Source organism: Cupressus sempervirens, chromosome 11 (assembly GCF_028749045.1).
Source record: "Cupressus sempervirens isolate cs-2001-9-10 chromosome 11, ASM2874904v1, whole genome shotgun sequence".
Lineage (NCBI taxonomy): Eukaryota > Viridiplantae > Streptophyta > Pinopsida > Cupressales > Cupressaceae > Cupressus > Cupressus sempervirens.
In genome coordinates, this window is record NC_143128.1 from 413296858 (window position 1) to 414450290 (window position 1153433).

At 34.1% G+C, this 1153433-nt stretch overlaps 1 long non-coding RNA gene across 1 annotated transcript; it reads left to right on the forward strand.

The window, feature by feature from the left end:
• Positions 1-1928: 1928 nt before the first annotated feature.
• LOC149530215 (uncharacterized) lies at positions 1929-2418 on the forward strand. The gene is made up of 2 exons (XR_016358442.1): positions 1929-2000; positions 2167-2418. It is a non-coding gene; the product is annotated as an uncharacterized LOC149530215 (long non-coding RNA).
• Positions 2419-1153433: the final 1151015 nt, after the last annotated feature.

The window sequence follows — 1153433 nt, forward strand, 5'->3', positions numbered from 1 at the left end:
TTTCTATCCCTATGTCCTAACTCTCATCTACACTCCCCATAATCATCAAAGCATTTACATCAAAATTTAGATTTTAGTCAAGAATTATATTTTTTTATTGCATGTATGTACATGTGTGCACTTAGTTATCATTTAATCAAGAAATTTTATTTTATTTTTATTGCATATACATGTACATGTACGAATATTTATTTTTCACATTTGCATGAGCACGTTACAATGTACATTAGATATGGTCTCTAAGATAATTTGTTTTAAAATACATATGTATGTTACATGATTGTTCATTTAGCACCATACATTTAATGTTGTGTATTTATATGTACATGTGTTTCAAATTAAATTTAACTTTTAATTATTTTAATTTAAATAGACTTGTATGTTTATATTTGTATATATATGCATGTGCAGATCTCTAGATATTTATCACTCAGATTGTAGCTTCACATTCATATTCTCATATTTATTTTCATATATACATTATGGCATTCGGTTCTAGGGATCGTACTCCTACATCCTCAGGGGATGCCAGTGTTCATGGTGGGGGTCAGTGCTGAGTCTGGTACAGCACGTAGAGCGACTTCCACCCATGATAGACAACAGTTATTTAGAGATAAAGTGGCGAGATTATCTCATGCTATGCAGGTTTTGGATAGCTCGCTTTCCTCTTCTACCACCCTCCCTAATAGAGAGAAGGTTATAGCGATGCGAGAGGAGTTATTTCATATGATTCAGACAGTTGAATCATACAACCCTTTTGATGATATGAGCATTGAGACATTTTATTCTTCTTTATCTCACAGTGTCATTGGCACTGTGAAGTACACACAGATTGATACTGAGGTTTCCACCGGCATGGTGAAAACCATGTTTCTATCTTATGTAGATCATCATAGAGTTAGAGGCTACTCTGCGATGAAGTGTACTGATCCACTCGTCGCACCATTGATGTATCCTCGTTGGTTGGCTACTCATCATAGATGGCCACAGAAGGATGAGTTCCCCCTATATTTATGCAAACAATTGTTTGCAAAATTTCATTTACACTATGATGTTGACTATACAGATTATCCAGGGCATGTTGGGCAGGGTCAGGGGAGACTTTCTGATAGATTTAGACCCGCGGACACTCCTGCGCCCGTTAACAAATGGGCAATGGTGGGTCCAAACCTTTTGGTTATGCCGAGAGGTCCACAGATGGCTACTGCAGGTGAGAGTGTTCCTGATGACACAATTAGGACACAAATTTTTTCGAGCATCGCCACCATCGCCACACAGTTACATGAGATTTCTTCTGATCGATGTAGTCGATATATGCTACGGTCTCGAGGTACCACTCCCATAGCTGCATCATCTAACACACCTGTTGATGATGATTATGGAGTTGCAGACATACCTTCTCCTATAGACATTTCTGCAATCTTAGAGGTGGATGCATTGCATCGTTTGGCATCATATTTAGCATCTGATCGATGCATATCGAGCATTATCTACACTCTCAGGGATTCCACTTCGTGACATGAGCTCTCAGATTAGACATATTTTGTCACGTACAATAGTCCTAGAAGATTCATAGAGGTAAGAGGACATTCCTGCACCTTCTACTACTCCTACTGCTACACAGGCCCAGGCTACAGCACCAGCCCCAACTACTCAGGACCCTACAGCACCCCCCCATACTCAGGATCTCAGTGGCACCATACAGCCTGGTCTATTTACTTCCATGCTTTCAGATTAGGGCCGCACTATTGACTTGGATGCTGATACTATTTTTTCATTACATGATTCAGATATCAGTCAGATCGGCAGAGCATTACATAATGCTACGGTAAATATCTCTATATGTTTAGATTTATTTTTATTATAGTAAATAATATGTCTATATATTTAAATTAATGTATATGTGTGTGTTTGTGTATGTGTTATAGGGTTTGAGTGATAGTATGTTACATTTTGCTGATCTGCAGACACCGACAAATCCTACACGTCGTGAGTCTCAGGTATGTTACAATATATATATATATATATATATATATATATATATATATATATATATATATATATATATATATATATATATATATATTTGATTTATATACATGTAGATCTTGATATAATTTGTCTGTACACATAATTAAATGGCTCACTTGTTATCATTTGACACAGGGTTCAGATGCAGCTGATAGACCCTTTTGGGGACAAGGCCCAGGATCAGGAGGGGGGATGTAGCTGATTAGATCATATGTGGCCTTTTATTTTATTACACACATGTTATGTCTAGATACATATTTATATGGACAGTTTGATGTTTTATATGTTATTTCCATATGCATACATTTTATATCCAAACACTTTGATGTCTTATATGTTATTTTCAGATACATGGTTTATATGGACACTTTGATGTTTTATATGTTATTTCTAGATACATGTTTATATCATGGACACTAAATGATGTTTTATATGTTATTTTGAGATACATGCTTATATGGAGATTTTGATGTTTTATATATGTTATTTCCAGACATTTGATCTACATGATCTATTTTTATACATTTAATATGGGTACATTATATTCTCCAGATATATGCACATGTATGTTATTGATCTTTTGATGTAGACGTCTATTTTATTGATCTTTTGATGTCTTCATCTTTTATGTAACTTATGTATGTGTTATGCACATGTTTCTATATGTTATTCATATTTTCAATTTTCAAGTTTACATGTATATGTATAGTTATTCATCTTAATGCTTTAATCTAAGTGTAATTAACTATATAATTTTAATGGTTGATGTACATAACAATATAACATATATTTAATGACATGTCTTAATTAACTGTATAATTAACTATATTTAGTCTAATTATATTTAATGTAGATCATGTATTAACTATATTTAATGACATGCCTTAATTAACTATAATTAACTATATTAAATCTAATTATATTTAATGTCTTAATAATTAACTCTATTTAATGACTTAATTAACTCTATTTAATGACATGCCTTAATTAACTATAATTAACTATATTTAACCTAATTAACTATATATAACTAACTATATTTAATCCTATTAACTATATTTAATCTAATTATATTTAATGTCTTACTAATTAACTCTATTTAATGACTTAATTAGTTACTTTATTTAATGACATGCCTTAATTAACTATAATTAACTATATTTAACCTAATTAACTATAACTAACTATATTTAATCTAATTATATTTAATGTCTTAATAATTAACTCTATTTAATGACTTAATTAACTCTATTTAATGACATGCCTTAATTAACTATATTTAACCTTTAAATTAACTATATTTAATCTAATTATATTTAATGTCTTAATAAATAACTCTATTTAATGACTTAATTAACTGTATTTAATGACATACATTCTTAATTAACTATAATTAACAACATTTAATTAATAAAATATAATGTAACATAGTTCATATAACATATACATGTAATCTTAACATAACGATTATATACAAACATAAAGAATGTATCATATAAGAACATATAAAGATTATATGTACATACAAATACATACAAATACTAAAAAGGTTGTCTTAAGGGGAGGTCCTAAGAGACTTGGTCTTAAATGAGATATCCATGTCAAATTTAAATAAAAATAACAATACATGTCTAATTTTGCATCTGCAAGATAAATGATCCAATGTACAAAAATTTATATAAAACAAATATCCTATCAATATTAAATATGAAAGTATAAGAGCTATACAGGCATAACTCAACTAGAGCTCCACAATAAGTACATAGGTAAACTAGAGCTCCACAAACAATGTATTGTTAGGATCCTCTCTACTTTTTATTATCTCTAGAAGTTTTTCATGTTCTTCAATAGGCAATTTCCACTTTTGATTTCCACGACGTCCTTTTCTTTGTACTGCTTCAAATTGTAATTTGGTTGCTATAACATGGTTACTATAGTGTAAAACCTTTTCTCCAGGCTTGTATTCAATAAATTCAATACCACTACCAATTACCCTTGTTTGTTGATAATATGTTCCTTCAATAACAACTGATCCAATTGGATATGACTGTTCATCAGCATCTATAGTTCCTTCTAGCAACTTGTGTTTTTCTTTTGTGCATCTTAAAAGATAATAGTCCACATTTTCTGCATTATCTGGTAAGGCTTGAACTGCAAAAATATCTCCTGCATGTATATAAAAAGAGAAATATAAATTAATTTTAAAACAAATATACATGTATATTAATTTATATATATGTATATATGCACACAAACCTGCCACAACTAAATCAGAAATGTGCTCATAATCAGCTGAATATATAGGATCATGAATGTCAATGTCAATGTCAACATCTTCAAAAGGAGTCTTTCTAACTATCTCCTTCAAATCCCAATGTGAAACATATCCATTCTCAATATTTTCACAAGCACTCACTACATTGTCCTTAATGCAGTCATCACAAAAACATGTTTTCTCTCTTACTTTAAGTACTGGAGGTTTATGGTTTCCTGTAGTCATCACTTGATGTAAACTTCTAATTCCAAGAATCGTTTGACAATTGTAAGGATTAGATTGATCTATATCTGTTACAAATACAAAAACTAATTGTCATATTTCAAAATAAATATTTAATTAAAAACTCAACTTGATTTGAAAAAGACATTAAAAATAAATATAACATAGTTCACCTTTCCCCTCCCAAAAGTAACGCTTATTGTATTCAGTATCTCGAGTAGCAAAATGAACTTTGCACCATTCAACAATTTGATTTGCGCTCTCTATCCTATTCCCTGTATGTACATAAAATATACATGTATATATAAAATTTAAAATATATGCTATTAGAGTATTAAACATGTACATTTAAAAAATGCATATATTTACCTACAAGTTCATGTTGTCGAAGCGCACGTTTTATACATGCTCCTGCTCCATCATGCTCCCCTTTTCTGTGTCCACTTTCAAAGAAATTCCATAAAAACTTAACATTGGTTCTAGCATGTTGCATTGCTAACCAATTAAATGCTTTTGTAGATTTGAATTGTCCTGTGAACGTGAAACATGATAAGTATCTACAATTATCCAAGTACATATATTAAATAGAAATAGACATGTCCAAATAAATACAAGTTAAAATAAAGTTAAATAAATGTGTAACTATTTCATGTATACTAACCTGCACATCCATTAGACCAAATCCAATGCTCTAAAACATTTATTCCACGATTTCTGAGATCTTCAGAGAACATTGCAAAACAATGAGCCACATAACTCCTGTCATGAACTTTATCATCACTAATATAGAAATGAACCTCTTTGATGATGATGCGCTCATTTTCATCCAATCTTTCTATCTTATCCACCTCAAATTGTGCATGTTTATAGGTCACTTGCACAAATATTGCAACTTGTTTAGAATGATAATATTGGCTTTGGAGCTCTGTATGAGGTGCAAATGTATAATTCTCAAAAAAATCTACAATTGAAAGTATACAACTAGGTGGAAAACAATTTTTGGAATCACGAAACTGTTTAGCTTGCCATTGTGCACCATGACAATGTTGGATATGTGGATATATCAATGGACGGAACTTGGCCATGAACTCATCATAATGCAATTCACTCTCCTTCAATACAATTTTTCTGGATTTATCCCCTCTATTATTTTGGTATGTCTCATATTCATATCTCATCCATGAAACTGGTGTGGATTCATTAATATTCTCAACTGGCATAATTTGAGAAAATTTGTGTAAATTTGCACAAACTTCACACTGATTTTTGATGCATTGCACTTTGAATTCATCTGAATCTTCTAATTTATCACATAATATGGACCTCACAAATTGTGTTGTACTACTAGGGATGACCAAATTAGGATCAAGTATTGCCATAACTTTTTAAAATGATTGCAAGTGTAGACCAAATTCAACATGATTTTTACAACAACAAGTTTCTCGCATCTTATTTATGCGTATAAAGGAAGGATGTAAACTCTCAAACATTCTTTGACATATTTTGACATTTGAAAATTCTTGTTTGAATGCTTCAAAAAGTTCACTTTGAGTTATATCTATGAAATGTTTTGGAAGTTCAATTTTGGCCCCTATTTCTTGATCTTTAATTTGTATAGTATCACGCCTGTTGGAAGAAACATGAGAATGTGTGGTCCAAAATTCAATAACTTGTCTTTTTACTTCTTCAGAAATCCTGTCTTTTCGAGGAACTCTACAAATATTCACCTAGTTATTCTCAATGTTATCATCTAGCATATTTCTCCTCTTGATGTATCTCTAGACAGTTCTTCTAGATATATGTAGTATATCAGAAATTGCACGTACCTGTTTTCTATGTGTCAATTTTCTACTAGATATAGTAGTCATCAATGCTCTACATGCATTACTCAAATTACCCCCTCGAGTTGTGTTGTCAATTTTGTTATAAGCATTTTGCAAATTTTCAACTATTGTTTTATTAATATTATGAGCATGGCTTTTCCCGTTATCAACACCCAACAACTCTAAGGCAGGTCTCATATCTCTTCTCCTAAATAACTTGACAAATAATTGTGTCTGTCCAAATATACTTTTATCCTTGAAATATTCATCCCACATGTTCTGACAATGCTTTTTGATAGTGTTATCATTTATCATATCTTTAGATGGAATTTGGTTAAAAAGTAGTTCTTCATCCAAATCCATCAAATTTTTTATGCTTTCTAATTTGTCTCTATCAATAGAACTGGCAATTTCTTCCTCTTCATTACTTTCATTTTCTTCATTAATCTCATCATGTTCAAGAATTTCAGTAGGTTGGTTTTGAGCATGTTTTGTATGGCCTTTCATTTTGTCATCTCTTTTTCTATCATATTTCCTTGATCTTTTCCTTTTACTACCCATTGAATAATTCAACCTATAGAAAAAAATTAAAAAAAAATAGATTTCACTAAATATCAGCTAATGGTTCAATATATAATACATAAAAATAAAAATAATTAGAAGACAAAAAAAACACCTTCAAATTATTCGATCCTTTGCAATATTGATTAAATCCGCAAAACAGTTGTTGAAAATTGCTTCAAAATTAATTGTTTTTTTCAAATCTTCTTCCAATTTTCGATGTCCCTGTATATTTAATTATTTAAAAAAGATAAAACAATATTTTTTTATATCAAAAAGTCACACTAACCGCTAGTCGTTTCTCAAGCCGACTGGGGGTTTTGGCCGAAACTATTTCGGCTGAAACAGTTATGGCCAAAACAGTTTTGGCCGTAACTGTCTATGTGGCAGCCAAACAAGCAAAAATTAGAACTTCTGTAAACATCTCACTTTGAAGGCCAATTTGACCTACTAAATTGAAGTATTTTTTAAAACTAAAAATATAGTTTTGTAGTTCTCGGAGTCACGATTATGATTGTATAATTTTTTTAAAGTTTTAATTATGAATAATATGTTATAATTTAAAAATATTACAAGTAGGTATCTTAAGATTCAGGAAGATGTCTATTCAAAAATAAGAAAAAAATAGTAAATTATGTTAAATTTTTTTTAATTTTTATGGTGCACTAGAGGAGAGAGTCTTCTTCAATAATATGTAATTTTTAAAAAAAAAATGTAGATTTGATGGAAAAAGTTTGACGGGAGAAAAAAACTATCTATTTCTGATAACTTTGACTTTGACCAGTTATAACTTCAAAAATATTAGCCGAATTTCAATTTTTCTTTTTCGGTGCACCAGGTATACATGTTAACTCTAACACATTCCAAAATTAAACCAAAATATGAACATTTGCATATATTTGTTTGACGGGAAAAAAACTCTATATTTTTAGTATTTTTAAAAAATTAAAAAATACACTTTAAAAATTCAAAAATAAATAAAATTTTCACTCAATTTTTTTAAAAAAAATTATAGACATAAACTTCATCCAATTTTACACATTTCATTAGTTTACATCATCTTCAAATTCTAAGCACAAATGCCACTTTTATTTCGTTAAAGTTGAAGACTTTAAATTCTGATATCACTTCTCCTTTATAAAAGGTGACATAGGTTTGTGTTTTTACCCGGATATTTGCATAGGGGTCTTGTTGAGCTATTCAACAAGGCTATAATCAGATGAAGTAGGAGCATTAGGTCTACTAGGGGGTGCAGGTCTAGATGGAGCTCCAGGTAGGGTGATCTTGGTATGACATGTAGTGACAATGCAACAAGGGTCTTCAGCATTTAAAGTGAATGCGGATATGCGAGAATTAGACTCATTGAAATAGTTGACAGTGTAGTCATATCCGGTGCATGTGTAATTCACATTAGCTTGTGAGTTTGAGTTTGAACTAGAGGCCTTCTCTTTGTCATGATTACCCAAAGGATCTTTAAAAATAGTGTGATCAGAGTTGGATGCTAGTAGTGATGGATCAACCGTGATCACACCATCATTAATAAGGTCTTGTATTACATGTTTTAACTAGAAACATGATGAGGTCTTATGTCCTTTGGTGCAGCGGTAATCACAAATTTTTTTGTCATCCCACCAAGAAGCTTTAGTTAGTGGCTCGTTTTTGGTCGAGCGTAACTGCAAGAAGTTATTACTAAATAATTGTTGAAGTGTAGTATTAAGAAGTATCCCCAAGGGTGTGAATTTTATATCTTTGATTCTTGGATGTCTTCAAGGTCCATCCCATAGGGAAGTCTCATTTTTCTATTGTTGAGGTGGTGTTTGATTAGGAGTTTGTGAATTCACAGGATTTGCACCTTTCAAAGTCAGTTGAGGTTGTGCTATGCTAATTTTTCATGTATCCACAATGCCATCATTGGTCACATTCTTATTTTTGGAGAATTTTTTTGCCTTGTCACTAGATGAGTTGGTGTTTGTGTTTTCCTTGTTCGTCTTGAGGATTCCCTTGTGGATAAGAGCATCTTCAATACTAGCCTATTTTTTCATCAGCTTGGAAATGGTGCTTGGACTTTTGATCTTAAGTTTATACATTAAGTCAGGGACTAGGTTCTCAATGCATAGGTTAACTTGTTGCTCTTTAGGAATTTTTAGTGAGCATTGACTAACTAAGCTTCTCCAGTGTAGTAAGAATGTGATAAATGTTTTTCCCATCTTTTCTTTAGTTGAACACAAATTAGAGAGTGTCACCTCATTCATAATGTTGAATGCAAAGTGGGAGATGAACTTGTCTATGGGTTTTGACCAAGATTTTATGGTATCAGGAAGTTTGGAGTACCATTCAAGTGCAGGCCCACCTAGAGAATGAGGGAACAATCTCATGAGGTAGGTGAACTCATCACTGAGTTCGGTAAAATAGGCATAGAATTCCCTGATGTGATCAATAGGGTTGCCTTTTCCTCAATATTTTTTAAATCTTGGAGCCTCAAAGTGTTTTGGGAACAGAGGCATATACAAACTTTTATCAAATAGATTAGGATGTAAGTCCCTTTTTGTATATAGGGTGTGTTTCTTCTGGACTCCTAATGCCTCAACTTGTTTGGAGAGTTGTTTGAATTGTTGTAATAACTCTTTAGTAAGGTTTTGCATGATAGTTTTCTCTTCAAGTCTTTTGTTTCTATGAGTAGATCATTTTCTATGGCAAAAAATTTGTCTACTTGATTCTAACATTTCTGTGTCTGAAGAGTCAAGTGATGTGTTGCTAAGTGGTGTAGGTATGTTAGTACCTCAAAGACAAAAGGGTCTTTTTTGTGTTACATGTTGGGGTACTTTTTGTGGTATTTATTGTGGTATCAATTGCGATTGTTGTGCCATGTGCTGTTGTTGCATCACTTTTTGTGGTAATTGTTGTGCCATTTGTTGCAGCTATTGTTGAGATAACTCTATTGGTTACATGTGAGACCATCTGTGTGACTGTTGTTCTAGAGGTATCTTTTGAGGTTGTTGTGGCACATGTTTTTTTTGCAACAAGTGTTGTTGATAGGAAATTTGTTGCTCAAGGCGTCTTTGGTATTCCAATTGTTGTTTGAGTTTCTCTTGTTGTTTAGCAAACATGGCTTGTTGTTGGATTTTTTTGGTACATTGCATGTAAATCAAATGGATTTACATTGGATTGCATATTAAGGATGTTTGATTCTTGCACCACTTGAGGTTTCTATTGTTGTGGTTGTTGTTGTTGTTGATATATTGAATAAATGTTGAGTGGATTTAAACTTGGTTGTGGATTGGAAGTGTGAAGTCCTTGTACCACTATAGATTGATGTTGTCGTGGGAGTTGATTATGTCCTTGAGAATTGAACATCATGTTTGGTTTGTTGTTTTGATACCTTTGTGTGTTAGATGTTTACCCCTAGGATAACATATTGATTTGATAATGAGATGTGTTCCTTTTGGGAATGGGTGAAATGTCAATAAGACTTTTCTTTTGTATGTCAATAGGGGTTGTTCCAATTAATGTTCCACATGGTGTACTCATGGGAGCCTCCATAACATTTTACACCATAACATTTGGTAAAGTTAGGAGCAAGGGTGTGCTTTGTTGATTTTCCTCCAAAGGAGGTATGTTTAGCATCCCTAGAGTACAAGTCCCTTTAGGCACATTTTGTTGTTGCATTATGTGATTGAGATAAAGCCTTAACGTCCTTTTGGGATATTTAGGAAGAGTCTTGTTTTTGTTGATAGATGGAGGTTTTTCAAACAAGGGATTGATGTTGATGTGTTCAAATGTACTTTGGAGGATTTTGATGGTTGATTCTTGATGGGATCTTGTTAGAGCTTGTAATCTTAGTTGTCACCTATCAAATTTTGGTCCCAAGTCATCCCTCTGAAGTTGAACTTGAAGTCGTAATTTACTTCAACTTCAGGTTCAAAGTCTTGTTGGTCTGCCATGTAATAAGCGCACTAGTTTTATTGAGTCAACCTTTGTGAGCTTGAAGTCCAAGTTGATGTTGAAGCCGATCACTCAAAACTTCAACTTCAATTTTAGTGTTGATTTTGTCTGCTAACGATTTTTGTATGCAGATTAAAGATTGCCGAGCCATTCCAAGGTGGATCCCAGCATAATATTTTCCCAAAGCACCTAAAGTCATATGCAAAGAAATTTAAAGCAGTACGTATTCAGTTTGAGCAATACTTAATGGAGTATTAATGGTGTCATTTCATGATTACTTGTTATGGGAAGATGCGTGCGGATTTGACAGGGTATTTAAAACAAGAACACCCGTGGCACCTTTTTCGATGAATGTCACACGAATGAGCAATCATGATTTTTACTTGCTAAATCTGTCATGCAATCCTCTGTCCATGTCATTCTTTAAATGCATGCAATTACCCTTTCCCACTCATCTCATTTTCTCCAAAAAAATCTCGGCACTTCTGGGTAAGAAAGGCGAATTTCGGGCTGTGTCATTGTCAAACTGTAAGTGCATCTCCATTTCCCCTTTGCATTTTGGTTTTACTTTGCTTCATTTTGAAAGTATTTTAAAATCTAGTTCTGTAGATTTTCTGTCATAATAATCATGATGCTTTTTCGGCCAAAAATGCCCAAATTGGAGAAGCCTCCATTACTCAGTTCCTTGCCTAAAATTCATGATACGTTTTTGGTTAATAGGAGTTTGTCTGAAGTCATTGAAAGAGCCAAAGCTTCTTTGTCAAATCCCATTTACCAGAGGCTAGTTGATAGTGGTTTATTAGAAGCTGTCGCTTTTCTCGCTGCTATCCAATACCCTAAATGTATCCTTGAGTGTGCAAATCATTTCGACCCTGTTTCTGGGTGTGTTAAGAAAGCCTTAGGGGAAGTAGTTGTCAAAATCAACATAACTAGTGTAAATTCTACCCTCAGGATCCCTCATAAAGAATCCTATGAGCCTTAGACATTAGAGGAGGCTGAGCGCTTGTATGCAACAAACAAAATCAACTATGACACCAAGATTGCTCAGTCCTGGCTCTTGAAGCCCACAAAGGGGGGTTCCTGACTATCGAACATTTCATCAAAGAGATTGTGAATATTGTCCTCCTGTTGAATAGAATTAAAGGGAATGAGCATGCTTTCCACTAGGAATCCTGGATGCATTTCTTTATATAGAAAATAGTTGAGGGAGTCAAGTTCATTGATTGGTCAAACCTCATAGCTGAGAACTTGTGCAAGGGCTTGATTAATGTGACCAACTATGGTACGTTCTTCTTGTCTTCTTACCTGATCTACATCCTAGCGGTGTCCAAAGATTGGGACTTTCTCCCACATTCACCTTGGGTAAATGACATGCCTATCTATCAGTATTACAGAGATCTCCAAGAAGACACAGTATGCAAAGAGTTTAAGAAAATCAATGATGTCTTTTTAGGGAAATTGGTTTTTGAACTGCAAGGTCAAGAGAATGATAGGATGTCAGAGGAAGCCAAGCAAGCTATTCAAATTTATGGTTGCTATTTTATTCAGTTTCCCAGATTTACCTATATCAGAGTAGGTGGTTTTCCTAGTGAGCCCTTGAAACTACCATGCTACTGTTCAAACTCTATGGTGTTATCAGAAATGTGTAGACATTTTGCCTCTCTTGTTGAGTCCTTTCAAATTTTAAAAAAATCCTCTTCAGTATTCTTCCCGATTGAAATTGGACATTATAGATGCCCTAGTGTGAAAGAAGCTCTATTGTCAGCCAAGTCATTGACTCGCTTGTGTCTTAAACCTTTCACCTCTCGGCTAGATTTTGATTACATCGGCTTTACCAGAAACAATGTCAAAAATGCATTTGCTCTATTTCACTCCCCACAGCTAGAGGATTTCTGGGCGAATTGCTACAATGAATTCAAGGTGAGGAAGAGGCTTTGGTCATGCTTAACCATTAAGCAGGTCATCATGTTCAACGTGGAGCTGGATACTTATGGGCTGAAGGATGATGATTCTGAGGAAATAGTTGATCAATTTTACATAGATCAAATTGAATGCATGCCTATTCCAGAAATCGACTAGGGGAAAAGAGAAGAGAATGATGTGTATGCCCGTACCAAGGATGTGATAGCCAGAACTGCCAAATGGATAAAATCAAGGTCGACAGTTACTCCAAGCTTTTCTAAGAAATCTTTAAGGAGTAGAGATAAAAGGGTTGCTCAGAAGCGAACTAATCAAAGTGTCCCTGAATTGGTTGCAGGTCCACTTGAAGTCAAACTTGAAGTAGTTTTGGAAACACTTCAACTTCAGGTTCAAGAGGAGACTTTGAAAAGTAAAAGGATAACTCACTCGAGTATGAAGAAGGCACTGATCGCTAAAAGCAAGAGCACCATAACTATGGACCTCGAGGCAGCGGAAGACCCACCCATCGCAGACAATTTACCAGAGCCTCAGAGCTTGTTAGCGACCACCGACAATCAATAGGGTAACCTCACTCTAGTCAATATTTCCTCCACTGCAAAAAAAGAACAAGCAACTCCCAAATGGCTGGAGACATCAATGGAAAAGAAGAGAAGCATTGTTCCCATATCTATGCCAATTGATGACCTAGTTAGCAAGTGCCTTGGTAAGATGCCTAAAGTGAAGAAAGTGAGAACAGAGTTGAGGATCAACTTTGACAAAACTTCAGGGCGGTGGGCGGCAGAGATAGCCACACCACCTGATGGAAGTGCTCACGACTCCGTAGCTCCTTAGGATTACCAGGTAACCAAGGTCGACCCTAGAAAGGCAAACTGCGAGACAGATATGAAATTCTTCGAGGTCTCCGACAATAAGATCGCAGAAAGGGTGTGGAAAGATGGGCAAGATAAGCAAGAGATGAAGGAAATGATTAAGAACATAGTGTAGTATATTAACGCTATCTTGCATCCTGAAGCCAAGCCGATCTGTGAGATGTCAGCCATTGTTGACATATCCTCTGCAACCAACCAGCAATCGTTGGAGAATTTACACAAGTGCAAAACAGTAGCCAAAGTGGCAGGTGAATGGGTACAAGATGTTCTACTTAATATAGTAAAACACATTGGACATTTAGATCATGCCTCAAAGGAGATATCAAATATTACTAAAAAGGTGGAGGCGAGTAATGATGGATATGAAAAAGAGAAGAATAACTGGGCAAAAGTGGTAATATTGCTAGAAGATGTGCAGGAATTTGGATTGCAAAAATTTCAAGCTGAATGTCCTGTAGCGGGTCTTGATGAAAAAACTCTATATGTCATAAAAGATTGCATCGAATGGTGAAATGAAGCACTAGCACAAGGGGTATCTGAAATCAAAGAAGAATTGCAAGAACTTAAGGTTATACATCAGATTATTTAGAATGACCTTAAGTGGTTTGTAAAATAGTTCATGGAAAGAGAAGATGACTCCATTGCCCAATCAGACGAGATAATCAAAGAAGTCTAAAAGAAATTTTAGGAATGGCAAGACAAGAGAACACCAGTCAAGTAGGATTTCTCCAACGTGGCTCACATTGAAGCTATGTTGATTATCAACTTGAAGCACTTGGAGATGCACGAGGAAAAGGTTGCTAAATTGAAGAAGATGAAGGAAATTTGGAAACAACGGCTTGCCTACATTGGTCTTCCACATCAATCCATTATTTCTACCTTTTCAGCTACCTACGAAATGTGGAAGTTGGCAAGAGGAGTGGTTGGTGGCGACGGTCCAAACTGATCAAGAACTGCTTAACTGTAGTTTCTTTACCATTTGGTTTTCTTGCAATTTCAGTTATTAGTTATTCCAAAAGACAATTAACTCTTGGTGGGGTAATTTTGGCTTAAGTCGAGCCCCATGCCTTTAAATGTAATAATTAGTATAGTTTGAGGGGGTTCCAATTTCTCTAGCAGACTGGTAGACAGAACTACTTTTGTTTACAATTTTATTTCCAGTTTAGAAGTAACATTTTAGAACTTCATCAGATACTTGAAACTCTATAGTTTGATTTTGGGTTGAAAGCTTTGTAAGTGGGTACTATTGTCTACTTATTTTTGGTATTTCTATAGATACTATTTAAGCTTTTAGCTGCACCTATTATCAATTTTGAAACTGTGAAATCTGAATTTGAAAATTCTATGGGAAATTAGTTCATGGAATTTGCCTACTCGATAATTTAATTATTCAACTATGTGGATCATTTTGATAATTAAAGTCGAGTGGTTCTTCTGCATTAAGGTTTGTTTCATATTGATGAGATAAAATAAGTTGTTTCAACATCTCTAGTAGATAAAATTCTTAGAGAGTTATTCTGTTGAGTTTATTTAGTTAAAACTTTCAATGCAATAAAGGTAGCTGCACCCGTTTCATTTGAAGAAATTTTAAGCAGAGAATTCCTAAGTTATTCAAGTAGGAATTCATTTGTTAGTTTACATTCTTTTCTCAGTTTTGATATATGAACATCCATGGGAAAAACTGTTCACTAACAGATCTTAAAGGTGTTATCATTGTATTTGAGAATTCCAAAGGTTGTTTATCCTTTTCTAAGTCTAAATTGATCATAGGTTGGATGTGTTCAAATGTGGGACATCTTGATGTTCAGACTTAGGTCCCTCCAAGTTTGGGTTGAATTGACAATTTCTTGGGCTACCAAAAGTTTGAAGTTTTTGCGACAAGTCTTGTCTTGTAAATCCCTAGCCATTTCTTCATTAGTGATGCCATAATTAGTCTTAGAGTCATCTCTTAGGTGTATAGTACCTTGTTGTGTGTTTGATGTGTTAGGGTTGAAGGTACTCATGTTGGGTTTTTTGAATTTGAAGGAGTGTGTTTGTCCATCCTCAGGTGTGGTTGGTACACTTCCATCTTTGAGTGGTATTGGTATGAATATAGGTTCAAAGTTAGGGCTCAATTAAACCATTCCATGTGTAGGAGAAATGTTTGACAGAAATCTCATGGTAGGTGTGTTTTTTAGGGTTTATTGTGACATCCCTTGATGGTTGTGACCTTGTAGATACATGCTTAAAGGGTCCACAAGTAAGGGTTGTGATGCTTCAATTTGGTCTTCGTTAAATTTTTATTGGGTTTTCTTGCTCTTCTTTGGTCTTGGACAACATTTTGGTTGCGTTTGTACCTCAAAAAACAAGGGTTGATAAAGTTCTTCTGGTCTCTAAGCTGACTGTGTCCTTGTAAGTGCTAGCATGGTACCTAAATATGTAGATGCAATGGAGGAAAACCTAAATGGACTCTCTGCCTCCCTATTGAACACCTAAAATACCAAGTACACTCATACAGTACCAAGTGTGCCCTTGGTACATTGGCCCTAAAGGTAAGCAATTGGTAACTATAAGGTATGGAGTTGGTAAATAAAGGTGTTAGGGTGACTAAAATGTAGAATGTGAATGATTTGAGTGTTTTTAGGTGTTTTCTAGGGTTTAGAGATGAAATGAAAGCTATGGAATTGTAGATTAGGTTTTGGAACCTAGAATGAAATCCCCAATTACCAAGTGTGCTCTAAAACTACCAACTATGCACCTGAAGTGTGTAGTTGGTAAAATAGGGTAATTAGGATGTAAGTATGCAAGATATGAGTGCTTTTTGGATTTTTAAGTGTTTAGGGATGTTATGAAATTTGAGGAAGTGCCAAATGAACTAGGGTTTTGATATGCAAGGTGCAAATTTCTTAGGGAAACTATGCAAATGAAAATGCAAATGCAAAGTGACATTTTGGAATTTGACTAAAGGAGATGAAAAATGAAGATTAGGGTATGCCAAATGAAGGTTAGGATAGGATCTTTGAATTGGTAATAATGTTAGAGGTTGATACATGCAAGGTGGACTATGAAAGGGATGGTGTGCTAAGATTGATAATGACATTTGGGATATGCAAAATGAGGATAAGTGATCAAGGAGACAAGTTGGTTGCTAGACAAGTTAATAGGGTTTGATAGTGGAAATGATGCTAGGATTTTGAACAATACATGATAAAGGGGATATACCACTAGGGAAAGTCAAAATGACATTTTGGGAGACTAGCTATGATAAGGATATATGCAAGGTTTTGAACTTAGGTGAAACCTTTGAAAGGCATTAACCTAAGAGTTTAACATTATGAAAATAAACTTTGGATCTTGACCAAAAAGAGATAAAAAGTGAAAAGATTAAAATGACAAGGTCAAACCCATCTTGACATAGATAGAGATTGACCAAAGAAAGTGATAAAAGAAAATGAAAAAATGACCATGGTCAAGATCCATTATCCATTGACATTATGAGATACTCTAGGGTTCATACTTTTGTTCAAATTTTTGACTAAACTCAAGGGTTTTGGGTTAAAAATGATGTTTAGGGGGATCAAAATGATGGTGATGCTGATCAGATATGCAATATGCAAAGGTCTTAAGATGTAAAATGAGGTTTTGGGTGGAAGATGCTATTTTGGGTCATATGCAAAATGAGGACGTACATAGGCTTCTAGATACAATTTTAGGATCCTAAAATGTAGTTTGGATGTCCAAAATGGTCATGTAGGTACCCAAGTGCACTCTGATAGTACCAAGTTTGCTCCAACAACACCAACTACACCTATGGTGTACTTGGGGCTAGTTTGAGTGCAGTTGGGAGACTGGGTTGAATGTTTGTTGATTTTGAGCTGGGTGATTGCCAAATTATTATACCAAAGAGCTAGGATGCTAGGGTTGATGTTATGATTAGATGGGAGATGTAGAATTAAGGTTATGACCTAAGGAATGAAGTCCTAAGTGAAGACAATAATGTTATGTAGATCAAGACATGCTAAGATAGGGAGGGCTATCTAGGTACCTAAGGACACTTCTAAAGTCTCAAAATGTTGTTTGGAAGTCCAAACTAGATTCTTAGACTACCAAGTGCACTCAAATAGTACCAACATGCCCATGGTGTAGAGAAAAATTGGTAGTTTTAGAGTGTAATTGGGAAGCTGGGCTAAAACTAAGGTGATTTTGGGTTCTATGGTTTCCCGACTGATGTTCCAGAGAGCCAAAGGGTAGAGGACAGTGATAAGACCAGAATGAAGGTTCAAAATGATGGTTAGGACACCTGAAATGAGGGTTAAAGTTTTCAAGATGAAGGTTGGACATGCAAAGGTGCAAGATGGAAGATGCAAGATGCATATTTTGGGGTTCAAATGCAAAGACTAAGGGATGCAAAGTGGAGCCTAAGGAATGAAATATGAATGACAAGGGATGCACAAAAAGGAATAAAAGGATGCAATATGAGACCTAAAGAATGCAAGTATGAAGCTCAAACTATGGTGAATGCAAGTGGATGCTATGCAAGAGTGGAATCTATTTATGCCAAGAACTTCTAAGGTTATAGTCTTCCATGTTTTTGAAGTCTTGAATGCTTTTGGAAAAAGTTTATAATGTTTTGACAAGAGTTGTGATGTTTTGACAAGGTTTGAATAGTATCCAAGATGTAAATTTACAAGTTGGTTTTTATCTTGATTAATGTTTTACACACACACAAGACATAATAAGACAAGAATAGTTGTTATTAAAGTGAAAAGACACACCACAACCTAGGCTTTAGGACTATATCCACTGAATTCCCACTTGAACCAAAGTTTATTCATGCTTATCTAGAGTGGAAAACTTAGAATCTTGGCACCATAGGATCCCCCTTACAGCGCACTCACTTCTTGGGGCTACCAAGATCTACTTCCCAAGGGGCATGCTTCCCAAGGGACTGTTGTCTCTACTAAGGACCACGAGAATGTGGGATGTCTTCACAGGCATGGGTAACCCCCTGAGCCAATGATAGAAAGGAATTTTGCTACTAAAAAAAGGTTTTTAGTAATGGCATTTTGTTCGACAAGTGAATAATAAGCTTCCTTAGAAGGTCTCCCTGCCCCGAGAACTAGGGTTTGATGCACCACAAGGGTAATTGAGGAGAGCTATCACACAAAAATACTACCAACACAACATTAACCGTATCAAGTTTTATATAGTAGCTAGAACATTGACCTGGCTTTGGCCCATTACTACTCTGAAGTCATCCCCTGGCATACCCAATATCGGGTATCTTCGTCCAAGGCAAGATTCTCTATACAAGTCACATGGATTTCTCTTACACCCAAGATCCACAAATGGCAAGGGGAGAGGATACACCCATGTACCTCCTAGGGTTTTAAACACTATAGATACACCAAAAAGAATAGAAAAATTTCATTTTAAAGCACCAAATAAAGTGTTATTTAATCTAGGAAATGCACACACATAGTTTAGACAAGCACATAGGGTCTTTGACAACATCTTGCAAACAAGCATTAGTAGTTTGTAATAATTATGTATTCATCCAATTATTTCCACATGCTATAGAAAAACCATTAGTAACACAAAAAATCTAATCTAGGTCCTCAAAATAAACAAAAACCCTAGATGTAGATTCTGAGTGAAATATGTGCTTTTTGTGAACCAACTATGCTCTGAAAGAGTAGACTGCACCCCAGAAGGCCAAAATAGCTCAGGATGCCCCCAAGTGTGCTTAGATAGTAGTAACTACACCCATGGTGTAGTTGGGTCCCAAAAGGGTACTGTTGGTAGTTTTTAGGCACAGTTGGGAGGCCAGTTGCAGATTGTAGGAAAATAGTGCCTAAATAAAACCCAAAAAACTAAAATTTTGAATTCTACCTTACCAAGTGTGACCACATAGTTTAGACTACACCCATGGTGTAGTTGGGGACCAGAAGGTCACATTTGGTTGTTTCTAAGTGATATCAGTGAATTGGGAACAACAAATGGGGGTTATGATTGCCCCTAGGCCCCTAAAACTACCTCCTAGGGGTCCCAAGTGTGCCCTAACAGAGCAGAGTGCACCCTAGGACAAGAAGCTAACAAAATGCATAAAATGAGAGCATATAACCATGTTACTAGACCCCCTAATTAATCTACCTGTGATAAGGAAGTGCAGATAGCCATTATACCCTTCTAAGTGAGCTACTTCCTCACACCTACAAGCATAAAAATAGGAAACCCAAGTTAGTTAAGCATGTTCACATTGGGTTCACCAATTGTTAGACAATAAAATAGACTAATATCCAACATACTATGAGTAAATTATAAACTCAATAAACATACATTGATACCCTCTAGTCTGCCATTAAAGCCAAATAAACAAAAGGAAGAACACAAAATTAAAATTCCCTCTTTCACTTGTAGCTCCCATGTCCTTCTTTCTTCTCCATGTGATGTAGATCCAATTGCCTATAGTGCACACAATTAGGAAGAAAAAGTTTATGATAATGATAATGCTATAAGAATACTAGAAGATGTGATTTAAGCTTGAGAGAGAAAAAAAAAAAGACTTAAAACCTAGGGACTGGAAATGAAAGGAAGAATGCTCAATTTATAATCATCACGCAAAATGAGAGCATTGGACTTGTCACCTTGGATATGAGACTTGGCAAGAGATTCCTTTGAGAATCCATGATGTATATGACACAAGATGCCAAATGTATAATTGTATGATTCTTAGAAGTAAAAAATGGCTAAAAATGGAAGAGGATCTATGAAGCATCATCTGACACCTCAAACCCACTTAAAGCCAAGAATCTATGACAATGGAAGCTAAATATAGATATGCATAAGGAATAAGAATATATGGATTATAAAAATTCTTAGCCATGTGTAGGTGGAGAATCCATGATGTGTCATGCCCATGTGTCATGATGATGTCAAAATTATGTGGAATATTTGAATTACAAATCCATTATTCCACACAAATAGGAATTAGTAAAAATGGAATTAATGGTGGAAAATATGACTTAGGAAATTAAGAATTTCCATGGTTTGTGAATGATGAATCAATCAATTAATTAATTAATTAATTGAGAAGGTTAGTTAGGAAGAATAGTTAGTGAAATGACATTGGATTAAATTATGGGTTATTCAATCCTATATAGAAAATTAGTAGATAATTGGCCAATTTGATTAAATAAGTGTGACAGTGCCTTTGATGAAATGCGATGATAATGGAGATTGACGAGGATGATGATAGACAGACCAAAGCCATGGTAAACTTGATTGATTGATTAAAATAGATAACATGCCAAGGGAACATGACATGAATTAAGGACATGTAACATTCAACTGACATTGTAAAATGCTACAAGTTTGAGATTGGTTGATAAGGTTGATCATAATAACATCGACAAACACTATCAATATTATTAAACAGTTGAAAATGCTATGATCCACCACTGAGAGACACAACAATGTCAAAGATCAAATGATGTGAATGCGACAAGATCGAGATTGGTTGATAAGGTTGATCATAATAACATTGACAAAATTTGTCAATATTATTAAATAGTTGAAAATGCTATGATCCAACACTGAGAGACTCAACAATGTTAAAGATTGAATGATGTGAATGATAGTTTGACCTAGCACTGAGAGCCATGACAATACTAAGGTTAGATTGATAAGATTTGATAGATTGATAGGTTTCCAAGACATTGAAAGCCACAAAAATGCCTAGGATTGGATAGATGATGGTTGATTTGGGATGTTTGACACATTCCAAGTTGATTAAGATTGATTTTGGGTAGATTTGGGGTGATTCCAGGTTGATTTGATATGATTTTGAGTTGATTTGATATGAATTTTGATGATGTTGAAATGGTTCCAAAATGATATATAGATGATGTGAAAGATGATATGAATGATAAAGAATATTGCCAAGATATAATCAAGTAGGCCAACAGATTAGAGTTAGTGGAATGAGAAAATGGGATGAATTAGTATGAAAATGTGATGAAACCATAGATGTGAACCATTTTTGAGCATCTACAACACCTCCACTTCTTTTGAAAATCATGCATCTCCTAAAAATTCAAAGATTTACATCATGCCTCCATCAAACAAAGAATCTAATGCTTTTCATATTAACTATGCTTACCCTCAAGGGCTACCTCTGAAAGAAACTCAAGCTAACCTTCACTTCACTACAAACCTTTTCAATTCTGCTAAGGGTAAAGATCCTAAAACTTCATGTACTACTATTTCTAATATGAGATATACTATATTCCCTCTTTATTATCCCTTGTCCTTAGAAGTGGCTCCCTATCAAGAGGTCTCTCAGAAAGAAAAAGCTATAAATGTCAAGAATGATCAAGATCATGCACCCTTTCATCTCCTTCATGAGGTTGCTCCTTCATATACTATGTCTTATCCACCTCCTCAGTATGATAAAGACACCACTTCCACTATTTCCCTTGAGCTTATTGAAATTTATAAGAAAACTTCTATGCTTATGCTATCTATAGAAACTTCTCAAGATCAATGTATCTCTTCTTGTTCTACTTCTCCACATCCACTTTAAAACTATGCTCAAGCTTTAAATTCTCCTATCAAAGGTGTTGCTCCTATTAAAGCTACTCATGAGTCTATTGATGGCCTTGGTCACATTTCTCACTCTAAATATGTTGACATCCCTACTCACTATCCATTTGCATCTCCAAAATCTATCCTTGGTCCTTATCCATCTAAGCTAGAACCTTCAAACCTTCCTTCCATATTGGGGCCATATGTTCCTTCATCTCCTACATTCCTAACTCTCCTATCATACCTCAAGATTAACAAATATGCTCATCCTTGACAAATTTTCATTCATCTATCCATCTAAACTAGTCATATCAGCCTTATTCATCTACAAGTCCCAAGTCTTTTGGAAGTAATTTGGATGATCAACATAAGAAATACAAGAATCCATTGAAAAATGAAGATCACTATGTCCCATCTAATCAACATGTAAATTGATAGAAAGAACAACTATTCAAGAGACCATGAATGTACACTATTCAAAAAGTGAAATCAAAGAAAATATGGGTTGCTAAACCCATTATTGAAGAAATGTGTTCTAAAGTATCCAAAGGAAAATCTAAAGCTATATGGATTCCCAAGGCTCTCTTGAATGCCTTTAATATTGAAAATAAATCAAAGTTGAAATTCGAGCTTCCAAAGGCTTCCACTCCATATTCTTCCAAACATCTTCATAAAAAGATTCTAGAGGCTTCCACTCCATCTTCTTATAAAATTCTCCTACCACCTTATACATCTAAATCTTAAGCTATTTCATGCACAATTCCTCCATCATTACATCACCCTTTAAGGTGTGTGTGAATGTTGATCTTGCCCAATATTTTAGCTACCCTCATTATATTCTCTAAAGCATATACTTACTTGGTATACATGAACTCTTATCCTCCATATACTCTTCCTACTATTATATCTCGTCCTTCACCCCATCACTATCTTTGAGCCTACTTATCTATGGTCTTGGCTTATCATGACTTATCTTTCCTATACGAGCACTATCTAACTTGAAAAATCTTAACCTATTTCTAAAAATAAAATAAAAGGACAAAAAAAATGAAAATGTGCCTTGGTGAAAACCACTTCTTGTGGTACCTTGGTAGCAAAAATAAAGAGAAATAAATTTTTCCTATGGTAAAAACCATTTATTTTGGCACATCGGATAAGCACCATGATGAAAACCTGGAAAACATGTGTCATGTGTAATTCTTCCATCATCCATATATTCCTCTTCTTTCTTTGATCTTGATCATGTTGAGCTATCCTTGCATAATTTCTATCCGATCCATCATATTCCCTATTGTGCTTGCTCATTCATTCATATCCTTGATATCCAAGCTTCATTCTTATTTCTATATCCTATCACTATCCTATCCAATTGACCTCTTGGCCTTGATCACACAAAGAAAAACATGGTTCTTAGGCCTCTTGACATGTTTGATCTCTTGGATTACTATCTCTCTTATTGGCTTCCACTTCTTATCCTATATGCTATCTCACTTATTGGCTTTAACTTCTTATCCTACATGATATCTCCTATCACGGGTTTCTTGGCTTATCCAAAACCTTCTTCATATGGCTATCTTTCCCTAGCTTGGGTACTCTTGAGGAGTGCATCCTTGAGGATCACTTTCACTTGCTTCATACTCCTTTCTTATCCATCTGTACTTATCCAAAAGCTTGGTGTTCCATCATGTCCTAAACCTTGCTAGACATTGGGACAATTTATGTGATCTTTCTTGAGAACTATTAATCTCTAAATCATTCTAAAAAATCACCATCTTAGTGAAAAAATGGCAATAGGCGCTTTGATGTATCAACCAAAAAATTGAAAATTAATTAATTAATTTTTTTTTTTGAAAAAAGCCCTGAAAAATATCTACCAAGTGGTAAAAACTTGGAAATGGGTGTAACTTGAGACCCTTGCACGTATGTCTATTAGTCTCAATCATTCACTCTATAATACATTTCCTAGCTTGGAATTGTCTCTTGTCCTCATCTAAGAGGCACGAATGCTTAGCTTATAGGTGTCTCCTTATGCATTAGGGTTTCTTTTAAAAATCATGCCAAATAGTGTTCCTCAACACTACCCACTTGACTCCAAGTGCTTCTCAACACCTTTTAGATAGTCTACCTATAGTCTAGGGTGCTATAATATTTCTCACTATCAAACTCAAATCTTGAAGAAATGACCATGTGACATTCACACACACACTTAAATAGTAAAACTTGTTCAGATATGTTGAACTTTATCTTCTTCATGTGCTGTATATGACTATTTTTTTGTTCAGTGTTCCCTCCTTAATAGTCTTTTGAGGATGTCATGAACTAGAAATCTGGGAGCATGGGGCATGTTTTACTTGTTTTCTACATGTGGGTATACTTTGTTAGTCTAAGGTGTTGAGAGCATTCATGCTTGTCCTATTTGACACTTTGAACCTACAATCTATCGTCCTTGTATATTTTCTCAAGATTACACTTGGGGGTTATCCTGATACTTATGCCTTGATACAGGGGTAATCTTTCTATATTAGCCCAGGGAATCCAATTGTGTAGCCATATTCACTTACATTTCTTCAATTCTTAGATTAGATTCCCACATTTGTATCTAATATTGAGCATATTCATATCCTCATAGTTATGCTAGTGATAATTGTATGATCTTTTGATGTCCCTAATAAGGCTCAATGATAAAAACTAGGACCTACTTATGTAACCCTTGCAATTATACCATGATCTTTCATTCTAGGGTTCATTTTAGCTTAGCTTTTCATTTTGCATGTTGAGAGAGCTGTCTTCTTTATCTTTCATGGACATGTTAGCTAATTGTGTGCATCCTTCTCTTGCCTCTTCTTGATCTTATCTTATATCTTCTTTCATATTTCTCTCTTATTTTCTATCTTACCATCTAATCTATGCTTTTGACCTATCTTTTCTAATCTCGACATCTTGGATCCATTTTTGGGATTGAAATCCAAATTTGAGTACATCTTGCTTGTCAAAATTTCTTCCTTCTTCTATGTAGTTGGTTGACCTATTGAGGCTTAATCTTTGAATCTTGTTGGGTCAATCAACATTTCTTCATCATTTCTATTTTCTTCCACTCTTCTCTTTCATTTCTATTTCATCTCATTTCACTTGTATTCTTTCTTTGACCTAATTCTCATGCTTTATCTTTCTTGGTCAAACTTAGTCAAACTGGGGCATATCTTCATTGCTTGGAGGTCACTCTTTGGTCTTAATCTCTTATCTATCATCATGAACTTTTTTTTTGTTATGATTTGATCAAATCTAGCTTATTTTTGCATCTCCTCTATCTCATTTTGATTTCAATCCTAAGGGGCAGGAATATTCCATCATTCTTGCAAATTTCTTTATGCTACAACTATCTATTTTCTCTTGATCTATCTTTTTTTTTTTCTTGACATGTTAGTGCTCATCTTGAGGACTAATATTGTCTCTTCTCTCTCCAAATGTTTAGTACCATTGCTATCAGGCTATACATTCAAGACTGACTATCTCTTTATACATTTTGTTCTTTGGAATCATATCTCTCTATCTATTGCTGCCTACTTGGCTTTTGTAATTCTTTAACATTATGTGTTCCGAAGTCAATCACACATTAATCAAAGAGGGGAAAATGTAATCACCCAAAAATTATCATCTAGACTATGAGCCCCCTTTCTACCATTTTTACATAATTTATCTAATGCTTATCCTTGATCAAATCTCCAAAAATTCATTTATTTGATTTTATCCTATAGTTTGACCACTTTATTTTAAGTTCATATTTAATTAAAAGAACATCTCTCCATTTTAGTTAAATAAAAATCCCCACTTCCCACTTATCCTAAGCGTGCACACATAAAGCATTATTCCTATTTTTGAAATAAAAGAGAAGGCATTTTTGTTTACACATGAATGCACAATTTTCTAGGTGGGAGGAATCTTCTATTTTAAAAATAACTTTAATTTTCCTCCACACATTTGAAACCTTCTCAAAGACCAACTCTTCATCATGATTGGTGGAGATGCTTGTGCAAATGGATCACTCAAGATGCATCCTCCTCCCTTGATTATGCCTTTTTTGCTTCGTAATCTCTACTATCCATTTTTCTTTAAAAGGAAGGACTCTCTCCTCATTCAAAAATCTTGGTCTCTCATGCTATTGTTATCCTCCTGGTTTTCTTAGTGATTTTGGATAGTTGGAGCATTCTTGCATTTTAGCTTATCTCTCATTCTACTTACATTATGGCATACTTTTTAGCTTAGTTTCCTTTATGTTTTAACTGTTATATCTTTTTAAGCTTGCATTTGCATTTCATTTTATTCTAGATTCTTTGATGCTAGCATTCTTTCTCCTATCTTTCAATCTCTCATTCTATGGTGCATCTTGCAAGGGTTGCATAGTTTGGTTCATTTGAGACCCACCATCTCATAGACTTTGAATATTATAGATAGAGAGCTATAAGCCAAATCTTGAGACTCCCTCTTCTATGGGTTCTCTCAAGAATAATGGTTTATAGAAGTGTGACACTTTTTGTACATACATTTTTGGTGCCCACCATGGGGCTAGAACCAAGTTTCTAGCTCCATTTTCCTACTTGCATTTTGGTTACATTATCATTTCTAGTTTTTTACAACAACTTCTTGGATCTAATCAAGTGGTTTTCCAAGTTTCTTATTTTAGTTTTAAGGCTAACCCTTGTGTAGATTTTTTTGAAGGCCAAAACCCTAGTTTTGAAAGATTTGAGCATATCTTCCAAACCTCTTTGAGTTCGGATCTCAAATTTTTTTTGCAAGTTGGGGATGCATCTGAAATGTCTCGATCCAATTTTAAGATTTGAGTTGATTTTCATTTGTTATGATTTTTTCTTCATTTTTCATAAAATATCATTTCGAGTCACAAATCAGTAAATTTTTCAGAAAATTTTATATTTTTGGAAATTTCTTTGAATTCTGCATGAGTTTAGTTCTTTGTCTTTTGAATTTTGAACTCATATTAGGGCTCAATAACTCGATTTGAAAAATCTGGTCTATTTTGACAAAATGGGTCCCTAGGGCACAAATGAAGAGATGTTGTTATTTTTCTTGCATTTTTGGAATGATCTCTAGTTTTTAGCAAGGGTCTCTTCTTTTCATTTATATTTTTGGATCCAAAATCATAGAAAATAAGCTCAATCTTGTTGACTAGGTCAAAAGAAAAGAGTAAAAATGAGAGCATTTGTGATTAGCTTGCACTTTCTTTGTATGCACTTGGTTGGAAGATAAATTGGATTTTTGAGGCAAATAATCACTTTATGTTGTAGGTCTTACATGGTTATTATGCCCTAACCTTGGTTGTTTTTTAGGGAGTTCTCATTTCATTGCTAAAAAGAATGCATATCAAAGCTTCAAGTGCACAAAGGCTACTAGCACTTTTTTGTAGGATTTACTAATGCATAAAAACCAAACACTTCTTGTATTTATTTCATTTTATATGTGACATCTTAATAGTTATTTAATTTTCTCGACACATAAAACTTTTAATTGGGATCCTTGGGTGATAGGAAAGTATGCTCTTTACCCTTGCAGTGAATCATAAATCTTGACTTACTTTTGGATTTTGAGAACATGAGTATTAGTTGAAGCTTTTTGGCATGTTTGAGGGAAACAACCAATATAGGAGATTATGCTCTTCACCCTCATGATAAATTAGAAATATTGACTCTTGAAAGTGGATCCAATTTGTTGTAGTTAGAATCCTTTAGAGGGCCTACTCCTAGGCAACCAAGAGGAATGACCCAAGTAGGGACAAGAAAACTTGACTATTCCAACCTACTATAAACTCAAGGCTATCAAGGATACAAAACCTTGGTATACATAGTGTTTTTCTTCACTTAGTGTGAGTACTTGTGGGATTGGGACCATAAGGAAAATGTTGAGCAAGAATGCTTAAGGTGCTCTTATGTTTGCAAGGTTTGTTACCCATCACAAGGTGGGGTATCCTATAATTGGGTGTAAGAGGAACATTACAAATGAAAGCCCTTTCTAAACACTCTAAGTTAGTAACTACCTTATTTCTTCACTCAACTTCTTGGTGCAAGGACCAATCCTAGTGGATTTCTTGGATCACCCCAAGATTTTACACTCACCATTTGTGTCCCCTTAGTTATGGAAATGACATCTCCATGAAAAAGTCAATATCTCTCATTGGTAACCACTTGTTGTGAGGTGTAGGGGCATCAAGTGTTGGCCAAGTTGTTGAGTAATGAACCATGTCCTTAGGTAGAATGTGCTTAATGTGTCTTTGAATATGATAGACCTATGGAAATCTTTTGAACATACACATGATTGTAGTTCTATGGATTTCCTTTTTAGACCTCACATATGCTTATATCATGCAAGTTTTCTTTTTACCTTGCTCCATGTGTCCTTATCTTTGCTTGGAAAAAGATTTCTTTTGAACATCAAACTTGGTATGCTATCAACTATTGTGAAACCTTGTCAACCAAGTCAAAACATCAAGTGCAAACATTAGCTTGTGTTGCTTTCTAAGGGGAATCTCATCATTTTACTTTTCTTTTCTATGTATTTAGTGCTTGAACATGCTTAAAGTGACTCTTTCCTTTTAGTTCTCTTGGTCTTTCTTTTCTATGTCTCAACTATGTGATAGAATAATGGGCCTTCACATTTTTTTCATAGGGTAATAAGGAAAAGTAACACTCCATATCTAGTAATCAGGTCTCGACCTTAAGCCCTATCCCTTGGCCATCAAATAGTGGTGGTTTAGACCTTTGAAGTTCCTACATCATCTCCACCTTGGTGTAGTCATCATCATACTGAGCACGACCCCTCCATTGGTGCCCTCTACCACTAGTTGGTGTATGAGAACAAAAATGCTCACAACCATGCTCCTCTTGTTCCCTTTGATTTGACCAATGGGAATCTCCATAGTAAGATCCCTCTTTGTGAAAATGTTCATGTTGATTTTCTTCAATATGAGGTCTCAACCAAGTATGATCTTGAAGATGGAACAAGAAACTAACCATCTAAAATATAACACTAAAGGAAACGTAATAGAAGTAACATCGCAATGAACAAAAACAAAAAAAACTCTTGTGTGGTTCCTCCCAAACATAATAACATCATGTGAGTTCAAAGGTCCTAGCCATCCCCCATGCATAATATCTCAAACTACCATCCAAATAGTCAGAGCTATGTTATGAGAGCATCACTACTAAAGCATGACAACATCATAACAACAAAGAAATTTAACATGCTAGTCTAGTAAAGAGATAGATACTCCAACTAAGTAAATCACATCATCTAATCATATGCTAAATATCATAATATAGGAATGCATCAAATAAACCAACATCATCTAAACATGATATCCAAGCATTCCAATGAAATCATAAATCACAAGGAAGCATACTCTGGAATCCTAAATATACCAAGTGAAACATCAAGCACTGGTCGCACTAGAATAATAGATTGTCTATGTACACTAATCCCTAGTAGTGGTATAGGTAGGTATGCCTCCCATCAATGTGGAACCCATTGGTCCACTCTAGTTGTGTTGATGGAGATAATGATCTAACAAAAAACACACATAAAACAAACATCCATGGCTAACATTCATGCTAGATAGTAAAGAGGACTACAACCAAGATCATGAGATAATGTAAGTGGCTTAGGTCCTAGTCAGACACTCAATGGATAACTATGTAGGGATTCTCTTGGAAGGGGAATCACTTGACATTAGGTAGCCCAAGCTAAATATCACGTGGTTCAACTTCCCAATAGAAGGCTCTAACACTGTGTCTTTTTATTATCTTAGATTTATTACCCAAATAATTTATTTAATTATCACTTGTTAGAACTTCTTCATGCCAACCCTCTTGACATAATAATCACCAGACTACAAGAGAGAAGCCCCCTCCATGCTACCCTACCCTACCCATATTCATCCAATGATGAGTGCTTTGAAGGCATGCATATTCTGAACCCAACCCTAATGAACATACTCACTAAATACAACTGGGAGTTTGGGCCTCGTAAGTTGCCTGACAAATGCATGCACATGTGCTCATGTGTGGTGCACTACCATCACAAAGTTAATAAAACAAGGGTAGATCAGAATACGAGCAAAATGAAACTCAACCAAAAAAGGGTCGAGAGGACAAATGTGAGACATCCCAATGCAACATAAAAGTGTAACAGTGGCATGACTGACATCCTATGGATAATCCAAGTCCATGACCAACATTGTGCCAAGAAAACTGGATAGCACACAAATCAAGGTAAAAAGCTCAAAACTCAAAAATATTGAAATAAAAATTATTTGGTGCTAGGGCACAAAAGCCTCAAAAATCCAAGAAAATTTAGGTTCGAACATCATATGCAAAAATGACTAGCATAAGAGTGTGGAACCCCAAACCCTCATCCCAAAAATTGGGAAAACATTCATACCCGACCAACTGGGAATAACCAACAATCAGAGATGAAGTGGAACACTAATTCTCAACCTCCTAAAATACAACTACCAAAAAAAAAGTAGAAACAGAGCTGAAACAGAAAAATGGGAGAGCCCTACTTGATAGCCAAAATGTCTAAAATAAGAATCAACCAAATAAAATAAATATCTCATGGAAGTTTCCAAAAGTCATGGAAAACCAAGGTCTCCTTGAGTTGGATCCAACGAGACTGATCTCGTGAATATCCCACACCCATAGCTCTCACAAAAAATAGAGACACAATCCTCTAGAAGAGAATTTTGGAAAAAAGCTCTCAAATTTCTAATTTCTGAAAGTGAGAAGTGAGGAATAAATTTCCTCTTTGGATACATAAAACTTTTTGAGGGAATAATCAATTAGGGTAAATAATCAGGTAACATAGTTAAACCTCAAATCAACCCAATTGAAAATAGGCTATTCCAAGTAAATAGAATTTATCTATGGAAAAGCTGCTAAAAATTAAAATTAATTAAAATAAAGCTTGAAAACCCTAAAACCAAAATCAAAGAAAACCTTACAACATTTTGTGACACAAGTGAACCTTTAAATGCATAGACACATTCACAGGTCTAGTCACATAATGCAAGTGATTCAGGATTTAATCAAATCACTAAATGGTTTAATTTAAACAATCAAATCAGATATATCGACCAAACAAAGACAACATTGGTAAAATATAAATAGTTGAATCACTAACTCCATGTGCCATTGCCAGGGATATAAATCCTACACACTAAAACACATGATCAAGTGCAATTACATATAATAACATAGCTAAAGAACTAAATGCATTAAATAACCTAATTTTAACCATTTATTTCATTATACTAAAAACAATTCATTTAGATCACTCACATTCAGATAAAGTACAACAAAGAAAGAATGAAGTAAATAACCATAGCTTTAAATACAACACATAACGAAATCAAAGATATGTCTAAATGTTGGATAACTAGTTATCATCATAAAACATACTGTCATCTCAAATGTATAAATAACATGAGTAACAAGTATCTCTCAAATCAAAATATAACAAGGTATAGACTACAAACACGAGAGGCAATATATGTGTCCTTAGGTGACACTGCTCAAATTAGAAGGCAAAACAACTAAAACAAAAATATCAATGTAGTATGTCACTATCTCAATGCGTTTCCAAGAATGCATACAAATGATGTTTAAATAGACTAGAAGAGACATAATACTAATACAATAGATAGTATAAGTCATGACGAATCATCTGAAGCAACCAAATCGATCCTCAAACCTGAAACAATGAAGATATCCACAAGAATGCAAAAATACAAAAGACTAAATAGAATGTGCCTGGAATAAAATATGGAAAAATAACTAGCATCATTGGAAAGATTCTAGAAAGACCTTTTGAATGATATAAAGAATTCCCAAATTAGAGATTAGATAATGAAGATATGTCTTTCAAAGTGCAAAATTGTAACCCTAACTTTGATAACTTAAAAAGCCATAAAAAAAATCAAAACTAAAAATCACCTACACCACTACGATGGGATTGGAACCATCTTTATGAAAATATCTTATTTTCAGAAAATAGAGTCTGTATGCTCGAGATATGAGTAAAAATGTAAAGGTAGGTCCACATAGAGCCTGAAGGGAAAACATGAATGTTGATGCAATGCTGACATGGTGCTGATGTTGGAAAGTGATGAGGCCAAGTTTGATGGTCACATGGCCGTTGAGGCAAAAAAATCCCTGAAAAATGACCCCCACCAGAAAAAATATCTAGTTACCAAAAAAAATTCAAAAAACCAAGGGCTGGTGTTGGATTAAAAAAATGGTGGCCAAGGAAGAAAGTCAAAAAGCATTTACTTGCCAAATAAGGCAAAAAGAAATAGCTAGACAATTAAATCCCCAAAGGTTGTAGTTCTAAAAAGTGAAATTGCCAATCAAAACATGAAACCACCGAAAATAAATTCGATGAAGCTTTTGGAAAACAACACAAAACCTTAAATGAAATGTAGGCGGGCCTTCGTCACAAGACAAGCAAATGACAAAACTAGAAAATTGATGGTCCACATGGCCTCCAGAACATTTTGATTTGGAAAAAATAAATTCCAAAAAGAAACTGGGTTGCTATGCTATGTCCAAGGGCCAAAAGGGCATGTAGGTTGATTATGTCTCCAAATAAAAGGAGTCAGGGTAAGTGGAGGAGTTTCCTAAGAGAAAAGCAATCCCATGTGCAATCCTATCTTGTTTAAACATGCATTTGCCAAAAATTAACACCAATGGTGGAGTACACGCCCATCAACAGAGGAAGATAGAGGGCCCATGGGGCTGCGTGTGTGGGAAGGTCACAAGTGAATGATTTTTCTTACACAAGAATGATCTCAAAAAACCTTGTGGAAATTGTCAACCAATGTCATAAACAATCACTAAAAGAATGCATAAATTTGCTAGAAATAGTAAGAACACTGATCCACAACTAACCAATCAAGCCATAGATCTCCAAAGAAGCTAGCATAGCCTATAAATTTGCATGGAATCCCTACTCTACAGTTAGGATGGACTAACATGGCTTAGGTGACTCTCTCCAGAAAAAAACTATCTCAACATGCCCTTCACATTACACAACTTATCCGTGAAAGATTGAGCCGATAAAAGAAAACTCAATTCCTCCAAAATAAACAGACATCAATGAAGGCTCAATCAACACAAAATTACATGCATGCACTGAGGTAGCTGACATACTAAATAGGGTGAGGAACCACCATAGAAAGCCAATTAATGCAAAGTTAGCACACATAATGCAGAGTGGAAAGGGGTCGAGAAAACACCATGCATGAACCAAGGATCTCGTTGAAACTGGTTTAAAGAAATCCCAAAACCACCAAAAAAGGAGCCAAACAAAGCTCATGGTGGGAAGTTTCTATCTTGAAGAATGACCCACTAAATGAGGCCATTCATCAAACAAAGTGCAAGAAAGCTAAAAAAGATGCTAGTCTCCAAGAAATTTGGTCCCATGACTGGGCAGAAAATGATGCACAATGGTGTGGGTACCATTGAATCGACTTTCAATAAACATTTTCATGTTTCCCTCTTTTCAAAAGCCAGAATAGATTGGAGTAGAAATATGGGTTATAGGCATGTATAGGGGGCTCGTGGGGTGATGGTTGATAGGGACATGTAGGGTATGATCCTATTTGAAAAAATAACCCTCTTTCACAAAAAGAAAACACTCCCTTCAAACCATAATCAAGCACAAAGAACAAAAAATAAATCCAATTTTTTTTTTTTTTTGATAAATAAAATCAAAAAATTTGTCACCTCATTTTGCATGCCTAGGTCAAAATGGCCTAGGTGCAAAAAAAATTGCCTCAGATTTCTACAACATCCAAACTAGATGTATTTTATATGGAAATGGGGATTTTTGAGTACTCTAAGCTCAATGGTGAAGTCTATTTTTGCTCAAAGTTCCTTAGAAAATAGTGGCCCCCCAGATCCAATAAAAAAATGTTAAAAGCTTAGATTTGAAAATCGATGCCAAATCTCTCAAGAACAAATTTGGGGCATGAAGATCTGGAGCTCTAGTACCATGTTTAAGTTTATGAAAGATCAACCCCACAGCTCCCAAGAATCACTTGCATGCAAACACTTGTCACTGAAGAGAGAAGAAAAAGCTATGGAGGCTAGAATTGCCAGATCCATAGATGAGACATTCTTGATAAAAAAAAAGATAAATTGTTATTATCAAAAGTAAATTGGTTAATAATTACAAAGAGAGATTGTCCTTATAAAGGAATTTGAAACCTTAAAAAGGTCTAACCCAAGTTGCATAATAATAATTTATAAAAGAATTAATTATTAGAAGCCAAAAGTTTAGCTTAATCAAAATAGAGTTAGTTAGGAAATATGTAATTACTCTAACAATCTATATCTTAAGGATTTGTTGAAAATATTTGGATTGAAAAGTTATAAATATGTTGGAACACCTATGGTGACTAGATGTAAATTATTAAGAAAAGATGAATCACATAGTGTTGAACAAAAAAGATACACATCTATGATTGGAGGATTGAAATATTTGAGACATACTAGACCCAATTTAGCTAACATAGTAAAAATAATTTTTAAACATTTGAAAGGAACTCCATATTATGGCCTGTGATATGACAAATCACATAATTTTACAATATGTGCATATACTGATGATGATTGGGCATGAAATGTAGATGACATAAAGAGCACCAGTGATCGAACATTATTCTTGGGAGGAAGATTGGTTTCTTGGCTAAATAAGAAACAAGATTACATTTCACAAAGTACACATGAGGCACAATATGTAGTAGTGGAAAAGATTTGCATTCAAACAATTTTAATGAAGAAAATATTTAAGGGTATTGGAATTGAGTTTATTGAGTCTATTATCATACATTGTGATAATAAAAGTAAAATTATCATGTTAAAGAATTTATTATTACATTCAAAGATAGAACATATTTCAATTAAGTAACACTTTTTGAGAGAAAAGGTAGTAGAGAAAGAAATTAGATTGGAGTATGTTAGTATAAAGGAGAAAATAGAAGACATATTTACTAAACCTTTGGCTAAGGACACCTTTAAGTACTTGAGAAATATGCTTGGGGTCATGCCCCAACCTTCTTTAGAGTGCATCAAGCTAGTATAAATCATAACAATATTCTCTTGTATGGACTGGATAGTGGATGATTTTCCCATGGGTGAGTAATCTATATTTGAGCTGAGTCATTGAGGACTCTTGGTAATGGTATTCAATATTTTCTTTAGACACTTGAGCTTTTGCAAATTGGATTAGAGATCATTGAATAGGCATAATTACACCTTTTTCATTGATGTCAATGGGGGCAAATAATGCACGAAAAACATCTAAAATCCTTGGGTTGGGGGGATATGAGCATTGAGGAGAGTTATACATTAAATCTTGATCAATGGGGGAAATTTATTTTATAGTTGTGACTTGAATATGAAAAACTATTTACAACCTACCTAAGAGAGAGATGTGTATTTACATTTATGAGCAACATGAATAAGGGAGTAAAGGTAGATGAGGCAGAAATGTATTTTGGTATTCATGGTAGTTTGATTTTTTTTATCATATGTTTCCAAAGGGGGATATTTTTAAGAATGAATGTTTGATGTTACTATATGGGGGGAGTTTTTCATTATGTTAGAGAGATTAGTGTACTTTTGTGTTTCATTCGTAAGAGTGTTTGTCATTGATGTCAACATATTAGTTGTGTCGATAGTTTAGCCAAAGTTGCAAAGCAAGATTCATTTAGTGAGGTTCATGGTTAGTGAGTTATGTTATGCACTTGGAGGAGTATTTAATAATATGTTTAGAGAGAGATGTGAAGTTTTGTAACTGTTACAAAAGATTTTGTGGAGACTACTCTTAGAGAAAGTTTTTGGTAAACAATTTCTAGTAATTATGTTGTATCTTTATAGTGAGACTGAGAATCTTTCAACATGCTTGGATTGTGGTAGAGGACATGTTTAGGATGCTTTAGTTAACATGGCATAATCATATATTAATTTTGTGAGGATTTGTGAAGAATATTCAACATATTATTCCTTGGAAGCCAACTTTTGTCAATAACTTTATGGGAAGTAGAATTTGTAATGAAATATCTTAATGTGGTCCTATAATATTCATTGTAAATTAGGAAAGCCTCAAGGTTGACTCAATACTATTTTTAGGACATGATATAAAGGAAAATTTGTTTCCTTGGTTATAAGTTTGACAGTGTGTCATATTATGTTATGCAAGATTTTGATGCAAATTATGTATGATTAGAGTAGAGACTGATGTTGTTAATGTATTGTGAGCTTCAAAGGAGCTATATTAGAAAATGAGTTTCTCTTTAGCTAGTTTGAGAACTTGGACATGTTATCCTAAATATTGTTTAGTGAAGATAGTATGAGGCTTGGTGGAACCCTCAATTTTATGGTGAAAATTGATACCAACGCTTTATTTTCACTATTTCAAAAGGCTATATGTATGGGGTTCACAAAATAGGAAAAAAATGGAAATTTGTAGGTATGATGGAAAGGTAGTGTGAAATGGTAATTTTTTGTCAAATCACAAAGTGTGAACAAGAAATAGTTTGAAAATGTGTTTTTTTGCTATTTCGGGAGGATTTTGCATGACTAGTGCAAAGTCACAATTTCTCGTAAGGAATGATGAAAAATGGAAAGTTTTCAGAACTTTGAAAAGGGTGTTGATAGGACCTTGTGAATTAGCAAATTTTGAAGTTTTGGGGAGCATGCAAAGGGTGTATCGCAAAATGGAAATTTTTTTCCAAATCATAGGTGATGTTTTTAATGTGCCTCAAAATAGAAAAAATGGGGTTTTTATTGCACTTATGACCATTGTAGTTTCAGAGGAGGTATCTAGATAATCATGTAAAAATGGTGAAATGACCATTGTGAGAATATCTTGAGAGTTACATATCAGATTTTAAAAATTCAAATTAGAAAAGATATAAATATTGTACATGCGCAAGACAAACATGTGTGTAATGTGGTTGACAAGATTTTTGAATTAATGGGTCATTTATTTCTACTATTTTATTAAGACCTCAACACAAGTTGATTTCACAAGAATTTTTTTGGTGCACATTCTTTGAGATAGTCTTCAAGGTTGTAGAATTTTGGATTGATATGATTAACAATATGTATGCAGTTGATCTCAAAAGAAATTATACCAGCTACATAAGTGACTACCATGAGATTTTTGGGAGAGGAGGACAAGGCCAAGATTGAACTGATACTAACAAAGTGAAGAGAGAAACTAGGAGACCATACCTACCTCAATGATATGTTGGATATGTTTCATAGCCTCCTTCTATGATATGATTATGAAAACATTCTTTTTGTTAATATGTGAATGTATTTGCTTGATAAAAATTAGTTAGGTTAAATAATTTTTGAAAGGGTTTGAAGCTTTTGTTACACCTCCTCACTTTCTATAAGAAGAGGTACTAGAACCCTAAAATAGATATCAGAATATCATCAAATTTTGCTTATAGAAGAATATAGCTAACTTATACAAATCAGGGCATAGCATGGAATTGAAGAATCTATGCATATTTTTAGTAGATACTACAACTAACCACTTCTCTATTGTAATCTATTTGAAGTTAATAAAAATACTCTATTTCTTTTCAAGAAATTATGTAGAATAATCTTTTATCTACATTTAATAGATTGTCCTCTGGGATCTACATTGTCATTGATAGATTGAAATCTAATACAATTATTTGCTAATTAAAATTCACAAGCATTGTATTTTTATTCAATTGGTCTTTCAAGATAAAAGTTAAGAAAATTTAATTAGGGTTCATACTAAAGTTCTCTTCTTGATGATTGATGGTTTGCGTGTGTTTTCTCTTAAGGGTTTGATGATCTTGAAGTTTTTATCAACTATATTTTCCCACTTGGAACAAGGAACTGGTCTAAGTTAAGTTCAAGAAAGCTTATAATTAATTTAAGTTGGTGGAATTATTTGTCATACTCAAGTGCTCTATAACTCCTAAATTTACACTCATTCAAAAAATTCAAAGACATTCTAAAGAAATAAATTCTCCTTGGGAATAACTTGTTATCTCAAGAGTATCAATCAATAAAATTCGCATAAGTTATACTAAATAATTTTGATAAGGGATACCACCTAGGTTAGTAGATTGTGAAGTGAAGATTGTAATCACCTAAAAATGGTCATCTTGACTATTAGCCCCCTTCTCAGCATTTTGGTTAAATTTATTAATCATTTGCCTAGGACAAATTGCTAAAAATCAATTAATTTGATTATGATCTATAATTTGACTATGCTATCCTAAGTTCATTATTTGATTATAAGAACATATCCACTTTTAATCAAATAAAATCCTCCTTTTCTTCTAACCCACTCAATGTGCACACATAAAGCATTATTTATATTTTGTAAATTAAAAGAAAAGACTCATTTTGTCTCATATCAAAGTCAACTCTTTGTTTATTGGTTGACTTGTGTGCACATCGATCAATCTCATTTTCAAAATCCACCCTTGATATTCCATCATCTTGATCTTGATCTCCACCATTTGTGTGACTTTAAAAGAAAGAGCTCTTCCCTTGTCAAAGGATCCACACTCTTGAGTAATATTACGCTGCAGGTTTACTATTTGAGTCCTTGAGAGCTTTTGTGGAGAACTTTCATTTTCTTGTCTATAGTCTCTCATCCATGAAATTTTAGTGTAGTTTCATGGAGCTTAGATTCTTTTCTTATAACTATCTAAGATCACATAACATAACTAGGCTGGTTTGTAATACTCTCATCTTGGTTACTATAGCTGCATTTTGCATTTCATATTAGCTTACTTCATCACATTCGCATTGCATATTTGAGGAACTCATTGTAGACACTTGCACTCTTGCATATTATCTCAAAGAACCTATCATTTCATGGTTTACTAGCAAGAAAAGTATTTGTAATGCCTAACTGAGAGCCTTCATATGTTTGAAACATACTTTCTTGCACTCCATGGATAGGGAGCTCTAAGCCATCATCCAAGTATTTTGAATCCATGGAATCACTTGGATAGAAGGGTTTAGAGTGTTACATCTTTTGAGTGTACATTTTTGGCACCCACCATGGTGAAAAAAAGTCTTAAAAAATTTGCCAAGTGGTAAAACTTGGAAACAAATGCTACTTAAGACCCTTTTCACCTATGTCTATCAGTCCCAATCACTCACTCTGCAACACATTTTACTATCTTGGAATTGTTCCTTGTCCTTATCTCGAGGGCACAACTACTTAGCTTATTGATGTCTCCTTGTACATTAGGGTTTCTTTGGAAACTCACAAAACAATGTTTCTCAACACTACCCCCCTTGACATCAAGTGTTTCTCAACACTTTTCAAATAGTTTACCTATAGTCTTAGATGCCATGATATTTCTCACTATTAGAATCAAGTCTGAAGAAATGGCCAAGTGACTTACACACACACACTTAAACATTTAACTAACTAAGCTATGATTAAATTTATCTACTTGTGTGTTGTCTATGAAAATTTCTTTGCTATGTGTTCTGTCCCTAATAGTCTTTTGAGGATGTTATGGACTAGAAGACTAGGGGCATGGGGCATGTTTTCTTTTTTTCTACTTGTGGGTATACTTTGTTCATCTATAGTGTTTAGAGCATTCATGCTTGTCCTACTTAAAAATTTGACTCACAAATGTATCATCCTTGACTATTTTCACAAGACCACACTTAGGGGTTATCTTGGCATTTATGCCTTGATACAGGTGTAATATTTCTATATTAAGATTAGGGAGTCTAACCATGTAGTCATCTTGACTTACATGTATTTGATGCTTAGATTGGATTTCCAAATGCCTATCTAATAACGATCATATTCATATCCTCAAAGTTATACTAGTGATCATTTTATGATCTCATGATGTCCTTAATAAATGCTCAATGATGAAATTAGAGTCTAAATGTTATGCATTTCTTGTCGGTAAACAACTTTACATATTAGTTTGCATTTTAAGTTCATTTTCTAGCTTACTCTTGCATTCTTGCATATAGGGAGAGCTTTCTCTTCATCTTTTTTAGACATGTCAACTAACTACTTTCATACCTTATTTACTTTCTTCTTAATCATTTATCTTCTTCATCTTGATATTTCACTTCACCTCTTTGCTATCTTATCATCACAATGGGTTAATCTAAAAATCATGTCTAATTTATCCAAGTGCTACATTTTTAAAAAACATAAGTTTTCATCATACACATGAGAGCTAAACATCATACATGAGAGATATCCATGAGCATATCATTATGAGTATAACAACAACACATACATGAGCAAGAAATTGAAACATCACATGGAAACTCAAAGTATTGAAACATCCATCAAAATAAGACAAGTGCACAAGGCTATCGATCAAATCAAGTATCTCATATATATATATATATATATATGTGTGTGTGTGTGTGTGTGTGTGTGTGTGACTATATATATACAATATGAGATCCAAAATCTAGATATCAATCTCAAAATAGATGGGGTACAATAAAAAAAAATGTCATGAAACATCAACCTAGACCTAAGACTCACTCCCCCCCTCATGAGTCAGCTATGTTGGGGGAGGAACCATTTTTCCCTCAATGGTGGTTGATCCGATCTACCAACCTTCTCTAAGTACATAGGTACTTGTCTATTTGTAGGAAGTGGAACAATGTATACCCCATGGTAGTAGGCTTCCCTAGCCATCTGTCACTAAGACCTCTCACTAGGCCTCTACTAAATCATCTCTCAAAGCTTTCTCTCACTTGTCTACCTCTACCTGTGCATCTACCAACTACTGGTCTCACAAAATGATAGTCACTCAAGCTGCCTGCAACTTTTCCTCCATGGCTTGCATCCTAGCATCTCACTCATCATCATCTCTAGTTGGCTACTCCACCTGCACCTCTACTCACTCCACTCTCTTTCATCTTAGTGGTTTCTCCTCCTCCTCCTCCCTTATGGCTTAGGTCCACATCCTCCTCCTCCTAGCTTAGGAACTACCCTTGGCCTCCATTTATTTACCTCTACCTCTATCGCTACCACCATCTCCCCCATCTCCTCCCTATCTTGCTGCTGTGAGTGGGGCATCTAGTTGAGTAAACTATGGGAATGGATGCCTCTGCCTCACATATAAAGATGTTAGATCTGTACCTGCATCTACTACCTTTGGTCTGTAATCCCAAGGCTCTCACATTAATGTTGTTTTCTCCTAGAGAGTTTTGTGATAGTTTAGCATAGGAAGCCAACCTTGTGCCTCCTCTCCATGGTATCATGCATAGGTGGTTGTCTCCACTAAAACCACCTATCACTCCAAAAACTATTGCCATACTCAATTGATCACAAATTGCTCAATAATATATACGTGTCTGCTGACTAGGGGTCAACCGTAAGGCATATACTCTAGCTCCCAAGATTTAGACCATCTATGGTACTATTGATATGGCCACCATACAAAGGATGTGAGCTCATATAAAACTTGTCAATGATATGTCAGATCTCTACTATATGTCTATGGTACAAAACCTCTATATTTGAATATGTAAGGCTGGCTGTGCTCTCGTGGTTGAACTCATGATCAAATGATGACAATGTGCTCCCACACTCATATTTGAGCCAGCACTGCCCTGCATGCCCAAGAATTTCTATCATGATATGCGACCATGTGCAACTCATGATACATATCTGCAAGGATTGTTAGTTCCCATGCTAACCTCTATGGCTACTCAATTAGGTCTGCCACTAACCTCCCCCATCTTAATAAGAATCCCTTCTAGGCCTTGTTGATAACTAGAGCCTAAGCGACTAAAGAACAAATCAAACACTACAGTGGGTACTCATCACCATACTCATTTATAAGCTACTCCCAACTCAAATGGTGGTCTAAAATGGTGACATCATGGAACATCTCTTATATCATTTCTCCCTCCTTATTGGGGTCTGATCATAATAAACTTGTGACATATAACAAACCTTGCATCAATATACCTCACATGAATATCAAAATCTAAAAATGAAAAAGATAAATTAAACATAGAACTCACTAGATCATTGTAATATGGTACTGAAAGGATGTGATATACATCCTCTAAAGTGGTCATCACATCTCTAGTAGGAAGGTGAAAGGTGTTGTGCTCACTATGCTACCACTCAACTAGTGCAGTCAACAACCCATGGTTTACCTATATGTGGGGCATTCGTGTAACCCACTTCAACCCCATCCTCGATATGGTGACCTTCTTATCATTAGTAAGATGATATAAGACACAAAAAAACACCACTTTGGGGGCCTTGATAAGTAATGTAGGGAACACCATCTATAGAACAATGACAAATAAACATCAGTAACATGGAAAAATAGTACTCAAAACCTTCAAAATTCAACTAAAAAACACAAAAATCAGGTCGTGTGATACTTTTTCCTATATACAAATGACACTATTTGTTGTCTAAGTATCATGTGATTCTTTTTATAACACTTAGGTGATACTTTTTGCCCAGGCAATATTTTGCATTGGTCTACATGACATTTGGGTATGGCTCATATGATAAACTATAAACAAGTGATGCGATAATATTTTGAATGTGAAATATTGCACGATATTTATTAAACTACCCATCTGATACTTTTTGAAATATCACATGATATTCCATATTTAACCCATAAAATGTGTGAAAAAATCTCATAAATGCAAAAAAAAGGAAAAAAAAAGTCGATGACTTACCAACACGTTGTAGACAAGAGGTCGATTGTGCAATTGGCTATTGTTGGTGGGTCAAAATGCCTAATAGCACCAATTTCTCTCTCAAACTAACTCTAAGATCTCCAAATTCACAATAGACAAAATGATTTGAAAATGACACTTGGACCCCTTATATAGCCTTCTGACCTATTTTTTAAACTCCTTGTAATTCTATGAAAATTGCACCCTTGGCTAATTTCAATGTCCTAGATCCATTTTGGCATCAAAATTGAAATTTGAGTTCATCTTGATAGTCAAAATTATATTTTAAAATTCTACCTTCTTCCATGCAGTTAGTTGACCTCTTGAGGTCTAATCTTCAAATCTTCACTGGGGCATCTTCATTTCTTGTTGTCTTCATCATTTCTATAATTCATATTTACTCCAATTCACATTTTCATGTCTAAATCATCTTTCTACTTGATTTGACCTCATTTTCATGCTTTATCCTTCATGGTCAACTTTGGTCAAAATGGGGAACTCTATCATTTCCTTATGGTCACACTTTGGTTCTAATCATCTATCTATCATCTTGGATATTGCTATATCTCAATTTTCTCATATCTAGCTCATTTTTGCATTCCCTTTACCTTATTTTGATTTCAATCTCGAGGAGGCATAAATATAATATCATTACTTTCTATAGCTATCTATTTCTTAGGAGCATATGTTTGATCTTTTTTATTTGCTCTTGATCTATCTACTTTACTTGGTGTTAGCTTTCTTCTTGAGTTCTGACATAATCTCTTTCCCAGTGTTCAATACTACCACTATCAAATTGTACATTCAGGATTTGCTATCTCTTTTTGCATCCCATTCTTCAGAATTGGATATCTCTAATGATTGTTGCCTACTTGGCTTTCATTTTCTTTGATGTAATATGTTCCCTAATTGATCACACATTAGTCAAAGAGGGGAAAATATAATCATCTAAAAATGGTCGTCTAGACTATTAGCCACCTTCTCAACATTTTGGTTAAATTAATTAATCATTTTCCTAGGCCAAATTGCTAAAAATCAATTAATTTGATTATAATCTATAGTTTGACTATGCTATCTTAAGTTCATTATTTGATTAAAAGAACATGTCCCATTTTAATTAAATAAAATCTCCCTTTTCTTCTAACCCACTCAATGTGCACACATAAATCATTATTTCTATTTGCAAATTAAAAGAAAAAGACTCCTTTTGTCTCATATGCAAAGTCAACTCTTTGTTTACTGGTTGACTTGTGTGTGCACATGGATCAATATCATTTTCAAACTCCATCCTTGATCTTCCATCATCTTGATCTTAATCTCCACTATCCATACAACTTTAAAAGAAAGAGCTCTCCCCTTGTCAAAAAATCCACACTCTTGAGTACCATTATGCTTCAGGTTTACTATTCGAATCCTTGAGAACTGTTGTGGAAAACTTCCATTTTGTTGTCTACATTCTCTCATCCATGCCATTTAAGTTTAGTTTCATGTATCTCAACTTCTCTTTTTGCAATAATCTAAGATCACATATCATAACTAGGCTGGTTTGTAATACTCTCATCTTGGTTACTATAGCTACATTTTTCATTTCATATTAGCTTACTTCACATTTGCATTGTATATTTGAGGAACTCATTTTAGACACTTGCACTCTTGTATCTTGTCTCAAAGAACCTCCCATTGCATGGTTTACTAGCAATAAAAGTATCTCTAAGGCTCAACTAAGAGCCTTCATATGTTTGAAACATACTTTCTTCTACTCCATGGATATTGAACTCTAAGCTGGCATCCAAGCATTCTGAACTCATGGAATCACTTGGATAGAAGGGTTTGGAGTGTGACACCTTTTGAGTGTACAAAGATGATTTGAGCATTAAACATCCTAGCTATTGGCCAAATTGTGTTGGATTGTCTAGAATTAAGAAAGTAAGGCTTATAGGTTTTCCAACCAACAATTTGAGGAACCAATAGACTGATAGCTCTACTAGGTAGAGTTGGTCATAATTTATATTATGAAGTTACCTAGATTTTTCAATTTTGTAGACTAGTAGAAGTTTAAAGTGCATTCTATTTGAAGAAAACTAGAATATATACTAAAATATCCTCAAAAAATATAGGCGGGGACTCTATGTAAAGTATTATGAATGATCAATTTTGTCATTTTAAAATGAAGAAAAGTTATAAACATTGGACTATAAAGTTTATGTAGGGTAGGAGATGTATCCATGAAGGAAAATAGTTTTTAGAGTAGACCTTGAAGAAAATAACTAGGAGTATGAAGAACTAATCACCTTGTTACTCCCATAACTATTATGTTGCCAATTAGTGTCAAAAATATTGTCAAGATGAAGTGAATATGTTAGTCAGTGAACAAAGTAACTTTTTCTCTATATTTCCCAAGCAATGAAGGAAGAAAATGATAAGTGTATAGTAATTATTGAGTGCAACACTCACCAAGCTATACTCTACTCACTGAGTAGAAGACCTCATTGATCCAAATAAAGATAACCAAACGGAGACACTATCGAGTGACAACATACAAGAATAGAGTATTTACTGAGTGAAATAGAGGTTGCGCATAAGTTTGATTTGGCACAAAATATGATGTGAAACAATCATACCGAGTGAGAAAATTTATTCACATAGTTCAAGGAATTTTTTTGAAAAAAATTCTTGAAGAATGTGATTTGATTTTTTTATGATTTCTAGGCAAGAAAGGCCAACGAAAATATAGTAAGGAAAAATTAAGGAACACAAATTATTCTAGATTATTGATTTTGATTAATGATACATTATAGAGAGTTCCTAAACCCTAATAAGATTAGAGATTGAAGGGGGGAAAGGTAACTATAAAAGGACCTAAATAGAACATATTTATGTTGTTATTGAGAGTGGTCTTGAAGCAAGTTCGAAGTGTTTATGATAGAGGAAAGTGTTGAGTATATTAGATGTCATAGATTCAACCGGTGTAAAGAGGAATGAAAGATCAGTCACATGAGGTGATAAAAAGTTTAGAAAGAAGAGAGATTTGATCAAGAAAATTTGTTATTATACAAATAATTTTATACTACTTTCTAATCACTATTGTAGTAAAAATCCTTTCACAAGGTAGACCTAGCAATCTTTATATAAATCTCTTAACCAAGTAGACACTTAGAATAGTGTTGTAAAATCCTTGAAGAAGGTAGATCTTAGTAGATTTGACTGTATACTCCTGTAGACTAATTCACTAGAAGTGACAAAAACATTGTAGCACTAAAAAGGCATCCTCTTATGTAGTAGTGATGGATTTGTGGGTACCATCCCCACCACATTTTCCCCTCAGGCCAAGGGTTTCTGCATGATAAATACTTGTGTTATGTCTTATGAGTTTATGGTTGATGTTTGTTTTATTAGTTAAGATTACTTTCATTTACAAAGTATTGTTGTTATTGTTATGAGCTTACCAAGTTTAGAAAAGGATAAGGGCATCACTGAATATATTTAAGGTTGAAATTTTTAGAGGATAATAATTCACCACCCCCCCACCCCTCAACATCCTAGCTTTCCTAATATAGAAGAAAGGATGTTGCTCAATAAATGAATGAAACAAATTATCAGGAAGAAGTGATTAAAAAACTATCCAATGGAAACATGTTTGATGAATTTTATGTTGTCATAGATAATCTATTGGAGAAAAATCAAAGCTTTACTGAGCAAATGAAATCACTAAAAAGGGAACAAGAATTGAATCTACCAAGATGTGTGGAGTAATAAAATAGAAGAGAAAAATTGAGGATGACAAGAAAATGATTGAGGAACATAAGGGGAAAATCATTGCAAGAATGGATGCTAAGGATGAAGAAATCACAAGGTTGACTCAGAATCACTATAATATGGTGAATCAACTACTCGATGAAAATCATGAGATTGGTAGGAAGATGGAAGAGATTGTGGAATTAAGAAAAGAGAATGAAAAGATGAAATGTGAACTGCCATTAGAGAAGCCAAAAAATGAAAGATTAAAGAGATAAGAAGAAACTGTAAGAATATTGGATAAATAACTTAGATGATAGAGGTGACCGAGAGATACATTTGCACTAGGCTATACCAAGCATTCTACTATTGAGTAAGGATAATCTTCCAAGCAAGCTAAAAAAAGGAATGTCTATAGAAATCCCAAGCCAAAGAAGTCTACATGCTGTCACTATAGAAGCCTAGACACACACAAAATGTTTGTAGGAAGAAAATTGGTAAGGCCAATGCTACTCCAAAGTTTGATAGTTATTGTTATCATTGCAATAAGTATGGTCATCAAGCATATGAATGTAGATCAAAGCTTAGTTAATCCCTAAGAAGTATGTATTTAATAGTTACTAGTACAAGTGCAACAAGTTTGGATACAAGTTACAAGAATATTGATCACAGATGAAGTCTAACTAGACACCAATAAAGAAAGGTAATACAATCAATTGGAATTAAAATACATGGTATTTTTTACTTCACATATAAATTTAAGTCATATTAATGCTAATTGCATGAGGTTACACCATGGAGGAAGATCTAGAAATTGAAGGAATCCTAGAATGTTATATTTTCATTATTAGAGAGTCGATCACTTAAGCAAGAATTACAAGTACTTAGTGTCAGAACCTAAGGAGGAAAACCCAAAAGGAAAAGGGAAAGTCAATGTGGATGAATTTTGTGATAAAATAAACAAGACGTGGATAAGGAAGAAAAAAGAGAATGATACATCAAATGCAACTGATGGTGGCACCTCATCCAATGGATTAGGTGAAACCTCTACTTCCAACAAAAAATTAGAAGAAGGTATGGAACTGCATTACTATTGATATTCTTACACTAGTTCCTAATATACAATGGAAGGAAGTCCATATCTACAAGATGAATGATGAACAAGGGCAACTTGTGGAGTTTGGGAGCTTAAAAAGTTAACAAGTTACATCAAGATGGTCGATAACATAAGACATAGTGTTGAGCAAGTAAGTGAAGTTGTTGGTAGAATTAGCATTTTAAATGAGTTCAAGGTTAATTGAGCAAGTGATGAAATTGAATCATAATTGAGTTATATGTAGTAACTAAGTAAGAGATATAAAGTATTTATTATTCCCTAATGTGCATTAAAAGAAACTTTTTTCATAAAAAGGGGAAAAACAATTCATTTGGTTACCCTACATTTTTGAGAGCGAAGAGCTAATTTGAGAAATTTGTGTAAACAATTAATTGTAGAAGATTGTGCATGTAAATTTGTAAAGAAACAAAGTATAAATCTAATTTGGTGTGAACCAAGTGAATTGCAAGAGTTTGATTACCAAAACATTAACCAACAATAAAGATGTCAAGTTTTGCATCTACAAAGATAAAGACCTAGGAAAATGCTGTGAAATTGATTAAAAATGAAGTATGCAAAAAGTGAAAGTACAAACTGCATACTTAAGTTGCAACATAAACTGACAAGGTGGGTGCATTATCATTGATACCACCTAGGGTTTTACTAGTTAATGATGTCCATTTGTTTTATCATTGCAAAATTGTGAAATTTGGAGATCACGAATTACATAATTTTTATGAAAATTGTGTATTGATGGGAAATTAAAAGAGGAACACAAACATTTGAATATGAAAGGTCTCATCTATCCCCTATATTTTGTGAAAGTATTTAAAATAAGTTGGACTTACATAGTGTTAAGCAAAGTCCATGACATACACATGTGGCTAGATGAACCAATTAAAATTATAAGGGATGTAATTCACATGGTCACAGATTATCCAATTACAAAATGTGTAAAATTCAGTTGTATCGCCTCAAAGAATGAAATTTATGGTAACATTAAAGTTTAGTGGGATGGACATGGTTTAAATATATCCATGATAGGAGATTCAGAAATAAATTTTGGAGTTTGTGTCATTGCATACAAAATCCAAAATCTTTTGGTCAAGCATAACCAATAGTGTGTCGTGTGTAGTAGTTGATTTGGAATACAAAATTGTGAAGAATGGTAATAAATATGACTTAGCTAAGGCACAACTAAGGCAACTTACCAAGAACATGAGAAAAATTAGGGTTGCAAGAACAAACACATGGAAATTTGATTCGTTACTAGTATGAATTTTATTTTACATGCAAAATTATTTCCCATCTATTGGTCAAGTGAAATGGAGGACATAGTCTCCTATTATTTACCAATTAATTAGTTTATTCAATAGTTAGGTAATCATTATGAAAGTGTTATGAATGAATATTTTGATAATTTCAAGGAGAGAATGAATCAAAGGTACAAAATACATCCAAAACTAGTTCATAAATATCATGTTGATGTTTTATTTTTTGTTGATACTTACAATATAGTTTTGAAAGAAGAGAATCTCAAGTTTTCATGGATTTAACCCATTGATTATGAAATAAACATAGATTAGACCACCAAGGCTATAGAATATTTTCTTAATGGGTTGGTTGATAAGAAAACTCAATCATTTGGTAAATATGAAAATGCTAAAGAGAGGAACAAAATGGACATTGGGATCCTAAGATTAAGAGGAAAGCCAAGAAAATGATTGACACTTTGGAAAGTGCACTCAATCCAAGTGAAGTTAATCAACCCTTGATAATTACAGAAGGTAGAGGAGAAGATATTGTTGGAGAAGAAGATAAATGGAATGTAATTGTTGTTGTAGAACCATTGACAAAGAAAGGTAAGAAAATACCTTTGGCTACCCCCATGAGTCCAAAGAATAAAAGATCAAGGACCCAAGTAACTCAAATAATTACACCACCATTAAAAAGGGGTATAGTTAGAATCACCAAGCCAACTCAGAAACAAGTGAAGACATATTAGAAGAGGAAAGATGAGCCTACATCATCAAGAAGGCTAGCTAATAAACCTATACAAATGAGAAGATGGTTAATTCTCAAAGATGATGAAGATATTAAGGACAATGAAAGACCTAAATCTGATAAAGGAAGTCATTTTAGAATTGTTGTACATAAAAGATTGAAGACTGCAGATGAAATTGGTGCATCTAATAGAGAAAGTAAAGGTATATCATCCTTCAATTATATCAAGTATGATAATATGAATGATGAGGAAAATAAGAAGATAGAAGATGTTATAACAGTCAAGATGACTAAAATCAAACATATGCCACTTGAGATTAGAGATGCAACTCTAGAAGAGTTGTATCAAAGAATCAAGGATAAATGGAAGTATGCATTACAAACACAAAAATAAATGAGAGGAAGCTCACTTGAAATATTAATACCCAACTTTGCAAAGGAATAAATTGATGAGGCATTGGAGAAGCATAAAACTAGATTTATTCAAAAGAGAAGAGATTTATATGTTTTGATAGGATACCTAGAACATGTAGATGAAGACTGTCAAATGATATAGAAACATATATTTAGCATTAAATATCTAGAAGAAATTATTCAAGTTGACAATATTGAGACCAAGAAAAAAATTGAACTTCATAAAAAAGAGGATGAGTATGTTAGTATTTCCCCACAAGAGATGTCAGATTTTTTGTATTTGAAATAGTTGAAGATATAATTGGGAGAAAGAAAAATATCAATATTGAAGATCTAATAGAAGAAGAACCAACCAAGGAATTAAAGAAGGATGAAGATGTTACATTAGGTACCAAGATGAATACTGAAGGTTCGACATTAACCGAGCCAACCCATGCACACATACCTAGCTTTGCACCTATGATTAAAAAAATCAAATAATTTTGTAAGCTAGAAGAACAAAATGGAAGTCATATACCCATTGGATCATTACATATTTTAGTAGACACTATTCTCATGGATGTCAAAGGACAATAAAAGGATGCTAATACCAAGCAAAAAACTCAAGAAACAAAAGAGGGAGAAACTACTAAAAATATAGATAATGAATAAAAGAATGTAAATGTTGATGATGGATATGCTCAAACTAGAGGAGACTCCATGGAACAAAAAGAAGAAGATTCTACTATAGGTGAGAAAGCACCATCCCACAAATCTCAAATTGAGGGGATTATTGTGCAAGGCCAACTAGTAATTGCAAAGGAGAAAAAGAAAGAGGATTTATCACTTTCTGTACATACACATAATTACATATACAAATCATATGTTTTTATATTCTACTACCCCAAGATGACTATAACTGAAGGAAGAGGAGAAATCAAGTGAAGAACCTAAGAAAGATGACGTTGTTAGTACTTTATCAAGCATGGATATAGTGCCATTTGTACAACCCATGATAGTTTCTATTTTTGTTCCATAGAAAAAATAAGATGAAACTAAGAAAGAAGCTAAACTTGAACATAAAAAATTGGAAATTTAGTTCTTGTGCTACAATAGTATCCTTGAGCCAATGTTGAAACAAAAGAAAAGAAGATGAAGAAAGAGAAGAAGGAAACATAGGCAATCAAGTATAATCATGTTACATTAGATGAAGTAATCATTATACCTTCATGAGACCCAAATAATTTTTAATTAAGACATAATGAATATATATACTGAGCTATGTGCAAGGAATGTCCAACAAGCAAGGTTAAGGAAGGAGCATAAGTAGAAGAAAGTATTACATAATGTAAAAGACATATTGATGGATGTTGTCAGATGTTGTATTCAATGAGAAGGCATCAATTTTAGATCAACTTGCACAAATTATTGATAAGCTCAATGATCCAAATATTGACACCGAATCAAAGTTGATGAAAAGAGTAGAGAGGAAATTTAAAAATAAGGTGTTTGAGAAAGTTTCAATTAAAATTCACATATAGAAAGTGACATTGTTCACTCACATTACTCATTTGGAGAACATTCTGAAGAATGTTTTAAAACTATTTTAGAAATTGTGTGATATTCTTTTTCTTACATGTTGTTACCCATGTTTGGTCCATGTCAATATCCATTTGTCACATATCAAAGTGAAACCTCCATTCTAGAATTGAGTCTTAAGCATGAACCAAAAGGTTTGGGAGTTCACTAGTTCAAAGCATTTGAGACCCATTCTTTTTAAGAATCACCTTTATTTCTTGAACTTAAGGTTGAAATTGAACTTTGAACATATGTGTTCAATGTTCAAGGTTCATAAGTTCACAAGTTCATAGCATCAGGTCAATTTAAGCTTAGAATGTGTGTCCACCTTTTAGACCTTGCTACTCATTAGTGAATTTGAACATTGAAAATTTATTTCAAAGTTAATCAGTTCAATCAATAGTTTTCAAATCTTCTCATCTTATGAGCATCAATTCCAATATATATAATGACCAAATAACTTGAACATTGAATTGTTATTAGTAGTTAAAAGGTTCATGGTTCATGGGCCTAAAGCTTGCCTCAACAAAGACATGTGTTAGAGTAAGTGGTAGTAGGAAAGATGATTTTCCTTTTCCAAAATCCATGGAAAAGACGCATATTAATTGGTAATTAATGGTAATGATGGCAAGACAAGCTTTAGTATGTAAAAAATTGAAGGAAACATTCAATGATGGAAAGTTCCCTATCATCTCAATTATACTCTCACCCATCTACAACTAATCTTCTCTAGGTCGCGTGCATTAAAAAGGTTATGTTGTTTAGGTAAGAATTTTTTTTTGACTAGAGATACAAGAAGATAGCATTAGGCCCCATTACCAACAAGTTTTCACACAACCAACATGGTGAGTCCTCCATTTCTTTTTTGTTGGTTGTTGTTTCTTTTCCTACAGATTAAATTACTGTCTTTGTATTTTCTTTTCATCTTTTCTCTTCTTGTGGCTAGTCAATACCAATTGTTCATGGCTACTTTCTACCCCAAATTGCTTGAAAAAGAGAGATAGTTAGCCATTAGTAGTTTCTTGCCTAAGATTGAGGATGCATTCCTCACTAATGAGGACATTGGAAAATTAGTATCCAAATTCTCCAATACAAAACTTGGGTCTATATCTGAAAAGGTCTCTAAAAGAGGGTTTTTACAAGCCTTTGGTTTTCGTTAAGCCATCCCTTGTCCATAACTTATCCTAACGTGCTGAGAAGGTATGATGCTATGGAGAAGTGTATTTGCACCTACAATGGAGAAGTCTTGGTATATGTAAACATAGTTTGTATGATGGGTATGATGAGAATTCCTTCATGTGAAGTTGATGAGGATTGGACTATCAGTTCATCGTATGCCTAATTCACCACTACTACTAATGAGTACAATAACACAATTGCTAAGGGATGGCTGCTCAAACTATAAAGAGGTGGTTTTCTTCTCCCATGCCCCATAACTAGAGAATATATGACTCCAAAGATTAAGGATATCAAAACCTTATTGAACTTAGTAAAAGGAAACCCACATGATTTTCATTGGGAGAATTGGATGTACTTTTTCATCCAAACCACTTTGGGGAAAGATAAATTCATTGATTGGGTTGATATTCTAGTAGTAAGATTACAAGAGGAGCTTTCCCAAGTGTTTAAAACCTCTGGCTTTTATATGTCATCATATATGTTTTATGTTATGGCTTGTGTTGGAGAATGGAAAGGCCTTCCTCATCAAGTGTGGAACCAGAACATGCCCATCTATGAGTACTACCCCCTTTTGTAGAAGGACAAAAATTCAAAAGGTTTCAAAAGGGTTCAAGATACTTTTCATGCACAACTAGTGTTTGAGCTATAGGGGCAAGAGAATATAAGATTTTTCGAGGAAACAACTTAGCTAGTAATAATCTTTGGTAGTTTCTTCACCCTATTTCCAAAATTCACATATCTAAAGATAGGGGGGTATGAAGGAAAACTTTTGAGGTTACCCTAGAATTGTTTAGATTGTTTTGTATTGATTGAAGTATGCAGATAATTTGTGGAAGTGAAGAAAGATTGTAAAGCCCATAAACTCTCTGGCTACACTTTTCTTATGGAGGTCAAACATTATAGGTACAAATCCCTCTAGGGTTCCCTAAGTTTGAAGGTTGAGATTAAGACTATGAACCTCTCATTCTACTCCCCATGTCAGTTTCAATAGCCAAAATTTTTCCTTGAATTATTTTGAGATGCATTTGTCTTTATATCACATCCTAATGCAAGAGCATCCTGGATTGACATGTTATCCTACTCTTTTTTTTTTCATTCTACCAATTGTTACCAAGTTGTAGTCATTGCTGAGTTGCAACAATTGTCGAGTACCAGTAATTTTGCGATATCAATTGAGTTGCAGTTATCCCAAGTCATGTTAACCTTCTAGTTAGTGTGTCATCCCATCTCCCTCTGCAGTATTGACCAAGTTCTACAGTGTGTGTTGAGCTATCTAGTATTGGCCGAGTGTTTCTTCATGTTTCAAGTGAGCATGTTATTTGCTAATGCTCGGTTCCTTTTTTAGCTAAGTTGTTTGTATTTTAGTTCTTGGGAGCCAACTTGCGTGTTTAATTATGATCATAAATTTAATGATAGGATATTGTCTTGGGACATGTGCAAACTATTTTTGAGGTTGGCCTTTTTGTTATGTAATATTCTAGAATCTTTTGTAAGTCATTTTGGCAAAAATAAATGGGGTGTTTAGGCTTAGAAGTTGGGTAGAACTTAGAGGACTGAGAAATTTTGATGCATAATTGTCTCAAAATGCAAATTTGAAGTTGGATCATGGATCTTAGATGTATTTTGTATCTTGTTGTAACCCAAAAGGCCTTACAATTGGGCATGTATGTTGATTACTTAAAAATTCAATAAAAGTGTTTTGTACTCTCTCTCTTTGGTGTTGTTCTCTTTTTGTGTTTTCTTCTATTGTGTTACCTCTGCAAGGTGATTTATATTGATGGCTATGCCTTTGGCCCTAGTTCTTCTTCCCTCCTTGACTCAGGTGGTATTAGAGCTTTAGGTTCATCCTTGTGGAGATTTCATCTAGATCTACGAATTTGACCTATAACTTGTAGAGGGCTATGATCTTACAAGAACTTGATTATAAAGATGGTTCAAGGTAGATAAAATGTTAATAATGCCATATTGGATACACTGAGACAAATTGTAGCAAGATTAGATGTTGTGGAGATAGCCTAGAAGAGAGGAGTACATCTTGATGATGTGAGTGATGATGAAGCAGTAGCACAAATCCCTAATCTAGAACTTGACAAAGATCAAGATGAGGAAAAATTGTTGAGAGTATTGTCTAGGGCATATTTAAAGCCTAGTCTATAAGTTATTTATTATGATGGAAGATTGGAAACCAATGTTGTGTTAGATTGGATCTCTGATATAGAGAAGTTCTTTGAGTACGAGAACACTCTTGATAATAGGAAGGTAAAACTTGTAGTTACTAGGTTGAAAGGACATGCTTCACTATGGTGGGAGCATTTGCAACTTGGTAGACAAAGGAGAGGAAAGGAGAAGATAAAGACTCGGATGAAGATGGTGAACAAGGTAAAGAAAAAATTCCTTCCTGTCAATTACCAAGTTAGCTTGTTGAGAAAAATGCAAAATTTGAGATAAAGAGACATGACTGTGAAGGCTTATACTAAGGAATTTTATAGATTGGACATTAGATCTAGATATGTGGATGATGATGTTGATAAAATTGCAAGGTACCTAAATGGATTAAGATCTAGAATTCAGGATGAAATAAATTTTGTGAAATTGGAAAGTGTAGAAGAAGCATACCAATATGCCTTGAAATCTGAGGAGATCATGACAAAGAAGCATGAACAAATACAAAGAGGTAGAGGTGTTAGATTCCAAAGAGGCAGAGGTAGATCTTATGGAGAAGGTGACAGATCTAAAAATTTTGTACAAGATAAGGACAAATCTGAATAGAAGAATGATGATGAAGACAAGACCGAGTGGAAAGGTGGTGATTCTTATTAAGCAGGTACAAGTTCTTACCGAAGAAGATGTAATTCTTATTCTAGAGGTGGTTTTTGTGGTAATTATTTCACATGTGGTGAAGAAGGGCATAGATCTTTTGAAAATGGGCAAGGTAATAGAAATGTTGTGGTTTAAGGAGACACTGAGGGTTCACCTAGTGGGCCCGAGGCTAGACAAAATCTAATGGTGAGAAGAACCTTATGTAATAAGAGAAGTGATGAGGAACCTATCCTAAGGAGAAGTCTTTTCAAGACCAGATGGAAGATGGCTAGAAAATCCTGTAAGGTGATCATTGGCAATGGAATTTCTACAAATTTGGCATTACAAGAGTTGGTTACAAAGTTGCAATTGTAGAGGCTAAAGCATCTTAAACCCTACCATGTTTCATGGATCAAAGATGAGCATATGATATTGGTGAGTGAGCAATGTATTGTGAAGTTCAAGAATGGCATTACTTTGATGAAGTTTTGTGTGATTTTATGCCTACGGATTTTTGTCATACTTTGTTAGGTAGACCTTGGTAATATGATAGATATTTTGTACATGATAGAAGATTGAGTCAATATACTCTTTGGGTGAATGGGAGAAAGAAAATATTATTAACTTTGATTAAAAGTACAAAAGAGGTTAAGTGTACTACTATAAGAGTTTGCATGGTTAATGGAAAGCAATTTAAAAAAGAAGTGAAGAAGAATCAAATCTATTTTGTCATAATTCCTAGAGGATCAAGTTTTGGAAGTACTAACCAAGTGACATCAAAAGCTCATAATGACTGAGTACTAGAAGAAATTGAAAGTTTGCTAAATGAGTTTAAAGAGATTGTTGTAGAGGATATTCTTGATGGTTTACCACCAGTAAGGAGTATAATTCACTGTATGGATCTAATTCCCGGAGCTAGTTTTCTGAACAAAGCACCATATAGATTGACACCTACATAGAATGAGGAACTTAATAGACAAGTGCATGAGTTGTTGTAGAAAGGTTTGATCAAAGAAAGATTGAGTCCATGTGTTGTACCTATTGTATTAGAACCTAAAAAGAATGGAGAATGGAGATTGTGTACTAATTTCAGAGCTATTAACAAGATCAAAGTGAAATATAGGTTTCCTATGCTGAGGATGAATGACATAATGGATTATTTGAGTGGAGAAAAGTATTTTACCAAGATTGATTTTAAGACTAGCTATCATCATATTATAATTAGAGAAGGGGATGAATGGAAGATTTCTTTTAAGAAAAAAGATAGTTTATTTGAATGGTTGGTTATGCCTTTTGGTTTGACTAATGAACCTAGTACTTTCTTGAGGCTGATGAATGAAGTTTTGAAAAGATTCTTGGGTACATTTGTGATTGTTTATTTGGATGATATTATGATATTTAGTAAGACTAAGGAATAACATCTTAAGCATGTTAGACAAGTATTGCAAAGATTGAAAGAGGAGAAGTTGATGATTAACCTAAAAAAGTGTTGTTTTATGTAAGAGGAGATTGTGTATTTGGGATTTGGAATTTCAGCTAATGGTTTAAGAATTTATCCTAAGAAGGTTAAAGCAATTTTGGAATGGCATACACATAAGAATGTGGGTGAGGTAAGATCATTCCATGGTTTGGCTAGTTTTTACATAAAGTTTATAAGGAATTCCAGCTATGTTTGTAATGGTATGATTGAGACAATGAGAGGAGATAAAAAGGAATTCAAGTAGACACATGGAGCTAATAAGAGTTTTGAGACTTTGAAACAAAAGGTTGTTTAGTTACCTATATTGGCTTTGCCTAATTTCAATAAGGTATTTCAAGTTGAATGTGATGCAAGTGGTAGTGCAATAGGAGTTGTATTGAGTCAAGAAGGTAAACATGTTGCTTTATTTAGTGAGAAGTTGAATGATGCTAAAAGTAAGTATTATGTATATGATCAAGAGTTTTACACTATTTTTCAAGCTTTGAAGAAGTGGATGTTGGCATTAAGTCATATTTTTTATTAGTGACAACACTTATTCAGATTCTATATGGTTACCAAGCTCTTTGATCAGTCTCTAGTGATAGCTGAGCAATTCAATGGTTACCAAGTTTCATAGTTCCTACCGAGCATTCCAGTAGTTACCAAGTGAATTGACGCAGTGTGAAGTCTAGTAGTTTAGTGGTTACCAACCTTTGTAGTGTCTATCGAGTCATTAGTTCTTGTGAAGTAAAGTTAGTGTTAACTGAGTGATGAGATGAGTAGTGTTTATCGAGTGCAGGCATGGTAAACATGGAATTTAGTTTCTACCGAGTGACACTATATCTACCAAGTCACCAATGTATACCAAGTTTGAAACTATGTTGAAGTGATTAGTATGAATTAAGCCTCTACTTCTACTGAGTGCATGATGATGCTAAGTAATGATAGTGGATGATACGTATCAGAAATTCACCAAGTCAGTTTTTAGAACTAGAGTTTTTACATTTGGGCCGACTCTGTAATATTGGTGTTGACTTGTGTATTGGTCGACCTTGTAATTATGTGAATTGGGTTGGTATATATGTAATGTATTGTATCATACCCAAGTGCAAGAGTTCTTGATGGAAGAGAATGTGAATGTGATGATAAGCATATGAATGTAAATCAGAAGTAGAGCAAAGTTTATTGCAAGGTCAAATCAGGAGTAGTCAAGTTACATCTATCACAAAGAGGTGATAAGTATTTCAAGGATCTCAATCAGCAAGTTAGTTGTAAGTAAAAGATCTATTGTTTCATCCTAACAAGTGAACCAACTTCAAATCCTCTAACAGGGTAGACTTAACAATATTTTCTGTAAATCTCTTTACCAAGTGTATACTTCATTGTATGTTTGTAAAACCTCTAACAAGGTGGATCTAGTAGTCCTAATTGCTCCTAATAGGATAGATCATCAGAAGTGATCATTGTAAGCCTTAATAGGCCAACTTTATACTATAGTATTGAAGTTTTGTGAATATCATCTCCACCCCAATTTTACTTTCTATTTGGAAGGTTTCTGGGTCACCAGATATTGTGTTTAGAGTGATATATGCTTTAAGTTTATCATGCATGTAGTAGATTAGATCTATGATAACTGGATTATGTTATTAAGTGCTAAATTTGTCAAAAGTTTTGAGGTTACTGATTCACCCCTCCCCTCTCAATAACCTAGCTAGTCTTGAATATTTCCAGTAGTGGAGACATTATTTGATTCCTAAGGAGTTTGTATTGTATAGTGGTCATAAAGCTTTACAGTACTTGGGAAGTCAACATAAATTGAACCAGAGACATATTAAGTGGGTTACATATTTGTAGAGTTTTACATTTGTAATTAAGCAAAAAAGTGAAGTTACTAATAGAGTTTTTGATGCATTGAGCAGAAGACATTCTTTATTAACTGAGATGAAGGTTGAGGTTCCTAGTTTTGATGAGATAAAAGAGGTGTATGATATTGACCCTAATTTTTCTAAGGTATGGAGAGAGTGCAAAGCACCAAATATAATAGATCACACAAGTAAGTATGATGAATATATTATTCAAGAAGGTATGTTGTCTAAAGGAATTCAATTATGTATACTAAGAAGTTCTATAAGAGTTAATTTGATTAAGGAAAAACATTATGGTGGATTGGCTGGACATTTTGGAATTGATAAGACATTGAGTTTGTTGAAGGACAAGTATTATTGTGTTGGAAATGATTGAAATGATCATAAGAAAAGTTTTTGGAATAATACATGGAACTGGTAAAGAATGTCCTCAATCATTGTTTTGTCATTGATGTCAAACTTGCTACTTGCAGGAATGGCAATTGCTTTAGTGATCCAAATACTATCAATTAGTTGATTGTCAAGGAGGAGGCAATCAATAAGATGTAACTAGAACACTTAGAGAAAGGTTGAAGTTATGATGTTGTAATGAAGTACAAGGATCAGCTAAGCCATTGATGAAAAAGTGTATTTGATGACATACTATAAGATACAAAGAATGGGCACATTGAAACATATAAGAGATTTAAGGTTTTAGCTAAGTCTTTTGTAGAGCTCAACTAAGTTCATTAGAGAGAAGGAGCTGAGCAAGCTAGTAAGAGCCGAGCAAATTCTTAGTTAATGCAGAGTAAACCTCAGATGCCGAGCAAGTTCAGATGCCGAGTAAACTTCAGATGCCAAGCAAGTTCAGATGCTGAGTAAACCTCAGATGCCAAGCAAGTTCATATGCTGAGTAAACTTCAGATGCCGAGCAAGTTCATATGCCGAGTAAACTTTAGATGCCAAGCAAGTTTAGATGCCGAGTGACACAAAGTTCATTAAGTGCCGAGCAGAACCAAGTGCCGAGTAGGTATAGGTGCCGAGTAACACAAAGGTGCCGAGCACCAGTAACTCAATAATGTTGAGTTGCTACATTATTTTGGAAATCAAAGATTCGTCAGATCTAAGCCGACAAGGTTGTTATCTAGAAATTTATAAATTAAAAGGAAGATAAGAATGATGAGCTGGTGGCACAGAACACCATGTAGAATGTTTTTAAGGATACAACTAGTGAAGTTTCTAGAAGAGAACAAGATATGGGGTAGATACATTGTATCCTACCTAATTCATTTTGAAACCCTAAAATTGGAGAGGGAGAATTGAGCGTCAAAGGCAAATCAGATTTCTATTTAAGAAGACACAAGTTAATAAAAAAAGAGGAGAGAGAGAGGTGGTCAAGCATAAAAGCATGAAGTATTAAAGAAGGTTCTAAGAAGAAGAAAGCACAAGAATTCTATTCGGATAGACGACCACAAGGATGATTGCATTGGTAGAATGAGTAAGAAGACTCAAGGAGATAAAGCTTGAGAGGAAGACAAGCGATCAGAGCTGGAGTGATTGAAGCCAAGCATAAGGATTGAATTGAAAGTGTGATCTAAAATCTGCAAAGTATGTTGTAAGTTATATCAGATCAAAGATCATTATCGTTACTTTCTAGCAATTGTAAAAATAAGTTTAAATCTTAAGGACTTAGTTTGGTTTAATAGCCATAAGATAAATCCTTTAACAGGGTGACATTCCAAGTGAATGTTCTAAAGACCTTTAACCAGGCCCATTCCTAACAGTTTGGTGAAATCCTCTAACAGGGTCACATTTAACAGTGTGTTGTAAGCCTTTAACAGGGCAGGCCTTAATAGGGCATCACTTCAGAAGAGTGAGAATCAAGTAGCATGTTGCTGGTGGTTTTTCCCAAATTGGGTTTCCACGTAAATCATTGTGTCATGTGTTGATCATGGATGTTTTATCTTTACATATTGATTTACTATAACTTGCTTATATGATTGATTTAAGTTTGGATGGATGAAAAGTATATGGATTCATTAAAAGTAGTAAAAAGGTATTAATAAAGCATTTGGACCTTGAATAACTGATTGACCCCCCCTATCAGTTATTCTAAAGAATTCTAACAATTGGTATCAGAGCCTGACTGCTGATTCAGTTTAAAAGGGACTACAAGCAGAAAAGATCAAAATGCCAAAGAGAGAAGTTCCCAAGCTCAACAAAGATAACTTTTTTGCATGGAAAAGTTTGATGAAGCTACATCTTGGATCCATAGGAGATTATGCCCAAAATTCAATTGTCGCTAAACATGTAGATCCAACAGGTGCTCCTACTATAGAAGACATGAAAAACAAACAAGAACACAATCAAACAATGCTGGAAATTGCCTCTGCACTTAGCTATGCTGAATTTGATGATATCAAAGGATGTGACACTACATTCAAAATGTGGAAAGCCCTATCAGACATCTATGGAGGAGATCAGAATGTACAAAGAGCAAAAAGAGAAAGTCTCAGAAGAAAATTCTGATGACAATGATGATGAAGTTGTTTATGTAGCCATGAAGGACCAATCTAATGAAGAAGATCCCACAACACTAGTAACTTGTATAAATAAGAGTGATAGATGGATCATAGATAGTGGATGCTCATATCACATGACATGAGACAAAAGTAAGTTTTTTAACTTTATTCAGTATGATGGAAATAGTGTTAGATTTGGTAATGATGCTCCATGTCAAATCAAAGGAAAAGGTTCCATTAAGCTCATAGAACAAATTTCATGTGACAATGCATACTATGTTGAAGGATTAAACTACAATTTACTGAGTGTCTCATAGCTAGGCAATATAGGTTGCAAAGTGGAATTTGAAAACAAAACTGCAAAAATCTATGATACTGATGGTAAACTGATAGGAAAAGGAGATCAAACAAAGAGTAATTTGTTTTACCTTGATATGGATGATGTTTCTTGTTTATTTGCAAAATTTGATGATGAATGGTTATGGCATAAAAGATTATGTCATGTCAACTTTGACAATCTAGTCAACATCAGTAAAATGAAGAAAGTCAGAGGTTTACCAAAATTGAAGAAGCCTGATAACATCATGTGCAAACAATGTCATCTAGGAAAGATGACAAAGTCAAGTTTCAAAAGCAAAAAAAATACATCTAAAGAGATACTTGAGTTAGTTCACACTGACTTATGTGGTCCAATGAAAATACAAAGCTATAAAGGACATAAATACATAATGCTATTTGTTGATGACTATTCGAGGATGATGACTGTTATGTTCTTAAAACAAAAATTTGAAGCTTTTCAAATGTTTAAGTGGTATGTGGCTAGAGTTGAAAAGGAAATTGAAAAAAGCTTGAAATGCCTAAGATTAGATAGAGGTGGTGAATTTACATCAAATGAATTCGAGATATTTTGTAATGATAAAGGAATCAAAAGACAAACGTCAGCTCCTAGAACTCCCCCATAGAATGGAATTGCTGAGAGAAGAAATAGATCTGTGATTGACTGTGCCAGAACATTAATGATGGAAAAGACTGTTGCTCTAAAATACTGGAGAGAAGTGGTAAGTGTAGCTATTCATACACTGAACCGAGAACAAGTCAAGAAAGGTACAAATACAACACCTTTTGAATTATGGTATGGTTACTCACCCAATGTAAAACATTTCAAAGTGTTTAGTTGTAAATGCTTTATCCTTAAAGATGCTAGAAATGAAAAATTTGATGCAAAAAGTGATGAAGGTATATTTCTTGGTTACTCCACTAGAAGTAAGGCATATAAGTGTTTGAATATTAACACTAACAAAATTGTGGAAAGTGCAAATGTAAATTTTGATGAGCACACAGAAGTCCAAGCTGAAGTACCAAAGAAAATGGAAGAGTACAGAACCTTTGTGTATTCTTATTAAGGAATGAGTGTATATGAGGATGATGTCAATCAAATTGAAACTCAACAACAAACTTCAGTCTTAGCCGAGTCTCAACCAGTGAATGTCAAGTTGCATTTAGAAGTCGAGTTGCAGAATGAAGAAAATGCACAATCTGATTCTGAAGACAATACACATGATGAAGAACAACCTAACAACAAAGTGCATAGTGATCCTGAATCTGAAAGATCAAACATGGAAATAAGGATAGAGCCAAGATTATCCAAATATGTAAAAAGACATCACCCTACTAAACAGATAATTGGTGACAAAGATGCAAGACCAATGACAAGGAATAGGCAAGAAACAAACATGTACATCCTAGTCCACTGTAGAGTCAGAATATGTGGCAGCTGCAGTCAATTGCACAAACATTGTATGGCTCACACATCTATTGAATGGAATGAAAGAAGAAGTAACAAAACCTGTGATGTTGTATTGTGATAATACAAGTGCTATAAACATATCCAAAAATCCAGTGATGCATGCAAAAATCAAGCATATTGCAATCAAGTATCATTATGTCAGAGAATTGGTAGAAGACAAACAAATAAAGTTGGAATACATTCCCACAAAAGAACAAACTGTAGATATCTTCACCAAACCATTGTCCAAGGATGCCTATGAATATCTTAGAGGCAAGTTGGGGGTAATACCCCTAACTCAAGTAGTTTAAGGCAACAAGGAAGCTACCCTACATCAACAAGAATAAATCATTGAAATATTAACAGGTTGATGCAAAGGATGACAGTAGGAGCAGAAACTCCAAATAAGTCACAAGCATGATGACAGAGGGAGAAAATCAACAAGAAGCCAAAGCTTATATTTTGCATGATGAAGATGCTACATCTTTGGCATTTATGTCAAAGAGGGAGAAATATGCAGAAATCTGATCAATACAAAGAAAGAGGGAGATATATATGAAAGTGGGAGATATATGAGATTAGTACAGCAAGAAAACGTTTACAATCTTGGTGGTAACTAAGTTGATTAATTGATCAGTTTGGTTTGCCATCAATGACAAAGAGGGAGATTGTTGGAAATGATTGAAATGATCATAAGAAAAGTTGTTGGAATAATACATGGAACTGGTAAAGAATGTCCTCAATCATTGTTTTGTCATTGATGTCAAACTTGCTACTTGCAGGAATGACAATTGCTTTAGTGATCCAAATACTATCAATTAGTTGATTGTCAAGGAGGAGGTAATCAATAAGATGTAATTAGAACACCTAGAGAAAAGTTGAAGTTAAGATGTTGTAATGAAGTACAAGGATCAGTTAAGCCATTGATAAAAAAGTGTATTTGATGACATACTATAAGATACAAAGAATGGGCACACTGAAACATATCAAAGATTTAAGGTTTTAGCTAAGTCTTTTGTAAAGCTCAACTAAGTTCATTAGAGAGAAGGAGCCAAGCAAGCTAGTAAGAGCAAAGCAAATTCCTAGTTAATGCCGAGTAAACTTCAGATGCCAAGCAAGTTCAGATGCCGAGTAAACTTCAAATGCCGAGCAAGTTCAGATGCCAAGTAAACCTCAGATGTTGAGCAAGTTCAGATGCTGAGTAAACTTTAGATGCCGAGCAATTTCAGATGCCGAGTAAAATTTAGATGTCGAGCAAGTTCAGATGCTGAGTGACATAGAGTTCATCAAGTGCTGAGCAGAACCAAGTGCCGAGCAGGTATAGGTGCCGAGTAACACAGAGGTGCTGAGCACCAGTAGCTCAATAATGCCAAGTTGCTGCATTATTTTGGAAATCAAAGATTTGCCAAATCTAAGCCGACAAGGTTGTTGTCTAGAAATTTGTAAATTAAAAGGAAGATAAGAATGATGAGCTGGTGGCATAGAACACCATGTAGAATGTTTTTAAAGATACAACTGGAAAAGTTTCTAGAAGAGAACAAGATATGGTGTAGATACATTGTATCCTACCTAATCCATTTTGAAACCCTAAAATTGGAGAGGGAGAATTGAGCGGCAAAGGAAAATCAGATTTCTACTTAAGAAGACACAAGTTAATGAAAAAAGAGGAGAGAGAGAGAGGTGGTTAAGCATAAAAGCATGAAGTACTGAAGAAGGTGCTAAGAAGAAGAAAGCACAAGAATTCTATTTGGATAGACGACCACAAGGATGATTGCATTGGTAGAATGAGTAAGAAGACTCAAGGAGATGAAGCTTGAGAGGAAGACAAGCAATGAAAGCTAGAATGATTAAAGCCAAGCATAAGGATTGAACTGAAAGTGTAATATGAAATTTGCAAAGTATGTTGTAAGTTATATCAGATCAAAAGATCATTATTGTTACTTTCTAGCAATTGTAACAGTAAGTTTAAATCCTATGGACTTAGGTTGGTTTAATAGCCATAAGATAAATCCTTTAACAGGGTGACATTCCAAGTGAATGTTCTAAAGACCTTTAACCAGGCCCATTCCTAACAGTTTGGTGAAATCCTCTAATAGGGTCACATTTAATAGTGTGTTGTAAGCCTTTAACAGGGTAGGCCTTTAACAAGGCATCACTTCAGAAGAGTGAGAATCAAGTAGCATGTTGCTGGTGGTTTTTCCCAAATTGGGTTTCCATGTAAATCATTGTGTCATGTGTTGATCATGGATGTTTTATCTTTACATATTGATTTACTGTAACTTGCTTATATGATTGATTTAAGTTTGGATGGATGAAAAGTATATGGATTCATTAAAAGTAGTAAAAAGGTATTAATAGGGCATTTGGACCTTGAATAACTAATTCACACACCCCCCCACCCCCCAAGTTATTCTAAAGAATTCTAACATATTGGCCATAGATGTATAAGGATGTTCAAAAGTTTTTGAATTGTTGTGGAGTTTGTTAAATTGCAAAGGGAGTAAGTCAGAATATTGGATTATATGCACCTGTTTTTGTTCCTGAGAAACCTTGGAGTGACATCTATATGGATTTTGTTCTTAGATTACCTAAAATAGAAAAGAGGTATGATTTTATATTTTTTGTTGTGGATCAATTTTCTAAAATGGATCATTTATACCATGTAAAAAGACATCAGATGCTAAGCATGTTGCTGAAATTTTCTTCAAAGAGATTGTTTGATTACATGGGTTACCAAGAAGTATTATTTTCTAACAAAGACAATAAGTTTTTTTGTTATTTTTGGAAAACTTTTTGAATGAAGATGGGCACTGAGTTGAAATTTAGTTCTATATTCCATCTACAAATAGATGGACATACATAGGTTATAAATAGAAGTTTGGGTAATTTGTTGAGATGCTTAGTTGGATATGAACCACATAATTGGAAGATGGTATTGGCACAAGCGCAGTTTGCATATAGTGATTCTATGAATAGGAGTACAGGGAAGACAACTTTTGAGATTGTTATTGGAATGCAGCCTAGAGGAGTATTAGATTTAAGGGTGTTGTCAATGAAGAGAAGAGAAATGCTACAGAAGAATTTGCTAATTTTATGGATTCTTTGCATAAGGAGGTTAAGCTAAAATTGGAACAAAGTAACCAGAAGTATAGGGAGAATGCTGATAAGTCTAGGAGACATCATGTTTTTGAAGTTGGTAATGATGTGATGGTTCATTTGAAGAAAGTCATATTTTCTGGTTGGAACATACAGTAAGCTGAAGATGAAGAAGTTTGGACCTTGTAAGATCTTGAGGAGGTTTGACAGTGGTAATGCTTATGAAGTTGAGTTACTTGATGACATGGATATATCTCCTATATTCAATATTGCTGATTTGTATAAGTATCATGAACTAGATGATGAAGTTGCTATATCAAATGATTATCTTAAGAAGTAAATTGAAGAGGTTGAACAAATATTGGATTAGAGAGTTGGGAAAAGCACAAGAGGAAAATACTACTATGAATATTTGGTAAGGTGGAAGAATAGGCTAGTTGAAGATGCTGCATGGATTTCTTAATCTAAGTTGGATTCAACTCAGGTTGTGACATCTCAATGATTTAGGGGAATCATATCTTCCTACTTTGGTTGTCTAATGCAGAAGTATCTTGGGTTGACGTGTTGTTATGCTCTTTTGTTTAAATTCTGCCAGTTGTTTTCGATTTGCAATAATTGTTGAGTTCCAACAATTGTCAAGTGCAAGTAATTCTACGATATCAACTCAGTTTTAAGTGGTTCACCCTGAGAAGATGAAGACTTAGCCACTCATACTACCACCTTGGGTCTAGTATCAGTATGATCTTGAGGAGTGGATCATGTTCTTAAGACCACTCTTGGTCATTCATTTTTAGCGTCATAATTGGCCAGTTGTCATTATTGGAGCTTGCCATACATATGTATTCAATGGGCTCAGGCATTCCTATAACATTATCAGTGTTAGCATAAGCATAACTGATTTTGGCATCATGATTCTTTTTGGTAGCTACCCTTGAGGTCTCACCCTTTTCATATTCAGGTAATGGTTTTTGGAAAGCCTTATGATCAGTATTCTTAACAAGGCCATCTGTAACAACTTTGCCACCTTAGATGAGGTCTTGAATTACATCTTTGAGTTTGAAGCAATTCTCTATGTTACATCCTTTACTTTGGTGATAGCTGCAAGTATGATATTCTCTCCACCATGGAGGTCTAACGGGTGGATTGTAAGGATGTGAGTTGTCTGGTAACGTAACCAATTTGTTTGCAATTAAGGTTTTTAAAACCACTTCATAAGGTTCAACCATAGGTGTGTAAACACGTCACTTCTTTGCAAATTTAGAGCCTTTGTCAAAGGGTTGTGGTTTTGAACCTTCTTGTTGCTTTGCTGCATAGATGGCATTCAAAAGGTTAAACACTCAAGATCTTACAGCATGGGTGACTCGAGCCGAGTGAATGAGTCAGAAGCTCAGTAGTGAATAGCTAGAATAAAAAAAAAGCTGAATTTTGACAAGTGATTCATCAAGATGTTTCAAGACTTACATTTGACTGACTAAACCCATATTTTCAACCTAGGATGAATTCTTCACACACTGATGCATAGCCAGGATCAAGGGTGACTAGCATGATGCTCCTTAGACCAAATAAATCCAACTACAAACTCTATTTTTGACCCAAAATGACTCTAGGTGATACTTTCTCAAAAGAAGGGTGACATAAGTTCAAAAATAGTGTCGCGCAATAGAATTTCAAGAATGGTGTGACACTTTTTGTTCAGGCAATAGATTATTGTACTAAATGCAACAAAATTTTATTGGCAGTACAACAATATTTAGAACTGACATGCGACAGAATTTCTGTAAAAATATGTCACGTGATATTTCTCATGAGGGCATGCGACAGAGTGTCAGTTTTGTGCAAAAAAAAGTCAATTTTTGGTTTGAAGTTTGTTTCAATTTGTCAATCAGACAGTTGTTTCAATTAGATAGTGTTTCGTTTCAGTTCGTATCAGTAAACAGCAAGGTTTGCAAACAGTAAGTGTTTTAACATGTCTCAAAACAATTGATCAAGGGTAAAAACAACCTTGTCAATACACATTTGGGATATCAAAATAGCCTTGCTAACAACTTTTTATTGGAACGTTTATGTTGCAAGAATGTTAACACTTGTCAAAACATCAAAAAAAATAGCCAAGCAATCTACCTTAGAGTCACGGTTCATTACTCAACAACTTGGCCCATGCTTGATGCTCCTTTGCCTCACACCAAGTGGTTTCCCATGAGAGATATTAGCTTTGTCATGGAAGTGCCATAAGCACAACCAAGGGAACACATATGGTGAGTGTAAATCTTGGGGTGATCCAGGTAGTCCACTAGGATCGATCCTTGCACCAAGAAGTTGAGCAGCTAAAAAGGGTAGTTACTAACTTAGGGTTTTTAGATCGGGCTTTAGTTCATAGTGTTCCTCTTGCTCCCAATTATGGGACACCTCACCTTGCGATGAGTAACCGATCTCACGATCACAAGAGTACTTTAAGCATTCTTGCCTAGTGATCTCCCTATGGTCAAAAACCCATAAGCGATCACACTAGGTGAAGACAAACACTACGTCTACCAAAGTTTTGTGTCCTTGGTAGCCTTGAGTTTATAGTGGGTTTGAAGAGTCAGGTAATTGTCTTATCCCCACTTGGGTCATTCCTCTTAGGTTGTCTGAGAGTAGGCCCTCTAAAGGATTCTAACTACACAAAGTGGATCAACTTTTAGAAGTCAAGATTTCTAGTTCACCACAAGGGTGAAGAGCATACTCTCCTATTCCAATCATTTTCTCCCAAACACACTAGGAAGATTCAGTTACCCATTGCTTTTGAAACTAAATGGGAAGTCAAGATTTTTGATTCACCACGAGGGTGAAGAGCATACTCTCCTATTATGAAAAGACTCTAATCAAAAGTTGTATGTGCCTATAAAAATGAACAATTATTCAATGCCGCACATGAAAACAAAAAAGCAAGAAAGTTTGAGTTTTTATGCTTTGGGAAGCCCTGCAAACAATGTTAGTAGCCCTTGCGCATTTGAAGCTTTGACATGCATTCTTTTGTATGCAAGGTTTCAATTTTTTCTTCACAAAGAGGGCAACCTGCAATCATAACTTGTTAGCCCACAAGTTAGCACAAAATAATCACAAAAATTGTGAATTAAACCTCTATAAAATAGCCTAAAAATTTGCTTAAAAACAACAGTCAGCCAGCTAAGAAGAAATTTGATCAAATCCCTCAAGGAATGAGCAAAAAAAATGCCAGGCAATATTTTTCTTGCTGAACAAATGTCGTGCGATACTTCAAAGTGTACAAGGGCGACAGTTTATGTCCAGGCAATACTTTTTCTTCAGTTGTGTGACATAGTTTTTCACAGAGGGTGACAATATGTAGGCTTCCAGTGTGACACTATATCCAAAAAAAGTGCCGCATGACAGTACTTTGAACTGTCGCGCGATACTGGAAAAATGTCGCACAACACTGCAACTGTAAAAAAAAAGAAAAATGTAGAGCAATAAGGGAAATGCAAGCAAAAATAAGAAAATAATTAAATGATTAAATTAATTTAGCCAAAATGCTAAAAAGGGGGCTAATAGTCTAGATGACCATTTTTAGGTGATTACAATGTGCACCCTCAAATGTAAAAAGTGAAAAAATGAAAAAGTCTAGAATAAGGTGTGCATCAACACATCCCAAGAGGTGCATTGGTGCACACTTCATATATAGGGAACTTGCTTTTACAAGGGCGCACAGAGCACCAATTTTTAAATTTTATGGGTAAAACATGAGTTTTTTAAATTTTCAAGCAATTTCACTTTGCAAATTTTGTTCGTATCAATGCTAAGGTTTGAATTTTTCATATTCTTTTGAATCCTATACTAATGGATGTCCTTTGTGTAGATATAATTACATCCTCTTTAGCATCCTTGGGTGAGAAAATGGTGCTTAAACCCATTGTCTTTAAGTTCTAGGGCATTTCAACTAAATCGAGGTTCTAGGATGACTACTCAGAGATTAAAGATATAGACATGGGGCATACAAATTTGAGGGAATTCTTAAAGATTTGTAACAAACCTACTGAGAGGACTGCTATGGTCTCTTTAATGATCTGATCAGGGTTGGTGAATGTATCTTTGCACCTAATGTCAATACAATCTTTAGAGCTTATAATAACACTTGCAGAACACTTTGTCCCTAAGGAGAGGGTTGTGAAGAGAATAACTGGGGAAATTGTCCTTGATCTTTGACCTTACAACATTGAGAAGGTATTCCATCTCCCACGTGTAGATCAATTTATCTTGCTTACCTATGAACAAGCATAAAGGTGGTATTGGGAGCATATTGAGGAAGCCTCTAAGATCATTCAATCATTCTACCTTATAGTGAAGACTCCTTTGGGAAAGAAGATTGGTAAAGTTGACATGACCAAAGAATATATGAAAGAAGACATTGCATACTCAATTAAACTTTTAAGTAGGCATATGGGTTTGTCAATAGCTGGACATTTGAACATCTTTATGGTGCATTTTATCAAGACCATCAAGTTGGGAAAGATGTCACTTGATTGGGCCTCTACTTTGAGTGAAAATTTATGTGAATAGTTGGGGGTGGTAAAGATAAAAAGGAAGTTCTATATGACATCATTTTTGGTGTACTTATTAGTCGTAAGGGCACCAGACTATCCAAGCTTTTACAAGAGGGGTAGCATACAAGATCCTAATGCATGGCCATATATCATCTACCCTCAATTGGCAAAAAAGAGACTCTTGAAGAAGAGCAAGGAGTATAGAATTATTAATGATGCCTTCATATTCACCATAATCAAATTCATAGAAAAAGACTATGCAAAGAGATTATCATATGATGTAGTGGCATAAATAATGGTACTTAGAGCATACTACATTCAATTCAAAACATTTACATATCTAAGGGTAGTTGGTACCATTTTCAACCCAAAGAAGCTTCTGAGGTACCCTTGTGATAGACTTGTCCTCTTGGAGATTTCTTGACAAATTGTGTTTGAATACGATAGAGTTAGAAAACAACATAAAGATTGTTGGGCGTGGCCTCTAACCATAGGACCTCTTCATGTGCTTTAAAAATAAGATATTTCATCTTTTGAATGTTAATGGTATCAATATCCCTTAGAAGAGTAAAATTCTACAAGGACATGGTTTTATAATATTAGGAGAGTACAATATCTAGTAGGCAAGACTCCCAGCATGAAGAAACCATCAAGGATCACTGGATGAATGCTACAAATGAATATGATATCTAAATAAGGGATTATTGTAGAATGACTTTATACATGGTGAAAAAGGAGACTCAAGGGAGCTACTTGATCCTTTGTTCAACATAGATAAAATTGGGGAATGACCCATAGTGAATGTTGAGGTTGACATAGAAGAGAATTGTAACATTAACCATAGGGTGGGGCACATCATTAAAATGATGTAGGATTGGATCAAGAAACCATTTAAACTTGATCCAATACCTGAAATAGTAGTCTTTCATGCACAAACCCGTCCGACCAAAGATAGAGGGAAGAAAGTCACCATCTCTACCTTTATAGCTTAGTCACCAATAAGACCTGAAATAGTGTACCAACTTGATAGACTGGTTTGATTCTACCACCCTGAAGAGAGAAGAGGAAAGGGCAAAAGAAAGAGGAATTCTCCCTAGAGAGTTGAGCCAAAAGAGGGTGAGATCCTGACACCTCCATAGCAAGGAGAAGCAAATGTACAAGGGCCAAAGGATACTAGGGTATCACAAGTTTAAGATGACCCACAATTGCCACTAGCTAACGGACCCAGTCAAATAGAGATAGAAGTTGAGATTCAAGAGGTTTTCCCTCCTCAACAAATAGAACAAGCATCCCCTTCCATACCTAAAAAGTGAAGAAAGATCAAGACTTCGGTCAAGAAAAGACAAATGGTGATCTGAAAAGTAGTCCCTGTCCATCAATCTAGGAACCTATTCCTAAGGAAGATGAAGAGGAGGAGATGAGGATGATGTACCTTTGAATAGAAGAACCTAGCTAGCAAGAGCCATGGAACAAGAAAGGAGAAGAAGTTCCACTGCTACATCACCACCAATCACAAAAGAGACTCTGCAAATGACCACATCAGAGGATGAAATGCAACAATGGATTGATGAGCAGGATATAAAGGGCACTAATATCTTTAAGATGTTAGATTTTGATTTCATGCTTGTGAGAACTGAATTAGTTGGGGACAAGATCTGGGATACACCCACTAATGAACCTCAATAGGAGGAGTGGGATCAAATGCCACCACAATCACAAGGGCCTAAGGTTACTCCTTCTTCCCCAGTATAGGTTATAGCTGTTGCAGATAAGGGCTCTACTACTCCTCTACCACCAGGTGCCAAAGAAAAACAAGTCCAAAAGGAATAGGAGAAGAGCCATACTAAGTATCAACCGATGAAGTGTCTAGAGAATGACAAATGGTTCAATATCCTCAGCAAGCTTTCCATGACATTGAGGAGAGAACTGCGGGTTCTACTAATACATAAGCCCCCAGTATAGATCCATCATAGAAGGAAAAGACTCTAGAGAGGAGTGATAATGGAAAAGGGATAGTAGAACAAAATCCTTCATCATTAAAGGGTAGGCCTTCAATGGAATGCATCCCAAGATGGTTGTGAAAAGAAATGATAAGGAGTAAAAAGAAACAATTCAATGTTGATGAAGAAGATATGATAGAATTGATTGAGGTTTTGAGGAAACCTGAGCCCCCATCAAAAGAAGCAAGAGCATTGATGTTTATTAACAATGATCAGAACTAGGATTTATTTTCACAAGTGGCTATCCCTCCTCCTGATTCAAAAATAGAGGATTTGGATCCACAAGATTATCAAATCAGAGAGCTTATGCTTGGAAAGCCTACATTGGATACAAACAAGTTGATGGTCACAATGGGGATGAAGGAGGTATTTAGGAGTTTAGAAAAAAAAGGGGTATAATTAATAGCACTTCAAAAGAAAAATGAAATCCTAAAAGGATATTTAGCCAAAGTTTTTGGTCCTTTAGATCCTAAATAGCTCGAGGAGACTCTAAATGCTGCTCTTGAAACAAGAAATGGGGAAGGAGTAGAATTAGATCCATTTTTGAATGCCTATCAGCAATGGTAGGAAATTTTTGAGGAAAAAGGCATTCTTATCATCTAACTACATGCTATGCAGGAAAATATGGATAAAATGGTAGCAATTTTGAAACATGATTTCAGTATTATGGATGAGGTACATGCATGGGGAAAAGATTTATAGGTGCCACAGGAAATAAAGGGCTGGAGATATAGAATGGTCATGGATTTAATTGATGATTGGATAGAAAAGTTAGTGGATAGCAATAAAGTAATGGATTCATTACATTCAGACATCCATCGATTCAAGGACCAAGCCCGAGAGAAAATTTTGGAAGCAGAGAAACATTATTGTGATGCATGTCTCGACATTTTTGAAGATGATGCATGGGAAAAATTGATACCAGTTGAGGTAGTAGTGTAGAAATCTAGAAATATTTTTGATAAGGTTTATAGTGATGAATATATCCAATAGGTGTTCAAGATAGAAGAAGCCTTGCTAGAGTTGAATACTAAACTCAAGGATTTTGCTGAGAACCGTATTGAGGTAGAAAACTACAAGCAGAAGGCCAAGGATAAGTATAATGCTTTAGATTTACTAGATGCAAAAAAAATCAGTAAGATTATTGAGCAATTCAAGGGCAAGCATCCAAGCATTGCTTTGGTATGAAGGGGGGTAAAACCCAAAAGCTAGAATTTCATTTTTGACACTCACTAAAATTTTGCAATTTTTGACCTTTGAGATGCGCTGGTGTGTTGGTGCACTTTTTGGTTGCAAATTGTCGAAAGTATTTTGAGAAATTTAGAGGTGTGCAGGTGTGTTGATGCACTTCTTTCGAGGTGCACTTTTCTTGAGGTGCACCAACAATTAACTGCTAGTTCCAAAATTAAAGCTTTTCATGCATCAGAAACACATTTTGACAATAGTTTAACTCTAATAGACACCTGGTGAAGGAATAGCTTCTATTTTTGACACTTCCACATGGACTGAAGGCTCTCTTCTTCTTATTTTTTCATTATTTCTTTCTTTTATGACATGTAAAGGCTCATGCATCCAATTAATGAAATAAAAATGGATGGAGTTCTTCTAAGCACTAGTTAAATAGTGAGTTTGTATATAATTTTTTTTTAATTAAATTAGAAGCATATGATTGCATGAAGATATACCTCACTCTAAATAGAAATTAAGGAGATGATTTCTTATAAATATGAGATTTTAATATGTAATCAAGGCCATCGTTATTTTGTAATAATTTATACTTTTGGTGCTCGCATTTGGAGTCTAGTGATTCTTGCCTAAGTGTGTCACATTTTTGTGAATGTATGTTCATGAAATTTTTATTGAGCCAAAATTTTATTGCATTGTTTTTTGTTGTGTGATCTTTTAATTCTAGTGTTTGCTACGGTTCTACAAATTCTGCTGACGTATCTAGTTCGAGAAGAGATCATCCATTTTGTTCCTGCATAACTTTTTGTCTCACATGAGCACACTTTCTATGGCCTTTCAATTTGATGAAAATTGAAACATCTTACAATTGCTAAATTCCCATTGACAATTGCATCAGTGAAATTAAGGAAGTGTTGCTTCTATTTTCATTGGTTACCCACCGATTTCTTCAAAGGCTTAACTCGCAGATGCATTTTTTTTCGTAGCTTATGTTCATTAGGATTTTATTTCCTTGTTATTTGTTTAATTTTATCATTACCTTGTTTTCATTATTTTCTTTACTAACCCCTTGTTAAATTAGGAATTCATATTAGTTGCATTGTTAGATTGCATTCATTGGAAAACATAAAAATACAAAAACATCATTCTTTTGTGTGTTTATTTTGAAGTAGTGAGTAGATTCTACATCTCATTCAAAGTCATCTGAACCAGCAAAGGCCTCCTCATTAACAAAAACATTTATCTTGAACTGAAAAAATTCTAGTAGGTTGCAAGATCACCAAGAACCTTGGAGTTGATTCACGAGATTGACTTTTCAAGAGAGGAGTTTGAGAGGGTTCCTACCGTTGAGCATCGTGCAAAGTGATAGCTCAATAGAAGTGGTGCTAGAAGGAGGGCTGCCATTTTGATTTTTAGAATAGAAGAAAAATCTACCAAAGTTTTGAAATTTTACACTTTATACAAGTTGAAAAAAAAATCTAAATTTTTTGAGAAATTTAGGTGCGTTGATGCACTAAATTATGGGTTGCGCCTTATTTGTGAGAAAGTGTGCTTCTATAGAGGTGCGCTTTTTCCAAAATTGATGCAAACTAGAGGATCTTGATCCAAAATCCCCATTTTAACAAGCTTTGACATCTTCCCCAAGTACACACAATTTTCTCAAGCTTAGCCAATTCCGCAAGCCTCACAGTGATAAAGGAATAACTCGAATTCAACCACTTTCATTCAACATTTCATCATCTTCTTTAGCTCCACCTTCACAAAAACTACCCTTAGGTCCACTAAATCCTCCAATGGCCTTTTTTGAAAATTTTGTAGACTCACCAAACAACTTGAGAGGTGCACTCCATGACCTTGCCAATAATCCTAATAAGTTTTTCCCAAGGTTCATTTATGGAGAAACACGAATTGCCAAAGATCACAACAAGGTATTTAAAGAAATTTACAACTAAAAAAAGATTGCAAAAAAGGATATGGTTCTCCATTTATTCCCTTACTCTTTGGGGGAAATTTCCTTTAATTGGTACGTTAATTTGCTAGCTGGATGTATTGGAGATTGAGATACCTTCAAAAAATTGTTCTTAGAACAATTCAAAACTTCTATCAATCCAACAGTGATACATCAACAATTCATATTAATCAAAATGGACCCAGCTAAGATGATTTTGCTCTTCAATCATCACTTTCACATGGTGTATCATAAACTAGAAACACCATATACTATACTAGTTAAAGAAGCTATTCAGATTTACCTTAATGCTATGGACCCTCTTACTGCTATCTTTTTGAGAAGACTTCCTGCAAAAAATATTGATACATTGGAAAAAGTCTTCGCAAAAGCAATAACTTTTACTAAGAAAGCCAATCCTAATGGAGGAGGATTGATGCTCCCAGCTCAACCTATCATAGCAATGCCAACATACCCTTTTGGAGTACCCATGATGCCTAGCCAATTCATGCCTATGAATCTAGTTCCATTACAACAAGCACCCGCTCTGTAAAACACCGCTCTAACATATCCAGGGTATGAACCTCTAAAAGATGCTTTCTTTGAACAAAAGGCAACAATTTCTTTACAAGAAAACAATAGCTTTATTTCTAAATTTCGTCAAATAAAAAAGACTATGTCACAAATGAAAAATGAGCTAACTCTTTTAAGGTTGTCACAAGGACAAAATAACAATTTTTAAAGGACCAATGTTGGCCCCTACAACAACAATTATGGCCAAAATTATAACAGGAACTTTAGTGGAAACAACAATACAGGAAATAATAATGGAGGGAACAACTTCAATCCTCTTGACTGTAATAATGGCTTCCAAGGATGAAACCGACAATGGAACACTTGTCCAAATAATAGAAGCATCCTTGCACACAATAAAAACAATAATATGAAGTATACATATATCAATCAATATGATGATGGTCAAAGTGCATCTAAAAATGAGGGTTTGTACAATGATGGAAATCAAGAAATGACTCAAAATTTGAAAGTAAACAACAATCATCCTCCTGTGCAATTTAATGCTATGCTATTAGAATCCTATGATTCTACACAGAATGCATGGGTAGAATAGTCGGTCAATGAAGAATTCTCATTCCTATTTATCTAAGAACCTAACCTTCAGAATGAAGAGATGTTTTCTTTTTGCAATGACAATTAGAATGTGTACAACTTGAGAAGTAGAAAAGAACCTCTGACAGATGGAATTCCCCTAGAACTGCAACCAACTCCTCTTGATCAAAGAGCAAGTAACAATCTAGTACTAGATAAACCACTATATGGAGGACAACAAAATTAGAACCAGGGAAATATACCAATGATATTGAAAAATCCTGCTTGGTCTACGAAGAAGTATAATACTGTAGAAGACCTAAAGTGAACAAAGGTCAACATGTCCATGTTTGACATGTTGCAAAATTGTCCACAACACTGAGAAGCACTCATGAAGACTCTAGATTATACAAAGACATCCCACAATATGAATACTACCCCTCAAAAGACAATATCCCATCAAGTTAATGTTGTGGAGGCATTGCCCACTATGTTTGAAGACAAGGTTGAGGTGCCCCCATTTTTGTTCAGCATTAGGATATATGGGAAGAATCTTCACAATTTCCTAATTGGTTCAAAAGCTTCATGTAATATCATGTTGTTGTCCATAGTGCAAAGCCTAGGAGTTAGCCCTTAACCTACCAACTGAATAGTGATACAATTGGATAAAATAGAAGTAAAAGTCATTAGCATATTAAAAGATGTTTGCATACAATTAACAGTTAACCCATGGATTGAAGATGTCAATTATATACATGTGGTTGATATCCCAGAAATATATGGATTACTCCTGAGTAGAGAATGGACAAAATGCCTAAGGGGATGGTTTTCTATGGATTTTACTCAGCTTTAGTTACCATAGAAAGGTTTGAACAATCAAATCAAAATAGATGCATAGCCAAAGTTAAAAAAGATGATCACAGAATACAATGCTCTTAATGAGGTAGCCTTCTTACAAACAGATCTGGACTCCTACAAAGTAATATTTTTTATACAATTGTGGTCAAAATATTGGATGATCAAGATATGGACTCCATGATTTCAACCTCAAAAGATGAGGTTGTAAATAAATTCATAGACCACATGATGGCTAATTTATAGTATCTAGGAGGAGAAGTTGACGCCAATATCCTCCTCCTTCCAAAGTTTTGTTGATTGCATAAAGTTAGCCATTTAGAGTTCAAATATTCATCATGTCAAGAAGCAGTTGCTAAGGTATTAACACAAATGATGGGAGTAGAGAAAGCTAATGGTCCACAAAATGAACCCATAGAAAACCAAAGTTCTACAAATATGTTTGATGTTGTTGAAGAGATTGAAGAGGAAACTGAAGATCTAAATGCATCATACAATGATACTTCTTCAGATGGTAGAGGCTTGTCTTCTCCTCAACCTAGAATGATCAAAGTACAAACAAGAAGATGGTACATAAAAGGCTAAGGATGGACTTCGATAGTCATCCATCCTAAACCTAAACTGGATGAAATCAAAGAATTGATAGGCAAAATCTAGGACAAAGAAGAAAAACATATGCTCCCAGTTTCAAGGAACAATAGTGGAAAAATAGTAAGCCCACCCTACAAAAGACTACAATGGGTACCCAAGAGACAATCCTTCCATGCTCAGGTAAGGGAAAAATTGAGAACAAATAAGCATAAAGTTAGAAAACCCAAGAAAAACCCAATTTGGACACTTCACTTTTATGGTTCCAAATACAAATCAAGAGCCAGTGCAGGTATTGAGTTGATTAGTCCAAAAGGTAAGTCTTTCTATGCAACATATCGATTGTAGTTTAGATGTACTAACAATGTTGTAGCATATGAAGCATGAATTTGAGGGCTTCTTTTTGCACTTGAGAAAGGAGTTATAACTCTTGTGGTCAAAGGAGATTCTCAATTGGTTATTCGACAAGTGAAATCAGTATATTCCTATAATGATAAGAGGTTGCTAGCTTATAGAAAAAGGGTATGGGATTTACTAGATGATTTTGAGGCTTTGAACATAAAGTATATTCCAAGATGGAAAAACATGGTAGAAGATGCCCTCACTATTTTAGCAAGTGCATTACAAACAGTCAAAAGAATAAAATTAAAATGTTTTTTAGTTGAGTTGGTTGTTGCTCCATCTATTCTTGATAATATCACAAACTTTCAACTTTTTCAGAATGATCAACATATACTTGAATTTATTATGTTCAGTGGCTTTTTTGAGGGACAAGAAATTGATGACATTCTAGATGACACACTTGAGGACAATGAGCTTCAAGATGAAGATGGAATCCTAAATTTGAAAAATAATACTATTCCTAAGGGGATGATCGAGTTGGAGTGCATTTTTAATCATAATGAATCAACATTTAATAAAAGGACTACTAAAGATAAAGTGTCGAGGAATGTGATTCATACAATTTAGGTACAGATGATCCCAAAATGGTAAGGATTGGGAAAGTGTGCAATCCACAAGAAAAAGAAGACATGATCAAATTTCTTATAAAGTATAAGGATGTCATTTCTTGGAGCTATGAAGAACTAAAGACATATGATCCTCAGATTATTACACATGATATCCCACTCAAACCCAATACCAAACCTTTTTGACAAAGGCAAAGACCTATCAATCCTATCCTTGAACCTCTAATAATGAAGTCAAGAAGTTACTAGATGCTAAGATTATTTTCCTTGTGTGTCACTCTACGTGGGTGGCTAAGTTCATTCTTGTATGAAAGAAGACTAAGAATATTTAACTTTGCATAGATTTTTGTAACTTGAACCTAGCATCTTAAAAGAAAAATTACTCGTTGCCCTTGTTGGATGAAGTCTTGCAAATTGTGAATGGTTTGAAGATGATATCTTTCTTGGATGGATATTTAGGATATAATTAGGTAATGGTAGAAAAAGAAGATAGGATAAAGATGACCATTATGACCAAATGGGGAACATTCACCTATAGGAGAATGCCATTTGGATTGATTAATGCAAGGGCTACATTTTAGTGAGCCATGGATGAAGCTTTTAAGGGATTGATTAATAAATGTATAGTTATTATCTACATGGATGACTTGATAGTCTTTTCCAAAGATCTAAGTACTCACATTGTTGATCTAAGACAAGTATTCAATAGATTTCATAAATACAACATATCCCTCAATCCCAAGAAATGTTCATTTGGGGTCACTAAGCGAAAGCTCCTAGGTCATGTCATTTCTGAGGCTGGCATCTCCATTGATCTTGATAGTGTTGAAGCCATTTTGAAGTTATAACCTCCCCAAAATCAATAGGAACTCAAGTCTTTCTTTGGAAAGATAAATTTTGTGTGAAAATTAATAAGTGGATTTGCAGAGATAGTGCGTCCCCTTAATGATTTACTCAAAAAGAGGGCTAAAATATAATGGGTTCCAGAGGTAAAGAAATCATTTGAGGATATCAAAGTAGCCATTTCCATGACTCCAGTTTTGGTAAGTCCTGATTACAAGCTTCCCTTTAAGATATATTCCTTTGCTTCAGAACATTTGTGCATTGGGATCCTAACACAAAAGAAAGAAAAGAAAGATGAAAGACCTATTGATTTTATGAGTTTCCTTTCTAAGAAATGCTGAATTGAATTATTCCAACCTCGATAAACAATCTCTTGCTTTGATTAAAGTAGTAAAGAAGTTCTACCATTACATACTAAGAAACAAGGTGTATGTTATTGCTCCTAATCTAGCAATAAAAACATTATTGATGCAAAATGAACTTGGTGAAAGAAAAGGTAAATGGATGGTGATATTGCAAGAATTTGATCTAGAGAACCAACCCATGAGGTTAGTTAGGCGTCAAGGATTATCAAGAATGATAGTTGATAACCAAATTGGAGAAGAAAATAAATTTAAGTTTGATAGCGAAACAAATGACAATGACTAGAAGAAAATGATAGTATCTCAAGTTGATATTGGTCAAGGTATAGTGATAAATGTTTTGTACCAGGATATCATTTACTATCTTATACAAAATTAGTGCCCCAATGCATGAATAGTTCACAATGTAGAGGACTTAAAATGACACACTTTCATTTTCACAACCACTAGTTATTGTACACGATGGGTAGAAGCTGAAACTTTTAGAAATTGCACTACTAAGGTGGTAATAGATTTCTTGGAGGAACACATCATTACTAGATTTGGGATGCCATTTGCCTTAGTATGCGATAACAAGTCAGCTTTTGCATTAGTTTTCTTGACTCAGTGGGCATTTGAAAATTAGGTTATTATCAAGTTCTCTTAAAATTATTACCCAGAAGGAAATGGGGTAGCTAAATCAACAAACAAGAACATGATCATAGTAATAAGACGGTTATTAAAGGAGAACCCTAAAGATTGGCATACACAACTCAAATATTCTCTATGCATAGATCGAGTGAGAGTCAAGAATGCTCTGGGGACATCTCCATATTTGCTTGTCTATGGACAAGAGCCAATATTCTCGCTTAACCTCAAGATTCCTATTTTGAAATTCATGTGCGGGTATGCTAAAGATGCTAACAGAGTGCAAATCAGATTGATGAATCTTTTGGAGATCGACGAGAAATGAACAGCTGCATTGGAGCACATGGCTAAACATCAAGCTATCATGAAGAGGTGGTTTGACAAGAGGGCCATGATAAAATCCTTCAGAATTTCTGACCTTGTACTACTTTAGGATAAGGCAAAAGAAAAGTCAGGCAGCCACACAAGTTTCAATTCTTGTGGATTGGTCCTTATTAGATTATAGAGATTGTTGGAGAAAACACATGTAGGCTCAGTGCCTTACAAAGGGAATTATTTCATTACCAGTCAATGGGAAATTTCTAAAACATTATTTTGAAGCCTAGAAAAAAAAAAAATTAAAGGAATTTTTTTAAAATAAAAAAATTAAAGGAATTTTTTTAAAATAAAAAAATTATTAGCTAGATTTCATTTCTGCAAGTGTGTTTATTTTCTGTAATAGATTTTTTAATTTTTTTATAGTTGTGTGTTTGCTTTCAGCCATGTGTTTGTTTTCAAAGTTGCATCAGTCTAGGGGGTGAGGTGAACCCAAGATTTAATCTTGATATATCTTAAGATTTAATCTTGACATATCTTACTAACTACTATTTTGGTTCCAATTTCAGGAAGAGGTATTTCTTTGTCAGAACATTTTGACGATCATGTGTCTCATACTAACTAAGGAATGAATGTTACTTGTAGTAATAGTGGGACTTTTAGTCTTGAATTTAGGATCCTAGACCAACAAGTTCTCAACATTTGTAAATTTAAAGATCGATTGTTCTAGGTGTTGTCAAATTAAGGTTGAAGATAGCAAGGGACAATCCAAACCCCAATTGGTTAAAATAGAAGGGTCTTCTTAAAGGGACTGCTAAGATCATTCTTTGGCATGAGAGTTTCCAATAGTTTTAAAAGAGGAATGCAAGGGATGTGCATAAAAGATCAAATCCAAGAAATGACACCAATGTCTTGGCTACATAGTCTAAGTGTAGTAAGGATATAGAAGAAAAAAAGAAAAAAAGAAAAAAAAGAAAACAAAAAGAGAGAGAATGGTGTTAAGACTAAAGGATTCTAAAAGATCTAAGAGGGTTAATCTAATAAATAAATAAATATGAGCTATCTAGTACCAAAACATTGCTTCTTCGAAAAAATAAAATGAAGACATTATGAGCTACATAGAGAAATTACTCAAAGGATTACCCAAAAATTTAAAATAAAAGTGACAACCTGCTAAGAGCCCTCGAACTGATTCTCTCATCTAGTTAGGCAAAGGATCGATAAACAACCTTTGTGGAGATTCCTGATGGATGAAACAAATGGGGGTGGAAGATTATTTCCATGCTATCAATTTTTTTTGATAAGACTACATCTTGAGATGTCGAAGGAAATGAATACATGGAGCACATATTGAGCTTGGAGGTTTTGGATCCTAAAGTTTTGACTATGGAGTTATTTGAAATACACTTGGAATGGTCGAGATTCAGTTGGTGTTTGACCCATGTTAAAAAAATGTTTCTTGATGAAGAAATGCTTTTTTCATTTCTTCCTTTTGTTAGTGCTATATTTTTATGGTTCCACAATGCATGTCCCATTTTCTTTCAAAAATGAGGGACCCCCTACTTTTTTTTTGGCTTTTAGGGCTTCTAGCCCAAGCTAGGAGTCATTTTTGATATCTTCCCTAACCCTAGTTTATGTCTATGTCCTATCAAAAAATCTTAGAGGTTGAAGAATCAAAATTCTAAAGGAACATAGTCATTAGTGCAATTTTGAGTGCACCAGGCACACCTCCCTAGCTACGTTGATGCGCCAAAAATGGTGAAGTTGATATTTGTGTTTTAAGCACAACTCCCTAGCTATATAGTTGTGCTAGAAGTCTTCGAGTCTATATAAAGGAGGGGGGTCCATTCCCTTCTTACCTTGTTCATTATTTCCACTAAAGACAAAGACCTCGCACCAAGTCTTCATCACTACACCCTCCTTTTTGCAGCTATGCTCCTAGTCTGTTGCTCTACCTTTGCCATCTCCACCTATAAAAACACAAACACTAAACACATTAGCATACTTCTAGTTTAAAGGTGCATAGTAGCACACCTCACTAGGTGCACTACTATGCACCTCCTTCACTGATGAGAACAAAAACAAAATTAAAAAATAAGTCCTAACCTAATAGCATGCACACTAGCGCACCTAATTTGGTGCATTGTTGCACACCCTCAAATGTAAAAAGGAAAAAAATGCCTATGTCTAGAATGAGGTTTACATCAGCACACCCCAAGAAGTGCATTGGTGCAAACTTCATATATAGGGAACTTGCTTTTACAAGGGTGCACTTGGCACACCTATCAAATGTGCCAGGTGCACCAATTTTTTCATTTTATGGGTAAAACACGAGTTTTTTTTGTTTTCGAGCAGTTTTGCTTTGCAAATTTTGTTCATATCAACTCTAGGGTTTGAATTTGCCATATTCTTTTCAATATTGGACTATTGGACATCCTTTGTGTAGATATAATGGCATCCTCTTTAGCTTCCTTGGGTAAGACAGTGGAACTTAAACTCATTGTCTTTAAGTTCCAGGGCGTTCCAACTAAATCAAGGTTCCAAGATGACTACTCAGAGATCAAAGATATAGACTTGGGGCATACTAATTTGGGGGAATTCTTGAAGATTTGTAACAAACCTACTGAGAGGTCTGCTATGATCTCTGCATTGATCTGATCAGGGCTGGTGAATGCAGCTTCACACCTGAGGTCAATACAATCTTCAAAGCTCATAATAACACTTGCAAAACACTTTGTCCCTAAGGAGAGTATTGTGAAGAGCCTAAATCTTTGACCTAACAACATTGAGAAGGTATTCCATCTCCCATGTGCAGATTAATTTATCTAGCTTACCTATGAACAAGTAGAAAGGTGGTACCAGGAGCATTTTGAGGAAACCTCTAAGATCATTCAATCATCCTACCTTATAGAGAAGACTCCTTTGGGAAAGAAGATTGGTAAAGTTGACATGACTAGAGGATATATGAAATAACACATTGGATACTCAATTATACTTTTAAGTAGGGTTATGGGTTTTCCAACAGCCAAACATTTGAACATCTTTATGGTGCATTATATTGAGACCATCAAGATGATAAAGATGCCAACTGATTGGGCCTCTACAAGAGGGGTAGTATGCAAAATCCTAGTGCATGGCCATATATTGCCTACCCTTAATTGGTAAAAAAGAGACTCTTAGAGTAGAGAAATGAGTATATAATTGTTAATGATGCCTTCCTATTTGCCTTAAAAGGAGATAATTTGAAGAGATTATCAGATGATGCAGTGACACAGATAATGGTACTTAAAGCATACTACATTTAATTCAAAAAATTTACATATCTAAGGGTAGCATGTACCACTATCAACCTAAAGAAGCTTTTGAGGTACCCTTGTGATAGACTTGTCCTCTTGGAGATTTCTCAACAAATTGTGTTTGCATATGATAGAGTGAGAAAACAACATAAATGTTGTTGGACATGGCCTCTGATCATAGGACCTTTTCAGGTGCTTTGGAAATAAGATATTTCATCTTTTAAATGTGAATCGGATCAATATCCCTTAGAAGAGTACAATTCTCAAAGTCCATGTTTTGATAATATCGAGAGAGTACAGTATCTAGTAGGCAAAAATTTCTAGCATGAAGAAGCCATTGAGGATCACTAGATGAATGCTACAAATGACTATATGATATATGAATAAGGGATTATTGTAGAATGACTTTGTACTTGGCAAAAAAGGCCTTAAAAACAAATATTCCATTGAAGATATTGCAAAAATACTTAAGGGAGTTGCTTGATCCTTTGTTCAACATAGATAAAACATAGTGAATGCTGAGGTTGATAGAGAAGAGAATTATAATATCAACCATAGGGCAAGGCACATCATTAAAATAATGTAGGATTGGATCAAGAAACCATTTTAACTTGATCGTATACCTAAAATAGTAATATTTCATGCACAAGTCCATCTGACCAAAGGTAGACGGAAGAAAGTCACCATCCCTACCTTTACAGCTTAGTCACCAATAAGACTCAAAATGGTGTCCCAACTTGATATATTGGTTAGATACTATCACCCTCAAGAGAGAAGAGGAAAGGGAAAAAGAAAGAGGAATTCTCCCTAGAGAGTGGAGCCAGAAGAGGGTGATACCGACACCTCCACAACAAGGAGAAGTAAATGTACAAGGGCTAGAGAATACTAGGGCATCACAAGTTCAAGATGACCCACAACTACCACCAGCTACTGCATGGAGTTAAACAGAGATAGAATTTGAGATTCAAGAGGTTTCCCCTCCTTGATAAAGAGAACAAGCATTCCCTTCTGCACCTAAAAAGGGAAGAAATATCAAGACTCCCATCAAGAAAAGACAAAGGGTGATCTAGAAAGTAGTCCCTATCCCATCAATCTCAAAACCTATTCTTGAGGAAGATGAAAATGAGGATGATGTACCTTTGAATAGAAGAACATGGCTAGCAACAGCCACATAATAGGAAAGGAGAAGAATTTCCACTACTACACCACCACCAATCCTAGAAGAACCATTATAAACAACCACAATAGAGGATGAAATTCAACAATGGATTGATGAGTAGGATGTAGAGGGCACTGATGTCTTTAAAATGTTATATTTAGATTTCATGCCCATGGGAATTGAATTAGTTGGTGACAAGATCCGGGATACAACATCTAATGAACCTCAATAGGAGGAGTGGGATTAGATGCCAACACAATCACAAGGTCTTGAGGTTACTCCTTCTTCCCCAGTATAAGTTACAACTATTGCAGATAAGGGCTCTGCTACTCCTCTGCCAACAGGTACAAAAGAAGAACAAGTTCAAAAGGAATAGGAGGAAGAGCCACAACAAGTATCAACTGATGAAGTATCTGGAGAAGGAAAAATGGTTCAATATCATCAGCAAGCTTCCCAGGGCACTGAGGTGAGAACTATGGGTTCTATTGATATAGAAGCTCCTAGTATAGATCCATCACAGAAGGAAAAGACTCTAGAGAGGAGTGATAAGGGAAAAGGGATAGCAAAACAAACTCCTTCATCATCAAAGGGTAGGCCTTTAGTGGAATGCATCACAAGATGGTTGCGAAAAGAAATGATAAGGAGAAAAAAGAAACAATTCAATGCTGATGAAGAAGATATGATAGAATTTATTGAGGTTCTGAGGAAACTTGAGTCCCCATCAAAAGAAGCAAGAACATTGACATTTATTAACAATTATCAAAACTAAGATTTATTTGCATAATTGGCTATCCCTCCTAATTCAGAATTAGAAGATCTAGATCCACAAGATTATCAAATCAGAGAGGTTATGCTTGGAAAGCCTATATTGGATACAACCAAGTTGATGGTCACAATGGGGATGGAGGTATTTAGGAGTTTAGAACAAGAATGGGCAGAAATAATAGCACTTAAAAGGAAAAATGAAATCCTAAAAGGATATTTAGCTGAAGTTGTTGGTCCTTTAGATCCTAAACACCTCAAGGATACTTTTAATGCTACTCTTGAAAGAAGAAATGGGGATGAGTACAATTAGATCCACTTTTTAATGCCTATCAGCAATGGCGGGAAAGTTTTGAGGAAAAAGGTGTTCTTATCATCCAAGAAAATCAAAAGCTGCTTCATGCTATGCAAGAAAATGTGGATTAAATCATAACAATTTTGAAACAAGATTTTAGTATTATGGATGAGGTACATGCATGGGGAAAAGATTTACAGGTTCTACAGGCAATAAAGGGCCAAAGATATAGAATGCTCATGGATGTATATACTATAGAAGAATTAGATTTAATTGATGATTGGATAGAAAAGTTAGCAGATAGCAATAAAGTAATGGATTCATTTACATGCAAAGATCCACCGGCTCAAGGACCAAGCCCGAGAGGAGATTTTGGAAGTAGAGAAAAATTATAGTGATGCATATCTTGACATTTTTGAAGATAATGCATACAAAAAATTGATATTTCTTGAGGTAGTAGTGCAAAAATTTAGAATTATTTTTTATGAGGTTTCTAGTGATGAAGACATCTAGCAAGCATTCAAGACAGAAGAAGCCTTGCTAGAGTTGGATACTAAACTCAGAGATTTTGTTGAGACCCATATTGAGGTAGACAACTATAGGTAGAAGGTCAAGGATAAGTATAATGCTTTAGATTTACCAAATGTGGCAAAAATCATTGAGATTATTAAGAAATTCAAGGGCAAGAATCTAGACATAGCTCTGGTATCAAGGGGGATAAAACCCAGAAGCCAGAATTTCATTTTTGACACTGTAAAATTTTGCAATTTTGGATCTTTTAGGTGCACTACTATGCTATTGTGCTGGTGTGCTAGTGCACTTTTTGGTTACAAAGTGTTGTAAGAACTTTGAAGAAGTTAGGGGTGCATAGGTGTATTGATGCACTTCTTTCGAGGTGCACTTTTCCATAGGTGCACTGACAGCTAACTACTAGTTCCAAAATTAGAGCTTTCCATGCATCAAAAACACATTCTGACAATAGTTTAACTCTGAAAAACACCTACTGAAGGACTAGCTTCTATTTTTTATACTTCCAAACACTTCTACATGGACTGAAGGCTCTCTTTTTCTTATTTTATTATTATTATTTTTTTTTTATGACATGTAAAGGCTCATGCATCCAATTAATGAAATAAAAATGGATAGAGTCCTACTAGGCACCAATTAGATAGTGAGTTTGTATATAATTAGTTTGTTTTATTAAATTAGAATCATATGATTGCATGAAGATATCTCTCACTCTCAACACAAATTGCGGAGATGATTTCTTATAAATATAGGATTGTAATATGTAATCAAGGCCATTGTTATTTTGCAATAATATATGCTTTTGGTGCTCGCATTTGGAGTGTAGTGATTCTTGCCTACGCATGTCATATTTTTGTGAATGTATGTTCATAGAATTTTGATTGAGCCAAAAGTTTATTGCATTATTTCTGGTTGTGCAATCTTTTAGTTATGGTGTTTGCTACAATTCTACAAATTTTACTGATGTATCTAGTTTGAGAAGAGATCATCCATTTTGTTTTTGCATAACTTTTTGTCTTGCATGAGCACACTTCCTATGGCCTTGCTATTTGATGAAAAGTGAAACATCTTACAGTTGCTAAATTCCCATTGACAATTGCATCAGTGGAATTAAGGAAGCGTTGCTCCTATTTTCATTGGTTACCCACCAATTTCTTCAAAGGTTTAACTCACAAATGCATTGTTTTCCATAGTTTATGTCAATTTGGATTTTATTTCCATGTTATTTTCTTAATTTTGTCATTACCTTATCTTCATTATTTTCTTTACTAACCCCTTGTTAAATTAGGAATTCATATTAGTTGCGTTGTTAGATTGCATTCATTGGAAAACAAAAAAATACAAAAACATAGTTCTTTTGTCTGTTTATTTTGAAGTAGTGAGTAGATTTTACATCTCATTCGAAGTCACCTGAACCAGAAAAGGACTCCTCATGAACAAAAATATTTATATTCAACTAAAAAAATTCTAGTAGGTCGCAAGATCGCTCAAAACCTTGGAGTTGATTCACAAGATTGACTTTTCAAGAAAGGAGTTCGAGAGGATTCCTGTTGTTAAGCATCGTACAAAATGATAGCTCAACACTACCTTCCTTTGTCTCTTTCCTATCAATCAAACTTTTGCTCCTTTTGATATTGTAACCAAACCACAAATTTCACATCCAATAATCCCTTAGATTTCTTACAAGCATTAATTTAACATTCTACTTCCTTTTGTAATTCACACTTTAGCAATGATCACAATTCTTAAACATACCTTTCAATCAAGGAAAATATCTTTCCTTTATACCATATCTTCATAATAATTATTGAGTCAGCCTTAAGGCTTTCCTTAATTAATTAAAATAAGATTTATAATTAATTACAATTACAATAGCACTATCAGCTCATAGTCTATACAAAACTTAACGTCTATGACTCTAGGAATTGCACACTACTGACATCATCATCAAACTATCCTCTTCCACTGGATGACTGTTCATCACCTCGTTATATCATGGCTAAAAGATATAATGAAAATATCAAAAACTACTAAACAAATGCTATGTTTCTACACTGCTCACAATAAATCAAACACAATTTTCATACATCTTCTAACTTTGTCCACTTAACCACATCATCAAGATACTGTTAGAAACATGTCCTTAATTGCATATCACTTAACCCTTAATCATTTACTACACAACATAGGATCTCTAATTGTTATTCTTCTAGTCTCTACAGAAATAATCTTATGTTGACATCAATGACAAAAAGAGTCATGAATGCAACATATCAATACTCTCCAATGCTTAGGATACTCCCCAAAGTAGTATCATCAGCACTCATGCTAACAATATTATTAAAGAAAATTGAAAGACTCATCTATGTTGAGTTAGTTTTTCCTATTCTCAAAGATACTAACTGACAAGGGGGGGAAATGGTTCGCTAACACATGTGAAGTTAATAACAAATAAAAATAGGTAAGTAATGATACAAAGGATGGTAAAGAGGAATTACAATAAGATCCAAGCACAACATTATTGCACTATTCTCAAGTATCATTTCTAACAAAATTTCAACATGAATTGTTACATGAAGAGAGCAACTTGAGAGCCAAGATCAATAAAATACAAGTGTTGCTATTACCTCATCTTAAGGTCTTGAAAAATAATATCAAGATTTCCAAGGATCTCATAGCAACCTTGAGCCTATTAATTGTTGATCACATGACATATCTCATGGCCAAATTGATGATAAATAAAAAAACTATTGAATTGATCAAGTCAAATTGGGACAATACAATGACAATTATGTTTAAGAATCATCAAGTATTTCTTGATCACTTTGGATTGCATCCAAAGTAAGTATTTTCATCTTCAAAGTTTTTTTTTACATCAATGTCAAAAAGGGGTGGAGTTATATGTGTTAGCATGAATTTTGATGATACTTCATTAGGAGAGTATCCTAAGCATTGAAGAGTATTAATATATTGCATTCATGGCTATATTTGTCACTAATGCCAACCCAATAGTAATTCTATTAAGACTGGAAGAATAGCAGTTAGTAATCTTAGTATGCATAGGAGTTGAGGAAGTTTTAGATGATGTGCAATGTAGGATATGTTCCTAAGGTTTTCTATGGCATGCTCTAAATGACTAAGTAAGATTCAATGTTGTACAAAAGTTACACATATTTTACTAGAAGCAGTGTAGAAATAGGGTATTGGAAAATAGAGTTTTGATGATCTGTCACTATCTTTCATCTAAGATGTAATAAAGGTGATGTGTAGTTAATAGTAATAGAGGAGGACTATATGGTGATGCCAAAATATGCACAAGACATGGTTTCACATGTGCAAAATTTTGTACAGACTGTAGGCTGGCAGTGTTGTTGTAATTATGAATTAATTAATTATCTTATTTTAATTAATTAAGAAACACTGAAGGATAAATCAAGGAATTATTATGAAGATATGGTATAAAGGAAAGTTTTTTTCCGTGTTTTCAAATAATATGAAGTTGAAAGATGACTTGGTAGAAGGAGGACCAAGTGGAATGCAAAGTATTAGTGTGCAAGTTGATAAGGAGCAGAATGCTTACTAAATGAGTGTAAGTGATCCAAAGGATCATTGGATGCATAGTATGAGATCTAACTATAACATCCGAAGGAGAAAAAATTTGGTGGACAAAACAAAGACAGAGGAAGAACTACATTTCAATTCTATTATTCTACAAGTAATAATACAAAGATCATTTGGACAATGGGTTCTTTGATCTTAACCTTGAAGTTATTTGGGTAGTGGGTCTAGCTATCTTACACAACTCCTAACAAAGTTGGCACAACTCCTAAAAAAGTTGGCACAACTCCTAAAAAAGTTTTCACAATTCCTAACATGGATTCAAATTCTCCTTATAGGGACTCATATGTACTGAATATTATAACAAACTCCTAATAGGATCTATCCTCTAATGATGAATGTTTATATTAGTACATCATCTTGTGGGTACCGTCCCCATTGAGGTTTTTCCTCTGATCAAGGGTTTCCCTAGTTAATATAGTTGGTGTTAATTATACATGAGTATCTTGTTGTGGTTTTATTTTATATTACTCACATGGTTAAGTTTGTTTGAGGTTAATGTTTGTAATAATAGTTGTATAATTCATTCACCCCCCCTAGTTATCAAAGTATTAGGTTCTTGAAGATAAGGCTTAACAACTTTGGAAGATTGATGGTGAATATATTCAAGAAAGGTACTATGATATTCAATGGGACCAACTATGATAGTTGGAAGGAAAATATGATGACTCATTTCTTGTGCATGGGTCCAAGATATTGGCTTTTGACAAAAGATAAGAAGGCAATTGTTGAAAAATCTAAGCTAGAGGAATGCAGTGAGGGAGATAGAGATATGTTCATGTGTAACATGAGAGCAAGAGAATCCCTATTGTTAGCTCTTCCAGAGAATGAATACAATCAAGTAAAGACATTTTAAACTTCTCATGAAATTTGGAAAGCATTAGAAGTTACTTTTGAAGGTGTGATTATGCAAAAAGAATAAAATTAAAAAGTTGGATTTGCACATTTCAAGATGCCAAGATGATGGAAGATGAGTCCATCAAAAATTATAGAGGAATACCATAAGAAATTTTTTTAGGTATTCAATCTCTTGGTGGAACTAAGCATTATGATGAGGTTATATGGAAGATCTTGAAAAGTCTATCACCACCATTCAAGAAAACAAATTAGTTTATTCAACTAGTAATTCCCTACATAATAGATTTCACAAAAGAAACTTTTCTTGGAAGATTAGAATCTGTAGAAGTGGAAATGAGATAGTCTAGGGAATTAGCAATGGTTGAGACAAATTTTAGTACTATGCACATTTGACCTAATCTTTCAAGAAGTACAAGCACAAAAGAAGACTTTGCCAACAGTAGCAGATCTAAAGAAGATAAGAAGATTGAAGAAGGAATAGCCCTTATGATAAGAAGAGAAAAAGATGGTAAGAAAATATTTAAGTGTTGGACTTGTGATGAATATGGTCATTTTGCATCTAAATGTCCTAAAAGAGAGAAAAAGTTCAGAGGAAAATTTAAGCCTAGAAGAGATAAGGATAGAAATTGCTTATATGGCAATGAGGACGAAGAATTTGATGAAAATGATTAGAGTGAAAGTGATGACGAATTAGGATTTGTGGCTATTAAGGAAGATAACATTGATAGAGAAATTAGAGAAGAAAGAGCTCTAGTTACTCAAATTGAGAAGAAGTCAGATTGGAAAATTGATAGTGGATGTTCATATCTTATGACTGGTGATATGAAAAAAAAAATTAAGTTCAAAAATCATGATGAAGGTATTGTTAGAGTTGGTAACAATGCAACCTATCATATTATAGGGATTGGATCTATTACTCTTGATGGTGAAAGTAACACTGACGATGTTTACTTTGTTCATGGTTTGAAAAAATATTTATTATCAAAGACAAAGATGGTAATCTGATTGGTACTAGAACCAGATCTAGAGGTAATGTATTTTAGTTGAATCCTATTGGAATAACATGCTTGGTTGCAAAGGTTGATAACAGTTGGTAATGGCATAGAAGGTTTTATCATATAAACTTTGATAATATTGTGAAAGTTAGTAGTAAATTTGTAGTGAGACATCTACCTAAGATTATTAAGCCTACCAATATTGTTTGCAAGGAATGTATTTTGGCTAAGCAAAGGAAAGTATCTTTTCCTAGAAAAAAGTTCTTTATGACAAAGAAATAAGAGATTGGTCACACAGATGAGTGTCTTCCAAGAACCAGAGTATTTTGTGGTGAAAGAAACTTTATAATTTTTGTTGATGATTTCACTAGGATGACATGGGTAGCATTTCTTAAAGAGAAGTTTGAAGCCTTTGAGAAATTTAAGATATTCAAGAATAGAGTTGAAAATGAATCTAGTATTAAAATTAAGTCTTTAAGATAAAATAGAGGTGCATAATTCACTTCTAGAGAGTTCAACATGTTTTGTGAAGAGAATGGAATCAAAAGACAATTATCTGCACCTAGAACAATTGAACACAACGAGATTGCTGAAAGAAGGAACAAGTTAGTAGCAAAAGTAGCAAGAGCAATGTTATTTGAGAATGATGTCTCAAAAAAATTTTGGAGAGAAGCAATTAACATTGCATTGTATAATCTAAAATGAGTACAAATTAGAAAAGGTATGAGAAAGACACCTTATGAGTTATGGTTTGGTCACTCAACATCAGTTAAGTATTTTAGAATTTTTGGAAGTAAGTGTTACATAAAGAGAGATGATGATATTTGTAAGTTCAATCCTAGAAGCAATGAAGGTATGTTTCTTGGTTACTCATTGAAAAGAAAAACATATAGATGTTTCAACTATAGAACTAAGACAATAGTTGAGTGTGCAAATGTAAGGATTGATGAAAAGTTTAGTACTAAAGAGAAAATGGTATATTACAATTTTGATGATGAAGGGGATAATTTTGGAATTGTTAGAAATTATGTTGAAGCTCTTTTTGAGACTAACAATAACTTGTAGAATGAAGTATTTATTGAGCACAGAGAAGATCAGAGATCTGAACATAGGGAAGAGATCAGAGTTGAGATGTCAACTCCTACTTCTAGCAGAAACATGACAAAGAAGCACCCTCAAGAGAAAAAAATTGGGAGCAAGAATAAAGGTGTGATGATAAGAAACAAAGTAAATGCGGAATTGTGTCTAATTTCTCAAGTAGAACCTAAGAACAAAGATAAACAATGTAAGGATGATCACTAGATGCAAGCTATGAAGAAGAACTAGATTAGATTGTGAATAATGAAGCATGGGAATTAGTTCATATACCTAAAGATGAGAATGTGATAGGAACCAAATGGGTATTCAAAAATAAGATGAATGAGCAAGGAGAAGTTGTGAGAAACAAGGCCAGACTTGTTTACAAAGGTTACTCACAACAAGAAGGCTTAGATTATGAAGAAACCTATACACCCACGACAAGAATGGAAGCAATAACGATGTTGTTGGCTTATGCATTAAGCAAGAATTTTGAGGTTTATTAGATGGATGTCAAGTCAACTTTTCTTAATGGAGAACTTGAAGAGGAAGTCCACATTGAGAAACCTAATGGATTCCCTCTAATAGAAGATAAAAAAAATTGTTGCAAACTAAAGAAAGCATTGTACTATCTGAAGAAAGTAGCTATAACCTGGTATGTAAGGTTGGATAGGTATTTATGAAAGCTTGGATTTATAAAAGGTACAACATATGGTAATTTTAATTTGAGGAAAATTGATAATCATCAATTTATCATTGTAATATTTATTGATGACATAATATTTAGAGGAAATGATGAAGAAAGCGATAAGTTTTCTAAATATATGAAAAATGAATTTGAAATGAGCATGATAGGATAAATGAAGTTTTTCCTCAGATTGCAGATTGCATAGAATAAAGATGGGTTATTTACTCTACTAACTAAGTATTTGAAAGATTTGTTGAAAAGATTTGGTTTGGAGAATTGAAAACTTGTTGGTACACCCATGATAAGTAGTCACAAGTTATATAGTAAGGATGAGACACCTACAGTTGAAAAAAAGAAGTATAGATCAATGATTGGAGGATTGTAATATTTGACTCACACCAGACTAGATATAGAAAATGAAATTGGAATTGTGACAAGATTCCAAGTTGATCCAAAAGAGTATCATTATGTAGTAGTAAAGAGGATATTTAGATATTTGCAAGCCACATCTGATTATGGAATATGGTATGATATATCAATTGATTTCACTTTGTGTGTATATATTGATGCAAATTGGGCAGACAATATAGATGATAGAAAGAGCACCAATGGTGGAGCATTCTTTCTTGAAGCAAGATTGGTTTCTTGGTTTAGCAAGAAACATGATTATATCTCTCAAAGTACAGCTGAGGCTAAGTATGTTGCAACAAAAAATAATTATAATCAAGTTATGTGGATGAAACAAATGTTGAAGGATATTGGAATTGAGTTTACAAAACCTATTATCATTTACTATGATAACAAAAGTACAGTAAGTATGTCTAAGAATCCAGTATTGCATTCTAAGACTAAGAACATATCCATAAAGTATCATGTTTTGAGAGAAAAGGCAACAGAGAAAGAAATAAGGTTGGAGTATGTATGCTCTAAAGATCAGATTGTAGATATATTTATGAAGCGGTTACCTAAAGATAGTTTTGAGTACATAAGAGGTATGCTAGGGGTTATGTCCCTACCTACTTCAGAGTAGTTGATACAAAGAGTGCATTAGTCAAGTGGTACAAAGCACTATGGTTGGACTAGACTAAATGTTGATGCTTCCTTTATGGGGGAGTATCTGATATGTACTAAGTAATGAAGGACTCTAGGTATTTGGTATTGCATAGTGTCTTTGGACACTCGAGGTGGTTGATGATTTGAGTAGTTGATTAGCAATTGATATGTAACAATTGGTAATTGTGATTAACACCTTTGCAATTGATGTCAATTGGGGCAAGAATGTAGATGAAAAACACATTAAGTGAATTTACACAAAAAGAGAAGCACCTGTTGAGATGGCAATGGGGGAGAGTTATCTCTTTAGGGTAATTTAGAAATATTCATGTTACTGCATAAAGGGATGTGCAAGTGTGTAGATGCAGCCAAAGAGTATTGAAAGTTGTTTACATGAACAACTATTGCCTATCCTAAATGAAGAATAAGAATAATACAATGTTCTAAAAAGATCTCAGTTTGATGAAGAGGATTTGAGAAGAAGACAGAAGCAGAGTACAGTTTGGAATTCTTAGAACTTAGATGTTTTTCATCTATGTTGCCATCAATTCCAAAGGGGGATATTGTTAGAATGAATGTTGACGATACTACATTGGGGGAGTATCCTAAGCATTGAAGAGTATTGATATGTTGCATTCATGATTGTATTTGTCATTGGTGTCAACATAGTAATAATTATGCTAAGATTAGAAGAATAGCAGTTAGTAATCTTAGTATGGGTAGGAGATGAGGAATTTTTAGATGATTCATAGTGGAGTATATATTCCTAAGGTTTTTCAAATGACATGGTTCAAAGGACTTAGTCTGATTCGGTGTTGTAGGAAAATTACACCTGCTTTGATAGAAGTAGTGCAGAAATAGAGCATTGGAAAACAAAGTTCTGATGATCTATCACTATCTTTCATCTAAAATGTAATGAAGGTGATGCATAGTTAACAATGATAGAGGATGATTGTATGGTGATGCTAGTGTGTGCACAAGATATGGTTTCGCATGTGTAAAGTTTTGTATAGATTGTAAACTGATAGTGTTGTTGTAATTATGAATTAATTAATTATCTTCTATTAATTAATTATGCAAGCCTCAAGGTCGACTCAAGGAATTATTATGAAGATATGGTATAAAGGAAAAATTTCTTCCTTTTTTGGAAATAAGATGAAGTGGAAATAATACTTGGTGGAAGAAGGACCAAGTGGAATACAAAGTATTAGTGCATAGCTTGAGAAGGAGCATAACACTTGCTAAATGTGTGTAAGTGATCCAAGGGATCATTGGATGCATAGTATGAGATTTAGTTATAAGATCTAAAGGTGAAGAAGTTTGGTTGACAAGATAGAGAGAGAGGAAGAAGTATATTTTAGCTCTATTATTCTATAAGGAATAATACCGAGATCATTTGGACAGTGGGTTCTTTGGAAAGTGCATCCTTCTACCTTGTACAACTCCTAATAGGGTTGGCACAACTCCTAACATGGTTTGAATCTCCTAACAAGGATTCAAACTCTCCAAATAGGGACTCATATGTACTAAATGTTGTAATAGACTCCTAATAGGGTCTATCCTCTAACAAGGAATATTTATATTAGTACATCATCTTGTGGGTACCATCCAACCAGGGTTTTCCCTTTGAGCAAGGGTTTCATATCTGGTGTTAATTGTACACAAGTATCTTGTTGTGGTTTTAGTTTATATTACTTTGTTTAAGGTTAATGTTTGTAATAATAGTTATATAACTAATTCACCCCCACCACTCCTCTCAGTTATATCAATGGAATATATATTCTAACACTATGTTTATGTGTATTATGTTTATTTATGGAGTTAAAAGAAGATGATATAATACTCCAAACAAAAGAATTTTGAAAAACTATTTCTACCAAGGAAGTATATGCATAGGCAGAGACGTATATTTTTTTTGCATGATGTTTTTATGGCTAATGTCAAAGGGGGAGAGTGTTACTCTCATAAATATTATGTTTCCAATTAGTGTCAAAAGGATAGTAAAGATGAAGTGAATATGTTAGTCAGTGAACATAGTAACTGAGTCACTATACTATTTGAGCAATGAAGGAAGCAAATCATAAGTGTATATTTATTATCGAGTCCAATACTCATCAAACTATTCTCTACTCACTGAGAAAAAGATGTTACTAAGACAAATAGAGATAACCAAGAAGAGACACAACCAAGTGACAACATACATGAAAAAAGTATTTACTGAGTCAAATAGAGGCTACATATAAGTTTGATTTGACACAAAATCTGATGTGAAATGATCATATTTGGAGTGGGAAAATTTATTCACATAGTTGAAGGAAAAGTTTTGAAAAGGTTTATTGAAGAATGTGGTTTAATTTTTTATGATTTCTAGGAAGAAAAGGCCAATGAAAATGTATTAAGAAAAAGTTTGGAACACAAATTATTCTAGATTGTTGATTTTGATCAATGATACATTCTAGAGAGTTCCTAAACCCTAATTATGTCAAAGATCTAAGAGACCAAAAGTAAATATAAATGGATCTAACTAGAACATATTGCTTGACATACACTAGAGTACTTGGTGACCATTGACTTTCTTCACTATCACATAAAAATCAATATGTACACATCTCTCTTTACAATGCTCAACCTGTATAGGATGACTCGATCACAGTGATGAATGACCAACCTTGCCTTGTAAATGTCTAAGTGTTTTGCACTAATAGACAACATAACTTGAGGATCAACAATCTCCCCCTTTGAAATTAGTGGAAAAACCACTTTTTTATGATCAAAACATTACATTCAAAAAAAAAATGGAAGTACCCCCCTTAGACTATGACTCAGACCTTATAAATACCTCAACATTTACAATGTGTTGAACATATATACATAATTTCTCACTTTTGATAGAATTACATTACATGATCAAATTATTCTTATTTCTAGTTTGCATATCTTTTGATCATACATACATATACAACTCTTTTCCCCCTTGTTTTTGATTCTTAAGGTTACTGGGGGGTTGTAGTAATACATTACTTGTCAAAAAATGGTTTGTGAATATATAAAATCATGTCCAATAAATTTTCCCAATTGGTTTGCATAGATTCTAAGACTTTGATCTTTATTTGTAGCAATTTTTCTAGATCAACTAAACTGTCAGTCGTATTGAGTGTTGGATTTGTATGTGTTAGGTCCTTACCTGATACTAACTCCCTTTGCATAACTTCCAAGTGTAGAGTCAACAATGTTTGAATTTCTATGAGCTTAAATTTTATTCTCCCATCTTCAAATATTAACTCGAGTAACCCACCATGTGAGAATGTCAACCTATCAAAATGAAATGAGCTAGAACTAGCTCTTGTACTCAATAAACTTCCACTATGATGCAAATTAACTTGTAATTTTTCAATTAAATCTTGAGTATGCCTAGTTAAAAGGTGACATCACACAATTTCTTATAAAAGGATTGTACATTATTCACCACTCTTAATGTATTTACCAAATTAGAAATTTCAAGTTGTCATACATCAATACTAGTTGAAACTTTTGCACAAATTTTCTGCTCAACTTCCTTTTTGACCATCTCATGAGCTTCTCATTTGTATCAAAGTTAGAATTGTTGAGTTTCTCAACTATTTTCACTAATTGTTCAATCATAGGGGCTTTCTCATTTAGGTTCTCCACATCTACTTGTACACTTAGAAAGGTGCACTTCTCTAAGTCCTTTTATTCAAGGGATCTCATGGATTGAGAGCCTCAAATGCCAACCTAAATCTCCCTAGTCATGCCATGCAAAGAGTGCAAGCATGAATAAAGTGGCTCTCAAATGAGCATAAGAATGTAGCCCCTTGAAAGTACACCATTAAATGGGAGATTCTAAGAAAAGAGCAAGAGTGATAGTGTCTAAGAATGGGTATGAGATGCTATACAAAATGCAACCAAGCTACATGAAACACAAGAAATGTAAACTAAGTAGCAAGAAAATGAGAGTGTTACAAGCCTTCTAATTAAAATAGATGTGTTATTCTAATGCATAAAAGGAAACTATGCTAATGCAACATTATATTAATGTTGACATTAAGATCAATTTCTCTATCAATGACTCAAAACTTAATCAAATGGTCACATTGTTACCAAGCTCTATAGTTGCTATCAAGCTAAATAGACAATTTGCATTTTATACTGAGCTACACAGTATCTACCGAGCATCAAATAGAATGCTACAATATAGTCTACTAAGTTATCTAGTGGAAGTGATGAAGACTCTAGTGTTAATCGAGCTCTATAATGTTAACCTAGTTCTCAAGTGTTAACTAAGCTCATAATGGTAACCTAGTGAATCTAGTGTTGACCAATTCATGCAGTGTCAACTAAGTGATTTAGCAATTACCAAGTTTCTCTATGTTCATCAAGTCACAGAGTGCTAATCAAGTTTGAGCTACTTGAAAGTGATCAGCATGGACCAAGCTTCAAATTCAACTGAGTGCCAAAATTTTTTGAGGATTGATAGTTTTTCCATGTATCAGAACATCACCGAGTTTGTCTTCAGAACCCGTGTTACAGTAGTTGGGCCAACTTCATGAATTATGATGAATTTGGTACTGTAGCCGACTCCATAAGGTAATGAATTGGATTGATATATATGTAATGCATTGTATCATATCCAAATAAGAATGTAAAGAAGCATATGATGTGCGTGAGTGAAAATTGAAGAAGGCTACAAGAAGTTTAAGGGACAACAGAGATTTATCTATCACAACCAGGTGATCATTGTAATACAAGAAATTTCATACAGCAAATTAGAGTTGTAGATCAAAAAGAAACCATTGATTCACCCTAATAGTTGCATCAGTCAAATCCTTTAACATGGTAGACTTAATAGTCTTTTGCTAAATCTCCTAACAGAGTGCATACTTCATTATATGTTTGTAAATCCTTTAACAAGGTGGACCTCACAGTGCTTATTTCTCCTAATAGGGAAGATCACCAGAAGTGGTCAATTGTAATCCTTAACAAGTTAACTTTATATTGTAGTACTAAAGCTTGTGGGTATCATCCCCACCATAGTTCTACTTTCTATTTGGAAGGTTTTTGGTCACCATATCTTGTGTCAAAGTGTTATGAATGTTTTATTGATTTCATTATTTCGTGCATGCATTAGATTAGAATAATAAATAAAGGATTAATTCACTAGTAAATTTAAACTCAATTTTCAACAAATTTAGGTCAAAATTTTGATGCAGGTTGGTCAAATATTTGACCAAGCAATTCGTGGTAATTTTTCTCATCAAAATTTTGAACAACCTACACATTGGTCAAATTTTCAACCAATACATTCGTCAAAAAAATTTAATTTTTTCTAGCTCTAATTTGTCATTTTTGGTCAAAATTTCCACCAATGTTTGCTTGAATTTTTTTTAGAATTGGTGAAAATTTCAACCAATTCTTGGTAGAAAACTATCAAGAATTGGTTGAATTTTTTTTGTATGATTGGTGGAAATTTTGACCAAGTCTTGGTAGAAAACTATCAAGAATTGGTCAAAATTTTCCCCAATGTTTGGTCAATTTTTTTTAATAATTGGTGGAAATTTTGACCAAGTCTTGGTAGAAAAATATCAAGAATTGGTCGAAATTTTCACCAATGTTTGGTCAAATTTTTTTTATAACTCGTGGAAATTTCAACCAATTCTTGGTAGAAAACTATCAAGAATTGGTCAAAATTTCCACCAATGTTTGGTCAAATATTTTTTATAATTGGTGAAAATTTCAACCAAGTGTTGGTAGAAAACTATCATGAATTGGTCAAAATTTCCACCAATGTTTGGTCAATTTTTTTTTATAACTAGTGGAAATTTCAACCAATTCTTGGTAGAAAACTATCAAGAATTGGTTGAAATTTCCACCAATGTTTGGTCAATTTTTTTTAATGTTGTATCAATCAATTGTTTCTTATCCAAGCCATTTAATTTACAACCTTTTAAATCTCTACAAAGATAAAGTTGGAGAGGAGAATTTTTCTTCTCAAAACTATCCTCTGATTGTAAAGCATCTACTTTACAATCAAAGGAAACCTTTGAGAAGAAAAATTCTCCTACTCCATTTAATTTGCAACCTTTTAAAACTCTACAAAGATAAAATTAGAGCAGGAGAATTTTCTTTACAATCAGAGGAAACCTTTGAGAAGAAAAATTCTCCTACTCCAACTTTATGTTTACAGAGATTCAAAAGGTTGCAAATTAAATGGCTTGGATAAGAAACAATTGCTTCATATAGCATGGAAAAAAGAAAAACATAAACATATAGCATGGACATGTATTCTTTGAAATGAAAGCATCCAAGAATGTAAGCAAAAGCAGAACTATTGAAGTGTCACATGCCTCATTATGCACTCTTGATATTGCCAAAGTTGACAGCAATTTTTTCAACTGTGAATAATGATATATTATATAATAAAAGTAACAAAGGAATTTCATATTCATGACAGTCAGTTTTCAAATTATAGTATAGTAGAGTACATATGTTGAAGAAGAAAAGTATCCTAAACTGAACACCGCTATATGAAAATTATGCATTTTATCCCATAAGAACTTCAGCACTAGAACAACTAATTTTGAAGTTTACTTGTCCAATCATTTTTCTCTTTTTTAGAATTTAATGACTGAAGAGTACTTTAGTTTCTTTAAATTGTTATGGAAATCATAGTTGCACTTGTCCAATGTATCCTTTATTTTCTCCTTCAAAAACACTCTCTATGAACTCCTTTACATCAAACACGGTAGTTGGATCCTTCTTTGTAATCATGCCCTATTTTACACAACACATTTTAAATATTATACGCCAAAATATATATCATGGTTGCACTTGTACAATGTATGAACTGAAAAAAACCAAGTTTGAGATCAAATTGTATCTTTTTTTGAAATGACAATTTATTCACAAAAGAATAGATATGACAATGCACCTTTTTAGTTATAATGGATGAGATAAGATTTGCAAGGGTAATATCAAAAGTAGGGTTCCAAACAAAAATCCCAAATGGAGCTACTTGTTGACCTTTGCCACCAAGAGCATGAGTTAGTTCCTTTGGTGACCTCTCTTCAATTATTATATACTCACCAGAAAAAATTGAGAGATCCACTGAGGTTAGAGGAGTAGCTACATAAAATGGGATATGATGGTGGAAAGTTGAGAGTGCCAAATTATATGTCCCTATTTTATTTTTTGTGTCTCCTATGAAAATATAATATCAACTTAGCAAGCCTTAACATACAAAAATAAATGTTGTTGGCATAATTCTATCGGCCAATCATCTAATGAGATTTAATTTGATGAACATCAATTTCAAATATCATAGCAAAGAAATTGCAAGATATTTATAGTAATTCTACATACCATTTGTTGCAATCCTATCTACTCCTACAACTATAGCATCTATATGACCTGAATTCCATATTGTTGCTACTCCAAAATCTACTATAAGGACTGCAAGTATGTGATCATGGACCAATTCATATGTGGTGAGACTTGATCCCTAAAAGAAATGTAACAAATCTTCAAGTCAATATAAATCTTGATATTGATATCATACATAATAAATTTGTTCAGAAATGAAATTTCAATAAAATGCAGAGTTGGATCAAAATTTTCAACACTTTTCATGTTTTGACAACTTTGAGGGATACAATAGGGAAGTTTCTTAGGAAAAATTCTAATCAAAAACTTGTGTTGCTTTTGAAAACCAAAAATAGTAGCACAAGCAGGACTAGCTGAAATAAAATATTGTGAAAATTTCCATCTAATCTCTTCAATAATCAGTAAGCCTATGAAATTGTCAACCATCAATACACTCTCTATGTTTAGATAGGACCCTTGATCAAATAATAACTAGAATTGTCTCTTGACATCAAATGAACAATCAGCTGGCAGGTGGAAATCACTACATATGCTAAAGTAGATGACTTTTTAAATTGAAATTTTCTATGATAACTTTTTGAGTTAAAATTGTTTATGATAATTTTTCAAGTTACATTAATTATTATAATCTAGATACAAACAACACTAAACAATTTTGTTGAAGATTTTTGACATGAAGTGAATTCTCATAGACTAAAATATAGAGTTCAATCACAGAAATTAACAAAGAACCATCCACAGTACCTGGTTGAAAGGTCTTGTCTCTGTGCAAAAAGCAGTCTCTAACAGTCACTCAGAATGAAGTGCACAAATCACACCAAGAGTAGTACCATATCCAGAACTTACATGATTGGCCAAACACATCACTAAGTTATGTTAGAATCATGCAGAGCTCACAAAAAAATGGATACATCAAACATATTATTGAAGTTTTGTCACACCTTCCAGTGTTACAATGAGTCAAAACATTAAGGTTCTGAGTTTTGTTGGTCTGGCATATAATAAATTTATCCCCATGTAAATCAATTTCTCTGTTATAATTGACATCATCTATCAGCATTCCTTCAGTAGCTTCAATATACGCCTATACTCAAGAAATGAGATCGGCATCCTTAGAAGCAAGCACCCTCAATGTAGTTGATTTTTTGAAGCAAGGACTGGTTAGAGTTCACCTCATCAACAATGATCTCTTGCATTATTAGAGTTAGATTAGATGTCTCAACCCTTTATCTATTTGTGATTTGTTTTATTAGAAGTAATTTAAGGGACACCATTTCCAAATCATTCGCATTTGCAAAGTTGATGTCCATTGAATGAATATAGTAAGTCCATTTTTTATGCTTTAACATATCACATTATAGAACTAAATAAAGTACACAATTAGAAGGAACCTTGGGGTTGTCTTAGTTTATTCACATTGTCCCATGTTTAGTATCTAAGCTTCCTTCTTCAAGAGAGGATTCAATATTGGGTGTTTAATCCTAGACTACTAAGAGATCAATCCTACATGTTGAAGTGGTCATAAAACTTATATCAACATGCCCCATTGAATAAGTGGTATTGGTTAGCTTACCACTTTATGCTTTCCTTTTTGCACTGCATTTCAATTAATGATATTCCAAAACACGACATGCTCTCACATTGCCCATTCTATGATATGGGTGATCAAAAAGTAGGAAGGATTCTACATTCCATCTTACTTTCCATTGGAAGTTATTTTCAAAAAGAAAAACAAAGGTGTCTGTTACAAAGCCAATAGTTGTAATCCACTAATGAATTTTCTAATTGGTTTACATATGTATTTCTTTGCAAACTAAAGCAATTCCTTAGTCATTTTTTTTTGTACAAGTTTGTTACAAGAAGATCCAAGGACTTAGTACTCATAAATCCTAATTCATGATCAATAAGTTGAATGTCAACTAGGTAAAATTGCTCATCAAAGTGATTACTAGATACAAAGCTATAGAAATTTAGTCCAAGTCTTAATTAGTTGAGTTTACCTTGGACTAAATTTCTATAGTATCCAAGTTACATGTTTTGGTCTGTCGTATGAAATGATGGCTTAGTATTTGAAATATTTATACAAAAGTTTGTATTCCATGATAGAATGAGTACACTAATTTCATGTCATCATTATTCAACCTGATAAGTAATGTCATAAATTTGTTGTGGCCTAGAGTTTGGCATCTATAGATAAAAAATCCTATGCCACTACACTATTCTTGGTAGGCCCACAGTGGCAACCTAGCACCAAAGGCTACACCATATCCAGGAGACCAATTTTAGTTTAACTCTACGTAACCAAAACTATTTCATATGTCAAGTCTTTTGTCCATTTTTCTACTTTAGCCATTAATTTTGTGCATATAAGGTTGTACATATGAACGATGATTGCATAGAAGAGTCATTTTCTAACACAAACAGATGATTCTCCTATACTGATCATTTTCTAACACACACTTGGATAATACTCATGCTCTTGGCTGCTCTTTCAACAATATAGTAGGTTCACTCTTTGTAATGAGAACCATGAAGTTGACTTGAAAAAAATAATCAATCGGGAAATGCTTCCAATTAGTAATATTTTGAAGCCACTTTTGGCAATTTTTTAAAGCTAATTCAATAGAGATTCTTGTCATAAAGCATTGGTGCTACCTTAAACTGGTCGTAATTATGAGATAGAAAGTTCAATTAACAAGTTGGACATAACTATACACTTTATGAATTTTTATAGACTTGCTTTTATATGTATGGAACAAATTTTCATAGTTACATTTAGTTCATTGTGAGTAGAATGTGATGATGGCCATGTTCATGATTTATCTACATTCCATCACCTAGAAATGTGCACCAAAATCCTTTTCAATTGACATGGCGATAGCCACAATCATGGTGATGATACATCTTCAAGCCCTGTAACAATATGTTTAAGGCCAACAACATACAAGAAATTGGTACATTAATCATTGGGTAAGACAACATGGACTAAAAAACCAAAAATTAATACATCTAAAACCTTAATATGATAATAATTCAATCATCAATGTATACCCATCTTTTAATCTTCATCCTTCAAACTATGGACTAGCAGTCAATCAACATGCTCATTTAGCCTTGCTATTATTTCCACATTATATTACATTCACTCTTTGCAATAAGAACCATGAAGCTGATTTAATAAAAAAATTCAATCAGGGTATGCTTTCGAATAGTAATATTTTCAAGTCACTTTCGGCAAATGGTAAAAGCTAATTTAATGAAGATTCTTGTAACAAATCTTTGGTGCTATCTAAGATTGCCCATAGTTGAGAGATCTAAAATCCAAAGAACTAACTAGACATAAATGTACACTATATGAAATCATTTAGATTTTCTTTTATATGTATGAATTAAATTTGCACAATTCCATGCAGATCATCTGTTAGTAACAGGTGATGATGAGGTGAACTCTAACTAGTCCTTGCTCTCCAAAATCAACTATGCTAAGGGTGCCTGCTTCTAAGGATGATGATCTCATTTCTCTTTGCTCAATCTCAATCATTGCCTTAAAGAAACTTTTGATGGCTAGTACCTAGCAACTCTAGAAAAAGTAGTGTTGAGAGTGTAGGGAGTGTAGGATATTTGGTGAAAGGAGTAAGCATACAACTAGAGAAAATTTCTTGGCTTAGTTGAGTTTCAAGATATCAAAAAAAGCCTTATAGAAAGTGGATTTATTGATGCCAAAAGACTTGTGTTGATGTCTCGTGTGGTCACCATAAATGTGGAGAACAAGGTTAGTATGCATAAAGCATGATTATATTGCTAGGAGGAAATGAAAGCAGTCCTAAAAAAGAACTATGTGCAACATAGCTTCTCTAAAAAAGAATCTTTTTAACCATTGACCAAAAAGTACGCATAAAAAATCCACAAAGAAATGCTAGAAATAATATTCCTAGACATAAGCCATTGCTTTCCTACAGACCTATTTCAATTGGTAGAATTTTGTTAAACCGATTGTAAGAAGTCACAATAAATTAAAAGAAAATCTAAAGAGATTGTCATTCAAAAAAAATTGTTTACTTACCAAATTTCCATCAACTATCTAAAAATTTTAACCTATTGACCTTTATTCTCCATGACTTCTCCATTAATCCAGGCCACTTCAAAATCTTGCACCCATACTTGAGAACATACAAGAATGTTTACAGGAGTAAGAACATTACTTAGTGGTTAACTAATGTAAGGACAAGAACTACTAATGGCAATAGATTTATATTACAAGATTGCCAATAAGATACTTTCATAACCTTAATATCAATATGATCCATCAAATATGACATTTTCAAAACTTTCTCTCTAAGGACAACTCACATGCTGGAGGAAAGAACTATAAAAAAATAAATATAGATCATCACATTTGATGACCATAAGTGTTCACTTACTGAGAGATAATAGTGGCAAGAGCAACTCTAGTAACACCTAACCTAAGAATGAGAATAAAAAGAGGAAACAACAGGGCATTCAATATGTTGTTGGCCCCTGCAAAAGTTTTAAAAACCACACCTCAGGAACAAGCTTATGTGCATGCACAATTCAGTAATTTCAAAATTTATAATATGTGGACATTATAACAAAGTTGAAATAGTAGTCTGATGAAAGCCAAGTGAATTAAAAACCAATGAGTGAGTTTGAAAGTGTAGGGAAATCAAGATACCATTGATTTATATTAGGATACAAGAATAAAATACAATTTTAAGTTTTAATGCAATTGCAAGGGGTACTAACAAGATCATTATATAGGGAAAAGATATAAATATAAATTAGATGGCATAAATACATAACAATAGTAAAAGGAATGAATGGACTTTCTAAATCATCATCCCATCTCTATAACCCATAGAAAATGTCAAATATACGTACCTCACTCTCAATGATATCAAATTGTTTTCCTATGTTATAGATGCCAGGCATATAAATGTGGAGGAAGCAAGAGATTGTATAATCCAAATTGAGCATGCATTCACAAGAGCGGGAGTGGGTTAAACAAAATGTATGAAGAAATGAGGAATAACCTGACAAGAGATCTCAATAGAAAACTACAAAAGGAGAATGTGGAGTCTAAATTTATGGTGTTGGTAGATAAAAATAGAAATGTGTTGCATGAGATTAGTATCCTAAACAAGCCTCTTAAAATGCTTCCTTGTTCTCTCAAGACTCTGATGCTATGTACCCCATCTGACCTATTACAAAAATCCAATTAAAAGTTAAAGAATTATCATAACACTGCTCGTTATTTTTATTTGATGTGTTAATGAAGTAAATATAATTCTTATATCACTAGTGCCTTAACATCAAGAATGGATGCTGTGAAAATCTTGACTCCTTGGATTTGGAAGGAATTGAAGAACAATGGTTTGACAAGGATTAGAGAATTCCATCACTCTGTAGATATCTAAGAACACACTGTAGATTGAAAAGCTCATGGTACAAGTACGAAAATTCATGTATATTCTAATCTAGCAAAGGCTTCCAAAGATGAAATTAATGAAAAAGAGGGTCCTGGAAAAGAGGCTCTATCACAAATCCAAAAAATGAGGATAGAATATACCTCCAACCAAAGACATATCTAAAGAGAAATTTTGATATAGGTAGGCTAGATAAAAGAAGTTGATAAAATGTGACATAAATTCCAATAAAAGTAATCAACATGAAATACTAAAGAGCCAAACTTTCCTTAAAAATAAGATGCGGAAAAGGTTGATACTGCTCACAGTCAGATATTATCAACGTAATAGTAAAATCATAATCATAGTTTTTCTCAATGGGCGAAGGCATTTTTAGTCAAACTGGAAGTGTGGCTCTATCATTTGTTATTTATTACAATGAAAACCAATTGGTTGAGGACTTGAATGTTAAGTATTTATTTTCAACCATCTGACTTGTAGAGAAGGATTAGAAGGGAAAATCCCAAGGAACCTTCTCTAGACCCGTCACTATTGACATGACTGTAATTAATGCAACAACGAATGAGGATGATACATATATCTAACAAAGTCATACAACTCAAGGGCCTAGTTGATATTCATGAGGCTATGTTGTTGTTATAGTGTAAGGGGGTAGCATAGGCATCCAAGCCATGCCTAGCAAACTAGTTGGGTGGCCATTGCCAAGATATGTCATCAAGGCAAAGGTAAATGTTCCCATACTCTTCTCCAATAGTGTCACTCCCAGAAGTTGTTAAGTGTTATCATTAATGTCAACATGTTGTGTGCATTAATGTAAACTTTTGTGTAGTAAAGCATTAGTAGTCCATAAATACTAATTGGTAAAGCATGAAAAGTGTGGAGGTATGAAGAGCTTGTGATATGGAGTGGAAAAGTATGATGATTTTAATATGTACAAAGGAGTATCTAAAGTTTGATATGTGCAATAGAGTATCTAAAATTTCAATATGCAGGAATTATATAAAGCATGAGAAGTACTAAGAGATGAATATGCAATAACCTTTGAACCTTGAAGTGAGAAAATGTATTTGAAGTGTTCTATTGTATATAGACCTAATTTTTCTGATGTATGATGGTAATATGTAGGAAATATGGTAGTTCATCCAAAATATGTAAGTATGAGAAGTTGAAATATGCAAGAAAGAGCTTTTGAAGTCCTAATGAGGGAATTAACCACAATCCTCTGCATAAAAAGAAACCAGTTGTAGAATTCTATATTTGCCATAAACAATGTTTTAATTTAAAAACCTAGAAATTAGTTGAGGTGATGGTAAAATTACTACACATCTAATTCCTAAAGTACCTTGTTGTTAACTAACATTTAGGATAATATACTATCTAATTAATGAAATCCTTTACCAAAAAGCAACTTTCAACTATGGTAGATAATACAAATAAGAAAACTATATCTTGCAATGAGAATTAGTGCAAAAGAAATTGCTTCACAAATAATAATGTAATACCTCCCAAAGAATATTTGTTCCAAATTTAACAAATGTTGCATAGTGATTTAAGCAAACAATATTCATGCAACTAATTTCATATATCACTAACACCAGACAACTATAACTTGCAACCAAAATTAGTATAAAAGAAATTGCTTCATAGATAATAATGTAATACCTCCCAAAGAATATTTGTTCCAAATTTAACAAATGTCGCACAATGATTTAAGTGAATAATATACATGCAACTAATTTCTTTTTATCCACTACATTATATTGAAAACCATATAATATCAGACTAAAATAGAGGCCTAAAATTAAATATGAAGGTTACCTTGGTTTGGATGCGGTAATGAAGGTTGCTCTAGTAGTCCTCATTGACTATGGTTTGCAGATTTCTTATGGAGTTGAGGTTGTCTAGAGCAACTATCAAATGACTACTGCAAACTAGAACACTAAGGAGGGCTATAGTTACCTAATTACAAAATAGCTAAGACAAAAAAAACATCTATTCAAAATAAGGATTGTTTGTATGATGGCTTGTGGACTACAACACCGTCTATTGTCATATGGGAGTTATGGTAGGAGAGAAATAGACACATTTTTAAAAAATAAAAGGATAGGATAGGAACAACTTACTAACAAGATGGAAGCTACCATTATCAAGATTTTGAATGATAGAATATTGAATATGCAAAAAGTGGCAGAAAATATAACTTATTGTGATGAGAAGATGAGAGGCAGATGGATTTGAGTTTTGCGATTCCATGATATGTTAGTTTGAGCTTCACTTGGTTTTGAGAATACTATAATATTCTCTACTTAACAAGGCCAACCACGTGAAGGTGGAAGCTCATTTGGCCTCACTCCCCTCCCCCTAACATCAATCTAAATTACCCATTATCATCTAATTACATACTTCATTCATTCATTTGTCCATTTATGAACTATAACATTCAATCAGTAAAATCACATAACATTCATTAATATGATATAAAATTCATTAATACACAATACTAATCAAGACATCATTAACACATAACAATATTCATTAACATAAAATAAAACTCAATATTAATAGGCAACATTGATAGATAATTACTTAAAACAAAGTTCTTTCATTATCCAACAAGGTTTATCAAAGACCATTTTGAAAACATCATTTCTTCTTCTTTTTTTTTTTAGCTTCGTTAAGAAAAACACTGATAGGAGCATCAATATCTTCCTCATTGTCCTCCTCTTGTGGCACATGTAATGTCAAATTACGATGGCTCCTCCTCTTTGGAGGAGCTGGAGGCTGCTGCACTAAAGGGGCCTCTATTGCAAGAACAAGTAAATGGGTTAATTTGGCATACTCTTTTCTTTTTTTGACTGTTACAAGTCTATAATTAAGTACTAGTACAACATAACATGCATTTTTCTTACCTAACAATGCCACATTATGTACATTAACATTTTGATCCACTGCGACATCAACATGTTGAACACTTGGAACATGCTCCACTCCTTCACAATGATGTTCAACATGCTCTAAAATATTCAAAAAAAGGATACACTTCAAATTGCAATTGAAGATATTAAATTTTATTCATAATTACATAATTAATTTCTAATATAAAATTAATACCTCCACCACTATAATGTACATCATGGCCTTCATTATGAGTAGTTTCTATGATAGGATGTGAAAGCTGTAGTAAAATGTTATGTGCATTGTTATGCAGTCAATTTATGTTCAAAACTAGCACCAAAAAAAAAATTCTCAACTATTTAATTTCATTTACTTTTCATTTGACCAATTTATCTGTGTCTCATTTGGTGCACCAGATTCTTGGGTAAGGCTTTCAGATTCTTGGCATAGGCGTGCAGCCATGACTTTATAGCCTTCCTTCAAAGCAATTTTTCTATATTTTTTGCATAATATTGTCAGTTTTATGTATGGTTTCATTAAAAAAAGTTGTTTGCAACATTATATTAAAGAAATATATGAAATTTCATTGTTTCTACTTACAAGTTGAGGCTGAAGATTCAAATAGCCACTAGAGCCAAGTTTGTGTTGGCAAACTTTTTCTAGTCTCACTTTTTTAGCCATGGATGTGTCATGTAGTCTATGAATAGTTTCAAACATGTTAGATTATGTATTTACAAAGATCACTAATTAGTGCATGATTACAATGTACTTAATACTATCATGACATACCTTCTTTTTCCCTGTGCTATTTTAGTTACTCTATTTTCACATAGCCTTTCCTCCTTTGCATCTTCTATTATTTCATTCCACTCTATCAATGGAATCATAGGAGGATGCTCATACTTTGGGTTCTCCATAAGACCCCTTCTATATTGATCCCTCATAGTCTTTATATGCCTTGATGCACTTTTCAAAAGTAGGGTAGTGTCAAAAATATTTTTTCCAAATAGGTCCTAAAAAGATGTAATTAGCTAATTTTTTACTTCAGAAGACTATAAATTTCACCTTTAAAAAAAAATTAAATTGTTAGATCAATAACTTTAATATAGTACTTTTTTTTTTAGTATTTTGAATTTTTTTCCCACCTAGCTTCAGCTTTGGCTTCGATTCCTGGCTTTGATCTGGCTTCTATGCCTGGCTTTGTCTTCGGCTTTGGCTTCTACACCTGGCTTCAACTTTAGCCCCTGCACATGGATTCGGCTTCTATGGTTGGCTTCAGGTTAAGCTCCTGAGTCTGGTTCTGTCTCCTACATCCGAATTCAACTTCTCGCCTAGCTTTGGCTTCGAATTTGGCTTCTATGCCTAGCTTTGGCTTTGGCTCCTGAGTCTAAATCTATCTCCTACATCTAGATTCAACTTTTTTTGTTCGTCTTTTGATGGTTGTTTCGGCTTCTACTCCTACATCTGGCTTTATGGCGACTAATTTGTCTTCTTCTTTTTAGGCTAGGGCTTCACTTGATCCTAGTGGGCGTGCTCATTCACCTGGTGCTATGGGCGGTTTAGTCATTTCCTATGCTGATGTGGTTACCTATGAGGTAGGGATTGGGGGTTAGTCTTTGTATCCTGGGCTTTGAGTGTGTTCGAGGCATCGAGAAATAGTGTCTTTTGCGGCATGTAACTCGGTAAGGTTTAATTTGAAATCTTCTTTAGTAGATAAAGTTTCCAGCCTTTATCTTTTGTTTGAAGGGTTTCTGGCCTTCTCTATCGGATCTGCATGCATGGATTTCTATTACTTGGGAGTTCATTTTGGGGACTGCCCAAATTTACCCTTTGGCTAGGGGTTTTTTCACAGTGAAATTCGAATTTGTTGAAGATCATAATTCCATTTTTGACTATGGTTACAATTGGGATGATAAGTATCCTTTGATGTTTAAACCTTGGCATAAGGATTTCAACCTGTTGACAAAAACTTTTAATTGTTTCCCTCTGTGGGTTAGGTTGTTGAATCTCCCCCTTCATCTTTGGGATTTTTTGGTCATGGAGGAGGTGGGGAAGGAACTTGGTGTGTTCATCATGACTGATACAACTTCTTTGAAATTGGTTCAAACAATGTATGCTCACATTTTGGTTGAGTTTGACATTACTAACGGACTCCCAGAAATGATTTCATTGGATTCTCCTCTTGGTTCTTGGAATATACTCCTTGACTATGAGGGTATCCCCTTCCACTATAGGAAATACCACTTAACGAGTCACCTAGCTGTAGCTACTCTTTTGGTAAAACTAGACAAAAATTTTCCCCTTCTTGGTGGAAGGGGGTCTCAAATGTCACTATTCGTACCAGCCTTCTATGGGGAGTGGTAACTCTTCGCATGATACTTTGGTGGTGGATTCTTATATAGTTTTTGATAGACTATCTTCTCCTAGAATCTTGAAGAAGGATCCTCCTTTGGCTCCTTCTGTGGTGTAGCTAGTCCATCTTTGGATTTTGTTGCCCTGGTTTCTAGTGTGGATTCTGTAGTTGTTGTTGTCAGTCAGTCCCCTCCTTTGGCTCCTTCTATGGTGAATGTTGGTTCATCTTTGGACTCTAATGTCCTAGTTCCTAGTGTGGATGTTGCAGCTATTGTTGTTAGCCTATCCCCTCCTTTGGCTCCCTTTGTAGTGGTAGCTAGTCTGTCTCTAGATTTTATTGTCCCAATTTTTGGTATGGACTTTGCTGCTGACTTTGTTTGTATGTCCTCTTCTAAATTCTTGAATGTGGATCCATTGTTGGCTCCATTTTTTGATGTGTTGGATCCATTGTTGGATCCATGGGCTTATTTGACCATAGTGTCATATCAAAAGAGGGAATGGATGGCTTTTACTTTTTTCCTTTTACTATAGTCCATCCATTCTCCACCAAACTAGCAGCCTTCTGCCATTGAAGATCATCACCATCACAACCAAAACCTGTAACCTCTAGAGCTAGGGAAAAGGTCGTAGAAGAGGAAGTGACAGTAGAAGCCTGTAACTAAAAATTGGCACCTAGAAAAGGAACCACATGAGGAATTATCTTGGAAACACTACAAGATGGAGTAAGGCTACTACTCCATCTTGTAGTGTTTCCAAGATAATTCCTCATGTGGTTCCTTTTCTAGGTGCCAATTTTTAGTTACAGGCTTCTACTGTCACTTCCTCTTCTACGACCTTTTCCCTAGCTCTAGAGGTTACAGGTTTTGGTTGTGATGGTGATGATCTTCAATGGCAGAAGGCTGCTAGTTTGGTGGAGAATGGATGGACTATAGTAAAAGGAAAAAAGTAAAAGCCATCCATTCCCTCTTTTGATATGACACTATGGTCAAATAAGAAGGGTTCAAATGGGAAAGTCTAATGTTGGCCTTTCTCCTAGCTTTTTGCCAGTTGTCCCCTGGCTCTTTTGGCCTATTTTTCTTTGTAGTGTGTTTCACCATGGGATTTCAAGAGCCTGGTAAAAACCTATTTTTGTGACTATAGTGTTTTATTATAAGTTGCTACTTTGTTTGCTTGGTGACATGTTTCACCTTGAGTTTCAGGTTATAGGTGCCCATTAAAAACTTGTTTGTGTGGCTGATGAGTACTATGTTATCTATGATGCCACTCTAGTCACTGTGTCTTGTTTGGTGACCTATTTCACCTTAGGTCTGATGTTATGTTTGGTTTGGGCTTCATTGAAAAATTTGAGATTTGTAAAGAGTTTCAGTGTCCCTTCAAAACCAGTTTTTCTTATCAAAACCTCTAATATAGTACAATAAATTGAAGAAAAGAAAAATTATGTAGCAATTATATGAAACTATGTACCTTTAACATATAGTGAGTCCAAATAGCCTCAATGTCATATAAAAAAGATGGTCAAAGAAAAAATTATTACCTACAAAAGCATAAAGGGATTATCAATCCAAAATGAGTTATGTATAAGTAAACTAAATTTACACTTTAAACAATAACAATTTTAAAGAACCTAGAAGCTTTTGTAATTTAAATGGAAACATAGTTTTTTTGTTCAGCAACAATGTCCCTTCAAATGAATGAGTACTAGTCACATGGATTGCTCCAAGAAATGGATTAGCTTTAGTAGTATTGCTCTCTGTTGCTTTATCAATTGAAGGTCTATCTATTAGTGCAAAAAATAGGTACATGAGTACAAAATCCACCCAACAAAAAAATAATGCATGATTAGCACATTACACAATATAGCAAAACAAGGTTTTACTAGTTAAACTAGTCATAGATGAGGATGTTTGCATGCTCCTTGTTATCGACAATGCATAAGGCAATATTGGAACATCGATCGAAGGAGGCATCCACATTTCATTCTGAGCTGAAGAATACAACATTGTTAGCAAAGACATTTGCAATGGATAAAGATAAAATGGGATACTAGCTAGAAGCATCCAAAAAAAAAAGTTAAGTGTTATAATGTTGATGAAAACAAAGAAAGAAAGTGTTACTTACACGAAGGTTGTGTGCTACAAACCTCACCATGTTCACTGTGGAATGTCACAACTATCACATATTTCTGTACAAGAACACATAATATTTTAGATCATGATCCATAAGATACTATAAAATATTAACATCTATTCAACTTCTCTTATTGCTTTAGATTAATTATTGCTTACCTTCAAGGATTGGACCCTATGGTCCAATTCTTTTTTTAGTGCCTCTTTCTTCTCACTTGTGTCATAGTCAATGATAATGTTAACAGTTTCATTAGTGTATATTTGTTTGAGTCATTGGGCCATGAACATAGGGTCAGCACTAAAGGTGATTTCATGTAGAAATGATGCCTGTATTTCAAATCATATTTGATCTACTGTCATTCTAGCTTTTTCCTATCATTTGTGACATCAATATCAGTAAAATTTCGTCAAAATAACTCCAAAGCCATAAAGAAAAGAAAATAATAATATGACATTTGTTTCTATATAACAATAAAAATTATAATAATTAATGTTTACCTCTGCTAAAGGTGTCTAAGTTGGTGTAACCCCACCTGTGCGTGGTGGTCTACCCATTGTTACCTTGTGAAAATGATGGGGACACAACCCAAGAATAGAATGGACACAAGAGGAAAGGAAAAATTGTATTAACTATGTAAATATGCTATTACTTTCAGTATAGAGAAAATAGACTTCAAACATGCCCTAAGAGCTTACAATAGCATAAATCTGGAGATAATTTCTCTTTTCTATACCTCCTCTCAAACTCCAATCCAAACTACCTTTTACAATGCCAGAAATGTTCTTAAATAGACCTCGGAGGGTTAAGGATTAGGAATACATTCTAGAAAGTGCTAGTAGGCATCCACTGACCAAATAGAAGGCTCTAGAAGTCACATTAGAAGTCGGTGCAAAATTAGAAGAATCCAAAAATGGTAACCGAACTTCTGGGAGGCATAACTTTTGAACTGTAGCTCTAATTGATGAACCGTTTACGTTTTTGAAAAGCTCTCAAAGCACTATATAGCCCTATGGACAGCTTTGCTCATCCCCCATTTTTTGGAACTTTTTGAGGTCATTTAATGCCCCTAACCTAACTTTGAAGCATTCTTAGGATGTCTCTAGAAACTAAAAAATTGCGATAACTTTCAAACCGTGGGGCCTTTTAACCTGATTCTTTTTCTAGAATGCTCTAAATTACAATTACAATCTTCTGACCAATTTACACCTTCTAGTTCACCAAAATGATGGCTTGATTACATACTCCTATTTTTTTTTACATTTACACATATCCCAAGGTAATTAAAAACTCTATCTTAGAACATTGATAGTGGAATTGTGAGAGTTGGAACCTTTATTTGACCCAAATGGGTATCCAGAAATGAAAACACATGAAACATAAACTAAGTCTAAGTACTTTTTTTGGGGTGACACAAGATTGCCCTTATACCTTTGGATGCTCCTGCATCAGACACCCAGGGTAGATTGAAAGGTGACCCTGTCACTTTATGAATGGTAGAGGAAATCCCAAATGGGAAACCTCAGCTGGTGAAATCCAAGTTGAGTCTTCTATCGGCCATCCTTTCCACTTGAACAAATACTCTTCATACTGCCTATTTCTGGTACTCCTACCCACACGACAATCTAGAATCTCCTCTATCTCCTCCTTCTTAGAAGTAGGAATTGGACATGGCTCTAACATTAGCTCCTCATCTGCACCATCATCATGATACTCTATTAAGTCTGCAATGTTGAAAATAGGAGAAATATGAATTCCATCTGGCAACTGCACCTCATATGCATTTTCTGAGTCATGTTTCTTCAAAATTTTGCAGGGACCCAATTTTTTCATTTTCAGCTTGTTGTAAGTATCAGATGGAAATCTTTCTTTCTGTAAGTGTACCATGACTAGATCCTCTAATTAGAATTCCTTATGTCTTCTCCTTTGATCAGCCCTAGCTTTATACTCTTGATTCATCTTGGTAATGTGTGCCTGAACCTCCCCATGTAGACGCTTGATATGTTCAACAAATTTTTCAACTTCAGCACTTGTCCTCTCCCCTTGCTCTATCTTCCTCAACTCTGGTGCAGTCCTTCGGCTACTTCCATATACAATTTGGAATGGTGATCTACCAATACTCCTATTTACAGAGTTATTGTAAGAAAACTCCGCTTGTGGTAGAATCAAATCCCATCCCTTGGGTTTATCCCCAACTAAACATCTCAACAAATTACCCAGACTTCTATTTACCACTTATGTTTGGCTGTCAATCTGCGGGTGATGTGTGGAATTGAATTTCAACTATGTTCTCAACTTTTTCCACAATATTCTCCAAAAATACCCCACAAATTTAGTATCTCTATTAGAAACTATACTCCTTGGAAGACCATGTAGTCTTACCACCTCTCTGAAAAACAAGTCTGCAATATGGACAACATCATGAGTTTTATGGCTTGGAATGAAATGTGCCATTTTGGAGAACCTATCAACCACCACAAATACTGAGTCATTACCCCTTAGTGTCCTCGGCAATCCAAGAACAAAATCCATACTTATGTCCTCCCATGGCTTTGATGGAACAGGCAATGGCTGATATAGTCCAGTATTATGACTAAATCCCTTGGCAACTTGACAAATCTGACAACTCTGTACAAACTTCTTCACATCCTGTGAAATATAAGGCCAAAAATAATATTCTCTAAGAATGAAAATGGTCTTATCTCAACCAAAATGTCCTGCCATCCTTCCACTATGTTTCTCCTTAATCATATTTTCCCTCATGGAACCCCTTGGAATGCATAATTGACTGCTCTTGCATAACATACCATCCTAAATCAGATAGTCTAACCACTTAGTTCTGTCTATAGCAACAGGCTCTTTACAAGCTTTCCATGCTTCAGCAAAATCAGGATCCTCAGGGTACAGATTCTTGAGTTCATCAAACCTAACTACTTCAACCTTCATTACTATAAGCAACAACTGTCTCCTACTTAGTGCATCTGCAACCTTGTTAGATTTTCCACTTCTATGCTTCAACACAAATGTATTGCTCTGCAAAAACTCTACCCACTTGATATGCATCTGATTCAATCTACCTTGGCTATTTAAGTACTGTAATGCCTGATGATCAGTATACAAAACAAATTCTTTTGGTAATAAATAATGCCTCCATTTCTTTAAGGCCTGAACTATTGCATAGAACTCTTGATCATAAACAGAATACTTCCTTTTTGCATCATTCAATTTTTAACTAAAATATGCAATAGGCTTACCTTCTTGGCTTAATACAGCCCCAATAGCACTGCCACTAGCATCACAATCCACCTGGAACACCTTTCTAAAATCTGGAAGTGCCAACACAGGTTTTTCTGTCACCTTCTTCTTTAGCAATTCAAAACTTCTCACAGTTGTTGCAGTCCATTTGAACTCTTTTCTGTCCCCTCTTATTGTGTCAGTCAGGGGTGCACATATGCCACTGAAATTCTTAATGAAATTCCTATAAAAACTAACCAAACCATGAAATGATCTTACCTTAGTAGTAGACCTTGGAGTAGGCCATTCCAAGATGGCTTTTACCTTCTCTGGATCCATTTTGAGACCTTCAGGTGATATAACAAACCCCAAGTAGACTAACTCCCTTTTTGCAAAGATACATTTCTTCAGATTAATTAATAGTTTCTCTTCCCTTAACCTTTCAAGGACATTATGAATATGCAATAAATGTTCTTCCAAAGTCTTGCTGAAAATTAAAATATCATCCAAATAGACAATAACAAATTTTCCCAAAAACTTCTTAAGTACCTCATTCATAAGCCGCATGAAGGTGCTTGGGGTGTTTTTCAATCCAAAGGGCATGATTAACCACTCATAAAGACCCTCCTTGGTCTTGAAAGATATTTTCCACTCATCTCCTTCTCGAATCTGTATCTAGTGATAACCACTCTTGAAATCTATCTTTGTGAAGTACTGAGCTCCACTCAAGTAGTCCATAAGATCATCCATTCTTGGAAAAGGAAATCGATACTTGATGGTTATCCTATTTATAGCTCGAGAATCTATACACATCCTCCACTCTCCATCCTTCTTTGGTGCTAGTACTGCAGGTACTGCACATGGACTCAGGCTCTCCCAAATCAAGCCCTTTCTCAATAGCTTCTGCACCTGTCTATTTAGCTCCTTAGTTTCAGTAGGAGTCATCTTGTGAGTAGTCTTGTTAGGTAAAGCAACTCCTGGGATTAAATCTATCTGATGACTGATTTGCCTTACTGGTGGCAATCCTTTTGGAACATTATTAGAGATAATAGCTCCAAACTCACCTAATAAATCTGAATCTTCAAGTGGTATTTCACTACTACCTTCTCTATCTTTCTTAGGAATCAAAGCATAGCACATACACTGATGTTTCATGCCATCTAAAAAGTTCCTTCCATCAACAAGACAAATCCTAGCACTTCTACATACCTTTTCGCCTTCCTTTTTAATGGGCTTCAATTTGTGGCAAACTCCATCCTTTGTTAGAGAGTATGTGTTTGCATGACCATCATGTACTGCATGCCTATCAAACTACCACAATCTTCCCAACAATAGATGGCAAACATCCATTGGACTAACATCACAGAGAACTTCATCATGGTAACTCCCAATTTTGAACTTCACTAAACATTGTTCACTTACCAGGACCTTATGATCATCTTTCACCCAAGCAATCTGATAGGGTTGAGGGTGTTTCTCCCTCTTGAGCTTCAGCTTAGAGACCATCTCCTCTGATACCAAGTTATTAGTGCTACCGCCATCAATGATCACATCACAACATTTATCCTCACACTTGCACCTAGTATGGAATAAACTCCTCCTTTTTCCTAGTTCAATCTCACCACTTAGTAGGACCCTTTCATTTACTAAAGTCTCTCCTCTTTTTGCATCCTCTGAATGTGATGATTGTGCATCCTCATCCACATGAGGAACCCTAGCTTGACCCTTAGCTCTCCTATTTTTCCTTCCTTGTTGTTGAGGGCATTCAAAGGCATGATGACCTTCTTCATTACAATGGAAATAGGTAGCACGGAAGCCTCCTTTTCCTCTCTAATTTCCAAAGTCTTGATCATGGGAGCGGTTGAAACCCTCATTCCTCTAGTTCCTGCTAGTACCCACATCTTCATTTTTTTTTCGGATTTCATTTTGACCTCCAGATGACCTACCACTACCCCTTCCTCCTTGACCATGCCCTCTTTTTCTCCCTTCAAACTTCTTATTTAGCTTCTCTTCAACTCGTAGGGCAAACTGGTATGCCTCTTCAACACTGGTCATTCTTACCAGACTTAATTCCTCCTGGATGCTAAGACGCAACCCACTAATATAAGGAGAAACCTTCTCCTTATTTTCTTCTGCATGCCCTGCTCTATTTAGAAGTCAGTAAAACTCCTCTGTATATTCTTGGACTGATTTTCCTACTTGCTTTAACCCATGCATCTTCTTAGACAAATCAAGATCATAATCAACAAGAATGAATTGCTTCTTCAATTTGTCCACCATACGATCCCATCTTGTGATATTCTCCTTTCCTCTTCTATTTCTTTCCAATTGAACCTCTTGCCACCAGATTTTGGCATGGTCTTTCAGTTTGGCCTTTGCAAACTTAATCCTATCTGGATCCCTGATATCCGCATACTCAAAGTACTCTTCCAATTCATTGATCCAATTGATCAACTCATCTGGTTTCAAATTTCCTAAAAATACACCCACATCAATTATAGGTCTTTTCCCAAACTTAGTGATGGCCCTAAAATCCCTTTCATCTGCCTGATTCAAAACTTCTCCATCAAATTCCCCTTCTAGCCCAATTTCTTCTTCTTCATTGTCATCCTCACTTTCATCACCTGCAGCAACATTTGTTCCTCTACGGAGCTCCTCCTGCAATGTTTGAACCTGCCTTTGGAGGGCTCTAACCTCCTCAAGATTAATAGCTCTAGCCCTTCCACCACACTCTCTTCATGGAGGCATCTTCTTAACTCAAACCCACAACCACACAGTCTTGGTGTAAACTGCCTCACAGTCAGTGCTCTATTTACACACTCAAAAATTTCAGCTTTGATACCACTTGATGGGGACATGACCCAAGCATAGAATGGACAGAAAAGGAAAGAGAAAATTGTATTAACTGTGTAAATATGTTATTACATTTAGTACAGAGAAAATAGACTTCAAACATGCCCTAAGGGCTTACAATAGCATAAATCTGGAGATAATTTCTCCTTTCTGTACCTCCTCTCAAACTCCAATCTGAACTACCTTTTACAATGCCAAAAATGTTCTTAAATAGACCCTGGAGGGTTAAGGATTAGGAATACATTCTAGAAAGTGCTAGGAGGCATCCACCAACCAAATAGAAGGCTCTAGAAGTCAACAAAAAATTAGAAGAATCCAAAAATGGTAACTAAACTTTCGAGAGGCATAACTTTTGAACCATACCTCCGATTGACGAACCATTTACATTTTTGGAAAGCTCTCAAAGTGCTCTATAGCCCTATGGACAAGATTTTCTCATCGCCCATTTTTTGGACCTTTTTGAAGTCATTTAATGCCCCTAACTTGACTTTGAAGCATTCTTAGGATGTCTCTAGAAACCAAAAAACTGTGATAACTTTCAAACTATGGGGCCTTTTGACCTGATTATTTTTCTGGAATGCTCTAAATTACAATTACAATATTTTGACCAATTTAAACCTTCTAGTTCACCAAAATGATGGCTCAATTACATACTCCTATTTTTTTGGCATTTATACATATCCCAAGGTCATTAAAAACTCTATCTTAGAACACTGATAGTGGAACTATGACAGTTGGAATCTTTATTTGACCCAAATGGGTATCAAAAAATGAAAACACATGAAACAGAAACTAAGTCTAAGTACATTTTTTTTGGGTGACATAGGATTGCCCTTATACCTTTGGATGCTCCTAAATCAAAAAAAGATTACTAATTCTTAGAAATCAACAATGAAATGAACTTATTTGACATGTTGTACTTGATGTTTGTATTTGCATATATGGTTTTGAAAGAAAAATTATCTACAAAGTTCAAAATCATTAAAATTTCATCAAAATAACTCCAATGCCATAACAAAAAGAGCATAATAATATGGTATTTTTTTGTATATAAAAATAAAAATAAAAATAATTAATGTTTACCTCCATTGAAGATGTGTGAAATGGTGCATCTCCACCTGTACGTGGTGGTCTACCCATGTTGCCCTATGAAAAAGATTAGTAATGCTTAGAAATCAGCAGCAAAATAAAAGTATTTGACATGTTGTAATATGTTTGTATCTACACATATGGTTTTGAAAGAACATAATAATATGACATTTGTTTCTATATAATTTGAACAATTACAATAATTAAGGTTTACCTCTATTGAAGAAGGTGTGTGAGATGGTGCATCCCCACCTATGAGACACGGTGGTCTATCCATGTCGCCCTGTGAAAAGAATTAGTAGCAAAATGAAAGTAATAGACTTACAAAAAGAATAATAATAATAATAAAGTAAATTTTATATGTAAATAATTTATCTTAAGTTAGCCAAAAATTTTGTATAACTAATGTGTATATGTAAACAAATATTTGACATGTTCTACTTAATGTTAATATCTGCACATATGGTTTTGAAAGAAAATTTTGGTCATACATGATCCCATCATAGTTGACATTGATCATACTTGGATAGATATTTCATTGATTGTCATCTTCATCCATGTCATCATAATCTTCAATATCATCATCGTACTTATCACTTTGATCATCGTCGTCACCACCACCATCTTCATCGCTATCATTATCATCTTCATCACCATCATCATCATGACTGTCATCGCCATGATCATCACCATCTTCATTAACATGATCATCATCATCATCATCATCGTCATCATCGTCACCATTACCATCATCATGACCAAAATCATCACCATCTTTTTCTTCATCATTGGGTAACAGTCCTTCATGATTATCATTTTTTTCATCTTCTGCTTCTCTAGTATCTTCTTCTTCCATCACATTATACTTTACTAACCTTTCTCCTTGATCATGTATAACAACAAATGACCAACCTAGTTTGTAGGGAACCAAAGTAAAACACTTGCTCTCATTGGCTTGGAAGAACATAGGGATCATCTTCGACTAGTTCAAATGACCTTGTATTAATCATTGTAAATCTACTATCATATTCAATAACAATCCTATTAGGATCATTTTGATTAAGTCATAGCCTATGCCATTTGATGACAAATAGAACTATTTTGAATAAATTCAAATTGCACTCAAGTATATCATCCAAAATTCCATAGTATCAATTTTCAAATTGTTGAGGATGTATGTCAGTTCTAGATGAAATATTGGTGACCACAAAGACTGTACTTATCCTAGAATCACAGGTTTTCTTCATTTCATTTGACTTTTTAATGCAAAATTTATGGCCATGGTAGTACATAGCTTTGTGATGTTTGGCCTACAATTTTTCAAACATGTCAAGATTATTTGCATCAATCTATGAGTTGATATTAAACTTATGGCTCATGATTAGTAATCTTTTGTGTACCTTTATATCTCTTAAGCCATATACTAGATCAAGTACCATTGGCATAACATTGGGATCTCTATTACAATGAGCTTCTTTAACCAATTATGCAACACTATCCCATGTTAATGAGCAACCATTTTGTTTAGACTGATCAATCCATACCATCATCCAATCAAGATTATTTGCAATATACAAATGTAGTGCATCCCACTCACAACCAACTATAAAGAAAATAATTAGACCAGGTGGAAACAACTTATATTGATGATGGATAAGAATTAATAAACTACCAAAAAATAAAACTTATCATTACCTGTAAATATCCTCAATCTACCTTTCCCTATTAGGTACTCTCCTTTGAATTTTTCATTAGAGTAGGGATCCCAAATGTGATCTACATGAATATTTGCTACAAACTTTGGAAGATATTCACTAATGTACACCATGGTATGGTAAACCATATATCCCTCTACTATAGAACCCTTAGGACGTGCTCTTTATTGAACCAAGCCTTTCATAAATTTCAAGTGCCTCTCAACCATCTACGTTGAGCTAGTTTGTATAGGTCCACACAATTCAATCTCTTCAACTTGATGTACGGGGTAGTGTTCTTGAGCATTGAAAAAGGTTGAAGGTAGACACTTTTGAATTTCATACATAAGCTATGGAATTTTTCTCTTCCAATATTTTATATCTTTTTTATCAATTTTTGTAGGTGACAACCAACTAAAATATATTTAACAGACAAGAACATATAAACGAGATTTCATATAAAATTATACAATAGATTTCAGATAAAATTATACAAATATAAGAAAAAAACTAATCTCATGTATTTTCCAAGGTAATATATAACTTGTTTAATATTGTTATCAAACTGGTGTGGGAGGGATTGCAGTAGGATGTACTGCAATCATTAAAAAATAATCATTTCAATATATTATTAAGTAATGCAATAGGTAGTACATTCAATTTTACAAATATATTATAAATAGAGAACATGACTTACCTTGATGAAGGTATGGCAATCATGTGTTTTCAACCTTGGCCCAAAGTCACCTTTCTTTGATAGGAGTGTCCTTATATTTGCAGCAAATTCTATTGGAAATTTTGGTTTTTTCTATGACTTCTTTTAATGCATCACTTTGTTGCCCCATTAATAACTAAGGAAGGGCACTTGTATTTATGTGGTCTCCATTGTTATTTGATTCAATGAAATCTTTTAGTGCATGATTGGATTCATGAATGTCAGTACAAATTTTGAAAAAAAAAATCTCTATCATGCCTTTCATCCTATATTTTTCATAATGTTTCTTTTACATTCTTTCCAATATGCATAGCATCAAACAAATGCACAATTGAAATATCCTTGTAGTATGGTAACCTACTAAATTGAGTAGGATAACTTTTCATTCCTCTAGGAAGTTGATCATTTATTCTTTGAAAACCTTCACGAGCATCAATTACATCATTAGTAAATATAAGACAATATCAAAATACAAATTTTAAACTTTAGACAACAAATTGGACATTACCTCAACAATTTGGTTAATCATATTTCAACTTCCATAAATGAGGTGTTCTTCATGGTCTTGATGATTTCTCTTATTTCCTTTTAAAAATATGTTTTTTAGTAATTTGATTCTTATGATTATTGTGGAGAAAGTGCCTAAACTCAGCGAACACCTACTTTCCTAAACTTCTTGAATGACAAGATTTCATCTTTGGACCACAAACTAGACATGTGAATTTTCCCTTTTTCTAAAGATCTAAAAGATCATGTACAATTATCATGCACATCTTAAGCATACAATAAGTAATGTGTAAAAACTATAACAAACCAAAAATATGTGATCTTAACAATATAACATACCAAAAAAATGAGTTAGCCTAGGGGCCTCATGTATTATCCATACAAGCATTGCATGGAATTGAAATTTTTGTTGTCTTGTTGGTCTGGAGATGTCATACTTAGTGATGTCATTCTATAACTTCAACAACTCATCAATTAGGGACTCAATATACAAGTTCATATCTTTAACTTGGTACTTACCTAATAATTGAATGAACATAAACATTACATAATTATTATGACTATTTTCATGCATTGTTTATAAATTAATTTAGAAAATTATTAAATGAAAAAATACTTGGCACAATCATGGACAACATTATGTGCTCCCTCTTTATGGACATTCAAAGAGGAATGTTATTGTTAATAATAAAAATAGGCCATACTAAGTAAACAGATCTCATATCTCTAAATGGATTGACACCATCCACTGCCAATGAAAGCTTTAGATTATGAGGTTCTTCTTTAAAGTGTGACCATGATTCTAATATCTCTTTAAATAACCATCTATAGGCATTTGCATAATGTCATCTTGACTTCTATTGCGTGCATGATAATCCATAAATTGTGCCAAGCTAGTGTAACTAAATAATCGTTGAAGATGTGGAATAATGGAAATGTACCAACAAACCTTGTGAGACACCTTTTTTGTTATTTGATCTGAGTAATATCTACTAATATGAAAATCAAGGCATTCTATTGCAAATTCATGTTGTTTATGATATATAATGTGATCATTGGAACATGTATGTATTGTTTGATAATTCATTCCAATCTGATTCATAATGGTAGATAATTCTCAATATGAACGAGGCAAAATGGTTGATGGTGGTAACAAAAACTCACCTATCAACCTACAACAACAAATATGCATTGTTAATATAATAAATAGTAATTGTATTATAATATTTAAGATGACAAAAATGGCATACCTTAGCATACGTGACATTGCTACATTGGATAAACCATTCATAACCTTTAAGTTCACCAACAACACTATAGCTGAGAGAAGAGTTGTTTGGGAGCCTTCGTACAGAGGCTTGTGTGCCTTATCAAGTAAAGGTATATCAAGACCATCTTCATCATCATTATCAGATGCACTAGTACCATCATCATGAGCCTCTTCATCACTTGCTCTAACACCATATTCTTTAATCATATCCTCTAGCACATTATCATCTTCTTCCATGGGAGTGTTATCCTCAGCTTGGATATTCACACCTCCATGTTCTTCCAGTGGAAAATCCACATTCAGCAATAGACAAAAATCATGGCCACCTTCAATGTGACCATGTTGCCTACAATGTCTCTACATTGTTGTGATTAGAATTCTTTATTTCTTTAAGCTCCTACACTTTTTGCAAGGACAATTATATTTATTAGCTTTTCTTTAGAACTGAGACCACAATGTAGCCATTGTCTCATTATTTTGTTCTAGGTTCATGTTGTTAGGCATGGTCTTTCTTCACAAGAAAATATATCTACAAATAAATTGGACATGTTGTACTTAATATTTATATCTACACATATGGTTTTGAAAGAAAAAAATTTGATCTAACTAATGTGTAAATTATTTGCAAAAAAATTGAACATGTTGTACTTAATGTTTATATCTGCACATATGTTTTTGAAAGAAAAATTTGGTGTAACTAATGTGTTCTCTAATTGTAAAAACACTTATGCATTATAATACAATGAACTTTTTGCAATTTTGAGTGAAATTTGTTGGGTCTCCAATGATCCAAAACATAAAAAGATAGTAAACATATGGATAGAAATGTTTTGAGCACAAACCAATGAGCTTTTTTACAAAGATTATGCAAAGAAGTGCTCAAAGGTTTTCAAAAGAGTGTTGCTACTTTGTAATGATAATTGTAGCATTTTGGTTAGCATTTAGTTGGAGTAAAAATCACCACACTGGCTATGCAAAGGGAAATATCTGTGAAGCTTCCTCCTTCTGAAGAGGGACCATAGCCTATTGGAGAATAAGGAAAGGCTGCTATATATTCAACGAATTCACTAACAAAAATGACTCACCACAAAGAATAGAATCAACATGTTTTGAATGTGAACAACCTTTTCATGTTACTACAAACCACTGCATGTTGTTAGTAGGATGGAATTCTTAATTAAACAAATGATCATGGGAATTAGATTGTTAAAAAAATAGATAAGAGAAAATTAGAGGAAATTTTCACCATAAATTAAGGTTGATATGGCTTTAAAAAGTTTATTGTTGATCATAGTCCCCAACGCTCAATTAGCTAGTCAAGATGAAAAGGTGGATTTATGGTGAAATACCCTTTTAATTCAATAGCTCTAATAATAGCATTAATTTTCCCACTAATAAGAAAAATATAAATAAACTATGAATGTTTTTACATGCATTTCATCAAGTGTTTAACTGCTTAATGCACTAAGACCCACTTTATAGGTACCAAAGAATAGTGCTTGGGTGAAATGTTATTTCACAAAGGCATATTTGGTGCAAATCTGGGAACCAAAATCTTGGAGTTTCTACTTTTTCATATTATCATTTTGAGGACTTAAATAAGAAATAAGATTTATCCATAATAATAGCAACAAACCTATTTTAGTAATTTCTAAAGTTTCCAATTACCTTGCTAGTGCAGAAGCACCACACACAACCAAGATGAAGGTTGAAGATTGTAGAGACCCCAAAGACCCTCAAAAAAAACTAGAAGGATGGATTGTATAAAGAAAATTTTGAAACCAATTGGAAGGATTTAGAACATATAATGATACTAAAAAGTGTAATTCTTCAATCATATTGTAATGTCCTCAAAGGACTACTTTTATTGTGTAATGTCCTCTTATGGACTAAAGACTTGATTGTAATGGACTAAAGTCTCTAAGCTTCAATAATGTTTCAAGAAGTATAGAAGGGGCATGGGATAGGTCTAGATGTTAGACAAAAGGTTAAGTATTAAAATAAAGCCATTTTTGTTATTTAAAATTTAAATATTTAAAAAAAGTAATGGCTAGTCTAGGGATTGAGAAGTTTCGGGTTGTATGCTTAGCATTCAACTCAACAAATGGAAGTTGGTTGAGTCAGTTTCTTAAGTAGGTATAGGGGGTCTTTTATATGAGAGAATAAGTCTCTATTATGATAGGGGGAAAAGAAGGATCGGGTTATGTATTGGTGAACAAGAAACAACAAATGCAAAATCTTTCTATTTTTTACAAATCAACTCCATTTTGAATCCCACTTTGATTGGATCTGCATATGTTTTGACCGAGTCACTTCATCATTTGTTGTGTTTTGTTGTTGAATTTCATATTATAGTAAGTTATTGTCACACCAGTTATAATTCAATCAGTCTCTCTTTATTTAAACTTGTTGGTGTTGTAATAACTTAGGGAGAATGAAGTTCATTCCATGAACATAGAGGCCTAACATTCATGGAATGATGTTACTTAACATGTATCATAAAACTCTAACTATGCATATGCAGATTCACATTTGATAGAAGTGATCACAATTAAGGAATAGTGTGAAAATATAATTGAATATCATGTGTGGAAGTGAATGAGCTGCCTAAGAAGGAGTGGATTTTATGCTTAGGAATGTTTCAATAGAGTAAAGTGAAGGTCAACCCATCACCAATTGGATGTAGGATCAAGTGGAGAGTGAACATTGAGGAAGCCCTAGCAAAATCAGGTTTGGAGTCAAGAATTGGGGATCGAGAGTTGCAGAACTGTTGGGACTAATTCCTTTTGGAATTGACCATTTGATGGTATAAGAAAATATTGTCCAATAGTAGGAAGTGCTAGGTGGATTTTTTCATGTAGTTCCTTTGATAATAGGTCAACCTTTATGCATAAAAACAAGGCACCAATCAAGGTTAATTGTGTTAGTCCAAAACAAACATAAGGAAGTCTATGACGTGTTGTAGTATACCAAAAAGGGCTTGAGTAAGCATCATTACATTGTCAATTGTCTTTAAAAGGTAGAATTATTTATATTCTAAGTATGCAGCAGGACTAATAGGTAGAGTATTGGGCTTTTAGGTTCAATTTGAGGAGATTTTGTGAAGTGGGGGTATGGAATTGTAATAGAGTCTTAGTTGTGAGTCTATGAAACCAAATCCACCATTATGTGATATTGTGAAAGCCTTGACAATTTAGCATTAGAGTTTGTTGATAAGCTAGAGTACCTAAACCTCTGAAATTACAAACTCTTATTGTGTTTTTGAATACACCACCCTATCTTATTAAATCACTTGCCATTTCAATATCTTTATGTGGTCATTTCCACATTCCCATACTTCTTAATAGTTCAGAGAGTCAAAAAGGAATTCTTGTGACCTCTGTGTTCTCTCAAGCCTTACCAAAGGCATGTTGCAGGTTTCTTCAAGGGAGTTTAACAAATGAAGAATTTAACCTTAGTGAGATAATAGACATAGTTAGGGTTTTCATTATCTGCTAAAGCTCTATGTCTGTAATATCATGGCAGCTGGTACTTGTGCATAGTTAATGGAAGACTATATTGGAAGGAAACTCAGACCCAAATAGGAAGATACATATAGGATAAGACTTTTTTTCCTTTTGTTTTAGGGATCTTTGAACATGGAAATGCATTTACTTTGGAATGGATGGAGTTGAAAATAATTTTATAGAGGTTATCATTCTCTAGCAATACAAGACCATGCAAATACAACTTCAACCTATATGAAGATTGTCAAAACTTATGCTATTTCATGGAGTTGTTAAACACCAGATAACATGCAGGGTATCAAGAAATCACATACTTATTATGTTTTCTATATCATTTCTATCCTCTGTAGGGACTACACAGTAAGTTTTCCTTATTTGTTTTCTTGAAGTCCATAGTAACATTTTTTTTTTTGGGTGAAACAAAGTTGTTCTTCATGGTATTGTGAGCCCTAGATGGATAACCTTCACTAGGTATCTTTGAACTATGTTTTATTCACACCCAATGATGGTGTTATTGACCCCAACTAGACTTTGTCTGCACTAATGTGTTTCATGTAGATGGATCCCTCTTTGTTTACAAATGTGGTAATGTTTAGGTGACAATGCTTCTTGGAAAGAAAATATGTCATTAGTGTATTGATGAAAAGTTTTGGATGGTTTCATTGTCAAGTATAATACTATAAAGTTAAGAAACAACATTCTTATCAAACTAAATGTGGTATAGGTTTTAAAGTCATAAATCATACTAAAAGACGTTAATGCACAGTGAGTAGAAATAGATCTCGAAGACCTTAGAAGTTAAAATACAAAACAATTAAAGGTTGCAAGACTGTCACAATGAGGATAGTAACATATTATTTTTTATTGTTGCCATCAAATGTAGTGGTTTGTTTGAAATTGCATTAGGGGGAACATGCCTACCTAAGGATGATGGTGTAAACAATGGAACCTTATTGTTATCTTGGAAGGTTATGTGTTATATCTACCAATCTACTCAATATGGAGATTTTTGCTATATTATAAATGGCCTTCCCACAAGAGATTACTTTTCGGACCTTATTTTGCAGAGATAGTATTTACCAATGGGCCTCCTAGAATAAGTGTTTTTATGTGTTCATATGAGATCATTAAATCTTGTCAAAATTAGATATATATGTATATATTGGTTCAAATAGTCCACTTGTTTTGACAAAAACAAAGGCAATGATTGCTAAAGATAGAATATTAGAAATAACGAGTATAGAAAATTGTATACGAATCCTTGTCTCAGCAATAGAAAATTGTTAAGAAGCTTGAGATAAAATAGGGAGCTAAAGGTGTTCATAATGTTCTTGGACTTGCTGGAGCACAAATGCACATAATAAGTAAAGTATGGAAAGTGTTGCAAACTCATTTTCAGCAAGTAAATATTATTTTTTCTAATAGAATGTAAATAATTGGTATACCAAGAATATTCAATGGGCAGAAGCAATATGTTTTGTTCATCAAATTCATGATAACAAGCTTAAAAAGTTTGTTATCAAATGTCTCTCCAAATTTTCTTCTACTTATATAACTTCTTAAAATATTGTTATATTATATGTTAACCAATAGAAATGTTCCCAACACCACAGGAGATTAGGCTACACTTATATGTACTTTTTTAAAATGTCTCAATATAAACAACAGTAAGACTATTTATTGTTAGTAGTTTTTTTGTAGTCCATTGATTATAATTCGAACTTGTAGAATTTAGTGTTTCCTTGAGTTCCATTTTTTTAAACGAGTTATTGTTATAGTACTTGAAGATAGGTTAGGGGTATACATGTAATTTTAATTCAATTAATGCATGGACTTGAAATTAATAGTTATTTATCAATTAAAGTATTCTTTCAAAGACTATGATGTAGTAGATTACTGGTCAGATAAACCTAACAACTATTTCTTATTTTATACATTGATTAGCTTCTTTTAATTAAATAAATATTTTGTTTATTTTTTAATAAAAATGAGTAAAATTCAAAGAGAAGCAGTTGAAGCATTAGTTAGGAGCTTCCAAAATTCTGCATGAAGGCAATGCCTACAGACTATAGCGAGTACCCCATCTACCTTGAGGAGTTCCATGTAGGAAATGAGATATGCAATTTAAGATTTTTATAAATAATTGTGTTACACTTTGTCAAGGGAAACTTGGTTCATATATTTAACACTTGGTTGTGTTTTAATGATAAGTAACCTCTCTAATTACAGGTCTGTGGGCTACCCTGTGCACATAACTTCCATGTTCGATGTATTCATTGATGGCTGCACCTTAGCATAAAATGTCCTCATTGTCGTCTCTTTATTTTTCCCAACCTGGACCTTAGTGCCTTGGCAAATGCCCAATGTTTTCAAACTAGAGACTCTAGTAGATCTTCTCAGGCATCTGCAAATGCCCAATCTTCTCAAACTAGAGACTCTCATAGATCCCCCTTTCTTTGAAAATGTGGTAATGTTTAGGTGACAATGGTTTTTGGAAAGAAAATATGTCATTATTATATTGATGAAAAGTTTTGGATGGTTTGATTGTCAAGTATAATACTATAAAGTTAAGAGACAACATTCTTATCAAACTAAATGTGGTATAGATTTTAAAGTCATAAGTCATGGAATGAGTGTCTTAAATATGTTAATGCATGGTGAGTAGAAATAGATCTTGAAGACCTTAAAAGGTAAAATACAAAACAATTAAAGGCTGCAAGACTATCACAATGAGGATAGTCACATATTATCTTTTATTGTTGCCATCAAATATAGTTCTTTAAAATGATGGAACATTAATCAGTAATCCTAAAAGAAAGACATTGCTATTGAAATTAAGAGCAATAGACTGGGATAATTCAAGACAAAGTAGAGGTATCCATTAGAGTAGTCATGGAGGACACCATTATGAGGACATGAAAAAATAGCGAGGTTTGTTATGTAATAGAAAAAGATGCACTAAGAAGATTGAGGTGTCAAATCTTTCCATGAGCTCAAAGGGAATTGTCATGATGTGATAGACCTATGAGGTCCTTTTAATAGTATTGAAGACTAGTATGGTGAGCATGCCAAGGTTGTAAAAGGGATGTATAAATAACAATGATGAGAAAATGATAACTACTCTATTGTGATAGTGTTGAAGATATGTTAATAGTATGAATTAACTTTAATCCAAATCAATGATGTAGTACTATGTAAAGGACAATGGTTAGTGAATAATGGTTTCTTGATATATATCTATATCAATTTGTTTTGCTATGTCAGTTATGTCTATTGTAGCAAATGCTCTGAGATGTCTAGACTTGAAAGCCTCTCTCATGAAGGCTAGCTGAAGATGATTTATGTAACATGTATTCCACTGGGATACAATAAGCAATAGTCATTAATCTTATGCTCTCAACAAGTTTTTAATTGCTACATCATATTTTTTTTTATGTTATAGATTTTTGTGGTTGTTGGTTACCTACAATCATTTTGTTTTTATTTATGTTCTTCTATGGCTTATTGTGCAGGACAAATCATGATTGCGGGACCATACTTTAAGAGTAATTATTAGGTAGTTTATGTCATAGAAATAAAATGGGACAATATTTTTGTTGTCTGTTATCTATTATACTTTTTAGAGTACTTATAAGTCCTATATTTAATGACACAAGACTTGAGAGAACATGTGTTATTGAATAAGATCACAATTTCAAATCTCATTAAGTGACTTTCCTAATATATTTTTTTCATACATGATTAAATAATTGAAGCAACTACATAATTTTTGTTCAATTATTTTTAGAAAGAGAGAATTTTGTTATTAAATGTGTGTAGAATCTTTGCTACCAAGGCATCACAAATAGGTTTGCATGAGATAATATTATTTGAAGGACAATGATGTATCTTGAAATAAAAAAGATATTGTGATGTAAAAGAGAATAATCAACTAAGATCCCTCAAAAAGAAGATTTGTGATAGTGGTAGATCATGTTTAGGGGATGTGGCAAACTTACAAGTAGTGGTGCCATTGAGAGTGCATAGTATATGATTAAATGCTAATATAAGCAAGAGTTGTTTTTTAGTACCTACAAGTTAGGTTTGTTATATAATAAAGTTGAGAAAAATCTTCCAAGGACAATTTTAGGGTGCAAATATCAAGACTCGGGAAAAAAGCATGTGATGAAAGTCCTAGTAATTGTAAAGATTGTAGAACCTGCAGATAATCACCATGAAGAACATATTACAAACCATAAAGAGTGACTTAGTTATAGGTCAAAGAATTATACAATAAAATGAAGATATTTGACATGCTTAGTTGAGATGTGATAGTTAAGAATATGATATATAAAGGTATCATGAGAAAAAACCTTGAAAGAAACACTGACCTAATAAGAGTGATAGTCATGGTCTTATATCTTTGTTTGGCCTTTTCCAAAGATTAATAATAGTACAAAGAATATACTAAACCCAATAAACAAAAAGGCTAGAGCTAATCACATAAATAGGATCTCCCTTGAAAATGAGATAGTTAATGCTTATATGACCATAAATTAAGTAGAAGATATGCTTATATAAAAGCCTCTGTCAAATAGCTACCAACATCTTGCAAATGAAAAAAATGATATCAAGTCTCAAAGAGGGTTTAATGGTTACGGTATGGAACTGTTATAGATATATATGTTTATTTTCCCTTTCCCAATCTAGGGTTACTATCCCACTGATTTCCAAATGTTTCTACCAAGGAAAAGATGTAGCTTCCTGCTAGTTAATTGTTAGTTTGAACATTTGGCTAACCTATAGTCTGTGGGTGTTGAGGGCCAAAGATGGGGAGCTTTGAGAGAATTAGGAGTAAGGAAGGCATGGAGTAAATCCACCCAATTAGTATTCTGCCCTCTAAAGCCCTCTCTTTTTCCCTCCTCTCGACCTCATTTCAACTTGTCTTCAATAGTAAGTTCAAAGAAATAATTGCTACTTCATTCTCCACCACATCTAGAGGAATACCTACATGATTCACGGCCACCTACAAGAAAACAATCACACATAATTCATGACCACCTACAAGAAAGCAATTACTCATGGCTTAAAACTTGTTCATGGACAAACCCTATCCCATGAAATGCTAATCTAGTATCACTCACCAAAGTTCAAAAAATGTCTGTGGAAATATTATGTGTTTCTACTCTTTTGCATCGACTTTATCACCTATCCTGTGAAATGCTAAAATGATATCACTCACCAAAGTTCAAAAAATTTGCACAAAAATATTCTACTCTTTTGCAGTGACTTTATCCAAGGTTAGTCAAAATTTTGTTATGACCCAAGTTGGTCAAAATTTTGACCAACCTAAGTTGGGCAAACTGATGTTGGTCAAAATTTCAACCAAAGAAGGAAAAAAAAAATTTGTGACCAACGTGGGAATGAAAACAAAAAATAAACAGGATTTATAGTTTTGGTCGAAAAAATTGGTTAAAAAATTTGGTAGAAATATGGGTGGAAATCTACTAGTGATTGGTGAAGTAAGATAAAGTTTTATTGGTTCCTGATTCACCTCTCCTCTCTCAGTAACATAGCCAACCTTATATTTCCAACAATTGGTATCAGAGCATCTGGTTCTCACATTAGAGTTTTGATAGCTTGAGATAAGATTAGAGGCAATGGAGGTATACAAACTAGATAATATTATTGAGAATGAAAAGTTGGATCTAGAATTAGCCATTGGACAACTCAAGAAAGCAAAGGGGAAACTCTCTTATTCATTGAGAAGAAGAAAAGATCTTGTAGTACAAATGGATGATAATCTCTACATTGAAAAAATTATTAAAGACTTATGTCTAGAAATAAATTCAAATGAAGTTGATGCATCAATAAAAGACCTATTAGAGAATAATTCCAATCTTCAAGAAGTCAAAAATCTGAAAAGAGAGAAAGAAATATAATCGATCAAACTATATGAATTCATGGAAGAAAAAGGCAAAGCCAAAGAAGTGATAGAAAATAAGGACAATGAAATTCTACAACTATCCCTTCAGCAAGTAGACTTTATTAATCACCTCAATGATGCAAATTAGGAGCTTATCAATCTAAGGACAGAGAATGAAGGACTTTAGAATGATCTTAGCATTGAAAAGAAAACCAATGAAAGAATGATAAAATATCAAAAAAGTATGAATCAATTGAATGAGAAAAATTAATAAAGACACAAAGGAAAAGATGAATTAGGATATGCAAAAGAAGGTGAATCATCTCAGTAAGGAGATCAAAATAACAAAAGGCCTACTTGCAATTGTGGTAAGATAGGTCATACATCAAACAAACATGCTGGAGCAATGGTAAAGAAAAAGTCAATGGAATGTGTTACAGTTGCAACAAGCATGGAGATAGAGTAAGTGAATGCATAGAGAAACCTAAGTTTGAAGGAAAGTGTCACAATTACAAGAAAAAAGGACACAAATCTTCAAAGTACAAAACCAAGAAGTGGAACCCAACAGAACAAATTGTGAAAGCAATATTTGGATGGGATTACAACACATGGTGTATATATCACCATTGTGGTGAGTTTGGCCACGTAGGAGAAAACTATGTGAAACATCACATGAGGAAAAGACATACTACAAAGAGAAGTTTTATTTGTATAGAACTTGGACATCTTACCAAGAACTCTATGAACATAGGAAGAATTGAAGATGAAAAGAAAGCCAAAGCTGACAACATAAGAAAACAAATGAGGTAGCAATGGGTACCAAAATCTCTAGAGAATGAAATCTAATGTCATAATATTGTTGACACCCAAGTCAATGAGTTGGATGGCCCAACCATTTCAACCTAGTTCCCAATGGAGATTACTAGAATTGTGATCTTGAAGAAGTCGTCTAACATCAGTTTTAGCTAGCAATTAGAAAGATCCATATTAGCATTCAATATGCATGAGGATCATTGGGTGATGATGAAAATTCAAGACCTTACCAAGCATGGTTAGGTTATATATCATTTCATTATGTAGATGTCAAGTTGGTGACTCTGTCGACTACTAAGGTCAAACCTAATGGTGGTAATATTGTTGAGTTTGAAGTTCTTTGAATTGGTATTTACTACTGAGTCAAGAGACCTTTTTGAGTTGAAGGTGTCTTTTGAGCATTAAAGACCAAACTAAGTAGAGGCTACCCTATTACCAAGAAATTATACCTATGAAGCATTAATGGTGATAGCAAAAAGGAAATTCATTAAAAGGGAAGAAATAAAATGCATTATTTCACTGCAAATTTTTAGAGAACAGAGTGAAGAGCAAATTAAAAGTTTTCAAGCAATTTGAGCAATTGTTATTGAATATTCTCCTATATTTCAAAACTCTACCAAGCAGTGGCATCTTTGAGCAAAAAAATTAAGAAAGGATCGAAAATGTTGGTTCATAAAGTAGATTGCAAGGCTCCCACATTCAAGTTGAGTCCAGCAATTGCAAAGACATTAGATCCCACTGGAGCACAATCGCAAATTCTGCCCAAGGTACTTCATGTCCATGATATTTGTCTATTCTATCATTGTTATATTCAAGAACTTAGAACCCTAGAAATGAATGAAGTGTTCAATGAGTTATGTGTGGATGTCATTCTCAAACCTGAGCATAATCATTTGGAAATAAAGGGCTCAACATGTACTCTACATATGCTGAGGGATTTTCAAGTAAAGTGGATCATATCTATTCTGATTCAAGTTCATAATGGATAGTTATGCTTAGATCACCATATCCTAATAATAAAGAAGATGACACACAAAATTACTGGATTTCCCATGTTGAATAAAGCAAAGACTACTAAAAGTCTAGATCATCAGAACTAACAAAGCGGACACTTGTCGAGTGGGATGGAAGATGCATGAAGCTTAGTGGCATGAAAAAAATGAAGTTTAAGTTTAGAATCTATGTGATGTCTCACAAGATATGTAACTCAAGTCAGTTAAATAATTTTTCATGTGAGGTATTGATTTGGCATACAAGTTGGTGAAGAATAACTTATCTTTCGACCTTGCTAAGTTGTTGCTGATACAATTTGAAAAGAATATAGAAAGCAACAGAGTGTCAAAGAAAATCTCATGTAAGTTTGGTTCTCTTTTGACTTGTCTATTTTTCTTTCTTCAAAATTGTTTCCCTCCCAAAGGATCAATAGTATGGAGAAAGATTATCCCAATATTGTACCAAATCAATAAATACATAGTACAAATGGGTGAAAATTTTAGCAGCATCATGGATAATTACTTTAAGTCATTCAAGAAAAAGATGTAAGTAGAATTAGGATACCTAGGAAACTTGTGGAAGACAATGAGCAAGATATTTGTTTCATGGTTGACTGTGACAAAGTTTACATTCAGGCAGTCCAACCTAGAGTGACATGGGTTAAGTCTCTAACATATGAGGTTAACATTGATGACACTAAAGATATCATTGAATCTCTATTGAATGAGCCTCTGGATTCTTAAGCCACCTATTCTAGAACTTATGATGAAACCAAGGCAATAATTCAACATGAGATAAAGCTACCTTAAGCAATAAGCAATGAAAGGAAGACGATAGAGAAAATCATCAAGTTCTCCTCTTATGATTACCGAGGGTAAACAAGATGATGTAGAAGGTGAAGATAAAGAGGATGAAGCTAAGGAAATTGAATCTAAGAAGGAAGAGCCTCCCAAGAAGAAGGGGAAGGTGTTAGAAGATTGGTTGCAAGCATGAACGATGATGATATTCCTATGGGGGAGTATTATAGATATGTTACTATGATGATATGTTACATTCATGACCAATTTTTTCATTTATGTCAACATAGCAGTTTTCTATGGTATCTGACAGAAGAACATCAAAAAGATCAAGTTGGTACAGATGACTAGTTGAGTATTCTAACTATCCAAGGTTATGGGAGATACTTCTAAGTATCTAGTATATGCAGTTAATGTCGAAAGAAGAAACAAAAAGTATGGAAGAAGTTATGTAAGTTTTGGTGATGTTTGTTCTAAGATAGAGTTTATAGAGGCATGTTCTAGTAAAGTTGTTATATCTTTGTTAGTGAAAAAATTGTCCTTCGAAGATATAAATACAAATTAACCCCAAAAGTCCAAATAGGAAGACTGAATATGCACTAATAGTTGGGTCACTTCACAATTGAAAAGCGTAAGTGCCCTCTAAATTTATTTGGGTACAGGTCCCTTTGTATGATTTACAATAAATTCATAGGAATACAAATATGGATGCTTTTTACTAGAAAGCACAAAAGGTTTTCATCTCAAATTGGTCTTGACAATTGAGTGTCAACACACTTAAGAAATCTACTAAGTTTATACTAAATATAATATGTATAGATGTGGAGTTGTAATAAGTGCAGAGTAAATAGTAAGTGTCAAGAAAATAGATAGAGTCAGGCAAGTTTTAGTCAAGTGAATAGTTAATTCCGAACAAGTTCTAGTGCCAGGCCAAATAGAATTATAGTATTTGTCAAGCACCTATATTAATATAGTGTCGAGTAACATAGAATTGGCCTAGTTATTTGTGATGGCACAAACAACTATGTAAACCATTTTTGAGCTAACATATCGATAGATATCGAAGCTTTGAAGAAAATATCAAATCTATTTGTATTCCCTATGTGATCAGCATGCAATAAATCAAAAAAATGGAAGGAATTGAGTGGGAAAGTTAGGTGAATCTCAATCATAGATTCATACCTAACCCTAAGCCACCAAATTCCTTTTAAAAGGGAGATAAAACCCCATAATTGAGTATGAGTAGAGAGAGAGCATTAAAGAATACATGCGAGAAGGTGATGATAGCAATGATAGGGGTGAATTGATTAGCATACATTCAAGGTAACTTAGAAGAAGGATAGAATTGCAGAATTAGTTAGCAGAACAAAGGATCAAGGTTACCACAATTTCATATTAGATCAAAGAGGATCAAGATGAACTGAATTGAGATATATTAAAATCAGCAATATTAGATTGTAAGTGTATCAGATCAAATATTCTATTGTACTTTCTAACAACTATATCAGTAGGATCAAATCCTTTGTATTAAGGTTTACTTAACAGTCATTGTGAAATCCTTTATCAGGGTGAAATTCCAAGTGAGTGTTCTAAAGTCCTTTAGCTAAGCACACTTTTAACAGGGTGTTAAAATCCTTTAACAGGGTAGGATCTAATAATCCTTTATAAGCCTTTAATAGGGTAGACCTTTCACAAGTTAGATCATGAGAATGGTCAAAATATGTAACCTTAATAAGTGAATTTTATTGCTACAGTAGTGAAGAATTGTGGGTGTCATCCCCACCCTAGTTTTACCTTCTCATTGGAGGGTTTCTGGGTAATCATATCTGGTGTCAAGTGTTTATGTGGATGCATTTACTTTACATGTTGTTTCAATATGTTTATGCATGTATTGTTTTAAAGTTGAAAGTTTTATTGGTTAGAGTTTAGTACTTTTGATTCACCCCCACACCCGCCCCCCTCTTAGAAGTATACATTTCCCATTTGTAATTCCAACAATTGATATCACAGCTAAGTTATCATCAGGGGAAGCCTTACAGCTTGGAGAAAAGATCTGGAGATGGAAGTCTACAAGTTGGGAAAGACCATTGAGAATTAGGAGATTGAGATACATCTCTTACTACAACAGCTAGCTGAAGCCATAAATGCTTTGAGAAGTTCACTAAAGAGAAGGAAACATATTGCCATAGTAGAAAATGACACTCAATACAAAGATATTGACACAATAAAGTTATTTGTAGATGCTAACTCTTATGAATTTGATCTAGCAATTGTAGATCTCATGGACAAGAACATAGAAAAAGCTGAGGAAATCAAAAATCTCAAGGTGGAGCAAGAATCACAACCTATACTAGTATGTGAGGTGACTGAACAAAAGAAGAAAGCTATAGAAGACAAGGTGATGATTGAAGAAGACAAGAGAATTTTGGCAAATAGATTGGAAGAAAAATCAGCAGAGTTGTCTAGGATCTCAAACATGCAATTGGACACCCTAAGCCAAATGATGAATGCCCATCATGAGTTAGATGTCAAGGACATTAAGATAAATACATTGAAGTTGCAAAATGAGCAACTATAGAATTACTTGAAAAGAGAGGAGTTTTCTGAAAGCTTCAACAAGCCAAATGAGGCCATCAAGTACTTTAAACAATCATTAAAATCCCCTAGATTCAGTAAAGACACATCAAGATTGGGCTACACAAGCACTAAAGAAGGAGAATCATCCAAAGTTGTTGAAGAAAGAAATAATAAAGGTAAGCACTCTAAACCTACTTGTCATCATTGTGGAAAGAAAGGACATATAGATAATGTTTGCAAGAGTAGGAATGTTAGTCAAAATGCCAAGCTAAAGAACATGACACATTGTTACAAGTGCAACAAACAAGGTCATCAAGCACTTGAATGTAGAACAAGAACCATGCATGCAACAAGATTTGAAGGACACCGCTAAAATTGCCATAAATTTGGACACAAAGCCTTTGAATGCAAATCCAAGTCCACGTGGTCATCAAATAAGGGAAGAAGCCATGAAAATTCCTATAATTGGGATTACAATACAAGACATAGTTTTCATTATTGTCAAGAGTATGGACACATTCCTGACAATTGCATAAGAACACATTTTAGAGGTAGCTACTATATATGAGCAATTTTAGTATGTTAATAGAAACCAAATTTAAATAAATCTTCTACAAACTAAACAAAATTCATAAACTTCAAGATAGACTAAGATGAGCTCTCAATTGAGAATATGAGCCATTAATGGGCTCTTTCAATGAGAAGCTCTCTTGTTGAGTAGCTTTGTCTAAATAGATAGGATGTATGCTCAAGCTTTATGCTTCAAAAAGGGCTTCAAATGGAGTTGGAATTTGGGTGTGAGTGTATGGTTTTGATGTAAAATGGCTTCTTAAAATGGCATTATGACTTTACTTCATGGATTGTGTTATTTTGCAAAGGGGAAGGATCCAATTTATAGGCAAGAGGCTTGAGGGATTGAGAGCTAAGATGCAAGGATGGGAAAAAGCTCATGGAGGGCTCAGATTGCATGAGAGGAGAGCACATGGATTGTGCTTCCTTATAGCCAATCAAGGAGTGACACATGTCACATGGTGAGAGGATGGAGGAAAGGGGAAGGATGAGTCAACAAAGGAGGCTTAAGGGATAAAATCTTCATAAAGACCCTCATAATGGCTTGTAAGAGCAATAAAAGGGCTTGGAAGAGTCATTTATGGCCTAGTGGGCTTCATAAAGTTTTATGGTTGAGATATTTTGAGGGAGATGAGAGCAATTTTGACTTGGGCTTGATTAGGAGGGTTTTAAGCTTGCTTAGGATTGTGCAAATGATTAGAGGATGGATTAGGATGGTTTAGGATTAGCTTAGGGATAGGCAAGTGGATGGCATTTAATGAGGGTGGGTGAAGGAGGAGATATTTGTTAACTTTGGCTTGGGTTAGTAAGTCTTAACCCATTTTTAAGGAATGTGACAAGGTTAGGATGGGATTAGGATTAGGTTTAAAGACATCTTCTAGAAGAGTCTAGACTTTGGATGAGGATAAAGACTTTCTAGAATAGTCTAGAATTTCCTAGGATGAGGATGAAGACTTTCTAGAAGACTCTAGAACTTCTTAGGATGAGGATAAATTAGATTTTTAGGAAATAAATAAAGTTTTATTTATTTCAAGGGTTTGGGTTGAGGAGATATTTATTAAAACTTTTTAAATAAACATGAGGATTAATATTTAATCTTAATTAAATATTTTGAGTTGGGATTAGGGGTAGGAAATGATGGCATTAGCCTTTAATCAAAATTAAAGGAGGATTAGAAGATTTTGGAAGAGGTTAGTGGTCTTAAGGAAATTGGCCAAGTTTTGGGCAAAAAATAAATTTTTTATTTATTTTGGGTTTTTTGGTCAATTTATTAATTAAATAATTAATAAATAAGGAAATAATGTTTAAATAAGATTTAAACATTTTTGGGAGGGATTCCTTAATTAAATATTTTTAATTAAGATAAAGGGATTTAATGGCATAAAAATAAATTAATTAATTAATTAATAAATGATGATGTCATCAGGGATTTTTCAAAAAATAAAAATACTTTATTTTCTAAAGGTTTTTAGGTGTCTACAGCTACAATAGATGGTAGAGCCAAACTACATGCTTTAGTTGTTTGAAGATTGATCATATCATCAAGCATTTCCCAACAAGGATAAAGGCACCTAACTCAGAGTCCAACAAAGGAAAAGGCAAGGTAGATATTGAGCACATTAGAGGAGAGATGAACAAGACATGGAAGAAGAAAGATGGATGCAACACATCAAATGAAGGGATCACTTCACCTGAAGGTTCAAGTAGTCACACTTCATCAAACTAAGCAAAAGGAGGTATATGGGACTGATATTCAAATGCCTCATCATACATTAGTTCCAAGGTAAGTTAGTGCTAAAAAAGGTAAACAAGCATGAATAAAGATGAAAAGAAAAACCATGGTCAAACCTTTAAGTTTTCATCTTACTACCAAGTGTGAAAAATTCTCTTCAATTGTCGAGTAAATTTTAGTATGTCTTGAGTTGTCAAGCAAAGCTAGTTAAAGTCGAGTCAATAGTATTTGCCAAGTAAGGGTAATTCGAGTGGATACTGAGTGATGGAAAATCCATGGATGCCAAGTGAAGTAGAAATTGCATAGAATCCAAGTTTATAGCTATACATGCATCATGCATTAAATGCTATATTTTGAAAGGGTGTAAGGTAAGATTTTCACCCATTTTTTCATCATTAAGAACATAGAGCAAGAGTGAGCAGAGAAAAGAAGAGATTGGCGAGTAGAGATTGAAGCATTTACACATATCCAATAAAGATCAAGCATCATTTCATTAATTTGAAAGGTATTCCTCATGTGTCAAGTTATGCAATTACGTAGTTTAAATAATTATTGGAACCCTAGCTTGCAAAAATGGCCTCTAGCTCTAGGAATCCTAAGGATACGGAACCTTTTGAAGTTTAGTTGGTCAGTAATAAGATCAAGCAACTAGATTTTAGGCCTAATCTTGAAGTTGCATATAAGAACGACCCGACAAGGGCATTGTCAATCATTCCACCCAAGCTCATAATGGTTCAGGACATAAGAAAATGTTATAACTGCAAGGTTGGAGGGATAGGAGATATGGAAATTCGATAGGCATATGACAAATTATGTGAGAATGGAGTGTTAAAGGAAGAATTTCAAATCATTGAGAGGGTGATGGATGCCTATGATTAGGAGGGCCTATCAAATTGTCAAAAAGGATTGTGCATAGGGTTACAGGATTTCCAACCCTAGAATGACTGAAAACCCTAAGAAGTGATTCTAAAGAGATGATTGAGAAGAATATAAGGGCAAAGTGGAATAAGAGAGGAATAACCATTGATACCATCAAAGATCCACTTCTTGAATTTGTAGTGAGGGTCATATCTCACAAATTTTATCAATCAAGCTGACTGAATAGTGTGCCATGCATAGAAGTTGATGTAGGGTACAAAATTGTGAAGAAAGATCATACTTATGATATGGTTGAGCTATAATTGCAGCAAATCATGGAAAATTTAGGAGCTATTAGCAGATCCAAAGGTGCTCAATGCAAATCTGGTTCAATTTTGATATGCATATTTTTCTATGTTCAGAATGAGTTTCCTTCTTTTGGTAAGGTAGGATGGAAGACCAATAGGTATGTAGCAGTACAAATAAATGAGTGCATAGAGAAAATGGGAGATAATTTTGAATCTGTAATGACTAGTTATTTTGAGGATTTTAAGGAAAGCGTGAAACAAAGATTGAGAATCCTAATTTCCCTCATGGAGAAGTATAACAATAACATATGATTCTTAGTAGACATTTATTACACATTTATCTAAGTTGTAGTTGCTAGATTAAGATGGCTAAGGCCATTGGGGTATGAACTCAATATAGATGACGCATCAACAACCATTACTACATTACCTGCAGAGGACATTGATAAGTCAACAAAGATCTTTTGAAATAATGATGTTGTCAAATCCAAAGTTAAAATGGAGTTGAAAATTGCCTCAACTCTAAAGAAGAAAGATAAATTGGTGAAAAAGATGAAAGCCAAATGTGTTGAAGGAGTTGAAGGTGATAATGATGATGAAGAAGAAGAAGAACAAGAATAAGAACAAGGACAAGAACCTCTTTCCCTAACACAAGGTATGGGAGAAGATGAGGAAGAAGGTTTTGAGGAGGAACAAGCTAAGGAAGCACTAGTAGAACCAGAGCCAAAGAAGAGAAAGGCTAAGATATAGCCTGTAGCTCAACCCAAGGGTAAAAAGATTGTAAAACCAAGCACTACCAAGCTTGCTACTCTAGCTACAAGAGAAACTACAAGGGCCACAACTCAGAAGGAAAAAGATAAAAGAAAAGAAAAGAAGAAGGCTATTGAGAAACCAAGTCCAGTATAAAAGAAAATGAAGAAATATGTTGCACAACTAGAATCTGATGAAGAAAGGACTAAGTTAGATGACAATAGTGAGTTTAGAGTGGTAAGTCATGCACCCAAGTCCAATATTGAAAATATTTTTGATAATATTAGGGATAATGCAGACTTAACTTGTTTGAAAACTATTGAATTCAATAAATTAAGTAGAGAGGATTAGAATAAGATTGAGGAATTAGTATATGCCATGATGGCAAAATTCAAGAATACACCACTTGAATTTGACACTACTATGCCTAAGGATTTATATTCAATTATTGAAAATAAATGGCATTATTGCCTAAACATGGAGAAATAAATAAGAGAGTCCACATTGGTGCAAGTGATGCCAACTTGTCAAAAGGCCAAATAACAAAGGTAAACAAGAAACATGGAAGCAAATTTTCATCCATGTGTAGGGCATTCAACATTCTTCAAAACAAGATTGAAGATGTTGTAAAGAACTCCACTCAAATGTGGAAGCTAATATATGGGCTAACTACTATTAAGGAAGGAGAGGAAGATCCCTTTGAGTTAAGAAATAATGGAGAAGAGGAAGAGAATGATAAAGAAGGAAAAGTTGAGAGAGAAAAAGAAGGCAACACAGTGGAGGAGGTACCACAAAAAGGAGATGAAATGGCAACTGCTAAGGAGCAGCAAACAAATCAAAGTGTGTCAGACACACAATTGTCACCACTAAGCCCTCCAGATGAAACCAACACACCTACAGAGACAATCAAAGTAAAGGATGTTCATGATAGCTCAGTTTAGAACATACATCTACTAACTATAGAGGATCTAAAGAAGATCCTTGACCAATCAACATTACAAGCAAAGTTGTGTGACAATCCAATATTGGTCTGTGTTGATGAGTTGTAGAAAGTAGTAGTTGACCTAACTAGGGACAAGGTGGCTAGAAAAGAACCACCTTCTACCATCCCTACAACTACTAGTGGACAACCTCAAGAGCAAGCATCAAAAGATACATCAGCTAAGGTTGATACCACAGTTAAAGTTATCATGACTAAACAACAAACTAAAACTGCCGAGGAGTCAACAAAGGGACAAATAGGATAGACAAAGGTATTTGTTCCTACTGCACAAACTCAAGGTGCACCAAAAATAATTGTGGTTGATCAAGGAGGATCACAAGAAGAGAAGGACATTCCAAAGGAAAAGGATCAAGAAGCAATTCAAACATTGGTTAATCTACCAACTACTAGAACTCCTACAAAAGTTCTTCAGAAGCTGAGTAGTGATGCAATGCCACTCCAAATTTTAGCACCAAGCTTGAGCTCCATAAAGGTTGCAAGGGTACTTCACTATGGATACCCAACATTAGATGAGGAAATTGTCATACCAAAGTATAATTATGCAACCATGAACATTGAACAAATCAATGAGATGTAGGAGGCATTGGAAAGGAAAAAGAACCAAGAGATACCATAAAAGATTATAAGCAAAGGCAAGCATTACATGAAATCAAAGACATCTTTCTATATGCATTCAGCTTACAAACACCTAATTAAACCAAGCCAATATTGGAACAATTGTCATAAATTGTTGAACAGGTGATAAATGAAGACTAGGAAACCAATGCAAAACTTATGGAATGTTCTGAAAAGAAGTTTCAAGGAAAGCTAAATGAGAAAATATCTAGTGGAATAGCACTATCACAAGTGGAATTGGCTAAAAAGATAGAAAAGGTGAAGAAGGTACTTAAGAATATATTCTCATTGTACACCAAATTGTGTGACCGCATACTCTTCACACAAGAAATGAGCCAAAGGATTTTGAGTTTGAAGAGAAACTTGAAAATATTTGGTATGAAATTACTACAAAACCTAGCTCAAAGTGAGAAGCACTTTCATTCCATGCTTCACACATAGAAGGAACTAGCTATATTGATAGTAGAAGAGGCTAATACAAGAGCCAAGTTAGTTCAAATTCAAGCCTCCCTAACCCCATACATGGAAATCCTACAAAAAGAACTAGCCTATGCTGAGATAATACTCAAGAAAGATCCTAATCTTTCAACATTAGATGGCTAAGCTGACCTTGTAGTAGAGACAACCATCCAAATCAAATCATTAGATGTTTCCATAGACAACTGGGATGCTGCTCTCAAAATTGTTATGGAAGTTAACAAGAACTTCTTGGAGAAATACACACTTAGTGTATAGACCCTTTGACATCAGTGTTCAAAAGGGTGAGAAATATTAAAGGATAAGATTTATGCAAGGGGGTGACATGTGATAGGGGAGTTACAAAATAAATAGGGAAAGATAGGAGGAGCAACAAGTAGAAAAATAGAAACACAACATCATATTAGAATAGATTAGATAAAGAGTATCAAAATTTAGAATAAAGAGAAAGAGTTACAATAGAGGAAATTCTACTCAGAGATATTTTGGATAGAGCAATGACACATTAACTCGAGGGGGGTCACAATATTTTGAGGTATATAGTCTATTACAAACTTTTGAATAATTTTCAAGTTTTGTATATATGTCGAACATAATGTATGTTATACTCAAGGAAGTTAGATTCATCATGTATAGTTAAGTGTTTTTGCAACTCATGTCAAAGGGGGAGATTGTTGACATCAAATTGGTGTTGACAATTGAGTGTCAACACACTTAAGAAAGCTACTAACTTCATCTTGAGTATAATATGTTTAGATGCCGAGTTGAAATAAGTGCCCAGTAAATAGTAAGTGACGAGCAAATAGATAGAGTTGAGCAAGTTTTAAGTGCCAAGAGAATAGTTAATGTTGAGTAAGTTCAAGTGTCAAGCTAGATAGAATTATAATATGTGTAGAGCACCAGTATTAACATAGTGCCAAGTAACATAGAATTGGCCTAGTTGTTTGTGCACTAAGAATTGGCCTAGTTGTTTGTGATGGCATAAACAACTATGTAAAGCATTTTTGAGCCAACATATGGATAGATATCGAAGCTTTGAAGATAAGATCTAATCTATTTGTATTCCCTATGTGATCAACATGCAACCAATAAAAAAAATGGAAGGAATTGAGCAGGAAAGTTGGATGAATCTCAATCGTAGATTCATACCTAACCCTAAGCCACCAAAGTCTTTTTAAAAGGGAAACAAAGCCCCGTAATTGAGTATGAGTAAAGAGAGAGCATTAGAGAATACATGCAAGAAGGTGATGATAGCAATGAAGGGGTGAATTGATCAGAATACATTCAAGGTGACTTCGAAGAAGGACAAAATTGTAGAATCAGTTACCAGAATATAGGATCAAGGTTATAGCAATTTCATATCATATCAGAGAGGATCAAGATGAACTGAATTGAGATCTAAAATCAGCAATATCAGATTGTAAGTGTATTAGATCAAACATTCTACTGTATTTTCTAACAACTTTATCAATAGGATGAAATCCTTTGTATTAAGGTTGACTTAATAGTCATTGTAAAATCCTTTAACAAGGTCACATTCCAAGTGAGTGTTCTAAATTCCTTTAGCTAGGCACACTTTTAACAAGGTGTTAAAATCCTTTAATAGGGTAGGATCTAACAATCCTTTGTAAGTCTTTAACAGGGCAGGCCTTTCACAAGGTAGATCATGAGAATGGTCAAAATATGTAACCTTAACAGGTGAAATTTATTGCTACAGTAGTGAAGAATTATGGGTGTCATCCCCACCCTAGCTTTACCTTCTCATTAGAGGGTTTCTAGGTAATCATATCTAGTGTCAAGTGTTTATGTGGATGCATTTACTTTACATGTTGTTTCAATATCTTTATGCATGCATTATTTTAAAGTTGAAATTTTTATTGGTTAGAGTTTAGTACCTTTGATTCACCCCTCCCCACTCTCAGAAGTATACCCATTTGTAATTCCAACAAAAGGTTTACAAACATCTATCTGTAAACAAGAGATAGATGCAAAAAGACTAAGAAGCTAGAAGAAAATAAATGACACAAAGTCCATTTATCCAAATTTTACATTAAAAAAAGAAGAGAAACAAGGAATAAATCTTCCACCCTCTTGAGAAAGTAAAGAATCAAAGCTTTAAAGACATCTTGAAATGATAATGTAATCAGAAAATAGTGATATTAAAATGCATTTAGAGAAAATTGAAACCTATACAAAGATCATGATCAGTGGAAAAAAAACTACCCAAACTCAAATTTTTGATGTGTAATTATCTTCCAAATCTCCCTTCTCTAAAGTGTAAAAGATCATGCATATCTTATTACAAATTTGTATCAAAATCAATCCCTAGAAGAAATAGAGATTTCCCCTTACATTACACTAAAATCAAGATTTTCTCCTTTCCCTAACACAAAATTCATAAAAAGGACAAGAGCTCTACTCTTCCATAGCCACAAAATCTACTTTCTCTCCCTTGAAGAACTACAAAAACTGAAAAAAAACTAGAACCCCTATCTTGACATCTTGTTGCATATTTATCTCTCTCACATGAAATCTTTTTTCAATTACTTAAACTAGTTCTTTTAAAATACTTAATCTCACTTTATCCCTAATGGACTTCGAGGAGTCTAATAACTACTTCTTTTAAGGATTGTTACAAACTTATATGGCTCTCTTAATATTTACCCAACATTACAAATAATAATCCTCTATGTATGGGAAGTAGTTATCGACAGGTCTTTTTATCACTAATGCACCCTATAAATTATTGATCACCTCTATTTATTCAACCATTGACTTTTGGCAATTATATGATCTTCTTAAATGATCCTTTTGGAGACATCAGGTCTTGGTAAGGAGAATAATCCCATTCTATAGATCAATTAGTCAAATGATTTTAATCTTTCACATGTGAGCAACTGACTGCCTCCAATTTCCTATTCAATTCTTTATTTTCCCTATTAGCAGATTGACCTCTCATGAAGAGCTTTTTTATCCTCTAAAGTTATATTTCTTGATTAAAAACACTTCAATGTCAATATGAATACATGTGAGGAGTGAAGGACTCAGCTTGAAGGGCACCTCTATGCATTTGATAATGAAACCTTCCATCATCATAATCTCTAACAAGCCAATTGTGGGATTCCTACATGAACCCTTTGCCATTACCATATCTTCATACTTAGCTGACATGTTGGTCTTGTTTAATTAATGAGGAACCCACACATATAATTGCATAGACTGGGAACATTAGCTTACATAATATGGAATATGGGCTTCATCTCGACTTTCATTGCTTTGAAATTTTGATTAAACCAATCTTTACATGATTATTGCATCATTAAAGAACTACACACCATGGTTTAGGATAAAGTTTAATGAGGTGTTCTCAATTCACTCTTGTTCATCAGTTATCAACTCTGGAAGTAGGAGCATGTTGCTTCAACTTCCAGCACTCTATCAAACAGTTCACCCTTGCTCCTTGTGTTCACATTTCTACACTATTTCATGATGAATTGGAAATATGATCCTATGCATGGAGGATGTGTCCATGCATGGTGTATGACTTCATGGATCACGAAATATTTGAATTTTTATTCTTCTCCATCAAACATGAGATATATCTATTGATTCTCTTGCTCGCTATTTCTTCCACTAGCTTGAATTCCCAAGCATGATCACCTTCAAACTAGTTCCACCCATTATTGAAATTATAGAGCTGGGAGTATGATTTTGAATATGCTCTATAACTTATTCATTTTCCACCAATACAGAGTAAGATTTCAATGGTGACATGAGCATATTGTCAAACAAGTCACAACCAACTTCTTGTTGGTTGTGTCATAGTCGATTCCTTATTATATTCTAACCCACAATCATGACACATCTCCCCTTGATTTGTGATGCATTCTCTTACTAGCAATGGATCTCACCATTTGTCTCCATTGAGTATCACATAACACATATTTACTTTTTTGTGCAGCTCCATGACTAACACCAGTGTTAATCAAGTTTCTTTCTGCATATTAATATGCTTGTGTTAGGTCATGCCCTCTATGTTGGGATGTACATTATTCATTCTTGTGAAATTCATACCTGCTGCCTCTGTAATTTCTTAATGGTTATTGGAGGAGATTCTCAGGAACGGTTTATTCTTAGGCATGATTTAGGATTGATGATGGTAGAATTATTGCACATTGAGTTAAATGGAGTCTTGGTTGTCATTGGTCCCTTGTTGCTCTTCCTTCTCATAGCTTGGATTTGGGCTCCTTGAAATACATATTCCATGCTTCCACTTATCGGGCCTTTTTAAGAACTGATGCTCTTGCTTCTCAAGCATGTCATCTCTTTGCTTTTTACAACAAAGTAACATCACTTGGCATCTTTATTGAAGACTTTGGCTTATGATCAAGTTTTGGTAGTTTTAGGTGCTTTCATCATGAATCATTAACATTATGAAATTACATTATTTATTCATGGTTGTAGACATAGGGTATAAATTAGCTTTGAGTACTCTATTAAACACTTGATGCATGTTCTTCATGTGAGATTTATCATGAATTCTAGTACAAGATAATACCATCAGGTCAAATACCATGACATCAATTTATTTTCACATATGTAATTGACAATTCAAACCTTGCATCATGCACATTTAACATGTCTCTAAAACAATTCACATGATCTTCCCCAAAATCCATATTGAGAGTTCTACTTAATTTGATGCAATCTGAAACAAGACTCAAACCTATAGCGTGACTTACCTTGAACCATTTGAACCAAAAATGAATTAGAATGAACCATTGACCTTGCATGAGAAAATTTGAACCAATTCAAACCACTTTGAACTACTTTCAACTTTAGTTCAAAGTAGTTCAAGACTCCATAATGAAAGTTTAAATATTGGCTTCATATGGGTACCAATAGGGGCTCTAATTTTGGGACTAATTTTGATACAAAATTAGAGAACCTCAGCAATCTCCAAGAAAAGATAAGTGCCTTATCCATTGGGCAAGTACAATCACCAAGAAAGAAAAACTAGGCTTTTCTTGCAAAGAGGGAGGGGAATAAGGCAAAGCCAACTAACCTAAACTACCAGCAAGCACTAATCTTGCACATTATTCAAACCAACACTACACACACACACAAAAAAAAAATTTAAAAATATATACAAAAGGTAGGAAACAAAGCCTACCACAAAACTAGAAGAAAGGAGAACTCACATGAAACCATTTACCAGTTGGGAGAAGTAGGAGCCCTTCTGTAGTAGTCGACTTTGCTTTAATGGAGCAGCTCCAAACCATTGCTTACTGATGACTTCTTCAATGCCCAACCTCAAACTTAAAGCACATATGAATATGTTGACCCAATAATCCTTCCCAAATAGCAATAACTCATCATAGCATTCTTCATCTTTTGATGGATTTTCTACATCAATGTTCAAATCAAGAAAGGTTTAAAATTGGAGAGAACAATATTTAGGAAATTCTTCATTAATTTCATGGCTACAGTCTATAAAGACCTACTTCTTCTCATTATTGTGTTAATCATGCTTCACATTATTAAACAAAGAGAATTCATCTAACATAGGATCAAATTTATCATACTTTGCCCCATCTCTATCAAGAATCGAGACTTCATCAAATATGTAAAATATTTTATCTTTCTTTTCTCCCAATGCATCTTTGGATTTCACAACATTATCTTCAATAGAATCACACCCAAAATAATGAAATGGATCACCAAAAAAACTCTTATAGCATATTTTCTTTGTATTCATACCTTAGTTGTCCAAAGAGGAATTTTCTCGACCAAGAGCTAATAAAAATCTTCTTATGATGTCTTCTTCTTCCTTGTAGATGAGAGTATCATGTGATGTTTCAGAGGAGTTGCCAATTAGTTAGGAATAAACTCCAACCTTTCCTCTTTCCATCAAATTTTTAGAATTTTCTAATAACATATTTTCATCATTTAATGGTGGATCATAAGGCTGAAATAAAGGATTCTCTCTGATAGTAGTATCTTCACAAAACCCCATTGGCAAGAATAATGGATTGGGCTTACTCTAGATGACCTTATCTTCCAGATTTTTAGAGTTTTCTTCAATCTCTTTTGTTGTTGATGTATTTGGTTGAAAACAAATTGTCTCCACTTGAAGTGCAACATGATCATCTTCTTGGAAACTACTCAACTCAGAGGTATGCAGATCTATCTTTGTTTCAGCATTCTTATCAATTTGAAAGGAGGTCTCATGCTGAAACTTATCATTTCTAAATTCAGTGGGTCAATATATCTTCTCAAAAATAGTGGAAGAATTTTCTCCTTTCTCATCTTCTATGCATGATGAAAAATATTTCAGCTCTTTACTTTCAGTCAGATCTGAATCAATAACTGAAACATGCTTGGAGAGATTCACTTGATTATGAAACCTTTTCTCTTCTTTATTAAGAAGAATAATGTGAAACATTTCCAAAAGGTTATTTCTACCAAGACTCTCACTCTCAGCTTGAATATTGTTATTCTCCAATGTCTAATTTTTTTGTGGATGAGCTATGGATGTTTGGATTCCTTTCTCACCTAGAATTAAATAATTACATGAGATGAAATGTGAAGATATAACCAGGGCTTCATCATCATCCACCTCCAAATGTTTCTTCAATCAGACCACTTTCTCCACAAGCTCTTACAAGTCTTTTAACTTGTGAAATCTCGCATAGAGGCTTTTCCATAATAGCCAAGACATGGCATCATCTTCAAGACTTATAGTATTTTAGACAACCTAGGAAATGCTTTCTTTATAGTTGTCCACAAATTTGTGTAACACTTTATCATCCATTTGATAAAGTTCCAGGAGAGAAGTGTTTGGCATTGATCTTCTCATGAATTTTATAGTTGAATGGTCTTTGCAATAGATTCATCAATCTCTTGTACACAGAGATAATCATAAAACTAAGGAAACAAATATTAGGCACTAAATCTTCATTTCTAATTCCCCAACAAATTTTTTAGTGAACAAATTGTCCTCTGAAGAAATAAATACAAATTAACCCCAAAAGCCCAAGTAGGAAGATTGGATGTGTAGTAATAGTTGGGTCACTTTGCTATTGAAAAGTGTAAGCACCCTTTGAATTTATATGGGTATAGCTCCCTATTTATGATTTACAATAAATTCATAAGAATACAAATATGGATGCTTTTAACCAAAAAGTACAAAAGGTTTACAAACATCTATTCATAAACATGAGATAGATGTGAAAAGACTAAGCAGCTGGAAGAAAATAAATGATACAAAGTCCATTTATCTAGATTTTACATAACAAAAAGAACAAAAACAAGGAATAAATCTTCCATCCTCCTCAGAAAGTGAAGAATCAAAGCTTTAAAGACATCTTGAAATGATAACATAATCAGAAAATAATGACATTAAAATGCATTTAGAGAAAACTAAAAGCTATACAAAGATCACGATCAATGGAAGGAAAACTACCCAAACTCAAAGTTTTAATGTGCAATTATCTTCCAAATCTCCCTTCTCTAAAGCATAAAAGATTATGCAAATCTTATTACACATTTGCATCAAAATCACTTCCTAGAAAAAACCTAAATTCCCCCTTACATTATCCTAAAATCAAGACTTTTTCCTTTCCCTTACACAAAATTCAGAAAAAGGACAAGAGGTCTACTCTTCAATAGCCCCAAGTCTTCTTTCTCTCCCTTGAACAACTGAAAAAATTGGGAAAAAATTGGAACCTCTATCTTGACATCTTGATGTATATTATCTCTCTCACATGAAATCCTTTTTTAGTTATTTAAACTAATTCTTCTATAATACTTAATCTCACTTTATCCCTGATGGAGTTTGAGAAGTCTAATAACTACTTCTTTTAAGGATTGTTACAAACTTGTACGGGGCTCTTAATATTTACCCAACATTACGAATAATAATCCTCTATGAAGGGGAAGTAGTTACCAATAGGTGTCTATTACTGACATACCCTATTAGTTATTGATCACCTCTATTTATTCAACCATTGACTTTGTAGCAATTATATGATCTCCTTCAATGATCCTCTTGGAGACATTGGGTGATGGTATAGAGAATAATCATGTTGTATAGATCATTTAGTCAATTGATTTTCATATTTCACATGTGAGCAACTGACCACCTCCAATTTCCTATTCAATTCTTTTTTTTCCCTATTAGCAGACCGACCTCTCATGAAGAGATTTTGTATCCTCTAAATTTGTATTTCTTGATTAAAAACACTTCAATGTCAATATGGAATGCATGTGAGGAGTGAAGGACTTGGCTCAAAGGGCACCTATATGCATTTGATAACGAAACCTTCCATCATCATAATCTCTGATAGGCCAATTATGGGCTTCCTGCATGAACCCTTTGCCAATACCATATCTTCATACTTAGCTAACATGTTGATTTTGTTCAATTGATGAGGAACCCACACATACAATTGTGTGGATCAGGCACATTAGCTTACCTAATATGGAATATGGGCTTCATCTCAACTTTCATTGCTCTAGAATTTTGATTAAACCAATCTTTGCATGATTATTGTGCCATTCAAGAATTGCACACCATGGATTAGTTTATATTTTAATGAGGTGTTCTCAAGTCACTCTTGTTCATCATTTGGCGGCTATGGAAGTGGGAGCACATTGCTTAAACTTCTAGCACTCTATCAAACAATATGCCCCAACTCCTTGTGTTTGCATTTCTACATCGTTTCATGATGAATTGACAATATGACCCTATGCATGGAGGATGTGTGCATGCATGGTGTATGACTTCACAGATCATGGCATATTTGAATTTGTATTCTTCTTCATCAAACATGGGATATATGTATTGAGTCTCCTGCTCACTATATCTTCTACTAGCTTGAATTCCCAAGCATGATTTCCTTCAAAATAGTTCCATCCATTATTCACATTATAGACTTGGGAGTATGATTTTGAATATTCTCTATAACTAATTCATTTACCATTGATGAAGAGTAATATTTCAATGGTGACAAAAGCATATTGTCAAACAAGTCACAATCAACTTCTTGTTGGGTGTGCCGCTATCAACTCCTTGTGATATTTTGACCCACAATCATGACACATCTCCCCTTTATTTGTGACACACTCTCTTACTAGTAATGGAGCTCACCATTTGTTTCCATTGAGCATCACATAACACATATTTGATTGATTGTGTGGCTCCATGACCAAGACCAGTGTTAATTGAGTTTCTTTCTCCATATTAATATGCATTTGTTGGGTCCCACCCTCTATGTTGGGATGTACATTCTTCATTTTTTTGAAATTTGTACCCGCTACCTCTTTAATTTCTTAATGCATATTGGAGAATATTCTCGGGCACAATTTAGGATTGATGATGGCAAAATCATTGCACATTGAGTTAAATCGTGTCTTGGTTGGCATTAGTCCCTTGTTGGTCTTCTTCCTCATAGCTTGGATTTGGGCTCGTTGAAATGCACATTCCATGCTTCCATTTATTGGGCCCTTTGAAGAACCGATCCTCTTGCTTCTCAAGCATGCCATCTCTTTTATTTTTACAAAAAAGTAACATCACTTGGCATTTTTATTGAAGACTTCAGCTTATGATCAAGTTTTGGTAGCTATAGGCACTTTCATCATGAATCATTAGCATTATGAAATTACATCCTTAATTCAAGGTTGTAGACAGAGGGTATAAATCAGCTTTGAGTACTCTATCAAACACTTGATGCACATTCTTTATGTGAGCTTTATCGTGAATTTTGGTACAAGCTAATGCCATCGGGTCAAATACTGATACATCAATTTATTTTTGCTTATGTAGTTGATAATCCAAACCTTGCATCATGTACATTTAACATGTGTCTAAAAAAATTCACGTGATCTTCCTCATAATCCATATTAAGAGTTCTACTTTATTTGATGCAATTAGAAACAAGACTTGAACATGTAGGGTGACTTGTCTTGAACCATTTGAACCAAAAATGAATCAGAATGAGCCATTAACCCTGCATGAGAAAATTTGAACCAATTCAAACCGCTTTGAACTAATTTGAACTTTAGTTTGAAGTAGTTCAAGACTCCATACTAAAATTTTAAATGTTGGGTCCATATAGGTACCAACAATCTCTTAGCAGAGTTGTTATTTTGAGAATCAAGGTTGAGTACATGAAGAATACATGTTTGTGATGATGTGGCTAAGATCGCTTGTCATAACATTGCATGTATGGAGAGTTATTCAAGTTGCAAGGTAGAAGAATAATGTTATCACTAAGTGTAACATGTTCTTAATGTGGTCTTATAATAATTAATTGAGAAGGTCTAACAGCCGACTTAGGGAATTATTTTGAGGACTTGGTATAAAGGAAGGACATTTTCCTTTATCATGGCAATGGAATGATATGTTTTTATGATTCATTATAAGTAGCAGAGAGGATGGAATGTAAATTTGAATGATGATGGAGACACAACCAAAGATCAGAATGAACACACAAGAAAAGGGAAATATTATTATCAATGAAAAATGCCCTATGGGCTTATAATAGTATGATTCTAGAGAAAGAAATCCTCCACACAGTACCTTCTCTCTAACTCCATTGAGAACTACCTTTACAATTTTAGAAGTGTTCTTAAATAAGCCCCAAATGGTTTAGGGTTAGGAATACATTATAGAATATGCTAGTTGGCACCCACCACCAAAACAGATGGCTCCAAAACTAGGACTCTAATCGACAAACTATTTACATTTTTGGAAAGCTCTCGAAGCAGTCTATAGCCCTATGGATAAGATTTTCTCATCCCCCATTTTTTGGCCCCGTCAAATGCCATTTAATGCCCCAAATCTAAATTTGAAGTGCTCTTAGGAGGTCTCTAGGAAAATTAAAACTGCAATAACTTTCTAACGGAGAAGCCTTTTGACCTGATTCTTTTTCTGGAGTGCTTTAAATTAAAGTATAATCATCCCTCCAACTTACATCCTCTAAATTATCATAATTTTGGCTTAATTAAAAAATAACCCTTTGTCTACATTTACATGTATCCCAAGGTGCTTAAAAACTCTAGCCCAAAAAACTAATAGTGGAACTATGAGAGTTGGAACCTTTATTTGACCCAAATGGGTATCCAGAAATAAAAACACATTAAACAAAAACTATCTCTAAGCATATTTTTGGGTGATACAAGATTACCCTTACACCACTAGATGCTCCTGCATCAAACAGAGCAATGCAGAAGTGAAGGAAACTTCAATGTTGAGGTTTTATTGTGTGATCTGAGATTTGATATTTGGATCCAAGGTTTGTGACCTGGTCTACAAGGTCTAATAGTGATTGGTTTGGTTGAAAAAAAAAGGGAAAGAGGAAGATATTGGTAAATTACTTATTTGAGCAGTGAGCTCTTCTTGTAATTGAAATTGCATGTTTGGGCAGTGAGGTCATCTTGCATACATTTTACTAGAAATCCTAACAGGCTTGGAATCTCCTAATAGGTACTCTATGTACTAAATATTGTAATAGACTCCTAACAGGGTTCATCCTCTAACAAGGAATATTTATATTAGTACATCATCTTGTGGGCATCATTCCCATCGAGGTTTTCCCTATGATCAATGGTTTCCCTAGTCAAGATATCTGGTGTAATTGTCTATATGCATTTTATTATGGTTGATGTTTACTTTGGTTGAATGGTTAAGTTTGTTTAAAGAAGATAAATGTTTTAATTGTTGGATAATTGATTCACCACCCTACTCTCAGTTATCTTGGTGGACTAATGTTTATAATAGAAGGTTATTATAACCAGACTTGCTAAGTCCTTCTTGTTGTATTTACAAGAAGAGTAGCCAAATCCAAAAAGAATTGGAAATTACATGAAGATGAAGCTGAAAAAATCATCTTTAAAAGGTCTGCACCTACACTTCAAGAAAAATTGAAGAAGATGGAAGAAGGATTTGGTATGGCATGTTTCAAGTCTCTTAAGTATGATTTTAGGAGTGAAGAATAGAGAAAGTAGAATGATGATACACTTGTAGAAAAATTGGGCAAGTGAAAGTACTCACCCAATGAGCTTTTATAGGAAGTCTCTGATGAACTTTTGAAAGTAGTTCAACCTAGATGGGAAAGTACAAAGAAGATTGCCAAGGAAATCTATGAACAAACTCTGACACAACTTATGCTGAGTCTCAGTGAGAAGGAGGTGAAAAAATCCTTGTAGCAAAATGAGAAGAAGCTCACTCTCAAATTTAATACATTTGTGATATTTCTTAAGGACATTGAATCTATGGTGAAGACAACTACTATCACATGGAATAATATCTATGGGTTGCACAAACCCAGTGACTTTGTGGTACATGTTGATGATAAGGATGGTGAACTTGTGGATATAGAAGAAGAAGTAGAAATAAGGGATGATGTGATCAATGATGTTGATCTTGATGATGAGGAGGAAGGTCAGGAAGCCACTGAGGAAAGTCTTCCAGAAATTCAAAGCATTAAGGAAACTGATGCAAAGAAGATTGCAACATTGGTCATGATTTCATTTCCTCACTCTCCAAGAAAAGCCTTACTGTGATTAGGCTCAGAGAAGACTCCTGCCAAGTTGGTTGAGGTTAAAGCTACTACACCAAGAACCCAACCAATTTTTGGATCTCTAACACTAAGTGTTACATTGACCAAAGTGTCCAACACTTCATCTACCAAGCAAAAAGTTCTTCCATCATCAGGCTTGACCAAGAAACAACAAGGTATTCTTGTTGTTAGTGCTATTTTTATATTTATTTCTATTCCATTTGTTTCTACAATTATTTCTATTCTAAGAATATCCATAACTAGTGCAATGACAATTGAGAATCAGTCTCAACTAAGCACTGAAGTTTTAAATAAGGGTAAAGAAATTGTTTCATCAATAAATTTGAAAGAAAAGGGGAAAGAGGAAGCAATTGATCTAGATGAAGACATTGTTATTCCAAATTGGGATATCTCTATCCTCACTCCAGATCAAATGGATACCCTAGAAGAACTCTTGAAGAAAAGGGCTAAGCAACATAAGTTTAGAGAAGACAAGAAGAAAGAAAATCAAATCTTGAAGACATAACGAGTATATTTTTTGATGCTTTGATTATTTAGGTTGATAGAAAACAACCTATTCTAGATCAGTTAACTGAAATTGTCCATAAGTATAATAAAGATTTGGATGGATAGGAAAAAATATTACAGAGAGCTAAAAGGAAATTTGAAAATAAAGTGTTTGAGCAAGTAGCACATAAATTTGCAATAGATCAAGTAGAACTATCTAACGTTCTTGCTACACTAGAAATGTCTATAAATAATTTTGTTTCATTGTTTGTCAAAATTATCTTCACAAAGGAGATTAAAGAAAAATTTTCCAAAATAGATGAGGATATGAAGGCAAGTGCACACTAGCTATCACTTGATCCAAGTTATAGTTCTTCATATTTCATAAAGATCAAATATTTGAAAAATCTTTAGGTAGAATAATTGAGTGAAGAAGCCAAAATTAGGGCCACACTTGAAAAAATTTAGGGTATGATTCTTCCAAACATGGATGCATTACAAAAACACACTGCACATTAAAACACTCTCATCTAGGCTAACAAATTCTCCATAGATGACCACATGATGGTGTACACTCAAAACGTGTCACACTCTAAACCCTTCTATCCAAACGATTCCATGAGCTTGGAATGCTTGGATGTCAGCTTAGAGCTCCCTATCAATAGAGTGTAAGAAGGTATAATTCAAGTATGAAGGCTCTCAGTTGAGCCTTAGAGATACACTTATTGCTTGTATACCATGCAACAAGAGGTTCTTTGAGACAAGAGCAAGAATGCAACTGTCTATAATGAGAACTCTCAAAAATGTAATGCAAATGGAGACTAAGCTAGAATGAATATGCAAAATGCAGCTATGTTAACAAGAATGAAAGTATTACAATCCAAACTAGTTATGCTATGTGATCTTAGATTATTGTAAAAAGAAATAAAATATCACGGAAGATGCTTTTAAACTAGTATGCAATGGTGATGGGAGAATAAGAAAAGGAATGAGAAGAATGGGGTCTTTTATTTAATCAAAAGGGGACATGTTTTTTTAATCAAATAATGAACTTAGGATAGCATATTCAAACTACAGGTTATAATAAAATTAATTGATTATTAGCAATTTGGTTTAGGTAAATGATTAATTAAATTAGCAAAAATGTTGAGAAGGGAGATAATAGTCTAGATGACCATTTTTAGGTGATCGCATTTTCCCCTCTTAGACTAATGCGTGATCGATCTAGGAATACTTTAGGTTAAAGAAAATAGAAGCCAAGTAGGCAACGATAGATATAGATATCTAATTTTGAAGAATGAAATGAAAAAAGAGATAGCACATCCTAAATGTACAGCCTAATAGTGGTAGTACTAAACACTAGGAAAAGGATGATGTCAGAATTCAAGAAGAATTATAAAACCTGGCAAATCAGATAGATCAAGAGCAAGTGAAAAGATCAAACAGATGCTCCTAGGAAATAGATAGATCTAGTAAGCAATGATAGAGTATTCATATCCCCTTGAGATCAAAATTGAGATGAGGTAAGGGGATGAAGAAACAAGTGTGATATGATTAAAATGGAATATAGAAATATCCAAGATGATAGATAGATGATTAAAACCAAAGAGTGACTATTAAGGAATGACATAATGCCCTAGTTTGACTAGAGTTGACCACAAAGGATATAGCATAAAAATTAGGTCAAATTACGTAGAAAGATGATTCTAGACATGAAAGGGTGAATTTGAGAAGATATGAAGTGTAGAAATGATGAAGACATGAAGAAGATGCCCCAGCAATGATTCAAAGATTAGACCAAAGAAGATCAGCTAACTACGCAAAATAAGGTAGAATTCTAAAATGTGATTTTGACTATCAAGATGAACTCAGATTTCAATTTCAATATCAAAAATGGATCTAGGACATTGAAATTAGCCAAGGGTGAATTTTTTTATAGATGCATGATGATAGGATAGCAAAGAATAGTGATGAAGTGAAAGATCAAGAATGTGAAAAGACATTATAAAGAAGAAAGCAAAGAAAGATGTGAAAACAGTTAGCTGATATGTCCACAAAAAGGATAAAGAGAGAGCTCTCCCCATATGCAAGAATGCAAGACTAATCTAGAAAAATGAACCTATAATGAAAACTAACAACAAGAAATGCATAAGATGTAGACTCTTATTTCATCATTGAGCATTTATTAGGGACATCATGAGATCATACAACCATCACTAGTATAACTATGAGGATATGAATGTGATTGATATCATATAGGTATGTGGAAATCCAATATAATCATTGGAGACATGTAAGTCAAGATGACTACGTGATTAGATTCCCTAAGTTTGATGTAGCAAGATAACACCTATATCGAGGCATAAGTGCTTAGGTAACCCCTGAGTACGGTCTTCCAAAATAGTCAAGGATGATACATTTATAAGTAAAAGTGTTAAATAGGACAAGCATAAATGCTTTAAACACTATAGACAAATAAAGTATACCCACAAGCAGAAATCAAGAAAACATGCCCCATGTCTCCAATCTTCTAGTCAATGACATCCTTGAAAGACTATTAGGGAAGGAACACATAGCAAAGAAATCATGATAGATAGCACACAGTAGATAAAGATAGCATAGCTCAGTCATTTAAGTATTTAAGTGCGTGTGTGTAAGTCACTTGGCTATTTCTTCAAGACTTGATTCTGATAGTGAGAAATATTGCAACATCAGAGACTGTAGGTAAACTATCTAAAAATTGTTGAGAAACACTTGATGTCAAGTTGGGGGGGGGGGGGGGGGGGGGGGGGGGGTGGGGGGTGGGTGCGGGGGGCAGTGTTTAGAAATACTATCTTGTGAATTGTTAAAGAAACCCTAATGTTTAAGAATACTTCAATAAGCTATGCAGCAGTGCCCCTAAGACAAGGACAAGAAACAATCCCAAGCTAGGAAATGTGTAGCAAAATGGGTGATTGAGACTGATAGACAAAGGTGCAAGGGTCTCAAGTGGCGACTGTTTCCAAGTTTTCACCACTTGACAGATTTTTTCAAACTTTTTTCAAATTTTTATACTATTTTTTCAGCATCATGTATGAATTATAGGATTTTCAAGAATGATTTAGAGATTACTAGTTCTCAAGAAAGATCACATCATTTTCTCCCAATATCTAGCAAGGTGTATAAATGGAGTAGGAAGCAGGTGGATAGACAGAGATGGATAGGCCAGGAATATGAAGCAAGTGAAAGTGATCCTCAAGGATTGACTCCTCAAGAGTACCCAAGCTATGGAAAGACAACCAAATGAATAAGGTTTTGCATAGCAATGGAAGAAATGAACAAGATAAAAATAGGATAAGCAATGGAAGCCACTAACTGAGATAACATATGGGATAAGTAATGGAAGCCAATAAGTGAGATAGCATGAAGCATGTAGTCATAAAGAGTAGCCATGTCAAGAGACCTATGAGAACTATGTTTTATTTATTGATGCAAGAGAATCCTGGGTTTCCTTGTAATCATGCACTTTCTGTTCATTCTGCCAGTTGATGTTGAGTGCCAGTTTCTAGTTGATGTCAAGTGTTAGTTTTTAGTTGATGTTGAATGTTAGTTTTTAGTTGATGCCGAGTGCTAGTTTCTAGTTGATTTTGAGTACCAATTTTTATTTGATGTTGAGTGTCATTTTTTAGTTGATGTCAAGTGCTACTTTCTAGTTGATGTTGAGTACCAGTTTCTAGTTGATGCCAAGTGCTAGTTTCTAGCTGTTGTCAAGTGCTAGTTTTCTAGTGTGTGTCGAGTTATCCAGTGTGTGCTAAGTTGTCTGTGTTTTTGGTTGTTAGTGGGATCCAACTTGTGTATTTAATTTTGATCATGAAATTGATAATAGGATCTTGTTTAGGGATGAGAATTTTCCATTTTGAGGTCAACCTTTCTATTATGTAATGTTCAAGAATCTTTTGTAAGCCATTTTGGCAAGGATAAATAGAGTGCTTAGGCTTAGATTAAACGGGTAGAGCTTAGAAGGTTGAAAGGTAAGGCATAGGTGTCTAGAAATGTGAATTTAAAGTTGGATCATAGATTTGGAAGTTGTATTTTTTTTCTGGCCATAACCCAGAAGGTCTTACAGCTAGGCATGTATGCTAATTATTTGTTGAATCAATAAAATATCTTGTTCTCTCTCCTTGGTGTTGTATTAGTGTTGTGCTTTCCACTATGTTGACTCTTGCAGGTTGATCTAAATAACTAGGTGTGCCCTAGGCCCTAGCTATTCTTTCTCTTCCTACATTAGGTGGTATTAGAGCTTGAGGTTCATCCTTATGGAGATTGGATCATGTAGAACCATAATTTGGATTTGGTTGTAGGGTTATAGATTTGTATATTTGACTTGTAACTTGTAGAGGGTTACGATCTTGCAAGAATCTAATTTATAAAGATGGTTCGTGGTAGAGGAAATGTTGATAATGCCATATTGGATCAGTTGAGACAAATTACAGCCAAATTAGATGCTATGGAGATAGCCTAGAGGATAGAAGCACATCTTGATGATGTAAGTAATGATGAAGCAGCACCACCAAACCATAACCTTGAGTTTGAGGAAGATCAAGATGAGAAAAGATTGTTATAAGTGTAGTCTAGGGAAAATTCAAAGCTTGTTGTAGAAGTTTTTCCTTATGATAGAAAATTTGATACCAATGTTGTGTTGGATTGGATCTAAGATATGGAGAAGTTCTTTTAGTATGAAAACACTCCTGATAATAGAAAGGTGAAGATTGCAGTCACTAGATTGAAAGGTCCTACATCACTATGGTGCGAACATTTGAAAACTGATAGACAAAGGAGAGGAAAGGAGAAGATCAGAACTTGGCCAAAGATGGTGAACAATGTAAAGAACAAATTCCTTCTTGTTGATTACCAAGTTAGCTTGTTGAGAAAGATGCAAAATTTAAAACAAAAGGACATGACTTTGAAAGAGTATACTAAGGAATTCTATAAATTGGAAATTAGTTATGGACATGTGGATGATGATGTTCAAAAAATTACAAGGTACATAAATGGATTGAGATTTGGAATTCAAGATGAAATAAGTTTTGTGAAATTGGAGAGTGTGGAGGAAGCATATCAATATACCTTAAAACCTAAGGAAATCTTGACAAAGAAGCATGAACAAAGGCAAAGAGGTAGAGGTGGTAGATTCCAGAGGGGCAGAGGTAGATCCTATCGAGAAGGTTGTAGATCTAACAATTTTGTGCAAGATAAGGGAAAATTTGAATGGAAAATGATGACAAAGGTAAGACTGAGTGGAAAGGCGGTGATTCCTATTGAGGAGATATTAGTTCTTACCAAGGAAGAGGTAATTATTATTCTAGAGGTGGTTTTCATGGTAATTGTTTTAGATGTGCTAAATAAGGACATAGATCTTTTGAATGTAGATCTTCTGAAAGTAAGCAAGGTAACAGAAATGTTGTGATTCAAGGAGAAGATGAGGGTTCACCAAGTGGACCTGAGGCTGGTGAAAATCCGATGGTGAGAAGAACCTTATGTAATAAATGAAGTGATGAGGAACCTATTTTAAGGAGAATACTTTTCAAGACAATATGTAAGATGGTTGGAAAATGTTCCAAAGTGATCATTGACAGTGGAAGTTCTACAAATTTGGCATCAGAAGAGTTGGTTACAAAGTTATAGATACAAAGGCTGAAACATCCTAAACCCTATCATGTTTCATGGAGCAAAGATGAGCATAAGATATTGGTAAGTGAGTAATGCCTTGTAAAGTTCAAAATTGGAGATTACTTTGATGAAGTTTTGTGTCATATCATGCCTATGGATTTTTGTCATATTTTATTGGCTATAACTTTACAATATGATAGATATGTTGTACATGATGGAAGATTGAATCAATATACTCTTTGGGTGAATGGGAAGAAGCAAATCTTTTTGCCTTTGATTGAAAGTCCAGATGAGGTTAGTTACACTACAATAAAAGTTTGCATGGTTAATGGGAAACAATTTGAAAAGGAAGTGAAGAAGAATCAAGTCTACTTTGCCATAGTTTCTAGAGGACCGAGTGTTGGTAGTAATGATCGAGCAGCAGAAGTTGGTAATGATTGAGTAACAATAGATAGTGATAGCTGAGTACTAGTAGAAATTAAATAATTATTGAATGAGTATAAGAATATTGTTGTTGAGGATATTCCTAATGGTTTACCACCAATAAGAAGTATAAGTCATTGTATGGATCTGATTCCTAGAGCTAGTTTACCAAAAAAAGCACCATATAGATTGACACCTACAGAGAATGAAGAACTTAATAGACAAGTGCATGATTTGTTGTAGAAAGGTTTGATTAGAGAAAGTTTGAGTCCATGTGTTGTACCTACTATATTAGCACCTAAAAAGAATGGAGAATGGAGAATGTGTATTGACTCTAGAGCTATTAACAAGATAACAGTGAAATATAGGTTTCCCATGCTGAGGATGGATGACATAATGGATTGTTTGAGTGGAGCAAAGTATTTTACCAAGATTGATTTGAAGAGTGGTTATCATCAAATCAGAATTAGAGAAGGTGATGAATGGAAGACTGCTTTTAAGACAAAATATGGTTTCTATGAATGGTTGGTTATGCCTTTTGGTTTGACTAATGCACCTAGTACTTTCATGAGGTTGATGAATGAAGTTCTAAAAATATTTTGGTGTAAGTTTTTGATTTTTTATTTGGATGATATTCTAATATTTAGTAAGACTAAGGAAGAACATCTTGAGCATATTACACAAGTATTGCAAAGGTTGAAAGAGGAAAAGTTGTTGATTAATCTAAAAAAGTGTTATTTTATGTAAGAGGGGATTGTGTATTTGGGATTTGTGATTTTAGCTGATGGATTAAAGATGGATCCTGAGAAGGTTAAAGTAATTTTGGAATAGCCTACACCTAAGAATGTGGGTGAGGTAAGATCATTTCATGGTTTGGCTAGTTTTTACAGAAAGTTTATAAAAAAAATTCAGTGTTGTTTGTAATGCTATGACTAAGACAACGAGGGGAGATAAAAAGGAATTCAAGTGGACACATGGAGCTGATAAGAGTTTTGAGACTTTGAAACAAAAGGTTGTTGAATTATCTATATTGGCTTCGCTTGATTTTAATAAAGTATTTCAAGTTGAATGTGATCCAAGAGGTAATGCAATAAGAGTTGTATTAAATCAAGAAGGTAAACCTATTGCTTTCTTTAGTGAGAAGTTGAATGATGCTAAAAGGAATTATTCTATGTATCATCAAGAATTTTATGTTATTGTTCAAGCATTGAAGAAGTGGAGACATTATTTGATTCCTAAGGAGTTTGTGTTGTATACTGATCATAAAGCTTTACAATACTTGGGAAGTTAATATAAATTGAATCAAAGACATATGAAGTGGGTTGAGTACTCATAGAGTTTCACATTTGCTATTAAGAATAAAAGTGAAGTTACTAATAGAGTTGTTGATGCATTGAGTAGAAGACGTTCTTTGTTGACTAAAATGAAGGTTAAAGTTATTAGTTTTGATGAAATGAAAGAGTTGTATGATGTTGATCCTAATTTTTCTTAGGCGTGGAGAGAGTGCAAAGCACCAAATCTGATAGATCACATAAGTAAGTATGATGAGCATTTCATTCAAGAAGATGTGTTGTTCAAAGGCATTCATTTGTGTATTCCTAGAAGTTCTATGAGGTTGAATCCGATTAAAGAAAAATGTAGTGGTGGATTGGTTGGACATTTTGAAATTGATAAGACATTGAGTTTGTTGAAATAGAAGTATTATTGGCAACAAATGTACAAGGATGTTCAGAAACTTGTGAAGAGTTGTGGAGTTTGTCAAGTTGTAAAAGGAGTAAGTCAGAATACTAGTTTGTATACAATTATTACTATTTCTGAGAAACCTTGGAGTGACATTAGTATGGATTTTGTTCTTGGATTGCCTAAGACAATGAAGGGGTATGATTCTATATTTTTTGTGGTGGATAGATTTTCTAAGATGGCTCATTTCATACTATGTAAGAAGACATTAGATGTTGATCATGTTGCTGAACTATTCTTTAAAAAGATTGTGAGATTGCATGGATTACCAAGAAGTATAATTTCTGACAGGGATTGTAAGTTTGTTGGCTATTTTTGGAAGACTTTGTGGAAGAAGATGGGTGCTAAATTAAAGTTTAGTTCTACATTCCATCCACAAATAGATGGACAAACAGATGTTGTGAGTAGAAGCTTTGGTAATTTGTTGAGATGTTTAGTTGGTAATAAACCAAGTAATTAGGAGATGGTATTTGCACAATTTGAATTTGCATATAATAATTCTGTGAATAGGAGTACAAGGAAAACACTTTTTGATATTGTCTACTAGAATGCAACCTAGAGGTATATCATATTTGAGAGATGTTCCTGGTGAAGAAAAGAGAAGTGCTACAGGAGAAGAATTTTTTGATTTTATGGAGTCTTTGCATAAGGAAGTGAAGTTGAGGTTGGAACAAAGTAATCAAAAGTATAAGGAGAATAAAGATAAGTCTAGAAGACATCGTGATTTTCTATTTGGTGATGAGGTGATGGTTAATTTGAAGAAAAGAAGATTTCCTGTTGGAACATAGAGTAAGCTAAAGATGAATAAATTTGGACCTTATAAGATCTTGCAGAAGTTTGATTGTGTTAATACTTATGAAGTTGAGTTACTTGATGACATGGATATATCTCCTATATTCAATATTGTTGATTTGTATAAGTATCATGAGTCAAACAATGAAGTTGTTGTTTTAGATGATTATTCTAAGAAGTAGATTGAAGAAGTTAAACAAATATTGGATTAGAGAGTTGGAAAGAGCACAAGAGGAAAAGATTACTATGAATATTTGGTGAAGTGGAAGAATAGACCTACTAAAGATGCTTCGTGGATTTCTCAGTCTAAGTTGGATTCAACTTCGGTTGTGACATCTTAATGATTTAGGAGAATCATTTCTTCCAACCCCAGTTATCTGATGTAGGAACATCTTGGGTTTCCTTGTAATCCTGCACTTTTTTTTCATTCTACCAGTTGATGTCGAGTGTTAGTTTCTCATTGATGTCGAGTGCCAATTTTTAGTTGATATCAAGTGCCAGTTTTTAGTTGATGTAGAGTGCCAATTTCTAGTTGATGTCATGTACTATTTTTCAGTTGATACCAAGTGCTAATTTTCAGTTGATGTTGAGTGCCAGTTTCTAGTTGATGTCGAGTACCAATTTCCAATTGATGTTGAGTGCCAATTTCCAATTGCTATCGAGTACCAATTTTCTAGTGTGTGCCAAGTTATCCAGTTTATGTCGAGTTATTTTTATTTTTGGTTCTTAGTGGGAGTCAACTTGTGTATTTAATTTTGATCATGAATTTAATGATAGGATCTTTTTTAGGGATGAGTGTTGGCCATTTTGTTGTTGTCCTTTTGATTATGTAATGTTCTATAATCTTCTATAAGCCATTTTGGCAAGTATAAATAGAGTGTTTTGGCTTAGATTAAAGGGGTAGAACTTAGAAGGTTGAAAGGGAAGGCATAGGTGTCTAGAAATGTGAATTTAAAGCTAGATCATAGATTTGGAAGTTGTATTTTGTATCTGGTCATAACCCAGAAGGCCTTATAGTTGGGCATGTATGTTGATTATCTATTGAATCAATAAAATATCTTGTTCGCTCTCCTTGGTTTTGTATTGGTGTTGTATTTTCCACTGTGTTGACTCTTGCAGGTTGATCTGGATAACTGGGTGTGCCCTAGGCCCTAGTTATTCTTTCTCTTCCTACATAATTTATTGTGATCAAGACCAAGGGGTGAACTAGATAGGATAGTGATAGGATAGCACAATAAGAATAAAGCTCAAGATGGAGGCTATGAGTGAATGAGAAAGCACAATAGAGAATCTTGTGGATAATATAGCCAATATGTAAAGATAGATCAACATTGTCAAGATCAAAGAGAGAAGAGGGGATACATGGATGATGGAAGAATTATGCATGATGCCTGTTTACTAGGTTTTCATCATGGTACTTATCTAAGGTACCAAAAGAAGTAGTTTTCACCATAGAATGAATTTATTTGTCTTTAATTTTGCTACTAAGGTGCCACAAGAAGTGGTTTTCACCAAGGCACTTTTTTATTTTTCCATTTTGTCTATTTTTTTCTTTTTTCTTTTGGAATTTTTAGAAATAGGTCAAGCTTTTTTTTCAATTTAGATAATGCTCTTATAGGAAGGATAAGTCATGATAAGCTAAGACCATAGATAAGTATGCTCAAAGATGCTAATAGGGTGATGGAAGGGAGATGATAGTAGGAAGAGTATGTGGAGGATAAGAGTTCATGTATAGAAAGTAAGTGTAAGCTTTAGAGGATTTCATGAGGGTAGCTAAAATAATTGACAAGATCAACATTAACACACACCTTGAAGGGTGTTGAAATGATGGAGGAATCATGGATGAAATAGATTGAGGTTTATATGTATGGGGTAGTAGGAGAATTTGAGAAGATGGAATGGAACCCTTTGGAAGCTTTTGAGGAAGATGTTTAAAAGAAAATGGAGTGGAAGCCTTTGGAAGCTTGAATGTCAATTTTGAAGTATTTTCAATATTCAGGTCTTTCAAAAGAGACTTGGGAATCCATATAGCATTATATTTTTCTTTTTCTTTGGATTCTTGAGAGTGCATTTATTCAATGATGGATTTACAAACCCATATTTTCTTTGATTTAGCACTCTTAATAGTGGACCTTTGCAGTCTCCTTTGCACATTTTCCTTCTTATCATTCACATGTCATTTAGATGGGACATAGTGATCTTCATTTTTCAATGGATTCTTATATTTATTCTCACTTCCAAAGGATGTGGGACTTGTGGATGAATAAGGGTGATATGACTAGTTTAGATTGATAGATGGGTGAAAATTCATCAAGGATGAGTATCTTTGTTGATCTTGAGGTATGATGGGAGAGCTAGGAATGGAAAATGTAGAAGATGAAGGAACATAAGGTCCCAATATATATGGAAGGTTTGAAAGCTTTAGCTTTGATGAATGAGGACTAAGGATAGACTTAGGAGATGAAAATGGATAGTATAAAGGGATATCAACATCTTTAGAGTGAGCAACACGGTCAAAGAGATCAATAGACACATGAGTAGCTTTGATAGGAAAAACATTTTTAATAGGAGCACTTGAAGCTTGAGCACAATTTCAAGTTGGATATGGAGAAGTAGAATATGAGGGGATGCTTTGATCTTGACAAGTAGCTTTGGATAGCATTGGAAGAGAACTTTTCTCATAATTCTCAGTAAGCTCAAGGAAGATCGTGAAAGTGGTATCTTCATCATACTTGGGGGATGGAAAAGACATAGGATACAAAGGGGTGAAATTTTGAAGCAGATGAAAGAGTGCTTGATCTTGATCTTTCTTGACATTTATAGCTTTTATTTATAAGAGTCCTCTTAACATGGAGCCACTCCTAAGGACAAGGGAGAATGAAGAGTGAATGGAGTAGTGTGTGGATCTTTAGGCTTAGTAGCATGGAAAAGATTTGTAGCCAAGTGAAGGTTATCTTGAGTTTCTTTTAGAGGTAACCCTTGAGGATAGGCATAGTGTATGTGAAAAGAATTAGGTTATTTATTTGATAGAGGCATGTTGGAAATATTTGAAGTATTGGGAGGTGCATGAGTGTTGGAAGAAATGGAGGAATCAAGAAAACTATCACTAGACATAAGTTCATTAATATGATCTTTCTCAAGAAAAGCGTCCTCATCACATGAGTTATTAGAGATATCAATAATCCCATTATCAATAAGATCTTGGATTTTATGTTTCACCTCAATGCAATCTAAAGTACTATTCTCATTATGTCGATGATAAGCACAATAGATATCCAAGAATAGTTTTCCATATGAGCTAGACTTGGGTAACATGATGAGCTTGTTGCCAAGAGGTGTTTGCAAAGTGTCATCATAAGAATCTTCCAAGGGAGAAAAAGTTCTATCAAAAGTATGTCTAGAGTCCCTTTTTTGTTTCTCAAGTGAATGATATGCATCCATGTCTTCATCATTGTCTTGGTCAAAGGTAGGTCCATCATGATAGCTTGGAATAGGCTCAAAGGAGGTATCACTTTCTTTCTCTCCAAGGAGGTCTTTAGATCTAGAAGATGAAGGCATTTGATGTCTTGGAGTAGAATATGTAGACATTGAAGAAGATGAACCATCTATATGTAAAGGTCTTAAGGGAGATTCATTTAAGAATGAAATCTTCTCCTCTAATCCTTTCTCAAGTTTAGACTTTATTTCTATCATATGCTTAGAGAGATGAAGGTAACAAAGATTTTTTGTCTCTTCTAGTTCTTTGTATTGAGTGTATAGATCTTGAAACTCTTTATTGGCATGGAGGATATCATGATCATGTAGATTTGGTTGAGGTTTGGTAGCACAAGGTTTGAATTCCATAGTAGTAGATAGATAATCAAGCCAAAAGGAGATTAGAGGAAGCTAAGAAGGTGACAAAAGACAACTTGATGTCCAAACTAAAGAGGTAGAGTGTTCACTTGCCAAAATATTAAAGATAGAGTAAAGTGACTTGTCAAGAAAGTGTCCAAGAACCTTAAAATACTAGTGACTCAAGTCAAGATCTAGGCAAGAATCCAAATAGCCAAGTAGATAGAGCAAGTGGGGTGACAAGTGAACAACTTTCTGAACATAAGAGTGTAGTCATGAAATTAAGGTAACCATTTCAGAAAAAGATAACTAACAAGCGAAAATAGACCATGAAGATAGAAAGACCAAAGAGTCACTTTAAGCATGTTCAAGCACTAGAGAGATAGAAAATAAAAATCAAATGATGAGACTCCCCTTAGCAAGCAACACAAGAAAAATGTTAAGACTTGATGCTTTGACTTGGTTGACAAAGTTTGATAATAGTTGATAGCATAGCAAGTTTGATGTTCAAAAGAAATTTCTTTCCAAGCAAGATAGTGACACATGGAGTAGTCTTCAAACAATAAATAAAGGGAAAAAGCAACCTTGAATGATACAATCATATGTGAGGTCTTAAAAGAAAGCCCTATAACTATTGTAATGTGTATGTTCAAAATATTTCCACAGGTCTAGCACATTCAAGAACACATCAAGCAATATCTACCTAAAAGTTATGGTTCAACAACTTGGCTAATGCTTGATGCTCCTTCACCTCACACCAAGTGGTTGCCCACAAGAGATATTGGATTTTTCATAAAAGTTCCATAAGCACAACCAAGGGAACATAGATGGTGAGTGTAAAATCTTGGGGTGATCTGGGTAGACAACTATGATCGATCATTGCACCAAGAAATTGAGCAAAAAAATAGGATAGCTATTAATATAGGGTATTTAGAAAGGGCTTCTATTTGTAATGTTTCTCTTGCACCCAATTAAGGGACACCCTACCTTGCGGTGGGTAATAGACCTCGTGGTCACAAGAGCACCTTAAGCATTCTTGCCTAGTGATCTCCTCATGGTGAAAATCCCATAAGCAATCACACTAAGAGAAGAAAAACACTACATATACCAAGGTTTTGTGTCCTTGATAGCCTTGATTTTATAGTGGGTTGGAAGAGCTGGGTAATTTGCTTGTCCCCATTTGGGTCATTCCTCTCAAGTTGTCCGAGAGTAGGCCCTCTAAAGGATTCTAACTACCACAAAATGGATCCTCTCTCAAGGGTCAAGATTTTTGATTCACCACAAGGGTGAAGATCATACTCTCCTATCTTGATTGTTTCCCCCAAACATGCCAAGAAGCTTCAATTAATCCTCTTGTTCTCAAAATCTAAAGGTGAGTCAAGATTTCTTATTCAACACAAGGGTGAAGAGAATACTCTCATATCACCAAAGAACCTCAATCACAAATTTAATGTGCCTATTAAATGAAAGAAACTAGTAGAGTGCCACACATGGAATAAAAGAAATAAAAAAAAATTTGGTTTTTATGCATTGGGCAGCCTGCAAACAATAGTTAGTAGCCCTTGCGCATTTGAAGCTTTGAAATGTATTCTTTTTAGCAATGAAAATGAGAAACTCCCTACAAAGAAACCAAGGTTAGGGAATAACAACCAAATAAGACCTAAAAAATAAAGTGGATAGTTTCCTCAAAAACCCAAGTTATCTTCCAACCAAGTGTATCCAAAGAAAGTGCAAGCTAATCACAAATGTTCTCATTTTTACTCTTTTCTTTTGATGTAGTCAACAAGATTAGACTTTTTTTCTATGATTTCAGATCCAAAAATAGAAATGAAAAGATGATACCCCTACTAAATACTAGAGAGCTTTCCAAAAATGCAGGATATTCAAAAGAATCTCTTCATTTGTGCCCTAGGGACCCATTTTGTCAAAACAGACTAGATTTATCAAATCGAGTTTTTGATCCTTAATATGACCTCAAAATTTAAAACACAAAGAAATTACCCTTATAAAATTCAAAAAAAAAAATTTAAAATTTAAATTTTTCCAAAAAAGTCTCTGATTTATGACGAGAAACAACTTTTTATGAAAAAGAAAGAAAAATTCATAAGTAACGCATATCAAGTCAAAATGATCTAAAAATCAAACTGTGACGTCTTAGACACATAGTCAACTTGAAAAAAAAAATAGAACCAAACTCCAAGTGGTTTAGGAGATATGATCAAATCTTCAAAAACCTAAGGTTTTGCCTTCACACCAATCTACATATGAGTTAGCTTTAAAACCAAAGTAAGAACTCTACAAAACCACTTGATTAGATCCAATTAGCTACAATTAAAAACCATAAATGAGAAATGAAAGCAAATGGAGCTAGAAACTTGAATCAATCCTCACAATGGGTGCAAAAAATGTACACTCAAAAGGTGTCACACTCTAAACCCTTCTATCCAAATGATTCCATGAGCTTAGAATTCTTGGATGTTGACTTAGAGCTCCTTATCCACAGAGTGCAAGAAGGTATGATTCAAGTATGAAGGCTCTCATTTGAGCATTAGAGATACACTTCTTTCTAGTAAACCATGCAACAATAGGTTCTTTGAGATAAGAGAAAGAATGCAAGTATCTATAATGAGAACTCTCAAAAATGTAATGCAAATGGAGACTAAGCTAGAATGAATATGCAAAATGCAGCTATGTTAACAAGAATGAAAGTATTACAATCCAAACTAGTTATGTTGTGTGATCTTAGATTATTACAAAAAGAACTAAACTACCATGCAAGATGCTTCTATACTATTATGCAATGGTGATGAGAGAATGAGATAAGGAATGAGAAGTTCTCCACAAAGCTCCAAGGAAACCTGTTAGCAAACTTGTAGCATAACAATATTCAAATGAGGATGGATCCTTTGAGGGGGGAAGCTCTCTCACTTTTAAAGTTGTATGGATGGTAAAGATCAAGATGAAGATGGTGGATGATCAACGGTAGAATTTGAAAAGAGGAGTGATCCATGTGCACACACAAGTCAACTAATAGAATATAAGTTGACTTGTCATATAAGACAAAAGTCACAAAGATTTTTCTTTTAATTTGAAAATTAAAAAAGGACTTTATGTGTGCTCTTTAAGTGGGTTAAAAGAATGGGGTCTTTTATTTAGTTAAAAGGGAACATGTTCTTTTAATCATATAATGAACTTAGGATAGCATACTAAATCTATAGGTTATAATCAAATTAATTGATTATTAGTAATTTGGTCTAGGTAAATGATTAATTAAATTAGCCAAAATGTTAAGAAGAGGGCTAATAGTCTAGATGACTATTTTTAGGTGATTATAGATGGAACTATTAGCAGAAGTTCAAATAGACTTTCATGCAAGTAAGGTATTACAACAGAATTAGGACAAGACTATGATACTAATTTTGAAGGTACATTTTGATTTCTTGTCACATTTTGGTATTAAATTATAGATACACCTTTGGTATTTATGTCAAAAATGGGGAGAAGTAATATGTAAAGGAGGATAATACTATTGGTAATGAGGGAGAAGTGTATATATGTGCATAAAGGAAAGAAGATTATTTGTATAGAATATCATTTGATAAAAGGGAAGAAGAACACTATACTCTAGATATATGTGTGTATAGGAGAGAAATATGTATGGGGGATTAGTATAGTAATATGTAGATACATGTACATATAAGTAGAAATATCCTTACAAAAGAAATTTTGAAAAATTAGAAAAATAAAGTATCTTACCATGTTACAACTACAGGAAATCAAAACCAAGTTGAAGATATAGAATGATGATAAAGAAATTTTTTGACTTGAAATTTTGAGTATTCAAATTTTGGGTTTGATAACTGTTTTTGTCACTAAAGCCAAAGGGGGAGATTGTTGACATTAAGGTCAATTTTTCTATCAATGACTCAACACTTAGTCAAATGGTTACATTGCTACCAAGCTCTACAGTTGGTACTAAGCCTATCATTCATCCTACAATGTTAACAAAGTGACTCAATTGCTACCGAGCTAAAAAGATAGGTTGTAGCTCATATCAAGCTAGACAATATCTATCAAGCATTAGAGATAGTTTACAGTATAACCCAAGCATTACAGTGTCTATTAAGCTATCTAGTGGAAGTGATGAATACTTTAGTGTTAATTGAGCTCTATAGTATTAACCTAGTTCTCCAATATTAACCAAGCTCACAGTGTTAGTATAGTGAATCTAGTATTGACCAAGTCATGTAGTGTACACCGAGTGATTCAGTAGTTACCAAGTTTCTTATTATTCACTAAGTCACACAACATTGACCAAGTTTGAGATACTCAGAAGTGACCAGTATGGACCAAGCTTCAATTTCAACCAAGTGCCAAAGTTTTTTGAGCATGGACAATGTTTTTTGTGTATCAGAACATCACCAAGTTTGTCTTTAGAATTTGTGTTACAGTAGTTGGGCCAAATTCGTGAGTTGTGATGAATTTGGTATTGTAGCCAACTCTAGAAGGTAATGAATTGGATTGGTATATATGTAATGCATTGTATCATATCCAAATAAGAATGTGAAGAAGCATATGATGTGCATGAGTGAGAATTGAAGAAGGCTACAAATAATATAAGGGATAACATATATCTATCTATCACAACTAGGTGATCATTGCAATACAAGGAATCTCATACAACAAATCAGAGTTGCAGATCAAAGATCAACCACTAATTCATCCTAACAAGTGCATAAGTCAAATCCTATAATAGGGTAGACTTAATAGTATCTTTCTACATCTCCTAACATAGTGCATACTTTATTGTGTGTTTGTAAATTCTTTAACAAGGTGGACCTCACAACCCTTATTTCTCCTAATAGGGTAGATCACTAGAAGTGGTTAATTGTAAGCCTTAATAGGTTAACTTTATACTATAGTACTAAATCTTGTGGGTATCATCCCCACCCTAGTTTTAATTTCTATTTGGAAGGTTTCTGGGTCACCATATCTTGTGTCAAAGTGTTATGAATGTTTTATTGCTTTCATTCTTCCATGCATGCAATTAGATCAGAATAATAAATGAAAGATTAACTGGTGAAGTAAGATAAAGTTTTGTTGGTTCCTGATTCACCCCTCCCCTCTCAATAACCTAGCCTACCTTATATTTCAAACAATTAATCTACAATTATATGAAAATATGAGATTATGAAGCCACAAGATCTTCCAAAGCTCCAAGAGTGCCTAGAAAAAATTGCAACATAACAATAGTAAAAAAGAGAGTGGATCCTTAGATGAGGATAGAGCTCGCTCTTCTAAAGGAGTACAGATGATGGATATCACAAGAAAAGAGGATCTAATCAAGGGTGGGAAGTTAAATTTTTCATGATCCATGTGCATAATCATTTCTACCAATCACAAAGAGTTTACTTTTGTATCTCCATGTGAGACAAAAACATTTCTTTTGTTTTTTAAATGGCAAAATGCTTTTATGTGTGCAACTTAGAATAAGAGATAAATGTGACATTTTATTTAATTAAAGGGGGGCATGTTCCTATTAATTAAATAAGAACTTAGGATACAATGGTAAAACTATAGGATAAAATCAAATAAATTGATTTTTGAACATTTTATCAAAATCTAATTTAATAATTCTAGCAAAAATGTTGATAAGGGGGCTAATAGTCTAGAAGAGCATTTTTGGGTGATTACATTTCCCCCTCTCTGACTAATGTATGATCAACATGGGAACACATTATACCAAATAATGAAGAAGCAAAGTAGGTGGCAACAAATAGATATTTTTGACTTGAGAGAATGAAGTGTAGAGCGAGATAGAAAATCATAAATGCACACCTTGGTAGTGATAGTACTGGACACTAGGAGAGAGAGAGGGAGAGGGAGTGAAGGATAGGAGAGAGAGAGAGAGAGAGAGAGAGAGAGAGAGAGAGAGAGAGAGAGAGAGAGAGAGAGAGAGAGAGAGAGAGAGAGAGAGAGAGAGAGAGAGAGAGAACCTAAGATGAAGACTGATATCTCAAGAAAAGCAAGAAGATAAATCAAGCACAAATAAAAAGGTCAAGCATGTGCTCCTAAGAAATAGATAGCCATAGAAAGAAATAAATTCACATTGATGAGAGAATATGATGCAACAGACAAGTGTGATGTGGCCCAACCAAGTTCACAAAGTGAAAATGTGCAAGGGAAAGGCTATGTTCCCCAAACCCACAAAACAACAATTATCTACTCTACAACTCCAACACCCTCCCAATGGATATGGTGGATGTATTTCACCTATCTAATATGTATTCAATAGGTTACAAGTGGTTTTAGACACCCAACCCAATCCTAGCACTTAAATCCTTCAAGATTGCCTAGTAGGCCTAATGCACCCAACTAGGTTTGCAGCGAGAAAGATTTCAAGTTTTATCCAAAATTTTCCAAAGGAATCCAAAAAAAAAAATTTAGATACCTATTTTTTCCTTCTTAAACATATGTAAAACTCAGTATAGGTTGTTTTGGAGCAACAACCAAATCCCCAAACTTGGCACCCTTTTTAGGCATAAAATAGGGTGATTTTACAAAGCAAGTATATGATGCCTATACTTCCAATACTTCAAGATTTCAAAATTTCTCCAAAATGATCCCATTCAAAGGAAAATCAAATCAATTTGACTCCCCAACCTCTACAAATAAGAAACCCCCAATTTGGCCTCTTACAAACCCTCAAACCTAGGGCTTTCTTAATGTGTGACCTCCAAATCCAATATCAAAAAAATAAGTGTATATTCACTGTGTCCAAGGTATATGTAGATGATATCTACCATAAAAAATTGCCCTCCAAAGGATAGATCTCTGGCTACTACACTCTAGGCATCTATTTCATGCACCTATAGCCACCAAAAACCCATTAGAAGACCCCATTCATGTAAAATCCTGCCCAATAATTTTTAGAATGATTATTTACATTTTAATATATGTTTTTTCCATGGGAATCAGATTCCTACATCCATAGAATGAAGAAATGCTTTCTAAATGCCCAAAACTTGCACAAATTGTTACAAAAGTTGCTTGCAATCAACACTTTTGGCAAAATGATCTTCTACTTGTCTTAATGCACAAAGAAATGGTTAGAGATCATTACAATAGATTAAAAACATCAAAACAACTATGAGAAACCAATTCAAACAAAAGATCTAATGCAAAATGCTCAAAAATGGAGTTTTTATTTCATTCCAACTGCCAAATCTATAAAATGTTGATGGAATCCATACAATGCCTTCAATATGATGATCCTATGCCTTTACTAGGCTATACAGCATTAAATGCAACTTCCCCAACCATATTCCATTAGTTGGAGTCCATAACAAAGGTTAAACACACTCAGATACTAGTTTTCCCTCCTAATTCGAAATATAGTCATTAAGACTTTAAATTTGAGTTTAAAACCTGATTAAAATGTTTTAACTCATACTTTATTGGTTTCTACAACTTAGGACTTATTCTAATACCCCACTAGGACCTATTTGATCCCTCTAAGCAATCTAGATCGCTTGTAGGCACTATTGGCCACCCTTACATCATTTTTATGCCGAAATCCTTTATCGAGATCTTTAGGACTTTTCAAGTTAACATTACATTGATTATTACATATTGTCATTATAGGATTCAATAAATTCCCATCAACCTTCAAGGATACCATAGATTTGTGTGCCTAGATGTTTTCCAAGGTGCTCTTGCACCAAAATATTCATGCCTCCTTGGGATTGAAATCAAAATAAGGTAAATGAGATGCACAAATGAGTGAAACATGAGAAAATTGAGATAATGCATGGTCCATGATGATAGATGAGTAATTAAAACACAAGAGTGACCACTAAGAAGTGATGGTATGCCCTAGTTTGACTACGTTTGATCGCAGAAGATAAATCATTGAAATTAGGTGAAAACAAGAAGAAAGTTGAAATACAAGTGAAATGAAATGGACTAAAGTGAGCAAGAAGTGTGGAAGAGAGAAAAAATGATGAAGAAATAACAAAATTAAATTACCCTAGCGAGATTTGAAGATTAGGCCTCAAAAGGTTAGCCAACTTCATAGAAGAAGGAAATTTGAATTGCAATATTTACCATCAATATGAACTTAGATTTTGATTTCAATCTCAAAAATGGATCTAGGATGTCAAAATTAGCTAGAGGTGCAATTTTTTTGTAATTTTGAAGAGTTCAATAGTTAGGTCAAAATTGGGTCAGAAGACTACATAAGGGGTCCAAGTGTCATTTTCAATTCATTTTTCCTTCTTATTATTTAGAGAGCTTTTAGAATTTGAGAGAGATAGTGATAGTGTGAGGGATTTTGATGGATAAACACCATTTCAAGTGCAGTCAGTTGCATAACTAGTGTCCACAGTATGATGCCCCAATTAGTGTTCAATTTTTAAGTATTTGGGATCTTTTTTAAAGCATCTTTGGTCTTTTTCATTGGCTTTATAGGCTTTTCATAAAATCTCATGCAGTACTTTAGAAGTATCGTACGATAATTGCATACACTGTCATGCAATACTTCTGGTATCAATATAGTATCGCACAAGTATAGGAAGAATTGGCGTACAAGCACCACCCATTAGTCACACGATAAAATGTGAAGTATCACACATATAAAAAAGTATTGTACTAGTACTCTATGATGTATTGCATGATACAATAGAAACATAATTATCGCACAATGTTATTTTGAGCATTTTTCTCATGTTGTTGGTTGTTTAGTTTAATTTTTGCACTTGCATATTAGAGTAGAAGCATTTTTTATCTTGTTTTGATACATGATGACAAGTATTGATGTGTTTTGCATGGTTTGGTTGTGCAGATGGCTTTTCCAAGGTTGATCATTAGGGCCCCCAAGGTTGTGGGGTTGAGATTAGTACACTTTTTAGATGTTGAATAGGGAAGAGCACTAGCGACCATGGGATTTTGATGGTTGCTACATATGCCCCATATCTAGGCAAACCATGGCCTTCTAGCAACACTAGAAGAGAAGTGATATAGCAAGCATAACACCTTTCATTGGCCAGGATTACACTAAAGGATGTGTATTACATCCTTCGAGTGACATGTCACAAAGACTTGGTGAATATGTTTAGATGTTTTTCTTTTCTTCATTCTTTCTTTACCATGAGCATTGACATGAGTTTTGTATGTTACATGTGTAGTATGATCAAATCCTAATACAGGGGAGGGCTATAGTGCAAGAGTTATTTCAAGATGTCACCATATTGGATAAAAATTTGAGCTAGGAGAGGCTAGTGGAGGAGTATGTGGAGTACTTTTTGATGGCTTGTATTGTATGCTCTCCGGTGACATAGGTCTTAGTGATAGACAAAAGCAAAATGAGCTTCAAACTAGACTAGAGGAGACAAGTGATAGATCTGGTAGGGTGGCTAAGATGGATGGTATGGGGGTTAGCCATCCTTACAGATATGTACCATGAGTTAGCAAGTGAGGAGAACATGGGCATGTGGGGCTATGTCATCTTAGATATGGGCACGGGATCACATTGTGGTGATCTGACTGAGAGTGTAGTCGAGGGAGTGCATATATCGCTACAACTATAAATACTCACAATTCATAGCACAACCTCATAACAAGGATGTCACATACTACTGGTGACTATTTGATGAGTGGTCAGCCTTTGAGCAGAGGCCTTACAAAGGGTGTGAGGTTTGGTCGGAGGCAACATATGAGTCTAGATATATGTATTTTAGTAAATGTTATTAGGCCAACATTCAGAGATCATGTAGTGGTTTGTGATCAGCTAGGTTTGGAGATAGTTTGGGAAATGATGGGTAGTGTCTAGTAAGATGACCACATATACCAGGTTCAAGGGGGAGAAGAGCCTCAGATGGCTACCAATGATGGATTATGTGACAATGAGGGAGGATACATTGGGGCTATTGTGGGAGAGGTGGGATTACATCCCCGATGTTGCATATGTTGGAGTGGATCTTTCCTATGCCTAGGAAAGGTATAGGTACCCACTCCATTAGTTTACCATTCCTAATGCATTATCTAGAGATGCTAGTTAGAGAGATATCTAGAGAAGGGAGACAAGTAGCAGCATCAAGGGTGCATCAAGTAGCAAAACTCAGTCATAGAGTTTGATGGAGATGGAGGAGGTAGAGGAGGAGGGGGAAGAGGAGAGACTAATTATGAAACCATAGGTGGAGAAAGGTAGGGAGTAGTGGATAGAGTAGAGATAGGAGCATCCTGTGTCAAGCCTTACAGGTAGAGGTTTAATAACTATGGATAACTATTGCAGTGAGGGATTAGTAGTTAGTAGATGCTAGAGAAAAGGCTAATAGGTGAGAGAGATCCTTGTGAGAGGATCTAGAAAAGGCTTGATAAGATTCTAAGAGATAGGGAGTGCGGACAACATCCTATCATGGGGTATAAATAGCTCTAGTTCTAGCAGAATAGCAGGTGCCTCTCTATTCAAAGAGAGTGGGGAGGTTAGAGGGAGTAGGGTAGCCCCTAGATGGGACACATACACCCCCTTCACAACCACCACAGACTACTCACAAGGGGATAACTTAGTCATAGGTCTAGGGTTAGATCTAGGTTGATGCCCTTGTGGAAAATTTGATGTATATTTTGAGATAGTTATCTAGATTTTAGATCCCATATTGTACATGTACTTGATTCATCATTATATCTGAGATACTAGATTCGATTTATGGCATTGTACTTATTTCATTTTTTGGCTCATGTGATGGACATTCATGTGTATTTCATGTTGAAGTTGATGAAATATCAACCCCACAGCTCCCAAGAATCACCTACATGCAAAGACCTGTAAGTGAAAGAGACAAGAAAAAGCTATGGAGGTTGGAATTCCTAGATCCATAGATGAGACATTCTTGATGAGCAAAAAGGAGATTGCTATTATCAAAATCGAATGAATAAATTACAAAAAGAGATCATCCTTATAAAGGAGATCAAAACCCTAACAGGAAAATATCCTAGATTGCATAATAATAATTAATAAAAGAATCAATTATTATATACCTAAATAGCTTAAGCAAAGTAGAGATTATAAGTGACTTAATAATATAATCAAAGTGATTTAATCAATAAGACAGTATATTATTACTCTAACATTTCAAAACATTTTTTTTACGTTTCCATGTGATATTGATATGTATGCTTATGTTTATCTATGCTCATCTAATGTTAATATACTCATGGATGTTTGGATATGTCTCTCTCATAGATGTCTTAGATTTCATGTTATGATGTAGATTTGTGATTTGAAAATTTAGCACTTGGATAGATTTGATATGATGATGAGATGAATTCCTTATGATGATAGGAATCAAACAGGTATTAAGTTGATAAGACTGACAAGTAGCAAAAGGTATGATTAAGAGGAAGTGAGTGTAATCACCTAAAAATGGTCATCTAGACTATTAGCCCCCTTCTCAGCATTTTAGTTGATTTAATTAATCATTTACCTAAACCAAATTTCTAATTATCAATTAATTTTATTATAACATATAGTTTGACTATGCTATCCTAAATTCATTATTTGATTAAAAGAACATGTCCCCTTTTAAATAAATAAAAGACCCCATTCTTCTAACCCACTTAAAGTGCACACATAAATTCCTTTTTCTAAGTTTCAAATTAAAAGAAAAGGCTTTGTGACTTTTGTCTTATATGACAAGTCAACTTATATTCTATTGGTTGACTTGTGTGTGCACATGGATCACTCCTCTTTTCGAATTCCATCGTTGATCATCCACCATCTTCATCTTGATCTCTACCATCTGTACGACTTTAAAAGGGAGAGAGCTTTCCCTCTCAAAGGATCCATCCTTATTTGAATATTGTTATGTTGTAGGTTTTCTAACAGATTTCCTTGGAGCTTTGTGGAGAACTTCTCATTCCTTGTCTCATTCTCTCATCACCATTGCATACTAGTTTAGAAGCATCTTGCATAGTAGTTTAGTTATTTTTGCAATAATCTAAGATCACATAGCATAACTAGTTTGGATTGTAATACTTTCATTCTTGTTAACATAGCTACATTTTTCATATTCATTCTAGCTTAGTCTCCATTTGCATTACATTTTTGAAAGTTCTCATTATAGACACTTGCATTCTTGCTCTTGTCTCAAAGAACCTTTCATTGCATAGTTTACTAGCAAGAAGTGTATCTTTAAGGCTCATATGAGAGCCTTCATACATGAATCATACCTTCTTGCACTACTTGGATATGGAGCTCTAAGCTAGCATCCAGGCATTCCAAACTCATGGAATCATTTGGATAGAAGGGCTTAGAGTGTGACACCTTTTGAGTGTACATTTTTGGCGCCCACCGTGGGGCTTGAATCAAATTTCTAGCTCCATTTGCTATCATTTCTCATTTATGATTTTTAATAGCATTATATTGGATCTAATCAAGTGGTTTTGTAGAGTTCTCACTTTGGTTTTAAGGCTAACCCATGTGCAGATTGGTTTGAAGGCCAAAACTCTAAGTTTTTGAAGATTTGATCATATCTCCTAAACTACTTGGAGTTTGGTTCTAAAATTATTTTTATGGGTTGGTTATGTGTCCAATATATCTTAGTCCTATTTTTAGATCATTTTGACTTGATTTACGTTAGTAATGAAGTTTTATTTTTTTATTATAAAAGGTCATTTATGGTCAGAAATCAACAACTTTTTCAGAAAAGCTTACATTTTCAAAAATCTATTTGATTTCTACAGGGGGTACTTTCTTTGTGTTTTGAATTTTTAGGTCATACTAAGGATCAAAAACTCAATTTGATAAATTTGGTCTATTTTGACAAAATGAGCCCCTAGGGCACAATTGAAGAGATTTTTTTGAATTTCTTGCATTTTTGGAAAGCTCTCTAGTTTTTAGTAGGGTTCCCTTCATTTAATTTATATTCTTGGATCTGAAATTATAGAAAAAAAGTCCAATCTTGTTAACTAGGTCAAAAGTAAAGAGTATAAATGAGAGGATTTGTGATTAACTTGCACTTTCTTTGCATACACTTGGTTGGAAGATAACTTGGATCTTTGAGGCAACTAAGCACTTTTTGTTTTAGGTCTTACTTGGTTGTTATGTCCTAACCTTGGTTTCTATGCAGGGAGTTTCTCATTTCATTGCTAGAAAGAATGCACGTCAAAGCTTCACAAGGGCTACTAATACTTGTTTGCAGGGCTGCCCAATGCATAAAAATCCAAAAAAATGCTTTCTTTTTTTATTTCATGTGTGGCATCTACTAGTTGTTTTATTTTCATAGGAACATTAAACTTGCAATTGAGATTCCTTGGTGATAGGAGAGTATGCTCTTCACCCTTGTGGTGAATCAAAAATTTTGACTTACCTTTGGATTTCGAAAGAAAGCAAATAATTGAAACTTCCTGGCATGTTTGGGGGAAGCAATCAAGATAGGAGAGTATGTTCTTCACCCTTGTGGTGAATCAAAAATCTTGACCCTTGAGAGTGGATCCATTTTGTAGTAGTTAGAATACTTTAGAGGGTCTACTCTCGAACAACCTGAGATGAACGACCCAAGTGGGAACAAGCAAATTACCCAACTTTTCTAACCCACTATAAAGTCAAGGCTATCAAGGACACAAAACCTTGGTAGACATAGTGTTTGTCTTCGCTTAGTGAGATCACTTATGGGATTTTGACCATAAGGAGATCACTAGGCAAGAATTCTTAAGGTGCTCTTGTGACCGCAAGGTCTATTACCCATGACAAGGTGGGGTGTCCCTTAATTGGATACAAGAGGAGCACTATGAATGGAATCCCTTTCTAAACACCATAAGATTAGTAACCACCCTATTTTGTTGCTCAACTTCTTGATGCAAGGATCAATCCTAATGGACTACCTGAATCACCCCAAGATTTTACACTCACCATATGTGTTCCCTTGGTTGTGCTTATGGAACTTCCACAACAAGGCCAATATCTCTTGTGGGTAACCACTGGGTGTGAGGCAAAGGAGCATCAAGTGTGGGCCAAGTTGTTAAGTAATGATCCATAACTTTAAGGTAGATTTCTTAGATATTGTTATTGAATGTGTTGACCAGTGTTAACATTCTTGCAAATAAAACATCTCGGTAACATTGGTAGGAAGGTTATTCTGATATCCCAAATGCATGTTGCAAGGTTTTTTACCCTTGTTCAATTTTTTGAGACATGTTCAAACACCTATTGTTTGCAAACCTTATTGATAATTGACACAAACTAGAAACCTACATTATCTGATCTAAAAATCACTTGATTGACCAATTGAAACATAAAATTTTGGAGTCAAAATTGGTCCTTTTTGTACAAAAAATTTGCACTTTATCACTTTTTCTCTAGAGAAATATCGAATGACGGTCTTTTTCCAAAATTGTGTCACGCTTCAATTGTAAAGTCTATCGCCCTGCTATACTAAAATCTATCACCTCTCTTTGTGTGAACTATCATCTAGAAGAAAAGTATCACATAGATGTTCTAAATTGTTTTGTATGAAATTTTATGTTGTCCTACTATTCCCTGGTTTCTAAGAAAGTATCCCTTGAGACTATTTACTGCCAAAGCAGGGTCTGTGTTCTAATTTTTCTGATCTAGGGTCTTGTCACTTTAGTCTTTCTTAGTCTTGGTTGCACATCCAGATGTTAGGAAGTTGTCCTAAGTTGAAAAGATGGGTATAGTCTATCAGACGTAAGTCTTGAAATGTCATTGATGAATAACTTGTCAAAATCTGGTTACCATTCTATTTTAGCTATTTGCTATTGAGCTTCTTGCTTACTTGCTTGGCTTGAGTCACCCATGCTATAAGTTCTTGAGCATTCTTTGACAAGCCATCTATTATACTTTGACAAGTGACTAATCTTGATTGTAAGAGCTTCAAATTTGATATACTTTTCTTGTCCTATTAAGCAAAGACGAATCTTTACATGTCAGTCTCAACTAGACATCAAGTTGGTAATAGTAACCATACCCCTTTCATTTTCAAGAAATTGGAGACACCGCCTAAGTGCCCTTGCAAAAAACCTTGTGTGGAAGACCCCGAACCTACCCAAACACAAACCAATGTGTGGCATAATCTACTTTATAGCTTTGAGAACCCATTTGGTACACCTTTTGAAACACCCAAGGGTGAAAATAGTTTGACCACTATGGTGCACCTTAATGAGGTCTAGCGTCGCTTAGAAGAACAAGTGCATGAAAATCAAAAGATCTTGGAAGCAATATATGCTAGGGAAAGAGAAAATCAATGAGCTAAAATTGACAACTATGCACACCATGAGTGGAACAAAGGAACCTATTCTTGAAATCCTTTTGATGGTAATGATGGCAATGATGGCAACAACACACCTCCAAGAACTCCTAGAGTCATTGTAGATGCATGCCCTCCACCACATAGGAAATCCCATCATGAAATTGATGAAGAAGTAATAGTGAAGATGTTATCAAATTCCAACAAGATGATTTTGCTCAAAAATTGATGCTTAGAGCTTTAGGGCAAAAATGAGACCAATACTTCTGATACATGGCAGCAAGGGGATGGAAACTCCCTCAAGGTTTTGATGTTGAACGCATAATCCACAAATGAGATCCCACCAAGGCTGAAATCTTAAGGGAAGAAATACAAGAACTAAGGAAAAAAATTTCTTAAATGTAAACTGCAAAAGAACCACCTAAAACTTCATTTGTTGAATCAATATGCACTCTTCCATTTGATAGGATTCTATACATGCTACCATTTCCTAAGGAAATAGAGGTTTCTAAGTATGACAAATATGATGGAAATGGTGACCCTCATGATCATGTGAGACATTTTTATGCCATTAGTTGGACTTTATGCATGAAGACACCTTTCTTATGCATATGTTTCCTAGAAGTCTAAGAGGGGAAGTCTTAGCCATGGAATGGTTCACAAAATTGAGTCCCCCTCTTAAAATATTTGATGAGCTAGCACAATGTTTTATCCAAAAATACTCCTACAATATTCAACATCTTGTAATTGTGCTAGACTAATGCAACATCAAACAAAAATTGGGAGAACTTTTTGCAACATACCTTCGACGATGGGGATCCCTATACTCTTTGTACCCTTGGCAGGTTCCTAAAGTTGAAAAAATTGACATTTTTGTCAATACACTTGTACCTAAGTTATACTTTGATCTAAGCAAACAATTATTCACATCCTTCAATGTCATGGTTGAGAGTGCATATCGCATTGAGGATGTTGCTATCAAAAAGGGTGACATTGTTATAAATAAAGACAAAAATAACAATGGAAATGATAAAGACAAAGGAAAACCTTGGAATAAAACAAGTATGTTGTCCATGATAGAGTAGTGGACACTCCTAAGACCAAGGAACCTATGTTTAACCTTTCTAATGTCATCTATGCTACAAAAGACAAGACGGTTCCAAACCACAAACAGTTGACAAGAGCTCTAAGTTTACCAAAAAATGACGTGTTTATACACCAATGGTTGAGCCTTACAAAGTGGTTTTAAAAACCTTAATTGCAAATAAGTTGGTTACTTTACGAGATAATTCTCAACCCTATGACTCACTCGTCAAACCCTCATGGTGGAGAGAGGATCATATCTATAGTTATCACTGAAGCAAGGGTCACAAAACTTAAAACTATTTCAAGCTCAAAGACATAATTCAAGACCTCATCGAGGATGCTAAAGTTGTCACAAATGGCCTCATCAAAAATTTTGACCATAAAGCCTTTAAATAACCCTTTCTAGAATACGAGAAAGGTGAAACTTCCAAAGTTGCTAAAAAGAATCATGATGCCAAGATCAACTATGCTTATGCTGACACAGATGATATTATAGGCATGATTGAGCCCATTGAATATTTATGCATGGCAATTTCTAAAGATGAAAACCAACTTGAGGATGAACAACCTAAAGTTGTCCTAAAAACATGCAATGTTCCTCAACACCATAATGATACCAGACCTAAGGTGATACTCCAAGTGGCCGAATCTTCATCTTCACAAAGAGAACTGCTTAACACCATCACTAGGGTGTAATATAAGGTTTTCCTAAAATTTGATCATGATCTTAAGAATGCTTCATCTTCTAAAAAACAAACTACTTCCAGGATCTCCAACTATGACCTTTTCAGCCAACTATAATGTACACTGGCTCAAATTTCTATTTTTGAGTTGTTAGAATTATCCTCTTTTCACAAGGATATCCTTAAAAAAGCTTTATGCTCTACCAACATTCCCACAAATATTGATACAGAATGATTCCAGCTATGGTGAACCATATCTCTTCACCTCACTATCTCACATTTTCTAAAGAAGATGATTGAGCTCTCAATCATCCTCACAACCTTGCTCTCCTTGTTGAAGTCCAAATATTTCACACTCACGTTCATTGAGTCTTGATAGAAAATGGTGCAAGGTTAAACATCATTTCATTCAATATGCATGTCTGAATTTGTCATCAACCCTAGACACAAGATCACTATAAAAGCCTATGATGAGGTTGAAAGACCTTTTAAAGGTCTAATTGTACTTCCAACCAGAGTTGGTCTAATTGAGAAGGATGTCATTTTCCAAGTCTTAGACATACCACTTGCATACAATTTATTGTTCGGATGACCATAGATTCATGACATGCAACCAGTACCTTCTATGTACCATTAGTGCATTAAGTTAACTTTTAATGGTACTGAAATAGTTGTCCCAGTGACTGCTCAATGTCAATCAACACATTATCTATTACTGAAACATTGGTTCCACATAACCACTCTTCTCATGAGCAGACACTATCCTTTACAAAGTGTGAATAGAAATTGAAAATGATGAACCTTGGTATGGGTGAATACTATTGGAAATGTAATTTAAAAAGATCATTGTGAGAATAAGATTGATTGAAAGAATGAGATTTTTGTTAAAAGAATGTTTTCAATCATTATTTTGTCATTGATGTCAAACCTACTATTTGTAAGAATGACAATTTCTTATAAGATTCAAGTACGGTCACTTAGTTGATTGATTAAGGGGATTTAATAAACAAGATGTAACAATAGCACCTAAGGGAAAGGTTGAGTTATGGTTTTGTAATAAAGTGCAAGGATCAATTAAGACACTGGTTAAATCATGTATTAATAACATACTCAACGATATAGAGGTTGGCCACACTAAGAAACACTGGAAATATAAGTTGGAAAAAGGTTAACTACAAAGCTTAAACTAAGTTCATCACTGGGTGCTGAGCAAGCTAGTTTAAGCCAAGCAAATTTTTAGTTAGAGTTGAGAAAATACAAAATCTAGTGTGTGCCAAGTGAACTCTAGGTGCTGAGTGAAATTCAAGTGACGAGTGATATAGAAGGAGCCAAGCATCAAAAAATCTTAGTGGATGCCGAGTGAATCCACAACAAGTGTCGAGAATTAGTAAAATGTAGTTGATGTCAAGTAACACAGTATGTGCCGAGCACCAGAATTTCAATAGTGTCAAGTTGTTGCATTATTGGAAATGTAAAAAATTCACCAGATCTGAACCAACAAAGTTGTTATCTTGAATTTTTTGAGCCAGTTGGAGGATAAAGATGATGAGCTGGTGGCACAAAATTCTATGTAAACCATTTTTGAGTGAATTCAAGAGGATTCTTCATTATGATTCTAGAAGAAATAAAATATGGGTTAGATTCAATGAATCCTACCTAATCGATATGAATTGAAATTAAAGGAGGGAAGAATCAAGCGGAAAAAGAAATTCTAGACTTCTATTTAAGGAGTCATAGGCCAAGAAGAAAGAGCTGTTGGAGTGCCAAATTGCAAAGTGGTTAAAGGGTGTCAAAGAGAAGACATCTAGGAGAAGGAAAAATAGAACACAGAAACTCTAATTTGATAAGTGGTTAGAAAGAGAGGATTGCACTAGAATATTGAGCATGGAGACTTAAGGAGATCAAACTTGAAAGGAGGGCAAGCTATCATGAGTTGCAAAGACTGAAAGCCAGGAAATGTTATGAGTTGAGAAGTGATCTAAAATCTACAAGTTATGTTGTCATGCTATAATCAGGTCAAAACCCCTTATTGTTACTCTCTAGCAATTGTATCAATTAGGTTAAAAGAAAATCCTATGGACTTAGGTTGGTTTAACAACCATTTGTAAATCCTTTAACAAGGTGGTATTCCTAGTGAATGTTCTAAAGTCCTCTAACCAGGCCCACTTCTAATAGGGTGGTTAAATCCTTTAACCAGGTCACATTTAACAATGTATTATAGCCTTTAATAGGGCAGGCCTTTCATAGGGCATCACTTCAAAAGAGTGAGAATTGAGTAGCATGTTACTGGTGGCTTTTCCCAAATTGGGTTTCCACATAAATAACTATGTTATGTGTTTATCTTTTCATGTGTTATACTTGCATGTTGATTTACAGTAACTTGTTGAATAGGATTGTTTTAAGCCTGGATGAATGAATAAGTTTGATGGGCACACTTTACTTGATGAAAAGTTTGAATAGGACATTTGGTCCTTGAATAATTGATTCACCCCCCCTCATAGTTATTCTAAAGCATTTCTAACAAATACACTCTAGACTCTATTGTTGCTCTACTTATTTCCCCTTGGTCTTATGGGAAACCGTCTTCCAAAAAGAAGCCTTCTACTTCTGCCATGACTCTTTTTGGCACTTTTGTGTAGTCCTCAATTCCCCTAAAAGTGGAGAAAGAAGAATAAGATATTAAAGATTGGATCTATAGGGATAAGTAAGATGAGGAGGAAGTCACAATCACTACTCCAGTTTCTCCTAAAAATTATGGTAAAGGCTATAAAATGCTTGCAAACATGCACTATCAAGGCCACAGGTCCTTAATAGGTAATAAAAAAGCTCTCATTGAACCTTTAATTCATACTCAAGGTCGTGATACTTGAGATTTTCTCACCTAGATTTTGGGTTAGAGGATAATATACCAACATTTGATAGAAGTGCACCCATGTCTAGCAACTCAGAGGATGATGATCATCCCTTTGTTTCTACCACTTTGCAAGATAAGGACTCTATGCCTATAACTTCTTTCCTTTGGGGAGAAGAAGCTCTAATTACCAATAATGATATTGAAGCTTCCACTTCTCAACATCCAGAACCAGATGAATCTTACCTTGAAGACATGAATAGAGGTTGAATTAGACAAAATATTGCTCGTCTAATTGCTAGAGATCAAAGTACAGACTCTCATGAATATGAATGGGAAAGCTTGTTAGACACATCTTATGAATTAGGAGTGGATTTTATTCATGCCTATGCAAAACAAATGAATGTAGTAGATGAGTCTTGTATAGGGTTAGACAAGTTTGGCCCACAACATGCTTTAATGGATCACATTGGTCCCTCTAGGTCTATTCCTGATCTGGACTCCTTTGCGACATTCACTATAGGTTCAACTTCACATTTCTCCAGAGATGACTCTTTTCACGTTAACAACCTTGAAGCTTTGACCTCACTATCATTGATACACCCTGATCTCATAGATTGGTCCCTTCAAAATCAAAGACTTGAAATACAGTCTTTACAAAATGACTATGAGATCACTTGTTACCTAAATGCCATTGAACTCGTCACTTCTTCTACCAGTGAACTCGTAGTTAACATGATAGAATTAGATATCAAGTACATTAGTCATAAAATTAAAAGAAAAAATAAATGGTCAGATGGAAAAAACCATATTGTGGTGGTATCTGAACCTAAAAATAATAAAAACAAAGATGTATCTAATGGTGAAAACCTCCCCAAGGCATCTACGAATGAGGTACTTGGTAGTTTTCCAAGCTATTTTTAGGATAGATCATTGGTTCTCATTGAACCCACATAGCCTATCAACTTGGGGACAGAGGAATCTCCTAAAATTATTCATGTAGCTCAATCATTGTCAACTAAGGAGAAAGCACATTTTGCCAAATTCTTTCAAGACAAGAAGATCAATTTTGCATGGACACACTTAGATATGAAAGGGCTTGACATAGATCTTATCATGCATCATTTATCTATCTCTCTTGATATCAAACCTGTTAAACAAAAAATGAGAATGATGCATCCACATGTAGCCCTATTGGTCAAAGAAAAGTTAGGAAAACTCTTGAGTGAAAAAATTATCAGAGCTATTGACTATGTATAATGGATTTCCAACATTGTTCTTGTCTCTAAACATGAAAAATCTATCTGAGTTTACTAATTTCAGAGACCTTAACAAAGCATGCCCTAAGGATGAATTTTCACTACCAAACATCGATATGATAGTGGACATGATTGTGGGTTATGAAATGTATTCTCTCATGGATGGGTTTTTTGGATATAACCAAAGTAAGATAGCTCCAACTGATCAAGAGAAGACAACCTTTACATGCACATGGGGTACTTTCTGCTAGAATGACATGCCTTTTGAGCTCAAAAATGTTGGTTCTACCTATTAAAGAGCAATGACCGCCATCTTCCATGATATGATACATAAAAATATGGAAGACTGTTGATGACACAGTAGCAAAATCTAGAAAATGAGACACACATCTTAAAGACCTTAGTCTGATATTGGACCATATGGAATAATTTCAACTTAGGCTAAACCCCAAAAAGTGTGCCTTTGGTGTCACATCTAGAAAATTGCTAGGCTACATCGTCTCAACCAAAGGTATTGAGGTTGATCTTGAAAAGATCCAGGCTATCATGGAAATGCCTCCTCCACAAAATATTAGTCAACTTAGAAGTCTACAAGGATGTCTACAATCCATAAGAAGATTCAGTTGGCATAAAGGTATTTGCCATTAGTGACAACACTCATTATACAGTTCAAACTGAGCGTCAAATACACAATTCAAACTGAGCGTCAAAGACACGGTTCAAACCGAGTAAAGTTGCACTTAGTGTTAACCGAGTGGAGTGTTAACCGAGTAAAGATAGAAGCAGTGTTAACCGAGTAAAGATGGATGCAATGTTAACCGAGTGAAGATGTACTTAGTGTTAACCGAGTAAAGATGGACTCAGTATTGACCGAGTGAAGAAGGACTTAGTGTTAACCGAGCTCAGTCGGTTAATAAAGAAATTAGTTTTTACTAAGTGACACTATATCTACCGAGTCACCAATGGTTACTGAGTTCCAGGCAACATTGTATGACTAGTATGAACCGAGCCCCTACCTCTACCGAGTGCATGACGATGTTGTGTAACGTAGTGGATGCCGTGTATCAGAATGTCATCAAGTCTTTCTGAAGAACTCGAGTTTATTTTACTATTTGGCCGACTCAGTTATATTTTGTTTACTTTTGTTCGACCGACCTTGCATCTATAATTACTGAAATGGTATATATATGTGTATAATACAGAGTTCTAATTGTGGTAATGGATAAGAGACATGTATGATACAAGAGACAGATGTGAATTCAGCTGCGGAGCAGTATATTAGCAAGGTTCACAAGGTGCAATAAAGATTTCATCAATCACAAGAGGTGATTATTGCAAAGGATCTAATCAAGGTATATGTAGATCTGATTGGTTCATCCTAACAGGTGAATCATCTAAAAATCCTCTAACAAGGTAGACTTAACAGTCTTTGTATAAATCTCCTAACAGAGTGCATACTTGTAAAGTATGTTTTAAATCCTTTAACAAGGTGGATCTAGCAATCCTCTTTGCTCCTAACACGGCAGATCACCAGAAGTGATCATTGTATGCCTTAACCGGCTAACTTCCTACTGCAGAAAAGAAGCTTTGTGGGTTTCATCCCCACCCCAGTTTTACTTTCTATTTTGGAAGGTTTATGGGTCACCAAAATCTCTATGCATATGTGTTATGAATATTTATTTATCTCTTGCATGCATCAGATTAGGTGAATGAATGATTTTCCAATTTATGTTGAATTAACTTAAAAGTTGTATTGTTACTAATTCACCCCTCCCTTCTAAGTAACTTGTTATATCTTGAATATTTCCAACAATTGGTATCAGAGCTATTTGGTTCTCAAGACAAAGCTTGAGAGCTTGAGCAAAGATCAAAGTCAATGGAGATATTCAGACTGGAGAAAGTTATAGAAAATGAAAAGTTAGATCTAGAAATGGCCATGGTTCAACTCAAAGAAGCAAAGGAACATCTTTCTCAATCCCTAAAAAGAAGAAAGGAACTTGCAAGACAAATGAATGACCATCTTTATGTTGAAGAAAGGATTGACGATTTGTTACCATCAAGTAATTCAGAAGAAGCCAACAAAGCAATCAAAGAACTTCTAGAAAAGAATGGATCTCTGCAATAAGAGGTAAGAAAGCTTAAAAGAGAGCAAGAAATACAGTCAATCAGGCTATGTGAAGTTTTGGAACAAAGAAACAAAGCACAAGAAGAATTGGAAGATAGAAGTCATGAAATTCATAATCAATCCCATCAGCATGAAGATCTTATAGACCAACTCTCTAATGCAAATGAAGAAATCAGGATTCTCAAAGCACAAAATGAAAGAATAAGGAATGATTTAAACACTGAAAAGAAAATCAATGAAAGTCTACAGAGTGACTTAAGAACTAAGAGACAAATCAATGAAAGCTTGGAAAATGACCTAATCTCTGAAAGGAAAGTCAATGAAAGAATGATGAAATCCCAAATAGATATAAATCAATTAAATCAACAAAATGAGGAAAACCTTCATAGACAAAAGGATAAAGCTGGTCTTGGATACAAGGAAGAAGGTGAATCCTCCAAACAAGGTGAAAAAAGGAATAAAAGACCCACTTGTAATCATTGTGGTAGGTTAGGACATACATCAAACAAATGTTGGGGCAATGGGAAAGCAAAATTCGGTGGCAAATGCTTCAATTGCAATCAGCATGGTCATAAGGCAAATGAGTGTAAAGAAAAACCAAAATTTGAGGGCAACTGTCACAAATGCAAAAAGCATGGTCACAAAGCATTCCAATGACAAACCAAATCATTCAATCCAACTAAATAGATTGTCAAAGCCATATTTGGATGGGACTATAACACATGGTGCAGATGTCACTATTGTGGAATATATGGACATTCTGGCATAAATTGTGCTAGACGTCACCTAAGGAAAAAGGACACTACAGTAAGATGCTATACATGTATAGAACTTGGTCATATAGCTAAAAATTGCATGAATATCAAAAGAATTGAAGATGAGAAGAAAATCAAAGCAGACAACATTTGGAAGCAAATGAAGCAATAGTGGATTCCAAAATCTACTGAGCAAAATAAATCAAGTAATGGAAATGTCACTCAAGAAATGGGTGATTCCACCATTTCCAATTAATATTCATAAAAGAAATATTGGAACTGCATCCTCCAATATTTATCCTAAGCAGCTCCAAAGGAAGAAGGATGATCAAATCAGTATTTCAAATACACTTTGACTTCAGGACGGTTCAAGACTTTACCGAGTTTGGTCGGGTGTAACAAAGCTTCATTAACTGAGTAGTAGCTACCAAGTTAGGTCGGTAAGAGACTTTATCAAGTTTGGTCAAGCGCAACAAGTTTCATTGACTGAGTTGTGTCAACTGAGCAAGGTCGGTGCGTGACCTAACCGAGTTAGGTCGGTACTTCAATGTTTTCATTTGATCGTCGAGTTGATAATATCTATCGAGCTAGTGGATGACAACCTGTCATTTCATCTACCATCGTACCAAAACATTTATGGCAAATTTGTTGTCAAAAGGGGCAAAATTTGATCTCATTTTTCACTGCGAACAAAGAGCTAAGTTATCTTCTGTGATTCCAGAGTGAGCTTAAAGCATTTTCGAGCGAATTTTTTCAAAAGGGCAAAGAATCTATTTAGAATTTTTCTATACCTACCGAGTAGCAATGGCATCTAGAAGTGGCAGCTCCAAGACAAAGAAAGGTTCAGAAATGCTGGTTAGAGGAGAGGAATGGAAGACCCCAAACTTCAAATTGGCATCAGCAATTGTAGAATCATTGGACCCTAACAGTGCTTAGTCACAAATCCCTCCAAAGGTACTTCTTATTAATGACATTCGCTCTCATTTCAAGTGTTCCATTCAAGAAATTGGAAACCTAGAAATTGGCAATGCCCTAGGTGAAATGAACATAGATGGAACCTTGAAACCCGAACATGAACATCTTGAAACAAAAGGGTTAACCCATATTTCGCATTTGCCAAGGAAATTTTAAGTAAAATGGGTTAGGTATGTACTCAGTCGGGTTCACAATGGCCAATTGTGTTTAGAGCAACTAGTACCTATCACTAAGAAAATGATTAGCAAAATTACTGGACTTCCCATGTTGAGAAAAGCCAAGACTACCAAAACCCTAGGTCGGGAAGAATTGCAGAAACTAACCCAAGCAGAATGGGATGGCAGAGGACTTAAGCTCAGTACAGTAACTGACGTTGAATTGAGATTTGGCATTCACGTCATTGCTCATAAAATTTATAGTTGAAGCCATCCAAACAGTGTATCCTATGAAGCTGTGGATTTGGCATATAAAATAGTAAAGAAGAATGTAGAGTTTGATTTATCGAAATTGCTTTTGTCCCAATTCAATAAAAATATGGAAAGAATAAGGACTTCCAAGAACAACTCCTGTAAATTTGGTTCACTTTTGATTTGTTTGTTTTTCTATGTTCTAAAGTCCTTTCCATCTAAAGGATCAATAGTATGGGAAAAGGATATTCCAATTCTTTATCAAATTAATGAATTCATCGCCGAATTAGGTGAAAATTTTGACAGTGTTTTGGATAGTTATTTTGAAGAATTTAAGGAAAGAATGAACAATAGGTTTTGAATTCCTCCAAGACTTGTTGAAGAGTACAAGGAAGATGTATGTTTCATGGTAGAATGTGACAAGGTATACATACAGGCAGTCAGGCCTCAGGTAGCATGGGTGAAACCTCTTCCCTATGAGGTAAATATTGATGAAACCAAGGACATCATAGAAGCACTGGTGAATGAACCTGTAAACCCAAGGCAACCAATTTTTGGAACATATGATGAAGCTAAGGCCAGAATTGAGCTTCAAATTAAAATCCCTCAGGCCATTAGCAAAGGAAAGAGGATCATAGCCAAACTGAAAATAGATGTTGGCCCTCTCATGATAACAGAAGGGAGAGGAGAAGATGAAGAAGAGGAGGAAACCGAGTCTGAAAAAGAAGAAAAGCCTCAATGAAAGAAAGGTAAGGTGACTATCACCAAACCTACAAAGCAAACTACTGCAGTGTTCTCCAGGAGAACAAGACAGGGAAAGAAGGAACCTGTACTTGTTAAGCCTCCACTCACCCTTGAGGCAAGACTGAAGCAATTAGATGCAGGAGCTAGCTTCACAAACTTCAAAGCATTGAAGTTTGAAACCAGAACAGAACAGGAGAAAATGTAGATTGAGGAACTGGTACTGAACAAAATGGGTAAATGAAAATACTCCCCGGACCAGATAGCCTCTCAGATATCCAAAGAGCTATTGGAGAGGTTGCAACCAAGATGGGAAGCTACAACCAAGACTGTCAAAGACATTTATGAGCAGACCCTAAGGAATCTCCTGCCGAGTCTCACTAATGCTGAAGTGAAGAAATCACTGAAAGACCACGAAGGTAACATGATGATTAGATTCCACAATTGTTTGATACTTGTCAAAGACATTGAGCATGTAGTAAATGATGCAAAAAACATGTGGAAAAATATCTATCATCTACACAAACCTAGTGATGATATTGTTGAAATCAAGGACAATGACAACAGTGATGATAATGATGATGATGATGATGGTGATGACATTGAAGACATTCTAGAAGACCTGCAATCATTAATGTTAGAAGTTGAGGAAGAAGCTAAAAGAGAAATGAAGGAAGAAGCAGAACAAGCTAAGGAGGAAGAAGATCCACTAATAATTGTAGCCAAGGTCATTGCATCTCTTCCTCACTCTCCACCTAAAACAGGTACATCAACTGTGGAGATAGATTCTACTGGTGAGATTGTGAGCTCAATAGCCTCATCAATTCATCAATCTTCACCTGTCTCCTCTCAGCTCTGGGTACCATCTATGCAAGTGTCTACCACTTCATTAATCAAGCTGCAGCCACCTTCTTTGACCGAGTTATCCTCAGTCACAGCAGTAAGTTTTTCAAGTATATCAACTTCTACTGCAGAGTGTACAGTAAGTGTACCTACAGGTACTACAATTTTGACTTCTCCTGCTCCAATTTTGGCAATTGTTAGTTCTCCCACTCCATCCTGTATAGCAATTTTGGGAGCAACACCAATTTTTGATACTATTAACACTTCTCTCAGTCTTTCTCTAGTTAGTCCTATTCTAGTTTTGTCAGCTAGTCCAGCATCATCAACTATTGTTTCAATTTCAAAGGGAAAAGGTGCAGTCACTGCAGAAAAACCAAAGAAATACATGTTTCCCAGTAAGGCAGTGGATGAGGAAATAGATCTAGATAAGGACATTGTCATTCCTAAGATAGATCTAGATACTGCATCAGTTGATGAAATGAGAATGCTCAGTCAGCTATTAGAGTAGAAACCTAGGCAAAAATAGCTGAGGCATGAGAGAGACCAAGAATATAGCATTATTGAGAATGCTAAGAATATCATAACAGATGCTATAGGTGTTGAAGTAGATTCTACTCAACACATTTTGATTCGGTTAGAAGAGGCTGTATATAAATTTAATGAGGACAGCTCCGGCCAAGAGAAATTGATTGAAAAGGCAAAGAAGAAATTTGACAATAAGGTGCTTGAGCACATTGCTCAGCATATTGCAGTAAAACAGGTAGAATTGTCTACAATTTTGAGTAATTTTGAACATTCTTTTAATAATGTAACTTCACTTTTTGGAAAACTCTGTGATGTTACCAAGTTTACTAAGGAAATAAGAGAAAAGTTGAATAAAATTGATGCGGATATGAAGGTCAGTGCCCAAATGCTGCAATCTGACCACAGTGCAAGTTCATCCCATCATCTAAGAATAAGGTTTTTGTCAGAGAAACAGGCAGAATTGCTAAGAGAAGAAGCAAGGATCAGGTCTACTCTGATTGACATCCAGAATATGATCCTTCCTGTCATGGACACAATGTAGAAGCATATTGCTCATTCTAAAACATTGATCCATGACAACAACTTCTCTATTGCAGATCACATGATTGAACTCTCTGCAAAAGTTCAAATTGCACTCTCCACCAACAAAATTTGGCAAGAAAATTGGGATAAGACTTTGGCTCTTATTCTCAAGGTACATTCAGAATTTATCTCTCATTTTGGAATCTCCGTGTAAATATATATTGTTTGGCATTATTGTCAAAAAGGGGGAGATAGACTTCAAGAGCTAACTGTGCAAAAGATATATGTATTGACTTATAAATACTGTACATATTGTATGGGGGAGATATATGTAAATAAAAGGATATGTGTTGCAAGATTTGCAAAAAGATTAATTTTGAACTGTATGTCATTTTTATTTTGCACATAAACTTTGATTCATAATTGTTTTTGTCACTAATGCCAAAGGGGGAGATTGTTGGCATAAAGGTATTTTCCATTAGTGACAACACTCATTATACAGTTCAAACCGAGCGTTGAAGACACAGTTCAAACTGAGCATCAAAGACACAGTTCAAACTGAGTAAAGTTGCACTTAGTGTTAACCGAGTGGAGTGTTAATCGAGTAAAGATAGAAGCAGTGTCAACCGAGTAAAGATGGACGCAGTGTTAACCGAGTGAAGATGTACTTAGTGTTAACCGAGTAAAGATGGACTCAGTATTGACCGAGTGAAGAAGGACTCAGTGTTAACCGAGCTCAGTCGATTAACAAAGAAATTAGTTTTTACCGAGTGACACTATATCTATCAAGTCACCAATGGTTACCGAGTTCAAGGCAACGTTGTATGACTAGTATGAACCAAGCCCCTACCTCTACCGAGTGCATGACAATGTCATGTAACGTAGTGGATGTCATGTATCAGAAGGTCATCAAGTCTGTTTGAAGAACTTGAGTTTATTTTACTATTTGGCCGACTCAGTTATATTTTGTTTACTTGTGTTCGACCGACCTTGCATCTATAATTACTGAAATGGTATATATATGTGTATAATACAGAGTTCTAATTGTGGTAATGGATAAGAGACATGTATGATACAAGAGACAGATGTGAATTCAGCAGCAGAGCAGTATATTAGCAAGGTTCACAAGGTGCAGTAAAGATTTCATCAATCACAAGAGGTGATTATTGCAAAGGATCTAATCAAGGTATATGTAGATCTGATTGGTTCATCCTAACAGGTGAATCATCTAAAAATCCTCTTACAAGGTAGACTTAACAGTCTTTGTATAAATCTCCTAATAGAGTGCATACTTGTAAAGTATGTTTTAAATCCTTTAACAAGGTGGATCTAGCAATCCTCTTTGCTCCTAACAGGGCAGATCACCAGAAGTGATCATTGTATGCCTTAACCGGCTAACTCCCTACTGTAGAAAAGAAGCTTTGTGGGTTTCATCCCCACCCCAGTTTTACTTTCTATTTTGGAAGGTTTCTGGGTCACCAAAATCTCTGTGCATATGTGTTATGAATATTTATTTATCTCTTGCATGCATCAGATTAGGTGAATGAATGATTTTCCAATTTATGTTGAATTAACTTAAAAGTTGTATTGTTACTGATTCACCCCTCCCCTCTCAGTAACTTGTTATATCTTGAATATTTCCAACAGATTCATTTCTTAGTTGACTGATAAAGCTCAAGCTTTTAACAAGAATTTGCATAAAGGATCTACTCATATCTAGAATGATGATTGTCAACAAAGTGTAGAGCAAATCAAAACATACTTGGAAAAACCTCCAATTTTGATGCCACCCATTTCAATCAAACCTTTGATCTTGTATATTTCAGCTACAACTTCTTCTTTAGGAGCATTATTAGCCCAAAGTGATGAAATGGGTAAAGAATTGGCTATATATTATATCAGTAAAACTTTTTTTGCTTATGAAATGAACTATACTAGTATAGAGAAAGCATGTCTTGCAATGGCTTTTGCTTCTCAAAAGCTTTGACATTACATGTTGGCACACATAGTTCACCGGATTGCTAAAATTGATCCCTTCAAATATTTGTTGAGAAAAGTTGCGCTTACTAGTCATCTAGCTAAATGGATGATGATTCTTTTAGAATTTGACATTCAGTATGTCAAATGTAAAGCCATCAAGGGGTAGGCCATAGCTGACCAATTGGTTGATATTCCACTAGAGGATACAACACCCATGCAAATTGAGTTTCTAGATGCCTCAATTATGTACATCACTAAGAGAACTTGGAAAATGTTCTTTGACAATTCTCATACATAGAATGGAATTGGAGCAGGTGTCTTGTTTGTTTCCCCTCATGGATATGTGATTCCCAAATCTTACAAACTCTTATTCCCTTGTAAAAACAACATTGCAAAATATGAGGCACTCACAAATGAGATCAAAATGGGTCTTGAATGGAGAATAACTAAATTGCACATTTATGGAGATTCTCAACTTGTTATAAACCAAGTGAACAATGAATATCAAACAAAAGATGACAAGTTGATCCCTTACAAGAAGTTGATAGATGCTCTAATGAACTATTTCACTTTTGTGACATTCCAATAAATTCCTATAGTAGAAAACAAGGCTACTGATGCTATGGCCACTCTAGCATCTATCCTCCAACTACAAGAACATGAATCATGATTTGAGTTCCTCATGGAAGAACTACATCATCCCACCTATGATTCCTTAGATAACCAAGTGATTTTCACTATTGTAGGTCATGATTCCTCCTGCTATGTGGCTATCTACTCTTATCTATATGATCAAGTTATTCCCAAAACCCTCACGTGCAACCAAAAATGCCAACTCTTCCGCAATGCTTCACATTACACTTTGGTTTCTGGTGACTTGTATAGGAGGAGTCTAGATGAAATGTTTCTTGGATTTTTAGAGCTAGAAGAGTCTGAAAAGGCACTCGCTGAAGTCCATGATGACATTTTTGGGGTACATTCTAATGGCCTTGCACTTTCTCAAAAATTGCTTAGGACAAGTTATTACTGTCCTACCATGCAAGCTAATGTTGTTTGTTATGCCAAGTCTTGTTAGAAATTTCAACTTCATGGTAACTTAATTCATGCTCCTAGATGTGAGTTGATTCCCTCTATGACATATTGGCCATTTCAACAACGGGCCTTTGACTTGCTAGGAAAAATTCACCCAAGTTCATCTAGTGGTCACAAGCTCATTATTATAGCAACAAAGTATTTCACCAAATGGATTGAGGTTGTGCCACTATCTACTACTATAGGCAAACATGTCGCCCTATTTATACTGAACCACATCATTTGTTGTTATGGTATCCCTTCCTCCATTGTTACTAATAATGGAGGATAGTTCAAGAATAAGGACCTCAAACAATTGTGCAAGAAATTTTGAATAAAACAACATTGGCCCTCTATCTACTACGCTCAAGGGAATGGCCAAGGTAAGGCCTCCAATGAAACATTGTTGAAAATCTTACACCACATGGTTCACAAGTCTAGGAAAGATTGGCACTTACAGATAAATTTGACACTTTGGACCTATAGAACTACCATTCATACTCCTAAAGGGGCCATGCCCTTTTCCCTAGTCTATGGCTTGAAGGTCATCCTCCCATTAGAGGTCAAGATCCCCTCCTTATGAGTCTCCTTACATGGGTTGATAATTGATGAAAACCATATAGCTATGCAAGTACAATAACTAGAAACTTTTAATGAACACCATAAGGCTACTTTTGATCACATGAGGTCTTATCTTAAGCGCATGTTTACTCAACATAACAAGAAAGTTCACCCATGTGAGTTTCAAGTCAGTGAACTTGTGCTTAGAGAGAATCCCAAAAATCAGCAAGATAGAGAAGGGAAAGTTTGAACCTAATTGGTTAGGCCCATACATTATCACAACAGTATTTGGGTCTGGTGCATATCAATTGTCTACTCCTAAAGGTGAAGAACTTGCAAAACCCATCAATGTCCTACATTTGAAGAAGTTCTATGATTAGACATTCACTGCTCAGCAATCTTGTACATATCTATGATCCTAAAAAATCCTTAAAATCAAAAAATTTCCTCTAAAAATGATCATCTTCGTGAAAACCGAGAAATAAGTTCTTTGAAGCATCACCAAAAAAATAAAAAAATTGAAAAAAAAATCTGTCAAGTGGTCAAAAACCTAGAAATAGGCGCTACTTTAGACCCTTGCACCTATGTCTATCAATCTCAATCATCCACTTCGCACCACATTTCCTATCTTGGAATTGTTTCTTTTCCTCATCTCAGGGGCATAGTGGCTTAGCCTAATGAGATTTCCTTGTGCATTAGGGTTTCTTTGGAAACTCACAAAATAGTGTTTCTCAGCATTAGCCCCCTCCCCCCAACTTGACATCAAGTGTTTCTTAACACTTTTTAGATAGTTTATCTACACTCTCCAATGTTGCGATATTTCTCACTATTAGAATAAAGTCTTAAAAAAATAGCCAAGTGACTTATACACACGCACTTAAACACTTAAACGGCTGAGCTATTCTAATCTTTATCTACTGTGTGTGCTGTCTATGATGATTTCTTTGCTATATGTTCCCTCCCTAATAGTCTTTCAAGGATGTCATTGACTAGAATACTGCAGACACATCAAACATAGGGAATCTAATCGCGTAGTCATCCTGACTTACATGTCTCTAATGCATAGATTGGATTTCCACATACTAATCTGATATCGATCATATTCATATCCTCATAGTTATACTAGTGATGATTGTATGATTTCATGATGTCCCTAATAAATGCTCAAAGATGAAATAAGAGTCTACATCTTATGTTTTTCTTGTTGGTAAACCACTTTTCATATTATCTTGCATTATAGGTTCATTTTTCTAGCTTAGTCTTGCATTCCTACATATGGGGAGAGCTCTCTCTTCATCCTTTTTGTGGACATATCGGCTAACTACTTTCACATCTTTCTTTGCTTTCTTCTTTATCATGTCTTTTCACATTCCTAATCTTTCGCTTCATCTGTATTCTTTTTAATTTCAATGTCTTGGATCCATTTTTGGGATCAAAATCAAAATCTGAGTTCATCTTAATAGTCAAAATCACATTTTAGAATTCTACCTTCTTCTACGCAGTTAGTTGACCTTCTTTGGTCTAATCTTCGAATCATCATTGGGGCATCTTCATTTCTTCATGTCTTCATCATTTCTACACTTCACATCTTCTCAAATTCACCTTTTCATGACTAAAATCATCTTTCTACTCAATTTGACCTATATTTTTATGCTATATCCTTCGTGGTCAACTCTAGTCAAACTAGGGCATTCTGTCATTCGTTAATAGTCACTCTTTGGTTCTAATCATCTATATGTCATCTTGGACATTTCTATATCCCAATTTACTCATATTTTTCTTGTTTCTGCATCCCCTTACCTCATTTTGATTTTGATCTTGAGGGGGCAGAAATACTCTATCATCGCTTGCTACAACTATCTATTTCTTAGAGCATATGTTTGATCTTTTCATTTTCTCTCAATCTATCTTCTTTGCTAGGTGTTAGCATTCTTCTTGAATTTTGATATCATATTTCTCCTAATGTTTAGTACTACCACTACCAGGCTATACATTCAGGATGTGTTATCTCTCTCTACATTTCGTTCTTTGGAATCAAATATCTATATCTATCACTGCCTACTTGGCTTCTATTTTCTTTGATCTAATTTGTTCCCAGATTGATCACACATTAGTTAAAGAGGAGAAAATATAATCACCTAAAAATGGTCATCTAGAGTACTAGCCCCCTTCTCAGCATTTTGGCTAATTTAATTAATCGTTTACCTAGACCAAATTGCTAATAATCAATTAATTTTATTATAACCTGTAGTTTGACTATGCTATCGTAAATTCATTATTTGATTAAAAGAACATGTTCCCTTTTAATTAAATAAAAGACCCCAATATTCTAACGCACTTAAAGTGCACACATAAAGTCCTTTTTCTAATTTTCAAATTAAAAGAAAAGCCTTTGTGACTTTTGTCTTATATGACAGGTCAACTTATATTCTATTGGTTGACTTGTGTGTGCACATTGATCACTCCTCTTTTTGAATTCCACCATTGATCATCCACCATCTTCATCTTGATCTCTACCATCTATATGACTTTAAAAGGGAGAGAGCTTTCCCTCTCAAAGGATCCATCTTCATTTGAATATTGTTATGTTGCAAGTTTTCTAACAAGTTTCCTTGGAGCTTTGTGGAGAACTTCTCATTCCTTGTCTCATTCTATCATCACCATTGCATACTATTTTAGAAGCATCTTGCATGGTAGTTTAGTTATTTTTGCAATAATCTAAGATCACATAGCATAACTAGTTTGGATTGTAATACTTTCATTCTTGTAAACATAGCTGCATTTTGCATATTCATTCTAGCTTAGTCTTCATTTGCATTACATTTTTTAAAGTTCTCATTGTAGAAACTTGCATTCTTGCTCTTGTCTCAAAGAATCTCTTGTTGCATGGTTTACTAGCAAGAAGTGTATCTCTAAGGTTTGGTTGAGAGCCTTCATACTTAAATCATACCTTCTTGCACTCCATGGATAGAAAGCTCTAAGCTAGCATCCAAGCATTCTGAACTCATGGAATCATTTGGATAGAAGGGTTTAGAGTGTGATACCTTTTGAGTGTACAGTGAGGAGGTGAACAGAGTTAGCTAACCTATTTGTGAAAGATAAAGAGAAAGCTCTCTCAACATGTAGTATGAAAAAGATAAACTAGAATGAATCCTAAAATTCAAACTAGTATGAGAAGGTGTGATTGCAAGGGACACATAGGTATACTCTAATTTTCATCATTGAGCTTTATTAGGGACATTGGAAGATCATACAATCATTTATAGTATAATTATAATGATATGAATATGATCTATATTAGATATAAATGTGGGAACTCGACCTAAGCATCAAAGATATATAGGTCAAGATGACTAGTGCAGTTAGGCTCCCTAAGTTTAGCATAACCAGATTACACGTGTATCAAGATATGAGCACCTAAATAATCCCCAAGTATGGTCTTGCAAAAATAGATAAGGATGGTACATTGTAGATCCAAAATGTCACTTAGGACAAGCATGAATGCTCACAACACTTCAGATCAACAAAGTATACCCACAAGAAGATAACAAGTAAAACGTGCCCCATGCCCTCAATCTTCTGGTCCATGACATCCTCAAGAAACTATTAGGGAGGGAGCACTCAACAAACAAATAGTCATAGAAAACACTCAAAGAAAACAAAGTCAATCAGGTTTCAACAAGTTTAATGTTCAATTGTGTGTGTAAGTCACATGACCATTTATTTAAGACTCAAATCTAGTAGTGAGAAATATTACAGCATCCTAGACTTTAGCTAAGGTATCTAAAAAGTGTTTGAGAAATACTCGATGTCAAGGGGAGTGTTGAGTAAAATTATTGAGCAAGTTGCTTAAGAAGCACCTATGCAAAAAAGAGACCCTAATAAGCTAAGTAGTCTGTGCCCCCTAGACGTAGATGAGAGTTAGTTCCAAGCTAGGCAAGGCAAAGTGAAGCAAATGAGCACAAAGTAAGACTGATAGACATAAGTACAAGGGTCTCAAGTAGTTTTTCAAGTTTTCACCACTTGGTAAGAAATTTTTAGGACTTTTTTAATGACTTTTTTGGTGATGCATCAAAGCACCTATTGCAAGGTTTTCACTAAGATTTTCATTTTTTAAGAACATTTTCAATTATTTAAGACTTTCTTAGCATCAAATATGACTTTTTTATATTTTTTCAAGATCATAGAATATGTCCAAGCAACTGAGAAATAAGAACCTTTTAGGCATACAACTTCTTGAGCTGAAGTACGTCGATAGGCTCAGGGATTTTTTCTCCCTCAAGTGTAGAAAGTTGATAAGCATCAGATCCAAATGCAATAGTGACAATGTAGGGACCCAACCAATTAGGCTTGAACTTACCTTTTTGTTCTCTGTACTAGTGATTCTTTGGGTTTTCCTTAACAACAAGGTCACCCACCTAAAATTCATTGGGATGAAGCTTCTTGTTATAATTGGTAGACATCCTCTTCTAGTAATCTTGCATGTGATCAAAAGAAGCCTTTTAGTACTCATCTCGAGTGTCAATCTTGTGAATCATGATAGCACTATAGTCCTCATTAGTGATCAATCCTTGCAAAGAGACTCATAAAGAGGGAATCTCAACTTCTAGTGGGAGGATGGCCTCGAAACCATAGACTAGCACAAAGTGCATAGCCCCAGTGAGAGTTTGTATAGTGGTCCTATAGGCCCGTAGTGTAGGATTAATCTATAGGTTCCAATCCCTTCCTTATTTGTGGACTTTCTTATGCATAATTTTTAACAATGTTTTGTTTGAGGCCTCAACTTGGTCATTCCCTTGGGGATAGTAGATGGAGGACTAGTGTTGCTTGATTCTAAATTTCCTGCAAAGTTGCCTAAGGTCCTTGTTCTTAAAATTCCCCCATTTTTAGTAACTATGGAGAAGGGAATTCCATAGTGACAAATAATGTGATTTAGTATATACAAGGCAACATGTTTTCCTATAGAAGCAGAAAGTGGAACAACTTCAACCCACTTAGTGAAATATTCATTTGTTGTGATAATAAACTTGTGTTTGCTAGATGAACTTGAATGAATTTTTCCAACCAACTCAAAGGCACATTATTGGAAAGACTAGTGTATAATAGAGGGGATCAGTTCATGTCCAAGAACATGAATCAAGTTCTCATGCAACTGACACTTCTTACAAGATTTGGCATATCAGATGAGGTCAGCTTGCATAGTGGGCCAATAGTATCCTACCCTAAGAAATTTTTGAGCAAGTGTAAGGCCATTATAATGTGACCCACAAATTCCATCATGAACTTAGGCTAACACCTTTTCGGACTCATCCATCTCTAGAACTTAAGAATTGTTTCGTCTAAGCTCTTCATATATAGGTTACCAAAGATGAGGATGTAATGGGAAACATTATGAATAAGTTGATGCTTTTCATTATGCATAAGATTCTCAAGAATGATTTGGTCTCATATATTAGAGAAGATGGTGGAGTAGTGGGAGGAATCATGACCAATAATAGTGCAAATGACTTGGTTGTCAGAAGAATCATAGGCAGAATGGTGTAGTTCTTCCACCAGGAACTCAAAGTGAGACACATGTTCTTATAATTGTAGGAAAGATGCCAAAGTTTCTATAGCATCTACAACCTTGTTCTCTACCCTAGGAATTTGTTGGAAGGTGATAAATGTGAAATAATTCATTAAGGCATCAATTAAAAACAAATTCTTGTAGGGTATTGCCTTGTCATCATTAGTTTGATAACCATTGTTAACTTGATTGATGATAAGATGAGAATCTCCATAAATTTGTAGTTATATTATTCTCCATTCCAAAGAAAGCCTAATTCCAATAGAGAGTGCATCATATTCATCTATATTATTGGTGCATTGGAATAATATCTTGTAAAAATTTTGGAATAGTATATCCATGAGGTGTAACAAACATAATTCTAGCACCAACTCCATTTTGAGTATATGACCCATCAAAGAAAATCTTCCAGGTCCTTTTTGTAACATACATATGTGATAGATACATGAGGGAAATCAATCTACGTAGGAGCGCTATCTACAATTGGGAACTCAGTAAGTTGATCAGCAATAGCATGTCCTTTGATAGCCTTATGGTTGACATATTGAATGTGAAATTATAAAGAACCATTGTCCATTTTGCTAGCCTTCCTTTAAGTGCAGATTTACTTATGAGATATTTCAAGGGATCAATTTTAGCAACAAGCTATGTGGTATGTGCAATCATGTAGTGGAAAATTTGTTATGAAGCAAACACTACAGCTAGAAAATATTTCTCAATATTATTGTAATTGATCTCATAGGAAACCAATGTATGGCTGATGTAATATATAGCTCATTCCTTCCCATTCTCATCATATTGTGCCAAATAAGCTCCTAGAGAATTTGTAGTAGTAGAGATGTAAAGAATCAAAAGCTTCCCCTAAATTAGAGGCATGAAGATGGGGGGTTTGATAGATATTATTTGATTTGAGTCAAGATCTTTTCACACTCCTCATTCCATATGCATGCAAACCATTTATGCAAATTTTTATTAAATCACTGGGATCTATTAGTTGTACACTAAGTTTGTGCACTTCTCTAAACCCTTCTATCTAAGGTATCTCATAGATTGGAACACTTGAATGGTGGCTTAGAGCTCCCTATCCATGGAGTGCAAAGGTGTGTGCTTATTTATATGAGGAGCTCTCAAATGAACCTTAGAGGTGCAACCCTTGCAAGTAAACTATGTAATGGGAGATTCCTTAGGCAAGAACAAGAGTGAAAATGTCCAAAAGGAGTTCTCAAGCATGCAATGCAAGAAATGAGCTAGGCTAGAATGAAATTCATAAAGAAACTATGTTAACAATATGATCATGTTACCAAGCCATACTAATTAAACTAGATGATCTAAGATATTGCAAAGGAAATCGAACTATTCTAAATGAATCTAAGCTAAGATGAAGGATGCAAGAATGAGACAAGAATAATAGAAGTTCTCCACAAAATCTCCAAGAATCTATAAGTAAACCTGCAATATAACATTAGCTCAAAAATAAGATCCTTAGATGAGGAGAGAGCTCTCCCTTTTAAATATGTATAGACGGTTGAGATCAAAGTCAAGAAATGGATGATCAAGGGTGGGGTTTGACTTTTGGCATGATCCATGTGTAAGAGAAAGTTAGCCAATGAAAAGGAGTTGACTTTTCATGTAAGGAAAAATATTTTCTTTTAATTTGTAAATAGGGAAAAGGCTTTATGTGTGCACATTAGAATAGGTTGGAAGAATGGGGTCTTTAATTTAATTAAAAGGGGACATGTTCTTTTAATTAGATATGAACTTAGGATATTATAGCCAAACTATAGATTAAAATCAAATAAATTTTTTTTTAGCAATTTGGCCTATGGTAATTTAGCCAAAATGCCAAGAAGGTGGCTAATAGTCTAGATGACCATATTTGGGTGATTATATTTGCCCCTCTTTGACTAATGTGTAATTGATTTGGGAACACATTACATCAAAGAATATAGAAGCCAAGTAGGTAGCAATAGGTATAGAGATATAGTTTTGAAGAATGAAAATGTAGAAGAGCTAACAAGTCTTGAATGTACAACCTAATAGTGATAGAACTTAACTCTAGGAAAAAGATGATATTGGGACTCAAGAAGAGTACTAGTACCAAGAAAATTATATAGATTAAGAGAAAATGAAAAGATCAAGCATATGCTCCTAAGAAATAGATAGTTGTAGCAAGCAGTGATAACATATTTCTACCTCCTTGGGATCAAAACCAAAATGAGGTAAAGGGAATGCAAAAATGATCAAGATATCATCAAGTTGTGATATATAAAATTCCATGATGAAACATTTCTGATTAGGAACAAAGAGTGACCATAGGGAAGTGATAGAATGCCCAAGTTTGACTAGAGTTGACTGTTAGCTAAAATGCCCTCCAGCCAAAAAATCAAATTCAAATGTTAAACTGCTCAACAGTCACCTAGGGTTTAAAATTTCAAATATTAAAAGGTTTCATGAAATATTTTAACATTGACTATATCTCTTTTATCCTAAGTCTATGCAGTCTCTTATGTTATGCCTTTGAAATATTTTGAGTTGTGACCGTGTGAATCACCCTTTGGTTCACACAGTTTTGATGGAGTAAGCATTAACTAGAGTTCAAGTGGTGAAGGTGCAATTATACTATGTTTACATCATCACATAGTTATTTGGCTCAACCAAGGTTAGTGTCCTAATAGGGCAATTGTGTTATATTTCACTTGGTTACAAGGTTAATTTGGTAGAACATGGTTTAAGTTGTGACAGTGCAGTAAGGGCAAAACCTTTAGTACTTCAAATATTCTTTTCACACTATTAGATCCTTCATATCTATGGCCAGTGCACTATCACATTGGTTAAGAAGTAGACTATAGTTAGAGTTGCAATCGAGTGATTCCCTTTGTTTTGCTTGGTCGCCAGGTTAAGAAATGAACCTCAAGTCAAGACAGTAATGGTGCAAACACAGTTAAGGATCCAAGTCTTCACAAGGTCACAATGATTAATGGGAAATATTGAGGGTGAACCACAAAGAAACAACAATGGTTGTTTGCTTAGTCATAGGCATCTAATTTTAATCAAAAGGAAAGGTGGTGAAGCTACAATCATATGAGATAGTCAAAGCAGGAAGACTTCACAGAGTGGCAAAATGATAAAAGATGATTGGCCCGCATGGCAAAGCCTGAGGTTTGACTCTAGTTGGCTGATAACATGATTGAATTGGCATACTAATGGTAGAGGAAGTAGCTCTTTGATGGTAGATCTGATCTTTTTATCTCCTACAACTACTTTCATCATTCCCCATGTCTGATTAATGAAGAAAGACACTTCGTTGCTACCTGTTGGTCTATCTAATTAGTCAGAATGTCTATGGTCATTGTTTCTATCTTATTAGGGCTTTTTTTGATGAGGAAGTTATTTTCTCATGTCTAGATGTGTGTTATGATCATATATTTCCCAAATTTGTAGTAATTGTTCTCTGTAATCTTGAATACGGTTGTTGAGTTCTATCTTAGGTTAGAAGCTATCTAAGTTATGTTGGTACTATAAATGAAGATTTTGTAATCTTATGAAGGGTTAGGTCTTCTCTGTTTCTTTGGTATTGCTTTGGCATACTACTATAAACTCCCTTTGCCTCTTAGCTATATGACACTCCATCTTATCTCTTTTGGCCTATATATGATATAAAGTGAATCTCTTCTTCCTTGTGTCACTCATTTGGTTGTTTGATCTACATGTGGTTATTGGGTTAAAATAAGTCTATATATACATATATACATACATACATATATATATATACATACATATATATATATATATACACACACATACATATATATATACACATATATATACATACATATATATATATATACATATATATATATATATACATACATATATATATATATATATACATATATATACATACATATATATATATATACATACATATATATATACATATATATATATATACATACATACATATATATATATATATACATATATATACATACATATATATATATATATATACATACATATATATATACATATATATATATATACATACATATATATATATATATATATATATATATGTATGTATGTATATATATATATATGTATGTATGTATGTATGTATATATATATATGTATGTATATATATCTTTGGATTGTTATGATAGTTATATTGTGCATGTATGTGCAAAGATTGGTCTAAACACTCTATTTTGGTGCATCACCTAATTAAAATAGATTAGGTAGCTTGATTTTATGCATTCCTTCTCCCTTTTCCTCTCCAAGTGTAGTTTAGTCATCCTAATAGCAAAGGAATTTGGCCTTCTCTGAAGACTCAACCTCATTGTTCAAGTCCCACAACTTGGAGGTTGTTCCATGTTTCACAAAATTGTCCTTAGGTAAAAACTTTGGACAAGGGTGAAAATTTTTATGACAACCATTTTTGGCACACCCGGTGTGATAGGCTCTTGAAGATTTCTAGGTTCATTGATGTCAAAGAAGAAAAGTTCCAATACATACTAAGAATATAGTGTTTCTCTCAGCATTTTTAGGCTTTCAAGAGGCTCATTTTCAAGTACTTCGCAACTCTACCCTACAATATATATGGTTTTTAGACCAAGTTGTTTTGATTCATGCCCAAAGCTCACACAAGGGCATCTTCTAGAGGTAATTTTCAGTATTTAGAGCTCTCATTTTCAAATCCTAGAAGAAAGAAGACTAGATTGTCTCCATCACTAGATAGGAGTGCAACAGTGACACATGCTCTTGCAAGATCCATCTCCACTCCTCTTGTTGTTAGATCTCAATCTAGAATATCATTTTCTCGTATCAATAGACCACTTGTTTATATGGATAGAGCACATGCATTTTCCACATTCAATGGTGGGAACCCTCTCCTTTTAGCTCAAAGACATGATATTCTAGTGTCAACCCTCAAAAGTATACCTAATTTCACTAGTGAAACTTCCATCTCCCTTGTAGAACATATTCAAGAAATTTTGAATGTTTGTAATATACCTAGTATTACAGAGGATGATGTAGTAGTCAAGCTTCTAGCCTCATCCTTAAAAGGGAAAGGATTACAATGGTATAGAGGGTTGCCTCATAACTCTATAGCTATTTGGAATGGGTTAGGAGCAACCCTATTCAAAAATTTTGAGGATAAAAGTGACTACCTTTCACTTTTAGAGAAGCTGACAACTATCAAGAGAGCACCCCATGAATATATGACTAATTTTAATTATAGGTTTCAAAAGACATGGGATAGAATACCTACTATAGTAAAGCCCTCCCCTGGTAATGCATTCTTGTATTACCTCAGAGCCTTCAACAATGATATTGCTACCACTCTATAATCTATGGGAGGGGACGCTTTACCAAATACACATGAGGTAGCTTAAAGGGCAAAAAATATCTTAATATAGGGAGGGAAGTTAGCTCCAATGCCTCTAATGCCCTTCTTTCTTAACATGCCCAATCATCAGCCTATTGTAGCCCCTATTCCAACTTCCTCTTTAGGTCATCCCTTTGCTATGACCCAATAGCTTCTACCTCATCTAATGGAGTTGACAAGATTGAGGCCATGATGTAGACATTGATGTAGAATATGTGTAAGAAGTTGTAGAACCAAGAAAGGAAGATAGAGGACAAAAATTTAGTGATGGAGAAAATGATCAATGAGTTGGTGACTATGAAGAGGTAAAAAGCTCAAAATAATAAGCCTCCCCAACTCCAGTATCAAGGTCCCATTCATAATAAATCAAAAAATCAAAGTCATGCCACTTGCAATAAGAATAGACCTATCAATAGTTCTCATGCTATGAATACCAACCTAAATGGGGGTTACAATCAAAATATACCTATCAATAACCCCCCATGTTAAAAATACCAACCTAAATAGGGCTTTAGTACCTCATAACAATCTTGCTCAAGATCAAGATTTTTGCTTGCAAAATCTTACTTGGCATTAACTATACTAGAGCAAGCAATTGATCAACAATATAATGGTAATCAACCTATTGATGCTTCTTTGCAAGGTGGTTGTTCTTTCATGAATCATCAGGTGGAAGAGCATTGTAATGTAAACCAGGATCCTTGTGTTTACAATATTAGGAGCAAAAGAAGAGTTGTTGAAGATGCTACATCTCCTTCACCAAATCAGGCTTCAACATCAAGCGATACCTCATGTACAAGTAGTTGACCAGCAACATAATGCTAATCAACCTAGTAATGCTTCTTAGTAGTAAAGGCAAACCAATAGTAGGAGAGATGTGAGTGATCCTTAGGTTGTTCCATCTCAACCTTATACACATGTAGTTGCCAAGGTTTCCACCAAAGTAGAACAAATGAAGAAAAAAATGTGAACATTTCTATGAGGGATGTTGTTGTCACTATAGCTATCCAAAAGAAGTTGCAACAAGAATTGGAGAGCATTGAACCAAAGGATCAACTATCAAGAGAAGAAAGTGCCACAAGTCTTATACAATTAGAAAAAGAAGGAGAAACAAGTAAGAAAATTAGACCTCCTCCCTTTTATGTCTCTCTGATTATAGGTGATCAGCTAGTCCATAATTGCATGATTTATTCAAGGGCTAGCAGTTCAGTAATGCCTAAATGTGTATCTAACATCTTAGAAAAGAAATATGAGCTCCTTGTTAGAAATGTATTACAATTGGATGGTAGTATTTTCGAGACTGTAGGAATCTTTAGGAATGTTGAAATGGCCTTACATGCTTGTCCTGGTTGTACTATAATCCAAGATATATCAGTTGCTGAAGTCAAGCCACACTTTTTCATTTGACTTTCAAGAGATTTCACTACCCAAATAGGTGGCTAAATATCCTTAGATTGGTCTTACATGTTTTTGAGAACAAGATATGGAACTAAAGCTTCAACCAGAGTAGAGCCTCTAGCCCTCCACCATATAGAAGTCTATACTCCTAGTCTAATCTATTAGTTTATGGTTACTGATCAGAGAAGTATTGTACATAAGTTTGCTCCTATTTTATTACACCTTCTTTAGATAGGTATATTATAACCCTAAAGTAGGAATATATTATATAAGATAACTTGGGGTTAGGGATTGTGAGAATGTGATGTATAATGAGATAGGTTGTGCTTGTGGTGATATTGAGTTGTAAGGGTTTGTACTATAATTAATGGATAATAAGAAAGGTTGGATGACTATGTAGGTGGATGTAGTCTAGGTTTTGGGTGAACCACATTAAATCTATGTGTTATTTGTGTTCTTATGGTTTTCTTCTTTTGTTTATGTATTTAACTATTTATTCTTATATTGTTCCAGATCTATCAAATCCTGAAAATTGTAGCAGAGCTTATTGTAGATTGACAAGACTTTCAAATTTGAGTGGCAGCAATGGAGGATTCCAAATTCAAGATTGAAAAATTCAATGGCTAGAATTTTCAGTTATGGAAAATGTAGATGGAAGATTATCTATATTAAAAGGATCTATGGAAGCCATTAGAAGGGAAATATAAGAGACAAGGAATTATTAGAGATGAATATTGGGAGATCTTTGATAGGAAGGCACTAGGATCTATTAGATTGTGCCTTGTGCCATCTATAACATTCAATATATCAAAGGCAAAAATGATTGTAGAGTTGATGGAGACATTGGCTAAGTTATACGAGAAACCCTCAACTTCGAATAAGGTATTTCTTATGAAGAATTTATTTAATATGAAAATGGGCAAGGGAGGATCTATAGTGAATCATTTAAATAAGATTAACATAATCACCAGTCAATTGTCATCCGTACAAATGTCATTCCATGAAGAGGTTAGGGCTCTCTTAATTTTATGTTCTTTGCTAGAAAGATGGAATAGCTTGGTTATAGCTATAAGTAACTTTGTCTCTAGTTCAAATACTTTGAAATTTGATGAAGTTGTTGGTGTTATCCCAAGTGAGGAAATGCGACAGAAAAACACAAGTGAAACTTCAACCTCGTCATGTTCTACATTGAATGTGGAGAATAGAGGAAGAACAAGTCAAAGAGGAAAAGGGCCTTCACATGACAAGTCACAAGGGAAGTCAAAGAAAGAAAGATTACCGCTACTATGGAAAACCTAGTCACCTGAAGAAAGATTGTTGGTCTCGAAAAAACAAACAAGAAGACAAAAATGAAGATGAGAGTAAGGAAGCTAATGTTGCAAGTAATGATTTACAAGATGCTTTAATCTTATGTTTAGATAATTCTAATGATTCCTAGGTAATAGATTCTAGGGTCTCATTCCATGCTACACCCCATAGGAAATATTTTCAAGATTATGTTCAAGGTTTTGGATAGGTATATTTGGGTGATGATGAGACCTGTCCTCTTTTTGGAAAAGGAAAAATAAAGATCAAGTTGCCAAATGGAGATGACTAGATACTACAGGAGGTAAGGCATGTCCTTAATTTAAGAAGAAATTTAATTTCTATAGGACAACTAGGTAGTGAAGGTTGTGTAGTCATGTTTGCAAACAATGTCTAGAAGGTAACTAAAGGTTCATTAGTAGTAGCTAAAGGTGCAAAGGTTGGCACATTGTACTTGTGTACTAGGAAGACTTATTCCACTTTAGTTGCTACTAATATTGATAATGTAGGGAAAGCTATTATAAATGTTGTAAGAACAGATTTTGTTGTTTGGCACCATTGGCTTGGGTACATGAGTGAGAAAGGGATGCAAATCCTTCACTCTAAGAATCTGTTGCCAAGGTTGAAAAATATTAATTTAGAGTTATGTGAAAATAGTGTTTATGGTGAATAGAAAAGAGTCAGATTTCTCAAAGTTGGAAAAGAGAAGAAGAGTGAGAAGTTGGAGATAATGCACCTGAATGTGTGGGGACCGACTTAGGTATCATCTCTTGGTGGCTCTCATTACTATGTTATTTTCATTGATGAATCAACTTGGAAGACATGGGTGTATTTCTAAAGCAAAAATCTGATGTCTTTGAAAGTTTCAAGAAATGGAAAGCTTTGGTTGAAAATGAGATTGGAAAGAAGCTAAAGTATCTTAGATCAAATAATGGAGGTGAGTATTATAGAAAGTCCTTTGAAGATTACTATTCTATTAATAGAATCAAAAGGTAGAAGATTGTTCCAAGAACTCCACAAGAAAATGGTGTGTTTGAGAGGATGAATAGGACAATCATGGAATAAAGAAGGAGCATGAGATTGCATGTTGGGATGCCACTTCATTTTGGGCAGATGCTATAAACATTGTTGTCTATTTGATAAACAGGGGACCTTCAACTCCTTTGGATGGTGGTATTCTAGAGGAAGCATGGACTGGTAAAAAGGTAAATTATTCATTTATGAAAACTTTTGGTTGTGAAGCTTTTGTCCATGTTGATAAAGGAAATAGAACCAAGCTTGATGCTAAATCTTAGAAATATACCTTCATTGGATATGGAATAGATGAATATGATTATTAGTTATGGGATTTTAAAAATCTAAAAATAATTAGAAGTAGAAATGTTATATTCAATGGGAAGGTCATGTACAAAGAACAGTTGTAGGAAAATAAGCATGAAAAGGTCAAAGAAGACTATGTGGTTTTGGATGACACTCCCGAAAATGAAATGCCACTGGTACCTGATGCTCGGCAACAACAGGTTATCACACAAACTCCTATAAGTGTTAGACATTCTACTCAGTTAGGTAGACCTCATATAAGGCTTTCTCCTTCTCTATACTCTATTTTATTGACTAATTCTAGTGAACCAAAGGAGTATAAAGAGGCAATACAAGTAGATGCCAAACAACAGTAGAAATTGGGCATGAAAGAGGAGATGGACCCTTGTTGAAAAATAAGACTTGGGACTACCCTTTAATTGAAGGAAAAAGAGCCTTGCCTAACAAATGGGTTTATAGGATGAAGGAGGAAGATGGAGAAAGTAAAAGGTATAAGGCCAGACTTCTGGTAAAAGGTTTTACATAGAAAAAGGGTATAGATTTTGATGAAATATTCTCTCTTGTTGTAAAAATGACTTCAATTAGAACTATACTAAGTCTTGTTGCTCCAGATAACTTGCATCTTGAATAGCTAGATGTGAAAACAAACTTTCTCCATGGAGATTTGGGGGAGGAAATTTAAATGCAACAACCAGAGGGATGCGAGGTCAAGGATAAGGAGAATTTGGTGTGCAGGTTAAGGAAGAGTTTGTATGGCCTAAAGTAGGTAGCCCAGCAATGGTATTTAAAATTTGATAGTTTCATGGCTAAACAAGGTTTCCATAGATGTAATTATAATCACTATGTATATTTTAAGAGATTGGATAATGGGAGTTACATTATTCTATTACTCTATGTTGATTACATGCTTGTTACTGGGTCTAATATGCAACAAATAAATGAACTTAAATAGAAATTAGCAAGGTCATTGTCTATGAAGGATTTGGGTGCTACTAAGCAAATCCTTACTATGAGGATTACATGGGATGAGAAAAATATAACCTTGAATTTGTCCCAAAGTGATTATATAAAGGTGTTGAAAAGATTCAATATGCAGGATGCAAAAGCAGTCAGTACACCTTTGGCTAGTCATTTTAGATTAACTAAGGAAATGTGCCCAAAGGCATAAGAAGAGATAGATAAAATGTCTAACATCCTGTAGTCATCAACAATTGGCACTATGATGTATGCAATGGTATGCACACAGCTAGATATTGCTCATGTAGTGGGAGTTGTCAACAAGTATATGAGTAATCTGGGTATGGAGCATTAGAGTGTTTTCAAATGGATACTTTAATATTTGAGAGGTACTACTACAAAGACATTATGTTTCACAAGATCCAATTCTACTTTGAGTGGATTTGTTGACTCTGATCTGGAAGGAGATGTTGATGCAAGGAGGAGTGTTAAGATTAAGCCACGAATAGAAATAACAATTACATGCAAATATAACTAATGACAAAAAATAATAGATCAAATAGAAAATGACAAAAAATAATAGATCAAATAGAAAATAACACAAGGCACCAAGATTTAATGTGGTTCACCCAATCCCTGGGCTATGTCCACCAAATAGAAAGTCCAATATTTTATGATCTAGTGATTACAACCTAATTACAATCTGTAATCCCTTACAGCTCAATACCGTTGCAAGAACCAATTTTGCATCACATCTTATGAAACAATCCCTAACCCTAAGCCCTTTTATACAAGTATTTTAACTGCTTTAGGGTTATAATTAATAATTACATGTCGGCCCAAAATCTTGATAAAATAGGGCCCAAAATTTTTTATTCAAACCCCAAAGAATTTATGAAGTATGTACAGTACTTTCTTGATCAGTCACCATAATCTAACAATCTCTCACTTGGGGACTGACTAGGCTCCACACTAAACAACAATCTCCCACTTGGAGATTGATCCTATAGCAATACCACTACCACATGGGGCTCCCACTAGATCAAACCACCCTGGACTCTACTATTCTTTTATTCATATTTAGTCTAGAAGACCAACCAAAGCTGAAGAGGAGTTCAACTTCTCCCTTGTTACTACCTTTGTCAACATATGTGTTGGATTGTCATTAGTATGTATCTTCTCTAGCTTTGATTGTCCATCCTCCAAAATTGATTGAATGAAATCGTATTGCAATTGTATGTGTTTGGTCTTTGAATGCAGAGCTGAATTCTTTCAAGATGAATGACACTCTAACTATCTGTGAACAAATAATTATCCTTCTAAGGATGTCCCAATTTTTGCAAGAAGAATTGAAGCCATATTATATCCTTGGCTGCCTCTATAGTAGATAAAGCATTAACCTTTTGTAACCTAGAAACCCAGCTCACGATTACCCCACCAACAATAAAGACGTAACCTATAGTACTCCACCTGGTATCAATATCCCCTACCAAATCTGAGTCAACATAGCCCTGCAAATCAATAGTAGAGCCCCCAAAGTGTAAACACTTATTGGATGTTCCTCTCAAATATCTAAGAATCTATTTGACTGCATTCCAATGCTCAATGCCTGGATGACTCATATACCTACTGTCAACTCCCACTGCATGTGCAATATCTGGCCTAGTACATACCATAACATACATCAAGCTTCCTATAGTTGAAGCATAAGGTAACTTGTACATCTTATCCTCCTCTTCTTGTGTCTTGGGACACATCTCCTTAGCCAACTTCAAATGACCAGGTAAAGGTGTGCTGACAGCTTTAGCATTCTCCATAGAGAAATGTTGCAACACCTTCTCAACATAACCAGCCTGAGATAGCGTCAATGTTCTATTTTTCCTATCTCTACAAATCTTCATACCAAGGATTTGTTTTTCTGCCCCCAAATCCTTCATAGCAAATGCATGTGCTAATTGGCTTTTTAGTCCCTTAATGTGATCCATGTTAGACCCAGCTACAAGCATATCATCAACATATAAACATAAAATAATGTAGCTATCATCATCCAACCTCTTGAAGTAGACACAATGATCTGAATGAAACCTACTGTAACCATGCTCATGCATAAAACTGTCAAATTTTAGATACCAGTGCCGAGGTGCTTGCTTCAAGCCATATAAACTTTTCTTCAATTTGCACAATAAATTCTCCTTACCTTTGACTTCAAATCCCTATGGCTGAGCCATATATATCTCTTCATCTAAATCTCCATGAAGGAAGGTTGTTTTAACATCGAGTTGCTTTAAATGCAAATCTTCAATAGCCACTAGACTTAAAATAGTATTGATAGAAGTCACTTTAATAACAGGAGAAAATATATCATCAAAATTAGTTCCCTTTTTCTGTGCAAATCCTTTTACAACTAACCTGGCTTTAAATCTTTTCTTATCTCCATCCTCTTCTTTTAACCTGTAAACCCACTTATTTTGTAAAGCCTTTTTACCTGCAGGCAACTTGCACAAATCCCATGTGTTGTTCTTCAGCAAAGAGTCCATTTCATCTTTCATTGTAGACTCCCATTGAATCTTAGTATCCACCTACATAGCTTCACCATAACTTTTAGGTTCACCAGCATCAATAAGTAAAATAGAATACAAAGAGGGAGAAAATCTTTGTGGAGGTCTAATTTTCCTTTATGACCATCTAATATTCACTAGTGTGTGTGGTATTTGTTGTTTCAATTGTTGCACATCATGAGGAATGGCTGGAACATCAGCTTTTGGAGTATCATCCAACACTACATAATCATCTTCTTTCTTCTCATGTTGCTGCAAAAAATCTTTGTACAACACTTTCTTATTGAATATGACATCCCTACTTCTTATAATTTTATGATTTTCAAAATCCCAAAGCCTATAACCAAATTCATTAATGCCATATCCAACAAATACACATTTCTTTGACTTAGCTTCTAGCTTGGTTCTATTTTCAAAATCTATGCGAGAAAATGCTTTACAATTGAAGGTTTTGAGAAAATAATAACTAACCTTCTTACCAGTCCATACCTCCTCTAGAATACCATAGCACAAAGGAGTAGAGGAACCTCTATTAATCAAATATATAGTAGTATTGATAGCCTTTTCCCACACGTGTAAGGGAAACCTAGCATGCAACCTCATGCTCCTTGCACGTTCCATTATAGTCTTGTTCATGCATTCAGCCACTCCATTTTCTTGTGGAGTCCTTGGAACAGTTTTCTATCTATGAATACCATTAGTGGAGCAATAATCTTCAAATTCATGACTACAATACTCACCACCATTATCAGATCTGAGACATTTTAATTTTTTACTAGTCTCACTTTCAACCAAGCATTTCTATTTCTTAAATGTTTGAAATACATCATATTTCTATCTAAGAAAATAAACCCATACTTTTCTAGTTACATCATCAATAAATGTAACATAGTAATGAGAGCCACCAAGGGAAGATACCTGAGCCAGTCCTCATACATCAGTATGCACAAGCTCTAATTTCTCCCTTTTATTTTCCTTCCCAGTCTTTGCAAAAATCACTCTCTTTTGTTTTCCATACACAAAACTTTCACAAAAATCCATATTAGCACATTTCAGACCTGGTAAAACTTTCTTTGAATGAAGTACTTTCATACGTTTCTCAGTCATGTGCCCAAGTCTATTGTGCCATAGCGCTGTATCAAAATCTACAGCAACTATTTGTTCTCCCTGCTCAACTGTAGCAATTGTTCCTGAACATTCATTTTTCTCTAAAACAATTAAAGTAGAAGGAATAATATGACCTGTACAAAGATATAAGGTGCCTACTTTCACACCGTTTCTACTACAAGGGAACCTTTTGAAACCTTCCAATTTTTATCATTAAAAGTAACTACACAACCCTCATCACCGAGTTTTCCTACTGAAATTAAATTCCTACTCAGCCTTGGAACATGTCTTACCTCATGTAGTAGCCAATGATTCCCATTTTTCAACTTAATCTTAATTTTTCCCTTTCCAACAATTTGATGGGGTTCATTATACCCCAAATAAATAAGCCCCCAAAATCCCCTTGGACATAATCAATGAAATAACCTCTATGAGGTGTAGCATGAAATGAAGCACCAAAATCTAAAACCCATGAATCATCAACACTTTCTAAAGACAAAAGCAAAGCATCCTCTTCAGATTTGTTACTTACCACATTTGCCTCCTTGTCTCCATCTGATTTATCTCCTTCATTTTTCTTTCGATTCCAGCAATCTTTCTTTTTGTGCCCTGGTTTCCCATAGTACCAGCAGTTGTTCGGTCCTCTCGATTGAGACCTCCTCCCCTTTGACTTTCCTCTGGATTTTCCATGATTTCCAAAATTACTTCCTCTTTCAGTCATTCTGCCCTTGCTTTGTGCATTCAAAGCACTTCTTGATGTAGATCCACCTAAGGTTTTCCTAAAAGTTTCCTCACTCAAAATAACACCGATCACATCATCATATTTTAGGGGTACTAGATCCAGGAATATAATTACTCATAGTCATTACCAAGCCATTCCAGCTTTCAGGCAAAGAACACGAAATCAAGAGAGCCCTAATTTCTTCTTCAAAATTGATACCCATAGAAGATAACTAACTAGTAATAGTATTAAACTCATTTAAATGATCTCTAACAAATCCACCTTCTGCCATTTTCATATTAAATAAATGCTTCATGAGAAATACCTTGTTTGAAGCGGAGGGCTTTTCATATAGTGTCGCTAGGATTTTCATTAATTATTCTGTCATCTTTGCTTTTGTAATATTAAATGCCACCGATAGTGCTAGGCATATTCAAATGCTTCCAAGTGCCTTTCTGTCCAAAAGATCCCATTCATCATTTGACATAGATCCTTGATTCTTGGCTTTGCCTTCCAACGGCTTCCATAAATCCTTCTAAAACAGATAGTCTTCCATTTGCATCTTCCATAACTGGAAGTTCTGCCCATTAAACCTATCAACCCTCAACTTACCCTCATCTGCCATTGCTCCCACTCAACTGTGAGAGTTTCTGCAAAGGATAACTGAAAAACAACTAGGCTCTGATACCACTTGTTAGGATTAAGCCACAGATAGAAATAACAATTACATGCAAATATAACTAATAACAAAAAATAATAGATCACACAGAAAAGAACACAAGGCACCAAGATTTAACATGGTTCACCCAATCCCTGGGCTACATCCACCAAATAGCAAGTCCAATATTTTATGATCCAATGATAACAACCTGATTACAATCTGTAATCCCTTACAGCTTAATACCGCCACAAGAACCAATTTTACATCACACCTTATGAAACAATCCCTAACCCTAAGCCCTTTTATACAAGTGTTTTAAATGCATAAGGGTTATAATTAATAATTACATGTTAGCCCAAAATCTCGATAAAATAGGGCCCAAATTTTTTTTTTTGGGGGACCCAAAAAATTCATGAAGTATGTATAGTACTTTCCTGATCAATCACCACAATCTAACAAGGAGTACTACAGGGTATGTTTTTATTGTAGGGGGTACTGCAATTAGTTGAATTTCTAGATTGTAGAAGGTTAATGCACTTTCAACCATTATAGTGAAGTGTGTAGCTACTACAGAAGCTAGTAAGGAGATGATAAGGTTACAATTCTTTCTGGAGGAATTGGGTTAGAAGCAGGAAGATTGTCCATTATACAATGATAGCCAGAGTGTCATTCATCTTACAAAGAATTTTTCTTTTTATTTAAGGACAAAGCACATATAGCTCAAGTACCATTTTATATGGTCTATTTTGGAATAAGGCCAATTACAGCTTGAAAAGATTCACACAAGTGATAATCCTACAAACATGTTCATGAAGATTGTCCCCAAGGAGAAGTTAGTTTCTTGCTCACCTTCTATTGGGCTTCTTGATTGATGATCATGGAGTTAATACACACCAAAGGATTTTATCTAGCGGGAGCCCTGTGTGGTAGTGATATTACTACAAGATTAGTCTCAAAGTGGGAGATTGTTGTCTAGGGTGGAGTCTGATCAATCTCCAAGTGGGAGATTGTTAGTTTGTGGTGACTGATTAGAGAAGTACTATACATATTATATAAGATAGCTTAGGGTTAAAGATTATGAGAATGTGATGTATAATGAAATAGGTTGTGCTTGTGGTAGTATTGAGCTATAAGGATTTGTACTACAATTACTAGATAATAAGAAAGGTTGGACGACTGTGTAGGTGTAAGTACCCTAGGTTTTGGGTGAACCACATTAAATTTGTGTGTTATGTGTGTTCTTATCATTTTCTTCTTTTATTTATACATTTAACTATTTATTCGTATATTGTTCCAGATCGATCAAATCGTAACACCATTAATATTAATTGTGCCATTTATGATGAAGAGGATAGAGACACAATAAATGAACCCATTACTTCCTTAGCAGAGATGCCCAATTTTCTCTTAGATGAATGGGATAATGCATATTAGTTTTATCCTATATCAAAAACCTTGGAGACAAGCCTTTGTACTTATTGTATATCAGAGAAGGATGCTATTGTTCCCAACCTTATGAAAAACATAGAGGATACAAGTGAGATATGGAGCATGTACTTTGATGGATCAAGGAATAAGAATGGATCAAGGGCTAGTGCGATGTTGGTTTCTCCTGCACTAGAAAGGTACTACTTCTCATTTAGGCTTCAATTCAGTTGCACAAACAATATGGAAAAGTATGAAGCCTTGATTCAAGGTCTCTCACTTGCTCAAAAAAGAGAAATTCAAGCCCTAAGAGTATATAGGGATAGTGAGTTGATTATCCATCAATTGCAAAATTAGAATGTCACTAAGAATGGTTTGCTCAAGTCTTATAAACATAGAGTGTGTTATTTTCTTGAAAGCTCCAATGCATTTAATATTCAAAGTATTCCTAGGAAAGAAAATAGACATAGTGATAGACTTGCAGCAGTTGATGCATATTATGACATACCAAGTAGTATTGAAGATGGAAAAAAGCAATAGATTAGAGTGGTGATTAGACTTGTTGTCCCTGATAATAATGTCAATTGACAAGTCTTTGAATCTGATGCACAAATTGTGAGTTTCTTGTAGAATGAAGCAAACTTATCAGAGAGAAATCAGTCAAGGCTATGAGACCAGTATGGGGATCAAATCATCAAGCTTAGCTCTAACATGTTGCCTAAGGGCCTCATTACCTTAGAGAGTGTTTTCAATCCTGATGACTAGGGAAGAGATAGAGGCATGAACCTTGCTGCAAACAAAGATGATCATATACTAGTTGTAGTTGCTGATGGAAGGAATCTAAACATGGGGAAGTATGTTTTGAAACTAAGTAAGAAAGTTTTGTTCGTTTGTGTCAATAATTTAATGATGTATTTGCTTGGACATATGATGATGTAAAGGGTTTTGACCCAAGTTTGTTTCAACATACCATAGATTTAGTTGATATTCTCAAACTTTTTAGGAAAAAGTAGAGGCCAGTGAATCCCAAGATTGGCCCATTAATGAGAAAAGAGCTATCCAAATTGATTGAGGCTAATATTATTTTCCCTATCAAGCACTCATCATGGGTAGCTAACCTTGTCCTTGTTAGGAAGAAGAGTGGAGAAATCAGACTATGTGTAGATTTTAGGGATCTTAACCAAACCTCCCTCAAGGAACGTCACCCTCTCCCTTCCATGGAACAAATATTTTCTAAGGTTAGTGGTTCAGAGAGATTCTCTTTCTTGGATGGATTCTCTAGTTACAATCAGGTGCTGGTCAAACAGTTTGACAGATATAAGACTGCATTCACCACCAAGTAGGGCACCTATGCCTATACTAAAATGCCTTTTGGACTAATAAATATAGGTGCCATATTTCAAAAGGAAATGGAGATGGCCTTCAAGAACATGATTGGAAGTTTCGTGTTGGTCTACCTTGATGATATCATTGTGTACTCAAAGAATGTAGCAGATCATTTTGGCCATCTCAGATAAGTATTCATAAGATGTAGAGAGTATGGAGTATCCTTGAATCCAGGAAAGTGTGTCTTTGCCACTAACCAAGGAAAGTTGTTAGGACACATTATATTCAAGGATGGTCTAACTATTGATCTAGAAAGAATGAAAGCAATAGTTTCTCTCTCTCTCTCCCTAACCACAAGAAAGGTATACAAAGTTTTCTTGGTAGAATAAATTTTGTGAGGAGATTTATTCCTAATTTAGCTACCATGGTGAAACCTCTTACAGATATGCTTAAAAAGAATATGGTATTTTCATGGACCAAGGAAGGGCAAACAAGCTTTGAAGAAATCAAGGTAGCCATAGCCTCAGCTCATACTCTCATCAAACCAAATTTTGAGAAGGATTCCATCCTTTACACCTTAGGAGGTAAGTCAAGTATTTATGTTGTTTTGACTTAGTTGAATGATAAGAATGAAGAGTAGCCCATAGTATTTTTTAGGGAAGGGCTTAAGGAGTATGAATACAAGTATAGTTACATGGAGAAGTAAGCCCTTGTAGTCATAAGAGCTTTAAATAAATTCAGACATCTTCTATCCCATAATAAGATCCATTTTCTAATTCCTCATGCAAGTGTTAAGGACTTCCTTTTGAGGAAAGATATTAGTGAGAAAAGAGCAGGTTGGATCACTAAAGTGATGGAGTATGATGTGAACATCTAGATTACCAAGTTGGTAAGAGGAAATGGATTGTGCAAGAAGATGATCTCATCTCAAGAATCAGATGAGGAGGTTGCTATGATATTGACAGAACAACAAGAAGTAAGAAATGATAATCCAAGGAGTTGGGTAAACAACATGATGACCTTCTTGTTAGGAAATGGATATTCTCAAGGATTAGATAAAGCTAAAAGAAGATAGTTCAAATTGCACTCAATCCCCTATGTCATAGTTGATGGTATTCTCTTTAGAAGGGACTTCAATGGGGCATTGCTAAGATGTATCAAAGTAGATAAGATTGAAAGGATGATTAAAGAGATTCATGATGGTCCTAATGGTGGCCACCTTTTAGCAAGAATCGCTGCCATAAAAATAATGAGAGTTGTTTACTACTACTCATCCTTGTTCTATGATTGCCATAGACATGTCAGAAAGTTTGAAAAATGTGCCTTCTTTTCAAGAAAACAAAGACTTGTTTCCCTTCCACTTCATCCGATTCAAGTTGATCAGCCTTTGCCCAATGGGGATTAGATTTTATTGGTCCTATCAATCCTCCTTCTAGCTCTAGTCATAGATGGATTCTAGCTACTACATATTATTTTACTAGGTGGACTAAGGCAATTACATTAAAAGGTGCTATTGAGAATTTAGTTGTTGAATTCTTGGATGGAATTGTTAAAAGGTTTGGTGCTCCTTCCACTATTATTTTGGATAATGCTAAATCATTTGTAGGAGCTCAGATATGTTCATGGGTTGTAGATCATGGTATTTATTAGAGCATGCCTTCCAACTACTATCCCCAAGGTAATGGCTTGGCTAAGTCCTCTAATAAAAAATTGATCATAAGCATTAAGAGGACTATTGAAGATAATCAGAGGTGTTGGCATCATAAATTGAGAATAGCCTTGTGGGCTGACAAAATAACACCTAAGAGGGCCATTGGAAACTCACCTTTCATGTTGGTTTATGGTAGAGAAGCTAGGCTTCCTATTTCATTGCAATTTCCTGTTCTTGAATTAGCTCATTAGTTGGAGCTAATTGAAGATGATTTTATGTCTATAAGAATAACAGAGTTGATGGAGTTCGAGGAGAAGAGAAATCAGGCCACACAAACCTTGGAAACACACCAACAATAGACCAAGAAGAGCTTTGATAAGAAGGCTAAGTTTAGAATTTTTAGAGAATGTGATCTTGTGTTAAAATGGGATGTAGGTAGAGAAAAAGTAGGGAGACACTCAAAATTTGATGCATTATGGAGTGGTCCCTATGTGATTTATCAATTGTAAGTAGGCTAATGCTTTATAGTTAAGTAGGCCTAATGGTCAAATCTTGACTATTCCAATCAATGGAATATATCTTAAAACTTGCTTCGAATAGGGTTGTTGTTCCATGTATATAGTTAAAATAGTTTTCTTTCAAGTTGTTTCCTATTTTTTGAGGAGTGAAAGGTGCACATTGGTTATTCCTCTAGAGTGACAGTTTTGAAAGTTTTGCAGAGTTGCAGAGGCAGAAGGGCATGCTTTATGGCTAATAATGTAGAAAAGGTGATGAAATGAATAGGTGTTCAGAGTTTAGAGACTCCATAGCCCAATGGATTTTTTGGTGGTTATTGGTAAAAGGCCAAGCAAGCTTGCATCCCCTCTGAGTCACCATAAATGTTAACCAAAATGCCTTCTCGCCAAAAAATCAAATTCAAATGATAAACTGCTCAATGGTCACGTAGGGTTTCAAATTTAAAATAGTAAAAGGCTTCATGGAATATTTTTAGATTGGCTATATCTTTTTTATCCTAAGTCTACGCAGTCCCTTATGTTATCCCTTTGAAATTTTGAGTTGCAACTATGCGAATCACCCTTTGGTTCACATAGTCACGATGGAGTAAGCATTAACTAGAGTTTAAGTGGTGAAGGCGTGATTATACTATGTTCACATTATCATAGAGTTAGTTGGCTCAACCAAGGTCAAGGTCTTAACAGGGTGACTACGTTATGTTTCATTGGGTCATAAGGTAATTTGGTAGACCATGGTTTAAATTGTGACAATGTGCTAAGGGAAAAGTCTTTAGTGCTTCAGAGATGCTTTTTGTTCCATTAGATCTTTCAGATCTATGGCTACTGCACTATCATGGTAGTTGAGGAGCAAACTATAGTTAGAGTTGCAATCGAACAATTCCCTTTGTTTCGCTTGGTCACAAGGTTAAGAAATGAACCTCAGATCAAGACGACAATGGTGCAAATGCAGTTAAGGATCTTGGTCTTTACAGGGTCACAATGGTCAATGGGAAACGTTGAGGGTGAGCCACAAAGCAACAAAAATGGTTGTTCACTCAATCATAGGCATCTAATGTTAATCAAAAGGAAAGGTGGTGAAGTTGCGATTATATGAGATAGTCAAAGATGAAGACTTCGTGGGGTGGTAGAATTATAAAAGATGATTGGTCCATGTGGGAAATCCTACGGTTTGACTCCAGTTGGCCAATGAGATGGCTGATTTGGCATACTAACGGCAGAGGAAGCAACTCTTTGATGGTAGATCTAATCTTTTCTATCTTTTGTAACCACTTTTATCATTCGCCATGTTTGATAAATGAAGAAAGACACTCCATCACTACCTATTGGTCCATCTAATTAGTTAGAATGTCTGTGGCTATCGTTTCTATCTTCTAAGGGCTCTGTTTGGTGAGGAAGTGATTTTCCTACATCTAGATGTGTGTCATCATCAGATCTTTCCCAAATTCGTAGTAACTGTTATCTATAATCTTGAATACAATTGTTGAGTTCTATCTTAGGGTAGAAGCTATCTAAGTTATGTTGGAACTATAAAACAAGATTTTGTAATCTTTTTTAGGGTCAGATCTTCTCTGTTTCTCTAGTATTGCTCTGGTATACTACTATAAATTCCCTTTGCCTCTAAACTAGTTGACACTCTATCTTATCTGTTTCAACCATTGATGTACTATGCAAGCTTTATTTGCCTCTCTTCAATGTATCATGGATATGTGTAACCTACACGATTGTAGCTCTTTTGGCCTATGAATGATATAAAATGAATATTTTCTTTATTATGTCACTTATTTGGTTTTCTAATCTATATGTGGTTAATGAATTAAAATAAATTTGAATCTATATATCTTTGGATTGTTATGACAGTTGTACTATGCATGTATGGGCAAAGATTGGTTTGAACACTCTATTTTGGTGCTTCACTTCCTTAGAATAGATTAGGTAATTTTCTTTTATGCATTCCTTCTTCCTTTTCCTCTCCAAGTGTAGTCTAGGTGCATCCTAATAGCAAAGGAAGTTGACCTTCTTTGAAGCCTCAACCTCATTATTCAAGTCCCACAACTTGGAGGTTGTTTCCATGTTTCACAAGGTTGTCCTTAGGTAAAAACTTTGGACAAGGGTGCAAACTTTTGTGACAACATTGACCAAGAAGGATAAAGCCTAAAAATTAGGTCAAATCAAGTAGAAAGATGATTTAGAGGAAAAATATGTGAATTGAAGTTGGTATAGAGTGTGGAAATGATGAAGACATGGAGAAATGAAGATGCCCCAGTGAGGATTCGAAGATTAGACCTTAAAAATTGATCTAACTGCATCGAAGAAGGCATAATTTTAAAACACTATTTTTACTATCAAGATGGACTCAAATTTTGATTTTTATCCTAAAAATGGATCCATGATGTCAAAATTAGCTAAGGGTACAATTTTTGCTAAGTTTTGAGGAGTTTGAAAAATGGGTCAAAATGAGGTTGAAGAATTATATAAGAGGTCTGAGGGTGATTTTTAGTTCATTTTTCTTTTGTGATTTTTGAGATCTCTTGAGTGATTTTGAGAGAGATCAATTTATTTAGTGAGTATTCTAACCCACTGTCACTATTTCAAGCATAATCGATTGCAAAATTGGCCACCCTATTATGAGGCGTGAGTGAGTCTTTGAAATTTTCAAATTTTTTGAGCCTTTTAATGCATTTTAACATGTGTCTAATGCATTTTTGTGAGTTTTTTGTAAAATATCGTGCAATACTTTAAAAGCATCATACAACTATGAGATACTTTAAAGTGTCCATTAAGACGTAAGAGGGTGGAGAGAGCGGAGCCAAAAGAGGAGCAACCTACCAAAGGGGATGAAGAGGATGACCAAGATGCTTGGGTATGAGCATTGGAGGGGGAGATATAGGAAACATGAGTAACCATAGCCATGTGAGATCAATGACTCATTGACGAGAGGGCACGAAGCGAGGAGCTCTGGAGATAACAGGATGCAGCGAGGCACGATGCAGAGCATCATGGTGTGCATGCAATCATTTACTATGTTGAATACAGAGGCATGGTACTACCTAGACAAGGACTACCAAACTATTCAGAGTGAGTGGAAAGATCAAAGGGTGTTGTATAACCACTAGATAGGAGACAGGCTCTACAACTACGACCACCACCAACCTAGGAGGGTGGGAGTCAATCTTAGGTCTAGGAGTAGATCTAGGTTAATGTCCTTGTGACACTTTTTGTTGTATCATATGCACTTTTTAGATAATTATATATATATATATATATATGAGACATTGGATTTAATTGACCTTCTTTGTGTACTGGTCTCATTTTATGCTCATGCAATGGATGTTGTACATTGATATTTCAGCACTTGTGTTTATGTTTCCATGTGATGTTTCAGTTTTTGCTCATGGATCTCTCTCATAGATAGTTTTATCTCTCATGTATATGATTTAGACTCATGTATTGAAAATGTGATAGTTGGATAGATTAGATTAACCCCTTGTGATGATATGTATAGAAGAAAAAAGTAAGTGGACATGGGTGACAAGGAGCGAAAGACATGGTTGAAAGAAAAGTGAGAAAAGGTGAAATCAATTAGCTGATGTGTCCATGAAAGATGAAGAGAGATCTCTCTCCATATGCAAAATGCAAGACCAAGCTAGAATGAGCCTATAATGCATACTAGAATGCAAACTAGTTTACCTTCAAGGGATGCAAAACATTTAGACTCTAAGTTCATCATTGAGAATTATTAGGGACATCAAAAGATCATACAATCATCACTAGTATAACTACAAGGATATGAATATGATCCATGTCAGATAGAAATGTGGGAATCCAAACTAAGCATCAAAGACATGTAGGTCAAGATGACTAATGTAGTTAGATTCCCTAAGTTTACTGTAGCAAGATTACACATGTATCAGGGCATAAATGTTAGGATAACCCTGAGTGTGTTCTTGTGAAAACAAACAAGGATGATACATTGTAGGTCAAAAGTGTCAAGTAGGACAAGCACCAAGGCTTTCAATACCTTAGACTAAAAAAGTATACCCAAAAACATAAAACAAGTGAAAACATGCCCCATGCTCCAGTCTTCTAGTCCATGACATCCTCAAAAGACTATTAGGGAGGGCACACTTAGTATAGAAATCATCATTGACAACACACAAACAAGATAAAGTTCATCATATCTCAACAAGTTTAGTGTTTTAAGTGCATGTGCGTATGGTCATTTCTTTAAGACTCACATCCGATAGTGAGAAATATTATAGCATTTTAGACTATAGGTAAACTATCCAAGAAGTATTAAGAAATAATTGATGCCAGGGGGGTAGTATTGAGAAACACTATTTGAAATGAGTTTTTTTGAGAGAAACCCTAACACATAAGAAGATCTTGATAATGCTAAGAAGTTGTACCTCTTAGATGAGGAAAAGAGACAATTCTAAGCTAGGAAATGTAGTGGTGAAGCAAATGAGCAAAAATTGATACTGATAGACATAAGTGTGAGGGTCTCAAGTAGCGCATGTTTCCAAGTTTTCACTTGGCAAAAAAAAATTTCAAGGACTTTTTTCAATTTTTTTTGTATTTTTTCAATTTGTTGATTTTTTTGGTGATACATCAAAGCACCTATTGCTAGGTTTTCACTAAGATGATAATTTTTTCATGACATTTTATACTTCGTAAGATTTTTTCAGAATCAATAAACATGTACAAAAAGCTAAGACCAAAGAGCCTTAGGCATAGAACTTTTTTAGTTGTAGAATGTTGATAGGATCAGCAAGTTGTTCCCCTTCAGGAGTAGAGAGTTGATATGCACTGGATCCAAATGCTACTATGACAATCTAAGGACCCAAATAGTTAGGCTCAAAATTTCCTTTATATTCCCTATTTTGTTGATTCTTAGGGTTATATCAAAGAAAAAGTTCACCCACTTAGAACTCACAAGGATGTACATTTTTGTTGTAGCTAGTAGAAATTCTTTCTAATAAGCCCTCATGTCATCAAAAGCAACCTTATGGCACTCATCAAGGGTTTTTAGCTTGTGTATCCTCATAGCTCTATGATCTTCATGAGTTATCAACCTATGTAGGGAGACCCACAGTGATGGAATCTCAACTTCTAAGGGTAGGACAATCTCACAACCATAGACTAGTGAAAAAGGTGTAGCTCCTATAGGGGAGTGTGTATAGTGGTCCTATAAGCCCATAATACTATATTGATCTGTAGGTGCCAATATTTACCTAATTTGTGGATAGTTCAATGCGAGATTTTGAATAGTGTCTTATTAGAGGCCTCGGCTTGGTCATTCCCTTGAGGATAGTATATGTTGACTCCTAATTTAATAGTGATTTTAACTACAGAGTAGCCAAGACATGATTACATCTAAGGGAAACTATCTCCTATGATGGACATAATTTGTCAAGAATTTAGGCCAACTATAAGGTTGAACTCCTTCTTCTACTTTAGGCTCTACAAAACCTAGGTGGGTATACCTTTAGATTTGTTCATATGGTACTAGTTCAAAGAATACATATGAATCTATGCAAAGCAGATTAAACCCTTACTTCTCCTATACTTATGCAATAACAAAGGTATGCAATAGCAAGTTACAAAACCTATGAAATCCAAAAGCTAAGTGAGGGTATCCTTTCAGCTCCTAAACATAAAGGGAAAATGGATAATTGATATTTGATTTTGAATCAACATAACCCCCTATGCAACAAAAAACTAAGTTGATCCTATAGTTGATAAGTACCCTATCCATTCGATATTCCATAAATCACAACATACATCCAGGATATCGATGATCTATCTTATCACTTTGTGAATCTGACATTTGTGCTCAAAATGAATCTCATACTCATAATATCCTTCTCATGAAACCTGCAACCCTGTTAGGATAAGAAAGCATTTATTTGATTCCTTGAGTCAATATCAAAACCTATCAAGACATACAACATTAAGGAGTTCCAACTGGATTTAAGCTCTTTGTTCATAAACCACAAAATATTATAGACAATAGAGATAGGAGACGAGAATCAAAATGAAAATAAAATACTTTGCTTCTCTTTATTCATTTCCTTGAAACAAATACATTAAAGATGTATGAAAATAACTCGTGAAACAACAAACAAACCAGAACTATCAATACAATATCATTGATGTTGTTCATAAAAGAGAAATATTGTAGAAACATGGTGGAATCACAGCTAGAGCTTTGCGCAATAGTTTGGAACCAACAACATCCCACATTGGTGGTATCAATCTATGGAAACTTGTCCAAAACTTTGGAATCCACAACATCCCACCTTGTTGGTATCACAACTATGGAAACTCGTCCAAAAGTCTGGAACCCTTGTATAATGAGAGAAGAAAGATATAGAAGAAGGAAGGAATCCTAGATTTGATTTGATGATGCCATTTGTCCACTTGAAATTCTTTCATCTATTGAATCCAACCCCCACTCTTCTCTCTTCAACTAAAACTAGATCAAATCCCATGATTGTCATAACAAACTCTGAAAATATCTCCAAGAATGATGGGAAAAACCCCCTTTTTGATAAAATATTTGATTTGTTGACAAAAGTTGTCAAAACTCCTAGCAAACTGATTTGGAAGAAAAAAAGAAAAACATCACTAGAAAGACCCTCCCCAAATTTGATGGATACCCACTTCACCATTTGCTCTAAAATTGAATCTAATGCTCCAAGGTAAAAACAAAATTTCTTATTGAGAATGCCCCCTATTTTACAAATCTAATAATATATTCTTCTTAGTTATACCAACAAATGTTCTGATTGCAAATATGGTTTCCTTGTTCTCTCCCCTTTCCAATGATATATAATACTTATATATCTGGGTAAAAATTAGGCCTCTAGTGCCCATTTGAATATTCAGGTTGAAAATGATGAACATGCTCTTATATTGCAAAATTTTACCCTTTTTATAAAGTTTGAACTTTACAAAATAAATCCATATTTATTGAAAATGCCTGCACATTCAAAATGAAGGAAAATAATAGAAAATTATTATTTTAGAATTTTGAAATTTTCCTCTCATTTGAATTCAGGTCAAACTTGGGTTTGATTGGCATATCACGTGGCATCTTATGATTTTCTCACCTGATCCCTATCACATGCTCCATCAGCATCTAGCTAGCCCTTGCCATCATTTAAAAGCCTCTAATACTGAGTGTGACACGTGTTGCATTGTCATTATGCCACTATAACTAAAAACCTTGCAAATGTATATAATGACATAATGACAACCATAGATTAACCTTTGATTTGATGACTGTAATGATGCAATCTTAACTCAAAGCTAAGTGGCCAACTGGACATGCATCACATAGTCACTATGCCACTTTGGTTAAACCTTGTGCATCTTGTAACAATGACACAATGACCACCATAAATTCATTTTTTATTTGGTGGCTAAGAAAATATTATAGTTTTCTAAACTATGATGGCCCATGGGGACACACGTCGTCATGTCGTTATGTCACTTTGGTTAAACAACTTGCAACTTTCTATAACAACATAACAACATTCATTGATTTTTGATTTGATCAACAACTAAAACAAATTCCTAAAAACTAGTTGATCTTGAAGAGGGATGAATCATCATTTAACACATGTCATCCTAAATGACCTCATCCCCTTTGGAAAATTATGGATTGACTAGCCCCACCTTGGACAAGCGTCACACAGTCACAATGTTGCTTCGCTTAAATGACTTGTAGCTTTTCATCATGACAACCATGGATCTTTAGGTCAATCTAGGGTTGAAGTTGATTTTGAGCACCACCTTAGTTCCTTGATCCCACTAGAAACAAGTCACAATATTTCTATGTCATTTTGGCTAAAGGACTTGTAGCTTTTTATAATGACATAGAGAGAGTTGTTGATCAAGGATTCATCTGATGCTAGAAGAACAACTCATTTCCAAGTTAACAATTAGTATGAAAAATGAACGTGAAATAGTCAAGACATAACCATGACAAGCAACACGGGATAAAAAGGATAAAACCCTAACTAGAGAAAATGGAAAAATCACAACGCAGTAAACTAGGGTTTCATCTTTTGAAAAAGTTTCCACCTTAGAGAAATAGGGTGAAAAATGCTCAAAACTCAGGAATTCAAAAATTCCTTTGAAGCAACAACTCTTAAAAAGAGGCTAACAGTGGCTCTTTCTAGGGATGGTGAATGTCATGCATTCAAACAAGAGCTTAGAAATTTTGGAACAAGAAAACCACACAAAAAAGTTCTCTCTCGAACAACTTTATTGGAAGTAGGGAAACTACTCCTAAACTATACAAATGATTGCCTTGCGCCACCAAACTTCAACAAAACTTCTTACCTCTGTCATAGACCTAATTTTCATTTACATGTTCTTGAGGTAAGATGAAAATATCACTTCCATTAGTTTTACCAATCCGATTAGCATCTTTAATCAACTCATTTGGAAAAAGAAAATCAACTTCTTCACTTTCATAGTGCATGGAAAAACTAGAATCATTCTCTACAACTTGCTCATTATGAAAGTGTGGATCAACATTCTCTTGAATTTCACAATCATATTGAAACTTATTTCCATCAAAAGACTTATGCATGCTATCCAATGGAAACACAAAGGGCTTGTACTTTTCTTGATTCAACGAGTCACATATGTCATGAATTTCAAACTCACCTTGTGTATCCACTTGTGAAGGGTACATGAAATTAGATTTCTCCTTATTTGCAATCTTCTTTATCATATGATTAGATTCAACATGTTTTTAAACTTCTTCACATTCTTCAAATAATGGATTAGTCACCAAGTTACAAAACATGCCATGAAAGTGTTCATATACAATATGTTGATTAATATCATTGTCTCTTTCCAAAAACTCATTGTAATGAACTTTGAATCTATCAAATTTATCATCTTTAGAATTGTCAACACAAAAGGAAAACTTAGAATAAGAATCATAACTTCCAACCCTTTACTTTTCATTATACGAACAGTCAAAACTTATTGAAGCATCATCAACATGAGAAGAATTTGAATCAGCACTAAATATCCTCTTAGTAGTATTCTCCACATCAAGTAAGTCATCATGTATATTGGCATTTGAACTACTATTATATACACCTCCAAAACTTGACACATAGTATTTTGATTTTGTATTATTTTCAACATCAAACTTTGGGGAAAGGACTTCATCTTGGGAAAAAACATAACAAGGGAAATCAGGAGCATCCTTAGAAACATTTGCATACCTTTCATAATCACGAGCCAATAGTTCTAAAATTTCATCAGCCTTTATCAAGACTTCATAACAATTATATTCTCCTTGGCTATGATCATAATCTAGGTGATCTGAAATACTTATAATAACAATATCATTAGTATAGTAATATGAAAAATTAGAATCCTTATCATAACATGTTTCCTCTTCTCTACAAAATATCTCAACACTAGGTACATCACCATACTCATTTTCATCACAAGAAGAGTTATCCCTACTATTGCTAGAGTTTTCTCCACTCTCACAGATATTGTCACATGACTCATTTTTAGTTATATATCTATCTTTCTCATGTTTACTGCAATCATCTAATTCACTGAAAATTGAATCCTTTTCTTCACAATTAGAAGACAAAATATCATTATACATTGATTCGTCACATTGATTCTATCTTTCAACACATTCAAATTCACTATCAGAAGCATCAACATAGCATTCATTGTCAATTAAATTACTCTCAATTTTATTCAAGGATTCTTCAATGTGAATAACCCTTTCTAATCTCAATCTTGTTGATCACTTAATTAAATTAGGAAAGAAAACATCTACAAAAATAATAGTCCATGAAGCCTCCTTACGTCTTAAAGAAAAATGAAGATTCACAAGTGTTGATTTAAACTTTAGGTACTTTTGAACATCATTTAGACTTTGAAAATCTCCTATTTCATTCATTATGAAAATGATAATTTGATCACATCCTTCCTTTCTTAACCTTACAATATCTTCACTAATACCTTCATAACCTGGTAAACAACCATTTTTAGACCTAAGATCTGACTCCATTTTAAAACTATATCTACCTCTTTCCTTAGTGCTGAAATCACTGAATAGAGGAAACCATTCTTATCACTTAATTTTCATGAAAGAAAACTCATGAAAAGTAAAATACCTTCAAGTGTTGATGCTACAACTAAATTTGTTGATGGTTGTAAACATGAACTTCTTCACACCATTCATAAAAAACATGTTGAGTTGCCACATCCTTGAATGAGGACAAAGAAATAACTACTATGATTTTGTTTCTAACAAACCAATTCCATCAAATAACAAATGCAAACAACACTCGCACTCTCTAATCAAGAACTTATTACTTTCATTTCCAAGAACTACTATCAAAGCTTCAGATCTACCCAACAAAATGTTGAAAGTCTTTTAAACATTCAATATAAAATCAATTAGGATCTAATACATAAATATTTTAGAGTCACCACTCACACTTGTGAGAAAGATTTTAAAACATAAATTCTAACTTGACACTTTTTAACTAGACTTTCAATTTGTAGAAACTTGTAGACCATCAAACCACCTCTGAATATTTACACACTTGCAAAAGAGGAAAAACGCATTTGATCATTCTTGACTATGAATTTTACAACATTTTAAAACATTACCCAACTGAGCTGATTGATAACAAACTTACTACAGTTGTAGCACACAATTTTCATTCAACTCTTAAAGTGTTGTTGTCATGAATAAGGCAGAATAGAGATTCAAAATCCTTTTACAAAGCCTTGCAACCTTGATCCACAACAATGTCACCATTTTATTGGCTGACTTGGATGGGTAAAAAAAAGTTGATAACATGAATCAATATATGCAATTTATACCAGAGATTCTTGTCCTTTTAATAAGGCTTATTACAACCCTATCCTAAGAAAAGGTTTCATTTTGTTGGCTCCTGATTCAATAGCGATTTTAAGTACTAGGTAGCCAAGATAGGATTTCATCTAAGGTTAGTCATGTCCTATTATGGATACAATTTGTCAAGAATCAGGGCCAACTATAAGGTTGAACTCCTTCTACTTCAGGGTCTGCAAAACCTAGGCGGGTAGACCTTTAGATTCGTTCATATGGCACTAGTTCAAAGCATACATATGAATCTATACAAATTAGATTAAACCTTTATTTCTTCTATACTTATGCAATATCAAAGGTATGTACTAGCAAGTTACAAAAACTATAAAATACACAAGTTGAGTGAGGGTATCCTTTCAGCTCCTAAACATAAAGGGAAAATGGATAATTGATATTTTATTTTGAATCAACATAATCCCCTATGCAACAAAAAACTAAATTTGATCCTATAGTTGATTAGTATCCTATCCATTGTGTATTCCATAAATTGCAACATACATCCAAGATATAAATGCTCTATCTTATCACTTTGTGAATCTGACATCTATGCTCAAAATAAATCTTATACTCATAATATCCTTATCGTGAAACCTACAACCCTATTAGGATAAGTAAGCATATTTGAATCCTTGAATCAATAGCAAAGCCTATCAAGATATACAACTTTAAGGAGTTGAAACTAGATTTAAGCTCTTTGTTCATAAACCATAAAACATTACAAACAACAAATATATGAGACGAGAATAAGAAAGAAACTAAAAATACTTTTCTGCTCTTTATTCATTTCCTTGAAATAAATACAATAAAGATGTATGAAAATAACTCATGAAACAAAAAACAAACCAGAACTATCAATAGAATTTTATTGTTGTTGTTCATACAAGAGAAATGTTGTAGGAAGATGGTGGAATCACAGCTAGAGATCTGCTCAATAGTTTGGAACCAACAACATCCCACCCTAGTGGTATCATAACTATGCAAACTTTTTGAAAAGCATGGAACCCACAACATCCCACCTTGGTGGTATCACAGCTATGGAAACTTGTCCAAAAGTCTAGAACCCCTGTACAATGAGAGAAGAAAGATGGATATAGAAGAAGGAAGGAATCCCATATATCATTTGATGATTCCATTTGTCCACTTGAAATTATTCCATCTGTTGAAGCCAAACCTCTCCCTTCTCTCTTCAACTAAAACTGGGTCAATTAATCCCATCATTGTCATAACAAACTCTGGAAATATCCCCAAGAATGATGGGAAAAACCCCTTTATGATAAAATATCTAATTTGTTGACAAAAGTTGCCAAAACTCCTACCAAACTGATTTGGAAGCAAAAAAGAAAAACATCACTAGCAAGACCCTCTCCAAATTTGGTGAATACCCACTTCACCATTTTCTCTAAAACTAAATCTGATGCTCCAAGGTAAAAACAAAATTTCTATTTAGCATGCTCCCCTGCTTTACAAATCTACTAACATCTTCTGCCTTTCTATACCAACACATGTTATGACTACAAAAATGGTTTCCTTGTTCTCTCCCCTTTCCAATAATATATAATACTTATTTATCTGGGCAAAAATTAGGCCTCTAGAGTCCATTTGACTATTTAGGTTGAAATTGATGAACATGACCTTATATTGCAAAAATTTACCCTTTTTATAAAGTTTAAACTTTACTACAAAATAATCCCATATTTAATTCAAAGGTTTGCACGTTCAAAATCAAGGAAAATAATAGAAAATTATTATTTTGGAATTCTAAATTTTTTCTCTCATTTGAATTCGATTCAAACTTGGGTTTGACTACCCTACCACATGGCATCTTCTGAATTTCTCACCTAATCCTTGTCACTTTCTCCATTAGCATCCAACTATCCCCTGCCACCATGTGCCACCACCTCACTTTATCTCGTATCTAACATCTAGTATTGGCAAGTAAGCAACTTTGCACCAACTATCATCATTTTCCATCTCAGATGCCTGGAAGTGCATGCCACATGTTAACATCTCATTTGTTTCATGTATGGAATGTGCCTTCTTTCCATAGACTTTCCATGTAAGTTTTTATCCTTTTTAGATTTAGCCTGAAATGGATTTGACTGTGGACATGTGTCATTATTTCAGAGACTTTCTCTAAAACTTGTTGTCCTTGAACATTTAGGCCCAAAATAGGATTAGGGTCATTCAATCTTTGTTGATTGAACAATGTGTAACACTGTAAAGGATGTAGATGTTGCAATAGATGTTATGTCAAGTATGCCACATGTCCTCTTTCCAAGGAATATGTGAATACAAGTTGACTATTGCCAAAATCGGCCTAAAATTCATTTGGAGTTGTTGATCTTCTAATATTTTCATGAGTTGATGGGTGGTCATGATTCGTTGAAGGTTAAATCTTGGCCATAGAAAATCCTCATGTGTAAACCATCATTTAAAACCCTCCAATGTTGAGTGTGACATGTGGCATGCTATCATTATGTCGTTGTTGGAAATATTCAAGACTAGCTAGGTTATTGAGAGGGGAGAGGTGAATCAGTAACCTCAATTTTTTTGACAAATTCAACACTTAATAACATAATCCAATTATCATAGATCTAATCTACTGCATGCATCAAAAACTAAAAGCATATAACACTTTGAACATAATATTTGGTGACCCAGAAACCTTCCAAATAGAAAGTATAACTAGGGTGGGGATGATACCCATAAAACTTCAATACTGCAGTATAAAGTTGGTCTGTTAAGGCTTACAATGATCACTTCTGATGATATGCCCTGTTAGGAGAAATTAGGATTGCTAGATCCACCTTGTTAACGGTGTTACAAACATACAATGAAGTATGCACTCAGTAAAGAGATTTAAAGAAAAGACTGTTAAGTCTACCTTGTTAGAGGATTTGAAGTTGATTCACCTGTTAGGATGAAACAATAGATCTCTTACTTACAATTGACTTGCTGATTGAGATCCTTGAAATACTAATCACCTCTTTGTGATAGATGTAACTTGATTGCTCCTGATTTGACTTTGCAATACACTTTGCTCTATTGTTGATTCATATTTGCATACTTATCATCACATTCACATTCTCTTCCATCAAGAACTCTTGCACTTGGGTATGATACAATACATTGCATATATACCAACCCAATTCACATAATTACAAGGTTAGCCAATACACATGTTAACACCAATATTACTGAGTTAGCCCAAATGTAGGAACTCGGGTTCTAAAAATTGACTTGGTGAATTTCTAATACACGACATCCACTTTCATTACTTGGCATCATCATGCACTTGGTAGAAGTAGAGGCTCGATCCATACTAATAACTTCAATGTAGTTTCAAACTCAGCATACACTGGTGACTTAGTAGATACAGTGTCACTTGGTCGAAACCGAATTCCACGTTTACCACGCCTACACTTGGTAAACACTAATCATCTCATCCCTCAGTTAACACTAACTTTGCTTCACAAAAACTAATGAATTAGTAGACACTACGAAGCTTGGTAACCATTGAACTACTCGGTAAGAACTACTAGACTTCACACTATCTGAATTCACTTGGTAACCACTAGAATGTTCAATAGGAACTGTGAAACTTGGTAATCACTAAATTACATGGAAAACACTAGAGACTGATAAAAGAGCTCAATAACCATACAAAATTTGAATAAGTGTTGTCACGAATGACAAACATGACTTAATGCCAACAATCTCCCCCTTTGGCATTAGTGACAAAAATACTTATTAGCCAAAATTTATGTACAACATAGTATGATACTGACTTGGTATGGCATGTTGATTTTTTATTTTTCAAAAATTATCTTTGTAAACTCTGTTGTATATACATTTTGCATATATCTCCCCCATACAATATACATAACCTATTAGGCATATATCTCTCCTCCTTATATACATGTCTCTCCCCCTTTTTGACAATAATGCCAAAGATTTGTACAAAATCTACTTATATAGAGACACAAAAATGTGAGAGAAATTTAGAATGTACCTTAAGAATAAGAGTTAATGTCCTATCCCAATTTTCTTGCAAAATTTTCCAGGTTTGAAGTGCTACTTGGACTTCTGGAGAAAGCTCAATTGTATGATCTGCAAATGAAAAATTATTGTCATGGATCAATGTTTTAGAGTAGGCAATGTGCTTCTACATTGTATCCATGATAGGAAGGGTCATATTCTAAATTTTTATGAGTGTAGACTGGATCCTTGCTTCCTCTCTCAATAATTTTGCCTACATATCTAATAAAAATCTGATCTTCATATGATGTGTAGAGCTTGAACTGGGATCAAGCTACAACTTCTATGCACTACCCTTCAAATCTTCATCAATCTTATTCAATTTTCTCTTTATTTCCTTTGTATGCTTGGTAACATCACATAACTTAGCAAAAAGAGATGTTACATTTGTGTAGGAGGAGTCAAGATTTGACAAAATTGAAGAAAGTTCTACCTGTTGAATAGTTATTTGCTGAGCAATGTGCTCAAGCACTTTATTATCAAACTTCTTTTCTGCTTTCTCCATCAGCTTATCCTGACCATTGAAATCTTCATTCAGTTTGCTAACTACCTCTTCTAATTGCAACAAAATGTGTTGAGTAGAATCAACATTAACACCTATAGCCTCTGTCAAAATATTTTTAGCACTCTCTATAATTCTGAATTCTCTGTCTCTCTCTTCTCTTAATTGCTTTTGCTTGGCTTTCTTTTCAAGGAGCTGACTGAATAATCTCATCTGATCTATAGTAGCATTGTCAAAATCCAATTTGGGAATTTCAATATCCTTATCTAGATCTATATCTTCCTCTATTTCCTTTCCACTAATCAAAAATCTTGGTTGAACCTCTAGTTCAACTTTTGACATTAATGCTTTAGATTTTGGAACAAAAACAATAGTGGAAATAGTAGGGCTAGCAGTGAAAACTTGTATAGTGCCTATTGATGGAATACTTAAAGAATTCAAAACTGATGTATTTGCCAAACTTCCCAAAATTGATGTATTTACAAGTGAAGTACTGATAGAAGTATGCACAACTAAAGAACTTACTGGAGTAGCCAAAATTGAAGAATCCAAAATTGTATTTACTGCTAAAGAAGTCAAAATTGTGGAATACTCTATATCCATTGGTGAAATTGGCTCGGTGACTGAAGGATTTTGCAGCTCAGTGGATGAAGTGGTAGATACCTCTATCTATGATGTGCTGAGCTCAGAAGTAGCAAGGAGTAATTGGACATTTGATGTGTCAATGGTTGTCACAATCAAAGCTGTTGAAGCTGTCTCCATGCTTGATGATGTTGTTGTTTTTGCTGGAAAGTGAGGAAGGGAGGCTATGATAGCTACAACTATTTTAACTAGATCACTCTCTTCTTATTCTTGCCTAGCTTCCTCTTCAGCTTCATCCTATTTTTCTTCTTCATCATCCTTCATCAATTCCTGATATTCTTCAGCATCAATAGTGACAAAAGGAGTATTGTCTTCTTCATTTTCTTCATCCTTGTCACTATCATCATCATCATCTTTGATCTCAATAGGACTTTCACTTGGTTTATGCAAGCGATAAATATTCTTCCACATAGCTGTTGCATCCTTGACTACATGCTCTATGTCTTTTACCAAAATTAGAAAATTATGGAATCTAATAGTCATCTTGTCTTCATTCTTCTTCGTAGCTTCTTTTACCTTAGCATTGGTAATGCTCGATAACAACTGTCTCAAAGTTTGTTCATATATGTCTTTTTCTATTAGCATGGTTGATTCCCATCTTGGCTTCAATCTTTCTAATAGCTCATTAGAAATTTGAGGTGCTATCTGATCAAGGGAGTACTTCCATTTTCCCATCTTGGTTAATACCAACTCCTCAATCTACATCTTCTCAGCCTTTGTTCTAGTTTCATACTTTAATGCTTTGAAATTGGTTGTACTAGCACCTTCTTCCAATTTCTTCATTCTTTCCTGGAAGGTGAGAGGAGGCTCACTAAACACAATTTCACTGCCACCTTTCTTCTTGGATCTTCTTGAGAATACTGTAGTGGAAGGTTTGGGTGGCTTGGTGATAATCACCTTGCCTTTCTTCCTTGCTGGTTCTTCTTCCTTTTCTGATTCCTCTTCATTTTTAGATTCCTCCACATCTTCACCTTTTCCCTTAGTAATCATAAGAGGGGCACTTTCTATTTTCAACTTTGATATTCTCCTCTTTCCTTTGTTCACCACCTGTGGAAGCTTGATCTCAAGCTCAATTCTTGCTTTTGCTTCATCACAGGTTCCAAAGAGAGGTACCTTTGGATCTTGATCCACATGCTCATTTACTAGGGCTTCAATTATTTGTTTTGCCTCATCAATATTAACCTCATATCTTTGAAAGGGGTTTTACCCACACTATTCTAGGCCTTACTGCTTGGATGTATACTCTATCACTATCAACCATAAAACAAACATCATCCTTATAATCTTTAACCAACTTCTGTGGTGTCCTGAATTTGTTATTCATCTTTTCTTTGAAGGATTCAAAATAATTATCCATGATACTATCAAAATTTTCACCCATTTTAGCTATAAACTCATTTATCTGATATAAGACTGGTGTATCTTTTCTCCATACAACTGTGCCTTTAGAAGGGAAAAACTTTTGAACGTAGAAAAACAAGCATGTCAACAATGAGCCAAATTTGCATGGGTTATTCTTTGAGGTCCTAATGCTTTACATATTTTTGTTTAGCTACTTCAACATCAAATCTGCTAGGTCATATGCCAAATTCTTCTCAACAACCTTATAAGCTAGGTCAACTACTTCACAAGACACACTATTGAGTCGACTTGACCTGTAAATCTTATTTGCTATGACATGAATGCAAAATTTGAGTTCTATATTTGATACATTGCTAATTTTCATTCCTCTGCCATCCCACTCGATTAGGGTTTTCTTCTGTAGCTCATCCTGACCTAGGGTTTTTGTGACTTTAGCTTTGGTAAGCATAGGGAGACTAGTAATGCGATGAATCATTTTCTTTGTAATTAAAATTGGTTGCTCTAACCATAATTGACCATTATGAACTTGGCTTAAGATATATCTAATCCATTTAATCTGAAAATTTAGTGGTAGGTGAGGAATATGGGTTAAGCTCTCTCTTCCAAGTGTCTATGCTCAGGTTTAAGAATTCCATCCACATAGAGTTCACTTAGGGCATTATCCATTTCTAGGGTTCCTGTCTCCTGAACTGCACATTTGAAATGAGTTTTAATGTCATTAATAAGAAGTACCTTAGGTGGTATCTGCGATTGAGCTCCATTCGGGTTGAGGGTTTTTGCGATAGCTGGCACCAATTTTAAATTAGGAGCTTTCCACTCAACACCTCGCACCAACATTTCATATCTTTTCTTTGCCTCGTTGCTACTGTTGGATGCCATGATAACTTGGTGAATTGAGAAAATTCTTCGAAAAACCTTTTGTTGTAAATTCTGCTCAAGATCACTGGTATGCCTTGCAAATCACTCTATTCCCAATATGCTGAAGTCATGGTGAAAATGAAGTCAATTTCCTACCTTTTTGATAAAAACTTCCCATTAATGCTCAATACAAATGATACCCATAATGAAATAGTGTGTGACAGCCTGTCATCCACTATCTGCATAGATTGCTTGGTAGAAGCTTGTAACTCAGCAACCAAACATAATCATGTTTCTCCTGACTTCGCTCGGTATGACCCAACCTTACTCGATGATTACTGATGTTGAACTTTTGTGATCCCCTTGTATCTGAAATAGTGATTTGGATCTTTTCTTCCTTTTCAATTCTGGAATTTTTTTAGATGTGACCATGATAATATAGTTCCAATTCTTCTTTAAGAACTTAATTGGAAATGGTAGAGTCACCCACTTCTTGAGTGACATGACTATCATTACTTGAATTAGCTTGCTTGGTAGATTTAGGAATCAACTGTTGTCTCATCTGCTTCCTGATGCTATCTACTTTTGCCTTCTTTTCATCTTCAACTCTAACTATATTCATGCAATTCTTAGCTATATGACCAAGTTTAGTACATGTGTAACATCTTATGGTAGTATCCTTTCTTCTCATGTGATATCTAACACAATTTATGCCAATGTGTCCATATTCTCCATAGTAATGACATCTACACCAAGTATTGTTGTCCCAACCAAATATTGCCTTTACAAATTGTTCAATTGGATTGAATGGTTTAGATTTGCATTCAGATGCCTTATGACCTTGTTTCTTGCATTTGTGACTCTTGCACTCAAATTTTGGTTTCTCTTTGCATTCATTAGCTTCACGACCATGTTGACTGTGTACACTCGAAAGTGTATCACACTCTAAACCCTTCTATCCAAACGATTCCATGAGTTAGAATGTTCAGATGCCGGCTTAGAGCTCCCTATCCACAGAGTGCAAGAGAGTATATTTCAAGAATAAGAAGGCTCTCAGATGAGCCTTAGAGATACTCTTCTTTCTAGTAAACCATGCAATGGGAGGTTCCAAAGAAAAGATGCAAGAATGCAAATGTCCCAAGGAGTTCCTCAAGAACGCAATGCAACTAAAGATTAAACTAGAATGAATATGAAAAATGTAGTTATTCTAAGCATGGATGAGAGTGTTACAATCCAAATATTAAGCTATGTGAGATTAAGCTACATGTAAAAATGAAAGCTAAGCTAAGCTAGAATGCCATGATGCCATGGATGAGAGAATGTAGACAAGAAATAGAAGTTCTCCACAAAGCTCCAAAGAAACATGTTAGAAAACCTGCAACATAACAATATTCAAAATGAGGATTGATTGAGGGGGAAAGCTCTCTCCCTTTTAAAGTTGTACAAACAGTAGAGATCAAGATGAAGATGGTGGATGACCAACAGTGGAATTTGAAAAGAGGAGTGATCCATGTGCACACACAAGTCAACCAATAGAATATAAGTTGACTTTTCATATAAGACAAAAGTCACAAAGCCTTTTCTTTTAATTGCAAAATAGAAAAAGGACTTTATGTGTACACTTTAAGTGGGTTAGAAGAATGGGGTCTTTTATTTAATTAAAAGGGGACATGTTCTTTTAATCAAATAATGAACTTAGGATAGCATAGTCAAACTATAGGTTATAATCAAATAAATTGATTATTAGCAATTTGGTCTAGGTAAATGATTAAATTAATTTAGCCAAAATGTTGAAAAGAGGGCTAATAGTCTAGTTGACCATTTTTAGGCGATTACATTTGCTCCTCTTTGACTAATGCATGATCGATCTGGAAACACATTAAAGAAAACAGAAAGCCAAGTAGGCGGTGATAGATATAGACGTTTGATTCCAAAGAATGAAATGCAGAAATAGATAGCAAGTCCTAAATGCACAGCCTGATAGTAGTAGTACTGAACATTAGGAAGATGATGTTAGGATCCAAAAATAGTTTTAACACCTAGAAAAGTGAATAGATCGAGAGCAAGTGATATGGTCAAACAAATGCTCCTAAGAAATAGATAGCTGTAACAATCAGCAATAGAGTATTTCTGCCCCCTCGGGATCAAAATTGAAATGAGGTAAGGAGATGCAGAAACTGGCTAGACATGAGAAAAATAGAATAAAGCAATGTCCAAGATGACAGATAGATGATTAGAACCCAAGAATGACTATAAGAAATTGATAAAATGCCTCAGTTTGACTAGAGTTAACCTTGAAGGATATAGCATAAAAATTAGGTCAAAATGAGTAGAAAGGTGATTTTAGACATGAAATGGTGAATTGAAGTAGATATGAAGTATGGAAATGATGAAGACATGAATTAATGAAGATGCCCTAATGATGATTCAGAGATTAGACCTCAAAAGGTCAACTAACTGCATAGAAGAAAGTAGAATTTTAAAAGACAATTTTGACCATCAAGATGAACTCGAATTTGGATTTCGATCCCGAAAATGAATCTAGGATGTTGAAATTATTTGATAAGTCAAAACTTTATATAATGTGATGATAAGATAGAAAAGAGATGAAGCGAAAGATTAAGAAGGTGAAAAGACATGAACAAGAAGAAAGTAAAGAAATATATGAAAGGAGTTAGCTGATATGTTTGTGAAAAGATGAAGAGAGAGCTCTCCCCATATGCAAGAATGCAAGACTAAGCTAGAAAATGAACCTAAAATGCAAGCTAATATGCAAAGTGGTTTACTAGCAAGAAGTGCATAACATTTAGACTCTTAATTTCATCATTGAGCATTTATTAGGGACATCATGAGATCATACAACCATCAGTAGTATAACTATGAGGATATGAATATGATTGAGATTAGATAGGTATGTGGAAATCCAATCTAAGCATCAAAGACATGTAAGTCAAGATAACTACACAATTAGATTCCCTAAGTTTTATTTAGCAAGATTACACTTGTATCAAGGCATAAGTGCTAGGATAAACCATGAGTGCGGTCTTGTGAAACAATCAAGGATGATACATTAAGTCAAAGTGTTGAATAGGACAAGCATGAATGCTTACAACACTATAGACAAACAAAGTATACCCACAAGTAGAAATCAAGAAGACATGCCCCATGCCCCCAGTCTTCTAGTCAATGACATCCTCGAAAGACTATTAGGGAGGGAACACATGGAAAAGAAATCATCATAGACAACACACAAAGTAGATAAAGATCAGCATAGCTCAGTCATTTAAGTGTTAAAGTGTGTGTGTGTAAGTCACTTGGCCATTTCTTCAAGACTTGATTCTGATAGTGAGAAATATTGCGACATCGGAGACCGTAGGTAAACTATCTATAAAGTGTTGAAAAACACTTGATGTCAAAGTTGGTGGGGGTAGTGTTGAGAAACATTGTTTTGTGAGTTGTGAAAGAAACCCTAATGCGCAAGAATACCTCAATAGGCTAAGTAGCTATGCCCCTAAGATGAGGACAAGAAATAATTCCAAGTTAGGAAATGTGTAGCGAAGTGGATGATTGAGTTTGATAGACATAGGTGTAAGGGTTTCAAGTAGCGCTTGTTTCCAGGTTTTCACCACTTGATAGATTTTTTCAGGACTTTTTTCAATTTTTTGTATTTTTGATTTTTTTGGTGATACATCAAAGTGCCTATTGCTAGGTTTTCACTAAGAAGATCATTTTTTCAAGACATTTTTTTATTTTTAGGATTTTTTCAAGATCATAGATATATACAAGATAGCTGAGCGACAAGCCTCTAAGTATAGAACTTCTTCAAGTGTAGGATGTTGATAGGCTCTGCAAGTTCTTCTCCCTCTAAAGTAGACAACTGGTAAGCACCAGACCCAAATGCTACTGTGATAATGTAAGGACCCAACCAGTTAGGTTAAAATTTCCCTTTCTGTTCTTGATTTTGCTGATTTTGGGATTCTCTCTAAGCACGAGTTCACCAACTTGGAACTCACGGGGGTGAACCTTCTTGCTATATTGTGTAGACATGCGCTTCTAATAAGCTCTCATGTGATCAAAAGCAGCCTTGCGATGTTCATCCAGAGTCTCTAATTCATGTACTCACATAGCTCTATGGTCTTCATTGGTTATTAACCCATGTAAGGAGACATGCAAGGAAGGTATCTCAACTTCTAACGGGAGAACAACCTCAGAGCCATAGACTAGAGAAAAGGGTGTAGCCCCTGTAGGAGTACGAATAGAGGTTCTATAGGCCCAAAGTGCCGAATTTATTTGCAAGTGCCAATCTTTCCCAGACTTGTGAACTGTGCGGTGTAGGATTTTCAGCAGTGTTTTATTAGAGGCCTCAGCTTGGCCATTCCCTTGGGGATGGTAAATGGAGGACCAGTGTTGCTTAATTCGAAACTTTTTGCACAACTATTTTGAGTCCTTATTCTTGAACTACCCTCCATTATCCGTAACAATAGAGGATGGGATACCATATCGGCAAATGATGTGATTCAGTATAAATAGGGCAACATGTTTGCCTGTAGCAGCAGATAATGGTACAACTTCAACCCATTTAGTGAAATACTCTGTTGCTGTGATGATGAATTTATGACCGCTGGATGAGCTTGGATGAATCTTTCCTACCAAGTCAAAGGCCCATTGCTGAAATGGCCAATATGTCATAGAAGGGATTAACTCTCACCTGGGAGCATGTATCAAGTTGCCATGGAGCTGACATTTCTAACAGGACTTTGCATAGCGCACAGCATCAGCTTGCATGGTGGGCCAGTAATAACCCGTCCTAAGCAAATTTCGGGCAAGTGTAAGGCCATTAGAATGTGCCCCACAAATGGCACCATGGACTTCGGCAAGTGCCTTCTCAGACTCTTCTAGTTCTAAACATCTAAGCAACGTTTCGTCTAGACCTTTCCTATACAAGTCACCAGAGACCAAAGTGTAGTGTGAGGTATTATGAAGGAGTTGGCATTTTTGGTTGCGCGTGAGGGTTTTGGGAATAACCTGATCACATAGGTAGGAGAAAATAGCCACATAGCGGGAGGAATAATGACCCACAACAGTGTAGATCACCTGGTTATCTGAGGAATCATAGGCTGGATGACGCAATTCTTCCACCAGGAACTCAAATCACGATTCATGTTCTTGTAATTGGAGGATAGATGCTAAGGTGGCCATAGCATCAGCAGCCTTGTTTTCTGCTCTAGGAATCTATTGGAATGTTACAAAGGTAAAATAATTCCTTAGAGCGTCTATCAACTTTTTATAAGGGATCAACTTGTCATCCTTTGTTTGATACTCATTATTCACTTGGCTCACAACCAGTTGAGAATCTCCATAGATGTGTAGCTCAATTATTCACCATTCAAGGGCCATTTTGATCCCATTTGTTAATGCTTCATACTCTGCAATGTTATTTGTACATGGGAACAATAGTTTGTAGGACTTTGGAATTGTATAACCACGAGGGGAAACAAACAAAATCCCTGCTCCAGCTCCATTCTGTGTGTAGGATCCATCAAAAAACATCTTCCATGTTATGTTAGTAATGTACATGATCGAGGTATCTGGAAATTCAATTTGCATAGGTGCTACATCTTCAAGTGGGAAGTCAGCCAACCGGTCAGCTATGGCCTGTCCTTTGATTGCCTTACGTTCAACATACTGAATGTCAAATTCGAAAAGAATCATCATCCATTTAGCAAGGCAACCAGTAAGTGCAGCTTTACTTAATAGATATTTCAAAGGGTCTATCTTGGCAATCAAGTGAACTGTATGGGTCAACATATAATGCCGGAGTTTTTGGGAGGTAAAAACTACAGAAAGGCATGCCTTCTCTATACTCGTATAATTTAGTTCATAAGCCACCAAAGTTCGACCGATATAGTATATGGCTCTTTCTTTACCCTTGTCATCACTTTGGGCTAAGAGTGCTCCTAGAGAAGAATCCGTAGCTGAAATGTACATAATCAAAGGTTTTCCTAGAATGGGTGGCATCAAAACTGGCGGTTTTGCCAAGTAGCCTTTGATTTGATCTAAGCTTTGTTGACAGTCACTGTTCCAAATATGGGTAGATCCTTTATGCAAATTTTTATTGAAAGGTTGAGCCTTATCAGCTAATTGAGAGATAAATCTTCTTATGGATTGTAGTCGTCCTTGCAGACCTCTAAGCTGGCTGATAGTCTTTGGTGGAGGCATATCCATGATAGCTTGGACCTTTTCAGGGTCAACCTCAATGCCTTTTACTGAAATGATATAACCTAGCAATTTTCCATAAGTGACACCAAAGGCACATTTTTTGGATTCAGCCTAAGTTGGAATTGTTCGATACGATCCAATATCAAACTAAGGTCTTTGAGATGTGTGTCTCGTTTCTTTAATTTTGCATCATATCATGAAAGATGGTTGTCATTGCTCTTTGATATGTAGTGCCAACATTTTTGACCCCAAAAGGCATGACATTCCAGCAAAAGGTACCCCATGCACATGTAAAGGTTGTCTTTTCTTGGTCTGCTGGAGCTATCTTTATTTGGTTGTACCCAAAAAATCCATCCATGAGCGAGTACATCTCATAACCCGCAGTCATGTCCACTATCATATCGATGTTTGGTAGTGGAAAGTCATCCTTAGGGCACGCTTTATTGAGATCTCTAAAATCAGTACAAACTCGTATGGATTTGTCATGCTTGGAGACAGGTACAATGTTGGAAATCCACTCAGCATAATTAATGGCCCTAATAAAGTTTGCATTCAATAGTTTTTCTAACTCTGTCTTGACCAGTAGGGCCACATGTGGATGCATTTTTCTCAACTTCTGTTTCATAGGCTTGACATCTGGTGAGATTGATAAGTGATGCATGATGAAATCTGTATCAAGCCCTGGCATGTTAGAGTATGTCCATGTGAAGTTGACCTTCTTGTCTTGAAAGAATTGAGAAAACTGTGTCTTTTCTTTGTTTGACAAAGATTGAGCTACATGACTAATCTGAGGACATTCTTCTGTTCTCAAGTTGATAGCCTGTGTAGGTTCAACTAGAACTGAAGATCTATCCTAGAAATAGCTTGGCAGACTACCAAGCACCTCATTCGCAGGTGCCTCAGAGAGGTTTTCACCATTAGATACGCCTTTATTTTTACTTTTTTGAGGATCAGACACTGCCACAATGTGGTTTTCGCCATCTGATCACTTATTTTTCCTTTTAATTTTTTGACTGAGGTACTTGATATCTGATTTTGTCATGTTAACCGCGGGTTTTCTGGTGGAAGAAATGACAGGTTCAATTGCGTTTAGATAACAAGCGATCTCATAGTCATTTTGGAAAGATCGTATTTCAGGTCTTTGATTTTGGATAGACCAATCTATGAGATCTGGGTAAATTAGCAAGAGTGAGGGAGAAGTTTCAATGTGATTGATTGTTGGCATAAAGTTATTTGCCATTAGTGACAACACTTTTCTCACAGTATTAACCGAGTAAAGAAGAACTCAGTGTTAACCGAGTTCAGTCGGTTAACATAGAACTCAGTGTTAACCGAGTTCAGTCGGTTAAACAAGAACTTAGTATTAACCGAATTCAGTCGGTTAACTAAGAACTCAGCATTAACCGAGTTCGGTCGGTTAATTAAGAATTCAATATTAACCGAGTAAAGACGGATGCAGTGTTAACCAAGTTCGGTCGGTTAACATAGGACTCAGTGTTAACCGAGCTCAGTCGGTAAACAAAGAAGTTTGTTCTACCGAGTTTGTTTTGCTATTTGGCCGACTCAGTTAAATTTTGTCTACTTTTATTCAGCCGACCATTGCATGTAATTTTAACTTGGATGGTATATATATGTAATGTATTGTATCATTCAAAGAGTGTGTGTGTGATATATGCGAAGTATGTGAAGAATGTGTGCGAAAGCATGTAAGCTGAATTTTGAAGGTTTTCAGCAAGGTCAGCATTGAAGCAGAAATGTTTTATCTGTCATATCAAGGACAATCAGAGCATAGCGGATCTTATCAGCAATCAGTTGTATTCAGATCCACTGTTTCATTCTAACAGGTCAATCAGTTTTTATAAATCCTTTAACAGGGTAGACATAATAGTCTTTGTACTAAATCTCCTAACAGAGTGCATACTTATGAAGTATGTTTCAAATCCTTTAACAAGGTGGTTATAACAATCCTTTATGCTCCTAATAGGGCAGATCACCAGAAGTGATCATTGTATGCCTTAACCGGCTAACTTCCTACTGCAGTAAAGAAGATTTGTGGGTTTCATCCCCACCCCAGTTTTACTTTCTATTTTGGAAGGTTTCTAGGTCACCAAAATCTCTGTGCTTATGTGTTATGAATGTTTACATATTGCAGATTAGATGATTAAATATTTTACTGGTTAATATGAATTGATTTAAGATTTTATGTTTACTGATTCACCCCTCCCCTCTCAGTAAACTGTATAATCATTTTGGAAAGACCGTATTTCAGGTCTTTGATTTTGGATAGACCAATCTATGAGATCTGGGTAAATTAGCAAGAGTGAGGGAGAAGTTTCAATGTGATTGATATGGAGGGAGTCATCTCTGGTGACCTGTGAAGTTGAGCCTATAGAAAATATCGCAAAAGAGTCCAGCTCAGGAATAGTCCTGGAGGAACTAGCCTGATCCATTGAGACATGTTGTGAGTCAAACTCATCCGACCCCATACTAGACCGTTCAACTACATCGGGTTGGGTTGCATAGGCATGAATGACATCCATCCTTAGCTTGCAAGATGCCTCAGAGAGGCTTTCCCACTCATACTCATGAGAATCTGTACTTTGACCCCTAGCTATGAGATGAGCAATATTCTGCCTAATTCGTCCTCTATTTATGTCCTCAAAAGTAGACCCTTCTTGTTCCTGTTGTTGGGAGGTAGAAGCTTCTTCATTATTAGCAGTCACTATTTCTTCTCCCCAAAGGAGGGAAGTGAGAGGAATAAAGTCTTCGCCTTGTGCAGTAGTAGCAATTACGGGAGAGTCATCATCCTCCGATTCACTAGACATGAGCAATCTTCGATCACAGTTTGGTGTATTATTGTTTAGCCCAAAACCTAGACCAGCAGTGTCTCGAGCATCATGACCTTGAGTGTGACTTAAAGGTTCAACTAGAGTGTTCTTACAACCAGTTAAGGACCCATGGCCCTGGTAGCCCATTTTTATCAGAAATTTATAGCCTTTTCCATTTTTTTGGGAGAAATAGGAGTAGTCATTGTAACCTCCTCGTCTTCCTCTTCTCTATAGATCCAGTCCCTAATGGCTTGTTCTTCCTTCTTTGCTTCCAGTGGTATGGAAGATTGCACAAAAGCACCAAAAAGTGTCATAGCAGAAGTAGAAGACTTCTTTGCAATAGTTGGTTTCCCATAGGACCGAGGGGAAATTGGTAAGGCAGCAATAGAGTCCAAAGTGTACTCGCCCGTACCAAGGCTCATCATTTTCAGTTTTTGTTCACATTTCGTGAAAGATGGTGCTAGCTCATGAGAAGAGTGATTGTGCAGGACTAGCGTTTCAGCAGCAGATAATGTGTTGATAGACATGGAGTTATTGCCGGGGACAACTACTTCAGTACCATTAAAAGGGAACTTAATGCACTGATGGTATGTAGAGGGTACTGCTTGGATATCGTGAATCCATGGTCGTCCCAACAACAAGTTGTATGCAAGTGGTATGTCTAAGACTTGGAAAACGACATTCTTCTCAACTGGACCAACTCTGATTGGAAGTACAATTAGACCTTTAGAAGGCCTTTCCACCTCATCATAGGCCTTTATAATGATCTTGCGCTTAGGATCGATGGCAAATTCAGACATGCCCAATTGTTGGATTACATTGAACGAAATTATATTTAACCCTGCACCATTGTCTATCAGGACTCGGGAGATGCGGGTACGAAAGATTTGAACTTTGACATGAAGAGCAAGATTATGAGGATGATGAGAGCTCGGTCATCTTCTTCAGAAAAGGTGAGATAGTGAGGCAAGGAGATGTGGTTCACCATACCTTGGAATTGTTTCACATCAATATCTATGGGAACATTGGCAGAATGTAAAGCTTTCTCAAGGATATCCCTGTGCAAAGGAGATAACTCTAGCAATTCGAAAATGGAGATTTGTGCTTGTGTGTGTTGCAGTTGGCTAACAAGATCATAGTTGGAGATCTTGGAAGTAATTGTTTGCTTAGATGATGAAGCATTTTTGGGATCATTAGCAACTTTTAGGACAACCTTAGATTGCCCCCTAGTGACAGCGTTAAGTGGTTTACCCTAAGAAGATGAAGACTCAGCCACTCGGAGTACCACCTTGGGTCTAGTATCAGTATGATCTTGAGGAATGCATCGTGTCCTTAAGACCACTCTTGGTCATTCATCTTTAGCATCATAATTTGGCCAGTTGTCATTGTTGGAGCTTGCCATACATATGTATTCAACGGGCTCAAGCATGCCTATAACATTATCAGTGTTAGCGTAAGCATAATTGATTTTGGCGTCATGATTCTTTTTGGTAGCTACCCTTGAGGTCTCACCCTTTTTGTATTCAGGTAATGGTTTTTGGAAAGCCTTATGATCAGTATTATTAACAAGGCCATCTGTAACAACTTTGCTAGCTTCGATGAGGTCTTGAATCACATCTTTGAGTTTGAAGCAATTCTCTGTGTTATGTCCTTTACTTCGGTGATCGCTGCAAGTATGATCTTCTCTCTACCATGGAGGTCTAATGGGTGGATCGTAAGGACATGAGTTGTCTGGCAAGGTAACCAATTTGTTTGCAATTAAGGTTTTTAAAACCACTTCATAAGGTTCGACCATAGGTGTGTAAACACGTCGCTTCTTCGCAAATTTAGAGCCTTTGTCAAAGGGTTGTGGTTTTGAACCTTCTTGTTGCTTTGCTGCATAGATGGCATTGGAAAGGTTAAACGCAGGTTTCTTAGTCTTAGGAGTGTCCACTACTCCGTCATTGAAAACATACTTGTTTTTCTTCCAAGGTTTGCCTTTGTCTTTACCGTTTCCATTGTTAACTCTATCCTTGTTTATGGCAATGTCACCTCTTTTGATAGCAACATCCTCAATGTGATATGCACTTTCTACCATGGCATTGAAGGATGTGAATAACTGTTTTCTTAGATCAAAGTATAATTCGGGTACAAGCGTATTGACAAAAATGTCAAATTTTTCAGCCTCAGGCACTTGCCAAGGATACCGAGAGTATAAAGATCTCCATCGTTGAAGGTATATTGCAAAATATTCTCCTAGTTTTTGTTTGATGTTGCATAAGTCTAGCACAGTCACAGGATGTTGAATTTTGTATGAATATTGCTGGATGAAGCGTTGCACAAGTTCATCAAATGTTTTAAGAGGAGGACTTAATTTTGTGAACCATTCCATAGCTTGTCTTCTTAGACTTCTAGGAAACAAACGCATAAGAAAGGTGTCTTCATGCATAAAGTCCATGCTAATAGCATAGAAATGTCTCACATGGTCATGAGGGTCACCATTTCCATTGTATTTGTTATACTTAGGAACCTCTATATCCTTAGAAAATGGTAGCATGTATAGACTCCTATCAAATGGAAGAGCACAAATTGATTCAACAAATGATGTCTTAGGTGGCTCTTTTGAAGTTTGCAGTTGTGCAAATTGTTTCCTTAGTTCCTGTATTTCTTCCCTTAAGATTTCAGCCTCAGTGGGCTCTTGTTTTGGAATAATATGTTCAACAATAAAACCTTGAGCGAGTTTCCATCCCCTAGCTGCCCTGTATCGGAAGTATTGGTCTCCATTTTCCTCTAAAGCTCTGAGCATTAGTTTTTGGGCGAAGCCATCTTATTGAAATTTGATCACGTCTTCGCTAGTTACTTCTTCATCACTATCATGATGAGATGGTTGAGGTGAAGGACATGCGCCAGCGGTAGCTCTAGGAGTCCTTGGAGGTGTGTGATTACCATCATTGTTCTCAAAAGGATTTTGAGGACAAGTTCCTTTATATCCTTCATAGTGTGCCTGATTGTCAGTTTCAGCTTGTTGGTTTTCTCTCTCCATAGCGTATATAGCCTCCAAAGTCTTTTGGGTTTCACGTGCTTGTTCTTCTAAGCGACGTTTAATTTCATCAGGGTGCACCATAGTGACTATACCACTTGTATCCTCGGGTGTCTCAAAGGGTGTACCAAATGGATTTTCAAAACTATAAAGTGGGTTGTGTTGAACGTTAGCTGTTTGTGTTTGAGCAAATTTGAGATTCTTATCACAAGGTTGTTTGTGAGGACGTTTGGGTGGTGTTTCCAATTGCTTGAAAACGAAAGGTGTGTGGCTATCGTTACCAACTAGATATCTAGTTGTGACCAGCATGTAAAGAGTTGTCTTTGTTTAGTAGGATAAGAAAAGCGAGCCGAATTTGAAGCTTTTACGATCAAGACTAGTCACTTGTCAAAATGTGATAGATGGCTTGTCAAACAGTGCTCAAGATCTTACAGCACGGGTGACTCGAGCCAAGCAGACGAGCAAGAAGCTCAATAGCGGATAGCTAGAATAAAATAATAGCTAAATTTTGACAAGTGATTCATCAAGACATTTCAAGACTTACATTTGACGGACTAAACTCATCTTTTCGACCTAGGACAAATTCTTCACACACTGATACGTAGCTAGGATCAAGGGTGACCAGCGTGATGCTCCTTAGACCAAACAAATCCAATGACAAACTCTGTTTTTGACCCAAAATGACTCTAGGCAATACTTTCTCAAAAGGAGGGCGACATAAGTTCAGCAAACAGTGTTGCGTGACAGAATTTCAGGGATGGTGCGACACATTTTTCTCAGGCGACAAATATTTGACCCGAGTGCGATAGAATCTTACACACAGTGCGACAAAATTTACCAAGACATGCGGCATAATTTTTTGAAAAAAAATGTCGCGCGATATTTCTCCTGAAAGCGTGTGACAGAGTATCAGTTTTGTGCAAAAAAAGTCAATTTTGTTAGATTGTGGTGACTGATCAGGAAAGTATTGTACATACTTCATAAATAGTGGGGTATTTTTTTTTGGAAGTAGCTGACATGGTAGCCGACATATTATGGCCGACATATGGCCGACATGTTATAACCCTAAAGCGGTTTAATACTTGTATAAAAAGGGCTTAGGGTTGGGTATTTTTTATGTGTGGTGATACGAAATTGGTTCTTGCGGCGGTATTGAGCTGTAAGGGATTACGAATTGTAATCAGGTTGTAATCACTGGATTGTAATAAGATCGGACTTGCTGTTTGGTGGACGTAGCCCAGGGATTGGGTGAACCACGTTAAATCTTGGTGCCTTGTGTTCATTTCTGTGTGTTCTATTATTTTTTGTTATTGGTTATATTTGCATGTAGTTTTTATTTTTGTTCGTGGTTTATCCTAACAAGTGGTATCAGAGCTTAGTTGTTTTTTAGTTATCCTCTGCAGGAAAGTCTCACGGTTAAGTGGGAGTCTCACGATTGAGTGGGAGCAATGGCAGATGAGGGTAAGCTGAGGGTTGATAGGTTTAATGGGCAGAACTTCCAATTATGGAAGATGCAAATGGAAGACTATTTATATCAGAAGGATTTATGGAAGCCGTTGGAAGGAAAAGCCAAGAATTAGAGAACTATGTCAGAGGCTGAATGGGATCTTTTGGACAGAAAGGCACTCGGAAGCATTCGGTTATGCTTGGCACCATCGGTGGCATTTAATATTACAAAAGCAAAGACGACAGAAGATTTGATGAAAACCCTAGCGACACTGTATGAAAAGCCCTCCGCTTCAAATAAGGTATTTCTCATGAAGCGTTTATTTAATATGAAAATGGCAGAAGGTGGATCTGTTGCAGATCATTTAAATGAGTTTAATACTATTACTAGTCAATTATCTTCTGTGGGTATCAATTTTGATGAAGAAATTAGGGCTCTCTTGATTTTGTGTTCTTTGCCTGAAAGTTGGAATGGCTTGGTAATGGCGGTGAGTAATTCTGTTCCTGGATCAAGTACCCTAAAATATGATGATGTGATCGGTGTTATTTTAAGTGAGGAAACTCGTAAAAAATCCTCAAGTGGATCTACATCAGGAAGTGCTTTAAATGCACAAAGCAGGGGCAGAACGACTGAAAGAGGAAGTAACTCTAGAAATCGTGGGAAATCAAGAGGAAAGTCAAAGGGGAGGAGGTCTCAATCGAGAGGACCAAATGATTGCTGGTACTGTGGGAAACCAGGGCACAAAAAGAAAGATTGCTGGACTCGAAAGAAAAATGAAGGAGATAAATCAGATGGAGACAAAGAGGCAAATGTGGTAAGTAATAAATCCGAAGAGGATGCTTTGCTTCTGTCTTTAGAGAGTCTTGATGATTCATGGGTTTTAGATTCTGGTGCTTCTTTTCATGCTACACCTCATAGAGGTTATTTCATTGATTATGTCCAAGGGGATTTTGGGCTTGTTTATTTGGGGGATAATGAACCTTGTCAGATTGTTGGAAAGGGAAAAATTAAGATTAAGTTGCAGAATGGGAATCATTGGCTACTACATGAGGTAAGACATGTTCCAAAGCTGAGTAGGAATTTAATTTCAGCAGGGCAGCTCGGTGATGAGGGTTGTGTAATTACTTTTAATGATAAAAATTGGAAGGTTTCAAAAGGTTCCCTTGTAGTAGCAAAAGGTGTGAAAGTAGGCACCTTATATCTTTGTACAGGTCATATTGTTCCTTCTACTTTGATTGTTTTAGAGAAAAATGAATATTCAGGAACAATTACTGCAGTTGAGCAGGGAGAACAAATAGTTGCTGTAGATTCTGATACAGCGCTATGGCACAATAGACTTGGGCACATGAGTGAGAAAGGTATGAAAGTACTTCATTCAAGGAAAGTTTTACCAGGTCTAAAATGTGTGAATATGGATTTTTGTGAAAGTTGTGTGTATGGAAAACAAAAGAGAGTGAGTTTTGTAAAGACAAGGAAGGAAAACAAAAAGGAGAAATTAGAGTTGTAGGGCCCACTTGCCGTTGCACCAAAAGCCATGACTGTTAGTGAACATGGAACACCACATAATTAACCACCTGTGGGCAGGGGAGCGCGTCGCATCACCCAACAATCTCCCCCTCGACGCGCATACCAGGTGCTTACGCGGGTCGGGAAGGCATCGGGGAGATTTGAACCCATGACCAGGCCAAAACCAAGCTCTGATACCAATTGTAGGGCCCACTTGCTGTTGCACCAAAAGCCATGACTGTTAGTGAACATGGAACACCACATAATTAACCACCTCTGGGCAGGGGAGCGCGTCGCATCACCCAACAAATTTTTGGTTTGAAGTTCATTTCAATTTGTTAATCAGACAGTCGTTTCAATCAAACAGCATTTCGTTTCAATTTGTATCAATAAACAACAAGGTTTGCAAACAGTAAGTGTTGTAACATGTCTCAAAACAATTGATCAAGGGCAAAAACAACCTTGCCAATACGCATTTGGGATATCAGAACGGCCTTCCTAACAAATTTTTATCGAAATGTTTATGTTGCAAGAATGTTAACACTGGTCAAAACATCGAAAACAATAGCCAAGCAATCTACCTTAGAGTCATGGTTCATTACTCAACAACTTGGCCCACGCTTGATGCTCCTTTGCCTCACATCAAGTGGTTTCCCACAAGAGATATTGGCTTTGTCATAGAAGTTCCATAAGCACAACCAAGGGAACACATATGGTGAGTGTAAATCTTGGGGTGATCCGGGTAGTCCACTAGGATCGATCCTTGCACCAAGAAGTTGAGCGGCTAAAAAAGGTAGTTACTAACTTAGAGTTTTTAGATCGGGCTTTCGTTCATAGTGTTCCTCTTGCTCCCAATTACGGGACATCTCACCTTGCGATGAGTAACCGATCTCGCGATCACAAGAGTACCTTAAGCATTCTTGCCTAGTGATATCCCTATGGTCGAAATCTCATAAGCGATCACACTAGGCTAAGACAAACACTACGTCTACCAAAGTTTTGTGTCCTTGATAGCCTTGAGTTTATAGTGGGTTGGAAGAGCCAGGTAATCAACTTGTCCCCACTTGGGTCATTCCTCTCAGGTTGTCCAAGAGTAGGCCCTCTAAAGGATTCTAACTACACAAAGTGGATCAACTTTTGGAAGTCAAGATTTCTGGTTCACCACAAGGGTGAAGAGCATACTCTCCTATTCCAATCGTTTTCTCCCAAACATGCCAAGAAGATTTAGTTACTCCTTGCTTTTGAAACCAAATGGCAAGTCAAGATTTATGATTCACCACAAGGGTGAAGAGCATACTCTCCTATTACCAAAAGACTCCAATCACAAGTTTTATGTGCCTATGAAAAATGAACAATTAGTCAATGCCACACATGAAAACAAAAAAGCAAAAAAAATTGGATTTTTATGCTTTGGGCAGCTCTGCAAACAATGTTAGTAGCCCTTGCGCATTTGAAGCTTTGACATGCGTTCTTTTTATGCAATGTTTCAATTTTTTTGACAAGGATGGCAACCTATAATCACAACTTGTTAGCACCAAAAGTTAGTTTGAAATAACATAAAAATCTGCAATAAAAAGTGGTGAGTTTCCTCAAAAATTCAATTTATCTTCCAACCAAGTGCATGCAAAGAAAGTGCAAGTTAATCACAAATGCTCTCATTTTTACTCTTTGATTTTGACCTAGTCAACAAGATTGGACTTGTTTGCTATGATTTCGTATCCAAAAATAAAAATGAAAAGAAGAGACCCCTGTTAAAAATTAGAGAGCTTTCCAAAAATGCAAGAAATTTAAAAAAATTCTTCATTTGCGCTCTAGAGATCGAGTTTTTGATCCTTAATATGACCTCAAAATTCAAAACACAAAGAAAGAACCCCCATTATAATTGAAAACCCTTTCTAAAAATGTAAGTTTTTTTGAAAAATTCACTGATTTGCGATCAGAAATGATTTTTTATGAAAAAAAAAGAAAAAATCATAACTCCCGAAAATCATGTCAAAATGCTCTGAAAATCGGACTAGGGCATTTTGAGCACATACCCAACCTGTAAAAAAAATTTCAGAACCAAACTCCAAGCGATTTAAAAGATATGATCAAATCTTTAAACCAACTAAGTTTTTGGCCTTCAAACCAATCTACTTATGGGTTGGCCTTAAAACCAAAGTGATAATTCTACAAAAGCATTTAATTAGATCCAATATGCTACTGTAAAAAATCAGAGATGAAAAATAAAAGCAAATGGAGCTAGAAACTTGATTCAAGCCCCACGGTGGGCGCAAAAAATGTACACTCGAAAGTGTGTCACACTCTAAACCCTTCTATCCAAACGATTCCATGAGTTGGAATGTTCGGATGCCGGCTTAGAGCTCCCTATCCATGGAGTGCAAGAGAGTATATTTCAAGAATAAGAAGGCTCTCAAATGAGCCTTAGAGATACTCTTCTTGCTAGTAAACCATGCAATGGGAGGTTCCAAAGACAAGATGCAAGAATGCAAATGTCTCAAGGAGTTCCTCAAGAATGCAATGCAACTAAAGATTAAACTAGAATGAATATGAAAAGTGCAGCTATTCTAAGCATGGATGAAAGTGTTACAATCCAAATATTAAGCTATGTGAGATTAAGCTACATGTAAAAATGAAAGCTAAGCTAAGCTAAGCTAGAATGTCATGATGCCATGGATGAGAGAATGTAGACAAGAAATAGAAGTTCTCCACAAAGCTTCAAAGAAACCTGTTAGAAAACCTACAGCATAACAATATTCAAAATGAGGATTGATTGAGGGGGAAAGCTCTCTCCCTTTTAAAGTTGTACGGACGGTAGAGATCAAGATGAAGATGGTGGATGATCAACGGTGGAATTTGAAAAGAGGAGTGATCCATGTGCACACACAAATCAACCAATAGAATATAAGTTGACTTGTCATATAAGACAAAAGTCACAAAGCCTTTTCTTTTAATTGCAAAATAGAAAAAGGACTTTATTTGTGCACTTTAAGTGGGTTAGAAGAATGGGGTCTTTTATTTAATTAAAAGGGGACATGTTCTTTTAATCAAATAATGAACTTAAGATAGCATAGTCAAACTATAGGTTATAATCAAATAAATTGATTATTAGCAATTTGGTCTAGGTAAATGATTAAATTAATTTAGCCAAAATGTTGAAAAGAGGGCTAATAGTCTAGATGACCATTTTTAGGTGATTACAGACTGCAATTGTAACATTTTCCATTGAATTTTTCCTTTCCATTACTCCAAGATTTATTTGATGTATGACCTATCTTGCCATAGTAATTGCAAGTAGGTCTTTGATTACTTTGAGCACCACCTTGTTTGGAGGATTCACCTTCTTCTTTGTATCCAAGTCCTACTTTTCCCTTTTGCCTATAAAGATTCTGCTCATTTTGCTGATTCAATTGATCCGTGTCTACTTGGGATTTCATTATTTTTTCATTGAGTTGTTTTTCAGAATTTAGATCAATTTTCATCCTTTCATTGCTTTGTTTTTCAGTGTTTAAGTCATTCCTTAACCTTTCATTTTCAGATCTTAGACTCATGATTTCTTCATTTGCATTGGAGAGCTGATTGATAGACTTTCTTACTAAAGGGATTGATTTTGAATTTCATTGTTCCTTACCTCCAAGTCTTCTTTTGCCTTATTTCTTTGTTCTAAAATTTCACACAATCTTATTGACAGAATTTCTTATTCTCTTTTCAATTTTCTTAATTCTTCTTGCAAGGAGCCATTCTTTTCTAGAAGTTCTTTGATTGCATTATTTGCTTCATCTAAACTGCTTGAAGGGAAAAAATCTTCAATCTTCTCTTCAATGTACTAGTGGTCATTCATCTAATTTGCAAGCTCCTTCCCTCTTTATAGAGATTGAGAAAGATGCTCTTTTGCTTTCTTGAGTTGAGCTATGGCCATCTCTAGATCTAGCTTTTCATTGTCAACAGCTTTGTCAAGTCTGAATATCTCCATTGTCCTTGATCTTTGCTCAAGCTGTCAAACTTTATCCTGAGAACCACAATGCTTTGCTACCAATTATTGGAAATATTCAAGACCAGCTAGGTTATTGAGAGGGGAGGGGTGAATCAGTAACCTCAAAACTTTTGACAAATTTAGCACTTAATAACATAATCCAATTATCATAGATCTAATCTACTGCATGCATGAGAAACTAAAAGCATATAACACTTTGAACACAATATTTGGTGAACCAGAAACCTTCCAAATAGAAAGTAAAACTAGAGTGGGGATGATACCCGCAAAACTTCAATATTGCAGTATAAAGTTAGCCTATTAAGGCTTACAATGATCAATTCTGATGATCTACCCTGTTAGGAGCAATTAAGACTGCTAGATCCACCTTGTTAGAGGTTTTACAAACATACAATGAAGTATGCACTTGGTAAAGAGATTTAAAGAAAAGAATGTTAAGTCTACCTTGTTAGAGGATTTGAAGCTGATTCACCTGTTAGGATGAAACAATAGATCTATTACTTACAACTGACTTGCTAATTGAGATCCTTGAAATACTGATCACCTCTTTGTGATAGATGTAACTTGACTGCTGCTAATTTGACCTTGCAATACACTTTGCTCTGCTGCTGATTCACATTCACATACTTATCATCACATTTGCATTTTCTTCCATCAAGGATAAAACCCTAACCAGAGAAAATGGAAAAGTCGCAACACAGTAAACTAGGGTTTCATCTATAAAAAGTTTTCCCACCTCAAAGAAACAGGACAAAAAATGCTCAAAACTCAGGAATTCAAAAATTTCTCTGAAGCCACAACTCTTAAAAGGAGGCTAATAGTATATTAAGGACTAGTGTTGTTTTATCTTTAATTTTTTACAGAGTTTCTTAAGGTCCTTATTTTTGAACTGGCCTCCATTATCAGTAATAATGGACGATGGGATATTGTACCGACTAATAATGTGGTTCATAATAAATAAGGCAACATGCTTGCCTGTAGCAGCATATAAGGGCATAACCTCAACCCATTTTGTGAAGTATTTAGTTGCTGTAATGATGAATTTGTGCCCATTGGACGAGCTTGGATGAATCTTTCCCACCAAATCAAAGACCCACTACTGAAAAGGCCAATATGTGATATAATGGATGAGCTCACGATGAGGAGCATAAATTAGGTTACCATGTAGCTGACATTTCTTGCAAGATTTAACATATTTGGCAATGTCAACATGCATAGTTGGCCAATAGTAACCCACCCTAATAATTTTTTGAGCAAGTGCAAGGCCATCAGAGTGTGCTCTGCAAATGCTATCATGGACTTCGACCAATTCCTTTTCAGACTCTTCTAGTTCTAAACACCTAAAAAGAGTTCCATCTAGAACCTTCCTATACAAATCACCAGAGACAAGGGTATAGTGAGAGGCATTGCGAAGGAGCTGACATTTTTGGTTGCATGTGAGATTTTTAAGAATTATCTGATCACGCAGGTAGCATAAAATGGTGTAGTAGCGAGAGGAGTCATGATCAACAACTGTACAGATTAAATGATTTTTGGGGGAGTCATATGCAAGATGACACAATTCTTCCATTAGGAACTCAAAACATGATTCGTGTTCTTGAAATTGTAGAATAGATGCTAGGGTAGCCATAACACGTGCAACCTTGCTTTTTGCCCTAGGAATTTTCTAAAATGTCACAAAGGTTAAGTAATTTTGTAGGGAATCAATCAATTTCTTGTAAGTTACAAACTCGTCATCCTTAGTTTGATAGTCATTATTTACTTGATAAATAACAAGCATAGAGTCTCCATAGATGTAGAGTTCTATAATCCTCCATTCTAGAGAAATTTTGATCCCATTAGTTAAGGCCTCATATTCTACTATATTGTTGGTGCACGAAAACAAGAGTTTGTAGGACTTTGGCATAGTGTAGCCATGAGTCGTGACAAACATGATTCCTGCACTAGCTCTGTTTTGGGTGTGAGAGCCATTGAAGAACATTTTCCATGTCCTTTTAGTGACGTACATAATAGATGGCTAGGAAATTCAATCTGCATGGGGATGTTGTCTTGCAATGGAAAATCGACAAGTTGATCATTTATGTCTCATCCCTTAACAGATTTGCATTTGACATACTGAATTTCAAATTATGAGAGAATCATCATCCATTTAGCCAGTTGTCCCATGAGTGCAACTTTACTTAATAGATATTTGAGGGGATCAATTTTCACAATGAGATGCACTATGTGAGCAATCATGTAGTGCCTAAGCTCATGGGATGCAAATACCATTGTAAGGAAAAAAATTTCAATGTTGTTGTAATTCATTCCATAAGCTAGCAAAATGTGACTAATATAGTATATAGCATGTTCCTTTCTATTCTCATCACTTTGTGCTAGTAATGCTCCTAGAGAAGTGTCTGTACCTTAGATGTATAGAATCAAAGGTTTCCTCAGTATAGGTGGCATCAATATTGGAGGTTTAGCCAAATATATTTTGATCTGATCTAAGCTTTGTTGACATTCTTGATTCCAAATATATGTGGAGCCTTTATGAAATTCTTTGTTGAAGGATTGTGCTCTATTAGCCAACTGAGAAATAAACCTCCTAATGGATTGAAGATGTCCTTGAAGACTTCTTAACTAATTGATGTTCTTAGGAGGAGGTATTTCCATGATGGCTTGCACCTTTTCTAGATCAACTTCTATGCCTTTAACATGTATGATGTAGCCTAGCAATTTGCCTGATGTGACGCCAAAGGCATACTTTTGGGGATTTAACCTAAGCTAAAACTATTCCATGGGGTCCAATATCAAACTCAGGTCATCAAGACGTGTATATCTTTTTAAAGATTTGCCCAATGTATCATCAACATAGTCTTCCATATCTTTATGTATCATATTGTAGAAGATGGTGGTCATGGCTCTTTGGTAAGTGGCCCCTACATTCTTTAACCCAAAGGGCATGACATTTCAACAAAAAGTACCCCATGCACATGTAAAGGTTATTTTCTCCTGATCTCTAGGGGCAATTTTGATTTGATTGTATCTAGAGAAGCCATCCATAAAGAATACATTTCATAACCCATCGTCATATCCACTATCATGTCTATGTTAGGAAGGGGAAAGTCATCCTTAGGGCATGTTTTTTTCAAGTCTCTAGAATCGGTGCACACTCGAATGGATTTATCATGTTTGGACATAGGTACAATGTTGGAAATCCACTCCACATAGTCAATGGCTCGAATGAAGTTTTGCACTTAACAACTTTTCAAGCTCAACCTTTACTAGTGCTTCCTCAAATGATTTATGTAACTTTGCAAGTTGTAAAGTGTTAGAAATGGAAAAAGAAATTTGTAAATAAGCAATACCAGGAAAGAATCTAAGTGAGTAAATGCATGAGAAGATATTACCATAAAATAGGAGAGAGAAAGCTTCAAGCTCCAACACCATGAGACAAGATATTTGGAAAGGGGAAAGCAAAGAAAACCCCTTGTGACATTATGAATGAGGCATGAAAAGCCTAAGAAGAAAAAGAGAGTGAGCAAGAGAGCAATGGCTCATACAATATTTGAGAAGAGGAAGAAACCTCATTGTTAAATGAGAGAAGAGGGTCATCTCTTAAATAGAGATGAGAGAGAGGGGAGTTAGAATGTAACTCCCATGTCTATGAATGCCACCATTCATAAGTGTGTGAGGCCAAGTGTGAGATTCCTCTTAAGGAGGAATAATCTAAAATTAGAAATTACAATAAATATTTGTCCTCACATATTCCACTAGATGACAAAATAAGATGTAGTGAAAAAAGGACAAAAAAGAAATATATTAGGATACCTTGGCTTATATCCTAATATATTTCTTTTTTGTCCTTTTTCCACTACATCTTATTTTGTCATCTAGTGGAATATGTGAGGACAAATATTTATTGTAATTTCTAATTTTAGATTATTCCTCCTTAAGAGGAATCTCACACTTGGCCTCACACACTTATGAATGGTGGCATTCATAGACATGGGAGTTACATTCTAACTCCTCTCTCTCTCATCTCTATTTAAGAGATGACCCTCTTCTCTCATTTAACAATGAGGTTTCTTCCTCTTCTCAAATATTGTATGAGCCATTGCTCTCTTGCTCACTCTCTTTTTCTTCTTAGGCTTTTCATGCCTCATTCATAATGTCACAAGGGGTTTTCTTTGCTTTCCCCTTTCCAAATATCTTGTCTCATGGTGTTGGAGCTTGAAGCTTTCTCTCTTCTATTTTATGGTAATATCTTCTCATGCATTTACTCACTTAGATTCTTTCCTGGTATTGCTTATTTACAGATTTCTTTTTCCATTTCTAACATTGTATTAGAGCAGTTTAATCTTTGTTTTGAGTGTTTGCATGAAGGTACGATTCGAAGGAGACTCTTGAGAGAGATTTTACTAATTTCTTCTTTAATCTTCTTAAGATGAAGAAATTGAATTTTTTTTTGGATTTGGCTGGTTTACCGCCAAACCCGATTAACTTTTGTGTGCTCTAATTTGTGCAGGTTACTTCTTATTTTATATTAGTTTATCATCTAACCCCCTTTGGCAGGCTTGCCGCCAAAAGGTTTTCCTATCTAGATATCATTTTTTTTTACTCTTGTTTTGATATATTGTTGATAAAGAATTTTTTTTTCAATTTTTTCCTATGCCTAAAATGTTGGCTATGCTTGCAAAGCTCGCAGGCTGTAGAACTATTGTTCTTCAGTTTTTTTTACGCGGGTCAAATGACCGGTTCAGCCAGTATACCACGCTTTCAGAGTCAATGCTTGTGGGCTGTGGGCTCTCCACTGTAGACTGTAGCTGGAGTCGATCAAACAAACACAAATACCAAACAAACAGAACGACCCAACAAAAATGTTAGGGAGATTCTTGTACTCAATCGACCCAAATAGAACATCTTTCTTCTTTTAATACAGAATTGAGCAATGGTGGGCTAAGGTCGTTGAATCCTGCTCCCCTCTCGCTTTTACAATTTTTATTTTTTTTCTATGTTTGACCCATATAATGAAATTGGGTCTTGTTCCCTTTTATAGCCTTTTTTCCAAGCCTTTACAACTGTTGTTCTTTTGACTAAAAACTGTGGACTTTGAGGTTCATTATTATTCATGGGAATTGTAACACAGCTGGGCTCTCACTACTCGTACCCATAAGCGGCTTCTAAAGGATCTATTTATTACAAGGTTTTGTGAATAGTTCCGTTGATGAAGTCTTAGTAGGAGAAAGAGGATGGTCGTTGTAGCATTGTTATGGAGGAGAATGTGGCAGCCTTGAATACAACCTTAAATGTCGTGCAGGCGCTGGGTCGGGGTTATATCCTAATATATTATAACAATAAATAAAGGAGGTCTAACCTTGGTTTATAAACACACCAAGGAAAGATTACAACTTCTAACATAAAGTAGTTGTGTTGAAAAGCACAATGGAGTTTCCTTCAATCCGAGAGGAGAATGACTTCGACTTGTCTCAATTACAAGCCAAGCCCCAATGGTCACATTTTTTTAAAAGGTCAAATTCATAAACAAGTGATTTAAATTTCGAAGGAGATGCACTAGGACTACAACATATAGTCTAATCTATAACTAGAATAACTTTACAACCTTATTTTTTGATAGAAAAAAAAAGATACAAACACAAAAACTTAAAATAGATGAAATAAAAGTCTTTATTTCTAAGCTAAAAAGAGATCTAAATGATTGAAAAAGTTGTGAATTTATTTAAAGGAAAAAATGATGAATCAACGAGTCCTCCATCTAGTGGCAGAGTTCTTGCCCAATATAAAGGCTTTGACATCCTAAGAAATGAGGTCGAGATGAATTCATAGATAGATTTTGAAAGAAAGCATGCAACGTCTATGCAACATTTCTAATAGCTAAATAGCCATGGTAAGAAAGGATATCCCTAGGTCCAAAATAATGAATTTTTGCTTTTATGCTTTAGAATTGTCCTCCATCTTAAAATAGGAACCTTCTTGCGTCGTGAGTCCTCCTCCATCTTAAATGAGGAACTCTCTCGTCCCTTAGGGCCCGATTGGTTGATGGAATAGGAATAGAAAAATTGGAATACGATTTTTATTTTATGTTTGGTTCATGGAATGGAATCGGAAATAGGAATACGTATTCCCATTTTGCATCTAAAATGAGCTTATACCCATTCCAAAAAATAGCTGTTATTAGAATAGCCATTCCTATTCCCAATATTACATGCCTATTCTCCATTCCTATGCCTGCGGCCAAACGGATCCTTAGAAGAGTCCTCCATTCTTCTGACTTCGTGGGTTGATATGTAGGTAACATAGAGTGGGCTGTGGAAGAGTAGGAAGTAAAAGGAGGGCCTACAACGTGTCACAAGTTGGACTAGTAACCTAATGCAACAATGCCCAAGCTTTATAAAAACACCCATCGTCCCTTGATTGATTGCGACTTCTCGACTGTTGAATCCATGGATATGGAATCTTCTCAGACATTAATTCTCCTCTTCACAAATAACAGTTGGAGAGCGAGGGAAAATAAATGTGCAGCAACTTTTATTTATGAAGTCCAGGCTTTACTTGTACGCTGCGTGCTTGCCTTAATGACATTCCTCACATACACTGTTTTTTTGGGAAAATGATATTAGGGTTGCGATATGATGCAGCGAACCCCTCTCTCTTTTTTTTATATATACACCCCTCGCACGCCTTCCTCATATAGCCTCGTTTCTCTTCAATTCTCTCTTCTTTTCTTTTCGCATCGTAACATAAAACCCTAATGAGGAGGAGACCGACGCAGATGGATGACGCTTTTATTCTTCTTGATTTCTTTCTGCTTCACTCTTTAGCACCACAGAGGTGCAATGGATTTGTGTTCTCTTTGCTGACGAGTAGCAATGAACACTCGCAGTATTATATTCGTTTTATGACTAGAAATCGACGTTGCTAGTATTGTATTCTTTAAGTGGTGCTTTAGGAATCTAATATTGTAGTGGATTTTAAATGTATTTATCTAATATGTAACCTTTGGGGTGTTTATCTTCGCCCATTACCATTCTAGGATGTGTCTTAAACTTTTTGTTCGATTTGAGAGTTTTTGTTCACTAGTTCACACATCATATTCTATACTTATTGTCATTTTAGAATGTATATTGTGTTTGTCTTTGGCCATTACCATTCTAGGATGTGGCTTAAACTTTTCATTCGATTTAAATGATTAGATAGGCCTAATGTTTGAAGAAATTTTAGTTTTAAGCTGACTCTTTGTTTTCTTAAACTGAAAAAAATGGGTAGATGGGATTACTAATGTGTTATGTTTGATTCTTGGATCCCTTTTTCTTGTACCTTTTTAGGAGTTTGAGGTGAATGGGTGCATAGAACAACTAGTGCTTCTCTTATGTTGGTTGTAGTGAGTTCGATCTTTTGTTCTCTCTTTGTTGTCTTTGCATTGGAAGTAAATGGGTGTATGGTGTTAGTGGTTTTAGAGAATTCAGTGTTGGGCTGTCTTGAGATGTTGGAGCGGTTCAACCAGACAATTTTATTATGACTCTTCATAATTTTGATGTCTGTTTGAGCCGTGCCAATATCGCACTAGACTTGCTCCCCCTCTTCCCTTCATTTGTTAGCTTTCATTCTAGTGAAATGGAATCGACATCTTCTACAAGGTGAGAATAATAAATAAGATGTGCCCATGATTACAGAAAGGGTTTGTTGAATTGATTTATATTTTCTTTTTTAGTAAGGAGCGAGTACATCAGTATGAGATTAACCGGAATAATTTTTTTTTGCCCGCCTGTTGCAGAGTTTTCTGCTTGAGAGAGATTGTGAAATGGGCGTGTTGATGAACACTGATCTGCATGCTCATTGCTGTAAATAGGTTCAGAGCATCTCTACGAGACGAGAAGCCAGAAGATACGGAGTTTGAGGGCATGAATATGAAGCTGGTGCAATGATTGGATATTATGGAGGTGCAGCGAGGACTAACAAAGATTATTGTGCTCTGAAATATTGCGAGGATTGTTGAGTTGGGGAAGGAAGACAAGGTTGGTGAGAGGAGTAAAGGAGTAATAATTGCTTTCACGCGCTGCCCATCTCCATGGGAAGACACGCTGCCAACTTAGTCAGATCTGCTGCAAAAGCATATTTTGAATTGTCTATATTTCTCTCTGCCCTTACATCCCAATTAATTCCTCATTTATTGGTGGAACTCTTTTGAACGGATCCATTTTTCTTGTACGTGAGTCGTTGCATTTAATGGTCTCACTGCTGCATGTTGCAGAATGTTTGTGTTGGCCAGTTGGTGGCTTTGGTTATTGTAATGCTCATTAATTGAATCTGAAATTGGCATCCTTTCTTTATGCTATATTGTTAAAGCATCTGTTCTCTCTCTTTAAGCCAATTGTTCAAATGTTGATTTTAGTAATTAATTTTAAGAGTAGTCTTGATTTGTTCTAGGTGCGGGACCAATTTGTGTCACTTGTAGTTGTTTTGGATTAATTTAACATAATATTACAGGCGTTTAGTTTCCAGATTTAAATGGATTTCATATAAATACAAATATTATACGATTTTATTTGTCTCGTATGTTGGTAAGTTTGGAATAGTTTAAAAGAAGATTGTACGATTTTATTTGTTTATGTTAGTCAAATTATTATTAGTTCAAGGGATCTTTTGGCAAAAAAATTTGGATTAGTTTAATATAGGATAAAATTATTTGTTTTGCACTGATTTTATTTGTCTATGTTAGTTAAATTTGGATTAGTTCAAGAGACTGCTCATAAACAAATTTGGATATAGTTTAATATAAGATAAAATGATTTGTTTTACAATGTTCCCCACTGTGAAGTTTTTAATTTATTTTGTGGAAACATTTCAATTTAACAAAATGTTGTGGTTTTGTGGGAATTTTTCAATTCAACAAGATGTTGTGATGTGATATTATTGAAACTTTTCAATTGAACAAAATGTTGTGATTTTGTGGGAACTTTTCAATTCAACAAAATGTTGTGATGTGATATTATTGAAACTTTTCAATGTAACAAAATGTTGTGATTTTGTGGTAACCTTTTCCAATTCAACAAAATGTTGTGATGTGATATTATTGAAACTTTTCAATTTAATAAAATGTTGTGAATCATTAGAAAATGAGGACTGTTTGCTGATTGAAGATAAAAATTGAAGGAAGAAGAAAAGGTAGGTAGGTTTTCTTGTTTTAGGGTTGTTTGCTACTTGCTTATGTGGCAAATGTTTTATTTTCAGATTTAAATCATCTCCCCTGAATTTCACTCGGAATTTTTGAAGGTTTTGTTAGCATATTTTTTCTTTCTTTTTTATTTGTGTTGATTGAGTTAATGAATGCATATTTGTCAATCAAATGCATATAAATGGTTCAACTTTTTAATATCCTATTTAAATAAATTTTATATGAATCAATGTAAATATTATACTTATATTTAATATTTTATTAGATAATTGATATTATTGAATTTAATTTCAAGAAATGTTTATATTTAATATTTTAGTTAAGAGTTTTATTTCAATAAATGTTTATATTTTATATATTAATTAATTATTATTATTCAATTATTTAAGTAGGGATCTTTTCAATTCGAGTTGATTTAATGCTAGTAATTAAAAAAGTAATTAAAAAGTATGGAAGAAAGTTTGATGCTAGCACTTGTTGATAGCTAACTCAATTTTAATGCTAGAATAACACCACTATACAGACCTTTAGCGTTGGACATAATAAAATGGATGATTTATTGAACTTGTCTTAAAGCAAGTTTAATATGAGTGCTCGTAATATTTTTGTAGATCTCTTTTTATTCAGTAAAAAAATTTCAAATAATTTGTGCCATAATATGTATAGGGAATTAAGGGAAAGAAGTTTTAATAACTAACTACCTTGAAATTGAGTTTTTCATGAACAAGTGCTTGTACAAAATTTGCTGTAAGACACATTTCAATAAGCATGCATTTAAAATAATCCCCAACACTAAAATTCTCCATAGTAGTGCAAATCTAGCATTGAAATTGAGTTCGTTGTCAACAAGTGTAAGTGCTCGTATTAAACTTTCTTTAGGACTATAAAAGACCATATTTCCACAACACATGCCACAATAAGCAAACAACTCCAAAAATGTGGAATTTAAAATTTGAAAAGTCAAATGTTGACTACATAAATATATAGGAACTTATTTTCATTTCATCAAAATTGAAAAATAATATTACACCAACATTCAAATGAGTTATAAAAACATAATATGTTGTCATAAATATCATAATTTGAACATAATGCAGTTTAAATCCAATACATAATGGAGCATATGTTGATACTACAATGCATAAGAAGTTGTAATATGCACATCATGATGTTGATCTTAAGTCACAACTATGTTGACATGCATGTCGAACATAAGCATAGCATTAGTACATCATATGATATAAAACATATATAATAATACAAACACAAATTTAACATGCCATCGGACTTGAGAGCCCATTCGCACGTTGTCATGTCTTCGAGCCGTCAGATCCCTATCCATCTGCTATCATGAGACATAAGAGTGGTCCAGGCGCTTTTACTGCCCAACCATGGAGTGGTTAGCTCCCTGAGGTTCTCCGGTTAAAAAGAACTACCCGACCCTGGCATGAGTAGGTTAGCAACTCAGCACAGTTGGATCAGAAAGATCAGGAACAGCCAAGTGATCTAATCTACTAGGCACTAAGTCGGTGGAGTAATGGTTTTTTTTTTTTGAGATTAAAAAAAAATGCAATAAGGATCAAGTCAAACTTATGCCATACCATCTCCTTTTCAAGAAAAATTTGCTTGGGAACCATTTTATATGCACACGCCTAACAAGGAAGTTAGAGGGGACTTTCCTAAGTGTCCCATGTTGGATATAGAGAGATTCATGCCATCTAGGAATTAAATGTGTTGGGGAGGTAGATGTTAGACTAGGGAAAAAGGGGAACATAGGGGTTAGAGGATTAGGTGAGTAGAAAGGTGTTGAAATAATGGTTTTGTAAGTATTAATGATCCAATGAAATTCCTAATTAAGGTTAGCGTATTTTATGGAAATTAATTAAGTGTTAAGTCAGATATAGGTAATTTCTAGGAATAAGTAAAATGTAAATATAAGATGTTATAGGTAGTAAAGGGTTAAGGTAGCTTTATTTTAGATGTTGAATTTCCTATGTTTGTTGTAGTTGACTAACTAATAATCTATGTCATTAGAAGGAATAAATGGAAATGTTTTCTATTAAATTAGGATCATTAGGATTTATTGGTAAAATTATAAAGTAATAACTTTATAGTGAATAGGCATTTGATTTATAAGATAAATTTAGTAATTTAACTAACTCACTTATAGGTACTAGTAAAGAGAGATGAATATGTAAAGATAATAATAACAATAAAATAATTAAATTAAAATAAAATAACAAAACTATTGGATGCTTAATATTGAGGCCTAGTTAGTAGTGTCTAGTTAGTAAATTATCAAAATGGTTGAAGTGAAAACAAAAGATAAAAGATAAGAAGTTCATTAAGGAGATGTTTTTACATAATTAATGAAAATGGAAGATAAATGTGATAGGTAGTTTTGTGATGGGGTTTCTTGTATTTAAACATTTAGGACAATTACTAAACATATTCGTGTTCGCAGCCCTTGGAACTATTGCAACTACATTATTATGAAAATTGAATTTCACGTGTATTGTTGGGAGTCTCAATTAAGAGTATAGTAAGTGAAGGATTTATAACCAAATTATCATTATAACTTAGTAATGAAAACATTGTTAGACAACTAGACAACCCATCTTAGAAAAGTCAAATCTAGATTTCAAATGGAACAATCTTCATTCCATCAATTAACTTAACATCTCCAAGTTTACGTATAGATTATGTAACATATCTTTGGATTTATCTTTTGTTTAATTTATTTTTTGTCAGTTGTGTTCAATTTTGCCTTGTTAAATTGTGGGCATGACATTATGGTATCAGAGCACTTGGTTACAACACTAGGAGCCTAACCCATTACGTCTAACCTATGAACTTCAATTTTGTGTAGGATGCTTGCAGTCACCTGCAATGGTCATAAGAGGGCTAGAGGTCCTAGAGCAAACCAAGTAGACTGAGAGGAATTAGGGCAAGATGTGGGAGGACCCCCCACTGGGGCAACCTCGAAATTTTGATCACATTTTGAATGCTATCAATAATCTTATCGGGGTAGTGCAACAGAGATTACCACTTGCCATTCCACAACCAGGGCAATAGGGTGCAGAGGGGCATGGGGCCGATATTAGGGAAAGGAGGAGTCCACCACCCCGACTTGCAGAGGATCAGGGGGAAGCATCAGTACACCAGATAGAGCGACCCCTTGCATTAGAGTGAGCATCAGTGAGAGCACCCTGAGATATTGGGGATGAGATTAGTGAGTTACTACGACTCAAGCCACCCATATTCACCAGTACCATAGATGGCACACGCGTGGAGGCATGACTATAGAGTTTGTAGAGGTGCTTTGGATTGCGTACTAACGGGAGCAATTTGAAAACACAACTGGCCATGCACCTATTATGAGAGGATGCCTCCAACTGGTGGCAGCAAGAGGAGAGCATAGAGAGAGTAGATATAGAGACATTCACATGAGAGTCCTTTGTGGATTGATTCAGAGACAGGTATTTGTCAGAGCATTTTAGAAAAAGGTAAGTTGAGGAGTTCCATGCTCTTCAGCAGAGGGGTCTCACTATAGCCTAGTATGAGAGTAGGTTCTTAGAGCTACTCCCTTATGTGGAGTATATGAGAGATGAGAAGCTACACATCCATTGGTTCATTAAGGGCCTTAACAAGCAGGGATCAGTGTGGCTGGCATTTCCTACCACTTTCATAGAGGCAGTTAAGATGATATTGTCTGCCAAAGACATTCATAATAGATAAGAATCTTGGGATAGGTCACATAACTAAAACCCCTCCTAGTAGCCAGCACAACAGAAACCCTCTTAGAAGGGTAATCAAAATCATTTAGTGGGGTTCTCAAAGGCTCCACAAACACAACAAAAAGGGTAGCAGGACACTAGACAAAGGTCATCCCAGGGTTACTAGGGCTCTAAATCCAAACAGTGGCAGTCACAGGGCCCCAGAAGTGATTAGAGGCCACAAACCTAGTATACATAGCCAACTAGGACTCAACAATCCTCTAAGGGAGGTATTAGTGGATCCAATAGGATCGGGGGTCAATAGCAGTCTAGACCATAGGGAGTGCAAATTTAGACCCATGGGCCATGATATTCATGCGGTGGTATGAGTCATATTGCGAGAGAGTGTCCATAGGGACCCACAACAGGTAGTCAGCAAGGAGCCACCTTAGAGCCTATAGTAGGTGATATGGGCAGATCCTACAAGGTGTTTGCAACAGCTGATAACCTCCAGGCTTAGCATCAGGCCACGGTGATTGAGGCTATAGGTATGATTCGAGGATATGAGGTTATTATGCTATTTGACTCCGGAGCTACAAATTCTTTTATATCCCCTTTTGTAGTGGAGTGATGCAGGCTAGTGGCAACTAGACAAGATGTTGACTGAGAGGTTGAGTTAGCTTCAAGGGCTAGGGTGTCAGTTGATTCCTTAATCCATGAGTGTATGATTCAGATTAGAGATATGTGCACCACATTAGACTTGCGTATTACCCCCTTGGGTTCCTATGATGTAGTTCTTGGCATGGATTGGCTTTGCGGCCACAACACCAAGATGGATTGCAGACATAAGAGGATTGAGTGTGTAGATGATCATGGTACATCTTGGGTGGTTTCAAGAGTTTAGAGGCCGATATCCCTTTGTATGATTTCTGCCATGCAACTTAAGCGGTGCATGCAGAAAGGATGTTAGTTGTTTATCATCAACCTTAGTGATAGAGAGGAGGATGCAGGGGAGGAACCTTCCCTCAATGATTATCCGATATTACAGGAGTTTGCATATGTGTTTCCATCAGAGCTTCCTGGTATGCCACCATCGAGAGGAGTTGATTTCCATATTGATCTCATGCTAAGAGCCGAACCCATATCTAGAGTACCTTTCAGGATGACCACTTATGAGCTCAATGAGCTTAAGATTCAGCTAGAGGAACTTTTGGAGAAGGGACATATCCGACCTAGTGTGTCACCTTGGGGAGCACTAGTGATCTTTGTTAAGAAGGATGGGTTACTCAGATTGTGCATTGATTACCGATAGTTGAATAAGGTAACTGTTAGGAACTGATACCCGCTATCTAGGATTGACAACCTATTTGATCAATTACAAGGTGCCCAAGTATTCTCCAAAATAGGTTTGAAGTTAGGGTACCATTAGTCGTGCATCGTGGAAAGTGACATTCACAAGATTGCATTCTGTACAAGATATGGTCACTACAAGTTCGCAATGGCACCTTTTGGTTTCATGAATGCCCCAGTTGTATTTATGAGCCTCATGAATGGGGTATTTTGCACATTCCTAGACAAGTTTGTAGTAGTATTCCTAGATGATATATTGGTCTATTCTCATGATGGGAAGGAACACAAAGAGCACCTACGGTAGGTATTACAACACTTAAGGGAGAATCAACTTTATGGTAGCTTGTCAAAGTATGCCTTTTTCAGATGGGAAGTGCATTATTTGGGTCATGCAATATCAGGGGATGGGATCTTAGTGGACCCATCCAAGATCCGAGCCATCATGGATTGGCTAGCACTTACCAGTGTCATAGAGGTTGAAAATTTTATGAGATTGGCAAGATATTATAGGCGGTTTGTGGTAGGTTTCTCTAGGGTAGCTCACCCTATTACCTATCTTCAAAGAAAGGGAAAGAAGTTTGAGTGGATAGAAAAGTGTGAGGAGGCCTTTTAGAAGCTGAAGAGGGCACTCACTAGTGCACGCATTTTAGTAGTACCTGAACCTTCATTGGACTTTGTAGTATGCACAAATGCTTCCTTGGATGGAATTGGAGTTGTTCTTATGCAAGAGGGTTGAGCCATAGCTTACAAGTCTAGGAAACTCTAGACTCATGAGCTTAATTACCCTACTCATGATCTCAAGCTCGAGGTAGTGGTCCATGCATTGACACAATGACGTCATTTCTTTTTAGGGCAACGATTTCAACTTCATTCAGATCACTAGAGCTTGCAGTATATTTTCACACAACCAAATCTTAATGTTAGGCAAAGGAGATGGATGGAGTTCTTATGTGAGTATGATTTTCATGTGCATTACATTAAGGGTAAGGAGAACATAGTGGCGGATGCCTTGAGTAGACAACATCATGAGCTTGCTTCCATGGTTACAAGCACAGATTTGAGGGAGTATATTATGCACCACCTACCAGAGGATGAATTCTATGTGGAATTTTGTTAGATAGTCCACTCCTAGAGACCTCTTGAGGGTAAATTTTTTGATTATTCATTGGGTTCTGAGGGATTATTACAACATAGAGGGTGCATCTATGTACCCTCCACAAGAAACTTGCGTGAGTTCATTATTCTAGAGGCTCATTGAGCACCTTATGCAACGCCTCCTAGAGTTAAGAAACTCCATGCTGACTTAAGACAACTATATCATTGGCCAGGTATGAGGATGTAGACTGCTAATATTGTAGCCAGATGTCTTGAGCGTCATAGGGTTAAGGCAGAACATGGATATCCAGGTGGACTCTTGCAGCTCCATGAGATACTAGAGTGGAAGTGGGACACTATTTCCATGGATTTCATTGCTGGTCTTCTGGTATCCTCTTGCCACCACGATGCCATTATGGTGATGGTTGACACCTTGACTAAAGTTGCCCATTTTTTACCAATTCACCACCTTTGCAGTTGCATAGGTGTTCTTGCTAGATATTGTTAGACTTCATGGCATTCCTCGTAAGATCATCTCGGATAGAGATTCCTTGTTTATGTCATCCTTTTGGAGGGAATTACAAGCAGCATTAGGCACCAGGCTCAACTTCAACACTGCTTATCATCCTTAGATAGATGGACAGACAGAGATGGTTAGTTAGATTTTAGAGGATATGTTGTGGATGTATGTGATGGACTACCAGGTTAAGTGGAAGGAATAATTGCATCTTGCTAAGTTTGCCTACAATAATAGGCATCATTCTTTCATAGGTATGCCACCCTATCAAGCCTTGTACGACAAACCTTGCAGGATACCCTTGAGTTGGGATAGGATCGAGGACAGAGTATCCATTGGACCGCAGTTGGTCAAGGACATGGAACAACAAGCGGTATAGATTAGGCAATGACTCAGAGAAGCCCAAGATAGATAGAAGAAGTATACAGATGCCAAGAGGGAAGATAGAGAGTATATGGTGGGTGATAGAGTATTCTTAAAGGTGCAACCTCATAAGAGTCCAATCCATTATGAAAAGGGCTCTAAGTTAGCACTTTGTTTTGTTGGACCCTTTGAGATTTTGGAGCGGATAGGACTAGTGGCCTATCGTCTAGTCCTGCCACCTACCTTGTCATCTATCCACGATGTATTTCATGTCTCTGTATTATAGAAGTATATTTATGATGAGTCTCACCTCATAGATTGGGATGCCTTGTAGGTAAAGTCAGACAAACAGATAGCCTTGGAGCCCATTCACATATTGGCTCGGCGGACCCTCTCACTTCAAGTGAGAGAGCTGGACTAGGTTAGAGTCCAGTGGGACTATTATGATGAGGTCATGACGTCATGAGAGGATGCAACATAGATGAGAGCACAATACCCCTATCTTTATGATGAACTCCAGGAGGGAGTTCATGCCTGGGGGGAGGATGTGAGGCCTCATCCTAACTCATCATAGCATAGATATTATATTTTTATTTTGTGACGTAGGACGGGATATATCAACATATATTTTGATACTTGATGGACAGTAAATTTTGCTACTTATCCGATGATATTTACCTTGTGATTTTCCATTATGCTCTGTGTTAAGACTTAATTAGTTTAGTCGATGAATTAATGGATCTTTAATCAATACTTCATTATTATGAAAGAAAGTGGAATTATGTTGTGATTCAAAATGCTTGAATTGATCTTGTTAGGAAAGTCACTAATGTTCAGATTTTTGAGGTTTATGATTAAATATATGTAAGCAAATGAAAGAGAATATGAAGTTAATTATGAAATGTTTTATATGTGAATTGTAGAATAATGAAATTTATCATGTATCTTTACTTTCATATGTATTTTATATAGGACTATTCATTGGATTACTAATGCTCGAGTTTAGTGTGTAGGAAAGGAACCATAGAAACATAACGGGGAAACAAGGTATAAACACATGTTAATATGACACTACCAAGGTGAATATTTATAAGATTCATAAACTTCATTGTGATGTGTTTATTTTGTAAATGTGAGATGTATGTGTATAGTATGTATTTCATGAGTAGATTTAGGACATGTCATGTGTGATGTATAGTGAAATTTTGTGTGTGTCACTTGACAGTTGTACTCGTTATGTGAAAATGACATGTTCTCGAAAGATGGATCATGTAACCACCTTATCTCAAGTTAAATTTCTTAATTAAGAATTAGACTTAATTGCCTTGATTTGGTAAGGGAAACAAGGGTTACCCCATAAGAAATTTGAAAATTGGACTTTATTTAGCATTGTGAGGGCCAAAAAGTAGCTCTAAGGTAAAATTTTGATGGAAATAAGCCCTACCCATGATAATATTTTAAGTTAGGGGGCTAATAGTGACCACTAGAGTACCTAGAAGACCTAGGAGACTCCAAAAAGAATGCATTTTATATTGAATCCGAAAATGGGAGTCATATATAGTGGCATGGCCAACTTAGAAACCCACTTACCCACTCTCTAACTTTAGAGACATTTAGGGTTTGGAGGAAGAGGATAAGGAGTTCTACTACAACTTTCATTTGTCATTGCTTGGAGTGAGGTTGGTATCCATGATCCATGGTGTCTCTTCATTTCATTATTGTTTTGATATGGTGTTTCCTCATTTCATTGTAGATTTGTTATGGAGTAGATGTGGTATTGTGAAGAATCTTGTTGTATGTGTGTTGAATGTGAGAAGTTTTATGAGATTTCTTTCTTGAATCTTGTTTTGTTCATGTTGATTATTTGTGTAAAATGGGTACGAAGCATCACTCACCCTTGGGAGGGAAGAGATGCTTGGGTGAAGGGGTTAGTTGGGCTCACCCATATAGTTGAGAAACTCTCCCATGTATGGAGATGATTTTGATGTGTTTCAATGGAGTATGGACTTCATAATTACTTGCATTCTTGGGAGGTATAAGGAGGTGTATGAAGAGGGAAAACATTGTTAAGCCTTGAAAGGGCATGTTACTTATGAGAATATGTGAATATATGTGATTCATGGATTTAAAATTCTCCTCATGGAGAGAGCCCACCTTCACCCTATATCTTGATTCTATTATTGAATCTTTGTGCAAGCCTTGGGATGGGTTATATTGTGTTGTGTTGTGTTGTTATGAATTTGCATGATATATGAGTTTGAAGGTGTGCAACTGTTTGTGCCTTGTTTCCCCAAGCTTGGTGGGTGGCCTCCTTGAGGCCTAGGTTGGGAGGTGAGCCTCCATGGTTTCCCCATTTTTGTCTCTCTTTTGCAAGTTTTTAGTTGATGATCTTGGAAACTTGAAGCTCATAAAATATTTCCATCTCATAGGGAAGAAAGACACTAATATTTTTTGTATTGAAATGCAGGGCAAACCCATTTTCTTATGAGATTATTTTGTGTTGTGAGAGTGTTGTCTTTTTTCTATTCCATTTGTCAATAGAGAGGTTGTGGGTCATTTATGCATTGTGAAAAGTTATTTCCATTGTGTATATTGCGAAATATTGTTCTCACCACCCTATGTTAATGTATGACAAGTATGTAGCATGGAAGAAAAGAGGGAACCTTGAAAGAGAATTCTGTTGAATTGTAATTGTAGCTTCAATTTCTTGGATATGAATGCATTGAAAAAAGATTAAGTGACATGGTAGACGTTAGAAAGATGAATAGGAGATTACCATTTTGTTATTATTATTTCCTCAAGTCTCATATGCAAATTTTAGATGTATTTGTTTTCAATCTTGAATCATATTAAGTGTAGATTTTGTTTCTAATTGATAATGAATACATAGTCCTAATGGAGAAATCAACAATAAAATTGAAGTATTTGAAGTTCATAAAATTTTATGCAAAAGAGTGGATTGTGTTTCATATAAGAGCATCTTGCAATTTAAGATTAATGAAATTAAGATAGTTGTCATGTACTAACCATAGATTTTGCTATATGGAATAAGCATTGAAATACATCATGTAATGTTCAAGTTATAACAATTCAGTTATAAGTAACCATAGAGAAAATTGTGAAGAAAACAAGGCAATAAACTCAACCTAGAAACAAAGTGCCTGTAGATGAATATTTAGTTTCTTGAAAATGTATGAGCAAAACCAAATAATGTCTCATGCCAATACAGGTTAATAAAATAATAGGTCCTGAATAAGATAATAATATCTTGGGAATTATAAGGTAGAAATAATAATTTTTAAAACCACCCCCCATTAATAAAGTGTTAGCCTTGAGTTATGATGTCCTTAGATCATGATAGGACCCTATACAAAATAATAATAATAATTAAAATAACATATAGAAAACATATTTAATCTATGTCAAAATCAATGGGAAAAACAAACCTAGGAAACATCTTTAAATGCTCCCACTAAATAATAGGGTGCTTTCAAATATAAAATATATTTACCCACCAACCAAGCGCTTGCCTCGTCCTTGTAAACTTGGGTGCAAGTATCAAGCAAATCATGGGAAAGGAAAAACAAAACATCATTGTCATAAGGCGGCCCCAAACTCCTTGCCAACTTCCACCTTGGATCAAGGAATGTACGCTTGTTCTAGAGAGAAGTGAGATGTGTATAGAACAATGTACCTCTATCCTCAAGTGGGTCTCTCCTTCCTAGGTGCTAAGTGGGTGGAGTAATGGTTTTCTTGAGATTAAAAAATAAATTCAATAAGGATCAATTCAAACTTATGCCATACCATCTCCCTTTCAAAAAAATCTGCTTGGGAACCATTTTATATGCACACGCCTAACATGGAAGTCAGAGGTGACTTTCCTAGGTGTCCCATGTTGGATATGGAGAGATTCACGGGAGGTAAATGTTAGACTAGGGAAAAAGGGGAACACAGGTGTTAGATGATTAGGTGAGTAGAAAGGTGTTGAAATAATGGTTTAGTAAGTTTTAATAATCCAATGAAGTTCCTAATTAAGGTCAGTGTATTTTATGGAAATTAATTAAGTGTTAAGTCAAATATAGGTAATTTCTAGGAATAAGTAAAATGTAAATATAAGATGTTATAGGTAGTAAAGGGTTAAGGTAGCTTTATTAAGATGTTGAATTTCTTATGTTTGTTGTAGTTGACTAACTAATATTGTATGTCATTAGAAGGAATAAATGAGAATGTTTTCTATTAAATTAGGATTATTAGGATTTATTGATAAAATTATGAAGTAATAACATTATAGTGAATAGGCATTTGATTTATAAGATAAATTTAGTAATTTAACTAACTCACTTATAGGTACTAGTAAAGAGAGATATGAATATGTAAAGATAATAATAATAGGGTAAAAGCATAGATCTGTGTCACCGTTTGCGATACAAAAACCTGTTTTGGTCAAATCTCATTTCTCTATCAAAACTCAATTTAAAAAAAAAAACTAAAAATACCCTTTTATAGATTTCAGATTCAATATCATCATTATATAAATTTTTGAGTGTTTTGATTAGTTATAATATGTTATAATCTCAAAATATTATAAGTCGATATTTCAACATTTCAGAAGATGCTCTCTCAAAAAATGATAAAAAATAGTAAATTATATCAAAAAAATAAAAAATATACATTTATCACTAGAGGAGAGAATCCTCTTCACAAATATGTAATTTATTTTCAAGAAGCTATAGATTTGATAGGGAAGTTTTGACGGGAGGAAAAAACTATTGGATTCTGACAAGGTCAAACTTGAGTACTTATAACAAAAAAAATATACATCAAAAATAATTATTTCTTTTTTTGTGCACTAGCTATACATGTCATCTATAAAATATTTTCAAATTAGAACAAAAAAAGGTGATTTGCACATACTTGTTTGACGGGAACTACATCCTATATTTTTTACAGTTAAAAAAGGGACTTCAAAATAAAATAAAATGAATAAATTCTTAGTCAAAAAAATTATAAAAATTATAGGCATAAAATTCATACAATTCTACACATTTCATTAGTTTACATCATCTTCATATTTTAAACACAAATACCATTTTTTTTGTCATTAATGTTGAACTGTCACATTCTGATATCACATTTCTTTATAAAAGGTGACACAGGTTTGTGCTTTTACCCAACAATAAAATAATTAAATTAAAATAAAATAACATAACTATTGGATAATTAATATTGGCGCCTAGTTAGTAGTGTCTAGTTAGTAAATTATCAAAATGGTTGAAGTGAAAAAAAAAGATAAAAGATAAGTGTATACACCCTAAAGTGGTCGCCTAGACTATGGGCCTCCATTATTCAATTTATCAATTTTCTTGAATCAATGGTTTGCAATATTTTATTAAATTAATTCAAATCAATTTTCTTGATCAAATTCGATTATTTTATTTCTAAGGTTGATCATTTTATCCTAAGTCTTCTTTAATTAAAAGAAAATCTCCTCTTTTAATTAAATAAAATAAGTCCCCATTTAATTAAAAGGAAACCTCTCTTTTAATTAAATAATTCATCCGCATTTAATTAATTAAGAGAAAAATCCCTCTTTTAATTTAATTAAATATCTCCTATTTAATTAAAAGAACTTGCTCCCTTTTAATTAAATAAAAATCTCACTTAAATATCTCTTGTTGATGAAAGGGAAATAAAATAAATTCTTTTATTTAATTTCTACACTTAAATGCACATATTTCTAAGTGGGACTTATCTTTTCACTTTCTTCTCAACCACTCCTCTTTTCTCATTGGTGGAATTTCATCTCACATGGATCAAACTCTATTATCCCATATTGGTTGTGAGAAGCCTCTCACCTCCATAATTTCTTTTATAAGGGAGAGCTCTCTCCTCATTTTAGACACGGATGGTGTTATTGTTATGCTGCAGGTTTGGAGAGCAATTTTTGAGGAAGGAGTTTTTGAATGCTAAAGCTTTTTGTGGAGAACTTCTATCTTTTTGTCTCATTCTCTCTTGCACCCATGGCTTTCATCATGGGCTTTTATCATTGCATTTGCATGTTAGTTTAGAGTCATATTTTCTTTCATAAGATTAGATCTTGCTTTCATAGATTAGATTTTGCATTGTTCTTGCATTGTTATCATATAGATTAGTTTTCATCTCCATTTGAATCTCTCATTTCATGGTGTACTTGCATGGGCATGAACTAGGTCAAATTGAGGGCCTCCATTGCAAAACCCTTGCACTCCATGACTAGAGAGCTATGAGTCGCCATTTGAGACCTCATTCTTGAGTAATCTTGAATATAATGATTCATAGAAGTGTGATCACATTTTAGGCATACATTTTTGGCGCCCACCGTGGGGCAACCCACCTTTGCTTGCTGATTTTTGTGCAGATCTATTTGTAGACTCAAAGAAACCCTGGATTTGAAAGATTTGCTCATATCTTTCAAACGGATGTGTATTTTGATATAAATTTTTTTGTGCAAGGCAGAAATATATCCAAGACACTTTGATCCAATTTTTAGAATTTTTTGAAACGTTTTCGAGCTTTTATGATATTTTTTTCATTTTTCATAAAAAATCATTTTCAGGCGTAAATCAACACATTTTAAAGAAAAATTTACAGTTTCGGAAAGCTCTTGGAATTTTAAATAGATTTGGTTCTTTGTGTTTCAATTTTAGAGGTAATATTATGGGTCAATAATTCGATTTGCAAAAACTGGTCTGTTTTGACAAAACAACTCCCTAGGGCACACATTAAAAGATCTTTTCAAAATTTTTGCATTTTTGGAAAGCTCTTTAATTTTTGATAGGGGTTACTTTTCTATATTTTGAGTTTTGGATCCGAATTCATATCATGTAGATCCTATCTCTATGACTAAGTCAAAAATCAATTGAAAATAAAGGCATTGAATGAATAGTTTGCATTTCATTTTTACAATGAATCAATGCATAATGTGGGCTTTCATTTGGGTTACTTGCTGATTATCATCACTCTTAAAAATTAAATTTTCAGATCTAACCTTGATTTTTCATGAGTTGACATATATTGCATTCATGAGTTTGTTGCTTTGTTCGTTGCGAGCGAGCGATCAAGTGTAAACGAAAGGTACAAAAAAGAAAAGAAGTGTTGCGAGGAGTACCAGGTAATTTTCTTTGACTGATAACACTTCATTTGGAGCTAAAATTAACATCTCTTGTGTCAAGCTTGTGTGTTTATTTTGTTTCATGTTCTTATTTTACAACACATGCATAATTTGATACTAGGTTGTGATCTCCATTAGCTTCCATTTAGTAGGCTTAGTTACTTGTGATAGATCTAGTTAGCTATCTTGGGTTATTGAACTTTCTAATCTGCTGGCCCCTCGTTCCACCCTGTGGTTGCAAGCTCAGCACCATGTTAAACAAAGAGGGGTCTATAGGATAGAAGTGTTAAATGTTTCACTAGGCAACCCTTTTGTGCTTTTTAGAACTCACTAGTTTATGAGTTGTGGACTCATTTTGGCTTGTGCGAGAGGTTAAATGTTCCACATCTTTGGACTCGCCTCGGATTAGTTAAAGCATTAAGTGTACCACCTTGTGCTCTTTGGTTGCTTTTGGATAGATTTGCTTTCAAAAATTAACATCTGTACACACATAGTAATTAGGCCTCATGAAAACTATTCGTGGATCTTGAGAGAGTGGGTTCCTAGTGAAACTCCTCTCTACGACGAATTCCTTGTAGGTGGGGAGGGTACTTTGAGCATCTCGCAGATAGATGAATCTTCAACTTGTTGATTGAGGCATCCTTTCTCCGGAGAGGTTGATAGATCACTGGGAGTTGATATCATAGATCTTTAAGAGATACTCTTAGTTTAGCGTGTCAGATTAATCTGTCTGCTTTGATTGGGCTAAAAGTGAAAAGGTGTCAAAACTTTGGATCTGGAAGCTAAGTCCTCTTGTGGTACACTATTTTGAGTCGTTCACCTTTAGAGAGGGTTAACCGTAGCAAACAATCCCTCTATAGGGCAAACTGCGTTGACGAAACCTCAAGCGGTAATAGCCATTTTTGCCATGGTAGTGACAACCACTATATAAATATCCTTGTGGAAAAAATCTCCACGGGTGTGGTTCATTGTGGGTTGTCAGATCTCCCCAGTAGCTCTTGAAGATTAAGTTCTCGGACTGTGTCAAAATCTCGGTGCGCCGGGATTGGAGGTCACCCCTATGAGTCATAAAAGTTGCAAAGTCAAACCATTACTAAAAACCTTAGAGAGGCCAAACTTTTTCATTTTCTAAGAATGTGTGTAATGATTGCAAAACTCTTTGAAAACATACACAATTAGCTCTCTTAGGGATTAGCACAAACTAAGTCACTTGATTGTTCATGTGCAAGGTTGCTTTTGCCCTTGCTCATTATTTTCAAACGTGCTTGATATCACCTGCTTGCTGTTCTACATGCCTATTTATCTGCCTAGTTACTAAAATGAATCAAAAATCTGTCCAAAACTACCTGAAATCTTCAAAGTCTTTTCAAAATCCAGTTCAGTTGTCAGTTTGGTTTCCATTTTCGCACACATTTTTCAAACTTTTGCGCGAATACTTGTTGTCCTACTACTTCTTCACGCAGCTTTGTCCAAGTTCTCATGCAAATAGTTGCACATCACCATATGAGATCTTTATGCTATCCAAGTTAACCTTGCACTACTCTGCGTGGCCTACATCACATCCTCATATGAAATTTTTATGCTATCTAGAGTCTTTGCATGGCCCTGTGTACTTTCTCATGTGCCTTTCAGAGGATCTTCACGTGAGATCTTGAGTCTGAACTATCAAGTTAGTCTGTTAGAGCTATTTGTGCTCTGTACCAAGTTTGTTTCTTGCATCAGTTTACTGCTTCTCTATCTAAAAAAAGTCTCAAACAGTGGCATGCTTCTTAGCTAATGACTTGTGATCCATACTTTAACTAGTCTTGTCTCTCAGTTATCTTGCTCTTGTCCTTTAGTGCTTGTTGTACTCTGTGTTATGATAGTCATAATCTTTGGCTATTCTAGCCTTCAAATCAGACTATTCATGCCTTAGTATACAACACTCTTATCTTGTCCCATTGAGACTAAGTTCTAGTGTGGTCCTTGTCTAAGCTTCTTCTTTTTGTCATTGTCTATGACTGTGGCAACTTGACTTATGTTCTAAAACTTGGCTGTTACTACTTGAAACATAGTACATCAAAATGGCTAACAACAAATGTGCTAAATCCAACATTCCTAGTGAGGAAGAAGGGATTCTAATTACAAACATGAAGAAACAAATTGAAATGATAAGTGCTCAACTTCAAATACTAAAAGAAGAGGAAAACATATCATCGAAAAAATTCTCTTTGAGAGAAATTTTCCCTTTCCTATGACAACCAAAAATCACATTCTTGTGATCTTGAATCCAAGACATCTAAGAACACCTCACATACACCCAAGAAATCTAGGAATATCTTTGAAAACAAACCTTGGGAACCTAAACAAAAACGTGATTTCACACCTTTGAGAAAATCTTATGAATTAATCTTGGAAGAACTTCTTGAAGAAAAACTCATTACTTTACCTAAGCTCACTTTGGCGGGAGTTTTGTTTATGAGTAACTATTGTATCTATCATAGACATAATTTACATAAAACTTCCCATTGTAAGGAGCTGAAAAACAAGATCCAAGATCTCTTTGACAATGGTATAATTCAAAAATCTAAGCTCTCAACTACTAAAGATTATACTCTCAAGAAGGATCAACCTCATGAAACCATGTCTAATAACAGTTCAAAAACAACTTCTACTTCCTCCAACATACATCCACTTTCTCAATTGTCCAATCTTTCCAACACATATTCACCAAAAGAACTCACTACTCCCCCAGTTGACTATGTGTACCCTCAAGAACTACCTTTAAAGGAAACTCAAGCTAATCTTAACTTAGCTGTAAACCACTCAGGCCATACTACACAAAGCAAAGATCCAAAACCTCCATGTGTTGCTCCTCCTATTATCCCCAATCCAACTATTCCTCCATTGTCCCTTCAAGAGCCTATTATGGAGACTCTAGAAATATATTCGAATACAGATTCAGATACTCCCTCATCCTTGGATTTGGTTTCATGTCAAGAGGACCACTTAAATGATGAAGAAACAAATGTTGATCAAGACCAAGATTCCTTCATCCCCTTTCAAGTCTTCCAAGATCTTGTGCCTCCATCTCAAGAGCCACATAGTCCTCCATCTCCCATGTCATGCACCTCTACTAAGCAAGATCAAGATTTTCCTTCCACCATCCTTAAGGAGATTACAAAAGATCAAGAGAAGGATACTTTTCCTATGTTACCCAAAATTCCTTTTGAAGAGAAAAGTGTTCCCTCGCTCTCCTATTCTACCTCACTACATTCACTTCCAAACTATGCTCAAGCTTTAAATACTCTCGTCAAAGGTATTACTCCTATAACAGTTATTCATAAATCAATTGATGAATTTGGTCATATTGCTCACTCTAAAGATGCTGATATCCCTACTCATGGTCCATTCACATCTTCTAAATCTATCCTTGGTCCCTACCCATCTAAGCTAAAACATTCAAGTCTTCCATCCATATTGGGACCTTATGTTCCTCTATCTCATATTGCCACTACTAGCTCATTACGCGTTCTTCCTACCCTACCCCAAGATCAACAAAGATACACATACTTGAACTCTTCACATTCACCTTTCCATCCAAACTAGTCATATTGGCCTCATTCATCCACAAGTCCCAAGTCCTTTGGAAGCAATTTGGATGATCAACTCAAACACAAGTGCATGAATCCATCCTCAAAAGTTCACTATGTCTCCTCTAATCGACATGTGAACGTCAAGAAGGAAAAAAGAAAAAAGAGACCACAAAGGTCCACTATTCAAAGAGCTTAACCAAAAAAAAGTGGGTTCTTAAATCTATTCTTGAAGAAATGCATTGCAAAGCATCTAATAAAAAATCAAAAGCTATATGGATTCCCAAGTCTCTTTTGAAGGACTTGAATATTGAAAACAAATCAAAGTTGACATTCAAGCTTCCAAAGGCTTCCACTCCATCTTCTTCCCAACATCTTCCTAAAAAGGTTTCAAAACCTTCTACTCCACCCCTCTCCAAAATGGCTTTGCTGCATCATATATCTAAGCCTCAATCTATCTCATCCATATTTCCTCCATCATTCCACTACCCTTCAAGGTGTGTGTCAATGTTGATCTTGCCTAATATCTCATCCACCCTCATGAGATCCTCTAAATCTTATGCCTACTTGCCATCCTTTCTTGTTTCAGTCTTCCAAAACCAACAACCTTATCCTCCATCTACCTCTCATTTTTCAATCTCCCTCCCTTACCTTATCAGCATCTTTGAGCATACCTTGATATGGCCTTGGCTTATCATAACTTATCTTTCTTATAGGAGTGCTATCTCATTTGAGAAAGGTTTGAATTCTTTCCAAAAACTCTAAAAATCAAAAAATTAAAAAAAAAAGAAAAGAAAAAGAAAAAGTGCCTTGGTGAAAACCTGGAAACAGGCGCCTTGGTAGCAAAAGTAAAGAAAAATAAATCCGTCCTATGGTGAAAACCACTTCTTGTGGCACCTTGGATAAGTACCATGATGAAAACCTAGCAAACAGGCGTCATGCATAATTCTTCCATCCATGACATCCTATCATGATCTTACTTATCCTTCAAATGTCCTCATTCCTAAAGTCATTCACTCATAACCTCCATAACAAACTTTGTTATCCTATTCAGTTAACCCTTTGGTCTTGATCAACGAAAGAAAGAAGAAAACTCAACTCTTAGCAATCTCTTGACATGGTCATTTTCTTTGGTTACTTACATGATGCCCTTCATTACACCATAAGCTTATATCCTTTTCCCTAGCTTGGGTAATCTTGTGAAGGATTTCCTTGAGGGTAACATTCACTGCTTCATATTCCTTGCCTATCCATCTTTTCTTATCCACTCACTTGCTACTACATCTTGTCCTACACCTTGCTAGACACTGAAACAAAATCAGGGTGATCCTTCTTGAGAGCTAGTAATCTCTGAAAAAATCCTAAAAATCAGAAAAAGTCCTGAAAAAAATTGTTACCCTAGTGAAAACCTAGCAAAAAGGCGCCTTGGTAACACCAAAAAAAATCAAAAAAATCAAAAAATACAAAAAAAAAAAAAATTGAAAAAAGAAAAGAAAAAAAAAAGTGCCATTGGTGAAAACTTGGAAACAGACATCATGGTAGCAAAAAAAAGAAAATCTTGCCAAGAAGGTGAAAGCCTAGTAAATAGGCACCTCTTGTTCCCAATGCTCCATCTTGCAGTGCATCTTCTGGCTATTCTGTACAATCGCTTTCACGCTTTTGCTTTCCCTCTTTTCCTGCTCATGTATCCATAGATTGAGTCTTGTCCCAGCTCGGGGGCATCCCCCCTTAGTGTCACTTTTTTTGAGGTTCTCCTCATAGAATCTCTTTCGTGATAGTCACCAGTTGTTTCAACTGCATCTTCCTACTGTCGCTAGTGTCACGCTTTTCAAGATTATCCTCATAGAATCTCTTTCACAATAGTCACCAGTTGTTTCAGCTGTGTCTGCTTACTGTTGCTTAGGTCATGTCTCTAGCTTCATTTATGGAAGATCTCTATTGTGTCAGTCACCAGTCATTCTGACTGTGTCTGCCTACTGTTGTCACCCTACTAAAGAGATTTCTTTCGAATGTATTATGGACATTAGAATTTGACATCAATCCCAAAACATTGAACTCAAAACTGATATACTTGTTTGGATATGCTGAGCATTTTTTTTTTTTTTGCTTTATCATATCTCCTCGAGCAACTCAATGATTTCATCTTCAACTAGAGAAGTAATGATTCGGGGCATGATCTTTTTCTTTGCTTGCTGTTTGTGGTTTAGTTTCAATAAGTTGATCTACTCCTATAAAAGGGGTGTCCACTATAAGAGCCTCCATCTCGTATTGGATGGCCATGTGTACCTCGACTCCTTTTATAAGAATACATCAATAACGTTGGTGCTTCTCCTTGTTTGTTGGAGTGAACTCTTCATGCTACAGTAAATACTAATACTCGTCCTGCTAAGTGAATGTACGGGTCACTGCGAGTATATCTAGCACACTTCTGTCTCAGGTTACAAATGCAAGGGTTGTTGCGGACATAATGAATACTGAATGCTTAGCATAAGAGGGATCTCCTGTGTGTTTGGTGTGCCTATCATGCAAGCAACATTCTGGTCATCCTAGCATTTATGCTTTGATGCTTATGTTAACTTACTACATTAAAAGGGACAAATGTTCTGGTCATTCTAGCTTCTTGTGCCTTGAATGCTTACATTTAATCCCGACAAACCAATAAGGTATGTTATATTCATATTTCCATGATTGCAATGTCAGCGGGAATTGTATGACCTACGAGCTTTGTTCTATATCTGGTGATGATTAAATATTGAGGCTTGGTAACCAGACCTAGAGTTGCATTTAATATAGTCTCACATTGCATACTTCACTTGTATAAGCATGCGATTCAATTACGAATCTACTTTCACCGTCTCTGATGAGGGATTATTGATCTCTTCAAAGTATCATGTTCTTCACGACTGCACAAATGATTGATTAATCACTCTTTTGGCTACTTTGGCTGCTTAGAACCCATTTTTTTTAGGATCGAATTCAAAATCTGACACACTTAAGTGGCTCAAAAATGCATTTTAGAATTTTGGACAATCCAAATTCTTTTGATACTTTGTGATTCTTGGAATCTTTTCAAATCAAACTTGGACTTTTGGACCTCAAAATCACTTCGGATCAACTTCCACATTTCTTCAGATCATTTTGATCTCTTCAATTTATTCTGATCGTTCTGATCTCCTCATCTTTTCTTTAGATCATTTTGATCTCTTCTACATTCTGTTGAATCTCAAAATTGATATACTGCTTCACATCATATTTCTGGTGTGTCATCTTTCAATTTCGCTCCCAAGGGGGCAGGATGATTACATCATTGAATACTTATTGCTCGGGGCATCTCGTTCCCATCTTATGTCCTCATCAGTTGGGGCATCTCATCACTCGGGGCATCCTGTTCCCTTCTATCTGGCATCTTTGCTATCTATCTTATTTTTTTCATCAATTGATCAACCTTATAATAGCTCCTCTTAGAGTTCGATGGAAAGGTATTGGGATAGTCTAAACCCCAACTCCTGAGGATCAAGCCTCATTCTAGGGACGATCCTACGACTCATGATTAGACTTTGTTATCTTTTAGCAATCTCAGGTATCTAGGTGTTCTATTTGGATCCTTGAATGTTAAGCTCCGTTCTAGAGATAATCTTCTAAATGCTTTCAATCTCAGGTATCTAGGTGTTCTATCTGGATCCTTGAAGGTTAAGCTCCATTCTAGAGATAATCTTCTAAATGCTTTCAATCTCAGGTATCTAGGTGTTCTATCTGGATCCTTGAAGGTTAAGCTCCGTTCTGGAGATAATCTTCTAAATGCTTTCAATCTCAGGTATCTAGGTGTTCTATCTGGATTCTTGAAGGTTAAGCTCCGTTCTGGAGATAATCTTGTAAATGCTTTCAATCTCAGGTATCTAAGTGTTCTATCTGGATCCTTGAAGGTTAAGCTCCATTTTGGAGATAATCTTCTAAATGCTTTCAATCTTAGGTATCTAGGTGCTCTACCTGGATTCCTTGGGATTAAGCTATGTTCTAGAGATAGTCCTTAAAAGCTTAGCAATTGGTCTTCGTATCATCAACTTTGGAGAAAAATCCCTCTTTTAATTTAATTAAATATCTCCTATTTAATTAAAAGAATTTGCTCCCTTTTAATTAAATAAAAATCCTACTTAAATATCTCTTGTTGATGAAAGGGAAATAAATTAAATTCTTTTATTTAATTTCTACACTTAAATGCACATATTTCTAAGTGGGACTTATCTTTTCACTTTCTTCTCAACCACTCCTCTTTTCTCATTGGTGGAATTTTGTCTCACATGGATCAAACTCTATTATCCCATATTGGTTGTGAGAAGCCTCTCACCTCCATAATTTCCTTTATAAGGGAGAGTCCTCTCCTCATTTTAGACACGGATGGTGTTATTGTTATGCTGCAGGTTTGGAGAGCAATTTTTGAAGAAGGAGTTTTTGAATGCTAAATATTTTTGTGGAGAACTTCTATCTTCTTGTCTCATTCTCTCTTGCACCCATGGCTTTCATCATGGGCTTTTATCATTGCATTTGCATGTTAGTTTAGAGTCATATTTGCTTTCATAAGATTAGATCTTGCTTTCATAGATTAGATTTTGCATTGTTCTTTCATTGTTATCATATAGATTAGTTTTCATCTCCATTTGCATGCATTTTGGATCTTTGAATCTCTCATTTCATGGTGTAGTTGCATGGGCATGAACTAGGTCAAACTGAGGGCCTCCATTGCAAAACCCTTGCACTCCATGACTAGAGAGCTATGAGTTGCCATTTGAGATCTCATTCTTGAGTAATCTTGAATGTAATGATTCATAGAAGTGTGCTCACATTTTAGGCATACAATAAGAAGTTCATTAAGGGGATGTTTTTACACGATTAATGAAAATGGAAGATAAATGGGATAGGTAGTTTTGTGATGGGGTTTCTTGTATCTAAATATTCAAGACAATTACTGAACATCTCTGTGTTTGTATCCTCTAAAACTATTGCAACTACATTATTATGAAAATTGAATTTCACATGTACTACAAGGAGTCTCAATTATGAGTATAGTAAGTGAAGGATTTATAACAAAATTATCATTACAACTTAGTAATGAAAACATTGTTAGACAACCAGACAACCCATCTTAAAAAACTCGAATCTAGATTCCAAATGGACCAATATTTGTTCCATCGACTAACTTAACATATCCAAGTTTAAGTATAGATTATGTAACATATCTTCAGATTTATCTCTTGTTTAAAAAAAAAAATGTGTTAGTTCTGTTCAATTTTGCCTTGTTAAATTGTGGGCATGACATAATCTACTTACACTTATGTCTACTAGATACATTCACAAGGATATGGAAGAGGGAAAACAAAACAAAATAACCAATGCATTTTAATCATATGCATAATATTTTACCAAGCTTGGCCAAACATCATGAACTAGTTTAGTGTAAAAGACTAGTAGGTAGTAGCAAAGAATAACCCAAATCATCATTTGATATCCATTAAACTACCCTCCTCTTTTGATCTACATTCAACACCCCTCCTAAAAGTAAATTTTCATTTCCCATATATTTATGAAGGTAAACTAGTAAATATCTCACTCTTGCGATAACCTTTGAGATCTTGAATAAATAAATACTAAAACTTTTTTTTAAATATAAACAAATCTATCAGTTCCATTGATAAATGAGTAAAATTAAAACTCAATCAATATTAAGTAATCCCAATAGTACTTATGCTCTTGGGAATAAGTAAACAATAAGAAAAAATTAATTTAATTTGGTTTGATTTCTCATTTATGGTTTGCTATTCAAATTTAGTTAAATTTTTCTACAAGTTTAGAAAATTTCTACATAGTTTACTTACTAATTCTAGTGTATTTTCTTAAGGGAGGTTATCATCCAATTAAAAAATATTTAAGACAAAACTTTATAACACACATTTATAAAGCTGTATCTTGTAAAAAGATTTACTTCTTACTGATACTTGCAAGATAATAATTAAAATTTAGTCAAATTTAATAACTACATAATGTTATTTCTCTTGAGCAAAATCAAAACTTTATATATATATATATATATATATATATATATATATATATATATATATATATATATATATATATATATATATATATATATATATATATATATATATATATATATATATATGTCAAAGGTTTCTAAACTTAAAAACCATATTATTTGCAGCTAAAATATAGATAAGAAATTTCATAAAAGAAACAAATAATTAAGGTTATTGTTTGATGAAATGTAAAATCAATGCTTAAGATCATTCATAAAAAAAAATAAAATTGGCAACTATAGAAGGAACTCATCAAGGCTAAGGTACAAAAAAAAAAATTCCAACTATTGAAACCTTGAGCAACCAAGAAACAAGCTGCAGGAACTTTGTACAACATTTGCTACTATTATAGAGGATAGTGACCAAATAAGCAAACAATTAGAATAGATAAGAGTCGCTCCATTAATGGTAAGATGTAAATTCAAATGAATAGAATGGAATTGGAAAAAAATTGTATAAATGAAAGATATTTAGCAAAAACAAATCCAACAGTGTTATCCAAGAGATGCAATAAAATCATGCATCAAAATTAAACATTGATATACCTACAATACCCTTGAACATTATCTAAGCTGGGAGTAAGAACTAGCTGTCTATTAGCTATTGGCTAAGGTAAAATTTGCAGAAGAAGACAATTCCATGATTGGCTGATCGCATACTTGGTGAATGAATTTGTATTACAAAAGATTCTCATACATCAACAAAGACAACTGATAGCCTTCTACATTGAAACTGAGTACTTACGACTAGAAAAGAAAGTCCCAGCTACATAAATTTTTCTCCTAATGTTTGTTTATCTAGTCTAAATAAATGGACACAGTTTGCAATGAAATGCCATACTATTTGATCAACACACTCATCATAAATAAATAATAATAAAGAACCTAGATGTCTTGGAAAATGCTAAGTCCCTCAAGCCACTCCTCTAAATCAATTTCTACCCTCCAATTGCAACTTTCCTACCACTTTTCTATTCCCTTGTTCTAAAACTTCTACTGCCTTCCTCTATTGGAAATTAGTGAGCTCTTAATGCCAAGGAAGACGTCTTCTTCTATTCAGATTGATGCCTCTTATCAAAATATCACCCCCACTCTCCTTACCTACAACTCCCTTTTAACAACTCTTCTCTTCCCTATTTCTTGTAATGATAGAATTAAATGAAAGTTTCCCCCATCCCTTTCTACTGCCAAATCGATAGCATAAACTTACAGTTGGCTAAATAGATATTTAAAACTTAGAGTTCTATTAAAGACAATTACATCTTAGTCAAGACCACTACAATTTGATATTTAAAATTTTGAAAACTATGAAATACTAATAAATTTATCAACGAACTATACCATTTCAAATTTAACTTAAAATTATTAATTAAAAATTAAGTGAGAGTATAATTATTATTTAAAATCATAATTATAATTTGTCATAAAACAATAAACAATTCTACTAAGTTTTTAAATAAACAATCCACACATTTTTTTTTCTTTTAATCATATATATATTTTTAAATTTCGCATTTGAAGTAGCTTTGAAAATAAATGATAATAGATCTAATAAAATTAGATATCTATGTGTGTGTGTGTGCTTACACCATGAAAATTTTGGACCAACCTTGCCGAGGAGCTAAGCTCCTCTACCTCAACCACTCTTCCATCTTCAATACCTACACACTCACAAACTCGACATCATCCATTGTGTCAGTAACAACACCACCATGATAAATAAATAACATCTTAATACAATTTTTTAAAAAACATTCATCATATATCATCAAATATAAACATATAAAAACAACGATAATTTTATCCATCATATCAAAATCTCATATGATCAATCATATAACAAAATCACTATATCGACAACAAGTAAAATTTATCCACCTAATATTCTCAACTAATAAAGTCTAAACAAAAATATAAAGGTATTCAACTCAAGTCGAGTCATACATAGTCTTAGTCAAAAAGTCAATCAACATAATAAGTCTGAATAAAAAGCATGTCAAAATTTGAGTCGTGACAAAGACAACTTCAATAATCATCCATTTAAGTATCTCTAGTGGTGTAAAACTCATTAAATTGAGTATTATTTTCAACAAGTGCCCATATCAAAACTTGCTTTAAGACAAGTTAAACAAGTGCCATGTAGTGGCTAGTATTTGCCTAATAGTTAATTATAGTTTAATATAATATAATTTAATAAAAATTAGTTTAGAAAAATATTATATTTAATAATATAAACTTACCAAAGATTAAAAAATTTAAAATTATATATTTAGAGATATATTATTTTTTATAATATAGTTTTTTAAAAATTATTAAATGACCAAAACGTTGATTATATTAAAAATAAAAATATTACAATAGAGTATCTCCATTCAAACGGGCACTAGTAGGAAAGAACAGAGAAGAAAACCTCTAGTCTTGCTTGGGACCATAGTCCTTTATTATTACATTATTAAAGTTTGTGTGTGTTAAAAAAAGTTCAGTTAATGTCAGATAAATATAGAACTTGTATATATAAACAAGGTTGAGTAGGAATCATAATATTTGACAATGATTCTGATATAGTCTAAAGAAAGTTAGGTTCAAACTAGCATTACAAATGATGATTATGTTAGAATTGAGAGATATCATCCTCTATTTTGGATTGATTTCGGAAATGGTTAATTAAAGAATTTTAGAGATACCCTGCTAGAAATACAAGGATCTCCTAAGAAAATGCTTTTAACTAACAACACTAATGTTCTTTTTAAGTTATATAATTGATCAGCAGTGTAGCAAGGCCCAATCTTTTCATGAAGAGGTACCTACTAAGTATATAGAGAGCTGGTCGAATTTGTCACTTTCATCTCGATGTAGAACTAGGAATGTTTAGTATAGGGATTACCAAAGGTTACAATATTCAGAAAAAGACTCCAGTCTCTCTTTCTGTACTTAAAATAAATTTTGTAAAATGGCAATTGGGTATGCCCATTTATAATATAGTGAAATAATTGAATGTTAAGGTTTAAAGTAAAATAATTATTAAGTTTAAGATTAATTTTGATATTATTTTAATATAATTTAAAATGCTTAAAATAATTTTAGATGTGTAAGTAATTAAAAGAATTAAAAGTGAAAAGCAGAAATACATTCTTTAATAAAAGGATTAAGAAAAATATAAAATATGTTTGAATACAATAGCATGGATTGTTAATATTAATAATTTTTATAAATAAAATGTTTCTATTAATGTGGGCAGTGCCTCCTAAAATATTGGCTCATTCCATCAAATTCATGATTAAGATGTGAAATCTATTAGCCAACCATTGCTCGGATATATGATTTTTAATCATTTTATAAGTTAAAAAATAAGCATGTTAACTTTAGAATATTTTTAAAAAAACTAGAAAAGAAAAAGATATTGAATAACAATTGGTGGAAATAAAAAAGTTTTAATAACAAGTTAAGATAAACTCATTACAATAGTATGTAGCCTTTTGACAAATACTAACAAGAGACCCAATGTGTCAAAGTTCTTGTCGATAATTAGAAAAGAAGGAAAATGGAGATTTATAGGTAGAAAGGAAGGATATTAAGAGATAGCTTAAAAAAGAATGGTATGTTATTATATGGACAATTAAAGGTAGAATGATAGAGAGAGTTGATAGAAATTTAAAAAATATCAATAGTTATATTATTTTAAGAAATGTACAAATAACAATATAAATTATATTATATGAATGGACTAGTCACTTTTACCAATATAGTTATAAGTTGAAATATTTGATTTAAGAAAATAAACTATTGATTACTTAATTCAAACTACCAAAATATCTAATTAGTTTGAGGGGCATGTAGTTTTACAATTTGTAAAATAGTATAAAAAAATTAGAATAAGATTGTAAAATAGTAGCTAGTAAAATAGTAGCTAGTAAAATATAGTATAAATTTAAAGAAATAACATTTTACACATAAAATAAATAAATATCAATGTAAAACTAATCAATATATTTAAAATAAGAAATGTAAAACATTTAACTCTATATTTAGAAAAATAGAGAGTGATAATTAATATTAATTAGACATTCATTTACGAGGTAGAAGATAAAAATGTTTTTTTTTTTGAAAAGTTAAAATCCACTTCTCACAAATGTGGAAAAGGTAAAAGTTGTAATTAATGCATTCATTAATGCATGATAGACTTGTTAAAAAATATTTATATTTTCTCACAAATGACAAAAGTAAACATCAATGTAAAACTTGAAAAGTTAATCCACTTGTCACAAATGTGGAAAAAATAAAGTTGTAATTAATGCATGATAGATTTGTTAGAAAATATTTATATTTTTGCTGAAGAAAATTGAATTTTCTCCGTACCAAAAATAGTATGGTCCAATAGAATGAATGAAAAATGTGATTTAGAAAATAATGAAAATTAGAAAAAGATATAGACATTTGAAGTTTCTTTTAATTTTTTAAATCTTATGAGTTGATTGGTCAATTGAATTGAATGATTCCAATACTTTCCTGCCTTTGGCAGGAACTAATAATCATCCATTTAAAACTCCCAATAGTGGTGTATAACTAGCAATCACACCTTAGTTGCATTCTATCATCTCTTATAATAGATTACAAATTGTAATCCAAAATGTTGATGATTAAAAAAATAGACAATCAAAATCCAAACACATAGAGAAACTAATGCAATATGGATTGTTGAAACCTGTAAATGTTAAGGCATGAAAGGTCAATTAAGCATTTTTCTCTTTGTTTTCCTTTGTGTGAGTGTGAGTGTGTTCCAAAATGTTGATTACAAAAAAAGACACCAATCAAATTTAGAAACACAATAAGCTCATGAAAAATGGATTGTGGAAATTTGATAATGTTAAGGCATGAAAGGTCGAATAAGCATTTGCCTCTTTGTTTTGCTTTCTCTCATGCTCTCTAAATCTCCATGCACCTATCAATATATCTCATCATCTGAGTGTATGTATTCCAAAATGTACATAATCAAATCCATAAACACAAATAAACTATAACAAATTGATTGTGGAAATCTGATAATGTTAAGACAAGGAAGGTCAACTAAGAATTTTCCTCTTTGTTGTCCTTCCTCTCATCCTCCCTCTATATCTCCACATATCTATCAATCTCTTTGTCTTTGTGTGTGTGTTCCAAAGTGTTGATTAAAAAATAGCCACAATTGTATCCAAAAACACAAAAAAATTCATGAAAAATGGATTGTGGTTCAATTTGATAATTTTAAGGCATGGAAGGTCAACTAAGCATTTGTCTCTTTGTTGTCCTTTCTTTCATCCTCTCTATATCTCCATGCACGTGTGTGTTCCAAACTATTGATTAAAAAAGTAGACAAAATTGAATCCATAAATAGAAATAAACTCATCACAAATAGATTGTGGAAATATGATAAGGCATGGAAGGTCAACTAAGCCTTTGTCTCTTGGTTTTCCTCTCTCTCCCTCTCTCTCTCTCTCTCTCCGTGTGTGTGTGTATCTTCCTAATCTCTTTCTATCTTTATCTCAATCTATCTCTATCTTTCTATTTTTCACCCTTCTTTAGAACACCACATTCATCTCTATCTTTCTCCCATTGCATATCTAGATACACCTTTCTCTCTCTTACCCTCTATACCTTTAAATGTATCCCTTTGTTTCTACCTAATCTCTTTCTATTGGCAATACCTCAATTTGTATTTATAGACACCTCTCTCTCTCTCTCTTGCACACACACACACACATCACTTCCTACATCTTAATCCTTTTATATACCCCCCTCTTATTCTCTATGTTTCCTATAATTATATCCTTTAGTTGAGACATTTCATATATTTATAAAATCATAAAATAATGCTAAAACTATACTTAAAATGGACAAGATGAGGATTAAAATTTCACAAAACCACCATCGAATTACTTCAAAACTGTATAGGGAATTCTCATGCAAAAAAAAAAAAAAAAAAAAAAAAAACAACAACAACAACTTAACTGAGTGATCTATTCATTGTGGATAAGGTTTGAAGTTTTCCTTTTGTCTTCAAAATATGTAGAGACAAAATTTGAGTGGTGTAGATTATGGTGCATGGAATCAAAGAAGGATAAAGAAGTTGTAGAGTATGGTGCATGGAATTAGAGGAGGATGGAATTAGAGAACAACTAATCATCTCAACGCATTTTTTGAATTTGACCAGTATAGATCTTGCATTGTTGACTAAGATTTGTTTCTTTCTTCAACAATTTTTGTAGTAAGTCAACATTATAAAATAAAAATCATTGACATTGGCATGGAAAATTAGATGCCCATAGAATTGATTTGTTGGGTATACAATCTAGCTTAGCACTATTTTGAAGGGATATGCCCACAACTTTGGTAGATTGATTAGCTAAGCTACCGATTTGGTTTGTAAAATGCATTTGAAATGGTCATAATTTTTTACTAGGGAACTATTCATAATTCCTCCCTTGAATCTACAACACTTGTGGGTCTCAAATAGGGGAACTCAAGTTAGGCCATTGGGGTATGGAGAATTCAATTTTTAAACAGTTATGGTTGTGACTCTTAGGATAGGGATGCCAACTTTCTCACTACCCATTCATGTTTTACCAACTATTCAAGTCTTTTCTTTATTTTATCTTATCAAGATACTAGTATAAATTGGGGATGATTAGTGAATGTTGTAATGTAAAGGTACTCTATTTCTTTTCCAATTCTCTTTCTAACTCTTCCACTATCTCCATGTGGATCACTTCCTATCTTTACCTATTGATCTATTATATATCTTTATAATTTTTTCTCCCATTCCATGTTTAAACATGTCTCCTTCTTTCACTATCTGTCCATCTCTCTTCATCACTCTCTTTGTCTACCTTTAAGTCTCTATATCTCCATATTTATTCCCCCATCTCTACCTCTTCCTTTTTCTCCATCTCATTACTTCACCATATTTCTCTATCCCTATTTATCTTAATCTCTCTAACTCTTTGCATATTTCAGTTTCTACCTTTATTTTTATATCTCTCCCTCTCTCATTCTCTCTTATTTATATATTTTCATTTTCCACCTCTCTCTCTCTCTCTCACTCACACACACACACACACACACACACACACACACACACACACACACACACACACACACACACACACACACACACACACACACACACACACACACACACACACACACACACACACACACACACACACACACACACACACACACACACGAGGTGAACCCAGAATAGTGGGTTATACTTTTTTGGAGGAAGAAATTCCTCCAAAATCATGAAAGATCAAATTTTGACCCAAAATATTTTGATAGAAACTAATCATATAGTTTCGATAGAAACTACAAAATTTTTGATCGAAACTAAGTAAACAAAAAAAATGGGTCCTAAACTATTTAGTTTCAATTGAAACTAAATAAGCACAAAGAATCATCCTAAATAATTTTTTAGTTTCTATCAAAACTATCTAAAAAATTTTGATAGAAAGTTAGTTTCTATCAAAACTAGCAAAGATATGGCTTTTACAAAGTCTAATATTTTCAACTTTTTTCATCGCTTCCAAGCTCAATTGCTAGGTTTAGATGGAGCAGTTAAGACATGTCATTTTGCATGATATAGGTACTGAGAATGAGCTTTCTAATGACTATGGATTTGATACATTTTGAATTTCTAAAGCATACATTTTTTTACGTTAATTGAATATAGCTTCATTATAAAAAAAAACCTTTATATTCAACACTCATGGAAAAATAGTTACTAAGAGAATTTAAAAAAAACTACAGTCTCCATATTTGAGTCCTAATTCAATCAAAAAGAGAAAATTTGAAATTGGGTAAATATATAATAAGTTACATGTCAAAATCCACATATGTCCAAATTAGTGTTAGGCCAATTTTTAACTCAGATTAAATATGAAATACTAAGGATAAAGATATCATATCAACTCCACGATTTTGGTATGGACGTTAACAAACTAAATTCAAAAGAATCACATTGATATCTGTAGAAAAAAAGTTGTGTTTGTCAAAAAAAAGTCACTTTTTAAAAATTAGGTTTTTGATGACATATCAATTTTTGTGGTAGAGAAAATAATTCAATAAAATCAATTAAAAAAAATTAAAAAATATATTTACAATCTACACAAAAAATCCTAAAAGACTCTAATTTACTTTATCTTCAAATTCCTAACTGTTAAATAGAAATTTGCATTTGGAAGTAAAGTTTTCTTGAAAATTCATAGTTCAGTGTCAGTTTAGGCAAAAAAAGTGTAACCATCTTTCTCTATCCTTATACCTATCCCTCTTTATCTCTATTTATAGTTCACTTCCTACCTTTATTTGTATTTTTTTATTTCTCCCTCTCATTCTTTCATTACTTCTCCTCTGCATAAATTTATCTCTACCATGTCTATTTACCCCTTTCTTCTATCTCTTTATCTATCCATTTTATTCTCTCTCTCTCTCTCTCTCTCTCTCTATATATATATATATATATATATATATATATATATATATATATATATATATATATATATATATATATATATATATATATATGCTTCTCCTCCATATTCATATCCATCTCTACCTCTATCTCCCTTTCCATATCTCCTCTCTGTCTCTCTCACCCTCTAAATTTGCATATTTTTATTGTTGCCTAGATCTCCCCCTCTCCATATTTTAAGCATAAAATGACCTTCATGGTAAATGATTTAAATATCTAAGTATGAAAATTAGATCTACATTGTTATCCATTTCTAACCATCTTATGTTCACATTTTTAATAGAGAGAGAGGGGTACAATTTATTTTTACTTTTAATATTTTATTTGGAGTATTTTAATTTAAAATAAAATAAAATTAAGAGAGGAATAATTCTTTTATGGTGATCTCAAACTTAATTTTCATGAATATTGTCTACATTGGTTGGTAAAAAGAAAGTACTTGACATCAGACCTTGAAACACTTTGAAGTTAATGCATCAAGGTATAGGTCACCCAAGGTTGACCTATACTTGGTAGTGTTAATTTTGAAGTTAATGTGTGCATTTTTGAGATACATCTAATTAAAAGAAAATAACTGAAATAGATCCCAATTTATCCCATCGATTTCAAATTAATGAGTACTAATTTTTTAGGACTACAGATTTAGCCCCCATTTTAGAGGGATGATAAGGGACCTCATTCTTAAGGTAAAGTAGATCCAATCCATAAGATGAGATTATCAAATCTAAAGAAAGAAAGAAACATCAATCCCCTAAGTGACTTAAGTCCTCACTGAATCTAAGAATAAGATAAGAGAGATGTTACTAACAAAAGAGACTCAGTTCCAATTAGATTATTTTATTATTATGAATCACACAAGCAAAATTCACCAGGGAAGATGGAATTGAGTGTCTAGTGAGGCTTGTGTGTTTTTCTTCTCAATCCATCTAGGATTCATTGTTAAGCATTGTATAGCTATAAGAGATCAAAAGAAAAAAAGGACCAGTCCCTAAGGATTTTTTGTCCATACAAGATATCAAAGTGTAAAGTAATCATTGAAAATAATACATATTTATAAATTGTGAGCAAAGTGTATTCCCCCACATTAAAGATATTGAAATCACCTTAATGGGAGAAATGAATTTAACAAAGTATACATGAATCCATTTGAGATTTTTCTATTGTTGTATTCCCCTAAGAAAGAACACGTGAAAGGAAATAAGTATATTATAGAGGAGAGAACAAGAGAGATCTACTAAATCTGGGTTTAGTATGATCATATGATAATATATAATACATTGTGCCCAAATGAAATATAATAATTCCCAAAGGGAAGTAGAACTAAAAAATAATGTAAGAAAGACATGTATGCATTATAAAGAAGAATCTTTTTAGGTTGACATCATGGAGATGAAAACCAATAGGTGCTACTATTTTGCATCATCCCAAGAAGACAATGAAAAATACACATTTACGAATAATAAAACATGTACAATATAACATGCAATAACATAGAGAAGGATTCAAATACAAATAGAAGAATGAATGCAACACTTTTCATGTTGATAGAGAAACAAGGGTTATTTAAAAATATCTAAAAAAATACCTATAACAAGTAACACGTCATAGGGGAAGCACATTAGAACAAGTAAACACACAACTTCATCCACATAATATGATATAATTGATTGTATCACATTCCCCCTATCTCAGTCCATAGTATTTAGGGAAGGAGGAAAACTTGTAAAGAATAAATATCAAGAACAATAGAAGAAACAATAGCCAATTCCATTAAAGACTATTTTATGAAGATAAGTCACTATGATTGGTTTTAGGAGTGATGGATAACTATTGGAAGAACATAACTCATAGATCATGATTAATATCAATAGTTTCATACATATCATCATAATCACTAGCATGAATAAAATTGTTACTATCATGAACATCATCATCATGAGTATCTTATTCAGTAGGCTTTTTTATAACAGAAGCTAAGATAGAAATAAAATGATAATTTTTACCCATTTTGACTTTTTAAAAATTTATCAACTCCATAGGTTAAGCCATGAGTTGGGAAAAGGGAAGTTAAGTATGAGGTGATGTATAATGTGAAGATACATTTTGGGAAACACATTCATGGGATCAAGCTTGACTTGCAACAATGATCACAAGGATCATTAATTATGTTTGGTCTTGCTAGAGATTTGGGGTGGGATAGGATCAATCAACATCAATCATTTTCTTCTTTAGGAAGAATAAAAAAAGACTAGGTTAAGAGATAGTAGTCTAGGATTGGGTGTGTAAGTACTAAGTGGTGGAATAAAATCATATGAAGGAGGAATGAGTGGTGTAGGAAAAATTCCACATCTAGGATCATCTTTAGGTTTTTCTGAGTTCATAATATTTTACAAATTGAAATCTTGGTCTAATCAAAATAATTAGTCATGAAATGATTGAGTTGTTTGAGGTATGGAAGGAAAAATTAAATAAAGGTCAATGAAGTATTGAGGTACAAAAAGTTGACAAAGATTATGGTTAACAATCTTGACCTTTATATCATGAGGAAATTTAAGGCATTTATGAATATAAGAAGATATAAATTTCATGGAGGTAAGCCAAGGAAGACCAAGTTTGACTTGAAATAGATTAGTAGGAATAAAAATAAAAATTTGTTTACACATTTATAACTAACTTCGATGGGAAATGTAATTAGTGCCATAAAAGGGAAAATAAAGCCATTTTAAGTTTGAATAAGAAAATTATATACATATCATATGAATATTTTACAATTGTTTACAAAAAATTCTCTTTCATTATCACATCAATCATGCAAGTAGGATTAACAAGAGTATCACAGGAAGGAATACCATTAACCCTTTAAATAATGTGAAGACAAATGACCTTTGAGAGCCTTATTTTTTCAATAGGATTAAAAGTAATACAATTTTGAGATTCGCGTTTGGGTTTAAGTTTAGATTGGGATTGAGTTTGGGGTTGAACATGATCAAATTGATTAAGAACATGATTCACTTCATCAAATTTGTCATCATAAATAATGTTTGTAGAACAAGAAGGTTGCACAATACTATTGGCTTAATGAGATGGAAAATGATTAGTGTATATTTGAAAATTTTAATTAGAAGCTTCAAATAATTTGTTCCCATGATAAATATCAACATCAACAAATATACCATCAAAATAAATAAGGTCTTGAACCATATTTTTAAAAGAAAGGAAATTCTTAGAATAGTGGCTAGCTTGATGATGAAATTGATAAAAAGCATGAGGATCAAATAATATATATGGAGTTTTATATGGATTAATAGGTTTAATAAGAGGAAGTTTAATTATATTTTCATTCATTAACATGAACATCACATTATGCAAAGATCTAGAAAGTGGAGTAAACTTACAAGAAGGTATAAAAATAGAGTTCATAGGAACGACACCTTTAGATATTGTTGCCACTATTTCCTTCAATATTATTGGGTGATTTTTAAATTTTTGTATAGCTATTAGGTTTATGGAAATTTTTGGGATTATATGCAACATTACTCTTACTAATATAATAAGATCTATTGGAGTGTTTCTCTCAAATTGACTCACTTGCAATTGATAATGATGAAGAATTACATGCAATTGTGAAAATGAAGAAAAATAACTGAGTATCTTATCTCTAATGTCTTTAAGTAAATTATTAATGTAGATGCATTTCATATGAAAATTAGGCACAAGATATGAAAATTTAGCATGAAATTGCTTAAATATATACCAATGAAGTCACTAAGGTTTTTGTAACACCTTGTCTACCATGCGTCAAATCAGTCAAAGTAATTTGAGGACTAATATTATTTGGAACTATTTGATAAAAGAATTATAAATATTATTGAAATGAAAAGGAAAAGAATAATACCATTGAAAGAATAATTAATTGGTCATGAACCTATATTCCTAAGAAAAATTAGTACACAAGGTTTGAAAAGTTTAACATGAGTCACATGATCAGCCTTACCAAAATAAGTCTCAAGATGAGGAATCTCAATGTTTGGTGGGATAAAAATTTAGATAATATCCATAGACAAAGTATTAAGAATATCACATGAGGAATATTGAACTTGGATTGGTTCAAGATGGAAGTTGCTTTTGTAAAGGTGACACAGTTTGAGATAAGCTATTAAAGGTAGAGTTAGAAGAAGAAATGATAAGAAGAGAGCTATCATAAATTTTAGGAAGATTATTTGAAATTGAGGAAGTGATTGAAGATGTATGAAGTATGTTAGGAGAACTATTTGAAGGGAGATTAAAATATGAAAATGGAACATTATGAAAAGAAGGCATGGATGAAGGAAATTAAACATATGGAATACTCATAGAAAGAGAAGGAATAATATGATTAGGGAGACTCACATGCATATGATTAGAATATGTAATTTAAGTTATTATGATAGGTGAATCTTAATTATAAAAACTAGGGATGGAAGTGGAGATAGACAAAAGTTTCAACATTAGTAGATGAAAGATATCATATAAATTCTTGAGCACATTCACAAATAGGTCTATTATTATAACCAATGAGCTTAACCACAATTTCATCCTGACGAATAATATTTCTTAATCCTTATAAAAAGGAAATATCTCTAGGACTATGATTCTCTTGAGATAGAAAAAGTTTCAATTTTTCAAAATCATGAGCATGTTTCTCAACTTGTGTGAGAAGATGTCTTAAGGATTCAATTTCATCATAGGAAGAGTGAGAAGAGTTAATTTTTATCATAGGATTGGATCACTAGGATGAATTATGGTTTCATCAAGATCTATAGAAAAGAAAGAATTGTGAGGACCAAACGAGCCCATGAATTCTTCTAACTAGAATTCTATAGGTTGGAATCAAAGTAATAAATCTCATACACAAAGGAATGAATGAAAGGGAACATGTGATGTAACATAGTAAAGAAATGTAAAATATACAATAAAAAATAAAGAAAATGTAAAACATACAATAAAAAATAAGATAGAACTACAATGCACAAAAAAGAGATCTAAGTACCACATCAAAAGATGAAATGACTATTAGAATGGGATTTAATTTGCATCAAATGACCGATCTATCAATTCCCAATAAAATTACTCAACTTATAGTACACAAGAGGTAGTTAAGCCCTTGTCATGAATCCCAAGGGGAGTGCTAAAAATTTCTATCTCCCCCTCAATGTTACTTGAGGGTCTAATGATTCAAATCTATGACCAAGCTCTGATACCACTTGTTAGAATGGGTTTATCATTGCACCAAAAGATCGATCTATCAATGACCAATACAACCACTCAACTTATAGTATATAGGAGGCAGTTAAGACCTTGTCATGAATCATGAGAGGAGTGCTGAAATTTTTTCTAATAATGTCATATGTTAGGTTCACCAAAATGTAAATTATAAAATGGAGATCAATGGATCACAATTGTTGACACATTCTAGAAAAGAGGGAGACCCTCAAATGTAACTCTTTGGAAGAAATAACTTAGATCAACTTGTAGACGCTAAAAAATGGTTCGCATCTACGACATCATCACTTCTTCATACTAATTTGTCCCATTTTCTCATTCTACTAACTTTGATCTTTTGGCCAGATTGACCATATTTTGTCATTTGTATCCCCTTTCACATCAATTTCATATCAACTTAGAATCATATGAAATCAACTCAGAATCATATCAAATCAACTTGAAATCACCCCAAATCAACCCGAAATCACTCAAAATTAGTCCTAATCAACCCGAAACATATCAAACATCCAAAATCAATCATCATTTATCTACTCCTAGGCATTGTTGTGGCATTCAGTGTCTTGGAAACTTATTAACCTATCAATCTTATCAATCTGACCTTAGTACTGTCGTGGCTCTCAGTGCTAGGTCAAACTATCATTCATGTCATTCAATCTTTGGCATTGTTGAGGCTTTCAATGTCAGATCATGGCATCATCAATCATTTTAATAATATTGACAGTGTCTGTCGATGTTATTATGATCAAACCTTATCAATCAATTTCAATCCTGTAGCATTTACAATGTCGATTAAATGTTACATATCAACCAATTCATGTCATGTGTCCTTGGAATTTTATCAACTTCAATAAATCAATTTGACCATGGCCTTGGTCCACCTTTTCATCATCTTATTTGATATCCATCATCGTCACATTTTTATCAAAGGATACGGTCGCATTCATTTAATCAATTTGGCCAATTATCTACTAATTTTCTCTATAGGATTAAATAACCCATAATTTAATTCTATTATTCTCACTAATTATTATTCCTAATTATCATCCTCAATTAATTAATTTTATTAATTAATTGATTCATTATCTGCAAACCATAGAAATTTACAATTTCCTAAGTTCCATTTTCCATCATTAATTCCATTTTCTACTAATTCTTATTTTACGAAATAAAAGGATTTTTAATTCAAATATTCCATAAAATATTTCATCATCATGACACTTGGATGTGACACCTCGTGGATTCTCCTTTGACACTTGGCTGAGATTTGTCATAATCAAATATTATTACCTCTTACGCATGTCCCTATTTGGCTTATTCGTCATAGATTCTTGGCTTTAAGTGGGTTGAGGAATCTTATGATGCATCATAGATTCTCTTCCAAATTTGACTCTCATGTGTCATAGAATCTTACTTTTGGCATATTCTATCATATGCATCATAGGAATTATTATTACCTCTTACGTATGTCCCTATTTGGCTTATTCGTCATAGATTCTTGGCTTTAAGTGGGTTGAGGAATCTTATGACGCGTCATAGATTCTCTTCCAAATTTGACTCTCGTGTGTCATAGAATCTTACTTTTGGCATATTCTATCATATGCATCATAGGAATCTCTTGCCACATTGCATATCTATGGGTGGAAAATTCAATGCTCTCACTCTCCATGAAAATTATAAAATGGACACTCTTCCTCTCATTTCGGATCCAAATGCTTAAGTTTTGAAAATCCAAATCTTTGAATCTTTGAGTCTCTACTTCTTTGCATGTTGCATTCCATCTCTCACATTCAAATCAAAACTTCAAGTATTCTCATGGCATTATCCACATCATAGGCTTTGGCTTCAATCTTGTGTGCACTATAGGCGAATTGGAGCTACAATCATTTGGAGAAGAAAGAAGAACATGGGAGCTACAAACGAAAAGGGGGTTTCTATTGCTTTCTTAATTAGTTTGGATTTCATGGTAGACTACGTATGTTGATTGAGTTTTGTGATTTTATCATAGTGTGTTATGCATTTAACCCAATTTTTTGGTCCTACATTTGGTGAACTCGACGTGAACATGCATATCTAACTTGGGTTTTCTTGTTTTGTGCTTGTAGGTGCAAGGAAGGAGCTCACTTGGAAGGGTATAACGACTATCTGCTCTTCCTTTTCACACCTAGATTAATTAGGGGTCTAGTAAAATGATTATATGCTACTATTTCATGCATTATGTTAGCTTGCTATCCTAGGGCGTACTCTGCTCTGTCAGGGCGCACTTGGGACCCCTAGGAGCAGTTTTAGGAGCCTAGAAGACACCAAAGCCTCTTTTTGCTATTTCCAACTCACCAAATATGCCCATATGGGCCCCAACTGCATCATTTATGTAGTCTACACTATTTGGGAACACTTGGGAGTGTAGCTCTAAAATTTTTAGTTTCTGGGTCTTGACTAGGCACCCATTTCCCCACACCCTGCACCTGACTTCCCAACTGTGCCCTAAAACTACCAACTATGCCCAACTGGGCCCCAATTGCATCATTGACATAGTCTACACTATCTAGGTGCACTTGGGGATGTTTAGAGCCATTTTGGCCTTCTGGGGAGCAATTTGCACTGTCAAAGCACACCTAGGTTCACAGTAACCACATGCACCAATCAAAATCTGCATTTCAAGTTCCTATCACTCTTTAGGATATAGATTAGGTGATTTTTGTGTTACTGATGGTCTATTTGCAGCATGTGGAAATCGTGGGATGAAGACATGATCATAAACTACTAATGCTTTGTTTGCAGAACGTTGTCGAAGACTTTGTGTGTCTTTCAAAACTATGTGTGTGGATTTCCTAGATTAGATAACATTTCATTTGGTGCTTAAAAAGAACCTTTTTCTTTTCTTCCTGGCATGTCTATGGTGTTAGATCCATAGGAGTTGCATTGGATGTATCCTCTCCCCTCACCATTCGTGGATCTTGGGTGTAAGAGAAATCCGTTAAACTTCTATAGGAGGCCTGCCTTGGACCAAGATACTCAACATTGGGTATACCAGGGGACGACCTCAGAGAGGTAACGGGCCAAAGCCAGGTCAACATTCCAACCACTATATAAAACTCGATTATAGTGAAAGCTGTGTCAGCGGTATTGCTGCATGATAGCTCTCCTCTAGTACCCTTGTGGTGTGTCAAACCCCAGTTCTTGGGGCTGGGAGACCTTCTACGGAAGTTTATCATTAACTTGCCAAACGGAATGCCCTTACTAAAAACCATGTTTTAGTGGCCAAAATCCTTTCTATCCACTAGCTCAAGGGGTCACCCATGCCCATGAAGACATCCTACATTCTCGTGGTCCTTAGTAGAGGCAACAATCCCTTGGGAAGTCATGCCCCTTGGGAAGTGGATCTTGGTAGCCCCAAGAAGTGAGTGCATTGTAAGGGGGATCTTGTGGTGCCAAGATCCTAGGTTGTCTGCTCTGGATAAGTGCGGCTAAACTTCAGTTCAAGTAGGAATTTAGTGGATACAGTCCTAAAAGCCTAAGTTGTGGTGTGTTTGTTAACTTTTTACAATAGCTATTCTTGTCTTAATGTGTCTTACGTGCGTGTAATACATAATCAAGATAAAAGCCAAACTATTAAATTTACACCTTGGATATCATTTGAACTTTTCAAAACCTCACACATTGTCAAAACATTTCAACCTTTATCAAACTTTGCAAACATTGATTCAACACACTCGAACCTTGGAAAACATGGCGACTTGTGCTCTTAAATGTGCTTGGCAAAATGTAAATCTCACACTTGCATTCACCCTAGTCCAGGCTTCATTCTTACATCATATAGACTTCATATTGCACCTTTAGTCCTCATTTAGTATCTATTACTTTTCATATTGCATCCATTTGGGTTCAGTTTTACTTTCCTTAGTTTTTGCATTCCCATCTCAGAATCAACACTTTACATTCACCACCTTGCATCTTTGCATACCTATTCATCATCTTGACCACTTTATCCATAATTTTGAGTGTCCTAATCATTATTTTGAGCATCCAAACTAGCCCTAACACTGTCCTCTACCATTTACCTCTCTGTGACATCAATCCTGAAACCATAGCTTCCAGAATTGCCTCAGTTTTAGCCTAGCTTACCAACTGCGCCTAGAAACTACCAACTGCACCCAACTGGGCCCCAACTACATCATTGATGAATTTTGCATTGTTTGGGTGCACTTGGTGGTCCTGAGATCTAGTTTTGGGTTCCAAATAACATTTTGGGGCTTCAACAGTGTCCTTAGGTACCTGGTTAGCTCCCCTTGCACTAGCTTACCTGGATCTGCATTCTACAGCACCTAATCGTCATCACCTTCACTTAATACATCAATATATAAGTCATAACCTTAATTTTTCATCTCCCAACCCATCCTAACATCAACCCCAACATTCTGGCTTCCTGGCATATCAGTTTGGTAACCATACCCCTCAAAATCAGCAAACATTCTTCCTAGCTTACCAACTGCGCCCAAAAACTAGCAACTACACCCAAATTGGCTCCAAGTGCATAAATGATGTAGTTGGTACTATTAGGCCACACTTGGCACTGTTAGGGCACACTTGGGTACCTGCATGACCATTTTGGGCCTCCGAACTGCACTTTAGGACCCCAAAATTGCATCTAGGAGCCTCTAGACCTCCCTGTTCTGTACTTGACACAAAACCACATATTGGACCCAAAATCCCCTTTTGAATCATAGGAATTGTTCATATCAAATATCCTCTTAGCATCACCATCATTTTGAGTCCTTAAAATGTCATTTTGAACCCCCAAAACCTTTGGATTTAGTAAAAAATCTAGATAAAGTATAAGTCTTAGAGTATCTCCTAGTGTTGACGGATAATGGATCTTGACTAGTCCTTTTATCTTTGCTTATAATTTTCTTTGGTCAAAATTTATCTATGTCTCAATATATTTCACCTTTTCATCTTTTATCAGTTTGATCTTTTTGTCTTTTATCAGTTTTTGGTCAAGATCCAAAGTCCTTTATCACAAGGTTAAACTCTTAGGAAAAATACTTTCAAAAGGTTTTATCTAAGTTCAAAAATTTCCATATACCCTTGTCATAAAATAATCATATCCCTATCATCCCCAAACATTATTTTGACCTACCCTAGTGGTATATCCCCTTCATATTGCATTGATCAAAATCTTTAACATCATTTTCACTACCAAACCCTATCAAATTGTCCATCAACCAAATTACCTTCTTGAGCATTTACCCTCATTTTGCATGTCTCAAACGTCATTATGAACCATATAAAATCATCCTTTGCATGATATACCTTTCATACATCAACCTTTAGCATCCTTAACAATTGCAAAACATAACCCTAATTGTCATTTTGCATACCTTAGAGTCATTTTCATCCCCTCTAGTCAAACTTCAAAACATCACCTTGCATTTTGCATTTGCATAATATCCCTAGAAAATTTTCACTTTGCACATCAAAACCATAATTCATTTAGAATTTCCTCACATTTCATAACATTACTAAACAATTGAAAATCCCAAAAACACTCATATCTTGCATACCCACCACTCTAGAATCACCCAAAACACTCAAAAATTCCATTGCATCTACATATATAGGTATCGTGCCAACACTTACTATGAGATGATCAGCTCAGAGACCTGAGGAACTCTATCAACCTTTGTTTTTTGAGGCACAAGCACAACCAAAACCTCATCCAAGATAAAGAAAAATCAAGAAAATCCAACAAACCTTTGACGAAGACCAAATCGAGGCATCACAACCATTACTAGCAGACCCCTTGAACATGTATCCGCAAGATCCTCAAGCTATGGCACAAAAAACCTTGAACAATACACCCACCATGAGATTTCCTCCAAAAACTTCCCCCACACATGGGATGGTTCAATGGAGTCCTCACTTTGAACCTATATTTGTGCCAATGCCACCAGGAGAAGGAAGTGTACCAACCTCACCTGAAGATGAACAATCACATTCATTTGAATTCAGCCAACCTAACACATCAAACATACAACAAGGTATTGTACACCTAAGTGATGACTCTGACACTAATTATGGCTTCACTGATGAGGAAATGGCTAGGGCATGTCAAGACAAAAGTTTTTGCAAGAACTTCAAACGTTTAGCAGCTCAAGAAATTGTCAAATTTAATCCAAACTTGGAAGGTTCTAGGTCCAAAAATCAAACCAACGCAACAATTGAAAACATCCAACCCATGTTAAATTTGGACTTAGACAAGGGAAAACAACCTTTGGAGTTTTCAAACACAATAATGGCACCTATAAGATCCATCAAGAACCAACAATTGAAATCCTCCAAAGTACATTTGAACACATCAATGTCAACCCCTCGTTTGATGAAATACCACCAATCCCTAAACACCCCAAAAGAACATTAAGACTTGATTTTAGTCACATGATGCAACAACAAGATGCACTTAAAGGGACCCGTGCTCTAGGGATGCCAGACATACCTTCTTTGGAGGCAAATAAAAAAATTACACCTTTGCTCCTAACTTTACCAAGTGTTATGGCATCAAATGCTATGGAGCCTGTCATTAATACAACATGTGAAACATCAAGTACAACCATCCCTATGGATGCACAAAGGAAAAGTCTTATTGACATTATGCCCATTCCTAATAGGGACACTTCTCATAGTCAAGTCAATATGATGTTGCAAAGGTACCAAAACAACAATACAAACATGACGTTCAATTCTCAAGGACTTAGTCAACCCCCATGACAAAAACAACCTACAATGGTACAAGGAATAAACACTTCCAAGGCACAGCCAAGTCTACATCCGCTTAAAAAACATCCCACATATCAACAACAACATCAAACACAACAACAACAACCACAAGTGGGGAAAACATCCAACATTCCTAACATGCAATCCGATGTGGACCCACTTGACTTACACACAATTTATCAAAAACAATTCCAACAAAAACAAATGATGTTTGCTAAACAACAAGAGAAACTCAAGCAACAGTTGGAATACGAAAGGCACCTTGAGCAATAGATCGCATACCAGCAACATTTTTTAGAACAACATGTGCCACAACAACCTCAAAAAATACCTCTAGAACAACAAGCATGCACATGGTCTCACATACAACCAATAGAGGTATCCCAACAACAACCACAACACACGACACAAAAACAACACATGGTACAAAAATCACAGTCAATCCCACAGAAAATGCCACATCAAATACCACAACAAGTTCCCCAACAATAGGGACCTTTCTGTCTTTGAGGTGCCAACATACCTCCACCACCTAGCGACACTTCATCAGACTCGTCAGACACAGAAATGTCAAAACCAAGTAGACATAGTTCTCGCCATAGAAAATAGTCTACTCATAGACACAAAAGACTTATCATGCAAAACCCCAATGAAGAACTATTACAACAATTCAAACAACTTTCCAAACAAGTCAAGGCATTGGGAGTCCAAAAGAAATAGGCTCTATATACAGAAAGGGACCTATGTCCTAAACCATTCGATAAAAGTTTGTATATGCCTCCATTCCCAAAACACTTTGAAGCTCCAAGGTTTGAAAAATACCAAGGAAAAGGCAACCCTATTGATCACATCCAAGAATTTTGTGCTTCATGCACTAAACTCAGTGATGAGCCCACGTGCCTTATGAGATTGTTCCCTCATTCTCTAGGTGGGTTGACACTTGAATGGTACTCAAACTTCCTGGTAATATCAAATCTTGGTTAGAACTAGCAGACAAGTTTATCTCCCACTTTTCCTTTAACATCGCAAATGAGGTGACACTTTCTGATTTGTGCTCAACTAAACAAAAGGTAGGAGAATCATTCATCACATTCTTACTGTGTTGGAGAAACCTAGTTAGCCAATGCTCACTAGATATTCCTAAAGAACAATAGGTAAACTTGTGCATTGAAAACTTAGTCCCAGACTTAATGTATGAACTCAAAATCAAGAGTCCAAGCACCATTTCTAAAATAATGAAAAAAGGGGCTAGTATTGAAGATGCTCTTATCCGTAAGGGAGTCCTTAAGATAAACAAAGAAAACACAAACACCAACTCATCTAATGACAAGGCAAAATTTTTCTCCAAAAACAAGAATGTGACTAATGATGGTATTGTGGATGCTCGCACAATTAGCACAACACAACCTCAATTGACTTTGAAAGGTGTAAACCCTACAAATTCACAAACCTCTAATCAAACATCAGCTCCACAATAGAAAACTGAGACTCCCACGCAAGATAAACCTCGAAGACATCCTAGAACCAAAGATAGGAAATTCACACCATTGGAGATACCTCTTGAAACTGCATTACAATAGTTGCTGAGTAATAACTTCCTGCAATTACCCCCAATCAAAGATGAACCATCGACTAAAGCTAATTGGTGGGATGACAAAAAGTATTGTGATTACCATCGCACCAAAGGACACAAGACTTCATCATGCTTCCAACTGAAACATGCAATACAAGACCTTATTAATGATGGTGTCATCACAGTTGATCCATCACTGTTAGCATCCAACTTCGATCACACTATTTTCAAAGATCCTTTGGGTAATCATGACAAAGAGAAACCCTCAAGTTCAAACTCAAACTCGCAAGGTAATGTGAATTACACACGCACCGGCTATGACTAAACCATCAATTTCATTAATGAGTCTGACTTCCACATATCCACATTCACATTGAAGGCTGAAGACCCTCGTTGTGCTATCACTACATGTCGTAGAAAGATCACCCTACCTGGAGCCCCATCTAGACCTACTGCTTCTACTAGACCTACACCCGCAAGTAGACCTACTGCTCCTACTTCATCTGATTATAGCCTTGTTAAACAACTCAGAAAAACCCCTGCACAAATATCCATTTTGGACCTACTACATGCATCCCCCCAACACCAAAAGATCTTTGATCAAGCCCTTAAAGAGTCAGTAGTCCCAGATAACATTGATGTTGCCCAGTTCCAAGCCATGGTTGGGAACCTATCTGCATCACAACATATCATATTTTCACCCCAAGATATTCCTAAGGAAAAATCTAACCACAATGATCCCCTTTATGTCAAAGTCTTCATCCATAATGCCAAAGTTAGACGTGTCTTAATAGATGGAGGAGCAGGACTAAACATCTGTACTCTTAAGTTTGTCAACAATTTAGGTTATTATGAAGATGATGTAGATCCATCTCGAAGAATCACAATAAAAGCTTATGATGATGGTGAACACTTCTCTAGGGGCATCATCACATTACCTGTCAGAGTTGGTCCAACTACTGAAGACACATTGTTCCATGTCCTAGATATAGAAATGAATTGCAACATGATACTAGGATGCCCTTGGCTTCATGATATGAAAGCAGTCCCTTCTACATATCATCAATGTCTGAAGTTTTCTTATCACAATGTAGAGGTTACCATCCTTGGTGATCTAGATTCTTTCTATTTTTGTGCTGATCTAAGAGATGCTACTACATTCCAAATCCCAACAAACAATGAAGCACAACCCATAAATCCCTCCAAGTATGTGGATGCTGATATACAACTCAGTAAAGCCAAGGAAAAGATGAAGATTGAAGACAATGGGTGTGGAGAGTACTTTATGTGTCAAGTCTCTCACATTAGGGAGTCACTAGTTTCTCCCCAATCTCATGGTAAATCACAACCACTTCAAGCACAACATTTAGAGATCAGTACAAAGAGTGATAGTTCTATCAATGAGAACACATCCGTATGTATTGAGAAAGAAAAAGCAGAATGAGAACTCACTTTGATATCTCCTAGAAAGTATGGACTTGGGTTTACCATCATGCAGAAACAAGGTTATGATGGCTATAGTGGTCTTGGATCTCAAAAACAAGGAATCATTGAACCTATCACTACAGAAGGACAACCTCCTAATTTGGGGCTTGGATTTAAACCATTACGAATAGGTCCTCCTAGTACCATGGTACCTACATATAAGACTATGGATGTTTCAAATGATGAAAAGGCATCTGAGGATATCCCACCTAAAACCAAAAATACCCTAACCTCTGAGCATAACCCTAATGACCCAGCTGAATTAGTTACCCATATATCTACCTTCAACTGAAGCCCATTCAACACTGATGATGACATCTCCTCAAGTTATCTGGAACCTTTGGATTCGGACCAACGTGGACCACCAATTTTTGATCAATTCGATGATGACACTCTCATAATAGACTTTGAAGACATTATGACTGAAGATCATAAAGAAGCAGTTTCTCCTAAAGAGAACACATTGGCATATTTTGGGGAGCCAACTCCACCTTCTAGTTACAAAGCAAAAAGAGAAAGAAATAACAAGCATAGGTCTCTTGGTGAAAATAAAAAGGTGCCATTCGACTATAAAAAATCAAAAGCTAAGCAGCTCTCACTAATACAAAATGAAAAATATGATGCCATGAATATTAGTGTTCCAGTGTTCAACATGCCACAAAGTCTTTTGGAGCTCTCTAAATCAGCATTCATGCAGAAGGTCATTGGTCTCAAACCTCCCAACCCTCCCTTATATCCCTTTGTTTATCCCTCGATCCAACCACCAAATTTGTCCAATAACCAAAATCAGTCCTTTATCCAACAAGCCTTTGCATATGTCATCATCAGTGACATCCCACATGACATTTCTATTGACCCAATTATCCTTAGATGCCTTGATTTGCAAGAGATAGACATTATCTTACATATAGTACATGATGGTGTATCTCGAAATCTTTTTAGTGGTTTGATTTTAGCTACAGACTTGGAACACATCCTATATAGTTATGGTCAGTCATGGATTCAGAGCTCATCAGCTAGTAGCATGAACAACAAATATCTTCTTAGCATTTGTTAGTAACATTCTTGATTCCATCTAAAAGTCCTAAAAAAATATCAAAAAGAATAGTAAAAAGTCATGAAAAAATGGATGCCTTGATGAAAACCTGGCAAATAGGCATCTTGGCACAAAAAATTGAGTCAAGAGAAAAATTTTGTCCAAAAGTGAAAACCTGGCAAACAGGCGCTTTGGGCAAGTACCATGGTGAAAACTTGGCAAACAGGCACCATGTGTAATCAGTTATTGCTCTTCCATCTATCAGGATTCGATCTGGTCTTTTCCCCCTCTATCATTCCTTGATCATATCATTCATATTGCAAGACATCCTTGGTTCCTTATCATGGCTCACGAACTGGTTAATGTCCTTTGTTATCTTACCAAGCATTACCAGTCTGTACACACTCTGTCATTGACCTTTGTACATAGTCTGCATCTTGTCTGGGGGCATATTACCTACATGGTGCATAAGTTTGAATTTGAACTAGGGGCATACACCTAAGTTCTTTTTATCCATTGGACCTATCGCCTAACAGATTGGAGCTAACACTTGTTTATGCTTATACGATCTTGAAAAAATCCCTAAAAATCATAAAATGTCTTGAGAAAATCACTAAAAATCACATAATGTCCTGAAAAATCCTAAACATTCAAATACGATCCTGAAAAAATCACTAAAAATCACATAATGTCTTGAACAAATCCTAAAAATTCAAATATGATCTTGAAAAAATCACTAAAAATCATAACATGTACTGAAAAAATCCCTAAAAATCATAAAATGTCATAAAAAAAAATTCTAAAAATCGTAAAATGCCCTGAAGAAATCAGTTACACAAAAAAATCAAATATCTCCACAAAACCCTAAAAATCACAAAACTTGTCAAAAATTTGCAATAAACCTTGTACATATTCATTGTGGATAACCACCCCTTTTGCGTAAACACTTGCACTTTGTAGACTGATAACCTAAAGCACTACACTTTCAAGACAATCACACTATCTGACGAATGTGAACCAACCATTAATGCAACATGTCACTACGAACTTATCAACTGAATCCACAACCAGAACTATCACATTATCAACATGTTGAACACTATCTACACACCTAAAACATTAACAAGAACATAATAATGGACAAGAATAGCTATTGGCTCACACTGTTTAGTGAGTGATTTATTTTTTCTTTGTTTTTTCTTTGATCATGTCCCTATGCTACTCGATGATATAAATTGATCTATGAGAGTGGCCAGGATGGTTCATGGTCATCTTTTTCCATTTTTATCTGTTACAATGTACCTTTTGAAAGTTTGGGGCATGTACATATGCCTAAGGAAGGACAAGGTCATTCTCTGTTTGCATTGTACTTGTTTACACAAAATGCTTGCATTTGCGCTCTGGCCCTTTATGCCATGATGCGTTGCATTCCATTTGCCATATCAAAATAAAGCTCCATTTGACATATAGTGCACTTTCTAGAAGCAAAAGTCTTTCCATCATACTAACATCTCCTCATCTCATCTTTCTTCTCCATCTCATTCTCCATCACCATGATCATGTCTTCTAATTCACCAAATCATCTTCATCTTGCATTCATGCATTCTTGCATCATCCTATGTTGTCAATCACCTTTCTATGGCTTTCCACCTGGTTCAACCTTAGTTTGACATTTGTCTCGTCATCTCCGACCAAATACAACCATTTTTGATGATTTCCCTCATGTTATGACATCTTTCCATCATTTTGGGCATGCACGCATAGTTTTGGGTCATTTCGTCAATTGCTATGGTTTTGTCTTCTTGTTGTCGATAAATTGACTTATCATATGCTTATCTTAGTCAATTTCTCAAGGGGGCACCCATATATATCATCCCTACTAGGGAATGTTGTGGCTTTCTCATCAGTTATTCTTTGATACAACACTCTAAATCACATTGTATCAAAGAGGGACAAAATGTAGATGCTAAAAAATGGTTTGCATCTACGATGTCATCACTTCTTCATACTAATTTGTCCCATTTTCTCATTCTACTAACTTCGATCTTTTGGCCAGATTGACCATATTTTTTCATTTGTATCCCCTTTCACATCAATTTCATATCAACTCAGAATCATATGAAATCAACTCGGAATCATATCAAATCAACTTGGAATCACCCCAAATTAACTCAAAATCACCCCAAATCAACCCAAAACCACTCGAAATTAGTCCTAATCAACCTAAAACATATCAAACATCCCAAATCAATCATCATTTATCTACTCCTAGGCATTGTTGTGGCTTTCAATGTCTTGGAAACTTATCAACCTATCAATCTTATCAATCTGACCTTAGTACTGTCGTGGCTCTTAGTGCTAGGTCAAACTATCATTCATGTCATTCAATCTTTGGAATTTTTGAGGCTTTCAATGTAAGATCATGGCATCATCAATCATTTTAATAATATTGACAGTGTCTGTCAATGTTATTATGATCAAACCTTATCAATCAATTTTAATCTTGTAGCATTTACAATGTCGGTTAAATGTTACATATCAACCAATTCATGTCATGTGTCCTTGGAATGTTATCAACTTCAATCAATCAATTTGACCATGGCCTTGGTATACCTTTTCATCATCTTATTTGATATCCATCATCATCACATTTTTATCAAAGGATACGGTCGCATTCATTTAATCAATTTGGCCAATTATCTACTAATTTTCTCTATAGGATTAAATAACCCATAATTTAATTCTATTATTCTCACTAATTATTCTTCCTAATTATCATCCTCAATTAATTAATTTTATTAATTAATTGATTCATTATCTACAAACCATAGAAATTTACAATTTCCTAAGTTCCATTTTCCATCATTAATTCCATTTTCTACTAATTCTTATTTTGTGGAATAAAAGGATTTTTAATTCAAATATTTCATAAAATATTTCATCATCATGACACTTGGATGTGACACCTCGTGGATTCTCCTTTGACACTTGGCTGAGATTTGTCATAATCAAATATTATTACCTCTTACACATGTCCCTATTTGGCTTATTCGTCATAGATTCTTGGCTTTAAGTGGGTTGAGGAATCTTATGACACGTCATAGATTCTCTTCCAAATTTGACTCTCATGTGTCATAGAATATTACTTTTGGTATATTTTGTCATATGCGTCATAGGAATTATTATTACCTCTTACGCATGTCCCTATTTGGCTTATTCGTCATAGATTCTTGGCTTTAAGTGGGTTGAGGAATCTTATGACGCGTCATAGATTCTCTTCCAAATTTGACTCTTGTGTGTCATAGAATCTTACTTTTGGCATATTCTATCATATGCGTCATAGGAATCTCTTGCCACATCGCATATCTATGGGTGGAAAATTCAATGCTCTCACTCTCCATGAAAATTGACACTCTTCCTCTCATTTCGGATCCGAATGCTTAAGTTTTGAAAATCCAAATCTTTGAATCTTTGAGTCTCTACTTCTTTGCATGTTGCATTCCATCTCTCACATTCAAATCACAACTTCAAGTATTCTCATGGCATTATCCACATCATAGGCTTTGGCTTCAATCTTGTGTGCACTATAGGTGAATTGGAGCTACAATCATTTGGAGAAGAAAGCAGAACATGGGAGCTACAAACGAAAAAGGGGGTTTCTATTGCTTTCTTAATTAGTTTGGCTTTCATGGTAGACTAGTGGGCGCTAACGTATGTTGATTGAGTTTTGTGATTTGCTCATAGTGTGTAATGCATTTAACCCGATTTTCTGGTCCTACACAACTAAACTCAAATTAGTGTAGGGATGCCAATGAAAAATTTAACTCCTTTTAGGGATGTGCAATTATAAGTATTATTAAGTTTTCACCTAAATATTCAATTAGGAAGAGCCATTGTATTTTTAGATCAAAATATGCATTTTATATATCCTTCTACACTATGTTCTTTCAAATACAATGAAATATAACTTTAAAATATTACAACAGTTTATATTCTTACATTTAATGAATAAATAAGCATAACATATAAAGAATATTTCATGAAAAATAATGAGAATATAATTTTACTCATGAATGTATTGTATATATTCTCCACACAAGTTATGAAACCAGCTAGAGTTTTTCATTGTATTTTAATTTCAAATCATGCATGAATATGTACAAGAATAAAAGGAGAAAATTTGAATGAAGAAGGGATAATCATTTCTTGATTGGTTGGATTTTTAAAAAGTTTTAGGTTGTATTCCTCACTTCTTATAGGTTCCTTGGTCCTCACTACCTTACTTCCCCCTGTCCTAAAACATGTTAAAGAAATATATTAGCATAGAGTTAAAAAAAATTTACCAATTTTATTTCATACATATTTATCCATATACATATATGTATAACTTAAATTAAATATACAATTTATTTATAATTTTAAAAAATCATTATGCAATTATAGGTGTCTCCCAATGTCACGTGGAAGTAAATAAACTTGCTCCAAAAGGTTTTGATCCTAGTATACCATTGAGAGACAAGATGGAAGTAGAAATTAGCGTGACATGAACTTTGAATCATGAAACCTTTTTTTTCATCAAATAAAAATTAAATATGATGCATGTAATTACTTACAATAAAAAATGGATAAACAGATTAATGTATTTAAAAGTATGAACATATTTCATTCAAGGTTGACAAAGGGTACTCCCCTTATTAACAAAATGACATATAACATAATAGAAAAATAATTAAAAATTGTGAGAAGACTAAAATTGACTTCCTATTATCTCACATAAATAAAATTATAATATTAAAAAACATGAGATTCAAAGCCAAATGAACATTAGAGCAGGCCCCAAAATTTTTTGGAACTAATAATAAATTTCATTTTCTTCAATTTTAGGTAACACAACTTTTAGAGGCCATAACTCATCTCCAATTGCTTTGATTGGCTATTATGACCTCATTTTGTAAATTCAATGAAATTCTTTATAGCACTTGAATGTGAGAGCTCTAGTCATTCAAGGTTTGACCCCTTTTTAGACCTCTAAAGCCTTCAAAATTGAGCTAAAAAATTTATACACTATTTTCAATGAAAAACAATTAATATCTTCTAAAATATACTTGATCTTGCAATAAAAATTTATTGGAAGGATGATATGTGAACCTCCAAGAAATAACTGAGAAGCTCAAACAAATAACTTACTAAAAAATAGTAAGATTTCATAAATAGTAACTCTACACTAGGATAGCCCTTATTGAAAAAGATAAACTAGGAATATGTTTGGGTAATGCAAGATTTCTCTTACACCTAGGATGCTCTTGCATCATACACTTGAGTATATCTCAGAAGTTGATCTATCACATTTGAGGTGTTTAGAGGAAAACCAAGATGATTAACCTCATACCTTGCCAACCACGATGAATCTTCAACAGGTATTCCTTTTGTTTGACCTAGTATTCTTCTTCTAATTTTTTTATTATGCTTTTTCCAACACATATATTTAAAATTTCTTCAATCTCCTATGTAGATGAAGTAGCTTCTAGAATAATCTATTATATTTCCATGACCTCATCTTCAACACCTCCTTTATGCTACTTTTTCAAATCTAGAATGTAGAATATTAGCAAAATATTTAGTTCACTAGACAATTCTACTTCATAGGAATTTCCTAAATCATTCTTCTTTGATATCTTTCATGGTCCAAACATCTTCATTTTCAACTTATTATAGGTTCCCACAAGAAATATCTCCATCCTAAAATGATATGTGACTCAATTTCCAATATAAGAATCCTTATACCTCCTTTTCTCATCTACATAAGTCTTCTACTATGTATTCATTTTACAAATGTGCATCCTTTCTTCCTCATGCAACTTCTTTAATTGTGAACTACAAAATCTTTGGCTTCAACAATACTTGGCTACCCTTGGTGCATTATCCTATATTCCCTTCAAAAAATTTTAGTACCAAACAACATTCATAAATATCATAAACAACCACTTAGTGTACTCACTCAACTTATCATTTAACTCTTTCAATCACTTTACTTCAAACTATTCATTCACTATTATGTAGTAATCGATTGACAATAATAAGACATAGTAGTTACTAACCATTAAATTAGTTGTTGCCAAGTTGCACTAAATGAAAATAACATGAAATTTAACTTTTCAACATAACAACATTCACACATTTGACACTAAGAGTTTTAATGTGGAAACCCTATAAAGGGTAAAACCACCTGGGACTGAAAACCCAAAATTTTCACTCTTCTAAAGTGAGCCTTAGCTAAGAGTCAACCTTGTAACTCTTTAAATACACATTGTTAACATGACCTTATTAGAGGATTTTAGCTAATAGATCATCTAGACTTTATCATTCATTGATCCTATCTATAGAGCAACCTTCTCTAAAGGGCTTACAAACACCACTAATTGATGTTACCATATATGATTTCACAAAATTGTTAGGTCCATTTGGTCTATGATATTTTTTGCTATTATGACTAGAAAGTAACAATATAAAATGATCTATTTAGGTGTAACACTACCTTGCTAATTCATCTCTCCTTTCTGCCCACTCTCTTTCTGATTTCTTCCATATGATTTCCTTCTCTATTCTCTTGACTGGTTGATTCTCTTCTTCTTTCTTTTTCCTTCTTTCAACTCCACTCAGTTTTCCTAGCTCAACTATCTTCTTTTAACTTCAACAACTTTGCATTCATAAAAACCTAATCATCACTTGATCAACTTCCAAACAACAAAAAAAAATTGTCTTGAATATCTCCTTAGATAGTCATCTTTGTGCTTCTAGATTCTGCCATTTATTGCCACTTAATCATAATTTTTGATCTTAGATCTTACCAAATACAATGTATATAACCAAATAAAAAATAGAAATCTCATATAAACTTTTCCTTCTTCAATGTCCACCATCATATCCTTATTGAATTTTGTTAGGTGTTGATCTTGCAACTAACTTGACTTACACCTTTGAACATCTTTGACATTCTATTTTTTCTTCAAAAGTCAACCTTAGATTCCATCTTTACACTTTTTTTATTTTAGTTGTTACTCAGTGAAGATAAAATTTCCCTTAGGGAATATAGTACTTTATTAATACTAGACTCGCTCAGTCAATACTAAATTTCTTCTTTACATTGCCAACTGTAATCACCTAAAAATGGTCACCTAGACTATTAGCCCCCTTCTTAACATTTTGGCTAAATTAATTTAATAATTTACCTAGATCAAATTGCTAATAATCAATTTATTTGATTATAACCAATAGTTTGACTATGCTATCCTAAGTTCCTTATTTTATTAAAAGAGCATATCCCCTTTTAATTAAATAAAAGATCCCATTCTTCTAACCCACTTAAAGTGCACACATAAAGTCCTTTTTCTATTTTTCAATTAAAAGAAAAGGCTTTGTGACTTTTGTCTTATATGAAAAGTCAACTTATATTCTATTGGTTGACTTGTGTGTGCACATGGATCACTCTTGTTTTCAAATTCCACCATTGATCATCCACCATCTTCATCTTGATCTCTACCGTCCATACAACTTTAAAAGGGAGAGAGCTTTCCTCCCTCAAAGGATCCATCTTCATTCGAATATTGTTATGCTGCAAGTTTTTTGACAAAACTTTGTGGAGAACTTCTCACTTCTTGTCTATATTCTCTCATTCCATCATACTAGCATAAGATCATATGGCATTCTTAGCATAGTTACATGTTAGTTTAGCTTTCATTTTTGTAGTAATCTCACATAGCTTAACAGTTGGTTTTGTAAAACTCTCATTCATGCTTAGAATAGTTGAATTTTGCATATTCATTCTAGTGTAGTCTTCATATTCGCATTTGTATCCTTGAGGGATTCATTGCAGACACTTGCATTCTTGCTCTTGTCTCAAAGAACCTATCGTTGTATGGTTTACTAGCAAGAAGTGTATCTCTAAGGCTCAACTGAAAGCCTTCAAACTTGAAACATACCTTCTTGCACTCCATGGATAGGGAGCTCTAAGCTGGCATTTGAACATTCTGAACTCATGGAATCGTTTGGATAGAAGGGTTTAGAGTGTGATACAATTCGAGTGTACATTTTTGGCACCCACCATGGGGTAGAACATTTAAGTTTTTCTCTTCTTTTCATAGCATTTTTGCATTTTTATATTCTATCCGCAAGTTTGTTTTTGTTTACAGTCGCAGTTTCCAGGTGACATTTTTCCAATTTTGTACGACAGTTCACATAACTGTTGTGCGATACTTTTTTTGAAAGTAGTGTCACACAGATATACTATACTTTGTTGCCTTGATATAGTAAGCTCTATCACCTGGCTTAAGAATATATATTGCATGAGAGAAAACTATTGCATGTGTATTCTGAGAAGTATTGTGCGACAGTCTTCCAGCATAAACTATTGCCTGGTTAGAATTTTTTGTTTGTTTGGGTGATTTTGTTAGTTTTTTAATTGTTATTTGCTGGTTTTTGGTTTTTATAGGTCTTTGACCATCTGACAGAGGTTCATTTAATAGATTTCCCTTTTGTTTTAGAGCTAACTTGTGGTGCTAACAGGATGTGGTTGTAGGTTGCCATTTTGAAAATTGAAACATTGCTTAAAAGAATGCATGTCAAAGCTTCAAATGCAAAAGGGCTACTAATAGTTGTTTGTAAGGCTTCCCAATGCATAAAATGCCCAAATTGTTTGTTTACTTTTATTCAATATGTGGCTTATACTAGTTGTTTATCTTTCATAGGAACATTAAAACTTGCAATTGGGGTCCTTTGGCAATAGGAGAGTATGCTCTTCACCCTTGCGGTGAATAAAAAATTTGGACTTGTCTTTGGATTTTCAAAACTAAGGTGTAATTGAGACTTCTTGGCATGCTTGGGGGAAACAATCAAGATAGGAGAGTATGCTCTTCACCCTTGTGGTGAATCAGAAATCGAGACTCTTGAGAGTAGATCTATTTTGTGATATTTAGGATCTTTTAGTAGGCATGCTCTTTGACAACCTGAGAGGAATGACCCAAGTGGGGACAAGAAAATTACTTGGCTCTTCCAACCCATTATAAACTCAAGGCTATCAAGGACACAAAACCTTGGTAGACGTAGTGTTTGTCTTTGCCTAGTGTGATCACTTATGGGATTTTGCCTATAGAGAGATCACTAGGAAAGAATGCTTAAGGTACTCTTGTGGTCACCAGATTGGTTACTCATCACAAGGTGAGGTGTCCCATAATTGGGAGCAAGAGGAACACTATGAATGGAAGCCCTATCTAAACACTTTAAGTTAGTAACTACCCTTTTTAGCTGCTCAACTTCTTGGTGCAAGGATCGATCCTAGTGGACTACCTGGATCACCCCAAGATTTTACACTCACCATATGTGTTCCCTTAGTTTTTCTTATGACACTTCTATGAGAAAGCTAATATCTCTTTTGGGTAACCACTTGGTGTGAGGCAAATGAGCATCAAGCGTGGGCCAAGTTGTTGAGTAATGAACCATGACCTTAAGATAGATTGCTTGGCTACTATTTTTGAATGTGTTGACTCGTGTTAACGTTCTTGCAACATAAACATTTTGATAATATTGGTAGGAAGGCTATTTTGATATCACAAGTGTGTGTTGACAAGGTTGTTGTTACCCTTGATTAACTGTTTGAAGACATGTCAAAACACTTACTCTTTGCAAACCTTACTGATAATTGACATGAATTGAAATATACACTATCTGATTTGAAAAACCACTTGACTATTGAGACTAAAACACAAAATTAGGAGTCAAAATTGGTCTTTTGTACACACAAACTGGCATTTTATCACTTGGTCTCTGAAGAAATATCGCATGATAGAATTTTTCCAAAATTGTATCACCCTGATGTTATGAGTTATATCACCTTTGTATACTGCATTCTATCACACCAACTTGTGTGAACTATCGCCTTCAAGAAAAGTGTCACCCTTATGTTTCAAACTATATCATATGATATTTTATGCTGTCCTACGATCACCTAGTCTCTGAGAAAGTGTCACCTAGAACTATTTGATGCCAAACAAGGTTTGTATTTTGATTTTTTGATCTAGGGTCTCATCACTTCCATCTCCTAAGTCCTGGTCATACATCTGTATGCTAGGAAGCTGTCCTAAGTCAAAAAGATGAGTTTAGTCCATCGAAAGTAAGTCTTAAAACATCCCTAATGAATCACTTGTCAAATTTGGTTACCTCTCTTCTAGCTATTTGCTATTGAGCTTCTTGCTCACCTACTCAGCTTGAGTCACTAGTGCTATAAATTCTTGAGCGTTGTTTGACAAGCCATCTGATATACTTTGACAAGTGACTAATCTTGGTTGTGATAGCTTCAAATCTAACATGCTTCTCTTATCCTATTAAGCAAAGACAAATCTTTACATGCTGGTCACAACTAGACATTAAGGTGGTGATGGTAATCATACCCCTTTCATTTTCAGGCAATTGGAGACCACACCTAAGCATCCTCACAAACAACTTTGTGTGGAAGATCTCGAGTCTACCCAAACACAAATAGCTAACATTAGGCATAATCTACTTTAAAGTTTTGAAAATCCATTTGGTACACCCTCTGAGACACCCAAGGATACAAGTGGTATAGTCACTATGGTGTACCCTCATGAAATTAAATGTCGCTTAGAAGAACAAGCACGTGAAACCCAAAAGACTTTGGAGGCTATATATGCTATGGAAAGAGAAAACCAACAAGTCGAAACTAACAATCAGGCACGATATGAAGGACATAAAAGAACTTGTCCTCAAAATCCTTTTGAGAAAAATGATGGCAATCACACACCACCAAAGACTCCTAGAGCTGCCGCTGGTGCATGTCCTTCACCACCTAAACTATCCCATCATGATAGTGATGAAGAAGTAACTAGCGAAGATGTGATCAAATTTCAACAAGATGGCTTCACCCAAAAACTAATGCTTAAGAGCTTTAGAGGAAGATGGAGACCAATACTTCTAATACATGGTAGCTAGGGGATGGAAACTCCCTCAAGGTTTTTATGTTGAGAATATAATTCCAAAATGAGAGCCCACTGAGGCTAAAATCTTAAAGGAAGAAATACTGGAACTAAGGAAACAATTTGCACAATTGCAAACTTCAAAAGAGCCACCTAAGAATTTTTTTGTTGAATCAATTTGCGCTCTTCCATTTGATAGGAGTCTTTACATGCTACCATTTTCTAAAGATATAGAGGTTGCTAAGTATGACAAATGCGATGGAAATGATGATCCTCACGATCATGTGAGACATTTCTATGCGCTTAGCATGGACTTTATGTATGAAGACACCTTTCTTATGAGGTTATTTCCTAGGAGTCTAAGAGGACAAGCTATGGAATGGTTTACAAAATTGAGTCCTCCTCTTAAAACATTTGACAAACTTGTACAATGCTTGATCCAGCAATATTCATACAAAATTCAACATCCTGTGACTGTGCTAGACTTATGCAACATCAAACAAAAACCAAGAGAACCTTTTGCAATTTACCTTCAATGATGGAGATTGTTATACACTCGGTATCCTCGACAAGTGCCTGAAGCTGAAAAAATTGACAATTTTTTCAATATGCTTGTACTCGAGTTATACTTTTATCTAAGAAAATAGTTATTCACATCCTTCAATGCCATGGTGGAGAGTGCATATCACATTGAGGATGTTGCTATCAAAAAAGGTGACATTGTTATAAGCAAAGAAAAAAGTAACAATGGGAATGGTAAAGACAAAGGAAAACCTTGGAATAAGAACATGTATGTTGTCAATGATGGAGTAGTAGACACTCCTAAGACCAAGGAACCTACATTTAACCTTTCCAGTGCCATCTATGCTATGAAACAACAAGAAAGTTTGAAACCAAAAACATTTGACAAGAGCTCTAAGTTTACCAAGAAACGACGTGTTTACATGCCTATGGTTGTGCCCTATGAGGTGGTTCTAAAATTTTTTATTGCGAACAAACTGGTTACTTTATCAAACAAATCTCATCCTTATGATCCACCTATCAAAACTCCATGGTGGAGAGAAGACCACACTTGTAGTTATCACCGAAGCAAGGGTCATAACACTGAAAACTATTTTAAGCTCAAAGATGTAATTCAAGATCTCATTGAGGAAGGAAAATTTGTCACAGATGGCCTCAATAAAAAAAATGACCACAAAGCTTTTAAAAAACCCTTGCCAAAATATGAGAAGGGTGAAACCTCAAAAGCTATCAAGAAGAATCATGACACCAAAATCAGTTATGCTTACGCTAACACTGATAATGTTATAGGCATGCTTGAGCCCGTTGAATACATATGTATGGAAAGCTCCAACAATGACAACTGGCCAAATTATGACGCTGAAGATGAATGACCAAAAGTGGTCTTAAGGACACGATCCACTCCTCAAGACCATATTGATACTAGATCCAAGGTGGTACTCTGAGTGGCTGAGTCTTCATCTTCTCAGAGTGAACCACTTAACGCTATTACTAGGGGGAAATCTAAGGTTGTTCTAAAATTTTCTCATGACCCTAAAAATGCTTCATCATCTAAGCAACCAATTACTCCCAAGATCTCCAACTATGATCTTTTTAGCCAACTATAATGCACACAAGCACAAATCTCCATTTTTGAATTGCTAGAGTTATCTCCTTTGCACAAGGATATCCTTGAGAAAGCTTTACATTCTACCAACATTCCCACATATATTGATGTAGAATGATTCCAAGCTACGGTGAACCACATCTCCTCGCCTCACTATCTCACCTTTTTTGAAGAAGACGACTGAGCTCTCAGTCATCCCCATAACCTTGCTCTCCACATTGAAGTTCAAATCTTTCATACCTGCGTCCGCCAAGTCCTGATAGACAATGGTGCAGGGTTAAATATTATGTCATTCAATGTGATACAACAGTTGGGCATGTTAGAATTTTCCATTGACCCTAGGAGAAAGATCACCATAAAAGCCTATGATGAGGTTGAATGCCCTTCTAAGGGTTTAATTGTGCTACCAATTTGAGTTGGTCTAGTGGAAAAAGATGTTGTCTTCTAGGTCCTAGATATACCTCTCGCATATAACTTGTTGTTGGGATGACTATGGATTCATGAAATGCAAGCAGTGCCCTCTACATACCATCAGTGCATCAAGTTTCCATTCAATGGTACTGAGATAGTTGTCCTCGATGACAACTCGATGTCCATCAACACATTTTCCACTACTGAAACACTAGTTCCACACAACCGCTCTTCTCATGAGCCAGCACCATCTTTCACAAAGTGTGAATAAAAACTAAAAATGATGAGCCTTGGTATGGGTGAGTACACTTTGGACTCTATTGCTACCTTACCAGTTTCTCCTCGATCCTATGGGAAACCAACTACTGCAAAGAAGCCTTCCGCTTCTACTATGACATTTTTTATCACTTCTGTGCAATCGTCAATACCTCTAGAAGTAGAAAAGGAAAAATAGGCCATTAAGGACTAGATCTACAAAGAAGAGGAAGATGAAGAAATTATAGAGACCACTCCTATTTCTCCTAAAAGATATGGAAAAGGATATAAATTTCTAACAAAAATGGGCTATCAAGGCCATGGGTCCTTAACTGGTCATAAAAATGCTCTAGTTGAACCTTTGAGTCATACTCAAGGTTGTGATGCTCAAGACATTGCTGGTCTAGGCTTTGGGCTAGACAGTGATATACCAACATGTGATTGAAGATTGCTCATGTCTAGTGAATCAGAGAGTGATGACCCTCCCATAATTGCTACCACTTCACAAGATGAAGACTTTGTCCCTCTCACTTTCCTCCTTTGGGGAGAAGAAATATTGACTACTAATAATAATGAGGAAGCTTCTACCTCCCAAGAACAGGAACAAGAAGAATCTACTTTGAAGCACATGAATAGAGGATGAATTAGACAGAATATTTCTCATCTCAAAGCTAGGGATAAGAATACAGATTCTTATGAGTATAAGTGGGAAAGTCTCTTGAATGCATCTTGCGAGCTAGGGGTGGATGTAATTCATGCCTATACAACCCAACCAAATGTATGACTTAGTATAGGGTTGGATGAGTTTGACTCACAACATGTTGATATGGATCACACTAGTTCCTCTAGGTCTATTCCTGAGCTGGAATCCTTTGCGACATTTCTCTATAGGCTCAACTTCACAAGCCACTAGAGATGACTCCTTCTATATCAATCACATTGAAACTTCCACCCCACTCTCAATAATTCACCCAGATCTCATAGATTGGTCTCTCCAAAATCAAAGACCTAAAATATGGTCTTTCCAAAATGACTATGAGATCAATTGTTACATGAATGCCATTGAACTTGTCACTTCTTCCACTAGAAAACTCGTAGTTAACATGATGGAATCAGATATCAAGTACCTCAGTCAAAAAATTAAAATAAAAAATAAGCGGTTAGATCATGAAAACCACATTGTGGCAGTGTTTGATCCTCAAAAAAGTAAAAATAAAGGCATATCTAATGGTGAAAACCTCCCTGAGGCACCTGCGGGTGAGGTACTTGGTAGTCTGCTAAGCTATTTCTAGGATAGATCTTTAGTTCTCATTGAACCTACATAGCCTATCAACTTGGGTACAGAAGAATGTCCTAAGATTATTCATGTAGCTCAGTCCTTGTCAAATGAAGAAAAGGCCCAGTTTGCTGAATTCTTTCAAGAAAAAAAGGTCAACTTCACATGGACATACTCTGATATACCAGGGCTTGATATAGATCTCATCATGCATCACTTATCAATCTCACTAGATGTCAAGCATGTCAAACAAAAGTTGAGAAAAATGCATCCACATGTGGCCCTAGTAGTCAAGGTAGAGTTGGAAAAACTCTTAAGTGCAAATTTCATTAGGGCCATTGATTATATGGTGTGGATTTCCAACATCGTACCTATCTCTAAGAATGAAAAATCCATACAAGTTTGTACTAATTTTAGAGATCTCAAAAAAGCATGCCCCAAGGATGACTTTTCACTACCAAACATCGATATGATAGTGGACATGACTGCAGGTTATGAGATGTACTCACTCATGGATGGATTTTTTTGCATATAACCAAATCAAGATAGCTCTAGTAGACCAAGAAAAGATAGCTTTTACATGTGCATGGGGTACCTTTTGCTGGAATGTCATGCCTTTTGGACTTAAGAATGATGGCGCTACATATCAAAGAGCAATGACAACCATATTTCATGATATGATGCATAAAAACATGGAAGACTATGTTGATGACACACTGGCTAAATCTAAAAAATGAGACACATATCTTTAGAGACCTTAGTCTGATATTGGACTGTATGGAACAATTTCAACTTAGGCTAAATCCAAAAAAATGTGCCTTTGGTGTCACTTTTGGGAAATTGCTAGGGTATATAATTTCAACAAAAGGCATTGAGGTTGATTCGAAAAAGGTCCAAGCTATCATGGATATGCCTCCACCAAAGAATATTAATCAGCTTAGAATTCTAGAAGGATGTCTACAATCCATAAGAAAATTTATCTCTCAATTGGCTGATAAGGCTCAAGCTTTCAATAAAAATTTGCATAAAGGATCTACCCATATTTGGAATAGTGACTGTCAACAGAGTTTAGATCAAATCAAAGGCTACTTGGCAAAACCTTTAGTTTTGATGCCACCCATTCTGGGAAAACCTTTGATTCTGTATATTTCAGCTATGAATTCTTCTCTAGGAGCAATCTTAGCCCAAAGTGATGAGATGGGTAAAGAAAGATCCATATGCTATATTAGTCAAACTTTGGTAGCTTATGAAATAAACTATACAAGTATAGAGAAGGCATGCCTTGCTGTAGTATTTGCCTCTCAAAAGCTCCGACATTATATGTTGGCACATATAGTTAACTTGATTGCTAAGATAGATCCTTTGAAATATTTGTTAAGTAAAGCCTCACTTATTGGTCATCTTGCTAAATGGATGATGATTCTTTTTGAATTTGACGTTCAGTATGTCAAACGTAAGGCAATCAAAGGACAGGCCATAGCTGACCAGTTGGCTAACTTTCCACTCAAAGATACAACACCCATGCAAATTGAGTTTCCAAATGCCTCAATCATGTATATTACTAAGAGGACATGGAAGATGTTTTTTGATGGGTCTCATACTCAAAATGGAGTTGGAGTGGGTGTTTTGTTTGTTTCCTCTCACAGTTATACAATCGCAAAGTCCTACAAACTCCTGTTCCCATGTAAAAACAACATTGCAAAATATAAAGCATTAACAAATGGGATCAAAATAGGTCTTGAATGAAGAATGACTGAATTGCATATCTATGGAGACTCTCAACTTGTTATAAACCAAGTGAACAATAACTATCAAACAAAAGATGACAAGTTGATCCCTTATAAGAAGTTGATAGATGCTCTAAGGAACTATTTTACTTTTGTGACATTCCAACAAATTCCTAGAGCAGAAAATAAGGCTACCAATGCTATGGCTACTCTAGCATCTATCTTTCAACTACAAGAACATGAATCATGATTTGAGATCCTAGTAGAAGAACTATGTCATCCAACCTATGATTCTTTAGACAACCAAGTGATCTGCACTGTTGTAGGTTACGATTTCTCCTGCTATGTAGCTATCTTCTCTTACTTACATAATCAGGTTATTTCCAAAACCCTCACATGCAACCAAAAATGCCAACTCCTTCGTAATGCTTCACATTACACCTTGGTCTCTGGTGACATGTATAGGAGGGGTCTAGATGAAACATTAGGTGTTTAGAGCTAGAAGAGTCTGAAAAGGCACTTGCTGAAGTCCACGATGATATTTGTGGGGCACATTCAAATGGCCATGCACTTTCTCAAAAACTACTTAGGATGATTTATTACTAGCCCACCATGCAAGCTGATGCTGTGCGCTATGTGAAGTCCTATCAGAAATGTCAGCTCCATGGCAACTTGATACATGCTCCTGGGTAAGAGTTAATCCATTCTGTGACATATTGGCCATTTCAGCAATGGGCCTTTGACTTGGTAGGAAAGATTCATCCAAGCTCATGCAGTGGTCATAAATTCTTGATCAGAACAACAAAGTATTTCACTAAATGGGTTGAAGCTGTACCATTATCTGTTGCTATAGGAAAACATGTTGCCCTGTTTATATTGAACCACATCATTTTCTATTATGGTATTCCTTCTTCCACTATTATTGATGATGGAGGATAGTTTAAAAATAAGGACCTCAAATAGTTATGCAAGAAATTTTGCATCAAACAACATTAGTCTTCTATTTATTACACTCAAGGGAATGGTCAAGCAGAGGCTTCCAATAAAACATTGCTGAAAATCTTACATTGCATAGTTCATAAGTCTAGGAGAGATTGGAACATACAATAAATCTAGCACATTGGGCCTACAGAATGACCATTCATACTCCTAGAGGGGCCACACCCTTTTCTCTAGTCTATGGCTCTAAGGTTGTCCTCCCATTAAAAGTCTAGATCCCCTCCTTCCGAGTCTCCTTACATGGGTTGATAACTGATGAGGACCATAGAACTATGCAAGTACAAGAATTAGAGACTCTTGATGAACATCGTAAGGCTACTTTTGATCACATGAGAGCTTATCAGAAGTGGATGTCTACTCAGTATAACAAGAAAGTTCACCCTCATGAGTTTCAAGTAGGTGAACTCATGCTTAGAGAGAATCCAAAAAATCAGTAACATTGTGAGCAGAAAGGGAAATTTGAACCTAACTGGTTGGGTTCTTACATTATCACAGCAAAATTCAAGTCTGGTGCTTATCAATTGTCTACTCCTGAAGGGGAAGAGCTTGCAGAGCCTATCAACATCCTACATTTGAAGAAGTTCTATGCTTGCAGGCTTGCTACTAAGTTATCTTGTATATATCTATGATCTTGAAAAAAATCCTAAAAATAAGAAAATGTCCTAAAAAAATGATCATCTTAGTGAAAGCCTAGCAATAGGCACTTTGATGTATCACCAAAAAAAAAAAAAAAAATTTAAAAAATACAAAAAAATTGAAAAAAGTCCTGAAAAAATCTGTCAAGTGGTGAAAACCTAGAAATAGGCACTACTTGAAACCATTGCAGCTATGTCTATCAGTCTCAATCATCCATTTCACTACACATTTCCTGGCTTGGAATTGTTTCTTGTCCTCATCTCGGGGGCATAGCTATTTAGCCTATTGATGTATTCTTGTGCATTAGGGTTTTTTTGAAAACTCACAAAACAATGTTTCTCAACACTTCCCCCACCTTAACATCAAGTGTTTTTCAACACTTTTCAGATAGTTTACCTACAATCTTCGATGTCATGATATTTCTCACTATCAGAATCAAGTCTTGAAGAAATGGCCAAGTGACTTACATACACACACACACACACTTTAACACTTAAAATATTCAGCTATGCTGATCTTTATCTACTTTGTGTGCTATCTATGATGATTTCTTTATGTTCCATCCCTAATAGTCTTTCAAGGATGTCATTGACTAGAAGACTGGGGGCATGGGACATGTTTTCTTGATTTCTACTTGTGCGTATACTTTATTTGTCTATAGTGTTTTAAACATTCATGCTTGTCCTATTTGACACTTTGATTGATAAACATATCATCCTTAACTATTTTTTCAAGACTGCACTTAGGGGTTATCCTGGCACTTATGCCTTGATACAAGTGTAATCTTGCTAAATTAAACTTAGGGAATCTAATCATGTAGTTATCTTGACTTACATGTCTCTGATGCTTAGATTGGATTTCCACATACCTATCTAATATTGATCATATTCATATCCTCATAGTTATACTAGTGATGGTTGTATGATCTCATGATGTCCCTAACAAATGCTCAATGATGAAATTAAGAGTCTAAATGTTATGTGCTTCTTGCTGGTAAACCACTTTGCATATTAACTTGCATTTTAGGTCCATTTTTTAGTCTAGTCTTGAATTCCTACATGTGGGGAGAGCTCTCTCTTCATCCTTTTGTAGACATTTCAGCTAACTATTTCTTCTTTGCTTTCTTTATCTTTCATCTTCTTGAGCTTTCATTTCATCTCTATCTTGCTATCCTGTCATCATAAGGGGTTAATCTAAACATCACATTCAATTTATCCAAGTGTCACATGTTTTAAGAAACATAAAGTCTACATCATACATGTAAGAGCTAAAAAAATCCTACATAAGAGAGATACATGAGCATAACTATCAGAGCTAGCACTTACATGGGCAAGAAACAGAAATAGAAACATCACATGAAAACCAAAATGCTAAAACATCCATTTGAGATAAGTACACAAAAATGCCAAATCAAAATCTAGTATCTCATATATATATCTCAATGTGTCACAATACATATACAAAATGAGATCCAAAATTTGGATATCCATCTCAAAAATACATGCTATACACTCAAAATGTCAAAACTATCTGCCTATAACTGACTGGCACCATCTGTAGCAGGAGGAGGTGGTGGCCCTAGTGATGGAGCTTGTCTCTTGTCTTGTGGCTGTACTACACCCTTTGATCTGCCCAATCGCTCTAAGTAATCAAGAAGTCCCTGCCCTAGTGGCACCACACCTCTATAGGTAGCATAATAATAAGTGGCATGTGCACCATGATGTGCTGCCTCTCACCTAGCTGTGTCTTGCTCCCTCTAGAGCTCATCCACCTGTGGTCACTCATCTATCAACTGTTGGTCTCGCACTGCGATGGCTACCCAAGTTTTCTACAGCTCTACCTCTAGAGCATGGATCCTTGCATCCTAGTCATCACCTCCCTATGTTGGTTGCTCTACCTGCGCCTGCTCTGCCTGCACCTCCTTTTCCTATGCCACCGGTCATCACCTTAGTGGCACCTCCTCCTCCTCCTTCCCCTCCTCCTCCTCTATCTCCGTCATAGCCTATGCCTATGTCATCTTCATCCCTACTTGGGATCCCTCTCCAACCTCCATTCATCTCTCGCCTCTGCCCCCTCCATGTCCACCTCCCGTAGATAGTTCATCAGGCTTTGTAAATCATGGGAATGGGTGCCTCTACCTCTTATATAGGTATACCAAATTTGCCCCTACATCTGCCACATCTAGGCAATAATGCTAGGGAGTCACCACTAGAGTTGATCTATCCTATACTACCATCTGATAGTCTAGCATCGGTAACCATCCTAGGGCCTCATCAACGTGCATCCAAGCTTAGGTGGTCATCTCCACCAATATCCCCTGTTTCTTTGCAAACTACCACCATACTCAGCTAATCATGAATCACTCTACTATATCTGTGCTCCTACTGACCAATGGCCAGCTATATCGCATATGGTTTAGCTCCCATGAATCTGACCACTGTTGGCACTCCTGGTATGGCTACCACGTGAACACCTTCAGCTCATCAAATACCCATTGATAATAGGTCACATCCCCATTATGTCTTTATGGTATAAAACCTCTATAACAACAAATATAAGGCTAGCTCTACTCTCATGGCTACTCTCGTAGTCAGATCACTGCAATATGCTCCCAAGCCCAAATCTATGCCAACACTTCTCCACATGCCTAGGAACCACCACAATGGTATACTATCTCATGGAGCCCATGATACATATCAGCTAGGATAACTGGCCCCCATGCCATCCTGTGTGGTCGAGCAATCAAATCAACCACTAGTCTGCCCCATCCTAGTGGGAAGCCCTTTTGGCTCTTGTCAATCACCAAGGCCTAAGCAATCAATGAACATAGCAAACTTGACAGAGGGTAGCCAAAACCATAATCATCAATTAGTCACTCCCAACTCAGATGACGATCTAGGATGGGCATGTCCTAGAACATCTACTGCATAGATGCTCACCCCTCTTTCAGGGTCTGATCATAGTACACCTATGACATATCACCAAACTTGACATTAGTATCACTGGCATCAACATCAACTTGCTAAATACATGATCGATCAATCAAAAAAACTTACCAGCTCGCCATGGCATCGAACTTACAAGATGCGGTACACATCATTCAGTGTAATAGATGCCTCTCTAGTCGGTAAATGAAAGGTGTTATGCTCATTGTGCCACCGCTCGGCCAACATAGTCAACAATCCATGGTTTGCCCGTATATGGGGCATCCGTATGACCCATCATAAACCCATAATAGATATGGAAGCCTACTCAGCATCACTCAAAAGGTTTTCCACACACAACCCCACCACCTTGGGGGCTCTAATATGTAATGCCAGAAATACCTCCTGTCAACACAAAAAAATGCAAACATCAGTAACATATCGAAAACATGATCCTAATGCACAAAACTCATAAAAACATGGCAAAATGCATTTGTGTGATCTTTTTTTCCACTAAGGGCGATACAATTTTTTGAAATAGTATCATATGATACTTCTATTAAAGTTATGTGACACATTTCTGTCGTGCGACATTTTGCACTGGCTCATGCGACATATGGGTATGTCCCATACGATAGAACCTAAAATAGTCGTGCGACACTTTATTTGAAAAATTCTGTCACGTAACATTTTACAAAGTAGCTGTGCCATACTTTTTAAGTATCACATGATATTTTGTGAAAAACCCTTCGTACATGTGAAAAAACACCAAAAAAGGCTCAAAAAATTGAAAAAAAATGGTTACTTACCAGCGCCCTATACTGCTCTAGCTGGTTGTGCAATCAACTACACTCGAAACGGTGTTGGTGAAATGAAATGTTTGCTAAAACCATCGTTGCTTCTCAACCACTCAAAAGCTCTCCATAAGGCACAAAAGACAAATGATTTTTGAAAATGACACTTGGGCCCCTTTTATAGCTTCTGACCTCATTTTGACCTAATTTTCAAACATCTTAGAATTGTGCAAAAATCGTACCCCTAGCTAATTTTGATGTTTCAAATCCATTTTTGAGATCAAAATTGAAATTTGAGTTCATCTTGATGGTCAAAATTGCATTTTAAAATTCCACCTTCTTCTAAGCAGTTAGCTGATCCTTTAGGGTCTAATATTCAAATCATCATTGGGGCATCTTCATTTCTTCATGTCTTCATCATTTCTATGCTTCATATCTAATTCTATTCACCTTTTGATGTCTAAATCCTCTTTCTACTTGATTTGATCTAATTTTTATGATTTATCATTTGTGATCAACTTTGGTCAAACTGGGGCATTATATAAGTTTCTTATAGTCAATCTTTGGTTCTAATCATTCATCTATCATCATGAACATTGCTATATCTTGATTTATTCATATCTAGCTCATTTCTACATTCCCCTTACTTCATTTTGATTTTGATCCCAAGGGGGCAGAAATAGTCTAGCAATACTTGCTACATCTATCTACTTCTTAGGAGTAGTTGTTTGATCTTTTTCACTTGCTCTTGATCTACCTGCTTTGCTAGGTGTTAGTATTCTTCTTTAATTCTAACATCATCTCTATCTTAGTGTTTAGTACTACCGCTATTAGACTATAAATTCAGGATTTGCTATCTCTTTCTGCATTTCATTTTTCAAAATCAGATATCTATTTCTATTGCTGCCTACTTGGGTTCTATTTTCTTTGATGTAATGTGTTCCCAGATTGATCACACATTAGTCAAAGAGGGGAAAATGTAATCACCTAAAAATAGTCATCTAGACTATTAGCTCCCTTCTCAACATTTTGGCTAAATTAATTTAATCATTTACCTAGATCAAATTGCTAATAATCAATTTATTTGATTATAACCTATAGTTTGACTATGCTATCCTAAGTTCATTATTTGATTAAAAGAACATGTTCTCGTTTAATTAAATAAAAGACTGCATTCTTCTAACCCACTTAAAGTGCACACATAAAGTCCTTTTTCTATTTTTCAATTAAAAGAAAAGGCTTTGTGACTTTTGTCTTATATGACAAGTCAACTTATATTCTATTGGTTGACTTGTGTGTGCACATGGATCACTCTTGTTTTCAAATTCCACCATTGATCATCCACCATCTTCATCTTGATCTCTACCATCTGTATGAATTTAAAAGGGAGAGATCTTTCCCCCCTCAAAGGATCCATCTTCATTCAAATATTGTTATGCTGCAGGTTTTTCGACAGAACTTTGTGGAGAACTTCTCACTTCTTGTCTACATTCTCTCATTCCATCATACTAGCATTAGATCATATAGAATTCTTAGCATAGTTTCATGTTAGTTTAGCTTTCATTTTTGCAATAATCTCACATAGCTTAACAATTGGTTTTGTAACACTCTCATTCATGCTTAGAATAGTTGCACTTTTCATATTCATTCTAGTGTAGTCTTCATATTCACATTTGTATCCTTCAGGGATTCATTGTAGACACTTGCATTCTTACTCTTGTCTCAAAGAACCTCCCATTGCATGGTTTACTAGCAAGAAGTTTATCTCTAAGGCTTGGCTAAGAGCCTTCAAACTTGAAACATACCTTCTTGCACTCCATGGATAGGGAACTCTAAACTAGCATTTGAACATTCCGAACTCATGGAATCGTTTGGATAGAAGGGTTTAGAGTGTGACACAATTTGAGTGTACACCAACTTCTTGATAAATACTACAATCACTTGGTGAATGTTGTCTTCCTTCTTTAACCTTGTCACTCAATTAAGCTTGTATAGCTTAATACCTTACAATATTAAATAATTATAAAATAATCAAACCCAAAATTACATTATCATTGTCTAACTCTATCAAGTACTCATTGAATACCATACTTATAAGCTATGTGTTCAACAAACTTTCTTCAAATTCTTTTCATCAATCAAATTATATAGAAACCTATTGAGTTAGCATAATATCTATCAACATTTCTCCCCCTTGGGATATGACCTCATTTTGTTGAGCTTATCTTTGAATCTACCCTCTCTTGCATATCATTCTTCTAATTTTCTTCCATTTGGTAATCTTCTCCTTTGATATTCTTTTCTTCTGATATTCTTCCCCTTTGGTACACTTCCCCCCCTTTGAAAACAATGCCAAAGGTCATTATAAATTTCAATATATGAAACTTATTAAACCTTGTAGTTATCCTTGTACCTTGCATGTGTAGTATACATTAGTTTAATCACAATCTTCTTCACAAATTCATAAATGTTCCTAAATTATGAACTCTTACATCAACTCCACAAAAATATTTATATTAATCCATGAATTGATGCAATATGCATCTTTATTTAGTGAATTTTGGATAGGGTAAGGAACCCTAGTTTGCCTCTTAGATACTCAAAAGCATCCTTAGGCAATGATTTGGTAAACATGCCTGCAATTTTCTCTTTAGACATTACATATTCAACCCTTATTTCTTTCTCTTGTACTCGATCCAAAAATAATAATACTTTATTGATATGTGCTTAGTTTTTTCATGCATCACCATATTTTTTGAAATATTTATTTTTCTAGTGTTATCACAATAAATAGTAACATGCTTAGTTATCTCTTCTTGCATACCTTCCAATAGTTTCTTAATCCATAAAATATTTAAACAATTGATTATAGAAGCAAAATATGCAAACTCAACAATAGATTGTGAAATACAACTTTGTTTCTTTCTTATCCATATGATCAATATTTCTCCTAAAAATAAAGCTCCACCACTTGTGCTTTTTCTATCATCAATATTTATATCCCAATCAACATATGTGTAAGCTTTATGATTAAATTCATGAAATTTATTTATGCCATAGGCCATAATCTTTAGTTCCCTTTAGATATGAATATCCTTTTCACATCAGTCATGTGAGCCTCTTTTGGAGTATATGAAAACCTTGCTACAATACCAACAACATGTGCAATATCTAGTCTACTATCTACAACACATAGAAACCTACCAATCATACATCTATTATGTCTCATTCAACTCTCTAGTAGTGCCTTCTTTTCATAATTTTAGCCCTATCACCATAGGTGTACCAAATGGCTTGGACTCATCCATCCCAAATGTCATAATTTATTTCACATACATAGACTCAGTCACATATATACCTTTCCTTGTCTAATGAACTTGTAATCCAATAAAGAAATTGATCTCACCAAACATTTACATTTCAAATTCTATACTATTTGATCAAAAAATATCTTACATGTTGGAATATTCAAATATTGAAAGAGTACTTATGAGAAGGGGAGGGGGGTGAATCATAAGTATCACACTTTATCCAAAAAATTTTAACTGAAAGTAAATTGCATGCATGTAAATACATCAAATAATTATGAAACTAAACACATGCATCAACAACACATAACAATGGAATTTGGTAACCCAAAAACCCTCCAGGAATAAGAAGGTAAAACTGGGGTAGGGATGATGTCTACAAAAATTACTGCAGCAATATTGTTCAACCACTTCTGATGGTCTACCTTGTTAAAGGCCTGCCCTGTTAAAGGCTTTACACTGTGTCAATAGTGACCTGGTTAAAGGATTTCAAACACTTAACATGAAGTGTCACCCTGTTAAAGGATTTAATCACCCAATTAAAGGATCTATGAAATAGCTGTTAAGCTAACCTATCACCATAGGATTTTCATTCTAATACAATTGCTAGAAAGTATTAGGTATAATGAACCTGATAGATTACAATCCTTGATTGCTGAATGCAGGTACCTATTCCACTTTCTCTGATCTTGATCCTTTTGTGATCTGATAATCCTCGCTTCTGAAAATAGATTTCCTTGTGCACCCTTGTATGTCCACTCATATATTTTTACAATGAAATTTTTTCTTCCTTAAAAAGACATTTGAAGACTTAGGGTTAGATATGGATCTACGATCCACATTGAATCTCAATTTCCCGCTCAATATTTGTCTTTTGCTGATTGGTTGCATGCCTTTCCATTTTTCTTATTGGATGCATGTAGATTGCATAGGAAAGATAAAAGATTCGATCTCATCATTAAATCCTTCAAGATTTTCCTTATGTCAGCTGCAAAAATTGTTTGCATCATAGTTTGTGCAATTACAAACTCTTATGCTGATATTCTGAGTTACTCGGCTCTTGAAGCATTGCTAATGCTCGGCACATGCTGGTTCTTGGATAGCTCGGCACCTAAGCAAAATTGTATCACTTGGAACCTACTATTACTCAACACTTGTTAACACTTGGCACTTGTTAACACTCAAAACTTGTTAACAGTCGGCACCTACTGTTACTCAACACTTGATATAGCTCAGTACTTCATATTACTCGGTACCTACTCTTTATTCAGCATTTTTTAGTAGAAAAATGGTTAAGTGTATTGACACTCAGTTGTCAAAATTATTCTTTAAACTAAAAATCTCCCCCTTTGACATGAGTGGCAAAAACACTTAACTAAGATCCTTATGACTCCTTGTTAGTTGATCCTATATGTACACTCAGTGATTTCTATCCTGTTTCTGCATTTTGACTAATCAAAATTTGCTATCTCAAAATTTGCTATCTCCCCCTTTTATCATACTTATCATTTCATTCCTGTACTTAACTCCCCCATACTTAATCTCTCCTTATCGCTCCCCCATACTTATTCTCCCCCTTTTTGACACTTATGTCAAAGGTCTTACTAGGAAATGCCATACTTGGCCAAAAATGTACTATTTACTTCAAGGAGTACCTTCAGAGCTGCATCCTAATTTTCTAGTGTCACATCCAATGACTTATGCTGGATGGAAATCTCTGCTGCTAGGTGTACAAGTCCATCAGATGAAGAAATATTGGGGTCTTTCTTGAGGATCGTCTCTGCATTTGTCTGCTCCTTGTGAAGTAGTTCCAAATGAGGAGTTACTGATGATTGAATTTGCATCAATTTAGCTTTTGTGGTTGCCTCCTCTGCTGCTATGACAACTAACTATCTTTGTGTGTGAAGTGATTGGGAAAAATGCTTCTCACACTAAGCTAGATTTGTAGGGAGTTGCATGCTATAAATCTTCAGATTGTTCTCCAAGCTTAGTATTTTTTGGCTAGTGTCCTGTGTGAATGTGGAAAAATCACACAACTTGTTGTATAGGAAAAAGATGTTTCCTAGTACAGTTTTAACTATTTTAATTTTCTTTGCCAGTTCTTCTTGTGAAGTGCTATATCACCAGATATTTTATTATTTACCTTGCCTTGGAACTTCCTTTTTGACCATTCGAGAAATTTGGCATTTATTTCTTGGTTTCACTAGTCACCTGGTCAACTATATCAGATAGTTGCTCTATAATTGGTCTTGACTCATCTAGAGACTGTAAGCAGAAAGCTTCTGTAAATATGTCTTTGATTTCATTCAAGGTAAGCTTATGCTTGTGTTCTTTTCTTAGTGCTTCTTGTCTCCTTCTTCTATCCAATGCACTCTAAATTTCATTGATCTTCTCTTCAGTGAGAGTGCTAGATTCATAATATGGGATCTTTATTTCTTCATCAAGCTCAGGAACTCCATAGTGAAGTTTCTTGACTACCTTTGATGAGCTTGAGCTTGGTGTCCTAATTTGTAGCTGTAACCCATCAGTGCTCGGCTGCTAAAGAGTTTGTGTTGGAGTACCAAAATTTGGTAATGCAACTAGTGTTTATATTGTAGACTCCTTCTTCTTTGTCTCATCTTTTTCTTCAGCTTGAGTATCCCTTTTATGATCACTAGGTGGGGTTGAACTTGATGGTTGTTTAGATGTTTCTTTTATTTCCCCTGCTACTGTACTTGGCATTTGAAGTGTATAAGTGACTACACTTGGTGGAGGTGTTGGTGGAAGAAATAGAATACCAGTAGTTTGTATGGTCGAAGGTGGCACTTGTGCTTTTACCTTAACTATCATTGTTTGAACTTCTGGATTTTGTAATTCATCAACACTGACCAATACAGGATTTGAACTTAATTTTGCTACTAGTGATGATTGGTCAATGATTTCTAAATCCTTTGCAGTTAATGGATTGATGTTTGGATTTGAAGTGTCTGTAACATCTTTTATTTTTATAATATCTGTAGGTGTGATGGTGGCATGAGGAGGACTAGGAGGAGATACCTGAGTGTCTTGCATACTTTGATCTTGTGGCTTAGCTATATCTTTCTCTTCCTCTTTCTCCTTTGTATGTGCCTTTTCTTCCTTTTCTTCTTCGCTCTTCTTCTCCACTTGTTCCTTCTCTTTTTGCTTGGTTCCTGACATCTTCTTTTCTCTTATCTTGGCTCTTGCCTCTACCTTAAATTCTTCATTATACACATCTTCTATTTTCTTGTAAACTATTTTCCATAATCTTGTGGATTTTGTAACTACCTCTTCAATTTTATTCTATAATATGCTGAATGCTCTATGCTTGGGAGTGAATCTATTATTATGCCTTTTTACTACATTTGTTACTTGATCTCTAGACAAATCAAGCAACAATCTAGCTAATGTTGACTCCCTTATCTCCTTTTCCATTTGTAAACAAAAATGTCATTTATCCTCTACAATTTTATACAATTCTTTTGGCATTGATTCATCTAATTCTAGAGGTGTGTGCTTATATTCAACCATCATAGCATACACAGATTCCTCTAATTTATTTTTCTCTTCTTGGGCGAGCTTAGAAAAATTTAGGTTCTTTAAACCTTTCAAATCATCATTCCTAATTTTTGAACATAATTTATCAACAATAGTCTGAGGTTTGTGTCTTACCACTTGAAATTGACTGTTGTCCTTTGACTCTATCTTCTCCTCATCTGTTTCAGGCTGCACAATAAATTTTCTTTTCTTAGACTCGACAACAGTCTTATTTGAGTCTTTCTTCTTTCCTTTTGCCTCCTCTTGGGCTTTTTGTGCTATAGCCCTTGTGGTAGGTCTCTTTGGTGCAGGAGCAGCTACTTTCTTTCCCTTGGATTGAGTCGCAGGAGGAGTTGTGGCTTTTCTTTTGACTTGTGCTTCCTTGGCTTCTTCTTCCTCAGCACTTTCCTCTTTATCTTCTCCTAACCCTTGAGTCAGACCTTGAGGTTTATCTCCCTCTTCTTCAATGTCTTCTCCTTCCTCTTCTGTTGTTCCTTCTTCTTCAACACCAAATTTTCTCTTGATTTGTCTCACCATTTTTTCTTTCTTCTTTACTACAAAAGCAGTCTTCAAATCTGTTATCACCCTTGATTTAACAACATCATAGGTTCCAAAAGCTTTTGCATTTTTATTAGCTTCTTTTGCAAGGAGGGTTGTTATCACTGCAGAAGCTTGATCAATATCAAGTTCATAACCTAGTGGCATAAGTCATCTTACTCTAGGTATAACTGCTTGTATATAGGTATAATCTATATCTACAAGAAAACAAATGTTCTTTTCATATTTCTCAGTCAATGAGACTGGAATCCTCATTCTCTATTTCATGGAATTTTTGAAGTCCTCAAAGTAACTAGTCATTTGGGCATCAAAATTTTTACACATCTGTTCAATGTATCCATTGATTTGTTCAACAATTGTTTTGTCTGGACTCCATCTTACCTTACCCACAGAAGGGAATTCTTTCATCAGATAGAAAAATATGCACACGAAAACTGATCCAAATTTGCACTGAGCTCCCTTGCTCTTCCTTATAGCTCCCAAATTTTCATTAATCTGTTGAAACATGAGCTCTGCTAAATCATAAGTGTGATCCTTTTTAATTATCTTGTATGTAACATCAACTGCTATACAAGGTACACTGTTTAACCTGCTTGATTGATAGAATTTGTGTGAAATGATTCTCACAGAAAAATCTAGTAAGGGATCTGTGACTATGTCAATAGTCATTCCTCTATTATTCCATTTAGCACCTATGTTTTTCTCTATTACTTCCCTTTTATCACTTCGCAGGGTCTTTGGCCGATCTAGGGTTGGAATACCAGTAACCCTATGAATAGTTTTCTTGGTGAATTTTACTGGCCTTGACTCTAACCAAAAAGCTCCATCATGTATTTTGCTCAAAACTATTCGTACCCATTCAGTTTTGAAAAAAAATAGAAATTCTAGGGTTTTGGTTAATCATTTTCTTTCTATTTTTGAGAACTCATCTTTCAGTCTTTTGTTCTCACATAGCTTTTCATATGCATTGTAGATCTCTAAATCTCCTATGGCTCCAATTTTGTAGTTATAAAATTTGCGAACATCTTGGACCATAACAACTTTATCTGAAATAACTGACAATGCACCTACGGGATCATTCTTGTATGCTACTTTTGGAATGGGCTTGAATTCAGGTTGTTAACTTCATTGCTGACTAGTTGTATCTCATGACTCTCTCTACCCTTAGTGGTTCCTGACCCAGATGCCATTGTTTTCCAAACTAGGGTTTACGATTTAAACAAGTTTATAAATTTTATGTAGCTCGACACTTAAGTAAAATACCTCAAATCGATGAAACTTGTCCTGAATCACTGCTGAAATCTTCACAAATGGCTTCTAAGTTGACCTTGATCTTCTCTGCTCTTCTCAGCTTTGCTTCTCATTTGAATGGTGGGAAAATGATTGAAAATTGAATTTATGTACCCTTCAAAATAGAGTAATTAATGCTTAGTGCGCTGCCAACTATCTACTCGACACCTAAAGGGTTTCAACATGACTCGACACCCATTGTGTTTCACTTTTCTTGGCTCCTATTGATATTTCACAGCTTAGCATCATCTATCAACTCGGTCACTGTTAGTAACTCGGCATCTAAAGACAACTTTGATAGATTTTGCAAAATTCTTAATTTTGACTTGGCATCTTTGCTTATGCTGATTTCTTCTTTGCAGTTCTTCTATGTCTTGGGACTGATGTATGATGTAATCTTGTTTTATCAATCCCACACACTTATTCTTTCTTAATTTGATGAAGTGTGATCACTTGACCTATTAGGTGAAGTGATCTCTGCACTTGATGTGATATACTCATCTTTTTTCTTCCAAGTCTTATTCATTTCACTTCTGATATGTCCAACATCTATCTTTGCCTTTCCATTGCTGAACTCAGAACTTGATGCCTTTGACCTTGTTGGGCAATTCCTGCTAACATGACCAATTTTTAAGCAACTAAAACATGTAGCTTGATTCAACCATCTTTTTTAGTTCCCTCTGAAATGTGTTCTTATACAATTTTGGGGTGTATGTCCATATTCTTGACAATAGTGACAACTGTACCTGGTGTTGTAATCCCAAAATTCATGGTTTGATGTCTTTGCTAGTTGATTTAATATCCACATAGGCTTTGATCTACATTAAAAAGTTCTATGTCCATACTTTTTGCAATTATAACAATGTCCATCAAATCTTGATGTCTTAGTAGTTTTGGTTCTGCATTCATATGCTTGATGACCTTGTTTCTTGCATTTATGAAAATGGTTTATACTTTTAGGTTTATCATGCTTATGGGCATTCTTGCTTCTACATATATTAGATGTATGTCCTTTCTTTCCACATAAATGACATGTAGGTTTAACATCTTTACCTTTATCGCTTCTTTATTTTGCACTCTTTGATGATTCTCCAACTTCAGTGCTGTTGTATCCAAGTCCTGATGTATCATGGGTTGATCTTGGGGATTTCAGTAATTGCTCAAAATATTTGATGGCTTCACTTGACTTGTTGAGATTCTCTGCGACCTCTTTTTCTCTGTTCAATTCATTCTGCATTTATTCATTTTACATCTTCAAAGTAGAGATCTCAATATCTTTCACATTGAGTTCATGATGAAGGTTCATCATTTGGGCAAGTGTATCCATCTGCATGTTTGAGATCCTTGTCAATTTAGTACATTTTTCTTCAAGTCTGTTTGCAAGATTTCTTTTGTCATTTTCCATCATGACCTTATCATCAATTTCTCTTTTCTTTTGTTCAATAATTTCACATATCATTATGGCCTGTGATTCATGTTCCATCTTGAGAGATCTTATCTCCTCTGTTTGAGCTTTGTTTTCCTCCATCAGTTCTTCTATTGTTGCATCAAACTCTTTAGTGTCTCCGTTGGAAAATATGTTGGTGGTATCAATCTCCTTGTAGTTTATCTCATTTTCAGCTATGGCTAGATCCTTCCTTTTTTTTAATGGATTTCTCAACTTGTTTCTAAATTTCTCCAAGCTATGCAGAGCAAGTTGCACATCTATCACCTGATTTTCAATGATCTTTCCAAGTTTGAAAGCTTCCATCTTTAGATCTTTTCCTCCAAGCTGTTAGGCTTTTCCTTGTGAGAACCTGAATTAGCTCTGATACCAATTGTTGGAATATTCAAATATGGAAAGAGTACTTATGAGAGGGGGTGGGGGTGAATCATAAGTATCACACTTTATCCAAAAACTTTTAACTAAAAGTAGATTGCATGCATGTAAACACATCAAATAATTATGAAACTAAACACATGCATCAACAACACATAACACTAGAATTTGGTAACCCAGAAACCCTCCAAGAGTAAGAAGGTAAAACTGGGGTGGGGATGATACCCACAAAAATTACTACAGCAATATTGTTCAACCACTTCTGATGGTCTGCCTTGTTAAAGGCCTGCCCTATTAAAGGCTTTACACTGTGTCAATAGTGACCTGGTTAAAGGATTTCAAACACTTAACATGAAGTGTCACCCTGTTAAAGGATTTAATCACCTAATTAAAGGATCTACGAAATAGCTATTAAGCTAACCTATCACTATAGGATTTTCATTCTAATAAAATTGCTAGAAAGTATTAGGCATAATGAACCTGATAGATTACAATCCTTGATTGCTGAATGCAGGCACCTGTTCCGCTTTCTCTGATCTTGATCCTTTTGTGATCTGATAATCCTTGCTTCTGAAAATAGATTTCCTTGTGCACCCTTGTATGTCCACTCATATATTTTTACAATGAAATTTCATCTTCCTTAAAAAGATATTTTAAGACTTAGGGTTAGATATGGATCTATGATCCACATTGAATCTTAATTTCCTGCTCAATATTTGTCTTTTGCTGATTGGTTGCATGCCTTTCCATTTTTCTTATTGGCTGCATGTAGATTGCATAAGAAAGATAAAAGATTCAATCTCATCATTAAATCCTTTGAGATTTTCCTTATGTTGGCTGCAAAAAATGTTTGCATCATAGTTTGTGCAATTACAAACTCTTATGCTGATATTCTGAGTTACTTGGCTCTTGAAGCATTGTTGATGCTCGACACATGCTGGTTCCTAGATAGCTTGGCACCTAAGTAAAATTGTATCACTCAGCACCTACTATTACTCAACACTTGTTAACATTCGGTACTTGTTAACACTCAACACTTGTTAACACTCGACACTTGTTAACACTCGACACTTTTTAACACTCGACACTTGTTAACACTCGGCTCTTGTTAACAGTCGACACCTACTGTTACTTGGCACTTGATATAGCTCAAAACTTCATATTACTTGGCACCTACTCTTTGTTTGACATTGTTTAGTAGAAAAATGGTTAAGTGTATCGACACTCAGTTGTCAAAATTATTCTTTAAACATTACATACATATCATTTCGTCCAAATATTATGTCATCAACAAATATTTCAGAAATCAATGCCATACTTTCCTATTCACAATTCAAATATAGATTACCATTCTCACTTGTCCTAGAAAATATCATCTTAATCAAATATGAACACAATATTTCATAATAGGCTCTCGAGTCTTTTTTCAATCCATACAATGCCTTGTTCAACTTGCAAACATTGTTCTTCTTTATTTATCATGTTCAATAAATCCTCTAGACTATTTAATATACACCTCATCTTCAAGTATTACATTTAGAAATGTAGATTTGACATCCATTTGATATACTTTGAACTTCTTGTATGTAGCATAAGCCAATAATGTTCTTACACCTTCTAGTCTTGACACAGGTACAAAATTCTCTTTATAATATATTCCTTCTTCTTGTGCATAACCTTCACAAATCAATCTTTCCTTGTTCCTTACCACTTCTCCATTCTCATTCAGCTTGTCTCTAAAAATCCATTTCATTCCTATCACATTCTTCTCTATAGGTCTAAGTGCTAGTGTCCATGTGTTGTTCTTCTCGATGTAATCAATCTCCTTATTAATAGCATTTACCCAATCCCCATAGTCTAATGCAACTTTAACTATTCTTATTTCAAAATAAAAAATCAAACAAGTACTGTCACTTAACTTACTTCTTATATATACTCCAATGCTCCTATCTCCAATAATTTGTTTAGGAGAGTGATTCTTTCTCACATATTTGACTGATACAGGTTTAGTTCTTTGACTTTCAACTTTTTCTCCACTTGATAGGGGTTCAACTCCTTGTTTGACTTGTACTATCTGATGCATGGGTAAAGCATTCTGTAACTTGAGTGTTATGTTGTGATGCTTGATAATTCTCTATTGTAACTCTAGTAATGTATCGGGTGCCTTTTCATAGACACCTATAAAATTTTTGTAATCTTTAGGTTCCTTCTTTCTTTCCACATCATTCTTCTATGTAAACTCATCAAACCTTATATTTACACTTTCAATCATCTTGTTAGTAGCTTTGTTCAAATAGTTATAAGCTTTTCTCTTAGATGAATAACCAAGGAATATACCTTCATCTCCTTTAAAATAAAATTTACTATTCCTTACATTCTTGTGAATATAACACCTACTTCCAAATATTTTGAAATAATTGACATTTTCTATATGACCATACCAAAATTTATAGGGTGTCTTGCTTCTTTCTTTCTTTAATTGAATTTGGTTGAGTGTATTAAAATAGTACTAATTGCTTCCCAGTAAAATATTTGAGCAACCTATTTTTCAATCATTAGTGTCCTTGCACAATTTACAATTGATCTATTTCTCCTTTTAACAATCCTATTTTATTGTTGTGTCCTTGGTGTAGATAACTATCTCTTAATACCATTCTCAATACAAGAGTTAGTGAATCTAATAGAAAATAATCTCACCACCTCTATTAGATCTTGAAAGTTTCAAAGATTTATTAGTCTCATTCTAAACTCTAGCTTTATATCATTTGAACATATCAAAAGCATTTGATTTCACCCTCACGAACATAAAAATCATTATTCTAGAATAGTTATCAATAAACAATATGAAATATATGTCACCATAGTAACTATCAATACCTATTGGACCACATAGATTAGTATACACCAATTCCAAGATATCATGAGATGTGTGTTATTTTCTTGAAATATTAAATTTTATCATCTTACCTAATTGGTATTCATTACACATAACATTCTCTGGTTTTTGCAAATTCGATAAGCCTCTTACTCTTTTCTTTCTACTGACCTTTATCATGTTCTCAAAGTTTACATGACATGAACTTTTATGCCATAACCATACTATTAAAATTAAGGTCAAGTTTTTTTATTAGTGACTCACACTCAGTCAATTGGTAAAGCTGCTACCAAGCGTATCTTTTAGTTTGTAGTGTTAATCAAGTGCTATAGTTACTGTTGAGTAATATATTTGTTACCAAGTTCTATAGGTGCTATCAAGTAATATATTTGTTACCGAGCTTTACAATTGCTACAAAGTTTTAGAATCTACATTCAGTTCATGCTGAGTAGTATATACTAAGTTGATTAGTGATAGTGCTAATCTTGCTTCATAGTAATAACCAAGCTATATAGTTTTAACCATGTTCTCCAATGCCTACCAATCTCACAATATCAGTGATGTGAATCTAGTGTCGACCGAGCCAAGGAGTGTCAAAAAAGTGATTTATTTTATACTGAGCTCACAATGTTAGTATTGGCTGAGCCATCATGTGTCAACCAAGTGATTTAGTTTATATGCCAAGTTCCATAGTGTTCACTGAGTTACACAAGTGCTAACTAAGTTTGAGAAACTTGGAAGTGATTAGTATGAACTAATCTTCTACATCTACCAAGTGCATGATGGTGTCAAGTGTTGACAATGGTTGCCAAATATCAAAACCTCACCAAGTTTTTCTTTAGAACCTGAGTGCTAGCAATTGAGATGACTATGTGATCTTATTGGAAATCTATGTTGCAGTTGACTTTGATGTATTATGATTTGGATTGATAAATATGTAATTTATTATATCACATTCAAATGTGAGTATGAAATGAATATGAAGCAAATATAAAGAGCAGAAGTGCAAATTAGGAAGGCTACAAGTAGTATAAGGGGAAACAAAGATTTATCTATTAGAACAAGATGATCTTCACATTTCAAAGGAATCTCAATCAAAAAATTAGAGTTGTAGTTCAGATATCAGCCACTGGTTCTGTTGAAACAATTGATTAATTGTGTATTATCTTTGATGTTACAAAAAAATGTCATATCATTATTAGTCAGTATATACCAAGCTCACTTGGGCATTGAAGATAGTTTTGTGTGGCTATTGGGCATTCCAAAGTTTATTTAGTTCAGAAGGTAGTGTCTACCAAATTCACTTGGGCATCAAAGAAAATTTTGTGGAAGTTGAGTGTTAACCGAGCTCACTCTGTTAATGAAGGAATGTTAGATGGAACTAGTGTTAAACGAGCTCACTTGGTTACAAAAAGAACTATGCAAATATGTAGTGTTGACCGAGTTCACTTGGCTAACATAGGAAAATCATTTTTGAGTTAGTATCTACCGAGCAGGGTCAACTTATGAAGGATTTTCTTGTTTTGGCATATTGAGTTTAATTGATTTATCTATTGGTTCTAGCTAACTGAGAAGATGAATATTAATTATTCTAAGTTGTATTTGAGATGACTTAACAATATGGAATATATAAATAAAAGGTCAAGTTGAGGATTAGAAAGTGTGTGAAGTATGCATGCATGGAAGATAATTGAAGATTTGAAGATGCTAAGAGGAAGAAAATCAGAAGGATAAGAAGACTATCCTTAAGAAGCTAAAAATATATATTTGATCAGGAAGGATCAAGTATAAGCCAAAATTGAGATTTGTAATCAGTAATTTATTTGCATTCAAATCAAGTCATGTCATTGTTACTCTTTAAGAATTGAGCAATGATCTAAATCTCTTAACAAAGTTAGCTTAACAACTATTTGTAAATCCTCTAACAAGGTGGTAGTCCTATTGAATTGTCTAAAGACCTCTAACAAGGCCACTCCTAATGGAGTGATCAAATCCTCTAATAGGGTCACACCTAATAGTTTTTTTTGTAACCTTTAATAGGGTTGGCTCCTAACAAGGCTCACCTCAGAAGAGTGAAAAAATAATAACTAGTTGCAATTGGTGATTTTTCCCAATTTGGGTTTCCATGTTAAATCTTGGTGTCAAATGTGTTCATGCTATTTCTTTTATGTTCTTGAAACTAAGTTAAAGTAATAATTAATCACATATAACATCTTAATATTTTCATGTTAAGTGTTTGCCAAGAAATTTTAATATTTATTGAGTTACAACATTTTGAGTGTTTTTACTGAGCTTCAACAGAGTTTAGTTTTTAGAGTTTATTTTGTACTAACATCTAAGGGATCTAGGATTTAGTTTTGTAGTAACTAATTCACCCCTCCCCTCTTAGTTACTCTTATATTTCCAACATGTTCATCCTAACAGGTGTATTAGTTAAATTCTTTAATAGGGTAGACTTAATAGTCTTTGTCAAATCTCTTTACCAAGTGTATACTTTATTGTATGTTTTGTAAATCTTTTAACAAGGTGGACCTAGCAATCCCTATTGGTCCTAACATGGAAGATCATTAGAACTGATCACATTGTAAGCCTCAACTAGCCAAATTTATACTATAATACTAAAACTTGTGGGTATCATCCCCACCCTAGTTTTACTTTCTATTTGGAAGGTTTCTGGGTTACCATATCTTGTGTCAAAGTGTTATGAATGTTTTACTGCTTTCATTATTTCATGCATGCAATTAAATCATAATATTATATGAAAGATTAATTGATGAAATAAGTTGAAGTTTTATTTGTTCCTGATTCACCCCTCCCCTCTCAGTAACCTAGCCTATCCTATATTTACAATAATTAATATCAGAGATTTGTGGTTCTCATAGAAGAATTTTAACAACTTTAGTAAAGATCAAAGGAAATGAAGGTATATAGGATAGATAAGGCTATTGACAATGAAAAAATGGATTTGGAATTTTCTATTGGGAAACTAAAGAAAGCAAATGAGTAACTCTCTCAATAATTAAAAAGAAGGAAAGATCTTGTAGTACAAATGAATGAAAATATCTACACTGAAGAAATTATTGAAGATATCTATCTAGAAAAGAATTTAGATGAAGCTAATGAAGCAATCAAAAACATATTAGAAAAGAATTCTAATCTTCAAGAATAAGTTAGAAAGTTGAAAAGAGAACAACAAATCCAACATTAAGACTATGTGAAGTCATGGAAGAAAAAGACAAAACCAAAGAAGAGATAGAAGGAAATAAAAATGAAACTCAACATCTATCTCGTCAGTAGGAAAACTTCATTGATCAACTTACTGATGAAAATGAAGAAATCATGAATCTAAGATTAGAGAATGAAAGACCACAGAATGATCTAAACACTAAAAAGAAAACTGATGAAAGAATGTTGAAATCTCAAGAAAGCATGAATCATTTGAATGAGAAAAGTCAGTATAGACAAGAAGGCAAAGCAGGAATAGGATACCTAAAAGAAGGTGAATCATCTAAGAAAGGAGCTCAAAAGAATCAAAGACCCACTTGTAATCATTGTGGTAAGTTAATCATACATCAAACAAATGTTGGAGCAATGGTAAAGTAAAATTCAATGGAAATTGTTACAACTACAATAAGCATAGTCATAGAGAAAGTGAATGCAAGGAGAAACCTAAGTTTGAAGGTAAATATCACAAGTGAAAGAAAGAAGGACACAAATCTTCTGAATGCAAAAATAAGATATTGAATCCAACATAACATATTGTGAAAGCTATATTTGGATGGGACTACAACATATGGTGTAGATGCCACTATTGTGGACAATTTAGGGACATTGGAGAAAGCTGTGTAAAACATCACATGAGGAAAAGAGACACCACTAGAAGATGTTTCATTTGTATAGAACTTGGATACCTTTCCAAGAACTATATGAACATCAAAAGGATTAAAGATGAAAAGAAAGCCAGAGCTGATAATATTAGGAAGCAAATAATGCAACAATAGATTCCCAAATATTCTAAGAATGAAATTCTGAGTCATTAAGAAGATGTCACTCAAGAATTGGGTGACTCGAGCATTTCAACTTGGACTCCCACAAGAAAAACTGGAACTGAGGCTCTAAAGTAGACAACTCACATCAGTTCCAACCAGCAAGATGAAGAGATCCATATCAAAATTCAAGATGCAAAGGGATCACTATGTGATTGTAGAAATTCAATACTTTACTGAGCTAGGTTAGGTTGCAAGACCCTACTGAGCGAAGTCGGGATACACTAAAACATTATGTGGACACTAAGTAATGATGAGTTTACCAAGATATGAATGAATCTACTAAGCATTAAGGTTGAACTAAGTGGAAGATAGTCTGTCACCAAATGAGAAAATGTACCAAGCATTTATGGTTCTTGAAAAATTAAAATTTGTTAAAAGAAAGGAAATTGAATTCTCACTGTGAAATTTTTGAGAGTTGTTTGCAAAGAGTGATTTTTGTGCTTCCAAGATATTTGTGTGTTTTTTGTTGAATATATTTATGTTTTCATAAACCCTACTGAGAATGGCATCTTCTATAAACAAAACCAGGAAAGGATCTGAGATGTTGGTTTGAGGAGTCGATTGGAAGCCACCATACTTCAAATTGAGTTTGACAATTGCAGAAGCACTTGAACCTATTGGAGCTCAATCATAGATTCTGACCAAGGTATTACTCATTAATGATATTTTTTCACATTTTGTTATTCAATACAAGAACTTGGAACCATAGAGATGGACAAGAATCTAGAAAAGTTATGTGTGAATGGTGCATTGAAACCCAAGTATAAGGATTTGGAGACCAAGGGTTTAACACACATTCTAGATATACCCTGAGACTTTTAGATAAAATGGATAAGGTTTATCCTCAACCATGTAAACAATGGGAAATTATGGTTGGATTAGCCTATTTAAATCACAGGGCTCCCAATGTTGAACAAAGCCAAGACTACCAAAACCCTAAGTTGAGTGGAATTCAAAAATAAGACTCTTGCTAAGTGGGATGGATGAGGAATGAAGATCAACATTGTAATAGACATGGAATTAAAATTTGGAATTCAAGTGATATATCATAAGATCTATACCTCTAGTCATCTCAATAGTGTGTCATGTAAAGCAGTTGATTTTGCTCTCAAGGTAGTGAAGAACAACCTGCCTTTTGACCTTGCTGAGATAATGTTGAATCAATTAAACAAGAACATGGAGAGCATAAAATCTTCCAAAAATAGTCCATGTAAGTTTGGTTCACTCTTAACTTTTTTATTCTTCTATGTGCAAAAATTCTTCCCTTCAAATGGTTTAGTCGAATGGAGAAAATATGTACTAGTTTTGTATTAGATTAATGAATATATAATAGAGATGGGTGAAGATTTTGTTAGTATGATGGACAACTTTTTTGATTCATTCAAGAAAAAGATAAATAATAGATATTGAATATCTAAGAAAATTGTAGAAGATTACAAGGATGATATTTGTTTCATGGTAGACTATGACAAAGTGTACATTCAAGCAGTCAAACCTAAAATGGTGTGGGTTAAGCCTCTAAACTATAATGTTAACATTGATGACATTGAGGATATTATTTAAAACGTTTTGAATGAACTTGTGAATCCCAAGGACACATATTTTGGTACTTATGATGAATGCAAAGCAAGAATATAACTTGAAATTAAGCTTCCTCAAGAAATTAATAAATGAAAGAAGATGATTACAAAACTAAGGCAAGCAAGTTCTACTCTCCTATTGACTGAAGAAAAAGGAGATGAAGTGGAAGAAGATGATGTAGAGGATGAAGCAAAAATAAAAAAGTTTTAGGAGGAAGAGCCTATAAAGAAGAAAGGTAAGGTTATTATAACCAAACCTACTAAGTCATCCACTATAGTATTTACAAGAAGGACATCAAGATCAATGAAGAAATTGAAGTTAGGTGAGGAGGATGCCAAGGGAATTATTTTCAAAAGGCCTCCACATACATTTAATTTTTTTAAAAAGGAAATAGAAAGTGGAGCTCTAATGGAAAACTTCAAATCTCTTAGATATGAGACCAGGAATACAGATGAGAAAAAGTAGGTTGAAGACATTATGATGTCAAAATTGGGTAAATGGAAATACTCTCCTGATCAACTTGTATAGAAAATTTCCAATGAGATTATGCAAACAAACAAACCAAGATGGGAAAATGCTAAGAAAACTACAAAGGACATATTTGAATAGACTCTGAGGCAACTCATGGAAAGTCTTAGTGTCAAAGAGGTGAAAGAATTCATGAAGAAAAATGAAGAAAAACTTACTCTTAAATTCAACACATGTATGATATTGGTAAATGAAATTGAATATGTACTGAAGATAGCTACAACCACATGGAAGAACATTTACAAACTTCATCAACCAAGTGAACTTTTTGTTCAAGTTAGTGACAAGGATGATGAAGATGACAAGGAAGAATATGTAGAAACAAATGATGTAAATCTGGATGATGAGGAAGAACAAGAAGCTACAAAGGAGAATCTCCCTAAGATTCAAAGTATTGAGGAAATTAACCTAGAAAAGATCATATTAGTAGTGATGGCCTCATTTCCTCATTCTCCAAGAAAAGCTTTAATGCCATCAAGCTCTAAGAAAGATTCTACCAAGTTGGTTGTGCAAACAAATAAAACATTAAGAACCCAACCAATCTCTGCACATTTTCAATTGAGTACCATATTGAATGAAGTGATTAACACATCATCTATCAAGTTGCAAGTGTCACCATCATCAAATTTGGCTATACAACAACAAGGTACTTCTACTATCAGTGCAATATCTACTTTTGTTGCTAGCCCTTCTATCTCTACCATTGTTACAATTCCAAATGTGTTAGTAGCAAGTAAAAGAATAGTTAAGAACAAGTCTCACCCAATTGTTGGATATAATTGGTTAATTGTGTGTTGTCATTGATGTTACAAAAATTTCATATCATTATCAGTTAGTATTAACTAAGCTCACTCAGGTAGTGAAGACAATTCTTAGTGTCTTCCAAGCATTCTTGTGTTTACCTAGTTTAGAAGGTAGTGTCTATCGAGTTCACTTAAGCATCAAAGGAAAAGTTGCAGAGAGCAAGTGTTAACCAAGCTCACTCAAGTAACAAAGGAAAGTTGGATGGAACCAGTGCTAACCAAGTTCACTCAATTGCCAAAAGATTTTTGTGAGTTTGTAGTGTTAATTGAGCTTCAGTTGGTTAACATAGGAAGTCATTTCTTAGTTAGTTTCTATAGAGTTGGGTCAACTAATGAAGGATTTTATTATTTTATTGTATTAAGATTAATTGATTTATCTATTGATTCCAACTGACTAAGGTGATGAATATTGATTATTCTAAGTTGTATTTGAATCGACCTGATAAAGTGCAACATATAAGGTCAAGTTGTGATTTCAAAAGTGTGAAAATGTAAGAGATGATGATGTGATTGAAGATTTAATGATGAGAAGAGGAAGTGAATTTGAAGGATACATATAATATCCTTGTGGAGCAACAAAACCATATTCAATCAGGAAGGATGAAGTATAAGAAAGAATAGAGATTTGTAACCAAAAATTTAGTTGCATTCAAATCAGGTCATCTCATTGTTACTCTCTAACCATTGTAGCAATGATCTAAATCTCCTAATAGAGTTATCTTAACAACTATTTGCAAATCTTCTAACAAGATGGAGATTCCATTGAATTGTTCTCAAGACCTCTAACAAGGTCACTCCTAACAGGGTGATTAAATCCTTTAATAGGGTCACACCTAATAATGTGTTTTGTAACCTTTAATAGGGTTGGATCCTAATAGGGCTCATTTTAGAAGAGTGAAAATCAATAACTAGTTGCTATTGGCAATTTTTCCCAAATCAGGTTTCCACGTTAAATCCTGGTGTCAAATATGCTCATGCTATTTTATTTTATGTGTTTCTAACTAATTTAAAGTAATGGTAATCATTGATAACATCTAATGATCTATGTGTTAATAATTTACTAAGCTAATCTAGTTATTATCAAGTTACAATATTCTGTGTGTTTACCGAGCTTCAACGGTATTCAGTTATTTGTTTGCATTTTGTACTGACATCTAAGGTATTTGAGATTTATTTTTGTAGTAAATAATTCACCCCTCCCCTCTCAGTTACTCCTCTTATATTTCCAAAAATTGGTATCAGAGCTTTGGTTCTTGTAGAGGAGGTTTCAAGGACCTAAGATAAAGATCAAGATATCTTACAAAAGAGAGATTCCCAAGCTAAACATAGACAATTTTGTAGTATGGCAATGACTTATGAGGTTACATCTAGCTACCATTAGTGATTTAGGTTGCAAGTATCTTGATGCAAAATTCAAGACTCCCACTGGAACATTATCAGTTGAAGACATTGCTAAAAAGAAGAATCATAATATCACGATGATTGATATTACATCTCCTCACAATTATGGTAAATTTTATGAGGTAAAAGATTGTAAAACTACTTTTGAAATGTGGAAAAAATTGAAGGATATCTATGGAGGAGATGAAAATGTAAGAAGAGCCAAAGCAAAAAGCCTTAGAGGAAAATTTGATCAAATAAGAATGAAAGAAGATGGAAACATTGAAAAATATTTTGAAAGGATCAAGACTAGTGTATGTACAATCAAAGCATCTGGAGGAGACATCAAGGAGGAAACTATTGTAAGTAAAGTGCTTAGAACTCTTCTTCCTATCTATGCAATTAGAGTATCTACTATTTAAGAAATGAGATGTGATCCAAATAATAAAATAGGCTTGGATGCTCTAGTTGGAAGGTTAACATCTTTTGAATTAGACAATTATGATAACTATGTTCCTGGTTCAAAGAATATTGAATATGTATTCAAAGTTAAACTCTCACTCAAAGAAAAGGGTAAAAAGTCAAAGTATAGTCAATTAGGAAGTGGAGAAGATGGATCATTAGGAGAAAGTTTAGACAGTGATCTTGAAGTTGTTGAAGCCCTACTTGTAAGGAAGTATTCCAAAGATAGATGAAAGTACAAAGGTAAAGTTCCTTTGATCTACTTTTCTTGTGAAGAAATTGGTCACATTGCTACTAGGTGTCCAAATAAGGAAATCAATGATGAGAAGGAAAGCAACAAGCATGAAGGCTAGAAGGAATCCAAGTACTACAAGAGCTTCAAGGAAAAAGGTAAGAAATCTCATTTTATAGCTAAAGCTTCTGCTAATAGTGAAGATGAAATGGTATATATTGTTGTGAAAGACAAATGTGATGATGAAGGAGATAAGTTAGCACTTATCTCTCATGTTAGAAAAAATGATATATGGATTATTGATAGTGGCTCCTCACATCATATGATTGGTGATAAAACAAAATTTGAGCATATGGAATACTATGATGGAGGTAGTGTAAGATTTGGAAACAATTAACCTTGTAATAGAAAAGGAAAAGGATGTATCTTATTGACTAAAGAGCTTGTATGTGACAATGCTTATTAGGTTGAAGGACTAAAGCATAATCTATTAAGTGTGGCATAGTTAAACAATATTGGATTCAAGGTAGAATTCATGAATGTACATGCCAAACTACTAGATGGGAAAGGAAATATTGTTGGATCTGGCAAGCAAACAAAAGGTAATCTATTTTATCTTGATTTTAGTGATTGTTCATATTTTATTGCTCAAGTAGAGGAAATTTGGTTATGGAACAAAAGGCTATGTCATGTGAACTTTGATAACTTGGTTAAGATAATCAAACATATAAGAGTAAGAGGAATTCCTATTTTGAATAAACGTGACATGGGTCTATGCAAGAATTGCCAAATTGGTAAGATGTGAAAGACAATCTTCAAGAGAAAAGACTATTAGTCAGAAGAAGTCTTGGAAATTATTCATATAGACTTATGTGGACCTATTGGAATAGAATGTTATAGTGGAGAAAAGTTTTTCATTTTTTGTGTGGATGATTACTATAGAATGATGAAAACAATGTACCTAAAAGAAAAATCAAAAGCCTTTCAAAAATTCAAGTGGTATTTGGAAAGAGTAGAAAAAGAAACTGGAAAGAAGTTGAAATGCTTAAGATTAGATAGAGGTGGTGAATTCATCTCCCATGAATTCAATAATTTTTGCATTGAAAGAGGAATTAAAAGACAAGTATTAACCCTTGGTATGCCACAATAGAATGAGATAGCTGAAAGAAGAAATAGATCTATCATGGATTGTGCAAGAACCTTGATTCAATTGAAAAGAATGTTGCTCTCAAATAACGGAAGGAAGCTATCAACATTGTAGTTCATACCTTTAATAGAGTTTAGTTGAAGAAAGATTCAAACAAAACACCTTATTAGCTATGGTATGGCTACAAACCTAAAGTAAGTTACTTAAAAGTATTTGGCATCAAATGTTATATATTGAAAGAATATAGAAAAGAAAAATTTGACGTAAAAGGTGGTGAAGCCATATTTCTAAGATACTCCTATATAATTTAAGCATACAGATGTTTGAATTTGTCTACTCACAAAATTATAGAAAGTGCATATTGTAGAATTAATGAATTTGTAGAAAAGAGTGAAGAAGAAAGCAACAAGGAACCTAAACATTATAGAAGATTTGTTTACTATGAACTTGATACCCTACCAAATCTATTTGAGAGAAAAGAAGCTTCATCTCTCAAGTCCCCAAAAACTCCAATAGTTACCAAGTTTTAGATAATGAAATCTAAGGTACAATGAGTCACAATTAGAGGCTACTGAGCTAGTTCAAATTGAGCCTGATAGACTCGAGTCACAGAAAAAAAGACCCGAGCTTCAAAATAAAATTCAAGAAGAAGATGGTGGAACTCATTCAAAGAGAAAAGAACTTGTGTTACAAGATATGTTAGAAGACATCATGCACTTGATCAGATCATTGGAGACAAATCAAATGGAACAATTACAAGAAGTAAATTAAAATTTACATGTTTACTTGCTAAATTTGAACCTAGAAGTGTTAAAGATGCTGTAGAAAATGAAATTTGGATTGAAGAAATGAATGAGGAGATAGAAAAAATATAAAAGAAAACTTGGACTCTTGTTCCTAGATCCAAGGATAAAAATGTAATTGGTACAAAATGGTTATTTAGAAATAAGTTGAATGAAGATGGAAAAGTATTAAGAAACAAAGCAAGATTGGTGTGCAAAGGTTATTCTCAAGAAGAAGGTATTGACTATGGTGAGACTTTTGCTCCTATAGAAATACTAGAAGGTGTTAGAACTTTACTAGCATATGCAACACATAGAGGATTTAAAGTATATCAAATGGATGTCAAATCTACATTCTTGAATGGAATTCTTGATGAAGAAGTCTATATTAAACAACCAAAAAGTTTTGTAGATCCTAGCAAAAGAGACATGGTTTGCAAACTACACAAAGCGTTATATGGTCTCAAGCAAGCTCCCATAGCCTAGTATGAAAGACTACATAATTACTTAGTACATATTGGTTTTCAAAGGACTAATAATAACAATAGTCTATATATCAAGGAAGGACTAGATAAGAAGATTGTGTTGGCAGAAATATTTGTTGATGATACTCTATTTACAAGAAATGATGACTTATGTAAAGCATTTTCAAAAGAAATGAGAAAAGAATTTGAGATGTCCATGTTTGGTGAAATAAAATTCTTTGTTGGATTACAAATACAATAGAACGAGAATGGTATCTACATCAATCAATATAAGTATATCAAGGAGATACTGAGGACATTTGAAATGGAAGATTCAAGATTAGTTGGAACACCTATGTCTACTGGATATAAGCTCTCCAAAAATGATCATTCCAAAGAAGTAGATAAGACTACATATAGATCAATGATTAGAAAATTGTAGTATGTAGTACACATAAGACCTGATATTGCTCTAGTAGTTGGAATAGTGGCAAGATTCTTAGCAAATCCTAAAGAAAATCACATGATGGAAATCAAGAGAATCATGAGGTATCTAAAAGGTATTGAAGACTATGATTTATGGTACAAACTTGGAGGAAATTTGGATTTGAAAGTATTTACTGATGCCAATTAGGTAGAAAATATTGATGACAAAAAAAGCACTAGTGGTGGAGCGTTCTTTCTTGGTAAAAGACTAGTATCTTGGACAAGAAAGATGCAAAATTGTACATGTCAATCCACATCAGAGGAAAAATATGTACCAAAAATAGTCAATTTTTCTAACATTGTTTGGTTCAAACAACTATTGGAAGGAATTAAGGTAGAGATCAAAGCTCTAGTTGTCATATATTGTGACAACACCAATGCAATCAATATATCAAATAATCCAATAATTCAATCCAAAACAAAGAATATTGCTATAAAATATCACTTCTTAAGTGAGTTAGTGTAAGATAAAAAAGTCAGATTGGAATATGTGAATACAAAAGAATAGATTGCAGACATGTTCACCAAGCCATTACCTAAGGATGCATTTCTATATCTAAGAGGCAAGTTAGGGGTCATTCCTATATTTGAGATTCACTAAATGAAGTTTAGTGAATGCATCAACCAAAACCTATGGATGATCAATAAGTTGGTGCAAAATTGGCAAGGGCATATTGTAGATGAATCAGTACTTAAGGTACATTGGCATTTATAGAATTATTATCTTTGGCATGTGTTGTCAAAGAGGGAGAAGTTTATTGTCATATCTCTAAGAAATTTTTGGAACCAGAATAAAGTAAGACACTAGAGAGGGAGAAGTTTTCAAAGAAGAAGATTGCTAAAAGAGGGAGAATGATTTGAAAGAACTTGGAAATAGCTATTGCAAACAAAATCTAGTGAAGGGAAGAGCTCATATTGATAGAGAGAGTTCTCAAGGCCAAATCCAAAATTTCAGTGTGCTATGATATGTCATTTTCCATCAATGCCAAAGAAGGAGATTGTTGGATACAATTGGTTAATTGTGTGTTGTCTTTGATGTTACACGAATTTCATATCATTAATAGTTAGTAAATGATGAGCTCACTTAGGTAGTGAAGACAGTTCTTAGTGTCTATGGAGTGTTCCTATGTTTGCCTAGTTCAGAAGGCAATTTCTACCAAGTTCACTCGGGCATCAAAGGAAAAGTTGTAGAGAGTGAGTGTTAACCAAGATCACTTAGGTAATGAAGAAAAGTTGGATGGAACCAATACTAATCGAGCTCACTCAGTTGCCAAAGGATTTTTGTGAGTTTGTAGTGTTAACCAAGCTTCAGTTGGTTAACATAGGAAATCATTTTTGAGTTAGTTTCTACTGAGCTAGGTTGGCTAATGAAGGATTTTGTTATTTTATTGTATTAATCTTAATTGATTTATCTATTGATTCCAGCCAACTAAGATGATGAATATTGATTATTCTAAGTTGTATTTGAGCTGACTTGACAAAGTGGAAAATATAAGGTCAAGTTGTGATTTCAAAAATGTGAAAATGTAAGAGATGATGATGTGATTGAAGATTTAATGATGAGTAGAGGAACCAAATTTGAAGGATAAGTAGAATATCTTTGTGGAGCAACAAAGCCATATTTGATTAAGAAGGATCAAGTACAAGCCAAAATAGAGATATGTAATCATCCATTCAATTGCATTCAAACTAGGTCATCTCATTATTACTCTAACCATTGTAGCAGTGATCTAAATCTCATATCAAAGTTGGCTTAACAACTATTTTCAAATCCTTTAACAAGGTGGAAATTCAATTGAATTATTCTCAAGACCTCTAACAAGGACATGCCTAATAGGATCACACCTAATAGTGTGTTTTGTAACCTTTAATAGGGTTGGATCCTAATTGGGCTCACTTTAGAAGAGTGAAAATTAGTAACTAGTTGCTATTGGTGGTTTTTCCAAATTGGATTTCCAAGTTAAATCCTGGTGTCAAATGTGTTCATGCTATTTTATTTTATGTGTTTTAAAATAAGTTAAATTAATGGTAGTTAATGATAACATCTAATGATCTATGTGTTAATCATTTATCGAGCTAATCCAGTTATTATCGAGTTACAACATTCTATGTGTTTACCGAGCTTCAGCAGTATTCAGTTATCTATTTGCATTTTGTACTGACATCTAAGGGATCTGGAATTTATTTTTGTAGTAACTAATTCACCCCTCCCCTCTTAATTACTCCTCTTATATTCCCAACACTGAGTACTAAAGTTTTAAATAAAGTTAAAGGTAAAGAAGTAGACATTGATCTAGATGAGGATATAGCTATCCCAAATTGGGACATCTCTACTCTGAATCCCAATCAAATGAACATCATGGGTGAACTATTGCAAAAGAGAGCTAAGAAACATTAGCTCAGAGATGAAAAGAGCAAGGAAAACTAAGTTCTTGAATATGTAAAGAACATATTTGTAGATGCACTAAGTATTGAGGTTGATAGTACACAACCTATCTTGATTCAATTAGCAAACTTTGTCTGAAAATTCAATGAAGATATGAATGGAAAATATAAGTTTCTATAAAGAGTAGAGAGAAAGTTTGAGAATAAGTTTTTGGAACAAGTAGCTCAGAAAATTACTAGACATCAAATAGAATTGACTACTACTCTTGGTTCACCAAAAAACTCTACAAATAATCAAACTTCATTATTTAGCAAGTTATTGATACATCTATTTTCACCCAAGGAATCAAAGACAAACTATCTAAGATAGATGAAGAATTAAAGACAAGTGCACACTAGTTGTCACTTGACCCAATTTGTAGTTTTTCTCATTATTCAAAGATCAAATATTTGACAAACTTAAAGGCATAATTATTAAGGGAAGAAGCCATGAATAGGGCCACACTTGTAGACATCCAAGGCATGATTCTTCCAAACATGGATGCATTGTAGAGACAAATTGTACATGCCAAGAGACTCATCCATGACAATAACTTCTCCATAGCTAATTACATGATGGAGTTATTAGCAAAAGTATAAATTTCATTACATGCAAGCAAGGTGTTACAAGAAAATTGGGACAAGAAAATGGCAATAATTTTGAAGGTACACTTTTATTTCTTGTCACATTTTGGTATTACCATGTAGTTTACACCTTTGGCATTAATTTCAAAATGTGGGAGAAGTATTATATAAGATGTATGTATATATGAAGAATATTGGGGAGAAGTATAATAAATTGGTATATATGTGATATATGTATGGGGGAGTAGCACAATATTATACATATACTTGTACAAATAATCAAAAAACATATTTTACAAAAGAAATTTTGAAAAATCTCAAAAATAGAGTTTGTTAATGAGTTGAAGACACATGATGGAGATAAAAGAATGTTTTGACCTAAAAATTTTGAACATTCAGTTTTGGATTGATAAATGTTTTTTTTCACTAATGCCAAAGGGGGAGATTGTTAACATTAAGGTTAAGTTTGTTTATTAGTAACTCACACCTAGTCAATTAGTTAAGCTGCTACCAAGCTTATCTTTTAGTTTGCAATGTTAACTAAGTGCTATAGTTACTACTGAGTAATATAGTTGTTATCAAGTTCTATGGTTTATGTTGAGTTTTAGAATCTACATTCAGTTCATGTCGAGCAGTATCTACGAAGTTGATTAGTGACAGTGCTAATTGAGCTTCATAGTAAAAACCAAGTTATATAGTGTCAATTGCATTCTCTAGTGTCTACTGAGCTCATAGTAGCAATGATGTGAATCTAGTGTTGACAGAGACAAGGAGTGTCAACCAAGTGATTTAGTTTATACTAAGCTCATAGTGTTAGTATTGACCAAGCCATCATGTGTTAACCAAGTGATTCAATTTATATGTTGAGTTCTATTGTATTCATCGAGTCACACTTGTTTTGACTGAGTTCAAACTACTTGGAAGTGGTTAGTATGAATAGAGCTTATACATCTACCAAGTGCATGATGATGCTGAGTGTTGACAATGGTTACTAAGTATCAAAACCTCAACGAGTTTGTCTTCACAACCTGAGTGCCAATAGTTGAGCTAAATTTGTGATTTTATTGGAAATTTATGTTGTAGCCAAATTTTATGTATTATAATTTTGTCATTTCCCCTATTCAAATAATTTAAAAAAAAAAAAAAACTTTGTTAAGGCAGGCAGGCTCCAAAAAGGTGAAATTTCGAAAAAAGGGGCTAATCTTTGGAAACTAGTGGACTAATAAATAAAAATTATTATTAAATTATATTTTATTAACCCCTCTTGGATGTGAGTTAGGGTTATTCCCTCTTTAAAAGGGGTTTGGAGGCATTTTGGGCTCATTCTACATCTTGATTCTTACTAATTTTCTTGTTATTCTTCAGAGGCTGCCAAACCTGTGGAGAAGGAGACCCAAGAACGGGAGTTTGTAGGTTTCCAGGAAGGCTAAGGATGGGAGTTTGAATCCATTCCATGTGCATGCTCATACAGAGTTTGCCTTTGTGCTGAATAGTGCCGATTTGGGTGTTTTCGAGGTTGTTTTTGGTTTGAGTTTGGGTTTTCAGTTGAGTGTTTCATATCAGTATGGTTTGCTGCTATATTTCAGACTTTATGATGTTAAAATAGAGCTTTATATATGTATTGGGTCGTGATTAAACTTCTGAGATAGTTTATGAGTGTTTTGTGGTGTTTTCGAGCATTTTTGTGTTAATTTCGGGAGCCCGATTGAGCATAGTTTTGCCCTACATTTGTGAGCTGTTGTGTAAAGGCTATAAAAATCTAGAAATGTCATTTTGTAGGCTGTTATGCTGCTGAAATTTCTGTAAAAATGTCCATTTTCAGATTAATTAATAATTTGTGAAGTTGTGAAGTTTTTGGCACAAATTTGGACATACCCGATTTGGGTTTTATTGGGAAATTGGCAGATCTTTGTAATATTGGTTGTTTGATTTTAAAGTTCTGATTTGAGGCTGGAAATATCATAAAAAAATAGTAAAGGGACATTACAGTGGTATCAGAGCCGTGATCTTGCCAGCCTGAGGGTTTGTAGAAGTTGCATGTCAGTTTTAACAACTACCCAGATCTTGCATGTCAAGTTTTGATAACTACCCAGATCTTGCATGTCATATTTTATGATTGCATGCAACTAAGTGAAAGAGAAAAAAGATATTTGCAGCCAGAAAAGAATAAATAAATTTTGATCAAACCCCCAGTTGAAAGCAAAAGTACAAAATCCAAGGAAAAAAAAGTATGGTTGATCCAGATGAGATGGCAAAGAAATTCTTCCAAGACATCCAAAATACTCAGAAGCAAACAGTGGATGGTTTGGCGGAAACTAGAGAGGCTTTGCGAATATTGACAGAAAAATTACAAGGAATTGCATCTATTAATGAGAAAGGGAGCACTTCAGAGGAGCCAAGAAATGGGAGATCCACACCATCTAAATCAACCAAATCTATTTTCTTGCCTGCAGATGAGCCACCAGTACCAAATCCAACCATTAATCTAGTGGAAGAGGTTACTGGTAATTTGATTACATTAAGAGCTACTTACAATGGCTTAGATGATGACTTTCGTAGTTCAGTTCCTTTTAGAGAATATGTGGATATGATGAACGCTTTGATGCCCAAGAAAGAGAATAGGAGGGAGCATGACACAAGTGGAAGAGAGCTCAAAAATAAAATAAGCAAGTTTACAGCACCTACTTTTGCTGGAACAAATAAAATTTCAGCTAGAGCATGGCTACAAAAATTACAAACTTTCTTCACACTTAACCCCATGAAAGAGAGTGATGCTATTCAATTTGCAAGTCTACACTTGGAAGATGCAGCCTATGATTGGTGGTATCATGGAATGACTACTCAAGGTCACGATCAGGTAACTACATTTGAAGATTTTAGTCAAAGGGTGATAGATAGATTTGACCTCAAGAATGATGAAGAGTACTTTAAAGAATTGTCAAAGTTGAAGCAAACCAAATCAGTTAATGAGTATATAGAAGAATTTCAAAAAGTGGCTTTTATGGTACCTGATATGAGTGAAAAGAGGATCGTTTATCTTTTTCTTGATGGTTTAGAAGATTCTGTTAAGGGTTTGGTTAAGGCTTTCTCACCCTCAACCTTACAGGAAGCTATCAAAAGAAGCTTGCAACTTGAAACTTGCGTGCCTATGAAATCAATCACTAATCAAAAACCCCCAAATCTTTGGCAACATAAAGGAAATTTTCAGAAAAAGACTTTCCCAACACTACCACCAAAAGATGTGACAAATGTGGCAAAAAAGAAGGTAGATGAAAAGACTAGGAGTGAATTACGAAGGAAAAAGCTTTATTTTACTTGTAGAGAACCATGGGTTCCAGGACACAGATGTTTGGGGAAAGGTCAAGTGCACTATATTGAAGTTGCTTCAGAATCTGATTTAGATGAGCATGAGGAATTTCATGATACTAAGGAGGAGGTAGAAGAAGAGAAAGTAAAAGAAATCCTTCAGAATCCTTTAGAGGGCCTGCTCTCGGACAACCTGAGAGGAATGACCCAAGTGGGGACAAGCAAATTACCCAGCTCTTCCAACCCACTATAAACTCAAGGCTATCAAGGACACAAAACATTGGTAGATGTAGTGTTTATCTTTGCCTGGTGTGATCGCTTATGGGATTTTGACCATAGGGAGATCACTAGGCAAGAATGCTTAAGGTACTCTTGTGGTCACGAGATCGGTTACTCATCGCAAGGTGAGGTGTCCCGTAATTGGGAGCAAGAGGAACACTATGAACGGAAGCCCTGTCTAAACACTCTAAGTTAGTAACTACCCTTTTTAGCCGCTCAACTTCTTGGTGCAAGGATTGATCCTAGTGGACTACCCAGATCACCCCAAGATTTACACTCACCATATGTGTTCCCTTGGTTATGCTTATGGAATTTCCATGACAAAGTCAATATCTCTTGTGGGCAACCACTTGGTGTGAGGCAAAGGAGCATCAAGCGTGGGCCAAGTTGTTGAGTAATGAACCATGACATTTAGGTAGATATTGCTTGATGTGTTCTCGAATGTGCTATACCTATGAAAATCTTTGGAACATACACATGATGATAGTTATACGGATTTCTTTTAAGACATCACATATGCTTGTATCATGCAAGGTTGCTTTGTCCCTTGCTTGATTGTTTGAAGACTACTTCATGTGTCACTATCTTGCTTGGAAAGAAATTGTTTTTGAACATCAAATTTGCTATGCTATCAACTATTGTCAAACTTTGTCAATCAAGTCAAAGCATCAAGTCTTAACATTTTTCTTGTGTTGCTTCCTAAGGGGAGTCTCATCATTTGACTTTGATTTGCTATGTCTCTAGTTCTTGAACATGCTTAAAGTGGCCATTTGGTCTTAACGCTCTTGGTTTTTTTGTCTTCATGGTCTATGTCTGCTTGCTAGTTATTCTTTTGCTGAAATGGTTTTCTTGATTTTTTGACTACACTCTTGGGTTGGAGAGTTGTTCACTTGTCACCCCACTTGCTCTATCTATTTGGCTATTTGGGCATCTTGCCTAGCTATTGACTTGAGTCATTTATGTTGTAAGTTTCTTGGACATATTTTTTGAAAAGTCACTTTAATCTCTCTCTACTATCTTGGCAAGTGAACACTCTACCTCCTATAGTTTCAACATCAAGTTATCTTCTAGGCTCTTTTATGCTTGGCTTTGCATCTAAAACTATGGGATCTAAACCTTGTGCTACCAAACTTCAACTAAATCTAGATGATCATGATATCCTCCATGTCACTAAAGAGTTTCAAGATCTATATGCACAATACAAAGAACTAGAAGAGACAAATGATCTTTCTTACCTTCATCTCTCTAAGTGCATGACAAAAATGAAGTCTAAACTTGAGAAAAGGTTAGAGGAGAAGATTGCATCATTACATGAATCTTCCTTAAGGTCTTTACATGCATGTGAGTCACCTTCTTTGAGGTCATCCTCCTCTTCTAGGTCTACATGCTCTACTTCAAGACATCAAATGTCTTCATCTTCTAGAGCTAAAGACCTTTGTAGAGAACAAGCACTTGAGCCTATGCCAAAATTTCATGATGGACCTATCTTTGACGAAGAGAATGATGAAGACATGAATGCATTCTATCCACTTGAGAAACAACAAGAAGATCCTAGACATATATTTGAGAGGACTTTTACTCCCTTGGAACATTCTTATGATGACATTTTGCAAACACTTCTTGAAACTAAGCTCATCATGTTGCCTAAGTTTAGCTCCTATGGAAATCCTTTCTTGGATACCTATTGTGCCTATCATCAATCTAATGACCATGCTACTTCAAATTGCATTGAGCTAAAACATAAAATCCAAGATCTTATTGATAATGGAATTATTGGAACCTCTAATGATTCATGCGATGAGGATACTTTTCTTGAGCAAGATTACATTAATGAACCTATGTCTAGTAGCAGCTCTATTACATCTTCCACTTCTTCCAACACTCATGCATCTCCCAACACTTCAAATCTTTCCAACATGCCTCAATCAAACAAAATATGTAGTGGTTTCTATGTGCAATATGTGTACCCTCAAGGGCTACCTCTAAAAGAAACTCAAGCTAACCTTCACTTGGCTTCAAACCTTTTCCATGCTACTAATACTAAACATCCTCAACCTTCATGCACTACTATGCCTAATCCAAGCACTACTCCATTCACTCTTCATTATCCCATGTCCTTAGAAGTGGCTCCATGTCAAGAGGACTCTCAAAAAGAAAAAGCTATAAATGTCAAGAAAGATCAAGATCAAGCACCCTTTCATCTCTTTCAAGATTTTTCCCCTCCATATTCTATATCTTATCCGCCTCCTAAGTATGATGAAGATATCACTTCCATTATCTCCCTTCAGCTTACTGAAAATTATGAGAAAAGTTCTCTTCATATGCTATCCAAGGCTACTTGTCAAGATCAAAGTATCCCCTCATGTTCTACTTCTCCGTATCCACTTCAAAATTGTGCTCAAGCTTCAAGTGCTTCTATTAAAAATGTTGTTCCTATCAAAGGTATTCATGAGTCTATTGATGGATTTGACCATGTTGCTCATTCTAAAGAGGTTGATATCCCTTCCCACTATCCCTTTGCATCTTCTAAATCTATCCTTGGTCCTTATCCATCTAAGCTAAAGCATTCAAACCTTCCATCCATATTGGGGCCTTATGTTCCTCCATCTCCTACGTTCACTCATAGCTCATTCCCTAGCTCTCCTATATTACCTCAAGATCAACAAAGACACTCATCCTTGATGACTTTTCACCCATCTATACATCTAAACCAGTCATATCATCCTTATTCATCCACAAATCCCAATTCCTTTGGAAGTGAGAATAAACATAAGAATCCATTGAAAAATGAAGATCACTATGTCCCATCTGATCGACATGTGAATGCTAAGAAGGAAAATGCACAAAAGAGACTACAAAGGTCCACTATTAAGAGAGCTAAATCAAAGAAAATGTGGGTTCCTAAATCTATCATTGAAGAAATGCACTCTCAAGCACCCAAAGAACGAGGAAAATCTAAAGCTATGTGGATTTCCAAGTCTCTTTTAAAAGACTTGAATATTGAAAATACTTCAAAGTTGACATTCAAGCTTCCAAAGGCTTCCATTCCATCTTCTTCCAAAAATCTTCCTAAAAATATTCCAAAGCCTTCCACTCCACTTTTTTCCAAATCTCTTCTACCACCTCATACATCAAAACCTCAAGCTACTTCATCCATGATTCCTCCATCATTCCAATACCCTTCAAGGTGTGTGTCAATGTTGATCTTGTCCAATATTTCAACTACCCTCATGAAATCTTCTAAAGCTTACACTTACTTTCTATACATGAACTATTATCCTCCATATATTCTTCCTACTACCATTTCCCTTTCATCACCCTATCAACATCTTTGAGCATACCTTTCTATGGTCTTGGCTTATCATGGCTTATCTTTCCTATAGGAGCACTATCTAAATTCAAAAAGCTTGAGCTCTTTCTAAAAATTCAAAAAAAAAAAAAAGAAGAAAAAATAGAAAAAATGAAAAAAATGAAAATGTGCCTTGGTGAAAACCACTTCTTGTGGCACCTTGGTAGCAAAAGTAAAGAGAAATAAATATATCCTATGGTGAAAACTACTTCTTGTGGCACCTTAGATAAGTACCATGATGAAAACTTGGCAAACAAGCATCATGCATAATTCTTCCATCATCCATCTATCCCCTCTTCTATCTTTGATCTTGACAATGTTGAGCTATCTTTGCATATTGGCTATCTTATCCACCAAATTTTCTATTGTGCTCTCCCATTCACTCATAGCCTCTATCTTGAGCTTTATTCTTATTGCTCTATCCCATTGCTATACTATCTAGTTGACCCCTTGGTCTTGATCATAATAAATGAAACATGGTTCTCATAGGTCTCTTGACATGGCTACTCTTTTGGACTACACACTTCATGATATCTCACTTGTTGGATTCATTGCTTATCCTACATGCTATCTTTCTCATTACTTCAATTGCTTATCCAAAACATGCTTCATATGACTATTTCACCTCTTTCCCTAGCTTGGGTACTCTTGAGGAGTCAGTTCTTGAGGATCACTTTCACTTGCTTCATATTTCTTTCTTATGCATCTTTGCTTATCCATTGGCTTGTTTCTCCATCGTGTCCTATACCTTGCTAGACATTGGGAGAAAATGATGTGATCTTTCTTGAGAACTAGTGATATCTAAAACCTTCTAAAAAATTCAAAAAAAAAATCATATATGATGTTGAAAAATCCTAAAAATCAAAAAATGTCCTGAAAAAAAGATCATCTTAGTGAAAACCTAGCAATAGGCACTTTGATGTATCACCAAAAAAATCAAAAATAGAAAAATACAAAAAATTGAAAAAAGTCCTGGAAAAATCTATCAAGTGGTGAAAATATAGAAATAGGTGCTACTTGAGACCCTTGCACCTCTGTCTATCAGTCTCAATCACTTATTTTGCTACACATTTCCTAGCTTGGCATTGTTTCTTTTCCTCATCTCGAGGGCATAGCTACTTAGCCTATTGAGGTATTCTTGTGCATTAGGATTTCGTTGACAACTCACAAAATAGTGTTTCTCAACACTACCCCCACCCACTTTGACATCAAGTGTTTCTCAACACTTTTTAGATAGTTTACCTACGGTCTCCGATGTCATGATATTTCTCACTATCAAAATCAAATCTGGAAGAAATGGCCAAGTGACTTACACACATGCACTTTAACACTTAAACAACTGAGCTATGTTGATCTTTATCTACTTTGTGTGATGTCTATGACAATTTCTTTACTATATGTTCCATCCCTAATAGTCTTTCAAGGATGTCATTGACTAGAAGACTGGGGGCATGGGGCATGTTTTCTTGATTTTTGCTTGTGGGTATACTTTGTTTGTCTATAGTGTTGTAAGAATTTATGTTGGTCCTATTCAACATGTTGACTTACAAATGTATCATCCTTGACTATTTTGTAAGACTGCACTTAGGGTTTATCCTGGCGCTTATGCCTTGATATAGGTGTAATCTTGCTAAATTAAACTTAGGGAATCTAATCGTGTAGTTATCTTGACTTACATGTCTCTGATGCTTAGATTGGATTTCCACATACCTATCTAATATTGATCATATTCATATCCTCATAGTTATACTAGTGATGGTTGTATGATCTCATGATGTCCCTAATAAATGCTCAATGATGAAATTAAGAGTCTAAATGTTATGCACTTCTTGCTGGTAAACCACTTTGCATATTAGCTTGCATTTTAGGTTCATTTTCTAGCTTAGTCTTGCATTCTTGTATATGGGGAGAGCTCTCTCTTCATCTTTTTGTGGACATATCAGCTAACTCCTTTCATATATTTCTTTACTTTCTTCTTGTTCATGTCTTTTCACCTTCTTAATCTTTCGCTTCATCTCTTTTCTATCTTATCATCACATTATATAAAGTTTTGATGTCTTAAATAATTTCAACATCCCAGATTCATTTTCGAGATCGAAATCCAAATTCAAGTTCATCTTGATGGTCAAAATTGTCTTTTAAAATTCTACTTTCTTCTGAGCAGTTAGCTGACCTTTTGAAGTCTAATCTCTGAATCATCACTGGGGCATCTTCATTTCTTCATGTCTTCATCATTTCTATACTTCATATCTACTTCTATTCACCTTTTCACATCTAAATCCTATTTCTACTTGATTTGACCTAATTTTTATGCTATATCCTTCAAGGTCAACTCTAGTCAAACTGGGGCATTTTATCAATTTCTTATAGTCATTCTTGGGTTCTAATCATTTATCTGTCATCTTGGACATTGATTTATTCTATTTTTCTCATGTCTAGCAAGTTTTTGCATCCCCTTACCTCATTTCAATTTTGATCCTGAGGGGGCAAAAATACTCTATTGCTGATTGTTATAGCTATCTATTTCTTAGGAGCATTTGTTTGACCTTATCACTTGCTCTCAACCTATTCACTTTGCTAGGTGTTAAAATTCTTTTTGGATCTTAACATCATCTTCCTAATGTTCAGTACTATCGCTATTAGGCTGTGCATTTAGGACTTGCTATCTATTTCTGCATTTCATTCTTTGGAATTAGACATCTATATCTACCACTGCCTACTTGGCTTCTATTTTCTTTGACATAATGTGTTTCCAGATCGATCACGCATTAGTCAAAGAGGGGCAAATGTAATCACCTAAAAATGGTCATCTCGACTATTAGTCCCCTTTTTAACATTTTGGCTAAATTAATTTAATCACTTACCTAATCCAAATTGCTAATAATCAATTTATTTGATTATAACCTATAGTTTGACTATGCTATCCTAAGTTCATTATTTGATTAAAAGAACATGTCCCCTTTTAATTAAATAAAAGACCCCATTCTTATAACCCACTTAAAGTGCACACATAAAGTCCTTTTTCTATTTTGCAATTAAAAGAAAAGGCTTTGTGACTTTTGTCTTATATGACAAGTCAACTTATATTCTATTGGTTGATTTGTGTGTGCACATGGATCACTCCTATTTTTGAATTCCACCGTTGATCATCCACCATCTTCATCTTGATCTCCACCGTCCGTACATCTTTAAAAGGGAGAGAGCTTTCCCCCTCAAGGGATCCATCCTCATTTTTTTGAATATTGTTATGCTGCAGGTTTTCTAACAGGTTTCTTTGGAGCTTTGTGGAGAACTTCTATTTCTTGTCTACATTCTCTCATCCATGGCATCATGGCATTCTAGCTTAGCTTAGCTTTCATTTTTACATGTAGCTTAAATCATATAGTCTAATAGTTGGATTGAAACACTCTCATACATGCTTAGAATAGCTGCACTTTTCCATATTCATTATAGTTTAATCTTTAGTTGCATTGCATTCTTGAGGAACTCCTTGGAACATTTGCATTCTTGCATCTTGTCTTTGGAACCTCCCATTGCATGGTTTACTAGCAAGAAGAGTATCTCTAAGGCTCATCTGAGAGCTTTCTTATTCTTGAAATAGACTCTCTTGCACTCCATGGATAGGGAGCTCTAAGCCGGCATCCAAGCATTCCAACTCATGGAATCGTTTGGATAGAATGGTTTAGAGTGTGACACATTTTGAGTGTACAGATGGCACTTTAGCAACATTATCAGGAGTCCCAAGATACCATCCCTTCCAAATTTGAGGGGTACTAGCAAGGCAAAGGTTGACTGTTCTTCTTGATAGTGGGGCAACTCACAATTTTATTGATGAGGGATTTGTCATGAAAAGAGGGCTTAAAGCAGAAGATTTTGAGGGATTCAATGTTATTGTAGCTGATGGATTCACTATGCCTTGCACATGGGTGGTGAAATAACTCAAGATGTCCTTAGGAGATTATGAGTTATGTGATGACTTCTATGTGGTTGGTATTGGGGAGACAGATCTTGTATTGGGTGTTCAATGGTTGCACTCTATCGGAGGCTATTACATGAACCATCAAACTATGGAGTTTAAATTTCATTCCAATGGGAAAGAAGTCATATTGAGAGGGTTATCGAATGGAGCACCTAAGGCGGTCTTTGCAAAGAGGATGGAGAGGACTTTTCGAAGAGGACAAGTAACATGGGCAGCAGGAGTCATAATCCAACCAACAAGCTCTCCAAAGAATCAAGGTAATTTTCATTTTGAAATTCAAAATATTCTTGATAAGCATAGTATAGTTTTCAATGATTTGCCTCCAGGATTACCACCAGATAGAGGTTTTGAGCATGTTATAGAGTTAGAACAGGGTGCCAAACCAGTTATAACAACCCCATACCGCCATCCAAGAGGTTATAAGGAAGAAATTGAAAAAACTATTAAAGAACTCCTGGACATGGGATTCATAAGGCCTAGCTCTAGTCCATTTGCATCATCTGTGGTACTTGTCAAGAAAAAGGATGGTACAATGAGAATGTGTATAGACTACAGGGCTCTAAACAAGAAGACCATAAAAAATAGGTATCCCATACCACGCATAGATGAACTCATTGATGAGTTACATGGTGTTGTATACTTCTCAAAAATTGACTTAAGATCAGGCTACCATCAAATCCGAATGAGGAGTGAAGATGTGGAAAAGATTGCTTTCAGATGTCACTATGGGCACTTTGAATTTCTTGTTATGCCATTTGGTCTCACTAATGCACCTGCAACATTCCAATCTTGTATGAATAAGGTATTCAGTCAGCATCTTCAAAAATTTGTTTTGGTATTTTTTGATGATATCTTGATATACAGTAAAACATGGGAAGAGCATCTAAAGCACATAGACACTGTTTTGGGAATCTTGGAGCAGCAATCCTTCTATGCTAAGCTATCTAAATGTGAGTTTGGTTTGACAGAGATCCTATATTTGGGACATATTATAAGCTCTAAAGGAGTACAGGTTGATCAACAAAAAATCCAAGCAATTTTGGATTGGCCTCCACCCACTAATCTTACACAGTTGAGAGGTTTCTTCGGGTTGTGTAGCTACTATATGAGATTTTCCAAGGGATTTTCTCAGCTTGCTACCCCCTTGACTGATTTGACAAAGAAAGGAGCTTTTGTTTGGATAGAAGAGGCACAAAAAACATTTGATAAGCTTAAGGAGGTAATGAGTTCATGCCCTGTGCTTGCAATTCCAGATTTCTCTTTACCTTTTGTTGTTGAATGTGATGCTTCTGGAGAAGGTATAGGGGCTGTCCTAACTCAAAGGGGACATTAAATAGCATTTGAGAGTCGAAAATTAAATCAATCAAAGAAAGGGTACTCCATCTATGATAAGGAAATGTTGAAAATCATGCATGCACTTCATAAGTTTAGACAATATTTGGTATGTGGGAGATTCATTGTAAAGACAGACCATAATAGCCTCAGGTTCTTCTTGAACCAAAGGGATTTGAATGATCATCAACAAAAATGGGTAAGCAAATTGCAAGCTTATGATTTTGATATTGAATACATGAAAGGAAAGAATAATGTGGTTGCTGATGCTCTCTCAAGAAAGCCCACTTTGTGTTCCTTATCATCTATCTCTGCTGATTGGAAAGTCTCCATAATTTTAGAGTATGCTAAACATTCATTTGCCACCAAGATTTTTGATAAGTTAGTGGATGATAACAGGTACAAGGTTGTTGATGAATTGATTTATTACAACAATAGGATCTTCTTAGTGCCAGGGTCAAAAACTAAGGAGAGGATATTGAGGGCCTTTCATGACACACCTTTGGCTAGTCACCAGGGATACTTCAAGACATATAGGAAAATTTGAGAGCATTTTTCATGGAAGGGTATGAAGGAGGATGTCCTTAAACACATTAAGGAATGTATGGTATGCCAACAAAGCAAGAGTGAGCAAAATTTTCCTGCAGGGTTGTTGCAGCCACTTCCTATTCCCGAACAAAAATGGGAAAGTATTTCCATGGATTTCATCACTGGGTTGCCCAAGGTTCAAGGTAAGGATTGCATATATGTGGTGGTAGATAGACTAACTAAGTATGCACATTTCTTTCCTATCACATCTGATTTCAAGGCATCACAAGTGGCCGAATTGTTCTTCAAGGAAATTTTTAGATTACATGGTTTGCCTAGAAACATTGTTAGTGACCGGGACAGTAGATTCCTCAGCTCTTTTTGGAAGGAGCCCTTTTATTTGGTAGGAACTGAACTCACTCCCAGTACTAGCTATCACCCTCAAATAGATGGACAAATAGAGATAGTTAATAAATGGATAGAAGGATATTTGAGGAACTATGTTTCAAATCAACAACATGCTTGGGTGAAATGGTTACACCTAGGGGAGTATTGTTACAATACATCTCATCACATGTCTATTGGTATGCCTCCTTTTTGTGCTCTTTATGGTTATGATGCCCTTTCCTTTGTTGATCTAATACTTTCTGATAGCAGAGTACCCGCAGCAAGTGATTTCATCAAGCAAAGCCAAGACATAATAAGGTCCCTCAAGGATAATCTACAACATGCACAAAACCAACAAAAGATATATGCTGACAGGAAAAGGATTAAAAGATCTTTTGAGGTGGGAGATTTGGTATTTGTTAGGTTGCAGCCATATAAGCAAAGCACCTTGAAGAGAAGTGGGGCAGAGAAACTCAAGCCAAGGTTCTATGGGCCTTATAAAATCATCAAGAAGGTAGGAGAGGTAGCTTATGAATTGGAGCTCCCACCAAATAGCAAAATACATAATATTTTTCATGTATCTTGCTTAAAGAAGGTTCTAGGCCAGCAAACCATAGTATCTATAGAATTACCACCTCTTGATGATGAAGGGAAATTAGTTTTGATACCAGAAGAGATTTTGGATACAAGAGAGAAAAGGTTGAGAAATAGGAGCATCATAGAGCATTTGGTCAAATGGAAAGGATTACCACTAGAGGATGCAACTTGGGAAGGAGCACATATTCTTGAGAATTCCAACCTTCATTTCTTGAGGACAAGCAATATTTTGGAGGGGAGGACTTGTCATGTCCTCTATTCAAATAATTAAAAAAAAAAAAAAAACTTTGTTAAGGCAGGCAGGCTCCAAAAAGGTGAAATTTCGGAAAAAGGGGCTAATCTTTGGAAACCAATGGACTAATAAATAAAAATTATTATTAAATTATATTTTATTAACCCCTCTTGGACGTGAGTTAGGGTTATGCCCTCTTTAAAAGGGGTTTGGAGGCATTTTGGGCTCATTCTACATCTTGATTCTTGCTAATTTTCTTGTTGTTCTTCAGAGGCTGCCAAACCTGTGGAGAAGGAGACCCAAGAACGGGAGTTTTCAGGTTTCTAGGAAGGCTAAGGATGGGAGTTTTAAGCCATTCCATGTGCATGCTCATACAGAGTTTTCCTTTGTGCTGAATAGTGCCGATTTGGGTGTTTTCGAGGTTGTTTTTGGTTTGAGTTTGGGTTTTCAGTTGAGTGTTTCATATCAGTATGGTTTGCTGCTGTATTTCAGACTTTATGATGTTAAAATAGATCTGAATATATGTATTGGGTCGTGATTAAACTTTTGAGATAGTTTATGAGTGTTTTGTGGTGTTTCTGGGCATTTTTGTGTTAATTTCGGGAGCCCGATTGAGCATAGTTTTGCCCTACATTTCTGAGCTGTTGTGTAAAGGCTATACAAATCTGAAAATATCATTTTGTAGGCTGTTATGCTGCTGAAATTTCTATAAAAATGTCCATTTTTAGATTAATTAATAATTTGTGAAGTTGTGAAGTTTTTGGCACAAATTTGGACATACCCGATTTGGATTTTATTGGGAAATTGGCAGATCTTTGTATATTGGTTGTTTGATTTTAAAGTTCTAATTTGAGGCTAGAAATATCATAAAAAATTAGTAAAGGGACATTACTAATTTGTATTGATATATAAGTAATGTATTGTATCACATCCAAATATGAGTATGAAATGAATATGAAGTGACTATAAAGAGTAGAAGTGTAAATTAAGAAGGCTATAATAAGTATAAGGGACACCAAAGATGTCATGGCCCTGATAGTTCTACATTAGATACCTTGAATTCTGAGGATAGTTTAATTTTCTAGATAATTTGGTACTTGTTGAAGTTATTGTGATTGTGGCATCATTATGTTTATCATAATGAGAATTTAGACGTTACTAAAATTTGATTCTTAGAACAGATGTTTTAATTCTTTCAGTATTGTGTTGTTTGCAGAATTTCATTATCAGTATCAATTTTGATTCAGGAATGAAATTCTAAATAATGAATTAATAATAGTATGGTTTTAGACTTACTTTTTTCTAATTCATACTTTCAGACTTATATTGAGGTGGCATTAAATTTTATTAGCACCTTGTATTTGTTATTGCTAGATTTAAGTAAGTATATATATATATATATATATATATATATATATATATATATATATATATATATATATATATATATATATATATATATATATATATATATATATATATATATATACGTATATGTACATGTAGTTGTTTTTATATTAATGTGCTTGTATATATATATATATATATATATCTACACTTATCAATTAGCAACGTTTATTATGTCAGTGGAATTAATAGTATCTAGTATTAATGTTAACATTAATATATATGTTAATGTTAATATTAATGTTAGCTAGTATTGATGTTAATATTAATACATATCTATTGTTAACTAAGTTAGTGCCTAAACTTACCTTTCACATGGTTTAAACTATGTCTAGACCTAAACTGGAAATGTAGCCTAAGTTTATCAATGCAAAGTTTGAATTTGGTAATGTTGGACTGGGCATTGGCGGCCGAGTTAGTGGGTTTTAATGCTGGCAAGTTTATTGAGCAATGAGCTTGTACTCCTATTGCCAAGTGTTGAAGGAAGCTCAGGAAGTGGGGTTTTGGGATAAGCTCACAGTAATGAGCATCACTTCGCATGTCTAAACTGGTTTTGTTGGGAGATGGTTGTAATTTGATCAGTCCACCATTGTTGGATTCCAGTAGAGGCAACATGAAACCTCTATTGAACAGGTTTCTCGGCACAAATTTTTGGAAATGGTTATCCATGAAGGAGATTTTAACTCACTCCATTTTTGGTATTGAGAAAAGATTTCGTGGTATCTTAAAAATAAAATGACATCACACGTTTGGGAACTTGGGTTGCAAGTTTGAGTTAGAGGACTCTTCAGGCAACGTTTCTTGAGCATCATTCTACACTTTCATAGGCAGGGGGTTTTCCTTAACTCTTTTCTATAGCCATTATTTAGTTTCATTTAGATTTGTGAATATTGAATGTCAAAATTTTTTATGTGGAAAAACCCAGAATCGGGTGTGTGAATGAAATAGTCTATGCTATGTGTTGCAATTGGGTTTATGATAAATATTTAGGGGCAATTTCTCACCCTACTCTCTCTCTTTCTCTCTCTCTCAATTTATTATTGCAATTGTTAATTTAGTTAGCATATTTTCAAATGGTTATCAATGTTGATTATTGTCTATAAACATCCAAGCAAGGATATATGTTGGATTCGACATTGTATGTTTCTAAACTTTGCATACACCCATACTTGCATGTGTAGTAGGGAGATTAATTTGGGTTCTACCCAACCATGCATTCTCCTCTGAGTTGAACCGATGAGAAGCATATACTTGAAGCAGTGAACATGTATGTACATGTGTAAAACTTGAGGGAATATAACTTCCTTAGAGCCGAGTTCTGAGAGAACCCATTTCTCAACTTCACAAGTTTGTGTGACTCAGCCACAGCTACGAGTTTGCAAAGATATTTGAGACATGAATAAAGACTCCAACCTGAGTTTGGGTTTGGTTTCATTCTTGGTTATGGTCGAGGGTTATGGACAAGATGTTTAATAACCATTATGTATTCAATAGTAATTTTACTAAGCTATGCTTGTGAACCAAGACATAGTCATTAAGTGAAACAAAACATGTGTAACCATGTGCAAAAGATTGGTGTCGATCATTAGCATGATTATGGGGTTTTGAATTTTGTAGTGCACAACCAATCTTCAATGAATAGGAAGAGATGTGTCTTTGTTCCTAACAGGTTTTCGATGTGTTAAAAATCTGAGGATTGCCTTTTATTCTTATAGTTATAAGAGTTGATGTTTTGTCAAAAGTGTTTGATGTTTTGAGTTCAGAAATAATAGAATAAAGTTTTATTCAATATTTTTAAACCTTAGATATGTTGATATTTGGGATGGAAGAGGCATGTTGTTAAATTGGAATTAGGGGCACTGTCTGGGTCATAGTTTTAAATATTAAGGTTTTGTTTTTTTTAATATTGAAATTAGATTTTGTAATTACTTGGTAACAACAAATTATAAAACTTATAATGGAAAAGATTATGCATCTATTTTAATTCTAACTTTAAATTATTAAGGTTTTACATATGTTTTGGTATATGTAAGTGAGTACGTATCTGTATATATATAAATAATGAAATGTATATATATATGTAAGTATTTATTTATATGTATCAACATATATGTATTTCCTTACAAATAGAATTGTTAGAATTATCATACGTATGTAATTTTGAGATTATTGTGATTACTTGTTTTAGAAATGGAAATTGATTAATGTTTACATTCTGAAGTTAGTTAGTAATAGTATATGTGGATAGTTTTATTATTGGTATTTTAAAATGAAATGTATATTTAGTGAATCTTGGAAAAGTTAATTTCTTACTATTTAATTAGAATATCGTTGATTTTTAGTTTGAAAGCCTTGGTTGCTTGTGAAAATTAAAAGGGCTATTTTGGTAATATGAATTTTGAAGTATATGAAAGGATACAAAATGGTTTCATTTGGTTTCATATGATATTTCTGTTGCTGACTCAATTGTTAAATTGAAGCAAATGAAATAAATGTATTAGTTGGAATTGGAAAATTAATCTATGTTTTCTTCCAATTATGTGTATGTTAGATTATGCAAGTGTGATCCTTTAGATTGGGTGGCTTTCATAAAGTGAGTAACTTGTGGTGATAGAAATATGTTGCTAGGTGCCCTCCGACACTAGTCTAGATCCTTATGGGAAAGTTTATGACAGTTAGTTAATCAAGTGGTAATATTTAAAATTTCATGGGTTGGGAATCATATAAAAAGATAAGAACAATATGGTTGCACCTAACATATTGAGTTCTATGAGTGGCTGAATGTAGATTCTTATGTTGACACCCATGGACTACTGGATCATTACCTTGTCATATTCTATGCGAGTTTATTTTTGCATATCTGCGTGTAAGAAATTTTGTACTTGCTTTATAATTGAATGTGTTTAGAAAAATTATATTTTCAGTACATCTATTATTTGGTTTAGATGAATATAGTTTTGTTATAAAATCTAATGTGCAAGTTTTCTGGAGGTTTTATCGATTTAATTAGTGTTACTAAGCCCTGTTTGGTGTGTTGTGGTTGTGCTATTTTGGTTTTTAGGATCGAGAAAGGGTTGGTTATGGATCTAGAAGAAATGACTGTTTATATTTAGAATTTAGTATTAATTCAAATGTATTTAAAGTTGTTGTACTTCTAATAAAAGAGTATAAATATGTTATATACTCTATTGTAATATTGTGAAATGTTACATTGCTGATTATGAGTACTTTACTGTACCTATTGTATAAAGGCTAATTTTGTAATGGAGTTTAAAATAAAAAATAAAAAATTGTTTGGGCTTATAATCTCTTATTATGTATGGATTATGGTTATATGGTTTTTGTGATGGTTAGGGTATTACAAAAGATTTATCTATCACAAAAAGGTGATCTTCAAATTTCAAAGGAATCTCAACCAACAAATCAGAGTTTCAGATTTGAGATCAACCATTGGGTCATCCTAACAGGTGTATTAGTTAAATCCTTTAATCAGGTTGACTTAATAGTCTTTGTTAAATCTCTTTATCAAGTGCATACTTCATTTTATGTTTTGTAAATCCTTTAACAAGGTATACCTAGAAGTCCTTATTACTCCTAACAGGGAAAATCATTAGAAATGGTCAAATTGTAAGCCTTAACCAACCAACTTTATACTATAGTACTAAAGCTTGTAGGTATCATCTCCACCCTAGTTTTACTTTCTATTTGGAAGGTTTCTAGGTTACTATATCTTGTGTCAAAGTGTTATGAATATTTTACTACTTTCATTATTTCATGCATGCAGGTAAATCAAAATATTATATGAAGGATTAATTGATGAAATAATTAGAAGTTTTATTGGTTCCCGATTCACCCCTCCCCTCTCAGTAACCTAGCCTATCCTATATTTCCAACACATACATCATCGGTTCTAGAAAATGAGCATGTCTCAATAGTATTATTAGGATAAAATAAGTTATGTTTTTCTGCATTCTAGTTCCAATCAAATTACTTTCATTATCAAAGAGCTTGACTTTTCTGTTTTAAAATTCCAACATGTGATATGAGTTATTCAACTAAGAAACACTCAAAAGATTATAATTTAGTCATTGTACCCAATATGAATCATCACATCTGATCCTATCTTTTACTAAATATGGAACATCATTACCTAGATTAATAGTTTGACCAACATTAATTTCTTTAAATTTACCAAACTTACATAGATCACTAGTCACGTGGTGTGAGAAACCACTATCTATAATCCATGAATCATTCTTTATAAAATATGAAATAAGGGTGGTTTCACTTTCATACATTTCTCCATTGGGATTGTCCTTGATAGCAACACACACCATCTCAACTAATTTCTTTTCTTCATTAGTACTAGACTCAATGTGCTCTTCTTCAATAATTTATCATAATTTCTTCCCTTTATCTTTGTCATCTATGTTCTTTCTGTACTTGAAATATTTCTTATCATTTATATTAATTTCACTTTTGTTAGGACATTTGGTAACAAAGTGACCAACCTCATTACATTTGAAAAAAATCAAGAGCTATTTACCTTTGTATTTAATTTTTCCTCTTTACAACCTTCTTGAAATAAATTCTTCAAGCTCATCTAGATCATCCTCAAATTCATATTCACTTTCTTCCTTAGTTTTATTTTCTTTCTTGGAACTTCCAATAGTTAGTGAAGATTTAAAAGCATTTCCAATTGTAACCATACTATTGTCATAATTACTCAATGCAAATGTAGTCAAACGACCAACTAAACTATCAAGTGTCAATACATTACCAAACATAGCTCTCACTTCTTGAATTACATAAAATTTGATAGCATGAATAGGAAGAAGTCTTGAGAACTATACTTACAATTTTAGAGTCATTGATACCTCCAATAGTATCTTTGATTGTGCTCACAACGTCCTTAATTTTTTTACATACTAAGAAACATTACCACCTTATTTAATTCTCATGTCATCATACTTTCCTCTGAGACTTTTAGCTTTATCTCTCCTTTCATTATCATCTCCTCCATGTACCAATTCTAATTTATCCCCCATTTTTTTAGGAGTAGTGCAATCCTTGATATCATCAAACTTGATATCATTGAGTGCAAAAACAATCTCAATCATTAGTCTATTGTGATTCCTTGTCTCATTATATTTATCCACAATCAAAGGACCAATAGGGGTAGCATATTCATGTTTGAACCTATGTGTGACATTATCTCCAATTCTAGATAGATGCAACTTCATTATGTCTTTCCATATTTATGAGAAATTATCTTTGTCTAGTTATTGTACAATCCCTTTAAACAATTTTAGTATAAAAAAGAAATCATAAACATCATAATCGATCACTTGATATATTGATCTACCTATCATTTAACTCTTTCAATCACTTTACTCCAAAGTATTCATTCACCATTTTATAGTAACAAATTGATGATAATAAGACTTAGCTATTACCAACCATTAAATTAGTTTTTATCAAGTTGGAGTAGAATGAAAATAATAGGAAAATTAACTTTGTATCATAAAAAACTTCACAAATTTGACACCAATATTGTTTATGTACAAACCCTATAAAGGGTAAAAACACCTAGGACTGACAACCCAAAATTTTCACTCTTCTGAAGTGACTTGGCTAAGAGCTAACCTTTTTATATGTTACATAAAAATTATTAATATGACCTTGTTAGAGTAATTTAACCAAAATAACATCTAGAACTTATCACTCATTGATCCTATCTAAAGAGTGGTCTTCTCTAAAGGATTACAAACACCACTAATTGATATTACCATATAATATTTTATAGACTTTTTAGGTCCACTTTGGCTATGAGACTTTCTTTTGCAATGATTAGAAAGTAACAATATAAAATAAAATTTTAAAGTATAACACTACCTCGCTAGTTTAGATCTCCTTTCTACTCATTCTCTTTCTAATCTTTGTCTTCTAATCTCCCTCATTATTCTCTTAACTAGTTGATTCACTTCTTCTTTCTTTCTCCTTATTTAAACTCCTCCTAGTTCAACTAGCTCAATTGTCTTCTTTCAATTTCAACTTGGCTCACATCTTTGAACATCTTGAATATTCTATTTTCCATCAAAATTTGGCCTTAGATTCCATCCTTACACTTTTTGTTCTTAATATTTCACTTGGTGAACATATCATTTCACTTGAGTAATATATTACTCAGTTAATACTAGTCTCACTCAACCAATATTAAATTTATTTTTTACTTTGCCAACTTCTTGGTGAATAGTGTAGTCACTCAGTGACTACTGTCTTCCTTGTTTATCCTTATCACCCAATTAACCTTGTAAAGCTCAATACCTTACACTATTAAATGATTGTAAAATAATAAAAACAATATTACATTATCACTATCCAACTCTTTCAAGTTCCCATTGAATACCATGCTTATCACTCTATCTTCAACATACTTTCTTCAAATCCTCTTCATCAATCAAATGATAGAACATTCTATTGATTTAATATAATGTATAGCCAACTAAGACTTGACATCAATGATTACATAATAATTGATATGACTCTTTTACATACATTCATATAATTACCAATTATATTATTAGTTGGAGCTAACACAACTTTCTTAATTCAAAATCATTTCTAGGACTACTTACCTTTACTATCTGGATTGATGATTTACTGGTGCTCATATTGATAATATTATTGTATGAAAATTATGTCTTTGATAAAATTAAATCTATGACTTTGGTTTATCTCTAACCAAGCATCACAAATTTTTTCCCAAACTCCTATTCTCCACTTTTATCTATCCATCAATTTGTGGGTGATGTGCTGAGTTGAAATTAAAATATATCTTTAACTTATTCAAAAATTTTCTCCAAAAGTACCCAAAAAACTTGGTGTCTCAATATGAAACTATACTCTTTTCTAGGCCATGTAGTCTCACAACTTCTTTGAAAAATAATTCTACTAACATAAAATACAATATTATTCTTTTTGTAGGAAATGAAATAAGTTATATTTGAAAACCTATCAACCACCACAAAAATTGAATCATGCCCTCATCGAGTCTTTGGAAAATTAAGAACAAAGTCTATATTGCTATCATCTCATAGCTTTACAAGTACATGTAAGGGTTGATATAACCATGTATTCTTAGCTCATTTATCCATCTGGCATACTTGAAATGAAAAATGATGAATAAATAAAATAATAAAATTCAAGAGACATAGTTGATGAAGAAAATGTTCATAGATAACATAATCATAAACTAGGGCTTACAAAAAAGATCCATCAATGGAGACACACAAATTTGAAAGGAAAAAATGCAAATAAAATCCCTTTGTTTCATTATGAATGAGTTAAGGCCTAAAAAAGAGGGAGATGGAGCATGGAGATAATTTACAATAATATATGTAGTGATGTATATTGTGTGTATGTCGAATAATGAGATAGACATGTCTCTTAAATATAGATGAGGAGAGCAGTTGCATGTGTAACTCTTGAGTTGATGAATACTACCAATCATAATAGGTGTGTACAAAGTGTCGTCATTCTCTTAATGAGGATAAACTAATTTAAGGAATTACAAATTGAGATGTGTCCTCAAAATTATACAAGATGATAAAATAATTATAAGGATCCTTGGAGTATCCCCTATTTAATACATCTAATGAAAGATTTATTTTTTAACACCCCCCTTAATCTTTTCTTGGAATTTTGACAATAAATCCCATTGTACAATACCAACAATTTATCTTTATCTTTTCAATTCAAATGAGAGATTTGAATGACATCAACTTGAGATAAGTCCAAGTGCGCATGTGTCTTATTTCACACGAGGCTTTATTGGGTGCATGGGGAGAAGGTGAGCAAGTGTATGAAAGAAACAAGAGAAGTGAATTGTCCATTTTGAACATTCCATTTTATGTGACATGAATTAAAAATAATCCATGTAAGTACATTACCCATAATTGGTATATACTCGAGACACAAATCAATATAATATTTGGAAATAAGTATCATAAATACTTCAACTTTAAAGAATGTTTGTAAATTGAAAATAGTATTGCATTAAAGTGATCAAGATAAAATCATAAATTCTAGGTGATTAAAACATTATACATGCTCTCATCTCAAAAAAAAATACTAATGTGCTAATGACCAAAAATAAGGTCAACTAATGAAATATGCATAAATATTGCATCAATTGCATGGAGATAGACATTCCAATAATGAGTCATCTTACTACAAGTAAATGGGTCGTGAATCCATAACTTGCATCACATATAATGAGTTCAACAATGAAGAAACACAACTCATTATGACATTAGTAACTTAGAAATATATACAAGAAAGAATAATCCATAATTTAGTATATACAAATAAAAGTTAGATTGACAAGCATGTCTAAAATCATGTTCCATAATTAATTAATTATGGTGTAAATATGAGAAGTTGAGTACCAAAATTGTGGAAGTCTTTGAGGAAAAAATAATAGCTAGAAATGGGTAACTGCTAATTACAAAATGGGTACCCATTTTAGGATTAGATGCTTGATCCTAAATTAAAAAAATGGGTTCAAATTTGTTTTCAATATGGGTATTCATTTCAAAAGGGATACTTGCTATTTTCAAATTGGCTACCTACTTCAAAATGTGCTCTCATTTCTAAAAAATAAAAAATAGTTTTTGGCGCCTAAAACCTCATTTTTACCCACTTTTAGAAATAGGTACCCATATTGAAATGTGTACCCATTTCTTAAAATTTGAATCCCACAGAAAGCAAGTTGCATTGGGTTTTGGTGTGGGATAGGCTTGGTAGAACCAAGCTTATGCTTGTGCTAACAAAAATTTGGCTAAGACATAGGAACATAAATTTTTTGTCTAACCATAATTTTTTGGAGGACTTTCTGAATGATTTTTTTGACAAAACAACTTTGTCTAGATTAATTTGAAAATGTAAATTTATAGTGATATAATTTATTTTAATATTTTTACAATATTTATTAAGCCAAATTAGTACTTAAATTTTAAATAGTATAGGTAACTAAAATTTTAATAACTACAAAGGAAGTGTAGAAATGATGATGAGAAGTTAGTGTTATTGATATATTGATTCCCTATGAGTGCAAAAAATAAAGACATTTTTGAAAAATTAACAAAGTGAAGGTGTTTTGACAGACTAATGAAGAGTGTTAGTGAGAGTTATGACCAAGTGGCCATCCTTGTCATCGTACATTGCAATTAAGTTTAAGGGGTCTGATAACCCCATAGGGAAAGCTAATGAGTTTTTTTGTTATTTATCTATTTCAAAAAACTTGTTGGGATGAATATGTTCTGATAGAAAATAGAAGCTAAAAATTGATATGCCAAGCAAAGGAAACAATGTAGATACATTTACTGAAGTGGATTGCTTAGGTAAAAGTGACTACCGAAATATCATAGTAGACATTTTCTTTTTCTTTTTAACGATTTCAACTATTTATTGTTTATGTTTTAAATAGTCTTCATTGTTCCCCTTTATATGTATCAAAATCCTTTAATTATTATTCATTTAGTTTTAATTAGAGATGATTATTTTTTTGAAATTTAAAAATTATTTTAAAAGTCAGTTATGTAGAGTAAATTATATTGAGAAAGTCTTAGTTAAATTCTTAAAAAATCTACTATTGTGATTACATTAATATTTAGTCCAATTAAAAAATATATTACATATTAAGTTAATTTAAGTTAGACTTATTTCACAATCTATAATACAATAATAGGTTGATTTATAATAAAGTCTCATGTTTAACTTTGATTATTGTGAGAAATAGGGCAATGATGAGGGCAACAAGATTTGAAGTGGATTACAAACCTCTAAATTTGAGAGTGTGAAATCATTTTTTAACATGGAAAATTTTCATTTCATATATGTACCTAAGGCACTATTTCCAAGTCACATTTGAAGCCATGCCAAGTTAGATAGAAGGATCTATCTTCAAAAAAGCCTCTTAACTAGGCAAGCTCCACCAAACAGAAATCTTCAAAAAATTTCACTTAAACAAGGATTAGTAACTTGCAATGATACCAAGGAAAAATAAATGAAGCAAGGAAATAAGAAAATTGAAGAGAGCTAAATGATGAAGAAAATGTTACCATAAAAAAATCATAAACTACATCTTGCACCATAGAACCATCAATGGAGGCACAATAGTTTGAAAGATAAAAAGAAAAGAAAACCTCATTGTGTCATTATGAATGAGGATATGCATAAGAAAAAGAGAGAGGGAAAGGGAGTATGAAGCTAATTTTCTATCCATAGTGATGTGTGTTTCATGTGTGTAGAATAATGAGAGAGGGGACTCTCTTAATAGAGATGAGGAGAGGAGTGGCATGTCTAAATGTTGTCATGAAAGCTTGCACCCTTGTCCAAAGTCTTAGTCTTACCTAAGGAATACCTCGTGAAACATGGAAATAAACTCTAAGCTATGGGACTTGAACTAAGAGGTTGAGTCTCTAGCGAAGTTCAGTTCTTCTACTATTAGGATGCACCTAAACTATTCTTGTAGAGAAAAGGAGGAAGGAATACATGAAAGCAATTACCTAATCTATTCTAAAGAGGAAATGTAAAAAAATAGGGTGTCTAGAGTAGTCTCTACCCATACATTCATAATGCTATTATTATGATAGTCTAAAGATATATAGATTCAAACTTTACTGTAATATGTAAACCACACACAGATTAGACAACCATATTAGTGACTCAAGGAAGAAAATTCATTTCTTATCATTCACAGCCAAGAGATACAAAATGTGCAAATTATAGATATTTTTAGTATGTTGAAGAAAGGAAAAGAAGTTTAGATAGTATGACGACGGTTACAAGAGATAAGGCAAGAAATCATAAAACTTAGAGGCAACAGGGAATTTATAGTAGTATATCGAGGCGATGCTAAAGAAACAAAGAAGATTTGACCCTAAGAAAGAGTACAAAATTTTTCTTTATAATGTAGGCCTAACTTAGGTAACTTCTATTACAAGATGAAACTCAACTACTACAATTAAATCTCAAGAGAATAGTTACTGAAAAGTTGAAAGATTTGGCTATTGAGTAAATCTACACATGAGAGGATCACTTCCACACCAAGCAAATCTGTGAGAGGTTAGAAGTGCCAATTATTTAATCTCTAACTAAATGAGTGGGTTGAAAGATGGTGGTGGATTATTTCTTTGCACTTATCAAGCCTAGGGATCAATGAAAGTGGTCACAGGAGATTGGAAAGATAAAATTCTTCATTCAAGGAAGTGCTTTTGCTACCACTAATCCACCAAATTGATCATTATTTTAGTTAACTAGGATTAATCATCAAACCTTGCCATATTGACCAAGCATTTCTCACCATTATGCCATCCTCTCAATGGTCCAATCCTTAGGTCCTACCTTCAATCACACATGATCACATCCTCATTAGCACCTTCCCTTAATAATTGCTATTACCTACAAAATTGTGATTCATTGGTCATTGCTGCTTCACCACCTTCAACTGGTATTACTGTCTAACCCCTGTGATAAAGAAAAATAAAAGGAATCCCTTGATTGACTCAATATGTGGAATAAATGCATTTTAAACATTCAACACTCCCTGCTCAGGTTTACATGTGGAAGCTATACATTGATTAAAGAAACCATAGAGAAGACAAGGCTAGATGTAGAATATTTTTAGCTTCACATATAGAACGACCACAACATGCTTGATTATGAGGCCCTCCAACTTAAAGCCTTATACAAATAAGAATTTTCCAATCTCAGAGCCTAAAATCACATCTTTTATTCCTCTACTCTCTAAGAATCTACTTTCCTACATCTAATCAAGCTTCTTTTATAGCCATCTAAGCCACAAGTCAACTAGTCAAACATTTAATTTACAATTTAGTTCCATACTAGGAAGAGAATAAAATCCTACACAAAATCATATGAAGTGATGTTTACTTAAAGGTTGACCTAAATACATGTTAGAAGTTGGTTCTTAATTGTGCAAGATGCCTTATAATCATCTAAAACCACACTAATTAGAATAACACATTATGCAAGGTGGAAACAACAAGAAAATAAGACCATAGAGAATGACACAAAACTAAATAAATAGAGAACATAAGAATTCACACACTTACAAAAAAGATCAAGTATAGGTTCTCAACATGATGACAAGTGTGCATAGAATGAAAACAAAAGCATAACAACTTCATGAACAACAAACTGGTATAGAAAATATGAAATATTTTTGGTTGATGCAAGATTACTAAAAGATCCAAGATGTTCTTGCATTAGATACCTAGGGTTCATAAATAACTAATTTCCACATCAAGAATGACTAATGTTCTATTTTAAATCATAGAGATGCAACTCAACTTCTATAATCCATGAACTATCTCTAATTGATTTAATTTTCCACTAAACTAGGTATTTCATCTATTCTTTTCTTCTAGTGCTTTTACTTACTCAGTTATTCAAGATCTTTTAATGCAATCTATTTTATTCTTAGTGTAATCCTAGTTACCTTTATATTCTTTATCTAAATCAAAATACTCACAACTATCTACAATGTTGAATATGAAATTCAACTTCAAAGGCATTTCATCTATCAAACTTCTTTACAATCATACAAGGACCAAACTTCTTCATCTTCACCTTATTATAGGCACCAACTAGAAATATTCTTTTCTTCAATTGAAACATTACCTCCTCACAAAATTCAAATTATTTTTGTCTCCTCTTAACTATTCTCTATTCATATTCTAGATTACTATCTTCCAAATCCATCTTAACTTCCTCATGTAAAGCCTTCATGAAATTTTCAAATTCTTTAGCTTGTTGGAAATATAGATGAAGTAACTGAGAGGGGAGGGGTGAATCAGTTATCACCAAAAACAATTCCAAAAATCCTTTAGATGTCTATAATGCTTATTTACTACTGATACTCGGTAAACAGTGTAGGAATATTGTAACTTGGTAGATTAACTAGTTACCAATCATCTAGCATTCATAGTTATTAATATGCATGCAAAGGTCAAATAAATGAACACAAGAGACACTAGATTTAATGTGGAAACCCAATATGGGAAAAACCAGTGAGTAACTAGTCACCAATTTTTTACTCTTCTAAAGTGAGCCCTGTTAGGAGCCAATCTTGTTAAAGGTTAAAAATACACACTATTAGGTGTGACCTTGTTAGAGGCTTTAATCACCCTGTTAGGAGTGGCCTGGTTGGAGATCTTTAGAAAAATTCAACTGAACTGTCACCTTGTTAGAGGATTTACAAAATGGCTGTTAAACCAATTCTATAAAGAGATTCTAGATTCACTGTTACAATGATTAGAAAGCAATAATGAAGTGACCTAAATGATATGCAACTTATCTTTTACTGATTATAGATCTCTGTTATGCTTTACTGGATCCTTACTGATCAAATACAACTTTGCAGCTCCTCCAGGATATCTAATCCTTCATCAAAATTTTCTCACAATTTTCTTATTCCATCCTCATCCATATATTCACTCTTACGCTTGAACTCACAACTTGAACATCTATATATACCTTTTAGATTATCAAGTCGGCTCAAATATAAGTTATAACAGCTGAAAAATCATTACATCATGCAGCTACATTTATTGCACGAAACAATTGAACTTAATATCAAACAATAAAATCCTTTGCTGGCTGACCTAGTTCGGTAACCACTGCTCCAGAATGGTTTTCTAGTGTTAACCAAGTGAAGCTTGGTAAACGCTGCAAACCTTGCAAAAATCCTTTGGAGACTGAGTGAACTCGGTTAGCACTGTCCTTCCTTTGCTAACCTTGTGAGCTCGGTAGAAGCTAACTTTCTGCCACATTATCTTTGATGACCGAGTGAGCTCGGTAAACATTGAATTTTCTTTGTTAGCCTTGGGAGCTCGGTTAACACTAACTTTTTACTACAAAATCTTTTGATGCCCGAGTGAGCTCGGTAAGAACTGACTTTACTGTGTAATATTCATAAACATTTGGTATACACTATAAATTGCTTTACTGAACATCTGATCTCGGTAGAATTTTTCTGATGACTGATATGACATTTGTGTAACATCAAAGACAATACACAATTAACAATTGTATCCAACATAGCTTTAGTACTTCTCTTTGTCTCAAGGTTACAATTTCTTAATCTACTAATTCTTTTAGGATTCATTCTAGTAAAAATCATAAATGGTGTCTTTTTAGTGCTCATATTCATAGAATTTTTATATGAAAACTCTTCTTATATTAAAATAAAGTCCCAATTAGTAGGCTTATCTCCAACCAAAGATCTCCATAGATTACCCAAACTTATGTTCACAACTTCAATTTGTCCATTTTTTTGTGGATGAAATGTAGAACTAAACTTCAACTTTGTATTTAGCTTCTTTAAAAGTTTCCTCCATAAGTAACCAATGAATTTAGTATCTTTTTTTTGAAATAAAGTTTTAGGCAATCCATACAATCTCACTAATAACTTAAAGAATAATTCAAATGTCTTGTATGGCATCAAATGTCTTCTTACAAGGTATGAAATGAGCCATTTAAAAAAAATTGTCAACTATCATCAAAATAGAATCATTTCCTCCCTAGGTTCTAGGAAAACTAAGAACAAAATTTGTTGGAAATAGAGATGGAGTAACTAAGAGGGGAGGGGTGAATCAGTTACCACAAAAATAAATGCACAGATCCTTGGATGTCTTAAAACAAAGTTGCTGCTGACACTCAGTAACCACACAAATAAATGCTAAAACTTAATAGATGTTCTGTTAACTTATTAAGCATTTAAAGTGGTTAACATGCATGCATAAAGAAATAATCATGAACAAAAAAGACACTAGATTTAATGTGGAAACCCAATTTGGAAAAAACCACCAAGTAACTAGTTACCAATTTTCACTCTTCTAAAGTGAGCCCTGTTAGGAGCCAACCCTATTAAAGGTTACAAAACACACTATTAGGTGTGACCCTGTTAAAGGATTTAATCACCCTATTAGAAGTGGCCTTGTCAAAGGTCTTTAAAATAATTCAACTGAATTGTCACCTTGTTAGAGGATTTACAAAATGGATGTCAAACCAACTCTATTAAGAGGTTTTGAATCACTATTACAATGATTAGAAAGTAACAATGAAGTGATCTGAAATATATGCAACTTATCTTTGCTGAATACAGATCTCTATTCTATTTCACTAGATCCTCACTGATCAAACACAACTTTGCAGCTTCATAAGGATATCTAATCCTTTCTCAACATTCACTCATATATCCTCTCATTCATACATTCACACTCTTATGCATCCACACTCTTACATCTTATGAATTCACAACTTGACCATTCATATATACCTTTCAGATTGTCAAGTTGGCTCAATTACAAGTTACAACAACTAAAAAATATTAAATCAGTCGGCTCCACAAGACAATTAAACTTAATTCTTTAGAACAATAAAATTCTTTGCTACTTGACCTAGCTCGGTGACCATTGCTCTAGAATGGTATCCCCAGTGTTAACCAAGTGAAGCTTGGTAAACATTACAAACTTTGCAACTTTCTTCGGAGATCAAGTTAACTCGATAAACACTGACCTTCCTTCATTTTTGGAGTGAGCTCGATAAAAGCTAACCTTCCTTCACTTACCGAGTGAGCTCGGTAAAAGCTAACTTTTTCTTTGATGATTGAGTGAACTCAGTAGACATTGAACTCAGTAAACATTGACTTTCCCTTTGTTAACCTTGGGAGCTCGGTTAACATTAACTTTTTGCTACAAGATCCTTTGATGCACGAGTGAGCTCGGTAAGAGCTAACTTTTTGTGTAATGTTTAGGAACGTTCGATAGAAACTATAAATTACTTTGCTGACCATCTGAGATCAATAGACTCTATCTGATGGCTGATATGACATTTGTGTAACATCAAAGACAATACACAATTAACAATTGTATCCAACAATCTCCCTCTTTGGCATTGATGGCAACACAACATGTCATAGCAGAAATGAAATTTGAAGACAAGTCTTTCTATTATATGGAAACACAACATGTCAACATAAAAATTCTCCCTCTAAGATTGAAAACTCTCCTTCTTATAGTAATCTCCCTTTGTGAAGGAATTACATAAAAAATTCTTTATATTTTGAACAAATTTAAGAGAGATATGACAGTAAAACTCTCCCTCTTTGACAACACATGCCAAAGACAACTCAACTCAAATGAATTTCAGTGTACCTTTAGTATTGATTCATATGCAATTTTTTCCGGCTATGCTGCATCAACTGATAGATCTTCAATCTGGTATGAGTTGATGCATCACTAAAAATTTATTTTAGTGAACTTTAGATAGGGGAGTGACCCTTAACTTACCTCTTAGATACAAGAATGCATCCTTAGGTAATGGTTTAGTGAATATGTCAGTAATTTTTTCCTTTGTATGAACATATTCCAATATGATCTCCTTATCTTGCACCAAGTCTCTGACAAAATGATATTTTATTGCAATGTGCTTGGTTTTGAAATGCATCATTGGATTCTTAGATATGTTGATTGCACTCGTATTATCACAAAACATAACAATTGGTTCTTTGATTTCTATCTTCATACCTTCCAACAACTCTTTAAACCAAACAATATTAGAACAGTTTACTGCTGCATCAACATACTCTGCCTCTGCTGTAGATTGAGATGTACAATTCTACTTTTTGCTTGTCCAAGAAACCAAACTCTTTCCAAGAAAGAATGCACCTCCACTTTTACTTTTTCTATCATCAAGGTTTCCTGCTCAATCAGCATCAGTAAATACTTTCAGATCCAAATTTCCTCCAAACTTATACCATAAACCATACTCTTCAGTTCCTTTCAAATATCTCATTAATCTTTTGATTGCCATCATGTGATTTTGTCTTGCTTTTGCTGAAAATCTTGCCTCAATACCAACTACAAGGGCAATATCTGGCCTAGTATGAACTACATACTGCAACTTTCCAATCATAGATCTATACACTATTTGATCTACTTCTTTTGATTCATCTTCTTTGGTAAGTTTTAATCCGGTACACATAGGAGTCCTGACTGGTTTACAATCTTCCATTCCAAACTTTTTCAATATCTCCTTGATGTATTTTGATTGAGTAATGTAGATACCATTTATATTCTGTTGAATTTGAAGACCGACAAAAAATTTGATCTCACCGAACATAGACATTTCAAAATCCTTGTTCATTTGTTCTGAAAATTCTTTACATATATCATCATTCCCTATGAAAATAGTATCATCTACAAATATTTATGCCAAGACAATCTTATTATATGGTCCTTCCTTAATATACAAGCTACTATTATCATTAGTTCTTTGAAAACCAATCTGAATAAGATAGTTATGCAATCTTTCATACCATGCTCTAGGGGCTTGTTTCAAACCGTACAATGGCTTGTGTAATTTGTAGACCATGTTCTCCTTACCTGGATCAAAAAAACCTTCAGGTTGTTCAATGTAAACCTCTTCATCTAGTATACCATTGAAGAATGCTGACTTGACATCCATCTAATAAACTTTGAATCCTTTGTGAGCAGCATATGCTAGTAAGGTTCTAACTCCTTCCAATCTTGCAATAGGAGCAAAAGTTTCTCCATAGTCTATTCCTTCTTCCTGAGCATATCCTTTGCATACTAGTCTAGCTTTTTTCCTTGATACCTTACCATCTTCATCCAACTTGTTTCTAATACCAACTTAGTTCCAATCACATTTTTGTCTTTAGGTCTGGGTACAAGAGTCCATGTCTTTTTTTTCTCTATCTGCACTATCTCTTCATTCATAGCCTCAATCCAACTATCATTTTTCAATGCATCTTTGACATTTCTAAGTTCAAAATCAGCAAGTAAACAAGTACCTTTCAACTTATTTCTTGTCATGGTTCCTTCAATTTATCTCCAATGATTTGATCTGCTAAATGATGTCTCTTGACATACTTAGCTAATATAGGTTCCTTGCCTTTTGAATGGATTTCATTATTATCTTCTTGCATTTCAACTTCATGTTCTATCTATTCTGGCTTGGTAGATATTTTCTCGAGTTCTTCAGACTCGGTAGACACTTGCTCAGTTTTCTATGGCTCAGTTTGAACTTCCTGTAACTCAGTTACAGATGACTTGGGAGTAGAAGATTCCTAATTCTCTGATGTAACTGGTACTGTATCAGGTTCACTGAAGGAAAACCTTTTGTAATCTTCTGGTCCCCTTTTTCTTTCTTCTTCAATCCTTTCTACAAATTGATCACTTTCACATGTGTACTTTCTATGACTTTGTGAGTAGACAAGTTCAAACACTTATATGCCTTACTTTTGCATGAGTATCCAAAGAATATACCTTCATCACCTTTCACATCAAATTTTCCTTTTCTAGATTCTTTCAAAATGTAACATTTACTTCCAAATACTTTAAGGTAACTTACATTAGGTTTATAGCCATACCATAACTCATAGGGGGTTTTGAATGAGTCTTTCTTCAACTATACTCGGTTCAAGGTATAAACTGCAGTGCTGATAGCTTCCTTCCAGTATTTGATAGCAATGCTCTTTTCAATCATTAAAGTTCTTGCACAATCCATGATGGATTTGTTTCTTCTTTCAGCTATTCCATTTTTCTGGGGTGTTCCAGGGGTTGATACCTATCTTTTGATTCCTCTTTCAATGCAAAATTTATTAATCTCATGGGAATGACCTCTGTCTGACCTCAAGCATTTTAATCTTTTCCCTGTTTCTTTTTCTACTCTGGCCAAATACCATTTGAACTTTTCAAATGCTTCTAATTTGTTTCTTAGATACATGACTATCATCATTCTTGAGTAATCATCAACAAAAAGAATGAAGAACTTTTTTCCAGTATAGCTTTCAATTCCAATGGGTCCACATAAATCAGTATGCACAATTTCTAATATATCTTCAGACTGATAGTTTTTACTTTTAAAACTAGTCTTTCCCATCTTTCCAATCTGACAATTTTTGAATAAACCAACCTCAGGTTTATTTATGTTAGGAATGCCTATTACTTTCTTGAATTTGCTTATCTTTACTAGATTATCAAAGTTTACATAACACAACCTTTTATGCGATAACGAACTTTCTTTAACTTGAGCAATGAAACATGAACATTCACCTAGTTCAAGATAGAACAAGTTACCTTTAGTTTGAGTACCTGATCCAATTTGCTTTCCTTTGCCATCCAGGAGTCTTGCTTTACCATTCATGAATTCTACTTTGAATCCATTATTGATTAGTTGTGCCACACTTAAAAAATTATGCTTTAGTCCTTTTACCTAATAGGCATTATCACATATAAGTTCCTTGGTTAGAGAGATTCTTCCTCTCCTTTTTATACAACAAGGTTCATTGTTACCAAATCTTACACTACCACCATCGTAGTCTTCAAAGTATTGAAACTTAGTTTTGTCACTGGTCATGTGATGAGAACAACCACTATCTATGATCCATGTATCATTTTTTCTCATATAAGAAATGAGTTCCATTTCCTCATCATTATCAGATTCATCTTTCATAGCAATGTAGACAATTTCATCTTCTTCTTCATCATTGAAATCATTAGAATATTTAGCCATAAAACATGTTTTCTTACCTTTATCCTTGAATGATTTGAAATCTTTCTTTCCATTCCATTTGTGATCTTTCTCTTCATCTTTATTCTGCTTGTTTAGACACCTAGCAGCAATATGACCAACTTCTTCACATGAAAAATAGATTAGGGGTACTTTACCTTTGTATTTTCCTCTGCCTCTAGAATATTTCCTTGCTAGAAGGGCTTCAATTACTTCAAGATCACTATCTAAACTTTAGTTTGATTCATCTTCACTTTCTGACTAAGATTTCTTTTTGCTTTTCTCTTTGAGTGAAATTTTGGCTTCAAATGCTAATTCAATGTTCTTGGAAGCTGGAACATAGTTATAAAAGTTGTCCAGTTCAAATGCAGCCAATCTTCCAACTATAGCCTCTAGATTTATCTTGTGATTTTCTTCACATCTTCTTTCTTGAATTGCAGAAACTCTGATTGCATAAATGGGAAGTAGAGTTCTGAGAACTTTACTTATAACTATCTCTTCACTTATATCTCCTCCAGAAGCTTTGATTGCACTGACACATGCTTTAACTCTTTCAACATATTTTGCAATGTTTTCATCCTCTCTCATCCTCATTTGATCAAATTGTCCTCTCAGACTTTCTGCTTTGGCTCTTCTAACATTATCATCTCCTCCATAGATCTCTTTCAAATTTTCCCACATTTCAAAGGCAAATTTGTAGTCCTTGATATCATCAAATTCTTCATAATTTAGAGCAGATGCTATAGCTATCATCATAATGTTGTGAGTCTTTTTTTCAACAATATCATTGATAGATAGTGTACTAGCTGGTTCTGCATATTTTTCATCAAGGTATTTTAGTCCTGTATCTCCAATAGAAGCTAGATGAAGTCTCATCAACCCTTGCCATGCTGAGAAGTTATTCTTGTTAAGCCTTGAAATTTCCCTCTTGTAAGACATCCTAATCTTTGGCTTAGATCCTTGAAATCTTTCCTACAAGCACCAAAAGCTTTGATACCAATTGTTGGAAATAGAGATGGAGTAACTGAGAGGGGAGGGGTGAATCAGTTGCCACAAAAATAAATCCATAGATCCTTGTATGTCTTAAAACAAAGTTGTTGCTGACACTCGATAACCACATAAATAAATGCTGAAACTTAATAGATGTTTTGTTAACTTATTAAGCATTTAAAGTGGTTAACAATCATTCATAAAGAAATAATCATGAATACAAGAGACACCAGATTTAACATGGAAACCCAATTTGGAAAAAACCACCAAGTAACTAGTTACCAATTTTCACTCTTCTGAAGTGAGCCCCATTAGGAGCCAACCCTATTAAAGGTTACAAAACACACTGTTAGGTGTGACCCTATTAGAGGATTTAATCACCCTGTTAGAAGTGGCCTTGTCAGAGGTCTTTAAAATAATTCAACTGAATTGTCACCTTGTTAGAGGATTTACAAAATGGCTATCAAACCAACTCTGTTAAGAGGTTTTGAATCACTGTTACAATGATTAGAAAGAAAAAATGAAGTGATCTGAAATATATGCAACTTATCTTTACTAAATAAAGATCTCTATTCTGCTTCACTAGATCCTCACTGATCGAACACAACTTTGCAGCTTCATAAGGATATCTAATCCTTCCTCAACATTCGCTCATATATCTGCTCATTCATACATTTGCACTCTTATGCATCCACACTCTTACATCTTATGAATTCACAACTTGACCTTTCATATATACCTTTTAGATTGTCAAGTCAGCTATATTACAAGTTACAACAACTGAAAAATATTAAATCAGTCGGCTCCACAAAATAATTAAACTTAATTCTTTAGAACAATAAAATTCTTTTCTGCCCAACCCAACTTGGTGACCATTGCTCTAGAATGGTATCCCCAGTGTTAACCAAGTGAAGCTCAATAAACATTGCAAACCTTGCAACTTTTTTTAGAGACTGAGTTAACTCGGTAAACACTGACCTTCCTTCATTTACCAAGTGAGCTCGGTAAAAGCAACCTTCCTTCGCTTACCGAGTGAGCTCGATAAAAGCTAACTTTCTCTTTGATGACTGAGTGAACTCGGTAGACATTGAACTCAATAAACATTGACTTTCCATTTGTTAACCTTGCGAGCTCGATTAACATTAAATTTTTGCTACAAGATCCTTTGATGCCTGAGTGAGCTCGGTAAGAGCTAACTTTCTGTGTAATGTTTAGGAATGTTTGGTAGACACTATAAATTGCTTTGCCGACCGTCTAAACTCGGTAGACTCTATCTGATGGCTGATATGAAATTTGTGTAACATCAAAGACAATACATAATTAACAATTTTATCCAACAAAATCCATTCTAATATCTTCCCAAGGCTTATCAGGTATAGGCAATGCTGAATATAATCTCAAATTCTGACTAGTCTCTCTATTTTTTGACAAATTCTACAACTTCTTACCATTTTTTGCACATCGTTATATATTTTCAACTAAAAGTACCTATCTAGAATCAACTTCACTATTTTATCAATCCAAAGATGTCCAACAAGTCCACCATAATGTTTCTCTTTTATGATGTTCTCTTGCATATATCCTCTAGGTATGCACAATTGAATCTGCTTAAACAAAATTTCTTCTTGAATGAAATAATCAGTCCTTTTGTCCCTTACCATCTACTCCTTACAATTCTTCAAAAGTTTTGCAAAATAAGGATTGGTTTCATACAAATACTTCAAATTATTAAAACTAAGTAAATCAACTCTCATTTATGTCAAAAAAATCCTTCTTCATCTCAAAGCATCAACAACTTTATTTTACTATCCATTGTTATATTTCAAAGAAAAAGGAAAAGTTCTTCAAAAACTAAACCCACTTCATATGTCTTTGATTCAACTTGTTTTGAGTTCCCAAATATTGAAAAGGTTTATGGTTAGTATCCAACACAAAATCCTTAGGTATTAAAAAGTGCCTCCATTTCTTTAGAGCTTGAACAATAGCATAGAAATCTTGATCATAAACTAAAAATTTCCTCATAGCATCATTCAATTTCTCACTTAAAAATCTATAGGTCTTCCTTCTTAACTCAATATAGCTCCAATAGCACTTTCACTAGCATAATTCAACATGAAAAACTTTACCCAAATCAAGCAAAGAAAGTGTAGGCAATTTTGCAATCTTTTGTTTCAATCTTTCAAAACTCTTTTGTGCTCCATGTGTCCATTTGAAATCCTTCTTATCTCCTCTCATAGTTGCAATCATGGCATTATAAATAGAACTAATATTCCTAACGAGATTTCTATAAAAAGTTGTCAATCAATGAAATGATATTACCTCACCAACATTCTCAGGCATATGCCAATCAAGGATAATTTTCACCTTTTTGGGATCAATCTTCAAACCATCAACTGAAATGACAAAGCCAAGATACACAATATCTTCCTTCATAAATGAACATTTCTTTAGGTTAATCATCAATTTCTCCCCTTTAAGCCTCTGCAATACTTTTCTAATATGTTCAATATTATCTTCCTTAGTCTTACTTAGTATCAAAATGTTGTCCAAATATACAATCACAAATTTGCCTAAGAATTTTTTGAAAACCTCATTCGTCAATCTCATAAAAGTACTAGGTGCATTAGTTAATCCAAAGGACATAACTAACAACTTGTGTAGACCTTTATTATTCTTAAAATAACTTTTCCATCCATCCCCATCTCTAATTCTAATCTGATGATGGCCATTTTTCAAATCAATCTTGGTAAAATACCTTTCTCCACTCAAATTATCCATTATACCATCCATCCTAGGAAAAGGAAATCTATATTTCACTATTATCTTCTTTATAGCTCTAGAATCAGTGCACGCTCTCTATTCCCCATTCTTTTTAGGTGCTAACAAAATAGGTACTTTACAAGGAATCAAAATTTCCCTAATCAGGCCCTTCTCAATCAATTCTTGCACTTGCTTATTCAATTCATCATTCTCATCAAGTGTCAATGTATGTGATAATTTATTAGGAAAACTGGCTCCAAGTATAAAATCCATACAAATACTTATACTTCTCATAGGTGGTAAACCATCAAGTATATTATAAAAAATTATGTCTTGAAATTTTGTTAACAAAGAATCGATCTTAGGTGTATGCTCTAACTCATTTTGTTTCTCAATCTTTCTAGGGATCAAAGAAAAAAACATTATGTTCTTTCACATCTCTAGTAAATTGATTAGCTTTAACCAAACATACTCTGACTATGGTACAATGATTCTTCTTAGGCTTCTCTACCAAGGGTAACAATATTTGTTTATTTCCATATACCCAAATAATATACTAATTCAATCTACCATCATGCAAATATTGTCTATCATATTGCCAACACCTACCCAAAAGGATATGACAAAAATACATAGGCATAATATCAAAAAAGACTTCATCATGATAATCCCCAATTTTGAATTTAATAATGGATTGTTGTACATCAACATTTCAAATCATGTACTATGATCTAAAATGTTGATGTAGAAAAACTATACACAATCAAATCCAAAAAGTTGAAAGCATTGGCATGGATTGTGGAAATCTAATAGATCACAAGTCATTGTTCACTTACAAATAATTTATGCTAATTCTATATCCAAGGAAAATGATAAGGTTTAGGATGTCTCAATATTTGTAATTGTAAATTTTTAACTAGCTCCTCATATGCCAAATTATCAGAACTTCCACTTTCATTGATTACCTTGCAGCATTTTCAAACTACTTTACATCTAGTTTTGAACAAACTTATTCTAAAAATAGGTTCTCCATTATTTCCCTCATTCTACAAGTTTCTTCTTATTATTATATTATCACCATTTTAAAGTTCATTAGGCATTTCAACAACTTCTTCACAAGCCAAAGTGCTTCTTCTATTACCTATAATCTTCTTCCCAGAATTTGTGCATTCAAAGGTCCTAAGTCTTTCTTCTCTACATTTATAAAAGTACCTTTAAATTGAGAATCTTTCTTCTCTTTTTCCACCATTATTATTCCTAGTGTAACCAACATAGCTACCTCTAGTGTAGTTACCTCTTTTTTTGGTAGGGTCTTCCTTCTATTTTGATCTTCCTTTGTCTTGAATTCTATTGTCAAATATGCTATCTTCTCTATATGTCATGTCTCTACTTCTGTAAAATCTGCAACCTCTTCCTCTCTATCTCTGATCATGTTTCTTTACTAATGTTTATTTAGCATTCAAAGTATACTGATATGTTTCTTCCACACTATCTATTTTAATATAGTTAATCTCATCACAAATTTATGTCCTTAAACCATCTAGATATGTTGTCATCTTCTCAACTTCATCATCTACATGTCCAGATATGATATACAATTTATAAATTTCCTCAGTGTATTCCTTCACATTCATGTCCTTTTGTCTCAAATTGTTAATTTTCCTCAACAAATTAACTTGATAATCAATAGAGAGGAACTTCTTCTTCATTTTCCTAATCATCTTTGCCTATGTCTTGATCTTATTTTTTTCCTTTTTTAATCTCTCAGCTTGTAAATGATTCCACCAAAGTGAAGCATGACCCTTCAACTTTGTGACTGCTTGTTGACAATTTGTATAAGAAAATCAAATAATGTTGTCATTTATGGAAACATGATTTTAGTATGAACATGGAAGATCACGAGAATAAAGTTAAGGAAATTGTACTTAGAAAATTGTCTAAGTATCATGGAGTTTATCTGGCAAAGGAGATAGAATTTTTATTAGCAAGATTCACTAGTTAAATATTGGCATGTGTGTAGTTAGGTATAAAAACTAAAGAGTGTCATACTGATGTAGCTAAGTGCATGAGTTAGTATAGACAATAAGGCAAGATTTATGATCAATTTATCAGTAACAACAATATATAGAAAACAATAGGGCATGACATAGAAATATGAATTATGGGTTAAAGAATTATTTTGTGTATGAAATGATTATCTAGCTAATTAGGGATGACATTCTAGATGTAAAACCTAAGTTAAGAAGATTTATTTTTGTATTTTTCCAAGCATGTGGAAGATTGAAGGCTAATAGGGTAGTTTTGTTAAAATACAAGGTATAAAGGAAAGATCATGATATGTGAAGTTATATAAGTGTTGTATCTAACATGTAAAGTTATGTGCAGATTGTATACATGTTATATGAACTAAATATGATACAAAATCTAATGTATGATCAAAGATGTGCAAAGAGAAAAGAAAGAAAGATGAGATATAGAAAGATGTGCAATGAAAGAGGTTTTTGTATCTATCTCCTTTTGTACCATAGAACTATATTGTATATTGCATGTTTGGGTAGTGGTCTCATCTTGCATACATTTTAATTGTAGTAGCAACTCCTAACATGGTTGAAGAAACTCCTAATAGGTTTGATCATTTTAACAAGCTCTAGTCCTCTAACAAGGACTAAGACACTACATGTATGTAATAGACTCCTAACATGGTCAACATCCTTAACCGAATACTTTTTTTTAGTGGATCATTTTGTGGATACCATCCCCATTGGGGTATTCCCTTGGCCAGGTTTTCCTAGTTAAAAAAATTATGGTGTTATGAGTTATTTTATTGCAATTTTATGTTTACTATTCAACATTGTTAGTTTACTTTCAGCTATGTGTTATAAAGTAATTAATAATATTTGGTTATGGAAAAAAGTTTGTAGAATATTGATTCAGCCTCCCTCTTAGTATTACCTATTTCTAACAATTTGTATCAGAGCTCAGTTACTCTAAAGAGGCTTAATAGCTTGAGTAAGATCCCCATGAATATGGAATAGTTATAGAGTAATCTTTAAGAAGCCATTGAGAAGATTGATCTTCTTACTAAAGAAAGAGATAACCTAAAAGAATGGTATGAATATGAAAAATACTACATTGGGAAATTGAAAGGTGAAATTGATCATCTCAAATCTAGAAAGGAACCTAAAGAGAAGATAAAAGATAGTGATGAGGTATCAACATTGAAGAAATAAAATGAGATTATGAGACAAAAGTTGAATATAATTGAGAAATGAATTAGGAATGAGTACTGAGAAATTTAAGGAGGCATTCAAAATAGCTCTTGAAATGAGAGCTAGTGCAAAAGCTATTGTTTTAGTTGCTACACCTCTAGAAGTTACAGGAGTGGGAGAAGGAGTCACAATAGAAGGGTCATCTACTCAAATACCAAGTGCTCCCTATGAAATAGTGTCTCAAGTGCAACCCAATGTTGAAAGACCTATATTGAAGGAGAAGGATGAAGAGGAGGTAACAATAATTGAAGAAAAAATTGTCACCCCTCCTACCACAAGGAAGTGTGAAAGAATTTTTATAGTAAAGTCAAAACCTATTGAATCCCCATCAAAAAAGAGATTAAAGAAAAAATCAAGTAGAGTGGGAAAGAGAAGAAAGCCACTATAGGTGATTGAGTCCAAAGAATTAGAGGAGGAAGAATTAGAAGAACAAGAAGATAGACCGGTTAAGAATCCTAAGATGGAGACAAAGATGACTTTGGGTAAGAAATCTTGGAAACCTAAGGTAGAAAAAGGACTAAATGTCCAAATTATTGACAACAATAGTTTAGAGCAATTAAATAAGTTTTATCACTTGTATAGTAATATTGATAGATTGCAATTAGAAAATGTAGTAGTAAGAAACATGATTTTGACACATAAGAGATTTGAAAATATTCAAAAGTATAATCCTCAAGATTTGTATAATATAATGGTATATAGAAGGAGTAGATAGTAGAAGAATATAGAAAAATAAGAGAAAATCAAATTAGGAAGTCATGTGAGGTTATTAATGATGATGACTTAGAGAGGATAAAGAAGGGTATTGAGAACCTACTTAGGAACAAGAGAAGAAAAATTTAATAATGGGTACAAACTATGAGGAGGTAAAGAAGAGACTATTGAAGAAATAAAAAAGTTTATGGATCTAGAAGAAGAAGAAAGCAAAGAATTAGGGGGAGTAGTCCATATAATAGAATAATATATGGAAAAAATAGAGACTATGGTTGAAGAAGAGATCCTAACATAATCCACACAAAGATTTTTGTTAGTTTCAAAGGTCAGCAAGGATATTGTAATCCTAGACCCTTCATCACAAGTATCTATTAGTATTGACACAATGCAAGTAGACAGTACCATAATTATAGTAAATGTTGAGGAAGAATATACTTTCAAGGATTATGGAATAGGTATTGTTGATAATTAGAAGAAGAAGAAAAAAATAAAAAGAAAGAGGAGGAGAAAAAGAAAGTGGAAGAAGAAGTGAAGAAGAGGAAGGAAAAAGAGGAAGAGAAGAAGAAGGCAAAAGAAGAGAAGAAGGAAGAAGGAAGAAGAAAGAGAAAGATGATATGAGAAAAAGGTAAGTGTACCTAGTTCTTCTGAAACACCCACTACATTAGTAGCATTGATAGGATCAAATGATGATGATTAGACTAAACTAATCTAATTTCTCAACAAAATCATAGAGAAAAATAGGAATGTGAAAATTCTACATAACACTTTGATGGAAATAATAGAAAGACATGAGAAAACCTTTCCTATAAAAATGATAGAATCAGATCCACAAAATAGATCAAAAACTATGATACAAGATTTTGATGAAGAATCTACCAAGCTATTTGATATTGCAGAGACACAAGCGTTGGCTAAGCATGATGCACAAATATTCAACACTATTTGTCACAACATCAAAAATGATTTGAGAACCCTTGGTGCATGTATCAAGGAACTAAGAAGATGTAAATAGGAAGGAAAAGGAGTGTATGATAAATGTGAAAAAAACATTTAAGTTTACTAAGGACAAAGATGATGAGCCAAAGAAGAAAAATGAAAAATTTGAAGCACTAGTAAGTCAGCTTCAATAGCTAAATTAGAAGATTGAAGATGTTGAGGCACAAATTGAGAATATTTATGATAAGATAAGGCTCATTTAAATGGATAAGGAAAGAATCGAAAAATGAATCTCACTTTTTAGAGAAAGTATATCTCTAAAAATTGGAACATTGGAGCAACAAATAGAAGAATGTCTTAAGGCTAAGACATCATTTGAGAAATTTATTTATTCAAACATAAATATAGTTGACATTGCATCTTATGGACTTTTCATCCTTCTTAACATATTTGAAGGAGTGAAAGATTCATGTAAGAATAACTTCAAGAGTCTAAAGATAAGTTTTGATGACTATATGACATGACTATCAACTTGATGCAGAGTTATAGATCCAAAAAATATTGATGTTTAAATAAGTTTTGACACCTTTGTCATTAATGTCAAAGGGGGAGAAAAGGTATGGAAAATTGTATAGATAAGTGATAAATGTAAGGAGAGGTTAGTCAAAGGGGGAGTAATGTAATGTATTTAGGAGTTATAAGGAAAGATTGTTGATATGATGATCCACAATTTTTTAGTTTTGAAATTTTTTTTTCAAGGTCAATTTTTGTAACAAGTTTTTGAAACTTTAAAGTGATAAGTTTCTTTTTGGGACTTAGCCAATTTTCCCTCATGTTTCCATCATTTACAAAGAAAGATATTATTGAAAATTTGGCTAAGGAAATCAACTAATATTCGTATCTATGGCAGCATGGTTTACATATGAATGAGGCACATCATGAGAATACAGTTAAGGCAATTGTACTTAGAAAATTGTCTAAGTATCATGGAGTTTATCTAGGATAGAAGATAGAATTTTTATTGGCAAGATTCACTAGTTAAAAATCCACATGTGCATAGTTAGATATGAAATGTACAACGTGTCATGATGATGTGGCTAAGTGAGAGAGTCAGTACAGCTAATATGGCAAGAGTTATGGTCAATTTACTAGTAACAAAAGTATACAGAAAAGAACAGAGCATGACATAGAAATATGAGTTACAGGTTAAAGAATTATTTTTTATATGAAATAATTATTTAATTAATTAAGGACAACATTCTATATATTAGACCTAAGCTAGAGAAATTATTTTTGTATTATTGCAAGTGTGTGAAAACTTGAAGATCAACATGACAGTCTTGTTAAAGTACAAGGTATAAAAGAAAGATCATGATATACGAAGTTATGTAAGTGTTGTATGTAATATGAAAACTTATGTGTGGACTATATACATGTTATGTGAACTAAATATGATGTGAAATCTGATGTATAATTAGAGGTGTGAGAAGAGTAGAAAAAGACAGATCAAATATTGAAGATATTAGTAGAGGAAGAGGTTTTTGTATCTATCTCCTTTTGTACCACATAACTATATTGTATATTGCATATTTGGGTACTAGGCACATCTTGCATCTATTGTAATTATAATACCAACTCCTAACATGGTTAAAGCAACTCCTAACAGGTTTGAGGCTTTTAACAAGGCCTATTTTAGGATAAACCACAGACATAAATAAAAACCACATGCAAATATAATCAATAACAAAAAATAATAGATCACACAGAAATGAACACAAGGCACCAAGATTTAACATGGTTCACCCAATCCCTGGGCTATGTCCACCAAATAGGAAGTCCGATCTTATTACAATCTAGTGATTACAACTTGATTATAATTCGTCATCCCTTACAACTCAATACCACCACAGGAACCAATTTTGCATCACATAAGGAAAATACCCAACCCTAAATCCTTTTATAAAAGTATTAAACCACTTTAAGGTTATAACATGTCAGCCATAAATTAGCCATAACTTTAGTGGTGAATCTACGAATGGAAAATCTATGAATAGTACCAATTTTTTTTTTTGGGACCCCACTAATTATGAAGTATGTGCAGTACTTTCCTAATTAGTCACCATAATCTAACAATCTCCCACTTGGGTATTGATCAAGCTCCACACTAAACAACAATCTCCCACTTGGAGACCGATCTTGTAGGAATACCACTACCACATGGGGCTCCCACTAGATCAAACCACCCTGGACTCTACTGTTCTTTTATTCATGTTTAGTCTAAAAGACCAACTAGAGTTGAAGAGGAGTTCAACTTCTCCCTTGTTACAACCTTTGTCAACATATCTGCTGGATTATCATTTGTATGTATCTTCTCAAGCTTTAACTGTCCATCCTCCAAAACTGACCGAATGAAATGGTACCACAACTATATGTGTTTGGTCTTAGAATGCAGAGCTAAATTCTTTACAAGATGAATGTCACTCTGACTATCTATGAACAAATAATTATCCTACTGAGGATGTCCCAATTCTTCCAAGAAGAATTGAAGCCATATCATCTCCTTGGCTAACTTTGTAGCAGCAACATACTCTTCCTCTATAGTGGATAGAGCATTAATCTTCTATAACCTAGAAACCTAGCTCACAACTGCCCCACCAATAGTAAAGACATAACCTGTAGTACTCTAACTGGTATCAATATCCCTTGCCAAATTTGAGTCAACATATCCCTGTAAATTAGTAGTAGAGCTCCCAAAGTGTAAGCACTTATTGGATGTTCCTCTCAAATATCTGAGAATCCACTTGACAACATTCCAATGCTCAAATCCTGGATGACTCATATACCTGCTAACGAATCCCACTACATGTGCAATATCTGGCTTAGTGCATACCATAGCATACATCAAGCTTCCTATAGCTGAAACATAGGGTACCTTGGACATCTTATCCTCCTCTTCTTGTGTCTTAGGACACATCTCCTTAGTCAACTTCAAATGACTAGGTAAAGGTGTACTGACAACTTTAGCATTCTCCATAGAGAAATGTTGTAACACCTTCTCAACATAATCATCCTGAGATAGCGTCAATGTTCTTTTCTTCCTATCTCTACAAATCTTCATACCAAGGATTTTTTTTTCTACCCCCAAATCCTTCATAGAAAATTCATGTGCTAACAAGCATTTTAGCCTCTTAATATGATCCATGTTAGACCCAGCTAGAAGCATATCATCAATGCATAAACATAAAATAATATAGCTATCATCATCCAACCTCTTAAAATAAACCCAATAATCTGAATGACACCTATTATAACCATGCTCATGCATAAACTTGTCAAATTTTAGATACCATTGCTGAGGTGCTTGGTTCAAGCCATATAAACTTTTCTTTAATTTTCACACTAAGTTCTCCTTGCCTTTGACCTCAAATACCCATGGCTGAGCCATATAAATTTCTTCATCCAAATCACCATGAAGGAAGGCTATTTTAACATCCAGCTGCTCTAAATGCAAATCTTCATTAGCCACAAGACTTAAAACAATACAGATAGAAGTCATTTTAACAACAGGAGAAAATATCTCATCAAAATCAATTCCATTTTTCTTTGCAAATCCTTTTACAACTAACTTGGCCTTAAATCTTTTCTTACCTCCTTCCTTTCAACTTGTAAACCCACTTATTCTATAAAGCCTTTTTACCTGCAGGCAACTTGCACAAATACCATGTCTTATTCTTTAGCAAAGAGTCCATTTCCTCTTTCATTGCAGACTACCATTGAATCTTAGTATCCACCTGCATAGCTTCATCATAACTTTCAGGTTCACCAACATTAGTAAGTAAAATACAATACAAAGAGGGAGAAAATCTTTGTGGAGGTCTAATTTGCCTCGTTGATTATCTAACATTCACCAGTGTGTGTGGTATTTTTTGTTGCAGTTGTTGCACATCATGAGGAATGGTTGGAACATCAGATTTTGGAGTATCATCCAACACTACATAATCATCTTCTTTCTTCTCATGTTGCTGCAATAGATCTTTGTACAACACTTTCTCATTGAATATGACATCCCAGCTTCTTACAATTTTATGATTTTCAAAATCCCAAAGCCTATAACCAAATTCATTAATGCCATATCCAAAAAAGACACGTTTCTTTGATTTAGCTTCTAGCTTGGTTCTATTTTTAGAGTCTATATTAGAAAAAGCTTCACAACCAAAGGTCTTGAGAAAAGAATAACTTACCTTCATACAAGTCCATGCTTCCTCTGAAATACCACAGCCCAAAGGAGTAGAGGAACCTCTATTAATCAAATATACTATAGTATTGACATCCTCCACCCACACATGTAAGGGCGACCTAGCATGCAACCTCATGCTCCTTGCACGCTCAATTATAATCTTGTTCATGCGTTCAACCACTCCATTTTCCTGTGGAGTCCTTGGAACTATTTTTTGTCTATGAATACCATTAGATGAGCAATAATCTTTGAATTCATGACTGCAACACTCACCATCATTATCAGATCTAAGACATTTTAATTTCTTACCAGTCTCATTTTCAACCAAGCATTTCCATTTCTTAAAAGTTTGAAATACATCAGATTTCTGTCTAAGGCAATAAACCCATACTTTTCTAGTTGCATCATAAATAAATGTAACATAATAATGAGAGCCACCAAGGGAAGATACTTGAGCTGGTCCCCATACATCTATATGTACAAGCTCTAATTTCTCCTTTTTGTTTTCCTTCCCAATCTTTACAAAACTCACTCTCTTTTGTTTTCCATACACAAAAATTTCATAGAAATCCATATTAATACATTTCAGACCTGGTAAAACTTTCTTTGAGTGAAGTACTTTCATACCTTTCTCACTCATGTGCCCAAGTTTGTTGTGCCATAGTGCTGTATCAGAATTTATAGTAGCTATTTGTTCTCCCTGCTCAATTGCAACAATTGTTCCTGAACATTCATTTTTCTCTAAAACAATCAAAGTAGAAGGAACAATATGACCTGTACAAAGATATAAGGTGCCTACTTTCACACCTTTTTCTACTATGAGGGAACCTTTTGAAACCTTCCAATTTTAATCATTAAAACTAACTACACAACCCTCATCACTGAGTTGCCCTGCTGAAATTAAATTCCTACTCAGCCTTGGAACATGTCTTACCTCATGTAGTAGCCAATGATTCCCATTCCACAACTTAATCTTAATTTTTCCCTTTCCAACAATTTGACAGGGTTTATTATCCCCCAAATAAACAAGCCTAAAATCCTCTTTGACATAATCAATGAAATAACCTCTATGAGGTTTAGCATAAAATGAAGCACCAAAATCTAAAACCCATGAATCATCAACACTTTCTAAAGACAAAAGCGAAGCATCTTCTTTAGATTTTTTACTTACCACATTTGCCTCCTTGTCTCCATCTAATTTATCTCCATTTTTCTTGCGATTCCAAAAATCTTTCTTTTTACGACCTAGTTTCCCACAGTACCAACAATCATTTGGTCCTCTCGATTGAGACCTTTTCCCCTTTGACTTTCCTCTTGATTTCCCATGATTTTTAGAGTTACTTCCTATCTTAGTTGTTCTGCCCCTATTTTGTGCATTCAAAGCACTTCTTGATGTAGATCCACCTGAGGATTTCCTACGAGTTTCCTCACTCAAAACAACACCGATCACATCATCATATTTTAGGGTATTAGATCTAGGAATAGGAGGGTATTAGATCTAGGAATAGAATTACTCACAACCATTACCAAGCCATTCTGGCTTTCAAGCAAAGAACACAAAATCAAGAGAGCCCTAATTTCTTCATCAAAATTGATACCCACAAAAGATAATTAACTAGTAATAGTATTAAAATCATTTAAATGATTTGCAATAGATCCACCTTCTACCATTTTCATATTAAATAAATGCTTCATGAGAAATACCTTGTTTGAAATAGAGGGCTTTTCATACAGTGTCGCTAGGGTTTTCATCAAGTCTTTTGTCATCTTTGCTTTTGTAATATTAAATGCCACCGATGGTGCCAAGCATAACCAAATGCTTCCAAGTTCCTTTCTGTCCAAAACATCCCATTCAACATCTAACATAGTTCCCTGATTCTTGGATTTGCCTTCCAATGGCTTTCATAAATAATTTTGATAAAGATAGTCTTCCATTTGCATCTTTCATAACTGGAAGTTCTGCCCATTAAACCTATCAACCCTCAACTTACCCTCATCTACCATTGCTCCTAGTCAACCGTGAGACTCCCACTCAATTGTGAAACTTTTCTATAGAGGATAATTAAAAAAACAACTAGGCTCTGATACCACTTTTTATGATAAACCATGGACATAAATAAAAACTACATGCAAATATAACCAATAACAAAAAATAAAAGATCACATAGAAATAAACACAAGGCACCAAGATTTAACATGGTTCACCCAATCCTTGGGCTACATCCACCAAATAGCAAGTCTGATCTTATTATAATCTAGTGATTACAACTTGATTACAATTCATAAACCCTTACAGCTCAATACCACCGCAAGAACCAATTTTGCATCACATAATGAAAATACCCAACCCTAAATCCTATTAAACCACTTTAGGGTTATAAAATTTCAGCCATAAATTAGCCATAACTTTAGTGGAAAATATACGAATGGTGAATCTATGAATAGTACCAAATTTTTTTTCAGGGCGATGCCCTGAAGCCCACTAATTATGAAGTATGTGCAGTACTTTCCTGATCAATCACCATAACTTAATAGCCTAGTCCTCTAATAAGGACTGAGACATTATATGTATGTAATAGACTCCTAACAGGGTCAACATCCTTAATTGGATACTTCAATTTAGTGGATCATTTTGTGGGTACCATCCCCACTAGGGTTTTCCCTTGGTTAGGCTTTCCCTAGTTTAAAAAAATGGTGTTTTGAGTTCTTTGATTGCATGATTATGTTTACTGTTCAACATTGTTAGTTTACTTTCATATGTATGTTATAAATTAATTAACAATATTTGATTGTGGACAAAAGTTTATAGAATACTAATCCAGCCCCCATGTAGTATTACCTATTTCTAATAATGCTATCTTAACCTTTCTGTTATCAATAGTACCTTCATGCTCAAAGTATTTATCCATCTCAATAATACAACCTAGCACAACATTAGTCTCAAGTCTTCCATCATAGGAAGTAAATTCAATAGTAGGTCTAGCATTTTCCCTAGACAAAACTCTCAGAAGCCTTTCCTCATCTTGTTCAACTTAGGTTTAGGATTAGGATTAAGTGCTACCTCTTCATCATCACTAACATCTTCAAGATGTACACCTCTTCTCTGTGTTGTCTACACAACTTCAAGTCTTACTGCAATGTTCTTCAACATGTCCATAATAGAAATATTAACATTTCCTCTACCATGAACCATTTTGAAGTAGTCCTTGCAAGATCATAACCATTTGCAATCTATAGGTCACATTTTAGATCTAGCACTATACAATCAAATTTAACAAGGTTCTCCATGATCCAAAAGTCAAGAAAGAACTCACTCTGATACTACTTAAAGGAGGGAGATACAAGGAAACTCTATAGCAACATGTGGAATAAGCTCAACTTAAGCATCCAACACTCCCTTCTTAGAGCTACACATGGAAGCTGCACATTGATTAAAGAAATTATAGAGAACAAGAGGTCAGATGCAACATATTGGTAGGTTTAATAATTTAACTTTAAATATAGATAAACCAAAACATACCTGATTATGATGACTTCCAAGTTGCAGCCTCATAAAAATAAGAATTATTCAATCGCAAAGTCCCAGCTCGCATCTTCTATTTTTCTACTCTCTATGAATCTACTTTCCTACATCTAACCAAGATTATTTTATAGCCAACTAAGAAAAAATTTTATCTATTCAAGAATTTAATTTATAATTTAGTTCCATACTTGGAAGACTAAATAGAATCTTGTGTAAATGGTTGATGTAATGCTATGTTAACTAATTCTTAGTCCTTATCTTTCCAAGGAATTTCTCATGCTTTCTCCAAGCCTATTAGGCTTCCCTTGATACCCTAATCCCTAGAGGATTTTTGGCCTATCCTCCATCCACTCTCAACTTAGTTACACCAATCGTTATAGTTCTTTCGTTTCCCCAATACTTCTTTAGGCTCACTTACTAACCTTCTACTTGTGATTTTTTCCAACCAATTTCATCAAACATGTCAAGTGGGGGCTCTCACAAGTGATTTCATGGTTCCTATGGTATTTTATATAACCATATTACAAGGTAACACCAAGTTCTTAGTTTCTAAGCCAAAATTGCCACAAATAGGGCTACTAGGATTAACCCTCCAACTTGGTTTTTAAGGCTTTATTCTTAAAAATGGCATATTCAAGTACCATTTTGGAAAATCTTACAAGTTTTTTTAGGTCAGGTCTCTAAGGTATCTGTACACTAAAAAGTAACTTTTATGCCTACTTTTAATGATTTCATGCCAATAGAGACTTGTCTGACTAGGGTATGTTATTTCCCCTTTCAAAACTCATGATAAAATATTTTCTTCTAGTATATGTTGACATTACTCTACCCTTCTCATTCTTCACCACTTGGTCTAAAGTATCAAACACTTTCAAACCCCAAAAACTCTCTTTCAAATCTATGATTTCCTAACCAAGTACAATAGACTTGCCCAGGGCATCACCTTTAAATTGCTTGCGATGCTTTCTAGGGCCCCAAAACTTATATACAATATGTACAATGGCTCAACTCCAATGTTCCTTATATCCATGAACAAATTGCGGTAGGAACTCATGGGGGAGACATGATTGCTCAAACAATTAAAATAGAAACAACACACAGGCTACTTCAAAAATAATTTCAAAACCTAATTAGATAAATAATTAAAATCTAGTGACTTGAATAAAAAACTATTGTATAATAATAAGCAACTAAAATTGAACACTAGATTGGACGCTTCAATTCATTTGTCCATATAGGAAACTCGAATTCTACACATTGTCTTAAATTAAACTAAAAAATGTGTATGCCTTTGCACAAACTTTGTTCAATAAAAATCCTAACCCTTGGGATGTGTTTGATTGATGATTTTATAGGTTCTCAATGAGGTTGTAGGTGGTTGGAATAACCACCAATCTTATCCTTGCACTTTGTAACTTTTTTGCCAAGAAGTTGTCAAGCAACTTTGCAAAACATTGCATAATCTTGACAACTTTTGGCATCCTTGAGAACCTTTGTTCTCATTCATTTGGGAACCTCCAAACCTATCTAGTTTGATCCAAAAATAATTTATAGACATAATTTAGCCCTTAGGGCATCAATATGCATGATTTAGGCCATTTTTTTCTTGCTTGAAAATGTTTGCCATTTTTTTGCCCAATTTGATATCTTTTCACATCTATTTGTTGACATATCAGTCAAGTTTATTATTAGTGACATACACTTCCAAGATTATTGTATAGTTAACAATGTTAACCAAGTATTTCAGTTGTGATCAATTTCTATAGTTTCTACCAAGTCCTTCGTTCAAATTTGAGTGTTTACCAAGCAGTTACAGTTATTATGAAGATCAATAGTGTAAATCGAGCATCTTAATGTATAGCAAGTTTATCAGTGTAAACCAAGTTGTGCAGTGGTTACCAAGTTTGCATTTGATATGATGTGAGTCCAATGTTGACCGAGCTAATCAATGTTAACCAAGTGACTCAGTTTATACCGAGCTTGACGGGATAGTGTTTATTGAGTTATATAGTATTAAACAAGTGATTTAGTTTATATGCCGAGTTTCAGAGTATTCATCGAGTCATCAGCGTAGACTGAATTCAAGACTACTTGGAAGTGATGAGTATGGACTAAGCTTCTATGTATACTAAGTGCATGACAATATTGAGCATTGATAGTGGATGTTGAGTATCAAAACCTCACCCAGTCTATCTTCAGAACCTGAGTGTCTATATTTGTGCTGACTTTGTAATATTTGTGTAAACTTGTATTATGGATGACTTTGTAATTAGATAATTGGATTGGAAAATATGAAATGTATTGTATCACATCCAATGATGAGTGAAATATATGGAGTCAATATGGAAGTAATGTGATCATTAGAGAAGAGCAAAAAGTATGAATTATAAAGGCTACAACATTATAAGGAGCAACAAAGATTCATGTATCATAGCAAGGTGATTTATACACTCAAAGGAATCTCATTCAAAAAACCAAGTTACAGATCGAAGATCAGCTGCTGCTTCATCTTAATAGGTGAATCAGTCAAATCCTTTAACAAGTTAGACCTAACAATCTTATGCAAATCTCTTTATCGAGTGCATACTTCATTGTATGTTTGTAAATCCTTTAACAAGGTGGACCTAGCAGTCCTTATTGCTCCTAACAAGGTAGATCATTAGAAGTGATCAATGAAAACCTTAATAGGTCAACTTTATACTACAGTACTAAAACTTGTGGGTATCATCCCCACCCTAGTTTTACTTTCTATTTGAAAGGTTTATGGGTCACCAAATCTTTGTGTCAAAGTGTTATGCATGCTTTCATATTTTCAATTTCTCATGCATGCAGTTAGATCAATATTGGATTAATTATTGAATAGATTAAAGTTTTATAAGTTTTAGAAGTTATTAGTTCACCCCTCCCCTCTCAATAACTTAGCCTTTAAGAATATTTCTAGCAATTGGTATCAGAGCTTTGTGGTTCTTAGAGAAAAGTTTGACAACTTGAGAAAAGATCAAAGGCCATGGAGATATTTAGACTTAACAAGGCTATTGATAATTAGAAGCAAGATTTGGATTTGGCTATTTTCCAACTCAAGAAAGTAAAGGAGAAACTCTCTCTATCCCTAAAAAGAAGAAAAGATCTTGCAATTCAAATGAATGATCATCTCTACATTAAAGAAAGAATTGAAGAACTTCATTTAACAAGCATCTCAGATGAAGTAAATGAAGCAATCAAAGAACTCTTAAAAAAGAATGGTTCACTACAAGAAGAAGTAAAAAAACTAAGAAGAGAGTAAGAAATTCAGTCAGTAAGATTGTGTGAAGTTCTGGAAGAGAAAAACAAGATAAGAGAAGAGATAGAAGGAAAGAACAATGAAATCCAACACCTTTCCCTTTAGCAAGCAGACTTCACTGATCAACTCTCCAATGCAAATGAATAAATCATGAAACTAAGATCTAAAAATGAAAGATTGTGAAATGACCTATACTTTGAAAGACAAATCAATGAAAGAATGATGAAATCCCAAGCAGACATTAATTAGTTTAATGAGAAAAATCTCTATAGACAAAAAGGAAAATTAGGAATTGGATATATAGAAGAAGGAGATTCATCCAAGTAAAGAGCTCAAAAGAATCAAAGACCTATTTGCAATCACTCTGGTACTATTGGTCATACTTCAAACAAATGTTGGAGCAATGGAAAAGAAAAATTCAATGGAAAATGTTACAATTGTAATCAACATGGCCATAAGGAAAATGAATGCAAAGAGAAACCAAGATTTGAGGGAAAATGTCACAAATGTAAGAAGCATGGGCACAAATCATGAAAATGCAAAACCAAGATATTAAATCTAGCAGAACAAATTGTGAAAGCTATATTTAGTTGGGACTTCAACACCTAGTGCTGATGTCATTACTATGGAGAATTTGGAAATATTGGAATGAATTGTGTAAAACATCATTTGAGGAAAAGAGATACTACTAAAAGATGTTTCATTTGTATTGAACTTGGTCATCTTACCAAAAACTGTATGAATACTAGTAGAATTAAAGATGAAAAGAAAGCAAAGGCTAATAACATCCAAAAATAAATGAGATAGCAATGGGTTCTAAAGTCTACTGAGAATGAAAGTCCAAAAAGTGATAAACAATTCACTCAAGAATATGGTAGCTCCACAATTTCTACTTGATTTATTAGAGGAGAACTAGGATTAGTTACCAAAGAAGACATCCAAACAAGTTCTAGTTGAAAGGATAAAAGATCCATATCTATATTCAAGATACAAAGGGATCACTAAGTAAAAGAGTACCAGTTACTAGCAAGCTACTTTCCTTAACAAGTGAGGTTGGGTCTAGACTCTACCAAGCGAGGTTAGGAGTAACTAAATTTTAGATGGTTACTAAATGATGGGAAAATCTACCAAGTAATCAATGCAAGGAAGTGGACGAGAGTCTGTCACCTTGATCTACCATCTGTACTAAGCATTTATGGCAAGAGCATGATAAAAGGAATGAAATCAAAGTTATTTTTACCGTGAATTTTCAAGAACTATTGAGCAGTATGATCTTCAAGAGCTTCCAAGAGATTTAAGTGAATTGTTTCTAAAAGATTTTGAATTCTCTCAAACCCTACCGAGTGAAGATGGCATCCAATAGCAGCAAGGAAAAGTGAGCTTTATACATACTAGTTCATGGTGAATGGAAAGATCCATATTTTAAGCTCACCCCTGCTATTGCTGAAACCCTAGATCTAAGTGGAGCATAGTCACAAATACGTCCAAAGGTAATGTTGATTAATGATATTCATTCTCATTTCAAGTGCATGATTTAAGATATTAGTACTTTGGAAATGGATGAAGCCCTAGAATAGTTGTGTATAAATGGTGTTTTGAAACTCAAGTATCAACACTTGAAGGCAAAAGGGTTAACCCATATTCCTCACATGCCCCATGAATTTCAAGTAAAATGGATTAGGTTTATTCTCAGTAAGGTGCATAATGGATAGATATGGTTGGAACAACCAATTTTAGTCATGAAGAAGATGATTCATAGAATCACTGGTCTCTCAATGTTGGCTAAGGCTAAAATGACCAAAACCCTAGGTCAGGCTGAACTAGAAAAGAAAACCCTAGCAGAATGGGATGGTAGAGGCATGAAAATAAGTAGTGTCACTAATATAGAATTAAAGTTTAGTATACATATTATTGCACACAAGATCTACAGTTCAAGCTGATTGAAAACTGTGTTGTGTGAAGCAATTGACCTTGCATACAAGGTAGTGAAGAATAACCTTTCTCTTGACCTTGCCAAGCCATTGTTGAAGCAATTCAACAAAAACATGGAGAGGATTAGGAAGTCAAAGAACAACCCATGTAAGTTTGGCTCTCTATTGACTTGTTTATTCTTTCATGTTTAGAAATTCTTCCCTTCTAAAGGTTCAGTTGTATGGAGAAAAGATGTGCTAGTTCTCTACCAAATTAATGAGTACATTGGTGAGATAAGAGATAATTATAATAGTATCATGGAAAACTATTTTGATGCATTTAAAGAGAAAATGAATGAGAGATTTAGAATTCCAAATAAATTAGTTGAAGATTACAAGGATGATGTGTGTTTCATGGTAGATAGTGATAAGGTATACATTCAGGTAGTCAGGCCTAGAATTGCATGGGTGAAACCTCTTGGATATGAGGTTAATATAGATGAAATTAAGAATATTATTGAGGCACTTGTAAGTGAACCAGTTGATCCCAAGGCTGCATATTTTGGTACATATGATGAAGCCAAGGCTAGGATAGAACTAGAGATCAAGCTCCCTTAGGCAGTAAACAAAGGCAAGAAAAGAATTGCAAATTTGAAAAATAGTTCTACCCTTTTGTTGATGGAGGGAAAAGGTGAGGATGAAAAAGTAGAGGATGAGGAAGAACCAGAGGAAGAGGAACCACTAAAGAAGAAGGGAAAGGTAATCATTACCAAGCCTACCAAGCCATCCACTATTGTGTTTACCAAAAGGTCCTCGAAGAAGAAAATTGATATGGAAGGAGGAGATATAATATTTAGATTACCTCCACCCACCTTCCAAGAGAGGCTTAAAGAATTGTAGGGAGGGGTAGGTATAAAAAATTTTAAAGCATTAAAGTATGAAACCAAGACTAAGGAAGAAAAAAAGTAGATTGAAGAGCTGGTGATGGACAAAATGGGTAAGTGGAAATACTCACCAGACCAACTTACTTTTTAGATTCCCAACATTTTGATGGATAAGATTAAGCCAAGATGGGAAAATTTCATTGAAATGATAAAATAAATCTATGAGAAAACCCTAAAGTAGCTTATTCTGAGCTTAGTAGACAAGGAGATTAAGGAGTCTCTAAAGAAAAATGAGGAGAAATTAACTCTAAAATTGAACACTTGTTTGATTTTGATAAAAGATATTGAGCATGTTGTAAGGAATGCAACAAATGTAAGGAATAATATCTATCTTCTTCATAAACCAGGTGATTTTGTTGTTGAAGTGAAAGATGATGATGATGATGATGATAAAGAGGAGAAAGATGAAGAGAAAAATGTTGAAGAAATAACACATTTTGATAAAATTGATGATGAAAAGGAATAGGAGAAAGAAACTATCGAGGAAGAAACACAAGATGACGAGGAAACTAATCTAGTTAAGATTGGTGTAGTAGTTATTGCCTCACTCCCTCACTCTCCAAGAAAATTAGTGACTACATAAAACATGGAGACAACCTCAACAAGATTAATTGTGACTACCACTAATAACACAAACATCCAATCAATCTTTGTACCAACTCAGCTTAGTACATCATTAACTGAAGTGACCTCCACTTCATCTACTAAGTTATAGACTCTTCCCTCTTCTAGCATGTTGTCTACAAAATTTTTGGACACATCAATTTTGGCTACTACAGGTATTTGTACAATAAGTGCAGCATCAATTTTTGTGGCTAGTCCTATTATGTCTACTATTGTTTCTATTCTTAGTAAGGAAGAAATAAGTGTAAAGACAATTGAGACCAAAGCCTCAACTAAGCACAAAACTTTTGGGCGAAGGAGAAGATAAGGAGAAGGAAATAGACCTTGATGAGGATATAGTGATCCCAAATTAGGACATATCCAAACTCAATCCAAATCAAATGCAAACATTTGGTGAACTTCTCCATAAGAAGGCCAAATAGTAGAGGCTAAGAGAGCAAAGGGACCAAGAATTTAAAATCAGTGAAGATGCCCTTAATATTTTGGTATAGGCTATAGGTATAGTGGTTGATTCATCTCAACCAATTTTGTTTTAGCTAGTAGAGGTAGTCCAGAAGTTCAATGAAGATTCAGATAGATAGGACAAGTGAGTACAAAAGGAAGAGAAGAAATTTGAAAATAAGGTGCTAGTGCACATTGCTCAGTAGAATGCCATCTACCAAGTAGAAAACTCTACCATTTTGGACTCTCTAGAAACTTCATGTACAAATGTATCATTAATTTTTGGTAAGCTCTGTGATGTTTCAAATTTCACTAAGGAAATAAAGGATAATTTGTCCAAGATTGATTAAGACCTCAAGGAAAGTACTCAGTAGTTATAGCTTGACCCTAGTTTAAGCTCTCCTCATTTCAATAAGATCAATTTTTTGATAGATTTATAGGCAAAATTTCTTAGAGAAGAAGCCATAATCAAATCAACATTAGTAGATATTTAGAACATGATTCTTCCTAACATGGATGCACTAAAAAAGCATGTTACACATTCCAAAATCCTCATCCATGACAACAATTTCTCCATAGCAAACCACATGATTGAGTTGTTACCACAAGTGCAAATTGCACTACACACATGTAAGGTCTTGGAGGACAATTGGGACAAAACTTTGGATATCATACTCAAGGTACATTTAGACTTTTTGTCTCATTTTGGCATTAATATGTAAATATATAGAATACATTTTTGGCATTATTGTCAAAAAGGGGGAGAAGACATAGAAGATATAGAAGGAAAAGATATTGAAATGATGAGCTATGGGAGGAGAAAAATGTAAGAATTGGTACATAAGCTAAAAAAGAAATGGGGGAGATAAATGTAAACAATGATTCAAAGGAAGAATGTATTCAGATGTACGATATACTATATAGAAGCCTTACCATGTACAAAAATATATCTTACAAAACCAAATTTGAGAAATCTCTAAAACAGTATACTCTATCGAGCTAGTATCACAAGGTGATGGATAAAGGTATTTAGGAAACTTTTTGAATTCAATTTTGGCTAATAAGTGTTTTTGTCACTAATGCCAAAGGGGGAGATTGTTGAATATTAGTCAAGTTTGTTATTAGTGATATTCATATTCAAGTATCTACCAAGCTTATTGTATAGTTAATAGTGTTAACCAAGCATTTTAGTTGTCACCAAGTTCTACAGTTTCTACCAAGTCCTTTGGACAAATTCTAGTGTTTATCAAGTAGTTATAGTTATTATGAAGATTAGCAATGTAAACCAAAAATCTTAGTGTATGCTAAGTTTACCTATACAAACCAAGTTGTGCAGTGGTTACCAAGTTTGTAGTTGATGTAATGTGAGTCCAGTGTTGATTGAGCTACTCAGTGTTAACCAAGTGACTCGATTTATACTGAGCTAAAGGTGATAGTATTTACTGAGCTATACAGTGGTAAACAAGTGATTCAGTTTATATGCTGAGTTTCATAGTATTCACTAAGTCATCAATGTAGACTGAGTTCAAGACTGCTTGGAAGTGATCAGTATGGATCGAACTTTTATATCTACCAAGTGCATGATGATGTCAAGCATTAGTAGTGGATGCCAAGTATCAGAACCTCATCAAGTCAATCTTCAAAACTTGAATGTCTACATTTGAGCTAACTTTGTAGTATTTGTGTAAACATGTATTGTGGTTAACCTTGTAATTGTATAATTAGATTGGTATAAATGTAATGTATTGTATCACATCCAATGATGAGTGAAATATATGGCATCAATATGGAAGTAATGTGATCATTAGAGAAGAGCATAAAGTGTGAATTAAAAAGGATACAATAGTATAAGGAGCAACGAAGATTCATCTACCATAGTAAGGTGATTTATACACTCAAAAGAATCTCATTCAGCAAACCAAGTTGCAGATCAAAGATGAGCTACTACTTTATCCTAACAAGTGGATTAGTCAAATCCTTTAACAAGGTAGACCTAACAGTTTTATGTAAATCTCTTTACCAAGTGCATACTTCATTGTATGTTTGTAAATCCTTTAACAAGGTGGACCTAGCAGTCCTTGTTGCTTCTAATAAGGTAGATCATTAGAAATGATCAATGTAAGCCTTAATAGGAAAACTTTATACTATAGTACTAAAGCTTGTGGGTATCATCCCCACTTCAATTTTACTTTCTATTTGGAAGGTTTTTGGGTCACCAAATCTTTGTGTCAAAGTGTTATGTATGCTTTCATATTTTTAGTTTCTCATGCATGCAATTAGATTAGTATTGGATTAGTTGTTGATTGGATTAAAGTTTTATAAGTTTTAGAAGTTATTGATTCACCCCCCCCCCCTCTCAATAACTTAGCTTTTAAGAATATTTCCAACACTATTCACTTTCCAACTCCCAATGACCTATTAGGAGTACTAATCTATGCATGAGGATTATATCACACCAAAGAGGAAAAATTGGATTTAAAATACACCTTTTTCAAACTTCTCATGGTCTTGGGCCTATGTCCCTTCACAAAAGTTATACTCATAAACGCACACCAAAAATATCTACCTAGTAAATTCTACAACAAAAAAAGATGATCTCTACAAGGTACAAACTCACCCATATCCTTGACCTAGCTAGAGTTAGTACATGCCCAACAACTGAAACAACTAGAAACCAAAAATAACAATTTTGACAAGGTGCTCCTGCACCATAATCCCCCAAACAAAAAGAAGTTAATTCATCCTTGGATTGAGTAGGATTGGATCAATCTCCAACATTTTAAAGCATATCTCCCTAATCCAAGTAGCATTATCATCACCTTTTCCCAACCACTGGATAAGATTTTCCAAGTAGGCCTTAGTCCTAGTCTTCTTGTAGACTTTGGAATCCAATATTCTAGCTACTTTTAGAGGTGGAGGAGGACTTAGTTGAAGGCCTGATACATCCTAGGTGACCTCTTGGAGACTCTAATTAGCATCTAGGATAGGTCCTTTATAGGCAACCAAATCTTCAATATTGAAAACTAGTGACAAACCTAGGTCTACAAGTATCTTAAACTTATTTGCATTTTCCCATATTTGGAAAGTATTCTACAAGGACCTAACCTTCTCATTTGTAGCTAGTGTGATATCCATTTTGGAAATTTATTTTTTGTTCAAATGTACCATCACAAGGTCCCCAATTTGAAAATGTAAATCCTTCCTTAAGGCATCCACCTTTTGTTTCAGTCTGTTAGTATTTTTAGTCAATGCTTTTCTTACACTTTCATGGACTTCCCTCATTGATTTGGAAAAATCCTCAACATAAATACTACTTGGAATCACATCTTTCAAGTTTCTCAATTCTAAAACTCCTCTAGGAGGAAAGCCATAAACTACTTCAAAGGGACTCTTACCTATTAACTTATTTATTGTATCATTGTAAGCATATTAAGCTTGCCCAATGAGTTGATACCAAATCTATCCATAATCCTTTGTTAGGAACCTTATTAGGTTTCCAAGACTTCTATTAGAGGTAGGTAAGAGGGAGTTTGGTAATCAAAGTGATCTTGGTAATCAGAGTGATTGAGTCTAGTGATGGGGAGATCCATGTGAGAAGATGGGTGATTAGAGTGGTTGGGTAGGGAAGATTAGTAATTAGAGAACTACCTCTTCCCACTCATCCTAGTAAAAAGGTTTCTTGACCTATAATTCTATGGGGGCTAGGAGTGACCTTTGTTTGGCCATTAGTCTATGCATGGTAGGTACGTCCAAAAGACAAGTTAGTTCCAAGTCTTCTCCACAAAGTTTTCCAAAAGTGGCTCATATATTTGGTGTCCCTATTTGAAAAAATACTCATGCATAGCCCATGGATCCTAACCACCTCTCTAAAAAAATAAATTAGTTATCTAACAAGCATCACAGATAGTCTTGCAAGGCACAAAGTGAGTCATCTTACTAAACCTATCCACAATCACATAGATGCTATCATACCCTTGCCTTGTTTTTGGTAGAACAAATAAAAATTTCATACTTATACATTTCCATGGTCTCTAGGGATTGGAATTGGTTGGTAAAGACCAAAATTTGAGGATGTCCCCTTGGATTTTTGGCACACTATGCAACTCTTAACATATTGTTTAATGTCTCTAGTCACTGTAGGCCAAAAATAGAACCTAGTGACTAACTGGTTGAGTCTTATTAACTCCAAAATATCCACTAAGTACCCCATTATAATTATATTGGATCAAATTCTCCCCCATTGACCCTCTAGGAACATAGAGTTGACTACCCATAAACAATAGATCATTCTGCAATGTATATTCAAAAAACTCACCATGAAAGTTATTTTAAAAATCCTTATATACCTTGTAAATTTGAGAAAAATATTTATCATCACCATATAGGTCTTTGAAACTATCAATACCTATGCTTTGTAATTGAATATCTTAGATTGTAAGGATTCTTCTACTCAAAGCATCAAGTACCTAGTTCCGCACTCCCTTCTTGTGTTTGATTGTAAATGTGTAGGCTTGCCAATATTCCACCCACTTCATTGAGAATTAAGGAAGTTGAGGGATTGGTTGTCTAAGTTCAGAATAAATTCCTTTGGGAGTAAATAGTGCCTCACCTTCCTGAGAGCCTAGACTAGAGCATAAAACTCTAGGTCATAAGAGGAATACTTTCTCTTGGAATCATTGAGTTTCTCACTATGAAAGGCCATTGGTCTCCCCTCTTAGCTTAGGACATCTCCAATGGCTATATTTCTATCATCATATTCCATTTGGAAGATATTCTCAAAACTAGGAAGTACTAGTATAGGCATCTCTATTATTTTCCTCTTGATTTTTTCAAAGCCTTGATCTTCTTGAGGTGTCCAAAGGAGCTTTATCTTCATTCCTCCATTGATTGTGTCCAACATAGTGTTAGGATTAAAACCTATATAGAAATAAAAATTACATGCAAATATAAACAATATTAGAAAATAATAGATCACATAGAAAAGGACACAATACACCAAAATTTAATGTGGTTCACCCAAACCCTAGTCTATGCCCACCAAATAGCAAGTCCAATATTTTTATGACCCCATGATTACAATTTGATTACAATCTACAATCCCTTACAGCTCAATACTATTGCAAGAACCAATTTTCACATCACCTTATGAAATGATCCCTAACCCTAAACCCTTTTATACAAGTATTTTTACTACTTTAGGGTTATAATTAATAATTACATGTCAACCCAAAATCCTGATAAAATAGGGCCCAAAATTTTTTTGCCCCAAAGAATTTATGAAGTATGTACAATACTTTCCTAATTAGTCACCACAAACTAACAATCTCCCACTTGGGAACTGATCAGGCTCTATAATAAACAACAATCTCCCATTTGGAGATTGATCCTATAGCTATGTCGCTACTCCATGAGGCTCCCACTAGATCAAACCACCCTGGACTCTATTGTTCTTTTATTCATGTTCAGTCTAGAAGACCAATCAAAGCTGAACAGGAATTCAACTTCTCCCTTGTTACTACCTTTGTAAACATATCTATTGGATTTTCATCTATATGTATCTTGTTAAGATTTAATTTTCTATCCTTCAAAATTGATTGAATGAAATAGTATCGCAACTATATGTGTTTGGTCTTTGAATGCAGAGCTGAATTCTTTGCAAGATGAATGGCACTCTGACTATCTATAAATAAATAAATATCCTTCTAAGGGTGTCCAATTTCTTCTAAGAAGAATTAAAGCCATATCATCTCCTTGGCTTCCTTTGTAGTGGCTACATACTTTGCCTCTGTAGTGAATAAAGCATTAACCTTCTATAACCTAGAAACCCAACTCACAGCTGCCCCACCAATAGTAAAGACATAACCTATAGTACTCCACCTAGTATCAATATCCCCAATCAAATCTAAGTCAAAATTAACCTATAAATTAGTAGTAGAGCCCCCAAAGTGTAAACACTTATTCGAAGTTCCTCATAGATATCTAAGAATCCATTTAATTGCATTCTAATGCTCAATTCTTGGATGACTCATATACCTACTAACAACTCCCACTACATGTGCAATATCTAGCCTAGTACATACCAAAGAATAAATCAAGCTTCCTACAACTAAAGCATAGGATACCTTGGACATCTTATCCTCCTTTTCTTGTGTCTTGGAACACATCTCCTTAGTCAACTTCAAATGACTAGGTAAAGTTGTGTTGACAACTTTAGCATTCTCCATAGAGAAATGTTGCAACACCTTCTCAACATAATTAGTCTGAGATAGCATCAAATTTTTTTTATTCCTATCTCTACAAATCTTCATACCAAGGATTTTTTTTCTACCCCCAAATTTCTCACGGCAAATGCATGTGCTAACTGGCACTTTATCCCCTTAATGTGATCCATGTTTGACCTAGCTACAAGCATATCATCAACATATAAACATAAAATAATGTAGATATCATCATTCAACCTCTTAGAATAAACAAAATGATCTAAATGACACCTATGATATCCATGCTCATGCATAAAATTGTCAAATTTTAGATACTATTGCTGAGGTGCTTGTAAGCCATTTAAAATTTTCTTCAATTTACATATTAAGTTCTCCTTACCTTTGACCTCAAATCCAGTTGGCTCAGCCACATATATCTCTTCATCCAAATCACCATGAAGGAAGGTTGTTTAAACATCAAGCTACTCTAGATGTAAATCTTTAGTAACCACAATATTTCAAATAGTACAGATAGAAGTCGTCTTAACAACAAGAGAAAATATCTTATCAAAATCAATGCTCTTTTCTATGCAAATCCTTTTACAACTAACCTGGTTTTAAATATTTTCTTACCTCCATCCTCTTCTTTTAACCTGTAAAGCCACTTATTTTGTAAAGCCCATTTACTTGCAATCAACTGGCATAAATCCCATGTCTTATTCTTCAGCAAAGAGTCCATTTTGTCTTTCATTGCAAACTCCTACTAAATCTTAGTATCTACCTACATAGTTTCATCATAACATTCAGGTTCACCAGCATCAGTAAGTAAAATAGAACAAAAAGAGGGAAAAAATATTTTTGGAGGTTTGATTTTCCTTGTTGACCATTTAACATTCACTGGTGTGTGTGGTATTTGTTGTTACAATTGTTGCACATCATGAGGAATGGGTGGAACATCAGCTTTTGGAGTATCATCTAGCACTACATAATTATCTTCTTTCTTCTCATGTTGCTGCAACAGATCTTTGTACAAAACTTTCTCATTGAATATGACATCCTTGCTTCTTACAATTTTATGATTATCAAAATCCCAAAGCCTATAACTAAATTAATTAATGCCATATCCAAAAAATATACATTTCTTTGACTTAACTTCTAGCTTGGTTCTATTTTTAGAATCTATGTGAGAAAATGCTTCAGAACCAAAGGTTTTGAGAAAAGAATAGCTCACCTTCTTACCAGTCCATGCTTCCTATGGAATACCACAATCCAAAGGAGTAGAGGGACCTCTATTAATCAAATATACAATAGTTTTCATAGCCTCCACCCACATATGTAAGGGCAACCCAACATGTAACTCCATTCTCCTTGCATGCTTCATTATAGTCCTATTCATACGTTTAGCCACTCCATTTTCCTATGGAGTCCTTACAAAAATTTTCTATCTATGAATACCATTAGTGGAGGAATAATCTTCAAATTCATAGCTGATTTACTCACCACCATTATCAGATCTAAGACATTTTAATTTCTTACCAGTCTCATTTTCAACCAAGCATTTTCATTTCTTAAAAGTTTGAAATACATTAGATTTTTGTCTAAGGAAATAAACCCATACTTTTCTAGTTGCATCATCAATAAATTTAACATAATAATGAGAGTCACCAAGGGAAGATTCCTGAGCCAGTCCCCATACATTTGTATGCATAAGCTCTAATTTCTCCTTTTTATTTTCCTTCCCAGTCTTCACAAAACTTACTCTTTTTTTTTTTTCCATACACACAACTTTCATAGAAATCCATATTAACACATTTTAAACATGGTAAAACTTTCTCTGAATGAAGTACTTTCATACCTTTCTTGCTCATGTGCCCAAGTCTATTGTGCCACAATGTTGTATCAGAATCTATAGTAGCTATTTGTTCTCCCTACTCAACTGCAGCAATTGTTCTTAATCATTCATTTTTCTTTGAAAATATTAAAGTAGAAGTTACAATATGACCTATACAAAGATATAATTCACACCTTTTTCTGCTACAAGGGAATCTTTTGAAACCTTCCAATTTTTTTCATTAAAACTAACTACACAACCCTCATCACCGAGTTGCCCTGCTAAAATTAAATTCCTACTCAGCCTTGGAACATGTCCTACCTCATGTAGTAGCCAATGATTCCCATTCTATAACTTAATCTTAATTTTTCCGTTTCCAACAATTTGATAGGGTTCATTATCCCCCAAATAAACAAGTCTAAAATTTCCTTGGACATAATCAATGAAATAACCTGTATGAGGTGTAGCATGAAGTGAAGCACCAAAATCTAAAATCCATGAATCATCAACACTTTCTAAAGACAAAAGAAAAGAATCTTCTTCAAATTTGTTACTTACAACATTTTCCTCCTTATCTCCATTTGGTTTATCTCCTTCATTTTTTTTTCGATTTCAACAATATTTCTTTTTGTACCCTAGTTTCCCACAATACCAATTGTCATTCGGTCCTCTCAATTGAGACCTCCTCCCCTTTGACTTTTCTCTTGATTTCCCATATTTTTTGAATTACTTCCTCTCTCAGTCATTCTACCCTTGCTTTGTACTTTTAAAGCACTTCCTAATGTAGATCCACCTAAGGTTTTCCTAAAATTTTCCTCACTCAAAACCACACCGATCATATCATCATATTTTAGGGTAGTAGATCTAGGAACAAAATTACTCATAGCCATTACCAAGCCATTCCAGCCTTTAGGGTAAAAACACAAAATCAAGAGAGCCCAAATTTCTTGATCAAAATTGATACCCACAAAAGATAATTGACTAGTAATAGTTTGAAACTCATTAAAATGATCTATAGTAGATCCACCTTCTCCCATTTTCACATTAAATAAATGCTTCATGAGAAATACCTTGTTTGAAGTAGAGGGCTTTTCATACAATTTCACTAGGGTTTGCATCAATTCTTCTATCATCTTTGCTTTTGTAATATTAAATGCCACTTATGGTGCAAGACATAATTGAATGCTTCCAAGTGCCTTTCTATCTAATAGATCCCATTCATCATTTGACATAGATCCCTGATTCTTAGTTTTTCCTTCCAACGACTTTCATGAATCTTTCTAATATAGATAGTCTTCCATTTGCATCTTCCATAACTGAAAGTTTTTCCCATTAAACCTATCAACCCTCAGCTTACCCTTGTTTACCATCACTCCCACTCAACTATGAGACTCCCACTTTGTCACACTTATATTTTTCTTCAGCCTTAAAGTCAATCATTTAAGTTATGGGAGTGCCCAAGTTGAAGTTAAAGTTGAACCTTTGGGTTAGTTCAACTTTAAGTTCATAATATACTTTCAAGTGTCAAAGTCAAAGTTGAAGCTTCCAGCCAGTTCAAGTTCAACTTCAAGTTCTATTTTTAGGACAAAATGTTAACAAAAACCAGTCATTCTCCTATTTGTTAGAATTCATATTCACATATGTGGAGGTTGAAGTTGAAGTTGAAATTTTAGGTCAGTTCAACTTCAACTTCAAGTTCATGTTGGAATCGGTGCAAAATGTAGTGTTTAGTTCGAAGTTTCAGTTTCAGCCCTAGCAATCAGAAGTTTGAGAATCATTATGATTCAATTAAGATTGGGATATTCAAAATTACATTTGAAATGGTGAAGCCTAAAAATAATCCACCATTCTTAAGTTCAAAGCTCATGGACAGTTTTGAGTATGCAGTTCGCAGATCAATGGCCTAGATTCAATGGTTAGAATTTGTGGCTCAAATTCAAAATCAAGCTCAGATCCTATTTCAAGGTTCCAAGTCTAAGACCCAAGGACAAAAGAGGATGGTAGATAATGAGATGAGATGGAAGTCAAAGGAAATCATTGTTATCTACCATGAAAGATGCATTGATGATAATGGAGGATATGAATTTGAAATTGGGCCTTATTTCATTATAAGTAATATGTTTTGGCTTTCCAAGCACTTGATAAATTTGTAAATGAATATGGGCGTTTACGGTGGAGACATAATAGGCAAGCTAACATGAATCTATATATGCTAGTGACTATGAGGTCATAGATCTTTGCATGAGCTTGAAGACACTCCAAATCTAACAATAAGAGAGGTGGCACTAGAGATTATTTAGATAATAAAAGATACAGTTGAAGTTGCTTATCCTAAAGTTGTGTCATGCATAGGAATCTTAGCATTAACAGGCTCTTATGAAACTTACAATTATATTCCAACATGTGATTTATGTTCAGGTATTGGTGTATATACTAGTATAAGTTTTAATATAGCCTATAACCATTGATTTTTGACAGCATTAAAATAACAGTAACAATGCGAGGGGCATAAATTTTAGCTCCATTGTTGGATCTGATTGAATTTTGGATATGTTGCCCAAAATAAAGTTTTCTAAATCTTCACTAAAGTGATCTTCAAAATTTGACCAAGGTCAAAAGTTATAATGGACTATATCCAGGTCTATCAACATACCAGCCAATACAAATATTCTACAGTAATAAAAATAGTCATGTTGTAGGGCCCAAAAATTTTAATCTAAAGATTGGATTGAGCTGAATTCTAGATATTTTTGAGGATACCTAATTATCTAAGTTATCTCTAAGCTATTTTGCAAGATTCTTGATGGATCAAAAGTTATGATTGTTTAAGTGCAATAGTATATTAATGACAGTTACAGGATCATGATTGCAATCTATAACCAGCACATGCCATCTGCCCAAGAATGCAAAAGGGATTCATTTTAAATTTGGTAAAAATATTTGTTATAATTTATGAAACTTTAAAGTGCCATAGCTATTAAAATTCCAAAAGGGTAGGAAGAAGATGATTCATGAGAATGATTAAACTATTTTTTCAAGAAACAGTTATGAAAACCAAAAGACAACCCAAAATGTTATTTATTGCAAGATTCAAATGTAGTGGGGGTTCTTCTCTTCATTGATAGTTCTATAGCTACAAGAGAGGGAGAATAAATTTTTATGTGTAGTGATTGTAACAAGGAGGGGAATAGCAGTGCTATTTCTATTTTTTTGTAACTTGACTGTAATGACAGAGATAAAATAATATTGTTATTGTTTTGTTATGCATCTGAAATAAAAGTTAGTTTCATACATCAGATTCTAAAGTCTGAATATGGTTTTATTGGATTGAAAATGATTTTACAGTCATTTCTTTCATGTTTTAGGTGCAATTTTTCATTATCATTCATATTCAACAAAATAAAATAATGCTTCTTTGTACTTTCCTTGTGGTATGAGAAACTGGATAGGTAGTCCTATGGCTATTTGTTCATTTTTTTTCTTCATTATACAACTTATAAATCTTATAATCATATTTATCCCATAGTGATGGGTAAATGCTAGAGAACCTTTATGTTAACTAGTTATTTAAATTCTCTTAATATCTTTCTAAGAGGGAGTTGTATCTCTCAATTCAGAGGAAAGCTATCAATCTCATGATAGTATTTGCAATTGTTAGTGGCAATTGTTCTTCTATTTGGGCGTCTTGAGTCATTTTTTGTATTTAATTTTGGAAGGACAAAACTATTTCCTAACACACTTAATCATGAAACTTTCCTGCAAAGGATAACTAGAAAAATAACCTCGCTCAAATACTACTTATTAGGATTAAACCACAAACAAAAATAACAGTTACATACAAATATAACCAATATCAAAAAATAATAGATCACATAGAAAAGAATACAAGACACGATGATTTAATGTGGTTCACCCAAACCCTAGGCTATGTCCACCAAATAGCAAGTCCAATATTTTTATGATCAAGTGATTACAACCTATTTACAATCTGTAATCCCTTACATCTCAATACCATTGCAAGAACCAATTTTTGCATCACCTTATGAAACAATCCCTAACCCTAAGCCCTTTTATACAAGTATTTTTACCACTTTAGGGTTATAATTAATAACTACATGTTGGCCCAAAATCTTGATAAAATAGGACCCCAGAAAAAAATTGAGTCCCAAAGAATTTATGAAGTATGTACAGTACTTTCCTGATTAGTCACCACAAACTAACTCATAGGAGCACATATTCTATCGAAATATGTGATAAATCTCCTATAATATTGAGCTAACCCATGGAATCCTCTTACATCTAATGTAGTATTAGGAGTGGGCCAACTTATAATGGCATCTACCTTCTCTTGATCCATTTATAGGTTACCCTAAGATAGAACAAAACCAACGTACACTAATTCTTATTTCATGAAGTCACACTTCTCCAAATTGATCATTAGATTTTCATCATGCAATTTCCTAACAATAATCTATATATTTCTAATATATTCCTCTTTATTTTTTGTAAAAATTATGATGTCATCTAAATAGACAACAAAAAACTTACTAATGTAATTTGCTAACATCTCATTCATGAATCTCATAAAAGCAGATGGAGAGATAAACCAAATGGCATCACAAGCCATTCATACAAATCTTCATTAATTTTGAATGATGTCTTCCATTCATCCTCTTTATTTATCCTAATTTGATGATAGCCACTCTTTAAGTCTATCTAGGTGGAATACTTGGCTTCCCCCAGACAGTCCATTAGGTCTTCAATTCTAGGTATTAGGATCCTGTACCTAATGGTTATCTTATTTATGGCTCTAGAAACAGTAAAAAGCCTCCAAGTTCCCCCTTTCTAGGGTCCTAAAATAGTAGGGATTGCACATGGACTAATGCTTTTCCTAATTAGGCCTTAGTTTAAGAGCTCTTGGATTTATTTGGAAATTTCCTTAGTTTGTTGAGGAGTCATCTTATAGGAAACTTTATTAGTTAGGGTAGATCCTAGTATAAAGTCTATTTGGTGGCTAACAAGTCTTTTGGGAGGTAAGATGGTAGATTTTACCATCACTGACAATGTCCTAATACTCCTTAAGCAATTCCTACACTTCAATTGTTATCTTTGTTTTCTTGACAATAGCTCCATCTTTAGATTTTAAAACCAATGCAAATCCAACTCCATCTCCTTCCTCTAGAGTCTGCAAGAACTCCTTCTCACCAACCATAAGTAGACTTGGTCCTAAGGTCTTCAACTCTCCTTCTTCTAGCAAGGTTTATATCTTGAAAGTTTCTCCATCCTTCTAAAATGAGTAGGAATTTTTACTCCCATCATGTATAGCCTCATTATCAAATTTCCATGGCCTTCCAAGTAGAAGATGACATGCATCCATGGGAAGAATATCACATATTACTTTGTCTTTGTACCTCACATATTACTTTGTCTTTGTACCTCCCTATACACCAATTCTTTTCTCCAATAGGTATATGGTGTCCTTTATTGAGCCATGTGACCTTGTATGGATTGGCATGAGCGATTATTTTTAACCTCAACTTACTAAGTGCCTCTTCACTAATTATATTGTTTGTTGAGCTTGAGTCAATGATAATCCTACACAACTTTACCATGATCTTACATCTAGTCCTAAAAAGTACTCTCCTCTAAATTGGTTCTTCTTGAAGGTACTTTTACCATGTAAGGGTTGATCCCCTTAGCCTAGACTTGGTGACTTTAACTATTTTTACTTCACTCACACCTTCACATTCAGAGTGATTCTACACTCCTTCCACCAATTCCATCACCAACTCAAGGCCCATCTTCCCATTGAAAAAAGGAACTCCTTCAAGGTCCTTCCCACCTAAAATTTTGATCTCTTTTAAGAATGACTCTTCATTTATAGGGGGGTTAGGTTTAGTAATAAGGTCTTCTTCATCAACCTTCTCCTTAGCTTTGCTATTACTTCCACCTTCTTGATCCTTCTCCTTAGTTGCCTCAACAACTTATCCTAACTTGGTCTTCACTACTTCTAGAGCTTCTTTAAGGATCTTGTTCCTCTCCTTTTTCTCACCTATGTCCTTGGACAATTTTGCATTGGTCACCATATTGGACTCTGCAACTGATTTTGTAGGTTGAAACATCTACCCACAACCCCAATCTTCTTGCTCTGATACCACTATGATGTAATGCTAGGTTAATTTTTTTTAGTCCTTATCATTCTAAGGACTTTCTTTAGCTTTCTCCAAGCCTACTATGGTTCCCTTGATACCCTAGTCTCCAGAGGATCTCTATACTATCCTCCATTCACTCTCAACCTAGTTACACCAATGGTTACAATTCTTTCCTTTCCCCAATACTTCTTCAAGCTCACTTGCTAACCTTCTACTTGTGATTTTTCTAACTAATTTCATCTACCATGTGGAGTGAGGAATCTCAAAAGTGATTTTAGACTTCCCTTGGACTTCTGGACAACCATCTTACAAGGTAACACCAAGTTCTTTGTTCCTAAGCCAAAAATGTTGAAAACAGGGCTACTAGGATTACCCATCCTCATACTTATGATTCCCTTCTTCCCTAGTCGAGGCCACTATCAAAATCATCACCCTTGGTAGCTTGGGTTCTTGAGGCCACTCCTGGCATGCTCATTTAGGAAAACCATAGGCTCAAAACCTTCATGTCATGAAGGTTACCCCTAACCTCACCTCTTCTAGGCTACTTTTGGCACCCTCATCCTTTTTCAATGGGGTTCTTGAGGGCACTGTCAGCATCCTCATTTAGATAGGTAGGCCCTTGACGAGCCCTCCAACTTGGATTTTTAGGATTTAGTCTTAAATTTTTTCAAAGGAGGTGATAAATAAATTTTATATTTGGGTACCCTTTTGGGAAATCTTACATATTTCATGGGTCTCAAGTCTCCAAGGTATCTATACACCATATGGAAACTTTTATGCCTACTTTTAATGGTTTCATGCCAATAGAGACTGGTCTAACTAGGGCATGTTCTTTTACCCTTCAATACTCATCATGAAACATTTTCCTCTAGTAGATATTGAAATTACTCTACCCTTCTCATTCAACACCACTTGGTTTGAATTATCAAACACTTTAAAACCCTAAAAACTCTCTTTCAAATATGTGATTTCTTAACCAAGTGCAACATACTTACTTAGGGCATCACCTTTAAATTTCTTGCCATGCTTTATAGGGCCCCAAAACTTATATATAATATGTATATATTTTCAACTCCCATGTTCTCTAAATCGATGAAGAAATCACAGTAGGAACCAATGGGGGAGCCATAATTGCACAAATGGACAATACTGAAACAACACATTGGCTACTTAGAAAAGAATTTTGAAACCTAATTGGATGAACACTTAAAAAATAGTGAATGGAATAGAAAATTATTGTTAAAGCATAGGAAACACAAATCAAACACTATTATTGTAAAAGTATAGGAAACTCAAATTCTACACACTGTCTTAAATTCAACTAAAAAAAGTGTATGCCTTTGCACAAACTTTGCTCAATACAACTCCCAACCCTTGGGATGTATTTGATTGATGATTTTATAGGTTCCCAACAAGGTATCAAGTGGTTGGAATAATCACTAATATTCTTCTTGTGCTTTTCAACTTTTATGCCAAAAAGTTGTCAAGCACCTTTGCAAAAAGTTGCACAATCTTGAAAACTTTTGGCATCCTTGAGCAACTTTGCTCTCATTCATTTGGGAACCTCCAAACCTATCTAGTTTGATCCAAAAATGATGTCTAGACATTATTTATCCCCTAGGACATCAATATGCATGATTTAGGCTATTTTTGCTTGCTTGACAACTTTTGCCAAATTTTGCCCAATTTGACATCTTTTGACATCTATTCACTTTCCAACTCCCAAATGACCTGTTAGGAGTCCTAATCTATGGAAGATGATTAAAATAAACCAAAGAGGAAAAAATGGGTTTAAAAAAAGCCTTCTTAAAAAATTCCATGATCACCTATGCCCCTTGACACAAGTTATACTCATAAACACACACCAAAAACATCTACCTAGCAACTTCTGCAACCCAAAAAAGATGACCTCTACAAGGTCAAAACTCACCCAAACCCCTGGCTTGGCTTCAATTAGTACATGCCCAACAACTAAAACAACTAGAAACCAAATAATGAAATCTTTTACAAGGTGCAACTACACCGGTGGTCATTTGAAGTGACACAAACTTGAAATTAGATCTACACATGTGCTAAGAGTCAACTCCTAATTGTGCAAGATTCCACATAATCATACAAAATTGTGCCAATCAAAATAAAATGTTATGCAAGGTGGAAATAATAGGAAAATATGACTACAAAGAATGGTAAAGAAATTGATAAATAGAGAACATAAGAATTCACACACTTAGGAAAAGGATCAAGGATGGGTCCTCAACATGATGACAACTACACATAGCATGAAAATAAAAGCAACAATGGCTACTTCATGAACAAGAAAAGGGTATTGAAAATACAAATTTTTTTGGTTTATGTGAGGTTACTCAAAGATCCAAGATGTTCTTGCATCACATCTCATCCATGTAGAAGTGTCATCTTGTCCCACATGTGTTTGGAATCTACTTGTAGTTCTTGATATTAAATTCAACATCATTGAGTGTAGAAGAAATGTTAATCATCATACTATTGTGATTTCTCTTTTCATTCATTTTCTCTATAATCAAAGGACTAGTAGGGGTAGTGTATTCATGTTCCAACTAATGTATAATGTTATCTCCAATTCTTGATAGATACAACTTCATTCTATCTTTCCATGATGATAATTTCTCTTTGTTCAGTCTTGGTACTTCTCTCTTATACCTCTTTGATCTTTATCTCAATTTCCTTTAAACTTCTTCCTACAAGAATATTCTCTAATACCAATTGTTAGATAACTAGAGGGGTTGAATCAATAATCCAAAGTCCCTTTAAACTATTTTAGTACCAAACAATATTCATAATCATAATGAACTTTCACTAAATGCATTCATTCTACTTCACAATTAACTCATTCAATCACTTTACTCAAAATTTTTCACTCAATATTATGTTTTAACCAAGTGACAGTAGTAAAACTTAGTTATTACCAACAATAAACTTAGTTGTTACCAAGTTGTAGTAAAATTATTTAATAACATGTAAAAAAACTTGTAACATAACATAAATAATTTTCCATTTAGACTTGAGAAAATGTGGTTGCAACATCCACAGTTTGAAGACCGGTTGGTTGAATGGTAGAACATTAATATTAAAGGAACTACTCTTTTTTGTGTGGCTTCTAAACTTAGAAATGTCAAAAAAAGAGGTTAAAATTTGGAATAAAAGATGTTTTGGTAATTTTTTTGATAACAAATCTAAAATTAAAGAGGATTTTTGATTAATCAAAGATAGGATTTAGAGGGAAGGGTACTCTTTGGATTTAGTGATGGAAGAAAATGAGAAGATGGTGGAGTATCATGATATTGTTACTAAAGAAGAAATTTATTAGACGTAGAGATCCAGATCTATTTGGTTGGATGAAGGTGATAGAAACACTAATTTTTTCATCTATTTACTTTAAAACATAGAGCTAAAACTCATACTTCAAGTCTTAAAAATGTTGTACAAAATTAATTGAGGAAAAGGAAATCTTGGAGGAAATGGTCTCCTTTTTCTCTTCTTTGATGTCTTTAGATCTTAATATTGACTTGACTTATCAGGTAGATTTGTTGGATGTTATTCCTTCTTTTGTTAATCAAGAAAAAAATATAATGTTGTGTTCTATCCCTAAGGAAGGGGAAATTTATAAGGTTTTTTCCTCATTAGGTGGGGATAAATCACCAGGGCTGGATGGTTTTCCTATGTTGTTTTTTTAGAAAGAATGGAATCTGGTTGGGAAAGATGTGTGTGATGTTGTTAAATAATTTTTTGGGGCTAAAAGGATGTTGAAGGAAATTAATTATACTTTCCTATGCCTCATTCCAAAAAAGGTTGGTGTTGGTTCTCCAGATCAATTCAAGCCTATTAGTTTATGCAATTCTTTTAATAAAATTATTCCAAAAGTCTTGACTTTGAGGTTGTTGCTTCTATTGCCTTCTCTTATTTCTGAGGAACATAATGGTTTTTTTCTTGTTAGAAAAATCCTTAATTCTATTAAATATGTGCATGAGAATATCCACTCTTTATCTCTTTCTAATAATTAGGGCTTTATTATGAAATTTGATATTGCTAAAGCCTATGATAGAGTTGAATGGTCCTTTCTTCATAAGATCTTATTATCTTTTGGTTTTAGTGTCAATGGTGAAGTTAATTTTGTAGGTGATCTCTACTACTATGATTGTTGTTCTAGTTAATGGATGTTCCTCAGAGCTCTTTGAACCTACTAGGGGGTTGAGACAAGGAGATCCTTTATCTCCTATCATCTTCACTATATTATGGTTGATTGCTTGGGTAGATATATTGGGAAGTTGGTTTTTGAAGGGGAAATCAAAGGTTTGCGACCCTCTTCATCCTCTTATTTGGTCCCATGAACAATTTGTGGATGATACTTTTTTTAAGGAAATTTTAGGTTACGTAAGCAAGGAATCTTGTATAGGCCCTTAAACTCGATTCTTCTTCATCAGGTCAACTAATCACTAGAATAGGAGTTCTTTGTATTTTATCAATACCCTTGTTTCTAGAAAAAGTAAGATTGCTAATATTCTTTGTTGCTCCATAGGGTCTTTTTTCCTTGTATTTATCTAGGTCTCCCTCTAGGGCCTAATCCCTCAGATTCTTTTTGGGAAGACCTTATTAAAAAATTCAACAAGAAATTGGCATTATGGAAAGGTAATTTTTTGAGTCAAGCTAGTAAAATTATTCTTCTCAAGGCTTGTTTCCAAAATATTGCTATGTATACTTTGAGTCTCTTTAGGATTCTAGCTAAATATGTTGATTCTATTAACAAAATCCAAAGGAACTTCCTCTGGTCTAGTTTTGAGGATAAGAAGAGAATGGCTTTATTACTTGGGATCAAATTTGTAATTATAAAATGGATGGTGGTCTAGGGATTAGGTCTGTTAGAAGTATGAATATAACTCTTCTTGCTAAGAAAGGTTAGAGAGTTTATCATGACAATAAGGAGTGGAGTACCATTTGGAAACATAAATACCTCTTTGCTCCTTCTTTATCTGATTTTCTTTCTTTTTCTAATATTTTATTTGCTTCTTCTATTTGGGGAGTTGTGTAGGGAGCTAAAAATATTTTAATCAAAGGTTGTTTTTGTAAAGTGGGTAATGGGAAAAAGATCAGGTTCTAGGATGATGTATGGATTCTATATCATCGTCTAATTAAGGATTATGAGGATAGAACTCTTGTTGATAGATGTAAATAGACTTTTGGTATTCTTGTGGAGAATTACTAAAATGAATGGGTTAAAATTGTTGAAAGTAATAAGGGTTTTTATAGTATTTAGCTAATCTTAAATGCCTTCAGCATTTATCCTCATATTGAAGATAAAATGGTTTGGGGTTTTGAATCAAGAGGTCATTTTAAATTGTCCTCTATTTTTAGAACTAAGGAAAAGGGATTTAGAGCTTTATGGACTATAGATTGGATTAAAGGTCTTATTCCTAATATATATATTTTTTTGGATCTTGCTTCAAAACAAAATTTTAACTTTGGATAATTTGCAAAAAAGAGGGGTTTATGTGGTTAACAAATGTAGCCTATGTAAAGAGAACTCTGAAGATATAAATCATATTTTCTTAAATTGCAATTATAGTCAAAAAGTGTGGAATTACATTCTTAACTACTAGAATTTAGATTGGGTACAATAGAATAATATTGATCAATGCTTCCAGAGTTGGACATGCCTGTGTAAGGAGGTTAATATTGGTTTTTTGTAGAAAATAACTCTTCCCCATCTCTGGTGGGGAATTTGGAAAGAAAGAAGTAATAGAATTTTTAGAGACAAAGAAATTCCTAAGTGGGTACTTGGTCATAAAATAATTAGAGTTATCAAGGAAAACTTCAATTCTCATAGAAAACTGAGTGATGATATCCAAATCAACAATCCTATGTAGACTAAAGGCTATAAAATCAAAATTGATGATTAGAGGAAGAATTTTAAATGGGAATCTCCTCCTACAGGTTGGATTAAAGGTAGCTTTGATGGTGCTACTAAAGGAAATCCTAGCAAAGTTGATTGTGGAGGGGTTTTGAGGAACCATTCTAGTAGAATTGTTGATGATATTGCCATCCCTATCAGGATTCAACAAGCCATAAATTTGAAGCAATGACATAATTGTATACTATGAGTTTGGCTATGGAAATTGGTTATTAGAATCTTTGGATGGAAGGAGATTCACGTAACATTATTAATATGCTCAATAACAAGAATCTAATTACTTGGACTATTGAAGGAAGTAATATGGAAATTGAAAAACCTTATTAACATATTTGATAATGTAATATTCTCTCATATTTTTTGAGAGGGCAATTCAGTTACCAATTAGATTGCCAACCAAGCTATCTATAGGGAATGCAAGTTGAGGTGGCATGCTGACCTATGCAAGGATGTGGAGCTAATAGTGATTGTTAATTATGATAGGACATGTGCTAGAGAAGGAAATATTTCCTAAGATTGTAAAATTTATGAAGAAGAGTGGTGGGTTTACTAAGGACAATTTTAGACTCCCTAGGAAGTACCTTTGCACTATAATGAATTGTGTTTGGGACGTAAGTAAGGTTTTTAGCTCCTCAATAGTCTTCAATACTTTATTACTTTTACTGGTTTTCTAGATGTGCGGGGAACCAAGAAAGCAAGAGTCGAGAAACTATAGGTTATGGAAGGCTAAGGCCTTTGTGTGGGAGATTTTGTAGAAAGGTAAAGTGATGACCTACATTCAAAGACTCCATGGGTATAAACCTCACATTATGGAAGCCTTATTTAAAAAATAGTGCAAAGATAGGGTTACTTTGCATGGGGTCATGGTGAAATTGACTAAAAAATTTATTCCTAAGGTTACGGGGCTTCCTATGGAAGGGATTAAATTTAGCAAGGAGACTAGTATCTCTAATGTGGATTTCAAGAGATTTTTGAAGATGGAAGCTGAAAAGAAGAATTTGGAGAAAAATGGGGACTTCTATGAATTGAATCAAATTAAAGTTATTTAGAGAGATGTGTTGTCATGTATTCGTGAGTATTTTATTCTTTATGATAGGGATAAGAGAGTCCATAAATTTAGCTTTGTTTTCCTAAATCATTTTAGGAACAAAGATAGGATTTCCTTTCTATTTTTTTTGAAATACTCTCTACTTCTAAGTTTCTATTCACATAGGAAGAAAGAGTCTCATACTGTGCTTCATAGAGGTTTAATTTTACTTATTGATTTTTTTTTTAAAAGTAAGGCTATAAAGCCCTCTCTGGTTCTTCAGAAAAGGAAAGGGGTTGGTAATGTTCCCCACTCTTAAGGGAATTAAGGTTGAAGAAGGGGCTAGTGTTAGCAAGAAGGTTCTCAAACATGAGAGGACTAAGAAACATATTGAGAAAATTACTAAGTCAGAGAATTTGGATAATGATGAGAAAATAGAAATGGAAATGGGGGATCTTAGTTCTAACTTGGATTCTTATTCTATGAGTAAAGGGGTTTCATCTAGTAAAGACAATGTGAAGGGAATTAAGGATAGAAATAAAAACTCGAATGTTGGGCTAGAAGCCCTTGGGAATGATGATGAAAAATAGAGTGATCACCCTTCTCATAATGCAAATGAGGAGAAAATGGAGGAGGATATAGGTAAGGAGACTCAAGATAAAGGCCATGTGGGTAAGGAAAATACCCAAAGTAAAGAAGAAAACAAGGAAAGGATAATTTGGACATTAATACTGATACCCAGATCAATATTGTGACCGCTACAGTTAGTTCTAAGCCTAAGAATCTGGTTGACAGGAGGGATGACTCTTAGGAAGCTAAAATTTCCTTTCTTTACATCGCTAACCTTAAAGTGAAGACTTCACTTTAGAGTGATGCTTGGTTGTATAATGAAATAATGATTCTCAAGAAGAAAATGGAGGTTATGCAGAAAGAAATGGATGTTGAATGCACTAGGAGAACCCAAATGGAAGTGCAAATTGGTAACATTCTTGATAAACTTAAAGAATATGTGTAGGAGCTTTGTTATCTTATAAAGGAAAGTGATCAAAAAATGGAATAGGTCACTTCTAGTCTATGTGTCATGGTAGCTATCTGGGTAAGAAGAGTAATGAGGAGATAATGTCTCCTGGTAATGTAGGGAAGGGAGGTCTAGGTGGACTTAATAAGAGAACTAGGTGGAGCATAAGGAAAAATGTTTTTAAGGCTCTTGAGGCTCATTTTCTTACTCTGGCTAATATTATCTAGAGTACTATAGAAGTAGGTAAAGAGATGGCAAACATTATTAAAGCATTGTTGTAGATGTAGGCTGTGGAGCAGGTATTTTGGTTGCTAGTCTAGGCAGTTTTTCTAGTTTTTTACTTTTTGCTTTTTAGCTTGTGTAAACTCTAGGTTCCAGGTCCTTTTAAAACTTTGATATTTTTTATGGTTCAAAATTTTGGTTTTAGGTCCCTATAAAACCTAGTTTTGATGTTTTAAACTTTAGGTTTTAGGTCCTTGTAAAACCTAGTGGTTCTTTAATGTTTATCTTTAGTTTTTTGTAAAGGGTTTTGGGTCCCTTCAAAACTTGATTTTACTATAATCTAAAACTTGCAACATAACAACATTCACACATTTGACATCAACATTTTAACATGAAAACTGATGCAGGAGCATCCAGAGGTATAATGGCAATCCTGTGTCACCCAAAAAAAAAAGTACTTAGATTTAGTTTCTGTTTCATGTGTTTTCATTTCTAGATACCCATTTGGGTCAAATAAAGGTCCCAACTCTCACAGTTCCACTATCAGTGTTCTAGGATAGAGTATTTGAACACCTTGAGATACGTGTAAATGTCAAAAAAATAGGAGTATGTAATTGAGCCATTATTTTGGTGAACTAGGAGGTGTAAATTGGCTAGATGAATGTAATTGTAATTTAGAGCATTCCAAAAAAACAATCAGGTCAAAAGGCCCCACAGTTTGAAATTTATCATAGTTTTTTAGTTTTTTGAGACCTCCTAAGAATGCTTCCACTCCACTTTTTTCCAAATCTCTTCTACCACCTCATACATCTAAACCTCAATCTATTTCATCCATGATTCCTCCATTTTTCCAATACTTTTCAAGGTGTGTGTCAACGTTGATCTTGTCCAATATTTTAGCTACCCTCATGAAATCCTCTATAGCTGACACTTCCTTTCTATACATGAACTCTTATCCTCCATATATTCTTCCTACTACCATTTCCCTTTCATCATCCTATCAACATCTGTGAGCATATCTTTCTATGGTCTTGGCTTATCATGACTTATCTTTTCTATAGGAGCATTATCTACTTTCAAATAGCTTCAGCTCTTTCTAAAATACCAAAAAAAAAAAAAAAAAAAGAAAAAAGAAGAAGAAGAAAAAATAGAAAAAATGAAAAAAATGAAAATGTGCCTTAGTGAAAACCACTTCTCATGGCACCTTGGTAGCAAAAGTAAAGAGAAATAAATTTATCCTATGGTGAAAACTACTTCTTGTGGCACCTTGGATAAGTACCATGATGAAAACCTGGCAAACAGGCATCATGCATAATTCTTCCATCATCCATCTATCCCTTCTTCTCTCTTTGATCTTGACAATGTTGAGCTATCTTTGTATATTGGCTATCTTATCCATGAGATTATCTATTTGTGCTTTCTCATTCCCTCATAGCCTCCATCTTGAGCTTTATTTTTATTGCTCTATCCAATCACTATCCTATCTAGTTGACCCCTTGGTCTTGATCATAATAAATGAAACATGGTTCTCATAGGTCTCTTGACATGGCTACTCTTTTGGACTACATGCTTTCATGCTATCTTACTCATTAGCTTCCATCGCTTATCTTATATGCTATTGCACTTGTGGGCTTCACCACTTATCCTACATGCTATCTTGCTCATTACTTCCATTGCTTATCGAAAAAATGCTTCATATGACTATTTCACTTCTTTCCCTAGCTTGAGTACTCTTAAGGAGTCAATTCTTGAGGATCACTTTCACTTGCTTCACATTCCTTTCTTATGCATCTTTGCTTATCAATCGGCTTGTTTCTCCATCATGTCCTATACCTTGCTAGACATTGGGAGAAAATGATGTGATCTTTCTTGAGAACTAGTGATCTCTAAAACCTTCTAAAAAATCCAAAAAATCATATATGATCTTGAAAAAATCCTAAAAATCAAAAAATGTCCTGAAAAAATGATCATCTTAGTGAAAACCTAGCAATAGGTGCTTTGATGTATCACCAAAAAAAATCAAAAAATAAAAAATACAAAAAAAATTGAAAAAAAGTCCTGAAAAAAATCTGTCAAGTGGTGAAAACCTAAAAATAGGCACTACTTGAAACCCTTGCACCTATGTCTGTCAGTCTCAATCATCCATTTCACTACACATTTCTTGACTTGGAATTGTTTCCTATCCTTGTCTCGGGGGCATAGCTACTTAGCCTATTGAGGAATTCTTGTGCATGAGGGTTTCTTTGACAACTCACAAAATAGTGTTTCTCAACACTTCCCCCACCTTGACATCAAGTGTTTTTTTAATACTTTACAGATAGTTTACCTACGGTCTTCGATGTCGCAATATTTCTCACTATCAAAATCAAGTCTTGAAGAAATAGCCAAGTGACTTACACACACACACTTTAACACTTACACGACTGAGCTATGCTGATCTTTATCTACTTTGTGTGCTGTCTATGATAATTTCTTTTCCATGTGTTCCCTCCCTAATAGTCTTTCAAGGATGTCATTGACTAGAAGACTGGGGGCATGGGACATATTTTCTTGATTTCTGCTTGTGGGTATACTTTTGTTTTTCTATAGTGTTGTAAGCATTTATGCTGGTCCTATTCAACATGTTGAATTACAAATGTATCATCCTTGATTGTTTTGCAAGACCGCACTCAGGGTTTATCCTAGAGCTTATGCCTTGATACAGGTGTAATCTTGCTAAATTAAACTTAGGGAATCTAATTGTGTAGTTATCTTGACTTACATGTCTCTGATGCTTAGATTGGATTTCCACATACCTATCTAATATCGATCATATTCATATCCTCATGGTTATACTAGTGATGGTTGTATGATCTCATGACGTCCCTAATAAATGCTCAATGATGAAATTAAGAGTCTAAATGTTATGCACTTCTTGCTGGTAAACCACTTTTCATATTAGCTTGCATTTTGGGTTCATTTTCTAGCTTAGTCTTGCATTCTTGCATATGGGGAGAGCTCTCTCTTCATCTTTTTGTGGACATATCAGCTAACTCCTTTCATATATTTCTTTACTTTCTTCTTGTTCATGTCTTTTCACCTTCTTAATCTTTCGCTTCATCTCTTTTCTATCTTATGATCACATTATATAAAGTTTTGACCTCTTAAATAATTTCAATGTCTTGGATTCATTTTCGGGATCAAAATCCAAATTCGAGTTCATCTTAATGGTCAAAATTGTCTTTTAAAATTCTACTTTCTTTTGAGTAGTTAGCTGACCTTTTGAGGTCTAATCTCTGAATCATCACTAGGGCATCTTCATTTCTTCATGTCTTCATCATTTCCATATTTCATATCTACTTCTATTCACCTTTTCACATCTAAATCATCTTTCTACTCAATTTGACCTAAATTTTATGATTTATCTTTCGCGGTCAACTTTGGTCAAAATGGGGCATTTTTATCAATTTATTATAGTCGTTCTTGGGTTCTAAATCATTTATCTATCATATTAGACATTGCTATATCTCAATTTTCTCATGTCTAGCTACTTTCTTCTTCCTCTTACCTCATTTCAATTTCGATCCTGAGGGGGCAGAAATACTCTATTGCTAATTGTTACAGCTATCTATTTCTTAGGAGCATTTGTTTGACCTTATCACTTTCTCTTGATCTATTCACTTTGCTAGATGTTAGAATTCTTTTCGGATCCTAACATCATCTTCCTAATGTTTAGTACTACAGCTATCAGGCTGTGCATTCAGGACTTGCTATCTATTTCTGCATTTTGTTCTTCAAAATTAGATATCTATATCTATCACCGCCTACTTGGATTTCTATTTTCTTTGACATAATGTGTTCCTAGATTGATCACACATTAGTCAAAGAGGGGCAAATGTAATCACCTAAAAATGGTCATCTAGACTATTAGCCCCCTTTTCAACATTTTGGCTAAATTAATTTAATCACTTACCTAAGCCAAATTGCTAATAATCAATTTATTTGATTATAACCTATAGTTTGACTATGCTATCCTAAGTTTATTATTTGATTAAAAGAAACTGTCCCCTTTTAATTAAATAAAAGAACCCATTCTTCTAACCCACTTAAAGTGCACACATAAAGTCCTTTTTCTATTTTGTAATTAAAAGAAAAGGCTTTGTGACTTTTGTCTTATATGACAAGTCAGCTTATATTCTATTGGTTGATTTGTGTGTGCACATGGATCACTCCTCTTTTTGAATTCCACCGTTGATCATCCACCATCTTCATCTTGATCTCTACCATCCATACATCTTTAAATGGGAGAGAGCTTTCCCCCTCGATCCATCCTTATTTTGAATATTGTTATGCTACAGGTTCTCTAACAGGTTTCTTTGGAGCTTTGTGAAGAACTTCTCTTTCTTGTTTACATTCTCTCATTCATGGCATTCTATCTTAGCTTAGCTTTCATTTTTACATGTAGCTTAATCTCATATAGCTTAATAATGGTATTGTAACACTCTCATACATGTTTTAGCATAGCTCCACTTTGCATCTCATTCTAGCTTAATTTTCATTTGCATTGCATTCTTGAGGAACTCCTTGAGACATTTGCATTCTTGCATCTTGTCTTTGGAACCTCCCATTAAATGGTTTACTAGCAAGAAGAGTATCTCTAAGGCTCATTTGAGAACCCTTGAACTTGAAATACACTCTCTTGCACTCCATGGATAGGGAGCTCTAAGCCGACATCCGAACATTCCAACTCATAGAATCATTTGGATAGAAGGGTTTAGAGTGTGACACAAATCAAGTGTACACTTATCACTCCTTGATCTTGTCTAAAGAGAGGTTTACTCTAAAGAACTTACAAATACCACTAATTGATGTTACCATATAGGATTTTATAGACTTGTTAGGTCCACTTGGTCTATGAGGTTTTCTATAATAATGATTAGAGAGTAATAATGTAAAAATGATTTATTTAGGTATAGCACTACCTTTCTTTTTTAGATCTCTTTATATTCTTTCTTTCTCAAATCCTTTTTCTTTCTTCTTTCTCAATTCTACTTGGTTCTCTTGGTTCAAATAGATTCCTTTAGATCCTTCAATACTTTGCAAAATTACCACCTTAAGAATCAAAACTAGTAGCCAAAAATTGCCTTGAACTCCTTAAATAGTCATTTTTGTGTTTCTAGATTCTTACACCTATTACCATTTAATCTGAATTTCCAATATTAGATTTAATGTACTTAGTCATATAGAAAATAGAAATTTCCATAAAAATTTGTGCTCTTCCTCATCTTTTGTTAATCTCCATCATCAAGTCCTTATTGAATTTTCCTAGTCATTGATCTTGTAAGAAACTTTGATTCACGTCTTTGATCATCTCGAATATTTGATAATTCCCTCAAAAATCAACATTAGATTCCATTTCTTTCAACTTTTTTTTTCAATTTTTACATAGTGAACATATCTTTTCACTTGAGTAATATGGTGCTTAATTAATACTAGACTCGATCGAGCAATACTAAATATCCCTCTGCCATTTTCGTGGTGAACATTGTAGTCACTTGGTGAATACACTCTTCCTTCATTAACCTTGTCACTCAATTAATCTTGTGTAACTCAATATATTACATGATTACATGATTATAAAATAATAAAACCATCATTACATTATCAGTGTCTAACTCCTTTAAGTGATCATTGTATATCATACTTATCAACTCTCTCTTCAACATGCTTTCTTCAAATCCTCTTCATCAATCAAATCTTCTTTATCAATCATATTGATATAGGACTCTACTAAGTTAGCATAATGTCTAGCCAACCAAACTAATACTTTTAGATAAATGACAACATAATAAATGATATGAACTTTTACATTCATTCATAGTATTATCAATTATATTATCAGCCGGGGCTAAAAAATTGTGCATTCCATGAGAGAATCTCATCAAGGAGAAACATAATGGAGGGCTAGCTAGACATTTTGATTAAGATATAACTATTTTAGTGGTTAGTGGGAATTATTATTATCCACAGTGACATCAATATGTTAAGATGTTTGTACAAAATTGTAGAGTATTTCTAGAAAATTAATCTTTACTTGGATACATTAAATAAGGGATATTCCAAGGATTGCTATAACTTGGTTTTTTCTTGTATAATTTTGAGGACAAATCACAATTTGTAATTCCTTAAATTACTTTATCCTTCTTAGAGGATAGTGATACTTTGCACACACCTATTATGAATGGTGGCATTCATAGACTTGGAAGTTATTGTTAGCCCAAAATTGCCCTCTTTCCAAAAATTAAATTTGAATAATGATCTTTTCAAATATCCACTTAGGATTCTCACAAAATAATTTAACATTATTAATATTCTCTATTTCATGATATGGCTTTAATATTTTAAGTTATGATGGTGTGATTCACATGGTCATGGGTGATTAAGTGCTAACTAACTATAGTTTGAATTATGATGGTCTGGCAAAGTAGATCTCTAGTGTCCAAGATATATCCTGCGCTGTTAGATCATTTAAATCTACAACTAGCACATGATTTCCATGGATTGAGAGGTGGCTAAGCCTTAAGTTATGATCAAGTGATTCCCTTTGTTTTTCTTGATTACACGGGTCAGATAGTAATACTAGTTCAATGTGGTGAGGTGGTGATGACTAGTGAATCACAGTTTCACAAGTGATAACATTTACTAAGGGAAGGTGGTGGTGAGGATGTGATCATGTGTGATTGAATGTGGGACATAAGGATTGGACCATTGATAGGATGGCATAACAGTAAGAAATGCTTGGTCCACATGGAAATGTTTGATTATTAATCCTAGTTGACTAAAATCACAGTCAATTTGGTGGATTAGTGGTAGTAGAAGAAGTTTCTTGAATGAAGAATCTGATCTTTCCAATCTCCTACAACCAATTTCATTGATCCTTAGGCCTAATAAGTGTAAATAAATACTCCACTTCCATTTATTAATCAACTCATTTAGCTAGAGATTAAATAACTATCACTCCTGACCTCTTAGCAATTTGTTTGGTGTGGAAGTGATCCTATCATGTATAGATTTACTCAATGGCCAGATCTTTCAGCTTCACAATAACTATTCTCTAGAGATTTGATTGTAGTAGTTGAGTTTTATCTTGTAATAGAAATTACCTAAATTAGGTGAGCACTATAAAGGAAAAATTTATACTCTTTCTTAGGGTTTGATCTTCTCTCTTTCTTTAATATTTCCTTGGCATACTACTATGAATTCCCTGTTGCCTCTAAGTTTAATGATTTCTTGCCTTATCTCTTTCAACCATCATCATACTATGTAAACTTGTTTTCCTTTCTTTGACATAATGTGAAAATTTGTAATCTGCACTTTTTGTATCTCTTTGGCTATGAATGATAACAAGTGAATTATCTTCCTTGTGTCACTTATATGATTCTATGATCTGTGTGTGGTTTACATATTAAAGTAAAGTTTGAATAAGTATATCTTTAGACTATCATAATAATAACATTGTGCATGTATGGGAAGAGACTAGTCTAGACACCCTATTTTGGTGCATCACCTCTTTAAAATAGATTAGGTAATTTCTTTTATGTATTCCTTCCCCCTTTTCTCTTCAAGAATAGTTTAAGTACATCCTAATAGTAGAGGAAACTAGCCTTCTCCAAAGACTCAAACTCATAGCTCAAGTCCTACAACTTGGAGTTTGTTTCCATGTTTCATAAGGTTGTCCTTAGGTAAGACTTTGGACAAGGGTGCAAGCTTTTGTGACAATATTTTTTGGCATGCCTAGTGGTACATCATATATTTTAATATCCTAAAGTTCACTGGTGTTGGAAAATTTTCCTTGTTCATGCCAAAGAGATAGTATTGCCTTCAGTATAAAGCCTTAGAGAGGCTGATTATTTAGAAGTACTCGGTGACTCTAAGCTTGAAATCACATCTAGTTACCAGACCAAAGTTTTTGTAATTAATGCCCAAGAGATACACAAGGGCATCTTCTAGAGGTAAGTTCTAGTATCAAGAGCTTTCTCTTTCTAACCCAAGAAGAAAAGTTAGGGTATCCTTATCACCAGTTAAGAGTAGGATAGTAGTGCACACCCCTACAAGATCTATGTCCACTCCTCATATTGTTAGATCTCAACCTAGGATACCATCTACTCATATCAATAGAATATTTTCTTATATGGCTAGAGTTCAAACTTTCACCACCTTTAATGGTGGAAGCCCCCTCCTATTAGCCCAAAGACATGACATACTAGTATCGGCCCTCAAAAGTGTACCTCTATTTACTAGTGAAACCTCCACATCCACTATTAAACATATTGAATAAGTGTCTAATGTATGTAATACCCATAGCATCTCCAAGGATGATGTAGTGGTCAGGATTCTAGCTTCATCCTTGAAGGGAAGGGTGTTAGAATGGTATAGAGGTTTGGCTTACAACTCTATTACTAATTGGGATAGGTTAGGGGCAGTCCCATGTAAGCATTTTGAGGACAAGAGTGACCACTTATCACTTTTAGAGAAACTGACAACTATCAAGAGGCCCCCCCATAAATGTATGAATGACTTCAATTATAGATTTCAGAAAACATGGGATAGAATACCTACTACAATGAAGCCCTCTCTCAGTAATGCATTCTTTTACTACCTCAGAGCCTTCAACAGTGATATCACTACCACCTTGAAATCAATGGGTGGGGTGGGGGGGGGGGGGGGGGGGGGGTGGGGGGACTTTACCAAATTCTTATAAGGTTGCCATAACAACTAAGAATATTTTGATACAGGGAGGAAAGTTAGCTCCAAGGCCCCCAATGCCTTTCTTTCCTAACATGCCTAACAATTAGCCTGCTATAGCCCCTTTTTAGGTTCCCTCTATAATTTAGTCTCTTGTTGTGGTTCTAGTAGCATCTACATCATATAGTGGAGTTGATAGAATTAAGGCTATGATGTAGAGATTAATGTAGAATGTAGATAAAAGGATGCTAGATTAGGAGAGGAAGATGGTAGAGAATAGTGCAATATTGCAAAAAATGGGAAATGATTTGGTGACCATGAAGAGGAACCAAGCTCAAAATAATAAGCCTCTCCAACTCCAAAGTCAAGATCTCATTCATGGTAGACCTCCAAACCAAAGTCATACTCCCTCCAATCAGAATATACCTATCAATCACCCCCATTCTTCAAACACCAACTTAAATAGGTTCTTAGTCCCTTAGAACAACCTTGCCCAAGACCAAGATTTTTGCCCTTCTTGTAACTACTCCTATGGATAATACATGTGCTAGAAGGAAAAATCTTACTTGGCCTTAATTGTACCAAAGAAAGTGGTTATCCAACAACACAAATCTACTCAGCCTATTCATACCTTTTAGTAGGCTAATTGTTCTGTTATCAACTGCCTAGTGGAAGAACATGGTAATGTAAACCAGGATTCCTATGCTTACAATACTAGGAGAAAGAAAAAAGCTATGGAGGAGATGGAACCTCAACTGCCTAATTAGCCTTCCACATCAAGTACAGTGCAAGATGTATGAGAAATTACCTAGCAAAACAATGCGAATCAGCCTATCAATATTTCTCTATAGTAGAGATGAGATGAAAGCAAAGATAATGTGAACAACCCACAGACCATCCCATCTTAGACTTATACTTCTAGGGCTCCTACCAAAACATCTAATGCTCCTTTTAGTGTGGTAGAGAAAATGAGGAAGACAAATACAATTTTTTTAATGTGGAATACTCTAACTATTGTATTGTCGCAAAGGAGGTTACTGTAGTAGGAGTTGGAAAGCATTGAACTCAAAGATCAACCACCTAGTGTAGAGAATATCGTGAGCCTAGTACAACCATCAAAGGAGGTAAATACTGTAGACACCTAAAAATCCCTTAGAAAATAAAGTATTTTTATTTTCTACAAAGTCTTTGATGACATCATCATTTCTTACTTACTTTATTTTTATGCCATTAAATCCCTTTGCCTTAATTAAAAATATTTAATTAAGGAATCCCTCCCAAAAAATGTTTAAATCTTATTTAAACATTATTTCCTTATTTATTAATTATTTAATTAATAAATTGACAAAAAATTTCAAAATAAATATTTAATTTATTTTTTTGCCAAAACTTGGCCAATTTCCTTAAGACCACTAACCTCTTCCAAAATCTTCTAATCCTTCTTTTATTTCGATTAAAGGCTAATCCCATCGTTTTCTCCCCTAATCCCAACTCAAAATATTTAACTAAGGTTAAATATTAATTCTCATATTTATTAAAAATGTTTTAATAAATATCTCCTCAAACCAAACCTATGAGATAAATAAACTTTATTTATCCTAACCTTAAGCCTATCCCTAAACTCCCTTTTTAGCCTAATCCACCTCATCCACCCATACTAACCAAGCTTAGCTACTAACTCACCCACCCTCATTGAATGCCATCCACTTGTATATCTCTAACAAGCTTAGTCTAATCCTAAATCACCTCTAATCCCCCCCTAACTTTGTCACATTCCCTAAGCAAGCTTAAGACTTTCCTAAATCAAGAAAAGTCAACAATCTCAACTCCCTCCAAAATATCCCAATCACCCAACCATGAATGCTCTTAGAAAGGCCATAAAGACTCTTATAAGCCCATTCATTCCTCTTACAAGCCATTATGAAGGGTCTTTATGAAGATATTATCCCTTGAGCCTCCTTTGTTGACTCATCCTTGCCCTTTCCTCCATCCACTCACCCTATAACATGTGTCACTCTCTGATTGGCTATAAGAAAGCACAATCCATGTGCTCTCCTCTCATGCAATTTGAGCCCTCCATGAGCTTTTCCCCATCCTTGCATATTAGCCCTCAAACCCTCAAGCCCTTATCCTATAAATTGAATCCCCTCCCAAGCTATTTCATCACAATCCTTGAGCTAAAGTTATAATGTTAGTTTGAGAAGCCAAAATCCATACTTTTTGCATACATCCACACCCAAATTCCAAAAATCCATTGAAGCTAGCTTTAGTATCTTGAGCACACATCCCAAATCCTATCAAATAGACTCATCCCAAAAATAAAAAAGGTCTCATTGTGAGAACCTCTTAATGGTTCATATTCTCAATTGAGGGCTTGTCTTAGTCTCTCATATATGTTATATTGATCTTGTTAGTTAATGTTTTGTTTCTTTAAATAGATTAGCATTTCTTGCTAACATATTAGTGTATACATTTTGGCACACCTGGTGGGACCCCACTATGGGTCATTTATTCATCCATTTCAATCTACATATTGCTTTTATAAACTAACTCTCTAATGCTTGTTGTTGTTTGAGTGAGTTGTAGGGTGTTTTTCTTATTTTTGCAAGTTGAAGGGCACACTTGGGAAGAAGACATACCCTCTAAAACCTAAAAATAATAATTTTTTTTGGAAAAACTCATGCATTTCAGTTCTGTTGACACAGTGCCATCTCTGCAATTCAGTGTCTCTGCAGATTGGTGTCTGCACCTAGTGAACTGTCGTCTGTGCCTAGTAAACTGTTGTCTCTGCAACCTCAACAGTTGTCTTCGAAGTTTGGTGTCTCCACTTGGTGAACTGTCGTTTGTGCTTGGTAAACTATCGTCTTCACTGCTGCCAACCTAAACTGTTGTCTCTGCCGCTACCAACCTAAACTATCATCTCTGCGGTTTAGTGTCTTTGCCTATTTTTTGATTGTCTACGCTGCCAAACTGAACTATCATCTCCCCCTCTTTCTCTATCATCTCTGTAGATTGGCGTCTTCGTAGTTCAATGTCTCTGCACTTTGGCATCTCCACCTGTTATTGTTGCATTTTTGTTTTAGCATCTCTATTCCTGCACTTTTTATCTTTAAAAAAAAAAAAAAGAGTATAAATCAAATTTTAACTTTTGGTGGTTCCACAGAGTAGAGGTTTTTTTAAGCATTTTTACGCCTAGGAAAAAGAACAAAAAAAGTTGATTTTATTTTCCCCATAGTTAAGCTTCAAATTTGTGAAATTTTTAGGTTACTAATCAAATTGACTTTTGTAGCTTTGCAGATTGGAGCATCTATGAAACCACTAATCATGTTTCTTGCAGGTTCTCCTTACATGGTTTAATGCGCTTGAAAAATGAACTTGCATGCTTAAACAAATTTTTCTTTGAATGAATGTTGCTCAAACACAATCTTGAATGCCATGGATTAAAATCAAAGTTTTTCTTGGAATGCATGATTAAAACAAACAAACACAATCTTGAATGCAAAAGATCAATTAACCATTGCAATATCTCACACTTCAATTTTTGGGCATAAAAAGAACCTAACTCTAGATTTTAGAATTTTTCTATGTTATAAAAACTATTAATGACACTTTGAGTGAGTTTGTAGTTGGACTCACCCTCTTTAATCACCCATCAATTTAACCATTGGTTGCAATCTCAGTGCCATCTATGGGGATGGGTCTACCTAAGAAGGTGTTAAGTTCTCCACGCAAATCAAACTCCACTCACTTGGGTTTTTAGTGGTTTTTCTAAGTTAGAAAATCTCTTGAATGAGCATTACTCTCACTAACACTTCATTTGGGCGTAATAATTGAAAAAATCTTGACATGGAGGGCCTCTGAGCATGCGCTTGAAATCAAGTTTTACACATTTTTCTTTTTGGGCTTAAAAAAAAATCACACCAACTCTTGAGTGCCTTAAAGAAAATTAATCGATACTTGATGTGGAGGGCCTTCAGGCGCACGAGTTTACTTTCTTGTTGACCCTAACTCTTCTTCTTGTTTGCATTCTTCGATCGATTTTGCTTTGTTGGTGCATTTCAAAGTTGGAATTGAACATTTGCATCTTAAACATGAGTGCTTGCAGAGTCTAGATTAGCAGATATAAGAGTCAGTTGGTAAAAGAAAAAATGTGTTTTTTAGCCCAAGATCATCCAAGTCTTCTCTCCCCTTGTCATCTTTCGAGGCCATCTTGGGTGCATAAGATTAGGATCCAAAATCTTGTTTAAGTTTTAGGAGGCCTACTTGGGGATTTCATCACCCCTTGGATGACCTCAACTTCAGCATTCTGGTGGAGTATAAAAATCGGGAGGTGAATCCAAAGACACCTCTCTTGAAATCAAGATTTTGTCACTCGGGCTAAGCCTCAAGGAACTTTATACCCTTGAGAAGTAAAAGAGGAGAAGTGGGTTACCGCTCCTCTCGACTGTGTGACATCTTTTTAGTTTCATCTACGGATTTGGGCCTCATGTGCCTTGGTTATATCAAGGACTCCCTAGCTAAACACACTGTCAGCCTTGCAGACAACCATCTAGGGTGTTAATGTGTTTAAAGTGACTGATTGAAACATTTGTAAAACATACACACTCTTTGGTGCAAGTATCACATTCTGAGAATCAAAAACTTCTATCTGGTTGTTCATATCTATTGCTTGATTTTTTTACTTGTTAAATGAATGTTTTCCAAACTTGGTCAATCCTAGCTTAGGGCATACTTAGCATAGTCACTGCCTATTTCAAAAATTTGAACAAGTTGAAGTAAAACAATCGAGATCTCTCAAAGCCAAGTAGATTTAGGAATTTATGTCAGAATAACCCAAACCCAAATAGAAGTTTCACAAAGCCAAACTCAAGCCATCTCAAGCATACCAAGAAATTTCAGCCAAGACAAAGGAAATAACACCAAGCCCTCGAATTGCCAAACTCCACAAAGCAGAAGACAAAGCTATTGACGAAGCCCTTCAAGATGCCTTGTTAGATCGCACTATCCAACTTAACCAACATCCAAGTGTTAATACTGCTTATGCATTACCAACTAGGCATGATTTCTATGATTAAATCCCCTTGTTTCTCCACATCTTCTTGCATAAGCTCCACTTTAGAGTCATCCTTGTCCACACTAAGCAAAAAGGTGGAGAAAGCCTTCTTGAATATCTGCAAAGATGGCAAACCCTTACGACCTGCATATCTTGCACCTTTTCAGAGTGCCATTTGGTGAAAATGTTTATTGATAATGCCCATCCCAGCTTAGCTCACCACATGACCATGAACTTTCTGTAGACTTATAAAGATATCAAAGAAAAAGGAATGATCCTTGAGCAAGGACTCATTAAAGATGGTGTGGTCAAGATTTACAAGGAAGCCAACCAAAATCAAACACATTGCAATGACAAGTCTAGGTATTGGAACAAAAACAAGCACATTGCAATAGATGGTGTCACTGACACTAGACATGTGAATATTGTTGGTCCTTCTCAAAACCAGTCCAACCCACCATATCAACCAAATAATCAAAAAGCTATCAAATACCAATAGTAGAATAACCAAAGCTATCAAAACCACAATCCAAGACCCAACTTTCAAGGGTCTAGCAATCAAACTAATGCCATCAATGTAGCTGTAGGGCAAAAGCCCAAATTCCAACCTGCACCTAGAAATTATACACCCCTTGGTGAACCTTTGGATGTCATTTTTGAGAAATTGACTAAGCAAAACCTCATCAAATTTCCTCCTACCTAGTAAATCAACCCAAGCCAATCCAAAGTTGTGTGGTACAAAGATAATGAGTACTGTAAATTTCATAGGGTAAAAGGTCACACTACCCTTAGATGCATGAAAATGAAAGATTATGTGCAGGACCTCATTGATCGAAAAGAAATCACCATTCGCGCCCAAACCTCTCCAAATGCAGGCTTACAGATCTATCAAAATGCTTTTCCTCCTCACAACAACCAAAATCTTGGAAAAGCACCTATCCAAACCAACAACAACAACACCAAAAACCGCCAGCCAAACCAACAGCATGGGAAGAACAATGACCACACTTCATCCTATATAGACTATGGTAGCCTCATAGGTTGTATATTCGAGAAAGAGCCTTCTGTCAATGTTATCAATATCCAAGGACCAAACAATGAGTGTGCAGTGACCACTCAAAGAGCGTGATTTAACATTGTAAGCCCACCCATTTCACCAGCACCATCAGCTCCATCAAAAAGCCAGTACAATATCTTGGAACACCTCAGGAACATGCCAACCCAGATCTCTATTTTAGACCTTCTTTGTACTAGTCCTGTGTACAAGAACATTCTTGATAGTGCTCTCATAGAATCCTATGTCCCTTTAGATATCAACACTACTAATTTTTGTAATCTTGTTGGACACCTTTCATCCTCATGTTCTCTATCATTCAAACCCATTGACATACTTGTGATTGAGCCAGATCACACCCTTCTGCTTCGCATAGCCATTATGGTATCCAATTTTTCCATAAAAAGAGTAATGATAGATAATGGATCAGCCTTGAATATTTGCACCCTAAAATTCATAAAACAAGCTGGGTATACTGAGGCAGATATCATTAGTGATGTTATCACCATTAAAGCTTATGAAAACTTGAAAAGAACCACAGAAGGAACTATTTTGCTGCCAATCAAGGTTGGGCCAGTCATCCAAGAAACACTCTGCCATGTTATTGATCTAAACATACCATTCAACATCCTCCTTAGTCACCCATGAATTCATGCCATGAAAGTTGTTCCATCCACTTACCATCAGTGCGTCAAATTTTTGCATCAGGTCACTGAGGTAATTATCCATGCTGATCCAGAACCCTTTGCTTACTGCAATGTAGTTGAAGCTTCATATGCAAACCATTGTCTTAGAATTGATATCAACACAGCCATCGCCAGCTCATCCCACACTTGTAATGACCCTGAAACCATCCTCACCTCCACCCTATTTACCATGAAGATCAATAACAAAGGCTATGGAGAGTGTAGTCTATCAGATACATTTGCTATCGGGGCACTCCCACTTGATCCACATGCCCATGGATGACTGACATATCACAAAACTAAGGAGATTCCACCTCCTCAATACAAATAGTTTGGCCCAACAACCTTTGTATTGCTTAGGTCAAAAGCAAAGAGTAAAAATGAGAGCATTTGTGATTAGTTTGCATTTTCATTGCATAGTTTTGATTGGAAGATAACTTGGATCTTTGAGGCAACTAACCACTTTTTATTGTAGTATTTTATGTTATTTGACACTAACTTGTGGTGCTAACAAGTTGTGATTGTAGGTTGCCATCCTTGTGAAAAAAAATGAAACATTGCACAAAAAGAACGCATGTCAAAGCTTCAAATGCACAAGGGCTACTAACGATTGTTTACAGGGCTGCCCAACGCATAAAAACCCAAATATTTTTTTTTTTAAAATCTTTTTTTTACATGTGCGACATATACTAGTTGTTTATTTTTAGGCACATTAAAACTTACAAGTGGGATCTTTTGGTGATAGGAGAGTATTCTCTTCACCCTTGTGGTGAATCATAAATCTTGACTGACCATTTGGTTTCAAGAGTAAGAGGCAACTAAACCTTCTTGGCATGTTTGGGAGAAAATGATTGGAATAGGAGAGTATTCTCTTCACCCTTGTGGTGAATAAAAAATCTTGACTTTCGAAAGTTGATCCACTATTTATATAGTTAGAATCTTTTATAGGGCTTGCTCTTAGACAACCTGAGAGGAACGAGCCAAGTGGGGATAAGTAGATTACCTAGCTCTTCCAACCCACTATAAACTCAAAGCTATCAAGGACACAAAACCTTGGTAGACGTAGTGTTTTTCTTCACCTAGTGTGATTTCTTATGGGATTTTGACCATAGGGAGATCACTAGGAAAGAATGCTTAAGGTACTCTTGTGGTCAAGAGATCAATTACTCATCGCAAGGTGAGGTGTCCCATAATTGGGAACAAGAGAAACACTATGAACAAAAAACCTATCTAAACACCCTAAGTTAGTAACTACCTTTTTTAGTCGCTCAACTTCTTGGTGCAAGGATCGATCCTAGTGGACTACCTAGATCACCCCAAAATTTTACACTCACCATCTATGTTCCCTTGGTTATGCTTATGGAATTTTCATGACAAAGCCAATATCTCTTGTGGGAAACCACTTGGTGTGAGGTGAAGGAGCAACAAGTGTGGGCCAAGTTGTTGAGTAATGAAACATGTTCTTTAGGTAGATATTGTTTGATCTACTCTCGAATCTGCTAGACCTATGAAAATATTTTGAATATACACATGACAATAATTCTAGGGATTTCTTTTGAGACCTCACATATGCTTGTATCATGCAAGGTTTCTTTATTGCTTGCTTGATTGTTTGAAGAATACTCCATGTGTCACTATCTTGTTTGGAAAAAAATTGCTTTTGAACATCAAACTTGCTATGCTATCAACTATTGTCAAACTTTGTGAACCAAGTCAAAACATCAAATGCAAACATTTTCTTGTGTTGCTTGCTAATGGGAGTCTCATCATTTGATTTTTATTTTCTATGTCTCTAGTTCTTGAACATGCTTAAAGTGACTCTTTGGTCTTGGTTCTCTTGGTCTTTCTATCTTCATGGTCTATGTCGACTTGCTAGTTATTTTTTTGCTGAAATGGTTGCCTTGATTTCTTCACTACACTCTTGGGTTGGAGAGTTGTTCACTTGTCACCCTGCTTGCTCTATCTATTTGGCTATTTGGGAATCTTGCCTAGCTATTGACTTGAGTCATTCATGTCATAAGTTTCTTGGACATATTGTTTAACAAGTCACTTTAATATCTCTCTACTATCTTGGCAAGTGAACACTCTACCTCCTATAGTTTTAGCATCAAGTTATCTTCTAGGCTCTTTTATGCTTGGCTTTGCATCTAAAAATATGGGATTTAAACCTTGTGCTACCAAACTTCAACTGAATCTAGATGATCATAATATCCTCCATGTCACTAAAGAGTTTCAAGATCTATATGCACAATAGAAAGAACTAGAAGAGACAAATGATCTTTCCTACATTCATCTCTCAAAGCGCATGATGGAAATGAAGTCTAAACTTGAGAAAAGGTTAGAAGAGAAGATTATATCATTACATGAATCTTCCTTAAGGTCTTTACATGCATGTGAGTCACCTTCTTTAAGCTTATCCTCTTCTTCTAGGTCTGCATATTCCACTCCAAGCCATCAAATGTCTTCATCTTCTAGATCTAAAGACCTCCTTAGAGAGAAAGAAAGTGATACCTCCTTTGATCCTATGCCAAGTTTTCATGAAAAACCTATCTTTGACCAATATGATGAAGACATGGATGCATGCTATTCACATGAGAAACAAAAAGAAAATCATAGAAATATTTTTGAGAGGACTTTTACTCCCTTGGAACATTCTTATGATGAAATTTTGCAAACACTTCTTGGCACCAAGCTCATCATGTTGCCTAAGTCTAGCTCCTATGGAAATCCATTCTTGGATACCTATTGTACCTATCATCGATCTAACAACCATGCTACTTCTAATTGTATAGAGCTGAAACATAAAATGCAAGATCTTATTGATGATGAGGTTGTTGATCTTGAAACCTCTAGTGATTCATGTGGTCAAGATAACTCTCTTGAGAAAGACTACATTGATGACCCTATGTTTACTAGTGGCTCCATTACATCTTCCACTTCTTCCAACGCTCATGCATCTCTCAACACCTCAAAGCTTTCCAACATGCCTCCATCAAATAAAGAACCTAATGGTTTCTACATTGACTACATGTATCCTCAAGGGCCACCTCTAAAAGAAACTCAAGCTAACCTTCACTTGGCTGCAAACCTTTTCCATGCTATAATTCTGAACATCCTCAACCTTCATGCACTAATATGCCTAATCCAAGCACTACTCCATTCACTCTTCATTCTCCCTTATCCTTAGAAGTGGCTCCATGTCAAGAGGACTCTCAAAAAGAAAAAGCTACAAATGTCAAGAAAGAACAAGATCAAGCACCCTTTAATCTCCTTCAAAATTTCACCCCTCCGTATCCTATTTCTTTTCCATCCCCCAAGTATGATGAAGGTACCACTTCCATTATCTCCCTTGAGTTTACTGAAAATTATGATAAAAGTTCTCTTTTTATGCTATCCAAAGCTACTTGTCAAGATCAAAGCATCCTCTCATGTTCTACTTCTCCACATCCACTTCAAAATTGTTCTCAAGCTTCAAGTGCTTCTATTAAAAATGTTGTTCCTATCAAAGGTACTCATGAGTCTATTGATGGCTTTTACCATGTTACTCACTCTAAAGATGTTGATATCCCTTCCCACTATCCCTTTGCATCTTCTAAATCTATCCTTGGTCCATATCCATCCAAGCTAAAGCATTCAAACCTTCCATCCATATTGGGCCCTTATGTTCCTCCATCTCCTACATTCACTCCTAGCTCATTCCATAGCTCTCCTAGAATTCCTCAAGATCAACAAAGACACTCATCCTTGATTACTTTCCACCCATCTATACATCTAAACCAGTCATATCATCCTTATTCATCCACAAATCCCAAGTCCTTTGGAAGTTAGAATAAACATAAGAATCCATTGAAAAAGAAAGATCACTATGTCCCATCTAATCGACATTTGAATGCTAAGAAGGAGAATGCACAAAAGAGATTGCAAAGGTCCACTATTAAAGAAGCTAAATCAAAGAAAATATGGGTTCCTAAAACCATTATCAAAGAAATGTGTTTTGAAGTATTGAAAGGAAAATCTAAAGCTATATGGATTCCCAAGTCTCTTTTAAAAGACTTGAATATTGAAAATACTTCAAAGTTGACATTCAAGCTTCCAAAGGCTTCCATTCCATCTTCTTCCAAAAATCTTCCTAAAAATATTCCAAAGCCTTCCACTCCACTTTTTTCCAAATCTCTTCTACCACCTCATACATCTAAATCTCAAGCTACTTCATCCATGATTCCTCCATCATTCTAATGCCCTTCAAGGTGAGTGTCAATATTTATCTTGTCCAATATTTTAGCTACCCTCATGAAATCCTCTAAATCTTACACTTACTTTCTATACATGAACTATTATCCTCCATATACTCTTCCTACTACCATTTCTCTTTCATCACCCTATCAAAATATTTGAGCATAACTTTCTATGGTCTTGTCTTATCATGACTTATCTTTCCTGTATGAGCACTATCTACATTCAAAAAGCTTGAGCTCTTTCTAAGAATTCAAAAAGAAAAAGAAAAAGAAATAGAAAAAATGAAAAAAATGAAAATGTGCCTTGGTGAAAACCACTTCTTGTGGCACCTTGGTAGCAAAAGTAAAGAGAAATAAATTTATCCTATGGTGAAAACTACTTCTTGTGGCACCTTGGATAAGTACCATGATGAAAACTTAGAAAATAGGTGTCATGTGTAATTCTTCCATCATCCATCTATCCCCTCTTCTCTCTTTGATCTTGACAATGTTGATCTATCTTTTCATATTGGCTATCTTATCCATGAGATTTTCTATTGTGCTCTCCCATTCACTCATAGCCTCTATCTTGAGCTTTATTCTTATTGCTCTATCCCATTACTATCCTATCTAGTTGACCCCTAAGTCTTGATCACAATAAATGAAACACGGTTCTCATACGTATCTTGACATGGCTACTCTTTTAGACTACACACTTCATGCTATCTCACTTTTTGGCTTCATTTCTTATCCTACACGCTATCTTGCTCATTTCTTCAATTGCTTATCCAAAAACTACTTTATATGGCTATCTTTCCCTAGCTTGGGTACTCTTAAGGAGTGCATCCTTGAGGATCACTTTCACTTGCTTCATACTCCTTTCTTATCCATCTCTACTTATCCATTGGCTTGTTTCTCCATTGTGTCCTATACCATGCTAGACAATAGGAGAAAATGATGTGATCTTTCTCGAGAACTAGTAATCTCTAAAAACCTTCTAAAAAATCCAAAAAATTATATATGATGCTAAAAAAATCTTAAAAATTAGAAAATGTCCTGAAAAAATGACCATCTTAGTGAAAACCTAGCAATAGGCACTTTGATGTATCACCAAAAAAAACTAAAAAATTATAAATACAAAAAAATTGAAAAAAGTCCTAAAAAAATAATCTGTCAGGTGGTGAAAACTTAGAAACATGCACTACTTGAAACCCTTGCAACTGTGTCTATTAGTCTCAATCATCCATTTCACTACACATTTCCTAGCTTGGAATTGTTTCGTGTCCCTGTCTCAGAGGCATAACTACTTATCCTATTGAGGTATTCTTGTGCCTTAGGTTTTCTTTGACAACTAACAAAATAGTGTTTCTCAACACTTCCCTAACCTTGACATCAAGTGTTTTTCAACACTTTTTAGATATTATACCTATAGTCTAGGGTGTTACGATATTTCTCACTATCAGAATCAAGTCTTGAAGAAATGGCCAAGTGAATTACACACATGCACTTTAACACTTAAACAATTGAGCTATGCTGATCTTTATCTACTTTGTGTATTGTTTATGATGATTTCTTTACTATGTGTTCCCTTCTAATAGTCTTTCAAGGATGTCATTGACTAGAAGACTGGGGGCATGGGACATGCTTTATTTATTTTTGCTTGTGGTTATACTTCATTTCTCTATAGTGTTTTAAGCATTCATGCTTATCCTATTTGACACTATTGACTTATAAATGTATCATCCTTGACTATTTCACAAGATCACACTTGGGGATTATCCTGGTGCTTATGCCTTGATACAGGTGTAATCTTGCTAAATTAAACTTAGGAAATCTAATCACATAGTTATCTTGACTTACATGTCTTTGATGCTTAGATTAGATTTCCACATACCTATCTGATATCAATCATATTCGTATCCTCATAGTTATACTAGTGATCGTTGTATGATCTCATGATGTCCCTAACAAATGCTCAATGATGAAATTGAAAGTCTAAATGTTATACACTTCTTGTTGGTAAACCACTTTGCATATTAGCTTGCATTTTAGGTTCATTTTCTAGCTTAGTCTTGCATTCTTGCATATGGAGAGAGCTCTATCTTCATCTTTTCACAGACATATTGGCTAACTCGTTTCATATATTTCTTTACTTTCTTCTTGTTCATGTCTTTTCACCTTCTTAATCTTTTGCTTCATCTCTTTTCTATCTTATCATCACATTATATAAAGTGTTGACCTCTTAAATAATTTTGACGTCCTGGATTCATTTTTAGGATTGAAATCAAAATTTGAGTTCATCTTGATGGTCAAATTTGTCTTTTAAAATTCTACTTTCTTCTGAGCAGTTAGTTGACCTTCTGCAGTCTAATCTTCGAATCATCATTGGGGCATCTTCATTTCTTCATGTCTTCATCATTTCCATACTTCATATCTACTTCAATTCACTGTTTCATGTCTAAAATCACCTTTCTACTCATTTTGACCTAATTTTTATGCTATATTCTTAAAGGTCAACTCTAATCAAAATGGGCCATTTTATGAGTTTTTTATAGTCATTCTTGGGTTCTAATCATCTATCTATTATCTTGGACTTTGCAATATTCTAATTTTCTTATGTCTAGCCAATTTCTACAGCCCCTTACCTCATTTCAATTTCGATCTTGAGGGGGCAGAACTAATCTATCACTGATTGCTATAGCTATCTATTTCTTAGGAGCATTTGTTTGATCTTCTAACTTGTTCTCAATCTATCTACTTTTCTAAGTGTTAGCATTCTTCTTGAATTCTGACATCATCTTTTCCTTGTGTTCAGTACTACCACTATCATGCTATACATTAGGAATTGCAATCTTTTTTTACATTTCATTCTTCAAAATCAGATATCTATATCTATCACCGCCTACTTGGCTTTCTATTTTCTTTGACATAATTTGTTCCCAAATTGATCACACATTAGTCAAAGAGGGGCAAATGTAATCACCTAAAAATGGTCATCTAGACTATTAGCCCCCTTTTCAACATTTTGGCTAAATTAATTTAATCATTTATGTAGACTAAATTGCTAATAATCAATTTATTTGATTATAACCTATAGTTTGACTATGCTATCCTAAGTTCATTATTTGATTAAAATAACATGTCCCCTTTTAATTAAATAAAAGACCCCATTCTTCTAACCCACTTAAATTGCACACATAAAGTCCTTTTTCTATTTTTCAATTAAAAGAAAAGGCTTTGTGACTTTTGTCTTATATGACAAGTCAACTTATATTCTATTGGTTAACTCTTGTGTGCACATGGATCACTCCTCTTTTCAAATTCCACCATTGATCATCCACCATCTTCATCTTGATCTCTACTGTCCATACAACTTTAAAAGGGAGAGAGCTTTCCCCCTCAAAGCATCCACTCTGATTTGAATATTGTTATGTTGTAGGTTTTCTAACAGGTTTCCTTGGAGCTTTATGGAGAACTTCTCTTTCTTATCTACATTCTCTCAACCATGGCATTTTAGCTTAGCTTAGCTTTCATTTTTACATGTAGCTTAAATCATATAGTCTAATAGTTCGATTGTAACACTCTCATACATGTTTTAGCATAGCTACACTTTTCATATTCATTCTAGCTTAATCTTTATTTGCATTGCATCCTTGAGGAACTCCTTGGGACATTTACATTCTTGCATCTTGTCTTTGGAACCTCCCATTGCATGGTTTACTATTAAGAAGTGTATCTATAAGGCTTGGTTGAGAGCCTTAAAACTTGAAACATACCTTCTTCCACTCCATGCATAGGGAGCTCTAAGTCAGCATTCAAACATTCTAAACTCATGGAATTGTTTGGATAGAATGGTTTAGAGGATGACACATTTCTAGTGTACAAAGATCAAGTCATCAAACTTGGCTCCAAAAAATTACCTAAGAGTCTCATTACCTTAGAGAGTGTCTTCAACCTTGATGATCAAATGAAGGAAAGAGGCATGAATCTGGCTGAAACAAAGGAGACCATGTGCCAATTGCAGTCACTAATGAAATGATGCTAAACTTGGGAAAGGTGTGTTCTAAAATTGAAAAAGAAAAATTTGTTCATTTGTGTCAAGAATTCGATGATATATTTGCTTGGACATATGATGATTCTAAAGGATTTGACCCTAGTTTGTTTCAACATATTATAGATCTGGTGGATAATGTCAATCTTGTTAGGAAAAAATAGAGGCCAGTGAACCCCAAGATTGAACCCCTAATGAGATATGGGATATCCAAATTAATTGAGGTCAATATCATTTTCCCTATCAAGCACTCCTCTTGGGTGGAAAACCTTGTCTCTATTAGGAAAAATAATTTAGAGATAAGACTATGTGTAGATTTTATGGATGTTAACCAAGCCTCCTTTAAAGATCACCATCCTCTCCCTTCTATGGAAAAAATATTATCTAAAGTCAGTGGTTCAGAGGGATTCTCTTTCTTGGATGGGTTCTTAGGTTATAGTCAGGTATTGGTCAAAGAGACTAACAAATATAAAACTACTTTCACTACAAAATAGGGTGCCTATGCCAGTAGTAAAATGCCATTTGGACTAATAGATGTAGGTGCCACACTTCAAAAAGTGATGGAGATGGCCTTCAAAGATATGACTAAAAGGTTTGTGTTGGTTTACCTTGATAATATCACTATATGCTCAAAGGATGTAGTAGAGTATTTTGGTCACCTTAGACAAGTATTTATGAGATGTAGAGAGTATGAGGTGTCCCTAAATCCAAGCAAGTGTGTCTTCACCACTGCTCAAGGAAAATTATTAGAGCATATTCTATCTAAACAGGGTATGACCATTGATCTAGAGAGAATGAAGGCAATACTTTCCCTCACCCTTCCTAGCCACAAGAAAGGTTTGCAAAGTTTCCTTGTAGAATAAATTTTGTAAGAAGATTTATTCCTAATCTAGCCACCATGGTGAAACATCTTACAGCTATGCTAAAAAACAATATGGCCTTCTGACAGACCAAGTAAGGGAAAGTAAATTTCAAGGAGATCAAGGCATCCATAGCTTCAGCTCCCACTCTCATTAATCTAAATTTTAATAAGGATTTCATCCTTTATACCTTGGGAGGTGAGTTGATTATTTTTTTTGTTTCAACATAGCTAAATAAGAAAATGAAGAGCAGCCTATTCCTTTTTTTAGTGAAGGACTCAAAGAGTATGAAAATAAATATAGCTATGTGGAAAAGTAGGTCTTATAGTCATAAGAGCTTTGAAGAAATCTAGACACCTATTGTCTCGTAACAAAATCCACTTGTTGATTCATCATGTAGTGTAAAGGATTTATTGTTGAGAAAAGACTTTAGTGAGAAGAGAGCTAGCTGGATCACCAAGGTAATGGAATATGATGTGGATATTCAAATCACCAAGTTGATAAGGGGAAGGGGATTGTGTGAACAGATGACCTGATCTCATGAGATTGAGAAAGAGGTTTTCTTGGTGTTGATAGAACAATAGGAGACAATAAATGACAATCTTAAGAGTTGGATGGATGATATGAAGGCCAAGGATTGGATAAAGCTAAGAGAAGATAGTTCTAACTATAGTCTCTTCCTTACACTAAAATTGATGGTGTTATTTTTAGGAAAGATTTCAATGGAGCCCTACTAAGATGTGTTGGTACAGATCAAGTAGAGAGGATAGTCAAAAAAATTTAGGATGGTCCTAATGGTGGCCATTTTTTAGCAAGGACTACTGCAATGAAAATTATGAGAGCTGGTTACTACTGGCCATCCTTGTTTGATGATTGCTATAAACATGTGAGTAGGTGGAAGAAGTGTTCCTTCTTATTAGGTAAATAGAGACTTGCAACTCTTCTACTTCACCCTATCTAGGAAAATAAACCTTTTTCACAGTGGGGATTATATTTTATTGGTCCCCATCAATCCTTCTTCTAGCTTTGGTCATAAATGGATTTTAGCTACTATAGGCTATTTTACAAGATGGATAGAGGCACTAGAACTAAAAGATTCCACAAAACCTTTAGTCATTGAATTCCTTGATGGAATTGTAACCAAGTTTGGTGCCCCCTCAACTATTATTTTAGATAATGCTAAATCATTCATAGGAGCTTAGATTTGTACATGGGCACTTGATCATGGCATTTACTTGAGCACATCCTCTAATTATTACCCTCAGGGTAATGGCTTGGTTGAGTCATCTAATAAGAATTTGATTAGGATCATCAAAAGGACCGTGGAGGATAACCAAAGGTAGTTGCACCAAAAGTTAAGGATCTCCCTTTAGGTTGACAAATAACACACCCAAGAGAGCCATAGGAAATTCTTCTTTTAGGTTAGTCTATGGTAGAGAAGATAGGCTTCCTATCTTATTGGAGTTTCTTGCTCTTAAGTTGGCTCATTAGCTAGAGTTGATTGAAAATGATGTTATGACTATAGGAATGGTAGATCTAGTGGAGTTAGAAGAGAAAAGGGGTCAAGTAACCAGACCTTAGAAATTCACCAGCAATATATGAAGAGGAGTTTTGATAAAAAAAGCTAAGGCCAAATTTTTTAGGGAAGGTGACCTTGTGTTGAAATGGGATGCAGATAGGAAAAAGCCTGGGAGACACTCAAAATTTGATGTCTTATGGATTGGCCCCTATGTGATTATCAGTTGTAAACAATTTAATGTCTTTCAATTGAGTAGGCCTAATGGTGAAGTATTACCCATCCCTATTAATGGGATACATCTTAAACCCTATTTTTGATAAATTTCAACATTTCATATACATAGTCAAAGTAGTTTTTCTTTCCTACTCTTTCCTATTTTTAAGAAGTGTATGGGAAATTTTTTTTCATTGGAGAAGGTGTCTAGTTCTAAGGTTTATTTGCAAGTTACAGAAGAAGAGGACTTGTTATGGCATAAAATGTAGTAGAGGTGGTAAATTGATGAGGTTTATGGTTTTAGAGACTCTATAGCCTAATGGATCTCTTTGATGGTCACTGGTCATATGTTAAGCAAGCTTGCATCCCCTCTAAGTCACCAAAAACATTAGCCCAAAATATACCTCCCACAAAAAATCAAATTCAAATAATGTTCTTTTCAAATGGCCAGCTAGGATTCTTAAGAAATGATTTAACATTTTTCATATTCACTATTTCATGATATTCTTTTAATATTTAAAGTCATGACAGTGCAATTCACACGGTTACAGGAAGTTAAGTGCTAACTAAAGTTAAAGGTAGTGAAAGTGTGCTTTGCTTTGATTTCACTCAATCACATAGTTATGATGACATATTATGGTTTGAGTTGTGACGGTGCAAAAAAAATAGATCTTTGGTGTCTAAGACATATCCTCCACCATTAGATCATTCATATCTATGGCCAACACATGATCATCATGGATTGAGAGGTGGCCAAGCCTTGAGTTACAATTGAGGGATTCCCTTTATTTTGCTTGTTCACAAGGTTTAGACAGTAATACTACTTGAAAGTGGTGAGGTGGTGATGACTAATGAATCATAATTTTGTAGGTAATAATAGTTATTAAGGGAAGGTGGTGGATAGGATGTGATCATGTGTGACTGAATCTAGGATATAAGGATTGGAACATTAAGAGGATGGCATAATGGTGAGAAATTATTGGTCCACATGGCAGGGTTTGATGATTAATGTTAGTTGACTAAAATCACGATCAATTTGGTGGATTAATGGTAGCAAAAGTACTTCCTTGAATTAAGAATCTGATCTTTCCAATCTCCTACGACCACTTTCATTGATCCCTAGGCTTGATAAGTGCAAAGAAATACTCCACCACCATTTATCAATCTACTCATTTAGTCAGAGATTAAATAATTGTCACTCTTGACCTCTCAAAGATTTTTTTGGTGTAGAAGTGATCCTCTCATGTGTAGATTTACTCAATGGCAAGATCTTTCAACTTTGCAATAATTATTCTTTAGAGATTTGATTGTAGTAGTTGAGTTTTATCTTGTAATAGAAATTACCTAAGTTAGGCCTGCACTATAAAGGAAAATTTTGTGCTCTTTCTTAGGGTTAGATCTTCTTTTTTTCTTTAGCATTGCCTCAACATACTACTGTAAATTCCCTATTTCCTCTGAGTTTTATGATTTCCTACCTTATCTCTTTCAACCATCGTCATACTATGTGAACTTGTTTTACTTTGTTCAATGTATTACGAATATTTTCAATCTACACATTCCATATCTCTTTGGCCATGAATGATAAGAAATGAATTTTCTTCCTTGTGTCACTAATATGGTTGTCTAATCTATGTGTAGCTTACATATTAAAGTAAAGTTTGAATTTTTATATCTTTAGACTATGATAATAATAGCATTATGCATGTATGGGTAGAGACAACTTTGGACATCCTATTTTTGTACAATGCCTCTTTAGAATAGATTAGGTAATTTCTTTCATGTATTCCTTCCCCCTTTCCTCTTAAAGAATAGTTTAAGTGCATCCTAATAGTAGAGGAAACCAGCCTTCTTTGGAGACTCAACCTCATAGTTCAAGTCCCATAGCTTGGAGTTTGTTTCCATGTTTCATGAGGTTGTCCTTAGGTAAGACTAAGACTTTGGATAAGAAATGAATTTTCTTCCTTGTGTCATTGATATGGTTGTCCGATCTATATGTAGTTTACATATTAAAGCAAAGTTTGAATCTGTATATCTTTAGACTGTCATAATAACAACATTATGCATGTATGGGAAGAGACTGATCTAGACACCCTATTTTTGTACATCACCTCTTTAGAATAGATTAGGTAATTTCTTTCATGTATTATTTCCCCCTTTTCTCTTCAAGAATATTTTAAGTGCATCCTAATAGTAGAGGAAACTAGCCTTCTCCAGAGACTCAACCTCATAGTTCAAGTCCCATAGTTTGGAAATGGTTTAAAATTAGTCATATTCTCTATTTCATGATATGCCTTTAATATTTTAAGTCATGACGGTGCAATTTGTATGGTCATGGGTAGTTAAGTACTAACTAAAGTTAAGGGTGTGAAAGTGTACTTTGCTTTGATTTCACTCGATCACATAGTTATGATGACATACTATGGTTTGAGTAGTGACAGCATAGAAAAGTAGATCTCTAGTGTCCAAGACATATCCTCCACCATTAGATCATTCAGATCTATGACCAATGCATGATCATCATAGATTGAGAGGTGGTTGAGCCTTGCTATAGAGTTTCCTTGTATCTCCTTGTGTCAAGATAATAATGTGATGAGAGGTAAAGCTAAAAGTCTTAGAGGAAAGTATGGGAACATGAGAATAAAAAAAGGTAAGAATTCTTCTTAAACTAAATCAAATAGGTTGTGAGCATAATTAAAGCTATTGGAGGAGTTATCAATGATTCTAAAATTTTAAGAAAAGTTCTCAAGACTCTTCTACCTATTTATTCTATCAAAGTTTCTGCTATTTAAGAAGTGGGATCTTTGTCTCTTAATGTATTGGCACTTGAAAGTTTAGTTGGTTAGTTGGTTGCATTTGAATTGGGCAATTACGACAATAGTATTGTTACAAATGGAAATGATTTTAAATCTTCACTAAAAATTAGAAACTATAAGAAAGAAAAGTCACTTTGCTGCTAAATGTCCTTATAGAAGTAAGAGTGACAAAAATAACAAAAACAATTCAAGTACAAGAAAAATGCTGTTTGCAAAGACAAAGTAAAGAAGTCATTTTACATTGCTGAAGAAGAGCACACCGATTTCAGTTCTAATGATGAAAAGAAAATAGATTAGATGGTATATGGTGCAATCAAAGAAGATTCTAATGGAGAAAGGTATGAAAGTGAAACTGCCCTTATTTCACATGTTAGAAGAAATGAATCATGGATTATTGATAATGGATACACATTGCATGAGTAGTGTTCTAAGCATGTTTAGTAAAATGGATGATGCTATAACTATTAAGCAAGGTAATAGTATTACATGTCTAGAAAAGGGTAAAGGATCACTATTACTGAATGATAAGATTAGCTACAATGATAGATATTGGTTATAGGACTAAAGTATAATATTTTTAGTGTTGCATAGTTGAATAACTCAAGTCACAAGGTGGAAATTCAAAACACAAAAGTCAAGATCCTTGATGATGAGAGTAATTTGATTGGAATAAGAATACAAACAAGAGGTAACTTATTCTACATTGATCCAACTATTGAGACATTCTTATTTTCTAAAGTAGAGGATGTGTGGTTATGGAATAAGAGGCTATGTCATGTAAATTTTGAGAACATGGTGAATGTTGGTCGAAAGAAAAGAGTAAGAGGCTTATCAAATTTCCAAAAAATAGAGAATAATATTGGTAAATAATGTCATCTTGGTAAAATGAAAATGTCTATTTATTTAAGTAAGACACATTATTCAAATTATGTCTTTAAATTGGTGCATATTGATCTATGTGGTCTAAGTAGTGTTGACAGTTATCATGGTAAAAAGTATTTCATATTGTTTGTTGATGAATATTCAAGAAATATGATTATTATGTTAATGAAGGTGAAACCACATTATTTTAATATGTTCAAATGGTAGAAAGCTAGAGTTGAAAAAGAAATTAGAAAATCTTTGAAATATTTAAAATTTGATAAAGGGGGTGAGTTTATATCTATTGAATTCACTAACTTTTGTGCTGAGAATGGTATTAAAAGATAGTTGTCTACACTGAGGAAATAACACTAACATGAGATTGCTAAAAGGGGAAATAGATCAATTGTGGACTGTGCAAGAAAATTGATGATTGAAAAGGAGGTTTCTTAGATATTCTAGAGAGAGGTAATTGAAATTGTTGTTTAAACTATCAACTGAGTTTAACTAAAGAACGGAACAAACAAGACACCCTTTGAACTTTGGTATGGTCATATACTAAATATAAATTATTTCAAAATATTTGGAAGTAGGTGTTATATTCAAAAGGATGCAAGGAATAATAAATTCAATTTTAAAGGAGGTGAAGGTATATTCCTTAGCTATTCATCTCAAAGAAAAACCTATAAGTGTTTGAACAAAGCTAGTAATAAGATGATTCAAAGTGAAAATGTTTGATTTGATGAATTTGTAGAGAAGAATGATGCAAAAAGAAGAAACCTAAAGATTACAAAAAGTTTGTGCATGTGCATGAAGAACCTAACAAATTGCCTAAGTTACAATAAAAACCCACCAAGAACTAGACAATTATACATGATTTACAAAATGCTTTACTTGAGAATCAGATAATTCAACTTGAGTAGGAAGTTGGACCCATACCAAGTGAGGAAATTACTAAAAATTAGAGAATTGAACCTATAAAGACCAAATATGTAAAAAATAATCATTCCCTTGAACAAGTTATTGGTGATACAAGTGTTGGAGTACAAACATGAATATACATATGAGATAATACCTATTTGATTGTTAATATTGAAGTAAGAAAATTTAAGGCTGCATTGGATAATGAGGATTGGACAAATGTTATAAATGAAGAGACTGATCAAGTTGAGAAGAACAATACCTGGAAATTTATACCAAGACCTAATGAAAATAATGTCATAGGAATAAAATGGATTTTTAGGACCAAGCTAAATAGAAATGGAGAAGTAGTCACAAATAAGGCAATATTAGTTTGTGTTAGAAACAATAGTCCATCAAGATACTGTGCGGGTGGGGGGGAGTAAATCAATTATCAATTAAAACATTTATCTTCTTTAAACAAACTTAACTATTCAATTAAAGTAAAAAACAACCATAATAAGATGCACATAGACAATTACACCAGTTATGTTAACTAGGGAAACCCTTGATCAGAGGGAAAACCCTAGTGGGAATGATGCCCACAAGATGATGTACTAATATAAATATTCTTTGTTAGAGGATGGACCGTGCTAGGAGTCTATTACAACATTAATTACGTAGAGTCCCTATTAGGACACTTTGAATCCCTATTAGGGGATTCCAATCCTATTAGGAGTTGTGCCAACCCTATTAGGAGTTGTAGTACAATGTATGCAGGATGAGCCCACTATCCAAACATGCAATTTCAACTAAGAGAAGAGCTCAATACTCAATCATGTAATTTATTGTTATGTTCTTCTTTAATTTTTTTTTTCAACCTAACCAATCATTTTTAGACCTTGTAGACTAGGTCACAAACCTTAGATCCAAACATCAAATGTTAGACCACTCAGCAATACATTGAGAATGAAGTTTCCTTCACTTCTACACTACTCTACTCAAGTTCACATTCAATTCTCTCTCTAATTACAATTCATGTCATGCTTGGTAAAGGAAAATGTCCTTCCTTTATACCAAGTCCTCAAAAAAATTGCTTGAGTTGGCCATCTTAATTAATTATTATAAGACTACATTAAGAACACATTACACTTAGTAATAACATTAATCTTCTGCCTTGCAAGTTGAATATCTTTCTGTACATGCAATATTATGATGAGTAACCTTAGCCATGTCATCATCAACATGTCTTATTCATGTCCTCAACCTTGATCCTTTGAATATCAAATCTACTAAGAGATATAACAAGTTTACCAGAACATGTTTCTATAAACTCTATCTTAGAACAAACATCACCAAAACTTACATAAATTCTTCTAGACTTATCATTTCTTCTTTCGATATTAACTACATATACTAGATACTCAGAAGTAGCTCCAATAAACTTGGATAGCTATAATACTCAACTAGCCATATGTACTAGCTTGATCTTTCTATTGTTCTCCTGTCAGACACCTCAAAATACTACTATGTTGACATCAATGAAAAAATCAATCGTGAATGTAACATATCATCATATTAACATATTTTTAATACTCCCCCATAGTAATATCATCAACATTCATGCTTGGAAAAATATCCCACTTTGGCATTGATGGAAACATAGATGAAAAACATATAGTTCCAAGAATACCAACAAACAACCATTCATCTTTTCAAATCCTCTCCACCAACAATTCTCCCCCATTGATATACCTCAATGTGCTTTCCTTTCAAATTATCATTCCATGCTATACTTTTTCTGAACATACTATACTCATGCTAAATGTTTCCAACTGTTATGCTTACAATTTTTCCATGCTTTTTTTCATGGAAAAGAGCTCCCCCATTGACATCAATGTCAAAGGTTTCAACAACCAACTTTACTGTATCAAACTCTACAACAACTAATTTTTGCTTAGCTTGAGTGTCCAAAGACACTATTTAGAATGACATCCAACAAGAGTCCTAGATGATTCTATCCATTAGAGATACTCCCACATATGGGAATATCATCAAGATTCATACTTGCAATAGTTTGCAAAGGTTATGCACAAGAAGAAGGAATATATTATGGACAAACTTTTGCACTTGTGGAAATATTAAAAGGAGTAAGAACATTGTTGTATTATGCTTCATATAAAAAGTTCAAAGTCTATCAAATGGATGCCAAAGCTGCATTTCTAATGAAATACTTGAATATGACATATACATTGGACGACCTAAAGGATTCATTAAATCTAAAAATAAGAACATGCTTTGCAAGATGAACAAGACATTTTATGGATTGAAAAAAGAATAGAGAGAAAGGCATGAAAGTTTAAGTTTATATTTGATTAAGATTGGATTTTCTAGAATAATAATTTATAGCTAAAAATTGAATCTAGAGATATGGTATTAATTGCTGAAATAATTGCGGATGACATTATATTTGGAGGAAATGGCATTCTATATAATAAATTTTCTGATCAAATGAGTACATAATTTAAAATGTCAATATTTGGAGACACATATGACTGATGTGAAAAGGACATTTACATATCTTAAAGGAATTGAAAATTATGGCCTATGGTATAAATAAGATGATGACTTAACCTTAAAGTCTACATAGATGTTGATCAGGCTAGTAATATTGATGGAAAAAAAAAGTACAATTGGTAGAGCTTTCTTTTTAGGAGAAAGAATGATTAGATGGATAAAAAAGAAACAAAGATATATTTCACAATCTATTGCTAAGGCTAACTACATTGCTAGTGAAATCAATTGTTCAAATATTGTATGGATTAAGAAACTATTGGTAGGTATGTAAGAAGAAGTAACTAAACCCATTATTATTTATTGTGATAGCACTAGTGCAATAGATATTTCAAAAAATATAGCGATGCATGCAAAAACAAAAGACACATCAATCATCATTAGTTGAGGGAGTAAGTACAAGAAAAACAAGTAAAGGATGAATATGTGAAGTCTCGTGAGAAAATTGATGACATATTTACTAAGCCATTGCCTAAGGATGCTTTTGAGTATGTAAGAGGTAAAATGGAGGTCCTTTGCCTATCTAAAATTTACTAAGCAAAGATGCATGTTTAATCAATTCATTGATGAATTACAATATCTTTGTGGAGTTGATGTAAGAGTTCACACCTTAGGAAAGTTTTTGAAGTTGTGAAGATGAATGTGATGAAATTTATACATGCAAGTTACAATAATAACTACAAGGTTTTCTAAGTTTCATATTGAAATTTATAATAAAATTTGGCATTTTTGTTAAAGGGGGAGAAGTATATTAAAGGGGAGAGAAATAGTGATGTAGGGAGGATTGAAAATAACTAGGGCCAAAGGCACACCCGACTATCCAAACCACCTTGCAAGAGTATAACATAGTGAAAACACAACACAAAGAATAACAACCAAAGTAGGAAGAAGAGAAAACACTTATTGATTCATAATTAATCAACATACATGCTAGTTTTAAGGCCTACAAGGTTATGACTAGAAAAAAATATAGTCAATTCCATGATCCAACTTCAAATATGGATTTCCAAACACCTATGCTTCCAACTTATTTTTTTTATCTTCTATCTTTTCTTTTTCTAAAACTCAATCTTAGACCTCTTTGAATACTTGTGTGGCCACAGGTCCACCTATCACAAAATTAAACCTTACATTACATGAATGTAGAACCACATGTCATCTCAAATCAAATATTAACTACCTATATCAAAATTAAATTTGTGCAAGGTTGTCCTAAACTAGAACTAAACATAGAAAAATCAGAAAAAGAAGACTCCAAAAAATACTGGCACTCAACATCCAAATGAACACTTTGTAACAAAATGAATTTGAAAACTAAAGAATGACTTAGTAACCAAAGATCACTCGGCAACCACACAAACTCAAGAAAAAAAGATCACTTGGAAACTACACAAACTTGATAAACAAAGGGGAACTCGACAACCACACAAAATTAACAACCACAGATCACTAAACAACAACTACGAACTTGGAACCCATTGAGAACTTGGAAATATAAGACTTTACAACTCAACAAAACTGAAAACATGTAGAATAATAGAGAAACCCAAGATAATCCTACATTAGACAACTAGGGTAGAAAAGAATTATTTTCCTAAATCATGCAAGTGTCACAACCTGAGCTAAATCCAACTCAAATTGAGAAATCCATGTAGCATCTTCACAAGGTCTATTTTTCCATTTCATCGATACTCATAGCAGTCCTTTCCTCTTGTGTTCTTACCAACTCTTTGCTCCAATATCTATTCAACTTCTTCAATATTCTTCTTGGGATAATCATCTGACACCTACAATTCATCTTCTAACTCATGATATTTGTATAAATAAGTAACATTGAATATAGAAGATATATCCATATCATCAGGTAACTCAACTTCATATGCATTATTACTATCAAACTTCTTCAAGATCTTACAAGGTCCAAACTTCTTCATCTTCATCTTATTGTATGATCTAATAGGAAATCTTCCTTTCTTCAAATGAGCCATCATCTCATCACCAACTTGAAAATCATGATGTCTTCTAGACTTATCAACATTCTGCTTATACTTCTAATTAATTTTTTCCATTGTCAACTTCACTTTCTTATGCAAAGACTCCATAAAATCAACAAATTCTTCCCCTATAGAACTTCTCTTCTCTTTACCAACAATATCTCTCAAATCTGATATACCCCTAGGCTGTATTCTAGTAACAATCTTAAAAGTTGTTTTCTCTGTACTCCTATTCATAGAATTATTATATGCAAACTTACCTTGTGCCAACACTATTTCTCAATTACTTGGCTTATCTCCCACTAAAAATCTCAACAAATTACCCAAGCTTCTATTCATAACCCCTATTTTTCCATTTGTCTGTGAATGGAATGTGGAACTTAACTTCAACTCAATATCCATCTTCTTTCACAAAGTCTTCCAAAAATAACCAATAAACTTGTTGTCCCTATCAGAAATAATGCTTCTTGGTAATCCATTTAATCTCACATTCTCTTTAATGTATAGTTCAACAACATGCTCATAATTTGATGTCTTCTTACACAGTATAAAATGAGCTATTTAAGAAAATCTATCCACCACAAAAAATATAGAATCATACCCCTTCACTATCTCAGGCAATCCAAGAACAAAATTCATGCTAATGTCACTCCAAGGTATAAGTGTATATAAACTAGTATTTTGACTTACTCCTTTTGCAACTTGAAAAATTCCACAACTATTTACAAATTTTTGAACATCCTTATACATTTTTGGCCAATAATACTTCTCGTTCAACAAACTCAATCTCTTATCAAATCCAAAATTTCTAACCAAACCACCACTATGCTTTTCCTTAATCAAATTCATCCTCATAGAACTTCTAGGGATACATAACTAAATACCTCTAAACAACATACCTTCTCGAGTGAAATATTCATCATACATACTGATCTGATGTATTAGATTTCATGCTCTACACTCTCTCCATACGTCAAAAAAATCAAGATCAGTATCATACAACTCTTTCATTTAATTAAAACCAAGAACTTCAACCTTCATTTTAGTGAATAAAGAATGTCTTCTATTCAATGCATCATAAACTCTATTAGTAATCCCACTCTTATTCTTAATCACAAATGTAAAACTCTACAAATACTCAACACACTTCATATGTCTCTGATTCAATTTATGTTGACTTCCCAAAGAATCAAATAATTCAGCATAAGCTTTTTCATGGTGCACTACTATATTTAATCAAATAATTATGTTCTAGTACTATTAAAAGAGTTTTACATCTTTAATTCTATCATATTTAGGTAGTAGAAGAATTCCTCTTTCTTAGCAATCTGTTATAACCTTAGTATTCTTTTACAACCGTCTACTATTCTCTTTTTACATGCTCAAGTCATGTTGAAAATGATAGCTTTTAGCTATGGAGATAACATAGTAGTTGTGTAGGCTAACTTCAAGCACTTAGAACATTTAATCTATGTGTCAAAATTTGCCAATTTTTTGGTGAATCTTTTTAGGTGAGTGAAGAGCTTAGAGCTAACCTTTTGGATTTTCTACATTTATGGAGCTCTTTATAGGAATCAAATAATGTCTCCACTTCTTCAAGGCTTGACCAATTGCATAAAACTCTTGATCATACACATAATACTTCCTTTTATCATCACTCAACTTTTCACTAAAGAAAGCAATAGGTTTGCCTTCTTGGTTGAATACAACTCCTATTGTAGTACCACTAGCATCACATTCAACTTGAAATACCTTATTGAAATCAAGTGAAGCCCATAAAGAAAATTCAACAATCTTTTGTTTTAAAGTCTTAAAATTTTTATCATCTCCATGTGTCCACTTGAATTCCTTTTTATCTCCTCTCATCGTCTCAGTCATAGCATTACAAATATAACTAAAATTCCTTATAAACTTTGTATAGAAGCTAGCCAAACCATGAAATGATCTTACCTCACCCATATTCTTAGGTGTAGGCCACTCCAAAATTTCTTTTACCTTAACAAGATCCATTTTCAAACCATAAGATGAAATCACAAATCCTAAGTACACAATCTTATCTTACATAAAAGAAAACTTCTTCAAATTTATCATCAACTTCTCCTCTTTCAATCTTTGCAACACTTGTCTAACATGCACAAAATGTGCTTCCTTTGTCTTATTGAATATCAAAATGTCATCTAAATAAACAATTACAAACTTACCCAAGAATATTTTTAGAACTTCATTCATTAACCTCATGAAAGTACTAGGTACATCAGTCAAACCAAAAGGCATAACCACTCATTCATACAAACCATCTTTTGTCTTGAAAGTAGTCTTCCATTCATCACCTTCTCTGATTTTGATCTGATGATAACACTCTTCAAATCAATCTTTGTAAAATACTTTGATCCACTCAAACAATCCATTATGTCATCCATCCTCAGCATAGAGAACCTATATTTCACTGTGATCTTGTTAATAGCTATGGAATCAGTGCACATTCTCCATTCTTCATTATTTTTAGGTGCTAATAAAATAGGTACAACACATAGACTTAAACTTTCTCTAGTCAAGCCTTTCTACAATAGCTCATGTAGTTGTCTATTAGGTTCTTCATTCTCTATAGGTGTCAATCTATCTGGTGCTTTGTTCAAAAAAATAGCTCTAGGAATTAGATCTATACAATGACTTATACTTCTTATTGGAGGTAAACCATTAGTTATAACTTGTGCAACTATTTCTTTATAGTCATTTAGCAATTTAGCAATTTCTTTTGATACTCAATCAATACTATTAGTGGTCACTTGGTCAACATTGATTAGCAATCAGTTAACACTATTTTTTGGCACTCAGTTACTATTAACATGACTCAGTCTCCTTAGAATTATAGAAAAAAAATTGATTCTTTTACATTTCCTTTTCAAATTGTTTCCCATTAACCATGTAATTTTTATAGCAGTACAATTAACCTCATTTGGACTTTCAATCAAAGGTAGCAATATTTGTTTCTTCCCATTCACCCAAAGAGCATATTGATTAAATATTCCATCATGTATAGCATATCTATCATATTACCAAGGTCTACCTAATAAAATATGACAACAATCCATAGGCATAATATCACACAAAACTTCATCAAAGTAATGTGCAATCTTGAACTTCACAAGGCATTGCTCACTTACCAATATCTTATGCTCATCTATGATCCATGAAACATGATAGGGTTTAGGATGCTTTAGGCTTGAAACTTTGTAACTAGCTCTTTTGATACTAAATTTATAGAGCATTCATTGTAATTGATCACTTTGCAACATTTTCTAGTCACCTTACATCTCGTCTTTAACCTACTACTCCTTAAAATAGGTTACTCATCACTTCCCTTAGTACATAAGGTTCTTCTCACCATCAAATTTTCTCTAGCCTCATGTCCACTTGAGGAACCCTCATCATCTCCTTGAATCACAACATTTTTGTTACCTTTCCTACTTTCAGAGGATCTACATTCAAAGTATCTGTGCCCTTCTTTACCAAATCTAAAACAATTGCCATGAAAACCACCTCTAGAATAAGAATTACCTCTACCTCGATAAGAATCAATACCTCCTTAGCAAGGATTACCACCTTTCTATTTATTTTTTCCTTTGTAATCATTCTTCCATTCAGATTTTCCCTTATCTCCTATAGAATTATTAGATCTTCCACCTTCATCATAAGATCTACCTCTACCTCTCTAGAACCTACCACCTCTACCTCTTTGTCTTGGTTTATGCTTCTTTTTCAAGATCTCCTTAGACTTCAAGGCATATTGGTATGCTTCTTCCACACTTTCCAACTTCACAAAACTTATTTCATCTTGAATTCTAGATCTCAATCCATCTATATATCTTGCAATTTTCTCAAAATCATCATCCACATGTCTAGCTCTGATGTCCAACATATATAATTCCTTAGTAGACTCCTGCACACTCATGTCTCTTTGCCTCAAAATTTTCATCTTTCTCAACAAGCTAACATGGTAATCAACAAGAAGGATTTTCTTCTTCACTTTGTTTACCATCTTTGGCCAAGTCCTGATCTTTTTCTTTCCTCTCCTTTGTCTACTAGTTTGCAAATTCTCACACCATAGTGAAGTATGACCTTTCAATCTTGTACCAAAAATTTTCACCATCTCATTATTAGGAGTGTTTTCATACTAAAAAAAATTCTCCATATTAGAGATCCAATCCAACGCAACATTGGTATCCAATTTTCCATCATGATGAATGACTTCTATAATAGGCTTTGAATTTTCTCAATACAATACTCTCAACAACCTTGTTTCATCTTGATCTTCTTTAGGTTCTAGATTAGGGTTTGGTGCTAATGCTTCATCATCACTTACATCATCAAGATGTGCTCCTCTCCTCTGGGCTATTTCTACAACATCTAATCTAGCTACAGTTTGTCTCAATGTATCTAATATTGTATTATCAATATTTCCTCTACCTCAAACCATCTTTACAAATCAAGTTCCTAAAAGATTGTAACCCTCTAAAAGCTATAGGAAAAATCCATAGATTTTCAACCTTACAACCAAATACACTTAGGGTTGTACATGATCTAAACTTTACAAGGATGAACCTTTGCTTTGATACCACCTAACATAGGGAGAATTGAAAATAACTAGGGCGAAAGGCACACCTAACTATCCAAACCACCTTGCAAGAGTTAACACAGTGGAAACACAACACAAAGAATAACATCCAAAGGAGGAAGAAGAGAAAACACTTATTGATTCATCAAATAATCAGCATACACGCCTTGCTATAAGGCCTTTTGGGTGATGGCTAGAAACAAATACATCCAAATCCATGATCGAACTTCAAATTTGGATTTCTAAAAACCTATGCTTCCAACTTCTTTTTTACCTTCTATGCATTCTACTTCTAAAACTCAATCCTAGAACTCTTTATATACTTGTGTACCCACATGATGGCCTATCACAAAATTAAACCTTACGCTAAATGCATGCATAGCCACAAGTTGTCTCTCATCAAATATTAACTATCAATATCAAAATTAAATTCATTCAAGGTTGGCCCAAAATGGAACTAGACACAGACAACTCAACAAATAAAGGCTCCATGAAATACTAGCACTCAACATCTAAATGAACACTCAACAACCACACAAACTTGGCAACTAAAGAATGAATCAAAAACCAAAGATCACTCGGTAACAACTATGAACTTGACACCCACTAAGAACTTGACAATGTAAGACTTTGGAACTCAACAAAACTAAAAACATTCAGGATAGTAGAGAAATCCAAGATGTTTTTGCATAAATAGATAGGGAGAAGTATATCAAAAATAGGGAGAAATATACGAAAAGGAGAGAGAATCTATAAGTATAGAAATATGAGAGGATTATCAAATGGTGGAGTATACCCAAAGGGTGAGATAATTTTTAAGGGGAAAATGTTAATGAAGACTATTGATGCTACCTATATCAAAATTAAATTCATGCAAGGTTGGCCCGAACTAGAACCAGACACAAAAAACTTAGAAAATGAAGGCTCCATGAAATACTAGAACTCAACATCCAAATGAACACTCAATAACCACAAAAAATTGGAAACCAAAGAATGAATTAGTAACAAAATATCACTTGGCAATCACAGGAACTCAACAACCAAAGATCACCCAACAACCACACAAACACGAAAACCAAAAGGGAAATTGACAACCACATGTTCTCTGCAACCAAATATCACTCAACAACAACTATGATCTTGGAACTAACTAAGAACTTGACAATGTAAGACTTTGCAACTCGACAAAATTGAAAACATTCAGGATAGTAGACAAACCCAAGATGTCCCTGCATCAAATAGAAGCAAAATGTATATCAAAAACAGGGAGAAATATATGAAAATGAGAGAATCTATAAGTGTATAAGTATGAGAGGATTCTCAAATGGTGGAGTATATCCAAAGGGGGAGGTAGTTTTTAAAGGGAAAAATATTGATGAAGACTATCGATGCTGAAGGTACGTATTGAGTTATAGAGAATCTAGTGATGAAGACAAAGAATTAAAAAGTTATATTGTTGACAATGCATACATTTGATTATCTTATATAATGTATTGTTATTAAAAATCTTATGTTATGTGTTGATAATCAATGCTAAAGGAGGATATTGTTAGCCCCAACTGATAATGTAATTGGTAATGTTATGAATGTATGTGAAAGAGTCACATTAGTTGTTATGTTTTCATTGATGTCAAAGTCTTAGTTGGCTACACATTGTGTAACTCAATAGATTACAATATCAATATGATTGATGGAGATGATTTTATTGATGAAGAGGATTTGAAGAAAGTATGTTGAGGAGAGAGTTTATAAGTATGGGATACAATGAGCACTTGAAGGAGTTGAAAAGTGACAATTTAATCAAAATTTGGTTATTTTATAATCATATAATATTATAATGTATCGAGCTACACAAGCTTGACTGAGTGAGAATATTAAAGAAGCTAGACTATATTTTCTAAGTGACTATAGCATTCATCGAGGAAATAGAAAAATAAGAGGGAAATTAAGTATTTCTTGAGAAAGTTTAGTATTAACCAAGTACTATATTAATTTTGTGAAAATATATGTTCACCAAGTAGCAACTAGAACAAGTTGAAAAAAATGGAAACTAAGACCAACTTTTGATGGAAATATGAAATTTTCAAGATGGTCAAAGACATGATTCAAAGTTTTTTGCAAGGTCAATCGATAGGAAAATTCAATAAGGATCTAATGATGAAGATTAAAGTAAGATGAGGAAGAACACAAAATTCTATTATCTATGTGGATAAGTACATTGAATCTAAGATCAATGATTGTGATTAAACAACAATAGATGGAAGAATATAGAAGCACATAAATGACTATTTAAGAAGACATTCAAGATAGTTTTTGGTTTCTTGTTTTGATTATTAAGATGGTTATTGTGTAAACTATTGAAAGAGATGAAGGAAGATAGTTGAACCAGGAGAACCAAGTACAGTTGAGGATGGAGAAAGAAAAAGAGTGAATAAACCAATAAAGAGAAATATATAAAGGGATTAGAAGAAAAAGATTAGATAGATACAAGAATGAAAAAGAGATTCGAATAAGAAAGGTAGAACTATACCTTAAAAAATAATTCTTAAATTGTTACTTTCTAATCATTGTAGAGATAATATTGTAGACTAAGTAGACCTAACAAGTCCTTGAAATCTTGGATATAGTAACATCAATTAGTGGTGTTTGTAAGTTTTTTAGAAAAGGCCACTCTTTGGACAAAAATCAATGTCCTCTAGATATAAAATCTTGAGTTCCTTGAGTCAAACAACCTTAATATGCATCTCTATCAGAAAAAAATGTCTCCTACTAAGAGAATCTACAACCCGACTAGAGTTCCCAATCATGTGCTTTAAAAAAAAAGTATAATTCTAAGAAAATTAAACCCATTTTAAATGTCTCTAATTCAATTTTCCTAAACTAATAAAATATTATAAATCTTGATGAACACTAATTAAAACAAAATCATTAGGAAAGAAAGAATGTCTCCACTTCTTCAATGTTTTAACAATAACATGAAATTTTGATAATAAACATAATATTTTCTGTTGGCATCATTTGAACTATCATTTAAATAATAGACAAGTCTACCTTCTTGGATTAAAAAAACTTCATTGACATTATCATTGGCATCATAGTCTACTTGAAACACCTTATTAAATTATGGAAATGATAAAATGGGTTGTTTTGTATCTTTTTTTTCAACAATAAAAAACTCATGTCTACTCATGTAGTCTACTTAAACTATTTCCTAACTATTTTAGTAAAGAGTCCAAAAACACTACATAAACTTATGATATAATTTTTTTTGTAAAAGCTATCCAAACCATGAAAAGATATTACCTCATTAAAAATCATTGGAGTAGGACATTCAAGGATATCTTTAAGCTTCTCTAGATTCATTTTAAGACCTTTTTCTAACACTGCAAATCCTAGATACACTAACTCCTTTATAAAACCACACTTATTTAGATTTATCAATAATTTTTCTTCCCTTGGCCTCTTAAACACCCTATAAATATATATTATATAATTACTTGATTTACTAAATATCAAGATATCATCCGAATAAATAATTACAAACTTACCTATAAATACTTTGAATAACTTATTTATGAGTCACATGAATGTGTTCAATGCATTGGGTAGCCCAAATGACATTACTAACCATTCATACAACACCTCCTTAGGTTATCATCCATTCATCTCCTTCTCTTGTCAGGATTTGTTGCTGTCCACTCTATCCTTTGGAAAACAATAAGTATTTTCATACCCATCATGTATCATACAAAAATAAAACTACCAAATCCTCCCTAACAACAAATTACAAATATCCATAAGAATATAATATCCCATAGTGCCTCATTCTTGATAGTTCCCAATCATGAATCTCATCATACATTTTGCATTAACCAAGGCCTTATGATCATTTTATAGACAAGAAATATAGTAGGGATTCAAAAGGTTTTTTCACTCTAACTTAAATTTATTAATAATTTCCTAAAATACAAGAGTATTTGTGATACCATTATGAGTAATGACGTTAAAATTTTTATCATTGCACTTACACCTTGTGTAGAACAAATTCTCCATTTTGTTAAGTTCATTCTCATCAATAGGAAACTCTCTTCTAGTAACAAAGATTTATCCTCTTTTATCATCTTCAAAATGTGATGGCTTGGCATCTTTGTCCACTTGCACAACCATGCATTGCCTTTAGGTCTTTTGTTAGTTCTTCCTTGTTGGTTAGGGAACTCATTAGTTCTATGACCTTTTCCATAATGGAAATATGTGTTACAAACAATAGTCCACCAAGATAACGGAGGGGTGGGGGGTGAATTAGTTATCCAATAATTATCAATCTTAAATAATATTAACCATTCAATCAAAGTAAAAATCAACCATACTAAAATGTACATACATAGTTACACCAAATTTTTTAACTAGGGAAACCCTTGATCAAAGGAAAAACCCTAGTGGGAATGATGCCCACAAGATGATGTACTAATATAAATATTCCTTATTAGAGGATGGAACCTGTTAGGAGTCTATTACAACATTTAGTACATATGAGTCCTTGTTAGGAGACTTTGAATCCTTGTTATGAGATTCCAACCCTATTAGGAGTTGTGCCAACCCTATTAGGAGTTGTAGAGGGCAGAAGGACCCATTGTTCAAACAACTTCTAGGACAAGAGCACTAAACTCACTATCCAACTGATATCCAACTATTCCTTGCAGAATAACTATATGTACTACACTTTAACTTATTTCCTCTATCTTTTCAACTAGAGAAATCAATGTCAGACCTTGTAGACTGGGTGATGAACCTCAAATCCAAATATCAAACTTTGGATCTCATAATAAAGCCTTGGTAATGAAGTTTTCTTCACTTTCACTCTTTTTTCTCCTTGCAATAATTCATCCATTCCATACATGATAAAGGAAAATGTCCTCTGTTTATATCAAATCCATAAAATAATTCCCTAAGTTGGCTATTACACCTTCTTAATTAATTATTATAGGACCTCATTAAGAACAAGTTACACTTAGTGATAAAATTAATGTTTCTCCTTGTAACTTGAATAACTTTCCATACATGTAACATTATGACAAGTGATCTTAGCTACATCATCTCTTGAATGTATTTTTTACATCTCTAACTTTAGCTTCTCAAAATAACAAATCTTCTAAGAGATATAACAAGTTTAGAAGAACATGCTTCTATGAACTCTATCTCAGAACAATCTTCATTGAAACTTACATAAATTCTTCTAGAATTAATATCTTATACTTCTAAGGTTATCTACATATACTAGACACTTATTATTATCTCCCCTTAACCTTTCTTAGAGAAAATTCTCAACTATCTATTTTTACCAACTTTTTCTTTACCATTGTTCTTTTGTTAGATACCACAAAAAACTACTATGTTGACATCAATGACAAACGCAGTCATGAAGGTAACATATCATCATGATAATGATCTAATAATATTTCTACAATACTAACCCATAGAAATATTATCAAAATTCATGCTTCCAACAATATGTTCCACAAAAACCTCCTTTTCCTAGTACTTTCCCTCTTCCTCTCTAATCCCTATTATTTGATCATGAGAAAAATTGAAATTATTTCCCCTGTTACTATTGTTGGACTCATCATTCTCTTTTTGATCTTCATTTTGGTATCCATAAGACTATTTTTGGATCTTCCACCATGATCTCTTCCACCATTCTTTCTTTTGAATTTCTTGTTCATCTTTTATTCCACCTAGTAGTTAACAATTTTATCCTAGATCTTAAATCATAAAGAGCTAAATTCTTGATAAACTAGTTGATTGAAGTCCCATTGAATTTGTAAGGAATTCTCTTCTTAATATTACTTTGACATGTTATTTGATACAACTACCATTTTGAAAAGATATTCATTAATTCCTCCTTTGAGGGAAAATCTTCCCAATGATCATTTTGCAAGAAAATACTGAAAAGTTTAAACAATCAATTCATAAAATAAAAAGAATGTGCAGGCTAATAAACCATTCAAATTTAACAAAAAAATCATCCACATGATTAATCACTAAATATGAAAGCAACTTAAAATTTATACTTTTTTCCTCTTCCCTTGAATTCTTTCAACCTCACAACAAGATTTTAAACTATAACGAGATTATGAAAAGCTTTTCATAAATGACTAATCTCCACAAGGACATAAATGATTATAGAATAGACAACAATACCTATTCTAGAAAAAATTTAAAATATAAAACTAAATTTTTTTATATTACTTGTCATAGCCAAAATTTTCATCAAAGTTCAAAGTGCAAACACTTAATCAAAAGTATTTTTGGTTTCACATCTACCAAGAGTTGACCCTTTTCAAAAATTAGTTATTACATATATATGCTCCCCAGGGCTAGATAATTGAATCCAAAATTCCCCTGCCAGGAGTAGATATTTTTTCAGTTATCTAACTATGCAAACTTCTTAAAATAAACTAAAATTGAGAAACTAAGAGCTAGCTAACATCCAACTAGGAGAATCCATGTGGCACAGAGCTTTGTCCATGCTAGCAACAATTATTTTAGCTTTCTAGCTTTCATATGCAATTGTAAAGAATGAGATAACTGATTGATGAGGTAGGATGAGATAAGAAATCCTTTATTTCTAGACTTCATTCTCTTTCTTTAGCTCTACAATCTTTGCCTCATGCATCTCCAAGTGTTTTTGGTTGATTATCAACATGGCTTCAACATGTGCAATGTTAAAAAAATCTTTTCTCACAAGAATTTTCTTACCATGTAGTTCTAGAAATTTCTTCTATATTTGTAGATTATGATGTCTTCTATAGGTGCAACATAGTAACTTTCTTCTTCTACACATTGTTTATGAAACCACTTCAGGTCACCAAGGATTATATCATCTATGACCTCAAGCCCAGATACTATTTCTTTCATTTTAGCTATCCCCTATGTAATTGCTTCATTTCTCCATTCAATACATTCCCAGATCACATAGAAAGTTTTATCATCAAGAAAAAATACCAAGCACTTAGAGAGAAACTTTTGCATACCATACTCCTATATTTCATCAATCCACACTACCTCGTTCATCCAATTACCTTTTTCTTTCTCATATCCTTTAAAGTCTGATTCAACTTTCTTGAAAATAGTAGAGGTCTCTTTCTTGGTACCACTCAGAAGATTCACTTTCTTTATTGTTTCATTTTGCATAGTCTGAGGCCACTCTTCAAATGTGTTAGTAGTAGCCTTTAATTTTTGTAAGTTATCAAAGAACTATTGATTTGCTGGGACTTAATGTCAACAATGGAAAACATCTCATTGATTGGATTTGGTTCTGGGTGTAGAATGGTGTTGAAATATTGGGCCATGCTTCCCATAGCTTCTTTCATGTCCTACTTGTCCTTAGCATATTTCCACACCTGGTCAACAATATTTTTGTTAGATGCCTCAAATATTTTCATATCTACTGCTTTGCTACCTTTTCCCAGGTGTACTTTTGATATAGGTAATAACCTTGAGGTGTCAGTTCAACTTGAAGTTTATCCTGAGGAAGCTTGGAAATTTTTGCCAACCACCATCCTATGTTCTTGTCAAAGTCAATTCAAGACTCTATTTTGGCTTTCTTAACTTTAGAAGATCTTCCCAGTTATTTACTTACTAAGTCATCCATTAGCATGGAGAGGGGTACTATACTTTGCTTCCTTTTTACAAAAGTTTCTAACCATTTAGGTGTCATAGATTCCATTCTAGGTGTGGCAATGATACCAATTAGGGCCAGAGTATCTATTACTGTACTTCCTCCTTTGACCATTTTCTATTGGTCTCCATCTTTTTTAGACATATTAGGACCAATGATCTATTCTATTAGTACCTCAACTTTTGGGAAATCCAAGTCTATTGTGATTTTGCTCTCTACTTTGCTTTGTGTGGCCTTCTTACTTCTTCTATTTGAATGAGTAGTTCTCTTAGTGTTTATTGCCTAAAGTTGAACCTAAGGAATAGATGCTTCAACTTCAGCTTCCTTTTGACCTACAATAGGATCACAAATGATATAGTTAGAGGGAACAATTAGCTCTTTGGAAAGCTTCCTTTATCTAACTTTTGAGTGCTTTTTAGGTTTTTCTTAGTAGACACTTTATTCATATTTTATTTTAACCAATTTTATATCCTCTTCAAAATACTTGTCATCCGAGAACATAAATAATTTTCCTCTCTCTTGTTCTAATCTAGTTTAGGAATAGGGAGACACTTATTTTGTTCAATATATAGGGGATCAAACACCTCCTCATTATCATCTTACTCTATGCCATTGGTGTCAAAATTAATTTTGAATTCTTGTATTTGGCCTATAGTTCTTCTTGATGACAACCTTTTCCTTCAAACTCATCAGAGCAATTGGCCTAGTAATCTTCTAGGTGAGGAGTATACCTAAGGGAGGATGCATGTTTGAGGTTTTCTTTAGTAAAACCCATGTAATCAAATTTTTCTCTGACAAAGTAGAGCTTGAGTCATAGATTGGATATTAACAACTTTGTCAAAATGGCCTATTTGATATTGGGACATCTGTAGTGGCCAATCTCTATAGGAAACATGAAAAATGAGTCTTCTTAATATTCTTGAATAAATCCATAACATTGATGAGCTGCCTATAGATTTAAAAAAGGATGACATTATCTAGGCAATAGAAAAGAAACTTATAAGGTTCATTAGTGAAGCCTTTGAATCTAATATAAGTGAATCTAGGAGACTAGATATAATAAGAACCATAAATCTTAATAGCCTACATAGATTATTTATAGATCCTACAATTCTCTTCACCTTGAAGCTCAAAAACCAATTTCCTTAAAAACACATGATTAATTCTATTGAATTCTTTATAGGGTTCCTTTGCCTATAGGTATTTATTTTACTGGTATATAGTCATGTCATTTGTCCAAGGATCATATGGTAGGTCTTCCCATTCTTTAGACACCATTAGGATGTAAATCAAGAAGGAGGACATGAAGAATGCCCCAAAGTTATTCAAAACCACAAGGCTTGTGTGCAATCCTTCAGCTATCAAGTCTGCCCAGTTAATGAATTTTCCTTCTTCAATAGTTTTATGAATTAATAGTTACATCCAATCATCCAAGTGAAAGGCATTTTCATATCCTTTTATTCTATTAAGCTAAAAAATTGTGTCAATAATTTCTTTAATAAAATACTCAATGGTTAGTGGTTTGGGTAACCTTGAGCCTCCTAGTGTTGTTCTTAAAAGCTAGGTTTGTGGTATAATAGAATAATAATCCTTATTTTTGTCTTCATACAAGCAAATAAACTCTTCAAATTTCCATAGCTCTTAAGGTTATTTGTGAGGAATATTTAAGGATGAGCTGACTATAACCCTATCAATTCTAGCCAAAACTTCACCTGTAACATTCCTGATACATCTGATCTAAGGGTCATAATGAATCACATACTCAACAATAAATTCTAGGCATCCTATGGCAATTGGGAATGTTTTGGCTTCTACCAAACCACTACTGGAAAGTTTTTAGTATATAGGTCCACCTTGTGCATTCCCAACTCTTTCTACTAGGTTGGTTAAGTCTACATTGACTAGGAAATTGTCTTGAATCTAAAATAAGGGGCTTAACAATTTTAGGGTTAGGGTGATTATTTAGAAAAAGAGCCATGGTTCTTTTACTAGAGGATTTCAAACTCAAAAGCTAAAAAGAAACCTAACAAAAACCATGAACAAGAAAAAAAAAAACATACAAAGATGGCCAAATCATGCACACTCTAGTTTCAACAAAGTGAGGCACTCCAATTTTGTTCTTACCAACTTGATATTTTGAGCTCTAAAAAGGTAAGATAAAAAATTAAACTAGGAAATGGGAGAATTTAAAGAACAAGATTTTGGGAAATTATGGATAGATATGGAGTGTGTGAAATCATTAATATTAGTGTGTGTATTTATTAGACAAAACACCTCAGCCATTTTTAGTTAATTATCCCTGTCAAATTAACATACAATATCACTTATAATGTAAGATGATCATTAGTTTTACTTTTTAAAAAATAACTTGAACTTTGACACATGTTTCCTAGCTATCACATTTATTTCCTTTTATATCTTAGGCATCTAACAAGAATGTGGGGCCACCTTTTAGAAAAATGTACTTATTTTACTTAGCAAATACCTGTAAGAAGAGAAAAATAGAAAAACATTAGAAAAAGGGAAAACAAAGTCAAAGTTGAAGCAACACTTTCTTGTTTCAACTTCAACTTCTTCCTTGCATAAGACATGTTGGGTTGATGGGAAAATAGAAAGGACTTTGCACTGTCACAAATGATATCAACTTGAACTTGTAGTTGAAGTAAAGAGGAATATGAGTGGTAACATTACACCTAAGAAAATATAGTATGCCTCTTCAATATGGGTTATTCAAACCACACTCAAGTCCTCATGAATACTTGGGCTTAACCCATTAATGTAATAGGAAGCTCTCTCCTTGTAATATTATGTATAGCCTATTTCTTATGAGTAATCAATAAAACCCTTTTGTATACTCCTAAATAGATCTTCCTGCTTCCTTCAACCCTTGTATTTTATTTAGTAGATCAAGCTCATAATCAATCAAAATGAGTTATCTTATCAATTTCTGCACCATTCAATCTCATCTTATGGTTTTCTCTTTTCATCTTACATTTCACTCTGGTTGGATCTCCTAGAACCAAATTTTTACATGAACCTTTAGTTTAGCCTTAGCAAATTTGACCCTCTTATGATCTTTAATATCTACATACTCAAAATATTCTCATTAATCTAGTCAATCAGTTCCTCTAGGTCAAGATTTCTAAAAAATGTGGGACTTCAATCTTAGGTGATTTTATAATCCTAGAAATGACCCAAGAAAACCTATCCTCCTTAGGATCCCTATCCACTTCTTCTCTTTCATGTTTAACATGACCCTCTTCCTCAAAATTTTCCCACTTTTATCTATTTCTTCAAAAAATCATTGCTATATGAGTCTCCTCTTAGAATTCTCTTACTTTTCCTTAGAGGGCTTCTACCTCTAGCTTGTTTTCCATGAATCCTTCTAGGAGGAACCTTCAAGCTTATCACTAAAACCTACAACTATAATTTTAATGTAAATTACCTCATTTTTGTAGATCTATCTACAAATTCAAGCACTTGTCTCTGATACCACTTGATAAATGTTACACACCTTATTAATACAAAGACTATTGTGATGTGGAGCCTAATCAAACTAAAATTCCCCCACTATTAGGGTTAGTTTTGAAAAAGTAATACCTACAAAATAAATGTTAGAGCTTAAAAAATAATAAATATAAATACACAATTCTACCCTCTATCAAAATCCCAAACCTTAAAGGCATCTCTAAATTGGGTTTCCTAACCCTTAGTTATTCACCCATCTTCCTTTGAGTGCAAGCCTTAAGATTCTTCTTGGATGAGACCTCCTCTATCTAGGGCCAATTACATATGCATATGTTGACATCATTAGAATATTCTAGCACATGGATATAATCCATTGATCCTATTGGAAACTACAATTGGAGAAATTGTTATTTTTTCATTGATATCAAACCTATAGGTAAGATAGAATGTCAAACTTAATAGAGAGACATTTACTAAAAATGTAGACTACCATATCATTTGATTGATGAAGAGGATTTGTAAAGAAGAGATTATAGGATGACCTAGTGAAAGGTTGAGTTGAGATGTGTTAAGTATCATGGAAATATAATGGGAACTTGATAAGTTAGTCCTTGATAAGATAATGTGTTGTTCAATAAATATATAAAGTAAAGAGGATAGTTCAATGAAGCTATAAGTTGAAACAAGTCAAAAGGATAAGTTTGAATATCAATATTATACAATCAATGAAGAAGCTAAAGAAGAAGATTAAGGAACTTAGTAGAAGTTGAGTGAAATAGTTCAAGCCAAGAAGCTAGTTATTACCGAGAAAATATATGAAGACGTGTAGTTACAGTGGCTGAGTGTAGTATTGGCCAAGTGAGCATGTTTATTTTGAGTGAGATAATTTAGTGTGTGTCAAGTTACACACCAATGACTAAGCTAAATAATTCAATGATTGTTGGTGTATGTGTCCCAAGGCTTGCTTACACTACTACCAAGAGACCTGACTTGTCTCTTCTAGAAACCTAGCCTCCTCTAGGTCCTAATTTGCTTAGGTGGTTAACTAAGTCCAATTCTAACTCTTCTCAAAGAGTTGGTAACCCTTGTGCTTAACCTTGAAAGACTAACACCTTTAGATAGTACAATCCTTTACCTTCACTTAGAAAGCTCTAAGTGTTAGTTTATCACAAACTCCACTTTGCATTGAAGGAGTTTCCATCATCATGAAATAGTTTCATTTTGCTCCTCATGGATCCATTTGGAAAGGTCTTCAGGTATTTTTCTTATCGATTTCAAGGTTTAGTCATCTCTATGAAGCATAATTAGGCCTAGTTCTAGTTAGGTCTTAACAATGACTTTTTCCACTTTCTTGCCAAAACTTTCCAAACAACATGGAAAACTAATCCCAAACTTGAGTACCCTTTTGGATTTCCTAAAAGATTATATAGGTTTTATGGTCTAACAACCTCCATACATTGGCTTCCTATGAACTAGGGAAAATAGGGCTAATAGGCCTAGTTTTTAGGACTAAATACAACCTTGTGGAAAACTTGTCCAAAACTTGGTCTAATGGATAGGCATTGGCTCGATCCTCACAACATACTAGAATATGATCAAATCCCACCTAGAAATATACCTTTTTCATATAATATATCTTTAACCTACAAAAAATCTTCTCTTTTTTTTTATCTTAAACCTCTAACTGGACTCTATCAACTCGCCTAGGGGTTAGTAGTAAAAATAGTGTATAGATTGGTCAACACAAAACCAGTAGGGTCTCTAAAACAAAAATAATTTATTCAACACTCTATAACTACTCAAATCAACTTGCTTATCAAATCAAAAAATTTCTAAACTAATCAAAGAACACTATGCAATTTTTATATTGAGTCTTTCAATCCCTTTCAAGGTACTGTAACTACTAAAACTTGAGAATTTTTTGTAATAACATTGCAGAGCTATATTCCACACTCAAAACTATAACCATCTATTACAATTCTTTCTTCTTATTTTTTATCTACAAGATTCAATTATTTTCTAATATTAGATGCCATCTCGACTATTCTTGGGCCTATTAGTCAATCTCCCACTCCCTATCCATAAGAGAATCCAAGATAACTAAGATGCATGCAACATTTACAATAATTAAAAATGTTGTCATGAAAAATTCTTGACAACATTTGTCATCTTTCTTAATTGCCATCATCCCATTTCTTAAGATTATTAACCTCAAAAATTTCAAGGATTCAAATCCATTAATGACCCTATGGCATCTTTACAACATAATAATGTGTTTAGAACACATTTAAGACCCTAACATCACCTTAAGCTTCTAATAGTAAGAAAATTAAACAACAACTAACATTGGGTATTTATGTGACCTTAGTCATAATTAATAACTCACTTATCCCACATATAAAATGACCTTCTAAGGCCTTAAAAAAACCTAATGTACTCTTCCTGACTTGGCTAGAGTAAAAAACAAGGCAAAATACTTGACATGGAGAGATTAGGATAGGGGTGCTCCTACACCATCCTCCTCAAAATGAAAAGTTCAATCCACCCTTGGATTGAGGATGTTTGGGTCAGTTCCCATCTTCTAGAACTATGACTCATTTATCCATACTACATTGGAATCCATCTGTCCATGCTTCTCAATTAAGTGTTCCTTGTATGCTTTATGTCTAGTCTATTTGTAGACTCCAGTGTCCAATACATTGTTAGCTCCTGTGACTGTATCAGTAGGTATTTTTACATCTTCCACATCTCTAATCAATTCATGAAGACTTGATCCATATCTTGCTGGGGTCCTTTGTGATGGACTAAGTCTGCAATGTTATAAATAAGGGACAGTCCACTATCTTCAGGCAAGTTGACTCTGAATACATTATCACCATACTTAGCCAAAATAGGAGAGGGACCTACCCTTCTCATTTGTAACTTGTGAGGGACTCCTTTTTGAAGACTTGAATTGTTAAGATGCATCATAACCAAGCCACCAACATTGAATTGAATTGCCCTTCTACTTTCATCTACCTTGGCCTTATGTTTCAAGGTATTCTCTGTTAAGGTTTTCCTTACTATTTCATGTATCTCTTTTTATAACATATGCAAAGCCATCAAAATGTCCACTTCCTTTCACCCCATTCTTCAAATTTCTTAATTCATAAACACCTCTAGGATGAAGTCCATACAGTATTTTAGATGGACTCTTTCCTATTAATCTATTGGTAGTGTCATTGTAGGCATATTCAGCTTGTCCAATCAACTGATCGCATTGTTGACCATAATCTTCAAGTTAATTACCTTAGTAGGGTCCCAAGTATTATATTTACAACCTTAGTACAACCATTAGTTTGGGGATGGTAGGATGATCCAAAGGATAAGTTAGTGCTTAACCTTTGCCAAAGAGTCTTCCTAAAATGACTCATAAACTTAGTGTCTCTATCAAACATAACGCTAATAGGTAACCCATAGGTTCTCACTATTTCTTTGAAGAAAAGAGAGGCTATTTGACTAGCAACATTGGTGGTGTTACATGGGACAAAGTGATCCATCTTGCTAAATCTAGCTACAATGACATAGACACTATCCATACATTTTCTTTTCTTGGGTAATCCAACTACAAAATCCATTCTTAAACATTCCTATGGCCTAGTAGGAATAGGTAGTGGTTGATAAAGGCCTTCATTTGAAGAAGTGACCTTGGCTTTTTAACATATAACACAACTTTCCACATAACTCCTAACATCAAGGTTCATCCTTAGCCAATAGTAAAACCTTGAAATAAGTTCTTGGGTCTTAGTGATCCCAAAATGACCACTCAAAGCGCCATTATGCTTTTCTTGTATCAAACTCTCTCTAATAGACCCTTTAGGGACACATAACTAATTCCCTTTAAAAAAAAGATCACTTTTCAAATTATACTAAACATACCTACTATGAAAATGATTCTTGTTTCATCACATACCTTACAAATATTTCCAAAATCCTCATCATCACTGTATAGATCCTTGAAATGACCTATCCCCATGCTCTTCAACTGAATTTCTTAGATTGTGAGAGCCCTTCTAGATAATGCATCTACCACTTTATTGGAGAAACTTTTCTTGTGTTTGATATTAAAAGTATAATCTTGTAACTACTCAACCCACTTCATGTGCTTGTGACTCACCTTCTCTTGTGAATTCAAGAAACTAAGTGCTTGGTTGTCTAATACACAATGAATTCCTTTGGCAGAAAATAGTTCCTCCATTTGTTAGAGCTTACACCAATGCATACATCTTAAGGTCATATGAAGAGTACTTCTTCTTGGCTTCACTTAACTTTTCTGAATGAAAAGCCACTAGTTTTCCCTCTTGGCTTAGAATAACCCCAACTGCTACATTGCTAGCATCACATTCCATGGTGAAAAGATTCTCAAATCTTCACAACACTAAAATAGGTTGGGTAGCTATCTTCTCCTTCAATAAATCAAAGCTATTTTTAGCATGCTCATTCCATAAAAACTTAGTTTTCATTCCCCTTGATAATATCTAACATAGGAGCACAAAGTGCACTAATCTACCTTATGAATTTCCTATAGTATTGTGAAAGGCCATGAAAACTTCTTACCTTTATTTCTATCCTTGGGGTAGGCCATTTTGTGATAGCCTCTACTTTTCTATTGTCCATTTTTAGTTTGCCATGTGCTAAGACAAAACCAAGGTACACTAGCTCTACTTTTATGAAGTCACACTTCTCCATGTTTATCATCAACTTCTCATCATGTTGATTCTTGAAAAAAATGTCAAGATGTTCTAGGTGCTTACTCCTTGTCTTTCTATAGATTAGTATATCATATAGATATAAAACTACAAAATTTCATATGTAGTCTTTTAGAACTTCATTCATGAGCCTCATGAATGTGGAGGGGGCTTTGGATAATCCAAATGTCATGACAAGACATTCATACAACCATTCATTGGTCTTGAAGGCTATTTTCCACTCATCTACTTCATGTATTCTTATTTGGTGATAACCACTCTTCATGTATATGTTGTTGTAGTATTAAGCTTCACTTAGGCAATCCATTAGGTCTTCAATCCTAGGGATAAGGAACCTATGGTTATTCTATTGATAGCCCTTGAATTAGTGCAAAGCCTCCAAGTTCCTCATTTTTTAGGTATAAGTACAGTGGGTAAAACACATAGACTAGTACTCTTTCTAATTAGGCCTTGGTTTAGAAGTTCTTGTGTTTGTCTTGCTATTTCCTCATTTTTTTGAGGGGTCATCTTGTAGGCTACTTTACTAGGTAGAGTAGCTTATAGGATAAGGTCTATGCTATGGCTTATGGCTCTTTTAGGGGGTAAGGCTGATGGTTGTCCATCAATTACAATACCTTGATAAGTTTACAACATACCTTGAACCTCCTTTAGTAACTCTACTTTCTTGGTCTCCTTTCCTTCATCTCCCTCTCTTGGTCTCAACACCAATGCAAAGCCTAAACCTTCACTCTCTTTCATGATCTATAAGAACTCTTTTTCACCCACTATAAGTACATTTGGACTTGTTTTCTTTACTTCAGCATCCTCCAACAATGACTCAATTTTAAAAGTCACATTGTCTTTCTTAAAAGTATAGGAGTTCTTTCCCCCATCATGGATAGCTTGGTGATCAAATTTCCATGGTCTATCTAGGAGAAAGTGACATGCATCCATAGGTAACACATCACAAAAAACTTTATCCTTGTACCTTCCAATTAAGAATGCTACCCATGCTTATTCATTTACCAACACATGTTGGCCTTTATTGAGCTATGTGATCTTATAAGGATTGGTGTGAGGTATTATTGTCAATTTTAGCTTTTTGACTACTTCCTCTAACAAAATATTATTAGTAGACCCTAAGTTAATGACGACTCTTGACACTTTATCCATCATTTTTCACTTTTCCTAAACAAAGACCTTCTTTGGCTTTGCTCTTCTTTCACTAGTTTGTTGATCAAAGTTATCCTCATCATGAGGTTCTCCCCTTCTTCTAAATCCAATGAAACCTCAACATGCTTTTCTACCTTATTGGACTCATCTTGGACTAGGTTAGTTCTCTTGTCACTTGCCTATGATGGATTATCTTTCTTTGTGAATCTATAGGTAGGGTGGCCCATTTGATTACAATGGTAACACTTCATATCAGCAAAGTAATTGCACCTTCCTTCTTGTCCACCATTTCTTCCTCTAGAGATAGTGTTTCTTCCTCTAACACTTCTACTTGATCTTCCTTCTTACTATTCATTGAATTTCATGTGTCCTTTAGTCTTTGATTTAGAACTTCTCCCACCATAGCCACCTCTTTGACCTCTATTATCCTTTTCTTTACCTTTTCCTTTGGAATTTTCTTGTTTCCTTTTACTTTTCTCTTCTATCTTCAAGGCCATTTTATCGCATTGGTGAATGGTTTTGAAGTTCACAAGACTTATTTGTTCTTGAATAGGCCACTTAAGGCCATTCAAGTACCTTGCAAGCTTGATTATTTCCGCTTCAACCACCTTAGATCTCAAACATAGCTTTTGAAACTCCTCAATGTATGATTAGACATCTAAATCTTTTTGTCTAATATTTTTTCTCCTCCTATGAAGGTGAACTTCATAGTCATTAGGAAGGTAGGTCTGCTTCACTTTGGTTACCATGCCTTTCCATATAACTATAGGACATTTTCCATCCTTTTCTCTCTTAGTTTGCACAAACTTCCACCAATTAAGAGTCAAACCTCTTAGCCTAGACTTGGATACCCTAAATTTTTGTGCCTTAGAGATACCATCACATTCAAAATGGTTCTTTATGCTATCAATCCAATCCATAACTAAATCTGGATCAATTTTTCCACTAAATAGTGGCACACCTTCCAAAGCCTTGCTAAATGACTCTTAAGGAAGAATAGCGTCAGGTATTGGTGCTTCATCCAATTTCAATTCATTTTATCTTACTTCTTTCTCTTCCTACAGATCAATTTTTTCCTTGACCTTATTAGCTTTATCTTGGATTTCACCTAAGAGTTTCTCCATTTGAGCTAGTATTTCTCTTAGCAACTTGTTATCTTGTTCTTGTTCCTCAACCTTCTTGGCTAACTCAGTGTTAGTCACCATGGTTGTATCTTCTACTATTCCAATTAGTGTATTCTCTCCCACTAATTTAGTATGCTACAACATCCACCACAAGCCGCATCGATTCAAGCTCTGATACCAATATGGTGGATGTGTTCCAAGACTTGCTTGCATTGCTATTAAGAGACCTAGCTTGTCTCTTCTAGGAACCTAGTCTCTTATATTTCCTAATAGGCTTAGGTGATTAACTAAGTCCAATTAAAACTCATCTCAAAGAGTTCTTAACCCCTATTCTTAACCTTGAAAGACTAACACCTTTAGATAGTACAATCCTTCACCTTCACTTAGAAAGCTCTAAGTGCTACTTTCTCGAAAAATCCACTCTAAATTATAGGGGTTTTCATCATCGTGAAAAAATTCTATTTTCCTCCTCTTGGATCCATTTGGAAAGGTCTTCAATTATTTTTCTTATCGATTTCAAGGTTTAGTCTCTATGAAGCCTAATTTGGCCTAGTTCCAATTAGCCCTTAATAATGACATTTTACAACTTTTTTACCAAAACTTTCCATAAAAATTGGAAAAATAATCCAAAAATAAACTACTCTTTTGGATTTCCTAAAAGTTTCTATAGGTTTTAGGGTTTGACAACGTCCTTACACTGGCTCCCTATGAACTAGGGAAAATAGGGCTAATAGGCCTAGTTTTTAGGATTGACTCCAACCTTGTGGAAAAATTGTTCAAAACTTGGTCTGATGGATTGGTATAGTCTCAATCCTCATAAAATAATAGGATATGATGAAGTACCACCTATAAATCTACCTTTTTTGTACATTACCTCTTTAACTTGCAAGAAATCTTCTCTTTTTGTTATCCTAAACCTCTAATCGGGCTCTATCTGGTCACCTAGGGATTAATAGTAAAAATAGCTCCCTAAAATTCCATGACTCCTAATAATAAAAATATATACACTAATGAATCCCCTAGAATTACTATCTACCCTTAGGTGTTTCCCATGGCCAGATTTCATGAGGGGCATAACTATACAAACTGGTCAACACAGAACCAGTAAGGTCTCTAAAACAAAAACAATTTACTTAACACTCTATAACTACTCAAATAATCTTTCTTATAAAAATAGAAAATCTCTAAACTAATAAAAGAACACTATCCAATTATCATATTGAGTCTTTCAATCCCTTTCAAGGAAATTTCACTACTAAAACTCAAGAATTTGTTGTAATACTGTTGCAGAGCTATATTACACACTCAAAACTATTACCATCTATTAAAAATGCTTACTTTATTTTTTTTCGCAAGATTCAATTATTTTCTAATAGTAGATTCCATATACATCATTCTAGGGCCTATTGTTTTATCTCCCACTCCCTATCCATAAGGGAATCCAGGATAACTAAGTTGCCTGCAACATTTGCAATAATTGCAAATGTTGTCATGACAACTTCTTGACAACATTTGACATCTTTCTTAATTGCCATCATCCCATTTCTTAGGATTACTAACCCCCAAAATTTCAAGGAATCAAAGCCATTAATGACCCTATGACATCTTTAGAACATCATAACGTGTTTAGAGTATATTTAAGACCCTAACTTCACCTTAAGATTCTAACACTAAGAAAATTAAATAATAACTAACATTATCTATTTGTATGACCTTAGTCCTAGTAACTAACTCACTTAGCCCACATAGAAAATGACCTTCTAAGGACTTAAAAAAACCTAATCTACTCTTCTTGACTTGGATCAAGTAGAAAACAAGTCAAAATGCTAGAAATTTAGAGCTTAGCTTAGGTGTGCTCCTACACCAATTGCCAAGTGGCAACAAAAGTTATAGTTTGAAAAAGATTTTATTTTGAGGTCAACATAGTTGGAATTTTGAATTATTCAAAGCACATAGAAGATAAGGATTTATGAGTTGGTATATTTAATGAATGAAGAATTTTTTTTATGAAATCCAAGGCAAGGATTTGATCAAAAGTTTCTAGAAGAAGGAGAACAAAAAGATGAAAGGATTTGATTGATCAAAACAAACCCTAAGATCAATAGTGATGTTTAAGAAAAATATATATTTAAAGTATCTTTTTAAGGAGGCATAAGGAATAAATTTAAATGTTATTTCATGGCTGATTGGTGATATTAAGGAGAACCTATGAAGAGGTAAACAATAGAGGTGAACTATGAAGATTTTGTGAAGTGTGATTTCTTGTGGAGGTCCCAAGTAGATTAGAGATGGAGATGTTAATGAAGGTCAACCAATGAAGCAATAGGTACTTTATAGATCAAACCTATTGTTACATTCTAATCATTGTATCAGTCTAAAATTCTTTAATCAAGGTTGACCTAACAATTAGTTTGTTAATCCTTTAATCAAGGTCACATTCTAATAGATTATTCTAAATTCATATAACAAGGGCACTAATAATAGGGTGATTAAATCCTTTAATAAGGCAAAATTTAACCATTTGTTCTATAACCTTTAATAGGGCTGGCTCTTAACTGAGCTCACTTAAAAAGAGCAAAAAAGTGGTAGCATGATACATAATGGTTTTCCCCAAATTAAATCATGTTGTCAAAGTGTAATTATCATGTGTGGATGTTATTGTTTTGCATGATATATTTTAGAGTATTTTATTTAGTAGCAGTCAACACATATAGAGACAAAGAATTATGATATTGCATGAAATTTTGAATTGCTAATGATATGCTATAGAGACCGAGTGGGTATCCAAGTTTATTTTGTTTAAGTTTTTTGCAGTGATTAGAAGTTGAATTGGTACATCTAGACCTAGAATAATTGATTCACCCAACCCCCTCTTAGTTATTCTAAATATTTATAAAATTTAGTATCAGAGTGTATGTGCTTGTTAGGAAAGTTTGAAGGGACTCATGTCAAATATCAAGATGTATAAGAGAGAGATACCTAAGCTTAAAAAGGAGAACTTCCTAGCATGGAAAAGACTAATGAAATTACACTAATTTGGTATTGGTGTCCTACTACTTGGACAATAAATACATGTAGGTGTTTAGACCTATGCTAATTGAAGAAGTGAAAGAGAAGCAAGAGAAAAACCAAATGATGATTGAACTTTTAGTAGCCCTCAATTATGTTGAATTTGATGGTGTGAAGAAATGCACTACTACTAAGCAAATGTGGGAGAAGTTGGAAAAATTCCATAGTGGAGACAAGAATGTGTTAAGAGATAAGGTGGAAATCTTAAGAGGAAAGTTTGATGACATGAGAATGTAGGAAGGTGAGAATATGGCACAATATTTTAGCCAAATTAGAGAAGTGGTAAATACTATAAGAGGAGATAAAGGACATATAATTGATGAGACCACAATAAGTAAGGTATCAAGGACTTCACTTCCTATTTAAGAAATTAGAGTATTTTATATTCAAGAATTGAGATGTACACCAAGTAATAATCTAACCTTGGATAAGTTAATTGGTAAACTTATTGCATTTGAGTTATCAAAATTTTATAATTACTCCCCTACAAGTGTTGAATTGCATTCAAAGTACAACTAACCCTTGGAGAATTTAAGAAAAAGAAGAAAATAAAGTATGTAGCAAGTGATAGTAGATATGATGATGACCTTGATGAACTTAAATAATTTTTGGCAAGAAGAATTCCTAGAGGAAAAGGAAAATATAAAAGGTAAAATTCCTAATATTTGTTTTCCATGTAACAAAGATGGACACATTGTAGCTAGATACCTTGATAGAGATGAAAAGGTCAAAAGGAAAGATTTAAAGTACAAAGGAAAAAGAGATGATAGAAGAAACAAAGAAAAAAAGAGACTACATAGGCAAAGCTAAGACACTTTTCTATTTTGTTAAAGTGCATGGGTGTGAAAATAATTTTGATGATCATGATGAATAAGTTGTTTATGTTGCAACAAAAGATGATTCTAATGAAGATGAGAAAATTGCATTAATCTCACATGTAAGTAAAAATGATAGATGGATAATTGATAGTGGTTTCTCACATCATATTCCCAGTGATACAAGTAAGTTCAATAAGCTAGAACATTATAATGGAAGCAGTGTTAAGTTTGGTAATGATGCACCATTTTATGTGAAAGGTAAAGGATCAATAAAACTGAATAAAAAGATCAAATATGACAATGCATATTTTTTGAAGTATAAATTTTTGAGTGTAGCATAATTGATAAGTTCAAGTGATAGATTTTATTTCTAGAACAAGAAGGGAAAGATTTATGATGCTATTAAACTAGTTGGAAGTGGAGAGAAAACAAAAGGTACCTTATTCTATCTAGACCTACCTAAAGATACATATATATTTTCACAATGTGAAGATGTTTGGTTATGCCATGTACTAAATGATAAATTGGTAAGAATTAGTAAATAAAAAGCATTAGAGGGTTACCAAGACTAAGAAAACCTCATAAGGTGGTGGGAAAACAATGTCAAATGTGTAAAATGACAAAGTTTAGTTTCAAGAGTAGGATCTATTCTTCTGATAATATTTTGGAGTTGGTTCATAGTAATTTGTGTGGTCCTCTTGGAATAAAAACCTATAATGGTGATAAATACTTTATTATTTTTTTGATGATTTTTCAAAAATGATGATTGTGATGTTTCTTAAAGTAAAATTTAATGCATTTCAAATGTTTAGGTGGTATCTTGATAGAATTGAGAAAGAAATAGGACAGAGTCTAAAATGTTTGAGATTAGACATAGGCTGTGACTTCATCTGTAAAGAGTTCAACATATTTTGCATTGACATAGGAATCAAGAAGCAAATAAGTGCACCAAGGACACCACCACAAAATGATAGAGCTAAGAGAAGAAATAGATCAATTATGGATTGTGAAAGAACACTAATAATGGAGAAGGATGTTTCATAGAAGTCTTGGAGAGAGGTTGTTAGCATTGTAGTCTACACTCCAAACCAAGTTTAAGTGAAGAAAACATAAAACAAAAGACCTTTTGAAATCTAGTATGGATATGTACCAAATGTGAATAACTTTAAATTCTTTGGAAGCAAATTCTATATATTGAAAGATGCAAAAAAAGGTACACTTGATGAAAAAATTGATGAAGGTATATTTCTAGGTTATTACACTAATAGAAAAGCTTATAAGTGTTTGAATTCTAACACTAATAAAATTGTGAAAAGTGAAAATGTTAGAGTTGATGAATTTATAGAGAAAAATGAAGAAGAATGCAAGAAAGAACCTAAAGATTATACAATTTTTTTCCATGTCTATGAAGGTGAACCTAGCACCTTACCTAAACCAAAAAAGGTGGTTGCCAAGTATTAACAACCAGACACTACTAGGGTTATGTAGAAGAGCTCTATCGAGCATCAACAATCTCCCAAGCATTAGGTTATAGGAGTTGAGTCACAAGTTGTCATTGTTGAACAATAGATAGAGGAAGCTGAGTTTTAGCTAGTGATAATAGAAGATGTTCAAAATGTAGAATCCAATGAACAAAAGAAAGATGAACCAAGATTTGAACTAATATTGGAAAAGTATGTGAGAATAAATTATGCACCATATCAAATTATTGGAGATAAAGATTCAGGGGTCATGACAAGAAGAAGATTGAAGAATGACACTTGTTTATTATATGAATTTGAACCTAAATATGGAAAAAATGCTTTGGAGAATGAAAATTGGATTAAGACAATGAATGAATAAATTGATCAAATTAAGAAGAATAAAATATGAACATTGGTACCTAGACCTAAAAACAAAAATATGATTGGAACAAAGTGGATGTTTAGAAACAAGCTAAATGAGAAAGGTGAAGTCACAAGGAATAATGCAAGACTAGTTTGTAAGGGATATGCACAAGAGGAAGGTATTGACTATGGAGAAAGTTTTACCTCAATTTTATGGTTGGAAGGAGTGAGAACTTTTCTTGCATATGCTTCTTATAAAGGATTCAAAGTGTACCAAATGGATGTAAAATATACATTTTAAAATAGAATTATGGAGGAAGAGGTTTACATTAAAAAACCTCAAGGATTTCTTGATCCAAATAAAAGGAATATGGTATGAATTTACAAAAAATCTTTATATAGATTGAAGCAATACCCTAGAGCATAGTATGAAAGGTTACACGATTACTTGGTGAAAATTGGTTTTGCAAGAACTAATGACAATATTATGTTAGAATATTTAGAATAACTAATCTAGGTAGTGAATCAATTATCCAAGGTCCAGATGTACCAATTGACCAAACAAACACTTAAACAATTTCAAATCTTATCATTCCATTACTCTGCCTCCATTGGTAAGCTAATTGCAACATTAACTAGCTGTCCACTATTCTTAAAAATAACAGACTTGTAGAATGTAAAAATTTAATCAATAAAGCATCATAATAACATCCACACACATTTCACACTATTAATTTTATGTGGAAACCCAATTTGGGAAAAACCACTAGCAACATGTCACCAATTTTCAATCTTCTAAAGTGAGCCTTGTTAGGAGTCAACCCAATTAAGGATTACAATACACACTGTTAAATGTGCCCTTGTTAAAGGATTAAATCACCCTATTAGGAGTGACTTTGTTAAAGGGTTTACACACATTATTAGGTGCTTATGACTATTAGGTCAACCTCAATTAAAGGATTTCAAATACTATTTACAATGTTTAAAAAGTAACAATAGGTTTGATCTCTTTAGTACAACTCACTTTGCATGTTCATACTAATTCATTGTATGGCCTCCATTGTCATCTCAATCTCAGATTCTCTTGAAAACCCTTCAAACAATCACCTTACACTTCTTCTCACCTCAATAAGCCTTTTGATTAGATTCCCCAGTCAACAACATCAATAACAACTCCAAATTTTTGTAACTCTTTCAAATGCTCACAATTTCTCTATATTTTTCATTTCTCTTGACATATAGATGCACACATTTTTTTTCCTCTCAACCTCTTTAAAATAAGCAATTCTAATATTTTTCCACTTAATCAACATTGTAGATCTTAGGGTTCAGGATTTGATCCATCAAATGCAATGTATCTAAGAGACATTATGTTTATCTCTTATTCTCTAGAAACTTCTCCTTGAATTCATATCTTAGGTCATTTACCTAATCCTCTCCTTAAATTAAATAATCCAACTCATTGATCCTTATCTTCAACACATTTTCCATATCCCTAGAAATCAACTTAGTTGACTGGAAATTATGATTTCTTGCAAAAAATTAAAATGTTGTTCCTTGGCCTACACTAAGTTTTGACAATCGGTCGTCACTAAATTTATCGATCATTATAGAAATTCTTGCTTCACATCAACACTCTCACTTGGTTGATATTGATAAAAAATTGTTAGAGTTCAAACACTTATAAACATTTATACTTATAACTTCTCTCCATTATTTATGTGACACATTCTTCTAAATCATGATTGTTCTAACACAATCTATAATTGATCTATTCCTTCTTTTGACTATTCCATTCTAAGGAGGGGTCCTAGGTGGAGACATCTATCTTTTGATTCCTCAGTCATTACACAATATGTTGAACTCATTGGAAATGAATTCAACACCTCTGTCAAATTTCAAACACTTCACAATCTTCCCTATCACCTTTTCAACTTTGACCAAATACCACTTAAACAACTGAAAAGTGTTATATTTTTCTTTAAGAAATATCACAGTCATCATTCTAGAATAGTCATCAACAAATATAATGAAATATTTGTCCCCATATCAGTTTTTAATTCAAATAGGTCCACATAAGTCAGTATGAACCAATTCCAAAATGTCATCAGATGAATATGTCTTTCTCTTGAAACCAAACTTTTTCATTTTTTCCAATTGACATTGTTTACACATAACATTGTCAAGTTTCTACAGTTTTGGTAAGCCTCTTACTCTTTTCATTGTACTAATGCTGACCAAATTGTCAAAGTTTACATGACATAACCTTTTGTGCCATAACCAAATATCTTCATATTGTCAAAACAAACATGTCTCATTAGATAAATCTAGGTAGAAAAAATTACCACTTGTTTGATCACCACTTCTAATTAGTTTACCATCAACATTAAATATTTTGGCCTTTTTGTGATGGAATTCAACTTGGTAACCTTTTTTTTTTAACTGTAAAATAATCGACAGATTATAGTTAATTCCTTCAACCTCATAAACATTGTTATATTTAATTTTATCAGTTAGTTGAAATGTTTCTTTACCTTTCACAAGACATGGAACATCATTACCAAATTTAACACATTCACCCTTGTATGGTCCAATGTCCTAAAATTTATTTCTATCACTAGTCATTTTTTAGAACAACCACTATTAATTATCCATCTATCACTTTTGTTCACATAAGAGATTAGTGCAGTTTTCTCATCTTCATCAAAACATTCTTTTATAGGAACATAGACTACCTCTTCACATTACTTTATGATTCAACATTAGTTTCTTCTTCAGTAATATAACTGCAATCACCTAAAAATAGTCATCTAGACTATTAGCCCTCTTCTCAACATTTTGGCTAAATTAATTAATCATTTACCTAGACCAAATTGCTAATAATCAATTAATTTGATTATAACCTATAGTTTAAATATGCTATCCTAAGTTCATTATTTGATTAAAAGAACATGTCCACTTTTAATTAAGTAAAATACCTCATTCTTCTAACCCACTTAAAGTGCACACATAAAGTCCTTTTTCTATTTCTGCAAATGAAAGAAAAGGCTTATGAGACTTTTGTCTTATATGACAAGTCAAATCATATTCTAATGGTTGACTTGTGTGTGCACATGGATTCCCTCTCATTTTCAAATTCAACCATTGATCATCCACTGTCTTCATCTTGATCTCCACTGTCCGTATGGATTTAAAAGAGAGAGCTCTCTCCTTCCCAAAGGATCCATCTTTTGAGTATTGTTATGCTGTAGGTTTTCTAATAGTTTTCCTTGGAGCTTTTGGAGAACTTATCATTCCTTGTCTCATTCTTTCATCCACTTCATATTAGTCTTAAGATCATATTGCATGTTAGTGTAGTTTCTTCGCAAATAGTTAGATCACATGGCTAAATATTTGGATTTGTAATACTATCATCCATGCTTAAAATAGCTTGTATTGTGCATTTCATCTTAATATAGCTCCATTCTTGCATTGCATGATTCAAGAGTTTTTTGACACTAGCATTCTTGCTCTTGTCTAAAGAATCTTCCATTTTGTAGTTTACTAGCAAGGGCTACATCTCTAAAGCTCAGCTGAGAGCTCTGTATGCTCATTTGTATGCTCCTTGCACTCCATGACTAGGGAGCTCTAAATTGCCATTCAAGCATTCCAAACTCATGGAATACCTTGGATACAATGGTTTAGAGAAGTGCACCTTTTCTAGTGTACATTTTTGGCACCCATCATGGGGAAGAACTATACATTTTGTCCTTCATCTTGCTATTTTTGTTGCCTTTTTTTCCCTTTACTATTCTGCATTTTCTTTTTTTAATAGTTGTAGTTGTGGGCAACATTTTTCTAGTTTCGTATGATAGTTCACATTACTGTTGTACAATAGTTTTTGTGGAAATTATGTCACACAACCTTACTGCCTTCTATCACCTAGTTAGTGAAATTTCTATCATACGACTCAGTGAGAAGTATCACTTGAAAACATTATATTGCCCTATTATACTGTGAAGTATTGCACGATACTCTTCCAGTGCAAAATATCGCCTGACAGAGATCACTTGTTGTTTAGAGTATTTTAGCTAAGTTTTCCATTGTTTTTGGTTGGTTGCTAGCTTTTATAGGTCTTTGAGCTATTTTATAGAGGTCAATTTACATGTTTTTATTTTGTTTTGAGGCTAAATCATGGTGCTAATGGTTGTGGTTGAAGGTTGCCCTTCTTTCAAAACTTGAAACATTGCCAAAAAGACCACATGTCAAAGCTTCAAATGCAAAAGGGCTACTAACATTTGTTTGTAGGGCTTCCCAAAGCATAAAAACCCAAACTTTCTTGATTTTTTATTTTCATGTGTGGCATTTTTCTAGGCACATTAAAACTTGCAATTGGAGTCTCTTGGCAATAGGAGAGTATTCTCTTCACCCTTGTGGTGAATCAAAAATCTTGACTTGTCTTTGGGATTTTTGAAAGCAAGAGGTAATTGAATTTTCTTGATGTGTTTGGGAGAAATGATGGGACAGGAGAGTATGCTCTTTACCCTTGAGGTGAATTAGAAATCTTGACTTCTAAAAGTTAATCCACTCAATGTTTAGTTAGAATCCTTTAAAGGACTTGTTCTCAAACAAATTGAGAGGAATGAGCCAAGTGGGGACAAGTAGATTACCCAGTTCTTCCAACCCACTATAAACTCAAGGCTACCAAGGACACAAAACCTTGGTAGATGTAGTATTTTTCTTCACTTAGTGTGATCGCTTATGGGATTTTGACCATAGGGAGATCACTAGGAAAGAATGCTTAAGGTGCTCTTGTGGCCATAAAGCTTGTTACCCACTATAAGGTGGGGTGTCCTATAATTGGGAGCAAGAGGAGCATTATGAACAAAAGCCCTATCTAAACAATCTAAGTTAGTAACTACCCTTTTTAGTTGCTCAACTTCTTGGTGCTAGGATCGATCCTAATGAACTACCCAGATCACCCCAAGATTTTACACTCACCATATTTGTTCCCTTGGTTGTGTTTATGACACTTTCAGGCCAAAGCCAATATCTATTGTGGGCAACCACTTGGTGTGAGGCAAAGGAGCATCAAACATGTGCCAAGTTGTTGAGTAATGAAACATTACCTTAAGGTAGATTTCTTGGCTACTATTTTTGGATGTGTTTACCCATGTTAGCGTTACTGCAAATCAAACATCTTAGTAATATTGGTAGGAAGACTATTTTGATATCATAATTGTGTGTTGACAAGGTTGTTGTTATCCTTGTTCAACTATTTGAAGACATGTTAAAACACCTCCTGTTTGCAAACCTTGCTGATAACCAACATGAACTAGAAAACCACACTATCTGACTTGAAAACCATCTAATTGACAAACTAAAACAAACACTTTAAGTCAAAAATTGATCTTTTTTTGCACAAAACTAGCACTGTGTTTCCTATCTTCAAGAGAAATATCATGTGACATAATTTTCAAAAAATTGTGTCGCCTGTCAGTATAAAACTCTATTGGACTTGGTTTGAATTCTATCATCTTGTTTAGTGAGAATTGTTGCCAATAGAAAAAGTGTCATTCATAGTTGAAAACTATATCGCATGATACTTTATGCTATTCTACTATCGCCTGCTTCCTAAGAAAGTATCGCTTGAAAGTTTTTTTGCCAAAACAGTGTCTGCTATCAAATTTTTCTAGCCTAAGGTGCATCACATTAGTCTTCCTTGGTTTTGGTTGCATATCCATGTGCTATGGAATTCATTCTAAGTTGAAAAGATGGGTTTAGTCTGTCGAATGTAAGTCTTGAAAACATCCTTGATGAATCACTTGTCAAAATCTTATTATTATTCTATTCTAGATATTTACTATTGAGATTCTTGCTTGCTCGCTCGAAGTCACCAATACTATAAGCTCTTGAGTATTGTTTGACAAGCCATCTATTACACTTTGGGGTAAAAGCATAGATCTGTGTCACCCTTTGTGATACAAAAACCTATTTTGGTCAAATCTCATTTCTCTATCAAAACTCAATTTAAAAAAAAAACTAAAAATACCCTTTTATAGATTTCAGATTCAATATCATCATTATATAAATTTTTGAGTGTTTTGATTAGTTATAATATGTTATAATCTAAAAATATTATAAGTCGATATTTCAACATTTCAGAAGATGCTCTCTCAAAAAATGAAAAAAAATAGTAAATCATATCAAAAAAATAAAAAAAATATATTTATCACTAGAGGAGAGAATCCTCTTCATGAATATGTAATTTTTTTTCAAGAAGGTATAGATTTGATAGGGAAGTTTTGACGGGAGGAAAAAACTGTTGGGTTCTGACAAGGTCGAACTTGAGTATTGTAATCACCTAAAAATGGTCATCTAAACTATTAGCCCCCTTCTCAACATTTTGGCTAAATTAATTTAATCATTTACCTAGACCAAATTGCTAATAATCAATTTATTTGATTATAACCTATAGTTTGACTATGCTATCCTAAGTTCATTATTTGATTAAAAGAACATGTCCCCTTTTAATTAAATAAAAGACCCCATTCTTCTAACCCACTTAAAATCCACACATAAAGTCCTTTTTCTATTTTACAAATAAAAGAAAAGGCTTGTGAGACTTTTGTCTTATATGACAAGTCAACTTATATTCTATTGGTTGACTTATGTGTGCACATGGATCACTCCTATTTTAGAATTCAACCGTTGATCATCCACCATCTTCATCTTGATCTCCACCGTCCGTACATATTTAAAAGGGAGAGAGCTTTCCCCCTCAATCCATCCTCATTTTTGAATATTGTTATGCTGCAGGTTTTCTAACAAGTTTCTTTGGAGCTTTGTGGAGAACTTCTCATTTCTTGTCTCATTCTCTCATTCCATCACATTAGCATAAGATCATATGGCATTCTTAGCATAGTTGCATTTTAGTTTAACTTTGATTCCTTTGCAAATAATTAGATCACATAGATTAATAGTTGGATTTGTAACATTCCCATCTCATTGTTAGCATAGCTTGCATTGTGCATCTCATCCTAATCTAGTTTCATTTTTGCATTGCATGATCTAAGAGTTCTTTGACACTAGCACTCTTTCTCTTGTCTAAAGAATCTCCCATTTTGTGGTTTACTAGCAAGGGCTGTATTTCTAAGGCTCAGCTGAGAGCTCCTATATACTCATTTGTATGTCCCTTGCACTCCATGACTAGGGAGCTCTAAGTCGGCATTCGAGCTTTCTAATCTATGGAGAATTTCGGATAGAATGACTTAGAGAAGTGCACCTTTTCTACTGTACATTTTTGGAGCCCACCATGGGGCTGGATTGTACGTTTCGCCCTACTTTTTCTTGTTTTTGCTCACATTTTCCGTACTACTCTGTATTTTCTTTTTTTTTACAGTCGCAGTATTGGGTAACATTTTTCCAGTATCGCGCGACAGTTCACAGTACTGTCGTGCGACACTTTTTTGGAAATAGTGTCGCGCTTACAGCCTGCATATTGTCACCCTCTGTGCAGAATTATGTCGCATAGATATGTAAATACTGTCGCCTAGAAAAATATTGTTGCCCTCTTATACTGCGAAGTATCGCGTGACTTTTGTTTAGCAAAAAGTATCGCCTGACATTTTTTTTTGCTCGTTCCTTGAGGAATTTGACCAAATTTCTTCGTAGCTGGTTTACTGTCATCTTTAAACAAATTTCTAAACTATTTTACAGAGGTTTAATTCATGATTTTTATGATTATTTTGTGCTAACTTATGGGCTAACGAGTTGTGATTGCAGGTTGCTTTTTTTTGGGAAGAAAATATCGAAACCTTGCATACAAAAAGAATGCATGTCAAAGCTTCAAATGTGCAAGGGCTACTAACATTGTTTGCAGGGCTGCCCAAAGCATAAAAACCTAAACTTGCTTTATTTTTTTGTTTCCATGTGCGGCATTGAATAAATTGTTCATCTTTTATAGGCACATAAAACTTGTGATTGGAGTCTTTTGGTAATAGGAGAGTATGCTCTTCACCCTTGTGGTGAATCAGAAATCTTGACTTGCCATTTGGTTTCAAAAGCAAGGGGTAACTAAATCTTCTTGGCGTGTTTGGGAGAAAACAATTGGAATAGGAGAGTATGCTCTTCACCCTTGTGGTGAATCAGAAATCTTGACTTGCCATTTGGTTTCAAAAGCAAGGGGTAACTAAATCTTCTTGGCGTGTTTGGGAGAAAACAATTGGAATAGGAGAGTATGCTCTTCACCCTTGTGGTGAATCAAAAATCTTGACTTCCGAAAGTTGATCCACTTTGTATAGTTAAGATCCTTTAGAGGTCCTGCTCTCGGACAACCTGAGAGGGATGACCCAAGTGGGGATGAGCCGATTACCTGGCTCTTCCAACCCACTATAAACTCAAGGCTACCAAGGACACAAAAATTTGGTAGACATAGTGTTTGTCTTTGCCTTGTGTGATCGCTTATGGGATTGCAAGATCGGTTACTCATCACAAGGTGAGGTGTCCCATAATTGGGAGGAAGAGGAAAACTATGAACGGAAGCCCATTCTAAAATCTCTAAGTTAGTAACCACCCTTTTTAGCCGCTCAACTTCTTGGTGCAAGGATCGATCCTAGTGGACTACCTGGATCACCCCAGATTTACACTCACCATATGTGTTCCCTTGGTTGTGCTTATAGCACTTTCATGACAAAGCCAATATCTCTTGTGGGCAACCACTTGGTGTGAGGCGAAGGAGCATCAAGCGTGGGCTAATTTTTTGAGTAATGAACCGTGACTCTAAGGTAGATTGCTTGGCTATTGTTTTCGATGTTTTGACCAGTGTTAACATTCTTGCAACATAAAAATTTCGATAAAGAGTTGTTAGAAAGGCTGTTCTGATATCCCAAGTGCGTATTGACAAGGTTGTTTTTACCCTTGATCAATTGTTTTGAAGACATGTTACAACACTTACTGTTTGCATGGACTTTATGCATGAAGACACCTTTCTTATGCATTTGTTTCCTAGAAGTCTAAGAGGGCAAGCTATGGAATGGTTCACAAAACTAAGTCCCGCTCTTAAAAAATTAGACAAAATTGCACAATGCTTTATCCAGCAATATTCATACAACATTCAACATCCTATGATTGTGCTAGACTTATGCAACACCAAACAAAAACTAGGAGAACCTTTTGCAACATATCTTCAACAATGGAGATCTTTATACTCTCAGTATTATTAGCAAGTTCCTAAGGCTAAAAAAATTTACATTTTTGTCATTACACTTGTACATGAGCTATACTTTGATGTAAGAAAATAGTTGTTCACATCCTTCAATACCATGGTTGATAGTGCATATCGCATTGAGGATGTTTCTATCAAAAGGGGTGACATTGTTATAAACAAAGACAAAAATAACAATGGAAATGAAAAAGACAAAGACAAAGGAAAAACTTGGAATAAGAACAAGTATGTTATCAATGATGGAGTAGTGGAAACTCCTAAGACATAGGAACCTACATTTAACCTTTCTGATTCCATCTATGCTACAAAACAAGAAGAAAGTTCAAAGCCACAAGCATTTGACAAGAGCTCTAAGTTTACCAAGAAAAAATGTGTTTACACACCTATGGTTGAGCCTTATGAAGTGGTTCTTAAAAATTTGATTGCAAACAAATTGGTTACCTTACCAAAAAAATCTCATCCTTATGATCCACCTATCAGACCTCCATGGTGAAGAGAGGATCAGACTTGTAGTTATGATCAAAGTAAGGGACATAACACAAAAAACTATTTTAAGCTCAAAGATGTAATTCAAGATCTCATTGAGGAAGGAAAAGTTGTCATAGGTGATCTCATTAAAATTTTGACCACAAATCTTTTAAACAACCATTGCTAGAATACAAGAAAGGTGAGACCTCCAAAGTTGCTAAAAAGAATCATGATGCATAAATCAGCTATGCCTATGCCGAGGGCCCATTGAGTATCTCTGCATGGCTAGTCCTAATGATGATAAAAAACCCCATTATGGTGCTTTGAGTGGCTAAATCTTCCTCTTCATAGAGTGAATCACTTAATTCCATTACTAGGGGGCAATCTAAGGTTGTCCTTAAAGTTTCTCATGACTCCAAGAATGCCTAATATTCCAAGCAACCAACCACTTCAAAGATCTATAACTATGACCTTTTTGGTCAGTTACAACACACCCAGGTTCAAATTTCTATTTTTGATTTGTTAGAATTGTTCCCCTTGCATAAGGATATCCTCAAAAAAGCTTTATGTTCTACCAACATTCCCATCGACATTGATGCAGAATAATTCCAAGCCATGGTGAGCCATATTTGTTCACCTCGCTATCTCACCTTTTCTAAAGAAGATGACTGAGCCCTCAGTCATCCCCAAAACCTTGCTCTCCATGTTGAAGTTCAAATTTCCATACTCACATCCATCAAGTCTTGATAGACAATGGTTTAGGTTTGAATATCATTTTATTCAATGTAATCCAATAGTTGGGCATGTCTGAATTTTCCATCAGTCCTAAATGCAAGATCACTATAAAATCCTATGATGAGGATGAAAGGCCTTCTAAAGGTCTAATTGTGCTTCTAATCAGAGTTGGTCTAGTTGAGAAGAATGTCATTTTCCAAGTCTTAGACATACCACTTGTATATAATTTGTTGTTGGGATGACCATGGATCCATGACATGCAAGCAGTACCCTCTACATACCATTAGTGTATCAAGCTCCCTTTTAATGGTATTGAAGTAGTTGTCCCTAATGACAACTCAATGTCTATCAACACATTATCTACTACTAAAACACTAGTTCCACATAATCGCTTTTCTCATGAGTTGACACTATCTTTCAAAGAGTGTGAATAGAAATGGAAGATGATGAGTCCTGGAATGGGAAAATACACTCTAGACTCTATTGCTTATGGGAAATCATCTACCAAAAAGAAGCCCTCTACTTCCATCATGACTCTTTTTGGTACTTTTGTACAACCCTTAGTTCCTCTAGAAGCAGAGAAAGAAGAATAGGCTATTAAAGATTGGATCTATAGGGGAGAGGAATATGAGGAAGAAGTCACAATCACTACTCCCATCTCTCCTAAATGTTATGGAAAAGGCTATAAATTTTTGATAGAGATGGGCTATCAAGGCCATAGGTCTCTAACTAGTAACAAAAAAACTCTAGTTGAACCTATAAGTCATACTCAAGGTTATGATGCTCGAGATACTGCTGGCCTAGGTTTTGGGCTAGAAAATGATATATCAACATTTGATCAAAGAGTACCTATGTCTAGTGAATTAGAAGATGAAGAGCCTTACTTTTTCATTGCTACTTCACAAGACAAATATTTTGTGCCTACAACTTCTCTCATTTGGGGAGAAGACACTCCAAATGCTACTAATGATGTCAAAGTTTCCACTTCTTGACAACTAGAACAAAATGAATCTGACCATGAAGACATGAATAGAGGCTGGATTAGAAAAAATATTGCTCATCTAATTGCTAGAGATTAGAGTACACACTCTCACAAGTATGAATGGGAAAGCCTATTAGATGCATCTTGTGAACTAGGAGTGGATGTCGCTTATGCAACCCAACCAAATGTGGTCGATGAGTCTTGTGTAGGGTTAGATGAGTTTGGTCCACAATATGCTTTAATGGATCACACTGGTCCCTCTAGGTCTATTCCTAATTTGGACTTATTTGTGACATTCACTATAGACTTAACTTCACATGTTACTAGAGATGATTCTTTTTGCATTAACAATCTTGAAGCTTCCACCTCACTCTCATTAATTCATCCTAATCTCATAGATTGGTCACTTCAAAATCAAAAACTTGAAATATAGTCTTTTCAAAATGACTATGAGATTGCTTGCTACCTAAATACCATTGAACTCATCAGTTCTTCCACCAATGAACCCATGGTTAACATGATGGAATTAAATATCAAGTACCCTAGTCATAAAATTAAAAGGAAAAAGAAATGGTCTGAAAACCACATTGTAGTAGTGTTTTAAACTAAAAATAGTTAAAAAAAAAGGTGTATCTAATGGTGAAAACCTCCCTAAGGCACCTATGGATGAGGTACTTGGTATTCTACCAAGCTATTTTTAAGATAGGTTTTCAATTTTGATCAAACCTACATTGCCTATCAACTTGGAGATAGAGGAGTATCCTAAGATTATACATGTGGCTCAATCACTATCAATAGAGGAGAAAGCACATTTTACCAAATTCTTTGAAGACAATAAGATTGATTTTTCATGGACATACTCAAATATGCTATGGCTTGACACTTATCTTATCATGCATCATTTGTCTATCTTGCCTGATATCAAACCTATTAAACAAAAACTAAGAAAGATGCATCCACATGTCACTCTATTGGTCAAGGCTTAGCTAGAAAAACTCTTGAGCGCAAACTTTATCAGAGCTATTGATTATGTAGAATGGATTTCCAACATTGTATCTATATCTAAACATGATAAATCTATCCAAGTTTGTACTAATTTTAGAGACCTAAACAAAACATGCCCCAAAGATTATTTTCCACTAGCAAACATCGATATGATAGTGGACATGACTACAGGTTATGAAATGTATTCCCTCATGGATGGGTTTTCAAGGTATAATCAAATTAAGATAACTCTAGTTGATCAAGAAAAGACAACTTTCACATGTGCCTAGGGTACCTTTTGCTAGGATGTCATGCCCTTTGGACTCAAAAATGTTGGCGCTACCTATCAAAGAGAAATGACCACCATCTTCCATGATATGATGCATAAGAACATAGAAGACTATGTTGATGATACATTGGCTAAATCTAGAAAATAAGACATACATCTTAAAGACCTTAGTCTAATATTGGACTGCATGAAACAATTTCAACTTAGGCTAAATCAAAAAAAGTGTGCCTTTGGTGTCACTTCTAGGAAATTTCTATGATACATCATATCCTCCAAGGGTATTTAGGTTGATCTTCAAAAAGTCCAACCTATTATGGAAATGCCTCCTCCAAGGAATATTAGTTAACTTAGAAGTCTACAAGGACATCTGCAATCCATACGAAGATTCATTTCTCAATTGGCTGATAAAGCTCAAGCTTTCAATAAGAATTTGCATAAAGGTTCTACTCATGTCTAGAATGATGACTATCAACAAAGTCTCAATCAAATCAAAGGGTACTTGGCTAAACCTCTAGTTTTGATGCCACCTACTCTAGGAAAACCTCTGATCTTTTATATCTTAGCTACAATCTCTTCTCTAGGAGCACTATTAGCCCAAAGTGATGAGATTGGAAAAAAATGAGCTATATATTATATAAGTTGAACTTTGGTTGCTTATGAAATGAACTACACAAGTATAGAGAAGGCATGTCTTATAGTGGTCTTTGCTTCTCAAAAACTCTAACATTACATGTTGGCACATACAATTCACCTGATTGCTAAAATTGATCCTTTGAAATATTTATTAAGGAAAGCTATGCTTACTAGTCATCTAGCTAAATGGATGATGATTCTTTTAGAATTTGACATTTAGTATGTCAAACGTAAAGCCATCAAGGGGCAGGCCATAGCCAACCAGCTCGTTGATTTTCCACTAAAGGATACAACACCCATGCAAATTGAGTTTCTAGATGCCTCAATCATATACATCATTGAGAGAACTTGGAAAATGTTATTTGACAAATCTCATACACAAAATGGAGTTGGAGCAGGTGTCTTGTTTGTTTCCCCTCATGGTTATATGATCCAAAAATCCTATAAACTCCTATTCCCTTGTACAAACAACATTGCAAAATATGAGGCACTCACAAATGGGATCAAAATGGCTCTTGAATGGTTGATAACTAAGTTACATATCTATGGTGATTCTCAACCTATTATAAACCAAGTAAATAATGAATATCAAACAAAGGATGACAAGTTGATCCCTTACAAGAAGTTGATAGAAACTCTATAGAACTATTTCACCTTTGTGACATTCCAGTAGATTCCTAGAGTAGAAAACAAGGTTGTTGATGCTATGGCCACCCTAGCATCTGTCCTCCAACTACAAGAACATGAATCATGATTTGAGTTCCTGGTGGAAGAACTACATCATCCCGCTTATGATTCCTTGGATAACTAGGTGATTTGCACTATTATAGGTTATGATTCCTCCTGCTACATGGCTATCTTCTCTTACCTATATGATTAGGTTATCCCTAAAATCCTCACATGCAACCAAAAATGCCAACTCCTCTATAATGCTTCACATTACACTTTGGTCTTCGGTGACTTGTATAGGAAAGGTCTAGATGGAATGTTGCTTAGGTGTTTAGAACTAGAAGAGTTCAAAAAAAGCACTCACTGAAGTCCATGATGGCATTTGTGGGGTACATTCTAATGGCCTTGCACTTACTCAAAAATTTCTTAGGATGGGTGATTACTAGCCCACCATGCAAGCTAATGCTATTCATTATGCCAAGTCTTGTCAAAAATGTCAGTTCCATGGCAACTTAATTCATGCTCCTAGGCGAGAGTTGATCCCTTTTGTGACACATTAGCCATTTCAACAACGGTCCTTCAACTTGGTAGGTAAAATTCATCCAAGTTCATCTAGTGGTCACAAATTCATCATTATAGCAATTTTATATTTCACCAAATGGGTTGAAGTTGTACCACTATCTACTAGTATAGGAAAATATGTTGCCATGTTTATACTGAATCACATCATTTGCTGATATGGTATCCTGTCCTCTATTGTTATGGACAATGGAGGATAGTTCAAGAATAAGGACCTTAGATAGTTATGTAAAAATTTTTGAATCAAAAAACTTTTTTCATCTATCTACTATCCCCAAGGGAATGGCCAAGCTGAGGCATCTAACAAAACATTGCTGAAAATCCTACATGGCATAGTTCACAAGTTTGGGAAAGATTGGTACCTATAGATAAATCTGACACTTTGGGCCTATAGAACTACTATTCATACTCCTATAGGGGCTACACCCTTTTCCCTAGTCTATGGCTCTAAGGCTATTCTCCCATTAGAAGTTGAGATACCTTCCTTGCACATCTTTTTACATGGGTTGATAACTGATGAAAACCATAGAGCTATGTGAGTACAAGAATTAGAGACTCTTGATGAACATTGTAAGGCTACTTTTGATCACATGAGAGCTTATTAGAAGCACATGTCTATTCAGTATAATAAGAAAGTTCACCCATGTGAGTTTTAAGTAGGTAAATTCATGCTTAGAAAGAATCCCAAAAATTAGTAGCATCGAGAGCAGAAGGGAAAATTTGAACCTAATTGGTTGGGCCCATACATTATCACGATAGTATTTGGGTCTGGTGCTTATCAACTATCTACTCTTGAGGGTGAAGAACTTTCAGAGCCTATCAATGTGCTACATTTGAAGAAATTCTATGCTTAGATGATCACTGCTCAACTATCTTGTACATATCTATGATCCTATAAAAATCCTAAAAATCAAAAAATGTCTTGAAAGAAATGATCATCTTAGTGAAAACCTAGCAATAGGCACTTTGATGTTTCACCAAAAAAATATAAAATTCAAAAAAAAATTAAAAATAATAATAATAATATTTTTCCCAAGTGATGAAAATCTAGAAACAGGCACTACTTGAGACCCTTGCACCTAAGTCTATCAGTCTCATTCACTCATTTTGCTAACCCATTTCCTAGCTTGGAATTGTTTCTTGTCCTCATCTCAGGGGCATAACTACTTAGCCTATTGAGGTTTCCTTTTGCATTAGGGTTTTCTCTAGTAACTCCCAAAATAATGTTTCTCAACACTACGCCCCACCTTGACATCAAGTGTTTCTCAACACTTTTTAGATAGTTTTCCTATGGTCTCCAATGTCATGATATTTCTCATTATCAGAATCAAGTCTTGAAGAAATGGCCAAGTAACTTACACACATGCCTTTTAACACTTAAATGATTGAGCTATGTTGATCTTTATCTATTTTGTGTGTTGTTTATGATGATTTCTTTTCTATATGTTCCCTCCCTGATAGTCTTTCAAGAATGTCATTGACTAGAAGACTGGGGGCATGGGGCATGTTTTCTTGATTTTTTCTTGTGGGTATACTTTGTTTGCCTATAGTGTTGTAAGCATTCATGCTTGCCCTATTTCAACACTTTGACTTATAAATGTATCATCCTTGACTATTTTTCAAGACAAGCACTCAAGCTTTATCCTGGCATTTATACATTGATACAAGTGTAATTTTTCTAAAACAAACTTAGGGAATCTAATTTCATAGTTATCTTGACTTACATGTCTCTGATGCTTAGATTGGATTTCCACATACCTATCTGATATTGGTCATATTCATATTTTCATGGTCATACTATTGACAATTATATGATCTCATGATGTCCCTAATAAATGCTCAATGATGAAATAAGAGCCTAAAAGTCATATAACCCTTGTTGGAAAACATCTTTTGCATATTAGCTTGTATTTTAGGGTCATTCATTCTAATCTAGCCATGTATTCCTACATATCGGGAGAGCTCTCTCTTTATCTCATTTTTGTGGACCTATTAGTTAACTACTTTCACATTCTTCTTTACTTTCTTTATCATGTCCTTCACCTTCTCAATCTTTCATTTCATATCTATCATGCTATCCTGTCATCACAAGGGGTTAATCTAACCATCACATTCAATCCATCCAAGTGTTACATATTTTTAGAAACTTAAAAGTCTATATCATAAATGTGAGAGCTAAAACATCATACATGAGAGAGATACATGAACATAAACACATGAGCTTAAAATAGAAACTGAAACATCACATGGAAACTAAAATACTAAAGCATTCATTTGAGACATGTACACAAGATTGCCAATCAAATTTAGTATCTCATATATATATATATATATATATATATATATATATATATATATATATATATATATATATATATATATATATATATATATATATATATATATATATATATATATATATATATATATATATATATATATATATATATATATCAACATGTCATAGTACATATACAAAAAAATGAGATCCAAAATCTAGATATTTGTCTCAAAAATACATGATGTACAATCAAAACTTCAAAAACTATCATGACCAGCCTATGAATGACTCCCACCCTCTATAATAGGTGGAGGTGGTGGCCCAGGTGGTGGAGCCTATCTCCTATCTGGTGGCTGTATTGCACCCTTTGATCTCCCTACCTGCTTTGAGTAGTCAGGTAACCCCTACCCGAGTGGTACCACCCCTTTATACGGAGCACAATAGTACATGACCTGGGCACCATGATGAGCCACCTTGCACCTTGCACCATGCAGGATCCCTCTCCCTACAGAGCTCATCTCCTCATGCTCACTCATCCATGAGCTACTGATCACACACTACAATAGTAACCTGTGCTGCTTGCAACTCTACCTCCAATGCATGGATCCTAGCATCTTGCTCATGATCACCCCACTTACCAACTGCTCTAGCTCTGCCTCTACTCTCCTAGCTTGTTGCTACCTTAGTGGTATCTCCTCCTCCTCCATCTCCCTCACCATCTGTGCCTGCATCCTGCTCCTCCCTAATCAAGATCCCTCCCCAACCTCCATCCATCTCACACCCCCTACCTCTGCCTCTACCTCCGCATCCACTGCCTCTATGTCCCCCTCTTGTGGGTAGCGTATCAAGCTCAATAAAATATAGGAATGGGTGTCTCTGCATCTCATATAAATATATAGGATATGCCCCTACATCTACCACATTTGGGTAATGATCCTAGGGAGTCGCTACTAGAGCTACTGTATCCTATATTGCCATCTGATAGTCCAGCATCAGTAACCATCCTAGTGCCTCATTTGAGCACATCCCAGTGTAGGTGGTAGTCTCCAATGATATCCCCTATCACTCTACAAATTTCTACCATACTTAGTTGCTCACAAACTACTCTACTATATCTATACTTTGACCCACTAGTGGCCTGCTATACCTCATATAATCTACCTCCCATGAATCAGACCATTTGTGGCACTCTCAGTGCAGTCACCATGTGAATGTTTTTAGCTCATCAAAAACCCATCAATAGTAGGTCACATCCCCACTATGTCTTTGTGTGATAAAACCTCTATACCCAAAAATGTAGGGCTGGGTTCACTCTCATGGTTGCACCTGTTGTTGGATCACAACAATGTGCTCTAAAACCTAGATTTGTGCCAACACTACACTGCATGCCCATGAGCCAGCTCCATGATACACTATCTTGTGAAGCTTGTGATACATCTTTGCAAGTATTGCTAGCCACCATGCCATCTTGCATGACTGTGAAACTAGAATAAACACCAATCAACCCCATCCTAGTGGGAAGCCCTTCTAGCCTCAGTCTGTCACTAGGGCTTGGGCTACCAACGAACATAACAATCTTGGCAAAGGGAAATCATCTCCATACTTGGCAATCAATGTCTCTTAGCCCAAATGATGGTCTAGGATGGTCACATCATGAAATAACTGCTGCATCCATGCTCACACCTCTATCGAGGTCTGATTATAGTACACCTATGACATCACCAAAACTTGGCATCAGTATACTCGACATCAAAAATTGAAATTGATTATACATGAATGAGAACTATTTATCAAGCAACTTACCAACTTGCCATGGCATAGCACTTGAAGAATGCGATATACATCCTCTAATGTAATCGTGGCCTCTCTATTCGATAAATGAAAAGTGTTATGCTTGCCGTGCCACCACTCAGGTAGTGTAGTCAACAATCCATGGTTTTCCCATATATGGGGCACCCATATGACCCATTACAAACCCATAGCAAATATGGTGGCCTTCTCATCATCACTCAAATAATCTACAACATGCATCCAAACCACTTTGGGGGCTTTGATACGTAAAGCCAAAAATACCTCATGTTATCACAAAATGTTAAAACGTCATTAAATATATAGAAAACATGATCATCATGCAAAAAAATTCACAAAAACATTCCAAAACACAGCTGTGCGATACTTTTTTTGACTACAGGGGATTTAATTTGTTGGAAGTTTATCGTGCAACACTTTTTCTAAGGGCATGTGATACAATTCTGTTGTGTGAAATTTTGTACTGGCTCATGAGACATGTGGGTATGTCCCAAATGACATTTGATATAACATAAGTGCGATACTATTTCAAAAAAAATTTGTTGTGTGAAATTTACCAAAGCAGTTGTGTGACACTTTTTAAGTATTGTGTAATATTTTTTGCAAAACTCTTTGTACGTGCCAAAAAGTACATAAAAACCTCAAAGACATGACAAAAAGAGGTTACTCACTAGTGCCCCATACTGCTCTGGCCAATTGTGCAACTGGTTGTGCTCAAAATGGTGTCGATGAAGAGGAATGTTTGATAATGCCATGATGCTCTCTAGACCTCTCAAAAAGCTCTCACCATCACAAAAGACAAAATAAATTTGAAAATGACACTTGGGCCCCTTTTATAGCTTCTGACCCTATTTTGACCTAATTTTTAAACCTCTCAAAATTGTACAAAAAATGTACCCCTAGCTAATTTCGATGTCCTGGATCCATTTTTGGGATCAAAATTTGAGTTCATCTTGATGGTCAAAATGGCCTTTTAAAATTCTACCTTCTTCTGAGCAGTTAGTTGATTGTTTGAGGTCTAATCTCTGAATCATTGCTAGGGCATCTTCATCTCTTCATATCTTCACTATTTCCATGCTTCATATCTACCCAAATTCACCTTTTAATGTCTAAAATCACCTTTCTACTCATTTTGACCTAATTTATATGCTTCTTCTTTCGTGGTCAACTTTGGTCAAACTAGAGCATTCTATCAGTTTCTTATAGTCACTCTTTGGTCCTAATCACTTATCTATCATCTTGGACATTTCTCTATCTCATTTTATTCATATCTAGCTCATTTCTACATCCCCTTTTTCTCATTTTGATTTTGATCCCGAGGGGGCATAAATACTTTATCATTGCTTGCTCTATATCCTAGGAACATTTGAGTGATCTTTTCACTTGCTCTCGATCTATCTGCTTTGCTAGAAGTTAACATTCTTCTTAAATTTTGATGTCATCTTTTTCCAAGTGTTCAATACTACCACTATTAGGCTGTACATTTAGGATTTGCTATCTCTCTGCATTTCATTCTTTGGAATTAGATAGCCATATCTATCACTGTCTACTTGGCTTCTATTTTCTTTGCCGTAATGTGTTTGCAAATTAATCATACATTAGTCAAAAAGGGGCAAATGTAATCAACTAAAAATAGTCATCTAGACTATTAGCCCCCTTCTTAGCATTTTGGCTAAATTAATTAATCATTTACCTAAACCAAATTGCTAATAATCAATTAATTTAGTTAAAACCTATAGTTTGACTATGCTATCCTAAGTTCATTATTTTATTAAAATAACATGTCCCCTTTTAATTAAATAAAAGACCTCATTCTTATAACCCACTTAAAGTGCACAGATAAAGTCCTTTTTCTATTTTTGCAAATAAAAGAAAAGGCTTGTGAGACTTTTGTCTTCTATGACAAGTCAACTCATATTCTATTGGTTGACTTGTATGTGCACATGTATTCCCTTATTTTCAAATTCAACCATTGATCATCCACCATCTTCATCTTGATCTCCACCTTCCATATGGCTTTAAAAGAGAGAGCTCTCTCTTTCCCAAAGGATCCATCTTTTGAGTATTGTTATTCTGCAAGTTTTCTAATAGTTTTCCTTGGAGCTTTTGGAGAACTTCTCATTCCTTGTCTCATTCTTTCATCCACTTCATATTAGTCTTAAGCTCATATTGCATGTTAGTGTAGTTTCTTTGCAAATAGTTAAATCACATGGCTTAATATTTGGATTTGTAATACTCTCATCCATGCTTAGAATAGCTTTCATTGTCCATTTCATCTTAATATAGCTCCATTCTTGCATTGTATGATTCAAGAGTTTTTTGACACTAGTGTTCTTGCTCTTGTCTAAAGAATCTTCCATTTTTGGTTTACTAGCAAGGGTTGCATTTCTAAAGCTTAGCTAGGAGTTTTTGTATGCTCATTTGTATGCCCCTTGCACTCCATGACTAGGGAGCTCTAAACTGCCATTCAAGCATTCCAAACTCATGGAATAGCTTGGATAGAATGGTTTAGAGAAGTGTACCTTTTTTAGTGTACAATAACAAGATTTATTACCTTTTTCCTTGTAGTCCTTGTTCATCTTGTAGTCTTGGTCACCTATTATTCCTTTGTACTTTCTCTCTTTTCCTTTATCCTTGTCCTCTCTATTAGGAGATCTTGTAGAAACATGACCACTTTTTGCATGAAATTTTTTTTATAGAAGTTTACATTTGTATTTTCCTTTGCCTCTTCTAGGTCTTGTAGCTATCATTACCTCAAGGTCATCAATTTCATCATTAGAAGTATCATTGTTATTTTTCACATGTTTTCCCTTTCTTTTGTTGCTAAGAACCAATTGTGATTTAAAAGAAGATTAAGTACTAGCAGAAGTGTAATTATCAAAATTTGATATTTAAAAAGAAGTAAGCCCACCAATTACACCTTCAAGAGTTAGGTCGTTACCTGGTATACATCTTAGTTCTTGTATTGAAGAAACCCTAATAACATAAATATGAAGTAGATTTCTCAATACCTTGGTGATAATTATTTCATCTTCAATATTTCCATTGGCTCATTTAATAGCATTGACAACTTCTTTTGTTTTTGTACAATATTGCACTATGTTCTCACCTTCTGTTATTCTCATTTCATCAAACTTACCTCTTAGACCTTTTGATATGGCTCTCAAGAAATTTCCATTTCCTCCATAGATTGTCTTAAGTTTATCCCACATTTCTTTTGAATTGTAGCATTCCTTGAGGTCATCAAACTCATTAGGTTAGGGATGAAGCAATCTCCAACATTGACTAATTATGTTCTTTCTTTTCTTTTAGTTATTGTCTAGTCAGAGGGACTATTGTTATGTCTACATATGTATTATCCAAAAAATCCAAAGCAACATCACCAATACTAGCTATATGTAGTCTCATCAACTTCTGCTATGTAGGAAAAATATCTTTGTTAACTTTGGTACATCTCTCTTGTATGCCATGATCTTTATCTTTGAGTACCTTCAAAATTCTCTTTATAAACACCAATGTTCTGATACCAATTGTTCAAATATTTAGAATAACTAAGAGGGGAAGGGGGTGAATTAGTTATCCAATGTCTAGATGTACCAATTGAAAAAAGAAACACTTAAATAATTTTGGATCTTATCATTCCATTTCTTGGCCTCTATTGTATTCTATTTGCAAAATTAACTGGTTGTCTGTACTTAAAAACAATAGACTTTTACAATGTAAACTTAAATCAAGAAAGTATCATAATAACATCGACACAAGTTTAACACTAGGATTTTTATGTAGAAACCCAATTTGGGAAAACCACCAAAAAAATTTCACCAATTTTCACTCTTCTAAAGTGAGCCTCGTTAGGAGCCAACCCAATTAAATGTTAAATTACACACTATTAAATGTGACCTTGTTAAAGGCTTTATTACCCTTTTAGGAGTGGTCTTGTTGGAGGACTTTAGAACATTCCATTAGAATGTCACCCGTTTAAAGGATTTACACAGACTATTAAGTCCTTATGATAGTTAGGTCAACCTTGATTAAAGAATTTCAAAAATTGTTTACAATGGTTAGAAAGTAACAACAAGTTTGATCTATTTAGTACAACTCACTTTGCATGTCTATATCTCTGTTAAGCCTCCCATACTAATTAATTTTCTAGCCTCCATTGTCATCTCAACCTTAGAATTTCCTGGCAACCCTTAAAGAAATCACCCTACACTTATTCTCAACTCAATTAATTCTTCTGCTTAGATTCACCATTCAAAAACATTAGTAACATCTCTGACTTTCTAGAATTATTGAAACACACATAGATACTCTATAATTTTCTTTCTCTTCACATATGCACACATTGAAAGTTTTCCTCTATACCTCTTTAAATAGGTAGTTTTGATCTTTTGCCACTTAATCAACACCGTAGATCTTAGGGTTCTCGATTTGATCCATTAGATACAATGTATCAAATCACCATTCTATTTATCTCTTCTTTTCTCCCAAAATTAAATGATCCAACTCACTAATCCTTATCTTCAACACATTTTCCATGTTCTAAGAAATTAGCTTAGTTGGTTGGAAATTATGATTTCTTGCAAACAATTAAAATATTGTTCCTTGACCAACACTAAGTTCTAACACTTAGTCATCCTTGAGTTGCTCAGTTGCTATAGAACTTCTTTTTTGGAATCAACACTATCATTGGACATGTACTTCAAAATTCCTTTGTCTTTTACTTTGTCACTCAGTCAAGCTTACATAAGTGTTCTATCTTTTCTTATCCTATCAAGACTTGAGTTTTCTATCTTCTCCTTGATCAACATGATTTAGAAAATCACTTTGTCTTGTCAAAGTATAACTAATCAAATGTCCATTTCGAATTTCATCTTCATAACTTAATCTTTCCTCTAGATGATTTTGTTATGAACAACTTTTGAAATCCTCTTCATCTAAAAAATAGATGTGACATTTAGATCATATAGGAAACTTTCTCACCAATATATTTGACATTAATGACATAGAGACAATTATTCCAAGTGTAGTTTCCAACATAGTAATTTGTCTTTAAAAAGAGAAGCTAAAAACAAGATTTTTTTAGCTAAATTTTTTTTTGATGACATCATAGTTGGAGGAAAAGATTAATTGAGAAAGTCATTTTCTAATCAAATGAAGAAGGAGTATGAAATTTCAATGTTTGGAGAGATTAAATCCTTTTTTGGTTTGCAAGTTTATCAAATGAAGAAAGATATTTTCATTACTTAATCAAAGTATATAAAAGAAATCTTGAAGACAGTTGGTATAACCAACCTAAGACTAGTTGGAACACCAAAGGTGACTCAACATAAATTGTCAAAGAATGATAATTCTACTAAGGTGAATCAAACACTGTATAGGTCACTGAATGGGAAACTACAATACATTGTACATAGAAGACTTGACATTGAATTAGCTATTGGAATTATTTCCAAATTCTTAGTTAATTCTAGAGAAAATTATATGATGGTAGTAAAAAGGATACTAAGATAATTGAAAGGAATAAATGACCATGGCCTATGGTACAAGAGAAGTGACAAATTTGAACTAAAAGTTTATACAAATGTGGATTGGGAAGGAAATGTTGATGAATGAAAGAGTACAAGTGGATGAGATTTCTTCTAGGGTAGAAGAATTATTACATGGAAAAGAAAGAAGTAAAATTGTATTTTACAACTTACAATGAAGGTTGAATATGTTGTTGCAATAGTGAATTGTTCAAACATTGTATGGATCAAGTAATTGTTGAAAGGCATGAAGGAAGAGATCACTGAACCTATTGTGATTTATTGTGCTAACAAAAATTCTATAAATACATCAAATATCCTTTTGATGCATACAAATGTTAAATTATATAGGATCATTTTTTTACAAATATACTAACATTGCCAGTGTGATTGATGTCTTCCAAATACAAATTTGAAGACTCATAAATATGAGACATGTTTCTATAGTTAATCATAATTAGTTAATATATTAATATATAAATAGCCATACATATAACTGATCTTTAAGCATATATGTAATATTAATATGTTAATCATATATGTAATATATTATTATATTATTATATAATAATAATCATGAAGTGATAACATTTTTGCTTGAAGAAGTTACTAGGAAGGATACTAAATCTTTTATTAGATTGCTAGCTAATTGCTAGCATGACCTATAAGGAAATAAGTGCTTCTAGTGAGTGCTCGCGTCCAATTCAGTATTGTATTGATAATTTATGTATTTGGCATCTTGACTACTCTTGGATATTTTGTTTGGGTTTAGATTAGGGAGAAGGTGCCCCTCATGTATAACTCTCAATTATTTTGTGGTTTGCATTTAGAAAAAATAAATGTAAACATCCATTCTATTTATCATACATGTATATGACAATGAGTCTAGGGTTTCTTCCTTATTATTCCATAGACGAGTCTTTGAATTAATTTATTAATATAATTATGGTGGCTCGTCCACTTTGGCTTTATATATATAAGATGCTTATCTTAAAGATCCTTCACCATCAGCAAGCTATCTCATGATAAAATCAATCTGATAGAAGCTACAACCTTAACACTCCCTCTTAGCTAGGGAGGATTTATAGAACACATTATGCTCTTAAGAATAAGAAAAGATATCATCTTGGTATGATATGTAATTCAATATGAGGCTAAATTTCTCACCTTTCATAAAACACAATTGAAGAAATTTCCATAACTTTAAAAATACCACCTTAAGTGTGGTCTATACTAGTAATTATGGAGTAACATAAGATATGATGTAAAGAACCATAAAAAGTTGGTTATCATGGTGTCTGGAAAAACCTAGCCCAAAGAAGCATGATAATAGGTCTATCATTTATAAGATTCCCACCTTACAATGGTTACCTTCTGTCTATTCATTATCATGATTTCCAGCACTCTAGGACAACAATTTAATGAAGTGTGTCATGATAATAGGTCTATCATTTATAAGATTGTCATCTTACAATGATTACCTTATATTTATGTATGTCAATGAAAGATCATCACCATTTATTACATATCATATGTGAAATAGTAATCACCATGAACCCAGTCAAAGGGTGGTACAAAGGCTTTCACCTTAATTTTCTCTCACAAAGAAGAATGCATTACAAGGAGTCTTACTTAGAACTTCTCCTTATAGAGAAGATACCATTCACAAATGATTGTACCTTAAAAAATTCTCCCACTAATTAATGATTCTAGAAGTTAGGTCCAATAGTTACTCCCTTAGAGACTCTCTTCTCCAATGATTCTTGTTAGACTCACTATGAATCTAATATCTAATTTTTTGCTGATAAGTCATCACTTCCTAATGATATACATAGGAGTGGCCCCATCAAAATCATATAATTACAAAATTGCATTTCTAGATTCTCTCTAAGTATCAATCTTCTAAGCTCCAGCATTGCCTTAGAAGAAGTGTCATACTCCCTCTTAATGTAGAAGATTCTCATAATCTCAATAATCAAAGATGTTTTCTTCAAGAGCCTCACTTTATTAATCTTGGCCTTTAGGGTTTTTGGAGCTACTATAATTAGATTGAGTCTGCACAATATTTGGTAGTATATGTAAACTACCAACCATCTTTTCTTGTAAGAATATCTTCTTGAGCATAAAGGACAAGATCAAGGAAAATATGTATAGAATTACCAATAAGAGATTACAAATAGTAGATAAATATAAAAGATAAGAATACTTATCTACACATGAAGATTTATAAATTTTCTTTTTAGATTATTTGAGAATAGAACATATCCCCTCTAAATAGGGTTCAAGTGGGAATGAAATATTGACTATTATTCCCCACACAATGTAAAATTTCCACTCATTCTTATAGAAGAAGAAAATATGTCCTTCCATTTTCTCAAACTTGTCCACACTATGCCAATATCTTTATTGAGTATGATAATGTCACATGAATGAATCTAGAATTCATATGTTGAGTTTCATTCATAAAAGAGAGACTCGTAGATGGTTCAAATGAATTCTTATTTTCTTAATTAATGTCTCACAACAACTCAAATTTCCTTTTTTCACACAAACATATTTGTTAGATCTTTTGATTAATCTTGTATTATGCATCACATAAGATCGTCATCATAATGTGTTTTTCTCAATACTCCAACATCCACTAGCCTAGTTAATTCATTCGATATTTTACAATAAGAAAATAGTATATCACAAGAAGCATATATAAAATTTACTATGCATAATTTTTTTATGGATATCTCAATCATCTTGTTTGATTTACATCTCTTGTAATATAGACCATGGAAAGATTTTAGACTTTCCTCATAAGAACATGAAACTTCACAACAAGAAACTAATGATTTGTTACATATTGTGAGCCTTAAAATAAGTTGTAATATAACTCAGTATCACTTAAGGAATAAAATCCATTATTTGATTATCATCTTCATTTTTTTGGAGCAACAATATAAACAGGGGCATATTATCGCACAATACATGTAATGTTGGAATCATGCCATGAATTGTACACTCTCTACATCTACACTAGCTCTACTAACATATCTTTACAACTTTAATACAATTCAAAATAATGACATTTATCTTCTTGTTTTTGTGTTGAAAAGAATTGGTTAATTGTGTACTACCTTTGATGCTACACAAAATGTCATATCATTGCCAATCAGTGTATGCAAAGATGTTGCATTTCATCAATATGTAAGAATTATAATATCATAATATGATGCAGGAGGTCACACTTTAGGAGATGCCTAAAGATGTGAAACTAAAATGGAAGACACTGACATATCAATAGTAGAAGATAAATAGAGTTAATGTTGAGATCATATTGCTATATCAGTTAAAGTAGTGACATAATGATGATATGGAATGGTATGTCTTTGACATTATTATCAAAGAGGGAGATGAATATTATTAAGTTACCATACAAGTTATCAGATAAAGAGGGAGAGTATTTTTGAGAAGTTATGCATGAGAGAATTATTGTTATCAAGAGGGAGACATTTGTTGCTATAGAGAATAGTATCTACTAAATTTATAGAGAGAGTATACTGAGCTTTATTCAACAAGAATCAAAATGAAACTAAGAAAGAGAGAAGACAACTATAGAGGGAGTGTACAAATTTTTTGTTTTGTTTTGGATTACATGGTAACTAGTTAAGTTTGATCAATGTTGCCATCAATGCTAAGGAGGGAGATTGTTCAAAACTATTATTGCAACAATTATTATTTTTTCATTGACATCAAACCTATTAATAAGACATAATGTCAAACCTACTAGTGAGACACTTACTAATAATGTAGAGTACCATATCATTTGATTGATGAAGATAATTTGAAAAGAAGAGATTATGGAATGACCTAGAGAAAGGTTGAGTTGAAATGTGTTAAGTATCATGGAAATACAATGGGAACTTGATTAATTAGTCCTTGACAAGATAATATGTTGCTTAATCAATACATGAAGTAAAGAAGCTTAAAGAAGATAGTTAGATGAAGCTAAGAGTTGAAACAAGTCAAAAGGATAAGCTTGACCAAGTATTAGTATTATAGAGTTGATGGAGTTGAAGAAAAATATTATGGAACTTAGTAGAAGCCAAGAAAAATAGTTCAATATGAGCAACTACTTACTGATGAGAAAATGTATGAAGAAGTATAGTTTCAACTAAGCATAGTATTGGTTGAGTGAGCATGTTGATGCTGAGTGAGACAATAAAGCATGTGTCAAGTTACAAATTGATGACTAAGTTGAAAGAACACAATGATTTCCAAGTGACAACAAAAGTTATAGTTTTAGAAATATTTGATTTTGAAGTTGACATAGTTGGAATGTTGAAGTAGCCAAAATGTGTGGAAGATAAGGATTGATGAGTTGGCATATTTAACATAGGAGGAAAGTTTTTTATACAATCAAAGACAAGGATTTGATCAAAAGTTTCTAGAAGAAGAAGGGGAATAAAAAAATGGAAGGATTTGATGAATTTGACCTAACCTTAATATCAATAGTGACGTTGAAGAAGAAAAAGATCAAAATTACCTAGTTAAGGAGGTACACGGAATAAATTTTAAGATTGGTTTATGGTTGATTGGTAATCTTAAGGAGAAGATGTGAAGAGGTGAATAAAAGAGGTGAAGTGTGAAGAGTTTTTGAAGTGTGATTACTTGAGGAGGTTCCAAGCATATAAGATATGGAGATGTTAATAAAGGCTATTCAATGAACTAATATATAAGAAAATGGAGATCTAAATTTTCAAAGTGAGTTGTAATTTATAGACCAAACCTATTGTTACATTCTAACCATTATATTAGTTTAAGATCCTTTAATCAAGGTTGACCTAACAATCATTTTGTATACTATAGCAGCTATATTCTATACTTTTCTACTATAATTTCCATTTCCTCTGAATGAATATACTTCTCTAATGTACCTCTTTTTTCCATTAATATTTTGTACAGTATCTTCTTGCCTTCTATTAATGTGTTGCTTCCATTCTTCAACCTGAATGTTGTATCTATTTTGGCCTTGAATGATATAGGGTGAAGATCCTTCCTTATAAATTTCCATTGGTTTCAGATCTTCATGTGGTTATTGAACTAAAGAAAAGATTGAGTTTGTGTAGTTTGGGATTATATTGATGAATTGTGGAGTTCTAGGTAGAGATAAGACTAAATATACTATTTGGTGTATCACCCCTCTAGATTAGAAGTAACAGATAACATTAAGACTCTACTAGAAAAATTGGAATAGGGGAGAATTCAATGTTTTAAGGACATGAAAGAGGATCAAGGCCCCAATAAATGCACTAGGGCTAATTTAAAGAAGATAGAGGTTATGAAAAACAAAGAAATTGATGAGCTGATGGTCTCTATTATGAACATGGATATCCTTGTAGATTAGGCTATTGATTTATTGAAGACCTTGTAGCTCTCACATTGCTATATTTTTTCTGACTTTATGCTGTCTTTTCTTATTTGATTTATTAAGGCTACTTGTCATAGTTTTCTTTATTTTTGGTGCTGATGCATAGTTCCTCATGGACTTTCTTAGCTTTTCTATTTAATACTATGTAAAAGGTTTTGGGTCCTTCTATTGGTGTTTTAAAACTACTAAGAAACAAAATGCTTAATATGAAGATGACAGTACTCACACAATCTAAAGACTAGCCAATTCTTATTAACAATTGCATGTGCAAAGCATTTGGGCCCAACTTCAACAAAACCAAGGGTGGTTTTCTACTCTTTTGGCTCTGCAAAACTAGGGTGGGTATACCTAGGGATGATTCAAGATTGTCAAAACTGTATGAGGATTAATTTTAGTTTCATTCCAATTCTCATCTTAAATCCTCAAATACATACAATTTTTTTGATAACTTGATAAACACATCCCATATCATAGATATGACCAAAAATTCTTCTATAGATCTACAGGTGTTCTCAGCAATAGTGGCTAACTGAAGCTAAACTATTCCATGCAGACAAGTACTGGCCAACTTTTAAGATCTACAAGAAATAAAAAGTAAAATTGATTTGATGTTGCATTTTGACAACCATTTTTTATACTTTTCTCTTTCAGCTGGATCAAATTTTGATCAGTGCCTAATCCATTCGGGTTCAGAGACTATAGCAAATTCTTAGATCTAATTTTTTGCTTACAACAAATTTTATTACCAATTCTTATCAGAATTTATCATTCAAAACCCTTTCCACTACTACAACAACCTTATCAAATTCACCAAAGCTTTTACTTAATCCACTAAATTAACAGCAGTGATAAATAGATATACAACCTAGCTAGATTGCATTCAATTGCACAAGCCTTTACTTATACAATATCAAGATAACCAAGTAATTAAAAAGAGACAAGATTCAGAAAGAACTGATAAGAGGATAGTTCATAATTTGTATTCATTTTCCTTGAAAATTGTATACAATTTATAGTAGACTCAGAATTACCTTCAGAAGAAACACAAATCATTATATATTCATGTATTCTCAAGATCTGACAAATAAAATACACCACCAATTTGTTAAAAATAAGGGACCAAAGATAGACTAAGTATTACTTAGACAAATAGAATTCAGACCCTTTTTCTAGCCCTGGGATCTCACTTATATCGTGTGAGATGCAAAAAGCTTCAGGCTAAGAGAAAATGATAGATGTCCTTTACAAGGAATATCTATCACAAAATAACAAAAATGTTGATAATAGAAGACGTCCAAATCAAAACATTCTTTTCGGTGGGTCAACTTCTAGCACATGCTCTAATGTTGCTGAGTTGGTTGCTATTTTGATCCTTCCTCATATACAATAGCCAAATTAACCAGCAATGAAGTTGTTCTAATGATGGCACATCAACCTCCACCTATGGGCTTTCACCATCTTTATCCTATATGGTGGGAGTAACTTCTACCTTTTACCTTTCTTTAGTTGTATCGACATCTTGTGGTCCTGGGTCTACAACTGAAGGTAATAGATTATCCTTGTCTTCTTCTTTCGGTTGGGTCTAAGTAGTGACAGGGTCAATGATTTGGATCTCCTCACCTTGCACTTCATCACTGTCATTTTCATCTTCATCAAATTGTTCACCAGGAGCCATGTCTGCCATCCACTTGTCAAATAATGTGTCATCTGGCCAATTGAACTGCAAAATATCCCTCTATCTTTTTAGCATATATTCAACATCATTATTAATGGTAACGAATTCTTGTTTTAAAGAATCAAATAATATTTGGGCCTTCACCATTTCTTTTGTTGTGGTGGCCCACCATGCATGCCCTGATTCATTAATGATTTGATTCATTCTTAAACAAAATAAATCATCAAGTTCCTTCACCCATTCATCTTTGCTATTCAAATTATTCTTTTTATCTAGGGCATGAGGAAACAAATTGAATTTTTGGCTCTTCTACTTTTTCAAGTAGCCTACTACTACTTTTTGTAAATGAATCCTTTTATTATCAAAGTTAGCAAGATCAAAAACAATATCAAATGTTTTTTCAATTTGATCAAAAGAATCATCTATAAAAGAAAAACACAAAAATGTTATTTCTTTCTCCCTTCTTACCCATTTATTCACAATAGGCATTAGAGCCTCATCATTAGATTTCAAATCCTCCCAGATACTGATCACCCTGGCCAAGTGATCATAAATTAGTGGCCATTCAACTTTTCCCCCCAAATATGTGAGAACTTTTTTTGTTTATGTTCAGATTTGGATTCCAATTCTACATGTAAGTCCCACAGTTTGCCTTTTTCTTCTTCAAAATCCTCAGTAGTGTAATATTGTGGCTTTTGTGGTATATTTGGTATTTCTATGAAGGGGGAGGATTTGAAAGGTTTAACTGGGGGGTGAGGGTATGTTATTCTTGGCCTAGTGGTCCTTACCAATAGCTTGTTGTCAAGCTTAATTCTCTTTTTTACCTCTTTATTGTAGGCATCCACCACTATTTCATACTTGCTCTATAGCTCAATCATTTCATTTTCTTCAATTTCTATAGTAGCCAAGGCAAATTGAGAATAATCCACATTCATGTGGGCTTCCTGTACATGTGAAGTATCATCAACTATCCTCATAATGATACTCTCTGTTAGTCCAAAATCATCAGGCTATGATGGAGTAGTCCTAGATCCTCTTCTTAATGATGACATAACAAGAGCAGCTTGGTCATTATTGAATGTAGTTCCAAAGAATTCCCTTTTATCTAGATCTTTCAATCCAAAATTATTTGACACAAAATTAAAAATCAAGACATCAGCAATGTACCAATTGGGCAATAATAAAATATTTGCAACCTTTACCATCCGTATCCCCTCTACAGTGGTTATATTATGGAATTCTTGTATCATTTGTTCCTTTATTTGATCCTAAATGGAGGCTTCGTCGATTTCTGGATGCTCTGTTCTCATATTTTTACATCTTTCCTCAAAATTGTGCATGTTTACCCTCCAAGAAAACTGATGGAAAGCCCTAGATTTAAAAAAAATGTCATAAAAAAAAAATTGATGACTGGCTTGTTCTAAAACAGGGTCTAATTCCCTTCCCCTAAAATCAGCTATGGTTAACTCAAAACTTGGCATGGGAAGCTCCTAGGGGTTCCCTTCATCAATCTCTACCTGGGTAACAAAGACTCCCCCTTGTGATCCAATTTGTTCAATTTTCTCATTAGTGAGCTACTCCTCCTCAATTCTCATAGGGGTTTGGGAAGGTGGGTAACTTTCATCATGTGGTTGCTCTTCCTTTATTATCTTTCTTCTCTTAGGAGAGGATTCAGGTGGCCTTTCTTCAAAAATAGCACTAGTAGATTCAACTATCTGCTTTCCTTTATTCACAATGGGCCTTTGACCTTGAATGACAGTATATCCTATCCTCCTTTGCACAACCAGTGGGCTTGCCCCTATATTGGGAGCGAAACCCAATTGCCTCATCATTTCCCTAGCTTTATCTAGAAAAGAATCAATGAAATGTTGCTTCTTCTCATTCATTACCTCCATTATTTAAGAGAATGTACTCATAAGGTTATTCACTCCATCCACAATAGTCATAGTATTACTAAGAGGGATGTAATCTTTATCAAAACAATTAATAAAATTAAAAACTTTTGAATATACTCTCCACTTTTATTTCTTTGTTTCTTGCTCCTACAGAGAGTATTCATTCCTTATTACATCTACAGGGAAATAAAATTCATGTTGAACTAGACGAAGCTTGATTCTATGTCTAAGAGCAGAACTAAAGAAATCTTCTACATCACAAAAATTAGAGTGAGATACTGCCATTTTATACTGATCCAAAAATTTGTAGAGGAAGGCCCACCCCTCCTTGGTTATTACAAATTGGTGGGCTACTGTGCAAGTGAGAAAAATTGATCTTGTTCCCCTTTTGTGAAAAAAGGCTTCTTCCACTCCTCCCAACTGCCACAAAAATTCAGCCACTCCTACCTTTAAAGGCATTTGGTAAGGTAGTACATGGGGTATCCCTTTGAACCTATAAACTTTGATGATAGTTGAAACTGAATAAGGGATGATATATCCCCAATTATGTAAAATTTTTAGACTTTGGGGTTTGTCCATAGGCCTAACAAGATGCATTAGTGCCTTAGGAATTTTGGGATTGTCACTCAATATGAGGCATCTCAATTTGGAGGCAAAGTGCTTGTCAAATCTAACAAAACTAGCATTTTCTTCCTCCCTAGTCATATTTGCACTCCATAATTGAATTGGTAGTGCTTCTCCCTCTTGTTCTTTATTCAAAACTATTTCTTTATCGAAGTATGTAACACCTTTAAAAATAAAATGCATTGGCCCCAAACCTTCTCCATCTTGCCCTTTGCAATCCCCACAAATCCACTGTAAATCTCATTAGCCAAGTAGGAAGAAAAATCAAAAATTATTTCTACATTGAATGAGGAGATTTGAGTGATCATATACATAAAACTCACAGGGATAAAGTCTTCTTCATCCTCTCCAAAAACTATGCATAGGGTCCTATATATCTGTACTGCCCTTGCATTGAAGCATGATTTCTTAAAAGGTTCTTTAGAGGATGATGTTATTGCTAATAGGGTTCCAATTCTGCCAATGTGGGCCTTTAGTGCACCTTGTCTAACTACATCCTTCTTTGATATGTATTCCTTTTCTAATTCTATCAAATTGATGGGCACATGATACCAAGTGAGAGGTCCCAAATGGAAAACTTCTCTAATCTCTTCTAGGCTGATGCTGATCAGAATTTCACCATTTATTCTTCTCATACTGTTTGATCATAACTCTTCGCTACGGCCTTAAGGAGGTCATTATCCATGAATACATTGGGATCAACTAACTTTCCCAGGTCAAAATTTCATATATTAGCATGTGGGGCATACAATTTCCTTTTTGCAAACCATTTCTTAAACAAATTCAAACCAGTTTGTGAACTTTGAGCATCCTGAACCAAATTACCCTTGTCATACTATCCATCAGCTATTCTCAACCTAGGGTTTAAAGAGGTCAACCTTTTAACTTGCATTGTTTCTATAGTAGACTCAAGCAACAACTCAAGCAAATCATCATGTGCATTTCTATCCAAATAATTTACTTGACCTAAAAATCCCTTCTTTGGAGGCATCTTTGATTATGCTTTCTAGAAATGAAAACAACTACAAAGATTATAGTAGATTTAATTACTTGAATTGGGTCGTCATTTTCCTCTGTGTTCCTACAAAATTTTTTTTGTGAACAAACTACTTCACAAGTTTGCCAAACTTTAGCACAATTTCCTTCAGTAGTTGCTTTTGCTCAAGAATAGCCCGTAATCTTTTCTCGCGTAAGGTGAAATTGATGAAATCTTCTATATTATACTCTATTTTTCCTCACATGTGAAGCTTTCATGTCTAATTAATACACAGAGTGGCACCATATTCTGCATTTAAAGTTGTGCCATCAATCATCAAAAATCCTATGATCATGGGATATGGAGAAAAACAACTAGGCATTGTACTTGACAAGTTGGTCAATTGATCCATTGAAAATTGCCCACGTACATAGGTCCTTCCTTGATGGTGCTTCTTTCTGGATCTATTGGCGACTGAGGACACATGTCAATAGGTGGCTACTTTTCTATACATAAAGAATGAGCACCTTGCCATAGCAAAGCAGTGACAACCATTGATCTGATCTTGATCTTGTAGATGATATGTTATTGTACTTTCTTAGAAAGAGGGTGGTGGGCCCTTATTTGCTACCTCGCTATACGTATCTCCCTAGAAACTCTTCATGGTAAGAAGGTGATGGTCGTTGATCTGAGATTGAATCAAAGGTGGAGAAGTTTCATTAAGTTTCCTAAAAAGTGGTGGACCCCATACTCGCTATGTCGCATAGCTTAAACAACATGCAACTTTCTAATGTGAGATAGTGAGGACTGTTGATTCTGCTTTAATTTGATGCTTACGATCTCTTGCACATTTGATCAATGGGGCATGGGTCTAGAGCATTGATGACGTATGAAATTTTGCACTGCTAGCACCCTACAAGACTTTACTTTAGTCCAAGTCATCATCCCATGTTACTAGAGGTCCCACTGATTGTTGATTTTACGGTGCCTCGCTACTTTGCTAATGGTGAGATGCTAGAATTTTTTGATAGTGAGGTAGCAAGCTCTGGAAACTTTAATAAATCTTGGTGCCATAAAATACAAGGACCCATCAGATCATTATTACTCCTATCAACTGCTTCTGACAACAATAGTTATTACCGATCATGCCACCTGGACTAATCATGGTACCGATAAATTTCAAGGCCACCAGCTCTTCAATTTTACGACACCTCACTACTTTGCTAATGGTGAGATGCTCAAAATTTTTGATAGTGAGGTAGCAAAACATTGAGAAGATACTCATTCTAGCACTGACCTTTGACTTTTTCTAATTAGGTCTCTCCTCTGGCTCTAACAGCATTTGCTAAGTGTCTGTGACTGAATGATCAGTTAGAAGACAATTTTTTGACTGTCATGTCTTCATTTTGTGGTCCTCTCTCAAATTTTTTTGACTCTCTCTACCTCACTATACATAAAGAGTGCCCATGTTTTAATAACGAGGCAACGACAATGGTGGATCTACTTAGATCTGACGACCAAGAAATCTAAGAGGGAAAGTAGCTCGGGGTGTGGAAGATAAAAAAGGAAAAGAATATTCGCCTGATTTAAAATTTAAACACTTCGTGCCTGACAGTTTATGAATGGAAATAAATGTAGGGTTTTCATAAAATTTTCAAAAAGGGGAGCAAACAGATGACTTATCTAAAAACCCTATTCACCACTAAATGAAAAATTTGACTTTTCTACAACTGGACAAAGGATTTCTATCAAACAAAAAGTCAGACCAACAGTGGCTTTGTTTGGGGACATTGAATTCTCTGGATTCAAGTGAGGGCTCAAAAATTTTGGGAGAAGTAGACCAAACACAAACTTCCAACAGATAACCCACTTACTAAGAGAACAACACACACAAGAAACGTTATGGCCAAGAAACTATACATAGACAAAAGGATTTATAGATATGTACAAGAACACCCTAAACTAGTATTCATGAAAATAACAAGTATTTTTTCAAGAAAAATACCTCTTTAAGAACTGTCCATGAACTGGTGGTTCAAGAATATTTTCTGATAGATCTTTGAGTATATATGAATCCTCGCCCCAAGTAGTTTCAATCAAATAAGGGCCTAACCAGATAGGATCAAATTTGCCATGTTTCTCTTTATCTTCAATTCTAACATTCTACATTAAGACTAGATCTTTATCTTCAAACTTTCTTCTTACCGTTCTTCTATCATAGAGTGTCTTAACTTGTAGTTGAAACTTTTGGTTCTTAAGAGATGCTTCTCTTCTAGTTTTTGTTAGTCGTACCAGCTCATCCATCCTTTCTTGAATTTCATCTGTAGTATCTTCATCATACAACTAAATGTAATTATAGAGTCCTATCAAGTTGTTCTAAGGCATTCATGCTTGAATTCCATACACTATATCAAATGGAGCTACACCAATGGCTTTCTTAACAGTTACCCTGTCAGCCCATATTGCTAACTGTAACTTGGAATCCCATGCCTTCTTGTTGTCATCCAAGGTTCTTTTAATGAATTTTAACAAGCTTTTATTGGTGGACTCAGCTTGTCCATTCCCTTGTGGATGATAAGGAGAATATGGTGAGCTTGTTATTCCATATTTATCACAAAATTTAATGAACTCCTCAAACTTGAAGCACATTGCATTGTCTATTACAATTTTCTTAGGGAAACCAAATCTGGAGATAATATTATTTAGTAGGAAGTTATTAACAACTTTACTTGTTGCATTTCTTGTGGGGATAGCCTCTACCCATTTTGTAAAGTAGTTAGTAGCCATTACTATCCAAGAATAGCCAGTGCTAGAGTTGGGGAAAATCTCTCCTATGAAATCCATACCCCACTATTCAAAAGGTGTTTGAACCTCCACTGGCTTTAATGGGGTATTGCCTGAGAACTTCAGTTTTCCAACAAACCTTTGACAAGGGTCACATTTCCTAACCATAATTTGGCATCCTTGAGAAGGGAAGGCCACCAAAATCTAGCCCTTATTACTTTATGTGCAGTGGTTTTGGCCATATAGTGTCCTCCACACAGTCCAGCCTACATTTCCTCCAAGACTTCTTTTGCCTTTTCTTGATCAACACATTTCAACAACACTCCCTCAAAATTTCTCCACCATAAACTACCTTGGACAATTATGTATCTAATGGCTTGCAATTTAGTACTCCTCTTTTCATTTTCAAGCAAGTGGGGAGGAGCTTCCATGTGTTGTAGGTAATATATAACATTTGTGTACTAATCACAATGATCCATGTCACATAAGTTTGGTTTGAGGTCATCGACCACCACATTTATCTAATTTGCATCCAAATTAGATTCAGCCATGAGTTTAGCCAAACCTTGACCTCTTACCAACTTAGTTATCTGTATTTCAATATTGAATTCTTGGATCCTATTGATCCATCTACACCTTCTGCCTGATACTTCCTGTTGAGCAAATATATCTTTCATTGCAGCACTAGGTACACAGGCAATGATAGTAGCACCTACTAGGTAGCACCTAAAAACCTTTACAGCCTTCACTAGAGCATATGCCTATTTTTCATTTATCTCATATTTCAATTCACTAGGCTGAAGTGACTTACTGAAAAAGGCAATGGGCTGTTCATATCCTTCTTCATTTTTCTGCAACAAGATTGTAGCCACAGTGTGAAAGGATGCAAAAGAAAAGATATGCATAGGCTTTGAATAATCTAGAGTTCTTAGTACTGAAGCATTTTTTATTACAGTTTTAATATCTTGGAATGCTTGTGAAGGCTCACCATTTCAATCTATAGAAGCTCCCTTCTTGAGCATTTTTGAGATAGGTCTACTGATTTCAGCAAAATTGGTAACAAACCTTCTGAGAAAATTAACTTGGCCAAAAAATGATTGAATTCCTTTTATATTTTTTTGGCTTGGGGACTTTATCAATAGCTGCTACTGTCTTAGGGTCTATTTTCACCCCATCTTTGGACACTATATGTCCTAGTAATTTTCCTTCTGTGACCCTGAATGTGCTTTCTTTGGGTTCAAGGATACTCCATATTCTAGAGCTTTGATAAAGATTTTTTCTAAATGCCTACAATGATCCTCAGCCTTCTTAGAATATGTTGTAAGGTCATCCTAGTATACAACCATAAATTTGCCAATATAATCATGAAATGCCACATCTATGGCTCTTTGGAAAGTAGCTCCTGCATTAATTAGGCCAAATGGCATCCTTACATATACATATGTTCCCCATGGGGTTGTGAAGGCTGTCTTGAATTGTTCACTTTCCTTTACCAAAACTTTATTATATCCAGAGAAACCATCCATCATTGACATTAGCTTAGAACTAGTCACTTTCTGCAACATGGCTTCCATATTGGGCAATCCATAATTGTCCTTCAAAGATGCAATGTTCAGATTTCTGAAATCCACACATAATCTTATATCTCCATTTTTCTTTTTGATAGGTACCAAATTTGAAACCCAAGTGGAATGCCTAATTGGTTTGATTATTCCCCCATCCCTAAGTTTCATCAACTCTTCTTGGATTTTGGGAGCTAGGGTAGGGTTTACTGGTCTTTATTTTTGTCTGAAAGGTTTTACATTATCTTTTAATGGTATGACATGCTAGAAAAAATCTTCCCTATAAGTCTTAAGGTCATTATATGACCATGCAAAAATATTTCTATAATTTCTAAGCAAGTCAATCAATGTTTTTCTAATTTTAGCATGTAGATTTTGGCCAATATAAACCTTTTTGAGAGCTTCATCAGTACCCAGGTTTATCTCTTCTAATTCCTAAGGCTTAGGGTCCTTAACTCCTAGTTTTACTCTATCCTAAAATATTTTCCAAGACCACTAACCCCTTAGTCACCTTATTGGTTTTCAATTACATAGTCTCCTAGCCAAAAATGGTTTCCTTACCATCTATGGTCTCAATCAGTTCACTGCATTCCATTTCCTGACCGTGGTACTTATCTTCATTTAACAAAATTTTTTTAATGTCTTTGTCATCTTCAAAGACTTGCCAATTTTCAATGTTATCAGGTATAGAAGGCCTATTTTGTACCTCAATTATAGGTATTCCTGCAAATGATATCTCCTTAGGCTTGATTGCTACATTTGCTAACAAATCAACCATCTTATTTTGAGTCCTATCTCTCCATGAGATACCAAATGCATCAAAAGATGTTATCTAATCCCAACATGCATTTCTATACTGCTTTAATCTCCTATTCTTGGATGCATAAGTTTCTTTTATCTGGGAGATGACTAATTTAGAATCCCCTATGACATGTAATTTCTTAATTCCATGATGTGTGGTAACTTTCAATCATAGCAACAATGCCTTATATTCTACAATATTATATGTGCAAGAAAAATTCAAAGTGAACGAATATCTGAAAGTATTTTTCTCAGGGGAAACAAAGACTACACCTGCCCATGCACCCTCTTTTGAACTTGCCACATCAAAAAACATTGTCCATAACACTGGTGAGTTAGTGCAACACTCAACTTCATGTTCAATGATAGCAGGTAAATTTTCAACTTCTTGAATAATCAATTTAGCTCTGAAAGCATTGACACTAGTATCTAAGAAACAAGTGGCATCTTTGCCAATTTCTTCCCCTAAAATGTGATTAACCCTTGGCTCTCTATTTACCCTAACAGCTTTATCCCCTATGTGGAAAGTAGCATAAGTCAGATCACATTGCAGGCTTCCCCACATGGTAGCACTCCATTGTCTAGAGAGCAATATTCCATAGTGTGGAGGTATATCCACTACAAGGATAGACATGGTTAACTCTACTTCAGGGTATGTAGCTAATTTGAATGGTAAAGCATTTATGGTGCCTATGACTGGGACTTCCCTAGCATCCATTCCTCTACCTTCCATTACTTTAAAAGGCATTATGGTGTTAGAAGCCCCTGAGTCTATCATATATATTTAGGGTCTTCCCTTTTATGATTAGACTAAGGAAAAAAGGGTCAATATCTTCTATAAATGCCACTGAGGAATCATCTAAAAATATCTGGGGAATCTAGGATATGATACCACTTTCCTCTACTACTAATAGGGTTTATTGGGCAAACAGTTTGATCTACAATAGTATTATTGTCTCCTATCCCACCCAACTATCATAAAGCCTTGCTCTTATGCTCTTCAATTCTAAGAAGTTTAGACAAGGGAACTTTTACAATAATTTGGGACAACATAGATATCATATCAATAGGCTCAAAAATAGTGGGTTTTATAAGAGTACCTGGAGTTGAAGTCTTTTGGACAGTAGGAACCATTGTTTTCTTAATAGTATCAGGTTTTGATCTCTTTGGTTGCACAACTATTTTTGCTATTTCATTTATTTTAAACTGAACCTTGTTTTTTGGTTCCCACTTCTTTCCCTTGTTGTCATTGATCTTAGGCACATCAACATTGGCTTTCTTATTTTGAACATTCATCTTATGGGTGATATCTTTGATGAATACACTAGATGGCTTTCCTGCATCATTATTCACTATTCTATTTCTCAAATTGTAGTTACTATGGACCTGAGAAATCATTTCTACTATGATTCTGTTGATCTCTTCTTTGGAAGGCATTCTTAAGCTTGTGTGACCTACATTAGAGGATGTAACACATACCTTATTTATATCATAACCTTCATCATCTGAGAGCACTTGCTGATGATGTAAATGATAAGCAATTCTCTGACTCATGATATCATTTTTAGGTTCCTCAGAATCAGAATCTACAAAGTCATTACACATGCTCATCATATTGCAACTTATATCATCATGGCTTTTTTCTTCATTTCCTTCTTCAGGCTGCACGCTTTTATCTTGGGCAAATGAATGAGTAACAACATAATAATTAGTAGAATGAGGTTATTGACATACAATGCACCATGGTACATCATCATTCATATTCACAATGTTCCTTTACAGGGGATCCGGGGTACCCTTATCTTTCACATTTTGTGTCTGGTTGGGGACTAGCTTACTATCTTTCCACTGGGTGGTGTAAGGGTAATTTTGCATTCTAGGTTACCTATTGAAACTATTGTTATTCATAGGGGTTCTCTCAGCAACATTTGTCTTATTGAAATTAGTGGGATTCATCTTCTTGAGCAATTCCAAAACTTGGCCTATAGTAGGTTCTTCTAGCTTCTTTCCTATAGGAGTTTTCTCACCCTCCCTTTTGTTATTATTCTTGGGGTTAAAAAGCTTTGGATCATCCCTCCTACCTAGTTTTCCAGATGACTTTATATTATTCTCTATATTTACTACAATTTTATAGGCATCCCTTAAAGTATTGGGATCCTTATCCCTCAATTGATAAGCCATTTTGATATCAAAAGCATTGAAATACGTTGTAAGACAGACATCCTCATTTAACTTCATAACTTGAAATATTCTATACATACCTTTCTAGAATCTTATATTGAAATTGAATGTGGACTCATTGGGATTCTTCTTGATGTTGTTGAATTGATTTAACATGAATCCTGCATTAGTGTTGTCTCCATATTGCTCCTTGAATAATTTCTCCAAGTCACTCCACAAGGTGATACTATCATCAAGCAACCTCCTAAACCAATCACTTGCATCCTCAGTTAGTGAATGCACAAACAATTTCATTACCATATCTTCATTTTCAACTTCATAATCATTCAACATATCAATGAAAATTCTCAAATGTTCTTCACCAGTAACAACATTATTCCTAGAGAACTTAACCACTTTGTCTCTTAAATCAAATGATATGGGATGTGGGGCACCAGGAATACCAACAAATGATATTTGTCTACACTTTTGCAAGTATATAGGTTTCTTCTAAAAACTAGGAACATTTGAGGTACTTGTTATGCTAGCTTGGCTTAGAGGAGCAGCTTGGGATTGTTGAGGTTGAACAAAGGGGACTTGGGTACTAATAGTGGATGATGATGTAGGGGCAAATTGGGATATTCCTTGAGTTGAGATTATTGGACCACTGGTTGGTGTAGGATTTGCACGTAGTATGGACAAATTGGGCCATGAAGCCAATGCAGAATTAGATTTTTCTCATAGTTTCTGCAGCTTGAACTTCATTCTCAACCTTCTCAAGTTCTTTTGCAAGATCTTCCCTCTCTTTTCTAGCCTTCTCCAGATCTAGATCTAATTTTGACATAGAGGGTTGTATGGGTTTGCTTGGTATAGCTTGAGGCTCATTTATTTGGATTCCTATAGCTTTTCCTTTCCCCTTATCTAGAGCTTTTGTAGTGGACTCTACAAGATCCACTTGAACAGGTTTATAGGCTTGGACTTGAGCAATAAGTAGCTCTTGCCTTTGATTTAGACATTTTTCTTGTTCCTAAAATTTAGCTCTCAGATTTCCTACATCTCCAAATACATTAGTATGGAGAGTTGTGGTATTTTCTTCTAACTTTTTATTCTGCTCCTTCAAGGAAACCATTCTTCTTAGCAGAGAATCCCTTTCTATTATGGCATCCAAGGTGGCTTGCTCCTTCTCCTTTTCAAGAAGAATGCACTTAGCTTCTTCCTTAGTAATTCATTTCTTCAAAACTCCTATTTGAGAATGCACTTCTTTAGGATTTGTAGAAGTAGCTTTTGAATCAGTAGGATTGTCATGATATATAGGATTTGGCTCCACGTATGGGGCTGCTCTGGGATTAAATGGATTATTAAATGAACTCCTAAATCCTAGCCTATAATTCATATCTACTATAGGATCTAGCCTTGATGAAGCAATTCCTACAGTGGACACATCTTTGTCCTAAAAAACTCTCCCATCTAGTAATGGGGTACTAAAAATGCGTCCTAAGAGTCTTGTAGTTTCGGATTTAGAAATAAGTGAAGAAGACTCTCTTCCTAATACTGGTTGATACTGGGAATCGACAGATGCATTGCCTCTAGGTTTCCAGGTAGGATTTGGATCTATCCTTTTCTTATTTTGGTTCTTCCTACCACCTTGAGGTAAATCCGTATACATTGGTACATTAGGATTGTCTCTCATGTAAGCTCTTGTGTTCTTTCTCTTATCAACCATATTCACCTTTTGTTAAAACAAGCACTAGCTTCAAAACCTTGACTGAGTCACCACCCTATTCTTGGGAAAATACATAATGACAATTATTCCTGACTCAAAGGAAACAAAACACAAATAGAAACAAAAATATCTGGCACAGATAGACCAATCACTGATGTCTTAAGAATGCAACTCTTGCTTGTTAGATAAGACACTTGGATAGGCTGGATATGTCAGTGTGTAGCTATGGTACTTGGGCTATTCTTTCTTCAAATTTTCAAGGTTTGTCACTAAAATATTCCCTTATAACATAGGAAAAACTTAGATAAACTGACACACACATACACAACAGGACCAAAGAAACTACAATACTTTTCACAGATGTGTCAGACAACTCCCCAGTAGAGTTGCCATTTTGTTGGTGTTTTAATAATACTAAGCAAAAAAATTCTTAATACCAAGATGATAGTACTCACACAATCTAAAGACTAGCCAATTCTTATTAACAATTGCATGTGTAAAGCATTTGGGCCCAACTTCAACAAAACCAATGGTGGTTTTCTACTCTTCTGGCTCTGCAAAACTAGGGTGAGTATACCTAGGGATGATTCAAGACTGTGAAAATTGTATGAGGATTAATTTTAGTTTCATTCTAATTCTCATCTCAAATCCTCAAATACATACACAATTCTTGATAACTTGATAAACACATCCCATATAACAGATATGACCAAAAATTCTTCTATAGATCTACAGGTGTTCTTAGAAATAGTGGCTAACTGAAGCTAAGCTATTCCATGTAGACAAGTACTGGCAAACTTTTAAGATCTACAGGAAATAAAAATAAAAATTGATTTGATGTTGCATTTTGACAATCATTTGTGACACTTTTCTCTTTCAGCTAGATCAAATTTTGATCAATGCGTAATGCATTGGGGTTCAGAGTCTATAACAAATTCTTAGATATAATTTTTTTCCTTACAACAAATTTTATTAGTAATTCTTATTAGAATTTATCATTCAAAACCATTTCCACTACTACAACAACCTTATCACATTCACCAAAGCTTTTACTTAATCCATTGAATTAACAGCAGTGGTAAACAGATATACAGTCTTGCTGGATTGCATTCAATTGCACAAGCCTTTACTTATACAATATCAAGATAACCAAGTAATTAAAAGGAGACAAGATTTAGAAAGAACTAAAATGGGGATAGTTCATAATTTTTATTCATTTTCGTTGAAAATTGTATACAATTTACAGTAGATTCAGAATAACCTTCAACAGAAACACAGATCATTATATATTCATGTATTCTCAAGATTTGATAGAGAAAATACACCACCAATTTGTTCAAAATAATGGACCAAAGAAAAACTAAGTATCACTTAGACAAATAGAATTCAAACCCTTTTTCTAGCCATGGGATCTCACTTATATAGTGTGAGATGCAACAAGCTTTAGGCTAAGAGAAAATGACAGGTGTCCTTTAAAAGGAATATCTATCACAAAATGACAAAAATGTTGGTAATAGAAGATATCCAAATAAAAAAATTCTTTTTGGTGGGTCAACTTCTATCACATGCTCTAATGTTGCAAAATTGGTTTCTATTCTGATCCTTCCTTGTATACAATAGCCAAATTAACCAACGATGAAGTTTGTTCTGATGATGGCACGCCAACCTCCACCTATGGGCTTTCACCATCTTTATCCTATATGGTGGGAGTAACTTCTACCTTTTCCCTTTCTTTAGTTGTATTGGCATCCTATGGTCCCAAGTCTGCAACTGAAGGTAATAGATTATCCTTGTCTTCTTCTTCCGATTGGGTCTAAGTAGTGATAGGGTCAATGATTTGGATCTCCTCACCTTGTACTTCATCACTATCATTTTCATCTTCATCAAACTGTTCACCAAGAGCCATGTCTACCATCCACTTGTCAAATAATGTGTCATCTGGCCAATTGAACTGCAAAATATCCCTCTATCTTTTTAGCACATATTCAACATCATTATTAATGGTAACGAATTCTTGTTTTAAAGAATCAAAGAATATTTGGGCCTTCACCATTTCTTCTATTGTGGTGGCCCACCATGCATGCCCTGATTCATTAATGACGTGATTCATTCTTAAATAGAATAAATCATCAAGTTCCTTTGCCCATTCATCTTTGCTTTTCAAATTATTCTTTTTATCTAGGGCATGAGGAAACAAATTGAATTTTTGGCTCTTGTACTTTTTCAAGTAGCCTACTACTACTTTTTGTAAATGAATCCTTTTATTATCAAAGTTAGCAAAATTAGAAACAATATCAAATGTTTTTTCAATTTGATCAAAAGAATCATCTATAATAGAGAAACACAAAAATGTTATTTCTTTCTCCCTTCTTACCCATTTGTTCACAATAGGCATTAGAGCCTCATCATTAGCTTTCAAATCCTCCCAAATACTGATCACCCTGGCCAACTAATCATGAATTAGCGGCCATTCAACTTTGTCCCCCAAATATGTGAGAGCTTTTCTTAGTTTATTTTCATATTTGGATTCCAATTCTACATGTAAGTCCCACAGTTTGCCTTTTTCTATTTCAAAATCCTCAGTAGTGTAATATTGTGGCTTTTGGGGTGTATTTGATATTTCTATGAGGGGGGTGAATTTGAAAGGTTCAACTTGGGGGTGAGGGTATGTTATTCTTGGCCTAGTGGTCCTTCCCAATAGCTTTTTCTCAAGCTTAATTCTCTTTTTTACCTCTTTATTGTAGGCATCCACCACTTTTTCATACTTGCTCTGCAGCTCAGTCATTTCCTTTTCTTCCTTTTCTATAGTAGCCAAGGCAAATTGAGAATAATCCACATTCATGTGGGCTACCTGTACATGTGAAGTATCAACAACTCTCCTCACAATGATACTCCCTGTTAGTCCTGAATCATCAGGCTGTGATGGAGTAGTCCTGGATCCTCTTCTTAATGACCACATAACAAGAGCAACTTGGTCATTACTGAATGCAGTTCCCAAGAATTCCCTTTTATCTAGATCTTGCAATCCCAAATTATTTGACACATATTTAAAAATCAAGGCATTAGAAATGTCCCAGTTGTGCAATATTAAAATATTTGCAGCCTTTACCATCTATCTCCCCTCTACAGGGGTTATATTTTGGAATTCTTGTATCATTTTTTCCTTTATTTGATCCTAAATGGAGGCTTCGTCCATTTTTGGATGCTCTGTTCTCATATTTTTACATCTTTCCTCAAAATTGTGCATGTTTTCCCTCCAACCAAACTGATGGAAAGCCCTACATTTTACAAAAATGTCATCAGACAAAAATTGATGACTAGCTTGTTCTAAAACAAGGTCTAATTACCTTCCCCTAAGATCAGCTATGGTTAACTCAAAACTTGGCACGAGAGGCTCCTAGGGGTTCCCTTCATCAATCTCTACCTGGGTAACAAAGACTCCCCCTTGTGATCCAATTTGTTCAATTTTCTCATTAGTGAGCTGCTCCTCCTCAATTCTCATAGGGGTTTGGGAAGGTGAGCAACTTTCATCATGTGGTTGCTCTTCCCTTATTATCTTTCTTCTCTTAGGAGAAGATTCAGGTGGCCTTTCTTCAAAAACATCACTAGTAGATTCAACTATCTACTTTCCTTTATTCACAATGGGCCTTTGACCCTAAATGACAATATATCCTATCCTCCTTTGCACAACCAGTGAGCTTGCCCCTATATTGGGAGTGAAACCCAATTTCCTCATCATTTCCTTGGCTTTATTTGGAAAAGAATCAATGAAATGTTGCTTCTTCTCATTCATTACCTCCATTATTTTAGGGAATGTACTCATAAGATTATTCACTCCATCCGCAATAGTCACAAAATTACTAAGAGGGCTGTAATCTTTATCAAAACAATGAATAAAATTCAAAACTTTTGAATATACTCTCCACTTTTTTTTCTTTGTTTCTTGCTCCTGTAGAGAGTATTCATTCCTTATTACATCTTCAGGGAAATAAAATTCATGTTGAACTGGATGAAGCTTGATTCTATGCCTAAGAGCAGAATGAAAGAAATCTTCTCATCACAAAAATGAGAGTGAGATACTGCCATTTTATACTGATCCAAAAATTTGTAGAGGAAGACCCACCCCTCCTTGGTTATTACAAACTAGTGGGCTACTATGCAAGTGGGAAAAATTGATCCTGTTCCCCTTTTGTGCAAAAAGGCTTCTTCCACTCCTCCCAACTGCCACAAAAATTCAGCTACTCCTACTTGTAAAGGCACTTGGTAAGGTAGTACATGGGGTGTCCCTTTGAATTCATAAACTTTGATGATAGTTGAAACTGAATAAGGGATGATATCTCCCCAATTATGTGAAATTTTTAGACTATGGGGTTTTTCCATAGGCCTAACAAGATGCATTAGTGCCTTAGGAATTTTGGGATTGTCACTCAATATGAGGCATCTCAATTTGGAGGTGAAGTGAGTGTCAAATCTAAAAAAAACTAACATTTTTTGCCTCTCCAATCATATCTGCCCCAACCCTTCTCCACCTCTCCCTTTGCTATCCCCACCAATCCACTATGAATCTCATTAGCCAGGTAGGAAGGAAAATCAAAAATTATTTCTACACTGAATAAGGATATTTGAGCGATCATATACATAAAACTCATAGGGATAAAGTCTTCTTCATCCTCTCCAAAAACTCTGCACAGGGTCTTATAGATCTCTACTATCCTAGCATTGAAGCATGATTTCTTAAAAGGTTCTTTAGAGGATGATGTTATTGCTAGTAAGGTTCCAATTCTGCCAATGTAGGCTTTCAGTGCACCTTGTCTAACTATGTCCTTCTTTGACATATATTCCTTTTCTAATTCTGTCAAATCAATGGACACATGATACCTAGTGAGAGGTCCCAAACATAAAACTTCTCTAATCTCTTCTAGGCTGATGGTGATCAGAATTGCACCATCTATTCTTCTCACTACCCTAGTGGCTTGATCATAACTCTTTGCCATGGCCTCAAGGAGGTCATAATCCATGAATATGCTGGGAACAACTAACTTTCCCTAGTTTAAATTCCATATATTGGTATGTGGGGCAAATAATTTCCTTTTTGCAAACCATTTCTTAAACAAATTCAAACTAGTTTGCAAAGTTTGAGCATCCTGAACCAAATTACCCTTGTCATACAATCCATTAGCTATTCTCAACCTATGGTTTAATGAGGTCAACCTTTTAACTTGCACTGTTTCTATAGTAGACTTAGGCAGCAACTCAAGAAAGTCATCATGTACATTTCTATCCAAATAATTTACTTGACATAAAAATACCTTCTTTGGAGGCATCTTTGATTATGCTTTGTAGAAATGAAAACACCTACAGAGATTACAGAAAATTTACTTACTTGAATTGGGTCCTCGTTTTCCTCTATATTCCTACAAATTTTTTCTATGAAGAAACTGCTTCACAATTTTGCCAAACTTCAGCACGATTTCCTTCAGTAATTGCTTCTGCTCAAGAATAGCTCAAAATCTTTGCTTGCATAAGCTGAAACTGATGAAATCTTCTATATTATACTCTAGTTTTCCTCACATGTGATGCTTTCATGTCTAATTAATACAAAGAAAGGCACCATATTCTGCATTTAAAGCAGCGCTGTCGATCTTCAAAAATCCTATGATCATGGGATATGGAGAAAAATAACTAGGCATTGCACTTGACAAGTTGGTCAATTGATCTAGTGAAAATTGCCCATGTACACAGCTCTTTCCTTAATAGCGCTTCTGTTTGGACCCACTGGAAACTGAGGACACATGTCAGTAGGTTGCTACTTCACTATACATATAGAATGAGCACCTTGCCATAGCAAAGCAACAACAACCATTGATCTGATCTTGATCTTGTAGATGATATGTTACTATACTTACTTAGAAATAGGGCAGTGGGCCCTTATTCTCTACCTCGCTATACGTATCTCCCTAGCAACTCTTCATGGAAAGAAGGTGATGGCCATTGATCTGAGATAAAATCAAAGGTGGAGAAGCTACACAAAGTTTCTTGAAAAGTGGTGGGCCCCATACTCGCTATGTCACATAGCTTAAACAACATGCAACTTTCCAATGCGAGAAAGCTAGGACTGTTGATTCCGCTTTAATTTGATGCTTAGGATCTCTTGCACATTTGATCAATGGGGCATGGGTCTAGAGCATTGATGACATATGAAATTCTGCATTGTTGGCACCCCATAAGACTTTACTTTAGTCCTAGTCATCATCCCATGTTACTAGAGGTCCCACTGGCTGTTGATTCTATGATGCCTCGCTACTTCACTAACGATGAGATGCTATAATTTTTTGATAGCGAGGTAGTGAGCTTTGGAAACTTTAATAAATCTCAACACCATAAAATACAAGGATGCATCAAATCATTATTACTCCTGTCAACTACTTCTGACAATAACAATTATTACTGGTCATGCCACCTGGACTAATCATGGTACCGATAAATTTCAAGGCCACCGGCTCTTTAATTTTACGGTGCCTCGCTACTTCACTAATGGTAAGATGCTCAAGATTTCTAATAGCGAGGTAATGAAGCATCGAAAAGATACTCATTCTAATGTCAACCTTTGACTTTTTCTAATTAGGTCCCTCCTCTGGCTCTAACAACATTTGCGAGGTGTCTGTGACTAAATGATCAGTTAGAAGATAATTTTTTGACTGCAATGTCTTCATTTTGTGGTCTTGTATCAAAATTTTCTGACACTCACTACCTCACTATACATAAAGAGTTTCCATGTTTTTATAGCAAGGAAACGACAACGGTGGATCTACTTAGATCGAACGGTCGGGAAATCTAAGAGGGAAAGTAGCTCAGGGCGCGAAAGATAAAAAAGGAAAAGAATATTCACCTAATTTAAAATGTAAACACTTCATGCCTGAAATTTTACAAATGGAAAGAAATGTAGGGTTTTCATAAAATTTTCAAAAAGGGGAGGAAACAGATGACTTATCTAAAAACCCTATTCACCACTAAATGAAAAATCTGACTTTTCTGCAACTGGACAAAGGATTTCTATCAAATGAAAAGTTAGACCAACACCTTTAAAACCTATTTTTACTTAATCAAAATAGTCATTTTGTAAATCCTTTAATCAAGGTGACATTCTAATAAAATGTTTTAAATTCCTCTAAAAATGCCACTCATAATAGGGTAATTAAATCCTTCAACAAGGCCACATTTGGCAATGTTTTTTAAAACCTTTAAGAGGGTTGTCTCATGACAAAGCTCACTTAAGAAGAGTGAAAAAATATTTTCATTTTACTTGGTGGTTTCTCCCAAATGGGGTGTCCACATTAAATCATGGTGTCAAAGTGTTATTATCATGTGTGGATGTTAATGTTTTGCATGCTATATTTTATAGTAGTTTATTTACTAGAATTCAACACAGATATAGATAGAGACCTATGATATTGCTTGAAATGTTAAATTTCTAGTGATATTCTATAGAGATTGAGTGGGTATCTAAGTTTGTTTAAGTTGTTTAAAGTGATTAAAAGTTGAGTTGGTAGATCTGGACTTGAGAATGACTGATTCACCCCCCTTGTTAGATATTCTAAATATTTATAAAAGGTCTTAGTCATAATGTTCACATGGAGGCCTTAATGCCTCTCATACCCCATGATAGGAATCTCATTAATCTCCATGGTGTTATTCCAATAGATTGACACAAGATTATCCATTTTTCATCTATTCATTTATACAAGGTTACTCATCTCTCACACTGGTGCGATTTCCTTTCATATGAGGATCTCACTTCCTACACTTACACTATGAGTATACATTATTTCTATCATAGTTGTTTATAAAGAGATGTTAGAAAACCCTACACTAGCATGTAGTCATTCATATAGTGATGGGCATAGTCCCTACACTACCACTATAGAAAAGAGTTATATCAATTTTATAACATATGAAATTATTTTTTCTAATCTCTAAATATCATTATTGAAATTAAAAATATTATTTCAGATGTTCATAATCTCAAGCTTGAATATCTTTCTAAAATTCCATATAATATAACTATTGTTGGAAATTATTGAAAAGATCATTAGGAAAATTGTTGGAATGATCATATGGAACTAGTAAAGAATGTTCTCAATCATTGTTTTTTCATTGATGTCAAACTTGCTACTTGCAAGAATGACAATTGCTTTAATGATCCAAATACTATCAAGTGGTTGATTGACAAGGAGAAGGCAATCAATAAGATGTAACTAGAACACCTAGAGAAAGGTTGAAGTTATGATGTTTTAATGAAGTACAAGAATCAACTAAGTCATTCATGAAATAGTGTATTGATGACATACTCTAAGACATAGAGAATGGGCACACTAAAACTTATCAAAGATGTAAGGTTTTAGCTAAGACATCTATAAAGCCTAACTAAAGTTCATTAGAGAGAGGGAGCCGAGCAAGCTAGTAGGTGCCAAAAAGATTCTTAGTTGAAGCCGAGAAAGTTCAACTTCAGATGTCGAGTAAAATCAAGTGCCAAGCAGATACAAGTGCCGAGAAGAAAAAGATGCTGAGCATCAGAAAAGCAATAGTGCCAAGTAACATAGAGATGCCAAGCATCAGTAAATCAATAATGCCGAGTTGCTGCATTATTTTGAAAATTGAAGATTCGACATATCTAAGCTAACAAGGTTGTTATCTAGAAATTTGTGAATTAAATGGAAGATAAGAATGATGAGCTGGTGGCACAGAACACCATGTAGAACATTTTTGGAGATTACAACTGGAGTCTAGATGAAGTATCTAGATAAGAGCAAGATATAGGGTAGATACATTGTATCCTACCTAATCCATTTGAAACCCTAAAATTGGAGAGGGAGAATTGAGCGAAAAAGGAAAACCAAATTTCTATTTAAGGAGTCATAAGGTCATGAAGCAGAGAGAGGAGAAGGTGGTCAAGCATAAAAGCATGAAGTGCTGAAGAAGGTGCTAAGGAGAAGAAAGCACAGAAACTCTATTTGGATAGACGACCACAAGGATGATTGCATTGGTATGATGAGTAAGAAGACTCAAGGAGATGAAGCTTGAGATGACAAGCTATAAGAACTAAAGTGATTAAAAGCCAAGCAAAAGGATATTTAATAATATGAAAGAAAATTTACATAATAAAATTTCCTAACATATAAGACAACTTCTCTACTTAATAAAGCATATTTCCATCATATTACATCTTCATTTAGTACTCCCTATAATTTGAAGGTTTCAACTTCATATTTGTTTGTTTCGAATATGGTATTCCCTTTATAATTTTCCTTATATCCCTTTATTCCTTAATTTCCTTAAACATGGCAGTGGACATTATGATGGTCCCTACTTGGAAGTGATGTTACAAAATGGTTATTTGTGATTAGGTGTAAAATTTGTGTTTGCTTATGTTTTAAAAAATATTTCTCTCTATTCGATGCCTTATTTGTTCATCAACATATATAATCCTTGTCATTCATGGGTCACATCCTTTCAGTGATGTACCACATGTAGATGACCCACCTTTATTTTGTGTATTAAGAATTATTTAGTTATTAGTATGTTATGTTTAGTGTACTTAGGAAATATGTTTAGAGTATGGTTTGGTGATAATAGATTAATATATATGTTTAATATAAATATTTATTTGATTTAACTATTTAATAGTATTTTGTATAATTTGTTTGATTAGTTAATATTAATTGATATATTTTAAATAGTTATTTTATTGGTGTCTCATTATGATATGCATACATACATATTTTTAGTAATTATCTAATAACCAATTTGTTATTTCTTTTATATATTTTAATCAATTATTTCAAAATTCTTTCCTTGACTAACAAATTTATATTCCACCCATTATGATCTATTATTAAATTGTTAGAGAGGTTGCTACATGGACTCAGAGGTTGATTTTTCCCCACTTTATTCATTGTGGTTTATTGCTAGATTTTACAATAGGGATTTGGGCGTAGAGACCCCATGCTCTAGGATTCAAGGGACAACACCCCTTATGAGTTCCTAGGGCATCACCCTAGGTGGGTTCAAGAGGTGACAACCCTAACAAATTCCAAGGGTTAGGGACCCCAAGCAGGGTGGGGTCAAGGGCAATGCCTTGATGAAAAAAATGAATTTACTATTGTAAAAGGTGTCAAGAGTGATGTTTTTATATTGGTTAGATTATTCTAGCCCTAATTTTTGTAAGTGACAAAATGCTTGTATGAATGGGTCATGGTTAGGAATTTCATAATGTATGATTAGATTGTATCTTCTTGCAGTGATATTGAGTTGTAAGAGATTATAGGTTGTAATCACTAGATAAGAATAATATTGGACTCATTGTTGGTGGATGTGGATTGAGCGAACAATGTTAAATATTTATGTCTTGTTTTTTCTCTGTGCAATTTATTATTTTATGATATTGGTTATATTTGTATTTAATTTTTATTTATGTCTCATTAATCATAACAGGTGGTATCAAAGTGAGCTTGTTTTTCATGTTATCCTCTATAGGAAGGTCTCATAGTTGAGTAGGAGAAATCAAAGACAAGGGTAAACTAAAGGTTCAGAATTTTAAGTTGTAAAATGTTCAGTTAGGGAAAATGCAAATGGAGAGCTATATCTATTAGAATGATTTATGAAAGCCATTACAAGGAAAATGCAAAACAATGACTGCTATGATAGATGAGGACTAGGATATTTTGGATTGAAAGGTGCTTGAAATTATTCATTTATGTCTAGTGCAATTTTTGTCATTTAATATTATGAAAGCTAAGACATGAGAAGAGTTGATGCAAACCCTAGAAAAGTTGTATGGAAAGCCCCCCGCTTCAAATAAGGCATTTCTCATGAAGTGTTTATTTAATTTGAAGATGATAGAAGGTGGATCTATTGTAGATAATTTAATTGAGTTTAATATTGTTACTACTGAATTATCTTCAATAAATATTAATTTTCATGAAGAAATTATGGCTCTCTTGATTATGTGTTCTTTGCTTGAAAGTTGGAATGACTTGGTAATGGCTATGAGTAATCCTTTTCTTAATCTAATACCATAAAATTTGATTATGTAATTGGTGTTATTTTGAGTAATCAAAGTCATAGGAAAAACTTAGGTGGATCTACACTAGGACATGTGTTGAACACACAAAGTAGAGGTAGAACAAATGAGAGAGGAAATAGTTTTGGAAATCATGGGAAACCAAGAGGAAAATCATAAGGAAAGAGTTCTCAATGCAGAGGACTAATAGATTGCTGGTATTGTGGGAAACAGGGGCATAAGAAAAAATATTTCTAGACTTGAAAGAAAAATGAAGGAGACAAAAAAGAAAGGAAGGTTGCAAATGTGGTAAATAATAAATCTGAAAATGATTCTTTTCTTGTAATTTCTTTAAAAAGTTTTATGATTCTTGGGTTTTAAATTTAGGGGATTTATTTCATTCTATTCCACATAGTCATCACTTTTATTATTATGTCCAAGGGGATTTTGGGCTTATTTATTTGGGGGATAATGAACCCCATTAGATTTTAGGAAAGGAGAAAATTAAGATCACATTGTAGGATGGAAATCATTGGCTACTACAAGAGGTAAGACATATTTCAAGACAGATTAGGAACTTAATTTTAGTAGGGAAATTGGCTAATGATGGTTTCATATTTACTTTTAATGATAAAAATTAGAAGGTTTCCAAAGGTTCTCTCATAGTATAAAAGTTATGAAAGTAGGAACCTTATATCTTTGTATAGGTTATATTGTTCCTTCTACTTTAATTATTTTAGAGAAAAATGAATGCTCCTAAACAATTGCTGCAGTTGAGCAAAGAGAACAAATAGTTGTTGTAGATTCTAAAACAACACAATGATACAATAGACTTTGGCACATGAGTGTGTCATTCAAAGAAAGTTTTTATGAGGTTTAAAATGGGGTCAATATGTATTTCTATGAAAGTTGTGTGTATGAAAAAAAAAAAGAGAGTTAGTTTTGTGAAGAGTGGCAAGGAAAAGAAAAATGAAAAATTATAGCTTGTGTATACAGATGCATGGAGACTATCTTAGGCATCTTCCCGTAGTGGATCTCATTATTATGTTACATTTATTGATGATGCAACTATAAAAGTATGGGCTTATTTTCTTAGACAAAAATTTGATGTATCTATAACTTTTATGAAATGGAAATGATTGGTTGAAATTGAGACCAGTGAAAGATTAAAATGTCTTAGATATGATAATGGTGAGGAGTATTGAAGAAATAAGTTTTAAGATTATTGTTCCAGTAATGTTATTCATAGACAAAAACTATTCCATGGTCTCCAAAAGAAAACAGAGTGGTTGAACATATGAATAAGACAATAATAAAGCATACAAGAAGTATGAGATTACAATTTGGGTTTCCCTTATATACGTGAGTGGAGGATATCAATAATGCTATATATTTGGTTAATAGGGGTTCCTCTACTCCTTTGGGCTATGGTTTTCCAAAGGAAGCATGGACTGGCAAGAAGGTGAGTTATTTCCTTCTCAAAAACTTTAGTTGTGAAGTATTTTCACATATAGATTTTAAAAATAGAACCAAGATGGAAGCTAAGTCAAAGAAATATGTATTTTTTGGATATGGAATTAATCAATTTGGTTATAGGCTTTGGAATTATGAAAATAATAAAGTTGTAAGTAGTGGGGATGTCATATCCAATGAGAAAGTTTTGTACAAACATATGATGCAGGGGAATAGAAGATAGAAAATGATTATGTAGTGTTGGATGATACTCAAAAGGATAATATTCTAGTAGTCCCTAACACTCTACAAGAATTGCAACATTAAATAGCACACACCCCAATGAATATTAGATGATCAACAAGGTTAAGTAGACCCCCATAAATATTTTCTTCCTCTTTCTATTCTATTTTATTAACAAATATTGGTGAACATGAATGTTATGACAAAGTTCTATAGGTAGATACAAAGATTTGGTAGAGTCCGTAATGATAGATGAAATGGACTCCTTGCCAAAAAATCAGACTTGGGATTTATGTAAGTTTCCTAAAAGTATAAGGGCTTTACAAAATAAATAAGTTTATAGGTTAAAAGAAGATGATGGGGATAAGAAAATATTTAAAGCCAGGTCAGTTGTAAAAGGATTTGCATAGAAAAAGGGCATTGTTTTTGATGAGATATTTTCACCTATAGTTAAAATGACATCTATTGACACAATTTTAAATATTGTGGCTACTAAAGATTTTTATTTAGAGTAGTTTGATGTTAAAACAACTTTTCTTCACTGTGATTTGGATGAAAAGATCTATGTGGCACAACCACAAGGATTTTAGGTCAAAGGTAAGGAGAATTTCATGTGTAGACTGGAGAAAAGTTTATATGGCTTAAAATAAGCACCTCGACAATGTTATCTTAAATTTGAAAATTTTATACATTAGCATGGATACGATAGGTGTCATTTAGATTATTGTGTTTATTTTTAGAGGTTGGATGATGAGAATAACATTATTTTATATCTATATATTGATGATATGCTTATAGTTGGGTCTAACATGGATCACATTGAGGGGTTAAAACAACAATTAGCATATTCATTTTCTATAAAGGATTTGGGGACAACAAAAAAGATCCTTGGTATGAAAATTTGTAGAGATAAGAAGAAAAAAATGATATTATCATAGGTTGATTGTATTGAGAAGGAGTTATAATATTTCTCCATGGAGAATGTTAAAGCTATCAACACACCTTTGCCTAGTTATTTCAAATTAACTAGAGAGATGTGTCCAAAGACACAAGAGGGGGATAATATGTCCAAGGTATCTTATGATTCATCTGTAGTAAGCTAAATGTATGCCATAGTATGTACTAAGATAGATATTGCACATGTAATTTGATTTGTTAGTGGGTATATGAGTCATCTTAAAATTGAGCATTGGAATGCAATCAAATGGATTCTTTGATATTTGAGAGGAGCATCCAATAAATGTTCACATTTTGAGGGATCTACTATTTATTTACAAGGACATGTTGACTCAAAATTGACAAGGGATCTTAATACCAAGAAAATTACTATAAGTTATGCATTTACTATTGGTGGGACAATAATGAGTTGGATTTATTGGTAACAAAAGGTTAATATTTTACCCACTATAGAGGTAGAGTATATTACTGTTATACAGGTAGAGATGATATGGTTTTAATTCTTTATTAAAGAGTTGAGGTTCCCTTAGATGGCCAATTATTTTTTTATAGATAGCTAGAACATTGTCCATCTTGCAAAGAGTTTTGTTCTACATTCTAAGACAAAACATATATAGTTGTGGTACTATTTCATTCAATTGGTTCTAGAATATGGATGGTTAAATATAGAAAATATACATACAAATGATAATTCAATAGATATGCTTAGAAAGGTAGTTACAAGGGAGAAGCTAAACTCCTCTTCAACTTCAATTGGTCTTCTAGACTGAACACATAATAAAAGAACAAAATATTCAGGTGTGGTTTACATTTCAGTGGGAGCTATAGGTTTAGTGGTCATTTGATTAGTCTCCAAGTGGGAGATTGTTCTGATGTGAAGCCTAATAAGACTCAGAGGTTAATTTTCCACACTTTATTTAGTGTAGTTTCCCCTTAGATTTTATAGTGGGGTTTTGAGGGCAAAGACTCTATTCTCTAGGGACAAAGGAGCAATACCCCTTCTAGATTTCTAGGGGAGTTCCTTAGGTGGGGTCAAGGGGTAGCAACCCTTGTAAGGTCTTGGAGTTAGTAGATCCAAGCAAGATGAGATTGATGGGTAACACCTTCAAAGCCAAAAAGAAATTTACTATTGTAAAAGGTGTTGGGATTTATATTTTTCTATTAGTTGACTTATTCTAGCCCTAATTTCTATATGTGGCAAAAAGATTCTATATAATGGATTAAGGTTATGGATTTCCATAATGTATGATGAGATTGTAGCTTCTTGCAGTGGTATTGAGTTGCAAGGAATTACGGATTGTAATCAGGTTATAATCATTGGATAATAGAAATATTAGATTGGCTATTGGTGGATGTAGCCTAGGGATTGGGTGAACCATGTTAAATCTTTGTCTTGTGTTCTCTTCTATGCAATTTATTATTTTCTTATATTGATTATATTTGCATGTAATTATTGTTTCTGTCTTGTTAATCCTAAAAAGCACATTAAAAAAAAAGAAAAACTAACAACTTGCAAGAAAATGAAAAATGTCTTTTTATTATTTCCACAAAAATAGAACTATTGTAATGCCTACCCCTAGTTCACTTTTCATGTTAAATAGCTAAATTATTTTAGGCTAGCTTTATGGTTATATTTTATGATTAGTGGTAATTTGTTACTAGATTTGATTGGATGTTGTTGATTTATGGATGTGTAAACTAGATACTGAGAGCGGGGGGAAGAGATGGTGGTGAATCAAAATCTATAAAATCTCATACTTTTCTATAACATGTAAAAAAATTCAATCACATGCATGAAAGTAATAAAACAGAACACAATATTTTTCACCCAGAAACCCTCCAAGGTGAATGTAAAGCTAGGGTGGGGATGACACCAAAAAATCTTCACTATTGTAGTAATAAAGTTAACCAGTTAAGGATACAATATTTGACCATAAAATATGTTCTACCCTGTGAGGAGTCTATCTTGTTAATTAAAAAACTATTAGGTTCCACCTAGTTAAAGGCTTTGATACTTACAACTAAGTATGGAATCTATTAGGAGATTTACAAAGATCCGTTAAGACCACTATGTTAAGATATTTACCCTAATTCAAGTATGTTAAATTTGACTCAATACTTGGCTCTCAGTTTTCTTTGTAAGTTGATTTCAAGTCTTATCCTTGCTAACTGATCCTCTCCTTTGATTTGATAACACTTGTCTTTCCATTTCACATTCACTACTTATGAGTTGGTCGCTTGCTCTATTAGATGATATTAAAACCCTTGAAAGACTTCTGATCTTCTTTGATTCCACATGATCCTCTTTCTACCTTTCTCACTTTGACCATGCTATGATCTAGGTTAAGATCATCGCTATATAAAGATTTCATGAAGAGTCTTCTAGATGGTTTAATGTTTTGCTTCTTCATCTTGATCATTGAACATACACATAAGGATATGTGATCCATGCCATATAAATGTTTTGTAACAAACTCTTCAAAACTTAAATGTTTTGTGACAACCTCTTCAAAACTTGAATAAACCTTCCAAGTTGGCTTGCTAATCATTTTTCCTAAAATTCTATTCCATTCCTAACTTTTTGGTAAACTCTACATTGCTCAACCTTTACTGATTTTGATGCTCAACATTGCTATTTCTCAACCATTATTAACCTTTTGATGCTCAACATATATTGTGCTCATCATGTATACTATATTACTTAGTCTTTGTATAATGGGTAAAAGTACAAATTTGTGTCACCTTTTAGGCTAACTTATTAGAACAATTGAATTTGAGTATTTCTATCCAAAAATCAAGTTTTCTCAAACATATGATCCCGAGAAATTTATTATAGCTAAGTTATATAGGATCTCACACTTTTCCAATTGAAAATGTCTATTAAATGCATGCTTTATACTAGTTTGTATCCAATTACTAAAGAAATAAAATTATTTCAAAAAGATGACATTTCAATAACTCTTACTATTTTTTATGATATATTTTTAGTAAAATATAAACACTATTTTATAAAGTTCAAAGTCAAGAATATTCTCATATAGATTTTATAGTGTTTTAATTAGATATAGTATATTGTAATTAAATTTTTTTACAAGAACATATTTTAACACTCAAAAAGATGTCAATTTTGAGAAAGAAAGAATACTAAATCATATTTTAAAAAACTAAAAATTATATGAAATTCTAGAGGAGAGAGTCCTCTTTTAGAATGTATCTTTAATTTATCATTAGAATAGATTTGTTTTGAAAAATGTGGTGGGAGATGAAAACTATCATTTTAGTTTAGTTTGAATTTGAATCACTACAAAAGAGGTCTAAAATCAATTTTTACTTTTGATTGTTCTAGATATATGTGTTATCTATAACATAGTCTAAGTTCAAATGGAAATAAGTTTATTTCCATATAGTTTTGTGGTGGGAACTAAACTCCTAATTTTTAACATTTTTCAGTAACTAAAAAATTATCTATAAAAATTAAGAAAATATATCATTTCTTACTCCAAATAATTATTAAAAATTATAATCCTAAACTTCAACCATTTCTACACATTTCATTAGTTTACTTCATTTTCAAATTCTAAATAATAATAGTAGTTTTATGTCATTGAAGGTGAACAATTATACTTTTGTTAGTCTTTTCCTTTACAAAAGGGTGACATGGGTTTGTGCTTTTACATACTTGATTTTTTCACTCAGTCACTAATGACTTTCTTAGTCCATGATGAGCTCGGTACATATAGAAAACTACTCTATGATCATACACTTACTCAAGTTCTATACAATTGCTCAGTACATACTATCTTATGTACATGACTCAACCTATGTATAGTAGCTCAGTCATAGTGATGACCATCTAACTCTTCCTTGCAAATGACTAAATGGTTAACACTAATAGACAATAATAGTTAGAGATTACAATAATTATTTCATACTCAGTTTATATATTTGATGAGCTACTTGATACTTAGTTATTTAATGTGTTCACAATTACTCTTTTGAGAATGATACATGTGTGTTCATATAGTGATTTTAGTTATCTCATGATGATAGATAGATGAATGATTTTATGAAGTTTCTATGGTTAATTATACCCCATACTTGCATGTGTATAGTGTAGTTGTATGCTTTACTTTATGTTTGATGTCTTTGATGTGGTTGAGGGAGGAAGTCATAGTCACCTACTAGTCAGGACCTACACGATGCACCACTCCTTTCCATTTCCTATTTAGTTTAGATTTATATGTATGTTTACATACTCAGCTTTTATGTAGATTGCAGGTGTTGGGCATCAACTTTCTTGAATTGCTAGGATGAGCATGCCCAATTGTAGTATCTCAAGGGTAAAGAGGGGAGATAGTTCTTGAGTCTAAATCCTAAGCCTAAACCAATTGTCCTTGAAAGTAGGACAAGTATATGAGATTATTTACCCTTCCAATTTGTCAAGTGACATGAATTTTAGATTTTGACCCCTGAGTTTGATTTAGCACTTTGTCTTTAAAATAGGTTTTCTTATTTAGTTTTGTGTGTCTGTTGTGATTTTGAATTATAATTAAATCAAATAAAAGGATTATTAAATGAAACTTTTATAAGGAAAAATCAAATTTTAATGTATTTCGTTAATACAAATTAATTAAATAAAAGAATTAAATTTAAAAAGATTTAATTAAAGTTCTAATTTTAACGTAACTATATTTATTTAATTTAAATATAATTTATTTATGAGTTTCATTTTAAATAATAAACTCTAGTAATTATTATTAATTAAATTAATAAATATATTATTAAAGATGTGTGATTTAATAAAAGTGAGAGAAAATAAATTTAGTAAAGTTTATTTTAATTAAAATGCAAAAAAATGCACATAAAATTAAAATTATAAAGAAAAAGGTTCACTTGATTGTGAAACTGAAACCCTAAAGGGAGAAAGCTCTTTATTAAGAAATTAGAGCTCATTTCTACACATAGAGGTTTGGAAGAGCCAAATTTGAGAAAGAGGTTTTTTGAGAAAACAAGAATTTCTTGTGAGCTTCAAGCATTCATCTAGTTATCATCAAATTGAGGTTGAATCTTATTGATTTTTGCACAGTAATTTCCCTTTGAAATTTCTCTATCTTCTTCATATTTGTTATGGATATATTCTCAGATTTAATTTGGGTTGAAACCCTTGCTATTAAAATTTACTATTCTTCGCTATTGAAAACATCTATGAACGAAATCAAAATGAAACCCTTGATTGAGAAATCTTGTATTCGTAATTGGATCAATTAAGAAAAATAAATTATAATTTGGGTAGGGTTTCAAAAAGAAAACTAGAATTTTATTTAATGAATTTGGTCAATTCTAATTATCTTTCCTATCAGATATATATTGGAAATTTATCCAAATATATATATATTAATATAATTACCGTAGTAATTAATAATTACTATGATAATTATAAAATCTAATTATTTTTTATTGTTTTTGTTTATGTGGGGGTGGGGTGGGGGTGGTTAGTTGAATTTTATTGTTTGAAATATATATATATATATATATATATATGGAGGTAGGCCACCACCCCACACCTCCCCCTCCTCCTTTATTTGTCTTCATCGATTATGTTTGCTTCATGCATGATAGACCTATTGCCGAAGTAGTAGGTACTACAAATGTAGACCTACTATTGTGATAGCAGGGCTGCCACAGTGACCTCTTCAGCCTACAGGCTTTAAAAAATTAAAAGGTGAGGTGAGTGTTAATATATATATAAAATAATAACTTTATTAAATTAAAGTTATTGATAATTATTATTTAATTATTATTAATTACCAAATGTTGGTTATTAATAATTTCATAGTTACTATTATTAATAAATTAATATTTTTTATTAAAATTTAATAAATATTTTTATAAAAGGACAAAATTTGGTTTTGTGTATATTAAAATATATTTTTGTTTAAATGGGGAAATTGCTTGGGCTTTTTATATGATTCAAATTTTTGGTTTTAGAGGGTACATTTTATATAAGACAATTTTTATTACTAAGGGAATTTTTATTGCTTTTGTTAATTTGAAAAGCTTAGTAATTATGACACTTTGGAAATGGAAAAATTGGAACCTTGTTTGTAATCAAACTTTTATGTTCTCAAAACTAAATGAATTATGAAACTACTTTTTGATGTGATGTATGTTTTACCTTGTATTGGGTTTGGGTTTTGACCTAGTATGTTGACTAGTTCTGGATGTTTAGCATACGCCTGGGAGTTACTATTTTATGATATTATATGAGATGTCATGGTTTATGTTTTGATCTTTGAGATATGGATCAGTGTTTTTTTTTTGTCACAATCTTTGATTCCCAATTATTGTGATGTATTCATGTATTTCTATGATTAGTTGCTTGTTAGTGCTTTCTAGTTTCTTGTATAAAACTAAGGTGAATGGTGTGATTTTTCCTAGTGTAACCTATGAGTTTTGATCATTTATATATTGACACTTTCTAGTTTCTTATATATGACTGAGGTGATTATTGTGATTTTCTTGTTGTAACCCTTGAGTTTTGATCGATTATCTTTTGGTGCCTTCCAGTTGCTTGTATAGGACTGGGGTGAGTTATTGTGATTTATCTTTAGGTGCTTTCTAGTTGCTTGTATAAGACTAGGTGAAATTTGTGATTTTATGAGTTGTAATTTTATGAGCTTAGGGTAGGTTATCTATGTGTATGTTGGGAAGTTGATTGCAATGGAGGCTAGAGCCGTAAAGAGGCTACTTGGGTAACCTATTGTAAGTTGTTTTAATAAGTGATAAAATTTCATTAAATGGGTTTAAAATGAATTAATAAGAGTCATTATTTTTCCTCACCTATGCCTTGAGTGTTAGTATAAGCTAGGATGGGAGTAGAGAGGATGCTTGGTTGTGACCTTGCCTCATTAGTTACCTTATCTGTGTGAAAGGATACTAATGTTGCTTAGAGACACTAGGGGGCTAGAGTCCAGAGAGGCTTCCAAAGTAACCTTAAAGTTGGCTCATGTGATGACACTTTCCCAATTGCATAGTATATTCCTATGTGTATTTTTTGCCTCTGGGTTGAGATGTTATTTGTGTCTCAGTACCTTTGAGATAGATTGCTTTCAGGGTTTTTCTTGGCCTAGATGTTGGTTATGACTTTGGGATTGATATTTGTATGGGACTTGAGATTATCTCCTTAGCACAGTTGGAGTGGTCCATTGAGGCTCTACATGGTTGGGTGGTAGTGTTTCTTATACCATTGAGATTTGACAATTTGATGTCCTTGTTGGATGTACTTGTGCAGTTCTTTCCATTCTAATCTTGTATTTCTATTGGATGGTTGTATTATGTTGTAATGTACATGATTATCAGAGATCTTATGAGATGATGTATATTCTTTGAGCTTTTCATTTTAATACCATGTGACTTGTACAACATATGATTATGCAATCTATTTATACCGTGTGACATCTTATGTAATTGTATATTATTTAATTGGATTCATACTTGTGATTATTCTATGATGTGGATTTTTTATATATCAAATTTAGTATTAATAAAACTAATGTATGTGATTCAACGCCATGGAACCCTTAAGAGATGTAATCTATTTACGGATTGTATGTATGTTTGTGAGGTATTGCTTTCGCTATTTTATCTCTTGATATAATAATCTTTAAAAAAAAATTGTTTGGAAAACTTAGTGAAACTTTAGGTTAATTTCTTTTGGATTCCCTAGTGAGTTATTACAATTATAATATTGAGAAATATGACATGAAAAGACACGTGGGCATTTTTTCGACAATATTTTTCAAGCCAAAGCCACCATATAAGATTTGTATAACTATTCTAGAAAAGCCAATGGGCCTTCATTATATAAGCAATTTTACACATCCCAAGAAGGTTATAGGAATTTTAATTCTAAAAATTAAGGTTGACCAACTATAAAATATTATTATTTATATTTTATAATAGTAGAGTAGGCCACAATAAATTTTGAAACTCAATTTTTATTTGAAGGAATTTTTTTTCTTTAATTTCAGGTAGCACAACTTCCAGAGACCATAACTCATCAGGAGTTGCACCATTTGGATATTATGAATCCATTTTTAGAAAATGCTATGAACTTTTCTACAATTCTTAACTTGTGCAAACTCTAACCAGTCAAGGTTTGACCCCTTTATGGATTCTCTAAAGTCTTTAAAATTGAGTTCAATTTTTTATACCCTATTGTGTATACTAAAAAGTTTTAATATCATAAAAAATAGACTTGATCTTGCTTTTAAACTTCACTAGTAGGTTGATATATCCAAAGTGAACCTCTAAGAAATAAATGAGAATATTTTGGGCTCGAATGACTAACTTACTAAAATTGGTGAGCTTTAATAAATAACAACTTTGCACTTAGATATAACCCTTATTGAAAAAAATAAACTAGAAATATTTTTTGGGTGGTGCAAGATTTCCTTCACACACGATGCTTCTATATTAAAGGGTAATATTATCTTAATGTGAAATCTTGTAATTTTATGATAGTGGATCAGCAAAAGGTATTTTTGAACATGGTGATGTCATAATGAGATGTGATTAGTCTTAAACATGCTAAGGCCAAGTAATATAGGATGCAAAAATGGTAGTATATCTAAAGGATCTAACAAGAGAAGTGACAAAGTGCATGTACGAAATACAAAAAAAAAAAACATCAAATTAATAGATAATATATTTTAAGTGCAAAAATGGATGAGATAAGTTACAAGTGCATGAATACTTCAAAAGTAATTACAAATGTTCAAATCAATGACTATCTTCCATGATAATTGTAGGTACAAATTCATGTCAATTATTTGAGATATTCCAAACAAAAACATTCAAATAAATACACAACAATTGTACTTTCCAAGATGGTTAAATGATAGACAAGCCTCAAAAGGAGAAAAAATTATGTAGCTTTAGAAATTGAAATATCATAAAAGAAGTATTGTCCATAATTTTTATATTTAAAGAGCTTCCTAGAAGATGCAAAAGGCATTAAAAGGAAATGTGGTTACAATTCAAAGACTATATCACCCTCATTTTGACAAGGAAAATTTGTTAGTACTAAGTACAAGACAATAGAAAATGATGAACATGAAAACATTCAAGGGAGAAATACATAGTATTAGTAAATAAGTTAAAAGGATTCAAATTATAGAAGTGATGAAGACTTCTCAAACAAATAAAGAGAAGACATGATGCAATCCACACATGGATTTTTATGATGAGCAAGGGATGGCATTGTCATATGATAGTATATGAAAATAAATCTAAATACAATTCTACATGTCATGCAACAACTTGCAATATCATGGAAATAAATGAATTTTGTCTTTCAAATGACAAATGGTTGAATATTTCAAGCAATTTTTAGCCAACACATACACTATTTAGAATTAAAATGTAAAATGATAAGATAAATGCCTAAATCTCAATGTTATTACCATTACATTTCATGGATTTTTCATGTAATTATGATCTATATACTTAAGTTATTCATCAAAAGGAAAATAGATAATTATAACTACTAGATAGATAGTTGAGAGGTCAAATACAAGTAGTGAATAGGACAAAAAAGTGTAATCAACTATTTGAATCGTAAAATATTTACATACAAAGATTACTCATCTCTAAGAAGTGTATATGGTTAAAACTCCAAGAAGTATACATGTATAAAAAGGAAATATTTTATCCACATGAGCACAATAGAAAGGTATGTTAATGCAATAAGGAAGAAGTCATCTTTCATGAAAGTAAAACATTCTCTAAATAACTCTTTTAAGAATAGTTATAAAAGAATAATACCAATAGAGTCTAGTGGGGTCTCATAATTGCATTGATAAAAGATATTATTCTTTTATAACTATTCTACACTAGAACCATTTCATATATGGGTGAGGAACATATAGGATAAAAGAATAGGGAAGATGGGAATCCATTACTTGATCTTCTTCTCATATATCTAGAACTCATCCACATTTATCTAGTACTTATGGTTACTCCACTATCATGGATGTTGAGCATGATATGCTACCTGGATAGAGTTTTCTTATTATGGAATGGTTGAGCTTGGTCTACTTGATAGTGACTTTTTTCACATAAGGATGAGTGTTGCATAACTCTTACTATAGGGGTACAATAATAGAATCCTAGTGTTGAGTTAGAATTCCTAAAGGAGGTAGTTGGTGCATCACATTCTTAATATATTGTATGGATTGTATTTGGTTCTTCATTCATCCCATCCTACAGAGGAATTTCTTTTTCAATTATTACATAAGCATGGGATGGGTGGTAGCTTTGATACACTTTCCTCTATGAAGGAAGTAATCTGTAGTAATGTCTAGTTTTCTTATTCATTGAATTACCATTATATAATTCATGTTAGAGGGGCATGGTGTAGGAGCACCTAAAGGATTTAAGGAACACTAATAGGGTTGCATGGTGATCCAAAGGCATTTCAAGACCACTATGATCTATAAGGTCATTCTATAATGTAATTTGAGTCTAATTATGTCAATGTAATCAAATGTGCCCACATATGCATATGAAGCCTACTAAGGGTTAAAATGAGGATTAACTGTAGAAGTAGGGTTTATTTTATATTTTGAGTTTGTAAGGTCTATGAGAGACCATTTAAATGTAATGAGAAAAAAACACAATGATAGGATGAAAAAATATTATAAGATGTCACATTAAAAACTATTTTGTTCATTTTAACAACATATGAATTAGGGGTCCAATTGACCAAATATGGTTATGGGGTTGTTAGAAGTGTAATTTTTTTTTCCATAGGTTGATGTAAGTCTATAAAGGATGCAAAAACCAAATGATGAGTAGTGGAATGGGTGTAATTTATTTTGACAAATAAAAGCATTAAAAGTATCTCATATATTTTATAACTTGACAATTATTTGGTATTGTTTTTGATATTTCTTAATAATATTCATTTTTGAAGATCCATTTTTGTGGCATGTTAGGGAACTAATTATGTAGGAGCATCTTCTATATAAGCTAAATCCTGCATCACCCAAAAATATTTCCTTTAAATTTCTTGAATAAGGGTTGTCTTAGCATAGAGTTATTGTTCATGGAGGCTTATTACTCAGTAAGTTGGTAATACAAGCTCAAAATGTCCTAATTTTTTAGGTGGAGGTTCATTTCAACCTACCAGTCGAGGCTCAATACCATATCATGAATATTTGTGAAGTTATTGCTGATTTTTGGTTTTTAATTTTGGTATAAAAACTATAGGCTCAATTTTGAAGGCCTTAGAGGCTCCAGATAGGATTTGAAATGGGATCAAGTGGAGCTTGTGTCAATTAGGCCCTCTAGATCAAAAGCTAAGGATTATAGAATGTAGTTATCATAGCCAATCAGATCAAAGATTTTCATGTTACAGTCTTCTGAATTTGGGCCAAGAAAAATTTCCAAAATAAATATCATAATTGATTTGAGTCAACTCTATATGTAATTTTAGGATCGATCGACCTCAGGGGTTAGGGTTTGCTGTCTAGAAATTTTCTAGGAAGTGTAAAATTTCCTATATAAGGAAGGCCCATAGATTGTCTAAGAAAGCTCTAAGTGATAGTTTACAACTCTATCTTACAGATTATTGTAAAGAAGGCACCCATGTGGTTTTGCATATTGTATTTCAAAATTATGTAATTTTACATTTGTGGCAATAATAATAAGCCCATATTTAATTCTCGCAAATTGATATTATTTATCTATTTCTATTATGTGTTTGTGGTCTTAAAGGAGCACACTTCATCAACTAAAATAGTTTTTTTTTTAGTTTTTGTGGAATCCATTTTGATTTTATATTAAAAAAGATATCAGTGTTTGAAGATAATTGTTATAAATCCTCGATGTAATGAACCTTCTTGGAGTCCATTGTTTATTTATAACTTTTCATTATTTGTCTCCCTTTTTCCATATTATTCCTCGATGCGATTCTGTTTATATCAGTTGATGCTGATCTTGACATTGTGGTTGTTGCTCGAGCTCTTTTGTCCTGCAGCTCACCCCCACGATACTTTATAATGGTACTAGAAAAATTGTGTGCGTGCTTTGTATTCCACTTCTGTCTCACATAGGGGGAAGTATCAACAAAATTTTCATCCCAATACATTTTATGGATATCTCGCTCTTTGCAAATTAGGGGCCAGAATGTTCTGTGAGCTTCCTTACTAACTTTAGAGATGTTGGTGGAACCACTGTCGAAGAATATATATGTCTTAGTAGTTATCCGCATTACCTATAGTGAAGCATTCAAAATATTTCCATTAATACTTGTAAGAGTTCCAAGTATATCATCAATGAAAATCTTTTCAGTTTCTCGCTCTGGAAGATTGGTAGCGTCTGATGTTCGACACTTATACAACAATATCAAAAATTCATTTGATCATCAATAGAAATTCCCTGTGAGGGTCACAATGAATGCAGGGTGATTTTCGTTAGCACTAAAGGGCTATGATTAGTGACTTTCAGAGAATATGAACCGATTATTATCCTACAATAGTTTCCATTCATTCTTGTCATTGCTTGATGGTTTGTGAAGATACAGTAAATTCTCCACGCCACCCTCACACTCAAGAAAATCTGGCTATATTTGGTAGTCCCGACTCCCAAATATTTGAAAACATATATCACTGTGAGATCTTATGACATAGCAATCGGCTGAGGCTCATGCTTGATTCCATAGCTCTGATACTATTAAATTGTATTTTGAGTTCCCTCCACTAATGTCGATGGCTATTAGGAATGGCCGTACCCTCTTTTTTAATATGCTTCAGTCAATGTCTTTCCATTCACATTTTTATCCTTCTCCATTATAGTCAGAATATATATGTTTTGAGGGAAAGGTCACGACGTTTCTCTAGGTCACTTGGTATTTGTTATCATTAATAAATGCTAATATGTTATTCTTTGAAATAATATTTAGTATGTTAATAGGTCATTAATATTATATTTCAAAATTCTCATTTATCATTTGATATATATTGCATTGTAAATTTTGAACAAAGTTATTATTTAAATATATCAATGGTATTCGATATATGATTATATATTTTATTGACCATTGATATTATTATGTGTCATGCCCACACTATGAAGCAAAAACACACACACATTTTTTTAAATTAATAATAATAATAATAAGGTTCACAAAAGTTTAAGAGTTGAATTCGCATGAGCTAGAATAGTTTAACTACGTACATCTTAAGTTTATAATGATGAGAAGGAATCTATTTCTATAGTTACTTATTTGTTAATAAATTTGTATCAACTTTTGATTTTGTTATTTCATTAAGATTACAACGATATTTTGAAATTGTTTAGAAAACAATTTAACTTAAATATGACTAGGAAATAAAACAAATCAAATATCAAGATTTACTAAACTAACATCAAATTTACTAAGATTTTAAAATTTTAATACATACTAATAATATAATAAAAAGAAGAAAAATAACATACATACATACATACATACATACATACATACATACATACATACATACATACATACATACATACATACATACATACATACATACATACATACATACATACATACATACATACATACATATATATATATATATATACTTACTCAATAATTGCTTTACTATCAATCAATATTTGACTATAGAACAATTTAGTCATTTAGACATTCATCTTAACCAAATTTAAGAACTTTAATATAAAAACTAAACTATCAAAAACATGATAACAACGAATTCAAGAAAAACATATAAATTAAATTAATTATACAACTACTTAATTAAAGCAAAACTAAAGTAAAATTATTGACATAATAAAAGAAAAATTAACTTAACTAAATTTAACTAACACTAAAATCCAAACTCAATCTATACTAACAAAATTATTAACTTAAACTAAAAATATAGATGTAAATCTAAGATTAACTTAAATTTAAGACTAGCTAACTTTTAATAACGAAACTTCTAACAAATATTAATAATAATAATAATAAAAATAACAAAATTAACATAAACTAATTTATACTAAACAAATTTAAATTACATTTATAACTAACTAATTAAAACTATTAACAAATAACAAAAAGTAATTATATAACATATACTAACTCAAATTAACAACTTTGCAAAAATTAACACATACTAAGACACATTCAAAACTAACTAAATTTACATTTTAACATAATACTAAACTAAAACTAGCTTAAATTTAAAACTAATAACTAAAACATAAACAAACTACACTTAAAAAAAAACTTAATAAAATTTACTAACATAAATACTAACAACTAAACCTACCACTAACATATACTTTACACTCTACTCTTTCATAACTCCCCCCTACACCCCCCTATGCCCCACTAACCCTTGGGCAAGCGCTTCCCAAGGATCGCTTCCCAAGCGCTGTCCTTGGGACAACACTCTACCCGAGGGAACGCTGGCAGAGCTGCCCCCCCTCAAAACTTGTGACCCCCCCTCCAAGTTGAGCGCCCATTTTCAAATGAAGATGGCGATGGGACATGGGGGTAGGGTGACGTCACCCCCCCATGTTGATTTTGTTGACTTGCACAAACATTTTTTTTTTTTAAAAAATGTTTTAAAAGCATCTCCCAAACTGACGTGCAAGGGGAGATGGTTAAGAATTAAAGAAAAAAGGTTTTCTAGGTAAGAAGGATGTTAAAAAGGTATGATAGATATTTTTTTTGAAGTTTCTTTTGTTATTTAAACATATATTTATTTATGTTTTCTTTCTATTTGGTTTTACTTCCAATTTTAAATATAAGAATATTCTTTGTGCAAGGAGACATTTAATTTCTAAGCCCGTACAAAATCCAGAGGGCTTTTGCTCTTGGGCAAACAAATTTTTTTTGACAAATTTTTTTTTTTGAAGTGTAGATTACAAAGCAAAGTATATATATATATATATATATATATATATATATTTCAAGGGTATATTATTTGAATGGATTAAAAACATGGAATTAATAATTGTGTCACAATAAAACATGATTAATTGATCTTCTAACAAAATTGAAATTGAAATATATCAACCATATCTTTTATTTTTCTTTCCTCAACATAGTTTTCATATTTAATAAATAAGGAAAACTTAAAAATTTTGCTTAACTAAACCATCATCATTTCATCCTATATTTGATGTGCATCCATCTAAATTAAAATTACGATTAAATCACATGATAAACAATTATACTAAAACACCAATTTTATTGGCAAACCTGATTCAAAGGCTTAGCCGGGAAAGAACCAGGAAGAAAACTCGGCTTCATTGCCATTACAACAAGGTCTTGAAATACACTTACATAGGATTTCCTATCCCAAAATTACAACAATTTAATTGAATTTCTTTCATGACCCTCATCAAGGGTTTCACATAATTTTTCTGCAACACATTTCTAAGAACCGTGGAGGGAACAAAATCTGATCAGGTGACAACAAGCATGACCAAGAAACAATTCAAACATGCATATTCATACAAGGTTTTCACAATAGGATTCACAATGAATAAAAACTAGGGAAAGGTGGATTTTTTGAACAGGAGATGTCAGACACAACACCAAACCAGGTGCCCAATCAGGGTTATAAATCAAGAACTTTCGTTCTTCCATTCTTACATGCCAAAACTCATACGTGATTTGTGCTAACAAGTAGGGGCCCATAACACCCTACACTCTCTCCCTCTTCTCATCCTGAGAAGAGACTCTACACTATTGGAGTCCAACTAAAATGCCCTTTCCTGAAATTGGCCACTTTTGCCCTCTCCAAGGGTGAGTAATGCCAAAACACCCATGCAAGAACATCTCAAAATCCAACAAAAACATGAAAGGAAATCATTCAAAAAATAACATGGTTTTCAAAGCTTCCCAACATACCCACAAACATACAACCATTCAAAAAACAACAAGGTAGCATAAGCATGAAACAAACATGAAATCTGAACAAGAGAGATGAGAATTCCTACCTTCACAAAGAGGTAATGGCAAATGAACAAGTTTGAGTAGAGCTTTTCCCTTCCTTGCTTCAATCTTCCAAGACTCCTCTCTAAATGTAGAGATTGGGTAACAACCTCAACTAGTCCAAGAAGAGCCTCTAAATAAGCCTCAAACTCAACCACCAAAAGGATCAATAACTTCTCCCACCCACCTACAAATCTAGAAGCTCCTAACTCAACCCATACTATGGTTAACCACTAAGTGGAGGTGGGGTAAGACAACTCATGGTAGCCATAGTCAATTTTCGCACAAAAGCAAAAAGAGACTTTTTGAGTGGCCTCAAAAGTCAATAAAAGGGGCTTAGGGGTTGGAAAAGGCCCCCAACCCATACCCATACCCCTTGGGTATAAATATTTCATGTTTTAAAGCCTTAGGAATAGGTTTAGAGCCAAACAAAAGCTAGGAAATAATTAGGACCAACTAACAACTCTAAAATGCAGATTAAGCACTAATCCAGATTAGGATGACTAAACTGCATCAAGAACAAAATTAGCAAACTGACACTGACTAAATATGACCTAGGTCCAAAGGTTACATAGCTAACCCTAATCAACACACTGAAGAACATAAACAATTCATGAGTGTCAAGCGACACTAAAAGAACATAGTTACGAACATTAACATTCATTGAACATAGAAGGATACATACATACATCTCACAATATAATACTTGAATTAAAAAAAGAAAGGTTTCCAAAATTAGCACATAGGGATCAGTTCTGTTCCTCCATCGGTTTCCTTGACTAAAATATCTGCACACTCATTGCACACATCAGTAGTCCCAAAAATCACATGTACATATGTATATATACGTATCAGGAATCACATAAATTAAAAAATCCATCTATAACAAAAATCAAGGTTCCTCTCATCCTATTCAATTCTTAACCATTTAAAATATCTTAAACAAAAAAGTTAATCCTACCTTTTTCTTAATTCATCAACATACATATACATAAAACATTAAATGACAAACATCAAACATCTGAAAATAACATCACACAACATGAAATAATATAGTATGTTCTAGCATCAAATAATGTCTCAACATCTCGAGTTGTGAGTATCAAAATGATAAAGTAACATCTAAGGCTATGAAGGGTCGGGGTGAGGCCTCACATCCTCCCCCACTAGGCATAAACTTCCTCCTGGAGTTCATCAAAAGATAAGGGTATAGAGATCGCATCCGTATTGCATCCTCCCAAGAAATTGTGACCTCATCGTAACATTCCCACGAGACCCTAACCTGGTCCATCTCTTGACCTCGAGGAGCTTGGGTTTGTCGAGCAATAAAATGGATAGGCTCTAGCGCTAACTGGTTGACCAACTCCACCTGTAGCCTGATGCTCAGTCTGGCAGTTGTCAACTGCTATAAAAACTCTATGGGACGTGCCGATGTCTCCAATTGTCTGCTTTGAAAGAGCCCCTCTTTGACCACTGGATGACTATCCTTGTGGACACTCTCTAGCTATATGACCCATGCCACCACAAGTGTAGCATGGTCCTCAGGTATAAGATCATGCATCCTGTGATCCAGACTGCTATGGGCCTCTTGACCTGCTGGACCCACTATATCCACCCTTGGAAGACTACTGAGTCTAGGTCCCATATTTTATAGGATGATGGGGAAGGGACTGTGAAACTATCTCCTATGGCTATAGGAAACAATGCAACATGTTCCACATGGATTGAGAAAAGACAAGTGACTGTACATTGTCCCATAACAATGACAGAGCAAAGAGATGAACTTTATCCAAACAAAGTGTAATGTGGAATATTGTACAGAATATTAGGAAGATAATATGAATGTGTTAAAGAGTTCAGGATAAGTTGAGTTTGGTAGGGAATGAGGGTCTTGGGATGCTAATTTATTGATTATTTATTATAGAGACATAGGTGAATATATTAAGTAAGATAATGGGTTCGTATGAGTGGATCTTAATTGGTTGAATCAAGTAGTTAGGGAAATAAATGTTGGGAATTATATGGGAAGAGTCTTAAAGGTATAAGGTGCAATTTCCTATGGTAGAATGATGAAAAAAAGAAAAAAAAAAGAGTCTTATTAACAAGTCTTATTGTTTAGGATAGTGATGTGGGACAAAGTTATGTTGGAAGAGTTGAAAGCCTTGATAAATGGAATTGGATGGGATCAATAAGGGAAAAGAAGGGTCCTAAGTATGTTTAGAAGATTGCTATGATGCCATAGGGAAATTAAAATGAAGGTTGATAATAAAATGAAGGGTGTAAAGGAAAATTTAGGGACATCGAGTCTTATGAAGGCTATTAATGGTAGATGTGATCAAAACTTTATTTGTGATCAAAGAATTGAGAAATTTTAGCATGTGGAGCATAGTGGTTGGAGATGATAGGTTGTAAAATTCTTGGACCATTAATAGGTCTTACAAAAATCATTGAGTGGATGTGAGGCTTTAGATGATTAGTTGAGGGATCTAGATGGTGATAAAAGGAAGTTGAATCAATTAATGACATGAAGGAAAATATTTGATGAGAAAAGTTGTATGTAATATCCCTAGCCATATATTTTCTCAAAATCCTTAATGGAAACCTAAATTTATTTGAACAAATATATATATTGCAATGCATTTCACATTTCACCAAAAAAAACTCTAATAAACAACCTGATAAAAGAGTCCAAAGTGTTATTTCATTAAATCTCCAACAAAAATGCATTTTTAGAATTAATATTCATTGAATTTCTTTACTAAAATAAACAAGAAATCCAATCATAGATTAAAAAAAACTATAACAAAATAGGATAATAGAAAAGATGAGTCTGAAATACATTGTGAAACATGTGTGCAATATCTTTAACCAACAATGGGTTTCTATTTACTACACAAGATTGTAGTTTCCAACCTCTCACCTATTGAAAGTTGAAGCTTACAAAAATAACTCTCCAAGAGATGAAGTGAAATCCAAATCACAAAACCAAGTATGTTGTTAATGAGATCTTTCATCCCTTTTGAGAACAAATAGGCAACTCTCCATATTCCCCTTCCTATTTCTTTAGTTCCTTTTTAAAATGATACTTTTCCACCACAAAAGGAAATAAAGTTCCTAAAAGATAATAAAGTGACATTTATATTACCAACTTAAGTAATGAAGTCACTTTATAATAAATTGGTTAAATCTTTAGGAATTAAAATATCTAACGAGATGGACTCAAATATGCATGTGTGATTTTTCTCCAAACAGGTCTCAGTAAGGAACTCCTAGTCCAACCCTAAAATACTGAGAATTTTGAGCCTATTGACTTACTAAACATAGTAGGTGTTTGAAATACCCACTAAAATAACCCCAATTAGCTCATAACTAAAACTTCCTAGGCCAAAAATTTCTTTGATCATATTGAGAACCTAGTTTTCCCATGAGATGTAATATTCCCATTTCATGTATAAGTAAGGAGTACAAGGACAAGAAATCACCACACAATAGAGATTCACACATAAAAGGAAACAAAGGGGATGTTTTAGTATGATGTGGTTGAACTATGACATAGTTAGAGAGGACATAAAAATTGTTTGATGAAGGGAAGAGTTTCCAAAGGGAGGGTGTTGATGAAAGGTAAGGGATGGGCCCATATGAAGAGGGAAGAGATGGAGTGATGGGAATGCGGTAGCAAGAGTGATGTATAGATAAGTGGATTGAAGGGTGAGAAGGCTAGTTTGCACAAAGGAGGGAAATTTGCATATAGAATGGATATTGTTGTATAGTGTGGAAAGGGTGCTATTGAATGGGAGAGAGGAGAATATGTGATGGTATGGTGTAGATGGATTTATTGATGGGGGCCACAACCCAACAACAGAATAGACATAATAGAAAGGGGAATTATATTAACTAAGAAAATATGCTAGTACAAACAGTGCAGAGAAAATAAACTTCAAAACATGCCCTGCGGGCTTACAATAGCATAAATCTAGAGAATATTTCTCCTTATAGCACCTCCTCTCAAACTCCACCCCGAACTGCCTTTTACAATGCCAAAAATCTCCTTAAATAGACCCCGGAGGGTTAAGGACTAGGAGTACATTCTAGAAAGTGCTAGTAGGTATCCACCGACAAAACAGAAGGTTCCAGAAGCTGCATTAGAAGTCGGTGCAAATCTAGAAGAATCCAGAAACGGTAGCCGAACTTCCGGGAGGCATAACTTTTGAACCGTAGCTCCGATTGACGAACCGTTTACATTTTCGGAAAGCTCTCGAAGCGCTCTATAGCCTTGTGGAAAAGCTTTGCTTGTCCCCCATTTTTCGACCCTTTTTGAGGTCATTTAATGCCCCAAACCTGACTTCAAAGCATTCTTAGGAGGTCTCCAAAACCCAAAAAACTGCAATAACTTTCAAACCGTGGGGCCTTTTGACCTGATTCTTTTTTTGGAATGCTCTAAACCTCAATTACATTCATCTGGCCAAGTCACACCTTCTAGGTCACCAAAATGATGGTCAAATTGCATGCTCCTATTTTTTCAGGATTTTCAAATGCACTGATAGTTGAACTATGAGAGTTGGAACCTTTATTTGAGCCAAATGGGTATCAAAAAATGTAAAGACATAAAATAGAAACTAAGTCTAAGTACATTTTTTGGGTGACACAGGATTGCCCTTATACCTCTGGATGCTCCTGCATCAGACACCCAGGGTAGATTGAAAAGTGACCCTGTCACTTTATGGATGGTAGAGGAAATCCCAAATGGGAAACCTCAGCTGCTGAAATCCAAGTCGAGTCCTCAATTGGACGTCCTTTCCATTTGACCAAATACTCTTCATACTGCCTGTTTCTGGTACTCCTACCCACACGATGATCTAGAATGTCTTCTATCTCCTCCTTCTTAGAAGCAGGAATTGGACACGGCTCTAAAACCAGCTCCTCATCTGCACCATCATCATGATACTCTATCAAATCTGCAATGTTGAAAATGGGAGAAATGTGAATACCATCTGGCAGCTCCACCTCATATGCATTTCCTGAGTTGTGTTTCTTCAAAATTTTGCAGGGGCCAAATTTCTTCATTTTCAGCTTGTTGTAGGTACCAACTGGAAATCTTTCTTTTCGTAAATGCACCATGACAAGATCCCCTACTTGGAATTCCTTATGTCTTCTCCTTGCATCAGCCCTAGCTTTATACTCTTGATTCATCTTGATAATGTGTGCTTGAACCTCCTCATGTAGACGCTTGATGTGTTCAGCAAATTCCTCAGCTTCAGAACTTGTTCTCTCCCCTTGTTCTATCTTCCTCAATTTTGGTGCAGTCCTTGGGCTATTTCCATATACAATTTGAAATGGTGATTTTCCAGTACTCCTATTTACAGAGTTATTATAAGAAAACTCTGCCTGTGGTAGAATCAAATCCCATCCCTTGGGCTTATCTCCAACTAAACATCTCAGCAAATTGCCCAGACTTCTATTTACCACTTCTGTTTGGCCATCAGTCTGTGGGTGATGCGTGGAACTGAATTTCAAGTCTGTTCTCAACTTCTTCCATAATGTCCTCCAGAAATACCCCACAAATTTAGTATCTCGGTCAGAAACTATACTCCTTGGAAGACCATGTAGTCTTACCATCTCTTTGAAAAACAAGTCTGCAATATGGACAGCATCATGAGTTTTGTGGCATGGAATGAAATGTGCCATTTTGGATAACCTATCAACCACCACGAATACTGAGTCATTACCCCTTTGTGTCCTTGGCAATCCAAGAACAAAATCCATACTTATGTCCTCCCATGGCCTTGATGGAACAGGCAATGGCTGATATAGGCCAGTATTTTGACTAAACCCCTTGGCACCTTGACAAACCTGGCAACTCTGTACAAACTTCTTCACATCCTGTGTAATTTGAGGCCAAAAATAATGTTCTCTAAGAATGGCAATGGTCTTATCCCGACCAAAATGTCCTGCCATTCCTCCACTGTGTTTCTCCTTAATCAGATTTTCCCTCATGGAACTCCTTGGAATGCACAATTGACTACCTTTGAACAACATGCCATCCTGAATCAAATAGTCTAACCACTTGGTTCTATCTACAACAACAGGTTCTTTACAAGCTTTCCATGCTTCAGCAAAATCAGGATCCTCGGGGTACAAATTCTTGAGTTCATCAAACCCAACTACTTCAACCTGCATTGTTGTAAGTAACAGCTATCTCCTACTTAATGCATCTGCAACCCTGTTAGATTTTCCACTTCTATGCTTTAACACAAATGTATAACTCTGCAAGAATTCTACCCACTTCATATGCCTCTGATTCAATTTACCTTGGCTATTTAGGTACTGTAATGCCTGATGATCAGTATACAAAACAAATTCCTTTGGCAATAAATAATGCCTCCATTTCTTTAAGGCCTGAACTATTGCATAGAACTCTTGATCATAAACAAAATACTTCTTCTTTGCATCATTCAATTTTTCACTAAAATATGCAATAGGCTTACCTTCTTGGCTTAATACATCCCCAATAGCGCTACCACTAGCATCACAATCCACCTGGAATACTTTTCTAAAATTTGGAAGTGCCAACACAGGCTGTTTAGTCACCTTCTTCTTCAGCAATTCAAAACTTCTCGCAGCTGCTGCAGTCCATTTGAACTCTTTTCTATCCCCTCTTATTGTATCAGTTAGAGGTGCACATATGCCACTGAAATTCTTAATAAACTTCCTGTAAAAACTAACCAGACCATGAAATGATCTTACCTCAGTAGCATACCTTGGAGTAGGCCATTCCAAGATGGCTTTTACCTTCTCTGGATCCATTTTGAGACCTTCAGGTGATATAACAAATCCCAAATAGACTAACTCCCTTTTTGCAAAGACACACTTCTTTAGATTAATTAATAGTTTCTCTTCCCTTAGCCTTTCAAGGACACTACGAATATGCAGTAAATGTTCTTTCAAAGTCTTGCTGAAAATTAAAATATCATCCAAATAGACAATAACAAATTTTCCCAAGAACTTCTTAAGTACCTCATTCATGAGCCGCATGAAGGTGCTTGGGGCGTTCGTCAATCCAAAGGGCATGACTAACCACTCATAAAGACCCTCCTTGGTCTTGAAGGCTATTTTCCACTCATCTCCTTCTCGAATCCGTATCTGATGATAACCACTCTTCAGATCTATCTTTGTGAAGTACTCAGCTCCACTCAAGCAGTCCATAAGATCATCCATCCTTGGCAAAGGAAATCGGTACTTGATGGTTATCCTATTTATAGCTCGGGAATCTGTACACATCCTCCACTCTCCATCCTTTTTTGGTGCGAGTACTACAGGTACTGCACATGGACTCAAGCTCTCTCGAATCAAGCCCTTCCTCAACAGCTCCTAAACCTGTCTATTTAGCTCCTCTGTTTTAGTAGGAGTCATCCTGTGAGCAGCCTTGTTAGGCAAACTAGCTCCTGGAATCAGATCTATCTGATGACTGATTTGCCTTACTGGTGGCAATCCATCTGGAACATTATCAGAGATAATATCTCCAAATTCCCCTAGTAAATCTGAAACTTCAAATGGTATTTCACTACTACCTTCTTTATCTTTCCTAGGAATCAAAGCATAGCACATACGCTGATGTTTCATGCCATCTAAAAACTTCCTTCCATCAACAAGACAAATCTTAGCACTGCTACATACCTTTTCACCTTCCTTTTTCATGGGCTTCAATTTGTGGCGAACTCCATCCTTTGTCAGAGAGTATGTGTTTGCATGCCCATCATGTATTGCATGTCTATCAAACTGCCATGGTCTACCCAACAATAGATGGCAAACATCCATCGAAATAACATCACAAAGAACTTCATCATGGTAACTCCCAATTTTGAATTTTACTAAACATTGTTCACTTACCAGGACCTTATGATCATCTTTTACCCAAGAAATCCGATAGGGCTGGGGATGTTTCTCCCTCTTGAGCTTCAGCTTAGAGACCATCTCTTCGGATACCAAGTTATCAGTGCTACCACCATCAATGATCACATCACAACATTTATCCTCACACTTGCATCTGGTACGAAACAAACTCCTCTGTTGTCCTGGTTCATTCTCACCACTTAGTAGGACTCTTTCATTTACCAAGATCTCTCCTCTTTCTGCATCCTCTGAATGTGATGATTGTGCATCCTCATCCACATGAGCAACCCTAGCTTGGCCCTCAGCTCTCCTATCTGTCCTTCCTTGTCATTGAGGGAATTCAAAGGCACGATGACCTTCTTCATTGCAATGGAAACAGGTACCACGGAAGCCTCCTCTTCCTTGCCCATGTCCTCTACCTCTTCCTCTTTGATTTCCAAAGTCTTGATCACGGGAGCGGTTGAAACCCTCATTCCTCTGGTTCCTGCTAGTACCCTCATCTTCATTTTTCTTTTGAGTTTCATTGCATCCTCTAGATGATCTACTGCTTCCCCTTCCTCCTTGACCGCGCCCTCTTTGTCTTCCTTCAAACCTTTTACTCAGCTTCTCTTCAACTCGTAGGGAAAACTGGTATGCTTCTTCAATGCTGGTCATTCTTACCAGACTTAATTCCTCCTGGATGCTAGGTCGTAACCCACTAATATAACGAGCAACCTTCTCCTTATTTTCTTTTGCATGCCCCGCTCTAATTAGGAGTCGGTAAAACTCCTCTGTATATTCTTGGACTGATCTTCCTGCTTGCTTTAACCCATGCATTTTCTTAAACAGATCAAGCTCGTAGTCCACAGGAATGAACTGCTTCTTCAATTTGTCCACCATGCGATCCCATCTTGTGATCTTCTCCTTTCCTCTTCTAAGTCTTTCCAGTTGAACCTCTTGCCACCAGATTTTTGCATGGCCTTTCAGTTTGGCCTTTGCAAACTTAACCCTATCTGGGTCCCTTATATCCTCATACTCAAAGTATTCATCCAGTTCATTGATCCAATCGATCAACTCATCTGGTTTCAAATTTCCCAAAAATATACCCACTTCAATTGTAGGTCTTTTCCCAAACCTAGAAATGGCCCTAAAAAGCCTTTCCTCTACAGGATTCAGAACTTCCCCGTCAACTTCCATTACTTCCTCTTCATTGTCATCCTCACTATTGTCATCTGCGGCAATATTTGCTCCTCTACGAAGCTCCTCTTGCAATGCTTGTACCTGTCTCTGGAGGTCTCTAACCTCCTCAAGATCAATAGCTCTAGCCCTTCCACCACGCTCTCTTCGTGGAGGCATCTTCTAACTCGAACTCACAACCACACAGTCCTGGTGCAAACTGCCTCACAGTCGGCGCTCTATCTACACACTCAGGAAAACTAGCTCTGATACCACTTGATGGGAGCCACAACCCAACAATAGAATAGACACAATAGAAAGGGGAATTATATTAACTGAGAAAATATGCTAGTACAAACAGTGTAGAGAAAATAAACTTCAAAACATGCCTTGCAGGCTTACAATAGCATAAATCTGGAGAATATTTCTCCTTATAGCACCTCCTCTCAAACTCCACCCCGAACTGCCTTTTACAATGCCAAAAATCTCCTTAAATAGACCCCGGAGGGTTAAGGACTAGGAGTAAATTCTAGAAAGTGCTAGTAGGCATCCACCGACAAAATAGACGGTTCCAGAAGCTGCGTTAGAAGTCGGTGCAAATCTAGAAGAATCCAGAAACGGTAGCCAAAATTCTGGGAGGCATAACTTTTGAACCGTAGCTCCGATTGACGAACCGTTTACATTTTTGGAAAGCTCTCAAAGTTCTCTATAGCCCTATGGACAAGCTTTGCTCATCCCCCATTTTCCAACCCTTTTCAAAGTCATTTAATGCCCCAAACCTGACTTCGAAGCATTCTTAGGAGCTCTCCAAAACCTAAAAAACTGCAATAACTTTCAAACCGTGGGGCCTTTTGACCTGATTCTTTTTCTAGAATGCTCTAAACCTCAATTACATTCATCTGGCCAAGTCACACCTTCTAGGTCACCAAAATGATGGTCAAATTGCATGCTCCTATTTTTTTGAGATTTTCAAATTCACTGATAGTTGAACTATGAGAGTTGGAACCTTTATTTGAGCCAAATGGGTATCCAAAAATGTAAAGACATAAAATAGAAACTAAGTCTAAGTACATTTTTTGGGTGACACAGGATTGCCCTTATACCTCTGGATGCTCCTGCATCATTTATATACAATGTGTGCGAATTTAGGGTGATAAGTGTGAAGTGTATGGTGACAATGAAAATATCTAACAAGCAAATATATATAATGCCAATTACACGTATAACTTCCAAGCAATGAGAAGACATCAAATATAGGTAAAATTTGCTAGTTTATATTTGTAGACAATGATGATTCTTCAAATGCACTAAATCAGAAGAAAATTTATACAAAGAATGAAATAGGGTGAGGGTTAAAGCATATTGAAACTGCAAGAGCCAAGTAGGGAAGATCTTGCAGTTATGAAATGGTGAGATGAGATAAACTCCAATAGAATTCACAATACAAATAAAATAATCCAAAACACATGGCTACAACAACCTACAAACTATCCCTATAAAGGGCTTTGGGGAAGCTTCTTGAAGGATTGAAAAAGCATTGAGAAGTTGAAAACCTATACAAAATAAAATAAAGAGTGGGCCCAAGAGATAAATACATTGATTTTGGGCCACATAAAAAAATTTATTATTTAATATTATTGGGGTCATTAGAGTCCTCATGGCCAAAAAATTGCTTTCCCTCAACAAATCAAAAACTTGGATGATTCATAATTTTCTCACCTTCCTAGGTGGCATCATTAATCAAAAGATCCTTTCATCATGCTAGAAAATCCTTAATGGTGTAGGACCTAAGCCTATTTCCAAAAAAAAAAGTTTTAGTTGGCTATAGAATCACTTTTTCCTCTTCATGAATGAGAGGCAATTCCTTTGACACTATGACTTGGTGTCCAACTTCCTTCTTTAGATAGGACACATGCAAAATATTGTGGATTTGACTCCTTGAAGAAGCTCCAATTCATAGGCTACTTATCCTACCCTCTTAACCAACCTATATGGTTATTATAAGAATATTTTTAACTTTTCCTTATTGGAAAACTTTAGAGAGGATTCTCTATATGTTTGGAACCAAAGGTATATTAGATGACCAACCACAAAACTTCTCTCTACCTGATGTCAGTCAACATGTATCTTCTATTAGTTTTTATCCCTCCATAAATTTTCCTTCATATATTTCATGATGTCTAAACTCTCTTGTAGCCATTCTTTATCCCTCAATGGGAAACTTTCCCCTAATGCCATATTTACAAGTGATGAAGGTTTATAACCATACAATGCTTTGATGGGTGGAATTCCTATCAACATGTGATAGCTAGTGTTGTAATGATGCTAAGCCAAATGTAGCCAATGAACGCATGTCTTTTGTTGTGCTAAAACATAGTTCCAACCATTTTTTCACAATCTTTGTATATCTCTCTGACTGTGAATGGTAGCTCATGCTTGGTGACAATTTTTTCCCTACTAGCCTAAATAAATCCATCCAAAAAGTGCTAAGAAAATGATTATCTCTATCACTTACTATATTATGTGAAATACCATGTAAGAAGAAAACCTCATGAATGAATAAATCTATTAGTTGAGATGCTTGGTATTTGTTGGAGATGAAAAATGAATGTGAACACTTGGACAAATGTTCAAACATGAAAAAAATGCAATCCTTCCCCTATACTTTGAGAAGCCTTTTAATGAAATCCATCAAGATGCTTTCTCACTTCTTATCAAGGATTTGTAATAGTTAAAGAATCCTACTAGTAGGGTGGGCTTAGAATTTTTTTCCTACTAGGTTGAAAATTCTTGTACATACTACAAGATATCATTCTTGAGGACCTTCCATGTAATCTTTTTTTAGACTTCCTTGTAGGTTTTATGTATTTGGGGAGTCTGACCAAAGATAAATATATTAGAATAAAAAGTTCACCAATATTACTGGAGGGGTGTATCAGTTATCCAACTATTATCACAATTATCAACCTTATTAAACCTTAATCATATGAGAAATATAATTAGAAACCATAAAAATCTACTTATACACAATAAGACCAGATATTTTTGTTAGAAATAGATAATACTGAGAGTGGGGGGGGGGGGGTGTGAATTAGTATTTTCAATCATTTTACCCATAACTAAATTTTGTTAATTGCTTTATCACATGCATGAAAGAGAATACTAATAATGCTAAACAAAATAATCAACCATACAAGGAGAGAACTCATAACACTAGATGTTTTCTTAACTATGGAAACCTCGACCAAGGGAAAACCCCTGTGGGGATGAAACCCACAAGATGATTCACTATATAAAGGATCTAGTTAAGGATATTGACCTTGTTAGGAGTCTATGAAGCATGTATAGTGTATCAAGTCCCTATTAGGAGACTAGGCCTTTTTAGAAGCCTCAACCCTGTCAGTAGTTGCTTTGGTAGATCATATACAAAAGTGTGCAAGAAGAGCCCACTACCCTAACATGAAACTAAATAATAAGATCTTCAAGAAATAAGTATACTTAGAATATTGAGATACTTGTTGTACTTCAAAAATATTTTGAATGACAACTCCTCATACAAGAGTGATTGTGCACATATCAATTTGCATCATATCTTCCATAACAATGCTTTGCATCATATATCATAATATCACATTCACTTGTTACTCTCATTTCACAAGATCACATCAAGTTCACAATCACTGATTACACCTTTTTACCTTACACACTAACTTCACAAATGAAGTCCTTTACTTATATAAAAAATATTGGTAATTCTTCCTTAGTCAGCTCACATAACATCTTTAGAGTTGGCTCATTAAGAAATAGTAATTAAAACAATAAATCAAGTCATTTAACACATTCTACTGATATGCTCTATTTTGTGCTATATTATCACTGTATTACTAATTCCTTCATAACTTGGACTTAGTTGATCATACAGACATGTGCACTAGTATATGTCATCAGTCTGATGTCATGCATCTCTAGTTAACTGTGCAAGAGAATATTCTAAGGGAATATTTTGCTATCATCAAATCTATCATGCTATTATGATGTTGTCTAATACTTAGAAAATTTTCCTTCACAAATAAACATGACTAATCTACAAAACAAATATGTTTCCATAAATGACAACCACAAATGACAACCATATCACTTACCTTATTTGATAGATTGGACATATTGCCAAAAATCTCCCCATTTGGCATTGATGGCAACATTTGGGGAAAATTGGCTAAGTCCCAAACATGCTAGCATACATATAAAAAAGATAACCGTAATAGAGTAGAACAATGTATTCATGTTTTTAAAAGATTACATCCCTTATGACTCTGATTATAAAGTTAGCAAAAACTTACTACTATATTTTTTCTTATTACTCCCCCTTACAATTAATTACAATTTTCCATAAATCTTGCACTTTGACATCAATGACAAAGGTGTCATAAAAAGAAAAGTCTATCAAAATCTATTATCTGCATCAAAACTTGGAAAAGAAATCACTAAAATTGGTTTTTAACTATGCAAAGTGTTTCTTCCAACTTTCTTTTAGTGCATCAGATACACTAATTAGCATACATAAAGAATATGTGGCTAACTCTATTGCATTCACGTTTGTAGCCACAAACTTTTCATATGAAGATTTTGCTGACAAGCATTCCTCCAACTAATTCTCTAACAATGTTACTTGTGGGAATAAGTGTTCTCTTAGGAGAGTGAATCTCTTTGAAGCTTTCTCTTGTTTTGCTTGCATATTCCTTATGCTATCATGAAGTGTCTACATTGTATGCTCAATGGTATCTATCTTCTGATTCTGCTTTAGAGAATTATCAGTGAGCATTTGAAGCTCAGTTACCTTTTCTTTGATTTGATCATCAAATCCTTGAAGATGAATGTATGCCAAGTTGCACTTAGCATGAGCCTATTTTCCTTCCTCTATACATTGTCTCAATGCCTTAATGCATATATTCAAGGTTTCTATGTCATTCCTCATATTAGTGCACATGATATTAAGGATTTTACCATCATGCTCTATTTGTACTTGAATTGAAGCCACATTAGAAAGTGTTATGAATTCATTATCAAAAGCTTTGCACAAAATTTTTGCATGTTGTTAAATATCCACAGGGTGTCAACAGGGCTTACTACCTTCTCCACTCTATCCAAAATTGAAGTCAAAGTCTTCTCAAAGGATTTGACTGATTTCTTTTTCTCAAGAAGTTTAATTAAAGAAGATATGAGATTCTTCACTTCATCTTCTTCATCTAATTGAATTGCTACTACTGTTGCTTGGGTAGGTGGTGTGGAGGGTGTTACTGCTACTACTATCAAGGGTACACTTGAGGTAGTTGCTTCAATACTAGGTTAAATTTTCTTTTGAGAACATGCATCTTCTTTCTTAGGCTCCTGATTTGTTTCTTCATCAGAGCTACTATAGTCCACAATATTGCCAACAATGCTCGCACCAAACTCTTTGATGGGTCCTCAATTCTATGAACTGTTAGAATGGTGTTATCTACTTGCATAGATTCACTACAATGGTGATATGTGGTGAATCCCTTGAACTTGGTGTTGTTATTGGTTGTTCAAAACTATGAGGAGAACTGCATGCTATAGGACTAGCTTCTTGTTATTGGAAATATTAAGGACTAGCTAGGTTACTAAGAGGGGAGGGGTGAATCAATAACCTCAAAACCTTTTAAAAATTTTTGAACTTAATTACATTAATATTAATAAATCTGATCTACTACATGCATAAGAAATTGAGAAACATAAGAAACCATGAACACAATATTTGGTGACCCAAAAACCTTCCAAATAGAAAGTAAAATTGGGGTGGGGATGATACCCACAAAACTTCAATACTATAGCATTAAGTTGGCCGGTTAAGGCTTACATTGATCACTTCTAATGATCTACCCTGTTAGGAGAAATTAGGACTACTAGGTCCACCTTGTTAGAGGTTTTGCAAACATACAATGATGTATGCACTTGGTAAAGAGATTTAAGAAAAGATTGTTAAGTCTACCTTGTGAAAGGATTTGAAGTTGATTCACTTGTTGGGATGAAACAATAGATCTCTGACTTACACCTGAATTATTGATTGAGATCCTTTGAAGTACTGATCACCTCTATGTGATAGATATAACTCTACTACTTCTAATATGGCCTTACAATATACTTTACTCTATTTCTGATTCACATTCACATGCTAAAATTCACATTATCTCATCATATGACATCTAAGGAAATGATATATTATATATATCAATCCAATTACAAAGTCGGCCATTACATAAGTTAACACCAATATCGCGAAGTCAGCCCAAATGTAGATACTCGAGTTCTAAAAAATGACTTGGTGAAGTTCTAATACACAATGTTTACTATTATTACTCAACATCATCATGCACTTGGTAGAAGTAGAAGCTCAGTCCATACTAATCACTTCAACATAGTTTTGAACTCGGTATTCACTAGTGACTTGATAGATATTGTGTAACTTGGTATAAATTGCATTCCCTATTTACCATGATTGTACTCAGTAGACATTATTCTCCATTCAACTTGGTTAACATAGGCTTTGCTTGACTTAAGCTATTAACTTGGTAGAAACTGTAAAGCTCTGCAAACACTGAACTGCTCAGTTTGAACTGTAGTGCTTGGTAAATGCTTAACTTATACTCGATCTAAATTGTAGTACTTGGCAAACACTGTATACATAATCTAAATAAGTGTTGTCACTAATAAACAACTTGAATAAATTCAAAAATCTCCCTCTTTGGCATTAGTGATAAAAACACTTATTAGCCAAAACTTATGTACAACATAGTGTGATATTTAGCTTGGTATGGGATGCTGATTTTTGAGATTTTTCAAAATTTGTCTGTGTAACTCTGTTATATATGCTTTTTATTTGCATGATTTTCCCCTATAGAATGTACATATCATGTCAAGAATATTGACATACTAAGTGTATTTCCTAGTATGGTATCTTTCTCTCTTAGTATTTAGAAATATCTCTCCCTCTTAATTATATATAAATATCTCTCCCCCTTTTTTGACAATAATGCCAAAGATTTATACACAATATATTTATATGGAGACATCAAAATGTGAGAGAAAATTAGAATGTACCTTAGGAATGAGAGTTAAGGTCTTATCCTAATTATCTTGCAAAACTTTGCACATTCGTAGAGAGACTTGCACTTCTGTAGAGAGCTCGATCATGTGATCTACAATTGAGAAATTATTGTCATGGATCAATATTTTGGAATAGGCAATGTGCTTTTGCATTGTATCCATGATGGGAAGGATCATATTTTGAATGTATATGAGTGTAGACTAGATCCTCACTTCCTCTCTCAACAATTCTGCCTACATATCTGATAAGAATTTGATCTTCATATGATGTGTAGAGCTTGAACTAGGGTCAAGTTGCAATTTCTTTGTACTTGCCATCAGATTTTCATCAATTTTATTCAATTTTCTCTTCATTTCCTTAGTATATTTGGTAATATCACATAACTTTGCAAAAAGTGATGTTACATTTGTGCAAGAGGTTTCAAGACTTGTCAAAATTGAAGAAAGCTCTACCTGACAGATAGCTATTTGTTGAGCAATGTGCTCAAGCACTTTGTTATGAAATTTCTTTTCTACTTTCTCAATCAATTTATCTTGACCATTTGAATCTTCATTGAATTTACTGACTACCTCTTCTAATTGTAACAAAATGTGTCAAGAAGTATCAACTTCAACACCTATAGCTTCAATCAAAATGTTCTTTGCATCCTCAATAATCTTATATTCTCTATCTCTCTCTTCTCTAAGTTTCTTCTACTTCGCCTTCTTTTGGAGAAGATGACCAACTATATGCATTTGATCTGCAGAGATAATATCAAAGTCCCATTTGGGAATTTCAATTTCCTTATTTAGATCTATATCTTCATCTATTTACTTTCCACTAATCAAAAGTCTTGGTTGAATCTTCGGTTCAATTGTCTTTGAAGTTAAAGATTTAGAATTTGGAATAGAAACAATAGTGGAAATAGTAGGACTAACACTGAAAATTTGTACAGTGCCTACTAGTGGAATACTAAATGGAATACTTGCAAAATCCAAAACTAATGTTTTTACCAAACTTTTCAAAACTAAAATATTCATAAGTGAAGCACTGACAAAAGTATTTACAACTGAAGCACTTATAGGAGTATGCACAATTGAGATACTTATAAAGTATGCACAACTAAGGTTTCCAAAATTGTAGAATCCAAAATTATACTTACTACTAAGGAGCTTATAATTGTAGAACATTTTGTATCCATTGTTGATGCTAACTTGGTAACTGAAGGATGTTGTAGCTAAGTGGATGAAGTGGTAGACACTTCTATCAGTGATGTGCTAAGCTAAGAGATAGTAGGGAATGATTGGACATTTTATGTGTCAATGGTTATCACAATCCAATTTGCTAAAGTTGTCTCTGAGCTTGATGATGTTACAAGTTTTGATGGAGAGTGAGGAAGTGAGGATATGATAGCCAAAACTATCTTGACTGGGTCAATCTCTTCTTCTTCTTGCTTGGCTTCTTCTATAGCTTCTTCCTCTTTTTCCTATTCATCATCCTTCATTAGCTCCTGATATTCATCTATATCAATTGTGATAAATTGAGTAGAATCTTCATCCTTGTCACTGTCATCATCATCATCATCTTTGGTTTCAAAAGGATATTCACTCGGTGGGTGAAGATGGAATACATTTTTCCATAGGGTTGTAGCATTCTTCACAACATACTCTATATCTTTCATCAAAACTAGACAAGTGTTGAACTTTAAAATCATTTTGTTCTCATTGTCTTTTAATGCCTTATTTACCTCTACGTCAGTCAAGTTGGGTACCAACTATTTTAATGTTTGTGCAAAAATGTCTTTGACAGTTTTCTTTGTGTTCTCCCATCTAACCTTGATCTTGTCCAACAAAACTGCAAGGACCTATGATGCTAGTTGGTTTGGAGAGAATTTCTATTTTCCTAACTTGTCCATGACTAGATCTTCAACTTCTTTCTACCCTGCTAGAGTCCTTGTCTCATACTTGAGTTCTTTAAAATTGTTTATTCCAACACCTTCTCTTAGTATCTCTAGCCTTTCTTGAAATGTAAGAGCAGGTTAGTTGAAGATTACATCACTACTTTCTTTTATTGCTTTCTTCTTGGATCTCCTTATGAATATTGTAGTGGATGGCTTTGGTAGCTTGGTGATGATTACCTTTCCTTTCTTCCTTATTGGCTCTTCTTCCTTTTTTGATTTGTTTCCATTCTCTGATTCTTCCACATCTTCTCCTTTACCTTCACTTAACATAAGACAGGTGCTTGCTGCTCTCAATTTTGTTATCCTCCTCTTGCCTTTGTTTACCACCTGTGGAAGCTTGATTTCAAGTTCAATTCTTTCTTTTGCCTCATGATAAGTTCCAAATTAAGGTGTCTTTAGATCTATAGGCTCATTTACCAAGGGTTCAATGATTTCCTTAGCCTCATCAATGTTAACCTCATATGGAAGAAGTTTTACCCACACAACTTTGGGCCTTATTGCCTGGATGTAGACTCTATCACTATCTACCATAAAGAAAACATCATCCTTATAGTCTTCAACTAACTTCTTTGGTATCCTAAATCTATTATTCATATTTTCTTTGAAGGCTTCAAAATATTTATCCATGATGTTGACAAAATTTTCACCCATTTTAGTGATATATTCATTAATCTGATATAAAACTAGCATATCTTTTCTCCATACAATCATGCCTTTAGAAGAGAAAAACTTTTGAACATAGAAAAAGAAACATGTCAGCAATGAACCAAATTTGCATGAGTTATTCTTTGAAGTTCTAATGCTTTCCATGTTTTTGTTCAACTTCTTCAACAAAAAATTTGCTAAGTCATATGCCAGATTCTTCTTCACAACCTTAAAAACTAAGTCAACTACTTTGCATGACACATTATTGAGTCACCTCAAACTATAAATCTTTTGTGCTATCAAATGGATGCCAAATTTCAGTTCTATATCAGTTCTATTACTAATTTTCATTCCTCTACCATCCCATTTAGCTAGGGTTTTCTTTTGTAACTCATCTCAACCTAGGGTTTTAGTGGCTTTAGCTTTGGTGAGCATGGGGAGACCAATAATACGATGTATCATTTTCTTGGTGATCAAAACTAGTTGCTCTAACCATAGTTGACCATTATGAACTCAGCTTAGGATATACCTAATCCATTTGATTTGAAAGTTCTGAGGTAGGTGAGGAATATGAGTTAAACCTTTCTTTTCCAAGTGTTTGTGCTCAGGTTTGAGAATTTCATTCACACAAAGTTCACTTAGGGAATTATCCATTTCAAGGGTTCCTATCTCTTGAATTGCATGTTTAAAATGAGTTCAAATATCATTTATGAGAAGTACCTTAGGTGGGATCTGTGACTGAGCTCCATTTGGGTTGAGGGTTTTGGCTATCACTAGTACAAGTTTGAAGTTAGGGGCTTTCCATTCAACACCTCACACCAACATTTTAGAACATTTCTTCACCTTGGTGCTACTACTGGATGCCATGATAAATCAATAAGATGAGAAAATTTTCAAAAGAACTTCGTTGCAATTTCTAGTCAAAGTCACTTGGATGCACTACAAAATGCTCTATTCACAATATTTGAATTCTCAGTGAAAATGAAGTCAATTTCCTATCTTTTGATAAAAAATTCCCATTAATGCTTAGTACAGTGGGAGATATGATGAAATCATGTGTGACAACTTGTCATCCATTATTTGTATAGATTACTTGGTGAAAGCTTGTAACTTGGCAACCAAACATAACCATATTACTCCCAACTTCGCTTGGTAGAGACCATGACCCAACCTTGCTTAGTAGAGAAGTCAATTTGGTGATAACTATTATCGATCTTACTAATGATCCTTTTGTATCTTGAGTACCAATATGAATCTTTACTTCCTTTCAATTGGAACTATTTAAGATGTGACCTTGAAAACATAGTTCTAGTTCTTCCTAAAGAACTTAATTGGAAATGGTGGAGTCACCCACTTCTTAAGTGACATGACTATCATTACTTGAACTGGCTTGCTTAGTAGATTTAGGAATTCATTGCTATCTCATCTACTTCCTAATACTATCTTCTTTTTCTTTCTTTTCATCTTCAATTCTACCTATATTCATGCAATTCTTAGCTATATGACCAAGTTTGGTATATGTGTAATATCTTATGGTGGTATCCTTTCTTCTCATGTGATGTTTAACATAATTCATGCCAATGTGTCCATATTCTCCATAGTAATGACATCTACACCAAGTGTTATAGTCCCAACCAAATATTGCCTTTACAAATTGTTCAGCTAGATTGAATGACTTAGATTTGCATTCAGATGCCTTGTGACCTTGTTTCTTGCATTTTTGACACTTGCCCTCAAAATTTGGTTTTTCTTTGTATTCATTAGCTTTATGAAAATTGTTGGTGTAAATAAGTATTTTACTTATTACACTTACTTAAGTTTACTTAGGTTAATGCATTATTTTATTATTTATTTAGGTGAGACACATAGGAGTTTGTGTACTCTCATTGAGTTATGCAACTCTAATTATGCACATGGTGTCTACAACAGAGGAGTATGCATCATTCACTGAGTTGTCATATTGACAATAGAGTTATCTGCACTCCTCATTTAGTACATGTTGTCTACACCACTGATTTGCATGCTACACCATTGTAGGCTTATCCTCACATCATCGCACTTAATCTTGTGCTCAATGGAGGATAACCCATATTTGGTGGACATGTGCCTAGTTGTATGACATATCATGATGCTGACTTCTATGCATTCTAGAAGCTCTCTTGAGGCCTTTATATTTAGGCACTCTTAGTGTACTTTAAACTAGTTATTGAATGAATATCATCATTCTGATCATACTCTGTCTATTTTGGTCTATTGTGTGCTTGTGTTGAGTTCTTTAGTTCTTGGGTGAATTCTGGCCTAAGCCAAATTCTTACATGGTATCAGAGCTCTGAGGGAGATTCTCATCACGTAGCCATTCGAGACCATTTATGCTTCAGCACCTCGACATGAATCTGGAGGATTTGCAAAAATTAGGAGCATCTAGAGCCAGATCTAACCTCACTGTAAGGTTATATTGGCTGAAAGTTGATTGTAAGGAAATTTTTTTTTGCAAATTGGAACCCAGAGGCCCCAATTTGCAATTGGGTATGCTCATTTTATTTGATCTGATTAGTTATTTTTTCAGATCTACTCTACAAATTATTTTTGAATCTGCATATTTTCAAATTTTTTTAGTTAGTACAGTAGAGAAAAAATATTTTTGCCAAACTAGGCAATGACGCCCTGGCTTGGCTTTTCATTTTTGGTGGTGGATACTCTGTAATTTATTTTATAGGGTTAATATATTATATTCATCAGGCTTAATATTAAACTCAACCACATCGACCATCATAGTGCGCAGGTCGTACGACGGCCCCTACACAAGTTTTTTGGTGAATACCTTCATTGGCAATAGAGTATTTCACCCTCTGACGACAAAATTCATCGGAACCTCTGCCCAATAGGCCCACAATCTAGATCCGGTAGAAGCCCTTTTGTATTGAATTCATGCGCTATTTTTTTTAAACAAGTGCAACATTGTAAACCCATAAATATGGGATAAAAAAAACTAAATTTGGCACCCGTGAAACCTTTCAGCAATCGCTGCTCACAATTTTGTGGCTATTGATTCTAATTCCTGACAATGTCAAATCCTCCAGTACACACACGCGACAATCTTGCATATAGGTGCATTGCCACATCCTTCGCCACATGGCAAAATCTCATACACCCACGCAGCCCATCCTTCCACATCGGCTTTATAGTCATCAATGACTATATCTCTGCGCAAGCACTCATACCAAATCATCACACCAGTCAGCAATTCCTCTGCAACACATGGAAAATTTCTATTGGCTTGATAGTAGGAATTGCCACATTGACAGAAAGGTCAACACCACATCATCGTTGAGCCAAAAGCCACATCGAACTGCATCATACTAGACTGTACATTTTTGTACTGCCACATCATCTAGCAAGTTGGGATTTGTTGACATCATCATGTGCATTGTCTAAATTTGATGCCCATCTGGATGTCAAAATAGGGAAAATTATAACTGCTATGATGGTCGTATGACTATCAAATTTAACCCCATCATTCGCTGATGCAACCCCTCTCCAAATTGATTTTGGTTTTTGTAGTCTGACTTTAAGAGGCCATAACTTAGACATCTGAACACCAAATTAGGTCCGTTTGTTTTTAAAATTGTGTAGAATTTTCTAAATTTTTCAATGGTGCATCTATTTTCTAGTTTTGGTGCATGGATTGTTCAAAATTTGTGTTTTTTGATGACTATACCTAGATAATCCTGCATTTTGCAACTTAAAATGCTTCATACGGGCACATATGGAGTCAAAAATTGGTTTTGTTTTTTTTTGTGTGTATTTTTTTGTCTACTTTCTAAATCTGGCAGCAGATTGTAAGGTTTTGTGGAACAATTGTCTCTTTCAGCAATAGGGCCTTTCTTTGCTTTGTAATGCTTTAGAATTGTAGCACATTGTAAAGTTTTAGGTGTGTACTCCATTAAAAAGTTGTAACAAGAAAAATCAAAAGTCCATGAAGGCCTAAATTGGCAAGTGGCCCATTGTAATCACACTACTGATAAAGTGCCCAAAGCATCTATTTTGGGGGGGTTTGTTGATTTAGTGAAAAGGGGGGGTGTTCTTGGTGTTGTGTTCTCTCTTTGTTGCACTTTTCCTTCATTTTTTGCATTATGGGTAACTTTAAGTTTCCTAAATTAACTCCTCATAACTATGCTTCGTGGTCAATCAAAATGTTGTATCACTTAATGCATAAAGGAGTTTCACAATATGTAGATGGTACTCTTCCTAAACTAGCAGGTGATAATGTATCAACAAGTGAAATTTTAGATTGGGTAGCCATGGATAGAAAAGCCCTAGGTGATATATGTTTGGGGGTAGATGATAAGATCATGTATCAAATCAAGAAATTTACTACATCCAAGGAAGCTTGGGATACCCTCAAAAGCCTTTATGGGAAAGTGTCTGAAGAGGATGTGTTTAAAATTGAAGATGAGCTTGTTTCCTTAGATCTTAAGTCATATGACTCCATACATGATTTCATCATCAAGGTGAATGAATTAAGGATGAAGCTTACTGATTGTGGGAGTTCTATCAAAGATGACAGACTAATCTATCTCATCCATAACAAGCTACCATTAGAATATTCCACATTTGTATCTTCTTTTAACACCTCAAAGACTACCTTAGGGTCTACCTACAAGAAAGTTACTTTTGATGAATATGCTAAACTATTGGATGATGAAGAAAAGAAGTTGAAAACAATAGAGATTTTGAAATCACCTTAGTCCAAAGCATTTGTGGCCAACAATGAGGGTTCTCAAAATTCAACTGGATAGTCTTCAAATAAAGGAAAGCGTAAGAAGAGTAAATCTAAAGATGCAGAAAAGACAACACCACAATCCAATCAACAAGGAAAGTCCTTGAATTCCAACAAGAAAGGGGACAACAATAAGGAGAAGAAGAAATGCGCTTATTGCAAGAAATTGGGTCATGAAGAGCATGAGTGTTATCTCAAAAAGATTGATGAATTGACCAACATCATGAAGAAACATAATGTTCCATTGCCTAATGCTTATAAGGACAAAGGGTCATCTTCAGATTCCAAGGGAAAAGGGCAAGCACTCATGGAAAATGCAAACTCTTCAAAAGAATGGATATTTGACTCTAGTTCCTCATATCACATGGGTTCTTCAAAGGAGGATTTTTCTTCATTGAATCAATCCAAGATACCACACATATTCATGGGGAATGATTACAAAATGGAAGTTGAAGGAAAAGGAAATGTGGAGATGGAAAATGGAGAATTTTAAGAGGTTCTCTATGTTCCAAACCTAAGTTCAAATCTCCTATCAATCTTGCAAATCACTCACCTTGGAGATGGACATAGAGTTGAGTTTCTTCTAGACTCAATTCAAGTGCACAGTCTTAAAGACAATTCCTTGGTTGCAGCGGGGAAAGTGAATGATAACAAAAGGTTGTACTCTTTCTCGCATTTTGTAGCAAAGTCTCCTTCAAAGGCCTTGTTATCTCAATCACATTCAAACATGCAATTATGGCATGATCGGTATGGTCATCTTGACTATTGCTACCTTAAAAAACTTAGCACATACCACATGGTGAAAGGTCTACCTCAAATCAACTTTTCTAAGGGTAAGTGTTCAATAGATTCAGTGGATATGCATCTAGAGGGGAAGTTACAAGGAGGGAATTCTTCAAGAGCAACATGTGTTCTACAAATGGTTCACATGGTATTAGCAGGTCCTTTTGCATTCAGCCAGGGTCACTACATACTTACCTTAGTTGATGCCTTTTCAAGGTTCACTTGGGTCTACTTTCTACATAACAAGAATGAAGTATTGGACAAGTTTCTAGACTTCAAAACTCATGTAGAATGGAAATCCAGAAAGGCCATCAAAGTACTCCGCATGGACAATGTAGCATGTATGTGAACAGAAGACTTAAGGACTTTTGTAGACATGAGGGAATTGGTCTTCAAAATCCACCACCATTTAGTCTGCATAAGATAGATATTGCAGCATTGAGGATCCAAACTCTTAAGTCTATGGCAAGTTGCATGATACAAGCCAAGTCTCTAGATCCATCATTAGAAGTCGAAGCAATCTCATGTGCCACTCACATTATTAATCATTCTCCTCATCTAGCCTTAGATGGAAAAACTCCTTTTGGGGCATGGTGTGGCAAAAAACTTATTGTGACACACTTTAGAGTCTTTGGTTGTCCTGCATGGGCAAAGCTATCTTCTAGGGGATGCAAGGCACAATCACCTTGGCCTTGTACTTTCATTGGTTATGAAGACAGTGTGAAAACATATAGACTTCTAGATCCTGAAACACATCACATTTTTGTGGAGAAGAATGTACATTTTGAGGAAAGTTTACCCAAACTATCCTCTACTCCTCTTTACACATCATACAGTGTGGAAATTGATACTGACACAAGCAATAGTGCTTCAATAGATTCAGACATGTGGGGTTCCACTTCATCAATTCATTCTGCATGCATACATAGCCATAGTGATAGGTCTAGAACATCAAGGTACATCCATTCTTCCAGGTACAGGTTTAGTGATAGATTTAGAGGATAGTATTGATGATATTCCACTTCTTCTTGATGTAGAATTACCTTCTTCAGTTGTCATGAGGGTTCCGTTTGACTCTCTTTTTCATTCTCTACATGATCGATCCTCATAGGTTGAAGTGATTGTGGATAGTTATGATTAGCATTTGTAGCAGGGTTCTTCATCAGTTGCAGAGTTAGACAGTTCTTTGGGACAAGTTTTTCACTCAATTGAATAGGTTTTACAGACATCACTTGTTCATGGGATTCTTTCCATGCATAGTGGAAGCATCTCCATTATATCCTTGGCATTGTTTCTTCCTAAGGGGAGGAACACCATTCTGCAGTCTTGGATCGGCTTCTTCATCGGAGTAGTCATTTTTCAACATTCTTCTTTGGGGGGGGGGGGGGGGGAGCCCATCATGTCTCTCTTCCTCTTCTCATCATTCTCTTATGTATATACTAGATGTATGTTGTAATGGGGCAGGTCTTGATTACACCATCCATCCATGCATCCCTATTTATCTCTCTTTTTGGGGGGAGGGTTTTTCCCATGAGGTTTTTCCTCTTTCCTCACTTTATGGGAGATTGCATATCATTATCTACATGGGTACCTAACATGGCCTAGTAGTCGGGACCCATACTGCATTGCATCCTAGATTTCGTAAGCTTAAGGGCATTTCCCTAAGTTGCACTTAAGGGGGGGTGTTGGTGTAAATAAGTATTTCACTTAATACACTTACTTAAGTTTACTTAGGTTAATGCATTATTTAATTATTTTGCATTATTTTATTATTTATTTAGGTGAGACACTTAGGAGTTTGTGTACTCTCATTGAGTTACGCAACTCTAATTATGCACATGGTGTCTACAACACAGAAATATGCATCATTCATTGAGTTATCATATTGACAACACATTTATCCACACTCCTCATTTAGCACATGTTGTCTACACCACTGATTTACATGCTACACCATTGTAGGCTTATCCTCACATCATCGCACTTAATCCTATGCTCAATGGAGGATAACCCATATCTGGTGGACATGTGCCTAGTTGTATGACATATCATGATGCTAACTTATATGCATTCTAGAAGCTCTCCTGATGCCTTTACATTCAGGCACGCCTAGTGTACTCTAAACTAATTATTTAATGAATATCATCATTCTCATCATACTCTATCTATTTTGGTCTACTGTGTGCTTGTGTTGAGTTCTTTAGTTCTTGGGTGAATTCTCGCCTGAGGAAAATTCTTACAAAAATGATGTCTATAATTGTAGCATTTTCCATTGAATTTTGCTTTTTCATTGCTCCAACATTTGTTTTTTGTATGACCTATCTTACCATAGTGATTATAGGTAGGTTTCTTTTTCTTTTGTGCACCTCGTTTGGAGGACTTTCCTTCTTCTTTGTATCCAATTCCTACCTTACCCTTTTGCCTATAGAGATTCTACTCATTTTTGTGATTTAGTTCATCCATGTCTGCTTGGTATTTCATTAGTCTTTCATTGAGTTTCTTTTCAAAATTTAGATCAATTTTCATCTTTTCATTGATTTTCCTTTCAGAGCTTATGTTATTCCTTATCCTTACATTGATTTGTCTTTTAGAGTTCAGATCATTCCTTATTCTTTCATTTTTAGATCTCAAACTCATGATTTCTTCATTTGCATTAGAGAGTTGATCAATGAGATTTTCTTACTGAAGGAATTGATTTTGAATTTCATTGTTCCTTACATCCAAGTTTTCTTTTGCCTTATTTCTTTGTTCTAAGATTCCACATAATCTTATTGATTGAATTTCTTGTTCTCTTTTCAATTTTCTTGCTTCTTCTTATAGGGAACCATTCTTTTCTAGGAGTTCTTTGATTGCATCATTTGCTTCATCTAAACTGCTTGAAGGGAGAAAATATTCAATCTTTTCTTCAATATAATGGTGGTCATTCATCTGGTTTGCAAGTTCCTTCCTTCTTTTTATAGATTGGGAAAGATGCTCTTTTTCTTTCTTGAGTTGATCTATGGCCATCTCTAGATCTTACCTTTCATTGTCAAGAGCTTTGTCAAGTTTGAATATCTCCATTGTCAAGTGAATATTAAATAAATAAATTTAATTAATTAAGTAATGTGTATTATTTTAATATTTATTCACATAGGAGTATGCCAACTCTCATGAGTTGTCATGTTGACAACACAGGAGTATGCACATGTTGTCTAAACTTAAGAGTTGGCACATTATTTGAGCACATGGTGTCTACAACATTCTAGACACCTCATCATGTTTATCTTCTTATCATGGAAGTTATGTGCTTAGTTGTAATGCTTATCTCCTAGTTCTTTCTAGACACATTCAAGATGCATCTTAGAGGCCTTTATATACAGACTCTCCTAGTGTGTATGGACATCCTCATATGCTTCTACAAGCTTGTATGCTTCGCCATGCTTATATGCTTTTGCATACTTCTATATGCTTCATCATGTTTATAGTCACTTGGGGATCCAATTTTTGGAGGGATTGTGAATGTTGGAGAAGGAATGAATTTTTGGATAGGAGTAGGATCTAAGAGGAGGAGCATTCTCTATGGATTTCTGAGGCATAGTGAATTAACATCAGTGTTCAGGTAGGCACTCATGATTATTTTGCATATTCTATTATGCTCTCTCTAGTCCTATCTTAATCATGTTTTCTAAATGACTATTAAAATATATTTAGACTATATGCTCAGTTTATAATCGATTTGCATTGTGTGCACAAGAGCGATTCATACATGTTAAAATATGACATATTGACTACACAAAATAAAATTGCATCAAGATGGCACTTAGAAGTCTATAGGTGGTTGTTTTATATGCAAGTTACTTACTATTGTCTAGACATTCTGAAAATAATGAAATTCAGGGTGTTCTTTCTTAGCATTGTTTTGAAATATGTGATGTCATTAACAAATTGTTTTCCTTCTTGACATCGAGCATACTAGAAAACACAGAGGTCAAACAATTTAATTAGGCACACTATCAACACCAAAAAGTGATACTAATATTTTGTCACAATGTTTATAGTCTCAATTGTGTGCTCGTCAAATTTTGGAAACTAGAAGTATTAATGGTCAATAATATTTGAAATTGACAAATCGAATAATAGAGAATTGAAAATAAGATGGCTACATATTAAGCTGTGGATATATTTTATGCATCAATTTCTTGTAATGAATTTTTATATGTAGGGAAGATCAAATTGATAAGAAGGTGATCTCTAGTTTTATATGTAGGGAAGATCAAATTGATAAGAAGGTGATCTCTAAACAAGCATTTGTGAGTGAAAGTTTGTCTTAGAATTAACCAGTCCCAGTGTGGGGGTTGTATCTTCCAACTCCACCATTGGATCGTATTAAGATTTGGGTATGTTTGAGAGAAGCTAATTATGCTCATACTCACCAAAGTGATCAAGAAATTTGTATCTTATTCAAAAGTTACACTTATTTTGGTATGGTTATATCTAGAGACAGCAAGGAGACACATCTTTGGTGATTGGATTAGTGAGCACTTAGTAGAAGAAGGCTATATTCCATTATAATATGGTCAAGGCATGTGGCCAAAGGGGAGCTATATTTTGTTAAAATATGGTCACTAGTAGATGTGCATGTGGCATTTGGGAATGGTTTTCATGATGACAAATCAAGATGCAACAATCACCTGAGACATGAATTAACTCATAGACTATCATTTTCCTGTCCATCACCACAAATAAGCAATGAGCATATAGATATTTAGACTATAATTGATCTCAAGAGTTTAGAGCATATGATAGAAGCTGAAATTGATTGTTGGGCATTATATGTCTATGAACACTATTCTTCAAACTTACTTTCACATTCCTTCCTGTAGAACACCTGCAACCACACTAATTAGCTTTAGTTAGTCCTTATCAAGAATGTTTATTCACAGTGGCTAAAAAATAACAATACAAGTTAATTATCCTACTGTCTATCTTATTCAAACTTATTATTTGAAAGCATGTTCTATTGATATATGGTAATAATTGATGGAGAGAAGCACAATTTATGTGTCAAATCATAATACTTAAAATTAACCTTATGAATCTATTTTAACCAGAAGTAGTGACCTTTTTCCATTGCGTATGTTCTAGATAAGATTGTCAAACTTGCCTTCCTTGCATGGCTATTGTGTGGATGTAACTTGCATGTACAAATTTTCCTCCATTCTTGATTCTTTTGATAGCTTGCCCTACTGATATGAAGGTAGATGAAGGACGTAAATATTGTTTAGATTCATAGTCAAACAGGTTAATGAGAGCCTTATATTCTTTTTAATACTTGTATTCAAATAGTAGACTACTATAAACATTATAGATTTTTTGGTGGAATATACTTGATAAGGGTAATGCTCGTCTTTATATAATATCTTTTAGGTTGGTTAAAATTGGGACATGTGCTTTTCAATCATCAATTCTTAGCCAAAGATTTGTACTTCTATATCCAATAGAAATTGTGATGTTCTGAGTGATAGATTATTCAAGTTTTAAGTTTACTTAAAGTTTATATAGAGAATTTAAATTTCTAAAAGTTGGTTGTAATCAAAGGGTTACATTTTAATTAGGCAAAGAAGATATTTTCACAGATTAAATTGTTGGCAATTGTTATAATAGATTTTAGAATTAGTTTACCTATTATTGTAAATGAACTTTTGAATTCATAATTATTTAATAAGTTGCCTTAATAAGACTTCTATAATTCTTTATTATTATTTCAATACTAATTTTTAATGAAGTTTTATTATTGGTGGAGGTAGTAATACATCTAATATAGTCAATTTTTTAATTGATAAAATTAAAAGGTAATTTTATTAATTATTTGTGACTAATAATTGTTGAGGTAGTAAGATAAGAATTTGGATTTTGATAAACATTAATTAATTTAATTAAATCAATGATGCATATAGTTAAATGAAAATTGTAGAATTGTTCTAATATTGTTTGGGATTGGAATTATCTAATAAGTCGAATAGTAGTGATGCTTTTTATTTGAATATTTGGATGGGTTTAATTATTGAGGTGAACGAGGAATACTTTTACCTAGAATATTCTTTGAAATGAAAATTGAAACCTCTTACTTGGCATAACCATGTATTTACATCTTGATTATCTTTGGAAATTGAATGGGGTAATTTTGTATTCTATTTGAGCAATTGAATGAGTTTAACCATATCGGCTAAGATGTACCTCTTTAAATTTGAAAGCTCAGGCCGAAGTGAAAATTGGAACTTTACTGTAAATTGACATTGTGCATTTAGAGCTAAACTCAAACATGAAACTTACATTGTGGTATGTATATTGTTTGTGTTTTGGGATTTTGGGGTTGACTAGATTGTTGACCAGTCTTAGGTTGTTACCAGAGGCTTGAGGGTTAAGTGTTTGTGATGTCATGCTGATGTTGATCTCGATCTTTTTAAAACCCAACGATGGTAATGTGATGGTATGCTCTATGAGATATTTGTATTTACTGATTGTTATTGCTTTCCAATCTTCTTGTGTGAAGCTGAGGTGTATGTATTTGAGATACTTGACTTAACCATTTTTGAGTCATCAATCAATTATACTTGGGTTACTTTTCAGTCACCTTGATGGGATTGAAGTGTTTGTTTTGATCTTGATGATGTCATGTTGTGGCATGTTTGACTTGACCATTTTGGAAGTCTTTGATCAGTATTATTTTGAGATATTTTTTGGTTTCTCATTGAGAACCGATGGATATTGTGATCTCTCATTTGATGCTCTTCAGTTACTCGTAGAGAACTTATGTGATCATTTTGATTATCTTTATGATGCTTTCCAGTCACTTGTATAGGATTGAGGTGATTTTTATATGATTATTGATTTGTCCTTTCATGAGCCTAGGGTAGGTTATCTACTTGTAGTGTCTGGAAGTGGCATGCAATGGGGGTTGAGGCCCTAAGTGGCTACCAGGGTAACTCATTGTAATTTATTTAATAAGTGAAAATATTTACACTAAATGGGGATTTAAATGAACTTAATAAGATAATTGTATATTCTCGCCCATGCCTCGAGTTCTAGTATAGACTGGGATGGGAGTAGAGAGAATGCTTGGTTGTGACCTTACACTCTATAGTATGCCTCGTCAGTACAAGAGGATACCACTGGCTGCATAGGGATCACTAGGGGGCCGAGGTCTAGTGATAGACTACTAGGGTAAATCTAGCATGATTCATGCGATGACACTTTCCAGCTTACATAGTAGATTCCTACATGTCTTTGTTGTGCCTCTGGGTCTAGATGTCAATTTGTGTGTTGGAACCTTTGAGTTAGTATACTTCTAGGATTCTTGGACTTAGAGAGTATATGTGTTATGTGATTTGATATCCTATTTGGGACTTGAGATTATCTCCTCCAATGCTTTCTTTGTTGGCATTTACCTTCATTCTATTCTTGGATGTTATATCTTATGATGGATGTTATCTACTAGTATGTCTCTTTATATTGATGATTAGCATGTGATAGATGATGTTATCTATTTTGTAGGATCATTTTATGCTTTATTCTTGCATGTTAGATTTATTTATGCATATGATGTAGCATGTTTTAGGAGTGACATCCCTACTACTATAGTAACGATGATCTCTTTGGTGGGTTGGGATGTTACGCACAGGGGATGGCTAGGGCCCATGATGGTCTAATGATGCTATTGATAGTTGGGAGGAACCACACACTTAGTTAGATGTGTTTTATGATGGATGGTTATCTTTTATGATGGTTGTTATATCTTTATTGATGGATGGATGTATCATGTATGTTATTGGTTTCATTTAATTTATTGCACTTGTATCATGGATTCGATGAGGATGATGTATCTTTATTTTTATATATGTTTAATCATTTAAGACTTTCATACCCTATGATATGTACAGTGGATGATTGAGCATTCTGAATTTAATTGCCATGAAGCATTTAGAACAAATGTATATTATGGACATTGGACTTTTTAAATTATTCTTTCGTGTGGATGTGGTAGTTGTTAGACTTAGTATTAATTAGATTAAATGTGACTCAATGTCTTGGTACCCTTATGGAATGTAACTTGTTATGTATGCTTTAGTTGAATGTACATTATTGCTTCCACTACTATGTGTTTGATATGAATGGTTTATCTTTCATGATTAAAAAAAATTTAAAAATTAAAAAATTGTTTGGCAAACTTAGTGAAACTTTAGTTTAATTCCTTTGGATCCCTTGGTAGGCTGTTACATCTCATAACCCATAGGTTCAATGAACTTGACTTGAGGAACTACAGCTTCCATACAAGTGAAATCTATTTCAGCCATAAAACACAATTCATCCTTATATTTTTCCACTAGTGTAGGAGGTATCCTATATATTTTCTTCACTTTTTCTTGGAAATAATTCATTATTTTGTTAATGTCATTGTCTTTGACTGCTTCAAATCTTGATCTATATGCATAAATAATTATTTGCATTGCACACCACTTCCATCCTAATTCATGATTACAAGAAACTTCTTAGATGTGTAGAAGAATATGTGAGTTAGTAGGGATTCAAACCTAAAGACTGCACTCCTAGATTTCTTGATTCTTGATATATTATCCAACAAATATGTTCAAATAATATCACATAAATCAACTTCTTTGCCTCTTACTACCAGGTAGGCTGCACGAAACAATCCTATAGGGATTGAATCTATCCTAGATCCATTATTAAACTTGTATCCCAAGATTTTGCAAATCAATCTTACTCCTTCATCTTGAATGCTATTGACCTTCACGTTTCTGCCATCAAAACATGTGTTGAGATTTGTCTCAACTATCTTGCATATATTCTTGATATTCACTGGATTACTTCCTTCATTACTCAGACCTATGACATTGTGAATTAGGTCATTATAAATACATATGATAGAGTCTCCCAACTATAAAAGATCATCATGTATTCTATTTAGAATTATCTATGTCCATTCATGATTGTTGAAATTCATGTAGAACACATGCTTAACTAGGTTAAGTTGTTCTAGATAACCATATTTAGGTTTCAGTGAAAAATCATTTTTGCACATCTTCTGCAATTTCTTATGTATTTTTGTATCACCCATTCTTTCAATCTTGCAATGGATATAACTTCTTATATCCTTGATGTGAAGAACACTCTCTAAAACTTGCAAAAATGCTCCAATAGGATCATCAAGGAAAGAAATAAATGGGTGTTTCTTGAAATTGTATCTAGGTCTATTGCTCATATTAAAAACTTTGTCTTTCCATTTCTAAAAGATTATGCTCAACAATTTAGAAAATACCTCAACTTCGCATATTAGGGTTTCTGGTGACTTTATGTAATTGTAGGCCTCTTTAATTCTTCAAATATTGCTTTGATCTCACACTTTGATTTTGCACAGAAAATGATGTTTGAATATCAATTTTCATTCTTTAAATATTTCACAATCTGTACTTTGCAATAAATGCATATTTTCCACTAGTTTAGAGTACTATCTTTGTATAATAGAGAGGTTATTCTTCTTTCATATCCTTATCTTGATCTTATCAAGCAATGGGCACTTCATTATAGACTTCTCTCAATGTCTACTACATACTATCAACTATGCAACCTTTGATACTTTCTCTAACATTAGCTATCAATAACTGATACTCTATTTCACTAAGAATGCTTAATTTTGGTAAGAGGAGTCATAAACAATAAGTGACTTCATTGTCTTGTTAGGTACATCTTCTATAATTGTATGAGAGCTTTCTAGTTCCTTTTCCTTTACAAATGATTCCTTTAATTCATTTGTCTACTCCTTCATATCATTTCTTCTATTGTTCCTTTTGTAATTTTGATTCTTGTTTAGGTCTCTTCTATCCATTCTACAAAACTTCATTATACTGTTATATTTATTTTTCATTCATTCTATTGGTCATTAGGTACTCTTCAATTCCTTGCAATGTGTCTAACATTGTTGCATTTGTAGCAAAAAATTTGTCTTCTTTCTCCACTTTCATTGTTGTGAGATCTTGTTCTATTTCTTGCATGGTTAGTGTTCCTATATATCCTACTATTTACATTATTACTATCAAATTTAGGTTTGTTAAAATCTAATGCATAGTGGCCATATCCATGAGAATTATTTCAATAACATTTTGAAATAGGTTTGAAGGACTTATCTTTATAATCGACTTCAATGACTTCAAGTTCATCACGCTAGGCATAAGATTCCTTTCTTTTTTTGTTCATATCTTGATCAAATTCTTTAACATTCTCTTTTTCCTTAGATGTATCATTTGTCTTGCTTAGATTCTTATTAACTTTAGGAGTATCAGGTTCTTTTCTCTTAATATATTTCTTGGTGGATTTTCCAAGATGGAATCCAAGTTCAGTCTTGTCATAACTGGGTCTTTGAGCACATATTTGTTCTTTAATCTTATCACTGCTAGTATATAATTTCTCAAGTTTTTGTTTGGTTTGTATGAACTCACCTATCACAATAGTGTTTTATTTCTCTAATTTTCCATGTTCTAACTTAATAGATTTCAATTTAGATGTTACCTTGCTTAACTGTGATCTCAGATTTGCATTTTTAGCTTTAATTTTAGAGTCATTCTTTTCTCCATTTTTCTTAAGACTCAACTTAAGTTCAACTATCTTTAACTCATGTTTTAGGATCTCATTTTCTTTCTTTAGATCTATAATATCATCATCCTTGGTTTACTTACTAGATATTTTTTTCTTTAGGTTATCTATTTTGTCCTTTAATTCACCAATGTAGGCTTTTGCATCCTTGTATCTATCTTTTAGGCCATCTATTTCATCAGTAAGGAGATCAATTTGTTCAAGTGCTTCTTCAAGATTCTTCTTCAATTTTTCCATATCCATAGGGATCTTATTAAAGCTATTGCACCTCTTAAGAATAACTAATCTCTAATACCAATTGTTAGAAATAGATAATACTCGAAGAGGGGAGGGGGGGTGAATCAATATTTTCAATCTTTTTACCCACAACTGAATTTTGTTAATTACTTTACCACATGCATGAAATATAATACCAATAGTGCTAAATAAAATAATCAACCATACAAGAAGAGAAATCATAACACCATGTTTTGTTAAGTAGGGAAACCCTAGCCAAGGGAAAACCTCAGTGGGGATGAAACCCACAAGATGATTCACTATATAAAGGATCCAGTTAAGGATATTGACCCTGTTAGGAGTCTATGAAGCATGTATAATTTATCAAGTCCCTATTAGGAGACTAGGCCTTGTTAGAAGTGTCAAGCCTATTAGGAGTTGCTTTGGTAGATCATATACAAATGTGTGCAAAAAGAGCCCATTTACCTAACATGAAACTAAAAAATAAGATCTTTAAGAAATAAGTATGCATACAATATTGAGATACTTCCTATACTTCACAAATCTTCTGACTAAAAATTCCTCATACAAGAGGGACTGCACACATATCAATCTACATCATATCTTACATAACAATTCTTCACATCATATATCATAATATCACATTCACTTATTACTCCCATTTTACAAGATCATATCAAGTTTGCAATCATTGATTACACCTTTTTACCTTACACACTAACTTCAAAAATGAAGTCCTTTACTTATACCAAACATATTGGTGAATTCTTCCTTAGTTGGCTTAGATAACATCTTTAGAGTTGGCTCATTAAGAAATAATAATTAAAATAATAAATCAAGTCATTTGACACATTCTATTAATATGCTTTGTTTTGCACTGTATTATCACTCTATTACTAATTTCTTCATAACTTGGACTTGGTTGATCATATAGACATGTGCACTAGTATACATCATTAGTATGATGTCATGCATCTTTGGTTAACTACACAAGAGAATATTCCAAGAGAATATTTTGATATCATCAATTTTTTCATGCTATTGTGATGATGTCTGATACTTAAACAAATTTCCTTCACAAATAAACATGACTAATCTGCAAAAAAAATATCTTTCCATAAATGACAACCATATCACTTACCTTATTTGATTGATTGGACATATTGCCAACAATGTTAACTAGGGAAACCCTTGATGAGAGGTAAAATAATAATGAGGATGGTACCCACAAAATGATGTACTGATATAAATATTCCTTGTTAGAGGATGGACCTTGCTAGGAGTCTATGAAATACATTCAATACATATTAGTCCCTATTGGGAGACATTGAATCCTTTTTAGGAGATTCCAACCCTATTAGGAGGTGTAGAAGGAAAATGGACCCACTTTCCAAACAAATTCAGAGGTAAGACCAATGAACCTACTACCCAAATGATCTATGTATTATTTCTTACACAATAATAGAATTGAACTATACTATTACTTCCTCTTCACCTATCTTGTCAACTAGACTTCTACTCCTTTTGATCTTGATATCAAATCACCAACTTCACATCCAATAATTTCTTGGATTATTTACTCACATTCACCAAATACTCTTCTATTATTTGCACCCATCAATCATAATTCACATCCAATCTATACTTTAATAAAAGTAAAATATCTTTCTTTTATACCATGTTCTCAAAAAAAATTCTTGAGTCGAACTTGAGGGTTTTCCAATTAAATATAATAGGACCATATTAAGATAATTAATTATTTCACAATTACACAATATTGTTGGCTCACAGTTTACACAACTTATCACACATGTGACTATAGACCTTACACACTCAACAATAACATCCTTAGACTATCCTTTGTCAATGTATAACTTTGCATATCCTAATTCTATCTCTTTTTAGAGATACACTCTAGTCATCAAAAAATTATTATAAGGTACTCTATCTCTGTATTACTCTCTACAAGTTATCTTCTCTACATCTTCAACTAACTTGATGCATACTTAATCTTGTCATCTAGACACAATATTGAACATGCCCTTAATCACACTTGACCTAAACATAAAACTTCTATCTGTATGACCTTGTTCAATGTCTGCTACTTTGCAAGCCTTTACAAAAACCATACTATGTTGTCATCAATTAAAAATAAAATCATGCTAACAATATCCACATGCTCTGGCATTGTTTAAGATACTCCCCCAAAGGAATACCATCAACATTCATGCTAACAATCTCCCCCTTTGGCATTGATGGCAACATAGATGCATTTTTTTTATAAGAATGCTAAAACAATACTCTACTATTGCGGCTATTGTTGTTCTCACCTTTTCAAATCCTTTTCCTCAATCAAATCTAAAAATCACTAGAACATTGCTCTATTTTGAAACTCATTTTACTTGCATCAGGTATTCACACACTAAACAAGTCTCAACTTCCTCCCCCATTCAATGTTACTCCTCATTAACACCAACACTACATTTTCTTATACATTGGAGATCTCAGTCTCTCCCATATATACTTAGAGATTTTTTTTATGCACACTTCTACTCTCCCCTATTCATGCTTAGTACAATTTTTTCATGCACACTTCTCTTCCCGTTGACATCAATGAAAAAGGCTTCATTATGTGAATCATCTTCTCCAATTCTTCAACTAGTTCAAGTGTCCAAAGATAATGTTCAAGATGAGCTACCAAGAGTCCTTGATGACTCTACTAATCTCAAAAACGCCCCCATATAGGAAGCATCAACATTTAGTGCCAAGTGTGGATTGAAATCTTTTGGGTTCAATAAAAGATTTTTGGAGTTGTTATATATGTTGGTTTCCTCTGCCACCTTTTTTTTTCTTGTTAATGGATCTCCAACTCCTTTCTTCTAAGTTTTTCATGGTTTAATACAAGGGGATATGTTATCTCCTATTCTATCCATCCCCATGTCTAAGTGTTTAGGTAGATTTAAGGAAAAAATGGTTCAAAAGGGGAATTTGTGGGTTTAAGACCTTCTTCTAAGGATTTAACATGTTCTCATCAGCAATTTGTGGATGATTCAATGTGAAGGGAGAAGCTTTAGTAAAAAAAAGTGAGGAATATTAAAAAGGCTCTAGTGGTTTATGGGCAGACTCTAAGAAAAATTAAATTGGAACAAAAGCTTAATTTATTTCATTAATGTTAATGTGAATAGACAAAACAAAATTAAAATAATTATGGGATGTGAGGTTGGCAACCTTATGGGGTCATATCTTGGTTTACCTCTTTGTCTTGACCCTACTGAGTCCTTTTAGAGTTCTCTAATTGACAAAGTCCACTCAAAGTTAGCTTGCTAGAAAGGATCCCTCCTTAGCCAGGTTGGTAACATAATTGTTCTAAAATCCACTTTATAGAACATGCTCCTATATGCTTTGAGTATTTTTAAGATACCTAGGAAATTGTTAGAATAATAAGAGGAGTAAATGAGAGGGGAGGGGTAAATCAGTTACTACAAAAATATATCCCAGATCCCTTAGATGTCAGTAGAAAATAGACTTTGAAAACTAAACTTTTTTGAAGCTCAATAAACACACTAAAAATGTCATATTTTCGTAAATATTGAGATTTCTTAGCAAAAATTTAACATGAAAATTTTAAGATGTTATTTGTGATTACTTATTACTTTAACTTAGTTGCAAGCACCTAAAAGAAATAGCATGAATACATTTGACATCAATATTTAATGTGGAAACCCAATTTGGGAAAAACCACCAATTACAACTAGTTACTATTTTTCACTCTTATGACGTGAACCTTGTTAGGAGTTAGCCCTATTAAAGGTTACAAAAGAAACTATTAGGTGTGACTCTGTTAGAGGATTTAATCACCCTATTAGAAGTGGCCTTGTTAGAGGTCTTTAGACAATTCAATAGAACTGCCACCTTGTTAGAGGATTTACAAATAGTTGCGAAGCCAATTCTATTAAGAGATTTAGATAACTACTACAATGGTTAGAGAGTAACAATGACATGACCTAATTTGAATGCAACTAAGTTGCTAATTATAGATCTCAATTTTGGCTTATACTTGATCCTTCTTGATCAAATATATCTTTTCAACTTCTTAAGAATATTATGTTTATCTTTCTAATTCACTTCCTCTTAGCATCTTCAAATCTTCAATTATCTTCCATGCATACATACTTCATACATGTTCTAATCCTCAACTTGAACTTTTATTTATATATTTCATATTATCAAGTCAACTCAAATACAATTTAGAATAATTAATATTCATCTTCTCAATTGGCTAGAACCAACAGATAAATCAATTAAACTCAATATGCCAAAACAAAAAAATTCTTTGTTAGTCAACCCTACTTGGTAGATACTAAGTCATAAATGATTTTCCTATGTTAACCAAGTGAACTCAATCAATATTGTGTATTTGCATAGTTCCTTTGGTAACCAAGTGGGCTTGGTTAACACTGATTCCATTGAACATTCCTTTATTAACCGAGTAAGCTCGGTTAACACTCAACTTCCACAAACTTTTCTTTGATGCCCAGGTGAACTCAATAGATACTACCTTCTAAACTAAAAAAACTTTGGAATGCTTGGTAGCCAAAGAAAACTATCTTTAATGCTCAAGTGAGATTGGCATACATTGACTGATAATGATATGAAATTTTGTGTAAAATCAAAGACAATACACAATTAATTCCCTCTATCAGTGTGAACTATTTATATTTTCAATTTCTCCCTCTATCAAAAAGCTTCTATCTACTAGAACTTATGCCAAGTTCATTCTCCCTAAATAACATCTATTTACAAGATTTCAATGAGATATGATAGAAAACTTCTCCCTCTTTTCAATAAAAATTTCTATCAAATATAATAGTAAACTTCTCCCTCTTTGATATGTCATGCCAAAGACAATGTTTAGTTAATATCAATGTACCTCAAGTACTGATTCATTTGCAATATGTCCTTGTCAATATTGCACCAACTAATTGATCTTCAACAATGTTTTGGTTGATGCATCACTAAACTTTATTTAGTGTGCTTCAAATAGGGGAATGACCGCTAGCTTACCTTCTTAGATACATAAATGCATCCTTAGGTAATGGCTTGGTGAATATGTTTACAATTCATTCTTTTTTATTTACATATTCCAATCTAACTTCTTTATCTTTCAATTCTCTTAAGAAATAATATTTTATAGAGATGAGCTTTGTTTTGGTATGCATCATTAGATTCTTTGATATATTGATTGCATTGGTGTTATCATAGTATATAACTACTAGATCCTTGATCTCTAACTTCATACTTATCATTATTTGTTTGAACTAAATAATGTTAGAATAATTGTCTGCTACTACCACATATTCTTCCTTTGCTATGGACTAAGAGATACAATTCTATTTCTTACTTCTTCAAGACACTAGTCATTTACCAAGAAAGAATGCTCCACCATAGTGCTCTTTATGTCATCAATAATTCTTACCTAGTTAGCATCTGTCCAAATTGCCTCATATTTTGTACCATTAACCATATTCTTTAGTACTTTTTAGATATCTCATTATTTTTTTAACTGCCATCATATGATTTTCTTAGGGATTTGCTAAGAATCTTTCCACCATACCAATTTCTAATGCATTATTAGGCCTTATGTGTACTACATACTACAATTTTCCAATCATTGATCTATAAGTGGTTTGATCTACCTCTTTGGAATCATAATTTTTGGAAAGCTTATGCTCCATAGAAATAGGGGTTCCAACTGGTCTTGAGTCTTCCATTCCAAATTTTTTTAGTATCTCTTTGATATATTTAGATTGAGTAATGTAAATACCATCTTTCTTTTGTTGAATCTATAATCCAACAAAGAATTTTATCTCTCCAAACATAGACATTTCAAATTCCTTACTCATTTCTTTTAAAATTTCTTTGCATAAGTCATCATTTCCTATGAATAAAGTATCATCAACAAATATTTCTACCAACACAATCTTCTTGGCTGCTCCTTCTTTGATGTACAAACTACTATTATAATTTTTTCTTTGAAAACCAATTTGTATCAAGTATTTATGAAGTCTTTCATACCAAGCTCTAGGAGCTTGCTTGAGACCATATAATGCCATGTGTAATTTGCAGAACATGTCCTTTTAGCTAGGATCTACAAAACCTTTAGGCTATTCAATGTGGAATTCTTCATTTAGAATTCCATTCAAGAATGCATATTTTACATCCATTTGATAAACTTTAAATCCTCTATGAGCTGCATAAGCTAGTAAAATTCTAACACCTTCTAATCTTGCAACTAGAGAAAAAGTTTCACCATAACCAGTACCTTCTTGTTGAGAAAAGCCTTTACATAACAACCTTTCTTTATTTCTAAGAACTTTTTCATCTTCATCAGCTTGATTTAGAATACCCACTTTGTGCCAATTACATTTTTATCCTTGTATCTAGGAATAGGAGTCCAAGTTTTGTTCTTCTCTATCTCTTTTATTTCTTTATTCATTGCTTCAATCCAAATTTTATTATCTAAAGAATCTTTAACATTTCTAGGTTCAAATTCAGCAAGTAAACATGTACCTTTCATTTTTCTTCTTGTCATTGTTCCATCTAATCTGTCACCAATGATCTAATTAGGTGCATGATGTCTTCTGACATATTTTGCCAACACAAGTTCTTTTGATTTGGAATAAGTTTCACTAATTTCATCATGAACTTTAGTATTAAGCTTGGGTCCCATTACTATGACTCAGATCCATCAAACTCAGTCTGCTCTAGCTGAGTAGCCTCTGACTCAAGTCCTTTAGACTGTGACTCAGGTTGCAGTATCTATAACTTGGGAGTTGTTGGAGATCTTGGGGACTCAGGAGTTGAAGCCTCCTTTCTCTCAGATAGATTTGGCAAGGTATCAGGTTCATAGTAATCAAATCTTTTGTAATCCTTTGGGTCTTTGTTGCTTTTTTCTTTGATCTTTTTTGCAAACTCATCAATTCTCACAGGTGTACTTTTTATGAATTTATGAGTAGAAAAATTCAAACACTTGTATGCTTTACTTCTACATGAGTATTCTAAGAATATGCCTTCATCACCTTTGACATCAAATTTTTCTTTTCTAGATTCTTTCAAGATATAACATTTTCTACCAAATACTTTCAGGTAACTTATATTAGGTTTGTAGCCATACCATAGTTCATAAGGAGTTTGATTTGAGTCTTTCTTCAGTTGTACTCTATTCAAGGTATGAACTATAGTAATGATTGTGTCCTTTCAGTATTTAATTGTAACATTCTTTTCTATCATCAATGTTCTTGCACAATCCATGATGGATTTGTTCCTTCTTTCAGCTATACCATTCTATTGAGGTGTAATAGGAGCTAATATTTGAATTTTAATTCCATTTTCTATGTAGAATTCATTGAATTCATTATAGAAAAATTCACCACCTCTGACTAATCTTAAACATTTTAACTTCTTTCTAGTTTCTTTTTCTACTCTTTCCAAAATACCACTTGAATTTTTGAAAAGCTTATGATTTTTCTAGATACATTACAGTCATTATTCTAGAATAGTCATCAACAAAAAGAAAGAAAGAAATTTCTCCACTGTAACTCTCTATTCCAATAGGTCCACATAATTTTGTATGCACAAGCTCTAATACTTCTTCAAAATGATAGTTCTTGCTTTTGAAACTAGTCTTTCCCATCTTACCAATTTGGCAATTTTTGCATAGACCCATATCAGGTTTCTTCAAGATAGGAATACCTCTTACCCTTTTATGTTTTCTTATCTTAACTAGGTTATCAAATTTTACATGAAATAATCTTTTGTGGCATAACCAACTTTCTTCTACTTGAGCAATAAAACATGAACTTTCACTGAGATCAAGATAAAATAGATTATCTTTTGTTTTCTTGCCAAATCCAATCAGATTTTCTTTTCCATCTAGTGGTTTGGCCTTTCCATCCATGAATTCTACCTTCAATCCAATGTTATTCAACTATTCCACACCTAGTAGATTATGTTTTTGTCCTTAAAACCAATAAGCATTATCACATATAAGTTCATTGGTCAATGAGATATATCCTCTTCCTTTTATGTAACAAGGTTCATTGTTTCCAAATCTCACACTACCACCATTAAAATATTCCACATGCTCAAATTTTGTTTTGTCTCTAGTTATATGATGTGAGAAACCACTATTAATAATCCAAGTATCATTTTTTCTAACATGAGAGATAAGTGCCATCTTATCTCCTTCATCATTAGATTCATCATTTACAACAATATATACCATTTCATCTTGATTGTTATCATAATCTTTAGCCATAAAACAAGATTTCTTACCTTTTTCCTTGTAGTTCTTGAATTCCTTCTTGCCTTTGTACTTATTGCTTTTCTTCTCATCCTTGTTTTCTCTTCTCGGACACCCAACAACAATGTGACCAATTTCTTCACAAGAAAAACATATTAGAGGAATCTTGCCTTTGTACTTTTCTCTACCTTTGGAGTATTTCTTTGCAAGTAGGGCTTCAACAACTTCAAGATCACTGCCAAAAATTTCTTCTATTTCTTCTTCACTTCTTGATTGATTGGCCTTTGATTTCTTACTCTTTTCCTTGAGTGAGAGTTTTGCTTCAAATGAAGACTCAATACCTTTGGAACTAGGAACATAGTTATCATAGTTATTCAATTCAAAAGCTATCAATCTTCCAACTAGATCATCTAAAGATATTTTGTTGTTTGGATCACATCTCATTTCTAAATAGTAGATACTCTAATTACATAAATAGGAAGAAGAGTTCTGAGTACCTTTCTTACAACTATTTTTTCATCAATATCTCTTCTAGATGCTTTGATTGCATTCACACTTGTTTTGATTCTTTCCACATATTTTGCAATGTTTTCATCTTCTCTCATTTTCATCTGATCAAAATAACCTCTAAGAATCTTTGCTTTAGCTCTTCTTACATTATTATGTCCTCCAAAAATGTCTTTTAGTTTGATCCACATTTAATGAGTTGTTTTGCAGTCTTTTACTTCATCAAATTCAACATAACTAAGAACAGATGCAATATCAATCATCATGATGTTATGATTCTTCTTTTCAACAATTTATTCAACTGATAATGTTTCAGAAGGAGTCTTGTATTTAGTATCAAGATACTTAAAACCTAAATCATCGATAGTTTTCAGATGTAATCTCATAAGTCCTTGCCATGCTGCAATGTTGTTTTTGTTCAACTTGGGAATCTCTCTTCTATAAAACATCTTGTTCTTTAGCTTAGGTCCTTGAAACCTTCTCTGCAAGCACCAAAATATGTGATACCAACTGTTGAAAAAATTAGAAGAGTAACTGAGAGGGGAGGGGTGAATCAGTTACTACAAAAAAAATCTCAGTTCCCTCAAATGTTAGTACAAAATAAACTCTCAAAATTGAACTTTGCTGAAGCTTAGTAAACACACTAAAAATGTTGTACTTAGTAAATATTGAGATTTCTTAGCAAACACTTAACATTAAGATCTTAAGATGTTATTTCTGATTACTTATTACTTTAACTTAGTTACATGGACATAAAAGAAATAGCATTAACACATTTGACACCAAGATTTAACATGAAAATCCAATTTGCAAAAAAACACCAATTGTAACTAGTTACTATTTTTCACTCTTCTGAAGTGAGCTTTGTTAGGATCCAACCCTATTAAAGGTTACAAAACACATTTTTAGGTCTGACCTTGTTAGAGGATTTAATCACTCTATTAGGAGTGGCCTTATTAGAGGTCTTTAGACAATTTGATAGAATTGTCACCTTTTTTGAGGATTTACAAATAGCTATTAAGCCAACTCTATTAAGAGATTTAGATCACTGCTACAATGGTTAGAGAGTAACAATGACATGACTTGATTTGAATGCAATTGAATTTTTTATTATAGATCTCAATTCTGGCTTATACTTGATCCTTCTTAATTAAATATATTTGTTCAGTGTCTTAAGGATATTTTGCTTATCCTTTTGATTTGCTTCCTCTTAGCATCTTCAAATGTTCAATTATCTTCCATGCATACATACTTTAGGCACTTTCTAACCCTCAACTTGACATTTTATTTATACATTTTATATTTTCAAGTTGACTCAAATATAACTTAGAAAAATTAATATTGATCTTCTCAATCGGTTAGAACCAACAAATAAATCAATTGAACTCAATATGCCAAAACAAGAAAATTCTTCATTAGTTGACCTTGCTTGGTAGATACTAACTTAGAAATAATTTTCTCTTGCTAACCAAGTGAACTCGGTCAACACTGTTAGAATCTGAAAAGATTAATAACCCAAAAAATTAGTGCAAAGAGTAAATATCTAAACTATGAATGCAAATGATACAAAATCAAAATAGCATCATAGAGTTAGTCTCCAAGAGAGTAATGCAAATGCTAGAAGCAAAATAGCATTAAGAGGATGCAAAAACAAGAGATGCAAATACAAGCTAGGTAGCATGCTTATATAGGCTAAGAAGAGGGAGGAGGTGGCAACACCAACCAATGAGGAGCAACCATCTATCGGACTAAAGATAGCAAAGTATCTTCCCAAGATAGCTAATGGATGCTCACATGTAGGAAGGTGACACCTCACAACCATTCACCTAATAAGACATGCTTTATTAACCTAAGTGAGATTATTAAAAGTGTAGGAAAAACCTATCAAAATAGGAAAAATAAAAAACTACACTAACAACCCCCCATAAGCGAAGCTTAGGTGGATGTAGAAATGGGTCTCGGCAAGTCAAGCCTGATGAGGTACCCATGTACATAAAATTCCCCCAAAAGAGAGAGAAAAGAGACTCCCCAAAGAAAATTAGGACTCCAAGTGAGAGGAAGAGGCCCCCCCAAAAGATGAACCATCCCGCACCTCTAGAAAAGCTTGCAAATTTTGTCTGGTTGATCCACTTACATCAAACAAGTTTTCTTCCCTTAGGAAAAGGGACAAGATCCCAAGTGTGGTTCCTCATCAAGGAACTATACTCTTCCTACATAGCTGTATCCCACTTAGAAATACCAGAAGCCTCATGAAAGGACTGCAGATTTGAGGCAATAGCAATGAAGATATGTAGAGCATCTTGGAATTGTAAACGAGTCTGCTTGGTGTCTGATGGATCCCCAACCCAATCACCTACAAACTACAAGGTCTGTCTAGCCCAAAGTGGACCAAAAGATGGAGAATCTAGAGCAGAATCATCAACTTGTGAATAATGACTAGGAGAGGAAGGAGGTGAGTCCTCTGAATCACTCTCTGCATCAAAAGTGGAGGTAGAAGACTGCTCAAGTGAATATGACCCATCATGTATTCCAAGTGACTCCAATGTCAAAGTAGAAGGCAACCCTGTGACCATGCTCTGTTGGTTAAGCTGATGCAAGTAGTGGAAGTTAAGATGGCCAAACTACTCATGCCATAATCTGCTCACATCATTAGAGTGAATGAGTGAAATAGTCAAAGGAGGATCAGGAACAAAGTGAGAAAACATATAGAGTTGTGACTGATGATCTGCTCTCCCAAATGCAACTGTAGAATCATTGTGCAACTCACATATCTCCACTAAATCATGAGTGAACTCAACCCGCTTGCCTGAACCTGTGTGAGTGATCTGGTATACCGATAGGAGATTAGTTGACAATGAGGGTACACAAGGAACATCATGGAATGTGCCAACCCTCACATCAACAGACCCTCTCCCACACACCTCAACAGGAGTGTTATCACCCATCAAAATAGAAGGCATAGTACATGGCTCCAAGGATGCAAGTTCTTCCTTAGATGAAGCCATGTGGTGTGAAGCACCCGAATCAAGAACCCAAGTGGATGGTGAGGAAGCAACTACAAAAAGGGCCTTGCCCTTTCCTTTCCCCTTGCTATTTTCTTTTTCTTTGTTAGACCCTTCATTAGAACTTTGTTTGATAGACTCAGGAACACTGATATTATTCTTCTCAAGAATGTATGTCAAGTGATCAAGTTGTTTCTACAAACATTTATGTTCATCATGACCAGGTCTTTTACAATAGGCACATTTAAACTTTTCTTTCTTAGGCTTATTGCCCTTGGAAGATGGTGTATCAATAGTTGCTTTTGAAGAAATCGATATCTGATCCTTCTTCTTCTCGCTATTCTTTTGTTTCTTATCCTTACTATTATTGTTACTACTTTGTCCTTGTTGTTCTTTTGTGCCTTGGTTGGCAGCCAAGGCATGTGACTTAGAGGACTTAAGAATGCCCATCTGGATTAGCTTGTCCTGTTCTCGAGTGAGATTGACAGCAAAATCATCTAAAGATGGCATGGTGAATTGAGTACCAAGTGCACCCTTAATAGCATAGAAGGTAGAGACAAACACAGAATATTCTGAACTTAGCTTAGAGAGAATACTAAGAATCAGTTGTTCATCTTTCTTTTCAATTCCACATTGTTTTAACTGCAGCCTTAGTGATTTCAATTTGGTGAAGAAATCTTGGATTGTGTTGAAATTGCTTGGACTCAAACTAATTAATTCATTTTCCAACATATGACCTCTCATTGAATCTTGTGTGACAAATAGTGTTTCTAGCTTTGTCCATACTTCATTTGGTGTATCCAAAGACTCAATGTGAAATAGCAAGTTAGGAGAAATAGACAAACACAATGTTCCAAATGCCTCATCACATTTGTTAAACCACTTACGCTTATCATCATCTTTAGCAGGTTCGATTTCAAGTCCCATAGTTATCCTATTTAATCCAGCTTTCCTTAAGTGAATTTTCATGCATGATTTCCACTCAAAGTAATTGTATGGAGTTAGGATGGACATATTTGTTTGATCCATGATGAAGAAATGCAAAGAAATGCTAAAAAGAAGAGAACCCAGCCACGACAATGCCCTCCCTTTTTACTCAATCAAAGAACCCCCCCCCCAAAAGAAATATGATTTGGCACTTTATTTTAGTGCATTTACAACTACCACTAGAAAGAGATACTTAGTGGTCTTGATTTCAGTGCATTACAAACCCTCATGAAGAGCATATGCTAAAAGTAAAACTTGGGCAAAATGATCAAGGAAACAAATAGCACCACTGCGATTTACTCGAAAAATCATGCACTTTCAAAAAAAGAATCGCTTCGATACGAGGTCGTATGAGAAAGTTATGATCCTCCGAAGTTTCCAAAATGAGAACTATGCACAGTCACGGCTGAGAATCTGCAATTTCTGAAGAATTTGTGCATGAAAATAAAAAACCAACTCCACTAGTGGATAGAGCACAAAAAAATAGCCAAGTTCATAACAAGAATCATCAAAATTGGAGTCCGTATGAGCAAGAACGAGACATTTGAAAACTGCATTCAAATCTGCAACTGCCAACAGAGAGGGGTATGGCTATAGCTTTGCATGCTCGATTCTAAAAAATATATAGCTTGCATGCAAAATCTAAAAGATACCTAGATGGTTTTTTGGGGCTGTGAACAAAACTCAGAAAGTGTTTTTCTTGCTGATGTATAGAAGATGTTACTGTAGTGTAAATCAGATGCCTTTAACAGTAAAAAATAGCTCCAAAAATAAAAAAATGACCCTAGCAACCAAAATATGACATGCAAATGCTGGATCAGCTTCTTAAGTCCATCAATGGCATGCTGGAACCTGCAAAACTGATTGAAAACTCCAAATATGCAAGTTGGTTGTCAAATTTGAGATTGAAACCCCAGAGAAAAATTGTTTTTGTCAAAACTTTTCTGATTCTTAGGATCATCCAAAGATGCAAGAGAAGAGCATACTTCATTTTTCAAAAAACTACAATAAAATTTATTTGCCCCTCCCGAATCTCTCAATAAGGAAACTAAAATCTACTCTTGCACATAGAAAAGCTCTGATACCATGTTAGAATCTGAAAAGATTAATAACCCAGAAAACTAGTGTAAAGAGTAAATATCTAAACTATGAATGCAAATGATACAAAATCAAAATAGCATCATAGAGTTAGTCTCCAAGAGAGTAATGCAAATGCTGGAAGAAAAATAGCATTAAGAGGATGCAAAAACAAGAGATGCAAATACAAGCCAGGTAGCATGCTTATATAGGCTAAGAAGAGGGAGGAGGTGGTAACACCAACCAATGAGGAGCAACCATCTATCAGACTAAAGATAGCAAACTATCTTCCCAAGATAGCTAATGGATGCTCACATGTAGGAAGGTGACACCTCACAACCATTCACCTAATAAGACATGCTTTATTAACCTAAGCGAGATTATTAAAAGTGTAGGAAAAACCTATCAAAATAAGAAAAATAAAAAACAACACTAACAAACACTACATATTTTCATAGTTCCTTTGGTAACCAAGTGGGCTCAGTTAATACTGGTTCCATCTAATATTCCTTTATTAACCGAGTGAGCTTGGTTAACACTCAACTTCTGGAAACTTTTCTTTGACACTTGAGTGAACTTGGTAGACATTACCTTCTAAGCTAAACAAACTCTGGAATTCTTGGTAGCCATAGAAAACTATCTTCAATGCCCGAGTGAGCTTAGTATACACTAAATGATAATGATATGACATTTTGTGTAACATCAAAGACAATACACAATTAATCAATTGTTTCAACAAAAAGTATGATTTGGTCATTGAAATTATTTAGAAGAATTTTTTATGGACTAGTATGGAAAAGAAGAAAAGAACGTCTTTGATTTCTTGGGATAAGGTTTGTATAACCATCAAAAAAGGAGGGTTGGGTCTAAGAAAGATTAATAGCATGAATGAACTTTTACTTGCTAAGCTTATTTGGAGATTATATAATGAAGATAGAGAATGGAAAGACACATGGAATGATAAATATAACAAGGAGAACCAAAGGTTCAATCTTTTCCTTGGTAGTGATGATACTCAAGGGGGTTTTATGATTTGGAAGCAGGCTCAGAAAAACAAGTAGATTATCAATAAAAGGGCAAGATGGAAGGTAAAAAATGGAAGGACTATTCAATTTTGGGATGACATATAGATTTTTGATAATGGTCTAAGTTTTGATTAGAAGTGGAATGGGTATATGGATTAATGCAAGAATATTTTTTAGACATTTCTCATTGATTATTAGGAATAAGATAAATAGTTAAACATTAGCAGAGTGGATGAGGATGAGGCTCTTAATGACCTTAACAAAATGTTGAATACTATCTTTTTAGTTCATGAGGAGGGTGATTTAATATGGAAATTTAATTATAATGGATTGTTCTTTATCTAATCTCTATATGGTAATACTTTTGAGGACTATCATGTGCCTTACTGGGCTAAAGCCTAGCTTAAAGATGTGACACCCAAAGTTAACATATTTTTTTTGATCTTATCACAAGATAAAATCCTTACTGCTGAAAATTTAATTAAGAAAGGTGTGTTTCTTTTTAGTAGATGTTATCTTTGCAAGGAAGATGAAGAGTCAATTAATCATTTGAGCATTCATTGCTCTTACACTAGAAGGTTATGTGAGAGGATTTGTAAACTTTTGGATGTGGAATGTGTTCTCCCCCTCGATATTCAAGATTTTAAAAAAAATCCTAGAAGTCTCATTCTTGTAATACTTTTCTTATTAATTTATTTGAATTCATTCTTTTGTATCTATGTTGGAGTGTTTGGAAGGAAATAAATGATAGGGTTTTCAAGGGTAACAAGACTACTTCCAATAAGATTTTTCATAAGATAAAGCATATGGTGATTGAGAATATTAGGATAACCAGGAAAGGTCAAGAGCCTCAAGATGAGTGGGAAGCCAAAGTGATTCAAAAGTGGAACTTGGAAGGGATTAGATACTCTTAGAATGATAGAATCTTTAGAAATTTGGCTAGGTGGGATTATCCACCACAAGGATGGTATAAGATTTATTTTGATGGTGCCTCAATGGACAAGACATGGATAGTGGGTTGGAGTGTTATTATTAGAAATTCCAATGGGAATATTTTGGGTGTTATGGCTATTTCTATTGGAGATCAAACCAATCATGGCATGGAAGATAGTGCAACTCTAGATTGTTGGAAAATGAAGATGGGGTAACTGAGAGGGGAGGGGTGAATCAGTTACCACAAAAACAAATTCAACAGTCCCAAAGATGCCTTAAACTTAGTTGCTGCTGCTACTCGGTAAACACATAAATTACTGCTTAAAACTTGATAGATGTTTAGTTAATTTGTTAAGCATTTACTAAAATAAGTGACCATGCAAAAGAAAGTAATCATGAACACAGTAGACACCAGATTTACGTGGAAACCCAATATGGGAAAAACCACCAGCAACTAGTCACCAATTTTCACTCTTCTGAAGTGAGCCCTGTTAGGAGCCAACCCTGTTAAAGGTTACAAAACACACTGTTAGGTGTGACCCTGTTAGAGGATTTAATCACCCTGTTAGGAGTGGCCTTGTAAGAGGTCTTTAGAACAATTCAACTGAATTGCCACCCCGTTAAAGGATTTATGGAATGGCTGTTAAACCAACTCTGTTAGGAGATTTTGGAATCACTGTTACAATGGTTAGAAAGCAACAATGAATGATCTGAAAATACATGCAACTTATCTTGCTGAATACAGATCTCAGTTTAGCTCCACAAGATCCTTACTGATTAAATATATCTTTGCAGCTCCAAGATTTCCCTCTGCTCAACTCTGCTTAGGCACATACAAGTCTCTTCCTTGTACTTCCTTGCACTATCCGTATACACTCTTTATTCCACACTTTTCTGCATCTTGAGCACCTCTTTATATACTATACATAATACCAGGTCGGCCCAACCAACTTGACAAAACATATTCCAAAGTCGTCTTGAACTAACAATCAAAACAAAATTCTTCACTGGCCGACGCTGCTAAAAAAAAAACTGCTTCCTGTGTTAACCGGTAGAACTCGGTAAAAACTACAATTATCGGGGAATTCGATAAACCTGCCACTTCCTTTGGAAACCGACTAGACTTGGCAAAAGTTGTCTTCGACTACCAAGTGAGCTCGGTGAAAACTAAGCTTTCCTTAGCTTACCGTGTGAACTCGGTTAATACTAACTGTCCACTACAAAATCCTTTGATACCCGAGTGATCTCGGTAAGAACTAAACTTTCCTTAGCTTACCGTGCGAACTCGGTTAACACTAACTCACCGTGTGACATACAAGAATGCTCAGTATACATTGCAAAAGGCTTTACTGACCGACTGAGCTCGGTAAACTCTGTAAACTGTTTTCCTGACCGACAGAACTCGATAGACTCTGTCTGATAACTGATATGGCATTTGTGTAACATCAAAGACAATACATAATTACTTAATTGTATCCAACAATCTCCCTCTTTGGCATTGATGGCAACACAACATGTCATAGTAGAAATGAAATTTGAAAGCAAGTCTACAGCAACACAACATAATTAACAATTCTCCCTCTAAGATAGAGAACTCTCCCTCTTACAGTAATCTCCCTCTGTGAAGGAATTACATAATCAAATTTTGGAAAGATATGACAGTAAAACTCTCCCTCTTTGACAACACATGCCAAAGACAATCTAATTTCAATGAATTTTATTGTACCTTTAGTACTGATTCATATGCAATATTTCCTTGATTTGCTGCATCAACTGATGATTGTTCAATTTTGTAAGAGCTGATACATCACTAAAACTTATTTTTAGTGAACTTCAGATAGGGGAATGACCCCTAACTTACCTCTAAGATACAAAAATGCATCCTTAGGTAAAGGCTTTGTGAATATGTCAAGAATCTGTTCCTTTGTATGGACATATTCCAATCTGATTTCCTTGTCCTGCACCAATTCTCTGACAAAGTGATACTTGATTGCAATGTGCTTAGTCTTAGAATGCATTACTAGATTCTTAGATATGTTGATTGCACTTGTATTATCACAAAACATGACAACTGGTTCCTTGATCTCCATCTTCATGCCTTGTAGCAATTGCTTGAACCAAACAATATTAGAATAGTTTACTGCTGCAGCAACATACTCTGCCTCTACTGTTGATTGAGATGTACAATTTTGCTTTTTTCTTGTCCAAGAAACCAACCTCTTTCCAAGAAAGAATGCACCTCCACTTGTTCTTTTTCTGTCATCAAGGTTTCCTGCCCAATCAGCATCAGTAAACACTTTTAAGTCTAGGTTTCCTCCAAATTTATACCATAATCCATAATCTTTAGTTCCTTTTAGATATCTCATTATCCTCTTGATTGCCATCATGTGATTTTCTCTTGGTTTGGCTGAAAATTTTGCCATAATTCCAACTGCAAGAGCAATATCTGGCCTAGTATGAACTACATATTGCAACTTTCCAATCATAGATCTGTACAATGTCTGATCTATTTCCTTTGAATCATCTTCTTTGGTAAGTTTTAGTCCAGTACACATGGGAGTTCCAACTGGTTTACAGTCTTCCATACCAAACTTTTTCAATATCTCTTTGATGTATTTTGCTTGAGTGATGTAGATGCCATTCTTGTTCTGCTGAATTTGAAGTCCAACAAAGAATTTGATTTCACTGAACATTGACATTTCAAATTCCTTGCTCATTTGTTTTGAAAATTCTTTGCAAAGATCATCATTCCTTGTGAAAATAGTATCATCTACAAATATTTCTGCCAGGACAATCTTATTTTCTGGTCCTTCCTTGATATACAAACTACTGTTATCATTATTTCTTTGAAATCCAATTTGAATAAGATAGCTATGCAATCTTTCATACCATGCTCTAAGGGCTTGTTTCAGACCATACAATGCCTTGTGCAATTTGCAAACCATGTTCTTTTTATCTGGATCTATAAAACCTTCAGGTTGTTCAATGTAGACCTCTTCATCTAGTATACCATTTAGAAATGCTAACTTGACATCCATCTGATAAACTTTAAATCCTTTGTAAGTAGCATATGCTAATAAGGTTCTAATACCTTCCAATCTAGCAATGGGAGCAAAAGTTTCTCCATAATCTATGCCTTCCTCTTGAGAATATCCTTTGCACACTAATCTAGCTTTGTTTCTTGATACTTTACCATTTTCATCCAACTTATTTCTGAAAACCCACTTTGTACCAATTACATTTTTGTCTTTAGGCCTAGGTACAAGAGTCCATGTCTTATTTTTCTCTATCTACTCTATTTTTTCATTCATTGCTTCAATCCAATTATCATTTTCTAATGCATCTTTGACAGTTCTAGGTTCAAAATCAGAAAGTAAACAAGTACCTTTCAACTTACTTCTTGTGATGGTTCCTTCAGATTTATTTCCAATGATCTGATCTACTGAATGATGTCTCCTGACATACTTGGCTAGAATAGGTTCTTTTCCTTTTGGATGAATCTTGTCGTTATCTTCTTGCATTTCTCCTTCATGCTCGATTTGGTCTGGCTCGGTATCAACTGGCTCGGTATGCACATGCTCGGTTACCTCTGGCTCGGTAATCTCTAACTCGGTATTCTCTGACTCGGTAGACGTTGGCTCGGTAGATGTTGGCTCGGTAGATGTTTCTTACAACTCGGTTAGTGATGACTCGGTAGAAGAAGGTTTCTGATTTTTTGATGCAGTTGATATTATATCCAGTTCACTGAAGATGAATCTTTTGTAATCTTCTGGTTCTCTTCTGCTTTCTTCTTCAGTCTTTTCTGCAAACTCATCAACTTTCACATGTATACTTTCTATGACTTTGTGAGTAGATAAGTTCAAGCATCTATATGCTTTACTCTTGCATGAGTATCCAAGAAATATACCTTCATCACCTTTTACATCAAATTTACCTTTTCTAGATTCTTTCAAGATATAACATTTGCTTCTAAATACTTTCAGATAACTTACATTGGGTTTATAGCCATACCATAATTCATAGGGAGTTTTGAATGAGTCTTTTTTCAACTGTACTCGGTTTAAGGTATGAACTGCTGTACTGATAGCCTCCTTCCAGTATTTGATAGCAACATTCTTTTCTATCATCAAGGTTCTTGCACAATCCATGATGGATCTGTTCCTTCTTTCAGCTATGCCATTTTGTTCAGGAGTACCTGGTGCTGAAACCTGTCTTTTGATTCCTCTTTCAATACAAAAGTTATTGAATTCATGTGAAATAAATTCACCACCTCTGTCTGACCTTAGGCATTTCAATCTTTTCCCTGTTTCTTTTTCTACTCTTGCCAAATACCATTTGAACTTTTCAAATGCTTCTGATTTGTTCCTTAGGTACATGACGGTCATCATTCTTGAATAATCATCAACAAAAAGAATAAAATATTTTTTACCAGTATAGCTTTCAATTTCAATAGGTCCACATAAGTCAGTATGCACAATTTCTAATAAATCTTCAGACTGATAATTTTTTCTTTTGAAACTAGACTTACCCATCTTTCCAATTTGACAATTCTTGCATAAACCGACCTCTGGTTTCTTTAAATCAGGAATGCCTCTCACTTTCTTGAATTTGCTTATCTTTACCAAATTGTCAAAATTCACATGACATAACCTTTTATGCCATAACCAACTCTCTTCTACTTGAGCAATAAAACATGAATGTTCATCAAGTTCAAGATAGAACAAGTTACCTTTAGTTTGAGTACCAGATCCAATCAGCTTTCCTTTACCGTTCAGCAGTCTTGCTTTGCCTTGGATGAATTCTACTTTGAGTCCATTGTTGAGTAACTGTGCCACACTCAACAAATTGTGCTTTAGGTCTTCTACCCAATAAGCATTATCACATACAAGTTCCTGGGTTAGAGTGATTCTTCCTTTTCCTTTGATGCAACAAGGTTCATTGTTTCCAAATCTTACACTGCCACCATCATACTCTTCAAATTGATCAAACTTTATTTTATCTCCAGTCATATGATGTGAGCAGCCACTATCAATGATCCATGTATCATTCTTACTTATGTGAGAGATGAGTGCCATTTCTTCATTGTCAGATTTATCTTTTACAGCAATGTAAACAATCTCATCCTCTTCTTCATCATTAGAATCATTAGAATCTTTAGCCATAAAACATGATTTCTTACTTTTATCCTTAAATGATTTGAGATCTTTCTTACTGTTCCATTTATTATCTTTCTTTTCATCTTTATCTTTCTTGTTTGGACACCTTGCAGCAATATGACCGACTTCTTCACATGAAAAGTAGATTAGGGGTACTTTACCTTTGTATTTACCTCTTCCTCTTGAATATTTTCTTGCAAGTAGAGCTTCAATTACTTCAAGGTTGCTATCAGAACTCTGATCTGATTGATCTTCACTCTCTGACTGAGATTCCTTCTTCTTCTTGCCTTTGTCCTTGAGTGAAAGCTTGGCTTCAAATGCAGACTCAATGTTCTTTGTAGCTGGAACATAATTATCAAAATTATCTAGTTCAAATGCTGTCAATCTTCCAACTATGGCCTCTAGGTTTATCTTGTGATTGGCCTCACACCTTCTTTCTTGAATGGCTGATACCCTAATGGCATAAACTGGAAGTAGAGTTCTAAGAACTTTACTTATGACTGTCTCTTCACTAATACTTCCTCCAGAAGCTTTGATAGCACTGACACATGTTTTAATTCTTTCAACATATTTGGCAATGTTTTCATCTTCTTTCATTTTCATCTGATCGAACTATCCTCTCAGACTTTCAGCTTTGGCTCTTCTGACATTGTCATCTCCACCATAGATCTCTTTCAGTCTTTCCCAGATTTCATAGGTAGTAGTGCAGTCCTTGACATCATCAAACTCTTCATAACTCAAGGTAGATGCAATATCAATCATCATAATTTTATAAGTCTTCTTTATAGCAATGTCATTGACTGATAATGTACCTGATGGTTCTACATATTTCTCATCAAGATATTTCAGACCATTGTCACCAATGGAAGCTAGATGAAGTCTCATTAATCCCTGCCATGCTGAGAAGTTTTTTCGGTTAAGCCTTGGGATTTCCCTCTTGTAAGACATCTTGATCTTTGGCTTAGATCTTTGAAATCTCCTCCTGCAAGCACCAAAAGCTCTGATACCAATTTTTGGAAAATGAAGATGGGGTAACTGAGAGGGGAGGGGTGAATCAGTTACCACAAAAACAAATTCAACAGTCCCAAAGATGCCTTAAACTTAGTTGCTGCTGCTACTCGGTAAACACATAAATTACTACTTAAAACTTGATAGATGTTTAGTTAATTTGTTAAGCATTTACTGAAATAAGCGACCATGCAAAAGAAAGTAATCATGAACACAGTAGACAACAGATTTATGTGGAAACCCAATATGGGAAAAACCACCAGCAACTAGTCACCAATTTTCACTCTTCTGAAGTGAGCCCTATTAGGAGCCAACCCTGTTAAAGGTTACAAAACACACTGTTAGGTGTGACCCTATTAGAGGATTTAATCACCCTGTTAGGAGTGGCCTTGTAAGAGGTCTTTAGAACAATTCAACTAAATTGCCACCCTGTTAAAGGATTTATGGAATGGCTATTAAACCAACTCTGTTAGGAGATTTTGGAATCACTGTTACAATGGTTAGAAAGCAACAATGAATGATCTGAAAATACATGCAACTTATCTTGCTGAATACAGATATCAGTTTAGCTCCACAAGATCCTTACTGATTAAATATATCTTTGCAGCTCCAAGATTTCCCTCTGCTCAACTCTGCTTAGGCACATACAAGTCTCTTCCTTGTACTTCCTTTCACTATCTGTATACACTCTTTATTCCACACTTTTTCGCATCTTGAGCACCTCTTTATATACTATGCATAATACCAGGTCGGCCCAACCAACTTGACAAAACATATTTCAAAGTCGGCTTGAACTAACAATCAAAACAAAATTCTTCACTGGCCGACGCTGCTCAAAAAAAAAACTACTTCCTGTGTTAATCGGCAGAACTTGGTAAAAACTACAATTACCGGGGAATTCGGTAAACCTGCCACTTCCTTTGAAAATCGACTAGACTCGGTAAAAGCTATCTTCGACTATCGAGTGAGCTCGGTGAAAACTAAGCTTTCCTTAGCTTACCGTGCGAACTCGGTTAATACTAACCGTCTGCTACAAAATCCTTTGATACCCGAGTGATCTCGGTAAGAACTAAACTTTCCTTAGCTGACCGTGCAAACTCGGTTAACACTAACTCACCGTGTGACATACAGGAACGCTCGGTATACACTGCAAAAGGCTTTACTAACCGACTGAGCTCGGTAGACTCTGTAAACTATTTTCCTGATCGATAGAACTCGGTAGACTCTGTCTGATAACTTATATGACATTTGTGTAACATCAAAGACAATACACAATTACTTAATTGTATCCAACATCTATGGTCTTTATTTTCCAAGAGCATTAATTTGGAGAAAATTTGGCTAGAAGGAAATTCCCTTAATATTACTAATTGTCTTAATAAAGTTAATAACTCCTCTTGGACCATCCATAATATAATTTGTAAGGCTAGTATTTTTATTAATTCCTTTGTGAAATGTGTTATCACTCATCACTATAGAGAAACCAACAAAGTGGCTGACTAGACTATGAACATAGCATGGAAAAGCCATACAAAGATGATATGCAATTATGGTGACAACATCCCTACTAACAGGCTATCTTTGATAGAGTATGAAAAGGTTAGTGTAAGAATTTGGCTTAGGCCATAATTCACCAAAGAACTAAAGAACTCAACACAAGCACATAGTAGACCAAAATAGATAGAGTATGATCAGAATGATGATATTCATTCAATAATTGGTTTAGAGTACACTAGGAGTGCCTGAATATAAAGGCCTCAGGAGAGCTTCTAGAATGCATAGAAGTCAGCATCATGATATGTCATACAACTAGGCACATTTCCACCAGAAATGGGTTATCCTCCATTAGACACAAGATTAAGTGTGATGATGTGAGGATAAGCCTACAATGGAGTAGCATGCAAATCAGTGGTGTAGAAAACATGTGCTAAATGAGGAGTGCAGATAACTGTGTTGTCATCATGACAACTTAGTGAATGATGTATACTCTTGTGTTGTAGACACCATGTGCATAATTAGAGTTGCATAACTCAATGAGAGTTTAGAAACTCCTAAGTGTCTCACCTAAAATAATAATAAAATAATGCAAAATAATTAAATAATGCATTAACCTAAGTAAAACTTAAGTGTAATAAGTAAATACTTATTTACACCAACACCCCCCCTTAAGTGAAACTTAGGGGAATGCACTTAAGCTTATGAATCTAGGATGATATGTAGGATGGGTCTTGGCTACTAGGCCATGTTAGGTACCCATGTACATAATGATATGAAATCTCTCATAAAGCGGGGAAAGAGGAAAAACCTCATGGGAAAAACCCTCTCCCAAAAAAAGAGATAAATAGGGATGTATGGATGGATGGAGTAATAAAGACCCCCCTAATATGACATACATCTAGTATATACATAAGAGAATGATAAGAAGAGGAAGAGAGATAGGATAGGCTCCCCCCCCAAAGAAGAATGTCGAATAGTGACTGCTCTGATGAAGAAGCTAATCTGAGATTGTAGAATGGTGTTCCTCCCCTTAGGAAGAAATAATGCCAAGGGTACAAATGAGACACTTTCACTGTGTGTGGAAAGAATCCCATGGATGAGTGATGTCTCTGAAACCTGCTCAACTGGCTGAAGAACCTATCCCAAAGAACTGTCTATCTCTACAACTAATGAAGAACCCTACTGCAACTATTGATCATAAGTATGCACAATCACTTCAACCTATGAGGATCAATCATGTAGAGAATGAACAAGAGAGTCAGATGGAACCCTCATGACAACTAAAGAAGGTAATTCTAGATCAAGAAGAAGAGGCAAATCATCAATACTGTCCCCCAAATCTATCACTGAACCTATATCTGGAAGACTGAATGTACCTTGCTATTCTGGACCTATCACTATGGCTATGTATGCATGTGGACTAAACTGATGAAGTGACCTCTCACTGTAACTGTCAATAGAACCCCCCGTGTTGAAGCACTATCGCTGAAATCTCTATCAGTATCCACACTCTATGATGTGTAGAGAGGAGTAGAGGACAAGCTTGGTGAACTTTCCTCAAAGTATACATCCTTCTCCACAAATACCTGATGTGTCTCAGGATCTAGAAGTCTATATGCCTTCACACCATCTTCATAACCAATGAAGGTAAAAGGCCAAGATGACTATGCCTTGCATCCCCTAGAAGATAGCTTTTCCCATGTAGGACAACCAAAGACTCTAAAGTGTGTCACAATAGGTTTTCTACTGCATAATGCCTCAAAAGGAGTTTTTCCATCTAAGGCTAGATGAGGAGAACAATTAAGAATGTGAGTGGCACTGGAGATTGCTTTGACTTTTAATGATGGATCTAAAGACTTGGCTTGAATCATGCAACTTGCCATAGACTTTAGAGTTTGGATCCTCAATGCTGCAACATCTGTCTTATGTAGACTAAATGCTGGTGGAGTATGGAGATCAATGCCCTCATGTCTACAAAAGTCCATAAGCCTTCTATTCACATCCATGCTACCATTGTCCATTTGGGGTACTATGATGGCTTTCCTAGATTTTTGTTCAACATGAGCCTTGAAGTCTAGAAACTTGTCCAATACTTCATTCTTGTTATGCAAAAAGTAGACCCAAGTGAACCTTGATAAGTCATCAGCAAAGGTAAGTATGTAGCAACCCTGTCTTAATGCAAAAGGACTTGCTAATACCATGTGAACCATTTGTAGAACACCTATTGCTCTTGAAAACTTCCATCTTTGTAACTTCCCTTCTGGATGCGTATCCACTAAATCTGTTGAATACTCACCCTTAGAAAAGTTGATTTAAGGTAGACCTTTCACCATGTGGTATGTACAAAATTGCTAAAGATAGTGATAGTCAAGATGACCATACCGCTCATGTCATAATTGCATGTTTGAATTTGATTGAGATAACAAGGCCTTTGAAGAAGACTTGGGTACAAAATGAGAGAAAGAGTACAACCTCTTTTTATCATTCACTTTCCCTACTGCAACCAAGGAATTATATTTAAGACTATGCACTTTTATTGAGTTTGAAAGGAATTCAACTCTATGTCCATCTCCAAGGTGAGTGATTTGGTAGATTGAAAGGAGATTTGAACTTATTTTTGGAACATAGAGAACCTCTTGAAACTCTCCATTTTCCATCTCCACATTTCCTTTCCCTTCAACTTCCATTTTGCTATCATTTCCCATGAAGATGTGCGGTACCTTGGACTACTTCAATGAAGAAAAATCCTCCTTTGAAGAACCCATATGATATGAGGCACCTAAGTCAAGTATCCATTCACTTGAAGAGTTTGAATTAGCCATGAATGCTTGCCCTTTTCCCTTCAAATATGAAGAAGACCCTTTATCCTTATAAGCATTAGGAAATGGAACATTATGTTTCTTCATGATGTTGGTCAACTCATCAATCTTTTTGAGATAACACTCATGCTCTTCATGACCCAATTTTTTGCAATAAGAACACTTCTTCTTCTCCTTATTATTGTTATCCCCTTTCTTGTTCAAATTTGAGGAATTTACTTGTTGATTTTGTTGTGGTGTTGTCTTTTTTGCATCCTTAGATTTTTCCTTCTTCCATTTCTTCTTATCCTTTCCTTTATTTTAAGATTGTGCAGTTGAATTTTGAGAACCCTCATTTGTCACCAATGCTTTGGACTGAGGTGTTTTGAGAATCCCCATTGATTTCAACATCTTTTCTTCATCATCCAATAGTTTTGCATATTCATCAAAAGTGACTTTCTTGTAGGCAAACCCTAAGGTAGTCTTTGAGGTGTTAAAAGAAGGTACAAATGTGGAATACTCCGATGGTAGCTTGTTATGTATGAGATAGATCAGCCTGTCATCTTTGATAGAACTCCCACAATCTTTAAGCTTCATCCTTAATTCATTCACCTTAATGATGAAGTCTTGTATTGAGTCATATGACTTAGGATCTAAGGAGACAAGCTCATCTTCAAATTTGAACACATCCTCTTCAGACACTTTACCATAAAGGCTTTTGAGGGTATCCCAAGCTTCCTTGGATGTGTACATTTCTTGATCTGATACATGATCTTATCATCTACCCCCAACCATATATCACCTAGGGCTTTCCTATCCATGGCTACCCAATCTAAAATTTCACTTGTTGATACATTATCACCTATTGGTTTAGGAAGAGTACCATCTACATATTGTGAAACTCCATTTTGCATTAAGTGATACAACATTTTGGTTGACCATGAAGCATAGTTATGAGGAGTTAATTTAGGAAATTTAAAGTTTTCCATAATGCAAAAATGAAAGAAAAGTGTAGAAAAAAGAGAACGCAACACCAAGAACACCCCCCTTTTCACTAAATCAAGAAACCCCCCCAAAATAAATGCTTTGGGCACTTTATTAGTAGTGTGATTACAATGGGCCACTTGCCAATTTTGGCCTTCATAGACTTCTGATTTTTCTTGTTACAACTTTTTAATGGAGTACAAATCTGAAACTTTACAAAGTGCTACAATTCTAAAGCATTACAAAGAAAAGAAATGCCCTATTGCTAAAAGTAACAATTTTGTCCACACAACACTATAATCTGATGCTAGATCTAGAAAGTAGACAAAAAAAATGTACTTTCAAAAAAAAATAGAAACTATTTTTGAATCTAGATGTGCCCGTATAGAGCATTTGAAGTTACAAAATGTAGGATTATCGAGGTACAGTTGCCAAAAAATACAATTTTTGAACAATCCATGAACCAAAACTAGAAAATAGCCGCACCACTGAAAAATTTAGGAAATTCTACCCAATTTCAAAAAAATTTACACTTGATTTGGAGTTTAGATGTCCGAGTTATGGCCTCTTGAAGTCAGACTACAAAAACCAAAATTTATTTGGAGAGGGGTTGCATCAGTGAAATATAGGGTTAAATTTGATGGTCATATGACCATCGCAGTAGTTCAATATTACCCTAAAATGATGTCCAAATGGGCATCAATTTTAAACTGATGTGTGGATGATGTCAACATCTCCTTTGGCTTGTGATGATGTCAGCAAGATGTCATGATGATGTCATCATGTACAAAACTATTTCAAATGGCAACAAAGAAAAATTCATATGTTGACTTTGCAGAGCATGGAGCTGACTATGCTACTTAGGTGGCAGACTATGGGCTTGACCACATGTCGTGTGCGCAATGGCTAGTTCAAAGATTGTACAGGCAAGTGAGGTGGCAGGTCATGGATTGAAGGTTTTGTACCATGTGTCACATCATTAACTGTCAATATTCCCTAATGGAATACTCGTCACTCCCCTAAATCTTGAGCAGCGACTATCAAAGCTATGTGGAAATATCCCACATTCATGGGGTGAGCAGTGTGTGGACTATTTATATTGTGAAGCCCATGGATTCTAAACAAATAAGCTTGTTGGAGATTGTTGATGTTGCTAATTGGATTTGTGTCTGGTCAGGGGGGCTTTATTACCACCGATATATGTGTTGTTCTCGCCAAATTTGGTGAACAATGTTGGATTTAGATTATCAAATTGTTGTAGGTGCAGGTACAACTTAGTTTATTATAGAGGAAAATGACAATTCCCATGATTTAAAAAGAAATATCTCACAAAATTAATAATTCTGGAAGTAACGGTGAGGTTAGATCTAGCTCTATACACTCTCAATTTTTGTGAATCCTTCAGATTCATGTCAAGGTGCTGAAGCATGAATGGTCTCAAATGGCTACATGATGAGAATCACCCTCAACTCTAATACCATGTAAGAATTTGGCTTAGGCTAGAATTCACCCAAGAACTAAAAAACTCAACACAAGCACACAGTAGACCAAAATAGATAGAGTATGATCATAATGATAATATTCAGTCAATAACTAGTTTAGAGTACACTAGGAGTTCTTGAATATAAAGGCCTCAGGAGAGCTTCTAGAATGCATAGAAGTCAACATCATGATATGTTATACAATGAGGCACATGTCCACTAGATATTGGTTATCCTCCATTAAGCATGAGATTAAGTGTGATGATGTGAGGATAAGCCTACAATGGTGTAGCACACAAATCAGTGGTGTAGACAACATGTCCTAAATGAGGAGTGCAGATAACTGTGTTGTCATCATGACAACTTAGTGAATGATGCATACTCTTGTGTTGTAGACACCATGTGCATAATTAGAGTTGCATAACTCAATGAGAGTTCACAAACTCCTAAGTGTCTCACCTAAAATAATAATTAAATAATGCATTAACCTAAGTAAAACTTAATTAAGTGTAATAAGTAAATACTTATTTACACCAATAGTTAGAAGTATGCAATGAGTTTTAATAATAATGGAAATGATATTTAGGAAAAAATATGATTAGTGCAAGAATGGGGAGTTCTAGGTTATGATTATCTTTGATGAGACAACTCATTCATTACCACACAAATTTTAGGTATTTCTGCATAAGAGAAAACTTTTTTGGTATTCCAACATAGAGATTTCTACTTCATTTGAGCCTTTTAGGATTGTGAGGAATTGTTGTAGTTTGAGGAATATGGGTGGTAAGAGGAAGAGGGTTGTGCCTACAAGTTGCAAGGAATGGAAGCAGAAGATAGAAATTTGGGATATTTTAGAATAGGGTCAATTTATGAGTTTTGTGGAGAAGTTAAAGGGTAGTAATCCATCCATAGCCCACCAGTTTATCATGACATGGAAGAATAGAAGCATCTTGGTGGGATACCAGAGAATGTATGTCATGAAGGACATTATAGCTGAATCCACTACTATTGATATGGATGAGATCAATTTCTATAGGGATAGGAAGCTATCCGATTGTGTTGTTGATGAGTTTATAGAGTCAACTAAGGAGAGAAATAGGCTGATCAAAATTGGAAACTCCTATTTTAGCCCTCATTCCACTTATAGACCATGGAGGTTTATTATGTTTGTTGTTATTGAATACCTAACCCTTGATGGTCATTCTACTAAGAATTTTTGATGCAGGAGCATCTAGAGGTATAAGGGAAATCCCGTGTCACCAAAAAAAATGTACATAGACTTAGTTTCTATTTCATGTGTTTTCATTTTTGGACACCCATTTGGGTCAAATAAAGGTTCCAACTCTCACAGTTCCACTATCAGTGTGCTAGAAAATCTTGAAAAAATAGGAGCATGTAATTGGGCCATCATTTTGGTAAACTAGAAGGTGTGAATTAGCCAGATGAATATAATTGTAATTTAGAGCATTCCAAAAAAATAATCAAGTCAAAAGGCCCCACGGTTTGAAAGTTATTGCAATTTTTTGGATTGTGGAGACCTCCTAAGAATGCTTCAAAGTCAGGTTAGGGGCATTAAATGACCTCAAAAAGGGCCAAAAATGGGAGATGAGTGAAGCTAGTCCATAGGGCTATAGAACACTTCGAGAGCTTTCCAAAAATGTAAATAGTTCTTCAATCAGAGCTACGGTTCAAAAGTTATGCCTCCTAGAAGTTCGGTTACCATTTCTGGATTCTTCTAGATTTGTGTCGACTTCTAACAGAGCTTCTGGAACCTTCTATTTGGTCAGTGGATGCCTACTAGCACTTTCTAGAATGTAATCCTAGTCCTTAACCCTCTAGGGTCTATTTAAGGAGATTTCTGGCATTGTAAAAGGCAATTCAGAGTGGAGCTTGAGAGGAGGTACTGACAGGAGAAATTATCTCCAGATTTATGCTATTGTAAGCCCTTAGGGCATGTTTTGAAGTTTATTTTCTCTATTCTATTTGTACTAGCTTATTTTCTCAGTGAATATAATTTCTCCTTTTTTGTTGTGTCCATTCTATTCTTGGGTTGTGTCCCCATCAAGTGGTATCAGAGCTGGTTTTTCTGAGTGTGTAGATAGAGCACCGATTGTGAGGCAATTTGCACCAGGACTATGTGGTTGTGGGTTCAAGTTAGAAGATGCCTCCATGAAGAGAGCATGGAAAAAGGGCTAGAGCTATTAATCTTGAGGAGGTTAGAGCCCTCCAAAAGCAGGTATAGGCATTGGAAGAGGAGCTCCGTAGAGGAGCAAATGTTGCCGCAGGTGATGACAGTGAGGATGAAAATGAAGAAGAAGTAATGGGCCTAGAAGGGGAATTTGATGGGGAAGTTCTGAATCATGTAGAGGAAAGGCTTTTTAGGGCCATTACTAAGTTTGGGAAAAGACCCACAATTGAAGTGGGTGTATTTTCAGGAAATCTAAAACTAGATGAGTTGATTGATTGGATCAATGAACTGGAAGAATACTTTGAGTATGAGGATATTAGGGACCCAGATAGGGTTAAGTTTGCAAAGGCCAAACTAAAAGGCCATGCCAAAATCTAGTGGCAAAAGGTTCAATTGGAAAGAAATAGAAGAGGAAAGAAGAAGATCACAAGATGGGATCGCATGGTGGACAAATTGAAGAAGCAGTTCATTCCTGTGGACTATGAGCTTGATTTGTTTAAGAAGATGCATGGGTTAAAGCAAGAAGGAAGATTAGTCCAAGAATATACAGAGGAATTTTATCGACTCTTAATTAGAGTGGGACATGCAGAAGCAAATAAGGAGAAGGTTGCTCGTTATATCAGTGGGTTGCGACCTAGCATCTAGGAGGAATTAAGTCTGGTAAGAATGACCAACATTGAAGAGGCATACCAATTTTTCCTATGAGTTGAAGAGAAGCTAAATAAAAGGTTTGAAGGAAGACAAAGAGGGTGCAGTCAAGGAGGAAGGGGAAGTGGTAGATCATTTGGAGGCTGCAATGAATCCCAAAAGAAAAATGAAGATGTGGGTACTAGCAAGAACCAGAGGAATGAGGGGTTCAACCACTCCCATGATCAAGACTTTGGAAATTAGAGAGGAAGAGGTAGAGGATGTGGACAAGGAAGAGGAGGCTTCCGTGGTACCTATTTCCATTGCAATGAAGAAGGTCATCGTGCCTTTGAATGCCCTCAACGACAAGGAAGGATAGATAGGAGAGCTAAGGGCCAAGCTAGGGTTGCTCATGTGGATGAGGATGCACAATCATCACATTCAGAGGATGCAGAAAGAGGAGAGACTTTGGTAAATGAAAGAGTCCTACTAAGTGGTGAGATTGAACTAGGACAATGGAGGAGTTTGTTCCATACCAGATGCAAGTGTGAGGATAAATGTTATGACGTGATCATTGATGGTGTTAGCAATGATAACTTGGTATTAGAAGAGATGGTATCTAAGATGAAGCTCAAGAGGGAGAAACATCCCTAGCCCTATCGGATTACTTGGGTAAAAGATGATCATAAGGTCCTGGTAAGTGAACAATGTTTAGTGAAATTCAAAATTGGGAGTTACCATGATGAAGTTCTCTGTGATGTTATTTTGATGGATGTTTTCCATCTATTGTTGGGTAGACCATGGCAGTTTGATAGACATGCAGTACATGATGGGCATGCAAACACATACTCTCTGATAGAGGATGGAGTTCGTCACAAATTGAAGCCCATGAAAAAAGAAGGTGAATAGGTATGTAGCAGTGCTAGGATTTGTCTTGTTGATGAAAGGAAGTTTTTAGATGGCATGAAACATCAACATATGTGTTATTCTTTGATTCGTAGGAAAGATAAAGAAGGTAGTAGTGAAATACCACTTGAAGTTTTAGATTTACTAAGGGAATTTGGAGATATTATTTCTGATAATGTTCCAGATGGATTGCCACCAGTAAGGCAAATCAGTCATAAGATAGATCTGATTCCAGGAGCTACTTTGCCTAAAAAGGCTGCTCACAAGATGACTCCTACTGAAAAAAAGGAGCTAAATAGACAGGTTCAGGAGCTTTTGAGGAAGGGCTTGATTCAAGAGAGCCTAAGTCCATGTGCAGTACCTGCAGTACTCACACCAAAGAAGGATGGAGAGTGGAGATGTGTATAAATTCTCAAGCTATAAATAGGATAACCATCAAGTACCAGTTTCCTTTGCCAAGGATGGATGATCTTATGGACTGCTTGAGTGGAGCTCAATACTTCACAAAGATAGATCTCAAGAGTGGCTATCATCAGATATGGATTCGAGAAGGAGATGAGTGGAAAATAGCCTTCAAGATCAAGGAGGGTCTTTATGAGTGGTTAGTCATGCCCTTTGGATTGAAAAATGCCCCAAGCACCTTCATGCGGCTCATGAATGAGGTACTTAAGAAGTTCTTGGGAAAATTTGTTATTTTTTATTTGGATGATATTTTAATTTTCAGCAAGACTTTGAAAGAAAATTTATTGCATATTCGTAGTGTCCTTGAAAGGCTAAGGGAATAGAAACTGTTAATTAATCTGAAGAAATGTATCTTTGCAAAAAGGGAGTTAGTCTATTTGGGGTTTGTTATATCACCTGAAGATCTCAAAATGGATCCAGAGAAGGTAAAAGCCATCTTGGAATGGCCTACTCCAAGGTCTGCTACTGTGGTAAGATCATTTAATGGTCTGGTTAGTTTTTGCAGGAAGTTTATTAAGAATTTCAATGGCATATGTGCATCCCTAACTGATACAATAAGAGGGGATAGAAAAGAGTTCAAATGGACTATAGCAGCCGCGAGAAGTTTTGAATTGCTGAAGAAGAAGGTGACAGAATAGCCTGTGTTGGCACTTCCAGATTTTAGAAAAGTTTTCCAGGTGGATTGTGATGCCAATGGTAGCACTATTGGGGCTATATTAAGTTAAGAAGGTAAGCCTATTGCATATTTTAGTGAAAAATTGAATGATGCAAAGAAGAAGTATTTTGTTTATGATCAAGAGTTCTATGCAATAGTTCAGGCCTTAAAGAAATGGAGGCATTATTTATTGCCAAAGGAATTTGTTTTGTATACTGATCATTAGGCATTATAGTACCTAAATAGCTAAGGTAAATTGAATCAAAGTCATATGAAGTGGGTAGAGTTCTTGAAGAGTTATACATTTGTGTTGAAGCATAGAAGTGGAAAATCTAACAGGGTTGCAGATGCACTAAGTAGGAGACAGTTGTTGCTTACAGTAATGCAGGTTAAAGTAGTTGGGTTTGATGAACTCAAGAATTTGTACCCTGAGGATCCTAATTTTGCTAAAGCATGGAAAGCTTGTAAAGGACCTATTGCTATAGATAGAACCAAGTGGTTAAACTATTTGATTCAGGATGGCATGTTGTTCAAAGGTACTCAATTGTGCATTCCAAGGAGTTCCATGAGGGAAAATCTGATTAAGGAGAAACACAATGGAGGGATGTCAGGACATTTTGGTTGACATAAGACCATTTCCATTCTTAGAGAACATTATTTTTGGACTCAAATTTCACAGGATGTGAAGAAGTTTGTACAGAGTTGCCAGGTTTGTCAAGTTGCCAAGGGGTTTAGTCACAATACTAGCCTATATCAGCCATTTCCTGTTCCATCAAGGCCATGGGAGGACATAAGTATGGATTTTTTCCTTGGATTGCCAAGGACACAAAGGGGTAATGACTCAGTATTCATGGTGGTTGATAGGTTCTCCAAAATGGCACATTTCATTCCATGTCACAAAACTCATGATGTTGTCCATATTGCAGACTTGTTTTTCAAAGAGGTGGTAAGACTACATGGTCTTCCAAGGAGCATAGTTTCTGACAGAGCTACTAAATTTGTGGGATATTTCTAGAGGACATTGTGGAAAAAGTTGAGAACAGACTTGAAATTCAGTTCCACGCATCACCCACAAACTGACGGCCAAACAGAAGTGGTAAACAGAAGTCTGGGCAATTTACTGAGATGTTTAGTTGGGGATAAGCCCAAGGGATGGGATTTGATTCTACCACAAGTAGAGTTTGCTTACAATAACTCTATAAATAGGAGTACTGGAAAATCACCATTCCAAATTGCATATGAGAATAGCCCAAGGACTGCACCAGAATTGAGGAAGATAGAGCAAGGGGAGAGAACAAGTCTTGAAGCGAAAGAATTTGCTGAACATATCAAGTGTCTACATGAGGAGGTTCAAGCACACATTACCAAGATGAATCAAGAGTATAAAGCTAGGGCTGATCAAAGGAGAAGACATAAGGAATTCCAAGTAGGGGATCTAGTCATGGCGCACTTACGAAAAGAAAGATTTCCAGCCGGTACTTACAATAAGTTGAAAATGAAGAAATTTGGCCCTTGCAAAATTTTGAAGAAACATGACTCAGGAAATGCATATGAAGTGGAGCTACTAGATGGTATTCATATTTCTCCCATTTTCAACATTGTAGATTTAATAGAGTATCATGATGATGGTGCAGATGAGGAGCTGGTGTTAGAGCCATGTCCAATTCCTACTTCTAAGAAGGAGGAGATATAAGACATTCTAGATCATTGTGTGGGTAGGAGTACCAAAAGCAGGTAGTATGAAGAGTATTTGGTCAAATGGAAAGGACAACCAATCGAGGACTCAACTTGGATTTCAGTAGCTGAGGTTTCCCATTTGGGATTTCCTCTACTATTCATAAAGTGACAAGGTCACTTTTCAATCTACCTTGGATGTCTGATGCAGGAGCATCCAGAGGTATAAGGGTAATCCTATGTCACCCAAAAAAATGTACTTAGACTTAGTTTATGTTTCATGTGTTTTCATTTTTGGACACCCATTTGGGTCAAATAAAGGTTCCAACTCTCACAGTTCCACTATCAGTGTGCTAGAAAATCTAAAAAAAATAGGAGCATGTAATTGGGCCATCATTTTGGTAAACTAGAAGGTGTGAATTGGCCAAATGAATGTAATTGTAATTTAGAGCATTTTAGAAAAAGAATCAAGTCAAAAGCCCCCACGGTTTGAAAGTTATTACAGTTTTTCATGTTGTGGAGACCTCCTAAGAATGCTTCAAAGTCAGGTTAGGGGCATTAAATGACCTCAAAAATTGTCAAAAAATGGGGGACAAGTGAAGCTGGTCCATAGGGCTATAGAGTGCTTTGAGAGCTTTTAAAAAATTTAAACGGTTCGTCAATCGAAGCTACGGTTCAAAAGTTATGCCTCTCGGAAGTTTGGTTACCATTTCTGGATTCTTCTAGATTTGCATCAACTTCTAATCCAGCTTTTGGAACCTTCTATTTGGTCAGTGGATGCCTACTAGCACTTTCTTGAATGTACTCCTAGTCCTTAACCCTCTGGGGTCTATTTAAGGAGATTTCTTGTATTATAAAAGGCAGTTCGGAGTGGAGTTTGAGAGGAGGTACTGACAGGAGAAATTATCTCCAGATTTATGCTATTGTAAGCCCTTAGGGCATGTTTTGAAGTTTATTTTCTCTGTTCTATTTGTACTAGCTTATTTTCTCAGTGAATATAATTTCCCCTTTTTTTTTGTGTCCATTCTGTTCTTGGGTTGTGTCCCCATCATTTTTTGGCACCACTTTATGCTAGTAAGCCATTTTAGGCAGACGGTTAGAATTAATTTTCATTTCTATTTAAGGTAGTTGCTAGATAATACCATTTTATCTATTTAGAATGACCTTGAGGGGGATCATGCTTACCATGAGGGTTTGATAGTGCTGATTATAAATCTTCTTAAAGCTAAAAAAGTGAACAGACCCTGTCTCAATAAAAAAGCCTTGGAGTATGAGACACAATGGAGTGATCAAGATAATGTTTATGAAGAGGAAAAATAGGAAGAAGAAGATGAGATGGACAAAAATAGCAGAAAAAATTCACTTGGGAGATCATCTACTCAGAAAAGGAATAGTAAGGAGGTGGATTATGAGATGGAGACAAAATATGATGAGGATTGTGAGAAGGTTATAGGGAAGAAAACCAAAGGCAAAACTAGTATTATCACTAGAATCAAGAAAAAGAAGACTGAGAGAGTTATGAACATTAACTTAGATGATTGTCCTCTGATAAAAAAGGATCTAAGAGGTAAGAAAGTGATATCTCAAGGGAAGGATGAGGAAAGAGTTATCAAGAAGGCAGATACTAAAAGAGACAATATGTGTATGGATGAGGAAAACCTAAATTAGAGCAAGGACCATGATAAATAAGACTATATAAAGGGAATTTTTGGAAGTTATGAATAGGGATATTTGTAGTATAAAGGAATAGATTCAAGATATCAAGAGGGATTTTGATAAGCTAAGTAGGACTACTAGAGTTGAGAGGACTCTTGGTCAGCATTTGGACAGACTCTTTGATGTTATTGGAAATGTGGAAGAAGTCAAGAATTTAATGATGAGAGTCCCAACTCTAGAAGAGAAGAATAGAGCTATGGAACAAATGATGAAGGATATGTAGAAAAAGATGGATGTCAAGGGAAATAGAGTTGACAACACTGAGAATGCAGTAAACAAACTTGTAGACTAGAGCTGCTCCATCTTGAAGACTATAGCAGATAATATTAAGACTCTGTTGGACAAATTGGAACAAGGGAGAATTCAAGGTTTTAAGGAAACAAAAGAGGACCAAGGTCCTATTGAATGCACCAAGGCTGATTCACGGAAGGCAAATTTTATGGATGACAGAGAAATTGATGAGCTAAAGGCCTCTTCTATGAACATGAATATCCTTGTAGATTAGACGACTGATCTATTGAAGACCTTGTAGTTGTCTTGGTGTTGTCTTTTTGTTGTCTTTTCTTATTTGATGTATTAAGGATACTTTTCATAGATTGTATTATTTTTTGGTGCTGATACATAGTTCCTAATGGGCTTTCTTAGCTTTTCTATTTGATTCTTTGTAAAAGGTTTTGGGTCCTTCAAAACTTATTTTTACTTGATCAAAATATTTATTCTAGTCAATCAGTAGTGATTTTTACAACTAGACTCATGTAATCTCTACATCATCTACTCTAAAGTAGGTAGGGGCATAACCCTAGGCATACCTCTCAAGTACTCAAATGTATCTTTAGGGAAAAGCTTCCTAAAGATATCTAAAATATGATATTTTGTTCTTATATACTCTAATCTAATTTCTTTCTCTACAACCTTCTCACATAAAACATGATACTTAATAGATATGTTCTTAGTATTAGAATGCAATATATGATTCTTAGACATACTCATTGTACTTGTGTTATCACAATGTATGATAACATGTTTTAAAAATTCTATCCCAATATCCTTGAACATCTATTTTATCTACATGATTGGCTTACAATTATTTGTTTCTGCTACATACTTTGCTTTAGTTATACTTTGTGGAATACAATCTTATTTCTTGCTCAGCCAAGAAATCAATCTTCCTCCAAGGAAAAATGCTCCATCACTAGTGTTTTTTCTATCATCTATACTTCCTACCCAATTTGCATCAGTATAAGTACATAAAGTGAAATCACTTGATCTATCATACCATATCCCATAGTTAAATAATCCCTTCAAATATGTGAATATTCTCTTTACTACTACATAATGATACTCCTTAGGATCAACTTGAAATATACCTACAATCCCAACTACATTTTCTATATTTTGTTTGGTGTGAGTCAGATATTGCAAAGCTCCAATAATTGATTTGTACTTCTTCTTTTCAACTCCAAGTGTCTCTTCTTACCATTGGTGACTAGTTACCATTGCTGTACCAACAAGCTTATAACTTTTGAAGCCAAATATTTTCAACAAGTCTTTCAAATACTTATCATGTAATATGAAAATTCCATCATTTTTTCACACAATCTACAAACCTAGAAAGAAATTCATCTCACCAATCATGATCATCTCAAATTCATTCTTCATTTCTAAAGAAAACTTATCATTTTCTTCATCATTTTCTCCAAAGATTATGTCATAAAAAAAATCACTATTATCAACAAACCATTCTCAATTTCTTTCAAATACAAGTTACTATCTATCGTACCCTTAGATAATCTAAGTTCTACCAAATACTTTTCCAACCTTGCATACTAGGTTCTAAGAGTTTGTTTTAGACCATATAGAGCTTTCTTAAATTTTCATATCATATCCTTGTCTTCTATCAAAGGGAATCCTTCAAGTTTTTCAATATAAACCTCTTCTACAAGTTTTCCATTAATAAATGATGTAAATAGGATTTATGACAAACCCAAATCTACATATCATTGATATTAAACATTCAACATAGAGGAAAATTAAAAGAAACCATATACATATCCTTCTTGGTCCTTTCAACATCCATGAAACTATTTCATTGTATAGAGACATCTCATCAAGTTAAACACAACATGTTTCAACACAATTTTAATATTCCTCCATTCACAAAACCCAATTTCTATTCCTAATTGCATTGTTCATAACTTATGTTCTATAAATATTCTTGAAAAACTATCTTGTGAAAATGTTTAAAACTATTCTTTCAAAAACATATCAAAATATTATCCCAATAAATCTATTCAATTATGATTCATGGTCTATACACTAAGACCTATTTTTGCTATCATAAATCAAAAAGAAAATATGAAACCCTTCCTAGGGCATTTGATATATTATAAATTAAATAAATACATTTTAATATATGATATAAGGACTCTTAACCTCCTACACCATACTCCCAGCTTCAAAAAATTTCTATATCCCATGGAAATGCCTTTGTGAATAATCAGCAAACAAGCTTTTCCCAATGCTTCTACTATCTTGTGATTGATTCTCATGAATAAAGTTCAAATGATTGCTAAAAAAAGGTTCCTAAAATCCAGCAATCCTCTTTCTACTATTCAACTACCCACATACTACCATCTTACCCATCCAAGACCCTAGAAGATGAAATATCACTCTCTCTTAGTTGTTTCTCTCTTTGCACCTTCTACCTAGCTTTATCTTGATAGAGACAATATTAATACCACTTGATATGTCTTCCACACACATACTTTTTTCAACATCTTTGATGAATGAAAACATTACAAGCATAATAATAATAATCCACAATACAAGTTTACCAACCTAGATCTTTTCCTAGGCTCTGATACCAATTTTATTTAAATAGGATTTATGACAAACCCAAATCTACATATCACTAACATTAAACATTCATCATAGAGGAAAAATCAAAGTAATGTGTGTGTGTGTGTGTGTGTGTGTGTGTAGAGAGAGAGAGAGAGAGAGAGAGAGAGAGAGAGAGAGAGAGAGATCTCATCAAGTTAAACACAACATGTTTCAACACAAGTTTAATACTCTTCTATTCACACAACATGATTTCTATTCCTAATTACATTGTTCATAAATTCTATTTTATAAATCATCTTGAAAATATATGTTGTATTATTTTTAAAATTAGTCCTTTAAAAACATATCAAAAGGTTATCCCAATAAAGCTATTCAATTAGGATATATGCTCTCTACATCGAGACCCATTTCTTTTTTGGAAATTTGAAGGAAAAGACCATTACTAAAAAATGGAGACTATTTGCAAAGAGGGAGATTGTTGATAAAGAATGTTTTCAATCATTGTTTTGTCAATGATGTCAAACCTGCTATTTATTGGAATGAAAATTTCTTATAAGATCCAAGTACTATCACTTAGTTGATTGATGAAGAGGATTTAATCAATAAGATGTAACAAACCTAAGGGTTGACAATACACTTGAAGATATAGAGGTTGGCTACACTTAAAAAATCTAGAAGAATAAGTTGTAATAAAGCTATCTACAGAGCTTGACTAAGTTCATTAGTGGATGCAAAGCAAGATAGTTCATGCCAAGAAGATTATTAGTAAGTGCCCAGGAAATGAAAAATCTAGTGTGTGTCGAGTGAAACAAAAGGAGCCAAGCAAGTTTAGGTGTCAAGCATTAGTAGAAACTTAGTTGATGCTGAGTGAACCCATAGTAACTGTCGAGCATTAGTAAAATATAGTAGGTGTCGAGTAACATAGTATGTGCCAAGCGTTAGGATTTAAATAGTGCCAAGCTACTGCATTATTTGAATAGTCAAAGATTTGCCAAATCTAAGCCGACAAGTTTGTTACCTTGAATTTTATGAACTAGATGGAGGATAAGGATGATGAGCTAGTGGCACAAAATTTTAGATAAACCATTTTTGGGAAAATATAGGAGGATTCTTCATGATGTTTCTAGAAGGAACATGATATGGGGTAGATTAATTGAATCTTTCCTAATCCATTCAATCTAAAATTAAAAGTGGGAAGATAAAGAGTGGGAAAAATATTCTAGACTTCTGTTTAAGGAGTCATAGGTTGAGAAGCAAGAGTTGCTAAGGTGCCAAGCTGCAAAGTGGTTGGTAGGATGTCAAGATGAAGGCATCAAGAGAGAAGTAGGATAGAGTATAGAAACTCTACTTCGATAAGTGGACATAAAGTAGATTGTACTAGTATATCAAGCATGAAGACTCAAGGAGACAAAACTTGAGAGGAGGACAAGCTATTAGATCTGTAGAGATTGAAAACAAGGAAAATTTGAGAACTAAATCAAGATCTAAAATTTTCAATTTAAGTTGTGAGTTGTATCAAGTCAAAAGCCCTTATTGTTACTCTCTTAAAGTTATATCAGTTAGGGTAAAAATCCTATGGACTTAGGTTGGTTTAATAGCCATTTGTAAATCCTTTAATAGTGTGGCATTCCAACTGAATGTTCTAAAGTCCTCTAACTAGGACCACTTCTAAAAAGTTGGTTGAAATTATTTAACCAAGCCACATTTAATAGTGTGTTGTAGCCTTTAATAGGGTAGGCCTTTCATAGGGCATCACTTCAGAAGAATGAGAATTGAGTAGTATATTACTAGTGATTTTTCCCAAATTAGGTATCCATGTAAATCACTGTGTTATGTATTGATTCTTCACGTGTTATTCTTGCAAGTTGATTTTTTAGTAACTTGCTAAGTAGGAAAGTTTAAGCTTGGATGCATGACTAGTTTAATGGGCTCACTTTACTTGGTGAAAGAAAGTTTTATTAGGATATTTGGGTCTTGAATAACTAATTCACCCCCCCTCTTAGTTATTCTAAATCATTTCTTAAAATTGGTATTAGAGCCATCTATTGATTTGGTTTAAAGGTACTAGAAGCAGGAAGATCATGATGTCCAAGAGACAAGTTTCTAAGCTTAACAAAGATAAATTCACTACATGGAAAAAGTTAATAAAGCTAGACCTTGGATCAATAAGTGACCATACACAAATCTCAATTGAAGTGGAACATGTTGATCTAGCTGTACCCACTATAGAAGATATGAAGAAAATGAAGGAGCACAATTAAGCAATGTTGGAGATTGCCTCTGTCCTCAATTATGCTAAATTTGATGACATCAAGGGATGTGACTCTGCATTCAAAATGTGGAAAGACTTGACTAACATTTATGGAGGAGATTAGAATGTTCAAAGAGAAAAAAGAGAAAGCCTCAAAGGAAAGTTTGATGACATGAAAATGGAGGAAGGTGAGTATACTGCTCAATATGCCTCTAGAAAGAAAGAAGTAGTAAGTGCAATAAGAAGTTTGGGTGGTCATTTAGATGATGATAGTGTTAATAGAAAATTCTTAAGAACCTGTTAGTACCCGATGTGGTCACAAATTTAAAACTTCAAGTTCAATTTTTTTGAACCACTTTGAACTGAAGTTCGAAGTAGTTCAAAGTGGTTCAAATCAATTCAATGGTTCAGTACAAAAATTCTAAGATCTTAGTTTTGAGATGTTGCTCAACAAAAGAGTAAAATACCAACATGGTAAATTTTCAAAGTTCTTTTTAGTGGTTTGGAATGGTTCAATTTGTTTGGAATAGATTCAAAGTTTGAGAAGATTTTGAATTCAGTGTGGAGGCTTGGCAAATTCGGTTCAGGGTTTCAGAGATTTGGAGTTTAGATATAAAGGCTCATAGGTTCAAGTGTCAAAATTCAAAATTCAAAAGTGTTGATTCAAACCTCAAAAGTTCAATACCAAAGAAAAAATGGCTTTCAATTGAGAGGTATGAAGTTTGAGGATGTTCATGTTTCAAAGGAAGAGGGTCAGAGTTTCTCATAATAGATGCACATTAAAGGCGATTGTTGATGATTTTGTAGAATACCATGGTGGCAATGTTAAACCCGTGGGTATGAATTGCAATGATATGAAAGTTGACAAACTCCCATGTGCCTAGAAGGTTCTTCAAATGTAATATCTCCATATGCATTTAAATATTCTAGATGCATATAAGTGAGTAGCATAAGAGATAATCAAATTTCTAATGTAAGTGAGTAGCATAAAAACCATATGGATCTAAAGATAGTGAACTTTTCAAATGGAGTATCTATTGACATTCCAGCTCCATATTGTAAGGAAACTTGGCAATAAAGAATATAACTGTTTCCACATAACCCATAATAGATCTAAAATAAACACGGAATTAAAATCCACATGCAAGAGAATAGACAACATACCCACAAAATTGTGACACAAGATATACCTTGGGAAACCCTCATTGAGGGAAAAAACCCAGCCTCCAAAAGCATCCATCATCATGTATTATTCAGCAAAAAATACCATTGCCATACAACCATGGAAGCCTTCATGGCCATAGCCACAACCGAGCAAACTATGTGAACAAGCATGAATCCACACATCCCATGCCATGCTTCCAACCTTCACAAATGCTCCCTTGGCTAACCTGTCAAGCCTTGTCCCGCTCGACTCTTGCCTTTTGTCTTCTCCTTGTCACTCTTTTTTTTAGTACAATTTTTCATTTTTAATTTTTTTCAGTGAAATTTTTTTTGACGGGATTAAATTTGACAGCCATCATGGGCTGAAACCAAAAAACTCTTTTATTTCCTTTGAACATGGCCAAACTAGGGCATATTATATATGAATAATTTATTGCAGATCTGAGGGTTTTGGATTTGCTGTTATGATGGGATGTTAAAATATTTGGGCATGTGAAATTGTTGGACAAAAAGATTTTTTTAGATGTTTCATTTAAATGAAGGTTTTGGGGGGTAGCTTGCAGAAATGACGTCCTGGGTAAAAATAGACCTCACCACTGGATCCGGATTGACATTTCCATATTGTTGAGATAATGGGTGTTGCACACATTGCATAATATTGTTATTTTATTATTTTATTTTATTATGTAATGTTGTACTTAGATGGACGTGCAACATGTAAAGATTCCCATGGAATAATGTAATTATTTAATATTGGAGAAAAGAATTAAATGCCCAATATTAAATGTGGGGTCAGCGAGCTAGGTAGCACATAGTTTTAGCACATGGTTTATGTAATACCACTTAGTGGTTTTGTGGGACTTGCTACTATATAAGCAACCAAAAGAGTAGTTGTTGTAGAGTGACAAGGAGAAGACAAAAGACAAGAGTTGAGCGGGACAAGGCTTGACAGGTTAGCCAAGGGAGCATTTGTGAAGGTTGAAAGCATGGCATGGGATGTGTGGATTCATGCTTGTTCACATAGTTTGCTCGGTTGTGGCTATGGCCATGAAGGCTTCCATGGTTGTATGGCAATGATATTTTTGCTGAATAATACATGGTGGTGGATGCTTTTGGAGGCTGGGTTTTTCCCTCAATGAAGGTTTCCCAGGGTATATCTTGTGTCACAATTTTGTGGGTATGTTGTCTATTCTCTTGCATGTGGATTTTAATTTCGTGTTTATTTCAGATCTATTATGGGCTATGTGGAAACGGTTATATTCTTTGTTGCCAAGTTTCCTTACACATATAATCAATGAGCTTACATTAGAATTATTCCATCTTAAAGTGAAGTAAACATATACAAGTAGAAGAAATCCCAAATTCTCTAATGGGAGAAAAATAGTCATATGTCAGGGGTCAGATCTCACAACTCAACTGTTGGATCGAGCTCAATTTTGGATATGTGTTTGCAATCCTAGTTTCCTACCTTTTGACTAGAGAGATTTCCAAAATGTGTCCAAAATGTGTCCAAAATCATGAGATATACATTAATTTTAGCACCTCTATCAGCTTAGCAATAACAATTATAGAATGCAGACAACCAAATTGGGTCTCGGTTCGGGGGACATAAATCCCAATTCCACTGTTGGATTTTTGTGAAATTGAGATATGTTGGAATAATCCTAAATTTCTAATTTCTCACTAAAGTGATCGTTAAAATTTTTTGAGTTCATGAGATACATGTGTCTATCTACATCTCTGTCGGATCAGTAATTTGTCACTAGGAAATGCCACCTGTTAGCATGCTTTAAATGGTCATGAGATTAAAAAAAAAAAAAAGATCCATTATGTTATTTGTGGAAGATTATATGGGTTCATATTTTTATATGAAATATGATTATTAATCTATTCATATTCCTAATGTTTGTAAAAGATTAAAGCTGATAAGGGGATGAGTTTCAAGAATCAGTTATGAAATTGAAAAGCTACTAAAAAGAGAAGAGATTAAAAGGGCCAGCAACAACAAGGCCAGGGGTTCCACTTCTTTTTTGAAAAAGAGACTTTGATGCTGGAGGATAGAAGAGTAATGTGGGAGTTCTAATTTTTCCTTACAGGAGATTTCATGTTGCTGCAAAGGGGAGGGTAGAATGGTTAGAGTTTTAGAAAGGCAAATATTGTAATGACCGTAATTGGTAGATATGATATGGGCATTTTAGTTTTTGCATGACTTTGTGCATACAGAGATTTGATATCTATATAAGTATCTTCTTGAATATGGCTTAGAAACCTTGTGTTCAAGCATGTTAAGTCAGTATTACATTGTGAATCCTGATTTATCAGTTCTAGATATTTGGTTACTATCCTTACTTCAGATTAGTGTTATTATTCATTTTTGTAGATTAGTTAAAACACCTCTTTGTTGTTAGAAATAATCTATACCTCACGATCTAAGAATCTATGAGAGATCCTTTCATACTTTTAGGTAAAAGTGCAGGATATTTAAATTCATTGAATATCTCACATGAGGAGCTGTACCCGATAAAAATTTAGAGGAAGGTTATCAATCCCATGATAACTTATCCAACTGTTGGTGTTAGTTTGTCCTTTCACTTGGGCACTCAGGGTCAGATTTGCATGCATTTCTTTAAAGGACAATATGTTCACTAATAGAACCTTGCTCCCCATTTATTCTATTAGAGTTTTAGCCATACAAGAATTAAGATGTGTACGAGGAAACCAACTAATTCTTGAAGGTATAGTGGGAAGACTCACTGCATTTGAGTTGTCTAACTTTGATAACTACAGACCTGGGAATCTTGAATTTTCTTTCAAGGCCAAGCTATCATTGAAAGACACTAAAGAGGCAAAACCAAAGAAGAAGAAGAAAATGGTAAAATATGCACCCAGTGACATCAGCATAGATGAATAAGATGTGGAACAATTGGAAGCACTACTGGCCAACAGATTTCATAGAGGCAAAGGTAAATTTAGAGGTAAACTACCTATCATTATTTTTAATTGTGGTGAAGTAGGACATATTGTTGCAAGATGCACACATAAAAAGAACTATAGAGAATGCATCAAGAACAAGAACAAAATAGAAGAAGATAACAGAGATTACAAAGACAAAAGAAAAAATTGCTAAGTTGTTGAAGAAGAGGACTCTGATGAAAATGATGATGAGGTAGTCTATGTAGCTATGAAGAATGAGTTAGATGAAGATGAGGTAACAACACTGGTAACCTATGTGAACAAAATAATAGATGGATCATAGATAATGGATGCTCACATCACATGATAGGAGACAAAAGTAAGTTTATTACTTTTACTCAGTAGGATGGAAACATTGTTAGATTTGGAAATGATGCTCCATGTCTAATCAAAGAAAAATAATTTGTTAAACTTATAGAGAAAATTTCATGTTATAATGCATATTATGCTGAAGGATTGAATTACAATCTACTAAGTGTGTCACAGTTAGGCAATGTAGGATGCAAAGTAGAATTTGGAAACAAAACTCCCAAATCTATGACACTGATGGAAATTCGAAAGCAAAAGGAGACCAAACTAGGAGTAATTTGTTTTACCTACATATGGAAGATGCATCCTATTTTGTTGTTAAATTTGATGATGTGTGGCTATAGCATAAAAGGTTATGTCATGTCAACTTTGATATTCTGATTAGCATTAGAAAAATGAAGAAAGTGAGAGGTTTGCCTAAATTGAAGAAGCCTAAAAATACAATGTGCAAACAATGTTGGCTAGGAAAGATGACCAAGTCAAGTTTCAAAAGAAAAACCTATACTTCCAAAGAAATATTAGAGTCAGTCCATATTGATTTACATGGCACAATAGAAGTGCAAAGCTACAAAGGAGACATATATATATATATATAATGTTTTTTGTTGATGACTACTCTAGGATGATGATTTCCATGTTCTTAAAGAAAAAATTTGATGCATTCCAAATGTTTAAGTGGTATTTGGCCAGGGTTGAGAAGGAAATAGGAAAAAGTCTGAAGTTCCTAAGATCAGATAGAGGAGGAGAGTTCACATCAAAAGAATTTGAGACATTTTACAATGACAAAGGAATCAAGAGAAAAACATCAGCACCGAGAACTCCACCATAGAATGACATTGTAGAGAGAAGGAATAGATCAGTGATAGACTATGATAGAACATTAATGATGGAGAAAAATATTGCTCTAAAGTATTGGAGAGAAGCTATAAGTACAATTGTCTACACACTAAATTGAGTACAAGTCAAGAAAGGTACAAATGAAACACCTTCTAAATTATGGTATGGTCACTCACCAATGTAAAACATTTCAAAGTGTTTAGTTGTAGATGCTATATTCTTAAAGATACTAGAAATGTTAAGTTTGATGCAAAGAGTGATGAAGGCATATTCCTTGGATACTTCACTAGAAGTAAAGCATATAAGTGTTTGAATACTAATACTAACAAGATTGTGGGGAGTGCAAATGTAAATTTTGATGAGCATGTAGAAGTTCAAGATGATGAATCCAAGAAATCAGAAGAGTAAAAATCCTTTGTATACTTCTATGAAGGAATGCCTAATGGAGAAGATGCTTTCAATCAAGTTGGGAATCAACAAAAAGTTTTAGTATTAGCTGAGTCTCAACTAGTGAATGTTGAGCTACATTTAGAAGCCAAGTTACATAATGAAGATAATGCTCATTTTGATTCTAAAATTAGTACACATGAAAGAGATGTTGAAATACAATAACGAAATATGCATAGTGATCCTAAAGTTGAAAGATCAAACTTGGAAATGAGGAAAGAACCAAGGTTATTCAAGTATGTGAGAAGACATCACCTTGTAGAAAAAATCATTGGTGACAAGGAAACTAGACCAATGACAAGGAATAGACTAAGGAATGAATCATGTCTGCTAAATAAGATTGAACACAAAATAGTGAAAGATGCACTAAAAGATGATAACTGGCATAAAGCTATGGAAGAAGAGATAGATCAGATAGAGAAGAACAAAACTTGGACTTTAGTTCCAAGACCAACTAATAAGAATGTGATTGGTACCAAATGGGTATTTAGGAACAAGTTAGATGAGAATGGTGAGATCACAAGAAATAAGGCCAGACTAGTCTGCAAAGGTTATGCATAAGAAGAAGGACTGGACTATGGGGAAACATTTGTCCCTATTGCAAGAATGCAAGGAGTAAGAACACTACTTGCATATGATGCTTACAAAGGTTTTAAAGTCTACGAAATGGATGTAAATTTTTCTTTTTTGAATGGTATACTAGAAGAGGAAATCTACATAGAGAAACCAGAGGGATTTTTTGATGAAAGCAACAAAGATATGGTTTGCAAATTGCATAAAGTACTCTACGATTTGAAGCAAGCACCTAGAGTATGGTATGAGAGACTACAAAAATATCTTGGGAAGATAGGATTTGAGAGAATAGATGATAAAAAAAACATGTATATCAAGGAAAAAAAAGGTAAAGACATTTTGATATATGAAATCTTTGTTGATGATATAATATTTGGAGGAAAGGATGCCCTATGCAAAGATTTTGCTGACCAAATGAAGCATGAGTTTGAGATGTCAATGTTTGGAGAAATTAAATTCTTTGTTGGATTGAAAGTACATCAACTAAAAAATTGCATATTTGTGACCCAATCAAAATACAGCAAGGAGATACTCAAGACATTTGGGTTAGAAGATTCAAAATCAGTTAGTACACCAATGGTAATAGGACATAAGTTATCCAAGAATGATCAGTCAACTAAAGTAAATTAGACAATGTATAGATCAATGATTGGAAAGTTGTAGTATGTTGTGAATAGTAAACTAGACATTACATTAGCTATTGGAATAGTGGAAAGATTTTCTGCTAACCCAAGAGAAAATCATCTTATGGAAGTAAAAATAATAATGAGGTATCTAAAAGGAATTGATGACTTTGGATTATACTACAAGAGGACTAAAAAGTTTGAATTGAGAGCCTACATTGATGTAGATTGGGGAGGCAATATTGATGACAGAAAAAACACCAGTGGTGGAGCACTTTTCTTGGATAAAAGATTAGTCACTTGGACTAGCAAAAATAAAAGTTGTACCTCATAGTCCACATTAGAAGCTGAGTATGTTGTTGCTACTATCAACTGCACCAATATTGTATGGATCAAACATTTGTTGCAAGGTATGTAGGAAGAGGTAACTGAACCTATGATACTATATTGTGATAATAGAAGTGATATCAACATATCAAAGAATCTTGTGATGCATGCCAAAACAAAGCACATTGCAATCAAGTATCATAATGTAAGAGAATTGGTGGAAGACAAGCAAGGATGGAATATGTTAGTTCAAAAGAACAAATTGCTAACATCTTCACAAAAGCACTACCTAAAGATGTATTTGAGTATCTTAGAGGTAAGTTAGGGGTTATACCCCTATCCAAGGCTATTTGAGCAATAGCAAGACTGGCCTACATCAAATGGGTTAATTTTTGAAAAGTTAGAAATTGATGTAGAGGATATTTACTTTAGGCTTTTGCTTGAAGTAATCAAAGTACTGAAATTCCAAACAAGTCACAAGCAAGGCGACAGAGGGAGAAATTGGAGTTCCTAAAAATGCTACACTTGGATGACAATATGCTAAAATAATATGCCTTTAGCATTGTTGTCAAAGAGGGAGAAATAGTTGAAACTGATCAAACAAATAGTAGAAACTAATCAATGCATGCAAAGGGAATAATAATGTGTAGAGGGAGAACAAATTTCAATAAAGGATCTAAATGTAAGAGGGAGAAATAGGATAGGAAGAAATGACAGAGAATTAGCAGAAAGAAAGAGAAAAGAAAATAGTGCTAATAGCAACTCAGAGGGAGAGATAATAGTGTAGACAAGAATCAATCAGAGGGAGAGTAGAACAAAAAGGAGAAGACAATGTATCAACAAAAGAGATATATTTTGAAAGAGGGAGTTACTTACAAAATTTAGAGGGCATTATAAGAAATTCAACATTGCTGATAGAATGAATAATTTTTGATAAAGTTTTTTTTGGTATTTGATTTATTGTTTTAACCTAGTTACCATTTTGATAACTTTGTTGATAAATTTGGTTTTCCCTCAATGCCAAAGAGGGAGATTGTTGAAGGTTTGATTGAAAATATCATTATTGAAAAATGGAGACTATTTGCAAAGAGGGAGATTATTGATAAAGAATGTTTTCAATCATTTTTTTCTTATTGATGTCAAACTTGCTATTTGTTGGAATGACAATTTCTTATAAGATCCAAGTATTATCACTTAGCTAATTGATGAAGAGAATTTAATCAATAAGATGTAACAAAAGTACCTAAGGGAGAGGTTGAGTTATGGTTTTGCAATGATGTACAAGGATTAGTTAAGACAATTATAAAATGATGTATTGACAATACACTTGAAGATATAGAGGTTGGCTACACTTAGAAACTTTGGAAGAATAAGTTATAATAAAACTATTTGCAAAGCTTGACTAAGTTCATTAGTGGATGCTGAGCAAGCTAGTTCATGTTGAGTAGGTTATTAGTAAGTGTCAAGCAAATGAAAAATCTAGTGTGTACCGAGTGAAATAGAAGGAGCCAAGAAAGTTTAGGTGCCAAGAAAGTAATAAGTGTTGAGCATCAGTAAAAAATTAGTTGATGTTGAGTGAATCCACAATAACTACCGAGCATCAGTAAAATATAGTAGGTGCCGAGTAACATAGTATGTGTTGAGCATCATTATTTCAATAGTGCCAAGCTACTACATTATTTGAAAAGTCAAAGATTCACCAAATCTAAGCTGACAAGTTTGTTACATTGAATTTTGTGAACCAGATGGAGGATAAAGATGATGAGCTAGTGGCACAAAATTTTAGATAAACCATTTTTGAGCAAATATAGCAGGATTCTTCATGATGTTTCTAGAAGGAACAATATATGGGGTTAATTCATTGAATCTCACCTAATCCATTCGATCTGAAATTAAAAGTGGGAAAATTAAGAGTGGAAAAGGTATTCTAGACTTCTATTTAAGGAGTCACAAGTTAAGAAGCAATAGTTTCTGAGTTGCCAAGCTATAAAGTGGTTGGTAGAATGTCAAGATAAAGGCATTGAGAGAGAAGTAGGATAGAGTATAGAGAATCTACTTCAATAAGTGTCCATAAAGGAGATTGCACTAGTATATCGAGCATTAATACCCAAGGAGACAAAGCTTGAGAGGAGGACAAGCTATCAAAGCCACAGAGACTAAAAACTAGGAAAATTTGAGAACTGAATCGAGATATGAAATTTGCAAGTTAAGTTGTGAGTTGTACAGGTCAAAAGCCCTTTTTATTACTCTCTAAAAGTTTTATTAGTTAGGGTAAAATTCTTATGGACTTAGGTTGGTTTAACAACCATTTGCAAATCCTTTAACAGGGTGGCATTTCAAGTGAATGTTCTAAAGTCCTCTAACCAGGCCCACTTTTAATAGGATGGTTGAAATCCTTTAACCAGGTCACATTTAACACTGTGTTGTGGCCTTTAATAGGGTAGGCCTTTCATATGGCATCACTTTAGAAGAGTGAGAATTGAGTAGCATGTTATTGGTGGTTTTTCCCAAATTGGGTTTCCACATAAATCACTGTGTTATGTGTTGATTCTTCATGAGTTATTCTTGCATGTTGATTTTATAATAACTTGCTAAGTAGGAAATTTTAATCTTGGATGCATGAATGGTTTAATGGGATCACTTTACTTGGTGAAAGAAAGTTTTATTAGGATATTTGGTCCTTGAATAATTGATACCCCCCCTTTGAGTTATTCTAAAGTATTTCTAACATTCTTCTATCATAAATCAGAAAGAAAACATGAAACCCAACACAGGGCATCTGATATCTTTATCAAAACAAATCCAAATGAACCCAAACATATTTCAAATTAACCATCTATGAGTATAGTTTACAAATCTATAATCCATTCATTTTTCCAATGCATAAATCTTTATCCAAGAACAATTCTTTGACTGTAACTTCAATGAATATCATTAAAAGAAAATTTTCACCAATCTTATCATTAATTTCACAAATTTTGATAAAAAACAATGGGAAACAAAATTTAGTTCACATATATTTCTATTAAGTGTAATTAGATGTTGTGATTCATCCAAATGTTTTCGTACCAAATGGTTCAATCTAACTTTACTCGGATATCCTCAAATTTGTAAATCAAAACTAATACCAAAATGCTCATAACTTATTCATTTATACATGAAATAAACCCAAATCAAAGCCAAAAAAAAATTTATTCACTAAAATATCAAAATATACAAATTATGCATGGTTTCTAGGCTGGACATGGTCATACAATACCTATAACCACCACAAAAAGTGAAAAACTAATCAAAATAACAACTTAGAATTACTCCAAATTGATTTCAAATGTTTCTCTTTCCTTCCATTATTCTTTGTGATGACCACAAATCAATTTTTATAGTGGTTGTAGTGGTTATATATTCCAAACCATGTTTGAAACCATCTCTTTATATTATTTTAACCATTATGCATTTTAAACAAAATTTTATGCCATTTATGCATTTTGCATTACAACTTTTACAAGTTTAACTCTAAAATTGAAAAATCTTTGTATTGACACTTTAATCACCCTAAAATGGACTTAAATGGACATTTTATATCAATTTTAGCTATTATAAGGCATTCTTTCATATTTTGACGATCTTGACCACTTTAAGACCTCCTTGTACAATTTTGATAGCTTGTTACAAATTTATGCTCTAGCTTTTACATCTTTACTCAAAGGACTCATATATATTATAATTGACAAAGGAATTTTCATATTTGATATCAGGACTCTAAACCTCCTTGTTTTCTTGTAATTTAGGTGCTCTCACACTAGGAAAAGTTGATTTGACATCCATCTGATAGACTTTGAACTTATTATTTGTTGCATAAGTTGAAAACATTCTTAGTTCTTCCATTTTGGCTATAGGGGCATATGTATACTCATAATCTATTCCTTCTTGCTATGAATAGAATTTTCATACCAATGTAGCTTTATTTTTCTCAACTTCTCCTTGTTCATTTATCTTGTTTTTGAATACCCATTTAGTTCCTATATCATTCTTGTCTTTAGGCCCAGAAACCAATTCCCATGTTTCATTCTTCACAATTTGATCTAGTTCTTCCTCCATTTCTTGAATTCAATGATCATATTTGCATGTCTCATCTTCTCTCTTATATTTAACTCGATAAATCAAACATAATTCCTTACATACTATGTTTCTTATCATCATTCATTTATCTCTACTTCCAATAATTTATTCTAGAGGGTGATTCTTTGTTAGATTCATGCTAGGTGTAGGAGTTGCTATCTCAAATCTTATCTCTTCTCTTGGTTCATATCTTTCTTCTCCTCTTTTATCAATAATTTGTACATCAATCTACAAGTCATTGTTAGTCTCAAAGAAAACTTCCACATTTTTTCTAACAATTCTATGATTTTCTTTTTCTTTATCAGAGTTATAGTCAATCATCTTCTCTTTAACTCCAAAATTTTCATTAACTTTTACATTTTCACACTCAAAAATTTTCTTAGTTCTATGATTAAAACATATATAAGCTTTGTTTTTAAATGAATAACCAAGGAGCATACCTTCATCTCTTCTTGGATCAAACTTACCAACATTATCATCTCTCTTTATATAACACTTGCTTCCATAAATTGTGAAATACTTTATTGAAGGTGTATGACCAAACCATAATTTGTAAGGAGTTTTATTTGTACCTTTTTTGATATGTACTCTATTTGTGGTGTATACTATTGTATTGACTACTTCTCTCCAAAATGTATAGGATAGATCATTCTCAAACATCATTGTTCTTGTGGCCTCTAATACTAGTGTGTATCTTCTTTCTACTATTCCATTCTATTTAGGGTTTTTAGGTGATGGTAATGTTCTCTTTATTCCATTTTCTTCACAAAACATGTTAAACTCTCTACAAGTAAGCTCTCATCTTTTATCTGATCTCAAACATTTAATATTAACAACAGATCCATTCTTAACTCTATTCTTGAATATCTTGAACTTCTCAAATGTTTTAGATTTTTCTTTAAGAAATACTACCAACATCATTCTAGTGAAGTCATCAACAAAAATCATAAAGTACCTTTCTCCATAGAATCCTCTTGTTCTAGTAGGTCCACTCAAATCTGTATGAACAATCTCCAATTTTTTTGTAGTAGAAAAATTCTTTCTAGGAAATGATACCTTCTTTTTCTTAGCCATGATACATTCTTTGCAAACAACATTAGTAGGCTTCATGATCTTAGGAAAATATACTACTAGCCTTCACAATGTTATCAAAATTTATATGATAAATCCTTCTATGTCATAACTATTGTCACTTAGGTTTGCACCCTTGTCCAAAGCCTATGCATGAGGACAACCTAGTGAAACATGGAAACAACCTCCAAGTTGTGGGACTTGAACTGTGAGGTTGAGTCTTTGGAGAAGGCCAACTTCCTCTTACTATCAAGGTGCACCTAACTACTCTTGGAAGGGAAAAGGGAGAAGGAGAGCATGAAGAAAATCTACCTAGTCTAATCTAAAGAGGTAATGCACCAAAATAGAGTGTTTAGACCAATCTCTTCCCATACATGCACTATTGAACTAGAATGAAACCAAGGATATACACATTCAGACTTGCTTTAATCTAATAACCACATACAGATCAGAGAACCAGAATGAATGACACAAGGAAAGAGAAGATTCACTTATACATCATTCATAGGCCAAAAGAGATACAGTCATGTAGGTTATAGATATCCACAAAACACTAGTGGAGGCAAATAGTTCTTGCACTTTCACGCCAATGGCTGAAGGAGATAAGGCAGTATGTCATATAGTTCAGAGGCATAGGGGAATTTAAACTAGAATTGTAGAGCAATAGTAGAGAACAACAGAGAATCTGACCTTAACAAAATCTACAAAATTTTCCTTTATAGTTCAGGCATAACCGAGATCTCTTCCTATAGAGAACAATCAAGGGGAAATTTGATCTGGATGCGGATCCAGACACAATGATTTGGAACAGGGCCCTGAGAAGATAGAAATGGCACCATTAATTGTCCTAGTCAAGTAGATGGGTCAAAATATGGGTGATGGAGTGTTCTTCTTGTTCTACATTCATTTCATGGTAGTTGAGATCGATCATGGAGATCTGATCACGCAACAAACTCGATTCCTTATCATTTTTGGTGCATGAATAAGCAAGGTCAACCAATCAAACTTTTTTTGTAAGAAGGATAGACCATGTGAACCAATAGCCTCTTTTTATTTTTCCACCTCGTGGAAGTCCTACATAGTTGACCATCTCTTTCATCACTAACCGTGCCAATTCTTCAAACTCTAGCTGCAATGGTTACACTAACTGCTAGTCGTTAACTGTCCACCTTGGCTGAGCTCGCAAGACACATGTCACCAAGGTGCCATGTCAATATGGTTAAAATTATCATAGTTCTTCATAGCAAGATAGTGCCCACCATGGATCTTTCTTAATCTGACGATCATGGAGACTCATTGTATTCCACACTTTGCTTTTCAACTTTAGGGCCCGCAAAATTCTCTCAGCACACCTGGTATCTACCTAGCATAACTTGGCATCATCCTTGAGGTTCACGAGATAACATAGGCCCACCTTGCATGTGTCACTAAGGTGCTATATTGCTATGGTATATAGTGTGCAACTTTTGATAGCGCAATAATGCAAACCATCGATCTTCCTAAAATTTGACGATCGTGAAGACTCATCGTAATACTATGCTTGTTCTTACCTCGAGCCCATCATACTTTGCGCCATCGTAGCAACTGCACCACACTCAAATGAAACCTAGTAATCCTTGGCACACATACCTTGGCGAGACTTGGCCCCCTGATCCACGTGGCGAAAGGGCGTTATGTTGCTATGGTTAAAATTCTCGTAGTTCTCCATAGCAAGATAACACCTACCATAGATCTTCCTTAGATCTACGATGATCCACAAAATTGTACAACTGCATCTCGAGCTGGCTAAATGGACCAATGAAAAATGCCACCGTATTCTGACCCATCTGACAACTACCACTGAGGATGAGATGTACTATCACTTTTAAGAAGGGCGGGCCCATTACATCATCTATGCCACACATCACTGAAGCATTATGTCACTATGGGTATCTATCATGCAACTCTCAATAGCGAGATGATGCCAACTGTGGATCAAATTAACATCTATAGTGCTCAAACTCTTTGCAGGACTGCATACTTGGTTAATTGGATGGGCCAATAAGATCTACCTATGTACTTTGACCTGTCTGACAGCTTCCAGAGAAGACAAGCCACCTATTCATCCTGCAGCCCACAAGATGAAAATGGACCCACATGCCACACATCACTCAAGCACTATGTTACTATGGTTATAATTCTCGCAGATCTTTATAACAAGATAGCACCCATCCTTGATCTAAACCGATCTAATGGCGAGCAAGATAGATCTAACTTCTCAGTGCATAGCTAATAGGAACTGGCCACATGCCAACTTTCTGATGAATCCTCACTAATATCTGACGAGGCACACCTGGGACCCACTGTACTTCCAAATCTTGCCGTAGGATCACTTTTCGTTTGGGCGCTATGTCGCTAACGTTGAGAAGCTCAAAGTTTTTGATAGGTCCATGACACCCACTATGGAATTGGAAAAACTCGGTGCCAAAGAAACAATCGAGGAAAAGGGGACCCACCTGACATGTGACAGAAGGGCGTTATGTCGCTAACATATCCACCGTGCAACTTCTCATGGTGAGATAGCGCCAACCGTAGATATTCTTTAGATCTGACGATGGAAGACTTGTGGGCCATAGAACATATTATAAGGTTTGATCGGGTATTTAAAATAATATTAACTTTGCACACTAGCCATTGGTGGGTAAACATTTGAAATTTGAATCTTGGCGGGGGCATAAAAAATGATAACATTTCTGGCAACTCACAAGGGATGCGAGCCTACTATGCATATGACCAGTGGCCTAAAGCATCCATTGGGATACAAAGTCAAAAACATGTAGATCCTATGCATTGTGAAACCCTAACCCTACTTCTGAGGGAAAAAGCCAAAAATCTCTATCTTTGCAATTGGAACCAGAGACCAAAACTCCTTGCAATCTTCAAAATTTTGAAAACGTGCTATCTCACAGAGAGACAACCCTGTGCTCGTGCACTTCTTGGAAAATAGGAAACAAAAAAAGAACAGAACTAAACTAACTATATACATGGAACCCCAAACCCTATCAAAAACATGGCTTAAGGTAAATCCCATTGACTGGGATGGGCAGAATATCACCATCAAACCTGCTTAACTGGAAAGCATTGGCCTGCTTGCAACTGATAATTAGATAGGGACCACTCCACAATGCATCAAACTTTGAGTGTCTTCCTAGTTTTTCCCTATCTGCATCCCACTTCAGAACCAAATCTCCCTCCCTGAAGATTTTGACCCTAGCCTTCTTGTCAAAACTCCTCTTCACCTACTACTGGTGTGCCTCTAGGGTTTGTATGGCCTGATTTCTCTTTTCTTCTAGCTCCATCAGTTCTGCCATTCTCACTATCATGGCATCATCCTCAATCAACTCTAGCTGATGAGCTAGTTCCAGGGCTAGGAACTCCAATAAAATTGGAAGCCTTGCTTCTCTACCATATACCAACACAAATGGTAAATTCCCTATTGATCTTTTAGGTTTTATCCTGTCAGCCCACAGTGCAGTCTTCAAGTTCTTATGCCAACACCTCTGATTATCATCTATTATCCTTTTCATGATCTTGATTAGGTTCTTGTTGGATGACTCGGCCAAACCATTACCCTAAGGATAGTAATTTGAGGATGTGCTCATATAGATATTATGATCCACTACCCATGCACAAATCTGAGCTCCAACAAAAGACTTGGCATTAGTTTAAATAATGGTTGAAGGGGCACCAAACCTGGTCACAATTCCATCAAGGAACTCAACAACTGAAGATTCGGTGACATCCTTCAATGCCACTGATCTATCCACCTGGTAAAGTAAACTGTAGCAGCTAAAATCCATTTGTGACCAGAACTAGAAGGAGGATTGATAAGGCCTATGAAATCCAACCCCCACTAAGAAAAAGGTTGATCCACTTGGATAGGATGGAGGGGAAGAGCTGTAAATATTTGTTTTCCAGAGAAGAAGGCACATGTTTCACACTTCCTTACATACTTAAAATAGTCATGGAATAGAGATGGCCAGTAGTAACCAGCCCTCATGATCTTCATTGCAGTTGTTCTAGCCAAGAAGTTGCCACCATCAAGACCATCATGAAGTTTCTTGATCATTCTTTCAGCCTGGTTTATATCAAGGCACCTTAATAGGGCTCCATTAAAATCTCTTCTAAAAAGGATATCATCAACTATGACATAAGGAATTGACTGTAGCCTATACTAGTCTCTTTTTAGCTTTGTCTAATCCTTGAGGGTATCCATTCCCTAATAAGAAATTCTTCATGTCATCCATCCAATTCCTTGGGCCATCATTTCTTGCTTCTTGTTCTTTTGTTAATACCATGAAAACTTCTTCATCAGGCTCTTGAGATGATAACATTTTCTTACACAATTCCTTGCCTCTTACTAGCTTACTGACCTGGATATCGACATCATACTCCATCACTCTTGTAATCCAACCAGCTCTTTTCTCACTAATATCTTTTCTCAAAAGGAAATCCTTCACACTGGCATGGGGTACTAACAAATGAATCTTGTTATGGGATAGGAGGTGTCTGAATTTCCTTAAAGCTCTAATGACTACAAGGGCTTGCTTCTCTACATAATTGTACCTATCTTCATACTCCTTAAGCCCTTCACTAAAGAAAGCTATGGGCTATTCTTCATTCTTGTCATTTGTTTGAGTCAAGATAGCAGAAATGCTTGACTCACCACCTAAGGTATAAAGAATGAAATCCTTCTCAAATTTTGGGTTCATGAGAGTAGGGGCTGAGGCTATGGCTATCTTGATCTCTTCAAAAATTTCCTTCCCTTCCTTGGTCCATGCAAAGACCATACCTTTCCTAAGCATAGCTATAAGAGGTTTCACCATGGTAGCAAGATTTGGGATAAATCTTCTCACAAAATTTATCCTGCCTAGGAAACTTTGCAGCCCTTTCTTGTGTTTAGGAAGAGGGAGAGAAAGTATTGCTTTTGTTCTCTCTGGATCAATGGTTAATCCATCCTTAGATACAATATGCCCTAATAATTTTCCTTGGTTAGTAGCAAAGTCACACTTTCTTGGATTAAGGGAAATCCCAAACTCTCTACATCTTAAGAATACCTATCTGAGATGATGAAAATGATCATCTACATCCTTTGAATACATAGTGATATCATCAAGGTAAACTAAGACAAACTTATCAATCAATCTTTTGAAGGCCATCTCCATTTCCTTCTAAAACATAGCACCTGCATTGGTTAGCCCAAATGGCATCTTACAATAAGCATAGGTACCCCATTTAGTGGTCAATGTAGTCTTGTACCTATCAGACTCTTTAACCAGCACTTGATTGTAACTAGAGAATCCATCAAGAAATTAGAATCTCTTTGAACCACTGACCTTGGACAAAATTTTCTCCATAGAAGGAAGAGGATGTTGATCTTTAAGGGAAGCTTGGTTAGGGTCCCTAAAGTCCACACACAATCTAATTTCCCCATTCTTCTTCCTAAAAGGGACAAGGTTTGCTACCCATGATGAGTGTTTGATAGGAAAAATTATGTGGGCCTCAATCAATTTGGATAGCTCCTTTTTCATTAAGGATTCAATTTTAGGATTCATTGGTCTCTATTTTTGTCTTACTGGCTTTACATCATCAATTAAATCTATGGTATGCTGAAATAACCTTGGGTCGAAACCCTTTAAGTCATCATATGTCTAAGCAAATACATCATTAAATTCTTGACATAGACGAATAAAATTTTCTTGTTCAATTTTAGAACATACCTTCCCCATTTTCAAGGATTTTCCATCAACAACCATGACTAGAGTATGATCACCCTCATCAACAACTAGTTTCATGGCCCTACCCTTTGCTTGATCATCAAGATTAAAAACACTCTCTAAAGTAATGAGACCTTTAGGCAGCTTGTTAGAACTGAGATGAATGATCTAATCACCATACTAATCTTGCAGTCTTGACTGATTTCTCTCTAAAAATGCTACCTCATTCTGCAAGAAGCTGATAATTTTCTCATTAGACTCAAACACTTGCCAGTGGGTGTTATTGTTAGGGATGGCAGGCCTTACTACCAATCTGATTTGTTGCTTCTTCTCCTCCTCAAGATTCCTTGGCACATCATAAGATGTACCTATTGCTGCAAGTCTATCAGCATGTCTATTTTCTTTTCTAAGGATTCTTTGGATGTTAAATGCATTGGAACCCTCAAGCAAATCCAAAACTCTATGTTTATAAGACTTGATCAAACCATTTTTGGCGATATTCTAATTTCTCACTTGATTAACCATCAACTCACTATCTCCATAGACCCTTAAGGCTTGAATTCCTCTTTTTTGAGCAAGTAAGAGACCTTGGATCAAGGATTCACACTTGGCCACATTATTGGTGCAACTGAATTGGAGCCTAAAGGAGAAGTAATACCTTATTTGTGCAGGGGAAATTAACATTACACCAACTCCTGATCCATTTTTTTTCTTGATCCATCAAAGTACATACTCCATATCCCACTTTCATCTTCTTTAGCATCCATAAGATTGAGAACCAAGGCATCCTTTTCCAATATACAATATGTATTGAGACCTGTCTCAAGGATCTCTGACATAGGGTCAAATTGATATGCGTCAGCCCACTCATCCAAGAAGAAATTAGGTATCTCTTCCAGGGGAGTGGTAGGCTCCTTCACTATGCCATTCTCATCCATCTCTAGAATAGGGCAATTCATGTTGATGGGGTTGGGGGTGTAAGATTCAGTATGATGGAGGGCTTGAGGCTTTGCTTTGATTGAAGCATTGGCTCCATATCTCATTTTAAAAGACATATATGACCAATCAGAAGATATGAAACCACCTATTTGGGCAGTAAAGTCTCTTGAAAAATAGATGGTAAAATATGGCTTGAATTCAGCAATAGAGATATCTTGGGTTACAGTACAACCGGGGCATGCACGTAGGGCCATCTCCACATTCCTAAGGATCCCTACAGTCTTGACAGTACTACCATCCAACTATAATACATCCCTAACAATGGGCTCATATTTCATTCCCAAAGCATCAACAACACACCTATGCATCACTGAACTACTAGCCCCTGAATCAATCATGCAATTATGGACTAGTTTGCCTCCTATAATTAGGGAAACATAGAATGGAGGAGGTCTAACCCTTTTACTTATTTCTTCCTCCCTTGATGGTTGTACTAGGCTTGTGGCACTTTCCATGCTAGGTGTCTGTTCCTTTGGTTCAATTCTTTCTAACTCTTCCTGCAGCAACCTCCTTTGCATTGGTATAGTAGCAACAACATCCCACATGGAGATATTCACATTTGTCTTCTTCATTTGCTCTACCACACTAAATGGCATAGCAGGTGTTTTGGTAGAAACCTTGGGGGCTGCAACTATATGAGGTTGAGATGGGATGGCCTGAGGATCACTTGTATCATTTTTGTCATGGTTTTTCCTTTGCTACTGAAAGGCACTTGATTGATTATTTGCTGCTTTCTCATGAGGTACTACATTCAAAGTTGAGGCTTGATTGGGAGGAGGAGGGACAACATCTTCCATAGCTCTTCTTTTGCTTCTTATCTCTTCTTTTTCTTCTGGTGTTATGAACAATGGAATCCTAGTTTACATTACAATGCTCCTCCATCTGATGATTCATAAAAGAGCAATCACCCTGTCTTTGCATATCTGCGGTATCCTTAAATTGGTCTCCCTGTATGCTTGTTTTGATGCAAGTTCTTGGATTGTCAAGGCCAAATAAGATTCAGCCTTCTAACACATACAATAGGCATAGGATTAGTTACAAGAGGGACAAAAATCTTGATCTTGAGCCATATTTTTTTGAGGGACTATGGCCCTACTTTGGTTTACATTTGAGGTTGAAGCCTGGCCACCTTGCCTACTCTGATAAAAAGAATGGTTCCAATGATTAGGATTTGAAGGCCTACCACTATTCAAAGTTTGATATTGCAATTGATGAGACTTACTATCTTGAGCTTGTTGTCTTTCTAAAGTCACCACTTTGTTGCTCACTTTCTGCATCATAGAGAAATTATCCTCCTGCCTCCTTCCTTGGTCTTCTAACTTCCTCCCTTGATCTTGCAATCTTTTATCAAGGTTCTTGTCTCTTTTTTCCATGTTCTGCATCATAGATTGCATCATCTCCCTGATTTCATCTATCCCATATGAGGATGTGGAAGCTTGAGGGACTGGAGTAAGGGATTGTGATATAGAAGTTGTGGGAAGGGGAGCCATTGCTGGTTGATGATTTGGAACATTAGGGAAGAAAGGCATAGGAGGCCTTGGAGCTAACTTACCTCCTTGTATCAAGATGTTTTCCACCCTTATTGCTATGTCATAAGCGTTAGGCAAGGTATCTCCTCCCATAGTTTGGATTGTAGTGGCAATATCTCTATTAAAAGCTCTAAGGTAATGCAAGAAGGCATTACCAAGGGTAGGCTTCACTAAAATAGGTATTCTATCCCATGTCTTTTAGAATCTATAGTTAAAATCAGTCATACATTCATGGGGGGCTCTTTTTATAGTAATCAACTGCTCTAAAAGTGACAAATAGTCACTCTTATCCTTAAAATGTTTGCACAATCCTGCTCCTAATCCATCCCAATTTGTTATAGAACCATGAGTTAAACCTCTATACCATTGTAGTGCTTTTCCTTTCAAGGATGAGGCTAGGAGCCTAACTACAACATCATCCATTGTAATTCCATGGATATTGCAGACATTTGCAACCTGTTGAATGTGTTCTAAGGGGGAGATAGAAGTTTCACTAGTAAATTTTGGTATACTTTTGAGTGCAGCTACTAGTATGTCATGTCTTTGGGCTAACAAGAGAGGGCTCCCACCATTAAAGGTGGAAAAAGTATGAGCTCTAGGCAATGCCATATAGACAAGTGATCTATTGATACGTGCTAATGGTAGTCTAGGCTGAGATCTAATAGTAGGAGGAGTAGAGATAGATCTTGTAGGAGTATTTGTTACTACTGTACTCCTAACTAGTGATAAAGATATTCCAGTCTTCCTTCTTCTACGGTTTGAAAGTGAAAGCTCTTGGTATTGAAAATTACCTCTAGAAGATGTCCTTTAACTGGTGATAAAGATATTCTAGTCTTCCTTCTTCTAGGGTTTGAAAGTGAAAGCTCTTGGTATTGAAAATTACCTCTAGAAGATGTCCTTTAACTAGTGATAAAGATATTCCAGTCTTCCTTCTTTTAGGGTTTGAAAGTGAAATCTCTTGGTATTGAAAATTACCTCTAGAAGATGTCCTTGTCTCAGCTCAGGGCATGAATCACTGCAACTTTGGTCTGGAACCAGATATGTGTTTGAAGTTCAGAGTTGCCAAGTACTTTGAAGAATGAGCCTCTCGAAGGCTTAAACACCAAAGCCAATACTATCTCTTCAGTATTAATCTTGAAATCTTCCCTTTTGACACTGGTAGACTTGAATTTTTTTGAAATGAGTCCCAATGGGCATGCTAAAAATTTTTGTCACTTAGGTTTGCACCCTTGTCCAAAGCCTGTGCATGAGGACAACCTAGTGAAATATGGAAACAACCTCCAAGTTGTGGGACTTGAACTCTAAGGTTGAGTCTCCGAAGAAGGCTGGTTTCCTCTTACTATCAAGATGCACCTAACTACTCTTGGAAGGGAAAAGGGAGAAGGAGAGCATGAAGAAAATCTTCCTAGTCTAATCTAAAGAGGTGATGCACCAAAATAGAGTGTTTAGATCAATCTCTGTCCAAACATGCACTATCGAACTAGAATGAAACCAAGGATATATGCATTCAAACTTGCTTTAATCTAATAACCATATATAGATCAAAGAATCAGAATGAATGACATAAGGAAAGAGAAGATTCACTTATACATCATTCATAGGCCAAAAGAGATACATTCATGTAGGTTACAGATATCAACAAAACACTAGTGGAGGCAAATAGTTCTTGCACTTTCACGCCAATGGCTGAAGGAGATAAGGCAATATGTCATACAGTTCAGAGGCATAGGGGAATTTACACTAGAATTGTAGAGCAATAGAAGAGAACAATAGAGAATGATCTGACCTTAACAAAATCTACAAAAGTTTCCTTTATATTTTAGGCATAACTGAGATCTCTTCCCATTGAAGTGACTTCACAGCTACCTGCCATTAAGTCCTGTAAAGAACAATCAAAGGGAAATATGATCTGGATGCGGATCCAGACATAATGATTTAGAATAGGGCCCTGAGAAGATAGAAACGGTGCCATTAATTTTCCTAGTCAGGTAGATGGGTCAAAATATGGGTGATGGAGTGTTCTTCTTGTTCTGCATTCATTTCATGGTAGTTGGGATCGATCATGGAGATCAGATAGCGCAACAAACCCGATTCCTTATCATTTTTGGTGCATGAATAAGTAGGGTTAGCCAGTCAACCTATTTCTGTAAGTAGGATGGACCACGTGGACCAATAGCCTCTTTTTATTTTGCCACCTTGCAAAAGTCCTACATAGTTGACCATCTCTTTCATCACTAACCATGCCAACTCTTCAAACTCTAGCTAAAATGGTTACACTAACTGCCAGCCATTAACTATCCACCTTGGCTGAGCCCACAAGACATGTGTTACCAAGGTGCCATGTTGCTATGGTTAAAATTCTCACAGTTCTTCATAGCGAGATAGTGCCCAACATGGATCTTTCTTAATTTGATGATCATGGAGACTCATCGTATTCTGTGCTTTGTTTTTCAATTTTTGGGCTTGTGAAATGCTGTCAGCACACTTGGTATCTACCTAGCATAACTTAGCATCATCCTTGAGGTTCACGAGATAACACGGGCCCACCTTGCATGTGTCACTAAGGTGCTATTTTGCTATGGTATATAGTGCGCAACTTTTGATAGCGCAATAATGCCAACCATTGATCTTCCTAAAATTTGACAATCATGAAGACTCATTGTAATACTATGCTTGTTCTTACCCCAGGCCCATCATACCTGGTGCCATCTTAGAAACTACACCACAGTTGAATGACACCTGGCAATCCTTGGCACACATACCTTGGCGAGACCTAGCCCCCCTGATCCACATGGCAAAAGGGTGCTATGTCACTATGGTTAAAATTCTCATAGTTCTCCATAGTGAGATAGTGCGTGTCATAGATCTACCTTAGATCTATAGTGATCCACAAAACTATACAATTGTGTCTCGAGCTGGCTAAATGGACCAATGAAAAATGCCACCGTATTCTGACCCATCTGACAATTGCCACTGAGGATGATATGTACTATCACTTTGAAGAAGGGAAAGCCCATTACATCATTTATGCCATGCATCACCGAGGCATTATGTCACTATGGGTGTCTATCGTGCAACTCTCAATAGCAACATGACACCAACCATGTATAAAATTCACATCTACGATGCTCAAACTCTTTGTAGGAATGCATACTTGGTTAATTAGATGGGCCAATAAGATCTGCCTACGTACTCTGACCTATCTAACAGCTACCACAGAAGACAAGCCACTTGTTCATCTTGCAGCCCACAAGACAGAAATAGATCCACATGCCACACATCACTGAGGTGCTATGTCGCTATGGTTAAAATTCTCATAGTTCTTCATAGCAAAATAACACCCATCGTTGATCTGAACTAATCTAATGGCGAGCAAGATAGATTTGACTTCTCAGTGCATAGCCAATAGGAATTGGCCACATGCCAACTATCTAACAAATCTTCACTGATATCTGGTGGGGCACACCTGGGATCCACCGTACTTCCAAACCTTGTTGTAGGATCACTTTTTGTCTGGGTGCTATGTCACTAATAGTGAGAAGCTCAAATTTTTTGATAGCGCCATGGTGCCCACCATGGAACTGGCAAAACCCAGCACCGGAGAAACAATCAAGGAAAAGGGGACCCACTTGACACATGGAAGAAGGGCACTATGTCACTAATGTATCCACTGTGTAACTTCTCATGGTGAGATAGCTCCAACCGTAGATATTCTTTAGATCTAACGATGGAAGACTTGCAGGCCGTAGAACATATTATAAGGTTTGATCAAGAATTTAAAATAATATTAACTCTGCACACTAGCCATTGGCGGGTAAAAATTTGAAATTTGAATCTTGGTGGAGGCGTAAAAAATGATAAAAATAACCAACTATTATCCACTTTTGCAACCAAGCATGTCATCTCAAGAGGATTCTATTGAAACACATTACCTCTAGATCTTATACCTCTTCCAATTAGCTTACCATCCCTGTCTTTGATGATACAAGTCTTCTTTGTGAACTGTAATTGATAACCTTTTTTCACCTAATGTCCAACACTCAACAAGTTATGCTTTAAACCATCAATAAATTAAACATCATTAGTGTTAGTCTTTCCATCAAGAGTAATAGATACTATCTTTGTGATATGATAGGATGCATTGTTACCAACTCTAATAATACCTACATCATGATTTATGAATTTGACAAACTTGTTAATATCTCCTATCATATGATCTGAATAACCACTATCTATGATATAGTTAGACTTCTTTTCATCTTGAGAAACTAAAGCTTCTTCTTTTCTAGTTTCTTTATCAAGATCATCTTCCTTTATGGCTACAAATCCTAACTAATCACCACTTCCACTCTGAGCTCTTTCTTTAGATTCATCATCTTCATTAGTATACAAATAATCTCTATGTTTTTTAGGCTTGAAATGTCTTTTATAATTTTTCTCTCTTTTAGGACAGTTAGATGCATAATGACTAGATTCATTACAAGTCCAACATTTAAAGATTTTCTTACCATATAGTTCTCTTCTTACAAAAAAGGCTATACCTTCTTCAATCTTTTCTTCTTCTTTAGATCTGATCCTACTACTACTAGCATAATCTCCATGAGTTCTTGCACTTATAGATAAGAAAAAATGAACACTTCGAACACTAAAATTTGTCTCCACTCTTGTCAATTCTCTAGACTATCTTAAACTTGAAGCAATGTGTCCCTCGTAAACTTCTCAATGTATGGTATTAAAATCTCAATCATCTATGCTTCTTGCTTGAATGGTGGTGTCAAAGTTTTCAAAATCTTTCATTAATATCATATTCTTCCTTGGATCCACCCCATGATTCAATTCCTACAACAAGCTTATATATCCTACCAACATAGCTTTTCACAGATTCATCTTCCAACATTTTAGCATCTTGAAACAAATATACCCAATTATGTAATCTTACTCTTTTTGCATGATTATCTCCTTCAAAAGTAAATTATAAAGCTTTCCAAATCTTATGAGATATTTCTAGTGATTTACCCAACTGTACTCATTTTAAGGAACAACTGCTAGTAAGGCTTCTTTGGCTCACATATTGCACATAAACATATCACTTTCTTCTTTTCTCATTCCTCAATATTTTTTTCTTTCACAATATCTTTATCATTCTTTGTCAAAAGATAATATCCTAAACCAATACATAGAAGATGAGTCTTCATCTTTTCTTTCTAGCTATCATAGTTAACTCCATTGAACTTGGGCCTTTATTTTATGAAATGACTCATCAACATTGATCTCCCAAAATTGTTAAGCTTTCTCTTTAAGTACATGATTCTCTGATACCAATTGTTAGAATAAAAAGTCCACCAATATAACTGAGAGGGGTGGAGGGGGTGAACCTATTATCCAACTATTATCAAAATTATTAACCTTATTAAACCTTAACCATACAAGTAGTATAATTATTAACTATAACAAGATACTGATACACATTAACACTAGATATATTAACTAGGGAAATGCTTAATCAAAGGGAAAACCCTAGTGGGGATGGTACCCACAAAATGATGTGCTAATATAAATGTTCACTGTTAGAGGATAGAATCTATTAGGAGTCTATGAAATGCATTCAATACATATCAATCCCTATTAGGAGACTTTGAATCCCTGTTAGGAGATTTCAACCCTGTTAGGAGTTGTAGAAGGTAGATGGACCCACTATCCAAACAACTTTAGAGGAAACACCAATGAAACCACTATCAAAATGATCTCTTTATTATTCCTTTTAGAATAATAGAAATAAACTGTAGTGTTACTTCCTATTCCTTTTTTCTATCATTTAGATTTCTTCTCCTTCTAATCTCGATACTAGATCACATACTCACATTTACCAAATACTCTTCTCTTATTCACACTTCTCAATCACAATTCACATCCAATCCATACTTTACCAAAAGGAAAATATTCTTCTTGTATACCATGTCCTCAAAACAATTCTTTGAGCCAGCTTTGAGGCTTTCTCAATTAATTATAATAGGAGCACATTAAGATAATTAATTATTTCATAATTACACAATATTGTCAGCTCATAGTCTATAAAACTTATCAAACATGTGACTCCAGACCTTGTACACTCATTGAAATCATCATCAAATTTTCCTTTGTCATTGTATAACTTCACATATCCTGATTCTATCTCTATTAGGAGATATAATCCAATCATGAGGAACTACTTGTCTAGTACTCAATCTCTATATTGCTCTTTGCAAATCAGTATATCTTCTATGCATGTTCAACATACTTGATGTGAACATAACCTCATCATTAGGAAAAATTTTAGAATACATCCTTAATCATGCTTGACCTAAACATCAAACCTCTATCCTTATGACCTTGTTCAATGTCTACTACTTTGCCAATCTTTACAGAAACCATACTATGTTATCATCAATGAGAAACATAGTCATCAATGCAACATGTCAATCATGTTAATAATCTCCACATGCTCTGGAAATTATTGGGATACTATCCCAAATGAATATCATCAAAATTCATGCTAAAAATGATCATACATCTCCTTCAAAATTCTCTTTCATTTTGGACTTAGGGACTAGACTAATCCTACCCTTATCATAGATGATATTGTCTACTACCTTATAACTATGATCTTGTACTTTACTATTTGTCAACTAGTAGTCAAATGTGTTCTTGAAGTATTCAACCAATAAGTGTTCCTTTAAATCCACTCAAATATGAGACAAAGAACATATTGCATATCTTCTTGACAAAGCATTTTCCACTACATTATTGTTTCCCTTCACATAATCAATGTCAAAGTCAAATGATTATATTTTTCTCACCCAATTTTTTTGTGATTCATTCAAATCTCTCTACTCCAAGAAACATCTCAAGTTATTATAATTTGTCCAAATGAAAAACTTTGCCCCAACAAGATACTACCAAAACTTTGTAAGTGTGTACATGATGGAAACAACATATTTCTCACTGATGAAGTAGACTCAATCTACTCATGGCAACTTATTACTCTCAAATACAATAGGGTGATAATCCTACATCAATACTTCACTGATACCTTCTCCTAATGTATTGAATTCAAATATGAAGGGTTGAATGAAGTCAAGCACTACCAACACCAAAAATGAACTCATGGCTTCCTTCAACTTGTCAAATATGTGTTGCACCTTCTCATCCCAATAGAAAGATCCTTTTATTACCAGGTTTCTTTCTAATCAACTAAGATGATAGAACTAATTCATGAAACTTCTATAATAATTGGAGAATACAAGGAATTTATGCCAATAGGAGAGAGTCTTGGGTGGCAACCAATCCAACATGAATTGAATCTTTTTTTGATATGCCTAAACCCCTTGAGCACTGATTATATGTCCTATATACAATATCTCTATCATTCCAAATTCATGTTTGGATCTCTTGGAAATTAGTGATTGCAACTCCATGATCTTGAGCACTTTATCTAAATATCTCAAATAGTCCTCCCATGTCAAACTATAAATACGTATGTCATAAAAAAACATTAGTAGGAACAAATATCTATTTTGGAAAATGACTAGAGCATTTCTCAAACCAAATGGAATGACCAATAAATCATAATGACTTTAATGATGATGGAAGGTAGTATTCTCCACTTCATTATTTCTAATGTGAATCCATTGGTAACTGTAACAAATATTTATTTTGGAAAAATAGATTACACTATGTAACTCATCCAATGATTTGTTGATCTTAGGAATGAGATACATTATTAATTTTTTTTTACTGTTTAATAGAATGTAGTCTAAACATGTTAGAAGGGATCCATCCTTCTTCTTAACCAACAAAACTAACAATAGAAAGGGGTTAGAGCTGGGCCTAATCCGTCATTTCTCTAGGATTTCTCAGAATATCTTTTCTATTTCATATTTAAACCTTTTAGGATGGTAGTAGGGTGTAGTGATGATGAGTTTGGCTCCTTCATCCAACTCAATGGAGTGATCAAATCACTTGCATGGAGTTATGGTAGGAGGGATGTCAGTCAAGATTATACTATTCTTATCAAACACTACTTAAAGCTCATCATTCTAGTAGCTAGTCTATTGCCCCTTTATCAGTTTTTCTAACATCAAACAATGTGCTACCCAAACAATGTCACAATTTTAAAAAAAGGGATTCAACTATTGTACTAATATTTCCTTTGTCCCTTTATCTGAGATTTCCCTCAAGACCACCTTCTTGTCATCCAATTCAAATAAAAACATCATCCATTTGAAACTTTATGTGTAGTAATCAAGAGTTTACATCTGCTAGATGCCCAATATGACTTCCATGTCATCCAAATCTAGTACAAAGAAGTTACATATGTGCCTACATGGTTTCCCATGGTAGTGATCAGTTGTAGGACTAGATGAGTACACAATAGGAGGTTTCCTTATACTAGCTTGACTTGGAATCTTTCATGAACCTTTGTAGACAAACCTCTTCATTTCATGAGTGATCAATTAATAAAATAAGAGTATCCCTACTATTAAGCATGAATATGACCAATTTTCCTTTGATAGTTCCTTGTACTCAAAACATGGTACATCTTAGAGTGCCAACAAGTGTGATAACACCTCCATACTATACCATTGCAAAAATCCTCTATGTATGGTTTATGTTAACATCCTTGGGAGCTTGTTGACCATATCCTTTGGTTTATGGTTCCTTATCCTCTCTTTTTTATTACAAAACCTCAATATAGTGGACCTTCCCCTCTCCCAAGAATTTTTACCCTAGTTCCCTTGACTCCTTACAATTAAAAAAATAGATTCCTCCTACTCAATTAGTATCTTTTGGTTTCATCAATTAACTACTTCTTTGGAGGGGGTTTGTTATATTTCTCATTCGAGACAAGGGGAAACTTAGTGTGTGAATATATTTTTGAAAAAATAAGTCAATGTTTCCATGTCCCACACCTTCTTGATCGCTACCATGAGTGTGCATGGGTTAAAAACCCTTCAACTAACCCTTTAAGGGCCTTATTAACCTATCCATGAATAAGACAACAAGTTTTCTCTCTAAAATATTTTTCATGAGTACATTTCGCCCTAAAATTTATGTAATGTATCTCTCCACTAGCTTACTTTTCTTTAGTTATGCCAATTCCTTAAAGTTGAGATTTGGATCCTTTTTGTCAAGGAGGTAAATAAGTCTCTCTATGAAGTTAGCATATGAAGTGACTCAATCATGACTAAGGGTAACTGTATTCTCAAAATATATCACACTCTAAACCCTTCTATCCAAACAATTCCATTAGTTTAGAATGCTTGGATGCCAACTTAGATCTCCTTATCCATAGAGTACAAGAGAATGTATTTAAAATATAAGGGCTCTCAGCTGAGCCTTAGGAATACTCTTCTTGCTAGTAAACCATGGAATAGGAGGTTCCAAAGATGAGATGAAAAAATGCAAATGTCCACAAGGAGTTCTACAAGGATGCAAAGAAAATGGAGACTAAGCTAGAATAAGAGTGTAGAAATGCCACTATGCTAAGCAATATGAAGGTGTTACCAATCCAACTAATTAATATGTGATTTAAGATATTTCCAAATGAAAGATAAGCTACATGCAACATGATCCTAAGCTAGTATGTGGTGGAATGAGAGAATGAAGACAAGAAATGGAAGTTCTCCTCTAAGCTCCAAGAATCCTGCTAGAAAACCTGTTGCATAACAATATTCAAATGGTGGATGGATGCTTTGAGGGGAAAAACTCTATCCCTTTTAAAGTCATACGTATGGTAGAGATCAAGATCAAGATGATGGATGATCAATGGTGGAATATGAAAAGAGGAGTGATCCATGTGTACACACAAACCAACCAATAGAATATAAGTTGACTCGTCATATAAGACAAAAGTCACAAAGAGCTTTCTTTTAATTTGAAAATTAGAAAAAGGACTTTATGTGTGCACTTTAAGTGGGTTAGAAGAATGGCTTATTTTATTTAATTAAAAAGGGACATGTTCCTTTAATCAAATAATGAACTTAGGATAGCATAGTCAAACTATAGGTTATAATCAAATTAATTAATTATTAGAAATTTGGTCTAGGTAAATGATTAATTAAATTAGCCAAAATGCTGAGAAGGTGGCTAATAGTCTAGATGACCATTTTTAGATGATTACATTTTCCCTTCTTTGACTAATGTGTCATCAATCTGCAAACACATTACAAAATAAAAAAAATTCAAGTAGGCAATGATAGATATAGATATTTGATTTCAAAGAATGAAATGTGGAAAAAGATAACACATCTTGAATAATAACCTCATAGCAGTAGTACTAAACATTAGGACAAAGACAATGTCAAAATTCAAGAAGAATGCTAACACCTAGCAAAGTAGATAGATCAAGAGCAAATGAAAAGATCAAACAAATGCTCCTAAGAAATATGTAGTTGTTGCAAGTGATGATAGAGTATTTTTGCCTCCTTACGATCAAAATTGAAATGAGGTAAGAGGATGCAATAAAAAGCTAGATATGAGTAAATTGGGATATAGAAATGTCCAAGTTGATAGATAGATGATTAGAACCAAAAAGTGACTATTAAGGAATGATAGAATGCCCCAATTTGACTAAAGTTGACGATGAAGGATACATCATAAAAATTAAGTCAAATTGAGTAGAAAGATGATTTTAGACATGATAGGGTGAATTTGAGTAGATATGAAGTGTAGAGGTGATGAAGACATAAAGAAATGAAGATGCCCTAGTAATGATTTGGAGATCAAACCAAAGAAGATCAACTAACTGCTCAGAAGAAGCTAGAATTTTAAAATGTAATTTTGACTATCAAGATGAGATCAAATTTTGGTTTTGATCCTTAAAATGGATCTAGGATGTCAAAATTAGCTAGTGGTAAAAAAAGTTATATAGATGTGATGATAGGATAGCAAAGTGATGAGTGAAAAATTAAGTAGGTGAAAAGACATGATCAAGAAGAAAGAAAAGAAAGAGATGAAAGCAGTTATGTCCATGAAAAAATGAAGAGAGAGCTCTTCCCATATGTATGAATGTAGGACTAGGCTAGGAGATGAACCAATATGCAAAGTGGTTTACTAGTAAGAAACACATCACATTTAGACTCTTATGTCATCATTGAGCACTTATTAGGGACATCATTAGATCATGAAACCATCACTAGTCTAACTATGAGGATATGAATATGATAGATATTAGATAAGTATGTGGAAATCAAATCTAAGAATTAGAGACATGTAGGTCAAGATAACTATGTGATTAGATTCTCGAAGTTTAGTATAGCAAGATTACACCTACATCAAGGCATAAGTGCCAATATAACCCTCGAGTGCAGTCTTGCAAAAATAGTCAAGGATGACATGTTTGTAAGTCAAAGTATCAAATAGGACAAGCCTCAATGCTCAAAAACACCTTTAGACAAACAAAGTATACCCATAAGTAGAAATCAAGAAAAATGCCCCGTGCCCCTAGTCTTCTAGTCAATGATGTCCTTGAAAGACTATTAGGGAGGGAACATATAGCAAAGAAATTAGCATAGACATCACACAAAGAAAATAAAGATCAACATAGTTTAGTCACTTAAGTTTTTAAGTGTGTGTGTGTGTGTGTGTGTGTGTGTGTAAGTCACTTGGCAATTTCTTCAAGACTTGATTTTGATAGTGAGAAATATCACAATATTAGAGACCATAGTTAAACTATCTGAAAAGTGTTGAGAAACACTTGATGTCAAGTTCATGGAGTAGTGTTGAGAAACACTATTTTGTGAGTTTCCAAAGAAACCCTATTGCATAAGGACTCCTCAATAGGCTAAGTAGCTATGCCCCCAAGATGAAGACAAGAAATAATCTCAATCTAGGAAATGTATAGTGAAATGGGTGATTAAGATTGATAGACATAGGTGCAAGGGTCTCAAGCAGTGCCTATTTTTGGGTTTTCACCACTTGGTAGATTTTTTCAGGACTTTTTTCAATTTTTTTTATATTTTTGAATTTTTTAAATTTTTTTGGTGATACATCAAAGTGCCTTTTGCTAGGTTTTCACTAAGATGATCATTTTTTCAAGATTTTTTCTAATTTTAAGGATTTTTTCATAATCATCAATATGTACAAGATAACTAAGTAGTGAGCCTCTAAGCATAGAACTTCTTTAAATGTAGGAAATTGATAGGCTCTACAAGTTCTTCACCTTCAAGAGTATAAAGTTAATAAGCACTAGACCCAAATGCTACTATGACAATGTATGGGCCTAACCAGTTAGGTTCAAACTTTCCCTTCTGCTCTCTATGATGCTAATTTTTTGGATTCTCTCTAAGCACAAGTTCACCTACTTGAAACTCACAAGGGTGAACTTTATTGTTATACTAAGTAGACATGTACTTCTGATAAGCCCTCATGTGATCAAAGGTAGCCTTATGACATTCACCAAGAGTCTCTAGTTCTTATACTCGCATAGCTCAATTGTCTTCATCAGTGATCACCCCATGTAAGGAGACTCATAAGGAGGGGATCTCAACTTGTAATGGGAGAATGGCCTTAGAGCCATAGACTAGTGAAAAATTCTTGGCCCTTTTAGGAGTATGAATGATAGTTCTGTAGGCCCAAAGTGCCAAATTTATCTATAGGTGCCAACTTTTCCTAGACTTGTGAATGGTTCAGTGTAAGATTTTCAGCAATGTTTTATTGGAGGCCTTAGCTTGGCCATTCCCTTGAGGGCAGTAGATAGAGGAAAAATGTTGTTTGATTTAAAATTTCTTTCATAACTATTTGAGGTAACAATGGAGGAAGGGATACATACCTATAAATGATGTGGTTTAGTATAAATAGGGCATCATGTTTTCCTATAGTAGTAGATAGTGGCACAACCTCAACCCATTTGGTGAAATACTCAATTGTTGTAATGATGAACTTGTGACCACTAGATGAACTTGGGGGAATTTTTCCTACCAACTCAAAGGTCCATTGTTGAAATGGCCAATATGTCACATAAGGAGTCAACTCACATCTAGGAGCATGAATTAAGTTTCCAAGAAGCTAACATTTTTGACAAGCCTTGGCATAATGAACAACATTAGCTTGCATGGTAGGCCAGTAATAACCCACCCTTAGTAGTTTTTGAGCAAGTGCAAGGCCATTAGAATGGGCCCCGCAAATACTATTGTGGACTTCATCGAGTGCCTTTTTAGACTCTTCTAGCTCTAAATACCTAAGCAACATTTTGTCTAGAATCTTCCTATACAAGTCACCAGAGACCAAAGTATAATGTGAAGCATTGCAAAGGATTTGTCATTTTCAGTTGCACATGAGGGTTTCAAGAATAGCATGATCATGTAGGTAAGAGAAGATAGCTACACAGTGGGAGGAATTGTGACCTACAACAATGTAGATCACTTGGTTATCTAAGGAATCATAGGAAGGATGACATAGTTCTTCCACTATGAAATCAAATTTGATTCATGTTCTTGTAGTTGGAGGATAGATGCTAGAGTGTTCATAGCATTAGCAACTTTGTTTTCTACTCTAGGAATTTTTTAGAATGTCACAAAAGTAAAATAGTTCCTTAGAGCATCTATCAACTTCTTGTAAAGGATCAACTTGTCATCCTTTATTTGAAATTCATTGTTCACTTGGTTTATAACAAGTTAAGAGTCTCCATAGATGTATAATTTAGTTATTCACCATTCAAGAGCTATTTTGATCCCATTTGTGAGTGCCTCATATTCTGTAATATTGTTTGTACAAGGGAATAAGAGTTTATATGGTTTGGGGATTGTATATCGATGAGGGGAAACAAAAAAGACACCTTCTCTAGATCTGTTCTATGTATGAGAACTATAAAAGAACATTTTCCAAGTTCTCTTAGTGATGTACATAATTGAGGCATCTAGAAACTCAATTTGCATGGGTGTTGTATCCTCGAGGGGAAATTAGCCAACTGGTCAGCTATGGCCTACCCCTCGATGGCTTCACATTCAACATATTGAATGTCAAATTCTAAAAGAATAATCATCCATTTAGCTATAAGACCAATAAGAGAAACTTTACTCAACAAATATTTCAAAGGATCAATTTTAGCAATCAGGTGAATTGTATGTGCCAATATGTAATGTCAGAGTTTTTGAGAAGCAAAGACCACTACAAGAAATACTTTCTCTATACTAGTGTAGTTCATTTCATAAGCAACCAAAGTTCAGCTAATATAATATATATCCCATTCTTTACCCATCTCATCACTTTGGGCTAATAATTCTCCTAATGAAGAAGTTGTAGCCAAGATATACAAGATCAAAGGTTTGCCTAGAATGGGTGGCATTAAAACTGGAGGTTTTGTCAAGTACCTTTTGATTTGGTCTAGACTTTGTTGACATTCATCATTCTAGATATGAATAGATCTTTTATGCAAATTCTTTTTTAAATATTGAGATTTATTAGCCAACTGAGAAATAAAACATCTTATGGATTTTAGACATCCTTGTAGACTTCTAAGTTTACTGATATTTCTTGGAGGAGGCATTTCCATTATAGCCTGGATCTTTTTAGGATCAACCTCAATACCTTTTGCTAAGATGTAGTATAGAAATTTTCTAGAAGTGACACATAAGGCACACTTTTTTGGGTTTAGCCTAAGTTAAAATTGTTCCATATGGTCTTCAAGATGTGTCTCCTTTTCTAGATTTTTCCAGTGTGTCATCAACATAGTCTTCCATATTTTTATGCATCATGTCATGGATGATGATGGTATTTTCTCTTTGATAGGTAGCACCATCAAATTTGAGCCCAAAGGCCATGAAATTCTAGCAGAAAGTACCCCATGCACATGTAAAGGCTATCTTCTCTTGATTAGCTAGACCTATCTTAATTTGGTTATACTTAAAAAATCCATCTGTGACGGAGTACATTTCATAACCCATAGTCATGTCCACTATCATATCAATGTTTAGTAGTGGAAATTCATCCTTAGGGAATGCTTTGTTAAGGTGTCTAAAATCAATACAAACTCAAATAGATTTATCATGTTTAGACACAGGTATGATTTTGGAAATCCATTCTGCATAGTCAATAGCTCTGATAAAGTTTGCACTCTACAATTTTTCTAACTCTTCTTTGACCAATGAGGCTAAATATGGATGCAACTTTCTCAATTATTTTTTAATAGGTTTGATATCAAGAGAGATAGACAAATGATGCATGATAATATCTATGTCAAGCCTAGCATATCTGAGTATGTCCATGCAAAATTGATCTTCTTGTCTTAAAAGAATTTGGCAAAATGCACTTTTTCCTTAGTTGACACTGATTGAGCTACATGAATAATTTGAAGAGATTCCTCTATCCCCAAGTTGATAGGCTATATTAGTTCAATGAGAACTGATGATCTATCCCAAAAATAACTTGGCAAACTACCAAGTACCTCATCCACAAGTGCCTCAGGGAGGTTTTCACCATTAGATATGGCTTTGTTTTTACTATTTCTAGGTTCAAATACCACCACAATGTGGTTTTCACTAACTATTCATTTTTAATTTTTTAATTTTATGACTAAGATACTTGATATTTGATTTCGTCATGTTAACCACAGGTTTGTGAGTGGAAGAAGTGATGGGTTCAATGGCATTTAGGTAATTAGCAATCTCATAGTCATTTTGGAAAGACTTTATTTTAGGTCTTTGATTTTGGTGGAAGGTTCAAGGTTGTTAATGTGCAAAGAGTCATCTCTAGTGACATGTGAAGTTAAGCCTATAGTGAATGTTTTTGATAAGAAAAATATGTTTTACAGGGATCCTAAAACCCAACTATTAAAACAAAAACTAAGGCTGATAATAAGCATATAAAGCCTAGCCAAACATTGACAAGTCACATGGCTGATTATAAGCATGAAAAACTAGCCAAACACAAAGGCCAACGAAAAGGCCAATTCAACTTACATCAAGAAATTTAGAACAAGAAAAAGCCAACTTGATAAAAAATAATAGTAAACTAATAGCTAAAGATAGGAATAAATAAAACATGATTACTCTTCTATCTTTCACTTAAGCTCCTACATTATCTGAGTTGCTTCATGGACTTTGTGAGCCTTCTTAGTAATCTGCTCCTAACTCTTCTAGGCTTCCCAGTCTAGGTTATTGAAAGTAATTTCAGTTGTTGTATCCTCTTCCACCCTAGTTCTTTCCCTGTCCTTGTCCTCACTTTCATCTAATAGGCTTTTGGCTTTTAACATTCGAGTAAGTGATATAATGTTATCATTGATAGAATTAAGGATGGAGATTATCTGGTTTACTAGATTATGATTATATTTTCCTAGGTTTAGGATTCTCTTCTTAGCTAAATTGATTCTATCCTCCTTATTCTTTTGATTTCCTAGACCTGGCTCCTTCCTACTATTTTCCATTTGGCTAGTTTTTCCCCTGACCTCTTTTAGTTCATGGTAAAGCCATTTGATTGACCTGGACTTGTCAATCATGCTACTATGAGAATTATTCAATAGATTCATGCTCATTTCTCTAGCATTATTCGTTATTGTCACCATAGCTGGATCGATGAGTTCTTTAAATTGGAGTTGGCTTTATTTTTCTTTCAAAATTTGGGGATTCATTATCTCTTTGACAATCCCCATCTTAGATGTTCTAACTTTCAAATTTCTCCATGCATTTTGACCATCCTAAATAATCACTTCTACACCCTCTCCTCCAATTTTCTCCTTCTCCTACTCCTGGGGATGAATAGAGGAAAGAGGAATAGTAGAGATATCTAACCCTGACCCCAAAAACCCCTCAACATCCATCTATTTTTTCCTTTTCCTTTTCTTTGCAACTAGTTCCTGCCTCTTAATTTCTATCTTCTCCTCCTTCTCATCATCAAATTTTAAATCCTCCCCTTCCTCATTATTTTCTTCATCACCCTGGCCTATAATTTTAGCCCCATGTCCTCTAGGGCTCTTCCTACTTGGGATAATAAGTGAGGGCAATTTTTTCTCAAGCTCTTTAGCCTTCTTTCCAGAGGAAATTTTTTCCTCCCCCTTTGAGGTTATAGTTTCAATATCCTCTAAATCAGAGGAAAAACTTGAGCTACTTAAGTCCTTAGAGGCATCCACACCAGGCTAAGGGGATTTTCTTAAAGTTTAGGCTTTAAAATGCTTAAATTAACAATAGTAATCCCTCATGTAGGGCAAGATTCACAGAGGGTTTTTTACTATATTTAGTGATAGCCTTTCTCATAGAAGTAAATAAATAAAAGGGGAAAGAAATCTTGATGCCCTGATAAAAATGATTGCAAAAAACAAAATGATGGGTTCTCACCCGATCAAATCTGGTATCCAATAAAATATACTCTATAACAACTCATAAAACATACCTCCAAAGTTTTTTGATGGAATCCATTTCATAGTACATTTCACATTTTACTAGATCATTCCTCTTCGTTTTCTTTGCAAAATCTTTGATTGTATTCATCGACAACTTCTTGTCTCTATAAAATTTGAAGCCCTCTGCCAAAATTTTAGACACAAGAGAAATGAATTACTCTATAATCTGAAAAGAAACTCCATTTAGTTTTACTCTCCCATCCCTCCAAGAGTTCACCATACTATTAATAACGTCTGGGTCAAAGCCATGTTGTTTAGTAATGTAATTTTCTATACCTCCCTTCTCTAATTTCTCCCATACTTTTGCCCTTTCTTTCCATTTTTTCACTTCCCCCACAAGCTCCTTCCTACTCTTTTCCTCCACCATTTATGCACTCTCAACCCCAACAATTCTCATAAATGCCAAGCTCTACAAAGCCTTCTCAATCCTTTGAAAGCTCTAGTTTTCATGTCTCTGAGAAGTTTCAAAATATTTTTCTATACCCCAAGGAAAAAGGAAGATGAAAATATCAACCCACAAAATGTGTCGATATGACACTAATAACCTCACTTCCTAAATATATTTTCCATAAATGCCATAATTACAATTACTCACACCCCAACTTCTATAAATTAATATTATCACAATAAGATCTCCACTGTACTTCCCTACATTTTTTATTGTTCGATAAGACTCCTCGCTTCTACCAAAATATTCCCATCTAAATTCCAAGTCATCACCTTATCTCACCTAACTATTTCATTAGTGAACTAGTCTGCCATGAGCTTAGCTTCCCTATAAACATGGGTGATGTGGAAACATTCAAAATTTTGAAGGAGATTTTGGGTCTCTTCAATTAAATTAGCGATAGAATGAGAAGGTTGACTGATTTCTTTAATACATCTTATAATGTTATTAGAATCCCCCTTCAACCATAATTTTTTGATCCCCATTTCAAAGGCTAATTTAACTGTATGGAAAGAAAAACTGGCTTCTACAATGTGGTTAGTATGGAAACCCAATGGATGAGAAAAAGCTACTACCCCTCCACCAAAATTATTTCTTATGATTCCTCCACAACCCAAAGGTCCAGGGTTACCTTTTGATGCACCATCAAAATTTGCTATATGCCATCCCTCAGGAGGGAGCAACCATTTTACATCCTACCTTTTTGACCTACTGTCCTTTTCTTTCTTCTTCTTATTACCACCATTTTCAATATCTCCCCCCTTCCTTACCTCATATTTTTCCTTTATGCTTTTATCAATCTTCTCTCCTAGAACATAAGTAGGTTCCTCTTTGTCTCTAAAAATTCTATTGTTTGTTTCCTTTGAGATTCCCCAACAAAAATGAGGAAAAGTCCAAATACTTAAATCCAAATAGTCTGAACCCTTGAACATACTTATCCAATGGCAAAAGAAATCTAATAGATTATCTGGTTTACACTAGCTTACTCAATTTTTTTTTATGTTGTCCCAAACCTCCCTTGAGAAAGGGAAATATATAAATAGAGGATACACATTTGATTCTTATAGAGGATACACCTATTAGGCACAATATGACCTCTTTTTATTAGATTATCCTATGTAAGAATTTTGTCTTGTAAGGCTAGCTAGTAAAAAATATTAATCTTTGGGGTAAGCCCAGGTAACCAAGCTTTCACCCAAGGGGGTTTCTCTTTTAGGCTCCAAAGGGAATTGTAGCCTAAAGATATCAAGTAACAACCATTAGAATTTTCACCCCATATAACTTCATCCCTTTTTTTATTAATAACCATAGCATTCAGTGTAGTCATGATTGGCTTGATATCCTCAGAGATAATAGACAGGTCTTTCTATCCTTGGTGAGTTCTATAATCACTAACTTTAAAACCAAATTTCCTTATATAATCATTAGCCCACATTTTAATTGTAGAATTATTAATAAGAGGTCCTTGTAGCAGCCAATGATTAGTCCAAAAGTGAATATCCTCCCCATTCCCCACTTTCCAAACAACCTTAGCCTTGGCCAATTCTCTTTCTTTAAGAATACCATTCTAGATAATAGACCCCCTTAGGATGTCCTTATTGTTTAGCAAAAATTGAATTGAAGGATTTCTAAGATAATTATAAACAAAGATATCTCTCCATTTCATAGTACTATTAGAGATGCACCAGATCTATTTAGCTAGGAGAGCCATATTTAGATGCTTTAGTTTCTTGATACCCAATCCTCAATAGCACTTTGGAAGATAGACATTATCCCAAGCCACAAGGGGATATCTATTCAACCCTTCAAGGATCAACCACAAAAAATCCCTTTGAATCTTTTCCATTTTCTCTACAAATTTAACTAAAATCCCAAAAAGGCTCAAGGCATACATTGGGAGGTTTTGAAGAGTAGATTTAACCAAAAGGCATTTGCCAACTTGACTAAGAGAATTCCCTTTCCAACCCACTAGCTTCTTACTGAACCTGTCAATGATACCATTCCAAGAGGAATCAAGAAGCTTAGTGCCCAAAAGGAATCCAAGATAAGTAGAAGGAAGCTTTCCCATTCCACAACCAAGGGTCCTCACAAGCTTGTAGTGAATTTTGCAAAGGAGTCTAGATCAAGAATAAACCTAGAGGGACTAGTGTAATCCATTAAAGCATGTTGCAAGCCAAACTCATCTAATCCTATACTAGACTCATCTACTACATTCAATTGGGTTGCATAGGTGTGAATAACATCCACTCCCAATTCAGAAGATGCATCTAACAAGATTTTCCATTCATACTCCTGAGAGTCTATACTCTAATATCTAGTAATTAGACAAGCAATATTTTGTCTCGTCTAGCCTCTATTCATGTCTTAATGGTTAGATTCATCTTGTTCTTGTTGTTGAGAAGTGGAAGCTTCAACATCATTATTGGTAATTAGAGTTTCTTCTCCCCAATGAAGAGAAGTTATAGGCATAAAGTCCTCATCTTGTGAAGTGGCAGCAACAAAGGGAAGATCATCATCCTCTGATTCACTAGACATAGGTGTGTTTTGATCAAATGTTGGTATGTTGTCCTCTAACTCAAAACCTAGGCCAATAGTATCCCAAGTATCATGACCTTGAGTATAAGTCAAAGGTTCAATTAGAGCTTTTGTATTACTAGTTAAGGACCATGACCCTAATAGCCCATGTTTGTAAACATTATATAGCCTTTACCATAATGTTTAGGAGAAATTGGAGTAGTGACTATGACTTATTCATCATCTTCCTCTTCCCTATAGATCCAATCTTTAATAGCTTGTTCTTCTTTCTTTGCTTCTAGGAGAATTGAGGACTACACAAAAGTGTTAAAGAGAGTCATGGTAGAAGCAAAAGGCTTCTTTTTGGTAGATGATTTCCCATAAGATTGAGGAGAAATAGGTAGAGAAACAATAGAGTCTAGAGTTTATTCAACCATTCCAAGGCTCATCATTTTCAATTTCTATTCACACTCTTGAAAGGATGGTGTTGGCTCATGAGAAGAGCAATTATATGGAACCAATGTTTCAGCATCAAATAATGTGTTGATAACATTGAGTTGTCACCAAGGACAACTATTTTAGTACCACTAAAAGGGAACTTGATGCACTGATGGTACATAGAGGGGATTTCTTGCATATCATGAATCTATGGTCATCCCAACAATTTTTTTTATGCAAGTGGTATGTCTAGGACTTGGAAAATGACATCCTTCTCAACTGGACCAACTCTTATTGGAAGCACTATTAGACCTTTAGAAGATCTTTCAACCTCATCATAGGATTTTATAGTGATCTTACATCTAGGGTCAATGGATAATTTAGACATGCCTAACTATTGGAACACATTGAATGAAATTATGTTTAACCCTACACCATTATCTATTAAGACTCAATGAACATGAGTGTGGAAGATTTGGAATTTGACATGGAGAGTAAGGTTGTGGGGATGACTAAGAGCTCAGTCATCTTCTTTAGAAAAGGTGAGATAGTGAGGTGAAGAGATATGGTTCACCATATATTGGAATCATTCTGCCTCAATATCTGTGGGAATGTTGGCAGAGCATAAAGCTTTTTTGAGGATATCCTTGAGAAAAGGGGATAATTATAACAACTTGAAAATGGAAATTTGAGTTGGGGTACATTATAGTTGGCTGACAAGGTCTTAGTTGGAGATCCTAGAAGTAGTTGGTTTTTTAAAATATCAAGTAGTCTTAGGATCATGGACAACATTTAGGACAACCTTAGATTGCCCCCTAGTGACATTGTTAAGTGGTTCACTCTATGAAGAGGAAGATCTAGCCACTTAAAGTACAACCTTAGGTTTAGAGTCATAATGGTATTGAGAATTAGGTCACATTTTTAGGGCAACTTTTGGTCATTCATCCTCAACATCATAATTGGGTTGATTTTCATCATTAGAAGCCATGCAAAGATACTCGATAGGCTCAAGCGTTACTGATGATGTTGTCTATGTCAACATAGGCATAATTGATCTTGGCATCATGATTCTTTTTAGCAGCTTTTGAGGTTTCGTCTTTCTTATATTCTAGCAAGGGTTGTTTAAAATATTTGTGGTAAGCATTTTTAACAAGGCCATCTATGAAAACTTTACAAGCCTTAATGAGATCTTGAATTATGTCTTTGAGCTTGAAATAGTTTTCTATGTTGTGACCCTTGCTTCGATGATAACTACAAATATGATCCTCTCTCCACCATGAGGGCTTGATAGGTGGGTTATAGGGATGGGAATTATCTAGTAAAGTAACCAACTTGTTTGTAATTAAGGTTTTCAAGACCACTTCTTAAGGCTCAACCATTGGTGTATAAACATGTCATTTCTTGGTAAATTTAGAGCTCTTGTCAGATGTTTGTGGTTTCAAACCTTCTTGTTGTTTTCTAGCATAGATATCCCTAGAAATTTTAAATGTAGGTTCCTTGGTCTTAGGAGTGTCCACTAGTTCATGATTGACAACATATTTTTTTTTATTCCAAGGCTTTCCTTTGTTTTTACCATTTCCATTGTTGTTTTTCTCTTTGTTTATAATACTGTCACCCTTTTTGATAGAAACATCCTCAATGTGATATGCACTCTCAACCATGGCATTGAAGGATGTCAATAACTATTTTATTATATCAAAGTATAACTTAGGTACAAGTGTATTGACAAAATGTCAAATTTTTCAGCTCGAGGTACTTGCCAAGGGCATTGATAGGGATCTCCATCATTGAAGGTATGTTGCAAAAAATTCTCCTAGTTTTTGTTTAATGTTGCATAAGTCCAGCATAGTTATAGGATGTTGAATACTGTAGGACTATTTTTGGATAAAGTTTTGTGCAAGCTTGTCAAATTTTTTAAGAGGGGGACTCAATTTACTAAACCATTCCATGGCTTGCCCTCTTATAATTCTAGGAAACAAATGCATAAGAAAGGTTTTTACATGCATAGAATCCATGCTAATAGCATAAAATTACCTCACATGTTCATGAGGGTCACCATTTCCATCATATTTTTCATACTTAGGAATCTCTATATCCTTAGGAAATGGTAGCATGTATAGATTCCTATCAAATGGAAGAGTGCATATTGATTCAAAAAATGAAGTTTTAGGTGGCTCTTTTGAAGTTTGCAATTATGTTAATTGTTTCTTCAGTTCTTGTATTTCTTGCCTTAAGATTTCAGCCTTGGTAGGCTCTTGTTTGTGGATTATGCATTCAACATCAAAAACTTGAGGGAGTTTCCATCCCCTTGCTGCCATGTATTAGATGTATTGGTCTTCATTTTCCTCTAAATATATAAGCATCAAATATTGAGAAAAACTATCTTGTTGGAATTTTATAACATCTTCCCTAGCTACTTCTTCATCACTTTCATGATGGGATTCTCTATGTAGTGAAGGGCATGTGCTTGCTGTGACTCTAGGAGTCCTTGGAGGTGTGTTGTTTCAATCATTTCCATCAAAAGGATTTTGAGAATAGGTTCCTTAGTTCCTTTCATGGAATGCATGATTTTCAGTTTCAGCTCATTGATTTTCTTTTTCCATAGTGTATATTGCTTCCAAGGTCTTTTGATTTTCATGCATTTTTTCTTCTAAGCGACATTGGAACTTATTAAGGTGCACCATACTGATCAAACTATTTTCACCCTTAAGTGTCTCAAAGGGTTACCAAATGGGTTTTCAAAGCTATAAAGTGGATTATTTTGAATGTTGGTTGTTTGTGTTTGGGTAGATTTGGGGTCTTCCACACAAGGCTATTTGTGAGGGCACCTAGGTGGTTTCTCCAATTGCTTGAAATGAAAGGGGTATAGTTACCATTACCAACTTGATGTCTAGTTGTAACTGGCATGTAAGGATTCATCTTTTCTTAATAGGACAAGAAAATTATGTCAAATTTGAAGCTCTTACAATCAAGATTAGTCACTTGTCAAAGTATAATAGATGGCTTTTCAAATAGTGCTCAAGAAATTACAACACTAGTGACTCAAGCTGAGTGAGCAAGCAAGAAGCTCAATAGAAAATAGCTAGAATAGAATGGTAACTAGATTTGAGAAGTGATGCATCAATGAAATTTCAAGATTTACATCTAATGAACTAAACCCATATTTTCAACTTTGGACAACACCTGACATATAGATGTGCAACCAAGGCTAGGAAAGACTGAAGTGAGAAGACCCTAGATCAAAAAAATGAGAATATAGACCCTATTTTGGCAATAAACAATCTTAGATGACACTTTCTCAGAAACCAAGTGATAGTAGGACAACATAATATGTCATATGACATAGTTTATAACATATGTTTGATACTTTTCTTCTGGGTGATAGTTCACACAAGGTGAGGCAATAGATCTTAGTATAGTAGGGCAATAAACTTTTCAATAAAAGGGTGACACAATTTTGGAAAAAGACTATTGCATGATATTTCTCTAGAGAACAAGCAATAAAGTGCTAGTTTTTGTGTAAAAGGATAAGTTTTGACTCCAAAATTTTATGTTTTAGTTTGACAATTAGGTAGTTTTCAAATCAATTGGTGTGAGATTTTAGTTCATGTCAATTATCAGCAAGGTTTGAAAATAGTAGGGGTTTAACATGTCTCAAAAAATTGAACAAGGGTAAAAACAACCTTGCAAACATGCATTCATGATATTATAAAAACCTTCCTACCAATGTAACCAAGATATTTAATTTGTAATAACATTAACACTAGTCAACACATTCGAAACTAGTAGCCAAACAATCTAATCTAGGGTGTTGAGAAAGGTTTTTCATTTGTAATGTTCCTCTTGCACCCAATTAAGGGACACCCCACCTTGCAATGGGTAATAGATGTCACAGCCACAAAAGCATCTTAAGCATTCTTTCCTAGTGATCTCCCTATGGTCGAAATCCCATAAGTGATCACACTAAGAAAAGAAAAACACAACGTCTACCAAGATTTTGTACTTGATAGCCTTGAGTTTATAGTGGGTTTGAAGAGCTAAGTATTTTATTTAATTAAAAGGGGACATGTTCTTTTAATCAAATAATGAACTTAGGATAACATAGTTAAACTATAGGTTATGATCAAATTAATTGATTATTAGCAATCTAGTCTAGGTAAATGATTAATAAAATTAGCCAAAATGCTAACAAGGGGGCTAATATTCAAGGAGGTCAATAAGTCTCTATATGAAGTTAGCACATGAAGTGACTCAATCTTGACTGAGAGTAACCATCCCATGGTGCCACTATTTACGAGTGATTCCTTCTAAGTGAAGTGTTGCAAACTTGATTCCCTCTTCTTCAAGCACATGGTTGATCTCTAACTATGTATCAACCTTTTGAACCTATGCTCATGCTGATGTATGCCCAGATCCATTAAAGTGTGATAATTTTATCTTGTCAATATTTCAATTAATTTCATCATTATAATTTCCATGCCTCTTAGAATATATCATCCATAAATTCACATAATCCTTGAAGGATAATTTTACTCTAAATCTAGTATCAAACTAGTCTTTTTAAATTAATCTTTCATCTCAAGGAAGGTAGGTTCTTGTTCCCTACATTTATCTAACCATTGGGGAAATTTTGGCATCATTGGTCACATGTGGGAGCTCTATGTGTGAAGCCTCTCATTGACACAATTATCACCATTCTCATGTGTCCCTCATTCTACTAAAATTCAAATGGTATTTCCCCTTTTCCAAGGTCTCACTGAGCTATTGTTGTCCATTCAACAAAGCTTCACTTAGTTCTATTTGTACTCTTATTGGCTCCCTTAGAAGTTGCATTATCTCAATACTTGATTCACTCATCCTTCCTATCGATCAGGCTCTTGGCAACATCCAATATTACCTAGAGACTAGAAATATCACCAGCTTTGATACCACTATAATATTTCCATTTTGTACATAAGGATTATGAGGGAAAAATAAACCCACAATAGATATTGGCATACAGGAGGAAATGGAGGGGATGTTGGAGTATGATGTGGTTAGAGTCAACTATAGTTGGAGAGGATGATATGAATAGTTTAGTGAAGGGGAAGGTTTCATGAGGGAATGTTCCAACAATAGGTAAGGGATGTTTTCATACAAAGAGGGAAGAGAAGGAGTGACGGGTGAATGGTAGTAGGTGAGTGGATGGAAGGGTGAGAAATCTAGTTTGCATGATATAGGAGAATTTGCATACAAAATGGATTTGATCATACTATGGGAAAGAGTGATATTGAATAAGTAATAGGGGAATATATGATGGTATGGTATATGTGGATTGATATATAAAGTGTGAGAAGTTAAGTTGATTAGAGTGAGGTGTATTGTAATAGGGAATATATCCAACTAACAAATATATATGAATGTCAATCACATGGACAAATTCCAAGCAATGATACTAAATCAGATATGGTCAATATTTCCCAATTTATATTTGGAGACAAAGATGAAACTTAAATGTGCCAAATCTAAAGAAAAGTAGTACATATGATGGAATAAGGTAAAGGTCAAAGCTCACCAAAAATATGAGAGCCAAGTAGGGAAGATCTTGCACTTCCAAAATGGTGAGTTGAGTTGAACTCTAATGAAATTCACAATACAAAGAAAATAATTTACATTCCTATAACAACCTAGCAAATTTCCTTAGAAAGATATTCAAGGAACCTTCCTAAAGGATTTCAAAAATATTGAAAGGTCAATAGGCTATAAAAATTAAAATAAAGAATGGGCCCAAGAGATAAATATATTGATTATTAGCCACATAAAAAAAATTATTTAATGGTATTGGGAACATCAGATCAAATCAATGAAAAATTAGCTAATGGTGCAACAAAACTCAGTGGCTAGAAAAGGGGACATGACAGTCCTCCCTTTCCAAAGATTTCTTTCCCCCAAACAATTTGTATCTATATGTTGAAACCAAATGCCTACATCTTAGATTTTATTTAAGGATGATCCTTTGTCAATTCACTATTGTATATTGGTGTAAACATCTCTAAACCCAAAGTTGTGAAAGAAGTTAACATGAACCCAAACATAAATCAACTAGATATTTGATGTAAAAAATATATCATGTGAAAACTCAATTAGGATAACCTGTGATGTGTTATTTTCATAAAAGGAAATGCTCACTACCCATCCAATTAGCTCACTCCAACTATAATTACACACATTCCTAATATTGGAGGTGGCAAGATATCAATAATATAGGTCAATATTAATCAAGAATGGAATACAATAAATCACTTTTCTTGACTCCCTAATCCATAACCATCCTTGTAAATACTCCACCTAGATCCCAAGTGTAGACATTTGTGATGTACCCAATATCACAATCTAGCTCATGTAATGCATGTTCTAATTAAGATGATAATTTCATCTCAACTAACACAATTACCTAGCCACCATGTTGGAAATGGTGGGGCCATCTAACAATATGTGTCATGAGATTGGACATCTCAATATAGAGCAACTCAAAAAAGAAACATGTCATACCCCCATCAACTATATAGGTATATATTGCATACCCACTATTAAAATCTTGCAAATATGAGGAATCCATTAAAATAAAAATTGGTCCAAGAATATTATTAGGCTCTTGTCACTCAACTCTAGCCTAACCTTCACCATGATAGAAGCGGTGAAGCCTATAAGTGAAACCCACCCAAAATCTATTGCCAACTCTACCAAAATCATATTTCAAAATAAAATTCTCTCACATCCATCTACCCTAAGGAGATGAAAATACTAAATAAATCAGAAACCTCATAGCTATATCTAACTATTGCAAGACCCATATAGATGTGTTGACTTTGAAAGTAACCTAGCTAGTAGAAACTGCCACTATAATCACCATGTAAACTTGAATCTCCATGATACCTTCATGATAAAGAAGTAACCAACCTAATCAAATACATATAGATATAATGGAAAATTGACTATCTCCCTTGAAAATGATGTCTCATGATCAGCTAATTCATATACTTGCAATCATTGATTCTATCTTTCAGAGATAGAAGATCTCCATCCCACAATGGATGATACCAATTTGATCCAATCCATACCTATGCCTCATCAAATCCTCTACATGTTGATCAAACAAATAGTGATGAGAGCTCCTCACCTTATAGTAATAATAAATAACTCCAATCTCCCTCAATGACTCATTATAAACTATAATCTTTCTAGTTAAAGTGGATGACTCCTAAACTTGATCAACCTTCGAGATGTCATCCCTAAGAACCTCTTCAGTGATCATATCTAAATATTGGAATGAATTAGAGTGTGCCAATTCTAATTAATTATTTAAATCAAAAATAAATTTTTTTAGCTTCATGAAATGCCACTGAAGTAGCCTCTAGGGTGTCCTTTGTCAATTTGTGGTGATGGATCAAGGAAGTATTGTACATACTCCATAATTCCTCAGTGGGGTTTGGGGCTATTTTATCGATATTTTATGGTTGACATGTTGTAACTAATTTTAACCCTAAAGAGGCACAATATTTGTATAAGATTAGGGTTAGGGACTATTTCACAAGGTGTGATGCAAAAATTTCTTTTTGCAATGGTATTGAGCTATAAGGGATTATGGATTGTAATTAGGTTGTAATCACTAGATCATAATAATATAGGACTTGATATTTGGTGGATGTAGCCCAGGGATTGGGTAAACCACATTAAATCTTGGTGTCTTATGCTCTCTTCTATGCAATCTATCATTTTCTCTTATTGGTTATATTTGCATGTAATTTCTATTTCTATCTGTGGTTAATCCTAACATTATTGGTATTCCTGACCTCATATACATGCGTACATGTACTTATGATTCCTTCTTTCTTAGTGCTTCTAAGTAAATTTGTGTAAGTTCAAAGAGATGATCATGATCTAGAAGGTGTAGGTAATCTTATTTTATAGTTTCCAACCCTTTTTAGATGATTTATTTAAAAACTTCTCTTTAAGTACCCTTTTTTCCCCCTCCCTGTGTTCCTTCCAAAGGTATTTTTTAAGCATACCATAAATCTCATCAAAGTATAATAAAGATGCAAAATTTTTATTTTTAGTTACTTTCATTGTACTATCCAAATATGTTGAGCTAGTAGGTGCGTAATATAAGTCAAATGGACATGACATCAAAGAAAGTATTTTATCATACATATTCACATCATCAATATCATCTTTTGTATGTAGTTGTGAAAAATAATAGGGGCAACGCTATGTTCAAAAATAAAATCATCACAAGGAGAATCCATAGCATATGTAGAGACCCTTAAGACTAAATCAAAATCAGCATTAGCACTCACAAAAGATGTTTATTGGAGGTATTATCAATATGCTCATCAAGAGAACTAGTGGAGGAAGCCCTGGAAGAAACTTCTACCTCCATACTACCCATCATAAGATTTGTACCATGTTTAACATCTTCTACATGATCATGAGAAGGATCCTAATTAGTAGTTGTTGGTTTCTCTTCTTTTTATGGACCACCTATAAATTGATGTTTGTATATAGATACATCCTCATACAAATCTTTGTACCCATCCTTTGCATGAGGACTCTGGGCCAATGTATAGTATTTCTTATTCATGTGTCATGCTTGTTCTATAGCTTGAAATGAAAGTCCATATAATCCATAAAAGATATATCCTTTTGAGGTTGTGGAAAAAGTTTGTTGTATTCATCATATATGTTGAGTAGAAATAATCTCATACCAAGTTGGAAATTCATAGCTAACTATTATTGTAACATAACAAAATATTGTTAGAATTTTTCCAAAGTTTACATTTTACCCATCATTAGGTTCTACTAATATTTTTTCAAAAAATGATGTGTAGTGCCTACCCTAGTTCACATTTTGCTATTGTTGCCAAACTCTTTTAGGATAGTTTTATGATGATGATAATTAGTAACATTATTTTAAGATTATCAGATATTGTTTTAGATTCAATTTATTATATGATGAGATCATTTGGTATTCTATATTTCATGTATAGATGATGATTATTGTAGTGTTTGCAGTTATTAATGATGATTAGTTAGTTGATTTATTATCATATGTGTCTTCTTATAGATACTTACCCCATACTTGCATGTGTATGCTGTGTGTGTTTGTTTCCTTTCTATATGGCATTTCTGATGTGGTTAAGGGAGTCATAGCCACCTGCTAGTCAGGATCTACACGATACACCACTTCTTACCATTGCCTATTTAGCTAAGTATATATTGTGCTTGTACATGCGTGGATTTTATGCAAGTTGCAGGTACCAGGTATCGACTTCCCTGAATTGCCAGGATGAGCGTACCCTATCACATTATCTCAATGGTAAGAGAGGGGAGATAAATTCTCAAGTCCAAATCCCAACCCTTTAAGCCATTTGTCCTAATTGAAAATTAAGACAAGTATCTGAGTTGAGTACCCTTCGAATACGTCAGATGACGTAATTTGTGATATTAACCCTTTTGGTTTGATTTTGCATGTGTTTTGCTATGATGGGTTTTTGTATTTTACTTTATGAGTCTTTAGTGTATTTTCTATTAATTAAGCCTAATTAAAAGATTTAATTAATGGTTTAATTTAATATAAAATTAATATGATATTTATTTTATTTAATTAATTGGGAAATTAATTAAATAAAATAATTAAATTTGAAGATAAAAGTTATAAGTTTAAATTTAGAGTGTGATAATATTTATTAATTTAATAATATTATATTTAGAGCTCATTTTTATTTTATCAATTAAGTTTCAAAAATAAATTTAAAAGTGGAAAAGATATTAAAATTATTAAAAGATTTTAGATCGCATGATGCATGCATGTGATTAAAATATATTAAGATAAAACAAGCAGATTTAATAAAGTGAGTGCATGAGATTTAGAATTAATAAATTAAACTAAAAAGAGTTAAGTGATTATTAAAAATAAGGTGCATTATTTTAATATTTATTCACATAGGAGTATGCAAGCTCTTGGGAGTTGTCATGTAGGGGTAAAAGCACAAACCTATGTCACCTTTTGTGATATCTTGTACCGTTTCGGCCAGAACACTTTCGGCCGTAACGGATCCGGCCGTACACACGTGGCGGTTTCGCGAACCTACGTGGCATGTATCATTTCAGCCGAAACCCCAACACGGAATAAAACTCGGCGCAAACCTCTAGCGGCTATCATTGTTACTGTTGTGGTTCTTGAATGTTTGGAGAGCTGGTTTAGGGTTTCGACCGTAACTGGTTGGTGGTTTTTCCCTCCCTATTTTTTAATAGTTTTAAATGTATTTTTTGATTAGTAGATGTTAATCGTACTTAAAATAGTTTTTTTTAACGTATTTTGTGAGTGGAATGCTTTAAATTATTTATTTTTTAATATGTTTAAATTATTTTAATTATTTTAGATTATTTAAGAATGGTATTTAAATTAATTTGTTAGCAAAAATGTAGTAAACATGAGATAAAAACGTAGAAAAACATTAATTAAAAGTGTAGAAAAATATTAGGAAAAACATTAGGGTAAAATATAGAAAAACATTAGTTAAAAGTGTAGAAGAACATTAGGTTAAAATATAAAAAAACATTAGGTTAAAATATACAAAAACATTAGGTTAAAATATATAAAAATATACCTTCTAACATAACCTTATATTAACTACAATCATAACCCATACCACATTCTAACCATAACATAGGCCCTCTACTAACCAAATGAACCACACTTAGATATTGATGATGTTCATTTTAACAACTAGTTATTGTTAGGTAATAATGATTCTTACATTACCAAATGACACATAATGACCTCATGATACATTTCTAGGTATTTTTATCCATATATATGTTAAGGGGACCTAGGGACTCCTACTAGGTCATTATGACTATTATAGGTTGTAATAGGTATTTATATGTTTACTAGCACATAATAGGTATTTTCAGGTAATAATGAGTCTTACATTACCAAACAACAAATTACTTGATCACTTATGTCAACTGTGTTTTTCAATACGTTATCCATACATGTGTGTCTTAAGGGGACATAGGAGTCGTAATAGGTCATACTATTTTTTATAGGTTAGATAATAAATCTTAATATGTATTATTAGGATATAATAGGTCTTATTAGGTAATGATGATTCTTAGATTACCATATGACACATAACGACCTCATGGTACATTTTTAGGTATTTTTATCCATATATATGTTAAGGGGACCTAGGGACTCCTACTAGGTCATTACGTCTGTTATAGGTTGTAATAGGTATTCATATGTTTACTAGCACATAATAGGTATTATCAGGTAATAATGAGTCTTACATTACCAAACAACACATTACTTGATCACTTACGTCAACTGCATTTTTCAATACGTTATCCATCCATGTGTGTCTTAAGGGGACATAGGAGTCGTAATAGATCATACTATTTTTTATAGGTTCTAATAAATCTTAATATGTATTATTAGGACATAATAGGTCTTATTAGGTAATGATGATTCTTACATTACCATATGACACATAACGACCTCATGATACATTTTGAGGTATTTTTATCCATATATATGTTAAGGGGACCTAGGGACTCCTACTAGGTCATTACATCTATTATAGGTTGTAATAGGTATTCATATGTTTACTAGCACATAATAGGTATTGTCAGGTAATAATGAGTCTTACATTACCAAACAACACATTACTTGATCACTTACGTCAACTGCATTTTTCAATACGTTATCCATACATGTGTGTCTTAAGGGGACATAGGAGTCGTAATAGATCATACTATTTTTTATAGGTTCTAATAAATCTTAATATGTATTATTAGGATATAATAGGTCTTATTAGGTAATGATGATTCTTACATTACCATATGACACATAACGACCTCATGATACATTTTTAGGCATTTTTATCCATATATATGTTAAGGGGACCTAGGGACTCCTACTAGGTCATTACGTCTATTATAGGTTGTAATAGGTATTCATATGTTTACTAGCACATAATAGGTATTGTCAGGTAATAATGAGTCATACATTACCAAACAACACATTACTTGATCACTTATGTCAACTACATTTTTCAATACGTTATCCATACATGTGTGTCTTAAGGGGACATAGGAGTCGTAATAGGACCTCATGATACATTTCTAGCTATTTTTATCCATATATATGTTAAGCGGACCTAGGGACTCCTACTAGGTCATTACGTCTATTATAGGTTGTAATAGGTATTCATATGTTTAAACTAGCACATAATAGACTGACCTTACTATCAACCTTAATAAAACTATATCCCATTTACTTTATTAACATTCTTAACTCTAATTCAAACTAGTAAATTAAGTCATGAGTTCTAAATTGTAAATTAACATTTGCTAACTAAACTCATTTACTTATCTAGTAACAAATTTTTCTATCCCTATGTCCTAACTCTCATCTACACTCCCCATAATCATCAAAGCATTTACATCAAAATTTAGATTTTAGTCAAGAATTATATTTTTTTATTGCATGTATGTACATGTGTGCACTTAGTTATCTTTTAATCAAGAAATTTTATTTTATTTTTATTGCATATACATGTACATGTACGAATATTTATTTTTCACATTTGCATGAGCACGTTACAATGTACATTAGATATGGTCTCTAAGATAATTGATTTTAAAATACATATGTATGTTACATGATTGTTCATTTAGCACCATACATTTAATGTTGTGTATTTATATGTACATGTGTTTCAAATTAAATTTAACTTTTAATAATTTTAATTTAAATAGACTTGTATGTTTATATTTGTATATATATGCATGTGCAGATCTCTAGATATTTATCACTCAGATTATAGCTTCACATTCATATTCTCATATTTATTTTCATATATACACTATGGCATTCGGTTTTGGGGATCATGCTCCTACATCCTCAGGGGATGCCAGTGTTCGTGGTGGAGGTCAGAGTGCTGAGTCTGGTACAACACGTAGAGTGACCTCCACCCATGATAGACAACAGTTATTTAGAGATACAGTGGCGAGATTATCTCGTGCTATGCAGGCTTTGGATAGCTCGCTTTCCTCTTCTACCACCCTTCCTAATAGGGAGAAGGTTATAGTGATGCGAGAGGAGTTATTTCGTATGATTTAGATAGTTGAGTCATACAACCCTTTTGATGATATGAGCATTGAGACATTTTATTCTTCTTTATCTCATAGTGTCACTGGCACTGTGAAGTACACACAGATTGATACTGAGGTTTCCACTAGCATGGTGAAAACCATGTTTCCATCTTATGCACATCATCGCAGAGTCAGAGGCTACTCTACAATGAAGTGTACTGATCCACTCATTGCACCATTGATGAATCCTCGATGGTTGGCTACTCATCATAGATGGCCATAGAAGGATGAGTTCCCCCTATATTTCTGCAAACAATTGTTTGTAGAATTTCATTTACACTATGATGTTGATTATACAGATTATCCATGGCATGTTGGGCAGGGTTAGGGGAGACTTTCTGATAGATTTAGACCTGCGGACACTCCTGCACCTGTTAAAAAATGGGCAATGGTGGGTCCAAACCTTTTGGTTATGCCGAGAGGTCCACAGATGGCTACTGCAGGTGAGAGTGTTCCTAATGACACAATTAGGACACAAATTTTTTCGAGCATCGCCACCGTCGGCACACAGCTAGACGATATTTCTTCTGATCGATGTAGTTGATATATGCTATGGTCTCGAGGTACCGCTCCCACAGTTGCATCATCTAGCACACCTGTTGATGATGATTATGGAGTTGCAGACATACCTTCTCCTATAGACATTTCTACAGTCTTAGAGGTGGATGCATTGCATCGTTTGGCATCATATTTAGCATTTAATCTTTTAGATGCATATCGAGCATTATCTACACTCTAAGGGATTCCACTTTGTGACATGAGCTCTCAAATTAGACATATTTTTCCACGTACAACAGTCCCAGAGGATTCACAGAGGTAGGAGGACATTCCTGCACCTTCTACTACTCCTACTGCTACATAGGCCCAGGCTACAGCACCAGCCTCAACTACTCAGGACCCTACAACACTCCCCCCTACTCAGGATCTCAGTGGCACCATACAACCTAGTCTATTTACTTCCATGTTTTTAGATCAGGGCCGCACTATTGACTTGGATGCTGATACTATTTTTTCATTACATGATTCAGATATCAGTCAAATCGGCAGAGCATTACATAATGCTACAGTAAATATCTCTATATGTTTAGATTTATTTTTATTATAGTAAATAATATGTCTATATGTTTAAATTAATGTATATGTGTGTGTTTTTGTATGTCTTATAGGGTTTGACTGATAGTATGTTACGTTTTGCTGATCTGCAGACAGTGCCGATAGATCCTACACGTCGTGAGTCCCAGGTATGTTACAATATATATATATATATATATATATATATATATATATATATATGATTTATATACATGTAGATCTTGATATAATTTGTCTGTACACATAATGAAATGGCTCACTTGTTATCATTTGACACAGGGTTCAGATGCAGCTGATAGACCCTTTTGGGGACAAGGCCCAGGATCAGGAGGGGGGATGTAGCTGATTAGATCATATGTGGCCTTTTATTTTACTACACACATGTTATGTCTAGATACATATTTATATGGACAGTTTGATGTTTTATATGTTATTTCCATATGCATACATTTTATATCTAGACACTTTGATGTCATATATGTTATTTTCAGATACATGGTTTATATGGACACTTTGATGTTTTATATGTTATTTCTAGATACATGTTTATATCATGGACACTAAATGATGTTTTATATGTTATTTCGAGATACATTCTTATATGGAGATTTTGATGTTTTATATATGTTATAATTTCTAGACATTTGATCTACATGATCTATTTTTATACATTTAATATGGGTACATTATATTTTCCAGATATATGCACATGTATGTTATTGATCTTTTAATGTAGACGTCTATTTTATTGATCTTTTGATGTCTTCATCTTTTATGTAACTTATGTATGTGTTATGCACATATTTCTATATGTTATTCATATTTTCAATATTCAAGTTTACATGTATATGTATAGTTATTCATCTTAATGCCTTAATCTAAGTGTAATTAACTATATAATTTTAATAGTCAATGTACATAACAATATAACATATATTTAATGACATGTCTTAATTAATTGTATAATTAACTATATTTAGTCTAATTATATTTAATGTAGATCATGTACTAGCTATATTTAATGACATGCCTTAATTAACTATAATTAACTATATTAAATCTAATTATATTTAATGTCTTAATAATTAAGTCTATTTAATGACTTAATTAACTCTATTTAATGACATGCCTTAATTAACTATATTTAACCTTTAAATTAACTATATTTAATCTAATTATATTTAATGTCTTAATAATTAACTCTATTTAATAACTTAATTAACTATATTTAATGACATACATTCTTAATTAACTATAATTAATAGCATTTAATTAATAAAATATAATGTACATGTAATTATATGTAACATAGTTCATATAACATATACATGTAATCTTAACATAACGATTATATACAAACATAAAGAATGTATCATATAAGAACATATAAAGATTATATGTACATACAAATACATACAAATTCTAAAAAGGTTGTCTTAAGGGGAGGTCCTAAGAAAGCTGGTCTTAAATGAGATATCCATGTCGAATTTAAATAAAAATAACAATACATGTCTAATTTTGCATATGCAAGATAAATGATCCAATGTAAAAAAATTTATATAAAACAAATATCCTATCAATATTAAATATGAAAGTATAAGAGCTATACAGGCATAACTCAATTAGAGCTCCACAATAAGTACATAGGTAAACTAGAGCTCCACAAACAATGTATTGTTAGGATCCTCTCTACTTTTTATTATCTCTAGAAGTTTTTCATGTTCTTCAATAGGCAATTTCCACTTTTGATTTCCACGACGTCCTTTTCTTTGTACTGCTTCAAATTGTAATTTGGTTGCTATAACATGGTTGCTATAGTGTAAAACCTTTTCTCCAGGCTTGTATTCAATAAATTCAATACCACTACCAATTACCCTTGTTTGTTGATAATATGTTTCTTCAATAACAACTGATCCAATTGGATATGACTGTTCATCAGCATCTATAGTTCCTTCTAGCAACTTGTGTTTTGCTTTTGTGCATCTTAAAAGATAATAGTCTACATTTTTTGCATTATCTGGTAAGGCTTGAACTGCAAAAATATCTCCTGCATGTATATAAAAAGAGAAATATAAATTAATTTTAAAAAAAAATGCATGTATATTAATTTATATATATGTATATATGCACACAAACCTGCCACAACTAAATCAGAAATGCGCTCATAATCAGCTGAATATATAGGATCATGAATGTCAATGTCAATGTCAACATCTTCAAAAGGAGGCTTTCTAACTATCTCCTTCAAATCCCAATGTGAAACATATCCATTCTCAATATTTTCACATGCACTCACTACATTGTCCTTAATACAATCATCACAAAAACATGTTTTCTCTCTTACTTTAAGTACTGGAGGTTTATGGTTTCCTATAGTCATCACTTGATGTAAACTTCTAATTCCAAGAATCGTTTGACAATTGTAAGGATTAGATCGATCTATATATGTTACAAATACAAAAACTAATTGTCATATTTCAAAATAAATATTTAATTAAAAACTCAACTTGATTTGAAAAAGACATTAAAAATAAATATAACTTAGTTCACCTTTCACCTCCCAAAAGTAACGCTTATTGTATTCAGTATCTCGAGTAGCAAAATAAACTTTGCACCATTCAACAATTTGATTTGTGCTCTCTATCCTATTCCTTGTATGTACATAAAATATGCATGTATGTATAAAATTTAAAATATATGCTATTAGAGTATTAAACATGTACATTTTAAAAATGCATATATTTACTTGCAAGTTCATGTTGTCGAAGTGCATATTTTATACATGCTCCTGCTCCATCATGCTCCCCTTTTCCGTGTCCACTTTCATAGAAATTCCATAAAAACTTAACATTGGTTCTAGCATGTTGCATTGCTAACCAATTAAATGCTTTTGCAGATTTGAATTGTCCTGTGAACATGAAACATGATAAGTATCTACAATTATCCAAGTACATATATTAAATAGAAATAGACATGTCCAAATAAATACAAGTTAAAATAAAGTTAAATAAATGTGTAATTATTTCCTGTATACTAACCTGCACATCCATCAGACCAAATCCAGTGCTCTGAAACATTTATTCCACGATTTCAGAGATCTTCAGAGAACATTGCAAAACAATGAGCCACATAACTCCTGTCATGAAATTTATCATCGCTAATATAGAAATTGACGACGATACGCTCTGATACCACTAATGTAGGTGCACTCTGATACCACTGACAGAGGGCCACACCACCCTTGAAGTCTTCACACCTTCTAGCTTCTACTTCTCAAACTTCCCCTTGAGCTTCCACTCCTCAAGCTACTCCTTGAGCTTCCACAACCTTCTACATTATCCACAACTTTCTGCAATATTCATAACTTTCTAAAATTCTACCCACACCTTGATAAATGAAATGACAACCCTTTTTTTTTTTTTTCTATTATGCCAACTATGCACCTCAAAAATAGAAATCCTCTTTTCCTTTCTTTTCTCCTTTTTCCCTTTTTTTATTTTTTTATTATTTCTCCTCTAATTTTTGTCACTTTTTCTCTCCTTTTTTTCTTTTTTTTTCCCAATAATTTTTCCATGCAAGATGCTCCTGCATCAGAAATGAACCTCTTTGATGATGATGCGTTCATTTTCATCCAATCTTTCTATCTGATCCACTTCAAATTGTGCATGTCTATAGGTCACTAGCACAAATATTGCAACTTGTTCAGAATGATAATATTGGCTTTGGAGCTCTGTATGAGGTGCAAATGTATAATTCTCATAAAAATCTACAATTGAAAGTATACAATCAGGTGAAAAACAATTTTTGGAATCACTAAACTGTTTAGCTTTCCATCGTGCACCATGATAATGTTGGATATGTGGATATATCAATGGACGAAACTTGGCCATGAACTCATCATAATGCAATTCACTCTCCTTCAATACAATTTTTCTGGATTCATCCCCTCTATTATTTTGGTATGTCTCATATTCATATCTCATCCATGAAACTAGTGTGGATTCATTAATATTCTCAACTTGCATAATTTGAGAAAATTTGTGTAAATCTGCACAAACTTCACACTGATTTTTGATGCATTGCACTTTGAAATCATCTGAATCTTCTAATTTATCACATAATATGGACCTCACAAATTGTGTTGTACTGCTAGGGATGACCAAATTAGGATCAAGTATTGCCATAAATTTTTTAAATGATTGCAAGTGTAGACCAAATTCAACATGATTTCTACAACAACAAGTTTCTCACATCTTATTTATGCATACAAAGGAAGGACGTAAACTTTCAAGGACGTAAACTTTCAAACATTCTTTGACATATTTTGACATTTGAAAATTCTTGTTTGAATGCTTCAAAAAGTTCACTTTGAGTTATATCTATGAAATATTTTGGATGTTCAATTTTGGCCCCTATTTCTTGATCTTTAATTTGTATAGTATCATGCCTGTTGGAAGAAGCATGAGAATGTGTGGTCCAAAATTTAATAACTTGTCTTTTTACTTCTTCAGAAATCCTGTCTTTTCGAGGAACTCTACAAATAGTCACCCAGTTATTCTCAATGTTATCATCTAGCATATTTCTCCTCTTGATGTATCTCTGGACAGTTCTTCTAGATATATGTAGTACATCAAAAATTGCACATACCTATTTTCTATGTGTCAATTTTTTACTAGATATAGTAGTCATCAATGCTCTATGTGCATTACTCAAATCACCTCCTCGAGTTGTGTTGTCAATTTTGTTATAAGCATTTTGCAAATTTTCAACTATTTTTTTATTAATATTATGAGCATGGCTTTTCCTATTATCAACACCCAACAACTCTAAGACAGGTCTCATATCTCTTCTCCTAAATAACTTGACAAATAATTGTGCCTGTCCAAATATAATTTTATCCTTGAAATATTCATCCCACATGTTCTGACAATGCTTTTTGATAGTGTTATCATTTATCATATCTTTAGATGGAATTTGGTTAAAAAGTAGTTCTTCATCCAAATCCATCAAATTTTTTATGCTTTCTAATTTGTCTCTATCAATAGAACTGCCAATTTCTTCCTCTTCATTACTTTCATTTTCTTCATGAATCTCATCATGTTTAGGAATTTCAGTAGGTTGGTTTTGAGCATGTTTTGTATGGCCTTTCATTTTGTCATCTCTTTTTCTATCATATTTCCTTGATCTTTTCCTTTTACTACCCATTGAATAATTCAACCTATAGAAAAAAAATAAAAAAATTAGATTTCACTAAATATCAGCTAATGGTTCAATATATAATACATAAAAATAAAAATAATTAGAAGAGAAAAAAAGCACCTTCAAATTATTCGATCCTTTGCAATATTGATTAAATCCGCAAAACAGTTGTTGAAAATTGCTTCAAAATTAATTTTTTTTTGCAAATCTTCTTTCAATTTTTGCTATCCCTGTATATTTAATTATTTAAAAAAGAGAAAATAATATTTTTTTATATCAAAAAGTCACACTAACCGCTAGTGGTTTCTCAAGCTGACTAGGGGTTTCGGCCGTAACTATTTTGGTTCCGGCCGTAACTGTCTATGTGGCAACCTATATGGCAGCCAAACAAGCAAAAATCATAACTTCTATAAACATCTCACTTTGAAGGCCAATTTGACCTACTAAATTGAAGTATTTTTTAAAACTAAAAATATACTTTAGTAGTTCTCGGAGTCACGATTATGATTGTATACTTTTTTTAAAGTTTTGATTATGAATAATATGTTATAATTTAAAAATATTACAAGTAGGTATCTTAAGATTTAGGAAGATGTCTATTCAAAAATAAGAAAAAAATAGTAAATCATGTTAAATTTTTTTTTTTTTAATGGTGCACCAGAGGAGAGAGTCTTCTTCAAGAATATGTAATTTAAAAAAAAAAATATGTAGATTTGATGGAAAATGTTTGACGGGAGAAAAAAAACTATCTATTTCTGATAACTTTGACTTTGACACGTTATAACTTCAAAAATATTAGTCAAATTTCAAATTTTCTTTTTTAGTGCACCAGGTATACATGTTAACTCTAACATATTCCAAAATCAAACCAAAATATGAAGATTTGCATTATTTGTTTGACGGGAAAAAAACTCTATATTTTTAGTATTTTTAAAAAATTAAAAATACACTTTAAAAATTCAAAAATAAATAAAAATTTCGCTCAATTTAAAAAAAAAAAATTATAGACATAAACTTCATCCAATTTTACACATTTCATTAGTTTACATCATCTTCAAATTCTAAGCACAAATGCCACTTTTATTTCGTTAAAGTTGAAGACTTTAAATTTTGATATCACTTCTCCTTTATAAAAGATGACACAAGTTTGTGCTTTTACCCGTAGACAACACAAGAGTTTGCACTCTAATTATACACGTGTTTTCTACACTTAGGAGTTAACATATTATTTAATCAAATGTTATCTACAACATTCTAGAGACCTCATCGTGTCTATCTTCTTGTCATGGAAGTTACGTGCTTAGTTGTCATGCTTATCTCCTAGATCTTTCTAGAAACATTCTAGATGCATCTTAGAGGCCTTTAAATAGAGGCTCTCCTAGTGTGTTTGGACAAGCTTACATGCATTTGAGAATCTCATATGCTTCTACATGCTCATATGCTTCTACAAGCACTTCTAGTCACTTGGGGGTTTTGGTTGGTTTGATTTTTGGAGGAATGGAAAATGTTGCAGAAGGAAGGGATTTTTCTATGGACTTCTGAGGCATAGAAAATTAGCATCAATATCCAAGTGCACTCATGATTTTCACATATTCCATTTGCACTCTTTCTCTTCCTGTCTTCATCATGTCTGTTAAATGTGTCTGAATATACTCCATGAATGAATCTTCAATCTTGAAATTGGAATCTAGATATGTATGTTAATTTTTATTTGGTTACAAAGAAACATTAGGAAACCCTAGTTTTATTTATGAAATAAATTCATCACAAACTACCTTGTTGCTGCCCCTTACATAGATCCAAACTCAAACATTCATAACTTTTTATCTATACCAAATTTATTCGATCGCTCTAGTCAGATTTGGTGCAACTTGGCCCTCTCTAACATATTTCAAATTCAGCTCAATCCAATGGTTCATTAGGGAGATATGGCCCCCATATTGGGACTATTTTATTCAATGACAATCATTCCTCCATTTTCCATAACTAGGAGTTCTTTGTGCTTAAACTTCACAAAAATAATCTATCAAAGCATGCAATGAATTAAAAACTAAACCAACATAGATCTAAGACATTTATAATCAAAATTTAGAAATTGATTCGGGTTTGGGTTTGAATAGCAGTAGAATTTTATTAATATGCATTAGTTTTATATGATTTATTAACTAATCTAGTTAAATTTAATTTAATTAAGATTAGTTAATAGTAGAAAGAGTCTAATTAATTATTAGTCAATTTTAGTAAGTGGATTTTTAAATGAGGGATAATTCTATGTTTTATTCAAAAAAAAAAAATGGGTTGAGTTGTAAATTAAATGAGGAATCTTATACACTTGAAATGTACTTGAAAACAAAAACTGAAACCTAATATTTGGCTTAACCATGTGATTGCAAAAGAAAACTAAAATATGCATTTGTATCTTGTTCTTTATGCTATCCATGTTTGGGGTTTGGGTTGTCCTAGAGTGTTGACTAGTTAGGATGTCTACCAGAGGCTTGGGAGTTATGTGAATGTGATGGCATGTTGATGTTATTTGGTTTTGATTCTTTTAAAACCCAACCATGGTAATGTGATGGCATGCTTTACGAGATGTTTGTATTTATTGATTTTTATTTCTTTCCAGTCTTCTTGTGTGAAACTAAGGTGTATGGATTTGAGACACTTGACTTAACCATTTTTGAGTCATCAATTAGTTATCTTTGGACTACTTTTCAGTCGCCATGATGGGACTAAAGTGGTGATTTATTTCTTGATGATGTTATGTTATGACATGTTTTGACTCAACCATTTTTGGAGTCTTCGATCAGTATTACTTTGATATACTTTTTGGTTTCTTGTTGAGAACCAATGGATATTGTGATTATCAGTGATACCTTTAGTTGCCAATAGAGAACTGTTGTGGTCATGATTATTAATGGATACTTTTCAATTTCTCATGGAGATTTGATGCTTTTATTGTGGATTATCTTTTGGTATTTTTCTAGTCGCTTGTATAGGACTGTGGTGATTTTGAGATTTACAATTCTATGAGCTTAGGGTAGGTTATCTACTTGTAGTGTCGAGAAGTGGCTTGCAATGGGGGTCGAGGCCCTAAGTGGTTACTAGGGTAACTCATTGTAAGTTATTTAATAAGTGAAAATATTTACACTAAATGGGGATTAAATGAACCTAGTGAAATAATTGTATGTTCTCGCCCATGCCTCAAGTACTAGTATAGACTAGGATGCAAATAGAGAGAATGCTTGGTTGTGACCTTGCATTCCATAGTATGCCTCATCGATATGAGAGGATACTAGTGGCCACATAGGGATCACTGGGGGTCAGGGTCTATTGAGAGACTACCAGGGTAACTCTAGTGTGATCCATGCGATGACACTTTCTCGCTTGCATAGTAGGTTTCCTACATGTCTATGTTGTGCCTCTGGGATTAGATGTCGATTTGTGTTGGAACCTTTGAGTTAGTATATTTTTAGGATTCTTGGACTTAGAGAGTATTTGTGTTATGTGATTTGATAACCTATTTGGGACTTGACACTATCTCCTCAATGCAGTGGGAGTGGACCATTAAGGCTCCACGTGGTTGGATGGTAGTGCATTTTCACTCTTACCATTTGAGATCCGTCTGAGACACCGTGGCTAGAGTATTCTTTGTTGGCATTTATCTTCATTCTATTCTTGGAACTTATGATGGATGTTATTTATTGACATGTTTCTTTATATTGATGATCAGCATGTGATAGAAGATGTTATCTACTTTGAAGGATCATCTTATGCTTTATTATTGCATGTTAGATTTCTTTATGCATAAATTGTAAATGTTAGATTTCTTTCTACATATGTTGTCGTATATTTTAGGAGTGACATTCCTACTATGATAATACTGATGACACTTTGGTGACTTGGGATGTTACGTGTGGGGGATGGCTAGGGCCCACGATGGTCTAATGATTCTATTGATGGTTGGGAGGAATTGCACACTTAGATTAGTTGTATTTTATGTTGGATGGATATCTTTTATGATGGTTGTTATATCATTATTGAAGGATGGATGTATCATGTATGTTAATAGTTTCATTTACTTTATTGAAATTGTATCATGGATTTGATGAGGATGATGTATCTTTATTTTTACATATGTATATTCTTTTAAGCCTTTCATACCCTATGTCATGTATGGTGGATGATTGAGCATTCTGAATTTAATTGCTAAGAGGCATTCAAAACAAATTTGTAATATGGACATTGGACTTTCTATTTATTCTTTCATGTGGATGTGGTAGTGGTTAGACTTAGTCTTTTTATTAGATTAAATGTGACTCAACATCTTGGGATCCTTAAGGAATGTAACTTGTTATGTATGCTTCAGTTGAATGTATGTTATTACTTTCACTGCTATGTGTTTGAGATGAATGGTTTATCTTTCATGTTTAAAAAAAAAAATTGTTTGGCAAACTTAGTAAAATTTAAGGTTAATTCTTTTGGATCCCTTGGCAGGGCGTTACATCTGGTATCAGAACCTAGTTTCAACATTGGGAGCTCTGGGTATATTGGAATGCCACTAGTTGTTAACTAGTTGAACAAAATGAAAACTTTGAACTATCATGTGTATCTCTTTCAAACTAAAACTTGAAACTAGTTGTGCTGAAATAGGGTTTAAACTGTTACTTGCATATTTTTCATACTTCAACACTTAGGTTTCAAACCTAAAATTATACTAAAAACCTACATGATCTGCCCAAAACTTTAATAGTGTTTCTCTAAACAACTAAACAAATTCTCACTAGTCCAAGCTTAAAAATTTTGTCTTCAAATTTTGATATTTAAGCATATCATCAACAGTTGGTTCAAATTATGAATATATAATTATATATCATGTTTCCACTATGAATTTTTGAATTTATTTAATGTTTTTCTTGTTATACTATTGGTTTAGTATATGTCGATGACACTCCATATTTGAATAATTAGTTGCCAATTCCACCAGTTGTCACTAGTAAAAATTTGACAAATAAATGACTATGTGACTAAAACATTTTGTCACATGACTAAAACTTTTAGTCACTTGACTAAAAATGATCAAATTCTACTAATTTTTTTTTAAGTCACAAGTATAAATGACTAAATACGTGGCTAAAGTGGTCATTAGGTGAAATCAAAACTAAATAATTGATTAAATTTTTTAGTCACATCACCAAAAATGATCAAATTTGACTATTTTTTTGTAAGTTAGAAGTATAAATGACTAATTTGGTCACTAGTGACTCATACACCCATCTCTCATAAGAACGTGCCTAGAGATTATTTTATTTATTATTATTTGTTCAGATTTATTATTATGTGTTAAGCTCTAGTAGACTAAATCCTAAGAGCTCTCATGTGAGGGACTCATAATTTACAATTATGTTGTAGGCTCCTACCTATTTATTATTTACTATTACTTTAATAAATTATTTGAAAATTAAAATTTTGAATCTATATCAATTAGGGCCCAACATTTTCTTAGATGACAAAGATCTTTTTAGAAGTGATTTCATTAGGAAATATTACTCCAATATTTTGAAGGGTTGAGTATGAATAAAGAGGATTTTTTTCTATACTGGATAACCATTTCTTTCTACTAAGGTAGGGATTTTTCCAAGGCACATACAATTATTTGAAAGGAGAGGGGTGTGGGGGAGATCATTATCTATGTTGTACTCAAAATACCCCATTTATTGTAATTGTGAATTTACTTAAAATTGTTATATTCATTATATTTTAATTAATTAATAAATACACTAAATGATATATTTTGGATGTTGTATAGATGTTTCTATACACTTTAAAGAGAATATCTCATAGCCTTTTAAAATGGAAAGGGAATTTAAATTTTCTCAAATGCCATCATAATATAATGACATGTAAGGAAATGTTTATGATGATTTTTTTTGAAATTTTTTTATTCTACATTTTAAAAATGTTAATATTATTTTTATTTTTGATTAGTATGAATTTAAAATTTTCAATATAAAATAATATGCATAGTGCCGTTATTTATTTTTATCTCTAGACAAATAATATGTTTATATTAGAATAAAGTACCATGATGTGGTCTTAAAAGGGGTTTCAAGTCTTTAAGGAGAGACCAAAAAATTATTTCCAAATAACTTTGTATTTTTATTTCATGTCAATCATAAAATAAATTTACTGATATGTTGTTTTTGTTAATCTGTTTTCAAAATGGAGTGTTTTGATGTAATCATAGGGTGAAAAAGTGTTAATAGGTATCACCACTTCGAGGGAAAGTAAAACTAAAATCTCAATCTAGGGTTTCCTATGTGCTTGATGAAGTTTTCTTGTGATGAAGAATACATTAATTATGGAGCAATGAGCTCTCCGATAAATAACAACTATATTTTTTAACAATTCACAAACTTACTTCTAGCAATAAATTGAGGATCTTTAGATAAGTTGGATCTACAAGGAAATAATAAAGATTTATCTTCAAAATTATCGCAATGAGTTATTTTTTAATTTCAATGGATTAGAAATGAATCCTTTGGGCTTATCTTACCTGTAAAAGCCTCTAGGGAAAATTTTCCAAGGTAATCTTTTAATTGATGTCCAACCGAAATGTATTACTTTTTTCCTAATTAAAACATTAATACAAAAAATAGTAAGTTTCAAGAATTATCACTTTTGATTGATGCTAGTGCTAAGTTCTTGTTATTATTATTTATGATGAGTTATTTCTACTTGAATATTAAATTCTATTGGATGAATCCTTCCCTTTCTTTTTCCATAAAATTTACTTTCCACCTTTGAAATTCTAAGTTTGGTTTGTATTAGATCTTTAATTTAATATGCTTGTTGTTCAAAACTTCATATTTTCTCAAAATATGATGAGTAACCCAAAAAAAATGTATTTGATAGAAGTGAAAGAAATTTATATATTAGATAGGCTATTCAGTATGATATAGTTTTTACATCAAGTCAAATTGTGATATTACTATTAGGATTCAATTGCATAGTTTTAAATCAAACTCATTGACTAATGTTTCATGAGTAGTGGTTCACATGAACCAATCTCTCAAGAGAATGAATGAAACTCTAAACACTCAATTAATCTATGTGATGCTCACCGAGGTGAATTATAGGGATTTTGTGGGAGGTCATACATCTATTTACTGCTCCAACTTAAACATGCTTAACTAAATAGCTTGTAAATGGGGTTGTAAGTAGAGGGGGTAACCACAAAAGAACCTCCATAATCAAGTTGGCTCAAGCTAGAGTAATAATGGAGTGGGTGACCTCCTAGAATTCTCCTTGTTTCACCTTTATGAGCATCACCTAGATCTAATGAATGCTAGGTTTTCCATTCATTCTCATAATAGATAGGTTCATGTGAACTAGCACTCATGAAAACAAGTTAATGAGTTTGACTCAAAAACTACACAATTAAATCTTGATAACAATAATTCAAATTTGTTTATATATTTGTACCATACAATTCATCATTTTGATCTTTAATGAACCTCAGTGCAATTTATTCTAATAAATCATAGATTACTCCTCTCCAACTAATATACACAATGAAAAATCTGGTGAGCCAAATTCCCAATTGGTTTGAATCCTATAATATAAATAAGGGACTCTTGCAGAGCCATACAAACCAAATTCTCTTCAATTAATAATAATGTTTTTTGGTCATAGAATTTCAAGCTTGGAACCTTCTCACAAATAAAATTTGGTATTAAGAAGCTCAAAACATTAGGAGATATAAATTTCATAACAGGGTACATTTTCCATGATCCTGAGAAAAAAAATTGAGTAAAAATGATGGCTGACACAAGCCATTAGGTCTTGAGAATAGATCAATCATGATAGAAAATTTTAAGGAGATGATAGTCTGTAAGGTTTCAATTTAGAAACAAATTTGAAATGATAAAATTTTTCTAGCATGTGTTTCTTTATATCATTGTTCAACATTAACAACATTTGGCAAAATATCCAAAGCATCTGCAGTGTAGTTGGCTATAATAATTTCTTGATATACTTAAAAATGGATTCCTTGAATTAGAAGGCTTCGGAATTATTAGCAAATAAAGCTGAAATGAGTTGAGCCAAAGCCCATTGACATTTCCTTATGTTGTAGGAAAATGAGAACTTTAGAATAGGCTATACAATTTTTAATTCATGTAAGCATAATAGGAGAAATAACATATAAAAATAGTCAAAGAAGCCAACAAGTTCAAATATAATTTATATAAACATTATGCATAAGAAAGGTTACGATGAGTTGTAGATGCTTGATACCAAAATCACAATTTAGTTCTTTTGGCATTTGGTTTCCTTGATAGAAGAGCATGCTTGTGGGGTTATTTAAGCCCCTTATATTCAAGGAGAATCTTCATTTTGAAGATTAGTGGAGCCAAAGAGGTACATCTTTGACACAATTCTCTACAAACTGTTAGGATAAACCACATATAGAAATAAAAAACTACATGCAAATATAACCAATAATAAAAAATAATAGATCACACAAAAATGAACACAAGGCACCAAGATTGAACTTGGTTGACCCAATCCCTAGGCTATGTCCACCAAACAGCAAGTTTGATCTTATTACAATCCAGTGATTACAACCTGATTACAATCCGTAATCCCTTACAACTCAATACCACCGCAAGAACCAATTTCACATCACAACATAATGAAAATACCTAACCCTAAACCTTTTTATACAAGTATTAAATCGCTTTAGGGTTATAACATGTTGGCCATATGTCGACTGCCATGTCAGCCATGGCCCAAAATTTTTATGAAGTATGTACAGTACTTTCCTAATCAGTCACCATAATCTAAAAATCTCCCACTTGGGGATTGATCAGGCTCCACACTAAATGACAATCTCCCACTTGGAGACTGATCCTGTACCAATACCACTACCACACAGGGCTCGCACTGGATCAAACCACCCTGGACTCTGCTAAACACCAATCAAAGCTGAAGAGGAGTTCAACTTCTCCCTTATTATAACCTTTTTCAACATATCTGTTGGATTTTCATTGGTATGTATCTTCTTTAGCTTTAATTTTCCATCCTCCAAAACTAATCGAATGAAATGGTATCACAACTGTATGTGTTTGGTCTTAGAATGCAGAGCTGAATTCTTAGCAAGATGAATGGTACTCTGACTATTTGTGAACAAATAATTATCCTTCTGAGGATGTCCCAATTCTTCCAAGAAGAACTGAAGCCATATCAACTCCTTGGCTACCTCTGTAGCAACAACATACTCTGCCTCTGTAGTGGATAGAGCATTAATCTTCTGTAACCTAGAAACCCAGCTCACAGCTACCCCACCAATAGTAAAGACATAACCTGTAGTACTCTGCCTAGTATCAATATCCCCAGCCAAATTTGAGTATACATAGCCCTGTAAATCAGTAGTAGAGCTCCCAAAGCGTAAACACTTATTGGATGTTCCTCTCAAATATTGAAGAATCCACTTGATAGCATTCCAATGCTCAAATCTTGGATGACTCATATACCTGCTAATGACTCCCACTGCATGTACAATATCTGACCTAGTGCATACCATAACATACATCAAGCTTCCTACAGCTGAAGCATAGGGTACCTTGGACATCTTATCCTCCTCTTCCTTTGTCTTGGGACACATCTCCTTATTCAATTTCAAATGACTAGGTAAAGGTGTGCTGACAACTTTAGCATTCTCCATAGAGAAACATTGCAACACCTTCTCAACATAATCAGCTTGAGATAGCGTCAATGTTCTATTCTTCCTATCTCTACAAATCTTCATACCAAGGATTTGTTTTTCTGCCCCCAAATCCTTCATATAAAATGCATGTGCTAACTGGCATTTCAGCCCCTTAATATGATCCATGTGAGACCCAACTACAAGCATATCATCAACATATAAACATAAAATAATGTAGCTATCATCATCCAACCTCTTAAAATAAACACAGTAATCTGAATGACACCTGTTATATCCATGCTCATGCATAAAACTATCAAATTTTAGATACCATTGTTGAGGTGCTTGCTTCAAGCCATATAAACTTTTCTTCAATTTGCACACTAAGTTCTCCTTACCTTTGACCTCAAAACCCTGTGGCTAAGCCATATATATTTATTCATCCAAATCACCATGAAGAAAGGCTATTTTAACATCCATCAGCTCTAAATGCAAATCTTCAGTAGCCACAAGACTTAAAATAGTATGAATAGAAGTCATTTTAACAACAGGAGAAAATATCTCATCAAAATCAATTCCCTTTTTTTGTGCAAATCCTTTTACAACTAACCTGGACTTAAATCTTTTCTTACCTCCTTCCTCTTCTTTCAACCTGTAAACCCACTTATTCTATAAAGCCTTTTTACCTGTAGGCAACTTGCACAAATCCTATGTCTTATTTTTCAGCAAAGAGTCCATTTCATCTTTCATTGCAGACTCCTACTAAATCTTAGTATCCACCTGCACAGCTTCATCATAACTTTCAGGTTCACCAGCATTAGTAAATAAAATAGAATACAAAGAGGGAGAAAACCTTTGTGGAGGTCTAATTTTCCTTGTTGACCATCTAATATTCACTAGTGTGTGTGGTATTTGTTGTTGTAGTTGTTGCATATCATGAGGAATGGCTGGAACATCAACTTTTGGAGCATCATCCAGTACTACATAATCATCTTCTTTCTTCTCATGTTGCTGCAACAGATCTTTGTACAACACTTTCTCATTGAATATGACATCCCAACTTCTAACAATTTTAAGATTTTCAAAATACCAAAGCCTATAACCAAATTCATTAATGCCATATCCAACAAAGACACATTTCTTTGATTTAGCTCCTAGCTTGGTTCTATTTTCAGAGTCTATATGAGCAAAAGCTTCACAATCGAAGGTCTTGAGAAAAGAATAACTCACCTTCTTACCAGTCCATGCTTCCTCTAGAATACCACAACCCAAAGGATTAGAGGGACCTCTATTAATAAAATATATTGCATTATTAATAGCCTCCACTCACATGTGTAAGGGAAACCCAGCATGTAACCTCATGCTCCTTGCATGCTCTATTATAGTCCTATTCATGCTTCAGCCACTCCATTTTCTTGTTGAGTCCTTGGAACAATTTTTTGTCTATGAATACCATTAGTGGAGCAATAATCTTCAAATTCATGACTGAAATACTCACCACCATTATCAGATCTGAGACATTTTAATTTCTTACCAGTCTCATTTTCAACCAAGCATTTCCATTTCTTAAAAGTTTGAAATACATCAGATTTCTATCTAAGGAAATAAACCCATACTTTTTTAGTTGCATCATCAATAAATGTAACATAATAATGAGAGCCACCAAGGGAAGATACCTGAGCTAGTCTCCATACACCTGTATGCACAAGCTCTAATTTCTCCTTTTTGTTTTCCTTCCTAGTCTTTACAAAACTCACTCTCTTTTGTTTTCCATACACACAACTTTCATAGAAATCCATATTCACACATTTTAGACTTGGTAAAACTTTCTTTGAATGAAGTACTTTCATACCTTTCTCACTCATGTGCCCAAGTCTATTGTGCAACAACGCTGTATCAGAATCTACAACAACTATTTGTTTCCCTGCTCAACTGCATCAATTGTTCCTGAGCATTCATTTTTCTCTAAAACAATCAAAGTAGAAGGAACAACATGACCTATACAAAGATATAAGGTGCCTACTTTCACACCTTTTGCTACTACAAGGGAACCTTTTGAAACCTTCCAATTTTTATCATTAAAAGTAACTACACAACCCTCATCACTGAGTTTCCCTACTTAAATTAAATTCCTATTGAGTTTTGGAACATGTCTTACCTCATTTAGTAGCCAATGATTTACATTCTACAACTTAATCTTAATTTTTCCCTTTCCAACAATTTCATAGGGTTCATTATCCCCCAAATAAATAATCCCAAAATCCCCTTGGACATAATCAATTAAATAACCTCTATGAGGTGTAGCATGAAATGAAGCACCAGAATCTAAAACCCATGAATCATCAAAACTCTCTAAAGACAAAAGCAAAGCATCCTCTTCGGATTTGTTACTTACCACATTTGCCTCCTTGTCTCCATATTATTTATCTCCTTCATTTTTCTTTCGATTTCAGCAATCTTTCTTTTTGTGCCCTAGTTTCCCACAGTACCAGCAATCATTTGGTCCTCTTGATTGAGACCTCCTCCCCTTTGACTTTCCTCTTAATTTCCCATGATTTCTAGAGTTACTTCCTCTTTCAGTCATTCTACCCCTGCTTTGTGCATTCAAAGCACTTCCTGATGTAGATCCACCTAAGGATTTCTTACGAGTTTCCTCACTCAAAACAACACCAATCACATCATCATATTTTAGGGTACTAGATCCAGGAATAGAATTACTCACTGCCATTACCAAGCCATTCCAGCTTTCAGGCAAAGAACACAAAATTAAGAGAGCCCTAATTTCTTCATCAAAATTGATACCCACAGAAGATAACTAACTAGTAATAGTATTAAACTCATTTAAATGATCTTTAATGGATCCACTTTCTACCATTTACATATTAAATAAATGCTTTATGAGAAATACCTTGTTTGAAGTGGAGGGCTTTTCATACAGTTTCGCTAGGGTTTTCATCAAATCTTCTATCATCTTTGCTTTTGTAATATTAAATGCCACTGATGGTTCCAAGCATAACTGAATGCTTCCTAGTGCCTTTCTATCCAAAAGATCCTATTCAGCCTCTGACATAGTTCCCTGATTCTTGGCTTTGCCTTCCAATGGCTTCCATAAATCCTTTTGATATAGATAGTCTTCCATTTGCATCTTCCATAACTGGAAGTTCTTCCCATTAAACCTATCAACCCTCAGCTTACCCTCATCTGCCATTGCTCCCACTCAACCATGAGACTCCCACTTAACTGTGATAATTTCCTATAGAGGATAACTGAAAGACAACTAGGCTCTGATACCACTTGTTAGGATAAACCACAAAAAAAAATAAAAAATTACATGCAAATATAACCATTAATAGAAAATAATAGATCACACAGAAATGAACATAAGGTACCAAGATTTAACATGGTTCACCCAATCTTTGGGCTACGTCCACCAAACAGCAAGTCCGATCTTATTACAATCCAGTGATTACAACCTGATTACAATTTGTAATCCCTTATAGCTCAATACCGCCGTAAGAACCAATTTCACATCACAACATAATGAAAATACCTAACCCTAAACCCTTTTATACAAGTATTAAACCACTTTAGGGTTATAACATGTTGGCCATATGTCGGCCATAATATGTCGGCTACCATGTCGGCCATGGCCCACAAAAAATTTTCAGGGCGATGCCCCGAACCTCACTATTTATAGAGTATGTATAATACTTTCCTGATTAGTCACCATAATCTAACATAAACCATCTACAAATTTTGCCTTATTCATCCCTATGGGACTATTAACACAATCCACTTTAGTCGGATTTTGGTATTGACCATAGTTGACTCAGAGTTATTCTTTTTACTTTGTCTAAACTATTATGTCCAAAACAAGCGATCTCTTGGGAAACTCCCTACTAACATCTATTATCACTTATTTTATCTCTACTCTTTAATAAATATCAACATCATCAGCATTTTGGAACTCTAAACCATCCATCTTCATCTTTGTAATCACAATGTAAATCTAGATTCTAAACTTATTGTTGTGAAAGACAACAACTGAGCCTGAATCTATAAAGGATCAGACACTCTTATATTCTACTACTCTAATTTTAAAATAATAATAGAACATTGGTTTGAGGGTTTAAGTTTAATTGGTTAAAGTACAGTTTCAATTGTACTAGTTAAAGTTAATATCAATAATATCAGGGACAATTTGTTATTACATGGTTAGGCTACATCCTAGGTTTAGTCACTATGCCTTTTTTGTGTTGTGCATATATGCAAGTGTTATTGTGGTAGAAAGTCTCATGATGGCCTAATAACTTTGGAATTGACATCAAAATTTGCATACAATATCAACATAAAAAGAGTGCTACTTTGAAATTTGAAACAATATGGCTACAACATCCCCAATTTATTCTTGTTTTAAGCTACTCGTGGTTTTTAGGCCTACCATACAAAGGGACTAAGATGTTTTTTTTAACAATAATTTGTAGCTTTTCAAATGGTAGATTAATAAAATGATGTACAAAGCCATCATTTCTTGGATGTAATAATATGGAGGATTTATGAACCAAAAGACTGCTACATTCACATTAATTTTCCTTTGTGTGTTGTGCATGTATTTTGGTGAGGCATTGGATTGGAGGATATATTGCATGTTGGCTTTTAGAACTATGATGTATGTGAACCTAAAGCTCATATTGGTAGGCTATTTTCTTGTCACCACCTTCTAGAAAGGCCTCCATACACTATAATATATGACTAGATCAAGGTGGTGCTGGAGACTAGGAACAATTTTTTCTTTCAAGATTCGACATTTTGATATCAACATGCACTAGGACCAAATTTATCAAATGTCATTCATAGAAAATTGAATGTTCTAATAATTCTTTGGAAGAATCATTATTTCTTGCTAGATAATGCACAATTTTCTCAAGTTTTAGCTACCTTGATTGGTGAGTGACATAAAGATGAACCTATGGACAATGTACCAAATGATAATGAAGAAATAGTTGTAGATAATCTAATGGTTGAGGATATATTATGTAATTGTCTTTTTTTTCTTCATGTACTTTTAGCATGTTGTTTCGAGATGAAAATTTTGGGTGTATAATTTCTAGTAGCGAGTAGTGACATGATAAAACTAGGGTCTCATCATGGCTGATAAAGTGTAAATTTGGTTTTTGGGAGCCATTTTTGTCATCCATATATATTAGTATATTATCTAGTGTTATACCCTTTTCCCTATAGAAATAATAAATAGCATGAACCAAAATACACACTTGAGTGTAATTGTAATAATTTTGTCATCATAAGAAGGTGTTGTTTAAATATGTTGTTGAGTATCATTTATATGACATTGTCTATTGGGATATGAAACCTAGGGTATTTACAATATAAACTAGAAATCTTAATTAACTAGAGAAAAGATGTATTGTTTCTCTATTTGTATTTTGCAGTAAATTTTTATGTGCCCATCTCTTGAACTTTTTTCAGAAGTTTCTTTTCAAATCTCTGAGTATAGAATACTCAATTCTAAATGCTGTAGACTTTGTGCTATCAAATTTGATTAGGACACAAAATTTCTCTCACAATCTACCAATGGATTCCAAATCTAATATTAAGTTTTATTTTAGCTGACAACATCATACCATTTATCAATAATATCATTTTATTTCCCTCGTTAACAATCTAAACCATGCGTATGAACTAATTATATATCCAAAAAATAAAATGAAATAGTTTATCAATTAAAACATTTATCCTCACATAGAAACATTAGTTGACAAGATAGTATTCACAACTATTGTTGCAGCCATAGATGCAGACTCAAAATTAGCTTCTTCATTATTTGTGTTTGATAAAATTGAAAAAGTAGAATATTTATATAAAATATCTCAAATAGGAGAAAACTACCCATTTAAACAAGTTCAATTGCAACATATCCTACTACATTCACTACTTCTATAGGTGCATTAATAAATTTGGCATTAGCTCTTGTGACACTTCTTACATAATTATTTGCATCTTTTTCTAAGAAGTTATCAAAATTCTAGCAAAATATATTTGAGAGCTAAAATTATATCCTCTAAAAATCTATTATTACAAGAATTTAGATAAGTGTAGTTGACATGCAATCTAATTTAAAATGTTTGAGTATAATAATTTAAAGTTGATAAATTTCTATTGATAATGATTTGGATAAAAAAAAAAATTATATAATAACTAAAAAAATTGTTCCTTGAGAATATTATATAATGTTAGGATTACCATGATTTTGGTAGATCTAATATTGGGAAGATAACTTTGATGATTATTTACATTATTCTTTAATGGGTACTAGCTCAATGGAAGAGTTCCTACTTTAGAAGTAGAAGGATGGTGGTTTGATTCCATCATGCCCTTAATATGAAGTAATTAATGATTAAATAAACTACCAAATGAGGTACCAAATAAATAGTCAAATAAACTACCAAATAAACTATCAAATCAACTACCAAATAAATTACCAACTATACTACCAAAATTATCACATCAACTACCAAATAAACTACTAGCTAACAATAATAAACAACTAAATCAATGATCAAATCAATGATTAAAATGCTTTAGTCTTAAATTTGGTTGGGAGTTAAATGTCCGAAAATAAACTACCACTAGTCATGGGACCAAAATAAGTCACATATCTACAATTTTTAGTAGTTTGTAAAGTGAGATATTGTTGTTTATGTACTAGTGTCTACTGCTTAGGTATTTTTAGCAAATAATTTTTCTTAAATATACAACCTTTGATTCCTAGTTGGTATATGTTCTAATATCTACTCAATCTTTAGATTATGTTGTGTGTTATTATGTCAATATCTTCTACTTTTCTAGATGATGAAAATGAAAACTTGTCACATCAAGTATGAATTTCCATTGTAATGCTAACATGGGCTTTACATTTGCTACCACTCAAACACTTTAAAAATGAAAAGACCTCCCTAGATAAATTATTTTTCAACAACATTTATTATATCTAGCACAAGTTCACATCTCAATCTAATAGATTTTGTAGCTAGTTTTTTGTTATTCACTTAGAAAAATGCAAGAACAAAACATTATTGTGAAAATTTGTAAGAGAAGTATTGATGGGAAGGTGTTACTACTCAAAATTTTGCACTTATAGGAATGAGTTTGAATAAATTTTGATGTCCCAATTTTAACTCAAAAAAATAGTGGGACAAATAAATAGAAGAAAGTCTTGATACTTATCATCAAATAAAAATATCAATGACAAATATATATTAATCATTAGTCATATTGGGTGGTTGTTTTTATAGCACAAAATACAGTTGTGCAATTGTTATGTCTGAAAGAAACACTAAGTCTCTTCACTATTCATCCACACTTGGCAATACATTAACTAAAATTTGCATCAAACAAATACTAAATAGGTAATCTTCTATGCCCCAGTCTAAAATTTCTAAGTAATTATGCACTAAATATTTTTCTCTTGTGGACCACAATGAGCATATGAAGAGTTTTTCACCCAAAAATATTGCTGACTTTAGTAATAGCTGCCTCAAGGATTTTGGACATTTGTGCTAATATAGTCAAATGAATACTATAGTCAAGCTTTTATTTCTCCCTTGAGAAAAAATTGTGTGCTTCTCCTTTGAGATCTGTATTCTTCGGCATGAAAAATAATTTTTCTTAATTTTAAAGCTTCATGAATATTATTTTTATCAAGAAAATGTAATCATTGACACTCAAACTTGAAAATGAACTATAGTTTTGATATATGCAAAGCCCCTTTTAATAAACCAAACCTTTAATGCTTGTGATCCACATATATTATTAATGCATGTATTAAATGCCATATTTATAATTGGTCCATACATTATATTTTACATCAAGTCAATCTCTTCTTTATTCAATTTTTGAATGTTACATTATTTATAATTATAGAGAAGGCAACCTATTAGCTAATTATTTCACTAATTTGGGTACTAGAAGGGTTTATATTAACTCTTTTCTATCTCCATTTAATCTCCTTGATTTCCCCAACTTGGTTAATATTATGAAAAAATAATATGCTAAGAATCATGTTAAGCCCTTCTCAAATATTATTTGGTAGTAAATCATGGCTTCTCTACAATTTAAAATGTTTTACTTTTATGGATCTTATTTGTTCTTTTGAGATATTGTATGTAGTTTAGGGTCTTGGTTTGTACTTGCATTTGTTGGATTTTTACTAATATCATGGTCTCAATTGGAATTTTGGATGAAGATCAATGATGGAAACTTTTATATCAATTTTTGGCTTGGCTCTTGGTATTTTCTCTGATGCCAAACAATAATTGGATTAATAATTATCATCAAATGAGTTTTGAGCTCTTTTGAAATCGTAATGTTCTAGATCCAAAATTCCAAATGTCAAGAATCATTAGTGTTTATATATACTCTCTCTAGATTCAATATTTCTTCTTCTACATCCTTTTTGTATCAGGAAATGACCATAGTTTTTCTTTTTTAGTTTTTTCTTCTAGAGCCATTTTGAACCAGTTATTATTTATATAAATATAAAGTTTCACTGAAAAAATATATTTTCATGATAAATATTAAATGTATTAGAACTTCCTCAAAATTATCATGACTAACCTTTGTGCATCTAGGAATTATTAAACACCAAAAAAATGGTGGGAATCCACTACAAACTTATTAATGTGATTATGATAACTCAACATTTGGAAATGTCAAATTTTAATTCTCTAAATTTGTGAACATCAACATAAATACTCCCATAAACCTTTAATTGTCACGAATATGAAAAATAAATCACAACCCTAAATATTTTGCTCAACAACAAAAATTGTAGAGTGACAATTTTTCTTGGCACAAGAGGATGTTGGGTGTCAGGGAGATGGTGTCAAGTTACTCAGCGTGTGAAGGAGCTGAGTGATGTTGGTAGTATAGGGCAACTCAACATAGTGTATGCCAATTGAGCTTGAAAAAATAGATGTTGAGTGATCTCATTGCAAGGTGGAGCTCGATTAGAGGATGTCAGGTAAGCTTGATCAACAAAAAGAACCAAGTAAACTTGGTAAGAATTGCAAAGAGAAACTTGATGGACTTGGTAAAGACAATACGTCTTACACAAACTAAGTAATCTTTTCAATAGACTTCTTGTGTAAACATTTCCACCATTAAAACATAGAGAGCATAAAAATGAGGCTTCCAAGTACGAACTTCTCAAATACAAAATACCATGCAATAAGAAATAGAGAGGAGACAAAAAAGATTTGTATGCATGCTTGCTTTCCATTCAACTAGGTTAAACTATTACAAAATCTGGGAGGATTTGGCTTCAACCAAAAAAAACTAGAAAATTCAAACTAATAAAACTAAACTCAAACTTAAACCTATAGCTCTAAAGGCTACATACAATGGGCCTAGAGAAATCAATGCTTCATAGGACAAAATAATAAAAACTCACAGAGAATAAGGTAGTCAAGATCTGTGTTTTTGCAAACACTATCTTCTTCCTAAACCTTCCTTCTATTCTCTGACCTTTGACTTGATCTATTGATTACTTTTCTTCTCTGCACTACACTTTTCTTCTTCTCTCTAATATTTTTTTGAATGAATCAGATTCATTCCTTTTCACTTGCTTCTCAAATATATCCCTCTCTTTTTAGATTTCAAACTCACCTACAAAGCTAATGAGGGTTAGGTAGGTAGGTGGGCATTTGGATCTAGGGGAAACTAACAAACCACATTAAATTCCTAACACTCCCTCTTTGTCATGAGCTAAACCAAACAAAAGATCACTCCTGATCTAAATCAACTACACCAAGACTCTTTCTTAGGTGCACAAAAGTTCCAATGCCCAAAGGCTTTGTAATGATGTCTGCTAGCTATTGCTCAGACTTATAAAATTCCATTTTGATATCTTCATTCTCCACCAAATCTTTGATGAAGTGATATCTTATCTCTATATGCTTTCTTCTCCCATGGAAGATTGGATTCTTAGATAGTGCAATTGAGAAGATGTTGTCACAAAATATTGTGGTTCCATCCTCTTGCCTTTCATTCAAATCTATCAATATTCTCCTTAACCAAATGGCTTGACATGTTAATACATTTTCTACTATATATTTAGCCTCTATTGTAGATTGAGCAACAATAGGTTTCTTCTTGGATTCCCATGAAATTGTACTTGATCTCATGTGAAACATGTATCTAGAAGTTCTCTTCCTATCATCTAAACTTCTAGCCTAATCACTGTCAGTGTAACCAACCAACTTAAAATCATTATCTATAGTATACAAAAGCCAAACCCCTCGATACCATTCACATACCTTAGGATCCACTTTCTTACTTGTCAATGGGAATCCCTTGGTGTTTCCATAAATCTAGAAATCAAACTTACTGCATACATCATGTCAGGTCAAGTTACCATCAAATACATTAAACTTCCAACCCTACTCTTGTATAGTGTTGGATTCACACTTTTTCTATAATCTTCCTTGCTTAACTTTAGACCTACTATTGTTGGTGTTGAGGCTTCTTTACTATTCTGCATTTTGAATCTTTCCAAGATCTGCCTTGCATACTTTTCTTGAGAGATGAAGATGCCATCATGCATTTGTTTTACTTCTATGCCTAGAAAGTACTTCAAGGGACCTAGATCTGTCATTTTAAATTCATTCTTCATGGCCTCTTTGAACTCAACAATTAGGATATTATCATTTCTGATGAAGATTAAATCATCTACATACAAGACAAAAATCAACACTTTACCATTTTCTACCTTGATGTAGAGAGTAAGCTCACCATCACTTTTACTAAATCCATTGCCCATCAAATACTAGTCAATCCTATTGTACCATACCCAGTGAGCTGAGCTCATATAGAGCTCTCTTCAATCTATAAACCTTGTGTTCTTTACTCAAAACTTCCTAACTAGGTGGTTGCTCCACATAAACCTCTTCTTTTAATACACCATTCATGAAGGTAGACTTCACATCCATTTGATATACCTTCCATTTGTGTTGGGCTACAATTGCTATGATAGCATGCACAATTTGCATTCTTGCATTTAGGGCATATGTATCATCATAATCTCTACCATATTGCTACTTGTACCCCTTGACCACTAAAGGTTCCTTATGCGTATCTATTTTTCCTTTAGCATTGTACTTGGTCTTGTAAACCCATTTCACTCTAATTACTTGCTTCTTGGGAGGAAAAGTAGTTAACTTCCATGTCTCATTTCTTTCAATACAATCTATTTCCTCATCCATGACATTACACCATTTCTCTTTGTTCACAAATTCCTCAAAATAAATTGGATCACTATGAGAAAATAATCCAAAATTTACACTTCCATCATAATATTCCTCATACCTTTATTCTTGGTATATCTCCCTTAGACTTTTAGTCTTTCTTGGCAATAGGGAGACAAGAGTGAGATATAAATTCTCAGTATTAATGCTGCTACTATTTTGCATACTAGCTCGGGCCAATCTAGAAGTTCTTTGAGCTATCACTCCACATGTAAGGGGTAGCTTTCCTTTTTTCCTTTGTCTACAATCCATGTTTGTTGCTCCATCTTCTCCCTGGTCACCAATATCATCTTCTTCCTCATTAATAGTAGGCACTTTACTTGAAGTTTTTGAGGATTAATTTATTGAGCCATCCCATGACTAATTTTCAAGAAACTCCACATCTCTTGAAATGATGGTCTTCTTGGTGATAGGATCATACAACCCATAAGCCTTTTATTTTGAGCTATAACCCTTGAAGATACACTTCATACCTTTCTCATCTAGCTTCAATGTCTGTTCCTTTGGTAGATGTGCATATGCTACACTTCCAAACACTCTCAGATGCTCAACTGTCCATGTGTTCCTTAACCATGCCTCAAGAGGTATCTTGTCACGAACTAACTTTAAGGGACACCTATTAAAAAATATAATATTGTTGCTATAGCTTCTCCCCAATATTCCATTAGGAGTCCTTTTTCTTTCATCATGCTTCTTTCCATTTCAAAAATGGTCCTATTCTTCCTCTTAGGAACTCCATTTTTCTGCAAAGTATAATTAGCTTCAATTTCCTTCTTGATGCCATTTTTTCTACAAACATTTATTAAAAAATTGGAGGTATAATTCCCCCTCTATCCAATCTGAGAACTTGTATAGAGTGTCCAAATTCATTTTCATCCAGGGGTTTAAACTCAACAAATTTATCAAATGCTTCAAATTTGTTGCTCAAAAAATATACCCATGTTCTATGACTGAAATCATCTATGAATGTCATAAAATAAGTACTCCCTCCTAATAGAAGTAGTTTTCATAGGACCTACTAAATCAAAATGCACCAATTCTACTGGTGCTAGAGGCCTTCTAGAATTTTTATAATGAAAAGAAAGCCTATTTTGCTTACCCAAAATGCAAGCCTTACACGTATCATATGAATCTACTTTTCTTGGAAAACCATCTACCATTCTTTTCTTAGACAAAAAATTTAAGCTAGCAAAGCCAAGATGTCTATACCTAAGATACCAAAGCTTGGAGGGGATTTCATTCATGCTCCTAAGAACTAATTGCTAATGTACTACTATACATGCATGTTTAGGAGGTGAAACACCAATTTGAGAAGAAACATGTCTCTATCGTCAAAGAGAACATCTAGTTCTTTATCATTTGGACTTCTGCAAGTAATATATTACTCCTATCCTTCTCATGAATGACACCATCAGCACCTTGTATCCATTTTGAATGAGTTGTCCAACACTCATCAAATTGTGCTTTATAACCAAGGAGAAATATAGTATCTCCTTATTCTCACCTTTCTTGGTGTGGACCATAATAGGTCCTTTTTTCATTATGGGAATGGTTCTATTATTTCCATCTTAATTTTAGACTTGAAATTCTTATTAATGAAAGAAAATAAACTTTCATTACCACTTGTGTGGTTGCTACAATTTTTGTCTAAGTACCATACCTCAGGGATACCTTCTTCACAAATATTACACATGATGAAGGCTATGGAATTATTTGTATTTCCCATGTCCACATCAACCACATTAGCATTCTTCTTTGACTAATCTCCATGCTTCTTTCAATATTCTCAAGTATAATGCCCATACTTATTATAGTAGTACTTAGCATTCAATGTTTCTCTTATTGGATTTGTAATTCTTCTTACCTCTTCTAGAGCTGGTTTGAGAGGTGCTTGCTCCCTCTTGGTTGCAAGCTCATCCCAATATTTCTACACCAGCCTTCCTTTGATCATTCCTTCCACAACATCTACTTCTTGAGTCTCTACTAGATCCATTTCTTCCTCTCCCCTTTCCTCTTGAATTCTCTTGAGCCTTGAAGGACTATTCTTGGGAAGTTGTTGCTGATCTGTTAATCTAGTGCTCATGAGTTTGAAGAGTTCCCATCAACTTGAGTAGTCATGGTCAATGTGCTGAGGTCCTTTTCTTCCTCAATGGTCATCACAAGGTTTTTATATTTCATAGGTAAACTCCTCAATATATTTTCTACAATCCTCTACTCTTCATAATCTTCTCCATTTGATTTGAGCTGGTTTATCAAAGTGAATATTTGTGAGTTGAACTCTACAATAGGTTTATTTTCCTTCATCTAAAGGTTCTCCAATTCCCTTCTAATCATCTATAGCTTCACTAGTACTAACCTTATCAGTCCCCTTGAAGTTTGTCTCAAGGATGTCCCATGCTCCCTTTGCATAATTTGTTGCTGCAATCTTGGGGAAGGCTATCTCTATCATTTTTGCCTCAATCAAACTTAATGCTTTCCTATCCTTTCTCCTTGAATCTTTGAACTAAGTCTTATGTAGCTTTGTGATGGAAACATATAGTGCTAGGACTATAACATCATTGAACCCATTGATCACAAACTCCCACAGATCATTAGCTACCATTATGATTTTTATTTTATTTGCCCATGTATCATAATTTTGTCCATTAAAGGACGATGATTATTATCATATCTTTCCAGAATCTCAAGCCATGTCAATCTCCTAGAATAAAAAAATGCCCTAACTCACTCTAGATGTGGATCCTTAAAGTTTTAATACCATGTGAAAAATAAATCACAACCCTAAATTTTTTGCTCAATAGTAAACAATGTAGAGTGATAGTTTTGCTCAAAACAAGAGGGTGTCAAGTGATAGGGAAATGGTACCAAGTTACTTGGCACATGAAGGAGCCAAGTGAGCTTGGTAGAAAGGGGAAAACTTAGCATAATGTATATTGAGTGAGTTCAAAAAAATAGATGCCAAGTGAGTTCAATCACTATTGCAAGATGGAGCTCAGTTAGACGATGCTGAGTGAGCTCAGTCAACAAAAGGAATTGAGTGAACTCAATAAGGACTATAGAGAGAAATGTAGTGGACTTAGTAAAGACAACACATCTTACACAAATTGAGTGATCTTTTTAATAGACTTCTTGTCTGAATATTTCCACCATTAAAAACATAGAGAGCATAACAATGAAGCTTCCAAGTATGAACTTCTCTAATACAAAATACTATGCAATAGGAAATAGAGAGGAGACAATAAAGATTTGTATTTCTAGTTGCTTTTTATTCAACTAGGTTAAACTATTACAAAATTTGGGAGCATTCTACTTCAACCAAAAAAACATTGGAAACTTCAAACTGATAAAACTAAACTCAAACTCAAACTTATATCTCTAAAGGCTGCATACAATGAGCTTGGAGCAATCACTACTTCATAGGAAAAAACAATACAAACTCATAGAGAACAAGGTGGCCAAGATTCATGTTTTTTCAAACATTGTCTTTTTCTTGAACCTCCCTTCTATACTCTAGCCTCTGACTTGATCTGCTGATCATTTTCCTTCTCTTCCCTATGCCCTACTCTGCACTTTTCGTCTACTCTCTAATATTTTTTTGAATAAATCATATTCATCCTTTTTACTTGCTTCCAAAATGTTTCCCTCTCTTTTCATATTTCAAACTCACCTACCAAGTTAATGAGGGTCAAGTAGGTAGGTGGGCATTTGGTTCCAAGGGAAACTGACCAACCACATTAAATTTATGACAATGGCAATAATGTATTTAAATTAAAGATTATAATCAAATCTATACTCCTCAATATTGATCAATATGAAATAGGCATATGGCTCCATAATTTTGATATCTTGTGTAAATGTAATTACAAACTATAGTCTCGAGAAGAAGAAATGGCATAACCTCAAAATAATACTTTTCCAATCAAAACCATGACTTGTAGGAATACTATGTGTCAACACACTACAATATGTTTACCCAACCAAAATATTATGTGAATACTATTGGAAAATATTACTCAATGGCTTGATAATATACTCATGAAAAAAATATTGTAAAATTAATTTGAAATATTCAAACTTAGCACACTAAAATGATGAAAGTTTATTCACAACACACACTCATTAACATCCCCCTTTTTCCAAAATTTGGTTTTCATTGAAAAAAAAAACTTCTTCTTGAACATTAAATGTTTGTCTATGCCTTCTACTTGTGAGTGTGAAATATTGTTCATATAGTTGTAACACTACACTTCAATAAATCATTAGATGTTAGTTTAGTCAAATAAGATAAATAAATAAATAACTATGATAAAACCAAGAAAGTGATCTATCGCCTCCTATTTAATGCAAGTATCAATTCTCTCAAAATTTTAAAGCTACTAGTGACTATAGATGACACTAGAATGAAGGATTTTAAATGAATGCAATTTGGTCTATTTTTTGGATTTTATATGCAAATGAGATGATAAATCAATTTATATGAATCAATGATCTAATATGAAATATTAATGTAGAAAAGATGCAATAAAAAATAATAAATACTCAATTCTTTTCAAAAGTGATGCATAATATTGGTAGGGAAAATTCAACATGATCTCCTTTCTCTACAATTGTATATGAGAAATGAAGGTTAGGAAGCCTTCTTTTATAGAACCCAAAGGATGAGTTCAAGTTGAGTTCAATCCATTCACTTCCTGTTGATCAAAATACTTTAGGTGGTGGAATCACAATTCCATCTGATTGATATTGGTCAGTTAATTAGTTCTTTTTTTAGATACAATGCAAAGGTTCACTTAAATTTCCTATATGATTTATGCATAGTCAAGTTAACTACTTTATTTACCTTTTGATTTCATATTTAGATTTGATGTGAACTTTTCACTAAAACTCTATTTTTAAATTGTTTTTATCAATTTTAAATTTTTTGGTGATAATAATTGAATATTTATCTCATTTAATAGGATTTTCTCAATTTATGAATATTTAATTCAATAATTGACATTTTTAGAGATTTAGTTCAATTTAATCTTTTTAATTTATTTTTAATGTGTAATTGATAAATGAGTTTAATTTAATTAATACACTAAGATATTGAATTAAAATAATTGATTTAGAATGATTTAATGTCAATATTCATGAATTAATTAATTTTTAATGATTATTGCAAGATAAGAATTTTATACAATATGAAACTAAGATCATATAAGTGGTAAAAATATATTTCTTTTTGATTAGGACTTTAATGGTTTTGGATTGATAATTGAGATTAGGGGCATATATTTTACAAGACTATTTTTAGGTGATTATATTTGCTCCTCTTTGAATTAATGTGTGAGTAGTGGATCTGATCAAAGAAGTTTTGATGTTGAAGTAGATGACATCAAGATATGGATTTGATGAAGCCATTTTGAAGACAGATGATGAGAAATGAAATAAATTTTGAGATTGATTGGATGAAGAATGATTGATTGATAAAGAAACTAACTCTAGACTTGATTTAGCGAAGATCAATTTGAAATAAACTAGCTTTGAAATTGAATAAAATAATAATATTAGGAATAAAACTTAACTTAGAATAGTCATAGGTTATTTTAAAAGGTAATTGAATCCAAACTTGATTGGATAGAGATAGTTTGAGTATTGACTTTGATGTAGATTGGTCAAAGGTTATTTGAAATAAAACAAGTTAAACTTGATTGAACTAAAATTGATTAAGCATTGACTTTGACTTATATTGGTCAAAGGTTATTTGAGATAAACCAATTTTGAACTTCATCGAGCAACGGTTGATTGAGCATCAACTTTGAACTTGAGTGGTCAAAGGTTATTTGAAATAAATAAACTTTGAAATTGAATTTACTAAAGTTGACTAAGAATTGATTTAGACTTATATTTCTCAAAGGTTATTTGAAATAAACCAACTTTTAACTTTACTAAATGAAATTTTATTTAGCATTGACTTAAACTTAGATTGGTCAAAGGTTATTTGAGATAAAAGACTAGAATATTCAATTTAATATAGATTTGATGAAACTGAACACCTATGTTGAGATGAACTTATTAGATTGATATGGATATTGATGAAACTAATATACCCCTAGAGATTAGATTAAGACATAGATTTTAGAGTGACTTGATATAGATTTTCAAATCACTCATTCAAAAAGATTGGTTAACCTTGACTTGATAAGAATTCTATTGAAGTTGAGAGAAAATGTAGATAGATCATAAAGTACTCAACTTGATATAAGTTTTAATGAAATTGAGATACCCCTAATTTTGATGTTCCTCTAGTGAGAGTACTTTCAATTTTGGTAAGGATGATAGGTTTGATAGACAAAATGATGCATTCATCTTTTCTCTTGGAGCAAAATTGAAAGATAATAAATAGAATGATGATCTCAAGAAACTTGATTAAAGAATTAGATCTCTTGTTTATTAGTAAATATATAGAGCTGATTAGGTATGACTACTTAAGATTCAAGAGCTTTTACATTAATTAGAGTTCTTGATGACTAATTTTGGCCAAGATTAACCTTAGTTGATCAAAGTCAAAAATATATGAAATTTAAAATTTTGATAAAAATAAGCTTTGATTATGTTCTCAGATTAACTTTCCACTACAAAGATTAATTTCACAAGATAGATGATGTTAGATTTTGATTTTAACCCCAAAAATGGACTTAGTATTGTCTTGTGAGGAAATGATGAGAATGTAATGTGATTAAGAACTCTTCCCTCTCATTTTTGAAATAAAATAGGAGAATAATTTGATCATTTTGTATGTATGAAATTACAATCCTATAATAAATGTAGTAATAGGACTTAGTCACTAAATTTTTAGCTTATTTTTCATTACTAATTTTTTTTATGGATATCAAATGTTGATACGACTCTTAGTGACTAGAAGACCATAAGGATATGAATATGACACTTGTCTCTCATTTCTTGTGTTTATCTATTATTTCATTAGTGTTGGAAATAGACATTAAGAATCAAGAAACAAGTAGCTAGGATGTCCATAATATCCTTTCCTTTTGATTGAGAAAGCTAACATAAGCATCAAGGCATAAATGAAAGTATAAATAGAACATTTCTTTCATAAAAGAACATCAAACATAGTAGAGTCCCTTCTCATGCTATGTAATTATAATTTTTCTATCTACAATGACCCTTTATTGTTCATGACTTGAGACAACATATAACTTTAACAACCTATAGTGACCCATGTGTTCACATCCTAGGGAGATTATTCGAATCACAATAGAAATAAGAAATCACTCAAACAAAGAAGGAGAAGTTCCATCCTAACCAAAGTGTCCAAATAAAATCATTTGAGGTGCACATGGACATCCCATGCATCATGGAGGTCCTTAGAATGGACACCCAGTTCATTTGGACCTATAGGACCATTGGAACAAAACCATAAATCAAAAAATAAAGAAAAGATAATGACCCCTATCATTAATCTTCTAGTCAAGATAAACATCTCAAAGTCATTTGAGGGAGAATGATAAGAAAAAATCAATACAAAGATTTTTTTTGTATTACTCAAGTAGTGTTTCTATTTTTTTTATTTCAAGTTGATAGGTTTGATTGCCTTCCACATTTGATTTTTAAGGTGTTAGTGTTCAAACAACCATTAAATGGTTAGGAGATAGGTAAGTAATTCAGATTGAATGAATAATAACTAACACAAGGAATAATTGGACTCATATTCTTATGAAATTTCCTCCTACTATAGGTTGATTGCCCCATGACTATAATGTTGATTAGTTTCAATCCATAATGATCTCAACAAAGTAAAAAAAGTAACTAAAGGCTATGTACAATCTAAAGCAATAGATGAAAGTAGGAACTGTGTGAAAGAAACAAAACTAATTTTTTTTGTTTTTTTCATTCTTTTTTCATTTTTTGTGATATTTTTATATCATTAAGGTTAATATTGCTAGGTTTTCACCAGTTTGTGATATCTTCAAGAGCCTTTTGTGATTTTAAATATTTTTAAAGTTTTTTAGCTCCCAAGAAAGGTCACATTAGTTTTCCTCCAATGTTTAGTAAAGGGTGTGATAAAACAAATGAATGTGCAAGTTGATGAAGTATAAGTGGATAGTTTTGTGATTTTTTAGATTTTTAAATTTTTTTAGCTCCCAAGAAAGGTCACATTAGTTTTCCTCTAGTGTTTAGTAAAGGGTGTGATAACACAAACGAATGTGCAAGCTGATGAAGTATAAGTGGATAGACCATGCTAAATGAAGCAATGAATGTGACTCTCAAGAAAAGTCTCCTTAGTATTACCGAAGCTAGGGAAAAGTATAAACAAATGTAAGCTCATGGTGTAGTGGTGGATAACATGTAGGAAAATGAATAGATGCCATAACAATCAAGTAGTCCAAGAGAGTGGACATGTAAAGAGGCTTCTGATAATTTTATATATATATATATATATATATATATATATATATATATATATATATATATATATATATATATATATATATATATATATATATATATATATATATATATATATATATATATATATATATATATGATTAAAAGATCAAGGGATCAATTCAAAGAGGATATGTATAGGATAATGCAATTAGGATTCAAGATAATGGAGGCTATGAGTGTATAATTCTAGTATCCAATGAATTTGAGGGATAAGAAAGATCATGATAGAGTAGCATAGTGATGAATTACACATGATTTCTATTTGCTAAGTTTTCATTGTGGTAATTTCCCAAGGTATCAGACAAAAGTCATTTTCACAGTAGGATGGATTTATTTCTCTTTACTTTTCCTACCAAGGTGCATATTTCTAGGTTTTCACCAAGGTAATTTTTTCTTTTCTTTTTTGTTTCTTTTTGGAGTAACTCAATTTTTATGTCATTTGGAAAGACATTATTCTATCAACTATGGCCATTGAAAGGTATGCTCAAGGATGTTGATAAGGTGATGGAATAGAATTAATATGGAGGGTAGGGATGGTTAATGACTAAAAATTTATGTAATGGATTAGATTAAGTGGATGGAAGGATAGTGAAAGGGGGGTTAAGAAGCATGCATGGGTGTTGGATAAGGGATAGGGTATTGAAAGGCTTGTGTAGGAGTATGTGGAAAGGGTGCCAAGATCAAAATTGAAACATACCTAGAATGCTAGTGGGATAATGGAGAATAATTGGAAGGAACAAAAGGTGATGAAAAATGCCCAGAAGAAGATGAAGATGAAGATTTTGGAAGCTTAGGTGCCAACATTCATTTTTATATTATATTCAATTATTTTAATAAAGGCTTGGGAATCCACATAGCTTTTGGTTTTTCTTTGCTTTTGGTTTCACTTCTTTGATTAGGGATTTAGGAACCCATTTTTTTCATTTTTGTCATCTTTGCATGAGGGACTTGTTGTCATAAGAGCTTGCACCCTTGTCCAAAGTTTCTACCTAAGGAAAACCTTGTGAAATATGGAAAAAACTTCCAAGATGTAGGACTTGAACTAGGAGGTTGTCTTTGGAGAAGGCCAAATTTCTCTACTATTAGGATGGACTTAACTAATCTTGAAGAGAAAAGGGAGAAGGAATATATGAAAGTAACTACCTAATCTATTTTAAAGAGGTGACACACCAAAATATGGTGTTTAGATCAATCTCTACCCATACATGCATAGTACCATTATCATGACAGTCCAAAGATATATGGATTTAGACTTAATTTAATCTATTAACCACATAGAGATCATACAACCACATGAGTGATATAAGGAAAAAATGCTTCACTTCTTATCATTCACATGCCAATAGAGATATATAAATATAGATTGTAGATATCCACAATACATCAAAGAGAGGTAGACAAATATTGCACAGTACAATGATGGTTGAATGAGATAAGACAAGATATTATATAACTTAGAGGCAAAAGGGGGAATTTACAATAGCATTCCAAGTAAATGCTAGATAAATAGAGAAGATCTAACCCTAAGAAAGAGTACAAAATTTGTATTTATAGTAAAAGAATACATTAGATGACTTCCATTGTAAGACAAAAATTCAATCACTATAATAAAATCTATAGAGAATAATCATTACAAAGCTAGAAAAATCTGATCATAGTGCAAATCTATACACAAGAAGATCATTGTCCACCAAACAAATCTTTGAGAGGTTAGGAATGATGATCATTTACTTCTAATTGAAAGGATGGATCAATAGCTGGTAGAGGAGCATCTCTTTACACTTATCAAACCTAGGAAATGATGAAAGAGGTTGCAAGAGATCAGAATGATTAGATTCATCATCAAGGAACTTTTTTTGATGTTATCAATCTTGCCAAATTAGCTACATTATTTGGTCAACCGGAGTTAACCATTAAGCCTTTCTTCAATAATACTTGACTACATCCACACTATCACCACCTTAACCCAAGGTTCTCCTTCTAATCCTTGTGACTAAGCAAAAAAAGGAGAATCACTTGATCACAACTGAAACCTTAACCACTTCTTAACCTACTGCAATCATGCACTAGCCATCTTGATCTTAGTTAGCACTTAGCCAACTGTGACCATGTGAATCACATGGTCATGACTAAAAAATTTCTAAAGCATAATATGAAATAAGGGATATAGAAAATGTTAGGTTATTTCATATGAAACTTAGGCAACTGTTGAAAAAATTAATATTTGAATTTGATTATTTGTTGGGGGGGTATTTTGGTTAACATTTCTAGCTACCTATAAGGGATATAAGCCTACTGGGCATATGACCAATGACCAAAAAAAGATCCATTGGGCTATGGAGTCTTTAAAACTATGAAAACTCATCAAATTCACCACTTCTTCCATATTCTATGCTATAAAACCTACCATTCTACCTGTACAAATTTACAAAAACTAGAACCGAAACTCTCTACTACAAAAGAAAAAACATGTGCCCATGCACTTCTTGAAAAACATGAAAGAACAAAAAGAAAACTAACTATCTATATACATGAACATTTATCTTCATCAAAAATAGGGCTTAAGATATATTCGATTTATTGGAATAGATATAATTTCACTATCAAGTCTACTTAACTAGAAAGTATTGGCCTACTTACAACTACTAATTACATAAGGACCACTCCGTAAAGTATCAAATTTTAAGTGTCTCCTTTATTTTTCTCTATTTGCATCCCACTTTAGCACAATATTGCCTTCCTTAAAATTTCTGATCTTAGCCTTCTTATGAAAGCCCCTCTTCATCTTCTATTGATGTATCTCTAAGGTATAAATTGCTTGATTTATTTTGTCCTCTATTTCCATCAAGTCTACCATTCTTAAAAACATAGAATCATTTTCAATTACTTCCAACTGATGAGCCAGATCAAGAGCATGGAGCTCTAATGAGATAGGAAGTCTAGCTTCCCTCCCATATACTAACATAAAAGAAGAATTTCCTATAGATCTTTTAGGTGTTATTTTGTTAGCCCAAAGGGTAGTCTTCAATTTTTGGTGCCAACACATTTGATTATCTTCAATATTTCTTTTGATGATCCTAATAAAGATTTTATTAGATAACTTAGCCAAGCCATTTCCTTGAGGGTAGTAATTAGAAGATGTTCTCAAGTAAATTCCATGATCAATTGCCTATGCACAAATCTAAAATCCTACAAATGATTTGGAATTATCTTATATTATGGTGGAAGGAGCACCAAATCTTGTGAAAATTCCTTTAAGGAATTCCATAACTAAAAGTAATTCCATAACTAAAGCCTTTGTAGAATCCTTCAAGGCTATTGCCTTGTTCCATCTTGTAAAGTAATCTATTGTAGCCAAAATCCACTTGTGACTAGAACTAGAAGATGGATTAATAGGACCAATAAAATCTAATTTTCATTGAGAAAAAGGCTAATCAACCTAAATGACATGAAGTGGAAAGGCTGCAAGTCTCTGTTTACCTAAGAAGAAAGCACATTTTTCACACTTCCTTACATGTCTATGGAAATCATGGAACAAAAATGGCTAGTAATAATCGGCTCTCATGACCTTCATCATAGTGGTTCTTGCTGAAAAGTGGCAACCATTAGGATCATCATGAAGATCTTTGATCACTCTATCAGCTTGATTTGCATCAATACATCTTAACAGGGCTCCATTGAGGTCTCTCCTAAAAAGATCACCATCAACTATAGCATACAGGGAATGGACTGCAATTTGAACTATCTTCTTTTGGCTTTATCCAACCCTTGAGGATATCCATTCCCAACTAAGAAGGTCTTCATGTCATCTATCCAACTCATTGGATCATCATTTCTTGCTTCATTTTATTTTGTTAATACCATAGAAAATTCCTCATCAGGCTTCTAAGATGAGACCATCTATTTGTATAACCCTTTTCCCCTTACCAAATTGGTAATCAGAATGTCCACATCATATTCCATCACCTTAGTGATCTAACAAACCCTTTTCTCACTAATGTCTCTGCTCAATAAGAAATCCTTAACACTTTCATGAGGAACCAACAAATGGATTTTGTTATGAGATAGCAGGTGTCTAAATTCATTCGAGGCTCTTATGACCACAAGGGCCTACTTTTCAACATAGCTATACTTATTCTCATATTATTTTAGTCCTTCACTAAATAAAACAATAGGCTACTCTTCATTTTTGTCATTTGATTGAGTCAAAACAACATAAATACTTGACTTTCCTCCTAAGGTATAAAGAATAAAATCTTTATCAAAATTTGGATTAATGAGAGTAGGGGTTGAAGCTATGGCTGCTTTGATTTCTTCAAAACATTATTTCCCTTCCTTGGTCCATGAGAAGACCATATCCTTTTTAAGAATTGTTGTAAGAGGTTTCACCATGGTAGCTAGATTAAGAATAAATCTTCTCACAAAATTTACTCTACCAAGAAAACTTTGCAAATGTTTCTTGTGACTAGGAAGAGAAAGGGAAAGTATTGCCTTTGTTCTTTTTGGATCAATAGTTAGACCATATTTATATACAATATGTCCTAATAATTTCCATTGATCAGTGGAAAAGTCACATTTTCTTAGATTCAAAGATACTCCATACTCTCTACATCTTATGAATACTTGTTTGAGATGACCAAAATGCTCTGCTACATCCTTTGAGTACACTATGATATCATCAATGTAAGCCAGCACAACCTTTCAAACATATTTTTGAATGCCATCTCCATTTCCACATTTTGCATTTTCTAGTCCAAAAGACATTTTACTATAGGCATAGTTGGCCCATTTGGTAGTGAAAATAGTTATATATATGTCAGCTTCTTTGACTAACACATGATTATAACCTAAGAATCCATCAAGAAGGATAATCTCTCTGAACCACTAACTTTAGACATTTTCTCCATGGAAGGGAGAGGATGATGATCTTTGAGGGAGGCTTGGTTAAGATCCCTAAAATCTACACAGAGTCTAATTTCTCCATTCTTTTTCCTAATAGGGGCAGGGTTTGCCACCCAAGAGGAGTGCTTGAAAGAGAAAATGATATTTATCTCAATTAATTTAGAAAATTAATTTCTCTTTAGTGGCCCAATCATGGGATTTACTATTCTCTATTTTTGCGTAATAGGCTTGGCATTATCCATTAGATCTATAGTATGTTGAAACTGACTAGGGTCAAAAACATTTAAATCATCATATGTCCAAGCAAATATATCATTAAATTCTTGACATAGATGGATAAAACTTACATTCTTCATTTCAAAACACACCTTTCCTATATTTATTGGCCTTCCATTAGCAATTGTAATTGGCATGTGACCTCCTTTGTTTGTAGCAAGATTCATGCTTCATCCCTTGACTGGTCATTAGGATTAAAGACACTCTCTAAGGTAATGAGACCCTTAGGAATATCATTAGAGATAAGTTTGATGATTTGATCACCATATTGGTCATGCAATCTCGATTGATTTCTATATGAGAACTCTATTTCATTCTGCAAGAAACTCGCAATGTGTGCATCAGATTCAAAGACTTGGCAATTGATATCATTATGAGGGACAATGTGTCTAACTAACACTTTATTTTCCTACTTCTTCTCATCTTTGATGCCTTTTGAGACATCATAAGATGCAGCCCTACTATAAATCTATTAGCATATCCATTTTCTCTTCTAGGAATGCTTTGAATATTAAATGCACTGAAGCCTTCAAGAAAATTCCATACTCTATTTTTTTAAGACTTGAGAAAATCATTCTTAGTAACATTTTGATTCCTCACTTGATTCACTGCCAACTCACTATCTCCATATATGCTTGATGCTTGAATCCCTAATTTTTGAGCAAGTAAGAGACCTTGAATCGATGCCTCATACTTGGCCACATTATTGGTACAACTAAATTGAAGCCTAAATGAGAAGTAGTATCTTTCTAATGTAGGAGAAACCAAAATTACACTAGCCTTTAACCCATTTTTATTTCTTGATCCATCAAAATACATTCCCCATATCCCACTCATGTCTTCTTTGATTTTCATTAAGTTAGGGACACAAGCATCCTTTTCTAATATACAATAAGTGCCAAGGCCTATCTCAAAGGTTTCTAATATAGGATCAAATTGATATGCATTAGCCCACTCATCCAAGAGGAAATTAGGTATATTAGCTAAAAGAGTGGTAGATTCATTTACTGTATCATTTTCATCTATTTCTAGGATGGTACAATTCATATTAATAAGATTAGGAGTGCAGGGCTCAATATGATGGAGGGCTAATTGTTCCACTCTAATTGAAGCTTTAGTTCCATATCTAGTTCTAAAAAACATATATGACCAATCAAAAGATATGTAACTAGCTATTTGGGTAGTGAAATCTCTTGAAGGACAAATGGAAAAGTGTGGTTTAGCCTCAATAATTTATATATCTTGAACTACAGTACAACTTGGGCATGCATGTAAGACCATTTCAACATTTCTAAGAATTTCCATGGTCTTGACAGTACTACCATCTAATTGCAATACATCCTTGACAATAGGTTCATATTTTAGCTCTAAAATATCAATAACACATTTGGGCACTATTGAACTACTATCCCCTAAATCAATCATGCAGTTGTGGTCTAGCTTATCTCTTATAATCAAAGAAACATAAAATGGGGGAGGTCTAACTTTTTTACTCACTTCTTCCTCCTTTGATGGTTGTACCAAACTTATGATATTTTCCCTACTAGGTGGTTGATCTTTGAGTTCAATGCTTTCTAACTCCTACTGTAGTAGCCTCCTTTGTGATGGCACAATAGTTACAACATCCCAGATAGAAATGTTTGCATTAATCTTCTTCATTTAATTTACCACACTAAAAGAAGAATTAGATGTTTTGGTAGAAGTCTTAGAAGTAGAAACTTGAGGTGGGACAATCTACAAGTTATTCACATTATCTTTGCTTTCACCCTGCCTTTTTTTCTAAGGGACATTGATAGGTTGATTCATATTGTGTTTTTGGGAAACTACTTGTACATGTGGCACTACACTTGATGTGGAAGTCTAATTAGGAGTTTGAGGAGCAACCTATTCCATGACTCTTCCCTTGCTCCTAGTATTGTAAGCATAGGAATCATGGTTTACATTACCATGCTCTTCCACTAGGCAGTTCATGAAAGAACAATCATCTTGCTAAAAAGTATTAGTAGGTTGAATAGCATTATGTTGTTGGGAAACCACTCATGCCGGTATAGTTAAGGCCAAGTAAGATTCTAACTTTTGACACATGCAATATCCAAAGGAGTAGTTACAAGAACGACATAAATCTTGATCTTGGGAAAGGTTGTTCTAAGGGACTAAAGCCCTATTTAGGTTGGTGTTTGAAGACTGGGGGTGGTTGATAGGTATATATAGATTGTGAGAGTGGTCAATAGGTCTATTCTAATTGTAGTATGCATGAATATGGTTTGGGGTTCTACCATGGATGGGACCTTGACTCTGGAGTTGGAGAGGCTTTTTATTTTGAGCTTATTACCTCTTCATAGTCACCAACTCATTTCCCATGTTGTGTACTGCTACACTGTTTTCTTCCATCTTCCTTTCTTGATCTTGTATCATCTTATCCACATTTTGCATAAGTGTTTGAATTATGGCCTCAATCCTATTGATTCCATTAAAGGATGTAGAGGCTATGGGGACTAGAGTAAGTGGCTAACTTATAGAGGAAACATGAATAGGGGCTAGAATAGGCTAATGCTTGGAAATATCAAGGAAGAAAGGAATTGGGGGCCTTGGAGCTAACTTCCCTCCCTATATCAAAATATTTTCCACTCTTACAACAACCTCATAAGAATTTGGTAGAGTTTCCCCACCCATAGATTATAGAGTGGTACCAATATCATTATTAAAGGCTCTGAGATAATACAAGAATACATTACTATGAGAGGGCTTCACTACAATAGATATTCTATCCCATGTCTTCTAAAATCTATAATTGAAATTAGTCATACATTCATGAGGGACCCTCTTATAGTTGTCAACTTCTCTAAAAGGTATTGGTGGTCACTTTTGTCCTCAAAATTCTTACATAGGGCTACCCCTAACCCATCCCAATAAGTAATAGAGTTATGAGGTAAAATTCTATACTATTTTAGTGCTTTCCCTTTTAGAGATGAGGCTAAAAGCCTAAGTACTACATCATCCTCAATGATATTATGAATATTGTAGACATTAGACACTTCTTGAATATGCTCAATAGGAGAAATAGAGGTTTCACCAATAAAATCAAGTATACTCTTAAGTGTCGATACTGATATGTCATGCCTTTGGGCTAATAGGAGGGGGCCCCCACCATTAAAGGTGGCAAAAGCATGAGCTCTAGCCATGTAAACAAGTGATCTATTGATATGAGCTGATGGTATCCTAGGGTAAGACCTAACAATAGGAGGAGTAGAGATAGATCTTGCAGGGGTATGTGTTACTAGTGCACTTCTAACTAGTGAGAAAGATACTATTGACATTCTAGTCATGTTTTTTATTAGTGACATACGCTTATTTAGATAGTAAGCTTATATTGAGCATATTGTATGGTTCATAGTGTTAACTAATCATTTTAGTTGTTACCAAGTTCTATAGTTGCTACCAAGTCCTTTAGACAGATTTTGATTTGCACCGAGCAGTTACTATTATGGTGATGATCAGCAGTGTAAATCGAGCATCTTAGTGTATGCCCAGTTTACCAGTGCAAACTAAGTTGTGCAGTGCTTACTAAGTTAGTAGTTGATGTAATGTAAGTCTATTATTAACTAAGCCACTCAATGTTAACCAAGTGACTCAATTTATACTGAGCTTAAGGTGATAGCATTGACTAAGCTATGCAATGTGAATCAAGTGATTTAGCTCATATGTTGAGTTTTATAGTATTCATTGAGTCACTAGTGCAGACTGAGTTCAAGACTACTTGGAAGTGATCAATGTGGACTGAGATTCTATGTATACTAAGTGCATGATGATGTCAAGCATTGATAGTGGATGTCGATTATCAAAACCTCACTGATTCAGTCTTCAGAACCTAATTTTCTACACTTTAGCCAACTCTATAATATTTGTATAAACTTGTATTATGGATGACTTTGTAATTGTGTAATTAGATTGGTATATATGTAATGTATTGTATCACATCCAAATATATTGAAGAGAAGTAATGTAATTAGAGAAAAGTAGAAGAGTAAATTACAAAAGCTATAGTAGTATAAGGAGCAATAAATATTTATCTATCACAACAAGGTGATTTGTATACTTAAAAGGAATCTCATTCAAAAAAATAAGTTGTAGATCAAAGATTAGCTACTACTTCATCCCAATAGTAACTTAGCCTATCATAATATTTCCAATAGATACCCTATCCTTTCTTCTTGGATTAGAAAAAGAAATCTCTTTGTATTGAATGTTACCTATGGAATATTCCCTTATGTGTTTCTTGGGCATGAATCATTGCAACTTTGGTCTAGAAACCATATTGTGTTTGAAGCTTAGATTTGCCAAGTACTTTTGAATAATGAGCCTCTTGAAGGCTTTATACTAAAGGTAGTACTATCTCCTCAGCATGAACATGGAATCTTTTTCAATGGCAATAAACTTTAAATGCTTAAATATGTGGTCCCACTAGGTGTGCCAAAAATTATTATCATAAAAGCTTACACCCTTGTCCAAAGTTTCTACCTAAGGATAACCTTGTGAAACATGGAAATAACCTTTGAGTTGTGGGATTTAAACTATGAGGTTGAGTCTTTGGAGATGACTGACTTCCTCTACTATTAGGATGCACTTAACTAATCTTGAAGAGATAACGGAGAAGGAATACATGAAAGTATGCACCAAAATAGGGTGTTTAGATCAATCTCTACCCATACATGCATAATACCATTATCATGGCAGTCCAAAGATATATGGATTTAGACTTTCTTTGATCTATTAACCACATAGAGATTAGAAAACCACATGAGTGACATAAGGAAAACATGCTTCACTTCTTATCACTCATAAGCCAATAGAGATACAAAAATGTAGATTATATATATCCACAATACATCAAAGAGAGGTAGACAAAGCTTGCATATTACAATGATGGCAGAATTAGATAAGACAAGATTTCATATAACTTAGATGAAAAAGAGGGAATTTATAGTAGCATGCCAAGGTGATGCTAGAGAAATAGAGAAGATCTAACACAAAGAAAGAGTACAACATTTGTTTTTATAGTGACATCATAATTTAGATTACTTCCATTATAAAAAAAAATTTAACCACTACAATAAAATCTACAAAGAATAATCACTGCAAAGTTGAAAAATATGGTCACAACACAAATTCATACATGTGGAAATCACTTCTTCACCAAATAAAGCTTTGAGAGGTTAGGAATGATGGTCAATAACTTTTGATTAAAAGGATAGATTAACAGGTGGTGGAGGAGCATCTCTTTACATTTATTAGACCTAGGAAATGATGAAAGTGGTTACAGGAGATCATAAAGATCAAATTCATCATCAAGGAACTACTTTCTTTGTTATTAATCCTACCAAATTAACAATGTTATTTGGTCAACTAGAGTCAACCATCAAGCCTTGCAATGTGGACCAAACATCCCTTACCATTACACCACTCTATCAGCAATTTAACTTTATACCTTGTGTTTGACCACCCATGATTATAGCTTCACCACCACCTTTCTTCAATAACATCTTCTTCTTGTGAAACTGCGACCCATTGGTTATTACCTTTCTTCAATAACATCTTCTACTTGTGAAACTCTGACCTGTTGGTTATCATTGCTTTGCAATCCACTCTTAACATTCTTCATTAACCATTGTGACCTTGCAAAGATTGAGATCTTGACCTCATCTACACCATCACTACCTTAACCTAAGGCTCTCCTTCTAATCCTTGTAACCAAGTAAAAAAAGGGAAATCACTTGATTGCAACTAAAAACTTAACCAATTCTTAACCTACTACAATCATAAGCTGGCCATAGATCTAGAAGATCTAAGAATGTAAAATTTATCTTTAAAAACTGAAGGATTTCCCTTTTCGTGTTGTCTCAACATAAACCATAGCATGTTAATATCATCTTGCAATGAACTTAAAACAAAGAAAAGTGCACCTTTGTCATTCCAACCTTGGTTGATCCAATACACCTTGTGACAATGTGAACATAAAGAAAATGTGCCCTCACCATCTTGATCTTGGTTAGCACTTAACCAACTATGACCATGTGAATTGCATGGTAATGACTTAAAAGAGTTACAAGGCATAATATGAAATAAGGGATATAGCCAATGTTTGTTTATTTCATAGGAAACCTAGTTAGCTATTGAGCACATTACTATTTGAATTTGATTTTTTGGTGGGAGGGAATTTTGGGTTATAGGACTTTTTGTGGTCTTTTGAATAGCTCTTTTTTTCTCTATACTCAAAATTCCATTAGATAAAACATGGTGATCTTCATATATAATTAGATTCTTATATTTTTATTTTTTATGTTGTGCACCCAAATTTTTTCCAAAATACTTGGGAATTATTGATGAATACAATTGTTATGGCTAGTTCATATGGATAGATTTATGTGAAGGGTTCCAAGATGTGCAACTTTTTTTCAAAAATCTTGATATAAAATAAGGTATGTAGATGATAAGATAGGAGTTATAGGAATGGTGGATGGTAGAATATATAGCCCTAGTATAGATGGAAGGTTTTCTCTTTGGGATATAGAGACCACTGATACATTTAGAGGAGGCAAAAGGGAAATAGATATGGATATCAACATCTTTATAGTGATTTGTGTGGTCAAGGATTTCGTCAGTGGGTTTTATCTTTACACCAATGGGCTCATGAATACCTTTGATAGTATTGACTTTGATTGGAGAAACTAAAACTTGAGAGAATTTATTTTTATATAATGGACTTGGAATAATATGACAAATGGAAGTAATATCTTGATCTTTCTTAGAAAGATTGGATATGGGAGATGGAAGGCTATGTGCCTCTTGAGATTGAGGGACACATTTAAATAAGATAAAGGGTATGATTTTTTATTATGTAGTTCTTTGGATATAAGCCTCAAGTTAAATATTGGATGAGGAAAGATATCTTGATCTTGATCTTTATTAAGACATATTTCTTTACCCTTTGTATTATCCTTTTGAGATGGATACACTTTTGAGGATGAGGTAAGATTTAGAATTTGGGTGAAATATGTTTGAAAGGATAATGAAGCATCATTACAAACATCTTTGATAACTGTTGAGTCATTATGCAAAATACTTTCAGCAAGAGGTAAGCTAGATTGGATTTCTTTTAGAGGAAACCCTTGAGGATAGACATAGTCAACATGAAAAGAATTGGGTTCTTTGTTTAATGTAGGATATTTGGATAGTTTTGATACTTTAGAAGGTGATTTGATGTTGGAATAAGTAGAGGTTACACAAAAACCATTACTAGACATAGGTTCATAATGTCAATCAAGCTTGAGATAGTACCTTCATTAAATGAGTCATTGGGATTTTCAATTTCAATTATGTAATCATATATTATATCTTGGATTTTATTCTTCAAATCCATGCAATGTGAAGTTCTATGCTTTTTTATTTCTATGATATGCACTATAGTTACTCAAAAATGAGATTCCATGGAAAGTGGCTTGAGGTAGCATGATGAGATTGTTTTAAATAAGCTCTTCCAAAGCCAATTCATGAGATTGTCCCAAAGGTGTGAAATCATGCTTTGGTCTAGGTACCCAAGGTCTTTCTTTAAACATTCCTCCAAATTTCTTAGATTCTTGGGCAAGGTTCTCAACAAGCTTGGTTTCATGACATGATGATTTGATATTTTTCTATCATAGAAGGAAGGAAAAATTTATCCAAGTAAGAACTTCTTTGATGATATAACCTTTTCTCCCTTTAGTTTTTGAACCCAAGAGTTCAATTATTGGAGTTATTTTGACATATTTCTAATAAAAATATATTCTCCCTTTCTAGGATGCATGATTTAGTCCATTTGTTCTTAGCCATTGTGATATCCTCATTCTTCTTTCTCTCTTTAGAATTTTTATGAGATCATTTAGTTTCAACATACAACAAAAAGTTTAATAGAAGCAATATGATAAGTTTAGATCAAGATTAGGTTTCATATTTTGTCTTAGTTTTAGATGTACACAATAATGGGATGAAGTATACCAAGGTATGAGCCATAAAAGTAGTGACTAAATAGTTGAGATGGTGACTCTTATAGTAACAAGTTTGACAAAAAAATATAGAATAGAAGATGTGATAAAGACACAAGACTATTTTTGACAGAAATTGAGACATTTAACCCAGGTTTTAGTTGAAATTTTAGGTTTCAGATGCAACTGTTGAAGATGTCAAAAAGTATATATAGATAACAAAAAGTGACCAAATCAAATAGTAGACCAATCTAGTGAATTTGGACTCCCTATTTTGCAATTTTTAGACACTCTTGTATGAGGAAATGCTTTCCCAAATGACAAAATACAATTTTTAGACACTCTTGTATGAGGAAATGCTTTCCCAAATGACAAAATACAATTTTTAGACAATAAGTTGTAAATTTTTAACATAATTTTGGTAGTATTTCGGCAAATTTTGACCAATTTTTTATGATTTTTTGAGAGAATCAAGTTATTAATTCAATTTACAAGACATTGGAATATAATTTTCAGTATAAAAATGTGACACAAGAAATGATCTCAAAAAATTCCACAAGGGATAAAGTGACATTATGGAATACAAGTATGGGGATGTCTGACTTTTCAATAATAAAACATCATGTCTAGGTTCAAGAGATTTCCACTAGAATAACACAAATGGAGATAGTTCATGCACAAATCTACCGAAGGTCAATTTTGATTACACATGGCTAAAAAATGTGACCTCTAATTAACCAAGATTTAGTCAAGATTTCATTCAAAGAGTTTACTTTTATCTCTCTTTTAAGAGCTTCCCACCAATGCCAGGAAGGTTTGGCACAATCTTTGAGGACTACTAGAGGAAGAATATTACATTCTCTTTGTCCTTTACCCTATTAAGGATGAACGGCTTTGGGATTTCTCTCTCACCAATCCTATTAAGGAAAATCTCAGAAGGTATACCCCTATGACTTTAACAAATCTACCTATTTGAAAGTAAGTGAATGAAACCTAATGAAGTTCTATTAGTCTGACGACCCTAAGAAGGATGAGAGCATATCCCTACTACTTTTAACTTCTAAGCATAATATACATGATTTATATATTTCCAAGCCTTTTATCTAATAAAAATAAGATGCTTCTAATTAAGTTATGTGTTTGTTCATTCCTTAGCTTATTTTCATAAAAAACTTAACATGTTTGGCATTCTGATTCACTATAAAACCAAAGAGCACAGGCCTAATATCAAATCTGAAATTTCAATTAGCTCTTCTACTTAGGCTAGATCTGAAATTGAAATGCCATAATTTAAGAAAATTGCAAAGAGATTAGGCTTAACACTTTTCGAAGCTAACAAAGTCCAGGCACATTTTTTATTTTTATTTTTGAACGTACCTAGGCAATTGTTCTAGCTTCTAAGCATCTACAAAAGCTTCCATAAACATTAGTGCAATACCAAACAAACCAAATTTATCAAAATAGACCAAATTTTGAACATCTAATTATTTCAAGCATTATTTGTCATCCAAATTCAAATCATAGACAACAAACCCTCATTACAATGTTAAGAGCTTTCCAAAAATATATTTAAAAAAAAAATCAATATTTTTCTTGTAGAAATATTTGTTAATGAAAAAATCATAAAAAATTATAAATCAAGGAAAATGAATTATACACATCTTGATTTTCTATTGAAGTTTCCTCGCAATATTTCTAACTTGAAAAAATAAATCTCATCACACAATTCCTTTATTTGCTCTCGAAATAAATTTTTAATTAAAAATCATAATTATTTTTATAAATTTTCAAAAAAATAGGGAGACTCAACCAAAGATCAGAACAAACACACAAGAAAAAGGGAAATATTATTATCAATGAATTTTCTCTATGGGCTTAGAAAAGTATGGTTTTGGTCAAATAAATCCTCCACATAGTACCTTCTCTCTCACTCCACTAAGAACGACCTTTGCAATGCCAAAAATATTCTTAACTAGACCCCAATTCAGTTAGGGTTAGGAATACATTCTAGAATATGCTAGTTGGCATCCACCACCAAAACAAAAGGTTCCAAAATTCATGTTAGAAGTCGGTGTAAAATTAGAAGAATCCAGAAATGGTAGTCCAACTTCTAGGAGGCATATCTTTTGAACCAAAACTCTGATTGATGAACTATTTACATTTTTGGAAAGCCCTCAAAGTGCTATATAGCCCTATGTACCAGATTTATTCATCCCCCATTTTTTGGCCCTATAAAAGGCCATTTAGTTCCCCATATCTAACTTTGAAGCACTCTTAGGAGGTCTCCAAAAAAATTAAAACTGCAATAACTTTCTAATCGTAAAGCCTTTTGGCCTGATTCTTTTTCTCGAGCATTTTAAATTACAAGTATAATCATCCCTCCAAATTAAACCCTCTAACTCATGATAATTTTGGCCCTATTATAAAATAACCCATTTTCTACATTTACACATATCCCAAGGTGCTTAAAAACTCTAACCCAGAAAACTAATAGTGGAATTGTGAGAGTTAGAAACTTTATTTGACCCAAATGGGTATCTAGAAATAAAAACACATTAAATAGAAATTATCTCTAAGCATTTTTTTTTTGGGTGATACAAGAATGCCCTTACACCACTAGATGCTCTTGCATCAAAAAATGATCCAAAAAATTGACTATTTTATTGTAAGCTACACACGTGAACATTAACCTACTAAAATAATTTCAATAAATCATTTTATTCTTTGAAAATGATTTTTTTAATGAAAAACTATTAAATTCTTATAAATATCCAAAAATAGATCCAATAAATCAATTAATTTTTTTAATCATAGACTGGAACCTCAACATCAACCCATAAAGAAAATTTCATCATCAAATTCTTTAATATTTTTTCCTAAAATGAAGTTTTTATGAAAACTTGTAATTTTTAAAATAAAATTTCAACTATTAATCTAAAAAAGCTAAGGTTTTAAATATAGGCTGTGAACATCAATATAAACATGCAAAAGATTTCATCATCCAATTCCTTAATTTTCTCCTAGAAAAAATTATAAATCACCAAAAACTTGTCCAAAAATTCTGAATTTTTTCTATAGACACATGATATCAACCTTGACCTATAATAAAAAAAATTATTGAAATTTTAAATGTCTATTATCTTATGCAAGTATGAATGCTCTAAGATTTGAGAGAATTTGTTTATGGATTAGATTGTGTGAGTTTTTTGAGCATCAAGATTTGTTAAGCTATCAATGACTATAGATGACACTATAATGAAGGATTTTAAATGAATGCAAATTAATATATTTTTTAAGAATTTGTATGCAAATAACATATAAGATTAATCTAGAAAAGAAGCAATACTCAATTCTTCTCAAATGTGACACACAACATTGCTAGGTCAAATTTAGCATGGTCTCCTTACTCTTTGATTGTATATGAGAAATGAAGCTTAGGAGGCCTTATTTTATAGGACCTTAAGGCTACATTCTGTAATCTCTTAAAAATGGTCATCTAGACTATTACCACTTGGCTTGATCCTAGGGGCTTTCCCTATTAGTAGCCTACTTTCCCAGGGTCTCCCGTTTGGAGACATGTGTCCCCTTCTCAGGATTTTTGCTAAATTAATTAATCATTTACCTAGACCAAATTGCTAATAATCAATTAATTTGATTATAACCTATAGTTTGACTATGCTATCCTAACTTCATTATTTAATTAAAAGAACATGTCCCCTTATAATTAAATAAAAGACCCCATTCTTCTAGCCCACTTAAAGTGCATACATAAAGTCCTTTTTCTATTTTGCAATTAAAAGAAAAACACCTTTTTAGACTTTTGTCTTATGTGGGCACATGGATCACTCTTCTTTTCAAACACAACCATTGATCATTCACCATCTCCATCTTGATCTCTACTATCTATACAACTTTAAAAGGGAGAGAGATTTCCACCTCAAAGGATCAACACTCTTGAGTATTTTTATGCTGCAAGTTTTCTATTTGAATTCTTGAGAGCTTTTGTGGAGGACATCTACTTCTTGTCTACATTTCTTTCATCTATGGAATTTTGTCATCTGGTATCCTAGTTTAGTTGCATGTTAGTCTAGTTCTTTTACAATAGTTTAGAGCACATAGTAATTAGAATGTAACACTTTCATCTTCTTAGCATAGTTGCATTGTGCATTTCATCTTAGTTTACTCTCATCCTTGCATTACATATTCAAGAGCTCAGTAATATTGGTAGAAAGGCTATTTTGATGTCACAAGTGCATGTTGGCAAGGTTGCTTTTACCCTTGTTCAACTATTTGTGACATGTTAAAACACTTACTATTTTCAAACCTTACAGATAATCAATATAAATTGAAAATGTACACTATCTGATCTAAAAATCATTTGATTGTCAAAATTGAAACACAAATCTTGGAGTCAAATTTGGTCTTTTGCACACAAACTGACACATTATTGCTTGGTCTCTAGAGAAATATCAAGCAATAGTTATTTTTAAAAGTTGTGTCTCCCTTATATTATGAAATTTATCACCTTTTTATACCAAGATCTATCACCTTGCTTTGTAGGAACTATCGCCAAAGAGAATAGTATTGCTCTACTACTAAAAACCGTGTTGCACAATATTTTATGGTATCCTAGCGTTGCCTGGTTTTTGAGAAAGTATCAACTAAGGTTATTTCTTGTCAAAATAGAGTTTGTGTTCTAATTTTTCTGATCTAGGGTCTCATTACTTCCATCCCCCAAGTCCTGGTTGCACATATGTGTGTTAGGAAGTCCTAGTTTGAAAAGATAGGTTTAGTCCATTAGATGTAAGCCTTGAAAAATAATTGATAAATCACTTGTCAAGATTTGGTTACCATTCTATTTTAGCTATTTTCTATTGAGCTTCTTGCTCACTCACTCGGCTTGAGTCACCAATACTATAAATTCTTGAGCATTGTTTGACAAGCCATCTGTCATACTTTGACAAGTGACTAATCTTGATTGTAAGAGCTTCAAATTTGACTAACTTTTCTTTCCCTATGAAACAAAGAGAAGTCCTTACATGTTGATTACAACTATATTTCAAGTTGGGAGTGGTAATCATACCCCCTTTTTTTTAAAATAATTAGAAACCCCACCTAGATGTCATCATGAATAGCCTTGTGTGGAAGACCCTGATCCTATTAAAATGCATATAACTAATGTTAGGCATAATCTGCTTTACAATTTTTAAAATCTATTTGGCACACCTTGTGAGATACCTATTGGTGAGAATGGTTTGGTCACCATGGTGCATCCCAGTGAAGCCAAACATCATTTAGATGAAAAAGCACATGAAAATAAAAGGATCTTAGAAGCCATGTATGCTAGGGAGAAAGAACATCAACAAGATAAAAATAATAACCATACCCACCATGAAGGGAACAAGGGGACTTGTTCTCAAAATCGTTTTGATGGCAATGATGGCAAAAAAACACCTCCAAGAACTCCTAGAGTCACCATAGACACATGCCCTTCTCATCATGAAAGTGATGAAGATGTAACTAACGAGGATGTTATAAAATTTCAACAAGACATCTTTGCTCAAAAATTGATGCTTAGAGCTTTACAGGAAAATAGAGACCAATACTTCTGATACATGGTAGCAAGAGGATGGAAACTTCCTCAAAATTTTGATATAGATTTCATAATTCCAAAATGAGAACCCACTTAAGCTAAAATATTAATTGAAGAAATACAATAATTGAGGAAACAATTCGCACAATTGCAAAGTTCAAAAGAACTGCCCAAAACTTCATTCATTGAATCTATATGTGCTCTTCCATCTGATAGGAGTCTTCACATTCTACCATTTCCTAAGGATATAGAGGTTCCTAAGTATGAAACATACAATGGAAATAATGATCCTCATGAACATGTGAGGCATTTTTATACTCTTAGCATGGATTTTATGCATGAAGACACCTTTCTTATTCATTTATTTCCTAGAAGTCTAAGAGGGAAAGCTATGGAATGGTTCATCAAATTGAGTCCTACTATTAAAACATTTGATGAGGTTGTGCAACATTTTATCCAAAATACTCCTATAATATTCAACATCAAAAAAAAACTAGGAGAACCCTTTGCAACATATCTTCAATAATGGAGATCACTATACTCTCACTATCGCCAACAAGTTTTAGATTATGATAAAAGTAGGTTTTGAAGGGGCCCCAAAATGCTTTTAACAAAAAAAAGAAAGATAGGTAATTAAGACCACCAAGAATAGTCCTAAAACCTACTAAAAAGCAGAATGAAAATTAGTTTTTATAGGGACCTGAAACCACTAGCAAAGTTCAATAAAAGTATCTAGGTTTTACAAGGACCTAGAACCTAAAATAAAGTTTTACCAAAAAATAGAACCAGAACCAAAAACATAGACCAAAAAAAGGACCTATACATAAATGGAAACAACATAGAAGACGCAAAGCTTCTATTGCAGATCTGTAATCATCTTGACAGCCTCCTTCTCGATCGTAATAGTGTTCTGAATGGAATTGGTAGTCGAAGTCGCAGCAACTTACAAGGATTTCTTCCTCAAACTTTTCCTTATCCTCTTACTCAAGCCCTTTAAAGAAATAGTATCTTTATTTACTCTTTTTCCAAGGCTAGCTGCAGTGGCACAAATGTTTGATGTTATTTGCTCCATTTTTGTACCACTTTCCTTGATGAGCATTCTAAGATTTAACTCATAATCTTTAAGTTTTTTAGGGATATCTCCCATTTGCACCTCCAAGTGATTAATTATGGCCCAATTAGCATCCTGGTTGTGTTGCATTATTTCCGCTTTCTTCTTCAGTCCCATAATTTCATTATAGATCCAAGAATCAACTTGGAGAATAGAGTCTGCTTTGAGCTTTGTAAAATGTAAGAAGGAAAGCTTTTTGTCCCTCTATAGCGAGTCACAAAAGTCATTAGTTCTCTCATGTAGAGGGGAACCAACCTTTTCCATTTGTTCCTCCCTATCCATCTAGACCTCCTCTCTATTCTCAATAGGGGCTTCTTGCTAGATTGGATCCTCCTTTTGTTGTTCCCTAGTCTCCATAGTAGGAGTCAAAGCCTGAACCATATGATCCACATCCTTCATAGCAACTAGTTCATCAATTAAGTTATCTTTGTCTTTAACACCCCCACTAGACACAGTTTAATTACCTTCATTGTCAGAGATGCACTGTTCTGAGTTACCCTATGATGTATCCTCCTCTTTTTCTTTATCAAAATTTCCTTTTATTTCTAGATATCCCTCCAAATTTGAGATGAATTCCCCAACATCTATCCCTTCCTCTTCCTCTGAGATATCCTTCTTAGAACCCTTAATACTCTTTGACTTAGACTCACTATCAACAATATGTTTCTGAGAACTAGAGGGTTTAGGTTTTACCTTTTCTTTCCCTTTATCATTATCATCCTTCTTACACTTCTTGGACTAAGAACCTTTTTGATTGTCATAAGAAGGAGTCAGCCCTCAATAAGAAGTATCAGACCTTCATGTAAAATAGGTTGAGACTCCTTCTTCCTATGGGCAAATAAACTTTGAAGCAACAAAAAATGAAAAAAGAAAGGGAAAGAGATTCTATCCTTGTATCTAAAGTGGTTGAGGAAAAAAATAAAATTTGTGAACTCTTTTGTTCCTATCATCTAAGATAAAGTACTCACGAATGTAGAAAAGCACATCACGCTAGATACCTTTAATCTGCTCCACATCAAAGAAGTCTCCACTCTTTTCTAGTTGCTTCTCCTCAGAATCCATCTTCAAATTTTTTTTATAGGCCACATTGGAGATACTAGTCTATTTTGAGAACTTTATGCCACCCGTGGGGAACCCCATGACCTCGGCAATGAATTCCTTAGTAAGCTTCATAGTGAATCCATGGAGAGTGACTCTGTCATTGGCCCAATTTTTAAAGAAAATAGTAGTGATATGGGGTTTGAAGCCATGAAAATGCTCCAGATAACTAACCACCTTCCCTTTCTAAAGAATCTTCCAAACATCTTGATGAGCCTTCTAGTCATCACATTTTTTGGGTTCTTATTTTCGTGGCTCACCCCCCATTCTACCAAGCAAACACAAAACTAGAAACACCTAGATACAAAATGCAGAGAGGTTGAAAGGAAACTAGTTTTTAGTTGCATGATTTGGAGGTTACCTTTTAGAAGATATGTGTTGAGACCACATTAGATTCACATGAATATACCTCCTTGGGGAAGGTAATCTGACAGCCGTAAGGCCACTCCACCAAATCATTAAATTGCTAATCCAAACAAATCTTTCCCACTTCAAAGTGAATGGCTTCGTAATTAATAATCATTTTAAGATCAGCATGCTTTTTTAATTCCTCATGCCACCTCACCTTATGCCTCATTTGAATAGCATAGTTGGCTATCTAGTCAGTAACACCATTGGCCTCACAGTATATATGGGAAATGACCACCTTTTCAAATTTTTGAATTAAGGTTTTGATTTCCATAATTGTAGCTTCAATAGACCATGAGATTGCATTTTTATTATTTATGGTATTTATAATTTTCAAAGAATCACCTTCCAACCATAATTTGGAATACCCCAAATCGATAGCTAGCTTAATAGTATAGAGGGTAGTAGTAGCTTTAATAGTGTGGCTATTGGATTTAACAATAGGGATAGCAATAGTTTCAATAACATAACCCACCTCATCTCTCAGGACCCCTCTAAATCTCACTCTTCTTGGGTTTCCCTTAGTAGCCCCATCAAAATTCCCTTTGATCCATCCAAAAGGAGGTGCCTTCCATTTTATACTCAATCTTGGATTATCAGTTTTCAGATTGGACCTTTCAGATCATAAAGGGTTCTCAAAATGGAAAGTTTGCTCAAAAATTCTCTAGGATTTAAAGTTCTCCTTGATGGCTCTAATGATATTCTGACCAAGCACCCATCCCAAAAGATCTTTACTCCTAAAATTTGATTATTTCTTTCTTTCCAGATTCCCCACCAGAGGTGAGGGAGAGTAAGTCTCCAAAGAAAAAGAACATCAGGATCCTTAGAAGGGCAAAGCCAGCTTCTAAAAGAGAGCTCCACATTGTTTTGATGGACCCATGTTATACCCCAGAAGTTAAGAATCTCAATCTAGACTTGTTGGGTGTAGGAGCAATTCAAAAACATATGATCTCTATCTTCAAAACCATTTTTGCATAAAATACAGTTGTTAACCACATTAATACATCTTTTTTTGCAAATTATCTAGGCTCAAAATTTTATTTTGAAGTAGAATCCAAAAGAAGATATTAATTTTGGGAATGAGACCCTTAATCCAGACATGAGACCAAAGAGGTTGACTTCCCTTATCCTTTGAGGAAAATATAGAAGATACTTTAAAATGGCCACTAGGGTTAGCATGCCAAATAACCTCATCCTCAAGATTAGGATAAAGAGAAATAGAATTGAGAGATAATTGGATATTGCTGAAGCCTTGATCAACATTAGTTAAATTCACCCAGGAATCATTCTACCAATAATGACTAACTAATATGCCAAATCTCTGCTTGCATCAATCAACAAGATCATTGTCAAGGAAATCTTCAAACAAGGGATGATCCATTAAGCAAACATCTTTGAAAAATTTTACCTATAGCCCATTACCAATTTTCCATGAACATCCTTTTCCTAGAGTTTTCTTGGTCCCCTAAACAACCCCCCATATAGAGGAAGGATGAAAAACATTAGGAGTAGAGAGGAAATCAGGAAGGGATTTAGCATTAAAGAGGTGCTTTTGTTTCCATATGGTACTCCACTCTTTGTTGTCATGATAGACTCTCTAACCTTGTTTTGCTAAAAAAGTATTGTTCATGCATTTGATTTTCCTGATTCCCATCTATCCCCAACAAGTTCCCAAGGCTGAAAAATTGATATGTTTCACAAGTTCCTGAGGCTGAAAAATTGATATGTTTGTCAATACGTTAGTACTAGAATTATACTTTGATTTAAAGAAATAGTTATTCACATCCTTCAATGTTATGGTTGAGAATGCATATTGTATTGAAGATGTTGCTATCAAAAGGGGTGGTATTGTCATAAAAAAAGACTAGAACAACAATGGAAATGGTAAAGAAAAAGGTAAACCTTGGAATAAAAACAAGTATGTTATCAATGATGGAGCAGTGGATACTCCTAAGACAAAGGAACCTACATTTAATCTTTCTACCACCATCTATGCCACAAATCAAAAATAAAATGCAAAACCACAAACACTTGACAAGAGCTCTAAGTTTACCAAAAAATGACATGTTTATACACCAATCATTGAGCCTTATGAAGTGGTCTTAAAAAATCTAATTGTAAACAAGCTGCTAACTTTTCCAAATAATTCCCAACCCTATGACCAACCTATCAAACCTCTATGTTAGAGAGAGGATCATATCTATAGTTATCACCAAAGTAAGGGTCACAAAACTAAAAACTATTTCAAGCTCAAAGATATAATTCAAGATCTTATTGAGGAAGGAAAAGTTGTCACAAATGGTCTTGCTAAAAATGTTGATAAAAAAGCTTTTAAACAACCCTTACCAGAATACGAGAATGGTGAAACCTCTAAAGCTGCTAAAAAGAATCATGATGCCAAGATTAGCTATGCTTACATTGACACAGATAATGTTATAGACATGCTTGAGCTTGTTGAGTATTTATGCATGGAAAATTCTAATGATGACAACTGATATGTAGATGACTGACCCAAAATTGTCTTAAAAACATGTGATGTTCCTCAATAATATAATGAATCTAGAACTAAGGTGATGCTCCAAGTGATTGATTCTTTTCCATCCAACCACTTAATGTCGTTACTAGGGGGAAATCCAAGGTTGTTTTAAAAGTTGCCCAGAATCCTAAGAATGCATCATCTTCTAAATAACCAACTACTTCCAAGATCTCCAACTATGACCTTGTCAATCAATTACAATGTACCCCAACTCAAATTTCCATTTTTGAGTTGTTAGAGTTATCTCCTTTGCATAAGGATATCCTCAAAAAAGCTTCATGCTTTACCAATGTACCCACAAACATTGATGTGGAATGATTCCATGCTATGGTGAATCATATCTCTTCACCTCACCACCTCACTTTTTCCAAAGAAGATAATTGAGCTCTCAGTCATCCCCACAACCTTGCTCTCCATGTCAAAGTCCAAATCTTCCTTAATCACATTCACCAAGTCTTGATAGAAAATGGTGCAAGGTTAAACATTATTTCATTTAACATGATCCAATAGTTGGGCATGTCAAAATTTTCTATTGACCCTAGGCACAAGATCACTATGAAAGCCTATGATGAGATTGAAAGAACTTCCAAGGGTCTAATTGTGCTACCAATTAGAGTTGGTCTAGTGGAGAAGGATGTTTTTTTCCAAGTCCTAAATATACCCCTTGCATATAATTTATTGTTGGGATGACCATGGATTCATGACATGCAAATGGTACCTTCTACATACCATTAGTGCATCAAGTTCCCTTTTAATGGTATTGAAATAGTTGTCCCCAATGACAACTCAATCTCCATCAACACATTGTCTACTACTAAAACAATGGTTCCACACAATCGCTCTTCTCATGATCCAACATTTTCTTTTATAGAGTGAGTAGAAAATAAAAATGATGAGCCTTGGTATGGGATAATAAACTTTATACTGTATTGCTGCCCTACCTATTTCCCCTGGGTCTTATAGGAAGACTTCTACCAAAAAGAAACCTTTCACATCTACCATGACTCTTTTTGACACTATTGTGCAGTCCTCAGTTCCCCTAGAAGCAAAAAAAGAAGAAAAAGCTATTAAAGATTGGATATATAGGGAAGAGGAAGATGAGGAGGATATTACAGTCACCACTCACATTTCTCCTAAATGATATGGAAAAGGATATAAGATTGTAAATGTAGTCTATCAAGGCCATGGTTCCTTAACTGATAACAAAAAATCTCTAGCTAAAACCTTTAATTCATACTCAAGGTTGTGATGCTCTAGATACTACTGGCCTAGGATTTGGGCTAGAGGATAACATACAAGTGTCTGCTCAAAATGTGTCCATATCTAGTGAATCAGAGGATGATGATTTTCCTTTTTTGCTGCCACTTTACAAGATGAAGATTTTATACCGATAACTTCTCTTCTCTAGGGAGAAGAAACATTCACTACCAATAATGATGCTGAGGCCTCCACCTCTAGATAGATAGAACAAGATGAAATTGACCTTGAAGATTTAAATAGAGGATGGATTAGAAAAAATATTGCCCATCTAATTGTTAGAGATCAAAGTACAAACTCTCAATAGTATGAATGGGAAAGATTATTAGATGCCTCTTGTGAACTTGACGTCTATTTCTTCACACTCATACATTCCAATCAAATATGGCATATGAATCTAATGTAGGGACTGATGAATTTGGTTCACAAAATGCTTTAGTGGGCCACATTGGTCCCTCTAGGACTATTCCTGATCTAGATACCTTTACAAAATTCACTATAGGCTCAACTTCACATGTCACTAGAGATGACTCTTTTCACACCAATAACCTTGAAGCTTCTACCTCACTCTCATTGATTCATCCCAATCTCATAGATTGGTTCATTCAACATTAGAAAGCAGAAATATAGTCTTTCCGTAATGACTATGAGATCACCTGTTACCTAACTGTCATTGAACCCATCACTTCTTCCACTAATGAACCCATGATTCACATGTCAAAATTAGATATCAAGTACCTCAGTCATAAAATCAAAGGATAAAACAAATGGTTAGATGGTAAAAACTACATTGTGGAGGTATTTGAGCCTAAAAATAGTAAAAATAAAGACATATCTAATGGTGAAAACCTTTTCGAGGTACCTGTAGATGAGGTACTTGGTAGTCTGTCAAGCTATTTTCAAGATAGATCATTAGTTCTTATTGAGCCTACATAGCCAATAAACTTGGGGATAGAGTAATCAACTAAAATTATTCACGTAGCTCAATCATTGTTAGCTGAAGAAAAGGAACAATTTGCCCAAAATTTTCAAGACAAAAAGATCAATTTTGCCTGGACATACTCAGACCAGCTTGGGCTTGCCACAAATCTTATCATGCATCATTTGTCTATTTCTCTAGATATCAAGGTTTTTTAAAAAAAATTGAGAAAGATGCATTTGCATGTAGCCTTGTTGGTGAAGGAAAAATTGGAAAAACTCTTGAGTACAAATTTTATTAGAGCAACTATGCAAAATGGATTTCCAACATTTTACCTATATCTAAACATGATAAAACCATTCTAGTTTGTACTAATTTTAGAGACCTTAAAAAAGCATGCCCCAAGGATGACTTTCCACTACCAAACATCAATATGATAGTGGACATGACTATGGGTTATGAAATGCACTCCCATATGGATGGGTTTTTTGGGTATAATCAAATTAAGATAGCTCTAGCTGATCAAGAGAAGATAGCCTTTACATGTTCATGGGGTACTTTCTATTGAAAATTCATGCCTTTTGGGCTCAAGAATGTTAGTTTTACCTACCAAAGAGCGATAACCACCATATTCCATGATATGATGCACAAAAATATGGAAGACTATGTTGATGACACATTGGAAAAATCTAGAAAAAGAGATACACATCTTGAAAACCTTCATTTGATAATGGACCACATAGAACAATTCCAACTTAGGCTAAACCCAAAAAAGTGTGCTTTTGGTGTCACTTTTGGAAAATTTCTAGGCTACATTATCTCAGTAAAAGGTATTGAGGTTGATCCTAAAAAGGTCCAGGCTATCATGGATATGCCTCCTCCAAGAAAGATTAGTCAACTTAGAAATCTACAAGGGCATCTAAAATCCATGAGAAGATTTATTTCTCAATTGGCTAATAAAGCAACCTTTTAACAAAAAATTGCATAAAGGTTATATGCATAGCTCGAACCACGAGTGTCAACAATGTCTAGATCAAATCAAAGGATAGTTCACAAAACCTCTAGTTTTGATGCAACCTATTCTAGGAAAACATTTGACCTTGTATATCTTAGCTACAACTTCTTCTCTAGGAGCACTATTAGCCCAAAGTGATGAGAGTAGTAAAGAATGGGCTATATATTATATTAGTCAAACTTTGGTTTCTTATGAGATGAACTATACTAGCATTGAGAAAGCCTATCTTGCAATGGTCTTTGCTTCTTAAAAGCTTTTGACATTACATGTTGGCACATATAGTTAACCTAGTTGTTAAAATTGATCCTTTAAAATATTTGTTGAGCAAAGCTGTGCTTATTGGTTAAATGGATAATGATTCTTTTAGAATTTGACATTTAGTATGTTAAATGTAGAGTCAACATAGGCCAAGCTATAGTTGACTAGTTAGTTGATTTCCCTCTAGAGGATACAACACCCATACAAGCTGAATTTCTAGATGCCTCAATTATGTACATCATTGAGAAAACTTGAAAAATGTGCTTTATCTAGAGAAGGTATCTTGTTTGTTTCCCCTCATGGATATACGATCCCCAAATCTTACAAACTTTTGTTCCCTTTTACAAACAATATGGTAGAATAGGAGGCTTTAACAAATGGGATCAAGATGGCTCTTGAATGGAGAATAACTAAATTGTATATCTACAAAGATTCTCAACTTGTTATTAACCAAGTGAATAATGACTATAAAATGAAAGATGACAAGTTGATGCCTTACAAAAGGTTGATAGATGCTCTAAGGAACTACTTCACTTTTGTGACATTTCAAAAAACTCCTAGAGTATAAAACAAGGTTGCTGATTCCATGGCCACTCTAGCATCTATTCTGCAACTACAAGAGCATGAATCTTGATTTGAGTTCCTAGTGGAAGAACTACATCATCCCACCTATGATTCCTCTGATAATCAAGTGATTTGCACTATTGTAGGTCATAATTCCTCCTACTACGTTGCCATCTTTTCTTACCTACATGATCATATTGTTCCTAAGAACTTCACATGCAACAAAAATGCCAATTCCTCTGCAATGCCTCATATTACATCTTGGTGTCTGGTGACTTGTATAGAAAGGGTCTAGATGGAATATTTCTTAGGTTTTTAGAGCTAGAAGACTCCAAAAAGGCACTTGTTGAAGTCCATGATGACATTTGTGGGGCACAGTCTAATGGCTCTACACTTGCTCAAAAGCCACTTACGGTAGGTTATTACTGGCCAACTATTGGGCAGTCATTTTACATCAGGTCAACAATAGGAATCCATTGTGAAATTCCTCTCTTGAAAAGCTAATCCTTTTGGGATCAACTCCAAGGTTCTGTATTTATCTTGTGATGTACCAAAATTTTCTCAGTTGAAGATAAATGTGATTGTTCATGAGGAGGCCTTTGTTGGTTCTACTATGATCTCAGAATGAAGTAAATCTATTTTATGTCTCAAAATAAACACAAAAGAACAATTTTTTTTGTATTTTCTAATTTTTTAATGAGTGCAATTCTAATAGTGCAACTAAAATAAATTCCTATTCTAACAAGGGTTAACAAAGAAAATAACAAAACTAAAAGCAAATAACATGAAATTGAAAGAACTTGAAATTGAAATCCTAAATAGACATAAGCTATAGAAAACAAGATGCTGTGAGTTAAACTTTTGAAAAAATTGGTAAAAAAATAATGAAAATAGGAGCAGTGCTTCCTAGAATCCACTAATGTAATCGTCGGTGAGAAACTTTAATAATCATATCATATTTCACCTTTCATCAAATTGCAAGGCCACAAAAAGTGCACTCATGCAAGACAAAAGGCTATATAGACACAATTTGATGATTTCTTCTCAAGCTTTTTATGTCAGTAGAATTTGTAAATCTATAGCAAACACCATAACTAAAAGATCACATAGTAAAAAAAAAATACAATAAACCTTTGGCTCAATCACAATCTCATGAATAAAATTCACAAAACAATGACACATTCAGGCAAGAATGACTACACTCCAAATGAGAGCACCAAAAGCATAATTTTATTGCACAATAATGGTGGCCCTTGTTACATTTTACAATGGGGTATTTATAAGAAATCATCTCCTCAATTTGTGTTGAGAGTGAGAGATATCTTCATGCAATAAAATGTTTTAATTTTTTTTTTTTAAAAACTAAATATATACAGACTAACAATTAATCTAGTGCTTAGAGGGACTCCATCCATATTTTATTCATTAATTGGATGCATGCACCCTTTACATGTCAAAAATAGAGAAAGCATAAGAGAGAAAGTAGGGGGAAGCCTTCAGTTGAAGTAGGAGTGTCTAGAGGTGCCAAAAATAGAAGCTGGTCCTTTACTAGGCATGTGTCGAAGTTAAACTAGCATCAGAATTCATTCTCGATGCATGGAAGGTGTTTTTTTGGAACTAGCAGTTAACTGTTGGTGCACCCCTAAATTGCAAAGCTACAAACCTGGATACCTATGCACCTATGGAGCTATGGACCTCGATAGAGTCAAAATCTCAAAATTTTATGAAGTGTCAAAATTGAAATTTTGGCATTTGGTTTTTTTTCTTCTTCATCCCAAAGCTATGGTTGGATGTTTGCCATTGAATTTCTCTATCATCTCTTTAATCTTAGCCATATCTAGAAGATCTAAAGCCTCATACTTGTCCTTGACCTTCTATTTGTAGTTTTCCACCTCAATTCAAGTCTTTGCAAAATCTTTGAGTTTAGTGTCCAACTCTAATAGGGCTTCTTCTCTCCCAAAGGCTTGTCAGATGTCTTCATCATCAACAACCTCCACAAAAATCTTCCTAAAATTTTCCACTACTATCTCTATAGGTAACAATCTCTCTCATTCCTTATCTTCAAAAATATCCAACCATGCATCACTGTAGTGTCTTTTTGCTTCCAAAATCCACTCTCTAGCTTGGTCTCTGAGCCGATAGATCTCCTCATGTAATGTCTCCATTAATTTATTGCTATTTTCTATTTTCTCCATCCAATCATTGATCATGACTAATTCTTCCCTGATATATACACCAATGAAAACCCGATATCTTTGGCCTTATATTGCTTGTAGAGTCTGCAAATCCTTACTCCAGGCATGTACCTCATCCATTATATTGAAGTCCTACTTCAAAATTGCTATGATCTTATTCACGTTCTCCTATAGAGCATATAGTAACTTCAAATTCCCCGTGATGATGGTGACACCTTTCTCCTCAAAAATTTCTCACCATTCTTGACAAGCTTTCAAAAATAGGTCTAGTTGCAAACCTTCCCCTTCTCTAAGTAGTCCCTATTGTGGACATCATAGTCATTTGTGGCATTCATGTAGTGATCTTTAACAACATCCTCATGATGGAAGTTTTTTCTTGCTAGACTCTTCACTTTCTCAACATTGTCAAAATATGGCCGGAGAGAGTTGTATTCTTCAAGGGGATAGTTCTCCCAATCCCATTTGAAAGATGGAATGTCTTGTTTCCTCTTCACCTAATATAGTCCTATGATCAATGGCCATGCCTAGAAGGGTCTCTATTGCCTCTTTATCTTCTCATAAGCTGACTCAATTTGTTGAGAAATCTCCAATAGTACCAACTTGTCACTAGGATATCTCAGGAGCTTCTTAGGATTGATGGATGCACTAGCTACCCATAGATATGTGAATATTTTGAACTGGATGAAGTAGGCTCCAAGAGCTATGATCTATGCTTTGGCTTTATTAGATAACATCTTTCCATAATCACCCTCGATGAATTGAATGATCATAAAGATGAATGCATCATTCACAATTTTGTATTCTTTGCTTTGTCTTGAGAACTTCTTCTTCACCAATTGAGGATAAACTATGTATGGCCAAGCATTGGGGTCTTGCATACTACCTCTCCTATACAACCTGAGATAGTTTTTTGCCCTTGCTACAAGTAGGTACACTAGGTAAGAAGTCATGTAAAACTTCTTTTTGTCCTTCACCATCTTTAGTTGCTCACACAAGTTTTCACTTAGTGTGGTGGCCTAGTCCAATTGTATATCACCTATCTAATGGTCTCAATGAAGTTGACCATGAATGTGCTAAGGTGACCTGTTGCCGATAATCCCATGACTCTACTTAGGAGAATAATGGAGTATCCAATGTCTTCCTTCATGTATTCCCAAGTCATATCCACTTTTCTAGTTATCCTTCCCTAAGGAGGTTTCTTAATCAGGTATGAGGATTGTATAATGTCAATGGTCTCTTGTTGATGCTCCCTATACCATCTCTCAGCCACTTCATAGGATGAACTGGTTTGCTCTTGGTAGGTGAAAAACCCTCTCAATGTTAACAAGTCACAAATCCAATACCACTTTCCTTGTGAGGCTCTTGACCACCCTCTCATCAGGCACAAAGTGTTGTGACAGGGCCATGATTAATTCAATTGATTTTATCGACATAGGATGTGACACTGCATTCACCAATCTGGAACAGATCAATGCAGACATCATAGCTGACCTCTCTGTTGGCTTGTTGCAAATTCTCAAGAATTCGCCTAAATCTATGTGTCCAAGGTCAGTATTACTAATCTTTGCATAATCATTGTGGAATCTTGACTTTGAAGGTACACCTTAGAACTTGAATACTACTAATTTGGGTGCTACTCCAAATGTGGACGCCATTTGATTATCTAAACATTGTGAGAAAAAAGCATTTATTAGTCCAATAAAATGTAAAAACTATGAATTGAAATAATCTTAAGGAGAAAAGAAAAAAATGCCCCCATTTGGGCATTTTGTTTATTTTCTTATTTTATCTTCTTTATATATATATATATATATATAATTATCTTTTTTTTCCAAAAATTAAATCAATTATATAAAAAAATGTATGAGGGGTGCAAGGCATGCGGTGGACACAAATGGCACTGTGGACAAAGAAGGCACAACGTGAGCACAGGTGCACTTAGTGCCACACTATTGCGTGACCAAAATGAAATGGCATGGCTGTGGTGGGCAAGTGAAGGTGCCACTGTAGTGGGCAACACCAATGCCACCACGTGGGCGAAAATCATGGAGGCACTACTAGGCATGTAAGGTAAGGCACCACCATGGTGGGCAATGTCATTGCCACCATGCAGGTAGAAGTTATAGGGGCACCATTGCACATGTAAGGTAAGGTGCCACCATGGAAGAAAATGTTATTGCTATCACATGGGTGGAAGTTATAAGGGTGCCACTGCACATGTAAGGTGAGGCGCTGTTGTGCATGCAATGTGCAATGTTTACCTTGTCGTGGCCAAGTGTTTGGGATATGTGGGGTTATATAACATATTCCCCCTTTGTGTGTTGAGCCGAGCGTGTGGTGTGCCTTGGTATGCATGCCAATGTGTGATGCACACTCCACCCATGTGCGTAAGTGCTTGAATGCATGATTAAAAAATATTTTTTCTTTTTTCTTTTCTTTTCTTTTCTTTTTTTAACTTTCTATTTTTTTGTATTTTTTGATATATATATCTATTGATATTTTTCTATTTTTTTGATTCTTTAAAAATTTTTTATCTTCTTTTTTTTTTAACTCTAGAAATATAATTCTAATAAAAATTTCTTCTCTTGACTCTCGAACTGGGAGTCCAGGAATCAAAAAAAGTCGGGGTGTGTGTTGTGGACACCACAACAAATAGCCCCCAAAAAAGGAAGAAATAACCAAGACATTTCTTCATTAGCAAACTCTCTTCTAATGTGTGTCAAACACCAACCAAACTTTGAGCATCTTGAGCATCTTTTAGATGACTTTACAATAAAAAATCTCAAAATTCTAAACCTTCAAACTCAGTGTGTATGTTGTGTATTCATTCCCTTTGACATCTCAAGATGCAGTTGATCAAAGTTTTTTGATAACTCAAAATAATCTTCCACTCCTCCCAGTTCATTCATTCAGAATCTTTACAAAGGCTTTTTATCAATCAATTGCTTGATCAGATGAGAGAATTAGTTTGAGGGCTCTTGGCGGGATGCCACGTTCTTTTAGTTTCTGGCCTTTTGAATAATTGCTCCATGTCATTCAAAACATTACTTTTTATGAAGTGATATTTTGAATAGAAGATACTTTGTTTTTAAAATGTATCTTTTGCCATTTTAGATCTTTAGAATCCTTCATACTTATCATCATACATTTCTTTCATGTTCTCTTTTTTTCCTTTTTTCTTTTTTTCTATATCTTGACTATACTTAGACTATGTAATCAAAACATCAGTGTCATTTCTTAGATTTGATCTCTTGAGAACATCCCTTTTGTTCCTCTTTTAGAACTTTTTGGAAACTCTCATGCCAAACAATGATCTTAGCAACTTTTTGAGGAGACCCCTCCTATTTGAACTAGTTGAAGTTTGGATCATCTCTCGTGATCTTTGACTTTAATTCAACAACACCAAAAATGATCAAACTTTAAAATTTGCAAAGTGTTGAGAACTTGCTAGCCTAGAGCTTCTGATTTCTAGACTAAAAATCTCCTATTTCACAAGAAATAACTATTGCTTGGTTGGCATAAGACACATAATTGTCTAAATGTTTTGATAAAGAAATACCTCTTCCTAAAAATCCTTACCCCCCAGGAGTGACACAACATTAAAAATAAACACATGACTAAAACAAAACACACAACATGAAAGCAAACACACTTGTAGAAATGAAACTCTAAGCTAAATGCAAAAATAAAATCTAACTAATTTTTTGTTTTGTCTTTTAGGCTTCAAAAACTGCCCATTTATGGGCAAGGGAACAAATTCCCCCTATAAGGAACTAAGCCTAAAAGTGTTTTCTCCAAGAATTTCCATGATCTAATAAGGGCTTATCCACAAGTGTTGGAACTTAGTATGGCTGCCCGGCTTTTCTTTCACCTTATCCCAAAGTAGAACAAAGTCAAAAATTCTAAATGATTTGATTGTGGCTCTCTTATTGAACCATCTTTTCACAATAACCTGATGTTTAACCATGTGTTCTAGTGAAACTATCTATTTCTTGTCCATTTATAAGAGACTCATTAGTCTAATTTGTACTTTGTCAGCATCTTCATCATACCCACTCATGAATTTCAAAATTGAAATTCTGAGATTAAGTGGGAACACTAGTTCTTGTTTGTAAACAAGAAAATATGGAGAAGTTCCCAAAGTATTTTTTACTCTCACTCAATATATCCATAAGCCATATTTGAGTTGCATATGCCAATCCCTAGGATTCTCCTTCAATAATCATCTTATTACTATGATAAAGTTCTTGTTTGTAGATTTTGCTACCTCATTTCCTTGCGGGTAGAAATTTGAAGAGAGCTTTGAAAGTGACTTCATTTTCAAATGCCCACTAGGTCAAGAATGTATATGTGAAAGTAGACCCATTGTCACACACAAGGGAAAATGGCATTCTGAATTGAGTAACAATATGTTCTTCCAAAAAGTCTGTCACCACCTTAGCAGTACAATTTCTAAATGTTTTTGCCTTGGTCCATCATGTGCAGAAATGTGTAGTTGTGAGAATAAATGCATGTCTAATTAATGATGGTGGGTTGATCAGACCAATGAAATCCAACTCACACTTTGCAAAGGGGTGTATCTCGTACACAAGTTGTAAGGGCATTTCTAGATTCCTTTCTGTATTGGCACTAGTTTGATAGATATGACAGGAGCGTACATGTTGAAAAGTGTCTTTGAATATTGAGAGCCAAAAATAACCCAATCTTAGAATCATGTGGGTTGTTGCTTCTACTAAACCATGCCTATACCATGCTTTTCATGGAAATGTTCCAAAACCTCCTTTGCCTCCTCATGACCTAAACACTTTAGATAAATTCCTTCATAGTTTCTCTTATACAACTTCTTATCGAGTAACATGTAAGACTCACATTTCATCTTAAGTCCCCTACATTATGAATTGTTCATCCACCTTGGGCATTGGTCTTGTAGGAGATAATAAACAATGTTTTGATACCAAAAATCTATCACTACTCCATGGTTAATGTCAACTTGTGATACAACCATCTTCTTCTGATCATCCCTATCCATTTCATCATCAAATTTAAATCCCTTTTCATTTCCATCCTAGTTATCAGCTATCATCTTTGACAATACTTGACTTCTAACTAATCTCATAGGTTGAATTTTGAGATTGAATTTTTGAAGTATGGCCATCCACTTTCCTCTCCTTTCACCAAGTTCATTTTGCATCAAAAGCATCTTTACTGCTAGATCAAGTACAATTGCATACACCTTACTTCTGAGTATGTAGTGATGTAACTTCTTTACTGGCTTGATCAATGTAAAGGACTATTTATCAAGGTTTGTATATTTCAACTTTGCATTCTTCAAAGGAAAAATCATAAAAGCAATTGGTCTTTCATCTTCCTTTTCCCTTTTCTGTGTCAGGATGCCTACACAAGAATGTTTGGAAGTAAAGGAATAGATCTTGAAAGGTAACTCCTAATCTAGACTCAACAAAAGTTTGGCCCTTGAAATGGCCACCTTGATATCTTCAAATGATTTCTTTATCTCAATTACTCATTCTATCTTAGGCCCCTTTTTGAGTAAATCATTCAGGGGATAGACTATCTTTGCAAGTCCACTTATGAATTTTTGCACAAAGTTTATCTTTCTGAAAATAGACTTAATTTCCTTATGACTATCTGGAGGTGCTAATTTTAGAATGGATTCAACTCCATCTAGATCAATGGAGATTCTAGCTTTAGAAATAACATGTCCGAAGAGCTTTCCTTTAGTAACACCAAATGAACATTTCTTGGGATTGAGAGATATGCCCTATTTATGACATCTATTGAATACCTATCTCAGATCAACAATGTGGGTACTTAAATCTTTTGAAAAGATAGTCAAGTCATCCATGTAGATGACTATACATCTATTAATCAATCCCTTGAAAGCTTCATCCATTACTTGTTGAAATGTAGCTCCTATGTTAATTAGTCCAAAGGGCATCGTTCTATAGGAAAAAGTCCCCCACTTCATTGTGAAAGCCATCTTTAGCCTATCTTCTTCATCAACCATCACCTGATTATGTCCTGAATATCCATCTAGGAAAGACATCATTTTTGAACCATTTACAATTTATAGAACCTCATCAAGTGAGGGTAGAGGATAGTTTTCTTCTGCATAGGAACCAAATTTGCCACCCATGAAGAATGGCAGATAGGAAATATGATCTTAGCATCGGGTAACTTCTTTACTTATTTCATGATCGGTGGTTCAATGAGAGGATTTACTAGTCTTTGTCTTTGTCAAAATGGTTTGGCATCAGGCTTCAATGTGATGTCATGTGTGCTAATCTTAGGATCCTAAGTCTTTAATTCTTTGTAGCTCCAAGAAATGACATCTTTATACTCAGTGAGTAATTTGAGCATGTCTTCCCTTTCCTATGAGTTGCATGCTTTTCCTATTTGTACCATTCTTGGATCTTCATCAATACCCAAATTGTATGAGTCACATTCTTTGATCCCCTTTTCTTGGGTTTCCCTTCTATTGAGTGTTGATTCATCACAATCAAAGATGCATTCTAGTTCAATGATTCCTTTTGGAATAGTGTTATTCTTTAAATTCAAAAACCCATCATCATCTTCAAGTGCATCATCTTCAAGTTTATCATCTGGTGTATCATCAATTTCTTGTCCCTCAAAATGGCGATTGCACATGATAAACTCAAGTATATGTTGATCATCTTGAAAGACCTAAAATTTTGTGATATTATCTAGAATAGATAGAACAACAACCAATTCCACTGAAAATCTTTTCAACTTGGTTGTTTCAATTAGTTGCAATGCACTGGCTAAGATGATGAGAGTATCTACTACCATGATCATTCTTCTTGGAATGGATTTGATGTTTAAAGCTTCAAAGTTGTCCAATATATCCCATACCCTTTTTTTGTAAGCAAGTAATCTTTTATCATTGCAAGAGTATATGGATTTTACTTGTTGTATGACCAATTGAGAATCCCCTTCAATTTTAAGAGTTGTGACTCCTTTCTCCAGTGCAAAGAGAAGTCCTTGAATTTAAGCCTCATTTTTTGTATCATTGTTAGTTCATCTAAACTGTAATTGATATGTATCATAGAAAGACCTACCTTTTGGGTTGACCAATCCGATACCTACACCAACTCCCATCTTGTACCTAGAACAATCAAAGTAGACTATCCAAATTGCATTTTCCTTGGGCTTTCTGAATTTATGCTTATTCATTATTAACTTCTCTTTCACTTGAGCCTTGAATGACTATTTCTTAGGAACCCATTGTAAGTTTCCTAGTGTAGGACTTGATGAGTCCCCTTCATAATCTATAGATAGACAAGTGCATGTTTTTTTTGTTTATCTTGAATTTCCCTTATCAGTTCTTGGATTTTCTCAAATTTAGGTTTAGAATGAATGACTACTAAAGTCCATCCTTTATCTTTTACATATTATCTTCTCCTTTGGATTTTAATCATCCCTCAAGGAGGAGAAGAAAAACCTCCACCATCTGAAGAGGTATCACTATATGGCATATTTAGATCTTTTATTTCTTCTTTGATCTTTTCAACAAGGTTGGATGAGTCCACTAGATCTTGACTTTCTATGAGTTTAGCTCTTGAAATCCTATTATCCCTGTTTTCCATTATGTGTGTCAGTACCTTTGCTACTACTTCTTGGCAAGACAAGAATTAAAATTCACAGTGACTAAGTTTATGCAACCAACAAAATCCTAGAAGGAGGTGGATGTTGGGATCAACTTCCTCTCCTAAACATTGTTCTTGAGATGTTGGGATCTTTTTGATCTTGAGATGTATTGGTTAAAACCATATCCAATACCATCACTTTGTATGAACCAAAATCTAATTGTAAGAATATTATCTCATTTGGGGCATTGCAATCTATGATCATTGTTTTCAATTTGGGCTTAGCATCTATCTTGATTTGATTGTTCAATCCTTTCCATGGCAACCATAATTGAGTGAAGTTTGTAGAAAACCATCATCTTAGACATTTCATCCATTCTTTGCTTAGGAGTAACCCATTTTTTTTGGATATCAACCACATGGATGCCAATAACATCCTAAATCCTAGGGTTGACTATCAACTATATTTGCACATCTTTTAGTACACCAATGACTTTCATCTTTGTTTTGTCCAATTGTATCACCACTCAATTAGAGGGTTGAGGATTGACTCCTAGCCTTTAAGGTATTAATAATGGCATTACATTACATGAAGCCCCTAAATAAATGAGGCAATTATGAAGATTCTTCCCATATATCCTGATACTAAGAAAAATGGGGGTACCTCAACTTTGTCCTTGAACATAGTGGGCATCGCTTCTGCAACATTCACTTGTTGAGATACTATCTTTTGAGGGACAACATTTGTATTGTGGGAAACCTTTGTGTGATCCAATGTCTTAATGAGTGCTTCTCTTTGTTGTGGGAAATTTTGTAACATGTCAAACATGGACATATTGGCTTTAGTTGTTTTTGAATCCTCTACCACATTATAATTTTCAATGGACCAAGTGAGATTCTTCAATATTATTGGTACATTAACATGGTTTTGATTCTATTTTCCTCCTTGCATTGGTTTTACCAGTGGTGGATTGTTACTTTCTCTTTAATTAAGTGGAGTTGGTTGTAAACCTAGAGGAATCCCATTTTTCAAGGGATCCTTTCTATTTCTGAGATTTTATGTATTCTGATTGTCATTGCAAAAAGAAAACATCTCATCATGTTGAATATCAAGTTCCTAACTAAATGGGAATGAGAATTCCTCACTTGCTAGTTGTTCCACTTGTGTATTATGTGCAAAATCATAGGATTCCAATAGCATAGCATTGAATTGTATAGGAGGAGGATTTTCATTTACCTATGAATTTTGATTCATCTCCTAATTACCATTATAGTAAGAACCATCATTGTTGAGTGCATTTTGGCTATCATAATACTAATGGATATCAGCATATTGAATGTTTTTGTTATTTTTATCAGCAAGAATGCTCCCATTGTTCGGACGGGTGTTCCATTGTTAGTTCTATCTTTGGAAGCCATTGTTATGATCAAAAGGATTGAATTTGTTTGCTCCATTGTTGTTTCTTGGATTATTGTTGTTATTGTTCCTATTGTAATTCTGACCAAAATTGTTGTTGTAGGGGCCGACGCTATTTCTTTGGAATTTTTTATTTTTTCCTTGTGATAATCTAAGATGTGTCAATTCATTGTTCATCTATGACATAGTCTTCTTCATTTGACCAACTTCTAAAATGAGGTTATTGTCTATTTCCATAGGAAATATAGACTTATGTTCAAAGAAAGGTATTTTTTGAGGTTCATACCCTAGATATGTTATCACTTGAGTTTGTGGAGTGCGTGCCTACTTTAATGGAACTAGATTTATAGGTATGAACTGGCTAGGCATAGTAGGTGCTCCCATGGAGTATGTTGGTATTGTAGTAACTACTTGCATTGAAAGCATCATTCCTCCTCCATTAGGATTGGCTTGCTTTGTGAATGTGATCACTTTTGCAAAGACTTTATCCAATGTGTCAATATTTGCTATAGGAAGTCTTCTCAGAATGATTAAAATAAGATGGTCCATAGCATTTAGATAAATCTAAATAGCGGCCTCAACTAGTATGGTGTATGGCATTTCCAACTTGAGGTAGGCCATATGAATGTGATGGTTGAAGCCGGAAACTATCTCAGTTGGATCCCTTTTAATTGATATGAATTGTTGATGTATCATAGCTAGATTGATGAATGTTTTGAATTGTTCCAAGAACAATTTTTTCAATGTATCCCAATCTCCAATGCATCCAGTTGCAAATTAATGTACCAATTGAAGGAAATTTCCCCCAAAGAGTAGGGGAATAAACAAAGAACCATGACCTCATTAACAACTTACTTGTGATTGCAAATTTCCTTGAATACCTTGACATGATCTTTAGTAGTTTGTGTCTCACCATAGATGAATGTGGGGCAAAACTTCTTAGGATTCTTAGGGAGGTCATGGAGTACACCTCTCAAGTTTATTGGTGAGTCTACAACATTTGTGAAAAAGGTCATTAGAGGGTTTGGTGAACCTAATGATTGTTGTTGAGGAGTAGGTATTAGAACATGTGGTGGTTCACTAGGTGGTTGCAGTGGAGGTGGAGTTGAAGAAGATGATGAGAGTTCGAATGGAAGTGGTTGAACTCAGTATGTTCCCTTATCACTATGTGGTTTATAGATGTGGGTAAGCTCAAGAAACTCATGCGCACTTGGGGTAGACCTTAATGCTCACTGAAATGGGGATTTTGGATCAATATCCTCTAGCTTGAATCAACTCTTGGAAAATGTACACCTCTATAGAAGTACACTTTCTCACCGCTCTAAATTGTGTGCACCACAGAGTTTTGTGCACTTGTGCACCTGTAAAGTTGTGGATCTATAGACTTGTGTAGCTATGGACCTATAGACCTATGTACCTATAGAGCCGTGGAGTTGTGGACCTAAATTTGTCAAAAACTTGGGAAATTTTTTGAAGTTTTGTGAAGCACAGATTATTGTAGAAGTGCAAAATTTTGAAACTTTAACAAATTTTCTTCCTTTCTAGGTGTCAAAAGGGCCCTCCTTCTAGCACCACTTTTTTTGGGAAGTCATTTTACATGAGGTTAATGGTAGGAATCCATTACACAATTCATCTCTTGAAAAGCTAATCTTTTTGGGATCAAGTCCAAGGTTTAGTATTTGTCTTGTGATGTACCAAAATCTGCTCAGTTGAAGATCAATATGATTGTTCATGAGGAGGCCTTTGTTGGTTCTACTATGATCTTAGAATGAAGTAAATCTATTTTCTATCTCAAAATAACACACAAAAGAACAATATACTTTGTATTTGCTAATTTTTCAATGAATACAATTTAATAGTGCAACTAAAATGAATTCTTATTCTAACAAGGGGTTAGCAAAGCAAATAACAAAACTGAAAGAAAATAACATGAAATTGAAATACTAAATGGACATAAGCTATAGAAAACAACACACTGTGAGTTAAACTTTTGAAGCAATCAGTAGGAAACTAATGAAAATAGGAGTAGCACTTCCTAGAATCCACTGATGCAATTATTGGTGAGAAACTTTAATAATCGTATGATATTTCACCTTCATCAAATCGCAAGGCCACAAAAAGTGTGCTCATGCAAGAAAAAAGGCTACGCAAACACAATTTGATGATCTCTTCTCAAGCTTGTTATGTCAGTGGAATTTGTAAATCTATAGAAAACACTAGAACTAAAAGTTCACACAACTAGAAACAACACAATAAACCTTTGGCTCAATCACAATCTCATGAATAACATTCACAAAACAATGACACATTCAAGCAAGAATGACTGTACTCCAAATGAAAGCACCAAAAGCATAATTTTATTGCATAATAACAATAGCCCTTGTTACATTTTACAATGGGGTATTTATAAGAAATCATCTCCTCAATTTGTGTTGAGAGTGAGAGATATCTTCATGGAATAAAATGCTTTAATAACTTTAAAACAAACTAAATATATATAGAAACAATTAATCTGGTGCTTAGAGGGACTTCATACATATTTTATTCATTAATTGGATGTATGAGCCCTTTACATGTCAAAAATAGAGAAAGCATGAGAGAGAAAGTAGGAGTGTCTAGAGGTGCCAAAAATAGAAGTTGGTACTATACTAGGCATGTGTCGAAGTTAAATTGATGTCATAATGTGTTCCTAGTGCGTGGAAGGTGGTATTTTTGGAATTGGCAGTTAATTATTGGTGCAACTTTGAATTGCAAAGCTATGAACTTACGTACCTATGCACCTACGAAGCTGTGGACCTCGATAGGGTCAAAATCTCAAAATTTTACTAAGTTTCAAAATTAAAATTTTAGCACCTAGGTTTTCTTCTTCTTCATCCTAAAGCTATGTTTGGATGTTTGCCCTTGAATTTCTCTATCATTTAAGTAATCTTAGGTGCATCTAGAAAATCTAAATCCTCATACTTGTCCTTGACCTTTTGTCTATAGTTTTCCTCCTCAATTCAAGTCTCTACAAAATCTCCAAGTTTGATGTCCAACTCTAACAGGGTTTCTTCTATCCTGAAGGCTTGTCAAATGTCTTCATCATTAGTAACCTCAACAAAAATATTCATAAAATTTTCCACTACTATCTCTATAGGTAAAAATCTCTCTCGTTCCTCATCTTCAAAAGTATCCAAGCACACATCACTATAATTTCTTTCTGCTTCCAAAATATGCTCTTGGGCTTGGTCCTTGAGCTAATGGATCTCCTCATGTAATGTCTCCATTAATTTATTGCTATCCTCTATTTTCTCTATCCAACCATCTATCATGTTTAATTCTTCCCTAGTATATACATTGATCAAAACCTGATATCTTTGGCCCTTTATGGCTTGTAGAGTTTGCAAATCCTTACTCTAGGTACATATCTCATCCATGATATTGAAGTCCTACTTCAAAATTGCTACAATCTTATTCACGTTCTCCTGGATAGCATGTAGTAACTTCAAATTCCTCATGATGATGGTGACTCATTTCTCCTCAAAACTTTCTCACCATTCTTGACAAGCTTTCAAAAATGGGTCTAGTTGCACACCTCCCCCTTCTCTAAGTAGTCCCTAATGTAGACATCATAGTCATTTGTGGCTTTCATCCAATGATCTTCAACAACATCCTCATGATGGAAGTCTTTTCTTTCCAGATTCTCCACTTTCTCAACATTGTCAAAATATGGTCAGGGAGAGTTGTATTCTTTAAGGGGATAGTTCTCCCAGTCCCATTCAAAAGATAGAATGTCTTGTTTCCTCTTCAACTGATATGGTCCTATGATCAATGGCCATGCCCAGTGGGGTCTTTGCTGCCTCTTTATCTTCTCGTAGGTTGACTCAATTTGTCAAGAAATCTCCAATAGTACCAAATTGTCACTAGGATATCTCGGGAGCTTCTTAGGATTGATGGATGCACTAGCTAACCATAGATATGTGAATGTTTTGAACTAGATGAAGTAGGCTCTAAGAGCTATGATCTATGCTTTGGCTTCATTGGATAACCTCTTTCCATAACCACCCTCAATGAATCAAATGATTGCAAAGATGAATGCATCATTCAAAATTCTATATTCTTTGTTGTACGCTAAGAGCTTCTTCTTCACCAATTGAGGATAAACTATGTATGGCCAGGCATTGGGGTCTCTTATACTACCTCTCCTATACAAAATGATATAGTTTTTTGCCCTTACTTCAAGTAGGTACACCAAGTAAGAATTCATCTAAAACTTCTTCTTTTTCTTCACTGTTCTCAATTGTTCACATAGGTTTACACTTAGTGTGGTGGTCTAGTCCAATGGTATCTTCACTTGTCTGATGGTCTCAATAAAGTTGACCATGAATGTGCTAAGGTGACCTGTTGTGGGTAAGCCCATGACTCTACTTAAGATAATAATGGAATATCCAATATCTTCCTTCATATATCCTCGAGTCATATCAACCTTTTCAATTATCCTTCCCCAAGGAGGCTTCTCAATTAGGTATGAGGATTGTATAATGTAAATGGCCTCTTTCTAATGCTCATTGTACCATCTCTTAGCCACTTCATAGGAAGCTCAGATGAATTGGTCTACTCTTGGTAGGTGGAAAACCCTTTCAATTTTGTTAGGTTGCAAATCCAATACCACTTCCCCTATGATGCTCTTGACCACCCTCTCATCAGGCATGAAGTGTTGTGCCAGGGCCATGATTAATTTAGCTGATTACATTGACACATGATGTGACGATGCATTCACCAATCTAGAATAGATCAATGTGAACATCATAGCTGACCTCTCTATTGGCTTGTTGCAAATTTCTAGTAATTCACCTAAATCTATGTGTCTGAGGTCAGTATCTCAGATCTTTGTGTAATCATCATGGAATCTAGACTTTGTAGGTACACCTTAGAACTTGAATACTACCAATTTGGGTGCTACTCCAGATGTGGACACCATTTAATTATCTACACATTATGAGAAAAAAATGTTTATTAGTCCAATTAAATTTACAAACTATGAATTGAAATAAACATAAGGAAAAAAGAAAAAAGAATGCCCCCATTTGGGCATTTTGTTTATTTTCTTATTTTGTTATTTTATCTCCTTTTATTATTATTATATTATATATATATATATATATATTTATTTATTATCTTTTCTTTTCTTTTTTTTTCAAAAATTAAATCAATTATATAAAAAAATGTATGAGGGGTGCAAGGTGCGCCATGGACATAAGTGGCACTACGGGCGAAGAAGGTGCGATCCAAGCATGAGTGCACTTAGTTTCATGCCCCCACACGGCCAAAATGAAATGGCATCATCATTGTGGGCAAGTGAAGGTACTGTTACAGTGGGCAACACCAATGGCACCATGCGGTGAAAAATCATGGAGGCACTACTATGCATGTAAGGTAAGGCATTGTTGCAATAGGCAATGTCATTATCGCCACACGGGTAGAAGTTATAAGGATGTCGCTGTGCATGTAAGGTAAGGCATCACCGTGAGGGACAATGTTATTGCCACCATACCGGAAGAAGTTACTCTGCTCACACATGTAAGCACTTGAACACATGTTTAAAAAAAAATTTCCTTTTTTTGTTTTTTTTGTGTGTGTGTGTGTTTTTTTTTTTTGATATATATATATATATGATATTTGTCTAATTTTTTGATATATATGTTTTTCTAATTTTATGAATTTTTAACTTCTCTTTTTTTTTGACTCTAGAACTCTAATTCTAATAAAAATTTCTTCTCCCAACTCTCGAACTAGGAGGCAAAGAATCAAAAAAAGTAGGGGGTCTGCATTCTTAGTGAGGAATGAGGAATGTGTTATGGACACCACAACAACTAGCCCCAAAAAAAGGAATAAATGACCAAGGCATTTCTTCATCGGCAAACTCTCTTCTAATGTGTGTCAAACACCAACCAAAGTTTGAGCATCTCAAGCATCTTTCGGATTACTTTACAATAAAAAAATCTCAAAATTCTAAACCTTCAAACTTAGTGTGTGTGTTGTGTATTCATTCCCTTTGACATGTTAGGATGTAGTCTACCAAAGTTTTCTAATAAATTGAAATAATATTCTACTCCTCCCAATTCATTCATTCGAAATCTTCACGAAGACATTTTATCAATCAATTGCTTGACAAGATGAGAAAATTAGTTTGAGGGCTCTTGGCAGGATGCCATGTTCTTTAAATTTTTGGCCTTTTGAATAATTGCTCCATGTCATTCAAAATGTTACTTTTGATGAAGCGATATCTTGAATAGAAGATGCTTTGTTTTGAAAATGTATCTTTTGCCATCATAGATCTTTAAAATCCTTCAGACTTAATACCATATTTTTCTTCCATGTTCTCTTTTTTTTTTCTTTTTCTCTTTTTCTATATCCTGACTACGCTTAGACTATGTAATTAGAACATTGGTGTCATTTCTTGGATTTGATCTCTTGTGAACATCCCTTGCATTTCTCTTTTAGAACTTGTTGGAAACTCCCATGCCAAACAATGACCTTAACAACCTTTCAAGGAGACCCCTCTTATTTGAACCAGTTGAAGTTTGGATCATCTTTCGTCATCTTTGACTTTAATTCAACAATACCCAAAATGATCAAATTTTAAAATTTTCAAAGTGTTGAGAACTTTTTAGCCTAGAGCTTTTGATTTCTAGACTGAAAATCCCCTATTTCACAAGAAATATCCATTGCTTGGTTGGTATAAGACACACAATCATGTAAATATTTTGACAAAGTAATACCTCTTCCTAAAACTAGAACCAAAAAAGTGGTTAGTGAAATCTTTGAGAAAATCTCAAGTACACCTTACACCCCAGGACTGACACAACTTTGAAAAGAAACACACGACTGAAAGAAAACACAAAACATGAAAGAAAGCACACTCAAAGAAATAAACACACTTGTATAAATGAAACTCTAAGCTAAATGTAGAAATAAAATCTAACTAATTTTTTGTTTTGTCTTTTAGGATTCAAAATAATGCTTCAAAAACTACCCATTTATGGATAAGGGAAGAAATTCCTCCTATAAAAAATTGAGCCTAAAAGTGTTTTCTCCAAAAATTTCCACGATCTAATAAGGGCCTATTCATAAGCATTGAAACTTGGTATGGTTTCCTGGCTTTTCTTTCTCCTTATCCCAGAGTAGAACAAGTTCAGAAATCCTGAATGATTTGATCATAACTCTCTTGTCAAACCATCTTTTCACAAAAACCTAATGTTTAGCCATGTGCTCCAATGTATCTATCCATTTCTCATCCATTTCTAAGAGATTTGTCAATTTGATTTGTACTTTGTTAGCATCTTCTGCATACCCACTCATAAATTTCAAAATAGAAATTCTGAGATTAAGTGGGAACAATAGTTCTTGTCCATAAACTAGAAAATATGGAGAAGTTCCCAAAGCATTTTTGACTCTCACTCAATCTATCCATAAGGCATATTTGAGTTGTGTATGCTAATCCCTAGGATTCTCCTTCAACAATCATCTTTGATCAAGATTATTGTGATCAAGTTTTTGTTTGTAGATTTTGCTACCCTATTTCCTTGCGGGTAGTAATTTGAAGAGAACTTGGAAAATGAATTGATTTTCAAATGCCCACTAGGTCTAGAATGCAGATGCGAAAGAAAACCCATTGTCACACACAAGGGCGAATGGCATTCCACATCAAGTAACAATATGTTCTTCCAAAGAGTTTTTCACCACCTTAGCAGTGCAATTTCTGAATGTTTCTTCCTCAGTCCATCGTGTGTAGTAATCTATAGTTGTGAGAATAAATGCATGTCTAATTGATGATGGTGGGTTGATTAGACCAATGAAATCTTTCCCCCACTTTGCAAAGGGGTGTATCTTGTACACAAGTTGTAAGGGCATTTTTTAATTCCTTTATCTATTAGGATTGGTTTGATAGATATGACACAAGCATACATGCTCAAAAGTGTCTTTGAATATCAAGGGCCAAAATAACCTAATCTTAGAATCATGTGGGTCATTGCTTCTACTGAACCATGTCCTGTACCATACTATTCATGGAAATATTCCAAAACTTCATTTTCCTCCTCATGGCCTAAACACTTCAAATAAATTCCTTCATAGTTTCTTTTATACAACTTGTTAACAAGTAACATGTAAGAGTCACATTTCATCTTAAGTCCCCTATGTCATGAACTGTTCATCCACTTTGGGCATTGGTCTTGTAGGAGATAATAAACAATGTCTTGATACCAAACATCTATCACTACTCCCTGGTTAATGTCAACTTGTGATACAACCATCTTCTTTTGATTGTGCTTATCCATTTCATCATCAAACTTAAATCCCTTTTCATTTCCATCTTGGTGATCACCTATCATCTTTGACAATCCTTGACCTCTAACTAATCTCATAGGTTGAATTTTGAGATTGAATTCTTGAATTATGGCCATCCACTTTCCTCTCCTTTCACCAAGTTCATTTTGCATCAAAAGCATTTTTACTGCTAGATCAAGTACAATTGCATACACCTTACTTATAAGTATGTAGTGAAAAAACTTCTTTACTACCTTGATCAACATGAAGGACTATTTATTAGGGTTTGAATATTTCAACTTTTCATTCTTCAAAGGGAAACTCATAAAAGCAATTGGTCTTTCATCTTCCTTTCCCCTTTTCTATGTCAGGATGCTTGCATAAGAATGTTCAGAAGAGAAGGAATAAATCTTGAAAGGTAACTCATAATCTAGACTCACAAAAAGTGGGGCTGTTGAAATGACCACCTTGATATCTTTATTTATTTATCTTAGGCACCCATTCTAGTCTTAGCCCCCTTTTTGAGTAAATCATTAAGGGGTCAGACTATCTCTTCAAATCCACTTATTAATTTTCACACAAAGTTTATCTTTTTAAAGAAAGAGTTCAATTCCTTCTGAATATGTGGAGGTACTAACTTCAACATGGATTCAACTCTATCCATATCAATGGAGTTTCCAGCTTTAGAAATAACATGTCCCAGGAGCTTTCCTTTAGTAACACCAAATGAACATTTCTTATGATTGAGAGATATGTCATATTTACAACATCTATTGAATACCTGTCTTAGATCAGCAATGTGGGTACTTCAATCTTTTGAAAAGATAGTCAAGTCATCCATGTAGATGACTATACATATATTAATCAATCATTTGAAAGCTTCATCCATCACTCATTAAAATATAGCTCCTACGTTAATTAGTCCAAAGGGCATCCTTTTGTAAGAAAAAGTCCCCCACTTTTTTGTGAAAGCCATCTTTAGCCTATCTTCTTTGTCAACCATCATCTAATTATATCCTAAATATCCATCTAGGAAAGAAATCATTTTCAAACCATTTATAGTTTGCAAAACCTCATCAAGTGAGGGTAGAGGATATTTGTCTTTCTGAGATTCTAGATTTAGGTTATGAAAGTCAACATAAAGATGAATCTCTCTGATCTTCTTTCACACAAGAACCAAATTTTGCACCAATGTAGAATGGTGGATAGGAAATATGATCTTATCATCTAGTAACTTCTTTACTTCTTTCATTATTAGTGGTTCAATGAGAGGATTTACCAATCTTTGTCTTTGTCAGAATGGCTTGGTATTAGGCTTCAATGGGATGTCATGTGCGATAATCTTAGGATCATAAGTCTTTAATTCTTCATAGCTCCAAGAAATGACATCTTTATACTCAGTGAGTAATTTGAGCATGTCTTCCATTTCCTATGAGTTGCATTCTTTTCCTATCTATACCATTTTTGGTTCTTCATCAGTACCCAAATTGTATGAGTCACATTCTTTGATTCCATTTTCTTGGGTTTCCCTTCTATTGAGTGTTGATTCATTATGATCAACGATGTGTTCGAGTTCAATCATTCCTTTTGGAATAGTGTTAGTCTTTAAATTTAGAAACCCATCTTCATCCTCAAGTCCATCATCTTTAGGTTTGTCATCTAGTGTATCATTAATTTATTGTCCCTCAAAATGGCAACTGTAGATGATAAACTCAAGTATATGTTGATCATCTTGAAAGACCTAAAATTTTGTGATATTATGTGGAATAGGTGGAACAAAAACCAATTCCACTAAAAATATTTTCAACTTGGTTGTTTCAACTGGTTGCAATGCACTGGCTAAGATGGCGAGAGCATCTGCTACCATGTTCTTTCTTCTTGGAATGGATTTGATGCTTAAAGCTTCAAAGTCATCCAATATATCCCATACCCTTTTTCTATAAGAAAGTAATCTTTTGTCATTGCAAGAGTATATGGATTTTACTTTTCATATGACCAATTGAGAATCCCCTTCAATTTTAAGAGTTGTAACTCCTTTCTCTAGTGCAAACAGAAGTCCTCAAATTAATGCCTCTTACTCTGCAACATTGTTAGTAGATCTAAACTACAACTGATATGCAACATAGAAAGACCTACCTTTTGGGTTGACCAATTTGATACCTACACTAGCTCCCATCTTACACCTAGAACCATCGAAGTGGAGTGTCCAAATTGCATTTTCCTTGGGTTTTCTTACTTTTTTCTTATTCATCCTTAACTTCTCTTTCACTTGAGCCTTGAATGACTATTTCTTAGGAACCCATTGTAACTTTCCTAGTGTAGGACTTGATGGGTCCCCTTTATAATCTATAGATAGAGGAAGTGCATGTTTTTCTTGTTCATATTGAATTTCCCTTATTAGTTCTTTGATTTCCTCAACTTTAGGTTTAGGATGAATGACTACTAATGTCCATCCTTTACCTTTTACATATCACATTCTCCTTTGGACTTTAATCACCCTTGAAGGAGGAGAAGACAAACCTCCACCATCTGAAGAGATATCATTGTATGACATATTTAGATCTTTGAATTCTTCTTCAATCTTTTCAACAAGCTTGGATGAGTCCATCAGATCCTAAATTTCTATGAGTTCAACTTTTGAAATCCTTTTATCCTTGTTTTCCATTATGTGTGTCAGTAAATTTGCTACTAATTCTTGGCAAGACGAGCATTCAAATTTTGAGTAACTAGCTTTTTGTAACTAACAAAATTCTAGAAGGAGGAGGATTCTAGGATCAACTTGCTCTCCTAAACATTGTAAATTAGTCACCATACTATCTATGAATTGTGTGACAGTTTCACTTTTGGGTACTAGCACCTTAGGTTCTTCTTTTTGATCTTGAGATGTATTGGTTGAAACCATATCCAATACCATCACTTTGTATGAATTCAAATCTGATTGTAAGAATGCTATATCATTCAGGGCATTGTAATCTATGATCATTATTTTCAATTTGGGCTTATCTTGATTTGATTTTTCAATCCTTTCCATGGCAACCATAATCGAATGAATTTTGTAGAAAACCATCCTCTCAGACATTTCATCTATTCTCTGTTTAGGAGTAACCCATATGTTTTTGGGATATCAACCACATGTATGTCAATAACATCTTGAATCCTAGGGTTGATTTTCAACTATACCTACACATCTTTTAGTACACCAATGACTTTTACCTCTATTTTATCCAACTGTATCACCACTTGATTATATTGTTGATGACTAACTCCTAGACTTTGAGCTATTGATAATGGAATTACATTACATGAAGCCCCTAAATCAATGAGGCAATTATGAAGATTCTTCCCATATATCCTAATACTAAGAAAAAATGGGGGTACCTTAACTTTTTCCTCAAACATAGTTGACATCGCTTTTGTAGCATTCACTTGTTGAGATACTATCTTTTGAGGGACAACCTTTGTATTGTGGGAAACCTTTGTGTGATCCAATGTCTACATGAGCACTTCTCTTTGTTGTGGGAAATTTTGTAACATGTCAAACATGGACATTATTGGCTTTAATTCTTTTCAACTCCTCTATCACATTGTACTTTTCAATAGACCAAGTGATAAATTTAAATATTGTTGGTACATTAACTGGGTTCTGATTCTATTGTCCTCCTTGCACTGGTCTTACCAATGGTAGATTGTTACTTGCTCTTAGATTAGGTGGAGTTGGTTGTAAAACTAGAGGAATCCCATTGATCAAGGGGTCCTTTCTATTTTTGAGAAAGTATGTATTTTGATTGTCATTGTGAAAAGAAAACATCTCATCATGTTGAATATTAGGTTCCTGACTAAATGGGAATGAGAATTCCTCACTTGCTAGTTATTCCACTTGTGTATTCTATGCAGAATCGTAGGATTCCAATAGCATAGCATTGAATTGTATAGGAGGAGGATTGTCATTTACTTGTGAATTTTGATTCATCTCCTAATTACCATTATAGTAAGAACCATCATTGTTGAGTTTATTTTGGCTATCATCATACTGATTCATATCAGCAGATTGAATATTGTTGTTCTTATCAGTAGGAATGCTCCCATTGTTCAAACAGGTGGTCAATTGTTGATTCTATCTTTGGAAGCCACTTTTATGATCAGGAGGATTGAAGTTGTTTGCTCCATTGTTGTTTCCTGCATTATTGTTGTTATTGTTCCCATTGAAGTTCCTATTGTAATTCTGACCAAAATTGTTGTTGTAGGGGCCAACATTGTTTCTTTGGAAGTTGTTATTTTTTCCTTGTGACAATCTAAGATGTGCTAGTTCATTATTCATTTGTAACATAGTCTTCTTCATTTGACCAACTTCTAAAATGAGGTTATTGTCTATTTCCATAGGAACTGTAGCCTTCTATTCAAAGAAAGTTGTTTTTGGAGGCTCATACCTAGGATATGTTATCGCTTGAGTTTGTGAAGTGGGTGCCTACTATAATAGAATTGGATTCATAGGTATGAACTAGCTAGGCATAGTAGTTACTCCCATAGGGTATGTTGGTATTGCAATAACTGATTGCATTGGAAGCATCATTCCTTCTCCATTAGGTTTGGATTGCTTCATGAACATGATTGCTTCTACAAAGACTTAATCCAATGTGTCAACATTTTTTGTAGGAAGTCTTCTTAGAAAGATCACAGTAAGATGGTCCAGCATTCAGATAAATGTGAATAGTGGCCTCAATTGGTATGGTGTATGGCATTTCCAACTTGCCATAGGCCATATGAAAGTGATGGTTGAAGCAGGAAACTATCTCAACTAGATCCCTTTTAATTGATATGAATTGATGATTTATCATAGCTAGATTGATGAATGTTTTGAATTGTTCCAAGAATAATTTTTTGAATGTATCCCAATCTCCGATGCATCTAGATGGAAAATTAACATACCAATTGAAGGCAATTTCCCCCAAAGAGTAGGGGAATAAATGAAGAACCACATCCTCATTAGTAAATTGCTTGCAATTGAAAATTTCCTTGAATACCTTGACATGATCTTCAATAGTTCGTGTCTCACTATAGATGAATTTGGAGAAAAACTTCTCGAGATCCTTATGGAACTCATGGAGTGCACCTCTCAAGTTTATTGGTGATTCTATAGCATTTGCAAAAAAGGACATTAGAGGGTTTGGTGGACCTAATGGTGGTTGTTGAGGAGTAGCTATTGTAACATGTGGTGGTCCACCAAGTGGTTGGAGTGGAGGTGGAGTTGAAGAAGATGATGATAGTTTGAATGGAAGTGGTTGAACTCGGGATGTTCCCTTGTCACTATGTAGTTTGCAAAAGTGGGTAAGCTCGAGAAACTCATGTACACTTGGGGTAGACCTTAATGCTCACTAAAATGGAGATTTTGGATCAATATCCTCTAGCTTACATCAACTCTTGGAAAAAGTGCACCACAGAGTTTTGTGCACCTGCGTGCTTGTAAAGTTACGGATCTGCAAACCTGCATAGTTGTAGAGCTATGGAGCTATGGAGTTATGGACCTGAATTTTTTGAAAACTAGGAAAAAAATTTGAACTTTTTGTGAAGCATAAATTATTGTAGAAGTGCAAAATTCTGAAACTTCAACAATTTTTCTTCCTTTCTAGGAGTCAAAAATGCCCTCCTTCTAGTGCCACTTCTATTGGGTAGTCATTTTACATGAGGTCAATGATAGGAATCTATTGCACAATTCCTCTCTTGAAAAACTAATCTTTTTGGGATCAACTCCAAGGTTTAGTATTTGCCTTGCAACATACCAAAATCCACTCAGTTGAAGATAAATGTGATTGTTCATGAGGAGGCCTTTGCTTGTTCTACTATGATCTTGGAATGAAGTAAATCTATTTTCTATCTTAGAATAACACACAAAAGAACAATATCTTTTGTATTTTCTAATTTTTCAATGAATGCAATTCTAACAGTGCAACTAAAATGAATTCCTATTCTAACAAGGGGTTGGCAAAGAAAATAATGAAACTAAAAGAAAATAACACGAAATTGAAATAACTTGAAATTGAAATCCTAAATGGACATAAGCTATGAAAAACAACATGTTGTGAGTTAAACTTTAGAAGAAATCTATAGAAAATCAATGAAAATAGGAGCAATGCTTCCTAGAATACACTAATGCAATTGTCGGTGAGAAACTTTAATAATCATATGATATTTCACCTTTCATCAAATTGCAAGGCCATGAAAAGTGCACTCATGTGAGACAAAAGGCTATGTAGACACAATTTGATGATCTCTTCTCAAGCTCGTTATATCAATGAAATTCTTAAATTTGTAGCAAATACTAGAACTAAAAGATCACACAAGCAAAAAAAATGCAATAAACCTTTGGCTCAATCACAATCTCATGAATAAAATTCACAAAATAATGACACATTTAGGCAAGAATGACTACACTCCAAATGCAAGCACCAAAAGCATAATTTTATTGCATAATAATGATGGCTCTTGTTACATTTTACAATGGGGTATTTATAAGAAATCATCTCCTCAATTTGTGTTGAGAGTGAGAGATATCTTCATGCAATAAAATGCTTTAAAAACATTAAAACAAACTAAATATATAGACTAACAATTAATTTCGTGCTTAGAGGGATTCCATCCATATTTTATTCATTAATTGGATGCATAAGCCCTTTACATGTCAAAAATAGAGAAAACATAAGAGAGAAAGTAGGAGGAAGCCTTTAGTGAAAGTAGGAGTTTTTTAGAGGTGCCAAAAATAGAAGCTAGTCCTTTACTAGGCATGTGTCAAAGTTAAATTGTAGTTAGAATGCATTCCTGATGCATGGAAGGCGGTATTTTTGGAACTGGTAGTTAACTATTATTGTACCTCTAAATTTTGGAGCTGTGGACCTACATACCTACGCACCTATGGACCTGTGAAGTTGTGGACCTCGATAGGGACAAAATCTCAAAATTTTATTAAGTGTCAAAATTAAAATTTTGGCATCTAGTGTTTGTTCTTCTTCATCCCAAAGCTATGTTTGGATGTTTGCCCTTGAATTTCTCTATCATCTTAGTAATCTTAGCTGCATCTAGAAGATCTAAAGCCTCATACTTGTCCTTGACCTTCTATCTATAGTTGTCCACCTTAATTCATGTCTCTATGAAATCTCTAAGTTTGGTGTCCAACTCTAATAGGGCTTCTTCTATCCTGAAGGCTTTTTGGATGTCTTCATTATCAACAACCTCCACAAAATCCTTCCTAAAATTTTCCACTACTATCTCTATAGGTAAAAATCTCTCTCATTCCTCATCTTCAAAAATATCCAAGTATACATCATTGTAGTTTCTTTCTAGTTCCAAAATCTACTCTCTAGCTTGGTCATTGAGTCAATGGATCTCCTCATGTAATGTCTCCATTACTTTATTGCTATCTACTATTTTCTCTATCCAATCATTGATCATGTCTAATTCTTCCCCAGTATATATATTGATCAAAACCTGATATATTTGGCCCTTTATGGCTTGTAGAGTCTGCAATCTTTACTCTAGGCATGTACCTCATCCATGATACTAAAGTCCTACTTCAAAATTGCTACAATCTTATTGACATTCTCCTATGTAGCATGAAATAACTTCAAATTCCCCATGATAATGGTGACACCATTCTCCTCAAAACTTTCTCACCATTCCTGATAAGCTTTCAAAAATGGGTCTAGCTGGACACCTCCCCTATCTCTAAGTAGTCCCTAATGACAACATCATAGTCATTTGTGGCATTCATCTAGTGATCTTCAATTGCATCCTCATAATGAAAGTCTTTTCTTGCTCTTGACATTGTCAAAATATGGCCAAGGAGAGTTGTATTCTTCAAGGGGATAGTTCTCCCAGTCCCATTCAAAATATAGAATGTCTTGTTTCCTCTTCACCTAATACGGTCCTATGATCAATGGCCATTCCTAGTAGGGTCTCCATTGCCTCTTTATATTCTCATAGGCTAACTCAATTTGTTGGAAAATATCCAATAGTACCAACTTGTCACTAGGATATCTTGGGAGCTTTTTAAGATTGATGGATGCACTAGCTACTTGTAGATATGTGAATGTTTTGAACTGGATAAAGTAGGCTCCAAGATTTGTGATCTATGCTTTGGCTTTTTCGAATAACCTCTTTCCATAATCATCCTCGATGAATCAAATGATTGCAAAGATGAATGCATCATTCACAAATTTTTATTCTTTGCTCTACCCCTAGAGCTTCTTCTTTACCAATTGAGGATAAACTATGTATGGCCAGGCATTGGGGTCTTACATATTGCCTCTCTTGTACAAATTGGGATAGTTTGTCACCCTTGCTACAAGCAGGTGCACTAGGTAAGAAGTCATGTAAAAATTCTTCTTGTCCTTCACCATCCTCATTTTCTCACACAAGTTTTCACTTAGTGTGGTGGCCCAATCCAATGGTCTCAATGAAGTTGACCATGAATGTGCTGAGGTGACCTGCTATGGGTAAGCCCATGACTCTACTTAGGAGAATAATGGAGTATCCAATGTCTTCCTTCATGTATCTATGAGTCATATCCACTTTTTTTATTATCCTTCCCCAAGGAGGCTTCTCAATCAGGTACAAGGATTGTATAATTTCAATGGCCTCTTGATGATGCTCCATGTACCATCTCTTAGTCGTTGCATAGGAAAGTCAGATGAATAGGTCTACTCATGGTAAGTGGAAAAACCTCTCAATGTTTTCAGGTTGCAAATCCAATACCACTTCCCTTGTGATGCACTTGATCACCCTCTCATCAAGCATGATGTTTTGTGACAAGGCCATGATTAATTCAATTGAATGCACCAACATAGGATGTGATGTTACATTCACGAATTTGGAACAGATCAATGCAGACATCATAGCTCACCTCTCTATTGGCTTGTTAGAAATTCTCAAGAATTTGCCTAAATTTTTGTGTCCAAGGTCAGTATCTCTGATCTCTGCATAATCATCATGAAATATAGACTTTGAAGATATGCCTTGGAACTTGAATACAAGTTTGGGTGCTACTCTAGATGTAGACCCCATTTGATTATTTGCACATTATAAGAAAAAAGTGTTTATTAGTCCAATAAAACATGAAAACTATGAATTGAAATAAACATAAGGAAAAAAGAAAAAAATGCCTCCATTTGGGCATTTTGGTTATTTTCTTGTTTTCTTATTTTATCTCCTTTTATCATTATTATATTTATATATATATATATATATATATATATATAATATTTTTTTTCTTTTTTCAAAAATTAAATCAATTATATAAAAAAATGTATGAGGGGTGCAAGGCATGTTGCAGACACAAGTGGCACTATGTGAGAAGAAGGAACAATGTGATCACGGGCACGCTTAGTGCTGCACCACCACATGATCAAAATGAAATGGCATTTCCATGGCAAGCAAGTGAAGGCACCACCATAGTAGGCAACACAAATGCCACCACATAGGGGAAAATCATTGAGGTGCTACTACACATGTAAGGTATGGTGCCACTGCGGCAGGCAATGTCATTGCTACCATGCAACAAAAGCTATAAGGGTGCCACTATGCATGTAAGGTAAGGTGCCGCCATAGTGGACAATGTTATTTCTACCACGTGGGCGAAAGTTATAAGGGCATTGCTGTGCATGTAAGGTGAGGCAACACTGTGCATGCGATATATAATGTTTACCTTGTCATCGCCAAAATCCTAATAAAAATGGAGAACCATGCAAGTGTTTGGGATATGTGGGGTTATATAACATACTCCCCCTTTGCAAGCCAAGTCGGGTGTGTGGTACACCCTGTTATGCACGCCAGGTCATAGTGCGCACTCTGCCCACACCCGTAGGTGCTTGAATGCATGATTAAAAAATATTTTTTCTTTTTTCTTTTCTTTTTTTCTTTTTTTAAAATTTTCTATTTTTTTGTGTTTTTTTCACTTTTTTGATATATGTATATTTTTGATATTTTTCTAATTTTTTGATTTTTTCTAACTTTTTCACTTTTTTTTTTACTCTAAAACTGTGATTCTAATAAATATTTCTTCTCCCAACTCTTGAATTGGGAGTCTAAGAATCAAAAAAAGTAGGGGGTCCCCATTCTTAGTGAGGAATGGGGCATGTGTTGTGGACACCACAACACCAACCATGCAAGCCGATGTTGTTCATTATGCCAAGTCTTGTAAAAAATGTCAACTCCATGGTAACTTGATTCATGCTCCTGGACATGGGTTGATTCCTTCTATGACATATTGGCCATTTCAACAATGGGCCTTTGACTTGGTAGGAAAAATTTACACAAGTTCATCTAGTGGTCACAAGTTTAACATTATAGTAACTGAGTATTTCACCAAATGGGTTGAAGCAATGCCATTATCTGCTACTATAAGAAAACATGTTGTCTTGTTTATACTAAATCACATCATTTGTCGATATGGTATTCCTTCCTCTGCTGTCATTGATAATGGAGGACGATTAAAAAATAAGGACCTAAGGTAGCTATGCAAGAATTTTCAAATCAAACAACACTGGTCTTCTATTTATTACCCTTAAGGGAATGGCCAAGTAGAGGCCTCCAATAAAACATTGCTAAAAATATTACATTGCACAGTTCATAAGTCTAGGAGAGATTGGCACCTATAGATAAATCCAACACTTTGGGCCTATAGAACTATTATCCGTACTCCTATAGCATTCATGCCCTTTTAGTTAGTCTATGGCTCCAAGGCCATTCCCCCATTAGAAGTAGAGATCCCCTCGTTGCAAGTCTCTTTACATGGGTTGATAACTAATGAAGACCATAGAGCTATGTTAATACACAAATTAGACTCTTGATGGGCATCCTAAGGTAGCTTTTGATCACATGAGGGCTTATTAGAAGTGCATGTCTACTTAGTATACCAAGAAGGTTCATCCACGTGAGTTTCAAGTTGGTGACCTTGTGCTTAAAGAAAATATGAAAAATCAACAACATAGAGAGTAGAAGGAAAAGTTTGAACCTAATTGGTTAGGTCCATACATTATCATAGCAACATTTGGGTCTAGTGCTTATCAGCTATCTACTCTTGAAGGTTAAGAACTTGAAGAGCCTATCAATGTCCTACACTTAAAGAAGTTCTATGCTTAAAGGCTTACTGCTTAACTATCTTCTACATATCTATGATCTTGAAAAAATCCTAAAAATAAAAAAAAATGTCCTTAAAAAATGGTCATCTTAGTGAAAACCTAGCAATAGGTGCTTTGATGTATCACCAAAAAAATATTAAAAATTCAAAAATATGAATTTTTTTTAGAAAGTCCCGAAAAATCTACCAAGTGGTGAAAACCTAGAAATAGGCACTACTTGAGACCCTTGCACCTATTTCTATCAGTCTCAATCACTCATTTTGCTACACACTTCCTAGCTTGGGATTGTTTCTTGTCCTCATCTTAGAGGCACAACTAATTACCATATTGTAGTTTCCTTTTGCATTAGGGTTTCTTTGGCAACTCACAAAACAATGTTTCTCAACACTACTCCCCCAACTTTACATCAAGTGTTTCTCAACACTTTTTAGATAGTTTACCTATAGTCTTTGGTGTCATGATATTTCTCATTATCAAAATCAAGTCTTGAAGAAATGGCCAAGTGACACACACACACACACACACACACACACACACACACACACACACACACACACACACACACACACTTAAACACTTAAATGACTGAGCTATGATAATTTTTATCTACTTTGTGTGCTATCTATGATGATTTCTTTGCTATATATTCCCTCCCTAATAGTCTTTTGAGGATGTCATCGACTAGAAGACTGGGGGCATGGGGCATGTTTTCTTGATTTCTACTTGTGGGTATACTTTATTTGTCTATAGTGTTTAAAGAAATCATGCTTGTCCTATTTGACACTTTGACTTATAAATATATCATCCTTGACTACTTTTGCAAGACTACACTCAGGGGTTATCCTAGTGCTTATGCCTTGATACAGGTATTATCTTGCTATATTAAACTTAGGGAATCCAACTGCATAGTCATCTTGACCTATTTGTCTTTGATGCATAGGTTAGATTCCCACATTTCTATCTAACATAGATCATATTGATATCCTAATAGTTATACTAGTGATGATTGTATGATCTCATGATGTCCCTAATAAATGCTCAATGATGAAATAAGAGTTTAAACATTATGCATTCCTTGCTAGTAAACCACTTTGCATGTTAGCTTGCATTATAGGTTCATTTTTAACTTAATCATGCATATGGAGAAAGCTCTCTCTTCATCTTTTGCAGACATGTCAACTAACTATTTTCACATTTTTCTTCTTTATTATGTCTTCCATCTACTTGATCTTTTGCCTCATCCTTTGCTATCCTATCATCACAAGGGGTTAATCTAAACATCACATTCAATCTATCCAAGTGTCACATACTTTTCATAAACATAAGTCTATATCATAAACATGAGACCTAAAAACATCATACATAAGAGAGATACATGAGCATACACACCTAAGTATCCAAAAAACACATACATAAAAAAAAAAAATTGAAACATCACATGAAAATCGAAAATGCTAAAAACATCCATTTTGAGACAAGTACACAAAACTACTAATCAAATCTAGTATCTCATATATATATATATATCAATGTGTCATGGTACATATATAAAAAATAAGCTCCAAAATCTGGATATCCATCTCAAAAATACATAGAGTACAATAAAAAACTATCACTATCATCTTATGATTGGTTGCCAACCTCTACAGCTAGTGGTGGCCCTGGTGGAGGAGCCTATCTCCTGTCTAGTGGTTGTGTCGTACCCTTTGATCTGCCAAGCTACTCTAAGTAGTCTAGAAGTCCCTCTACTAGTGGCACTATAGCCCTACAGGTGGCATAATAGTATGTAGCACATGTACCATGATGTGTTGTCTCTCACCTCATAGCATCTTGCTCCCTCTGGAGCACATCCTCTCATGCTTGCTCAACTGTGAGCTGCTGATCTCAAACTAAAATCATAACCCAAGCTATCTATAGTTCTACCTCCAAAGCATGGATCCTCACGTCTTGCTCATCATCCCCCCTCACTAGCTACTCTACCTATGCCTCCACTCTCCCTACTCATTGTCACCTTAGTGGTACCTCCTCCTCCTCTTTCTCCTCCAACTCCATCTCCCTCATGACCTATGCTTGCATCCTCCTCCTCCTTAATTGGGAACCCTCTCCAACCTCCACCTTCACCACCTCTGTGTCCCCCTACTATGGATAGTGCATTAGGTTCTATAAATTGCAAGAACATGTTCCTCTATCTCTCATATAGGGAGGCTAGATTTTCTCCTAAATCTACCACATATGGGTGATAATTCCAAGGAGCCTGCACTAGAGCTATTATATGTTGTACTACTCTTTGATAATCCAACATCAACAACCATCCCTATGCTTCATTATAATGCATCTGAGCATAGGTGGTGGTCTCCATCGATATCACCTATCACTCTACATATTGCCACCATACTTGGCTGATCACAAACCACTCAACAACATCTGAGCTCCTACCCACTAGTGGCCTACTATATCTCATATAATCTAGCTCCCATGCATCATACCATCTATGGAAATCTCAGTAAGGCTGCCATGTGAATACTATCAACTCATCAAAGACTCATTGGTAATAGGTCACATCCCCACTATGGGTCTATGGGATAAATCCTCTATACCCAAAAATATATGGTTGGATCCACTCCCATAACTAAACTCATGGCTGAATCACAACAATGTACTCCTAGGCATAGATCTGTGCTAACACCACTCCACATGCCCATGAGTGGCCCTCATGATAAACCACCTCATGAAGCTCATGATACATCTCAGCCAGTATCACTGGTCCCCATGCCATCCTATGTGGCCATGCAATTAGATATGCCACCAATCGACCCCATTCTAGTGGGAAGCCCTTTTGGGCCTCATCTATCACCAAGGCCTAAGCTATAAGTGAACATAGAAAGTTGGGAAGAGGGTACATTGCTTCGTACTCAAAAATAAATTACTTCCAACCTAGATGGTAGTCTAGGATGGTGACATCATGGAATAACTGCTACATCACAACTCACCCCTTTATCAGGATCTAATCATAATACACCTATGATATAACCAAGCTTAACATCAATATCCCTCACATCAATATTTAAACTTGAAAAACATTAAAAGAATAATCAAATGTACAACTTACTAAATCACCATAGCATGGCACTCGAAGAATGTGATATACATCCTCTAATGTAATTGAGGCCTCTCCAGTTGGAAAATGAAAGGTGTTATGCTTGTTGTGCCACCGCTTAGCTAGTGCAATCAACAATCCATCATTTACCCATTTATGCAGCATCCATATGACCCATCAAAAACCCATTAAAGATATGGTGAGATGTTCATCACCTATCAAATACTCTACAACACACAACCCCACCACTTTGGGGGCTCAGATAAGTAGTGCTAGAAACACCTCCTATAAACACACAACATGAACACATAAATAATACATCAGAAACATCATCATAATGGAAAAAATTAACAAAAACATACTTAAAACCATTTGTGTGATACTTTTTCCTACTAAAGATGATACAATATGTTGGAAAGATATTGCACGATACTTTTTATAAAGTAATGCAATATAATCCTATCATGCAATATTTTGGACTGGTGTAGATGACAAATGGGTATGTCCCATACGATAACCTATAAGCATGCATGTGATATATTTTGTAAAAAAATGTATTGCACAATATTTGGTAAAGTATCCATTTGATACTTTTAAATATTTCATGATATTTTCCATTAAAACCCCCAAAATGTGCAAAAAACACCAAAAAGCTTGAAAAAATGACAAAAAAGAGGTCACTTACTAGTGCCTTGTAGTGCTCTGGCCAGTTGTACAACTAGTTGTGCTCAAAATAGTGTTAGTGAAGTGGGATGTTTACCAAGGCCATGCTTCTCTCTAGACCACTCATAAGCTCTCACAAAATCACAAAAGATAAATGATTTTGAAAATAACATGTGGACCCCTTTTATAGCTTCTGACCTCAATTTGGCCTAATTTTCAAACTCCTCAAAATTCCATGAAAATTGCACCCTTGGCTAATTTTGACATCATGGATCCATTTTTGGGATTGAAATTGAAATTTGAGTTTATCTTGATGGTCAAAATTTCATTTTAAAACTCTACCTCCTTGTAAGCAATTGGTTGACTTTTTGAGGTCTAATCTCTAAATCATTGTTGGGGCATCTAGAAAAGAAGCAATACTCAATTCTTCTCAAATGTGATAGACAACATTGCTAGATCAAATTTAGCACAATCTCATTACTCTTTGATTGTACATGAGAAATTAAGGGTAGGAGGCCTTATTTTATAGGAGCTTAAGGATAAATTTTGTAATCACCTAAAAAAGGTCATCTAGACTATAAGCCCCCTTCTTAGCATTTTGGCTAAATTAATTAATCATTTACCTAGACCAAATTGCTAATAATCAATTAATTTGATTATAACCTATAGTTTGACTATGCTATACTAAGTTCATTTTATAATTAAAAGAACATTTTCCCTTCTAATTAAATAAAAGACCCAATCTTCTAACCCACTTAAAGTGCATACATAAAGTCCTTTTTCTATTTTGCAATTAAAAGAAAAAGGATTTTTGAGACTTTTATCTTATGTGGGAAGTCAAATTATATTCTATTGGTTGACTTGTGTGTGCACATGGGTCACTCTTCTTTTCAAACACAACCATTGATAATTCACCATCTCTATCTTGATCTCTACTATCCGTACAACTTTAAAAGGGAGAGAGCTTTCCCCCTCAAAAGATCCACACTCTTGAGTATTGTTATGCTATAGGTTTTCTATTCGAATTCTTGAGAGATTTTTTGGAAGACATCTATTTCTTGTCTACATTTCTTTCATCCATGGCATTTTTTCATATGGTATCCTAGTTTAGTTGCATGTTAGTGTAGTTCTTTTACAATAGTTTAGAGCACATAGTCTATTAGAATGGATGTAACACTTTCATTTTCTTAGCATAGTTGCATTGTGCATTTTATCTTAGTTTACTCTCATTCTTGCATTGCATATTCAAGAGCTCTTTGACACTAGAATTCTTGATCTTTCTCAAAGAATCTTCCATCTCATGATTTACTAGCAAGGGTTGTGTTTCTAAAGCTTAGCTGAGAGCTTTCTTTGTGCTCATTTGTATGCATTTTTTGCTCCATGACTAGGGAGCTCTAAGATGTCATTTCAAGCTTTCCAATCTATGAAAAACCTTGGATAGAAGGGTTTAGAGAAGTGCACCTTTCTTAGTGTACAACTATTAGCCCCCTTTTCAACATTTTGGCTAAATTATTTAATATTTGTCTAAGCCAAATTGCTAAAAAACAATTTATTTAATTTTAACCTATAGTTTGACTATAATATCCAAAGACCATATTTGATTAAAATAACATGTTCCATTTTAATTAAATTAAAGACCCCATTATTCCAATCCACTCTAATGTGCACACATAAAGTCTTTTCCTATTTACAAATTAAAAGAAAAGACTTTGCTCACTTGAAAATTCAACTCTTTCTCATTGGTGGAAATGATCATGCACATGGATCAGAATAAAAATTAACCCTCACTCTTGATAAATCATTTCTTGATCTTGATCTCAACCATCCATACATATTTAAAAGGTAGAGCTCCTCTCCTTCTCTAAGGATCCCCGATTTTGAGCTATTGTTATGTTGTAGGTTTACTTAGAGGTTTTTTTTGGATCATTTTGTGGAGAAATTCTATCTTCTTGTCTCATTCAATTCATATTCATACTAGCATAGTTAATTTTCAATAGCTTAGTTTCCTTTTGTAATAGCATAGATCACTTAGATCAATTAGCAAGGTTGTAACACTCTCATTTGTTTAGCTTAGTTGCATTGTGCATCTCATTCTAGCATAGTTTTATCTTTGCATTGTATATTTGAGAGTTCTTTGGCACTAGAACTCTTGTTGTTGTCTAAAGAATCTCCTATTTTATGGTTTATTAATAAGGGTTGCATCTCTAAGGCTCATTTGAGAGCTATTTTTATTCTTATGCACACACCTTTGCACTCCATGTCTAGAGAGGTCTAAGCTTCCATTCAAGCTTTCCAATCTATGGAATACCTTGGATAGAACGGTTTAGAGAAGTGAATTTTCTTAGTCTCATGAGGAGACATGTCTCTCCATGTCTATTCCCTAATATAAATAAGAGTGATATCCTTCCATTGGAAAATATATACCAAAAATGGTAATGCACATACATTTGCAATGATCCACATAAAATCAACATGGTATTAAAGTCACATTGTTTCAAATGTAGAAAATGATTAAAACCATGATAGAAAGAACCATTCACAAATAGGGAACTATATAATATCATCTCTAGTCATAGATAAGTAAAAATATGAATGCAAAATACAAACAAGTTTTTAAATAGAAGGTGACACTCTCATTAGTTTGAGCCCATTGAGCAAAATGAAGATAAACAAATAAATTACAAATAAGAGACTCAAATATACATAGGTCTACAAAAATGTTAGAGGAGATCGAATTAAGTTGGCATGTAAAATGGTATGATATGGCAATGGACAAACCAACACTAAGTATGACAGGGATAAACCCCCATTCCCATTTGGACATAAGCATAAGCGAAGGTGGATGTAGAGACCTTATATTAAATGAAATGTCATGGAATATCATCAACCAAACAAGCATATTCCAATTGATTAATGGGACTAATAATTTAATGATACCAAGTAGGGGCTTGTATAAATCCAATCTAGTGGATTTGTTCCAATAAGATAAATTATCTTTTGAGTGACATTTCCAATTATTCTATATTTAATCTCTCATATTTGTATTTAAGAGAAATGTTCTTTGATTTTTTTCCTCTAAGAATTTGAATGTAGCATAAGGGAGATTTAGACGTAGAGATATCTTGACATTTCATTAGAGGGAATATTGAAAGAGTGGGAGAAAATAGAGGATATGTTTCAATCAAGCCTTTGGTGATTTTGGTCATATTAATTCAAAGCGAGTAGACCATGTTGAGATGGATTCTCTAGTGATTAATAAATTGCAGCAATTAAGAGGATTGTGATTCATAAATATACCTCATGAAAATTTGGGTCTAACCCTTGTGTAGAACATGAGGAAGTGATCACTTCTAAATAATTATCAATTGTATTTGCAGAAGTTATTAAGAAGTAGCAATCTTACAATAAATTAATTTTCTATTATGATGGATGTCTTACAATGTCTATGTAGATCATGATAGATTATACTTTGCATGATGGATGCTCATATGGTAATAATTATGAGAATCTATGTGCACATACCTTATGAACATTCTGAGTACATGGTGCATGCTAAGAAAATGATGTTTAGGGGGCCATTGCAAAAAATACTTGGTGAATATCAAATGAGTTTACATTCAAGACATCATTACTCATAATACTTGTTGAATATCTTGCAACTCAACATTCAAGAGGCCATTGGTCAAAGATTATGTAGTGAATGTCAAATGAGTTGACATTTAGGATGCCATTACCCCCAATATCTATATATCAAATTGAGGTAATAAATGTCACATGTTTATTCTCCCTAGGTAAGAGGGAGTGTCAATGTTTGGTACCTTCAATTGGATAAATTATGAGATTAAAGTACATAACTATATATATATATATATATATATATATATATATATATATATATATATATATATATATATATATATATATATATATATATATATATATATATATATATATATATATAAGATTAAATAATCAATTCTTATGTTATTAATTAGATAAAGTGAATGGGCATGTCTCATGAGGAGACATGTCTCTCCATGTCTCTTCCTAAATATAAATAAGAGTGATATCTCTACCATTGGAAAATATATTCCAGAAATGGCAAGGCAACTACATTTACAATGATCTACATAAAATCAACAATCTTTATGTGCTTTATTTCCTTAAGTTGTGGAAAAATATTATCTTAATAAGGAAATAAATCAATGGAAATGAAAATGCGAAGAGTCAATGTTTTGTTCTTAAAAGGGAGGAAGGAGCTTATTTCCAACATACTTGATTTTGTGATTTGAATCTCAATTTTCCTCTTTAAGAGTTATTTTGGAAAGCTTCATCTTTCAATAGGTCAGAGGAAAAAATTTGTCAAGCTCATTGGGCAATGGATGGAAACCCATTATTGGTTGATTACATCACACAGGTGTTTCATAACGTATTTCAAGTTCATCTTTTCTGTTATCCAATCTTCTTGTAGTTTTTGTATCTAAGATCAGATTTCATGGTTATTTTACTGAACAAATTTAATGAAATATTAATTATTAAAATCTATTTCTACTAGAGATTAAATACGATAATATTTTAGGACTCCCCTATCTAGTTGTTAATTGGATTTTTTTGAGGTAAAATCTAAAATACATTGCAATATACAATTGCTTAAAAATATCTTTAAGGGTTTTAAGAAAATTCTTGGTTAGGGATATTATAGTGGTATTAGAGCATCAAACCAACCCTCTTTTTCAATATAGCCAAAGGCTTCATTAGATAATATTCTTTTTTGGATTTTTTATATCTGTAGATATATCTGTGTTCTTTAGAATAATATTTTATATCTCTAAAAGATTCCACTTATGGGAGGCCTACCACATTGAGAATAATTTTGGCACTTGACTCAAGTATTGAATGTTTGATATTGGTAGTGTAATCAGCTATAAATGGTCCTCTAAAACATATGCCCTTAATCTCAATTATTGATAAAAAATCATTAAAATCCTAATCAAATAGAAATCTATTTCTATCACTTAATCTAATCTGAGTATAATATTGAATAAATTCTTAACTTATAGTAATTGTCAAAAAAAATTAATTCTCAAATATCAATATTAATTGGCATTAAATCATCCTAAATTAATTATTTTAATTCAATGCCCTAGTACATTGATTAAATAGAATCTATTTTCTAATTACATTTGAAAAAGGAATTAAAATGATTAAATTGAATTAAATCTCTAGAAATATAAGTTATTGAACTAAATATTCATAAATTGAGAAAATTATATTAAATGAGATAAATATTCAATTAACTTCTTCAAAAATTATAAAATTAGTAAAAAATAATTAAAAAATATAATTCGAATAAAAAGTTGAGTTCAAATCTAAGTATTTAAGTAGAAAGTAAATAAAAGAGTTGATTATGCATAAATTAAAAAAGCAAGTTAAGTGAACCTTTGTATCATTTCTAAAAAAATAGAACTATTTAAGTGATCAATCTAAATAAAATGAACAATTATACCCTTTTATCACCCCAAATCAAGAAAGTGAATTGTGCTTTGACCTCCTAAGCTATCTAATCAATAGGGAGTGCATGGATTGAACTCAACTTGAACTTGTACACCTTGCTAGTAAACCATGAAATGAGAGATTCTGTAGACAAGAGCAAGAGTGCTAGTGTCAAAGAACTCTCAAACATGAAATACAAAGATGAAACTATGCTAGAATTAGATGCACAATCCAACAAAGCTAAACAAATGAGAGTGTTACAACCATGCTAATTAAGCTAAGTAATATATGCTATTGCAAATGAACTATTCTAGTATGAATATACAAAGAATGAGACATGAAGATATAATTTTTCCACAAAATGATCAAAGAAAACCTGTAAGTAAACATGCAACATAACAATAGCTCAAAATTGGGGATCCTTAAAGAAGGAGAGATCTCTCCCTTTTAAAGATGTATGGGTGGTTAAGATCAAGATCAAGAAATGAGTGATCAAGGGTGATGGTTGAGTTTTAGCATGATCCATGTGCAAGATCATTTCCACCAATGAGAAAGAGTTGACTTTTCATGTGAGACAAAATTATTTCTTTTAATTTGTAAATAGGAAAAAGACTTTATGTGTGCACATTAGAGTGGGTTGGAGGAATGGGGTATTTTATCTAATTAAAAAGGGACATTTTCTTTTAATAAAAAAAGGACTTAGGATATTATAGTCAAATTATAGTTTAAAATTAAATAAATTGATTTTTAGCAATTTGGCCTAGAAAAATATTAAATAATTTAGCCAAAATGATGAAAAGGGGGCTAATAGTTTTATTGACCTTTTAGGTGATTATATTTTACAAAGATCTAATTTCAAAGCCTAAAAGTGCAAAATTTAGATAGCAAGTCCTTATTGCATAGCCTAGTAGTGACAACACTGAATAGTTAGAGAAAGAGATGATATAAGGACTCAAGAAGAGTACTAACATAAAGTAAAATAGATAGATCAAGAGAAAATAGAAAGGACAAGCATATCATCTTGAGAAATAGATAACTATGGCAAGCAAGCAATGATAGAATATTCTTGTTCCCTCAGGATTGAAATAGAAATATGGTAGAGGGGATGCGTAAATGAGAAAGATGTAATCAAATAAAAATAGAGAAAAGGTCCATGAAGAAAAATATGTGATTAAAACCCAAGAGTGACCATAAGAAAGTGATATAATACCTCAATTTGACTAGAGTTGACCAAGGAAGATGAAGTATAAAAATTAGGTCAAATCAAGTAGAAAGATGATATAACAGTGAAATGAGGTGAATTGGAGTAGCTAAAAAGAATTATAAAAATTATGAAGCAAGGTATATTTTAGTGGTTAATATTCACAAGTTGGCTAATTTTAGAATTTTTTTGGCTAATAATTTGGCTAATAACTTAAGATTCAATACAACCCAAATCACCGTAGTTTTATAAAATTTAGTTCTAGAATATTCAAAATCACGCAATAATTTATTTTATTAAAAAATTTAAATTCAAGTATTCGCCACAATATTCATTACATGATTAGATTTTAGTCACCTAAATATAATATATTATTTGATAAATTAAATTGAGCAGACCAATAATTATCATAATTATTAGTTTCTTTAGGGATATATCACTAATATTTAGTTTTCACTTTTGATTTAAAGTATATGTAACGATCTTGATAATATTCCACAAGATAAAAAATGCTCAATTTTGATTTGTAATATTCCATGGTGATAAATGAAATTCCTATTATTATTGAGATTCATTAATATTTTAAACAAAAAAATATGATTAAAAAATAATGACCAATATTAATCGTATTTAGAATAAAAATTTGAGAAATTCGCCAGTAGAAATAATTTTGTGATTCTTAAAGTTTACCCTGTTGTGAAGACATGAAGAAATGAAGATTAGACCTTAAAAGGTTAGCCAACTACATAGAAGGAGACACAATTTTAAAGTGTGACTTGACCATCAAGATGAACTTGAATTCTGATTTCAATCCTGAAATGGATCTAGGATGTCAAAATTAGCCAAGAGTACAATTTTTTTAGAATTCTAAGAAGTTTGAAAAATGGGTCAAAATTGAGTCAAAGGACTATATAAGGGGTCCAAGATTCATTTTCAACTCATTTTTTATTTTGTGAGTTTGAGAGCTTTTGAGTGATCAGAGAGAGAGAGAGAGAGAGAGAGAGAGAGAGAGAGAGAGAGAGAGAGAGAGAGAGATGGCTTTGGCTGATATTTTGACCCACTAACACTAATTTTAGCATACGTAGTTGTAAAACTGGGCACCACAATATGAGCCCCTCATAAGTTTTTGAAAATTTTAAGTGTTTAGGTCATTTATTTATATTTTTAGCATGTTTTTTGTGTAAAATATCGTGTGATACTTTAAAAGTATCGTACACCTATTATAAGAAGTATCACATGATACTTCTAATAGTCACAATGTATCACATGGTATTATGAAATGTATCATATTAGAGGCACCTAAATCTCGCATGTGTGAAGTATCAGATGATACCAAAATATCACACACTTCTTATGAGAAGTATCACATGATACCATATCAACAAAAAGTATCATGCTACTATTATAAAAAATTATTGCATAGATTATTCTTGAGCATATTTTCATGTTTAGAGGCACAATTTGAGCATGTGATTGTTTTTTTCTTCTATTCTTAGTTGTTTAGAGCTTGTCGTCATCCATTATGGTTGGTATTGATGTTCTTTGGGTTTTGTTTTGATTATGTAGATAGTTATTCCAATAGTGGTGATTAGAACCCCCAAGGTGGTGAGGTTACATGTTCATTCAACACTTAGATAATGATGAGATCACAACAATAGAGAGTATGGGTTTCATTTGGTTGCTACACATGCCCCATATTCAGGTGAACCATGGAATACTAAGAACATTGGCCAAGACATGGTACAATGAGGATAACACCTCCTATTTGGCAACTGGTGATGCCATGATCACTCTTGAGGATGTGTATCACATCCTTCGCATACCATGCCATGGTGATCTAGTGAGTATTATAGATATGTCTTGATATTTGTGCTTTTTTTTTTTCCATATGAGGTGTACTAATAGGAGCATTTGCATGTTATAGGATTACTATGATTAGACCATGATAGAGGGGAGATTTTTTCAAGGATGTCACCATCCTAGACCAGTACCTCATATGGGAAAGATTGATACATGAGTATGAAGATCAATATCCCTTAGCCTCCCTTATTTATTTATTACTAGTGGAGGCCCTAGTCACATACAAGAGATAGAAGGGCTTCCCTTTGGGTTGGGTCAGTTAGTAGAATACTTGATTGGAAGGCCTCAGAGGATGACATGGGCCTATGGTGCCATTTTGTCCCATATTTGGGTATGAGAGTATATAATATTGGTGTGATTGAGTACAACCACGAGAGAGGAGTCGTCCATTCATCTACAAATATATAGGTTTCATCCCACAAACCCATAGTGGAGATGTCACATATTGTAGGAGGCTCTTTGATGAGCTGAAATCATTGGTGTGAAGGCCATATTGACAGTGTGCTAGGTGTTCAAATTCATGGAAGATGGAGTACATGTGCTACAATAGACCACTCATGGGGAGGAACTCTAATATTGTTGAGTTCTCTATGATTAGCCAAGTTTGGAGAAAACTTGGGTAGTGATAAGGTATATCAGTAAAGACTACTACATATGTCCTATTAAGGGACGAGGAGGATTATAGATGGATGTTGATGCTAGACTATCTAGTAGCTTTGAGAGATACACCAACATTTTAATGAGATCCCTAGGACTATCATCTTGATCTCACAAATGTAGGTGCAAACCTAACTTACTTATATGAGATGAAAAGACACCCTTTTCCTCAGTTCATGAGACTAAATGGATTTCTTGAGCTATCAAGATAGGGATGAGATGGTGGGGATGAAAGAGAAGGAAGAGGCAGAGGTGTTGCTTAGATGGAGGTGGGAAGCAGCTCTTGAGGGGCTGTAGGGAGATCAACTTAGTCATGAATCTAAGCCATGATAGAGGAGGAGGAATAGGAGGATGATCTTGAGGAGGTAGAGCAGTTGGTGAGGTGTAGGAGGGTAGAGATAGAAGAGCCTCGATAGGGGTAGTTGACAGGGGGAGATGGGGAGGATCCTAGGGATGCTCAAATTTGAGCACTAGAGGTAGAGATTTAAGGGTTGAGGATGACCATTGTAGTCAAAGACCAACAATTGGTGGATGTATTGGAAGAGGTTGATAGGTGGGAGAATTCTTTGAGAGATGATCTAGCAGAGGCTTGGTGCAAGGTCGAGTGATAGGTAGCACATGAAGCATATTATCATGAAGTTTATATTCTTGTGGTTCCTTTGGGTCAGTAGGTGCCTATGTATTTTGAGAGAGCTAGTGGATTGGACCAACCATCATTAAGGATATCAAAAAATCCTCCTCAGATACAACCTACTCATGAGGGGGGAGTCAGTCTTAGGTGTAGAACCAGGTCTAGGCTAATGTCTTTTGTGATACTTGTTGATGTATATATGTATTTAGAGATACTTATCTAGATTTTGGATCTCACATGTATATGTACTCTTGATTCACTTTAATACATATATGAAATACTATATTGGATTGATTTCCATTGTGTTCTTGTCTCACCTTATGCTCATGTGATGGTTTTATATTAATGTTTCTACACTTGTGTTTTCATTTCTATGTGATTTTTTCTCATGGATGCTCAAATTTTTGTGTTCATGTTTATATGCTCATGGATCTCTATCATAGATGTTTTATCTCTCATGTTTATGATGTAGACTCATGTTTTGAAATTGTGATACTTAGATAGATTAGATTTGATAATGATATTATCCCTTGTGATGATAGGTATAGAAGAAGTAATAGAGTAGATGTGATCAACAAGGAATGGAAGACATGATTGAGCAAAAGAGTGAGAAGAGATGAACATAGTTAGTTGACATATCCATGAAAGATGAAGAGAGAGCTCTCTTTATATGAAAAATGAAAGACTAAGCTAAAATGAGCCTACAATACAAGCTAGTATGAACAGTGGTTTAGTTGTAAGGGATGCATAACATTTAGACTCTAGTTTCATAACTAAGCATTATTGGAGACATTGGAAGATCATAAAATGCTCACTAGTATAACTATGAGTATATAAATATGATCTATATTGGCTAGGTATGTGGGAATCCAACCTAAGAATCAAAGACATGTAAGTCAAGATGACTAATTTGGTTATATCCTCTAAGTTTTAGTATAGAAAGGTTACACCTATATAAAGGCATAAGTGCTATGATAACCATTGAGTGTACTCTTTCCAAGATGAACAAGGATGATACATTGTAGGCCCAAAGTGTCAAGTAGGAAATGCACAAAGCCTCTCAACAATTTAGACTAACAAAGATACCCACAAGCTGAAAAAAAGTAAAACATACCCCATGCCCCTAGTCTTCTAGTCTATGCCATCCTTAAAAGACTATTAGGAAGGAAATACTTAGCAAAGAAATTGTCATAGACAACACACAAAGAAAATAAAGTCCAACATGTCACATGGCCATTTTTTTAGGACTCAAATCTTCTAGTAAGAAATATCATAGCATCCTAGACTATAGGTAAGATTTCTAAAAAATGTTGAGAAACATTGGATGTCAAGGGAGAAGTGTTGAGAAATACTATTTTAGATGTGTTACCTAGGGTTTTGAAACCCTAAGTACTACCCCTGCAAAAAATCAAAAATAAAAGAGGTAATTTCAAAATAAAATATTTTCCTTTATATTCAATTGTTTAAAGAATTAAATACTACAACTTAATGAAAAATAATTTATATATCAAACTATTTAAGGTGGCATTGATTTTTCACATAATTAATTTTATAAAGAATTAATTATTACTATCGTAATGTGACCATGAAAGTAAAAATGGTAAATTAGGTAAGTTGATGAGGGGTAGGATAAATGTGAAAAAGAATTTGAAATAATTAATTCATTAAAAAGAATTAATTATTATTGTAACATGAGGTATTTGTGGAAAAAATTGTACTAGAAGAACTATTTGGGTTTTTTTTTTTTTAAAGGAGAAAATCTATTGTAATAGGGTTCTTCTCTGAGTTCACATGCTTGTATATTTTTTAAGGAAAGGGAAGACATTTTTAGGTTTTTCAAAATTTTAACAAAGAAGGGAAGGAAGTAGATTGTATTTATTTTGCAACTTGTTTATGGTGTAAGGTCAAATGATCATACAGTTATTTGCTTGTATATTTGGAATGAAGATAATTTTATTTTTTGATCTTGTGTTTCAAATATATGTTTCTCTAGTTGGACAAAATACATCTTTCTCTCATTTATCAATATTATTATGTGTGATGAAATTATTTGATTTTATTCATCCAAATATTCAAAATGAGTATTAGATCTCCATTCCATTTCTCTATAGATGGGAATAATGATTAGATGGTTGGTGTACTATAGATTTGATTTGATTTTAAAGTTATTTAAATAAAACTTTGCATTCATATCATGTTGATGAATGGATGTTAGTGTTCCTTCTTTTCCTTCTAGTTAAAGGCATATTATAAAATTATTTATTATAAATCAAAAGGAGGGAGCTATACCTTCATTTCAAAATTTAGAGAGCACTTGACAAAACAATTGAAGGTGAATCAACTATTGGTTTTAGAGTTTGTCTTTCAGTTTGGGCATTTTTGAGTTATTTGTTAAGGATTTTCAAAGAAAGAAAATATATTTACTAATAGATTTTTGGTGACTCTTTTGGGGTATACTAGTGTTGGAAATATTCAAGATATGACAAGTTACTAAGAGGGGAGGGGTGAATCAGTAACTTTAAAATTTCAAATAATAAAACTGCATACTGATATATTCACCATTCATCCAAGTAACCTACTGTAAGCATGAAACAAAATCATTTGCAACACTTGAACACACAGATTTGGTGACCCAGAAACCTTCCAAATAGAAAGTAAAACTGGGGTGGGGATGAAACCCACAAAGCTTCGTTACTGCAGTATGAAGTTGGCCGGTTAAGGCTTACAATGACCACTTCTAGTGATCTTCCCTATTAGGAGCACAAAGGATTGCTAGATCCACCTTGTTAGAGGATTTACAAACATACAATAAAGTATGCACTCTATTAGGAGATTTACAAAAGACTGTTAAGTCTACCTTGTTAAAGGATTTACAAAAATTGATTCACCTGTTAGAATGAAACAGTGGATCTGATTACAACTAATTGCTGATAAGATCTGCTATGCTCTGATTCACCTTGATGTGATAGATAAAACTTTTCTGTTCCAAAACTTGACCTTGTTGAATACCTTCGCAACTCAGCACACATACTTTCGCACGCATGTATTTCTTTCACACTTTCACATTTTCATTCATTACCATTACTATTACCATCATATTTGAATGATACAATACATTGCATATATATACCATCCAAATAAACAATACATGCAAGGTCAGCCAAAACAACAAGCTCAAATCTCTATACAAAGTCGGCCCAAGGTAAAAACTCGGGTTCACTGAACTGACTCAGTGTCCTTCTGATACTCGGCATCCACTGCGTTACTCAGCATCGTCATGCACTCGGTAGAAGTGAAGGCACGGTCCATACTAAACACTTCAAGTAGTTCTGAACTCGGTAACCACTGGAGACTTGGTAGAAGAGATGTCACTCGGTGAACACTTCTATCTGAACTATAGCTCGGTGATCAAAGGAAACACTCGATAGAACCTTGTGACTCAGTGATAGTTAGTTTCCTTGATAACCGTCTAAGCTCGGTAAAATTAATTTCCTTGATAACCTTAGGAGCTTAGTTATTATGAAGTTCTTGATCAATACTAAGTACATCTTCACTCGGTCAAAACTGATTCCTTTCTTTACCTCGAACACTCGGTAAACACTGACTGCTTTGTTCACCTCGATCACTCGGTAAATACTGACTTCTTTGTTCACCTCGATTACTCGGTAAACACTGAGAACTAGGTAAAGCTTGGCTTACAAAGGAATGTCCGGTGAGAGCTCGGTAATCATTCAGAATCCAATAAGTGTTGTAACTAATGACAAAAATGTATCATAATGCCAACAATCTCCCCCTTTGGCATTAGTGAAAAAAACACTTATGAGACAAAATTTATCTGACATGCTGATGACTGATTCTGAATATACATAGCTTCGTTATATACAACTCCCCCATAGAATGTACATATAGTATTTACATGAGTTGTATATCTCTTCCTTTGTACAATTTCTCCGAAAACACTTATTCACCCATAGTATACATATCCAACAATAATCTCCCCCTTTTTGACAATAATGCCAAAGAATAAAAGAATATATATACTTATATAGAAACACCAAAATGAGAGATGAACTCTGAATGTACCTGAAGAATAAGCTGGAGAGTCTTATCCCAATTCTCTTGCAAAATTTTGCAGGTGGAAAGAGCTACTTGAACTTCAGCCGAAAGTTCAATCACATGGTCTGCAATGGAGAAGTTATTATCATGGATTAATGTCTTTGAATGTGCAATATGCTTCTACATTGAATCCATGATGGGAAGGATCATGTTTTGGATATCTATCAATGTAGATCGGATCCTTGCCTCTTCTCTCAATAGCTCTGCCTGCTTCTCTGACAAAAATTTGATCCTGAGGTGATGAGATGAGTTTGAACTGGGGTCAAGCTTCAAGTTCTGTGAGCTCACCTTCAGATCCTCATTAATTTTATTTAGTTTCTCTCTTATTCCCTTAGTGTACTCGGTAACATCACAAAGCTTAGCAAAAAGAGATGTTACATTATTAAAAGAATTTTCCATATCTGCCAAAACTGAGGTTAATGCAACCTGATTTATTGCAATGTTCTAGGCAATGTGCCCCAACACCTTATTATCAAATTTCTTTGCTGCACACTCAATCAGCTTTTCTTGTCCGGAGGCATCTTCATTGAATTTATTAACTACCTCTTCCAATTGAATCAAAATGTGTTGAGAAGTATCAACATCAACACCTATAGCCTCAGTAATTATGTTCCAGGCATCCTCAATTATCCTGTATTCCTTATCCCTTTTCGATCTTAACTGCATCTGAGTAGCCTTTTTCTCAATAAGTTGACTAGCATACCTCATTTCTTCAATGGTAGCATTATCAAAATCAATCTTTGGAATTACTATCTCTGTGTCCAAGTCAATGTCTTCAGGAATTTCCTTTCTAGTGATCATAAGTCTTAATGGTTGCTTTTGTTTGGCTTCTGAGATGACTGGTTTGACCTTTGGAATAGACACAACAGTAGAGACAGAAGGACTAGCAGTAAAAACTGGGATGCTTGAGGGTTGAGTGCCAATAGGAGTATGTACAGGGTCAAAAATTTGAGTACTAGCCAAAAATGGTGATACACTCGGTAATATAGTATCTAAGCTCACTGTGCCTGAAGTAGATGGAGACAAAATTGTAGAACAAATTGGAGTAGTCAAAATTGGAGAACTCACAGCAATACCAACTGATGATGATGGAGTCGAGGAGGCCAACTCGGTAGATGAAGAGGGGTGCAGCTCGGTAGATGAAGTGGTAGTCACTTCCACTGATGATACCTGGAGTTGAGATATGGCAGGTGTAGATGGTAAATCTGGTGTAGATGAACTTGCTGAAGCTGACTCTAACCTTGATGATGTCATAGGTTTAGCTGGGGAGTGAGGAAGGGATGCAATAACTGTTGCTGCAATTTTTACCGGATCATCCTCCTTATCTTCCTCTTTAGCTTCTTCCTCTTTGTCTTTCATCATTGCATGCAACTCTCCTGGTGTAATTGTGATGGATGGAGCGCTATCTGATTCATCACTGTTGCTGCTACTGTCATTATCCTTTATTTCTACTGGGTCTACACTGGGCTTATGTAGATGATAGATGTTTTTCCACATGTTTGTAGCATCATTTACAACATGCTCTATATCTTTGATCAAAATCAAACAAGTGTGGAATCTGATCATCATTTTACCTTCATAGGTTTTCAATTCAGATTTTACCTCTGCTCCAGTGAGACTAGGCCGAAGTTTCTTCAGGGATTGCTCATATATATCTTTTACCGTCTTGGTGGCTAACTCCCATCTTGACTGTACTCTCTCCAGTAGTTCTTTAGAGATATGAGGAGCAATCTGGTCTGGGGAGTATTTCCATTTTCCCATTTTGTTAAGTACCAGTTCCACAATTTGCAATTTCTCTGCATCAGTCCTTGTCTCAAATTTCAATGCCTTGAAATTTGTGATGCCAGTTCCTTCTTCCAATGATTTGAGCCTTTGCTTGAATGTAGGTGCAGGCTTGGCCAATATAGGTTCCTGAATACCTTTTCTTGTCCTCCGAGTAAATACTATAGTAGGCTGCTTCTTGGGCTTGGTAATGATTACCTTGCCTTTCTTCTTTGCCGGTTGCTCTTCTTCTGATTCTTCTTCTCCTTCTTCTTCTTCTTCACTTTCTTTATCTTCACCTTTTCCCTTAGTGAGCATAAGAGGACCCATTGCAATTTTCAGTTTGGCCACTTTCCTCTTACCTTTGCTGATGGCTTGTGGAATTTTGATTTCTAGTTCAATTCTGGCCTTTGCTTCATCATAAGTACCAAAAATCCATTGCCTTGGGTCTACTGGCTCATTTACCAGTGCTTCAATGATATCCCTTATTTCATCAATATTTACCTCATATGGAAGAGGTTTCACCCATGCAACTCGGGGTCTAACTGCCTGTATGTACACCTTGTCACAGTCAACCATAAAACATACGTCATCTTTATATTCTTCAACAAGCCTAAGAGGAATTTTGAATCGGTTATTCATCCTCTCCTTAAAGTCTTGAAAATAGTTATCCATGATACTATCAAAATTTTCTCCCATCTCTGCTATAAACTCATTAATCTGATACAAAATTGGGACATCTTTTCTCCATTCTACGGTTCCCTTTGATGGAAAGAATTTTTGTACATAAAATAGTAAACATATTAACAGAGATCCAAATTTATAGGGGTTATTCTTCGATGTCCTTATACTGTCCATGTTCTTGTTTAACTGCTTCAACATTACTTCTGACAGATCAAACTCAAGTTTCTTCTTTACAATTTTCAGGGCCAAATCCATAGCTTCACATGGTACACTATTTAACCTGCTGGAACTATATAACTTATATGCAATAATATTTATGCCAAATCTTAGTTTCGGATCTGTTACAGTGTTAACCTTCAAACCTCTACCATCCCACTCGGCTAGGGTTTTCTTCTGTAACTCATCCCGTCCTAGGGTTTTGGTGGTTTTGGCTTTGCTGAGCATCGGGAGACCCGTGATTTTGTGAATCATCTTCTTGGTTATCAAAACGGGTTGTTCCAACCACAACTGACCATTATGCACTCAACTCAAGATATACCTAATCCATTTGGTTTGGAAGTTTCTAGGCATATGCGCGATGTGAGTCAAACCTTTAGTTTCCAAATGCTTGTGCTCAATTTTGAGAGAACCATTTACACATAACTCTGCTAGGGCATTATCCATGTCCAATGTCCCTATTTCTTGAATAGCACACTTAAAATGAGTGCGAATGTCGTTCACGAGGAGTACCTTGGGTGGAATCTGTGATTGAGCTCCATTGGGATCGAGCGATTCAGCGATGGTAGGAACGAGCTTGAACATAGGTGCCTTCCATTCCATTCCCTTCACAAGCATTTCAGAACCCTTCTTCGCCTTGCTGCTATTGGTGCTTGCGGATGCCATTGCTACTCGTTGAGTGAAAAGGTTTTGTAAGAATACTTTGCTGGAAAATATTTTCAAATCACTTGAACTCGCTTGAAAGCCCTTTTTTTTTGTGTAAATCTCGAATTCGCGGTGAAAAATGAGGTCGAAATCTACCCTTTTGATGAAAAATTTGCCATTAATGTTTAGTACAGAGGTAGCTATGATCGACAGACTGTCATCCACTAGCTCGGCTTAAACTTTGCAACTCGATGACAAAAAGAAAATAGGTTAAACCGACCTTAACTTGGTAAGAGAAGAACCAACCATGCTCGGTAAGTGCAACTTGGTGAAAGAAGCCTTATTGCACCCGATTGAGCTCGGTAAGGTCATGTACCGACCATGATCCTGATGTATCTGAAATACTGATTTGATCATATTTTCATTCTAGGACTGCTTAGGATATTGCTTTGTAGATACAGTCCTAGTCTCCTGATGAGTCTTAATTGGAAATGGTAGAGTCACTCACTTCTTGAGTGACCATTCCATCACTTGAATTATCTGGCTCGGTAGACTTAGGAATCCATTGCTATTTCATTTGCTTCCAAATATTGTCTACTTTGATTTTCTTCTCATCCTCGACTTTCTTTATGTTCATGCAGTTTTTAGATATATGACCAAGTTCTGTACATGTATAACATCTTACAGTGGTATCCCTTTTTCTTAGGTGATGCCTTGCACAGTTTATGCCAGTATGACCATATTCTCCACAATAATGACATCTGCACCAAGTGTTGTAGTCCCAACCAAATATTGCTTTGACAAGTTGTTCTGCTAGATTAAATGATTTGGATTTGCATTGTGATGCCTTATGACCTTGCTTTTGGCATTTGTGACATTTACCTTCAAATTTTGGTTTCTCTTTGCATTCATTGGCTTTGTGTCCATGCTGATTGCAATTGTAGCACTTTCCATTAAATTTGCCTTTTCCATTGCTCCAACATCTATTAGATGTATGACCTAACTTACCACAGTGGCTGCAAGTAGGTCTTTGATTCTTTTGAGTACCCTGTTTGGAGGATTCACCTTCTTCCTTGTATCCAAGGCCTGCTTTACCATTTTGTTTATGAAAGTTTTCTTTATTTTGCAGATTCAATTGATCCATGTCCTTTTGAGATTTTACCATTCTCTCATTGACTTGTTTTTCAGAGATTAGATCACTTTGTAAGCTTGCATTGATTTGCCTTTCAGTAATTAAGTCATTTCTCAAATTCTCATTCTCAGATCTTAGATTCATAATTTCTTCATTTGCATTAGATAATTGAGTTACAAGATTTTCAAGCTGAGAGGATTGATTATTCCTTACCTCTAAGTCTTCAACTGCCTTGTTCCTTTGCTCCAAGATTTTGCATAGCCTGATGGACTGGATTTCTTGTTCCCTTTTGAGCTTTCTTAATTCTTCCTGCAGAGATCCATTCTTTTTAAAAAGTTCTTTGATTCCTTTGTCAGCTTCATCTGAACTACTTGATGGTGAGAGATCTTCAATCTTTTCTTCAACATACTGATGGTCATTCATTTTCCTTGCAAGTTCTTTTCTTCTTTTCAAGGATTGTGAAAGATGCTCTTTTGCTTCATTGAGTTGAGCCATGGCCATTTTCAGATCTAGCTTTTCATTCTCAATAGTTTTGTCAAGTCTGAATATCTCCATTGTCCTTGATCTTTGCCCAAGCTGTGAAACTTTTATCTTGAGAACCTTAGAGCTCTGATACCAATTTTTGGAAATATTCAAGATATGACAAGTTACTGAGAGGGGAGGGGTGAATCAGTAACTTTAAAATTTCAAACAATAAAACTGCATACTGATATATTCACCATTCATCCAAGTAACCTACTGTAAGCATGAAACAAAATCATTTGCAACACTTGAACACACAGATTTGGTGACCTAGAAACCTTCCAAATAGAAAGTAAAACTGGGGTGGGGATGAAACCCACAAAGCTTCGTTACTGCAGTATGAAGTTGGCCAGTTAAAGCTTACAATGACCACTTCTAGTGATCTGCCCTGTTAGGAGCACAAAGGATTGCTAGATCCACCTTGTTAGAGGATTTACAAACATACAATAAAGTATGCACTCTGTTAGGAGATTTACAAAAGACTGTTAAGTCTACCTTGTTAAAGGATTTACAAAAACTGATTCACCTGTTAGAATGAAACAGTGGATCTAATTACAACTGATTGCTGATAAGATCAGCTATGCTCTGATTCACCTTGATGTGATAGATAAAACTTTTCTGTTCCAAAACTTGACCTTGTTGAATACCTTCACAACTCAGCACACATACTTTCGCACGCATGTATTTCTTTCACACTTTCACATTTTCATTCATTACCATTACTATTACCATCATATTTGAATGATACAATACATTGCATATATATACCATCTAAATAAACAATACATGCAAGGTCGGCCAAAACAACAAGTGCAAATCTCTATACAAAGTCGGCCCAAGGTAAAAACTCAGGTTCACTGAACTAACTCGGTGTCCTTCTGATACTCGGCGTCCACTGCGTTACTCGGCATCGTCATGCACTCGGTAGAAGTGAAGGCACGGTCCATACTAAACACTTCGAGTAGTTCTAAACTCAGTAACCACTGGAGACTCGGTAGAAGAGATGTCACTCGATGAACACTTCTATCTGAACTGTAGCTCGGTGATCAAAGGAAACACTCGATAGAACCTTGTGACTCGGTGATAGTTAGTTTCCTTGATAACCATCTGAGCTCGGTAAAATTAATTTCCTTGATAACCTCAGGAGCTCGGTTATCATGAAGTTCTTGGTCAATACTAAGTACATCTTCACTCGGTCAAAACTGATTCCTTTCTTTACCTCGAACACTCGGTAAACACTGACTGCTTTGTTCACCTCGATCACTCGGTAAATACTGACTTCTTTGTTCACCTCGATCACTCGGTAAACACTGAGAACTAGGTAAAGCTTGGCTTACAAAGGAATGTCCGGTGAGAGCTCGGTAAGCATTCAGAATCCAATAAGTGTTGTAACTAATGACAAAAATGTATCATAATGCCAACAACTAGAGTGCCTTGTGCATATGATTTGTAATTTTTTTGAAGTACCTCCCCAAAGATGGAGGTTGGTGGCTCTATTGATGTTGAATACCATAAGTATTTAAACCAAAACCAAGATATTTTCAAGGATTGGACTCCTATAAGAAATGAAGATGATGTGGATATGTTTATTTTTGTTCCTCAATTTAAAGAGAATCCAATCAAAGAGGTCTTTGAAGATTTGGAAAGTCAAGTAGGATTTCTAAAATCTTTCTATGGTGCTATCCTCATCCAAAAATGATATCCTATGGAAGAGCCAAAAAAGGTAGAGAAAATGTTCGAAGGAAATGAAATTGATGGAGTGGAATTTGTGCAAGGAAGGAATGTTGAAGGGGAACCAAGTGATAACCAAGAGGAATAAAATGATCCATCTTTTTTTCAGCACACTGTAGTTCTCTCCTCAATGCCCACTTTGGAGGAACCAATGCAATAGTTAAAGGATCAAGGTATGGAAGAATTTGTTGGAATTATAAATACAATTGTGAAAAATTTTATGCAAGAGGTTGGTTTTGCATTTCATTATGAAGAAGTTCATGTTATTCATGAGAAAACTCTTGAATCCGTATTTATTTTTCCACCCTTACCTTGCCCTTTTATTGAGAAAAACCTTACACCTTGGTTATTTTTAGTTCACTTTTTACAAAATCCATTTCCATTCTACCAAAAATTGATTTGAAAAGGCTCATACTTTTTCCATCTTGTAAATAAGATTGTAATAGGTTTACTTGTCAAAATTCTTTAGAATAAATGGGAAGGGCGGGGGGGGGGGGGGGGTGTGGTTGGGGGGGTGAATCAATTATCCAAGGAATTCCAACAATTGGTATCAGAGCCTTCTGCTTAAGAGGAGTAGTTTAAAGGTGATAGAAGGACAAAGATCAAAATGTTAAAAAGAGAAGTACCCAAGCTTAATAGAGATAACTTTCCTGCATGAAAAAGTTTGATGAAGCTACACCTTGGAGGACTTGGAGATCATGCAAAATCTATCCTCACTACTAAGCATATTGATACTAGTAAAGCCCTAATTATCGAGGATATGAAAAAGAAGAAAGAAAACAACTAGGAAATGTTGGAGATTGCCTCTGCCCTAAGCTATGCTAAATTTGATGATATCAAAAATCTTGATAGTGCAAAGAAAATGTGGGATTCCTTAACCACTATCTATGAAGGAGACACTAATGTTCTAAGAGTCAAAGATGAAAGTCTTAGAGGTAAGTTTGATGATATGAGAATGCAAGAAGGTGAAAATATTGCTCAAGAATAAAAGATGTTAATGAAATAAGAGAAGCTATTGGTAAAATAGATGATGATACTGTACTAAGAAAATTTTTAAGAACACTACTACCCATATATGTTGTTAGAGTTTTTGCAATACAAGAATTGAGATGTATCCTAGGGAATAATCTCTCTTGAAATTCGGATAGGTAGGCTCACTGCTTTTGATCTATCTAACTTTGATAAATACAAACCTAAAAATATTGAATCTACTTTCAAGAATAATTTATAATTGAAGGAACTTGATGAGAAGAAGAAGAAAAAGATAAAGTATGTGTCCAGTGATAGTGATATAGATGAGGAGGATGCAAATCAACTTGAAGCACTATTAACAAGAAGATTCCATAGAGCTAAAGGCAAGTTCAAAGTTAAATTACCTATCATTTCTTTCAATTGTAATGAGGTTGGTCATATTGTTGCTAGATGTCCAAATAAGAAGAACTCTAGAGGTGGTGACAAGTAGAAAAGTAGAAGAGATGAAGACATCAAGGATTACAAAGACAAAGGCAATAAGTCTTGCTACATTGGTAAAGAGGAAAATATAGATGAATCTTATGAACATGATGAAAAAGTGGTGTATGTTGCAATGAAGGGAAATCTAATGAAGATGATGCAACTGCATTTGCGACTTGTCTAAACAAGAATGATAGGTGGATCATTGATAGTGGATGTTCACATCACATGACTGTAGAGAAAAGTAAGTTTATTTTCTTGAATTATTATGATAGAAATAGTGTAAGATTTGGTAATGATGAACCATACTTGATAAAAGGAAAAGGTTCTATCAAAATCATAGATAAGATTTTATGTGACAATGCATATTATGTTGAAGGACTTTAATCTATTGAGTGTGTCACAATTAAATAATTCAGGATGTAAGGTTGAGTTTGAAAAAAAGATTGCTAAGACATACGATACTAATGGAAAATTGATTAGAAAAGGGTGATCAGACTAGGAGTAATCTATCATGCCTTGATATAGAGGATGCCACTTGTCTAGTTGTGAAATTTGATGATGTGTGGCTATAGCACAAAAGGTTATGTCATGTTAATTTTGATAAATTGATTCATATCAGTAACATAAGAAAAGTAAGAGGTTTTCAAAAGTTGAAGTAGCTTAATAATATAATGTGCAAAAAATGTCAGTTAGGAAAAATAAAAAAGTCAAGTTTTAAGAGTAAACCTCATACCTCTAAAGAAATACTAGAGATTGTTCATACTGACTTGTGTGGACCAATTGAAGTGATAAGCTACAAAGGAGATAAGTGTTGGATACAATTGATTAATTATGTGTTTTCTTTGATGTTACACAAATGTTAGATAAGTTGATAGTTAGTGCATGTCAAGTTCACTTGGTCAATGAAGACATTTTTCCTTATCTATTGAGCATTCTTGAGTCTACTCTATATAGAAGGCAATATATATTGAGCTCACTCGAGCATCAAAGGAATTTATGCAGAAAAGAGTGTTAATCAAACTCACTTGGTTAACAAGGAAAATTGAATAGAGCTAATATTAACTAAGTTCACTCAGTTACCAAAGGAATTTTGTAAGTTCATAGTGTTAACTGAGCTCTTGTTGGTTAACATAGGGAATCACTTCAGAATTAGTTTCTACCAAGCTGGGTTGGCTACCAAAGGGTTTTCTTATTTTGGCATGTAAAGCTTAATTATTTTACTTTTTGATTCTAGCTCACTGAGTTAATGAATATTGGTTTTTCTAATTTGTATTTGAGCTAGCTTGATAATATAGAAGGTATAAGTACAAGGTCAATTTGTGATTACAAAGTATGCAAGTTGAATGAGTTGGAAGAGATAAGAAGAGAGGAAGTGAACCTAAAGGATAAGCACTTATCCTTGTAGAGAAAAAAAGTGTTATTCAATTAGGAAGGATCAAGTATAAGCTAGAATAGAGATCTATAATCAACAATTCAGTTGCATCTCAATCAGGTCATTTCATTGTTACTCTCTTACCATTGTAGTAGTGATCTAAAATCTCTTAATAGAGTTGGTTTAACAGCCATTTGTAAATCCTCTAACAAGGTGGCAATTTCATTGAATCACTTCAAGACCTCTTACAAGGCCACTCCTAGTAGGATGGTTAAATCCTTTAATAGGGTTACACCTAACAATATTTTTGCAACCTTTAACAAGGTTGGCTTCTAATAGGGCTCACTTCAGAAGAGTGAAAAATAGTAACTAGTTACAATTGGTGGTTTTTCTCAAGTTGAGTTTCCATGTTAAATCCTAGTGTTATATGTGTTCATATCATTTATTTCATGCTTGCAAGTAAATTACTAGAAATATCTTAAGATCTTCTAAGTTAAACACATATTGCATTTACCGAGTTACAACAATTTATGTGTGCTTATTGTGTATCAGTAGTAATCATTTTTATCAGTTTGAATTTTATATTTGACATCTAAGGGATCTAGGATTTATTTTAGTAGTAACTAATTCACCCCTCCCCTCTTAGTTACTCTTATATTTCCAACAATTAGTGTCAGAGCTTTTGGTGCTTGCAGAGAAGGTTTCAAGGACAAAAGCTAAGGATTAGGATTTCTTGCAAAAGAGAGATTCCAAAGCTAAATAGAGATAACTTTGTAGCATGACAAGAACTTATGAGGCTTCATCTAGCTACCATCAGTGATTTAGGCTACAAATATCTTGATGAAGAATACAAAACTCTCACTAGAAAATTATTATTTGAAGGTATTGTTGAGAAAAAGAACCATAATATCATGATGATTGGTATTGCATTTGCTCTTAGTTATGTTGAATTTGATGAGGTCAAAGACTATAAAACTACTTTTGATATGTGGAACAAACTAGAATAAATCTACAGAGGAAATGAAAATGTAAGAAGAGCCAAAGAAGAAAGCCTTAGAGGAAAATTTGATCAAATGAGAATGAGAGAAGATGAAAATATTGCAAAAGATGTGGAAAGAATTAAGGTCAGTGTTAGTGAAATCAGAGCATCTGGAGGAGAAATCAAAGAAGAAACTATTGTAAGAAAAATACCTAGAACTCTGCTTCTCATCTATGTAATTAGAGTGTCTACTATTCAAGAAAAGAGATGTGATCTAAATAACAAGATAGGCTTGGATGCCCTAGTAGGAAGATTGACATCTTTTGAACTAGACAACTTTGACAACTATGTTCCTTCTTCCAAGAATATTGAGTCTGCATTTGAAGCTAAATTCTCACTCAAAGAAAAAGGAAAGAAAATAAAAGACAATCAATTAGGAAGTGAGGAATAAATTAAAGAAAGTTCTACTAGTGATATTGAAATTGTTGAAGCCCTACTTGCAAAGAAATATTTGAGGACCAAAGGGAAGTACAAAGGTAAAATTCCTCTAATTTATTTTTCTTGTGAAGAAATTGGTCATATTGTTGCTCGGTGTCCAAACAAAGAAAGCAAGGAAGAGAAGAAAAGTGACAAGTACAAAGGCAAGAAGGAATTCAAAGGTCACAAATCCTACAAAGAAAAAGGTAAGAAAACTTGTTTTATGGCTAAAGATTCTAATAATAGTGAAGATGGAATAGTGTATATTGTTGTAAAAGATGAATTTGACGATGAAGGAGATAAGATGGAACTTGTGTCTCGTGTTAGTAAAAATGATACTTGGATCATAGATAGTGGATGTTCTCACCATATGACTGGAGATAAAACTAAGTTTGAACATTTTGAACATTGTTATGGAGGTAGTCTAAGGTTTGGAAATAATGAACCTTCTTGTATAAAATGAAAAGGTCATATCTCATTAACCAATGAATGTGTATGTGATAATGCCTATTGGGTTGAAGGATTAAAACATAATTTACTAAGTGTGGTATAGTTGAACAACATTAGATTCAAGATAGAGTTCATGAATGACAAGGAAAGACTGTTGGATAACATAGGAAATATAATTGGATCAAGAAAGCAAATAAAAGGTAACCTATTTTATCTTGATCTTGGTGATTGCTCATATTTTATTGCTCAAGTAGAAGAAAGTTGGTTATGGCACAGAAGAACACATCAAAACTTTGACAATATGGTCAAGATAAGAAAACTTAGAAGAGTACAAGGTGTCCCTAGTTTGAAGAAACCTAATGTTGGATTATGCAAAAATTGCCAAATTGGTAAAATGGGAAAGACTAGTTTTAAGAGCAAAAACTATCAATTAGAAGATGTCTCCGAAATTGTGCATATTGATTTCTGTGGACCCATTGGAATAGGAAGTTATAGTGGAGAAAAAAATTTCATTTTTTTGTTGATGATTATTCTAGAATGATGACTATTATGTATCTGAAAGAAAAATCAAAAGCCTTTGAGAAATTCAAATGGTATCTAGCAAGAGTAGAAAAAGAAATTAGAAAAAGATTGAAATTCTTAAGATTAGATAGAGGTGGTGAATTCATCTCAAATTAATTCAACAATTTTTTCATTGAAAGAGGAATTAAAAGACAAGTATTAGCCCTTGGTACTCCTGAGCAGAACAAAATAGTTGAAAGAAGAAATAGATCCATCATGGATTGTGCAAGGACACTAATGATTGAAAAGAATATTGCTATCAAATATTGGAAGGAAGCTATTAGCACTATAGTTCACACTTTGAACTAAGTTCAGTTGAAGGACCAAAACAAAACTTTCCATGAATTATGGTATGGCTGAAAACCCAATTTAAGTTGCTTAAAAGTATTTGGCAATAAATGTTATATCTTAAAAGAATCTAGAAAAGGAAAATTTGATGTAAAAGGTGATAAAGATATATTTCTAGGATATTTCTGTAGAAGTAAAGAATACAAATGTTTGAATTTGTCCACTCACAAAATCATAGAAAGTGCACATGTGAGAATTGATGAGTTTGTAGAAAAGAGTGAAGAAGAAAGCAAAATGGAGCCATAAGATTATAGAAGATTTTTTTACTATGAACCTGGTACATTGCCAAACATATTTGGCAAAAAGGAGACTTCATCTCTTGAGCTCTCCAAGTCTCCAAGAGTTACTGAGTTGGAAGAAGTGCAAACCAATTCATAGGGACCTGAGTCACATTCAGAGGCTACTAAGTTAGTGCATACCAAATCTGACGGACCCAGGCCATAGATAGAAGGACCCAAGCTTGAAGTTGAGATTCAAAATGAAGAAAGTGAAATTCATTCAAAAGTCAAAGAACCTGTATTGGATAAATATGTTAGAAGGCATCATGTACATGATCAGATCATTGGAGACAAATTAGATGGAACAATGATAAGAAGCAAACTAAAAGGTACATGTTTACTTGCTAAATTTGAACTTAGAAGTGTTAAGGATGCACTTTAAAATGAGAGTTGGATTAAGACTATGCATGAAGAAATAGAATAGATAGAAAAGAATAAAAGTTGGAATCTTGTTCCTAGGCCCAAAGACAAAAATTTGATTTGTAAAAAATGGGTATTTAGAAATAAGCTAAATGAAGATGGAAAAGTGTCAAGAAAAAAAACAAGGTTGGCATGTAAAGGCTATTCTCAAGAAGAAGGTATTGATTATAGTGAGACTTTTGCCCTTGTTATAAGATTAGAAGGTGTTAGGACTTTACCAACATATGCAACTCATAGAGTATGCAAAGTATATTAGATGGATGTTAAACTTGCATTCTTGAATGGAATTCTTGATGAGAAAGTCTACATTGAACAACTAGAAGGTTTTGTTGATCCTAACAAAAGGGATGTTAGATTTTGGTGACTAAATAGGAAAGTACTGTACATAGTTCATAAATTTTTTGGCCATGGCTGACATGTAGTCAACATATGGCTGACATGTTGTAACCCTAAAATAGCATAAAATACTTCTATAAAATAGTTTATAGTTAGGTATTTTCATTATGTTGTGATGAAAAATTGGTTCTTGTGATGGTACTGAGCTGTAAGAGATTACAGATTGTAATCAGGTTGTAATCATTGGATCATAATAATATCAAACTTGCTTTTTGGTGGATGTAGCCTAGGGATTGTGTGAACCATATTAAATCTTGGTGCCTTGTGTTTTTTTTGTGTGATCTATTATTTACTATTATTGGTTATATTTTCATGTAATTATTATTTATGTCCATGGTTTAATCCTAACAAGTGTATCAAAGCGAGGTTGTCTTTCAGTTATCCTCTACAGGAAAGTCTTATAGATAAGTGGGAATCTCACGATTGAGTGGGAGCAATGGAAAATGAGGGTAAGTTGAGGGTTGATAGGTTTAATGGGTAGAACTTCTAGTTATGGAAGATGCAAATGGAAGACTATCTTTATCAGAAGGATTTATGGAAGCCATTGGAAGGCAAAGCCAAGAATCAAGGATCTATGCCAAATGATGAATGGGATCTTTTGGATAGAAAGGCACTTGGAAGCATTTGGTTATGCCTAGTAGCATCAGTGGCATTTAATATTACAAAAGTGAAGATGACAGAAGAGTTAATGAAAACCCTAGTGACACTATATGAAAAGCCCTCCACTTTAAACAAGGTATTTCTCATGAAGCATTTATTTAATATAAAAATGGTAGAAGGTGGATCTATTGTAGATCATTTAAATGAGTTTAATACTATTACTAGTCAGTTATCTTCTATGGGTATCAATTTTGATGAAGAAATTAGGGCCCTCTTGATTTTTTGTTCTTTGCCTGAAAGTTTGAATGGCTTGGTAATGATAGTGAGTAAATTTGTTCCTAGATCTAGTACCCTAAAATATGATGATGTGATCGGTGTTGTTTTGAGTGAGGAAACTCATAGGAAATCCTCAAGTGGATCTACATTAGGAAGTTATTTGAATGCACAAAGTAGGGGCAAAATGACTAAGAGAGGAAGTAACTCTGGAAATCATGGGAAATCAAAAGGAAAGTCAAAGGGGAGAAGGTCTCAATCAAGAGGACCAAACAATTGCTGGTACTGTGGGAAACCAAGGCACAAAAAGAAAGATTGCTAGAATTGAAAGAAAAATGAAGGACATAAATAAGATGGAGACAAGGAGGAATATGTGGTAAGTAATAAATCTGAAGAGGATGTTTTGCTCCTATATATAGAAAGTGTTGATGATTCATGGGTTTTAGATTATGGTGCTTCATTTCATGCTACACCTCATAGAGGTTATTTCATTAATTATGTCCAAAGGGATTTTGGACTTGTTTATTTGGGGGATAATGAACCCTATTAGATTGTTGGAAAGGGAAAAATTAAGAATAAATTGCAAAATGGGAATCATTGGCTACTACATGAGGTAAGACATGTTCCAAAGCTGAGTAGGAATTTAATCTGAGTAGGGAAACTCGATGATGAGGGTAGTGTAGTAACTTTTAATGATAAAAATTGAAAATTTTCAAAAGGTTCCCTTGTAGTAGCAAAAGGTGTGAAAGTAGGTACCTTATATCTTTGTACAAGTCATATTATTCCTTCTACTTTGATTGTTTCAGAGAAAAATGAATGTTCAGGAACAATTGTTGCAATTGAGCAGCGAGAACAAGTAGTTGTTGTAGATTTTGATACAACACTATGGCACAACAAACTTGGGCACATGAGTGAGAAAGGTATGAAAGTACTTCATTCATAGAAAATTTTACCAGGTCTAAAATGTGTTAATATGAATTTCTATGAAATTTGTGGGTATGAAAAACAAAAGAGAGTGAGTTTTGTAAAGATTGGGAAGGAAAACAAAAAAGAGAAATTAGAGCTTGTGCATACAGATGTATGGAGACCAGCTTAGGTATCTTGCCTTGGTGTCTCTCATTATTATGTTACATTTATTGATGATGCAACTAGAAAAGTATGGGTTTATTTCATTAGACAGAAATTTGATGTATTTCAAACTTTTAAGAAATAAAAATGCTTGGTTGAAAATGAGATTGGTAAAAAATTAAAATGTCTCTGATCTGATAATGGTGGTGAGAATCATAGTCATGAATTTGAATATTATTGCTCCACTAATGGTATTCATAGACAAAAAAATATTCTAAGGACTCCACAAGAAAATGGAGTGGCTGAACACATGAATAGGATTATAATGGAATGTGCAAGGAGCATGAGGTTGCATGTTGGGTTGCCCTTACACATGTGGGTGGAGGCTGTCAATACTACTATATATTTGATTAATAGAGGTCCAGCTACTCCTTTGGGCTGTGGTATTCTAGAGGAGGCATTGACTGGTAAGAAGGTGAGTTATTCTTTTTTCAAAACCTTTGGTTGTGAAGCATTTGCTCACATAAATTTTGAAAATAGGACCAAGCTAGAAGCTAACTCAAAGAGATGTGTATTTTTTGGATATGGCATTAATGAGTTTGGTTATAGGCTTTGGGATTTTTAAAATTAGAAAATTGTAAGAAGCAAGGATGTCATATTCAATGAGAATGTATTGTACAAAGATCTGTTGCAGCAACATAAGAAGAAAAAAGATGATTATGTAGTGCTGGATGATACTCCAAAAGCTAATGTTCCAACCATTCCTCATGATGTGCAACAATAGAAACAAAAAATACCACACACACTAGTGAATGTTAGATGGTCAACAAAGAAAATTAGACCCCCAGAAAGGTTTTCTCCATCTTTGTATTCTATTTTACTTATTGATGCTGGTGAACCTAAAAGTTATGATGAAGTTGTGTAGGTGGATACTAAGATTCAGTGAGAGTTTGCAATGAAAGAGGAAATTAACTTTTTGTTGAAGAATAAGACATGGGATTTATGCAAGCTACTTGTAGGTAAAAAGTCTTTACAGAATAAGTGGGTTTACAAGTCAAAATAAGAAGATGGAGGTACAAAAAGATTTAAAGCTATGTTAATTGTAAAAGGATTTGCATAGAAAAAGGGAATTGATTTTGATGAGATATTTTCTTTTGTTGTTAAAATGAATTATATCCGTACTATTTTAAGTCTTGTGGCTATTTAAGATTTGCATTTAGAGTAGCTTGATGTTAAAACAACCTTCCTTCATGGTGATTTGGATGAAGAAATATATATGGTTCAGCCATAGGGTTTTGAGGTCAAAGGTAAGGAGAACTTAGTGTGCAAATTGAAAAAAAGTTTATATGGCTTAAAGCAAGCACCTCAGCAATGGTATCTAAAATTTGACAATTTTATGCATAAGCATGGTTATAGTAGGTGTCATTTAAATCATTGTGTCTACTTTAAGAGGTTGGATGATGATAGCTACATTATTTTATGTTTATATGTTGATGATATGCTTGTAGCTGGGTCTAACATGGATCACATTAAGGGGCTAAAAAGCCAATTAGCACATGCATTTTCTATGAAGGATTTGGGGGAAGCAAAACAAATCCTTGGTATGAAAATTTGTAGAGATAGGAAGAATAGAACATTGACACTATCTTAGGCTAATTATGTTGAGAAGGTGTTGCAAAGGTTCTCTATGGAGAATGCTAAAGCTATCAACACACCTTTACCTAGTCATTTGAAATTGAATAAGAAGATATGTCCCAAGACACAAGAGGAGGAGGATAAGATGTCCAAGGTACACTATGCTTTAGCTATAGGAAGCTTGATGTATGCTATGGTATGTACTAGGCCAGATATTGCACATGCAGAGGGAGTTGTTAGTAGGTATATGAGTCATCTAGGAATTGAGCATTGGAATGGAGTCAAATGGATTCTCAAATATTTGAGAGGAACATCCAATAAGTGTTTACACTTTGGGGGCTCTACTACTAATTTATAGGGTTATGTTGACTTAGATTTGGTAGGGGATATTGATACCAGGTAGAGTACTATAGGTTACGGCTTTACTATTGGTGGGGTAGCTGTGAGCTAGATTTATAGGTTACAAAAGGTTAATGCTTTATCCACTATAGAGGAAGAGTATGTAGCTACTATAGGGGTAGCCAAGGAGATGATATAGATTTAGTTCTTCTTGCAAGAATTGGGACATCCTTACAAGGATAATTATTTTTTTATAGATAGTCAAAGTGCCATTCATCTTGCAAAGAATTCAGCTTTGCATTCTAAGACCAAACACATACAGTTGTTGAATCCTTAGGGAGAAGTTGAACTCCTCTTCAGCTTTGGTTGGTCTTCTAGAATAAACATGAATAAAATAATAGCAGAGTCCAGGGTGGTTTGATCCAGTGGGAGCCCCATGTGGTAGTGGTATTGCTATAGGATCAATCTCCAAGTGGGAGATTGTTGTTTAATGTGGAGCCTGATCAATCCCCAAGCGGGAGATTGTTAGATTGTGGTGACTGATCAGGAAAGTACTGTACATACTTCATAAATTCTTTGGGGTTTGAGGTATCAAATTTTTTTGTGCCATGGCTGATATGTAGCTGACATATGGCCAACATGTTGTAACCCTAAAATGCCATAAAATACTTGTATAAAAGGGTTTAGGGTGAACAATGTTAAATCTTGGTGCCTTGTGTTCTTTTCTATGCGATCTATTATTTACTGTTATTGGTTATATTTACATGCAATTGTTATTTCTGTCTGTGGTTTAATCCTAACAAGGGACATGGTCTACAAATTACACAAAGCCCTATATGGTCTCAAACAAGCCCCTAAACCCTAGTATGAAAAATTACATAACTATTTGAGTACAGATTGGTTTTCAAAGAACAAATAATAAATGTAGTCTATATATCAAGGAAGGACCAGATAAGAAGATTGTGTTGGTAGAAATATTTCTGGATGATACTCTATTTACAAGAAAAGATGACTTATGCAAAGCATTTTTTGAACAAATTAATAAAGAATTTGAGATGTCCATGTTTGGTGAAATAAAATTCTTTTTTGGATTACAGATACAATAGAACAAAAATGGTATCTATATCACTCAACCTAAGTATATCAAAGAGATACTCAACAAATTTGGAATGGAAGATTCAAAACTAGTTGGAACTCCCATGTGTATTCAACGCAAGCTTACCAAAGATGATGACTCCAAAGAAGTAGATCAGACCTTATATAGATCAATGATTGGAAAATTTCAGTATGTAGTACATACAAGGCCTGATATTGCTTTAGTAATTGGGATAGTGGCAAGATTCTCAACAAAACCTAGAGAAAACCACATGATGGAAATAAAAAGAATCATGAGATATGTAAAAGGTACTAAAGACTATGGCTTATGGTACAAAGTTGGAGGAAATCTTGAATTAAAAGTATTTACTAATGGTGATTGGGTAGGAAATCTTGATGATAGAAAAGCACTAGTGGTGGAGCATTCTTTTTTGGTAAAAGGCTAGTATCTTAGACAAGTAAGAAGCAAAACTGTACATCTCAATCCATAGTAGAAGTAGAAGATGTGACTATAGTAGTAAACTACTCTAACATTGTTTGGTTCAAACAATTGTTGGAAGGAATGAAGGTTGAAATCAAAGAGCCAATAGTCATGTATAGTGATAACACTAGTACAATCAACATAACAAAGAATCTTGTGATACATTCCAAAATAAAACACATTGCTATAAAATATCACTTTGTAAGAGAATTAGTAGAGGACAAATAAATTAGATTGAAATATGTGCATACAAAAGAAAAATTACAGATATACTCACCAAGCCATTAACTAAGGATGCATTTTTGTATTTAAGAGGTAAGCTAGGGGTCATTACCCTATCTAAAGCTCACTAAATAAATATTAGTAATACATTAACATGAACTAAGTTAAAGATCAATCAATTGATGTAGTATTGATAAGGACATATTGCAGATGAATCTATACTCAAGGTACATTGACACTAATCAAAATTATCTTTTGCATGTGTTGTCAAAGAGGGAGAAGTTTAGCATCACATCTTTCTAAAAAATTTTAATTCCAAAAAGGAGAAGTTAAGTAGTTCCTTCATAGAGGGAGAAGACTATAGGAGAAGTTTTCTATGTAAAATCAGACAGGGAGAAACTTTCTCAAAAATTTCATTGTGCTATGACATATTGTGTTTCCATCAATGCCAAAGAGGGAGATTTTTGGATACAATTTATTAATTATGTGTTGTCGTTGATGTTACACAGATGTTAGATCAGTTGATAGTCAGCTCATCTCGAGCTCACTTATTCAATGAAGACAATTTTCCTTATCTACCAAGCATTCTTGAGTCTACTCCATACAAAAGGCAGTATCTACCAAGCTCACTCAGGCATGAAAGGAATTTATGCAAAAAAGAGTGTTAACTAAGCTCACTCAATTAACAAAGAAAATTGAACAGAGCTAATATTAACTAAGTTCACTTGGTTACCAAAAGAATTTTGTAAGTTTGCAATATTAATTAAGCTCCTATTGGTTAACATAGGGAATCACTTTAGAATTAGTTTCTATTGAGCTGGGTTGGCTACCAAAGGATTTTATTATTTTGGAATGTAAAGCTTAATTATTTTACCTATTGATTCTAGTTGATTCAAGTAATGAATATTGGTTTTTCTAATTTATATTTGAGCTGACTTGAGAATCTAGAAGGTATAAGTAAAAGGTTAATTTGTGATTTAAAAGTATGCAAGTTGAATGAGTTGGAAGAGATAAGAAGAGAGGAAGCAAACTTGAAGGATAAGTAGGTATTCTTGTAGAGCTAGAAAAGTGTTATTTGATTAGAAAGGATCAAGTATAAGCTAGAACAAAGATCTATAATCAGAAATTCAATTGCATCTCAATTAGGTCATTTCATTGTTACTCTCTAACCATTGTAGCAGTGATCTGAAGTCTCTTAACAAAGTTGGTTTAACAATCATTTGTAAATCCTCTAATAAGGTGGAAATTTTATTGAATTGTTTCAAGACCTCTTACAAGGCCACTCCTAATAGGGTAATTAAATTTTTTAGCAGGGTCATGCCTAATAGTGTATTTTGTAACCTTTAATAGGGTTGGCTCCTAATAGGGATCACTTTAGAAGAGTGAAAAATATTAACTAATTACAATTGGTGGATTTTTCCAAATTGGGTTTCCATGTTAAATCCTATTATCATATGTGTTCATTTTATTTCTTTCATACTTGCAAGTAAATTACTGACAATATCTTAAGATCTACTAAGTTAAACACATTCTAGATTTACCAAGTTATAACAATTTCTATATGCTTACTGTGCATCAGCAGTAATTAGTTTTATCAATCTAAATTTTATATTTGACATCTAAGGGATTTAGGATTTATGTTAGTAGCAATTGATTCACACCTCCCCTCTCACTTACTCCTCATATATTTCCAACAATAAGTACATTATGTTGTTTGTTGATGATTATTCTAGAATAATGATAGTTATATTTCTAAAATAGAAATATGATGCTTTCCAAATGTTTAAGTGGTACTTAGCAAGAGTTGAGAAGGAAATTGGTAAAATTATGAAATGTTTGAGATCTAACTGAGGAGGAGAATTTACATAAAATGAGTTTGAGATGTTCTGTATTGACAGAGGTATCAAAAGACATACATCTGCTCCTAGAACTCCTCCACCAAATGGAATTGCTAAGAGGAACATGTCTGTAATGGGCTCTGCTAGGACACTCATGATGGAGGAAAATGTTGCTTTGAAATATTGTAGAGAAGATATAAATATAGCTTTATATACCTTGAACCATGTACAAATCAAGAAAGGTACTCATTCAATACCTTTTGAACTATGGTATGGATACTCACCCAATGTAACACATTTTAAGGTATTTGGAAGCAAATGCTATATTCTCAAAGACTTTAGGAATGATAAACTAGATGCAAAAAGTGAAGAAGGAATATTCCTAAGTTATTCCACAAGAAGTAAAGCTTACAAGTGTTTAAATACTAACACTAACAAAGTTGTGGAAAGTGCAAATGTAAATTTTGATGAATGTACATAAGTATATGAGGCTGAATGGTGTAGGAGCACCTAAAGTACAAGAACATGAGAAGGATGAGATTTCTTATATGATATATTTAAATTAATTTGAGTCATTTATGTTTTATTTTTGTCAATATGTAAAGGCTATGAAGCCATTTTTTCATAAATTGTAAAAGTTGTCAATTTGCCCTTGTTGTCCTAGTATGGTCATGAATTGGTCAAGAGGTCAAAGTTTGTTTTTAAACTCAATGGAAGGATAAAATTATTGTAAATGGTGATTAACATTCCATTATAAAAAAAATTTAAGGTTGGAACAAATTTGTGATATCAAAATTTCTAAAATGTAAAAGTTGCTTAAATGTTGCAACTTTAAAACTTTGTAAAATGTGCAAAAAAGAGTTAAAGAGTGTAACAAGTTGGTTCAAAAGTTGGTTGGAAAGTTCTCAACAATCAAAAATCCTATAAAATAATTGTAATAGTAATTACAAATAAATTAATGAGAATAAGGAGAAGAAAATATTATTTTGGAGAATTTTGGTGTTTTCAACTATTGCTATTTTGATTGGTTTTTTTGGATTCATGTTGGTTTTAGGCCTTGTACAACCATGTATGGCCTAGAAACCCTATATAATCTATATATTTTGATAGTGGTATGAATTATCTTTCTTCTCTCTTTGGTTTGGAGTAAGTAAATTCAATTTTGAGGAAGTTATGATCATTTTGGTGAAAGTTGTTGTTTTCATATTTGAGAACTCTTTCAATTAGTCATGTTGCAGTGTTTGATATGGACATATATGGAATTTTAAGAAAATATAAATGGATTCATTGGAAATATATCTTAATTACCTTCCATTTATTTTTATTTTTAGATGTTTTTATGCAGATTTGTGAAAGTTATAAAGATTTGAGTGAAAATTGGTTTTTAAATGTTGTTAATGGTGTTGTGGGCAAAGATTTGTGCTTCTACAATGATTTATGTATTAGAAAAATTAATGGCTTACATATTTGGACGTTATAATAACAAATGGATAATATGGAATTGGTTTAGTATCATTTGAATTTGGTTTCTAAAAGATATTGGATGCCCTAGGTAGGGTTATATGTTTTACTTCTGGTTTATGATAGAGAAAATGGGTCTCAGTGAAAACAACATAATTTGTAATTGGTCTATTCAATTGTGCAAAGACTTGGATATGTTTTAATGGGTATAAATTGGAATGGTTTCACTAGAGGGTTTTTCAAGAATACATTTATAAAAAAAGTTATGAATAATAGAATCAGATATCAAAATTAGGATATGCAAATGGAGAAGGATTGATGCTTTTGTCTTAAAACATGTTGTGTTTTGGCTCATAAGATGCCTCTATATAATAAAATTATTTCATAGATTCTAGAGGGGTCAACATGTATCCTACTTATTGGTTTATTTTTAAGATGCTCCACAAAAAATTAGTATTAGAGCTTGAAGATCTTGAGTGTGTGGGTAGGGCACTGAAGGAGGCAATGCACATTAAGACCTTGGAGATTTGGTTTTGATTTGATGATGAGATTTTGGTTGTAGGTGCTCATCCATCTTAGTGAAAAAAGAAGATGTTGTATTGTTGTGTTGCTAGATATAGAAGTTATATCAAGGGCCATGGGAAGGTCTAGTGGATGCCAAGAGGCTAGGAAGAGAGGCAAAGAGGAGGACTTGTAGGTGAGGCACATGGAGATTTGGTTTTGGTGAGTTTGAAGTAGCATGGTAAAGATGGATCTATTACTGATAAGGCACCATAGAAGTTGCAGCCATTAATGCTCCACTAATAGGTGTATTTGAGAAGGTGATTTTGAGAGAAGACCTATGACCTTAAGGAAGAAATTGTGGTGATAGAGGTATGAAGAGGAAAATAATTTGAGTGAAGAAAAAGATGAAGATTTTTGTTCTAATTTTTTTTTCAAGTTATTGGTTTCATGTTTCCAAGAAACTTGGAAACTTCTCAAAGTTGGGAGTATGGTGTAGGAGAACCTAAAGTACAAGAAAATGAGAAGGATAAGATTCCTTATATGATATATTTAAATTAATTTGATTCATTTATGTTATTTTTGGGTCAATATGTAAAGCCTGTGAAGCCATTTTGTCATAAATTGTAAAAGTTGTCAATTTGCCCTAGTTGTCCTAGTAAGGTCATGAATTGGTCAAGAGGTCAAAATTTGTTTGTAAAAAAAATGGAAGGATAAAATTATTTTAAATGGTGATTAATATTCCATTATGAAATTTTTTTAATGTTGGAACAAAGTTTTGAGGTCAAAATTTCTAAAATGTAAAAGTTGCTTAAATGTTGCAACATTAAAACTTTGCAAAAAGTGCAAAAAAGGGTTAAAGAATGTAACAAGTTGGTTTAAAAGTTGGTTGGGAAGTTCTCAAATATAAAAAATCCTATAAAATAATTTTAATGGTCATTACAAATCAATTAATGAGAATAAGGAGAAGAAAGAATCATTTTGGAAAATTTTGGTGTTTTCAACTATTGTTATTTTTATTGGTTGTTTTGGATTCATGTTATTTCTAGGACTTGTACAGACATCTATAGCCTTTCAACCCTATATAATCTATATATTTTAATAGTGATATAAATTATCTTTCTTCTCTCTTTGGTTTGGAGTGATTTCATTTAGTTTTGAGGAAATTATGATCATTTTGGTGAAAGTTGTTGTTTTTGTATTTGAGAACTCTTGCAAATAGTCATGTTGCAGCGTTTGGTATGGACACATATGGATGGTTAAGAAACTATAAATGGATTCATTGGAAAGATATGTGAATTAGTTTCCATTTTTTGTTTGTTTTATATGTTTTTATGCAGATTTGTGAAAGTTATGAAGATTTGAGTGAAAACTAGTTTTTAAATGTTGTCAATGTTGTTGTGGGAAAAGATTTGTTCTTCTACAATGATTTATGTATTGAAAAAATTAATGGATAATTTTTAATTTTTTTGGTGTCATTTGAAGTTGGTTTCTAAAAGATATTGGATACCCTAGGCAGGTTTATATGTTTTACTTTTGGTTTATGATAGAGAAAATGGGTCTTGGTGTAGACAACATAATTTTTAATTGGTCTATTGGATTGTTTGAGGTTTGGATATGCTTTAATAGGTATAATTTGGAATAGTTCCACTAGAGGGTGTTGTGAGAAATCATTTATAATAGAAGTTATGAATAATGGAACTAGATATCAAAATTAGGATATGCAAATAGAGAAGGGTTGATACTTTTTGTCTTAAAACATGTTGTATTTTGGCTCATAAGATGCCTCTATATAATCAAATTATTTCATAGATTCTGGAGAGATCAACATGTATCCCACTTACTGGTTGATTTGTAAGATTCTCTTCAACATTGAACCTATGAAAGAACCAGAAGAATACAAATCATTTGTATAGTTTTATGAAGGTATGCCTACTGAAGAAGATGTTGCAAACCAACAACAAGTTTTAATGATTACCAAGTTACATACTATGAATTTCAAGTTGCATTCAAGAACCAAGCCACATTCAGATGCTAAGTTATAGAATGCAATTGAGGTACATTTAGATTTTGAGATTAGTGTACATGAGAGAGATGTTGAGTTACCTAACAGAGATGTACATAGTCACTCTAAAGTTGAAAGAAAAAATGAAGAAACTAGAGCTAAACCAAGATTATCCAAATATGTAAAGAGACATCATCCTACTAAAAAAATTATTGGAGATAAAGATGCTAGAACAATGACAAGGAACAAATTGTGAAGTGATACATGTTTTTTGAGCATAAAAAAATCTAAAATAGTGAAAGATGCCTTAGAAGATGTGAATTGGAGCAAAGCCATGGAAGAAGAGATTGAAAAAATTGAGAAAAATAAAACATGGACTCTAGTTCCTAGACTAGAAGGAAAAAATGTGAATGGAACCAAGTGGGTATTCAGAAATAAGCTAGATGAAAATGGTGAAGTCACAAGGAACAAGGCAAGATTAGTCTGCAAAGGTTATGCACAAGAAGAAAGAATTGACCATGGAGAAAATTTTGCACCTATTACTAGATTGGAAGGAGTAAGAGCTTTTCTTGCTTATTCTACATACAAAGGTTTCAAAGTTTATTAAATGGATGTTAAATCTACATTTGTGAATAACATATTAGAGGAAGAAGTTTACATAGAACAACCAAAAGGATCTGTTGATTTCAACAATAAGAATATGGTATGTAGATTACACAAAGCTCTATATGGTTTGAAACAAACACCAAGAGCATGGTATGAGAGACTTCATAAGTATCTTGTGAAGAATGGATTTGAAAGGACTAAAAATAACAACAATCTATACACAAATATAGAAAAAGGAAAATTTATTTTGTTATCTACAATTTTTGTTGATGATATCATATTTGGAGGTCAAGATGCCTTATGTAAGGCTTTTGCAAATGAAATGAAACAATAGTTTGAAATGTCTATATTTAGGGAGATCAAATTCTTTGTTGGTTTGCAAGTATATCAGATGAAATATGGTATTTACACCACTTAGTCAAAGTATGTCAAGAAGATACTAAATTTTTTTGGATTGGAGGATTCTAAAATAGTAAGTACACCTATGGTGATAGGACTTAAATTGTCAAAGAATGATGATTTAGCTTAGGTGAATCAAACATTGTACAAGTCTATGATTGATAAATTAAAATATTTAGTACATAGTAGACTTGACATTGCATTATCTATAGGGATAGTTGCAAGATTCTTTGTTAATCCCAGGGACAATCATTTGATGGTTGTAATGAGATATCTGAAAGGAACAGAGGAATATGGTCTGTACTATAAGAAAAATGAGAAATTTGAATTAAGAACCTATAATGATGTTGATTGGGCTAGAAAAAATGATGATAGAAAGGACACCAATGGAGGAGCATTTTTCTTAGGCAAGAGGTTGGTTACATGGACCATCAAGAAACAAAACTACAATTTACAGCCTATTGCTAAAGTTGAATATGTTGTTGTTGCTATAAATTGTACAAATATTGTATGGATCAAACAACTACTCAAAGGCATGAAGGAAGAGATGAAAGAACCAATGGACACTTTATTGCTGACATCTTCATAAAATCACTACCTAAAGATGGTCATAAGTATCTAAGATGTAAACTAGAGGTGATATGCCTATCAAAGACTATTTTAGTAACAAAAAGGAGTGCCCTACATCAAACAAGCTGATTGCCTTATGTTACAAATTGATGTAGTGGATCTTACTTTAGAAGCTACCTATTGTAATCAAATAATTGAAACTAAAAATTAGTCACAAGCCAGGTGAGATAGAAGAAACTAAAGAAGTTCATATTTGCATGTTAAGATGACAAATCTTTGCCATTATTGTCAAAGAGGGAGCTAGTTACTAATTAGGAGAAATACAAGAAATTAGAGATTGAACATAGGGGGAGAAATCCTAAAACATAGTATGAGGGAAAAATGCTACTAGAAAGAAAGTGTATCTATTGATAGAGGGAGATAATTGTAGAAGGGAGATATAAGAAGTAATTCAAAGGGAGTCATAAGGATGAATTGATTATATGATTTTCTATTGATCATTATAGAAAAAAAAATTGTAACCTATTCAAAAGATGAAAGTTGCTGATAGAGGGAGAGATTTCAATAGAAGGAATTATTTTCTTTTTGGTATTTTGTTGGTCTTATTATTTTAACCTAGTTAGTTCTGTTGATCAATTTGGTTTGCCATCAGTACTAAAGAAGGAGATTGTTGAAAGAGGGAGATTGTTGAAAATAGATTGGTACAAGTATGATAAATGTATTTCAATCATTGTTTTGTCACTAATGTCAAACTTAATTTTTTCTAGTAAGACAATTGCGTATATGATTTAAGTACTATCACTTATTTGATTGATGAAGAGGATTTGATCAAAAAGATGTAACAAAAGAACCTAGAGGAAAGGTTGAGTTATGATATACAAAGGAGTAAAAGAATCAACTATGATAGTTATATCATAATGCATTTGTAATCTACTTAAGGCTACAAAGGTCAGATACACTAAGAAAGTTTAGAAGAACAAGTTAAACTAAGTGTTTCTACCAAGCTTGACTAAATGGATAGTAGGTATCAAGAAAAGTCAGTGCAAGCTGAGCAGAAAATTAGTTAAAGGCAAGTGAAAGTTTATTTTATTAGATGCTAAGTAAAATAGTGGATGCCAAGTAAATTTTAGTTGATGCCAAGCACCAGTAAACTTTAGTTCATGCTGAGTGATTTTTTAGTGGATGCCAAGTAACACAGTATGTGTTGAGCATCAAAAACAAGTTAATGCCAAGTACCAACATTATTAGAAAGATCATGAATTCAATGGATATAAGTCAACAAGTTTTTTTTCTTGGATTATGTGAACTAGGTGGAAGATAAGTTTGATGAGATGGAGGCACAAAATTTATGGTAAACCATTTTGAGGTGAATTCAAAGAGGATTGAAGGAGAAGTTTCTAGAAATGATATTGAATTAGGGGTAGATTCATTGCATCCTACCTAATATGTCTTAACCCTAAATTGAATTATGGAGAATGAATGGCAAAAGATCTTGATTCTCTATTTATAGGAATGGCTGGTTAGAAGCAAGGGTTATCTTATGTGAGAACCTAAGGAAGACAAGGAGTCAAGGGGTATTTCTTCATCAAGTGACCTGAGTGAAGAGTTTATATTGGCATGTTAAGAAAGAAGGCTTAATGGTATGAATGCTTGAAGGGTGAACAAGCTATCAAAACTAAAATGTGTGAAAGCCAAGTAGAATGGAGGACTAAAATAGTGATCTGTAATCTACAAATGTAGTTGTAAGATGTTATTAGATCAAGCCTTACTATTACTCTTTAATAATTGTATTAGTCTATGGTAAATTCTTTAGATTAAGGTTGAACTAATAGTGATTTATAAACCCTTTAATCAAGTGACATTCCAAGTGAATGGTCTAAACTCCTCTAACAAAGATCACTCCTAATAGGGTGATTGAAATCCTTTAATAGGGTCACATTTAATAGTGTATATTGTAACCTTTAACAAGGTTGTTCTTTCACATGGCATCACTTTAGAAGAGTGAAAAAGAGTAGCATGTTACTGGTGGTTTTTTCCAAATTGGGTTTCCACATAAATCATTGTCTCAAGTGTGTTGCTAAATCTATTATGTTTCATGTTTACATTTTTGCAAATTGATTTGATGGTAACCTACAAGTTTTTAAGTGTTTGCATAATATTATGGATGCATGCATGATAAATGTTTTAAGGGTTCACTAAGTTGTGAAAAGTTTTATTTATACATCTAGACCTTGGATAACTGATTCACCCCCTCTCTCAATTATTCTAAAGAATTCCAACATTAATTTTCCCCTTTCTCTAAGTCATTTATTTTCAAAAAAAAAATTTAATTAAAAGACCAACCTTTTTGTCATTGCGGCTGGATAATGGACACATCACACAATAATGGGTTCCAAACAAAAAAAGAATTTCCATAGTGGAATAGTTTCTTTGTAGTAAAATCTTTCCTATTATATTAGTTTTTTACAAAGAGTGAGTAACCCTTCTATACTCAACCATAGGTTCAAATCTATTCTATATCATTCTGGGTTTGGTAACTCAAATGTTGGAAAAATTAAAATAAATAAAGTCAAATACCTAAAATTCAAGTAGCTTCTACCTTTGATGGATGATAGTAGTGTTATAACCCATGAGAAACTTTACACATTTTAATGCACCACCTATTGGTTTCTCCTTTGTTATAAAAACAAAGCAAGGTTCCTCTATGTAGAAAATCTACACCTTTTACAAATGCTATCATATATTTGGCATATATTTTATCACTAATTTTATTTGAATTTTAGAGTTTGTGTGAGAGTGAAGATGTTCATCTCTAAAATCCTTATCAACATCATTCCAAGATGTCATCCAAATACAAAGAAGAGACAAATGCAAGCATGTAGTAGAAGCAATAAAATATGTGATATCTATGAGCTGGAATGAACTACAAGTTGGCCACTTCAACCACATCAAGTTTAGAAGAATAAAAAGATAATTATATTTGATAGATAGTGTTAATTCTCATCCAAACATAGTGCTTTCCATGAGTTTATTAGTTGCCACAATTATCAATGCCATGATTCCTGATTGGTGTAATGATGCAAAGTTAAGAGATAAAAGACTTGAAAGGCCTATGTTTACAAAGAAAAGATGTATCAACTTCATAGTTAAAGAATGGAGCCTTAAATATCTAGAGACCAGTAAAGTTTAGTTAGTGTTAGAAAAAAATGGAGTTGAGCATTTGCAAGAAGTCTAGTGAGAAGAACATATAATGCACATTGTAGACATGGTCGAGGGGTCTTCAATATTGCATCACATATGGACTCATAGGCTAGTTTGAAAGGTTTGAAGTCAAATGAACAATCTGTAATCATGGTTTCTCAATCAAACACCAAGTCATGTCAAAAATATAAATGGAACCCTTGATAATACATAGGCTACACATCTAGTCCAAAATCTAAAGATACATGGGTGGCATAAAACATGATTTGAAAATTGCTAATAGTAGTGGATTTGTATTTGAATGAATCTCATCAGAAACCTTAATGGTTGTGAAAATATGAAGTTTTTTAGCCACTATAATGAAATCAATATATACATAAATGTGGAAAGCATAAGGAATATGCATGATTAGTGACAAATTCCATCTCAAAAGAATTAAAAATGGAAATACATCATGCACATGTAGAACATGAGCCAACCAAATTACGCTAACATTGGATGGATATCACAAATACTTAAGTTCTTGATAGGTGTAATGTCGAATTCCATAAAATACAAAATCATATGTTTGATGGTGTCTTTAAGTGGCCTATGAGACTAATGTAAAATCTCTCTATATAGAACTATGCTTCCAATATAGTCAAATGGTTGAGAAATTTAAAAGTAGCCATAAGTTCTAGATGAATTAGAGTTGATGGAAATGATCTCTATGAATTAGGTTCATATTTGCAAAATGTATTTGGAGATAGAATCAAGATAGCTTAAGAATTTTACCTACAGTCTTTAGATCTCCCTCTAGCTGGTCAATAGCGCTTTGTGCTTCTTGTGTGAACAAAGTCACATCACAAAGATTTGTGTATAGAAAAAATATATTCTCTAACACCTTCTTCACATATTCCATTTTGGTTGCTGACTCAACCTATCTTAGTGCAATGGCACTAGAAATATTTTCATTTACCTTTGATTGGAACTTTTTCTCAAACCATTCTAGCAATTTGGTATTTGTATCCAGGTCTACATCACTTATCTTGTCAAAAATAGCCGCTAGTTGCTCAATAATAGGATTTTCCTCATTATGTTCTAGGATAATAAATGCATCAAGAAATAAGTCTTTTATGTCATGTATAACTTTTCTTTTCTTATGCTCCATCCTGAGTAACTCTTGGTGCTTCTTTCTTGCTAGAGCTTCTTGCAATATGCTCATTTCCTCTATGGTGATTGTTGTAAGATCAAACTTTGGAAGTTCAATCACCTCATCTAGGTTGACATCTTCATAAGATGTTCCTTCTCTAACATTAGATGTATTAGGACTAGGCCTTGATGATTGTAATGGTTTAGCATCTACAATTTTCCTATGAAGAGTTTGACTAGTAATAGGGGTTTTAGAGACTAGTAGGCTAACCATTGTCTAAATTGTTATTTTTTCCTTTGGTTTCATAATCAAAACTCTTTCTTATCTCCTATTAGCTTCCTTTTCTTTTTCTTCACCTTGTGCCTATGAGATAGGTGCAGGACTAGCTTCAAAACCTATATGGACTTGTGTCCCATCCTACTCAACTGTCAAAATTGCTTGCTTAGAAGCATTTGACACTAATGTGCTAACATTTGATGTCACTCTATCCTTTCTTTGATATACCACAATGGGCATTGAAACATGTGTGTTGGTGGTGATAGTTTATATTCCATCTATACCTTTTATCTCTATAGATGTAGGGAGTACACTAGATGTGTCAATTTTATGTTTCTTCTCTACTAATGCTTTGTCAATCTTAGCTATGCTGACTAATATAGGATTAGAGAATAATTGTGCAACTAAAGTAGGATCTTGTTTAAATCATCTACTATTAAAGGACTGATTTTTTACACTATGTTATCAGAAACATCCTTGATCTTTATTATTTCTTGCTAACATGCTTGGTCCATATGAGGGGGGACTAACACTCGACATATCTACCTCAGGTACATTCTGATCTTGTTGATGATCTTCTTCTTTAGTTGTAGGCACTTCATTTATTTCCTTTTATGTGCCTCCCTCATGTCCATCCTTGACAGATACTGTTGTAATCTCAACTACCTCTTGATCATCTTTGTCCACACCTACCTCATTAGGTTCTTGTTCAATTACCTTTTCTATTGCAAACCCATGAATAACTTCCTATATTTGGGTGTTCTATTTGACAACCTCCTCAATATTATTCTACAGAATGTTGAAAGCTCTTTATTTGGGAGAAAATATCCCCTTGCACTTTTTTATGGCCTTAGTCATTGATGACTTATCCAATCTAGCATTACTCCATCTAAAGTAGTATCCCTTATATTTCTTTTAGTTGTTAAACTATAATGCAACCTCTTCTCAACTATATCATATAGACTTTTGGGTAATGAGTTGGCAAGCTCAATAGGAGTATTCTTAAATATGGCCATCATCTTATATATAGACTCTTCTACCTTATTCATTTGTACTTTTCCAATTTTATCAAACTCAACAAGTGTGAACCCTAATAAATTTACATTATTCTTAATATTGTCACACAACTTGTCTAAATCAGAAGAGGGACTATGGCTTACCACTTGGAATTGACTATTGTCATCTAATTTAGTCTTGTCCTCATTTGAATAAACTAGGGCTACATACTTTCTCCTCTTCGGTTTATCTTGCTAACTAAGCTCTACAATAGCAATAGTTATTTTTCCTTTGGCTTTGTTAACTTCTTGAGTCTTCTTTATAGTAGCCCTTGTACTAGCCCTAGTAATATGTACTACTAACTTTTGTTGTGTAGGCTTCATAACTTTCTTTGGTTTAATCACTATTAGATCCTTATATTTTCTCTTCTTCTTTTTTGTAAATTTAGATTCTTCATTGGCTTCTTCTCCCTTGGCACCTTCATCATGCTCTACTTCTTCTTCTTGGTCCTCTCCTTAACCTTGTGTTAGTACAAGTGGGGCTTGAGATAGTTGATCTTCTTCATAATCCTCACCCTCATCCTCATCCTCATTTTCTTCTTCTTCTCCTTCCCAAATCTTTCCTTTAGCTTCTTCACAAGCTTGTTTTTCTTTCTAACCATATAAGCTATCTTTAAGTCAATAGTGATTCTTGACTTGGCTCCATCATAATTTACAAAAGATGTTGAACTCTTGTCAATTTACTATGCTAATAAAGCTATGATGGCTATAGATACCTTATCAACATTGATTTCATAGGATTTTCAAAAATAAGGAGACTCCTGATTGGGTTTTAGGTCATAATATTATTAGAGCTATAAAAGAGAATTTCAAATCTCAAAGGAAAACATCTAATGAGATTCAAATAAGTAATCCTATGAATAGTAAAGGTACTACTACTAAAAAAAAGACTAGAGATAGAATGTTAAGTGGAGATCTCCACCTATGGGTTGCATTAAGGGAAATTTTGATGGCTTTACCAAATAGAACCGAAGAAAAGCTTGATGTGGTGGTGTTTTGAGAAACCATTAGAGTAAAGTTGTGGATGTTGTTGCTATCTCTATTGGAAGCCTTCTAGTCATAAAGCTGAGGCAACAACTGCTCTTTTCACTATAAGGATGGCTGTGGAATCTAGTTTTTAGAATCTTTGGTTGGAAGGAGACTCTCTTAACATCATTAACATGCTAAATAACAAGACTCTAATTGGTTGGAGTAAAGAGTGAAGTATATTGGAAATAAAAGAGCTTATGAATAAATTTGATAATATCTATATTTCTCATATTTTTTGGGAGGGCAACAATGTTGTTGACTAGATTGCTAATCAAGTAGTCTATAGGGAAACTAGGTTGAGCTAGCAAGATGAACTAAGCAAGGAAGTCAAGCTAACAACAACTATTAATTATGATATGACACATGATAATAAAGGAAAGATCACACAAGATCAAGAAATTTATTAAGGGAAGTGATGGGTTTGTGATAGATTTTTTGAGTATTCCTAGATAGTACTTTTACATTTTTATGGATTGTACTTGGCACACATGAAAGGTTAAAGGTTTCTCGAAAATCATTAACAACTTACTCTACTTTTTGGTGACCATTTTTTAGTCTAGTTGTAGGTGCAGAGCTAAAGACAAGATGGAAAGGGAACCAAGAAAGCAAGAGCCAAAAAATTGCAAAGAATGGAGGTGAGCTCAGATGTTTGGGAAATTCTAAAAAATGGGAAGGTCACAACTTATATTGAGAAACTTCAAGGGTATAAGCCACACATTACTCGGGCCTTCTTCAAAAATTGGATTGAGTACAATGTTACATTGCATGGCATTAATGTGAGGTTGTTGAAGGAGTTCATTGTTGAGGTTATGGGTCTTCCAATCGAGGGTCTTAAATTAAATAAGGAAACTAGTAGCTCAAATGTGGCCTTGAAAAAATTCCCCAAAACTGATGAGGAGGAGAAAAGACTAGAGAAGAATGGCAATTTTTATAATCTAAAATAGATTAAGGTTATTTAGAGGGATGTTCTTTGTGTATCCATGAGTATTTTATCCTTGATGGTAGAGTTAAGAGAGTCCACAAGTTTCATTTTTTGTTCCTAAATAATTTTAGGTATAAAGATAGAATTTCCTTCCCATTCTACCTTAAGTTATCTCTGAAACAAAGCCTCCAAGCTCATTGGAAGAAGGATTATCATCATATGCTTCATGAGGGCTTAATACTTCTCATTGAAAAGTATTGAAAAAATAAGGCTATTAAACTCTCTCTAACTTTGGAGAAAAAAAGGAAAGTCCCCAGTAATGAACCCTCTAAGAAAAAGGTTAAAAGTGAGGAAGACACCAGTGATAGTAAGAGCACTAAAAAGGGTCATAAATGAGAGATGAAAAAGAAGAATGTTGAGGAAGTGATAGACTATGAGAATTCTATCAAGGATGACAATAAGATAGAAATGGGAGGCCTTAGCTTGAATCTAGAAAGTTATTTGGGAAGTAAGGACATGTCTACTAGTAAAGACCAAGTGGAGGAGAGAAAAGATAGAACAATTGAATCAAATTCTAGGTTTGAAGCTTTAAAGGATGATGCAGGGAAAGATTATGTTCCTTCTTCTCCTCCTAATACTAAATCCAACAAGGAGAAAATGGAAATTGACATAGAAAATAACAATGAGGGTAATGTCATTGTTATGAAAGAGAAAAACTTGAGCAAGAAGAAGGAATAGGAGTCTAAGGAGAAGTAGAATGCTAGAAATGACATCTAGGTCAACAATACTATCATTGGTGCTATGATTAGAACTAAAGAAGATACCAAGTATGAGACCTACCATGCAAAACTCTCCTTTCTTCATACTGCCAAAATTAAAGTGGACGCCTCTCTACAAGTGGACTCATGGCTATATAATAAAATCATAATGCTAAAGAAAAAGGTTTGAGTCATTCGGAAAGAGATGGACCATGAATGTGTTATGAGAGCCCATTTGGATAAACTTGTGAATAGCATACCTAATAAACTTAAGGATTATGAGTTGGAGCTCCATCAACTTATTAAGGAAAATGGTAGAGAATGGAGTAGGTCACCGTTAGCCAAATTTTCCTTCTCACCAAAATCAACACATTTGAATTTAAAAAATAAATAGCCACTTCCCATGCTTTTTAATTTTTAAATACCATGGAAATATAATATCATGAGGCTAGGAGCCAAAAGTCAAGGACCTATAATGCTACAAAATTTTGTAAGATCACATGAGGAAAGTATGGAGTGTTGCGATGTTACAGTGGTCGTAAGATTGGGGAGTCCAAATTGTGAAGGTAAGATGATATGACAAGGGGGCCACCATAAGATCATCATATCAAAATGATTTCAAAGGTAATCACAATATCATAAAATGAAAGGTGAGGTCCTTTGATCTTACAATATGGTGTAGAGTCAGGGATGTGAAACATAAGGTTTATGATGCTACGACGTGGTTGAGAGTTTAGTAAAGTGAAACATAATGTCCTTTGATATGATGATACGACATAGAATCAGTAAAGTGAAACATAAGGTCCTTTGATATGATGATACGGCATAGAATCAGTAAAATGAAACATAAGGTTTATGATTTTTATGCTAGACTTGTAATATTGGGGAGTCATAAGATCAGGGAATGATAAGATTAGGAAAAGAGAGAGAAAGACTTAAGATTCTATGCCAGTCAATTGGTTGGAGGCCTTAAAGGGGTCACTTGTGATGTTACAATAGAGGTCTTAACCATAGCATTAGGAAGGAGAAATGCCAGTGATACGATGCTATGAAAGTTAGGGGATATTGTAAGATTAGGGAATTGTAGGATTGTAAGGCCAAAAAGTGAAGACATGAGATATTATGAAGCTACTAAATTCCATGAGATCATAAAGAGAAATTTGCCTAATTTATATATTATGCTTGAGAGACACCTATTCTTGTGGGTCTAAGGAGATAACACTACAGTTTGCATTGGCAATTGGGTTGACATCTTTTTTGTTAACCACCATGGTTAAGTTTGAAGGAGGTATGGTTAAATGAAAGTGATATGGTCAACCATGCAGACACATTGTGAGGTGTAAAAATGAAATATAATTATTGGCCCATATGGCCCATCTTGGTTACCAGATTCAGTTAACCTATTGACTATGCTAGTTCATTGAACCAACTATGAAGAAGAGATGTTTCTGTACAATCTTATCTTCATGATCAATTTTAACCACTCTCCAATGAATGCCATGCCTAGTGAATGGAATAAAACACTACACCATCTTTAGTTTTATCCATCTACTTGGTCAGAATGACTTAATGGCATCGTTCTATCTTCTCAAGGCTCTATTTTGGCAAAATATTGGATTTCATTATATTTGAATCTATACTAGGATAAGATTTTCTCTAGAACTGTATGATTATTCTTTGAAGCATTTAAGATAGTGGTTGGGGAGTAAATCCAATTAAAAATATCTTAGTTATGCCTGAGCTATAAAGGCAGATTTTCTAATCTTTGTAAGGGTTGATCTTTTTATGATTCTATAGTATTTCTTTCACATGTACTACTATAATTTCTCATACCTCTAAAGCATTGTAATCCTTTGCTGAGTCTCTTTTAGCAATTAACACACTATGCAAGGTTCTTTGCCTCTGGTTAATGTTTTTGTCTATGCTCTAAAATTTGCATGATTGTATCTACTTTTGACATTTGAATTATATTAAGTGAAGTTTCTTCCTATAGCATTCTTTTTTTGTCTAATCTACATGTAATTGTTGAATTAAGCAAGGTTTGAATCTATATTCTTTGAGGTTACAACTAGTTGACTATGCATTCATGGGTAGAGATAAGCTCAAACACTCTATTTTGGTGCATCATCCCTTTAGGTTAGAGTATTTAGATTTTTTTTCATGCATCTCTTCTCCCTTTTCCTCTCCAAGTGTAGTTAGGTGCATTCTAGTAGCAAAGGAAGTTGGCCTTCTCCATAGACTCAACCTCATAGTTCAAGTCCCATAGCTTGGAGGTTGTTTCCATGTTTCACAAGGTTGTCCTTAAGTAAAAACTTTGGACAAGGGTGCAAACTTTTGTGACAATTTTTTTTGGCATGCCTGATGGGACTAAGTTCAAGAAGATTTAAAGTTGATGTTGTGAAGATAGTGTTGCTCTCATTATTCTATGCCTTAAGAGGCTCATTTCCATAAGCACTTTGTGACTCTGCACCCTTCATAACTAGTTCTAGACTAAATTTTCTATGATTTGTGCCCAAATTTATCACAAGGGCATCTTCTAGAGGTAATTTTCAGTATCAAGAACTCTCATTTTCAATTCCTAGAAGAAGAAAGACTAGATTATCTCTATCACTAGTTAGGAGTACAAAGGAAATAAATACCCCTACAAGGTCAATTTCCACTCCTCCTATTGTGAGATCTCAACCTAGAAAGCCATCAACTCATATCAATAGACTACTTGCTTATTTGGCTAGAGCTCATGATTTTGCCACCTTTAATGATGGAAGTCCTCTTTTATTGGCCCAAAGACATGACATACCAGTAGTTGTGCTCAGAAGTATACTTGAACTTAGTAGTGAATCTTCTAACTCTCCCTTGGAACATATTCAAGAGGTCACAGATGACTATAATATCCATGGTATTATAGAAGATGATGTGGCTATTAGACTTCTAACTTCATCCTTGAAAGGAAAATCCCTATAATGGTAGAGAAGTCTATCACATGGTTCTATAACAGATTGGGATGGATTAGGAGTAGGACTATGTAAACACTTTCAAGACAAAAGTGACTATTTGTCAATTTTAGAAAAACTAACTACTATAAAAAGAGCCCCTCATGAACGTATCACTGATTTCAATTACATATTTCAAAATACATGGGACATAATACTTACTTTAGTGAAGCCTACCCCTAGTAATGTCTTCTTACATTACCTCAAAGCTTTTAATAGTGATATTGCCACCACAATCCAAACCATGGGAGGAGACACTTTACCTAATACCAATTAAACTAAAATAAGGACAGAACACATATTGATACAAGGAGGAAAGTTAGCTCCAAGGCATCCTATTCCCTTCTTTCCTAATGTCCCAAATCACCAACCAGCAATGTCCCCTATTCCCATAAGTTCAACATCATAATCCTTACTCTAGTCCATTGAACTTTCACATCTTTAAATGTAATAGATGAAATTAAGGAGATGATGTAGTCTATGATGTTGAACATAGATAAAAGATTTCAAGGCCAAGAGAAGAAATTAGAAGATAGCTTCTCTATGATGCAAAAGGTGGGCAACAAAGTGGTGATGTTGGAAAGATAGCAAGCTCAAGGCATTAAGGCTCATCAATTGTAGTATAAAACTCCAAACAGTGGTAGATCTCCAAATCATAATTGTGGGAACAATTTTTTTGATTAGAGTAGATAGAATAGTCATGCTTCAACCTCAAATGTAGACCAAAGTAGGGCCTTAGTCCCTCTAAACAATATGGCCCAAGATCAAGATTTTTGTCCTTCCTATAATTACTCCTATGCTTATTGCATGTGTCAGAAGGCTGAATCTTATTTGGCATTGACCATTCAAGACCCTCTAGTAGGATAATCATACAAGGAGAACCAATCCTAAGATGCCTCATATATGAAAAGATAGGTTGATTGCTCCTTTATGAATCATTTGGTGGAGGAACACTGTAATGTAAACTAGGATTCCATTGCTCACAACACTAGCAAAAAAAGAAGAGCTATTACAGATGCTACCCCTCCTCCTAATCAAGCTTTAATTCCAAATTTAGTGCCTTGTGTACAAGTAGCATAGGATCAAGCCAATTCTCCTCTAAAACAAAAATAGAGTAATTCTAGAGGAGATGTGAATAGTCCCCAAGTTGTTCCATCTCAACCTCCTACACATGTAGTTCCCAAGGCTTCTAAAAAATTATCTAATGCCTCATTTAGTGTGGTAGAATAGATGAATAATAAAAATTTAAATATTTCCATGTGGGATTTTATTGCTACTACACCCATGCAAAAGAGGTTGCTATAATAGGAGTTGGAAAGTATTGAACCAAAGGATCAACCATCTAGCATGGAAAGTGCCACAAGCCTAGAACAAACATCAAAGGAAGTAGAAACAAGTAAAAAGATTATACCTCCTCCATTTTATGTTTCTCTAATTATAGGGGATAAGATATTCCACAATTGCATGATCAATTCATGGGCTAGTAGTTTAGTGATGCCTAGGTGTGTTGCTAATGCTTTTGAAATAAAATATGAGCCTATTGTTAGGGATGTACTACAGTTGGATGGTAGTACTATCAAAATTATAGGTATCCTTAGGAATGTGAGTTTGACCCTACATGCATGCCCTAGTTGTACTATGACTCAAGATATATCCATTGCTGAAGTCAAGCCACATTTTGCTATTTGTCTATCAAGAGACTTCACTGCCCAAATATGTAGATACATATCTTTTGATTGATCATATAAATTTTTTAGAAAAAGATATGGGACCAAGGCTTTAATTAGATTAGAGCCTCTAGCCCTCCATAATATTGAACCCTATACCCCTAATCTGATCAATATGAACTTCACTATCCTAGAAATGGATGAGAATGACATAGTGAACAAGCCTGCCACTTCTCTAGCAGAGATATCCAATATTCTCTTAGATGAATGGGCTAATGCATATCAATTTGATCCCATATAAAAAAACCTTGAAATAGGTCTCAGTACATATTGTATGTCAAAAAAGGATGCTCTTTTCCCTAACCTTATGAAAACCAAAGAAGATGTGAGTGGGATATACGGTATGTATTTTTATGGATCAAAGAATAAGAATGGATCAGGGACAGGTGTGATGTTGATTTCTCCTACACAAGTAAGGTAATACTTCTCTTTTAGACTCCAATTTAGTTGTACCAATAATGTGGCTGAGTATGAGTCCTTGATTCAGGGTCTTCTACTAGCTCATAAAAGAGAAATTCAAACTTTCAGTGTATATGGAGATAGTGAGTTGGTGGTTAATCAAGTGAGAAATTAGAATGTCACTAAGAATGGATTTCTCAAGTCTTATAAACATAGAGTATGGGATTTTTTTTGAAAGTTTTGATGCATTTAATATTTAGAGGATCCCTAGAAAAGAAAATAGACATGTTGATAGGCTTGTAGTAGTGTGTGTATCTTATGATGTACCAAGGAATCTTGTGAAAGATAAAAGGAAACAACTCAAAGTGGTTGTTAGGCACAACACCAACTAGTAAGTTTTTGAATTTTATGCACAAATTCTAAATTTATTGTAGAATGAGGCAAAATTCTCAGAGAGAAAGTAGTCTAGGTTACATGACTAGTATGAAGATTAGATAATCAATCTTAGTTCCAAAAAATTGCCAAAAGTTCTTATTACCTTAGAGAGTTTTTTCAATCTTGATGACCAAGCAAGAGGTAGAGTCATGAACTTAGCTATTGAAAAAGATGATTATAAACTAATTATGATTGCTAATGGAAATACCTTAAACATAGGGAAGCTATGCTTTAAAACTGAGCAAGAGAATTTCATTCACCTATGTCAAGAATTTATTGATATATTTTCTTGGACATATGATGATTTAAAAGGTTTTGACCAAAGGTTGTTTCAACATACTATAGACTTAATTGATAGTGTCAAACTAGTAAGACAAAAATAAAGGCTAGTGAATCCTAAAATTGAGCCATTAATGAGAAAAGAGCTATCCAAGCTGATTGATGCTAATATAATTTTCTCTATCAAGCACTCATCATGGGTGGAAAACCTTGTCCTTATTAGGAAGAAGAATGGAGAGATTAGATTATGTGTGGATTTTAGAAATCCTAACCAAGCTTCCCTTAAGGATCGCCATCCTCTTCTTCCATGGAACATATTTTGTCCAAGGTCAGTGGCTTTGAGAGGTTCTCATTTCTTGATGGATTCTTTGGTTATAATTATGTGTTGATCAAAGAGTTTGATAGATACAAGACTGCATTCACTACTAAGTGGGGCACCTATTCTTATAGTAAGATGCCTTTTGGGCTAACAAATGTAGGTACCACATTTTAAAAGGCAATGGATATGGCCTTCAAAAACATGATTGAAAAGTTTGTATTGGTTTACCTTGATGATATCATAGTATATTCAAAGAATTTAGAAGATCATTTTGGTCACCTCAAACAATTGTTCATAAGGTGTAGAGAGTTTGGGGTATCCCTTAACCCAAGAAAGTGTGTCTTTGCTACCAATTAAGGAAAACTATTAGGTTACATTGTTTCAAAGGATAGTTTAACTATTGATCTAGAGAGAATAGAGGTGATACTTGCTCTCTCTCTTACTAGTAATAAGAAGGGCCTACAAAATTTTCTTGGTGGAATAAATTTTGTGAGGAGTTTTATCTGTAATTTAGCTACCATGGTGAAACCTCTTATAGCCATGTTTAAAAAGAATATGGTATTTTCATAGACCAAGGAAGGGATGTTAAGTTTTGAAGAGATCAAAGCAGCAATAGTTTTAACCCCTACTCTTATCAATCTAAACTTTGAGAAGGATTTCATTCTTTATATTTTAGGTGCTGAGTTAAGTATCTCTATTATCTTGACTCAAACAAATGATAAGAATGAAGAACAACCTATTGCCTTCTTTAGTGAAGGGCTTAAAGGATATGAAGACAAATATAGTTATGTATAGAAGCAAATCCTTGCATTCATCAGAGCCTTGAAGAAATTTAGATACCTTCTATCTTATAACAAGATCCATTTGTTGGTATCCCACACTAGTGTAAAGGATTTCCTTTTGAGGAATGATATTAGTGAGAAGAGAGCTAGTTGGATTACTAAAGTAATGGAATATGATGTTGACATATATATTACCAAGTTGATAAGAGGGAAGGGATTGTGCAAATAGATGATTTTCTCTTAGGATTCAGATGAGGAACTTTCCATGATATTGACATAACCACAAGAAGCAAGAAATGGTAATCCAAAGAATTGGATGAATGAAATGATGACCTTCTTAATAGGAAGTGAATACACTCAAGGATTGGATAGAACTAAAAGGAGACAATATGGCTTTTAGTCAATTCCTTATGTCATAGTTGATAGTATCCTTTTTAGGAGAGATTTTAATGGAGTCCTATAATGATGCATTCACACAGACCAAGCTGAAAGAATGATCAAAGAGCTTCATGATGGTATTAATGGTGGCTAATTCTTAGCAAGGACAATTGCAATGAAGATCATGAGGGCTAGTTACTACTAGCCATCCTTTTTCCATGATTTTCATTACTATGTAAGGAATTGTGTAAAATGTGCCTTCTTCTCTGGTAAGAAAAAGCATGCAGCTCTTCCTCTTCATCCCATCTAGGTGGACTGACCTTTTTCTCAATGGGGATTGGATTTCATAGGCTCTATCAATCCTTCTTCCAGCTCTAGTCACAAGTGGATTTTAGCTACTACAGATTACTTTACTAGATGGATAGAAGCAATAGCATTAAAGGATGCCAAAAAATCTTCTATTATTGAATTCCTTGATGGAATCATGACTAGGTTTGGTACCCCTTCAACCATTATTTCAGATAATGCAAAATCTTTTGTAGGAGCTTAAATTTTTGCATGAGCAATTGATCATAATATATACTTGAGCACATCTTGAAACTACTACCCTCAAGGCAATCGATTGGCTAAGTCATCCAACAAAAATATAATCAAGATTATGAAAAGGACTATAGAGGACAATTAGAGATGTTGGCATCAAAATTTAAGGACAACACTATGGGCTTATAGAATAACACCTAAGAGGGCCATAGGAAATTCACCTTTATGTTGGTATATGATAGGGAAGAAAGACTTCCAATTTCATTAGAGTTTCCATCCCTAGAACTAGCTCATTAGTTGGAGCTAATGGAAAATGATGCCATAATAGTAAGAATAGTAGAGCTGATAGAACTAAAAGAGAAGAGGAAATAGGCCATCTAAACCCTAGAAACACATCAACAACAGGTGAAAATGAGTTTTGATAAGAAGGCTAGGGACCACTCCATAGTGTATCAAATTTTGAGTTCCTCGATGTAGGTAGGGAAAAATTATGGAGGAACTCAAAATTTGATACACTATGGAGTGGTCCCTATGTGGTTATTAGTTGCAAATAGGCCAATGTTTTTCAATTAAGTAGGCCCAATGGTGAAATTTTGCCTATTCAGGTTAATGGAATATATCTTAAGTCTTGCTTTTGAAAATGGATGAGCACTTCATGTATATAATTTAGGATAGTTTTCTTTCTCATTTCTTTTTTTCCAAGAAGTGCATGAGACGATGTATTTTGTAGAGGTTGCAGAAAGTTTTTTGCGTTCCTAGTTCTAGTTGTAGATAGGTAATTTTAAGGTTTCTTGCAGGGTATGTTTTCTATAATTTTTAGGGTTTTACTAAGTAGATTCTCAAATTTTTATGACTCCATAGCCCAATGGATGCTTCAAGCCATTGATGTATACATAGCTAGCTTACATCCCCTCTGAGTCACAAGAATTGTTGGCCAAATTTGCCTTTCCACCAAAATCACCACATTTGAATATAAAAGATAAACAACCACTTTCCATGCTTTTTGATTTTTAAATACCATGGAAATATAATATCATGAGGTCAAGAGCTAGAATTCAAGGGCCTATGATGCTACAAAATTTTGTAAGATCATGTGAGGAAAGTATGAAGTGTTGCAATGTTATAGTGGTTGTAAGATTGGGAAGCCCAAATTGCGAAGGTAAGATGCTATGACAAGGGGTCCACCATAAGATTGTGATATCAAAATGATGTCAAAGTTCATCATAATATCATAAAATGAAAGGTGAGGTCCTCTGATATTAGAATATGGTGTAGAGTCAGGGATGCGAAACATAAGGTTTATGATGCTACGATGTGGTTGAGAGATCAATAAAGTGAAACACAAGGTTTATGATTTTATGTCAGACTTGTAAGATTGAGGAGTCATAAGATTAGGGAATTGTAGGATTAGAAGAAGAGAGAGAAAGTCTTAAGATTCTATTCTAGTCAAATGGTCAGAGGCCTTAAAGGGATCATTTTTGATGTTATGATAGAGGCCTTAACCATAGCAATATGAGGGAGAAATGTTAGTGATACAATGCTACAAAAATTAGGGGATATTATAAGATTAGGGAATTGTAGGATTGTAAGGCCAAAAAATGAAGACATGAGATATTACAAAGCTACTAGATTCTATGAGATTGCAAAGGGAAATTTTCTTGATTTCTATCTTAAACTTGAGAGACATGTTTCCTTGTAGGTCCAAGGAGATGTCACTGTAGTTGGCATTGACAATTGGGTTGAGATTTTTTTTTATCCATCACAGTTAAGTCTAAAGGCAATGTAGTTAGTTAAAGTGATATGGTCAATTGCATGGAGACTTTGTGAGGTGGAAAAATAAAATCATACTATTGGCCCACATGGCTCATCTTGGTTGTAGGATTAAGTTGACCTATTGACTATGTTGGTTCATCAAGCCAACTATGAAGAAGAGATGTTTTTTTTGCATAATCTTATATTCATGATCAATTTCAATCACTCTCCAATGAATGCCATGCCTAGTGAATGGCGGAAAACACTCTGCCATCTCTAGTTTTATCCATCTACTTTGTCAGATAGATTTAATGGCACCGTTCTATCTTCTCAAGGCTCTATTTCAACAAAATATTGGATTTCATTGTATTTGAATCTATACCAAGATAAGATTTTCCCCATAACTATATGATTATTCTCTGAAGCATTTAAGACAGTGGTTGGGGAGTGACTCCAATTAAAAATATCTTAGTTATGCTTGAGCTATAAAGGTAGATTTGTAATCTTTGTAAGGGTTGATCTTTTTTTGATTCTCTAACATTCCTTTCATGTGTACTACTATAATTTCTCATGTCTCTGAACCATTGTAATATTTTGCTAAGTCTCTTTTAGCCATTAACACACTGTGCAATTTTCTTTGCCTCTGGTTAATTTTTTTTTCTATGTTCTACAATTTTCATGATTGTATCTACTTTTGAAAATATTAAGTGGATTTTCTTTCTATAGTGTTATTTTATTGTCTAATCTACATGTAACTGTTGAATTAAGCAAGGTCTGAATCTATATTCTTTGAGGTTACAACTAGTTGACTATGCATTCATGGGAAAAGATAAGTTCAAACACTCTATTTTGGTGTATCGCCCCTTTAGTTTAGAGTAGGTAAATATCATTTCATGCATCCCTTCTCACTTCTAGTTTGTACACCACTATGGCTAGTTTGGGAAAGAAAAGCAACGAGAAGATCATGTCACTAGGAGGGCCTAGCAAGAGAATGAGACAAAGTATGAGAAAAAAATTTCTATTGCTCTTGAGGTTGCTATTTCTCCTATGATTTATATTATCTAGGTTATAGCTAAAGTTGGTAAGGAGGTAGAGAAGAGCATCAAGTAACTAGTGTAGGTGCTAGTTGTGGTTACTAGTGTGTTGGTTGCAGATCCAACTATTTTTTATGGTTCTATATTTTTCCCAAATTTATATTAAAAATTATATGTTCTAAGTCCTTTTAAAACTTGGGGGTGTTTGGTTAAAACTTGTGGTTTTAGGTCCTTGTAAAACCTGGTTTTTTGTGTTTTTCTTTATTCTAGGTTTTAGGTCCTTGTAAAACCTAGTTGGTTCTTAATGCTTATCTTTTTATTTTGTTAAAGGGTTTTGGGTCCCTTCAAAACCTATTTTTACCTTAGTCTAAAATATTGATTTCATAGAGCAATGGCATGAGCCATCTAACCCTTGGAATGCCTTCTTATGTGTATGTGTGATCAACATCAACTAGAAAGAAAATATTATTACACTAATACATTTGGTAGCAAATTGCAACGACAGTGCCCTTGTAGTTTTTCCATCACAACCTTGTCATCTTTGCAATTGCGATAGTAGACCGTCACAATTACAATGATGACAAGGTTGTGAAAGAAAAATTGCAATGGCACTGCCGTTGCAATTTGGTACCAAATGTATTAGTGTTATAATACTTCTCCACTAGTGATACTGGAATCCTCAATCTATATTTCATTGACTTCTTAAAGTTTTCAAACTAACTTTTCATGATTGACTCAAAGTTGTCTCCAAGTTGTTGTATGAATTCTCCAATTTGAACTACAATAGACGTGTTGGTCTTCCAATGAACTTTTCCAAAGGAAGTAAATTTGTTCTCCACATAGAAAAATGTAGATAAGTAATGAACCAAATTTGTATTGTGCACTCATTGTATTTCTTATGATTGCCAAGTTTTCTTATAGCTACTAAAGTTGCAACTCAGCAAGGTCATAAGAGTGGTCCTTCTTCACTATCTTGTAGCCTAAATCCATAGCCATACAAGATATATTGTACAATCTACTAGATTGAAAGAACTTGTAAGAAATTATTCTCACTACAAATGTAGTGAGAAGATCAATAATTGTATCTATGGCCATTCCTCTTTTATTCCATACAACCCATGTATTCTTCTCAATTACCTCCTTAGCATCACTTTGCATGGTCTTGGGTCTATCTAGGGTATGATGCCATATTAATCATTGAATTATCCTTTTGGTGATCTTGGTAGGGCCATTTTCCAACCATATAGAGTGATCATCTATTCTTCTAAGGATTATCTTAATCCACTCCATTTTTAATATATCTGGAAAATCTAGGGCATGGGTTAACCCTTTTCTCTCAAAAATTTTGTTCTCCCACTCCAATACTCCACCAATACATAGTTGGCTATACAAATCTCTAATTTCCATGTTTACAATACTTCCAACATTACAAGTGTAGCAACATCTAACATCCTGTATCATCAAAGTTTGTGGTGGTATCATAGATAATGCACTAGATAGATCTCCTTTGTATGTTATCTCAAGAATAGATTATAAGGATGGTGGTTTGTTCTCATTACTTATTAATTGAATATTTAAAACCTCTTTTCCTTCCTTGTTAACAATAGTAGAAGAGTTAGACACCATCTGAAATAAATAGTGTTTGCAATAATTCAGACAACGTAGCTCGGCACATGATAAATACCTTATGAATTTGATGATTGGTGATGAGTAGTAGTTGAATCTAGTTCAAAAATTCTTGAATATTTCTCCCTAGTTCACCTTATTCTCTTTGTACTCTCTTTGATCTTGAATGAATGGAAATGAGCTAAAAATTGACCATATAACCCTTAAAACTTTCCAATAAATGCTTAGTGCTTACACAATGGTAATTCAACTATCATAGCAATTTTAACTCACTCATCTTACACATTATTTACACTATTCTTGGTAACCACAAGAAGCTCAACCAATACTATAACTTTTAATAGCTTGACATCAACTAAAATTTCATTTACAATCAACAATAACTATGTAACTTTTCATGCTCGGCATCAACATGAAAACTAACAAAACTTATAGATTTATTCTAGGTTCTAACCAATACATTGAATCTTAATTCATGCATATGAAATCTTTTCAAAACTTAGATTCTTGGAACTAATGTAGAATATATCAATGAAAATGTCAGTCCCATATACCTTTTGATTGTCTAGTTGGAAGTGATGTGATCACCTAATCCATTGGATGAAGTGACCTAATCTAAACTTGATGTGTTGCAATCTTCCTTTTTCTTCCATGTCTTGTTAATTTTCACTTTGACTTTCTCAACATCAACCTTCTCTCTACCTTTGTTGAATTCACTACTTGGTGCTTTTAACTTTGTTGGATAGTTTTTGCAAATGTGACTAGTCTTCAAACAACTAAAGCATGTAGTTTGACATAACCATCCATTGCAATCACTTTTGAAATTTGTTCTAATGAAAATTTCAGCAACATGTCCATACTCTTGAAAGTAGTGACAACTATACCTTGTATTTTAATCCCAATTGTAGGATTTTTGATTAGGTTGTACCTCTGTCTTCTTATTTGATGTCCATTTGGCATTAGATCTGCATGCATATCCTATATGTTCATACAATTGTAGTAGTAACCTTAAAATCTTTGTGAGATTGTATTCTTGGTCTTGCACTCATGTGTGTAGTACATCTCTCATTTTATTTATGTAAGTCATCCTGATGGATGAAACCTTATTGATCTTTTTTTTTGATGACATCGTGATTGGGACCATGAGTGGTCTACACCCTTGAGGTTATTGGATTTATGTTACTATATCAATTGCTATGATTATGCTTATGGTTGACTTATGAGACTATGATGTGTTAGATGGTTCAATGAGGTTTGTGCCAGTGGTTGCCAAGATTGATGTGGTACTGTGATGTTTGTTCCATGATTACCCTAAGATGTGTACAAAGATTGCATTGTGTACTATTACTTTGCTACACTAGACTAGGTTCCTATAGCAGTGGTTAGTCATGTTTATGACTATGTTTGCTTATGTATTATAAGTTCCTTTTCATGTTTTTTAAACAACTGTTATTTAATTTTTAAATAATTAGAAATGGATTGTCCACATTGGATTCATTGGTTATATGCTGTAGATATTTACCTTGGTATATTTGATACAAGAGATATTTGTTACTTAGGTTATGCTTTACGTTTGAGATGACCTAAGGATCATATATTATACTTAATTTCAGTATCATAGATGTTAGACTACTATGCTATTTAGTTGATCATATTTTCATGATGATGCCATTTTGAGATGACAGTGTGTTTTATGATGATATCTAATTAACTGGTTTCTAGACCTATCTCTGATTATGTTATGAGATGGATTTAATGCTATGATTATTTACTTCATTCTTGCTTCATTATGTTATATGAAAACATGAGTGATGTAAATAGATTATTTCAATATAATTGAATAAATGGTTAAATTAGGTGATTTAATGCATTTATTGCTTTGGATAAGTTATTATATGCAATTGCACTTGATCATGTATTTTAGTGTGTAGGATTTATATCCATGGCAATGGCATATGGAGTTAGTGATTTGGTTGTTCATATTTACCAATGTAATCCCTATATGGTTGATGCATCTTATTTAAATGTTTAAATTAAACCTTCTAGTGATTTGATAAATTTGGACTTATTTGGATTATGTGATTAGACCTGTGAACATATCTATGAATTTAGAGGTTTGCATTGTCACGAAATTTGTTAAGGAAATCTTTGCGATTTTGGGTTTTTAGGCTATATTTTAATATTTTTAAATTTTTGGTAGCTTTTCCATAGATGAATTCCAAATACTTGGAATAGAATATTTTCATTTGGGTCAATTTGAGGTTTAACTAGGTTGATTAGTTATCTACCCTAATTGATTATTCACTCGAATAGTGAATAGGTATTGAAAAAAGAATTTAATTCCTCACTTCTTACTTTTGAATTAGAAATTTTGAGAGTAAAACCCAAAATCCTCTTCATGAGGAGTTATTTTTCTATTCATTGTGGAAGCTACAAGTGTGGGATTGTCAAGAGATTGGTCTCATTGGATCCATCTTGAGGAGAGCTTGGATTGTTGTGATTTTTGGCTACTTTGGTGGGATTTTTATTTTATGGTCCATATTCTTATTTTGCCCCTTTTGGTTGTGAGATGAAGTTCTCCCATTTTATTATTTTGGCTCTATTTCTACTTCTATTTTTTATAGTCATTTTTTAGGAGGATGGGAACTAGTGTTCACCTCCATTTTTGTATGCTAGCTCTACCTAGTTGGTTGGGTATGAGCATTTCCCTATTTTTTGGGATGAGGGTTTGGGGTTTTGCATGGTTACGCTGGCTATTTTTACATAGAGACTCCAAACCCATATTTTATTAGATTTTTATGGCTTTTGAGCCCTAAGACCAAATGGGTTTTATTTTCAAAGTTTTTGAGTTTTGGGGTTTTTACCTTGTTTTACATGCCACCCTATTTTCTCAAGTTTTCTTTGCATGATGTTGGTCGTGGACTTGGATCATCCATTGGGATGAAAGTTAGATCATTGTTGCACTTGTATATTGCATTGGGATGTGTGCCATATCCATACTTCTAACTTTGTCTTTGATTGAGTGATTTTTTACCTAGTGTTATTGTTTCTTTTGGACTCTTGTTATTATTTTCATGGACACTAGGATTCATGTAGAATCCATAATCCAAGATTGAGGCTAGTTGAGTGAGTTCATGATGTTTGTTTTTTTTGCATCATTGGAATTTATGTAGAATCCATCCTCCTAAATTGAGGTTGGTTGAGTAAGTTCATGATATATATTATTATTACTCTTGAGATTTGTGTAGAATCCATCATGCCAAGTTTGTTTTTGGTTGAGTGATATTTTTCTTGTATCTCATCTAGTCCTTGTGATATGATTTTCATGATGGTGGTGTGCCACACACAGATCATGTGCACATGCATTTTTCGAGTGACTTGCAAGGTTTGATCTTCCATGGTTTTCTAGAAGTATGATCATTTGGGATTAGGTTGGGAATATGCATGCCTATGGGAACTTGTCATTAGATGAGCATGGGTAGGGTAGTGTAGCATATGGAGGGGTCTTCTATTTATGTAGCCCAATCACTATTTCCTAAGGGTTGGCATGCAAAAATTTTAATCAAGTGATAACTAAATAAAATGTGTGAGTGGTAATAAAACTTAAGATAATAAAAAGGATAAAGGATGTGATCCTTTCATTGGGAAGTGGAGAGCTATCAGTACTAGCTTGGGATTTTTGATACCAAGCAACTCTCCATGATTTCAGCCCCTACATAGTAGCCCATTGAGTGTCTGACTAGGACCTATAGTACTTGCATTTTCTCATGATCTTGGTTGTAGTCATATTTACTGTCTGGTGTGAGTGTTAGCCATGGATGGTTTCTTTGAGTGTGTTTTTGGCTGGATCATTATCTCCATTAGCAAGATGAGAGTGGGCCTATAGGTTTCACATGGTTAGGAGGCATAGCTATCTTTACCACTGCTTGGGAGTGGTGTATAGAGATGGTCTACTATCCCAGTGTGACCATTTTTGGATATTTTCACTTGATACTTTGGGTTCTGAAGTATGCTTTCTTGTGATTTATGCTTTCATTGGAATGCTTGGATATCATGTTTAGATGATGTTATTTTATTTGATGCATTCTCATGTTATGATGTTTAGCATATGATTAGATGATGTTATTTTCTTAATTAGAGTATCTATTGCTTATTAGATTAACATGTTAGATTTCTTTTTCTTATGATGTTTTTACACTTTAGTAGTGACATCCTTATATGACAACTCTAACTATCTAATTGGTAGTTTGGGATGTTATGCACAAGGGATTGCTAGGGCCTTCAAGGTCTCATGATGCTATTATGTTTGGGAGTAACCGTGCACAAATTTTAGTTTTGTAGGTGCCTTATTGTTTATGTTTCCCTTCATATGATGTTTGGTTTATGAGCCATGTATGTACATTGCAATGTTTCTTTCGACATGGTCCTTCATATGTTGTTATTCATTAGATGGAAGGTTGTATTCTTCTTCATGTTGCATGATGTTTTATATTTCATGTGCTCGAGTGTCCAAGCATTGGTTATAGTGGATATAGTACTCCTTGGTGTGGAGGTTCTTACTCCTTTACCCTTCTGATTATTGGTTAAAATTTTTCTTTTCAATCTTGGGTGATAGTAGTTTAGCATTGGGTGATACTAGAAGAGTATCTTATTCCTTAAGGAGAAAGCTCATACAATACTAGAAAGCATTGCACCATAGTAGTGCGATATATTGTACGATACTAGTGAAGTATCACATGGCCATACTGAGAACTATCGCCTAACCATACTAAGAAGTATATCCTAGATATAGTCAAAAGTATCTCCTTGGAAAAAAGTATCAACTGGCTATAGTGAGAAATATCTCCTAGCTATATAAAAATGTCACCTAATTTTCTTGCAAAAACCTACTTGGGCAAATAGCAGGTATCTCTGGACTTTTGGGTTGAGAGTTGCTTGGTGTCTTGAGTACCCTTTAGGGTTGCACTCCTTCCTAGTTCAATAGATGTTTCTATGGGGTTTAAAATATATAATTTTAGTATAAGTAATTTCTTATAATTAAGATATATTTTAATATATATGATGATTTATTTGAGATAGGTTCTAGCCCTCTTCGAGATAAGATGTAGATTTTAGGAAATTTCAAGGCTTTAGAAATTCAAACTTAGCCAATTTTTACGGTTTCAAGATTTCAAGCTAAGTCAAATTTTAGGATTCAACATCTATCTATCAGCATGGTGTTTAGTAGATGAGTGGTGGTAACTTTGGGCCCTCATCTTCTATTTGACCGTTGTTGGTATCTACTTGTGAATTGTGATTATGATATGTCTAGTAGATATGGACTTGTATGTCTACAAATGTTAGGAGCTTTTACCTTGGGATTGAATGAGAATATCCCTTTGGTATTTTCTCATGATTTGCATGATTTTGGTTTGAGTATTGTAGTTTGAGCTTGGAGATCTTTAGAAGTAGTTGGAAGGCTTTTGCTAGTGTAGATGAACATGTGAGTCTTGTCATGTTCCCTCTCCTCATCACCTTGTCCTAGTGTTTCACTATTTCACTTTGTTACTTTATGTTCTTGTTAAGTAACTTATCTAAAGAAAAAATTATTTAGTGCATGTTTTATCCTTATGTTCTAAGGATCTTTGGGTGGGGCATTACAATGTGTCTTATGTCCTTTCTTGTTTCACTTATAACAGTTACCCACGAATTTCTTCTTTGGGTTTTGATTTGCATTATTTCTTCTATAAGCATTTGTTGTATGACCTAGCTTTCCACAATTATGATAAATTGGTTTGTAGTTCTTACCTTTTTTGTTTCTTTTTTCACCACTCTTAGATGATTCTCCTCCTTTAGTATTAGTTTATCCTAATCCAATAGTATCATCATTAGATCTAAGGGATCTCATCATTTTCTCAATTTACTTGATGGCTTCACTAGGTTTGTTGAAACTTTTAGAAAAATATTTTTCTCTTCTTAGATCATTCCTCAGTTTTTTATTTTGTAACTTCATGGTTGTGATCTCAATATATTTTCCATTCAATTCATGATTGGCAATCATCACTTGATTCATTATTTCTAGTTGCATGCTAGCAATCCTTTTTATTTTGTATGTCTTCTCTTCCAGTCTATTGGTTAGTATCCTTTTCTCATATTCAATCATGACTTTTTCTTCCTCAAGTTTCATTTTCTTCTCAGTCACCTCACATAGCAATATTGATTGGACTTCTTGTTCTATCTTAATATTTTTGACCTCTTCATTTAGGGCACCATTCTTTTAAATCAAATCAACAATCTTTGCATCAAATTTAGTTGAGTTTCCATCTAAAAATAATTAAATAGTGTCTTCCTCTTGGTAATGTGTGTCATTTTCCTCAATAGCTACCTCTTTCCTTCTCTTTAATGAGTGCTTGAACTCATCTCTTGCTTCATTCAATTGATGTAGAGCAAGCTGAATTTTAATCTTTTGGTTATCAATAACCTTTCCCAAGTTGTAAAATTCCATCTTCAAGATCTTTCCTCAAAGCTACAAAGCTTTCCTTTCTAGAGAATCAATGCTCTGATACCAATTGTTAGAATTAACAATGAGAAAGTAAACTCTGAGAGAAGGGTAGGGGGGCTAAATGAGGCCTTCTACACTTTAACTATAAAAAGATTCACCACACATCCATCTCACAATTTGCATGTAATTGAAATAGCTAGTTAAATATATTCATCCATAACATGAAAGAAAATAAACATATATGATGCAAGATATTTGATTACCCAAAAACCCTCTAATGAGAAGGTAAAATAGGGGTGAGGATGACACTCACAAATCTTCACTACTATAGTTGTAAAGTATATCCAATTAAGGTTACAATAAGTTTGATCATAAACTATGATCTACCCTATGAAAGGTCTACCCTATAAATGGCTTACAAAGACTATTAGGTCTCACCTTATTAAAGGATTTCAACACCGTGCTAAAAGTGTGCTAGTTAAAGGAATTTAATGTACAAAAAAGTAAGCAGTCAATTAAGACATTTATACAAAACTATGCTAGAACTTGAAACATGTTAGGGCTACTCTATTAAGATATTTTACTGATTCACTTGTTAGAATGTGTCAACCTTGATCCTTCAGTTAGCACTAATCTGCTAGAGACCAGATCTTCTATTTATGAGTGTATACTTGATCCTCCTGATCAAATGTATCACATTTGTCCTCTTTCCTACTTTCATATGTTCTCTCCAAGTGATTTTGCAATACAATCCTTTCACATCTTCTTAATCACCATGAATAGTATGTCTGTGCATGCAAGTCTCTTTCTTCACACTTACAATCTTTTAGGGTTTTTCGTTCCTTAAAAAGATTTAGGTGACCTTAGATTAGGTAGGAATCAAAAATTATGATTCACCCATTTTTCCATTTAGAACATCCCTCGATTTGATTGGTTGCATGTACTACATAGATATTCATAATATACCTTTGTATATATCTTCTAGAATTGTAAAAAAATCCTCAAGTCAGCCCAAAAATGGTTTACATAGGAGTTTGTGCCATTACAAAAGACTATGTCCAAAACTATTTACTATGAACTTGAAGCCTCTGATGCTCGACATCCACTAGATCTTCAATGTTGTAACTCATCCTCTAAATGATCCTACATCCACTATTCACTTGGCATCTGAATTACTTGACATGCATTATCTTTCTCATCACTGGAGTGACTTGACAATAACTATCTACTCAACACATACTAGTGCTTGAAACGTATTGTATATTACTCTTGACATGCATTATCTGATAACTTATGCTCAACATACACTACTTTCTTGGCATGCACCTTAAAAATGTGACTATGTATTCACTCATATGTCAAAACCAATCTTAGATTAACAACGTATGCGTAGTTGGAGGAGCTATAGCCTAGGTTATGGGGAGTAGTGGTAGATGTGGCAAATGTAGGTACCATGAAAACATATGATAGATGGTTTTCTCAGCATCGACCAAGGTTATTGATAGATCTAGTAGTGCTAGTATCATGGATGAGACTATGGGTAGAGTAGCTTGGGGAGGAGGATAATGATAAGGATGTGGATGGTGAGGGTGAGTAGGAGGGAGATGAGGAGGTGGAGAGGAGGAGCGGGGAATGTTGAGGAGGGAGAGGATGATGAGGGGGAGGATGATGATGATGAGAGGGATGTAGATGATGATGATGAGGGAGATGATGATGATGAAGAAGATAAAGGGGAGGATGGAGGTGGGGAGGATGACAACAAGGGGGAAGATGAGGAGGAGGATAGAGGTGTGGGTGCTATAGTGATGGACATAGAGGAGGATCTAGTGGATGGCACATGGTGTATTCTAGTACCAGTGTAGATAGAGCCTAGCTAATTAGAGTTAGAGTTGATGGAGGTGATTAGAGGGATCTAGAGTTAGTTAGACCATGCTTGAGAAGAGAGGGATGTTGTGATAGATATATAGGACTAGGCTATGATAGAGAGGGATACAATGATGCAAAGGGTAGAGTGAGTAGTCCAGGAGTCTCATGACTTTGTTAGCAGTATGAGAGATCCATCATTTTGAGAGATGGCCATAATGATGGATGTGGCATATGTAGAAGCATAATATTGGAGGGATCATTATGAGATGATAGTACCACCAGAGTAGAGGGCAGCGAGCTATTAGACATTGAGATTTCATTCATAGTGACATGACACAAATTAGTGGAGGGGTGATGGGACCAATGGGGCCACCATAGATAGGAGATGGGCTGTCCTTAAGGTTGGATAGGGGTTATGAGGCTAGGGACAATACTACTTGACTCAAACATGCTCATGTGCAGAGGGGCTTCCTTTGTTTTTGTTATTCTCTTTTATGGTTCATGACTATAGGCAATTATTATTATTGATGTAAACCATGGTCATGTAGTCTGATACTTTTAAAGATATTTATGAGATGTATCTAGGTTTTTGATAGGGTAAACAGGTTTTAAGGGGTCCTGAAACCCATAAGTTTAACAACAAGAAAGGCTAAAAAGAAGCAAAAAAATGCCCAGCCAAAACATAAGCCTTACGGCTGAAAATAAGCCCAAAGGCCCAGCCCAAAACAACTGCCCACTAAAAAGGCCAGAGAACCAACCAGAAAAATAGAGACCAGACAAAAAGCCAAAGCCAGGAGAAACAAAAACCAAAGGACAGAGACCCAACCTAGCAGACTACTTCTCCATCTCGAGCATGGTCTGGGCAGCTTCGGCGCACTCTTTTTGCTCTTCTGCCTTATGATCCTGGGTGTTCGTCAAATCTTGCTCCATAGTGCTGTCCTTCGCTTTATCCACATCCAGCCTATCTTTGTCTCTGTTCTGTTTATCATCTTCCTCCATCTGGTTCCTGTCTTTGAGATTTTCCAAGAGAGAGAGGATGTTGTCGTTGATCGAAGCGAGGAGGGAGAATATTTGACTTGCCAGGTTGTGATTGTAGTTCTCAATATTTTTTACTCTCCTCTCCATCAGAGTCTCCCAACTGTTCCAGTCGCCTTGGCTTTCTGCCCTGTCTTGCTCTTGATTTTTTCCATTTTATCCATAATTGCATTGGATTTGAGCCGTCCTTCCCAAGATTTTATCTTGGTCGATAAGAAACTTTGCCTCCACCAGAAAATCTTTTTCGGCATGCTAGGTCAGATTATTGGTGGCGTTAACCCCTTTATTAGCAAACCAATCAGCGACTGGGTTTGCCTCTCTGTAAACATGAGTGACATGGACCTTATCAAACTTTGTGAGAGTGGCGCAAGTCTCAGAAATTATGTTCGCAATCATCCACGAGGGAGGGGAAATACCATTAATGGTATTAATAATGTTTTTGGAGTCCCCCTCAAGCCAGAGTTTAGTAATCCCGGCTTCAAAAGCCAACTTGACCACCTTACTCGCAGCTCTTGCTTCAGCCAGATGAATAGTCTGGATTCCCAGCGGGGAAGCAAAGGCAGCTATTCCCTCCCCATAGCTATTTCTTATGATTCCACCGCAACCTAAAGGGCCTGGGTTACCCTTAGAAGCCCCATCAAAGTTGGCTTTTGACCAACCATCTGGGGGGAGAAGCCAGCTAGCATCCTGCCTTTTGAGGTTCCTGTCTTTTTCTTTAGCTATCTTTCTGTCCCCTTCTTCTTCTTCTTCCTCCTTCAGCACTTGGAGATTTTCCTTTATATTCTTTGAGACCTTCCTGCCAAGGATTATAGCCGGCTCCTCTCTGTCTCTAAATATTCTATTATTCCTTTCCTTCCAAATTCCCCAGCAAAAATGGGGTAAAATCCAGTCCGAGTGATCTTGCCGACCAGCAATCTTACAAAGACCTTTCCACTGATGGAAAAAATCTATGAGATTATCCGGATTGCACCAGAGGGTTTCATTATCATGTGTGATGACATTCCACACCTCCCTGGCATAGTCACATGAAAATGTGATTTCTGGTCTCAGCCTGATTCTTACACAAGGGACATCTACTGGGCATAACATGTCCTCGCTTCATGAGATTGTCATGAGTAAGGATTTTGTTCTGAAGAGCCAGCCAGTAAAAAATGTTGATCTTTGGAGTGAGACCCAGAATCCAAGCCTCCGCCCAAGGGGCCTTCTCTTTTAAGCTCCAAAGGGAATTATAGCCTAAGGCAACAGAGTATCTTCCATTGGGATTATCCCTCCAGACCAGCTCATCCCCCAAATTGATAGGAATCATGGAATTGAGCATAAGCATTATAGGAGTCAAGTCCTCAGAGATGAGGGATAGGTCACTCCATTCCTGGCCATTCCAATAATCACAAACTTTGGACCCAATTTGATCAGTACAAGCTTGCATCCATCTCTCAAAAATAGGGTTATTGATAAGTGGATCTTGGGAAATCCATCTATCCAACCAGAACTGGATGTCCTTCCCATTTCCCAATTTCCATGATATCCTGGCCTTAGCCAGGTCCCTAGCTTTCATGATCCCATTCGAAATGTTCGATCCTTTTGGGATATCTTCATTAAAAAGGGTTAAAAGAAGAGTGGGTCTTCTAAGGTACTTGTTTACCAGGGTGTCCCTCCATTCACCGGTGCTACTGAAGATCCGCCATATTTGTTTAGCTAGGAGAGCCTTATTGAGGTGGGTGATCTTTCTAATGCCCAGACCTCCGTACCTCTTAGGGAGGAAAACCTTCTCCCAAGCAACAAGAGGGTATCTTTTCTTCCCTTCATTACCATTCCAAAGGAAGTCTCTCTAGATTTTCTCCATTCTTTCAGCTATTTTCCCCAGAATTCCAAAGAGGCTCAAGGCGTAGATTGGCAGATTTTGAAGAGAAGATTTGACTAAGAGGCATTTCCCCACTTGACTAAGAGAGACCCCTTTCCAACCATCCATCTTCCTATTGAATCTATCTAAAATACCATTCCAAAACGACTCCGAGGGTGAGGATCCCAAAGGGAGACCAAGATAGGTAGAGGGGAAAGAGCCTACCCCACAACCCAGAATCCTGGCGATTTTTCTTTGTCTAACCTCAGAGGTGTTGATGAAAAAGAGTGAACTTTTGTTCCAATTAATTAGCTGACCCATCCCACTGAAGAAAGTATCAAGAATCTTCTTCAGGGCTCTGGCCTCATTGACAGAAGCTTCCCCCCCCAAGATAGTATCGTCAACAAATTGCTGATGAGTGAAGGGAACGCAATTAGAGGAGGGAAGGATCCCTTTGATACAAGCCTCACGCTTTCTACAGTCTATAATCCTTCCTAAGCATTCATCTAAAATGATGAACAAAATGGGCGAAAGGGGGTCTCCTTATCTGAGGCCTCTGGAAGGTTTGAAAAAATTAGAAGGGACTCCATTAACCAGAACAGCCAAGGAGGAGGTGGACACCAATTGAGAGATAATTTTGCAAACTTTACTGTCAAAGCCAAAAGTCGAGAGGACCTTCCCAAGGAGAGACCAGTCCACCCTATCATAAGCTTTAGAAAGATCCAGTTTGAGAAACATACCTTCCCGTTTGGATGCCTCAAGAGAGTGGATGACTTCGTGCACCATCTGGACAGAATCCAAAATTTGTCTCCCTGGAACAAAACCCGATTGATGCTGCGAGATTATCATGGGCAAGATCTTGAGCATTCTTAAAGTGAGAACTTTAGAGATGATCTTGTAGAGTGAGTTGCACAGACTAATAGGTCTAAAGTTGTCCAACGAGTCCGCCCCAAGGGATTTAGGAATGAGAACCACAAAAGTCGAGTTTAGCTCCTTGAGAATAGATTTGGCTCCAAAGAATTCTTGGACAGCCTGAACAACCTCTCCCATGATCACCAGCCAGAACCTTTGGAAGAAAAAAGTGGGAAAACCGTCCGGGCCTGGAGCCTTGTCAGCAGGCAGAGAAAAGAGAGCCTCTCTAACTTCCGAAGCATTAGGAATAGCACAGAGCTGTTTATTATGGATAGGTTGAATGAGCTGAGGGATACAGTGTAACAAATCCTCCTGGTCCAAATTGGAAAGCATTGGGTCCACAGAGAGAAGGCTAGAGAAAAAGGAAACAACTTCTTCCAAGATGACAGATTCTTTAGTTAACAGCTCCTGCCCCTTTTTGATACCATAGATCCTGTTACTAGCACGATGCTTGAGGGTGGTTAGGTGAAAAAACTTAGTGTTCCGATCTCCTTCCTTTAGCCAGGTGATCCTCGATCTTTGCCTCCAAAATTTTTCTTCCTTATTAATAATGTTATGAATTTCAGACAGGGTCTTGAGCTTCGAAACCCTGTTGGTCTTAGTGTAACCTTCCTTCTGAATGCAATCTTGGATAATAGTTAGATTATCAAATAACTCTTTCTTTTCATTGAAGATATGACCAAAATCAGACTTGTTCCAAATTTTAATCATCCTCTTCACATTGCTAAGTTTTCTGGTGACTCTGAACATGGCTGAGCCCTCCACCTCTATCCCCCACCATTTCTTGATATTATCCAGGAGGTTAGGGTGAGAGGTCCACATTTTCTCAAACCTGAAAGGATGGTTTCTCCTATGTACCAGAGGGGAAACTAAAAGAGAAATGGAAGAGTGGTCCGAACCAATTCTGGGAAGCAGAGATAGTCTGCAGCTGAAGGATTGAAGCCAGTCCAAAGATATAAGAGCTCTATCCAGCCTAACCTGAATGCAATCATGGCCTTTTCTCTTGTTTGACCAGGTAAAGGATCCGCCCTTAAGCTCTACATCCATAAGGGCCAGATTATTTATGAAGTTAGAAAGATCCTGTTTACTTTCCCAATCCGGGGGCATACCTCCCTTTTTCTCTTTATCTTCTAGCGGTGTGTTAAAGTCTCCCATGATTATACCTTTCTTAATGTCACAATCTTGCACCATATTACCAACTTTGGTCCAGAAGTTTTTTCTATCTCTCTTATTATTGGGGGCATAAATATTCACTAAAAACCAGGAATCATTGGTGTGCAAATGTTGAACTTTGCAGAAAAGAATGTTATCTTCGTCATACTCAGCTACTATATTGAAATTCTTATCATTGAAAAGTAACAGCAGTCCTCCAGACGCTCCTTCAGAGTTAGAGGCTATGCCCTTCATGCTATTGTTGAACTTAATATTTTCCATCCTTTCCTTCTTCATTTTAGTTTCCTGGATTAGAAACACATCAGGCCTTTGGTCCCTTATCATATTTCTAATAACTTCTTGCTTGTGGATTCCATTGAGTCCACGAATATTCCAAGATAAGATCTTCATGATTTAACTACTGAACATGCTTCCTGGATGGTGTGCTGCGTACCATCCTTAATGTTTCTTCTGGCTTCCTCTTTCCTGATTTCATTCTTGTTTTTCCTTCCCACTAGGTTAGGTTTGTGGCCGAGATCAACCTTGGCCATGCTTCTAGTAGAAGGGGGAGATACCGGAGAAGGGTCCCTGCTATTCTTCTTCTTTCTGCTCCTGACTTCTGTCCAGGGATTCTCTTCTCCCTCTAGTCCTTTGTCCAGCCAAGCATCAATTCTCGCCAAATCTTCCATTGTCGATTCAGATAGCCTCTCTATGATTCTGTTTACTGTTGAAGGGGGGGGACAACACACCGAGTTAGGGTCCTGGGACATGGGTTCCCCCTCCTTTAGTTCTTCCATGGAGTTCGGGACAAAGGATAGTTTCAAGTCATCCTCCTAAGAATCCAGAGGGGGAAGAGTCATATTTTCACCTGTCTCCTCAGGTTTCTTCTCAGATTCCTTCGCATTGGGGAGAGGTGTTGAATCGTCTTTCACTCCTTTCTCTTCTCCCCCTCCTACATTTCCAGTTGCCCGAGGAGGCCCTGATTCCTCTTGGGGCGCATTAGGAGCAGTATTTGTTTTTCCTTCTGCCTCTCCATTTGCCTTGACTTGTGATGCTTTTTTCCTCCATTCTTTTTTGGGATCTAGAGAATCTTTTATCCCCCCTTGTGGATGAGCCTTTCCCACCGTACTCTTCCCTTTGAAAAGTGGGCATGATCCAGCCTTGTGGCCAGCCTTCTTACAATGGAAACAAGCAAAAGGCATACTTTCATAGTCAATCTTTTGAGATCTGTTTCCCAAACGAGATTGTAGTTCTAAAACTTGAGGCATGTCCTGGCCTTCGATGACTCCTACACAGATTCTTGCGTAGTTCAATCTTTTCTTAGCTGCTGTGACAGGGTCAATGGAGAGGAGCTCTCCAAAGGTCCTGGCTATGCCATCAAAGACATCCTCATGCCAATATTCCAAAGGAAGTTTCGGAAGTCTTAACCAAACTGGAACCTGAGATTGGAAATCATTGTTCAAATCCAAGTTGGATGTCCATTTTTGCAATATTAGGTTGGATCTACCCAAAGACCAGTTCCCAGCACATAGTATACGGGAAAAATCTTCCGAGCAAGAGAACTCGAAAGACATGAAGCCTTTGGCCATAACAGTCACTTCTACATGCCCTTTAAGGTCCCATTTTCTCCTGGTAAAAGTCCTCACTACATCAATATTAGGTCTTGGCCCTACAAATTTTCCTACCAGAGTGTTCGCCATGCTTAGGATATTGTGGTCAATAATTTCCCTAGGGATTTCCAGAGCAAAAATACCTTTCTCCTTATCAGATTTGTCAATGACTTTTGGGAAAGACGATTTACCTGATGGTTTTATCCCGAATAGATTCGACCAGCGTCCCCATGCCCCAGACGGCCCACTACCCACATGGGGGGGAGGGGGAATCTTCTCACCTGGATGGGGCATCATAACCCGTGGGTCCCCATCCTTTGAGGCATCCTCATCTTTCCCCTCCATTTCCTGCCCTGCGCTTGCTGCATGCCTTGCTGCATGCCCTCCTGCAGACGTGCTCTCCTGTCTCCCGCCTTTCTCCAGATTTGAAACAACGTGATTCGAATTGCAGTTCTCGCCCGCTCCATCCCTCTCTCTCACCGTTCCCATCCCTCTCGTTCCAGATGTATCTATGTTATGATGCCTATATGAGATGGATTATGCACATGTTTATATGCTTTATGTGGATGCATTTATGCTTTTCTATGTGGACTTTATGTGATGACATCATGTATTGGTTTATCAAATCTTATGATTTAGGAAATGATATCTTTATTTTTGCCAAATGATTTTCTCATGAAATGGATGTAGATGAAAATGTGAAATGATATGAAATGAATGCTTATATATCAAATGTAAAATGATGTGAATTCCATGTTTATGTATATGTGTATTGATTTAGGTTTTGGACTTTTGACATATGCACGAATGCATGATGATGACTTTTTTTTTGTATTAGAGTAGGAGACCATGATGGTGGTGAACGAGATGGATGTTAGAAGATAGGGGAGACAAGATGAAGACCAGTTAGTATGAAGTGAGGAATGTTATTTTCATAAAGTGCACTATATGTCAAAGGAACTTTATTTTGATATGGAAAATGGGGTGCAATGCATCATGACCATAAATGACCAGAGGGAAAATGCAACCCTTTTGCATAAACAAACATGATGTAGACAAAAAATGACCTTTTCCTTCTTGAGGCATATATACATGTCCTAGAATCTCAGAGGTACATTTAGTAGACAAAATACAAAATATGACCATGAACCATCCTAGCCACTCTTGTAGATCAATTTATATCATTGAGTGGCATAGGAACAAGATCAAAGAAAAACTAAGCAAAAATCAATTACTCACTAAATAGTGTGAGCCAACAACTATTCTTGTCCATTATTATTTTCTTTTTTAGTGTCTTTAGATTTGAGTTAGATTTGTGATGTGATAGGTTTGTGTGTTGGTTTAGTTGATAGTGACAAGTTGGATTGAGTTTTGGTTCACATTTCTTAGCTAGTAGGTTAGGGTGTGATTTTCATTGAAGCATAGTGTTTTGAGTTTCAATTTGTGAAAATGCAAGTGTTTAAACAAAATGGGTGATTATTCATAGTGATTATTTATAGGGTTTATTGCAAGTTTGTTGTGGGTTTTGTGATTTATAGGATTTTTGAGGAAATTAATGTTTTTGTGTTTCTCATTTCTTTAGAACATTTTACAATGTTTGGGGCTTATTTCATGACATTTTATGATTTTTTTAGAGTTTATTTTGGACATTTTATAATTTTTAGGGTTTATTTGAGGATTTTTTTGATTTTTGTCAATTTTTTCAAGACACTTTATGATGTTTATGGGTTTGTTTAGGACATTTTATGATTTTTATTGGTTTGTTCACGATTTTTAATAATTTTTATGGGTTTTTTCAGGAACTTTTATGTTTTTTATGGGTTTGTTCAGGGTTGAATCTAAATTTTTAGGATTTTTTTTATGATTGCATTTGAATGTTTAGGATCTTTTCATGATCATAAAGGATTCACAAGTATTATCTCCAATCTAGTATGTGTTAAGTCCAATGGATAACATGTTCTTGGGGAGATGCCCCTTATTAAATTTCAAATGCATGCACTATATAGGTAATATGCCCCCAAACAAGATGCAAACTATGTACAAAGGTCAAAGATATAGTATGTACAAATTGGTGATGCTTGGATAAGATAATAATGGATATTAACCAATTCATGGTCCATGATCAAGAACTAGTTATGTCTTGTGTTATGAAAGATGTGATCAAGGGATGACAAGGGGGAAAGGCTTGATGGAATCCGATAGATAGAGGAGTAACAACTAATTACACATGGCTCTTGTTTTCTAGGTTTTCACTTTTGGACAAATTTTCATGCCAAGATTCCTGTTTTCTAGGTTTTCATCAATGCATCCATTTTTTCAAGACTTTTTTTTAAAAAAAAATTTTTAATGAAATTTTGCTATTTGTTTGCTTCTTTTTTTAGGACTTTTAGATGGAAACAAGTATAGTACTTGCAAAGATTCATGTTGTTGATGGACACAGGTAGTGGTTCATCCTCTGGAGTCACAAGATGATATACTCCAAACCCAAATGCCATAGTGACTACATAGAGTCCTTCCCAATTTGGTTCAAATTTTCTTGGTTTCTATCTATGCTCCTGAGTCTTGTAGTTTATTTTTATGACTATATCACCAACCTAAAAGTGAAAACCTCAAACTTTCTTGTTACACCACTTTTTGATTCAGTTTTGGTAAGATTGTATATGCATCAAAGCAGCTCATCTCTACTCATAGAGAATTTGAAGTTCATGTAATCTAGAGATTCTATAGTTTTCATCATCAATAACATCTTGTAAGGATACTCTCAATGATGGAATTTCAATCTCAATAGGAAGTATATCTTCTATTCCATAGACTAGAGAGTATGGTGTTGTACCAATGGGAGCACACACACTTGTCCTATTGGCCCAAAGAGTTGGATTTAGTTGTAGGTGCCAATCTTGACTAGAGTCATTAACATTCTTATGGAGGATCTTGATAATGGTCTTATTAGATGGCTTGGCCATTTCCTTGTGGATGTTTAATGGAATACCCATGGTAGATATTGTACTTCTTATAGAGCTTATCAATGTCCTTATTTTGGAATGAACTACCATGATTAGAAATAATAGCCAAGGGAGCTCCATAATGACATCTGATATAGTTTAGGATGAACCTTGAAATCTTCATTCTAGTGGTAAGAGTCAAAGGGATAGATTCAACCCACTTGGTAAAGTATTCAATTTTCATGATGATAAACTTATGACCGTCAGAGGAAGGAGGATAAATAGCTCCAATGAGATCAAATGTCCACTATGCAAAGGGCGATGGAGATATGACTAACTACAGTTATTGTGTTGGAATATGGATCAAATTACTATGTATCTAGCACTTATGACATGTTTTGGAAAATTTGTATGAATCATATTCCATGGTGGACAAATAATATCCATCTCTTACTAGTTTCTTGGCTAGACTTAAACCATTGAAATGACCCCCACATATACCTTTGTGTACCTTGTGTAAGGAAGTTTCATCTTCTTGCAATTCAATACATTTGAGAAGGGTTTGGTCAAATGATCTCTTATAAAGGGTATTAATGATGATGATGTATCTAGCGGCTTTTTAGACAAAGGTTCAACATTTATTCTTGGATAGGTCAGGGGGTAGGATTTAGGCATTTAGGTAATTGGTTGACTCAGACATGCTTATGTGCAAAGGGTTGGAACCTAGCATACTATGACCAACCAAAAAAAATCAATACACATACACTAAAGCCTTCTAATCTACCACAAAAGACGATTAGAATAAAGAAAGAAACACAAGTAAAACTCCCTCTTTAATTGTAGCTCCCATGTCCTCACTAGTACATTTCCTCCTAATTTTCAACCTAAATTTTGACCAAAGGCCATATTGGCCTATGAATTTTTTTTAAAAAAAAATTCCCTATTTGGTCAAAATTTTGATCAAATTAGGGTTTCCCAATTTAGTCAAAATTTTGAACAAATTTAGTTTAATAAAAAAGAAAGAAAACATCAAAACATTTTACTTTTCATGGGTCATGTTTGTTTGACGAGCTCTATGTGTGCACAAGAATGGTTTGCAAGTTGCATTTCTTGTATGGTTGCCATTACATTTTCCACATGGTTGAAGTAAAATATTTTAATAGAACTATTTTAACCTTGGGAATGGATTGGTAGAATGATTTTCTTGCGACAAGAATCCCATTTTATAGCACACAAGAGAGTCATGTAATTTTTTCTTTCTCTTTTCTTTTTATCACTTTCTCTCTGATGGGTAGCTTCTATAAATATTTTTAAATTATTTATTTTTACATACACATTGCAACTTTGTAGTCACCCTTTGAATAGCCACTAGTTATAGAATTTGATGTTTTTTTCTAATGGTGGTGGAAGACATCACTAGAAAAATATTTTTATATTACATCATGCACAAGTTCTTATACTCATTTCCCTAATTTTTTTTGAGCTTTTTTGGGCATTCCTTTTAATCAAACCATTATAGAAAAGCTCTTTTTGCTATATTTTAATGATGTATAAATTGCTTTTGCAACACCTTCTTGAACACAAAGAAGCTCCACCAATGCACAATTGTGGCACTTGATGCCCATGATTTATCTCCTTCTAGCACAAATGATCTCCCCATATGAATTGTAAGCTTAGATGGTAATCTCTAAAATCGTGACAATCTCTATAAATACTTTATGTGGACTAGATTCACTTTATGACAACCTACACCTATTCTCATTAACATTCACTCATCTCTAATCACAAACTCAAAATATTGATTACATGTTCATTATAGGACTCACTATCCATAAGACCCCATCAATGAGTCTTCACCTTCAACCAATCCTTTAGCCATTTGCATTTATACACCCAGTCAATATATATAATGTTCTGATGTACTTCCATGTTCTTATCTAATTAATTTAAGTTTACTCTAAATCAACTAAGTTTAAGAAAATTATATTAAGATATTACATTCACCCTTCTTTCATTTATCAAAACTATTCAACACATGAATCTTCCAAGAAAGATTTGATTTTGATTTGAAAAGAATAAGAATTATGATTACCCCCTAGTTATGTATGTTGTTAAACAATCGGGTTTAATTTTATTGGCTAACATTGAGCATGCTTTAAGAGATTGTTCATGTGTTGCTACTATGAAAGGTCAAAGGATAAAATCCAAATAATATTTCACATGTTGAAATAGTCAATGAGGATTGTCATAAGCAATAACAGTTTTGAGGGTGCACGATCATGGAAATTATGATTATAGAGATCTATATTGTAGAGTATTCTATGAAGGGTGGTGTAAATAGAATTAAGGATCAAGAGATATCATTTGAAACCATGAGAAATTAGATGATAAAATATGGACATAATTGCTGATGCAATGAATAAGGTACAGTAGGAAATTTAGTGCAGTGAGTGTTAACATATAAAACATAGTCATCTCAATGATATTATGAGTGAGTATAAAATGTGTTCATTTAAGGCTTTGTTATATTTTCTCACTATAATAAGAACCATTGCTTGTATTGGAGAACTGTTGTTATTATTCTTTTTCCTTATTATTATAAAAGATTATTTTTGTTGATTATGAATATATGATAAAATGGAAAGAATCAATGCTAGAGGGAGTAGATTTCCAACCAAAACCATAAGGCACATGTAGAAATGTCATACTAAATATTATGTTAATCCCATAAGTTTTTGTGCACACTGATAAGCTATGAAAGCATGCCTTAGTTTACTGTACTATCTTAAAGGTGTATTGTTATATTTTCTTATTGTTATTTCAAGTGTGTACTACTTGGTTGGGTTTTCTATCTTTGATATTAAATGTGTATGCAGAGTAAGTGCAAGAAGTTGGGTCTCACTTTTGGGCAAAAAATGGAAGTGGTTTTCCTATTTTTTGAATTTCTTGTCAATTGATGTCAAAATTTGACACATTTAGAGATTGAATATAAAAATACTTCAGAAATAAAAATTCTAGTGTTCAAAATATACTTTTTGAAAATGTAATTTATTTGTGTACCCATATGATAGAATTTTTTTAGGTGTGGATCTTTAAAAACCACTTTTTCAAAATGCTTATTTCAGGACCATACCACACTCGTGTGTACATACACCATAATTTGACACAAATAAATGAATTTTTGTAAATCCTTTTAAATGAGGTTACCTAACAGACAAGGATTGATGATAATATTTCTACTTAAATTTTTATTGAATAATTTTTTTACTATAAATTTTTAATTGGCTATAAATGTAAATTTTAAAACCTCATGTCTACAGACACCATAATTTGATCAAAATTTTACTTTTTCCAAAAATTCTTTTTTTTTTTTTAAACTAGAAAAGAATTGAATGTAGATTTATGACATATAAATTAATTTAAGAAAAATCATAAAATAAAAAAGATATTAAAGTTTTAGTGAACATTGCTATTTTACATTTAGGTACAACCTTTGATTAAAAATAATACAAAACTAGTAAATAAAATAATAACACTATTAAATTTATATTTCTAAAATCAGGATGATAATAGCTCTAATGGGTTTTTGTTTTGTAAAAAAAATTGATCGGGAAGACCCTCTAAAAATTATGGCAAGGCATGAGTTAGTTAGTTTAATGCCTTAGCCAAATCTTAAGAGGTCAAGGCATAGGCTTGGTCTCACCAAGCCTATCCTAATCCAAAATCTAAGGTAGGAAAAAAAATACCACCACATGTTGTAAGAAACAGGCACCCATTATTTGAAATTAAAAAATAGGTACCCATTTTGAAAAACTAATAGTGACATTCAAAATCCCCTCAAAATTTTAATTTTTTTTTTAATATTAAAATATTTTATTTTTTCAAAAACAAGTACCCATTTTTTGGAAAAAAAAAATTTACCTGATTTAAAAAAAAAGAGTGCTCATTTTTTAAATTTAGGGTCGGGTGCCTGAGCCGAAAATGGGTGCCCATTTCTTAAAATTGAGTACTCGTTTCATAAAAGGTCTCATTCTGCAGAATAACGACCCAACTCTGTACATTCATCCTATAGATAGGAACAATGTTTATGTTTTTGTGTTTATGTGAGCTTGAGTTTTGCCAACAACACAATTTTTTTTTAATATTTTATATCAATTGTCAGTATTAGATAACTATTGCTATGATTCTATTTCCTTTAGCAATAATTCTTTCTAACTCTTGGTTAAAAGTGAAGTTGGTAAACTAATGATTCAACTATTTCTTTAATTGATCTTGTCTAGTATTTATTATTGTTCTTGTCTATTCCTTATAGCTCTTAGTGGCTAGAACAAATCACAATTTTGATGAATTATCTCTGGTGTTTCCTAGGTTAATGCATGTGTGTGTGTGTGTATCTACATATATATATATATGTATATGCATATATATATATATGTACATATACATATATATACATATATATATGTACATATATACATATATACATATATATACATACATATATACATACATATATAGATATACATATACATATATATGTATATATGTATCAATATATATATATACATATATATGTATATAGGTATATATGTATCTATATAAATACATATATAATATATGTACATATGTGTATATATATATGTATATATATGTATACATACATACATATATATATATATGTATATATATATATATACATACATATATGTATGTATGTATATATATATACATATATATATGTATACATATATATATATACATAGATATATATATACATATATATATAAAAAGTGCAACTTCATTTTGGCCAACCTAATTTATGTTTAGTTATTGACCGTGCTTTACATATTAGTACCATTTTTATAATATAACTAATTATTGTGAGTTTATTTTAGTGTTTACCACTTTGTTCGGGTAGGAATTTTTAACAACTACTATTGTTTTGGAAGTGCTCTTACTTAGTGATTCCTTTTTGTTCTTGAATCTAATAAATAGTTGATCAACAGGAGGAATTGATTAGTGAACTAACATGTGACAAGGAATGATTACATCATGCATGGGTGCCATTTTAGGTAGGAAGAAACCATTTTCCATTGAGTTTCCTTTCATGCCTTTGTTGTTTATTGTATTTTGAGTTGCCTTAGGTGCCTTTGCTATTTATGTCTTCATTTCTTGTATGGTTTGCAGGTTGATCGAGTTTTCATTGTAGATGTTTGACAAGTTTTAGTTTCCATTGTAGACATTTGACAAGTTTTGAGTTTCCATTCAAGAGGATTGAAAGGTTTCGAGTTTCCATTGCTAAGTGGTAGAAATCTACAACTTTTCTTATCACATAATGTTTTTGGCAAGGCTTTCATCAAATCAATAAGTAATTTCTTTTTCAAAGAGTGTATTTGATAAGGGTTTCATCAAAATGATATTATGCCATTTATAATTGGTTGTCTCGTTAATAATTTCATAATAATTGTACAAAATCAAACTAAGTGTAACATATGAAGCCTTTGCCATATCACTATCCGCTCACTTTAAAGATATTCAAGTTATGCATTGTTGGATGTTCTTTCATTGGTAGAAATATAGTTATATAAAATAATTTAGATGATAAGTGAACCTCATAAAAAATAACCCAAATTCCATGACATTTTACTAAATCCCCTTGTGATAATGTGAGTTTCCTTGTTTATTATGGTGGTTGCCTCCCAACCTTCAATATCTCAGCCACTATATTGTAGATGGGCTTGCTTTGGTCAAGCCCAAGAAAAAGTATGATGAATATATAATAAATGTCTTTTATTAATGAGTAGAGGAAAAAAAGAATAATGTAAATGATGATGATTACCTATGATGTCAAGCCCATGTCTAGGCTCTGTACAGAGCTTTTGTGAAGTCCAAAAAAATGTTAGTGCAAAACATGATAAAAACACAAACAATATTACTAGATTATAAACCATCAAGGCACACTATAAATCCTCGGCCTTCTAATCACAATGAAATTTGATGCATTCCTAGATTGATTCATTTGAATATTAAATAAATTATTTGATCAAGATATTCAAATAAAGAAGCAATGTATTCATATGAAAATTAGATCTTTATTCAAGCAACAATTCAATAGAAAAACATGTACATGATCATGTCAACATAGAGCTAAAAAATAAGTTTTCAACATACATATATATATATATATACATACATATACATATACATATACATATACATATACATATATATATGTATATATATGTATATATATACATATATGTATTCATATCTTGACCATAAAAGATGCCAAATATGGTAGACAATAACATGCAGTAACAATATCCAACCAATCTACATATATATATATATATATATATATATATATATATATATATATATATATATATATATATATATATATATATATATATATATATATATATATATATAATTCTCAATACATCATTTGGTGCTCACCACACAAGTATGCAAAGATGCATAATTCAAAGCACTCCAAAATGAAGTCAAAGATGCAACACTTCTCTCTTCATATTGATGGCTTTAGAAAGTCTGTGAATTATAGAATAGTTGTCATCAACTTCTTCTTCTTTTATATTTGAAAAGATGAAATGCCTATTTTAGTTGTGTATTTATTGGTAGTGCTAAAGATGATATGCTTAACATCCAAAAGTATTCATCCCTTGGAAGAATATAGATAGCCTGACAAGCAATCCCATCACTACTTCATTGCTAGTTTCAGGATCTATGTAATGATTAGGTTGTTGCTCATAGGAAAGATTTTGCTAAGGAATGGATTGTTTTTTTAGCATGATAAGCATAATTAGGAACTTCAACGACAACATTTTTAACATGATCTAAATAGGGCTTGTGTCTTAACTGCAACTAATAAAATTAATCATCAAAAACTCTGTAAAATCATTTCTCAAAACTTCCTTTATAGACCAACTATGCATTGGGTTTTTATTAGAGTGCTTTGGAAGTTAAACAATAGAAAAAATATTTGTCTATGTCACAAAAGCTTTCTATAATCAAATCAATAATATAGTAGCTTTTCACTTGTCTTAATAAGTGGTGGGTGTTGGAATACTACATCTTGCTATAGTAAATGTAAATTATATAGTTAATATAATAAAAAATTATGAGTATGAAAAAATAACTATTATAATGTCAATTTGGTGTAAAAGTTTTGTACAAGAAAACAAGGCTTTTATGAGCCAATATAGTGTAATTATAAAATGAAGCACTTAGCAAGTTCAACCAAACATTAGACAAAATTTCTCTTATGTTGACCACCCAACATTCTCTAAGTAGAGCTTGAGGTTCTTATACACCACCATGTACAATAGCTGTTTAAATTCATTTGTTGTAGAGAGAATGAAATGCATATATATTATCTCATAAAATAGTTGTTTGAACTTGTATATTTGTTTGTTTGTTTGTTTGTTTTGTTACTAGTTCAAAGAAGCCTTTATAGCCTACATTGAATTTTGGAATGGTTGTATTGAATAGTGGAGGCTATGAGTTTCTTGTTCATTAAGTGATGTAGATTAGCTAGAAAAACTTGCATGAGTATGGATGTGGGTCGAGTAGATCCTGTTTGTTGTCTATTTAAACTAATTTCAATAATTTTTGGTTGCTTGGACATTTTGCAAATATAACCAAAGTGCTACTAACAACCATTAATAGGAAAATCTATTGTATAATTTTAGCTAAAATCTATTTCATAATTTTATCTGAAATCTCATTTATATGTTCTTGCATGTTGAATCTCTTTTAGGAGGTTATCATCTAAAGAAATTGATAAGAAAGATATAAAATATTGGAAGAGAGAAATTCTATAGCTTATGTTTGAAATGAGAAAGTGTCTACCTTCAACCTTTTTCAATTCTCAAGAACACAGAGATTGAATTATGTGGACCTGTACAAACTAGGTCAATGTGGATGGTTGAGAGGCACTTGAAATTTATGTAGGGCTTGGTTCAAAAAAAAATACATCCTAAGAGTTCTATGGTAGAGGGATATATGGTATACTAGAAAATGGTTTACATTATTTAATATCTTTTAAAGTTTGGAGTAAATATCCATGTAGATCACATTTGGGATCCCAACTCTATTGACAAATTTAAAGGGGAGTACCTAAGGTAGATTGAGAAGAGTGAGAGGTAATTATAAGTTGTTTTTTTGTAGTTAATTAATTCTTATCTATCATTAACATAAGTTGTTTCTAACTGGTCTAATTATTTTCTTTATAGTTGGGTGTGAGTGGGATGCACTACATTTGTATATTGCAAACAATATTGATTGGATGATGGTATAGATTGAATAGTCTCAAGAAAATGGTCACTCATTAACATGGGATGATGTTGCATCATTGGTTAAAGAAGCTCATCGTAATGGATATCCCAATGTTATGCTAGTGGTACTTGATCTAGCATATAGCTTAAGAGATACAAAGGTATGTAAAAGGTTACTAATAATTAGCCATAAGTTTAATATCAACTCATAGATTGATGCAAATAATCTTGACATGTTTGAATAATTGTAGGTCAAACACCACAAAGCTATGCACTACCATGGTTATACATTTCACATAAAAAAGTAAAACAAAGAAAACTTGTGATTCCAAGATAAGTGTAGTCTTTGTGCTCACCAATATTTTCTCTAGAACTGATATACATCCTCAACAATTTGAAAATTGATACTATGGAATTTTGGATGATATACTTAAATGTGACTTTAATTCATTCAAATTAGTTCTATTTTGTATCAAATGGTATAGGCCACAACTGAATCAAAATGATCCTGATAGGACTGTTATTAAACATGCTAGTGGATTTACAATGATTAATACAAGGTCATTTGAGTCAGTTGGAGATGAGCCCTGTGCTCTTCCAAGCCAATATAAGAAAGTGTTTTACTTTGGAATTCCACACAAACTAGGTTGGTCATTTTTTTTTATACATGATCCAAGAGGAAGGCCAATAAAGTATAATGTGATGGAAGAAGATACTAAAGAATCACAAGCCAAAGTAAATGATGATCATGAATGACTATTACACAATGATGAAGAAGAAGAAGATGATGATATAGACAGTGATGATCATGGTGATGATGGTCATCATGATGATGGTAATGATAATGGTGATGAAGATGATGATGATGGTGATGAAGATGGTGGTGGTGATGATGATGATCAAAGTGAAAAGTGCAATGATGGTGATGATGAAAACATGGATAAAGATGATGATCAATGACATGATCAATGAAATGTCTGTCAAGGTATGATTGTCATGATTTTAATTTATAGAGATTTTTTTGATTTTGATGAATGCATCATGTCATTTTTTTATTCTACAGAATTGGTAGTTTATAGAGCATTGTAAGTAGACAACTTTTCATTCATTACAATATGGGTGAATTTAATAAGCAAGGTGACCAACTTTTCTTTCAAAACCATATGTGTAAATATAAACATTAAGTAGAAAATGTCCAATATTTTTTGATATACACATTAATTAGACCAAATTTTTTGTTAACTTAAGATAAATGATTTACATATGTAGGCTATTCAACACTTTTGACCAAGATCTCGCACAGTCATATGGATCGACAGGTATATGTCAACAGACCCTATAGATACATTTTTTTATTTGCATATCTTCTCTTTACCATCAACATCAACTTGTGTCCTAGTATGTCTCTCATTTTATGGATTTTAGGTATCACCAAATAGATATTTATCTGATCTTTCTTCCTTGAGTGAGGAAAATATGATAATAGAAGACAAAAGTGAGACATCTAGTAGGTCTAAAATAGGGAGATCAACTAGAGGTCAAAAGACTAGAAGAAAATTCAACAAATGAATGCAATTTTTTCTTGTTGAGGGGGGGGGGGTCATGTTCTTATGATACTAAGATCAAAGGTGATAGGAAGGTTCCCTTAAGGTATACACATTTTTAGAAAGAATGGAAACCCAAGGAACTACCTTCAGTTAACACTAATTTTTCTATTAATGAAAGGATATATCACATAGCTCCATCTTCATTACATGGTTTGGGCTTATTTTCAATGAATGGCATAAAGTTATATTGCAATAAATTTGTTGAATTGATCTAGTATGTAGGACCTTGTTACAATTAAAATAATTGGATGTGGATTTTACAATATAAAAAATGTATGCATAGGTATGTATTGTAACCAAGTTATATACAATGCAAAGAAAATGATCAAAGTAAAATATTTGTTATGTATATTGATGGACAACCAAAAACAACATGGGATATTATAGGATTTATAAATAGTTCTTGACTTGTGTCAACTAAAAAGTTAGTGAATTTTATATTCGATGCATGTGAGGGAAATTGTGTTTTTGTATGTGCGATAAAATCAATAAGTGTAGGGGAAGAGCTTCTGATAGATTACAATTTGAATTGTATAGATACAAAAAACTTCCCTATCATGGGACTAGTAAGTATAACATTTAAACCAATTGCATCCAATTAAAATTGAGTCCAATATATAATCTACTTTATTATTATTGTTTTTTTTGGTAAGTCTATTACTTTCATTTTGTTGTTTATTGCTAAAAATTACTAATCTTTTTCATAGGGCAACATGGATAGAGCACTACATAGAGGTGGAGATGCACCATCTCACACACCTTCTTTAGCGAAGGTAAACCTTGATTATTATAATTGTTCAAATTATATAGAAAAAAGTGTTGTATTATTATTTTCTTTTCTTTATAGCTTTGGAATTATTTGATGGAATTATATTAATATTAAATTTTGTAGATATATACATTAGTTACACCAAATTTTCCTTTTAAAACCATATGTGTAGAGATAAATAGTAAGTGTTGGTCCGCCTCACAATAGGTGTATCATAGTCATGCTTTGGGCCATGCTTAGGAATAGTGTATTCAATCTAAGGACTATTTTTCCCACTATGAGGTGCATTTAATCTTGTCAACCCAGGGACTATACTTGAAATGGTCGGCACAGTATGTGCACTAGGTATCTTAATGAGTCACTATGCTTATGCTATAGGAAGTAAAATGCAAGGAAAAGAACTTACACTATTGTTGTAGGAAACTAACACACTTAACTCTATGAATACTAGAAATACAATGAAAGGTTAACAAATATTCCAACATAGTTCATCCACTATGACTATTCTCACAGATACTATAGGAACATTCACAAAGTGTGATGCTACAGAAAGGAAGTTACAACTTCTACTTACAATACTAAAAATGCTTGGAAATAAATCTATACTAACCTAATCTAATCCACCTTCCAAGTGGGCCCCCTTTGTCAGCTTCAACTAAACTACTAACATAGGATAGAAGACAAAAACTATTTCATTACATTTTAAAAATTCATTACATGGAAATAACACATAAAACTATAAAAACACACCGCTAGAAGATAAAGAGAAAAAGGGAGGTATGCCCCCGGATTGGGAAAGTAAACAGGATCTTTCTAACTTCATAAATAATTTGGCCCTTATGGACGTAGAGCTTAAGGGCGGATCCTTTACCTGGTCAAACAAGAGAAAAGGCCATGATTGCATTCAGGTTAGGCTAGATAGAGCTCTTATATCTTCGGACTGGCTTCAATCCTTCAGCTGCAGACTATCTATGCTTCCCAGAATTGGTTCGGACCACTCTTCCATTTCTCTTTTAGTTTCCCCTCTGGTACACAGGAGATACCATCCTTTCAGGTTTGAGAAAATGTGGACCTCTCACCCCGACCTCCTAGATAATATCAAGAAATGGTGGGGGATAGAGGTGGAGGGCTCAGCCATGTTCAGAGTCACCAAAAAACTTAGCAATGTGAAGAGGATGATTAAAATTTGGAACAAGTCTGATTTTGGTCATATCTTCCATGAAAAGAAAGAGTTATTTGATAATCTAACTATTATCCAAGATTGCATTCAGAAGGAAGGTTACACTGAGACCAACAGGGTTTTGGAGCTCAAGACCCTGTCTGAAATTCATAACATTATTAATAAGGAAGAAAATTTTTGGAGGCAAAGATTGAGGATCACCTGGCTAAAGGAAGGAGATCGGAACACTAAGTTTTTTCACCTAACCACCCTCAAGCACCGTGCTAGTAACAGGATCTATGGTATCAAAAAGGGGCAGGAGCTGTTAACTAAAGAATCTGCCATCTCGGAAGAAGCTGTTTTCTTTTTCTCTAGCCTTCTCTCTGAGGACCCAATGCTTTCCAATTTGGACCAGGAGGATTTTTTACACTGTATCCCTCAGCTCATTCAACCTATCCATAATAAACAGCTCTGTGCTATTCCTAATGCTTCGGAAGTTAGAGAGGCTCTCTTTTCTCTGCCTGCTGACAAGGCTCCAGGCCCAGACAGTTTTCCCACTTTTTTCTTCCAAAGGTTCTGGCCGGTGATCATGGGAGAGGTTGTTCAGGCTATCTAGGAATTCTTTGGAGCCAAATCTATTCTCAAGGAGCTAAACTCGACTTTTGTGGTTCTCATTCCTAAATCCCCTGGGGCGGACTCATTGGACAACTTTAGACCTATTAGTCTGTGCAACTCACTCTACAAGATCATCTCTAAAGTTCTCACTTTAAGAATGCTCAAGATCTTGCCCATGATAATCTCGCAGCATCAATCGGGTTTTGTTCCAGGGAGACAAATTTTGGATTCTATCCAGATGTAGCACGAAGTCATCCACTCTCTTGAGGCATCCAAACGGGAAGGTATGTTTCTCAAACTGGATCTTTCTAAAGCTTATGACAGGGTGGACTGGTCTCTCCTTGGGAAGGTCCTCTCGACTTTTGGCTTTGACAGTAAAGTTTGCAAAATTATCTCTCAATTGGTGTCCACCTCCTCCTTGGCTGTTCTGGTTAATGGAGTCCCTTCTAATTTTTTCAAACCTTCCAGAGGCCTCAGACAAGGAGACCCCCTTTCGCCCATTTTGTTCATCATTTTAGCTGAATTCTTAGGAAGGATTATAGACTTTAGAAAGCGTGAGGCTTGTATCAAAGGGATCCTTCCCTCCTCTAATTGTGTTCCCTTCACTCATTAGCAATTTGTTGACGATAATATCTTGGGGGGGGAAGCTTCTGTCAAAGAGGCAAGAGCCCTGAAGAAGATTCTTGATACTTACTCCAGTGGGATGGGTCAGCTGATTAATTGGAACAAAAGCTCTCTCTTTTTCATCAACACCTCTGAGGTTAGACAAAGAAAAATTGCCAGGATTCTGGGTTATGGGGTAGGCTCTTTCCCCTCTACCTATCTTGGTCTCCCTTTGGGATCCTCACCCTCGGAGTCTTTTTGGAATGGTATTTTGGACACATTCAACAGGAAGATGGCTGGTTGGAAAGGGGTCTCTCTTAGTCAAGCGGGGAAATGCCTCTTAGTCAAATCTTCTCTTCAAAATCTGCCAATCTATGCCCTGAGCCTCTTTGGAATTTTGGGGAAAATAGCTGAAAGAATGGAGAAAATCCAGAGAGACTTCCTTTGGAATGGTAATGAAGGGAAGAAAAGATACCCTCTTGTTGCTTGGGAGAAGGTTTGCCTCCCTAAGAGGTACGGAGGTCTGGGCATTAGAAAGATCACCCACCTTAATAAGGCTCTCCTAGCTAAACAAATATGGCGGATCTTCAGTAGCACCGGTGAATGGAGGGACACCCTGGTAAACAAGTACCTTAGAAGACCCACTCTTCTTTTCACCCTTTTTAATGAAGATATCCCAAAAGGATCAAACATTTGGAATGGGATCATGAAAGCCAGGGACCTGGCTAAGGCCAGGATATCATGGAAATTGGGAAATGGGAAGGACATCCAGTTCTGGTCAGATAGATGGCTTTCCCAAGATCCACTTATCAATAACCCTATTTTTGAGAGATGGATGCAAGCTTGTACTGATCAAATTGGGTCCAAAGTTTGTGATTATTGGAATGGCCAGGAATGGAGTGACCTATCCCTCATCTCTGAGGACTTGACTCCTATAATGCTTATGCTCAATTCCATGATTCCTATCAATTTGGGGGATGAGCTAGTCTGGAGGGATAATCCCAATGGAAGATACTCTGTTGCCTCAGGCTATAATTCCCTTTGGAGCTTAAAAGAGAAGGCCCCTTGGGCGGAGGCTTGGATTCCGGGTCTCACTCCAAAGATCAACATTTTTTACTAGCTGGCTCTTCAGAACAAAATCCTTACTCATGACAATCTCATGAACCAAGGACATGTTATGCCCAGTAGATGTCCCTTGTGTAAGAATCAGGCTAAGACCGGAAATCACATTTTCATCTTATGTGACTATGCCAGGGAGGTGTGGAATGTCATCACACATGATAATGAAACCCTCTGGTGCAAATCGGATAATCTCATAGATTTTTTCCATCAGTGGAAAGGTCTTTGTAAGATTGCTGGTCGGCAGGATCACTCGGACTGGATTTTACCCCATTTTTGCTGGGGAATTTGGAAGGAAAGGAATAATAGAATATTTAGAGATAGAGAGGAGCCAGCTATAATCCTTGGCAAGAAGGTCTCGAAGAATATAAAGGAAAATCTCCAAGTGCTGAAGGAGGAAGAAGAAGAAGAAGGGGACAGAAAGATAGCTAAAGAAAAAGACAGGAACCTCAAAAGGCAGGATGCTAGCTGGCTTCTCCCCCCAGATGGTTGGTCAAAAGCCAACTTTGATGGGGCTTCTAAGGGTAACCCAGGCCCTTCAGGTTGTGGTGGAATCATAAGAAATAGCTATGGGGAGGGAATAGCTGCCTTTGCTTCCCCGCTGGGAATCCAGACTATTCATCTGGCTGAAGCAAGAGCTGCGAGTAAGGTGGTCAAGTTGGCTTTTGAAGCCAAGATTACTAAACTCTGGCTTGTGGGGGACTCCAAAAACATTATTAATACCATTAATGGTATTTCCCCTCCCTTGTGGATGATTGTGAACATAATTGCTGAGACTTGCGCCACTCTCACAAAGTTCGATAAGGTCCACGTCACTCATGTTTACAGAGAGGCAAACCCAGTCGCTGATTGGTTTGCTAATAAAGGGGTTAACGCCACCAATAATCTGACCTGGCATGCTGGAAAAGATTTTTCGACAGAGGCAAAGTTGCTTATTGACCAAGATAAAATCTTGGGAAGGACGGCTCAAATCCAATGCAATTATGGATAATAAAGATTGCTTAATAAAAGGTAAGTGCCATTATTGGCATCGTGATTTTCACCAGCAAAAGGGGTTTCCTCTAACATTTTGACACGTTCGAAAGGACGATACCATTATTTTTAGAAAGGGGTATATTCACGGGTATCATAAAAGAAACATCACCATTTTTTTGAATGCAAATAACTTGCACAGTTCAAAGTTCATGAGAATTGTGGAAGTCGATCAGGTAAACATGACGGGTGAGAGGAGCAAAAAGGAGCCGATGGGGGAAGTTCAAAAGTGGAAGAACAAGGCCAAAGTTTGGAGAGAGCTGGAAAAGGGTGGGGTTACTAATTTCTTCGAGAAACTTCATGGCTCGGATCCTGAGATCACTAACAGTATGGTGAATTCGTGGAATAATGGTAAGGTTAAGGTGAATGGGGTCTACTTTCAAATTACTGAGGATGTGGTTGCTGAAGTCACGGGGATTCCGATGGAGGGGCATAAATTCTTCAGAGACAAGAAGATGTCTTCTAATGCAATCAAGGATTTTGTGAAAAACACTGAAGAGCTGAACAAGTTGGGCAAGAAAGAGACATTTTTTGTAACGGATACTATAAAGAAGCTCTAGAGGTATGTTCTCTACACTGTCATTGAATATATAACCCTAGACCCCAGGTTTGATAGGGTTAGGACTCACCATTTTGTGATTCTGAATCATTTTCGCCATGGTAGTAAGATCTCCTTCCCGTATTATCTTTTTAACTCGATGAACAAGGCCATTTCTAGTTTTAAAAAGAAAGCTACCGTCAACCTAGCCCTGCATGAGGGTCTTCTGCTTCTGATTCATGAGCATCTCCAAGCTCAAACCATTAGCAAAAACCCTATCCAGGGGGTGGATGTTGACAAGAGCAGCTCCAGTTTTTCCTCAGATTCTGACTATGTCGAGAGCATCAGCTCTGATGAGGTTTTTGAGCATTCAGGTAAGAAGACTAAAAGCCATAAGAAGGATTACCCCCTATCAAGTTACCCAGCAGAAAGAGCCCTAGAGGTCATACCCTAGCTAAAACTAGCTCTGCTGAGGTGGAGGAGGAAATGGATACTAATGATTCTGACAAGGTTTTGAAGGAGGAGCTAGATGAGGAGAAACTGAGAAAAAGACAGAAGAGGGAGGGAGAGAGCATGGAGCGCTCCAGTAGTCAGGGAAAGGATTCTCTGCCCATTCCCCTCTCCCCTATACATCCTCAGCCCCCTTTGGAGGAAAATGACAACTCTGGACAGATTGAGGGGGAAGTACAAGTTAATAATAGAAGGAAGGCTTGGAAGAACTTCAATGTGAGAATGGCCACTATGGGAATCTATAGAGAGGCGATGAACCCCCAACTCCTGGTGGACGACCTCGAGAAGCCTAGACTCAATGAGCTAATTAACCCGGCTATGGTGGCTATTTCTGATAATGCAAGAGAAATGGGCATGAATCTGTTGAACAATGCCCGCAATAGCATGATCGACAACTTCAGATCAATTAAATGGCTTTTCCATGAGCTTGAGGATGTCAGAGATAGGGTTTCCCAAATGGAAAAAATCAAGAGCAAGACAGGTGCAGAAAGCCAAGGTGATCGGAATAGCTGGGAGACTCTGATGGAGAGGAGAGTAAAAAATATTGAGAACTACAATCACAACCTGGCAAGTCAAATGATCTCCCTCCTCGCTTCGATCAACGACAACATCCTCTCTCTCTTGGAAAATCTCAAAGACAGGAACCAGATGGAGGAAGATGATAAATAGAACAGAGACAAAGATAGGCTGGATGTGGATAAAGCCAAGGACAGCACTATGGAGCAGGATTTGACGAACGCCCAGGATCATAAGGTAGAAGAGCAACAAGAGTGCGCCGAAGCTGCCCAGACCATGCTCGAGATGGAGAAGTAGTCTACTAGGTTGGGTCTCTGTCCTTTGGTTTTTGTTTCTCCTGGCTTTGGCTTTTTGTCTGGTCTCTGTTTTTCTGGTTGGTTCTCTGGCCTTTTTAGTGGGCAGTTGTTTTGGGCTGGGCCTTTGGGCTTATTTTCAGCCGTAAGGCTTATGTTTTGGCTGCGCATTTTTTTGCTTATTTTCAGCCTTTCTTGTTGTTAAACTTATGGGTTTCAGGACCCCTTAAAACCTGTTTACCTTATCAAAAACTCACTGTAAAAGTTAATAGTCTATTCCCATAAAAATTTTCCTTCTAACTAAACTAACACACTTGGTCTAATTCTTATATATAGGAGATCGATGCTTATTCTAAAATAGAAAAGTAAACAACCTAGCTATAAATCTATAGGAGAGAATGAAGGAAAATAACTACTCAAGGTGGGAAGAAGAGATAACAACTTAAGGTAGGAATAATAAAGTCTAAACATCTTCTTGCCATAAGAATAAATGTAGAGAATGGAGTAAGTCTTCATAGCTCCTCCATACTCACTATCATGTCCTTTGGTACCATTATGACTTTCCTCCACCATGGATACACCTCAATGTTTTTTTCTCCTTGAATGCTATTGGTTATCTTCACACTCATCTTTGAATTCTTCCAATCATCTTCAAATTCATTGCTAATAGGCTAGTTATAATGCAGAGATAATTGAAATTAAGCATTTTCAAACTAAATTCAAATATAAGAACACACATTTTGATAATTATATGAAATATTGCATCATATATATGATATTGGAAAAAGATGACATACTATCTACCCATAGGTTAATCATTGGTTTAGGTAAACATAGATCCATAAATGTCTTGATGAAAATGAAATAGAGTATTAACAAAGTGTTTAAAAACTATCATGAAATAGAGGCAATAATTAGCCTCATCATTTGCCTCATGGTAAACTGATGCTTGTCCTCAAGCATGGCATTTCCTAGTTAGTGACCCAATTTCCCCCACTTCTGCCCTTCCTTTCCTATTGCTCTTGAAGGTATAATAGAATCCTCATGTTCTTTCCCAAACCCCCCTTCTATTGTCCTCATGTAGCTTGTCAAGTCTGTCAACATTAATGTCATATAAAGACCACATGAGCATTGGAGGTTTCATAGTGAGTGGGCACCATAATTTGAGTCTAGCCTATTTTCCTAGCTCTAGATACTTTGGAGCTCAATGAAGGGTAGCTTCTAGGTTGATGGGACTATGTGGCTCTGACCTTTTAAGTGACTCAAGTAATCTGGCTCATCTACTTCTAGCACCAACCATAGCTCTCTAGAAACAAAAGTAGGGAAAGTTCTCATAATTAGCATAGCCCTTGGCTCTAGCAGTGAAGATTATATCCCTTACTCCCTTTTTCTTATCCACATAAGTTAACCTAAACTAGTCCCTAAGAACTTCTTTTGGTTTGTTGCTTTCAGCTCTTAATGGTAGGGGCTATGTCCTTTCCTCACCTCTATAATTATTTAGCTACCTATTATAGTTTGCTTCATTAGAAATCTAGGACATCAAAGCTCTTAAATGTATATCCCCTATATAAAGTAAAGGGTTCCATTGGGTTTCTGAAGGGATAACAAAATCATGCATATATAATTCACAGAGAAAATTTTTCTATCAGGATGGCAGAGTCTGATATAAACCATAAAATTCTTGGGCCGATTTAAACTCTACATTTATATTCCTAAGGGTTATCATTAGTTGTAATAAGAGAAATTTTTCTTTTAAACAAAGAGCATAAATTCATGGTGGCAGTCTATAGGCAAGTGCTTGATCAACCAATTTGAGGGTATGATCCATCCTTTGTTTTTTATTTGCCAATTGCTCTTTCTATTCTGTAATTTTTGCATTTAGAGACACTATGTCTTTCTTCATTCTTTTCCTCTCATCTTCCCATAAGGCCTTAGCAAATATATGTTGTCCAAACAACTAAAAAAGGAGTTTCTGCAGGGTAATGGAACCGTTGTCTTCCTCATGGTTTCTTTTCCTCTTTCTCTATTCCCTCCATAATTGTTCTACAATATCAATAAACCATGTTGATTTATAGGGAACTAGGGAAATGTTTGGATAAACTTGTTTAAGAACCATTTCATCCCTACAGCTTGAAGTACATGGTTGGCCTACTGGGGTATCATTTGGATTTTCATTAACCTCAACCCTACATTCCTCATTAGGGTTTTCAAGAATATTTTCAGTTTTAGAGTGAGGAGGAGAGTGATTAGGAACAATATGTATAGAGGATTCTTTAGTAGATAGCTTGAATGAGGGGGATTCTTTGGAAATTTGTCCTCGCATTTTGGGACTTCTTCTTATAGAGGTTTCTTCTAGTATCATAGCCTTTTGCCTACCTCTTCCTTTTGATGTCTCTTCTATAGGAGTAACTATTGTAGGACCCTTCTTAGTTCTCTTTTGCCTCACGACTGTATGGTTTGGCTCTTCTTTTATTGGAATAGAGATTTCTTCTTGTAATTTTTATTTTCTCTTTGTTCAGCTAGAGGTAGGTTTATGGGTTTCTTGAACAAGTGAAGGCATAGTATCTTGCACATTTTCTTGCACATTTTCTTTTACATTTCTTTGCATATTTTTAGTTTCAACCTCTTGAGTGCTTTGTTTAGCAGGTTCATTAGTGGGAACTACATTCTCCTCACTAGGCTATTCATGAAGGGTAGCCTGGGGTTGTAAGGTTTTGGCTTGGACAAATTCCACCCATGACAAGGGAGAAACATCCCTAAGTGACCTTTCTATGACTAATTTAATTAGGGCATGATGGGTGACAAAATTTTCTTTTCCTTCTTGAGTTTTTTCCGCACTAATACATAGCATATTGTACAAGAAATTAGGAACATTAACTAGATGATTATGCCTTATACAACTGAGCAATTTAAAATGGTGTGCATGTAAATATGAAAATCTTCCTTCACATGTGAGGTACTTGATAATGTGCATGGCCAATTCATTGTATGGTGGCAAAAGAGACATTCTTTTACAACCTTTCTTGGTAATATCCATCTGAGGGTTGGTTGGTATGACAAAATGAGCTCTGGCTGATCTTGCATCATGAGTGTTGGGATAATGTTCTCCTATCACCGATAACCCAGTAACTTTTATTATACATTCCTCTGTAGCAGCCACTATTAAGCCCCATAAAGAAGCTTCCCCTTCATCAAACATCCTTGTGAATTATGTGGTTGCTTCTTCATCATATGCAGTCAAACTTAAAAAGTACCCTAACTAGCTACATGCATTAAACCTCCTCACGGCTTCTACATCTAAGATCAAGACTGTATGCTTCACTGGTTCTTGCCTCTACAATTTTCCACCCATTCTTCTTTAACACTTTCACTATTTGCACTAGTTCACTATTTCCCCCTTACAAATTTAGGCTTCTTTTGTTGTTTTACAGACCACTTCACATTTCATTCGATAAGTAATTAATGTCATAATGATTCATTATGAGCAATAATATGGCTTTAATGAGAGTAAATCATGGAAGTGTGTAAAAATCATTCAAAAATGGGGTTCAAATCACTTAAAATTTAAACACAAGTCACATCATAGCCTGACAATAAATCATTTGAAAATAAGGGGTATGACACCTAACCACTTGTGTACTTAAGGAAATATGAAGATTTGGAAAAATCTTTATGAATAAATGTAGTTATTAGGTTTTAGTAACCTTCCTTGCACCCTACAAAATAAGTACAAGTGTCCACACTTGTTAGACTTAGTACAGGGTAGAAAACTAACATAACACCACCATAATATAAAGAATGTAGTATTAAATATAATTGACAAAATCTGTGGACTATAAATGAATAATAATTTGAAAACCTTATACTTGTTAATTGATCATTGCACATACCAAAAGGTGGTAGAAGTGATATCAGAAATGACAACATCCGTCAGCATCTCTCAGGGTTTATTAAAATAATTATAAATTGACAATGTGGAAAGTGTGTGGATGGAAGGTAAAGAAATGAGATGAGATGGATGGGTGGAAGGTAAAGAAATGAGGTGGAATGAGAAAGTGAATGGAGAAATTTGGAACTTAATGTGGGCATAAAGTTTTTATTATGAGCATGCACAAAGAAATTAGTGTTGAAGAGCGGTAGATAGAAGGTTGACACCCATGATTGTAGGAAGAGTTACCTTGTTTTTATTTGAATTTGGCCACTGGAATTACTGCAGAAGTCCTCTTTTGTTTGGAGCCATTTATATAAATTGAGTTTATGACCATTAACTAATAATTTAAAAGGCACTGGGTCAATGGTAGTTAATTGAATAGCTCCATTATCAAAGAAATGACTAATTTCATATGGACCTAGCCATCTTGTCTGCAACTTGCCTGGCATATCTTTAAATCTGGAATCATATAGTAGTGCCCAGTCATCAACTTGAAATTGATTACTGATAATATGAGAGTCATGCCATTATTTCCTTTTTTTCTATATAATTTTAGTACATTCCAAAGCAACTTTGCACATTTCATCCAAAGATTTAAGATGCAAAAGATGTTCTCTTTGTGCTATAGGAAGTTCAATGTCTAGCTCCAGTGTAATTCTCAAAGTTTTATGTTCAAATTCAATGGGGAGCATTGCTACCTTTACATACAAGAGTTCAAATGGTGTGAATCCTATAGTAATCTTCCATGTTGTTCTATAAGCCCAAACAACTTCTTATAATCTATTGGTCCAATCCCTATGGTGTAGATGAACCAGTTTTGTTAGGATATTCTCCAACTTGTAGTTTTTGACCTCTACTTATCCATTAGCTTCAGGTTCATAAGGACTAGATTTTTGGTGCCTGATGTTATACTATATCATCAGTTCTAAGATCATATTAGAGGTAAATTGTGCACTTTGGTTAGTGACTAGCTCTTTTGGTACACCATAGAGAGTAAAAAAAATTTCATACAAAAATTCTACAACTTTTTCATCATGAGGATACTTCATGGCTTTGATTTTAACCCATTTTGTTAGGTAATTAGTGCATAGAAGAATATAGAATTTCCCATTAGATGGAGGATCAATTGGACCAATGAAGTCTATACCCCATTTGTCAAATGGTGTTAATGCCATCTAAGGGTTAAGAGACATTTCATCTATTCTTATTGGTCAGCCCATCCTTTGACACTTATCACACTTCTGTGTATAGTTGGCTACATCTTTGTGAAGTGTAGGCCAATAATAACCAATTGTCAAGATTTTCAAAGTTGTTCTTTTTGCTACAAAGTGTCCCACACATGGTTCATTATGCCATGCATGTAGAATTTCATATTTCTCATCCTCTCTCACACATCTTGTCATAACTTGATCAAGTCCAATGTAAAATGAGAGATTATCTATCCAAGAGAAATGGAAATTTTTCTCTGCAAGCAACTTCTTTTCCTTGTAAGAAAAATGTTCTAGTATTTTATTAGCTATAATGTAATTAACAATGTCTGCATACCATGGAGTTTGAGTAGAAATATGAAATAAATGTTCATCTAGAAATGCATCATCTACCAAAGTAGTCTCAGTATCATCATGATGGATTTTTGATAAATAATCAGCTATAATATTGGCTTTTCTAGGCTTATCAACAATAGTTATATCAAATTCTTGCAACAATAGTAACCATCTTGCTAACCTGCTAGTTATAGCAGGTTTATTCATGAGATATTTAATTGTTGCATGATCAATATGAACAAATGTGGAATAGCTAGTTATGTAATGTAGAAATTTGTTCGGGGCATAGACTACTACTAGCAATTCTTTTTCTATCACTGTGTAGTTTAATTCTGGTCCATGAAGGCTCTTTCTAATATAATAGATTGCATTTTCAAGATTTTGAGATTGTTGTGCTAGAACTGCACCTATGGCATAATCAGAGGCATCTGCATATATATATATATATATATATATATATATATATATATATATATGAAAAGGTAAGTTCTAATCAGGGCCTTGTAAAACTAGGGTTGTAGTCAAAAGTTTTTTAAGCTGCAAGAAGGTTTCATCACATTCAGATGTCAAATTAAATTCAACTTCTTTTGTGAGTAACTTATACAAGGGACTAGCTATTTTTTTGAAATCTCTTATAAAATGTCTGCAATATCTAGTATGACCTACAATAGATCTTACATCTTTCAATTTTGTAGGTATGGGCAATGTTTGAATTACCTCTATCTTAGCTAGATACACTTGTATTCCTATAGCTGATATGAAATGACCAAGTACCACACCTTCATGCATGAGAATGAAACATTTTTCACTATTAAGTGCCAAATTATGTTCTTGACACCTTACCAAAACCTTTTCAAGATTTATCATTGCTTCCTCAAAAGTGACTCCAAATATTGTGAAATCAACCATATATATTTCCATATAATCATGTGATATATTAGCAAAGATGCTAATAACAGCTCGTTGGAACATTACAGGAGCATTACATAGACCAAATGGTAAAATAGAGTGTGCAAAAGTATGCCATGGCATGTAAATATGTTTTTGTCTTGATCTTTAGGAGCAATACTAATTTGGTTATAACCACTATACCCATCTAAAAAAGAGAAATACTTCTTTCCAGCAAGAGTGTCCAGAACTTGGTCTATAAGTGGTAAAGGAAAGTGATCCTTTTTGGTGGCCTTGTTCAATTCTCTATAATCTACACAAATTCTCCATTTTTCTCCCTTTTTAGGCACTATGACCAGGGGTGACACCTATCTACTATCAGATATAGGATAAATAAAACCAACATCAAGCAATTTTTGCAATTAAGTTTTAACTATCTCTCTAAGGCTTGGATTTATCCTTCTCTAGGATTAACAAAGTGGTAGATAGCCTTCATTGATTATATCCTATGGGTGCACAATGTAGGACTCAACCCCTTTTGATGGGGACACAACCCAAGCACAGAATGGACACAGGAAAGGGAAAATTTTATTAACTATAAAAATATGCTAGTACACTTAGTGCAGAGAAACAGACTCCAAAACATGCCCTATGGGATTACAATAGCATAAATCTAGAGATAAATTCTTCTTCTAGTACCTTCTCTAAAACTCCACTCCGAACTGCCTTTTACAATGCCAAAAATGTTCTTAGCTAGACCATGAAGAGTTAAGGACTAGGAATACATTCTAGAAAGTGCTAGTTGGCATCCATTGACCAAATAGAAGGCTCTAGAAGTTGCATTAGAAGTTGGCACAAAATTAGAAGAATCCAAAAATGGTAATCGAACTTTTGAAAGGCATAACTTTTGAATCGTAGCTCCGATTGACGAACTGTTTACATTTCTAGAAAGCTCTCGAAGCGCTCTATAGCCTTATGGAAAGCTTTTCTCATCTCACATTTTTTGGCCCTGTTCAAGGTCATTTAATGCCCCTAACCTTACTTTGAGGCATTCTTATGAGGTCTCCAAAAATCAAAAAGCTGTGATAACTTTCAAACCGTGGGGCCTTTTGACCAAATTATTTTTTTGGAATGCTCTAAATTACAATTACATTCATCCAGCCAAATTACACCTTCTAGTTCACCAAAATAATAGCTCAATTACATACTCCTATTTTTTGGCATTTATATGTATTCCAAGGTGTTCAAATACTCTAACCTAGAACACTGATAGTGGAATTGTGAGAGTTGGAACCCTTATTTGACCCAAATGGGTATCTAAAAATGAAAACACATGAAATAGAAACTAAGTCTAAGTACATTTTTTTGGGTGACATAGGATTGCCCTTATACCTCTGGATGCTCCTGCATCACTTTTCATATCACTATAGTCCCACACAAAGGCATTTTCATGCCTTTGAAGCAACTCTTTTAACTATTCCATCTGTATAGGTGTTAATTTGGGATTAATATGAAGATTATGACCTTTAGATAGTTCAATAGTAGTTGTGGACTCTATCATAGAAACTTTAGTGGTTGGACTTGCTTCTAATTCACATGCCAGAGTGGATGAATAATGTTACGTTCTTTGAGAAAAGTACAATTCTAATCACATTCTTCATATGTGATTAATTCCAACACATAACTTTAAAATACATCCTTTTCTACCACACAATTGTTAGTAAGGATACTCTGAAGTACTAAATCTTCCTCTTGCATCTTTAGAAAGGATTGCCTATGCAACATCATGAGTTGTACTATAGAATTTAACTCTTCTTCTTCATCCCCTAAATCTGGCCAAATAGATGTGCTCAAAACTGGTAATGGTTGTGCTGGAGGATATAAATCAAATTTCTTTATTTCTTGGCCATTGGATATGGTCATATTCCTTGATCTACAACTTATATTAGCATTAGCTATGACTAACCATGGTTGACCTAGGATGACAAGGTAACCAAATAGAGTAACTTTGGGAGATAAAATCATGAAGTCTACAGGATACTCTAAAGAATCTAAGGTTACAACTATGTTATCTATCATCCCATTAGGGGTGATAGTAGAACTATCTACAAGTTGCAGAATTGTTGGAGTAGCCCTTAGTCCTTCTATTTTCAACTTCTTCATAGTGTCCTTGGTCATGACATTTATAGCAGTGCCAAGATCTATTAAAACATTTTTAACAAACTAACCATTTATATTGACATTCACTACTGGACTTTCTAGATCTGAATATTTTGGTGTAATCAATTTTCCTAACATAATGTCATCCAATTGTCCCACAACATGGACTATGGCGGGGTCCTTTTTCTTCCTTTAAGGCTTCTTTAGGAAAGCATCTGTAATGGATTTTTCATAGACTGGAACATCTTTAATGGCTTGGAATAGGGGTATTTGGACATGTGTGTTCTTTAACTTATCAATAATATCAAAAAGTTGTTCCTCTAATTCTATAGGTTTTCTTTGTATAAACTTTTTTGGAAAAGGAGGTTCCACTGCTAGTTGAACTTGGGTTGACATGGACATTGATTGGGTCAACTATTTTAGCAACTGAGGGTTTTGATGCTCTAGGAGGATCTGGTATTTCAATTATAAGAAGAGATTTAGGTGTTGGTAAAGTTGTACCAGATCTTAGATGGATATTTGCAACACTCAGAGTGTAAGCAGGATATTACTGAGCATTAGCACTATACATGGGCTATTGTGGTTGTTGGCTATTTGAATTCGGATGAGATTGTATAGGTAACTATGTCTACTTTTGAGGTCCAAGATTTGCAAGTGGTGGCATTAGAGAAGGTTGTTGAACTAGAGGTGGTAATTATAGAGTACTGGTATTTTGGTTAGGCCACTATTGAGATCCCCTCCATTAGTTTGTAGACTACCAATTCCCTTGGGGTGTGCCATTGGTTCTATTAGTTTTGCTAGTAGTTTTGTTAGTTTTTCCATTGGTTACTCTGTTGGTTAGGCTAGGGTGATTGGGAACTCTGAGGCCATTAGGATTGTTGTGGGTTGTTTGCCCAGCATTATTCCAATTAGGTTGGTATTGTGGAGGACATTGGGGATTATGATTTTTCCATTGATTACCATATGAATTTGAATTTTGCAAAGGGTCTTGAGGCATATCTTGATGTTGGGCCCATGGCCAATATTGAGCAATAAAAAATACTTGCTCATCATCTCCATCTATCTTGAGATACTCAGTTGGAAGATGTTGGTTCTCCATGATTGCAACTAGTTTACATTGGCAATCCTTCTTTTGGTTTCAAGAATGAGCGCAATATTTAGCTAGTTGTAACTCAACTTATGCATACTTCTTCTTTGTAGTTATTGTAACAAGATGAGTAGCGACATCATTGATGATGTCCTATTTGATATCTGATAATAGGTTAGATATCTCAAGCTTTGAAATACCTTGACTGATTCCTTTAGTGATTGTGGAATGAGGTTCTCGGCCTTTTTTCATGGTTGACCTTGAATAGTTCTGACAAATCTTCTTGAGGTTATCCTAGGAAGCTTGATATACATCACCACTAGCCATCAGGTCTAGTTCTTCTAGCTAGTTATCATTCACACCTCTTAGAAAGACTAGCTTTTGTGAATCCTCAGACAACACATGCTGAGGGTTCTTCTATAGTGTATATAAGAAATGTGAAACATAGTCTTCCATTGTTTCTTCCTCCTTTTGTGGTATCTTGAAGACTTCATCTCCTCTTGAACTAGATGCTTTGCAATGCTCTTTATATTTATCCAGAAACAAAGTTTCATTTCATCCCAAGTTTCTATTGCATTGGCTCCCAAGCCCATGAACCATTGTAGAGTTGATTCTTTCAATGTTGTTGGAAATAATTTGAGCTTATGGGCATTAGTGTTGTAGTCAAAACTATGACAAAGTATGTCAAATTAAAACAAGAAAGTATCAAGGTCTTTGGTTGTAAGGCCATAGAACGTCGGAAGGGTAGCTATATGTGTATTCTTCATATTATCAATATTTATAAGGCTTGGGAGAGGAAATGGAAAAGTAGGTTGTGCCATTACTAGAGATATTAGATTATGAGGTTGTTGCTGAAAAGGGACATTGGGTACTAGATGATTAACAACTAGTGGATTCAAAGTAGTATTATCAAGAAAATTGGCAAAAACTTCAGTAAAAGGTTGAAAACCACTTGTATCTATTGGTTCTGCTCTTGAAGATGATGCTATAAGAAAAATAAGGCTTGCATCTTCAAAAGGCAACTCAACTTCTACTTCTTTATTTTCTTCATTCAAATTAACAAACTCCTATAGAAGAAATATGTCATATTCATCTCATCATCTTCCTCTTCAATGCATGCAATTAAACTCTTCACACTGGTGAAGGAAGCTTCAAAACTAAAAATTTCTAAAAAAAACTTTACCTAGGAACTATGACTCAAAAATGCTCCTAGCTTGACACCATCCCCGACAACGATGCCAAAAATGGTTTGCCTCACAATAGGTGTATCATAGTCATGCTCTAGGACATGCTTAGGAATACTATATTCAATCTAAGGACTATTTTTCCCACTATGAGGTGCATTAAATCTTGTCAACCCAAGAATGTATACTTGAAATGGTAAACACAATGTGCACTAGATCTCTTAATGAGTCACTATCCTTATGTTGCAGGAAAGTAAAATGCAAAGAAAAGAACTTACACTATTTTTGTAGGAAACTAACACACTTAACTCTATGAATACTAGAAATACAGTGAAAGGTTAACAAATATTCCAACTTAGTGCATCCACTATAATTGTTCTCACAGATGTTGCAAGATCATTCATGAAGTGTGATGCTACAAGAAGGAACTTACAACTTCTACTTAACATACTAAAAATTCTTGGAAATGAATCTATACTATCCTAATCTAGTCCACCTTCCAAGTGACCCCCTTGGTTAGCTTCAACTAGACTACTAACACAAGATAGAAGCCAAAAACTATTTCATTACATTTTAAAAATTCATTACATGGAAACAACACATAGAACTGTAAAAACAAAACTCACTATAAAAGTTAATAGTCTATTCCCATAAAAAATTTCCTTCTAACTAAACTAACACACTTGGTCCAATTCCTATATATAGGTGATTGATGCTTATTCTAAAATAGAATAGTAAACAACCTAGCTATAAATCCGCAGGAGAGAAAGAAGGAAAATAACAACTCAAGGCGGGAAGAAGAGATAACGGCTTAAGGTGGGAATAATAAATTCTAATCATCTACTTACCATAAGAATAAATATAGAGAATGTAGTAAGTCTTCATAGCTCCTCCATACTCATTTTCGTGTCCTTTGGTACCATTATGGCTTTCCTCCACTATGGCTATACCTCAATGTTCTTTTCTCCTTGAATGCTATTGGTTTTCTTCATGCTCATCTTTGAATTCTTCCAATCATCTTCAACTTCATTGTTAATAGGTTAGTTATAATGTAGAGATAATTGCAAATAAGCATTTTCTAGTTAAATTCAAATATAAGAACACACATTTTGATACTTATATGAAATACTACATCATATATATGATATTGGAAAAAGATGGCATACTATCTACCCATAGGTTAATCATTGGTTTAGGTAAACATAGATCCAAAAATATCTTGATGAAAATGAAACAGAGTATTAACAAAGTGTTTTAAAACTATCATGAAATATAGAGGTAATAATTAGCCTCATAAAGTACTATAACATGTTAAATAATTTCATTTCACTACTAATTGCTAAGAATTACTAATCTTTTTCATAGGGTAGCATGGATAGACCACCATATTGCATAGGTGGGGATGCACCATCTCACACACCTTCTTCAGTGGAGGTAAATCTTAATTATTGTAATTGTTCAAATTATATATAAATAAATGTCATATTATTATGTTCTTTCTTTATGGATTTGGAGTTATTTTGATAGAATTTTATTGATATTGAATTTTACTAATATTGAAATTTGTAGATATACACATTATTTACACCAAATTTTTCTTTGAAAACTATATGTGTAGATATACAAATTGAGTACATGTCAAATACTTTCATTTCATTACTAATTTCTAAGAATTAATAATCTTTTTCATAGGGCGAAATGGGTAGACCACCACTCATAGGTGGGGATACACCATCTCACACACCTTCTTTAGTGAAGGTAAATCTTAATTATTATAATTGTTTAAATTATATAGAAACAAATGTCATATTATTATGTTATTTTCTTTATGGCTTTGGAATAATTTTGATGGAATTTTATTGATATTGATGTCACAAATGATAGGAAAAAGCTAGAATGATAGTATATCAAATGCAATATAAAATATAGGCATCATTTCTAGATGACATCACCTTTAGTGCTGATCTTGTGTTATGGCCCGACAAATCAAGCAAAGATACAGTGATGAAATTGTTAACATTATCGTCGAGTGTGAGGCAAGCGAGGAGAAAGAGGAATTGAAAAAAGAATTGGGTTGTAGGGTCGATTCTTTGAAGGTAAGTAGTAATTAATCTAAAGCAATAATAGAAGTTCAATAGATATTTATATTTTATAGTATCTTATGGATCATGATGTAAAATATTATGTGTACTTCTACAAAAATATGTGACAGTTGTAACACCACATGGTGAACATGGTGAGGGTTGTAGCGCACAACCTTCATGTAACACTTTATTTTTACAATATTACTTATAATTATAGTATTATTACACTATTGATTTTATTTAAGGAAATTACTAAGTGTTGAAATAGGACATATAATGTTGAAAGTGAAACTGGTATACAACATTATTTGTTTTCATCAACATTATAACACTTAACTTTTATTTTTGTATTCTTCTAGCTAGTATCCCATTTGATCTTTATCCAGTGCAAATATCTTTGCTAAAAATATTGTATTCTTTAGCTCATGATGAAGTGTAGATGCTTCTTTCAATTGGTGGTTTGATATTGTCGAGTGCATTGTTGGCAACAAGGAGCATACAAACATCCTCGTCTATGCCCACTACAACTAGTAAAACCTTGTTTTTCTATATTTTGTGATGTGCTAATCATGCATTGTTTTTTTTTTTTTGGGTGGATTGTGTACTCATGTACCTATTTTGTGCACTAATAGATAGACCTTTAGTTGATAGAGAAATAGAGACTAGTACTACTTTAGCTGATCCATTTCCTAGAGTAGTTTGTGTGACTAGTACTAGTTTATTTGTAGGGAGATTGTTGTTGAACAAGAAAACTATGTTTTCATTAAAATTACAAAAGATTCTAGGTGCTTTAAAATTGTTACTATTTAAAGTTTAATTTTATTTTGCTTATACATAAATTATTCTGGACTGATCAGCCCTTTATGTTTTTGTAGGAAATAATGTTTTTTTTAATCATCTTTTTGATATGACATTGAGGCTATTTGGACCCACCATACGTAAAAGGTGCGTAGTTCCATATCATTGCTACAAAAAATTTATTTTCTTCCAATTATTGTATGATATTAAATTTATTGATCTAATAGTTTAGTTTTTTTTTAAAAGGTGGAATGAACAGGGTTCTGAATTTAAAAATTAGCTGATTACATCTTTTGAGGACCTATTTGGAAAAAAATATTTTTGATACCACCCTACTTCTAAAAAGAGCATGAAGGCATGTAAAGAATATGAGAGATCAATATAGAAGGGGTCTAAAGAAGAACCCAAAGTATGATCATCCTCCTATGATTCCATCGATTGAGTGGAATGAAATAATAGAAGATGCAAAGGGGAAAAGGCTATTTGAAAATAAAGGAAATGAACTAGCAAAGGGAGAAAAAAAGGTATGTCATGATAGTATTAAGTACAATATAATCATGCACTAATTAGTGATCTTTGTAAATATATAATCTAACATGTTTGAAATTGTTCATATACTACAGGACACATTAGTGGCTACAAAAGCAAGACTAGAAAAGGTTGGCTAACACAAACTCGGCTCTGGTGGCTATATGAATCTTCAACCTCAACTTGTAAGTAGCAACAATGAAATTTCATATAATTTTTTTAATAAAATGTTGCAAACATTTTTTTTAATGAAATCACATATGTAAAACTGATGATATTAAGTAAAAAATACAGGGCATAGAATTCAATGTGGAGCTCATGGATGAAGATAAAAAAAATTCCTTGAAGGAAGGATATAAAGTCATGGTTGCACACCTACGCCAAGAATCTGAAATCCTTGCATAAGAATTTGGTGCACCAAATGAGACACAGGTAAATTGGTTAGATGAAAAGTAAATGAAATTGAATAGTTGAGAAATTTCTTTTTTGGTGTTATTTTTGAACATAAATTGACTACATAACAATGCACATAACATTTCACTACAACCTTCATATCCTATCACAGAACTTTCTTGTGATGAAGACCATGATGTGCATTATAGTGGTAGAGGTATTAATTTTCTATTTGTAATTAATTATGCAATTATGAATATAATTTAACATCTTCAATTTCAATTTCACGTGTAACCTTTTTTTGAATATTTGAGAGCATGTTGAACTATTAGCCCCTAGAAAGTTTTGACATTTGAGTGTCAACACACATAATCACTTTTTGTATTGAAGCTGAGTACACCATGTATGCTGAGCCACAATGTGTACCGAGTGACTCCAAGTGTTGAGCAATATATAAGTGCCAAGTGATATATAGGTGTCGAGTCATAGTATGTGTTGAGCAAGCCAGAATGTAGTATATGCCAAGCAAGCTAGAATGCAGTATATGTTGAGTGAGCCAGTAGTCCAATATGTGTTGAGTAACATAGAATCAACATATGAGTTTGTGCCCTCACAAACTCAAATGTAAACCATTTTTGGAGCTGACATAGAGAGAATTTGAAGAAGAAAAAGGATAAGGATGAATCATTTGCATTCCCTATGTGATCTACATGCAACCAATCAAAAAAATGGAGGAGGCATGCAACTAATGAGAAAAATGCAAGGTATGAGAGAGAATTTGAGATTTAATATGGATCATAGATCCATACCTAACCCTAAGTCTTCACATTCTTTAAAAGGAGATTGAAAACCCATTGCATAAGAGGATAAGAACAATGTGTGGGAAGAATATAGCAAAACAATTTAGTGTGAAGAAGGAAAGACTTAGAGAAATAGAGCAGAAACTTTATATCTAGTTGATCAGAACAACATAAGGGACAAGGAACATGATTAGACATTAGATCTTAGTGGATCAAGATCAGGGAGAGCAGATCAAGTGCTTGAATCCAAAAACTAGAGATTGCATACCATTAGGTCAAATGTTCTAATAATTTCTTACAATTTTATTAGATGCCAAAATCCTATATTGATAGGTTAGCTTAACAACTAGATAGGAGAACCTTTGGAGAAGGTGATTGAAAATCCTATGTATTAGGTGGGTTTAACAACCTATTGTAAATCCTTTAATAAGGTGACACTTCATGTAAAGTTTTTGTAAATCCTCTAACCAGGTCATTATTAACACAATGTAAAGTCTTTAATAGGGTAGGCCTTTCACAGGGCAGACCATCAGAAGTGGTTGAACTATTATTGCTGCAATGATTTTGGTGGGTATCATCCCCACCCTAGTTTTACCTTTTTATTCCTGGAGGGTTTCTAGTTTATCAATTCTAGTGTTATGTGTTATTGCATGTGATTTACTTTATATGTTTGCATGCATGCATTTTATTTTTCAATTATATGTTGAAAGGTTTGAATAAAGGAAAAGTGTGATACTTATAATTCATCCCCCCTCTTAGATTGACTCTTCCCATTTGAATTTTCCAACAATTGGTATTAGAGCCTAGTTCTCATAAAGAAGAATTCTAATAGCTTGGAGAAAAAGATCAGAGGATGGAAGTCTTCAAACTTGGGAAGATTATTGAAAATCAAGTGATTGATGTGCATCTAGCTCTACACAAAGTAGAGGAAGTTAGAGAGGAATTGAGAAAATCCCTGAAAAGAAGAAAGGAGATATCCATAGCTAAAAATGACATACAGTACAAGGAGATTGATACCACATAGGTATTTTCCAATGGAGATTCCAAGGATTTTGATGCAACAATAACATAATTAATGGAGAAAAATAGAGCACAAGTTGAAGAAATTAGATTACTCAAGCTTGAACAAGAATCACAAGCCATAACACTTTGTAAAGTGACTAAAGAAAAGAAGAGAGCCATTGAAGACAAGGTCATGATAGAAGATAACAAGAGAAACCTCATCAATAGGCTGGAAGAGAAAATAATTGAGTTTGAAAAGATCTCAAATATATAGCTAGACACCTTAAGCCAGATGATGAATGTTCATCATGAGCTAAACATGAAGGACATTGAGATCTCCACCTTGAAAATGCAGAATGAACAATTGTAAAATGAGTTGAAGAGAGAAAAGGAGATAGCAGAAAGCTACAACAAACCCAATAAGGCTATCAAGTACTTTGAATAGCTACTAAAATCACCAAGGGCTAGTAATGATACTTCAGGACCTGGTTACACTAGTACTAAACAAGGAGAATCATCCAAGGCTACAACAGAAAGAATCAACAAAGGTAAGAACACTAAACCTACTTGTCATTTCTGTGGTAAAAAGGGACATACCTCTAATGTGTGTAGGAGCAAGAATAGTCATTAGCATGATAAGCCTACAAATGCAAGCTTTTGTCACAAGTGCAAAAAAGCAAGGACATCTAGCACATGAATGTAGATCCAAGACCATGAGAATACCAAGATTTGAAGGTCATTGCTATAATTGAAAAAAGTATGGACATAGAGCATTTGAGTGCAGATCAAAGCCTATGTGAACACCTAATCAGCCTGCAAGAGGAACCAATCATGCACATCACTACAACTGGGATTACCATACTAGGTATAGTTGTCACCATTGTCAAGAGTATGGACACATCCCTAAGAATTTCATAAGAACACATTTTAAAGGAAGTTATAGTAGATGGTTGAGTCAAATCACATGTTTTAGTTGCTTGAAGACTGGTCATATTAGCAAGAATTGCCCAACAAAGTCAAGAGCACCCAAGACAGAAGTCAACAAAGGAAAAGAAAAGGTTGATTTGAACAAATAAGAGGACAAATGAACAAGACATGGAAGAATAAAGGTGAGTGCAACACATCTAATGGAAAGATGACTTCACCCAAGAGGTCAAGTGATCACACTTTATCCAATTAAGCACAAGATAGGAATATGGAACTGATATACAAAGATATATCATACATCAATTTCAAAGAACAAACAAAGTACTAAAAAGAAGAAATTTGCATGAGAAGAGATGCCAAGCAAAATTTTGAAGAAGCTATCGAGTTACTCTTAGATGTTGAGTGAAGCTTCAATGGATGTTGAGTTTCCAATAGTTGTTGAGTTGATAGTTGAATCCGACTGAGAAGCCTAGTGGAGGACGAGTAAATAAAATACAATGGAAGCTGAGTGATGGTAAATCCTTCAAGTGTCAAGTACACAGTTGTAAGCATGAAGCATTTAATGCTAGGTCATTGACAGGTATAAGGTTGAATTTTGTTCATTTTCATGAGAAGAGGGAAGAGGCAATAAAGCAGCTACCTTATAGTCAATTACATTAATTTCAATAGAGATTCAACATGAACACATTGATTTAAAGGTATTTATCAAGTGCCGAGCTACGCAGAATTTTAGTTTCTAATAAATTTTAAAGCCCTAGTTCTATAAAATGGCCTCTAGCTCCAAAAAACCTAAGCTAAGGAAGACCATGAGATTTAACTGGTCAGCAACGAAGTTAAACAACCTAAATTTAGACCAATACCCAAAGTTTCCTATAGAAATGACCCAGTTGGTGCATTATTTGTCATTCCACCCAAGGTTATTATGGTTCAAGATGTTAAGAAGTGCTACAATTGCAAAATTGGTGCCATATGAGACTTGGAAATCTTTCATGCCTATGATAAGCTATGTAACAATGAAATACTGATGGACGAGTTTCAAATTGTTGAGAAGAAGGGTCTAACAAAAACCCTAGTTTTTTCTATAGTATTCAAAATAGAATGGATTCACATTATTCTAAGCCAAATTCATGATGGATGTGTGTGGCTAGAGATAGGACCTATCAAAATTACTAGGAGGACTGTGCATAGGGTTACTACTCTCCCAACCCTAGATCAGCCAAAGACTTTGAGAAGTGATACGAAGAAAGTAATTGAGAAGAATATAGATGAAAAATCAAACAATAGGAGAATGACTATTAACACTATAACTGAACCCCTACTTGACTTTGTTGTGAGGGTAATTTAACATAAATTCTATAAATCCAGTAGATTGAATAGCATACCTTGCATAGCTATTGATGTAGCATATAAACTGGTGAAGAAGGATCATACCTATGATCTAGCTAAACTTATGTTGCAAAAAATCAATGAGAACTTAGGAGATATAAGGAGATCAAAGGGTGCATAATGAAAATTTGGCTTAGTTCTTATGTGCATATTCTTCTATGTGATGAAGGAATTCCCTTCAATTGGGAAGGTGAACTAGAATTCTAACAAGTTAGCAGTCACCCAAATTAATGAATTCATTGATCAAATGGGAGATAATTTTGAGACACAAATGACCAGCTATTTTGAAGACTTTAAAAAGTCTATGAAGAAAAGGATGAGGATACCAATATCACTGGTTGAGCAACATGCAAATAATATTTGTTTCTTGGTTGATATTGATTTTACTTATATTCAAATAGCAATATGAAGGGTAACATGGCTAAGGCCATTAAGATATGAACTAGATGTTGATGAAGCCTCAGTAGAAATCATAGCATTGCTAGCAAAAGGAATTGATAAAGAGGCTCCTCACTTTGGGACTTATTATGTGATTAAGTCTAAAATAGAAATAGATTTGAAAAATACTTCAATCATAAAAAAGAAAGACAAAATGGTAAGAAAAATAAAGAAGACATTTGGAGCAGACATTGAAGGAAAAGAGGAAGAAGTAGAAGAAGTAGAAGGTGGTAGTGAAGAAGAAGGTGAACAAGAGCAAGGAAAAGGGAAAGTTAAGTTGGAACAAGGCCTTGGAGAAGACAAACAAGAAGGTGTTGAGGAAGAAGAAGCTGAGAAAGCACCTACACTTACCAAGTAGAAGAAAAGAAAAGAAAAAATATAGCCTACAATTCAGCCAAATCCCAAAAAGGTCACAAGGCAAGCTCAAATGAAGTAACTCCAGCTAAGCCACTAGCAACAAGGGCCACAACAAGAGCATCAACTCAAAAAGCCAAAGAGGTGGTAAAGGAGAAGAAGAAAGACATTGCCCAGTCAACTGAAGAGCCCAAGAAAAGAAGAAGATATGTGGCTCAACAAGATACAGATGATGAAAAAATAAATCTGAGGATATAAGCCAATTCAAAGTGGTAAGCCATCCTCCAAAATATATAGTTGACAAACTTTTTAATAAGATTAGAAATGTAGATCTAAATGATTTAAAATCTTTAAATTTCAATAAGCTCAATAGGGAAGAGTAGAATAAGATAGAGGAATCTATGTATAACATGATGGAAAAATTCAAAAATACACCTCTAGAGTTGGATAACACAATGCCAAAGGAACTATATGAAATAATAGAGGATAAGTGGCATTATTTTTTAAAGATAGAAAGGTAAATTAGAGAATCTACCCTACCACAGGTAAAGCCTATTATGTCAAAAGCTCAAATAACCAAGGTTAATAAGAAACATAGTAGAAAATTTGCACCCAAATACAGAGCTTTTTGCATTCTTCAAAACAAAATTGAAGATGTAGTAACTAAATCCACACAAATCTAGAAAACAATATTCAAGATTATTGATGATAAAGTGGAGGAAACTAAGAAGGCAGAAACTAGTACCAATAAGAGGGCAAAAGAGTAGAAAGGAGAAGAGAAAGCAAAGGAAGATGAAAAGAAGGAAGAAGAAAAGAAAGGCAAGGAAAAGAAAGGAGAAGAGGAGAATAAGAAGAAAGAAGAGGAGGATTCAGAAAAGGGAGAGGAAACTATGGCATAGCTGACCAGTGTACACTCGAAAGTGTCCCACTCTAAACCCTTCTATCCAAACAATTCCATGAGTTCAGAATGCTTGGATGCTAGCTTAGAGCTCCCTATCCACGGAGTGCAAGAGAGTGTATTTCAAGTTCAAGGGCTCTCAAATGAGCCTTAGAGATACTCTTCTTGCTAGTAAACTATGCAATGGGAGGTTCCAAAGACAAGATGCAAGAATGCAAATGTCCCAAGGAGTTCCTCAAGAATGCAATGCAAATGAAGATTAAGCTAGAATGAGATGCAAAGTCGAGCTATGCTAAAACATGTATAAGAATGTTACAATACTATTATTAAGCTATGTGAGATTAAGCTACATGTAAAAATGTAAGCTAAGCTGAGCTAGAATGCCATGATGCCATGGATGAGAGAATGTAGACAAGAAATAGAAGTTCTCCACAAAGCTCCAAAGAAACCTATTAGAAAACCTGCAGCATAACAATATTCAAAATTAGGATTGAGGGGGAAAGCTCTCTCCCTTTTAAAGATGTATGGATGGTAGAGATCAAGATGAAGATGGTGGATGATCAACGGTGGAATTCAAAAAGAGGAGTGATCCATGTGCACACACAAGTCAACCAATAGAATATAAGTTGACTTGTCATATAAGACAAAAGTCACAAAGCCTTTTCTTTTAATTGCAAAATAGAAAAAGGAATTTATGTGTGCACTTTAAGTGGGTTAGAAGAATGGGGTCTTTTATTTAATTAAAAGGGGACATGTTCTTTTAATCAAATAATGAACTTAGGATAGCATAGTCAAACTATAGGTTATAATCAAATAAATTGATTATTAGCAATTTGGCTTAGGTAAGTGATTAAATTAATTTAGCCAAAATGTTGAAAAGGGGGCTAATAGTCTAGATGACCATTTTTAGGTGATTACAACCAGTAGCAAGAAGATGAATAGAGTGTACAAGACACACAATTACCACCTCCTAGTCCACCTCATGTAATCACTACACCTGCAAAAATAGTAATCATAAAGGATGTTACTGACAAGACACCTTAGAACATCAATCTACTTATTGCAGAGGATCTCTCAAAGATCCTTCACCAATCTACTTTACAGGCACAATTGTGTACAAGCCCTATATTGGTGAGTGTAGATGAACTACAAAAACTAGTAGCATCACCCCAAAAAGAAAAGGTAAAGCCAAAGGAGCAACCTTTCACATACACTACTACTAGAACTAAAGTTTTGATGCTACCACCACCACCTCCACCAAGTGCAACAAGTGATAATGTTCAGATGCTGAGTGCAAAGGAGAGGAAATCAGGTGAAAAAGAAGATGCAACAAAATAGAAGGAGCAGGTTGCCATTCAGACATTGGTAGAACTACCAAAGATTGGAAATCCTACTAAGACCATTCAAAAGCCAAGCATTGATGCTATCCCCTTGCAATTTTCAACACCAGGCTCGAGTTCAACAAGAGTGGCTAGGGTACTTCACTAAGGAGACCCTAAATTAGATGAAGAGATTGTGATACCCTCCTATGATTCCAAAACTATCACAATAGCACAAATGACTGAAATGCAAAATGCATTGGATAGAAGGATGAGGCAGTACATATTGGGGAAAGAGTTTAAACACAAGCAAGCACTTCACGACATCAAGGACATCTTCATGGATTCTTTTAGCTTGTAGTCACCAGATAAAGGAAAGCCAATAATTGAGCAACTATCACACATTGTTGACCAGGTGACAAATGAGGATGAAGACACCAATGTCAAACTCATGGAATGGTCAAAAGCAAAGTTTTAAGGAAATGTTAATGAAAAGATATCAAGTGGCATTGCACTTGAATAGGTAGAGTTGGCCAAGACAATAAATAAGGCCAAAATTGTTCTTGAAAATATTTTTTCATTGTATAGGAAGTTGTGTGACTTTTCCAATTTCACACAAGAAACAAATCAAATAATAATGATCTTGGAGAGGAACTTGAAAATCTCTAGCATAAAATTACCTAGAGATCTATCTTAGAGTGAGAAGCATTGTGCACAATCACTTCACACACAAAGGGAATTAGTTATATTAATAGTAGAGGAGGCAAATATTAAGGCTAAATTAATGTAGATCCAGTCCCATATAACCCCTCATTTAGAAGTCCTCCACAAGGAACAAGTCTATGCTGAGATAGTATTAAAGAAAGATTCAAATCTTTCTACCCTTGATGGACTTGTACACCTTGCTGTAGAGACTATCATCCATCACAAGTCATTAGACATTGCTTTGGATAATTGGGATGTAGCTCTAAAAATAATAATGGAGGTAAACAATAATTTTTTGGCTAAATATGGTATTAATCCTTAGAGCCCTTTGACATAAGTGTCAAAAAAGGGGGAGAAATAATAAAGGGGGAGATATATGAAGGGGGAGAATACCTATAAATTTTGATACCCAAGAGGGGGAGACACAAAATTTTGAAATTTTGGCACTCATATGGAAAGTATCTCTGATGCAAACATAGAAATTCCATAAGAGACATAGATACATAATATAGATACAGGGCAGAAGACAAAGAGTATCAGGCATAGTCAGCACAAAATCTTGATTGCAAAAATGACAAGTCACAAATCAACTTAGGGGGAGTTAAGGTATTTTGAACAAATTTTGAATATTTTTGTAATTTTGTGGATAAGGCATTCATAAGGATAGAATAGCAATGATTAGTTAAGTGTTTTTGACACTCATGTCAAAGGGGGAGATTGTTAGACCTTAGAAAGTTTTGACATTTGAGTGTCAACACACTTAGTCAATTTTTGTATTGAAGCTGAGTACACCATGTATGGCAAGCCATAATGTGTGTCAGGTGACTTTAGGTGCTGAGTAGTATATAAGTGCCGAGTGATATACAGGTGTTGAGTAATAGTATGTGCTGAGAAAGACAGAATGCAGTATATGCGGAGCAAGCCAAAATGCAGTATATGATGAGTGAGCCAGTAGTCCAATATGTGCCGAGTAACACAAAATTACCATATGAATTTGTGCCCTTACAAACTCAAATGTAAACCATTTTTGAAGCCAACATAGAGAGAATTCAAAGAAGAAAAAGGATAAGGATGAATCATTTGCATTCCCTATATGATCTACATGCAACCAATAAAAAAAATGGAGGAGGCATGCAACCAATGAGAAAAATGCAAGGTATGAGCAAGAATTTGAGATTCAATATGGATCATAGATCCACATCTAACCCTAAGTCTTCACATTCTTTAAAAAGACATCGAAAACCCATTGCATAAGAGGATAATAATAGTGTGTGGGAAGAATATAGCAAAAAAAATTAGTGTGAAGAAGGAAAGACTTAGAGAAACATAGCAGTAAGTTTATATCTAGTTGATTAGAATAGCATAAGGGACAAGGAACATGATCAGACATCAAATCTTAGAGGATCAAGATTAGGGAGAGAAAATCAAGTTCTTGAATCTAGCAATTAGAGATTGCATACTATCAAGTCAAATGTTCTAATACTTTCTTACAATTGTATTGGATGTTGAAATCCTATATTGATAGGTTAGCTTAACAACTAGGTAGGAGAACCTTTGGAGAAGGTGATTGAAAATCCTATGTATTAGGTGGGTTTAACAACCTATTGTAAATCCTTTAATAGGGTGAGACTTCATGTAAAGTGTTCGTAAATCCTCTAACCAAGTCACTATTGACATAGTGTAAAGCCTTTAATAGGGTAGGCTTTTCACAGGGTAGACCATCAGAAGTGGTTGAACTATTATTGTTGTAGTGATTTTTTTGGGTATCATCCCCATCCCAGTTTTACCTTCTTATTCTTGGAGGGTTTCTGGGTTATCAATTTTGGTGTTATGTGTTATTACATGTGATTTACTTTATATGTTTACATGCATGCATTTTATTTTTCAATTATATGTTCAAAGGTTTGAATAAAGGAAAAGTGTGGTACTTCTTATTACCACCCCCCCCCCCCCCCATCCTCTAAGAAGTACTCTTACCATTTGAATATTCCAATAGTGCAAAAGTGGATCATGTTCCAAGTGTTTATCATGTTGATGTGGTAGAGGATCAAAATGTTAATGTACATGATGTGGCATTTTCAGGTAAAAAAAATGCATGTTATGTTATACTACTTAATTGAATACATCTAACAGTTAAAAAAATAAAAAGAATATTCCAATTTAACCCATTTACTTGTTCTTGCAATAGAGGCCCCTTTAGTGCAACAACCTTTTACTCCTCCAAATATGAGGAGGCATCATAATTTGACATTACATGTGCCACAAGAGGAGGAGAACGAAGAAGATATTGATGCTCCTATCAGCCTTTTTCTTAACAAAGCTAAGAAAATCTAAGAAAATAAAAAGAAGAAATGATTTTTTTTTAAATGCTCTTTGATAAACCTTGTTTGATAAACTTTGTTCGATAATGAACTTTGTTATAAGTAATTATCTATTAATATTGTGTATTAATATTGATTTTTATTTCATGTTAATGAATATTGTTATGTGTTAATGAAGTCTTGATTAGTATAGTGTATTAATAAATTTATATCATATTAATGAATGTTATGTAATTATATTGATTGAATGTTATAGTTCATAAATGAATGGATGAATGGATGAACTATGTAATTAGATGATAATGGGTAATTTAGATTGATGTTGGGGGAGGGGGATGAGACTAGATGAGCTTCTAACTTCACATGGTTAGCCTTATTAAGTAGAGAATATTAAAATATTCTCAAAACTAAGTGAAGCTCAAACTAACATAGAAAGGAATCTTAAACCCAATCCATCTACCTCTTATCTTCTCATCCCAATAAGTCATCTTTTCTACCACATTTTGCATATTCAATATTCCATTATTCACAATCTTGATAATGGTAGCCTTCATCTTGTTGGTAAGTTGTTCCTATCCCATCCTTTTAGTTTTTGAAATGCATCTATTTCTCGCCTACCATAAACTCCCATATGAAAATAGATGGTGTTGTAGTCCACAAGCCACCATACAAATAGTCCTTATTTTGAATAGGCCAAGCTTGAAACATGTTTAGATTGACCTTGGTATTATTAAGTTCCATCAAAGTTTGTTATGTAACTAGTTCCAACATTGGTGAGAGTATTTGTAGGTTCATAATATGCACCTTCTTGGACTTGCATATCCTTTTTGTCTAAATGTATCAACTAGAAGGATTTTATTTTGTAGTGCTAGCCACGAGAATAATCATGCCTTAGGTAAGCACCTTTTATCCCAATACAGTCATAATTAGATGTTTGTCTTTAGTCTTAGTTATTTTCTAATTAGGTAATTATAGCCCTCCTTAGTGTTCTAGTTTCCAGTAGTCATTTGATAGTTGCTCTAAACACCTCACATCCTCCATTGATGCCATTTACCTCAACCCCAATAGAAATCTATAAACAATAGTCAATGAGGACTTTTGGAGCAACCTTCATTACTACATCCAAACCTAGGTAACCCATTTACTTTGTATTTTTATACCATGGAAAGACTTGTAAGCTTATATCCATATTCCAACTTTATTAAACTAATTTCTCCTCTTTCCCTTTCGGTGCTCAAAATTGGTATTGCTATTCAAAGATAGTGGTAGAGAAAGAAACATGTGAGTATGCAATTTTTAAAGATAGTCTTCATTTGATAACATTTTAAATTTATTTTAATTTGAAAAATGAGCATATTAACTCTTACTTGGGTGACAAAATGTTTACTAATGTTGTTCTTAAAACTAGATTTATATGAGGCCATAATACTTCATCAAATCTTCAACATCATCTCTTAAATGGAGGCCATAATTTTTTGCAAAAAAATAGGGCTCCATCATTACTAACTCTTCAATATCCTTATAAGATAGGTGACATTATATTAGTAGTCAATATAAATTCTAGTCCAAAAAACCATTCATCACTATATTTTCCATTTAACATGTTTGTCAAATTAATGAAAATGAAGATCACATTGTATAATGGAGGTTTATTCACCTTTTACATGTCTGGAAGAGTAGAAAAAGGTCATAATATGTGTGGATGGTCTAAATTTAGATCCTATTTGAAATTAAGATGAATCAATATGCATTCATGTTTCATTGTGTCTAACGTGGAAATGAATTAGTGTAGTGGAAAAATATTTTCCAATCACACAAGAAAGATCCAACATAGAAGTTCAACAAGTTTAAAAGTATTTGGTAAAAATGTTCAACAAGTTTTAGGACAAATTCTCAAATTCAATTATAAATGGGATGTCTAGAAGGAAGTCTATAAGTATAATTAAATTTTCCATCAAAGTGTATTGTTATCCTATAGATGATTGTTGTTCTTCTAAAGAAGAATTCCCTCAATACCATTATGGTTACATAGTAAAAAAGAATACCATTTTTTTAATTTCATCTTACTTAACCATATATTTGACAACAAAGAGTTAAGTACCTAAATTACACTAGCTCAAACTAATATTTTAGCTCAAGTGATTTTTAATACAAAAAGGAAGATATCTTATTTTCCTTTGGAGTACTTTACCTTCAATGATATTGATGAGCTTTCACTTAGTGGTATAGTTGAAAAAAAAGTTAAATATGTGGTCTACCAAAAGAATATGAATTTTCAAGCATCCAATCCTTATCATACATTCAACCTAAATAAGAATATTTAAAATATCATGAAGATTAAATGACGGAGAAGAATCATTGGGATGAGAAACATAGAGAGCCATATAGGAACCGTTGAATGGTTTGGAGATAAAATCTACAAATGTATCAAGAAATGTCCTTATTTGAATGCAACCACAATATGTATTTTTTGGAGCATTTATAGTTTGAGTCTATTCTATTTTTTAACCTTCTGATCAAGTAGACACCCCTATATCCAATTGGATGAATATCCAAGTCCCAATGCTCCCAAGAAGACCTAGTGCTTCACCTATGTGAGCATCACCTAGATCCAATGAGTGTTAAGTATTCCATTTATTCTAATGAGAGATGGATTCATGTGTGAATCACTACTCATGAAACATGGGTCAATGAGTTTGACTCAAAAAATACACAATTAAATCTTGATAGCAATATACAATAGCATAGAAGGTTAACTGGTTTGGATAAACCTTTCTAGTGTGGATTGTATAGTGATGCATTGGGATTTTCCAAGGTTTCATAAGAGTTAAATCCATGAAGTTATATAGCTTGTATAAGTTTGATTAATTATATCTTTTTCTATTGGCTAGGCCTATATGAATGTTAGTGTGCTTATGCATAATGTGAGTTTAACCTAGTTTGCATTATGTTTTGTTCAACTGATGAATGAATGGATGAGAGCTTGATGCTTATTTTAATAAAGTACTAATAATGAATTTTGTTGTGGTAGTAATGACCAAGCTCAAGTATTTCTCTTTTTCTCTTCCAAATTATTTAGCTGATACACTAGAAAAGACAAACATGATGTTTGAAAACCAATGGTAATTGGTTGTAAGTCTATTATTTTCTAGGCAACTCATTAGATTTTCTTCCACCTAGAGAGTGCTTATTTAGTTTGAATGTATAGATGATGGAATGAAAACTTAACATCTTAAATAACTATCAAGGTATCTAAATTGCATGCATTTTTTGCATACAATAAATTGTGGATAAGTGTTAGTATATTGTGTAACAGCACTGTTATTTGAATAAATAATTTGTCACATTTTATTGTAGATGGTGAAGTCTAGAGTAAAGACTGAGGAGGTATACTCTTTATAAAATTATAATTCATCATTGGTTTTTAATTCTAACTAGTAATAAATATAGATTGTTTATTTTTATTTAATATCAATTTGGTGGGGCCATTTAAGACAATCATCATCTTTGTATTGTCTATTGAGTTAACTATAATTTGTTGGAATAACCTAGTTTTCATTTAAACTCTAAATGACATTTAGCTTCCACTATTTGTTCCAGTTATCTAAAATTAGTTAGGATAACTAGATTATCACTAAATGATAAATAGTTTTCCCTTCTATTTTTCCTTTCTACAAGGAAGGCTTACCACTACATCATCCAACAATAAAAGACATCCACAAAGATGTTTCAACTAATCACATTAATTTTATGCCATATAGATTGTTAACTTTGTCTCATTAATATTAACATTTTATTACCAAAAATCTCCTTGAAATCTCATAAATTATGTGAAAATTTAACATTGGTTAGATTGTGGCTGAGGTTTTCTCATTCTGGCGATTGTGTAATGCCGAGGAGTCCATGATATTGATGCTTCAAGAATTGCACAACTTGTAGTGTTTAGATATGGTGTATTTGCAATGGATTATCTAGGATTTGGAATTTTAGAAGGTCTATGTGGTTATATCCCAAGTTTTTATAGAATTTTAGATGATTTTATTGAATATTTTTCCAAAATCAAAGGTGTGTAGTTCAACTACTTTCAGAAGGTCATAGATTCTTGCTCTTGTTTTCTACCCACAATTCTTCTTTCATGTTGGTTACTATGCTCAATCATTCCATAAAAGGTAATAGGAGACATGATTTATTATTGATGTGACTAACTAGAATTTTTACTCCATTTGATCTAAATGTAAGGAATTTGGAATCCTAATAGCTCCATTTGATCTAAATGCAAGGAATCTAGGGTTTGGGTAGAATCCAGAAGAAGAGTCTCAGGACAAAACCTTATGAATGTACTATTACTTTGACTCCTCATTATTTTATATATTTTCCTTGTATGAATGAACACAAATTTCTTTCAATCATTTTAAAGCTCTTGATATGATCAATCTTAGGTGGAGTGTCCACAGAAGTAGTTATATGCTATGTTAACCTGACAACCATGAGCTTAGGAAGTAAATGCTAAGATTTTGGAGGCAATCATTCCTTGAATTGTACACTTATCAAAAATTGAAATAGAAATTATTCTACAAGTCCCTTTTATTTGCAAATGGTGCAAATAGTAAAATTAAGAGAAGGTTTTCCTATCATCAATTTGACGTATGCAATATATCTGCTTGTGAAACATTTACATTCCAAAGAGTAAGGAAAAAATAGATTTATTGCAAGCATGGATTTAATATTTAGCCAAAGTACAAAAGTTGAAGTGTGGATAATGTCATGTTACATGGAAAGGATGAGTGCAAACACCAAAAGGACATTTTGGGTTTTCTTTGCACTTAAGTTCTTTGAAGTTTTCATTGAACTCATGTATGATTAACATTTTGCAATTATAATTAAGTTTTCTAGAGAGATGGTACTTGTATTGGAGCTAGCACATAAGAAATAATTAGGTTGTGGTGAGAACATTTAAAAATAATGGACAATGATGGATAATATTTTAGTGGTGTTGGTGCTATACAAGAATAATTCCCTTACTAAGGTGATCCATTCCATGATTAAGGCACAAGATGGCTTTTTTATTGTTCAATTTGTGTATGAAAGTTGAAAACAGTTTAGATTTTTTGTAGATGGACCTCAAACTTTTACTTCACTCTCCCAAATTATATGAATTTTTCAAGACTTGTATTTTTGACTTATTGTATATCTCATTCTAGTAGGTACTCAATCTGGATTTCAAATACTATCAATTTTTTCTTTGTTTTCTTATGATTTGAGAAAATTTTTATGCTGCAAGAATGTTTACATTTAGTTTTTGTTCTATGGTCTATCATAAGATAATGAGAATGTGTGTCATAGCATTTCTGAGATTTTTCAAAATATGTAATCAAGTGAACTATCAATCAGTGGATCCTCAACCTAATCCTTATCTACTACAATCCACTTACCTTAAATTCCTTGGCTACATTTCTTAATTTATATTTAGATGAATGAATATTTTCCCATGGTAGAAGGAATGACCAAGGATTCAAAATGTTTTCAATTTCCACCTTGTTTACTTAGTGGTTTTTGACATTTTCCCATCTATCTTTCATCATTTAAATATCTAAGATCTTACCAATAAGAACAATCAAATGCTAGTTCTTAATCACAGATGCTTTGCTTTCTCATAACAATGGCCAAGGGAGATTGGTAATATCAAACAAATTTTCTTTAATTTTTCTAGAAAGTGAAGGAAGCCTTCTAGATTTGTCAATGAATGACTTATTTACATGCTCTCCTTAGCTATGTTAATTTAATTGAATTATAGTGTACAGTCACACTAAGTATTTTTCTCTATATCTTCCTTCAATAGGTGAGGAGGGATAGATCTATGATACTTAAGAGTTTCCTTATGAAAGCATCAATTTTTGCAATTTTTAGTTTTCTTTTCAGATTCTTGGGAAGAAAATTGTTTCCTACACCATGTTTTAACGAAATTCCTTTTGGCTTATTTCCTAATTTAGTTGTTTGTTTACTTGTTTCTCAAATACATTTTAAATATTAGATCTTAGTTCTTACCTATTTGTGCATTGGTTTGTCAAAATGAAGGATGAGGGACTATGTTGTTTATTCATCTTTTTTCAATTATACTAAATTATTGGCAATGTAAAGAAAGAAGATATGACAAAATTCTCTTAGCATTACATAAAAGATCCTATTTTCTACTTTAAATTCTTAGCTATTTCATTGTGTCTCCCATCAGTTAGATTTGAATGCTTGAACAATTTGGGGATGCTTTTTTTTTTGCAATAAATAAATATTTTCAATGCCCCACAACTTCCAATCTAAAATTCTATTTATAATTTTTTGATTTTAATTTCATTCAATTTTAATGCAATACTTGTAAGTTATAAGTTGCATGGTCGTTCACATGTCTTTAGTTGTCTTGTTGGTTTTGTTCAATAAAAATAATTGGGTCTTTGTCAGCATTTTTCTAAACAGATGGTACTTGTATTAGGGCCAGCACATAAGAAATAATTAGGTTGTGGTGAGAACATTTAAAAATAATGGACAATAATACCTACGTATCAAATTGCCTATTGACATAGCCATTGTAATGTACATGATGCAATTGTTAGTATTGAATAACCTTGACTACACCTGTAGATTCAAGACTTACCAAATGCAACTAATATTATGAAAAGAAAACATAGGTGAAAGCTTTTTGGAATTAGCATTAATAATTAGTTAAACTATTCCCATTAATCCTTTATCAAGAGCTTATGATTCTCTACATTGAAAATATAAAGCATACATTGATTGCGGACAATAAAGTTTTGTGGCAAGGAAGGATTATGTTTTAGATTATGGTAAAAATAGGTTTTGAAGGGACCCTAAAACCCTTTTACATCCTCAAAAAAGGAAAAAACATGCTCACCAAAAGGAAAGAGTCCATAAACCTAGTAAAAAGTAGCATCAAAATGAAGTTTTACAGCGACCTAAAATCACTATTAAAGTCAAGAAAATAAACCCAGGTTTTACAAGGAAGGATTATGTTGCTCTCAAGATTAAATTAAAATTTTAATAATTATTATGTTTTAAGTCTAAAGTTTTTTTTCACTATTTGCAAATTGTTATTGATGGAAAGTGGAGAGCTTGTCTTGAAAATGGTGGACCAATCTAGTTTCCTAGCTTTAATGGTATTATCAATTATATTATATCTTAGATTCTCTCTCATGGTTAATCCACGTATTCTACTTTTTCTTTCATCAATTAATTTTTTGCATATATGAAGTAAAAGAAATTGTTTTCTTACAAGGAATGTCACTAGCTTATCCCTATTTTAAAACCACTTAATCTTCTTTTCAAGGGAGTTGATTTTTCCTCCTTATCATGAACTTTGTCATGTCATATCCTTAGATTTTTATGGTCAATGTGCCAATTTCTGAAATTTCAATGAGGATTGTATTGATGGAAAGTATGACTATTTTCTTGGATATGAAGGTGACGACTATGCCACACATAAGTTACCATGATCTTTTATGTTTTCTATAAGAAAGGTTTTTTCATCCATTTGAGACTTAAACCTATTATGCTATCCCATAAATTTTCCTCATTAATGTCTTTGTTTTGTATAATCATATCTAATATAAAGTAGACTTACTTCAAGAACTTGTCATGTTGGTTGTAGTGGTCATGACTATGTAAGTGATATGGGATTTGGATATCTCTTGTTTCGCATACTAATGGAATGATAAATAAATGTATTTTTATTCTTTCATGTGGATTCTCTCATTTGCATTTTCTTAGTGGGATCCCTCCTTTGTGTCCAACTATGACAGTCCCTACAACTAATTATGACTAGTCACCATGACATCATTAATTTGGTAAATCATTTTCCTTCCATCCTTTGGAACAATCTTAAGACTTCTCCATAAACACTATTAAGATCAAAAAACCTTTACAAAGTACTCAAATAATCAAATCCACATCCTAACTAGTAAGTCATTGCCTATCACAATTTGAGATGATATTTCTAAACATTTCAAATCAGATTTCATGTATATTTTAATAGAAACCAAAATATGTATTTAATATCTAAGGTAAGGTTACTTTGTATCTTTAATGTAAGTTTTGAATGTGATTTTCCTAACGGTGATATGCCACTTTTTGGTGAATGATGACAGCCCCATGACTAACTATGATAAGTACATGTTTCTAAGTGAAAGGCTAGGGATTCATACCTTGGGGCTATAAGACTAGAAAATGGTAAATTTTCATTATGAAAGAAACCACAAACTTTCAAAGAAATGCAAACCAATCTAATCTACCATTGAATCCACTAAAATGAAAGTGCATAAATAAGCATAAAAGAAATTCATAAAAGAAACTTCCTTCACATGATGCTCCAATGTTATCCTTTCTTCTCCATAGAGTTGATGTTGATGTAGCTACAATTGACAAGATGCACTTACAATTGAAAGCAAGATAATGATATGATAGCAAGATGATATGATAGCAAGAATACTTGGATTATGGTTAGCCAAAACAAGTGCATAATAGCTCAATTTATAGGATTTTAAAGCCAAATGCAAGAAATTGAAAGAAAGAATGGAAAAGAGAAAGATGTCATAATTATGTGTGAATTTTGGAAATTGCTATGAAAAAGAGGTGAAATTGAAAAATTATGGCACAATATGACAAATTATGACAATGTGAAAGAATTATGCATAGAAATCTGTAAGAAAAATGCATAGAAAGATGTAAGATGTATAAGCTAAAAATAGGAATGTGTAAGAGTAGGAAAATTTGAATTTTGAAAACTCATAATTCCCTCTGAGTTGAAATTATAAATTATAGAATTGGAAATAGAAAATAGAAAATGAGATATGAGAAATTAGAATTAGAATTTAGTAAATTAGGAATTCCAATAATTCATGAAAATGGAATCAATTAATTAATAAAGATTAATTAATTGATAATGGTTAGTAAAGAGGAATAATTAATAAGAGGGGATGAAATTAAATAATGAAGACATAGGAATAGACTATGGATTATCTAATCTTATATGAGAAATTAACAAATTGATTGTCCAAGATGATGAAATAAATGCAAGATAATCCTAGTGAAGGATCATGATGAAAATACAAATCAAATGTAATGACATAAAGAAATGATCAAATTAAATAATGGATACTAGATCAATGATGGGAAATGATGACTTGTCAAGGACACATGACAAGGGTTGATGACATATGACATATGACACCACAAGATTGATTGAAATTGATTGAGAGGGATTAATCACAATAACATCAACAAATATAGTCAATGCTATAAAATTAATTGAATAAAGACATGATTAGACATTGAAAAACTCAATAATTTCAAGGATCAAATTGATGAATAATGGTGATATGCCAAGGACACATGACAAATATTAATGATTGTTGATAAGACACTGAAGGACATAACAATTCCTAAAGGATCGGTGATGATGAGATGCTATTGAAATAGTTGTTGAATTGATCCTAAGATGATTTACATTTTGATTGAATGATGATCAAGTTGGCCAAAAGATCAAAGTTAGTGAAATGAGAAAATGGGACAAGTTAGCATGCAAAGGTGATAAAAGAATGGCACGAACCATTTTTGAGCATCTACATCTTGCTCCTCTTTGATACAATTCAATTATGAGCATTGTGTCAAAGAATAATAATGAAAAAGATCAATGCCCTAGTGAAATTAAAAGAAGGATGTAGGGTGCCCCCTCAAAAAAATTAGGCAAGAAATTGACTTGAGGACAATTTTTTCGAAATGAAAAGATGACGAGAGAAAGAGATGAATGAAAGAAACATGAGTAGAAGAAGGAATTGACACTAAGAAGAGTGACGAAGCTTTCTTTCATAGGTACACCTTATGTCATAAGAGCTTTATTTTTATGTAGCAAATAGAATGCAATGCATTGTGACATAGAAAGCCAGAGTGAAAGTGCAATCCTTTTGTGTCAACAAACACAATGTAGAAAAAGATTGATCATATCCATCCTAAGGCATAGAGTCATGCCCCATACTATCAAAGAATTTTTTTTAAAAAAAGACAAAAATAATCATGAACCATCCCGACCACTCTCATAAATCAATTTATATCATCGCGTAGCATAGGAACATGATCAAAAGAAGACAAAGCAAAAAAATAAAACACTCACTAAACAATGTGAGCCAACAACCATTCTGATTTGTTATTACTTGCTTTATTAAGTGTTGGTTGGGATTGCAAAAATTGATGTTTCACAACTTGATTGTTAAAGGTTGGATCTAGTAGTTATGTGTGGATCTCATCAAAGCATGATTTTGTTGAAGTGCAAAATATAAGTCAGAGTCTGCATGTGCAAGTGTTTAGCAAAAGAAGTGATTATTTACATTGATTATGTAGAAGGTTTATTGGAAATTTTTAGGATTTTTTCATTTTTTGGGGTTTTCAAAAACATTTGGTTTTTTTGTGTTGCAGCTTTTTGCAGGACATTTTTCAATTTTTAGGTTTTTTTTTTCAAGTTCATATTTAATTTTTAGTGTTTTTTTTTTAGGACATTTTATAATTTTTAGGGATTTTTTTGAGAAATATTATGATTTTTTAAGGGATTTTTCTCATGACATTTAATTTATTTTTTTATGGATTTTTTTTGAATTTATTCAAGTCTTTAAGGTATTTACAGTATGTCAACTCCAATCTGATAAGAATTATGAGTCCATCAAACTAACCATGGTTAGGAAGTTTTCCCTAGTTCAAATTCAAAGTCATGGGATTCATAGGTAAATGTCCCTAGATAAGAAAAAAACAATATATAGAGGCCAAGGACAAGGTATGTACAGACTGGTGATGCATGAGAAAATAACATTCAATATCAGCCAGTTCACAGGCCATGATCGAGGGCTAAGAATGGCTCACAATGTAAAATATGTGATCAGGGAAGGAGGGGGAAAATAAGATAGAATGTTAATAGATGGAGGAGAAATTACTTGCTACATGTGGTGCCTATTTGCTAAGTTTTCACCATGGTACTTGCTCAAAGCACCTGTTTGCCGAGTTTTCACTTTTGGATGAAATTTTTCTCTTCTTTCACTTTTTTCATGCCAAGATGCCTGTTTGCCAAGTTTTCATCAAGGCATTATTTTTTCATGACTTTTTTCTTCTTCTTTTCAAAATATTTTTTAGGACTTTTTTCTTTTTTTTAAAAATATTTTTTCAGGACTTTTTGCCATTTTTTTGATATTTTTTCAGGACTTTTTTGAAAAAACATTGTGTAATACTTGCGAAGGTGCATACTATTGATTGAAACTGGCAGTGGTTCACCCTCTAGTGGTGCAAGTTGATAGAGTCCAAACCCAAATGTGGCAGTGACAACATAGGGTCCTTCCCAATTTGGTTCAAACTATCCTAGTTTTTCTCTGTGCTGCTAAGTTTTATAATTCATTTTCAAAAATGGCAACCTTGAACTTTTTTGTTATAGCTTCTTTTGAGTCAATTTTGATAAGCATGCAAATTTACTAAGGTGTCTCTTCTCTGCTCATCTAGCATTTCAAGTTCATGTAGTCTAGATACCCTATAGCTTTTATCATTAATAATATCATGTAGTGATACTCGTAGTGACGGGATTTCAACTTCAATTAGAAGAATGGCCTTAGTGCCATATACTAGAGAGTATGGTGTTGCACTGATGGGAGCACAAATACTTGTTCAATAAGCCCAAAGAGCTAGATTTAATTGGAAGTGCTAGACTTTCCCAGAGTCATTGACAGTCTTTTGGAGTATTTTGACTATAGTCTTGTTTGATGCTTCTGCCTAACCATTACGCTATGGATGGTAAATGCTAGAGAATCCATGGTAGATTTTTTACTTATCACAAAGATTATCAACTTACTTATTCTAGAATGGACTACCATGGTTAGTAATAATGGCTAGAGGGACTTTATAATGACATATAATATAATTGAGAATAAGTTTTGAAATCTACTTACCAATAGTATAATTCATAGGGACGGCTTCAACCCACTTGGTAAAATATTTAGTTGAAGTAAGAATATACTTATGGCCATCAAATGAAGGAGGGGTAATCATCCCTATGAGATCAAATGCCCACTGAGAGAAGGGCCATGGAGAAATAATTGGTTGAAGCTCTTGAGCTAGTGCATGAATTAGATTACTATGTATCTAACACTTATGATATGTCTTTGCAAAATTATGAGCATCTTGTTCCATAGTGGGCCAATAATATCCAGCTCTAACTAACTTCTTATCTAGACTTAAACCATTGAAATGGCCTCCACATATACCTTCATGTACCTCATGTAAGGTAGTTTTAGCTTCTTGTGAATTAGGGCACCTTAGGAGATTTCGGTCAAAGGAATACTTATAAAGGATGTCACTAATGATGACATATCTAGTGACTTGTCGGATAAAGGCTCTACATTCATTTTTGGATAAACCAGGTGGTAGGATTTGGGCATTTAAGTAGTCATAGATGTCTTGGTACTAGGGAGAATTGGGACCAATGATTTCACACAAAAAATCTGATTGAGAGAGCTCAAATGCAGGGAGAAAAAGTTTCTCTACTAAGAACTCACAAGGTTCAATGTTATGTGGCATATTGATCATTGAAGCAATCATGGCCATAGCATCAGCTTACTTATTATGTAGCCTTGGAAGCTAACCAAAAGTGGTTGTGACAAATTTAGACTTCAAGAAATCTACCATTTTCTTATATGGTACTAATTTCTCATCTTTAGTTTCATAGTCATCATTAATTTTCTAGATGACTAACTAGGAATCATAATATTCTTTTAGATGTTGTATTTTCCATTGGATAGCTAGCTTCAATCCTATGATAAGAGCCTCATATTTTGCTATGTTGTTTGTACAATCAAATGCTATTTGGTATGACTTAGGAATCACATCCCCTTGAGGTGTAATAAATATGATACTAGCTCCTAAACCATTTTTTGTGTGTGAACCATAAAATTATAGTTTCCACTCATTAGCTAATTCCATGTTAAAGATGGCTTCATCAGGAAGTTCTATTAACATAGGATGATTAGTTGGTACTAGGGCTTCTACTAATTGATCAGCTATCACTTTCCTTTTGATTTCTTTTCTATCTACATACTCAATGTCAAATTTAGTAAGGATCATAACCCATTTAGCTAAGTACCCCATGAGAGTAGCTTTGCTTAATAGATATTTTAATGGGTCAATTCTAGACACTAGCAGTGTTCTTTGATGGAGCATGTAATGTCTTAGTTTTTGAGCTGCAAAGACCATAGTGAGGGTTGCCCTCTCAATTAAAGAAAAGTTTAGTTCATAGTTAACAAGTGTTCTACTAATATAATAGATGGCTCTCTCTCTTCCTTGTTCATCATTCTATGCTAAGAGAGCTCCTAGTGTCATTTTAGTAGCTGATATATATAAGATGAAGGGCTTCCCTAGAATAGGAGCCATCAAGATAGGTGGATTCAACAAATATTTTTTGAGTAGTTGAAAGGATTCCTTGCACTGGTGAGTCCATTGAAAGGTTACTCCTTTATGTAGAAGGTGTTGGAAGGAGTGGCATTTATCTGCTAGTTGTGCAATGAATCTTTGAATATACTGTAGCTTTCCTTGTAGGCTTTTGAGTTCTTTCAGAGTAGTTGGGGGAGGCATGTTAAGTATTGCTTCCACTTTCTTAGGATCAACCTCAATGCCTTGTTGAGAAACAATGTATCCTAGGAGCTTTCCTAATACAACTCCAAAAACACACTTCTTTGGATTAAGTTTGAGCTTATAGCTTTCTATTTTGGTGAAAATTTTGTCTAGTATACTTGACTAATCTCTTATTTTGGTTGATTTACATAGTATATCATCCATATAATCTTCCATTAGTATATGCATGTAGCCATAGAAGATAGTAGTCATAGCTCTTTGCTATGTTGCTCTAGAATTCTTAAGTTCAAATGGCATGATGTTCCAACAGTAAGTTCCCCAAGGGCATGTAAAATTTGTCTTGTGTTGATCCTTAGGAGCTATTCTGATCTAATTGTATCCTGAGAAGTCATCCATCAAGGATAACATCTCTAGCTAGTTGTCATGTCTACAATGATATCTATATTGGGCAATGGAAAGTCATCTTTAGCACATGCTTTATTGAGGTCTTGAAAGTCCATACATATCCTGATGCCCCTAGAGTGTTTACTTACAAGTACCAAATTTGAAATCCATTCTGCATAGTCGATAGATCTTATGAACCCTACATCTAAGAGTTTCTTTAATTTTGCTTTGACAAGGAGAGCTACTTGTGGATGCATTTTTCTCAACTTTTGTTTTACTAGTTTAGCCCCTAGTTTTAATGACAAGTGGTGAAGAAATAACTCTAGATCTAATCCTAGAATATCTACATAAGACCAGGAAAAGTTGATCTATCTCTCTAGAAAGAGTCTAACAAAATCATCCTTTTCTTTTGGTGATAGTGAGGCTACAAAATGTATGATCTTAGGATTGTTGGGTGTTCCTAGATTGATTTCTTCTATCATTTCAATTAGCAAGGAATACTTCTCGTTGAATAGGAGCATGTCCAATCTTCCATCTTTGGGCACCTCAGAGAGGTTTTCACCCTTAGATACATTCTTTATTTTTACTTTTTCATAGTCTAATGGTGCCTTTTAGTTTTCACCAAGAGACCTTTTCTTTTCATTTTTTTGATTTTTTATTTTATTCACATTTTTGTGACTAGAAGATGGAGTTCACTCCCCAAAATATGCCAAGGTGTTTAATTCATAATAAAAAATTTCTTTATGGTCATCTTGTGGTATGCCTTTACGAAGCTCAAAAAATTCTGCAATAGCTTCATCATTTTTGAATCGATCAAAGCTTGGTGTTCATTGATCCCAATCTATTAGCTCAGGGTAAACTAAATGGATGTCATCATTAGTGTTGAAAAAGATTTGGTCAAAAGTAAAGATATAGACATTAGGTTCATCAATATCATTGGTTCTGTGTTTAGAGGAATGGGGGCTTGGGTGTTTTTTTATCATTGGAAACATTCACATTCTCACATGAGGTTACCTTATTAATGAGAGGACCTATTCACAATGGTTTAAATTTGAGACCCAAACTAGGACCTTTTTATCTTGTGGCAGCAATGGTTTTAATTATTCCTTGTTTTTGGGGTCCAAGACCGCTATGTCCATCATATCCTTTTTTTTTGGATGATGGTAAACCAAGGTCCATATTTGTCAGGAGATATTGGAGTAGGTTCTCATCCTTCTTTATCTTTGTCAACCTATGATGATGTATTCTCATAAACATGTTCTTGATGCAATGGTGAATGTTATCGAGGGGCTTTTTGGTCTCTAGATCTTGAATTTTTTTGTTGGTAGTAGTTGTGGTTTACCATAAGACTTGGGAGAAAGTGGAAACTTCCCAATGTGAAATGCTTGAGACATAGAGTATTCTCTACAACCTTTGTCTTTAATCTTTAGATTTCCTTTGGTGGCAACAATAATTTTTTTAGGATCCATGTACCTAGAGGAAAAAGTAGAGTTTGTTTCATTATTCATTGGAACTTGTTGTGCAAGGGTTCCTCTTAAATTAGCACAAAATTGAAAAGGATTTGGATCACCAGGAATAGTAATTTCCATGTTATTATAGGACAACTTGAGACATTGGTGATATGTGGAGGGAACTACTTTCATAGCATGGATCCAAGGGCATCCCAATATTATATTTAAATTGATTTTAGTATCTAGAACTTGGAATAATGTATTCTCTATAATAGGGCCAACTCTGATAGGTAATATTATGACCCCCTTAGAGAAATGTTCACCATTATCATATGCATGTATTGTGATCATATGAGAGGCATCAATGTCATCTTTAGAGTAACCAAGACCTTTGATAACTTACATGGTACAAATATTAAGTCTTTCTCCACCATCTATCAAGACTCATTTGACCTTAGCATTCTGGACAAAGACTTCAAGATGAAGGGGATCATTGTGGTTAAGTCTGTTTTGGGGAACATCATGAGGTGAAAAAGTGACATGCTATGATGCTAGCAAGTTCCCTATCATGGCCTGAAACTAGGAAACATCAATGTTATTGGGAACTATAGAATATTTTAATGCTTGGTCAAAGATTTTCTAGTGCTGAGGGGTTGAGCATAGCAAATCAAGAATAGATATTTGTGCAAGGGTCTTGCCAAGCTGGTCGACAAGATTATAATCAAAAGTAGCTAGAGGCTTAGAGGAATTTGTAGGTCTAAGAGGAGCTAAAGGTCTAGAAGGGGCTCCTAGTAAGGTAAGTTTTGTACAATGGGTAGTAACAACACATCAAGGATCTTGGTTCTTGATGGTAAATGTGGACACATGTGTATCAATATCCTCAATGAAATTGATAGTATAGTCATATTCAGTGTGGGTGTAGTTAACATTGGATTTAGCATTTGAATTTGAACTAGAGGCTTTTTCTTTATCATGGTCCGCCAAAGGATTTTTGAAGAAGGTGTGATTAGTATTGGAGGATAATAATGATGACGGATCTACCTCAACTAATCCTTGGTCCATCAAGTCTTGAACTACATGTTTAAGTTGAAAACAAGGAGTTGTCTTATGTCCTTTTGTTCAATGGTAATCATAGAATTGCTTGTCATCCCACCATGAAGGTTTTACTTTTGGTTCATCTTTGACTATTGGTAGTTGTAGAAAGTTATTTTCAATCAATTATTGAAAGACAACATCAAGTGGTAACCCCAAGGGTGTTTATTTTTGGTCCTTATTTCTAGGAGGTTGTTTGAATTGATTCTGACCTGAAGTATTAAAGGTTTGTGTTTAAGGTGTTGTACGAGATGTAGTTTATGTGTTTTTTGTACTAGGACCCTTGATAGTGAACTTGGGTTTTGTAGTGCTAATCATTCAAGCATCAAAAATACCATCATTTGTGACATTCTTGTTTTTAGAAAAGAATTTTGGTTTATCAATGTTTGTGCTCATGTTGTTTGTATCCTTATTGATCTTTAGGATTCCCTTGCAAATAAGGGCATCTTCAATGCTAACCCCTTTTTTCATTAACTTGGCAATGGTGCTAGGACTCTTGATCTTAAGTTCATACATCAACTTAGGAAATAGGTTCTCAATACATAAGTTCACTTGTTGTTCTTCTGGGATATCTATTGGGATTTGACTAGCAAGATTTCTCCAACGTAGTAAGAATGTCATAAATGGTTGTCCAGTCTTTTTCTTTGTTGCACATAGACCAAATAATGCCACTTCATTTGTTATGTTAAACAAAAAATGGGCTACAATTTTTTCTACCAATTCATTCCAAGATTTGATGTTGCTAGATAGTTTAGAGTACCATTCAGGTGTTGGTCCACCAAGGCTTCAAGGAAATAATCTCATAAGATATGTTTGTTCTTGACCTACTTCCGTACAAGAGGCACAAAACTCTCTAATATGGTCAAGTGGATTTCCCTTGCCTTAGTATTTATCAAATCTTGGTGCCTCAAAGTGTTTTTGAAAAGAGGCATGTATAGACTTTTATCAAATGGATTAGGGCACAAATCTCATTTAGTGTATAAAACTTTCTTGCATTAAAATTCCAATGCCTCAACTTGCTTAGTCAATTTTTTAAGCTTTTGGACCATCTCGTCATTAGGCATAGAATCAAAAGTAGTTATTTCCCCCTTTTTCTTTTGGGTTGACCTTTTACTTTGATGAGAGTCATGTTGACTATGCTTTGATGCATCTAAATCTGAAGTATATGGGGATGCATCACTAGGTGGTGGTGGTATGTTAGCACCATGGATACAAAATGGTTGTTGTTGTGGTTGTGTCATTTGTTGTACATGTTGTTGAGGTACCTACACTTCTTGTTGGGTCTCTGAAAATGTATGATATTGTTGTTGTGGAGGTAATTGTTGGAATTGTTGTGACAAATATTATTGTTGTTGTAGCAATTGTTGTTAGTATTCTTGTTACTTTTTAAATTGTTGTTGCCATGCCATGTATCTTTGTAATTGTTCATTGTGTGTTTGCAATTGTTGGTCATGAATTTCTTTTTTTGTCACATTTTCTATTGGTACATGGCATGTATGTCATGTGGGTTTTGATCGTGTTGTGTAATAGGAGAATTGGATGCTTGACTCACATATTGGTGTTGTTTTCTCTCTTGTTGCTTTGGTTGATGACCATATCCTAAAGGTGCAAATAACATCTTAAGATCTTGAACCTTATACTTTTGAGGTTCTAAGGTGTTTCCTTGGGACATCATATTCACTTGGTTTTGTTGCAATTTTTGTTTCTATTTAGGTTGCATGGTGGAATTGGTGCAATGTCAATGAGACTCTTATGTTTCAATTCAACAAGTGCACTTGCAACAATAGTTGTGGTTATACAAGATGCATCCATAATCGACCCCATATTAGTTGACATTTTCATAGTTGGTAATGTTAAAAGAAAAGTGGTATGTTGTTGAATATCTTCCAAAAAAGGTATGTTAGGCATTCCTTTTGTATAAGTATTCTTAGGTATTTCTTGTTGATGAATCATTCGATTAAGGTCAACCTTTAATGTTCCACTAGGATACCTTTGTGTGAAATTGTTGAGATTACTTTCTTCTTGAAGTGTGGGAGGTGCATCAAAAAGGGTATTTTTATTAATTTTTCCAAAGGTATTTCTTGGTGGAACCTCAATGGTTAACTCTTTTCTAGGTCTTTTAGATGTTACCTTTGTAGTTGCTGGGTCTAAAAGTTGTTTCCCCTTGTCTAAGTCTAAGTTGATCATAGGTGGAATTTCTTCCAAGATTAAATTGTCTTGATTCATAGACTTATGCTCCTCTAATGTAGGATTAAATTTTAATACTTCTTGAGCCATAATGTGTTTGATGTTCTTTCGAAATGATTTGTCTTGAAATTCTTTGTCTATTTGTTTAATAAGTTTTCTAAACTCATCATCAAAAGAGTCATCATATATGTTTTATGTGGCTTGTAAAATGTTTGAAGGTTCCATTTGGGGGTTCAAAGAATGAAAGGTACTTGTGTTAGGTTTTTCAAACTCAAAGGAACCACTTTGTTCATCTTGGGGTGTTGTAGGTACACTTCCATATCCTAGTGGCATAGGTAAAAATATAGGTGCAAAGTCTGGTGGGACCAACTGGACTTGTCCATATGGAGGTGAAGCATTAGGTGAAAAACCTAAGTTACACATGTCATTTGAAAAGGACAAAGTGTCTACTAAATTTCTCACAGAGGTAGGTTGTTGAAATTCTTGGGTGTTATCCATTAGATGATACATACTTATAGGATCAACTTGTTGAGGTTGTTGTGTTTTCTTTCATCTTGACTTAGGAGGTTGTTGTGTTTCTGTTTGAGATGTGGACATAGGTTGATATTTACTTTGTGGTTCTTTGGATAATTGAGCCCTTGTGAAAACTGGCATGATATCCTAGCATGCACCTAGGTGAGAGAAATGTATGCAAACTAAGGTATGCAATTTTTTTTTTGTTTTTTTGGGATATAAGGTATGCAAATGCACCTAAGGTATGATTGTGCAAAGGTTGAAAATAAAAATGTTGTTTGAGTTTTGACTAAGGGATGTAAATGAAAACTAAGACATGGTAAGGTTTAAATGCATCAAATGTTTTTTGAACTTGGACTAAGGTATGAAATGCAAATGTTTAGTTTTTAGATTTTTGGAATTTTTGAAATGCAAACTAAGGATATGTATGCAAATTGATTTCTTTTTTTTTTTGGATTTTTTGAAGGATAATTAAAATGATATGAAAACTAAGAGGGTATGAACCAATGTTGATGGGGACACAACCCAAGCATAGAATGGACACAACAAGAAAAGGGAAAATGTATTAACTATGAAAATGAGCTAGTACATTCAATATAGAGAAAATAGACTTCAAAACATGCCCTAAGGGCTTACAATAGCACAAAACTGGAGATAATTTCTCCCTTTGGTACCTCCTCTCAATTTCCACTCTGAACTACCTTTTACAATGCCAAAAATGTCCTTAAATAAACCCCAGAGGGTTAAGGACTAGGAGTACATTCTAGAAAGTGCTAGTAGGCATCCACCAACCAAGTAGAAGTCTCTAGAAACCATGTTAGAAGTTGGTGCAAATCTAGAAGTATCCAAAAATAGTAACCGAACTTCTAGGAGGCATAACTTTTGAACTGTAGCTCTGATTGACGAATCGTTTACATTTTCGAAAAGCTCTCGAAGCGCTCTATAGCCCTATGGACCAGCTTCACTAGTCCCCCATTTTTTAGCCCTTTTTGAGGTCATTTAATGCCCCTAACCTAACTTTGAAGCATTCTTAGGAGGTCTCCAAAAACTGAAAAACTATGATAACTTTCAAACCGAGGGACCTTTTGACCTGATTCTTTTTTCGGAATGCTCTAAATTGCAATTACATTAATCTAGCCAATTTACACCTCCTTATTCACCAAAATGATGGCTCAATTATATACTCCTATTTTTTTGGCATTTACACATATCCCAAGGTGTTCAAATGCTCTATCCTAGAACACTGATAGTGGAACTGTGAGAGTTGGAACCTTTATCTGATCCAAATGGGTATCCAAAAGTGAAAACACATGAAATAGAAACTAAGTCTAAGTACTTTTTTTTTGGGTGACACAGGATTGCCCTTATACCTCTAGATTCTCCTACATCAAACACCCAGGGTAGTTTAAAAAGTGACCCTATCACTTTGTGAATGGTAGAGGAAATCCCAAATGGGAAACCTTAGCTGCTGAAATCTAGGTTGAGTCCTCTATCGATCGTCCTTTCCACTTGACTAGATACTCTTCATACTACCTATTTCTGGTGATCCTACCCACACAATGATCTAGAATGTCTTCTATCTCCTCCTTCTTAGAAGTAGGAATTGGACATGGCCCTAACATTAGTTCCTCATCTGCACCATCATCATGATACTCTGTTAAGTCTACAATGTTGAAAATAGGAGAAATGTGAATACCATCTGGCAACTCCACCTCATATGCATTTCTTGAGTCATGTTTCTTAAGAATTTTGTAGGGGTCAAATTTCTTCATTTTCAGCTTGTTGTAAGTACCGGCTGGAAATCTTTCTTTTCGTAAGTGTACCATGACTAGATCCCCTACTTGGAATTCCTTATGTCTTCTCCTTTGATCAGCACTAGCTTTATACTCTTGATTCATCTTGGTAATGTGTGCTTGAACCTCCTCATGTAGATGCTTGATATGTTTAGCAAATTCTTCAGCTTCAGCACTTGTCCTTTTCCCTTGCTCTATCTTCCTCAATTCTGGCGTAGTCCTTGGGCTACTTCCATATATAATGTGGAATGGTGATCTACCAATACTCCTATTTATAGAGTTATTGTAAGAAAACTCGGCTTGTGGTAGAATCAAATCCCACCCCTTGGGCTTATCCCCAACTAAACATCTCAGCAAATTGCCCAGACTTCTATTTACTGCTTCTGTTTGGCTGTCAGCCTATGGGTGATGTGTGGAACTGAATTTCAAGTCTGTTCTCAACTTTTTCCACAATGTACTCCAGAAATACCCCACAAATTTAGTGTCTCTGTCAGAAACTATACTCCTTGGAAGACCATGTAGTCTTACCACTTCTCTGAAAAACAAGTCTGCAATATGGACAACATCATGAGTTTTGTGGCATGGAATGAAATGTGTCATTTTGGAGAACCTAAAAACCACCACAAATATTGATTCATTACCCCTTGGTGTCCTCAAAAATCCAAGAACAAAATCCATACTTATGTCCTCCCATGGCTTTGATGGAATGGGCAATGGCTGATATAGTCCAGTATTGTGGCTAAATCCCTTGGCAACTTGACAAACCTGGCAACTCTGTAAAAACTTCTTCACATCTTGTGAAATTTTAGGCCAAAAATAATGTTCTCTAAGAATGATAATGGTCTTATCTCGACCAAAATGTCCTACCATCCCTCCACTATGTTTCTCTTTAATCAAATTTTCCCTCATGGAACTCCTTGGAATGCACAATTGGTTGCCCTTGAATAACATACCATCTTGAATTAGATAGTCTAACCACCTAGTTCTATCTACAACAACAAGCTCTTTACAAGCTTTCCACACTTCAACAAAATCAAGATCTTCAGGGTATAGATTCTTGAGTTCATCAAACTAAACTACTTCAACCTGCATTATTATAAGCAACAATTGTCTCCTACTTAGTGCATCTGCAACCCTGTTAGATTTTCCACTTCTATGTTTCAACACAAATGTATAGCTTTGCAAGAACTCTACCCACTTCATATGCCTCTGATTCAATTTACCTTGGCTATTTAGGTATTGTAATGCTTGGTGATCAGTATACAAAAAAAATTCCTTTGGCAATAAATAATGCCTCCATTTCTTTAAGGCCTAAACTATTGCATAGAACTCTTGATCATAAACATAATACTTCTTCTTTTCATCATTCAATTTTTCACTAAAGTATGCAATAGGTTTACCTTCTTGGCTCAATACAGCCCCAATAGTGCTGCCACTAGCATCACAATCCACCTAGAACACCTTTCTAAAATCTAGAAGTGCCAACATAGGTTGTTCTATCACCTTTTTCTTCAGCAATTCAAAACTTCTCGTTGCTGTTGCAGTCCATTTGAACTCTTTTCTATCCCCTCTTATTGTGTCAGTTAGGGGTGCACATATGCCACTAAAATTCTTAATAAACTTCTTATAAAAACTAACCAGACCATGAAATGATCTTACCTCAATAGCAGAACTTTGAGTAGGACATTCCAAGATGGCTTTTACCTTCTCTGGATCCATTTTGAGACCTTCAGGTGATATAACAAACCCCAAATAGACTAACTCCCTTTTTGCAAAGATACACTTCTTCAAATTAATTAATAGTTTCTCTTCCCTTAACCTTTCAAGGATACTATGAATATGCAATAAATGTTCTTCCAAAGTCTTGCTGAAAATTAAAATATCATCCAAATAGACAATAAAATTTTTTCCCAAGAACTTCTTAAGTACCTCATTCATAAGCTGCATGAAGGTTCTTGGGGCGTTTTTCAATCCAAAGGGCATGACTAATCACTCATAAAGACCCTCCTTGATATTGAAGGTCATTTTCCACTCATCTCCTTCTCAAATCTGTATCTGGTGATAACCACTCTTGAGATCTATCTTTGTGAAGTATTGAGCTCCACTCAAGCAGTCCATAAGATCATCCATTCTTGGCAAAGGAAATTGATATTTGACGGTTATCCTATTTATAGCTTGAGAGTCTATACACATCCTCCACTCTCCATCCTTCTTTGGTGCCAATATTGCAGGTATTGCACATGGACTCAGGCTCTCTCGAATCAAGCCCTTCCTCAATAGCTCTTGAACCTGTCTATTTAGCTCCTCTGTTTCAGTAGGAGTCATCCTGTGAGCAGCCTTGTTAGGCAAACTAGCTCCTAAAATTAGATCTATCTCATGATTGATTTGCCTTACTGGTGGCAATCCTTCTAGAACATTATTAGAGATAATATCTTCAAACTCACCTAGTAAATCTAAGACTTCAAGTGGTATTTCACTACTACCTTCTTTTTCTTTCCTAGGAATCAAAGCATACCACATACGCTAATGTTTCATTCCATCTAAAAACTTTCTTCCATCAACAAGACAAATCCTAGCCCTACTACATACCTTTTCACCTTCCTTTTTCATGGGCTTCAGTTTGTGGAAAACTCCATCCTTTGTTAGAGAATATGTGTTTGCATGACCATCATGTACTGCATGTCTATCAAACTACCATGGTCTACCCAAAAATAGATGGCAAACATCCATTGGAATAACATCACAGAGAACTTCATCATGGTAACTCCCAATTTTGAATTTCACGAGACATTGTTCACTTACCAGGACCTTATGATCATCTTTCACCCAAGCAATCTAATAGGGCTGGGGATGTTTCTCCCTCTTGAGCTTTAGCTTAGAGACCATCTCCTCTGACACCAAGTTGTCAGTGCTACCACCATCAATGATCACATCACAACATTTTTCCTCACATTTGCACCTGGTATGAAACAAAATCCTCATTTGTCCTGGTTCAATCTTGCCACTTAATAGGACCCTTTCATTTACCAAGGTCTCTCCTCTTTTTTCATCCTTTGAATGTGATGATTGTGTATCCTCATCCACATGAGCAACCCTAGCTTGACCCTCAGCTCTCCTATCTATCCTTCCTTGTCGTTGAGGGCATTCAAAGGCATGATGACCTTCTTCATTGCAATGGAAATAGGTACCACAAAAGCCTCCTCTTCCTTGTCCACATCCTCTACCTCTTCCTCTCTAATTTCCAAAGTCTTAATCATGGGAGTGATTGAAACCCTCATTCCTCTTGTTCCTGCTAGTACCCACATCTTCATTTTTCTTTTGGGTTTCATTTTGACCTCCAGATGACCTACCACTTCCCCTTCCTCCTTGACCATGCCCTATTTTTCTCCCTTCAAACCTCTTATTTAGCTTCTCTTAAACTCATAGGGAAAACTGGTATGCCTCTTCAATGCTGGTCATTCTTACCAGACTGAATTTCTCCTGGATGCTAGGTCGCAACCCACTGATATAACGAGCAACCTTCTCCTTATTTTCTTTTACATGGCCTTCTCTAATCAAAAGTCAATAAAAATCCTCTGTATATTCTTGGACGGATCTTCCTTCTTGCTTTAGCCCATGCATCTTCTTAGACAAATCAAGCTCATAGTCCACAGGAATGAACTACTTCTTTAATTTGTCCACCATGCGATCCCACCTTGTGGTCTTCTCCTTTCCTCTTCTGTTTCTTTCCAATTGAACTTCTTGCCACTAGATTTTGGCATGGCCTTTCAGTTTGGCCTTTGCAAACTTAACCTTATCTAGGTCCGTGATATCCTCATACTCAAAGTATTCTTCCAGTTCATTGATCCAGTTGATCAACTCATCTGGTTTCAGATTTCTTGAAAATACACCCACATCAATTGTAGGTCTTTTCCCAAATTTAGTAATGGCCCTAAAAATCCTTTGCTCTACCTAATTTAGAACTTCTCCGTCAAATTCCCCTTCTGGTCCAATTTCTTCTTCTTCATTGTCATCCTCACTGTCGTCACCTGCGGCAACATTTGTTCCTCTATGGAGCTCCTCCTACAATGCTTGTACCTGCCTTTGGAGGGCTCTAACCTCCTTAGGATTAATAGCTCTAGCCCTTCCACCATGCTCTCTTTATGGAGGCATCTTCTTAACTCAAACCCACAACCACACAGTCCTAGTGAAAACTACCTCACAATCGGCGCTCTGTCTACACACTCAGGAAAACCTGCTCTAATACCACTTGATGGGGACACAACCCAAGCACAAAATGGACACAACAAGAAAAGGGAAATTGTATTAACTATGAAAATAAGCTAGTACATTCAGTACAGAGAAAATAGACTTCAAAACATGCCTTAAGGGCTTACAATAGCACAAAACTGGAGATAATTTCTCCCTTTGGTACCTCCTCTCAATTTCCACTCCGAACTGCCTTTTACAATGCCAAAAATGTCCTTAAATAGACCCTGGAGGGTTAAGGACTGGGAGTACATTCTAGAAAGTGCTAGTAGGCATCCACCGACCAAGTAGAAGGCTCCAGAAGCTACGTTAGAAGTTGGTGCAAATCTAGAAGTATCCAAAAATGGTAACCAAACTTCTAGGAGGCATAACTTTTGAACCATAGCTCCGATTGATGAACTATTTCCATTTTTGAAAAGCTCTCAAAGTGCTCTATAGCCATATGGATAGGCTTCACTCATCCCCCATTTTTCAGCCCTTTTTAAAGTCATTTAATGCCCCATACCTAACTTTGAAGCATTCTTAGGAGGTCTCCAAAAATTAAAAAACTGCGATAACTTTCAAACCGTGGGGCCTTTTGACTTGATTCTTTTTTTGGAATGCTCTAAATTGAAATTACATTCATCTGGCTAATTTACACCTCCTTGTTCAGCAAAATGATGGCTCAATTACATACTCCTATTTTTCAGCATTTACATGTATCCCAAAGTGTTCAAATAATCTATCCTAGAACACTGATAGTGGAACTGTGAGAGTTGAAACCTTTATTTCACCCAAATGGGTATCCAGAAATGAAAACACATGAAATAGAAACTAAGTATAAGTACATTTTTTTTTTGGGTGACATAGGATTGCCCTTATACCTCTAGATGCTCCTGCATCAAATGTTTATGCAAGTAAGGACTAAGATGATTATGAAGTGTGTATGCAAACTAAAATGAGGGATCAAAATGAGGTTTATGCAACCATGGTTATGAAAAATGAGGATGAGGAAGCTAAGGACATGCAAACTAAAGTTTGGAAAGAATATGAGACTTATGCAAAGTGCAAACTAAGGTTATGAAAAATGCAACTAAGGATATGAAAAGGTTTTAAATTTTGAAGAAAAATATTAATCAAAGAGTGTAACCTTATAAGGATGAGAAATGGACCTTGAACAAGAAAGAAAGATCAAAAGGACCAGATGAAAAAAAAGGACCAAGTCAAATTCATCAAGATATAGACAAAATTTGACTCAAAAGATGAATGATAAAAGACAAATGAAAAAGACCAAGATCAAGATCCTTTACTCATCCATACAAGGGAATGCTCTAAGACCCATATTTTGTTGTGATTTTTCTACCAAATTCAAAGGTCCTAGGTTCAAAATAAGTACTAAAGTAAAGATTATGAGAGCTACGCAAGGACCTAGTTGCTAAATGCAAGGTAAGAGAGGATCAAAATGAGGACTAAGGACTAAGAGATGAAAAATGGAAGTGCAGGATAAACCATGTAAGATAGCTCAACTACAATAGAATGATGATTATGCAAGATGAAAATGAGTCTTAAGGGTCACACCAATGAATAGTAAGGCTACAAGTTTCCATGTCTGCAATTATTTCAAATGTCAACAAGTGTTTGTTCGCAGGAATGTTTCAAAAGTCACAATGTGTTTTTGAGAGAGTGTACAAGTTATTTTTGCAATTATCTTGATTAATGAAAACACTCACTCAAGACACAATAGACAAAATGGTTGTTGTTAAAAATGAAAAAACACACCACAACCTAGTCTAAAAGGACTATATCCACTAAATTATCACTTGAACCAAAGTTTAGCCATGCTTATCTAGAGTGGACAACCCAGAATCTTGGTAGCATAGGCTCCCCCTTATAGTGCACTCACTTCTCAGGCATACTAAGATTCGCTTCCCAAGGGGCATCACTTCCCAAGGGACTATTGACTCTACTAAGGACAAAAAAAGTGTGAGATGTCTTCATGGGCATGGATGACCCCTTGAGCCAGTAGGTAGAAGGATTTTGGCCACTATAACAAAGGTTTTAATACGAGACACTTTGTTTAGTAGGTGGATGATAAACTCTCGTAGGAGGTCTCCCAACCCTAAGAACTAGGGTTTGACACATCCCTAAGGGTACTGGAGGAGAGCTATCACCCAGCCATACTGTCGATTGATCATTACCCACAATCGAGCCTTTATATAGCAATTACAGTGGAGACTTGGCTTTGGCTTGTTACTGCTCCAAAGTTCTCCCTTGACATACCCAATATCAGATATCTTGGTCCAAGGCAGGCTTCTCTAAAAGAATTATATAGATTTCTCTTACACCCAAGATCCACGAAGGCGAGGGGAGAGGATATGTCTGTATAACCCTTTAGGATTTTAGACACTGTATACATGCCAAGTAGAATAGAAAATGTTCATTTTAGAGCACCAAAACTGGGCATTTTCTAATCTACTAAAAACCACACACAATGTTTTAACAAACACACAAGGTCTTCATCATATGTCTTGCATCAAATGCATTAGTAGTTTTTAGTATTTGTCTTTGTCAAACAAAAAATGGACATCTCCTCCTTCCTATATAAAAAATAAAAAAAAACAAAAGTTAGCCTTTAAAAGTTAAAAAATTAGATTCTAAAAGATAAATCAAATCTATTTTAACAAAACATAAAAAAATAAAAGCCAATCTAAAGTAAATCTTAATTAAAAAACAAAAATCTAAGCTAACAAAATCTAAAAAAATAAAAATAAAAAATCTAACTAAAAACTAATCTAAAACTAAATGTAAACTAACTTAAAACTAAAACTAACCAAAACAAAACAAATTTTTAAGAAAAAAAATCAGCCCTTATGAAGTGTTTTTATAAAATAGAAACTAATGTCTATTTCTAGATTTGTCAATGTTAAAAGTCTTTTTAAAGTTAGATTATGCAAAATGGAGAACACATGTTATTTCAAAAAAAGTGCAGATTTTTACAAACTTCAAAGAAGTTATTGTAGATAAATGCCCAATGCCAAGATTTGAGTTAAACTAGAACAAATTGGTTTATGCAGATGTAAATCATTAGTGTCCACATATTCAATTCCTATATAATGGTTGTAAATGATTTTTTTTTGGCTGGATTTTAAACTATTTTAAATCATTTTTTTTTTCAGCAAACATTAACTCTATGTGTGCAGATTTGTCATTGCATTCAGCATGCACTATCACTTAAACATTTTTTCCAGCAAACATTAACTCTATGTGTGCAAATTTTTCATTGTATTTAGTAGATTTAAAATTATTTTCAACATGCAATATGACTTAAAACATTTGTCATTTGAAAACAAATGCAGCAAGAATCTTGTAAAATCTGAATTAAAACACTATGGATTCATTATTGAAATCATATTAGTAATCCTCATAAAAATGAATACCATCTTATAAGCTTCCAAACCTGCAAACATCCACAAAATCACATTAGTAATAGCGTGATTCACGTTGGGTTCACCAAATCTAAGACTAGAAAATGGTAAATTTGCATAATGAAAGCAACCACAAACTTTCAGAGAAATGCAAACCAATCTAATCTACCATTGAAGTCATTGAAATGAAAGTGTATAAATAAACATAAAAGAAATTCATAAAAGACACTTCCTTCACATGATGCTCCAATGTTATCCTTTCTTCTCCATAGAGTTGATGTTGATGTAGCTCCAATTGACAAGATGCACTTACACTTGAAAGCAAGATAATGATATGATAGCAAGATGATATGATCGTGAGAATACTTGGATTGTGGTTAGCCAAAACAAGGGCATAATGGCTCAATTTATAGGATTTTAAAGCCAAATGCAAGAAATGGAAAGAAAGAATGGAAAAGAGAAAGATGTCATAAGCATGTGTGAATTTTGGAAATTGCTATGAAAAGAGGTGAAATTGGAAAATTATGACACAATATGACAAATTATGACAATGCGAAAGAATTATGCATAGAAATGTGTAAGAAAAAATGAAAGAAGAAAGTGTAAGAAAAATGTATAGAAAGATGTAAGATGTATAAGCTAAAAATTAGAAATGTGTAAGAGTAGGAAAATTTGAATTTTGAAAACTCATAATTCCCTCCAAAGTGGAAATTATAAATTATAGAATTGGAAATAGAAAATAGAATATGATAAATGATAAATTAGAATTAGAATTTAGTAAATTAGGAATTCCCATAATTCATGAAAATGGAATCAATTAATTAATAAAGATTAATTAATTGATAATGGTTAGTAAAGAGGAATAATTAATAAGAGGGGATGAAATTAAATAATGAAGACATAGGAATAGGCTATGGGTTATCTAATCTTATATGAGAAATTAACAAATTGATTGGCCAAAATGATGAAATAAATGCAAGATAATCCTAGTGAAGGATCATGATGAAAATACAAATCAAATGTGATGATATAAAGAAATGATTGAATGAAATAATCAACACTATACCAATGATGGGAAATGATGACTTGTCAAGGACACATGACAAGGGTTGATGACATATGACATATGACACCACAAGATTGATTGAAATTGATTGATAGGGATTAATCAAAATAACATCAATAGACACAGTCAATGCTATCAAATTAATTAAATAAAGACATGACTAGACATTGAAGAACTCAACAATGTCAAGGATCAAATTGATAAATAATGATAATATGCCAAGGACACATGACATATATTAATGAATGTTGATAAAGCACTAAAGGACGTAACAATTCCTAAAGGATTGATGATGATGAGATGATATTGAAATAGTTTTTGAATTGATTCTGAGATGATTTTCATTTTGATTGAATGATGATCAAGTTGGCCAAAAGATCAAAGTTAGTGAAATGAGAAAATGCGACAAGTTAGGATGTAAAGGTGATAAAAGAGTGGCACGAACCATTTTTTAGCATCTATAGGGGCATATTTTTACTAGTATATACACCAAAATATTAGATATCATTTATATATGAAGAAATGATTTCATTAAGTGTTTATCCTTTAATTGGACCTGTGCAATCTTTTGTGTTTTGATTATGTTATCACTTGAATCTTCAATGTATATATATGGATTTCTTACATCAATAAACAAAGCATTTATATCTAGTGTACATGCTTTAGGACAATGATAGGTAGGTAGGTCTAAATGACTTACCAAAATTTTTATCTTTCCACATTGTTCACTCTCCCTATATGAATTCTAGCTTCTACTTGTTCTTTTTGGTATCAAGGTTGTCTCATTTTTTGCCATCTTTGGGTCTTTTGATATACAAATTTATTATAGGTGTAACTGAAATAGAGTTGTTAGTCCTCACTTGGAAACTCCAAGTATGTCAATGAGCTTGTATGGCTCAATATGTCTTTGTAGAACTCCATCAAAATAAATTGGAAGAGGAAATTGTTAATAAATAATATTAAACTATCTACAACATTAATCTTATTTTCTTAGCAGCATAGAGACCATGAAGGTTTTTACCATCTTCCAAATGACTAGTCATGTCAAAATCAAGCTATTGTTGTTGCTTGGTAAAGTAAAGTATAGAGTAGCATCAAGTCATTCAACATCACTAGCAAAACTATCTTCAAAAATGTGTTCAAACAATTTGACATAAAGGACAACAATATTAGATTTTTTAGAATTTAGAGAAGCCAAGATTATCTTATATCTGACTCTACATCTGTTGCATGGATCTACAATGCGGTCATCTTGCATTTATGAAACTAAAATTGTATTATCCAAACTCACAAGGACTTTCTCATTTATTAGCCTTTGAAATAGTGTCCATGGCCCTCAGAAGGTAGCACTAGCATTAGGTAGAAAAAAAAGCATTCTCTAATGAGTGGATATACTCTATTTTGTTGTGCATACTCTATTCACATGAATTTTGTATGTGTCTAATTTGGGGAATCAAGTATAGTTCATTTATGTGCCAATATTATGATTAACTTATTATTATTTACTGTAAACACATAGGTGCATTATTGTAATAGGACTTATTTCCTTCATGGTAAGTTTAAAGTAATTCTATATTATTAATAGTTCATATAACTATCATATTACTCATCATTAGTGTTTTCCTACATTTATCTACTAGGAAATCAATGTTAGCTAAACTCAATTCCCAAGGAGTGAAAACAGAAAAAGGAAGAATGTGGGGCAACATTTGGCAAGTTAAAAATCATATTGATGGAAAATCATGTCAATAACATTCTAAGCATATGGATCCCACAACTCTAATTTTTTCTCTACTATTATTGCATATTATTACTATAAGCATACTTTTGCATTTGGTAGAGGCTAGCTATAGGGTGGCCCTTGTTCACTTATATTTATGGGTTAGATTATAACATGAATGCCATGACAAATAGTACTAGACAAGTCTTCTTTTGTGTTTATTTTGCATAATACTATTCCAGAGTTTGAATTTAAGAGATTTAAATAATATCTCATACCATTAACCTAATTGTACTACTTCATGTGTGTAGCATGAATTACTTAAGTTGAGACATGCAACTCATTTTGGGTATCGACACTGGTGCAAGGTTTTTATTTGTGCACTAACACAAACCTTCAATTTCATGTAATCCAAAGCAATGACCATCATTTCTAATTTTATCAAGAACTTATAATAGTTCTTAAGTTGTGCAATGCTATAAATCTTCTTTCTAGAAATGACACTTAGTTTGTTAGATTATGCAACTATGACTGTAATAATTTTAAAATATAGATATTAGTCCAAAATGTTTACAGTTGTGAGATTCCTTTTTGGCAACAAGACTTTTGATCCTTTTTATTTCTCACATTTTCCATCTTGCTACTAGAATCTGTTTTCATTTCTCTTTTGTTAACCCACTTGTCCACCAAAATGATGAGATCCTTGTTGTACTTACTCATTTGTGTGCTTTGAGCCAGAACTATTGCACTACATACATACATTTCTGAGGAATGAAGAATTGTGGTACATGCTTCCCTACGCTTTTCCTTTTTATTTTCCATTTGTACCATCTTAGTTGCATTGATGACATCATAACTAACCTAATAGCTCAAATGTTTTATCAAAGTCTATTAAATAATAAAAAATTATGCTCTTTTAGTTTAATATTCTAACTATAGTTTAATCAGTCTAGTTGTTGCTTAAGATCTTTGGTTAAATCTTTTTGATTATTCCTCCTTAAGGACTAGTTTGCATCACTTAATTGTTAGTACTAGTATCTTACAATTTTATTCTCAATTTTATCATCATGATTTAGACAAATTTCTATTTTGATTTGAACAATTGAAAAGTGGATTAGTTACCTTGGTGCCTGCACTTGTCAAGTTGTTCAATTCTCCACATTTTTTGCTTGAGTTATTTTAATTCAATTTAGGAGCTTTGTTGCCATGCTAATTACTAGGCATTGTAGGTTGGTGAACCTATTCAAAGGCTATCTCACATTCTTCTTGGTATAATATAGGGCAAGCCACCATTCATTGCCTTGCACCTAAGGTGTCTAGAACAATTTGATTTAAGAGGATATTTCTTTGATGTGTATGTGTGTGTGTCTAGGTGTGTGTAAGCTAGTTTGATTTATTCTTAACTTATTTGGTTTTAGCAGTCATGTATGGTACTTGAAAACCTCACTTTTTTATGATTATAGATTGATGCTAGAGAAGAGAATAATCTTTGTATATGTAAAATTAAAATCACAATTTACATTGCATTGTAATCACACATTCATGGTATTACAAAATTGGGCATGATGAGATCTATAACTTGATAGTAATGAAACAAGGCTTTGAAGGTGGTTGTAAGAGAGCTAAATAGAGCATTTCATAAATGTTAAGAGTGACAATAAGTTATAAAAAAGAGGAACACAGAAGGATTAGAGAAATAAGTGAAGGAATAATGAAAATTATTTTTTATTTTCATTACAAGTATCTTTTTTCTAGTATTCAGTTAGGAAAAATGTCTCTACTTAGTTACACAATTCATTTCTAGAAAGATAAATTTCTTTTTTGAACTTAGTATTAGTGGATGCAGTGATCTAATGAGAGGTTGAATTTTGGCAATTATCGCAACAATGATTCCATTTATGCTAAAACCTTGATGTCATGGAAGATCTTCATGTGCATCCTCATGGTGGTTGATTCTCTGAAGGGCCTCCCTAAGAATATCAAATTTGACACCCCTAATGATTTGTAGTTTCAAAATATACGTTAATGATTCATCTATGGTTGGTGATGGTGCCAATAGCTCTGATATGTCTAACCAAGCTTGCACAATAGAAGCTTTCATACTCACTTGCACAAACATCTCAAGTGCTAGATGCAAGCTCTGCCCATAGCATCACTTTCCATATCACTGAAATAACACATTGGAACAACAACCACTATCAAACCACACTCAAAAATTTGTGAAAATGGAGTAAGAAACAAAATTATCTTTAGGGAGTTGTGCATAGAAAATAGTTTTCTACTTCATTCCACTCCTATATATCTAATTTCATTGATTTCAAATCTGGTACTGCATTCATCCTTTTTCTCATTCTTGGAAATGGCTCCATTTGATGGCCATGGGGAGCTTTCAATAAAGAAAGCTCCCTCATCACTCATGATAAGGAGCCCAACTTCTATATGATAGCTCACCCTTAGATCTCTTTCCAAGTAACCACAATGACATGTTGGAATAAAAACCAGTGCCAAACCATTTCACAAATTGTGCCAATGAAGTTATATAGAAATGACTTGGGGGAGCCCTTGCATAGCAATTAGGATGTTTCATGACTCTCCAATAGAAAAGATATTAATGCCAATATTCAAAATTTAGAAAATGTGTCTTTCTTGAACACTAGCACTAATTCTATTGGAGGGTCACTAGGAGCTTTCGTTATCAAATCTCCCATTAGCCATAATAGGTTCATAAAAAATTGTTAGAGCACCAAGTAGCCAACTAATGCTAGATGAGGGCTCGCCATTAGATCAACTTCAAAATCATTGAATAGACATGCTATAGAATGGAAACCATTGCCAAGCCTCTTCTGAAATTGTGTTGGTTAAGTGATTGAAGAAGATGATCTAAGAGAGTCTGCATGCACCCATTTGTTGGGGGATTCAATTGCTATATATATATATATATATTTGAAAACAACTTTGATTGGTCAAAATTTTGACCAACCTTTTGGTCACAACCATGGCATCCTGGTCATTTGATGGGCCAAACTTGGTTATAAGTTTGACCAATTCTTGAAAGTTTTCCACCAATAATTGGTTGAAATTTTGACCAATTCTAGAAATTTTTCCACTAAGAATTGGTCAAAAAAATTAACCAATTCTTGAAAGTTTTCCACCAAAAATTGATCAAAATTTTGACCAATTCATGGAAAGTTTCAACCAATATTTGATTGAAATTTTGACCAATAATGACAAATTATGGTCAACATTAGTATAAGCTTTTTGACATATGTGCTTGTCAAAAATTTGACCAACCTACAATTTGTTCAAAATTTTGATGAGAAAAATTGAGATGAACTACTTGGTCAAAATTCATCAAAAATTGGGTCAAAATTTACTAGTGCCTTCTTTCTTCTCCATTTGATGTAGCTCCAATATCCTATAGTGCCTATACAATTGAAATAAAATGACTATGATGGGATGATGCTATTGGGAATATTAGAAGTGTGGCTTGAGCATGATGAGTTCTAAGAGATATCTAGATATGACTCTTAAGGATCTAAGGATGAAAAATAAGAGCAAGATGGCTGAATTTATAGCCAACATGCAAGAGGAAAGGATTGAATGAGAGGATTGACACTTGTCAATTGGAATGTGCAACTTGGAAATTCTTTAGAATATCTATGACAACCATGATACAATATGCCAAATGTGAGATCCTATGACACATGGAAGTTAATATGGCTAAAAGTGGAGGAGAATCTATGACTTGCATATGACACCTCAAAGCCAATTGTAGGATTATATGATGCATGAAAGCCAACATGGCTAAAAGTGAAGGAGAATCCATAATGTGCATATGAAACCTCAAAGCCACTTGTAGCCAAGAATCTATGATGATGGAGGCTTATTATAGACATGCATAAAGAATAAAATATATTAAATATGACTTACTTTACCCAAGTGTAGGGAGAATATCTATGATGCATCATGTCCATGTGTCAAGGCTAGGAGAAATATTTAAATTATCATAATTCCACACAAATGGAAATTAGTAAAATGGAAATTAGAGATGGATTTAAAATACACCAGTAATTTGTCTAACTCGTCAATTTCTTTTAGATCCTGTGAGTATTTTCTTTTTAAATAAGCACTCTTCTTTTGAATGAAGAGAACTTTTTGCTTCTAAAGAACTTATGAAGAGCATTTATCTTACTTATTCTTCAACAAGAGAGCTAAATATCAATATTAAAAAAATGTTAAAGTCTATTCTAAAGCATAAAAAGGTGAGAAAAATAGCCTTAGGAATAAAAATTCAAACTAATGATGACAATTTACCTCTTAATATTAAAATGGAAGAAAAAGAAAATTTTGAAAATTTCAATTGCTTTCAAGAAATTGGTACCCGATTGAGACATGTATTACCTTATCCCCAATTGGTAGGACTTAAAAAATTGAGAATTTCCATAGTTTACAATAGATGAATCAATTAATTAATAAATATTAATTAATTGAGAATGTTGGTTGGTAGTAAGAATAATTAATAATGTGGGATGAAAATGATTGGAATGACATAGGATTAGGTTATGGGTTAACTAATCATAAAGGGTAAATTTAGTAAATGAATGGCCAATTTGATTTGATAAATGTGGTAATATCCTTTGATAAAATGTGATAATTATGTAGATTGACTACAATGATGATGGGTAGATTAAAGCCATGATTAAATTGATTGACTGATTAGGATTGATAACATGCCAAGGACACATGACATGTATTAGTAATATGTGACATTTAACATACATTATAAATGCCACATGATTGAAATTGATTGATAAGGTTGATCATAATAATATTGATGAAAATTGTCAATTTTATTAAATTGGTTTGATAATTCCATGATCTATCACTAAGGGACTTGAAAATTTTAATGATCAGTTAATAAGACTGATAATTTTGACCTAGTTGTGAGGGACATGATGATGTTAAGGTTAGGTTTGATAGGTTTCCAAGCCACTAAGGGAAACAATAATGCCTAGGGTTGGACAAATGATGATTGATTTGAGATATATAACATGATTCACATTGATTAGGGTTAATTTGGGATAGTTTTGGGTTAATTAGGGATGATTCTAGGTTGATTAGGGATGATTCTAGGTTGATTAGGGTTGATTTTGATGATTTTGAAATGATGTTGGGTTTAGCAGATGAGATTCTACAATAATATATAATTGATGTGAAAGGGGAAATGAATGATGAAAGACATTGTCAAAACCTACTTGAGTGATAATCAAATTTAGCCAAAAGATCAAAATTTGTAAATTGAGAAAATGAGATGAATTAGTATGAAGATCTAATTAAAACATAGATGTGAACCATTTTTTAGCATCTACATTATAGCCTTCATGTTCTTTCTTACATTTTAAATCATGTCCTCTTATCATTTCCCTTTTGAAAGTTCATTAGCTTTCACATTTGCACTTCCCACAAGTTTGTTAGTGTTAGAGTTTAAATGCTTGTAAGTTTTACTCTTGGTGGAATATCTTAGGAATATACCTTCATCACTCTTAGCATCAATTTTTCCATTCCTATTATCTTTAAATGTAGCATTTTCTTCCAAATATTTTTAAATATTTCACATTAGGAGCATATCCATACCATAGTTTAAAAGATGTAGCATTTGTACATTACTTGACTTGTATTTTATTTAAGGTATAGACAACAATAGTGATAGATTCTCTCCAATAATTCTATGATATATTCTTCTCCATCATCAATGTTTTAGCACAGTTCATTCTTGATTTATTTATCCTTTCAACTATCCCATTCTAAGGAGGGGTCCTTGGTGCTAATATCTATCTTTTAATTCATGTATCCTTGTAGAATGTGTTAAGCTTGATGGCCTGAATTTTCAACTAGTTTAATTCTTTTTTATTACTTGTGAAAATCAAGAAGAAAATATGTTTTGTTTCTTAGGGTTTCTTAGAATGTTTTTACTTCTCAACTAAAAGCCCTAGAGCCTATTGGCAATATTCAAGACTAAACTAAGTTACTAGGAGGGGAGGGGTGAATTAGTAACTTCTAAAACTTTAAGAATTTCAACCTTTAATCCAACCATTCAATTAGAATTTATCCATAATTTAGATTTTGATCTAATTGCATGCATAAGAAAATGAAAGCATTTCTAACACTAAGACACAAAGATTTGATGACGCAAAAACCTTCCAAATAGAAAGTAAAACTAGGGTGGGGATGATACCCACAACTTTAGTACTATAGTATAAAGTTAGCTTGTTAAAGCTTACATTGACCACTTCTAATGATCTTCCCTACTAGGAGAAATAAGGACTTCTAGGTCCACCTTGTGAAAGGATTTACACACATACAATCAAGTATGCACTTAGTAAAGAGATTTACAAAAGACTGTTAGGTCTACCTTGTGAAAGGATTTGACTAATCCATTTATTAGGATGAAGCAGTAGTAGATCTTTGATTTGTAACTTAGTTTCCTAAATGAGATTCCTTTGTGTATTGATCACCTTTCTATGATAGATATGTCTTTATTGCTCCTTATGCTATTATGGCCTTTACAATTTGCTCCTTCTACTTTTCTTTGATATAATTCACAAACATATATTTTTACATTACATACATCCATACATATGATACAATGAATTTACATATATATCAATCCAATTATACAAATTACAAATTCGACCATCATACAAGTCACCAAAAATGTTACAAATTTGGTCCACATGAAAACATTTGAGGTTTGAAGATAGACTCATTGAGGTTATGATACTTGGCATCCACTATCAATACTCAACATCATCATGCACTTGATAGATGTAGAAGCTCGGTCCATGCTAATCACTTCTAAGTAGTCCTAAACTCAATCTACACTGGTGAGTTGGTAGACATTGTGAAACTTGTCATATAAACTAAATCCCTTAATTTACATTATATGAATCGGTAAACATTCTCACCTTGAACTCATTATAAACTAAGTCTCTTGGTTAACACTAGAAAGCTCAGTTAACACTAGAATCTCATCACATACACTGCAAACTCAATAAAAACTACACTACTTAGTAACCACTGATAAACTCGGCATCAAATGAAATGCATGGTTTACACTGCTAGTCTTCATATTAACTAAATCTTCTCAGTAACCACTAGGATGTGTCCAAAGGACTTGATAGCAATTGTAAAACTCAATGACAACTAAAATACATGTCAAACACTATGAAATGTACACTAAGCTCAGTAACCATATACAATCTAAATAAGTGTGTGTCACTAATAACAAACTTGACTGATATGTCAACAATCTCCCCCTTTGGCATTAGTGACAAACACACTTATTCGCCAAAACTAAATATCTTATATCCATCACCATATGATACTAGCTTGGTAGAGTATACTATTTTTGGGATTTTTCAAAATTGATTTTGTAGGGTATATACAATATACTATACATCTTCCTATTATATACAACATGTCTTACTTATTGCAAGTTCTCCCCCATAGCATATTTCTCCTCATACTATGTGTCTCTCTATGTACAAGTCTTATTCCCCCATAACATATGGCTATATAGAACACAAATTTTCTCCCCCTTTTTTATAGTAATGCCAAAGCTTTATTCTATTTTATTTACATAGAAACACCAAAATAAGACAAAAATTCAAAATGTACCTTAAGAATGATTGCCAAGGTTTTGTCCCAATTTTCTTGCAGGACCTTACATGTATGAAGTGCAATTTGGACTTCTACTAACAATTTTGTCATGTGGTCCACAATACAGATATTATTGATCATCATGGATTAGAGTATTTGAAAATACAATATGTTTTTGCAGTGCATCCATGTTGGGAAGGATCATGTTTTGTATGTCAATCAATGTAGATCTTATCCTTCCTTCTTCCCTTAGTAATTCTACTTGCATTTCTAAAAAGAAACTTATTTTCTTGAAGTGCACAGAGCTTGAACTAAGGTCAAGTTGTAGTTGTTGAGCACTAGCATTTAGATCTTCATCTATTTTAGACAATTTGTCCTTTATTTCCTTTGTTAAACCAAAAACATCACATAGCTTCCCAAAAAGTGATGACACATTTGAATATGATGTTTCTAAATTTCCCAAAATTGTAGAGAGCTCTACTTGATGAATTTCAATCTACTGAGCAATGTGCTCTAGCACTTTATTGTTAAACTTCTTTTCAATCTTCTCCACTAGCTTGTCTTATCCATCTATGTCTTCATTGAATTTTTACTTCTTCAATTGGAGAAGTCAAAAAAAAAGTACTTAACTGAGTAGATAAAGAAATAATCTACAACTTAGTGGATAAAGTGGAAGTCACTTCTTTCAACGATGTGCTAAGCTAAGTGGGAACAAAGAGTGATTGGACATTTGATATATCACTAGTGGTCATAATCAAACTTGTTGATGTTGTCTCCACACTTGATGTTGACACTGGTTTACTTAGAGAGTGAGGAAATGAATAATGTAGCTATCTAGACTGGGTTAGTCTCCTCATCATCTTACTTTTCTTCCTTAGCAGCCTCTTGTCCTTGATCCTCTTCATCTTCTTCATTGTCAAATTGAGTTACTTCTTCAACATTCTCTTCTTCATCTTTCTCTTTATCTTCTTCTTCATCATCATCTTTGGCATTGACTAGAAAATCACTTGGTTTATGTAACAAATATATATTCTTCCAAGTGTTTGTTGCATGCCTAACAACATGCTCACTGTCCTTGATCAAAACTAGACAAGTATTAAACTTTAGAGTCAAATTTTCTTCATTTTTCTTCAATGACTCTTTCACCTTAGCATCTAATATGCTCGGTAACAACTACCTCAAGGTTTTTCCATATATATCCTTGATAGTTTGCATAGAAAAATCCTATCTTGGCTTTATCTTTTCTAATAATTCACTAGGAACTTGAGAAGTAAGCTGATCTAGTGAGTATTTCCACTTACCCATTTTATTCAACACCAGGTCTTCAACATGATTCTACTCCTCTACTATCCTAATCTCATATTTTAATGATTTAAATTTTTTTATGCTTGCTCCTTCTTCCAATTTATTTAACATGTCCTAGAAGGTGGGTGGAGGTTTCCTAAATATGATGTCTCCTCCTTCTTTGTTAGCTTTCTTTCTTGACCTCCTTGTGAATACTATAGTGGATGGTTTTGTTGGCTTGGTGATGATCACCTTGCCTTTCTTCTTTAGTGGCTCTTCTTCCTCAGACTCTTCCTCATCCTTTGCTTCTTCACCTTGCTCATCCTCACCTTTTCCCTTGGTTAACAAAAGGGGTTAACTTGATTTCAGCTTTGCAATTCTTCTCTTCCCTTTTTTGACCACTTGAGGGAGCTTTATTTCAAGTTCAATCTTGGCCTTTGCTTCATCATATGTTCCAAAGTATGTATCCTTAGGATCAACTGGTTCATTGATAATAGCCTCAATGATATCCTTTGCTTCATCAATGTTTACCTCATAACTAAGAGGTTTTACCCACAATATTCTAGGATTAGGTGCTTTAATATACACCTTGTCATAACCACCATGAAACATATATCATCTTTGTAGTCCTCAACTAGCTTCTTGGGGATTTTGAAGTAGTTGTCCATATTACTATTGTAATTTTCACCCATCTCTGCAATATACTCATTGATTTGATAGATCACAAGCACATCTTTTCTCCATACTATAGTGTCTTCAGAAGGAAAGAATAGGCAAGTCAACAAGGAATTGAACTTACATGGATTGTTCTTTTAAATTCTTATACTTTCCATGTTCTTGTTGAACTACCTCAGCAATAGCTCGACAAGGTCGTATGATAAATTGTTCTTGACCACCTTGTAAGCTAAGCCCATGGCTTCACATGACACACTATTTAGTCTTCTTGAACTGTATATCTTGTGTAGAATGATGTATCCTCATCTGTGAAACTACTAATTTTCATTCCTCCACCATTCCATTTAGCTAGGGTTTTCTTTTTCAATTCTACCCAACCTAAGTTTTTTGTCATTTTGGCTTTGGCTAGCATAGGGAGACTAGTGATTCAATGAATCATCTTCTTGGTTATCATAATTGGTTGTTCTAGCCATAGCTACATATTATGCACCTAGCTAAGGATAAACCTAATCCATTTAATTTGAAATTCTTGGGGCATGTGAGGGATATGTGTCAACCCTTTGGTTTCTAGATGTTGATGCTCAGGTTTTAGGACTCCATTCACACATAACTGACCTAGGGCATCATCCATTTTTATTGTACCAATTTCTTGAATAACACATTTGAAATGAGTGTGAATATCATTGATAAGAAGTACCTTGGGAGGAATTTGGGATTGTACACTACCTAGATCTAGGGTTTTAATTACTATAGGAGTGAGCTTGAAATCTAGTGCCTTCCACTCAATTCCAAGAACCAACATGTTAGATCCTCTCTTAACCTTGCTACTACTAGATGCTATTTTCACTGGGTAGGGTCTGAGAGAATTTGAAAGACTTTCATTGAAAATTCACTCAAATTGCATTGATTGCACTAAAAATAACTCTTCATAATAACACTCAAAATTTCACAGTATGAAATGATTTTGATTACATGCCTTTTGTTGAAATTTCATCATTAATGCTCACTACAAATGTAGAGATGTTGACAGACTATCATTGACTACTTGGCATTGAACACTTGGTGAAGTCTTTGTGATGTGGTATCCATATGAATCTTTACTCCTGACCTTGCTCAGTAGAGTCTAAAACCTAATCTTACTTAGTAGAGAAGTAACTTGGTAGTAATTGATGCTGATCTTGCTTAATGATCCTTTTGTATCCTGAATACAGATTTGGATCTTTGCCACCTTTTAATTGGAACTGATTTGGATGTTATCCTTGATAGCCTAGTTCCTATTTTTCCTTGAGAACTTAATTAGAAATGGTAGAGTCACCCAATTCTTGAGTGAATTGACCATCATTTCTTAGACTTGTATCCTCGGTAGACTTAGGAACCCATTGTTGTCTCATCTACTTTTAGATGTTATCAGCTTTTGCCTTCTTTTCATCTTCAATTCTACTAGTATTCATGCACTTCTTAGCAAGATGACCAAGTTCTATAAAAATGAAACATCTTTTAGTGGTATCTCTTTTCCTCATATGATGTTTAGCATAATATAACAATGTGTCCAAATTCTCCACAGTAATGACATTTGCACCAGGTGTTGTAGTCCTATCCAAATATTGCTTTCACAATTTTCTCTGTTGGATTCAATACCTTGGTTTTGCATTTTGATGACTTGTGTCCATGTTTCTTACATTTGTGACATTTTTCTTCAAATCTTGAGTTCTCTTTGCATTCATTAGCTCTATGACCATGCTGATTGCAATTGTAGCATTTTTCATTGAATTTTTCTTTTCCATTACTCCAACACTTGTTTGATGTATGAGCTATCTTACCATAGTGATTGAAAGTAGGTCTTTAGTTCTTTTGAGATCCTTTCTTGGATGATTCTACTTCTTCTATATATCCAACTCTTTCTTTTCCTTTTTACATATAGAGGTTTTGATCATTCAATTGATTCATGTCTACTTGAAACTTCATTATTCTTTCATTGATTTGCTTCTCAAATTTTAGATCATTCCTGAATCTTTCATTGATTTGTCTTTCAAATTTTAGATCATTTTTCATTATTTCATTGATTTGCCTTTGAAAATTTAGATCATTTCTCATTCTTTCATTTTCAAATCTTAGGCTCATGATTTCTTCATTTGCATTGGAGAGTTGATCAATAAGGTCTACTTGTTGAAGGGATTGGTTCTAGATTTCATTGTTCCTTCCATCCATCTCTTCTTTTATCTTGTTTCTCTATTCCAAGACTTCACATAACCTTACTGACTAAATTTCTTGTTCTCTACTTAGCTTTCTTATTTCTTCTTGTAGGGAACCATTCTTTTCTTGGAGTTCATTGATTGCTTCATTGGCTTAATCTAAATTGCTTGAATGAAGGTCTTCAATACTTTCTTCAATGTAGAGTTGATCATTCATTTGAATTGCAAGTTCTTTTATTCTTTTTAAGGATTGAGAGAGTTGCTCCTTTTCTTTTTTGAGTTGGGCAATGGCCATTTCTAAATTCAACTTTTCATTGTTAATGGCTTTTTCAAGTTTGAATATCTCCATGGCCTTGATCTTTGCTCAAGCTATTAAGCTTTCTCCTGAGAACCAAAAAGCTCTAATACCAATTGTTGGAAATATTCAAGACGAAGCTAAGTTATTGAGAGGGGAGGGGTGAATCAAGAACTTCTAAAAATTTAATAATTTCAACCTTTAATCCAACCACTCAATTAGTATTTATCCATAATATAAATTTTGATCTAATTGCACACATAAGAAACTAAAAGAATTCATAACACTAAGACACAAAGATTTGGTGACCCAAAAACCTTCCAAATAGAAAGTAAAATTGGGGTGGGGATGATACCCACAACTTTAGTATTGCAGTACAAAGTTAGCCTATTAAAGCTACATTGACCACTTCTGATGATCTACCCTGTTAGGAACAATAAGGACTACTAGGTCCACCTTGTGAAAGGATTTATAAACATACAATCAAGAATGCACTTGGTAAATAGATTTACAAAAGACTGTTAGGTCTTACAAAGTTGACCCACATTATGACATTCAAGTTCTTAAGATTGACTCATTGAGGTTCTAATGCTCAGCATCCACTGCCAACACTCAACATTGTCATGCACTCTATAGACATAGAAGCTCAATCCATACTGATCACTTCTAAGTAGTCCTAAACTCAGACTGCACTAGTGACTCGGTAGACATTGTGAAACTCATCATATAAATTGAGTCTCTTGATTTACATTGTATGACTTGGTAAACATTCTCACCTTGAGCTTAGTATAAATTGAGTCTCTTGGTTAATATTGGAAAGCTCAATTAACACTAGACTCTCATCATATACACTATGAACTCAGTGAACATTGCATTACTATGTAACCACTGATAAACTTAGCATCAAATGAAATGTACAGTTTACACTACTGGTCTTCACATTAACTAAATCTACTAGGCAACCACTAGGATGTGTCCAAAGGACTTAGTAGCAACTCTAGAACTCGGTGACAACTGAAATACATGGAAAACACTATGAATTGTACACTAAGCTCAGTAACCTTATAAAATCTAAATAAGTGTGTGTCACTAATAATAAACTTGACTTATATGTCAATAGAACCATTATCATACTCTACATTTTGATGAGTTATTATAATTGGTATGCAAGTATGAAATAGGGATACTTTATAAGCTTTGGTTATACATTTAATTTCCTCATATTCCAAAAAATTTTAAGTTGTGATGTCATGAAATCTTTTCAATCACTTCATCTCTCTATTTTTTCCTCTAACTATTTTGGTAACTGCAAAGTTGTGAAACAATCATTTGTGTGGTTATTGAAGCATCGTGAGAATTAGTGCTAACTTTCAAGTTAGGGCTACAAAGAGGAGATTCACTAAAGATCGTAGGGTCATGACTTGTGTTTGGTATAAAGGATTTTAAGTTATAATAATGTGAAACATAACCATAGTAGTTAGAGTTGTAAGCCATTGCTACTTTATAGGAAGTTAATGTCAACTTGGGGTTATAGTGGAGAAGTGGAGATGGCCTATTATCACAACTTCATGAGGTTAAGATTTAAGGTCACAAAGCCATGAAAGGAACATCAGTTAACTCTAAAGAGGTCATCATAACATCATGGGAAACAAGGTAGATGATGAAATTTATGTTGAAAAGGTGCTAAAAGTAACCTAGAAAGTCAAGTTTGAAGATATCACTACATATCCTATAGTTAAAGATGAGTCAAGGCAAAGGTGGAAAATCAAAGAGACCTTGTTATCACACCATTGCAAGGTTAAACCATGAGTTAAGTTTTATGGTCACAAAGTCATGAAAGAATGCAATAGTTAAGTAAAGTAGGTATTACATCATTGCACAATACAAAAGTATTATATGAATGGTAGTTGTGAAGTAGAGAAAAGGTTAGAGTTGGAGTATTTACAACATTATAGGTGATGAAGATGTCAAACCATAAACTATGGAGAAGTTGTGAGGCAATTAGATTCAAAAGGTTTTGTTACTTCTCAAGGTTAAAATGATAGTTAAGAAGGTAAGCACTAAAGTGGAGATAGATAGCTTCATATCCTCACAAGTTTTAAGTCATAGTTGGATTTTGAGGTGATGATGTTGCGAGAAGATGCCACGTACCTATTTCACTGGGTCATTGTGGATAATGAAGTAAAGGGTTAAAGGGTTGTGAAGCAATGAGATGGTCAAGTTTCATGAATTTTCTACTTCATAGAATGGTTGTAAATAGTTTTTTTAAATGTTGCAAACATGTTTAGTGGTGTAGTTATTGCTACATCTCCACAATTAGTGAAGTAGAATAGTAAATAGATGTGATGAGGCAATGAAGGGCTAATTGAAGTTTTTGCTATTTCATAGGTCCACATGGAAAACAAGAAGATAGGATTAACCTGGAAGTTAAAGAATTAGGTGGAAAAGATGTGAAATAGTTAAAATATCCCTTTTTGTGTGGTCATAGCCATAAACAAAGAAAACATCAAGACCGTCAAGAAGTAGAGATAAAGAATTGATTGCTACTTCACAACTCTTAATTTTGAAGGCATAAAACAAGGCTAAAAAGTGCATGCCTAAGCTAGAAAAAGAGATGATAAGATGGAGGTACAAATAGTGTATAATATAAAAACCAATGCAGATTCAAAAGGACTGAAAGGATTTCAAGCATGCCAATTTTAATGCCACTAACCTTTTACTTCATCGGTCTTTGAATAATCATGCATTAATAAATCCATACTATTTTTCTAGAGATGCAGAGGTGCCTAATAGGAATGGAAGTGAATTGTTCTAGTACTTTTATAAGAATAGGATGGAAAAGGTCCCTATATCCAACCCTTGGACTATGAATTTGGGAAAATTTATAATGCTTGAAGTTTTTGAATATGTTGATCAAGTCAAGGAATTGATAAAATCATATGATCTAGTCAAAGAGGTATTCCATAGAATAGACAAAAGTATACTCTATGTGATTGACAAAGAAACATTCATTGAAGCTTTTGACTAAGGAGGACCTATGTCATTTCCAAGTGACTTGGATAAATTCAATGAGAATTTTAGTAGTCACAATAAATTCTACATGGGTAGAACTATGACTAGACACATCCCAATGTCAAAGAAGGAGATAGGAGAGATACAAAAGAAGGTGTGAGACTTTATGCCCCTTGAATTTTTCCAACGATATCTTTAGAACATAGTGTTTGGATTGAACAAGGTCTTAGGATTAGATGGAATGATGAATGCAATTAGTGCTCATTACATCAAAGTACTGAATATTCAGGCCCATACCCAAATTTTTGGTATGAATATGTCACCTGCATAGGCAAAAATATTTATGATGAGATCATTCTGGCATAGGAAGGAAAGTTGGAGAACTTTAAATTTCATCATTACTCTTTTCTCATGCACCTAAATATTCTCTATAGGATTGTGCAATTCATTGACCAAAGTTTTATTGAAAGTATGGAGAGAGAGGTTGCATGTGTAGCAATGGACAAGGGTATGAAAAAGATTCTATCCCCACTCAAATACTATTTCTTTTTATAATGTTTTTGTATACCCTAATCTCAACATTTTAGGAGCTATAATAGAAAGGACACCTAGGAGTGTTAGAAAATTGGTTAAGCGCAACATGTGTTATTAGGAGGGAAAACAATTAGGGCATGATTGGGGAAGTGTTTTTATTTTTTAATATTATATAGTCATTAGGGTTTATGAATGCCCTCAGCTATCCCATCTTCTCCCAAAATTATATCCAAAAAGATTAGGGATTGTGGAGTTTTTTGGAAATTAATTTTTAAAAAAATACATAGTACTTAGGTCAAAATGGTAGGAAGGGCATATTTTTGTGTAGATGCTCCAAAATTGGAGAGTTTGACATTGGCAAAAAGGAAATTAAGGAAACTGATGCCTTCCTAAGAAATTATAAGTTTCCAATTGTTCCTAGAAGAATATATGACCCATATAGTGTAGTTAGAAATGAAATAAAGATAATGAGTGGATATAACCTACCTCCAACCAAGGGTTTGTGGGAGGAAGATATGATTACATATTCCTTGGATAAAAATATTGTTGGACTTTCATAATTTACCTTTGAACTTGCCTTTGCCTCTATGGAATCTTCTTTCCAATAGTGCTTCAAGTTGTTCTACATCCTCCTCATCTATATCACTGTCACTAGACACATACTTTATCTTTATCTTTTTCTCCTTCTCATCAAGTTCCATCAATGATATCTTAGCTTTGAAAGCAGATTCAATATCTTTAGTTTTACAATTATCAAAGTTAGATAGCTCAAAATTAGTGAGCCTGCCTACCAGACCTTCAAGTAATAGATTATTCCCTAGTATACATCTCAGTCCTTGAATTGCAAAAACTCTAATAGCATATATAGGCAGTAGTGTTCTTTAAACTTTTCTTAGTATAGTATCATCATCTATTGTGCCAGTAGCTCCTCTTATAACATTAACAACTTCTTTTATCTTTGTGACATATTGAGCAATATTTTCACCTTCTTTCATTCTCATATCATCAAACTTACCTCTAAGACTTTTAGCTTTGGCTCTTAGAACATTAGTGTCTCCTCCATAGATGGTGGTTAAGGCACCCCAAATTTTCTTTGCATTGCCAAGACCTCTAATATCATCAAATTCAGCATAGCTTAGGGTAGAAGCAATCTCTAGCATTGCATGGTTATGTTCTTTCTTCTTTTTCACATCCTCAGTAGTCGGGGCTCCAACAGGATCAACATGCTTAGTAGTAATGGTAGATTGTGCATGATCTCAATGTCCTCCAAGGTGTAGCTTCATCAGACTTTTCCATGTAGGAAATTTATCTCTATTAATCTTGGGTACTTCTCTTTTTGACATCTTGACCTTTGTGTTTCTAGTACCTTCAAACTAGTCCTCTTAAATAGATGGCTCTAATACCAATTGTTGGAATACTTTGGATAACTAAGAGGGGGGAGGGTAAATCAGTTATCCAAGGTTTGAATGTATAAATAAAGCCTTTCAAAGCTTAGTGAACCCATAAAACATTCATCATGCACATACCCATAAGATTATGCAACCACTTAAAACTTGTAGGTTACTGTCAAATCAATTTGCAAAAATGTAAACATGAAACATAATAGATTCAATAACACATTTGAAATAATGAATTACATGGAAACCCAATTTGGAAAAAACCACTAGTAACATGCTACCCTTTTTCACTCTTTTGAAGTGATGCCCTATGAAAGGCCAACCTTGTAATGGTTACAATACAGACTATTAAATGTGACCCTGTTAAAGAATTTTAATCACCTTGTTAGGAGTGAGCCTTGTTAGAGGACTTTAGGCCATTCACTTGGAACATCACTTGGTTAAAACATTTTAAAATGACTATTAGGTTAACCTTAATCCAAAGAATTTACCCTAGATTGATATAATTACTAGAGAGTAATAGTAAGGCTTGATTTGATAACAACTTACAACTCCATTTGCATATTAAAAATCTCTATTTTAGTTCTCCATTCTACTTAGCCTTCACACATTTCAGCTCTAATAACTTGTTCACCCTTCAAGCATTCATACCCTTAAGCCTTCTTGCTTAACATCCCAATGTAGACTTTTCTCTTAGGTCACTTGATGAAGCAAAACCCTTGACTCCTTTTCTTCCTTAGGTTCTCACACATGTCAATCCTTTCTTCTAATCAGTCATTCCAATAAGTAGGAAATTAAGATCTTTTTTCCACTTACTCTCCATCATCCAATTTAGGGTTAGGACAGATTAGGTAGGATTCAATGAATCTATCCCATTTTTTATATCTCTTCTAGAAACTTCTCCTTCAATCCAATTTGAATTCTCCTCAAAATGGTTTACTTATAATTCTATACCACTAGCTCATCAATCTTATCTTCCACTTGGTTCACACAATCTAAGAAAACAAATTTGTTGGCTTAGATTCATCAAATTTACAATCTTTCAAATAATGCAGCCACTGGGCATTAACTTACTTTTGATGCTCTAAAAATACTACATTGTTTGACATCCTCTCTAAAATCACTTGGCACAAACTAAAGTTTACTGGTGCTTGGCATCAACTAAACTTTACTTAGCATCCACTATTTTTCTTGACATACAGAAGAATAGACTTTTACTTAGCTCCAATTGAATTTCTTCTCAGCTTGCACTAACTCTATCTGGCACCTACTATCCACTCGATCAAGCTTGATAGACAAACTTTGTTTAACTTGTTCTTCTATACTTGTTGATTCTTTTACTTCTTTAGATATCATAACTCAACCTTTCCTCTAGGTGTTATTGTTACATCTTTTGATCAAATCCTCTTCATCAATCAGATAAGTGATAGTACTTAAATCTTGTAAGTATTTGTCTTACTATAAAATAGCAGGTTTGACATCAATGAAAAATAATGATTGAAACATATTGATCACACTTGTATCAATTTTTTCTCAATGGTCTCCTTCAACAATACAGTTATTTGGTTGCATAATACACATTTAAATAAAAATCAATTGTTTAATTTCTATAATAAAGAGCTATATTATTTGTCATTCCTTTATTGTAATTAGTTTACTCTAAGTTATAGTTGGCTACTAGAAAACAAGGAATTAATTGCAATTTCAAGATGATTATTGACCATTTTCTTCTATAGGGGATAAAAATTTGAGAAATAATAATATCAATAAGTTAACACAATCCCTAGGTGCACCTTCTTTGGCCTTGCAAAGCCTAAGGTGTAGAAAATCCTTGTGTTTTGTCAAGTTGGTCCAGATCTGAACGAGTTCATGTTGTATGGGAATTAGCTAGGCCCTAGGCATCCACTATCATTCTACATCCTTGTGTTGTTTTGAGGCCTATAGTTTTAAAACACAAACAAAATGGTGACTCTATTGGGGAGCCATGAGAAGAAATTATATCTGAAGTATTGGAATCTTTAATGTAAACCATACATCTATAGTTGTATATTTGTTTATCTCTTGTACCCATGTTTGTATTGGCTCCATTTTGAGTGAAAAACCTTGAGAATTTACAAAATCCCAATACCACATGAGTTCTATGACATGTGACGTGTGTACATAGTGCCTTATTGCCAAATAGAGTTTGCATTTCCCAAAATATCTAATATTAAAGTCTTTCTAAGTCAGGCCCCTTTGTGAGATCTATTTTTTAGAAATGTTTTTCCCATAAAAATTTCTATCTTCTAGCCACAATAAAGTTATTTTCTCCTAGTGGGTGGTGAATAGGTCAAGGTTTTGTTAACTAGTGTTAATACTACAAGTAAGAGATGGTTGATATGAGGAAAGTCACAATAGCATATTTAAGTGAGAATCTAGAAATACCTTTTGTATACAAAGTTACCAAAGGATGGTAAAAAAATTTAGCCTAAAAAGAAAGGGGAATATAATCACACATTGAAGCCCAGAGATAACCCACAATACGAGCCCATAGTTGAGAAGCAAGTTTTGTCCCATGCTTCTAAGTCTGAAAGCACTAGGCTTTTGGGTAATTTCTTTATAACTCCTTTTCAAGAAGATCAACTTTACCAAGATAAAATGGTGTCATCCATGGGAGATACTATTTTTAGACCAAGTAGTTTAGGAGGAATAAACCAATATTTTAGACCCAAGAGCATTCAATCTAGTAGATCTCACCCTAAACATGTGACTTTTATTGAGAGAAATCTTATTGACCTAAGTGACCTTACATAATCATAAACCACTATTACTGATCCTGATGACCTATTGATAGAAGTAGAAGCACTCAGGAAAAAGGTTGTCAAAGAAGATGCCAAACACATCCTTTTGGAGAAGGAAAAAGAACAAATTACTATGAATGCTCTCATTAAGAGAGGCAACCTTCTTAGGAGAATGGTTGCCCTATAGGAAAAAAATAAGAAGATAGAAGATAAGTCTACTACATTGCATTCAGATATATTTAGAGATGTTGAGGGTATGAGATCCAAATTCTATGAGTATGAGTGGATTATACAAGAAAAAGAAGATCCATTATTTGTACAAATCCATCCATATGATCCTATCAAAAAAGAAAGGGAGGTACATGTAATTGATCTTACCACTACGAATTTTGATAAGGGTAAGTAGAAATTAAGTGGTGTCAAAATAAATGAAGCCATAGTTACATCCAAAAATATCCCTACCATGTTAAAAATAGACATGGAGTTGGAGAAGGCCATAAAGGAGTGAGAGGATCTAGCTAAGGAGCTTGAGAGAGTAGAGAATGAAGCCCAGTCATCAAAAATGAGGAAAAAAAATTAATTTTTGACATCTACTTCTTGTTTAAATACAAACTAGAGTTAATCCTCATTAGAGATGGATTCTGCTATAGTATATGGACCTACTACCTCCCAGACTGGCCCATCTTCATCTTCTAGCATAGTAGCATAGCAAACTAGTGCTCAGCCAGTAAAAATAAATGTACAAACCCAAGTTGTTGAATCTAGTTTTGTAGATCTTGTAGGTTTTACAAAAAGACATGTATATGAAGAGGTATAATAAGGTATCTTTCTTATGTATCCATGGTCATCCAAATCCTGTTCCAAATGATTTGAGGGATAGAGGTTCAAGATTTGGTGGAAATAATGTTGTCAATGGTAAGAACACCTAAGGAAGTTTAAGGACATGATGAATGATTATGAAGTTGAACATGAGGATGTAGTAATGAAATTTTTTGTGCATTCCCTCACAAAAGATACTAGAGATTGGTATAGAAGACTGCCTAACAATAATATTAACTCTTGGGAAGATTTTGAAAAGTATTTGAAGGGATAGTATGGAGATAATACTAATGCCAACTTTATATTAAATGAGTTCAAAAATATAAAGAAAAATTAGAATGATTCTACATTTTGTTTTAATGTTAGATTTCAAAAGGAGATGTACAAACTATTCCAAATACTGAGGTTGGAGGAGAATATCTACCTTACAACATATTTCAATTCTTTTGATAATAATATGGATTACATTTTAAGGGAAAAGGTTCTTAGATCATTGAGAGATGCCCTTAGGATGGTTGTGAACATTGAAAACAATAGGAAGGCCTCTAGAAAACTAGGAAGAAGAGATGAGCCTAAGATTTTCAATCCTCATAGCAACAAGAAAGAAGGTGATAAGCCCCTTTCTACAAAAAAGAATCCTAAGGAAGAGAAGGTAGATTAGATGTTGACTATATTAAAGAATATGAACCCTCAAGCTAGAAATACTCAAAAAACAAAAACTACTGATAAATCACAACTCAATAATTTCAATAAAAAGAATACAATGTAAATTCTCCTTATACCACGCAATGGAAGGATGGAAAACCTATTTTTTTTTCTACTAAAAATACTAGTGAAAGGAGTACACCTAATCCCTTGCAATTGGCATCTATAAACATAGTTGATAACCCTTAATGGTGTATGGTTTATTAGTTACCCAATGCACCAAAATACTATGCTATTGCATTATCTTTTACTGCTAATCAAGTTAGAAATGAGGAACAACTTGATCATAAGAGTGGTGTTGAAGATGTTGGATGTAATATGTTTGAATCATTTTATGATGATGCTTTTCAATGTGATGACAATGATAATGATGTTCATGAGAGAAGACAATTCCATAATACAATGCACCAACAGATCTTTTTAGATGAGGATAAAGAGGAGGACACAACTTGTAATATGGTGTCATCAAAAAATGAGGTGATTCTAAGGATGCCTACTAAAGAATAAATTGATGAGATCACTACCAACATGGTTTCCCAAGTACAAACTAGAGGTATGCTACAAAAGGGTCAAGGAAATAAAGTTTTTGGGGTATTTATCATGAAAACTAATCTACAAAGAGCTTAAGTTAATGATCCAAAGGATAAATGTAATGTCAAGGTTAAGGCTATAAGAAAGAAGTAGGAAGCCAAGAGAGGGGATATTGCAAAAGATCCTAATGTTCAAAGTAATGATAGTAAAAAAGAAGAGAGATCATTGGTGGTCACTATTGTAAATGATAAATAGAAGAATCAGAATATTACAAGTTCATCTAACAAGTAGAAGGAGATAAAAGTTATATCTATTGATAATCCCATCATTTCTTCAATTGATATGTTGTCAGTATTGTCTCAGACCATAGAAAAAGTTCCTTTGTTAAAGTTTTTAAGAATCCCTAAACATAAGAACAAAGCCATAGCATGGGCCAAAGATGTAGATAATAAGGTCAATCATGACTATAATTCCAATCAGATCCCTGATGAGCTTGAGAAAGAATAAGAAGTTGAGCTTGTTATATCTTGAATCCCACCCATGTAATTAGAAAACTCAATGAATTAGTGTTTGGGAAGTGTTGACTCTTTTCTCCTAAGCATTATTGTCAATGGAAAGACATTGAAGAATTGTATGATTGATTTTGGATCATCAAACATAGTTATGCCTTTTGAGATGATGAAAGAATTGGGATTAAAAGCAGAAATTCCTTAGGATAGATGTTGTGCTATGGATAAAAGAGAATCTACTATCATAGGAATAATAAATGAAATTCTTTATATTATTTTCTTATCCTGATAAAGAACAAACTATGTGTACTAGTTGTAGATATCCCACCCTAGTAAGGCATGTTGTTGTCTAGAAAATGGAGTGTAGTGATGGGGAGAAGTCTTCAATGTGATTTGTCATATGCGACTTTTTAGATTGATGATAAGTTGGTAAAAGTAAATAGAGAGCCTAAGAGTGTATACATGATTGAGCAAGAAATTGAAGAGGATATGATATGCTTTGTAGAAATTGATGTCAATGCATTTAGGGATGAAGTATTGGTATTAAAGAAAGAGAAAATTAAGTCACCCATTGCAGTTGAAGTTGAGTTAGAATTTTAAAGAAAAGGTGATTTATTGACAATGTACTTTGTTGGAGCTTGCTACAAAGAGGATCATGTGCAAGTATTCTTTTGATTTCTCCTAATGGTTGCACTTATAAGTTCTCTTTTACTCTAAACTTTCCATGTACAAATAACATAGTAGAATATGAGGCTTTACTTTTAGGATTAAGATTGGCTTCTAAACATGGCATAAAGTTCTTACATGTTATAGGTGATTTTGAGTTATTTTTTTCCTAAGTAAGAGGAATATATGTCTCCAAGAAAAAAAGATTCAAACAATATAGAAAAAATTTTTTGGCATATGATTAAAAAAATTGATGACTTTGGGATTACATGGAAGGATTGGAGTAATAACAAGATGGATGACTTGTTGGAAAATATTTTTATAAATCTTGTTGACATAACCTTGTTGGCTTATCAAAAATAGAAGTACAAAAGAAACTATGAGTCCCTAATAATATCCAAAATTGGCAGGTCTTTGAAGAAGACAAAGATATCATAAGGTTTCTAAATTGTGAAGATTAATTTTGGGCACAAGAAATTAATTGTGCAACACTTGTAGAGATAGTAGATGGTAAGGATACTATTTTTTGTGAAAATGTGGTTCAATTAAAAATGAACAAGATTCCTAAATGTCTAGGTGTATTGGGGAATATTTTTTATAGCCATGATTGAACATGATGCAAAGGACTTTGAAGAGATCAACCTTGGAACCAAAGAAGCACCAAAGAAAGTATATATATAGGGAATAAGTTATCACCTAAAATTAGGTAGACTTTGGTTATTTTACTAAGGAAATATATACATGTGTTTTCCTAGTCATATGATGATTTAAAGGCCTCTAGGAAGGACCTCTTTCAGCATGAAGTTCCATTAAAAGATGGAGCTAAACCTTTCAGAAAAAAACAAAGGCCTATCAATCCAACTCTTGCACCAAAGATGGAGGAAGAGTTGATAAATTTGAGGGATGTAGGAATCATCAAACCAATTAGACATTCTTCTTGGGTATCAAAATTGGTTCCTATTAGGAAGAAGAATGGTGACATAAGATTATGTGTTGATTTCAAAAATTTGAAACATTTCATCATCAAAGAATAATTATGGCCTACCAAATATGGAGGCTATGTTGCAAAGAGTCACTAGATTAGAGTTGATGTCCATGATGGATAGTTTCTCTGGATTCAATCAAGTAGTTGTGAAAGAATTAGAGAAATACAAGACTACATTCACAATACCTTGGGGAACATATGTTTACAATAGAATGCCTTTTGGTCTAACCAATGTTGGTGCTACTTTTTAGAGAGCTATGGATGTGGCATTTATAGATATAATTGGAAAGTTTTTAGTGGTATACCAAGATGATCTGATAGCATACTCAAAGAATGAAAATGACCATTGTATGCATCTTGAGAAGGTATTCATCAGAGCTCTTAATTATGGTATTTCATTGAATACCAGGAAGTGTTCCTTTGTTTTCATTAAAGGTAAATTTTTGGGTCATTTGTTTTGAAAATAAGGAGTTAGGATAGATCTAGAGAGGGTGGAGGACATAGATAAAATTTAGAAGCCTAAGAATGTGAAAGGCATTTAATCTTTCTTTTGGAAAATCAATTTCCTTAGGAGGTTTGTTACAATTTTTGTTGAAATAAGTAGGCCTATCTCTAAGATTTTGAAGAAGGGCTCTCAAATTAGATGGGATGATGAATCAAGCATGGATTTTCAAAAAATAAAACAAGAAATAAAGGATTCTCATGTCTTAAGGGCCCCTGATTATTCTAAGCCAATGCATATATTCTTCTTTTCCACATTTTATATTGTTGTAGTAGTATTATTACAAAAGAATGAAGAGGGATATGAACAACCAATAGCATTTTTAATGAATCTTTGCAAGTTCCAGAATTGAAGTATGACATAAATGAAAAGTAGGCCTATGCATTAGTCAAAGTTGTGAAGGAATTTATATGTTACTTAATGGGAGCTACTATGATCACATTTGTGCCCCCTACTACAATAAAGAATATTTTCTCACAGCTAGAAGTCTCTGGTAGAAGGTGTAGATGGATCAATAGAATTCAAGATTTTAATATAGCCATTCAAATTACCAAGTTTGTGAGGGGGTAAGGACTTTCTAAGATGATGGCAGAGGCTAACCTTGAAGAAAATCAAATAAACCAACTTGATGTTGATTGCAAAAATGAACTATGTGACATGGACATCTATGATTGGTATAAAGATATAATATTTTACTTAAAAAACATGAAAGCTCCACCAAGGCTAAGTGATAACCAAAGAAGAGCCTTAAAGTTGTAGGCTATCAAATATGTCATTGTGAGTGGACAACTATGGTGCAGAAGTATGGAAGATGTATTGCTCAAATATGTTGATGAAGATCATTTAGTGATAATATTGAATGAAATGCATAGTGGAATATGTGGAGGCCACTATATGGCTAAGGAAAAAGCTCACAAGGTGATTAGAGTAGGATTTTGGTGGCATGATATTTTTAAAGAAGCACATAAGCTTGTGAAAAGATGTGATGTTTATCAAAGGTTCAATGGAAAGTTAAAGTTTTTTGGAAATATGCCATTGAAACCTGTAGATGTGCAAGCACCATTCCAACAATGGGGGATTGATTCTATAGGAGATATTGCAAATAAGTCAAGTGGGGGACATGCTTGGATCCTTGTAGCTATTGACTATTTCACAAAATGGGTAGAGGAAATCCCTATTAGAAAATCTACTAGAAAAGTAGTGATGGATTTCATTTTGAACAATATCATTGTTAGGTTTGGTTACCCTAAGAAAATATTCATAGATAGTGTAATGTGTTTTAGATCTAAAAAATATAGAATATTTTGTGAAAAGTATGGAATTAATAGATTTACTTGATCACCTTATCATCCCCAAGGAAATGGACATGCAAAAATAAGAAATAAAATCCTACTAAAGATTATTAAGAGAATATTAGATGAAAACAAAAGGGCTTGGGACTCTAAATTTCCATTAGCACTATGGGCTGATAAGGCAAAAATCAAGAAATCCATAGGATGTGTACCATTTCATTTGGTAAATCGAATACGAGATAGGCTGCCCCAAAACAATTTTAGGGGGATGTACAAGTTTGCACAACAATATTATGATGATATCATTGATGAAATGCAAATCATAATGGATGATATTATACAGTTAGGTGGGATAAGAAGAGATGCATCTGTCAAAAATTTAAAGTTCTAGGTTCAAGTTAAACATTTATATGACAAGAAGGCAATAGCCAAAAAATTCTAGCTTGATGATATGGTGTTACTATGAAATGCTAGGCTAGAAGAAAAGACAATTCATGGGAAAGTTTACCCCATTTGGTTAGGCCCATATATAATTCATGAAAATTAGGGAGAAGACTCTTATTTTATAAAGGAATTATCTGGGGATATTTTGGAATTGCCAGTTTGTGGAGAATTTTTGAAGATGTATTTCTATTGAAATACTTGTTTTTCCATGAACATTAGTTTATGTTTTGTATTATATGTAAAATCATGTATAGTCTTATTGTTCCTTTTTTATTTTGTTGGTTCCTATTTTGTTAGGCATTTCTCTCGAGTGTTGTCATGTACGTGGTGTGTTTAACCCATAATTCTATATTCTTGCATGGATACAAGTTATTCACCATCCCTAGATAGAGCCATTGATGGCTTGAATTTTCACCCAATACAAATTATTTTTAATTTCTTGTGAAAATCAGGAAGAAAATTTGTTTTGTTGGTTAGGGTTTCTTAGAATTTTTTTAATTTTCAAGAAAAAACCTTAGAACCATTATCATACTCTACATTTTGATGATTTATTCATAATTGGTATGTAGGTATGAAATAGGGATACTTTATAAACTTTGGTTTCCCTAAGTCTTTTAATATTTTCATATATCCTAAGTCATATCGCAAAATGTGTTAAGGATTAATGTTGCAAAATATTTTCAATTTCTTCATCTCTCTATTTTTCTCTATAACTACTTTGGTAGCTAGAAATTTGTGAAATAGTCATTTGCACGGTTATCGTAGTGTCATAGGCATTAGTGCTAACTTTCAAGTTAGGGCTATGAAGAGGAGATTAACTAGAGATCATAGGGTCACAACTTGTGTTTGTGATGTAAGGAATAATATTAAACCTTTTTAAGAACTCCAAAATCCACCACCATAGATTTCAATAATCAACACAATATTTCTTCAACATGATAGAGGCATTAACACATTTGAAATAAATTCTATTATGGTCATGAAAATATAGTCATAAACAACCATCAATAGCTCTTCAAATATTCATAATCAAGACAATCCCACCATTCATAATATATATATATATATATATATATATATATATATATATATATATATATATATATATATATATATATATATATATATATATATATATATATATATATATATATATATATATATATATATATATATATATATATATATATATATATATATATATATATATATATATATATATATATATATATATATATATATATATATATATATATATATATATATCATGTCTCCAATTTATAGTAAGATCGAATGGTGCAATAAATAGTTATGATTGTTTTCCCAAAATTGGTCACCGTGAATCAGAGTTTTTGGTAGTTGCAAACAGTTTGCACCAAAACTTTGATAACATCCTCAATAGTGCATAAAATCATCTCAAACAAAAATAAATGGAAATATTATTAAATGTAATAAACTACCATTATAGAAATAAATTTTCTTTTTTTAGGTAAAGACCTTAAAAAAGAGGAAAAACTTTCAAGACAACAAAATAATAGATTGAAACAATAAATATTGGATACCAAAATGCTTCTAATGTTTTCATTTCTTATCCAACTTAACATAATACCTATGAATGACCATTAAAAGGTTTTAATAGCCTTTACAACTTCATGTGGAAGTTATAACTACTCAACTTCCTCTTATTACCATCTGACTTCCCATTTTTTGTTTTCACAACTTTTGAAAAGTTGCATTTCACAACTTCTACAATATTTGACTCAAATGACTTAAAAAATTTACAAGAAAATTAAAAACATATTAGAATGGAATAATAATTTCCTTTATCACCATTTTACCACTTCATGGTTATTTTATACAAATTTTGTCAAATAATCAATTCAAGACCATAATAAGATAAAATTAAATACTTTGTTGTTGCCCTTGCACCAGTTTGGCTTAAAGGATTTTAAGTTGTGATGATGTGAATCATAACCATGGTAGTAAAAGTTGTAAGCTATCACTACTTTGTGGGCAATTAATGTTAACTTGGGATTACATTAGAGAAGTTGAGATGACCTATTATAGTAGCTTCATGAGGTTAAGAGTTGAGTTAAGATTTAAGGTTGTGAAGCCACAAAAGGAATAATAGTTAACTCTAAAGAGGTCATCAAAAAATCATAGGATGTAAGCTAGATCATGAAATTTAAGTTCCAAATTTGTGAATGGAAACTTGGAAAGTCAATTTTGGAGCTATCGCTACATCTCTTGAAGTTAAAGATGACCTAAGATTAAGGTGGAGAAGTAGAGATACCCTGTTATCACACCATCGCAAGGTTCAATGTGGAGTTAAGTTTTATAGTCACAAAGCCATGAGAAAATGTAATTTTTAAGTAAAGTAGCTATGGCATCATCACATAGTTCAAAAGTAGTGCATGATTGATAGTTGTGAAGTGGCAACGAGGTTAGAGTTGGATTTTTCCTAGCATTCTAGGTGATGAAGATGTCAAACCATAAACTATGGAGAAGTTGTGAGGCAGTCAAATTCAAAAGGTTTTTCTACTTCACAAGGTTAAAATGATATTTAAGAAGGTAAGAAAAAAATTAGAGATAAATAGTTTCAGATTGTCACAAGTGTTAAATTGTAGTTGGATTCTGAGGCAACAATGTTGTGAGAAGATATAGGGTAACCAATTTGCTAGGTCACTACAGTTAGTGAAGAAAAAATGTTAAAGGGTTGCAAAGCACAAGATGGTCAAGTTTCATGAATTCACTACTTTTTGGGATGGTTATAAATGGTTTTTTGTAATGTTGTGAAGATATGAATATGGTTAGTGGTGAAGTTATCACTACATCTCCACAGTTAGTGAAGTAGAACAATAAACAATTGTGATGAGCGATGAAGGGCTAAATGAATTTTTTGCTACTTCATAGGTCTATGTGGTAAACAAGAAGATAGAGTTACAAGGAAAAGATTGACTTGAAGTAGGACATCACATGGTTAACCTAGTAGTTAAAGAATTAGGTGGTGAGGCCATGAAATAGTTAAAATAGCCATTTTCATGTGGTTACAACCAGAAACAAAGAAAAGAAAGAGACCCCAAAGAAGTAGAGATAAATAATTAATCACCACTTCATAACTCTTAGTTTTAAAGGCATAAAAGAAGGCTAAAAAATGCATGTCCAAGCTAGAAAAAGGGATGATGGGCTGGAGGTATGAAGAGTGTACAATATGAAAATAATGTAGCTACTAAAAGACTAAAAAGATTTTGAGCATTCCAATTTTGATGCCATTAATACTACACTCCACTCTAAAAAATGGATAAAAATAGAAAGAACAAGGATTTTCATTACTAGTTGCATAGTGTTTTAAGTTTAAAAGTAGAGTTCAAATTGCAGACTAAACTTTAGCATACAGAGTTTAGGATTATTATGATACTTTGAAGCTATGGCACAAAAGGACGGAGAGTTGATCACACAAGCTCAAATTGAGGAAAGTACGACAAAATGAAAAATTCCTAGCACTTTGATGGATGAATGGTCATGGATTTTGCTAGGTTCCTCCAACCTTTAGTCTACAAATGATCATGCATTTAGAGATCCATATAGGTTTTGCACAGATGCAAATGTGTATGATAGGAATAGAAGTGAACTATTCTGGTACTTCTATAAGAATAGGGTGGAAAAGGTTGCTATATCCAACCATTGGACTAGGAATTTGGGAAAATTGATCATGCCTAAGGGTTTTGTAGATGTTTATATAGTCAAGGCATTGATCAAATCATACAACCCAATCAACAAGGAATTCCACAGAAGAGACAGAAGTATACTCAGTGCACTTGACAAAGAAACATTCATTGAAGCTTTTCACTTAGGAAGACCTATGTCATTACTAATTTACTTGGATAAATTCAATGAGAACTTTTGCAATCATAAGAAATTCTACATGGGTAGAACTATGATGAGATACATCCCAATGTCAAAGAAGGAGAAAGGAGAGATACCAAATAAGGTGGGAGACTTTATACCCCTCAAATATTTCCATAGATATCTTCATAACATGGTGTTTGGATTGAAAAGGGTCTTAGGATCAAATGGAACCATGAATACTACTGGTGCCCATTACATCATGGCACTCAATATTCAAGACCCATACACAAATGTTGGGTATGACTATGTCACCTACATAGCCAACAAAATTCATGATGATATCATTGTAGCACATGAAGGAAGGCTAAAGGACTTTAAATTTCATCATTAATCACTACTCATGCATCTAATTCTATAAAGATATGTACAATTCATTGACCAAAGTTTCTTAGAAAGTATAGAGGAATGGGGAGAGAGACTACATGTGCAATAATGGATAAGGGTATGAAAAAGATCCTATCACTACTCAAATATTATTTCTTTTTATAATGATTTTGTATACCTTGTTTTGAACATGTTAGGGGAAATAATAGAAAGGATACCTATGAGTGTTAGAAAATTGGTTAAGCCCAACATGTGTTATGATGAGCAAAAAAAATTAGGGCATGACTAGGGAAGAGTTTTTCCTTTTGAATATTATACAATAATTGGAGTTTATGGATGCCCTCAGCCACCCCATCTTCTCCCAAAAAAAATTCAAGAAAGATTAGGGGTTATGGAGTTTTTCTAGCAATTAATTTCTTTAAATATAAAGTACTTATGTGGGAATGTCAAGAAGGGCACATTTTTGTGTAGATGCTCCAAAATTGGATTTTTTAACATTGGCAAAAAGGAAATTGAGGAAATTGATGCCTTCTTAAGAAATTATAAGTTACCAACTATTCCTACAAGAACATATGACCCTTGTAGTGTAGTTAGAAATGCACTAAATAAAATGAGGGGATATAACCCACCTCTAACCAGGAGTTTATGGGAGGAAGATGTGATTGCAGATTTCTTGGATGAAAAGATTGTTGAAAATGATTGATTAATTGTGCATTATCTTTGATGTTACAAAAAATGTCATATCATTGTCAATTATTCTATGTTGAGCTCACTCAGGTGATGAAGATAGTTTCATGTGTCTACCGAGCATTCTAGAGTTTTCCAAGCTTAGAAGTCATTGTTTACCAAGTTCACTCAGTCCTCAAAGGAAAGTTTACAAAAGTTGAGTGTTAACTGAGCTCACTTGGTTAATGAAGAAAATATTAGATGCAACTAGTATTAACCAAGCTCACTTGGTTACCAAAGGAACTTTGTAAATATGTAGTGTTAACCGAGTTCACTTGGTTAACATAGGAAAATCATTTTTGGGTTAGTGTCTACTGAGCATGGTCGACTAACAGAGGATTTTCTTGTTTTGGCATATTGAGTTCAATTGATTTAGTTGTTGATTCTAGCCAACTAAGGAAATGAATATTAAGTATTCTAAGTTTTATTCAAGCCAACTTGACAATATGTAAGATATAAATATAAGGTCAAGTTGAGGATTGAATGTGTGGAACATAATAAAAGATTTGATGATGCTTAGAGGAAGTGAATTAGAAGGATAAGAAGAATATCTATTTTGAGCTACAAAGATACATTCAATCAAGAAGGATCAAGTATTCAAGTCAAAATTGAGATCTATAATCAACAATTCAATTGCATCAGAAATCAAGTCATCTCATTGTTACTCTCTAAGCATTGTAGAAGTGATATAAATCTCTTAACTGAGTTGTCTTAACACCTATTTTTAAATCCTCTAACAAGGTGGAATTTCTATTTGAAGTGTCTAAATACCTCTAACAAGGCCACTCCTAATAGGGTCACAACTAACAATGTATTTTGTAACCTTTAACAGGGTTGGCTCCTAATAGGGCTCACTTTAGAAGAGTGAAAATTAGTAACTAGTTGCAATTGGTGGTTTTTCCCAAATTGAGTTTTTACATTAAATCCTAGTGTCACTTGTGTTCATGCTATTATTTTTATGCAAATAAGTTAATCTTAAGGTTAATCACATTAAGATCAGTATATTTAGTTATTGTCGAGTTAAAACAAAATATAATTTAATCAAAGTTTTGATTTGTATTGACATCTAAGGGATATAAGATTTATTTTTTAGTAATTGATTCACCCCTCCCCTCTTAGTTAACCCTCTTATATTTCTAACAATAGGTATTAGAGCAATTGATGCTTTCAAAAAAGGTTCTAATGACCTAAGCTAAAGATAAGGATGTCTTATAGAAGGGAGATCCCAAAGCTAAATAGAGATAACTTTAAGGAATGGAAAGAAGTCATGAGGCTACACTTGGCAACCATTGGAGATTTAGAGCTAAAAACCCTAGATACCAAATATAAGGCTCCTACTGGAACTATGATTATTGAATAAATTGTAGAGAAGAAGAGTCATAATATCATGGTTATTGATATTGCTTCATTTCTTAACTATGCCAAATTTGATGAGGTTGAAGAATTTGGAACTACTTACAAAATATGGATCAAGCTAAAAGCCATCTATTGGAGGAGATGGAAATGTAAGGTGAGCCAAAGCTGAAATTCTTATATGATAGTTTGATCAGATGAAAATAAGAGAGGATGAAAACATTGCAAAATATGTTGAAAGAATCAAAGCGAGTGTTAGTGCTATCAAATCCTCTAGAGGAACAATTAAAGATGTAATAGTGGTAGGAAAGGTAATCAGAAACCTTCTTTCTATCTATGTAATCAGAGTTTCTACTACTCAAGAGATAAGATGTGATCTAAATAACAATATAACTTTGGATGTTCTAGTTGAAAGATTGACAACATTTGAACTAGATAACTATGATAATTATAGTCCTAGTTCTAGAAATCTTGAATCTTTATTTTAACCCAAGGTATCACTCAAGAAGAAAGCTAAAACATCTAAAAGAAAACAATCTAAAAGGGAAGACAGTTCTAACAATGATCTTGAATCCATTGAAGCATTGCTTGCAAGAAGGTATCCCAAATGCAAAGGAAAGTATAAAGGTAAGATTTCTCTAATCCATTTCTCTTGTGAAGAAGTTGGATAGATTGTTGCAAAGTGTCCAAACAGAGAAGAAAAAGATGAAAAGAAACACAACATGTATAAAGGAAAGAATGATTTTAAGAACTTCAAGGACTACAAAGACAAAGTTAAGAAATCTTGTTTTATAGGTAAAGATTTAGATAGTAGTGAAGATGATGAAATGGTTTATATTGTTGTAAGAGATGAATCTGATGATGGAGATAAAATGACACTTATCTCTCATGTCATAAAAATGATACATGAATTATTGATAGTGGCTTCTCACATCCTATGATTGGTGATAAAAAAAAATTTAAACACATGGAACATTATGATGGTGGTAGTGTGATATTTGTAAATAATGAACCTTGTTGCATAAAGGGAAACGTTGTATCTCACTAACCAATGAACTTAGATGTAACAATACTTATTTGATTGAAGGACTAAAGCATAATCTACTGAATGTGGAAAAATTAAATAACATTGGATTTAAGGTAGAATTCATGAATGGGAAGGCCAGGCTATTGGATGGAAAAGGTAATCTAGTTGGGATTTGACAAACAAACAAAAGGTAACCTATTATACCTAGATCTCAATGAAAGTTCATGGTTTATTGCTCAAGTAGAAGAAAGATGGTCATGGCATAAAAGGTTGTGTCATGTGAACTTTGATAATTTGGTCAAGATAAGGAAAAACAAAAGACTAAGAGGTATTCCTAGTATGAGTATATGCAAAAATTATCAAATTGGTAAGATAGGAAAGACAAGTTTTAAAAGAAAAGACTATCATTGAGAAGAAGTCCTGGAGCTAGTTCATACAGACTTATGTGGACCTATTGGAATAAAGAATTATAATAGAGATAAGTATTTTATTCTATTTTTTGATGATTATCCTAGAATGATGACTATAAAGTATCTAAAAGAAAAATATGAAGCTTTTCAAAAATTCAAGTGGTATCTGGCAAGAGTAGAGAAAGAAATTGGAAAGAAGCTAAAATGTTTGAGATTAGACAGAGGTGTTGAAGTCATTTCCAATTATTTCAATGAATTTTGTATTGAGAAAGAAATTAAGAGAGAAGTATCAGCCCCTTGTACACTACAGTAGAATGGTATAACTGAAAGAAGGAACAAATCAATCATGGATTATGCAAGAACCTTGATAGAAAGAGTTGTTGCCGCTCAAAATTGTAACTCAAATTTTGAGCACTGTTGAAAAAATTTAGCCCTATAAATGCTTTCTAGTGAGATTGTACCCAGGTATCAGTTTGAGGCCTAAGAGGTGTTTAATGCTTCTAACACCTTCCATTCAATGTGTCTAGGTGTTCCATGAAGTTAAACTAACATTCTGAGCCATTCCGTGATGTCCTATTTTAAGCATTTGTCATTTTTGCATTTTTACCCTAAGTGTCAAACAACGATAGGAGGGCATGTTTGCAATTGAATATCTCACACCCAAAAAAAATTTGTGACTCACCACCTTGAGAGTGTCTAGTTTCCATACCTGAGAGCCTATATTTCAGATTTTAAGTCATTTTGAGTCCGTTTGACTAGGTTTTGAATCCCTCAAAGTTGGTAGTTTACTATTTTCATGTTGATGCACATTGCATATAATTCTGGGAAGCCCTATTTGACAAGTTATAAATTTTGATCAGTTTACCAAGATGCTGAAATTCTTTTTGCATTGTATTGTAGACATCAGTGACTTGTTATGTTTTAAGTTTTAGCTTATGACGAATCCGTTTGATCAATTTTCAAATGTGATTCCAAGTGGAATTTCTACCTTTTTACTGGTGTCAGCAAATGCAGATTGTTTGGTACCCCTCTTCAGGATGTCATAACTTGAGATCCATGATTAGTAAGATTGAATGGATTGTACCACTATGTTTTCCACTAAAAATATTCCAAGTGTGCCAGTTTTTAGGTCATGACAAATCTGTTTGCACATTTTTTGAGGTCAATTGCATTTGCAAAAATCATTTTTCTGTCATTCTTTCCAGTTAGTAAATTATAAATGGCCCACTTTGACTGATCACCATTTGCGCAATATTATTTTCATAAGCTCAAATCACAGATTCATATTATACTCATGACAAAGAAACTATGCCCCAGATTTCATTCTCCCAAGTGTCAGTTTGCCCAGTTTTCAAAGTCGATTCTAAACCCAATTTATTACTTTCGGACATGTTTTTATGCACGCAGTTCTAAGAAGTCAAATTTTTCGATCAATATCTTTTGACCTTGAATTTTTCATGAGATGAGATTTGATAGGATGCAAGTGTGCAGAACAAAGATTCAATGTGCCAAATTTCAGAGCTTGATCGAGTGTTTGGATCAATTTTTAAGGCCGGTCAAAGGACCTCCTAGCACCAAATTCATAGTTTGCAAATAAGTGATAAAATGATTTGTAAATGACAGTTCAGTGCTCGAAATTAGTTATAATCAACATCAAATGGTCAATGGATGAGTTTGGCAATTTAAGTGTTTGAAAATGAATTTTTTTTAGCTGAACTCACTTTGGGGGCCCGACTAATTACATTAGATATGATGAATAATGCAAAGAGGGTCTTTGGTGATGGTGTGATTATATTGTTCAAGTTCAAATAAGTTGTTCTAGGTATTTGTTTACTGGTTTCTTTTGAGGGTAGTTGTGAAGAGTACCCAGCTTGTGCATTGACTGTAATTTGACCAGACATGAATTTGGATTTATAATCAAAGGCCTATAAGCCTTTCCAACTAATTGTGGTAGGGAGTTATTTGCATTGACACCACTTCTCAAACTTGGAGTTTCTATAGGCTTTAAATGTTTTTTCCACTACAGAACCAAATGTACATGGTGATAAAGGGGAATTGGCTTCTATGCTAACATCATTGCCTTTTCAACATCTTAATAAGCTTCAAGAAAAAATTGAGGATGATAACGCACATAAGTTAGGGGCAGTTTCAAAACAAGTTGAGGTTGTGATTCCACAAATTTTGAAATGCCACAATATCAATCTCCTAAATTTCTATGGACACCTTTGGAAGAACTTTGCTCACAAATCGAAAGGTTCCATTTTGGAGATTGGATCGATGCCTCTTTTGCAGAGCTTCTACATAGTTGAAGAGAATCTGAAAGGCTGCTAGAAAAAAGAGCAAGAGTTTTTAAAAGTTTCTAAAAGGTAGTGGCATTTGTAAAGAAGATGTCCACAGCCATAGAAAAATGTTGAAGGCATGATAGGTGGAAGGAGACTGCAAGGGAACTCATGGCAATACATTTGTAGTGATAGAGGAAAGCATTGGTGAAAATGGGGAGATCCACGTGAGCATCAAATACACAGTGGCAGGGGAAAGATAGAGACTATGGTAAATAGAAGAGGAGCATTCAACACCCATGTTAAAGCTCCACACTCAAATAGAGCCTCTATAAAGAGGAGTCCCTCATGCCAGGGTACTCAGAAAATGAAGGCACTATTAAAGAACAAAAAATAAAATCCATGCTATAAGAAAGAAGCCATTATTAATAAAGGAGGAGCTAGTGTGGTTTGGAAGTCAACGCCAATTAAAATGGAAGCCAGCAGATCCCCAATTAGACCCAACTTAACACACTCTACAACTCTATCTATGAAATTTGCCACCAAAGGAGAAGGAAAGTGACCCCTGCTAACCAAGATCAGATCTGTATTCATAGCCCTTCACCATTAAAAGGACATTACTTTAACCATTAAATCCATGAGAGATGGCAAAGGTAGAACCCATCACAGATTCAGTAGGAGAGGTGTCATCAGCAAGGGAGGCAAATTGAGAAACCTTGGTAAATATTGTTGTCAACACATGTATGAAGGAAATTAGTGATGAAGTTAAAAGCAGAGAAACCCATAGTTAAAGGGGTAATTCACGTCAAAAGAAAAATGCAAAACCCACATCATGCAGAGTAGCTCCATGCATTCATAGTACTACATGCCATTGAAGAGAGACACCATGTAAAAAAGGAGCAAGCATGTTGAAGCAATCAGTTCCCACAAATAGGAGAACCCATGCAAAGATGTCCATATATAAAATTTGTACGCAAAGGTAACCTTGTTGTGAACAGAGACTTTGAGAAGGGGCCATAGATGCACTAAAATGCATTAGCAAGAGTGTTGTTACCAACAAATTTAGACCTAATGACATTGCCATTACTATTATGGATCATGGAGTCAAACAAGGTAGTTCAATTCATCGATTTTGATCACTACATAGCGCATAAGGAGAATTATAAGGGGATTTTAGTCCCACATTGGGGACATGATGGTCTTTTAGCAGATTTAAATACAAATCCACCCATCATGTATTGTGTCTTGAAGACTACCAACTTTTGGAAGCCATATGCATGCATGGGGTCCCATCGATGATGTTAGTTGGTGTGTGAGCTATGAGATATTTTAAACAAAAATGCACCTAAGTTGATGTGGTGAGATGCATCGAGATGGTGCCACGTGGCGAGATGAGTGTTTGGCATAATTCCAAAAGATAAAGTTGTGAGGAAGATAAATAATGCAGGAATGCCCTTGATTGACATGTGGTGATAGGTCCCTATTGGAGGAAATAAAGAGCTATTTGAGAGGATCGACCAGATCGTGACACATGTCATGATTTGATGGTGGGTGCATGCCCACAAAAGGAAAGTGATCAAAGTTTAAAAAATGCGAGATTGTGGGATGCTAACACATGTCAGTGGGTCTTGGGTAGATGGTGACATGGTTGTGATGTATGAGCTGACTAGGTATGGGTTGACCAATCACACTGTGCCACATGTCACTAATCAAATGGAGGGTTGACTACGGATTGAAAGGCTAGGGTAGAAAATTGAAAATTATAAAAAATAATTTTTAATTATTTTTCAAAAAAGTGATGCGTGCAACCATTTTAAATTTAAAAGGGTCATTTTCTAAAGTTTCAACTTTAGACTTTTTAATTTTTTTTTGAAATTTTAGATTTCATTCAGTTGCAGACAAGGTTTTATAGCAAGGGAACATTTTTCAAACTGACTTTCTAGAGGTTCGTAAGATGCAAATATAGTGATATTATATATCGTTGAAATTCAAAGAAGATGAACTTTCTAATTCTAAGGTTAGTTTTTGCATAGGAAGCAGTGTGTTCATGTTATTCGAGGTTTTCTCTTAGATTCCTAATAGGCAACCACATTCAGGTATCAAAGTTCAGTTGTGTTTTCTAGTTAGGTGATGACCTAAATGTGGCTAAAAGGAAGTGAAAATGCAATTAAGGTTGAATTCAAATCAGATTCACTTAGTAAAACCTCAATTTCACTGCATTTTCATGGCATATTAGATATTTTGATGACTCAACAAGTTTTCATCATTTCAACAAAGATATTTTCTAATCAATAATAGAAAAATGATGAAATCAAATCAAATCAAAGAGGTAGAAAGATGAAAGAGGTGATTTAGTTACAAGAGATGGAATTCCAAGTGGACAGATGTTGTCTTTAGATCATATCCATGAATTCATCTTGATCTATATCTTTCTTTCCTTCATCCATTTTAAGGGTTCTAGTCTTTGGAGAAAAAACCATTCATTACTATGATACCAGGTTTTGGTTCCAATTTTTGATGTATTCCCATGACTGTGACACCAGATTCTTCAGCAAATTCTTCTTGTATGAACAATAGTAGGAAAGATAAATACAAATAGTTCAGATCTATTAAGTTGCATCATGTTTTTCATTTCATGCATATGATTATATAAGTTTCAAGGAAATTAATAGAAAGAGCAGTAGGTGATTGAGTTTTAGTTGAATCTTGTCTCCATTCTCAGTGAGTTGTAATGTTTTATGGCCTTGGAACAAAGAGCCTAGGTCATAGTTGCAGTCCCTTAAGGCTATATGTTATTTCATTGTTGCTAATAATTCAAGGAATTGTGTAAATGCTTCATAGAAATCAATAGGGTTGTAGATTTATTGAGGAGGATATCAAGTAAGAATGAGTTTTAAACTAAACATAGATGTCTATTTAGAAGTTGAATAGATAGATCAAATATCTGAAGATACACATATGTCTCAGATATTCATATGTATGTTTTTGATTCATAGATTTGTCCAATGGTTAAGGCACTGAACAATTACAGGATCATTAGATCATACTGTTGCATATCTGAGGTTTTGTTGAATTCAACATTATTAATCAAATGATATTTCCCTTTCATGTTGAAGGACCAAAATGTAATGCCCTCAATCAACTTTTGAGATTCATAGATCTGCATTTAGCTATTGTAGATCGATGTCATTTCATAAGTTATTAGGAGGTATAAGGGTTGTAATCTGCTTAATAGATTTAGGGATATGTATTTGCATTGGCACGATATCATTTGAATCTGAGGTCTACCCACCTAGGTTTAGCAGAGCCTGAAGTAGAAGAAGGGTCAAGCCTTATAGTTTGCCTATTTTCAGAAATCACATGTTGAAAATGGGAGTTAGCTACCCCTAGATATGTCAGTTTCTCAGTGGGATAATTGAAAACCCTCTAGTATTTTCAAACACCAACAAGAGTGTTGCAATCAAATATTGGAAGGAATCAATCAGTAATGTAGTGCATACCTTGAATAGAGTACACTTGAAGAAAGACTTAAATGAAACTCCTTATGAAATATGGTATGGCTGCAAACCTAATGTAAGTTGAAATCATTTGGTAGAAAATGTTATATCTTGAAGGAATCTAAGAAAGGTAAATTTGATGTCAAAGGTGATGAAGGTATATTCCTAAGATAATCTTGTAGAAGTAAAACATACAAGTGTCTGAATCTAACTACTCATAAGATCATAGAAAGTGCACATATATGAATTGATGAATTTATAGAGAAAGAGTGAAGAGGAAAACAACAAATAACCTGAGGATTATAGAAGGTTTTTTATTATGAACCTAATAATTGCCAAATCTATTTGGAAGTTAGGAGACCTCACCTCTTGAGTCCCCAAAATATCCAAAAGCTACACCGAGTTACAACTAGTGCAACCCGAGTCATAGTCTGAAAGACCCAAGTCACAGTTAGAAGGTATCAAGCTAGTGCTAGAATAAATCAAGTCAAATGGACTTGAGTGAGATGGACCTGAGTCATAGACAATGGGACATGAGCTTTATATAGATTATCATGAAGAGATTAATGGAACATATTTTAAATCCAAAGTACCTATGTTAGCAAGATATGTAAGAAGGCACAATGCACCTAATAAAATAAATACAGACAAGTTAGGTGGAACAATGAAAAGAAAAAAATTGAAAGGTACATATTTTCTTATTAAATTTGAACCTAGAAATGTTAAAGATGCTTTGGTTAATGAAAGTTGGATTGAAGCTATGAATGAAGAAATAGAATAGATAGAGAAGAATAATACTTGGAATCTTCTTCCTAGACCCAAGGATAAAAATGTAATTGGCACAAAGTGGGTATTTAGAAATAGGTTAAATGAAGATGGAAAAGTTTCAGGAAACAAAGCAAGGTTAGTTTGTAAAAGTTATTCTCAAGAAGAAGGTATCGATTATGGTGAAAAATTTTCTCCTATTGCAAGATTAGAAGGTGTTAGAACTTTACTAGCATATGTAGTACATAAAAGATTTCAATTTTATCAAATGGATGTAAAATATGCATTCTTGAATGGAATTTTTGATGAGGAAGTCTATATTGAACAACCTGAAGGTTTTGTAGATCCTAGAAAAAGAGATATGGTCTATAAATTACACAAATAATTGTATGGTCTCAAGAAAACTCCCAAAGCTTGGTATGAAAGACTTCATAACTACTTGATAAAGATTGGTTTTCGAAGAACAAATGATAGAAACAATTTTTATATCAAGGAAGGACTAGGCAAGAACATTGTGTTGGAAAAATAATTTGTGGATGGCACTTTATTTATAGGAAATGATGACTTATGCAAGGCATTTTTAGAAGAGATGAGTAAATAATTTGAGATGTCCATGTTTGGAGAGATAAAATTCCTTGTTGGATTGTAGATCCAATAGAAGAAAGATGGTATCTACATTACTCAATCCAAATATATTAAGGAGATACTAAAGAATTTTGGAATGGAAGATTCAAAACTTGTTGGAAAACCTATGTCTACTAGACATAAGCTTTCCAAAAATGATGATTCCAAAGAGGTAGATCAAACCACATACAAATCAATGATTAGAAAATTGTAGTATGTAGTGCATACAAGGCTTGATATTGCATTAGCATTTAGTATGGTGGCAAGATTCTCAGCAAATCCCAAAGAAAATCACAAGATGAAAACCAAAAGAATCATGAGATATCTGAAAGGTAATAAAGACTATGGATTATAGTATAGAAAAGGAGAAAATTTAGATTTGAAGGCATTCACAAATGATAATTAGGTAGAAAGTGTTGATGATAGAAAAAGCACAAGTGGTGGAGCATTCTTTCTTGGTAAAAGACTAGTGTCTTGGTCAAGCAAGAAGCATAATTGTATTTCTCAATCCACAACATAGGCAAAATATGTGGCAGCAATAGTTAATTCTTCCAATGTTGTTTGGATCAAGCAACTATTGGTAGGTATGAAGATATAGATCAAATATTTAGTGGTAATATTTTGTGATAACACTAGTGCAATTAACATATCCAAAAATCCTATGATGCATACCAAAACCAAGCATGTTACTATAAATATCATTTTTTGAGAGAATTAGTACAAGATAAAGAGGCAAGATTGGAATATGTGAATACTAAAGAGAAAATTTTAGACATATTCACTATGTCATTAGCTAAGGATGCATTTTTGTATCTAAGAGGTAATTTAGGGGTCATTCCTCTATCTAAAACTCGCCAAGTGTCATTTAGTGATGCATCAACCAGAGTATGTTGAAGATCAAATAGTTGATGTAGTATTGTCAAGGTAAATTGCAAATGATCAATACATAAGGTACATTGATATTCACTAAACATTCTCTTTGGCATGAAATGTCAAAGAGGGAGAATTTTGTTGTCATGTCTCACATAAATTTTATTACTTTAGAGATGTCAAAGAAAGAAAGTTTGCTATCACAAGAAGATTTTGAAGACAGAGTTTTGTTGACAAATGGAGAAGCTAAAGGCAGAGGAAGTTCTCATGATGAGAATTAGAATGAAACTAAGGATACATTCCTTACTTTATTCTTTCTCTAAAAATTTCCTTGTTTTATGACATGTGTTTCCATTAATGCCAAAGAGGGAGATTATTGAAAGTAATTGATTAATTGTGTATTGTCTTTGATGTTACACAAAATATCATATAATTTCCAGTCAGTTTATCAAGAGCTCACTCTAGTGATGAAGATAGTTTCCTATGTCTATCGAACATTTCAGAGTTTGCCAAGTTTAGAAGTCAGTGTCTACTGAGCTCACTCGGTCATCAAAGAAAAGTTTGTAGAAGTTGAGTGTTAACCAAGCTCACTCAATTAATGGAAAAAATGTTGGATGGAACTAGTGTTAACCGACCTCACTTGGTTACCAAAGGAACTTTGTGAATATGTAGTGTTAACTGAGTTCACTTGGTTAACATAGAAAAATTATTTTTGAGTTATTGTCTACCAAGCATGGTTTGCAAGCGAAGAATTTTCTTATTTTGGCATATTGAGTTCAATTGATTTAGTTGTTGATTCTACTCAACTGGGGAAATGAATATTAAGCATTCTAAGTTGTATTCAAGCTAACTTGATAATATGTAAGATATAAATATAAGGTCTGTACACTCGATTGTGTCACACTCTAAACCATTCTATCCAAAAAATTCCATGAGTTGGAATGCTTAGATGCCGGCTTAGAGCTCCCTATCCATGGAGTGCAAGAGAGTATATTTCAAGAATAAAAAGGCTCTCAGATGAGCCTTAGAGATACTCTTCTTGCTAGTAAACCATGCAATGGGAGGTTCCAAAGACAAGATGCAAGAATGCAAATGTCCCAAGGAGTTCCTCAAGGATGCAATGCAAATAAAGATTAAGCTAGAATGAGAATGTCAAATGTAGCTATGCTAGAATATGAATGAGAGTGTTACAATCCAAATATTAAGCTATGTGAGAGATTATTGCAAAATAGAAGCTAAACTAACATGCAACATGAATCTAAGCTAAAATGCCATGGATGAGAGAATGTAGACAAGGAAGAGAAGTTCTCCACAAAGCTCCAAAGAAAACCTGTTAGAAAACCTGCAGCATAACAATGTTCAAAAGATGGATGGATTGAGGGGGAAAGCTCTCTCCCTTTTAAAGATGTATGGATGGTAGAGATCAAGATGAAGATGGTGGATGATCAACGGTGGAATTTGAAAAGAGGAGTGATCCATGTGCACACACAAATCAACCAATAGAATATAAGTTGACTTGTCATATAAGACAAAAGTCACAAAGCCTTTTCTTTTAATTGCAAAATAGAAAAAAGACTTTATGTGTGCACTTTAAGTGGGTTAGAAGAATGGGGTCTTTTATTTAATTAAAAGGGGACATGTTCTTTTAATCAAATAATGAACTTAGGATAGCATAGTCAAACTATAGGTTATAATCAAATAAATTGATTATTAGCAATTTGGTCTAGGTAAATGATTAAATTAATTTAGCCAAAATGTTGAAAAGGGGGCTAATAGTCTAGATGACCATTTTTAGGTGATTACATTTGCCCCTCTTTGACTAATGTGTGATCGATCTGGGAACACATTATGTCAAAGAAAATAGAAAGCCATAGTAGGCAGTGATAGATATAGATATCTGATTTCAAAGAATGAAATGCAGAAATAGATGGCAAGTCTTGAATGCACAGCCTGATAGCAGTAGTACTGAACACTAGGAAGAGATGATGTTAGAATTCAAGAAGAATACTAACACTTAGAAAAGCAGATAGAGTGAGAGCAAGTGAGAAGATCAAACAAATGCTCCTAAGTAGTGATAGAGTATTTATGCCCCCTCGGGATCGAAATCGAAATGAGGTAAGGGGATGCAAAAACTGGCTAGAAATGAGAAAATTAGAATATAGCAATGTCCAAGATGACAGATAGATGATTAGAACCCAAGAATGACTATATAAAAAAATTGATAAAATGCCCCAGTTTGACTAGAGTAGACCTTGAAGGATATAGCATAAAAATAAGGTCGAAATGAGTAGAAAGGTGATTTTATACATGAAATAGTGAATTTAAGTAGATATGAAGTATGGAAATGATGAAGACATGAAGAAATGAAGATGCCCCAGTGATGATTCAGAGATTAGACCTCAAAAGGTCAGCTAACTGCTCAGAAGAAAGTAGATTTTTAAAAGACAATTTTGACCATCAAGATGAACTCGAATTTGGATTTCGATCCCGAAAATGAATCCAGGATGTTGAAATTATTTAAAAGGTCAAAACTTTATATAATGTGATGATAAGATAGAAAAGAGATGAAGCGAAAGATTAAGAAGGTGAAAAGACATGAACAAGAAGAAAGTAAAGAAATATATGAAAGGAGTTAGCTGATATGTCCACAAAAAGATGAAGAGAGAGCTCTCCCCATATGCAAGAATGCAAGACTAAGCTAGAAAATGAACCTAAAATGCAAAGTGGTTTACCAGCAAGAAGTGCGTAACATTTAGACTCTTAATTTCATCATTGAGCATTTATTAGGGACATCATGATATCATACAACCATCACTAGTATAACTATGAGGATATGAATATGATCGATATTAGATAGGTATGTGAAAATCCAATCTAAGCATCAGAGACATGTAAGTCAAGATAACTACACGATTAGGTTCCCTAAGTTTAATTTAGCAAGATTGCACCTGTATCAAGGCATAAGTGCCAGGATAAACCCTGAGTGCGGTCTTGCAAAACAATCAAGGATGATACATTTATAAGTCAAAGTGTTGAATAGGACAAGCATGAATGCTTACAACACTATAGACAAACAAAAGTATACCCATAAGCAGAAATCAAGAAAATATGTCCCATGCCCCCAGTCTTCTAGTTAATGACATCCTTGAAAGACTATTAGGGAGGGAATACATGGCAAAGAAATCATCATAGACAGCACACAAAGTAGATAAATGTCAGCATAGCTCAGTCATTTAAGTGTTAAAGTGCATGTGTGTAAGTCACTTGGCCATTTCTTCCAGACTTGATTCTGATAGTGAGAAATATCGCGACATCGGAGACCATAGGTAAACTATCTGAAAAGTGTTGAAAAACACTAGATGTCAAGGTGGGGGAAGTGTTGAGAAACATTGTTTTGTGAGTTGTCAAAGGAACCCTAATGCACAAGAATACCTCAATAGGCTAAGTAGCTATGCCCCCAAGATGAGGACAAGAAACAATTCCAAGCTAGGAAATGTGTAGTGAAGTGGATGATTGAGATTGATAGACATAGGTGCAAGGGTTTCAAATAGCGCCTGTTTCCAGGTTTTCACCACTTTGAAAGATTTTTTTTTTTTTTTTTTTTTGGGTGATACATCAAAGTGCCTATTGCTAGGTTTTCACTAAGATAATCTTTTTTTCAAGACATTTTCCGATTTTTAGGATTTTTTCAGCATCATATATGATTTTTTAAAAAAAAATTTAGAAGGTTTTAGAGATCACTAGCTCTCAAGCAAGATCACATCATTTTCTCCCAATGTCTAGCAAGGTATAGGATATGATGGAGCAACAAGCCAGTGGATAAGCAAAGATGGATGAAAAAAAAGTATGAAGCAAGTGAAAGTGATCCTCAAGGACTGACTCCTCAAGAGTACCCAAGCTAGGGAAAGAGGTGAAATAGTCATATGAATCATGTTTTGGATAAGCAATGGAAGTAATGAGAAAGATAGCATGTAGGATAAGTGGTGAAGCCAATGAGAGAGATATCATGAAGCATGTAGTCCAAAAGAGTAGACATGTCAAGAGACCTAAGAACCATTTTTATTTATCAAGATCAAGACCAAGGGGTCAACTAGATAGTATAGCAATGGGATAGAGCAATGAGAATAAAGCTCAAGATAGAGGCTATGAGTGAATGGGAGAGCACAATAGAAAATCTGGTGGATAAGATAACCAATATGCAAAGATAGCTCAACATTGTCAAGATCAAAGAGAGAAGAAGGGACAGATGGATGATGGAAGAATTACGCATGATGCCTGTTTGCTAGGTTTTCATCATGGTACTTATCCAAGGTGCCACAAGAAGTAGTTTTCACCATAGGATGGATTTATTTCTCTTTACTTTTGCTACCAAGGTGCCACAAGAAGTAGTTTTCACCAAGGCACATTTTCATTTTTTTCATTTTTTCTTTTTTTTTTTCTTTTTTTTTTCTTTTTTGAATTTTTAGAAAGAGTTGAAGCTGTTTGAATGTAGATAATGCTCCGATAGAAAAGATAAGTCATGATAAGCCAAGACCATAGAGAGGTATGCTCAAAGATGTTGATAGGGTGATGAAAGAGAAATGGTAGTAGGAAGAATATATGGAGGATAAGAGTTCATGTATAGAAAGTTAGTGTAAGCTTTAGAGGATTTCATGAGGGTATTTGAAATATTGGACAAGATCAACATTGACACACACCTTGAAGGGTATTGGAACAATGGAGGAATCATGGATGAAATAGCTTGAGATTTAGATGTATGAGAAGGTAGAAGAGATTTGGAAAAAAGTGGAGTGGAAGGATTTGGAATATTTATAGAAATATTTTTAGAAGAAGATGGAATGGAAGCCTTTGGAAGCTTGAATGTCAACTTTGAAGTATTTTCAATATTCAAGTCTTTTAAAAGAGACTTGGAAATCCACATAGCTTTAGATTTTCCTCGTTCTTTGGGTGCTTGAGAGTGCATTTCTTCAATGATGGATTTAGGAACCCACATTTTCTTTGATTTAGCTCTCTTAATAGTGGACCTTTGTGGTCTCTCTTGTGCATTCTCCTTCTTAGCATTCACATGTTGATTAGATGGGACATAGTGATCTTCATTTTTCAATGGATTCTTATGTTTATTCTCACTTCCAAAGGACTTGAGATTTGTGGATGAATAAGGATGATATGACTGGTTTAGATGTATAGATGGGTGAAAAGTCATCAAGGATGAGTGTCTTTTTTGATCTTGAGGTAATATAAGAGAGCTAGGGAATGAGCTATGAGTGAATGTAGGAGATGGAGGAACATAAGGCCCCAATATGGATGGAAGGTTTGAATGCTTTAGCTTAGATGGATAAGGACCAAGGATAGATTTAGAAGATGCAAAGGGATAGTGGGAAGGGATATCAACATCTTTAGAATGAGCAACATGGTCAAAGCCATCAATAGACTCATGAGTACTTTTGATAGGAACAACATTTTTAATAGAAGCACTTGAAGCTTGAGCACAATTTTGAAGTGGATATGGAGAAGTAGAACATGAGGGGATGCTTTGATCTTGACAAGTAGCCTTGGATAGCATATGAAGAGAACTTTTCTCATAATTTTCAGTAAGCTCAAGGGAGATAATGGAAGTGGTATCTTCATCATACTTAGGAGGTGGACAAGATTTAGGATATGGAGGGGAAAAATCTTGAAAGAGATGAAAGGGTGCTTGATCTTGATCTTTCTTGACATTTATAGCTTTTTCTTTTTGAGAGTCCTCTTGACATGGAGCCACTTCTAAGGACAAGGCAGAATGAAAAGTGAATGGAGTAGTGCTTGGATTAGGCATAGTAGTGCATGAAGGTTGAGGATGTTTAGGATTAGTAGCATCGAAAGGGTTTGCAACCAAGTGAAGGTTAGCTTGAGTTTCTTTTAGAGGTAGCCCTTGAGGATAGGAATAGTTGGAAAGATTTGAAGTGTTGGGACATGCACGAGTGTTGGAAGAAGTGGAAGATGTAATAGAGCTGCTACTAGACATAGGTTCATTAATGTAATCTTGCTCAAGAAAAGTATCCTCAACACATGAGTCACTAGAGGTTCCAATAATCCCATTGTCAATAAGATCTTGGATTTTATGTTTTAGCTCAATGCAATCATAAATAGCATGGTCATTAGATTGATGATAGGCACAATAGGTATCCAAGAATGGATTTCCATAGGAGCTAGACTTAGGCAACATGATGAGCTTGGTGCCAAGAAGTGTTCTCAAAATGTCATCATAAGAATTCCCCAAGGGAGTAAAATTTCTCTCAAAAGTATGTCTACAGTCCTTTGGTTGTTTCTCAAGTGAATAGAATGCATCCATGTCTTCGTCATTGTCTTGGTCAAAGATAGGTCCATCATGATATCTTGGAATAGGCTCAAAGTAGGTATCACTTGCTTGTTCTCTAAAAAGGTCTTTAGATCTAGAAGATGAATACATTTGATGTCTTGAAGTAGAGCATGTAGACCTAGAAGAAGAGGATGACCTCAAAGAAGGTGACTCACATTCATGTAAAGACCTTAAGGAAGATTCATGTAGTGATGCAATCTTCTCCTCTAACCTTTTCTCAAGTTTAAACTTCATTTCAGTCATGCGCTTAGAGAGATGAAGGTAAGAAAGATCATTTGTCTCTTCTAGTTCTTTGTATTGCGCATATAGATCTTGAAACTCTTTAGTGACATGGAGGATATCATGATCATCTAGATTTGGTTGAGGTTTGGTAGCACAAGGTTTAGATCCCATAGTTTTAGATGCAAAGCCAAGCATAAAATAGTCTAGAAAATAACTTGATGTTGAAACTATAGGAGGTAGAGTTTTCACTTGCCAAGATAGTAGAGAGAGATTAAAGTGACTTGTCAAACAACATGTCCAAGAAACTTACTACATGAATGACTCAAGTCAATAGCTAGGCAAGATGCCCAAATAGCCAAATAGATAGAGCAAGCAGGGTGACAAGTGAACAACTCTCCAACCCAAGAGTGTAGTCAAGAAATCAAGGCAAACATTTCAACAAAAAGATAACTAGCAAGTGGACATAGACCATGAAGACAAAAATACCTAGAGCACTAAGTAAGACCAAAGAACCACTTTAAGCATGTTTAAGCACTCGAGACATAACAAATCATAGCCAAATGATGAAACTCCCCTTAGCAAGCAACACAAGAAAAATGTTTGCATTTGATGTTTTGACTTGGTTGACAAAGTTTGACAATAGTTGATAGCATAGCAAGTTTGATGTTCAAAAGAAATTTCTTTCCAAGCAAGATAGTGACACATGGAGTAGTCTTCAAACAATCAAGCAAGGGACAAAGAAACCTTACATGATACAAGCATATTTGAGGTCTCAAAAGAAAGCCGTATAACTATCATCATGTGTATGTTCAAAATATTTTCACTGTTATAGCACATTCGAGAACACATCAAGCAATATCTACCTAGAAGTCATGGTTCATTACTCAACAACTTGGCCCATGCTTGATGATCCTTTGCCTCACACCAAGTGGTTGCCCACAAGAGATATTGGCTTTGTCATGGAAATGTCATAAGCATAACCAAGGGAACACATATGGTGAGTGTAAAATCTTGGGGTGATCCGGGTAATCCACTAGGATCGATCCTTACACCAAGAAGTTGAGCGGCTAAAAAAAAAGGTAGTTACTAACTTAGAGTTTTTAGATCGGGCTTCTGTTCATAGTGTTCCTCTTGCTCCCAATTATGGGACACCTCACCTTGCGATGAGTAACCGATCTCACGATCACAAGAGTACCTTAAGCATTCTTGCCTAGTGATCTCCCTATGGTCAAAATCCCATAAGCAATCACACTAGGCGAAGACAAACACTACGTTTACCAAAGTTTTGTGTCCTTGGTAGCCTTGAGTTTATAGTGGGTTGGAAGAGCTAGGTAATCGGCTTGTCCCCACTTGGGTCGTTCCTCTCAGGTTGTCCGAGAGCAGGCCCTCTAAAGGATTCTAACTACACAAAGAGTGGATCAACTTTCGAAAGTCAAGATTTTTGATTCACCACAAGGGTGAAGAGAATACTCTCCTATTCCAATCGTTTTCTCCCAAACACACCAAGAAGATTCAATTGCCTCTTACTCTTGAAACCAAATGGTAAGTCAAGATTTCTGATTCACCACAAGGGTGAAGAGCATTCTCTCCTATCACCAAAAGATCCCAATTGTAAGTTTTAATGTGCCTAAAAATAAAGAACTAGTATATGCCACACATGAAAACTAAAAAGCAAGAAATTTTGGGTTTTTATGCTTTGGGCAGCCCTACAAACAATGTTAGTAGCCCTTGCGCATTTGAAGCTTTGACATGCGTTCTTTTTATGCAATATTTCAATTTTTTTTTCATAAGGATGGCAACCTGTAATCACAACTTGTTAGCACCAAAAGTTAGTATGAAATAACATAAAAATCTGCAATAAAAAGTGGTGAGTTTCCTCAAAAATCCAATTTATCTTCCAACCAAGTGCATGCAAAAAAAGTGCAAGTTAATCACAAATGCTCTCACTTTTACTCTTTGATTTTGACCTAGTCAACAAGATTGGACTTGCTTACTATGATTTTTTATCCAAAAATGAAAATGAAAAGAAGAGACCCCTATTAAAAATCAGAGAGCTTTCCAAAAATGCAAGAAATTTTTAAAAATCTCTTCATTTGCACTCTAGAGATCAATTTTGTAAAAACAGACCAAATTTATCAAATCGAGTTTTTGATCTTTAATACGACCTCAAAATTCAAAACACAAAGAAATAACCCCCATTATAATTGAAAGCCCTTTCTAGAAATGTAAATTTTTTTAAAAATTCGCTGATTTGTGATCAGAAATGGCTTTTTATGAAAAACTAAGAAAAACTCATAACTCCCGAAAATCATGTCAAAATGCTCTGCAAATCGGACTGAGACATTTTGAACATATATCCAACCTGCAAAAAAAAATTTAGAACTAAAATCCAAGCGGTTTAAAAGATATGATCAAATATTTAAACCAACTAAGTTTTTGACCTTCAAACCAATTTACTTATGGGTTGGCCTTAAAATCAAAGTGATAATTCTACAAAAGCATTTGATTAGATCCAATATGCTGCTGTAAAAAACCAGAGATGAAAAATAAAAGCAAATGGAGCTAGAAACTTGATTCAAGCCCCACGGTGGGCGCCAAAAATGTACACTCGATTGTGTCACACTCTAAACCATTCTATCCAAACAATTCCATGAGTTGGAATGCTTAGATGCCGGCTTAGAGCTCCCTATCCATGGAGTGCAAGAGAGTATATTTCAAGAATAAAAAGGCTCTCAGATGAGCCTTAGAGATACTCTTCTTGCTAGTAAACCATGCAATGGGAGGTTCCAAAGACAAGATGCAAGAATGCAAATGTCCCAAGGAGTTCCTCAAGGATGCAATGCAAATGAAGATTAAGCTAGAATGAGAATGTCAAATGTAGCTATGCTAGAATATGAATGAGAGTGTTACAATCCAAATATTAAGCTATGTGAGAGATTATTGCAAAATAGAAGCTAAACTAACATGCAACATGAATCTAAGCTAAAATGCCATGGATGAGAGAATGTAGACAAGGAAGAGAAGTTCTCCACAAAGCTCCAAAGAAAATCTGTTAGAAAACTTGCAGCATAACAATGTTCAAAAGATGGATGGATTGAAGGGGAAAGCTCTCTCCCTTTTAAAGATGTATGGACGGTAGAGATCAAGATGAAGATGGTGGATGATCAACGGTGGAATTTGAAAAGAGGAGTGATCCATGTGCACACACAAATCAACCAATAGAATATAAGTTGACTTGTCATATAAGACAAAAGTCACAAAGCCTTTTCTTTTAATTGCAAAATAGAAAAAAGACTTTATGTGTGCACTTTAAGTGGGTTAGAAGAATGGGGTCTTTTATTTAATTAAAAGGGGACATGTTCTTTTAATCAAATAATGAACTTAGGATAGCATAAAAAAATGTACACTCGATTGTGTCACACTCTAAACCATTCTATCCAAACAATTCCATGAGTTGGAATGCTTAGATGCCGGCTTAGAGCTCCCTATCCATGGAGTGCAAGAGAGTATATTTCAAGAATAAAAAGGCTCTCAGATGAGCCTTAGAGATACTCTTCTTGCTAGTAAACCATGCAATGGGAGGTTCCAAAGACAAGATGCAAGAATGCAAATGTCCCAAGGAGTTCCTCAAGGATGCAATGCAAATGAAGATTAAGCTAGAATGAGAATGTCAAATGTAGCTATGCTAGAATATGAATGAGAGTGTTACAATCCAAATATTAAGCTATGTGAGAGATTATTGCAAAATAGAAGCTAAACTAACATGCAACATGAATCTAAGCTAAAATGCCATGGATGAGAGAATGTAGACAAGGAAGAGAAGTTCTCCACAAAGCTCCAAAGAAAATCTGTTAGAAAACTTGCAGCATAACAATGTTCAAAAGATGGATGGATTGAAGGGGAAAGCTCTCTCCCTTTTAAAGATGTATGGACGGTAGAGATCAAGATGAAGATGGTGGATGATCAACGGTGGAATTTGAAAAGAGGAGTGATCCATGTGCACACACAAATCAACCAATAGAATATAAGTTGACTTGTCATATAAGACAAAAGTCACAAAGCCTTTTCTTTTAATTGCAAAATAGAAAAAAGACTTTATGTGTGCACTTTAAGTGGGTTAGAAGAATGGGGTCTTTTATTTAATTAAAAGGGGACATGTTCTTTTAATCAAATAATGAACTTAGGATAGCATAAAAAAATGTACACTCGATTGTGTCACACTCTAAACCATTCTATCCAAACAATTCCATGAGTTGGAATGCTTAGATGCCGGCTTAGAGCTCCCTATCCATGGAGTGCAAGAGAGTATATTTCAAGAATAAAAAGGCTCTCAGATGAGCCTTAGAGATACTCTTCTTGCTAGTAAACCATGCAATGGGAGGTTCCAAAGACAAGATGCAAGAATGCAAATGTCCCAAGGAGTTCCTCAAGGATGCAATGCAAATGAAGATTAAGCTAGAATGAGAATGTCAAATGTAGCTATGCTAGAATATGAATGAGAGTGTTACAATCCAAATATTAAGCTATGTGAGAGATTATTGCAAAATAGAAGCTAAACTAACATGCAACATGAATCTAAGCTAAAATGCCATGGATGAGAGAATGTAGACAAGGAAGAGAAGTTCTCCACAAAGCTCCAAAGAAAATCTGTTAGAAAACTTGCAGCATAACAATGTTCAAAAGATGGATGGATTGAAGGGGAAAGCTCTCTCCCTTTTAAAGATGTATGGACGGTAGAGATCAAGATGAAGATGGTGGATGATCAACGGTGGAATTTGAAAAGAGGAGTGATCCATGTGCACACACAAATCAACCAATAGAATATAAGTTGACTTGTCATATAAGACAAAAGTCACAAAGCCTTTTCTTTTAATTGCAAAATAGAAAAAAGACTTTATGTGTGCACTTTAAGTGGGTTAGAAGAATGGGGTATTTTATTTAATTAAAAGGGGACATGTTCTTTTAATCAAATAATGAACTTAGGATAGCATAAAAAAATGTACACTCGATTGTGTCACACTCTAAACCATTCTATCCAAACAATTCCATGAGTTGGAATGCTTAGATGCCGGCTTAGAGCTCCCTATCCATGGAGTGCAAGAGAGTATATTTCAAGAATAAAAAGGCTCTCAGATGAGCCTTAGAGATACTCTTCTTGCTAGTAAACCATGCAATGGGAGGTTCCAAAGACAAGATACAAGAATGCAAATGTCCCAAGGAGTTCCTCAAGGATGCAATGCAAATGAAGATTAAGCTAGAATGAGAATGTCAAATGTAGCTATGCTAGAATATGAATGAGAGTGTTACAATCCAAATATTAAGCTATGTGAGAGATTATTGCAAAATAGAAGCTAAACTAACATGCAACATGAATCTAAGCTAAAATGCCATGGATGAGAGAATGTAGACAAGGAAGAGAAGTTCTCCACAAAGCTCCAAAGAAAATCTGTTAGAAAACTTGCAGCATAACAATGTTCAAAAGATGGATGGATTGAAGGGGAAAGCTCTCTCCCTTTTAAAGATGTATGGACGCTAGAGATCAAGATGAAGATGGTGGATGATCAACGGTGGAATTTGAAAAGAGGAGTGATCCATGTGCACACACAAATCAACCAATAGAATATAAGTTGACTTGTCATATAAGACAAAAGTCACAAAGCCTTTTCTTTTAATTGCAAAATAGAAAAAAGACTTTATGTGTGCACTTTAAGTGGGTTAGAAGAATGGGGTCTTTTATTTAATTAAAAGGGGACATGTTCTTTTAATCAAATAATGAACTTAGGATAGCATAAAAAAATGTACACTCGATTGTGTCACACTCTAAACCATTCTATCCAAACAATTCCATGAGTTGGAATGCTTAGATGCCGGCTTAGAGCTCCCTATCCATGGAGTGCAAGAGAGTATATTTCAAGAATAAAAAGGCTCTCAGATGAGCCTTAGAGATACTCTTCTTTCTAGTAAACCATGCAATGGGAGGTTCCAAAGACAAGATGCAAGAATGCAAATGTCCCAAGGAGTTCTTCAAGGATGCAATGCAAATGAAGATTAAGCTAGAATGAGAATGTCAAATGTAGCTATGCTAGAATATGAATGAGAGTGTTACAATCCAAATATTAAGCTATGTGAGAGATTATTGCAAAATAGAAGCTAAACTAACATGCAACATGAATCTAAGCTAAAATGCCATGGATGAGAGAATGTAGACAAGGAAGAGAAGTTCTCCACAAAGCTCCAAAGAAAACCTGTTAGAAAACCTGCAGCATAACAATGTTCAAAAGATGGATGGATTGAGGGGGAAAGCTCTCTCCCTTTTAAAGATGTATGGACGGTAGAGATCAAGATGAAGATGGTGGATGATCAATGGTGGAATTTGAAAAGAGGAGTGATCCATGTGCACACACAAATCAACCAATAGAATATAAGTTGACTTGTCATATAAGACAAAAGTCACAAAGCCTTTTCTTTTAATTGCAAAATAGAAAAAAGACTTTATGTGTGCACTTTAAGTGGGTTAGAAGAATGGGGTCTTTTATTTAATTAAAAGGGGACATGTTCTTTTAATCAAATAATGAACTTAGGATAGCATAGTCAAACTATAGGTTATAATCAAATAAATTGATTATTAGCAATTTGGTCTAGGTAAATGATTAAATTAATTTAGCCAAAATGTTGAAAAGGGGGCTAATAGTCTAGATGACCATTTTTAGGTGATTACAAGGTCAAGTTGAGGACTGAATGTGTGGAACATAATAGAAGATCTGATGATGCTTAGAGGAAGCAAATTAGAAGGATAAGCATAATATCCTTGTTGAGCTCCAAAGATACATTTTATTAGGAAGGATCAAGTATTAAAGCTAGAATTGAGATCTATAATCAACAATGTAGTTGCATCAAAAATTAGGTCATATCATTATTAGTCTTTAAGCATTGTAGAAGTGATCTAAATCTCTTAACCAAGTTTTCTTAAGAGCTATTTGTAAATCCTCTAACCAGGTGGAATTTCTATTTGAAGTGTCTAAAGACCTCTAAAAAAGCCACTTCTAATAGGGTGATTAAATCCTCTAGTAGGGTCACATCTAAAAATATATTTTGTAACCTTTAATAGGGTTGGCTCCTAATAGGGTTCACTTCAGAAGAGGAAAATTAGTAACTAGTTGTAATTGGTTGTTTTTTCCAAATTGGTTTTCCACATTAAATCTTGGAGTCGATTGTGTTCATGCTATTATGTGTATGCAACTAAGTTAATCTTAATATTAATAACAAAGATAAATATATTCATTTATTATCAAGTTACAATATTTTCTAGTGTAAACCATGTGCATGTGTGTTTTCCAAGTTACAACAAAATATAGTTTAATTAGAGTTTTGATTTGTATTGAAATCTAAGTGATCTAGGATTTATTTTTGTAGTAACTAATTCACCCCTCATGTCTCAGTTGCTCCTCTTATATTTCCAACAAAGATATGTAGAGAGAGAATGATAAAATTTAGAGATGTGATGAATTTTGAGCAAGAAATGAAGAAGACAAATCCATCCTTCAAGGTATTTTATCATGAAGTAGACTATCGGTCAAGGTTCAAAAAATGCATAGGAAATTTTGATGAGATTGTAGCTCAAGTACCTGAAGAGATTGACAACAAAGTAGATCATGGGTCTCTTGATCATAACATTATTGTGGAAGTAATTGATGATGAAGACTAGCCATAAATTTCATTATGGGATCATTAAAAGAGGAAGAAGTAGAAAATGGTAGAGATTCCCAAAAAGACAAGAGAAATATCCATAGAGATTTTGCCAAGGAATAGCCAATATATCAACACTAATAGAAGAAACTTCCTAATGTCTCAAACCACTGAAGATGAGCAAAGAGAAAAGAATTTGGAGCTTCAAGCACAAATGATTGATGATAGAATTATTGAAGCTAGAGAATTCATGTGTGATGAAATTTTTATAAAAATAAAAGAATTCAAAAGATTTTGTTTTAAATTAAAACAAATTGAACTCTCACTACAGATGAAACCAAGTGGATCCTATGAAAATGTAGTAGAAATGGTTAAAAAGATATAGGAGTATGATCTTGCAAGTGAAACTTTGACAATAGAAGAGGCAAGAGAGCTGATATAGAGAAGTGACATGATTGTTTTCCCAGGATGGGATATTAGTTCTTCTTTCCTATTAGATCAAATGAGAAGGCAAGAAAGGAATATCTCATTTGAACATGAAAATCAACAGTGGTAGTTGAGAGGGTCTAGTTACAACATTGATGCTCAAAACATGGCAATATGGAGTTTAGCTTGATAGCATCATAAACCAACTCTCATGAAAATCAAGGAATCCCCAAGAGGGAATCTAATTTTTTGGAATGTTCATTCCATTTCAAGCAACCAGATATATGGGTTGTTGACTTAAGCATCATTGTTTGGAAAAAAAAAAATAGAATTGATGTGCTAGAAGAGTAGTTAGATTTAGCCTATGAGAGGTATATCAAGACTAGGAGGCATTATGAAGAGGAGATGAAGAAAACATATGTTTTAGAAGAGAATAATCTCTAGTTAGAAAATGAAATGATAGCCCTAAAAATCACTATTAGATTTTCTACTAAGATTGAAGACAAAAGTATTCAAATAGAGGCATATACACTTGAAGTAAGGGATGTGGTGGGCTAAGCCATGGCTACTAATTAAGAAGAGTTGGAATCCATCAAAGAGATAGAGATTAGAACCATAAATAATTTTTTGATCTATAAAATAAGTTCTCTGAAATATGCTTCTCAAAATGTACAAAACAATTATATTGTCTTACAAGGGGTAGAGTACTAAAGTTTTGAGCCAATATCCTTATTGTCTCCATTTTTTACCACATGGGGCCCATACACCTATTTTTTTGATAACCTTGTACCCATGTTGACACAAAAGAAGGATTTACTAAAGGTGGTAATTATTTTTGTCAAAAATTTGATCAATAGGGTGAAGAATTTAAATGGCTTCTTTGTAGGAAAGCTATAGTTAATTAAAGTGAAGGTAATTTCTACATGAACCCAAATTTTGTGCCTAGTATACTAGAGGAAAGTGGAGCAATAATGGATTGGCAAGAATGGTCATCCTCTTTTGATGATATTTTGAAACACTCTAGGTTTAAGGTATACTGCAGTGATGAAGCAGATATTGTGGTGGTTTATGATTTGGTTGATATTTTGTATAACTAGAATAAAATATGGGCAAAGGAACTCCATAGGTTAATGTCATCACTGATGCTAAATGGAGAAAAATCCTATAAAAGTTAAATAGGATTAGAGATGCTACCTGGCTAGAGATTGAAACTAACATAGCAATCTACGAGTTCATAGCTAGCATAAAGGCCTTGCCATCAGGGGACAGTGATTGAGCAATTGAGATTAAAATTGAAAAATAAGAGATAAAGTGAAGAAAGGGACATGAAAGTGATAGGTTGTTCAAGTGTAAACAGATTCATGTTGAAGACACCTAAAGAAAGTGCCAGTTGCCAATTTTACAATTGATTCCCCAATTTTGTCTAAGTATAAAGAATGCTTGTAAAATAAATGTATCTAAAATATATTTGTATTTTGTTTTAAATCAAATTTTGACATGTGTCCTCCCATCTAAAGCTTGTTACAATCCTTTTCTATAAAAAAATTTTCAAGATGTGAAGTAAGGGTTTGAGTTCTGTATAGTTTTAATATTTATGCTATTGTAGTCAATCCAATATTTTGTATCAATTGTATATTGTTTCAAATTTTCACTTTGAGAATATAATAAACATTGAATGATAGGATTTTTCATATTCTGAGTTTTATATCAATATTGTGTTACTTTTCAAGGAAAATTAATACAAAGAGGAAGTTCTAAGTACCTTTGTCTTTGAATTATGTCTCCATTTTTATATCCCTATTACTTTGATATTAAATGAGAAAAGTTATTTTAATTTAATGTAGCTAGTATAGGTTGTATTTCATTTCATTATTTTTTATTAGATAAATAGGTTTTACAAGGACCTTGAAACCTAAGAGTTAAAACATAAACAGGGCTAATAATAAGTGTTAAAAGCCTAGCCAAAAAAGAGTAAGTCTAAAGGTTGATAATAAGCACTAGGCCTAGTCGAACAACAAAGGCCATAGGAAATGCCACACTATTTTTTGAAAAATGAAATAAACAAAAGCTAGGACAAAAAGCCAAACAAAAAAGGAACATCTAGAAACAAAAGGAAAAAAAAGAGCTAATCTTCGTTCTTTCTTTCTAGCTCCTACATGACCTGCGCAACCTTGTAGGCCATCCAATTCTCCTCAGCCTCCTACTAATGAGTCCTATGAACATCCTAGTCCAAAAACATTTAAGTGATACCTGTGGCAGTTTCATCATTAGATCTAGCTTTTCCCCTATATTTTCCTTCCTCATCCCCTAGCATTCCTCTATCTTTAAGCAAACTAGTTAAAGACAGGATAGTCATTTATCGAGTTGAGCAGTGAGAACATCTGGCTTGATAGATTGTGTTTGTAATTTTCCAGGTTGAGAATCCTCCTTTCTGCTAGGCTAATTCTATCATCCTGGTCTACCCCTTTCTCAAGAGCCTTCAGATTCCTAGCTCTTTCCATTTGACCCACCTTCTCCTTAACCTCCTCTAACTCATGAAAAAGCCAATTGATTGACCTAAAATTGTCAATCATGTTGTTGTGGGCATTGTTCAAAAGGTTCATCCTAGTTTCCCTGGCATTATCAGAGATTACCACAATCGCAGAGTTAATTAGCTCTTTAAGCCATGGCTCCTCCTAGTTCTCCTCCTGGTTAATTGTATGTCATTTCATTGTTTCTTTTAATTCAAGGAATTAATTAAATGATTCTATGAATTCATAGGGTTTCTAGGTATATGGGAAGGATATCATAAGAGTGGAATTTAAGGGTAGTAGCTGATATATTTAATTGGAAGTCAATTAAATAGGTCAAGATTTAATGGTATGACTCTGCATAGAAATGGATAAGGCATTGGTCATAAATTGTGATGCAAATTGACACAATCATTTAGTTGCATAATACACATTAAAATTAAAATTAATTGTTTAAATTCTATAATAAAGAGCTACATTTTTGGTCATTCCTTTATTATAATAAGTTTCCCCTGAGTTATAGTTAGTTGCTGTAAAGAAAGGAATTCATTGCAATTTCAAGAAGATTATTGACCATTTTTTGCTATAGGGGATAAATATTTGTGAAAGAATAATATCAATGAGTTAATACAATCCCTAGGTGCACCCTCCTTAGCCCTATAAATCCTAAAGTCTAGAAAACCCTTGTGTTTTTTCAAGTTGGTCTAGATCTAAATAGGTTCATTCTATATGGAAATTAGCTAGCTCTAGACATCCAATACCATTCTACATCTTGGTGTTGTTTTAAGGCCTATAATTTTGAAATACCAACAAAACTCATTAGAAATGAATTTACCATCATTGTTAGATCTTAGATACTTTAGACTCTTCCTAATGGAAATATAAGAGGAATAATTAAGAGGGGAAGGGTGAATCAGTTACCACAAAAATAAATCCCAAATCCCTTAGATGTCATTACAAATCAAAATCAAAACTCTACTAGAGGTGAAATATTGATGTAACTTAGTTAGCACTAGAGTCACTTGGTTAACACTAAGAATTATTGTCACTTGGCAAGCACTAAAATATTTACTTCTTAAGATGTTTAATGTTATTAACCATATTTAACTTAGTTGTAGAAATATAAAGAAAACAACATGAACACAAGAAACACTGGGATTTAATGTGGAAATCCAATTTGGGAAAACCACCAATTACAACCGGTTACTATTTTTCACTCTTCTAAAGTGAGTCATGGTAGGAGCCAAATCTATTAAAGCTTACAAAACACACTATTATGTGTGACCCTAATAAAGGATAAAGATCACCCTATTAGGAGTGTCGTTGTTAGAGGTCTTTAGACACTTCAATCTAGAAATGCCACCTTGTTAGAGGATTTGGAAAATAGTTGTTAAGATATTTGATTCACTACTACAATAATTAGAGAGTAACAATGGTATGACCTAATCGTTGATGCAACTATATTATTGATTTCAGATTTCTATTATGGCTTGAATACTTGATCCTCCTTGATCAAATAAAGCTTTGCAGCTCAATACTTAGGATACTCTATTATCCTTCCAATTTGCTTCCTTTATTCATATTCTTCTATTCCACATATTCTCTCTTCAATCCTCAACTTGATCTTATACTTATATGATTTACCTTGTCAAGTCAGATTGAATAAACTTTCAAATATTCAATAATGAACCCTTAAGTTGGCTAGACTTAACAAATAAACTCATCAAACTAAATATGTTGACTCAAGAAAATCCTTTGTTAGTCAACCAAAGCTCAGTCAACACTAACTCATAAAAGAATTTCTTTTGACTTCCTTTGGTAACTGAGTGAACTTGGTTAACACTACATCCTTGAAATACCTTGTAAAAATTAGGAAGAAAATATATTTTTACTTTTTAGGATTTTTGAAAATATAGTCAATTTTTAATAGAAACACTAACCTAGTAAATTTTTTCCCTAGCCTAGTTTGAATTTTTTCCCTAGCAGGATATTTTGATATTGTTAGGATTATGTTTTTACCCTGTCATGAAGAAATTTCTTGAATCTATGATCAAATGTGACCTTTACCCTAGGTTTTGTGTTCAAGTGGGAGATCATATATTATTTTCATATTTTCCATCTTGCATTAAGATCTTATGATCGGGGTTTTAAGCATCCAATTATAAGAATGCATTTTGTCTCTTGTAATGTTATGAAGTAAAGGCTAGTGGAGAATCATAAAGGTAAAGTGTTGATGTCATGATGTTATGATATCCTTTGTCATCATAGCATTGCAAGTGTATGTTTTGAAGTTTTTGATCCTACAATCATCCTATTATCATGTGATCATAAGTGTCTCATAGTAAATGGAAAGTGATACAATGTTATGACAAGTTGAAGGTGTTGGATCATAAAAGACTTAAAAGGGAACTCTCAACCATATGAGAGCAAGGAGAATCATGAGATAGTAAGACATAAAATCCAAAGGTTGTGAAGGGTTTCAATATTATGACAAATGAAAGATCAAGTAGGCATAAGTGTTCCTAGAAAGACATTCGAAGCTATGAAAATGAGGAGAATATAAGGTCATAGGCAAGGAAATGATAAGTGATACAATGATGCAAAGTGGGACCAGATTTAGATATGGGTTACAAAATACAATATGTTAGAATGAGTTGTCAGAGTGGCATGTTTTGGCTGGTCAAAGATGATGACTATGATGATAGAACTTTAGTTATATAGAAACCATTGATAGAATGTAGATTAATGATTATTGATTTCTTGCTTTATGGAGTTGCATGAAGATTAGCTAGAGCAAGAAAGTGACATAACAACATGTGGAATATGATAGGGTTAGATTATGTTGTGAGTTGCCAAAAGGTTGTTGACTATGCAATTTTCTAGGTGGAAAGTTTAAATTTGTTGTAGATACAACACATGAAGGAAAGTATTTCTTTGTCAGAGCTATCAGATCAAGATAGATGAACAATTTACATATTCTCACTTTTTGAAGTTGCAAGAAGATTATCTTGAGCAAGCATACATGTGTTCAACACGTGTCTTAGTGGGCCCAAATTTAAAAGAAAATGCAATGATAACTAGGATCTTTCATGTTTTCATATCTAAGTAGATCAATGATCATTTCTTTTCACTTTATAGAGATGCTTAAACTTTAGCTAAGTTGAGAATGCGATGAGATGACACATGTCCTATTCACCAAAAGGGTAAAGGCAATGGCTAAAAGAAAGCCTCCAAAGTTAAGAAGTGGTTTGTATAAGATGATCATGAGATTGTAAGGGAAAAAATAAAGACTTCCAAAGCTATGATAAAAAAAATAGCCAGGTGTATGATTGAGGGTAGAGACAAAAGTTAAAGGCTAGGTTACAAAGTTTGACAAAAAGTTAGTTGATTGTGATTGAGAGATCATAAAGGAAAAAATAAAGACTTCCAAAGCTAGGATAAAGAAAGGCCATAGTCATTGTATTGACTATGATTGAGAGATCATAAAGGAAAAAATAAAGACTTCCAAAGCTACGATAAAGAAAGGCCATAGTCAGTGTATGATCAGAAGGTAAGAGCAGTGGTTAAGAGATAACTTCTAAAGTTACAAAAAAGATCAATTAATTGTGATCAAGGGATCATAAGATAAGGAAAGGAGAGGCCCAATTCTATGCAAAGTTATCATCATAAGATCACAAAGATCCATGTATATTGGAGTGATGCTATGAGAGGGTTTGTAAACTATTGAGCATAAGATCATAGATGTGAAAAAGGCATTCTAGCTAATGCCTCGATCTTACAATATTGATCATAAGATCATAAAATCAAAATTCATTACTAAAGATTATATGAAGGGTTTGAATTTTCAAAATGATCATAAGTTCATAAACTCTAGGTTTGACATGCAAGCACTTTTTGCCCTTTTTATGAGCTTGAAAGGTGACATGGGTCTTGACTAATAAAATTTCAAGAAAGTACAAATGATAGAAGAACTGGAGGTGGTAGAAAACACTAGGTTTAAGGCTTAGATTGTAGAGCTTGAGTAGGGAAATAGAGTCAAGAAGGATGAGCATTGATGCCTAATCTATACAACAATAATGAGGATTTGATTTTCAAGTCAAACAAAGTCAGATTTAGATGAAATCGAATTCACTGAATGGCCACCAAGAAAGAAATAAATGTTTTAGAAGTAGTTGGAGATGATCAAGGTTCTATCAGTGGCAAGTAGTTAGAGATATACATGATTAAAGGTAGTAGAAGACAAAACTAAATTAAATTGAAGACACCTGTAGTAATTCCCAACTAAAAACCTTTTCAACTACTTCCCCAAATTTTGTTCAAATGCAAAGAATGTTTTGTAAAGTAACACATAATATCTATGTATTTGTTTTCCAATATAATTTTTACATTTTTCCTCCCATCTAAATCTTGTTGAAATCCTTTCTATAAAAGGATTTTTAGGATGTGGAGTAAGGGTCTAAATTCTATAGGATCTTAGTGCTTATGTTATTTATAGTCGGTCCAATTTTTGTATGTTCCATTTTTATTTCTATGATACCACAAGGTTGGTTCTAGTTTTATTACTATGATACAACAAGGTTGGTTCTAGTTTGGAAGGTTTTCTAGAGTTCTAATACCACCATTCTGAGAATTTCTCTTTTATAAATAGTAGTGAATGAATTACAAAGACATTCTTAATATATTCATCTATTTTATGAGTTATTTTCATGCATACTATTGTATTTTTTTCAAGGAAATAAATAAAAATGCAGAAACAAGTTTATCTTTAGTCTAATTCGTGTCTCCTAATCATGTTGTCTATAATGTTTTGTGGATTATGAACAAAGTGCTTAAACCCAATTACAACTCCTTAAAGTTGTATGTCTCAATATGTTCTTTTTTTTGGATCAAGACCCAAGTAAATTCTTGATATATTTGATAGGGTTACGGATTTAATGGAGGAATAGGTTGAGTATGAGGTTCAATCGTGATGCAGATGTTTGATTTACAAAGTAATAGGATAGATATAGAATTCTTGATATATGAGATGTATTAATTATTTCCAAGGATGTGTGTTAGTGATTTATGGAATTTCCCAATAGATAAGCCATTGGTTAGCTACAAGATCTCTATATTTTTTGTTCATACCTTGGTTTTGATGATATTCAACATATTAATAAAAGTATTTTCCCTTTTATGTTGAAGAGCTGAAAAGATTTACCCTCACTTAGCTTGTTAGGTTTATAGGTCATGTTATTAGATATTTCATGTCTATGTTGTTTGCATGAGTATAGAAGAATTGGGGTTTCAATCTACTTTATCCAGATTCAGTTGTATGCTTTTGGAACTGGTACCATATTAATGAATCTAAGGTCTAACTACCTAGGTTTTGTAGAGCCTAAAGTAGGAGTATAGCTTTATAGTTGGCCCTGGTATCTGAATAAGTATATTGAACATGGAAATTAGCTGCCCCTAGATGTATTTTGTTCTCATTAATGGGTTTTTGAAACTTGTAGTTTTGAAATAGCAATAGGTTCCATGCCAACTTCTCTTTAGTGCCTGAGTGAACTTGGTAGATAGTGTTCTCCTATTAACTTCCTTTGGTGCCTAAATGAACTTGGTAGACACTATTTTCCTACAAATTTCCTTTTGTGCTTAAGTGAACTCAGTAGACACTATCTTCCTAAATGTGGTTATCTCTAGAATGCTTGAAAGATACATTTCCCGACTGAGCTTGGCAGACACTAACTAGAAAAAACTTAAGATTGTGTATAACATTAAAGAAAATATACAATTGAATAATTATTTTTAATAATCTCCCTCTTTGGCATTGATGGAAAGACATGTCATAATACAATGAAATTTTAGAGAAAAATAAAAGTAAGGATAATATCCTTAGTTTCATTCTAATTTTCATCTATGAGAAATCCCTCTATCAATGTGAGCTCCATATGAAATTAAACTCTCCCTTTGGAATGATTCTTTGATTGTTCTGATTGTAGTTTCTCCCTTTGTCAAAAAACTCTCCCTCTTTACTCTTCATCTAACTTGATAACAAGCTCTTCTTTTTTGACATCTCATGCCAAAAGAATAAACAATCACAAAATTTCTTATATTGATAGAAAACTCTCCCTCTTTGACATCTAATTCCAAAAGAAACATAATCAATAGACTTCTCATGTACCTAATGTATTAATTCATATAAAATCTTCTCTTTGCAATACTACATCAAATTAACTGATCTTCAACATGCTTGGTTGATGCATCACTAAACTCTAATTAGTGAACTTCAGATAGGGTAATGACCCCTAACTTACCTCTTAGATACAAAAATGAATCCTTAGGTAATGTCTTGGTGAATATATCTACAATTTTTTCTTTTGTATTCACATACTCCAATCTTACCTCCTTTTCTTGTACCAATCCTCTTAAGAAATGACATTTTATTGTAATGTGCTTGGTTTTGGTATGCTTCATAGGGTTCTTAGAACTTTTAATTGCATTGGTGTTGTCACACAAAACAACTATTGGATCCTTGATTTCTTCCTTCATACCTATCAACAATTGTTTGAACCAAATAATATTTAAACAATTGACTAATGTTGCAATATATTTTTCTTATGTTGTAGATTGAGAGATATAGTTTGGCTTCTTTCTTGTCTAAGACACTAGCCTCTAGCCAATAAATAATGTTCCACCACTAGTGTTCTTTCTATCATCAATACTTCTTTCCCAAAAAACATTAGTTTAGGATTTCAATTCAAATTTATCTCCTTTCTTATACCACAATCCATAATCATCACTACCCTTTAGATATCTCATGATTCTTTTTATTATCATCATATAATTTTCTTTTTGGATTAGCAGAAAATGTAGCCACCATATCAACTGCTAATGCTATATCTAGTCTTGTATGCACCACATACTGAATTTTTCCAATCATTGATTTGTATGTAGTCTGATGTACTTCTTTGGAATCATTATTTTTGGAAAGCTTATGTCCACTAGACATAGGTGTTTGAACTGGTCTAGAATCCTCCATTCCAAACTTCTTTGGTTTCTTCTTGATGTACTTTTATTAAGTAATATAAATACCATCCTTCTTATTTGAATCTGTAGGCCAGCAAAGAATTTGATCTCTCCAAACATTGATATTTCAAATTACTTACTCATTTCCTTAGAGAAAGATCTACACAAATCATCATTTCTAGTAAACAATGTATCATACACAAAGATTTATGCCAACACAATCTTCTTATCTAGTCCTTCCTTGATGTATAGGTTGTTGCTATCATTAGTTCTTTGAAAACCAATCTTTATCAACTAGCTATGAAATCTCTCATACCTAGCTCTAGGGGTTTGATTGAGACCATACAAATCTTTGCGTAATCAAACCATGTTCCTTTTTCTAGGATCAGTGAAACCTTTTGGTTTCTTAATGTAGACTTCCTCTTCTAAGATTCCATTCAAGAATGTTGATTTTACATCCATCTAATATGCTTTGAATCCTTTGTGTGTTGCATATGCAAGGAATGTTCTAACATATTCTAATTTAGCAACAAGAGCAAAAAAAAATCTCCATAGTCAATACCTTCCTCTTGAGCATAACCCTTGCATACTATCCCTTCCTTATTTCTTGAAACTTCTCCATTTTCATTCAACTTATTTCTGAATAGCTATTTTGTGCCAATTACATTCTTTTCTTTGGGTCTAGGAACAAGAGTCCAAGTTTTTTTCCTTTCAATCTAATCAATCTCTTCATTCATTGCTTCAATCTAGCTTTCATTTTCTATTGTATCTTTTAGTTCTAGGTTCAAATTCAATAAGAAATCATGTACCTTTTATTTTGTTCCTTGCTATTGTACTTTTTCACTGATCTCCAATTATTTTTTCAAGTGCATGATGCCTTTTGACATATCCAGTAAGTCTGGGTTCCTTCTTTCTTAATTCACTATGTTCACCATGATCTTCTAAATCAAGATCGGGTCCCACTAACTATGACTCAGGTCCTTCGGACTGTGACTTAGTTTCCACTAGCTAAAACTCAAGTTCTTCTAACTATGACTTGAGTCCTTTTGATGACTTAGGTTGCATTGGATGAAACTTGGGTTGAACTGGAGATTTTAGGGACTTGGGTGGTGAAGACTATTGATTCCCAATTACATTAGGTAAAGTGTCAGGTTCATAGTAAAAAATGTTTCTATAGTTTTCAAGTTCCTTGCTACTTTGTTCTTCACTCTTTTCTTCAAACTCATCAATCTTCACATATGCACTTTCTATAACTTCATGAGTAGATAGATTCAAACAATTATATGCTTTGCTCTTATTTAAGTATCCCAAAAATATAGCTTCATCACTTTTCACATCAAATTTTCCTTTTCTTGACTCCTTTAGAATATAAAATTTGCTTCCAAATACATTGAAATAACAAATATTGGATTTATAGCTATACCATAATTCATCAGGTGCTTTTTTTGAATCTTACTTCAATTGAACTTAGTTCAAGGTATGAACTATGGTGTTGATTGCTTCCTTCTAGTATTTGATAGAAGCACTCTTCTCTATCATCAAGGTCCTTGCACAATCCATGATTGACCTATTCCTTCTCTCAGCTATGTCATCTTCCTAAAGTGTAGTAGGTGTAGACACTTGCCTTTTTATTTCTCTTTCATTGTAGAATTCATTGATTTCATTGTAGATTAATTCTCCTCCTTTATCTAATCTTAAAAATTTATGTTTCTTTCCTATTTCTTTCTCCACTCTATCTAGATACCACTTGAAATTTTGAAAATATTACGACTTATCCTTCAGATACATAACTTTCATTATTCTACAATAATCATCAACAAGTAAAATAAAGTACTTATCTCCATAGTAGATTTCTATGGTAGTTGTCCAAAAAAGTTTAGTATGAACTAGCTCCAACACTTTTCTAGAATGATAATTCTTTCTCTTGAACCTTGGCTTTCCCATCTTACCAATTTAACTATTCTTTTACATACCCATGTTAGGTTTCTTAAGGCTTGGAATGCCTCTCACTCTTTTGTTTTTTCTTATGTTGACCAACCTATCAAAGTTCACACAACACAACCTTTTATACCATAACTAGCTTTCTTCTACTTGAGATAGGAAACATGACTTTCAATTCAATCGAGGTAGAATAGGTTACCTTTTGTTTAGTTGCTAGTCCCAACCAAATTTCCATTCCCATTCAGCAGATTGACCTTTCCATTCATGAAGTCTCCCTTGAATCTAATGTTGTTAAATTGAGCCATACTAAGTATATTAAGCTTCATTCCTTCAACCCAATAAGCATTATCACATATGAGATCATTGGTTAGTATAATAGAACCTTTTCCCTTAACATAACATGGTTCATCATTTCCAAATCTAACACTTCCACCATCATAGTGTACCAAGTTCTTAAATTTAGATTGATCACCAGTTATATAGTGAGAACAATCACCATCTATGATCCAAGATTCATTCTTACTAACATGTGAGATGAGGGTCATCTTATCATTCTCATCATCTAATGCATCTTGAATAGAAATGTAAACCATTTCATCCTCATCACTACTATTAGAATTTGTTGATCTTGGATTGGTTTTGACAAGTAATTTTCTATACACTTAAGTCATTTATTTAGATCATGTCAAAAAAGTGGTATATGTCAAGCACTACATGTATAAGTTAGAGTATGTCAAGTCAATAGTGAATTTCAAGTCACTCATGTGTCGAGTCACTCAAGTGTTGAGCAAACAGTATATGCTAAGTGATTTAGGAGCTAAGAAAGAAGTGCATATTAAGTTATTTAGATGCTGAGTCATAGTATTGAAATTAGTATATGTTGAGCATCAGGGACTATATATGTCAAGTAACATAGTTTTTTCATAGTTGTTTATATTGGCACAATCTACTATGCAAACCATTTTTGAGCTCACTTATAGATTGAATTACAATATTTTGGTGATAAGGACGAATCTTAAGTTGGAATCTGTATGCATTACATGCATCCAATCAGGTAAAGGCAAGGTTTAAGTGGTAAAATAGGTGAATCATAGTCTTTGATTCATACCTAACCCTAAGTCACCTGGGTCTTCTTAAGGAGGAAAAACCCTAAATTTTTAAAGAGTATGAAAGGGAATGAATGAATGATCAAGGAGAGTTTTGCATACACAAAAGAGGAAATTCATGGTGACCAAGGTGTTATGATCTAAAATTGCATTGTAGAATCAATTAAAGGAGAACAGAGGAAGAAAATAGTGAACATAATATACACATATGATCAAGAAGGATCAAGTATATATTAGGATAGAGGTGATCTATCATTAAGAAAAAAGTGCTAACCACAAGATCATTGCTAAGACATTCTAATAGGTAAATTAGTTTAATCTCTTAACAAAGTAGTCCTAACAGGTTGTATAAAAATCCTCTAACAAGATGCTTACTTAATTGTGAGTTGAAGTCATTTAACAAGGCATAATTTAAGAAGGTGTTCAAATCCTTTAATAGTGTAAGACCTAACAGTCTTTGTAAGCCTTTAATAGGGCATAACTTTCATAGGGTAGATCATGTTTCATTATCAAACATTGTAACCTTCATTGGATACACTTTATTACTATAGTAGTGAAGATTTTTGGGTGTCAACCCCACCTAGTTTTACCTTCTCATCGAAGGGTTTTTGGGAAATCATATCTTGTGTTATATGTCTGAATGATTATGTGATTATACATTTTAGATATACATTATTTATATGGTATGTTAGTTTACTTATTGAATATGTGAGATGGATGTGTGGTGAATATTTTATGGTTTAAAAGTTTGAAGCACTGATTCACCACCCTCCCCCCAAAAGCCTACCATTCCTATTGTAATTCCAAAAAATAGTAGCAGAGCATTGGTTCTCTAAAAGAGAATCTTTTCACCTTTGAGCAAAGATCTTGGAAATAGAAGTCTACATGTTGGGAAAGATCATTGATAATTAGCTAATTAAAATATAACTCATTCTACATCAACTGATTGAAGCAATAGATGATCTAAAGAAATCACTAAAGAGAAGGAAGAAAATTTCCATTGAAGATAATGACACACAATACAGAGAGATGGACACCACTAAGCTATTTTCAAATGGAGACTCAAATGAATTTGATGCAATAATTGCAGATCTAATGAAAAAGAATAGAGCCCAAGCTAAAGAAATCAAAAATCTCAAGTTAGAGAAAGAATCACAAGCCATATTACTATGTGAGGTGACTGAATAGAAAAAGAAAATAGTAGAAGACAAAACCATAATTAAAGATGACAAAAGAGTTTTGACCAACAAGTTGGAAGAAAGATCATCAGAGGTAACCAGGATTGCTAACATGCACTTAGAAACTTTGAGTCAACTAATAAATACCAACCATGAACTAAATAACAAGGAAATTGAGATAAAAACACTAAAGTTACATAATGAATAGTTGAATAATGACCTAAGAAGGGAAAAGGAGTTTGCTAAAGGTTTCAATAAACATAGTGAAGCCATCAAGTACTTTGAATAATTGATGAGATCCCCTAGATCTAACAATAATACATCTGGACTGGGATACACAAGTACTGAGGAAGGAGAATCATCCAAAAGTGTTGAAGAAAAGAGGAACAAAATTAAGAATTCCAAACCTACTTGTCATATTTGTTGTAAGAAAGAACATAATACTAATGCATGCAGAAGTAAAACTATAAATTAGAATGATATGCAAAAAAGCATGGGTCACTGCCATAAGTGCAACAAACAATGTCATTAGGCACATGAATAAAAAAGTAAGACCATGCACATTCAAATATTTGAAAGATATTGTTATAGCTATCAGAAGTATGGACATAGAGCTTTTGAGTGTAGATCCAGCCCAATATGGTCATCAAACAAGCAAACAAAGGTGAAGAACAATGGGAAATTTTACAATTGGGACTATAATACAAGGTATAGTTGTCACTGTACACTCGAAAGTGTCCCACTCTAAACCCTTCTATCCAAACGATTCCATGAGTTCGGAATGTTTGGATGCCGGCTTAGAGCTCCCTATCCACAGAGTGCAAGAGAGTATATTTCAAGAATAAGAAGGCTCTCAGATGAGCCTTAGAGATACTCTTCTTGCTAGTAAACCATGCAATGGGAGGTTCCAAAGACAAGATGCAAGAATGCAAATGTCCCAAGGAGTTCCTCAAGGATGCAAATGCAAATATGAAGACTACACTAGAATGAATATGCAAAGTGCAGCTATGCTAAAACATGTATGAGAGTGTTACAATACCATTATTAAGCTATGTGAGATTAAGCTACATGTAAAAATGAAAGCTAAGCTAGAATAAAATGCTATGGTATGAGAGAATGTAGACAAGAAATAGAAGTTCTCCACAAAGCTCCAAAGAAACCTGTTAGAAAACCTGCAGCATAACAATGTTCAAAAGATGGATCGATTGAGGGGGAAAGCTCTCTCCCTTTTAAAGATGTATGGATGGTAGAGATCAAGATGAAGATGGTGGATGATCAATGGTGGAATTTGAAAAGAGGAGTGATCCATGTGCACACACAAATCAACCAATAGAATATAAGTTGACTTGTCATATAAGACAAAAGTCACAAAGCCTTTTCTTTTAATTGCAAAATAGAAAAAGGACTTTATGTGTGCACTTTAAGTGGGTTAGAAGAATGGGGTATTTTATTTAATTAAAAGGGGACATGTTCTTTTAATAAAATAATGAACTTAGGATAGCATAGTCAAACTATAGGTTATAATCAAATAAATTGATTATTAGCAATTTGGTCTAGATAAATGATTAAATTAATTTAGCCAAAATGCTGAGAAGGGGGCTAATAGTCTAGATGACCATTTTTAGGTGATTACATTTGCCCCTCTTTGACTAATGTGTGATCGATCTGGGAACACATTATGTCAAAGAAAATAGAAAGCCAAGTAGGCAGTGATAGATATAGATATCTGATTTCAAAGAATGAAATGCAGAAATAGATGGCAAGTCCTGAATGCACAGCCTAATAGTAGTAGTACTGAACACTAGGAAGATGATGTTAGGATCTGAAAAGAATTCTAACACCTAGTAAAGTGAATAGATCGAGAGCAAGTGATAAGGTCAAACAAATGCTCCTAAGAAATAGATAGCTGTAGCAATCAATGATAGAGTATTTCTGCCCCCTCGGGATCGAAATTGAAATGAGGTAAGGGGATGCAAAAATTGGCTAGAAATGAGAAAAATAGAATATAGCAATGTCCAAGATGACAGATAGATGATTAGAACCCAAGAATGACTATAAGAAACTGATAAAATGCCCCAGTTTGACTAGAGTTGACCTTGAAGGATATAGCATAAAATTAGGTCAAATCTAGTAGAAAGATGATTTAGATGTGAAACAGTGAATTGAAGTAGATATGAAGTATGGAAATGATGAAGACATGAATAAATGAAGATGCCCCAGTGATGATTCGGAGATTAGACCTCAAAAGGTCAGCTAACTGCTTAGAAGAAAGTAGAATTTTAAAAGACAATTTTGACCATCAAGATGAACTCGAATTTGGATTTCGATCCTGAAAATGAATCTAGGATGTCAAAATTATTTAAGAGGTCAAAAATTTATATAATGTGATGACAAGATAGAAAAGAGATGAAGCGAAAGATTAAGAAGGTGAAAAGACATGAACAAGAAGAAAGTAAAGAAATATATGAAAGAAGTTAGCCGATATGTCCATGAAAAGATGAAGAAAGAGAGCTCTCCCCATATGCAAGAATGCAAGACTAAGCTAGAAAATGAACCTAAAATGCAAGCTAATATGCAAAGTGGTTTACCAGCAAGAAGCGCATAACATTTAGACTCTTAATTTCATCATTGAGCATTTATTAGGGACATCATGAGATCATACAACCATCACTAGTATAACTATGAGGATATGAATATGATCAATATGAGATAGGTATGTGGAAATCCAATCTAAGCATCAGAGACATGTAAGTCAAGATAACTACACGATTAGATTCCCTAAGTTTAATTTAGCAAGATTACACCTGTATCAAGGCATAAGCGCCGGGATAAACCCTGAGTGCGGTCTTGCAAAAACAATCAAGGATGATACATTTATAAGTCAAAGTGTTGAATAGGACAAGCATGAATGCTTACAACACTATAGACAAAAAAAAGTATACCCACAAGCAGAAATCAAGAAAATATGTCCCATGCCCCCAGTCTTCTAGTCAATGACATCCTTGAAAGACTATTAGGGAGGGAACACCTGGCAAAGAAATCATCATAGACAGCACACAAAGTAGATAAAGATCAGCATAGCTCAGTCGTTTAAGTGTTAAAGTGCGTGTGTGTAAGTCACTTGGCCATTTCTTCCAGACTTGATTCTGATAGTGAGATATCGCGACATCGGAGACCGTAGGTAAACTATCTGTAAAGTGTTAAAAAACACTTGATGTCAAAGTGGGGGAAGTGTTGAGAAACACTATTTTGTGAGTTGTCAAAGAAACCCTAACCCACAAGAATACCTCAATAGGCTAAGTAGCTATGCCCCCAAGATGAGGACAAGAAACAATTCCAAGCTAGGAAATGTGTAGCAAAGTGGATGATTGAGATTGATAGACATAGGTGCAAGGGTTTCAAGTAGCGCCTGTTTCCAGGTTTTCACCACTTTGACAGATTTGTTTTTTTAATTTTTTTTTCAAGGCTTTTTTCAACTTTTTGTATTTTTGAATTTTTTTTGATTTTTTTGGTGATACATCAAAGTGCCTATTGCTAGGTTTTCACTAAGATGATCATTTTTTCAGGACATTTTCTGATTTTTAGGATTTTTTCAGCATCATATATGATTTTTTGAATTTTTTAGAATAATTTAGAGATTACTAGTTCTTAAGCAAGATCACATCATTTTCTCCTAATGTCTAGCAAGGTATAGGACATGATGGAGAAACAAGCCAGTGGATAAGCAGAGATGGATAAGAAAGGAATGTGAAGCAAGTGAAAGTGATCCTCAAGGACTGACTCCTCAAGAGTACCCAAGCTAGGAAAAGAGGTGAAATAGTCATATGAAGCATGTTTTGGATAAGCAATGGAAGAAATGAGCAAGATAGCATGTAGGATAAGCAGTGAAGCCAACAAGTGAGATAGCATGAAGTGTGTAGTCCAAAAGAGTAGCCATGTCAAGAGACCTATGAGAACCATGTTTCATTTATTATGATCAAGACCAAGGGGTCAACTAGATAGTATAGCAATGAGATAGAGCAATAAGAATAAAGCTCAAGATAGAGGCTATGATTGAATGGGAGAGAACAATAGAAAATCTAGTGGATAAGATAGTCAATATGCAAAGATAGCTCAACATTGTCAAGATCAAAGAGAGAAGAAGGGATAGATGGATGATGGAAGAATTACGCATGATGCCTGTTTGCCAGGTTTTCATCATGGTACTTATCCAAGGTGCCACAAGAAGTAGTTTTCACCATAGGATGGATTTATTTCTCTTTACTTTTGCTACCAAGGTGCCACAAGAAGTGGTTTTCACCAAGGCACATTTTTTTTTTTTTTTTTCATATATTTTTTTGAATTTTTAGAAAGAGCTCAAGCTTTTTGAATGTAGATAGTGCTCCTATAGGAAAGATAAGTCATGATAAGCCAAGACCATAGAAAGGTATGCTCAAAGATGTTGATAGGGTGATGAAAGAGAAATGGTAGTAGGAAGAGTATATGGAGGATAAGAGTTCATGTAAAGAAAGAAAGTGTAAGCTTTAGAGGATTTCATGAGGGTAGTTGAAATATTGTACAAGATCAACATTGACACACACCTTGAAGGGTATTGGAATGATGGAGGAATCATGGATGAAATAGCTTGAGATTTAGATGTATGAGCTGATAGAAGAGATTTGGAAAAAAGTGGAGTGGAAGGCTTTGGAATATTTTTAGAAATATTTTTGGAAGAAGATGGAATAGAAGCCTTTGGAAGCTTGAATGTCAACTTTGAAATATTTTCAATCTTCAAGTCTTTTAAAAGAGACTTGGGAATCCATATAGCTTTAGATTTTCCTCGTTCTTTGGGTGCTTGAGATTGCATTTCTTCAATGATGGATTTAGGAACCCACATTTTCTTTGATTTAGCTCTCTTAATAGTGGACCTTTGAGGTCTCTTTTGTGCATTCTCCTTCTTAGCATTCACATGTCGATTAGATGGGACATAGTGATCTTCATTTTTCAATGGATTCTTATGTTTATTCTCACTTCCAAATGACTTGGGATTTGTGGATGAATAAGGATGATATGACTGGTTTAGATGTATAGATGGGTGAAAAGTCATCAAGGATGAGTGTCTTTGTTGATCTTGAGGTATTATAGGAGAGCTAGGGAATGAGCTAGGAGTGAATGTAGGAGATGGAGGAACATAAGGCCCCAATATGGATGGAAGGTTTGAATGCTTTAGCTTAGATGGATAAGGACCAAGGATAGATTTAGAAGATGCAAATGGATAGTGAAAAGGGACATCAACATCTTTATAGTGAGCAACATAGTCAAAGCCATCAATAGACTCAAGAGTACCTTTCATAGGAACACCATTTTTAATAGAAGCATTTGAAGCTTGAGCACAATTTTGAAGTGGATGTGGAGAAGTAGAACATGAGGGGATGCTTTGATCTTGACAAGTAGCTTTGGATAGCATATGAAGAGAACTTTTCTCATAATTTTCAGTAAGCTCAAGGGGGATAATGGAAGTGGTATCTTCATCATACTTAGGAGGTGGACAAGTTATAGGATATGGAGGGGAAAAATCTTGAAAGAGATGAAAGGGTGCTTGATCTCGATCTTTCTTGACATTTATAGCTTTTTCTTTTTCAGAGTCCTCTTGACATGGAGCCACTTCGAAGGACAAGGGAGAATGAAGAGTGAATGGAGTAGTGCATGGATTAGGCATAGTAGTGCATGAAGGTTGAGGATGTTTAGGATTAGTAGCATGGAAAAGGTTTGCAGCCAAGTGAAGGTTAGCTTGAGTTTCTTTTAGAGGTAGCCCTTGAGGATATGCGTAGTCAATGTGGAAAGCATTAGGTTATTTACTTGATGGAGGCATGTTGGAAAGCTTTGAAGTGTTGGGAGATGCACGAGTGTTGGAAGAAGTGGAAGATGTAATGGAGCCACTACTAGACATAGGTTTATCAATGTAATCTTGCTCAAGAGAAGTATCCTCAGCACATGAGTCACTCGAGGTTCCAAGATCAACAATCTCATCAACAATGAGATCTTGGATTTTATGTTTCAGCTCTATACAATCAAAAGTAGCATGGTCATTAGATTGATGATAGGCACAATAGGTATCCAAGAATGGATTTCCATATGAGCTAGACTTAGGTAACATGATGATCTTATTGCCAAGAAGTTTTTGCAAAGTGTCATCATAAGAATCTTCCAAGGGAGCAAAAGTTCTATTAGAAGTATGTCTAAGATCTTCTTGTTGTTTCTCAAGTGAATGGTATGCATTCATGTCTTCATCATTATCTTTGTCAAAGATAGGTCCATCATGAAATTTTGGCATAGGCTCAAAGAAGGTATCACTTGCTTGTTCTCTGAAGAGGTCTTTAGATCTAGAAGATGAAGACATTTGATGTCTTGAAGTAGAGCATGTAGACCTAGAAGAAGAGGATGACCTCAAAGAAGGTGACTCACATGCATGTAAAGACCTTAAGGAAGATTCATGTAATGATGCAATCTTCTCCTCCAAACTTTTCTCAAGTTTAGACTTCATTTCTGTCATGCACTTAGAGAGATGAAGGTAAGGAAGATCATTTGTCTCTTCTAGTTCTTTGTATTGTGCATATAGATCTTGAAACTCTTTACTGACATGGAGGATATCATGATCATCTAGATTTTGTCGAACTTTGGTAGCACAAGGTTTAGATCCCATAGTTTTAGATGCAAAGTCAAGCATAAAAGAGCCTAGAGGATAACTTGATGTTGAAACTATAGGAGGTAGTGTGTTCACTTGCCAAGATAGTAGAGAGAGATTAAAGTGACTTGTCAAAAAATATGTCCAAGAAACTTATGACATGAATGACTCAAGTCAATAGCTAGGCAAGATGCCCAAATAGCCAAATAGATAGAGCAAGCAGGGTGACAAGTGAACAACTCTCCAACCCAAGAGTGTAGTCAAGAAATCAAGGAAACCATTTCAGCAAAAGGATAACTAGCAATCAAACATAGACCATGAAGACAAAAAGACCAAGAGAACCAAGACCAAAGAGTCACTTTAAGCATGTTAAAAAACAAGAGACATAGAAAATAAAAATCAAATGATGAGACTCCCCTTAGCAAGCAACACAAGAAAATGTTTGCATTTGATGTTTTGACTTGGTTGACAAAGTTTGACAATAGTTGATAGCATAGCAAGTTTGATGTTCAAAAGCAATTTCTTTCCAAGCAAGATAGTGACACATGGAGTATTCTTCAAACAATCAAGCAAGGGACAAAGCAACCTTGCGTGATACAAGCATATGTGATGTCTTAAAAGAAATCCCTAGAACTATCGTCATGTGTATGTTCAAAAGATTTTCATAGGTCTAGCACATTCGAGAACACATCAAGCAATATCTACCTAGAAGTCATGGTTCATTACTCAACAACTTGGCCCACGCTTGATGATCCTTCACCTCACACCAAGTGGTTGCCCACAAGAGATATTGGCTTTGTCATGGAAATGCCAGAAGCATAACCAAGGGAACACATATGGTGAGTGTAAATCTTGGGGTGATCCGGGTAGTCCACTAGGATCAATCCTTGCACCAAGAAGTTGAGCGGCTAAAAAAAAGGTAGTTACTAACTTAGAGTTTTTAGATCGAGCTTCCGTTCATAGTGTTCCTCTTGCTCCCAATTATGGGACACCTCACCTTGCGATGAGTAACCGATCTCGCGACCACAAGAGTACCTTAAGCATTCTTGCCTAGTGATCTCCCTATGGTCGAAATCCCATAAGCGATCACACTAGGTGAAGACAATCACTATGTCTACCAAGGTTTTGTGTCCTTGATAGCCTTGAGTTTATAGTGGGTTGGAAGAGCCAGGTAATCGGCTTGTTCCCACTTGGGTCGTTCCTCTCAGGTTGTCCGAGAGCAGGCCCTCTAAAGGATTCTAACTACACAAAGTGGATCAAATTTTGGAAGTCAAGATTTCTGGTTCACCACAAGGGTGAAGAGCATACTCTCCTATTCCAATCATTTTCTCCCAAACACGCCAAGAAGATTCAGTTACCCCTTGCTTTTGAAACCAAATGGCAAGTCAAGATTTCTGATTCACCACAAGGGTGAAGAGCATACTCTCCTATTACCAAAAGACTCCAATCACAAGTTTTATGTGCCTATGAAAAATGAACAATTATTCAATGCCACACATGAAAACAAAAAAGCAAGAAATTTGGGTTTTTATGCTTTGGGCAGCCCTGCAAACAATCGTTAGTAGCCCTTGTGCATTTGAAGCTTTGACATGCGTTCTTTTTATGCAATGTTTCAATTTTTTTCACAAGGATGGCAACCTAAAATCACAACTTGTTAGCAACAAAAGTTAGTGTGAAATAACATAAAAATCTGCAATAAAAAGTGGTGAGTTGCTTCAAAAATCTAATTTATCCTCCAACCAAGTACATGCAAAGAAAGTGATGTTAATCACAAATGCTTTCATTTTTACTCTTTGGTTTTGACCTAGTCAACAAGATTGGACTTTTTTGCTATGATTTCGTATCCAAAAATGAAAATGAAAAAAAGAGACCCCTGTTAAAAATCAGAGAGTTTTCCAAAAATGCAAGAAATTTTAAAAAATCTCTTCATTTGCTCCCTAGAGATTGATTTTGTCAAAACAGGCCAAATTTATCAAATAAAATTTTTTATCCTTAATACGATCTCAAAATTCAAAACACAAAGAAAGAACCCCCATTAGAATTCAAAAATATTTCTGAAAATGTAAGTTTTTCCAAAAAATGTGCTGATTTGCGATCAAAAATGGCTTTTTATGAAAAATAAAGAAAATATCATAACTTCCGAAAATCAAGTCAAAATGCTCTAAAAATTGGACTGAGACATGTTGAGCATATACCCAACCTGAAAAAAAAATTTCAGAACCAAATTCTAAGCGGTTTAAAAGATATGATCAAATCTTTAAACCAACTAAGTTTTTGGCCTTCAAACCAATTTACTTATGGCTTGGCCTTAAAACCAAAGTGAAAATTCTACAAAAGCATTTGATTAGACTCAATATGATGCTGTAAAAAACCAGAGATAAGAAATGAAAGCAAATGGAGCTGAAAATTTGATTCAAGCCCCACGTTGGGCGCCAAAAAAATAAAAATTTAAGTTTTGTTAGTTTTACATGTTACTACTGAGCATGAAAAGTTTACTATGGTTGTCAAGTGAAATGCCAATGAATTCCAACCTCATAATGGTTGTCGAACAAATGGAAAGAACAAGTGAATGCTAAGTGAACTAGAAATTAGTTGATACTAAGCCTACAACTATGTAAGCAATTAGCATTTATTGTAGTATTTTAAAGGGGTATTTGATTGATCTCTACTCATTTAGCATCATTTGAATTCAAGGAAAAGAAACAAGAGCTAAAGGAAATCTAAAATTTTTATTTAAGGCATTTGCAAGATAATTGAATAGCTATTCAACATCATTTCATCAAATTTTACAAGGTATTTGTCACATGCCAAGCTATGCTATTTCAAATTTTGTAAACCCTAGATTTGTAAAATGGCATCTAGTTCTTCAAATGCAAAAAGTGTAGAGGGAAAAGAAGTCTTAAATGTTTAGTTGGTTAACAATGAGGTAAACCAACCTTTTTTCAATGCCATTCTAGACGCCATTCTAGACATAACATACAAACAAGATCCCTCCAATGTGCTATCTATGATACCACCAAAATTTGTAATGATTCAAGATGTCAGAAAGTGTTATAATTGTAAGATTGGTTGTATTGGTGACATGGAAATCAGATAAGCATATGGAAAACTATGTGAAAATAGTGTGTTAAGGGGAGAATTCAAGATAGTAAAAAAGAAAGGGTTAACTCATGTCCTAGATTTCCCTAACGTTTTCAAAACTGAATGGATCAGGATTATTTTAAGTAGAATTCATGATAATTTAGTATTGTTATATAATGGTCTAATAAAAATCACAAAGAGAATAATCCATAGGGTAATAGGGTATCCAACCCTAGATGCACCAAAGAATATGAGAAGTGAGTCTAAAGAAGTCATTGAAAAGAACACGGGAGCTATGTGGAACAAGAGAGGAATGACCACAGACACCATCATAGATCCTCTAATAGATTTTATAGTAAGGTTAATTACAAATAAATTCTATTTATAAAGTAGATTGAACAATTTACCTTACATTATAGTAGGTATGGGCTATAAGATTGTAAAGAAGGATCATACATATGATCTTGCCAGGCTATAGCTATAACAACTGATTGAGAACCTAGGAGCAATAAGGAAAACAAAGAGTGCTCAACATAAATTCAAATCTATTTTGATATGTATCTTCTTTTATGTTCAGAACACATTTCCTACAATTGGTACTATTGCATGGAAGACAAATAGATCTATTACAGTTCAAATAGGAAAGTTCATTGAATAGTTAGGTAAAATTTTGAGTCAATAATGACTAGTTACTTTGAAGATTTCAAACAATCCATGAAGATGAGGATCTCAGTATCATTAGTAGGAAGATATTATGATGATGTTTGTTTCCTAGTTGATGTTGATCACACAATTGTTTAGGTAGCAATTCCTATTGTAAGATGGCTAAGGCCATTAGGTTATGAGATTAATGTTGATGAGGCCTCTATAGCAATAACAACATTACCTTTAGAAGAAGTAGACAAAGATGCTAAAGCTTTTGGTAACTATGAGATGGACAAGACAAAGATTACTATGAAGTTGAAAATTGCCTTTGTCATCAAAAAGAAGGATAAACTAGTAAAGAAATTAAAAGAAAAATTTGGTGAAGGTGTCAAGTATGAAGATGAAGAGGAAGAAGACCCTCAGATTCAAGCACCACTTGCATTGACAAGGTCAAAGTGAGAATCAGCAAGAGAAAGAAACAAAGACTATAGAAGGTGCATAGGAAGAAGAAGTTGAGGAAGTACCTATTCATACTAATTAGAAGAAGAGAAATGCTAAGGCACAAGTAGAAACAAGAGCTAAGAAGGTTACTAAACCATGCTGACCAAAACTTATAGCACCTACCACAAGGGCCAACACACATGTCACTACACAAAAGGCTAAAGAGAAAGCCAAGCCTATAGAGAAAGAAGGTGGAACACATAAAAGACCAAGAAGAAAATATATTTCTTAGGTTAAAACTAATGAGGAAAGAACCAAATCTGATGACAACAGCCAATTCCAAGTGGTGAGTCATAGTTCATCCTCAAATCTAGACAACTAATGTGAGAATGTTAGAAATAATGTAGATTTATCAAGTTTTTCTCACTTTTATTTTGAAAATCTTAGAAAAGTTGAAATGAGTCAAGTGGAGGAGGCAATATATGCCATGATGAATAATCTTAAGAAAGCTCCTCTAGAGATTTCCAAATCCATATGTAAAAGTCTATATTAAAGAGTTGAGTAAAAATGATACTATTGTTTAGATATAGAAAGAAAAATTAGAGAAACAACCCTCACTCAAGATATGCCAAAACTTAGCAAGGTAGGAATAGCTAAAGCCATAAAGAAATATGCTATTAGATTTATTCCTAAATATAGAGCATTCAACATATTATAGAACAACATAGAAGATGTTGTAAAGAAGATCACACAAATGTGGAAAATTGCACATGGGATAGCAATAGTCATAATAGAGGAACAAGAGCCTATTGAGGTTAAAGATGATGAAGATGATGTTAATAATGAAGGCACAACTGAGGGAAGTATTAAAATGAATGTAGATGATCAGGAAATAGCTAAGAAAGAGCAACAACAAGAATAGAGTATACAAGATATAGAAATGCCAAATGTTAGCCCTCCATAGATAAAAGATGCAACTAATGAAATTGTCTCAACAAAGGATATGTTTGATCTTACTATTTAGAACTCCAATCTCCTAATAGAGGAATACTTGAAAAAGATACTTAATCAATATACACTATAGGCTAAATTATGTAACAACCCTATATTGGTGAGTATAGATGAACTTTAGAAATTAGTGACTAAAACTACAAGGGAGGAGGTAAAAACATAAGAACCACCTATAATTACTTCTCAAGTCAATAGTGTACAACCTTCAAAAAATGTACCAAAAGTTTCACCAGGAAAGGTTGAGACAATTAGAAATGATAAAGTGGAAATGCAAGTCTCTAATGAATCATAGAGTCAAATAGGTTAAATAGATTCATCTACAACTCTAGCAAAAGTTAAAGGTGCAATTTGAAGCAATAAGGAAAAAAAGGACAAGCTTGAAGAGACTGAGTTGACACTCAAGCTAAAGGAGCAAGAAATAATTCAAGCACTGGTAACTTTACCAGTATCTAGCACTCCTTCCAGTCACACTCTTTAGAGACTGAAAACAGATGCAACACCTTTACAATTCTTAGTGTTGAGTCCAATTTCATCTAAGGCAAAAGATGAAGAAATTATATTGCCCAAGTTTGATCTTACAGCAATAACAATTGAGCAGATGGGTATACATCAAGAAGCCCTGGCTAGAAAGAAACATCAGGAACTACTCAAAAGGGAGCATAGGTAGAAGCAATTTTTTTTTAATATTAAATACATCTTCTTGGATGCATTTAGTCTACCTACTCTAGATAAAACAAAGCCACTTATTGAACAATTAACTAACATAGTGGAAAAAGTAAGTTATGTAGACCTTGATACTAATGCAAAGTTATTAGAATCGTCTAAGATAAAGTTTCAACATAAAGTGAATGAGAAGATATCTAATAATATAGTACTTACAGAAGTTTCATTAGAAACTAATATAGATAGTGTGAAGAAGGTAATTGAGTACATTTTCTCTCTATACACCAAACTATGTAATCCTACACTCTTCACACAAGAAATAAGGAATCACATCCTAAGCTTGGAGAGTCAAATGTAGTCATCCAGAGCTAAATTACCCACAACTCTAGCTCAAAGTGAAAAACACTTCAAGACCCTATTGCAAACCTAGAGTTAGTTAGCAAATAAAGCCAACATAAGGGCTAAACTAATAAACATTCAGACTACATTGACTCCTCACATGGAGATTTTTCACAAGGAGTTAGGCTATGCAAAAAATCTTATGAAGAAAGACCCCAATTTTTATACATTATATGGCCTAGTCCACCTTGTTGCTAAGCTAGCTATCCAAATTAAGTCTTTAGAGGTAGCTTGTGACAATTGGGATGTCACTCTTAAAATTAATGTTGAGGTCCATAAATCCTTTTTGGAAAAACACATTATCAGTGTATAACCCATTGACATTAGTGTCAAAAGGGGGAGTAAGAGAATGAGAGAATAAGAAACAACAAGCAAGTGAAAGAGTATCAGTTGAGGCACATCTACTCAATAGGAGTAATATTTTGAGTATAAAGTAGATCAAAAAAATCAGGGGATGTTATAAAATTTTTTTAAGGAATAAGTTATTGCAAAATTTTGATATTTTGAAATTTTGTATACAAGTTGAATAATCAATTATGTTATGCTTGTAAGAATAAGAATATTAATGCATGATTAAGTGTTTTTGATACTCATGTCAGAGGGGGAGATTGTTGATCTGAAATTGGTTTTAACAAATGCGTTTATATACACTTCAGTCATTTATTTAGTTCATGTCAAATAAGTAGTATATGTCAAGCACAATATGTATAAGTTAGAGCATTTTGATTCAACAGTGAGTGCCAAGTCACTCGTATGTCGAGTCACTCAAGTGCTCAATAGATAATATATGTTGAGTGATTTAGGAGCCAAGGAAGAAGTGCATGCTGATTCATTTAGATGCTGAGTTATAGTATTTAAATCAATATATGTTGAGCATTGGGGACTATAGATGTCAAGTAACACAATTTTGTCATAGTTTCTTTTATTGGCACAAACTATTATGTAAACTATTTTTGAGCTGACTTATAGATTAAATTATGATATTTTGGTGATAAGAATGAATCATAAGTTAGAATCTCTATGCATTACATGCATCCAATTAGGTAAAGGGAAGGTTTAAGTGGCAAAATGGGTGAATCAAAGTCATTGATTCATACCTAACCCTAAGTCACCTAGGTCTTCTTAAGGAGGACAAAACCTAAATTTTCAAAGAGAATGAAGGGAAATGGATGAATGATCAAGGAGAGTTTTGCATGTTGGAATACTTTAGAATAATTGAGAGGGAGGGGATAAATCAGTTATCCAAGGTCCAGATGTCTAAATAAATGTTTTCACATCTTAGTGAACCCATAAAACATAATAGATTCATCAACACACTTGACACAATGATTTACGTGGAAACCCAATTTGGGAAAAACCACTAGTAACATGCTACTCTTTTTCACTCTTCTAAAGTGATGCCTTGTGAAAGGTCAACCCTATTAAAGGTTACAATACAGATTGTTATATGTGACCCTGTTAAAATATTTCAATCACCTTGTTAGGAGTGAGTCTTGTTAGAGGACTTTAGACCATTCACTTGGAATGTCACTTGGTTAAAGGATTTACAAATGACTGTTAGATCAACCTTAATCAAAAGGATTTACTCTAGATTGATACAATTATTAGATAGTAGTAGTAAGGCTTGATCTAATAACAACTTACAACTCCATTTGTAGATTACATATCACTATTTTAGTCCTCTATTCTACTTGTTTTTCACTCATTACAGCTCTGATAGCTTGTTCGCCCTTCAAGCATTCATATCCTTAAGCCTTCTTGCTTAACATTTCATTATAGACTCTTATCTTAGGTCACTTGATGAATTAAAACCCTTATCTCCTTGTTTTCCTTAGGTTCTCACACATGACAACCTTTTCTTCTAACAATAATCCTATAAATAGGAAATTAAGATCTTTTGTCACTTATTCTACCTAATGAATCTACCCCATATGTCATATCTCTTCTAGAAATTTCTCCTTCGATCCTTTTTGAATTTTCCTAAAAATGGTTTACCTTGAATTTCGTGCCTCTAGCTCATCAATCTTATCTTCCACCTGGTTAATGTAATCCAAGAAAATAAACTTTTCAACTCAGATCCATTAAATTCATGATCTTTTAAATAATGTATCCACTTGACATTATCTTGCTTCTAATGCTCGACACATATTGCATTTCTCAACATCCTCTATAAAATCAATTGGTACAAATTAAAGTTTATTGGTGCTTGACATCAACTAAACTTTACTCAGCATAAATTGTGCTACTTAGCATATACTACAATATACTTTTACTCAACTCCAACTAAATTTCTACTTAGCTTGCACTGACTTTTCTCGGCACCTACTATCCACTCGGTCAAGCTTGGAAGACAAACTTTGTGTAACATGTTCTTCTAAACTTTCTTAGTGTAACCAAACTTTGTAACCTTAAGTAAATTATCAATAGATCATGGTATCAATGTCTTAACTGATTCTTGTACTTATTTTCATAATAATTACTCAACTTTTCCTCCAGGTGCTATTGTTACATCTTTTGATCAAATCCTCTTCAACAATCAAATAAATGATAATACTTAAATCATATAAGTAGTTGTATTACCAAAAAATTGTAGATTTGACATCAGTGAAAAAATAATTATTGAAACATATTTATCATACTTTGTTCTCAAATATCTCCCAAACAATAGTCTTCTTCAATCTGATCTCAACAATCTCCCTCTTTGGCATTGATGACAAACCAAACTGATCAACCAAACTAACTAGGTCAAAACAGTAAGACAATACCAAAAAATAAAATGATAAATGATTCCTTGTATTGAAATATCTCCCTCTTTTAGCAACTTCCATCTTTTGAATTGTTTACAAAAGTCCTTCCTTATAACTCCCTCTAAATTACTTCTTGTATCTCCCTCTTTGTTCTCCTAATCAATAACTATCACTATCTTTCTTGCATTTTCCTTGATCAACAATTATCTCCCTCTAAGATCAATTTTAATTCATTCTTTTATTTCTCTCTCTGATTAGTAAATCTCTCCCTCTTTGACAACAATGCCAAAGACTTGTCATCTTAACATGTAGATATAGGCTTTTTTAGTTAATTTAGTTTCTTCCTCTGTCACCTTACTTATGACTATTTTTTAATTTCATCTCTTTCATTACTTTAGTCAACTCCTAAAGTAAGATCATCTACATCAATGTGCAATATATGGACATTATCTTGTTTGATGTAGGGAACTCCTCTTCTTACTTAGGTAGCCTTTGATAGGGGTATCACCCCTAGTTTGTTGAGATAATGGGTGTTGCACACATTGCATAATATTATTATTTTATTATGTAATGTTGTGCCTAGATGGACGTGCAACATGTAAAGATTCTCATGGAATATTCTTGATGAGTTGTATTGTAACATTGTGAAAATATTTCATGTAATTATTTAATATTGGGGAAAAAGAATTAAATGCCCAATATGAAATGTGGGGTCAGTGGGTTAGGTAGCACATGGTTTTAGCACATGGTTTATGTAATACCACTTAGTGGTTTTGTGGGACTTGCTACTATATAAGCAACCACAAGGGTAGTTGTTGTAGAGAGAGAGTGATAAGGAGAAGACAAAAGGTAAGAGTCAAGTGGGACAAGGCTTGATAGGTTAGCCAAGGGAGCATTTGTGAAGGTTGAAAGCATGGCATGGGATGTGTGGATTCATGCTTGTTCACATAGTTTGCTTGGTTGTGGCTATGGCCATGAAGGCTTCCATGGTTGTATGGAAATGGTTATTTTGTTGAATAATACATGGTGATGTGATGCAGGAGCATCCAGAGGTATAAGGGCAATCCTGTGTCACCCAAAAAAAAAATGTACTTAGACTTAGTTTCTATTTTATGTCTTTACATTTTTGGATACCCATTTGGCTCAAATAAAGGTTCCAACTCTCATAGTTCAACTATCAGTGCATTTGAAAATCCCAAAAAAATAGGAGCATGCAATTTGACCATCATTTTGGTGACCTAGAAGGTGCGACTTGGCCAGATGAATGTAATTGAGATTTAGAGCATTCCAGAAAAAGAATCAGGTCAAAAGGCCCCACGGTTTGAAAGTTATTGCAGTTTTTTGGGTTTTGGAGACCTCCTAAGAATGCTTCAAAGTTAGGTTTGGGGCATTAAATGACCTCGAAAAGGGTCAAAAAATGAGGGACAAGCAAAGCTGGTCCATAGGGCTATAGAGCGCTTTGAGAGCTTTCCAAAAATGTAAACGGTTTGTCAATCGGAGTTACGGTTCAAAAGTTATGCCTCCCGGAAGTTCGGCTACCATTTCTGGATTCTTCTAGAATTGCACCGACTTCTAACGCAGCTTCCGGAACCTTCTATTTTGTCGATGGATGCCTACTAGCACTTTCTAGAATGTACTCCTAGTCCTTAACCCTCCAGGGTCTATTTAAGGAGATTTCTGGCATTGTAAAAGGCAGTTCGGATTGGAGCTTGAGAGGAGGTGCTAAAAAGAGAAATACTCTCCAGAGTTATTCTATTGTAAGCCCGTAGGGCATGTTCTAAAGTTTATTTTCTCTGCACTGTTTGTAATAGCTTATTTTCTCAGTTAATATAATTTCCCCTTTCTATTGTGTCTATTCTTTTTTTGGGTTGTGTCCCGATCAAGTGGTATCAGAGCGAGTTTTCCTGAGTGTGCAAACAGAGCGCCGACTGTGAGGCAGTTTGCACCAGGACTGTGTGGTTGTGGGTTCAAGCTAGAAGATGCCTCCATGAAGAGAGTGTGGCAGAAGGGCCAGAGCTATTGATCCTGAGGAGGTTAGAGCCCTCCAGAGACAGGTACAAGCATTGCAAGAGGAGCTTCGTAGAGGAGCAAATATTGCCACAGATGACAATAGTGAGGATGACAATGAAGAGGAAGTAATGGAAGTTGACGGGGAAGTTCTGAATCTTGTAGAGGAAAGGCTTTTTAGGGCCATTACTAGGTTTGGGAAAAGACCTACAATTGAAGTGGGTATATTTTCAGGAAATTTGAAACCAGATGAGTTGATTGACTGGATCAATGAACTAGATGAATACTTTGAGTATGAGGATATAAGGGACCTAGATAGGGTTAAGTTTGCAAAGGCCAAACTAAAAGGCCATGCCAAAATCTGGTCGCAAGAGGTTCAACTGGAAAGACTTAGAAGAGGAAAGGAGAAGATCACAAGATGGGATCGCATGGTGGACAAATTGAAGAAGCAGTTCATTCCTGTGGACTACGAGCTTGATCTGTTTAAGAAGATGCATGGGTTAAAGCAAGCAGGAAGATCAGTCCAAGAATATACAGAGGAGTTTTACCGACTCTTGATTAGAGCGGGGCATGCAGAAGAAAATAAGGAGAAGGTTGCTCGTTACATCAGTGGGTTACGACCTAGCATCCAGGAGGAATTAAGTCTGGTAAGAATGACCAGCGTTGAAGAAGCATACCAGTTTGCCCTATGAGTTAAAGAGAAGCTGAGTAAAAGGTTTGAGGGAAGACAAAGAGGGCGCGGTCAAGGAGGAAGGGGAAGCGGTAGATCATCTGGAGGCTGCAATGAAACTCAAAAGAAAAATGAAGATAAGGGTACTAGCAGGAACCAGAGGAATGAGGGTTTCAACCGCTCCCATGATCAATATTTTGGAAATCAAAGAGGAAGAGGTAGAGGACATGGACAAGGAAGAGGAGGCTTCCGTGGTACCTATTTCCATTGCAATGAAGAAGGTCATCGTGCCTTTGAATGCCCTCAACGAAAAGGAAGGACAGATAGGAGAGCTGAGGGCCAAGCTAGGATTGCTCATGTGGATGAGGATGCACAATCATCACATTCAGAGGATGCAGAAAGAGGAGAGACCTTGGTAAATGAAAGAGTCCTACTAAGTGGTGAAAATGAACCAGGACAACGGAGGAGTTTGTTCCATACCAGATGCAAGTGTGAGGATAAATGTTGTGATGTGATCATTGATGGTGGCAGCACTGATAACTTGGTATCCGAAGAGATGGTCTCTAAGCTGAAGCTCAAGAGGGAGAAACATCCCCAACCCTATCAGATTTCTTGGGTAAAAGATGATCATAAGGTCCTAGTAAGTGAACAATGTTTAGTAAAATTCAAAATTGAGAGTTACCATGATGAAGTTCTCTGTGATGTTATTTTGATGGATGTTTGCCATCTATTGTTGGGTAGACCATGGCAGTTTGATAGACATGCAATACATGATGGACATGCAAACACATACTCTCTGACAAAGGATGGAGTTTGCCACAAATTGAAGCCCATGAAAAAGGAAGGTGAAAAGGTATGTAGCAGTGCTAGGATTTGTCTTGTTGATGGAAGGAAGTTTTTAGATGGCATGAAACATCAGCATATGTGCTATGCTTTGATTCCTAGGAAAGATAAAGAAGGTAGTAGTGAAATACCATTTGAAGTTTCAAATTTACTAGGAGAATTTGGAGATATTATCTCTGATAATGTTCCAGATGGATTGCCACCAGTAAGGCAAATCAGTCATCAGATAGATCTGATTCCAGGAGCTAGTTTGCCTTACAAGGCTGCTCACAGGATGACTCCTACTGAAACAGAGGAGCTAAATAGACGGGTTCAGGAGTTGTTGAGGAAGGGCTTGATTCGAGAAAGCCTGAGTCCATGTGCAATACCTGCAGTACTTGCACCAAAGAAGGATGGAGAGTGGAGGATGTGTACAGATTCTCAAGCTATAAATAGGATAACCATCAAGTACCGATTTCCTTTACCAAGGATGGATGATCTTATGGACTACTTGAGTGGAGCTCAGTACTTCACAAAGATAGATCTAAAGAGTGGCTATCATCAGATATGGATTCGAGAAGGAGATGAGTGGAAAACAGCCTTCAAGACCAAGGAGGGTCTTTATGAGTGGTTAGTCATGCCCTTTGGATTGACGAACGCCCCAAGCACCTTCATGCGGCTCATGAATGAGGTACTTAAGAAGTTCTTGGGAAAATTTGTTATTGTCTATTTGGATGATATTTTAATTTTCAGCAAGACTTTGGAAGAACATTTACTGCATATTCGTAGTGTCTTTGAAAGGCTAAGGGAAGAGAAATCGTTAATTAATCTAAAGAAGTGTGTCTTTGCAAAAAGGGAGTTAGTCTATTTGGGATTTGTTATATCACCTGAAGGTCTCAAAATGGATCCAGAGAAGGTAAAAGCCATCTTGGAATGGCCTACTCCAAGGTCTGCTACTGAGGTAAGATCATTTCATGGTCTGGTTAGTTTTTACAGGAAGTTTATTAAGAATTTCAGTGGCATATGTGCACCTCTAACTGATACAATAAGAGGGGATAGAAAAGAGTTCAAATGGACTACAGCAACTGCGAGAAGTTTTGAGTTGCTGAAGAAGAAGGTGACTGAACAGCCTGTGTTGGCACTTCCAGATTTTAGAAAAGTATTCCAGGTGGATTGTGATGCTAGTGGTAGTGCTATTGGGGCTGTATTAAGCCAAGAAGGTAAGCCTATTGCATATTTTAGTGAAAAATTGAATGATGCAAAGAAGGAGTATTCTGTTTATGATCAAGAGTTCTATGCAATAGTTCAGGCCTTAAAGAAATGGAGGCATTATTTATTGCCAAAGGAATTTGTTTTGTATACTGATCATCAGGCATTACAGTACCTAAATAGCCAAGGTAAATTGACTCAGAGGCATATGAAGTGGGTAGAATTCTTGCAGAGTTATACATTTGTGTTGAAGCATAGAAGTGGAAAATCTAACAGGGTTGCAGATGCATTAAGTAGGAGACAGTTGTTGCTTACAACAATGCAGGTTGAAGTAGTTGGGTTTGATGAACTCAAGAATTTGTACCCCGAGGATCCTGATTTTGCTGAAGCATGGAAAGCTTGTAAAGAACCTGTTGCTGTAGATAGAACCAAGTGGTTAGACTATTTGATTCAGGATGGCATGTTGTTCAAAGGTAGTCAATTGTGCATTCCAAGGAGTTCCATGAGGGAAAATCTGATTAAGGAGAAACATAGTGGAGGGATGGCAAGACATTTTGGTCGGGATAAGACCATTTCCATTCTTAGAGAAAATTATTTTTGGCCTCAAATTACACAGGATGTGAAGAAGTTTGTACAGAGTTGCCAGGTTTGTCAAGTTGCCAAGGGGTTTAGTCAAAATACTGGCCTATATCAGCCATTGCCTGTTCCATCAAGGCCATGGGAGGACATAAGTATGGATTTTGTTCTTGGATTGCCAAGGACACAAAGGGGTAATGACTCAGTATTCGTGGTGGTTGATAGGTTCTCCAAAATGGCACATTTCATTCCATGCCACAAAACTCATGATGTTGTCCATATTGCAGACTTGTTTTTCAAAGAGGTGGTAAGACTGCATGGTCTTCCAAGGAGTATAGTTTCTGACTGAGATACTAAATTTGTGGGGTATTTCTGGAGGACATTGTGGAAGAAGTTGAGAACAGACTTGAAATTTAGTTCCACGCATCACCCACAAACTGATGGCCAAACAGAGGTGGTAAATAGAAGTCTGGGCAATTTGCTGAGATGTTTAGTTGGAGATAAGCCCAAGGGATGGGATTTGATTCTACCACAGGCAGAGTTTGCTTATAATAACTCTGTAAATAGGAGTACTGGAAAATCACCATTTCAAATTGTATATGGAAATAGCCCAAGGACTGCACCAGAATTGAGGAAGATAGAACAAGGGGAGAGAACAAGTGCTGAAGCTAAGGAATTTGCTAAACACATCAAGCGTCTACATGAGGAGGTTCAAGCACACATTATCAAGATGAATCAAGAGTATAAAGCTAGGGCTGATGCAAGGAGAAGACATAAGGAATTTCAAGTAGGGGATCTAGTCATGGTGCACTTACGAAAAGAAAGATTTCCAGTTGGTACTTACAACAAGCTGAAAATGAAGAAATTTGGCCCCTATAAAATTTTGAGGAAACATAACTCAGGAAATGCATATGAGGTGGAGCTGCCAGATGGTATTCACATTTCTCCCATTTTCAACGTTGCAGATTTAATAGAGTATCATGATGATGGTGCAGATGAGGAGCTGGTTTTAGAGCCATGTCCAATTCCTGCTTCTAAGAAGGAGGAGATAGAAGACATTCTAGATCATCGTGTGGGTAGGAGTACCAGAAACAGGCAGTATGAAGAGTATTTGGTCAAATGGAAAGGACGGCCAATTGAGGACTCGACTTGGATTTCAGTAGCTGAGGTTTCCCATTTGGGATTTCCTCTACCATCCATAAAGTGACAAGGTCACTTTTCAATCTACCCTAGGTGTCTGATGCAGGAGCATCCAGAGGTATAAGGGCAATCCTGTGTCACCCAAAAAAAAAAAATGTACTTAGACTTAGTTTCTATTTTATGTCTTTACATTTTTGGATACCCATTTGGCTCAAATAAAGGTTCCAACTCTCATAGTTCAACTATCAGTGCATTTGAAAATCTTGAAAAAATAGGAGCATGTAATTTGACCATCATTTTGGTGACCTAGAAGGTGCGACTTGGCCAGATGAATGTAATTGAGATTTAGAGCATTCTAGAAAAAGAATCAGGTCAAAAGGCCCCACGGTTTGAAAGTTATTGCAGTTTTTCAGATTTTGGAGACCTCCTAAGAATGCTTCAAAGTCAGGTTTGGGGCATTAAATGACCTCGAAAAGGGTCAAAAAATGGGGGATGAGCAAAGCTGGTCCATAGGGCTATAGAGCGCTTCGAGAGCTTTCTGAAAATGTAAACAGTTCGTCAATCGGAGTTACGGTTCAAAAGTTATGCCTCCCGGAAGTTCGGCTACCATTTCTAGATTCTTCTAGAATTGCACCGACTTCTAACGCAGCTTCCAGAACCTTCTATTTTGTCGATGGATGCCTACTAGCACTTTCTAGAATGTACTCCTAGTCCTTAACCCTCCAGGGTCTATTTAAGGAGATTTCTGGCATTGTAAAAGGCAGTTCGGATTGGAGCTTGAGAGGAGGTGCTAAAAAGAGAAATACTCTCCAGAGTTATTCTATTGTAAGCCCGTAGGGCATGTTCTGAAGTTTATTTTCTCTGCACTATTTGTAATAGCTTATTTTCTCAGTTAATAGAATTTCCCCTTTCTATTGTGTCTATTCTGTTGTTGGGTTGTGTCCCCATCATGATGGATGGTTTTGGAGGCTGGGTTTTTCCCTCAATGAGGGTTTCCCAAGGTATATCTTGTGTCACATTTTGTGGGTATATTGTCTTTTCTCTTGCATGTGGATTTTAATTTCATAATTATTTCAGATCTATTATGGGTTATGTGGAAACAGTTATATTCTTTGTTGCCAAGTTTCCTTACAAGTGGTATTACAGCTATGGTTTTATTATTGTAACCCTAGATTGAATCCATGAGAATGCATGAGAGGATAAAAGAAAGGGCAAGATATATGAATGATTTATTGTAGATCTAAGGGTTTTGGATTTGCTGTTATGATGGGATGTTAAAAGATTTGGGCATGTGAAATTGTTGGACAAAAAGATTTTTTCGGATGTTTCATTTAAATGAGAGTTTTTGGGGGGTAGCTTGCAAAAATGACCTCCTGGGTAAAAACAGACCTCACCATTGGATCTAGGTCGACATTTCCATAAATTTTGATATATAATATGCCCTAGTTTGGCCATGTTCAGAGAAAATGAAAGAGTTTTTTAGTTTCAACCCATGATGGCCATCAAATTTAATCCCGTCGGAATTTTCGTCACTGAAAAAATAAAAAATAAAAAATCGTACTGAAAATGGTAAAAAGACTGTCTTAGTAAAACGGCCATAACTTTCTCTCAGAATATCGCATTTCAGAGTTCTTATAGGCATTAGAAAGCTAATTCAGAGCACTACAAGATGGTGTAGGTTTGGTTCTATGGTTTTGAAATTTTTTCAAGTTTTAAGAGCCCTAAATTCAGATGTTCTTTATTTTGAGCACGAATTAGGGCATAACTTGGGCATACGGAGTCGAATTTTGGATTTCAAGTAGTCAACAGAAAGCTCTTGAAGAGCTCTACACATTGGTTTAGATTTGATGCAGGTTTGGCATGATTTATTTGTTGAAATATTGATCTGAACAATTTATAGGTATATTTTGACTATGGTAACATTGTGAGTTTATGGCATTGGAGATTTAAGATTTGATGTCATTGTATACTCAGTTCATATTTCAGATTGCTCTCATGATGATATGGTTATCAGTGTTTGGTTTGGATATGCATGATGACTTTTTGGGTCTACAAGTTGTGCAGTGTTGTAAGCAGTCTATACTTATAGGTTGCATTTATAGCTTGGTTATGGGTTGTCTTTGCCCATTGATCTTTCATTATTGATGCATATTCATATTGGTGGCTTGGATTTGGGTTGTCTATGCCCTAAGTCACGTGATTTACTATTTTCTTCATGTAGAAGGGATGAGATGTTGTTACCAAGTATAATCATGGTGGAGGATTGTGGTTGACTATTTTATGCTGACAGGTTGGACACTTTGAGAGCCAGATGCTCAGTTCATGGATGTGATCATGGTGTCATGGATTTTGGCATGACATGATTGGTTATACAGGTACATCCTTGATGCTCATTAGCTTGGATTTCTAATTAAGTTATGGTGGTATATCTTCTTGGTAGAGGATCATGGTTATTTGATTTCTTTTGAGGAGCTCATGATGTGCACTTTGAGTTCTTTGATGGCTTGATGATTCTCATGTTTAGAGGATGGATATTTTTCATCATATGTCATGGATAGCTTGGATACACGGTTTAGTGGGAGCTTGTGATAGTGATGGGGTGACAATGCAAGATTAGTTCCTGGTTTGGTTTATATCTTCTTGATTTAGAGAGGATGGATTTTATGATGCCATAGGTGACTTGGTACCACAGTTGAGTGGGAGTTGTTGGCATTGATATATTTATTGAGTGTTTGCAGATGTTGGAGGTTTGTCTTAGATCCTGTTGCTACAGAAGCGTCTTTGACATTTGCATGGTGCACTTGTTATCTTCATGGTGTGTGAAGATGGTTAGATCTTAAGGACTCATGGAGTTCTTGGTTATCTTCATGGTATATGGAGATGGTTCTTCCTGGTATGTGGAGATGATTTTCTTCATGGTGTGTGGAGATGGTTGCATCTTAAGGACTCACAGGGTTCTTGGCAAAGGTGTGGTTTATATTTTTATTTGGCATGTTATCCTTGGTATGAGGATGGTTTCATTATTATGTCATGGTATACTCTTGATGCGCATTTAGAGTTGTGACATGTTATGGTGTGTTCATATGGAGCATGTTATCTCTTTAGTTGAGATGGTAAGATCATGTTGTCATGTTTATGTTCCTCAGGCCATGGTTGGAACTTTGACATTGATCTTGGTTTAGTTTCTTGGTATTGAGTACACCAATCATAAGTTGGATACTTCATGATATTGCTATGTTGCATTTAGAGTTGGCATGGATTGATTGGTTATAGGTGCTCATGGATACTTAGAGATGGTGGTGATGTTGATTTCTCTTGGATTAGAGAAGTATTTGTTGGGATAGTTGATGGTTTCAACAGGAAGTCCGAGGGGCAGTCACCTGATATGGACTTGAGAGGAGATTGTTCTTAGATGAGTCTTGGTTGGAGACTTGGGTATCTTGATGAGCATTCTCATTCCCCACTCTTGGTCTACTCGGTGGTTTGCTACATGAGAGGTATAGCCCATTGTTTCTCTCAGTTGCATTATATTTATGCTTGTCTTTCATGGATATGGATCTTGAGCTATGGTACATGAGTTAGTTCTGGAGGGTTCATTTGAGAGATGGTTTAGCATTGGTTATCTCCATGTGCATATGTTGTTATGCTGGTTGAGTTTGGGAGATAGTTTTATATTGGGCATTTTCCTTGGATTAGGAATGGTTATTCCTTGGTTTAGGAATGATTTTATTGAGTTTGATCTTATTGTGAGAGCTTTACATTCATTATTAGTTATATGGTATGGTTTGGGTGTTGTTGAGGCTTTTTTGTTGGAGTTTTATGGAGGAGATCATACTTGCACAGTTTACATCTAGAGGTGTGTGTAGAAGGACATGATACAGGTTATGATTTGCATGGTTTCTCCAGTCTTGGTTATCTTCTTGGATGTTCAGTTTTGCCTACATTGGATTTGAGATTGGTTAGAGATTGTGATCATTGGTTTGTGCTCATGTATGTCATGTGAGAGATGACATGGTTATTCCTTTATCTCTTTCCTCTGTTGGTTGTGGTGAACTTGGGAGAGCATTAGAGACTTGTTATGAGAGTTGTTCTTGCAGGATATCAATTTATGTATTGTGGATGTCCTTGATACTACATGGATTCACTTCTTTAAGATGTGTTGAGTGGATTGGTTATAGATTTGACATTATGTTTTGCAGTGGGAGCTTCTTGGTATATATATGGCAGGTATTGCTCTTGAGGCTTGTGATTGCAGGTTGCAGATTGGATATGTCGGTGATATGAGATTCACTTGTTATACCTTTGAGGTATGGATAGTTGGATGGGTTTGGCACTTGCTGTGGGTGCTATTTCAGCTATGGATATTTTGACAACTACGGATACATGTGATTACCTTTGGATCGGGTTATTTGTGCTTGGAATTTTAGTTGGTACAAGATTTTATGATCTTCTAATGTGACAAGTTGGGTGGCTTTCTCTTTGGATGGCTTCTATGTATGTCCAGTGGCAGTGGCATAATAGGAGGTGAGATTATTCATGTTTGAGATGTTGAATACTTTGATTTTTTTGCGGGTACCAGGATGGAGCACTTGGTTTATTTTGATCCATGATGGTGGATGTGCTGGGAGGGATTGTTCCCTTGTTCATTTATGTGGCTAAGTATTGACCCTATGCAATGTATACAACAAGTGGGAGATTGTTGAGATAATGGGTGTTGCACACATTGCATAATATTGTTATTTTATTATTTTATTTTATTATGTAATGTTGTGCCTAGATGGACGTGCAACATGTAAAGATTCCCATAGAATATTCTTGATGAGTTGTATTGTAACATTGTGAAAATATTTTATGTAATTATTTAATATTGGGGAAAAAGAATTAAATGCCCAATATTAAATGTGGGGTCAGTGGGTTAGGTAGCACATGGTTTATGTAATACCACTTAGTGGTTTTGTGGGACTTGCTACTATATAAGTAGCCACAAGGGTAGTTGTTGTAGAGAGAGAGTGATAAGGAGAAGACAAAAGGCAAGAGTCAAGTGGGACAAGGCTTGACAGGTTAGCCAAGGGAGCATTTGTGAAGGTTGAAAACATGGCATGGGATGTGTGAATTCATGCTTGTTCACATAGTTTGCTCGGTTGTGGCTATGGCCATGAAGGCTTCCATGGTTGTATGGAAATGGTTATTTTGCTGAATAATACATGGTGATGGATGGTTTTGGAGGCTGGATTTTTCCCTTAATGAGGGTTTCTCAGGGTATATCTTGTGTCACATTTTGTGGGTATGTTGTCTTTTCTCTTGCATGTGGATTTTAATTCCGTGATTATTTCAGATCTATTATGGGTTATGTGAAAACTGTTATATTCTTTGTTGCCAAGTTTCCTTACATAGTTTAACTCTTAGATACTCATGAGCATCTTTAGGTAATGCTTTTGTGATGATGTCAACAATTTTATCTTTTGTATTAACATATTTCATCTTCACCTCTTTATCTTGAACTAATTCTCTCAAGTAAGGATACTTCAGCTTGATTTTTGTGTGCATCACAGGATTATTTGATATGTTTATAGAACTTGTATTATCACAGTAAAGTGTCACTAGTTCTATGATCTCTTCCTTCATACCTTTGAGTAATTATTTGATCCATACAATATTTATAAAATTTACAAAAACAACAACATATTCAACTTCAACAATAGATTGTGAAATGTAATTTTGTTTCTTTCTAGTCCAAGTAACTAGCCTCTTCCCTAAGGAAAATGCTCCTCCACTGGTGATTTTTCTATCATCAATGTTTCCAGCCAAATCAACTTCAATATAGGCTCTTAATTCAAATTTCTCATTTTTCTTATAGTATAGACCATACTCCTCTATTCCTTTCAAATGTCACATTATTCTCTTTATAGCCATCAAGTGATTTTCCCTGAGATTAGCAAAGAATTTTTTAACTATCACCATAGATAATGCAATGTTACGTTTGCTATGTAATACATATTGTAACTTGCCAATCATAGACCTATATAGTGTTTGATTCAACTCAGCTGAACATCATTCTTTGACAACTTGTGTCCTATCACCATAGGTGTACTTACTAGTTTGGAATCCTCCAATCCAAAAGTTTTCAATATTTCCTTGACATTCTTTGATTGAGTGATGTATATACCATATTTCAACTAATATACTTGCAAACCCACATAGAATTTGATCTCTCCAAACATAGATATTTCAAATTCTTGCTTCATTTCATTTGTAAAAGTCTTACATAAAGCATCATCATCAACTAAAATTTTAGATAGAAAAATACCTTTTCTTTTTTCTATCTTTATGTATAGATTGTTGTTATCAGCAATCCTTTCAAATCCAATCTTCATAAGATACTTATGAAGTCTCTCATACCATGCTCTTGGTGCCTATTTCAAACCATATAGAGCTTTATGAAATCTACATACCATGTTCTTATTGTTAACATCAACAAATCCTTTTGGCTACTCTATCTAAACTTATTCCTCTAATATGGCATTTAGAAATATAGATTTAATATCCATTTGATAAACTTTGAAACCTTTGTATGCAGAATAAGCAAGTAAAGTTCTTACTCCTTCCAATCTAACAATAGAAGAAAATGTCTCTCCATATTCAATTCCTTCTTCTTGTGTCTACCCTTTGCAAACTAGTCTTGCCTTGTTCCTTGTGACTTCATCATTTTCATCTAGCTTGTTTCTAAATACCCACTTGGTGCCAATCACATTTTCGTCTTTAGGTCTAGGAACTAGAGTCCATATTTTGTTTTTATCAATTTGTTTAATCTCTTCTTCCATGGCTTTACTTCAGTCCACATCGTCTAAAGTATCTCTCACTAATTTGGGTTCCTTCATGCTCAGAAAACATGTATCATTTCTCAATCTATTTCTTATCATTGGTGCAGCATCTTTATCTCCAATAATTTGTGCAGCAGGATGATGTCTTTTGACATATTTGGACAATCTTAGTTTAGCTCTTGTTTCTTCAAATTGTCTTTCAGCTTCAGAGTCACTATGTACATTTTTGTTAGCTATCTCAACATCGCTTTTACATACATTAATCTTAAAATCAAAATGTGTTTCAACTTCATTTTGTAACTCAACATCTAAATGTAGCTCAGTTTCTAAATGCAACTTGGCATTTATAATATGTGACTTCACAATTACTAAAATTTGTTGTTGGTTTGTAGCTTTATTTGTACTATCTTCTTTAGTAGGCATACCTTCATAAGAGTATACAAATAATGTGTATTTTTCTAGTTCTTTCATAGTTTTATCCTTATGTACTTTTGTATATTCATCAGAGTTTACATTTGCACTTTCCAAAACTTTGTCAGAGTTAGTATTTAAACACTTATAGGCTTTACTTCTTGTGAGATATCCTAGGACTATACCTTCTTCACTTTTTCATCTATTTTACCATTCCTGAATTCTTTAAGAATGTAACATTTTCTTCCAAATACCTTAAAGTATTTTATATTGGGTGAGTATCCATACCATAGTTCAAAAGGTATTGTATGAGTACCTTTCTTGACTCGTGCATGGTTCAAGGTATAGAGATATGTACTTATAGCTTCTAACCAGTATTTCAAAGAAACATTTTTCTCCATCATGATTGTTCTAGCATAGTCCATTATAGACCTATTCCTTCTTTTAACCATTCCATTTTGTGGAAGGGTAAAAGCACAAACCTGTGTCACCTTTTATAAAGGAGAAGTGATATCAGAATTTAAAGTCTTCAACTTTAACGAAATAAAAGTTGCATTTGTGCTTAGAATTTGAAGATGATGTAAACTAATGAAATGTGTAAAATTGGACAAAGTTTATGTCTATAATTTTTTTTAAAAAAATTGAGTGAAAATTTTATTTATTTTTGAATTTTTAAAGTGTATTTTTTAATTTTTTAAAAATACTAAAAATATAGAGTTTTTTCCCCGTCAAACAAATATATGCAAATCTTCATATTTTGGTTTGATTTTCGAATATGTTAGAGTTAACATGTATACCTGATGCATTGAAAAAGAAAAATTGAAATTTGGCTAATTTTTTTGAAGTTATAACTGGTCAAAGTCAAAGTTATCAGAAATAGACAATTTTTTTCTCCCGTCAAACATTTTCCATCAAATCTACATATTTTTTTTTTTAAATTACATATTCTTGAAGAAGACTCTCTCCTCTAGTGCACCATTAAAAAAAAAAAATAATTTACATGATTTACTAGTTTTTTCTTATTTTTGAATAGACATCTTCCTGAATCTTAAGATACCCACTTGTAATATTTTTAAATTATAACATATTATTCATAATCAAAACTTTAAAAAAATTATACAATCATAATCGTGACTCTGAGAACTACTAAAGTATATTTTTAGTTTTAAAAAATACTTCAATTTAGTAGGTCAAATTGGCCTTCAAAGTGAGATGTTTACAGAAGTTTTGATTTTTGTTTGTTTGGCTGCCACATAGATAGTTACGGTCGAAACAATTTTGGCCGTAACAGTTTCGGCCGGAATAGTTACGGCCGAAACCCCTAGTCGGCTTGAGAAATCGCTAGTGGTTAATGTGACTTTTTGATATAAAAAAATATTGTTTTCTCTTTTTTAAATAATTAAATATACAGGGATAGCGAAAATTGAAAGAAGATTTGCAAAAAACAATTAATTTTGAAGCAATTTTCAACAACTGTTTTGCAGATTTAATCAATATTGCAAAGGATCGAATAATTTGAAGGTTTTTTTTTTCTCTTCTAATTATTTTTATTTTTATGTATTATATATTGAACCATTAGCTGATATTTAGTGAAATCTAATTTTTTTAATTTATTTTTTCTATAGGTTGAATTATTCAATGGGTAGTAAAAGGAAAAGATCAAGGAAATATGATAGAAAAAGAGATGACAAAATGAAAGGCCATACAAAACATGCTCAAAACCAACCTACTAAAATTCCTAAACATGATGAGATTCATGAAAAAAATGAAAGTAATGAAGAGGAAGAAATTGGCAGTTCTATTGATAGAGACAAATTAGAAAGCATAAAAAATTTGATGGATTTGGATGAAGAACTACTTTTTAACCAAATTCCATCTAAAGATATGATAAATGATAACACTATCAAAAAGCATTGTCAGAACATGTGGGATGAATATTTCAAGGATAAAAGTATATTTGGACAGGCACAATTATTTGTCAAGTTATTTAGGAGAACAGATATGAGACCTTTCTTAGAGTTGTTGGGTGTTGATAACAGGAAAAGCCATGCTCATAATATTAATAAAAACATTGTTGAAAATTTGCAAAATGCTTATAAAAAAATTGACAACACAACTCGAGGAGGTGATTTGAGTAATGCACGTAGAGCATTGATGACTACTATATCTAGTAGAAAATTGACACATAGAAAATAGGTAGGTGCAATTTCTGATGTACTACATATATCTAGAAGAACTGTCCAAAGATACATCAAGAGGATAAATATGCTAGATGATAACATTGAGAATAACTGGGTGACTATTTGTAGAGTTCCTCAAAAAGATAGGATTTCTGAAGAAGTAAAAAAGACAAGTTATTGAATTTTGGACCACACATTCTCGTGTTTCTTCCAACAGGCGTGATACTATACAAATTAAAGATCAAGAAACAAGGGCCAAAATTGAACATCCAAAACATTTCATAGATATAACTCAAAGTGAACTTTTTGAAGCATTCAAACAAGAATTTTCAAATGTCAAAATATGTCAAAGAATGTTTGAAAGTTTACGTCCTTCCTTTGTACGCATAAATAAGATGCGAGAAACTTGTTGTTGTAGAAATCATGTTGAATTTGGTCTACACTTGCAATCATTTAAAAAAGTTATGGCAATACTTCATCCTAATTTGGTCATCCCTAGCAGTACAACACAATTTGTGAGGTCCATATTATGTGATAAATTAGAAGATTCAGATGAATTCAAAGTGCAATGCATCAAAAATTAGTGTGAAGTTTGTGCAGATTTACACAAATTTTCTCAAATTATGCAAGTTGAGAATATTAATGAATCCACACCAGTTTCATGGACGAGATATGAATATGAGACATACCAAAATAATAGAGGCGATGAATCCAGAAAAATTGTATTGAAGGAGAGTGAATTGCATTATGATGAGTTCATGGCCAAGTTCCATCCATTGATATATCCACATATCCAACATTGTCATGGTGCACGATGACAAGCTAAATAGTTTCGTGATTTCAAAAATTGTTTTCCACCTGGTTGTATACTTTCAATTGTAGATTTTTTTGAGAATTATACATTTGCACCTCATACAGAGCTCCAAAGCCAATATTATCATTATGAACAAGTTGCAATATTTGTGCAAGTGACCTATAGACATGCACAATTTGAGGTGGATCAGATAGAAAGATTGGATGAAAATGAACGCATCATCATCAAAGAGGTTCATTTCTATATTAGCGATGATAAAGTTCATGACAGGAGTTATGTGGCTCATTGTTTTGCAATGTTCTCTGGAGATCTCAGAAATCGTGGAATAAATGTTTCAGAGCACTGGATTTGGTCTGATGGATGTGCAGGTTAGTATACATGAAATAATTACACATTTATTTAACTTTATTTTAACTTGTATTTATTTGGACATGTCTATTTCTATTTAATATATGTACTTGGATAATTGTAGATACTTATCATGTTTCACGTTCACATGACAATTCAAATCTGCAAAAGCATTTAATTGGTTAGCAATGCAACATGCTAGAACCAATGTTAAGTTTTTATGGAATTTTTTTGAAAGTGGACACGGAAAAGGGGAGCATGATGGAGCAGGAGCATGTATAAAACATGCACTTCGACAACATGAACTTGCAGGTAAATATATACATTTTTTAAATGTACATGTTTAATACTCTAATAGCATATATTTTAAATTTTATATATACATGCATATTTTATGTACATACAGGGAATAGGATAGAGAGCGCAAATCAAATTGTTGAATGGTGCAAAGTTTATTTTGCTACTCGAGATACTAAATACAATAAGCGTTACTTTTGGGAGGTGAAAGGTGAACTAAGTTATATTTATTTTTAATGTCTTTTTCAAATCAAGTTGATTTTTTAATTAAATATTTATTTTGAAATATGACAATTAGTTTTTGTATTTGTAACAGATATAGATCGATCTAATCTTTACAATTGTCAAACAATTCCTGGGTTAGAAGTTTACATCAAGTGATGACTACAGGAAACCATAAACCTCCAGTACTTAAAGGAAGAGAGAAAACATGTTTTTGTGATGATTGCATTAAGGACAATGTAGTGAGTGCATGTGAAAATATTGAGAATGGATATGTTTCACATTGGGATTTGAAGGAGATAGTTAGAAAGCCTCCGTTTGAAGATGTTGACATTGACATTGACATTCATGATCCTATATATTCAACTGATTATGAGCGCATTTCTGATTTAGTTGTGGCAGGTTTGTGTGCATATATACATATATATAAATTAATATACATGCATATTTTTTTTAAAATTAATTTATATTTCTCTTTTTATATACATGCAGGAGATATTTTTGCAGTTCAAGCCTTACCAGATAATGCAAAAAATGTGGACTATTATCTTTTAAGATGCACAAAAGCAAAACACAAGTTGCTAGAAGGAACTATAGATGCTGATGAATAGTCATATCCAATTAGATCAGTTGTTATTGAAGGAACATATTATCAACAAACAAGGGTAATTGGTAGTGGTATTGAATTTATTGAATACAAGCCTGGAGAAAAGGTTTTACACTAAAGCAACCATGTTATAGCAACCAAATTACAGTTTGAAGCAGTACAAAGAAAAGGACGTCGTAGAAATTGCCTATTGAAGAACATGAAAAACTTCTAGATATAATAAAAAGTAGAGAGGATCCTAACAATACATTGTTTGTGGAGCTCTAGTTTACCTATGTACTTATTGTGGAGCTCTAGTTGAGTTATGCATGTATAGCTCTGATACGTTCATATTTAATATTGATAGGATATTTTTTTTATATAATTTTTTTTACATTGGATCATTTATCTTGCATATGCAAAATTAGACATGTATTGTTATTTTTATTTAAATTCGACATGGATATCTCATTTAAGACTAGGTCTCTTAGGACCTCCCATTAAGACAACCTTTTTAGTATTTGTATGTATTTGTATGTACATATAATCTTTATATGTTCTTATATGATACATTCTTTATGTTTGTATATAATCGTTATGTTATGATTACATGTATATGTTATATGAACTATGTTACATATAATTACATGTACATTATATTTTATTAATTAAATGCTGTTAATTATAGTTAATTAAGAATGTATGTCATTAAATATAGTTAATTAAGTTATTAAATAGAGTTAATTATTAAGACATTAAATATAATTAGATTAAATATAGTTAGTTATGGTTAATTAGGTTAAATATAGTTAATTATAGTTAATTAAGACATGTCATTAAATAGAGTAACTAATTAAGTCATTAAATAGAGTTAATTAGTAAGATATTAAATATAATTAGATTAAATATAGTTAGCTATAGTTAATTAGGTTAAATATAGTTAATTATAGTTAATTAAGGCATGTCATTAAATATAGTTAATACATGATCTACATTAAATATAATTAGACTAAATATAGTTAATTATACAGTTAATTAAGACATATCATTAAATATATGTTATATTGTTATGTACATTGACCATTAAAATTATATAGTTAATTACACTTAGATTAAGGCATTAAGATGAATAACTATACATATACATGTAAACTTGAATATTGAAAATATGAATAACATATAGAAACATGTGCATAAAACATACATAAGTTACATAAAAGATGAAGACATCAAAAGATCAATAAAATAGACGTCTACATTAAAAGATCAATAACATACATGTGCATATATCTAGAGAATATAATGTACCCATATTAAATGTATAAAAATAGATCATGTAGATCAAATGTCTGGAAATAACATATATAAAACATCAAAATCTCCATATAAGCATGTATCTCGAAATAACATATAAAACATCAGTGTCCATGATATAAACACGTATCTAGAAATAACATATAAAACATCAAAGTGTCCATATAAACCATGTATCTAAAAATAACATATAAGACATTAAAGTGTCTGGATATAAAATGTATGCATATGGAAATAACATATAAAACATCAAACTGTCCATATAAATATGTATCTAGACATAACATGTGTGTAGTAAAATAAAAGGCCACATATGATCTAATCAGCTACATCCCCCCTCCTGATCCTGGGCCTTGTCCCCAAAAGGGTCTATCTGCTGCATCTGAACCCTGTGTCAAATGATAACAAGTGAGCCATTTAATTATGTGTATAGACAAATTATATCAAGATCTACATGTATATAAATCAAATATATATATATATATATATATATATATATATATATATATATATATATATATATATATATATATATATATATATATATATATATATATATATATATAGATATATATAAATTGTAACATACCTGGGACTCACGACGTGTAGAATCTGTCGGCACTGTCTGCAGATCAGCAAAACGTAACATACTATCAGTCAAACCCTATAACACATACACAAACACACACATATACATTAATTTAAACATATAGACATATTATTTACTATAATAAAAATAAATCTAAACATATAGAGATATTTACCGTAGCATTATGTAATGCTCTGTCGATCTGACTGATATCTGAATCATGTAATGAAAAAATAGTATCAGCATCCAAGTCAATAGTGCAGCCCTGATCTGAAAGCATGGAAGTAAATAGACTAGGCTGTATGGTGCCACTGAGATCCTGAGTAGGGGGGGGTGCTGTAGGGTCCTAAGTAGCTGGGGTTGGTGCTGTAGCCCGGGCCTGTGTAGCAGTAGGAGTAGTAGAAGGTGCAGGAATGTCCTCCTACCTCTGTGAATCCTCTGGGACTGTTGTACGTGACAAAATATGTCTAATCTGAGAGCTCATGTCATGAAGTGGAATCCCTGAGAGTTTAGATAATGCTCGATATGCATCTAAAAGATCAGATGCTAAATATGATGCCAAACGATACAATGCATCCACCTCTAAGATTGCAGAAATGTCTACAGGAGAAGGTATGTCTGCAACTCCATAATCATCATCAACAGGTGTGCTAGATGATGCAGCTGTGGGAGCGGTACCTCGAGACCGTAGCATATATCAACTACATCGATCAGAAGAAATCTCGTGCAACTGTGTGGTGACGGTGGCAATGCTCAAAAAAATCTGTGTCCTAATTGTGTCATCAGGAACACTCTCACCTGCAGTAGCCATCTGTGGACCTCTCGGCATAACCAAAAGGTTTGGACCCACCATTTCCCGTTTGTTAACAGGCACAGGAGTGTTCGCGGGTCTAAATCTATCAAAAAGTCTCCCCTGACCCTGCCCAACATGCCGTGGATAATCTGTATAGTCAACATCATAGTGTAAATGAAATTCTGCAAATAATTGTTTGTAGAAATATAGGGGGAACTCATCCTTCTGTGGCCATCTATGATGAGTAGCCAACCAACGAGGATACATCAATGGTGTAATGAGTGGATCAGTACAATTCATCATAGAGTAGCCTCTGACTCTGCGACAATGTGCATAAGATGGAAACATGGTTTTCACCATGCCGGTGGAAACCTTAGTATCAATCTGTGCGTACTTCACAGTGCCAGTGACACTGTGAGATAAAGAAGAATAAAATGTCTCAATGCTCATATCATCAAAAGGGTTGTATGACTCAACTATCTGAATCATATGAAATAACTCCTCTCGCATCGCTATAACCTTCTCCCTATTAGGGAGGGTGGTAGAAGAGGAAAGTGAGCTATCCAAAACCTGCATAGCACAAGATAATCTCGCCACTGTATCTCTAAATAACTGTTGTCTATCATGAGTGGAGGTCGCTCTACGTGTTGTACCAGACTCAGCACTCTGACCCCCACCATGAACACTTTCATCCCCTAAGGATGCAGGAGCACGATCCCCAGAACCGGATGCCATAGTGTATATATGAAAATAAATATGAGAATATGAATGTGAAGCTACAATCTGAGTGATAAATATCTAGAGATCTGCACATGCATATATATACAAATATAAACATACAAGTCTATTTAAATTAAAATAATTAAAAGTTAAATTTAATTTGAAACACATGTACATATAAATACACAACATTAAATGTATGGTGCTAAATGAACAATCATGTAACATACATATGTATTTTAAAACAAATTATCTTAGAGACCATATATAATGTACATTGTAACGTGCTCATGCAAATGTGAAAAATAAATATTCGTACATGTACATGTATATGCAATAAAAATAAAATAAAATTTCTTGATTAAATGATAACTAAGTGCACACATGTACATACATGCAATAAAAAAATATAATTCTTGACTAAAATCTAAATTTTGATGTAAATGCTTTGATGATTATGGGGAGTGTAGATGAGAGTTAGGACATAGGGATAGAAAAATTTGTTACTAGATAAGTAAATGAGTTTAGTTAGCAAATGTTAATTTAAAATTTAGAACTCGTGACTTAATTTACTAGTTTGAATCAGAGTTAAGAATGTTAATAAAGTAAATGGGATATAGTTTTATTAAGGTTGATAGTAAGGTCAGTCTATTATGTGCTAGTTTAAACATATGAATACCTATTACAACCTATAACAGACGTAATGACCTAGTAGGAGTCCCTAGGTCCCCTTAACATATATATGGATAAAAATACCTAGAAATGTATCATGAGGTCCTATTACGACTCCTATGTCCCCTTAAGACACACATGTATGGATAACGTATTGAAAAACACAGTTGACATAAGTGATCAAGTAATGCGTTGTTTGGTAATGTAAGACTCATTATTACCTGACAATACCTATTATGTGCTAGTAAACATATGAATACCTATTGCAACCTATAACAGACGTAATGACCTAGTAGGAGTCCCTAGGTCCCCTTAACATATATATGGATTAAAATACCTAAAAATGTATCATGAGGTCGTTATGTGTCATATGGTAATGTAAGAATCATCATTACCTAATAAGACCTATTATATCCTAATAATACATATTAAGATTTATTAGAACCTATAAAAAATAGTATGATCTATTACGACTCCTATGTCCCCTTAAGACACACATGTATGGATAACGTATTGAAAAAATGCAGTTGACGTAAGTGATCAAGTAATGTGTTGTTTGGTAATGTAAGACTCATTATTACCTAACAATACCTATTATGTGCTAGTAAACATATGAATACCTATTACAACCTATAATAGATGTAATGACCTAGTAGGAGTCCCTAGGTCCCCTTAACATATATATGGATAAAAATACCTAAAAATGTATCATGAGGTCGTTATGTGTCATATGGTAATGTAAGAATCATCATTACCTAATAAGACCTATTATATCCTAATAATACATATTAAGATTTATTAGAACCTATAAAAAAATAGTATGACCTATTGTACACTCGAAAGTGTCACACTCTAAACCCTTCTATCCAAACGATTCCATGAGTTTGGAATGTTTGGATGTCGGCTTAGAGCTCCCTATCCATGGAGTGCAAGAGAGTATATTTCAAGAATAAAAAGGCTCTCAGATGAGCCTTAGAGATACTCTTCTTGCTAGTAAACCATGCAATGGGAGGTTCCAAAGACAAGATGCAAGAATGCAAATGTCCCAAGGAGTTCCTCAAGGATGCAATGAAAATGAAGATTAAGCTAGAATGAGAATGTCAAATGCAGCTATGCTAAAACATGTATGAGAGTGTTACAATACCATTATTAAGCTATGTGAGATTAAGCTACATGTAAAAATGAAAGCTAAGCTAAGATGCTATGGTATGAGAGAATGTAGACAAGAAATAGAAGTTCTCCACAAAGCTCCAAAGAAACCTGTTAGAAAACCTGCAGCATAACAATGTTCAAAAGATGGATTGATTGAGGGGGAAAGCTCTCTCCCTTTTAAAGATGTATGGATGGTGGAGATCAAGATGAAGATGGTGGATGATCAACGGTTGAATTCAAAAATAGGAGTGATCCATGTGCACACACAAATCAACCAATAGAATATAAGTTGACTTGTCATATAAGACAAAAGTCACAAAGCCTTTTCTTTTAATTGCAAAATAGAAAAAAGACTTTATGTGTGCACTTTAAGTGGGTTAGAAGAATGGGGTATTTTATTTAATTAAAAGGGGACATGTTCTTTTAATCAAATAATGAACTTAGGATAGCATAGTCAAACTATAGGTTATAATCAAATAAATTGATTATTAGCAATTTGGTCTAGATAAATGATTAAATTAATTTAGCCAAAATGCTGAGAAGGGGGCTAATAGTCTAGATGACCATTTTTAGGTGATTACATTTGCCCCTCTTTGACTAATGCGTGATCGATCTGGGAACACATTATGTCAAAGAAAATTGAAGCCAAGTAGGCGATGATAGATATAGATGTCTAATTCCGAAGAGTGAAATGTAGAAATAGATAGCAAGTCCTGAATGCACAGCCTGATAGCAGTAGTACTGAACACTAGGAAGAGATGATGTTAGAATTCAAGAAGAATACTAACACTTAGAAAAGCAGATAGAGTGAGAGCAAGTGAGAAGATCAAACAAATGCTCCTAAGTAGTGATAGAGTATTTATGCCCCCTCGGGATCGAAATTGAAATGAGGTAAGGGGATGCAAAAACTGGCTAGAAATGAGAAAATTAGAATATAGCAATGTCCAAGATGACAGATAGATGATTAGAACCCAAGAATGACTATATAAAAAAATTGATAAAATGCCCCAGTTTGACTAGAGTTGACCTTGAAGGATATAGTATAAAAATAAGGTCGAAATGAGTAGAAAGGTGATTTTAGACATGAAATAGTGAATTTAAGTAGATATGAAGTATGGAAATGATGAAGACATGAAGAAATGAAGATGCCCCAGTGATGATTCAGAGATTAGACCTCAAAAGGTCAGCTAACTGCTCAGAAGAAAGTAGAATTTCAAAAGACAATTTTGACCATCAAGGTGAACTCGAATTTGGATTTCGATCCCGAAAATGAATCTAGGACGTTGAAATTATTTAAGAGGTCAAAAATTTTATATAATGTGATGATAAGATAGAAAAGAGATGAAGCGAAAGATTAAGAAGGTGAAAAGACATGAACAAGAAGAAAGTAAAGAAATATATGAAAGGAGTTAGCTGATATGTCCACAAAAAGATGAAGAGAGAGCTCTCCCCATATGCAAGAATGCAAGACTAAGCTATAAAATGAACCTAAAATGCAAGCTAATATGCAAAGTGGTTTACCAGCAAGAAGTGCATAACATTTAGACTCTTAATTTCATCATTGAGCATTTATTAGGGACATCATGAGATCATACAACCATCACTAGTATAACTATGAGGATATGAATATGATCGATATTAGATAGGTATGTGGAAATCCAATCTAAGCATCAGAGACATGTAAGTCAAGATAACTACGCGATTAGATTCCCTAAGTTTAATTTAGCAAGATTACACCTATATCAAGGCATAAGCGCCAGGATAAACCCTGAGTGCGGTCTTGCAAAACAGTCAAGGATGATACATTTGTAAGTCAACGTGTTGAATAGGACCAGCATAAATGCTTACAACACTATAGAAAAACAAAAGTATACCCACAAGCAGAAATCAAGAAAATATGTCCCATGCCCCCAGTCTTCTAGTCAATGACATCCTTGAAAGACTGTTAGGGAGGGAACACATGGCAAAGAAATCATCATAGACAGCACACAAAGTAGATAAAGATCAGCATAGCTCAGTTGTTTAAGTGTTAAAGTGCGTGTGTGCAAGTCACTTGACCATTTCTTCCAGACTTGATTTTGATAGTGAGAAATATCGCGACATCAGAGACCGTAGGTACACTATCTGTAAAGTGTTGAAAAACACTTGATGTCAAAGTGGGGGAAGTGTTGAGAAACACTATTTTGTGAGTTGTCAAAGAAACCCTAATCCACAAGAATACCTCAATAGGCTAAGTAGCTATGCCCCCAAGATGAGGACAAGAAACAATTCCAAGCTAGGAAATGTGTAGCAAAGTGGATGATTGAGATTGATAGACATAGGTGCAAGGGTTTCAAGTAGCGCCTGTTTCCAAGTTTTCACCACTTGACAGATTTTTTAGGACTTTTTTCCAATTTTTTTGTATTTTTGTATTTTTGATTTTTTTGGTGATACATCAAAGTGCCTATTGCTAGGTTTTCACTAAGATGATCATTTTTTCAGGACATTTTCTGATTTTTAGGATTTTTCAGCATCATATATGATTTTTTGGATTTTTTTAGAATAATTTAGAGATCACTAGTTCTCAAGCAAGATCACATCATTTTCTCCCAATGTCTAGCAAGGTATAGGACATGATGGAGAAACAAGCCAGTGGATAAGCAAAGATGGATAAGAAAGGAGTATGAAGCAAGTAAAAGTGATCCACAAGGACTGACTCCTCAAGAGTACCGAAGCTAGGGAAAGAGGTGAGATTAGTCATATGAAGCATATTTTGGATAAGCAATGGAAGTAATGAGAAAGATAGCATGTAGGATAAGCAGTGAAGCCAACAAGTGAGATAGCATGAAGTGTGTAGTCCAAAAGAGTAGCCATGTCAAGAGACCTATGAGAACCATGTTTCATTTATTATGATCAAGATCAAGGGGTCAACTAGATAGTATAGCAATGGGATAGAGCAATAAGAATAAAGCTCAAGATAGAGGCTATGAGTGAATGGGAGAGCACAATAGAAAATATCATGGATAAGATAGCCAATATGCAAAGATAGCTCAACATTGTCAAGATCAAAGAGAGAAGAAGGGATAGATGGATGATGGAAGAATTACGCATGATGCCTGTTTGCCAAGTTTTTATCATGGTACTTATCCAAGGTGCCACAAGAAGTAGTTTTCACCATAGGATGCATTTATTTCTCTTTACTTTTGCTACCAAGGTGCCACAAGAAGTGGTTTTCACCAAGGCACATTTTCATTTTTTTATTTTTTTTCTTTTTTTTTTTGAATTTTTAGAAAGAGATGAAGCTGTTTGAATGTAGATAATGCTCCTATAGGAAAGATAAGCCATGATAAGCCAAGACCATAGAAAGGTATGCTCAAAGATGTTGATAGGGTGATGAAAGAGAAATGGTAGTAGGAAGAGTATATGGAGGATAATAGTTCATGTATAGAAAGTTAGTGTAAGCTTTAGAGGATTTCATGAGGGTAGTTGAAATATTGGACAAGATCAACATTGACACACACCTTGAAGGGTATTGGAATGATGGAGGAATCATAGATGAAATAGCTTGAGATTTAGATGTATGAGGTGGTAGAAGAGATTTGGAAAAAAGTGGAGTTGAAGGATTTGAAATAGTTTTAGGAAGATGTTTGGAAGAAGATGAAGTGGAAGCCTTTGGAAGCTTGAATGACAACTTTGATTTGTTTTCAATATTCAAGCCTTTCAAAAGAGACTTGGGAATCCATATAGCTTTAGATTTTCCTTTGGATACTTCAAAACACATTTCTTCAATAATGGCTTTAGGAACCCATATTTTTTTTGATTTAGCTTTTTTAATACTTGACCTTTGCGGTCTCTTTTGTGCATTCTCCTTCTTAGCATTCACATGTCGATTAGATGGGACATAGTGATCTTCATTTTTCAATGGATTCTTATGTTTATTCTCACTTCCAAAGGACTTGGGATTTGTGGATGAATAAGGATGATATGACTGGTTTAGATGCATAGATAGGATGATATTCTCACACTCTAAACCCTTCTATCCAAACGATTCCATGAGTTTGGAATGTTTGGATGTCGGCTTAGAGCTCCCTATCCATGGAGTGCAAGAGAGTATATTTCAAGAATAAAAAGGCTCTCAGATGAGCCTTAGAGATACTCTTCTTGCTAGTAAACCATGCAATGGGAGGTTCCAAAGACAAGATGCAAGAATGCAAATGTCCCAAGGAGTTCCTCAAGGATGCAAATGCAAATATGAAGACTACACTAGAATGAGAATGTCAAATGCAGCTATTCTAAGCATGGATGAGAGTGTTACAATACCATTATTAAGCTATGTGAGATTAAGCTACATGTAAAAATGAAAGCTAAGCTAAGATGCTATGGTATGAGAGAATGTAGACAAGAAATAGAAGTTCTCCACAAAGCTCCAAAGAAACCTGTTAGAAAACCTGCAGCATAAAAATGTTCAAAAGATGGATTGATTGAGGGGGAAAGCTCTCTCCCTTTTAAAGATGTATGGACGGTGGAGATCAAGATGAAGATGGTGGATGATCAACGGTTGAATTCAAAAATAGGAGTGATCCATGTGCACACACAAATCAACCAATAGAATATAAGTTGACTTGTCATATAAGACAAAAGTCACAAAGCCTTTTCTTTTAATTGCAAAATAGAAAAAAGACTTTATGTGTGCACTTTAAGTGGGTTAGAAGAATGGGGTATTTTATTTAATTAAAAGGGGACATGTTCTTTTAATCAAATAATGAACTTAGGATAGCATAGTCAAACTATAGGTTATAATCAAATAAATTGATTATTAGCAATTTGGTCTAGATAAATGATTAAATTAATTTAGCCAAAATGCTGAGAAGGGGGCTAATAGTCTAGATGACCATTTTTAGGTGATTACACCTATTACGACTCCTATGTCCCCTTAAGACACACATGTATGGATAACGTATTGAAAAATGCAGTTGACATAAGTGATCAAGTAATGTGTTGTTTGGTAATGTAAGACTCATTATTACCTGACAATACCTATCATGTGCTAGTATACATATGAATACCTATTACAACCTATAACAGATGTAATGACCTAGTAGGAGTCCCTAGGTCCCCTTAACATATATATGGATAAAAATACCTAAAAATGTATCATGAGGTCGTTATGTGTCATATGGTAATGTAAGAATCATCATTACCTAATAAGACCTATTATATCCTAATAATACATATTAAGATTTATTATCTAACCTATAAAAAATAGTATGACCTATTACGACTCCTATGTCCCCTTAAGACACACATGTATGTATAACATATTGAAAAATGCAGTTGACATAAGTGATCAAGTAATGTGTTGTTTGGTAATGTAAGACTCATTATTACCTGACAATACCTATTATGTGCTAGTAAACATATGAATACCTATTGCAACCTATAACAGACGTAATGACCTAGTAGGAGTCCCTAGGTCCCCTTAACATATATATGGATAAAAATACCTAGAAATGTATCATGAGGTCGTTATGTGTCATATGGTAATGTAAGAATCATCATTATCTAATAAGACCTATTATATCCTAATAATACATATTAAGATTTATTAGAACCTATAAAAAATAGTATGATCTATTACGACTCCTATGTCCCCTTAAGACACACATGTATGGATAACGTATTGAAAAATGCAGTTGACCTAAGTGATCAAGTAATGTGTTGTTTGGTAATGTAAGACTCATTATTACCTGACAATACCTATTATGTGCTAGTAAACATATGAATACCTATTACAACCTATAACAGATGTAATGACCTAGTAGGAGTCCCTAGGTCCCCTTAACATATATATGGATAAAAATACCTAAAAATGTATCATGAGGTCGTTATGTGTCATTTGGTAATGTAAGAATCATCATTACCTAATAAGACCTATTATATCCTAATAATATATATTAAGATTTATTAGAACCTATAAAAAATAGTATGACCTATTACGACTCCTATGTCCCCTTAAGACACACATGTATGGATAACGTATTGAAAAACACAGTTGACATAAGTGATCAAGTAATGTGTTGTTTGGTAATGTAAGACTTATTATTACCTGACAATACCTATTATGTGCTAGTAAACATATGAATGTACCTATTACAACCTATAACAGACGTAATGACCTAGTAGGAGTCCCTAGGTCCCCTTAACATATATATGGATAAAAATACCTAAAAATGTATCATGAGGTCATTATGTGTCATATGGTAATGTAAGAATCATCATTACCTAATAAGACCTATTATATCCTAATAATACATATTAAGATTTATTATCTAACCTATAAAAAATAGTATGACCTATTACAACTCCTATGTCCCCTTAAGACACACATGTATGGATAACGTATTGAAAAACGTAGTTGACATAAGTGATCAAGTAATGTGTTGTTTGGTAATGTAAGACTCGTTATTACCTGACAATACCTATTATGTGCTAGTAAACATATGAATACCTATTACAACCTATAACAGTCATAATGACCTAGTAGGAGTCCCTAGGTCCCCTTAACATATATATGGATAAAAATACCTAAAAATGTATCATGAGGTTGCTATGTGTCATTCGGTAATGTAAGAATCATTATTACCTAACAATAACTAGTTGTTAAAATGAACATCATCAATATCTAAGTGTGGTTCATTCGGTTAGTAGAGGGCCTATGTTATGGTTAGAATGTGGTATGGGTTATGATTGTAGTTGATATAAGGTTATGTTAGAAGGTATATTTTTGTATATTTTAACCTAATGTTTTTGTATATTTTAACCTAATGGTTTTTTATATTTTAACCTAATATTTTTCTACACTTTTAACTAATGTTTTTCTATATTTTACCCTAATGTTTTTCCTAATATTTTTCTACACTTTTAATTAATGTTTTTCTACATTTTTATCTCATGTTTAACTACATTTTTGCTAACAAATTAATTTAAATACCATTCGTAAATAATCTAAAATAATTAAAATAATTTAAACATATTAAAAAATAAATAATTTAAAGCATTCCACTCACAAAATACGTAAAAACAACTATTTTAAGTACGATTAACATCTACTAATCAAAAAATATGTTTAAAAACTATTAAAAAATAGGGAGGGAAAAACCACCAACCAGTTGCGGCCGAAACCCTAAACCCGCTCTCCAAACATTCAAGAACTGCAACAGTAACAATGATAGCCGCTAGAGGTTTGAGCCGAGTTTTATTCCATGTCGGAGTTTCGGCCGTAACCCTTTTGGCCAAACCGGTTTCGGTCGAAACAGTACACGCCACATAGGCACGCGAAATCGCCACATGTGTACGGCCGGATCCGTTACGGCCGAAACTGTTACGGCCGAAAGTGTTCCGGCCAAAATGGTACAAGATATCACAAAAGGTGACACAGGTTTGTGCTTTTACCCGGAGGGATTCTAGGTGTAGATGTCTATCTTTTGATTCCTCTGTCATTACAGAACATCTCAAACTCATTTGATGTAAGTTATCCTCCCCTGTCAGATCTCAAACACTTCAAATTTTATCCTATTTCCTTCTCAACTCTTGCTAAGTACCACTTAAACATTTGGAAAGCATCAGATTTCTATTTTAAAAACATAATTGTCATCATTCTAGAATATTCATCAACAAACAACATAATTTACTTATCTCCTTTTTAGCTTTGCACTTCAATTGTTCCACATAAGTCAATATGAACAATCTCTAGTATTCCTTTAGAGGTATAATTTTTACTCTTAAAACTTGACTTTGTCATTTTTCCTAATTGACATTGTTTGCACATTGTATTATTAGGCTTCTTCAACTTAGGAAAACCTCTAACTTTTCTCATATTACTGATACTGACTAGGTTATCTAGATTGACATGACATAACCTCTTGTGCCATAGCCACACATCATCAAATTTTACAACTAGACAAGTAGCATCCTCTATGTCAAGATAGAATAGATTGCTTCTTGTTTGATCACCCTTTCCAATAAATTTTCCATTGGTGTCATATATCTGAGAAATCTTGTTTTCAAACTCAACCTTGCATCCTAAATTATTCAATTGTGACACACTCAAAAAATTATAGTTAAGTCCTTCAACATAGTAAGCATTGTCACATAAAAGCTTATCTATGAGTTTGATAGAGTATTTTCCTTTTATCAAACATGGTGCATCATTGCCAAAGCTTACACTATTTCCATCATAAAAAATTAGGGTAAGGAACTTACTTTTGTCTCTAATCATGTGATGTGAACACCCATTGTCAATGATCCATCTGTCATTCTTGTTCACCCAAGTCACAAGTGTAGTTTCCTTCTCTTCATCAAATTTTTCCTTCATTGCAAAATACACCACTTCATCATCATGTTCATCAAATTCATCTTTTGTTTCCTCTTTAGCAATGTAGCAAGACTTTTTACCTTTGTCTTTGTATTCCTTGTTATCTTCATCTCTCCTACTTTTTTACTTGTCACCACATCTATAATTCTTCTTTTCTAGATATCTAGCAGCAATATGATCAACCTCATTTTGATTGAAACAAATGATAGATAATTTACCTTTGAAGTTTCATTTACCTTTGTGGAATTTTCTTCCTAGTAGTGCTTTAAGTTTTTCTATAAGTTTTTCTACATCCTCCTCATCTGTATCATTGTCACTGGACACATACTTTATCGATTTCTTCTTTTTCTTCTCATCACATTGCTTCAATGATACCTTAGCTTTGAAAGTAGATTCAATATTCTTAGGTTTATAATTATCAAAGTTAGATAACTCAAAAGTAGTGAGTCTACCTACCAGACCTTCAAGTGATAGAATATTCCCTGGTATACATCTCAATTCTTGAATTGCAAAAACTCTAATAGCATATATAGGCAATAGTTTTCCTAAAACTTTGCTTAACACAGTATCATCATCTATTTTTCTAGTAGCTCCTCTTGTTGCATTAAAAACTTCTTTTATCCTAGCAACATATTGAGCAATATTTTCACCTTCTTCCATTCTCATATCATCAAACTTACCTCTAAGACTTTCAACTTTATCTCTTAGAATATTTGCATCTCATCCATAGATGGTGGTCAAGGCATCCCACATTTTATTTTCACTATTAAGACATTTGATATCATCAAATTTAATATAGCTTAGGGCAGAAGCAATCTCAAGCATTGCCTAGTTATGTTCTTATTTTTGATATCCTTAGTAGTTTAGGCTCCAATAGGATTAACATTCTTAATAGTAATGGTAGATTGTGCATGATCTCCAAGTCATCCAAGGTGTAGCTTCATCAAACTTTTTCATGTGGGAAAGTTATCTCTATTGAGTGTGGGTACTTCTCTTTTTGACATCTTGATCTTTGTGCTTCTAGTACCTTCAAACTAGTCCTCTTAAGTAGATGGCTCTAATACCAATTGTCGAAATACTTTAGAATAACTTGGGGGAGAATCAATTATCCAAGGTCCAAATGTCCAAATAAATTTTTTCACAACTTAGTGAACCCATAAAATATTTATCTTCATGCATGCATCCATAATATTATGCAATCACTTAAATATTGTAAGTTACTGTCAAATCAACTTGCAAAAATATAAACATGAAACATAATAGATTCATCAACACACTTGACACAATGATTTACATAGAAATCCAATTTGGGAAAAACCACCAGTAACATGCTACTATTTTTCACTCTTTTGAAGTGATTCCCTATGAAAGGCCAACCCTATTAAAGGCTACAATACAATTATTAAATATCACTCTATTAAATGATTTCAATCACCCTGTTAGGAGTGAGCCTTGTTAGAGCACTTTAAACCATTCACTTGGAATGCCACCTAGTTAAAAGAATTATTAATGATGGCTAAGTCAATCTTAGTCCAAAGGATTTACTCTAGAGTAATACAATTATTAGAGAGTAATAGTAAGGCTTGATTTGATAACAATTGGCTTTGTTTCTTTCACTATATTTTGAAATGTTCTCATCTTTTCTCATCTTCATTTGATCAAATTGACCTCTGAGACTTTCTGCCTTAGCTCTTCTCATATTTTAATCTCCTTCATAGATGGCTTTTAACTTGATCAACATCTCATAAGCATTACTATAGTCTTTGACTTCATCAAATTTAGCATAGTTGAGACTTCAGGCAATATCAATCATCATAATACTATGATTCTTCTTTTCTATAATTTCTTCAATAGTCATAGTTCTAGTAGGTGCCACATACTTAGCATTTAGGTATTTAGGCCCAAGTATCCAATGATTGCCAAATGTAGTCTCATGAGCTCCTACCATACCTTGAAGTTATCTTTGTTTAACTTGGAAATTTTCCTTCTGTAAGACATCTTGATCTTTAGCTTAGGTCTTTGAAACCTTCTCTACAAACACCAAAATATCTTATACCAATTGTTGGAAATATAAGAGAATTAATTGAGAGGGGAGAGGTTAATTAGTTACCACAAAAATAAATCCTAGATCCCTTAGATGTCAATACAAATCAAAATTAAAATTTTGATGGAGGTGAAATATTGATGCAACTTAGTTAGCACTAAAATCACTCAGTTAACACTAAGAATTACTATCGCTCAGAAAGCACTGAAATATTTACTTCTTAAGATGTTTAGTGTTATTAACCATAGTTAGCTTAGTTATATAAATGCAAGTAAATAATATGAACACAAGAGACACCAGGATTTAACATAGGAACCCAATTAGGAAATCACCAATTACAACTAGTTACTATTTTTCAATCTTCTCAAATGAGCCTTGTTAGGAGCCAACCTTGTTAAAGTTTACAAAACACATTGTTAGGTGTGAATTTATTAAAGAATTCAGATCATCCTAGTAGGAGTAACCTTGTTAGAGGTCTTTAGGAACTTTAATCTAAAATGCCACCTTGTTAGAGGATTTGAAAAATAATTTTTAAGCTAACTCTATTAAGAGATTTGATTCACTACTACAATTATTAGAGAGTAACAATGATATGACCTAATTTTTGATGCAACTATATTGCTAATTTCAGATCTCTATTGTGGCTTGAATACTTGATCCTCCTTGATTAAAATTACATCTCAGTCAACTTGGGATACTCTTTTTTCCTTCCAATTTGCTTCCTATATCCATCTTCTTCTATTCCACACATTCTCTCTTCAATCCTTAACTTGACCTTATACTTATATGATTTACCTCTTCAAGTTGACTTGAATACACTTTCAAATATTCAATAATCAACCCTTAAGTTGGCTAGAATTAACAAATAAATTCATCAAAATAAATATGTTGACTCAAGAAAATCCTTCATTAGCCCACCTAGCTCAATCAATACTAACTTAGAAAAGACTTTCTTCAAAATTCCTTTAGTAACCAAGTGAACTTAGTTAACACTGCATCCTAAACTAAATTCCCTTTGGTAATCGATTGTGCTTGGTTAACACTGGTTCCATGCCAACTTCTCTTTGGTGCCCAAGTGAACTTGGTAGACATTGTCTTCCTCTAAACTTACTTTGTTGCCTAATTGAACTCTGTAGACACATTTTTTCCTATAAACTTCATTTGGTGCTTGAGTAAACTTGGTAGACATCATCTTCCTAAACTTGGTTATCTCTAGAGTGCTTGGTAGATACTCAAAACTATCTCCATCACCCGAGTGAGCTTGCCATACACTTACTAGAAAAGACTTGACATTTTTTGTAACATCAAAGACAATATACAATTGAACAATTGTTTTCAACACTTCCATGTTTCTTTTTCAACTCTGGACAAATTCACCTTAAATAATTAAAAGGCATTAGATTAACCTTTGAGAAACATCATAGTCATCATCTTAGATTAATCATCAAAGAATAGAATGAAATGCTTATCTCCAAAATATATTTGAACATCAATAGGTCCACATAGGTTAGTATGAACCAATTCCAAAATATCACTAGATGTGTATGTTTTTCTCTTGAAAGTAGACTTTGTAATTTTTTTTCAATTGACATTATTTGCACATAGCATTGGTAGGCTTCTTTAGTTTTGGCAACCCTCTTACCTTCTTCATTTTACTAATTTTCACTGAATTGTCAAAATTTACATGACATAACCTTTTGTGCCATAACCAAACATCTTCTTAACAAACATGTCTTATTAGATAAATCTAGATAGAAAAAGCTACCTCTTATCTGATCACCACTTCCAATTAGCTTGCCATCAACATCATATATCTAGGCCTTTCTATGGTGGAATTGAAATCTATACCCTAATTTTTTTAACTAGAAAACACTCAATAGGTTATAGTTAAATCCTTCCACCTAGTAAACACTGTCGCACTTGATTTTGTCAGTCAATTGAATAGTACCTTTACCTTTCATGATATATGGAATATCATTACCAAATTTAACATAGCCACCCTTGTATGGTCCAATGTCTTCAAATTTATTTATATTTCCATCCATATGATTAGATTAACCACTATAAATTATCCATCTATCACTTTTCTTCACATAAGAAATTAAGGCATTTTTATTCTTCTTGCATAACAATGTAGACAACTTCATCATCATTACTTTTAGATCTAGTATCAACAATGTAACAAGATTTGTTACCTTTATAATCTTTTTCTTCTTGTATTTTTGTTAATCTCTTCTTCCTTTGTACCTTCTTTCCTTTCTCTCGTCCTTTTTTTCTTTGTTAGGATACCTTGCAACACAATGCCACTTTCTTTACCTTTGCATTTTCCTTTACCTCTTCCAAATATTTTTGCAATGAGTGCTTCAAGTTCATCAAGCTCATCATCAAAAGCAACATTATCACTCTTCACATATTTTCCTTTTCTTTTGCTAAGAACCAATTGTGACTTACAAGAAGATCCACTGGTAGTAGGTGTGTAGTTATCAAAATTAGACATCTCAAAAGTAGTAAGTCTACCTATTTAACCTTCCAAAGTCAAATCCTTGCCTACAGTGCATCTCAGCTCGTGTATTGCAAAAACCCTAATGACATATATAGGAAGTAGAGTTCTCAATACCTTTCTTATCACTATTTTGTCTTCAATATTTCCATTTTCACCTTGAATAACATTGACAACTTCCTTGATTCTTTTGTTATACTACACTATGTTCTCACCTTCTATCATTCTCATTTCATCAAATTTTCCTCTCAAGCTCTCTGATTTAGCTCTTAGAACATTATCATCTCCTCCATAAATGGCCTTTAGTTTACCCAAGATATATTTTTCACTATCACAATCTTTTATGTAATTGAACTTGGCATAGATTAGGGCTGAAGAAATCTCCAATATTGCCTAATTACACTCTTTCTTTTCTTTTAATTATTGAGTACTCAAAGGAATAGTTTTTATCTTCACATATTCATTGTCCACAAATTTTATTGTAGCATCACCAATACTAGATATATGTAGCCTTGTCTGCATTTAAAGTACAAGAAAGTTCTCCTCGTTTAGATTTGGTACCTCCCTTTTGTGAGTCATGATCTTTAGCTTCAACTACCTTCGAACTTTTCATTATAAGCATTGGAGCTCTAATACCAATTGTTAGAATATTTATAATAACTAAGAGGGTAGGGGGTGAATCAATTACTTAAGGTCCATAATTACCAATTAAACAATCAAACAATTAAAGACCTTTTAGTCTTACTTATCCTGCTACAACTCAATTTCTATTGTAATCTCAATAACAATATTAACTAGCAATTCATTGTCCTAATATAATAGACTTACTAAATTTCAAAATTTGAATGTAAAATTTTTGGAAATATAAGAGGAGTAACTAAAAGGGGATGGGTGAATTAGTTACCACAAAAACAAATCCAAGATCCCTTAAGATGTCAATACAATTCAAAACCAAAACTCCACTAAAATTGAAATATTGTTGTAACTCGGTTAACACAGGAACACTCATTTTACACTAAGAATTATTGTCACTCAGTAAACACTAAAATAATCTCTTCTTAAGATTTTTAGTGTGTTTAACCTTAATTAACTTATCTTTAGAAACATAAATCAAATAACATGAACACAAGAGACACCAAGATTTAATGTGGAAATCTAGTTTGAAAAAACCACCAATTGCAACTAGTTATTGTTTTTCACACTTTTGAAGTGAGCCCTATTAGGAACCAACCCTATTAAAGGTTACAAAACACAATTTTAGTTGTGACTTTGTTAAAAGATTTAGTTTATCCTATTAGGAGTGGCCTTGTTAGAGGTCTATAAATGCTTCAATATAAAAATGTCACCTTGTCAAATGATTTGGAAAATAGCAATTAGGATAACTCTGTTAAGAGATTTGATTTAATGCTAAAATTATTTGAGAATAACAATGACTTCACCTGATTGTTGATGAAACTATCTTTGTTGATTTTAGATCTTTTTTCTAGTTTCAATACTTGATCCTCCTTGATCAAAATGTTCTTTTTAGCTCGGTCAACTCACATACTCTGATATCCTTCCAATTTGTTTTCTTGATTTATATTTTCAATCCCATGCTTCTTACTTATTCAATCCTCAACTTGATATTATATTTATATAATTTACCTTGTTGATTTGGCTTGATTACACTTTCAAACACATAAAATTGATCCCATGAGTAAGTTAGAACTAACCAATAAAACTATGAGATCCAATTTGTTGATACAGAAAAATTCTTCGTGAGCTGATCGAACTCAATCAACACTAACTTATTAAAGACTCCTTCAAACTTCCTTTGGTAATTGAGTGAGCTCGATTAACACTGGTTCCATAAAAAATTCTTTTGGTAACCAAGTAACGTCCATTAACACTGGTTCCATGTCAACTTCCTTTGGTAACCAAGTTAACTTGATTAACATTGGTTATGTGTCAACTGTCTTCTTTGAATCACTTAGCATACACAAAAAATATTCCTTCAATGCTTGAGTGAGCTTGGATGACATTGGATTTCTCTATAAAAGACTTGAAATTTGTTTAATATCAAAGACAAAATACAATTAAATGTTATATCCAACAATCTTCCTCTTTGGCATTGATGGAAACACAACATGTCATTATACAAAGAAAATTTTAGAGAAGAAATAGAAGTAAGAATAATATCTTTGGATTCATTCTAATTCTCATCCATGAGAACTCCCTCTATCAATTTGAATTCCCTCTAACATCAATCTCTTTGATTTATCTGATTACCCTAACTACAGTTTCTCCCTCTGACAACAAACTCTCCCTTTTTAACATCTAACTTAATTTTTTTGATTTTTGATATGAAAAACTTTCCCTCTTTATTGATACAAAAAAAATTTCTTAGATATGACAAACTCTCCATCTTTGACATCTAATGCCAATAAAAATAATCAATGTGCTTTTCTTGTACCTAATGTACTAATTCATGTGCAATCTACTTTGTCAATACTGCATCAACTTGTCTGATCTTCAAAGTGCTTGATTAATGCATCACTAAAATCTGATTAGTGATCTTAATATAGGGGAATGACACCTAACTTACCTCCTAGATACAAAAATGCATTGACTTAGGTAATGACTTGGTTAATATGTCTGCAAATTTTTATTTTGTATTCACATATTCTCATCTCATCTCCTTGTCCTACACCAATTCTCTCAAGAAATGATATTTTATTACAATGTGCTTGGCCTTGGTATGCATCACTAGATTCTTGGATATGTTGATTGTATTGGTGTTATCATAGAAGATAACTAGTGGGTCCTTGATATCCTCCTTCATATTGGACAATAATTGTTTGAACCAAAAAATTTTGGAACAATTGACTGCTACTGCAACATATTTTGCTTCTATTGTAGATTGAGAGATATAATTTTTCCTCTTGCTTGTCCAAGATAGTAGCCTCTTTCCAAGAAAGAATGCTCCACCACTAGTGCTCTTCCTATCATCAACACTTCCTGCCCAATCAACATTAGTGAATTCTTTTAATTTAAAGTTGTCACCTTTCTTATACTACAAACCATAATCTTCAATACCTTTTAGATATCTCATGATTAGTTTTATTGCCATCATATGATTTTAGTTGGGAGTAGTAGAGAATATAGACACCATACTAACTACTAATGCAATATCAAATCTTATGTGCACTACATATTAAAGTTTTACAATCATTGTTATGTATGTAGTTTGGTTTATTTCCTTGGAATTGTCATTTTTGGAAAGCTTATGTACAGTAGACATAGCTGTTCCAACTAGTCTAGAATCTCTCATTCCAAATGTTTTCTATATCCCCTTGTTGTATTTTGATTGAGTAATGTAGATACCATCATTCATCTATTGAATTTGTAAGACAACCAAAAATTTAATCTCTCCAAACATTAACATTTCAAATTCTTTACTCATTTCCATAGAAAATGATTTGTACAAGTCATTGTTTCTAGTAAATAATGCATTATCAACAAAGATTTCTGCCAACACTATCTTCTTGTCTGGTCCTTCTTTGATGTATAAGGTTTTATTATCATTTTTCCTTTGAAATCCAATCTTTGTGAAATAATTATGTAATCTTTCATACTAGGCTCTAGGGCCTTGTTTGAGACCATACAAGGATTTGTGTAATTTGCAAACCATATCCCTTTTCCTAGTATCAATGAAACCTTCTAGTTTCTCAATATAGACTTCCTCTTCTAAGATTCCATTCAAGAATATTGATTTCACATCCATATTTTGAATCCTTTGTGTGCTACATATGCAAGTAGTGTTATAACACCTTCTACTCTAGCAATAGGAGAAAAAGTCTCTCCATAATCAATACCTTCTTCGTGAGCATATCCCTTGCAAACTAACCTTTTTTTTTTTTTCTTGAAACTTCTCTATCCTCATTCATCTTATTTCTGAATATGCATTTTGTGTTAATTAAATTCTTATCCTTGGGTCTAGGAAAAAGAGTCCAAGTTTTGTTCCTTTCAATTTGATCAATCTCTTTAGTTATTGCCTCAATCCAACTTTCATTTTTTAATACATCTTTAACAATTCTAGGTTCAAACTCAGTAAGCAAACATATACCTTTTAATTTGCTCCTTTTCATTGTGCCTCTTAACTAATCTCTAATTATTTTCTCTACTTTTCTTCTACTTGAGCTAAGGAACATGAACTTTTAGTTAGATCTAGGTAGAATAGGTTACCTTTTGTTTGATTGGTAGTCCCAACTAGATTTCCTTTTCCATCTAGTAGCTTGGCTTTCCTATTCATGAATTCACCTTGAATCCAATGTTATTGAAGTGTGCCACACTAAGTAGATTATGTTTCAATCCTTTAACCCAATAAGCATTGTCACATCTGAGTTCATTAGTTAGTGCAATTTAACCTTTTCGTTTGATATAACAAGGTTCATCATTTCAAAGTTTGACACTCCCACCATCATAGTGTTCCAAGTGCTCAAATTTAGATTTATCACTAGTCATGTAGTGAGAAAAAACCACTATCTATGATTCATTTATAATTATTACTAACATGAGAAATGAGATTCATCTTATCATTTTCATCATTTGATTCATCCTTAACAACAATGTAAACCATTTCATCTCCATACTACTGTCAGAATCTTTAGGCATGTAACAAGATTTCTTAACTTTATCCTTGTGGTATTTGTAGCTTTTGAAATCTTTCTTTCTTTTTTACTTTTTTTGCTTCTTTTCTTCTTTTCCTTTTTTTTTTGATGCCTTTCAATAATATGACCAACTTCTTCACAAGAAAAATAGATTAAAGGAATTTTGCCTTTGGGAAATCTTCTTGCAAAAAATGATTCAATGACTTCAAGATCATCATCATAACCATCTTCATCTTCACTATCAAACTTCTTTTTTTTTAATTTTGTAGCTTACTTTTTGAATGATAGTTTGGCTTGAAATGAAAACTCAATTCTAGTAGAGTTAGGAACATAATTATTGATGTTATCTAACTCAAAAGTTGTCAACCTTCCCACTAGTGCATCCAAAGTTATATCATTCTTAGGATCACATCTCATTTCCTTAATAGTTGAAACTCTAATTGCATAAATAGGAAGAAGAATTCTATGTACCTTGCTAACTACTATTATATCATCAATGTTTCCACCTAAGGCTCTAATTGCACTTACACTAACTTTGATTTTTTCATTGGGTCTTGCAATGTTCTCATGTTCTTTCATCTTCAATTGATTAAAATGTCCTCTAAGACTTTCTATTTTAGCTCTCCTCACATTGTCATCAGCTCCATAGATATCTTTTAGCTTGTTCCACATTTCATGAGCAGTAGCACAATCTTTGACTTCATCAAATTCAGCATAATTAGAGTAGAAACAATGCCAATCATCATTATGTTATGATTATTATTTTACACAATTTGATCCATAGTAAAAGTTCTAGTAGGTGCCACATATTTTTTCTCTAGATATTTCAAGCATGTGTCTCCAATGGTTTCCAAATGGAGCTTCATGAGTTCCTACCATGCTTGGAAGTTATCTATGTTTAGCATAGAAGTCTCCCTTCTATAAGACATATTGATCTTTAGCTTAGGTCCTTGATGTAATCACCTAAAAAATGGCCATCTAGACTATTAGCCCCCTTCTTGGTATTTTGGCTAAATTAATTAATCAATTTATTTGATTATAACCTATAGTTTGACTATACTATCCTAAGTTCATTATTTGATTAAAAGAACATGTACCTTTTAATTAAATAAAAGACCCCATTCTTCTAACCCACTCAACATGCACACAAAGAGTCCTTTTTCTATTACCAAATTAAGAGAAAAAGATTTATGTCTCACATGCAAAGTCAACTCTTCTTCTATTGGTTGACTTCCTCTTGCACATGGATCATGCCAAAGTCAACTTGCACCCTTGATCCTTCATCCCTTGATTTTGATCTCCACCATCCATACATCTCCAAAAGAAAGAGCTCTCCCTTTCTCAATGGATCCACACTCTTGAGTATTGTTATGCTACATATTTATCGATTGATTTCTTGAGAGCTTGTGGAGAACTTCTATCCTCTTGTCTAAATTCTCTCATGCCATGGAATTTTAGCTTAGATTCATGTAGCATAGCTTCTATTCTTGTAATAATCTATATCACATAACTTAACTACTTTGGATTTGCAACACTCCCATCTTGCTTAATATAGTTGCATTTTGCATTGCATTGGACATTGGCATTCTTGATCTTGTCTCAAAGAACCTCGCATTACATAGTTTACTGGCAAAGGTTGTGTCCTAAAAAATCAACTTAGAGCTATTTTCATTGCTCTAAAAATACCTTTGCACTCCATGGATAGGGATCTCTAAGTCGGATTCAAGCATTCTAACCCATGGAATCACTTGGATAGAAGTGTTTAGAGTGTACAATTATAGTGTACATTTTTAGTGCCCACCATGGGAGAGAACACTCTAGTTTTGCTCCTAATCTACATACATTTCTTGCATTTTTTGTTCTCTATTCGACCTTTTATTATTTTATAGTCACAAATATCCGGTGATACTTTATCAGTATCATATGACATTTGTTAGTACTTTTAGGTGATACTTTTATGGTAAAATTATTGCACACCTATGCTAAATTGTACCACCTTGTTATAGAAAGTTGTATCACATGGCTATAGGGAAATCTATCACATGAAAGAAAAGTGTCATACATGTATATTGAAAAGTATTGTATGATACCCTTCCAACAAAACATATTTCCCAACATGAAACTACTTGTTGTTTGGGTATTTTTGATCAGTTCCTCAATTGTTGATATATATTTGTTGAGTTTTATATGTCCATTATAGTCTGACAGAGGTTTATTTATAGATTTATATGTTATTTTGACTAACTTTTAGTGGATTGATGGTTGCGCTTGTAGGTTGTTTCCTTAAAATACTTGCAAACTTACCTTGAAAAGAACACAAGTCAAAACTTTAAATGCACAAAGGCTACTAATGCTTGTTTGCAGGGCTACCTAAAGCATAAAAACCAAATATGTGCTTGTATTTCTTCTATTTTATGTATGGCATATTACTAGATGTTTCTATTTCTAAGAACATAAACTTGTAATTGGGATCCCTTAGTGATAGGAAAGTATGTTCTTTGCCCTTGTGTTGAATCAAAAATCTTGACCCACCTTTGGTTTTTGAAAAAAAGAGGTGTAATTGAAGATTTTTGGCATGTTTGGGGGAAACAATTGAGATAGGAGAGTATGCTCTTCACCCTCATGATAAATAAAAAATCTTTACTCTCAAAAGTGGATCCAATCTATTGTAGTTAGAATCTTTTAGAGGGCTTTCTCTTGAAAAATCAAGAGGAACGACCCAAGTGGGGACAAGAAAACTTGGTTATCCCAACCCACTATAATCTCAAAGATACCAAGACACAAAACCTTGGTAGAAATAGTGTTTGTCTATGCTTAGTGTGAGTAATTGTGGGATAGAGCATGAATAAAATGCTAGGAAAGAATGCTTAAGGTCCTCTTGTGGTCATGAGGTCCATTACCCACCACAAGGTGAGGTGTCCCATAATAGGTTGCAAGAGGAACATTATGAATGGAAGACCTTTCTAGACACTCTAAGTTAGTAATTACTTTATTTTTCCACTCAACTTCTTGGTGCAAAGATCAATCATAGTAGATTACCCAAATCACCCCAAGATTTTACATTCACCATTTGTGTTCCCTTGGTTATGCTTATGGCATTTCCATGACAAATAAAATATCTCTTGTGGGAAACCACTTGATGTAAGGCAAAGGAGCACTTAGTGTGTGCCAAATTGTTGAGTAATGAACTTTAAATTTTAGGTAGATATACTTGGAAAGTATTTTCAAATGTGTTGACCTGTGTAAACATTCTCTCAAATCAAACATCTTGTTATTTTTGGTAGAAATATGTTCTGATATCACAAATGCATATTGGCAAGGTTTCTTTGTCCCTTGTTTAATTGATCAATACATGAAAAATACCTCTACTATTTGTAATTGTACTACTATTTGACATAAATTGAATACCTACACTACCTACAAACCATTCTGATCTTAAAGTAATTTAATTGTCGAATTGAAACCCAAGTTTTTTGGGTCAAAAATGTTCTTTGTCACAATTCACTAGCACTTTATCATACAGCTTCTAGAGAAGTATTATATGAAAATATTTGTAAAAAATTGTATCACCTAGTTACTCTAAGTTCTATCACCTAACCATACTAAACTATATCATCCTCCTTAAGAGAAATTGTCTCCTAAAACAAAATTGTCACTTGGTTGCTGTGAACTCTATCGTACGATACTATTTTTTGTCCTACTATCTCTTTGGCTCTTTGAAAAGTATTCTCTGGGTACTTTTTCCTTCAAAATAGAGTCCAAAATGTGTCTTAGTTGAACAAGGGGTATTATTGCTTCATCCTTCCTAAATTTGGTCCCAAATCTCTGTGTTAGGTATTGTCCTAATTTGAAAAGATGGCTCTAGCCTACTAGATATAAGTCTCAAAACATCATTGATGATCACTTGTCAAAACTTGGTTATCATTATATGATATCTATTTTCTATTGAGCTTCTTGCTCACTCTCTCATCTTAAGTCATTAGAGCTATAAATTCTTAAGCACTCTTTAAAAGCCATCTATTTTAATTTGACAAGTGATTATTATTGATTGTACAAGATTCAAATTTGAAACACTTTTTTCATCCTACTAAATAAAGGCATAGCCTTATATGTCAGTCAAAACTAGGCTTCAAGTCAGTAAAGATAGTCATCCCTCTTTCACCTTCACACAATTGGAAACTCCACCTAGGCACCCCTATGGACAACCTTATGTAGAAGATCTTGACTCTAATCAAATGCAAGAATCCAACATTTGACATAATTTTCTCTATAGCTTTTAAAACCCATTCGATACACCCTTTGATACATGTATGGGTGAATAAAACATCTTGATCATCATGCATCTTGAAGAGATCAAATGCCACTTAGAAGAACAAGTGCAATAAAATGAAAGACTCAAAGAGGCCATATGTGCTAGAGAAAAAAAACTTATAAACAAGTTGAGCCTAATACTCAAGCACTTAATGAGAAAAATGGGAGAGGTTACTACAACAACCCATTTAATAACATCCACCTTAGTGGCAATAATGGCAACAACACACCTCTTAGGACTCCTAGAGTCAACATAGGAGAATTCCCATCACCACCTAGACACTCATAATCACATCACAAAAGTGATTATAAAGTCACTAGGGAAGATGTAATGAGATTCCAACAAGATGATGTCATCGAAAAAGTTAATGCTTAAATCCTTGGAGTAGAATGGGGACCAATAATTTCAATATATGTTAGAAAAGGGATGGAAACTCCCTCAAGATTTTGATTTGTAAAGGATAATAAAAAAATGAGAGCCCAATGAGGCTAAAATTTTGAGAGAAGAAATGCAAGAACTTAGGAAACAACTTGCACAACAAGAAGCCTCCAAAGAACAACCTAAAACTTCCTTTGTTGAATCAATATGTGCTCTTCCCTTTGATAGGAGCCTTTATATTCTTCCATTTCCTAGGAATATATAGGTTCCTAAGTATGAAAAATATTATGGAAATGGTGACCCTCGCAATCATGTGAGGAACTTCTATGCTATTAGCATGGATTTTATGCATGAAGACACCTATCTCATGCGGTTTCTTCCTAGGAGTTTAAGAGGGAAATCCATGGAGTGGTTTACAAAATTGACACCCCCTCTCAAAACATTCAATGAACTTGCACAAAATTTCATTCAACAATACTCCTATAACATTCAACATCCCATCACTATGTTGGATTTGTGTAACATCAAACAGAAATAGGAGAACCCTTTGCAATATATCTTCAGCAATGGAGATCTCTACATTCTAGATACCCTCGGCAAGTTCCTAAGACTAAGAAGATTGACATATTTTTCAATACACTTGTACTATAACTTTACTTTGACCTAAGAAAATAATTGTTCACATCCTTCAATTCCATGGTTGAAAGTGCATATCGTATTAAGGACGTTACTATCAAGAAAGGTGACATTGTCTAGAATAAATGTAAAAAAGGAAATGGAAATGGTAAGGACAAGAAAAAGCCTTGGAATATAAATAGGTACATTTTCAATGATGAAGTAGTGGATGCTCCTAAGACCAAGGAATCCACATTCAACCTTTCCAATGCCATTTACACTACAAAAAAACAAAAGGCTTTGAAACCTCAAATATCTAAGAAAATATGTGCTTACACGCTGATGGTTGAACCTTATGAAGTGGTCTTGAAGACCTTAATTGCAACTAAACTAAAAATTTATCATAGAAGAAAAGGACACAATACTAAAAATTTCCTTAAGCTCAAAGACGTCATAGACACTAGAAAAGTTTCCATAGATGGCCTAGTCAAAAAATTTGATCATAAAACTTTCAAATAACCATTACCAAAGTATGAGAAAGTTGAATACTCCAAGGTTCACATGAAAAACCATGATGCTAAGATCAACTATACTTACGCTAACACTGACAATGTTATAAACATGATCAAGTCTATTGAATATCTTTGCATGATGAGTTCTAATTGGGATAAACAACCCAATTATGATGTTGAGGATGAAATCCCAAGGTTGTCCTCAAGACATGAAATACTCAAAAATAACATAGGAACACTCAACCAAAAGTAATTCTTAGAGTGGAAAAATCTTCCTCCTCACAGAGTGAACTGCTTAATGTTATCCCTAGGGCGGAATCCAAATTTGTTTTTAAAGTTTCTAATGATCCTTAAAATGATTCATCATCCAAACAAGAAGCTACCTTGGTAATATCTAGTTATGACCTTATCAGTTAGCTACAATGAACCCTAACCCAAATATCCATCTTTGAGTTGTTAGAGTTATATCCTTTGCACAAGGATATCCTTGAAAAAGCCTTAGGCTCTACAAATGTCCCCAAAAATATTGACATTAATAAATTCCAAGCTATGGTGAACCACATTTCTTCACCTCATTATCCAACCTTTTTTGAAGAAGATGATAGATCTCTCAATCATCCCCACAATCTCGCCCTCCACATAGAAGTCTAAATCTTCCATACTTACATTCACTAAGTCCTGATAGACAATGTTGGAAGGTTAAACATTATCTCTTTCAATGTTATCCAACAACTAGGCATGTCTAAATTTTTCAATGACCCTAGGGAAAATATCACCATCAAAGCCTATGATGAGGGTTTCCAAGTTCTAGACATCCCACTTGCATACAATTTTTTGCTGGGAAGACCTTGGATTCATTATATGCAAGTAGTACCTTCTACATACCACTAACGTATAAAGTTTCCTTTTGATGGTACTAAGATAGTTGTCACTAGGGACAACTCAATATCCATAAATACACTATCTACTACTGAAACATTGATTCCTCACAATCGCTCTTCTCATGAGCTAAAGCCATCTTTTATAGATTGTAGAAAAAAGTTTAAAATGATGAAAATAGGTATGGGAAACTACACTCTAGACTCTATTGTTTCTTTACTAGTTTCCCCTAGATCTTATGGGAAACCTTCTACCGAATTAAAGCCTTCATCTTCTGTAATTACAAGCTTTGGCACTTTTGTTCAATCCTCAATTCCCTTAGAAGTAAAAAAAGAAAACCAAGCCATTAAGGATTGGATATATAGGGAAGAGGAAGATATGGAGGAAGTCATAGTCACTACCCCTATCTCTCCTAAGTGTTACAAAAAAGGATACAAATTTCTACAAAATATGGGATATCAGGGCCATGGGTCCTTAAGTAGTCATAAAAATTCTCTCATAGAACCCTTAAGTCATACTGAGGGTTGTTCACCTAGAGATACTACTGGTTTAGCCTTTCACCTTGAAGATGAAATACCTGCATTTCATAAAAGAGCTCCCATGTTTAGTGAATCAAAATATGACGATCCACCCTCTGTTGCTACCACTCTCCAACATGAGGATTTCATGCCTCTCACTTCTCTTCTTTGGGGAGAAGAGTCAATAATTACTCACAATTATGTTGAGGGTTCTACTTTTAGACAACATAAATATGATGAGTTTGACCATGAAGACTTAAATAGATGAAGGAGTAGAGAGAATATTGCTCGCTTAATTTCTAAGAACTAGAGTATAGATTCTGGTGAGTATGAAAGGGAAAGTCTCTCATATGCATCTTGTGAATTAGGGGTGGATGTTATTAATGCCCATTCTACCTAACCAAATGTAGTTGAATATTCTAGTTTAAGGTTAGATGAGTGTGGCTCACAAACTAATTTAGTGGACCACGTTGGTTCCTCTAGGTCTATTCATGTTCTGGATTCCTTTGCAACTTTCACTATAGGCTCAACTTCTTATGTCACCATAGATGACTCCTTTTGTATCAATAACCTTAAAGCCTCCATATCCCTTTCCTTGATTCACCCTAATCTCATCAATTGGTTGGCTCAAAATCAATGACCTAAAATGCTATCTTTCCAAAATGACTATGAGATTGCTTGCTACCTTAGCACCATTGAACTCATGGTTAAAATGACAGAAGGAGATATCAAATACCTTAGTCATAAAATCAAAATCAAAATAAGTGGTCAAAAGGATAAAAACCACTTTTTAGGGGTATCTAAACCCAAAAAGAGTAAAAATAAAGATATATCCAATAGTGAAAACTTCCTTAAGGCACCTGCGGATGTTGTACTTGGTAGTCTACCAAGCTATTTCCAAGATAGATCTTTGATTCTCATTGAACCCACACAACCTATAAACTTGGGTATAGAAGCATCTCCTAAAATAATTCATATGGATTAGACCTTATCAACTAAAGAAAAGGAGAGCTTTTCCAAGTTCTTTCAAGAAAACAAAATCAATTTTGCATGGATTTACTCATATTTGTCTGGTCTTGACACAGATCTAATTATGCACCATCTATCTATCTATCTCTCCTAGTACCAAACCTATTAATAAAATGCTAAGAAAGATTCACCCACATGTGGCCCTCTTAATCAATATAGAATTGGAAAACTCCTAATTAAAAATTTCATTAGAGATATTGATTATGCAAAGTGGATTACTAATATTGTACATGTGTCTAAACATGACAAATCCATCTGAGTATGCATTGATTTTAAATATTTAAACAAGGTAGGTCCTAAGTATGACTTTTCACTACTCAATATTGACATGATAATGGATATGACAATGGGTTATGAAATGTACTCTTAATGGATAGCTTCTCTGGGTATAACCAAATCAAAATTGCTCCTACTGATCAAGAGAAAATGGCCTTTACATGTGCATGGGGTACCTTTTGTTGGAATGCCTTTCCCTTTGGGATAAATAATGGTGGTGTTACTTATCAACAAGCTATGACCACTATCTTCCATGACATAATGCACAAAAATATGGAAGATTATGTTGATGATACACTGGCCAAATATAAAAAAAGAGACACACATCTTGATGACCTTATTTTATATTGGACCGTATGGAAAAATTTCAACTTAGGCTAAATCCAAAAAAGTGTGCCTTGGTGTCACATCAGGAAAATTTCTTGGCTATATCATATCATCAAAAGGCATTGAGGTTGACCCTTATAAAGTGAAAGCAATTATGGAAATGCCTCCTCCTATAAATAACAACCAACTCATAAGTCTTCAGGGATATCTTCAATAAATTAGAAGGTTCATTTCTCAATTGGCTGATAAGGCTCTACCTATATCTAGAATGAAGATTGTCGACAAAGCCTAGATCAAATTAAAGGATATTTTGCTAAACCTCTGATATTAATGCCACCCCTATCAGGAAAAGCATTGATATTATATCTTAGCTATGGATTCCTCCCTAGGAGCATTATTGACACAAAGTGATGAGACTAGAAAAGAGCATGATATATACTACACCAGTCACACTTTAGTGGCCTATGAGGTGAACTACAACAATATTGATAAGGTTTTCCTTGTAGTGGTATTTACCTCCCAAAAACTCAGACACTATATGTTAGTTCACATGATTCATCTCATTACTAAAATTGATCCCCTAAAATACTTATTAAGTAAAGTTGTGCTTACTAGCCTCCTGGGTAAATGAATGATGATTCTTTCTAAATTTGATATTCAGTACATTGAACACAAAGCTATCAAGGGACGGTCCATACCATATCAACTGGTTGATTTTCCATTAGAAGATACAACAACCATGCAAATTGAGTTTCTAGATGCTTCCATAATGTACATTGCTGAAAGAACTTGGAAGATGTTCTTTGATGGTTCTCATACTTAGAATGGGACTGATGAAGCATTTTTTTGTCACACCTCATGGTTACACAATCCCAAAGTCTTATAAACTCTTATTTCCTTGCACTAACAAAATTGTGAAATATGAGGCTTTAACAAATGATATTAAAATGGCTCTAGAATGGAGATTCAAAAAGTTGCACATCTATGGAGATTACCACCTTTTTATAAACCAATTCAACAATGAATATCACCATCCATACATCTTTAAAAGAAAGATCTCTCCCCTTCTCAAAGAATCCACACTATTGAGTATTATTATGTTGCAAGTTTATCGATTGATTTCTTGAGAACTTGTGGAGAACTTCTATCTTCTTGTCTAAATTCTCTCATACCATGGCATTTTAGCTTAGATTCATATAGCATAGCTTCTATTCTTGCAATAATCTAGATTACATAGCTTAACTAGTTTGGATTTGTAACCCTCTCATCTTGCTTAATATAGTTTCATTTTGCATTATATGTTAGCCTAGATCATATCTGCATTGCATTTTGAGAGTTCTTTTGGACATTGGCATTCTTACTCTTATCTCAAAGAACCTCCCATTGCATGGTTTACTAGTAATGGTTGTGTCTCAAAGACTCATCTAAGAGCTATTTGCATTTCTCTAAACATGCCTTTGCACTCCATGGATAGGGAGCTCTAAGCTAGCATTCAATCATTCCAACCCATGGAATCACTTGGATAGAATGGTTTAGAGTGTGATACATTTATAGTGTACACTTGAAACCTTCTTTGCAAGAACCAAAAGCTCTGATAGAAATTTTTGGGAATATAAGAGTAGCAACTAGGAAGGGGAGGGGTGAATCAATTACCACAAAGACAAATCCAAGATCCCTTAAGATGTCAATACAATTCAAAACCAATACTCTGTTGAAACTAAAATGTTGTTGTTGTTGGAAGCATGAATTTTTATGATATTCTTGTGGAGGAGTATTGTAGAAACATGATTAGATCATTATCATGATGATATGTTACATTCATGACCATTTTTTTTATTGATGTCAACATAGAAGTTTTATGCGGTATTTGATAGAAAAACAATGGAAATATCTAGTTGTTATAGATAGATAGTTGAGTACTTTCACTAAGTAAGGTTAAAGAGAGATTATAATAAGTTTCTAGTATATGCAACTAACCTTGGAAGCATAAGATATTAATTCTAGAAGAAGTTATGCAAGTTTTGGTGAAGACTATTCAGAGATAGAGTTTACAGAGGCATGTTCTAGTAAACTTTTTATATCTCTTAGCAGAGTTGTTATTCTGAGAAGCCAAAGTTAAAGATGTGAAGAAGAAATAATTTTATAATGTTACGTGTATGAAAAGTTATTCAAGTTTCAAGGCAAAAGATTAATGTTATCACTAAGTGTAATGTGTTCTTAATGTGGTCCTATAATAATTAATTAAGAAGGTGTAACAGCTAATTCAGGAAATTATTTTATAGTTTCAATATAAAGGAAGGACATTTTCCTTTATCATGAGAATGGATGTAAAGAGGAATGTGAATGATTGTAAGTAGTAAAAAGAGAAAAATGTGAAGATAAGTAGAGCAGAGTAGAAGTGAAGAAAACTTCATTGTCAAGGTTTTATTGTATGATCTGACATTGGATACTTGAATTTGAGGTTCGTGACCTAGTCTACAAGGTCTAATAGTGATTGTGTAATGCCCCACCAAGGGATCCAAAAGAATTAACCTAAAGTTTTACTAAGTTTTCAAAACATTTTTTTTTAACAAGAAGAATAACATACACATCAAACACATAGTAGTAGAAGCAATAACATACAATCAACTAAAACTATACATAACAAGTTACATTCCTTAAGGATCCCAAAAAATTGAGTCACATTTAAATTTTAATTAATACTAAGTCTAACAACTACCACATCCACATGAAAGAATAATTAAAAAGTCCAATATCCATTTAAATAATATATATTTGTTCTGAATGCCACTTGGCAATAAAATTTAGAATGCTCAATCATCTACTGTACATGTCACATGGTACAAAAGGCTAAAAGAATGTACATATGTAGAAATAGAAATGCATCATCCTCCTTAGATCCATGATACAAAGTACAATAAAATAAATGAAGTCATCCACCATACATGATATATCCATCCATCATAAAAGGTACAAACATCCATCATAAAATATAACCATCCATCATAATGATACATAGATAGAATAAAAAGAAATACAAACAAAGAAGTTCCAACCATGGTAGCACTAATGGATCTCAATTGTAAGAGTAAAAAGCACTACCACTTGACCATGTGGAACCTAAATGGCCCACTCCCACTGCGTTGAGGAGATAGTCTCAAGTCCCAAACAGGGTATCAATATAAACATTAAAAATACTCTCTAAGTCCAGGAAATCCTAAAAGTATTCTAACTTAAAGATTCTAAGATAAATCAACTACTATTCCCAAAGGCACACAAGACATGTAGAAAACCTACTATGTAAGCAGGCAAGTGTCATTGCACAAATCATGCTAGAGTTACCCTGGGAATCTCTTAGGACCCTGGCTCCCTAGTGATCCCTATGTGGCCACTAGTATCCTCTTGTACTAACAAGGCATATTACGGATGCAAGGTCACAACCAAGCATTCTCTCTACTCCCATCCTAGTCTATACTAGCACTCGAGGCATGGGCAAGATCATACAAAGACTCTTATGAGGTTCATTTTAATCTCATTTAGTGTGGTGTTTTCACTTATTAAACAACTTACAATGGGTTACCCTAGGAACCACTTAGGGTCTCGGCTCCCATTGCAAGCCACTTCTTAAAATTACATGTAGATAACCTACCCTAGGCTCATAAAAATACAAATCAAAGAATCATATAAAATCACCTCAGTCCTATACAAGTGACTAGAAAGCATAAAAAATAATTCACAATAACACATCAGTTCTTTATAAGCAACTGGAAAGCATCCAAAAATAATTGATTGGAGACTCGAAATGGTTAAGTCAAATATTTCATAGCATGACAACACCAATAAAAATTATACTCAAAATGGTTAAGTCAAGTGGGTCCTACATTCACCTCAGTGTCACACAAGAATACTGGAAAACAATAACAATCAATAGATCAACACACATCATAGAGCATACCAGACACATTACCATGGTTGGGTTTAAAGAATCAAGATTAAAATATCATCATGACATCAAAAACACAACTCCCAAGCCTCTGGTAACAACCTAAGACTGGTCAAAGCTAGAACAAACCTTGAAAACCCAAACATACAGATGACACACATGTAATAGAGTAGTCATATAAATTGGTTTGCTTTTGAAAACATGTTGAAGGGTCTCAGGGTCTCATTCGATGTAAGTTTTGAAATACCTAAGTTTTGCATTTTAACCCTTACAAATCAATCCATTTCTTATGTTTGAATATAATACAAAATTACCCCCATTATATTTTAAGTCAATAAAATATTCACAATTCACAATTCTAAGTCGTTTTAATAATAACCTAATTTAAAATAATAATAAAATGGTTACTAGATCACTTAATCATTAATAATAATAATTGTTTATTAAAAATAATAATTTATATTAAACTTATTACTAAAAAATTACTAATTTATTAATAATAATTAATAATAATATAATACTATTATTATCATTTAATATACTAAATTTATTAATATTTAATATATTAAATAATATATTAAAAATTAATATTAATTAATTATTAATAATAATAAACATATTATAAAAATAATAACTTAAATATTTTTTAAATAAATGCCACCGTGAGCTATGAAAGGCAGTCGTGGACTGCCCTTGGCAACTTGAGCAGACGTGGTTGCGAAGCTGCAGGTCGTCAGCCTTAAGAAAGGGGGGGTGGAGGTGTCATGGTCCCACCTCCCTATTAAATTTTATTTATAAATTTTTTAATTTAATTTTTTTTAAAAATATTTTTTTATAAATTTTATTTTGTTTAAATAGTATAAAATTTGATTCAACAATAACCCTTCCCAAAATAAAATTTAAATATATATTCTTTTATAAGAAATTCCAGCAATACCCTAATAGGAAAATATGGCCAACTAGTCAAATTCTCTATTTAAATTTTCCTTTTTAGAACTCAAAACTCTTCCCAATTTATAATTTAATTTGCAAAATTATTAGACGAGGATTCTAAGATGTTTCAATCTCTACGTATTCAGAAGATTTAACTTGCATAATGGAAATTCACTATATTAAAACACTCCTCATAGATAATCATTTCACAGACATGAAGAAGACAGGAAAAGAAGGAGCATATTAAATTGAATGAATAATCACAAGCATCTACCTAGACTTTGATGCTAATCACTATGCTCAAGATGATTATAGAGAAATTACTCCTCTCAAAGCCTTCTCTTCTCCAAAATTCTTTTCCCTTCCAAAATTAGCGGTCCTTCCAAAAATTTTGGTCCCTTGAAAAATGAACCCCCAATTGGTGATAAGGAGTTCTCTCCTAAAATTGGGGCACTAATTGTGTGATCCCCTAAGAGAACTCTTTGCTCACCTAACTTCAACTCCAAATTAACTTTTCTTAATCTTTCTTTTTATCTTTTTTTTTCATGCATGTTTATGAATTTAATTTTCACTTGACTTCATTTTAATTTATTTATTGAATTTAATCTCATGCACACATTATTCATTTTTTATTAAATTCACTTGTTTTATCTTTTTAAATTAATTTCTTATATTTTCATTTCATGCATACATCATGCAATCTAAAACTTTTAATAAATTAATATCTTTTTACTTCGTAATTTATTTTCGAATGCTTAATTTGATAAATTATTTATTAACTTAAATAATAATATTTTTAGAATTTATTCAAAAATAAATTCTAAATATATTATTATTAAATTAAATAAACATTATCACTTTCTAAATTTATTCTTATAACTCTTATCTTCAAATTTAATTCTTTTTATTTAATTAATTTTCAAATTAATTAAATATGATTAAATATTAAATATCATAATAATTCTCTATTAAATTAAATCATTAATTTAATCTTTTAATTTGACTTAATTAATAGAAAATACACCAAAGACTCATAAAATAAAATATGAAAACCCATCATAGGAAAACACATACAAAATCAAATTAAAGAGTTATAATCATGAATTAATGTCATTCGATGCATTCAGAGGGTAAACAACTCAGATACTTGTACTAATTTTCTAAGACAAATGGCTTAACTTATAAAATAAAATACGAAAACCCATCATAGGAAAACACATACAAAATCAAACTAAAGGGTTATAATCACGAATTAATGTCATTCGATGCATTTGGAGGGTAAACAACTTAGATACTTGTCATAATTTTCTAAGACAAATAGCTTAAAGGTTTAGGATTTGGACTTCTCTTACCATTAAGATAATGTGATAGGGTATGCTCATCCTGAAAATTTAGGAAAGTCGATACTTGGTACTTGCAACCTGCATAAAATCTACGCATGTACAGACACAATATTCTAAGCTAAAGAGGCAATGGCAGGAAGTGGTGCATTGTGTAGATCCCAACTAGTAGGTGACTATGACTCCCTTCCTTAACCACATCAGAAATGTCATACATAAAGAAAACATACACTCACACCATACACATGTAGTATGGGGTAAGTATCCATAAGAAAACACATATGATAATCCATTGAACTAAACATCATCAATAACTGAAAATATTGTAAAAATCATCATGCATACATGAAGTATAGAGTACCAAGTAATCTCATCATAAATCATCTAAATGTGAAACAATATCTAATAATCTCTAAACAATGCTACTAATAATCAAGCATAAAACTAGCCTAAAACTCAGCAATAATAGAAAAAATGTAAATTGGGGCAGGCACTATAGATTGGTCTAGTTGACAGGACAAAGGAAATAAATTAAAGTATAGTACACACAATTATTCTTCATGGAATAGTTGACAGATCAGTTGGATAGTGAGTTTGGTGATCTTGCCCCAAAAGTTGTTTGGACAATGGGTTCTTCTATCTTCTACAACTCCTAACAGAGTTGGCACAACTCTTAACAAGGATTCAAAGTCTCTTAACACAGAGTCATACATTCTAAATTTTTTAATAGACTCCTAAAAAGGTCCATCCTCTAAAAGAATATTTATATTAGTACATCATCTTTTGGGCATCATTCCCACTGGAGTTTTCCCTTTGATCAAGAATTTCCCTAGCTAACATATTTGGTGTAATTGTCTATGTGCATCTTGTCATGGTTGTTGTTTACTTTGGTTGAATAGATAATATTTTTTAAGGTTGATAAATGTTTTAAATATTGAATAACTAATTCACCCCCCCACCTCTCAGTTATCTTGGTGGACTATTGTTCCTAACAGGTGTACCTTGGATGACATAGAAACACTTGGTTTACACTAAGAATTACTATCACTCAGTAAACACTAAAATAATCACTTCTTAACATGTTTAGTGTGTTTAACTTAACTTAGCTACAGAAACATAAATCAAATAACATGAACACAAGAGACGCCAAGATTTAATGTGGAAACCTAATTTGGGAAAACCACCAATTGCAACTAGTTATATATTTTTCACTCTTTTGAAGTGAGCCCTATAAGGAGCAAACCCTATTAAAGGTTACAAAACACACTGTTAGGTGTGACCCTATTAAAGGATTTAGTTCACCCTATTAGAAGTGGCCTTGTTATAGGTACTTAGACACTTTAATCTAAAAATGCCATCTTGTTAGAGGATTTGGAAAATAGTTGTTAGGCTAACTCTATTAAGAGATTTGATTCATTGCTACAATTAATAGAGAGTAACAATGACTTGACCTGATTTTTGATGCAATTTTCTTTGCTGATTTCATATCTCTATTCTAGCTTGAATACTTGATCTTAATTGATCATAATGGTCTTTGTGGCTTGGTCAATTTTGATACTCCAATATCCTTCCAATTTGCTTCCTTGATTTATATTTTCAATCCCATGCTTCTTACTTATTCAATCCTCAACTTGACCTTATATTTATATGATTTACCTTATCAAGTTAGCTCGAATACACTTTCAAACACATAAAATTCATCCCATGAGTTGGCTAGAACTAACCAACAAAATTGTCAAATCCAATATGTTGATATAGGAAAATCCTTCGTTAGCTGGCCCAATACAGTCAACACTAATTTAGAAAAGGCTTTCCTTCATATTTCCTTTGGTAAGTTAGTGAGGTTGGTTAACAATGATCCCATGCCAACTTCCTTTAATAATCAAGTGAAGGTCCATTATTATCTTCAATGTTGCATCCTAATTTTTGCATGCTAGCTTTAAGGATTGATACTGAATGTCTAGCTAGGCAACAAGGTCAACTAAGCCATCAAGAGTTGAAAGATATGAATCTTTCTTCATCAATGTTTCAACATAGACTAGTTCCTTATGCAAAACTTCCATGTATGGGGTCAACATGGATTAGATACTTATCAGAGTAGATCTAATATTAGCATCATGTGCTTGCAACTCAGTAAGCCTAATCTAAGTCATTAGTAACCTCTAAAAATGTATCTAACTTTGACCAAGAGATAGTTTTAAAGTATTACCTATTAGCTATAAATCTCCCTGTAGATGGTCAATAGCCCTTTTAACTTCCTACGTGAATAGATTTACATCACATAGCTTGGTGTAGAGAGAGAAAATATTCTCTAACACCTTCTTCACACACTCTACTTTGGTTGCTAGATCAACCTATCTAAGTGCAATAGCACTAGATATCTTTTCAAGCACCTTTGTGTGAAATTTCCTTTCAAACCATTCTAAAATTTTAACATTTGAGTATAGGTCTTCATCCTTTATTTTGTCAACATTAGTGACAATTTTCTCAATTATGGGCTTGTCTCCATTCACCTCAAGGAGACTAAAAGCATCATAAAATATGTCTTTTATCTCATGCAAAAATTGCTTTTTCTTGTATTCTCTTCTCATCATTTCTTATGTCTTCTTTCTCTACAAAGCTCCCTGTATAATGCACATCTATTCAATTGTGATGGTTGATAGATTAAACTTGGGAAACCCAATCACTTGATCAAGACAGACATCACTAAATGACATAGTATCAACACTAAGTGGTGTGTTGGAGCCTAGCTTTGATATCTTCAATAAGGTATCTTGTACACTTGACCTTTGAAGAGTTTGGCTACTAATAGGAGATGTTGATATTGGCATTGTGACTAGTGTTTATATTGCTATCTACTCCTCTAGCTTAGTAGCCAACCCTGACTCTTCAGTTTTCTCATCCTCCTTTTGAATTTCACCTTGTGATTGTGTGTTAGGTGTAAGACTAGCTTCCTAACCTATTCCCATTTTAGTTCCATCTTTCTCAATGATTACCAAAGCTTGTGAACTAGAATTGTTGAGACTTGGCACTGATGTTGTGAGATTTTGTGCTTTTCCCTCTTTCAACTCAAATACAACAGTGGGCATAACTAGATAATCTGTGTTGTGTTGCATCCTATTGACCTTGGTTTAAAATTTGATCTCCTTGGATATCTTGTGAATATGATTCTTTCACTTTAGTAGATTGAGGGGGGACATTGCATATTTCTTGTGGTTTCTCCTCTACAAATGCAAGTTCTACCTTCTCAATCTCATCAACTCTCACTAATATGATTTTTGAGCATAGTTGAGTTGTTGTGGTGGAGTCCTTCAATATCTTTTTCAAAGCTTCTTCAGGCAAGGGATTAATGTTCTAAGATAAATTATCAAGAACATCCTTTATTTGTATTGAGTCATGTTGACTCACTTGGTCTATATGTGGAGGACAAGCACTCAACACTTGTTCATCTTGAATGTTTTGTTGCTCTTCATCAGTTGTGGCCTCCTCTATTTTTTTCTACTTAATTTCTTCCATATTATCATCCTTGAATTGGACCTCATTTGTAGTAACTACTAACTCTTGTTCACCTTTTTTAGGATCTTGCATTTCTAGCTCACCTTTTTCTATGATTGCTGGAGTGGATAACCCATATATTGATTTCCAAATTATTGTACCTTTTTTAACTACATCTTCAATATTCTTTGTCAAGATATGGAAAACTCTATATTTGGGGGAAAATTTATTCTTATTTTTTTCCACATCTTTAGCAATCTTTCTTTTGTCTAATTCTAGCATAACTTTGGCTAATGTTGATTCCTTGATCTATCTTTCAATTTGATGCCTATATTCCCATTTTTGCTCAACTTGGTCATATAGACTCTTGGGTAATGAGTTGGAAATTTCTAGAGGAGTTGATTTAAATATAGCCATCATCTCATATATGGCTTCCTCAACTTTATTTTGATCGATTTTTCCTAACTTATAAAATTCAATATGTGTGAAATGAGATAAATATGCATTGGACTTGATACTATTAGACAAATTATCTAAGTTAGAGGAGGGATTGTGGCTTACCACTTTAAATTAGATAAGGTAATTTGACTCTATTTTCTCCTCATCTGAATCTAGTTGAGGCACAGACTTCTTCTTCAATCTTTCATATGTCTTCTTAGTAGGCTCACTCGGTTCTATTGCTTTAGGTGTCCTCTTGCCCTTATGCTTCACAATTTATTTTTCTTGTGTGGTGGCTACCATAGTGCTAGACCTAGTAGTATGTGTTGTTGGCTTCTACTATGGCTTATTCACAAGCTTCTTTTTAGGTTTCTCCACTTTTGGCTCCTTTTCCTTTCTCTTCTTCTTAGCTAGTTGAGGTGCTTCCTCGGCTTCTTCTACCTCAAAACCCTCTATTCTTCTCTTTGATCTTCTCCTAAGCCTTGAGTTAATGTCAATGGGGCTTGGCCTTTTTCTTCACCTTCATCATCATCTTCTTCTTCTCCTTCTTCATCTCCTTCACTAAATCTTTCGTTTAACTTTGTTACATCCCAAATTTTTGCCCTAAATTTTAAGTTGAACATAGCTATTGATTTAATGAAACAACATCATGTAAAATTGAGTTAGTTAATTATAGTTGTTGTTTATTTCTTCATTTCATGTGAAATTGAGTTACTTAGTTATAATCATTATTTTTGATAAGATAAATAGGATTTAAGGGATCCTGAAACCCATAAGTTTTACAAACAACAAGGCTGATAATAAGCAAAAGAAGCCCAGCCAAAACAAAGGTCCAATAGTTGAAAAAAGCCCGGAGGCCCAGCCCAAAACAAAGGCCCACAGAAAAGCCAGAAAACAAAAAAACTAAAATAGACTATAGAAAGCCTGTCCAAAAGCCAAATTCCAGAAAGACAAAAATACAAAAGACAAGAAAACTAGTCTTCAGTTATCTTCTCCATTTCCTACATAGTCTGAGTTGCCTCGACTATCTTTTTTTGCTCCTTTTCCATTTGATCCTGGACCTTCTCCATGCCCTGATCCATACTAGTGAATGTACTGATTGTGGCCTTATCATCATCTGTCCTAGCCTTATCCCTATTTTGTCCTCCCTCCTCCTCTAGCAAGCCCCTGTCCTTAAGTTTACCAACAAGGGATTGGATGTTGTCATTCATCGAACTCAGGAGAGAAATCATCTGACTTGCCAGGTTGTGGTTGTAGTTTTCAAAATTTCTAAATCTCCTTTCATTCAAGCTTTCTCTGTTATCCTGGTCCTCCTGGCTGTCAATACATGTCTTATTCTTAGTACTTTCCATTTCGGATACCCTTTCTCTAACTTTCTCTAGCTCATGGAAGAGCCATTTGATTGATCTAAAGTTGTCAATCATACTGCTATGGGCATTATTCAAAAGGTTCATTCCATTCTCCCTTTTATTGTCTGAAATGGCTAGGATAGCTAGGTCTATGAGCTCATTGAGCCTAGGCTGCTCCAGGTTGTCCACCAGGATATGAGGGTTCATAACTTCCCTAAAAATCCCCATAGTAGCAGTCCTCACATTGAAATTTTTCGAGGCCTTTCTTCTATTATTGACCTACACTTCCCCCTTGTTCTCACCAGTGATGACATTCAGTTTTTCCTCTGAAGGAGGTTGAGACTAGATAGGGGAGAGGGAAAGAGGAATAGCATCCGTCCTTTGATTTCTAGTCTCCTCAACTCTCACTACCTCCCTCTTCCATTTTTTTTGAGGTTTCTCCTCTTCCAACTCCTCCTATAACTCTTTGTCAAAATCTTCCATATCCATTTCCTCCTCCTCCTCAGCATAACTCTCTTTTTCTTGAGCTTGGTCGTGATCCCTAAGGCTTTTCCTGCTGGGAGTTGTAGCTGTGGACTATTTCCTGTCTTGACCTTTTTTCTTCTTACCTGAGGTAACATTCTCTTCCTTTGAGCTAATGCTCTCAATGTCATTAGAGTCTAAATAAAATTTGGAGCTGCCTTTGTCCACATCCTCAACTTGAGGAGGGTTATTGCATATAGACTGAGCTTTGAAATGCTCATGGATGAGGAGCAATAATCCCTCATGCAAAGAAGGGTTAACTGTGGCTTTCTTCTTGAAACTAGAGATTGCCTTGTTCATAGAAGTGAGAAGGTAAAAGGGAATGGAAATTCTATTCTTATGGTGAAAATGATTTAAAATCACAAAATGGTGAGTTTTGACCCGATCAAACCTAGGGTCCAAGGTAACATAATCAATGAGGGCATATAAAACATACCTCCAGAACTTCTTTATAGTCTCCATCACATAGAAAGACTCTTTCTTTACTAGCTTGTTCATCTCTGCAAAATTTTTTATGAACTCCTTTACTGCATTGGATGAAAGTTTCTTGTCCCTGTAGAATTTGAAACCCTCCATAGGGATACCAGTGACCTCCATAACCACCTCCTCCATGCTTTGGAAAGAAACCCCATTCACCTTGACCTTGCCATTATTCCATGAGTTCACCATGTTGTTGGTGACCTCAAGGTCAAAACCATGGAGTTTCTTGAAAAAATTTGCAACCCCGCCCTTTTCCAATTTTTTCCAGACTTTGCCCATATTCTTCCACTTCTCCACTTCACCCACCAGCTCCTTTCTGCTCCGTTCTCCAGTCATGACATCCATTTTTTCTTCAACTATTCTCATGAGCCCCAATCTCTGCAAATTTTTTCCAGCCAAGATTTTGGCTCTATTTCTATTATTGGGTTTGTGATCATTCGCCTCTTTGATACAATAGCAAGTGAAAATGATAATGATCCTCCAAACGTGTTGAAATGATGGAAAAAATCCCTTGAGATTATGAAAACCAAGAAACTTATTATGGCTCGTGCCAACATCCAATCTTTCTTTATTAAACATGATAACAGTTAGATTGACCCATACTTCCACGGATTTTCTCCAACTCGATTAGTGACTTAGCCTCCATCGAAAAATCTTTTCCAAAATACCAGGTCATCTCTAATTATAATCATTGTTTATTTCTTCATATCATGTGAAATTGAGTTAGTTAATTATAGTCATTATTTATTTCTTCATGATCATGTAAAATTGAGTTAGTTAATTATAGTGTTGTATTGATTTATTTATCATATGAAAGTGAGTTAGTTAATTATAGTCATTGTATCAATTTATTCATGATCATGTGAAAGTAAGTTAGTTAATTATAGTCACTATATATATGATGAACATGTAGAGTTAGTTATTCTAACATTGATGAAATCCCTAATAGACACTTGATGATTTGAATTAGCAATTTATAAATCTTGAATTAATGTCTTGGTGATAATGTTGTTTTGAATTATTATAAGAAGAAGACTGAAGAGAGAGGGGAAGAATTGCTAAATGGGGTCATTGAAAGGGGATGGTCAAATAGTTCAGTCATTAGATTTGACAAGTTTGACCTAAAACTATCTTAGCAAGGTTACTAGGACTTGGCAACATATTTCATGGTAGAACCACATGAGCTATAAGTGGAACATTATAATAAATAATATACAATAAACATAAATTCTCACCTTTAAAGAATTATCAAATATTACTATTATTTAATTATTATTTTACATTCTCAAATATGATCCTATGTAAATAATAATAAAATGCCACCATTACATTATAAATAATAATCCAATGATGCCACCCTATCACTACATAAACATAAGCATAGATGAGAAAATAAAATAATTATAATTATTAAAACCTTTCATCTTCTTTCTTTCTTACTTTTCCCTCATTTCTTTCTTTTTTCTTTTAAATCAAGTTGAGTCTTTCGAATGGTTTCTTGAAATGGATGGAAGTCGTAGAGTTAGACTTTTCTTATTTCATAGACTCCTATAATCATTTGGGGCATTCAAACTTTTTCCTTTCAGTCTCCCAAACCATAACCACTGGTAATCCTACAACTAGAACTTAGGAATTCAAAATTGTGTTTGCCTGAACCTATCTTATCACTAGTCACAGATTGCAATTTTGATAGCAAGATTTCATTCAAAGTGCAAGCCTTCCATAATCTCCTGAGTCACATAAGGCACATATTGCACCCTGTCTCACCTTCTTTATTTTTCCAAGTTGATCCAAGATTAATTATATGCTCTATATCTATTGGCTCTCAATTAAATCTTTTCTTTTTTTTTATAATAATAGTAAGATAATTGTGAAACCATTTCCATGTCATGAAACCTGATAGTTTCATTTCAATGCAAAGGATGATAGGTATGGACAGATGTGTATCCACATTTGTATCCTACTTTATAAATTGGAAACCATGCCATGTAATCAGAAAAATGTGTTTTACTTCCAATTATATAACATAATTTTGAATCAAAACACCAATGAATTCACTAGGTGATGATGCCAGAATATGGTGAAGAGGGTGAAATGTTCTGCTACAAGTATGATATGATAACACCTAGGAATCACTGGCTTGGAGGCTTGAATAAGGTGAGGAGGTGTAGAAAATCTACAAAAAAAATTAGCATTAATAATAATTAAATAATTAATAAATTAAACATTGTTATAGCTCATGCATGTTCCTCTCAAGAAGAAAGTTGTCAAGCCAAGTGGTGGAGATCGAGTTTGTTGACCCACATTTTGAAATCCTTAGCCAGGGTGGAATTAGGCAGATTTGTCAAACAAGTGACCTTGTTGATTGTCCAAACACATCAGTTATTCTGTTGAATAACTATTGGGACTTCAACCCACCTAAATATTCTGATGGTTGGACTTATGAACATCCCAAGCCCAACCTCGAGGTAGGGAGGGTTATTCTATTAAATTAGAATAAGTGGCGATAAGTAATGGTCCATGGTTGGGAGGTTAAGCCTATGCCAATGCTTCTCCTCTCACCAATGCCAGGGCTTGGACAACAAATAAAAGAAGTTTCACAAATTTCACTATATGTTCCTTAAACCTCTGAATGTTTAGTTATTTCATTTCAATATGAAAGTCATGTACTTTATAAATAGCTAATACTTTAGTTAGAAGTTAAATGTTCACAAATATCTCTAATTGTAATTTGATAGAAATTTATTTTCAAGAAGTTCTATTATTTAATTTCATTTGATTAATTTAGAAGTAGAAAAATGTTTACAATACAGAATATTTCAATCTATAGTTTTAGACATTTCAATTCCAGAACATCTGATATTTATCTTCCACTAAATGTGAAGTCAAATGTTATCAGTTCATTTTGTTTTCTCAAAAATCTTGGTAGAATATGTAATGTATATTGACAAGAGTTTTATTTTCAATTTTTACTATTGATGGAAATCATAGTCGTGTGAAATGAAATAGGAATAAGTTTAATTCAAGATTAAAACTTATTTAGAAAAAATTTGTATGTTACAAGATTTTTCACCAGTTTGTTCTTCTTTCTAAGAACTGTAGCTATCTTTAGGTCTATTATGATCCTTGATTTGGCTTCCTTATAATTAAAAAATAAGATGGCACTCTTGTTAATATATTCTACTAATAGAGTTGTAATAGCTACAAAGATCTCATCTACATTTATCTCATATGGCAAGGCCTTCAACCATCTAACCATAGTGTGGTATGCATCAACTTAGAAACAAATATCATTTTAATGTTCCTCCACAAGTGATACGAGTATCCTCAACCTCTATTTCATGGATTCTTAAAATCTTCAAAATAACTAGTCATTACTAACTCGAAGTTATCTCCAAGTTGTTCTATGAATTCTAAAATCTATTTTACAATTGACCTATTAGTTTCCCAAGAAATTGTGCCAAGGGTGGGGAATGTATTTTTCACATAAAATAATATGCAAACAAGTAAAGAACCAAATTTTCATGATGCACTTTTTGCTTTCCTAATGGCCACAAGTTTTCTAAAAAAATTTGTCATTGTAACTCGACAAGGTCAGAGAAATGGTCTCTCTTTACTATCTTGTAACCCAAATCAATAGCCATACATGATACATTGTTCCACTAGCTAGATTGAAAGAGCTTGTAAGAAATCACTCTCACTGCAAAGGCAATTAAATGATCTATGATTGTGTCAATAGACATCCCTCTATTGTTCCATACTACACTTGTATTCTTTTCAATAGTTTCCTTCTTATCACTATGCATGCTCTTAGGTCAATCAAGGGTAGGGTACCCTAATACTCAGTTTATGATCCTCTTAGTGAGCTTAATTGGTCCAACTTCTAACAAAATATAGTTATCATGTATATGACTCAGAAAAATTCATATCCATTTGATCTTAAACACTTGAGGAAAATCTAGGGCACAAGTTAATGCTTTCCTTTCGATATTTTTGTTTTCCTCCCTCAAGACTCCATTGTAACACAAATGATTGTAAATATCCCTAATTTCCATATCACCTACTTCTCCAATCTCTCTAGTGTAACAATATGTAACATCTTTGATCATCAAAAGTTTTTGTTGTATCATTGATAATACACCAGACAGGTCTCCCTTATATGCTATCTCGAGAATAAATCAAAAAGGGGGTTGTCTATCATCGTTACTTATCAATTGAACATTGAAAATATCTTTCCATTCTTTACTAAATTTTTTAGAAGACCTAGACACCATTTCAAATATCTAGGTTTTGCAAATATTCAAATAGTGTAACTCAAAAATAGCTAAATACCTTTTGAAAATAATGATTGATGATGAGTAGCAGCTAAACCTAGTTCACAAACACTTGAATCTTCTTTCTCAATTCACCTTAGTGCTCTTTATGCACTCTATAAACTTTTGTAAGTGAAAATGAGTCAAAAATCAACTATACGACCCTTCATATTTTGTAATAAATGCTCAGTGCTTATGTAGTTGTAAGCTCAACTATAATAAGACTTTCAACACACTCAATCAACATTATGAGCTTGTCACTTACTACCATGTCTTCATAACTCAACAATAACCACTATTGCTTTCCTTAATTGAAAACAATAGTAATGTCTTCCATGCTCGACACCAACATTGAAAACAACAAAATAATAGATTTCCTCTAGGTTCTAATCAATACATTACATCTTAGTTCATGCATTTATGATCTTTTTAGATCTTGGATTCTTGGAAAAGATACATAATATAACTTTTAAAATATCAGTCCCATGCATACCTCTTGATTTCCTAGTTGGGGGTGATCTTATCACTTGACCCATTGGATGAATTGACCTCACATGATCTTGTTGTGTTTTAATCTTCCTTCTTCTTCCATTTCTTACTCATCTGCACTTTTACCTTCTCAACATTGACCTTTTCTTTACATTTTTTAAATTCACTACTCAGTGCTAGTAACCTATTTGGATAGTTTCTACTGATATGACTAGTCTTGAGATAACTAAAGCATGTAGTCTCATTCAACCATCTATTATAGTTTCCTCTTAAAAAAATTCTAATACAATTCTTAGAAACATGTCCATATTCTTGACAATAGTGACAATTGTACCTTGTGTTGTAATCCCACTCATAGGAATTTGCATTGTGATTTTCCTTTGTTTGTTTGTTTGATGTCCACTTGGTCTTAGATTTGCATTCATATGATTTGTCTCCATACTTCTGACAATTGTGGAAGTATCCTTCAAATCTTTGAGTGATTATGGTCTTAGATCTACATTCATGTAAATGATGTCCTTGTTTGTTGCATGTATGATACCAACCCTTGAATTTATGCTTAGGGTTTTGATTTCCATTGTTTCCTACAATAATTTGCTGAATGACTTAGCTTTCCACATTATGACAAGTGGTTTTATAGTTATTACCTTTTTAATTCCTTTGTTCACCACTTTTAGATGATTCTCCTTCCTTAGTAGTGGTGTATCCCAATCTAGTTATATCATTATTAGGTCTTGGAGATTCCATCAATTTCTCAAAATACTTGATTTCTTCACTAGGATTACTAAGATTTTCTTCCTCAGTCTTTAATTCATTTTTTAGTATGGATTTGTGTCTTCAAAGTTTTAATTTCAATATCTTTCCTATTTAATTCTTGATTTTCAATCATCGATTTATTCATGCTATCAAGTTGCATGTTTGCAAGCTTTTGTATATATGATGTCTTCTCTTCAAGTCTATTAGTTAGTATCCTTTTTTCATCTTCAATCATGATTTTTTTCTTTTCACTCACCTCACATAGCAATACTAATTGGACTTCTTTTTTCTATTTTGAGATTTCTAACCTCTTTGGTTAGGACATTGTTCTTTTCCATCAGATCTACAACTACTACATCAAACTCTCCTGAGTTTCCATCTTCAAATAATCTAGTAGTGTCTTCTTCTTGTTATTGAGTTTCATTTTTTGAATATCTATTTCTTTCCTTCTCTTCAATGAATTTTACAATTCATCCCTTGCTGCCTTACATTTTGTAGAGAAAGTTGTACTTCAATCTTATGCTTCTCAATAGCCTTTCCCAACTTGTAGACTTCCATCTTCAAGTTCTTACCTCCAAAGTTGTCAAACTTTCTTTTCTAGAGAACAAAGCCTTGATACCAATTGTTTGAAATAACAATGGGAAAGTAAACTCTATGGTTGTGGGGGGAGAGGGGGGTGAATAAACACTTAAAAAATTTAACCATAAAACATTCACCACACATCCATCTCATAATCTAACATGTAAACTAAAATAGGTAACTACACATTTGCATCCATAGCATGAAACAAATAACACATGACACAAATAACTAGTTACTAAGAAACCCTCCAATGAGAAGTTAAAATTGGGGTGGGAATGACACCCACAAATCTTCACTACTATAGTTGTAAAGTATATTCAATTATGGTTACAATAAATTTGATCATAAACTATGATCTACCTTATGAAAGGTCTTCCCTGCTAAAGTCTTACAAAGACTATTAAACCTAACCTTGTTAAAGGATTTCAACACCCTATTAAAAGTGTGAATTGTTAGAGGGCTTAAGCTTACAATAAAGCAAGCACTTGGTTAGGAGATTTACAAAATCTTGTTAAGATTACTCTGTTAGGAGATTTTCTCTACATCACCTATTAAAATGATTCAACACCATGATCCTTCAATTAGCACACTATTGCTAGATGTTAGATCTTCTCTTTGCTAATAAATCTTTCTAGTCAGATATATCTCCTTTTTCATATCTCTTCTTTCCTCTATTCTCTCTAACTGATTCTTCAATTCAAAACATTGTCATAACCTCCATAGCCACCATGAATGCTCTCCCTACACTTAGCATTCATCTCCTTTCACACATACAAACTCTTTAGGGTTTTCCTTGTTAAATAAATATAGGTGGTATGGGGTAAGGTTAGAATAAATGACTATGATTGATCCGTATGGCTACTTAAAACATCCCTTAATTTGATTGGTTGCATATGTTGCATAAGGATTCATAATATACCTCCATACTTATCAAGAAATCATTTTGTTGGCCCAAAAATGGTTTACATAGAAGTTTGTGCCATCACAAACAACTATGCCAAAAAAATGTGCACTCGATATCTAAAGGCTCTGATGCTTGACCATGACAACATTCTCAATGTTGTAACTCAACATACACTATTTTCTTGGCACCTGAATCACTCATCATGTATAGATCATTTGGCACTTGAGTGACTTAGTAGAAACTACTCCTTGGCACATACTACTACTTGACATAGACTAAGTATATTTCTTGACATATATTGTCTAGCAACTTATGCTTGGCATGCTTTGATCACTCAGCTTGCACTGATTTCTTGGCTCACTCTGATCACTCGACATACACTATAATTCTACTAGATTATGATTAAGTGTTTTATCACTACCTTATCAAAAGCAATCTAAGATTAACAATCTCCCCCTTTGACATGAGTGGAAAGAACACTTTTTCATGGTATATACACTCTTATTTATGTATAAGTCAAACAATATATACTTCATTACTTGGCTCATATTCAAAACTTCAAAATTTGTTGATCTTTGGATACCTTATTACTCCCCTTAAGAAAATGCTTCTATTATGTTATGTTCTCATACTCATGCTAAGAAGATATTTTCCTTGATAAAAAAGTTTCTCAAAAGGTTATAATCCCCCTTTTTGACACTTATGTCATTTGGGTTGTACACTAATTGTGTGCTTATCCAAAAATGGCTTGTGAAGGTCCATTATTATCTTCAACACTACATCCCAATTTTTGCATGCTACCTCTAGGGATTGATACTGAATGTCTATCTAGGCAGAAAGGTCAACTAAGCCATCATGAGTTGAAAGATGTAAATCTTTCTTCATCAATGTCTCAACATAGGCTAGTTCCTTATGCAACACTTCCATGTGTGGGGTCAACATGGATTTGATACTAATCAGAGTAGATCCCATATTAGAATATTGTGCTTACAACTTGACAAGCATACTCTGAGTCATTAGTAACCTCTAAAAATGTAGATTGCTTTGACTAGGAGATAGTTTCTAAGTATTGCATGTTAGTTGTAAATCTCCCTGCAAATGGTCAATAGTCCTCTGAACTTCCTATGTGAATAGATTTACATCACATAGCTTGGTGTAGAGAGAGAAAATATTCTCTAATACCTTCACACACTCCACTTTGGTTTCTAGATCAAACTATCTAAGTGTAATAACACTAGATATCTTTTCAAGTACCTTTGTGTGAATTTTCCTTTCACACCATCCTAAAATTTTAACATTTGAGTCTAGGTCTTCATCCTTTATTTTGTCAACAATAGTGACAAGTTTCTCAATTATGGGCTTGTTTTCTTTCATCTCAGGGAGACTAATATCATCATAGAATATGTCTTTTATCTCATGCAAAACTCTCTTTTTCTTGTACTACCTTATCATCATTTCTTCTTTCTTCTTTCTCTACAAAGCTTCCTGTAGAATGATCATCTATTCAATTGTGATGGTTTATAGATCAAACTTGGGAAACTCAATCGCTTCATCAAGATTGACATCACTAAATGATTTAGTATCATTACTAAGTGGTTTTTTGGAGCTCATCCTCAATATTTTTAGTGAGATATCTTGTACACTTAGCCTTTGAAGAGTTTGGCTCCTAATAGGAGATGTTGATACTGGCATTTTGACTAGTTTTTGTATTGCTATCTACTCCTCTGGCTTAGTAGCCAATGCTAACTCTTTAGTCTTGTTATCCTCCTTTACAATTTCACCTTGTGATTTTGTATTAGGTGAATTAAGGACTAGCTTCTTGACCTGTTCTCACTTTTAGTTATATCTTTCTCATTGATTACAAGGCTTGTAAATTAGAACTATTCAGACTCGACACTGATGTTGTGACATTTTGTGCTTTTTCCTCTTTCAACTAAAATACAATAATGGGCATAACCAATTATATCTATTTTGTTGCATCTTGTTGGCCTTGGTTTACACTTTGATCTACTTGAATATCCTATGAATCTAACTCTTTCACTTCAGTGGATTGAGGGGGGACATTGGATGTTTCTTATGGTTTCTCATCTAAATATGAAAGTTTTGCCTTCTCAATCTTATAAACTCTCAATAATATGGATTTTGAGCATAGTTGAGATGTTGTGGTGGAGTCCTTCAATATCATTTTCAAATCTTCTTCAGTCAAGGGATTGATGTTCTAAGCAGAATTATTAGGAACATCCTTTATTTGTATTGAGTCCTATTGACTTACTTGATATGTATGTGGAGGACTAGCACTCAACACTTGTTCATCTTGAGAATTGTTCTACTCCTCATCAGTCGTGGCCTCCGCTAATGATGTCTCCTTAGTGCCTTCCACATTACCATCCTTGACTTGGACCTCTTTTGTAGTAATTTCTTACTCCTTTTTAACTTTCTTAAGATCTTGCATTTTTGTCTTACCTTTTTCTATGATTGTTGGAGTGGATAACCCATTTATTGATTTCCAAATTGTGGTACTTTTTTTAACCACATCATCAATATTCTTCATTAAAATATGGAAAGCTCTATATTTGGGGGCAAATTTACTCTTATTCTTTTCCACAGCTTTAGCAATCTTTCTTTTATCTAATTTTGGCATAACTTGGGCTATGTTGATTGCCTAATCTATCTTTTAGTTTGATGGCTATATTGCCATTTTTTCTCAACTTGGTCATATAGACTCTTGGGTAATGAGTTAGAAATTTCTAGAGGAGTTGATTCAAATATAGACATCATCTCATATATGGCTTCCTTGACTTTAGTTTGATAAAAAAATTCTAAGTTATCAAATTTAATCTGTGTGAAACCATATAAATATGCACTAGATTTGATATCATCACACAAATTATCTAAATTAGAGGAGGGGTTGTGGCTTACCACTTTAAATTGGCTCAAGTCATCTAACTCTATTTTCTCCTCATCTAAATCTAGTTGAGGCATGAACTTCTTCAATCTTTTGCATGTCTTCTTAGTAAGCTCACTTGGCTCTATTGTGTTGAGTATTCTCTTTCCCTTAGGCTTCATAATTTCTTTTTCTTTTGTGGTGGCTGCCCTAGTGCTAGACCCAGTAGTCTAAATAACCAAATGTCCATTGTAGCTTCCTTTTTATAACTCAACCTTTCATCTAGGTGTTTCTTTTATGAGAAACTTCTCAAATCCTATTCGATAGTCAAATAGATATGACATTTAGATTAGATAGAAATATGTCTCATCATTAGATTTGACATCAATGATAATATAACAATTATTTCAATTGTAGTTTTTAAAAAATATCATATAGAAATAAAAATTCAAGTTATAAAATATCCATATAAAACCATCACATGAGCATAAGGTGAGACAAGAACACAATGATGATCAATCAGATCCAGTATCTCATATGTGTGTGTGTGTGTATGTGTGTGTGTGTGTGTGTGTGTGTGTGTGTGTGTGTGTGTGTGTGTGTCTATGTGTGTGTGTGTGTGTGTGTGTAAGTGAATCAAGAGTACATGTACATGTGAGATCCAAAATCTGGATAACTATCTCAAAATACATATATACATTAACAAGTGTCACAAGGACATCAACCTAGGCCTAGTCTTACACCTAAGAATGAGTTTCCCCTTCATGAGGTAGTTGTATCTAAAGAGGAGCCACCAATGTCCTCAATGGTGGCTAGTCTAATATACCATCTCTCCAAAAATACATAGGCATGCATTGATCCACAGAAACCACAATAATATAAATTCCATGATAGTATGTTGCATGCACTCAGCAATATTGGAGTACCTCCAAACAAGTGATATGTTGTAGCACATGTACTCCAACTCCCATGCATCTTACCACCTAGCACACTAACAGTATGGTGTATACACAAATCATGTCAACTCATCAAAGAGCCCCCTTTAATATGTGAATCTCCACTATGGGTTTGTGGGATGAAGCTTCTATATTTGTAGATAATTGAATGACTTTTCTCTTATGGTTTTACTCTAGGTCACACCACTTCTATGTGCTCCCACACCCAAATCAAGGCCAAAATTGCACCATAAGCCCATGTTCACCCCTCTCAATACTATATCTTGTGGAGTGCATGGTACATATCTACAAGGAATATAGGTCTCCATACCATCCTTTAAGGCCATCCAATCAAATTTGATACTAACTGACCCCAACCTAAAGGGAAACCCTTTGGCTCCTATCTATGACCAAGGTCTGGGCTACCAATGACCAAATAAGGAAAGATAAGGGAGATTGATCTTTGTACTTATCTATCAATATATCCTAGATGAGATGGCAATCTAGGATGGTGACATCCTCAAACAATTGTTGAATTGTAGCTCTCCCCTTTGTTGGCGTATGATCATAGTAACTCTATGACATGAAAATGATCCTATTAGAACACATCATATGAAAATCCAAAATCAAAAAATTAATACATATCTATCATAGTCATTGGACCACCATGGTATGGTATGTGAAGGATTTAATACACATCCTTGAGATTAATAATAGCCTCACTAGTGGCAAATGGAAGGTGTTATGCTCAGTGTGCCACATTTCGGCCAACCCTGTCAATAGCCCATGGTTCACATAGATATAGGGCATGTACAATAACTAACTGAAACCTATACTCTCTATTTTTGCAATCTCATCATCATCTAAGTGTCAAATGACACATAATTCCATCACCTTGGGGGCTTTGATTATCATACTAGACAAACTATTTTCATAATCAAAACAATACCCAAAGAGTGTCAATACCAACCATAATGGATCAAGAAAATCTCTAAACAACTAAGCACGAAAGAAAATAACAATCAATGCTCAAATTTTGCCTCTAAACATGAAAAAATGCGCAAGAATTATTAGTATGATACTTTTTGCTGATACAATGTCATGTGATAGTTCTCATAAGAATCATCTGATACTTTGCACGGTGTTGTGCGAGATTTGGGTATCTTTGATACTATACATTTCATAATACCCATGTGATACATTATGACCATCAAAAGTATTGGGCTATACTTCTTATAATCTGTGTATGATAATTTTAAAACATTGCATGATATTTTACACTAAAATCATCAAAACACATAAAAATGTGTTAAAAAAAGAAATAGATGACCTAAATGCTTGAACTTTTCAAAAAACTTACTGGGGCCTTATACGCTAGTGGCTAGTTGTGCTATCAACTACACTCAAAATGGTATCAATGGGTCAGAATACCTACTAAAGCCATCTCTCTCTCTCTCTCTCTCTCTCTCTCTCTCTCTCTCTCTCTCTCTCTCTCTCTCTCTCTCTCTCAAATTCAAAAAAGACAAAATGAGTTAAAAATTACCCTGGACCCCTTATATAGCCCTTTGACTCAATTTTGACCCATTTTTCAAACTCCTCAAAATTCTACAAAAATTGTACCCTTGGCTAATTTTGATGCCCTAGATCTATTTTTGGAATTGAAAATAAAATCCAAGTTTATCTTGATGTTCAAAATTGTATTTTGGTTTTGAGATCTAATTTTTGACTCTTTGTTGGTGCATCTTCATTTCTTCATGTCTTCATCATTTCTACATTCTTACCTACTCTAATTCACCTCATTTCATTTCTATATCATCTTTCTACTTGATTTGACCTAATTTTAATACTTCATCTTTCTTGGTCAACTCTAGTCAAACTAGGGCATTTGTTTACTTCCTTATTGTCACTCTTGGGTTCTAATCACATACCTATCACCATGGACCTTTCTCTATCTTGATTTGATCATATCTTTCTCATTTTTTCATCCCCTTTACCTCATTTTAATTTTGATCCTAAGGGGGAAGGAATATTAAATCATTGCTTGCTTCCTATATAGCTATCTATTTCTCAAGGGCATATACTTGAACTTTCCATTTTCTCTCAATCTATTTATTTCCCTTGATGTTAGTACTCTTCTTGAGTCCTTATATTGTCTCCTTCTCCTAGTATTTAGTATTGTCACTACTAGGCTCTACATTCAAGACTTGCTATCTAAATTTTGCACCTTCGTCCATTGAAATCATATCTCTCTATCTGTTTCTACTTACTTTACTTCTTTGATGTAATGTGTTCCTAGATAATTCACCCATTAGTTAAAGAGGGGAAAATGTAATCATCTAAAAATTGTCACTAAGACTATTAACCCCCTTTTTAGCATTTTGGCTAAATTATTTAATATTTGTCTAGGCCAAAATGCTAAAAATCAATTTATTTAATTTTAACCTATAGTTTGACTATAATATCCTAAGTCCATATTTTATTAAAAGAACATATCCCCTTTTAATTAAATAAAAGACCTCATTCTTCCAACCCACTCTAATGTGCACACATAAAGTCTTCCTATTTAAAAATTAAAAGAAGAGACTTTGCCTAACACAAAAGTCAACTCTTTCTCATTGGTGGAAATGATGTTGCACATGGATCATGCTAAAAGGCAACCTTCATCCTTGATCACATATTTCTTGATCTTGATCTCAACTATCTATACATATTTAAAAGGGAGAGTTATTTCCTTCTCTAAGGATCCTTGATTTTGAGCTATTGTTATGTTGCAAGTTTACATACAGATTTTCTTGGAGCATTTTGTGGAGAACTTCTATCTTCTTGTCCCATTCTTTGCATATTCATACTAGAATAGTTCATTTTCAATAGCTTGGTTTCCTTTTACAATAGAATACATTACTTAGCTTAATTAGCATGGTTGTAACACTCTCACTTGTTTAGCTTAGTTGTATTGTGCATCTCATTCTAATATAGTTTCATCTTTGCACTAGAACTCTTTCTCTTATCTAAATAATCTCTCATTTTGTGGTTTACTAGAAAAGGTTTCATCTCTAAGGCTCGGCTAAGATCTATTTTTATGCTTATGCACATACCTCTACACTCCATGACTAGGGATCTCTAAGATACAAGCTTTCCAATCTATGGAATACCTTGGATAGAATGGTTTGTAGAAGTGCAATTTCTTAGTGTACAAGTTCAAGTTGAGTTCAATCCATGTATTTCTTGTCAATCAGATACCTTAGGAGGTAGAAGCACAATTCACTTTCCTAATTTGGAGTGATAAAAGGGTAAACTAGTTTGTTTGTGTCATGCCCAAATTTTACAAGGCAAAAACACAATCAAAATTTTTTTAAAGGTAAAACTCTCTCTCTCTCTCTCTCTCTCACACACACACACACATGCAATGAATACTCTATCAAATAATAAGGTGTTTGAAATATCACAATTCATGTTGCTTGAGATACAATTAAATACATTAGGGTAATACATACCCCAATGATTAGGTTGAGGGTATTGTTTAACAACATTAACATTTCAAACAGGTCTTAGGTATCATGGGTAGAACTATAGTATTCTGAGATATAGTTGGGGAATTATATAATCTAACACTGTAAGGGATTCATTTCATTTGGAATTGTAGTCCCTAAAATCCAAGGGAGACCAATAAGATTTCATAATGCTTACATTTATAAAAAAAATTAAGCTATACCATAAGAACTAGATGATGTTATCACTTTGATTCCACATCCTAACATTGTAACTAGACGTTGTGTATATAAATGTGAAGCACCAATTCTTTATCAATATAGTTTCAAGAACTTAATAATTGAGAATGTGTAAGTATGCATGTTCTTTCTAATATTCTACTTACAAATCATCTTACAATATATTTTTCCTAGCATTTATAAAGTAAACTTAATTCATTACATTATCATGCCAATTCTATTCTATTTTATTTTATTTTTATATAGGTATACATATTTTAATGAACTCTTACATTTTATCATTTCATTAAACTCTAATTTTATTAATCTAACCATGTTCCATTAATTTGATTACTGAAAACATATACTATTTATTTTAATTCTAATACTAGTACATTCTTATTATTAGCTACTGACAATCTAATTATGCACTACTAACTATATTATTGAATTCCTATATTAATTATTTCAAGTTTTTGGGACTACTGCAATATATTATTAACTATCAACTAATTAACATTGATTAAGATTTAAATTGTAAAAATTCTAATACAAAAAAAAAAAAAACTAAATTTATATACTAACTAAATATTGTTACCTACTTAACAACTAATTAAACTACTAATTAACCTATACTTACCCCACTAACCAAATTTCCACTCAATTTAACCATAGTATGAATATTTTATTACTACTAAACAATTTAAATTTCCTAGCTACAAAGTTAATTACTACACACCATAATTCCTTCCCCTATTTCCTACCTTACCGCTTTCCAAGACTAATAAAAACAAACAAAACACTTTAAAGTGCCAAGTTTTCTAACCATTCCCCCTTACCATGCAAAAATATCCTCCATCTTTTGGCACACAAGTGGGAGGCATCCTCAAAAGATGTTCCCAACCTTGGTGGCCCTTAGAGAGTCTTAGAAGTGGTGCAAGAGGATGGGGAAGGTGGAAGTCTCATGACTCCCCTTCACCCAAGAAAATCTGCAGCCTAGGTGCATGTAAAGGAGGAGTGGATGAAAGGTTGTGTGGGGATCGCCAACCCAAAATGGTTGCCACCCCCCCCTCCCCCACACAATATTTCTTTTCTTTTCTTAAGCACCTATTTTAGTACTAACACATGACTCTTGAAGAGTTTGCATAGGCCAAGTTCTATTTTATTTTATTTAGTATATATATATTGTTCCTAGGGGCTATCTTATGGTGTGGGGATATCCAAGGTTCTTTTTTTTTTTTTTTAAATAATTAGACTAGGTGAAAATGTGTTGAAGTATATTCCATTGAATATTTTATTAGTATGTAATAGGCAGAGGTAAATTTTCCCATTCTCATACAAATTCTAGAGAATAAAAATGTGCACCTACAACCTATTTTCTCATATGGATATCAAACTATGTTTTGTATTGAAGTTATTTTCTTCTATTCCTACTATAAAGTTGAGAGAATTGGTTGGGTGATAAGCTAATGTTATCCTTTGTATTTACACAGTCTAAAAATTTAATGGTGTAGGATAACTCAAAACTCAACACTCTAATGTACAAGATCTAACTTAATTATTTCTAAAGGATGAATAGAATCATATATGGAATTGCTTCTTACTGAAGACATAATGAATCATTTCCAAGCATAAATATGAACTATTGTATTACAAGAGCTTTTATTTTCTTGATCAAAATTCATAATAGAGAACTTTACAATAATCTCACTCATTCTACCGTAACAATTATCACATTGACTCTCTCACACATGAAAATTCTACAAGCTTTACTATGGATTACAATGGTATACCCTAAGGTTTAAATTCCCTTCACATTTTAGAGAACATAAAAGTGGGGATTTTTCCATCATAACTCATAAAAAATTGACAAGAAAAGGATGAATTCTTCACAACACTTAATTCTTCAACAATGTCAAGGGAAAACCCTAACTCCTTCATGGGTCCATTTCCATAAACTTGTGCAAACAACACAAAATCAGGAATCATGGAGGCTCACCTCCCATCCTAGGCCCCCCAAGAGGCCACCCACCAAGCTGGGGAAACAATGCCCAAATAGGATACACACAAACATTTGATAATGCATACATCCACACAACACAACACATAACAATCCCTCCCATGACTTGCACATTGATTCACTATTGGAATCATGAATACATTGGGTGAAGGTGGACTCTTCAAAGAGGAGAATACCATATCCATAATACAAATATCAAACCGCAATTTCATTTTTTCCTCTCAAGGCTATCATAAAATCTCCTCCTTAGACAATCTCTTATACCTCCCAAAACACAAAAGGCATATGGTTTCAATGGAGCCCATACTCCATGTAAGAAGAAACAACTCCTCACTATGAGGTAAATTTTTTCAACAACAATGTTAAGCCCAACTAACCCCTTCACCCAAGGCTACTCTTCCCTCCCAAGGGTGAGTGAAGCCTTCACACCTGTTAACAATTCAACATCCAACAAAAAAAAAAGAGATCAAGAAGGAAAACCAAGAAAATACATGTAACACAAATCATAATCACACCATCACAACACAATATAAGGTTTCAGAATGAAAATACATGAATCCACAACAATGATACATGCTTTCAACATCATTATGCAAATGCAAAATATGGTCATGGTTTGAGCACAAACCTTGGTCCAAACTAAAGGCAATGATAGTTGATGAAGAGTTGCCTTCTCCTTAGCCTCCTTCTCAAAACCCTAACTATCTCTAAACTTAGAGAGTGGGTGAACAACCCACTAGTTTGTCCAAGACTCCCTAAAAAAGGCTATCTCACTATATTTTTTTGGCAAAAAACATCAAGTCACTTTCTCTTACAACTTTTTCCCTACCAAGTTTTCTATTTTTGACTTAGTGGAGATATGGGGAAGAACTCATGAGACAACTCAATTTTCAAATTGATGGAAGAATGTATTGGTAAAGGGGGCCCCTAGGCTAGCTAAGCATTAACATGGTCAAATTTAGGCTCCTGACATGTTATACTAACATATGGGTGGATTATTTTCGTAAAAAGGACACTTTGGGACCACATAATGACCCTTTAAAATCCTTGTCAAGTCTGAATTTGAATTTCCCTTTGATGGCGACTCATCCTATCCCTTATCAAGTGGGTTTACTTAAATCTTTTGAAAGCTAATTAGTTTAAAATTCAAATGCTACCATGACCAAAACCCTAGGTGACATGTCATTAACACACAATAGCTACAAGTGTCAAGTGACAATTAAAACACCTTACACATCACCATGACATGTCCCTAATGCATTTTTGAGATTAAATTTACCACATACATGAAATCTTACATTTACGAAATAAAATACATCTCAAAAAGGATTTTGAATCTTCCAAAGATTTCCCTTGGCTAAACCATGTTTACATGAGATTGGACTTTTCTTCCCCAATAAATTTCCATGGTTGCACTTCCTGCATACTAAACTCGAGCATCAATAGTCCAAATGGAAGTCATATAAAATGCATATCATAAATGCATACAAATTCCAAGGTTGTGTAATCCATATTAATATAATTCAATTAAATTTCCTTTCTTAATCATTTCAAATAAAGCATTCAAAACATTAAAATATCAAAATCTGCATATCATATTTAATCTTAAATTGACATGATCAAATTAACATTTTGCACCACATCATAATCCATTTCTATCCTACCATGTGTAAAGTTACATCCATATTTATTCAACCATTCTATACAAAAACTTGGTTCTTAATACATATCATAGATGGAAATCACTACTATAAATAGAAAAATCAATAGATAATATAAGCCATTGTCCCTCTAAGTCTCAAATAAATGTCAAAATATCCAAATCTTAAGTATAAAAATGCAAGTAAAATATCTATGCTATGATGGGTCTAGGTGAGGCCTCAATTTGATTTAGACTAATCACTTAACTAGTTCTATTTTTTATAAAAATAATGCAAAGGTTTACTTAATTTTCCTTTTTTATTTATGCATAGTCAACTCTTTTATGTACCTTTTACTTTCATATTTAGAGGACACAACTTTTCATTGGAACTGCCTTTTTTTATCAATTTTAGAATTTTTGGAGAAGATAATTGAGTTTTATCTCATTTAATATAATTTTATCAATTTATGAATATTTAGTTCAATAATTTATATTTTTAGAGATTTAATTCAATTTAATCATTTTAATTATTTTTTCAAGTGTAAGTGTAAAATAGGTTCTATTTAATTGATGTACTAGGGCATTGAATTATTGATTTAGGATGATTGAATACCAATTAATGTTGATATTTGAGAATTAATTAATTTTTGACGATTATTGTAAGTTAAGAATTTTATGCAATTTGATACTCAGATCAAATTAAGTGATAGAAATAGACTTCCATTTGAGTAGGATTTTAATGATTTTTGACCAATAATTGAGATTAAGGGCATTATGTTTTAGAGGACCATTTTTAGGTGATTACATTGCTAATATCAAATCTTCAGCACTTGAGTCAAGTGCCAAAATTATTTTCAACATGGTAAGATTCCCATAAGTGGAATCTTTTTCAAAGATAAAATATTATTCTAAAGCACGTGAATATATCTATACACATAAAAAGTCCAAAAAAGAATATTTTCTAATGAAGCCTTTAACTATACCAAATAGGAGGGTTGGTTTTGATGCTTTGATACCACTATAATATCCATAACTGAGAATTTTCTCAAAACCCTTAATGGAAATTTAGATATTTTTAAACAACTATTTATTGCAATACATTTTAGATTTCACCACCAAAAACTCCAATAAACAACTAGATAAAGGAGTCCTAAAACATTATTACATTTAATCTCTAGTAGAAATAAATTTTCATAATTAATATTTTATTGAATTTATTTAGTAAAGTAACCAAGAAATCCAATCGCAGATACAAAAACTAGAGCAAGATTTGATAATAGAAAAGATAAACCTAGAATACACCATGAAACACCTACATGATGTCACCAACCAATAATGGGTTTCCATCCATTGCCTACGCTTGAGAAATTTTTTCCTCTCACCTATTGAAAGATGAAACTTGCAAAAATAACTCTTAAAGAGAGAAATTGAAATCCAAATCACAAAACCAAATATGTTGGAAATAAGCTTCTTCCTCCCTTTTAAGAACAGACAAGTGATTCTTCACATTTTCATTTGTGTTTATTTATTTCCTTTTTAAGATAATATTTTTCCCCAACCTAAGGAAATAAAGAACCTAAAGATTGTTGATTTATGTTGATCACTGCAAATGTAGTTGCATTTCCATTTTTGGTATATATTTTCCAATGGTAGAGATATCACTCTTATTTATGTTTAGGAAGAGACATGGAGAAACATGTCTATCCATTATTATCTAAATAAAATAATAAAAATTTATTATTTAATTATAGAATATCTCATATATATATTGTTTAATCAATATAACACCTTTTTAGTTATAGGATTGGACATCCTGTACTACCAAAGTACTATGTTGATTTTCATTAAATGTCAATCCAGGAGTGTGAACTTGAGATTATGTCTACAAAGTATATGCTCTAGGTTTCACTAAAAATCATTACTACCTTGAATGCAATAACCATTAAGGAAATCTAGTTTATCCAAAGGAAAGACAACTATCAAATACTTGGAAGGAAATTCTAATTATTTAGCCATACATCTATGCACCTACTACTGCAGGAACAGTGACTGGTTCTATCTCTAGTGGCTATAGGAACAACAGTTCTATTTTAACTTAAAAAATTGAGTCTAACTCCTACTTAGTAAAGTAAACTCCATCTTCCGCGTGGGCCCCCACAAAAGAATGAAGGAAAGATAAGCTCAGATAAAAGTGTAGAAACTCAGTGCAGGCATGTACTCATCAAATATGCAGTATTACAATAACTTAGGAAAAATAGTAAGATGTCTATCACATCTATCTGTCTATTAACTACTTAACCTCATAGATATAGATGAGGTCTTATTTAAAAGGAAGGAAGAACAAAAAACTCCTAAAACTACAACTTTCTCATGAAGGAAAGTCAGTTACAACTTTAAGACTACAAACATGCAATTGGAAAGACATTAATTCTCCCTTAAATTCCCCACAAATATAGAGATCATATAAAATGCTAGATCTACTTGTTTATCTGATTTCAAATAGCTTCTAGGAATCCAGGTATCATTTGGTGCATGTTTAACTGATTGCTTTGATGCTTACTTCCTTGCTCGGCTGCTTTATCAAGTCCCACTTTTTTTTTCATTAAGACAGGTCCCTTCTGACTTTGCCACCAAGTCTTTTAGCTACAACAATGTCATAACGCTCTCTTTAATAGCATCAATGCCTTAGCACTATTCCTTCCTAGTTTTTTTAACTCCTTCTTAGATTGTATCCCTACGATCAATGTTTAACACACACAAGACTTCCCAAAAACATTTATTTTCATTTATTAGTTTATAAAGAAAAGGCATTTAATTATTCAACTAACAGTTTTTGCAATCTCTTCTGCTATAGGAAGATCTAGCCATACCAAACATTCATGAAGAAAGATTTTTATCACAAAATGATCCCTTTTTAGATATAATTCTGATTGTCATTTTTATGCCCTATGTCCATACTTTATACATCAAAAGTTCAAAAACATTTATACTAAAAGATGATAAAATTCAATATGTTATAGACAAATGTTCACAAAAAGGGCTAATAAGACTTCTATTTCTTCATGTCATCATTTTTCCCCCCAACCATCCTGAGGCTAGCCCCTTCAGCCTCTATAGGTTTCTAATCCTCATCTACAGCCTGAGATCATTGGTGATTTTCTCCCTTGATTCATGAGCTCTATAATTAAAATATCCATGATTTTGTTTCAACCTTTCCCATTTCTATTCTTCGGCAATCATGTTATATTCAGCAAATGAATCATACTTTCTAAGCATAGGATGTAAGAGTATGGGCGGTTGGAAATGAAGAGGTACCCAATAACTTTTTTGACTTCTCCCTAACATCATATACCTGGGCATCCTGCTAATGGCCAACTCCATATTTTGGGGAGAGTGCAACTCCCTTGTTTTTAGATCTTCTGGCAATCGGATCTATCTTTGAAGAGAGGCTTGTATAGCATCAGGGCCATTTGTAGAGCAATGCTACTCCCAATCCAGAAATGCATGTTCGCGGACAGGGTGAATTTTGGTAGGAGCACTGTGATTATTGTTAATGGAAAGCCAATTGAAGAATACTCTATAAGTGTTTTGTACCTCTTCCTGAATGTACAATGGTTCAAACATTTCCTTTTTCTTGTAAGGAGTAGCTTGGTTCTCTCGACTAATTTCATTCTGCATCCATGACATAATGGCCCTAAACTGTACATCTCCCACATATAACAATGAATTCCAATCTTTATCATCTAGAACAGCAAGATTGTGAACATATAATTCATAAAGAAGATTCTGCAAAGTCATCGGAACTAAATTGAATGTTGCATAAAATTCATTTGGAGTGCGTAAGGAAGGATTCAATCCCTGAGTAATTCAAAACAACTAAAAATTAATCATTTGCTCCTTTAGGAACAGTGTGTAAACTGGAGATGGGGACCTGCAATTTTCAAGCTATGGAATGAGCTCTGTAATCTTTGTGACTCATTACTGCAGGATCATAATTTCACTATCCTTCTCTTCGATTTTTTGTGCTTGTTCTCTGATAGTTCTGAGCAATTGCTTCCTTTCTAAATTCCAATTTGGTTTTTCCCATTGAAATTGTTGGTACAAACTAAAACTGGTTGTTAATGGTGTAGAAATGTCTGGTGGTGTATGACAACGAACAACAGGTCTATAATCTTCAAGGCAGTGCTTAGAATGATTGTGGTCATCAGTGTTGTCATCTTGAGAATGTTGTCATTCAACAAAGTCTTTATGTTGACAAGTAATAGTGTTATCAACTTTTTCTGAAATAGAAATGGCTATAGGATAGGATGCAATAGTCATTTTAACTTGAACTGTTTCAACAATTTCTTGAACCATTTATTGTGCAACAGATGGATATTCCTCTGGTGGTAGATTATTAGTTTCCTCCACTGGCTGTCCAACCTTAGACACTATTTCCTCTGAGGACTTCGTTTCATTATCAACATTAATAGGGCTATTTGGTTTTGTGAGAATTTCCTCAATATCATTTTTATGTTTAGGAGTAGGTGTTGTGTGCTCTGGTGACCGTGCAGGTGTAGGTACTAGAGTTTCAACATCAATAGGTGGTATAGGAGGCTCAGCAAGTGGTGCAGGAGGTTCAGTTCTCAAATTTATTCTAGACATTCTGGTCACTCGTTGTGGAGTAGAAATTGGTTTCTTGCCCTTATCGACAAATTTTCCCTTATTTGAATTAAGTGCAGGTTCTTGTGATATTAGAGATACTTCTTTAGAACCTTCCTCCGTGGCACTTGTGCATGATTTTTGCTTCCTAGAAGTTGAGGCTTCTGCAACCAAAATTTTCCTTTTTGCGATTTTAGGTACAGAAGTAGAAGTCAAAGTTTCTTGAGCCTTTCTATATACTACTTTCCTAACTCCAACATTTTTCCGTCTCGTCCCTACTCCTTGCCCTTTAGGTCCACCCCTTTTAGGTCCCTCTGTCCTTATTTTTACAAAATCCTCCCATGTTCCCAAGTGTTGCCTAGTCAATTCCTTTTCAATTATAGCCCTAATTAAGCAATGGTGGGTTATCAACTGGGTTTTGCCTTGCTGTGCATAAGTAGCTTTCCTTTTGATAATATTATAAAGAAAACTCGAAAGATTTACAGGACAATCCCCATGCCACAAACCACTCAAAATTTTGAAATGAACGGCATGCAAATAGGAATACCTTCCTTCACAGGTAAAATATCTTGTAATAAATTCAGCAAGGTGGATGAATTGCAGAGGGAGAGATAATCATAATGTACCTTGCTTTTTGTTTTCCTCCAGCCAAGGATCTCCAAGTACTGACAATTTCTCTTTTTCTTGTCATGCATTCATGTCCTCTATCCAACGTTCTCCATTTGTGGGCAAACCAAAAACTTCTTCCACCACTTCTTCAGTGAATTCCATCTAAATTCCCTTAATAGTTGCATATCCATCCCTCAATGTATTATGAAATTGGAGCGCAATTTCTTGATCAAACTACTTCAAACTAAGAAAATAAGCTAGCCAACCCTGTTGTTGAAACTAACTACATGTTGATGGGTCTACCAGTAAGACTCTATGGTCTACTGGTTCATGCCGTTGAGGTTCTCCACCCATGTTTTTGAAAAAATGCTAGTACAAGCAATTTCACTACAAGTGATTTTGAAAGTATGGGTGGTGATAGCTACAAGGGTTTTAACAAAGGGAAATTGAAAGTATTTAATGCTTTTCCAAACATCTCATCCTTTAGTACTTCATGACGGTATTTTAATCACCAGACCATAATGAGGATAAAGATCATGCTAAAAAATATATGCCATATTAATGAGGGGTTATGCGAAATCATGATTTAATAGTTAGCCTTCTTTACATTATTTCACACATTTTGAAAGTACAAAGGGGTGCTAGCTCATTACTGAAATGACCCTTCCCCGTACATCCTACATGCCAACTAAAAATTTCCTTGATTTTGCATTCATGATTTTGATTTTTCCTCCCGCCAACCTAGCAGAGACTGGGTCCCACTAGTCCATAAAGATTGCAAATTTTGAAATTGAAATAAAATGCTTTTCTAAATAAATAATAAATTAAATAAATGCAAAGGGGTCAAATGTGACTAACCTCAGGTGTGATAGGAAGGATGGTTTGAATATTGTTGTGCGAGAGAAAGTGAGATGGCATGATGATGGAAATACAAAAAGATGGGATGGAATGAAGTGGAAAAGGAATGAATTTTTATTATGAAGGCATTGAAAATAAATTCAAGGGGTTGCAAGTTTCTGAGTGGGAGACTCAGACGAAGTGGCTGCAAGAAGAGATGTTTTTGTTGTGGTGAATTGTTGAAGAAATTTGTTAGAATTCTTTTAGAATAACTGAGAGGGGTGGGGGGGTGAATTAGTTATCCAAGGTCCAAATGGCCTAATAAAACTTTTTCACTACTTTTAATGAATCCATACACTTTTCATTCATCCAAACTTAAATCAACCATATTACAAGTTACAGTAAATCAACATGCAAAGATAAAACATGCAAGATCAACACATGACACAATAATTTACGTGGAAACCCAATTTGGAAAAAACCACCAGTAACATGCTACTTGATTTTCACTCTTCTAAAGTGATGCCTTGTTAAAAGCCTACCTTGTTAGAGGCTTACAACACGCTGTTAAATGTGACTTTGTTAGAGGATTTCACCAAACTATTAGGAATGGGCCTGGTTAAAGGACTTCTGAACATTCACTTGGAATTTCACCCTGTTAAAGGATTTACCTCATGGCTATTAAACCAACCTAAGTCCATAGGATTTAAACTATCTGTTATAATTGCTAGAGAGTAACAATAATGACTTTTTGATCTGATACAACTTACAACATACTTTGCAAATTTTAGATCACTTCTTTAGTTCAGTCCTATTCCTTGGCTTTAATCATTTCAGCTCTAACAGCTTGTCTTCCTTTCAAGCTTTGTCTCCTTGAGTCTTCTTACTCATTAGGCCAATGCAATCATCCTTGTGGTCATCTATCCAAACAGTATTTCTGTGCTTTCTTCTCCTTAGCACCTTCTTCAGCAATTATGCTTTCATGCTTGACCACCTCTCTCTCTTTGTTTCATGACCTTATGACTCCTCAAATAGAAATCTAATTTTTCTTTTTCACTCAATTCTCCCTCTCTAATTTGTAGGGTTTCAAATGGATTAGGTAAGATACAATGTATCTACCTCATATCTTGTTCTTATCTAGAGACTTTGTCTAGGTTCCAGTTGTAACCTCAAAAACATTCTACATGGTGTTCTATGCCACTAGCTCATCATTCTTATCTTCCATTTAATTCACAGACTTCTAGATAACAACCTTATCAGCTTAAATTTGGCAAATTTTCAATTATCGAAATAATGTAGCAACTCGGCATTATTGGTTTACTGATGCTCGACATCTCTATGTTACTCAGCACTATTGGTTTTCTAATGCTCGACATCTATTTCTTGGATAGCTTAGCACCTAAATAAAACTGTATCACTCGGTACTTGATTACTCTGGATCACTCGACACTTGATATCACTTGGCACTTGATAAAATCTGTATCACTCGGCATTTGATATCACTCAACACTTGATAAACTTTGTATCACTCAGCATCTGAAGTTCACTCGGCACTTAAAGTTGAACTTGCTCAGCTTCAACTAGGAATCTATTTAGCACCTACTACCTTGCTCGACTCCTTCTCTCTAATGAACTTTAGTTAGGCTTTATAGATGTCTTAGCTAAAACCTTATATCTTTGATACATTGTACATTATTTCATCATGGATTTAGCTAAGACATCTATAAAGCCTAACTACGTACATTATTTCATCAGTACATTATTTCATCAATGGATTGATTGATCCTTCTACTTCATTCCAACATCATAACTTCAACCTTTCTCTAGGTGTTCTAGTTACATCTTATTGATTTTCTCCTCCTTGTTAATCAAGTAATTGATAGTATTTGGATCACTAAAGCAATTTTCATTCCTGCAAGTAGCAAGTTTGACATCAATAACAAAACAATGATTGAGAACATTCTTTACTAGTTCCATATGATCATTCCAACAATCTTCCTTATGATCTTTTCAATCATTTCCAACAATCTCCCTCTTTGGCATTGATGGAAAACCAAACTGATCAATTGATCAACTTAGTTACCACTAAGATTGTATACATTGTCTACTACGTCTCTTGGCTATTGCATCTTTACTACTGATCTCATATATCTCCCTCTTTCATATATATCTCCCTCTTGCTTTGTATTGATCAATTTTTTGCATATTTCTCCCTCTTTGTCATAAATGTCAAAGATGTAGCATCTTTATCATGCAAAATATAAGCTTTGGCTTCTTGATGTCTTCTCCCTTTGTCACCATGCTTGTGACTAATTTGGAGTTTCTGCTCCTATTGTCATCCTCTGTGTCATTCTTCTGATATTTCAATGATTTGTTCCTATTGATGCAGGGCAGCATCTTTGTTGCTTTAAACTACTTGAGTTAGGGGTATTATCCCCAACTTGCCTCTAAGATATTCATAAGCATCTTTGGGAAATTGTTTGGTGAAGATATCTGCAGTTTGTTCCTTTGTGTGAATGTATTCCAACTTCACTTGTTTGACTTCTACTAATTCTTTGACATAATGATACTTGATTGTGATGTGCTTGGTTTTAGCATGCATTACTGGATTTTTGGATATGTTTATAGCACTTGTGTTATCACAATACAATATCACAGGTTTTGTTACCTCTTCTTTCATTCCTTTTAATAGATGTGTGAGCCACACAATGTTTGTGCAATTGACTGCTACTGCCACATATGCTGATTTTACAGTGGACTGGGATGTGCATGTTTGTTTCTTGCTAGTCCAGGTAACTAGCCTTTTTTCTAGAAATAATGCACCTCCACTTGTATTTTTTCTGTCATCAATGTTGCCTCCCCGATCTGCATTTGTATATGCATTGAAATCAAACTTTCCATTCTTTTTATAGTATAGACCAAAGTTATTAGTTCCTTTAAGATATCTCATTATTCTTTTTACTGCTATGAGATTATTTTCTTTGGGATTAGCAGAGAATTTAGCCACTATTCCAACTGCTAATGATATGTCTAGTCTACTATGTACAACATATTGTAGTTTTCCAATCATGGATCTGTACATTGTTTGATTGACTTCAACTGATTCATCATTTTTGGATAGCTTATTTCCTGTTGCCATTGGTGTGCTAACTAGTT